Here is an 883,803-nt window from a genome sequence, read left to right as displayed (position 1 = left end):
GGTTTTCTTTAATAATAGGTGACTTGAAATTTTTTGCTCTTACTGCGAATTCACAATGGGATTGTAGCAGCAGAATCTGAATAATCTCCCTTTATATCAATAATTGTTTGAACATTATTGCATTTCTCCATGTTTTTAATACATATTTCCCATAATTTATTGTTATAAATCGTGATACTTGATTTTCCCATTTTTGACTATTCTGCCTATATAGATACGAAATAATAAAATATTTCCTTCATTTTTTCTGCTTTTATATCGACAATTTCTTAAATCCCGTTAATATCTTATATTTTTCCTACTTTCTATCCTACATTATGATGTTTTAAGCTGAAAACAGTAATCTTGACTTTATTTCAATATGGCGTCGATAATTTTTAACGAACCTTTCCCTTACGATTACTATTAAAGTTTCGAAGCAATTCGAAACTTCTACTAACGCTGTGATTGGTTGCTTCATTCGACGTTTTCTGATTTCGCCCAATCAGATTAGTCGCTGTGTGAGTGGGTGTACAGCTTGTAGCGTGGTGCAGCATTCCTCTTCGAAGCTTCGTCCGTTTTGCACGCTTCTACAACAGGTAAGATTAAATTATCTCCAAATATTAATGTTTTAAGCGTCTTTGCGCTTTGTATATATAAGATTTCTTGATCATTATTGCATTTTTTCATGTTTTTAATACATATTTCCCATAATTTATTGTTATAAATCATGATACCGGATTTTCCTGTTTTTGTCTATTCTGCCGATATAGATACGAAATAAAAAAATATTTCCTTCATTTATTCTGCTTTTATATCGGCAATTTCTTAAATCCCGTTAATATCTTATATTTTTTCTACTTTCTGCTATATATTTTGATGTTTTAAGCTGAAAAAAGTAATCTTGACTTTACTTCAATATGGCGACGATAATCTTCTATACTTTTTAACGGAAAATTCAAGTATCTCCTTCATCCTAACCAATGTTTAAGCTTTCGTATTTGTTGATTATTGATGATCTCAATTCAAAATTAACTTTAATATAATGAATAACACGTATAATAATGGAAATTTGATTAATATTAATGTGATTTAAAAAAAAATTATTCAAAAAAATTTTTAAGTATGAGTAGTTTTTTAGAAATATTAGTTGAGTGCACATGAAGTATCACTGAAGCACATGTTTGCAAAAATATGTTCTCCCATTTTACAGAATTATATTTGCATAAGAAATAGAACACTATTAAATGAATCCTTGCTAATGTGATTGCAGTGTTGTTGTTTTAATAATTACAGAATGATCAACCAATGTTAATATATCATCTCTCAATATCAACCAACTGAGATCATCAGCAGAGTGTTTCCATCCAACTAATCTTTAATATCTGCTTATTAGTTTGGTGAGTAAAAAAATAAAATACTCTACTTCCTTTTTATAATTAAATACGTTTTGATTAGAGTTTGAAATACATAACATAATTAGAATGCAAGTAGTTTTTACGTAACAACTACATATGTATATCAGCATTTTTTATTTTTATGATTAATAGTATCAGTATTTATGAATAAATATAAATTATTTTATTACACTTTTCAAAATTAGAGTCTCTCATTTAAAATATCAATTATTTTATTACACTGTTTGAAATTAGAGTTTCTCATTTAAAATAGAATTATTTTTGAATATTTTATTGTCCTCATTGAATGCAATTTTATTAGTATAAAAAAAAAATATGGTCCCAATATAACAGATGTTTACATAATAGTTTGATTGAAGAATGAAGAATACTTATTCTGTTAGTTTTTTTACACTTAATTATTATTTCTCTGTATTTATATTTTATGGTGATTATATTTATGTATTTTGCTTAACATGATCTTTACTTAAATGTAAGGGTAAGTACAGTGTTCATACTTATATCAGTTTATTTACAATTAGCTGTAGCCTTCTAATATTTATGATAAGGCACAGATATTTTATATAAATTACAATAATAGAGGAGACAGGGAGATTTATAAATTAAGAAAAAAAAGCAGCATTTTAGACAAAATAAATAAAATTTCAGTAATCCTGTGTTTCACAGCCACACAAAATCAGACTAATCACTCATTTGTTCATATCGATTGAGAGTATTTTATAAAATAACAAACAGTTTTCTATTGTACATTAAGCAGATAATACAAGAGTATATCAAGCTTTCCTATCCTCCTCTTTATATTTAATACAATAGTATTGATATAATAGTACTAAATATAAGTTTGATGCCAGGGAGAAACATGGTAAGACAATGTTATATTTTGTTGATTAATTGTAAGGAGAAGCTTTTTCCATTTGCTATTTGTGTACGCAGAATGTGGTTAATTTTAATTTGTTCTATATCTTCCTACAAGATTTGTATCATTTTTAATCAAACCATGTTTTATTTCTGTTAATCTGTGCCTTATCTCCTTTTTTTATGCATTATTATCCCTAATCAATAGATCTGTTTGCATGTACTTTCATTTTTGCAATTATATTATTATTGAAAGTTTTTATTGGTACTTCAGTCGCTGTTACTGAGGTTGCTAATATGTTTAGATATTGATTATGCTTTATATTATTTCAAATGAATCTTCCATTCACTGTGTCAACTTCATTTTCTGCATTGTCCTTCACTTTATTGATTTTCCATTTGATTTTTATTGAAAAATGAAATTTCCATTAATATTATTTAAATACCTGCTTTTTCTTGAAATGTGATTGTATCTATCTAGTATTATCAAGTCAATTTATTTCATTGTTTGCCATAGCATATTCCTGTACAATTTAGTGCAATATCTTCTGCTTGTCTGCCGTGTGTTAAATTTGTTCTTTCTGTTACTAATTCTTCTATACTTGATTGTGGTTATCGATTTGCAAGCTAAAATCCCCACAAACTATTATAGGCATCTTCTTTTTTATCTTTGATCAGTATTTCCTACAATATTTTCACTAGTTGGTGAAAATTCTATGCCTTTTTGATTGATTATAATTTTTGTACATATTAACATTTCTCTTATGCATTCATTGTACATAAGTGTCGGAATTTATATTTGAAATAATATATTCTTAAATATTTCTTAGCAAAATCACGCCATAGGAAAGTGTTATTAAAGCAATATTTCCCTTTATTTATTACATAATTACAATAATATGAAAGATAATACAAGACGAGTGTTGCTAAAACAGTACATTATTTAATTTTTTCGCTGGTATTCATTATATATACGTTTCTGATACGATTAGCATTAAAGTTGAGAAACACTTCGAAACTTCTTCCAATGGCTGTGATTGGTCGTTCCATTCGGCGTGCTCTCATTTCGACCAATCAGACACGTCGTCGTGCGAGCGAGTGCGTCGATTTGTGACGCAGTACAGCATTTCTCTTCGAAACTTCGTCCGTTACGCACGTGTCTGCAACAGGTAAGATTAAATTATCTTCAAACATTAAATTAAATTGTCTTTCGGGTGTTGAAAATACAAAAAAGATAAAGGATAGCCGAAAGGAAGTCTAGCTCTTTGTTTTTTGACATTGATTCGATGTTATCTTCAAAAATACGCGAGGTAAAATTTGTTGCTCTTGCCGTGAATTGACAATGAAGTTGGAACAACAGAATCAGAATTATTTTCCCTTTATATCAATAATTTTTCGAATATCATTGCATTATTTCATGTTTTTAGTACATTTTTCTCGTAATTTATTGTTGTATGTCGTGATAATTGATTTACTCGTTTTTTAATATTATAGCGATATAAATACGAATTAAAATAACATTTCCTTCATTTATTCTGCTTTTATATTAATAATTTCTTAAATCCCGTCAGTATCTTATATTCTTTCTACTTTGTTTCCTATATTTTCATGTTTTAAGTTGAAAAAAGTAATCTTGACTTTATTTCAATATGGCGTCGATAGTTTTTAACGAACCTTTCCCTTACGATTAGTATTACAGTTTCGAAGTAATACGAAAGTTCCACAATGGCTGTGATTGGCCGCGCCATGTTGGCGTCCAGTCATTTCGACCAATCAAACACGTAGTGTGAGGGAGTGCGTCGATTTGTGACGCAGTGCAGCATTTCTCTTCGAAACTTCGTCCGTTACGCACGTGTCTGCAACAGGTAAGATTAAATTATCTTCAAACATTAAATTAAATTGTCTTTCGGGTGTTGAAAATACAAAAAAGTGAAAGGATAGCCGAAAAGAAGTCTAGCTCTTTGTTTTTTGACATTAATTCGATCTTATCTTCAAAAATACGCGAGGTAAAATTTGTTGCTCTTGCCGTGAATTGACAATGAAGTTGAAACAACAGAATCAGAATTATTTTCCCTTTATATCAATAATTTTTCGAATATCATTGCATTTTTTCATGTTTTTAGTACATTTTTCTCGTAATTTATTGTTGTATGTCGTGATAATTGATTTACTCGTTTTTTACTATTATAGCGATATAAATACGAATTAAAATAACACTTCCTTCATTTATTCTGCTTTTATATTAATAATTTCTTAAATCCCATCAGTATCTTATATTTTTTCTACTGTGTTTCCTATATTTTCATGTTGTAACCTGAAAAAAGTAATCTTGACTTTATTTCAATATGGCGTCGATAGTTTTTAACGAACCCTTCCCTTACGATTAGTATTACAGTTTCGAAGTAATACGAAAGTTCCACCAATGGCTGTGATTGGCCGCGCCATGTTGGCGTCCAGTCATTTCGACCAATCAGACACGTCGTGCGAGCGAGTGCGTCGATTTCTGACGCAGTGCAGCATTTTTCTTCGAAACTTCGTCAGTTACGCACGTGTCTGCAACAGGTAAGATTAAATTATCTTCAAACATTAAATTAAATTGTCTTTCGGGTGTTGAAAATACAAAAGAGTGAAAGGATAGCCGAAAAGAAGTCTAGCTCTTTGTTTTTTGACATTAATTCGACATTATCTTCAAAAATACGCGAGGTAAAATTTTTTGCTCTTGCCGTGAGTTGACAATGAAGTTGGAACAACAGAATCAGAATTATTTTCCCTTTATATCAATAATTTCTTTAACATTATTGCATTTTTTCATGTTTTCAATATATATTTCTCATAATTTACTGTTATAAATCGTAATACTTGATTTTCTCGTTTTTTACTGTTATAGCGATATAAATACGAATTAAAATAACATTTCCTTCATTTATTCTGCTTTTATATTAATAATTTCTTAAATCCCGTCAGTATCTTATATTTTTCCTACTTTGTTTCCTATATTTTCATGTTTTAAGCTGAAAAAAGTAATCTTGACTTTATTTCAATATGGCGTCGATAATCTTCAATACTTTATAGCGGGAAATTCAAATGTATCACTTATTTCAGCCATTGTTCATGCTTTCGTATTTGTTGATTATCACATTCTCACAATTCAAAATTATATTTTATACGGTGATTGACACTTTTAATAATATAATATAATATAAATAAGAATATAAATAATAATATAATAACATTGAAAGTTGATTAATTTTAAAGAATTAAAAAAAATTTGATCAAAACTTTATGTTTTGCTGGATAAGGATATTTTTTGAAATATTAATTGATTTTATATACATAATGTATCATTGAAGTATAGTATATGTGAAAAAATGTGTTCTATTTGATTACAGAATTACATTCGAATAAAAAATAAAACATCACAAGTGGAACTATTAAATGAATCTTCATCAAAATAAACGTAAGTTTTATTATTAAATAGTTACAATAAATTATTATGGTAAATTTAAAATGTCTCTAATGTAATATTATTGTTGTGTGTTCTCTTTTGTTGCAGAAGTACATTCGAATAAAACATCAAAAGCCGGATATGGAACTATTAAATGAATCTTCGTCAAATTAAAGGTAAGTTTTATTATTAAGTAGTTGCAGTAAATTATTATGGTAAATTTAAAATGGCACAAATGTAATATTATTTTCTTTTAATTACCGAATTATCAACCAGTGCCTGTACGTCAAGACCCTACTTACTACACTACTCTACAACATCAATTTACTTAGGAGACCATCCGCCGGGTGCTTTCTTCCAGCTACTTTTCAACAGCCATTCGCCGGTTCGGTGAGCCCCAAGAGTTACAAATTTTATTCTTGTTTTAAGTGAGCATAGTGACCCATGAGTGCATGTATACTCATGGAAATATGTTACATGTTTTTCATATCTTTTTTCATTTTTATATTGTTGTATTTCTTAGTTCAGGCTAGGGTCTTCTTGTCTCTTTTTAAAAAATAGTTTGTAGGATAGAAGTCGGATGACCCTCCGATTTCACAAACAAAATACAACTTTTAAAATATTTTTTTAATTAAAAGATACTTAAATTTTGATAATGTATACAAAATTTGTATATTTTATATGCAGTAAATATTACGTACATTTGCTACAATGCATTGATTATACTATAATATTTCAATGCAGTATATTATTATATTGTTGATTTAAATATGTTTTATGAGCAAGAAGACATTTCGCGACGGTTAGATTCTAACATCGAAGTAACATTTTCGAATGTACATTTGATATAACTTGGACAATTTACTTCGACATGCAATCAACCGAGGATGTATATTAATTATTAAATTGCATTTCCAACAGATACAGATCCATTTAACAGATACTTAAAGTTTTTGCTTAAAGTAGTGATTTTTTTTTACACATTTTTTTTTCTTTAACTATGATTAAATACAATTTAATTATTTTAATAATTATTTAATTCAATTGCAATTTTTTATTTTAATTTTTAATAATCGGAATCTTGCATTACAAATAGAATCATTTTTTAATGTTTTATTCTTCTAATCAATTTTAATCTCATCAGTTGAAAGAAAACATAGTTCCAACGTAAGAATGTTTTACATAATAATTTATTTTCAAATTTAAAATGTTTAGTAGCCCGTTAGCTTTGCTGTGTATTAATCTATCATTTTAGCTTAGGATTTTCAGCTTCACACGGTAGGTGTATTATTTCTTTGCCCGTATTCATTACTTATTAGCCTGAGCCCATCAACGAACCCAGGTGTGCGTTGTGTGGGTAAGGGCGGTGGGTACGGTTTTAGAATTAAGGAATATTACAGCGATTGACAAACGTATTAGCGTATTGTGCACGATGTACGTTTCACATGTGTGTGTGTGTATTTAAATTAGTGGAATGTACGTCGATTTTATTATTCAACTTAAATAGTTTATATAAATACATACAGAATAAATATGTTACATATCTAATCAATATTTTCCATATTACATACTGTATGTATAATATCATATACAATCATATTACATTGAATGGATACTTGTTTGAGAATATTTCATGTATAAAAATCATAATAATATTTTACAATATATGAAGAAAATTTTCCATTTGAATACCATATTCTTTTTTTAAATCAATGAAATACTAATTATTACTGTACTTAGTTTTATAAAGAACAGAATGACTCAGTAAGTATTACAGCATAAATAATTTTACATTCCAATAATAGTTTTATATGACACAATACATTAATATTATATTAATAATAACGCAATATACGCTACGTTGTCAGTCGATTACAGGAAATGGTACGTACATAAAGTATAAATGTGTGTGTTACAAGCTTGGGTGACGGAGGCGTCCCGGGACGTTCTCTCTAGGGCAGGTTTGCACCCGGGTGTTATGTGTGAGTACCGTGGATTGTGTGTGTTGGAATGAATGAATTTTGCTTTTTTAAATATAGGGATAGGCAGGCAGGTAGCTTACTTCTGGTGTGTGTGATTTAGATGTAAGTAGGAAGGGCCAGGAAAGCAGACCGATCACATTTCTCTTTCGGGGGGGCTTATAGGACCGGTGAAAAGTCTGCACCTGGGGTAGTATAATCGTAATCAATTACTTTTTAGTTAATTGATTTTGATTAAATCTTGGTCTATACCTAGTATGTAAGGTCGTCCGCGGCTCTAGGCCCGGACGAAAAAGGACTACTTCAATGAAATCTGCTCAAAAATTCCTTTTTTTTTTGTTGCATGCTTCGGACAGCTATTCTATTTAATAGTTGGTCGTTGTGTGTGACACTCATTTTCAATATATTTCACATTTCTATGGAATCTTTGAGCTGATTCATTGAGTAGTCGAAGAAAGAATATCGTCGTGGGACGTCGTGGGACATCATCGCACATCATCAAAGGTTGTCTTTCCTTCTTTGTATGGAAAGTCATCCTTCAATTCAGATTTAAGTACATATTAATATCTTTTTCACTACTTTTTACAGTCACTATGCTCACTAGATATCTGTTGTCAATTTAACATGTTCAGTAATAGCACTTAATTAGAAATTTGTCCATCATTATTTTATGGATTTTGTGACAGCCTCTGAATTGTAGGTGTTTTAAAACATATGATACAAAATATTATGATAGATATATGTGACTCTAGTAGCGAACATGTTAAATTGCAAATTATATTATATTTTGTCTACAAATGACGTCATCAATACGTCATTGTGAACTGACACATGTTGTTTCCCAATTAAATTAAATTAAATCATTTAAATTAAATTAATTGCTATATTAACAAGTAAAGTCACGCGCTTTTTTTTAATTTTTTTAAAAAATAATTTTAATCGTTATCCTTTCTATCATTTTTTATTAGTTTCCATTTTACTAAAATTTTGAAATTATTGCATTCAAGTAAATATTAACAATGATAGAACAAGATTTCCCTACATAAATGAATAATTTCATACGATAACCCAACCCTGATCATTAGCTGTGCATCAATGAAAATAAAATGATATTAACTAAAACCATAATTAAAAAATTCAATTTATCGTATTTTGTCTGAATTGTATTGCACATTTGTATTGTATCAATTGTGTCGTATTTTTTATCGTCGCACATCACCCCCTATGGGCGGGGGGATGTAGAATACGCCCATAGTATCCCTGCTTGTCGTAAAAGGCGACTAAAAGGGCGCGTCTGTGCCACCGTTAGTAAATTTCAATTTGATATTCCTAATTTTGATCAAGGCATTCGAGCTGTTTTGACGGTGACTAGGGAGCCAACGCGTCGCAACGGGAAATTAATAAGGCTCACGTAGAATATACGCGAATTCCGGCGTCGAACGAATTGAATTCGCGGGTAGGTTGTGATCGAACATAATGAAATTCCACGCTTACCGAGCGTGATGACGGTGACTAGGGAGCCAACGCGTCGCAACGGGAAATTAATAAGGCTCACGTAGATTATACGCGAATTCCGGCGTAGAACGAATTGAATTCGCGGGTAGGTTGCCATCGAACATAATGAAATTCCACGCTTACCGAGCGTGATGACGGTGACTAGGGAGCCAACGCGTCGCAACGGGAAATTAATAAGGCTCACGTAGAATATACGCGAATTCCGGCGTCGAACGAATTGAATTCGCGGGTAGGTTGTGATCGAACATAATGAAATTCCACGCTTACCGAGCGTGATGACGGTGACTAGGGAGCCAACGCGTCGCAACGGGAAATTAATAAGGCTCACGTAGATTATACGCGAATTCCGGCGTAGAACGAATTGAATTCGCGGGTAGGTTGCCATCGAACATAATGAAATTCCACGCTTACCGAGCGTGATGACGGTGACTAGGGAGCCAACGCGTCGCAACGGGAAATTAATAAGGCTCACGTAGATTATACGCGAATTCCGGCGTTGAACGAATTGAATTCGCGGGTAGGTTCCGATCGAACATAATGAAATTCCACGCTTACCGAGCGTGATGACGGTGACTAGGGAGCCAACGCGTCGCAACGGGAAATTAATAAGGCTCACGTAGAATATACGCGAATTCCGGCGTCGAACGAATTGAATTCGCGGGTAGGTTGTGATCGAACATAATGAAATTCCACGCTTACCGAGCGTGATGACGGTGACTAGGGAGCCAACGCGTCGCAACGGGAAATTAATAAGGCTCACGTAGATTATACGCGAATTCCGGCGTAGAACGAATTGAATTCGCGGGTAGGTTGCCATCGAACATAATGAAATTCCACGCTTACCGAGCGTGATGACGGTGACTAGGGAGCCAACGCGTCGCAACGGGAAATTAATAAGGCTCACGTAGATTATACGCGAATTCCGGCGTTGAACGAATTGAATTCGCGGGTAGGTTCCGATCGAACATAATGAAATTCCACGCTTACCGAGCGTGATGACGGTGACTAGGGAGCCAACGCGTCGCAACGGGAAATTAATAAGGCTCACGTAGAATATACGCGAATTCCGGCGTCGAACGAATTGAATTCGCGGGTAGGTTGTGATCGAACATAATGAAATTCCACGCTTACCGAGCGTGATGACGGTGACTAGGGAGCCAACGCGTCGCAACGGGAAATTAATAAGGCTCACGTAGATTATACGCGAATTCCGGCGTAGAACGAATTGAATTCGCGGGTAGGTTGCCATCGAACATAATGAAATTCCACGCTTACCGAGCGTGATGACGGTGACTAGGGAGCCAACGCGTCGCAACGGGAAATTAATAAGGCTCACGTAGATTATACGCGAACTCCGGCGTAGAACGAATTGAATTCGCGGGTAGGTTGCCATCGAACATAATGAAATTCCACGCTTACCGAGCGTGATGACGGTGACTAGGGAGCCAACGCGTCGCAACGGGAAATTAATAAGGCTCACGTAGATTATACGCGAATTCCGGCGTTGAACGAATTGAATTCGCGGGTAGGTTCCGATCGAACATAATGAAATTCCACGCTTACCGAGCGTGATGACGGTGACTAGGGAGCCAACGCGTCGCAACGGGAAATTAATAAGGCTCACGTAGAATATACGCGAATTCCGGCGTCGAACGAATTGAATTCGCGGGTAGGTTGCGATCGAACATAATGAAATTCCACGCTTACCGAGCGTGATGACGGTGACTAGGGAGCCAACGCGTCGCAACGGGAAATTAATAAGGCTCACGTAGATTATACGCGAATTCCGGCGTAGAACGAATTGAATTCGCGGGTAGGTTGCCATCGAACATAATGAAATTCCACGCTTACCGAGCGTGATGACGGTGACTAGGGAGCCAACGCGTCGCAACGGGAAATTAATAAGGCTCACGTAGAATATACGCGAATTCCGGCGTTGAACGAATTGAATTCGCGGGTAGGTTCCGATCGAACATAATGAAATTCCACGCTTACCGAGCGTGATGACGGTGACTAGGGAGCCAACGCGTCGCAACGGGAAATTAATAAGGCTCACGTAGATTATACGCGAATTCCGGCGTTGAACGAATTGAATTCGCGGGTAGGTTCCGATCGAACATAATGAAATTCCACGCTTACCGAGCGTGATGACGGTGACTAGGGAGCCAACGCGTCGCAACGGGAAATTAATAAGGCTCACGTAGAATATACGCGAATTCCGGCGTCGTACGAATTGAATTCGCGGGTAGGTTGTGATCGAACATAATGAAATTCCACGCTTACCGAGCGTGATGACGGTGACTAGGGAGCCAACGCGTCGCAACGGGAAATTAATAAGGCTCACGTAGATTATACGCGAATTCCGGCGTAGAACGAATTGAATTCGCGGGTAGGTTGCCATCGAACATAATGAAATTCCACGCTTACCGAGCGTGATGACGGTGACTAGGGAGCCAACGCGTCGCAACGGGAAATTAATAAGGCTCACGTAGATTATACGCGAATTCCGGCGTTGAACGAATTGAATTCGCGGGTAGGTTCCGATCGAACATAATGAAATTCCACGCTTACCGAGCGTGATGACGGTGACTAGGGAGCCAACGCGTCGCAACGGGAAATTAATAAGGCTCACGTAGATTATACGCGAACTCCGGCGTTAAACGAATTGAATTCGCGGGTAGGTTCCGATCGAACATAATGAAATTCCACGCTTACCGAGCGTGATGACGGTGACTAGGGAGCCAACGCGTCGCAACGGGAAATTAATAAGGCTCACGTAGAATATACGCGAATTCCGGCGTCGTACGAATTGAATTCGCGGGTAGGTTGTGATCGAACATAATGAAATTCCACGCTTACCGAGCGTGATGACGGTGACTAGGGAGCCAACGCGTCGCAACGGGAAATTAATAAGGCTCACGTAGATTATACGCGAACTCCGGCGTAGAACGAATTGAATTCGCGGGTAGGTTGCCATCGAACATAATGAAATTCCACGCTTACCGAGCGTGATGACGGTGACTAGGGAGCCAACGCGTCGCAACGGGAAATTAATAAGGCTCACGTAGATTATACGCGAATTCCGGCGTTGAACGAATTGAATTCGCGGGTAGGTTCCGATCGAACATAATGAAATTCCACGCTTACCGAGCGTGATGACGGTGACTAGGGAGCCAACGCGTCGCAGCGGGAAATTAATAAGGCTCACGTAGAATATACGCGAATTCCGGCGTCGTACGAATTGAATTCGCGGGTAGGTTGTGATCGAACATAATGAAATTCCACGCTTACCGAGCGTGATGACGGTGACTAGGGAGCCAACGCGTCGCAACGGGAAATTAATAAGGCTCACGTAGATTATACGCGAATTCCGGCGTAGAACGGAGCCGATGCTGAGGCCATTGCCAAGGTGGATGCTGAAGCTAAGGCTAAGGTGGAAGCTAAAGTTAAGGCTAAGGTGAAAACCCAAGCTAAGGCCTAGGTGAAAGCAGAATCCAAAGCCTAGGTGTAAAACTAAAGCTAAGGTGAAAGCGATAGCTAAAGCTAAGGCGAAGGTGATAGCTAAAGCTAAGGCTAAGGTGGAAGCTAAAGCTAAGGCTAAGGCAAAATCTAAGGCGAAAGCTAAAGCTGAGGCTGAGGTGTAGGGCGTGTTATATAAGCGACGGTCAACAATTCAATTCGCGATTAGCAATGCGATCGAACATAATGAAATTCCACGCTTACCGAGCGTGATGGCGGGGATTAGGGAGCCAACGCGTCACGACGGGAAATGGTAAGGCTCACGGGATATATACGCAAAGTTTCGCGACGAATGAATTCAATTCGCGGTTAGGAATGCGAGCGAACAAAATGAAATGCCACGCTTACCGAGCGTGATGACGGTGACTAGGGAGCCAACGCGTCGCAACGGGAAATTAATAAGGCTCACTTAGATTATTCGCGAATTCCTGCGTCGAACGAATTGAATTCACGGGTAGGTTGCGATCGAACATAATGAAATTCCACGCTTACCGAGCGTGATGACGGTGACTAGGGAGCCAACGCGTCGCAACGGGAAATTAATATGGCTCACGCAGATTATACGCGAATTCCGGCGTAGAACGGAGCCGATGCTAAGGCCAATGCCAAGGTGGATGCTGAAGCTAAGGCTAAGGTGGAAGCTAAAGTTAAGGCTAAGGTGAAAACCCAAGCTAAGGCCTAGGTGAAAGCAGAATCCAAAGCCTAGGTGTAAAACTAAAGCTAAGGTGAAAGCGATAGCTAAAGCTAAGGCGAAGGTGATAGCTAAAGCTAAGGCTAAGGTGGAAGCTAAAGCTAAGGCTAAGGCAAAATCTAAGGCGAAAGCTAAAGCTGAGGCTGAGGTGTAGGGCGTGTTATATAAGCGACGGTCAACAATTCAATTCGCGATTAGCATTGCGATCGAACATAATGAAATTCCACGCTTACCGAGCGTGATGGCGGGGTTAGGGAGCCCACGCGTCACGACGGGAAATGGTAAGGCTCACGGGATATATACGCAAAGTTTCGCGACGAACGAATTCATTCGCGGTTACGAATGCGATTGAACATAGTGAAATTCCACGCTTACCGAGCGTGATGGCGGAGATTAGGGAGCCCACGCGTCACGACGGGAAATGATAAGGCTCACGGGATATATACGCAAAGTTTCGCGACGAACGAATTCAATTCGCGGTTACGAATGCGATCGAACATAATGAAATTCCACGCTTACCGAGCGTGATGGCGGAGATTAGGGAGCCCACGCGTCACGACGGGAAATGGTAAGGCTCACGGGATATATACGCAAATTTCGCGACGATCGAATTCAATTCGCGGTTACGAATGCATTCGAACATAATGAAATTCCACGCTTACCGAGCGTGATGGCGGAGATTAGGGAGCCCACGCGTCACGACGGGAAATGGTAAGGCTCACGGGATATATACGCAAATTTCGCGACGATCGAATTCAATTCGCGGTTACGAATGCGTTCGAACATAATGAAATTCCACGCTTACCGAGCGTGATGGCGGAGATTAGGGAGCCCACGCGTCACGACGGGAAATGGTAAGGCTCACGGGATATATAGGCAAAGTTTCGCGACGAACGAGTTCAATTCGCGGTTACGAATGCGATCGAACATAATGAAATTCCACGCTTACCGAGCGTGATGGCGGGGATTAGGGAGCCCACGCGTCACATGGTAAGGCTCACGGGATATATACGCAAAGTTTCGCGACGAACGAATTCAATTCGCGGTTGCGAATGCGATCGAACATAATGAAATTCCACGCTTACCGAGCGTGATGACGGAGATTAGGGAGCCAACGCGTCACGACGGGAAATGGTAAGGCTCACGGGATATATACGCAAAGTTTCGCGACGATCGAATTCAATTCGCGGTTACGAATGCGTTCGAACATAATGAAATTCCACGCTTACCGAGCGTGATGGCGGAGATTAGGGAGCCCACGCGTCACGACGGGAAATGGTAAGGCTCACGGGATATATGCGCAAAGTTTCGCGACGAACGAATTCAATTCGCGGTTGCGAATGCGATCGAACATAATGAAATTCCACGCTTACCGAGCGTGATGGCGGGGATTAGGGAGCCCACGCGTCACGACGGGAAATGGTAAGGCTCACGGGATATATACGCAAAGTTTCGCGACGAACGAATTCAATTCGCGGTTGCGAATGCGATCGTACATAATGAAATTCCACGCTTACCGAGCGTGATGGCGGGGATTAGGGAGCCCACGCGTCACGACGGGAAATGGTAAGGCTCACGGGATATATACGCAAAGTTTCGCGACGATCGAATTCAATTCGCGGTTACGAATGCGTTCGAACATAATGAAATTCCACGCTTACCGAGCGTGATGGCGGAGATTAGGGAGCCCACGCGTCACGACGGGAAATGGTAAGGCTCACGGGATATATACGCAAAGTTTCGCGACGATCGAATTCAATTCGCGGTTACGAATGCGATCGAACATAATGAAATTCCACGCTTACCGAGCGTGATGGCGGGGTTAGGGAGCCCACGCGTCACGACGGGAAATGGTAAGGCTCACGGGATATATACGCAAAGTTTCGCGACGAACGAATTCATTCGCGGTTACGAATGCGATCGAACATAGTGAAATTCCACGCTTACCGAGCGTGATGGCGGAGATTAGGGAGCCCACGCGTCACGACGGGAAATGATAAGGCTCACGGGATATATACGCAAAGTTTCGCGACGAACGGATTCAATTCGCGGTTGCGAATGCGATCGAACATAATGAAATTCCACGCTTACCGAGCGTGATGGCGGGGATTAGGGAGCCCACGCGTCACGACGGGAAATGGTAAGGCTCACGGGATATATACGCAAAGTTTCGCGACGATCGAATTCAATTCGCGGTTACGAATGCGATCGAACATAATGAAATTCCACGCTTACCGAGCGTGATGGCGGGGATTAGGGAGCCCACGCGTCACGACGGGAAATGGTAAGGCTCACGGGATATATACGCAAAGTTTCGCGACGATCGAATTCAATTCGCTGTTACGAATGCGCTCGAACATAATGAAATTCCACGCTTACCGAGCGTGATGGCGGGGTTAGGGAGCCCACGCGTCACGACGGGAAATGGTAAGGCTCACGGGATATATACGCAAATTTCCTCGGCGAACTAATTCAATTCGCGGGTAGAGATTCGTTTGACTATACTGATATTCGCATTTCATCGGTATTTTTTATTGAAGACGGTGGCACATTCGCAACCGTTAGGCTAAGTTGCACGGTGCAGAAGAAAAGAAGAGTTTGCAATGAAGACGAGGACGTTGCGGATGAGAAGAGGATGCTGTAGAACAGCGAAGAAAACGCAGAAGAAAAGAAGAGTTTGCAATAAAAAGGAGGACGATGCGGATGTGGCGAGAATGCTGTAGATCAGCGAAGAAAGCGCAGAAGAAAAGAATCACTCAACAGTATAGTCAGCGTGACGGAAGAAGAAGAGAGACTGTCCCAGAAGAGGAAATAGGAGGATGTCCCAGAGGTGAAGACAATAGAACATGACGGAATGAGGAAAGAAGAGGAGATGCTCCATAGGAGAAGAGAAAGCGGCAAAGCAGGAAACAGTCGTGGCTTCAGAGGAGAATAGGTGAAGAAAGAAGACAAACGGAGAAGAAAGAAGTGGTTCGGACGCTGCAATAGAGAAGAGTACGCCCTGGACGACAGAAGCAGAAGATACAAAAGAAGAAAAGCGCTACAACATGGAAGAGAACATGACGGAATGAGGAAAGAAGAGGAGATGCTCCATAGGAGAAGAGGAAGCGGCAAAGCAGGAAACAGTCGTGGCTTCAGAGGAGATTAGGTGAAGAAAGAAGACAAACGAAGAGGAAAGAAGACAAATGGAGAAGAAAGGAAACAAACGAAGAAGAAAGAAGCGGTTAGGACGCTGCAGTTAGGACGAAGAAGAGTACGCTACAATATGGAAGGGAACACGGCAGAAGAGGAAAGAAGAGAAGATGCTCCGATAGGAGCGAAGATCGTAGATGCCAGGTAGTTGTTTTTGATGGAGATTTATTTCTGAGATCTGTTTTAGGGTCAGCGTGGGAAGCGGGGATATTGGAGAAAAGAAGTGGAAGCTGCGGAACAGAAGAAAGGAGGCATCAGTGGAAGCACCGGAAGCAGTAGTGGAGTCACCGGATATAACAGTGGGCAAGCTGTAAAGAAGGTATAGGACACAGCTGCGAAGATTGCAGATGCCAGGGTGTAGTCTTTGGTGGAGATTTATTTCTGAGATCTGTTTTAGAATCAGCGAGGGAAGCGAGGATATTACAGAAGAGAACTGGAAGCTACAGAATAGAAGAGGAAGCTGCGGAACAGAAGAGGACGCTGCAGAACAGAAGAGGAGGCCGCAGAAGAGAAGAGGGATTTATAGAACAGAAGTGGATGCGGCAGAACAGAAGTCCTAGTGCAGCTGAAGAGAAGGGAACGCAGCAGAATAGAAGAGAACGTAGCAGAACACAAGTGGACGTTGCATAATCATCGATGGCAGCACATGAGACAGTGGCAGTAGCAGAAAAAAGAAGATAAGTATCTATTTCAATTTTATTTGATCTTAGTTATTTATTTATTTCTTATTTCTTATTATTTATTTCAGTTTCTTTTATTTTTCTCCTTTTTTAATACTTATTTTTGTGTGTTTCAGGAGTTGCGATCTACGGTATTTCAGCATATTATCAATATATGTGTGTGCCTGTGTTTGTTTCAGATTAGAAAAATTTTGGACGCGGATGATCATGAGCTCGAAGAGTTTATTGGTTCTCGTTTTGCACTTGTTTTTGTTGTCTCTTATGTCGTCTTTGTAATTTCGTTTAATGATGTTGGATTCCTTATTGGCAGTGCCGAAGAGATATTGCTGAATACCAACGTTGGAAACTCTTTTTAGCTTCTAGTTAGGGAGGATTTAATCTGTAAAAAACAATTTGTAGGAAATTTTCAAATGGGTAAAACGGCATTATTGTTACACTGAGGTTGTATCTTAGCTTTTTTTGTAGGCAGGTTACAGTGTGGAAACGATTGTTGAAAATGGTTTAGCTTCTAGTTAGGGAGGATTCAATGTACATTGAATAAAGGTTTGAAATGATTGATTTGTATCTTTAGCTTTTTAGTTAGGTAGGTTCGGTCACGTGACTGGAGTATATGGCTCATTTTCTGCGAACTTGGAGGTAAAATGTTAATCGATGGATTTGTTCTGATTTTCTCACCGATGGGATTTGTGTGTAGTTTCCATTATGGATACTTTTTATCAGTATCATAATGGTTTTGTGTGTTGTTTCCATTATGGATACTTTTTATCAGTATCATAATGGTTTTGTGTGTTGTTTCCATTATGGATACTTTTTATCAGTATCATAATGGTTTTGTGTGTAGTTTCCATTATGAATACTTTTTATCAGTATCATAATGGTTTTGTGTGTTGTTTCCATTATGGATACTTTTTATCAGTATCATAATGGTTTTGTGTGTTGTTTCCATTATGGATACTTTTTATCAGTATCATAATGGTTTTGTGTGTAGTTTCCATTATGGATACTTTTTATCAGTATCATAATGGTTTTGTGTGTTGTTTCCATTATGGATACTTTTTATCAGTATCATAATGGTTTTGTGTGTAGTTTCCATTATGGATACTTTTTATCAGTATCATAATGGTTTTGTGTGTTGTTTCCATTATGGATACTTTTTATCAGTATCATAATGGTTTTGTGTGTTGTTTCCATTATGGATACTTTTTATCAGTATCATAATGGTCTTGTGTGTTTCAAAATTAGTACCGTTTCCGGGTAGGCTAGCTGATATATCCATTTGTGTAACATTTACAGAACGTACATGGGTCGTACGTTGTGTAACTATACAACAAATGGAGTAATACTGAAAAAATGTATGATATTACATTTGGTTGTATTATAGTACATTTTTTTATTTGCAAAAGGAAGGGTGGATGGGTGCGGATCGGGCGGGTCTCCAGTCGCGGCAACCTCCACGTGGTGAGACCTGGGCAATCATATTGATCATAATGTAATTACTAATCATTTATAGACGTTCAGTTATTCGTGACTTATATATAAACAAGGTATTATCATATCATTTATTAATTATTTTATTATGAGCAATATGAGCAAATGGCTGCGAGTTTTATATATGTATATATTTTACCGGCAAGTTGACTGATTCGGGTTCTGTTTCTTATTGCGGCCGCAATATATTCTAGAGGGCGTAAGAAACTGGTGAATTTTTCCGTTTGGCCGAAAATGGTCACCCATCGGTAATAAAGGCATATCCAGTCTTAGATCTGTAGTGACTGGTCAGTGGCAGTCAGTGGTATTCCATACATTTTGAGGAAGATGCTATAAGGGTTAAGAATGGCTTATGTTACATAAACAATTATTTACCAATTTAATACTTAATGAATGTTTTAGTATTATACAATATAATGTATAACAAAATGTTAAATAAAGATTAAGTATTTTCCTGCTTTTATTTCAATGCAGTAATTACAATAAAAATGATTACAAAATAATTATAATTTGTACAAAAACAATTTGTTTTAGATAAAAAAATACAAGAATAAAAGAAATCAATAGAATGGAGGAACAAAGTATTTTAACATCTAAAGCATATAAGCGTGCTGAGGCAAATTTAAAGGACAAATTGAGACCAACATTTTTAAAACATTACCCTCATTATTTAGTACCTGGTTATAATTTACATAATAATTTGATTTTGGATGAGGCAGATTTAGAAAATATTATAGAACAGTATCAAGATTATCCTTATCACTGTGATTTACCAAAACCTTTATTGCCACCTGCTAGATTACCTAGAAGTGGTAAACATTTCAATTGTACAATACAATACTTTATTGAATATTATGTTGGATAAATAAGTTTAACTGGATGTATAAATCTTATAGTACTAAACGAAGAAGATCCTGTATTGGAATTGGTTACGCTTAAAAATCATATAAATAATGATATAAAAAGGATGAAACAGTATTATTCTAAACATGAAAAAGGTACCTTTATTTCACTGTATGGATACAATCTTATAAAAGAATCCTATAATTATGAATAAAAATGTTTGTATAGAACTAAGATTAATATATAAGAAGGATGTAAAGTGGACTTCTACTAAAGATGCAGTTACTACAAAAATACCCAAGTACATAGCAGATTTAGCAGAAACAATGGACAAGGATCCAGATCCTTATTTTGAAGGGGTAAAATTAAATATAGTACACAATTCATGTACCATAATAAATAACAATTTTTTTTAGATTTATAATTGGTACTATACTGGTGGCACTGTAGATTATGTGCAATTCCACAATATAAATATTTTACTTTTTCCGTTTATGGGAGACTTAGGTATTGTTATTGTAAAATAATTTATATTTGTTCATAGTTTATATTGATGTTGCAATATATTTGCAGTAAGTGTACCTGTTGTAAATGAAGAGGAATATTTGTGGAAACCATTGTTACAGAAGGCAGCTAAATGTGAACTTGAAGGTTCATTATATGAATTAAAACATAATATTAATGCTAATGCATGTAAGCACATGTATTTTCATTTACAGAGTAATACTCTAAAAGAAACAATATTAGTAATCGTTTTAATTGTTACATTAGGTATGATTTTGGGCAGATACAAGCATAATTGTAATTTTTATATGCTATATGAGCGCGATAACAAACTACGCTTTACTGAAATTCATACACAGCCATCAGCAGTTCCTTATGTTAGTGCAGACTTACATTTAATTAATAAAAATCAATATTGCACAGTGAATGTAGAAAGATCTGTAACATTATGGGATATAACTAAAATGTACGTACAGCAATATGGGCATATCTGTTTTGTTTGAATAAAAGGTTCACGTATCTTTTCTATTTTGTAGGCAACATATAAGTAGTTATAATGTATTCCAGACTACTGTAGTAGATGATTTATGGGCAAATATAAAGTTTCAGTTAATGGATCCAGATGTTATTTTATATGTGGATAGGTGTTGTCTTCATTATCTTGATACTAGGGTAAAAGCATTTAAAAAATTTCTTTCAAAAATGTATGATTTATTGACTGAAGTCAATAAAAATACATTTTAATATGTTTACAGGTTCCATTCGAAAGACCCGTATTAACATTATGCCCAAAATCTAATTTGGAAAAGTGTGAAAATCTTTCATTAGATATTGCAAGTAGAAATAGTTTCTGTAGATATATTGGAACTTATCATAGTCTTTTAATGTGTGACAATCGTTCGCCTAAACAATGCGTTCAACAAAAATGGACACATCAATTTAAAGGTCCACCGCTTATAGGTCATGCTTTGAATAGGTAGCAGAAATTTGTTTAGCTGAAATATTTACATTTATTTTGTTTAAATATATTCAAATGTAATTGTTTTTAGAGATGACAAGGAATTTGTTATGCTATCTAGTCAAATATCTGGGGAAAATAGGATAATTTTAAATACATGGACGAGCAGTGAGATTTCGCACTCGTTTAATTTTCCATTTACTCCTCCCCCAGTTATGGAAACGCTGAATGAATCTCAAATGCGGGGAATGTGTTTGAATCCATATTTAAGAGACAGGTTTGAATTAAGCAATAGTGGCTGTTATATGATCAAAAATAGCGCGGAAAATATATTTCTATTCTTTCAAAATTCTATTGGTATGTATATTGTATTGTCATTATTTATTGTAATTTTCGAAAATTCAATATGATCATCTTTTCAGGCGATATATTTTATCAATCTATAACACATGATACTGCATTGAACACTTATTCACTGGTAAACTGTAAGTCATATTACTTATTGAATGATTGGGAAAATGCAGTATCTACACAACCAGATACCATAGTACCCCTTACAATTTCCGATAAATCAAATATGGAACATATTATTGGGTGTAAGTAATCATGAAATAAACTTCTGTTTTCTTAATTCTACCTTTATATTTATTGTTTAGGTTTCACCGATAAGAACTTACAGTTAAAAAATACGAACTATAATTCAGATAATGTTGAAGTGGGTTGGAAGCAATCTCTTGAACAATTAAACTCTTACACAGATCTGTTAGCACCAGAACTTTTAGCCGTATGGGAAATATGTGAAGAAGTTCCAATTTCTTTAACAGCAGCACCTCATGAAAAAGTTTTAAGTTGGTTGCAAACAACAGAAACAAAATCACAAGTATTATCTCAAGAAAAGTTAGATAACGTAGAAACACCAATTAGTAGCCAAGAATTAATAAGCGTGAGTCAGGAAGTGGATATAACTCAGTTGGACGACAGTAACGTGTTACAAGAGATGTTTTTACCGAAAGTTAAAACTTCACGTTCTAGAAAGAAGCAAAACACGCGAAAGAAATAATAACACTATTTCGATATATGAATTACTTGTTTATTTATTTATAGTAAAAATTGTACAATAATTACATGTAATATGCATCGACAAAATGAATGAACATGTTGATAATAATTTACAAGTTTTGTAATCTACAACATTGCATTTTCTGATACAACTTAATTTCGGTTGAAAGTTGATTTCCATCTTGACGTAAGTACTTTATTACTCTCTTGTTGTGCCTTACTCTCTTCTTCTTCCATTTGCATCTGAAAATATCGGAGTTAATTAGATATACTTCGTTTAGTTACTACTCGAAAAAATATAAATATAATAGTTACCAATAACTTTCGTTGATTTTCTCTAAAGACTTGTAATGGATTATCAAATTGCTTATAGTAATCAAGAACTTCTCGAACATCATCAACGTTTGTCGCTAATATAGCTGAAAAATATTTGTTACGAGAGGTCAATTAACATAATAACATAATGATACATGGACATGTATAAAGCATAATTTACATTCATTAGAAGAAACATACTTTTTAGGAATGCAGCTAAATCATACAATGTTGTATCGTCATCATTTCCAGTCCATTGAGGTAATCTCAAAGTGTTTTCAGGATGGAACTTGGTACTTTGTGAATTCCAGTCAATTACTATGACCTGTAAAATATTTAATTAAGTATATAAAAAAGTGTTTAACTTTTATACAAACCATAGATTAAGTACTCACTTTACGAAGATCGCGATTAAGAGCATCTAAATCCTTAACATGATGACCATCAACAAAACGCGTTGTGTCTCTTACTAATCTGTACATGATATATCCATTAGGATCTAAGATATCCAAAATAGGGAAGACAGTCTAAAAATTATATAAATTAATTATAATACATGGAAATAATACAAGTTACTTTTGAATAAATAATCAAGATTTTTTTACCATTCCTTGCTCTGCTGTATATACAACAATTTCAAATTGTGGTGGAGCCACAGCTTCTAAAAATTGGTCCACTCCAGGTCGTTTCTTAAACCTCCAACCAGTTTCATACTATATTATTAATTAATAAGTAAATGTTTATACGAAATAATGTTAAATATATTTTAACAAATATGCAACTTACTGTCCAATCAGGATGCACAAGAACATCTGTTAATTCTAATACCAAAGTGTATGGTGGTTGAATGTAAGGATATTTGAGTGGATCTGGAAGGAGCTTATCTCTACTAGGTTCCTGTACCATCTGAAAATATCATCTTATTGTAAACTATTATACATATTTTCGAATAGGAATTATAGATTTTATACCTTAGTATAATAATTAAATTCTCTCCTGAGTGTTTTATATATTCTTTCATAGAATGGTAAATTTGAGAATTCATCTTCAATAACATTTCCATGTTCATCATATTTGGTTTTTGTTAAATTATATATTATATAAGATAGTCCAATGGTGGTGAACGCTCCCAGAAATGCAAAACTATATTTAAGCAGTCTTTGTGATTGTTCTCGTCTCTCTTTCTCCTCTGCTTCTTCCTTTTGTTCTTCATCTACTTTCTTATTATCTAATCTTTCCTGTGTTAGGGATTGAACAGTTCCTCCAGCTGATTGTATATTCGTTAAACTACCTGTTATTTTTGGTCTATGTGCTATAAAAAAACATCAATTAAACGTTTTTACTAAAGTTGGTTATGAGACATGAATTAAAAGCTTAGAAATTTGTTATTCAATGGCGATAAATAATTAATAATCATTTCTTTTAATAATCCAACAATTTCATTACAAATAACGTCGTGACTACGAATGTTTCCATTAGGAAAGGTTACGTTTTTTAGAGTTACTTACTCTCAGTGCTATAATAATGTCTTTGTGCGGTTTGAACAACTGATATTCGTACGATCGGTACGCGAAGCGCCGAATATACATTTGCTCTATTTCCATTATATATTTTATATAAATGCCGCAAACTTTTTGTTGCAAACGCCATTACTTTAAACAGAACATAGGCTTGCTGGCAGATGTATGCAAAGAACTCGTGTTCGTATTTTCTAGCATGTTTTAGACGACCGATGTTTCAGAAGTCTAGCTTGCCAACATAAATGAAGGTAGCTGAAGACCTTTTGATATTTATGCATCATATTCTTTTAAAAGCGAATTCTTTGATTTTATTTTAACTGATACCAGATGTCTTTATCTTCATTATGAAGCTTTTGTTGGCATCACGGTAATTATAAATTAGTTGCAAAATTGAATCGGCTATAAAAAAAAATCTCAAGAATCTCAAATGGCTTTCTTTGATTCTATTATTTATAAGTCAGTAAAAATCAGCACAAGGTCGCAAAATTATGAAAATAATTGTTTAACAAACTTGTATTTTAAAAGGACCGCCATTATTGATTTCCAGAATTGGATCATAGCACCATCTACACAGAAGCGGCGTAAAGTAATCAATAACTTACCGATCGATTTTTTTTAACACTACTGTCACCTATAAGAAATCCGTAGAGCTACTTACCAACTTATCGACCGACCCGAAACCCGCAATTCGTGTTATAAATGTTAATTTCGCCGAAAATACCTTTAGATTGTGTTAGTATAGGCATGATTTTCCCCTGAGGGCGGGGGTGGTAGAATACGCCCTCAGTAACCCCTGCTTGTCGTAAGAGGCGACTAAAAGGGGAGCCGCGTGTGTTCTAGACGACATAGCAGAAAAATCACTATTTTTCCGCGGGAAGCCTATTATGCTCAATACTGTACATGATATTTACAATTAGAAATGTATATTAATGTCTAGTCTTAGTTAATTAATGAAAATGTTAATTAGGTAAGGCTAATATTAATGACAAAGCTTAAAATATTTTGGCACCTCTGTTTTCAATTTAAAATGAAATCAAAGCTTTCTTTACACTTTAAAATATTGTTTAAATGCATGATTATCCGGCATAGTTGAACATTTCTAGATGGTTTAATACTTTGTAAATATTTTATTGTAGCATTAATTATGTACTTGTCGCGCGATCCTTTCTCGGGTTAAGTAATAATTGTTTAATTATCCGAAATAAAGCCGTCTCGACGCGCCGCGGCAGTAGCCGAAGCCTTTTCCGGTTTAATCAACTTCAGGAAGTTTGCTAGTGGCGGGTAGTTGTCGGGTCAGTATATGCATTCTATACTAGCCAGGGGAATTTTGTGGACATCGCGCGGTCAACCGCTCTAATATTAATAGCCGGGGTATGAAATTTGCTTAATCATGACTAACGGGATGACCCAATGGAATGACAATAATTTGTCGGTGTTCACTGGTCGTGTCAATCTCGAGTAACGATCGCCACGAAATTTCGAGTACTGTAGAATTGTTTCACGTCAGAATAAGAATATTAATATTAATTTCCTTTAATCGCTCAGAATACCAATTTTAATCTTTCTTTCACTGATGCGATCGCTAGCCGTGTAAACACGTTCGCGCCACTTAAAGGGTTACACTCAGCCCTCCTATATTCTTCTTTCTTCTCAACCCTTTTAAAGCGACGCGAATTTATCGTTGAATTTTTCTGGGATTTCCCAGGACGGCGTTTAAATTTTTGTCCCGGCTACAGGTAAATTGTACACACGCGAGATAAACCCGTCCGCTGCTTGTGTCAGCTGCTGTTAGGACCGTAATGAGAGGTGCCATAACGTTAACGGCCGAACGCATACATTCGAGCAATTACGTCGCTCCAACTAATTTCTCTACTCTGGACAAACTTGAGGAATTCCATTCTCCGAGTAGCGGGGTGCGCGCGCGCACGTGTGTAAAGGGTTGCACCAAGGGATCGTCGAGGGGGTGGAGGTTACCGCTGACCATTTCGTCGGATCTCCCCGCATTTTCGTTGCTTGCCCAGCCGGCTCCGGTTCACTGTGCACGCATACGTACGCGAAAAGCGTCGTACACAAGCACACAAAAGCGACGCGACGCCCTTTAGTAAGCCGGGAATACGAATGCAGCCAAGAGGGTTGTTTGTCAAGAGAATTTTCAGCGGTGAACACGCTGGCCAACGAGTATTACGGGTTGGATTAATTCCCAACAAAAATATGTGAAATATTTTCACGGTGCAGATGAGAACCGACGCACACATGCGAAGGGTGGACGTACAAACTCAAAAAGAGCGTGTACACATCGTTTGCAGGACGTTGCTCTTCAAGTTTCGTGTTTTGCTTTCGGATTGAGCGGCTAGGTTTTCGCAACAAATTGCCTTCGGCCTATATTCACGTTTTCCTAATCTTTCATACCGATCGCTCTTTGTCGCGAGGATTTTCTTTAAACTACAGGTATCGATAGGTAAATCTAGAATGCCTTTTATTCTGTAGTCTCTCGTTATATTGCCGCGGTGTGGGTAAAAATTTGAAATCGTCATTCCAGACGATACTTGTGTCTCGCACACTCCGGTGCTATTTGCACCCGTACGTCGCGTCCCGCCGAAAGATTTCCGAACGAAATTCCTTGTCGGCTATCGGAATACAGCCGGAGTCATTCAAGCTGCCGACGACGTTCTATTCAACGGAAGGCAGTGCGAGCTTCCTTTTTCCCCTCTTTCGATTCATTCGTTCGCGAGCAAATCGACGACGATTTACCTTTCGAAAGTGGTCGATCTACTCTGAGAATGAGAAACGTAACTTGAGCAGATTTACAATGTAAATCGAGGCGCGAGTTCCCTTTAATCTTTTTTCCCTTATTACCGCTCGTTAGTTCCTCCCCTTAAGCGTCGATCATAATTGACCGACGTAAGTTCCCAGCCACGTTCGAGTACACGAATTACATGCATTGAACAACGTTCCGGGAAGAGGGATGGTGAAACGAGGCGAAGGGGGAGGTTTGATCGAGCTTGCTGGTAGCCGCGAAAGGGAGCATTTCGCGTAATCGAAGTATCGCGTGCCGTGGTAGCCGCGGAACGATAATTTCATTACGCGAGAGAACAAACGTAGCTACATACGTACCGCGAAGGCAGGACATTTTTATCGGCTACGATCTGATATTTCGTCGATCACCTCCGCTCCGTGAGGTTGGCCGTTGTAGAAGCGCGTGCGTGAGATACGCGAGTAATTCTCCTCGCGTGGGAAAGCAACGTTTCGAGCCGCATAAATATAACGGCAGAGACGTTGCCGGGACGAACACGCTCGCGGTAGCTTCTCTGGTTTGATAGCAGCTAGAAATCGTCGAGCAAAACCAGCCTCGGTACACTATTAATTCGGCTGACATGGAAAAAGTTTTCTACTTAATTTCAAGTATAATCTTGTCTCTGTTTTGCTCGTGCAATACGCGTGAAATTCGTGGATCGTTATATTATACATATAATTCTACCGGCTTCGACGGGAAAGCCACCCCTTAAGGCCGAACTTTCTTAATCCAGAGTAAACCAAAGCACGGATAATACAGCTTCCACGGCCATTCAGAGACTTTAATAATCTAACTTTTCGCGATACTCTGCGGGAACCCACTTTTAACCGAAAAATTGCTTTTCCTTCCTCCCACACGGGGAGTGAACAAGTACTTAAGCGTGTATCATTCTTTCAACGGTGCTTTAAAACAGAGTTGGAATCATCCATCTTTTGAAGGTTGATTCGTTATCGCAAGAATAATCAAAATTATTGTGCATCAATCGTAACAAAGAAAAAAAGCTTTTTGTTCGTCGCGTTAACCCTCGGACGGTGGAATATAGAGAGACCGTTCGATATATGAAACTCTCGTTTAGATTAATATCCTTGTATATTTTTCTACAAGTTTTTATTCTTTGTATAAAAGTGGTCGATAGATTTTATATAGATCGTCTGAATTACAAAGCTCGTCGAAGCGCAGGCTGGTAATAAAAATCGGCTTCGCATATCTGTCCGTGCACGCACCCTATCTCTTCTCCACCCTTCGATCTCTCGTAACTCTTGCTATTCATCGAGCGACGATCGATTACAGTGCTTCGCGGACAATGCCATTCAGGACAGTGCGAATTTCATTCTTTCGTTTCGTGCCCGTTCGCAGAACAGCCGACAAAAGCTCGCCAACAGAGCTCGGTGCTTTCACATCTATTCCTCTTTTGCCCCGGCCGCGTAAGTCTTGCGTGAATTCGCATCGTGAACTATACCAGTGCCTACAAATCCAACAAGATTGGAACTGCATTTGTTTTCAAAGGGTTTTGAATTTGTGCCTTGAAAACGGCACCAGAATCCTTGCATCTCTTGCACTCCTTGCGTGTAAGATCGTAATTCTTATAGTCACACCGGATACATTTTGGGGAAAAAATAAAGGAATAAATTCGTCGAAACAGGTCCCGCGTATGTACGTTCTCGTTGGAGATCGATAAAATTAATTGTCATATATTTCAGACATTTGCATAGATAATGGCGATTGGTGGGTGTGACCGATTACCGTACGTGATCCTGCGCTTCTCTGCCGGTGAATACTTAGCAAATGAAATTTCATGCGTACGCGTACACGCGTCGAAACGTGATCAAAATGTTCAGCGTTTCCTGTCTGCCGTTCGAAAAGCAATCAGACGTACCGCAATTAAAAACGTTACATCGTTTCATTATACCTCGCGAAACTTCTATCATTCATTCGCGGAATTCTCTTTAAATCAATTCCATCGATCTTTCAAATCGCCTCTATCGAACGTTCCCGTTTAAACTTTCAAGCAAACGACGCTTTAAAAAAAGAAAGATAATAAGAACTTATGAAGATTCTAATCTTGCTCCACGCTCGATTTCGGAACACACGAATCGTGAACGAACGAAATTCCCACGAATTCCTCGGGATTTTTCCAGTCGTTCGAGCAAACGGAGTTTTCGTGATTATCTCGAGCGATTTTCCGTGAGCGCGTGAATAAAATTAATCAGTGTCGGTGGAAGAAGACCAGACAGACTTTCAAGGCGTTTTTATTACTTTTACCGTAGAGAAAGGTTTTGACGATAGCAATGTGATTTGATTTTTAGCTAATCTATGCACCTCGATGGAACAGTAACATTTTGCTTACTTACCCGACAATAATTTAACAGCAAAGAATTCGAGGATTAAAGACGCAATGCTACGTCCCGAAATTCGATCTAGAAGTATACGAAAGAACCAACAAGTAAATTCAATCGAAATTTTTGCTCCCCCCATCGCGATACAGGCGAGGGTACGAAATGAAGCATTAACTTATCCGAAGCAACATCGGTCGACTTACCGTGTACAATTTTTTACCGAAAGGTAACCGCTGGAAAGAAATAGGATCATTATTTCTTCTTTATTAGCAATCATTCTCGTTGGATCCGCCACCTGACATCCCTGACAAGGGAACGTATATCAAACACAAAAATATGTTCGTGTCTCACCCGGAGCATCGTTAGACAGGCTTAATACGCTAGTAAAACATCCGGACGGCATCACACGGTGTTGGTCCATATTAAATTCTTAGCGGGTACCTCGTGTCGTTCTTGATGTCCTTCATTAATCAATCCATTGTGCTCGACTCGGTAAGTGGGATCCAAAATGTTTCGACACCGGGCCCCACTTCCTTCGCTATCTCTTCCTTCTATCTCATCTTTTATTTTACTTTTCAATCGGTCCGAACCTCCATTTTTGACCATTGTGTAGAATTGCGGCAACAACCGTGAACCATGGCGGTCGTCTGGTACACACCAGCCTGGTGTATTACCGCCTTGGTACGTTTTAACATATGGGCTCCCATTATATGTAAAGCAGGAGGCGTCGGGTCAACCGTACCGTTTCGTCCTCCTATTTGTTTGACCCTATCGAATATGTAGCGCTCCGCTGAACAGTCCGGGAAATTTATGGGAAACGGGAGCAAGGCGGTCCGATGAATAGAAGCAGGTGTCGGTACGATTATCGATGAATCGAGTGTTGGAATTCTAAGGAGGAAGCTCAGGAGTAGTTCTGATTTCGTTATTTTGCTTTTCTCGTTAGATCTTGAAGATTTCATTTTCTTTGAATCCATTAGCGAGAAAACTACCCTGTAGAATAGGGGCTCTAATCTTCTATCGGGGCCATTGCCAATGGCCATTCGCCTCTGGTCACCGAATTATCAACTCTTATCCTATTCATTTTTAATGTAATTCCAGCTTTCAGTTGAATTATTTAGTCGAATATACTCGGTTTGAAAGCGTTCTGTAAAACAGACTTACCTTCAGGTATCAGAGCCATGCTTCGGCTCGACGCTAACCGATGTCGCTACCTATTCGTATTGTAGCACGAGTCCAAAGGGTTGAATTTCCACCCCCAATTTCAAATGGTAAATCATCTATCACCATTTCCCGCTGTTTTTGCTACGTCCACTTTTTCCGGATTACTTTTTACTCCCCTGCTAATGGGACCAGCCGCAATTTAGTGGTAGGTCGTTCGACTTAGGAGGGCTAGAAACTTTTTTCCCCAGCCGTGTTTCTGAACGCGTAGAAAAGGTAGCCGTTTCAGGGCTAGATGTATAGAGAGCGTGTACGAAACACGCCAACTGACCATTATGTAGATTTCTAATGATTAGATATATCGGTCGTTTGCCAGTGAAATGAATGTAATGTACCTTTGCTGGATGCACTACACCTTGCCCCCTTCGTTCCATCATCGCTTCCTTAATTTGTTACCTCGTCTAACGATCGTTGCTTGTCTCTAAAAAAGGAAACGAGGTGGTTGAAAGAAATAGTTTCTTTTCGATTGTAAGGGTTGCTTCGCCTCGTTCTTTACGCGATTGCGCTTTTCTTCGTGCCAGCGGTGCACGCTCGACGACGTTCAACCGCGATTCATCGTCGGTCGAATCGAGCGGGAATTTCTATGCGGACCTAGACGACAAATAGTTCCTCGCGGGAATGAAAGCGCGATGAAACAATGGGGAGCGTGTAACGATGTATCGTGTTCTGGCGTATCGCGTTTGGACGGCATCCAAAAACCCTTCGTACGAATTCCTTAACGTTCCGTATAGAGAAATCTCTGCGAAACTTTCACAAACAACAGCCTAATATTTAACCCTTTTTCTGATTACTAGAGCGAACATCGAATCTTTAGGATCTCTGTTATAAGACACGTTAAATTCGCACGGTAGAAGCGTTATTCCAGATCTGTCGAGGATTACGCTCGATGTTGTTTGTATTATTAACGTTTCCATTTGCGCGAGCATTGGGATGATTCTCCGTGAACCCTTTCGCCGTTCGTGCGATTAGAAACGTTTTCATCCAGAATAGACGTTTAGCTGCAACGCGAGTGCACCTCGTCGCGATACATAATGGATCAGGTTGGTTCGGCGCGCGATAAATTCGACTCCCCGGTGAAATTGCTTTGTTATTTAGCGGGCCAATGAAAAAAAGCGGCCGCGCCTTAATAGAGGCAATATCCATACAAAGAGATTATTTACGTTGCGTTAAAGGAACGTTGGCCGGCTACGTTGCTCGTGACACATTGAGAAACTGTTTGTCGAATATTAAAGCGTTCACTCTTAAATATTCATGAACGTCTTACTTCTCGCGCGGCACGGTAACGATATTTTACTCTAAACCGGTTGCCCGGATAGCCGAGCATCCTGGAACGATTAAATAATTGTTCCACATTCTTGTTCAACGCGAAACACCGAACGTTACGCTCTTAATAAACGCCGGGACGATCGCGTGTTAATATTAACGTGTCTCGAATCCCCGATACTATTTACGTCGATTAATTAAACCGATCGTAATTAGCACGATACGCGGAAAAACACGGCTACGAGTTAGACTACGATCTTATCGTCGTTGTCCGAGAACCAAACGATTTCCTTGGACTTTCCTTTCAGGATGTCAACTTCTTTTTAGTAGATTATGTTCTTCGATATAGCAATGCCGGTTGAGCTTACTATTAGCATATTTCAGACTGTATAATTTATGCATCCATTACGTCGCGAGGGAGAAAGGGGCAAAGCTAAAGGGGTGGACTTTCGTGCATTATACCAAGGCTTGAAGGGTACACGGAAGAAGGTCTTGGTCGTATCCATTCGTAAAGTCTTATTTATCGATTTCGTCTGTCAATGGGATACGTACGTCCTATCGTTTACCGTTCCGACGTAAATGTACTGTGTACGAGCCTTTAAATTGATTTATTTCATAGAGGAGATCCTGGAATATGTTACGGATCCATGGTGCGGGGCATGGAACTGCAAAATGTTGGGAAAATAGATGTGTAGGAAGAATTGACGATAGACGATTTTGTCGATACTATTTTTAACATAATTCAATGTCAATTTATATAGCTTTCGAATGTATATTCTCACAATTTATCGCAAACATTTGTAAACTTGGATGGAAAGGAAAATTAAATTAAAATTGTACTCCGAGGGTTAAAGATGAGGTGAATGAAAATTTTTAATTTTAATGTCCCATTATGAAAATGACGTAATTGTCTAAGCCCTGGGCACTAGCAAGGAATAGTGAGATGAATATTTTTCCGCTTTATGAAGCGTTGAAATGATACAGGAAGCGTATGGAAGCTAGCATTCGTCGAGAGGGGGTCCATAAATTGAACTTCACCCCTCGTCGCTCGGAATGACTGATCGATAATATAACCTCGCGGAATATCTGCTGCGAACTGTAAATAGTGAACGTTGTAACACATTTTAATAGAGAATTTAAGCGACTGGAGAAGAAGAGGGCTAGGATAGCAAGCCGCTATGGGCGAGCGTGTTAGACCATATGCTGCTTCAGATTAGGAACACATATTATGCGCGAAGTGTTATTACGAAGTACTGGAAACGGCTTAATTGCTATTATTATCAGAATAATAATACGAGTGTAGGGATCCCGACACCTGGAATCTGACGTTATCGGGAAGCCTCGCAGCGGATTCCTTCAAGTACCTATTGCAATAATCTTCGTCAAACGCTTAAATGATATTTCAATTACCTTAGGATATTCAGGTGTCTTGAGAATGTCTACTTTCCCGGGGGGCCTAGTAATAAACCTTCCATTTACTATGTCAAAAAATATTGAAAGAAATTTTGATTACCGTTCCCCTTTTTCTTCACGATTAAATGTTATTTCATTTCATGAAGGTTTGACAATCTCGACCCCCAGAAATCTTGATCTGCTCTTCAATGTACCTAATTCCTTCTAACGTGTGTTCAAAATGCAGAATACAATTCAACCAATTGGTATCGCTTTTGATAAAGTCCTTTTTAATAAGCGAGGTTTAAGCTTTCTTCAGACCGATCGCTACTTCCCCTGTGTTTGTCGTTCGTATCTTCGGGAGCTGATAACGTTCCCGATACTCGCTCGTTAGTCGCTCGCAGAAAGTTGTTCGGTTATTCGTTATTCTAATTATGCACATAATAAATTACATGCAAAACTGTCACACACATACGTACAGCCTATCTCTCTCTATCTTTCGCATTCTGTTCGTCGCGTACAGGTCTGTACGCGCGTGCTCATCGATCGACATAACTCTCTGACACGTACTCGCGTTACACGAAATGTCCACGCGGCTCCGCATACCCGTGTGCGTGCACCTAGCCTCGGTGTTACTAGGCTTGCTGGAATTTCTGGGAAACTCGTCCTCGAACGCGATCATTAGTCCTCCGCTTTCGCAATAAGAACGCGAAACGAAACGAACCCTCGAGGGTTCGTGCTAGTCGCCCTCGGATAATTAGATACGCTATCTTTTGCGCTAATTAAATCACTTTTTTTCGTTTGATTACTCAGCAGTCGAGCTGTGTATTCAACTGTAATCTGTTTGTGAAGATCTATGTATCCATTGGTGTAACTAAAAACTTTTGTTCTAAGGAATGGAACAGTGTCACCGAAATTGTGACATTTTCCAACGACCCGGTATCGTCCTCGATTCATAATCGATCAGGGATACTCCTCGCTGTCTCGAGTCGAACGGAATTATAAGATGCGATACGGCTTAAAGAAAGAGGAAAAATTGTGCCACTCGAAAATGTTAATACGGGATGCTGAATTACCGTCGACCTTAATCTCGGAATCATGTCATCGAACAAGTAGTTCGCATGTGCATCCGCTTAGTAGCCATCAAGACGTTTAAAAATGCAGATCTTAATGTGTGCTGTGATCTAAGAACGTCGATAGTCAGCTGAATTTTAAGGAGCGAACACTTCTCTATAAGATAGCGGCTCATTAACGATGCCTATAAAGACGAGATAAATTTCGTGGCGATTTGAGAATCCTTGGTTGGTTAATAAAATCGAACGAACTCGTGTTGAAAGTCTATTGAAATATTCAACGTTTCAGATCGCAATCTATAGAATAATACGGGCTTCGGTTTCTCGTTCATGACCAACCGATTCAGCGTTGTTTCCGTTAAGTGCAGCATGAAAGATTCACAGGAAACGTGAGGCTACTCTCCATCTGCTACTAACTTCACTGAGATAATGTGATAGTATCCAAGAAAATTGTTTAGAAAATTGGAATTCTTGGATCACGTTTCTTAATTACAGCTACTGATATAGTTATTTGTGTACCCTCGTTGATTTTATCATAGAGATGGTTATCTTTGAAAATATTTTCTTCTCTAGGACAACTTATTTTCCTCGCTTCTCTACCTACATCGTATATTCTATTTCCTGGCAAGTGTTTGTTTTACAAAGTTCTTGCTTTATCTGTTCGTTGCACGCGCACACGTTCGTCAGTTTGTCTTTTATTATAAACTTAAATTATAATTAACTATTCAGCGTAAGCATTCTCTTGGTTTACTAGGGAGAATCTAATCAAAACCCTTCGCGAATGGTAGGACACTATTTTCTTTACAATTTCTCCTTAACTAAGGAAAGTCAAGACGATTTAAAGATTTGAATTTATTCAGATTAACGTTCATGCGACGAAATCGTACACTTAAAGCAAGAGCAACGAGAATCGTTGAACGTTACTCGGCTTTTTGCGGCAGCAGAAATGAGGCGTCAAATGACTAAGGCCTGGGCTCTGTCCGGACCAGACTTCGCCCATTTGTTGCAGAGTTTCTTTCTGACGTCCAATTGAGTTTGTGGTTTAACTCGTTGAGCTTTGCGAACGTATCTGTGTGTTCGTTGCTCGAACTCGCCGCGTTCGCTTCCGCTTAAATCGAGCAGCACGACCCGGGCCTGGGCCAACTTCTCTTTACGCAGAAACGAAATGAAACGAAACGAAATGCAGAGAGAATTTTCCAGCTACGATTTACTTGGCGGAACCGTTCCGTGCGTGTGACGTTGAACAGTTGCATTGAAAGATTAAAAAGTTTCGTTCGTTTCAAGAGAAGGGAAAGCTCGCGTTTTAAACTGTCGCGTTTATCTCGAAAACGGTGCACGTGTGCCACCGCGTACGTGAATTAATATTCACGTGAATGTAAATCTGTTACTGACTTTTCATACCCTGACCGAAATTTTATCTTCCTCCTTCGAGTAGATTCTCCTGAATCTCTTCTACGTTCATTGAAAAGCTTTGCAATCTTTTTCCTCGTCGTTCTTTTAGCTCGTTAAATAGCAATCGTTAACGTAATATCGAGAGAGAGTAGAAGGACAAATCGAGCGCGAGATGCATATTAATAATAAAACAGGAGAACGATGTCGGCAAAGAAGTCTGATACTTTTGTTCTGACTGTTTCCCTTCAGACCTCATTACATTTCCTTAAAACGAACGTTCCGATAAACACTCGACGAATAAATTGCTGGTCGTTAACAAAGTCGGTTGCCGAGGATAAATTATACAAAAAATGGAGAATCGATGGAGATCGTGACGGGAGGAGGAGGATGCGACAAATTTCTCAATTTTAAATACTAAATCCTTATAATAATAGTTGCAAGAACGACGCTCGTAATGTAATTATTTTCAAGAACTCTTGTGTTTCCTTCGTTTCTTTGTTCCTATTTTATATCTATTAATTATTTTCTAATGAATTGATCTCACGTTTACTATTAAGAGAGTCATAATTTTGTATCGAATAGCAATATTTCCTATATAAAGCCATATTTCTTCTGGCGATAAAAGGAAGTCTCTGATGGAGTGAGTACACGTTGAAAACAAGGAGAAAGGTGTAAGTAACAGGATTCTCTTAGACTTACACGGAAGAAATGAAACAGCTCAGTGTTTCCTGTTAACGTTTAACGCTTAAAGGGTTCGCTTTGAGTTTTCTCGTGTTGCCGGTTTCCAAGTACATAATGCAATACGTTCCGGCTAAACGATCATTAGTTGACGATGAATATGCAGCAGTTGCTTGGTATGCTATATAGTAGTTGCATATGTTTGTTATTAAATTAGAGGGCTCGTTGGAGGCAGAGTACACAAGATTAGTAAGCGTTTGTCGGCGGGTCATACGCTCGCATTACCGCTTTGGCTCGCTCTTCTTCGGCCGGAACATTTCTCGACACGCGGGAATCCATTAATAACACTGATTTATGTGAGAATCCCTCGTTACACGACACACCGGCACCTCCCCCCTAAAGAATTGACAGTTACCCCTCGGGGCGACTTGCAATAACTTCCTCCGTGTAAATTAACGAATGAGCTTGCACTTTGTGTACTTCGGAGTAAACTCGTCTATTGGGTTTGACGAGTTCCGACAGATGCTCCGTTTTTTCAAACACGTCTAGATAGGTTGTTGCGTATAAAAGAATTTTTGCTCCAAATAATTGAACAAACTCTGCCAATCGAAGGGTGCAAAAATTAATTTTCAAGAGCTGTCTCATGAGATTATCACATATACATTGTCGTAAAATCGAGGAGACGAGCGAGACTGTAAACAAATTTAAAGTATGCTCCACGAAACAGCACCAGACGAGATTCTCGTTTGTTTACAGTCGCTTGTTTCCGTTGTTTCATCACGCTCCGTTCTGGGCCATGTTGTCGCGAAAATCAGTTATTGCTGAGACCGTCGATGTTGAACGACGTCTGTACATTCGACGGATTTTAGTAGTACAATTCCCTGAGGAACGAATACGTACACAGAGAAAATAGTAAATGGTGGTTAGTATCTCTCGACTCGAGAGCCATCGTCGACAAAAGGAACATCAATGTTTACGTGTAATTTTGTGATATTTAGTGACACGTATTTACGATTAGATTGTTCGTTTTAATTCGACACGTGTTACAACGTGATTTTCATTAGTGAAAACGTCGGATTTATCTTCTCAGTGAACATGAATCGATCTCTGAACTGGAAGCTAGTGTTCAGCGACTCCGATTCGCAAAGCAATTTACTCATCTGGATATTTCGAATCTTGATCACATACGCGACCCTGTACCTGATATGCGTCGTCATATGGATAATCTATTATCACGCCTCGCTCTATATAATATGTGCTTGCACGTAAAAGAGCGTGAAAGACGAACGACAATGGTAAGCAGTCGAAGCATTCACACTCGCTCCAATATTCCTTCCAGAAATCATATAAAAATCTTGTGAATTTCCTTTTGTCCAGTGAAAATGAAAAGATTCACTGACGTCTGGATATCGTCAGTAAGGATTTCCCGGATGTCGCGACGGAGTTCAACGAGGTGGTACCTCGTTCTTCGAGGAGAACAGCAATCTACAAGGCACGAATAAAATCATGTCCCGCATGGAAACAATGTGTTCTGAATGTGTTCCGCCCTAGAAAAAAATTACTCCGTATGATAGAAAAAAAAAAGCGAAACAAAAACGTTTCATTCGTTGCAAAGTTCGGAGCGGTAGGGGGAGAAAAACGCGTATCGTTGGCAGATTCGGAGGTGCTTCACAATTTTCGTCGAATACGTTTCGTTGTTCGTTTCGCGTATTATTTTTCACGCAAAATGGGAACGGAAAAAAATTAATTTCACCAGCACGGGATACGGCTGCATAGATAATTCGCGCGTACCTGATACATCGATCGCGTTTCATTTTCGGCGGGTCCGAACGGTTGAGAATTGATACACCAGCGACGTGCATCATCGCTTAGGTGCACGGCCGATGCACCATTAACGTGGCGTTATCGAAACGATGATGAAACATCGGCATCATTTCGACCTTGCATTATCGCGGACCGCGGCGAGGAAAATCATCGGGCTGCGATACGGGAGGTTCGAATAACCCACTGCGATGTTTCGCTTGATTACCCGGTAAATTATATCACAAGAGAAGCGTGGAATTAAAGCGGACTCCGAGTTGATGGAAGTATTCGCTGCTTGACTTTCTTTCTCACGTACGTTGGGCGCAAGTTAAAGAACAAGTTCACAAGTTCGTCGACGGATCAGGGGGTGAAAAAAGACTACCCCGATACCCTGGCCCGGGCGAAATTAAATTCCTCCCACGTTCGGCTGGATTTTTTTCGAAAGTCAAATATCTAAAATCGAACCGCTTCGAACGGTTAAATATTTGCACCGCGTTCGGTCGCTTTTATCCTCTCGATTCTCTTCTCTCTTCATTTTTTTTTTCATGTATTTCAACCATTGTATCGCTGTTAAAATTATTTTCCATCCTCCTCAAAAAGCGTGATTGTTTTTTATTAATCGAATGAGATTAATCTCTTTGCCTTACAATTGTGTTTACTCATCGAATACGATGGAATTAAATATTCAATTTTGAGATATTGGAGCATACAGCATATTTTTTTTACGTTGATGGATTTTTCGGAGCATTGTTCGTTTTTCATGGGTAGATTAAAACGTAACTGTGAACTGTAAATTAAAAATCGGACTATTCCAGTAGGATAAATGATTCTGTTACATTTTAGCTATAGCCCAGTGATATGATTGATGGTGGATATTACAAGACGGGAGCTGAAATATTCAAAACGATATTTCTATCGGTCATGGTAATTTATTTATTGCAAGTACTATTCCTCCTTCGATTCTCGCACGTACGTAGCTCAAACGTGTATGTGCTGACGAGTATACAGGCTAACCCTGATTCCGCGGCAATTTCCGGTTCAACCGGTGCCGCATCGTTATTGTGCAAAGGCGGCTAGCGACGAGGAATGAATCAGGGGTTTAGAGGGAGGGATGAAGGTGGAGGTGGTAGTTGGAGGTCCACGTAGGAAATAGATAATCATCGGACGTTTAATTACTTCCTAGGCGTGTTAGTTGGAACGAAGATATCAGCAACGGGATGCGCATACATTTGTGTCACCGAATCATGTAGATTTTCCATGTTCAGTAATCGGTCATTTAACATGTAACAACCTGATACATATGTTCGTGTCGCGAACTGAGCTAATTAATTATTTGTTATGAAGACCAGCAAGGATTAGAGGGACACGGAATATTTTCGCTCGTGTTCGTTGTAATATGTCGCGTCCCGGATTACCTCGTTCCTCTTATTAAATCCCCGTGCATTCTCTTTTCTTTGCTTTAATTTTAGTTACAATGCTGTTGCACAAGGAAAAACAAAGAACTTTCTTTTATTTCTAAAGCGTGGTTACAGAGGAATTTTAAATGAGATATTTTTTGTTTAATTGCAAGAATCTTTTGTTGGTTGCAAGAAGGGTTTCAATGACAAAAATTATTTTGATGAAAGATGTTTCTAAACATTTAAGAGATATTTCTTTTTTAGGTAGATAAGTTCTTGGAAAACGATCTACAAAGTTCCACTTAGGCATGATTAATTTAGACAGGTGAATCGGCAGCAAGAACTGTTCCCCTACGCGATTCGCTTTAACACGGCCGTTTTGCTCAAGTGGCCGGGCAATTTGTGGACTTTCCACCGCCCAGTTCTGCTCAGTTTGTTCTTGAAAAAGAGCATTCGCGAGGGCGATGAGCAAAAAGTTAACTTGTGCCCACACGCGAACCAATCGTAGGACAAGGTTGGATAGGGCGTAAGGAGAATTTATGCAGCGATCGGTTTGCCTATTGCCGTATTAAACCGCGTTTCCCGTCGATTTATAGTTCGCCGTGTATGAAATTGGGAATTAGCGACGGTTTGGTCGGTGTCGTAGCTCACCAGCTCGCGTAATGTGCCACGACGTGATCCTTAAATATTGCGCCGGGTTCAAATGTCTTCATAATTTTTCTTCTGATTCACGGGACGCTTAACACTTCCACGGTAGCGAAACGCACGATATGATGATGCATTCTTGTTTTGACTTCACGAAAGAGGATAACTTACAGTCTTTGTAGTGCAAAGTACACTCGCTGTCAAATCAAGCTTCCCTAGGGAAAATAGCGAGGTCATTTTGAATTTTTTAGCTTGGATCGAAAATTTATCGGTTCAAAAAATATCCTAGGGAGAGACAGAGAGAATTTAGCGATCTCTCCCAGGGACAATTTTTCAACTAATCAATTTTGATGCATCAAATGATATTACAAAAAATATAGTCATAGATACACTTGTTTTCTAGAATCCTTTATTCATATCATCGGGGTCCTTAATCAACTGCAATTGAATTAGCAGCGAATGTACTTTCAAAATTGGTACAAACGTGATGCACGCGTGTACGTGTAACACGTCGTACGATTGCCGCACGGTGGTGTGTTAGACAGACATGAGTAAGGCACTGAATACAGGGTGACTGGGATAATTATTTCCGTGGTTGGTCGGCTGGCCTATTTAACCTATAAAATTTGCATGCACGGTTCTGTGGTGCAGCCTGTGGCTCGAATGTGTGCGCGACCTATTCGCTTGGCGTTTCAATAAAAAGGCTTTGCACTTGTGTCGCGAAACGTTCCAGGATATTTTTGCCCCGTTATTGCATGCCCACAGGCTACCGCTTCCGCGCTGTATATATATTCAAAAAATGAACAAACGTTCCTGTGGTTTAATAAACCTGAAGGTACGATCATTTCTAAACGTTTCTCCAATAATAAATGGTCGGGTTAAAAGAGAAATTTTAATTAATGTTTCTACGTTTCACCTGAATCATTGTAAAATGAAACTTCAAGTGAAATGTTACAGAAGAATACTCGATGCGTGTTCAGTGTCGAGTTTAAAATTGCTTTGCTTTACGAATAATCAAAAAATTTCTTTCACCCTTAATTCAGGAATTTTTCATTTCCACGCGGCGTTGCACCCTCTATTGTTTTGCACTTTTACTCCGTGCACGTTGCGCTGTTTTCTGATCGAATTTCGATTATTCGAAAGCGTTGCGGTTGCTGCAGCCAGCAAAATTGTTGTACAAACAAATCCGGCCCGTATTTTGTAGTTCTCCCGGAACAGGAGAATTTCTGTAGTACCAGGAACGAACTTTGACCCGGTTACATACGGTTGAATTTTCATTTTCGTTCTCACACTCTGGTACGCCCCTGCACATTTTCATGATGACAGGTAGAATGCTTAAAGCGAACGAAGGTCTTACATTTAGCGAACGCGAACGAGGCGAGGTGAGCTCGCGACGGCTTTACTCGATTTTAATAATAATGTGATAATGCGTTTCGGGCTTATGGCTCCGTGCAACCTTAATTGAGAATTCTAAGTCCATTTTGGTGGAGCGGTCATCCTACGTGTAAATAATTCAGGGCGCACATGCGACCGAGCTAGGCCCCTGCTGCATGAATGTATGCCAGCCTGTAACTAGTTTACTGATTATTAAATGGCACCCGGCCCTCTTCGTCTACGATGCGCACCCTTTCAACGGCCGACACGTGGTTCGCCTGGACGGCACGTTTCGCCAAGTGGACGAATACATTTACGATACTTTCCATAATCTTCTCGTTTAGATATCACTTCGGAAATTCGATGCACCGTTCGCGCTTTCACGTTTGTGACCCTCGCCTCCTGGCCACCGTAACATACACACGGAACGGTTCCGTGAACTTTGAATGCTTGCATGCTTTTAAAAGTACGTGAATATTTTAAGCTTGCTGGAACTGTTAAACAGTGGAAATGTATGGAAGATTGCGAGGATAAATTGCTATTGTAGATTCCGGGACATTGCTGTTGTGTGATGCAGAGAATGCAAATGCTTTAACATTCTAATGAGTAGATTTGCATAGAACGTACTTCGGGATGTTGATTTCGGTAGATTTATTTAATTTTCGGATTCAGAGAGTCTTTTCAGAGGAAATTCTGATTTATACCTTACCGCTGTATCCTCGAATTTCTTATTAAGATTTATTATATTAGATTTCGATTTATTTTCGGTATGATATTAAAAATACTTAGAATTATTTGTGAAACCTTTTTAAATCATATTTTACCCTTTTAAGTAATCCTTTTCAACATACCTACTCGAGTTTGACAAAAATTGGAGATAGCGATCAAACGGTAGACAATTACCTGTATAGTATAATCTTGAGATATTTCATTATCCATACCAAGCAGACAAAGTCCCTTCAGCTGACAAAGCGTTAACGACGACACAGTTTCGCACTAGCGCTATCTCATCGCGAATTCATCCGACGATCTCCCCCAAGATGTTCATTTAGAGGATCAATTACCTTCCAGCTAATTTTGTATTCGAAATGTGTCTTTCGAGGGAGCGGAACGAAACGTTTGAATTGAATCGATTTTAGGCCGAACCATAAACGAAATTGTCAAGGTAAATACGAGGATGATTCTGGCGGCAGTACCTACGTGTTGTCCCGTCTTTTCACCCTAATCTCGTCTAATCGATACGAAAGTCTCGCGCTTACTCAATGTCACAGCCAGCGTCGACACACGGGGAACTTTCGATAGCAACAGCGTCGCCCTACACCCTCCACCGCTATCTCCTGTTTCCTACAGCGTAAATTTGTTAAAGTTCCGCTCTCGTGACGTTGGCACCGCACCGCACACACCGTTTCCCTACATTCAAATTGCGTCCCGCCGAATCTCCGTTCTTCGAATATTTCGCGGCGTCGCGACGCGCCCCTTTGAACTTCCAGCCAGCCTCTTTCCTAAGTTAATCTAAGTCCGTCACTTCGACACTCTGCCTCGAAAGCTGCGGACCGACGCGAAAGGGTACAGTTTCCTGGCAATCTTTTTTTCGATCGTTTGTTACGCGAATTTGTAATTTCAAAACTTTCCGATACAGTGATCGATTCGGTGATTACGATAAAAAAAGGTTTATCTAGGTTAACGAGGGTCGAAAATTGTGTCTCGATGGATGTCAAACTATCCTTCTATCGGGTGCTTTGTAACTAAAGGTCGAACAGCGAGGTCGTTGCGAAATAGCCTCATTCTAGCTCTGGAAGAGGCATTTTTGGCCGGAAATTGTATGCCAATCCCGGAGAAGACAATTACCCGTGCAGTCAGATCAAAACCGTATCTTTGCGTGTCGCGTCGATCGATAGTCTATCAGAGCGGTTAAGGTACCACTTTTCAATCACTTTTCCATTCGCATCAACCTCGCTTTTACGCAATAGTGCAGATTACCTTTTCAAGTGGTCTATTTGGTGAGGATAAAAGGCTGCGATCGTTTGGAAACGAATATCCCAGTTGAGATGAACGGATCTACTAACAAAATATTTCTCCTAGTGCAATTAACACTCTATAAATTCGTTCAGATACTCTGTTCATATTTATCGATCCTTTAGTTAAACTAACTTTCAAGATTAAAATCCTCGTTTAATCCTTGAACAGACTGAAATTTCTATTTTTTTGATAGGCCCACGTTAGCCATGGTATAACCTAACGATGTTTCTTTTCGCTTAACATCGGCCTATCGAAACGCCGGAGGGTCGTTTCCAATCAGATGTGGCCAATTAAAGACCAATCGTTTCCCATTATGTATCTCTTCCTTCCATTTGTGTACGCTTTCAGCTTAGTAATGTAGTTTCTCCTACCGTGCGGGAGAACGTTTCCATTATATACGTATTGATCTATCGATCGATTCGCGTGTATCCGCAAATAACGAGAATATTGTAATCATTTTAAAACCCGTCGAGTACGTTGCGAAGTAGGTATAGTTATATCATAATTCCTTTTCAAAAAAAAAAAAAAAAAAAAAAGAATTCTTTACGTCCAAGATTGAATACTCAAGTTCCATTTCACCTGCTCGGTGGCACGAGTATAACAACTTGGATATAGGACAGTATGCGGGCTTCTGGTGGGCCAGCAGAGTCGGTCGGGTCGGTCAAGCCATGTCACGTCAGGCGAGGGTGCTCTCACGACGTTAATTATGCGGCGGTGTAATTAAATAGGAGGTAATTGAGGAACGTGGAAGGTATTATTGAAGTTTCTGATGGCGGTGGGGCAGACCGGGTGCCCGGCTTGTTTGTGTGCAGCAACCTTTACACGCGTGTTGGTACCCGTACGTGAACGCGTGTGTATACGTTGAAGGGGGATGGTAACAGAGAACGCTGACGCTGACATGCGCGGTCAGTCGTTGGAGGCTGCGGAAAGGGGTTGGTCGACTCATGCATATGCTAATCATATTCGGAGATGCACTGGCTTCTAGGTAGAGATGAGCACCGGCCAATTCCGCCTCGCCATCGACTAGTCTATCCCTCTTTTACGTGCACCTACGTGAACATTTGCGCGAGTGTGTCTATCTCTTCGTACACGATCAAGCGTATTTGTCTGCATGCACTTTCTTTCCTCTCGCTTGGCTCCAATGTTGGGAAATTGCAATGTGGATTAAATTAAACGAAACGCTGATGATCGCCGTAAAGATCTGGACAATTAACGCGTGAACGTCTACAAGGGAAAGTTGGTCACCTTTTGCTTCGTAAAATCTTGTACTGGATACGTGAAAATTGCTTTGAAAGGCGAAGGGTTTTTAGAGAAAATAGGGTTCAGGGTTCATTTTACTCGTGAAACGTTGCAGGATATTCTCATTAGACTCTCAAGTGAAAATGATTTCCAAGATGCAACGATTTCGCGTTTATCAGGGCTCAATCTCTAAGCTGTCTTCGCCAACTATTTTACCCGTAAAGATTCGACAAGACGAGAGCAATTCATCTTCGTCTATCGCGACACGACGTTTCACTTTTAAGACATTCTCGCCTATCCTGGCTCACGACCTTTTGATCACCTACCTTCTCATCTGTCGCCATTGGCCTGCCAATTACCGACATACTGGTTGCGTACGATGTGTTTTTGAAACGTCGTTTACTCGTTAAGAGAAATACCAAGCGCCCCCGTTGTGTGTTGCGATCGTTCCCCTTTTATTCCTCTCTCGAATCGACGGCGTGGTCCTCGTTAGAAATGGAGTTTCTCAAAGATCAATCTCGGTTGGATGCAACTTCAAAGCGGGTTGTGGCTACGTGTGCCTTTTGATTTCGTGACAGAGCCAGCACGCGTTCGAATCGTTTGAAGTGAAATAGATCGGGCCAATCGCGAGGGAGGAAGCCCGTCTATCAATTGTTAGGAGTACATAGAGTTCAAAAATAGAGAACTCTCTTGAAATTAGATTCTTCTGAGGACATCCCACCTTTTGTTCTAGCGTGCGAAAACTTGAAAATATCAGGGTGGACAATATGCATAATTACTTTTCGAATTGTTCATCTACTCTAAAGCAGAATTTCACTCCGAGTCTCCAACTTTTACGACATATCAACTCGTTAAAAGTTGTGTTAAAATGTTTCAACCATTGCTCGAAACGAAACAGGAGATTATGGAGTCGAATCATTTTCCAGCGAGGTGTTCTGGATTAATACACTGCCGTGATTTACGCGAGATACGGATAATAATTTTTGTCGTTGAACAATCGAGTTATTGTTGCAGAGAAAATATGGAGCAATGTAACAAAAGTATCGCAATTTAACCCCACGGGAAACGGACGAGCTACAATGAGAAAAGCAAAGCGCAGGGATTCTTTGACCGTTTCGACGCAAATAGCACGGGTTGAAATTTATTGTACGAATAGACGACACGCGAACTCGCTTCATCGTCAAACCGGTCTCATTTCTCGCCAGACTACAGAACATTCTACGCCGAGTAGCCAATCTATATTTTTCTAATAGCTCGATAATTTATCAAAGCATAAGGTGATCGTTAGGCGAACACCGGTTGCGATTAAACCGCGTTACTAAAGCGCAATTAATTAACACATAAATCTTGAAAATTTATAGAGTAGTATTGCCCAGTAGCCAACACTTTATTTTTCTTTTAATTTTCACCTGTTCTTCCTTTTATTTTCTCATCTTGATGAGAAACGATTGACGACATACCGAAGAAATTAGAAATTCCAAACAGCTCATTATCGATTTACATGAAGGAACGATTGATCCCTTGAACGAAACAAGCGGAGAGATTGGACAATGCTGTTCTACGTTGAAAAGAAAATACCAAAAGCAGAGTGACGGGTCTTTTTATTTCTGTTTCGTTAAATATTCCCTCGAAGGGAGGAGGAATCGTGGAGCCGGGGCGTATTTCTCATCAGATCGGTTTCTCGTGTCCCGGACCGTGGTAGTCGCGTCGTCGCTCTCGTTCTCGTCGTCATTTTTGCAATGGCCAATAGCTCATTTGAATGCGCCGCGGTTCCGTGCATCGTCGCGGCGGACGTTAACGATTCTTTTGTTTTACGTATACGCCCGTGGACTTGGCTCAAAGTCAGTCAGCAGTTGAGAGGCAGAGGGGCTTGATTTAAAGCCGCCACGATATCTCGGCGAATCGCACTGCGCTTAACGAGCGCTGGCCCGCGTGTGTGTACGCGACAGAGCCTCGGTTGTTCGATCGTTCCTTCGGTTTCAGTTCTTCCAATCTGGGAATTTTCAAAAATTCAATGCTATTAAATTCGTCAGAAAATCGTGTTAATAATTTGTATCGAATAAAACAGATTAAGGCAACGTCTCTGGAGGATTTGATCCCCGCAGGGTGAATTCTCCCTCTCTTCTTTCTCACCCTCGATCATCAACTTCTGTCGAACAAATAAAAAAAAAAGTTTCTACCACATGGGACCCGGTTATAGCAGGGACAAAGATATTTTCGCGGTTCGTTTATTATTCGAATATCACTGGTGTACGTCTCTATATCCTTTCTTCGACTATCGGCTCGTTCACGCGCGAACACGGAGGCGGAAAACAAACGGATACGGCTAGTTACAGACGTTTACGCGTATTTGCGTTCGCGGTAGCGGAGATATCGGCGGCGAAAAGGGACGTGGCTGGTTAGTAAAAGGCGCGAAGGGAAATGTAATACGTTTAGAAGTGTCTGCGAGCGCATAGGGGGCTTTGTCAGCCGTGGCAATGTGTTTATTCGCTGGACAAACAGCACAGGTAGAGTATCGCTTTACGACGGACGTCGAGGGGATAATATATGGAAAGTATAAATCGAGATAGGACCGAGTCGACGGTGATGGCGACATCGTCGCGCCCTTTTCTACCGATTCCCATATCCACTTGAACCGATAGATTCAGCTATCTGCCGGCGATCAGATTTGTACCCAGGGGGTCGAGGGTTATGTATGTATATTCCGATGCTGGTTAGCCGAGTGTGTACCTATTGCCCTGTTCTGAAAGCGAATTTTCTCTTCTGGTCTATACCGTTTCCCTGCCATTTTTTTTATCTTTTCACGCTAAAAGAAATGGGATCGTAGGTAATTTTTTTTTCAATGATATTCTTTTCCAAGATATTGAAGTTTCGGAGATACCGAGGGAAAAGTAAAATATTAGCTGGAATCGAAAAATTAGCTGGTTAACGGGTTAATGGAAGTATTTAGCGCTGAAAAAGGGAAAAGGAAAAGAAAGGAAGGGTTTAATTCCAGAATTCTTGAACAACGAACATTTCGCGTTTCAAAGGAATTTAATGGGTAGATCGGAAAGAGAGGAATTCGATCGGTTCGTTATATGGTCCACCTATGTCCTTCACGTTCGGTGGCGAAATAATTAAATTATCGGTACTTGATATATCTTCCTCTTCCGATAAATTCAACGATACGCCCAGGCTAACGGTTTGCCAGAGTACTCTCGACGTCTGGTTTTCTCGTATGGTGCTTTGAAACGTGTCAATTTTCAAATTGATCACCGGCCGAGTGCCCTTAAACGGCCTAATGAAACTAATTCCTTGATTGCCGTCTGATGCAATATCCGTTCGTTAACGTTGATCCCTGAATTCCTACATTTCTCTAGGATTCTCGAACGGACACGCTCGTGAAAAGTGCTACGTGCTTGCTCAGCGTCCCGTAATTTCATTTCGACCAAAGACTTCGCCGCGATTTTATTAGAACGCTCTATCAATCGCACAAAGGCGCGATCTTTTAATTACCCGAAACATTGTAATTTCTGTTATCTGATTTAGAATATTTCTAGTTAAAGAAGATCAACAAACATGACTTTGAGAATCGATAAAATCAAACGGCAGGATGCCAAAACACTCGAGTAAAAAGACTTGAAACCGGTGTCTACCTCGAAGGAGCACACGAAAACGGGCGATTTACAGCCTGGCGGTATTTTTCACAGAGATCGTAAAAAGAACGGGTAGGAATATTGATACATGATTAAGAAAAGCTCGATCGCGTTCGGTTGTCCGAGCAGTGGCGCGATCCGTATCCCGGGGCCTGTTTGTATGCAGGGCACCCTCGTGTCCTTGAGGACTTCGATGTATGACCGGGCATTGTTAGCCGTGTCTCATCAGTTGCACGTGAAATTCACGCAAAAGTATGATCTTTAAGCGGTGTGCCTGCTCGTAAAATTGCCAGTGTCTCGCACCGAAACGCATACACATCTTTCCCATTCCCCAGTTCCCTCGAGATGGAAATAATCGAATTCGAGATAGAGAAGCAGAAATGCTTAAGAAAATCTTCGTACGAAATCGTAGGTAATAGTCGAACGTCTTTGCTAGCGAGTGGAGGGTATAATCGCGACCGGGGGTCAGAGACGCACCGCTATCGTAATCCATCCCGTATTTCGAATCATTTGCATCGTTAAAATGGCAACTACGTTCCACGTAGTGGCGTTCGATATCACGAAATCTCAGCCGAAAGCACGAAAAGGTGACGAGGTCTACGTGCCGTGGACCTTCGGCTTGTCCGCATTTGGGAGTCGTTAGTAGGAATCTCCGTTGTAGGGTGTCCTCTCTTTCTCTCTTTCTCTTACAAGCGAGTTCCAGGCGAAGGGATCGCTCATTTTGGAAAAGCCTTAATGCAATCTAGACTCGGATCAGCGGATGGGTATAACGTGCCCCTCTGAGCGTTCAATGGCCTGTCGCCGTTGCTGTCGTAGTCGTCCTCGTCTTAACTCCTCCTCTTTCTTTCTCTTCTTCGTCCTCGTTCATCCTTTGACTCTACTCTCTTGGTAGTTCTCGTCCCTCTGCTGATCCTCGTCTTCGTCTTCGTCTTGGTCGTGGTCGTGGTCGTGGTCGTTGTCTTTGCAGCACTCGCCCGTTTGACAGAAGCCGATGCATTCCGCACGACATCGCGACTGTCCTACTGCGTCTCGTCTCCCCTTATTTATTGCCGCGGGATCACGAGCGAGCTGGACAAACGGATCGATGGCCAGAACGGGTAGAACAGAACGGCGCACGGACCGGAGACATTTGGCATGTGCGTATTCAAATCCGTCCCGGACGACTCGGCTCCCCTAACTCACCAGATACGACAGAAAAAGGGAAAAGGATGCTTCCTCCGCGAGCGAAACCCGCTTGACGTTGATTGAATTAAAAATAATCGCCGGACCGATCCGTTCCCTCTTGACGATCCACCGCCATCGTGGAACCACCTTTTTCACCCCCTAAACGCAGGATCATCCCGATAGTCATGATTATGCGCGATTCGCAAGGCTTAATTAGACGAGTTTCGTGAGAACGAGTAGTATCGTGTTCCCAGATGAAAAAATCTCGATCGAAACACGATTACGTGAGTCGAATAAAAGACGTACGGTCACTTTCGTCAGTTATCTCCTTTGCATAACCCTTCCGCCCTCTGCTTCTCCTCGGTTTAATTGCGAAATTAGGGAACGCAGGGGTACATATTTAATTACTCCTGTTCGTTCATCTCACGGAGGTTCGTTAGGGTTTTTCCTTTTTCTCCCTTCACCGTGTCGAGCCCTTTGGTATCTTTGTTTTAAAGAGAACACCGATGGGACATGTGTCGATCGAGACGTCAGTTTCTTTTTGGCACAGGCGTTAAACGTTGTGTTTCGTCGCGGTGTGGTTCGTGCTCGAACTCGTTTCCGGTGGTTATGCTCTCGAGAGGAAAACGCTACAGGGATAACTGGAACACGAGGGAATGCCAAGTCTCGAGGGCGCGTTTCGTGGAACTTGATGCCGGCGAATAGTTGCTGCACCGACTGTCGCTTTCGTTCTGCGAGGCTGCCTTCACGAAATCTACTTCGTCTGCTCGAGAACGTAAAGCCACGCTCTTTTCCTTTTTTTCGGATCCGTAGAATGTGAACTGCCGTAAATTACCGGCACAAACTATTTCTTCCATGCTGAATAATTCAGCTTGCTATTATTCATTTATTTCCAAATGGTATTTCACGTTGAATAACTTCAAATCGTTCAACGTATAAAATTTTCCTGATGACTCTTTTTAACTTTTTATTATTTCTATTCGACGGGAACTGAATAGCATTGATCGTTTTTAGACGAAAGTTATAGAACATTATAAGCGATATACGCTTGTTTGCAGGAACATATTTGCGGTTAAGAGGTTTTAACAGGAAGCTTGGTATCGTTCATTCATTAAAGTTTACCTGTCGCTGCCGCATACAGATTTGATTAATTACCTGGAAGCGTAAGTTGCTTCTGTACCAATCCGACCGTCAGACGGGTGTGTATGTAAGCCGGCATTCGATCGTAAATTGGGGCTGAACTTCGTTTCAGAAGCAGTAGTTACTACAATTACAGTGGCTTTGGCCGCGTATCCTCCCTACAAAAGCTCGCGTCTACGTCTGTTCGATAATTTAATAACGACGCGGCCGCGTACGACTGATTCATACATGCAAACTGTGTGTTATCAAGCGATCGATATCATTGTCTCCAAAGTTTCTGAGTATCTGGGAAAATTGCTTCCAAGAAAAAATTTAACTAACAACATAACTTTTCGATGGATGAATTTCTATAATTAAAACTGATATTTTTTAGTTTTTTTTTAAAGAGATACCACCATCATTTGAGTCTTTTTAATCTATTTGCAATTATCAACCATGTCTCAGCATTTTAACTTCTTTTTTTTTCTTACCTCGTACATAATGTACAGCATATAAATTGAAGATCCCATTCGGCTCACCTGCGAACGATGGTGGCGACTAGGCTAGAAAAGCACGGAATGATGAACGAGGAGAAAGGAGCCGTGGAACGATCAGAGTGACGCGCGATTATTAAAGAGTTAGTTTCACGAGTGACACCGCGGCCTCATTGCTTATTCAGACTGCATACTTTATTAGGCTGGGACGAAGACATACGCGGCAAGATTATGAGCTGGTCTCACCCTTGACGGCGTTAAGGAAGGGACAGAGACTATAACGCGGCGAAGGAACTCGAGGAATGATGGAATAAGGGAACGAGAGAGAGACAAGTAGTAGAAGGCTGAGTTACAGGGGTGTAACTGGGATACCTTGTACAGAGAGCCTAGCGGCGTTTAACTTCTAATTGAATTGTGAATCCCAATGCTAGAACGTCGGTACAGAAAGAGCCGGCAGTTAAATCAACTGTGTGAGTCGTCTAATTGAATTATCAATCCCGGCACGAAGGAAAAACCCTGGAAAGATCGACGATCGAAATAATGAGATTAACGCGAGTAAAATCTGACGGAAGCCGGGAAAGTTGGTTTAATAAGCATCATTACTGTAAACGAGCGAACGACATCGAATTAACTTAGCTGACACGGTTCTTGGATTAACGATGAAATCGATCAAACAATCAGATATTGAAATTTCAAAACGAAAGATTTTAATTAAGAAAGTTTTATTGCCGAGATTAACACCGTTTACCCTTGGATATTTCGACAAATTTAACTCGTAGGAAGTGTTGAACGAGCAATTTTAGAATTGTCTTCTTTTCTACTGTATAATATTGCCTGTATGTACTTTTAAGTTTTTTACATTTGCTGTGCTCTTAACTGATGCTCGCTCTTAAATTTTCTTTAAAAGATTAAGGGCTTGGGGTTACACATACGTAATGACTAACGTGGGTTCAAAAAGTAATTAAAGCGAATGTTAGCGGACCTTCGTCGCGTTTAAATACATGCTGAATTTTCTATGCAGTTTTCTTGCATCGAATAACCGCATAAAAAGACTGAAACGTGCATTTATACTTTCTCGATTTACGAACCGTTTGTTTGTACTTAAAAAAAAAAAGAAATAAGTTTAACGTTGCAGAGAACAATGGGATCAAACGCTTTCAAAAGCAATGCGACAAACTATAATGGTAAAGCTTCAGTTACGCGTGGTTCTTCTGCAAAAAAGAAATTTTAACAATACACCTTTCGTTATTCGTCATTCGATTCATGCTGTGGGCCGCACAATCAGATTTAATTATGAATATTGCGTTCGCTCTTGCACCGGAATTACAATGAAATTTTTACCATAGTAATTACCGCTTTTCTTCTTTCGTATTTCGCGTCAAAAGCACAAAGGTAGTACTTCCACGCGAAAAGGAGCGCACGTCGTGTACGTTAGTGGTAACAAGAATAAAAAAAGGGGAGAAATGAAAAAAAGGAAAGGAGAGCAGAGAACGAGAGAATGGAGAAGTAAAAAGCGCTTTTCAACGCAACCAAATTGTAAGGAACACTTGATACCTTTTCCTCGTTTAATATCGAGAAGAATAAGGTTGCGCAATGATAGAAAGAACCTTTTAGAGTTGAAGCAGCTATAAATCATAGAGCTTCATGTACATGTAATAATTTTTCAAAGGAACAATGTAAAATTTAGAAAATGATAATAATAGGAAACACAAAATAATTTATTTTACACCAAAGTGAAATTCAACCGAATTTTTTTCGGTACACAAATAGTCGTGAAACATTACCAAATACGCGGAGGTTCGTGCTGGTAGTCTAGAGAATAATAGCATACATTTATTGCCCTCGATTCTCGCTCGTGCCAATGGCAGCACGCGCCGATCGCGTTAATCGTGCGTGAAAATACCAGTCTTTACCGATCACTTACAAGGTCCACCTGTCCAATTATTAAAGAGCCGGTACCGGTATAACACACCTGGACATTTTTGCGGCCACGCGCACGTATACGCGTCGTTTGAACTAGAACGGCCGCGGTATGAGATACATACGCGTGTATAGCGGCGGCTTTTGTTGTACCGTGAGAAATGGCCGCTGCAAGTGTCTCGTTTTGTACGTGAGACGAAGGTAAACCGGTAGAATGAAAAGGTAGAGAACTTTGCACCGCGTTCGCCAGCACGTTTGCTCGTTCAGTGATATCGACGTCGATTCCGATTTACGTAATCGAATTTGTTTTGGTACCATTTTTTAAATTGTCCAAAAATCAATACCTATCTTTTTTATTTTGAAAAGTGTACGAGAAAAGTCTGTTAATACTCGATTTTAGTGCTCCAATATTTCGACTTTGACGAATCAATATCGCAGGTATTGTATTAACAAATCCAGTTTACAAAATATAGAGGGGGACTCTGGCGCGGATTAAACGCGACTCGTGACAACGTTACAAGCGAGGCGAAAAAAAAGAAAATAATATACAGGTATATCGGCGACCCAGAAACTCGTCATATCGAGAAAGTAATCCGTTTGGACGCGAGTCGTTCATCAATGACACGTATCGACGCGGTGCACGATACCATGAACAGTAGTTCGGGTTACCATTCGGAAGGAGGAATAAAAGTGAGGTCGCAGAGGCAGCCGTGCGACCGATCAAAGTCCTAGAAAAATGTGTTATCGATCTTTCTGGGTATCGGTATCTCCGGCTATTGTTCACGCCATCCAACGCACACACACGGTCAGTTTTTTCGTCACCGATCTGTGCGAAAATATTGCGCTAACGATGGCTTTTTGGGACCTGGATCGTTGTCCGTAGCGCCTGGACCAGGGAAAAGCGATAGATAGACGATATAGATCCAGGGAAGAGAGGTAAAACCTGATGCGGGGACAAATCGTTAAACGCGGGTTATGATGACAAAGTACAACGAGTGAGAATCGAACGATAGCGTCGGGGATGAACGACGCGTCGACGTCGCGTGAAACGTAACCTCCCACCCTCTGATTTTTTTCGCTCTCTTTTTTTTTTTATTTCTAAACGCATCCTTTCGAAACGTTCCAATGCATTTTTTTCCCCTGCAACGACGCGTCTCGCACAGATCGCACTTGTCGCCGTTGAAAACACCGGAAATAGATACGCGCGTGTACGATCGTTGATAAATCGTCCCGCGCAGCTTATATTTACTTTCCGATTGGCAGCGTTTGTTGCAACGAACTTGGTGCTCCACGGATTGTCGCGTTAAACGAGAGGACAGATGTACGTAGCGTTACAACAGATTTTTTAATTCTTTTTTTTCATTATCCACTGTCCTCGAGAAAACGTGTTTGAGAATGGTGGAAAAATGTAGCTGTCCTAACGCACGCCGCAAATTAACAAGTATTTTGACATCTAGTACCGTGGAAATATTTTTTTCTTGCATCTGAAATTTCCTGTTATAAAATCGCGTCAGGTGGTTGACCATTTGATACACAACGATCTAATAGTTTCAAACGGTCTTTATGGAGATGCATTTTTATGCAAATTTATGGTATTTTAAGTGGCAATAAATCTACATAAATTCATGAGGAACGATATGCGATAACTTCAAATAGCGGTTAGAGGACGTTTATTGCAAAATCGAATAGCTTTCAATAGGTAATAATCGGTGTGCACGTAGCTCTTTAAATTATTAAATTTAAATTAATTAATTTTGCATCAATTACTCTGGAAACCGAATAGATACAGCGGTATGAAAAAAAAAAAAATTAATAAAGCGACTGGATTTTGCTCAAAGGCAACTGGAGCTCGAGCCTTTTACCTCTAATTTAATTTATTAGCCGTAATGCGTAATCGTAAAAGTTTTCAAACGAGACGCTTTACAGGTTAGTAAATTACAGCTTGTGGTCTTAAATTTCGATCTTAGAATTCAGTGCGGTGGCAGTTCACGAGAATCTTCGAAGCCACGTTTTTACCGTCTTTCATTTTCTTCTATTTAAGGTGTTCCAGTCACGGGTTCTGTTAGAACTTCTCGGAGGAGACTTCTCGTAAACCGAAGCGTAAATTTTTCGGCGTTTAGAAGAGGGAAGCGAACAATCGACTATTACTTTGTCCTTACGCGTATACGCTGGCGAGAACGATGAAAAGTATAAATGGCCCTCGTGAAACGGCACCTTTTGAGGAGCCGTAACTCCTTTCATTTGCGGGTGAATGATTCGTTGATGGCAATCCGAGCCGTGAATTGCTGGACAATACGAATTGTAGAATTCCTTTATGGTCAATTTTTCGTAAATTCTTCAACAATTTCAGTGCAAGATTAAAGATGGCTACATCTTCTCGTTGATTATTTTTCAAGAAAAGGATCTTTAACCTTTAATACCTTGATGACCATTAGCTTTTCTTCTTTACCATTTCCTTTTACTTCTCCTCAAATTAAATATTGCAATTTCTTCAAAAGGGGTTGAATTATGTTACATTTCAACCATTCAGGTTCCAAAGATGATTCTTCTAAATGATCAACTACCTTCTTATTTGAATAATCAGTTGTAGCATTTAATAGTACTAAAACATTTAAGATCAATCATCAATTCTAGGATTAATTAGCCCCGATTTTGACCGTTCGTACGCGTTGGATCGCGATCCTCCTAACGATGCTGTTCCCTCCCTAAGGAGGAATTCACGTGGAAACGAAACGGATTCGGTGCTCCGAAAAGTGGCAAAATTGTGGGCCCGCGTCGATACACGGCAAGACGGACGATCGAGAAGAAAAGAAGGACAGGTTAGCGTTGCGGAGGGTAAAGGGGAGTCCGGAGAACAGGTTCGTACATTCTGAAAGGACGGCGTGATTCGACTGCATGGTCAGTGTCGCGTCTCGATCCCCCGAAATCGGGAGCCGGTGTAAGGTAGCCTGGCCTTTATAATGAAGCGATAGAATGCGAAAAATTCGCTAGCTCGACAAGCGGACGCGCGTTCGAGCGTTTTCGAGCGCATTGTAAAAAGGGAATCGCGGCGCTGGTGGATGGACAACGCGAAAAGGTGGGCCGATGGTGAAGGTATCTCTCGGAAGATTGGAGGCACGCTCGAAGACGAAGGTAGGACGAGGATGACGAATTGCGTGGAAGCCAAAGCTGAGCCTCGGGCAGCTCCGTGGAGGCATTCATAGAAGACGATTTGCGGACTGGCCTCTGAATCTTTCGTACCTTTTTACCCCTTTTCCTTGGCCGGCGTCGGCCGAGAGTAGGAGATGACGGGGAATACGACGGTAGGGATGGAAGAATGGGCGCAGTAGGGGAGGGAGAAGGTGAGCGGGGTCGGAAGGGCCGAGGGGGGTGTTATTAGCGAGTCGACCCTGGCGGCTGCCACGACGGACCACACACATCGTTGCATCGCGAAGGGAGAAACGGCAACAGACGAGGAGAAAGGAAAGAAACAGGTCGACAGGAAGAAGCGAAAAGAAGGAGGGAAGAAAACGGGAAAAGAGGGATACAGGAGAAGAAGAGAGACGAAGATAGGAGAAATCTTCTTTGCTCCACCGCCTTCGACGTCTCCACTGTCCGTTGCGTGTGCATCAACCGGGTTCGGTTTTCTTTCCTTCCTTCCTTCCTTCCTTTCTTTTCAATCTTCCCTATTTCCTTCCTTCCTTCTTCCAATCGCTTTTCGACCGTTTCGTCGAAGCGCGAGCTACCATTATGCACTCTCTTCACGGACGCCCGTTACGTTTTATGTCTTTATCCCCGCGCCACTGTGTCGATTGAGATGAAAGCGCCGACGACCAGGGATCTTCTATGACTCTGCCCTGTTCGCTGCACCAGCACTCCGTATTCTGGGAGACGCGTCTGTAATTGCACAGGGAATGGTCATCGATGCTCGATAATGGGACGCTCGCGAAACGCTCGATGCGTTCCAACGCTTCATTGCAATTATGATTGCTCGTATTTACGGGCTGGGTGTACTGGTACATTTTCACGCGATGATAAACCGTGACATTTAATGCCATGACACTAAACGTCATGATTTGCGCAGCATCAAATTTTTGTCATCATGGCGACTTCATGGGTGGGAAAAGGGATAAGAAAGAAACCTTGCCAGGATTCGTATCAGATGCGAATACAGAAGCTTAGCTGGTAGGAGTGTTAAAACTATACACGGATAGGGTATAAAGAAATATTATAAAAGGTTCCAGCCTAATTTGAATCGCATTCTCTTCGAGGCTGACGTTAATCCTCGATAACGGTAGCAACGACACTAGCTTTCGAAGTGTCCTCAAATCGCCTCCGAGTGACATCTTTTCAACTTCGACCGATAAACCGGTTCACCGATGTCCCAAAGTATGAATAAGCGATTTCTTTTTTTTTTCACCACGTCCCGAAACATCGGCGTGCAATTAAAATCGGGCTTAAGTCTGGTCGGCTGACGTTAATCCTCGATAATGGTGGCTAGGAGTATGGTTGGCGAGATCCCTTTTACTGCACTCGGAACAGATAACGACGCTTCGTAACCCGTTGACGTTGTCTTCTCGTTGGGAAGTATAGCTGCGTATCCTTTTCCTCTAAGTCATACACGATCCTCCTTGGAAAGTACGATATAACCGCGGATGAACCTCGAGGACTTTAACGTTGATCCGATTTTATACGGTGAACGAGGACTTTCATTTTCAGAAGCAAATTCCTAAGGACCTTTTTCTGGTTTTTGTTTGAAACCAATGAAAAGGGGATAATTATACGGCATAGGGGAGCCAGCTTCGACGACCTTGACCTTGATACATAAAAGGGTAAACAGGGGAGGGGATATATTCGAAAAATCCTCATATTTTCTTCCGTTCGTCATCGCTACACGCGGTCTGTATTGTACGCGTGCAGAGGGTCGCACGCGATACTTGGCGTATACTTATTGTTAGAACTCGCCCTCGTAGGAGCTCGCGTGTACAAACTCGCGCGTATCGTATTTCTCGCTACCCGGGGGGTGCTTGGGCCCTTTTAATTCCGCGTGTAAGACATTGTCCGCTTTAATTACCTACTCTTCGTCGTCGATGGTGGCCAACGGGCACGAAAGAGGCCGCGGAGCAGGAACGCAGGATCTGCTCTTCTGTTCGTCTTTCTCGCGCTCCCTTTCCGCGCCGGCCTAAGAGAATGGCAGAGATTATGTTGCGGCTTACACCGCGACGGGATCCCTCCTTCTCTGGCGCAGACTTTAGCACGGAGAGGGAACAAATTACTTAGTAATACTGCTCGCCGAAAATTTCGCACCACCTGCGGTTTTGCGGTGGGTACCCAGCTCCGCGTACACGTCTCAGCGGTGTCGTACAAACGAACGCTCTGCGGTCGAGCCGTGTTACCTTTTCGAAGAGCCACGCAACACTGGCTAGCAATCGCTTCTAAAATTAACCCCCATAGGATCGTGAAGGATTCTTTCAATTTATTAAATTTTCCAACGATACGATCTTCATCCAGAGCCACCATGTTAATTCACATCGTAAACCTCTTGTTCATGGTGGTAGCAATTGAAATCTGTTCTTTTCTTGGAGACGTATGGTATCGTTGAAACGACGATCCATTATGGTAATGAAAAGACGTAGCAAGAAAGTTACTAATGTGTTGCATACACCTTGAACAGGGATATCCCCTCCCGTCATTTGGACGTGGTCGTTAATATTCAACGGCGCGGTCGGTCCGCTGCTGTTTCCATTGTAAAAGTCGCATGCAGAGTGGATCACGCGAATCGTGTCTTCTGTTTGGTTGATGACGGAAAAAAGTGGCGCAGGAAAAAGTTGAATACCATACGAAGGATTATGCTCTTACGACCTCATTTTTCTTCCAACTGCAGCTGCCAAGTGCAGCTGCATCGTTTAGGTCGTAATCTTATTTTCTTTTCAAATAGCAATAAGATCTAACTTGGTCTATTTAAATCACATCGATATCTTATTTTAATTAATACAATTAACAAGTAAACGCGCGTGTCCGAAGGAATCACGCTTTTCGAGGAGGAAATCGGTTCTTTATTATCCCCCGGCCAGTTTTAAAAGTGCGACGCGACGCCAGTCAATTACGGCGTTATTTCGTTTGGTAGTCTGAAAGGATAGCGAGAATTCGCAATAAGGAGCGGGACACCGGCTTGCATCGGCAGAGATACGCCGCCGTAGCTTTTATCCGACTTTATCCCCGAAAGTTCGCCGGGGCCATAAAGCGTGCGCGCGGTCCGAGCTAAATCAAATTCGTTCCGCGAAACGGTCCTCTCTGGGAAGCATGCGTTCCACGCACGCAAACGAGATTCCGCGGCGACATTCCCAATCATTCTTCCGCGGCGTGTACCATTCACGGGGGTTATAAGGCCGCTTCTCCGTATCACGAACGGACGAGAAGGGGCGCGAGGTACCGTGAAGCCGTGAGGAGAAGGGACGAAAAAGGAGCAAATTTGAAGGAACATCGAGGAGAAGAGAGAGAGGGTACCAGACGGGGTGGAACATAAATTATTAAACGCGCTTTTAACGATTTTTCAAGCAACAATTCTGATTAACCGTGAAGGGACGGTTCGATAATTTGCGGTCACATTTAAATCACGCACGCGGTACCGAAAGGGGCAGCAGCTAAGTGCATCGAGTTTTATCGTTATTACGAGCGTGAGAAGAAATAAGAGAAAGAAAAAGATCGAGGAGGTACGAGCTTTCGCTATCGCCAGTCCAATAAATATCAGCCGGGCCGAAACGAAGTAGGTGCCTAATCCCTTTATAACTCCGCTGACTTGGTATCTGTACGGAAAGTATTCGGCCAGGAAACTGCTCGAAGAAGAGCCGAATAGTTTCGAAGAAATACCCGGTGCACGGGGTCACCGGTGTTGCGAACACAGGCAGAAATGATCGCGTGAAAAAAGAATGTGCCATCTTTGGATCGGTTCGCGTGCGAATCGCGTACGCTTTAGGATTCACTCGCGAGGGCAGAGAATGAAGCAAGCGGAGGTCAGGCGCGTGACATATACACCGCAGGCCGGCGGTGGTCTGCCAATGGTCCCGCAATATTTCATAATTAGCCGTGATGCCCGTACGTCGTGAATACACACGCCCGTGTTTATCCGTGCGAGTACGCGGCCGTTCGATCTCCGTTCCGCACACGGGGGACCCCTCGTGTCCATTCGCGCCCTCCGTCATGCTACGCCACGATGTTGTGCCTACACATCTCCGATTAAATGCCGTATTAACTTCGGGGCCCTTCATATTTTAGGGCCGCGGGAGAACGTTCACGCGGGGGAGGACGCGAGGGGAAGGTGTTTTCGGAGTATGAGGGAGAAGGGGTGGAGATTCTACGGATACCCTGAATGGAAACATAAATTCTAGTTTGACCCTCCTTTGATCCTTTTTGCGGCAGATTGAATTAAAAAATTTTATAATTGTAATTGTTCCGTTTGTATTAATTTCATCTATGATTAATGGGATCAACCTAGAATGTAAATTTCGAGCGGGGCTATCCGGTTCGCGAAAAGGGGCTAAGACGTGGAGAAAATAAAAAGAATTCAGAGAAATGAAGCGGCATGTAGGAGGGGGAAAAAGGAGTCGAAAGAGTCGGAAGAAGCGAAAGAGAAAAATAGCGAGGAGGGGAAGAAGCATCTCACGTCTGGAGGTATCGTCAAGTGATTTACGCGCACGAATGTGGCGTAGGTACGATAATTAAGCGAGGAGCCGCTCGGGCTCCGATCGAGCCGGGGCAGCTTTTCACTCTTCTCCATTCGGCCGCGTGGGCGGTCTCTCGGGGCCCCGTCCAGATTTGACACGCGTATCATAACCCTTTCGACTTAGTTCTCTCGATTGCTTGCGTGTGCGTGCATCTACCTGTACGTGCCGCTTGCGGACTCGCGGATTTCACCCAACAGCTGCGGGAACACCCTGGTAAACTTTGGGAGAGTCCGCTCAGACCTGGTGAGCGTTATTAAGTTATACGAGGAGCGATTGTATGGGAACTTATTACGCGATCACTTTGAAATTCTGGTTACTCTTTCGTCTGCATTCGGAAACGAGCACGGTTTACGTTCCGTTTCGATCAACGTTGGTCTCGGGCTAAAAGCGATTTGATTAAAAGCACAGTCGGAAAGTAAAATATGAACACCAGTTTCATCGTGAAATTCGTGTTACAGATTAACTGGAGTGGAACTTTGCAAGATAAACGAGTGTGGCTCGGCGGCGAGATCCTGATTGAAATTGGATCAAACGGAACAAACAATCGATCCCGAGCCATGCCATTCTATTTCGCGAACTTTTGTTCCTCGATGCATAGGTTTTTCGTTTTTCTTGTTTCCCATTGTTGAAGTGAAAAAAAGGGGCCGCGTTGTATTTATGGGGAACGATAGTTCGCCAGATCCTGTTCCATTTGCAATTGGATCAAGCAAGACAAACGTTCGATTGGTTCCCGTGCTTTACGAGCACGTCAGCGATCAGCGTCGCGTCACTGTTCATCGTGTAACGCGCGGTATAATTCGAACTCGGCCAACCGATGAATCAATGACGTTATCCGGCGTCCACCTGCATACATACGTCCTCTTGATATTTGCAACGTTAATGCCGAACTAGATCGTGGCTAACGTTTGTTTTAGCAGGCTAACGTGGAAAGGGAGACGGATGAACGAGGAGACGGTCAAGTGGGGTGGTCCGTGCGTCTATGCAGTCGTTTTTGTAGCTATCGACTATGGCGGTTACCTCTCGGCCTGATACACGGCCTAGGAATTCGCGAAATCCGAATGCAACTGGCAAATTGCTGTCCAAGAATCCGACGGTGGAATTCCATTGAACGAAATGCCACCACCGTGTTCTTACCTGGACGCGAAGGAATGGAACCCGGCTCCTGATTTCGGCTCCTTCAGCCTTCCTTTGACATGGGACATACACTGATCGTTCAACGTTACATCAACTTTCATAAAATGATACTTATTTTGATATTTTCCTATAAATTGATCCGATGAATGGTCGTTCTTGAAAGAAAAGATCCACCGCTAAATGACGGTTTGCAACAAGAAGATGAAACTACTTACCAGAGTGCCTGAATAAATACTTCTTAGGATACTCTAATGCCTTTTAGTTGAAGCGATAATACACGGCATTTCGGTCTTTCTACCTCTCTCTTTCCACTGGCTTCCTCCCTTCTGCTTGAAACACTCGGTACCTTGACGGTAAATCCTTGGTCCTCTTCAGGGTTGAGTGCTATGGAGAGTTGTCTACGGATTAGAGCTCTATAAGGACTTGGTCAAAGTGGGCTCAAAGCAGGGGGCACTTGAAGAATACACGCAATGTTAAAGGGCGATGAGAAAAATAAGAAGATAGAAGGGTGCTTCGAATGAAAATTTGTTGAAGGGAAGAATTTTGGGAACAAAGGAGCAGGGGATAAATGAACTTTCTCGTATCTTCTAACAAGATTTCTTTATTAAAATAATTAAGCTCAAGAGCTGAAATACATATGAAACTCTAAATATTTGGAAATATCTTGAATAGGATGTTCGAAAAATGAATCTCTGCTGTTACTATCGAGCCACCCCGTATGTAGCAGAAACACGCTAGCTCGTGATACGGTGTTAGCCATTAAGGAAATTCGTGCACGATGCAGGACGGTGATCAAAGCGTAAAGTGACCGATACTGGCAAGCGGGGAAACGCGGTCGGTTTGCTGTTCAGCCTCTATTTCAGCCATGATATTTCAGTGGCGCGGCTGACAAATGAGCGGCAATTGCTACTTGGTACACCGTCGGTGCACGAGCAAGCCAGCAGCCAACAACTTTCTATCGCGTAGCCAACCGCCGGCGAAGGCAAATGATTTACCCCGTAATACCGATAGCTTGTATGATCGATTCGAGCATTAATGCTAGGCCCGAATGCACGATCGAGCATTGGCGGTGCGCGACGACCGCCGAATGTATTTCGCTCGGCGTTACACGCCTGCATCGATGCCCGATAGAAGAGAACCTCCACCAGAGGCATAAGCAGAAACGGGGATTGATGTTTGTACTCGTACACGCGTACCTCGCTGCAAGAATCATGTATATTTACGCAGCTTCCTACCGGTTGCTGGCCAGTTCGCTTCCATGTCGAATCGCACGCATGAAAGGTCGGCTAATCCGCAACGATCTGTGATTTATCGAGTCTCCCTCTTGCGATTAACCATGCCCGATTCTGTTGCATCCTAGGTTGAAATGCTTCTGAATGTTTGATGGCACTTCGATCTGCGATGCCACGGGTAATGAACCGCTAATGCATTGCGCCCTATACGTTCGGATTTGTATCGAATATGGCTTTAACTTTATTAGCCTGTAAATTCAGTGAAGGCTTTAAATTTCTCTGGGTCGCTTGTGGATTTTCGGTTCGTTTGGTTAAATCAGCTTAGGGCACGTTAGGTGATATTAGGAGAATTTATCTAAATTAAACCTGGAACAATGGAAAAATTCATTAGCATTTGTAATACCGTCTCGTGTTTCGCCTTGGTTGAAACGGAACTACGTTATTGACGTATTGCGGTAGCAAAACCGGTTACCTGGTCGCGGCTGGTCGGTCGGTCAGGTCACAAGTAAAATTATTCCCGTCATTAAACTGACGTCCCGGCGCCCTGGAGATGAGGGCGCAGCGTTTACTGGTTTTATGAGTACTTGCGTTTTACTGGTTTAATCTCTGCGGGTTCGCGAACTTGCTGCTTCCAGCTCGCGCGGATACGTATTCAACCGCCTACTTTTAGATCCTCTAATTCATCCTGCTTGGGTTTCGTTTCTTGAAATCTTCATCGGCCTTCTAATTGACCTGTTCCTTTCGTTCATCATTCCGTATGGGGTTCTTGATTTAACCCTGAATTATTCTGCCATATTTGATCCTCCTGTATCGTAGAAACGATGTGCTATACTCGCGAGAGACTATCAAAGGTTTCGTTTATTTTCACTCCATTTAAACGAATAAGTTAATGCTTAGACCGCTTCGAAAGTTGGCTGGAAATATCGTAAGCGACGTGAACCGTTGCTTTTGTATCCGTCGTTTTCATTTCTCCTCCGATCCACAATCCCGTGATTTCACGACGGAAGCGTCTCCTCTTTCCAAACTTCCAACATCCTGCTTCTTGCCGGTTTCATACGCCCCGTACCGCGCCATCAATCACAGGAAACATTACGGCTTTCTCTGGACGAAGCGAAGTTATTTTCCACGGAGAATTCACCGAAACGCATTGGATAAAGGATGCGTCTCTATCAGAGACGAACGAGCTTTTTCTTCGATTCAGTAGCGACTCGTGGGTAAAGTTGGGGTCACCCATCAATTCCATCGAATCCCGTATGGTTCGTCGTAATATACTCGGACGAGGACAACTTTAAAAGCATCCGCGTCCTGGCAATATCGTTAGACGGTTTTACGACAGGATGCAACGTGGATGCATCAGGAGCATAATTTAAAATTAAAACGTGAGACGATCTCCTGTGATATAAATATCTGACGGACATGTTCAGTAATTACGACTCCGAGGTTAAATTAAGTACGATTTCTTCGTGGTTGATGGGGTGCACTGTTCTCACGGTTGCTCCTTTGATTTCAAGACTTCGACACTTTCCTTCCCCCTAGGGGAGACAGAGACGGAAAAAGGGTGAAAGACGCGACTGAAGGGCGGACGAGGGACTTGCCCGCATTGCCGGCTGCACTTTAACAGGCAAGAGCGGCTTTTAGAACAATAGCACTTCGGGGTCTCGAGTGCGTTACCTATTCTTCTGACCAGCAGGATTATTATACGTCGAGAGAACGGGCCCCATTGCCGGATGCCGTAAAGTAGTTAGGAAAGAAGTACGAGCTGCTTTCGCGGGGAAAAAAGAAGCCGTGCGAAATTGAAATTACCTGCTGCATAAAAGTGCATCGAGTTTTCCATTCGTTTGTGGCATGTAGATTAACGAGCGTATCATTGGGGTCGATTTCATCATTGCCTATTTGTAAACTCGTGAGAAAGCAAACGCGTCGCGGAATGTTCGTTCACTGGAAGAATACTCGAGCACATTGATTGCGGTTACGAGGAAGTGGACAGCTTGTAATACGTTCGCGAGTCCCGGCCGCCTACGTCGAAACCGCAGCCGCGAAGCGGATTGTCTCGCAAACCGCATTCGATACACCAAAGTTGACCGATTCGGACGCGGTTCGCATTTTTCACGCTCGTTCGTGTAGAAGAAATGATTTTTTTTATATCGCGTGAAACAGTATCAAGTATTAGAATATTGAAATCTGAATAATTCAAGCGACAATTTAATAATTATGCAACGTATCTATTTCGTACAGCTAACACGAAGCACCGTGCAATGGTCATTAATAAAAAGCTCATCGTGTAACGATCGCAATCGAGAGACAGCATTCGGAGAACAGGTTCCAGCGGATCAGGATCGGCAGTTAAGTTGTACACCGTCGAGTGTAACATTTTGTACGACATGTCGCTCGTTCTTGTTTCGTTCTTCGATTTCGATAATTTCGATAATTCTTTCCACGGGTCGGCCCGTTCGGTCCCTCTTGTCGGTGGCTGTATAATGCCCACGATAGTGGATGTGCTAACGATCCGTTAAGTTTGACGGCTAATTAGATCAGCCGTCCGGATGTAACTAATACGAACGAGCGAATGCAAATGATAGCTAACGAACGACTTCTCTCGACCGTTCTGGCCAACGACGAAACGGAAATAAAAAGAAAAAAAAAAAGAAAAAAAGAGGGTTGGTTGAAGTTTTTTCGATTACCGATTGGATTCGTGCGATCACGGACCCGCGGTCAAATGAACCTCGCATTTCGATTAGGTGCTTCGCGAGAGGTTTTATGCATGCATTGTGGTCGGTGAGCACAGTCCTTGGTAAAAGTTTCTGCCCCTTCACGCTATGTACGATATAAATTCTATAGAGAATATAATCAATGAACGGTAGGGTAAATTTTCGTACTATGCGGTGCCCTATGCTTCAAGAAATGAATGTAAAAAATTTTTAAAAATTCTTTTCTCTTAATTATTCGGTTATACCGAATTCATAGTGCCACTGATGCAGTGATAGAAATGGAGTAACAGGCAATTAAAATTTGCAAGAGCCGCAACGAAGGTTTTTTGAGGAATAGCGATAAATAACGATGCAACAACCTGTTGCGAGGCAACGACGAAACTAATTCGACAAACGAACCCTTACTTTGTCACGATCTCCGCCGCTCTAAATTACGTTGCTCCTGATGCTTATTGGTCTTAACTGGTTCGTTATCTGGAATCGATCGATTTAAATGCTCCGTGCGAATTGATACGACCGTGCGGACTGGCCGGCTTCGCGTAATGAGTACAATTAAAGCAGTTATAAAGGTGGATTGTATTTTAGGTGTACGCGGCCCAACGAAAGTCATTATGTCCCGCTGTCTGACAGCTACATATGTATAAATGCTCAATTTGCGCGCCAGCGCGCGAAACATTAATCTTATTATTTTAATTACAAAGGATCGGGGTGGAGGGAGCAGGAGGGTTCCGTTCGGCGATGCCTTATAAATATAGATGTCGACCGCAGGTTTTTGACCATGTACAGTCCGCCAAAGTAGTTTCTCCAGTTCTTTCTTTCATCCCTTTTACACTTCCGGTACTTCTTTATCACTCCAACGATGAATTTTCCACGTATCGCTTTCATTTGAATCGGTCTGGTCGTTCAGAAAATCGGAAGATACTTGACAGAGAAATTAAAAATCTTTGTGAGTCATACAGGAAGTCGGTTTCGCTCGAATGACATCGTAAAAACGAAAGCAAAGTATCTCATCGTCGAATTAAGCAACTCGGCACGCAAGGGTTTCGCGAATCGAAAACGATATCGTACGGATAACATCGAACGGCGGAGTTTCGATCGAGGAATTACGCGAAAGATAACCGGCAATTAATTCGGTGGGCCGTTCCGGCTGGCATGCAACTCTTCAACGGTAACCGATAAATCTTACGTTGACACGGTGTTCCGCGGGCTGAAAGCAGCCCGGGTTCGTTAATTTATACCAATCGCGAGGAACGCTCGTACAAAGAGGCCGTAATAGCGTTCCGAGCTTATTCCATACGGAATTTATTTATTACTATCGGCGTTCCACGTGTTTCAAGTGCCGACATTCGGCATCGCTTTGCCCGCTTCCACCAGATACAACGGGCGAACTCTTTCCGAGGTGCCATATTTGCTGCTTACTTTCTAAATTCTTCCAATAACGAGTCTCGACGGGTACACGTGTTTCGCGTAAATATATCTTACGTGCATAGGTAATACCGTCGATTCGATCGAACCGTGGAAATTCCTCCGCGAAATAGGAAATGTGGGTCGTGGATAGCCACCTGTACGAGATGCAACTGTGAGAAAATCAGGACGTTTGAAGAATGTCGTCGAGGGTGGCTCTAAAGTGTTGGAGAAATAATCGCGAAACCTTCTTCGGTCACTGATCACCCTCGGTTTTTAATTATCTCGCGAGAAGAAAGCGCAGGCTTTTAATATATTCTAACGAACTATTTTGGTCCGCGGTCGGTAATTAAGATTGATGGCGAGTTCGAATGCGTAATTGCGCTGGACGGAGGCTTTCCTCTTTCCTTTTTTTTTTTTCTTTCGCCGCAGCGCACTTCATCAATCAAATATCCTTTTTTATTTCTCCTTTCCTTCGAGCTCTCACTCGACCGCTGGTGGCACGCATTCCGAGCAAGCTTCACGCATCTGCCAACGTGAACGGAGCCAGATGGATCGCATTGTGAATGCGCGAGGGCGTAGCAGCCCGCGCGAGTTCTGCCCGCACCGTCTCATTGTGTCCGGGCAAAAAATCGTCGAATGGTATAAAAGCGAAGCTTTCTGCTCGCGGAATCCTCAGTCCATCGGATTAAGGAACAGAGCCACTCGATGCAGCTCATTCTATTGTGCTTACGAGTATACATTGCGAAGGACGACTGGCGGATCGGTGGAAGTTTAAATTTCATTTCCTAAGATTCTGATCCTTTGCCATCGTTTTTCACGATTTCAGGATCTCGCTGATTCGAAGCGGGTAAGAATCGGCCGCGAGTCCCGCGACGAAGCCACTTCGTGCATTGTCCGCGTTCGTCTAGGATTGTTCGCGGCGTCTTTTAAAGCGTCCTAGCGGTCGCTCAATAAATTAGCATTGTTCGAACAAGAGCGAGGAGGAGCAAGAGAGGAGACAATTCTCGTGGCACACCTGTTACCTTTTTTAGAGACACGCGGAGAGTAGAGAAGGATAAGAATGGATGCCTTGATTCGCAAGAACAAGGGAAGAGAGAGGGAAGGAAAGGGATCGTTGCTGGACCAAGCAACGGTCTCGAGCGGAAAGCTTCGCTAAACGCGGACGCGGCGAATATGCAACGGCGGTGACTTAATCCGTAGTCTACCACGGGTTAAGCCAGTCCCGGATACACAATGCTGGCCACCCGGTTTCCGCTCTAGTTAGTGCGTAGAGCCCGTAAACAGAATGACAACATGAGCTCTAGACGCTGCAACCGAGTTCCTACTTGTTAGCCGTACAACGAGCACGAAAAAGATTTCACCGCGGCACGACTCCCCCCTAAAGTGGCTCCGCTGATTTGCTCGCCTTCTTCAACCAACCACTTCGTGAGAATGAAAATAACGTTTATCTCTGCTGGTTCACGGGATGAGCGGATAGGAAAAATTTTCCAACAATTCTGAAATAACCGAACTCGGTTGATTTTGCTTTTGCTTTTATTTTCAGGCGCTCTTTTTTGTCGGAAAACCGATGAGTTTTAGATATTTCATTCAATTCTGTTTTCCTAAAGGAACTCGGTTTTATTTGAGAATGTAAATTATCCTTAGGACAGGGTAACACAGGTATTTTCGGCGTCCGATCATAAGCTGTTAAACTCGGTAGGTGCATGGCCGGCGCGTCTACCGAGGATAAATCACCAGAGGTTTACGCTGCAGTTTATTGACGTCATAGTGCTCGATGGCTTCTGAATTTTACAACGTGTTCCCTAATGCGTTCCCTTGATAGAGGTCTCGTTGTTTGCAGCCGCGCTTGTGTCAGCGGAGAAATTTTCACGCCAAACTCCATTACAAAAAACGAATTATTTTAGAACTCGCAAAATTACATTGAACATTCTTCTCTCCAAATTCGATAAATGAAAGTATTTTTCCTAAATTAATAGAATGCATATTTTCCACGGATTACGACACAGTCCTATATATTTTCTCGTTTCACAGAGTTTGTGAAAAACGAAAAAAAAAAATAAAAAAAAAAAATAAATAGAGAGGAAGATTTGGCGTAACCATGGCATCGGAGTTGCATAAATAACGCTGGTTGTTCTCGGCGCCGAAATTTTCGCTTGGAAATCAATAATCGAATAATACCTGCAACCCGGGGAAATTAGTTCTCCCGAAATTTCATGTAATCTCGAGGGCTTGAGTTCTAATATGTAAATCCTCTGACATAACGGCCAGTTCGTTTTAGCGTGCTCCGATTACCGCCCTTGCAGCCGGATTTCGCGGGAGAACGTTTCCGTATTAACCGTTCACGCGACATTAGTACGAATGATCCTTTTTCCCTTGCTTATCAACTGACCGGGAATAAATCGGCCTGCTGGTCTGTATTAACTCAACTTGCCGCTTAATAAAAGTCACGAGAGATTATAGCTGGCAATCTGTACGTGGGATCGTTAATGGATTGCGCAATTAATTCTTTTCGTTCCTTTCTGTTGGGCAAAGAACACGGGTGATTACAAAAGTAGATATATTTTTGCAGACGATCGTCACGCGATGCGGTTTTCCGCTCTCATTGCACGCATTTCCTTACATGGCTGACCGCAAACCATCCACATCTACTGTGAGTGTACTTACGTATGTTACCTTGACGTGGAATTCTTTTATCGTGTACGGGGAATGTGTTATCACTGCTACTGCATGTTACAATCATAATTGTTAATGATATTGTTGCGGTAGACTCTCGTGACTAAAAATTATAAACAGCTCTATTTCGTAAGGTAACTTTTCTTGTTATACTTATTTAATTACTGTGTCAAATATTGGCGATTTCTTGAAGGCTCTCAGGCAGAAACATTCCGAGTCATCGCGTGTTCGAATATCAGCTCGGAATATCTTCGAAGTCGGCCTATTTGGCAATGTATCTCGCTGGCGTTCTCGAGAAGACCTCTTTTCCGTTTTCCGTTCGCGGCACAAGAGATCGCTAGTCGTCGAGAGAAAATGCGCTTTCCTGTCGAGTTTTTACATTTGAATGAAGCCAAAAGGAGAGAAGAGGAGAAGGAAGGGATCCCGGCCGTGTTTCGAATTCGTTGGCGCGAACTACCGTTCCTTCGAACGCATTCCTTCCTTCTTTCGCCCCCTTTTTCTCCCAATTTTCACCCCCGAGAGACCGCCGCAGTAGTCGTTGATTTATTTATTTCCTCGTGTTTCGCGTTGTCGTCTCGCCTCGTTCTTCTTCTTCATCGCCGTCTCGTTGTTGTTTCCCTTCACCCATTTCGTTCGATTTCCTCCGTTCCGACGTCTTTGTCGTCGTTTGACGACGTTCGAGGCGTCCTGACTTTGACGTCGCCCAGGAGCCGCCGATTTCCGGCAATTCACATCGCCGGAGGACCAAGCTGAAGTGCAGTATTCAAAGGTTTGACTTGTTCCTTCCTCGGGAACAAGTCTTCCTTCTTTTTCAGTTTGCTCGCCGTAGTAGCTTCTCTACTTTTCTTCTGTATCTCCTTATCTTTTTCTCTTCTTTTCGACGGTCGATGGAGCCTCGTCTGAAGTAACTTGTTCCATTATCGCCGCGCTAAGAGACTGTTAACAGATGAAAGACAAACTGCGTTGAAGGGAACAAGACGAGTGTGCTCGTTTGATGGTCGTGGATCTAATTCAGTCGTCTCGAGACGGTCGCGATTTTTCTTCGCGCAAGGAATATTTGCGGATGCTTTTCGCGACGGGGCGTGCGTTACTTTTGTTCTATTTGGAATACTTTTCGAAGTGAATCCATTAATTTTCAAGTTCTTGAGAAACAAGCGCTAATTTGAAACAACACGCGAAATCGCACGCATTGATTTTCAATCCTTCGCGAAATTACACTAATTTCCAATCCTTCGTTAAGCCTCGATAATTTCCAACTCGTTTCATACACGGATATACCGAGGAGAAATGAAACACTATCGATCAGTAGAAATTCTGACGAGACGCAGGAAGAATTCCTCGGCTGGTAAGCGCTCTCTTCCCTCTCGTCTATCTCCCCTCCTCACTTTTGGGATTGAATTTTAACGTCGACAGAGTCGTCGATTTCCGGAAACGATCTTGGCAAAGGATCGTGCCAAGCTGCAGTCTCGGAGGGATCGATCGTTAGCTTTGATCTTATTGCTTTACGTTCTCTGCTCCCTTTTGTACCCACGTTCCGACGTTTCCTCTTCTCGGCAGCCCTGTCAGAATTTTTACAACGATTCATACAAATTGACTCCCTCTTTCTTCCGGTTATCTTACACTTCTTTTCTTTCTGTCGAACAAATTTTAAATTACCATTAAACCTTAGTTGGTATCGTTGCACGATACGTTCTCTCGCCACCGATCGACCACATCGCGCTACAAAGAAAATAATAGCCGTCAGGATCGCGTTCGAAAGCGCATTAATCGCGGCTAAACACGACGCGTTACGTACGATCTTTCTTGCTTCGGCCCGGTGGGGGCGATTGGTGATTTAATAAGGCTATATTTTGTATTGATTCATAAATACATCTTGCGTGAACGCGAGAGTGCCCGGCCACCATTAAGCGATTGATCGCCGTGCAATTTGTAATCAATAAATCTGGAGAACGATCCAGCCATGGCGCTGTACTTGGACGTTCGTGAAGAAAACCGGAATGAAAGATTTTTCTAGGAAAAGAGCATCATCTGCTCGTTATTTGCAATGATCGAAATAGAAGTTTGAACAAGTTGGTGTAATTTGAAGAATTCAAGTTAAATTTCACCTTCTCGTATTGGAATCGTCGGATCGTTTAATGTAAATTATTATCATTATTTTTTCTCATCACGTTCGACGTATTTCATTACATTCCAAATATCGTGCACACGAGAATTTTGCCGATGAAAGGTTCACGAGATCCTGTAGACACGCACGGCAATTTCGCAGGCTTGATTTTACGATGAATACTTTATCAGGGTGAGATGCAACTCTAGCTCGGAGCGGATAATTTATCGACGATAAAGAATGCAGATGAAAAACACACAAAACTTCGTGTTGTTCGCGTATTCTGTATCAGAGTCACTCGACAACGGGATCTATCACCGTGAAACATACTTATTTTCTGTAATACGCTTGTTCACACACGGCTACGCCCGTGTCTCTTGTTTGCTCGGATAAGATTGCGCCTTCTGGTTCGCTGAAAACCTTGTTGAAATGTATTTTCTTGCATCTCTTGTTTTTTTTCCCCTCCCGTGCAACGAGACGTTTGCCGCGACAAAATACATACACGTAATGAAAAATTCTCTCGCTCGCATTTTATTTTTAGCGAGATTCGTTTGTGCAAGAACGACATTGTTAACGATGTTACTTCACTGGATGACGTATTTTAAGTTGAAAACGAACGTATCTTGGAAAACATGCTCAGCTGCAGATGTGGAACACATCAAGCGCTGTAGAATACTAAAAATTCTCAATGTTAAAAACATTTCTAAAACCGTGTACGTTGTATCGATAACATAAATTTGGTACTCGTTATCAGATAATACAAGCGGTCGAAACCAGGAACATTAATCGAGGGCATATAATTAAACGTTCGTGTAATTGTGCTCCGTAATGGCACGGTTTCGTATCAATTCAGATCTTCATCGAGTATCGGCGCATGTGGTTATTAATAAAATGTTTCAATCTAATCGATAATCCGTGGATGGGATGCGAGTAGCGCAAAGAGACCGTTGGAAATGGTCGTTTCACGAGTGAACACGTCGAAGGTATAGGTCGCTTTTCATAGATCGTACGGTAGATTTTAATATCAGCCGAGCGTTGCACGAAGAAATCCCATGGAATCGATGAAAAATCGTCTCGGTTATGGCAGACGGTTCCATACGTAGAGTCACGTGAACAACGGACACGAAGAGAGAAGACAGTGTTTGAGCGTTGTACGCCAGTAACACAGCGTTCGCGTGTAGAAACCTATAAGGACGCGCGTGTACGCCGAGTAAACACACATCACTTCGGGGTCGACGTTCAGGGATCGTGCACGGAACGAGTCGTGAGCAGCCTAGAGCCGACACGACGCTGGAATTTCTCGACAAATAGGCGAATATGCACATAAATACATAACAAAGGCCCGTGACGGGTACCTCGAATCGCATAAGGACGCCGACGGACGAAAAGGAGACGACAACTAGGACGACGACAACGAAAGGGAAGAAGAATAAATGGTGGCGGAGGTGGAGAAGAAAGAGAGGACGGAACGGAAACCGGCCGTGATTCCTCGAGAACGAATGTCACGCGTGCTGTCGGCCGCTTACACCAACTCGATATAACTCACTTTATTACCAGGTACGTTGCCTGGAAAATGAATTATTGAAAACGTGCCTCGAGACGCCGCGTTGGCGAGCAGAGCGTGCGTCTACGTAAGCCACTCGGCCGGCCATTAGTAGCACGTTAAGCAGTTTGATCGCTGGATATAGCCGCCCCGTGTACCGCCTATGGCTTGGAAATTAAGAGCGACAGGGCCTCGATCGAAATTAATCCGTAATCGTTGAAAGCAAGCCGGACATGAAATATGCCAAGCCTTTCGCGGCGCGTTACACGATAATAGCGCCGCGAATAATCTCACCGTCAATTAATTAAGCTGGTCGTCGAAATTCTATTTCGTGATAAAGATCACCTTAAAGTGGTAAATCATTTTTAGTAGCAAGGGAGGTAATTGTTAGTCGGTTACGAAAGAAATTTCCAAACTTGTCCCATTTTTAGACGTCCCAGTGCGGTGTAAGGGTAAGAGAGATAGAGAGGCTCATTATCGATTGTTCCAGGTTACAATCGGGGAACGTTGTTGAAGCCGCAGCCAAGATCGAGGAGAATGTCGTGGATTCAGCGCGGTATGACGATCACGCCTGTAATCAATTGTACGCATAGTCGCGGCCATCGGTTTGCCCTAGCATTTCGCAATATTCGCGTCTATCCCAGTGGATTCGCGTGTATCCGCTCGTACATGTGTCCTTGCTCAACTGTGTATGCGCAGCATGCGAAAAATTAATTCCGTACATGATTTGCATATACACCCTGTTAAGCAATACCCTGCCCCTAACGAACGCGACCGAGCGAGCCTTTACGATGCGCGACTAGATTAAAAAGCAAATATAATTTTTCGCTGTTTATAAGGGACCGCCCTTTATTCGCTAGTTTACTAGCCGTTGCTTATGGGATCAACCTGTCTAAAATAACCCCTGTATTTAAATAATTATTTAGAATATCTTGGAAGAATATTTTACGATACTCGCAATGAGCTTTTAACTAGCAAGAGCAATATTTGTCTCTAGCCGGATGGGAGTATGAAACCGCGATTCACCGGACGTATTACGCACGATTATGATTATTTTCTTGAATGTATAGCTGGCAGTGGCCGGGCCATGTTATTAATACAGAGGAAAGCATGGACACCCTGCTGTGGTCCTCACGATACACCATGGGCAAGGCCCTGACCTCGGGGCCTCACCATCGCCAGGGTCTACCAGGCAATGGTTCATGGGTTCCTACATGCGGCATCACATACGGTGAGAGCCGCACGATTGTTTCTCATTCTTCCTTTTCTATTCGATTTCGTGGACTGGCTTTGCTATCAAAGCAAAACATCAGGGTCTATTTTTTCCCTAACGAAATATGAATTTCATAGAATATTCTTCGGCGGTCAGCACCGTGCGATTCTTCAAATCGAATCTATAGGCAATTAGAAGAAATGGTAAATTACATATTATCTATTATTCGAAGCGTAACATTGAAAACCCCCCGTTGTTATAGTTACGGTTGAAAAATCTTTGTTTGCACGAGGCTCGTACGTTTCGCGATACTAAGTGTTTACAGGAGTAATTCTCGTTTTAAAGAGACGACCGGATGTTTGTTATTTACCGGGCGGTCAGGTGCGAATGTAGATAATCGTAAATCGCGAGGGGAGGAGGGAGACACCGTTGTCTTATCGACGTTGGAAGGCGTCGTTCCAGGTCGAAAGAACGAAGGACACGCATAAGAGGAAGGGTTGCTAGGGGTATGATGAAAATGATATAAGTTTACATAGAGGTAGGTATGTTAATGTACAGCATAAATAAGGAGAGGGCATTTGGTGCCTAATAGGACGCTAATTGTGATTATATACAACACAGCCAGCTCGGATGCAGCCTGAATTTTATATACCTATATAACATTTATTGCCGGCCGTCCGGACCGGTCGAGCACGGACCAGCAAAAATCCGCAACGCTTGGGAATTTATAGTAATGAAAGGATGGAGATTTATCGGGCGTTATTGCTTTACAAATGATCCGATATCCTGGCCCGCTCTGCTGGTACTCATAATGGTTAATTCGTGCAAGCAGGATCTTTCGAAGCTTCGCCATTACACGGATCGAGGATACGCGAGGAGAACGAGCTTTCTTCCATTCTCGAGCGCGCGTTTATTAATCGCGAACCGGTATATATAGTATATATTTCTTTTTATTCCTCTTGGTCGTTCGAATTAATCTCGACGAGCCACCATTCCGTTGACGGGGGGAATCAGTAACATACGGAGAGAATGATTACTGAATACCCTTTTCGAAGTTGTTGAACTTGTAACTTCTGTATACGCGATGATGGTTCGCTGTTTGCTTTCGGAGAACATTCGTACCTGGACGTTGATGAAACTTTCTTCCTCTGTAATTTGTAATCTGACGATGCTCGATCTACTTGCTACTTCGGTTGATGAATTGATTTAGATGTCGGATGGTGACGTATTCGATCCCATTAGCAATCATTAGATCCCGACCTGACCCAACTTCTCGGATACGTGCACACCCTTAGATTCCCGAAGTACGTACAACGCGTATTCTATTTATTTTCCAAAAATGTAAGGTGTGTTTTAAACAAGATCGAAGGTATTTGGCGTTCGCCGAACGAGTGGACACGAATAAATTGAAATACGATTGGCGCGAATGCTGGTGGGATAGGGAGAGAAGAAAGGGAGAAAGGTGTACGACCAAATAACTCTCGGTGGGATAGAAAAAGGAGCGACGGGAACCGGAGTCGGCAGTTTATGCAGCCATTACCACAGGTGAACGCCGCAAGCAATACGTTGGGTTACGCTGATTTAAAAGCACTCTTAGATTCGGTCTACTCTCCTACCTTTCTTCTACTACGGTTACAAAAGATCTCTCTGTATTCTTCGCTTTGCTTCTTTTTCCCTTTGTTCTATGTTGTTGAAATGAATCTTATTCTTAGAACACATATCAGCACTTGTACCTATATAAACTACGTGCCTTTGACTATATTTTTTTGTGATCGCCATGAGCATTTCGTAGCTAAATCCGACAGCAACGTTTCATTAAGAAAAAGGGGAGGAAAATGACAGAGGTACTCAATTATCCGTACAATTTCCATAGCTCCCTGGAGGTTACACGGACGATGCAATTTTTCTGAAATTTTTAAGGTAATCTGGAAATTAGTCGAAATAAATTGTCCAGACTTTTCCTTTGTTTTTCGTCCACGCTCGCGAAGCATTCGTTTTCACCGGGCGATATTTTCCACGAAGTAACGTTGATTTTTCGAACTCTCCGCTCTGATAAATACGCCAAGCTAGCGGCGTACCATTGCGCAGATAAGCTTTATTACGTTTTTAAGGTGAATGCACCGTGCACAGGGAAGAATATCAATTTTTTCTTTCGATGCCGGTTTAAAAGGTCAACCAACCACTCGCATCGGCTCGCGCTATTTGTATTCGTGCCCGTTGCACTTGCATACAACACAAGGGAACATATTGGATCGACGGCCAGGCTGATGTCGTCCAATACTTGTTCTTTATTGGATGTAAGTGCAGCCAGCGTAAATAATCTTTTGTGCTCATTTTATTACTGCATCCGCCGGCGTATTTTTATGCCCTGTTATCTGGACCCATGGTTTCTAGCGATACGAAAGCGAATAGGTTCCGTGCACCACGCTGATATCGTTGATGCACGGTTATGGATTTAGGTTCGTCAACAAAAAAAATAAAAAAAGGCAAATTCGATGGCCGCTGGTTGAAAATGTAGGTACACATAGGAGAGAAAAAACGAATCAAAGGTTTTTATTGTACGATGTTACGCGTGTCGAATAAAATTACACAGTTGTTTAGTTACTCGTATTAAATCATCGATGTTGTTACAATTATTTCATCGAAAATATTGAGCACAGTTCGTTTATAAATTTTCAAAATCAATTTAACTCACCTGTTATCGCTGGTGAACGGAATCACAAATCCAGTACGATTAAATAAAACAGGAAATTTTAAATGACCTTACTATATAACCGCGATGGTCAAACTTTTAAGAATATTTAATACCCTCTGTACCTATATTTTTCTGCCAACTTCGCCAAACAACCGGTACAATTCGCTATATTTCGCGAGGAAAAATGTTGCTCAGGTTGACGCGTATAATTAAACGTTCGCGTTAGTCTCTACGGTAGATTTCCGTCATTATTCGTCCCGTGTAATTATACACTTTCCGCCATCGTTCACGCAAACGGTCGATTCTTTTTCTTCCGGGTATGTCCCGGTCGTATGCTGATTTCCCCAGGATACCATTGTTCGGTTAAACGTGACGCTCCGACTCGCAACCGAATTTATGAACCTCTCGAACTTTTCATCCGCGATGTTCAGAAAAAAGAGAGATGACGGGAGAAAGAGAGGCGCCATTCAAAGGACCGTTGAATTAAATTCCCCTTCCCGTATAGAAATACTCTATTACCGGCGGAAAACGATGGCACGGAATTTCATATGACCCGTTCGCTTGACTGACTACCAATATCGGTACGTCTTCGACGTATGGATAAAACGCGAGGAAAACGAGATAAGGGGGATAAGCGTAAAACCGGATACGACGTCTCCGTCGTAACGCAACGGGATGAAACAAAATAAGTGGAAGGAAGAGCGACGGAAAGAAAAAAAAGAAAAGGGAACGGTGACAAAGTAACCAGTTCAGACGATATTACTGGAATTTTTATATTAAATATTTTCTATTAAAATGAAAGGAGAAAAGGATTATTGTAAATATCATTGGCTAGAAGGAAGGGGAATTTCTTATCGCGGAAACATTTATTTTTCCTGTGAGAAATTACGCTTTTTATAACTTCAGCCCCGTGTGTAATTACCATTAGTTGGGATAAAGAACTACTTTGATGCACTTAATTAAGTCGTGACATTTTGGTCTGACATTTTAGCAAAAGTCGCAGAGAATTTAAATTGATATTGGGACGGTTGTAGGTCGGAAAGAAACTTACGATTAGAAATTTTTCATTTAGTTAACGTTACGATCAACCTTCGCTGTTCTGGTCTAAGTAATTTATAAACTGTTAGCGTTCTCCAGACGTTTTCAGCAGTGGCGCAAATAAGTCGGGGAGCAGGGAAAAATAGAGTCATATTTTTGGGGGCAGCTGTGTCTGCACCATCTCCGCAGAGATTCTAATAAGAGCCGCATAAAACTCAGAAATTAATGTCTTCCACCTATCTCTTTCTCTTTTGCTCCAACACCCTGTTTGTAACGTTTCATCGTGCCACAGGGCACGCAGAAGTTCTTGCCACCTTTTTCACGCCGTACCCTTTTTTCTTTACCCTTTCGCACGAGAAACCACCTGCGCTGACGTAATCGGACCCTCGTTGATCTATAACGAAGGAATATCACGCTTTAACTGCCTTCTCATAGTATTAAATTTGTTCCAGATGAATCGCGATTTTTTCGCTTTCGCGATACTTAAGGTTCTGACAGATTGCTCTATAAGATTATTCCTGCAGAAATATTATCACGAACCCTATTATTATTAATCTGTATATTAATGCGGTAATGTAAATTCCTTGGATAGAGATTTATCGTAGCATTGAGAAACTATCGAGCAACCTTATTTGCATAAATTTTTATAAAGCAAGCAACGATCGATCAATGAAATTAATTTTCATATCCGTGATAAATCTAATTAGAAAAATCTTGTGTTATATCTACATAAGATTAAGTGGACATATGACAATGTAGATAACACGGTAGCTCGCGATATAAGCTTAGGAAAAATAGTTGAAAACAGAGAACCGTAGGTTCCTCTGTAGAAAGAATAATGTCGTTTATAGGAATTCGTCGACACGACAGCTCGTGCTGTACATTCGTACACTTTCCTTCCATTTTTTGTCCGATTTACATTCGCAGTCTTTCATGTTTCATACATATTCAACGGGCACACACGGCTGCGGGTATAAAATCTATTTCAGAAATCGTTACACACCGTTCACATTGCATTTTCGCGTATAATTACATAAGCCAGCTGCCATAATGATAAAGGAGATTGCATTATCGCTGGACTCCAGGCCAACATTTCCATCGATCAAATTCCTTCCGGCCCGTAAGCGAGGTTATTTAACGGGAAAATGTAATAAATTGTAGAAGCTGTCTCCCTTCCTCCTCTTTTGCCTCGTAACGACACTCGGGCATCCAGTAAAGCGTTCGTTCGCGATGCTTTCTCGCGGAAACCAGAAGAATCAAGCGAAGAGCGAAAAAAAAAAGGGAGGGTGGATGACATATTTTTCCGGTCGGATGGGAAATCGGAAAACTAATTTATGCGATCGACGAAGCCCGGCTTCTCGTGCCGCATAATGCTTGCTGCTCGAGTATAAACAGTCTCCTGCTACCGTGAAGTATGATTTAACTATTGCTGTCAACGTGTCATGCATCGTTTGTCACGTTGATTAATTTACCTTTGCTCCGATATCCCTTTCATTGATTTTCTTGCTCGCTTTCTACCCGATATACTTTCGATAATTAATCATTTACTCTCCTACAGGTGACTATTGTCGGCTACCTTCTGATTCGACGGTTAAATCTCTTCGAGGAAAACAGTTTCGTAGGATGTTTCGAGGAAACGGATGAATATTTTCTAGCAACGTAATTTAATTTCGGTCTCGATTACGTTGGCCGACTTCTCGGCATCGAATGGTAGGTGGAACGATTAGCATTAACAGAAAGCCGGGAAAGTTTTCATCGTTGTTAGTCGTTAGTTGGCGACAGTTGGGGAACAACGATGCCATCGTATCGTGGAATCGAAGATAGCGGAGATGGGTCAGCAGCCAGTCTAACTCCGCATACAAAGGGACACCGCGTCCAGGTCGAAGTTACCAAACAACAGAGAATATTCTGTGCTTAGCATCCAGCGAAGTGAAACAAACTTATAATTAGTTATGGGAGCTTGTACCGAGATTGATGCTTGCATTCGCAGCTGCGAGTTGCGCGAACCACGTAATATTCCGTACTTGCCAAGTTTACTGCAGAAATTCTTGCATCCCTCGCCCTTCGTGGAGGATCCTCGATAATTTTGAAGAAATAACAATTTGGTAGTATTTTTCAAAGGGGTTGAAAGATACTCGCGTAGAATCCAGGAGGGTGCGTGTAAGTTAAGTCGATAGGGTGAAGGGAAAGGGATACTCACGGAGGTCCATAAAAAAGCATACGAGCGGGATCGTATGCATTTTTAAGGGCACTAACCCTGTCGATGGTTCTTACCGAGACTTACCGCTCAGACTTGGCTTTTTATAGGCAGTCCCTTGCATCCTGGAAAGGGTGCATGATTCGACAAGAGTTAGGTCAGTGGGTCGTGTTACAAGGGAATCCGTAGAGACCAGGGAACGTTGCTTCGACCTTTGCGAATAACCTGGCGCGATCAATTGATCGCCTCGTTCCATTGTTATATCCTTTTTTTATTGGAATATAAAACAGAAATAATTCAATGTTTTTACGTGCGGCCATCAAGCGGAGTTGTTCGCGTGACGCGAGCTCGAAGCGTTTTTGCGAATCACCTCATCGAATATTCGCTATGAATTTATGATCCCGGCGATTAAATTTGCTTCTTTAATACGTCCTGCCTATTCGTTCGCAATATTCCTCTATAACTGGCAGTACGCAAAAGGTACAGTGAAGCGCAAAAATATTATCGCGAGTGTACATTCGTGTTCAACGGGTGCTTTAATGAACATTAAAATTCGACGAGCAAACATCGTCATATAATTGCATCCTGTTGCTTAGCTAATGAAAGCAGAAATCATGATGTCTTGCTAATTAGATTGATCGGTTCAATAACTTTATCGATTTGGATTTTGCATAACAACGATAGAGGGAGATAGAGAAAATCTTTCTTCATTCTCTGCAAGTTGAACAGAGATTACTTTGATAACCACTTTGGTGATTGCTCGGGTATTCAACGCAGAGCCAGCGAATTATTAATTAAAAGAGCTTCCGGTACAAGTTACCCGGGATCCTTTAAGTAATTTCGTAATTCGACCGTGGCGCGAAACGAGGAGGGAGTTAGATGGTTTTAATATCGTAGCCGAATAGAAATTTCGCTGTTTCCAACTCGGCAACCTGTGACGACGACGCGTTATCTGATCAACGCGACGAGGATTTTCTTTTTAATAATCATCAGATAAAAACTGGCGTGATTCTTTCGATCGCCCTCTTCTTCTAGGAAAATCGATGACTAATTATCAAACTAAGATGATTAACGATTAAATCCAGCGCGATACGACGGAACTTCATTAATTACGTTCACGTGCTCGTTAATTCTGAACGTCGATCTCGTCGAAAACGTAGCCTAGATTCAACGTTTCTAATTCCCTGTCCAATTAACGCGTTGCTTTCATCAGAACCGTATCTTATGAAATGAAAACGAGCCATACAATTTTTTACCTAACGTAAAAATAGAGGAAGAAAAAAACTGTAGACCGACCTTGACAGTTTCTAACACGAGCAACCGTTCCATTTGTCGAGCTTTCCCTGTTTCTTTTTTCCTCATTCGAACCGCGGTAGGCGTATGTACGAGCTGTTAGTAGGTCATGGCCCCTTGACCTAATTAGACATTTTCCCCGAGGGTGTAGCACGGTTCAAGGATATTGCGCGGATGTGTGCCCCGAGCTTTTCTTTACTTCGACGACAAGATTCGTGGTGCTGGCTAAATATAAAGTTTTATTGCCTGGTAACGGTGGTGATCTTGTTGCATGGTGGCAGGTTGTTGCTTTCTGGATGAACGAACGGTTATGCAAACGTACATGGTTGCTGTCTACGTCTACAGTAGATAAATACGAGCAAGTTACGCTTTCCTCAGGTATCCATCTCGACGGTGTTTCATTTCGATAGACAATATAACGGCTGCGGTTTGCTCGGTTTGTCTACGCCATTAATACGCGTAACTTCGCCTCGGTTCACGCTGCTATCCTTCAAGGATCGGTTATTTGCGATGTCGAAACGAAATACAAATGCGTCTCGAGTATAATTTGCTTAAGAAAACCGAAGCGGTTGGCTTGCATCTGATACTCGAGCGATATTTTCCCTAGGAAACCATTACTTTGCTCGATACTGTACATGTACCGTAAGGGATTTTGAACTTGTTAATTTTGACTATGTAATCGGGCTCGTAAATTGTTATTCACACTACTCGGTTCGAATCGATGGCGGAGCGTGTCATAATTACGATTCGGCACGAGCTCCATTAGCTGTGTATTATTTTTGCAGAATGAAACGATGGATGGAGCGAACGCGGTGACGGCGTTAACGGAACGAGCTAGCACGGGCTTTACGTAGTAATTTAACGATTTAAATAACGTTGCCCTGTGCCGAGAGGCCGACGAGTCCGAATTAAAATTTATCGTTCGTTCCCCGAGTCGCGGCGTTATAAATCTGAGCTTGATCTGCTCTTAAGCTGTCGAATCGTTTGATGAATCACACGGCGATCCAGCCGTTCCGTTTAAATAACGTTCGAATCAAGACTGTGTCCCTCGTTCCTCTCATCTTCTCTCTTTTTTCTATTTTCTATTTTCTTTACCATCTGTCTCACTTTTTATAGATCTGTAGCACCGTTGTTCGACATCAATTGATTCGTGATTTACAAACGAGGCGGATAGAAATAAACGTCGGAAATATGAAACCATTTTCATTCATTTCAAGAAAATTGATTTTATATGAAAGTCTAAGTGGCACCTTTTTCATCGCCAATTACCGATAATCTAATTAGGTTTGGCAATCGCTAAATTTGATCGCACAAAGATTACATTTCAGCTTGTAAAACGATAAATTAACGTGGGTTCATTGCAGTAAATCCACGACGATAACTCGACTTAACCTTAACGGCTGTTCCCGCGAAGTGGCATCGTTCTTCCTGTCCTTTCGATGCTCGTTTACGACCTCACCGCCATTTTATTCGTCGGAAAACACTCGGGACCGATAAAAAAGCCGTCGTAAATCGATGATCACTAATTTTCTTAGACGATATATTAAGCCGAATAAAAGAAATTTCTACGAACGTTCGACGTTCCATTACGAACTTCCGTTTCTTACACCTTGATTTCCATCGTTCTTTTTATCGATGTCGTTCGCTCCTCTTTAACTTCCTTTCATTTTGCTTCAGCGTACGACCATTGTCGTTACAGAGCTGGCTCGTTACAGCTCTCATCAAACGGAAGGATCGAGCAGCATAATATCGTATTAATTACACATCGAATCGCTTGAATTAATTACAATCTATCGTTTCTTCAATCGTTGGGAATTATAGTTCCCAGATTTCTTTTCCCTTTTTTATCGTCTTTCAAACAATAATTCGTTTAATTTTGGTCGATGAAAATAAAACGCGCGTATGTTAATTAAATAATACTAAATTACTTCTGTCTCACTTAATAGTAGGTGTCGTGTATTTTTGGCGGGAAAAAAACTAGCCAGATAGATTATATTTAGTTTCATAATCTTCGAAAACAATGTTTATTTTCATGTTTAGAATACAATATACACGAATGTCTTTTAATCGCAAAAAGGAAGCAGTTTAAATCCAACGTATCTGGAGGCGTGGGCGGGTGACAGGGTATCACCGGTGTCAAACAATCAGCTGGTTTCGTGTACCAGGTCGAAGCGTGGGTTATCTCTATCCTTCGGTGTGTCTCTGGCCGAATCTTTATCCTACGGATCATCCTCGATCCCGTGGTTTTAGTACGCTGTAAAAGCTTCGCTTCCATGACATGCTTTATATCAGCGTCGCAATCGTATTTCAAACGCGAGGATAGGACTGCCATTCCCGTTGGCTGCTCGACGATGCAGCTCCTTGCAATTCTTCTCGTTTTTTTCATTCTCTGCTGATCCAGGTAGGAATACAACCATGATCGGTGAATACCCCGCAGCTGGTACTGAAATATATCAAAGCGTTTAGTAGCGCGTGAAATACAAAGTTTATGAGAAACATTCGAGGTTGAGTTAGAAAATTTAATTGTATTTGATAGAAAATTTCAATATTCTAGCTTCGCTAAGGTTACTAAGGGAATAGTATTGCATGAGTAATTTTCGCGTTATCTCTGTTGTAAAACCTGGAATTCCACGCATGACTAATGTGTTACGAAGCTTTCGGAGGAAAGAGCATCGACACGTGCAGCAGCCATGTAATGCAATCATAAATTCTTCAGCAGTTCAGTAACGTGTATCCCACGTTCTATTACTAATGTGCACACTGAGAGAAGATTGGAAGCTGAGATTCCACGAAGGGAAAACTGGCCTTAAAACGATCATCCGAAATTCATGAATATCTCTATTCATTTTGAGAGATACTATGTAACATGATGTATGTTTATTCGGGAAGTATATCTACTACGTTCCTTTGAAATGGGATTAATATCGTTTTAAGTTCTGTACTGTTTCTTCATACACCGGTGAAGTGTGCCAGTTAAGGGTTAATAAGAAATTAAGAATCTTTTCTTTAATAACATAATCTCCTCGATTATAATCAAGCAACAAGGTCTGTGTTTTTGTCTCTGATTCACAGCTACCGAGGTTTCTGTGACTGCTTAAAAAGCAATTTACCACCGTGAAATCCAACACTGACTTAACTCGGACCCTTTTTATGTCCGTTTCGTGGGTTTGTGAACGTTTGATGCTCGAGACGTGTCGTGCAGTTCGCATTCACGAACAGTGAATTTCTTGTCTTCCTTCCTCTCGTTCAGTCGTTTCTCTATACAAGAATCGGTCGTCCACGTCGCGTTTCAGGTTCATAATTCCTGAAAAGTTCATAACTTCCGAGAACTCAACGAAGGAAGGCGGTAAACGCCAGGGTGCAAACTTGGCGCCATTAATATAGGGTCGACGCTCGTTTATACGCGGCAGCGACGTATTAGTTCCTGCATAGAGATAATAACGTGAACCATGTCAGCCACGCGATAAAATGTCCGCCACAGTGTCATATTTTCGGCCGAGTCTCGCGAATTTCAACCATGTGCCACCGTGTGAAACAGATACGACACCACGCGTGTGTTTTATCTGTTTCCTGATGCCTCTGATTACTTTTATCATCGAACCTTGAGATTCTTTTTTAATATATAATTATTGTATGATTAATTATCAGAGGTTGATGAATTAACAAAACCGTAAGAATTGTTTTTACTAATTCTATTCGTAAGTAAATGCACGTCTTGCATCTTTTTTGCCACGTAGACGGCTGTCGTCGTGAAAGTCCTCCAATACCACTGAAATCCTCCCCGGGCGACGTAAAATCGGCGTCGCCGTAAATCCGATCAACCGGACGCAGGTGATCGCTAACTTATTTTACGATTGCCATAATAAAAGCGTCGGGAGACCGTCAGAGGTGCTCGCTGAACGGTAGGCGTTCCGACGTTTCGAATCGCTTGTCTTTGCTTCGATGCTTCTTTTATCGTTTTGCTCGATGCTCGTCGATATTCGCGCGTAGGATTATACAAGTAAACGCGAGAGGATATACGATGACAATCTTGACGGATGGGCGTAGGATTTTTTTTTTTTCTGAAACGACGAGTCAGATAATATTAACAGATAAAATCACAGATAATATTAATATTACAGTAGTCTCTCGTTATATTGCCGCGGTGAGGATAAACATTTTTTAAGCTTCCAAACTCTAATTAACTAATCATTTACAATTTTTACATTTACGTAAATATCGGGTACCCGCAAATCCCTACTGCACGCAATTCTTCATCCTGTTGCTTACGAAAATCGAACGTTAACTCGAGTACCGCAGCTTCTCGATTTTTCCGATTGCTAGGGGCATTGATTTATCGCGGCAATCTTGGTAAAGCGAAACGTGGTTTCCAGTGCTCGCGAAGTAAACCGGCATTTCGCAGTCGCGAGATCAGTAACGAAGAATAATTGAAACGGCAGTAGGTGCGACCGAAGCATTGGAAGCACAGAGAGCGTGTCTCTCTACGAAATCCCTGACGGTATATTTCGCTTCCTAACGATTTTTCGATATCTCTAAGCGTTTTTATTCGTCCGAACGATGCAGCGAGGATAACGCATAGATATCCAGTGAATTTTATTTCTCTCGAACGATACTATCCGCCGAACAGAAATTTATGAAAACATTTATGAAGTCGTTGTCTGAGTCGAGCGAACGGTAAGCGAAGCATGAAAACAAAACAGAACAAGGCGAGATATATTCGTGACAACAACACGGCTTAACGTCCTAATCCTTCGATACGAAAGGACGGCTCTTCAGTTGCCTCGCACAAGGCCAACCGTGAACATATGTTTCGTTGACGAGATTGTTTTCGTCGGCTATTCGTTTCACGACGCGATCCGTTCGTTTTCTGCCTGTGTCTCGTTGTTTGTTTCAACGCGTTTGTTATCGCGGGTGGTTCTCGTCGAGTTTTGTTTCTCGAATCGTTACGACGACGTGCGTCGCGTAAAACTTGATTGTTCGCCGCCGTGGAATACGCTTCTCTCTTTTACGCGAGGATAAAGTGTCCCGGGTTATTCCTGGTGACCGGTCAGCGGCGTCCATCTTGTTTTGTTCGGCGGCGAGAAGATTCGTAAGTGAAGCCTGCTTTTGCCAGATTTTATATGAAACGACCCAATGGTAAGTGATCATTCACCTCTAACTGTTCAAGGGTTACATTTTTTTTTATTTATTGTATAATCATCGGTAATGAACAGTAGCAGTAAATTAGGAATAGAAATAAGAAATAGGATCACTTGTCTGTCTTGTATGATTAACTTTGGTACTCTTCTGATTAACACCGCGTCGCTTGTGAAAGCTTTTTAAAACGATCAATCGACGACGATTAATCGCGACATAATTCCATCAATTTCCCATCCAAGGTGGGACGTGCGTTAATTCGCAGCGAAACGTGTAACACGGTCTCGCGCGTTGATCCCCCTTTGACGCGGGGAAACGACCGTCGCGTTTCGTACGTGACGAGCGGAAAGCGGTGTGTAACGCGGAATACAACGAAAATTCCATAACTGGTACGCGAATAATCGTGCGTAAAGTAACACGAAATAATTTTATATCCGATATATCGTTAGACACGGATATTCGTTGGCAAAGCCATACGCCGGCCAAGATTTTATTTCTTTGAACATCAAAATTTTGGGTTTCTTCATGTCAGCTTCATTACAGTCGAGAAATTGTCGGAATGATTTAACTTCAGAGTCGCCTTAAATCGAGAAGGACCCTGGACAAATCAGATTCTCGTTGTCGCCGGTTCTTCCCTTCCGTTTACGCGTCGACGAAGAGGAGGCTTGACATTAATAGTCTCGCGGCGGATAAGCCGTTTTTGAAATGACGTTCGAAGGGAATAATACATGGAGGGTCACTTCTCGGGCTCGTCTCTACCCCAGCGAACCGACGTCCCTTTTCAAATAACGCATTCGAGGTCCTTTCCTTTTCGGCAAAGTGAAGGACCTTTCAGCGAGACTTCCACCCTTACCGATCGTCTCACACTTTTCTGTACATCTATCTGTTCGGGTGTATGCGCGCATGGACGTGGCTAGCCATCATGTACAGGGTGTTCTGGAATATAAAATCATATAAAAATTAGTGGCAATTATAAAAAGAAGAATAAAATCTAAATGGAAAATGCTCCGTTCCATCATTAAAAAATAAATTATTAAAATAATTTCGATAATTGTAACAGAGCTGCACGATTCTCTTTGCGAACAAATTGTAACTATCCCGAAAATGGCAACGATCGTTTGTGTTTCGTGTTACAAAGGGATGCGATATTAAACATCCCTTTGATGTTTATAAAACGAAACCCTTTGCCGTCGCGTTAAAAACTCGTGTCAATTAAGTTTTTAATTAGAACGAGCTTTCAAAGGGCTTGCTAATTGAATTTTGTCAGTGGAGATACTTTGCATGTAAATAAATTCCGTGACACTTTACGTGTTCCTTGTAGTCGAACACGTCTATTGGTGACTGTATCGCAGGTACCGAGCATCGAACCCTTTTAAAACGGCAAGACAAAGGTTTTATACACTAGTTTTAATTATTAGTACACCCTGTACATAAATATCGAGGAACACGCGTGTCCCCGCGTCGGTTCTTCTCGTTTAGATCGGCACACTCTTGCCAACAACCCTTCTCTTACGCCGCCTTCCTGTCGCTCCCGTTTTCGTCTCCCCACTCTGCACTCTGCCTCCGTTAATTGCCCCAATTAAATCTTTGTTACAAGCAATTTGAGCCCGAGGATTTTTGGAAGAGGGGAACAGGCAGGTTGTTTTTGTAGAATCGCTAGGCGGTAAAAAGTTTCGTCAAACAGGGCAACCTGACTAAAACGTTAATCAGTTTTATGACACAAAGGAAAATTGCAAAATCTAATTTTTACTTTGAAATATGGAACATTCACTTCCGTTCTACGAACGTTAATAAAGTTAACTTTATGTGGCTGACATGATTGATCATTCAGTGTATAAAAAATTTTTCTGCACCCTTTAACTGATAGAAAAAGAAAGGAGATCCCTTTTATATATTTTTTAATGGAACGGAGTATTCATCTTTTTTATTCAAATATTTCATCATTGAATTGAATAGTATTTATTTGAAGCATTTCTTCTTTATACACCCCCAAGGTTTAATATTACAGTCTCTACGGTATTTCATTGAAAATAAAGCTTGATTAACGACGACGTCAACATAAAATCGTAGTATTTGTCATTGCATATATGTATTTATCTGCACTGCGGTTACACGGTAGCAAACAAATTTGCAACTCATAGAGGGAAATTGAAACAAAAGCGGGGCGAGTGTCGTTCATTTTCACGAAACGAAATTTATACCCTGCAGAAAATGACGCTCGTTTCCACGTCGATCTATCTTTTCCCGAGCCACTTTCATCGCGTTTCGATCAATCATACCCGTTTACAAATAATGATGTTTAGCCGGGGCAACAAAGCAGAAACCGCGCGGAGGCATCGAATTACATTGGTGCAGAACCACGAACGCGTAATGATACGAAGCCATCGCACTCTTCCATAGAGTAAATTATTTCACAATACGAGTAACACGTTGTTTTATACGCCGTGGTATTTTCAAATCGAATTTCCCTTTAGCCATTTGCGTCGCGAGCCAGAATAACGCGATTGCAATGGCGCACGTTAACGGTCGACCACGATCCGCCTTGTTTTTCGATGCATCTCGCGTTACGCTCGCACAGGCAAATGATAATTTCCAGCCGCATCCCTTAATTGAATTTATGTAAACGTATCAATCGTATCGGTTGTTTAAAATTAACGCTAGCCTCCCGCGCACTTCCGGCTTTGATCGCGTCGAATTTTCAATTCGCAACGGTCTCTCGAGAGAAACGCGTGTACACTGTATTCGTTTCTTCGGTTCGGCTGGAATTCCTAGTTGGATTTATTATGATTATAATTATCATACGTTAACCCCAATTGTAGCGCAGATTGGCTGCTGTTTAACGCGTTTGTCAAAGCTAGTTTGAAATACACACAGCCTGTTATAGCGCACGAGGGATATGGTTATGGACCAGTTAGTCTAGTTTCAGGAAATAGAATATAGAATAATATAATTTTGAATGCTACGCGATAGTTTGAAATTATTTTTTATTAGTTTCAAGATAGGCGCATAAAATGAAAACTCATGGTGATCTCTGCAATAGCTTTGCAAATGAAAGTACAAGTTCGTCTGCTTTGCAAACAGCTATTTAATTGCACAGCTAGTGTGCAAGTGTAGTAGTGTATAGATGAGCGATGAGTTTACGCAGTGAACCCTGTCACTCGTTATGATAGACAGCGCTTCAGGGACTTGGCGATGAGAAATCGAAAACGACGAGCTCAGTCCTGGCCACCTGACGGACCAACGTTTATCGTAATTGATAATTAATAGTATTATGAAAACATAGAATCGCGTGAAAGGCAACGGCTCAAGTTGCATGACATTGCAACAGCAAGTGTAAACGTTCGTGGCTATACGACGAACAGCGACTAGCGCTGGCAATTAGCTGGTAAAGCTAATTTAATTTTGCTGCAAGACGATTCTCCGTGGATTTTTATGTCTCAGGTTTTAAAGAGCGGTTAACAGTTGCTCTCTCTACCTTGTTGGATGATTATTATGTTGTCGTGAAAATTATATTCTCTAGTCGACTTGATCTTTAATGATTTTCTTGATCATCGGGATTAAATTCAGCGAGGTGCTGCGAGAGCTTTATACTAATTGTCTTCAAGTTACGGCCTGCTGGAAGGCGTTTTGTACTTGAAAGGATTTTATCCTTGAACTTGTACTTTCTTGTAATCAACTTCGTTAAATATAGTCATGTTTCGCGTGATATGTTATGATCGTTCAGTTTTACGTCGAATACTTTCTGCGTTTCATACGAGAATCCCAGTCATGGAGGATGGAAATTGAAGGCTGTTCGGGAACAGGAATTTAACCGAGGAAAGCTTTAGCATGCGAGATGCAAAAGTTTGTTTCATTCCAAGCCATCAAGTCAATCAAGCCGTGTCAATAATAAGCTGTAACCAACGAGTTGTAACTTGCCAAAGGAATTCTCTTCCATCATGATGACCGTCGATTAAATAGGACTAAAATAGAATGAAGCAAACTTTTATCTCGTAATCGAAGAAACATTTTAAGGGAGGAATTGAAAAATTTCCAACAACTAACAAGTAGCGATAAAATGATAAACTTTTATTTTTTAAATAGATACAAGAAAACTTCAGTGCATTTGAAGTCAATCGATTGAGACGCTTTCAGGGCGACGGTCAATTTACAATACCGATTCTTTGCGTCTTTGCAAATTAGCCAGACTGCGGCACGTCGCAGGAAGGCATGCTAATTTTTCTCCTGTCGAACGTTCGAATTCCAGTCACGTATCCTAGGCCACGCCGCTAACGAATTGAAAGCTGGTAATTAAAGTTACCGTGACTTCTGATCACGCGATTCGCTTCAACGCATTTGTTACTGACGCTTTTCATGACCGTCCATTTATCGAACGGAACGAATTAAGTACGATATTTCATCTTGTAAATTTGATTAATTAGAGGGTCGCGGGAACCCGACACGAACGGCCCGATATTTTCGGGTTCTCGCACGGTTCTATTGTTTTCCCTTTGCATACGCATCGCGAAAGAGGTTTCTGCATTGTTGAGACATGCTCGTAATCGAGAGATTCGAGTCGACAACGCGGCTATCGTTTCATTTAACTTGCTAAAAGCCAGAGTTGTTTGGAGGGTGCTAGCGCGGGAAGAAAGTTTCGAGTTTACTTCGAGTCGTTAAGATCTCGAGATCGCACTTTAGTCCGATGCTCGCTGGAAGGACCTTGAATGGCAATACTCCAACTATCGCGCCATAAAGTGGTTGAAAAACTTATAATTACCCGCAGACACACGACGATCGTGTCGGTATCAACGCGGGCACGTGATTCCTTGCTTTCTCATTAGCGCCTGATTATCCATAAGGGGGGGTTCGTTAAAGTGTCCCTTCCGAGACCTTTTTTGGAAAATCCTTTCGATTGTAAATTTGCGAGATAGCCGTCCGGGTTGCAGCGCTTTACTGGAACGATCGTGTTTCGCTCGGAACACCGCTAATTGTACATTGGTCTGTTAAGGTTCGTAAATATTTCTGTTTATCCGTGAACGTTGGAATGCTCGCAAGCCTTCACGTTTATTGCTTAATTGCAAGATGGGGATGGAATTCAATTTGCTTCTCGCGGCTTTCCTTTTTGCTCGTCCACGTTGCTCGTTTTGTTCGGTGCATCCGTGATGCACGATGCTTCGGGAAGAATAATCGTGCTGCTTTATTCTCTGTTGAAATATTCAAAAGCTTCGCCAGGATAGTTGATTATTTAACGTGGATGTTTTGATTAGTAGTGCGTTCGTGAATAGTTATGAGACATGAGTGCTTTTTATGTACGAAGAGATGAATTTTTTATTTCCTTTGGAGAAAAACCCGATGTTTAGAAATTGTTATCGTACGAGGGTTAAATTTAGAAGTTGCGTGACGGACGTCTAACATTGTTACACGAACCATTGCAGTAATGTAAATTGTGATGTAAATTCAAACAATCGGAAATAAGCAGTGAAACATGGTTGTTCAACTCTGTGGCGAGGGTAATTTTGATACCTCCCCGACCACTTTAGAGTTAAACAATATTTCAGTGAATTCGAGAACGTAATTGTTGCGCACGTTTGGGAGCAGAAAGTAACGAAACTGTCAAAGTTCATGTAATATCTCATCAACGTTGAATATTTTGTTTGAATGCTTTGATTGGACGTTTCTTCGCTGGTGAATGCGTTCCACTCCCAACAGACAGAAATTGTCCACGGTAGACCATTTTTCAAAGTGTAATTAAGAAAAAAGAAGCAGCGAAATGCAAACAGAATGTACACAAAGAAGAGAAAAAAGAATAATATTTTGTTCCTCGAAATGGAGACTCACCGTGGGGATAATGGAGAGAGAAAAAAGGTGTAAAAAAAACGCGATACAGCCCCGAATTAATTGCCAGTGACGAGGAGAAATTTTTAATTGATATCCCTAATTATTACTCGACAAAGTTGCGATCGAAGGCGTGGCCGTTCTCTCTGTCTAGCACACATTGCGCTTGGCGTTCGTTAAATTGGCCGTGTACGTATTGAAAGCGGTACTTAAAGTGGCGGACCGCTTGCTCTAGCAAGGAAACGGGACGAAATCGAGCAGGTGAAGCAGGAGGAAAAGAAAGGAACAAGTAATGGTAAAAGACAGGTTGAAGGTAGGCCGCGTCGAGAGAGTGGAAGAAAAGAGAGATCGAGAGAATTTGCCTTTTGTAAAGGCAGCCGTCGCGTTAAAGGGTCACGCATTCGCGCCGGGACTACGACCCCTTCGAGGTCTAATTGTTACTTAGTTTCAATCGCCGTCGGCTCTGTTTTGCATAAGTGGCCTCGTAGGGCCGTTTGTTTTTACGCTTGACGTCGGCCGAGGAAAGACCGGCTGAATCTTCGCGCCTGCCTCGCGTGGACGTGGATTAAATTGAATTAATTTCGGCCTCTCGTTTCGTGGTGCTCGGCACCGGGGGCTAAATAATTAATTACCGCCTTACATGACGGCTGATAAGTAAATCTTTTCGAGCGACGGATTTCGCGTGCGATCGGACGAAGATTAAGACCGGCTTTATCGTTCGCGAATTCGCAATAATACACGTTATTTCTTCTCTTTTCGTAACGGTGCATTGTACAGTAATAAATGTGCGAGATAAAAATTTCCATTCGACTAACACCGCCGAGTGTGTAATTAAGCATCGAAGCACGGAGCGGAGATAAATTGAAACGAAATTCAAGTTATTGACTGTCCGTGGCGATATCTGTAGTTTCGAGCGCGTCTCGCGTGCGCCGCACCGAATGACAGACGGCGTTTCAGGGAATAAATTTTTCATTTGCCCCGATATTGCCCTCTTCCGTTTTCGAAAGCATAAATATTCGCGAGCCTGCCGTCTGCTACTGTGAATTTGTACTTGCTCTCGCGGCGCTATCTGCTAATCGATAGATTTGAAAGTCATGGCGCGCTGGACATTTGAATTTCAGATTCGAGATCGGGAGCAATATGACAACCTTAGTGGTAGTTTAGCCTGGAACGTTCTCTTAAGCTGCGAGCAGCCAGGTAGAAGGGCTGGCAGGTGGGGTAAAAAGGACGGAGGCGGAGAGAACGGCCGAAGAACAACGGTGTCTCAAATTAATACAGCTTGTTTTTTTTTCTCTTTTTTAAACGATAGAAGAAGAAGGAAAGGGGAATGAGAGACCGTATATCATACACCGCTTCTACTAATGACTCTGAAAGTTGGTTGATGCTACCGCGATGAAGAAAGCTCTCCGATGGTTAGGGTCGTTAAAACGGATGCACGAAAGTATCGTTGAAATCAAGAAGCGGGGCGGTTCGATTAAGAGGCGTCGAGAGAGAAAGGGATACGTTGGTTAGCGAATGAACGAGGATAGGAGGAAGATTGAGCGCACAAAAGAAGGATTTTGCATGTCTGATTACTTACAGCAAAGGGTCTTTGTGACTTGGAAGTTCCTTCGATGAAAAACCATTGACGTTCTAGAACGGTTTTCTCAGACGATCGAAGAATTCTATTTCTGCCCTTTCTTAGCCTTACTCTCTTTTCTATTTTTAAATTCCTCCTTGGAAAAGCAAATGAAAAGGAATATTGCAACGAGAACGATCTCTCGTTTCCATTACGATTTCTGGTACACCATCGATCCCCTTTTGACGAGATAAGTTTAATAAACGATGATAATAACAACGAGTTTGCCGTTTGATAAATGTCAAAGGATTCCTACGAAGGAAATGTAGCCGACGGTAATACCGGTACACTCGCAATGAAATAATCCAGCAGGCGTGTTACCTGACGCGCAGAGTAGAACGCTCGCGCCGCTTTTTTGTTCGGCTCCGGGGCAGAAATGAAGGAGAACAACCAGTGGTGGGGTGGACGAGAAAAAGGCGTCAGCCGTGAGAGGGCACATCAGTGGGACCCATGAAATAATAATGGTATATATAAAGTGTAATTTAGCTAAACGTATGCAGCGTTGTATTGAAGCTCGGCTCTGCAGTCAGGGCCGTGCCTAGTCGCCGCGTATTTCTGCTTCGCACGAGCCTCCAAGATAATCTTCTTGGTCCGCGTTCCGTAACACGCTCGACCGGCCTCGGCACAGGCGCCTATCCAGTGCAATAATTCTGGCAAACAATGGACAGTCAGTAGGTGGTGCGAGTTCTAACGAGATTAATCGGTAATTGAGCGATTGCTCGGTCAGGAATAAAAGTTGGTTATCCGGCTGTGGATCGAAGGAGCGTCTTCGAGTTTGGCTCAGCCGTCCTCTGTACACGCTCGCGAAAACAATAGACATGGCCGCATAATGCCGTCATAAATTCTATTATCTTCGACGGGGCTATTTGTCACGCGCGATCGGCCAGGGACGCTGCGAGTTGCCACGGAAATGCCACCGATGGGATAATGTCCTGCGAGTTTTTCCATGGAGAAAGTATCTATCGAAAAACAACCATTCCGTGAAATTTCTTCTTCAGACGATAACACGTATCAAGAATTATCGAATTTTCTAATAAAATGAAATCCTATAGGGGTGCGTTTTTAAACGAGCTGAATCGTGCGTTAGATATGCTTGCGGCACGAAATTTCTTGATGCAAACGCGGTGCCCCGTAATAGGTGACATTTTCGGGGTCCGAAGGGCCCATCCCTGAGTTATGCCACGAGATGGATAGCCTGGGGCCCGCGGTGAGTAAATTACAAGGTAAGACGGAACGCCGACTGCCTTCCTGCCCCTCCGCCGGCGCTCTTCTTCTTTTCGTTCTCTTACTCTCTTCCCTTCGCGTAACCATCTTCGTTGCTCGCGTTCGATCCTCTGGCACCTACTCTCTACCTTCGTCGAGTGGACCGACCGGCAAAGGGCTTCACGGCCCCGAACATCCCACGAGCACCCGACACTTTGGGCCCTGCTATGATACACCTTTGGCGTGGCTACCGTACTGCGAGATACCCGCTGCCTTCTTTCCTCATCCTTTCACCTCCTCACCCCACTACCATCACCACCACCCTATCTGGATGATGCCCTCTTCCTTCTGCATTCTACCTTCCTCATCGTCTCAATTTTTTCTCCCCTTCTTTTTCCCTGTTTTTTTTTTTTCTTACCTTCATATCCCTCTCTTGCTCGTCCCGCTCCTCTTTCACCGATGCGGTTTTGCTCAATTTTTTCGCTACTCGCGTCGTTTAAATCTCCCAATCCTCGTGACGTGTCTTTTTCTTTCGCTACGCTGTTTTCCGTTCGTTCTTCTATCTCGAAGGTTCTGTTGTGTGCTTAGTTTTTCATCGTTTCGTGTTATTTATTTGGTCAACGTTCACTTCAGGATTTTTTAACCCTTTGCGAACGATCGACGTATACGTGCGTCCAAACATAATTTATTTATTTATTCCTTTAGGAAATTATATTTTGACCCTCGGACGGTGGACCACGCGAAGAGCCGGAATATGTTATTTTCATTTTCTAAATTTTCCACTAGTTTCGATTGACCCAAACTTAGCTGTTCAAGGGTTAATGCGATTTCAAGGGGAAGAAATCGTAGGAACACTTCGCCGAGAAACGTTGCCTCCGCTTGCTCGTTTGTTGCAAAGGGGCCGAACTCTGTTGCCGTGAAAATTGTAATTCCAAGATATGACTGGTTGCAGCGGCAGACGCGAAGATATGCGCGAACCTGTACGCGGTGGAAATTGCGACGATGCAAATCTCGTTTCTGGCACGTAGTTGAGTGGCGTAAAGGGCTTAGCGCGCGGTGCCGTGGTTGACTGGTGCGAATGCAATTAACCCTTAACTGGTAATGTGAAATTTTGATGCAGTCGCGTATAATTTGGTTAATTAAGGAACTCGTTTATTTATAGAACACCGTGAGAGTGGGTGTGGGAGAAACAGGAGCGGCAAAACGGTAACGTTGGACATCTATCCGCGAAATCCGGATGTACCGTTAACACGGTGGATCGTTTTAAAGGATCCGTTTTATTTTAGTAAGCCAGTTATTCCGCGCGGAATAGTCTTTCCCCGGGAAAACGAACTTTTTCATTGTGCTCGCCGACGATCGTCGCAAATGGAGAAAAGTTAACGAAGTCGAGGGATGTATGCGGGTACATATATAGAATTTCGATGAAGTTTTAATAACTACGGATAATGAAATTTTAATTGAACCGGGATAAAAACAGTCAAGAACAATTCATGCATACGTATGCAGGTTAATTACTTGCTACCTAGGAATTAATGAGTTTTCACGCGAAATTATAATTAATCGTGTTCTTACAAAGAAAAGTAATTTTGTTACTTTTTAAATAGAATTCTTTTCTCGGTGCTATGCATATTGACAACAAAATTTGAATTGGTTCTCAAGTATCGAAGGATCGTTGTGTTACAAGCATTCCGGAATGGGCAAAAAAAGAATCACCGAATAATTAATGGCCATTGAGGCCTAGTATTGACAACATATGTGACCGCCACTGTGGAGGCAAATCTGTGGCGACACATGCGTGGAAAATCCGCTGCATCGTTGCAGGGGATGCGTGACATCTGTCCTCACTTTGCCCGTTCTGATGCACGCATTACACGATTCGACAACGTTATGGTTGATGTCTTCATGTCGTCCACCCTTCGATCGGACGTTGTACATGTGCTGAGATGTATGAAGTTGTTAGTCGTTGAATTATTTAATCCGTTTACCATTACCTTGGTCATCGGTGACTGGCATTGCGAGTTTAATATTATAAAATTGACAGGTTAACTGGCGCAGTAGAATAAGTCGTTTTCTAGTCAGACATAGGTCATCAGACTCATCGTCAATTTGATGATTTAATCCTTGATATTAATTTAAAGTTAAATGCATGATATAATACAATTTTATTCTACACTTTACACAACTTGAATGGAATTTCATACGCAGAATATCTAGTTTATTCTCGTCTCCATAGATTCGTATGAAAAACCGTGGGCACAGAGGATGTTCCTCGTTTGCACGGTTGGTTTACGCGAACAGGAAGGAACCGTGATAAGAGTGCTCGTCGAAAGGCGTTTCCGTTTCGGGAGGGCAACACAGGAAATCGTTCTAGGACGAACAAAAAGAAGGGCTAACGAACCGTTGGCTCGACAATTCGCCATGTTCTCGCATTTTTGATAAGTACCATCTCAAAATTTCAAAAGAGCCACAGAAAATCTTCAATAAATTTACAAATTTATAATCCAACAAATCTTTGATGAAATTAAATGCAGGATTAAACAGCGTCGGTACGCGGGCTGACCTTTTAATCTCGCCGAGTTTCAACGGATTTAGTTCGCAACAAAGGGAAAAAAGCTGGATGCGACCACGTTAGGTAACGCGGAATCGTACCGCTTAAAATAATTCAAGCTCGCGTTTCGATGGTGTGCGTGGTATCGACGTACGAATGAATTTATTTGCTCAAACTTCACCGACGCGTACAGAGCACGTATTTCGACGCCCACAAGTGGGCGCGAGTACGCGGCATTACAGGCTGCACCTCGCTCCGCCGAAGGTCACAAATTCCAATAGCTCTTGTGCGGTTTGCACCGACGCTGCAGATTGCCGCGGGTTTATGAATCATTCGCGCCGCTTTCGAAACCATCGTCGTGCCTCGGCGCTCCGCGTTTTCTCGCCGCGTTGTTTAGTTGCTGGAATCCGCACGTAGATAATAATTTTCCCTTTTCTCTCGATTTCCAATTTCATTCCAAATCTCCGAAGACGTTTACCCAGCTTTTACAAGCTAAAGAATCTATGAACCCTTCGGAGGTTTATTTACGACGAATGTTTTGAGAACGATCTTAGGGAGCGTATGATTTGCATCGCGCGAAAGCACGCTGTTTGGACTTTAACGGGTATTCTCAGAGGCTGTTCGAAAGGCTTGTATATTTCGATTCAATATCATTGGAATGCTGGTGCAAACGTCCTGAAGTAGGTACTGCAACCAGTGTGCTTCGTAGTAACGTTTATACACGGTTCAAGAAGGGACAGAAGAGATACAAGGTATACGACAGAAGGGCATCCAGCAACGTCAGCATGAGAGTGCAAAGTGACGATGCACGTTGCGTTAGGATTGCTGGTTGTGTATAAGTACATAAGAAAAGTGGGGTCATTTTTCTAATTCAATAATGCCGATGACATCCACAAAATTGGCTGAACCGCTCGCTACAATTCGAATATGCTTCCCTTATTTTCCTTTACATCAACTATCTCCCTTTGAAAGAAAATTTGTCAATATATCTTTCGACCAATCATTTCCCTTTAGATTGTCAGCTCGTTTCAAAGAAATAGTATGTGCTTTTAAAGAAAATTGGTTTCTCTTTTCTCAGTAATTAAATTATCTTATTTTTTACGGGTAATCGAGTTAAATAGTAGAAAGGACAGTGATAGGATAGGATGAAATTTTGATGGCCACAGCTGCGAGATAGTCGTAAAAAATATTTAATAATAATAGCTGGCGAAGGGTGAGCTACCGCCACGATTCGACGGTTTCAATTACGTGACATCACTTTGTACCCTTGCGACCGGTGCTCCGCTCTTTCTGATAGACTGCCTTTTGTTCAGGATGAAAAAGAAACGCAGCGTCGCGTGAAGCGGAAGGACGCAGATTGGTCAGCGTCCGGAATTTCATTCGACAAGTCGCCAGAAAGTTGGCGAAGTGTAACGGACCTTTCGCCCGTCTTCTGGCGCACTGAAAAAATTAATATTTTTCGCGGAAGATCTCGTTGAAACTCGTCTTTTGAAAAAAGAAAAAAAACTCCCTCGACAATTTTTTTTTTAAATGATTTTCTGTCGAAGTAGAGAAGTTAATGAATTACCATTATTTAAACACTTAGTAATCATTTGCTTTCTAACAAAACCCCCCATTTCCTTTTAGGTGTCCGCGTTTTCTCTTCGGATGAAAGTCGTCCTATTGCCTGGCGCTCGGTTCACAGAAACGGAACAAGTATCGCTTAATTACTTTCCCATTCGGTTATTGTACGGGACTGATTTATCCGTCTATTGAAAAAAACCGTGCGACAACTCGAGCAGGGTCCACGGTAAACATAGTTGGCCGCTGATAAACGTGCGCGTCGAGGGGAGGGTTATTGCGGGCTTGCCAATAAAATAGTTGTTCCGCGGGAATGAATGGCCTCGACCGCAAAGTTAACTACTGGCCCGAGTGTCCCCCGAACGGAAACTATCAACGAACAATCCTGCAGGCACCTAGCAATGGTACCCGCGGGAAGGACGAACAGGAGGTCTATAGCGATTCGAGAAGGAGGAAGAGGAACGGTTCGTTGGCTTCGAAGTGGCTAGACGTACGGAAAGAGAAAGGACGAGGAAGCGAAATCGCGCTAGGCTGGGGTACAGGGGGTGGGTAACGGTTAGGAGGGTTGCCCGAGCCCTATTATCGGGAAATTAAAGGCAGTAACTCATCTTGGGACGACTTCTATTAGACTTTCCCTGGCCAGGCCGGTCGATATTACTTTCGATATGAACGAGCCACTAAATTAATATCCACAATGCACTGGCAATTATGAACGACCCTTATACTTCGCCGACCATCAGCCCTACGTTGCTTTGTCCCTGGTTACAGCCTCCACGTTGGCGCCGGCATCGTGTAAATTGCTCGCGAGTAGCCGCGATGTTGGCAACTTCCTTCGAGAAGGGTCGTGATTGGTACGGTCGTAAGTTCGCGTTGAAACGCTGCTGTTTCACGTGGAGGTTTGTTCCTCAGGTTCATTTTAGTAATTTGACGAAGAGATAGAAGATTCAGATTCGAATCAAACTTGTTAGATGAATTATACGGAGAAGGAGGGAAATACTTAATAAGTGATATACGCAAAAATTGTGAAACCATTAAGAGAAACGTATCCCTCAGTACATAGTGCGCCTTCTGTGCACCGAAGTCGTTCGCCACCGGTATTATTGGACCATTAGTACGAGGGCATAAATATGCTAGGGTCGGACCCTGAACATCGTCGCAAAGGCTGCGACAGGACATTAACGACGCCCCTTGTGGTTGCTGATGAAACATACGTTCGTCCCTCTGAAAATAACTGAAGAAAATGCTTCGGACCGAGCTAGATCACCATACTACATTGGCTAGCTTCATATAATTTTAATTAATTTCACTCGGTTTCAATATGTCTATCAGTTTCCTCTTTAACGAGGGTATAAATTAAATTTCATTGAAAGCAACGAAAATTTCAGCAACTTGGAAATGGTAAAGTTGGTCGACACCGCGTTGACCGTGCTAACGCGATTGCGACACTTTTTTCCGGATTCCTGGGGGAACTCGTTCAGGCAAGAGGTCGTCGGGACGCTTTAATTCCCTCTCCACTTTACCCCGTTCAGTCGGGGTCGTGGCCAGGGTTCGAGTAAACAAGGACGTAGCCGGATTAACGAAATGGGATTGGCGACGTTGGTCGGCTACCTGCGTGGCAACGAAAGCGCGAAAGCGTACAACGGCTCGAACAATTAGACAAAGTCGGCCGAGACTAATGGTCGCGAGTGTCTGAAACAGTGGCGGAATCGCATCACCAAAAATACAGGGTGTTGTGTAGTTGATGGTACAACCGAAAAGATCGAAAAATTATTAGTTATTTTATATTTCTTCCAATTTTCAAAGAAAGTTTTCCAATAATTCTTGTAACACGTTACGCGACAAATATAAAATATTTGCAGACAATTTTCTGGAAAATCCGATTTTAAATCGCCAGCTACACGACACCCTGTATATCTTCAAGTTGCACGAGGGGGACAAGGCCAATTACGCGTAATTCGCTTTTATAGAGTTGCCGTGCGTTTCGTCATGCATTTTCCAGCCCCTTTCCAACCTCTCTCATCCTTGTGTCGCGAGCCACCCCTTGCATCTTCCTCCCTCGACTTCCAGCCGCTTCGTTTACCGCTCTCTCCTCTCCATGAGTGACTCGGTCTGCGCGTTTCGCGGAGGACGTAGCGATGTTAGCTCACCTTCCTAATCGTTTTAACTCACTCACACGTGTGCACGGGGGTGGCACATGCACGCCAACCGAAAATCATTACAACGGCACGAAACTGTTCGTTTTCGCCAGGTTTGCGTTTGCACGTTCTCGCGTTTGCACAAGCTTCGTCTCGCGCGATGCCGAACACTGTCTCCGTACGCGTGTAACTCTAGGTAAGTGTACAGTCTGACTGATTTTCCATGTGTGTATGTGTGCGAGAACGTCGTCCTTGGAAAGCGTCGTTCCTGCAGCCCTTTCTCTGTGCACGGTCCTTTTATCACGCCGAAGTTCCGGAAGCTAGCGAGCTCGACGACGCCGACGAGGGCGTAACGAGTTGTCGGCGACGCCGGTGTCGCTTCGTCGTCGAGTATCGCGTGCACGGGGTAGAGATTGAAAGTTATACAGTTTGCACGACACGAACGCGTCGCGTCATCGATATTCGTCCGATGAATGCATTTTTGCATTCTTGCAACGTCTTGCATGGTACAGGTAACATATTCTATAATGCTACCGATTACAATCGCTCGTTACTCTTCGTTGATTATGAAATCGATTGCTCTCGACAAGAACTATCAATTCATAATTTTCAACGAGAACAGGAATCATTCGTTTTCTTCTTCGATGCATGTAACGAGAACGTATTGATGAGAAGCAAACAATGATTAGGTATACAGGGTGTTTCAAAAATAGTGTGTCATTGGAAAAGAATAAAGAGTATGCACATACACGGTCAGTCCTTTTAGTGCTACTAAATGGTAAAGGAACTTTCTATTTGCTTTTGCATGGAGGATTTACAATTTCATAATTGTACACTCTTTTTGAAATATCCTATATTTTCATCAATTTTATTTTTGCTCGTTTCGGGGATAATTTCGTGATCGACGACGATAACATATTGGCCAGCAGCCGCGTCTAATATCGAGGCATACTGCGAGATGTATGTTTCTGTTCACACGGCCGCATATGCCCGATCTCATCGATTCGTCATGATCAGCAGCTACTTCACACAGCCGGTCCCCTCGTTCACCTCCTCTCCATACCTACTAGCTTATTTTCCTGCCACGGAAAATACGTCGTTGATTAAATCTATTTTGGGTAATCGACGGTGTATGAGCGATAGGTCCTTCTAGTTTTCAGAGGGGTTTCAGAATTTTTGTCACGGTTCGTGAAAATCGAGAAAATATTATGAGACTGTCGTAATTTATTGGCTCAAGGTAACATTTATTCCCAAAATATAGGCAGGACTGTACAACTGATGGACAGTATAATTTTTTATTTAAATTGAATGAAGACTTAGGCTCTCTTCATGGTTCATCGTCCGAGGGTTAAATTTCCTTCGTTGTTCCGCGAGATTGGTTGTTATTCGAGTGTATGTAAATCGAGTCACTTTACTATTAATTACAGAAAATGGGGAGAATGTCGGAGGGAGAGAAGAAGGGGAAAAGGAAAAGTTACACTGACAGGTAATGTGGAATCTGGGACGTGATATTTCTCTGCTGGAATCTCTGGCTTGTCAGAGGATTCTAGCAGGTAAACAGATGCACCATTGTCGTGGTACGGATTATTCTTCGTATTTAATGCACGCTATCTTCGGCCAAAGTTTTCATTGTTTCCCGGCGTTGAATCATTCGGAACTGGTGTTCTTCGTAGCTACTTTCTCGAGTAGATACCAAGTTGCCGGTAATAACGGGTATTGCGACGCCGGCGACCAACGAGACGATCGTCTCGCTCCTGGATGCCGGACGGCTTTTAGCAAGTTTCTTTGGCTGACTTTGTCCGGTAGCCTTTTAGTCCTCGCGAGGAACGATTAACGTCTTCCACCGGATGATTAACGACCTCTGTCCTCTTGTATTCGTGTTCCTTGAATTTCATCAAATTCGCGGTCGTCACTTGTTGCGTGTTTCGTTTATTAATGATGGAACCGACTATGTATCGCGGTATGTTATGATTATAATTATCATGTGGATGGAAAATGAAATAAGAATTTCATTTGCTACGGACAATTTCTATTCCGATCACCCATGCTGTGTTTCCCTGCGGATGTTCTACATCGACAAGAATGCGTCCTTGCTCCTGGCACGCATCCATCCTGTTATCCGGGATTGACTAGCTATACTGTTCGTTTGAATCGCCGACAATCCGCTGTATCACTAAAACTCACCATACGGAATAGGAGCCGAGGATCGAAGGGACGTTAGTTACAGGTTCTCAATACCGAAGTACAGAACGATTCAAAAACGAATATCATTGTTTGATCAGTATTAAAATGGAACTTTTCCATTTCATTTATACTGTACTTTGGAAATTTCTTTTTCTAAATTTCATGGATTATTAGTTTAGAAAAATTGAAAATATTCACACGTAAGAACATTCAGGTTTCATATAAAGTCTTTATTAATTTCAGTATTTACAGATTTTATAAAAGAATTTGATTTATTTATAAAGTATGTGGTCATCAGAAATGGTAGAGTTTGAGAACCTGTACCGTAGGTGACGGTGAAGGAGGGTTGCCAGCATTACGATCGTCGTCTGGCATAGGTATCTGAATCCCAGAGTTACGATGATCGGCTTGATAGGAACAATGTGGCATGACCTGGCAGTGATGCAGTTAGATCATCCCGTATTACCCTCCGGGTGCAGTGATTCTCGAGTAGCGTCATAGTGATCGTTCCGCGCGCACACATGTGCAGAATTATCCGTCAATAGTTTACTTCAGTATACCGTATACCTATAAATAGACCCAATCGACGATAAATTATAAAATAAATGAACTAAACGATGGACAAGTAATGATTCTTAACGGTGCTTCTCCAGGTGTCTGATATATTGCCAGGGAAGTAGTCGCTTATTTTAATCATTAACGCGTTGATTACTGCAATAGAAATTGCCGTGCCTTCATTCGCTATTTAGAATTTTTATTGCAAATTTACTGCAATCTCCAAGGTAACCCTTTTACCTGCACAAAGAATAGAAAATCCAAATCCTGGAAACATTGCAATGAATCATACAAGTCAACATCGCTCGAAACTCTAGTACATTGACGTTAATTGCACAGTTCCAACGAATTACCCCTTGCAATTCTTGAAAATCAGTTAGTATCCATATCTCACGCAATATCTTCCATTGGAACACCAACACACCCTGTGTCTCTCTGTTCGTCTCATTTGCACCTTCGATCCTTATCTTCGGCAAAGCGCATTCGTACACGCATTGTCCTCTAGCAACAACAGATTCCATCACATGCATACGTCGGTATATGTAGATAGGTTTCAGCGATTCGAGAGTCTCGAGTTCTACACGGTGACCAAAGTGCAATGGATACACGGTTAGGGAACCGATGTTCCGGTCTCGGTTGACACGTGTCGTAAGCCGATCCTTGCCAGGATGCAGAACCATTATCCCGTACAGGCGCGTATCGGGTATACGGTCGCGGCTTGGACGTCTAGATTCGCGGGTATACGGTACGGGCGCAATTACTGCTGCCAGTTTGACACGTATCGACTTTATGCTTGGCTGAAAACGATCGTGCCAGATCCTGTTTGCAATGCCGTTACCTGGACCGCCATGATACGAATGGTCGTGCGATCGTAAGTGTTACAGACAGCCACTTATAGCCAGGACTGTGTATGGTACTAGGCGTTGATATTTAATCGTGAGAAAATTATTTCGCTAATTGAGATAACGTTTATTGTTGCCACGAAACGTGTCCGACACGAAAATCGATCGACCGATCGATACTTTCGTCGTGCTGCAAATTACCTTAACACGTTGCCCGCGAAATTGTTATGACGGAAATTGCTCGCAAAGCCGAGAACAGAACATAGTTTTCTTCGGCTAATTGAAAGCTTGTACCGTGTTAACGTTGCAACCGTGCAGCTAATGGAACTTATTTGACACGTTGCGTTTAACAACGTATGACGGCGACAAAGTTAGCCGATTAATTAAACCGAAGTTAACCGGACGAGTATTTGTTACAGTGATTTTTGACGTAGAAAATATAGTTTGTATCGATGAAAGATAACAGAGGGCTGTGTAACAAAGCGAAGAAATCTAAATTACAGTGTCGCTCGAATGTCAGCTTCGACCACTCTTCACCCTGCCACCATTTTCGTTGCCACAAACACTAGTTAGGGTAACCGAGGGTTGTTTCCACATTGGGATGTGGGGTGGCAAAATAGCCGCGGGTATACCGCACGGTGCACCCTGTTTTTTTTTCTTTTTTTTTTACAAATTGCCTGCGAATAACCTTCAATTCTCGACGGCGTTAAAAATTTTACCTGCGCGCGGAGAACTATCGTTTCAATTTCGCTGCCATCCCTCTCGGTTTTCGCTCGATTCATGGCAATTCCGAGGTGTATCGTCAACTCGTCCAATCTTCGACGAGTATTTTTTTTTTTCAACACCCCCGTCAATCTTCCATTTCGCGAAATTACATACAGCTTCGATTAATAGTTTCGGGACACGATTGTTTTTTTCTGTTGAAAAAGCATGTGATTAATGGGGTAGTAAATTACAGCGAGGAGAAAAATTAAATTAAAAAATTGATGAATTCGTTTCCTAGGATTTTGTTAGCTATTTTAACGACTAGGTAGGACATTTTCGTCTTCACGGAAGTAACAAACGTGTTTGCTCTCTATTGGCGTCATAGAAATGGTTGAGTTAGGTAGGTAGAGACAAGCAAATGGGCACGCGCACCAGGGGTGAACTCTGACTCACCCCTCGCTAACGCGGCGATGTAGTCTGCAGCCATCCCCCCCGATGGATTTGCTGCCCCGAGCTACGCACGCAATTACCATCCCTGATTGGATTAGGCAGCGTCTTGATTTGAGCCCAGCGTCGACAATCTCACCCATCCGTGTCTCTGCGTTGTCTGCCAAAGCTACTGGAACTCGTTCCGAAAATAACAGACGCTCGAAAATATTTGTCGAGCACGGTCAAAGCTATGATTTCTCATTTATCTTCTTATACAAACGTTGGTAGTTTAGAAAGATGCAATTCTTTATGCAAAAGTAATTCAGAAATGCAGAATAAAATTTCGACAAAAGTTGGCAGACTTTATTAATCATTCTTCTTCTCGCAATTTAAAGTTGGATGTCGAGACAGGAGGGTAATTCCTTTAGGTTTTGTATTTAATCACAGCGAGTGTCGGTGAGTCGAGCGTCTGACAAGCGTCATTCATCTACGCAGCCCCTTTTCATCGACGTAATCAGAAATAAACAGAGCTCTCCCCTTTCTTTGGCCGAAATAGAGAGCAGGGGAGGTCGGGAAATTATTCAAAACGTCTTCGTGAGCACGGTATCAATTCAATTTAAAGGACCTATCCTGTTCAGCTCGGTTGAATCTAATCCGTCGTGTCGAACAGCGAATTGAAAATACTATTTTCTTACGGTATCTTGTAAGTGGATGTTGTTTGTGAAATTTTCGTGTAATTTTCGTTCGGCGGAAAATCGGATAGAGCGGCGTGGGATAAAGCGTACGGGGGAGGAAAACGAAGCGATCGTCGTGCGTCACATACTGATAGAACGGAAAGACGAATGGTCGAGCAGAGTGGCTGGAGCCCAAATCTGTTCGGGATTTGGTAGGACCAGAACTTAAAACGAGGCTCACGTTCCCTATTGGTAAAGGACGATGGGCACACTTCTCTGGCAGCCGCCTAGAGCGGTCAGAAATGTACTCACGTACGAATTCCTTTTCTCTTTCCCACAGGGGATTGCCGGGCTACTTTTGATTCGCCTTATATTCCTGCGTTTATTGATTGATCGGCACGTCAAATTGCTTTCGAGCACTTGCCAGACGTGCTTCTGTCAGACTCTGATCTCTCTTCTCTTTCTATATTCTCACGTTTTCTTCAGAAATCCTATGTTCTCCGAGGATGTACATTTTGTTCTCTAAGAGCTATTTTCACCCTTTAAATACGAACCTTTGCAAAGTCACAATTTAATAAGGCTTTGATTATTAATGTTAAGTGCGCTACGGTACCTATGTTAGATTTTGGTGATAAAATCAGACATAGTAAAGAAATTACGAAAGTATGAATTCGAAATGATGGTCATTTTCTACCTGGAAAGTTCATCATCGATATTAAACGTGGAAGCGTTTTATTACTTCACTCGGCGCGAAGAAAAGAGATTCGATAGTTATTCTTACGCGACCCGGAGATGGAAATAACGTGCAGTGGAAGAGGGGTAAGGTGGTTGAGTGGAGGCGCATTATTACCATAAAATAATGAAAAGGGATCTGGCTGCATTACGAACCGCAGCCCATTACGTAGGGGTGGCCCGTGATCTTTCTCTGTAGTCCGAGGTATGCATGCCTCACTGGACAGATAGATAGTCCTGCAATGACGGAGCAGCAGCGATTCTCGTCCTTTCGCAAAGGGCGATACCACTTCTATACACGCATCCATCTCTTTCAAAGGAATATCGGTTCTGACCGACGCGACGCGACGTGTGCTTTGTTAAGCCCTGTCTTTCCCTCCATGACACGTTCTTTAATCTTCCCTCTGTTTCTAATTGTTCCTTCTGCTCCCTTTTCTCGAACAGATGGGTGATTACGAAGACAATGAAAGTTTTCTGCAAGTTGCAATTAAAAGTATAAATATATTTAACCCTGGAATTAAAATTGTAGTTTTCTTCATGGTCCGCAATTCGAGGGTTAAATCTCAATTATCTGAAATGTCTTCATTAATCTTCCATTCAATCTCATTTGATCTGTTCGTTATTTTGAGTCTAAAATTGTTCCCCAATATGGTACGTAGAAGGTGAATTTCATTTAGGAAAGTAGAAAGCATTCGTCTTGGACGTTGATACAATTACCCCCTGGATGGCGATAGTGGATTCGTTCCCGCCTTTTCAGTGTGCCAGAGTCGTGAAATTATTCGACTTGGCTCATTATCCGGCGGGCTCGATTTACCGGCATGGAATTCGCCGGTGCTTTCGGTCGCCGCTTCATTTTCCACGAAACCGGAGATTACGCGCGGCTACGACGCTCGGTTCCCACACCGACCCGCTGGAATTCGATTTCTGAGTTCCTCCTACGTGTGCACCGTCCCCCTATCCCTCGATCATCTCCCTGTGGTCCGCTAAGAAACACACACGTAGATACGGGCGAGCTCTTCCGTTGGGATGGATGTATACGAAGTTAAGACCGATCGAAGGAAGTAGGCTTTTACCCGGTCGTCCAGTTCTGCCGGAAACGTGATTATTCCAAGTGCAGAACCGGACCGGCTCCGTCCGCTAAATTGACGTTTATGGTTGCCAGTTTGCGATATCGTATTTGCCACTGCGTCGACCAGCCAACTTCTCCATGAATTCACGACGTCTCTGATAGTCACTTAAAGAGTTAAAATGGTAAATTTATTATTTCAACTCTTGAATTGTTCCCTTTTCAAATTATTCAATATCTTCTTCCATAATTCTTCTCCATTCCTTGCAAGAAAGGGGTGTACACCCCTATCACAAGTCCTAAAATCACAGATGTTGGATTCGCTGGTACAGTAGCGATCGCTGGTGAAGTTCCCAAAGGGAAGGAAAGCACTCAATGTCGGTGGCGTGAAAAGAAATATTATTATTCTCAATCCTGCGATGTTAGCCGTGCCGGTGTCGAAGTTTCCCCATTGCGCGATACATCAAGACGTTTATATTCTGTAACCATTGCCTCGACTCCCTAGCATCCGGTCCCTCTTTTCCAACCGAAGAAAAAGTAGCTTTCTCTACGTCAGCCCCGCAACACGACTGGAAATACGTCGGATTCGGTCGGATATCGTTGAAAAAACCATGCGGTTCGTGGGATCGTCGGAGAGGATGAGTGGAACACGGTGGTTGAGATAGAAGATGGCAGAGAGGCCATTGGATGGGACGCACGAGCGGAACTTAACATGTGCACTTTATTGTCTCTTAGGTTGAATAACACGCGTTATTTGGCGCGAGACAAATGCTGAAATCGAAGGATAGCGAGCCAAGGGTCCCGCGAAACTCGTATATTTCTTCTGCCGGCGAAGTGTTTCGCCTCATGAAGGCGAAATCGTCCCTTCTTTTTCTCTCCATCGCTTCCTTCCTTCCTTCCTTCCTTTCTTCTTTCCTGTCGTGAGCACGACGGGCTTCCCTTTGTCATCTATCTCGCGACCTGGCGATACATCTCGAACCATGTAGTTTGCTCCAAGTAGTTTGCTTTTGATCGTGTTCTCGATAAAAAAGTATCCAATTTCGATGTTTCTGGATATGATACTTCTCAGGTCTAGTCTGACCCTCTCTCGAGTCAAATTCCTATGAATTTAATGCCTCTTGAAATGATCAGAAGAAAAGAATTTGACGAATTTTCGTTGAAAAATTAAGACAATTAGATGGATTAGAAAAATGTACGATGTCAGACTTTGACCATTTGGTATGTAACAACTTCCAAGGTAGAACGTTCTCTCTCTTTATCGCGATAGCAAGCAATTTGTGCTTCGAGCAAGGTTTTCAGCTACGCGTTTACGTATTTCTCCCTTATCACTCGTCACCTGGCTGACACGAAGTCGACGTCGCGTTCACGTTAAATCGATTTGCCGTTTCTAACACTTGCTTCTTAATAGCCGGTAATTGAAGGCTGCCGCGGAACGGCCGTGTATCACGCACGCCAAGGCATGCGCTCGACGGAATGCCAAACGTCGTCGAGGAATAGGCCGCGTGTCGAAGCGGATCACCGACGACAAATTTTCATCGATACCGCGCGTTCCTGGTAATCTCGGAAACCGCCAGAATGCGGCTAATGATTTCCTGACGAGTGCAACGAGACCACAAAGATGGTGGAAAAAACATAGAGGGAAGAAAAACATAAGGTGACGGAGGTTTGCATGTGAGGCAAGCGCGGTCAGCTGCGACAAATCTATAAATGTAATGTTCAATAATGTTACCCCTGGCGAAAAGCGGTATATCGCATGACCGCACGGCACCCTCGACACGCGAACCACCGCGCCATCATGAATCCACTCTTTGTCTGTATCAGCGTTTATTGCTTGCTGAACAGACGCCCTTCGAAGGAAGGTCGCTAGGACAGACGTGAATGATAGTAAGATGAGTTACTCTACTTGTGCTTTGTCTATCGACGAAGGGTAGAGATGGGAGCAAGCTAACAATAAGTATAGGTAGAGGATAAATAATTTATTTATTTTTTATTTCAACTCTCCCTGAAAAATATTATGTCGTACTATACGATATATCGATACTCCTATAGCAATCAGTTTTTCAGGAGATAAGATCACGAAAATGTATGTCAGTGAAAAGGCATCGAAAGGTAAAAGCACACTTTATTTGAGAGCTCATCCATTTCCCGTATCCGTTTACAGCAAACCAGACTTCTCCAAACGATTCAATATAGTTTTAATTTCCTTCCATCGCGATGATGTAGCGCAATAACCTTTTCAAACAACGACGAGTTACCACCTGTACACGTTCCACCCTCCAGGTGAACTGTTGCCGAGGAAACGGTGGCGAACGGGGTAACGCAGCGGGGTTAAGATTTCAAGGTATTCGTGTAGGAGAAACGGGGATTTATCGATTATTATCAGTGCATCTTGGATAGCTCTAAATCAAACACACGGCTTGATTGAAGTGCACTCGGCTGAAAAGGGGTAAAGGGTAAGAGGTAAGAGGCCTCGACGGTCTCTCATCATCGGGGATTAAACTGTTATTGCAAACTTTCCGCGGTGCTGGCGTCGACTACGACGACGACGATGGCGGCGACGTCGTCGTCGACGTTATATTGAGCGTCGCGAAATTAAAATACAGGACGAAAGTTTACACATTGGATAACGCTCGCTCGGCAGCCGTCAATATTGAAATCCGGAAATTGTGACAGCCGTCCGCTTGTTCGAAACCTCTCCCTCTTTTCGTCGCCGCTTTTTCGACGCACCGCGCTCGTCGCTTCGCACTGATTTCGACTGATTTTAGGATTTTCGACTCGCCACACACGGAAATCGTGGACGAGCTGTCACGAGATTAAGTCGGCTGACGCGGAACATTTGTTTCGAAGCGCGTTGCCTGGGAATTGTGCGCGGAAACCCGCTCCATGCAAATAAATTCGATATTTTCAATTTCGACTGTCTCGCGGAAAAAAATGAAAAAAACGACGGTAAATAATACGATATAAATAGGATAGTAAATTGATATTGTTCTATTCAATCGATCATTTGGAACAGGAACAATTGATATACTCTAATTATTTCTTAGCAGTTTTATTAAAATTAGAAGAGAAAACAACTTTGACTTTACAACAAGATTAAAATGAAATGAATATTTCTTGTTCTGCTGTTTCGAAATCTTCAATGTTCTTGTTTCTGTGACGTTAATTGGCATCTCTCGGGTGTTGTTCGAAAGATGACGTTTCCCGTTCGAAGGTGTTTTCCTCTTTCAAACGAACAAGAGAAAACAATCCCCGTGCGAGTGGTAAGTAATCATCGTCAACGCGTGTGCACGCTCGAAATTGTCTCGCTGGTTCTTCGTTACATGCGGGGCGCGAGGTACACGCGGAATTCGCGATGAGTTTAATCACGACGTAAGTGCATTAGGGAGATCGATACTCCACACTCTGGGTGAATAACCCTTCGTTGTTCAACCCTCTTCCGACGCCTTCCAATTGTATTTTTATACATTTTTATAAATAAGAGAAAGTATTGCCAATTAATTCCCGTTGTGCAAAACAGTTTTCTGAAAGAAAACTTTCACGCGTGAAACGATCACGGTCATAGGCGTTCTTTCCTCAAAATCAATATCGTTCCTTCAGTTCCCAGCGATTCCGACACTTTTCATCTTTACATACCGTGATTATTCTTTCGAGTCATTTTTTTCCTTTCGTTCGCCACTGTGTTTGTTCGGCTGAGTGGAAAGGAGTGTTCTCGCGACCGCAGTCATTCCTTGAAAATCCGCTCGAGGACAGTAATCGAACGATCAATCGAATCCTCCACGCTTCAACGTCCTCTCTGGTTTCAAACGGCAATAGTCTTTATTCCGTTTCCAGAAGAGTCCACTCGGGGACCGAGTGGAAAAAGGCGACTCGTCGCAAAAGTGGCGGGAACAGGGTGAGGGTGGGATAGGTAAGCTTTGAATTCCGTTTGTAGAAACCCGTGAAATCCCGCAGTTTACTTCTATTCGCCGAACGACTCGGCCGAAGACAGTTCGCAGCGCGATAAAACCTGCTCCTTCACCCTTCGACGCAGCCACCGACTAATGGAAGGTGTCGATAGGGCTCGCAGGGGTCGAAGTTTACATAGATGGGTGGCATGGAACGGGTAGAGACGACGAGTCGAACCAGAGAACGACAGACAGACAGACAGGGAAGGTGAACACGAGGGTGAGATAGAGAGAAAGGGCAACTCCAATCTCGACGCGGCAGGATGACTACCCAGCGCCATGTTGGATTTCATTTTCATTTCTCCCTGAGGTCGATCAGGGCGCTTGCGCTGCTTTCTACGTGTATATCCAGCACTGATGCAGTGGAAAGTGGAAAACGCGTCAGTGCTCGGCCGCACGCCCGTTGGTAAGGGTAGTCGAACGCAGAATCGTTCTCGAATTCAACCAAGATTCTCTGAGCACACCTACACCCTCTGTTTACGTATGCAAATGAGTACGGATCAATGCCGTTAATTAGGATTCTCGATCCTGTTCCCGTTCCTTCCAAGAATGTCTATCCGTCTGTCTGACTGTCTAACCGTTCCTCGTCGGTCTGCTTCTTCATCCTCCCTGATTCGACCTGCCATCTATCGCTCTCGACTTCAGCCTGTTCGCTTCTATCTCAATTTAGTGGCTGTGGTTATCTTATACGCCTACGATAAGCTTATAATGCGGTGTACGCAACGGTCTCGCACGCTCGAACAACCATAATCGTACGTGCTGGTGTATAATCATACGTGCCAAGATTCTCTCCCCTCCTCTTCGAGATCGACCTCTCATCCATTGGCTACCCTTTCCCTTCTTTTTTGTTTTATCTTTTTTATTTTCATTCTTGTTCTTCTGGTTTCTTCTTATCCTTCTTGCTGGAGCCGCTTTGCTTCCACTTCCTGCTGGATTCCTACGGGTCCCCATCGTGCGACCACCTCCTCGCTTCGTTGTTCTCTACAGTTCTCGGAAATTTTTTGAAACACCTTGCAACTTTCTTTGCCTTCTGCTTCGATCGTGGAAACGAGCTAACCGTCTTCTCTCTTGATCGCAGTGTGCGCGTCTCTTTGCCTTTTTCTCGCATCGATTTACTTTCCAGCCTCTTAAAGTTTCTTCGAGATTCCTTGAATTGTTCGTTCAGCTTCTATTCGTTGAAAGAACGATATCCGTCTAGAGTTTCTTTCTAATTTCTTCGCTGTTTGTCTTTCGACTTTCCCCGTCGCTTTTCCAACGTTTTCTTTTCACGACAGCTTTCGCGTTTCCAAGCCCCTGATACTTTATTTATTGATCAATACTTTTGTAGATTTTATGCTTAACAATAATGAGTTGCACCTGTCTTCATTTGATTGTTCAATTCGTCCAAGTTTTTCCTTAGCGCCACGTGCATAGTTTCTCGGTGGTAGGTGCCCGAAGACTTTCGAACAAAGACATTATACCCGGCTGACGTGATTACCGTCATTAGCCGGTGGACATCCTGTCGCGCCTCACCGATATAATTTCCGCGACACCGTCAGCCACGAACGAAGACGTCGCCGTCTTGTCGTGCTTTCATAATGCTCGGTTAGTTCGTCGACAGGCTAACGTTGCTGCAGGTATTATTTCGAGAGATTACAAAATCACGCGGCACACTGTCCCGTATCATTACAACGTTACCGATCGTTTCGAGTGTCTGGTCCGTGAGGTTCATTTAAATCGATACGATTTTCATCCCTCTGCCGTTCGTGATACGTGTCATGCATTTTTTCGAATTCTCCGACACGGACGGAAGATAATGATCTCGTTTCGCTTCCTCTTTATTACATAGTACAGTTAATTGAAGGTTACCGGTTTTCATTATGGGTGTGCCTTCTTGTTTACTTAAAAATCTCAACCAATTTATCGGACGGTGGTAATGCGTGATTGTTACCCTAATTACGCGATCAAGTAATAACCTTCGCTTTTAATGAATCTCAATGAATGGTACATCATTCATTTTCAATCATTTTAACTCGTGAAAGGTGTTGTATCCGAGGAAGCGTGTAATAAAAATTAAAGAGAAAATAATAAAATTTATTGAAATTAAGGAAATAGCGAAGGGGTTAGCCTGTTCGTTTCGACGATGAAGTCATTCGTGCCGCGGATCTAATTCACTTTAAGCAACGGTGTTTTCACCACGAATAAGCGACTCACGAAGTCTCGCAACGATGACTGATAGCGAGCGGCGTATATTTATCAGGAAGTGCCAAGCGTTTCGCGGCAAGCGGAAATTATTCGTACAGTAGACGAACAGTAGGGGCACGTGCTGGTGGTTCGTAAGCAAATATAATTAGGTATTCTCTTTATTGATATTTCGCGTGTACGCGCCGCATTCGAGCGTACTTACAATACCGTTCCTTTGGTTCTTCGTACTGCCACGCTCTCGGAGAATGGAAGAGGAAGAAAGAGAGGAGAGGAATTATCGCCTCACCGCCAGCAGAGTTGGCAACGAAATTAATGGGCGTGTAACATTGTCGAGGAAAAGTCCCTTCCATTGTTAGAGAGGGACGCGGCGGTAGATGAGTTTCAGTGGCAATGAAAATCATCGCGGTTCCCGTGGCTGGTAATTAAAAGGTAATGAGCTCACGGTTATGCAGATTGCGGCGAAGTTGACGCGCGTTGTGCAGCTAGAGGTTATATTGCAACGGCCCCTCCGTGTGTATCGCAGCCACACAGCTATTGATCGACGAGAGAAATAGCACCGCCGAAGGATTGTACGCCGGTTGAATTCTATTTTCCCTTCGCGGCTCCGAAGGTACAAAGCGAGTTGCGCGAGCTCGCAAACTTCGGCACGGGCTTGCAAGGCAGTCGTTGTTGCAACAATTCTCGATCGTTCGAGTATCAAGTTCCCTGCAACGTTGCTTGCAGTGTTTGTTTGTTGTAATAGACGGGAGATGATTTGTAGACGAATGAAATTCTTAAGATATTCTTTGATTTTTAATTAGACAACATAATAAGCAATTTGGAGAAAATAGAATCGAGGGTGACACGAATTGGTTAGGCCATTTGACACTTGAGCTTGATACAGTTAGAATAAGAGATCTTTCTCTGAAAATGTTAGACCTCTTCGATACCGCAATAAATTCTGTGGGCAGTAAAGATCGAAAGAGCTATCGTCTGTGAGGTCAAGGGGGTGTAACTGAAAATCCATGGCGAGAAGGGTGTCGTCCTTTTTAATAAAACAGTCATACATTCGATTTATCGGCGACGGTGTCCATCTCGAAGCTGACTATTTTCCACTTGGGGCGATCACGTATCGCGGACTGCGTGGGCGTCGGATACGGATCGAGGGGGTCGTGATTTGTCGACTAGGAGACCGCATATTTACGGTTCGCTTGACCGGTCTCGGCCACTCGGCTTACACGTCTCTATGTATTTTCTGAATTTCACATTTCCCGAGGCATTTCCAAAGGGATATTGAGCTCCGTTCTCGGAGCTGGCAGCGAAGTCTGCCAGCGGAGGGTTACCGCACTCGAGCCACCGACCGAGTCGATAAGGGCTTTGATATGCTAAGTCCGAATGATCTGGCTCTGGAGATGCGTGAACCGACCACGCATCTCCACAATTGGAATTCGAGGACTAGCCAACTATAGCCACGAAATTGTACGTCCCCTATCTTGCTGCGGGACTCCTCTCGCCACTCGAGATGAAAATCGAGACGCTTCTGCCCGGCTATCTCGCGTCCGTTGATCGAAAATTGCTGCCGGGAAAGCCTCTCACATCGTGCTGGTCCTTGTCGATAGGCACGAGACGTGATTATGAAAATTTTTCGGCTTGGCAAAAAATTATGATGGACAAAAATTTTTTGTGGCTTCTGAAGCATCTGTCATATTTTCTTTTATCCTCGTCGGACAACTGGTACACACTGTTTGACATCGGAACGACGTAGAAAATTTTCCGAAACACCACTGTTTACTTCCCGAATTTCCACTCAATTAAATCACCGTCTCGCAGCGGCGATAAATAACCTAGCTGTCTAACGTCGGGAACGTCGTTTCGCCGATGCATCAATCACGAACGACGGGGAGGAAAGTAGAATGGATGGAAAGAAGGGAACAGTAGCTATCGGAAAAGAGGACTCGAGGATTCGTCGTTTTATTACCACTCGGATCGTTCGAAACTGTCTACGAGACTAGACGATCGTTTAAATAATTTACATGATATAATTGAAGTGGTTGAAATGGCACTTGAGACCATCGGGATCTCGTCCAGTTACACTGTTCGGTGTACCACCGTCGGTCGGCTGTCATCCCTGCTTCCAGGATCCTTTTTATTAGGTACGGGTGTTCCGATCCCACAGAAACGAACGGCCAACACAATTTGTTCGCGAGGATACACTTGTCGGCAGACAGGACCAGGTACACCGGACCGGTACCCGGGTGCTTCTGTCCTGGGATCCGCGTTAAGAGCAGGTCCCGAGCCGTTCGAGCATAAAGAACTCACTGAACCATATTTAGCGCTATCCTGTTGTATTAAGGCTCGTCGAGAGGCGCCGCTCGATAAGACACGACGTGTTAAAAGTTTCGAATGATACGTCTACACGAGGCGCGTTATAATACGCGCGTCGGCGAGTAAAGTTGATGCGCGAACGTCGGAGGTGTCCGACACCCATGTCCGAGGCCACGTTCCATAGCCACGGGACACCGGCTTGTGGGAATTTTTTCGCTGGAACGATCGGCTAGACGTTGATCGGACGAAACTTGGCTACACGGGTTACCTTGTTCTACGAATTCTCAGTGTACACGGCTCGTCAATCCCTGACGAAAATGTCTGATTGGCTGAGAACGTAACACGACGCGATTAAGTCATCTACATCTAGACTACAGATACAGCTTGGTTATTTCAGATTTGAAACGTTTGGAAAATTAAGCATGTAATTTATGCATTAATTTTTTTTTTTTTTACACACTCGTACAAGAGATTCTCAAATTTCATTGTATCTCGTAAACGAGGTATACGCCTGCGGTTAAATCGGGCGAGTGTACTTTAGAAGAAATTACGATCTCTCTGAGATTTTACTGCCATGAGAAAAACGAAGGTATAGAAAGAAAAGAGTTATAAAGGGGAAATTAAACGTGGTTCCGGGATTTGTTTCGCGAGCGTGTTGCTCGTAGAGGAACGTATGTATTTAATATTTCGACAGGAATTCGTAAGATTGAAATTGCAGCCGCAGCATTTTTCATCACTGGAATACCGTGAAGTGTGTTTGGCCTAGATTAAAAGCGAGGCGTGTGGATGTTTGCCATACACGCTGCGGTTTATGTTTGCATCCCGTCTGCTCATATGTACGAGTACTTACTCTTTCATTGCGTTTCAAACGATGCGTATCAAATATTCAAATATTCCCTCGGCTTTCTTCTCTTTTTCTGCTCAAATCTGATATTTATATGAACGAATAGAACGAATTTCAACGATCCTCCCACGTTCCGCGGGAATATTATTAATTTTCCATACTATCAAAAAGATAGATATTGATTTTCAATTAATCAATTAATTTTAGACAAAGTTTCTATTTAAAAAACCCGCTTAACGGATCGCGGGCAAGAATATCGGCATCGATTGACAATTTCCAGCGAATTAATTCGCAAAGCGTCGCCCTCCACGTTTGTTCCTCCGTCGTTTCTTTTTTTTCTTTTTTTCGTCGACCGTTTGTTTGTCCTCGTTGTTTTTCCTACTGGCGTTCTGCACCGACGGAAGTCGGTCAAACGCGTGGAAAATGCAGGAGAAAACGTGAATCCTGTTCGGTGCGAGTTCGACCAGCCGCGTTACAAAGAGGACGGCTCCGTAGGGGGACCGGAGAGGTGCTCGAGCGGACTTGCCGAAGGGGAAAAAAGCGTCAGAAAAAAGAAAGAAGAAAGAAGGAGACGAAGGAAAAGAAAAGCATCGGTCGGGTAACACGATACGACATATTCATCATAATCCATAACGCGGAACACCTCGAGCATTCACGACCCGTCAAAAGTCCTCAAAGAAAATTCTACAGGAAGCCCCCTTTTTAGGGGCCCATTATTATTTCTGGCCTCGTTCGCCGGCTATGAAGTTTCTCTATTATTATTATTACTTTCAATCTAGGAACACGAGGGTCAGGAATAATTACTGCGTTTTAAATCTTGGATTTTTTTTTCTGTTTGAATATAGGCCATATACCGTGGCCGATATCGGATACGGGGGATTGTGAGGAACCAACGTAATCCGAGATGTTATTTCTATGATGTAATTATGCCAGGCTTCTGAGGAAAATCAGGATTAACGTTTGGAGGAATTTCTCTGATGGAAATCGATATCTAAACTGAATCTTTCTAAAAATTGTTTTATCTTTTTTAAAGTTTAGATAAGTGGAATTTGACACCAATAATTGAATAAGTAAAATCGCGAAATCGAGCCCGCAGGATTCTTACGACCGCTTCCTTATGCGAGTCGCGTAGTTGCGCGACGACGGAATATTAATTCCATAGATTTAATTAACCGATTAGCAGACGCCGACTTGACGTCGCGTTAACCGAGTCACGTAGACAAGTTAGACTGCGTCTTCAATGTTGTGTGCTTGAACGATTCGTTAGAACAGCCGACGGATGTTGGGAAACTTCCATCTCTCTTCGTTCCAATAAAATGAGAACGAATAATCATGGAAAGTTCTATTCTTTAATCATTCCATCCGCGCATCAATCAATGGAAATTTGAAGAATAAAGCATGGCTTAATCAACTTTTTCTGAAAGTATCTTAGCAAACGGGTCAGTAGCACCCGGCTAATAATCAGACCTTCGAGTTTTCATTCGTTGCAACGGCAGAGTTTTCCATTTTTCCCGAACAAAAGCGTCGTGCTGCAGCTTTATCAGGCTTTATTTAGCCATCTCGCTTCTTCCAAGGTAGTTACTTCGTCTTCTCGCTTCTGGCATCCTTCTTCATGTTCCTGGTTTTAATCTGGAACATTTTGTCGGTACATTTTACCTCGTATTCTATGCGTACCGCGTTCGGTGCATCTACGCAACTTTACACGTTGATGTTGAAATGAACGAGACGTCAGAACCCTTCTATCGGATGTCTATTATTAAGGTCTCCATCGAAACGCCATTGTGACTCGTTGCGTTTCGTATTTCTAAAGTTTCGAATTTACGCTACAATGACGTTTCGATGGTGCTTTGATGATGGTGTGTTCGATTCGATAAAGTAGCATGAGGTAAGAGCGTTCTATTTGGCGTGTACTCGTTACGTATCGTGCAATTCCGGACGAGGAAGCTGTAACTCTGCCCCTAGGAAATTACTCGATGCCAATGGCATCGGATATCGATCGGTAATCATCGATGCTGAAGGATTTATTGGTGATGATATTTCAGAGAAAGCATTCGTGAGAAAGGTAATCGAAAACGAAAGGTTCGTCTCTTATCTTGGGTTGGAAATTAATTTATATTAAAATAGTGGTTTACGAATTTGAAATCAGAGTTGTGATTTTTCCGGGCTATAGGAAACCTGTTTCTACTTGAAATATTAATTTTCTATAAAAATTTACTCGTTATTGGACGATTTGAGTTTCATTTTCATCATTTGTTAAACGATTTTCTGTTAATTTATTCGTGTTCCAATTAATGTATCGAGCAATGCTTTTTAATGATCAAGATCGCTGATGGAATGAATATTTCAGCGCGCAATCAATTCGTACAATATAACGGAACGAACGTTAAGGGATAATATATTATAATAGAAAAGATCATCGATGGAATTTCGATACAGCCAATTACGATAATAATCGCTATGAACAATATACTCTCCGTCGTTAATTAAAGCACCACGTTTACGTGTCGTGTAAAAAATTTCTGACGCTCTAATTAGAGCAAAATCTTGGTTGTACGATCAACTTCAACGCGAAATCGGAATAAACTGGCATATGCGTCATAACGACGATCGCTGAAATTCGAAAAGAATTTCGAATTAACATAGCCGTAGCTGGCACGTAAATTTGCGCGTGGCTCTAATTAAAAATGAAATTAACATATCTCAACGACGCACGCCGAAAGTGCGCGTGCTCGTTCCTTTAATTAATCGAATTGAATTTCCACGGCGTCGAATTAATTCGTGACCCATTTTTCTTCCCTCGCATTGTTCGCCCTCCATCGTTGTACTAATTAATATTTTACAATAATTCCCAGCTTTGAACGAACGGTCGCTACAAATTATTCAATTAACGAAGATCATTGATATGTTCATTCGCAGGGGGTCATTGGTGATTGACGCTATGAATTGAATTTAATCAGACGATTAAGAAATGGAAATGGAAATCGTCGATGGAAAAATGTAGTGATACGTGGGACGTGTCGTGGGGGGTTTCTTGGGTCCACGATGCACGGCTTAATTAAACGTATCCGCGTAAGACGATACCCGATCCTCGCGATCTCAGGACGCGGTTTCTCACGTGGAAGCGTGCTCGCGGGAACGGTCCAAGTCCATCGTAAAAGTTATCGTACAATTATCGTACGGTACAGCCATCCCAGTGACGTTTATCGTTCGACCTCCCAACATTTTCATAGTCTATTGCTCTCGTCCTGTACCGTCGCGTTCTTTATCCTGCATCCTTGCATATCCTCTGACACGGTGCACCGAAAACATCTCGGCAACGATAGGTTCATTTTCCTCGAGCGTGTTATCGCGCCGCGGAACATACTCGCGAGGGCAATCTTTATAATTTCTGCCTCTTGTTAACCGCGGTAATTTTCTTTCACGAATGGAATTCGTTTTCGCATTTCGTTGCCTCGTGAAATGTGATCAACTGTTAGCCGAGAACGATAGACAGCGAACTTCTGATCATATTTCAAACATCGTGAAAGTTAATTATGATTATTATTATAATAGTCTCAACTTTCACTGTTCAATTTCATGAGATTTCTTCCGAGTATCTCGTTTCCCGATGGGCTCGTAACAATCACAAGTTTGCTTAACTTTCTTCCATCGGGTCGAGGAGTAAATAAGTTTGATATATTTGCGCGGACAATTTTTCAACGACGTCTGCCTTTTATTACTGGCAATAAAAGAGTAACAAACGCGAGGTCAGCTAACCGTATCGATAAAAAGCGATCAACCATATAGAGCAAGAGATAATAAATCGAAGAAAAATCTTATCATCTCGCAGGAAACGATCGGTTTCAGCGAATAAACGATTAATCAAAGACGCGGCGCGGTTTATATTATTATCATGAATCTCGTAATTATATTTTGCCATTTTATGTCGGCTCTTACTGGCACGGAAATGGCCTCTTCAATACTGTAAAGTCATCTTGCTGGAACGAGGTGGTTTTCAATTTTATGTGAATATGTGTCTGTGTGTACGTAAAAGTAAGTAAAGAATCAACCGGACATACTTGTCCGTTAATCGTGCACAGCTATAGAACAAGAACCGCGTTCTCGAGTTACCCCCGCGATAAATTAGCGGCGAGACTAATTTAATGAAGGATAGATCGCCATTATTCAAGTAATCCAATCCCGGACGAGCTCACGATTCCTTTCTTACCCCGTTGAACGGGACGGAATACGCGCCGCAACGAATATTGCTGTTGAGGGCGAAGTTACGGGCGCGGATGACATTTATCTTGTTGGAAAATGCCTGGCAATCTGCGTTACCATATTTGACGAGACCAGGCTAGATGCTATTGCCCGGGTAATTCATGAAGCTCCTCGCAGTTGCTTATTATTACCGAGAGTTAATACGTTAATTGTCAAGGATTCATTGTTCGTCTTAAAAAAGGACCGGTCATTTACCTTACTTTTCTCGCATGAAATTGTGTCAGAGGTTGCAATGAAAAAATCAAAATTTCATATCTATTACAGAAAATAATTTAATTCCGTTTAATTAAAATTATATTATAATACTCAATGAAATTATACCGCCACAGGTGTATTATAGATTTTTGAAACAAACCGAGAGCAAACTGGTAACGAGACCGCGCGCTGAGCGAAGCGAGTTACAGCTGGTCAAAGAGAATTTTAACAGGTCCAATTTGATTGAAACGAATTCGAGCTGGCCAGAAGAGATCCGCAGGAAAATTACAACGAAATGCGAAATGCTTTTACGATAGATCGATACGGATTGGAAAAAGAGTTGAAGCGAAACGCGACGGTGGTGTAGCATTCTATCATTCTTCACGGGTGAGACAGTACTCGCGCTAAACAGTCGCTTCGAACTCGGATCTCGGCGATAGCACACGGACTTCCGACGTCCATTAGGGTGCACGCGAATGGCCATACACCTGTGCCCGTAGAGAATCTTCCCAAGATCCAGGATGTTTCGTCTGGGATACGTGGCGCGATGCCCCGGGCACTTCTGACAGACGATACGATAAATCAACAGTACCTGTTCTCTTCTCTTCTGGTATCTGAACGACGAGCACTTTCCAGAGAGGAACCCGGGGAGAAGCAACGTACCGTGGGGTGACACGGGTGAGATGGACGGGCAGGAAACCGAAATTACGCCCGCTTTACGCCGCCCGACGCTGCTATGGATCTAATTTATCGTCTTTAAATGCAGATCCTTCGAAGCCGTTGGCCATACGGACGTTGCTAGATCCTTGCCACGTAGGTACCTTTCTCTCTCCCTGTGTTTCTCGTACTCCAAACGGGTGTGCGTTGCAATTAGACGCGGCAGTCAGGAAGTGGCAAAGCGATGGTTGCTGCAAGTTTGCCAGTTCGAAGATTCGCCTCGTGGCGACGAACGATTTCGTGGCGCATCGGGATCAGATCTCTTTCTAAATGCATCGTAGATCCGACGTCGATAAAGGAACCATCGCGTTCGATATAAACCACTACCTTTTACGTGTATAATTCGCTCGAGCACATGGGAAGATGCTCGTTTTTCAGCCGGCACGCTGCTACTCGCCTGGATACGTCAATCACTCGAAATATCAACGACCGGTATCGATGTTGATCCAGATCGTTCCTACCGTAATGTATGTTAATGAACGGGTAGGCGTCGTTTCGGATTTATCCTAATTAGCATTTCTGCTTCTCGAATCGAGGGTTAGATTAACGTGCCTGACCTCTGGTTAACTCGTTATTTGCGACAGACGAATAAGAACTCGTCAATGGTTATGATAGCTTCATTGATAGAACAGTTCTAATTAGAAGCATTCTTGATTTTAATAGGTTGAATGCCACAGGAGTCATCAGTGAGTTGGCATTTTTCAGCAAATCTTAATGAAATATCTCAGTAATTTGCATGTCACTTAAACTTGAGTGACGTGATAATCAAAGTTGTGGGTAGAAAGCTCGTATAAATGAAAAAAAAAATCTCTATCACGCCGGAGGAAAATTCATATTTGAAAATTCATTTTGGTTTTTAACGCGACACGATCGATGATCGCGATAAAATTTGCAGTAGGTATAGGCGGGTACGGTCCTAATTGACTTGATCACTCGACATGGCACGCCACCAGTTATCAAATGGAGCTGTCGGCTCGAAGTATAATTTGATTTATATGTAATTACCGAGACCTCCATTATTTCCACGTGACGCGGATCAAACTCGAATTAGCTTAATCATAATCGAATAGCAGCCGCTTTCAGGATGCCCGCCAGCGATTAGTCGACATTCCTTTGACGGATGATTCCGGCTCTTTAATTATCCCTGTTTTGATCGAACACTTTTAACGCGCCTCTCTTACGGAGTCGCCGCTTGTCATCGTTCTTCACACGTGATTTTGTTTCTCCATTTCGTTTTATACTCAAACAGATGCGAAGATTCATTTTCTAACTCGTCAGCTTGATAAATTGGAATTTCATTTTACGAATATTTGTGCGATAGGTACTTGGCTTTTGAGTTTTTCTTGCGCATTAGTTTGCTGGAAAAGCGGTAATATGAAAAGGGTATTTGATACCCGCAGGCAATCGTGTTCAAATTTAAATTTCCCCGGGCAATTGATTCGATGTCCTCGGTGCGGGTGAACAACACAACGGTCGCCGCAATTGTCCATTTCCGGGATCTCGATGTAGCATTTCGTCCAAGAAAATTATGCCGGGGCTGAAAGTCACGGGCCAATCCTGGATCCAAACGACCGTGGTGAACGGTTATGGCCGACATTGAAATACCGTTGCGAATATCGCTGGTCTCCTTAAGCTGTTCGATTCCCATGTTGCTTTTCCCCACATTTTCACTATCCAACTGTCCGGTTCTTCCAGTTACAAATTTTATTCGAACATCTTGTTATCTCCGTGAACTGTGAAACGGAACGACATACACCCAATTAATGGTGTAAAGAGAAAATTATCATCATTCAATCATTTGCAGATGTTCACTTCATGGAATTTATTTATGGATGAGGCGTTAAAGAAAATTTAATATAAATACCGTAATACATTTTGAAGTAACGTCAAAAAGGTATGGCGTGAGCGGAAAATTTAAGGAGAAGGTAAATCTGTCTTTAAATCTCCGACATTTTCACAAGTTCCACGGTGTTGGAACGGTGTTTTCCCAACTTTTCTTTTTCATAGCTCACACTCACCTGCACCTTTCCCAAATGCATACGCTCGCTCGTTTCGCATAAACGCGCGCATATTTTCTCGCGCGACTAAACGGGTGTTGTAACGTGACTGAAAACGTTTCTGCCAAAGAACATTTTATTTTATGGCGTTAAATATCACGGCGAGGCATGTGAATTTTTTATTTATTTCAAATTTAATCCATCATTGTTGACTAATTCCAACAGCAGCTGAATATCTCATCAAGAAAAACGCTTCTTTGTAAAAATTCACGGTGTATTTTATTCCGAATGATATAAAGATCGGACAAAACCGACTCTGCGCATTCGTACGCGTTTTTATTACCGAGTTAGGTGCACGATGCAAAGTTTTCTAGCAGCTGCCTGTTTACGAGCGGCGATTCCCGTTTTACCGCGGTTAATTCATTTAGTCGTGGAACGGCGCACCGAGCGCGAATCGAGTTAATATCGAGTGTATCGTCGAGCCCTGGGCTCCCGGTTATCCCTCTCTTCTTCGTTATCGGACAGCGACGGGACACACACACCAAAAAAAAAAAAAAAAAAAAAAGGAAGAGTACTCTGTTACCATGGTAGTCAAATCGATTACTGATTGGCAGGTAATGCGCGTGTAATCCGTCGACTGGCGTTCGCCACCCTTCCGTTTCGACGTGTGCACTTGTTGAGCGAAAGATACGCGTCCGATGCGTTCGTCTGCACCGTCAGAGGTCCAATTAAATCTACTTAATTGCTATAAAAGAGGGTTGAGTGGACTGAGAGGCCGTGTACTTTCTCCCTGTGTTACATGTTACTTAACTTTCTCTGTATATTCGAGTTGGTCTCGTCTACCACAAATAAACGTCGCGGATTTAGATTTATTCTGGGGATGGTGATGAAAGGGTTGCGATACATTTTGCCTGAAAATTTTTAATTTTGACATATGATTAAAATTCAGAATTGTAGGTTGATTAATGTTGGCTAATACTACTTGGAATTTTCTTTAATAGTTTCTTCTTTCAATTATTATATTAAATTGGCGGCCGTTCACCGAAGATCTCCTCGGTATTCAACGTAATAATCATAGATCTTGGTTCTTCTATCAAAAGCAAGTTAGCCTACTATAGGTATCACGTACTCTGGCGCATAATTTCATTCACGTTGCTATACCGTTTCGAATCAATTCGCCTCTGACCGTATCGAGGTGTAATTGGTGCCGGTTAGCAGGCAACGAGTTGTGCAATGGCAGCTGGAGAATCAGCCGTGTAGCACGCTTCTATATGAGGTGGATATTTTTCCTAATCGAGCACGCGAAACGTACAGGCAGACGATTTCTATCGACAGTACGAGTACGCTCTGTGAAAATCGTACTTTCTCCTCGTGCACACGAACGGCGCATCGTGTACCCGGTCCCAAGGTGTGAGATTTGCATCAGTGATTACCGATGATCGAGCTCTTCCGGGAAAAGTTCGCCACATGTTTCGCCCGCGTGTTCTCCTAACGTTTAGAACCGACTTGATTATAGACATTCGAGAAAGTTTCGTGTAATGCTAAATATTTACCTATTCCGTTACGTACGTGTGGATTTTTTGAAGCTTTTTTGAAACGAAATTTGATTAAGCGAACAAATTTTTAGGTTTTCTTCAGAAAAATTTAAAGACGTACGTTCATAAGTTTGAAGCAATTTGAACTGAAAATTTTTTGCTATTCTGGAAATAGTACGCACCGGTTAACGTGATATGGTCTCGAGGCTATTTCGCGACCCATCAACCGGAACGATTTTCCGTGACCATCGCGAACGCGAGCGAGTTGTAAATTAACGTTTCCATTGTTGGCGCCGTTAAAGCGAATGTCAGCCTCTGCAAACTTTATACGATACGCATGCGAGAGCGTCAAATTGACACTCGTGTCGTTTTCCAATCGGATCGGCTGCGACGAAACAAAAACAACGCTGCCCGATCGTTCGGAAACCTATGAAAACGCCGTCGACAGATGTAAATTCCCGATTGGTAATGCAATTAATATTATTCCGGAAATTCTAGCGACCATTTTTACCTCCCGCTGTCGATGATAATTACAGTAACACGCGCAAAAACCTGAAACGAACGTCGCGTTACGAATTTCGAACTAAAACAAATGGTCAAGTCGCTATCGTTATCGCTAAAAGTTGACGTATGTTTTTTTTAACGATTACTGCAAAAATAGTAAATACTAAGCTTTTTCTCTTTTTGTCATTTAATAGTCTGAATAGTATCACGTGTAAGTTCGGAGTGGTACACGGTGCTCGACTATAAACGTTTGTGAGAGCAATTTTTAGCGCGCCGTTTCTGGCGACGCTGTTTCGTTACATTAACGAGGCACCGTTGCGGTGTGTTTTGTTTTCTGAAATGAAGAAATTTCCCGCGGGAGGCGGATTGAAACGGTTGAATACAGCTTGTCCGACATTGCCTCATGTCTAATTTCGCTTGGCGCACTTTAAAACTGGTGAGAAATTCGTGTAGCCGTCCGAAGTTTAGTCCATGTTATTTTAGTGCCATTTTTTATTACTCTTCCTTTTTACAAGTAAACAACTTGTACCTTAACGCAGAATAATTTTACGTTATTATAATTTAACACATTTTTGGGCTACTGCTGTTATTTTCCTTTCTGTTTTTTTAAAATTTTATTTTAAAACGATTCTTTGAGATGAGAAATCATTAAGAACTCTGTTAAAACGTTCGAAAGCCAGTTAGCCTCTTAATAATTAGTGCGCTTGCCGAGGATCAAGCGAAGTAAACAAGGGCCCTTTTGTTGCTGAAGCATTTATAAGCACATAAGATACTTCAAGAGAAGCTTATTTTAATAACGAGGCTTTTATTATTACGAGACGCGGTAGGATTTCGACGTAGTGGCATTTCCACCACTTGGAAGATTTCACTCATTAGATGTTACTTTGGAAGAATCTCTGCTAATTGTATGTCTACGTATTAGAGATCTTAAAATGTGAACAGATTACGTTCGAAACAGCCTCTAGTAGATAAGTGTCCAAAGAAAGGAACATAACCAAAGGCCATTTGCAAGTAGAACAAAAGACAGTAGCTTAGAGAGGACCGCACTTTGGTCGTTGGTTTATAATTAGCAAAATACCTGTACGCGTGAGTTTGAGACGTCTCTCGAAGCTGGTGAACGTGCGATTAAGGTTGCTTCTTTTTCAATTCCCACCGGCTGTGGTGCCAGTCACGCAGCGCTTGCTCTCGGTCGGGACGGTCCGTTTCGCAGACAGTTGCCCCGAGATAATAATGCTAATTACAAGTGAGGACGTCGCGAGGCAGCCCCGATGCGATATTTAAAAAAAGCTTTAATTCCATTTACATGCCGTCCCTTCCAGGAATCCGAGATTCGGTTGCGCTCTGCCACTCTATGCGTCTCCTGATATCCAACCGTGTCCTTTTAACAGAGATACACCCTTCCTCTTTTCTCTCCGGTCCTTTCTTTTAATCCTTCCATTCAGCCCCCTTTATTTCACCGATTTCGTATCGTCGTGGAAATGAAATTCGACGATTTACATTCCGTGCTACTTTCGTCCAGAATTCTTTTCGCTCGTTTCTTCGAAAAAGGTATTCAAACGAACAGGATCATCTCGATGGCTGTGTACAAAATTGTTGACCGTGTACATGCTTTCGAGGAAACTCGAGAAGAACTTAATCGGCGTCGATTTGCCAGGATTATTACGTTCGATTACATCTGTTATTCTCGCTCGAAGCCGGCTTTCGAGAAGTCTTTCGAAAGAGAACAACGTTGGCGGGAAGCAGGGAGTCTCTTTTTATAAATCTCATCCCGTATTCCGGTGTAAAGACGAAATAAGAAAACGTTGAACGGGCACGGTACTGATTAAGCTGTACTCCGTCGCGCTGTACTTTCCATTTCTAGATGCTGTCCCGTTCCCTTTTTCATTTCTTTCCTTCATTTGCGTAAGACTTTAGAAACGCCTGGTTAACTCGAACTTGTTATTCTTTGCCAGAGGTACAAAGACTAATGAGTAAAAGCTGAGCACTTTCCACTTTTTTCCTCCTCTTTTTCATTTTTTTTTTTCCCAGGCCGGCACCGGATTCCTCTTTTCTCCTCTATCTTTCGTTTTCATTCTCAATTGTCTTTCTCTCGTTTCTATTTACCGTACTCTGGTCGGCCTTCCGTTCGTATTCGCGCGATTGCTTCGGCCGATAACGAAAAGCATAAATTATTTTTCCATTGTAGAAGCTCGGAAACGAACCCGTTGAAATCCTATCCGGCGAACTGCGACCGACTCTCGTTTCTGAAGCATCGATTGAATCTTTTACGAAACGACGAGAGAACGAACCGGATGGTCTACGATATTAACGAATTATTTATGATCAGATTGGTGTCTCTTGATTAACTCTGACATTTGTTGCGATCTTCCTCAAAGTTCATCGCTTTCCATCTGATATTTCCAACGTTGACTGTTAGATTCATTGAAAATTAGAAATTGTTTATTTTGTTTCCAAATCACTTTTATCACCATTTTCTCTAAAGAAGCCTACTTTGCTCGATTTTGTACTTAGGGATTCAATTCTATTACACGATACGCGTAACTTTTTACACAAATTCCTTTACATCTCCGCTTATAATAACAAGTAGCACGCTATTAAATTTAAGTACCTTATTTCAAGGGAACATCATCTTCCATTAAAATTCATAAAAAAAGAACATAAAAGATCATAGTCGGTAGATTCTTCGTTTCTATTCGCTGTAAAGATGTTCCTCCCCATCGATGGTCATAGATTCTCCCATTAAACCATCATCGTGCCACTTGTTTCTCATAAACGAACAATTTACCATGAAGGAAACGAGTCGTGGGAGCCTCCTCGGTTTCACGGGGATTCGGAGGCAGTTAAACGCCCCGAAGCAGTGCTTAGGATATTCCTCGATGTTTATCTAGATTCGAGTAACGCGTTTCGCAACATCATCCGCCATCTTCGGTATTTTTCATCAGCTCAATACCGGTTCAACTCCAGTCGTATCGGCCGCAGTACAATTTACCCGATCCGTAGAGTTCTATGAACACAGCGCATGAAATAGGAATTTGTAGGAGGAAAAATGTTATTAGCGGCATCGACATTCGTGTCGTTACCGTGTTTTGCAATTATATTTCTCGTTGTGGGTGCCCAGGATGGCATGGGAGTGTTCGGATTGTCTGGGGATGCTGAAAAAATTAGCGGTAACGACTTCGCTGCGTTCCGACTTGTTGAACTTTAGGCGTGCTCGTACAAAGAGATTATACGAGATGGAAAGTGAAACTGTCGAGGGTCTGGCGAGCGCAGAAACACGGTAGCCTCCTCTTTAATATCCCTCTCTGTCGACGATTTTCCTTTCTTACGCGACGACATCCCACGAAGTCAGAAAACGTAAGTTTAAGAGTTGCTTCGTTGTACTTTTTAATTATTTATTCATTTGGTTGCGAATCGTTTTATTTTTGAAATAAATGTGGAGCAAGAATCGTTGACCGCGAAACCGCATTTCACCGTTGAAGATGTCACTTGACGAAACCCTAAAACGGCCACGATCCCAGGGGGTCTCGGTAAATCACGATACGAGAGATCATTTAGAGTCGGTCTGCTTGGCTCGCCCTGATAACCGCTGCCCACGTATCACCCCTCGCCAACGTTACATTCTTTCGATAAATTAGCTTGTCCGAATCCTTTAACCGGTCGATGCTCTACGCTAACGATCCTTCGTAAGTACGCACGATTCGAGATTATCAAACGAATTTACTTCGATAGAGATTCTTCAAGGACTTTCGAGGCTATCCAGATAATCCTTTCATCTTTATCGTGCTTGTATATTAATTATTTCCAACGATATGAAAGACAGTTTCGTACGGGGAAAGTTTTAATGAAGATACAGATTAGATGATGGTACAGTGATAAGGTTATCTACTTTTTTATACTGTGATACGATTAAACCCAGTCACAGTGTTCAGAACTATTCTACTTACCCTTGTTTTCAGTTCCTAATTATTTGACCCAATTAAATTCGTGGCATCCTAGCAGCCATCGTGTTAATTTTATACATTTTAATAAAGTAATTAAAAGCTACAGTCATATATATTTCCCTTACACTGATTTCACCGAACGCTTTTCTACACCAGAATTTCTCGTTCAACTATAGAAAAGTTGTTACGCGTTTCTATTCACTTCTGCAGCTGAAGCAAAGTTCCCAGGAACGTCGTATTACTTAGGATAGCAGTGTTGCCTGCTCGAAGGATGTGCAGAGGGAAAAGTGGCGCGAAAAGGAGGGTGGATCCTTTTTATTCATGAAAAAACCTACTGCCAGCAGGGGATCCGTACTCGCGAAAGATAATACAGACACTTCCTAGAGCAATTTCATTTTCGGTACATCCTTGCCGCAGGACAGCCCGGGCTTTAATCGGTTTTCGTCCTCGCGAAGGAAACGGGCTCGACCATACTGGGAATAAAAAAGAAGGCTCCGCTCTCTTTTCTTCTCCGAACAGAGTTCACCCTCTTTCTCGCCCTCTTTTTCTTCACCCTCGCTGTACTTACTGCGGATGCAGCACTTTTAACGGTGAACCATTTCGTCCAAAGAGGAAGACGGGAGGCGAACAATCGAAGGAAAGTTGAGACGTACATTTGTGCCTGGTCGCTGACCATAAAGGCGTCCATTCACCGTAAGGATATTACGCGGGAACGGGCCCCGAACGATTCTCGTCCATTTTGTCACTCGTACGGCCACTTTTTCATCGAACAAGAAATATATTTGCTGGACGAGCAATCCCTCTTTTCAGCGGCTTTTTACGCCCTCCGATCGGCTTCCTAAGAACTATCAGGTTTTTTACCTTACTCTTCTGAGTAAGAGTTCTGGTAAACGTTTCCTTTTCGCTGTTATAAATGACAGCAATCTGATTTCAGATATTTTTCAAATACGAGCGATTAAATATTCGCTAGTAGAAAATGCTACGTTTGAAATTGATTCAGTCATTCTTTGAATCCTTAAATTTTAGAATTTTGCAAATGGGTATGATTGGACGAAACGTCTCCGTTGGATGGTTAAATATCGAAGGAGAAGCTGCACACGCAGCAGCGTTCCATATTTATGAACAGAAGGGATCAGGAGAAGCGAAAGGATCCTTCACGGTGTCCATCACGCTGGTTGAATGGCGCGTGAAATTCGTACGAGGCTGTTTGGCTAATGGACAGATAAAGGGTCTCGTTGACAATCTTTGGCATTTTCAATCCTTTAATGCACGTCATAAGATACTGATAACGCTTCTCCAAAGAGGAGGAGAGGATCCTCGAGCATCAGGCTACGTCCTTCTTGGGTTCCTTTCACGCTCTCGTTCTATATGTACACTCTCACACAACTCGTGTCAGCTTCCACACATACGAGTTTGCGCTATTCCCTCCGAGCAATCTCCGACGGTACTACCAGGGCTGGACAATAACTTAGATAAGGGTCCAAAGGTCCGCTTTAATACCGTGATTTTTCAAAGTGGCCGCATGAGAAAGCTCGCCTCGGCTCGCGGCAACTTCGAGCCTCTGAAACGCGTTCAGCCGAATCGCTGTCGCCCATTTCTGAACATCCTGATACCTTTCACTGAAACGACGTATTCGGTGTAACGCGTTCTTGGAAAAGATCTTAACAGTCTTCTGGTCAATTTCTCGATGCTCGATTTGTTAATTTATTCGATCAGTCAATATTTTTTCGATCTCCGGACGATGGTGGTTGGGTGAATTGAAATTATGATCCAGATCTAGAAGTGTAGCTAATAGAAAATTGTTCAAAAGTGGTGGAAAAAAGGGAAGAGATCTGGAGACGGTAGTGAGAGATGAGATGCAAGGGGAAGAAGAAGAAAGGAGGACCAGGGACGCGAAGAGGTCAGCAGCGGGAGAGAACGATGAGAGGTTGGTAGAAGGGAAGACTTGGGTTCTGGAGAGGGTTTCAGTATGGGCATGCACGATGCACGTAGCGAGATAACTGGTTTCGCGGAGCCTGCTATCATGGCACTCTAATTACCAGCCATTACACCCGGCGAACCCCTCTGAATTGTTGCGTTCTCTACCTACACTCGTACTAACCACTCGACCACCGAGACCGGTGTGCCCTGACCGCAGCTTTAAATGCAGAATTAATATACCGGCCGGCACTCATTTTGCGCCGACGTTGTTGCACGTGGTTTTCTTTTGCCCCTCGTCCCGCCAACCTGTCGTGGTTCCTCCGTAGTATATCTTCCATCCTCTGCCACTTTGTACGCATTTCTCCTCTCCCTTTATTTCTTTTTCGGCGTGTAGGGTAATTGTAACACGTTACCCTATTTAATTCAATCGATTATGGCATACATTGATTTTATATCAGGTAAAGTGGTACGCTTAAGAGATGGCAAAAAATGGCTGTTATCATCCAGTGACCCCGGGGTATGAATGTATTTAATAACATTTGATTTTCCACGAAAGGTTTCACTCAACATTTAACGCTTCAACGAAACTCTCGTCCATACACACATATGGATTTTCTCGTTTCACGTCGCAGTCAAAGTGTTAAATTGGGCTACGCTCGTTCTCTTTGGCACGGTCGGTCAGAGAGTCTAGGAAATCGCACGTTAATTTCCCTTTTTCCCCCCTTCCCTCGTGTTCCTTCTTTCTTCGTTTTTTCTCTCCTATCTCCCGCCATCCGTTCGCCACAGGGGAAATTGGTTTTTTCCATTGCGCGGCGACGAGCTGGCACGAAAACACACGGAATACAGGCAACCAAGTCAGAGCTGTCTTTTTTCCAAACAGCAAAACCTCGATTATACTCGAGGGGAGCGCAAGTGCACCGTTTAATCGCGAAAGAAGCGCAATTTGTCGATCCTCCCATTAAATTGTTTCGACTTTTCGCTGAATCGTTTCCACGTTGCCCTGCAACTTTCCAACTCGAACCTACCATTCTCTCCCGTTCGAATTATCCGATTGAATAGTACGTTTACCATTTTAACACCCCGACAATCAGTGTCACCCGTCTATGATCTTGATACGTGACCTTGTACTCCAATATTTCTCAATTTATTTCCATATCGAAAAAGAAATAAATATTTAATCCTACAAAACCATCTGCAACCAGTGAATATTCAATCCAACGATCCTCCAAAGAAGACGTTCTATTCTCCGAGTTCTATCTTAACGCCATCGAAATCGTGACGTTCCATGACACACAGCCAAGCAAAACTTCATAAATAATATAGAAGTTTCTAACAAGACTGTTGAACGAATCCACGCGAGAACGTAAATCAATACATACGCGCGAGTTCATAGTTCCCAGACGGTTCGGCAAACAATTTACAGACAATTTCAGTGTTTCTACAGAGACATCCCAAGCTCATAGAAAATTTCACGTATCAATCTCGCGGTTAGATTAACGGCGAGCAGCAATCTGATAAATCTTGCCTGGATGCCCATTAGATTCGCGGCTCATCGTCCAAAGGGATTCAAACGTTTTCTGTTCTCCTTAAATCTCGAAGCGTATGCACGACGATCCTGTTGGTGTGTGTATTGGATATACGACCACACTAACTCGATTCTGTGGACGCCGCGTGTATATTCGCCGCATGTTTCATGCTCATTGGTTCCCCTTTCACATGAACTTTGTGCCGAGGCAAAGCGGTCTCGTCCTCGTTTAACGTTTGCGCTAAACCGCTAGACCAGGCAAGCTTGCGACTACGTACGCGTTCGCTAACGTTTCTATTCCATTTACGGACGGATAATTAGTTCGAGCGAGCTGGATGTAGCATCGCGCGTCGATCTTTCGTGAATCGGTCCTGTCCGCGGCTCGATCGGTGCCCCTCGATTTCACCGACGGTTCTCGTAACTTGATCTCTCCCGTCGATGCTCGATTACTAATTTATTAACCGTAGGAAGTTCCTTCTAGACCACCCTCGCAATGGAAATCACCGGTGAATCAATAGAGATCTGATATGGCTAGCTGAATCCGAAGCTCGGTACATGATTTTGATATTGGATTAACACGTAGGATACCTGGAAGCCCTTCTTGGTATGCCAAGGGTTAATTGTGATTCCAAGTATTTTGTTAAACACGGTAAAATATTATTCTTTCGACCCGTCTTCGATACATCCGTTCAAAATAAACACCCTGGTTGGGGTCTCTGAAGATTCGAGTCGTATGAATTTTCAATCGCCTCTCGTGCACCGCGTCGAAGAAAAGGTGGAGGGCAGGAAAAATGCGAGCCACGCTAGCCACGGAATAACAAACTGCATATTTATGAGCTTACTCTGAAAACGGATCCCGTGCCGTCATGCGTTTTCATCGAACGACCCTTAACGCGTTCAAGATTCACGACACATCGTGTGCGTTCCTCACATATGTAGGTATCTGAAACATAATTAGCGATTCCCAAGACTTTTAGCACAAAGTGTAGTCGATAACAATATAGAAAAAAAAATAATGGGGTCTCGAATGAATTGATGCTGCACTGTTGTTAGGACACCTTGTATAATGATAAGTGGTAGATCCGCCGCTACCAGCGTCGTATAGGTACGTATATGACCTAACGAGATTGCCAGGTACATGCATAAGAATGTGCCGTTAATTAACCGCGCCGTATCGGCCATCTGATTGGCTATTTAATTGGATTAGCCATGGCGAGCCGTAGTTTCTATACGAGAGCGAATACACGGGGCCAGTCTGTACGTACATAGTAATTACGTTAGTACCTTTGGTATACCTGTTACACGGACCAAGTGGGTGCTGTGGTACAGAATGCCAATCGCTTCTCGTATTTTTCCTTTCTTTCGTTTCTCCGATCGTCCTTCCTCTTCTATCTATTTTTTCTTTTTCACTCAACCGTTTCTGCATCTCGATTCCGTTCTTCGCTGACACGGTCCGTCCCTGTGTTCCCTTATTTTCTACAATCACCGGAATTACCATAAATCACCATTCCCCGCGGTGCTTGTACTTTTGTTAAACAACCATGGCAAAATCGATCCGGGTACCGCTATCTGATCGACACCGTTCAGCTGCTACCACTTTGCGGCTATCAGTTGAAAGCGGACCGGCACTTTAGCTATCTTAATTCAGAAAATCAACTGATTTATTGTGGCCAATGAGGTACTTTTAACGCACGAGATAATTACTAATCCTACTCTTGAATCGTGTTACACGTTGTTCTCTTCAGATACGTGCTCTGTACTAGGGGTGTTAACTCGATCCTTAAGCCAACGACCAAGTGGTTAAAAAATTTCTATAGGAAATAACATGTGCAGGTAATGCAGTTGATCGGCAGTTGAATCGGTTTACGCGTTCTTTGACAACGAACGAAACGAGGCGAGAAGCGAACGTTTAAAGGTCGTACGCGAGGCGAAATGAAGCGTCTAAAGGCGAACGTGGGTGTTACCACGAGTTTTACACGTAACATGCTGGTCACTTCGACCAAGAAACGTTCGTACATGATGTAACGACGTCGTAACGTTGGTCAACTTTCAGAGGAGCGAGCTCCACATGGCTATTCAAACAGTTCCTTAACGGAAGCTGTCGAATTCTTGTCGATGAAGTGTTAAACGAGAAAGTATATAACTTTGAAGCTAAATTCTGAATTTAATATAATTATACTTAACGCTTCTCATATAGAAACTGGCGTCATTTTTTTATCTTCCTCTTCTCGGATCACCTGCAAATCTAGATTTGCATTTAAAATATTTAATTTGAATAGGAAAAATTTAATAAAGGAGCTCGGTCTTTCTCTTCACTGCCTTTGGAGTTCGGACGCAAGACTTTTAAAGACCCTCTTTATTTAAATATACTCTTACACTTTTATTTAAAATAGATTTTTGAACTTTTCTTAGCATAGATCGATTCTTTGACACGTTCTGTATAAGAAAGGATTAGGGTAAAATGTTGGAGAAAGAATAGTTTAAGAGATATTTTAAATTCAGTGTAGCGATGCACGTTTCCGTATGACGTTCATTAGAATTTTTAGCTCGTTGACAGCACGGTAGCGAACCGGATTTGATTCAAAGGGAAGTTCTCTGCTACGTGTGGCGCGACAATAGATTTCAATTCCATGTGGCTCGTAGACAGCGTGGGTAGAGTACACGCTGCAAATCGTCAGTGGGATTGTTAACGCGTGTCACTCCATACACCGCCGTGGCACACTCATAAATACATACACCTCCTTGTGTTTCACGATACGTATTTTGTCGTACAATGCCGTTTACGAAGTGGACTCGGTTTCTTAATACCTCGGATATACTGTACGTGCCCTTTCATACTTGTTATTAGCTCCGGTTACTTCATTGTCTGCGCGGTTCAATGTTCGCTTTTGCGAAATAGTCGAATTCCATTTGTACGTCAATGTTTTACATTAATGGTACCGTGGGTGGGATTTGACTTAACCTTTTCAATGTTTAATCTCCATGTTGGACGTGTAAGTTAAATTCTATGATTGATTAGTTTGTGTATTTTAATATGAAGGAGATATGGACAGGTAGATATTAAAAGTAGCAATTTTGTTACCGCAGTCTTTTATTTTAGAGAACGATGAAAGGGTAGATGTATTGTAGATGTTTTACCTCGGGCGTACTGGCCATAGGGAGTTTGGAAAAATTGCCGGTGAGTCAGTAGAGATTTAGGGCCTAATCAATTAAAATTAGGGCCTGCATTCTACAAGAGAGCTCGTCATATCACCCAGTAATAATTTTAGTCCCAAATCCCTTTCGTTCTTTGCCCCTTCAGAATAAATAATTGACACGTATAACTTGCGTAGCGTAACGAATTACTTGCAAGAATGTAGCTCTTCTCTTTCTGAAAGATAAATGCATTCATGCATATACGTATTCTCAACATTCACATGCAGAGAGGTGATTGCTCAGCCGGTACTACAAAATTAAATTAACAAAATAATGAAGAAAGCCAAAGGAAATAAAATGCTTGAGAATATCACTGAAATTAAATCAGTGATTCGAAACGGTAAATTGAGAAATTAAATTAAGAGAATCAATTTTTAATAACCTCAATAACTCACGGTATTTCATTAACACGGTTATTTCTCAATCCGCATTAATCTAAGAAAAAATCGACGATTCTCATAAAATAGATTTCATCTCGCAATTCCGACTGGCTGCACCGAGAAGAACCACCTTTCCTCCGATCATACCATTGAATTACGATCTACCTTATATAAATTACAATAAGAAGCCGGTTACGGCGGCAACGGCAAGTGCAACGCCTTATAAACCAGGGGCCCGATGCAACGACGACCGAGGTGTGGGCACACTGTGCAGCCGGGTCGAAGACAATCGGAATCGGCTCGGATCGAAGGCTTATCTACTTAATCTGGCTGCGATACAGCACGCCTATAAATACCGCGATTCGTAGCCGCGGGTCATACGCGTCGCATTCATCTCGCGATCGGTTACAAGCGGCTCGTGTACGCACGCCTACGCCGAAAATCGTTATTCATCGCGGTAATTGCGCTCGCGAACTTGGTCCAGGATCATTGGCGTAACTAGGTAGGGGGCCAGGGAGAACCTGGTCCTGCCACCCCATCAGAAATTATTGAAATAAATAAAAATATGAATATTTGGCTCATCGTTCGATATGAAATGCAACTAAATATACAAGATGGAGTAATATTTTTATTATATAAAATGATGAATTAATTGTTGCAGTAGGATTAGGAATCCTAGTTACGCCAATGAGCAGGATAAGCAGGTTCCAGTGACAAGTAAGGTAAGAAATTCAGGGAGTCTCGTTATCGATCGTAGACGACTAAAAGTTCTCGTTCGATTTGGTCGATTTGTAACTGTAACAGTGGTGAATCGATTTAATCGTGTGACGATCGTTCACGCTCGACGCTCCTCGATATCGATGGAAAATTGCCGCATTAATCCTACTTCTGCGTGTCTTATTGCTCGCCGAGGAGACAAATGCGTTCAGGGTCTCGAGCAGAACCGCAAAACCGATTCGTTGTGTTTGTACAGAGCGAAAAGACTGGATAATTGAAGGCCGATGAAACGCATGGCCTAGACGGAAAATAATAACCCGTTACTACTTTGTAAGCCCATTAGATCTCGTTAACGATCGCCTGTCAAAGGGATAATTATTTATGTCGGTTGAAAAAGAAGCGTGTTTGTTAGCGGTGACCACGGCCAGAGTTGCAGACACGACGGTATTCACGCGCTTGTTGCTGTATCCGCCGGCTTTACTACACACCGTTTGATATTTATGTGTATCGCACCATACATCATATCGTTTCGGTCCCGTATTGTATTTATGGCGGGTGCAGGAAAAATGGCACAATTAACAGTTCCGGAATGGGGCGCGCAGCTGCTACAAAAACTAACCCCCCCGGTCGAAATTCATTTTACGATATCCTGATTAACGTCCATGATAATTCCGTCGATATCTTCCACCATTCGGAGAGAAATCGAACTTTCTTTGTCGAGGGGCGATCATTAAAATTATCTTGTCGTCATGTTTCCCAAAAAAGCTTAAAAAATTCGGGACTTAATTTGTAATATCTTTTCATCATTCATAAATCTCCGACTGTCTTTGAAAACTCAGAAGGGGGTAGTAGGAGTCTTAAGGACGATCTATCCAAGCTAGATACTAGTGTCCCCAGTTGGGTAGCTCGACTTAGATATTAATGTAATACATAATCGCACGGAGATTGGAGAGGCAGGACCCGGCGAGTAAGATGAATGAACCTTACAGAGCTCAAAAGGCATGCGGTTGATCCGATGTGTCGTAATCCTGACCCCGTGAGGCTGTACGGTCTCTCGTTCGAGCATATTCCGTGTCTTACCTGTATATCCGTTTAATCTGTTCGGCATACATCGACAGCCGGCATGCACTCTACTCGCTCGCGCGCGTGCACGTTCGCCTACACGTTATATAGTAAATAATAGCGGCGATCGGAGAGAAAACTTCGATTGTAGTTAGCCGCTATCAGATCTTGGCTAAGTGAACAAGGAGTGTCTGGGAAAACGCATTCGACTTATGTGTCCTAAGCGCGTGTCTCCACGTGAAAGTCGACGACTTTTCCTTTTTCAGCCGCGACGACAGTTTTCCAACGGACTTTATGGATCTCGATGTTGCTCGTTGGCTTGCTCTTTCCCAAAGAGACGCCGACGATCAGCGTCGTTTCGAATTCTTCGGCAGGAATTTTCCAATCACCGCTGTCTCTACGCGGCGTTTAATGTTGCTTCCTGGGACACTCGCGCACCGATACCTGGGCATTTATGGCCGTGATTTACGCTCGAACTTGTTCCCATACAACTCGTCATACGAAGTCGTTGGGTACTTTCGCGAGCCTGCGAACGGAGATACAGATGGTTATCCGGAATATTGTGCAAGGATAAAAATGATGGAATCTTGAAATCGTGCAGGAATCGAGGACATGTCAGGACTAGGGGTCAATAACTGTACGCGTTACACCATGGAATATTACCGTTAATCAATTATTTTATTCAAGTATTCTACAATTTATTCGAATGTAAAATAATTGTACCAGAGCATCGATAGAAAATTCAAATTATCTTCATGCACAAATAGGAAACATGTTTAATAGCTTCAGGCGAGGATACTCGTAACGCGATGATTGAAGCTGAACGCATGTACTCGCATCACCTCTCAATATCTTTATGGACACCTCTTCAGCAACAATTCGTCATAGTGCATACTTCCTTAACACGGTCGGTTTAAAGGCCGGTTCACAAGTCGGCGAGGAAACAGCCTACGTATTAGGCAACCACGTCTGGGTATAAATTACGATTGGCCAACGCAGAGTACCGCCTCGATGGAGCGTGTCTTTTACGGCGGATCCAGCGAGAAAGTAAGTACGTGACGCAAGTCCTCGCATCGCCGTAGATAAAGTAATCTCTATTGTCTAACGTGACAATGAATAATTCGTGGGTTGGCGATAACGATGCTTAAAGCCTTCCACGAATGGTCGGACGTTGCGGTGTCCGCGAGTTTGAGATTTCACGGGGGAAAGCGTGCGTTCCGAAGACGCCCTCGCTATCTTCTCGCGCATCGTTCGCCGACGAATCGAACGTTTTACGCTTGAAAAGGTGTATCCGTTAGGTAACACGCGAAAACGCGATTACGACACCGGTCGACGGTGAACAGTTCGTTCGCCGTATCGTTCCACTGCATCCGGCAAAAATTATGTTTCCTCGCGATGGGGGGATACGTACAGCGGAACGATGCTTCCTCACGGAAGAGAGGATTCAACCGGCGGAGAAATTACGGAAGAAATTACCAGGTTGTTGCGGAAATTGCACGTCTTTTCGGTTACGGCAGCATTCGATTCTTTTCTCCTGTCTGATTGTGAGTACCAAGAAACGATTCTATTTTTTCCTTTTAGGTAATTTATGGTTGCGTTAATAATTGAGTCATTAGCGAGTGGAAATGATACACGGAGCTGCGTTTTAAATTTTAAATCGAATAAAATTATAAAGCAATGAGCTACCCTTAACGATAACAGTGCGATAAAAATCCAAGAGTTAGGAGAAACGCGTTTGTCACCGGTCCGTGATTCGCGAGCGAAATCGCGAATGTATCGCGTTATCCGTCGAGCCATCGTTTGAACGTTCGTGACACAATTTTCTATTTAGAGATCGTTAACCCATTTCAACTATCGTACAGGTCTTAACGAGATCGTATGGTGTGTTTGATCGTCTGAGGTAGATTATCGACGTGTCGGCGAGATAGAATCGTTTATGGGGAAAGGAGCATGAGAGAGTTCCTTTGATTATTTCCAGGTTGCGAAATTGGCAAATGACAGTGTGTGTGTGCGTTTAAAAAGCACAGGAAATTTGTATTTTCATCTAAATTCCCTAGGGAAATTATTCGTTTGTTTATATAATGCAAATTCCAAAAGATTTTGAATAAATTCAAAAATTGTTATCGCCACGTCACGTATAGAGATATTTAGTATATAAAATAAAACATTTCGAGAATTCCAGTAGAAGCATTCTCCGCGTTGTGCACAGTAAAATACAACGGAAAGACGCGTAAGATAGTGTTTCATTGCGTCGTAAATTAAGCATGGAAAGAAATAGTGGAAGTGGATTGGAGAGAACGACGCGAAACTCGCGTCTGATTAATGTCGGTAGATATCACTGTGTTTTTGAATACAATCGGTCTCCGGTGGCATTTCAATTTGCAACTCCGTTGCTGCCCAAGATAAATTGTCACGATTCACGATTTGTTATTTGGAAGATTGATTTTCACGTTGTTTTAAGAAATTGCTGATGTCAAACTTTTGATAGCACGTTTAATACTACTTCTATTTTCTTACATCTCTATCTTCTCTTATTTATTTAGAAGAAATTATGCTTAATCACCGGGTAAATTAATTGTATTATTTGGCTGAACTTTACGTATTCCTTTAACCAATCTTTACCTGATACTGCGGATTGGTTTCACAAATTACTTAACTTGTCTTATCTTTAATTTCACACCCTGTCTCTGTTACGGAAGCGGTATCGGGGAGGATCGATGAACGATACACGGAACACGGTTGATACCGACAAACGACTTTGGGAGTGGTCTCGTGACTACCGCGAAAGCAATGCATGGCAATTGCGATGTTTATTATTACAACGTGGTATCTGACTTGTACCGTGTTAGGCGTGAAACGGTCGGGCAGGTCGGGACCCCATTCCTTATCCCGTGGCAAGCCGGTGAAATGAATTCTTCGTGTAACACGTGCACGTGTGCGCGTGAACGACGCTCAAGTTAGCCTCGATGGTCCTGCAACGGGTCCCCCTCTACATACGACCACTATTTATGGGTTATTAATGTCCAGCAGGAAAATGTAATACACCGTGCTGACCCAGAACTGACAGACAGACGGGATAAAGGGGTAGTTTCTCTGACAGGAATAGTTCGTTAGCGAAATGGTTCTGGCATGCAGCTTTTTATTCGACGTGTGAAAATCGTTGACAGTCTAATATTCCTTTTTTTTTTCATTGCGTTGAATTATGTGTGGTTATTCAGATTTTGACTCAACTTTACTTGAAACTTGTACTTTTGCTTTCGAAATTCGTTCCATCCCAAAGCAATGAGTATAAAAAACAGAAGGTTTTTCCATTTCTATTCAAGCGAAAGAATGAAACCAGCTCATTTGCCCTCTCCCTTCTGGTAGCCGATGCAAACTTCAGCAACCCTGAAACTTTCCATGTTAATCTCTTACTCGCACCCCTCCGAAGGGTCTATCCCCCAGCATGGAATAACATAAAACTTTTCGTTTCTCGCCCTCGTAGCATCGTCTCCTGCACCCTTGCTTCGGTGACGTCGCTCAGGACTTTTACTTTTAAATCATTCAGCCCGATGCCCGTTACATTATTCAACCGCTAACACCTCGCGATGCGGATTTCTCAAGGATCCTCGTCTCTTCTTTCGTATCCGCGTCACTGGTCCCCGTATTCTTCGAGAAAGGCCTAGGAAACTTCCAAAGAAATTCTTTGTCAATAATTCTTGCACCCATGCTTTAGCGTCTGATATTCAAATTTCTACTCTCGATAAATTTAGTCGTTTAAAAAACTTCGTTTTCTAATATACCGCGAGAAGATAACGTTTCCAGTTTCATCTAGTCTGTTCATTCGCTCGCGATGACAATCCCGGTGTACTCAACCCGTTCATAAATTGAAATACCTACTTTTGGATTGCTTCCAGACGGTACCTCGCGCGTCTCGTCGAAGCTCGAAGTCATGTCGAGGCGAACGATCCTGGTAAGAACGTCTCGTACGCTCTATTTCGATGTCACAGCTTGCGTTTATAAGCGCGAGACCGTATTATAGTAACTGACTGCTCTGGTAATGGTCGAGACACTCGCGTTTCTACGATCAACCCCGTCTTTTATGCGTATTTCTCTGCTACTGTTATCTGTGTATTCGAGTGATTTAAATCAAGATAATTTCAATAATGATTTTTCGATGAAAACATTTAAGTGTCGTTCAAATAAATAACAATGGCAATTGGGTAGGTACTACTTCAGAGAATTTATTTTAATGCAGAACATTTTCGAAATATTGATTGTTTTGTACAATTTAATGACTTATTCGAGGAAGTAATATCGATGCAATGTTGAAAGCATCAACTTAACGGAACTAATAATTAATCAGGCTATTCGATTCCCTTGCACACTAAGTATTTCCGTGTTTAATAACGACGCTAAAATCATTCGATACGCGTCGATGATTTAACGTAATTCCATTGAAATTACCGACAACCGGGCGAAGTAACAATTTTAAATTGAAACAGAATATTATTATATGGATCGTATAGAGTTTCCGTGCTTCTGGGTTGCTAACTCGAAACACACTTCTGAATGTTGTATTAATCAATAATTGGATGAAATTGAATTCGTGGAATTTACAAATTTCATAATACGCGATCTCGTGTGTTCGCCATTGCGCACTGATTTGATGGATCGTACACCTATTATGGCATTCTACATGTTAAAAAACAAGCAATTCATAGAATGCAGAGAGGAATGGTCGCTGATTTTTCTCATCAAAGCAAACACACTTTTATCCGTGTAATCATCCGTTTTTTCTCATACGCACAAGGTGTCTCTGAAAGAGTACGCGAGGTAGGGGTCCGTTGAGTAGAATTTTTCGCATGGTCGTGTTCCCCGAGGGTCGCTTAAGTGGCGGATTTTCTCGAGGACGTGACGCGTGCATTGCAAAAAATAATATTTACGGTCGCGTACAATGTTGAGGCGGCGGTCTCTGGGACGTTCCTTTATTTGCCATAACTCAGGTTACAGGCAGAGAGAAGGGAGCAACGCGATGTTGGCGAAAAAGAAAGAGGAAGTGAACGAAACAGCATCCTCTGGCTGGAACGCACCGGACCCCTTTTCCTTTCCCAAAGTGATTTATTTCGTTTGGTGGCCGCGAGCATGCGCGCCCATTCAAACTTGGCAATTTTTGCCCAGGCTAATCTGAAGAAGCATGAGCGTTTAACGCGCGCTAAGATGTTATTAATCACCTCGGTCCGCGTAGGAAGACGAAAAATCACGCTCCGAGCGTTTAGCGTCGACTTTTACACGGGGTACCCCGGGGCGATCGCCAACCATCGCCGAGTATTCCCAGGTTAAAACTGCGATTTCGCTAGAATCGAAATAATTTAAGTCCTCGAGGGAACGGTCAAGGGATGTCGCGTTTACGGAAACATTCCGTGTACCTATCGTACGTGCACACGCGATTTCTGGTAGCCAGCTACGAAGCAGGATTCCATCGCTGCTCGATGCAAAACTAACGAGAAACGAGCTAATGCCGTGAGAAGATTAACGATCTATCCTTGAACGCTCGATCCATCTGTCGTTTGTTCCACGTTGTAAAACGGAAGTTCGAAATACCTGCACCTGTTAAAATGAACGGAATTCACTGACCAGTGTTTTACTCGCTCAGGTATTTAGAGTCAGATTGTTGATTAATTACCTTTTCCTTTTAATACCTTAATTGATGAAATATTAGGGAAGAAAGTGAGTAGTCTTCTTAACTCTTGAACAGAGGAGCCTGGAGCAATCGTAACCCTTTATGGTCCATGGTCCAAGGGTTAAGTACCGACGTCACTTATTGTCCAGATCAATTTTAGCGTTTATCAATGATCGCGAATAAGTACGAAACTATGCAACGTAATGAATGGAAATAATTTTACACAGAAGAGAAAATCAAACTTTCCAACTAGTAAAGGGAATCGATTCTATCCGGGTATTCGTGGTAGAATACCAATCATCGTGATATCTCGGCCAAGTATCATCCGGTAAGTGGGATCAGAAGGGTATCGCGTTATCTTTAATGATTCCAATAATTTTCATTTGATTCTACGCTAAGCCGCGCGATCGCTTTCTATCTTGCTTTCGTTCAGGTATTGTACACGCATCGTGAAACGCGATATTATATGTTGATAAATTATTCACAGTGTTACTGTTAAAGGTATCGAATTAATTTGTACATCTAATACAAAGAAATAATTGCTAAATAAGGTGTAGTACACTAGTCAGGTAGTCAGTTAATATTTAAATTCTTATCATCGATCATCATTCACTCCCACAGTAGTGAACGTGTTAAGACACTAATCAATCTTGTAATAGACAAATCTGTCAGGTTATAAATCTTTAGTTGGTGTATTAATTGTCGGAAGAAAAAGGAACATCTGAAAGGTAAATAATGGGACCAGCTTCCGGCAAGACGGCAATTATCGTTGACCAGTAGGGATCGACGCCCGTTCAGCGACAAGCCGTGATAGTCGGAACGGCAAACACCTTGAGTGTACACACGACAGAGGCGAGAATTATTGCGTCCGTGATAAACGGCGAGGCAGATTACGCGATTATGGAAGTAGGTCTGTTGCTTGGAGCTAGACGACCAGCCACACGAGTTGCAATCTCGACCGAACGTTAAGCACGGACATCGAAAGCGCGGCTAGTGCTTGGTCGTTAAAAAGGAACCTAAGGTCTAAGGGCATTACTAGGCTGCCTCGAGTGGCGAGTGATTTACGATCGAGCTTCCCGGGGGCAGGAAATTCGTTAGGGGAATCTCTGGGATTCGAGATGGGCTTCCGCACGCACCGAGCACCACCGTTCAAGATAATGTTAACGAGTCCGTTGGATAAACGCGCGCTACTCCATGGTTCCTCCTTAATAACCCCATGTCGTGACTTCCTCCACGTTCGAGTGTCTGAATCTTCAACGCTCCTCGAGGAGCATCTCGCGTCGATAAAGTGCTACGAATTCATCATTCCATCCTGGCTTCTTCCTCGGCTGAAACGAGGCCGATCTTGCCTCAGGATTACACTTTCCATCGTTCAAATTGAATAAGCGTTTCTGATTGCTCGAATTCTGAAGTTGATACACATCGCTTATTTCAGATTTTCCTCCAAGTTTGTCGATCTTATATTTAGAATTATGATCTATTCATGGGATGTATTCATCAACCGGGTGCGCCTCTGTTAATTTTTCTACCCCTTCTATGCAGCAGCTCGCGGGTAACTATTTGCGGCGAGCAAGCTTGCAACGGAAAGTGAGAAATGGCGGGTGTAACGAAGGGAAGCGAGAAGTTTAAAGGTTTTTCGCGGTGGCGGATGAAACTGGCGGGAATAAATTTCTCGGTAAATTCATGATCGAGTTGCCTCGAACGATTTTCTTCTTTCGCTCCTGTCCCGCCGAGACGTGTGCCCGTATATCTTCGACGATGGTACCGAGACTTTCTCTCCTTTTTCTCTCGGACTAGTTCGCAAAATCGCACGGATTAAACGAGCGGAAACATTGTTTCACCTGCTGGCACGTCGTCGGTGTATAACTGTTACGTATTAATGGCACGAGGGAATTATGTGCAATGAGCAATTGTGTTTTATTGACCAGCTCCAGGCACACGCGTGAAAATTTCAGTTGTAATTTTCTCCGCCGGCATGCGGTTCACGTCTCGCGCATTATTTAAAACACGCGCCCTACGCAGCGGCTCTGGAATAATGACAAATGCATTTTTCGGACAGTCGGCGACCAATTTCCAGCGAGACCTCCGTACCTCTTTTGTTTTCCCAGCGATTCGAATTTTATACCACTATCAATATTATTGATACCAGAACGCGATCAAAACAGATGTTTGTTAGAAACAAAATGAAATATCGCGGTTATCGAAGTAACATCTCGAGGATTACAACTTGAGTTATAAATCAGATTTATACAGTCCACGGGATACATTAAAACTTGTATTCTCCGGAGGTTAACATACTCGAGAGAGCCACTGTTTTCTCTTGCAATAAACTGGACTCGTGCCGTGAACTTTCTGGACTCGATGACCTGCATAACAGAGTTGTTTGCCTTCGAATATTGTCTACTTTACGAGGCAAGCCATGTATCAGAAACCTCGCGAGTGTTCTTTCGAAAATTATATTGAGAAGATTATTTAATTGCATACATTTGTTTTGAAACAGTCTGTATCTAACAGCAGACACAGTAGGCACATTTGCAGCAGCTGGGATCCGGTGTTCGTTGATCGAAACGTTTTTGGCTCACTTTTCGCCTGGAATAAACCGCTCGGTTGAATCAGCAACGAGCCAGACTGTCAAGCGACGCGACGCAGCGCTGCTTTCTGACAAGAATGTTCTATGCCAAAGCCCAATTATTGAAGTATACCGGCTGCTCGGTGCATCTAGCAATGACTAAAGGGAATGCCGTTGTTATTGCAGGTACACCATCTTCGTTGGCAAGATTTTGTCCGTGTCTGGTGGATGCAACGGGGCAAATAGAGGTGCAATTATTCTACAGGTAGCACGGTGCACCGGTTTCACCCCAACACCGCCGGAACTAGAACGCACATCCGCCCGCCGATAGCCCGACCCCTCGTTAAGATGTTTCTCGCCTGCTCTCGAAATTCGCGGGAGCATCGAGCGCCATAAATTTTCGGAAATTTCACCGGTGCCGAATTCCTGTCGTCCTCTTTTTCCTCTCGACTCCCATTGCAGCCAATTAACGCTCGATGATCAGCGATGGAAAACAGAGCCGACGTCGAAGCTAGATCGTTTCGATTAACGACACCAGCTGACGATTTTCCGCGTGTATATTCAATTAAAATTTTTCTTCGTGCTTAGAGACAGAGAAAAATTCGTCTACTTCTTCAACGCTGCAATTCAGAAAACTCGGGGAAACTCATTAGCCATCAGTGTCGCCTATTTTTCCATAGCAAGATCCGTTGCAATTAAAAAGCTATCTTTATTTGTAGATGGTGGCTGTCTTTTTCTCGTTCTTTGTTAGCCACGACAAGAAGCATCCGACATTAGCTCTCGTTAGTCTTGATCGTGGCCACTTACGTAAATCACCCCGGGAATTCCACGTTTGCTCGTGTCACACCACCCAGCAACCCCCTGAGAAACCCTCTCGCCTATCCTTCGTTTTCGCTCGCAAGAAGGTAAACGTACGCGAGATTACAGTCCCTGTGAAATTTATTCTATTAATTAAGTTTACTCCTGGTACCTTGTTCCCCCGGTGGACCGACTGAGACGGTCACTTCTGGGGGCGTGTAATCCGGAAACAGTTGAAATACTCCTATGGTTGGCGAACACCACGTCGAAATGCTCCTAATTTTCATCACCGTTGTTAGATGTCTATTTAAATAGCCTCGGTATCAGTTACTTGATCCTGAGACACAGGATACATGTCATCGTGTTAATTTCCATATGTAGGTATTTTGTAGGACGTTCTAATTTTGTTTGAAAGGTAAAAGATATGGAACTCTAAATACTTGTGAATATTTTGTAAAATGAAGAAATGATAAATAGGATATTTTAATTAAGGAGTGTTAGCTTTAAATTAAAGGAAGGTTAGAAATCTTAATTCGGTTTTGCGAAAAATAATCATTTATTTTAGCAATTAAAAATACATCAATGCTTTCTGTAATAGAAACGACCCTACTTCAATTCCACGCTAGTTGAAACACACTGTAGGAGGCTCAGTAAAAGAGCCAGGAACGAAGAGAAAACGTAGGTTTGTTTCGTATTCTGCATTCATCCTTGCAAAAATCATCTTGTCTATCCATCATCGTGTCGTTTGGTCTGTTCATGCGAAAATATGATGTAGCGTGCAACCGTAGGAGGAGAACGTTGACGTCGAACGTCGTATCGACTCGGCACGGCCAGTTACGTGATGTTCATTAGCGAGCGCGACTCGTAAAAGCGAAACGACTTGACATTTAACAAGGAATCGATGAAAAGATAAGTCGCTGTGCATCGCACGAAAGCGTTAACCGGCCACCGTCTCGTTCTCCCTCGTTCTTCGTCCCTCGGAACGAGCGGCTTTCGTCATTTCGATATATCGCAAAATGACCGCGGAGAAATCAGTAAAAATTACGTGACCGTTATCTCTTATCGCTTGTACTACAAGAATGTAGACCGATTAGATATAAACTGTAGGTATATCCGAGGGGTTTCTTTCGGCCCATGCGAGCGGACCCTCTTAGGGGAAGGAAACCATCCCCTCGATTTTTTCTGCTACCAAACGGTAATAAATAGCAATTTCCCGTTTTGTTAATTATCATACAATTTTTTTTATATTATTTCTCGCTACACACTTAACGCATTTACCCAGTTTATTAAAAAAAAAATCACAAGTACCGCAAAAGCAATTTACATGAATTTGTTAAAAATGAACTTACTATCTCGATGTATTTTTAACGAATTCAACGGCCCAGTTGGAGTGTTAAAAGAGCAACAAACATTGTGCACGGGTTGAATAACGGTGAACAAACGTAAAACACGAACGAAATTCCGGTGAAAATCGAACGATCTCCGTTGGTCATGCGATCTCGCAGTTGGTTCAACCCCCTACGTTTTATCATCCACCGTATCTGACGACGAATGGTCCGCGAATCTTTATGACCGATACTATCGGGCCAGGTGTCGCGTGTCGTGGACAGATATCCTCAAAGGGGCGAACATTTTTCATTTTTCCGGGACAAGTGACCTCACCGGTGCGGTGGTTTCAACATTTTCCTTTCGTCCTCGTGCAACGCTCTCAGCTTCTTCTTCTGCTGGCTTCACCTTCGCGTCTATAAATAAAGGGAGGCGAAGTAAGTGCGGAGTCGGTAGGTTGTCGTCAGAGTCATTAAGGGTAGTGCTTCGGTTTCCCTTGGAAGCATGCGAACACATTCAACCCGCTTGTATCGACGTACGAGTTTCTCGGTGTGTCGGTGAACGAACGCGTGCGTACATACGCGTGTAGCAGTGGTACGTACGGATAGAAGGAGAGAGGCTAGGTGAATTCGAAGAAAGAGAGAGGTCGTTCATGTCGATGGAAAGGGTCGAAGACTAACTGGCATAGGCGTAGAGGCGAGGACTCAAGAACTCGTCCCTGATGAAACGCCGGCTCTCGTGTCGCACGTTTGGAAAAACGAAAAACTCGTATTGGCGAACGGTGTCGTTTTCCTCGGCTAGATTTACGAGTTATTCGAGAAGCTGACACGACACGGGAGTCAGGTACACGGACGAGTACGCGATCGGTAGCGTGCTTGGTCTCCATCGAAAGCCTTGCTCATCTCGCTGGCTGGTGAATGCGTGGAGAACCGATTGGATAGATCTCAGCGTGAGCATCGCGCGAGAGGATACGAGTATCATTAGACGGATCATAAGATTCGCAGCATTAATATTTTTGAAATATTAGAAATTGCTCTTTGATAATTTACACTCTGAGAGAACTTTGATGCAACATCTCGACGGTCGGATATTCGCTTCCGTGTTTTGGGACGTGTTGTTTAACGGGCATGTTTAAAGCTCAACAAACGGTAGCTCGAGTGCGAGTTGCTAGTTACGATCGTAAAGGTGCCTCTGCTTTTCGTCCGGCTCGTAAAAGCTGCGAGGAACGAGGGTATCAACGCGGAAACCTTCTTCCACGTACGAAATCGATCTCGAAACTGGTATAACTAATTCTACAGGGTGATATTAAGTTTTGCTATTCAGGATTGTTCGAAAGTATTCCTATAAAATATCTATCTTATGACCTCCTTGAAATAATGTAACTTTAATCCAGAATATTGACACGATTCAAGACCCACCCTCTCTAGGAGAGTAAAGCCTTTAAATCCAAGTGGTTACTGTTTGTATACGGCAAAAGAGATGGAAATGAAAACTGCCTACGCTGCTGTGACAAACGTAGACATAGTCTGTCGAGAGAAACATTCGCAAGAAGTTGAAATAAAGGAGACGCGTCTCGCGACACACCCTTTTGTACGCTCGCTTCTTGCTGACATTGTCCTCGGTCCCGCGAACCGGCTGCCCGTCTTTATTACGCGTTGCCCAAATATTAGAAAATTGCAAGCGTGCATAAAGGAGAGGTCGTCTGAAAGCAGGAGAAAAAATTATGCGTGCACCTCGTTTGTTCTCCCGATTGAAGGGGTTGCGAGCCCTCTTTCTTACCGCGACGCGGTTACGCGCGTGACATCGTTCGAGGGTGGTTCCCTGTGTTTTGACTCGTTGGATGTTCTGCGTGCAAAATTACGATGGAACTTTCACCATAAAAAATCCCATTATACAAATGTAACGACCAGCAGGCTCATTTTTTCTTTTCGCGATAATGTACTCGGTACGACCCTCGAAACAGAGCCCGTGCAATTTTATTTGGAACAAGTACGGAACGCAAAGTTATATCACGCTTTATATTGTGTTTAAAAGAAGAAATGAATTTCACGGGGAACGAACAAAGTATTATTAATAAAGATTCCAACGTTGAGCTTTCAAAAGCATGGTGGAAACAGGGCATATTTTACTCTCAATCCTCGATTCCGAAATAATTAAAGCGCGAAATTCGTGGAAGTTCCTGCGCTCGAAAGCGTAAGAGTTTACAGCACGATAAATTTCTTTTTAATCGTTTCATACGAGCTCGGCGTTCGTTGAACAGCTTCGTTCCCGGGAATTAAAATCAAATTATTACAAAAATTTACGGAACGATCAAACGGGTGACTCGAAGGTTTGAAATATTTTTATTTAAAAGACGTCTTCATCTTCTACCCTCGTCGAGGTCGAAAGCAGTAGCAGTTCTAAGTTACATTTTCACAGACAATTTGTTTCCTGTTTGTATTCTTAGCCAGAGTTTCGTCCCTTTGTTGGCTCATTATCCAGCACCCCCCGATGGTCGAATTACGCTCATCACGACGCCTTTTCCATTTGCGCGACAAAATTCATGCGAAATTGCGTGATTTTCCCAGCACGAGCTCCGTCAATTTGCGGACATCAAGGGTGTAGAATGAAAGTAAGAAGAAAACAGCGATGAGACATTCAAAGAGCATCGTCGAAGTTTGAATTATGAAATTGTAACGACCCTCGAACGAGTCGTCGACTAATTTATTCATACGTATTACCCCCGTATTTGAACATCCCCTTCTAGTGGTTTCACTATGGGAAGCAGTGTGTATTGACCGGTAGAATGTTTTTAGATTACGTCATGATCGTTTACATCCGCGTAACACCGAAAACTGCGACTATTTCATACCGTGGTGCACATTCGGCGCACGGAAGGGTTGGTCTAATCACTTTTTAACTACATTAGCACCGGCAACTACCCCTCTCCTTGGCATAGCGAGCTCGGGGCAACTTTCCGGTTGGGGAACCTCGTCGCCATCAAAAATAGATTACATCGCGTTTGTATCTGATGTGAATTCGTTTCCCTTAAACCTTGGAAGGTGAATGATTAGGACGGTAGACGGTGTCTGGGTCCATTCGGTCCCGTAACAACAATGGTCTTTTCGATGCTACGATTTATATAGACAAGTGAGATTTCTTTCATCGTCCACGGATATCCGTTCGAACGGTCAGGCGAGCAAACAAAGTTAAAAATTGTCCCATTGTCGCAGGACGTGTCCCGTGACAGGTGGAGCCAAATGATAAATCAACGAGCGTCCGAGTAAGTGTTTCTTTATCTTCCCTTCAGCTCCACGTCGGGAAGGAAAGAAAATTATCCGTGGCTACGAAGTGAAACGTTCGGACGAAAAGCGTTCCGAGGAAGAGAAATGGTGAAAACCGAAAGTGTGTGCGTTCTAAACGATACCGGAGTCCCCCGGCAAGACAATCTTGCCACATGCTTCTCTGTCCACTAATAGACTGCACGTCAAGTCTTTTTCCTCGAGTTTTTTCCCCCCTCGCAGCCTCCGTTGGATTCGCCGCCACGACGATGGATAACCTCGAACCTTAACAGTCGTTTAATTTGTGTCTGGCTCCACGTTTTTACTCGGGGAAAGTAAGCTTCCACCAGCTAGAATAAAACACTCGTCCTGTGTAGTCTGGTTGCTTCGGTGGACATCCGCAGGGTGTTCTTCTCGCCTGTATTTCGGATTTCTTTGCGGCCAGCATCTTGCGCAAGAAGAGGCTACTAATGTCTAAGAGCTGCTACTCTGACGAATGTGCCTGGTATGACGCTAACAAATTGCTTTAAAGCTTTTTCGACGAACGTTTCGACGTTCCCGAAGAGGTTAGAGACTCGTTTCTACTTTCATTGGTTGCTGACCTGTGTTGGAACTGCGAAGGGTAGTAAAATCATTCGTTAAAAGGAAATTTCTTGCTACAGCTCTGTTCTATTTTAGAAAGTACGATAGTTAACCCTTTTACTATTTTGTATTCAATTAAGCGTTTAGTCGAGGATTTTCATAAAACGTTGCTACAAAGTTTCATCGTAAATTTCTCCAAACTTTACACTTACGAATCACTGAGATTTCGTTAATTAAACACCGTCAAAATGGACAAGTTTCAATGCGACTGACAGTCGGCGAGGCTAGAAATAATGACGTTCGTCCCGTCATCCGTGTTACATTTGCATAAACCGTCTTCGACGGGGCACGAGGGGGCAAGGGCGAAAAGTCGAATAATTCATTTCCAGCATTTCCATGGAACAGCTCTGTTCCCGTCGACAGGGAGCGCTGTCTCCCGCGACATTTCGTAATTTCTAGACAGTGGTTGGAAGATCTAATTTCCTAGTCTGCCATTCATGGCGCGAGACCAACGTGTAGCCCTTGTCGCAGCCGTGGACATGGATGGTTACAGGATAGTTTCGAAGATCCATTTAAATTCTGCTCGTGTTGTTGATATCATAGCGCAAATACCATTCATCAGTCGCTTTCAAATCACCTGGAATTTTTCTTTTGCTTCTTATTCGCGAAATTCGTGTAATCCAGAGTATATCGATCTTCCGAAAATATCGTCAGAGGGAAATTACTTTAAAAAGGATCCTCGATAGGGAGCGTACAACTCGTTTAAACGGATTATCCATAGGTACGTCGCGGGAAGTAATGTTTCCTCGTCGAAATGCCGAGTTATAAGATTACCAGGTATTTCCACGTGACTTATTAAGGGTCTGGTTATCCGGCGTGGAAATAATGTGGCAGGATTATGTCGCGAAGCGAGTATCGATTTCGTATCGTTTCGGATAAACGCGGGGACAAATGAAGTGCAATTTGTTGGATCGCGTTTAGATCGAGTTCAGGCTTGAAATTACCGGAAAGTTTTGGCGTTTCGGGCGGAGATGGACGAAAGAGCGGACAAGAGGCAATCGACGAAACGAATGATCTAATTTAATCTTGACTAAGCTTGCTGAGAAAATTGGTCCACGATACTAAAATGGATGTCTTAAGGGTCTGTACGGATACCAGGGGATCGGTTGAAGTTTCCACGTAAATTTCAGCTTTATTAAATTAATGATGATCTATCGCACGTCGCGTGGCTGATTCGAGACAAATTTGAGGAACGTTCATTTTCTCGTAAAGGTCAATTTATAATAGCCGATAGACTGACGTAATAACGCGTTGCAATGTAGATATGTATATGCATTGGAGTGGCTGGAAATTCGAAATGTAACCGGTTCGAGCGGCGGCGGCGGTTCTCTTAGAAATGCCGGACACGTAAAAGCCAGGACCCGTAGGGTTTACCGGCTGTACCACGAATATGTATGCCGTACAGGCGGCCGTGTACGGCAAATCGCGATCCCTGGATACGTACGTATTATCCGTATAACCTCTAACGTCGATTGTGGCTTATGATATTACGTACTCTCCATTACGACGCACGCATACACAGGAACCGTAACAGTTCACCGACAGTACGGCCACGGGTTCCGTGGCGGTGTAACGAGTAAATTGCTACACCGTTACATTTTCCTTCGTGTTCCGATCGCGCTACCAGCTAGACGCGTCATTTACTTCATTTACTATTTCGCTAATCGCTGTAATAGCCAGCCGCCGCCGCCACGAACGAGGCGTACTGATTTGCGCGCCACGTTCCATTCTCAGGAATATCCTATACCAGCAGAAAATTCCAGTGTATTTAGAGTTTTAGTACTGTTTCATATTTTGCCGGTCCACCGTTGTTGAAAGTGATAAATTAGGTGATAAATCAGACGTATCAGACAACGCGTGGAACGGAATGTTGACAGAAATCAAGTAATGTAAATTGATGTGGTATTTCTAGTAAATCAAACGAATCAAGCAAATAATACGTATTTCACTGTCTATGTTTATTCTGTTTCACATATTTGTGATCAATTATTAATTGATAGAAACTCTGAGTTACCAGCTCCCAACCTTTGACGTCAACATAATATTTCAGTTTTGGATTGCAAATGAGTTGAGCCATTTCGTCGCATGTTTCCCGAATATAATGCAAAAGTATCACAGAAATGGCACCGTTGAGATTTTAGGCAATATAATTCAAACCGCAGATAAACGCATTGATATTCAAAGAAAAATCCGTGTGCATACTTCTCTGTATGAAGACGCGTGTACACACGCGTATAGGGGAGTGTGTTGGAAAAAGGATGACACCAAAAGAGAAATGTGGGGAGAGAATGGAAAAAGAGAAGAATCGGGTGTCGGGTCGGTTGAATGTTTCAAAGAGGAAGCTCGGTCCGGGTCCGTATTTCGTGGCGCACGAGTTTCGCCCCTTTTGAATTTTGAATTATTGGCTCCCGCGCAATCTACGCTCGCTTAGCATGCGCGCAGCCGCGTAATTTCGATTAAACCACCGTGGTAAGATCGTCCCGGTGTAAAACTCACGCCCCGTTCTTTGTCAGTGCGCGCGAAAGGAACAAGGGGAACGAGAAGAAGAAACGACGTGCAAGAAGGTAAAAAGGAAGAGAGTTTGCAAAGAAAGCGAATGTTTAAGCGTCGCGATCGGAGATACGCGAAGGTCGGTGGTTGCTTATTAAATTTTTATTCGGTCCCGACGAATAAATTGCGACCGACGGAGACACTGACTAAGCGATAAACATAAGAGACGTGCACGGAAAGAGAAAGAGAGAAACGAGGTAAGAAGCGAACGCTTATATTACCGTCTGTGTGTCCAACGTTTCGAATGCAGATTCCCGCCGCGGGCATCGATAAATCGATATTTTCTCGGCTGCATAAGTTTCGCTCTGTCGAGGTGAAATGCACGGCAGCCATGGTACGTCGCTTTTAATCGGCCATAGGACTTCCGGCCGATGCATATTCATTCGACGATCATTCGCTAATATCCGCCGCGAATAGATCCCAGATGCCGTTAGAGATCATCGTTATCGTGACTTATCGAATGCTAGATGCCGTTCGATGATAACCTACATAACAGTAAATTAACTGTGCAACTGGAACAGGATTGTGAATGTCTTCGAGGCACTTTGAACGAATTAATAGCTCCCAATATTTTCTAACCGATGGGCTCGACAAGCTCTCTCTTCAGTCTTTCTAGGCTTAATCTTGCTGCTAAACGTACTTTTGTTTCTCGCGCGAAATAAAATTAAATACTCCGATTGGGCACGCTTGCCAGAAAATAAATCGTACGGCAAACGGTTAATTAAATTCAAGTTTCCAGTACGAGCGCGTTGCTTGGAGCAGAAGAACGTTTCTCGAAACGTTCGCGAAACAAATCGATCCGGTGTTAACGCTTTGTTCACAAGCGCAACCTACTCTCGAGATGGAAATTCTTGGGGCAAGACGTTGGCCGTGGCCCTCTACTTGCAACGTGCCGTAATGAATGTCCCGGTGCATGCAGCATCGTGACCTTTCTGGACGGGCGCGAGCCGATAAACTGGATCCCTCGATCATCGGCGAGGATTTATTGCATCGTCGTGGAGGCTCGCAAAGGGCCGCGCTATCCTCGCGTGTGAGCGAACTCTTCCTTCTTCGACGCGATTCCAAGACCTCCTTTTATTTACAGTCGAGCTATCCCTCAGAGATAAACGAATTGTTTCGTCCCAGATAAAGACACCATATCCATGCGTGAAAAAGATTTTATTTTATAAAGAACGTATCTCAAAATGTTGATTATAAACTGAATAGTAAAAGTAGCAACGTTCCAGGAGGACGTAAATCAAGCTGCCTCTCCCGAATAGCAAACCGTATTCCTGTTTGCCGGTCGTCACGAGGTGGGTGAGGTTCGAGAAAATAAATTTCTGCATCGATAAGAGTGGCCTTTATCGATCAAGGCCGTGCAGGGGCAATAGACAGGATCTGTGGGGCAGCAACAAGGAGGAGGATAGAAGGTTCGGATGTTGTTGAATGTAAATGCAAGTGCAATGAGCCGAGGGAAGAAGCGGTAAAAAAGAGAAAGAGGTAAGAGAAGAGGGCGAGACGTGAAAGCGCGCGAAGGAGAGCGCACGGAACGATGATATTTGATTTATGCCCGTCGTGGGCCGCGGGCCGCAAAAGAAATGATTGTAACTAAGATTTATTTCAAGCTCTTTACTGTCACAACACCGACTTACCGGGGGTAATATCCCAGACCAGCCGGGCCCGTTTCGCGCTAAGTACAAGCTCGTTGGATAAAAGTCCATTATTGAATGGGGACCAGTTCCTCCGAAGGCGAGGGCGATTATTTAATGCCATGGAGTCGAGTGTTAAATTGGAATAGATTGCCCAGTGAACTTTCTCTCTTTCTTCTCCCCACTCCTCCTTTCTTCTTCTATCTCCTTTCATTCAGTCATCTTCTGTTTTGTCTATTCACTTTGTTTCACTCTCGTTTTCTTACTTCATCCTTCTTCTTTGTACGCTCGATTCTCGATTCGTAATTAAGGTTCAATAGTTAGTGTCAAAATTTGGATTCAATCCTACCAGCAATTGATATTGTGTCTTTAAGATCGTATCAAAACCAAGGAGTAAAAATTGCTTCATTCAAGGGATGAGATCGAATTCCAGGATTCGGAGAGAGGGAGAGAAAGAGAGCGGAGAGAAATTTGTGCCGGTGTAAGTAGATGTAGTTACCAGGGACGAAGGAATTTGCCGGGAAGTAGCTTGAAATTATCACTAATTTCCGGGTAATCTTTCGCCGGTTAGTTGGAAAGTTTTGTAATAGTTCGAAAGTTAGGCTGTTCGTCGACGTCGAAGGTATCGGCACTTTGTCCAAGAGACACCATGGATGCTGGAAGTTGCTTCGATGTTAAGACACGCTGGATCGAAGAAACATTCTTCTTACGAGGACGATGAAATTTCAAGGTTCCGCTCGTGATATCTTAACGAGATCCTTCTCAATTAACAATGTTATTTATCGGTAATTTCACACTCAACAAAAGAATGTTTTATTAAATTAGTATTCTTAAAAAATGAAGGTAGCTTTAATAAGCTGTAGAAGCGCTTTTATAATGGACATATCTTAAGTTGTTTCCCTTGTTATTTATAGCTACCCCGATACAATCGTCACGAAAATTGTTCAACAACTTGTTCTAATTTGCTTCCGACCCTCGTGAAAGCCGTACACCTTGAAACGACGCTAAAATCCTTCAATCTTTTCCTGAAAAAACGATCTCCAACCACGATGGACCGGGGACAGGAAAATCGTGGTCGAAGTAGGCTGCGCTACCCTCGTTCCTCGATTCGATCATAAAATTGCATTAAAAGGCACTCTGGCTGGGCGACTCGATTTTCTGGCACAAATGACAGAGGCTCGGGCATCGTTCTTCGCCTGTCGCCGCTATTAGCTCTGTTAATTTTCAATTACCTGTCGCGCCAAACGGTATTTGCAAGCCGTGGTCTATCTCGAACGACCGGCTGCAACAATTTGCGGGGCTAATATGTATCATCGGTGGGAAAAAAGAACGAAAAGTAAAATGATTCGTTGACAGTTCATGAAATATTGTTTGATAATTCAAGTAAATTAACCCGCCGTCCATTAAGAAAAATTATAAAATTAAAAACAAAAACATTAAATGTGTAAATCAGGTCCAATGGACCCGTTTGGTAGACTGAGGGTAAGTCTTTAAGTCTTGATTAAAACATAATCTCCCTTATTACGTGGTAATTGGTGCCATTAATTTCCTGATAATTATTGTAATAGGGGTATTATAATAATAGGCTAACAAGTATTGGCCGCACGCGAAACACGCAAACGCAACGGCAGCAAAACCGTCTCTCACGACAAGAAATAATTCTTCTAGCCTCGATCAAGGAGAATTCTCTCACGGTGACTGGCAATCGCGACAGTTTCCCAAAGAGACACGACGTCGGCGTCGTTGCTCGAGAACAAGCCGGAAGCGTCTCGTCAGCGTTTGTTCATTATCGAAGTTTGTTAGCGGAAAAGTGTGCGTCGACGGGAAATCGAGATAAACGTCGTTTCCCTCGCCCTTTCGTCCATTCGTCCCTCGAAATTTCCACACCCCCGTATTATCGCGACGCCGGCGACACGACAGCCGACAAACCAACAAGGGTTAACCCAATTATTTAGCTGCCGAACTCGTTGTCTGGGGGGTGAAGAAACGATTCGCTGCGGAGTGTTTGTACGAAAAAACTAGCCAGAACTATTTTATTGGTTCTATCTAAATTAAATGCATTCACTAGTGATATAACATAATTATTAGAAAAACAAAGAGGTAAGAACGTGGTAAATCAGGAAGGGGTTAAAGATGAATGGCGAGAATAGTCGTGAATCTTTATAAGGGTTAGATAAAAGCTCAGATCCTCGACCCATGCTATCTGTTAGCAAACTATCTCAATCCAACCGCCAAATGGGCAGTAAACTCTTATGAGCTAGGGTAGTAAATTCAGAAAGAATCGCAAGGGGTAGAAAGAGTGTCCTCAGTGATAATGTTTTCGAGATATTCCTTCGATAGAAACGGTCTATCCTCCGTTTCAGTGCAAATAAATTAAGGTTCAAGTGAAATTTTCTCTAGATTGTCAAACTTTCTCGTTGAAAGTTTCAACCCTTCCTTCGTTAATTCCTCTGTTTATTCTCAGCGAACCCCATAAGGTCCCGCGATCTTCCTTGAGTTATGCGCCCTAGGGAGTTGTATTTATTTAAACAATAATTTCGAGGGATCTGGATGGCACTTAAGTGTCCAGTGAAAGACGTGTATCAAGAGATCGAAGCAGCGCTAATACAAGTACCTATGTAATTAACCCAAGGTATCTGTATTCAATGTTTCAAGAAAATATTCAGGAGCGCACATGCGCCAAGATGTACGAGGACCAGGTGTGTTGCCTGGTGAATTCACTTTATATGGACACGTGGGTCCAGGCCCGACAATTATCGATTGACCGTCCCTAAGAAATGTCGAAGCGTCTCTCTCCGTCGTTCCATCGGTGGTAAGGCGTTCCGACGAACGTAATAACTTTAGGGATTTCCCGGAAGAGCCATCCCGACGTTTACGATAATCAGTCGCCGTATATTGGGTAACGAAAGCCCTCTGAGGAAGGTTTCGTTGCATGTAATCATCTGTGGCGGGCCCTGGAATCGCCGATAAACCGACGTCACTTCGATTTCTTTAACGAGACGCCGCGATAAATTAACCGAGTCGTTTCGGTCGTTTTTAAAAGCGGAATCGCAATTCCTTATCCCTGGCCCGGTAGAGCTAGACCTACTTACCGAATCGGGGCTGAACGAGGCCGAAAGCCGGCCGGATTTTAATAGTCCCGACCGTTTGTTATCCTTTTATGCATTCGTTATCGATCCGCATTAACGAGGAAACTCGAGAGGGCCCGGCAAAGGAGAAAAAGAATAATAAGAGGATGCGAAAGGTTGGCATGGGGTTTCGTAGCTTGGAAATTTCAGGCTACCATGGCCAGCCTCGGACCATGCCGGCAGGCCGGTTATGAAGTTGGAAGCTGCAGCTTCGCAGCTGGCGCCACATGGCCCCTCTCTCTCGCTGCTACTGCTGGCTGCTCAACTTTCCTCATTTGCCATAATCTATGACCCCCCATTAAGAGGACGGGGCCTAGAGCCGGGCTTACTAAGGACCAGGTAACACGGATCCGTGCAAGATGTCTCCGGTAACAACGAAGAAATTAGCGGAAACTCGAATTGCGTGGCCTCCGGTTGCAATCGGCACTTCCACGGCAAAGATAACGCCGACCACGAGGGTTGGGAGATGCTCGCCTCCGCTCTGATGTCGTGACGCGAGTGTTCTCGATGGTCTTCGATCGCGTTTCAATTACTCTTCTTACATTTTCTTTTTTCTTTTTTTTTTTTTTTTAGGGAACTTTAACCCGCTGTTCCTCTTGGGTTTATGTAGAGGTATCAGAGTTCAAAATCGAAATGACCTAAGTTTATGGTTAAGGGTAGTTCAGAATGAAACAGAGAGATTTAAAGGTAGTTCTCAGAAATGGAAAAGGGGAATTTCATTTGCCAGATGACTGCACCGTCGATTGAGTTAGCCAGACTATCGGCAGATTCTCTTTTCTTTTGATGTTCGAAAATCTATGTTATCTACATTTCCAGATCTCAGATTCAATTCATTCTCTTCATGTAAGTTTGATTTTCTAGCACACCCATCTGTCATGCATAAGCATTTATAATTCACTTGCAAAGAACGTTTTTTTTTTTACTAGAATGTAATTAAATTTGAAAAATATAAAATAATCGAGGAATAAAATCCGCTATTGGGAGGAATGGTCGTGTTACGGGACGTTTGAAAGATTCCCCCTTTAGAAACGAAGGTTTCGTTCGCTTACCACCGATGCAAGCTATAAATCTCGGTCGACTTGCCGGTGAAATTGCACGCTTTACATCTCCTCGCGGGTAAGTGGAAATTGGTTCTTCCATTCCGACATCCCTGAAACTACCAACTTTAATCTTGCGCCAAAATCGATGTGGTCTTTGCCATCCCGATAGCGAGCAAAAGGAGGCGGAAGGGGGGGCATTTCTACATTGATTTACTTCGCGAGCGACAGGTTTATTACTTCGATGTGTACAAACGCACCTGCATGAATAAAATCCGCTTCGTACGACTCCGGTCGGGATTGATTCGAATTCTCGCGGAGAAATCAAGCGTTCCGACGGGAACGGGGAATGTATAACATTCCGAGATCACGAGATTGGATTCTTCTTCTTCGTACGCTTTCCTTTTATCCCGCGCGGGGAACAAATTCACTCAAAAGTCAGCACCCGTTTACGACCGAGACGCTGATTATTGCAAGTGCTCTTCAAAATTTGATTTGTCCGCATAAATTGCAAGCACAAACATGGCGGATAAAATACATGTTTATCGTTGCACGAGGGAAAATTGCATTACAGGCGAAGTAGAAATTCTTCTATCGAACTTAGAATTTGTTTGAAAAAATCGTAATGCGTGCTACATAGATTTTTATTCGATGGTCGCTTGCACGGGTCTCCTCGAGACTTCGACTCTCCGGAACCTTCTCCTCCCCGTAGAAACCCTTATTAACCATATTAACCCTTGTTTCCCGTCCACCCTTAATTGAAAGAATCTGTTATACAAAATCCCATAGAAATCGGGGGCTAATGGGCGTATCGGAATTCACGGCATATGGCGCGTCTCGTGGTGTCCAGTGATGGGAACGCGAGTGGAAGCAAGTCGGCAAGTCGAAGAAGAGGGACGATCGTGATGGAGAGTAGGTAGAAGCACGGTACATGGCCTTTGTACGGGTGCTTAGAAGCGTGAAGGCTCGCATAGACATTATTACATTATCCGTGTAAATGTGAGGCAGCGAGTGTGCGTCTCTTATGTTGACCGCACTCACCGGGAAATAACTTCCATGAACCACACCTTGGTAATCGACGTGCTTCATAGAAGCATAAACGATACCCGAGGGTACGTGCATCGTGTCGGTGAAATTCAGAAGCTTCTTAATCGAATACTTTTTAAAAAATGTTGCATAATACTTGGACATGCTGGTGCAAGGGTGGAGGAATCGATACACAATTCGTATGGTAGGTACATGGTAATCATTGGGTTAAACGATTATTTTGCAAATTAAGAGCAGCTCAACCAAACAGTTGTAATGTAATCTCTCCAGCGACGATGCCAAATGAAAATGGAGCATATCGACAGGCAAAAGGTACGCTTGGCCGCGAACGAAGCGATAAATGCCCGGAGGAATTGTAAAATATGGTTTACGACGGTGCTGCAATGCAGGTCCCCGAGGTGGAAGAGGATTCACCTTCTTCTTCTTCTTCTTCGACCGATCGATAGGTCGGATCGACTGACGGCAGCCGTCTCGATTCTCTGAGGAAACGGATTTCAGGGGGATGAGAAGGGTGGGACGAAATTCGAAATCTCCTCGGGCAGATTGCCTCGGAGCGCAAAGTTCTCTTTAACTCCTTGCCGCACAAAGAACTGCGTTTGCCCGACGAAAGTGTCGCGATGAAAAGTCGCGAAAATGTCTAGAATCAACGTGTTGCAGGGCAATCGACGCGTGCTTCGAGCGACCGGCTTTCAACCAGCTCCCGATTCCTCGAGGCGTTTCAACAGGCTCGGACTAATTGTAAGAATCGTTTATCGAAACTATGAGCTTCGGTTTAGAACGCATATTAACTTCTTTCATTTTGTGTTTCAGCCGTCACGGTCAATGGCTGCCAGTGTCGTATCGCCGTGGTTCGCGAGACTGTCCCTGACGGTGACATGTGGCCAGGAGAAAAATAGAAAATTTCTCGACTCATCCGTGTGCAAAGAGAGAGAGGAAGAGGACGCCGATCACTCAGAAAGCCGAATGAAATTGGCATTTCAATTGGACAAGACAAAAATTGCAGTACTATCGTCCCGACGGGGCGACGTACGGCAGTTAAATCGCAGTATCGTACCGACGCGTCAGTCGACGACAACATCGATCGTTTTCGACGTGGAGTCACGACAGATTGTCGGCCAATTTCGCGGAGACGCGTATGAATTACTGATAGACCGCTGACAGTCGATCCTCACCGATTCTAATTCGTTCTGCTTGTTTTCAAGAAGTCATAACCGAATGTTTATGGACCAGTTCAGGGTATGGTTAATGAATACAGTTGTTAATTAAAAAGGTAAGAAATATAACTTTATTTATCTTTTGTATAATACATCAACTTGTCTCCGTGCGAATTCGGTTGTGATTTGTTGATCTAAGTTACAAAGAAATCTTAGTGTCTCTTCGTTTCGTCGTCGAGTAACTCTAAAACGAGATCCGTGCACAAAGAGCGTCATGGCACGCCTGTGTGCCCGAGCCTCATTTAAATAACAGATAATTGCCAGTCCTGTTAATTGAAGCGCCGCGGGGATCGTCGGTTGGAAGGGAGAGGCTAGAGAAGAGTTAGCCAAGATTTTGCACCGGTACACCACCCTCTCGTTTCCGTCTTCCGTTCCTTTCTCTCTCTCTCTCTCGTTACCTGTGTCTCCTTTCCTATCCGAGAGTTAACGCGAGACCCGATTTCCCGTCTGCCGAGCTACTGCAACAAATAAATCGCTTTTGTCATTTGCACGCCACCCTCCACCCCCTTGTATTTCACCCCTTTTCAGCCAGCCAACTGTTAGCGACGGTTACAGACTCGTCGATAGAACGGTAAAAAGTTGAGCAGTTTCGCAGCAAATCACGGCGCAGAGTTAATCTGGCTAATGGCGATGTTCGTTGCGCAGAAATTCGAAACGTATCGTTATCTTAGAATTCCTTGCCCTTCGCTCCGGTTCCCTCCCGTTCCCTTGTTTCCTATCCGGTCCTGCGTCGAAGGACAAAACAGGGGAGGATCTCGTTTAAATAACGGATAATTGGAAGTCTCCTTAATTGAAGCTGTGCGCGGCGGAACAGTTAGCCGCGTTCCTCGTGACACGCCTTGCACCCGTTTCCTCCTTTAACCAGACGAATCCCGTTGTTAACGTCAACCACAAATCTGTGCGAGAAAGCCCGGCTAAGAAGATGGAACATTGTTTGGCGAAAGAATTTCGAGAGCACCAGGTTCACTCTTTTGTAAGTTGAAAAGAATTATTGGTAGTTCGATCTTTGTGTCTGATTATACGTCCTGCTTTATCCCTTAATTGTGATTGTATTAGGTCGTCATTTGTTAATCAAAACGTACTATAAAAATCTATGGATTTTATAAATTTAGGAATGAACAGTACCTGAATTTCACTTCGTAAATATTCATCCATGGAAGGGGTAAAATTCTGATAGGTAATAGGACCAACGAAAAAGGAAACAAAAGTGTAAGGAAAGTAGTGCATAGAGCAGGTTATCCTTTCCAGTCTCTGACGGCGCCAGCGTTTCCATCGGTTTCCTCTCGGCGTCGTCGACGTCGATGTCCTTATACCCTTTTTCCTCGGCCAGCATCGTCAACCGAACAAATCAACCCCCTACCGTCGTCTTGGAGCAGAAGAGGGTTGACAGCATAAACCTGGCTCCGGGAAGCACGACTCCGACAGCAGTTCCCGAACGCATGAATTTTTAATAAAATCACCCACGGAAGACGTCACCCCTTACAGGAGATACCTTTTCGCTGCGGCTTCAAACCGCCCCCGCTTCTCTTAACCGAGACTAACCTGTCTTTCCCTTTTTGTCTAGCCGTCTCGTTCCTATAACATATCCGCGAAAACTTCTTCAACCGTGTGCGACTTCCGTTTTCTTTCGATTTAATAGTCGGGATCCTCGACACGCGTAAATAGTACGGATTGAAAACTCGTCCGGCCTGAATCTATCCACCGAGGGGTGGAAATCGTCCGTCGCTTTAGGGGAATGTTCTGGATGATACTTGGAGTGGAATCCACGTTGGAATACCTCGGTAACCTCGTCTAACCTCGCTGATCTCCCCTTGCACACTTAGCGACCCTTGTCTTGGCTGGTCGAGGATGATCGATTCTGTTAGCGTTCGGTGTTACTGCTGACATCGCGTTATCGCGGTTGGACATCTGTCGAAGTCGAACATTTTGTGTTTCCGATTGTTTTGAAAATTTTTCATATCGTAATTTGCTAATCAATCGAGTGATAATTAATTTTAAATATCCTGCGTAACCATCTTACATGCCAATATTTCAAATATACATTAAACAATAATTTTTCTGTATGTCAACAGGCTTCCACCATTTGTCTAGCAGTTTACTGTCGCCATGAATCCTCGGTAACCGGAAACCGTGAAAAACTACCCAGACGAAATGAGAAACGAACGAGTATCGTCGCGTTGCAACATCCAGTCATCGATCCTCCACGCATCCTCGAGGCACAATGGAGAGACTACGCAATAAATTCCGGCTAAAAAAGGATCGGGAGGTAGGGTGGTCGATTGAAACGGAGTAATAGAGGAAAGAGTGGGTATTGTCGAAAACTTAGGCATCCACGTTCGTCCCATATGGCATCGAAATGACGCACCAGGGAGAGAACTGTCGAGGCAGGCGCCGCGTTGCGCGGCGAACTTCGCCGTCTGCGAATTCACGTTTCTCTAAACCCCCTCTTCCCTTCTTCCATCCCTCTTCCCTCTTAACCCTCGACTCGTGACGTGCAGCATTGTGCGACACGCATTGCCCTCTTCTCGCTATTAACGCGCTCGTTCAGTCACGAGTGGGCCGTCGTTCCTTTTGAATGATTGAGAGCTAAGACAACGCGACAGATTTCGCGAGTGAAGGACTCGAAGGATTGGTCCTCGTGCAACTCGCTTCAACTCGCTCTAACGAGACTCTTTCGTTGATAAATCCTCGTGATGGGACTTGAAACTGCAATAGTGTTATTCAATCGTATTTTAACGCACAGGACGTGTGGATATATTGTTCATTCTTTAGTGGCTATTCAACACCTTTACCTATTTTAATTATTTAAAATTCTATTATCTATAATTATTGCCCAAATCCTTAATTTTGGTCTAATCCTTGAACAATAGAGACTGTGTTAATGGAAACCTAAGATGCAAATAGTATGAATTGCGAATTTAAATTAAAATTGAGGTTCTCTCCATGGTCCGTCGTTCGAGGGTTAAAAGAGGTAATAATCGTCAGTGACGAGCACTAAATATAGCTTGAACTTAGATCAACTGGTGACGATTAAAAAGTCCATTTCCTTAAGAATTAACTTGAACCATTAGGCGAGATTGACGGATAGTTTCTTATTATTTCTTTTCCTCTTCTTTCGCTGAACTAAAACGAAGAAGAGAATAAAGGAACAGAAGAGTTGCGCTACGAGTCCGCTCTGCTCACTCGACGATTCATGGACTCAGCGCGATCTCATCTTAAAGATTACATCTGAGCGGACTGTAACGAACTGGGGATCTCTTTTTCCTGCTGCTCGCGACTGTTCCTCCATTCCTGCTACCCTTTACGATATCGTTCAGCCCGCCCCCGTGTTTTCTCCCCAGGAAGAAAGGGAACTTCGAACTGCTCTTTGATGACGATGCGTCGCCGACTCCGTGCCCGTAGCTTTATTTTATAGGCGTCTTCTTGCCGATCCAAATATTGATTGAGATTCGCGAAACTTGCCGAAAGGACCATCCCCCTCGAATCGCTGAAACGAAATCTATTCGAGGCAGGGTGGCCTCCCGCTTGGTATTCCAACAACGTTCCAAGTGGTTCATCCGCGATCGTGGATTTGTTCGAGCCGAATGCTATTCTATCGGGGATAGAGACCAAAAGCTCGTTGTCAGGAAAACAATGATCTTTATCTTATATATAATTTAGTTTCCTTGTTATCGAAAGGGGGATAGGAACGCAGCTATGTGAACGATGCGTTTGTGAATCTCTGAGTCTGCTGCAATCAGAATCAAAGATTTAAAGCCATTTAGTTTTTAAGAAAATAAAAATTATTGGTCCGTGATTTTGTAAGATTCAACTCCTCTGTTTAAAGATTAAGAATCATCAGAATAGTGTTCTAGTGACTTTAAGAAAATGACCCACTTCGAATGCCATTCAAGGCATTGGATTACAAGCGAAATGTTACCAAGTAAGTGACAATGATTTCGGTGAGACATAAGGGAATCGTGTCAATTATATTCGACGTGTACGTACTACTTTCTTGTTCGTTGCAGAGATGATGCTCGCCAATCAGAATCGTTCGAAAGCGAAGGACCTGAAGGTGCTTCCAATTACACGAAACGTCACGGTTGAGTCAAGAGATCGGGGTCACGTCATTCCAAGCAGATTTCTCTCTTCTCGCTGCACCCGCGTTTGGTTCACGCTACTTCTCCATTTTTCTCCTAGTTCGTGTCACTGATCGCCTTATCTAAACTGGTTTTAGCCGAGTGCACGAGCGATACCGTAAAATTGAAGAGTGTGTAATTCGAATTACTGCTAGATTCGATTTGCCATAAACGATACAATGGGTATTAGAACTGTTAAACGAAATGTAATGAAAAATTTAGTTAATAAACGAGCAGAAGAACGCGAGTGATCCTCGAGAAAGCGTTTCATAACGATTTTAAAGCAGGTGAACCAGTTAATTTCTGAACGCTCCGAACCGTCAAACGCGATTACGTTGCAACCCCCTGCTTTTCTCACCCTCCTTCCCCGTTTTTCCTTCTCACAGCCGAATATTCTAGCAAGATAAAAACTGAATGCTCCTCCACGGGGCCTGGATGTCAAAGATACGGGCCATAATTGGGAGGACTATTCAGTTCTAAATCGTGGAACACACACGGCTCTGTGATTGACGCGCGTTGTACTTTTTGCAGCCGATAAAAAGCATTGTTAACGATGCAGCAATTTCATGGATAAATTAACGAGCGCTGTAGCATACGAACACGGCTCAATGGAAGGATATTTTCCATCGCGAAAGAGAAAATTTGAATTTCCTGCGTTCCTCGGAGTTTCGGCTTTATTTCGAGCATAATTACTCCAACGCGTTTGCTAGCAGAATAGGGAAAAGTATTTGTGAAAAGAAATCAAGTAGGAGATAATCGAGGCTATTATAATAGTAATTAGGAATTCGTATATCAAACAATGAGCTTCCCATTTCTGGTTAATATTTTGTACGTGCAACAAATTTTAGATTAAGTAGGCATAATTTAAGCTCCACTTTTAAAAATTGTATTTTAAGAAGGAAAGAAGGAATTGTGGTTTCATTGTCAAATTCAGAGATTCGAAGCTTGCGAATGAAGGGACAATGATATTTTGAAATCGTATTGCGGTCTGTGTTCGGTCGTTTGCGTAATTATAACCGAATAAGCCAATAACACTTGGAATAATAACGATCGGGAATTAAAATTTGAAAACCAATTTATTCGTTGTGGCTTGAAATTATTACCGCGTTAATTGAAGGACTAATGAATTCTGTACGATCACAATTACATTTCGTTGCCCATGATTGCTGACTGGACTCGTTTATTTGTCAAATTGCACCCCGATATTGTCTGGCGAACAGCGAGGAGCCTGGTTAAACAGTAAGTATTTATCAACTGGGCGCGATAAGTTTCTGTTTAAACAAAGTAGTTGCTTTACGATTCATAAGAATCATTTTAATATGAATAATGTGGAAGAAATATAAAATATAGAAACTAGAATAAAATGAAATATTTTTCACACTAGTTACACACTGAAAAACAAATGAATGTTGAAGTTACGTAGTTTTGTAGTGTTGATATATCAATGTAGTTCGATTTAACTTCTGCAAAAGTATGTCTTCGACGTTTTCCGTGTTTGTGATTGGTAAGGAAAGGTGCGTAAAAAGGTGCGGAGAAATTGCATTCGGCGTATCGAGTTTGATTCATAGTTGGCGCGAGCAAATCCGAAAAATTACTTGCCATGGCTCGTATTTCGTGGCCAAGTTCCGTGAAAGTTGTAACCAAGTTGTAAATGGTCTGTCGTAGGAAAAGTTCGAGGTGGTTGGTAATGTAACGAATGCAATTTCGTTTTACACCGACAAAGTAGCCCGTAAGTCAAGAAATTGCTTGCTACTTCCAAGCAGTTTCTCGATCTTATCCCAAGGATATTTAAAATATGAAATTTAGTTACGTTTATCAAGTGCGTAAACCATTTAAAAAATAATAACGCCATTGTCAGACAATAAATCACTACACTGAAGCATACTTTCAGGCACACAAAATTATTGATTTTATTTTAATATTTTCAAACTATTCGAAGGAAAAAGATGTAAAATACCAGTTTTAACTAGAGAAACCTATGTGATGAAAAGTTATGCGTAGTCTTACATCTCTGCACCCTTTACATTTCGATTGTACATCCTTTACACCTCTGCATCACTTACATCCCTGCATTTTTTTCATCCCCACATTCTTTTCATAACTTCATTCCTTTCGTTCTACATTTCTTTCATCCCTACATTCTTTTCATTCCTATATTCTTTTCATCCCTTCATTCTTATGATCCCTCCATTCTTTTCATCCCTACATTCTTTCCATCCCTACATTCTTTCCATCCCTACATTCTTTCCATCCCTACATTCTTTTTATCCCTACATTCTTTCCATCCCTACATTCTTTTCGTCCCTACATTCTTTCCATCCCTACATTCTTTTCGTCCCTACATTCCTTTCATCCCTACATTCTTTTCATCCCTACATCCTTTTCATCCCTACATCCTTTTCATCCCTACATTCCCTACATCTCCACATCTCTTATATCTCTGTATCCCTTACATCCCTGCATTCTTCACGTATTTGCAACATTTTTATGCAAAATCGTGCAAAATTTAGTTCCCTTTTTCGCCACCAGAGGGCGCTGATTCGACCTCGAGATTTTAGTTCACATTTTTGCCGCTAGAGGGCCAAAAATTGAGCATGATTTAGTTCCTTTTTCCAAAACCAGATGGCGCTGATTCAACATCGAGATTTTAGTTCGAATTTTTGCCGCTAGGGGGCGCTATTTTTTCGAAATTTTTGCAAAAATCTCGAAAAAATAGCGCCCCCTAGCGGCAAAAATTCGAACTAAAATCTCGATGTTGAATCAGCGCCATCTGGTTTTGGAAAAAGGAACTAAATCATGCTCAATTTTTGGCCCTCTAGCGGCAAAAATGTGAACTAAAATCTCGAGGTCGAATCAGCGCCCTCTGGTGGCGAAAAAGGGAACTAAATTTTGAACAATTTTGGCGAAAAAGTACTTACCTTTACTTACCTTTACTCGAAGCAGTCTTTGTAATATATTTATTATAAGGTTTGCAGGGATACAGGGATGAAAGGGATGTAGGTATGAAAAGAATGTGGGGATGAAATGAATGTAGGGATGAAAAGAATGTAGGGATGAAATGAATGTAGGGATGAAAAGAATGTAGGGATGAAATGAATGTAGGGATGAAATGAATGTAGGGATGAAATGAATGTAGGGATGAGAAGAATGTGGGGATGAAATGAATATAGGGATGAAAAGAATGTAGGGATGAAATGAATGTTGGGATGAAAAGAATATAGGGATGAAATGAATGTAGGGATGAAAAGAATGTATGGATGAAAAGAATTTAGGGATGAAATGAATGCAGTGATGTAAGGGGTGCAGAGATCTAACTAAACGAGGGATGTAAAAGATGCCGCAGGGGTCCTGGGCTGGGGCCCAGGTCTCCACTGCACGCGGCCCGAGGAGTGCCGGCATCGGGTGTGGCCCCCGATGTCGGCGGAGTTTGGCGCATGATGGAGGGTGAAAGGGCCCTCCCTTAACCTCCAGTGCCGGCCACCGTGGTGGTTTTAGTGGGTAAAAATCCCACACTACCTCCGGCCCCTCCCCAGGGGGGCTGGAGGTGTCTTTCTGAAGATTTCCACCACGTTAAAAAAAAAAAAAAAAAAAAAAAAACGGACGAACGGGATGCAGAGATGCGATGGCTGCAGAGATACAAAGAAGTTAGGGATGTAAAGGATGCAGACATATAGCAAAACCTGGGTAAGTACGAGAAAAGATTGACTGAATAAGTGCAATTTTGCCATCATTTTCTCTAGAGGGACGGCGAGCTTTATCGGGGGTGTACAATGATCCGTAAATGAATATACACGTGTGTGGTTACGCGAATCGACTGAAATCCCAGACGAAAAACGCTTCAGCGTGGGTGAGCGTTCCAGACGACATCGAATGGTGAAGGGTAACACGAAGGATTAAGAGCAGCCGGCAAACACGACGCTTAGCAAATATTGAACTGCAAGGTTGGCCTGGTGTGGTCTTTAAAAATAACAGACTTTCCTGAAAGCTCGACGGACACGTGCACTGACGAGACACTCGAGAACAAGAGAAGAAGACAGGCAGGAACGTTGTCCCAAAGTAACGTTCTTTTCGCCCTTTTCCTGAACACTACCTACGGAACACGTGTTACGATACCACGACACGGTATGTTTGCTTTCTGAAACGAAATAAAGGAAATCGCGTTGGTCCACGTAACAAAAATTGACAACTCATTGGCCTCGAAGATCGTGTTTGACGCTTTTCTGTCGGATAAACACGGTGACTTCGTTGCGTGTTGAGAATCAAGAATATTCTTCGGGTCCACCAGCGAAACGTTATCGAAGCAGCGTGTTTTTTGAGAAAATAACGACGGCGACGCCGGTGGCATCGTGGAATGCAAATTCAGTAACAGCTAATTCCGCTCTGTTGAAACTTTGGACGCGCAAGGTGTGCTCGCGAGTTTGCCTAGGTAGTAAAAACTTGCGCAAACTTGTATGTTAATAGTTTACGTTTCGGCTGCTGGATTTGCACTGGCAGCTGTTTCAACGCGCGATTTGTACGGATTCGGAAAATCTCCTATGTGCTGTCAGAAACAAGAATTTCCTCTCTTCGTCGCTCATTAATCACGTTGTTCAAATATTTTTCTGATAGATCGTTTTGCAAAAAGCCTGGTTAACGGTCAAAGCGGACTGGAAAACGTTTGAACGAGCGACGTCAAAGAAACTCGAGTTTCAAACAATCGAACGTGAACAAAAAATTCCGATAACAGTTCTTCAGCGAGCACAGAGGATGTGCATCGAAAGTGAGGAAGATTTTAGATAATCAATTTCTGGCTCGTCTGATAAAATATATTTCTCAACATTTTCATAAATGCGTCCCATCGAAACCAAAGTATGTTCTGTAGGTAAGAATTTAAGACAGATTATATACTTAATTACATGCATTGCTAATATATATTTATTTTTAATACAAGAAAAGTAAATTAACATACACAGTATCGAGCAAAGTAGGTTTCTTAAGAAAAATGACGATAAAAATAATGGTGGTTCTACATGAAGTAAGAAAAACGAGAGATTTTCTTTGTACTCTGAAGCTTTGTGGATCTACGAAACTTCTGACAGGTTTGTAGAGTTCAGGATTTATCAGATAACATAGGCTAAGGTCTACTTGTGTCAGATCTCCCTCTGGTTCGGTGATTCGTCTCGAATTCCACAAATACGAAGTGATCTGGATCAAATTCCATATAGATGCAGAAGGTCTCTGTATCGAGTAACGTTGGTCAAGCCTTGTCTTCGTTGAATTTCCAACAGGATCACCTGAAAATTGTACATTTCTATAATAAAATATTTGACTAATAAAGCAATGATATCATAAATCTAATTATTCTTGTAATTTCCAATTCAACAACGCATAATCCACTGATCATTCAAGATAAACGTTGTTCGTTTGAGTAAATGCGATTCATCTACCTTGCAAATACGTCCATTTATGCTATCTGTTCAGAGTTATACAAGCGCCAAAGTGTCTATTTTAACCGCCCTGTTACAGCTATATACCCCTGAAGGGAGCGAAAGGAACGTGTAATTTATGCGTGCATTGGAACGCAAAGTCGCAATTAAGGGTGGCGTGCAAACGATAAAGGCATTGTTCACGCGTAGATTGCAATTACCACGGTTGCGAGGAAAAAAAAAAAGGAAAGAAGAAAAGGGAAAAATGAACTCGCAGGGTGGCGCGAACGTGTACAGCTTTATTCGACGTTCAAGTTGCGACCCTTTCGCAGCTAGCTAGCGTATCATCGGAATGAAGACGAATCTGAACCGCTCCATTTAAATGCGCGCGCTAATTGCGTGTACGCGCAAGGCGTAAACGGCCATTCAGGAAGGGTAACGCTCTCAACGAGCGCTTGAAACGTTCATTATGCGTACTTGTTCCGCGACGTTGTTAATTAGATGCTCCAACGTCGAACGAAGCCGCGTTTCTTGCGACGATCGCGATGATATTTCACCAAATGACAGCCTGTTACCGCGTCTAGCGAACTTCTGAATGTATCCGGATACGCTTTGAAATATTGTAACTATCTTTCATCGACGGAAATAACTGTATGTAATTAATTGAGAACCGACGCGTTGAATAAAGCTAGCGATCATTTAGCTTTCATTAAGCGAAGAAACTCTCTGTTTAAATGAACGTGATAAATAAATTGTGGTATTGTTGGGTTCGATAATAGACCTCTTGGGCGCTTCTCAATTGGTCGGCACTCTTGCACGAGAGTGCCTTTCAAAATACTTAAGATTCATTTGAAATAAAAATAAGAAGAAAGGAAAAAATATCAGTATATTTCTGACACGATCGATTCACCCTCCTCGCGTCTGACGGTAGAGTTGGAACTTCTATAACGAGTGTCGAGAATTGCCGACGAGCAATTGTGATCGTGGAATATCGTTTTCCGGGAAACAATTCAGACTAGAATTCGTGGACGCAGAGACGTCGTCGACGACGAGTAGATCGCGGAAACTGAACCTAACGTACCGTGTTCGCTTTTACAGGGCGACAGGTTTTTTTCACCCCCCGGCCACACGCGTATTCGTTTATTTGCTATTTGTGTTTCAACCCCCCGCTACAACTGAGCGGGTTCTGTAATTTTTATCATTCCCGTTACCGTGTCTCGGCTTCGATCCAGTGTTCCTTGCCATCGATGCGTTAAAATAACCGAGAGGGGCTTGAACGGTTCGTTGGATACGATATTTTAAATTTCCTGACAGTTTTGCGGTAGGAAAAAGTTGTTACGAAATCAAGAATGATAGAGGGGTTGGAAATTTCAGATGCAACTAGTTGGGGGTTGGATACAAATAAATTGTAGTTGAAGTTTAGGGGTTATCTATAGTGCATTGCAATCTTTAAAATTTTCTACCAATATCTGCTTGAAATTTTTAAAGTACAATTCTAGACTACTTTTTTGTCACGTAACTGTACGCGTGAAAGGTCTACTCACTTCGCGTGTCTCCAGCAATTTTTCCCTTCCGCAAAGGCCAGCTTTCTCGCAATTCCCTCCTCCTCTCGACGCCTCTTCCCTTTTCACGAAGGGTCGTCGATATTAGCAGCGACGTTGCTGGTGGATCGAGCAGCCCTACCAACGAATCCTCCTCACTCATCAAGATTCCGCATTTAAGCTCGTAAAGTCAACACGCGGAGAGGGTGCTGGAAGCCTGTACACGCAGAATCGTCATCAGAGTCATGGTGCACGCGCACGCGCTCGAATTCACGCTGGAAAAGCGTGATCGAGCAACTGTTCCCGATATTAAAGGATACCATTCACTCGCCGCCTCTTAATACCACGCTTCGGGGTAAAAATTTGCATCGAAAGCGGTCGCCTTCCTCGCCGCGAGAAAGAAAGGGGGATGGAGAATCCGATAGGGGGAGAGAAAATGAAAGCAATTGGAATCGAAGCTACTCCTTCTGTCGTACACGAAGAAACCTCGATTGCGAATCAGCAATAATGCGAATAATGCGAATAATGCGAATAATGCGCGTGTGAACTACTGTAGAATTATTTCTTTCAACATTATTAATAAAGATCTCTTTAACGTTACCAATATTGTTTTTCATTTTAACCCATTGATCCCTTTCCTACTAGTTTGACTGCACTGTTTGATAAGTAGTGCTCCTATCCAGTTCACTAAATTTAAATAAAAAAAATTTTACCGCACGTTCCATTTCTTTTGAAGTTTGGTTCACCAAAGAAGTATTTTTATTCAACTATCAGGTATCAGAATCTGCTTGCACACGTTGCTTGCTCTGACAAGCGTGACCGTCAGCTAAAACTTTTCATGGAATTAGGGTAAGACCGGCTTACAAACTGAGATAGCTTAGAAACTTCTAAGAGGATCCAAAGAATAATTGTGCCTTCTATTTCATTCGTAACGCGCCACGTTAAACGAGCAACATACCTCGTGATCTCGCATACTGCGATGCGGTAGATTTTTGGTAAATAATCTAAGAAATCGCTCGTCAACTCGTTTCACCCAGAAACGGTGGTGCAAGTTAGTTTACTGGCGGATGTTTCGAAGCACCGGAAATGGCGGCCGATCCCGACGGTCGTCGGTCGGCCAGCAGGACGTTTCAACAGCAGGAGGAAGTTACCTCGTGGAAATCCAATTTTCTGTTCGACGGTGCATTTTATAATCTTCAATGGAGAATGGAAGGAGAAGACTGTGATTACGGAAACGCAACGATGGCCGGACGGTAGCAGGCTGGCCAGATTAATTCGGAGGTCGTTCAATTTTCCAGCAAAAAGAGGAGAAAGAAGAAGAGAAGGAAGAAGAAGAAGGTTATCCAGGACGCGGCAAGTGGAAACGCGGCCAAAGAAAATGAGCCTGGATAGGCTCTTAACAATGAATAATGTTTGCGAAAGAAATTGCGGCGAATTTTTGAAATAAGTTTAATTAGCTTCGCCGTCAGAGGCGTCGTACCGTTCACGATTCTTCGGGAAAATAGAGGGCCAGGGGTCAGGATGGTATAATTGAAAAAAATTTTCGGGATTAAGGAACCATTGTCCCCACTGACGAACTTGAATAGCAGCTTTTGCCACCGGCTGGCTAAAGGATATTATATAGCCACTGTACGGGAAGGACTAAACTGGCTTCATCACAAAGGATTATTAATTGACTTCTGTCTCGTATCAGAGGGTCCCAGACGTTCCGAGGATCCTTAATTATCCTTGAAAACGGAAGATCTTTACTGTCTGAGATTACACTGCTGTCCTGTCGACCCGGTTTATCCCCTGAATGGTAACGATATTCATAACAGGTTACATCGTTTCAATGATGCTCTATCTTGCTAGGGGATGTTGAAGAAAATTTTTTTACAAGGGTTCTCCAATTTTTTTTAGACATAAATGATTTTTATAAAAAAGATGATACGAACCAAGTTTAATTACACCGTGCTTCTGCTTCTGTTCGATTGAAAGATTGTCGAAGGAATCGCAATCTTTCCTCCACGATAGAGGCATTTCCGTGATGGGCGATTTTTTTTTTTTACTTCGGGAGTCATTGTTTCCTGGCAATAATCAAGAACGTCCCGGAAAAGAAACGGGGTGGAGGTCCATTCATTTCAATCCCCATCGGAATATTCTTTGAAACGAGGAATGACGGCCAGTATCGTTGGGATAAATTGGCAGGGGACGTCTTGCTTATTCCACGATGACACACAGAGCGGCACAATGAACGTATCCACTCTTTGCCGCGAGGATTTTCTACTAAAAGACATCCCTGGTTTCATCGTCCCTGTCTGTTTGTACAGGGAGCCTCATAAATATCGGTCGAATCAGCGAACGCGCGTGGAAAACAGAGCGTTTCTTCCCTTTACGACACAAAAGCGACGCATTTTTATTGGCTTGGAGAGAAAAGTGCAATGTCGTGTCGTGTATGAAATACAAGGTGGAAAAGAGAGCTAATGAGAATCTAACAGTGGAAGTTCTATCTTTAAAATTTGCAAGAATATCTATATTTTTAGAATAAATTGCTTGACCATTTTTATAACGATTAGCAAGTTCAGTTTTTTTTTGGGGATCAGAAATATTTTATTATAACATTCTTTACGCGCCAGTATAAACACAATTTCCAACAAAAGCGAGCAAGTCTCGCTAACCCTCGCGCATATCCTCGCCCCACTTTATATGCATGCGAGTTCCTTCCTCCGACTCATCCCACGGGAGAGTTGCAAGGCACACAGCAATTTCTATCGGATCTACAAGTTGTATCCTTCCGCGTAACGGCTTTAATTTCAATCGAAACAAAATGTCTCTACTGTAGTGTATTGACGAGCGTCTGCAAGTTCGAGCGTTCAAAATTGTAAAAAAGAATTCTAAAGTTAACGATCACCAGTCTAATTTTCATAATAATTTGACATCCATGTCGGAATGAAGTAGTTTTTCAGCTAAAACACGTGACATTTAACACACTCACGAATATCCTGTCGTGACAACGGCCAATTCTTTAACATTATCGCCAACGATAAAAATAATACGGCACAACCGGCCAGAGGTACGAAACCGAAAGGTGGTACCTTTTTGTCTCGCCTCCGAGTATAAATAAAAGTAATCTGGAGTACGGCCATAAAACATAGGTTTAATGCAATTTGTGGTTGAACAGGATCGAGACAGATTAGAAGAATAATGCCTTCTGTCGGTCGTACAACTTTCTTAAGACGTTCTCCCTTTTTATCGTTTTTTTTTTACCTTCTCCCCGTCATCTCCTTTCCTGCTTTTGCCGTTTCTCGCGCGAGAATGATTGTTATTTATAGCAAAGGTGCGATGAATTTATTAACAACTGGCACGTGAATGCATGCCTCACACGGGCCCTGCCCCCTCTTTCGTTAATGGCGAATGAGTATGAAACTTCTTAATGAGAAAGTACGTCTTTATAGAGCAATATAACGCGCCACATGCGCCAGAAATATTGTTGCACCTGATGCTTTCGACGCTGCTAGAAACGCGACGAGTTACGACGAAGCAGCAATTATCCACGGAGTCGACTAATTCGGCATTCGGGGGGACATCGAAATGGAAGTTCGAATCGTTAAAGGATCTAACGACGTCGCGTCATGGGAATCTATGAAATTTTAATTAAAGAGTTTGGGGTTTAATGAAAAATAGTTGCACCCATACTAATGATAATGATGTGGGCTAACTTACTCTAAGGGTAAAGTTTGTCTATTTTTTTCTTTTAAAATTTCAAGCATCAACTACTGAAATAGAAGGGATTGCGATTTAGCGAACAATAACAGTACACCATCACGGCATATTCCAATTTTTCTGTAAACTGCAATTGACGTGCCTCTGGACAATTACGGGGCGAACAAAGAGTCCTATTTGTATCCTAAGCAATAGAGGAGTACGAAAGATCAGGGAACGCGTTAAAGCCCGGACAAAGGGTATAATAATGATAAAAAATTGTTCAGATTATCGGTAACGAGATTCTGTGAAAACGTAGGCGATCTAGCGTCTCGATTCCGTGACGAATTTACATCCGCTCGAGTTGGCCGGCCACGTAAAACGCGTCAAGTATGATTAACATCCACCTGGCACGCGTTTTCCTTGTAAAACCGACAAAAAAACAGCGCACACGTATACGCGTGTGGAGGAAGAAAAAAAAAATGTGGGACGCTTAAAGAGGCCAACGCGATGGGAAAAACGCGTAGACGGTGGACGATGCTAACGCGCGATACACCTTGGAACAATTTCATTAACGTCGAGTTGAAAGTTTTAATAACGCGCCACGAGCTTCGCGGTCTCTTTTATTGCGATACTTCCGGCGAAGGTGCTCATTCTTCTTCGCGAATGCAACCCCGGACTTTATCTCTTTCGCGTTTGTCCCCGCTATTGGACCTCCGCTCGAGGAAAGCTTAATCCATGACCGCTATGAAATTAATATTGGACTTTTATGAACGTTTTAATCGTCCGAATGAGATGGTTAGTCTTTACAATAGCTACGAAAAATACCAGAGCAACGGTGCTCCTTCCGTTTTGCGTTGAGAAATACCAAGGGGAACTACCCAAGTGTTACACTCACTTATTAATGAAACTTTGCCAGCTTGTAGAGCTCGTCGAGCTGAACACGTCTATACCCCCTTTTGGGGGCAGACGGCTAATTGTTTAAAAGATATTAATAATTAAAGTTAGTTACTACTTACATTGAGAAGTATGACAAACTCACACATACAACTCGCAATTTAGAGATCCACGGTTCAAATCCTTGGTTCCCAATATATATATATTTTATTAATGATAATTTGTCCCTTTGTGAATAACTATTGCATAAAAATTATCATAAAAAAAAAAAATTGATATGGATAATTTTTAAATCAATTTGTCCCATATTCCGGAAACAATTAAAATTCGATAAAGGTTTGATCGGGGTCGTGATCTCTGCTAGAACAGTGCCGATTAGTTTGCATAGCGCAAACGTATATCCCATGCAAATTGAGAATTTAATATCCTCCAGGAATAATATGTCATAAACATTTAATTAAGCCTCGACCGGTTTGCGTAACGTAATAAATATAGTGTTATCATGCTTGTAGGTTTATTAAACGCGGAACGGTGTATGGTCACCGTTTAATAGTTTATCATCGGCATTATTCTACCGTTTCATGAACATACAATTACGATTCAATCAATTATTAGATCCACCAGAAAGTCTGTGTGTGCTTTTCGAGCACGTACATAAACACACGACTATTTTACTGCACATTATTGTGATGAATACTTATCCCTGCAGTACGTTATTAATTTTCACTTAGGATTCAATTTGTTAGCAAGACTAATGAGCGATAAATGAGTATTAGAAGTAATTAAACATTAACGAAGGCTCAGTTGGCTGGTGATGGACTAGGAATGTACTTTGATCACGAATGTACTTTGTAAAAAAAAAAAAAAGAGGGAAAAGCAATTTCACGAAAATGAACACGTCGTCATTTTCTGTTTGTCCGATCACTTTATCGCGAGCCCGCGTTTAACTTCACCGACCTGCGAAATTATCTTACCGCTGAAACTCCGTTTCCGCGCGCATCCCGGTCCCCGCCACCGCGAAGCTGTATACGTTTTACAAAGAAAGTTCCTCTCTCGTTGCACTCCCAGGTGGATGAAGCTTCAATGAAATTCCACCTTGGCCGTGCAACGGTGCACAAAGTAAAATTACACGAAGCGTCGAACACACGCGAGCACTTAATTCTCTGGCTTCGCTTGTAACACGATCTTCGCGCTCTACCCTATAGACCAGTTACATTGTGGCAACGTAGATTTTCACGTTGGAACGGGGAAACCCGAACCGTCCATTACCAGCTCTTACACGCACCAGTCTACTTCGAAAATTTGTAAGGACTTATATATCGAAGAGGTTCCTGCGCCTTGCATATCAATGAGGAGACGACAAATTTTTTCATCACACAATGTTCGATAAAATCAGGACACATGTTTTTGATAATAATTCATTAATAAAATAAATTGCTAAATTGCAAAAATTGGACTTTAAAATTTCAATCACCGATGATTAGAGTTCCAATAAAAAAAACAATTATCCTGAATTTTTAACTCTTCGCAATTCATATAAAAAAGCCAACGACATTTCCATCAAAATTGCCATATCCATAAAAATTTGACAGTTTAATCCCAGTTGGAACCTCCTACTCGACAATAATTGCCCCTAGGAACATAGGTCACGCTGTTCGTACAATTTTCAGATAACTAGGCCAATTAGTCGGTCGAATGGGCGGGAAATAATAAACCATCCAATTGTTCCGATTCGCAGACGTCAATGACGAACGAGAATCGGGGAGTTTCGGTCCGATATTCCAGGTAACCGACTGGTCGTGTTTTCCTCGCGATTGCAAATCGTTCTGGCGAATGTGTCGCTTTGATCTGCCGCGTTTCCAACCTGCAGAGTAATTAAAGCAGCCAACAGAATTAGCCTGAAATTCGGGACGTACCTCGTGGCCCGAGGCCAGCCGGTCTAATTGACCTATTTTCGCGGTAATAGATCATCAGCCAGGGTTGGGATATCCATTACACGCTGCGAGACGGAAAGAACAGCTACCGCGAAATCTCGGCTAACTCCGCGATAAGCTCGTTATGAATGCGCTGCATCGTTGATTTTCTATTAACCACGTTGTTTAATTTCCAGTTAATTGTTTCGTTAACGGTTACCGTCCGATACGCCAGCTTTTGGCCCTTCGTGAATTTTTCATCCACCCAATATCTCATGAATTATTTCCAATATGAACGATCGCTGCTTCAGATACGATAACGTACGCAAATTTGTTCGATCATGATGGAAATTTCTAAAAAAGGGATATAAATTTAGATGGACCTAACGTTAAAATAAATACAAGACGGTGACACGTCATTCATACGGTATTTCCATTTACAGAGTCGACGCTCTATTTTACGGTCAGGGGACAACATTTACGCGGAAACGGTTCGCTGAGTCAAGCGGGTCGACTCGTTAATGACGCTTAATAAACCGAGAATACGCTCGTTTTGTCGTGCTGGTTCGTAGATGGTCGCAAGCCGCAACGGTATATTGCAACGAGCGTAGATTTCGTCGCTGTGGAATCGTTGAAATTTATTAAAACCGTCGTCGAGACGGCGATCCTCTTAGCCGAAACGAGATATTGTCTCGGATTGCGGGGGTATCCTTGCGCTCTCCGCTATCTCCTCTCAGTCACGGAATAAAAACTTCAAACGAATTTTAACCAAGCACGCATAAATATACGAAGCGTTAAGCGTTCTACTCGCGGATAAAAGCGTCTATATTTAATTCGCATAAATCGAGCGTGGTTCGTTTGAAAGCGGGGGTGTACGCTACCACTTAAAGGAAGTCGACATAGGAATGCACGAATGCCGGCCTTCGAGCTTTTCGCTCGACACCACTGGTTGGCCTAAATTTTTTCATGGACCGGCGAACATGGATTTCCTTACAACGAGGTCGCTGCGAAATTAAAGGTAACAATAGTAACGGGGGCAACAATCAGAGCTACTTGTGCGAATTGCTACTTTAAGAGGTTCTCCTAGGCGGAGGTTAACAAGCAAAGTAGAGTCTCTAGCGATGGGTTAGAGAGAATCTTTCGTACCGAATAAACTAATCAAAATCCTTATGAATTGGCCTTAAAGAAATGGTGGAACGAGATAGCCGTCACCCAAGGTGTGCAGCTGGCGTTGACCCCTTTCGCGGGAGATGTCCTTCTCAAAAGTGCGACGCGTAGCATCGTCGTCGGCGCCGGCCACGGGCAACGAAAGAAATCATAGGCTCGAAAATGCGAGCGTGGTCGTGTACCATTTCGCAGGAGGAGACTGAAAATAACCGAGCGGACGGTCGGTGCAGCGCAACGCGGAGGAAAGATGACGAAGAAACCGAGGAGGGACCGTTTGATGATACAATCGGGGAAACCTGATACCCTGAGGTCTTAACTGCAGGGGCAGCTACTTCCACGGAGCTGAAATCCTCGCGGCTGGTAGACGTATGCGTAAACGGGCATACGTATGGCCCTATTCGAGAGAACGGAGAGAGACCGTGAATCGGTACTAGATCCGCGATCCCCACGATCTTTATCTACCATTATGGCGCACCGCGTTTCCTTTCGTCGGACACCGGCTGCCTCTTCCACGGAGACGAGCCTCTTTGTTCGCGGTTCCTCGAGCTCCTCTCGGACGACCGATTCGCGGAAACCTTCTCGAACACGCTTCTCCGTTCGTTTCCCTAAGGACAGATCGTAAATCATGTGGCGGGAGTCCCTTTATGGCTTGGAATCATTATACGCGTTTCGCAACAATGATACAATTTTTAACTTTCAATTCAATTTGAAGAATAATGCAGAAATCATTGAAAGAAGGAGGATCAGTAATACGTGTCAATCATTCAGGCGACAGGCTAAAATATCAGTAGCTTGCAATAACGAAAATTAATTTGCGACGAGTAAATTTATCTACCGTCCATGATATTAATAATAATTCACCAAGAGTGGTGATCGGTCATTTTTGATTGTTCAGCGGAGATAAATTAAAATTAAGCAGAATCTCAGGCAGGTGGTCGTAGCGAAAGAGCATCGAGTTGAATTAATAGAATTCATTGAAATCTGAAAGCTTGAATTCATTCGGTATCTCTGTTCCAAAGGAGATTGGAATCTCGAGAAACCGCAATTAACGAACGAACGAGTAGACCTCCTAGCCGGAGCTTGGAATAATTTTCTTAGAAGCGAGTTAACATCGCTCGAGCGTCCAGACGGTGGAAAGAACGCTCGAAAAACTACGTTCGCGGAAACAACACGATCCGATGGAGCCTCTTCGTTTACCGATTTCGACTTGTTTAGATCTAACGAAGAGGTCGGAGAAGTTCGCCAATAATTCCTGCAGACGGGATTCGAGAGAGACGAGACGGTACACGCGCGAACCTGTACGCCGTTCAGGGCGAGGCCACGGCGAAACGGACGAGTACAGAATCCATTTAGATAAGTAAACGACTTTGTTAATTAGATTTGTCGAAAGCAAGGAGGAGACGGGAGTGGCGCAGCTGGAAGAGGTGAAATAATCCGTCGCGCACTAAACGGAGAGCAGTTGAACAGGGTGCAGCCGACAAAGAAAGTGCACGCTGTGCTTTGACAAAGATTTGTAAGGGAAGCGCAAAGTAGACGAACAGGGAGAGAGATAAAATGAAGGAGGTGTACGAAAGCGAGTAAAAGTTTCTCGCGATAATTGAGAGTCCAAGTTTAAAGCGTTCCATGATGCTAAATAACGTGCTCGAACGTCGTCTAAAGTTCGGGATCATTTCTTTCGCCCGAACCAGCCTGATCATCAACGCGAAGCAAACAAATACGAACCCTCAAAAGTTTCCTACTGCTTTCGTTTAGAAACTCGTTTGTTATTTATTCGAGGAATCGAAAGTTTGATGCTTAAAATTACATTAGAATTGGAAAAATTTCCATTTCACTGATCTAACACGTTTATAAACATTAATAATTCTGTCCGGTATAACCATACTAATGATTCAAAGGAACTTACTTTATTCGGAAGCGAAAACACAGCCATTCTCCCCGAAAAGCGATAGCAATTAAAGTGTTAATTACTTTAGCGAGCACCGAACCGACAGGACGCGATGCGAGGCGAGACGAAGAGTGTTCAGAAGTAGAAGGGAGAGAGGATGCCGTATTAAAGATTTGCGAGAGAAGAAGAATCGGCCGAATGGAAGGAAGAAAAGGGAAGGGAAGGGTGTGAAGGAAGGGGGCAAAAGTTTTACGCGATAATTGTCCCGGTTGAAAATACGTTTGGTCGTTAAGTTCTTGCCACTTGCACGGAACAAGGTTGACCTCTTTCGTTTTCTGACACGGCATAATGCGCCCTTGCATTTTTCCGCTCGGTAATTCGCCTCTTCTATTCTCTAACACGTTTGCCAACGGAACGCATGCAAAAATGAGCGGGAAAATAACGACTCGTGTTAATAAACGTTTCCCCGATGTGATCGTGAACGTTAAATTTGATTATTTTTACAATTCAGGGAGAATTGCTTTAATTGGATCGTTCATTTGAATCGCTACTTTGTCAATGTATTAATTAATTTGAATTTTGAACAAATAAAATAGCAAAAATATTCTGAATATGACTGAAATTACTTTAGTAATTATTCTAGCTAGTAAATTGAAGAGTTGGAAAAAAAATGGATGCTCAACACCCATAACACTCCATATTGTCGCGTGTCATATTAGGCGTGGCTGTTTCTATAGTAGTCAACGTGTTAATAACTTAGCGTTATTCCCTAGGAAAGAAAAGGATAGTGCAAATGGCTTACCTGTTTCACATGTGTAGGTAAATGGACCTGGATGAAAAACTAATTTCCTTGTTTCGTGCTGTTTTATTGGAACGTTACAGCATTATGGCTCTCACAGGGGTAGATATATCTTTGCGAGATTGCGCCACGCTCCTGGTGTACCGCCTTCTCGAAACGTTCTGAAATTAAACAAAAAAGAAGTTAGTATTTGCTCTGTTACAAACTTACGACTCTTTCTTTCTCGTATACAACGATTATCAAATGTTGGTGTTGAATAAAAGAAATAATTAAATTAGATAATTTTAACATATCAAAATTGGAAGTTTAAGTAGAAAAAATGCAAGTTCACAACATTTCTATAGAGTCTCACAGAGTCTATAGAACGCCATAGCGAGATCCCCATGGCGGGTACACAATAGCGATTTCGTTTCTATTTAACCGGTCTGTTTGCTGCGTACATTTTCGGACAGGGTCCGCCGCGTTATTTGCCGAATCGCCTGATGATTTCGTTTAAACTCGATTGAAACGCCGGTCGCCTTCCACGGGGGTGCAAAACGGCCGATATTAATTGATTCTCGACCATGCGTAACCTGCTCGCGCATTGCCGTCCCGACCATAAATAAATTAATAACGCGACCGCGTGTTTACAAATTGTACTAACAATGACCGTATTCGTTATTACTAATACGAGGAACGATCTATGGATCTTTTGTAATCGTTAAACAATTTTCAAGTATCTTTGAAGAATTATAAGAAAATTATGTTACCGCGTTTTTGACATGCAAAGTAGATGCTTCTCAAACAGTAATTGTGCGAATAGTAGTTTGAAGTTGAAGAACTTTGGGAAGAGAATATTCGCTAACGAATACATCGGGCTTAACGGGTGGAGTAGTCGTCTGTCAGCTTCGAACCCCGGTATACCCTAATTAGGATCAAAACGTGTTACGCTGTTACATCCAATCCCAAGTTTACCTAAAAAGTTTCATTCTCTTAATCTCATACCTCGCAAGTTTTAACAAGTGTACTTTTCTTTGACCCTAATCATTCTGCTTCATCCAAATGCCTCCCTCTTTCAAACCATCTATAATAAAACTTTCCAACACTTCCAGTAAATTTCTTCGACTGCAATGACCCGATAACCGATCGAGACTGAGTGAGATATAAACAGCGCAGGAACGACTCACCTTGAGATTCGATACATGATCGTTAATGACAAGGTGCGTACTTGTAACGTCCGTTAAATATCGATTGGTAGGGCAGCATAGAAAAGGGTACAAAACGACGAGTACACGGATCGTGGCCCTTTTATCGAACGATAAAACTCGCATTCGTACACGTGTATGTCCCCACGACTGGTCGAATGAATTATGCCCGTAACGCGTGCTGATGCCACACCTCCCCTTATACCTGCTGTTCTATCAACCAATCATTATGTTACTCTCACCATCTAGCCTGGTGTACTCGCGACGGTGGAACGTACACGCGAGAAAGTTCATTTATTCGAATGGTCAAAACACAAGGTGTTCGTATTGTACGAATAATATCCTGTAAAAGTTTAATCTGAAAATCTTGAAAATTTTTTGATCGTTTCTAAACGGAAAACTTCTTTAAAAGAGTGAACGATTTAAGCGCAAGGTGTACGAGGGCAAGGCGCCACCCCTGTGCCACGAGTAGACAGGGTTGTTTCTATTTTTTCCGCTTCACTCCACCCCCATGGTGGACTGGTAGCCCCGCGGCTCGCTCGCTCTTTTCTTTACCCCGCATAATGTACGTGTTAGGCGCACGGGTTGCGTTTCGTAGCGCCGTTGTACGCGTGCGGCCACTCGTTCCACCAGTCATAAATAATATGGAAACATGAATATCACAGGGCAACGTGGCTCTGTTCGCCACCCCCGCTGGCCTCGTACGTATAATTTCCCTACCTTTTTCTTTTTTTTTTGTTTCGTTTCACGCACGTCCAGAATCGTGGGTGTTCGCGCAAACCGACGCGTACGGAATACACGCGCTCGTACGAACGCGTTTCGGCGATAATTAGAAACTCGCTCTTGCTTTCCTTGCCTTCGTTCTTTCCCCCTCCCTCCTTCCACTCTTCTCCACGTCATTCGTTCTTTTTATTTTTCTCTCGCACTCGGAGCTTCTTTTAATTTCTCGACGGACCTCCCGCGAATTTCTCGCTAATTTACTATCGCGCCCCGGGAAAATTAGCGCACCACGCGATGCAACACCGCGAGACCACTCGGAGCGGCTAATCAATCACGCAAATTGGACGCGGTGAGGAGCGGAATCCTTTCTACTCTCGTGATTCGTCGGCACCTTTGTTATTTTCACTCTTTTTTCCACTTGCCCCGCTGCATAATATATGTTTCCTTGATTTAAAATTCGAGACCGGTTGTATGCAAAAGACACTTGCTCACAGACTTGATCGTCAATATCTTTCAGGGGCGTATTGAATTTGAAAATTAACCCTTCCTCAGGGGTCATAAGCACCCTGCGTCGATTCGTATTTCAAGAAGCACCAGTCTCGATCCATCCTGCTATATCGATGGATCGTAAAACTCGAGGTAACCGACTACATCCATCTAGTCAAATACGGTATTCGTGCGATAAATTTTCAATTTTCCCAATACGAAAGAGACGCGGAAAAAATTGTTCGCGTTGAAAAAATATTCGACGTCAAACTTTCTCTGATAATTGTTTCTTTGCATTTTGTTCAGAACAGCAGATTACTGCTCGTTGCTTTTAATATCGTAGAAAATATTGAAGATCCTCTCTTCGTCGAATATTTCTTTCTTTTATGCATTCAAGAACGAAGAAAATATTCACTAGTCCTCTTATTTAAATCCGTCTGCTTTCTGCCTTTTAATAGAAACATCGAGCAGGCTATTTGTTATTAATGGTCAATGCATATCGACTGGCGCTTAATTGAAATTTCGTCCTGAATGGTAAATACTCTCTCTCTATTTTTCTCTACGTTTAAATAAGTGGAATTAAAACGATAAAAGCCGGTGAAACTGTTTTCACCGTTCCATCACGGGCTCTCTTGAATCGTTGTTTGAAACCATTTACAATTCTTTGGGATCTACCTTCGTACTTTGCGACGACAATGAAGGAGATATAGATAATAAAAATTAATGACAATCAAGGTGTTTAAAGTCAGCAAAAATTCGCGTTTAATATAAAATTTGAGGTGTCAATTACCAACAGCCCTCGCGGTACGTGTTAATAGAATCTTCGCCAAGTCAGATCGATTGGAATAAGCAAAGAGAGAATTTTCTAAGCCGTATCCGTCGGCAAAGGGAAGGAGAGACAGGAAGGGACAGCATGGTGCCTTGATGGCCAGAATTAACTGACGCCGGTCCCAGATGCAAATATCTCGTGAGTTGGAGCAATGAAGCCACCTCCGGGCTCCACCTCGATCGTGTTGCGCCGCTCGAAACTTGGGTGGTCCTCGCTAGAATTCACCGCGAAAATAATTGCAGAAGCTTCTCTGACCGTTCGAGAAACGGAACGCGAATGCTCGGTTGGAAAAGGGAAGAGAAGAAAAGGGGGATAAAGGGGGGCCAATGCCGGTCATTCAGAATATTTCAAGGCGTATTGGCAGAATCTCGCCACCGGAACGTTTTCATCGTGCTAACGGGATTATCTCGAGCTCCTTCGTCTTTTCGAAGCCCCGCGCTATATATACGTTACCGTTCGACTTTTCTATTTGGGCTTGATAAAGATCCCGGCAGGATGTAGCCGGGTTTCGGGTCGAACGAATGGAAAGCTTCGGGTTATTGGCTCGCGTGATTAATTTGTTTCTTCCTGGCTACTCTACGCTTCGACGCTTTTATATCATCCGTGGAATTCGAGACTTACGAACAGTACACTGTTAATACTGGAATGAGAGAAAAAAATAATTTATTAGCAGCGTGCATTCTAATTTCAACGCACGCACGACATTCGACGCTAAACGCTACTATATTCTCTTAATTAAGTCGCGTGAGTGCCGTCGCAGATAATGCAAATTGCGAGAAAAAGTTGACATTACTTTACACCCTTCTTTACTCAGCCTTTCGCGCGCTACACGAAAATGATATTTACGGTGATTCGATACTGCCTGCTTATCTTCGGGTCCTACGGTCTCGGATTTCCTGAATAAATTCGGCTCCTCGTGTTTGAATTTACTCGTTCGAATCGATGAGGGAAATTAAGAATGTACGTGATGGAGCATCGACTGTGGTGATCAAAAGTATTATTCCCCAGTCTCCTTCGCGTTAAACAAAAAAGAATTGTAGTAAAGGGTTAATGAACTTCTTTTGAAAGAAAAAAAAGGTGAACCTGTCGACACGATACGACCGGGAAAAATCGCGATAGTGTTCCTGTTGCAACGTGAAATTATGCTATTGCGGCCGGTCGGACAAATTCGCGTGCTTGTACCTCGCATACATGGAGGCCGGATTTTATCCTGGTGGAGCGGGAGCCAGGTAGCAAGCGTCTCGTGGAAGAAGACTCGTATTAGGCAGCGAAACAAATTGCGCCCCCGACAATCTCCACGGACGATCTATCCTTGGGCCCAGCCGGGATAGTCAAGAATCATGTTTCGCCGAGAACTCGCTGCCCCGTTCTCCCCAGGGAGCGAGAAAGCAAGGTAGATGGCCGCCTCAACTGGCCCCTAATGTATCTTCGTCCTTCTTTAACCGTTAAGGAAACTGGGTCGCCCCTTAATGATCGTTATTAATTGTTCTAACAACACTTGAAATTACCTAGGTTAATCTATAAACATTTGTACTGAAAAATAAAAAATAAATTCTCTATTCGTATCTGTACTTTATATCTTACAAAAGCCTAAAATAAACCCCGCTAAAATTACAAATTTCAGAGATAGTTTTACCTAAGTTTCTTCTTGAAATTTTTGTTTCAATCGCTGGGTCCAGACGGCTTGACCCCCCAAAACTTGATTTCGCCGTAACACACCGGGAGATTCTCCCGTGGTTCTTACCGGAGAAAAAGCATCCCCGTAAACGATGCGAGTTGGCACTTAGGCTTTATTGCCGGAACTTAGGTTCTCATTGCTATTAAACGGGGAAGCCGAAGAATGAGTTGGGGCAGGAGGACTCTGTCTCTGTCTCACGCTCGTGTCCACCTACCATACCAAAACGTGTCGGTTTATGTTCATTTTTATGGTCGCTGATTACCAGGTACGCTAAATAAGTATTGCGTCCGATCGTCCGTTGTGTCGTAACCGGATCGAAACGATCGGGCCACAATGCTCGCTCGATATTCCCGCTCGCACGCCACGTGTACGTCACGTTACAGAGGATAATCTATAGCTGCACATCGCGTACCGTTCGTGTGTGCGTGTGTCGGATTTCATCGCGAGCATCTGTAAAAGATGTTCCCGAAAATCGGTGGAACAAATTTCTCGCCGCTCCGTGAAAACGACGGAACACCGTGTGTTACTTGCCTCGCTCCAAGCTTCGTTTTTACGAAAGTGTGGCCCTGATGCGTCGAAACGTCACGAAAATCAATGTTCTTCATGTCTGTATCACGCGATAAATCGCCAGCAGGTTCGAGTTAAACGCTGGCGTGTACGGTAATCGTTCCAAAGAGCGTTAAGAATCGATGGAGAAATTTTTTCTTACCTCTGTCGTTTTTACACGAATCCGTTCGTATGTATGTTGATCGGTCGGGATAAATTTTATAGTTCCCGATCTTCGATACACCCCGTAGGCATTATTCAACTATAATGTTCGATGTTATCTGTAATTGCGAAAGGTTAACTGGATTCTGAACGTTAGAACAGCGAGAAATGCGATGAGAATTTCTGGTGAGAATATCATAAAAATGACAGCTGTGTATACTGGCACAAGCTGAACCCTTGAAGAATGACAGCTATGATTTAATCGACAAAGTCTTGCAAATTATTGTTTGATAAAATGTGTACAGGATTTTGCAATGGGTACTTTTCTCTGTTACGAAATCATGCAATCAACTATTTCGAATTGCGATCTTTTTCTACTCTTCGATTATTCAAGTAAATTAAATCATACCGGCGATCACCGATGACCCCCGTGGCAGTTAACGTGTTAATCAAAGCACAAGCACGTATCCTCCTCCGAGACTGAGATACGCGACGATCGTGAGGTGGAGGCGCGCGCGATCGGTGGCTGTGTCTCGCGAAGAATTCGATGAGAGGCTTCGAAGCTCGCGAGTCGATCGAGCAACCGGGATGGAGATATCGCGTAGCCGGCAGTGACGCATAAATCTGCCCCGCGTTCCTCTATACGTGCACATTTAATTGCAGTGTACCGGTGCATCTGGGATGCACCGCCTCGCCGACGTCAGTTGCGCTTCGAATCTCCGCAACGAGACCAATCGCTTGTGTTCGCCTCTGCTGCCGTTGTTCGACGTGTCCTCCGGCTCGTAGATCTTTTCGATAAAAAATACGACCCGACGAGACACTCGGGATTGTTTTTCGCTTCGAGCAGCTTTCATTTTTTCAGACTCCTAAAACTTTTGGAATTTCAATCAGACGCGATTGCAAATGATTTTTGCAGAATCGACGCGTCCAGCTGGAAGTACTTTTAACGATATTTTATCGAATCACCGACATCACCGAGGCTATGAAATTTTGATTAGATTCTTACCAAGTTATCACTGCGACAAGAACTTGTTTAAATTGTACTCAAATTGGAAGAGCTTTGATGTTTCATTGAACAGTTAATGGAGTAAGAAGAAACTTCAATGCTAAGAGGAGAAATTTTTTTCGTAATTATTCCTTAATTAGATCGGGTATTTCAATTAAATAGTTTGCTGATCAAAGGGAATAGGAAGAAGTCGTTTTATGTTTAACCAAGGAGTTATCAGTAAATGTATTCTACTTGGCAAAGTTACCTCTCCGTGATTTCTACCTCGGCTCATTCTTATTCCACTCTACCAACCGCGTAACACAAACTTTATTTCGCCGATATAAAATGAATAACATAAGCAGGATATCGACACCAGACTCGGAGATGCACCGGAAACCAAGCGTGCAACGAGTATCCTTCTCTTGGGTATATAAAAGAAGAGAAACGTCGTAACACCGAGAACAATTCAACGGGATCGTAACGACTTCGACTCGTGTCGATTCTTCTTTCATATCGCCCGGCTCCATCAAAACAGGTGAAACTGTGAAAGCAACGAAGAAAGAAGTAGCTACATCGGTGACAATAACGTTGGCCGGAAGTTGAAGGGCTTTCAGAAGTTATCAAATAGCTGTTCTTGCGGTACAAAGTATCCTACGATCGTGCTGTAAACAGCGAGGCAGAAGACAATACCGTTTCGAAGAGTTTCGAAGAAACTGCACGAAACGGATCGTCAAATATTTGTAGGTACCCTGTAATGTTACTGGCACCGTCCCCTTCCTCGACTTTCAGAAAAAGAAAAAAGAGAGGGAAAAACAGCTCGACGAGAGAAACCAGGTTAACGGTGTTCTATCTTTTCATAAAACACCCGACCTTTTAATTAGACGTCGCGTCTAGGATGTTCCACTTTCTCGCTTTAAATGTCACAGTAATTTGACGTGTTTATTCGAATGCTCCTGGCACGATGAATAAATCGCTGAACATACCGAAGAGACGAATATGTGTACAGTGAGGGGCAAGTGTGTTCGTACACCTCTCAATTAACCATAGAAAGGTGTGGAGACCTCGACGCGTCCACCAGTTAGAAAATATTGAAAATTTATCTTACTTATCTGAAAATATTTTTTCCCAGAACTGACCTTTGGAAAATGGACATAGCTGAATCAAAATGATCTGTAAGGTGTAGATTGGTTAGAGATTGAACTGAAAAGGTGAATGCGTTCTCCCAAAGGCCTCGTTTTTAAGAAGCAGAGTCCAGCAATTTCTCCTTTCCCACTTTTTTCATTTCCTTCCTTTTCTTTTTCTCTCGGTTTCTTTCCTTTCATGTACACTCGTCTTTCAAAGGACGGAGAGTGTCCCGAGGTCGCCGTTAAGGACACGTTTGAAATCGTTCATGCGAAATGCTCATGTGGTTCTCTCTGTCTTGCTCAGCATAAATCCTTCCCCTTTGAGATACGAAAGTGGGTTGTACTCGGGTCGCACCTATGTACCTTTGCCCTCGTAATCTAGCCGCTCTTCGAGTGGAGTGCCCCCGAGTGAAGTGCGTTTCACTGTATTGTGCAACGGTCGAGCCGGATTCGCGACTCGCAAAGTCCCCATCGCGTTTCCACACCCTTGCACCCTAACCGCCGGGCTAAATCTGACCTTCGACATTAGACAGTGGAACAGAAGATTTGCGACACAGTTTTCAGGGATTCGTTGCCAAATTAAATAGTGTCCTTTTAATAAATCAAAATAATTTCTGACGATTACTCGTTGAAATTTAAATTAAATTAAATTTATTGGTACGATGATACTATTAAAAAAATCTTCAACATTCAATTCACTGTAATTTATATACAGTACAATAATTATTCATATTATATATCATCGAACCAATAAAATATCTATAATTATTCTACACAAATAAATCCTATTTGCGTACGAACAAACGGCGGAATTTCTGCATAATGTTCACTATATTATCGATTAAACAGAATATACATTTACATAACGATATTATAAACGGCCAGGGAACAATGGAACGAAACTTTGCCAACGAACGTAATAAAACCATTTATCAATACGGTTTCCGATCATCGTTCATCCACGCCCTACAACGAATCGATCAAACTCGCCAAGGGTTCGACGATACGTATTTCAGATTGAACTTTTACCAGCTCTATTCTTCCGCGGGTCTCAAGTGTACAACGTGCGATCGTCGGAGTTGGAAACGAGCGAACACGATTCGTTTTCAACCGGGGAATGTGTCGGGTAGCGATAGCTGTACCGCTTTTCGATGGAAACTTGAAAAGAGTTTTTTCCGGCAATGGGAACGGATGACCAACGGGGAGGTGGCCGAAAGTATTATTGGATAAGTTCGAACGATTTCTTACCGAAATCGTATGAAGTCGAGCGTCGTCGTCGGCTTGTTTTCTGACCAAGGAACGCCACTTCCGGCGCAGTTTCGATGCGTGTATAGAAGTTCGAGCTACCACCCTAGCCCTTGAATTCAGCTGAAAACGTTGTGCGTTAGAGGGAGGAGAAATATAACCTGTTTTTCATGTCATCCCCTGGATTCCGCGAAGGATAGAACCATAGTAACGTCACTTTACGTCTAGAACCACTTAATGCGACCGAGTTGAATGAATCACGGATAAAAGTGCGCGATGCATCGTTGGAATCCGGCCAAAAAGCTTGAAAACCGAGTTACATCGCTAAAGAGAAACATTGTTGCTGTAACGTGGAGGGTAACAAAGTTTAAACGTTGAATTGCTACAGGAGTGCAATTTCCGTAGTTGGACGAACTTTTTCATTGAAAAGTAAACATGTCACCTAACGAGTTAGGAAAATAAGCTAGAAAAAGTGGACACGGATATAAAATTAGGGGGTGGATCAGGATGTCGAATAGGGTAAACACACACCTTTCGGTACTTCTTAAAGGCATTTGATCGGGAGTGTACCCTGAAGAAATTAATGCCAAAAGATCGATACACTTTGTACATATTCTTGGCACGGAAAATCGTCGATGTAAAAGCTTCTCTCCTTAGCTGGCGCATCTTGATGGAACAAGGTTGCAGATGCAAGAACTGGGTTACCCGTTCGTCCAATATCTCGCTTAATCTACGAGCCACGATTCCTCTTCTTCCGTTCTGGCTCTTTCATTTTACACGTCACTCCTCTGTCGACAATCGGGAGCGTACTTTCTCATCGCATTGTTTCCCCTCTGTTCTCAATTAAGAAGGCAAACTGCACGACAGAAAATCAAGAAACTCGGGCTTGCTCTCGAGACAGCGTTACAAATGCCTTTTCCCTCGTTCAAACAGACAGTACTTGCATTTTCGTGCCAGAGAGAGAGAGAGAATTTCGTTTGTCTTCAAAACGACATGCAACTTTCCAATTATGCTCTTGAAACCTCGACAATGTAGAGAATCAAAGAAACATCGGATTATTAATATTCCAGAACATGATGTCCATGATAATATTGCAACGATGTTTCTCTTCGCGCAACCTTTACACAGGAAACTATGGAGGGTTTCTTAAGCATAGATTAAGACGCCTTAATGGATAACGAAGTTGCTGGCGTATCGAGGAAACAGGATGTCGATAGTGTTCGTGGTTGAAGGCTTAGACAGGACTCCGGAAGTGTGTACTCTCTGTTGTTGTCACTGCTTTTTGGAGAGAAGAAGGGATGCGAATGGAATCTTGATCGCTTGTATAACGAGCAGTCAACGATAAATCTTGTACATCGTTTTATAATTTTCAATCTCTCGTAGTTGATGCATCTTTTAAAAAAAGATGTATTAGAATCACGAAGAAAGATCTTCTATTACCAGAAGAAAGCATAGACAGCGTTTCGTTCAAAAAGGGACCGTTCTCATGGATGGTACAAATTCCCGAAAGAATCAACCGCTTCCTTTTTATCGTCCTTCGCCGACGCAACCTCTCTATCTTCCTCGCCGCCTGGCTGCCTTTTTTCAACGAAAAAGAGATAAACGAGAGACGGGGATAGATCTTTTCGAAGCCCTACATGAACATCAACAACGAAGCGCAAATAAAAATAAAGGTAGGATCGAGCTAAACGCGCGGACTCCTTCGATATAGACTTTCTACCTCTCCTCGACGTTTCTCCCCTTCGCCCGCCACCTCGAACAGGACCCTAGTCTCTTTTCTGATCCGTGACTTTTTTCTAAAAGGTTCGTCCGGTGTATGTGGGGGGCCCTTTCGACCGACTGCCCCCGGTGTCATTTTGCGTACATTCAGACACACGAGTTACACCGCCCTTTCCCTTTGTACCACCGTCCTTTCTCAACCCGTTCTCTCTTCGCTCTTTTTTTCTCGTCTCGTCTCTCAGTTTAAAAGTCCTCCCATTTTTTGCTTCCATTCGGAAGAGTGAATTTTTTAATTAACCCCTTCGTTCACCTGCCCTTTGTGTAGTAGTTCAGTCTATCGATCGATCAGATTTGATAAATTATTTATTTGTCGGGGAACGGTCCTCGTTTAAGGATGGTCTGATACTAATTGGATGCCTCAATTAATGGAAAATTTAGATATAAACTCTTTTATCCCCATTTTCCCTACCTTTTTGTCGATGATTACAAGAATTTCCGCATTAAGGAAGAATCAACCGTGAATTCCTTTGTGAAATGTTCCCCTTGTCAGTACATCTCTACTGTTTTTTTAGAAAGTTTCGGATGTAGAGACTATAACGCTAATCGTTGCCTCGCATGCACGGTAATGTAACGAACAATAACGCTTTTCTCCCGCGCTCCTTTGCTTTCTTTCTTTCGTCGAAAGCTTTCTTCCCAGTCCTCAGGGAAGCAGCAGCTGTCTCGATGGCAATATAAAAACGTCTATGCGAACGGGGCAACTGGAAAACCGTCGTTTCCTCTTGTTGCATCGTTAAATCATTCTCCCTCGTCTTACAATTCCATTGTCTGCTCATTAAACTTTGATAATGTGAAGATAACACGTGAGCTTCATAGAAACAATTAAATTATCTTCCAAATATAAATAGAGTGAAGAATAATATTCGCTTTAGCCTCTAATTGATTTTCAAGTAATGGCTCTAGGATTAGCTTGGTCCTTTTAAAAAAATTAGAACCTTCGATATTGTAAAATTGTTAAATTTCGAATTAATGATAAATTGGATAATTGATACCTTTAAACAGACAGAATGGTCGCGTCAGAGTTTCGCAATATCTGTCCTGGCTCGTATCTGTCATTACGATCGGTAGCAATACATTTACCGGCATTAATTAAATTGGTATATCTTGCGGGTGGTGGAGAGAACAACGTAGAGCACCCGCGGCGTTCTCGATTCGTCAAAGTCAGTCGAACGCATTTCGATACTGATTTGCGGTGAACGTAATCATTCCCTTTATTAAATTCCACCATCATTGGTTGGGCGAGGGGTTGCCGCAAACTGCTACGACTTGCCTTTTGATTCGGCCGCGTATCGAAACCAATCAGAGAAACGTCCGAAACGGCGGTTTGCCCGGCAGCATGTTTCGTATCGGTATCATCAGAAATTGAGTCCAATGATAATGCCCTTGTTAATTTCGCTCGCTCGTTGCCAAAGATCTGGCCCGATCCATTCTGTTTCGCGAATCTGCCCTCGTGTTTCTTGCTACCCGGAAGCGTTCAGTTACGTTACAGAGTAATGCTTCCGTTCCATAACCGTACACTATTCCATATACTAGATACGATCGATTTTCGACAATCTACCTGCTCTTTGAGTTGCTGTGTAATTATTTTCCTTGCTGTTGTGCCCTTGGCGATGAACAATTTCGAGATAGAGATATAGAATGTAAAATCTATTTAACCCGTTAAATTCCATAATAAAAATGATTTAAATTTTCCACTTGCCATCTGAAGATTTCATTCGGCATCGATCGTGGATCATGCGTCGGGTAACGAAAGTGTTACAGTCGTAACTTCCACTTTGTGAACGCGAAAAGCACGTGAATAGGTTTCCAGGCGACTGGTTTATAGGATAGGACGTAGTTCATAAGCCAGGTAGGCAATAGGTACCACCAAAGTAGCAGGAGGCTACGTTCGACCTAGAAAGCGACCTATATTTTAAGCATGCGGTTTTATCGCCAGGAATACATTAAGCGACACGACCTGTTCCCTAGCAGCTAGGCACGGCCGGGCAAAAACACACAAACATGCCCGATACACTGATCATTCAATGGAAATTCAGGTAGACCTTCGCAATATACATGGTAAGTTGGCGCGCTTTATGGCATACCTGTGCTACCTGTGTACGCTCGTCGCTTACGGGCGAACATTTTATCCGACAAAGGTATCGAACGACCCTGCAAGCCAACGGCTACAAGAAAACATTTGCATACAAACGAATCACGCTGCTTTTTTACCCATGACCACGTGCTTTTCGCGAACGGATATACTGCAAGAATTTCAGCTGTTCGTCTTCGACCCATCTTCAACTTATCGTGGTCAGGGCATCGCTAGTGTACCAGAATGATTGCAATTTGATAAATAGTACGTTTCCCTGGATCATTTACAGAAAAAATCATGGCACAATTGATAACAAGGACTGTTATCTTCAGCCCATCAAATCAACGAATCAGTGAGAACCTTTGTAATCGAACAACAGGGCTTGGAGGATGATTACAGGCGAGGAGCGAACGGTTGCCTCGATTGCGCCGTTGCCTAAACGACAACGACCCTCTTTGGTCAATGAATGACCATCAGTTGGTGCGGAGTAATCGGCTGTCACCTACAAACCACGAAGAACTCTCTATCGGGGCTGATCGAAACAGAATAGGTCGCGCGATTCAACGCGGGATAAGCTTCGCTCGAAGATCAGCCCACTTGTCTGGCCAATTTTCTTGTACTCCCGAATTACCATACCGCTCGCTCCGGGCGAGCTACTCCCGAAAGAGAAAATAAAATTCGTTTGAAGAGCCGAACGCCGGAACGAATTCGATTGTCCTCTGATTTCTGATTCGATTTCCACGCGAACGTTCAAAGACTCTGCGAATTTTTTTTCCTCTCGGCCATTCAGAATGCTAAGTTCCTTTTACCATAGTAGATCCTATAATGTACGCTTTTTTCAGATTTCATCAATTCCGTGCTGAGTGTCACTGAAAATATTCTCTTCGAACGGAAAGAGGATATTATTTCAGGTTAAAGTGTAGGGGACAAAAAATGATTGCATTTTTGATTTTCCATTAGCGTTACTCACGTTTAAAATATTATAGAAGGCGTTTGCAATTTCTTCGGGCGAGAAATTGCTATCGTTCGGAACATCAAGATGCTAGACGAAGTCGTCGAAAAGATGTAATCCCTGCTAGGTCGTCGACAAAAATACTTGCTACGAAAGGATGGCCACTATCACACTAATGTTCGTCTAAGTATGGTTCTGTGTTCCATGGTTGAAGTAGCCGGATCTCTGTTATTATTTTTCCTCGGACCTCTTTTAACCACCCTCGCCACGCCGGCTCGCTCTCGAGGCTGTCTTCGTGCCAGGGGGTACAATGATATGTTCTACTGAACAACGACCGTCCAACCATAACAGACGAGATAAGACAAGATGGGACAACGGGATACGTGGACCTCTGTATTAACCTCCTCCTTTTTTTTCCCTTGAAAATGGAACTGCTGGAAGAAACGAACGCTCTCGGAAGTCTAATCGTTCTGATCTGTCGCTTTAAGATACGACGCGTGTAAGTAAAGACGAAGGATAACGTTGTGACGCAAACTCTGCTCAGGAGATTTGGAAGATATGACGTCGTTTCAACGACAAATTAACGTTCAGAGAGTTAATTGTGAAATGGTTAAACTTCGACAGTCGTATCTTTCGCCAGATTAAACGTACGGTAAATCAAACTGCACCATAGTGCAATTACTCGACAGATAAAAGCAACTAGAAACTGACCGGGTGACCACTTTGTCAGACGATCGAGGGTCGTGTAAAACGATTACCGTTCGAGGCTCAAGTATTCTTAGCCAAGAGGTATGGATAAGGAGCTTATGACTGATAAACGCGTAAGACACGTGTGCGAGATTAAGTTCGATCGCAATGGCAGTTGTATGTACGCGCATTTATAGCCGTTGCTAATGTAATTGATGGAATACTCGAGCAAGTGTGAGACTTTGAAATGGAATTGAAAGTTTGAGTCACCCCTTCGAAGGTTAGCACTTTGTCATGATTATGTTTTATCCTAACCCCATTTAATTCATTTCAGATTAGAGATTATACTACTAATTAAGCTCGACCGGTAGATATCTTGGTACATTCCCAATAGGATTTCGTTTTTTATTGGAATTCGCTCGAATCCTCAGGCAGTTGTCCCCAAAATGATCTTCATCCCCTGTCTCGTAGACGACAAAGGGAGGTCGCGGACCAAGGGTCGATTAGTTCGGATCGAAACCCTTAAATCATCGACCAAAACGTCGTTAATTACGTGACGAACGGCAGTAATCTGGACGACCTCGAATACTTGAGCTAATTCTCATCCGGACCGAGCGACTAAGATCAGGATCATTACAGGCCGATTAGACCTTAAGGAATTAATTCAGCCATTGTCTGTGGGATTTCTGTCCGCGCCATAAACCCTTTTGACTGGAGGGTAGTACGCGTCGCTTTTCCTATCTCGCCTCCTTTCACCCTTCTCGTATCACAGCCAGTTCATTTATTCTCGCCACCCGAGGCTATTGTGATCTCCGGTTGCGTGACCGATTATCGTGTCGTTGATCGTTCTTGGGGATCTTAAATCTGCGTTTAATTCGCCATCTAATCGATTATTAACCCCCTTGCATATTCGCAATATTGTCAATTTATCACTTAAATGCAAAACCATGTCTAAAATTGCAAATCGTATATTTTTCAATACCTTGCGTGATAAGAAGAATACGTCTGGACTCGTCGAGTAGCTGCTTCATCCCTTTACAGGTGTCACCAAGGGTTGGTCCCAGCACTTGTGTCGGTCCTCGAGCAGGATCGAAAGACAGCCTCTCATGCCGCGATCACGTAATCTCGTACCCTCGTCTCTCGATCTCCTATAAAATACAGAACGTATTAATTAAACGGTGGCTGGTGATAGGGATGATGGCGGCGGTGGTGGCGTTGCAACGTGTCGTAGCTCAAAGCGGTTTACAACCCCTGTAAATTCAGACTGCAGGAACAATGGACGACGCCTTAAATTCTCTCGTAGGCCGCGCAGGGAATTTAAACCCGTCCGATTTCGAGCCACTCGACGTTCCTGGAGAACGTACGCTATCAGATCGACGCGGCAAGCAATGAAACTGACTTTATTCTCTCTATTATCTTATATTACCCTTCACTCATTGTCGACAGAGGGTGAATGTCGACGCTAAAAGTGGGCAGATTGAATGATATTGACAGGAAAATTTCGTCAAGTGCTGTGAAGATTATTAGGGATCTTAACATCTTCGTATAATTGAAAGTGTACCAATTTCAAAGGTTTCTATTTTTGAAAATAGATAAATTTTAATCTATCGCATTTATCACCCTTATTTTTTGCAGGCTTTGATTCGGAAGAGGAATTCCCGAAATCCACTCTCCAACTTTGATAGGTGGAAGGATGCGTATGGCATCGATTCAATGCGACAATAAAACGTGATCTTCACGAGGTAATGTCAATTCGGACTCGCCAGGAGCCGAAGAAAAGATTCGACCCTCGCGAAGACGCGAGAAGAACGCGTAACACGCAGCCAGGGATATTTCCGACAACCCCTCGGAAGGGTGCGAAGTCATGGCCATCCGGTCGGAGGGGTTTAGCCATCTCGAAGAAAGGACCGATCCCCCGAGGCCGATGGATGGAACCGCATTTCGTGTAAGCGGAACTCCTTCACGGCCACTTGAAGTTACGAAACAACGACGCCGCGAACCCTTAAAACGGAGACGGACAAGTTAAGTCGCCCTGAGATGAAATTCGCACCCCTTCAAAGTGCCGACAGGGAGCGACTAATCAACACCATCATTGTCTGAACCACTGCTCCAGGAAATTATTGTTTCCGTGATTTTGGATTATAGATTTACCTTTAACTTTTGTACATTTTCCAAAATTACCTACTAGAATGTTTACACGTTTACAGTACCAGCATAATTATCAAAATATCTACCAATATCTGACGCTTTTACTTCTCCAATTAGAGTAAACCATAATGCGAATTCCTGTTCAGCGAGCCATTCAAATCAACTCTAATCGCGTCAATCCGTGTCGGCTGCATTAATTTACGTTCGAGCAGGTTCAGCGAACTACATCTGCTCGTATTAGCGGATTGTAATTATAATAATCGTACTGGTAGCGTTTCGAAGTTGGAACGTTCCCCGGGGTAACTTGAATTTTCGTCCATGGAAACGATACCGGAGGGAGATCCTCGGAGGAAGCGTCACCGGCGACAGGATTTTCGTTATCAGAGGAACGATGCGGAACAACGCAACAATGGTGGCCAGTAGCGTGAGCCGGTCCCTTCTTTTTTCCGCGCGTCTGCGCGCGTCACGACAAAAGCAACAAATCTCTTCTTTTGGGGAAAACAAAGAGGCTGGATATGAACCGTGCGCCACGTTCACCCGTGGGCTCATTGTTCCATGGTCGCGGCACAACAATTCAGAAATTGTACTTTCTACGAAAATATAAAAAACACGGAAAGAAATAGAAAACAGGAAAAAAAGGGGGGGGAACATTAAAGAGCGAACGATGAAAATAGCTCACCTGAAAAAAAAAAAACAACGATGAAGAATATTACGAGAGGCGGTATACGGCAAGTGTAGGTGTAATTACTCTTTAAAGAGCCTGGCCACCGACTGGAAAAGCGAGACCCCTCAAACCGTGACGTTTGTTATCGGAATGGCAACGGTAGACGGGAAAGGACAACGCGAATCAACGACAATGCCGTCGCAAAACTCACCCCCATCTTTTCCACGCGTCTGTGCAACGCGACAAAAGCGTCGGTCCCCTTCTTCGAGGCCGCAAAGTGTGCAGAGGAGAATCCATTCCCTCTGTCTGGCCGTGTCTATCTTCGACTTGACGCGAATTGCTGTCCGTCGACGTAACAATTTCGCCATGTGATAAATGGCCCTTTGTATCACGCGGTGATAAGCTAGCCTGCTGTCTGGCAATAACTATCGCGATACTATACAGACTAGAAACTAGATTTAGTTTGTAGAGAAGGAATTTCGTACGTCATTTGCAATGGCCATAAGTATTTCATAAGTAAATCTTAATTCATGTAAGAATTGCAATTTTTCATTTGAACATGTCAATAAAATATTAATGATACCTAAAATTTTTTCGAGTTTTTAATTGCCTGCCGGTGTGTATTAATATTTTATGACAGAGACAGAATATAAAATAACATCGTCTGAGCAGCACGTAAAATAGCTGATTATACCAGACTGACAAACAAGTCTCGTTTTCCCTTCGTTAATTCGTTAGCTTCCACGGAATTCGGTATCCGGTAAGCAGGTTTTCCGGATTTCTTTTCCCGACGGACAGAAATTAGCCGACCCGTTGGCCGAAACTGGTTGCACGGTTGAACCAGCCGACACAGGGAATGTTCGTTGAAAAGGATGGCAAACGAAGAGAGGCGCGAGTTTTCGTTTGTCGCGTTCACGAACGTTTGCTCGTCCCGGCCGTAATTGCGGGGCAAAAATTCGCGAAAAGGAAAATGTGTTTGCCCGGACGTACGTTTTCGAGAGCGCTCGTAAAATCGTCGCACCGACCGAATGCAATCACGTTGGATTAAACGTTGATACGTTCCAGCTACGAGCCAAATTTTCTCTACCTCTCTTCCTCTCTCGCACTCTCTGTGTTCCTGTTCCTTCTTGTACGCTGCGGTAAATCTAACGCGGTATCCTGGTGAACTGGGTCAACGTGGATCGCACGATTTTACGGGTCGTCGACGTTTAAGCAGCGATTCGATCGCGAACCAGACTTTTGAATTGGATACCAGAGAAATTAGGGAATCGACTGTGCAGCTACTCCATCGATACGTTTGCGAGCTCGTTAAGCTTGAAATCGAGCCCTCAGGAAAGTCGATCTTCTTCCGAGTATTGTGTACACGCGAATGAATTTATAGAACTTTCGGCGTGAATTAACCCACGCGGTTGATTCACCTTGGGAATAGAGGGAGAAATTGTTCTCTACCTGAAGTTGCCTCGTTACGTAAAATCCTTGGGGTAATGCGGGGGAAATCGAGTTACGATTCGAACAAAGAGTATACTTCAATTCTAAGAGCGCACCTGGTGCTAGCAAACGTAAAACGTGTGTGAAATGTGCAGCGAAAGATCAATCGAATTGCTCTACTATTCTAAGATATTTTAGCAAGATCCTTAGAATCATAGGAAATCGTTTATTAATCGATTCTTTAGAAGATAATTTGAAATCTAGAAAAATGTATATCTAGCAAACGAAAAGGAAAAAGTTGAAAGTATTACATCGAGGATTTCAAACATTGAAATCGTTTCTTTGTTTCTAAGGGTTGGTCGCGCGTCTCCCCTCTAATGCCTTTACGACGTTTCCCATCGAAATCAAATGTTCCCCGCGATCGAGAGTCGAATGATGCAAGATGAAAGACGAAGGGAGAGGCTGGAAGTCTGTCAGAAAAGGCAGCAGAGGGAGGGGAGGGCATGGCTAAAGCAGGTATAGGTAATGTACCAAAATTGCTTTACCGCCGGTCCATTTACGGAGATGAAAAGCACTCTCTGCCAAGTACACCGGTGGCTCCATCCAGGGTTCACGACAGCCCAGAAGCGTCGTATCCCGTCTCTGCCCTTCTGATGTTGGGTACCGGCGACGTCCAACCCCTCTCAATTTCAGTTTCAAGCCAACCCTTTCACCAATTTGCCGACATTGCCCGCTAGAACTTTCAGCCTAGCATTGTCGCCGACGTCGATAGCGTAGCTACTCTTCAATCAAGCTAATCGCAAACTAATACCACCACCTCGCTTCTCTTATGTTTGTATAATTTGCTTCGAGACGTGAATTAAGTGCGTCGATCTGGATCCTTAAACAATGATTCCGTTGGCATTTAAATAATGATCGTCCGCCAAGCGAGCCGAGGGTGATCCGTGGGATCAGGTGCGCTAAAGAAAACTACCGGCAGAAATGGATTGGACCGAATTCCGGAGGGCCTCGAGGTCGATTAGGGTGAAGCCAAACGGGAGATGCGAGAGATTTCTCGAGGAAAAGCGAGCGATGCCATCCACGTCGATTTACCCAAACGTCCATTCTTTTTTTCGTTTATTTTTCTCGATCTTCTTGCTCGACGTCTATTTACTGTTTGAAAACTAACGTTTGACACTCTACGTTCATATTTTTCCATAAATCCTTTTAAAACCCTTAAATATTTCCCAACCAGAATTGTAGTAGCAATTTGCATCACGACTGCTTGTAATTCACGGAGTTCTAAACGAAAAACGTTGACAATTGGGGTCGAACAATTTGTAAGTGTCGAAAAAAAAAAAGAATGGGGGTTGTTAATCGGCACGAAAACGATCCGAAAAGCACATTTTAGAGCTTTGCTGGACGAGATTGTCGGACACGCCGTAAACAGGCACGTTTCACTCAACAGATTTGTACGTGTAACGTTTTTTTCTTCCTTTTTTTTCGTTGGAAAAAATAATGGATACTGGAATTGACAGGTGTCCAATCGTATTTCCATCAGTAACCACTATTTCGGTGTCTTTATCGTTATCATGGGTGTTGTGTTTCAATTTTCCTCTTCCCGTTTTTTTTTTTTTTCACCGAACTTTTTTTCCAAGAGAGAAACGTTTTCAAAAAATCAACAAGAGCATTCGTTCGCGTACATTTTTCACCGACACGGTTGCGATCATTTATTTATGAGCGCTTTTAATTCGACCGAAAGTTTCGTCCACGGGTGGATGTAATCGAGGATCGATACGCAACACTGTGGCTCGTCCATCTATATATTCCCGCGAGTCCTTGATCCTGTCGACGCTCGACAACAGTTTCGGAACACCACTATAACTGATGGACTTTTTATTTAATTACGCGCCGCGTACGCATCTGTGTACTCCTCCTTGATGTCTGAAAAGTATCGGTGCCATGGGAATTCACCCTTACGTGTTGTTGCCGTCTAATCGAACGTGAGACAATCGACAACTTTACCGAGCCTCTTTTTCTCCCCTTCTGACAGTGAGTCGAGTTGTAAGATAGACGAACTTATCGTTTGTTCGTACTACTTGCCGGAGATCAATTTCAAAAATAAGGGACTATTCTTTGTCGTTTCGATCTACAATTACTGTTTGCAATGTTCGATCATGAAGGGCCTCCAAATGAACAAATAATTCCCGCGCCCTACGACCTTTGATTCCAACTGATATAACTGAAACGATCGGTGTTATTCCGTGAAATTCAACGTCGGCTCGAATATATTGATGGCAGTCAACCGACCGCAGACCATCAAATTTAATTTCATAAATGGCTATCGTTGGTAACCAGCGCGGTCGTGTTTGGTAGTAAGCGGTTACATGCAAACAATCCCGTCGAACTATTTGCTCGCATTCTTTCGCTAGCCGAATCGTGATCGATGGATTTTCATTTTTCACGTTCGAACGTGCCCCCATCAAATATTTGCACTGAAATTTAACGTGCGGATAATGGAAGATCGAAAGAAATTTCTAATTTGCAAATTGCCTTTTTCAGAGTTGCAATTGGATGTGTATCGTTTATTTTGCGTTAGAAATCATCCATTTAGTCTAGTTTCTAAAATTGTATAATCAGTGACTAAAAAATTGAACTTCCAATCTCATATATTAAAGACCTAATAAACGCAACCCTTTGCGTCAATTCTTGCTTTTTAGCGGGGGGATTGGCTGAAAAAGTCAAACGGGGCGAGAGGTGGGCACCAACAGCTGATCACCGGCTATGAAATTTAATTTCATAAATGGCAATCGGAGGTACACGGATTGATAGTCTGTTTGCTCGTACACGGTGTGCACAAACAGTGGCGGTATCGTAATACGTATTACCCGCGGCTATCACGGGTCGCTAGTGTCCGTTCGCGAGTCGTTGCTCGATCGAAATCATCACCGGTTGAACAACTCGTCTTCTCCATTGGTCGATAATTACTTACGGCCGGCAATTAGGTAATGGACAGAAGAGAAAAGAGACGGTGGGCAGAGCAAGGGAGAGAACGTTTGACCGCGATCAATCGTCGCGACAAACGAATCCATGCTGTCCCTGGCGATCGTCTACGTGTCTGGCATTTTTATTCCTCGCCTCGTGGAAAAAAGCCGCGACGACCTCTCCGTTTTCCCGGACGACGCACGCAAACCTCGTAAAACGAATAAAACCGGGGCCCGCCCATGCGTGCTATCGAATGAACCGAATTCTTTTACGTTCCAGCGAGCCCGGCATCGTACCGACTAAAGGCAAAACGAAGATTTCCAGTCGGATACGGGACATCCTGAGATAGGCAGGAAGAAGAAGGCTCTTCCTTTATGCTCGGCAACTTTCTGGAAGAGAATTATGTAAAACGTTATCATTTTATTTCGACTGCCTCCTCGGTGATATACGGAATGGACCACTAACTTTGATCATCATAACCCTTATAGGGCTACGTTCTAAAATTTACGTTAAAGACTTTAAGGGTATAAAATTATCCCATTTCTTATGCGTCTTTCTGGCAAATAAACGAAACTGATGCTAGGAAAATATGTTGGGTCTCAGTGCAAAGAGGGTGAAACACAGTCTTGCACAGAAGGGGATTCGTTGAACGCGTGATTATTGGAATCGAACGAGGTTTTTAGGGTCTCGAGGGCAGAGGATCAGAAACGGGAAGGTTCCTTTTTCGATGAGTCACGAGTAAAATTGTAGAGCTTGACGAGCTGCTCGAGAAACGCCTCCGTTTTTGGGTATCCTGCTTGAGCACCCTTCATTATCCGATCGACCAAAGATAAAAGAATTATCTAACGCTTTCATTATCGATCTATCTTCTACGATTTCAACGTTCGAATAATTAGAATTCTTTCTTTCAACTCACGCTATAGTTGTTTCATTCTGTGATTATTCGAATGAACTAGAAATGTCTAGCGCATGGAGTTGAAGAGGTAGCCGTGTGTAAATGGATAAAGCAATTTCTCGATTGACTGGTGAAAAGCACTTCCATATAATGGTACCGATGAAAATTGCCGCTTTTCGTTTGACTTATCAAGCATTAAACTGAGTTTAGAGGCTTTTGCCTGGGCTGGCCGGCACCGAGCACGGCTTTTCTAAAAATAAGCCGGTAAATAGGCTCTGTCCCGAGCTCGTCCCTCGGAAAGAGTTTCCCGGTAGCGTTTTCCTTTAATGAGACTATTCACCAGCCTTTACTTGATTTTTTTTCTCAAAGTGCAAGAGCCTCGTACACGTCAATATTCTACGCCTGCTCATAAAGGACGTATTTCGTGCCAAACGACTAGGTGAAACAAAAACAGTAAATCTCGTATAAAGCTGGGAAAATGAGGTTTTACGGGTCTATTATAGAAAACGAGTTTCAGAGAATATTTATAGCATTAGTTCCAGGGATAATTATCGAATATGGATTCTTAAAAAATTAATTAACCATCAATGAGTATTCACAGTGTATCGTTTGAAAGCGATATACTCCCATTGTAAAGCCTAGTTTTCTCGCTAGAATAATCTTACACTGTCCAACGTGCAAAATTCAGGAACAAAAGTGCATCGAACGCGATACGATAAATAGAAACCAGAATGTAACCGTGAACCCGATTCTCGAACGAGCTCAAATATTTATTTTACCTTGCATTCGAACAAAAACGTTGCACAGTCGGTTGTAAATCGACAATAAACGCGCGTCCAACACGAAGGTTTAATTATGCAGGCAACAGAAGCGAATGGATCCGCTTTGAAATCACAAGCGGATCATCGGCATCGATCAGTTTCCGGTTGTTCTTGCGTTCGACCGTAAACCGAATCCTGCACAAAGCTTCTCGATGGACCTATCATATCTACGATCGTTCTCAGATTTTCTAGCTACAGGGAAATGTGAAATTTATCACGAGTGATAAACTTACGGTCAACTAGTTTGATAAGCAAAAAGCGGAACCAGTAGGAAGCTTGCAATAAAACAATGGGCAAAAACAAGACGCAGGATGGAAAAACGATGGATGTGCCGCGCGTCTGGTAAAGCGTAACGGGGATCAGGATACGAATGGTAATTTCAATCTGTAAGGATTATCCGGATAACCGAGGTAATCGATATTTATATCGAAGTCAGGGCGTGGGAGGTAGTGGAGAAAGGATCCACCGACAGAAGTGGCGTTCGAGAAACGGGCTTAAGCCATGGATATTGTGATTCCTGAACCTTTGCGGAAGTACTTAATACTCTGGGTATATTGTTAGCCCTCTTCTACCTATTTTGCTGGCAGATTTTTCAAGCACGTTCCCTTCGGTCGTATCTAATATTCCAGACGATCCTGGTAAACTTATTGGCTGTAAGAAGACAATCGATGATTAAGGAGAAACTTTTTGCTATTTTTGTTAAATTCATAATTTCTTACGAAAATATAGTGGGTTAGTTATCGGGAAACTTAATATGATGTTTCGATTTACCATCATGCTACCACTCCACCCGATAGACATTCTTATTTTGTTTGTATAGCCTACGCCTCGCAAAACCATTGTTTGCTTGGTTACGCGATATTTACACAGAATCATGAACTCCAATTATATGGGGAAGAGAAAGAACGAAATACGTGGTAGAACGATGGGGTCACGAATGCCCGGAGGCTTGTTATTTCACTGAAAACCGTTATATCTCAAGATCTTTGGTCGTTAGAGGAGCCTGTAAGATTAACCCCGTACCGAAAACTTTGGAACAATATTTGTGAAACCAGCCACGCTTAATAGACGGCTAAATTATCCTAACTGATCATCGGTCGGCCAAACGTATCGTCGAGGAAATCATTCGTTTTCGTTCGTTCATTTATTTTCCTCTTCCGCGGATTGATTATCACTGTGAAAATAACTATGTCTAACCCTGCATGCTATAATTTCAATTATCAACGGATATGAGTATTTAATTTACTATCAAATTATTGAAACAATTTTAGTGATATTCCGAATTTCCTTTTTGATTAAACTAGATTCGTAAACGTTAATTAATTATTATTTACTTTATATGATTTCGCTTATCAACCGGTTGACTCTCCCAGTGAAAATAAACTATATTTAGTGTGATATGCTGCCGAATTCACCGGTGACCGATGCTTTGAATTTCAAATAATTGAATAATTGAAAATGGATGAAGGAAAGTAATGTTTAATGGTATTACTATTATCCTTTGAACAGCAAAACCTGATTAACATTTAAAGGAATAGTGTAAATAATAACCTCTGTAAAATAATAACCTAACTTCATCAGGTTAAAACTTTTATTTTTTAAAACCTGTGACGTCCAGTAGCAGTAGGCCAGCAATTTGCCATTTCTGAAATTAAATTCGTAAAACCACTTACCCTCAATAACAATCAACGTTAATAAAACTGTGTAGAAATCAATATCAACGAAATGAAGATAAAATAAAAATTGTTTTACAGAGCATCAGGATGATCGGCAGCCCGTAACATTGCAACCAGAAAAATTCGGTCGAATCGAAAGAGAACGTCGATCAAGGACGACAGCCCGTTCATCCCTGGTGGATCAAGGATGGTAGGTAACCGGGTAAGACGAACGCCTGCGAGCAACTGGGGAAACAAAAGAGCTCGGTGACTTTACGGTCGCCGTGGTTCGAACGTAAAAATCTATCAACAGACCCTCGTGGAGAACAGGGGATAAAGTGGCGGGTGTAGAGAGAGGGGGCAAAAGGCAGCCGCGGGCGAGACAGCACAGCCACCCCTCCGCAACAAGCGGTATTGACGAAATTGATTGCGGAGGGTGTATAACCGAGCTCCGCTTCGTGCAGGGTGGCGCTACCCGTGGGTGTTCGGGGCAAGAACTGTGAGGGTGGCGTGCTCCGCTCTCACCCCTCCTAACTCCTCTCTCTGCCGCTAAAACGCAAAAGGGTGAGAAAACATTGTTACTAGCAGTTACTCTTGCGCGGCTCCCTACCACCCTTAACCCCACGACTCGCAGCCCCCGCCTGTTCGAATCCCCTTCCCTTTAGACAGCGTTCCCGTGCCATGCACGTGTTACACAGCCCCCGGGGATGTGCGGGAGAATCGAACGGATGTAGGAATCACGAGAAGAGACGAAGGAGGACGAGTGGAAGCCTCAAGGGCACTGACTAGATCACAAGTCAGACGGCTCGTTTCTTTCTCACCCCCTTCCTTGCAACCCTACTGACGACTTCCTTTTCGCACTCTCTCGTCTTACCTCGACCCTGTTGCCTGAGCATTCTGGATGATCGTTAAAAGGAGACGTACTTCGAGATAAGCATCCGTTTATCGACTGTCGATGGTAATCAATTTTAATTGATTATTGTTCTGATTTGGAGACGATGCTTTTCCGATTATCGATGAAGCCCGAAAACGGGGGATAATTTTTAATTCGGAACGCTTCAGCGTCTGCAGGTGTGTTCAATTTTCCATCGCGCGAACATTTACGAGCGTGCCGTTCCGATAAATTCGGCGGCCGAGGCACGTTTGTGTTCCAAACAACGTCATCGCGCTCGCTCGAATTAGCATGCTGCATCATTAATGCGCAATAACCGAAAAATAAGGCGCGCACAATGGATTTGCCGAAGTCCGTGGCCCCGGCTACCCTCAATTACCGTGAAATCACGTTTTTCCGTTGCTTAATCGTCCGGATCGATGCAATTAGGTCGCGGATACCGGTGACCCATTAAATTTCCGATATACAGCCGGAAAACGCTTGGTTTAATTCATTTCGACAGTGACCTATCGCCGAGAAGCGACCTTTCGATAGAACATTTAGAACACGCCAGTGTTTCCCATTTAATCGACAATTTTCTTTCAACGCTTCCCTCTGTCATCTTGAAAATAAAGTACAAAATAGCCAGCTGATGACTATTTTGATCCTCCATCAAAAGGCAGATAACGGATCAGTAGTATTTGTCAACGGGCGGCAATCTCGCTCAGCTACAGAATCATTATCGACGTAAACTTCTCGAAGGGGAAAGAAAAGGGAGACAAATTTCTTTAGCATTCTTTCTCTTCGTCTCTGCTTCCTTATCTCCTGTCTCCTTGCGACGCAAAATTCGAGGGCGAAAGATTCCCTGTGGCGCTAATAAAAATTCTAGGGTGGAAAATTACGTGAGACGATCAAAGCTCCACCATTTCCGTCTGATACTAACCCAAATTATCCCTACAGATTTCGGTCTGGCAATAATTCGTCAAATTGAATCTCTATGTCATATGATGCTGGATGGTTCGATCGTGACCTAGACCTACAGTACAAAGGTTTGGGACTGTAATCTACCCCTAGTTGCTTCAATAATTTTACCCTGAAAATCGAGGGTAAGATGAGAGGAGGCTAACGTTGTTTACAATTGGAATTTGAAATATTTAATCCAGAAGGGGTTCGTAAAATATTGTCGCAACGGTGAACGTATCGTCGAAGCGTGTCTGTTCTCCTACAAATCCGTACTGTCGTCACGGTTTGCCTTCAAAGCACGGGTTAAAACTACCCCCGTCGCGGAATCCCGCTCGCCCTGGAACAGGAAACACAGCCGGTCTACAAGACCAAAGCCTCGGTCACGGATATTGACATTTCATTAAACGAGATTCCTGAGGAGCGTGTGTACGTATACGTACGTTCAATTTCCGGCTGCTTGCGAAGCGAAACTGAAACTTGTCAAAATGTATGTTGTATAGTTTGAAACACTCGGGCCTTTGTCTCGCAGCGTTTGTTGAACACATCCTGTGCATCTTTCACGGTAACATCGATGCAATTTTGACGAGGCAACGCGATCTCCGATTTTCTTGCCAGCTACTTTGAATAGCTGATCAAGCTGACTCTGTTATTCCATTTGAATCGGACGAGATCTATTATTGCTCGCTCGTTCTGAACCGCAATTTGCTATAATTTCGCGACGAGAAATAGAAACATTGACGAAGGTTTGGATGGCTCCAGTAATTGTTAACTTCGTATCAACTTTGATATACTCGAATATGAATATATCAATAACCTTCTGTTAAATGTAAAAAGGAACTCATAGATTCGATGAATTATACGACTGTCAAAGTGCTAATCAGAAATTACAGTAGTTTCAGAGTAACATCTCTACACGGCTTTTAAAATGAAGTCATTAACGCTACTTTGAAGTATATCATTTTTCAGTGGCCGGAATGATTGAAGAGACGCAAGATTGAACGCTACGTTCTCGTCAGTCTCAATGAACCTACTAGACGTCTTTCTTGCAACGTTTCTAACACAAGATCGACCGTTGTAAGTTCGAGATGTGGGCACCGCATTAAATACGGCCTCTGCCTTCTTATATTTATGACTCGCGATCTATACGTCTGTCCGGGAAGCATGGACCGGCTGGATAGCTCCGAGTACGATGTTCATGTTGAAAAATCTAGTGAATAAGTAGATGCTAAGCAGTTTCTTGAACTAAGTTTAAATGGGGAGCGTCACGTGAAATATTTGTGTGCTACAACGAAATTTATGTCGAATGGGAGGGGGTGTACCGAGTATCTTTAAAAACTTTCCATCAAAAGTGTTTTACATTATACCCGAACGTTTCGTAACCTCCTCGATCTCTACGTTTCCCGCTTCGGGAAAGATTTTATACAGCAGCTACTGTATAATTTGTGGCTTAATTTGCTTAATCACCGGTGTAATTGATTTTCAAAACTTCAAAACTAATTGTTATTCTTCGAATTACTCGTTACAAAGCGCTCTGGTAGCTTCATAAAAATTATTTTTCACAGCAGCATCGATATCGAATACTTCCAGTCGGGCGGCTATTGACCGTCCATTCGTAGAAGCTGTTTCCCATCTTTTCCATTATCAATCGTCGACGGAGTTTTCACGTTTAATATTCCGTAAGTAGTTCGCTGGTACTTATCGAGAATCATTCGAATCGCACGACTGCCGGTAGTAATGCGAATATCAAGCTCCGTTTATAAGCCGCTTTGCTTGGCCTCCGTTAACAGAGGGAAAAACTTGTTCGAAAGGCGAGTAACAATAATGCAGCCGGTGTTCGAAGAGAAACGGAAACGCGCGCAAGAGTCTCGAACAGCTAAGTTGTCGACGGGGTGGCAGCGGAAAACCCTTGAGAATTCGATGCACCGCCGAGCCCAGCCCTCGATATCAGATGTATACGTGTATTTGTACAGCATTAAAACTTGAAACTCGCCCTCGGCCCGCTAGTTTTAAGCCCTAAAACTTCTTGTCCTCCTTTCGCTATTTACGTTACGCGTATTTTACCTGCCTTTGTCCGCCAGGTGTGCGAAGCTCATTGGGTTAGTCAAACACATTTATCACTCGGCATACATCTACGATTCCACCTATGTATGTACATTTATTTTACAGATGTACACGTTGCAGAGATGATCCTTCATTGTTCTATAGTTTCCCTATTTCCGGCTAGCGAGACATAATTATTGATGAACCATTATTAATTTGTAAATAAAATATTAATCACCATAGGTGTAACGGGTTGTCTGCCCCCATTACCCCAGAATCCGAAAAGTACTTTGACATTATTCGCATTTTTTAACGTTCTGTGTTTAATACAAACTGGTGACAAAGAAAGAGTGCAGCCTATAAATTATCCACGTTCGATCACTATCCCATTACCAGCATGCCATTCGAAGAAGATCGAGCAAGAGAAGACAGAGAGACGAGAGGACGATCTTTTCACGTGAAACGTCGCTCTCTCAGGGAGGACCGTTCGTCTTGCGAGAAAGTCGAGAAAGAAGAAACGATTCGTTGAAAGAGAACGAGCGTAAACGTCTCTCGAAAAGAGAAAACTTTCTTCGGCGATCTCGAGGAATCTCTCTTTTATCTCTTACCTCTCTCTCCTCCCTTTTCCACCGTGTCCCACGATAGAGTCCATAAATTTTCGCAATTTCTGGAGTGCTGTTGCCCGGCCTCTCTCCTCTCTCCGTGGCACAGGCAGGAATAATAACGTGACGACAGAGCCCAATTGTCCCCTAATGCCGCGAAGTTTCTATTCAGAGCATCTTTTTGTGCGTTACTACCGGCGGACGTGGGAGTGAAAGTCGTATCTTGCCACGCCGGCTGGAAGGGCAAGCTTGCAATTCAGCCGAGCAACGTGGGAGGGTTGCCAACTTCGCTATATGATAATGGACCGACGATGCTATGCCTACTCGATCTATAATACCACCCTATATAGATGCATCCGCAGATTATATATACGATATTTAGAGGTTTTCCGTGCTAAACTTTCCCGATTTTCCATCCTTACATTCCAGTGATATCGATCACTCTGAACTTCGATTGCAAATAAAAGAGTTGGATAAATAAAGTTTAGCAAACGGATTCGAAAAAGGGTATTGCCATCACCTGTCATTCTTTGCCACAGAAGAGGAAGCCACGTGGCGAGATAAACACGTCCCTTGATCGTGAAGGAGAAGCTGCTACTTTTCCGGCATGACGACAATTCGACGTCATCCAGTGTCGTTTCCAGCTTTTCATTGTTATGTATCTCGACAACTGTTCGGTCTGACCGATACCGGGAAACGTGAAACAGAACGCCGCGGGGTGTCTGACGTTCAAAAAGGAAACTGCTGAATGAAATCTCCGTTGAGCAGACAACTGAGAAACCGAGGGAAACCGTACTCATTGTTTTTCAATTTAATTGACCAATCAAATATCGATTATGTAAACTCAGAAAATAATTTAATAAAATACAGTTGGTAAATTGATTCCGTTCAACGATGTTTAATTATATCATACTCTTCGAAAATTGTTGAGTATTTTTTCGCAACCGATATAAAAGAGGATTCTAACCGAATAGTCATTTGGTTCGGCACTCGGACCGATTTTCTAACAAATTTGTCGTATTCCGTTTGTCCGCCGGTCGGGCAAACCGACGTTTGTTTCCCTGAAAAATATTCAAAGCGGTACTTGCCAACTGGGGCAAGAAATTGCGCGGGTACCCCGTTCGTCCACACGAGAACTCTCTACGTTTCCGATAGAATGACGGTTTGATGCATCACTTTGGCACAGCGTTTTCGGATTTTTATTGTTGTGTACCTTTCGGAGCCGATACGCGAAACAGAGAACGGATCGCTGCGGGGTATCCGCATCGGAAAAGAAGCCAGTGAACCAAATCCGAGCGGCGCAAAGAGAGAAAGAAACGGGGAGAAAACGATGGAACGCGGTGGAACGAAGGATACGTGTACAAAAGAGAGAAACTAATCGGAAATCGAAGCGGCGTTCGCGTCCCTAACGAGTCAGTTTTTAATAACTCGCCGTAAAATCAACGAAAATTCACTCGCCGCTCGCGTTTCCCTCTTTATTCCGACGTACCGCCGTACACAAGCCCCCCGCCCGCACGCTCGTTTTCCATCAAAGCCACGAGGGTCGAGACTCGATAGTAAACTGCAAAAGCGTTCCAACGTCCATCATAGCGAATTAAAAATCTGGATGATCAACGATCGTGCTCCGATACCCCGTCACCAATCACAATATCTCTCGTCCATGGTCGACAAACAATCGCCGGAGACAAAGTGCCCCCCTCGTTGCGCCACCGTTTTACGAGTTTCATTGTCGCCCACCTTGATGAACCCCTCAGCACAGAGGAAACGGAGAACAAAGCTCCGCGGGCGGTCTACGTTGAAACGAAAAGCCCTCTGAAGAACGAGGAAACGAAGGATATACAAGGTGAGACATTTAAATGGACCCTTGAGACTCTAGTGGTAGAAACGAGGAATTATCAGACGGTAGGAGGATGTGTATATTCTTCACAGTTTCCAAATATGTTAGTAATAAGTATAAACACAGTACTAATTAAAATTTCACAAAAGAATATCTTCAAAAAAATACATGTCTCACCCTGTATACATTGCCAACCCTCGAACAGCGGACTATGGAGAAAGCCCCAATTTTAATTGAATTTTATATTTTGCATTCTTCCAATACTTATACGAAACTCAGACTCAGAGTCTATCGAATCAGCGTTTATCTTTCCTCCCTCAACGAGTCGTCTCTTAATGGGATGTTCGAAAACAGTGCGAAATAATCTGCAGTTCCTCGCAATCAGAGAAACAGATATAAATGAAGTACGGGAGGATGAAGGACAGAGGGTAATCCACGATCGGTGACTGTTACGGTGGTAGTAATTGTAGGATGCCGGTAGCGACGGTGGTGGTTGTGGGGTTTAGGAAAGGCAACGAGGGGTGGCCAACCCCGAACGACAATACCTTACGGTTCAGCGCACTCTCGGCTCGGGATCATCGAGTTTGAATTCGAACGCGGTGCTCGAGGATGGTGATGGTGAGCCTGGTTCCGGCCATGGAGGAACCCTTCGCGGCTCTGTTTAAAGTAGACACGTGGCCCCGTTTACGTTTCGAGGGTTCACGCACGCATGCGTGCACCCTGCCGCGGTGTTAGTGCACGCGTATACCGACGCTGGTCCTTTGAAAACCAAAATCAAATACATTATTTGAGAGGTACGGGGCTGGCAAGCCACGGGATCGTCCCATTGTTAGCCGCTGTCAGCCTGGAAGAGATTGCGCGACTTTATTGGCCGTTTAACAATCGGGACGAGTTGCGACGGGATTTCGGGAGCTGTCGCCTCTGTGATTAAGTTTCTGAAGCGGCTAGATTACGCCTCGTGGATTCCGACCTGGGAACGAGTCACAGAAGTTTGTTATTGTCTCGTTTTGTGGATGATGCTTGATACGCTAGCTTCTAAGAGGTGATTTTACACATGATAGACTCGATGTCGCAACGGGGTGAGTTCATAAAGATTTTCATGCAACGTTATTGCAAAAAAGACCCGGTGAATTCTTTAAGTAGAAAGAAAAAGGAAAGGAAAAGCTGCACGTGACATATGATAATAGAATTCATTTTCCAGGAAATGCATCGGAATATCTTGATCTCTGGAAAAGGAATCTTTGTCGAGACGGATAGAATCGATGTAAGAGGAGAAGAAGCCGGAGTAAAAGTTCCTATTACGTTAAAAAGGAGATTATGCCGGGATTTAATTCCGCTGGAACGGTGCAGTCGAATTAAACGTCCCGGAAGTCATCGTGAAGTACGCTTAAGGTGAAGACGACGGGGCCAGTAGTAGTAATGTCGGTATCTAACAAATAAAATACCGGGTCCAAGTCGTACCTCTCTTTATCCCGGCCGGCTGTAAATATGCAAATTGTCAGAACCGCCATCCTTCTTTGTCTAAAGGATCCGAACGGTGGCTCGAGCGTTGGAGCTGCACGCCCGATGAGATTCAATTTACTTCCACCAAAATGGTGTACGCGGTAATACACTTTAGATGCGCGGCTACCCTCCCGCCTATATTATTGCCTTCGTAATAACGTGACAGTAATTTGTATGCAAAATCATTTCCCCAGAGCTATCCGGCCACGTAAACGTTCGCCCGTTCCTGGAAAGTTTTCTTTGTTTGCACGCCGAACTATCTTCAAACTTGATAGATCGACGATTCCGTTCAAGATACCTCGGCAACGTTTCTCGCGTGCGCTCCGCTGCTTACCCTCGCGCGGTTATCGATGCAGCATCGGGTAAACGAGACACACGAAATCTGGGCCACCAGTGGAAATTACTTGGCAACCTTCGTGCTCGCTTCCACCCTGGATCTTGATGCACCGTTTACCACGCGGAAACGCGTCATCGTAAGTACACACGGTCTGAATGTCATCTAACGTATGCCTTCTGGTTCCTGGTGAAATAAATTTGGAGAAACTTTGCTTATTACTCAAAATAATCATCTATATTTCCTACGCTGTCGTTTCCTCCTGTCGTTTTCATTTTCCCACGAACATCTGACAAATTTCGATAATTCTTCTTTATCAAAACGACAGCATCGAAACGCTCCGGAATTCTTGTAATATACCGCCTATCATCGGTCGTCTCGGTGCGGGAAAACAAATGCCGCAAGAAGAGGAATCGATTGAACAAGCGGCGGAATACGGTGTGGACGAGAAGGAAGAGGAAAATTTATTTGAACCATCCAATTGTATTTTCCTAAGTGGAGGCTCGTGCTCCATCGATAGCTCATCCAGACGAGCTTTCTCTTATCTCGGTTAACCGAGTGATGGATGTCGATCTCCTTCCAATTCCTATACGCTATATCGAGGCCCCTTTACTTTTCCTCGAGGAGGAGGAACGCGAACGCGGAGCGTAGTTCTCCGAAGGAACGATGCACGAACCGGCTGAAATAAATCTACCGTGGTCGATCTCATGAAGTCCTTCCTCGACAAGATTCCTCCGGTTCCGTCCACGATCCGAGGGAATACATGCAAAAAGGGGAGGGGAAGTGAAACGAATGGAAAAGTATCCGCCTGGACCTCTCCAGGGTACTCGCGATAAAAGGTTTCCCTCTATTGCTACTTTTGTGTAATTCTGCCCTCATGTATCCGCGGCTTCTACTTCAACCAGCTATCCCGCTCGCTATCTCGTTCGAAAGAAGATTTACATCCCGAACGTTCTTATTTAAATTGCGATACCGTGGAAAGAGATCGAGAGGGTTCACTCGGTGCACCGTGTGTTTTGTTTAAAATATGCAACCGAGTTATATTATGTAACCAGCCGGAAAGATCGATAGGGTTGTTCGCGCTTGTTAGACCAAGGCACGACCAACTTCTGGAAGTTAATGAATTATCCTAAGTATCCGGTTACCGCGATCCTTCTCTCGTTTTATCGCAGATTCATCCACCAATTTCCACGTACCTTTCATTTTTTCTCCTCTTTTACAACTCCAAGAAAGAAGGGTGAATGCAAATGTCACTTTATGAATTTTTATTATTTGCTTCAATTAATTCGTGGCAAAGGGCCAAGTGTTTTCAATTAAACAATGGTTTGGTTATCTTTGTAAACTTCGTTAACGAAGGTAACGTGATTTTCTAGCACGGATAGTTTTAATTTCAGAATAATTGTCTGGAATCTTGGCAAGAACGTCTTTTGATAACTCGTTACACAATTTCGAGGCTTTGTTCTTTGATAAATAATTTATTTTTTCTATTGGGTTAATAAATATTAAGGGTGATAGAGAAGACAGCTTCAATTCCCTCGAAACAGCGAGTTGGAAACTTGGGTCACGAACGAATGAACCGACACAATTCTCTGTCAAATACGACAGGTTTTATCGCGAACTTTTTAGGGAAGCGACAGCTAGTATTGATGACAGAAGTTCTTTCGGGAAAGAAAACACTCGTTCCATCCGCTAATGAACATCTAGCCAGGGTATTACGTGTAATAACTTCGCGCCACAGTTATCACGGTACATTTTTGTGTATTTTTCCGAATGGAAAAGAGGGAATCGGTGCTCCCCCAGGCGCGATCTCGGGTTATCGGATGAAATTGAACACGGTAAAGCAGCGGTATCAAAAACGCTGGAAACCAAGCGTTCCATGCTGCGCGACGACAAATAAAACGGGCAATTTCAGTGAGACATTCAGGTATAAGTGAAAATACCGTTTTGTTCAATTTTTTCGTACGCAAAATTAACGTCCCATTTCCTGAAATAATAAAATAAATATGGAATCTAAAATTATGGTATTCATCTATAAAATACAATACGATAGAGGGACTGAGCGCGGTTGTAAAATGATTGAACAGATATCGAGCAATCGATGACCATTTCGAAGGGGAATCTTCACTGGTGACAACACGATTTCGCGAGGAATAGACTCGGTGGTTTTCCAGAACGGCCAATTGAAACTGAGAACGCGCTCTTGTAGATAAAAATCGAGATATGAAAGGAAACAACGAAGAAGGAACACGGACAAAAGGAGCAGATGTGTGGAGATATTCCGTCGATCCTGCCCCTAGAGAACCAGTTGATCAGCTATATCCTAAATGTTATGTAGGGGTGCGCCGTCGACACCCCCATTGCTTTTATACTCCACCCATAAAAAAGCGTGTGCAAAAGATAGAAGAAATAAATGAGGGAAAACTACGACGAGGGAGTCGTGTTTCGCTTTCATCCACTCGAAAACATACTAGATCCAATAGTGAATCAGTTTCTAATTTGGGGAAGAAGAGTGGATTCCATAGAAAATCAATAATATATGAATTGCTTTCAGAACCCATCATCCTAAATCAGCTCTGCAATTGCTGCCATGTATACGTAATTAAATTAAATGCACACCTTCATGGACAGAAATTACAGAAATATCATAAGGATAACGAGATGCAACAATTCACCGAAATTACGTAGCTGTCGTCTCATTAAAGCTCGACGTATCGTTCAAAGAAGTCTTTCCGACCTCGTGAACGTAAGAAACGTAACTCCCTGTCTTGCGGGCACAGATAGTCTTCAGAGACAGAGTTCGAAAAAAAGGAAGAAGAAAAAATAACGCAAAACCGAGGAGTAGCAGCTGCGGGAAGGAAAAAAGTTGTGCTAAGTACCGTGTAAAAGATTGGCAATGAAGAACGACCCTTGTCGTTCCACGTGTTCCGACCTGGCTCGCCCCGCAGGGACGTCAATTTCGAAGGTAAGAAAGAGAAAAAGCGAGAGAAAGATCAAAAGGCGCCAGAATTCTCGGCTCGAGTACGTGATAGAGGAAGAGGAGGAGGGAAAAGCACCGTCATCGAGGATAAGGAGAATGTTGCCACTCGATTCAACGAACGAAGAAACTTGTATCTTGTCTGATTTCAATTAATCAGCGTTTCACTGGTACTTAATGTTGATTCCAGGTCAAGCGTTACATTCACAGACGATCATTAAACGTACACAGGGGAATCTTCAAAGTATCTAATTGGCAATGTTTCAACGGAAAGCGCTTTAAACGATTTCGCTGACACAATGCAACCGTAGAACCAAGGGGATAAACTAGAAAGCAGAAGTTCCCTGGAGTTTGTCGCTTATTAATACAAAAATGGACAAACAATATCGACGATCACCGGTAAGGGGTAATAGGAAGCGTTTCCTCGAAACGAGCAAATAATCGATCGTCCCATGGAATGCCGTGACCATGTTTTCTCCGATAACCGGAGCTTCCAGATTTAGACGTTGACGAGAAAGAGGAGCTAAAGCGGAGCTTGACGAGAAAAATGGAAAGAAAATATCGCGATGAAGGGTGCGCGCCCCCTCGTGCCGATCGATTACCCCCGTCGTTTACCTACACCCTTTTGCCAGTGTCGTGCGCCTATCCCGTCGCATTAATGAAAGGACCTTCGGTTATTGTACCCGTCTCTTTATCCCTGTCTCTTCGTTTCTCTCGTCCAGCCCCATGCAACGCTATAGATACGAACGCGTAAACAGAATCGGAAGGTGCACAGGTGCACGGATCCCTGCACAAACGTTCGCACATGCAACTCACCCCCTGCCACCCTCTTTCGCGAATCAATGAAGCCGTTGCGCGTGCGCCTGCAACCCTATATCGTTTTCCACAACGATATCGCTTTCTATCGGCTTTAATGAACACGCGTTCCTTCCTGAGCTTAGATCTTTCGCACACATCTTTCTGGGATCTCTGTATGGACTTCCGAGGATCATTGAGTTGGATTTCTTTTTTATGTATCACAATTTTTTTGGAATGGAATATTAGTTAGTAAATCATCTTGGTTAGCCAACCTTCTGCCTATGAATAGCTAGATCACCGTTACGCAATGGTCCTTATGACTAGGATGATAAATGATAATGAATATAATTTTTAACACCTCGTGTGTTCGCTCTACTCTGTCATCAAAGTTTCGGAAATCTTGTTAAGAGCCGATAGACTGTAGTAGCTTAACATCGACTCCGTAACCACGTTCTTTCGCAGAGGCAGAAGAGAGATAGGGGGCCACATAACGGTCTAATTCAATAATCCCATGCTCGAGGGCGTACAGCCACGTGTACGCGTTTATCCACGGAAATACTTCATCCGGATTCGCGTGATAGGTAGTGGCCCACGGCGAACAAGAAACGACCCGTGTTCTCTTCTCCCTTGCCACCGCCGCCGCCACGGAATCCGAGGCTAAACGAACCGCTACCTTAGACGAAACAATTTCACGTGCCTATTTCCTCGACGTAAATTGACTCTCTCGTACATCAACCATACTGGCCGTTGATCTCCGGCTACCTTTCGTTCCGATGCGTGCCCTAAGACGTCCGAGGGAATCCGTGCCCACAATCGTGCATCCTCGTTTCATTCCTGCCGGCATATTACCCGATCTTTTATGCCTCAATTACCATACCGAGCGATTATTAAACTCCGCGCCTACTGGTCTTGTTCGTTGCGCTGAAAAACGGTAGCCAAGACACGGTTCAACTCCGCCTTCTAAACGTCCACGCAAGAAAACGCGCCGAGGTGCGGAGCGAAGCGGATATACGAGCAGCTGACAAAAGTGTATAGAAACTAGCGGTACTGCAGGCTAAATTGTTTTTAGCGGTGCAAAAGTTCCTGCTGAATAATCACGGTCTTTTTTATGGTTTTGATATCTGTTACTGGCAAAATTGAACATTTGTTCACCTGAAATTTAGTGCTTTCGAAAGCAAAAGAACCATCTTGGGTCCCACGAAATTCTACACGATCACGACGCCTAACGTGCCAGACGTTACATAATATTGTTTGCGAGCCTTTTAACGCGTCGAACGCGATTCATAATGACAAAACGAAAGGCAGATAAGAGGCATTCGGTGGTGGGTTCGCGTAACGGACAATGACGAGTCCTTTCCATGTCGGCGTTCGCGTTGAGGATCGAGACCGACCAAATGACCAGTCATAAAGGTTATAATGAGCTTGGCCCTGCATGCTCGATCGTTCCATCGTGCACCAGGCTGGGCGACGTCGTCGTCGTCGTTCCCCTTTCCTTCGTTTCCACGTTCCTTTCTCCCTTCGAGAACTTATCCTCTTTCTTACTCTCGCCTCAGTCCGCTCGTTCCTTTTCCGCTCGACACACCGCGGTCCATCCTGCTCGGTTCGCTTCCACCGCTGTTGTGTCTCGTCTCCTTCGATACAAACTCCGGGACCAGGTAGTACAGCTCGAGATAATCAAAAGACGCCCCGTATTCGGCGCTACTCCTGGAATTCGCGTCGATGCATTGTATTCTCGCCATTATCCGCCGCGAAAACTTGGCAGAGATGAAACTGCATTTCTCCGTCCTTCTCTTCTTCTGTCTCATGGTCGTCTTCCTTGCTTCCTGTCGCGGTTTCGTTGCTCTCTGTACGCGTTTCCTTCGTTTTCTTCGATTGTGTTCGAGTTCTGCCTCCAACTTCGATCCTCCAGGCTTATTCGCGATGACGAGAGCTCTCTTCCAGCTGGATTTTGAAGATATTGGAAACGAAGGATCTAGTTTCTGTATCAGATCTTCTAGAAACCCACTTTGTCTAGGAAGATCTCGTTTATGTCAAAGGGTTATTTGTTCCAATAACAAATGGTTTTTCACCATGACCGTCGATATTGTCGCGAGAAATGGTCGCTCACTGCACAGAATGAAGCCATGAAGAGGAGAGAACGAAAGAGAGGATGCGATGCAAGAGAGCAAAAGAAGATAAGCGAAGAAGAGAGGGCAGTGGTCGTCCCATGCCGTGCGATCTACAGAACGGTCCATTTTTTTCTTCGCTTTTCATTCCTCCCCATCCCTTCCACCATTCACCCCTATCTCCTCACCTCTCCTCGCCTCTTTTCTTTCCTTTCTCTTCTCTCCTGGTCCACGGAGCGGCTGCACGCGTGTACGTGCGCACGCTCCATCTTCCTTCTTCCTGCCGTTTCTTCTCGCCTCTTTCGCTTTTTCCTCGCGTTCACCGCCTCCTCCGCCGTTTGTACCCGTACCTGTCCATTCTTTTGTCGAATCTCCGCTCGCTTTTTCGGCCCAAGCGGACGCAGGACTGCGGCCTGTAACGCGGAGGCGACGCGGTGGTGGCGAAACAGGTGGAGGTGGCGAACGACCCCTGCTCTTTCTCTTCTTCTTCTTCTCACTATTTCATCCGTCGGCCTTTCTCTCGAAGAGGAACACCGCGGAATTACGGCGAACGCAAAGTCACGGCTAATGAAGTCGCAATTCAAGCATTTTACCATTTGCCGATTCCGCGGCGAGGCCTGATCGAACGACGAGAGGAGGAGCACGCTTGTCCGGACTGGTCGTGCGGATTTATTTGGCCGAGCCGACCCTTTTGTATCGGCATACTTAACGGCCCTCGAACGACGACAACCGGAGGGAAGCTTAATGCTACCCGCTCGAGTAATTTAGCTTTCGCGTATTTCGCGATAGCGGACCAACGATATCGAGTTGCTACGGAATCGTTTCGTGTTCGATCATCTCTCGAAATTTTAGTATTCTTCTTAACTTTTCTACTATCTATCTTTCATTTTGTAAAATTTGGTTATCCGTCAGTTGATTCGCGATTGAAATATTTCTTTCCAATAAATCGTTCTGTCATTGTTTGTTAATTTCTTTCTCTCTTTTTCCGTCAAATTCGTAAATCATCGATAGAAATTTGAATGGTTCATGGGAAAAGGGATATTTTATATTGATTTGATAACCATTTCCCGCGGAATGCCAGGCTCACCGTTATAAAACCACGTGACATGTGTTTGCCCGCCGTAAATATTGCATGGACAGGTGGGATAAATGCCCAAGCAAAAAAACACCAGGATTCCTGCGGGCTGATTTTTATAATACTCCCGATACTTGGACGTCATATTACTTCCTGCCTTCTTGTTGCTCCTCTCTGGTCGCGGCAAAAAGGATGTTGCTCTCCTTGACGAGACACATTCCGCGACTATTCGAGCCTTGCGAAGAATACTACTTCTTTCTTTTTTTGCGATGCGAAATAAAGATCGCACCGAGAGAATGTTTTTTACGAATTGATCTCTCGATCCAAGGTGATTCGTTCTTGATTTATTTAATATCGATCGATTGTACAAGGTGTCCCACTTGTCGTGATCGTTACGATTATCCTCGTTGAATTTGATGACAGAGCAACATGTCACTGAAGGAAGAATTATTTATTCCGAGTGTCAGGAGAAGAAATTGCATGTTCGGAGTGAACGTGTTTCTCGATCGAATGGAAATTTCTTAAGACTTCCAGGCATAATGAACATCTCAATTATGCGAATTAATTAAACATTTAACGCTTGAAAGCAGCTATGCAAGGCCAAAGAAAAATTAACAATTTTTCATCACATGTGGTACTTTCACATTTATAATAAAATTGTTCCTTTTTCCTCTGTACACTAAAGATATGACAAATAAATATTACCTTTCAGAGAACATAATAAAGAGAACAACTCTACGAGTGTCATTCAATAAATGAGCTTTTAACACTGATTAGAAAATACGCGCAAACATGCAGGAAATAAACGAATATTCACTGTATCTTTCATTATTAGTTTCTTTTTTCGGTTAAATGATACTCTGTTACTCGACATTTCTAATAATTAGAAAATATTACGCGCAGAAAAGCATGAAAATTACGCGTATGTGTGGCACAGATTTTTCAGATAATCGTGAAATACTCCATCAAGGTACTCTTCTTTCGGGTGATACTATATAAAATCCTTGGTGTAAAACCGCGATTTCATACGCGAGATACACACCGTTTAAGTAGCGCTATTCTTAAGTAACGTAGTACTCAGTGGTGTGCGTGGAACACGTGTAAACGTCCACGTTTATTGTTCTGCAGGGCGTTGTTATGAAGTACGCAACAAGGTTTCGGTTTATCGCAACCGAGGGATGTTTTCTCCCCCTCGTCATACTCTTATTCGTGACGGCGTTCCATGGGGAACGAAGAGAGAATAGGGTACCTTTTGCGTCGATCGAGGCGAAGTTTCAGTAATGAGGGTACGCGATGTAAATTATTCAAGAAAAATTCTGATACTGTAAAGAATCATTCTTGGCACTGTGTGGTAGCTTTTTTCTTTCAAAATAAAAATTTCTTGAATAAGTATACAGAAACGAATTCTTCAAACGCAGGCTTTTAAATTTCCCTCATTTTTTTCATTCCTCAGCTAAATTTCTGAATGTTTTTGCAACGATATTAACGCTCGACGAATCCGTAGAACGTAAACGGTAACGTCTTACAAGGATTGAACGCTTAACGCTGAAAGAGCAGCGCGTTGCTCGCAATTTTGCAGCGATTTCATTCGCGAGGAAAAGACGAGGAGGTAGGATTATTCGGTGTTCTCGCGCTTCATTCAAGAACCTAAATCTCTTGCCGGTTTAATAGCTCCCCTTTTCCTCGGTTATCTCGTGATTGATCGCAAAGAAGCAGGTACCAGCTAACGCTCTGTTTCTAGCGGCGCTGAAAGTTGAATTCAAAGTGCTACAAACGCTTGGAATCCCAGAAACGTACCGTGTTAAACCCTTCGTTTATTCTTGGCCAGATTACCGTCCTGCCCTTTTCCGCTTTCCGGTTTATCCGTCGTGTTGCGAGCACGCGTTGGAACGCGATTTAATATTCCTTTGGAAACGCATAATAGAAAACTAACAGCGATAGCAATTTATATTAATAATAGGAAAACGCAAAATATTTCACTTGTATCTATACTTTCCCCCACGTTCGCTTCATCCCTCAATCGTACAATAATTTTATAACCGATACCTCATCAAAGGGGTTGTCGCTTAATAATAGCAACAGCGAACAATTCACCCTCGTCCCCTTTGTTTACGGGAAACAGATCGATTCGCACGAAAAGTTCCTCGACCCGTGGTGTTCGCCTTCTTCCAGCAGGCTGTACGCGCGAACAAGCGGGAAAATGGAGCCGCCACGATTAACCTGGTCGACTCCGGGGGCCATTGTGCTCGTCTCACTTTCGCGCGAACGCTCGTACATCGTCGATACGACGGGATCATCGACGCGTAATCCTGACAAAAGTTTGTTTGCACGCTGGAACCGGTGTAACATGTTAATGCAGACGCGGCATGGACCGCATTTGGCCCGACACCGGGCATCCCGGTAATGACAATCGGGACAATAAATCAAGAGGGTCCGACAGAAATGTCGCGGAGTGGAGGGGTGGCTCTCTACCGTACAGAGGGTGCAATATGCGGGCTGAGATCCGCGTTAACAAATGTCTCTATTCGCCGGCGACGTGTTTCTATACACGCCGGCCCCCGATGAGCCGTAAAAATCACCGATTGGGGTACACGCGTCCTCCCGGCACATGGTGTTAATTCTTTGTTGCACCCGTGTGTATATCCCGAAGGAGACGGGGCGAGAACACCCTCTCGTGATTATCGCGTCAAACCGTGAGAAATGAGAATATTATGCCGCCTTCCCGTTGTTTCGTGATTCCACTACTTTTGATGGTCTCTGTCGAGACTCGTAGAATATGCTATACGAGGTTTCTGTTATCGATCATGCTTTTGATGGAAGAAAAAAGTGGAGAGCTTTTATCATCCATCCGGTCTCGCAGTTCTTAGAAGAACTTATTAACCTGCCCCGAAATTACGCTCGCGTTCAGCTTGTCGTTGATACAGGGGTTGGAGATGGTGTCTGCTTAAAAACGGCTCTCAAGGAATCATTACCGGCTTTGTACCGGTTTCCCGCCCTTTAAGTTGGTACTTTATGCGTATAAAGTAGAAATTATTGTCCAAAACTTATTCAAATACGTCCAGATTAGAGGGGCAACCGGTTCGTCAGGGTCAACGTAAAGGTTAAGCTACGTGCATCGCGTTTGGGAGGAAAGGTAACCCTGACGATAAAGGATTAAGTGAGTGCAGGAATATTTATTCGAACGTTCTGCTATACTTCTGTATTCAAAGAAATAAATAAAAATCGACTTCAACTGGTTCCTATCTTCGATCATTCACGCTGTCCTTGCGCTCGATCCGCAAAAATCTGTCGTTCGCTTTAAGCCACGCTTACCTCGTTCTCAGAACCTTCAATCAGCGGCTCCATTAAATAAGATACGCTTTGCGATCTCTCACTTTTATCGCAGACGAACATGAAGATTAATCTGGTAGGCGCGGCCAAGCATCGGTGTCGTTTCGATCTACCTGTTCGCGAATGTCTCGACACTGCCCTACAGTTCTCCTGAAAATTAGAATAAACTAATCGCGTGATTCCGCGTGGCGTCAAAGAATCCCGGTTAATCGAAGCGATAAAGGTAATCGACGTTGCCGGCTAATGCAAGTAGCCATTTAGTGCGCGAAATCGACGGAAATTAAAATACATCGGTTAAACACCGGCACAGCCGTTCAGGACCAAATTGTCGTTTAAGTATAGACCTTGCGAGCCTCTCGTTTCGTCGTGTGCCATGGTTATCAAGCTGCACGCCAGTAATTTACCTTGGACTAATTCGATTCGCCGCCTGTACGATCTTCGATTGCGATTGAAGGGTCTGCAGTAATAACGGAGCAGTTTCGTCCTTTGCATATTTTTTGTTAGGTATCCTAACAGCATCCTCCCGAAGCCATACTTATTAAACTACAAATGTGTTATCTAAAATTTTAGTAACGGTATAATGGAAGACTTGAAAGGTTTCAAATATTAATTGAGGGTAACTAAACTTCGGCGAACGAAACCTTTCGACACCGAAGTAAAATAACCGGTTAATTTTTTATCAGAACTATCAAAGTTGCAAATATTTACGATGAAATATGCAAAATATACGTCACTCGATCTGTGTCAATTGAGACATCATTCTTCTCGCACCATTTACGCAAACGCGATCCAAAGCTGCACAAATTGCAGCCAAGCGAACACAAACAAGTTGCATATCGGTTAGCGATGCAAGCAAGCTCGTCAAGGCCCGGATACAATCGAAGCTCCATTACAAACTGCTACTCGCGGTGTATTAACGTTCCATCATGCTACCGGCGTTACCAGCGTGACTCTGCGTTTCGGTGTAAATCATCGTCGAACCGGCAGGATCATCAACCGCGAGCCCCATCGCCGTATATGGCATGGGAGCACAATCATCGACATCGATCGGATTTTTTTTTGCGGTTCGTTCGTTCGGAGGCCAACGAATTTTTGCACGAATTTTCCGATTGGATCGCGTTCGTTGAGTTTCGATGACTAATTCGAGCTTTACGATAACGACGCGTTAATTGCTTCGTGAAACGAACACGGCTATTTAAATCCGATGACGAAACAAATATCCTGTTGCTTGGAGAGTTATCGTGATCGTAAAAGAACGTTGGAAGTTTCCATTTGGATAGAGGTATCTTGTATCTACTTGCTTGCACCTTACAGGAGAGGAGGGGAGGTCTACGATAAGGAATGGGAACCCTGAAAGGTGGAAACTCGAGAAACCTCCATGCTCGGTACTTTACACTATAGAAACTTCTCCAAGATAAAATTACACAAGTCATCGATTCGATAAAATATGCGATCATCAAAATTTCATAAAATAAATTAGATTATCATACCAACGAGACGAGACAGTAAAATTCACGTGCTCGAAGCAGGCCCAGCTCACAGTACACAAACCTCGACCGACACGGTTGAAGAACTGGAAACAACTGAGCTGCGGCCCTGCGTCGAGCGCGTGAATTTGTAAACATATCCTGACTCGTCTGGTTGGACGGATTATAGTTTGGTTTTGTAAGTGACAGTAATTAAAATGAACTGGGTTTGTTATTTGGGATTTGTTATAACAAAGTTGCATGCACGTATATCCCCTAAATTACATTGTTTAACCAAGAATTTCATTTTCTCGTTTAACAATTCAAAAACAAAAAGATAATAATATATGATTAACCATGTGAAGCATGTAACAGCGCAGACACGTTCTCTGAAAGCTCGAAATAATGGAAATTATATGTAGCTATTAAATAATTCATCACAATTATGCATTTTAATTCAATCGACGTGAAGCGTGCTCGAAAAAGGTATGATTGATTTACGCGATAGCGTGTATGAAATTGAAAAGTTACGATCGATCCAAATGGAAAATTCGAAATTACACTGAAACGTTTCTACTTGATGCAAGTGCGAACGTGATGAAAGGTGTATTGCTTAAACACACCAAACCGTCGCATAAACGTGACCTGATTAACAAGCAATTCGACGTCGTCGTAGGCCATGCATATCTGGATGAACATACCGAGGTTTGAGGCCTATTCAACTCGATCTCTGTACACGTGCACAAGCGTTCACCAGTTAGGTGCATTGTGCAATTAAATCGTGGCAATTCCCACGGAATATGCACTTCGGTTAAACGATAACAGATTAAGTGTTTTCTTTAGCTATTCCGAATTAGAATCAGCGTTGACCACTGCACGTATCCATAGATGCAAAAGAAATTTCTCTGATTAAAAAGAAAAATAATTTATGGTATAGCTATAAGTACATAAATTTAAAAAAATTTTGTAAAATTGTAATTCATCCCCTGAATTATTTTCATTTACACAAGGAGAGGCTCATTCGTACGTCGATTCGAGGAGGAGTCGATATCGTATCACATTTAAAAGTGTAGAATCGATACGTGTATGCACGCGTGGGCGTCGCGTTGGTTCTCCGATTCCTTTTTACGAGGCGACCGCAGGGATATCATCTGAAGCTATCGATCATCGATACCAGATTCAGTTATCCTATTGTGTTTCCTACGAGCCGCGAGTGTGTCTTACACGCCGTGGAGATTATTCAGCCGCTTTCTCAATGGAACGGATGGAATGCGGCGTGATTAATCAAAGACCAGCCTCGAAACGTATCGGTTTAATTAATGTGCTCACGAGTCCTACGTACCCGGCTGCAAACACCGTGGTTACGAACTTACGATCTTAAAACGGAAAAAACCGATTGATTGTTTAAACAATGCGTGTACCGTTCACTGTTCAACGATCACGGGTTATTTTAGCCCGATACACTTTCGAATCGTGCTTAACATTCCTTTCAGAGGGGAATTGTAATTTGATTGAAGAGTGCAAGTTAATGCACCCGTGCATCCCAGTTGAAAGTTAATTTTCGGATTTCGAGTTCGAAATTTCGCTTCCGGCTCTGCCTTCACAAAAGGCGCGAATGTAAAGCTTGATCTTAATCGTGAGACGTGGTCACTCGTCATCGAAACGACGATGTTGACCTTAATTCGGCCGGTAATCCTTCCACGAGTCCGTTCAAACGCGGCTGGACATAAATCGTTGCTGGAAAACCATGCGGTGGCTGAGCTCTGCTTCTCCGTCTAAGCGCGTAACTTCTAAGATGATAAATACCGTATGATAAATTTTCATCTCGCGTGATTCACACGCACACGAACGTGTGCAGGCCTGGTTAGGTGGCCGGGGCAAGGTGGTTCATCAGCACGGACGTGAATACACCGTGTTTAAGGTACTTTCTCACTCCACCAGTTACATTCTTGCTCGTATTTCGTGGCGAGCCAGCTGCTATTAGGCAGTATTTAATCGAATTAGCGATTATGAATTAACGGCTCCGGCTATTCTAATTTTATAGTAATTCGATTAAATCGCTAGAAGGATTAATCTATCACTGCTCGACTCTTGAGGCAATCAACTTCAATACGATCACGCGTAAAACGCTCAGTTTTCGTCCAATCTCGATCCTAATTCGATTTTAGCTGGCCGATCGTAAAAGTCCTAGCGCCCCGTAAAGTCAGATTGCCAATTTACTTGCGTGGCCGCATTTTCACTTATATCCGATAAGTATATTTCAGCCTCTCCTGGCCTGTGCTGCCGTTCAGCACACGGTTGATCGCGACAATCAAGGAAGCCTTTAACTAAATGAAACGGTTATTGGCTGGTGGAAGGCGGTTTTATTACGAATAACGGGCCGATTTATTAAACGAAACGCCATTACCGTCTGGATGGTTACTCTTCGTGCCATCCTGTCAAACGGGATCAAACTAGCTGTATCCTGCTATCCGAAGCGGAGAAGACTTAAGTAGATTATTCTACCTGTAACACGGTGCTCTTAATTATTTGTCTGAAGAGAGGTACAGGATTAAAAGTATAGGAATTTAATCCTGTTAACGACGTCGAATGATTTACTTCTCGATTCTGTCTCATTTTATTGCCAGTAAACGATCTAATTCCACGTAGCTGGAGTTGCCCGTGCTAAACAAAGAAATGGTAATTAAATTGCCTTTCATTATTCACCATTGCATGTCTGAACGTGTCAAGTTGGCGCAAATAAACGATAAAACATATTTATATTCGTATCGAGAAGAATAATTAAGATTAATTATTACCGACGAAAACTTTACGTGTCTGCTACGAAGGTCGCCGACGCTATGAATTCAATATAAATCGAAGGAGTGGAATAAAAAGAACTGAAATTAAACTGGTTATAAAAGGTTACTAGTGGAAAGTGTCTGTATTCTGTAACTTTAAGCAAACGGATTGAAAAGGTACAGAAATAGATTCGATAGAAATAATTGCTGAAAAAAAAGGACGAAAAAAGAACGTCGATCAACCCGGTTGCAGGGGAACAGAATAGGCGCAACGTGACGAATACGTCGTTAGGATTTCAACGAAACAACGTTTATTTGCCGTGACGTTGAAAAACGATCGACCATCTCTCGTCTTTAATTGCTTATCGGGGCCAAATTGAATGTACAATTCGATCTTCTCTCGCGTTGCGGTGATATAAAAGCGGACTTCCTCCGGACCGCCCATAAATCAAGCGTAATAATCCCCGAAAATCGAAAGCTAGCAGAAAGCGACGCATAAATTCCCGGTTTTACGTTTTATCGCGGGATAGTTTATCAACCTCGACTTAAAACTTCTTCCTGTTACTTTGCATCGTTAATCCACGATTCTTTATCGTCGTTCCGTTAACCGAGATACCAAACTGACACCGATGACGATCCGAACGCGAGCCTTCGAACAAATCGAACTGGATTTCTGAATGATTCTAAATAAAAGATAAGTCATTTTATAAACTTCCCTTTTTCATCTTGAAATTTTGACACGTATCAGGGATCTTCATCGTTCAGACGGTTAGTAATTAGCGAAGAAATATTTCGATTTCAACAGAGCGCCATGACCGATCTGTTCCAAAGGGTTATGCTAATGAGAGCCGATCGTTCGTGAGAGTAACGTCTAAGTGATACCAGCGAATCTTTTCCCTACGTAATTACAAGCTCGGAGTCCACGTAGGAACCCGATCTACGCTCGCTGGACCGAGACCATCGTCTGATCTTAATCCTATCAGTTACGCGGTATTGCAAGACACCGAAGACCTTCTCCGAGAAGCTATACGACTGTTCGATCCAAGCATTAGACAGAGATTTCCTCTTTCTTTTCGAACGGACTTTTAAGTCTTATTTAGAATCCGTTTTTGGTATCTTTTATTTTTAAATAGCATCTGCAGTAGTTGTTCATCTGTTCCTTTTTTTAGTCTGTTAAAGCTAATTACATATTTCGAATTTTTCTGAGATATTCCATTAAGATATGGGTGTTTCAAGAACTCCTGGGGGAGGGTTAAAAGCGTTCACCCACGCCAGGGCTTAAAAACAACATTATAAGCAGATTTGGATACAAACTGATCATTGGCTGCAATTATTCCGCTCTCTAATCGTGTAGGAGCCTTTCGACGGCCGGTAAAAAGCGAGCAAGAAAAGGTAACCGAACGCGACCAGCCATTTCCATAAATTCCCCAAAATAATATCGCGAGGATTTCACGGAACGCGGTGGAATGATACGCACTTAAAGGTTTCTGCGGTTTAATCCCATCGGTTACCCTTCGGTATGCAAAATCTAAGCTCCCACGGAGCTGGTAGATAGGGGAACGAGGCGAAGGCTGGGGTGGAAGTAAAAGCGGGCGCGGGCGCGGGCGCACGCATCGGTTCTCAATCCATTTATACCGGGCAACTCTTATCCCGGATTAATCGGTCGTTCGCGACAGTCCGGCAGGCCAGGTAAGACAAGCTTAATGCATCCGAGATGCATCGAGTCTCTGGCTGCAACAACGTGTCGCCCCGGCTGCGGTCCGGTTGCAGTTTCACTTTTATTCGAGCCGCCATTAGCCGGACCCTCTTACCCGTTCCCGCGGGATGAATTAAAGCGTGAAGGCCAAAAGGGATTATCTCGAAACGATAAAACATTGGCGAAAAATATTGCTACGCGGTCTTGACGCGGCCATTAAGTATCGTCGATTCGAGAGGTCTTCGGCGCGCGAATAAACGAGAAGAAGAAGTGACAAACTCGATATGCTAACCCTTTCGTTACTATAGTCACCCACCGCGAAGCGGAATTCTTTTTTCATTCAATTATCTCGACAACTGCTCGAATAAGTTTAGCGAGGACAATAGAGATATATCATTCTAAAATTAAAATCATAAACGATCCGCGATCCCGAACAAGTTCCTCGGCGAGTTTGTAGCATTCCCGACCAGTCTCTCTCTTTGCATCGAAGATTCTTTTTAATTGGGCTCAATCGGACATGAAAAACCACAGCGGCGAGGCCGGGATCGCGATCCAGCCTCGCGATAAAGAGTTGATCGAAAATCTTGCTGCGCGTGATCAACGCGCCTATTAACCCGTCCTCGGCGATTGTTTGTTTTCAGGGTGGTCGTAAATAGTTTCACTTATCCGCGTCCTCGCGACAGTGCGGCAACCTGCTAGCTGGTAACGAGGCTACCTCGGTGTCCTTTAATTTGCTACAAAGTGCTGTCCAAACGTTTGGCATTCGTCATTTGTAAGGAAACGCGGTTGGTAGACGCCTTATCTTGAATTTCTAGTCCTACCTTCGATCGTTACGAATCACTAATTACGCTTTGCATACTTTCCATATGAAAATAAAATAAAATTCTAAATGATTCAAAGATCATAAATCGTAAATCGTTAATAGGGTATGGAATGTCGACCAATAAACGATACGGATCAGTAGAAATGAAATAGTGTCGATGAAATGATTCCACCGTAATTCCATCGATAATTGCAACAAAAGATAGGGGCCGCGAGCAACAGAAGATAAACCAGTTAACATCTCTCAGAAAATTAACTCGACTAGTTTATTTTACTCGAGCTGTTATCCGCTCGCAGATTGGATTAACAAAGGAACAGCCTTGTTCGAAGATTATACGCCGCTTGTGCGAGACAATTCGCGGCCGGAAGTCGTACGTTAATTCAACCAGGGGAAAAAGACAAGGGCTGGAGGGAAAGAGAGGGAGCGAAGAAGTGGATGAAAAAAAGAAAGAAGGAAGAAGCCAGCAGCAACGAAGAGAGGGACGTTGCCGTGGCGAAACATGGCAAAGAGAAAAGCCGCTTATACGCGAGCTTGGAGGAGTTTTTCAGCTACGTACCAGAATATACGATCAAGAATATAATGTAACGTTGTACGCGCTACAATTCCGTTGAATACTTCACCGTTCTTTCGTCTTTACTCTTACACGATCCCCTTCCTCTGTTTCAGCTTGCAATTTGCGGTGGACCATGCATGGCTAAGAAACTACGCTTTTCTCGCCTCTCGATTTTGCAAGGACAATCCGACGAAGAGTAATGCATATAAATGAATTTTAAATAACTTAGAAACATTGACTGTACTTAAGAATAAAATATTTGATCCTCAATGTGTCAAGATAATCAAGTGTGTACATTACTTTCCAAACCTACCCTTGTTACACATTTACGAGATTTTATCCTCGCGTAAATACCTCGGGCTCAATGTTCACCCTCGACTACCAGGGGGTGGCTTTGTCCCGTTTTAAACCCACTCGGGAATCCGTCCGTTTCCAAGTCAGACACCGGTCCCTTTCGGATTCCCGGGAAAGCGCGGTTTCCCAAGAATTCGTCGAGCAGCCGCGTTAATGCGATGTTTAAAATAAGAACGATTAAGCGTACTCGCGTTGTTCTATCCTGTCACTCTCCGAAAGCCAGGACCCTTTCTCTGCTCGCATAACGTTGCCCCTTAGGTAGCTTACGTTATCCGATACTCGAGAGTCGGGCAACACAATCTCCTCGAGACGCGGTAATCTTATTAAATAGGGCCTTCCTTTGTTTTACGACCTTTTTGCACAGGCTTTAAGGCCTTAAGCCTGACGCCTTCGCCTCGTGTCGAGCGTACGCCACCAGGATACGCGTCGCCGTGTATATACTTGCGTTTTACCCCATGGGATCAGCCTGGGAAAATCCCGTTTTACCGATATTGAACGTGCTACAACCCCGTGCACGAGGAACGGTCAATTATTTACGGCCAGTGATTGAATTTTTTTCTCCTCGAAAAATCTCTCGCCGTCCCTTTCGAGCTGTCGCCCTGCGACGCTCTTACGACCAGAAGGTGTCGTATTTTTTTTTCCCCCGTCGCGTCGAGTTTAATCCTTCGCCAGGATCTCGCGAAATGGCCGATTCTAAAACGGCCAAGAGCATTGTAAAGGGTGAAATTTACACACTCGCTGATAGCGGAATTCACGGTTTTTTTTTATGGGATACTAGATTGCGTCGAATGGCCGAGATATTTATGGGGGCTTATTATGCGCGCCGGATATTTGTTACTTTACTCTTTCTGTTTTTAATACACGCGAGATACAATTGAACGTTATCAAAGACAGTTTTAACGCAGTATAAATCCTCCAAATGAATGTAAGATACGGCGAATGGTATTTTACCAATTAAATTGCACGGATTATTAAAAGTTCAATCTAAGTATCAGCGACGTGACTGGAGCGGGGAGCTCCTCCTACGCCATTAATTTATCGCGAAGAGAAACACGCTTACACGAAGCAGAGATAAGTCCGAGCAAGGAACACCGTGTTCGCGAATCCTTACACTGGACAAGAGTTTTCTGTCGTCGCCTAAGCGAATTAATCGCGAAGCTAATCAAGCTTCCTCGTTGCAACCAGCAATTCCGTTCGCCGTCCCGTGTAACATCGCTCGATACTCCACTTAGCCGATGTACGTGGCAACTGACGATTAAAAATCGCTGGCCGCGATTGATTTTAATTGGCGGTACTGTCATGAATCGCGCTGCTCGCAGCACCTTAATATCGCCACGGTGTAACGAAGATGGAGCTCCTTCTTACACGCTCTCGAATCGTTCTTATTTTCTACTAACACGATCTCCTAACCAGTTGGCGCGCAGCTTTTTAATATTTTCCCCCTTTTTTATCAAACCACCTGGCAGCACCGATTCGAACGTCTCTCTTGTATTTCCACGGTGGCTGGAGCCTGGTATCGGTCGAACGATCCACTCGCGAGCGATTTATCATCGGCGTTACGGAATCCGCGCTTAGAGGCCGACCAGTTTATGGAAAGTGATAAATTAGCGAAGGCGAAAATGATACGTCTCGGGCGTATCTTCAGTCCGGGGCCCGTAATAAGATTAAAAGTCGAGATACGGGTAGGCCTGGCTCGGTCCAATGATGCGTCCTCGTTGCATCGTTGTGTGCACCCTCGTTCGATTCGCGATCGTGTGCGTGGCTGGGCACGAGAGTGCATCGTCCAGCGAGCGAACAGCAGCGTCGTATTCTCGGATTAAAGCGCGTATAGTTTGATGTAAATTTAAGGTAGCTCACGGGAGGGATCCTTGTCTTTTTTCGGCAGAAACATCGCGACACGGTATATGACTTAAATCAGATTTAAGCCTGCCGTTGTAGGTGCGTCCTGGCCACGGTTCCCTCGCTTCTTCTTCTTTCTCTTCATCTTTTTTTCCGCTTTCTTTAAACGACGAACCAGCTCCTCGTCGAACAGGAGCCCGGTTTTTGAGCTTAATTTTTAGCGATTGCTCGGAGAACCATCAACCAGCTGGAGGACATCGTTGTTTCGATTTCTCCGCTTTCGAGCGACGAGCCACGTGCACCAAATAAAACGACAAGAATGACATTTCGCTTTGGTTTAAGCTGGAACGTTTACTAGTTTCACGGAGACGATAAAAAGGGTGTGCAACGGGAGCACGAAAGAATGTACCGTGCCCTAGAAACTCCTCGACGATACGTTTATAATCAGGATACTGCAACGGGGTCGCGTTTTCACGCACCGCGAAACGGCCGCCGCGATTTCCTAATTACCGCCTCTAAAAAGCTCGAATTAATTAAACCAGCCAAAACTCGGGCCGCGGCGAATTTTCCCGGCGCCAGATACAATTTCGCGTGTCCGCAGAGAGAGTGCGAGTTTAATTAAACTAAACGCGAGAAAAAATCAGGGGGAAAGGAGAGGAGAAAAGAAATAAGTCAGAGAAAAAGCGGTACGCGTATGTGTACCGATAACTAATGAATCGTGCGAAAGGTGAAATTCAAAGAATGCGAGATTTTAATGAGCAACGTTTCATGAGAATCTGAACACCATTAATGTCTAATTAGATCAGCAGCACTGGGTCACCGTTAAATTAATACTGGCTCTTAAACGGTACAGGAGCGCGGGAAAATATCGCGAGGAATTTGTCGACGATGCGCGATTTTGTGCGACGTATACCAGGACAATGTTGCCCCAGCGTGATCGTAACACGGCCACGGTAATCCTCCGATCTTCCACGAGACGATGGATAGGTGGACAGGGTAGGGACAAACTGCCCATGAAACCAGCTTACGCGAGGCTACTCTGCTCGGACGTTTTGATAGGCGTGTAAATAACGGCCGGAAGAATATTTCTACAAACAATCGTGCATCAACCGTGTCGTGGCTTAAGCCTCGGCCTCCGGATGAAATCCCGGTTAAACTCTACTAAGTCGTAGGTAAGGGTCGACATTCGGATATGACATCGGCGCGATTACGCGTTGCTAATGCACGGGACAGTCGGTAATCTATGGTAATACATGTCACTTTTACACAATGGCTATAAATTACTAAAGTTACCATCCAAGGTATAGTATCATTCGAATCGCCTCTTGCTAACGTAACGCGTGTTACATTAGTCGGCGAACGTAATCGCGTTTTCACGCGACCGATTTCGAGCGCCGAGCTACGAGCGGAGGCTAATTACGTCCGAAAGCTTATCGCGAACGAGGACTTGCGATTCGACGAAACGGTAAAACAATCATCCGCCGGTGATTACGCGCAATTATTGCCGTAATTGCCGACGGGAACGAGTACGGGACGCAGAATACTGTACGACCGAGGGAATTTTGGGAACTGGTATTACAAACAAAACGTAACCCAGAAATATCTTTCTTCGTTAAATTAAAGATCGTCGATCACCGAGACATTCAGGTTTAATTGATAACCTTCGGGCAAAATAAAAATACCTGAACTACGTAAATGATTAATCAGTAATGTGATGAAACATGTCATTCATTCAAGGAACACATCTATTTTTGTGATATCATTAAGTAGCCTAAAATAGCATTCTACGAATTGTCGTCGTTTCAACATAAAATATTAATTAAGCTCTGCATTAATATTACAATTGAGTAGACAAATGTTCAGAGAATAAACCCAGTGGGAAATGAAAATATTGCATACTTTTCGATATCAGCAGGTTCGTTCGTTCACATGTCCGTTTATTTGTTTCGTGCCGACTGATATATAATGGAGTGTCCAGCGGCGGTCGTTCTGATAAAGCGTGGGCACGCCACGAGAAAATGACCATAACGGAAGACACGAATTACATGATGTAAACGCGCCACCTACGGCGAGACGGGGCCGGATTGAATTTAATACTAATTAAAAGTAATAAATCGGCGGACGAATGATTTCTGCACGGCGAGCAGTCGGTCCTATTCCCGTCGTTGGCCCGGGGCTTCAGGCCCGGCAGTTTCTGCCGAATTAAGTCGGACAGTATCTTTTTCTGACTTCGCCACGAGGAGAAATGCAATTAAAGCGAGATCAGAGAAGAGGGACGCGTCCCTCTCGTCCGCTGTACGCTCTCGCTGCGTTTTGACTTATGGGTCGTCGGGTGAAAGAGAAGAAAAAAAAAAAAGAAAAATTGGCCGCGTCCTGGAACGCGGGCTTTTAATATCGTTCAGCTCGCCGTTGTTGTATATTTACAGGCTCTTATTAAGTCACTGGCACCGGTACCACTCTCCCCTCGTAACTCGCATTCTACGCTTCCTGCGACATCGATGGACCCTGTTCAGCCCCAGGAGATACGCGAAATTCCACGTACCAAGATAAGATTCGAGGATTTAAAGAAACATCCCGGATAACATTATAGAATTTTAAGTTAACAAGGTTGCAGATCCTTGTAAGCTTCTTACATTTTAAAACTTTTCACGTTAAAAAAAAAGCATCGTTAACGCTATTAAGATGTTATAAAATCACGAGTCGAATCGTTTCATCGAGGGCCAACTAATTGCTCGCCACTTCGGAAACGTCATTAAACGTCGTCCCAATGGTAGAATCTCGTAAAATTCTGTCCGTTCAGTGGATCGTTTGTCTGATCGTGAGGCAGTTAACATTCAGACACGATGTTTGTACTTTTTTATTGGTGTTATTATCGATTGAATCGGCGACAATGCGGTAAATTCGATTGGATTTTATTGGGTGCGTAACGCGCACTCGTGAACGAAGGGAGAGATCGTTACGTTTTGACGTTTACGAGAAAGGGTTACAATGGACAGAAAGCGTTAATCCAACGGGCCCGTTGGGCACCGATGGGGCCTCCTCCGAAGAAACGAATGGGGCGCCTATGGCGATATTTATTTAACTGCCGCACTAAGTTGGCGCCCCGTGGCGATGTATTTCGAAGACGCGATTCTGCCATAATTACAGTAAAAAGCGATCTTTAATTTCGCGAACGGCGAAAGTGACTTGTAGGTGGGGACAGCGAGGGCAACAGGATCTTCCTCGAGCCGACTTCTTTCCGGGGGGGATTCATAATTTGAATTCACTCCTTCAAACTCGTCCCTCCACTGTATCGTCCCGTTAAATTTCGTGAAAGCTTGCTTGAATCTTTGCTACAATGTTCCAAACAGTTGAAGGTATTCGAGAAGGAAAAGAATAATCTTCTTTAAATTACAATTTTACTTCAATTTAAAATTTGGAAATAAAATTTTCTCGTTTCACCGTCTGATTACTTGCCTGGATCACTTTCAATACCACTTTAACCAAATCATTCTATGTCAAAGAAAAAATTTTCTTTTCTTCTTTGCTTCCCCTTTAAGTCTTCTCATTTTCTTCTTCCTCTCTCTCTCTCTCTTAGCGGACAATTCTATCTTTGAGAGTTGAACAGAGGAAATTACTTAATACGAGTTAAGCCCGCGGAACGAGCGTAGAAATATTAATTATAAAGCTCGCTTTAATGTTCATTCCGTAAATTTACATAAGCAGGCTCAAGAAAATTCTTTTATTTATCGAGACCATTGTTCCCTGTGGCCTTCCATCGACGTTAACAGAGGAGAACACAATTCACGGTGTTCCCTGTGCCGTCGCGATTTCTGAAGCGGGTTCTTACGCATCCCGTTCTCTTTCTCTCTGTCTCTCCTCTCTCGTTGCCCACGCATTATAATAGCGGCACTTTAAAAGGGTAAAGGATGAATAAGGTGTGTATAGAGGCTCCTAGCACCTGCAGCCCATTATAATGAGAGGGTCTGGACGTCTACTTCTTTAAATAACACGTAATGGGCCCTAATAATTAGTCGGGGGAACATCGGCAGGGTGTGTAAAACTAATGCTGCTCGAAGGAACCGGCCAGCTAAAAATCATTTACATGGCCGGCCATTTATTCCTTTCTCTTCCTTTTAATTGCCCCGTCCCTTTCTCGCCGGTCCGTGTGATTTGATCCCACAGTTATTATTATCGGACAAATCATTCCTACGGACGATCGATGTAATCAGTCCTCGTCCTCGTTTCGCATACAATAAGCTTTGTTAATCGAACCTTGACTCGTAGTATCGCGAAACGAAAAATACCTGGAAAAGCTCGATGATGCCTTTCGCGAAGCGTAGAAATTTCAAAGCGTCCGATAACCGTGAAACGCACACGCGTTATATACACGCGGGCGCAAAAGGTGGGCACAGGTAAGGTTTTTTTCCTCGTGTTACGCCGCTAGTGGCAATACGTATCGTATGCCTGTCTTCCAGATACCTTTTTACTCGTCTTTTGCTGCAAGATCGGAGCAACAACCAGTCCTTGTGTGTCCGACGAAATTTACGACGGAGCCTCATGCACCATGCAGGCTTTATTTTAATACGGCCGGGTAGGAGATGGCTCTCGGGTAGGAGACGCCGTCCCGCTGTGCCAAAAATCTTAAATATTCATAATTAAATATGCTAATGAACGGGTGACTTCAACGGCAAAATGATTATCAAATTGTACAATGGCCGCGTAAAGTTATTGTACGGTCAACGCGGAGGGGCTGGTTCGTGTTCACGGAATGGAATGCATAGACCCACCGGGAGGAACCGGGCCATGGGACGTTCAAGGACCCCGATCGATCAAAAAATGTTTAAAACCGACCCGTTGAATGTTTCGAGACCAAAGAATCGAGCCGGACTGGCTGTCGATAACCGGCGTTCGCGAGACATTTTTCTGAACCGTAGTTTAATATTGGTCAAACCGAACTTTCAAACTTGCTAAACTTTCCTTGGTTTGCCTTCGATTTTGTCGAGGTGCAACTACATTCGCTCATAGTTGTACGAGAGAATATAGCCGATAGGAAGCGATAATTTATTACTTATACACGTACACGTTCGTACATTAAATCTTGCCATTTGACAACGAATACATACATCGCCCGCAACAAAAGGGTTAAACAGCCGTGAAGGCGCGACGAAACGAGACACCGAAGCTCACCCCACCTGTGCTGGGGGAACAAAAATCCCCGGGACACGTTCTCGCGGCACCGGGAATGTTTTCCTCTCATTATTACGAGCGGCCGTGTCGCCTGGAGTGTCGAATCGGAGATAAAGAGATTGTTTAAATGCATTACTAGTCCGGGGCCGATCGAAAGAAAGAAACGAAAGAGGCGGAAAGGTGGGACCGGCCGAGCGAGAGAAGTCCGGACAAAAGAACGAACAGGAACGAAACAGCTGGGAAGAAGAAGAGATGGAAAGAGGGCTCGGAGGAAGGTCGAGGTACCGAAGGAAAGAGAAAAAGAAGCAGAGAAGAACGAGGAGAAGATGCACCGTAGAGAGCCTCTCGCATCGGTCGCGTGAGATAGCCGCATCATTTCTTGGCAGACAATTAATTACTGACATTATGTTTTAGAATGCTTACTTGCACTGGCTACCAACCGATCTATAGATTTGTAGCCAGCCCTGGACACGCTCTATCCTCCTCCATTGCTGCGAACGAGTGCGAGGAAAGAGTCGCGCACAGGGTGTTCGATTAGTCCACCTACAATTAGCAAGAGGGTGGTTAGTTTTTAAGAAACAAACAAACAGTTCATTTGCAATTGTATACAAAATGTTCCAATTTAATCTATCTAATGTTTTTCGAAAAATGTTTCAAAAGGTTTAAGAGCTAATCAGATGGATGGATCAAGATAAGCCTTCTTCTATATCAATGCAACCTATCACGGTGGATATAATTAATGATTATTCATTATGTATATTCTATAATTACATTGATTAAAATACAGCCAGCCGTAATGACTATTACAACAGTACTTCCATATAATCCTGATTATTCTGTATTGTTATTATTCAAAGCAATTCATGGTAATTAGCACATGTTGCATTGTACTGTGATGATCTAACGTGTCAAATATTAATCCATAATCAAATTATACATGTATCTAACGAAATAGCGAAAAATTTGGAATAAATAGAGTCTTCAATCTATCGAATAAAATACCTCCCCCTTTCAATCACGATTCAACCATTCAATTTACCAATTCCTGTACCCCTAAAGACTCTATACGATCACTTTCAAGGTATCCTTCATATATGGCTAAGCAAGATTCCCGGGTGTAGTTTATCCTGACCGCGTTGCTGCGGGAGTCGCGTTGATCCCGTCATTAAGTCGAACACAGTCGTTATTTCACTTTCACCAGGGACAGAGCATAATGCCGGCGAAGAAACAATGCCCCGTAACAAGCGGCAAGACCCACGGCCGCTTAATAATCGTCAGCGTCTTTATTGATGTACCGCGGGCGGAAATTTGAAAACCGTGACGTCGGGTAATTTTTCATTCGAGCTGGCCGGATTCCTCGTCTTTCTACGCCGCCATGTGGCACCTCACCGAATTGGAATTAACTACATTCGGGGCACCGCGTGTGTGTGCGCGCACGTTTGTGTGTGCATCCGTTACGTTCATTAAACGGTTTCACAATACTCGATAGATGAAAGTTGGCAGGCCCTCCTTCCTAACTATTTATCGTTCTTTCATCGTCGATCCGGCAAATAAATCTCATCAGCCCGATTATCCCGGCCGGTCGAATCGAGACCGAAAAAAAAAAAAAACAGCAAGCCGCTTCGTTATTTAACGAATTTCATCGAATAATCGCCGTTTCAGCGTCGCTCGAATTACTCTTTTTTAGAGTGAAAATGGTATCCTTCATGGAGAAACGAGATCGATGAGTTCAATTTTAAAAACGATTAAAAGCACCGAGTTCCGCTCATAAATTACTAATTAAATTAACATCAGAATATTTTAATCTATGATTTTTCAATAAAAGCTGAATTCATTCAGTAGCCGAGGGACGCATTCAGAATTTTTATTAATCGGTGATCTTTGCCACATAAAATATTCCAATTTCGCGAGTCTATCGTCCAGCTACTTCATTTCATAGAATGCAGTTTTACTCATAGGAATCCAAGTCTCTCACGAAAGTCTGCGTGTTAAAGTTTGCAAGAATCCTCGGCGGCTGGCCCGACAATATACCTCGATACTTTTACACGCGAGAACCTGTTGTATCTTAACGTAATTTATCGTCACGCTATTAAGCATGCTCCGTGGGTCCCGGGATTCATTCGTCTTCGAATTACCTCGATTTACCTTCGAATTACCTATTCTCTCTTCCCGCTCCCTCGACAATCTTACGTGAACCGTCCAATGCAGCCAACGAGATTCGTTAACTAAGAAAACTCTCGAAGACATGACTAATTTTTAAAAAATTTTCAATATTTTCCTAACCGATAGCTTTCTGTATTTTTTACAGTGAAGCATTCTTTCTCACGATGCTCGGTGTTTTAATTTCGTGCCCGTTCACCGACACTTATCGTTACGTTCGCGAGTGTGACGAAAGTTTCACGAGGTCTCGAGCAGCATTTATTATTCGTGGATTAGTGGAACGGCACACGAACGGCGTCTGATACTAATTGCGAGGAACAGCAAGAACGGCCGCGTCGCGGCTCCCACCGGGCCGTAAATTAATTTACCTCTGTGTGTTTTCGCTTTTAACGCCAGGGACCTGGGGGGCCAACTCGCCTCTCGTCAACAATTACCGTTTCCCCGCAAAAAACCTCGCGAACCCGTTCCGTTTCCTCCTGGAAGCTACTTCACGGATCGATCCAAGGGGTGGACCAGAGTTTCTATTTTCTTTTTCCTACCCTTTTTTTTTTTAATGGTCCTGACGTTTTTCAATTGGAAAGTTCGCGAAACGAACGGCTTCGTACCGTTGTTCCTGACGGGGACACTAAAAACATCGTAGCTTTGTTTGGAATTAATTTCAAACGAGGAAAAACTGATCGTTGAGTAATTTGTTTGATCTTACTGCTGCGTAGACGTTTTTAGAAATTAACCGAGTAATTTATCAAAAATTTAGAACGGAAAAATAATTAGAAATTGCTGCACCCGTAGGGAAGAAGAATGCAATGGTTTTTTTAGAGAGCGATATACTGTTCGATTTGGAGAGAAGATTTACGCGGCGCGCGACTAAAGCCGTCGTTTATTAATGAAGAAAGCAATCGTAATCCAAGTGGACAGTCGTAAAAGCATTAAACGACTTGTAAATCACAGACGCGACACGGGGTGAAACATGATTTAACCCTCTCTGCCGCGTATTAATATGCCACGCGGACGTCTTCGATGAAATGTGCATTAATCGCCTGTGTTGAAAAACCGCCGCGTATTTCATCGCAGAAATTTTTATCGTCGATTTATAATCCAACGAAACCCACCACCTTTTATTTTATTCTGGTCATTGACTCACCGATCGATGTCCCCGTTGTATTCTGGCAGGTGTTCAGGTATCTGTAAGAAGATAAATTTAATCGTCAATTCTAGTTCACTTTTAAAATTTTCAGTTATTTCAGAACTATGAATGAAATTTCCGGTGTATTTTGTATAGCAGACGGAATGTTAAGAAAAGAATCTCTTTCGGGACTTTACATCATGGAAAATGATGACAATGAAATTACTACTTATTCAACAATCATAATTACTCGTTAAGGATCACCGATTCGCTCGTAATCGAATGAAAGCGGAGAGAAGAAAGCCAGCCGCGTATTGTTAATGAAGAAAGCAATCGTCGGTGGAAGCAAGCGGACAGTCGTAAAACCACTGAAAGCATTGTAAATTGCAGCCGTCGAGCGGCTAGAAAATGATTTAATCCTCTGCGGTCGCATTCATTTCCCTGGCCGGCGTCTTCGACGAAATGTACATTAATTCCATTGGCTGCTGAAAAACCGCCTGTTCGCCGTGCCAGTCTTGTGTTGCTCGCGGCGATTCTACCAGCCGAGAGACCGGCTTGCTTATGAAAAAGATCAATGCTTCTAGTAGTTCCGCGCCACGCTCCATCGCTTTTTATTAACATCCTTGGCGATCGTACGTTCTTTTGCCAGTGATTCTTTCAATCTGACTAGTTGAACGAATCCGTTTCGTTGCTGCTCCAAATCCTCTCTCCATATATTTCAGAAATGTATCGGAGGAGTTAAATCTAGAAGATTTCCGTGGCGCATTTTCAACAAAATTTTAAGAGCGTTTGGTATATTCAAAGGTATCTCTTGTAAAGGGTTTGAACCTATCCAGGTTTCGAATCTACAAAATTCTCGCATTCGCCGGTGGAAACATGGCGAGCACCACTGGCCACTCGCGGTTTCGGCGAGTGTATATAAATTAGCGCGAGTAACGCCGCGGCGTTGAATCGGCTGATAAATTTTCGTGGTGCGGCCGAGCGTCACACCTCCCTTATGCCGTGTATCCAGGAATCCCGCGCGCACGGCCGGCGATAAAAAGAAGAGAAAGATGGAAGAAGGGAAACAAAAATATATATATATATACACTTAATGCTTGCTTGCTGGCGCGTGTTCCTTGGTCGAGTACCTGGGTCCACCTCCCGACAGCCGAAAGCTGGGGTAATCGCGATCGTGGCCCTCGCACGACATTAGCCACCAATGGAACTGGCCCCTCGCGACCGTTGCTAATTACTTTTCTTTTATTCCGACCAGCTGACGTCGATTTGATCTCTCAATGCTTTCCTGTAGCGTCGGCTTAATTGCACTTCCGGTACGTGGAAAGTTCGCCACCTGAAACTGCGTTTCTGTCTGCGTGGGAACAGCGTGCACGCGTGCGAGAGAAAAGAACAGAACGAAATTCTTCGAGACACTGTGCTCTGGCCGATTGTTTCGTTTCGTCGTTTCATTTGCAAGTACAAAGCGAGACCGTTGTCCACCGTGAAGACTACGGATACCCGGGACGAGATGCTGGACGACGAAACGATGACCGACAGCGTTCGTATTAACGGCGCGGTCAATAATTCTCTTTGTTAGTACGTCTCTCCGCGCTTCCTTCTTCTTTTGTTTCGTCTCTCTGTTCGAAGTCGTTCGAAGAGAGCGTTCCTTCTGTGTGCGACCGACACTGGCTCTCTTGTATGCAGGAATTCCGGGACCAAAAATATCCGAGCGATCCCTGTACACTCGCAACGGCGAAACCACGGTTCCGTGGCATCTTTGTGGCACCTTTGTGGCATATTTTCCTCCAGGCTTCGAAACGTTTCGCCATCGTACGGACGCCATCTTAACTCGGTTAACAGAATTATCTGTCTTTGGCTAACCACGTCCCGGCCAACGACGACGGATTCCCTCTTCGTCGTGGCTGATTAAATTCCCCGTTGACGTTAGTTCGGAAAAGGAACGCGTCAAAAATTCTCCTCGTTCGTCGTTTAACCACGTTCGCTTTCCTTGGTACTCGTATTCTCATCGGATTAAAAAGTGGCAGAAATTCGTAAAGGTTTTATCGAATGGACCCAATCATCGCTTTCAGCCCGCTGTTGTCCCGAAAACTCACCTGCCGTTCGCATTATTCCGGGTCGATTCAGGACAACGGCTGCTCGACGAAACGCCAGGATCAGGAAGGACGAGGGGAGGCGAAAGACGCGAAGGAAATACGAGGAACGAGCGAATGAAATAGCCGCGGTCCGACGATGTAAACGTATTACGGTCTAGCGAGCGGGGTGCGCGTGACAGCGCCACTGGCCGGATAGATTTATATTTACAATGGGCCTCTGTATTTTATAAGGCCGCGTGTACACGGGTAATCCTGCGACCAGGACGAAACACTCCGTCCATCTAAGTGGCGCGAGCTTTAACGCACTCGTTCGCATGCCGTAAGCAGATTAATCCAACGCCCTTTCGGCCGGGGCCGAACGATCGACCCTCCTTACATCTGCCACTCTCAATGGACCGCTCGATTCGACTTGATGTCCAACGACCGCCATAAAGGTCGCGGAACACGAGCACGGCCGTGTTTTGCGGCATGCCATCCCGAGGGACACGCGAGACCCGTGTCGAAACAAATCCGAGGACAGGAAACCATCAAACGCAGAAACGCGTTTGTACGGAGATTGCTCGTGACCGAGAAGGAGAAGGCGACGATTGAGGTTTTCTTTGATGGATCATTGCAAGAGCGAACGAATGGCTTGTTTCTCTCAATGGCGAAACGTCCTCGCGTGCAATGAAGGAGGGTCGATACGATTAAGGTACAAGTGTAATTAGGTTGTTGCATGGTAAATGATCAATTTGGAACCACACGATGACACATATTCAATTAAACTTGTAACACGAATAAAGGTCACTGAAATCGATGAAAATAGTTGAATAAGTGGAGTAAGTTCGATCGTTATCCTTTCATTGAATTTAGCCTTGTAATAAATTAATCATTCAATACTCTCCACAGTTTATTTCTATCGAATTAATTTTCCAAAGTTTAAATGTATTGTACACGGTTTTTAATGATCCTAGATTTATTTAATTAGGTATCGTGACTCGCGAGATGCCTTTCATAATCCTATTTGAGAAATCCGAATTTTCACGCTGAATATTTGGCCCGTTTCCGAAGCTAAGCCGTTCGAATAGTTTCGTGTCTATCAAAACTCTATACGTCAACGGGTTAATGGTATTAATTGGACAGTGAAAGCTGTGACTAGGATAGTAACAAATCTAAAATGCAAATGATCATCCATTAAAAGCGTTTTACGTTTGGTTTAGTCAAGGGGCACACCGTGACCCGGCTTCTAATCGATCGTTTCTCGGTTTAATTGACCCACATATCCCATAATATCGTGCTCTTTATTAACGGCGCATAAATTACCCGTCCGGTTTTGAATATTTTAATATTTACGTACCTGTACGCGAGCGACGGGGAAGGATTTAAAAATTTGCCTTCGCATGGACAGCATAAATCGTAAAAACGATGCAATATCATGAAACGCTAATGAGGACACCATTGGGACACTTTGTATTCATCTCGTGGAATTAGCCTTTGGTTACTTGTTTCGAAAAACGGGAATGTGATGAATAACGATAATAAAATCTTCGCGTCGAGCGAGGAACGTAAATTTCGAGCGTACATACATCCACGATCGGCCATTTTGCCGAGGAAAAGCTCGTCCGTTGCTTTTGCAAGCGGCTATTACTCTCGTGGTGCTTTGAAAAATTGATGTCCGCTACTCTTTCGTGAAGTATTCAAATCCTGATCGCGGTATTGTTGAAACACTCGTTGGAAAGTACTTTAAATCCCTTATAAACAATTCTGAAAGCTTTCCACTGTTCAATTTTATAGAAACATAAGGAGGATTACAATGATCCCACGTCTGACACACGTGTCATTCTCGACTAATTTCTATTTGCTCCTCTCGAAGAGGAGTCTCGCGGATTCGGATAGTTATCGGGCAGATTCGAGCGTGTGCACAATGTCTCGTTCGCGCCGGGTATACCACCCTCAATGGTGGCGTGCAAACGATGCATTAGCGTACCGACACAATCCACCGGCAAATGAGAGCCCGAACCATGCTCTCTACGTATAGTACCGAACGTCGACGCGGCTTGATGGACTCTAAACACGCCTCCGAAATTTTGCGATTCCGCGAACTTTTCTTTCGCGCCTGACACGCTTGCTCGCAGGCACGTTGCTTACACGCGTCGACCGATCGTCTCGGTCTGTGGTACGCTATGGTGAGATTTGAATATTAATTATTCGTAAAAAAAGCACGAAGATAGATCATGGAAAGTGAAATGCCGAGTGCGTCATACGGCACAATGAAATCGATTTGAGGCGGGAGGAGACGTGAAAGCGGCCCCCGGAGAAGGCACGCTCGCCGTTTCGTGTGCAATGTCGAACGGTTAATTTCTGCGCTCGAAAAAAAGCGCTCACCTCGATTCTTAATCTATAGCAAAAATTACATGCAATTACCGCCGCCACCCAGCGCGCCGGCATCTGCGAGTCGAAGGTAGCCGGCGATCGCGTGATTTGCACGTCCATCCGCCTTCGGAACGTCGAAGCACACACGATGTTGCACACCGAGCCGGGGTTGGTATTCGTCGACGGCCGTTGAATATTGCGGTGTGTCACGTTTCCCTTTTCACGTCACGGCACAAGGAAATAACAATACCCCTTTGAAGCACTTACAACCGAAATGATACATCGGCCACGTAGCTACAGTTTCATCGATTTCTCTCGCGAAATAACGACGTTATTTCGCACGATTCGATCGCGATCCACCGATTACCAAACCGCTCAGAGGAACGTTTCGATTTCTCTAGCGTTAATTCCCGTCTCGTTCTTGCCACGCCACCGCGAGCGATGAATTACGCGCGCGAGATCGCACACGGCGTATAACCCACGTACACGATAATTCATCTTCTAACGCCGGGTCCGTGGCTTTACGTGAATTAAACGTGTTTTTCAAGCAACGCCGCACTGCCGCGCGAATTAGCATAAACGTTGCACGCTTTTTTGATATACGGACCGGTTAAAAAAAGCAGCACGCTTTCGGCAATTTATAGGCTTGTACCACTCGACCGGCCAAGTGAAACAAGCACGGTCAACCGTAAGTCTACAAATCAATGATCCCGGGATAAGTCATTTGTCAGACATTGTAAAACAAAGTAACGCTAAACGCTTGATATATATGTTTTAATTAAATCTGAAGAAGAGGAGGAAGGTTTAAAAATTCTAGTTACGACGATGCTTTTACAACAGCGCGGGTATCGACAGCCTCGAAACCGCGACAATGGCCGCAAAATTAACGCCCGTCGCGCAAACTAGTACGAGACCTTTACAAAATTAATTCAATTCGCGGGCGTATGAAGGATCTCACACGGGGATTCGAACAATTGCCGTGCAACTGATTATCGGATCGGGTCGTTCGGTACGTAGCCAGACGCGTGTACACGAGAACTCTTTGCGAAATGAGTTCACACGAGGCGAGGGGTCGGGGTGTCGGGCGTCGAGTGGCGGACAAGAAACGAAGAGAAGTCGGAAAGGAAATAGCCAATCAGGCAAATAAGGACACAAAGGCGCGACGGGTCTCCCCCGTTAATTGGCATACGTTAATTAATACACGGCCTCTTTGTTGCTACACATCCGCGCGTCTGTCTGTTCGGCTCATCGAAATTGCGCTCGAAAGCCAATACTCGATCGTATTTCTTCGATATTGTTTCCCGAAATCGATGCACCAGCTTTCGAACCATCCCCGTGCCCTTCGCCCATCCGCCGCCATCAGCATGCGCCCTTTTTAATTAAAGCGTCGTCCATATTCATAAACATAAATTATCGTCTCGCTCGCGGCTCCTTTCGAGCATATCCACTCGTTGCACGGCTGTGAAATTTCTTTCTTTTTTCACGCTCTTCGTTTCGATTCATTACGGGGATGCTGCGCGTGAATCGATTACGTAAACGCGGTAATCTGGCGCAACGATAGCGGCATGGGTATTTTCAGAGGAGAAACTGTTTAATCGGGCTTCATTTGAAAGGATAATCGTGATTTACGGTGAATTTTTTATCCTTTAATCTTCGAGTAACGAAGGTACTCTTATTTTCTGGCTATTCCGTTACGTTTACGTTGCCCTCCTTTTCATTTTCTTTCTTTTCTCTGTTTGATACAGTTTCATTTTGTTAAGCCTTAAAGTGGTTCCAGGAAATTATTTTATAACTGAAGCAAATGTATCCTCTCAACCCTTGAACAGCAGAGTCAAATTTGTGCAACATAAACAAGGATATTATACAAAATTAAATTAAAATTAAAATTAAGATCATGATCCGCCGTCCAAGGGTTAATTGTAGAAGGAGTATAATAAAGCTATCTCACAGATGTCTCGATTAATTTTTGCACCTTTCTCAAAATATTCCTAAATCCATCGACCTGCCTTAATCCATGAAACAGAAAATATTGTTCCAATATCGTTCCTCCACATAAAACGCATGTTTCCCTGGGATCGTTCAGCAAAAATCGAACCGTGCTAAGGGCATCGAGCGCCTCTCGACCAGGGACGATCTTTAAAATTTATCGATCCTGGGAACTGCATCGCGAGACCTTGTACCCTGTTCCATGCCGTCACAATATTCATCCTTGGCCGGTTAAATCATTCGATTTTTATATGATCCCTGGTCCGGAGCTTGCTCGTGAACGACCTCGGGAGAGAGACGGTGCACGCGTGATCACGGAATCGAACATTATCATGCGTGCTATACGTGTTAATACGGTGATTTAGGGCTTAACCCGTGGATCCTTCGGCGCGCACAGGAAGTCGAGGCGCATCGTGCGTGCGTGGGTCCGTTTAACCGAGCGATGCTCACGGTGGTGGTGGTGCACGATGCATGGTAAGACAGTGGGGTGACAAAGCATTAATTAAGTCGTACACGTTTATCGGATATTTCGACGTTGGCTTACGGGCAACCACGTTCAAGGGAGAAAATCACTCGGTATAACGCAACGCTGATGAAATATGTCGTCTGTGGAATGACACTAACTTTTAAAGGGCTGAAATTAAATTTTACGGAAGAATAAAAAATGTTATATGATCTCGAATGTGTCTTATACCGAGGAAGATGGTTTATCGAGTATCCTAACTTCACTCGCGGTTTATCCGAGCTGAACTTTCGATATTAATCGATGCACGCGTCTTTAATCGATGCTGAAAACGTCAACTTTCGTGCCATATTTTGAAAGCTCGTCGTATTTAATTGATAGAGCAGTAACGATAAGTATCCTCTCGTTAATTCTTCGGCTGATAGGCCGTGCAGTAACTTCTTAACGATCCTCGCAGACTCTGCAAGTTAGTTAACGAGGCAACTCGGCTTTCAACTACCCTGATATTACTTTTTGCTATCACGGAATATTGTACAAGGTGTTTTGTTCATTTTCAGCATATACAGTCTATCCATAAATGAAATTACACATTTTCACGTTAATATGGAATTCTGGTTAGAATATAAAGAATCATTTTAAATCTTTCTGGATAATTGTTGAAATTGTTATGATTACTTTGTCAACAGAAAATGTGTGATACAATGGTAGCATAAATAAAGTTATTGATCCATTTGTTAATTGAAATCATCGAACGCTCAATTGCACGGCTATTTTTTAACAAACAAATCCCCAACGTTAATATTGTACATGCACAAAGACAAACCGGTGAATTGTAAAATTTTAACAATTGCACGTTACCGCGATGAATTTTCTCTCTTGAATATATAATATTTCCACTGAAAGAGATGTATAAAGCCACCGACATGATCGTAATTAAATCACCCCATAATTTACAACAATATTTATTTACTGTATCGAATTGATTAATACCGATGGAAGAATACGTCGATGGTTTGGTTGCAACTAATAGACGAAAAATAGGAATATGCATTTGCATATTGTTGCATACATTCGCGTTATAACTGGAAGCTTTTTAACCGTGTACCGGTCGCGACGACCCAAATTCGCCGGATAAAGGGAACGAAGAGCGGGATCGCGCTCGTAAAAGTTTGACAATTCGAGAAATTCAAGAGGCACCGTCCGTGGAATACATTTCTGACGTGCCTCTTCGGGCGCGCAATGAAATCCCGGAAATAAAATAGTTTCCTGATGAGCGAGTCCGTTATGAATATGGAGGAGGAGTGGTTTTCGTTTCGAGACCGTCCGCGAACAAAATAAATTAATTAAAAACCCGTCCCGTATCAAACCCGTGGCTCGAAATACCAGCAGCGGTGTGTCGACTCGAGAATAGTTTGTGCCATAGTCAAATAATTCGCTATTTTCGCTCGTATAATGTGCAACGTTTTCGTATGAAAGTCTGTGACGAAAGTTTGTCGTTTATAATTTTAAAACCTCGCGTTGCTTTGAAAGATATATAACGTCAAGTGACTGATTTCAAAAACTAAAAATATTTCTCTGAATAATTGGTTTAATAGCGTTAATTTGTACATTTGCTCTCCTCGAATTCTCTGAGAGGATCTTGTCGAACGTCATTTCCAAGGGCAACTACGCACCCCATATATCGACCCATGGCGTTTTCGCTTTAAGTACTTGTGCAACGTAACTTCGTTGTCTCTCCGTCGAGCGGGCTGCTCGGCCCACGACTCTTACGCTGATGAAGGGCTCTGTCTAATGAAAGGGTTGTGTGTTTGATACCCTTAAGAATTGAATTACGTTGGGACGGAGGCCGGGACCGGTAGCCATTTCGAAAAGAATAGGATCCAAGCCGGGGCGAATTTATCTTTCCCGGTATCGTGATCTCTCATCGGTTGTGTACGTGCTTTATGGTGTCGTTTATTTAACGACGCTTATTTATACGATACGATACGCTTTTTTCCACTGCACCGCTGAATGGCGAAAGATGAAAGGCACAGGTAATTTCGCAAAATTAAAGAGTGCGATGAAACAATAAGACGCGAGAGGAAAAATCGTCGAAGGAAATTGAATCAATTGAGTTACACGAAAATATTTGTAGACAGGATATTCGAAATTTGTCTTCTATTAAGAAAAGCACACGAGTTTACAGATTTTAGCAATTTCTTAAACAATTCTTGATCCCCGGCTTGATTTTCAGCAGTAAAAATATTATTTTCACTTCTGTTTTGTTGACATAAAAACCGGGACGGAGGTATGAATTTTCTTCTACGATAACGCGGTTTTCTTGCTGTGACAGCAAGATATTTGTATACGTGCAGAAACGAGAACAGGGATCGCTCAACGTCAAATGGGACAATGAAATTCACCCAGCATCGTAGATGTTTAAAAACGTGATTCTGTGTCATCTATCCTGAATGTAAAAGCGCGACGATAAAATTGTACCGACTTTTAAACGTCAGCTGTCCAGTTAGCAAGCAGTTTCATATTTCGTTAGCCTTGCGAGTAGAAATAAACCTGCATAATCTGTATTTTTTTTCTTTTTATACGTTCGTTTACGAATAGGATTACAGCTGATGTTTGCGAATATAATGATAACGGTGGATGCACGCGTTGAGATCAGCGGTAACGATATAAAACGTAATATATATAGGGGGTGGGAAGCGTATAAAACTGACAGAAAATACATACGGGAAAAAGACAATGCGAATATGGAACTATGGATTAAAGGTATGCAGAAATAAAATCGTCGGTATTACTGTAAATTCTAACAATATTGGTTTAAATCTGCAAAGTATCTGATTTATACTTTTTATCGTTACTTTTCATCTTTCACGTGTGTGCATATGTCGCTAGAATTTTTTTCTCTCCCATCGGAATCCATTTCGTGGTTCAATATTTCTGTTTCTCGACGATAATTAGCTATTAAATGGTACACGATCCACGGGACCAGAGGTACTTTCATCGATAGAATTTCAATCGGACCGGTATAAAAAGGAAATCCATTCTCGCACCCAATCACACGGCCGACCGATGTAGCAAATTTAAATACCACGATCACGATGGAATAAAACGAAAGCACGGCGCGTTCGCGTTCGTAACGTTATACAGAAATTGGGTTACACGAAAATCATTTCCGTCGACGAGGAAAAACTCTTTAACCCCCGATGAATCGCTCTTTTTTTTTTCATTCGTATTTGAACGAATCCCTTCGAGGGTCTCGAATTAGTTGGGACCAGTTTGAAATCACATTAAAAAAATATTCGATTTCATCGTTCAAACTTCACTACCTATGAGTTTCCTTTGTCCGATTGGGGTACTATGAAAATTTATCTCCACGAGGGTTTCCACTAATTGAAAATCGATTTTCAATGATCTTCTTTTTTTTTGCGACAAATTGTCCTTTTATGCACGCTTATATGCATTTCAATTATCTCGCTTTACTCGATTCTATCGGTTGCTTGCAATTACGAATAAAATTTTTTTTATCTTTGATCGGATTTTCAGTTTAATAACTGTTTAAAAAGTTTCAATTCCAAGATTTCCTGTGTGCCGCTCGTTAGATATCTTTACAAGAACTTCATCTATGTTTCGAGCCGCGCTAGAGATTACAATAAACAGGTTGTACGCGACTTTTCGAAGCCAATTTCGAAAGTTACGCCCCCGGTTCACCTAACGGATCTATATATTCCGGATTTCCGGATACGCGTGCGCACCTGCGCGCACATATGCTTTTTACGAGAACAATAAAAACTAAATAGTATCTCACCCGGGTTTAACCGAACCCCGTTACCCGAAATCGCAATTTTACAACGTGATAAAAAAGAATGTGCAGAACGGAGAAAGAAGAAGAAGCCGAGAAAACAAAGGACGAGAGGGTGAAGCTGACGGAGACAGAGGCTACGTATGAATAACCGAGTGGATGTTTTCAGACGAACGTTTTCCCGAAATAAACGCGCACGGCATTTTCTATAATGGCTCACCGGCATGGATCGCGGTTTTTGGACGGTCTTTTTACAGGCCGGAGCTTTTCGCCCGTGGTACTCGTGCCTTGGTGAGATGCCAAGTTGCAATGCGGACCCGTATTCTATTTTTTTAAGGAAGAACGTTCCTTTCCCAGAGACTTAACTTTAATATGCGAAATCGAGGAATTTTATTTTATACCAAGATCTGGAAAAATCAAATTGAATATAAAAGTATGAAATATAAACGATTCGATACTTTCGATCTTAGATGTCGATGAAAGAGATCGAGAGACCTTATTCCTCTGCTACTTTTTCTCTTTCCCAACGCTTCGTTGCGGTAAGTGATCCATTTACGAAACAATCTAGGTAGCCGCACACTAGATGATTGCGATATAATGCGAGGTTTGTTGGGTCTAGAACGGCAACGATCCCTATGGTTGATTCACTTTTATAGTGGTTAACGTGTAGGTAATGAGAATTTATAAGCTTCCGATCTGAACGAACCGGGTTCACCTTACAAGGGAAAGTCAGAAATCGATTTCGATCACTTTGATCGATCGATCATTGACAACTTCGAAGGTCGATCGGTGTAGAATATCAGGTGGTTTCGTTGGTCTCGTTATCGATTCGCGGTTTCTAAAATGTACCACCGACGTAACTGCTTTTTAATGACATAACGATGATGAGCATAGAACCGCTAACGCCTCTAATGGTCCCGTGTGAATTAGGCTTGGATTAAAAGCTGTTACGTTTACGGTATAAATCAAACCACGTTTTCCTTGCTACGAAGCGAAACGGAAAAGCTACTAATTAAGGAGAACAATTTCCCTAAGAGAATAGCCCTCTATGAAGACGCCACGTAATATCGTAATCAAATCTTGTGCTTTGTGGCTGATACAAACGTATACGCTCTATCCATAGATTAGTTGACCACCTTTTTCCTGTTACATTTTTTCTTAGGTTTTTTTTTCGTCTCTTAACGCGAATGAACTTTTCTACCATTCCTTGTAATAATTTCATAATTTATTGCGAAGGATTATTATGAAATATAGACAGCCGTTCAACTGTCATTATAATTCAATTTGGCGTAATTGCATCTTCATGCTGGAGGCAAAGTTTTTGATAGCTTTTACGTCGTAAATACGTTATTGGTTTGTACATTTAAACGGATTAACGTTAAATACAAAATAAAATGCAATTTGTCGAGATAGAGGGAAATAATTGATTTACGTTGATGCCTGTTTAATTCGTGGATTAAACCGAAAAAGTAGGTCAACTCATAAGTTCATGCATAATTTCATTTCCATTCTTCGCGTACTCGGCTCGTCAACGAAATTAATCTTCCTCTAATGAGATAAAAAATAATATTACGCATATTCGTGCTTATAATAAAGCTACGGGTTCGAACTATGCGTAACGCTTCGAGCTGCCGTCTTAACGAGAAGTTATACCGTTCACGATACTTCTGCTCCGGCTACCAACGGTGAGGCATTAACAGGATTATAGCTGGTGTAATTGAAAAGTATAGGAGCGGGCTTTCAACTTCCACAAACTTTTAAGCAATACTAAAGCCCGCGTCCAAGAAGTTTACCGGAAGCAATGCGTTATCGCGTTACGTTTAGCGAGTGCCTCGCGAACTTGCCCGATCCATAATTGTGCTTATACGGGATCGTTACTCGCAGCCCAAGCTTCGATCGTCTTCGAAGAAACTCTTAAACTGGGCCAGCTTGCTAATTAACAGAAATCAAACGTCGTCGTTTCAATCGGGTAATTGCTGAACGATCACTTCGAAAAGACGATCGTATCGCAAACGTCTCAATATCGAGTGTCTTAACAACCCAAGATCGAGCAATTACGATTTCCTGTTTCTCGCCATTCCAACAGCCTGTTGATCACGAGTTTCGTCTCCCTTTCGAAGCTAGGATCTTCGTGAGAAATCGGTAGCGTGCTCGATCCGGGATAATTATATCAGCGAATCGAACAACCACCATATCAGCTGCTTTCCGTCCAAGAAATTGTCACGCAACGAACAAAGTAACGTACGCGAGGTAAAATGCATCTATTCCCTTCGATGGGTACGCTTTCGATTAATTTTGCAACGAATCCCGCTCTATCATTTCGCTCAACTATCTGGCAGGTGTTGCAAACGATCGATTCCACGGAAAAGTAGAGCACCGTCTATCGAGATGGTGAATTTCAAAACAGAGTAGATCCGATTCAACTTTACTACGGAACAACCTCGTAAATTGATGGTTTACGCTGGTCGAAGGTTTTTGTTTCAGTGAGCTCGTTTCTGAGGATCTTTGAAAGTAGACGGTTTCGTTTACTATATCATAACTATATTTATATATTTTTCTACAGGGCTTCCCGTCGAGGTTTGCATTCCTGTTTTTACACTCAGGTTATGCGTTGAGATATGAATGAATAAAACTATAAACATTTGTTCCTTGTGTACTTGCATATGTATGAATAGTGAGTGCAGTAGTACAAGTCAACGATCGGTCAGTCGTATGCTTTAAATTGCACATACAGTGTATTTGAAATAAGTGTTAAAAATGCCATTTTCTTCAATTACCCTTTCAATAGCGTTAACCCGAGGACGCAATGTTCGCAAGAAATCGTTCCGAAAGACTTTCACCTCGTTGTACATTTAATTACCAGCAGCAAAGTGTAACAGTTTGAACGGCTCGTGATCCGAGCTAGACAACGACTATGCTAATGGCCGATACAGTGCAGGGGATATCTTAATACCATCCACGGCGAGCTCTAATAACCGGTCGAGTGGCAATTACGATTTCCTGTTTCTTGCCCGCCGAACGATCTAAGGCTTTTGTCTCCCTCGAGGTAAAACCTTGCCAGTCCCTCGCAAAAGACGGAAATCTTCAAAGAAACGAGAGAGAGAGAGAGAAAGAGAAATCAGCTTGGGAATGAGCGAGGTTTGCGTGCAATCGCAAATAGAGATATCGTCGACCTTAGAGCGTAACACGGACCTCGCTTGCCGCTTTGCACGACAGACAGGCTACTTTCGAGAAACTAGACAAAGAGATTCTTAACCAATATTTACACTAACGCCATTTCACTGGAATAAATTGAAAATTTTTGAAATTATTTAAAAGGAAATATCAAGAAACTTGAAATTAATTATCATAATTTGGTAAAACGAGAATTGAAAATATTATCGAGAAATTGTTTGTGGGTGAAACGAAGGGAAATCCACGATGGCGGGCGTGGAAGAAGGAAAGAGGAATACGAACGGGTCCGTTTCGGTGAGCTAATTTCCAATAAAAACAGTGGCGCGTGGCCGAGTCGCGTTCACTGGGAACGGAGGAGAAAACCGCGGCCGAATTAACATAATACGACAAGGTGGAAGCGGTTTTCTTATTGCTGCCAGCACAGGGATACCGATATTGGTCCCCTTTAACATACAGATGGCTTACTTGAAGCCACGACAACGAGCCCGACCAAGCTTGGCCCGCTGTTTTCCTCGCCAATAAGCCACTAAAAAGCCGAGTAACTCTCCTTCTCTACGTTCCTCCTCTTCTTCTCGCGGTTCCCTTCTCGTGAGAATATACCACGAGCTCGGTGAAATCTTATTGCTTTACGACAACCTGCAACCATGCAAATGGACCTACCTACCTTCTCTATTCTCTACGTGCTTCCGTTGAATCGCGAGCTTTGTAATTTCGTTCCTTCCTCGGAAACACGAGTCTTGGTTAATACGATAAAATCACGGAATAAATAAAAAGAATGGCTACGATTCTGTCGGATATTCAATGGGGGGAAAAAAGTCGTTCTTTATGTTTTGTATAGAATCACATTCGTCGTCGGGAATGTTTCACGCGTGCAACGCGTAACAGTCTCTCCTCCTGTTCGACCCGGCAGCTTCTGTGGGAAACTCGGTGAAAACATCAAAGCAAAGACGAGCTAACGATACGAAACGGAACGTCCGACGATGTCAATTAACGAAATGGAAACCGCGGACCCAACGGTCGAGGTTCTAGCGAACGAACGAACCGCTAGGCGGACGGAAAAAACGCTCGCGAGAACGTGTGGTAGAAACGCGTGAAAGGGACGAGACCCGAGCCAGACGACGACGTTGCATCGAGAGGCGATCCCGACCCGTACAGGATAGACACTTTAATAGACGTAATGAGGGTAATTGAGTTTTCAAATCATTCGTTTTGATTACATCTACGCACGGACCGGTGGGCGAAACATAGGGTAGGTAATTACGGACCGCCCAGTCCCAAAAGAGCAGGTGCCTCTCGGCCACGAGATCGAGGTGTGAGGTTCAAATACTTGGACCGCCCTAATAGCCTCGAGGTTACAGGTCCCTTCGAGAAACCGGAGGGACCAGACCGGCCTCGCATCTCGCCGAACATTGCCGTGTATATATGTGTACACCTATAGGCGGAATAATAGTACCAGAGCCGAAAGAAAAATGCATCCTTCGGGCTGACGTGAGAATCGATGCCGGCCAACGAATCCTCGTCCCAGGGATTAATAATGCTTTTATTTTTCTCTTTGCAAAGGAGAACGCATTCCCAGGATCGCGGAAGCTTGGATGAAAAGTGAACTGAGCAATTCATTTGCTTATTCGATTAGATAAATTGATCTTATATGGGATAATTAACCGTTTGCCAGCGTATTTTGAATATTTTATAGATTCTGAATAATTTATATCATATAGTTTTTTATGTACTCCAGTCGGGCTGTAACTTTTGATTATGCAAATTATCCATGCATTCTACTATCTTTTTATGTTCGAACGATGTTCATCTGTTTTAAAGATGTATAAAATGAACGCTCATGCTCGCCACGTATCGCCCATAAGAGTTCAGTGCTTCATGAATATGTACATACGTGATATCAGCAGTGGTGTTAATAAAGCAATTTATGATTTCATATTAATAGCCTCGGAAGCTGTACATTTCATGAGATTTCAATGCATTATCAATTTTTAAATACAGCTTCGCACAATAATAATGAAAGCAATAACAACCAAAGAGGCTGTTTAGTAGCGAAGATATTTCGTTTTAAATAAAGTCTGGATAGTTTGAAATGCTGACGCGGTATTCATTTGTATCTCGTGTAATTTGCAAACCGAGTTCCGTGCTTGCTCGTTATTTACCCATCGTTTTTGATTCACGTTTTCCCTCCTTAACCTTTTATCCCGATTCCGTGATACGACCGCGTCGAGCTCGCGAATATCCGCGGGCCATTTTGGCAATGATCCAAACGTCCGTTATAGAATTTAATAATCCCTTGTAATGGACTAGTAGTACTTTGCACGGACGCGGATAACTGTGCGATACAAAGCGGATGTAATATCTGGTCTCGTTAACGAATTTACGCTCGTTCAAATGCTCTAATCACAAATATAATCATTTAATCGTCGATGAACTAACTTTTCTATTTTACACTCGTTAGAAACAAAAGAAAAAAATATAAAAAATAAAATTTTAAAATAATCCCATAAATTCATTAACCAGAGCAGTATTTCCAACCTGAACACCGTGCAAATATGATGATCCATAGCTTCATCCACAGGAATACTATTTCGTGATCGTAACCAAGTGTTCTAGTTAATCAGCCCAAACAATGCTCTCAGATTCAACCTTAATTACAACATCACATTATTCTCTCAGACTCCATTTCGATCCGACGATCCGTACTAAACTAATAATAACTGAACCAGCTGCCGGTCGGTCCGTTTGCAATATAACCCAATCAAACCCATCAAATATTTTCGAACTGTAACATCGGTTCCCAGTTCGTCGTTCGTTCGTCGACCGATATGGATTAGCGTTACACATTTATCGCACATAGAAACTCCATTATATGTAGAGTGAACACGTATTGCATGCTTTCATACGTACACGCAAACATTCGAACGGTCAGCTGTAATTGTCTAATGTGAAAGCAGTGTGCACGGGTATAGTATATATCGTACTATAGGAACTGAACGATATTCAGCTCGCGGATACCGGCAATACGCTTCAAATTGATAGGCTTCAATTAATACAGCCCAGGCCTGGTCTGCCATGACACTGACTCGATAATGCCGGGTTTATGAGGGTTTTAGCCGGAGCATGTCACTTCCATGGACCAACTAGCTTCGTTCACGCGTGTCCTCGTAGCTGCGTTCACGCACGAGATACGCATCGCTTATATTTCCGTGTGTGTGCGTATGTGTGAAAGCTTGTGCAAGCTGCACCACGTTATACATCTATGTACGTAGATACTAGTGGAAGTACGCGGTGATTAGATACCGTTGGATCAGGGAATAAACTTTTGCGTGAAATAGCAGAGCGCAAACGATGAGCGCTTAGTTACCAAGTTGCTGCAGGAATAATTCATTAACGCGTTGAATAGCTTCATCGATCGAGGGATTAGCAAACAATTCAAAGATTGCAGGGTTTGTACGTTCCGTTCTTTGATGTACAGTTAAGCTAGGAAGCAAGAATATTTTCTGATAACCCTCATAATCGTGTAATGCGTTCGCATGCATATGCAACGTATATAAATATACATAGGCGGTGTGCCGTACATATAGAAGCTCTATGAAATATGCACGTATATGTGTGAATTCCTATACAATGAATATTCATGGGGTTAGCACATGTTTGTCCAAGACCCACAGATGTAAACATTTTAATCAGTGCTGGATGCATGGGTCTTGCTACGTCTGCCGATTTGAATCGTCTAAGTCCTACGTTGAAAATTGATAATTTTAATTATTTTCGAATATTCCGATATTTCGGCACGATTTAACAACGAATTCGTTTTCGAAAAATTTCGTCCACGGTCTCAGTTGGCAGGCTCGATCGAAGTCCACGAATTATCTCGGCTGAGCTACCCCTGAATTTATCGAACATCGAGCGCACGCGTTCTCGAGCTTTGCGAGCAATTGTATCTCGCACGGTGTGTGTATCGTTAAACGCGGTCGGTTAGCGAACGTAGCCGGCCGTTCGTGTAACGTAATGCCTGGCGCAAGGTTCACGGTGTAACACGTTAAATGGCCCTTGCCCCGAATTTCCTTTCGGTAATTAACTTCAGCGCGGAAACGATGTACGCGCGTCTCTCGCCATTGCTAATTAGAACGTCGAATTATCCGGGCTGGTTCTTCGGCCCGTATAACGAATGTTTAAACGTCGACCGTGCCAGCGGCGACGAGCACGCGACGAAGCGAGACGGTGCATTCGAAAAAGTTAGCCGGGCCAGCCTCTCTCTGCCAGTTTTTAATTGGATCCGAAGGAGAAGTTCGTCGATTCGTTAAAAATTTAGTTAGGTCGGTCGAGTCTCTTTCATTTGGAACTGGCTGGAAATTGTTTCCTCGACGTGTCTGCTGGTCATTCAAGACGAACGTTTCCCAGGGAAAACGAATTTCCAGCGAGAAAACTAGAGCCGCGAGTTTTGACGTACCAACTCGTATCGCTGGAATCGAAGTTGAGAAAAGATAGATCGAGAGGACAAAGAAGAAGAACGATCCTAAACGACGAACACAAGGGTAGAAGGCATTTTTTTCACGGTGATCCATTGCGAGCCATACTTCCCAGAGTGACTTATGACGGAAGGGGAACGACTCGCCGTGAAAAATAACAAATTATTGCAATATCCATCGAGCCGACGTGGCCTCGTATGGGGTACTCGCGAGTGCCACGAGCACGTGTATATCCGTATCTTCGAATGTTCCTTTTTTTTCACCTCATTGCTTCTCTTGTTCTTTGTATATTCCTTTTTACCCCTTACGCGGCCTATGGTAGACCGCAATAGATGCCTGTACCAAGAGGTAATCAATAATGACTTAATGTCCTCCAATAACGGACACCATGGGTGGTTCGAGCTCTCTCCCTTTAGGGCTCCTCATGCTCGAGAGATCACTCTGCGCGAACTTCTTCTCGCCTTTTTGCGCTCGCCGTTATTTGCCTGCCTCTCTCACTCTCTTTCTTATTTCTTCTTCCTTTTCTTTTTTTTTTTTTTTTTTTCTCTCCTCTTTCGTCCTTTCGTTCCTTCTGCCGGCTAATATACACCCACGTCCCCTTTGATCGTTAAAACCGAGCATACTTTTGCAGAGGGGTCGCCCTCTTCCTTCTTTAAGTCTCGACTGGTACCAGCTATTAACCGTCCCGATGTTTCTTTGACTCGTGATCCGGCACAGAAAAGAAGGGGGGACGAACGGCATCGGAATAAATTAAAACGCGGCCAGCTAGAGGAAAAAATTCGAATTGTGTCGTTCCAGCTAAAATACGGCTCTTTGATTAAGGGCTCGAGGATGGACTTGTCGCACGGTATTTATGGCTTCGACTGTGCACCGGAGAACGATCGACAGCATCGTTCATGAACGTGTCGCGAAACCGTAACGATCTAGTCTTGGCGTTTATATCTCCTTGAGAATTGTTCACCAGACCGGTAATCAGTCGCTTTTCTACCTTTCCTGTTCACAGTCGTTCCCCGATTGTACGTTGTTCCTTTAAGAAACTGGTTTGACACTGTTAACCATGTGTGGGAGGTACATTTCCATTGAAGACAGTCACCGAGTAGATTTCTTAAAAATAACAACGTTCGATAGCTTGTATCGTGTCAGATATGAATTAAAACTTAACAACGATTAATTTTTCACCTATTAACGTCAAATGAAACTGTGAAAAGTATTTCATTTAAAATCCTTTGTCAGGTATGAAGAGGAACGTAAAATTGCAAGAGTCATATATTCCACGAACTGTACGATTGTCAAAGTTTTAACACGGTAGTCAAAAGTTTCAGCACAGAACGAACAGAATAATCGTAATAATACTGAACATTGAATTCGTCTGAATGGCAACTACACTTAAAACAAGGCACAGTAATTCAAACAACTTTGAAAGCCGTTCGTGTACAAAGGAGATAAATCTGCAATGAAAATGCGTCTCCTAAAACCCTTCAATTTCGTCTAATAACATTCATCAGTGTCGCCAATAATTTTGAAAGACATTCTCTCGATATCGCTTTACACGCCTTGTACTTGCCTACTCCCCTCCTATTAAATCCACAATAAATTAACTATTTTTACTCGAAAACTATAACCTGTGCGTACACACATTGTATTACGTTCACGTGGCACGGTATTAACGTGCAATTAAGGTTCATCCCGTGCGCACACATAAATTTCGCGAAATTTATATTAATTTCATTCAGTTCATTGAAAAACATCATCGAAGGCGGCAATTTCGATAATGAGACAGAGACTCGCGGCGAGTCGAGCATGCTTTTTGCTCGGATCAAAGGGAAACGGACCTGGAGCCCCTCGAGCGTAGATCGTTTTCGATCGACCATCTCGGCCCGACTTTTTCATAGGTGGAACGAAAGAAAGTTTACCAAGCAAAGCGTAATGCGTTGCCACTTAAACAGAATTATGTACAGCGTCGAGAGTAAAGTGGGCTTTCCTAGAGAAAATGGCAAGAATTTTCAAAATCTGAATTTTGACGATATTAATATTAAAATAAATTTAGTCGCATAAAATCTATTTTAAAATTTTGTCCCATGTCTTACGAACGGGAATGTAAGTCGGCGAGGAAAAAGGGTTTGGACATCGTTGTAACTGGGAGACGTTTTCTCTGCCATGAATTAATCATCTCGCTGGTGTATAAATAATTAGCCGGCTGGTGCAAAATCGTCGATAAATATTTATAGGCAGCTGGCTCGATATGCAAGCGTAATAGCGATTGTTACACCGGCACTCGCCAAAATAATCGCGGTTCTCGCTCTTGCTCCGGTGCAGACCGACGATTTACACGGGAAAATAATTCGTACGGCAATTTTACCATCGGAGGCCGAAGTAGCTGATGGGAAAGAGAGAAGCAATCGTTCCGCGTGATCGTGTGTTATCGTTTGAACGACCGCAACCATTTCCACCGGTGCTCTCTTTTGCCCTCTCTCGCATCGTTTCATTCCTCTCTCAGCCTTCTCTTTCTACCGCGATTCGCTCTTTTCTCCGCGGATTTTTTTTTTCATATTTCTGCCGCTCCATTTCGCGGCGACAGGATTTCACGGACAGTTGATTTCATCCCGTCCGTTTGTACGAATCTCTTTTTAATTCCTGTTGTATCTTCGATTCCATGAGAGCTTCTCGCGCCGTGCAGATGGAATTATGGTCGCGGCAAACATTGCAAAGAATTTCGTATCGTAAACAGCGTTTGCCCCGATCCATAAAATCTATAAATTAAACTAAATGGAGTAATATTTTATCAAATCGAGAGAAGCAATTCTTTTTTTCTCTTCCTTTTCATTTTATACCATTTTCCTCTTTCATTTTTATTTCTCAACTCCGTAGAATTCGAGCATCGTTTTTCCACTCGTTTTTTTCTGCAAACTTATTCGACCTCCACGTACTCGCTTTTATGGATATCCATTTAAGTTTCGCGGCTAGACGAGCTTCTGCTGTAGGTGTGGTTACGTGGCGTAAAGGGAAGCTTCCCTTCGTCGCTCCTTTTTTCTGCTTTGCTAAAAAGATACCACCGAGTTGGTCTGCCCGCTGTACACGTAGCACTTTTCCTCGGACCACGGGTGTCGACCATTTGTTTTCTCTCACGGTGTCCTCGAACGTGTCGTTAACGTTTAGACTACACGTGATCGATGCAAATTACAGAGGGAGAAACGAAGAAATTGCATAGCACGCTGGATTTTTACAGAAAGGATACACAGAAACACACTGGGATCGCGTGTTCTTCGTGTTCACGTTTCCTTTTTCATCCCCTTAGGCTATATTTGTCGCGATCGCACGATACTCGGACAAATATTGCTGTCTATAGACATTTCCTTCGTGAGCAAATCTAATGGTTATTTATTTCGCTTCATGAAAATATTACATTCAACTGTTCCATTGAAACACTGTGAAGGAACGAATGTGGATTAATAATTTAGACGTATACAAGGGGATACACAATTAGCCTTTCGTTGCTTGTTATATTTATCGAACGAAGAAGAGCATATTCGAGGAATCGTGCTGCATGAACACCCTCGCTTTGCTATCATCCACCATCGTACGAAGCTCTATGATTCATAGTTCATTGATTACGTATGTAGATAGATGATCGATTTCCCTATCAGCGTATGAATTTCTTAGGGTACGAGCTTCCTGGCTGAGAAAGGAACTTGGAATTGCGTGGAAATTGTGGCGTACAAGAAGAGGGTAGATGTACCGATTATCTTGAATTTTCTTACTTCCAAGTTATGCACAGTTTATAACGATTGTGAGAACTTCGAACTATCAGTCAGCAGTGATCTCTATGACAGTCAACGTGTTAAGTATCTGATGCTTGTAGATTCTATCTTCCAAAGTAATGAACGGAAATTCCGAATTTAACCCTGCATTTTCAGCGTATTTCACCCTCGCGCAAAAGGTGTCGCGGTAGATTTATCTCTAGACTTTTATCGCGACGTTCGACAGCTGCATCCGAGTGTATTTTATAAGCAGCCGTTACACGATATATAAAATATACGCTTTGCATGAAGAAGCTCTTAACAGCTGGGAAATTCATACGTTTAAACGGCCATCCTCGTTTCCCAAAGATGTTCTCAAACTTCCGCAAGAACTTTGCATTGCTCTAACAATAAGCTTCTCAGTATCAAACTCTACTCGATCGATTCGAATTGAAATTTCCCGGAAACGTTCATCGCATTGAAATAATCATTTCGACATCTACTCTAAGATTACATAGAGGCCTTTGAAGAGGGAGAGTGTCGGTATCATTATCACATCGAACGTGTCATTTCTGTTTCTTTAGACGTCTTCAACAGTCTTCCGCGCATCTATAGAATCCCACGTACAGTGCATAGATCGTATAAAGCATCGTACTATTTTCATCGCGGCTCTTGCACCATTTATAGCCAAACGTCGATATTTCATTGAAGTGCATTAACACCGACCTCGTCCCCTTCCTCGTTACGTTGGTATTTCGTCGTTTGTCAAAGAGAAAAAAAAAACCTTATTTAATTAACGATTTAAAGAAATGAACTGGAGACGGATCAATATATTCGAATTGATTAAAAGAACCGTCTAACCGACTGTTAAAGCGAAAAGTTACGATCGTTCTCGCGACAAGATAATCCTCAACGTCCCGTAACACGCATCGGGATTATCGGGACGCACGAACCGAGACGCGATCAAGAGGCTCCTAGTGAACGATAATTATCTCGGATCGGTTGATGGGGTTACCTATGTACACCTTACATAGACGCGCGTGTATACCTGGGATATCGTTGGAGATCGGTGCACAGAAGCGCCAGATACGATTATACATTTTCATCGGTGCGTTACTCAGGAAGGGCAGATTACCGTAATGAACTCTAGCAACCCCTCTGCACGGTCCAACGACTCGAAATATGGATAACCGCCACTCACCTCCGCGATTTGTTCCCGGCATCCTCTATCCGTCCTCTTCCCGTCGCGTTTTTACCCCCCCCGTACATGGCCGTATTTCACCCCTCTGTTCGTCCTCGACCCCTACCGGCATCGGTTTTTCTATCGAGAAAGGTAGTCGCGCGAATCGATCCGACGATCTCGCGAATGAAATTATTTCGCCCGGGGAGAAATTTCGAGCCGACGATGCTCTTCCCGTGAGGAATTCAATTTCGATGCCACTAGCCGATCCTACATTGCTCAATTTTGAGCATCGCGCTCGAGATGAGAGAGTTTCGTCGCGAATTCGACCCAAACATCGCTACGGGCCACGTTTGATAACGCTGCACTCTCGAATTTTCGAATAGATTGCACCTTTTGTGGTCGGCTGCGTATATTTTTTATCCCGGATATATCGAATTCGATAGCGTGTTTACTATGCTGACGAGGACGATCAATTTTGTGTAAATAGTAGTTTGCAAAATCGATCCAGGATAGATACTATTTAATACAGACATCATCAATGTATCGATTAATAAACATGTAGTTAAGAAGCTTTGGAAATACAAAGCCCAGTAAAACTGTATTTATACCGAGCTCAAGAAAGGAAGTATAACGTAAAGTAAAGAGAAACGCACAAAGCTAATGTTTCTTACTAGAGTAAACGTTTTTAATCAAATACGAGAAAAGATAACGATCTGAAAAAGTCGACGCTGTGCGCTAAAACGCGAGAGATTATGCTTCGCCTTCTGAATATCGCAACAACCCTCTCAAAGCGGATTCGCCGACATAACGCGTGAAACTTACTCGCAGAGATACTTTGAACTTTTACTCCTCTCATTTACCCCAGTTTTACGTTAAGAAACTTCAGCTTATCTCTGATTATCTTTCTAGTCAAACGCTATTCTTTTCCTTCCTCAAATTCCACCACTCGACTGTTGGAACTAAACTGTGAATGTTTACGTAAAATATGTAAAATATTTTGAAAAACATGTTTTACAGTAAAAATAAAATGAAGATCATCGTAAGCAGACGATTCAAGTCGCTCGTACGAATTCATTTCACAGAAACTTCGAAGAAATTGCAGGAAGGAAGCTTTGTTCATTGACTTTTCTTATTGTCTGTTTATAGGGCAACATCGGCTCCATTAATAAAGCCCGAGACGGATGGGCGGCGAAACTCTACAAGCTTTTAATTTCGCGTGGAACGTATACGTCAGGGTAAGACGTGGCGGAACCGCAGGAAAGCGATCCTCCTTCGTCCACCGCCAGCGTTCAAGTAGTCACGGGGGTCTTTAATAAAGTGAACTTTAAGACTCCGGCTCGCGGACGGAGATAAACTTTAACGCGGACTACCGTCTCTCACCGGGTTCGCAGCGGGTTTCGCAGTACGTAGAAAATGGCTGAGAGAGGACCTAACCCGGTGAACGAGCGTCGCTGCAGCGGCAAGTTTTCCAGCAAGTTTCTGCCATGGTAAAGACATCCTCCATTGATGTCTCTCTTTCTCTTTCTCTTCCGTTCAAAGGATGGAAAGAAAGTATCCAGAGAGAAGAGAACGACCGGATAGTTTTCTGATAGTTACTTCAGCTGACCTCGACGAGCGTTTGTTATGTGGAGCGAAACAACTTCCAAAAAGTAACTTTCCAGCGAGTTTACGCTTTACACTTTGACCCGGCGCGATTTCACCGAAATTAATACCCACCACCTACGAGGAAACATCGTATTTTCTCCGGTATTACCAGCGAATCGGTACACCAGTTAATTAAATAGAAATTTTCATTCGCAGTTGCTCGTGGTTTTATCGAAATTTCAGTTCACGGATTAGACATATCGTAGGCTCGTTGCACCGTAACATTCGTTTTAACTCTTTTGCGCGAATTAACCTGGTAGCCACCTTTGTGAAACCATCCGTTCGGGCCAATTTTCCTGTTTGATCGAATCGTCATTGAACCAGAAACGCGTGCCGCGACCTCGGTTTAACGTCACCAGACAGAAACGCGTTTTTAAGATTGCCAATCGATAGTACGTAGGTAAATATACACGGGAAATTTTAGATCTACCACGGACAAGAGGACGACGTTTATCCATAAAACATCGGAAATTTTTGCTTTCCAAATTAGGTCATTTCAAAGGTACGTTGACTTCTACGACTAATACAGACGCGTTTCCTCTGATTGAGCAAGGATTTATTCTTGCCTGATTTATAACCACAATGACACGAGACGCGATTTATTTTTATTTTACGATCAATTCCGTTTCTGCGATATACCGCCTTACAATCAGCGAACCGCTATTAATATTACTGTGCAAGTATCGGTGTACTTGCGAGTTAGTAATACAAGGACATCGTCGACTCGATAACCAAAGACAGGGCTATACACGTTCACTCACTTTCCTCTAATGCTCTAATAGCTTCTTTCAATATCTACTTCCCTCGAGTTTCACGATCTAACCGCACAATTTCTCGATCGCAAGTTGATGAAGACTTCAACCGTTAAACCGGAACGTCGATATCATCCTTTACGAACTTCGACAAATGGCGGGCAACTCGAGCGGAATAAGCTCGAGACAATAAATCGGGAAATCCAGGCAATTGCGTTTGAAAAATCCCGTCCATAAATCGACGAGAAATTTACAAAAGCTTGCTAAAATTATGTAGATGAGAACCCTACGGATTTAAGGATATACCCCAATACGGCAGCGTATGGAATTAACCCTAGATAAATTAAGAAGCGAGCTCATCGAACCCGGCAATTAAAAAATTTTCAAAAAATTATTGCGGTGAAAACACTATAATGTATCAACCATTTTTTTAAATTTTCCGTACCCTTTAAACAAAGATTCATATTCTTATTAAAAATGAGCTTAACCGGGGAGCACCCTGTATAATTTCGCAGTACAATAAATAAAACCCAAGGAAGCATAAAAGTTTTCTCTCGCATTTACTCCGAGTCATTAATATATAGTATATCCCGGAACAGAAATAAAACTCACCATCAGACAGCGTGTCTCTTCAATTATTCACTGGCAACTGGTAAACGAGGAACCACTGGCGAAAAATACACCTGTCTCGAACAACACCTTACGTACTCGCGAAAGTAGCTCCCAAATTACACGCATGGCTACCAGCAAATATTCCGATCGAGGTACAGGGTGAAGGTCAGAGAAGGGTTGGAAGTTCGACCCCCTTGTATCTCCTCCGTCTATTCCTGCGTGTTTGCGTTTACGCGTTGCGCCGTTAACACCGACCACCGAAATACTAAGTGGGGAACGTGCAATCGCGACCCTCGAGCTTGATCGAGGCCAACCCCGTAGTTTCTTCTCTTTCCGTTCCCGTGCACCCTTAGCTTCGTCCCTCTCGCACTGTATCCCTCTCTGGTCGTCCCGGGAGCCATCCAGGCTGGCGGAGATGTGCCATTTGAATACGAAATTCGAATACGCTGACGAACTGTGCATACATCAGTCTACGTCTGTTTGAACTGGTCCCCGTATGGTAATGCTAGTAGCGGCACGGTCGCGACGCGCGTATGAGCCGATTGCTTCGAAACGTTTGGGGAGAACGCGTAAGCCGGATGCGAAACGGCTCTGATACTCTGGCTCCGGTGTGCTTGTCTTTCGGCACTGTTTGCATTCTTCCTTTGTTGACGAGTTTGGTAGGCTGTCGTTAACGTTCAACGGGGAACCATTTGCGGAGAGGCTACGAGAAAGGGTTACGCGAAATGAGGAAGGTAATTAGGGGCTGTGTTTTAATTCGTTCGGGAACAGTGCACAACAGTCGAAGGGAGAAAAGAATATTTGAAAAGAAATATGAAATAAAGCGGATGATGTGCGTTAGACATAGAGAAATTCTAGATCCTTGAAGTTTCCTCGATGGAAACACGCGTTTTGTAAGGTGCCAGGTAAACTGGGTCGATTCTTACAGGTAGCTGCACTTTTCTCGAAGCATATTACGGAAAATACGCAAAGTGAAATTCTTCCCGTGCGAGTATTCGATTGGTAGAAGGTTCGACGTGTTCGGTTCGCTGCTTTTCGTTCCTCCGCGTCAGAAACGAACGCGTCGACGTTACGTTAGAAATCCGAGTACAAAGACGTTTAAACCTTCGCTCGAGACTCTTTTCATGCTGGAAACAATTACGGTAAACATTTCAGGAGAATGCTTTCACATAGCCCTTCCGCGTCAGTACATTAAGCGGCTCGTTGGGGTTGAAGGATTTCAACGCACGAAAGAATCGAGAGCGTTGATTCGTATTCGGTATGCGGCGCGACTTCGCGATACGCTGAAACGAAGGTAAAATCGAGCTGAAATGTAAGAACGCGGTCCCTGACAGGGTAGTCGTTGGCCTACCCTCGTATTTCGTAAGCCTCACACCACAGGAAGTCGATCTAGCGCGAGACTCGGCTCGAGTAAAAAGCTAACTCGAATGTGAAATTTCAAGCGTGGCTTGAAAGGCGCGAGGATTTAGCGATCGGTCGCCTCGGCTCGGCTCGTGTACGCTTGATCCTGAACCGTGAAGACGTTGCAGGATAGAAAGAGACGCCTCGAGGACAAACCGAAGGGAAAAAGGGGATGAAGTGGAAGAACCGGGGTGAAAAAGGAGACGCTACGTTCGAGGGTACGGAAAATGAGAGAGGTGACGCGAGCGCGGGGCAAACTTTAAATGACTTTCACTGTTTTCAAAAGTTAAGTTACCAAAGGGAGTCTCCGCACCCCTGCTCCTCCGTCTCTCTTCTTTTCGCAAGGGATTCTATCGTCCTTCTTCGACCGTCTCCTCTGCCCACCCACCGAACAGTCACTCGTCGTTTCCCTCCGTCGAATCACCTCCGACACCTTCCTTCTCCGCGTTCACCCTCCCACGACAGCCTCGATGTGCTGTTTACAAACCTTGCCCGACTCGTAATGGAACTTTTTTCAAGTTATTTCCGGGGAAAATCAACCGCTGCCTTCTGCCCCCGCATTGGCTGGCTTTTCTCTGTTTCGCTATCAACGAAAACGCTCGTCCAGCCTTGGTGCGATATTGCCGTTCGCGTGAAAATGAGACAATGTCGTCGAATCAAAGTATAATAAAAGAAAATTATAGAAAAATAAATCCGCTAAAAAAATTGTATCTCGTCTGTTATAATAAATATCCTTGATTGCAAACTGTGTCACGAAGACTTCACCCTCTAATTAGATTCGAATCTGGTAGAGAATAAAGATCTTTTTCATTGAGATCAATTTTGGATTTTGGATCAATTTAACCCGACAAGTGCACCAGGGTTAACCAAAACCGTCTGGATTAATGCTCGCACTTCGCATGGCTAATAAGTTAATGTCGTCCGAGAGGTCCTCTTAATGAATGTGACAGAGAACAGGGTGAAAGGGAAATGCAAGGATAGGAGCAGGTTTCTGGCGAGAATACGGTCGACGAGGACGCAACGCCACGAGACGTCCAACACGGGGATAATGCGAGCTGGGGATCCCTGGGAACCTCGAAACCCCCGGGAAACTTTCCCTCGATCCTCATTAAAAGCCGACGCAGATACCGCGTCGCGTCTCATAAAACGTCAACCTTCCTCCGTATACCGGATGTGCCTGAATATATCGGATATCACGGTCGTGGGAGGAAAAGAAAAAGTAATCTGTGTTCAAGACGAGTTCTCCGTGGCTCGGCCTGTTCGCGGCTTCGTGCAGTTTTCCACGGTGAAATCGAACACCGTCGACCCGTCGTAATAGCTAGACGAGTTTTCAATAAAAATTTAATACACGAACGATGATATTTTCGCTGTTCTTTCATACGCCGCTATTCTTAATCGAGATTCTCATTACCGGCCAAATACGCCCGTTCGTTGGATAGCTGCTTATTAACCGATATCAAGTTCCCGTTGCATCTGAATTTCAACTAGGAATCAGATTACTGCTCGAGTTAACGGAAATTCTTGTAAAATCGTTCCTCCCTAAAAGGCTGATTTCGTTCGGTATAGAAGTGTACTTATTTATACATAAGGGGAGGGCGAGAACCCTCGTAAAATTAGTGTATTCTTCGGGTAGTGGCCGTTCGTCGACGTTTGCTCATGGCGACGGAAGCAATCGCTATTCCATGAATAGCAAAAATTTACTACTCGCCGAGGGTACGCCTCTCTTCCTTTTCTTCCCTTTCAGCTATAGAAGGGATGAAAAAGCGCATCCTGACTGGCTTTCGAGGCAACACACCGCCAGAAGGGAGCCAAGCTCGATAATAAATGTCTCGAACACGCGTTCCAACTTTCGAAGAAATTAGAGTGGATCGTACACGAAGCAAGACACGAGTTCTCGTCGCGACGGCTATTGAAAAAACCTGAACGAGCGTTTTCTTTTCCACGTCCGGGAAACAATTGAACCGGATATACAGGTGTACGCGCCCGTGCACGCGATGCAATAATTCACGGGACCGTGTTTTTTGCAATCCGTTTATTTCCTGTTCGATTTACGATCGCAGTAAAACATAAGTTACACTCCCCCTCCGTTTAAGCGTGACACTGTCAATTCCGTAATGTGCCATAAAATTGATTCATCGCGTTTCGTCCCGATGCCAGCGAACAAATAGAATACCGTCTTCGTATGTATTAGATCATCCCCTAAGTAATGTGCTTCTTTCCAAGAGCTAAGATTAAAACAATGAAACAGCTCGCGATCGACACTTATGAAGAAAGTTACAAGAAACGATAGATAGAAAAAAGAAGACTATTTCTCTTAATTTAGAAAACAATTGATTGCTAATAGCAACCGACCCATGGTGGTTTGTTTTACGTACAGTGGAGTTACGAGCTGGCGAGGAAAGGAGCTCGTGTAAAAAAGGGAAAAAGGAAAAAGAGGCTGAGTAAGATCGTCGACGAAAACGAGAGCTTCTTAATCCCTCCTAAATAAGTGCGAGCATTGGCGTAGGTGGCGAACGTTTGTCACCGGGTCGACCCGACGAATTACGCGAACCGTTTCACCCTCTTCTTTCCTCTGCCCCATCTCGATTACCCTCCTCATCCTCCTCTTTCTTCTTCACCTTACCGACCTCCGTTTACCCTTCGTTCCTTTCCTCCCGATTGCGTCGACCAATTGAATTAAAACAGATCGCATCGATCTAGACGCGAACTTCCCGACGTGCAAGCTCGTATATCTCCAACGAGCGTTGAGAGTTCTATTAATTCCGGCTGTTCGTTAGTAATGGAAATTATTCTAGCCTCCGCGGCGCCGTAGTTCGTCGTGGCCGATGCGCAAACACCTTCGCCGAAGCTTTATCGTTACTTTAATCAACGGCTACTTCGATTAATTATGCCATGTACATAATTCATAGCTACGGTGGTCCGGATTCGATTCGTACCGGAGAAGCTGATTCCCCTGTCGGTCGCGTTTAATACTGCCAATAATAATCGTAGTTGTATCGGTTAATCGGCCGTATACAAACAAACGGGAGCGATTGAACGGGACGAAAGTAAAGTTATAGCGGTACCCACGACCGGTCGCCATGACCTTCGATGGAATCCTGCGGACAGGTACACGAGCACCAAGCTCTGATTACCTTCAGCATGCCACGAATCGATACTTCACCGTTATAATTGCCGGACGATCGCGCCGACATTGAATGCTAACAGCTGCCAAGCATCCTTCGTTAACCCTTAAAATCCACACCCTTGCCATTTGATAACAAATTCAATATTTTTAAATAAAAATGTGAAATGGATTTTTTACTTACTTATTAAATCCTTCTGTTTCGTAGAAGGCAAAGGTTCAATTAAATCTCATCGTTTTAATAAAATTAAAACCGAATCTTTGTTTTTTGTCGAAAGTCAAATAGCAGAGTACTATCAGAAGGTATAATTAAATTTAAAAAAATTCCATCTCATATTTTCATAAAGGTAAATCCAACGAAATTTCTACGAAATTAGAATTCATTATTGCAGAGTGAATGTAGAAATTAATGGATATGAAAGAACTATAAATGAATTTAACAAAGGAATGAGTGAGGTAATGAAGGAATATCAGGAATGTCAACTGATATACATGCATAGCACGATTTTAATTTATGACGAATTTTTCATTTTAATTGTAGAATAACAGCTGGTATTACCATTTGATTGATCAGAAAAGAATTGCTGTTTCAAGCATTCAACGGCAACGAGACAAGGCGTCTAATTAAAAATGTCAGACGAACACGTGCCATTCAATTCCTGCGATGTTCTCAAGTTTGTTACACGGAGGAAGAAACTTTCGAGACGCGTTTGCTCGTCAAACCAACCCCACGCGTTTCCGAAACAATTACGATCCATGTTCGTGCATCATTCTTTTTCTCCCCTACGCGAAACGGTATCGTATAACGCGTCGGGCTAAGTGCAACGCTGACAACGCTTACAAGCGTAACAGAGCTTTTTGCGGCTTGTCTTTGCTCACGCAAACCGGCAACACGCGATTCACGGTGAAATCTATGAACAGACCGAGGGATTTTGCAATCGCGAACCGAGCAAAAACCGGCCTGCCTTCGTTGCCGCCTACGCGTAAATTGCAAGAAGTTCTACTCGCTTGCACGAACGGAACACCTAACAATGTGATCGATCCTTTCTAGTGATTCAATTGTTTCTTACGATTGTACGGAATGCCGTGAAAGTGATGGAATACGATTCAATGCTGCTTAAGTGACGAATTTAGCACGTGAGCAATCAACGAAGAATGCATGATGTAAATAACACTGCTTATTTACTAGTATATACAATAGTGTACAGTACCGGGCATGGTAGACTTCCTCAGGAACGATGGCGATGTCCCAAGCTCCTCCTTCTCCAGGCTCCCGATGCTCCCACTTAGACGGCCGCGGGGAGACTGACGGAGTAGGAGAAGAGACTAACGGAGTGGGGGAAGAGGTCTATGACCCCCCCACCACTTACGCTTATGCAAAATTAAAATTTTTGAAAATGCTATTTTTCCCAAGGGATCCTACTATGCGCAATACTGTACTTGACATTTTATTATGCGTTGATTGCATAATAGATGCTTACGCGTTTATGATGTATGTATACCTAAAATTTTTATGCATTAGAACAGGATTCCAACGAGAAGCAGCATCGATACGAACACACTCCGCGTATCGACACCGGACTCAATTTGCATACAGAACGAAATCGTCGTTTATCAAAATCCCTCGTTTACAATGTACCGTGAGGCGAAAAACGTGGCGAACACTTGGCGGAAAAGGGGCGGGCTTGTATGGAAATTTAATTATCTATCTGGTTTAACGCGATAATTCAGTTCATCGAGATTAATAGAATACAACGAAATACGAGGGTGTGCCTGGTTTTAATATTGACACGCGCTAAATCCTGCTCAAACCAACCACCGTTCGATTATTTAATTAAAATATTCGATCCACGCTCGCGATGCTCGATGTTCACGGTTCACTGGAACAATGTAAAACACGATGCCTGGCTGATAATCGATTCGAAAGAACGAAAAATATCATGAATAAACGGCTCGCTTGACGGCTACACGATCCATTACACGGATTCTCACCGCGACAAGAAAATTCCAGTACGAAACAGTGAATCGTCGTTTCAGAAAAATCGACAACCCGATGCCTGAAGATAGAACGGGGTACACTGAAAACTCTGGCTCCGATTGCTCAAAAGTGGCACGCCTTATGTCATAACACGCCGCCGCACCGACCGGTTGATCCACTTCGTGATAAATGCGAGTGTCACACGCGCGCCACAATAAATCAACCACCGTTGTCCCTTTCGACGGAGGAGATTTTTGCACGGCCCTGGGTGACAACGCTGAACCGGATAAAATAATAAATCGACCAACGTTGGACCGGGACGAACGTTATTATTTCGCGATACTCGCCAACTGTACGAAACGAAATTGATCCTAAGTTTCTCGATGTCTCACCTTCGCAACTTCTCCAGAGGGCAGAGAATGATTGGTCCCGTGGACGATGCTTTTTTCTTGATTGATCAAAGAGGACTCGTTTGTCTCTGTTACGAAAAAACCTGACACCATTTGGCCGATGATAAAATGAAATTCGTACGTGTTCCCGAAGAAATCTTGGTAATAACATCCGTAAGAAGGTGTTGAATGGTAAATTCTATGAGAACGATCTTCAGCCATCGTTAATAAATGGCGAATTCAAGGAGAGACGAACGTTTGACCTTCCGGGAAATCGACACCCGCCGTTAGATCCTTGGCCACAGGCAGCCTCCGGCTAACAAGGAGTTCCCGGCAGAATTTCTCCTTGCAAAATCCTTCGCCGCCGCCGTCGCATCGTCAGATCGTGCACAGTGACAAGGGGAATCTCATTAGCCCGAGGGACAATCCGTGATCTTTGTCCAAACACAGGAGCGGCCGCGTCTCGCAGGCATCCGCCTTGTCCTTCGTTTTCTATCCCGGGATGATCCGACCGGATGAATCCGATTGACGGTTCCGGTCCTCGACCCGATCTCGTTCGGGACCAAGATTTCGTTTCGCTGGTCGTTAAGGGCCGTCAAACCGTGCGAGAAGCGTTTCAAAGCCACGCCAGCGGCAAAGCTCGTTGACAAATAGAAACGTAAATGTGGCGAACGAGAGAAAGGCAAAGTCTCTTGTTATATCGAAAGACGTCGATCGATCGAGCTCGAAATCGTACGAACGAACCTGTTGAATCTTAATATTAGAAATGCAATCAGGAAATATTATGCTCGATGATTAATGCGAACTCTTCAGCTGGAAACTTTCATTCGTTTTGGGAATTTTCTGATAACAATAAAAGGGATTTGGTCGCAAAGACACCATTCCGTTCGTTGAAAGCCGCTAATTAATTGAATCGAAGCGTGGCGAGGGGAATTCGTAGAAAAAGTGCGACGATGGGGACAACCACGATCGACAAACGTTTCCTTAAAACGCTGAGTCCTACGGAAAGCCTGTGTACACAGCGTCGTAATTGAACACCTACAGTTGCGAGAATCGACAGCTCGAAGGGTCAAACCCTCGGCAACTCGAGAGGTAATTTCAAGAAGGTTTCCCTATCTTGTTGCGCTCGATGATACCTGACATTTTCCTTCTCCTTTAGCTCGTTCCCATGAACGAGAACTTTGAGGAGTAACAAGAAAGAGGAATTCATCCGTCGAGGACAAGTATTGTTCGAAACAGTTTCGGTAGATTTTCAATCAAACGTGATTTGCTGAAGTGTCGATGAAGTTTCCCTGGAACAGGAGATCACGAAGTGTATGGAGAAGCGTTCGTGATGCATAATTATTGAACGGGATCGAGGTAAGAGGATTCGCGAAAGAAGATGTCACGTCACAGTTTCCAAGTTCCGTGGGGATCGCTTCAAATTCGAACTCCCGGACTTTAATCTTCTTTCAGTTCACGGAACGCCGAGGCGACGGGTCACCGCAATTTCGAGAGAACATTGACCCACCGGAAATCAGATTACCTTCCATTCATACGAAAACTTCAGCTTCGACCGATAATACCCGGTGACAAAAGCCACGGCGACTCAGTCGTCGAGCACGTTGTCTCCTTATCTGGTTGAGCAAATAAAATTAAAGAAAAGAATAAACCCAAACGAATTCTGCAACACCTCGATCGAAGACAGTCTGATTTTCTTGCTCAAACGTTAAGACGAGTTCGCGAACGATAACGGACAAATAGCTATCCGGCTAATCAGGAAGCACGATCAGCAACTTAAACGAGAAGAGTTAGCCATCGTGATGGCTTATAGCCGGTGACCGTAATTAACCACTTGTCCCCGGTGCTTATTCTCTCTTCGTTCCTGTCTCCTCAAGATCTCGTTCCAATTCCACTTCCGCCAATCCGGCGCCTTAATCGAAAACCATTCTCGCGGCTTGATGAAAAGTCGAAGAAAGAGCCGCAGTCCGTTCTCGTTTCCTCCTGTCCCACCCCATCTCGATTCGACTTGCGAGAAGGACTTCGGTTAAGTTCTTCGTTTCTTATATAAGAAGGCGTTCTTCCAGTCGGCAGTGAAGGAAAAACGTGTTGGAAGTAGTCAATTCTTTCAGTACGTAGCTTGACAGTCGTTTCGTTTGATCGCGTTGCCGAAAGCCTTTTCGAACATGGATGGCCGAGGTGAATGATGGTCGGTGTTTTATTAAGCAAAACCATCGTGCTCGAAACGAAAGGTTCTAGCTACTCAGGCTAGGGAGGATGCGACGAAATACGGTCGGACAGAAACGGAAGTGGTCCGCGGGAGGCTTAATTACGATGTAACCAACGTCGTTGCTCTTGTTTCCCGCGATATCAAGCTCGGGATCAGCGGCGTATGTACGTCGGACAAACTTTAGCATGTCGTTATTAATGTTAGCCGGCCGTTTTCGCGTATCCGATTCCAGCGCACGAGAACAGGTCGAGGCAGCTCATTAATCAGCCCGCGAGGAAGGACGGCGACGGATGCTCGACGTAGATACTATGTTGATGCGGGAGTCGTCGAGCTCCAAATAAATAACGCGTGACTGGCTGGCTGGGTTGCTTTCGTCGCAACCAGCCCCGAGATACTTTTCACCAGAAGGACCAGACCCGACTCGTTGCATCGCGTTGCTTCTTCGAAATTGCCACTTGCAGGAGGCAACGAATTCATGAAGCTTACTTCCTGGATGAAATTCGATTACGAGAGTAACGTGTTTTTGACTCTGAGAGTTTGTCGATTCATAAAACATTATGCCAGACTCGATTTGCAGAGATTGGACGCCGAATTCCTTGCTTATCTTCGAAATACCGATTCTCTGACAGAGAATTTCTCACAGATCTTCATCGACGAATAAATTGTAAAATCATTGAAACAAAGGTTTCTCTAGGAAGAACCGGGTAATCGACCAACAACGTCCCACCTGGTAGATCGCCTACGTGTTCTCGACAAATTTCGCGATTTCCTTTCACCTACGCGATGCTCGTGGAATGTAGACTCGCATTAATTAAATTAACCCGTCTATCGAGAGGCGGAACGTATCGCGTCGCGAAGAAATCGAAAAGAAGACAAAAGGAAAGAGACGGCCGGATGGTTCAGCCGTCGCGTTGGATCACCAATTAGCAGAGCTGCCACTTTCTGCTCGTTTTTCTCCCTCGAATCTAGATAGGAACGTTCACGATCATAACGAATCGTTCGTCGACGTCCGCCGCGAGCCGTACGGTAGAAGCTTTCGAGCGAACAGAAAGGAACCAGTTTGGGACCGGTCCGAAGAAAGAAGGGAACCACTCTGCTCTCGTGGTAGACTGGAGATGGAAGAACCGAGAGTATCCACCGATCGGATTCAAAATTGATATTCCTTTCGTGGCACGACCGATTCTTTCTCTCTTCTTCTTCTTCTACCTCCGTACAAGCTCTCGAAAAAATCGCGAAAAGGACCAGGTGAGGAGGATGCGTTAACACGAACAGACCCTACTCTCGCGTGCATCCCGTATCAGGACCTCGACGCTTCTTTCTTACGGCCAACGACAGCTGCTACGAAGGCTGCCGAGACACGTCGTTACCACGAGCGATAACACAATGACCATGCCGCTCTTCCTACACGGTTATCACCTGAGGATCGCCCGGATGATCCCCTTGCTCGTTGCTCTGCACGCGTCTGCTACGTGCACGCCCTGCTCCGTTCACTTGGCGCGCAGCCTTGGCGGGAAATTACAACCGATTCATACGTACGATTAAAAATATTTTAATTCAAGAAAATGCTACCGATAAATGTCCAAGAATCTCTTTTTCGGTGATCAAACGTTAAAGGATAAACAATTCCATGTCTTCGTATACTGGAGAAGCGAAAACTTTATAGTTTCAAGTTGGTCCCGCGAAAATGGCCGCTTATTCGCGTATAACGACGTCAGCTCGAGGCACGACCGACTTCTCCTCTTATCGTGGTCGCCTCTTTCCGGCGACCAGACGCGGACGACGTTGGACGACGATCACGCACGCATAAAATAAATGGCTCGTAATGGAATTTCGATCCGGACGAAATAAAGAACGACAAAAGGCCGAAAAAAGTAAATGGAAATAAAAGAAAGGGTGGAGGAGGAAAGAAGGAAGGAAGGAACGAAGGAGAGGAGAAAAAAACGGTACGCCGTGTGCCCCGATAGCGGTTAATTATATTGGGGGGGGAAGACTACGAGTGTATTTTATCTGCGCGGGCGACTGAGCCGAGTAAAAGCCCGAGTGAGCCTTGGACAGATAACGGCTGAAAGCTTGCCCCATTAAAGGTATCTAGATACCTCGGACATTCTTCTCAGGAATATCTGAATAATTATCCGACGTGTTGGCGAGATTACGATTTTGTCGCTCGGCCTTCTTCTCCCGCTTGTTCGCCGGACGTCGTCTCGCGTGACGTCCCGGTGCGTCAGGACTTTACGATCTTTTCTGCCACGATGCATTCTTTCCACGTTGCTCTCTCCTCTCCTTCTATTTCTATTTTTTCTTTCTTTCTGTCCATCGCTTATCCCTACCCTTCACGACCATCTTAACCCTCTCTCGAAGTAATCTACCTTTAATCACCAACGTTTCAGTTTAAACGAGCCTAACGCACTCCGGCCGATGCATCTAATTCTCGACGTATTTTTCCATTAACGGGTTGAGATTTCGTGAATAAAAAGAAATAACGCGTATCGTATCCCTCACTGTCAATATGGCTGGTGGGAGCGTTGTTTCGTGGTAATAGATAGATATTTCATTTAGATTTCACTGTACAACGATGCTGTTGAAAATAAACAAAATCGATTGAAATTAATTTGGAATTAAAAAGAGGAACGAAACTAAGGACCATGTCGAGTGAATCTTTACGTAAAATTGACTGTTCCACAAGGTCCCGGTGGAGGGAAAGATATTTCGCGTCGCCTTCTCGGAATTCTGTCGCAATAATTCCAGCGGTTCGATGTTCCTGTCCGTGTTTCCACGACGTCGTGCGGATTCGCGGCTCGCCTTTTTCCTGCTGCCCTCCGCGCGATGATGTACGGGCCGATTTAGCTCGAATATTAATATCGCGTTATGGCACAGTTAAATATCGCGTGGCGCGGGAACGTTGAACCTCGAACACGTAACGCTGCGACCTTTCGGACCAGCATGCAAAAATAAATATTCGAGGATCGTTGTGTATCTTGATAAAAAGAGGCAAACTAAAAAAGAAATTTAAAGGACGCCTGTATTGGATGATAAACGGTCTAGAGCTTGTTAAAGCTTTAATTCATTATCTAATTATTAAATTTCATGACTGAGGTACACCTGACTTTTATTATTTTAACTGAATTATAAATGAATTTTTAATAATCGAAGGTCTATTAATAAGCTTCCAGTAGATAAAGCGATAATTGTATTTGTAATAATGAATTATAGTTTCAAGTTACCAAGATTTCTGTAGAGGAAACCGATCGTGTCAAACAGAAGATTACACGAACGATCTGTCACAGGCGTCGACGACGACGATTTGATATTTTTGGTCGACCAAGCGTATCCAACGGGACTAGAAATCCGTCTCCTGGAGTTAATCCTGCGCGACTACGGTTAATCCCGACGGATTATGTAACACCGCAGTGTTTAAGCGGCAGGCCCGAAACTCCGGAACACCCTCTCTGTTCTTCGTCTCCAGTAAACTTCCCTTAGCGCCCGATTCTCCTTCTAGATCTACCCTTCGGCGTGAATACATTTTCCGCGGCGAGAAAACATTTCCTAGAGCGAACAAGCGATCGAAAGGGGGAGAAACTATTTGACACCTGTTTCGTCGAACGACTTTGCTTAAACGTGAGCAAATTTGATGAATTTGATTATAACAAAAATGAAAAAAGAAGCTGCAGTTCTGCAGCGATTTTATCGAACAAATTGCTTCCCTTTCCTCGAGGATAAAGTCACAAAGTTAGGTAATGGAAAATCGAACGATTCTCTAATTTTGACTTCGAAATCACTTAAAATTCCTCTCGTTGGTCGCTCCACAAAGACATACCTGGCGGCTGGTGAACTGAATCTCTCGTTCGAGCAGCTCACCAGTCGAGAAATCAGAAAATTTCCGCTCGTAACGCGAACACGCGCTCCAATTAAAGCGCCAATGGATAAAACATTAAAACGTCGATAGAAAGAAACGATTCGTTTCGATCTCTCGGTGGTTCGTTGTTTCGATCGTTAATCACAGATAAGCGGAACGTGACCGAGGAACGCCGCGCGGATTTCTTACTCGCGCTTATAATATTTATCGCGCGAAACTCCTAATGACTTCCGAGGATTCATCGAAGCCGAACGATGCGTTAGACGCGGCAGACCCGCGAAACTCGTCCTCTGTTTCGATTTTTCATTAGCGAACGGCAATTACAAGCGATCTCGAGATCTAAGCGAGGTCTTATCTGACCGCGTAGCTCGCTTTATTTACCCACGATGCGGAGAACGGTCCGCTTGAAAATTTCACCGGAAACGGCGCGTCGATGACAAACGCCCGCGCCACCGTCTCGTTAATTAGTATCGGCGGGCATTAACGAGCTCCAGGAAGCCGATAAGAAGCGCATCGGCCTACCAGGTAGTTTCTAGTAGTTCTACCCAGCCAGATAAGGCGACCCGCGTCCCCGTCCCTTTATTTGCCCTCTTTCTTTGGATGAATACCAAGATTATCCCGTATCGCGTAGATCCACTTAGATTCAACCAGATAAACAGTCATACGAATTCTACCTCCCTTCTCTCCTTCTCTTCCCTTACGTTTCTAATTCCATCGAGTCCCATTCGAAAACGGGTTCACAGAGAACGAGGTCATGCTTTAAGTTCGCAACCCTTTGCATTCGCCGCGATACTTCCGGTAGTTGGCGATTCCCCCGGTCGATAGGGAGTAACAGTTTCAAAAAATCTGAATCCTGCATCGACGAATCTGTTTTGTTTCTCGTTCATCGATTTGCATTTGCAACAAGTATCGGTGTTCAAACTTTGTTGCCGTACTATGTATAAATATAAGCTTTCGAAAGGAAGCTTGTTCGAATAAATTGAATATTCATGTTATTCTAATCAATCATCTGTTCTCGCGAGTGTAAAAAAGTTGTAACAGAGCGAAGTCATGAATTTGGTTTGCGGTGCATTCGGAAATCGATCGGTTCCCAGACAGCAACGAAAGACAAGAGCACGCTCGGTATGCAGGTCTGTCCCATTTCGTCGCTCGTTAGAAATGACACGAGGAACGTGAGGTGGTGGCTACTTGGAAGGGTCTTTCGGCCACGAGAAGAGTCCCGGTTTGATGAAATGGTAGCCGAGTAATTGAAATCTCGTGTTCCTCACCGAGTCGATACCACGTCCACAGGCCCTTCGTCTCTCCTTGTCCCTCCAACCCTTACCATGCGCTCCCGTTGCTTCTGTTATTCTTTCTACCGAGATATCCGGACCCGTTCACGTGTCACGTTCGTGGAACGCGAACAGTCAGGTAGGGCCCAGTCCGAAGTTACCGTCCGAACACTATAAGCCGATTATATCTTCCCAAATATTGAGACATGGCTGCTGCGCATCGAAAGCAAACCTCGAATCACGCCGATCGAACCTCGTCCAACCGAACGCATTGATTCCGTGATTGCCGAAGGAGATTGAAGAAGGATTTCGTCCATTGATAGAACGTTTCGAGACGGTGGACAATTTTCTTAGAAACAACTTTACCGTGGAAAAGTTTTATGTATTATCGGGATCAACAATCGAAGGCAAGATGAAAAGTCTGAACGACGTATATCGAAAGGTGTTACGAGATCGAAATATCCGATTTCCCGCTTCTGGTCACGAACCAGGCGAATGTATTACTTATCGAATGTTCGAAAAAGCATAACGTCGCTGACCAAAGCGCACAAATGGGTCGTTCAAGGAATACGGGAAATTGAAACGTTCCCGAAATAAATAGCTAGCGGGTGTACCGATACGATCGGTCGGAACCGATTTCGCAACGGGATACGCCGTTACCTTTCGCAACCGGCGAGACAAAGTTGCCATCTTAAATCGCGATTCATGAAGGAGGCAAGAGAGAAATTGAAATTCATAGCACAGTTTCGCGCCTGTTTTTCGATCCCGCCGATTCCCAGCATCGCCTCGTTCCTAGGGAACGTAACGCTGCCGGCGATCGTTGCCGTTTTCCACCTAGTACCATTCCACTCGCGAATTTGCATAATTTTACGCGCGAATAAAACTCGTGTTACTTCGTGCTACGTTCGCGAGAGTTTTGCCGCTTTCGCCGGAACAACAGCCAGATTCCTAAATGAAACGGCAGCTATGTTTATCGTAGATTGAAAAGAGATGCGAGAAGGTACAACCCTTAAATTACACTTAATTGAAATTCAATGTGTCAACAAAAATTGATCATATTTTTTAACCGGAAAGTCAGTGGCTGAAGGAGGAACGAGTGTGGAAAGAAAAATTGTTTTTATCTCAGGGATCGAGGAGGCTCGGTATCGCCGGTAACAGGCGCATCGTCGCGATAAAATCGAGATCGGGAGCGGGCGAAGGAACGTGTGTGGACCGATTGTGTGTTTCACGGGCTCCCAGTCAGCCGTGGCAGCAGATGTTTCGAGATTCTTAAAACGTTTCCAGCGTGGCCGTGGCCGTGGCGAGGCAAAGACTGTCCGCCTCATCCCTACGGCTGTTCGAGCGGAATCGTCGAGCGAGAACGGTTGTTCGACGCGCGATTCTTTGGCCAGCCTCGCCGCTTCTTACGTTCGACTCCCGTGAGCCCCGAACAGTATTTAAACCGCACGATAAATTAAGCCGGACCCTCTTTCCGGCTCGTTCGAGCGAAAGTATTTAAACTCAAAACAAGCTGAGCGTCGCGCGAGACCGCGAGAGAGCCGAAACGCTCGCTCGGAATTAATCCCGATGCCGTGTTACCTGCAAGCGGATTGCACGCTCCCGTAGGGCACTCGCGCCAGCGAACATCACCCTTGGAAGAAATCCAGGCACTGGGTGTCGATTCTCCTACCTCCACCTTCACCTTCTCCTCTGATGAATTCACGCGCGTGTTACATATTAATAATGCAAAATCGCAACATGCTTATTAAATGTCAACCACCGATTCGTTGTTTCCATCATGTAGGTAGACGATAAATGATTTGTAATTGCAGCAATCATCGTAATGAAATTAATTCTTAATCAAATTACCTACATTCGGTGTGCTCCAATTTAACGGAATAAGGTCTATCGTTTTTTCAGCTAATACCTATTTTAAGAGCTATTCTATAGACAATTCTATGAATAAATTCAAACTGATTCGGATGTGCCAGAAGTTTATTGCCGACGTAGATTGTCAGCGATGTATTCGTTCAATGAAAATTTCATGCCGTATCCTAAAATTATATCATTCTATGGCAACTGTTGTATATCAACCGTTATAGAAAATAAATCAAATTTTATTGTTCCGCTTTGCAAAGGAAATTGATTCGACCGCTTTCGATTCACCGTGCGATCTTTCGGGCCGAGTGATTCGAGTTTAAATCGATCGTAAGGAGGGGTTATTGGATCGTTCGGATGAAGATCGATAAAAAAGTAATCGCTGTTACTTTTCGTTTTACTTCGCGTAATCGCGCGAGACGCGAGGCATTAATTATGAGAGCTATAGGACACCCGTGTCTCTGTCAAAAGGCTCGGCCCGTCCGCTCTGTTTTTCGCGTATTTAATTATACGGGGCATGTCTGTTGCAAAAATATGACGCGCAACGGCACAATTATGTAAAACGAACCGGCACGATAAAGACGTTTCGACCGACACCGAGGAACTGATTATGCAAACGCGACCGGTTGCGTAAGTCTCAGCCACAAAGTTATGAGCCAGACCGGAGACGAGTAATTACTATGTTGCATTTTTGCTGTCGGATCATTGCTGAACATTCATTATTCAAAATGTTCGCGGAAAGGTACGGTTGTCCTTTGTAAATACGAGATCTGACAGTTGCTGTCCATACATGCTGCGACACTAGTACCGAGCTGTTTCGAAATAGATTTTTTTAATTATTTTGCGGCATAAATAATTCCACGAGGAAAGTTGAACGAACTGACGTTACCCCGAGAAACAAGTTTTTGGAGACGCGAGACGTTTCAATTTCCGAGCAGGATGCCTCAGCTAAGGTTGAAATTTCGAATATTTCTTCTTTAATTTTAATAGCAGATATGGAAAAATATCTAAAAATTGAATAAAATTAAATTATACTTTGGAAAATTGGCTGATGGACGCATCGGATCTCGCGCGGGCGTTAATCTGGACACGGAGGCGGAAAGAAAACATTGAAAACAAGCAGAAGCGAAACGTACGAAAAATCGCGTGTTTTCTCGTGGGATTAAGAGAAGACGGTAAAAGCGGCTGCATTTTGCACGAGGAAGCACGTAGCAGGTAACGATAACGCGAAAGGGCCATGGACAGGAAGCGTGTGCATGTCCCGTGTAAAATTCAGAACGCGAAAACCCGTGCGTCCCTATAAAATTGCAAAATAATTTTCAACGTAAACCCTCTAACCCCCTCCAGGTTTGTGGAGGTTGCTTTAAATCCAGCCACGTTTCCCGAAATAATTGAAGCCCGCCACGCCACGCCCACGCGACGCAATCTCGTTACGATTTTATTGCGGCTTACGCTCCGATTTTATCTGGTTCGAACGATTACGCGTTCGCAGGATCCCTCTGTTTCTACGTTTATCCCGCACTTTTTCGCTCCTTTATTTTTTCCACGGCGACGATTCGATCGCCACTTTACGACGTCGCGAGCCCCGTGTTTTCGACGCGAGCATGATAGCGCGAAAATCGCGCGACGTTCCAGTTACCGCTCGATTCCAGAAACGGTCAGAAGCGGAAGAAGCGAACGAACGAACGAGTGGGAGGGAAGAGTTTCGCTTTGACCCACGCTACGGACGTTGGCCGGATGCGTTAATTAAAAAGTAATAACCTCGTTTGCCCGACCAGCCGTTTACCGACGCCGCGTCCCTCGTTGTACGAACGATCGACTTTGTTTTCTTTTAATTTCACCCAGTTTCGGCCGGGAACGCAATAATAATGTCCCGTTGAACTTTCACCCTGATAGGGGACGCTTTATGGGACGGGTTATCTGCGACAGAAGTTGTGGAACGAAAGAGAATCCGACCAACTTCTCCGGTTCGAGTAGAACAGATAATGGACGATCCACGCGGAAGTGGCTTTGCGAGCACGATAAACTTTCGCGAATATTATTTCACGCGATATCTCAAACCCTATCGCGTCCAGATACGATCCTTTGTTTCTTTCCGCGAAATGTATTAACGCGATATTTTTTGTTGAATTTTCCGACAGCGAGAAGAGGAATTTTTTAATGGGTTAATTATGTAGGTTAATGGAAACAGGAACGAGGAGAATAATGTTCCATAAATTTCCGACGAGAATCGCCGATCGGGAGTTCAATGGCGTGCACGCATTTAAACGTTTTCACTTAATTACGCGATTCGCTCGCGGCGCTGGTCAACAGGCGTTTAACGCCAATTTTATACATGGATGAAGTGAAACTCGTGGTTTCGACTCTTTCGAAGTGCCGGATGCCAGAATCTCCGCACTCGATAGACTTCACCTGCTTCTGATAGTTACCGTTCACGCTGGAATTCGATTAATAATTGATTGACAGCTTCTTCATCCGAAACTGTAAATTGAGCCCGATTTCTGGCTGATCTGACGGAAAGCTGAGTGCCTTGGTTGTTGACGGACCGTTGAAAACTTCATTGCTTCCGAAATTGATTCTAACAGTGAAGTAAAATCTCGATTGTTCATAAACTATTCACTACCGACTATCGATTAATTAATAACATTTTTAACAGCATTACGAGGTAAAGATTTCAATAGGATGCTTCTATATTTATACCGAACCGTCGACGAGCGCCTCGTTAAATGATTTCGCGAATCGCGCGAACGAAAACTAATTATCGTTCAATAACGAAGCCCGGCGCGGAACAACGGGGCCGATTAAATCGGTTCGATCGTTGTCGCGTCGTCAACTCATAAACGCGGAAATCATATCGTGCCGAATATATAGAGAGGGGGCGAGGTGCGAAGCGCGGAACAAATTCGCCGGGTCAAAACGCGACAACGAATTTCCGCGACGCGACGTTTTTCATTTGGCCGGATCGCCGTTAATTAGTTCGTTAACCATGGCGTGTACTCTCTCGCATCAATTCCACTCGGCGTGACGCCGATTTTGGTGTTCTCCAAAAAGCGCCGTGACGTCGTCCCGTTGACGGTAGCCGCAGACGAAAAGTCATTCCGTCGAATGACAGAGATCTCTGCGGACGATCGCGTGCGGCGAAACGGGCAACCCAGGATCCCGCATGGTCCCGTGGCAACGTTTAATGAGGCCGGACCGCCCTGCAGGCGAAACGCTGCCCCTTCTAGCAGGACTCCTCCTGAGGACCACGTTGACCATTCGTATTCTCCCGTATGCAAGAATCCGACTTGATCTCTCCAGCCAGTTGTAAATAGTTATTCGAAATGACAGGCAAATTTCGCCTGTCTCGGGTAAAGAATGCCACGGAACAACGCGAAATACTCGCAACAGCATTGAAATGCGAATTTTTCACTGTCACTGTGAATTGATACTCCCGTCACCCTCCATTTCGCAATTTAAACTTTCCATTTGCTGTCTTACAAAATTCAAAAATGTAGATGGTACTTAAGAAACACGTGTTTCTTCTTTCATTGCAAGTACGTGGGGCACGGAGGCAGCTCCTCGGAATAGGTACTCGTCAACGACACAAGGAAGCAACCGCAGGGAAGGATGGAAAGGAACGAGCGGATGTGCCGGCCGGTTGGTAGGAGGAATATACAAATGTGGATTTAGCGGATCGTATCTTCGAGTCGGTCGAGTTTATCTTTTGTCTCCCGAATACCTCTCGTCTTTCTCTATCCATACACGAGGCCCTTGCCAGACTGCTGGTGCTCTCCTCGTCCCTTTTACCGTTTCGATCGAGAAACCAGCGGTTTCTTATTATTCCCCCGCCGTGCACCATTGTGCGAGCCGGACAAAGCGCCACGGAGCCGACCCCTGCCTTATCCGACCGAAATATTCGGCAATATCCGAATGAACGCTCGACCGGAGAGACAGGCTGGAAAGGGACACGACCACGGCGGAGGATGTATTAAAAGTTGAAAAAAGGAGGATCGCGGTGTAGGACGTTGCTCGCGAGGAAGCAGCCGCGATGTTACGGCTGATAATCTCGCTTGGGAACGCGGGACGATTAACAAACTGGTTGTAATTGTTGCTAATAGCGGGGACCAGGATGCTTTCGGGACTCCTCACGCGGATGTTGGCTGCGTTGCCAGGAGATTTTACGGCGTGACGTGTTTATCTCCGGGTAACACGGAGATTCGAGATCTTAACTTTTGTAAGGTGAGCGTTTACGAACGGGGAATGCTACACGTGGAGTTAGTCAGAGGAACGGGCGAGTGAATTTTAGAAACTCATTTTCATGGTCTGTTTGCTGAAGTTCCCGTCTGACGCGAGCAAATCCGGCGGCAGGTATCGACACGGCAATCATAATATATGTACGAATGTTCAGTGTACTGGAATCTAGCGTTACTGACAAGAGATTCCTACCTTGTGGCTGCGATCCAAGCCTCCTGCTATCTTCGGTATTCCTGGTCGAGATCCTCTCAGTTTGACGTCACCACTTCCCCAACATCCCTGTAAAAGGAACAAGAAACATATGATGTTTGGTGATTCTACGTTTTCCAAGTCACCCGAAAGATTTTTGTATCCAATTAATTCATACTGTTCCTTGAATACCACTGACAAAAATAAAACAGTTGTACACGATGAATTAATAAAGAACACCATCAACTGTTACTCGTTTCCTTACAAATTTCATTGCGTAAGCGTTACACGCTAAAACCGATTGTTCCCATGTGTTATATTAATGTTCCTTCTTTTACCAATAAATCATCGACGCTCGCTGATCAAATCGTTTCTCAGCAACATCATTTATCTGTATCCATCTAGCGGTTCCATAGACGGAAGGGAATATCGATGCTACCTGATCCGACCGATCACGACACGATATAAAGTATCCCGCAGCGACATCGAACGATTAAGGTCATTAATCGTGACTATAATAGAAAAGACAATGTAACAAAGAACCAGCGAGCAATCTAGGAAAAAGATCGATCGTAAAGTAAATATTAGCTTTAAGGTGCGTATTCACTGGCAAACGAATTCGCACTGGTTTGCGAATATTTTATTGCCTTCATCAATTCTTAGTCCAAGTACTTAGGCTTTCGACTGTAGGACTTGAGATTTCCCATTCTTGTTTCGCTAAATTGATTAAATACGGACTTACAAATTTGTTAATCTTTTATCTTCTCGTACAAATCCACGATGGAATAAAAGGCCTACCTACAGGCCTGGCGAACGGATTCAAGAATTTCCTGTTTCCACCTCGAAACTCGACGAAACACACGAGATATTCTGCAGTTACGAGCGCACCAACAACCACGTAACCTCTGTCCGTAATAACTCTCGATCCTCTTGGTTCTCTTTGTTCTTCTTCCTCTCATCCACACGATCCTTCTCTCTTTTGCTGTCTTTCTTTCGCCTCTTGCACTCTGCTCAGAGATTTCTCCAAGGAAACCTGCCCCACTGGTCCACTGCCTTTGCTCCGAGACTGGACTCCTCTGCTCGTCTACCGTTTACACGGCCAACACACTGTTCCGCTCCCTTGCTGGCCTTGTTGTCCCGATACTATCGCGGAACACACGTGGACACGTTTTGTCTTCTAATGATCGAAATAGAAATTATTCCGGCCCGCCACCGAAGCTCGACCCTCGACGTCGCGACCACTGCTCCAATTCGACGTTGTACTACCCTGTTATCTGATTTTGTTATCCCTACAGTGGAATTCCGGCTGAATATTGTATTTCACGTACTTTTCATCTTTCAAGAAAATATTTCAAATTTCAAAATTCCTGTATCTACCATTAGTTTTATGAATCGCAAGAAGAATTTCCATTCGCAGAAGCGACTGGCTCATAAATTACATAAATATTCTTCGCGTGTTCGCCGCAAAGGACACGCGTAACGGTAGCGGAAAAGAATAAGTATAGTAATTAGCTGGCTAGCGTGAGTTAGAATAGCTAGTGGAATCTGTGTATTGTTTCCCTCGGCGGTGACAAAACAGAACTCGTGTCACGGTGTTTAGCTCGGCGAGGAGACACGTATCAGGCCAGTTACCGAAATTTCCACGCAACGAGATGTTTTAATAGCCGGCATCGCCGTACAACAGCCTGCACCGCGGCGAGTTTCGTGAAACAAAACAAACCGCTGCAGCCGCGATGGGGTGGAAGGAGAAATGGCAGAGACACGCGTGGTAGAAAACGGCGGCGATGTCGTAGGGACGCTAAGTGGAGAAACGTTGTACACACGGGGGACACGCGGCCAGAGGAACAGAAGCCGTTTCACGGTGCTCGTTTGTGAAACAAGTGGCATCGAGCCGCGGAAGCGTGGAATGAAAAAGCACAGGGGCGAAAGGCAGAAGAGTCGTCGTAAATTCGAAACAGCCGGGCACGCGCGCGTGTCACTTTAGCCGTCGCGCGTATAGGAAGCGATTTACCACGCGTGTACCCTCCACGTGGCTGGGGGGACGAAAAAAAAGGGGTCAAAAGCGTCGAGTGAAATAAATATTTCTTCGATCGCTTCCGGCCTCGTTATTTCCATCGCGCTGTTTTCCATAAGGGTAAATTTTCTCTCGTGACACTGCGACATTTTTTTGTCAGACATTTCTCATGCAATTTGATGTCATACTCTTACGTGACACTGGAAGTCAGCCCTCTGCGATTTATTGCATCCGGTTCCACGCAAATTGTTTTTCTTTTTACTCTGCTAATACCTTGTTTTCCTTCGAGGAATTCGGGGAAATGTAAATTGTAGGCTTTGCTTCATTGTCGTGGCAGGATGGAAACGATTCAGCGGAAATCTCGGCAGCGCGCGGAAGAAAACGAAGAAGTAGAAGGATGTAAAACGGGAGGGTAAAAAGGTAAAGCGGAGGCGAACTGTCGTAAATCCAGCGCAGACTAGGCGAGCACGCGTTCCACTCGTTCGTCCATATCGGAAGCAATTTACAAACACGTCTGTGCCACGTGGCAGGAAAAAGGTCCGCCCTCGAGATCCCTTCGCGTCTTTCTCTCTCTCTGTCGTCGCTATTTTTCGCTGTACTTTCGCCTGGCCATAAATAATGCCTGTAATTCGCCACCCTAGTCGTACCCGCGTCGCCCGTGTCCTCTGCATTCTACTTTGTCTTTTAATGCCTTCCGTTCTAACCATAGATTATTAGTTTGATATATAACATAGGGCGAAGGGGTGGTTCGAAGAGGTTCGAGCCGGCCCATTTCACGTGGCAAGGGCAAGGACTTTTAATTCTACTGAAAATCGTTCTGGTCGTACATACAAATGAATAATCATGCGTGAATTATCATTGATTGGGTGAACGGGCACGGCACAGCGCAAGGTGACCGATCGTGGTGTGCGTTTTACAGCGGCCACTTTAAGGAAATTGATCGCTCGAAATTACGCGATTCGCTTCGCGAGTCAATCGATTAATTAAATCGCGCCGGAATCTCGGTGTATTGTAGCGATCGCTGGATAAAGCTGGCCGATTAATCTGCCTTGTGGCGCGAGGCATTCGTTATTAAACGCTGTGGAAACGCGATTATTTATCGCGGCTGCGATTCACGGTTCTTGATTGTCATAACATTTGTTTCGAGCGAAGCTTCAATGAGTTTAATGCCGCATACAAACGCGCCGGTGGTGGTCTTTTTTTTTAATAAACGCACGTTGCTCGCAACAGCTCGTTTCATTGTCCGTTCAACGTTTGTCATCTGTTAAAGACCACGCTTGGATATGATCAAACGACTTGGAAGCGCATTAGGGCTGGTTCAATGCAATGTGCCGACGTAACGCGATTCGTCGATTTGCAATGCGCGTTCACCGATCCGCGAATGTTAATTGTACGAGCAAATTAAACGTTCGTTTGACAGGTGCGCGAGGCCGAACCCGGGCTTATCCGATATTTTTGTAAACCAACGATTGTTGTGTACCGAAAACAGTGGGATGTAATGAAGTTTAAACGTTGCACGTAGGTAAATGTTGGAAATGGAAAATATAACAAACTTTTACCCGGGACATTGTTACGTTTTACATTTGCACGTTTATTCTTTACGCTCGATCGCCAGTTAATCAAACCTGCTCCCCTGTAACTTTCATTCGTTATAATTTTTCATTTTATTTTAATCCAAGCGAATTTGATGGATTTTGTGTATCAATTGGATTGTACAATGTAGTGCAAAATAAACAGAGCTAAATGGAATTGCATAGTATACATAAAACTTATTCTTTGCCCAATCTACAATGTTGCGAATAATATACTGACTCCTATTACCCCATTTCTTTTATTCTCCTTGCTACCCTTACCTAAGGTAATTTCGTTTCTAAAGCAAACAACGAGAACGTTTACCAAGCACGAAACTGCAAAGGCAATGTTTTCGATGCTCGAAACGCACCCCGTGTTAAACACCCCTCAAAAACGATCCTTTATTCGTCGATGAACGAGATGCAAGCGAATCGTTTGCAAGCTCTTCGAACTGTATTCGCGATGGCAACTCGTGCGAGCACGCGTGTCGCACGTGCGCGTACATTGAAACGCGACGCAGCGTGCGTAAACTCTGCTTCAAGAGTGCAACACGCGTCGATACGCTTCTATCGTGGCCTGAAGAATAACGTCGAACGAGCTCGGTAACTAGGTGTTCACGGTACTAGCTAGCTGGCATCTCGATTTCACATGGCAAACGTAATTTATCGTAGGATCCTGCCGGTAATTCGCGGCGAATCGATCGTCCTGGAAAATTGGTCGCCGATTTTCTGTATATACTCCTAGTCACACCGAGACACGTAATTCCGCTCGACGTGTTTGCTCATATTATCGTTTCAGCGATAGGAAATCTCTAGGGGAAAATTTTGCTGCGCGTGACTTTCCTCGATTAATCGAGCCGCGTAGGGGGTGAGAGGAGATTTAATTATTCATACCGGTACAAAAATATTCTTGGATTTTAAAGACACCAACACGGTGCATGATGTCGATAAATATTCTCGTTTCGTTTGATATTTATTTCAAGTATATTCTCTTATAATCACCGATAGTCCAGGCAAAAATTAAGCAAATTTACCTTAGGATATCTCTGAAGAGAAACGATCTCCATCTAACGCAGAGTATCGAGTAAGAGATACACAACGATGATGTCGGGGGAAAGGTTAGAAATTTCACCGGAAGTATTCGAACGCGCGTGACTTTCCACGATTAATCGAGTGACGCGTGAAGCAAAGGTGGGCGGGGAAATTAATCATTCGTCCCGGGTACACAGGGATCGCAGTGAAATCGTTAAAATGCGAACGCTCGTAGTACGAGCAAGTCGATCGAACAAGTTGAGTCGGGTGAAATTCGAAGCTGGCACACGGTCGAAGGGTATTTAAAGCTGAATAAATCGTAAAACCGGCAATGGGGGAGTATAAGTCGCTGGTGCTCGTAAACGTCGTCTGGAAATGAGTCGGTTTTATTCCCCGATATAACCTACTTTCGTGAGAACAATACGCGTTATCTGATGCCTGGCAGAGAGAAACGTTTCCGCGGCCGTGGATAACGATCTCGCATAAATACGGATCATAATTCCGTGCCGTTCAACCTACACCAGAAACAATATATCTATGCCATTGGACGGGATCGGTTGATTGGCACGCTTGCTGATTATCTCGATCAGCCCGATTGTCCTTGTGAAATTGTGCCGAACGCCTTGGCTGATCCGCGACCCCCGTTTCCACTTATTCGCCCTGTTCTCTCGCTTTTTCCCGTCCGAGACATTATCGCGCTCTTCTGTAAATTGAAAATACAATCCGGTGAACGGAAATCCTGACCGAAACACCGCAAATATTTCCTCTTTTCGTGGCTCGTTCGAGAAACGACTGTCGCGTACAATGCTTCGAGCCGTAAAGCAACGTATGACGGGGATAATGCTCTTGCTCGACAACTACGAACGTCGTTTTTACTGTTATTATCGGTAATTAAACGACCCCGACGGCTACGTAATCGCGCTAATACGTCGGCGATTTTTGCGCAACGCCGCCTCTTTCTTCTCTTCTTTTAATGCTTGCGATAAAGCTTTTGATGGCTGACTCGAAGTGACTGCGAAGGCCGTTCGAATTCGATAGGACGACAATCTGCTCGTAAACGGTTGGTATGCGAGATCAGAGGACTTGCGTGATGGAAATTTTAATTCGTGTCTAATCCGATTGTATTCGCACATCATTCACAGTTTTAATCGTCTCTTAAATGTAAATCCTTTTAACTGTGAAATGTTAGAAAATGGTATAAAATTTTATTGCGATCGTGGTAAAAGAGTATATATGATTTGTTCCAATTTCGAGCACCATTTAAGAATAATAGAAGCAACGGGGAATGCGATACACGAGCAAATGAAACGTTCGATCCTGTCAAAATCCCTACGAACGATCACGTTTCATTCCTGACGACACGAATCGAATCATTTTATCGCGCATCAGAAATTACGGCGGCATCTTGCCGGCTCTACCTTCCTGCGGAGCCGAAGATCACGTCGAAGATCCTCGCGTGAGAAACGCAAACTGCAATTACGAGCGGGCGTGCGCGCACGACATTTTACGTCCTCTGTCTTACTCTCGAAAACCCTCTTTTCGCTCGTTCACGCGTACAACGCGTATCTCTCCTCCTCTTTCCTCTTTTGCCGTGTATCTCTTACCTGCCTGCATCAGCTCGAGAAAGTTACGACGGCACACACGACGCCGCGTTCATAAAGCCCTTGCTTTTCAACGGTGCGAAGGAAGATTCTCTTTTTTTTTTTTATTTTCAAGTAATACCGCGGACGATTTCGCGAACCCTGAAATTTGTCCGGACTCCAGGCGCCACGAGCTTTCGTGCAACGATATTTTTATATCTTACAAAGTGCAACGTTAAAGAGAAGGCGCGTTATAAAAATTCCTTACATTGCTTGAAGGATAATTATTTGTCTTCGTTTATTTATGAATAAATGAACGTGAAAAATCATTTCGCGAATGAAAAGTGCTGACTGTTTGATTATTGGGTCACGTTGCATTCCGATAAGAGATGATTTCTCGAATTCAGGAATTTATTAAAGGCCCAGGGGTTTCTCGTGTCGTAATTTTTCCATCGCGGCCAGGTAATAAACTTCGCGCAACCTACTAATCGTGTAAGGCCATATTAATCGAAGCCGACGGATCGATTGCGAAACCGCAATGCGGGAACCGTTGGAATTGCAGGTGTTTTCAATTGACCCGCCGTGCAATAAATCAGCGGTACTTTCTTTATGGAATTTCAGATATCTGCGACCGAGATGGGCGTGAACGTTTCGAGCGAATTTTCAAAGTCGCGCCTATGAGACACTTGGTCTCGAAGAAACCGTGTTCTTGGTTAATTTCACCGTTCTCCACCTAGTTTTTCGCGATTTGATGCTGCGAGAGTCATCTCTAACCCAGATTCTCGCGGACATGAAACGCTTGGAACATATGACAAAAATTTTTGATGATTTTCAGGGTTCCTTGAATCTGGGGGTGCTTTGAAACCTCTGTGTTAAGTGGATGATATATTAGTTCAATTTCAGAAGTCACGAGATCCTATGCTCCCAAGGTTCTTGAAATATTGAAGTTTTAAAGCTTTTCAAACATTCCCAAGTTCGAAGAGAGTTGAGAACGATATGACTGCCTCGTCTTTCATTCGAACGCTTAAGCCAGCCGTTCTGCAAATTTATCTGCACAGGTCCGTGACCCATCGAATTAATTTCATAGGTGAAAGCATTTGAAAACGCGTTATATAACGCTTCCTGGTGAAACTGAATGCACGTAATATAATACAATGTTGCTGTAAGTATAGAAGTGAGAAATAAATATTTTCAGCATCTTGAAATTGATCCATACTTGTCGCTTCGTTATTTCTGAAGAAGATACCAAACGATTGCAAATCCCTTATTTCAAGGAGGGAAAGATGGAATTAAAACGTTCTCCAGTAAAGAGAAGCCAGATTCCATTCAGAAATTCTCAACGCAGCAACATGAAGGGAACAGCTGACTGCTGTGCAAAGAGTGACCGTAAAATCCTGCAGATTCTAGTGCGTTTATTCCTATTCCCCGCGGTAACGAAGCGGAGGTCGCTTGTAAACTTCATCGAATACGCCTAGAATTCGTACGAATAAACTCTCCGCTCGTAAAGTTATGCATAATAAAGCTTCAGTATGCAGAACGCGTAACTCCGGCTCGAATCCTTCGATAGTCTCGGTTTCGATCGTTTCGCATAAGTTTCCATAAAACCGTCGCGCGTAAAAGAGCGCGCCAGATTAAACAGTAAACTATGTTATTCCCTATCGGCGAAGCATTAGGCGTGAACAATTGCGAAGTAAGTACCTTTGGTACGATGTAACAATTAAAAAAATTAGATTAGTATGTCGTGATTTACTGTCAGGTGGAAAGATGCCCGTACTGCTACGATTTCAACAGAGATCGCACGCAATGCGAGCGACCCTTTCTCTGCGTTCCGAGCCCGAGTTCGATCGCTTAGTGTAATCCAGTCGGTAAAGTGTAAGTGGTTCACCTTGATAGGGCCCTCTTTACCTCGAGGCCCTTCTCTCTCCCTACCACCTTTCGAGCCGTCTTTCCGTTCCTCCTCGACCCAGACAATCGTCTCCTCTTCTCTCTGTTCCTCTTCGGGTCCTATCATCCCCTCCTACCGTCTGGGCCCGATTCCCTTTCCCAGCTTACTCGTCCGGCCGTTTCACCTTCTCTCACCTGCCGTGCGTTTCCTCTTCGTGACCCGAGGGCACCACGGGCTGGCCCGCCCATTTGTAGCGCCCATGTCTGCGACCAGCCGCCCGCGGAGCGATACACAAGGAGCGTGCGTTGTTGTGGTACCCCGTTTCGGTGGCACCGAACGGATAGGGCCCTCGGCTTTTTCGATTGCTCCACTCTTTTGTCCCTCGCTCGTTCTTTTGCATCCGTCCACTTCTTACGCTCTATCGAACCTCTCTGATGATTCTGTTGACGCGAGAATACGAAGCCGAGACGCCTTCGGATAAAAAACGGTCCATTATTTAACCATGCCTTATACGAATTCACAGTCTGTTTGGCAGTTTCTATTTTTTCGATGTTAACCCGTTCGATTAGGCTCGACGGCGGATTACGTGTTCCTTCGTTGCGTGTTCTTGTAATGTTCATCATTCGGTTCGGAATCGCGATCGGTAGGTGGCAATGTAAAGAGTAGCACGACGCGGTAAAGCTGTCGTTCCTTCGATGCTTTTTATGGCTTCAATTTTAGAGGTCTTGACGATTTTCTGTTGCAACGTGGCTGCACTCGACGTCACGACTCGGCTGCTCGTAAAATATCCCGAGATTCCTCGTGATCCGACCCTGTCGTCGTATAACAACTAAAGACGGGTTGGTACAGATAGGTGATTCGATCGTAATCCATCGATTTCGTCTCCTGATCTTTCGGCAAGACACCTATTTCCGTCGGCTCATCCTTTGCTGTCGTCTTCCTATTTTTTTAACTTCATTTCCTTGATACAGATTATCGAAAAATATGCTCCTCCCAATTTTCGTACCCGAAACGGCAATCACGACGATCAAAGTCTTCGAGACCGGATGTCCTTCGATATCTCTACCGGCCGCACGAATTTTCGTTATTGCAATAAATTAACAGGTAGCGGTAGGAGTGCAATCGCTCAGCAGAGCTCGGTTGGTAGTCGGATAATTGACGTTCTCGTGTGACGCGCGTTGGGACGTTCCTAATAACACGTCGAAGAGAGCTAGTAACCGTTCTCGGCTGGACGGCACGGTGCGCGTTAGCGATTGAATCGATTTATCAATCATAAGTTATCGGGACCGACGATCGTATCCAATCGATCTGCTCGACACTAAGTTACGCGCTCGTCTCCCCTCGTATTACATATTTCTGCGTGTACCAGACGTGCACACAGGCTTGCACCTCTCGCGAGATGCGAGATGGCGATCGCGCGAATCAATGAATCGGGATCGCGTCACGTAACGCGAGGAAATTATCGTGCATCCTGTTCGAACGAATAAAACACATCGCGATGCCGGAGAGTACGAGACTGGTAAATGGGATCTTTATTGATATGCCGATCGATAAACTATTTCTCTCTTCCTAGGTCGCGCGCAGATCGAAGATAAGTCCTGATCCTTGCTTTCCGCGTAAAAACATGTTCTGTCCGGTCTGTCGATTAACGTGAACGCGACAGGGATTATTTTGTTTGATAGCGAATGTTCGATGGGCGAGATATCGAAATTTAATGAATATGTTATTCGCGTTATTCTACGTCTGATATCATACGTATCGTTTATTCAATCATTTTATTCAATTAACCAGTTTTTTCATTAGAGGCGCATCTTTTATATATTCAATATTTAATCAGCCGAGATTTTTCAATTCTGTGAATAGTCTTCAACGATAAAGTATTAAACCTCATCCAATTTGCAGTACGTAGAATAGTTTAATCATAGGGACTGACATCTGTCAGTATTATATATATACTCCGCGATTCAATTTTTAATTTGACAGGTCGAATTAAACCTTACAGATGAATTCTTTAGTACAATGATTAAATAGAAAGAAGTACCATGAATAAATGCAGAGATTCTTAAAATATAGAAAATGAATTTCGTTTTGATCAATTTCTCTGGTCTGACGGAACAAAGTGCCGCCGTTCAAAGACATCTAACTCCTGTGGGGATTTATGTTTGCATTTCGATCTATGAGAAACTCAGAATCGCGAAACGAGGGAGGACAGATCTTGAAGGGGGAAGAGAGAGGATTAAATCGAGCATCACGCGGATCGTTCTCTTCTCGTAGTTGGTACCAATGCCAGGATGGAGGCAACACTTTGGCTAAGTCGGTTGGAAAGCGGACGTTTCGCAGATCAAAACTGAGATTGCTGGCCGAAACTCAATCGTAAGTTGGAAACGCGACGTATAATTAGCGCGACTATTGCAACCGATAGCCCGTCGTGCGGTTTGACTCTGTATCGCAGCAACTAATTGACTGTTGAAAGGCGGTTTCGCGGGATCGATTCACCATGGAGTTTCCACGGATGCCACGGAAGATGGTATTAACATGACACCGATAATTTACCCAGCGATTGTAACTAATTGGGGTTAATTAGACGAGCGTAACATGCGTGCTCGTCGACCACTGAAATTTCATTAACAGCCAAGACATTCGGCAGATTATTTGCGATTCAAAATCTAGTCATCTAAGGAGATTATTAGAAACAAAAGATGGACAAATAAACCTGCGATATCAAAAATGAGGTGGAATTAAATAAAAATTGAATACTGCTGATGGTAGTTGGTGAAGGGATTTGAACAGGAAACAGGATTTTAGGTAGGTTTTGGTAAAGCGAAATCTTGTAAGCAACAGAAGCGAGAAGGGAAGGAAAAAGGTGGGCAGACAGGTTACTAAACTATGCTCCAACTAATTACGGAAGTTCCGGAAGAGTCAGTAAAACCATTACCCGGATGATATTTATAAAGTCTAACTATCCGCTAAGGGTCTGTTCTTTTTCCCCTCGTTGTTCCTCAACGCGAGTTAGCGATCGGTGAAAGTTCCCGTTGATCTAATACGAGCTGTCCAAAGCATCAAAAACTTTCCTACCAGCGTCTCTTTAGAACCCAACCGTCTCCGTGTCTGAGCTTTCTAACTAGAATCTATAACGATTCTGAATGAACACATCGATCTATCTAAATTTTCAAATTATCGAAGCCTTTTAATCATAAACCTACGGTAATTAGGATGAAAAATCATTATTAATTATTCCACACGGTACCAGCAGCGCTAGTTAACCTTGTTAGCAACAACAAATAGAAGTCAGCTTGCTTACACCGCTTACACCGCAACTTTGTGTAACTTCAGCTTTAACCTCGACCACCTGGACGAGCGAGAGAGCTAACAAACAGCACGTGACCACGAAGAACGTTCTTTATCAGAGGCAAGACGATTAAAACTTCAACGTGGCGATTGATGTCGGTCGACCATGTTCCACACAATTTTCTCTGTTGTTCCTCGTTTTTTTCATCCGCCACGTTGTTGCTCGTTGTCGACACGTTCGGCCAGTCCGCGGACGTGTATCGCAGGAGTTAGCAGACTCATTAATCCGGCATTCCTTCGTTCTCGAGGACGATTAAAAGGCAGGCCGGTTACGCGCGAGCTTCTTGTCGCATCTCTCCTCCTATTACGGAATTTTGTTGATCCTCGTACGGTTCGATCGAGCGAACGTGCCGTGTGGAACAGTCCGCTAAATGATTCGACGCGTCCATCCGATTCGCGGAACTTTGCGGATTCCGGTCGATCCATCGTCATCCCCTTTTCCGTCTGCCCGGCGACGCGTGCGTGTTCTTCTCGATCCTGAGGAATCGTCCCGCGGTATTGGGCGCTTGGTATGCGCTCGGAATTCTCGCGCGGATTTTTACCATCTATATATTCCGTCCGTTAATCACGCTTCCATGAAGACGTATAGACGCCGAACGAGGACGGTCCAGGAAGCATTCGTGGGATGGTACTTTCGGGGATCGCGATTGAGCAGGTGGACGAAGGTTACGAGGAGGGATGACGCATTGTACTCGTGAAATTTTTAAACGTAAGAACGTGGACCATCTACCTGGGCAGCCATCCTCGAATTCACGCAACAGTGTTGTTTAGAGGATCTTGCGAGAGGAAGAGACGAGTCGGAAAGCAGCGAACGAGCTAGCAGCCGGACTGTCCGCGGGATCGGTGAAATCAAAGGACTATAAGGTATAAGACAGCTCGCCGGCCAACCTGTGCCAGCAGAGAATAACGATTCTTTCGGCCTTGCCAAACAGGAATACGCGCTACCTCCTTTTCCCCGCAGCCATCCTCGTTCCTTCTCTATCTTCCAGCTCCTTGCGGATCCTTGTGCAGCGTAGGTCGCCGATGCGTGGACGGGCTTCGGATAGCTTGTCACCGCAGTAGCCCCAAAGTAAATGCGCTCCTCTTATTATTCGGACAGAAGATTTAAGCGCAGCTCGCTCGCACATGAGTTATGCTCAAAAATTGAGGTTACCCCAGGCCCAGGACTGCCAAGCCACCGAGAGCTACCTCCCAAGTCCCTCTTCCACTTTTATCCCTTCCCTACTTCTTCTCCTTATTCTTTTCTTTCTCTTTCTTTCCTCTCCGTGAGCCGTCTTGATCCTTCGTCCTTTCCCGCGAACCAGCTCCAACCCTTTTCTCTCTCGTTCGTTCCAGCGTAAAACCGAGGTACCTTGCGAGGTACCTCTCTCCTTGCTTTTGTTTCGACGATATATTTTCTCTTCGCATCGGCAGAGATCGTTCGCTCGCCTCTTCCATCCTCCTTGTCGCTCTTTCATCCATCTCTCTTCGGTGTTCCCTCCGAAACGGTCCAAGAATCGTTCTCCCCGGGAATTCGTAGATTATAATAAATGCGTATGCAGTAGCCGGAGGTATAGTTCTCCCGTTTTCTTATTCTTCTTATTCCTCCGCGTCCTTGTCCGTTGTCTTCTCCTCTACCTTGTCGAGCGTTTCCTTTTCGTCGTACGCTTTTCTCTCCTTCCATTCTCGCTCGACATCCTCGTCCTGCTCGAACGGTGGTGGCTTCCGATATACGCCGCTCCGAAGAACGACGGCACCGATGGCATGAAATAATTCAATCGAATCGCTCGCAGCCTGGCTCGTTCTCCAGATGAAGTACCGCGAACGCAAGCCCATCCTGATAGCCCATCGCCCATTGCATTGTTTAGCTCTTTCGAATTGCCTGTCGGCTGACACTGTACGATCCGATTTTCACCGTGCATCCCTTCGTCACAGATTAACTCGCAAACATTCCGTACGCTTTGGATGTTGCTCTTCGAGTTTAGAAAACAATCCATTAACGTTACTCACAATTAGCGGATAGCTTTAAGAGGATAGCTGTAACTGGACCGATTTCAGAACGCGACTACCTTTCTCGAGCACTCGCATCGGCCATCGTAGTTCTATTAAATATTCAATGATCGCCGGTTATCGGTATCCCGTGCAAGCAAAGAGCGTTTCAACAAGTCCCAACGAGAGGCGATATTTCAGTTGCCGCGAGGTAACAAGCTAATCGATGCCTCTGAGTTATACGCCGTCTATCCTATTTACCAACTATTTATCTCGTTAACCGGTGGCGACCGCTTGAACCGTGCACGCACGATATTTAAAAGCGGCATTTTCCCGGGTAATCCAACGGCGTCCGATACGTGGTTCGACGTTTCAACGGTTCGTTAATACCCGACGATTTCTATGTTTAATATCGAGCATCGTTCGTATATCGTACTAAGCGTCCACGCAACGCAACTTTCGTCCAGCGGTACAGTAACGAGATAATCAACGCTCCCTTCGGTCTCTAAAGAGGACTCTCGTACAGGCAGCGTCGAGTATTTATCTCGTTACCGGTGCACGGGAGTATTTAAAGACGACACACGAGCCGCTCCTACATCGAATCTAATTAAGGTCGTCAGGCCGCGACTATGCAGATGCATAGAAAACGAGCGGTTCCAAGTGCGTACACGTACACCGGTTCGGTACGCGCCCGTTCGTACGACCGATACAGGTAATTATTCACTGGCCATGTTAAATGTCCGCGTACGTAGTCGCAAAACTGTTGCGTAATGTATCATGAGAGCACTGCAAATACCAGCCACTCTAACGCGTTCCGATCGAATCGAAATTAATCGGTGCTTGGAACCGGTTACGAAACCGTTGTGTCTATTACCGCTGAGATACGTGCGAAACGTCAACGAATCCAGATTTACGAGCGGACAGATCTGCCCTCCTAACGCTTCATCCCCACTTTTTTCTGTTCACCGATCGGTGATAGATCGTCGGTAATTTTCGATACGGTACTTTGGCTTTTTAAGACGAGATCGACCCAAAGGATCTATGGGAAAATCAAGACTGACAACAGCCTGGGACTGAGAAACTACTCCCTCTGTCTCAAGGTTCTTCTTCGGGCATAGAATTATTAAATTTAGGATATGCCGTTAATAATCGGTCAACACGAGGGTGCAAGGGAAAAAATAGCGAAGCTTACTTCCAGCAGTGGCCGATGTAAACGGGGAAGTCGAGTCCGGCATTCGCGCGCCAGAGAGTTTTTAATTTCCCGCAAAATAGAATCTTTCTCGCGCTCTGGCTACGGTCCACGCCCATCTCTTGTCCCACGCAGTGATAAAGCAAATAAAGCCGCTCGCGCCGCGCCACAATAAACCCCCGCTCGAAATCGCGTAATTTAAATAAATTTACATCCGTTTGTACGCGAATAAATTTCACTTCGTTCTTGGTCCTCTTCCCCCTCTCACGATCTCTGTCGCCTCCCTTCTCCACCCTCGCCACGGTTCCAACGTGCTCGTCGTCGTTTCTCTTATCGTGTCCCGTGGTTGTCTGCCTACCGTCATTCCCATCCCCATTGGTCGACGAAATCATTTTGGCAAGCCGGCCCCTGTGGTTTCTCCTTTTCCACCGTCGATGAATAATCAAAAAGGGGTGTCTTCCAGTGAAATTCCGCGCCGTTGATAACGATGCCGCAGCTGAACGGCCATGCACCGCCCCGAGACCTCGACGATAAGTGTATTCAAACGAAATTTCCTTGATCGCGAGATCGTCAAGAGGGATACAATGCGAGTGCATCTCGTCTTGTTTCAAATGCCGCTTATTAGCTGGATGTATTTAAACCGATCAACGATATCTATGTATCTACATGTGGCTACGAAAAAATCTCTTTCAAACGATCGACCGGTTGAGATGCGATCTCGCACTGTCATCGTGTCCCTTAGTCAACCCTTCTTTTTTTCAAACTCCTAGGACTCGATAACAGCGAGAGAAAATGAAGTTGGCAGGATCTTGACGAGCATTCAAAATCGAGAAGGTTGAAAAAATTAAAATTACCTCGAGTGCAATGTTGTCGTGCAAGTCATTAGAGTGAAACGAGATGATCGACATTCTTGCGCGATACAGCGCTCAATCGAAGATGAACCACACCGTAATTAATACCTGACTCATCGGTCGAATCGCATAAACGTATCGATTAAAGGGCGCAATTAACCGCTCTTTGTACCGGCTCTTTTCAGCAAGCTGTTTGCGAAACAGTGACGCGCGCGCATCGAATAAAGCGCCTCTTAACGAACGGACTTCTTGAAAAAAAGAGCTGAAGGAAGGCATTCGTCCGGATGGTCCCGTTACGATGAGTCTCGTCCTCGCTGTGCCAATCATTAGCGTATTTTCCTTTTTTCATCCTTCCGTTTATCCTCCCTTCACGATCCTCCGGAGCGTTCGCCCGGTACACGTTTTAATGCTCTTTTGTCGGTATCTTTTGCGGCCCCTCGTCGTTTCTTTAAATCTCTCGCTGCATTTACTGCATTAACGCGTTACTTCACCGTACAGATTCTTCCCGCGGATTTCTCGCCGCCAGGCTAAAGTGCCGCTTCACCGACGGACAAACTTTTAACGATCGTCCAGACGAATACAAAATCGTCTCTCTCTCTGGCGTGCCTACTTCGCTTCACCTTGCAACGGGGATCATTTGTAATGCATTAAAAGCATACCCGCGTATTTGTCGAATCGATGCGCAACAAAGTTTGCATCGTAACGCTTCTCCTCGTCGTTGATTACGAATCATGCTGAAATTTCTCGACTTCCCGTTCGAGGTGTCAATTAACGGACGCTTATTCATGAATATTGAAACGGGGATATCGAATGGATCGTCCATTACCGGCGCAATAAACCCGGCGACACGCGGTTCCACGTTTTAATTCGTGCCGATGTTTCGTCGCTCGGCTAGGCTGGAACAGAGGCAACTAGCAAAGGGGTCGTGCACAAAAGGAACGGAAACGAGGCAGGAATCAGCGTTAGGAGCCTCCCTCGTCGGCGAAGACATAAACTCGAAACGTTTCTGATCGTATCGAGGCAGGCATCGGGCCCCGAACTCTCTACTTCGCGACAGTTCAGATAAGAAACATTATTTACAGCGAAAACTGTCTCTCCGAGGGTGGCACTAAAACAGACAGACAACGCACGCTGCTCTTTGAAGGCCCCCCCTATTCTACCGTAGACTGCATTGTGTCTCTGGCCGAACGTTAGACGGGTACCGTCTTCTGTTTCCCGAAGCGTAGTCGCGAGCGGAAAGAGCCGAGCGAACGCGGAATCAATGAAGCCTGGGGATGATATACGACGCGTAGACGCGGAATAGCGTTCGCTCCTTTCTGTTAACCCTCTCGCGACGTGTTCGACCGTCGACGGGGGATGTAATAAAGCCGATAATAACATCGAGCCAAGGATATTTAGTGCTAGCTGTAAATCTTGGAGCAAATCGACGCCGCTGTTCCATCTCTGGCATACATTACTACCGTGTACACTTGGTAGTCGTCTTGCCCCCTTGCCGCGAGCTCGCGTCTCGCGTTTCTCTCCTCGCCGAGCGTGTAAAATAGACGTAAAACACCGCAGGAGCACGCGCTCATCCCGGCGAATACGGCTCGCTAAAAATCTATCCATCGCTTCGAGCGTCCCGCAGGTTCGATGACTTTCTTCTCTCGAACGAAGAAACAATCGTTGCTTCATTCCCGAACGAGTAATATTTGAATAACCGAATAGCAGAAGGAATTTCGAACGTCCTTCGATCACGACTGTCGAATAATTGACCGGTTTCGAGTAGATAGTTCCCAAGGTGGGCGGACACGAGTGGACGTGTCTCGCCAAAACAGGGAATATTCGAACGTTTCGAAAGCGTGCCGGTCGCAGCGGGGCTAGATTCTTCAAATTTTCGTGAAAGGACGACGTTGGTCGCTGAAACACTCGGGATATTAGCGGGCCCATTAGCGATGACATTCAGATATCCATTAAACGCGCCAGATAAGCATACATTATGCAAATACGATCCCGTCGTACACTCGACTCGTTAATACAATTTATAGTCGGCGCGTCGTTTAACCAAATGGAGAGTCGCTTTTATTTTACCCGCGGCCCACGATTAACCGTGCACGCCGGTGATCCTTCTCGCTGGTCCAGTCGACACGGGGATAAGAGTAGGCTGACGGTGCAGAACCAGCGCGGATATTCAACGACTGACGAGGATAAATAGTAAATCGCCGATGGAATTAGCTATACGATCATCAGACGGTTAGGAATAAATGAAATCGTTCGACGAATGTTTCTTTCTCCACGTGGAAGCGGGTACCCGGTTATCGACACAAGTGTTAAAGCAACGACCACGTTAGACAAGTGTGTCGGTGACGAGGATACTCGACGTTTGGCCTTTGAAGAAACTTTCACGACCTGTACGATCGTTGTTTGCATTCCCACATTTCCTAGGTCGCGAGAGACAAATCGTTCCCGGTCCGACTGCCATCCATCATCGACGTCTCCGTCGCGACCGTGCAACTGTCTCGAGCAAACGCCGCACGAAAGAATACGCTTTCCTTGTGATCGACAAAGTTGCCGGAACGTTTCAAGGCAGCAAGTAGCACGTCGGAACCAGACTGGTAGACGAAGAAAAGTATTTTCCGATAATTACGCAAAATCGCTTTTATTTTTCGCGACGAACGTCGCGGAAACTTTGCTGGGAAATAAGAAGGGTCTGCGCGAAGTTCGTAAACTTCAACTTCGACGGGAAGACATTAAGCTCGGCTTTATTTAATCAACCGGATGCAACAGAGTGCACGTGCGAAAAAATTTCGCAACTTTGCCGTTCAATCTATCGAGGAATCATACGTTCACCGTTCTTTATTATAGTTAGCCGACCTTCGGCGAATGGATCGTGACAGACAAATGAGATTTCCCAATTTTCCTCTCGCGATTAAATCTCTTGCAAAGAGTATAACTGATGGTTTCCACGGTGGTCGAATTGGAACACGTACGTCAATGTGGATGCCACTTAAACGCGTCTGGAGGACTGTCGTTAAGTTCTGGGTCATTCGGATCGCATAACTGCCGCTCGTAATTATATTGTTAGAGCGAGTTGGTCGAAAGGCAGCTTCAAGTTGCTTTCGAGGAATATACACAGTCAGCTACAAGCTTAGGCAATTTGCACAAATTGAAACAATTGAAGATTAACACAAATATTAATGCGTACAGTATATTCGTAAAACTACCTTTCTTTATAATTCGATTGAAAATATGAATCACTTGGTTTGAAAGTGAAAAAATGAAGAAAATATGTTACAAGCTACTTTATGGAAAACACTCGTTTCTTAAGTGTAGCTGGCTAGACGTTAATTAAATGGAAGCCCCGATGCTCGAGCTTCGGTCAAAGTCAAGTGTCTGGTGCTCTCGTGCAAGCTGCGGTCGTATCGTGTGTGTACATTTGCGTTTGTCGTGTTTCACGAGAGAAATTTCCGTGGATGGTACCCAGGAGAAGGGTAACGGTAACGGAAATGCTAATGCGACGGCCGGCTCCAGGAAATACCTAAGCAAAGGAGCGACACCAACGACGACAAAGACGCACAAGCCCGGGGATATCTGGTGGCGCCGAGCTTGTGTCTTCATCCCCTGACGCTTCTTGCATCGTCGTGCAAAGTGGATGCGGTGAATCACGATGAAAGGACGTCCGGTCATCGAGTTTGGACGACCAAGTGTCGTGTATGCACATTACTAGATTCGAAGAACATGAAACTTGAAAGTGCTTTAACGACCGTGAATATAATTTGTCGACTTAATCTTCGTTAGAGACTTAACCGATTCTAATACCAACTAAAATCAGAACATTCATTTTTATGCCACTGGAATCGATCGTGTATAGGTGAAAGACCGTGCGAAATTTCGTTAGCGTCCCCGCGAACATCGAATTTCGATTTACCGCCAGCTAGGAAACCAGCAAACACAGTGGCACTCGGAAAAACGTCCACTTACATAGAGATCGGGTGAACTGAACATCAAAGTTCAATCCCACCGCAGACCGAATGGAATGGAAAAACACGACCGACGAATGGAGGCAAAAATTTCGGCGAAACAAGGAAAGGAACTGGTAAAAGGTTCGACGATGTTTCGTTAACGGTGTAACGCACCCCCGTCCGGAATGCTCGAGCAAGTAAGATTGGCGAATTATTATTAAACGCCGTCAAAACAGCGAATTTATTTCGGCGCGGTATCTTATTGATGTAGCGGTGGACCGCAAGGTCCGTGGGCCGCACCGCGGGAGGCAAACGGGCCCCACCGGTACTACAAGGACCATAAATTTCTTCGGATCCAATATCATGCCTGTAACTCGTTAAGCTTTTAACCTCGTCCCTTAACGGCATGCCTATCGCCGCGATATTATTTTGATGCCGACCGCCAGATATCAATCAGGCCATTGTTGTTTGCTGGCCGATCTCTCGCTCGATCCTGTCGCTTGCTAACCAGTCCGTACACGTTCGTGAGCACGATTTCCAGGCGTGTGCGCACGCCAGTTCAATCGTGGAACGTGTCCTCTGTTCGTTGCTGAATAATCGAAAACGGCGTCTCGAAGCGTCTTCGTGCTAGGTAAACGCGAACACCTCGCGAACCACCAAATAGAGGTCCCATTGGGACCAACTTGCTGGGCCTCCATGGTCGTTTGCTTCGATAAATCTCGAAGAGAGGATCCCCTCGAAAGACGCTATCCGAGGTCTATTCCGAGGACACCCTTCGTGCCGGAAGCCAAAGCTGTTAATCGCGAACGGAAAACGATCTCCAGCGATTTCGATCAGGATTTTAATGACCGGTTGATGAAGTCTTTCGAATTTGGAAAGAACGATACGAATGAGGGACGATTTCTATCGGTTTCCTGGTGAGTCACATCGTCACGACAGGAAGAGGATACGATATGAAAGTAACTTTCAGCTGCATCATACGCTATATTGTCATCCGCATCAGTTGCAGGAGAAAGAGGGACAAAAAGGCGATGACCCCGTGGAATCAATGACAAAGAAGTAAAAAGAAGAAGAGAAACGAACTGGATAGCAACGAGCTGAGTTCGTTCCAGTTCAAGAAACGCGCAAGGGACAGGGAAGAAGTACCTTTCATCGTTGGTTAATCGGTTAATAAGCAGTAAGGAGTGCTGCAAAATGGCAACAATTTTCGTGAACTTCAAAGTGGTTTCTTCGTGGAAAATTTGAATCGATAATCTACCCTCTGTGGGACCATGAAATTCGGCTCGCTCAAGTAACTCCTGCGTTTCCACGAAACTGTAGAAAGTTGTTCATGAATTAAACATACACAGGGCGCATGGAACAGCGTTTGACTCGAAATACTGCATATTTATGCACATTCCATCACCGTGGACGAGTAAAATTTCTTCCGAAAATCTACGTCGCCTAAAAATAAATTAGCATCACCTGGGAGAATTTCATGGAGAAAGGTTCGCCGCGATAATTACGAGCTCGAGGCATCGAAGTCGCCGTACGCTTCAGCTGTTGATTCGCTCGATACCGTTCTCTTTCGCGTGTCTTCGTCGAGACGTCGAGAAGACGGTGTCTCGCCTCGGTATAAACCGTGATTACGGTATCCACGGTATCTTGATTAGTTTCACGGCGTCGTCGCCAAACTTTCGTCGTTAGCTAATTGGCGCCCGCGTGAAACCGCGTTGTTTGCACGAGCAACGGTGTACATATGCGACGTGGCCTGACGTGACTTTGTTTTAACACGGCCAGTCGTGTACCTGCAATCTCCTGTACGCGTTGCATCTCTTTCCCTTGCTCTTTGATAAACGCGCCGAAGTAAAACTGCAATTTGCTCCCCTGACAAAGTCCCCTAAGCGTTTTCACTTTGCAACCTGAGTCCGCTAATTGCGACCCACCACCTGTACGAAGGAATCCGGAAATTCCTCTTCTGAATTTCATTCCTTTTATGGGTTAACTCAAGTCGATCATACGTTTCGAAATGTATCTCATTCTGATAAATCCCGCTGGCTAATGAACGACTCCCTGTTCGCGAGGAATGTGCAAGATTATTCTACGAATTAACGTCACGTACAGCTCGTGTCTGCCAGACGTTATTACATTTCATGGTAACGACACCAGGATGAACGTAACGGGCGGCGTGACTGTGACATTTTGCAACAAAGACAACTGTCATCCCGCCTTCTTAAAAAAGGGGTGGTCCGTGAACGTGACTGTTAAGCATTATTTCAAAAGATCCGCATCTCAAATCGGTTTCAGCCTCCTCGAGCTGGTTAAAGATTCATCGGACTTAACACGCTCGAAACCGTCTACGTAATTCGGTGCAAATTTTTACAAATCTCTCTGTTTCTATATTTTATCAGTCAGCAATGGAAAAACATTTTCTGCAACTCACCATCGATGGTTGGTTATAGAACTTCGAGCGGAACAAGTTGTAAACGTGCAGCGAAGGGAAAAAAGAAAGTTAATAATGCAAAAGCTCGGAACAAGGGAGGGAAAAACAAAGGATAAAGGGAGGTACACGCGACGACGAGCAAAGTTGTAACTTTCACGGAGAAACGTTTCATACACGTTCGATATTAATTAAAGAACGCTGTCGTCGGGATCGTGTTCCTGGAACCTCGGCGCATTAACGTTCGATAAAAAGTTCCGTCAAGCTTTTAATATTGTTCGCGTCGACGAGTAAACGAACGATGATGACGACGACGATGTATACATAGATCGAGGGCGTTTATGAATAATTTAGTACGTCGAAGACGGTACGGATGCAAGCAGGACCTGCAGTTCTACTTTCGAATCTTCGCCACCTTAATCCGGCTTTGCGTCACACGTTCTACCGTCACTCAGAAAATATTTGTAACGTAGACGTCCGGCGGGTTGTTTCGTTGATAATATTCATGACCTGTCACGGTGTCTATCGGCGGGCCGAAAATGCAATTTTGACAATTTAGATCGTCGATCTGGAACCGGTATGAACGAGTGACACACTAATGGAAACGCGACGGCTTGATTTCGGGCCACTCAAACAAAGTAAAGTTGCATTAATCTAGACGTATGCAAAATGAAACGGAATATCTACATGAGAGCCACGAGAAATATCATCAAGACAAATTACTATATGCAAAACGAGCTGCTTTGTTGATAACGTATGCAAATGCAAATTCGTCGTTCCTCTTGGTTCACTGACGCCTGAATCTACATTTTATCAGCTATTTATGTAGAATTAATCACCGATAAGCAACGAATTAAGAATTCGCATCAAACATCGGTTCGAAACAGTAATGATTGCCGAGAACATCGGACAAACCTTTTTATCTAACTTACGTTGGAAGGATAAATTGATTTGTGATTGAACCGTGGTATCGTCGGCGCGGTTTAAAGGCAAGTTGCGAAGCTGCGCGGACGTGCTTCTCGCGACGAGCCGAGCTTTTTTCGTTGAAACGATGCGAATAAGACCTTCCTGGCGTCAAGACATCATTCGTCATGCAGAACACGCGGAAAGGTCCGTCATGAACAGGGAACACACTTGCGGTATTAATAATTTATATATCTTGTCTGTGTCTTTCAATTAAACGTCCATAATTGAGGTAAATACATACATGTCGGATGATGGATGAACTTTATAAATTCATATCGAAAACGAAAATAAATATAAAAATTATCTAACGAATCTATGAAATTAAATCCTCATGTAAAAAAGCAATGCGTGGTTTGTAGAAAGCAAAAATTGTCAAACTTTTAAATACACTCACCGATCGATGTTCCTTGGAAGGTCCCGGTCCGGTGATTATCGACGATTCTTCCCGCATGACTGCCGGTTTTCTCGATTCTCGGATCCGGCCGACCCATTGGACCCAGGGACGTCTTAATCACGTCGGATGGAGAGGCCTCGGGCCACGTTTCAGCCGATACTCTGTAAATCCAGCAGAGAGTCAACTTCTTTTACACGATCGGAAAAACGAGTTCGCCGTACGTGTCGTGTATATCCGGCGACACGCTGCCCGATTCCCTCTCATTCAGCGGCTGTCCGCTCGATCGTTCGCCGGTTTCGCCTGCACACGGGGGCAGATTAACGTCGATGGGGCGCCACGCGTGCCGTTTTTCTCTCCTACGTCCCCGTATCCGCCGGCGTATCGTTCTCGCAGCCGGCTCTATTTGTCCTTATTTATCGGTCTGTCCGCGCGACTTTTTCCCCGATTCCCAATGCATTATCTTGATCGATTACTCGTTACGACGCTGATTTATATTCCCCTGCGTTCCTCGCCGTAGTCGTAGGTACACGTCGTCGTCGGTGCATCGCGTCGCGTCGCGTCTCGTCGCGATCGAACGTCCCGCTTCCGCGCCGCGTTCCAGCCGATTTCTGGATCCCGCCAGCGGGAAACTCGCTCGCGACCAACCGCCACGATCTTTAGCCTTGATACAGAGACTGCGAGGAGAATATACGAGTCGGTCAGGTACGAGCTATTAATACGGCCCCAAGCACGCGGACCCACGCGATTTCTCGACTTCCAACAACGCTCGCCTCTTCGATGTCCATTCTTGGATCTGTTCCGAAGGCTTTCACGGTTCACCGACATCGTAACGTCGTACGATCGCAATCAAAGAAGAAAAACTAGCCCGACCGTGTAATAGATACTTCAATTAATGGATTCGTTGGAAGGTTTTAATGAAACGTTCGTGGTAGCAACGCGAGTTTTCGTGTCAATTTCATCGCGGCTCTTTTTCCATCCGTTAATAATGGTTTTTCAACGGTTCCCTCGAACGGTATCCGGTTTAATATCACAGTCGGCAATGCAAATCACCGGGCGGGGTTTTTAAATAAAAGGGACTGCATTAACGTTCAGCCTGCCGCGAGTAATCCTCATTATTTTTTTATCAAATATCCGCGTTGCCACTTTTTTTGCGCGTTATAAATACGCCGGGAATATCGAAAATCCGAGATTCCATGAAAATGAATTTTTGTTCAATACCCGATTACGGCAGCCGCACAACCACCGGTCGAAAACGCAATGAGCGTTTAGGTGCGTATTTTGTTTCCACAAAAATGAGGTGAAAAATGGAAGGAAAAGAGAAAAATATAATAATACCATATTACACTCGTTAATCCAGAAATGGTATTGTTTTTCCAACTGCACCCACCGAAGTTCATTTCATGAAATTAGATAAATTCTATATATCGAACGGGATATTTGTTTGAATTGCATCAAAATGTGCTGATGGTTCTGGAACTGAGACCGTTTACGAATGGATTCGACGAAGCACACGAAGCATCCGGTTGAATTGTTATTAACAACGTATTTCAACCGGAGCCAGTAGTTAATAGAGGTACAGAAACTAGTTGGCAAGATAGACAGGAACCGGTATATTAAGTTCGCTTCCGACGTGGCTGGGTATTTGTCGTTTGTTAAGTAACGCACACCGGTGATCGATAACAACCAAGCAATTCTACGACGTTGCAGCTCGAGAAGCATCCGTTTGTACGAAAATTAATGAAACTGAATCCGCTTTTCAAACGAAATAATTTCCCTTTTGAACGTTCGGAAAATGGAAGAATCCACGTTTACGTGTCTCTTGAAAGTTTCCTGAAAGGCATCGGCTGTAGCTGAAGAAGCGCAGCTCGAATTTGACGACCGAAATGAATCGTCGAATATTTCAAGAATGCTTGAAATTATGCAAGATGAAACGTGAATAGGAAGGCTGGCCGTTGCACGTAAACGCGGTCGAAGATGAAGCAAGGTATTCCAGCAATTTCCGGTTACCTTCGTGAGTTTCGTTACATCCATTCTCCCCGCCGCTCGGAACACCCTTTTCTAATGCATGACGTTCTCCTACGACCACGGTTTTCTGATTAGGGCATTACGAATTCAAAGGGAACGAGCTCCGCCGTTCATGAACCATCCCGTTTCCAAGCTTCATCTTCCGACTCTAACGTCACTTCTTTCCGACTCGAATTCCTCACCTTATCGGACCCCGTCCCGTCGAACAGTCGAAGATAAACCCCGTAAAAGGCTCGAACGGACCTTAATTAGGCGGCGCCCCGTTAATTAGACATCGGCTGAAAGCGCTTTTATACCGGGCAAGAATCGGTAGCGGAAAACCGACAAGATAGTCCGAGGAATTATAAAATAACTGTCCACTATTGGAGCGCAGTGACATGGGTCATCTCCGCTTTCTTTGCGCGTATCGCGTCAGCCGATAGCGTACCATAAATCTACCGGTATATTGTATAATTAGTAGCAGCGGTCGTTCTGTAATTAGTAGCCGCACCGAGACTGATTCAATTACCTCCAATTCATGAAGAGAAGATATACTATCGTTTAAAAGTATCCGGTACTTAACATACTTCGGATGTCATTAAATTATCTTATGCAATTACACCATAAGAGGCTTCTATTTATCTAAATTTGCTACGTGGCCATATATAACACCATTTTCCCCAGGGAAGTCTACTTTTCTCGATACTGTACATGTTGAGCACACATGTTCGCCTGACCTCGACTACTTCAGTAGCAGGTTGAATATGAAGGAGGTAGTAAATCCATCGAGACGAACAATACGCGCGTCAACGGGGAAAAAATAATTAATTAACCAGGCCGGGGGTAAACGGAGCATAGCTTCCAATCAATATTATCGCTTTCGAGAAATCGGGAGCATCGATTCCCATGAAGCACCAGCGAGCCTCGGCCGGAGAAGCAGGTAGATCCGATCTAGCCAGATCACATCCGCCTGCTCGATCCCATCTCGCTGTTCCGGCTGTTTCGAGCCCGGTGCAACGAACTCGATCCTCGCCGATCAACCGGCCGCATCCCTGACGTCGTAGGTTCGTTTTGCGACCGGCATTCGAACACGTCCACGGGGCCATGGCACGCGCTTGTATGCGTTCGCCAGCGTGTGTGTCCCCGTCCCCGCGTGTGTCCCGATCTTCTCGTACCCCGAGAAAAAGTGCCGGCACTGGCCGTAAATCAATCGTCTGCAGCGACGAGCATCTCGGGAGAACCGCGCGTGGAAATCGTACGGTGGGCCGGGCTTAATGGCGGTTCGGTTCGCGTGTTAAACACCAGTTATCTTGCCGATCGGTAAGTTTTACGTTTGCCCTTAGCCCAACTGGTCGCGTGCTCGCCGTGGGTTCAGATCTTCATTGGTGGACCCCTGGTACCTTTCGAACGGGCGGAGCTTTGCCCCGATATCTTGTAAGTCGTCTTGTAACGTAGACGAGACGAGACTCTGTTATACTTTGGCTTCGTTACGCGTGTCCTCGAACGAGGCTTCTAACTTCACATTTCTTCGCCAATTCCTTCGATTCGATTTTCACAGGTGTCCGAAGCCTATCAAAGGTTCCCCCTGTTTCTCTACGCTTCGTTGCAGCTTGCACTCGCTCGGCACAGGTTCATTATTGGTATGCGAGAGATGCAAATGTGGAGGTGAAGATCGGTAACCGGTTGTTTGATGCGCATTAGCTGCAACCTCGTTTTTAGACTAACTTCGAACGAGTTCGGCTGGCAACAACTTCTTGGACGAGGTCGAGATTGATTCTCGAGGTTATAAATTTCTATCTCAGAAACTTTTTAAGTCGGGTTAGATTAGAGTCCAGGAGTCGGTTAAGTCTGTAGTAGCAGAAGATATCACTGGATACCGATATCGAAGTCGATTTCCAAGCGGACCAACGGACACGAGGACTTGCCGTTGTTGCAGCGGGTCTCTTCCTTCCCGTGCTGGAGTGTACGTCGCCCAAGGCTTTTCCATGGAGCCTTTGTTCGCTCCATAATGAATTCAGTAAGTTTTGTCGAGGGTGGTAGTTTCCTGCTGGCACCCTCAAAATTGAGATCGTTGCACCGTCGGCGGGAAGGGTCAGAGTAGTAGGGACACAGTGAACCGGGCGGGGGGACCGGGTGGGGGGCAATTTATGAACTGACGCTTCCTTTATGAGGGGGCGGTTTCGGGCCGCGACTGAATTTTAACACGTGACTCACGGTGCAATTGCGCCGCGCGGAAAGAACTCCTCGCCAGGATATTGCTCGAACCTATCTCTTATCCGCTTTATCTAATCTCATTCCGAAGATCGGTCTGCTTGTCTGATTAAAATCGTCTGCAGCCGACCGTTCTGCCTGCGAAACGAGGCCCGTCGATCGCGAGAAGTTATTATTACGGAAAACGCTTTGAAATTATTTGAAACGAACTTTCGAACGACTTTATTGTTTATCGGCGCAAAGATCAACTGGAATCGCGCGAAGACGAAGAAAAATCAGCGTGGGACGTTTCGCCTTTTCTTCGAGCGAGCAGTTTGTTGCAACATTAGGAACGTTCGAGGCTTCTTTTCCCTCGCTAATAGCACGGCAATTTCCTCGAGCAATTTTCTCGAAAGGAGCTCGTTGTTTCGCAAGAAAAATTCATTCGTATATACGCGAATCGGCCGTTACCAGCCGCGGATTCGAAGCAAGAAGAAAGGTGAAAAAGCCAGCAGCGGTTGTAACACGTTCTCCAAACGAACGAGCAGGCTGAAACAGGATTCACCTTGATGATCTACACGCATCGTGTACGCAGGCATTCCCGATGCACGCATGGTTACCCCAACCTTATCTTCCGGGAGTAGGGAAACTCATATCCATTATGAAGATTCGCGCTGACCCGAGTATGTAGGCACGTTTTCTCACGTTAATAACGCCTCGAGGTAAAGGCGTCAGCGGATCGGCAAGGGTCGTTGCTTGTAGCAATCATAACTGTATCCTTCGAGCGAATTACGCGTACCGAGTCTTCATCAATAATTCTTGATGAAGAAGGCAGGAACGCAGTCGATTTCCCCTCGAAAGTACCTCGAGGATGATGCTCGACGATTCGTCCCCACGCTACGGAATCCGAAGAAACTTTCTCCCGACATTTGTCCCGATTTAAACCGTACCATTGTAACGTACACGGGACGAAAGGATATCCCTCTAGGAGACAAGTATTCAATTACAATAATAATGCCGATTCACAAAAGAATCGACTTCAAAGGCTCGAACAGGTGAGTGTTGGATGATAGTCGCGGTGCAAAGCGGCGAAGGGGAGGAGAGATCGGTTCGCGAGGGAAGAGAAGAACGGAGCGTGAGTGAATAAGCGGGGGTCGAAAGAGCGGAAAGAAGTAAAGATCACGGTGCGAGGAGAGCACGAAAAGGACTCTCTCGTGGCCGATAAGCCGGCGGAGAAACAAGGAGAGTTACGTGGGAGAAGACGAAAGAGAGTCGAACAGGAGAGACAGGAGAGAGGAAGAGAGAGTGTATCCGTTTTGTTGGTTGCGTCGATGCCTCCGGGATTATATACGACGTCCAACGACAATACGTTTCTGAGATCACTATCGGGCCACTATTGTCGGCCATTAAAAATACCTTCTCAACATTTATTCGGCAAATAAATCTCGATCCGATGGAATGCGACCCTCCTGTCCTCTCCTGCTTCATCCGTGGATCCTCCTTGTCATCGTTGATATTCCGCCTTGTTCTTTTCACGGAACAAATGAATGGACCGTGTTAACGCAAGGAAAATCCTCTTCATTAGGATTCTTTTTAACGATCCGATCTCGTGTCCGACAACGGTGGCAACATCATCTCTCCCCGCATTAATCGTTCAATTAGCGTCTTAATTTGCTTGTCCCGAATGCGGATAACAATCGAAACAAACATCTCGCCTTTTCTTTTTTCCCTCTTCGAACAACAAGTAGTCGTTGTGTCGTTAGTTTCGCAGGATCGAAGCAGGAATGCGTTGTTAAACGCGGTTTCTTCGTTCGATCGTTAGTTCGTCGTGGTGGATATTCACGAGAAAAATTACGTGCAAAAATGTTTTCAACCGAGAGTTTAAAACAGCGTTGAAACTAAGCTTACAAGCGTTTCGTTCCAGCAACTTTGTTACGAGAAACGAGAACGAATCTGTGTTGCAGCAAACAAACAGGGGATTTTCATTTTGTAGACGTTTATGAAACAAACGTTTCAAAAAGAAATATTTACCACCTGTTTATCGCTATGGAATGAAATAATTAATTTAGTATTTGAATAAAATTAAATTTACATTGTCTCTGTCTCAGCAGTTGGTAAGGGTTAATCAATTTTTTGTCCTTAACTTTATCAGGAGCGCATTTGCTCCGCTCCAGGTGTACCAGCGGTTATTTCGCGGGGCAAAATACATTCCTAAGGCATCGATATAATCTGCGTTACCCGGTCGGAGTGCTCTTCGCGTTCTTTTCGCCGACGAGCCTTAACGACGTCCTCGGACATCGAAGAAAGACTTTAAGCGCGGAATTTACTCGTCCAATCTCGGTCCGCTCGGATGGGTATCGCGCGGATCTACGCGTCTCGTCGGTTCGACTCGCTTCGCAGGCATCGGTGTAATAACGGTAACGACGGCTCGATAACAAGAGGGACAACGATAAAGCGAAGGCACGGCTATAAATACGTCTCGAACCGAGCCACCTAGCTTGTCGTCGAGTTTCTTCGTTCTGCTACTCGTTCGCGCTTCTCGTCGACGGTGATGTCGTCTGCAGGGTAGGAGGCGAGAAAGCAACTGCACAGGAGAGAGCATCGTCGTCGGTAATATGCACCGAGGTGTGAAGGAAGGCGACGAAACAACAACAACAACAACAACGCGACAGTTCGACGTGAACTGTAATACGCGCGATATGACTCGCTGCCGGGTTCCGTATCCGTGCAAGCGTAAACAATAATTAGCTTAATTAATTTCGTCGGTCTGGCGAGACGACTGATAATTTGATACAATGTTAAAGTGACATTAGCCGATAAGCCGCCCTTTATCCATCCCACGCGCCCTTATTCTCAACCCCCTCTTTCTTGTCTGCCACCCACCGTACACCACCCTCGACTCTTCCAACGGAACGAACGCGTTGCTCGGCTCCAACTCTCTCCTAATTCCAGCTCGTGCAAGTCGTCCAATTAAACGAAGCTTCTACGTTCTGCAAACCCTCTCTTCTCCTCGGTTTATCCTTCTCTCTTTCAACCCCGAACTTAACCCTCCGATCCTCTCGCACCGCTAAAACGGATATTTCTAACTTTCCAGCGAGACAGGAACCAGTGCACGCTAATGCGACCGACTAAGCTTGCCTAGTTTCTGAAAGCCAAACCGAACGTCGCGGATTATACGCGTGCTAAAGGGGTCCAGCTCTGCGATCTTCTCGCTTTTTGTTATTCCTCTCGTTTGGCAATTAATTTCAATAGAGAAGTTGTTGATTGCGAAAGTAAAGTTACAGTCGCGGGAAGAAAACAGGGTGAGAAAAAGAAAGGAAGAAAGCGTGAAGGAAAGAAGTCCACGGCGAGAAAGCAATTTTTTTCCCCCCGACGATTTACGCTCGTACAGAATTTTCTCATCTTGTATTCCACAACGCGGGGGAGAACATCCCCAGTTTTCAGGCGTGACTGGCGCTTATGCCGGTGTAAACTCGGCTTATTTCTCACTAAGGCGGCGGAGAAGCGAGCAGGAAGAGAAAGAGGATCTATGGATCGTCTGTGAAACCCAAAGCAACGTCGTGGATTACGTGCAGACTGGAAAAGGAAGAGCGGAGGATAACTGCGAGATTAATCGATCCCATCGTTTAATCGTCGGACGAGGTGTATGGATTATATCAGCGTTAGTGGGTCTGATGAAAGACTTGGCGCGTCCCGACCGGCGGGGAATTATTAAACGAACAATCCTGATTAATTATTTTTCACCTTGCCGTTTATGGTTGCGACCCGACATCTGTTTGAGCCTTCGCTAAGCGCAGAAACGATTACGACAATGTCTAAGATTCTAATAAAATTTTCAAACAAAATAATTATAACTCTCTAAGCTTCTTACCAAATTTTCACTGCGGATATTTTCTATTCGATTATTTGATTATCGAAAGTGTTATTAGAGACATAATTCTCTGCTTAACTATGACGAGGTCGTTCAAAGTTCAGCAATATATTCGCGCCCCTGCAGACAGTCGGTCGCGATCAACTATCAATTACAGCCACGAATCTTAATCCCTGTCGTTACGTGCTCATTCTCGTTTCACCCTTGGCCGTTTTGACGTTCCTACGTAGGAAATAAACGAAAGACGTGGAGGGCAGTAGCGTCGGGGGTGGGGTCGAATCTGCGCCGGTGTGATTATCCAAGGGTAAAACTGATCACGTACGGCCGGGTGGCGCGCACAATGGCCAACTTTATCCAACTTAAGGGCTATTAGAAGCAACCCCTTTCGCTCTGGCTGCGTCCCTTCGAGCTTTCGGCCTCGGCTATGTCCCTGTCGGCTGGCGGAGATAACCGCGTACACCGGCCCGACCTCCCTCGTCTCGTCTTCCAATAAAGTTACTACGCGATTCAGCTCTACGTGAGCTAACGTCGGTTCCGCGCGTCGACGCAGATTATATTACGATGCCGATTACTACACCGGGCACGACGCTACCGCGCCGCGCCTCGACGCTGCTTACGTACGAGCGCGAGGGCCAAATTACAATTATGCCGCGATAATGTCTACGCGACCGGGTTATTTACGATTCCGTAATTACTACGGTAAACGGCGTTCGCGCCTGATTATCGTTATTGTTTCAGACCGGTGCACTGAATAAAATTGTGCATGCTTAGCGGTGCAATTACTGCCGGATCTTGGTAATTAATATTTACAGTCCGCTTTGCTACAAAGTGCGATATTTATGAAATGCGATTACTTTAACGAAGGACCTGTAGATGATCTAATCTAGGCGATGGCGATTATATAAAATTTAAAAAAATTTGAACCTGTTCCAATTATCGAACGGTAGGAAAAAGGGTTTGAAGGGAGTACCTCGAAAACTGGGTGGTCAGAGAGGAACGAACACGGGAGTTAACTCAAGCAGCACACGTTAATGATTTCGGTAGGTTTGCACGCGTACATTGTTAAGCTTCCCCCGCAAAAGAGCGTTAAACCTTAACCGACGACGATGACCCCGCTGCCAGTCATCGTCGATAATGACCGTTTCTCCTCGCTGTACACCACAGCCCCTTATTCCGCAAGCTTTGCCGGGCTTTTTCTTTCGCGTACGTGTATACACGTATGTCAAGGATTCGGCCCGCTTCCTAATAACTATCGTCATTAGCGTTCGAACGACAACCACGACGAAGGGGGTGAAATTCGTTCGCGTACTCGTATGAACGAGCCTGGAAAAGATTTCACAATACCGCTCGTAATTTTCGTGAGCAAGAGAGGAAGGAGGGGTGGTGGCGCAGGATTAACGACGAGTTTTAACGGCGCGCCGCGTATGTTTCGTTCGGTCGGATATATTCGTCATAACGGGAGGTAGTCGGCTTTGGACAAAAGGAAATTGTGCTACGGTTTTCCTTCTTCCTTCTCTTTTTTTTACGCTGGTTATTAGTTGCGCAATTTCATTTCGGTTCCGGGATAAATTTTTCGTTCGATTCTCGTTTGCGTCCGTTTTTTACCTCGATGCAGAGGCACCGTGAGAACACTTTTTAATAATTGCCGGAACATGTATTTTATTACTGAAGTGGCAATATGAAAATACAAAGAGGATTCTATTAAAAATCCATTTAGGTATGCTACTATGCCCTTTGCAAGCTTTGCACAACAGTTTCCTGAAATACTTTGAATGAAAATCCATTTTCCTAAAAATAAGAAACTATGCAGGTGTTTACGAACGATAATGTAACCAGACAGGTAAAGACTGGAACGGTCCTATAGTGCTGACGAATCAATAATCCATTATCCGCGCGACTGATTCCGCGGCACGGGCCGATAATTAATTTGCCGAACTAAGCGCAGTTTTGACAGTACGCCTGACCGTTTAATAAACCTTTCACGTGAACGCAACGCGACACCGGTCGTGTAAGATGTAAATGAAATAACGTAACCGATCGATTAGCATAGAGTAATGCCGGTCCTTGTCAGCTCCCTCACCGTTTCACACACGGCTCGGAGTCCCGAAGGCGTTTATCGGAGACGCCATGTCTGTCGACCTTTCGCATTATAAGCGTTATGTTAAGGCCGATGCGATTCACACGGAACGAGACGTCGGTAACAAACGAGGCTGGACAAGTCGAGTTATACTCGTCAGTGGTTCCGTTCCTTCTCGTTCCCGTTTCTCTGGTGACTCACATCGACAGACCAGCCACTGAACGGAGCACGTATAGAAGATTAGATAATTCTCATTACACTAATACCGTGCGTGACACTGCTCAGCATCGTGGCTCAATCAAAAGTGCCTGTCGCTGTATACAGGTAGCAGGGATTCGTACATGCGTGACACGTTTACTCGACTAGCAAGTTATTATGCTTGTTTGGATTAATAAATGTATGGCTGACGTGAGCCTCTTTGGAGTTTGTGACACACTACTGTCGGAACTTTTAAACGGTCTGTGTTGGCAGAAATTGAAAACGAAGCTTACAATTTACACGTTGAATGAATCAATAGATACTATCGAATTCAGGGCAACTGTGAAACTTTCACGTGACATCTTATGACTATGCATAGCTTCTGGAAAAATCAATTTAGAAGTGATTCTAGAAGTCGTAGTTGATGTAAAGCTGATGGCATATTTCTAGTATCGCAGCTGTTGTACGACAGGGAAAAAATGTATCATAATAAGAGATGATTGTAAGCTTCTTTCAGATAATTGTGAGAATCTGGAACAAATCTATACAGCGACAGAGGTTTTGATCGTCTTCGGTGCTCACAGCCACCGCGACGACATCGACGCGGACGCCGATTCGAGCGTAGTCTCCACCCGGGCAATAAATCGTCGATATCACAATGAGCACGTATTGAGCCGTTGGTCGCGCGATGTAATGGCGCAATGAATCATGCAAAAACTTATCGTGCCCGTCTAAGAGATGAGCGAATGCATGTTTTCATTAGTCACCGTTATTTGCTGCGCCCTTGCAGATGCACCGCGATGCAGCCCCGATCTGAACCCGCCTTTCCACGCAGCCTTGGTCGGGTATTACCGAGCGTCTCGCTTCGATCTGTTATCTATCGGTTACCGATCTCATCGAGGTATCGTTCGACTGCTGCTTTACCAAAGGGAAAGTAGATCGTACCCCGTTGCAAAAGTGCAATTGCACATTTCATAAATCGATTTGAACCGCTAGTATGATGTCACGTCCGAGACATTTCATCGACGATCGCAGGTAGGTAGATTGATAAATTAAAAGTTACAAAAGAAAAGAGAAAAAGGTTGAACCTTTTTATTTCACCTTCTTGCGTTAATCGACCGTATAAGAAGCGTACAAGGTTAGACGGTATCGAGCATATACTTGATGTTGTTCCCTTCAGCCAGCTCGATGATTTGCATCGATTGCAATTGATTATTGCGGCCAGGCTGAACGCAAAACTGCGCCACACCATAGAAATGCAGCTTTTCATTAGTCACCGTTATTTGTGACGCGCGGCGCAATGCAGCGTCGATGCACCGTGTAAATGCAAGTTGCCCCGGGGTCTTCAACGAGTCTCTCTGCTTCGACGCTTCTCTCCGCGGCAACTCTACTAATAATAGCAACGCAGCATAACTGTGCTGTTCCATAATAATGCGCTAAATTATTCCAACTTAGTGCCTCCTAACCGCGTAATGTAAACCTAACACGAGGGAAAACAATCGAATTATATAATAATATCGAGTGGCTACTGTAACAGAGGCGAAACATTTTTCCCCTATTCTAGATTTTTCACCAAGTCTTTTTCTTTTCTAAATAAGATTGCGAATTCGAGGATGTTGATAGATTACAAGGGTCGTGTATGAATTTTTATTAGTCATCGTTATTTGCGACGCCTTCGACGGACGCAGATACGAGCGCCGATGCAGAGTCAGCGTCGTGGCGTCTGTGTACGTTACCTCCGAGGTGTTCTTTCGAGAGGGTGCATGCCTCAGCTCGGCTCGGTCGCGAGTGTGTTTTGATATCTCGCGGGTACACGAGGGCTTCGTCATTCCTCTCGTAACATGTGTGCATAAACAAGTGGAACGATCAACAGGGTGGTAAAGGGCGAAAGTGGGAGACTACGAGTGGGTGCAGCGTAAAGAGGCGAAAAGCAAAGAGAATGTGACGAGTATCGAGCGATGCTTACGAACGAAAGAATTTCGCATAGCAAATTGGTGCTTGGATGAACTCGAAGAATATAGAATTTTAGTTTAGAATTATATAAAATTTTAGTTATTCAAAAAGAGATAAATTATCATTAAAAAAAAAAAAAATGTTGGGAACCAAGGATTTGAGCCGTGGATCTCTAGATTGCGAGTTGTATGTGTGAGTTTGTCATACTTCAGAATGTAAGGAGTAACTAACTGTAATTGTTAATATCTTTTAAACAATTAGCCGTCTGCCTCCAAAAGGGGGTATAGGCGTGTTCAGCTCGACAAGCTCTACAAGCTGGCAAAGTTTCATTAATAAGTGAGTGTAACACTTGGGCAGTTCCCCTTGTTAGACCATATCGAGCAACAACTTGTTCGCACTAATTAACCCCGGCAGAGTTGAACATCTTTAGTTGCAAAGCAATTAAAAGCCTTCTAATCGCGTTTCCAGTTAGCGTGGGCTGGTTTCGGGGCAACCTTGAAGGGGCAACTTGGTACCGTTAGCGATGGTACTTCGTTAGGCTAACAGGAAGTGTATCGCTTAGAAGGCGTGTATTACGATTTATAACGATGAATCCGGCCCCGTGTGTGATCGGCGTCGATTAATTGCCGGCTCGATGTGATCTCGATAAAAGCGACAGCCGCGTATAGCGGCTTCGACTCGACTCGCACGATCGAACCTCTCCGCTTGAGGGGAACCGATCGGTTCGTAATTTTCGTGAAGACCGTTACCCACGCACTCGTCCTCGCTTATTTCCACCAGCTTTGCTCGTGTTCACGACTACACGCGCGAGTATCGTTTTATGCGGGCTGCTTTGCAATCCGTGCGAACGCGGAGCGGTGATCTAACGGGTGATGCGATAACGACTACTTAGTGTAGGTCAACGGTGACGGGGTTCTTTGGCGGCGGAACGGCGCCGTTGCTGATGAAACGATCGTAAGATTGCCAGATCTGGCCTGGAAGTTATTGGTCGACACCCACGCATCGTTCGAGGATTTATTGTGTCCGAGAAAAGTAAGCGGAAAACTAAGACTCGTTGATTATTGCCGAGGAGAAAATTGCTTTTGCACTTAACGAAATCAGGACGGATGACGAAGCTGATTGTGTGCTTATTTTTAATACACGTGAAAGATTTTCATTGAAAAATTTGAATGCCATTGCCCTTCGAGGATCAATGATCGAGGCAACTGTAGACAGAGAAAAAAGTACCTTGAATCGAGTTAGCGAATAAAGATGATGGAAGTAAAATGTAGAAAGGGTTATATTTCAAGGAAAATCGATCTCCGTTTGCATAACGCTTTTAAAACAACTATCAAAGTCGATTGATAGGGAAACGGCGGCTGAAAATCGGCCAGACCTCTCGTGGGACATTCATTTTGCAAGAGAAAAAGGAGAGCCGATCTCGAATGGCGCTACCAATACGATCCCGTTCCAATACGTCTACATCGATTATCGTTTGACCGACTGAAGTACTACAACGTCAGTTTAATGAATAACGACGTGCCTAATGACAAACCACGTCATATCTCAACTCGAGCCGCGTATACGTCAGCTAGAATGAATTCCGTCGGAAAAACCTACGTCGATGTTTGACGAGTTCGGGACGTTCGAGCGACTCGAATTCGAGCACCAAAGAGCTTTCTACGTTTTATTCCCGGCCAGTCGAGCGACCGTCAAAGAGAAATGCGGTTAATTGATACCCTTTCTCTGCGGGGTTAAAAATAAATCCAATGTTAGAGTCGCGTCAATTCCCGTTCAACGTCAGACCGATTATTCATTGGACCGTTCATAAAGTTCAATCGTTACCAACTCTCGCGAAGAGACTTTTTATTATTCTCGATATGAATCGATCAGAAATCGATAAACTCTTGGAAATTTCAACGAAATCTCCCTGGGTGATTGTAGTAGTGCCTCAAAATAAAGTACGTCATTTTTGTCTATAAATCCACAAAGTTTCAGCCAAACTAAGGAGCAACGAGGTCGTAGTATTCTCTTGTGAGAAGCATACGAGGGTTAACGAATTTTGGCAGCGAGAAACGATAGATTTCCAAACTAATTACACGTAATAACAAACTGAAACTTGCGAGCCATCGTTGCAGCTAGTTGCAGGTTGCATTATCCCATACACGAGTTCCCCTCTCGCTATTCCTGCGTTCTGCCAGCGAGGATTCTGTCGTAACGCTATTACCGCGTCACCCAGTATCGACTGGAGAGAGCTTGAACGAACGGTACGGGCCTTTCGATCGTAAGTGCCCAACGTGTCCCGCGCTGTCCGCTGCAGCAACACCTACACCGTTCCGCATTACTTATCGAGCCGTGACCGGTGCCTATCGAGAATAGAAGCGGGAACATGCAGGAAGCTGAAATGCCTGATGCACCTGACAGGTGCTCACGTATTCACCGACCGACAGCCCCTCACTCTCAGCGCATCAATCTCTGCTAACCGTACCCGCTCGAAGATTCGAGGCTACGAATGTCGAAGCTGGTAGAGAACGAAGCGGATCGACGCGGCTTTTCGGCCGCGCGATTGGTGGCCACGTCCGGATCACGGGGGGTAGACAATGACCTCACAGTAAAGATTTTGCAGCGTAACTTTGGAACTTTGTTTCAGCCGGTTCGAGACCACACGCGGACAAGAGACGCGCGACGAGCTCGCGTAATCGTCGTTTCGCGATCGTAATCGCGATCAGCCGGACCGTTACACGCGGCTTCTTCGCTCCAACAGAGGGTTCTTGTCGTTGAAAGAACACCCTGTGCTCCTCTTCCGTGAATGCTATTCGCGGACGCGACGCTGACATTGCTTCTTCCTCCCGTGAGACAAGCGACCCTTCCGCCGGTGATTTACGCGTCTCTGTCTGCGGTCATTTCAATAATAATTCTCTCCAGGCCTATTTGTTTAACGCGCTTCGAGCCACGCTGTGTTTCACGTTATTTATGCCTCGAACAATCGAGCGAGTGAAGCAATCGCGTTTCTTGCGAAACGTTCGCGATCGCATGGGCGTTCTGAGAGAATCGTTACGCCGCGTTTCATAATCGGAGGATGATGAATTGTTTATCATTGCGCAATGGTGATAACAATTGCAAATCGGCTAAAATCGTACGGTAAAATATGCTTCCTTGCGAAATGAAGGAAACGTGATGAGAAAAGAAATTTTGATTTGATTTTCACTAGCAGGAAATCATCGAAGGACAAACAGGAACGCGTGCAGTTCAGAATAATAAAAAATGAATATATATTGCATGAAATTGGTTATGCATATTCTAATTGATTTCCAACCATGCTGCAATTTATTATATCATTGCGTCAATTTGTTTTCGCGTAACGACGAGCTTATTAATCTTTATGATGGGTTTAATTAAATATTTCAATAATTAACGAAATGGCCATGCAACAATTCCGCGCCATCAATTATACAATAATTAGAGTCACATTACAATTATTTGCAATCACCGTTAAATGATAGATTGCGCTACGTCAACCTGCCGGTTCCGCTAATGGCAAGTAAAAAGCTAATTTCAATAATTTTCTTACACAATAATTTCGAAATGCATTATAATCATATTCAACGAAAGAAGAGAACCGTTTTCAATATCGTTAGAAATTCTCAACCCAAGATCGTCAACTTAATCTTTCTATTTAAGGGTATTAAAATCTGACACGAATTATAGTATACTTCTTAACACAATCGCGTCTATGAAACCCGCTACAAATTACAGCCTCGAGGAAAACCATAGAAACATCTTACTACTAAGGCTGAGAAAGAAATTCTCCAAAGTATGGCGGCTCGAATACTGATCCCGAAACTTATGAACGATAAGGTGTATCTTTACACCGAACCTTACGGCACCGTCCTAGAAATAATCCATTCTCAGAGGATCTTTAATAACCGGTTCGGTTCTTTTCATCCCTGGACGATAACCATTTAAGGATTCCTACTATCACCGATACACGAAACGTCGAATGCGTTTGTTAATCTTTTAATAACATTTAGCTAAAAGGATTCTCGGATGCAGATAACCCGATTCGAAGGCTTTGATTTTCCATCGACGATTCGAAACTTTCTATTCAAGACAAGTCAGCTAATCGTTAACGCGTGCTGTGATCTGTCGTATCAGCGTCACGCACAGAAACCAATCTTTCTGACAAACGATAGCCTTTGCGATCGCAACGCAACGCAAACGGAGCAACAGCCTCCTGCGGCGCGTAAAGGTCGTAGCTACGATTTCGCAGGGAATACTGTGATATGGCAGCCACCTGCTGCCGACATTTACTTTGTGGAAATCCATCGACGCGGCTCGGCCGATTCCACGGCATCGGTACGAACATCAAAGTGAATAACGTCCATAACCGAGCGTGCTTCGATTCAAAGGAGCTTGTTTGTATGGAAACTCGCAACTTCGTCTACGATCAAAAACTATAATGTTCGCATTGCATTGGGTGTTCAAAAAATAGACAATTTTAGGGTAACTAACCCTTTTCATCATATCTTACAACATTCAATTTTACGTTATTCAAAATTAATTGAGATTATTGATAGGAAGAGTTCTCCTAACCATTTCCTCGATAGATTGAACGATACGATTATATACACGGAATGAATGTATAAATCATTTCGTTATTATGGAAAGGTTATTTCATATCTCAAATCAGCAACATCTGTGAAGAGATACTGTTACATCCTTAAAGTTCATTAGATTCTTTGAGGATGACTTAATCATGCATGAAGCTAAGAAAGAATTACACGGTATGCAAAGTACGTAAGAAAGGCTGACAAGAAGTATGTAAATATTTTATGTGCAATAAACTTGTGTATGTCAAGTTAAGTATACCTGTATGAATCTATAAAAAAAAGTAACTGGTGATCCCCCAGAATTGAATTCTTTCATCATTTATACATAACTCTAACAGTAACATAAGAAGACTTGTCTTGATAACCATTTTACATCTCGTACAATCTTGATGGAACACATTTCGCTTGATACTACGAGCCTATAAATTTTACCTACGAGCAATCGATATTCCCTTCTGGGACACTGTGTATAGCTCGAGTCGAAGGACGAGCTTTTATTTCGGCAAGCACCGAAGCAGGAATTTTAACCAATGAAATTTTTACTATCGACTTTCAGTATCACCACCGATTCGAAACACGATCGGGAGATATATAAATTTTCTTTATTTCGCTGTGAGATATCACGGGATCGGAGATTCCTGAGCGGGTCAATCTCGTGATTTAGAACGCGTTCTTTGTGCTAAAATATTGATAGCATAGATATCAACATCATAAAAAGATTAAATAATAATTTGTGCTGTTTATTCGAAATTGGCACAAATTAATATCATATTCTGAATACCTAATCATATTTAAGATGATTCGAATAATTTTTAATTATTCACTTAACACAGGGACGAGCAGAGAAATTGATGTGGTTGTCGTTAAATTCGGAGCTTCCAGAGGATTTTGGTTATCTCGGCCCCCAATAGACTGCGTTAATTAAATGCTACCGTACTAATGAAATCCAAATAGGTGCGCGTATCAGGCGCTCGCGGAAACGTCGTTGATTCACCAAAATCGTCGATGGACCACCTTATCTGTCTCGGTTATCCCCAGGGAAATGTCAATATCGTATCGTGTCGCTGCAATTGCTGCTGAACAATGTTCGCGAAAACGCGTGTACAAGAGAGAGTACCCTGCAGACGTGTCGAAAGAAAGACAAGGAAAGAGATAAAAAGGTCAGACAGAAGAAACGGTTCCTATTGCCAGAAAATAAAGTGGTCCTCTGACACGTGGAAAATTCTGCCAGACACGAAAATACCGACTTGTCTACGGTGCATAAAAGTGTTTTGCACGGGGGTTGAAAGAAGACTCGCATCAACGAGTGCAAATCAGTTTACTCCGAGGAAAAGTGGAGATTGCAATTCACGTGTCCGTTGGAGTAACCAGGATTTTTGTACGGGATAAAAAGAATAAAATTCAATATTCGTCACGAGTCTCCCCTTACGAATCCCTGTATCACGAAATACTTTACGACCGATGAAATGATTGAGATATCGTGCGATTTATAAAAATGGTAACACGCAACGAAACAAAGTGACCGAATTATTTCGCAACCGATGACATGGCTATAATGAAAACACAAGAGCAGGCGAGTTGCCAATGGTATTTTTACGCGTTCGAAGTAGAGCAGACGCGTCGGGAATCGCAATTGGGAAATTATTAGCGTTGTATCGCGTTCGATTAGAAGGGCCGGTGGCAAGTTAATATGCATGGCAAACAATGCCGAGCGAAAATAGATTTACGACGATTACGAGGCCGAATGTCGAGCCGATAGAAACGCGTATAATTGTTTCACGGCTGAATGCCGTTGCATAATATTGCACATTGTAACGCAGTGATCGCGGCTTCGGCGATGCCCGTTGTTGAATGCGAGCCGCGATTCTGGCACGTTCATGGAAAAATTAGCGAACAGGCAGTTTCGCCGCGTGTTTACGTGTCCCGAATGACGGCTGATAAATGCCGATCGCGATTGGAATTCGGCCATTTTATCGCCAGCCCTGCTGTCACTTGTTACGGAACAAACGAAAACACCCTGTGTTGTGCAGCGCACTTTTTTCCCCTTTCGCCAAACACAGTTTGTAATTTGTACGTACATCGGAACTCCATTTAGAGGTTGAAAAGAACGAAATTTTACCGAATCCCCTATTAACACCTAACGTTTGGAAACATTTGATTTTACGAAGATTACGAATTTTTAAACTATATTATCTGAATAAATTAATAAACTATTCATTCTCGAGGTGGAAATGATTTTGTATCATCGAGTAGCAGCGTCTGCGAGAAGAAGAATCTGGTTCCCGAAGCAAAGGACGAGTAGTTTGTAGCCATTAAAAGTTGGAGCATCGGCCAAGTTGCCAAGAGGCTGTTGTAAAGAAGAACGTGAGAAATGAAACACGATTTCCCGTGCGTATATAAGCCACGTCCCGCTTCAATGAGTCTCGATGAGAACGGCCGGTTCCGATTCCGAAGGATTTACGTGACGGAGTAGCTTGTTAACCTTAAAAACGAGCGTTCATTGGAAATCGATGCTCGCGCTTCGTGCCCGACGTTACCTTACGGGAAAACGTTCTCTCTATGCACGCGCGATGCATTCTATCATCGTCCTTATTGCTTTTTGATCGATATCCATAAAGTGTATCGCGCCGGATTCTATGAAGACTTCTCGAGACTGAAAGGCATCCGACTACGACGCCATCGAATCGGTGCTTCCATATTTTTATGAATATTTAAATCTCCCTTTTGAGCTCCGTTCACTGTCGGAATTTTTGCCAGCAACTTTCGAGATCATTTCGCAATCGCGTAACGTGGCTCATCCCGAACAACATACAAGAATTATTCGATCATCATTCAAAACCGTTGAAGCGTGGAAAAGGGACGATTTTAACGTGGAACGCGTGCGAAATTCACGGAAAACGATATCGAAACGGGTGAGTTCGGCATCTGCGAGCATCTTAAACGCGAGGAATTCCGTTTTCAACGAACCGACACGCCACTTAAAACGGACGGAACCAAACGCTCGCTTTATCACCGGAACTTCGCGACGTTAGAACGAGTTCCTTAATCGCCGGTGGCGCATCTGCGTATCGACTGGGGCTGCAACTTCGCGAACTGCAGCGTGCACCGGTTGCAACGAGCGTACAGCACAGCTTATGCAGAGATTCAGGATCGATCGACAGCGTCGACCGCGCCAACTTCCAGTCAACTGAATTATGCTACGTCTACGTCGATTTGCACGCCATCCCTGCATTAGCTATTGGCAACGGATCATAACTGCCTCCGGACAGTTTTATGCAGCCGCACACTGCAAATCGCTTCCGTTACACTTTCCTCGAAATTTATATTACACCCGGCTGACGAGAACGCCCTGTCGATCGTCCACCCTCACCTTTGTCCCCGTTTCCCGCGTTCGATCACGACGCGGATAATGGTGTTAAACCGGGAGCTCGTCCAATTTTTCTTTTTTTTTTGCTCCGTGTACTATGAAAGTTCTTATCGATTCGATGGATTATGTCGTGACACAGTCACCTTTCCACGAATTAATGCACCAAGATGATCGATAAATTAGATTACAAAATATTGAAACTATACATGGTTGACCTGGTGAACATACGTTCCCACCTATGGTTGTACGTTCAATAAAATAATAAACGTTGACAGAACAAGCAGTTAAAATCTGCATACTATTTAGGGACGTCTACACGCGATACCTTTCTGTATGGTACACCTTCAAGCCTCTCCCTATCTCCATCTCTCTCCCTTTCTTCTTCTGGTGCAGTTGCATTCCGGCTGCAACAACCATTCTTAACAGGGTTTGGTACGGTCGTTCATAATAACGCCGGCAATAAATCGTGCGCCATGGGAACGCGCAATGACGATGTTCTAAATTATCTCCATTGACCACGAAATCTCATAAAGATTGACAGTGGCCATCGGGTCGACCACAGCCGTTTATTGGAAGTGAAATTTGTCGGCTGACTTCGTCTCTTGAACTGTTTCGTCGAACCGCGTCGCTTCGTCTTTATGATTTGTAAGAAGTGAAAAAGCAACGTCCCCGTGACCGAGGAACAAAAAGTAAAACGGAAACGGAGGAATACTTGGGAGCACGTGCGAGCAAAAATCGAGCGGACGAGAGGTATGGAAATGACGCGACGACGAATACGCTTCTCAGAGATTCCGTAACAGACCGCGTGAAAATATCGCGATCGTTTCGTGGAAGGCGAAACTTTTTCGCAACCTTTCAACAGCTCCGAAACGGGCACGTTCGGACGCAACATCGAGACGCGATAATAATTTATTTCTTAAGCTGTTGCTTGTCAAGCGAGAAAAATTATCCGACCAAGAGAAGTCGAAGATCGTGGCTCGTTACGAGAGTCTGAAAATTGTTGTTGAAGGACCTTGACTCCGATAGATTGGAATAATGTCTAAGCCAATTTCGCCGGAGGAGACGCCGCAAATTTGATTTTTATAGTCGCGTTTATAACTCGGTTAGGACATCCATCTACCCTTCCCGACTTTCCGTGCTCCTCATCCTCGGGGATGTTGCGAAGGAAGACGCGCGACGTCGGAGGTCCCTGACCCTGCTCGCGAAGGTAGTAGAGAAAAAGGGAGAAGAGAAAAAAAAAGCAAACGAGGTATAGAAAAACAGGAAGAAGCCCGGCCCTAAATTCGCTGAATCAGGTCGTCCTCATCTTCCATGGGAACCAGCGTCTCTTATTAATTTAATTTTTATAGTCTCCCGTCTCGTCCGTAAAATCTTGAACCGCTTACTCTTACCCGTGGACAAGAGCAACTTACGCGGCAACGGTGAAACTTTTAATCCCGGGTCTTAATAATTATCGTATAAATAATAAACGAACTTTCCGGAAGCGGCATTTTCGAATTTCCGTCTAAACGAGCGTCCGTCGAATGCGAACGAGACGCTGGCCATCGCGAAACTTTGATTAATTTTTACGTCGCGATAACGAGCGGGAGCGATGGCCGAACGATATTCTCTAACGAGTCGAAGCGAAGAACAAGGGATCGAAAACTCCGGCTTGCCTCACCCCCTCGTTGTCGTTAAGTTTTCTCGGATAGCGGAAAAATTTCATTCCCGGCCTTCTAGATCCTTTTAGCCCTGTACTCCTCAGCCAAACGAAGTTCATAAACGAACGAGAATTCGATTTAGACTCCCATACATCATGCGTCTCTCTTTTCCACCCTTCGTCTACCGTTCGTTCCACCGAGGAGATTTTCACGTGGTCGAGCCACGAATCCTCCGTTGGACAGACACAACGGATATCTAATTTTTCTGTTTCAAAAAGTTTCGGCGGTGGTCGACGCCACTCTCGCCGGGAGAGCAGCGATCGCGACGACATTCCGCGAATTCTTCGCAACGGGCTGGAGAGCGGTAGCTAGAGAAAAGTCGATGCACGAAAGAGGCCAGAGGGGTGGTTGGATCGTTCCCGCGTTTCCGTTCGCGACGATGGCTACGAATCGCCAGACTGGATTCCGTCCGTGTGCGCCAGTGGCTTTCAAAGCGGTAATAACCTGCGAAAAGTTTCCCCGCCCCGGTTCGGTCGCTCGAGGAAATCGGAATCGTCGCCAATCTCCGTCAAAAATTATTTCTACGAACTTGCCGAGATGGTCTCTCTTTGAGAACGCGACCTATCGTGATCTTGGATACTTGTAACTTTCTCTCATCGTAGAATTTCTATCTTCTTTTTTGATCTACCATATACTGGCGACACACTGTATTAAATAGTGTTTTGATATCAGGAAAAACTTGCCTCTGCACTATATTGGTTCGAGGAAGACGGTGGAATTAAATGTTAATATTTGATCGGCAATGCGAATTGATCCAAAAAAGTAATTCCAGAAGAACGATTAAAATAAATGTCTGAATATATCGAAAATTGGTCATTCACTTATCGTTGCACAGTTTCGATATAACGGAATACAAAAACGAGCGTAATAATTTCCTCCGGGTTCCGAGGAATCTCGTTCCTCTCGATAATCGGTTGCGCAGAAACCGAGCACGATAATTCCACGGTTAATTGCTTGCATGTTAATTAAGCTTCGGTTCATATTTGGCCTGTGTGGCATTACCGCGAATAACCCCTTCGGTCGGTCGACTCGGTCCGGCATGGCACGCAGTCGGTACAGTTTCCAGTAGCCAGCTGGATGTTGGTACTTTTGTTTAATGCCGCGAAAAGCGAGAATCGAGTGATACAAGGCATTCCCAAGATAGCATAATTGCCGGCGCGTACAGAATCTTGTAAGGTATGCGCCGTCGAGCCGAATGACAGTGCTCGATCACTGTCAGATCGACGTTGGGGCCCGTTGGAATACCGGCGAGGCAAGAAGAGCCTCTTTAGTGGCCGAGAAAAAGAACGCTCTCTCTCCGCGAGACGAGACTAAGGGAGCGAAACTCGAAAGTCGACGCTCGAATCGATCATCGCTTGCACGTTTTCCCATAGCTAATACGCGGCTAGTACTACTAATAATAAGCAACGCGGATGCTGCGCCCCATTAATCCTTGTCACGAGCTATCTCTCATCGGTTCGCGAATACTCGCTCATTTCCATTACGCAACTGCTCTCTCCTTCTTTTGTCTCTCGCTTTTCGTGGCGAAATTACGACATTCGAATTTGAAGGAAACCCCGCTACCGAAGAAGATGAAAAGAGAAAACTAAGAAGAATAACAGAAGAAGAAAGCTCCAGCTTCGAACATATCTGTATAGTTTACGAACGATCGGCAAATCCGAATGCATCGCGTTGCACTTTCAGCCCGCGGTAATGCAGCCCGCTCGGCAAACGCGGGGGAGTGCGATAACGCGCGTCGAAAATTGATAATATTTCACGGCGAGAGATGCGAGGGACTCCCTTTTATAATTGGTTGGCATTTGCATGCGGTCTTTACACTTATTGAGGTTTAGCCGCGAACCGGTCGCTCCTCCTGTCCGTTTTTATCATTTATGCCGGCTACACAACCGGCTCGTAGCACGCGATGCCGACTCCCTTCGCTCTCTTTCCAACCCGTCCCTCTTTCTATCCTCGCACCCTTTCTCCCTTCCCCTAATCCCGACTCCCTTTTCTCTCTTTCCCCGTCTACCGCCCCCAGAACTGCCATTTCGCAGCCGCGTGGGACGTTTCAGTCCACTTACGTCCCTTCGCCACGACGACCGCGACTTCAAACAATTTGCAACCTGTTACCACGTCGATTCGCGACGTTTTTCTATTAGTATTCGCGCCAATTAAGGATAATTAATCGCCGGCCCTTTCCGTCCCCGGACGTGGCCACGAGGAACCGACGGAAATAAATTTTTGCCTCGAAGCGATCCGAGGGTGCGGCCTCCAAGCTAATCGCGATACTTTTACCAACGCTCGGAGCTCGATTTCAATTTGTAAATTTCGGCCAGCTTACCGTACAGCCAGTGAATCGAGAAGAAATTACAAAATACCCGCTGCTTTGATTAACTCCCCGTTAATTATATTCCAAACGAGCTACCGCTTTGTCGTTTTCGTTTATTCCGAAGTTCGATACAGGTTGATAATAAATCTAATCGAGGCAAACACGATATCTCGAGTATACCTATCAAAATACAAAGCGTAATCCAAAGTATACGAGTCACGTTCTGAAGCGTTTGAAGATGAGAATTAAGATGAGGCTCATGAATTTTCATTCCACAGGAAAGATCGCGTCACTTCTGGCTCCTCTGCACCGTATTTGTTATCCGGGACAAGCGGTGTATTAATTATCATGTAACGTGTTATAAGCGTGTAGTAATGACCGCACGGGTGCAGTCGGGATAGCCTTTAACGAGGCGCATGGATGCAAAAGAGTGGAAAGATCGAGGGTAGAGACTGATAAGAAGAAGCTGGTGTACGCGTCAAACTGCGATCGCTAATAGTACACCTCCGGTTCAAGATAATTATCGGACCGGTCGCGAAGCTACTCCAAGTCTCGGTACACGAGTAAGTAGTTTCTGCACAGACGACGAGCGATCAGACATCCTGGCAGGAAAGGAAGTGTCGGAACGATGGTTGAAGAAGGAATTAAAATCGGTCGAAGAGGAGGTGAAAAACGGACTGTTTGATGAGACACGTGTGTGCAACCGGATCCTTCAAGGAAAAGCTGGTATCAAAGGATTTTTCGAATCGACGATGCTCATTAAATCTAAGTCGAGCTATTATGGCGTCGAAGATGGCGCGGAAAGAGAGAGAATCAGGCAAAGAGGCAAAGATGCTTGATAGAAAGCCACTCTACTTGTGGAATCAGGGTCGGTGACTGGTTCTGTTGCGGAAGAGCGAGAAAATTGACGTTTTCGTCGCGCAAAACGTTCGAGCAAAACGCAATCATCCGTATCGGAGGATGCAAAGAGAGGGAAGAACGCGACGGAGAGAAGGAGAGAGGCAGAGAGTTATGTGTTTGTAACTAGCTCTTGGCGGCTTTATAGTTGCCTCTGGCGTTGCAAGATGCAAGTATTCGTGGCGGATTTAGATGTTTTCCTCGATATGAAAATGAAGGAAGCCGAGGAAATCGTGGCGTTGCTTCTAGTCGAAAGGTTGTCTCGGCGTCTTCGAAGGAATTTCTAGTATTTTTCGTTGAACGATCGACTCTGTCTCTCGTAAAGAGCAAATTTTCCTTTAAATATTCAGTAGATTCGCTCGGATAGAAAAAGGGGGCGGGGTGGAATGAAAAATTCAAGCTTATAAATGAAATTGTCTCGTTTATGGAGGCGAAGAGTTTCGGTCGTTGGCGTTATCAATGACAATTTCGCTGCTTCGTGACCGTTGCCACAGGAATTACAGTCCGTAACTTTACGATCTTCCGAGAACGGGTTACATTAAGCGACGAGATAAAGCGACGGAATTAAAAACTGATTTAGAAAAGATAGCCACTCGAGACTTTTGCAATAAAAGCGCGAATCCCTCCAGCAATTACCTCATCCGGGGTTAAGAAACGGACGTTCACGCCTCCTGCGTAGTTGAGGCAAAGCAAAAAGCTCCCTTGAAATTTTTATTGACAATTTTATTTGCCCAGCTAATGACTTCATTTCTGAAAAATACCTCGCGCTGCGAAATTGAAATGGAAATACTGTACAAAGATTGAGAAATGTGTTGCGGAGCAAATTTTAATGAAAAGTTGCTTGTCTTCAAAAGCTCAGAAGAAAATTGAAAATTATCAAATTCATTTGGAAGATTGTAAAATGGTGCTACTGATACAATCAACGAAATACTCTATCGTTCGATAAAATTTTAGGCTGCCACTAAAGTAACTCCGAAATATGGCAGTCAATTCGAATACAACAACGGCATTGTTCGATACGAAATTGACGGCAGTTTGGTTTCCCGGTAGATTTGTATCCCGCGTTCAGTTTCATCGCTTCAATTCTATGGTTCGTCAGATCGCTCATCATTGCAACGATCCTGACAATAACGACGTAAAGTCAGTCCCGCGTTGCACAGCAGGACAATAGAATGCCCCATGGTGATGTCGAATCGAGTCGCAGAATAACGCGTGCAACTGAGTCATCGCCGAAGAATTATCGTCGTCCGAGATTTAATCGGCACCCCGTCGCAACTGTTGTCGCTGTTTGCGTACGGTAGTTAAGACTCGGTTGTTTCCCCGTTTTAAAAGCGTTCTAAGGCTCTGAATGCCGCTCTTAATTTAGTTAGCCGTCGAGTCGGAGCAAGAGGTCCAACCGTAAGACACTTTGTCATTAAGGACCTTTCCGGCATCCGAAGGAAATTTTCAGGACGCGGACAGCGGGATTTTTCATTCTAACCCGACGAAAACGAGGCACTAAGCGAAGGACCGTTTTTAATACTGACATTTACCCTATGAATTTATTTTCCTCCTCTTTGTCTCGTTGTCCTTTAGCCACCTTTTAATTTCATTTCGCTGTAAGCAGATTCCTCATGCTCCCTGCGCAGATTGAGTAGCGAAACTAACTCAACGTCGTCGACACAACACGTGTTCGTCGTTGTTTGTAAATACTATGCCGAGCGGATTTGGTGAGAACACGTACACGTGACACGTGTATCCTACATTTCGGGGACCAACAATCGAGGTGGCAGCTGACGAAGTAGGTTTCCTTGTTAATTTCAAGTCTGCTGCCTTTGCAACATTTATTCCGAGCTTTCCTCTCGCTTCCGCGATGTTAATCGCGTCACAGATATGACTTCTCCCTCGCGATATCGCGGCGCGAATTGAATTTGTTAATGAGCAAGCGTTTCGCGAGTTACACCGCTAACTTCGTTTGCGCTTTCTCATCTCTCGACGAGCGTTTTTTCCGCTTTCCATCGATCGACGACTCTGTTAAACGCGCTTCAACACGCTGCTACGAAGAATCATTTCATCGTTCGCCGTTATTCGGCGATTAAATACCCCATTAAATCATTTCCACTCGATTAGGGAACGCGGGAAATTCATTTCGCGACAAGAATGTGCACTTTATGCGATAACGAACGATGAACGATCAATGCGATCCATTCGGATTCCTTTTCGACGATGTCCCCGTTTACCGTTCGATTATTATCGGCATAACGAGAAGCCTGACATTTTGGATAACGTCCAATCGATCGCGAGATGTGTATCTTGAAATATCCCTTTCAAAATTTCAAGCATTCGCAAGCAAAGCAAATTTTTCCCATAAATTCCCTACGAGAGAAAGAATCGAACGTGTCCTTTGTCAGTGTCGTAACGCGAGGCAAACATTCCAAGAATCCCGGTGGATGCTGAGCAGTCGTAGCGCAAAGTCTCGGTCAGTCTGCCGGTCAAGGCACGACCTTGCTGCTCGGCATCGGGCACAAATTCAGCCCCGGAGCGGATCTGCATAACGTTCGATCGGTGCAAAGAATGCACGAGTGGCACGCGCGGAAGGGCATGCGGTTCGTGCCAGCACTGGCCCCGTGGTTTTGCACGGGCACAGAGGAGCTCGAGGATCGTGTCGCGAACAAAACACACGTAAGTGCTCGAAGGACCGAACTAAGAGAAGGACGAACAGAGAGTATGGTTCTGAACGAGGGAGATGAAGAAAGAGAGAACGTTCGAGGACGCTCGACAAAGGCGCGCTACCCTCGTCAGCTAGTTTAAATCGTACATGAATAAATGCAATCCTATCACGGCCATGCTAATTTCATACAACAACCTTCTAGTACCTGTGGAAAGCTATACGGGTGTAACTCAGGGGCGGTCTGACCATCGGAAGTTCGGGAAAATTAGGAATTTGGAGCCTAATTAATTATCCACCTACTTAGGTTATCTAATTTAGAGCCCGTCGTGTCACTAATCTCCCAAGAAAAATATAAATCCCAATTCGCCCCTGGTATAACTACTGCTAATTCAGAATGTAAACCGAGAAAATAGAATTTTACATTTCGTGGGATTTTTTTATACCTTTTTATACCCAACAAGAAATTATTGACTGAATACATCAATTTCAGTCATTAATGATATTTATTCAACAATTTTTTCCTCTCACCGCAGCTTGATATCGTGTAAACAGGAAAAACATCTACAGAATGTTTGTTACCCGATATTTAATATAACGTTTTCAATGTACCTCATGAATGCCTTTTAATTTTTGTAATCACGTTTGTATTGCGTTATCGCGATGCATGAGTTATTTCAATCGGAGAATATTTATTGTAGCTTCTGCGTATTCAAAAATCGCTGGTAGTTAACTTTATTTTATACTATTTACATGGTTTTACATGGTTGAGAAAACTTTTTGTCGCGTCCCCCTGTTTAATCCGTATGAATAGGATCGACGCCGCGAAATTACCATTTATTTTGTTTTTAACGAAGCCGCTTTGAAAATTATTAACGAACAGACCCAAGTGATTCGTGTGGTATAATACATTCATTGTTCGTCGATGATAGAAGTATTATTTCAGAGTACAATGGGAACATTGCCTACGAAGAGAAAACGCGATTGCCTCGTTTCATTTTTCTTTTTTCCTTTATGCGTATACCGCGGAAAATCGTATATTAATTCACACGTCGATTACAAACTTCTCTATATTGCAATAACAGAATAAAGACCTGTGTGCAACTTGCAAAAATCTTGCAGCTCGTGCAAAGATATTGGCGCACGTTTTGTAAGCGCCACAGTCGATTGGAAGTTTCGACAAAACTGATATGCCAAAAGTTTTCGCGGTTCGCACATTCGAGAGTCGATCGGTAAGGGCGGAACGAGAGGGGTGGATTGGTACCAGAAGAGTTTTATGGCGCGAGTTTCGAAATCCAAAGCCAACAACACGCGGCAGCCAGAAAGCTGCGAAGGGAAGTTTACGCGAAGGTGGTTGCGCGTTCGAGGTAAAGCTTTTCCGGTAACGTGTTATACACAGGACATTATCGAACAAATATAGAAAGTGTCGTGTAATTGGTGGTGCAAGTAAAAGAGGAGTGAAGCTACCGCAAGCCAAGTTAAAAAATGTGCTAATTCTTTTTTTATCAACTGAATCAATTGCCCAAAAAAATGTCTAAAAAGTTATCCAGTATATGCATATTCCGATCAATAACACTTCAGTATTCAAAAAATAATTCACAAAAGTGGAGTTGTTTTTCGAGCATTCAGGATGCTGCAAATATTTTTATGGTTCCCTGACCATAACATGAATTTTGCAATGCAGGTGAGCAACGAGACAAACATTGATCATTCTCGCAATACATACAAATATATTTGTTGAAAACACAGGCAGCCAGTCTCGCAGACAGGCCAAATGGAAAGTGTAAGTAGACGGGGAGAGTGGGCTCTATTGTTCCACCCTCTTTTCCGGGTTTCAGAAGCGTTCGCGGCAAGTGCATTTTGTTGTGTGCTCAGAAATCTGTTATTCAATTTGAAATGGCTTTATCGCGCGTCTGAAACCAACCCCAGATCTTGCATTGATGCCAAACTACATGGACTATGAAATCTCTTCGCAACAGCCCCACACACGCGTGCTTCTGCTCGCGGCACACTAGCTTTTCTCTACATTTACTCTCAACTACAAATACCGAGTCGCGAAATCGAGTGCTACGAACTTTCTGTCGATACTTTCCACGTGTTCGTTCAAGTATGTGCAAGTGGAAACGAAAGCGATCGCAAACTGAAATGGATATACAATGACGCGGCGCGAATTGATTAAATAAGAAATTTCCTTGGTAAATGTTTACAATTAGGGTTCCAATGAGAAATCAATTGAAAAGGGGTAAATTCTATGTATTTTTGCCCCCCAAATCCAAAATTGTTGATAAAATTTGGGAGTCGTTTGTATTTCATAAGATATTGTGGTAAATATTGACATAAAATCATTATTTTCAAAAGTTAATGAATATGATAACAATAATTGGAGTCATAATGAACTTTGAAAACTAATTACTCAATTAAAAAAAAGGAGAAGGCACAGAATTAATTTTTATACCAGATATTGTCCATATTTTTTGAGCAGAAATCTTTAATCGCGAAATAGTAATAACATTTCAATTTCACTTCTGCCAAATGGTTTCTCACCGGTAGGAAATTAATAAGAAGAACAAAAGGCTATTGTTAAATATGAATCTGTCCAAAGACAGATAGTCGCGTAACAAGGTGCTGCAGACGAAGCGAGACCGTGAGGAATAATAGCAGTTTTGTCATTAAACGAACGCTTAAATTCTAGACTTTAGATCACCGTCTGCCAATTAGAGCGAGCACAAGGTCGAGGCAATGCTGTGAATTCCGCGTTTGCTGTCCGTTTGTACTACTCAAGTATGGTAATACCGCAGAGAGGGAAACGAGACTGGTTTTCTAACAGTACATCTACCTGTTCTTCAATTAAATTGAACCACCCCAGAAGGAAAGCTTTAATGTATCAGCTTTGATCTATCTACCAATATTTCCAGTAAAATAAAAATTTACAACGGTTATGTTCAGCCTCTTGTATTCAATAGGAAACGAAAATTCAAGAGGGCGGAGCAAATTCATGATGGCCGTCAAAATTCAAGAGGGCGGTGCAAATTCATGATGGCCGCCAAAATTCATGATAGCCGCCAAAATTCAAGATGGCCGTCAAAATTCATGATGGCGGTGAAAATTCAAGAGGGCGGAGCAAATTCATGATGGCCGTCAAAATTCAAGAGGGCGGTGCAAATTCATGATGGCCGCCAAAATTCATGATAGCCGCCAAAATTCAAGATGGCCGTCAAAATTCATGATGGCGGTGAAAATTCAAGAGGGCGGAGCAAATTCATGATGGCCGTCAAAATTCAAGAGGGCGGTGCAAATTCATGATGGCCGCCAAAATTCATGATGGCCGCCAAAATTCATGATAGCCGCCAAAATTCAAGATGGCCGTCAAAATTCATGATGGCGGTGAAAATTCAAGATGGCGGTGCAAATTCATGAAGGGCCGCCAAAATTCATGATGGCAGTGAAAATTCAAGATAGCGGTAAAATTTCCGAAGCCGTACGCAGTATAATATTAACGTAGGTTATGGCTCGAAAAATAACTTTCACAACAGAGTGAACGCATGTGAGAGGTTTGAAGCACATATTTTAACTGATTTACATAATTGCGATCCTCTATCGTGATCTAACCTAATCTAACCTAACTAAACGAATTACCGAAATTCGAATATCTTATCAAATCGATAAAAATGTTGTACAAACCGTAATGACTATCATTACTAGTCTTATTCAGACAGGAATTAATAAAATGTGTGATTACTATTCATAATGTATCGTGTTTCGATTTGTTCATAATGTGCGTACGACTTTGAAAGTTATGCCAAGATGGCGTATAATTGCAGTCGAGCGAAAAAGCGAAATCGTCTAGTAGAATAGAAACACAAAAGGTACTCACATGGGATCACGTAAAGGTGCACACAGTCGAGATTCAGACAGGAAGGCAGAGGTGGGTTCTCCTCACAGGTTCACAGGTACGTACACGAAGGTATACGCGCACTCGATTGGCGTCGACCGGCGTCCCGGGAGGGGCGCGACGCCAGCCAAGAACGAACGTTGATACTAAACCGCGGGCCGAGCTGCTCCGAACGACAGTTCAACGAGCGTGTGTTCCGAGGCCGGATCACGGTGGTCCATACGACCGACTCGCGCACGAATTTCACCGATCGTTCACGACCGCGTGTTGTATATTCGCAAAACTGTCACCCGGTCACGTTTATCGTCCGTTCCACGCGACGCGTCCTCCTCCGTTTACGATCTCGAACAAATAAAACATGGCGTGACCACTCGCACGCGATATTCGACCGCGTATCGACCCCGCATCGATCCTATCGAAACGTCACTGATACGTCACAACATGGTGGACAAGGACCACGCGCGTTGACAGTGAAGGTAGGCTTGATTCGGTTCAAGTGAATCTCGTTCGTATGACTATTTATCTCGTAGAATACTTTCGAAAGTGTGTTTATCCTCTTCTAAAATCAATCAGAGCTTGATGTTTAGTAGTAACTAATTCTGACAACACCGCGTTCGGATTTGTGACACGACCACAGTGCTCGCTTCGAGATACGTATCTTGTATATACGCGTGTGTAACCGTGTTGGTGTATGTGTGTTTACATGGAATCAGTGCTCGTTGGCAACATCATGATCCGTCGACGCGAGTGCGATCGAGTACTCTGGAGTGCTACCGAGGGTGTTTCTAGTGCGAGCTTGGAGGTTATCGTCTGCGTGTGGGTTTCGAGATGCGTCCTGCGGTGCATCAGCCACGAGTAACTGCAATTGGAGGCCGGTATACCCGTATATATACCGGTAACTTGGCCACGAGTGAGCGTAGTGTGCCGACTAACCGCTGGAGTAATTAATCCGACGTATGTGCGGACAGACATCCTTGTTCCTCCGGGCAGAGTCAATCACCGACGTCGATTCAGTATCTGGTGTTCGTCGTTTGATTACGGCTTCGAAAGATTAGAGTCTTGATTGGAATTCACCTGTCACTCCGTGACAACGACGGTCAATAGTTAAAGAGCCGGAAAAGCAGGCGGGGGGGAACAGGACAAAATTCCGGATCGACCAACTGGCGCGTGACAACGATCGATCATTTAAGCATAGAAAGGTGTGCCGAGTGATGTTTGCGAAGACTGATCATTTCGACTTTTTTACGCGTCACTAACTAGACTCGATCTACTGCTCGTTATCGACCGTGCAACGTCAAAATTATCTACTTACGGTAAACTCGCAGTCGACCAACAGTTTCGGCGAATAAATATTTTTTGTTAATTCAACCTGCACTTTACGGACAGCTCTTATCGATAACTGATATATCGTCTGACGTTAGCTGCTTATCGCTATCGAACCGAAGTATCGTTTGGAAACAGTACACTATTCCCCCGCGTTTTCCCGCCAAATCCGGAGGCCATTAATTGTTTCAACGAATCGATAAAAAAGAACTTTCCGTTGGCTTAATTAATCAGAGTCACTCGCGTCTGGATTTAAAAGTTATCGGACGTGTATCCTGGACGAAGGAAGTAAATGAACGAGGCCGATTACTCGAATAGATAATTAATCAGGAGCAAGCGAGGAGAGGAGACATTCGTTCTGCACGACCAATCATCCAGGCTCCGATGTCCTGATCACCTTCGAGTGTATACATCATTCGGGCCGATTCGAGTGGAAGCTCTTAATTAATAATCACGCGAACGCATTGAAATTCGTGTGTCGTTTCGCATATTAAGGAGGCCAATTAAAGGAGTAAAAGAAAGAAAAGGGGAGGAAGAAAGGAGGAGAAAACGGACCGTGGCAAGTTGAAGAGGACTCGGCCAACTTCATCGTCTACTTTTTAACTCGTTTCTTGAACACCGAAAAAAGAGTTCTCACGCCGCACGCGAGAGGGACCTTAAGCACGCACGCACGCACTCACGCACCCCTTCGAGGGAAGAACTTCAAGGAGAAGAGGAACCCCGTGCCACCAGGAATCTTGATTTCTTCTCTGCCTTTTTTCCATCCTCTTTTCCAGCCCTCGCCCACTTTCGCTTCGCGTCTCATCCAATTGCTACTACGGTGAGTCCAACTTTTAATTTTCAATTATCTCTTCAACGCTTAGCTGATAACACTTTACTGCGAATTGAACAATGCCACGCGAATCAATGTTCGCAGAAGAAAGAACAGGACCGAATAGGTTTTGTGAATTTCATATTCACGGTCTGTATTCTGAATCATAAACATTCTTTCACAGGTATTATGCTCCAGTTTCAATCATCTTTATGTTTTGCTGTTTATTTGCGAAATTACTTTGGTGAAATTTCTACAAACGTATTTTCAATTGTTATACTTAAGGAAAAGAATGTTTTTCCATTATTTTCTTTTCTCTTTTTTAATTGAAACGATGACTGCCATTTAATTGAAAGCTTATTTTATAAATATCAGCATCGCTAGAGTTTGTAAATTTAAAAATCCTTTCTGTGAAAGTAAGAACGTGAAACGTGTCTAGTTGACGGAACGTTGAAATTTTCCTGAATGTACCCTGTATAGGCGTATCGTAGTTGACGAACAGTCGCAATAGCTTTTGTACCTGTATAAGAGCACCGTCTCCGTTCGTGCAACGCTATGCCGTGAAAGACGTGTGTTCGTGTCTGTCGCCAGCAAATCCTTGAAATCGAATTTTCCGAGACGAGGGTCCTCTTGGGACTGGGGTAAGAGGGAAAAGGAGAGACAGAGTGCCGGACCAACGAGCGAGAGGAAATTCGTACGTCAGTTCGGCCAGGACGAAGAAGAAAAGTATACTTGTGCCGGGCGAACGTGCCGATTTCGTGTGTCGGCGTTTCCGTGCAATTTAGTCGCATACGATTTATGAAATAGCGGCTGAAGTAACCTCGCGCAAAGTGCTAGCAGAAATACGGGTTTATTTTGAAAATTTTTCGCTCTCTTATAAACGCGAAATGCCGTTGGTTCGACACACGAAGGTGTTCGTATAAAATAAGAAATACAAACTAGCAGAATTATTTATATAAATAAACTGCATTCGTTGAAGTATTTGATCCATTTTGGTAGTTGTCTAAAGCTCTCTATCGAATTAGGTCATCTCTCTTCTCTACCCTGTACATCTGAAGCTACATGTATATTTCATAGAAAGAAAATTCTTAGAATCCTTTGATGTTAGTAATTCGAGAAGTAGTTCATACTTCTTACCCTCCGTACTTCAGCTTTTCTGCTCTTCAAGCGATATCACAAAGACATTTTTCCTTTAACGTTACAAACTGCAAGGAGATTTCAAACAAAACCATAAGATAAATGAAAAGACAAAATGAATGCATTTTGCTGCATCGATAGAATTTGTATCTTTCGCCGCCTCTCTAATTATCAAACCCGATTGTAACGATTCAATTGTTTCCCACTTTTGAAACATCAAAAGAATCGCGTACAATAAACAGGGTAATTCCGTGCAACAAACGCGGACGTTTGCCGAGTTAAATGAAGCATTGTCTCTACCCGAAGCCGCAAAATATAATACGAAGCCGGGCGCGAGTCGACACGTCCATTAGAGGCGAGGACGTTTAACAGAAATTGTGTGACATTTCGCATTGGCATTGTGTACGTCGGACAAGCGTAGATACGCCCAAATAAATAGACCGTGTTACGTAAAGAGACCTTGTTTAAATTATATCCGCGAAGGTATTGCGTTTGTACCCCGCGTAGCGAGGGAGACAAAATTGCACCATTTTCCGGAACAAATGGTTCCTACATACGGAAGCAATACGCCCGACCATACGAAATTATAACGGATATATCACAACTTTCAGCCGAACTGGAGTGTGCACGTGTAACGCGTACGTGGTACACCTTGGTCTTTTGCCGCGAAACGAATGATTCATGTTGCCAGCTACGAGGGAAATTATCGAGCACCGCTATGTACCGTTTCCATCCAGCTCGGAAAATATCGTGAAATGTCAATTATCGACCTCCATCGGTTAACTGACCCTGTAAAAATCAATTTCACGACGTTTCAACGTAGATTGCTTTCCCTGTAGTTTCATTTTTATCGCCGTATACTTTGAACAATTGTTTCCTCTATACTTCGTATAAATCTACTCTTTGAACCTATTTCGAGGGTAATTTGATATATCTGGATATAAATGGGAAACAATACGAATTCCTTAGTCGATCCAAAGTTGTATGTGTTCCTCGATCAGTTTTGTTACGAAACAAAATTGATGGAGAGATTCATGATTCTGATCGCGATACTTTGAACGATCGTTTCGCGTGTAATTAAGTAAGCTCGATCTTTGAGGCTTTCCGGAGGGTAACTCGATTCATCTGGATACGAATGGAAAACAATAGAAATTCCTTGGTTAATTGAAACCTAATGAATACAGAGTCACTTGTATTACTTCTTTGGCTGAGCTCGCGAAGTTGATAGAAAGATTTGGTGTTTACCTTCCGCGTGAACCGTTTGCACGACTAATAGCTGGTTACCCGACTAATAACACTCGTGAAAAGAGAGTCATCAATTAAGGAACAAACGCGATACAACGATCGCTAAAAGCCGGTCGACCCAACAATGCCAACGCTATGCCTGCCGGTGTTAAACGCGGATCCAGGGCCGGCCCGGATGGCCGTACTTTTAAGATCGGTGCTCCTCTTCGAAACGTATGTTACAAACTGGTTTTAGGATTCTCCTCCCAGGTCCTCGCCTCATTCTCTTTTCTTACACTCCGGCTCCCATGGAGGAGAGTCGATCAAGCTTCTCTCGGCTCCGAAACGCAGCCGAGAGAAAGAGAGAGTCTCGTCTTATTTTCGTGCTTCTATCTCGGCGAAAAATCTATGTCAACCGACATGTTGACACGTGTTCAAACGTAGACCGCTGGCGCGGAGCACACGTGGAAGCAGGCTGGTTTTAGTCGCCTTAGTTGTCGTGGGAGGAGGCGAAGGTGAGAGGAAAGGTGTAGAGAGGCGACGAGGGAGTAAGGCGAAAGGTGGGCGCCGGGTTGGAAGTCGAGTTACTGGTATGCAGTGTCGGATTTCGCCTTGTCCGTCGGAAGAACGCGCTAGACGAAGAAGAGAAGGAAACGAAAGGTGTACCGAGAAGAGCGGAGGAACACACCTCAAGGTGTGCACGCACACACGTGTAACACGCATGCTCGGGTTACACCCTTCTCATGAATCAGAACTATTCGAGACGAAGAAAGAGATACGGAACGGCGCGCGCGAACCGGACCAAAAGGGAAACGCGAAAAGGGATAGGCAGGAAAAGAGGAAGAAAAAGGGACGGGCTTGGGGCTGAGAAAGAAAAAGAACAGGGACACGCACTCTTGCTCATAAGTCGTGGGACACTCGGTTAATTTCAACCTTAGGGTTTGCTCTCTCCATGGTCCGTCATCCGAGGGTTAAATGATTGAATTTGAATCGTCAATAATTTAAAAATAATCCAAATTTATTCTGAAATAGTAAAGTTCTCTGTGACATATGAACGCTGGTGTAGGTCGTGTCGCCTAAATATGAATCTAATTTTATTATGACGCGATTCCTTCGACACCGCTATCTTCGAATCGTTCTTCTGCTCCCTGCAGAGGCGATCGTGCGCGAAACAAACGTCATTGCATAGTTAGAATGGCCTATTTCATCGGTACCTGGTGACCTTTCGAAACGATGCAAAAAGGGAACCGAAGGAGAAGGTGTAATTGTTGAGGTAGAGGCGATCGATCGTCACTGGAAATAATATAAATAGATAATAGGTTCATGCACGAATGCAAACGTTTTGCGATTATCAACGGGGGTATAATCAGAGATAGGACGCGAGGATTATTGTTCTCCTTTGTCTCGTGGGATTATTGGATAAAATCGACGAAATGATCGTGATTGAGGATTGTGACAGATGTCTATGCATGCCAAGGTTTTCTTATAGAAATAAATGTTTCTCGGATGAAAGGACGAGTAAAAGGATGCACGATGAATTAGTAATACTCGCAAGTGGACAGCGAGTTTACAACATAGTTATTCGTATTTTTCTTGGCGCGAGCTACAAGCAATACCGCGTGAACAGCTTACGAATTCCGCGGATCGCTAGAAGATGATCATTCTCACGCGATCGTGTATCTTAATTAAATCTCGCATTACAGGCTAGACAAAAAAAGATAGATTCCATCGTTTCGCGGGCAAGATGGTTATCGACACGCTTTAACGCATTCGCGAAACAACCACCGCGTGATTGCATTTTAATGGTCACTTTCTGTGTTTCGCTATTATCGTTTATCGGCTCGGCCACGTGCTTCGCCAATAAAGCACGTTTGGTGAATTTTATTGCCTTTTGAAAACAAAGACTCATTGGGGTGGTCGGAACCCAAATGAATTTGTAAGAGTGTCAAACGAAATATATACTTTTCGTTATAAACCGATTTCAATTACAAAATTGATTAATTCATTTAACCCTTGAACAGCGGAGGCTGAGTCAATCGCGACTCAAAGTTCTTTGTATAATTTCATATATTGGAAGAATAATTTTTAAAAGTACAGTGTTAAATTTGGAAAATGAGAATAATATGAAATACGAAATTAAATTAAAATTGTGATTCTCTTCATGGTCCGCCGTTCGAGGATTAAAACAGACCTTATACTATAGAAATGTGCAAGCGTACAGACATAAATGATGCTTTCAAATCTCACACAAACAGTGTTCTTACAAAATGAAGATCCCCTCGTTGCGTTTTTGTTCATAGGAACGCGACGCGTAACTAGACACTTCAGGAATGCTCGTTACAATAATTCCCGGAGTGTAACACTCGCGCCTTGTGAAGCGATATTAAAAAAAGGCCATTGTCGTCAGTCGTATCGGTGAATCGTTTCAGCTACGTGTCCGTCGAACAATGCGATGTCGGCGTTATTAGCATTTTGCTCGATTCAAATGCAATTCAGCTGGATTTTATCGATCCGTGAAAATACTTTCCCCACGACAACGTTCGCCCCTGGCTAGACGCCGTAATACCAGTGTAATTAATTCTTTCTCAGGAATTTCATTTGACTTTACCCACGACGTTAAGAACTGCCGGCGGATTTTATCTGCCTGTTTACCACCCACTATTTTTTCCTCGTTAACCTAATGAAAATAGCGCTCTTTAACGCTCGATGCTCAATTAAACGACTCCGCGTCTAATCATCGAACAGCGCCGGCTATCTATCGTGTACATTTAAACATGAGGCAATGAAACGTTAGATCGCTGTTACGAGCAAGCGCGCATTTGAATAGCGAACGACTGTAAACCGGCAAGAAATCGTGGAATGTTTTTATAATTGTGAAAGAAAGAACAAGCAATACGGTAAAGCGTTATCGTAACGAGAAGTTGAATTAACGTTGTGCTTGCTCCGTTTCCCCCCCAAGACCCGCAAAAATAGGATATTAGACGATGATCTTTATTTTACGATTGGAAACGATCGTAAACCCGTACTTTCATGCAAAAAGTCTACTCGATAATGGCTAGGATGATTACCCTCCGTTCTATCGGTTAAAAAGCAGAAAGGGTGTTTTATGTTAACCAACGTCGCGACGTACATACGTAACGTCGCGAAAATGACCGTTCTTAAGTTTTTTATCGGCAACCCGGTACATTAAAAAGGTTAACGGGATAAAAGGCGGGAATAGGAGGATATCGTGAAACATTCCGCGCGCAGCGCAGGACAAATATTCGAAGGATGTTCGATCGTCGATGAAATTGGCCCGGGCCCGTAAAACGTGATCCAATTTCCCGAACGATTCGACGTTTCGCCGTGCAGCAGCCAGTACGCCGAGCGTAATTCGCTTCCACTTATGCCGACGGATCAAAATTAACGCGGCCCTTGATGCTACCGGAATTTCCATCCCTTTCGACGCCCATCAAAAAGCTCCGTGGTCAAGTGATATCTCTGAAAATCCATGGTGGTCGAGCCCCTTGCGCAAGGTGGAACGGCGTGGAATTTGCATTACTAATGCGCAAACTGCGTCAAACGAAACACACCAAAGTGTTTTACGATGCATGAATGAACGTGTCCGTCTGCGTGTGTGCACGTGCGTGTGTGCAGTTAGGTAATGTGAATAGGCACACGGTCGAAAGAGTAATGTTACTGTGTGTACACACGCTCGCCATACATGGGAGTGTTCGAATAGACATAGGGGCGATACGCGTGGTAGGAAAATGTGATGCGACCTGACCCGGCTACACCGGGACCAATCATTCAATTAACCCCGTCGTATACGATCCTCTTGATGCGATTTTATTTAATAAAGCTAATGTCAAACGCTCGGCCTTATAATAGCCAGCAGACGTACGCGTCTGCTTCTACTTCATTAGGAGTCGTGCAAGTGCGTACAAAAGTTACAGTTTTAGGTTCTCATAACGCTTTGTTACTTTTGTTTCAATCCATCGAATAAAAATTTTAAGTAGCATCAGCTTCGTAAAATAGAAAACAAGTAGATCCTTGTACGTGTAAATGACAGAGCGTCCGTTATAGGCGTTTTCGGAGACTATGTGTAGCGTCGGTATTAGTTCCGTTTAATTAGGTAGGAAGGGTAGGAACGGGGATTGGATCCGTGTAAAGCGTAATCCAAGAGAGATCCCGATTGACCAACTTCGTTCGAGCAGCCAGCATCGGTGGACGGTCTGACCGCGTTGCAAGTACATACTCTCTGCTAGCGATAATAGAATCTACACGTTCGATCGTGCCTCCCAAGTATCGATGACCTGGCTGCAAAGAAACGTTGGATTTGTTTCCGGTCGAACGTTCAATTGACCGGGCGAACGGCAAATTTCACGGTATCGGATAAACATCGTTGAAAAACAACGATAGAAATTTCATTCCAGCCCATTGATTCAATATTTTAGCGAACTGGGATGAAAAATATGGCTTTGCAAAATCATTAATCGTTTTTATATTCATCGGATAATGACTGAATTCAATGGAGAGACTTAATCCCTTTGTGGCTGGTGGATAAATTACGCTTCATTTAATTTTCTGTGTTCTTTTTACAGTCTGAAAAAAATGGAATTGATATAGTCACGAAAGAGTTAACGACACGTTTCCGTCTAGACTCGTTCACATTTGTCATCCTTCCCCTCGATAAACAAGCAATAATTTAAACAGAGCTGAGCACCGAAGGCTCGAGTCATCTTGTGAAAAGTAGAAATGAAGTTGAAACGCAGGAATACCATCTCCGGTGTAACAAATTTCCTAGAGTTATTTCGTCGAATGACATTCCGCTTTTAGCCCTACCTTCTCTATCGAGGCTGAAGTAACGTGGCCTCTCCAGAAGCGGTGTTTTATATCCCCTCGTGCACGCGGTTTTACCTCGTAAAATTGTTGTCCCCGCAGAAGTCGTTCCCGTTCTTCGTAATCCTCGAAGCTTCCTCGTTACGTTTCACCCTGCTGCTCGTGCCTTCTTTATTCGCTCGTTTGGACGCGAGCAAAATCCCGCGTTAGGAACGCGGTGTCCGCATATAGAATTTCCCTTATAATATCGAACCGTAGGAACTTGTTGGTCGGACTGTACAACAGAAAATTAATTTCATCGTTGGTCACGATACAACGAGCGACTCCTGATCGTAGTTTCGCAGGCTGATTCGAAGGAAGGGATCGAATTGAATTCCCGATGGAAGGTAGCCGGCACACGACAGAAGGCAGTAGCTTTCGCGTAGCCTGCCGACTTGCTGGCTCTTCTTTTTCTCCGTTCCTCTCCACGGGCTTCTTCGTTCCTTCGCGGCAGGACGCGGCTACCAGCCAGATGAATAGATAGCGGCTAATTTTCAGCGTTCATTAGAGCCGTGGTTCGTTCTCCGTCTCTCTCTGTTAGTACGCGTGTACTCTCGTTGCGCTCGCAGGGACACGTAGCAGCGGGTGTAGTACCGACTGCGAGAACCAATACACAGAGGAAAGTAGAAGAGAGCTTGTACACCGAATAAACGGGCACACGTATATAGCCGCGGAGATCGCAGCGGGGTACACAGAGAGGCACGCCAAGAGAGCAAATAAAGAGATCCGGCATCCAGGAGAAATCTAATTCCTAATTGGTGCTTCGCTCTCTGTACCCTGCTCTCGTGTCGGTTATCTACCGCTATCGAAGCGCACGACCGGACTCTGGCCACCGTCGGCTGTTGCCTCTGTGGAAAAGGTTACAACGGAACAGAGCCAGCAGCCGTAGAAGGGTGGCGCACCGGGTTTGTCGAGAGAAAGAGGGAGAATAATGGCTGCGGTTTAACTGTCAGGCACAAAAGGGGGTCGAAACTGTCGAATCCATGCGCGTACAGAGAAAGAGATCCGGGAACACCAGGAATAGGGCTCTCCCGGGTTCGATTACAAAAATTGAATGTAGCCTCACCTGTCAGACGAACAAACTGAGCGATGCCATCGCGTTAGACAGAGGATCACGAGTTTATACCAGCGTTGAGGTGGAGATTCATTTTTGATCGTTTGCATAATCGTCTTTGGGTATTTTTTCGTCGTTACCAAGTCGCGACAGGAGAACTCGTAACGCCAGCAATAGTTTAAATATGCATAAAGACGTTCGGATGGGAGGGCGAGCAGAAAGGCGACGCAAGAAACGTGTTTGCGGTGTAAAATTAATCATCCATGCTCGGTCGCGTGGTGGCAACATGCCTATTAAAACGGCTGTCGCTTAAACGGTCGTTTAATTTCGAATTACAAATCGGCGACCGGTCTAGCTGTAATTTTAATGGGATCTCCTTTGTCCGACACGCACTTTCCGCGGAATGAAGACACAAGAGTAGCCGGTTCACCAGCCAGCCGGCCACTCTGACAGCGAGACGTTATCCGCGGTTATTATTCAGCCTCTCACCTCCCACGCCTCGTGTTTATTCGAATACAAATGTGCCGTCCCGAGTGTCATAACTGCACTCGATCACGACGTAGTTCACGGGACCGGCGACGCCGTCTATTTTTCTTCTGACCGTTCCTCCGTGTTAGCATCCGGCCCGGACAATGAGCGTACAAACACAGCCCGGACCGACGAAGCGGGTACTCGGCCGTCGCGGAGAGATCCTCGCATTCTTATGCTAAAATCGTTGACGTTCGAGCTGACATGGTTTTTCGAGCCGCGATCATTCAACGCCTCGGCCGGCTCTACCTTATGTTACTGTTCGCATGCTAATCAACGAGTCGATGTTAAATTACGCGTACCGCCCTCTCTCTACACTCGTGTCCCGCTTTTCACGATACACGGTGTAAGTAAATAGCTACTTGTTCTGTCGTACAGTTCCGAGGAAAAATGTATAGCTCTCCGGCTTTTGTATCGAATTAACCGGTGGAAATATTACCCCGTACTCCGGAGGAATTTATTGGCCGGAAAAGTGGCGGCGTTGCTTCTCGAGGCAAATGGGCCGAGCGTTTTGCGGGAACGATCTTATGTTCAGACAGTTTTCCAGCTTGATTCTATGAAACGTAAAATGTGGTAGACTAGATTTGCAGATGGAATCGAGAATGTTTGAAATACTATTTCTCGTAACTTCTTTCGCTTGCGGCATCCGTAACACGAAGATGCAATTTGATCAATTGATCGATCGACTGGAAGGAACGTTCCTCGGACAGAAACGTAGCCACGTAATCGGTTATATTCAGGGTTCAATTGCCGGTCGAGGAAGGCTTTTCTCTCGCAACACGACGCGTGCGTTTATCAAACTAAGGTGCAGCAATGTCATCTGATAGGGGCATGACTCACTGGCGTACGTATGCGTGTGTTTGCGCCGATAGTGGAGTCCGCGAGCGGGAACTCGAAAAATGGTGCTTCTAGTAATTTGCATTCGAAAAGGTAAAAATAAGAGAAAAAGCAGCATCGGTGCGAGAGGTATGCAAAACACGGGGAAGTATCTTTCCAGAGGATAAACGAGGGGCTACCTGTGGTGCTCCCAGTCCTTCTGTAATTGGCCGTGCAAAGTGAAACGCATTCTTATTTTCTCGCTTGTACTCGCCCCCGTTCGTGCGGGACGCGAACTCTTAAATGCCGTGGCTTCTAAGCGCCGGATATACGATAATTGCCAGCAACAGTCGCGAGAGCAGCGTAATTCTAAAGACAGCTCTCTTTCTGCCTTCGAGTTGGAACGAAAAACTCGATTGCATAGCCTACTACCTACGATTTTCAGAATTGCTATTTACCTTTAATTGCCCTGGAAATAATCAGCTTTATATCGGTGGACCTCGCGAGGCTGCACCAATTTTCTTTGATAAAATAAACGAATTTCGGAGTATTGGGAAAAACGTAAATGGAGCAATTGCAGTTTTATGGTGGGTTAAGGAAGTTACACAAACTACGCGGATTGAGTCTTCAACGAATAGTTTTTCGCATATCCGTTGGCGGAACAGTCGCGAGCAGCCTACGGAATCGTATGCATTATGGATTCGTCGAGTGACGAGAGCGTCTCAAATAAATCGGCGTACAAAGTGTAGCGGGAGAAAAAGTTGGTCTATTCCGTAGTCGTACGTATAGAGGAGGTCGGATCGCTGGCGACGCTCGTAATGCGAGCAATTTATTCGTTACAGTCGGGCTGATTCAAGTTCGACACGACGCGACGACCCCGTCCCCACGGCCCTCTTATTCAAATCGTATCTTCCAGGAGCCATTTTCGATCACAACAACGGTATTGACAAAACCGTTCCCTCATGTAAAATGCATGAGGACAGATTTTTTTTTTCTTCCCTTCCTTTTCGCGCCGGCCATGTAAAAGTCGCTTCACGGATTTCGCGATTCCAGCGAGCAAGTGCGCCGCCTCGCCGCCTGCAAAATGCACCCTCCTTCTAGTCTTCGTCATTTTCCCTAGACTTCGTCTTACGTCAACGTCGTCGCGCAACTTCCGCTTCGTTTCTTCTCTTTCTTTATAGAACGAACAGCGATGCGTGATGACGCTTAATATAATAAAATTTCAAATTTCTTTGTCGATGGCCAGTTTTGAAAATTATGAAACGAATCCACCGATTACACGTATTAACCAAACTCGATTTCGTAAATGTCGGGAAGGTGTAATGGGAGAAGAAATGTGTTTAAAAAGCAAACGTGGAGTATTCTCGACCCTCTCCTCTGATCGTGGAAAATTACAGTATCACGGATTAAGAAGTAAAATGGCTTTTATTGGGGGGAGGGAAGGTAGCATCGCATCGCATTCCCGTGGCTCGATAGAAAAAGGTCGGCCGAGAGCGGATGGATAATAATGCTCGTAACTTTCGCAGTTCCTGCTAAATGTAGTGAGCCGGCCGCGTTCGGTTAACTACGGGTATTACGGTCTATCGAGCTTTTAATAGCCGGCTTAACGTTCCTCCCGATGTGCTTCGACCAGGATGTCTGGTGAGCGCGCGAGTAGAACGCGTGTAACGCACGCTCGAAAGCACAGGTATTACCCTGTTGCCGAGAATATCTTTTCGGCGTGAGAGAAAAACGTAGGAACAACCGGCGGACAAGTCGGCCAATGCTTGTCCTCGCTTTTACTGCACGCGTCGCGACGATTATACGATTCAACCCTTTTGCTTCGAGGAAGCAAATTCAGCGAGGTCTGTGGAATCGTTGCACCGGTTGCAAAATGAGGAGATGCAGCCTTCAAAGAGGCTTCACCGCCTTGACGCAGGGAAACCGGTGCATCGCTGCATCTCCTCGTCCATCCTCTCGTTGACTCTCTTTCACCTGGTAAAAGAGGTAGCCGATCGTTCTAACGATACACGCGTTGCCGGGACCGTGGAGTGCGTGTATTGCGCGCGATCGAGCCGCGTTCGGTTTCGTTTGTCCGACCATTTCGTTAATGGAGCCGTTTCTCGGAATAAGCAGAAGTGCGCGGACCTTAGGGTGTTTGTTCCTTTTTGTCTGACTCGTCACTCGGCCCGATCGCCGGCACCCACACGTTCTTCTCATTTTCGCTGCCGCTTCTTCTCCGGTTCTTGGTCGAACCTGAAGGGAGCTGCTTTGTTACGCGGTCATTTCGAGTTATGAACTTCCATTTTCGAAAGGAAGTTTGATCCTCCAAAACCGGCTAACACATTTGAACCGTGCAATTGCAAATGAAATCGATATCAAACGATTGGTAAACGAGACACTCGAGGCACCTTAAAGTAAAGTTGCATGAAGGATCAAGTCTTTATCTTGGCGGAGTTCTTTGAAAGGACCGTTCTTTATGGAGTCGCGACGGCGAAGAATATCGTGGAATTAACGTTTCCAGATAGAACAATTTCCTGCGTGTATAAAATTCGTTTTCCAATTCCGGTTGGTGGTGCGGTTATTTTATCGTTAACCGAGGCACATGTGCGCATACACGATTTCGCCGGATCTTCGTCGAGTATCCAGATTCGCTTCTTATCTGTCCGCGGTATAAATTCCGTTGCATGCGAGTCTGCATTCACGAGCGCTTTTACATAGCCCGTAACATTCGAGTTATCTACTCGTGCTGAATCGTCCAAGACGACGTAGACGCTCGTTTTCGAGGGTCCACTCGTTTCGACGTAAGTGGCTCGCAAGCAGAAGGGAGGAAACTCGATTTCTCCTTATCTCGATACGAGGAAAGCGTTTGTAAAGAGGTTCGCGAACGCGACCGCGCCGGGTCCTCTGCGTATTGACCCTTGTTGGCCCTTCTTCTAATCGGATACTAATAGGTCCTCGGGGATACTACGCCCTGCCACGCAAACCTCGTTCGCGTCCAATTACAGCCTACAAATGTGTACGTACGAGCTTGCAATCTCGTCGACTCAGTTTTCCCTTTTACGCCGGTATTCTTGCAACGGCAGAAAAGGCCCGGTCCTTCGTTCCGCTACGTAGGCAAACTGGCCGTGCTTTTCGATCCGCACCACGTACAAGGGAAATTAGGATTTGGACGTAGATTTTGTCATAAAGAAGAGCCACAGTCCCATGGCGAATGTTTGCATTAACCGGGGTGTAATGAAGCTGTCGCGTGTGGAAGGGAATTCTGTTTGGCCTTTCGCGATACAATCGGAAAATGGCCCGTTTCGGGGACTGGACGAAAAGGGTATGCGTAATCTGTTTCACTGTGTACCGGTAGTTAATTTGGCAAACGGAGGCATTAAAAGTAGAACGTGGAACGGTCTCGTCCGTGACGCGACTTCGTGCTACTGTAAGGGGAATTAGTCGAGTGATCAGACGTCTCGCAGTAGATAGTGCCCGGAGCAGCCACAGTGACAAATCTCCTATCTATTAAGCCGGTCATTAAATTCGGAATTATTTATATTTTTTTCAATTCATTTGCATTCTTGAAGTAAAATTCGAGGAGGTTTATAAATGTAGCTGCCAACCTAAAGTATGATATATTTTAATAAGAATCATTAAGAAGCGGACGGATAAGGAATTAATTAGAAGGATAAGGCTTAAGGATTAAGGATAAGGAAAGAATTATATGCCAGGAGGAAGATTAAGGATAAGGAATCTTTTAGAATATTTAATAAGAATAATTTAACTTAATTTGTTATTCACAATTTTTTAAATCCATCTTTTTCTCCTTACTGTGTACTTGATTAATCACCAGTAATTACCGAAGAAGTTAACACGTTAATCTCGGCGCATTCAGAGATCTTGGATCGTATCGAGATTGCATCGCTTAATGCACGCTTTTCTGAATCCGTTCGATGTAAAGGTGAACGCGCAGGGAAGAAACAGAGGAGTCGCGAGAATAAAAAACGGGAAGAAAAAGAAAGAATGAAGGTGTACGTGAATGGGAGATGAAGAGAACAGGTAGAACAGTGTAGAGGGATGGAAGGGAGAAAGGAGCTCGCCACGGACAGAATCGATTGGAAATAAGCCGATTGCTACCTGCACGGAGGTCCGCGTGCAAATCCTGCTTGTTCCTTCTGATACTTGAGTGCCGTAAAGAAAGCGAGAAACAAGAAAAACCACCACTTTCTTTCGCTGCTCGAAACATTGCCGTCGTCTTCGGTAAAACGTGGCCAGACACCACGCTACCATTATCCTTTGCTGAATCGACTTCAAGGAAATATTATCTCGCTGGAAAAAGGTTCAAAGATATCTACGTTCTCTGGAGAAACTCTTTGCCCTGTCAAATGTATGCTTTTGCATATTGCACCGTTAGAATAATAGATTAAATCGACTAGATACATAACTAGTTAGTTTCCCATCTAATATATTAGACAGACAATTAAGAAGGAAATATCCTCGCTATTGTCCGAACGAATACGGTCATTTAAAGGCGTTTCACTGACCACGATCAGCGGGCTCGTTATGTCGGTCAGCTTATATTTACAAGCGGTAAGTCCCGCGAGGAACCTGTACTACCTGTAATCGTGAAATTCACGGTCGCGGCCTCGACGGGCGGAAAGGAAAAAAGGAAAGTAACGAGAGCAGCGTAACGAGATGGAACCTCGGACGTATCCATTTAATACTAAATTTGTATCGCCGTCGAGGGAGCCGGCATTATACACCTCCTCCGTTCGGCTTGTTTCACCTACCCGAGTCGAAGCGGAGCCGGCACGAAACGAACGCGTCGAAAGTGGCCGCTTGTGTTTCCATTATCCGCGAGCTGCTCACTGGCTACGGAAAGTTCGCCGGACGACAGCCGGACGTATATACCTGCGTAGCTACGTGACAGAAAAAAGGAAGGCGCAGGGAGAGACACCGTTCCCTGAATTACAACGCCAACGAGAATTGACGTTAACGAGGATTTCCGTGCGGCAAGTACGCACTTATTTCAATGCGACCGTAAAACCGATGCTAAGGGACGTTTTCGGTATCCGAGAAGACTTTATAAGAGCTCGTGTTCCCTCGGTTCCATTATCCGCTCGTAATATTCGCCAAGCGTTAACGAGTTTGCAACGTTAATCTGATTCGTAAATAGAGGTATCTCTATTTTTCCTATCCGAATCGACCTTACGATCGCGTTATCCGGAGAGATAGAGATTTTATTTTTCTAGAAAATTTGCAACAGCTGGATTCGTAGAAGCTGTCGTAAAGCCAACTTAACCGAGAGCTAGTCGCTCCTCTGTTTGCGTCGAAGATAAAACCGATTAACGAGCGAACAATGTTAGCTAGTGGTGCGCTCTCCGAGTCGACTAATGCGATAACTGGAAAATGCAGCTGGCGTAAAAAGGGTATGCAAATGGTGTGGAATGTTTTATCCGTTGGTCGGACGCGGTTTCGTTATCCGTGCTTGGTCGAGTAGCGCGCGAACGCCACGCAAAACTATAGGGGCAGAGAATGCGTACGCGAACAGGGACGCGGAGATAGAGGTAAAAGAAGAAGAAGAAGAAGAAGAAGAAGAAGAAGAAGAAGAAGAAGAAGAAGAAGAAGAGGGTAGAGTGCAGTTTGAATTACGACAGCGACGAGAAGTGACGTTAACGAGTATTTCCGTGCGCTTACGCGGCTTACGTTCGACCGATGCTTACGATACATACGTAAGAGGCTCGCGAGCGTTCGCCAGCCTCGGAATAAAAGTAATGCTGCCTCGTCGAAAGGGCTCTCGTTACGTTTCGTGTCGGGCCTTGTTGCACCTGCGGAAATGCACCAATCAGACCGACCGCACTGGACAATGCACGGTCGTTATCCCGTCGCGGCGCCGTCGCCCTCGTCGTCGCCGCCGCTTACAACCGAATAGAAACGACAGATTTTATCGTTTTTCCGCCACTTGCGATTCCACTCGGAGACACTTTCCCTTCTCCTCTCGTTTCGTCACGCGATGGATCGGTGGCCTATTGCGTTGCCCGTGACGATTGTCCTGGATCCTGAGGGAATAGTCCTCTAATCGATACGTTTCAATATTCGCTGAGAGAACTAGTTTGATTAGGAAACTTTTCGCGGGATTCAAGAATGGCGTTGACCGTGAGAAACGATTCGCACAAGTCAACGCTCGAGGCTGTTTCATGATTAACAAATTGTGTTCCGCGACGAGACGGAAGACTGCGGTCGTAACGATTTCTAATAAGAATTAATAGCCTGCTCTACGCCAGGCATTCCGTGATTACATGCCGCACGCTGAATCGGTGTTTATTACAGGCGTTGAATTCGAAATCAATCTTCATTAATGAGACTTATAATTAGGGACAAGGTATAGCTAACGATCTATGATACAGTATAGGCGAGAGAGACTGGGGATATCCATTATTCTCTGGTAAATCATTAACGCGGCGAAAGGGTGTTCATTTTTTTCTTCCCTTTTCATTGTCAGCCGCGCGGCATCGATATCGAAATTTCGAATTTACATACATCGCGATTATCATAGCACAATGCTTGCTCGACTATTATTATCAAGTGACCATTAAACGCGCAACGAACGCGTACACGGTATAGTGATTACGTGGGACGTGCAATCGTGTGAATCCGCGTACGTTTATTTGCATCGCGCACGATATTGTGTACCGGCATAAAATTACAATTACAGAGCGATAGAAAGCAATTACAGTTACGATGATTATCGACGCAATCACGGGACGCGACTACGATTAGGTCGATCGGAACGAGCCTCGAACTTTGGAGACTTAAGTTAATCAGAAGGGATAGGGCGCAAGAAACGTCAGGAGAACGGGGCTACGAGTGGTTCGACGAATTATCAGAGACGACCGAGAAAAACGCGTCTCCCCGTTCAGGCGTAGCAATTTTTTCACCCACTTAACTCGCACTCGATACTATCCCGAGAGACCGTTAAGCTGTTTTACGAGAGTTCACGTAATTCCTTCATCGCCTTCGTCGTACCTCCTCTTCTTCCTCTTCTTGTTCTTCTTCTTGTAGCATCGTTGGCTGGCTCGTAGCGGCCCGCTCTAATTGACCGCGACAAATAAATCATAATGAGGCGGCTTCTTTTTCATTACCAGCGAGCGTCACGCTTTCACGCAATCTTCATCGCCGTTCACCGGCAGCGTTCACCAGGTCGAAAATAAATTCCCCCCACGGCCTCGATGTAATCCGTTTACGAGACACCGGTAATTACGCTCTCTTCGTGTTAATAACGATCGTTCCGTTGTAATTCATAACGCCTCTAATTAGACGCGATCTTCCTCGCGTTCTAGCCAGGCCGCTCCAGATCGTTAATTGCGCACCGTCCTTCGCTCCTCGTCACTTTCGATTATTCCTCTGTCCGCTTGCCTTCTTCTCTTTACCTGAGATTTTTTAACCGGTTCGATCCGAGAACTCGATTAGGCAAATTCTGATTCAAAAGTTCGTCGATTCTTGAAAGCTCCTTCTTAATCCTTCATCGAATAAAATACACTATCTGTTTTGGAGTAGACAAATAGCCAAAATTCCTCTGTCAAACTGGTCGAAAAGGGTTAAGTCTTCGATATCGTTTTGTTTCTGCCAAAACGTTCCCTTTCTTCTTCTTCATCTTAATCCTTATTCCCGTCTCTTTTACTGCTCCGCGCTTTTCTGCCTCCCCTTCGAATTTCTCGTCACCCTTTGGCCCACCACTTGTGCGCACGGCTCCCTAATAAAGATCCATTTCTCAGCGTTAAGACAGGCCGATAAGCAAGGCCACAATTTCAATTACGGCGTTAAGCCCTGCGAGATCGCTGGACCGTAAAAACTGCGAGACTATAACCGAGATACTAAGCAAGTAAAAATCGACGATACGTCCCGCGGGCTTTCATCCCTTCTCTCTCGAGTCTTCGCTACGTCCTGGCTTTCTCGTTCTCTCTTTATTCCTTTGGTTTCATCTCGTATTTGGCCTCTCTCCGTTCACCTGGCATCATCGTTCAGCCCCGTCTTTGTCCCTCGCGAAACGGTGTTCCCTCTTCGTCGCGGGAGAGAGCGCGGAGAACCGAGGTTTGACTCGTTAATATATCAGATTATGCTGGAACAGCGAGTCTAATTTATACCATAGTAAACTGCAGGCTGCACCTCGGGCCTCTACGCTGCCTGCCATTTTTAATACGTCCTTAAAGCGTCGCATCTCTTAAAAGATTTCTCGACCCCCTTTCTCTTTCTCCCTCTCTACGCTCGTTCACCCCGTTCTTGCACTCGTTGGCAATTCGAACCTATCTCTTTCGTTCTCCCTTTCTTGTATCGTCTCGTCATATCCAGCAACGGTACGCGATGGATGTTCTCGTCGGTCTGTGCCAGTTGAAATCTTCCCGCGTTTCTTTGGCCCGTTTGCCAGCGACTAGCAACCCCCTGTCGACGTACCGGAGACATCCAGCGAACGGAACTCTGTGTGCGGTGTTGACGAGGTAGAAGGGGTTGCTACGTGTGCACGAAAAAAGGGGTGACGAGCGGCAGAAAACGAAGAGCGAAGAAACTTTTCCTTTATTGTTAGACGCTGCTGCAGAATACACAAACGATAAGGGATTACGCTTTTTCCTCGATGCTTATTTATGGCTCGCGTCCTCCTCGTTCTTCTCCGTCCGCCTGTTCACGACACTTTTTCTCCTACCACCGAGACCGGCTGACTGCGAACAAACGGCCTCCCGTGATAAGAAGTTTCCACGATAATGCCGTGCGAAGCTGATCGCGAGTAGATCCGCGACCGTGTTTGGTAATAAATTCGCCCAGCAGATGGAAAAAAATTTCGACTGCAACTTATCGCGCGTGTTTCATCGGTCTGGACTCTGACACTTGAAATTCTTAATTTTTCTCTCGCCGAAGTGGAGAAAACAGGGAGTTAAAAATTGTTCTCTACGTCAACTCGCTTCTCGCGCTATGCTTTTCTATAGATATCGTAATGGTCTTAACTCTGATATAAGCTCTATTTCTGGAACTTGAATAACCCAGTATTCGTCGTCCGAGTGGTTAATATCCGTGATATTTCAGCTGGCCGTAGGATTTTTTACTTTCCGGACCAAACGTCGCAGCGGACTGTGAAGTTCGTTTGAAACGGTGGAAATGAAAACGTAGAAATGAAGTTCGTTCCGCATTGCTTTTTATTCAATTTCCGGCTGAATTTTCCGTGCCAAAGGGAAGATTAAACGTTCGCCACGAAAACACTTGACTCCGCTTTGTAAAAGCTGTGTACCGTAACGATGTTAGCCGAGGTAATGATTAGTTGAATGAACAAATTTCTCCTGGTTTCGTGCTTTTTATAAAACGCGACATTGGTTCGCCGGGGAAATACAAAAACGGACCTCGGTCTTGCGCGATGAATCGTGAATACATCACTCGCGTGTCGCGTATCATAGTCGCGTACAACGGCACGTTTGATACGCGCGATTAAAACCGTGTACAGCTTTCGTTGCCACACTAACGAGACCCGTGACGCGATACTGTATACAACTACTTTAATTAACGCGCAAAACGGATCGGATAATTGCAAGGACTGAGAAACGAATCGTTTGTCTTGAGAAACTTAATTCGACCGATTGCGTAAACGAAGAATCGGCTAAATTAGCGTTCGAAACGTTGAATGCGTTGAAATTTCAGCAAACTGTACGTGTGTGATCATTAATTATAACGCGTCGACTGAAAATCGTTAAATATTTGCATGCTGTTCGAATGTAAACACCGTTTTACACAATTTCGCGAGGCAGAAAACGGGTTTCGCGCCAACGCTGGATCGTGCGCTTTACGACACTCTTTTCTCGTCGCGTTTCGACGTGACGTATGGTTATAACCCATGGAATTGAAGACGAATTTATGACGACGTCGTTAATAGACATTCAAGAATAACCGTGAACGAAATATTAATTGAGTGTCGAAGGAGACGGGGCGTGGAATTGTCCACAGGAGAACCTTAGTCCATTCTAGAAAATAGCATTGATTTTTTAAATTGGTTGCAAGTAGAATTTTAAACGAAAAAAATTTAATAACAGCAAGTTGAAAAATTGGTGGTACCAGTCACCAACAACCCCCACGTGTTATTATAAAGAAATTGAGTTTCACGAAGAATATAAACGAAATAGCATAGCCCAGTTTCTTGTTTCGGCACATCTGTGATTTGAAGGAAATCGAACGGCAATTGCCTTCAGGTTTGATTAGCTGTCGGGCTGGTGCTATTCTTTGGAGAAAAATCACCTGGCTGGATAATCCGGCGAAAAACCGGTACGATTGGTCAACCTACGAGAGATATTATATCCTGGTCGAAGGAGATTGCTAGGGGGTTCTAATACGCGAGAGGGAAAAGAAGGAAACAGGGAAAGAGGATCCGGAAAAACCTGGATGTTCTGTAAAACGAGCTTAGTCGTTGATAGGATTGTGGCTCGTTCCACATCGATCAGGACATTGAGAATCTTTTAGTCTCTGGTTACGCGGTACACCGATACCGTCATTAACCCTCGAACATCGGAGCTTGGCTCAATCGTGATTAAAACTTACAAAAGATGTACAGGAATAATATCTTAAAATTAAATTTATAATTTTATAATTTATAAAGTAGAGTATAAAATTTAGAAAATGAAAATAATGAAATACAAATAATTGAATTAAAATTAGGACATTCTCCATGGTCCGCCGCTCGAGGGTTAATTCTGCTTGTCTTTATCAATTATTTCCTACAACTAAGAAACCAGCAATTTCAACGCGAATCCCATAAAATACATAATTAGCACGATGATAAGGAAACGATGCAAGGTTGTACTTATAAACGTGAAATAGGAACAGGTTTATCGAGGTTCGAAAAAATGTCTAAACTTCCCTTACCTTTCTCCGACCGTTAACATACTGATGAACCAGTTCAAGAAAAGAATGCAACGAAGCGAGGAACCTGTAGTAATTTCTTAACGGTTCAAGAAATTATGCGCCTTAATTATGCAAGCTCGTGGAACACCGGAACGCCGGCTCGGTAGAACGAAGAAGAAAGATTTAGGGCGAGGGTAGAAGATAGAAAAGCCTCGGGGATGAAGAAAGATAGAAGGACGAGACGCGTTTTAGAAACATCGAGGAATAGTTAATTGCTCCACTCTACGTGTTTGATTATAATTCTTTCGTAGGCGTCGAAAGGGTTGAGAAACGGTCGGGAGATTGAGAAAGGTGGCGAGGCAGGTAACTCGGCGGGAAGGAAAGTTCTCGCTACCCGCTTGCCACGCCGTTTCTAACGCTTACGAATAATTATTAGCAATAATTTTTCATTACCAAGGCATTGCGAGATAATTATAGGGCGAGGCAGTTTTTGTACTCTCGCTCGATGTATGCGAGCCAACGTACATAGTCGTAATGAATAGTAGCTCGTTACCCGCTGCGCTCGCGGAGTTGCCCTGAAATTACAATCTTGCCGTATGTTTCGCGATGTTTCCCATGGAACATCTTCCACCAGAGGAGCCTCCTGCAGGCTGGTGATCCTTTTATCTCGCAGGCGGGAAATGATTGAGACCCTTGGTACAGTTTTTCGAAATTTGCGTATTAAAGTTCGCTGATTGAAGCTACCTAATTCATCTACCCACACCTCTAGTTCTCTACTCGTTACTATGAAACAAAATGAAAGAAAACTGTAGAGTATAGAGTCAGTATTTTATGTTTTATTTTTTTTTTTTAGTGACCCATTCATTTATAACGTAATAACCCCGCTGGTCTCGTGATTCGATCAAGTCGAGAGAATATACATTTTCCACGTTTTCCTTTGTGCGCCACTGAATTCGTTTGAAGAAAGAAATTAACGCAATTCAAATGGTTGAACACTAATTGGTGCGGAAGGTACGTGGAAAAATTTAATATCAATTTTCTGGCCGTGATTCCCGCTTCAAAGGAGCTATGATTTAATTTTAAAACGTTCCATAAATTAAAAACAGTTATTATTCGAGTGTATGGTCAATGTCACATAGCACTTTTCATTTGCGAATTTTACTGGAGAACGGGCATGAAAGGTACTTAGCGCAAACGCAAATACACTGGTCATTTTCCTAATTACAATAAAGTCCAAATTCTCCATACACATTCTAACTTCTCCCTTTCTAATTTATCCGACACAAAATTGATTTATTTAAAATTATCGTCGGCAACGTAATTTTTAGATATCGTAACATTTCTCTTTCGTATTTAAACGAACCTCCAATCGTCTGTACAGGCTCGTAAAGAGTCACGATTTGCGAGCGCATAAATTTGCCGCGCGTTCATCGTCGAACGCTGTTTCCGCATCAACACTTGGAAGCTGACGGAATGAATTTCCGTTAAAATACGATGGCCTGGTATCGTCTGCTCGTTGAGAATCATAGGAGAAATACGGTAACGCTCGTTCCACTCTCGCGACAGATTCACGCGGCTTCATTACGAGATGGCAGGGATCGCGAGGAATTTTTCCCGGGCCAGCTCGTGCTCGCACCGTGTCGCCAGTCAGGGAACCTGGTGCACACGTAAATAACGCTTTCACAAGCGTGTCACATAACGTCTTCTCGCTACACGGGCTTCGTTTCAGTCGCGTTTTTGCCAGTGTAACCAGGCTCGCCCCCGCGTGCGAATGCCTGGCGCCGCCGTCGCTTTTCTCTCCGTGCCCGGTTAATAAACTAACGCGCGACGAGAGAAAGAGAAAAGCGTCGGTGTGGCCGGGCCGTGAATGGAAAACTTGCATTAAAGTGCACACTCGGGTTCGGAGCACGACCAACTTCCAAGCTCGGCCTGAACTTGGCTTCTCACTTTATGAAATACAACCCAATGTCCGCGGTGGCTCTTTGCTAGACGCGGAACTCGACTGCCTTGAGAGAGGAAAGGGACAGAGACCAAGAGAAGGCCACGGGGTTGGAACGTTCGTCGTGATACAGGAAGAACAGGGAAGATGAAAGGAGAGAGCGAGAGGAAAAGACGGGTCGAAATAGATAGAAGAGGCAAGTGCTTGCCTCACCCGTAGCTCTGAAATCATTTCGTGCTCAGACTTCGAGTAAACTATCTATCTTCGAGTAGTAAATCGACAAACCCTCCAGAATTCACCTCTCTTTCGACGTACATCTTCCAATGCCCTCTCTTTTCACTTCTTCTTCTTCTTCTTCACGTCCTTTCACCCTCCGTTCTTCGGTCGTTCCTGTCCAACCCCTCTTCGTCGAAACGCTCGCTTACTGAAGCACAAACGTCGCGAGAAGTAAACTACACGGACACACTCTCGAGCCAGGTCGGAATTTTTCGAGAGAATTTGCCGGTACACAGAAGCGAAGAACTCGAGGAATCGACGAGACGGTAAAAGCAAATAAAACTCGAGAGATTTTTCGGCGATCGCATAATAATTCCTCCGGATGTTTCCTGTCGCTCTTTTCCTCCACTTTCGCTGTGCTTCCCGATTGTTTTCCTCTTCGGTCGATCGATGTCATTTTATCATGAAAATTGACCATTCAATTTCTTGTTTCCGCGAGTCATTTTTCACGGACGTTAACCTCCGAAACAATGCATTCCTTTCCATCGATAGAAACTTTCGTGAAATCAAAGCGGGCTCGTCGATCTGCGAAATCTCGACGTGGTTTTTGCCGGTGGGCCGGTCCGTCGCGAAGGTTATTACCTTTTCGGATGTTAGATGGACGACGATAAGTTATCGTCACGGTATAACCACCTATCGGGCACTGTCACTGGCCCGTGGCAGTAGAATATTGTTTTTAGGCTGTGGTTTTGCCCGGTGTACCCTCCTGGGAAATTGGAGCTGAAGCGGCAGGGCTGGCAACGCGCTCGCCGCTCATTTATTACCGTTGCTTTACCTCTGGGTGGCCAAATTTACCAAACACTGCGGTTCCAGTTCCGAATGCCTGCCGTGCAACGCGCCGCTTCAACGACGTCGTTCGACGTTACACGCTTCGGAACCGAGCGACGAATTGGCACGTCGCCCGCGATTCTCGTCTATTAGTCAAAAAACCTTTCGAAACTTTGTGTATTCAAAAAAGGAGTAGAGATTAGAAACGGACGCAGAGACGGGTGTCGTATTCGCACTTTCGCTCTCGAAATCCCATCCATTTCATCGTCGAATCGACTACAGATCCGGTCAAACTCTCGTCGAAACGTTTTCGATTGCCGGCTAGGAGCATAGCCTCGTGTATATATGCGGTTGCACACGAAACGATTTCAGCACGCGGTTCCAGCGTCGCGTCGCGTCGCGTCGTTCTCGTGTGCACCGTTGGCACGCTTGTTTTTGCAAATTCCGCATTCCACCGATAGCCGAATCCGATCAAACGCGCGTGACAAAACGCCGGGGATATCGAGGAAAAAGCGCTCGGCTGGATCTTGTCGACGATCGGGCTCGGTGACAAATAATCGGTCGACAGAGCGACGATAATCGCCTGTCCCGCTAGCGCGCCTACACGTGTGTACACATACGCGTGTACACGTTGTAATAGCAACGCACTCGACCGAGAAGAGGGCCTCTGTAATTTGCGCTGTAATTAGCTACAGGATTCTGGGAAATTAATCGAACCGAATGTTGTCACAGGAAGTATTTATATTAATAGCGAGTGTCGGCCGCGACAACGGCGAACCGCGACGAAAAGTATTTATAACAGAGTGACGATTACACCGCCAGTTTATTTATCGAGCGTGCAAATAATTGAAACGGTTCAGCGCGTAAAAGCGGCCTGCACGAGTGTATAAAAAAAGCTCGATCGTGCTGGCGCGAGTGTAGACTCGATCGGTTCGATAATTCAATTTGGTAATAAATAACCGGTAGGCGAGCGATGATAATCAATGGCCGATATAGAGCAACACCGGTGCAACGGAGCGCGGAGAGACTCTCTGTAATTTGTGTAGTAATTAGTCCATTCTGGATATTAATTGGACCGAGTATTGTCACAGGAAGAATTTATAGTGACCACCGGGTCGTATCGTAATAACGCGGTAATAACGATAAACATCGTTTTAAAGTAGTGCGATCGCGTTGAAACGATTGAAAATTTGCGAGAACAAATCATTTCGATAATCGATCGATTCGATCGCAATCGTTCAACGGGTATTTCTATTGTTTCACGATTGGTAGACCAACTGTGTAACCGCGTATCTACTCGGTTTTCCACTATCCCTGTCCTTCGATAGATTTATTCGATGAGATTTCCTCGTTGCATAATTTACATCGTTGAATAATTAATTGTGCAAATCTTCTATTTCCTAAAATTAACATATAACATATTATTTAGGAAAGAATACTTCCAAGGTGTGAAATAATTAAACTCGTTAATTTGTCTATCTTCGTCACCTCTTGAATTAACATCAGCCATTCAATAGGATTTATATTCTACCGAAAATACCGGTAGAATGCATTCTATCACGATTCTAGTGCTGTTTTAAAGATTCGACGGCAGGGTAGAAGAAGGTTGAGAAGAGGCGGGACGTCTGGAAGAATTCGCTTTTACGAGATTCCTTAGGAAAGTGCTGAAATCGCGCGAAATGAACGCCGAGTGCACGTCGGCTGCAGTCGGAATCTTGTAGATGCATATCAATGCAGGCTGGAATTTTCATTACGGATCGGGTGATCGTCGCGGATCCTGGAGGAACAGGAAACGAGCTGTATTTCCGTGCCTCTTTCTACACACCCCCGTTTTCTGTTCCCGTGTTGGGATTACCTGCGGATAATAATAATCGATCGGAAATCACGGTTAAAGCGCGTACACGTGCATAATGAGCGGCGCTAATAACCGGACAGGCGTGATAATTGCAACGAAATTATAATAATTCCCCGTGAAAATCAGCACCGGCCATCGCGTTTAACTTTGCTACACGTTTATCTGGAAAGATAGGGAAACGTCGCGTGGTAATGCTGCGAATTATTGGCGCAATCGCGTCTGTAAATTTTCGCTTGGTCCCCCCTATTTGCCCGGATTACAAATGTACCGTACCGCGATTATGTCAGCTCGTCTCCGTTTGCGAAATTCGAAAACCATTATCCCTCGTTTCTTTACTTGATCCAAAGGTTTATCGGCATCCTTTTAGGACTTAATCTGATTATGCAGTTTAATTCTACATTAAACAGCGTCCATATAGGTGAAAATTTTTTATCAGCTGAACGATTGCAAATATCAGAAAATCTTTATCGATGTTAATTTTCAAGCATACAAATTACTCCCAGATAATATTTCTTCTGTGAAAATATTGCTACTCCAATTGGTATTTGCTTTGCATTAAACGAGGAAAAACAGCGATACCGTGGATTACACTTAGGCAAAGTAAATTTAAGATTGAACGAATCGAAAATCACCCACGATAACCCATCGAAAACTTTAAAAATGATTTTCCTGTGTATCTGTTAATGCATTAGTAAATACTACTTAAATGTGAAACATGGAAAGAAAATATTTGTCCCGTAACCGCTATCTGCGGTCTGACGGATCCACACATTTTCGGTATAAGCAGAGAAGTTTATCGAACGATAGCAAGTTCGATAATCGTTTCTGTCGTATTTGTGTTCGCCCAATGGCGTCATCGAATCGTCAGCTCCCCTTATCCTCTGGTCTACTATTATCGGGTGTGTCTCTAATAGTTAAATACCGTTCGAGGGTTAAGCTCCTTTCATTGTCGTCGAGCGTTTCACAAGATTCCCTTGCCGGATGCGATTCTGATTGTCAGTTTCCTCCAAAGCGATCTAAACACGATGTTAAAGGAATTTATATGGCGGTGGCTTTCTTCGAACGGTAGATTCGGGTAGAAAGAATCCATCGACCGGGTAGATAGCTCAATCTACCCAGTTAGAGCGGTGGTCCAACTTGCGGTCTAGCTCGATCATTTCTCCTCCCTACAATTTTCAGAAGCGTGATTGCTTCTTCTGCCTCTTCGTTTCGGCGTTCTGTGCGTGGTCAATATCGACTGCGGTTGCTCGAAGATCTTCGAATCTTGTCTATCCGTGAGAAAAGAACTCCTCGGATCTAGTTTCTTGTATGTATCGCCCGTTCAGGTGTGTACCAGGTAATTGGATCCACGATCGAAGCAGCAGTTTTCACGAAATTCGACGCGAAAGCAGAATTGAGAAACGATTGACGAACTGGTGCAGCAGGTCTCTTTGACGAGTTACGATATCGCTGACGATAGAAGGACGTATTGGATGCGGAATCGCGTCGAGGTCTCATAAACGTGAATGCACGCGTGTGTCCATCGCGCAACGATATCTCTTCTCGTCTGGTTGCATAGCTTCGGCGCTTACTCCGAGCTTTAGCGTACTCGAAGAGGTATCGTCTATACAGGGGATCGTATCGTGTCCCTGCACGCTCGTTGCTGCACCAGATCGGTCCGGGTACTTTCGCAGATGACGCGATAAAACCCCTCGAAGTCATCAATACTTTTCACTGCGACGATTTGAATGAAATATCGTCGTGGAGCCGGGTAGAACTCTCGATGATTCGTATTCGCGTCGCGATGCATCGAAACGTTCGGCCCGGACGAACGGCGGAATGCAAGGGAAGAAAAACGAAGGAAGGGCCGCGAGTTAATGACATTGTAATGAAAAAGATCGATTAGAGAAGGGAGCCGAAGCGGCGGGCCTCGCTGGTATTCCGCTGCGGGCTCATTTTCAATTCATTCCGGACCAAGACGGTGGTCGTTAACGATTCAGCTATTGGGAAATAAACTAAACGCAGTCCCGTTGATCGGTTTATACGCAGCTATGAACTGTCGATTAGCAGGATTATTTAATCTCTATGAATGTATCGGACGCGTTATGATTATTCGCGTGTGTTAATGCATCGACGAGGTCGAGAGTTGGAAGGGGTTAAATGGCGATTTTGACCCACCGAATGCTACTTTGCATCTTTGAAAATCGATTACAGGAGCGGGGAAAATGGTGGCGGGTACGGGTACGGCACGAGTGATTAACTTTAGGGTTTAATGAGTCGCCGGTTATTTTCCGAATTCGATAGTCGCGGCCGCGGTAATGAACCGATCGTACCTAATGTACCGGTGATTAAATTTAAACGTAATACCGGTTGCCGGCCCTGTAAATCCCGCAACTCGATCGAAGATATTAAATTAACGGATTTCAAATTGTCCCGTGTATCGTGGAAACACTCCCAGCAAACATCTAAATCCCTAATTCATTATCGCTGAATTTCACGTTGCTCAAACATTATTAACTAACTATTCAAATTTTTACGTTTCCTTGAAATCGATGGAGGTTGCATAATAATTCCTCAAACGTATGCAAACGTTCTCTTTATTTTTAATCGGCGACTTACGAAACACCGATACCGTCAGCTGTAGCCGTTTAATGAAGAAATTACTTTGGTATAAATTAACGCGGGTTGCTGTTCGAGCCGATCGCTCGAAGATTCCGTAAAAAGGCAAACTATCGGCGCGGCTACGCGCGATAGCTTCATATCGACGCAATATTACCGTGGTTACAACGATACGATAGGGGCCACGATGATCGTACTCGGCCCTCGAAGTGGCTATGCAAATTAACATGAGTTCTATCGAACGAGATTGCCTGGCGAGAGGAAGAGAGAAGGTGTGGTAGCCTGGAAGGAAATAGAGAGAAAGGGAACGCGTTTCGAATGGTAAGAAAAGAGAAGCAGTCGGAACGACAGTGTTAAACCGAGCAAAAGGAACGCTCGGTGAACTTCGTTCTCGCTCGATTAACAAATGCGTTTTTTCTTCCATCGGGGCACGCGATATTTATGCTCAGGCAAAATAAGATATTAATAACGAGCCGTAGATCGAGCGTGGCGATACACGGGACCGGTGCACGCACCGTACACGCAGAATCTCTGGCCTCCTTCGTGTTTCCATCTTGCATTTTCTTCCACTCGATTTTTCAAATGCTTCAAGAGATAGGAGTCTAATTGCAGAAAACTTTGCTCATACAATTCTTGGTCTCCAATTGCGTTCAAAAGGATTAATCAAATTTTGAGTTTTGGCAGCTGTTACAGCATTCTTTGAAACATTGTTCACAGCCAATTACAAAGTAAGTTAGCTCGCGTAGAAGTGGAACTGTTTCTTTTTCCCCGGCCGCTTGAAAGCGGATCTAACGCGAGAGATTTAATGGCAAAGAACGTCTCATTCTCCCCTCGCGTTTGCATTTCGCCCGTTTCGTTTGCACGGTTTTTATCGTTCTCAATATCTTCCGCCGCGGCTTTTTCTTCCTCTCGTTATGAATTTTTATACCGACCCGGGCCAGGGGAATCTGAATTATAATTGGCCTCCCCGTTTTCAGTCGCAGCAAGTACAAGCGCACGCGTATCGCGGGAATACTATCCGCGTCGAAGAAGCGGCCGGCCAAAAAGCGGAATTTTATGGTCACCCTCGAGGGATCCTCTCGCAAATTACTTTTTCGCGTATCCGCAGACTCGATCTCCCTTTCCAAGAAGACTTCTTCCGACCCCGTCGTCGCTTTCCCCGTTATTTCTGTCGAAGCAACTTCGCCGATAATTCACCCTTCCGTGTACAACGCGTCCACGTCATCTGGAATGGTATCTGCCGAGGCAATCGTTTGCGAGAGCAAATGTTGTGTACGCGTTTCCGCGACTGAAACGGGGCTGCTCATTTTTCAGTCTTTCTTATTCACGGACACGGAAAACGAAGCTCGTTCCGAAGGGCGAAAGAATCGACTGCGCGAAACGGGCTAGAATTCGTGGAAACGATCCTTCCGCCCGATGTAACGGCCTCGTTTGTCGGGGGATGAAAACGGGTGCAAAGATATCGGGGAACGAAACTATCGATTATGGCACAGAGAAATATTTGCCAAAAATTATTTTTACTATTTAACGCGATCCTTGTGGGCGTTGAGAAAGATTGCGAAGAAACCAATAAAGCAAGTTCCATCTCGTAAAAAAAAAGCGGATTAAACGAACGATCCGCTAAGCGCGAAAAGCTGTCTCGAAAGTTTATGAGGGGGACATTATCTTCCGCGGCAAGTCGCCGGCAATTGGATTGCTTGATTATGACCGGAAAGAAAATGTACGTCTCATTGTTCGGGGCGACCGGCGTCTCCGGGAAACACGATCCGATCGTTAGACCGTCGGTTTTATTATTACATCGTTATAAGCTGACAATGGCTTCGGTTTCGACGAGACTGCCGTCGAAGAAGTTCTTAACTAGCTGCTGCGACGACTTCACGCTGTACCGACTTCCTGTTCGTCTCCCCTTGCCTTTTTTCTTCCACATTTCTTTCCTCTTTCTTACTGACTTTCGACTTTCAGCCTTGTCTACCGACAGTCTCGGCTATCACGGGAAGATCGAAGAGGAAAACGAGATGCTTGCCCTTCTGTTGCTTATCAATTGCCTTCTCCTTTCCAGAAAATGGTTTTTCAGTTCGAGGACGTTGAAAACATAGATAGAGCCATTATTTTATTTAAGTACCATTTTTGAGCAATTAAAATCAGAAACATCAATAACCACTCGAGAGTTTCTCGTTCCTCGAAGTTTCGAACAAAACCCAGAGAATTCGATTATAATCGACGTGAAAACTACTTTGTTTCGATTCCCGTTCGAACGAATTACAGACGAGACAAAATCAGCTTTTACGAACAACTCGCGACGAGGGTGGAAAGGTCATCTCGAAAGGAACAGAGAGTGAAAAGCGAAAAAGAGGAGGAACGGGAGGATGGGTTCTGAAAAGTCGAAGAATCGAAAACCTACGAGGTGGACTGGTACAACAGGACAAACGATCCCTTTCTCTCGTGTTTCCCTTCGCCCTGGACAGACGAACGGGGAAAAAAGTCGAGGGATGATCGAACAGAACTGAGAAAGTTTTGATGAAAAGTTTCGTCGCGGAGAGAGGGCGATTCGGAAGCTCGAAATTGCTTATCTAACCGAAGTGACACGAAATCCAAGCATTAAGGGAAACGTTTATTTTCAACGGCATGAACAAGCTGCCGCGATCCGATGATTATCCGATTGCGAGCGTGTTTCCCGACTGAAACACCGCTTCGCGAGTTCCCCGCAGGACACTCGTCCTGTTGCCGCAGGATCTTATCGAATCCGGTTCGTTACGTTTGATCCTCGACAAGTTTAAACGATGTCGAAAATGTACGATCGATACGCGTAGAAAGGAAAGAGGAAAGTTGGGTATTTCGTCTGTGAGAAAGTTTCTCTTCACGATAGCCTCTTCTGTTCCCGTGCCAGTTGTTCGGATTATACAGTGGCATTAATAGTTTATTTTTGATTGCCTCATAAAAATATACCATGATACAGATGAAAATCTGTATCCGATAGCAGGCAGCGTTGTTCTCCTTTTCTTCTGGGTATGTTGAAGCGCAATATGAAAGAGGCGAAGGGCGAGACTACGCCGAGAGGGTAGGATATAAGAGAGCGTAGGAAAGTAAAGAAGAAAGAGAAAGATACAGGGAGCAGAAGAGATATACGAGCTCATAATTCGCTTCTAAACATCGCTAATTGCAGCGCTGACCCTCTAAATCTTTCGGGATGCTATCTGCTGGCTCGAAAATACTTCTTCCCTCCTACTCCCTCCTTTTCTTCTTGGCTGCCTTCTGCGTTCGCGTTACCTTCCAACCAACCACCTTTGTTCCGGCGAGTCTTGGTGGCGCGAGGTACCTCGCTTACACGCTCTCTATTAACCCCGCCACGGCTCGTCCATTTCTCAGATCGATGCGAGATACCGGCTCTCACCTCGTCTTACCTTCTCTCTCCGTGCCGCTTTTCGGCCGCAGCCTCGAGCCGAGAAAATAAAAAGGGACAAGGGAATCGGCCGGCGAAGTGCGGTTACCTTAACCGGGATGATCCGCGATGAACGCGGCAACGTGTATCACGGTGCCGAATAAAGTGCTCTCCCGCACGATCGAGCGTTCCTCCCGCTGGAACGGGAAAATTGGATGAAAATTGAAAACCTTAGTCACGGAACGATCCTGTATCGCGTAATTATTTTGCACCGTGCAGGTAATTCGTTCCTCGACGGTGTTAGCTAGGATCGAAGGATCCTTTTCATTAACAGCGTTAAAATGTTTTAAGAAAACAAATTGTTAGGTTGAATTTTGAAGAAAATCGAGAAATGTAAATGCAATAGTTCATCAGCCACGTGGCTAAACTGGCAAGAAGAAAGGCAGCGTTCCGTCGTCCGTGTAGCTAGAACACCTCCCTGAAACTTTCGGAAGGGGTCAGGGGTTGATTGAAACAGGGTGAGAGGTATCTCGTTTAGTAATCTCGTCTTTTGTCGCTGGTGGTTGGCGAACGGCCTTATCTTTCTCCCTCGCACCCGTTCGCTTAACTTGCAAAGGCAAACGCTCCAGGAAGCAAGCCAGTCGCATTGTCGATGAATCTCCGCAGTTACTTTCCGGTCGGTTTCTTTGATTTCACCCCGGGAAAACTGTTTTCCTCGTTACGAGTTCGCCGCTTGAGAAATCAAGTGTCCAACGGTCGCTGCCTTCCCGTGTATGCTGGATCAAAGTGCACCGGAGAATTGCAATTGGTGCTTCCTGTAATCTTTAAGTAGAAGCCGAATGAATAATTCCCGTGTCACGTGTTTCCTGCGGGTAATCAAACGATCCTTGAATATTCCATCGTTCGCAACGTGAAAGAAAGAAACATGAAAATATTTATTAATAATTTTACGGTATAGAACGCAGAAACTCTTGCATATAAAAACTGACACAGTTTCGATGACATTTCATAAAAATATTTAATTTGTAAACCCGCCGTTGCTCGAACACTTTTGCGCGTTTGTATACTTGAAATCCGTCCGGTTATAAATCTTGATTAATACTGGCGAGGTAACGCAGCCTTTTGCCGATTATACAAACTGCCTCGAAATTCCTCGGTTTACCAGCAGCCTGCGAAGACGCCGTTGAAAAGCTCGCGGAAAGGCGAGAGCAGAGTACAAGGCAGAGGGGTTGCTACGTCAGGGTAACGCTTTTCAATTTACTTTACGGGACGAAGGGTCCTCGTTCCGCGAAACGAAAGGGATTTCTTTGTTTTATCGAGTCGTAATGAAATGCGAGCCAGCAAATTTCTCTAATACAAAGCTTCCATTCGAGTTTCTTGCTGTCCCCCTACCTCTTTCATCCCCTTTAACCGGCTAATAGTGTACGTTCCCGGATCGACGTGTCCTCTCATCATCGTACCACTCGACGTCGGTGTAAATAATCGTGTTTCCCGTTTCCAGACTACGTTGCAAACAGAAGGTAGACACTGCTACCCCTTTCGTCGAATATTTTAATTAAGTCACGTTCTGGAAAACAAACGTTTTGCTCCGTTGCATACTGCGGCCGTGGTTCGTGTTCAAAGTACCGACAATTTATTTTACCAATTTAGTTTGTTGCCTTTGGTTAAGTTTGTTTAATCTTGTATCTGAAAAGGAAGGAATTCATATCGACAGGAAATTATTTTATACAATTGAAAGTTGAAAAACACCTGCAGAGTCGAAAATATTATTTTTAACAGGTTTATCGATCACCTCGCGGTATGATCGATAAATTGCAAACACTTCTCACGGTCGAACGTTCCGTTTGTCTTGTACCTTCTATTTGCTCGCGGCTCGTATCGCCAGGAGTACCCGTAAGGAGCGTTTAAACGTCGGGAGTAGTCCTGCAGGAGCCGAACAGAAGGACGAGCCGCGTTGGGTCGTGTTTGCCGAACTTATTTTAGTTAAGTCACGTCTTCAAAACAAACCCCACGACACAGTGTGTATAGGATCGGGGCGGGCGATAAGTCCAGTTTCGTGACGAATACCATTCCTCGAGGAAAAGTAGCCCTCTCTGCTCTTCGAGGCCCTCGCGCACCCCGAGACCATATTTTTCTTTTTGACGGCGCGCCGTCAACGTTCTGGAATGCGAACGCGGACCTCCCGGAAGGCGGACCAGGACAGACGTGGAACGATCGTTTCCGTGGAAATATTGCGAGCGGTTTAACCCCGACACTGGTAGGGTGTTCAAAGATTTCTCGATGCGTACGACACACCCAGAGGCGGATCTGATCTAAATTAGTCGCTGTTCGCGACATGGATAAATATTTTCCGAGACATCCAAACGGACTGAATTTCAAATTGTTACTTATTCAGACTGGACTTATTTTCCTCATCGGCGAACAATAGATTCAAACCCTTCGGTACTGTGAAAAGGCAGGGGGAATGATTCGTATTCTCTGCTACTTGGAGCAAAAAGCTTAACATTCATCAACGCACTGTGTCAAGAAGGAAACTGTCCTTTGAAAGAATCACTGTGGGCCGACGAGCCTCGACCTGTCGCTAAGGAGACGCGGTGTCCCGACTTAATTTAAATAACGTCCATTAATCAAATTATTTCTGCGCTGACGTGCTGCGAGGGATACGGTATTTCCGACCGGAGTTCCCCTAGTCGCATCCACTTCCTGCCCTTCGCGAGGACCGTGATCGCGGATTGCTCTCCGATTTAAATAACAATTACTATTTCTCGTTAATAATCAGGGTTAATCTTCTGTAAATCTATCCTTGAAAGCTCCGAAGCAAAGCGATTAATAAACATGCTAGGTTTCACCTACCTTCGTTAAAACGGTATTGATTACGCTAATTAAACGCGTACACAGTTTTACCAGAAGCTCGATTCATACGCAAACGCGTTTTACACGAGAATATCCGAAGAATTATGTCAAGACTTATCGCGAATCAGCGCGTCTTAATCGTTAGACCTAGATATTTTTGAAAGCCTTGCTCGCGATGAAACAAGTTATCGTCACGTATGTTGGAAGATTGCGAATGCGAGCGACGTTTCTTCGGGTGGAGGCTTTTTACGCGAGGAAACATGCACGCACACGTGTAGCGAGGGTCGCGAAAGGGTGGCCTGCGGCGTGGCGGTCGTACAGCCAGCTGGAAATATCAACGGGCGATTAGGGGCGCGTCGCGTTCCACGGCAAGCAAGCAAGCAAGCAGGACGACGTCGCTTTAACTCGGCGTCACGGCACACGGTATACGGCAATGGGAAACGTTATTCCTCATGTTTTCGCGATACGTTAACAGAAAACACGAGAGTTTCTAGTACGTACATATTATCGTAGCGAGGTTGCCCCGGAGGCGGTGGCGGGAACGGGGTTGGCCTGGAATCTAATTGTTCGGATACACGCATTTCACCGAGCGCTACAGATTCACATACACACAAACACCCACGCGTTTAACCTGACGTGGTGTTTCGCTTTTCGCGTCGAGCGACGGAGATAGATACGTATACACAGCGTGCTCGTGAGCGCCGAATTTTAAGCCCTCTGCATACCCGGCTCCCGGCCGATTTAATGAATTATTAATTGACCATTAAGCGAGCAAACTCGGTCGGTGGCACGGTTGTTCGTGGCACGTAAAGGCACCGCATCGCGTCCAATGGAAAAAACGAGCGGCTTAGAAGCATTATCTCGCCTCGACCAAAATGCTTGTTTAATTGCTGCAAATCGTCGGTTGTTAAATAAAGAAAAAAAAGAAAGATCAGATTTGCTCGAAAGTATTTGACGATGTGTCGTATCGTAAGTGGAACGTGTACGAGCGTGTACGTAACAGGAGAACTCGTGTTTCGCATAATTGTTTATTAATAGCCCGTTTCGTTACGACCACCGCGACGATTCCGTCACGAAAGCAGAACGATACGCTGTTACGGTTCAGCTAATTACCTACTCACGCAATATTCGACGAATTACGATAACGAACAGGGAGTATAAGGTTTCGTTGGTGTGTACCACCGGGTGAAAGTTAATCCGTCGTTGATCCGTCCGGTGTGGAGAGACCTTTAGGTGAGCAGGTAGCGGTATGTGGGTGCACGGGCACAATCACCGGGGACACACGCTCATTATTCTGTACACGGGCTTTCGATCAAGCGCCACGAGCCACCGGGATTGTTTTAATGAAACCATTTCCTCCTCCCTCGTCCCGCACCCCCGCGTCTACCCGCCATCTTCCACGCTTTTCCTCGTCGTTGCTTGCCTCTTTTTTCCCTTCTTTACCGCTTCGCTTCCTTTCTTCCTTCCTTCCTTCCGCTAGCCTCCACAAGCTCGTACATCGATGATGCAAAGGGAAGAAGAATGGTCGATTGATGGGGCAGATAATGGAGCTGCCAAGACGCAAAGACCGTCACGTTCGCGAGAAACGGTGCTCGACGACGGGCCGCACCGTACTCGATTGAAACTTGCTCGACAAAAACGCTGGAACGCTTTATTACGCTTCCAACTAATTCCAGCAATGAATGGACACAGCCTCGTGACGCAACGGCATCGCCGTTCGATCGTATTCTTTGATCGGGACACTCTAAATTGCCTTTCTTTCGCAAACGTGACCTCCTGGAGACCCGCGGCTTTTGTGTCCTCAGGTGATCGACCGATTGCGAAAGTTGGTAAATTACGAATCTTCTTGCTCGAACGATGGTGTCTGCCTTCTATGCTTATAGTTTACATTTAACAGTGAAACGTCAGCGACCCCGTAAAGTAACATGCGCGCATAGGTATATATCTCGTCTACAAACGTGCTCGAGCTTTTGTGTAATGCAAATAAGCAAGAAAACGCGGAAAAGCCCGCAGCTCTAAAACAAATTTACGCGACGGGTATACGTTCCTATAAACTCTTTGTTGCCGTCATAGCCCGCCTTGTGTATCTCGTATATTAAAGAAAAGCCGTCGTATATTCTTGACGATTGTTGCCGCATTCGTCATCGACGATGGTCAAAATATAAAAATATTTCGCGTGTATACATTTGGATGCAATGTAAGAGGGAGGAGTCTCGTTTCATTTATTTTCGGTTTTGGAAGGACCCAACCTAGGCCCTTCTATTCCGAGGATTATCCTCCTATCTTTACATTTTCCTAGTAAAAAGAGAAACACGAGTAGATAGGATGATTTCTCGACCAAAGTTGTCGCTTAATTTTTACGAGGGAATGATAAAAATGACGGACAGTGGGGAGGGCGTGTTTGAAAAACAAGTTGCACGTAGGTGCACATTAAAAAGATGTATCATCGGTGTCGTATGAAAAGAGTCGCCGGTAATCTTGACCGTTTTATTCCATAGAAAACTGGCGCCAGTGCACCGCTGCAGGCATCATTCCGTGAAAAATATTCCGCGGCTTCAAACAGCAACGGTGGCACCGTAAAAGCTGACATAGAGCGTGGCCCGTCGCACGGGACGCGTCGTTATTTCATAACGCGAGGAACGCGAGCGAGCGTGCCAGGTAAAAGGGAACGACACTTTCATATCTTCCCGCGCATTAATATCGCGTTACGACAAGGAGAACCGAAATCTAGGACACGATGTCGCGGCCAGCCACGAAGAGTAATGCGCTTACAAGCGAAATATTAATGCGAGCTTGCAGACGCGACTTTCTGGATATCTCGACATTGTACCTTCTGTCGTCGCGACGCCCTTTGGTCGATCCTTTGAAATCTCTTAACAATTCGTATACTGAAAATTCATACGTAAAGTGATCACGATAGTAGATAATTATGCATCACTCGTCTAACTGGACATTAAAAATTATTTTGACCGCGCAGAGTTAAGAATATAACAGAGCTTCAAGATCTTCAGTCAGTTCTCTGTCACATTTACGACCTTGTAAAATGTAATATCATCGCGATTATGCTGGAAACAGTCCGTTCCATTTTCATAGACAGGGTGCTCCTGTCTGGCGACTAACATGACTGAGAAGAATCAGAATAGGAAACAGAGGGGGCAGCTAGTCGAGTCTTATTTGCACAGCATGTATATTTAATTTACCTTGCATATACAGACTGGAGACGGTTTTTCCTCGCTGGTTGGTCGCGAACCATAGAACGTCGCGCGGAGAAGCAGCCACGCGGTGCAGTGCTAGCAAAAGTTGCACGCACGCGTGTGCGCGAGTATGCGACACTCGTCGGAATATATTTGCATGCTCCAGTTTTTCCGCGTTTTTATTTACCCTGCCTTTGGAAAATTTGCGGTTTCCCGAGTGGCCTAACCCTCGGCTTACCGTCTGCCGGGTTCATCGGCCAACTTTCTTAGCGAATGAGCCTCCACCAAGCATTTTTTGTACTATTTCTCTGATCGCAAATGGTAATTGTCGGGTATAAAGATAGACGGTTGATTGCCACTTTGACTGTCATTCTCGAAATTTTTAACGCATCCCACGCGCGTTCGCGCTCGTTGATTCTGATAAGTTCGATACGGTAGCTGCATTCAGATCGGAAAACATGAAAGCGAAAAGGGGTGGCCGTGATAAGCGCGATATTTACGAGCCGCGGGAGCGGCGCTGCTGAATTAACGGCCGTCGATACTTCATCAACGTTAATGTACTAATTGCGCGTTTAATTGGCACGCGCTTTGATCGCGCTCTATCCTGCTGCCGTATGGAGTAAATCGAGCAGAAATCACGTTCGTTTATGGCCAGGAAGGAACACCGTTCACGGTGAGGTATTTGTGTCGCGACTTTTTTGGCCGGACACAACGCGGTGTGATGCAATGCGTTCCGCCTTTGTCCAACCGCTCGTGGGACTTGTCCTCGGATTAAGTTCCTTCTATATACGGAATGATTTTCGAAATTGGAACAGACTGTGATGGTGATTGACGATGGGGAATTGTTCAACGATTCAATGAAAGTTTCTTTTTTTTTCATGTCAGCTTAATGTGATCCATACGTGATCGTATCCCGTATAGAAGGATATCTTATCTTTCATGTCAACCGACTACTTTGTTACAACAAATGATCGTGCTCTATGAGTTCCAAGAACAGCTGATATCGCGACTCCAAGTATATCGATGTACATCGTGTGTACACTTTAACTGATAGTGAAAAATCAACAAACGTCACTTGATGCAATCATCCTTATCCACTTTCCAACATGTCTATTGCACTTTTATTCAAATACAAACTCGCTATATCAAGCTGTTGCGTGTCAAATGGATGGTCCATTAGCGAATATCTAATTAGCCCAACCCTAGGATAGCGGGCAAGTTATTAAGAATCTTGATGAAACGTTTACATAGCCATTTTCCTTAAACTTCCAACTTTCCATGTTTCGAAATCGATCGTTTGCCATACAAAAACCTAACAGAAACTTTCGAGCAGTTTAGTTCATTGTTTCGCGCCGCTATTGGCGCGAGTCACGCTCAGCAGGCGTGAATTTTCGTCGCGAAAGTGCGGCGGGAAAAAGCTTCCGCGTTCCTTGGTAGACAACAGGCGCGAACCACCGGCTGCCGTGTATTCAGTTAATGAAAACATTGTTCTACCCGCAGCAGGGTTGACAGGGTGCGTGGTCGACTTGTCGCACACGATCTCGAACGCGTTACACATCGATGCCCAGCCCGCGTCCAGGACGCGTTGCGTCCTCGTCCTTTTCCCTATCGTCCGTCGATCGGTCGCGAGCCCGCACGAAAACGGGCTAGTCGAAAATTCGAACACGGGCGGATGTGCGAGTAGAACGTTGTTCGAAAAGCGAGCTTCGAGGCTGGCGAGCGTGTTAAACGCCAGGGAACGGTTTCCAGCGAAAATAGTGGCCGCGGTGCGGAATAATGCAGCGATCTCGACCGCCGGTAAATCATCCGCACAATAGGGTTGAAAAGATTCAAGCCGTAACGAGCAGGACGGAATCGTGGATCGTGTATAATCCTGCGGCTCGATGAGCCTCGATTCCTCCGTTAATAAATAAATGGACGCTGACGTGGCAGACACGGCGGAACCCGTTGATTAGTTCTCGCGGTCGTTCGCACCTGTCCCACGAAGCAACGTCACGTTCGTGACGTTGTTTTACCGGAACATCCCGGCAACTTGGCTGGATTCTGCAGGTTAAATTTTCAATGGACCCGACCGGCTTCGATCGACAAGCTTTGGGTGGAGAACGGATCGGGATTCATTCAAGCGACGGATTCATTGGAAGTCAATGCTGTCGAGACGCGTGTGCATTATTGATCCTCCACTTTCCTGGCATGATATGATACCTTGCAGTGGTGCGCAATTAACCGATCAATAAATTGCTTTCTGACGTGATCAATTCTCCGGCTGGACATTGTTATGTGAATGGAACGTGCATAGATTGAGGTATGCGGAGCTACTTTATTGGTCTGTCGGAAATGGAACTCCGAGTTCCTTGAAAAGAATATATAAATAGGAAAAGACATCGTTATGATATCTCCCACACACCCGTGTTATTTTATAACAGCTATAAACCTTGTAACTATTGCGCAATCGGAGCTTCAAGAGTTTCAAATCGATTCTCGGAAGAATAAGAGAAAGGTTCTTTTTTCCTTAGAAATCGCCTAGCGGAAAAAACCGAAGATATCGCTAAGAAAACAGGCAAATGTCATCGGGAAGATATTCAGTCGTCAAAGTACACGGTTATCATCGAGAACACACTTGCTTATCATTGAGTACACATTAAAAATGCGTTAAGTAATAGTCCTGCGTGTTCGCACTCTATTACAACGTTGTAACATCGAAGACGAAACTCGAAGGATTAAACGATTTCATGAATTAACAAGAGGCGAACGCCTTAACCAATTTGCACGGAGGATCCTCCGTGTTCTACCTTCAAGTGGATAACGTATCGTTCGCTGATAATTCCAATCGAAGTTATCGTCTGTTATTAACCCCTGGCTGGAACGAGTTCTCTTTCTCTATTTCTCTTCGTGCACCTCCGCTAATCCTGGTTAATTACTCGTCGCAAAAGGAAAGTAAAGGAAAGCTGAAACGAGCCTATAAGCGTCTTTCGAGTAGAGTGGTATTTAGAAGATCGACAAGGCGGAATTAACGGTCACGATGGTTGGCCAATCGGCCACGTCGCGATATATTTCCCGAGGCGAATTATTGCCGGAGCCGTGTTAAAGCCAGCCGTATCGTAACAGGTAACATCGTTGACCCGCGATTAGTAACGCCGAGCAAGAACTTACGGCCGATTCTAATCAGTCGTCACGCCTGTGCGTACGTAACGGCGTCGTTATCGGCGTCTCCGCACGATTTCGCGTCGTATCGCGTTCGTGTTTCGTCTATCCTCTCCCTAAATTCTCAACCAAGTGACCCATCCAATTGTTTCTTTTATTGATCGACGCCGGCCCTCGTGGAGAGAAGAATCATTAGGCAGCCCGGACGCAGCTGTTGACTTTTGGAAATTTTTCGGCCACCCGGTGACCTGTCCAAGAGACAACAGACGAGTCTGGTACGTCGGTTCGTTCGGAGAGATCGGGCGCATAGCTAGGTGCAACCGCACCGCTGGCACGTGACCCGGCGACATAAAATTCCTTCCTGAATTCGACGTAAATTTCCGAGGTGTTTCGCGTGTTTTCACGGCTACGCCATCGCCACCAACACCTCGCCGATCGTTCTGCTCGGCTACGGTAACTATCGTAGGTGTGTATACCGTAGGTACGCGAGGAGTAAGCCGGTACCAGCAGCGATGGTAAGAGCAAAGAGACATGAATATGTATATTGCGCTCGCTAGCCAGCTACTAAGATACGAGCGCTATCGCGTTTATTCATGCGACTTTTAATATTTAACCCCGAAGTTTATCTACCCCGACGGCAGAAGCCGTACTTTTTCTGATACGTAGCCTACGGTATCGCCCCGATGGCGCTTCGGGCATTGCGAAATCAAGCAAGCTTCCACGATTCGCGATACGCGAGGAAATGGTGCGAGCCGGAAATCGATGACTTAATAATAGCGAGCCGTGTAATCGCGTGGGCGATAAGAGCAGTGCGTTAGAAACTAGGGCGGTGATAGTTTGTATAGAAGTTCATACGTTTGCATTGTAAGAACGAGAAGCGAGAAAATAGATCTTTCATTAAAAGGGATCGACACGATAGGCTTTCTTGCTCGAAACGGTCCGTGGAAATGTCAGAAAACCTCTCGTCTGCTCGATGACGCGGAAACTGGATGATCATCGATAGGATCGCAGGTAAACGCGAAGCTTTAATAACGAGTTACCGCTAGGGGAACGTTGAAACAAAAATCGAGCAGCGGACACGTTTCGATTATACAACGAGATACCCTTTGCTAACTGTCGCACGCGGGATCGGATCGATAAGATCCTCGGGACGATTAATTAATTAGACGAACATCGAGCGGGAGAGGTCGAGCCTAACTGTTCCAGCTCCAGCTTCAGGCTTCCTCGTATTAATTACATCGTGTCCGCGGTTTCTTCTAATGATTTTTCTTGTATCTTCAGCGCATGCCGACAAACGGGACGACGGTATGGTTCCGTGGAATCTTCTTTGAACTGGTCGTGGTTAACTGTTAATAAAATCGCAGCTAGCTTCCGCAATTTTATCATTTTAAACGGTGGTACCACTCAACTTCATTTCTCTCTTCATCCCCGGAATTTTTCATTTATAGAACGTCAAATAATACTCGAGCAATATTATCTGGAAATGCGCACGGTTGTTTGCGAACGTCCGGTTATCTTCGGCATCGGATACGTGTTTGTCCGTTCTCCACCCTTTATTCTCCAATTTTTCGCGCATAAAATCCGGCACAAGTAAACAAGCATCCGTCCAATATCACGGTCCTGAAATATAATAAAAATTCGTTGGTCGAGCGTCGGGACGATAGGTTTCGCGGACGGTAATCTCGATCAATCGTATTAATTACCGGTCGCTCGCTCCCGTAACTACCCCTCTTTTCTTTCCGCCAATCTAGATCAGCGTTGCGGGCGAACACGAGGCATGTAAACAAGCTTAGCCTGTTGGTAACAGAGAGAAGAAAATCGAGGGGAAAAGTGAGAAAGGAAGAGAGGAAACGCGTTATCAGTTAACGAGCCATTCCGGTGTTACGTTGCTGGATACGCCGGGTGAATTTTTAAAAGGGACGCTATTTTATTTTTGCCACTAACCCTGGGACTTTTCTAAAGGATCCTCAACGGTATCCTCGCCGCACCCTCGTAATAACTTGCAACGGGCTCTCCGGCGTGGCGACGAGAAAAACACGGCTCGTACGTGTTCTCTCTCGCGTCGCCATCGGCCCCGATTCGCGGCGAGGGTTGCGGGAAAAAGTTGCTGGAATTCATCGGTGTAAAACATCTAGCACGTATCATTTCTCTTTCAATCTCTTAATGAGCGCGGGATGCTTCCTCCGAGCGTGTATCCGTCGCCTCCTCTCTCACCTTCAACCCCTTCTGTCAGGTGTTTCTCGCTTTTAGCGTCGAAAGGGTCCAATTAGAAAACGACGCGCACTCGTCGAATCAGTTGCGCCAGTTATTTTTAATTGAAGCTTCAATTCAGCCCCGTTCTATCCAGCCGGCTTTCGCGGCACGCCGATTGAAAGGAACTCTTGTAAATGCCACCCTCTTTTCGCGGATACTAACTTGGAATTATTTCGTCGATCGACCGATAAAGGTTTCAAATGGAAACGCTTTGAAATCGAAGGGTCCGCTTTCTTTAACTCGCTTGCGTGTTTAACCATGAACGGGAACGAAGATAATAGCTTTGACAGTTCGCGAAGAAATAATAACGCGCATCGAGTGCAAGGTAAAGATGAAAGTCGTATATTTGCATGCGAAAGCTAGCCTTCTTTCCATCATAATTTAAAAAATCATGGTATATAACGAGATTATCAACTATTCGATACAAATATCCCTCTGTACATCACGTTGCTATAATCCAAGAGGAAAGGGGTGGTTCTAAACGCCCCACTCGTGTTTCCCGCACAACGTTATCGCTGGGGAGCTTTTCAACGAGCTTCACGCTCGTTCCGTGACACTTTTCAAGGTACACGAAACCTCGTGTTCCCTCTGCATCGCGCACAGAACGCGACCACCCTGTCCCGGTTCGCGTTTTAACCACCGATATTAATTGCAGCATGTCGAAAAGCGTGTACCGGATTACCGGGGCTCTTTCTCCGCCGCGAACCGAGCCGACCGGGTTAATCGAAACGCGCGTTTAAACCTGGTTTTCTTCGACTCCTCGTTCCGCGAGTTTTATAAATTTCATCGCCGAGGCAGCTAGTCGGAGTTTCGAAAAATTCATTTTCCAACTGCACGTCGAGCTTCTCGAGCTTCGCCGGGTGAACCGCTTCACGGCCCGGAATTTTTCTTTTCAGCAGTTTCATCGCTTCTTCCTTTTTCGACGCCGGTGCAATTGATACTTCCGGCGATGAGGAACTCGCTTCTGAAACGCTTCCCAGCGCAGAATCTTATCAGATAGAAAACACTTCGCACGATATTGACCGGATTTCCCCGAGCTTTTCGCCGGTATCTGCTTTTTCTTAACCACCCTTTGTAATTCCGTTCGACGGTGTGAAGAATCGGTTCCATGTTGCGATTCGACGAAATTTTCTATTTATACTGCAACCTTATGCACGGCAGGCAATTTGAAATTGAATCACGCACAAGTGCTTGGAATAATGGTTTATTCTTGTTTGAAGTTTGCTCAGAGACGGTTGTAGCGTGACTGATTAGGTTTCGATGGGGGTGGCTACAGTGTTACGGTAAGAAATAGCGAATAACTGCAAAAGGTTGCAGATTTCTTAGAAAATTGCGTTCCGTTTTTTAAGGAATGCAGCAACGTTGGCGGCTTATGATAATATCGGGGTGATGGAGTACATTTACAAGTTACCATTTTGAATTCTACGTTTAGCTGACTCAACACTTTCGTTCACCTAGTTTATAGCGTATTAAAAAGAAATGATTGACAAATATTAATGAAAGGGGATAACATAACGATGAGGCATAATGTTCTTGCATAACTAGAAGAGGAGAGAATGAATTTCTTTGAAACGTTCATTTTATAATTGAATTGGTATTGTTGCGTGATCTCAAGTTATAAAGATACCGTTCGTCGATTATTCCATGGTTTAAGTGGAAACGAGCGAAACATCGCACTCGTTGACGAGCGAACTCGTTGCTTTCGTTCTAAAGATTGCGAGCTTAATCTGAGCTTGTCCGCTGTCACTCCTAAAAGTGCCTTTCCTTGTTTCACCATTCATGATTTGACGTTGTTATCCAACGCTCGTCGTTCCACCTTACGATGCCGTATTTAACTTAACTACCACCTTTTTGCATAGCTACGAGGTAGTTTCAGTTTAAGAAGAGACGTGAAATGGATTTATTAACGCTTTAGGAGATACTGCTTTAGATGACAAAACTTGCTTCACACACTTTAACTTCGTAGATAGATTAAAGCAAAAGGGTGGTTCGGATCGAACCAAATTGTCCATCGAAATTCTATAGTAAACATAGGGGTAGTTGGTATAAGGAACTTTATTAAGGATCGTTGGTTAATGCTGGTACAAATCCGGGACAATATTTCGGCGTATTAACCCCTTCTCTGCTACTTTTTCCCTTTGTCTTAGCGTCGGTGCAACCGTAGTTCCGGTGGCAACCGCATCGTTTACCCCGACTACGGTTAGGGGCGTCGGTGCCACCCTTACCCCCGGAAGTTCAAAGAAAACCCCGTAAATAGTGGATTGCGGGAACCATAACAAACTCGGAATGGTACATTTCGCATTTATCAAAGAGTCCTCGTTCCCTGCCTCGCATTACCGAGCTTAGAGGTACCCGAGACGCTTCTTGTAATCCATCCTATCCTCTCCCGCCCCTCTTCGCCAGTCTCGTTCCCGCTCTCATCGTTCTCTTATCTATCTGTACTACCAGCCACCCCCCGGTAACCGCTCTTCGAGGATAATGCCAGCGGAGGAGAACTTCAAACGGAATACCGTATCTTCTTGCCGGTATAAATAACAATCTGCGGGGGCTATATTGATTTTGGAAACACGGCAACCATCGCTGATAGGAAAGTACGTAGGTACGCGTGTACTAGTGTACGCGTGTATCGCTTTTCTAAAAATCTGCCTCCTCTTTGGCCACGCGAATCAGCGAGGGTGGGTTCCATTTGTGTACGCGGCGGATCGGTAGCGCGTATTCGACTACGATCGACGACAGAATTTCGTCGGTGCCTCGAGATCGTGATTGAAATCGTTGGACCGTTTCGGAGGATCCGTGAATTACGAATCCCTCTCTCTGTCTGGCTGGCTATCTTCGTCTCTCCCTGTTTCGTGTGCGCGACTTAGACGCCGTCGTAGGGTATTGTACGCTGGGGAACGAAGAGACACAGAAGAGACTACCGAACTGGATTAATATTTGAGCCATCAGACTTTGGGGAATAATTCGCGAGAAGCGAACGACGATTTATAAGCGATCTTCTAAAGCTGTTTAAATTATAAACTTATAGGAACGACACTAATTCAACTTTCCTTTTTATTATTCAAAACGAAAGGTTTGATAGATATTTAAACGTTTTTTGGATTTTCAAATTCAGGGACCATTTTACAAAGCATACTTAGTTTAAAGGGATAGGATGGTTAAAGTAAATTTTACAGACAATCAGGACAGTCTTCCGTCGTTTCATCTTTTCAATCTTAATAGCCGAGTTTCGCTCGTTTAATTATTGCACAAAAGGCGGGGTCTGTTCCCCGGTAATATTTCACTTCTTTCTCGAACCAGTCGACTGGTTATCGAGCCCGGTGCTCGCAGTCGTAGACCGGAAGAGAGGTCTTTGGAAAGGTCGAGTCTGCGTCGCGCAAAGGGGTCCCTCGACGGAGTCTCGATGTGAACTTGGCCACCTGTTTCGCTGAATATTTCCTCCGAAGCGTGCGTTTGTCGACACGATATCGCCTAGTCCGCGCAAAACTCTGAATCATCGCGCGAACCGGCCATTTTTCAAAGTTGCTCGACCAGACCGAACGAGCTGCATTAATAACCAGCGGGTGAGACGGCTAGTGGCCGGCTTCGTGGCGCGCACAGAACGACGATAACAATGAGAACAAAGAGGCCGAAGGGTGGATTTCAATCTGTAAGTTGAGGGCCGAGCTACCGGCATCCCTCTTCTTCCACCTTCGTAATATTTTCTGGTCATTAGGGAGCACGATACGACCGGGCCCTTGAAATTCGCGCTTCATTTACTCCTCTTGCTATCTTCGCTCTTCTTCTCAATGAATTTATAGTCAGGCTCTTTGGTGTATTTCAACGACTATTCGTCGGTGATTTCTGAAATGATTTTTGACTGGCTGTTGGTAGGAACGTTTACTAGGGATCTCGCGCGCGACTCGCTCGTGACTTGCTCCTGAGAAGCGATTAGGCTACGTGGAAAGAAAAAAGAAGTGTGATCAGGTACGGGGATAATGAGTAGTCGGCGAGGAGAATAGCAAAGGCGGCGGCAGCATGCCGGGGCATATGACCGTGCCATAATTTTCGGGATGAATTAAAATTCTTCGCCGGCACCTGGTAATGGAAGCTCCCACACTATCGTCCCTCATGGACGGCCTCGAAAAGGGGGCCAGAAACTTTCGATAAAAGATAGGGTGCATCGAGAGGCGTGATATATTTCGCTGGTGGCTCTGTCCAACGAAATGTAATCCAGTATATCTTTACACGAGACTTTTCGTCGTAACAATCATTGATTTTAGGAAAAACTTCATTAGAATTTGCTTCGTTTGTCGTGGTGGATAATGAGATATTCGATTAAGGAAAATCACGTTTTACTGGGACATTTCGTGGAACGCGTGCTACTAATAAGATTGCTTTCTAATCTTCTAATTTGTCTAGTTTTAAAAATAAATTTAAATACGTAATCTTTAGCGCGGAACTGCCCATAAAAAAGAAACGGGTTAATTTTATACCTCGCGCCGTTTGCTAATGTAAGTTTTGGAGCACGATTCTATGGGGGTTCATTAGTTTTAACTTGTGGAAGCAGTTAATACCCAGCAGCCTGGCATAAATAACATTTAGAAGGAATAAAAATTTTAAGATTCACGATAACGCTGCTGGCTGCCACTACCTCTCGCATAGTTTACGCTTTAATCCGGCTATTAAAGCAGGTTAAAAATGCTCGTTTATTCGTTTTTCTGTTCTTATTCCGCTCGAATCCGAGTATCGTATCAGGATGAAGTTTTTATTCAACTTAAGGTATCAACGAGATAATTGAGTCGGGGCTGTGCCGTTATCGATTCATCGAGACAGCAAAAAACGTTGGAAATCGAGTACACGATAACAATTAGTTTTACAGCCTCGTAGAGAAAGGGATAGAGCGAGTGGTTCGCGAGGCAGAATCGAGAAACGTGCCGCGGAATTTTATCGATGCACTCAGCCATCTTGATAATTTACATTCAGACGCTGGCATTCGGTAATAAGCGTCGAGCATATTTATAGAAGGGACTCTCGAATCTAATGATCGTGTCGTAGCGTTCGTTTCGACGCGACATCGGCCTCCTCTTCCTTCCGGCCCGTTCGTCCGGAAACGAGAGGCGGCGAAAGGAGAAAGGGAGACGACGGCTTGCAGGAAACGTGTCTTAATTCGTTCTAATTAGAAATAACAACGATTAATTATCCCTGAGAGAGGTGGCATCCGTTTAATCCGCAGCTGGCCAACGGTACGAAAGAATAATTGAATTCGAACTTTCGTCGCGAGGACAGAGTTTCCATTTTAAGACGTTCCACGGAGTAATCGGCGCTTCAATTACCGGTAACGTTAACCGGGACATGCGAACAGCCCCTGAAAAAAATGCAAGCTCGACGATTCCACTTAAGCCGATCCACGTGATTCACGATGAATCGGTAGTTACAGGCGAGCCTGTAAGCTATTATTATTCATTACATGGTCCGTACGTGCCGTATGATTTAACATATAGTCGATTCTTGATTGCGATTCCGACACCTCCCGAGATTACGGTATACATACGCGCGCGGTGCCGCTCATTAATTTGCGAGCGTTTGCGAAAAAATGATGCACACGCGTAGAATTTAGATTGTAGGTAGTTCGATTGAAGAGTTTGTAAATCGTGTTACGGAGTAATCTTGTTACAGCTAATATCCACCTCTTACGAATTCTTCAATAATATTTATAAACACCCCCTTTTCTTTTATGCATCAATTTTAAAAAAGCTCAAGCTTTTCTATGGAAAAATTCGATCGACTTACATTGACATGATTTTTATGATTGACAGAATATAAATTCACGTGATTGTCGTGTATTTGAAAAATAAACCTAGATCCATCAATCTCTCTTCAGTCTGCAGGCAGCGCACGGTATAAAAAGGCAACTTTAAGTCCCGCGTGTCTTTTACCTCCATGAAATCCGATTTATTCGAGGGCACCAGAAAAAGACTCTTCGGTCGACCATGACCCACACTGTTCCAGCGGGCGTCGAGACAGAGGAACACGAATATTCCTCGTTATTCTCGACCCGACACGCGAACAGAAGACAACGCATCGAGAAACAGATTGCACGTCCAAAATCAATAGGCATCTGATTTATTCCCTAGTGTTCAACTAGGTATTCCCTTCCACGTGGAGGCGGTGGTATCGGATTTATGCCCGCGTGTACAGGCGCGAGAGTGTACGAAACGTCTTCTAACATCCTTCTATCGGTTTTACGCGCTCGATCGACGTCCAACCTCTTCCTCCTCTTCTGGTTCGTCGACGGTTCGAAGCCGTTCCGGCGGCGACGGAAAAATAGAGGAATAAGAAGGCAGACGGGAGCCGTTTTGACGGATCGACTTTATGAATATTAATGGCGGCAGACTCGTGCAGGCACATTGTAATAATTATGCGTGCCGTGCGCGAGGATAGCGCGGTTGGCCTCCAGGGATGTAAAAGAGAATAGAGGGCTCCTTTCCGGCAGACGGTAACGAAAGTATGTTGTAAGGAGATAAGGATGAGAAGGATCGATAATAAATCCTTCGGCACGACGCGTCTATGCCCGTTCGATAACTTCCTCCGCTTCCTTTTTACCTAGGCCAACTCTTTGTTCCAACCCCCTGCCCCCGTTTTACTCGGCTCGGTGAATCCGAGTGGAATAGAGGAAGGGAACGGCCCCTAAATCGACGAGCTGCCGCGCTTTGAGAATTTTCTAGTATTTTATCTCGATACCTGTTCCGTTTTCCGTGAGAGAGTGCCGACCTCGTTCCGGTGAACTTCGCCTCCTCTTTCCCGTCGAGTTTTACCTTTACAGATCGACGGGGCTTTCGGGGGTAAACTCGACTCGCGAAGGAAAGGGATGACGCGTGTCTGTACGTGTATCTATTTGAAAAAAGAGGTAATGCTGCAAACTTTAAGTCTTGCAACTATCCGTGCATCGCCGACTTTCCGGACAGACCTCAAACGAAAAGCATGCAACACGATCGTTTGCGCAATTCAAGAAAACCTCTATAAAATTGCAAATTTTCTATGCTTATCGTGTAATTATTATCTGTTCCGGGGTGTTCCTTCCTCGGACCAGTTGGTTCCGCTTTCTACGCTCGCGTTCTCTCATTCCTGGCTATTATTCGAGCATCGAATGGCGTTATTACGGGCCCGTTTTTGTATATCGTGTTACGTGGTAAAATATTTGTTAACAAATGTCGCGGATGTACCCCCTGCGGAGTTTGAGCTCGGGGCCCGGATGTGTCGGGTAGCCAGATAAGGCAGAACATTGTGCAGATTTGTATAGGTGGCTGCGAGTAGAAAATGCGTAACCGCAGTTCGCCGGGGGAAAGACGCGACCCAGCCCTTTATGCCTACGCTAGCCGCGGACTTTCTTTCTCCCCCTCTCACCCTCGGTCGTTCTAATAATTTCACGTTGGAATTATTATAATTTAATACGATACTACCCCTCCCGTTGTTCGCTCGTCTCGGGCGCTCTATTGCAAAGCCACGGCCATTATTCGGCGTGTTTGTAGCCTACGGCGTCGCGTAATAAGCCAGCTTATACCCCGCGTATCTTTCTTTGTCGTGCACACGCACACGTAACGCACCTAACGTAGCTGCGACACGCCTACCTTATTCTTCCCTTGCACGGGCTCTCAACAGCACCCAACTGGTAGGTATCCGCATCTGCCGATGGGGCTGTCTTTCGAACGCGTGAACCTTGTCTTTGCTGCCACCACCTCGATGCCGCGATTAGATTTTTATCCGATTCCAGCACCGTTTCTCCGCGAAATTCCTCGTAAATGGAACATTGTTGAATACAAAGGAACGCTGTTTAAGTAACGATGACTTTCAGAGTCTCTTCAATTGTCATATCCTCTTTACACGCCATGATTCCGTTCGTATTAAGGAACGCGTGTTACCTTTTCTACCGAGACCACCGACACGCCTACCTCGTTCTTCTCTCCTGTCCTAGCGGGTCGTGAAGACCGGAAACGCGTCGTTTACGTGTCTGTCATCCTCGGTGAACTCATAAAACCGGGCACAACGGTGTGTAACAGCAATCCCTCTGTAACCGCTCGACAACGGTCGACATTCTGCTTACGACAATGAGTAGCCTGCCTACCTCGTGGGTAACCCGAGTCTTCTCTTTTTCCAACAATAACGACGGAATCGTAATTGGTTTCTTGGGATCGTTCGTGGGGTTATTTTCACGGTTACGACACTCTGGCCAGGGGAAAAGTTGGATCGTTGAACGCCGAGAACAAGGTCAGTTGCGAAGGGGATGTTGTTCAACTTCACGCTGTTAGATCCGCGGTAAAGTCTGACAATTGCTCGTCCAACTTAGTTACCAGATTTATTTTGGATTTTCATGATAATTTCAGCAGCGACGCGAGAAATTAGCGCAACATTCAGAAACTGTGCAATTTTTAAGCCGAAGTTAAGACAGGAATTATGAGAACGACGTGCAAACACAGCAGTCGGAATGGAAAGCAAGGTATATAATATTGTATTAGCGAGATCATAGCCGCGGTCCACGTATTTCGCTTAATAATTCCTGTGATATTTTGTTACGGGCACGCCTTCATTTACCACGTGCGCATTGTTAATCGTAAAACACCGTGGTACGAGACGCGGAAGAGTACAGCCGTACACGCGTGTACATATATTTACAGTCTAGTTGAATCAAATTAGAGCTCTCCCGTACATCATCCTGCTCGCGAATACGTCGGCAACATTAGTAATTCAATTTTTTACTTTTCTGAACGTAATATTAATGCCGCCTCTTAAAACTTCAGCTGCAAAATTCACGTTAAATTAACCGACGCTGGCTCTGTACATTTAACAAAATAAATTAGCAATACTTGTATGTTACTTTGGTTGAAGTATCAATGGAAATGGAACAAATGGTCTTACCTGTGCAATGAAAGAAAAAAAGAAAATTGAAACGGGTTAGTTTCAAATAACCGTGTGAGAAGAAACGTCTAGAGGTCTAGACAGATAATACAATCGACTTGCAGACGATCAGTCGGTTATATGTGTAGGAATAGCAGCGTACATTTTGAAACTGACAAGACTGATAAAACTTTATCGCCCATTTGTGAGGGACAGCGCTGTCACGAGTGCGAGCCGATCGCGGTACAGTGGAAACGTCGGTCGAACGAGTGGATAAGAATACCTCGGAGAGATAGGAAAATATCTTTGTACTCTTAAGAGATATCGAAAACGAGCGTCACTTAGCTTTCCACCAAACTTCGCTCACCGAAGCTCGTTTATTTTGTCCGGCTCCAAATCGTCCACGTAGAATTCGTGTTTGTAAAACGGGTGACGTTGATACGTTTGCGATCATCTCGGTAAGCTTCCCAGCATTCTGCAATCTGCCTTACTTAAACGTGTAATCCAAGAAGAAAGAAGGTAGCAATAGAGGAAAAAAATCGTGTCAGGATTTTCGAAATTCAAACGCGATAATGTTCGAAAGTACAGCGATAAGATCGTTTTACAGCTGCGGGAGATTATCTGGTGTAATCTCGCGTACCCCTCGCAACAGCCACGTTCAAATAATACCCTTGCCGTTTCCGAACGTTTGAAAAGTCCCTTGGTTACCGAGACATCGATATCGAACGATTACATCGGGAAAAGAAGGAAGGATAGGGTGCCGTTTCGTGGCTGGAGCATCGTATTTTTCCCAAGTGAATCGTCTCTATCGACAGCTGTCGTCGTGTGCCCACGAAACATTGTATCTGTGCAAATATTATTGTTCGAGTGATAAAAGCCGAACAAGTAATCGAATTCGATATAACAAGCGAATGACGAAATATTTGATTTTATCTAATCTTCGAGTACCCTCTTTGCACGAATTTCTTGGTAGACACCTGCATAAGGCAACGGACTGATTTGCATACGAACGAAAGTACGTTTTCTAGAATATAAATAACATTGTGACGATGTTTCCTATTTTGGTCATCGAGAAATTCTCTAATGAATGTTAATTTTGTAAATTGCTATTTCGCTTCCAATTTTAACATCTATTTTTATTTATGAATTCTCTCGTGTTTGTATTATCAGATTCAGAATAAATTCAACTTCCATGAATTTGTTCTTTCTACTTCGATGCTTAAATGGTATCGTCAAAATATATTGTCTATCGATCGATTAAGGGTATGTACCCTCTCCATCCAGTCAACTTATTATCCCCGGCAAATGGGCGTTTTCGTTAGAGCGAAACGATCTCGATTATCGCTGGAAACGCGTGGCTCGTGCGTAGGGTGGCGTGTTTCGGAATGGAAAAAATGTTCGGAAGGGGTTGGGTCGATTCGAAATCAAGATAGCGCCGGAAGCGAACGATGCAGGCGGGAGTTCGCGATGGAAATAAATCAGCCCCGACTCTGACCCGCCGGAGGTGTTTCCGGGCGAACCCGTATCGTTAACAAAACCGGAACTAGGCTTCGACACGTGTCTATGGTTAAGAATGGCAATACGATTAAAAATGGCCATCCTTTGTTCTTCTCTAATACGTTCATTATTTTCACTCATTGACAAACGTTTTTGAAAGAACCTTAATGCCTAAAGAAAGCTGATTCCTGTGTCTGAAGAGACTCGCCGGCTACCGTGGGAGTGTCAAACGAGGAATAATTCAGAAATTCATCTACCATGATACTTTGCTTTCACTCGGACGAGTCTATGGTGAAATCTTGATAACGCGAGGTCAGCTTTCATCAGGCCGAATCGAGATAGTCCGTAGTCGCGTCTGCGCCGTCCCATGGCACCGAAATTCCGCGGTGCCGTGAGCGTTTCCGCGTCGCGATTCAAAACGTCGCCGCTCGAAAGTTTCGACGGCTCGCGGTCGATAGCGGCGTCGGTTTCTCATGAATATATTCACAAGCAGCGGTGGCGGCATGGCGGTCCGCGCGAGTACGAGACAAAGATGTTAACTGGTGATTGGGGAAACGCTTTCCTCCTTTAAAGATCGTCTTGTTAGCGCAGGACCGCAGGACCCCACGGCATCCACCCGTCCAAATCTCCTGCTCCCTCGTGGACTTTAATGTCTTCAGTAACTGGCCGTAAAAGAAATTCGTGTTGGAGTTGGATCGTGTGCGTGTGCGTGTTAGGGTACGCAGGCGTGCGTCCGAGCCAAACCGGGAGCCGAGGGCCGCGCGCTGTGTCGTCTCGATTTTATGCAAAACGAGAATCAGCTGTACGTACTTACAATGTGTACGCGATAAGGAGCGAACGCGGTCGTCGGGCTTTAAACGGGTCCTGTCCTCTCGGTTTTGCCAACTTCTCGCGCGCTTCTTCATCGTCCTTCTTTTCTTTTTACACGGCAGAAACGTCGCCGCTCCTCGAACGAGCTTATTCTGGCTGACAGGTGTCGTTCGTTAACTCTTTCGACATTAAATACGAATTGATTGATTGCCACTTGAATCAGTTAATTAATTACTTAATTGGATCTATCGATGATCACGGACAAGATCAGGCACAATGGGAAGATTCAGACACGGAGATTACGAGAGATTGTCCTGACAGAATATCGAAACAGAGGGGGATGCACGGTGTCATCGAAGTGGTGGCGGTAGGTGCAACGACGACGGGCTGGATTTTAATTAATATATACTTAATTAAGTTTCCGCGTCGGCGGTATTGTACCTCGGTTACGGGGGTCGTTATCTATGCCACGCAGTGCGCGGGTGATTTACTAATAGAAACTACGCGGAATAGTTCGTCTAGTTAAGCCCCTTCGAATACACATTGGTTTATTGTTCGCTGCACCGATGCAACGCGCGGCTCCCTGTTACGAAAGCATCGTATGCACCGCGGGTCTGCACACTGGCTGGATCTATTAAAGCCCCCCTCTCGTTTCGATGCGCACCTCGGTGAACAGCTCGGCAACGCGTTTGCACCAACCATCTCGATTCCCTAGATGCATCGATGATACGTACACATTCGCGGTTCGCGATGAAAGTGATTCCCCGCCGATTATTCCGTAAGAGTTCGGGAAACTAGCGAGCAGCAACGCCGCGAGTGCTTTCGAGCGAGTTGTATCTAAACGGTCGGGATACTCGATGAAAACGGTCATCGATGATTACCACGTTCCAACGACTACACGCACCGATCCAACTTGATGTCTGTCGTCCATTCGCTCTTCCTCCTCGCGATATCGCTCGATAAATACCGTTCGCTGATTGGACAAGCATTCGATGTTGTGTCTCGATAATTAAGGTGGATTTATTCGCGAACAACCAGGCAAACGGGTACATTGATGCAGGAGTGGAGTACATCGCACCTGACTGCATCAAATATGGCTTATCGATGATGATATTGCTGGATAATTTATTTCATTTTTAATGCCGGCAAATGTTTCATTTTGAAGGGTTAGTATCCACGGATTAAAGAATCCTTTTTGTACAAAAATTTTACAATACCATCGTATGACAGAACATGTGATCTTTCATCACCTGTTGAGTAGAATTTGCGAGCACTTAGGAAGATTACCCGCGCGAAATATATTGTTACATCCGAAGAATAACCATAACTATTTCTTAAACAAATACCACATTTTCCAAGAATAACATAGTCATCGGTGTTATATCCTCGAGCTCGACGTTCACAGGTATCGTTGAAAAGATTCGGACAGAAGATGAATAGAAAAGGGGTAGGAATTAAAATTCTACGGAGCATTCGTGTCGGGCGACGATTCTTTTTAAACCGATTGAAAATTATCGGAAGTCGGCATATGGTCTGGAACAGGTCACCGGACGTCAAAGGCATGGGAATCGGGCGACAGACGCGTGCAGCAGCGGCTACGACGAAAATGCCTTTGGCGATCTCGAATTTCGCGTCGATTATTCGAGCCGGGGCTTAATAAAAATGCACGATACGCCGGGCGCACAAAGAGGGCTGATTCGACCCGTACGGATTCTGACGTCCTAGGAAACGGACCCAGCCGTTTGCTGGCACCCTCGTTAACATTTCCTTCGTCAAACCGCCTTTTGTCAGGCTCACCCCTTTCTCTCTTCCCTCGATAATCAGCGACCGACTGGCTAGTTGTTATTCAATGTTCATTCTCGCGACGGGACGTTCCTCGCGGCGGGAAAGATCGACTTTTCGACTTTCACCATCGCTTCGACAATGGGAAAAGCTTCTCGTAATATTTCCAATAGTTTTACGATAACAAACTCCGTGTCTAGCCTCGCGAAACGCTTCAGGCATTGATCAGTCGACTAGGGGAGCGATGAAGAAAAGATGGAATAAGAGAGAGACGTAGGTACTGCAGCAAGATGTTTCCAAGTAAGTGACATTTCGTGTTTCGTCTCGCGGAAGATTTCACCGATGCATAGGACACGAGTAAATAAAAATATGCTCGTTTGAAGGAGTGGCCGAATAAGTTTCGAGCAACGAGGTGATCGTCGACGATGCTTCTTTCTCTCGCGAACGTGTATTGATCGTGACCAAGTGGCGAACCGATCGGATCGATGGAATCGAAACGATGCAACGCCGAGTCAAAGGTGTAATCGACGACCTGTTCTTACGGTAAATAGAAACCGTGTGATTTTTTTCCAACGGGGCACCATTAGGTAATTCCAAAAGTTCGTGCCGTCGCAAGACATTCTTTTAAACAATGAATAATAAGATCCATAGGCATTGTAATGTATTAGTTGTAGTAAAATAATAGTTCTTGTTGTATATCGGCCCTATATGGAGGCGCGCCTTAAGGCGCATGGGGGGGTGCGCCACCTGGCATGATTTTTTAGTAAACAGTTCGATTACTAAGTGTCATGGCGTCGAGTGATTTCAATAAACGTCATACGCAGTTATTACTTATATTATTTTTTTGTCTAATAAGTGTATTTAAGACATAACAGTTCTATAAGATAGTGTATTCTTGAAGAAGTGTTTAAAAATGAAGTGGACGAACAGCGGTAGCAATTACTCAGATTCCATGAGATAAGATTGGTACATCCGTATCTCGAGGCGGCTAATGGAAAGCCAAAAGCAGAAAAGCAGCTGGCAACTGTAATTACGGTAATAAAAGAAGTTTGTTATTTCGTAAAGTTGTTTGACTAGGTGAGCACCGGTAGCTTTACGACGGTAGCGCTTGATTTGTCGAATAAAAGTGTTATCAAGCCCGGTGGATAATAATTCCGGTCGAATCGAGATTCGAATTATAATACACACGCATGAATCGTGCCGGTGAAATCTGCTTGAGCCGTTCGTAGAATGATATGTCGACTCATTAGCGTGAGGCTTCATACACCCGTGGCGATTAACACGAACCTGCTAATGGGAACAAATCGTCCTTGGGGCCAGCCGCTGGATGAAAGTGCCATGACCGAGGCGACGTTTACTCGTTTCTCGTGTATTCGTCTCTTTCAATTTCTAGATGGTGCACAGTGGGTCAAAAAACACGATTTAGTAAGCTAAAGTCTATTTAGAAATTCGCCTAGTGAAACTATTTATACAGAATCGAACAAAGTAGATTCTCTAAGGGAAAATAGGGATATAGGAGAAGCGAAAATTGTCAACATTTTAATTTTCACAATTTTATTGTTAAAAGTGATTTAAAAACAAAATAATACAATTTTCTTTATCATTTCATGATAGAGTTTCTTTACAACTCGCAATCTAGGGATCCACGGTTCAAATCCGTGGTTTCCAATATTTTTTTCTTTTTTTTAATGATAATTTGTCTGTTTTTGAATAACTATTACATAAAAATTATCATAAAAAAATAAAATGTTTTTTGGGAACCAAGGATTTGAACCGAGGACCTTCAGATTGCGAGTCATGTGTTTAACCAGAGAGCGGATCCGTGATTCGCAATCTGAAGGTCCTCGGTTCAAATCCTTCGTTCCCAATAATTTTTTTTTTTTTTTATGTAACACTTGGGTAGTTCCCCTTGTCAGGCAGGTGAAAATGAATTTAAAAAAAAAAAAAAATCAAGAATCTCGATTTATCAATTTCCGTGGAGTGTCCAGGGCAAACAGCGAGTCCGAAAACGGACATTTTCCACGCTGAATCCCCGAAACATTTTTCACCGTGCGTCACTCGCACAAAATTCCGAATGATACTTGTGATGGTGTAGAATAGTCGAACAGCAAGTAACACGGTCGACGTGGCTTCTGTCGAGTTTCCTCGCGAAAGCTGTCAACAACACGTAGATTGAAACGAGCGTATTTTTTTACAATCCTTCGTGTTACTTGTATTCGTTGACGTTTAGGAAAATTCTTTTGTTTATCGCTTATATTTGACTGGTTACCTTGCATAGTGTCATTCATGAGCTTTGAGTACCGGACACGTTGATTGATCTGAAAAGTTACAAATTTGATTCAGTCAAATATTAAATTGACAATTTAATTGTAGAGTTCTCGTAGCTTTTTTCTGTAGAATTTTTGTGTTAATCTTCAGTTTGAAACTACTGGTTAGTTAAATAATCGCGAAAGTGGAATCGCGTGAAAAAGAATGTAATATAGTGGTATTGCCGATGAAAAATCAGAGACAACGTGGATGCATGTTCGATTTTAGCGTGAAACACGACAACATAATCGATACGTCGCCTGATGGAATGTATCGCTTCGCGCACCGAATGCAGCCACTTCAGAAGGAAGCGGCGTGCACTTCCACTTACGCTAATAAATACCTTGGTTCCAAGATATTCCGCCGTAATAATTGCACGTAATTGCACGTTATATCGAAATCTAAGTGGATAGTTCTCAGGATTCATTATCTTTAAAACGGTTGCTCGCTCGCAGCTTTGCCAGTAACCATAAAATGGTAATAAAGAGGAGCGTAACATATCTTCGATTAGTAAATGTAACAAAAACAGAAACCAGCAGAATGAAAAATTTTTGCAAAAACGTAACGATGATCCTTGGAGGATTTTCTTTTAGAATTCTTCAGGTGCAATTTGTATCCGATCCTTTCTCATTACTCTTATGCATAGTCGTCAAATTAAGTCAATAATTTTGCGTCATATTTGTGATAATTTGAATTGGATTTGTTTTGGTCATTACCAGTTGGCCATTATCGATCGCCGGGTTATGATAAAGAATGAAAGCGGCAAGGAAAAGATCGCGTAAAAACACGTTTAGAATATGATGAAGCGTCGAGAGAATTCCTCCCTAATTTCCCTTCAGAGTGGTCCGAAGAAAAGAGCGGTGAAAGTGAGCACGAGGGGAGCAAGTTCTCCGGGTGCTACAACGTCGTGTCCGTAAGAAAAAAAGAAGACACGACATTAGGAGCTGGTAATTCCATGGCTGCCCGTGTCCTGGGCTACCATCGAAGCCCGTTATAAATGCGTTACATCGCGTTAGCCCGGGATCCATTTATGAAAAAAGGTCGGCCGTCGCACGACCCACGATAATTACAGCGTGTCTTCGGGATTAAATATCTCGGGCGCGCGTGTAATTTGCGCATCGTTAATACGCGGCCGGATTAATTTATGGCCGCGAATTACGGAAAACGGTGTGTTCCGACGAATTAATGCGTGCCCGGTGTCCGCATTGTGCAACTGGCACGCTAGCTCGTGCCATTTACAGTTTGTAACGCACCAGCGTGGACGTGATACCTACAAAAGTTGTTATCTAATGAAGGGTAGATTATAATAATTTAAACGCGTACCGTTGCGTGCAACTTAGACTCGCGTTAATTAAAAGGAAGTTGTGGGGAAGGAGTGTCTCACAATGAAGGATAAGAGGTTTTATGTCAGGTTCTTCCAAGACTAAAGACAAATGGCGGGTGATTCCCCCTACACTTACTCTTAACCAGGGGAACCCTGAATGGATCCTATGCTCTTTTTATATTTTCGATATCATTTACCGTCAATATGTTGACGGGAATAAATAAGAAGAGCGACCGGTACGAATCACTGATACCAGATAACGCCTGTCGAATCGATCGATGAATCGTTCGTATGGGAGGGAACAAGCGAAAGAGAAACAGTGTAGAAAATGTACGGAGGTAAAGAAACAAGAAGGAGGAGAATTGAAAGGGGGGCGAATCTTTATCGAACTATTGGCGTTCCTCGAGTCGATTCGACCGCGTGTAATTTCACGCCCAAATCGCGGAAGTTATGGCAATAGGGCTCGCGATACAAGGCCATAAACGAGATCGGCCGTTCGACCGATCGCAGCAGCGTATTTTCTTCGGGGCCCTGATCTCTCGAAAAACAAACAGTTAGAGCTAGGTGGTCCCTCATTAAGTTGGCACCACTCCCGACCACTCGGCTCGTTCCCTTTCGATTCGAGTCGATCTTGGGTGCCCCGTAGGGAAGGTCTCCGAAAGGGCCGTTCGCTCCCTCGGCTCCATTATACCGGTATACCGTGTACGGATCACCGTCCCCGCCTATGTATGGGTGCTTCTGTATACACGCGTGTGCAGATGCATACCGGTGTTTCCCCTCGGCTTCCGCAGTGTCGCGCGCGTATGACGTCGAGTGAGACGTTACCTACGCGAAATGAATGCATTCGATACGTGTCACAATTGCTATGCCGTGTAACGCCTGTTGGAGTGACGGCAATATTGCCACGTGGACGTTAGACTATTACGCACGTGTTCGTATGGTGTGTACATCGTCGAGCATGGTAGCATTCTTTAAGAGAAAAAGCAGCGTAGGAGAACAAGATCCACTTCTGTCATATCTTTGTAGGAAAATTTTAATACCACAGACAATGGTGAACTAGTTTCTTTGAGAGATTGGGTCCGCGTTAGGGTAAGGAAAACGGCCTATAATTGGATTACTTATAGAGAATGGATTACAGAAATCCCTCGAATGCAAAAGCTCGCGATAATCTAGTAGGTACGTTTCCGTATCATGGACAGCAATGACCGTATGGGCTGCGAGTTTCTTGGCAAATATGCGTTATCCAGGCCTCGTCCTCTTCTCGGGCGCGAAAATGTGCTGGGAAATAAGTAGCGACGGGTATTTTTCTTTCTTCCACCTGTTGTGCGATGCTCGTCACCGGGGTAGAGAGAAACATTGTACGTGTCTGCGAGCATCGTCAAGGAATTATCTCGCCACGGTGTACGCAGGTAATGCGAGGCGGTTAACGCAAATGGGACGGTATACCACCGTTCGAGGCTGGCATTATAATGAAATAAATAGTACGATTAAGAGGGACGCGTTTAAATTAACCGTCTCTATTACTGGTGTAGCGAACGAGTCTCGAGATTTGATCTCGCGTATGAAGGTACACGTGGCTCTCTACCCGTGCCGTATAAATAGTCGCGTTCTCGCGGTCGATGCACACCGTTAATGACCTGCTCGTTTTCTGTTGCAGATACCTGTCAACGAGTTGGGACTGGACAGACGCAGCTTGGAAAAATTGCGTGAGTACACTTGCGTGTATATACTATCGCGTGATATCGATATCGAGCGCCGTTAGATCGGGTATCGTGCATTCTTCCAACGTTTCTCGCCGTGTCACCGTACGGCCCGTTCGGTAGATGAGTTGTTTTATAAACTCGCTTGTGAAACGCGTAACGACCAATTTGATGGTGCGCTCACCGGCACGAAGAAAATTCTTTCCCACGAACAGGTGCAGCTACGGTTGTTCGGAACGATGACGAAAACGCGCTACAAATGAAGTTATTCTGTTACTGGTTTTAATCGTGTTCGGTCCTAGCAACGAATGGTAACTTTTCGTAGAAACAATTTTAGCGATTTGATTAAAGCGTTGCGTAAGGTAGAGCCAATTGAATCGTTCAGTGAAGACTACTTTCGTGTATTAGGTCATCTCATCGTAAATAATATCGTGAGTCATCCTGACCAAAGTATCACCCATTGCGAATTCTCAAACATAATAGTCATTAGTAGTATTTTCGGAAATATAATTCTTTATCAAAATCACGCGTTAATGCCCGCTCGTTTACATTACATAAATAGATTATCCGGATAAGGGTTAAGTCTTGAGCAAAGTCTTAGTACCCTCTTTACACTTAAGACGTCCCTGGATTATAGCCCCAATGCCCCATAAGGTTAAGACGACCCTGAACACGCAACCCTTATTTTACATTGCTAAACGTTCAAATAGTGCCATATCGTGAAAAAATAGAAATTGGAAAACATCTCGAACGCTAAAAACTACTATCTACATATTTGATAAAAATATTCTCGTGAAACATTCAACGTTTACTCAGTAGCGAGTGTAACTACGGTTTCAAAGTTATCTTCCAAGTTTGAAGAATGAACACGTATGTGAGTTTGAACCTTTCAAGCCAGATGTTCGATTCAGCCCGTCAATGGCGAGCCTACCGTCACGGGACACGTAAAAGACGCTGTCTAAGGAAGTCATTAAAAGACCCACGGTTCCGTGTTCCACGTGTGTCTACGTGTCTGCCCGCGAATCTCGGAAACCGTGCAACTTCGCGTGCCATTCCACTCGTCCCTACCGAGTCGTAGAACGTCAAATAAGGCGGTTTCGAAGTTGAACAGGGTTGGTGGACAACATTCGTCGTCATAATTCGCGGAATCAGCCGCGGGTACCGTGCAAGTTTCGCTTGTCGCGAGTAGTACACGCGCGATAAACGTGTTCGCGGGACTGGCTTCAATAAAATGGTACACGCAGCGGGTCGTGCAGCGACAACCTCGTAAAATCCTGGTGGACACGCGTGTAATGAACTCACCTGGTGCTTCGGTCGCGCGACACGCTCGCCGAGAGGACGGGCCGATCTGGATTACTTCCTCTAGACTTGATCCTTTCGAGCGTCTCGCTTTTCGTCCCTCCGAATGAACCGTGAAATAGCCAGACGAGGGTTCACGAAGGTTAAGGAGAATACGAACACTCGCCCTCCTCCTCGTGTCGCATCCCCTTTAGGCAGCTGCGTTGATATTAGGGCACCGACTCTGACGCGGTGACGATTGTCACAGAATCACCGAGTGAAAAGTATATGTCAGTGTTGGCATTCTGACAGATGACATCGTGTTTCATTTATAGTCATTTGTCGTGGATACTTAGCGAAGCGTAGATCAACGGAAAAAACTTTTATTTTGATCACGCGAGGGTGGAATATTACGATCCGATCGCAACGAGGATCAATTTGTCCTCGGATCAGGCGCAAAAACGTGCCAAGGAGTAGGGCATTATTGGTATTCTCGGCTGAGCTGTTCGCAATCGTTCGCGTGGATCATGTTTTACGTACGATTTACGTAAGCCCGAACATGATGGCATTTGCGTTACACAATTGTCTGTAAGGCATCCTGGAAAGGATTTTAGCTTTCTAACGCCCCTGTTCGACGCGGAGTAACTCTCTTTGTTATTCGATGATCAATATTCAGAGGAAAATAATGGGGTTGGAAAATTCATCGCGTATCGGATAATAGGATTTGTTTTTTTTTCCCGCGTACAGGATTTTCTAATTACTACAAACAGTGCATCTGTTCCATCGATCCTATTCGCACAATGCAAAGAGGCTCTTTACGCGAATTTTGGCTTTCGACATCGCGTTTTGGTGTAACAACACTTTCGACGACGCAATTGAAGCGTTATCGGCGTACCGAAACGGTGTCGCAAATTCTGCAACATTCCTGGTCGCGCATAACGGGGTTGGATTAAAGCGTCATCACCGGCCCGGCGTCAGGGCTACAATTGTGATCCTGTAAACGACCCTTCGGAGAATAAACTCCCTTCCAGTATTTATGGACTTTTGGGATTAGCGGGGAAAGGGTGGAGAAGGGAGCCGTGAGTCTGTTTGGCGAGTCGAAAGTATACCTCGAGAGACGCGACACTGGTTGAGGAACAGGGTTGTTTGGAAGGTGGAGGTGGAGGTATGGAGGGGTCGTACATCCTGAAGGAAGATCGCGATCTCAGGTTGTTTATGCGATACCTCGAGATAGGGGTGCTCTTTTGTCCAGGGGCGGTTTTCACCGTTCGCAAGAGATACGGATGAATAAATTTCGGGGACGCGACATATTTCACGAACCGGGCGTGTATACACGCTCGGTTACGTGGCCCGGCGTGGTTTCGCGAGCACTTTACAAGCACCGCCTTCCTTTCGGACGGTTTAACAGACTTAGCCCCGGATCAGTGCGCGGTGATAAGTGACAAAGAGAACCGGAGGATTTTTGGTAATCGCGAAACGTTGTATCGTTTAACAGCACTGTCCTCCCGTTGTCCCGGGGAAAATCGATCGAATTCGCGTGTCCAGCTGAGCTTCAAGCAGAAAAGTATAATCCTTTGTTTGCATCAAGGGATTTGTAGTAAACTACAACGATAATTTCGTTCGTCATTTACATCGCCAATAACAATCCACCCGATGAACTAACAAACAGACAAATAAATCCCTCGTTGATGTCTCTTTAACCAAATTGAATTTATTTCGAGAAAACGCGTTCGAATCGATCGTAACGCAAACTACCCCTATCGTATCGTTTTCATCGGATATTCGACAAAGCTTTCCTCTGGTTAAAGCGGAGCAACCCGATCGCGGGCAAAAAGCTCAGCTGAAACACGCAACGCGTCAAACGCGTGGTCCTCCGTCTTTTTCAAGTCATTAGAACGAACACCCTTGGATCTTACCACCTAACGGTTCACCTTTCTCGCGGTCGCGCGCACGTGCACCTACACCTATAGGCAGCGGAGCACACACACGGAGAAATGCCATCGAGTGAGAGGCAGAACGAACGAGAGAAGATACCAAGAGAGCGCATCTCCTCCGGTCGCCGAGTGCCTCCACCTTGAGAGTTCAGCGGCGAGGCCGAGGAGAGAGAGAGAGAGAGCGAGAGAGAGTCTGAGAAACGGCAAAGGGATGGGCGAGGGTAGAGGAGCTGAACGGGTGAAGCAGTGGCAGGATGGTGAGGAGGGTGAAGAGGGTTGAGAGGGAGGGAAATACGTTCTGTCGGGTTTGCGAGAAGGAACCAGAGGGGTGAGCGGTGGCTAGAAGCGAGGTGACGGGGTAGATGACTAGGCGCGAGAGGGGAATCACTCGGCCGATCGGGGTGGTGGGGATGCGCGCGTTGCTCGATGGTGGGGGTCGACGCTCTCTCGTCCCCTTAGCTCGGTTAGTTTCTCCGTCGACGCCGCTGTAAGCGGATCGGAGCGTGTTGTTCTTCCTCGTGGACGATCTCGCGACGACCTGTGTGGATCTCTGTTCTTTACGGGATCCGGTGTGACTCTTCTTCTATCGTACGATCGCGATTTATCGTTATCGATTGATCGTCATGGAGGCTCGTGGCATACGTGATACGCGATTTCGATAGTGCGACGATCGGAGAAGAATTTTCGGAGCGGACCGGAACCATATTATAATATACGACTTGGTGAAACGTATATCTACGTAGTGTACGGATAAAAAAGTTCTCTCGTGAGAAATTTTTACGTTATTATCGTGTGTACTGGGTGAAGAAAAGAAATTAGTGTTAGATCCTTGTTACTTGTTTCGCGTAAGTTTTGGAGTGAGAACTAGCACTGGGTGTGAACGACCAGTGAGGGATACAATTTGTCGACGACTCGAAGGACCGCGAGTCGATCGTTCTTTTTTTTCCAAATTTTGAAAAATCGCTCCTTTAGAATCGGAGCCTGTGAAAGACGAACGCGGTGCCGTCGGACGCCGCGTCGAGCAGCGATCCTGCGGAAGTACGGATCGATTTGCCGCAACGAAGGATCCTTTCCTCCTGCTCTCTATCGTCCTGGTCGTGACGATTTAACCTGCTCCAATTGGGATAGCTAGGGAACCGGAGTGTTTCACATGTGTCAGTGACAGTTCTGTGCTGAGATTTCGTGCGATGTATCCAGACCACGCCGTCTTCGTCTTCCATCTTGTAAGTACAGTTTGGCATCCTATTCGTGCGATTTTTTTCTCACCACCGAGAAACCTGGTCATTATCAAAGAAACGTGTACGAAAAGATAGAAACGGGTTAATGATAGCGTGCACCATAGTGCTGTCGTCAAAGCAAAGGTCATGGGAAGCGACGGCAGCAGTGACTTTGACACATCCCGCGGGAAGAGGTCGCGCATTAGGTCTCGTTTTACGATCCGATGCTCAAAGCTCTGCACTCGTCGAGCTTTAGCCCTGTGTAGCAGCTTCAAACACCTTGTGTGTACACGTGACCCGGGAATCTATCCGCGCATAGTTGGCCCTGGTGCGCGTACTTCCGACCAACTTCCGCTTGGCTAAGCTTGACCTCCGCAAGGATGCTCTGTACGAGTGCTTAGGGTTTCAAAGATTCACAGAGAAAGGTATACGCTCGTTACCTGCCGGTTTAAATTCTACCTAGAAAGCAACCATCATCTGGGAATAGAAATTAAAGGGAAAGGGAAATTACGGTCCGGTCAAATCCCGACGACCATTTTCGATGCTGCCGTTTTTCGTTTAACGCGTTTACCAGCGGCACCATCGTCCGTGTACATCGCAACTGCTTGATTTTACCGAGGAAACTCGTGAAATTTCGTGGCGTGTGTGCTGAAGGCTACGTGCCGTTGTCTGTTCCTCGGGGAGAATAAGTTACGAGCGACCGTAAGAAACTTGGGATAGAAGTTCCTTGGAATTTAGGTGACGCCTGTGATCGAAGGCCTCTCGAGAGGAGCGCCGTGTGATTCATTTATATCAATATTGGTGCCCGTTGCGATTAGACAGCTCGCCTTTTGCTCTCTCTCTCTTATTGTGTGCCTCTCGTCTGCTAGTGATATCGAACGGCTTTGTTTAAACGATAGAAAACGTTACCTTGAAATTCTGTCGCGAACAGATAACGCGTGCTCTTGGTGGATTTGCGGTAACGGAAGCGAGTCGCGACGTCTGTTGTTTCGATGCGGCCTTTCCGTGACATTTGCCGTCGGAATTCATCCTTTCTTGTTATGTTTGCTTTCTGCAACTCGGAGCTGTTTCATTCGATCACCGGAAAAAGTGTGCTCCGTTTCGTATTTGACAGCCTTGGAAATTTCTCTCTTGAAAGATCATCGTTCTTATCTCTCGAATTGCTCGGACGTGAGTTATGTGTTGTTTTGTGAACATCAGAAAGTTGCGTAACGTCAACTTGGAGATAATTAATAAGTCATTACAGTCGTCGCAAAGTTTCATCATTTTCTATTTGAATTCATGATCCGGATATCGTGAGTGAAATGTTGAAACGACGAACGCACAGCGGGATACCAGTGTTTTTCGAAGATTTTCGTGTTTGTCCGGTCAATTAAGCCAGCCTCGTTTGCGCTCGTTTACACGAACGTTCGTCGTTACGACGAGCTAATTAAACTTACAAGTGCTTGTTTCTGTCCAACGATTCACTCGCGCCATTCGGATCTCTCCGATGTGTTCCTTTTCTCTTTCGCTTTCCTGGCGTTTTCACGCGTGTTCCCTTTTACAGACGCGTTGCGTAAGAAAAAGTGAAAATTATTCACCGTATCCCGGGAACTCTCGATTTTCATCCATGCCCCACGCTCCGAAACGCCTCGGTCTCCTGTCGACTGGTCAAACGCGTCAGCAACGCCGGCTTACCGCTTAATTTATTTTCGATCCGGCTTTTTTACACCTCCGCGCAGAATCCTTATGAAACATGCAGAAGACATCCCCCGATGAAAAAGTTGAGAAACGGGTGCAGGTGGCGAAGATATACGAGGAAACAGAAAATACCTGGACCGTTTCGGTTGATCGTATTTCTCGTGGAACGAGCGAGTTGGCCGCCTTCGTAGCTCCTTTCCTCTCGGTTACCACCTTTCGATTCACCTCGCCGTGTTTACCTGCCTGCTCGTTTTAATATCGTTCTCGTCCGTTGACCAGGGTCTCGTTTCGCAAATCCCAGCGTATCTTCAACCCCTCCGTTCTCAATTTTTTATTTAGTTTAATTTAATTATAAAATTGATCCTACAAAAGCTTGCAGTTAACAGTGCCAGTTGCATCGACCGATATTATCTCTATTACTCAATCTCTTCTAGCTGGAGAACGTAGAATAGTTTGGTCCAGTAAATAACACGTTGCGCCAGTTTCCTTCGATCCTCTGAAACTGAACGCATCGACCGGTATTCTTTGCACTCTCGGCTTCTTTCGTGTAGATCGCAAGCTAAAATCGCGAGCGTGTTGGTAACCCGGCTCGTACGGTGCCGATAAACTTTATAATGGTAGAAAAATTGCCGCGATTAAGGTTCAGAATACATCCAGCAACCGCGATTTTCTCACAACACCTGCGAATTACGCGTAATTGCCGTTCCTTCGCCGTTCGCCGCCGACGATCCGTTCCTGGGAACCCAAAGGCGGTTCATTGTCTAACACCGTGTGCACGCCGTGTCACGAGACATCGTCCGCGGGTAATCGTCATGTCGAATCGGAAATTAACGTTAAATCGTAAGGCTCACGGTTCGTTCGTTCGCTCGTGAACACGGCGAAAGGGTTGCGAAGAAAAAGTCGCGCTCCGAAACGTTCGTTCACCGATTGGATCATCCGTATCGAATCGCAGGATTGTTGAAATTCAGTGTAGATTACAGGTGACCATAGGTACCGTTCGGATATTACGATTTCATTCTAGGTCCAAGCAACGTCGATTGAAAATCGTTGCGAAACAGTTATTACCTTCTGGTTGCGTATCAAAATTGCAATCGAACGTTCGGTTTTCATTCGCTGACCGTGTACACGAAACGGTCAGATGGAATCGCGGGAATGCTTGAAATCGTTGCGAAACTGCAAGGTGTACGAAGAACGGTTTCTAACGATCGAAGGAAGGAAATCGGTTCGTTCCGTCACGTTAACGAGGCTTAAGCGCGATAAACGCGTTTAAAGCGCGGACCGTTGGAAGGTGGTGCAGTTTGGCATTGTTTTCTCGGCGTTATCGAAATTTCCTAGGAACGCCGGGCACCAAGGATTATTAACGACCCCACGTTATCGGCGTTTCTAACGCGAGAAAGGCGCCGTTTCGATAGGCGATGAGCGAACGGAGAATGTAGTTTGTAGGTAACGGTGTTCGAGCCGTTGGCGGTTTCGCGATATCGATTGTTTTCACGGTCCCGTGCCGTGCTTCGGAATAGTTGGCGAGCATGAGCGCGGAAAATGCGTAACATTATCCTACTCGAGCATGCACGCTTTCAAGTGGTAGGTTCGTGTTGCACTTCTCCTTCCCTTTATTCGCTCTCACGGAGATTCGGAGTACAGTGCGGGCCAACGTCGATTGACCTACAATTTCCTCCGGGGAAAAGTCAGCTGGGAAAACTGTTGTATTATAAAATTTCTGATAGCCTCGAACGTTACTGCAAATTTTGCTAACAAATTTTCTCTCATTCCAAGCATTTAGGGAACTTTCAAAAAATTTACAACTCCTACACATTTCTTCAATTTGCGTGGAATTTCGTGTAGAAAAGTGGCTGGTTCGTTTCCACTCGTGGCGGTTCGAAGCGTATCGTGCACAATGCTTTACGCACGTGTACGCACACGACCACGCGGTGCGTACACGAATGGCCTCTTATCGGGTGGAAGAACGCGCGTAGCCGCGTATGTAGGAGGCGTGTTTGCGAAGTTATGGTGTCCACGAGCTTTTATGGGATGAACTGAAGCCCCCTGTACCTCCGTACGCACACCGCTGAACGTTTTCGCGATGTGCGTGCGTGTACGCCGCTACTTTGTGCAGATGGTAAGCGAAACACGGTTGATCGGACGAGTGTGCGGCAAATAACTACACGTGTTCAATTAGAAACGCGAAACTGTTCGCTGATAACGCGGCTGTTCGAGACCGAGAGGCCAAGATTTCGTGCTGATTCCCGTAATTAGGTGCTTGGCGAGCAATTTTCGTGTTTCGTAAGAAATGAGCAGAGTATCTTTTTCCGACTTCCGTGAGAACTGGCAAATCGCACATTTTCCATTCGCTTCATATTTCGATAACGTAGACAATTGAAGCTGTTTGTATTGATCGTTTATCGTCTCGGTGGATACATTAAGTCGTTTTAACCCTCGAACAGTAGGGTGCAATACTCGTCCTGCAACGGGTAGGGTGAGTTCAGTTTGATCTTTTCAAAAGAACTGGTCGTGTATAATAATTGTAATAACGTATATTTATTGCGCGATTATTATGGGAAATTTGCATTTGAAATGTTAACACTTTGAGCGAAGTAAAACTTGTTCCTTTTTATCCCTTTGGTATATTTATCAAACGATTCGTTAGAAATCTTATTTAAATGAAAATAGAATATTAAATATCGCGACCAGTCTATGTTTTGACGTGAGCATGTCTCTCCTCGCGGCGCTGGATCGCGAGCCGGCTTTTCGTAAGCGTAATTTACTCGTAATTATCGCGGATAGCGATACAGCTAGCCGCGATGAACCACATTTATGTGATTAATAGAGGCCGGTAGTTCGCGAGCCTACGGCTCTGTTCTTCTCCTTCGTCCGACGCTGATCGTACGTATACCTACACGCGTGCACGTACACGTATATACATCTACACGTGTATGCATGTACGAGAGGTTCTCGCTCGAGGTATGCTATTATCATAATTGCCGCCAATAACGGCCCGTGATTGGCGCACTTCACGCTTACCTAGTGCTCTTTTTAAGAAGTTTTGCATCCTTTGGCCGCGTTGCCCTTCTCTCGGCTCTATCCTCTTCCCTCTTTCCACCGTCTCTCTCTTCGCGACTCTCCTTGTTTCCTCTCGTGTCTACCTGTACGTTCTCTCGTTGATCTTCCTCCAATCCTCTCAGGTACCGCTTCTCGCGCTGATCCAGCGTGCCTCGGTGTTTTCGCGTTTGCACGCCTCCCTCCGCTGCAATCTGCGATTTCGAATTCTCCAGAGGGGAGGCGAAAGACGGCGACGGAACGGGTGGAAACATCGCGAAAATGAATCGTGAGAAATTCAGGAGAAACACTCGACTTGCGCGACATCGACGTGCCCTGTATCTTGTACCATCTTTGCTCTTCCTTCTATTCCTCCAGTCGGCTTGCAACGACGAAAAATATTACTTTCGATGGAAGCGTGTCCTCGAGCGTGAATCCCCTCTTGCACCCGTCGATTTTACTACCTCCGCTTCTATTTTCCTCTTTGTCTCGCCTTTTCTCCTCGTCGCAAGGAAAAGGAGACAAGTCGAGACACGGGTCGTAGCGAATTCTCGAAAATGGTACACACCAAAGTTCCGTATTTTTCTTGCCAGCGGGAGGTTTATTTGAATTTCACGAGGGATCGCCGCGTCGCGAGCGTAATCGGTGGTTTCGTTTAAACGATCCGTAAGAAGAATCAGCTTGGATGAAAAATGCTGGACATTTTTTTTCGAGTCGACACGATGGTCTCATTTTCTCCGCGCGTTATAATAGCGAGTGACGCGTCGTCGCCGAAAACACAGGGACGCCATCGTGTCCAATGTGTCAACGAGGCGTGCGTCAAAGGTTTTAATCCGGTTGTATCAGATGGTTGGCTTTTTGTGCGCGCACCGACGCGTCGCGTCGCTCCGACCCGATCCGACCCGAGTCTACCTGCCGCGTGCAAGTGACATTTTGTAAAATCAGCCTCCTCTCCCGTTTGCGAGATCGCGACTAGAGGGAAAATGTCAACTATTTCCAAATTTAAAAAATCGAAAGTTAAAGAGAAAATCTTTTCTCGAATTTTCTCATAGCGCATCGGGCTTCGAACAATGGCCCGAATATTTCAAGCGTGTCCTTCCACGTCGCAGCCGCGATATTTTATCCGTGCACATTTACTTGCTAGCATGCAACGCCACTCTTTCCAGCGATATTTCAACTGGAGTCAGTTCGCGAGAGTTTCAGCGCGAATTCAGACGGTTCCCCGGCGAAGAAATTCACCGGTTCGCCGGCCTGTAGAACACCTTAGAAGTGCGAGTCACGCATTGACAGTTTGGTAATGGAGCCCGGCTTGCTACCGGATTCAACGGGAACGGCTGGTATAGACGTATCGCGTTGGTCGATATTACCTTTTGGCGACTTGAAAACGAACCACACTACACTGCTCTCGCGTCGCGTCAAAAGAGTACGCGAATACGTAGCCGCACCTGTACGCCATGCACCCTTTCATGGTGTACGCGTACGGAAAAGTGTAGGTGCGCGCCAGTATGACACAGTGGCTGTGGAAAATGCGAAGTGCTGCTCGTTGCAGCCACCTACATTCACGGTGAAACCCACTTTGCCACGCGGCGACAGACACACGATAAAGTGGAAACAGCTAAATGCCGTGTCAGCAATGGTGTGAGGCGACGTCAATGGCGTCCGACGGGGTTGCGACAATCAATAGTCCTGCTATCGCGTTAAACTACCTGAGAATTTTTCACAACCGCAAACGTCTGACGCGGCTGCATCAAAAGAGATAATTCCCGGAAAGGATGATTCGCGAAAATCGCGTTCATCCCGTGGCATCCAGGTTTTTCGCTCCTTCCTGATTTAATCTCTTTTTGTTTCTCCTTCTTATGTCGTTCATCGACAAGGCAATTAATTTCCTCGATATTTCCGATATCAATAAAGCTAGAAGAAGCGTCTCGAACGGCTTCTTTCCCTGGGACACGTCTGTCGTGCAATTAGGCTCGTTTTTTCCCTCTATCGGAGAAGATGACACCGGCGTCGGCTTATCTTCACAGAAGGCAGAGATTGAACGGTGGAGAAAGGTTTTTTTTCCGAGTTTCCTCTTCGCTCGAGACATTTTCGAGTGCCGGAAGAGAGATGAAAATAACCGTGAAAGAGTTAGAAAGCTTCGATGTAACGTTTCTTGAACGGCATTTAAATTAGCCCTGCGCGGACCCTTTTCCCTCCGGGCTACCGCTTGATTTATCGTGACGTTGGTGCTTTTTACTTCGAATTTCTGGCGGATCGCGACCAGCTCTAGATTCACTGAATTTGGAACGGCTGCAAACGTGGAAAAGTGGCTCGTTCGCCGAGATAGGACGAAAAAGGAAATCGTTGGCATTAGAGAGCGACGCTCTAGCGAACCGGGTATATTGCAAAATCGAATTCGTTTGTGTCTGAATGCGATGACCCAATTGCGGTCCACCGCGATGGAATTAATTGAACAGCACCTGCAAAACCTTTTTATTTCTCGTTATTATTTTCCTTCTGCAATTACGAGAGAGTATTGAAAAAAAATTCTCGCGTCGTCGATGAATTACGTGCGATTTAGAGAGGCGAGGGTGTCGAAAGGGATGATTGCTGATAATTCGCTTCACAGCCGCGAATTCATTGGAAAAAATAGCACGAGGGATGACGAAGAATTGGTAATACAAGGGGGAGAAAAGCTGCAACCGGGCTGGGTGAACGAGAGGTACAGCAGCCCCGCGTTATTTATGGGGGTTGCGCGCGTTTAATGTAAAGCCGGTCTTATCTTTTACGCGATTTAAGGGGGTTGTAACTGCACGTAATCACGCAGCACGCGTGCCTACCGGCTGCTTGTCCCTTTCACTTTGGAATCCATTGAAATACCCGTATTTTTCTGCCCTAGATTCAACTCTTCCTCCTCGCTTTTTGCCGTACGCGTTTCACTGTAATTCATTTGGTACCATTTGTGTGTTAATTTGGTTGATTAACTTGTCGCTTTCTTCATTGATTTACTTTTGAACTTTGCCCTATTTTCACAATGGAGAGAATACTATCCTAACTTTCGACGTGGCTCTCAACGATGCTCCGGAACCGCAGACAATTGAAGCGCGAAATTACAAACACCGTGGAAAGATTTTCCTAACGGCAATCTAACGGTAACGAGGGAGTGAAAATAATCGGATAAAATAGACGGCAGGCATACAATTGTCTGGTATAGCCTCGAAATACTCTAAATGGTCGCGAGCGTTTCCCATGTGCTACTAGCACGGTGAAACGTGGTCGACGATACTCCGGACCGACGCCGGCGTCGTCGTCGTCGTCGTTGGCGCTGGTAGAAAAGGGCGGCGAACGCTCGGAGGTAATTTTATTTAGAAACGCCGCGTGCGCCACTGTACTCGTTACAGGAGGTAATAAAACGGGTCGCCAGGAGCCCGTAGGCATACGGGCTGCGCTGTGTTTTCGACTAATTAACGTTGCCTGCCGCCACGGTGCTTCGTGCCCGGTTTTAATATCGGTCTCGTACGTGGACGATTCGAGTATTCCTCTTCCTGTTTGGTATTCTAACAACGAGCCCGGCTCGCTTGCGTTACGCCGCCGACGTTAACGGTGTTGTTACGTGAACAATTTCTTTTTCGCGCTCTCGAAGAACCGCCGTTGGTAATTATGCAAAATAGCCCGCGCTTCATCGATTTTAATGATCTTTATATATGTTATACAGGTCAATGTCCTAAGTAATTTTGCGTATACATAATTAACAATTTTCCCCTTCTGCCTGTTTTTTTTCTGTGACATTGACAAACTCGACTGGACAAGTCCATTACACGGTGTACAGCAACAGGCAGACAATAAACGGGGATTTATCGCCATAAACAGATGCACTATGACGCGTTGCTTCTTTCATTAACCATCTGCGAGGCAGACGATTTTAAATCAGAATAAATCATGTTTTATCGTTGGTCAGTGGATGCGATTATTTCGTTAGGGTTTAATGCGCGAATGGAAGCCAAAACGCATCAGCATAAATATGTCTGTCAGGATCGATAGAATTTTTTCAACCGGTGATTCTCTCCTGTGTTCATGAGTCTTATCGACCATCATTATCCATGAAATAACAGTATTTGCTGTTGTAGCACAGCAAGAAAAACAAAGGAAAGAGCGTTTTAAAGCACGGAAAAGCTGACTGTCTCGACACTTTTCCTTTCCCACGCGATAGATGTTACACGAGGGTAATCGAAGTCACGGAAAGCGTTTTCAAGTGGCGACACTTCTTTTTTTTCCTGGTTCGATCGAAAGGCTGGTAAATCCGAGTTCTCCGTACGACGGAAGCGAAGACATCGGGAACTTTGTTCGTTCCTGCCGAGAAATATCGCGGAAGGAACATCTGTGTACTCATTTCTTTGCCTCCCTAAGGATCTTCTAGGAGAGCCCCGTAGACGGGCAATATACCATAAGTTGTTGACGGCTCGAAGGAGACTCGAAAAGGTTTTCTTTCCTCTCAGACTTCTCCTTTCACGAAACCTTTAGCATCTGAATTCCCAGCTCCGTTTTTCTCCGCATTTTTTACCACCTCCTTTTTTTCAACTACTCTTCGGTGGGTCCGGACTCGCGGCTTCTCCCCTTGCGAACCCGGCCAACTCGCTTTTAATCGTTATTGTCCTGATGTAAGTGTTATGAGGCCGCCCCTGTTGTTGCGCTCTGGAGAGCGTTACGGTCGGTGGTACTACGACAGTGGCGTCTTGGTGAACACCTCCCCTCGGGGTCGTAGGATAAGCCCGAATTTCGCATTATACCCGTAATTCGCACGTTTCGCCGCGTTTCGCTTTCACGGACCCTCGTTTTATTCCTTTGTCCTCCCTCGTTCCCTTTTCTTTCGCACGTTAGCCGTCTCTCTCTCGCTCCTCCCTCGGCGACCCTTTAATACCTTTATAACGTCATGTATATACACGGTCGGTACAAAAAGCCGCGGACCCTTGTTCGCTGATTCTCACTGGAAGCTTCTGATTTTATGAATAAGCTTCGAATCCGACGTTATCGCGACGTTCAACCCTTCGTTTGTCGGGGGTTAAGGGGTTCCCGAATGATATACGTAGGCTTCGGTTAACTCTTTGATTACGGAGCAAAACGTGTAGCTGAACATATTGTACATTGGATGAACACTGCGGTATCAAACGAAACAATGGTAGATACATCCAACGAATGCAGGAAATACGCACCAAGGATTGTAATTCTAGTTAATCCGTTGATTCACGGATTACGGCAATGTTTGGAAGCTTGATACATTCGCTTCTGATTTTGAGAAATCCAAGAAAAACTAACGCGCAGACTCTCCCTTTGTAAGAAATAAAGACGAATAAGGCCATTCCTACACGCTTTTCCTTAATCTAGGAATCTTTGCGCGTAACTGTACACGTTTCATCGGTAGACCATATAGGACGTATCACTCGGAGTGCATTGTAAGGGATAATAATCGTTGTTTACGGCTAATCGACAGCGTACCGTTCCACGAAACAGAAGAGAGAGTAGCTTCATTCTTGCTGCGAACAGCAGGCTGGGAACAAGTCTCAGATTAGGAAACCCGTTCCCTCGGTTTTTCCCCGTCGTTTATGCAAATGAAGCACGCGTTCTGAAAGCAATCCTGTGTTTAGCGTCCATCGGATCCGGGGTTCTAGTGGAATCGAGAGTTTTTCAGACGAGCCACACCGGTGATTAGATAAAGCGACCGGTCGATCATCGTTTCGCCAGAGAAATATGGAATTCCTCCGCGATCGTTTTCGATTGTTCGTCGAAGACGGCACAACGTACCGTATAGATGGCTGAACGTTGACGCGCGTTCGATCGCTTTATAATTGGATTACCGTGGTCGTAATTCGCGGCGAACGCTAGTCACAGCTATTACCGAACCTCCATGAATAATGCATTAACGCTTATGGAATGCCCGTCCGAACAATGATTGTCATTGACTCGATGATGAACCAAAGTATCAGATTCGTATCGGTAATGAATGCCGGCGCGCGCTCGCTCAGCTTCTCTTCCCCCTTGTTGCAATTACAATCGGATCTCGTGACGTTCGTGCGGTTTGACGATTGTAATATGGTATTCTAACATTGTACGCGCCTCGACAGATGTCACGTGGCTGTGAAAGAAAGAAAGAACCCTCGTCCGGAGGAGTCTCGTGGATATATATCCTTATCTTCGATCGGAGAGACGACCACATACGATACGAGATCTCGTACGGCGATGCGGTGTGTATCCTCGGTCACCCCTTTACCTCGGCACGCCAACCACCAGTCGAGAGGATACCGGGCGAAACGTAGGAATCTTATACGCGATCCGCATCGATGCTTGATTTTTACGTTTCATAATTTACCCTGTGATATATAATGCAGTAAAAGCTTGGCGGGGTGAACCACGCTTCCTATGAATATGGAATCCGGTGAATAGAGGAACCATTTTATGAATGCCCGCTTGAATACGGTAGAAGGGACGTCCTCGCGCGCGATACCACTGAATTTGCAATGCTAATAATTTCTCCTGATTTTATAATGCTCCTTCCCCCGGAAAACATCGCGACTTTACCGGTATATCGGTTCTTCGGACTTCGTGTCCTCGGATTGAAGTTAAATAGTTGACGAACTTGGTGTACGGTGACGATCGTGGTACCAGTGGATTTCTTTATACCTAAATAGAACGTTTCGTTAAGAAATTATTAGGGTCGTAAAGGTGGCGATCATTGAGCGCGATCTTCTATTTGTATCTGTCGTCATCAGGAGGTAGAAAAAGGATTCGAGCGGGCTCCCGTTGTGTCGTGCCCTCCTCGAGTAAGAGAAAACGACCTCGGCGACTAGGAGATACTTACAATCCCGATTCGTTACAATAACTCTTGTTTCTTGTTACAACTCGCCCCTCTCGTGTATGCTACGTTGGCATTCGAATTCGATCGACGGGAATCTAACCAGTCTGGTCTTATTAGGCACGCGTGTACACACACGCAACAAAGTGGATGGTATGCGTGGCCGTGATGGCAATAAAGCATGACTCGGCGGTATCCTTTTTTCGGTGATTGGGGTTTAATTGTGAGCTGAATTTGAATCTGATCCACGACGTGGCTGGGGATGTATCCCATTGATTCGTTGTCCTTCTTCCCACCAGGTACGCTTTCAACTCTTTTTTATCGCGAGATCGACCATTGAAACTACCCATGTACGGTTCATGAACGCGATTTCGCGTTTACGCATAACGAGACGCTCCGCTCGGATTATAGACCCGTCGAGGGAATGAAATTCGCGACGCGTCGTTGTTTCTTTCCTCGATTCTACTACTTGATTGCAAGACTCGTTTGCAACGAGCTCGCCTCCTCTGTCTTCGATATGGATGATCGGTATTCGTATCGCGGATTAATCGCAAAACGGAAATGTTTGTTATGCATGCCGTGGAAACTGGATCGCTTATGAGATACAGATTTCCTCTTTTTGCTTTCCATATATCGAGAAGGCATCGAGTTTTTAGGTCGTACGACGATCCACTTAAGAATTTCTTTTTTATACGATCAGGCATTATTCTCGTTTGTGATATTTAAATTGGTCCTTGGAATTTAATGCTTTCTAATTAACATTCTCAAGCATCGTAATTGCCAATGACACAGTTACATTTTATTCATGTACAGGGAGTCGAAGCCGTTTATTGTATTATTATTAACTCTAGGTAAAACAAGTATGTTATATCGAGCCTCTTTTTTTCATCCCTATGCGAGCTCTCACCACCGGGTTATTATGAAATTTTTCAAAGGGCACTGCTGCGCCCAGGTACATATTTGCCCGTATATACAATCCTGGAAGCTATACGGTAACCCTACGGGGGTGAACATAAAACCTGTTTCAAGTAGAAGGCCAAAATTACACGTCCCGTAGCTCAAGTTTAGTTCGTGATCGCGCAGCCTCTCGGGCATAAAATAGTATACTACCGTCTTCTCTCCGAGGAGCTACTAAGATGAGTAGCGATCCACGGTTCGAGCCATTTTCACCCGGTCTATTCCGACTGTTCTCTGCGAAATACGTGTTACCGTGCTTTACGTGCTCGGCCGAGAGCAAATTAGAACAATCGAAGCGCAAATTAGACTAGCCCGGCCACGATTTTCCCTGGCTAGAAATGGAGATAGGAGAAAGGAGATAGCGTCTGACTGGATCAATTTAATGAAACAGGTCATAGCGACAAAATGTTCTTCTAATTTTAGCTTGGTTCAATCTAATCAATAATATTGAAAACGAAGGTTATTCTTCAGACCAAATCGTACTCGCTACTTCAGAGGTTAACGAGCCCCTGAAATTTTAATCATCAGCTTGCTAATAATGACGGTAATAACGGGAAAAGTAACAATAGTAATAGCCAGGTTTTTTATTACCACCCGTGAACAAAGCGGAAGGTCCCAGGGTATCCGGTCACTTTATGACCTAACCGAGGAGGTACAAGGGTGATGAGGAATGAAGGTTCAAAAATGCATGTAAGGCATAATTACAAAAATGTGTATTCGTAACAAGCATACACAGTATATAATAATGCATCATCCCCCTAAAATGATGTAGCAGTCCTACAGACTTTAGTTCGACAATAGGCATAAAAATAACGAGATCGAATAATTCTAATTCCAGCTGTAAGTTTTCCATTCTTGACTCCAGTTTGTATACTTTTCCACGCTTGCTACTTCTATCCTCCCCAAGCTTCCAAGCTTGTTTTCCTCGTCCATAGGAACTTTACGAGCGGCGAGTCGATAAATTCTGGCCGCAGTTCCTGAGACGGCGATAAATTACTAATTTCCTCGCCGTCCTCTTAACGTCGATAAACTTCCAAACAGTATTCACGCTTCGAGCGGTTATTAATGATTCTCAGGCCTCCGCGGATTCCTCGTTTCCGTGCGCGCCAGCCTCGAGAACGCTTCTCGTTCTCGCGGTAAAACTCAGCTTCCTTTCCTTCCCCTTCTTTCCTTTTTTTCTTTTCTCCAACGATCCGTTTCCGTTTTCTTGCACGAGAAAAGCTCTCGAACGAACCGCCTTGACTCCCTCGAACCCTTGCCGAGACGAGTACTAATGATAGACGCCACGCAATCCTCTCGCCGAGTATCGAGGAACGTAGTTGCCTGCATGCAGGTGAAACAGGTAAAGACAGAACGATGTTCGATACACGCGTGACGTGCGATGAATCGAGAACACGTCGTGCGTATTCATCGGGACTGTTCGAACATCCCGAATTCGATCCCCGTTGTAAGCGTTGGATTTCTTTTTTCTTTTCCAACGTTCCCCTCTTCGACGAGAAACGTTCCTCTTCTTGTTCGGGACCGTCCGCTTTCTTTCCACGCTATTATCTCGTTAGTATGGCGCTGTGTCACGGGCCAACAAACTTTGATGCGTTCATAGAGAATCTTGGGACCCACGATCGACCCCTGCCGTTGCGAGTATAAGCATCCTTTCCCACTCCACTTATCTCTGCTTCTCTCTATTAGCTTGTTGAAAACCTGTCATAAAATTTTGCATTCCGATGTCATGATTTTTTCTATGTATCTCGAAATCGTTCATTTACCATGCAACTAAGCCAATACGTAGCAGCTGGTTGTCTCTGTCTCTGGGAAGGGTGCAGCGAACGAAAGCGACCGGGTTGTATGGCGGAGCTAGGAGGAGGGAATTTTCAGTGCGTTTCCCTCGGTTATTCAGGTGCTTCGCTCTCGGCCCAGATTTTCCCTGGAAAGGTACACAAGTGTGCACGGTGTTCCACATATTTCGCCGCGTTGCACAGCGAGAGCGAGCGCGCTTCTAATTGCCGGTCCGGTTACGCCGTACGTACTCTACGTATTCGTCAAACTTTTTTACTCGTCGCGTTTTGCGCTCACTTGTTAGCTGCAGGTTCGCGATGAAGAGAGAACGCGGAACGTGGGACGCGTGGTGCACCCGCTACGGAATAAAAATGTTATTCTTCCACGGCCAGCCAGAGGCCCGTAATTATGTTGTAACGCGTTGCGCGAACTCTCGGACACGCTGTACGAGGCCGTTAATAACGAGCAACGTATTTGCACGCGGCTACGAGAACAACGAAGAAAGATTCAGAGCTTAATCTCATGGAACACGATTTTCCATCGATCGGGCGTGCCGAGAAAAATACGCGAACACGTCCTATTGGAAATAGATATTTCACGCTTAATCAAACGCGCGTCGATCGATCGGAACGGGATTCGTTCGATTCGAAAAAATCGACGGAGAGGTGTGTATGGTAAAATCGTATATTCTTCGACACGGACGAATCTCGGCTTCAGCAACGGCGCAAAGATCGTACCGATCGATAGGTATAACGGACAATTAGCCGTTTCTCGATATCGGGCGGGGGCGTAAGAGGAAATCTATGGAGCGTGGCCGATCGGTGCGTTCGATCTCGAGCAATTCGCGGTATGGGAGAAAGGGAGATCGCGAGGCCTGTTGAAGCGGAGTGGCGGAGGTCGGAAAGAGAGACGGGGTCGGAGAGAAAGCGAGGAATGACGTGTTCGGTAATTAGCGTATTATGCATTCGGCCGCGTTTGATTTATCGGGAGCCTTGAAGGGGAACAGGATGTGCCCCCGGGGCGCACCCAGCTCCATCTCACGCAACTCTCTTCCCTTCTCCATAGCCTCTGCTCGTCCCTTTCTCCTCGACTTCGTCGACTCTGTCGGTGATTCTGGCCTCTTCTTCTTCTTCTCAACTGGTCGCTTCTCTTGCTTGCTCCTTCTTACACGCTCGGTCTCTTCAGCTTCGCCTCGTCCGCCCATCCTTCTCACCAACGCGCACGGTATTCTTCGTTTCTCCTTCCCTCGGATCGCCTCTTCTTTTCTCTGCCGGCCCTCACGGCACTCTCCCCTTTCTCCTCTATTCACTCAGCCCTTCCACTATCCCTTCCTCCCAGCCCTTTTTTCCTTCTCTTGTTCTTACGCGTACCTACTCGCCATTATCTCCTTTCATTGGCCTTCGTTGCCTCGCTGCAGCAATAGTCGGCAAGAATAGAAAGAGAGAGAGACACAAGAGGGAGAAGAAAGGAAGAAGCTATATTCCTTGGCCCTTTCCCTTCGGTACCCAAGATAAGTACGGGTTTTTCTCTTTCTGTCTTCCTCTATTTCCTTCTACTCAATGGATATCCTCGGACTCGAACGACGCAGAATTTTCTCTATCGATCCAGATCGTTTCTATCGGGCCAACTTAGATTCATCTCGGCACCGCCTCGCTTTAACGCTTTTCGTTATGGTCGATCATTGTCCACGTGGAACATCGGTTCAGACGACAAACAACGGTTTCACGGAGGTAACGGTGCGTGAATGCGAGTCAATCTGACCCGGGCGAATCCTTTGAAAGAGAGGACGAGTCGTATACCTGAAATCGAGACGGTCCTCGGTCACTCGGCAAGGTCCGCTGTGTTAAACATCGGCACCCCCTGATTCCGAGAAGTACAACACACGAGCGATTCGAAAATATTTTCTTTGGCAACAGCTTTCCTTTCGTTCTGGAAAACGTTATGACTGGCTGAAAGCCAATGATTGCGAGCTTTTCAGCTAACGCGTGGAACACAAGGCAGTTTCTGTTCGAAACGTTGGACCCGTTGTTCGAGAGGAGAAACGGAGGGAATGTAGCTCGCGGATAAGTTTGAAGGACTGGAAACTCGAGCGGAGTTGAAGACGAAAGGCTGAAAACAGCCAATGTCGATTGGTTTCACTAGATTGCCGTACGAGAGATCGTATTCTGTTCAACTTCTTCGGGAACTCAGCCTCGACAAAGTAGATCGCGAAAAGGAAGCGGAACATTCTTCCGGGAACCTGCTTCAACAATGGCTATCTCGAAAACAAGGTCTCGGGGGAGCCGTCCGTACGCGTTAAAGGTGTCCGATCCTGCTCGAATTCGCGAATTCTATGAAACCGCGACGATACTGCTCCGCGTGCCCTTTCCGAATGGATTTATCCATTCTTCCAAGAATTTCTTTATCGAATTCGATCGGAAGGAACTTCTGCCGAACCTTCAGCATCGAGTCGAAACGAACTTGAAAGATCTGAAGAAGCTCGACGCGAAGAGGAGAAGAGATCCTCTCGAGATCTCATGGTGCAGGTACGTCGCGATGAATAAGCGATAAAAATAGCCGGGGTAGAAATCACGGGGGATCTTACCACCTCTTCCTAGTACACGTAGGGGGAATTTTCACGTAAACGACCAGCGAGAATAATCGCGTCAGCGCGTTCCGAAGCGCACGGCTAAGGTGCGCGTTGCACTTTTTCCTCGAGAGGAACTCTTGGAGAGGTGGACGAGAGAAGCTGAAGGCGAAGGTGAAGGAGAACGGAAGAGGCAACGCGTGCCAACTTTTCAAACCGTAACACGTTCACGGTGAAAGGGTATCGCGCGCTATTCTACTCTCGTTGAAGCTTTATCGATGCGTGAAGCAGATGCTCGACACGCGTGTCTAGACCCAAACTTGCGAAACAGATACGAGGAAACGAATAATTTAGAAGATAATTGCATTGTTGAATTAAAATCTGATGTAAAATCATCTCGACTCTTGGACAGTGCTAGCGTTCCCAGTCGTGCGATAAACGTCGGATCGCTTTACGAGACGAGATCCATAAAGTTTGCCGCATGGATTGCATCCCCTCGTCTGCGAGGAATCTTTTGTTTCAATTTTCCAAGGGGGATTCGAGACGCGCGATAGCGTAACGATCGTCCTATGGTAAAAAGCGATTGCACAGACGCGGGGCTACGCTCAGATGATTTCTGTACGGATCGCCCGACGCAGGAGGATAATGGAGGAGGATTAAGGTGGATGACTGCCGCGGTAGCAAGGGTGACACGCACGGCCAGAGTGATTATATCAATAATAGCTCCCCGGAGGATCGATCTACGCGACGTATGCACCGTCTCCCTTCACCGTTGCCACCTCGCGTTAAGATACCGCGGCCCGATTTCGTGAGCTCTATAGTTTACACCCCTGTAGTGCTTCCTGTATCTGATCGCCGGATGAGTTAATACCCTCTCCTTTTTATCGGCGAGTTAATAAATTTAATCGCTATCTAGCCGTGCCGATCTGCCATTATTACGCCTTTGTAAGCAGCTAGATTAGTTTGTTTCGTAGCGGAATGAATCGCGCGAGATCGTGGCCGTTTCGAGCTTGTTCGACGAAAGAATGCTCCTTTAGCTTCTCTCTCCTTCGTCGTTGTCATCCCTGTCGAATTTATCGTTATTGCAACCGCCTTACACCAGACTGACGCCAGCGTATCAGCGTTATACGTACGTTTATGATGTCTCGAAAGGAGACGAGACGCGTCCTAAATCAAGCCACGAGTTAATAAAGCCTTCGCGAATCTCCGAGCTCACCGGTAATAAAACGCATTTACGACGACCTCCCTGGATGCAGCGCCGGTTTTCTATTCTCGACTCACGATTTTCCGCGACCTTTTCCCGCCGCAACCGATCCCCTGTAGCTCGCTTCTTCGAATCCCAAACGTCACGCTTCTGACTCGCCAGATATTTCCGGAGAAAGTCTCTTTATACTACTTTCTGCCACGAACATCTCTGATGAGACATTTCGTCCTTTACGCCCGACAATTACCCGCGTAACTGTACCGTCTAAAGCCGCAAGATTTAGAAGGTACTTCCGATCCGACATTGACGAGCGGTCAGCTCCAGCTGGAAGGAAGGAAGCGCGCCGTTTACCCAAGCTTACGACGCGTAAAATAGCGGCGTCGTTGTCGGACACGGAGCTCGGAAAGGGCGCGACGTTCCCGGAATTAAATTTTCGTCGACAAGCTTTTCAACCCCAAACGACAAATATTTGAGTTAGAGGTCTGCAGAAATTTTCCACGCGTTTCGAATTTACGCCCGCCTCGTCGTAAAGCTCGGATCCCGGTGAAAAAGGCTGCTCGCTGTTCCGTCAGGCTTCGTCCTTTTACAAGGTACGCCGTTCAAGCTGGAAACGGTTCCACGGCGCGCTATAAAATTATTCAACCGGTGCACGCGTGGCGGATTTCGAACGAAAACGACTCTCGTAAAAGAAACGCCCGTGGAAAATGGCACGATGTACTCACAGAGGGATGTTTCGCCGTTATTGCGGCGCGTATAACGCGAATGCGACGAGCAAAGATTTCGATCATCGAAGAATGAAGAAAAATAGAGGTTCGAATTCGATCCAGTTCTTTTCTTTTGAAACACCCTGTACTTGAACGTCAATTTATGGAGTTGAAAGGAGGGCAAGTTTAAAACGATTCTCGTTGTTTTCTAACAAACTCGGCTCGATGCAGGAAATTGTTACACCGGCTTCTTATCTCGTGCATAAAAGCAAGCTAAACAACCGGTGGCTTTTACAAACGCGTAAAACTCGCGTTTTCTCGCGGACAGATTCGCGTAAACAAGGCTCGGCCAACATTCGTGTTGCCTTTTAGGAGCAACGTCGTAAAGGAAAGGATTACCATCCCTCTGTTTACACCGCAGTGTCTGTCGCCATCCTCCCCGCTGGCAAAATCCTCTTTTCCCGTTATGTTTTTCATACTTAAAGCCCCTTCGCTCGCAAAAGGACACCGGTGCAGGTCAGAAAGCGAGGAAGAATAAAATCATAATTGGTCCTCGAGGATGCAACGCAGGTACCATTTTATTTGGCGATGTTTTCTCAGTTTTAACATTATTACAATTGGCCACCCTCGACGTTAGAAAGACACGACAAGAGAAAGCATACAGGGTGGGGCCAATACGTCGTATGTTCCGGTCAGTACCATCTTCTCCGTCCCGTGGCCTCGGCGTGCCCCTTCGTAATTTATGTTTGCTTTATGGCCAAGAGAATAAGGAAGCGTCTTATTAAAGACAGCCGAGTTGATGCTTCACGGGAGGAGAGAACCGTCTTTGCTCGAGAAGAACAAAGATGCAGCGACGCGTCTTTGCGTTGTCTCCGAGAGGTTCCGTCTCTCGTTGTTGCAAACACGTGGTTGCAATTTTACGTGCCGTTTCTCTCCTGCTTCTTCGTTCTTCAGCGTAACCGGGGTTTTGTGGTTTGTCTGCGTAAACGCGACTTTAAAGCGTCGTAAAGTACCTTCTTTCGCTTTGTCACAGCTGTGTTTCTTTGCCGAATTTATTTTTCATCCGCGATCCGATGCTTCAACCCTTCCGATCCGACAGGGAAAATTTTATTCTTTAACGATCTTTGGTTCTTTTGAATTGTCCCATGGTTGCAGAATTTGAGTGTCAGAAAGTAGAGGAAAAAAAAATGAAACGAGTAGCATGGCGGTGTTTTATCTAGGCAACGACGCATTAATAGAGGACTAGCGATGCGAGCGTGTCCATTTTAATCGGCTATACCGGACGATCCCCTTTTAGGAGAAACGAAAATATCGAACCGTCCGCGAGCTGGAACGATCGGCCTTCGTAAAATTGATGGCTTTCGGTGAAACCCGCGATAACAACGGGTCTCGCGCGACCATTATTGTTCGTCCGTGAACAAAGACAACGGGAACGTCATTATTGGCACGGCAATAACGATTAACCGATGGACGTTTCGTGCTTCTCGTTGCTCCTTTCGCGGTACGAGCCGCGTTTTCCACGATATCGCGGAACGTGTCTCGATACAGTTGCGGGAATATTTCATGAAAGTGGAAAATTCCGGGTAACGTACTCGCGAATTCCTATTTCATCCCCGTCGAGATTGCTTTTCGTTCGTGCTCCGACGTGTTTTGCCCCGGAAAATAAAACTGTTCCCCGGTAAAAACAAAAAGTGTTCTCGCCCGAAAGTTGTTCCGTATTGCAAATTACCTTTCGCCAGTAAGAGAATCCATAACGTACCGTATGATTACTTTGAAAATAACATTTTAACACTTTTAATACCGCTGATGATTGATCAAGTTCTTAACTAATACTAATTTTCTAAGACTAAACCTGAAAAAAGTATCCGTAAGATACTTGCTGGATTCTCTTTGAATTTTCGGCATACCTTAAGGCTCCTGGTCTCCATTAGCCTGGAAGGAAACGCGTCTTACGCGCGCTATCTTCTAGAAAAAAGGCCCGTACGGGTGCGAAGGTAGAGCAGGATTACCTGAAATCTACCTGAGAATTCTCTCGTCGGCACGTCAGTATGTAAAGTCCCACGGGAAATCCGTAGCTTTGTTTGCTGGACGTTGGCACGGGGGATAAGCGGATTTATGTTAGCTCGTTCCTGACCGTACTACCTAACTTCCCACTTTTGTGCGGCTATCACCTGCGCTTAATAAGCTGGAAATGCGTTTTCTCGTAATCGGCGTGTAACCGTGGTTTCCTACGCTCGATCATCGGATTATTCCGCTGAACGATTATTTTTCCTCCCCTTATTTCACAAATGCTACACATCTACCCTATAGTTTGTACGAGATAAAAACAATTCTTTTTTTCTCTGGTCGATTATATCAACGCGAATCATCAAACGATATTTCTATATACACAGAGGGGGGACATAGAAAAAAAGATTCACAGGATACAGAATCAAAAGCCAATAAAGCGAGCCAATGGCGGAGATTGAAAAATGGCGGCCGTCGAGCTGCACGTCGAAGTTATAAAACCCACGTTCCCGTTCTATTCATCGGACAGCTTTAGAATAGCGACCGGTACACGTACGAATCAGTTTTCCATAATAGATCGGGAATCGAGCGGGGAATCATTTTTCCATTAATCAGTTTTCGATGTTCCGCCCGTACTCGCACGATCGGTCGCGCGAAATTGAGAATCGGCTAACTTAATTACACGCGTAATCAAATCTGTAGTGTAGTTTTTATTTATAGTTGACCGAAAGACACGATTCGCTGCGAGCAAACAGAGTTATCGAACTGTGCGCACGAAACCAGCTCTTTCTATTTCCCTCGTCGATTCGAGTTTTAACCCTTTCTCGTTCAACAATTCAACTCGCTTTCATTTCCCTGGAATTAATCCTCCAAAAATACTGAAATCTGCTTGTCGGTTCTCTTAATTCTCTGAATTTTCGACCATCAAAGGGTTAATTCGACGAGAAACAAGATAAGAGATTCTCGCGAATCCGTTTGATTTCTGCGCGAAACGCGTCGTCGAACGAGCGGCGCATTCCTGGTGCCACGGTCGATCGTATATTTCGCTAGTGTCTACATTTTCGAGGCCGGCTTATCCGCGTACTGGTAATGGAAAGCATTAAAAAAGTCCGGCACGATCGAAAAGGAAGCATAAAGATGAGTCCTTCGGTGGATTCTCGCGGCTGGGCCGAACGTTCGCAGTATATACGAGCCGTTTAGCCGTGGAAACGCCATTTAGATACTTGCTAAAAGCGATTCGCCATAAAACTGAGACGACCCGGCCAGTCTGCACTCTTCTCGCTCGGCCTAATGGGATGCCTCGTCCCTCTTCGTTGCACTATGGAAAATCACTTTGCCGCGTTTATGTAAAATGCTCGTGTCGCTCATAATCCTCGACCGATGACTCTGTCCGATCTCGCTTAAATCACCTCCTCGCAAATCTTTCGAAAGTGACCATTCCTGATACCTGAGAGGAACTTCGACCGCTAAATCAATTTGCAAAGATAAATTTGTCGAATTCCTACGCGTTCGTAATTCTTGCTGAAATAAATATCCGCGTCGTGGTGGCGGCTGCGAGCGCGTGAAAGCAAGAGGATTATCCCATCCCCGGGATCGCAATTATGATCTTGCGAACGTTGCTCGCGAGTCGAAGCTATTACGTTGGACCAGGTATCGAAACGGTTCTCGCGGCGGCGCGAATTACAGGAAGGGGCGAAATCGCGTTCGCTATCGGCCTCTCAGCCGGTCTATCGTCGGCGAAGCTATTAAAGGGACGTTAATCGTCGCATCCGACGAACAATGGCGACATCGAAATTACAGGTATACGCTTGACGCAGCGCCCTCGTCCTCTCGATGCTCGCTCTTCTCCTGTACTCTGTACGTAGGTACACGCGCGTGTTCCTCGTGTCTACACGCGTGTACGATCGTAAAGCAGGATGGAGTACAGAGCGGAGAGAGGATTTTACGCGTTGTTACGCTCGTACGTGCGTGCACGCGTTCCTTCTCCTGTTCGATCTTTCGGAATGTTGGAGTTCTCTCGGCGCGAAACGTGTCCTGTCGGATTCGGTCTCGTCTTTGCTACTGGCGAGTGCGGAATTTGGTGCTCGAAGCTTTCGATGTTTGAAAATGGCCCTTGGAATTTGTCGAATTTAGAACAAATCACTCAGCAAGTAGCTAGCGAGGAAATTAATTGATAATTCGTGAAATTCTATTTTCTTTCCATGCTGTTATTTCTTAACTCAATTAAGAGAGATCCTTCCAATATTTGCGTTATCCGAGAGAAAATCGATAGGGTGAATTTCGCACGGTACTCGGGGCATCTATTATTCGAGCCGTGCTCGAGTCACGTCGCACAAGAAATTGAATGAAACATATTGAACCGTACCGCGGCCATTCATTCTTTTCGCGCACGCTTGGCTTCGGATTCGAGGCGAAACAAGATTAACATGTCGTCCAATTCGCCAATGATTTACGATCGTTTCGTCTGCTCGAAAGTCGGCGAGGGGTGCCCCCCGGTTATTACGCAGCTTTTAATAATAGAGACGCTCGTGTACGTACGCCTTCCGCGCATAAATCTTTGCCCGCGTGATTTCGCGCCGGCGATTAGCGTCGAAGCGTACCTTTCTCCATGGAAATTACGTTTCCTTCGTTCTTTTCTTTTCCCTCGGCCCTTGCTACGCTCTACACGTTCTCGCGCCCTCTTCGTTGAATCGATACCGCCGAAGTATCAATATTTTTCCTTTTTGCCAAAAATCAAATCGAGTACCATTTTATTTTTGCGATGAAATGTTAGAAAATATCGATTCAACTTTACTTGCTTGTACTTTTGCAAGCGCATCCCGTCGAGGAAGGTGTATACCGGTAATTAGGTTAAGACAATGAACGTTCGCCGCGAAGAATCGTGTTACGTGCAACAAACGATGCAGCTTAGAAACGTATATAAGTGGTGCACGTCTCACCCTTTAGCTCGGAATCATATTGTTCCGAAAATTCCAGTCAGGAAGTGTCTCGGTGGATTATTGTTCCGGAGTTAATTACCGGGATAATACGGTTGAATAATTAAGCGGATCGAGTAATGGCGGCAGTCGGCGAATGGGGTCGTTCCTCGGCAGGGCACTTTTCAGTTCGTGCACGCCAACCAGCCCCACGTTTTACGACGCTTCTTTAACTATGTTGTTTCAGGATAATGCACTGTATCGCTACGAAATCCGGCAATTTTTCTGCCCAATGTTTACGGGAATTTCTGTTTGCTCGAGTTCCTGGATCTTCTTTCTTGAAAAAAGGGGTAATCCAAGATTGTTTCCCTAACAATATCGTTAATATTTCTGAACAAACGAGAGAACCCCTCTATTCAATAGAGCCTATTGACTCATCCCTCCTTGTAAGCGGCGATTCTAAACGTATCTGACAATCATCAAAACGTATCGATCATTCGATGCATCTTCGGTAGAGCGATGGTCGCATAAGCGTCGTGATTGCCTGCCTACCGGAATTTCGTGCAGGGACGTTAAGTGACATCGCCGAGCATATATTTACCGCGTTTCAATAAGTAACTGCTCGCACACACGGATATCGTGTTTGTACCGTCAACATTTGCTCCGATCCCCGTCGTATTAATGACATTCGGAACGTTGCTCGACTCGGGAAAATCAGGGTTGTCTCTTTCTCCCCGTTCTGTAACCCTTTCGCAGGGGCGCAGAGTGACAGGAGGGTACGCGTATCCTGAACTGACTGGCATCATAAAATTTCGAGAGTCTGCCACCCTGTTTACCGAAATGCTTCGAAGGGAATCGTTGGCATTTCGAGACTAACAGAGGCAACATTTTTATGAGAACTCACGATGTAACCACCTACGAACCTCACCGGGTATTAATCCACGACTTTGTCGCGAACGAGATGGTACAAAGCGTTCGTGAACCGCAGAGAACGGGAGGCGTAGAGGACGATACAAAGGGAGGAAATTGAATTAAGGAATTAAAATTAAATTAGAATTAATCAAGTGCTGGCAGTCGTCGAACGCGGAATTAATTCGTCGGCTCAGCCACGTGAATCATTCGGTTGTCAGGGGGTTGCGAGTTTGATGCCCGGTGTTTTTCGCTGCTACCCGAACCACCGCCTCGAGAAAACGTAGAAACCGAACGCAGGAGAAAATTACAAGAGCGCGAGGGAGAAAGAAGAGCCGAAGGGAGAACAACGTTCCTCCCAGCGGCGGGTGTAATTCGAATGGCCGGCCGCGCGCATACATATATATGTCCGATCTGATTGCATGCCGCAACGATATTAATCATAGTAGGCTGACGTACCCTCGCCCCTTCGCTTCGCGTTATTTACCTCCTTTCAGCCCCCTACCAACCCCTCCGGGGCCGTTCCGAGAGACGGTGCCTACCTAGCCAAGAGAGGCCCCCGTCGCAACCCTCGTGTGGAGGGTCCTTCCTTGCATGTACACGCGTGCATTGCACAGAATGCTTTCAATTTTATTTTTTTTGTAGTAATTGATACATTTTCCTCGCAACAGTGGCCATTACGATAGATGATCGATTTCTGTAATTTGTCCAGAAGAATTGAAACCATCCTATGTACACCTCGTCAAATTCTTTCCGCTCTGGTTCTCGTGCGAATACCGACACCACCATTATACAGGGTTCCCTGACACGATCGTGGCGCGGAATTCTCATAAAAAATACTCGGGGATTAATTAAAAAATGCCACGTCCTAGTAGTCCCGGCAAAAAGGGGCGGACAGAGGTGTGTGCGTGAACACGCGAGGAGGAATCGTTCTCGTCGGTGAAAGAAGGAAGGAAAGGGTCGGATTATGTAGGGAGTCGGAAGATTATATTTAAGTTCTCCTTCCTGCGACCGCTAATTGATCTTCCTTTCCTCGTCTTCGGCTAGCAGGGCTCGTCCGGTTCGGTTGGCTTCCTTCTCGTCAATTTCCGAGATCCAACTATTTACTATCTATCTCCCCTTTCGTTTCGTCGTCATCACCCTATTCCACCCTCTCGCAACGATTGTCGATTGCTCGCGGCCGCCTCGAGTTCTGCTCGGTTCATTTGCGGCTTAGCCTCTCTCGATTAAATCGCTTTCCCTTTATCGTTGCTGCTCGGGACGCCCGGATCGAACGGCTTCATTACGATTCGTTGTTTTCGAGGGGACAGGTCACGGAAAGCGTTGGAACCTCGCTAGAGACTCGAAAGAGAAGGAAAGAGAGAGAGAGACGTTCGACAATAAGAGGAATTGATTCGTTACGGGCCCTTTGGTAGCCGGCAAAGTTACCCAGCCTCGGATAAGAACCACCACGAAGAGGTAATTCGTGCAGTCGGGATCGGTAAATCACGTATCGGGCTGCTTCACGGAGAATGGCCCTTAACAAAGTAGAAACGATATCTTGGATTAGTCTCGGTCGGGTAAGTTCCCGCGGCGAAGGGAAATGTCTCCCGGCGGCGCGGAGGGTCGGAGGATCCTACGGCGCCGCTTGAAAAATACCCATTCGATGGTCGCATTCTACGCGTTTCAACGGATAAATAAAACGGACAAACCTCGCTTTCTCGGACGATAGTCAAATGTTTTATCGTAGCTCGTGGCGATGAAATACAGTGGGAACGAATGGGTTTCTTCTTTTTTATATTTGGGTGCGATGTTTATCTTACCCTTTTCCTTCGCTGCGTTTCATATTCATTTTACAAAATTGATATGGTATTAATGCTACTTGGAAATCGTTTATTTCAAACATGATTTCCGTGATCCCCTCGTTGCAACAATTAAATCTTTGATCAATTGGTATCATAAAGAAACTCCCTTCACGGTTTATTATAAAATATTCTAGTACAAATAAATCGTTGTTGGTTATTAATGGATAGCAGGAAACATATTCGAACGGTTTGGATAATCGATCGGTGAAGTCCGTACGCGTACACGTTACCGAGGTCGCCGTGTGTGCAATCGGATCGAATAAATAACTCGTAGAGAATCGGCCGGAGGAACTGCGGGAGCGAGTCGAATGAAGTGGATCGAGTCGATAAATCACGGATAGCTGCTCGGTCCGCTGGAAATGGCCCTTAATGAAGTACGAACGATATCATGGATTAGCCTCGGTCCGGTTCCCTTCAGAACCAGAGGAAATGTCTTTCGATGGCCGAGAGGGGTCGAAAGACCGTCGACGCGTCGTTCCTTGAGAATCGTCCATTAAACGTCGAGAGTCGATTCTTCTATACGTGGGTGAACAATCTTTCGGAGACGGTTTCTTACGCGTCTCCCCGAATGAAATATCATCGATGAAAAATTGAGAAGGGACGTAGAAAGGGAAAAGGGAAAAGAAAAAAAAAATGGAAACAGTGACGAAGGGTGGGTAAGAACAAAGGGTCGAGCGTGAATGAATAGAAACGTTTTCGAGGCTTTGAAAGTACGTGCACGAGGTCGTATATTAAAAACTTTATTCGAAAGCCCCCAGAGATCGCGTAGCCAGAATTATTTCGACGTTTATTTTTGTTCCTTTGAGCTTCACACGTCGAAAACTTCGCCAACCCCCGTTGCTAGCTCTGTTAGGGAGAGAGAGCAAGGGAGAAAGAGAAGGGGCTTTCAAACAAGTTCGAAGATTTACGGACGAAAGCAGAATATGGAATGGAGCGAGCACGGGCAGCCGGGCTAAGTCGACCGTATCGGATCGAGTGATTACGATCAAATGGAGTAACGACAGCGTCGAAAAGGGGATCGAAACTTCGTTCCGATCGAAAGAAGTTTGCGTTTTAGCCGGTCGACCGGTAACGGCAAAGTTGAACGGAAAAATTTGTTTTTCCCGTTCACCAGGGAAATCGATCGATCCATTGATCCTTCGAAAAGAAGCCGGCTGACGGAAAAACTCGGCCTCTGGACGAGAGATGGCATCCATGCCAAGTTTTCGGTTATTATTCAACCGGGGACAATCTGAAATTCGGGTGTCAGGAATTAACCAGTTTGCGAACGGTTCGAAGTTTAATGACTTGGAGGCTCCATCTGTTACCGAAATTCTCGCCCAACTTAATTACCCCTGACGTTGAAGAATTCTCCTTTCCAAGCACGAGGCTTTTTCAGCTCGTAAATCTCGGTCGACGATCGAAGGAGCGACGAGGAGAAAAAGCGGATCGCGACACGAATTTTCAGTCGAGGGGGAGAGAAGAAAAAACACGGTTTACCACTCGTTTTCGTTTCTATTCCCGCGCGGAACGATGATCGCCGACCTTTCGGCGACTGCTTCCTACGGATTCGTTTTCCGAGTCGGTTTCGAACAGGCAGCCTGCCCTTCCGCAGCTACACGAACGGTTTTAATGGCCTTTAAATAACGGAGCCTGCTCGTGCCATCGGCGCTTCGCTTTTCGTATTTTACTTGGCCATTTTGGTCCCTTTCTTTCGTCATGTACTCTCTCTCTCACTCTTCGTCCCGTCCTACAAGCAACGAGCATCTTTCGTTCCGAGCGAAATGTCAGCCGGTGGATCCTGCTGGCTCGATGACGAGGAAGAAACGAGCCGGTCATTATTTACGCCAGTTCCAGGCTGTACGTTGACCGTTCTTTTTACTCGAAAGTGGGTGGTGCTGACCCACATTCGACCGCCATCCACCACGTTCTTCCCTCGAATTCATTTTCCGCCTAATTATGCGGAAACGCAGCCCGCCATCGACGCGGAACCGACCTCGGAGAAACAATAACGTTCGTCCGGGTATCGTTATCGTACCTCTATAATTGATAATTAAACACAATGCACTGCATACCGACTACACCGAGCTAATGTTATTTCTACCCCAATTAATGTTGCTTCGTTGTTGCAAAATTAATTGGCAGTGTCATTGAAATAGTTTCGAAACTGTACTTGCATTGACGATGTCTTGACGTTTCGGAAATATTGCATGTGAATTTCATAATTAGCACGGATTTTTTAACTTTCCGTATTGTGTTGAATTTGTTACGCGTGGATCGTTAGTTCGACCGTGCGATGTCGGGAGCGACGTCGATGCATCCGTAATTCTCTTTGAACGAAAATGAAAACTAGGAACGAGGCTAACTCGTCCCGTGTTCTCGTCATTCATCCGAGTTTCCGTCGTCTCGCGAGTTCGCGCGAGACGCATCGCGTCGCTCGAACGATCAAGCACTCCCACGGGAGTTCCCCTTCATTTTTCAGCTGTCGTCGAATCTGCAGCGAACGACTGCACCGACGAGCCAAGCTCTAAAATAACTTGCAGTTTTTCGCGAGGCTATAGGATGTTTCATGAAACTGGGTCAAATGATAGAGGGTGGAAAAAATTGAATTAAAAACCTTCTTTTCTATCTTCTATCATTTCGAAGGCTTACCTTAGTTGCACGCGACGATCAAAAGCTGAGCATGCTTTAGTCCGTTTGATACGTAGAGAAAGGGTAACGGATCAGCCTCCGTCGATGGGTCCCTCAGGCACAATAACTTAATTACAAGGGTAGAGATCACCGATCAATCCGCGGCAACTCGATACGTTATCCGCGATCGCTTTCCCTAACGAAGCAATATAAGCGAGTGTAACTCGGGGCGAATTGTACAGTGCATCGATTAGTATCGCTAAGGGTAGTTAAGCTGCATGAAAGTCACCGGTTCGTTTCGATTTTTGCCCGTTCAAAGGGTCAAGGGAAGAAGGGTGCCGTGTAATATTCGAAGAGAGAAGGTAATAGGAGTGGAGGTCGTGGCAGTAGTCACCGCGGTTGGACTCTAGATGAAATGATTAAGAGTGATTCACAGCCCGCTCAGGACAGATGGCGGTTGCTCTCCTAATGAGTCGTAATTAATGGTTTCGGTATGCGTGTGTAAGCGACGCGAGGTCGCGCGCGTTGCTCGGAAGCCTGACGAACTGGCTCGGAAATCTCTCGTGCCACGCAGACCTTGCCAGGATAAGGAGAACCAGCATCGATATACGGTCAACTATTAATAATTGGAAGGATCGCGACGGCTCGGTATCGTGAACGTTGCCTAGCTTACCCGGTGAATTAATGAGTAAGCACGCTGCCGCGTGATCACGGAAGTTGCTGCGTGTACGTAAATCTTTTTTGCAGTTGTTCGTCGAACGTCGTTAAGGACGCTCGGTTTTTTCTTTTTCTTTTATTCTTCTGTCCATGTCAGACCGTGTACGGGTTGAACCTACACGTACGATGAATCTTGCGGTAAATGGGAAATGCCGGGATAATGAAGTCGGTGATTTAAAAGTGGTGTGCAAAACGTACGCGTGATTATAGATCACGGATACTCGTTTGACTTATTGGAATGTATGTACATCTTCGCACTTTATCACTAGGGACGGCAGAATGATCTCTGGGAAACGCTGCAATAATGAGGAGGGATTTGAAAATGGTATACATGCACGTATGATTATAGATCGAAGATACATACTTCCTTCATTTATCAGAATTTCTCTGCAGTTACGTCACGAAACAACATCAAATAATTTTGAAATTCCATAAGTTTTTTATTTTTATTTTGACAAATATTCATTTGATTTTCATAAAACAGCGGGAAATTGAATATGGCCTCGCTAAAACTGCTCAGCATGGTTTATTGTTAGTTGCTTTTGAAAGATGGCGGAAACGCCAGAAAAGGAAAATGTGAAGGTGCATTATCTATCGCGTAGCACGGCGAGGAAAAATCGAATGTATAATTAATTCACAACGCGAGGCGCGGCGGTGCTTAATGAAGCCAGAGGTCAATGCGGTGCACTCGGTCGAAAATCAATTTTGACGCATCGCTGGTCCGTTCAGCAGGGCCGCCACGTGCGTATCGATGCTCCGTGGTTTTTCATTTTTCCACGGAATCCGCCCTCTCGCCGAAATATTTCGATGATGGATGCTTGTAGCCCGCGAAAACGTTGGCTTTGATCTTTCCATCGCAAATTACTCGCTACAGAGCGCGGACCGCTTCCATTTTGCGGCAGGTTGTCTTTCACCCTCCTAGTTAAAGGATCGCATTTTCGTCTGCGACCAAAGGTGTGATTACCTGGCGCTGTTTCATGACGTCGCTGTACGTCTTTGAGCCGAGATTCGCGGTTCACTTTTGTGGGATTAAAGGCATTTAACACCCTATAATTTACAATTCGTGTAGAGATATAAAGGTGATCCACTTTGTTCTCTTTAACTTAATAATGACATTCTTAGTCAAATAAAATTTGACACTTCAAACATCACCTCAATTGACTGATGTTTACCCTTCCATTTAACGCGCACACATGGCAGGCAAAGTTACTCCGAGCAAGATGGAAACATCCACATAGATCCCAGCCCTCTTCTTCGATAGAACTTAGCCTATTTGTGGAGTAAGCAAAATTAAAGTTCAGGTGTGTCCTTAACCGGTGCACCCGGTGTTGACACACGCTACACGTTCCGTTCCTCTCGAATGTTTCATCGAGTTCGAGACACCCTGTCCAAACATCGATTCTCGCTCGAATTCACGAGATCTCGTTGTATCCTTTTTATCGAACATTCGATTCGCGGACACTCGAAGATCCTTTAGGTTCTCAGTCAGCGTGAACGACGTAGCAAATCGCCTCTATCGTCCCGAGGCTCGGCGAAGATCGACGCGTACTCGTTGGCGCGTTCGAAAGCGTATAAAAGAGGAACGAGTCAGAAACGGTAGGCGGAGTGGCCCAACCTCTAGCCATAATCTAGCATTATGTCGAGCGGTGTGTAGGGTTGGAAGAAGCGGCTGGAAACGAGTTTGTTCGTTTCGGCGGATTATCCTGCCTCCGCGTCTCGGCCCGTGTACAAAGAGCACGAGCATATTTTCACGGTTGAAATTCACGGTTCGAATCCACGAACGACGTGGCTTACCGACGTGTATTCGTTTAATCTATTCAACGAACGGCACCGTGAACGAACGAGACGCGAGACGCGGAGGGACGAGAAACGAATGGACGCTGGCGTACCAGCCGAGAGAAAAGAAAATGGAAGAAAGGAGAGCTCCGGACGAGTCGGATTCTACGATCGAGGACAGGTTGCTGCTCCTTTTTCTTTCTACGTCTAGGAAAGGATGCTCCGAGATTTAATGAATTCCCAAATGGACATCGGTTCGTAAGGTTTCCCGCGCGAGTACGTGTACCCACAGCTGTCAGTCGCAAATAACCGCCGGCTCCCCTCGGTGTGGCTTCGTCGTGAACGCTCCGTCACGGCCATCTACCCACTTCATTTCACGAATATCGAATTCCTTGGAGCAATTTTTGAATGATACCCGATAGCGGGGAATTCGTACGAGTGCTGCTGTGCCGGGAGGGTATTCCAGTGAACGTTATGAGCCTCTTTCTCTCCCTACCGTCCTGCCCGCTCCCCGAATATGTTCATCGTTTCCATGGAACATCACGCAGAGCCGAGCGCGTAATAAACCATCCCCAACGAAGACGTTAAAAAATGTGATTGAGTTTCGTACGGTAGCCAACGTCGGATTGTATTACGCCATGTACCTGCCTCCTTCCTTCTGCTCAACGTGATGTTCGCGTTTCAGCCCCGATACGCTTCGAGTGTACGCGTTTTCGCGCAGTTTCATTCGTACTACCCCTGCACCGATCGATCGCGCAGCGTTTCGATATAAACCGTGAAAAACGCGACACCGGGGTGGAACGAGGCCGTTGGTGAATGCGAAAAGTTTGATTAGCAATCTGATCGTAATGGTAATCATGGTTTTTCCTTATTTCTCTAATTCATGTAATATAACTTTTTATCGCTGCTGGTATGAAAGAAATATCGTGGCGTTGTTGTATATCACCGATATTTAAGTAACTGCTGCTGAAAGAAGGGTATACCTACAAAGTGCCTGGCTATTGTGGGAAGGTTCCCTACCCGAATGATCCCGTGTCCCTATTAGCCCGGATAATGGAGAGTCCGTCCGTACATTCATTTGAGCCAGACTCTTAACCGAACTGCTTAACGCACTCCTAAAAGCACGCCCCGAAGAAGGGAAAGAATTCTGAAGGGTATATACGTGGCTCGGTAAAGGATGGTCGATTCGTCATGCCCCTTATCGCGAACACGCGCCAGATAAAGCTGTCTTCGAAGAAGCACCCTCGACGTCTCTGGAATACCCAGAATATTTACGTCCCGTGCTTTGTTCTCGAAATTTGTGAGAAAATTCGACGAGAAACTGGGGAAAAACAGCAAAGAAAAAAAAAATATTCCCTGCAATTCAATCCGAGTTTTGTTTTTCAACAAGCTGATATATTACGTTACCGTCGATGGCGGAAAAATGGCCAGCGTTTTCCCTCCCGGTTCGTCGCGACGCATGCGACACGCTCCATTTGAAAATCACAAAACAGTGGGAGGGTGGATAGGAGAAAAAAAAAGGTGAAATGTGAATGAGGGAGAGACAGAATGGTAACGGAACGACGAGTGGTCCTTCACCCCTTTTTTTCGCGCCTGAATTTTAAACTAAGGCCGAACGCGTAAACGCGAAAGCCGCCTTTGAAACGAGGGTGGCGGGCGAGCGTTTTTCGCCGAGAAAAACGAGCGCGGAAAACGTTTCTCTGGCGAGATCCGTGTCCGGTCGTGCAACCGTTGCATAAATATGAGGGAACTGTGCGAGCCAGGAGCGGAGCACGCGGCGACATGAAAATGCGATGAAGGCTTCGCCGATGACAGAGAAGCGGTGCCAGAGGTGGATCCTACGAACGACGGCCGGAGAAAAAGAGAATGCCGGAACGTGAACTCGAATTTCTCGTGCCGAGTGCACGAGTGCTGTTCGGTACTCGGCGAATTTTCGACGCTCGTTGGAAATCGTCCCGCTGAAATTTCGATTCGCCGGTAGAAAATTAAAGCTCTCTCGTTCATGCTTTAACCACGACATGGAAATTTCTGCTTATCGTTCGCAGAGCCGACGGTAAAAGAAGCCTGACGTAACTTCATCCTTGGTACAACGTTGTAAACGAAGGAGAACGGCAAAGCTTGCTATCAGTATTTTTAACTCGCCTTCTGTGCTCGAGCAATTACAACGTATATAATCTGAGATTGTGAAGGAACGGTGAGAACCTTTGCATAAACACGAGGATTCAACTGGAGAAACGGAACGCTCGAAGGCATGAAAATGCAATGAACACCGTGCAAAAGAGTATAAACGAGCGAACCGAGAAGTAACCTCGAATTCGTCATCTGTAAGTTGAGGAATCTCGCAATGCAACGATTAATACCAATTTCATTTTTATTACTGAAAAGAATCCTTTCCGTTTTTTTCATCTCGTACGAAACTAATAACTTGAAACGGGATTAACGTCGAAGCGTTGTGAATAAATTACTTTGACCTGACCGATTTTTCCAGCGTTCACGAAAAAGGAATAGCGAATAGGGTGAAACAATAGACAATAGAAGGAACAAAGGTGACGATCCAGACCACGCGAATGTCTCTGCAAGTTAAATTATTTCAATTTTCAGTCTCCTCGGTGGCCAGGTCGAACGATCATTTCTCAGCGAACCATTCTTCTCGTAATTGCAGTTTTAATCTGTCCAACAGACATTCGTTCTCCTTCCAACGTGCGGCCCTTTCTTTTCCGACTAATTTTTCTCCGCGAAGAAACGCCACCGGACTTTGTGGACGTTTTTCGGCCCCCGTAATCGCTGATCATTCCCCGTCCAATAGGGAAATTGCTTCCGTTCCTGGGACCAATTACGAGCGTTGTCACCGACTGGCAGATCTTGAAAGTGGTCGGAACTTGGGACATTTCTTTCGTTCGCTCGGTCCCCTTGGCAAATTGCCGCACCTATTCTACGGTGACTTTCGATTTACCGGAAACGTTGCGACGAGAATCGTAGGTGGACCAACGATTCTTTTCGTTCGTTTCTTCAACGGGATGAAAAGTGGACGAGTAATGGAAAAAATGTTTCCGGACCGTTGAAAAATCCTCTTCTTGCCGTACGAGACGGGGTAACATCGAACCACGCGGATCGCTAAATGGGGAAATATCATTTTCTCGCTCAAATATTTGAGTATCCCCCGAACGAAGACCCGCCCTTTCGGTACGCCGCGCCGCTTCCCTTCCGACCTTGCTGCAGATTTGTTCCTTTTTTATTTTTCGGGGTTGCACGCGTGCTGCATCAACGAAGATTGTGCGAGTCGAAGAGAAAGGTGGAAATTCGTGGTTATAGAGCAACGGAGAGGCTCGCGATAAAGTCGAAAGGTGAGACAAAGAGACGAAGAGAGTGGGCCTGCACTTTAGCCCGATTAAATAGTACGGTCCTGGTCGGGTAGCTGGTAATTACGCAAAGTGGTCGGCGGTCCCTGGTTACTTCGCGTTTTCCGGCCTCTGCTTCCACTTTCCACCTCTTTCCCTCCTTCTCATCCTCCGACTTTTCGACGTGTACAGTTTCTCTTCTTGCTCCCTCGTCTACTTCGACCCCGTGATTTCTCGACGGGAGGAAAAACGAAATTCCCAAGTTTCATCGTCGCCAGCCAACCCCAAACGCACCCTGTCGCCGCAACGATACGCGTATCACCCCTTTCATCCTACCCGCTTCCACGTTCTTCCAAATTACCTTGATGAACGTAAATTCGTACATTTTATGATTTTCGGTGTATTGCGTGGCCATTATTAAAGGCATTAGCCTTGCACATATCGAATTTAATTTATTTACTTGATAGTTGAAAATGAGTAGATTAAATGTTGTAATCTTTCTCACCTAGTGACGTTACATCGTAAGGAGGAACAAAGCTTTTCTTTGTTCGTTCGATCTCGATAACAGGCTCGCCATTGGCACATTCTGTCGAAGGGGAAACGTGATGGTTAAAAATGAAAGAAAAAGGGGTACGGTGCTATCGATCGGCGAGTGGCAAGAAAGCAGCTAGCAGTACGGGCGCGAAATTGATTTGATTACGCGGCTTCCTGTTTCTTTTGGACGATTCGCGGGGACAGGATGCAACGAAAGCCGATTCACGGCCGATGCAAAAGACGAATCGTCCGAGTTTCCTCGATCCTGGCCTCGATTACTGCCAGGACGACCGGCCCGAAGATGCGTGATTCCATTTGCCGGTTGCAAATCAAAACCGCAACCGGCCGCGGACCGCAGAGATGGGCACAAATTACCATCGATCGAATCGTTGGAATACGAATGGTATCCGCCGCGAGACGTTATAATCGTCTCGATCCCTTCGAACCCGGCCGCACACGTCCCGCGAACTTCTTCGGCAACGAGATTCCGCACGCATACGAGTCACGAAACTCGCTTGAAACAAAATCAAGCTTCTGCTCTGTTACTTTGTAATCTCGCGAAATTGTAGATATAATTTTCGATCGGTCGATCGGCAACGGTGCAAATTGTTTCTCACTGGCGAACGCGTTGCCAGATGCACGGCTAATGTATACCATTAACGTTATAGCTTCTCAACGAACACGAATTACTCTCAGTTTAGAGCGAGAGGAGCGTTGATCAAGATTACGAACGCTGAATATTTTCTACGTTTAAGAGAACAATCTTGACGAGCCTCCCTTCTCTCAGCTTCTTTTTTTCGTAGCGAGCTTGTAATCGGCTCGAGTGAAAGCCCATTACGCCAGATGGCTTTGTCACGCCGGTGCCACCGTACCCGAATTAATAACCCTCTCGACGTGTACCATACTCTCCGCTTCTCTCCTTCTTTTTCTCTTCTTTTCCCCTTTCATCCTCTGCCCGTCCGGCCCTCCTTCATCTCGGCTCGCGCTCTTTGTAGTCGGATCGAAACAACTTTGCCAAATTATTTGTTCGACACGATTTGATACGCGTGTTTCTCTCGTATCTTATCTACGATCTAACGTCCCCTCGACGAGGGCGTGCACGCCCCCTGAACAAGGGATAAGGGTGCTTTCATCAGGGCCATGGCAACCCCGTGCACCTTGCGTGCCGCTGCACCTACTCTGAAATTCGATTTTCGTATTATAATTGCAAGGGACGGGATGAAATTCAGCGGCGCGATCGAAATTCTCGTGTACGTTAAACGATCTGAAATTGTTCGAAGACCGCCGCGTCCATTAAATCAATCAACTACAAATCGTTTTGAAGGAAAAAGCAAATTAGAGCCGTTGGAAAGAACGAAAATCACGAGGACGAGACGTCGGAGGAACAATTTGTCGATTTAACAGCGCGAAACGGGAAGCGGGTCGGTCGAGCGGAGGAATTGGACGGGAATTAGCGGATCGAGGGTGAGAAAAAGCTTTATAAAATCGGTTGACGAGTGTTTGCGCGCGATCCTGCACGTGTGAGCGGAGTTAATGCACACTGCACCGGCGCCGTTCCAGGCCCGTAATGCACTTCTGCTTTTCGGAGCTTTCATACGCCCCCGCGACTCGTGTGTGCTCATGGAACCGTGGCGTGTACACATTACTGGTTTTCCCTCGGTTACCGCGTATCCACTGTATCGCGCTCTCTTCCACTTAACCACAATACTGCGGATCATTGTTTTCGGAAATACGTGCTTCGAAAACGGGACTTGCAGGGAATTTAGATTCCGTCGATCTTCAGAAGTCGCGAGAAATCGAATCAAGAACACGGGAATCATTTGCCATGACAAATTTTTGTAATAATATCCTTGATATTCTCGGATCAAATCTGCTCCACCTCCCGTACATCTTATTTCCTTCTTAATCCCTTCTGAATCGGTACACCCGATAATAGCGAGGACCGTTCATTTAACGCATGACAAAAGCAATAAAGCTCGCCGAAATAATCCGATGTTCCTGGCGTTGATCGAGGCAGGCGAACCGCTTATCGTGCAGGAAAGAAATCTCGTGTCCCTGGTACATCGAAAATCCGCTTTTAATAAGGAGAAGACGGAGAAAAATATTTGAGTAAGAAGCGGGGATGGTTTTTACGAGCGGATACGCGGCTCTTTCGGTAGGCGGAGGGGGCAGTAATAAATTTCCTGCTCTCCGCCCGGGATTAATCGTATCGCATCGAAGAGTCGGCAAGCTGGATTAAAAGCTTTTCGTATTCCCTATAATACCCGTGGTCGGTTCTTCTTCGGAGTCAGCTCGGTCTTGGACTAGCCGCAACCTTTCCGTTCTGTCGAAATTTTAAGCCTCGACCGATCCGGCGCCAATGCGAATTTAAATTGATCGCTTCACGGTCCCTTGCATTTCGCGCTGCTTGTACTCTATATCTCGCCCTATCGTCTCTTCGATGCCGCTCCTCCCACCAACCGCTCCGCGGCTCTCGAGCTTTATCCTATTAATCAATGCGCATAAATTGTTTTAAGGGAATCGTTACTGCCATTCAGACACGCCATATAATGTCGGCAGGGTTAATGTCGCGCGTGGAACACAAGAGGGAGCCGAGAGGCCGGAATCATTAGACGGTAACACGGAATAGACGTTGTTCCCGTGGATTTATCGCGCGGAAACTGGGAATTCGGTGCTCCCTTTCCCTGCCCCTATTCACGCGGACCCGCGCCGACTAGTATCGACTTTATGCCGCCACCTGATCGAACCTGGACCAACCTCGTATCTCGAGGCAAGAGTGACGCCGATAGGGAACATGCTGCAACGACATCACCCCTGCCTTTATCTGAAGCCAATTTACGGCGATCGTTGATTCTGAAAGCTCTTAGAACTCTAACATCAATACCAAGAATAACTTTGTAAGAAAATGATCGAGTTGCATTAGGGATGATCGTTAACCTCGCTGTTGACTTATAAAATACATATTCCGAGTTAGACGTCGTTCTCCAAACGGTATCCATTCTGATAAACGAGCGGAGGAATGAAGCGCAAAGTCGGGCATAGAAGGGTGAAACAAGCGACATTTTTCAAAGAGCCTGAGAAGCGGTGGATTTGGCGAGAGGAAGCTAGACGTAGAAGGCGAGAAATAGAAGGTCGAAGGTGGTGGCTTAACTCGAGTTATTCTAGTCGTTGCTCAGATCAAACGCGTCATCGACGTAGCTTCTTTTCCTCTGCAGAGTTTCTTTTAGCCATCTCCAAGTGGCAGCTCTTTAGGCCTTCGTGTTCCTCCAATGACCGCCAGTATCCCGACGGAAATCTCATAGACGGAGGGTGGTCACGAGACGAAGCAAACGTAGGAACTGAAAAAGATGAGAAATCCTCGAGAAAAAGAGAGAAGAGATAGCCGTTCTCGCGCTCGTATATATCCAGCCGAGGCTTTATCTGGTCGGTCTTCTCGGGACGGCGAGATTTATCGGTGATACCGTTTTGCCCTGCTCGTATCACGCACACGGTAATAGCGAATAATGCCGAGCAGTTAGAGAGACCCCAGCGTTGCCGTTCTTAAGTGAAAAGTGAGCCCTCGTTTCATGGAGGAGCCCTAAGCCAGGATCGCGTACGCCGAACACGAAGATCGGGGGAGAATTTTCTAAAAGGGGCCGGAATAATACAATCGTTACCTCGTGCTTTTTTCCTCCCATTTCTTTGCCTTTCCGGCAATATTTCCACTAACGCGGTACGACGCCACGATTCACCCTAGCCGTTTGTATCAATTCAGACGCGTTTGCCTCGATGCCTCGGCTCTTCTTCTTCTTTCTCCTATGTTTCTCTCGACTCTCTGTTCGCGCTTTTTAATAATTTCCCTCGCAGTATTTTCTCCGTCGTCGAATCGGGTATCTACGTGAAAACGGGGCCGAATAAAAGCTCCAACGAACGACGTAGACCCGTTACCAGCAGCGGTTTTAATTATTTTATCTCGCCAGTCGGAAGCATCGTGTGTTCTTTTAATTGTTTCTTTGTCCCTGGTTCGTTCTCTTTTCCAAGCGGACTGCTCGATTCTATTTATTTTCCTCGACGTCGAGCCACGCTCGACCACTCCGGAACTTCAAGTATTCGCCATTGACGAGGAGAACGATCTTTTCGCTCTTCTCTTCTTCTCACCCCTTTTTCGCCTTTCCTTCTTTTTACCCTCGCATCCGTGCGCGTTGCTTGGCTCTCTTTGAAATTATCAGCATTTCACGGCGTTTGCTCGCGAGCACTTTATGTCCTCTCGTTCTGTCTTCTCCACTCGTTTGTTTGTACCTCGGCGAACAACGATGTTTTTCGTATTTTTCGACGGTTTTATCGGTGTATTATCGTCGAAACGCGTGCACCGTTTGCTCGCTGGCTTTCTCGGATATCTACGACCGGTGTCATTCTTCTGCTTCAGAATAGAAGTAATCTGCCAGCTTTTCCAAAGATTATCCCGACTCATCCAACGGGGAAAGCATCCGCTTCGATGAACAGCCCCGCTTCTATTCACGGAATCGCGCGATCCGATATAATATAATACATTTCGGAATCGTACGACGTCTAGCGCGGTAAAAGAGGACGATAAAAAAACTCCCCGGAACGGGTCCTGTCCCGGCCAGAAAACGCTCGAACCGTTTCGATAATCGAGAGCAGCACTTTGCAGTTTTCATCCGTGCAACCTGCAATAACATCCGATTTCTGATACGTACGAGCCAGGAACCGTTCGTGGCCGTGTCGTCCACTAAATTCTTTCCTTTCTCTCCGATTCCGGCAATCGTATTTTCGAACTGTCGATTTCCGCTCCGGTTTCTCGACGAAAAGGCAAACGTAGCTGCACTCGGGCCAAGCAATCTGGCTAAAGTGAACAATGTTGAAAGGCAGGAGTAAGCAATATTTGAAGAAGTTATTAAATTGGAAAGTTATTCTCTAAAGTAATTCAGTAAAATTCGAAAATCCTTGAGCACGAGATATTTCACGCGACTGGGACAAGTAACTTTTTCGAAAATACTACTTGTATACTGAATGCGCCAGCTTTTCTCCCCATCCCATCATAGCACCAAGTTTCAAAGAGATTTTATCAGAGAAATACTCGAAACAAGTGTTTCGCGCGCAAACTAGGAAAGTACGTGATCCAAAATTTCACACTTTGCTGAAGGGTTTCGAGGAAAAGCGATCGTCAACGGTTCGTTTCGATATCGATATATTTCAGCGTGTTTCGATCGCAGACGCCTCGGCGAGTGGAAATAGACGGCTGCAACGAAAGTGTGCAAGGGTAGGTGAGGGTAGTGACGAGGGTGAGACGTAGCCGGGTGCAGGTGTATATACCGATGCACGCGAAAATGTCAAGCGCAATTTCTGAAATTCCATCGTGTCGCTTCCTCGTGCCACTCAAATGCCGTGCTACACCCTCCGTTCTCCACCTCTTGCGCCCCTTGTCCGCCAATCTGTAAGAGAATTCTCCCCGTCCCTTCTCCACTCGCTGCTTCATTCAAACCTTCTCGCATTCTCCCCGATTCGTTCCATCCTTCTTCGTCTCGTCGCTGTTCCTTTCATCGCGATATCCAATGAAATCATTAAAATTCCTCGAATACATATCGTAAGGCGCCTAATTTTCCAGCCGGATATTTGAAATTGGCAACATCGAGCGACTTCTAAGCTGACGTGTGCCAGATTTTCCTAGGGGTGGTTATCACGATTTTACGTAACCCGCTCTTTCCGCGATTTTCACGTTGCCAGAGAGCAAAGGAACGTTTGAATGGTTCGCCGCTGACGCTGTGATCTCGGTGGCATGGCGGGTTTCCATGCGAAAATAAAATTTAGTCGCAATACATCTCGCCGCGGAGGAGGCTTCTTTTTATTCCGCTGCATCTTGTTCCCCTGACGTGACCCCGTTCCCAATTGTCCTCACGCGGCTTTCTGCCGCGGCGCACGTGCGCGCGGCTGCCTGCCTGGCAGCTTGCACTTCGTGACGTGCATACATGTCGCGATGCAGCAGAAGGAAGACGTTATGACGATGAAAAAGGGAGAAGAAAACATCGTCGACGGGGTGGCACGCGTTACATTTACGCCAACGAAAAACCTCCCTCTGGATTGCACCGTGATTCGCGACGCTGCAGCGTCGACCTCGTCGACGACGACGATTTTAGGGACAGTTTATCCTCGAAAATAGGAACACCTTCGACCTACTGCTTTCTGAATGAAAGCTAAAATCAATCATCCAAGACAATCTTTTTAACTACCGGTGACGTTATTCCTGACCTTTTCTATTATTTCGATATTTTATGACTTTTTCGATGCAAAGGTTGAAACGTTAATAGTTCAGTGCTGTCGAAACTGAGCAGAGGTTCATCAAACTTTTACCCTATTTCCAACTTAATTTTATTAAAGTAGTCGTGAATTCGTGGTGACCACAGCGAACGGGTTAAAAATAAAATGTAGAGATTTCCAAAGAGTAAAACTGGTATTATAAGGTACTTACGTACATAGAATTTTGGGAAAGCTTCAAGTTGGAAATTGTAATTGTAATTCCTGGTTTCGCCTCCCACGGACAAAGCTTGCAGCGTTTTTGTGTCGGCGCACGCACCGCATCCACGTGCATATTGCAATGCGTTCTTTACGGTCATCGAGAGAGTCGGGTACAACGGTTCATTTGCAACCAGAGTGAAAAGAACATGAAAAGCAACGGGACGCGTGCTATTTTATGTCGGTGCATGCCACGTCCGGTAATTCTTACGTTTGTCGGGCCATTATGGCTTCCATAAACGCGTGACCGTTTTCTCGGCGAACAAATAGACGAAAACCGAGTCGTTAAACGAGGAACTGGCCGTAAATCTAATTACTTCGCCGAATCAAAATTTATAAAATTAGCTTTCTGTGCCAGAGAAACGAGCAGTTGTGGTTACAGAATGGCTTGCAGTTTATATAGAAATATTTAGACTATAATTACTTAATACTATTTCCATAGGAACCTCGAAAAATATTTTACATGCGCCAAAAAAAAAAGGATTGCATCCATCGATTATTTCAATCCGAAGCGACGGTGGAATAACAGAGGGAATTAAATAGCTAGGTAATCGAGTCGCGTGGTGCCGCATCCATCGACGAAACAGGACTCATCATCGAGCAGCTGGCGGGACAGGCTGGCAAAACGACGAACGGTTCCCGTAGCACGCGAATACGCAATTATTTTTAATTGCACGGGGGATCGGCGATCGCGTTCGGGGTTTCCGCGGCCGCGTTAAAATGCGTCTGGGTGTAAAATTGAAAGCTGCAAATCCGACGATCGGACCGGGTTCCCGTCGATGCGATAATGTGATTTTCAACAAATAATTTCGCGTTGCGGTTTCGCGTCTGGAACAGACACGGCGCGGATGACTCGCGAGGGTCCGCCAGGAGATTAGCGCGTTTCGTGCTTGAAAACGTCGCGAAATCGCGACAGGCCGAACAAAAGCGGGCTATTTGCCGCGGCTCGTTCGGCATTCAGCGGGAGAACAGGCGTCGAAAGGATTTTAAGTGGCTTCGCGAATTATACCGAATCGCGTTCGATCGGCCGTGTTATCGCGATTGCTTCGTTCTACCGCGTTTTAACTGCGTGTGTATGGATTTCGATGTTCCGGTTTGCTGGCTGGCTTTCTTCCTCCACCGTTTTGCGAGGATCTCGATGACCAATTACGATTTCTATTGTAGTCCCCTGGCCAGCAAAGGTTTTATTTCATTCGAGATATAAGCACAGCGGATGCCAAAAGTATTTGACAAAAAATTGCTTTCAAGAGATTGTTCCTAGTATTAACAAAATAAATATCTCAGTGACTGCGCACTTATTTCAAAACATGCAATCGTCAGAATGATTTAGGATGAAAGAATGATAAGCAGAGTATTTGTCTAACAGCTGGACTCTAGCAGGTGCTGAATTTTTGTTTAATCATCAACTCGAGTGTAACTTGGCCCACCTGCTCAAGTTCTCTTTCATTCTTCACGTTATCTCGATACAAATATTTGTATTTCATTTTTCTTTCCCACTATAATACTTCTGCTTGAAACAAAAAGATCCGTAAAAAAGGCTGACTCAAAATGAAAAATATACGGATGGTGATCAGTTCGCAAATCGAAAGGGGGCAAAACGATGCGACGAGTCGATAAGCGGTGGTGGATTCTCAGAATTCTCCGCGGAGGAAACCGCATTGCCGGGAATGCGTTCTGCGAGTGGTCGGCCAAGCTCGATTACCGATCTTCAAAAAATCCGAAAGCCAGTCGGTTCGCCGGCTTCGTTTTCAAGGAATCGTATTCAACGGCGGGAAAAATCGGCCGGTTAAGATTACGCTGGCTCCGGTAGCCATCCAATTGTATGGAATACGCGCGAGCTTAGCTTCTATCCTGCGCCGAGGGTTTCTCTCAGCTCGGTGAACTTCCGAGATTGGAATCGCATTGTCACCGGGTTTATCGCAATTATCCTGGCCGCGTACGCGTTTCGTGGGAATGTAATTAGCTCGAACGGCCGTGGCAAACAATAACGTTTACCGAACGAAAGCGCGAGTGCACGCGAATTCAGGGTTTTTTAAGATTTCATTGATACCACGTCGTTTACTCGCTTCTATTCCCGTGTTTCTGCCTTCATTGAATATGGATCCACGCGTTCTGTGTCGTCTATTTAAAATTTGCCCATTTAAACATCTCAGGAGCCATTTCAAAAATTGCCAATTTAGCGAAATAAGTGTTGAGAGTCTATAGAAAAGTATAATGCGAGTAGCAAGTCAAGTCCCGATTCATCTCGGCGATACGTGAGGAATGAAATCTCGACTAGAAGAATTATGCATCGCTTCATAAATCAAAACAGTCAAATTGGACTTCATCGGTTCGAACTGGAGTCTCGTAAATCAAACCTCAGAGAAGAATGACGCGATTGAACGATCAACGAGCAAGTTTAACGATGATCGAACAACGGCACGGTTTCTTTGATTTTTACGAAGAATTTCCAACAAGAAATCGAGGAACCCCCGGCGGAGTATAACAGCGATGAGAACGAGAGAAGCAAGTAGAATGAAAACGAGCAAGCAGAACCGCAGCGTCGATGAAAGGAGGATCCGATTCTATTCACGCGCGCGCTCTGATACAAGGTTAGAAGAGATAAGCATCGCCGGATTAATTATGCGTAATGCGTCGGGACGTGTGCACCGCGTGCGTGCGATTCTCTGTTCAGGCCGGGGCAACCAAGACCCGTTCGTTCTCTGTCTCCGCTGTTCGCCGGACCTAACGCATTCAATTATCATTGTTACTCCGGGAGTTTACAGATGTTTCCGTGATAATCACGCTGCTACGCGATTGCACGTTTATCCTGCCGGCTCGTATTAACCCGCCATTGAATGGCGACGCTGACCAGACAGAGAGAGGAAGCTCATCGGCGTACTCCCCTTTGGATATCCTCGAAGAGGAATAAAGCGGAGAATAGTAGCACTGCGTGGCGTCCACGCGACTTAATTAGGCTCGTTGGAAAAATTCACGCGGTCTTGGCGGTCACTCGGCGGCCCTGACTGAAAGAAACTGGCGTTTACACAGGATTGGGGACTAGTTAATGAATAGTGAAGGTTATTAAGAAGATAATTTGCAAAGAAAAATTGAAACACAAGTAACTTTATTTAATATCTTTCGTGTTACATTTTTGAAATCCCCCGTGGGAACATTTTCAAAACGCAGAATCAATACGTTTAATCGAAACGTCCAATTGAAAAGCATCGGTGTGTAACAAAGATGATCGCGTGTACCATGGCAGCACGAGTTCGTTTTTGGAACGTTCCCCGGGGGTGTTTTGCGTAACCACCGCTTCAGATTTCGTCGGGAAGGGTGGGGAAAAAAAAGAAATTAAAACATAAACGGCGCGCCGTCGAATGGAAATAAATAGTTTGCGAGTTTCTGCTAGAATTCCGGTTGCACGGTTGGCGAACACGCGCGGTAAGGGAAACACGGTATTGGCGTTGCCTCGCTCTATTTCCGTCCCTCTGTTTTTCGAAACCCTTTTTCTCTTTGCTGGCGCTTCGTTTCGCTTTCTGTATTCTTTCTCCGTCCCTCTGCCGGCGTCGGCTCGAATGTTTTCATTCGACGGGGTACCATTGTGTGGCGCCCGCTAAATACCGAAACGCTGATGCGAAAACTGTTTTCCTTTTTGCCTTCGTTAACCCACATTCACCGTGCGAACGTTCGACTCGCGTGCGCTTCGTTCGTTGGCTCGTCTAACCCTTGATGCTTCGCCAACAACACGTCTACGCCCTCTCCAAGTAAATTAAACTGATTTATAGCGTTCGAGTACATCTGTCTCTAGCTTCTGACAGAAGTTGAGGATTTTTTAACAAAACTCGACAACAGCTGGTAGGAATTTGAAATTTTACTGTTCGAGGGATGAACATGCAACGCTATGTAGCTGCCGGATGGTTTCTAAACCATGTTTGAATAGTACATCGGGAAAAATCCACGACGACGAGTCGTTATCGTTGCGAATTTCAACAGCGATAGGCGAGACCAGGTGTGCCAGTTGGATTAGGCGCGAAATCGTACGGATAACATGTTTTCCTTCGGTAATGCCACGCGACAAAGGGATTTCACGAGGGTGGCTGACATGGAGTTTAAATTTTAGGGAAAAAAGTGATACGCGATGTCGGACACGCGTAAACACGCTACGTATGAGGATCAAGGGGTGCGAGATGATCCCATGGATCCAGGGATTTTAGAAAGGATCTTGTACACTTATTCCCTTTTTTTTTTTTGGTATTAATGTCTTGCCATCTGTGAGTTAAAGCGAATTCATCGAGCACCCACTGGAGTTAAATTATCATTCGCGTCTAATGAAGTTGATAAAAATGAGATAAATAATAAATGGCGTAAAAAATTAAGCGTCAGTCTATTAATAGCAATCTACAATAACGAAGTAACCAACCAAACAAGATACCTTAGAAGGTAACAGTCAATGATCGAAAGCCACGTACGATCAGCTTGACGAAGACAAATCAAATCTCATAATAATCCAACTTGTCTCTCAGTCAGTAATTTAGTTCCTTTAACTTGGTTCAACCGTACACGATTTGCAATAACTTTCATCTCGGATCGAGTCGTTATTCTAACGAGTCAAAGAAAGTACCTGGACTCGATTAAAAAAAAAAAAAAAAAAGACGCCGATGTACGTAGTCGCGGTAGCAATTACTCTCACCTCTAACGATGTCCGTTGGTTTGTTTGCAGGCGTAGTCGGAGCTCGGAACTTCACGATGGAGTGCCGCAAGGGTCGACGGAAAGGTCTACTCAGTGGCCTGGTGTTTGCGTGGCTCCTAACCAGCGGTTGCACCGTCGCAGCGCGAAATATAGGTGAGTGAGAAAGTATTTACGATTTCAGCGTGCGTCGATTCCTGGCGAAAGACCTGTCCTCCGGCCTCCGTTCTGTCCTTGTGCCAATTAAGCCTCTCCGTGCGAGTAGCGAGCGCGAATATTTACGCGCTGCACGATCCTGCTTGTGTTTTCGAGGCTGCTGAAAAATTTCCCTTTCGAATCGAACGCGAAACGTTTTGCAGCCAGAAGGTATTCGGACGGAATGGCAGGAGTACGCGGCGCGTTTGCTTCGCAGGAGGATAATTAGCGGGACGGATATGTTTGACAAGGCCTGGCTCCTTTGAAAAATCAACAGGTACGGCAAGAATTAATTTTCACGCTTTAAACAGCGGAAGGCGACACGTAGAGTCATGTAACAGCAACTAGGGGTGGGTTTTAAAACGGTGATGGATAATGCGCTGCATATCCGGTTGAGGGAAACCGCGGTTCGACGTCCTTTATGCATTGACCATTGAAATACATATTCATCGAAAAGCAAACACACTATGTTTAATAACGAGGATGAAAGTAGCCAGAGTCTTGTGTACACTGGCATGGCCTGGTAGATCGTACTATCGTGGAAGATTGTCCCTTCGACCCTTCGAAAGACCCTCACGAAAGGAACGAAGAGCGTCGACAGGGTCGACAGTTTAGGAGGACGGCTGTGTACGCAACGCAGGACCGAGAATTAACTCGTTCTCTGTGTTAATCGATTTAGGAGAAGCCACGCGTGAAGTGATATTGTTGCGGGAAGAATCGACGATGCGTTTGTCGGGGTTACGATGTAATTAGAGGCCAAACAGCCATTAGCAGGGGTCGCGGTGCGGTTAAATATTTGGAAAATATATTGCGACAGATGTGGGCTGACTGAAAATTTATACCTGGAAAGGAAATTTATTTGTTTTTTATATAAAATAACATTTGCTCGACAATGTTGACGAGGAAAATGGAAGCAAGGGATTCGAGTCAATAATAAATCCTACTTGTTAAATTTCGTCCATTCGAGGCTCAGTGCTTCATTATAAATTCTTCCAAGTACTCCATTAGTACGAATCCGAAGTGTTTCCAAAAGGATACCAAATAATGTTCTCACGTTCCGAAAAATACGATACATGTATCATGAAACCGTAGTTGCCCGGTGAGTTCGAAGTTTTTAAACAAAACCAAGGGGTTGTATGGGAGGTAGAAGCACGTGAAACGGTGCCGCAAAAGGGCGTAGATCCGGTTGGTTGCGTCAACCAGCCAAGCCGAAGTTTCGGAACCGCGTGTTGCACACACGTCGAAGCGGAACCGAGCATTAACGAGCGCCAGTCTCGAGAGCGATTTCCAGTTCTGAAGGGTCGTGGAAGAACACCAAAGGGGAGAGAAGAGTTTCTCTCTATTCCTTCGCGATTATCACACACTTGGGTGCGCCTAATCCACGCAACCCATCCCCGTTCACCCGCCTTTCCACCCCTTGACGCCCCTGTTTCCTTCGTTTCGAGTTCAAATCGCGCAGCTACCCTCAAAGCACTTGGATGAAACTCGTGTTTGTGCGACTGGTTTGCCGTGCAAAAACCGCGGCTACTTGAGCGATAGATAAATGAAAATCTCTCGGCATTGTGTGGTCTCCGATCGACGGATCAGACGGCTTTGGCCGTGTCTTTGATTCCGCCGCGGGAACGGAAACGGCTGGAGAAAAATGGTAGCAGGTAGATAAAGAGCCGGGGAATGATCGTGACGCGAGAGTTTTCTAGCAGAAGGCAGCTTTATCTTTTATTTATTCGCCGCGATTGGCCGTGATTCTGGAGAACCTACCCCTATTGCTAGGAGAAAAGCTGTTGCCATAACTACACGCTCGATATTTCTTAGAAGCTGAAGAGTACTCTTCTTATTATGATATAGACGTGTATTAACCCTTCCCAAAATAATTACCATATTTCATAGTATAAAGATTATAATTCAGGGGTTGATATTCCATCCTGCCACTTGAGGGTTAAAAATGAACAAAAAATTCATAAGAATGGAAATATTTGCAATTTCATAACAACTCCCTGACCCCGTTACACCGTTTACCCTTTTGTATTTTCAACGGGGTTGCAATTCATCTCTATCGCCCGGAATATCTTTCGCGTGAGCTTCGTATATATTTTACCCCGCGTCGAGGAAGACGTTTATTCTCGACAGGTCTGGTAGTACGCCTCGCTCGACCGGAACACTGCAACCCTGTGGACCACCTGGGACACCGCCGGGGAGCCTCTTCAAGTACCAACCCTCTCTTTTTTCCGTTCCTTCCTTTTTTCGCCGTTGTTCCATCGACGAAGATTTATAAGCACGAGAAAGGGGAGGCGGCGGTCAGCAATTTACAGCCGCCACTTACGACGCCGCGGCGCATTCTGCGCAATTAATATTTATGCAGGATAGATCGGTAATCCTATTATACACTCGACACAATATCGGGATAATAAGCATCGTGGACAGTGCGTAATTATAGGGTGCGCGGGGTGCCCGAGGCGAGTGAAGGAATCGCATTTCAGGCGGTGTCCTTCAAAGATGGTCGGTTAAAAATTTCTCACGCTTCTTCAGGATCGAAGAATTTCCTCGTTTATCGAAAAATCCTATGGTATCGAGCGAGGTTTAATTATTTTACATTCAACGATATAAATAGAGTGTTCCTTGGGTAGATATTAAATTACTGACAAACTTTCTCGAAAGAAGAGCCAGTTACAAGAACTCGAAGTAAGCAGAATGGTAATTCAATCTTTTTCATACAACTTCCTGATACGAGAGAGATTTCTCCGTAGAAGAGGGTAGGGTAGAAGGGGTTTAACAAGGAACTCGTTTCGCCGCGGAAACTCCGCGAAACGATCGAACAGCAACGCGTGGAAGCGGATCAGGCGAGTAGAAAAAGGTGGTAGGAAAAGCCCGGAGAAAGGAAATTTCTATGAAAGAGAAACAACTGGGAAATGCGGCGTAATGCGCGGTAAATTGGGGCCACCGTGTGTTGTCGATGTACCACAAATCTTAGACACTAAGATTTCGTGGCGAGTTACGGTTTCTCTGGGTTAGCTGGAAAAGCCGTCGAGAGAAAAAGAGAAGTTGTTTCTCAGCAAGGACGAACGCTGGAATTATATTCCTTATCGTCGCGACGCTCGAAGTTGAAAAGAATTCCGTGCCGTGGCATTTGGCACGAATTTAAACGCGACTTATCTACCTCGTCTCGCGTATTTTTCATTCGGTATCGACTGCAAGGCTTTATGAAACGGGGGTGTGTTTGCAAAATAATCAACAACAGTGATATTTTTATAAATTTTCAGAGTTTAATGATACACAATTTTAGATTCACCGTGTATAATGGTTCGTATTTAAATAGAATGACTGGTAACAATAAGGTGGACGACCAGGCTGCTTGTCGCAACGTGACTAATCTAATTTCTAATCACGCACCAGTGATTACCGCGAACGCGAGTCGCTAGACGTCTCTTCTTCCTCTTTTTGTCGGCTTGCTTTCGCCGAGTTCAATGGGCTCGGTGTAATCAGTCATTCACATGGTTCGAGCTGTCCGAACAGTTCGAGTTCAACTGGTCAGCGACACGATCGAGACGAATTAGCGTTCAGAATCGTAATTAGAAAGGTTGAACCCGTGATTCCCTGCCAACGTCTAGCCGATTAAATCGAAACTGATAGGGAGTCGAATTGATATCTGTTTTTTAATTGCGTACAGCTATTCGATTACGCTAAACTATGCTGCTCGAAGTAATTGGAGGATCAGTTATCTGCCCCAATCGTTTTATTTTTTTTATTGAAACACTCTTGTTTTTACCGCTGCAGGCATATTTACAAATTGTAGTCTGCTTTTATTAAATGCCGCTATTTCTGGTTAAAATAATTTCATTTAATTTATTCGAGAATCAAAATATAGTTCAAAACGTTCTGAAGAATAATTGCCATTTAAAATAGCAATAGTAATTCAGCAAGTATTTACCGAGAAATCTGTTTTCCCGATGGAAAACGATCGAACGAAATCCCGTGGCGAACTACCCTCTCCAATTTCCGAGATCAACCCCCTACCACAGTTTCTTTTCGCTCCGGTTCGCGTGGAACTTCGTTTTCTTGCCGCTCGCGTTTTCCAATTCGCGGCGAATGGATCGGTCGCGCGGAAAATAAGAGATTGCCGCGATCTTCTCCGCGTCTCGTGGTTGCACCACCACCTCTCCCTCTGTTGCGGGTGGAGAGAAAACAAGCAAGAGGGAGCTACCGACGGGAAGAAAGAACGAGAGGGTTGAAGAAGAAAAAGCGAGCGTTTGAACCGGAATTCCGCGGTGCGGGGCTGTTCGACGCCGAGCAGAATGAGAGGCTTTTAATTCTAGCGACGTTTACTTCCGGCGTACGTGACCCACTTCGTTCGGTAGCTTCTCAAAAATTGCTTCCAACACTCTTTCAACCTGTTTTCTATTCGCGCAGGATCTTCTCGCCGGTTTTTTGAGCGTAATTGAAAATCCTCCGGTCTTCTGCTTCGTTCGTTCCTTCTTTCTTCGACGGGATCCTTGTTGCGCGTGTAAGGGCCGTCCGGTGCTGGCATTTCCATAGACCGGTCGTTGAGCGGAGCGCTCGACGCTGGATTATCGTTTCCTTTTTATCGGGGTCGTGGCATAGTTCGCGCCGCGTTAGACCCGCTCTGTTAGAGAAATAGTTTCCTCTCGCTGAAACACCGACTCGTGAGGCCGTTATGCGAGACCGAACATTTGCTACTTGCATCGCTTGCGGGAAGTTACTTGGCAATTAACGATATCGCGATGAACATACCACCACCGGAATTCTTTTTTTTCTTGCACTGGCTACTTCTTTTAATTCCTACGCGTGTTTCCACGCGGTGCAGTGGCGCGTTTCTTTCTACGACGAGTAAAGGATTAATCTGTAGAGACCTTTACTTTACAAGTTAGCTTTTGTTTAAGAACTTTTCAATAATTTCAATTTGGTAGACTGTATTAAGGTAGCATCGTTAATGAGCGTAAATTATTCAAGTAACTTTTCCTTAACTTCTTCGTCCCCGTGTGGCTTGCTTTTATTCCGTACTTTCTATCAAGGAAACGCTTCGTGGAAAGTGTTTTAATTTTATAAAATCTACGCAACGCCTGTCGTCGACCTCGCTCGACGTACACACGACTAGGAAGATCGATCTTCCGTTCTGCGAGAGCGAGACTTCCAGTGTTTCTCGGACGGAGTAACCATCAGTTTCTCTTCTTACGATGCCGTCGTCCCATCCCGGATTCCTCGACGTAATCGATTTCCGATTTCTTAGTAGCGGCAATTTTTCAACGCCCCGTGAAAAATAACTCAGGAATAAGCCATGCTTTCCAACGCCACGATACCTCCCTCTGCCATCCGCCACCCCTGGTCGCTGTCTTGTAAGAAGCTTACATGCCATAAAGATACATTCTACTTTTTTTATTTATTCAAATTTCGAAAATTCTTTTGTTCTTATTTGAGTATACAAAATCGAAGCGTCGAATTTAGATCGCGCAAAATGCTACGGACAGCGAATCAGTGGGTTTGGGATAAAAGGAAGATAATAGGTGACTTAGAAGGACGGAAGAAAGGGCAAAAGGAGAGGGAGGTAAGCAAGCTGCTTTTCAGCAAAAAGCCGCGGCTAATGAGTAGAAGGAGGAAGGAACGAAGGGAGGAGAGGAAGAAACGGAGCTTTATTAAGACGCACGAAATGCGGGGGTGGAGCTGTTCACGATAATAAAACGATCTCTTTGGTGGAACTCGCGCGATCGCTCCATTGTTCCTAGCTAATGCACACCCCCGTACGTTCGTCTCCCTCTTCTTCTCTTCGCCTCTCTTCCGCCCGCACTTGACCCCCTTCCTGGCGCTCGTGGCCGATGGAAAACAGTTGGTACACTCGAAATCGTTTCCCATTTCATTCTGCAGCCAGAGGCGATGCAACCCCCGCATGTTTCACTCCCTTCTCGACCGCTCTTCCGCATTCTCCCTCGGCTTCTTCCGATACTTCTACTTCTTCTTTTCCTTCTTCTTGCTCCTTTTTTCCGATCACGCTCTCGTTAACATTCATACGAGCCGGCCGGTACCTTTTTGCTAAGTCGACTCGCCCCTCAAAGAGAGAAAAGAGGCTCTTCGGTCTCTGGGGTAACCACCACCCCCTCCCGCTCTTTTTCCTTCCTTCGGTAAGGGAAAAGACCTGTACGCGCACAATCGCGCCCTATACACCGGTAGCAGGCTTTTTTTCGGGGGTTAAAGTCGTGTGAAAGCCGTTCGAGGGTTCGGATTCTTTTTGAACACGCGGTTACTAATAAGCATGCCAAAGACGCGTATCGATTGACGATTTGCTCTGATTTCCACGTTTCTTAGTCGGCTATCGAGCAACGATTATTACAGAATTTTAATATGAAAAACGATCGAAACCTTTGCGCACCATCTGCGATTTCAAAAGAGGATGCCGGTATTGGGGGAAGATTGCCAGCATGACGAGTCCGTTTTTCCCTCGCGTCTATTGATTTTTTAATAAGCGACCCATTTCACCGGTGGGATAGAAAAAAAAGGGAGCAACGGAAGTGAGACGAGAGGGGTAGCTGCGAGGAACTTCCTGTCGAAGTTCCTCGGGGCGCATTAACGCGCGCCAAATTAAACCGAAGTTTCTTTCCCGACCGAAAAAGTTCGTTAAACCGCTTTGTAAATTCCTGTCTGGCCGGTTATCGCTCGCCCTCGCGGAAGTGTAAAACGAGCCAGCGAGATATTGCAGCTTGGTATCGATACATCGAGGCTACAACACGATATGTACTGAGAATCGCGACGCCGTTCACCGCTTCGGCTCGATCGTGAAAACCGTGGCCGACGCTTTGAAAAGCGACGTAGCTTAAAAAGACTGCTTATCCCTGGCCGGTTAAGCGTGGCTTCTTTGTTCGCGCGAAATTAACGTCAGCCCTGTGGCGCTTTGTTTAATTTCATGGGGAAAGAAAAAAACGCCGACATTATTGCCGCGTTTCCTACTCGGAATTTCGTTTCATTATCTTGCCCGTGTGCTCAGTTTAATAGCCGCTTTGGTCGTCTTTATTTTTCTTCTTTTTACCGGAGCTTCCTTTACTGTTGCTTACCTGCTACTTCGACAGGTCGTTGCATCTGCCTGATGAAAGGGACAATAGATCTTTGCTGCTGTTATCGAATAGAGCGACATTAAAGAGATACCTATATAGGGGTTTCATTTGAAATTTTATTGAAAAATTCATTTTAAAAAATGAAATTATTTGGGCAGTTGTTAGGCACTCCGTTTTTACTTATCTAAAACTTGACTAGTATTATTGTTTTTCTGAGAACAACGGTGGTAATTAAACGAGAAAGCGACGTTTTATTATGCAAAATACGAGGATCGTACGTGCGACGAGATTTTAAACTTTAAAACGCGATGTAACAAATAATCCTTATCGGTCGCGTTCAGGGTACACGTAAAAAAGGTACGCGATGCAACCGAGCATCAGATTGTAAGCCCGTCGCGCGTTACTTTAATTTAGTTGCTCTGCCTGGATTACCTTCAGCCCGTGCACGCTTCCTGTGCGCGTCTCTGGTATTATCTGTATTAAAAAACAAAAATATGGGGTATTTGTTAACACGATGACACTGTCACAGTGAAAATAACCGCGTATAACAGGACATATTAATAGATCTTTTAAGATCCGGTATACTAAAAAATACGCTTCTTTATTTTGATAAAATATAGCCCTGTAAATTATCAAATGAATTTATTATGATTTTATGAGAATTTTATCGGTATTCTAATTAGCAATAAATATAGGGGTTTGTGTTTCAAACGCGGAAGCTCTAAATTGCCTTGTAGGCTTTAAATAATTCTAATCGGTCAACGAATTCGGTATATCGCCGCAATAAAAAGCGAATGTTTCATATCGAGGACACGCGATAAAGCGTACAGGACTATTTCGGTGAGTGTACGAGTGTTTCAAAGTGGGCGAATGTAGGACGAGGAGCGTAACGCATGTTCGCGTCTTCTGTCGAAGATCAGTGAAATTTTGGAATTTTCATCAATTGACGTCTTTGAAGAATCCTTCGCCGAAGAAGTAGATTTTCTTGGAAATCATTGTAGAAAAATAAGGGCAATTATTTTTGATTTTGCAAGGAAATATCTCACGCGATCTTATCTTACGCAAGGTATCGAAGTTTAAATTATAAAAGGGAACAATAGTATTCTGAATAATTGCAATCATAATTACCTGTGCCACATACGTTCGTTTTCACTGCGTCATTCGACGCGTTACTCAACTTCGCCATCACAGGACTCCAAATTAACCTACATAGAGATTTATGAATGAAACCACCCCCTTCAAGATTTTAACAGTTCAAAGCTGGCGAAGTTTCGAATCGTATTCGGAAATCAAACTGGGCGATCTCGAGATCAGAATCAGTTTCAAAATACCCGGGAACCTTAATCCCGTTTAATCGGTCGAACCGGAAGTCGCGGAAGTGCAACGTCATTCGACACTAGTCGCGAGGAAATTAATGAAAGTTGTGCTATCGGCTAAGTAATTTCTCGTGGAATGCGTGCCACGTTACGCGATGATGGTCGAGGCAACAAAGTTCTTAACGCGTTTCGATAACTGGGTCGTTCGAGGAAAAATCATCTTATCGCGTTAACGACGGATGCATTGCGATCACGAACGCGAGGAAAGTTGGGACGGGTGAAAAGTGCAATCGAAAGCTCGATTTAATCAGGAGTTACGAATGTTGCGAGCGTATTCGCACGGCCAAAGCGGAGTTTCGCGAATAGGACAATTTAAAAGATAATTTCACCCCTCTATCCAGGTTACCTGCGTTCATCTCGAGGAAAGAAGTTTCGTAGTTTTACGATTTCGATTTTATCGTGTCGTTACTCGCTCGAGCGCGTATCGTTACCTTCCCTGGAAGACTTTCTCAAGATAAAGAGGACCATATTTTCGAAGACCTTTTGTAATGGTTCTTTTATGAAAAAAAAACGAGAGGGGAATGAAACGATAGGTTCGTTTGTATCGATTTTGGCGGAACGTTTTGCAAGTTTCGTTGTCTGTATTTTCTTCAAAAGCATCTCTTTTACCTTCGGTATTTTTTCGTTCACTAGCGGAAACCGGATGGTATAGAATACAGCCGGGATAAATAACGAGTGGCTCAACAAACGCAAAGAAAAATAATTAAAGTTGATCGAAATATCGATTGGAACGGTAACGTTGTACCGTAACAGATGTATTTCATCTGATCAGTGGTGCACGAAAAAGCTGGAAAATTCTTCTAACAAACGTTCAGAAATTCTCGACTAACTTTTCCTATAACATTTCTCTCCATTCATCTCGATTCGTTAATATGTTTTATGATACAATTCAAATGATTAATGCAGTGAACAGATGATTCGCTATTCAGAACGAATCAAGATCTCAGATACTCTGTCGAGATGAACGAACCCCGCAAATTACACCAGAGAATCAACTTGGACTAATATCATCACGTTTACAAACGCTCGTAAACGTGACCAACGATAAAACACACTCTCGGATAGAAGCAATAAGCAGTATCCCATCGATAGTTAGCCGCAATTAACGCGGTAATTGAATTACAGTTAGGCAGTTATCGTTTGCCGAGGTAATTCCATCGTGAGATAGAGGCGGACGGGAGCGAGTTGGTCGCGATCGTGCAGGTTCACGGAAGAGGATCGCGCGAATTCCTCGGAGTCGGAGCTGGCTAAAGGCGGCCGATGCTGGCGCAATTAAAGCTGGTTACATTGTTCGGCGAGAAGAATAAGGGCCGCGTGGCGAACGAAGCGTACGCGTTCCTCGCGTTTCTTCTCGCGACGACTGGATGCAAGCTGGACCAGCCAAATTGGCCCCGTCTTCGATCGCCACTGGAAATCGAGAAGCTGATACTTCTCGTTCTCGTTCTCGTTCTCGTTCCCGGCCCAGGCACGTAATAAATTGCAATTAAACGTTGACCAAACGGTCGGGCGGTTCGGTCGACTTTCTCGCAGGATTACGCGGACACGCGTCCCGACCGCCCCCGTGGCGATCGGACCACACATTGCGCGCGATGAAACTGCAAGCTGCTCGCGAGAGACCTCTTCATTAGAACGATTCAAATTAGCTGGATCGGATGGTGGAGCAATAACGGCGCGCGACTGTTCGCGATTTTAATTGGTCGGGATTTTTAGGCTCGATGCGGTCGCTTCTCTTCTTCGACGATCCTCCTTATCCTCGCGATGTCTGTTATGTTAATTAAAACCGGTTACGAGGTCTTTGAGCCGGACGACACGCAACAATGCTCAGTTAAAGCGAACAAATTTAGCGTATCGTTTATGCTGTACACCCTCGCCTTATGTCAGCCGGCAAATTATAATTTGTTACTTTTTATGAGAACGTTGTTGATATTTATCTAAGGATCATATTCAGGATTAAATAAATGATATAAACTGGGTGTGAGATAAGTGCAAGATCCATTTCATCTCGACCGGATAAGGTAATGCACGATGCAGCACCGCGGGTACAGAATACCAGGAGCGGATGTGAGAAGCAGTCCTTAAAGAACCATAAAAGTTGTAGCTTAGATTTATGTGCGGTCCATCGATCAGCACCGGTAGCCCCGGGGGCTCGAGACAATTTCCTGGGAACAGATGTCTCTGTTTCCTCTCGGTCACGCGTTCGCTCTGCGAAAGAAAGTCGAGCAACAAGCTTGGAGCGGGCATATTTCACGCGAAGCTTCGAGTTTCGACGCTTCGGCATCGGGCCCCATGGTCGCGGGACAACATGGTGCACCTTCGATACCTTTTCGGGAGACCTCTTCATTATGCGATCCCGATGTTTCCATGCAATTAAGTCGGCGCGCAGGCAGGTAGGCCCGTTAGTCGGCGCATGTTACGACCGCGTAATAAACGTCCCGCGGAAAAGTTATCGCGTCGCTTCGTTTGAATTTGTGATCTTTTTCAGAACGGATGCCCTCTCTCGATCTCTGTTTCTCTTACTCCTCGTTCGTTCGCCCTCCCAGAGGCACGATTCCTCTCCGTTCGCCAGCATGGCCGATATAATAAAAAGGAACGAAATCGCGCGCCGCTTAACGACTCGGACCCGCAAGAAGCTCTCGCCGTAAAAGCCCCTAAAATCTTGGCTCATTTCGTGTAATTAATGTACAAGCGCGTTCTCGACCTAAGAAAAGGGGTATGCGTTCCGCAGGGAACGACATCCGAGGTGTTTTCATATAGTTGCTGAAATTATAACGCGACGATATCGCTGACAGTATCCGCGTACCTTGTTGCGTTTCAGATTTATGAAAAATTAATTTTATTTATTTATGAAAAATGAACGAAGTTGACAAGCGATAGAACGTCGCGTCGGTCCAGCTGTTGTTCTTTTGGGCCGAATAATACCATCATCGAGTGACTGGCCGTTTGGACGTGCAAATATTTCTTCCCATCGTCGGCTTTCAAGCGGAGGTGGCGGTGACGTGCACGCGGCCAGGGGGCCTGTGTGCGTGTGCAAGGAACCGAGACAATCGTTGGAACGAGGGGAAGAGAAAAGACGAGCGACGACGAGTGCATTCCGAGACCCGCGAGAATGAGGCGCGAGCATCGAGCAGGTGGTAAAGGGGGAGGCAAAGGACGAGAGCGTAAGACGGAGGACAGAAGCTGGAGGGAAGGTCGGCAACCTGGCGTTACCGCTTCACAAAGACAAGAGAGGAGGCGCAGGAAGACGCAGTGAAAAGAGGGAACAGAGGAACGGCAGCAACGAGTACCAAAGGAGAGGATGGAAGAGGAATGCCGGGAGAAGCAACGGGCACCTCCGCGCCTAGTGTTTTGCGCTTTTCAAGCCAGCCTCGCTCGCGTCAACCTGTTTCTCCTCCACTTCTCGTCCGCCCTCTTTCCTTCGCCTCGTCACGTTTCTTTCCACGCTTAGGATACGTTTTCACCTGACACTAAGTCGCCTTATTAATTTCATTTTTTCCATTTTTACACTATCGCATTCGTTTAAAGATTATATAAACGAGGGTAATCCGTCGAAATTTCGCCTGACGAGTCAAAGGGGTGTTTGCTCTTCGTGCGGTTAAAAGTTGTCGGTTTTTCTTTTATTATTCATTCGACTGCAGCACGCGAAATTTCGTTTTAATCGAGCTCGAACTGGCACCAACTGCGGCGAGGATCTTCGTCGAGGCAACAGAATTTCTAATAAGCTGCCACGGTAAATCGTCGATCGACTCGTGAAAACTTGACGTCGTTCGAGGGACATTCGACGATGTGGAATTTTCAGCGGAAAATTCTGCTTGAAAAGTGGAAGCTTTCTGTATCGCGTACTCGCACGTAAAACGAACAATTAATTAGCGAGCGCAGTTTGCGCGAACTTCGACCCGCGAAATTATTAACCCGCCTATTATGTCGATACCGAGTAGGAACGAGGAGGGTATTATGGGGCACGATTTATATTATCAACGGCACGTTATAATTCAACCGGAACTTAAATATTCACCAGCCAATAAATTCGCGTGATCTATGATGCGTTTCCCAGCGAAACGCTGTTTCATCGTTGAATCGAAAAGCATCTGAAGGTTGAAAAATTGGTCGTCACCGTGAAGATTACGATCAAAAATAATTAATCAATCAATGTTATCTATCGCGAAAGTCTTAAAAAGAGAAGCATTGGTCCCACATTTTCAATTTACCTCCTCATCATTTTCTCCCACGGTACACTAGACGATCACAAAAGGGAATGCGAGGCACATAAAGTGTGGCAAACGAAAAACAGCATCGTCCCAAAGCACAAAGTACAATATTTTCAGATAGCGTCGAGGCGTGTAGAAGCCGGAAATCCGCGGAACCAACGGATCGGCGAGCGGGTCACGATAATACGCCGCGAGTTCTCGCCAATCAGCTTTGTGCGCTCGACGAACGGAGCGCTGCAAACGAGGCGCGAACGGAACCCACGTTGTGTACCCCTTTTCGTGTTTTTTTTTCTCCTCTCTCTCTCTCCTCTCCTCTCCTATTCCCGGCCTTTTATTTGTCCTCCTTCTTTTTGTACTTCAAACGCAATTAGCGCAGTCAACGTTGGCTGTGCGCCGACGGGGGATTATAATGGCAGCGCGTGCACTCGTGCGGCTAATGAGATCCGGAAAAATCAGGCCTTCGGTTTGCACGCGCCCGAGCGACGCTTGTTAAATGACGCTCGTTTGAAGCCTGCTTCCGTGTTTTCGGTCGCGACCGCTTCCCTCTTTTCCGATTACAAGCGCGCCGGCCAACGCTTCAACCCTCTCTCCGCTTCAGCTGTGATTTCTTGTCGCGTATTTTTTATTTTTATTTTTCGTCCCAAACGCGCACGCGCTGCTCCGGATGCAAGGGTCGTTGATGGACCGGGAGGAACCGCGACGATAATTCACCCGCTGACGAAGTAAATTTTAAGTTAAACAGCTCCAATACTTTCGGGTGATCCGTGATTTTATTTCTGAAAGTCTTCGGGGGTGTTTAATTAACGCTCTACCGCCATCAACTCGAGAATTCGTAATTGGACTTTGAAATAGTCGTGGATTTTTTCTTTTAGCGGGTAAGCCAGGAAAGTGGTAATTGGTTTTCTTGCTTCTCCATTTGCAGTCAGTAATGGTAACCTGGTTTCATGTTCACGCGATGTATCGTGCTGTAAATAAAACTGTTGCAATTAGGGTATTCCCAATAGTTTTATTGCACACGTTGCATATACACGCGTTTATCAACAATCGGTTGTAATTGAAACTCATTGGCAAGATCTTATCCGAACGTTTATGTTAAAAAATGAGGTGGGAGTCGTTCGGATGAGAATAACATTTACTTTGAAATTTAATTAACCACGTCGATACAATTCATACTGTTGATTGATTGTATAATGTATCGCTGTAAATTGTGGTCTTTAAATTACCATTGTATTCTATTTTCACCGTACAATTGCATTTGTTTAAACAACACCTGCTCTGTTGTTATCAATTAAATAGAGGAGAACTTGGTGTAATTAAAACCGTCCGTGCTCCAGTGTAACGAAACACCAAACCTCTGATCAAATGCAGTTAATTACGGTTGGTATTTCGTTCATCTGTTTTATTTTGTTACCCGCGAATATCATATGGCAAAAACATAGAAATGAGCTCGGATAGAATTCAAAAACCATTTTCATCATTTTAAAGCATCACTTAATTGCGCGGACGTATTTGCATACAACACGAAGCGATGTGTATTCATCTGTAAACCGAACGAATAGAAAAAAGGATGATCCGCAACGGCGGAAAGTGTCGCGGCGAAAAGTTGTTTGCCGAAGCCGAACGCGTAATCCGTTTTACGGAACGAGATTGCAGAGACTGGTCAAAGGACGAGCGCGGGCGTCAGACAAAAGGACCTTTTGTCCTGCGTTTCTTTCCTCTTTGTCGCGTTCTACTGACTCGTGAATTTCCGCGTGCACCGGCTCGCGCAACATATTAATTGTACTTTCCTGTTACGAGTTCCGTGCGCGAGGCTAATTCGTTTAAAACTCCGCGGCTCGACGCGTCAGTTCGCTTTGTCGTGCGACGGAAACGCGACGAGTATTCGTTTGCTAGCGCGAAAATTCGTAGACCCGAGGGGAGAATAGAAGCGTAGAAAATATTATTCCAAAGATTTATAGTTCCATGGCGCGTTGAAAATTATTTTCGAGTTTCCGACGGAATGGTTGCAATCAAATTTCTTGTCTGAGAATTTCTGAAACGATGGAGGGAAAGAATACACGTGGGTCGAACGATCGAGGGCCGAACGCTGGTGGATAATTGAACGCAGGGTGCAGCAGGAGGTGAGAGGGCGAGGATTCAGGGAGGTTCAGGAACGAGGTTTTACTAACGAACGCCATTTGGTCCTCGGCATGGCCCTCGAGTGTGCACTCGTCGCGCATTCGATTATTTGTTCGGACGTTTTGAGGGAGAAAAAAAACGAGGTGCACGATCGACGTCGCCCGACGGAATCGAGCGTATCCTCCTGCGCTTCCTAGGCGGGAAAAGCCGCGAGGTGTTTTACTGTTGGACGTAGCATAAATTCGTAATACCGATGAGGAAAGATGACCGCGAGGGGGTGGACGATTCATTAGACGGTTCTGGAGGAAAGGTGAGAAGAAGGAGAAGGACGAAAGAATCAGAGGGAATAGAACAAAGGTGTTTCTGAGGAAGGTAGAAAAGAATAGGATAAAAAGGAAGGAAAAGGTCGGTCTCGCGTCGGAGGATGTAAGCGCGTGAACTGCGACGGGGCCAGCGTTAATGGAATAAAAAGGTAAACTGACGAATAAAAATAAATTCGCGGATTCAGAGGTGGGACCGACACGGGGTATAGGTTGGAGTTTGAATGGGGACGCGCGTATGAAAGGGTGGAGGAAGGAAAAAGAAGAACGTAAAATAGAGCGACGGTGCCGAATTGAAGCAGGTGCGCGAACGGCGACAGGAAGATCCGTCGTCGCGTCGAGTTGCTGTTCGCGGCTCTCTCGGCTTTCGTGATTTTTAACGCTGAAGAAAAAAGGAGAGAGAAATAGGGCAGCTGGTGTGCTCGCGGGGTAACAATACTAATAATAACGACGAATTCAATTTTTTTTAATTAGAACGCGAGCGTGGTCGCTATTGCAGGTTTGCGAGAACGCTGTGGCAACGCGCGGCAACCCGACGAATGAACGCTTGTTTGCTAGGCGTCTTCCGTTCTACGAGGCCAGAGAGCTTTTTAATTAAAAGGCACACACACCGTCGCCACGGTAGCAAATTAATTGTGCGCGCGTATTGTTTACTATTTGTTCGTGCTCCCGGTTGAGCAAGAGATTAATAATTTGCCGTAGGCGTGCACGCGTGGACCGACGTATTACGTGGTCGTTTGCTTCGGGTTATCGTTCGTTGCAAAGGAAACCAGAAGAATAACCAACCACCGAGATTCGAACGATTTTATTCGCCGTGCTTTTCGATTGTTGCCAAAGAGCGTACATACGTGGAGTTAGGTCGATGGAAAATATTTATAATCCACCTTCAGCGAACCGTCAATAATTCGCAATTAGAGGCGAAGGCAAGGAAGGTAGAAGAAGGTAGTGGTAGGGTAAAAAGGAGGGAAAAAAAAGCGTGGTGTAGCTCGGGCCCCAGCTACTTTTCGAACAATTGACCTCGTTTAAGGGCGCTCGTCGCGCGACAAAGGGCGGTCGATGCTTAAGAAAGGGCGCGCAAAGCTCTCGCGAAGGGCTGTACAGGTCAGATTGAAGTGGCGGCTGTGCCGTCGCAAAAAAAGGCGTCGCGTAGAGCGACGTTTTATTTTGCCCCTGTCGTTTCTCACCGTGCACTCCTCCCTCTACCCTTCGACGAGACGAAAAGACGCCGGTACGGTGCTGCTTACTCGCCGTTGTCCGTCTCCTTTTCTTCCCGTTGCCAGGTTAAAATCAGTCGGGGTTTTTAATCGCGTTGTACCTGAAAATGGCGACGGGCTGGACGCTAGGGAATAAAGTGGCGACGATCGACTGGATTGCAATTAACTCGACAAACGGGTAGCTTAATCCGCGAAACTCCTCGAGAGTCACGCGCTTCGATTGGTCGAAGAAGATCGCATCGGTGGGTGTGCAAAGCCAAGCCAACCGTATTCCCATCGACGGCTCGAATTAGGACACAGCCTTTCCGCTCGACGAGCGATGATTTATGAAAGATCCAGCTCGATTATCCCGTTGATTAATTTACCACCGGGGACTGATCGATTTCCAATTCATCATAAATGTCCGGCGACGATGGCGGAGGTCTTACCCGAGAGATCTCTCTCGGGACATCACGAGGACGTTGTTGAAAGGCGCCGCCTCTCGAGCGCAAATTGACTTTAATAGTTAATCAGACCGAGGTGTCAGCCTGCCAAATTTTTCGACGATAACGAAGAAGCAGCCGGCAACCGTATTCTGGCCGCGTCGATACCAACCTCGATCGACCTACGACCGGCGATGTATATATCAGCTGGAAAGGCATTCATCATTCCGGGGTCGAGCGCGCGAACCGGAGGGTTGAAATATAACCGGGCGACCGGGACGCGTATTTTTTATTCCTATCGACGTTTAATTAAAAGTTGGCCACAGCGTGAGCGAGAGAGAAATCACGGGGCAACGGGTGAGGAAAATGCTTGATAGGGACGGAAAAAGGTGAGCATCGGTTGCACCTCGCCCATGATTTTCATCCCCGGCCCCCTTTGTCGTTCCTTTTTCCTATTTCCCTTTCGCTTTGTTCTTTATTCTTCCGTTGTGGAGCTACGGACATTGTTCCGAGTAGGAATATTTTTCTGACCGACAACGGACGAGAGGATTCCGCTCGTGCGTGCCACTGATAATGAGACAGGCACCCTCTCTTATCAGTCCCTTCCGCCCAATTAAAAGCGAGCTCTTTCAGAAGCCGCTCGAACGACGGTGCAATGGGCTGGAAAGCGATTTCGGACCATCCTGACGAGGATGTTTCGAACGTCGTTTAATTCGAGGATCTCCTCTTTGGATCCCCTTCTTTTTGTCCCTCTACTCGACGAAGAAAATCGTTATCCGGAATAATCTTGAAGCGAGAATAGACGGGGAAAACGTGTCCCATGGAGAAAGACGAGGTGAAGACAGGGTGAAGAAAAAAATTTGCCGATGAGTTTCTCGCGCGATGCGTTTACGCCGCTGACACACAGCCAGCGAGGTGTGTTATTTCATCCCTTCCAAGCAGACCTTTGAGCAATTTTCGTTACAGTATAGGTTTCCCTCCACAATATTCGATGGCTTCTCTTCCCGCGTTCCCTTACCTCGATTATATCCATCGACCAGGTAGAACGTACTTCTTGTCCGAACAATGCGCTCTATACATCCTTTTCTTTGTTTTCCTTTCTCGACACTTTGCCAGGATGCCCTGAGGAAAATCAAAAAGGAGCTTCCTTTCGTTCTTTCTTACCGGTGGGTGAAATTGGGACGAGTCTTTAAGAAAGATGCACCCGAAGAGACCTATAACCGAGGAACATTCAGTAACTCAATCCTCTCGAAGGCTAAGCCGCATCGAGGGCAAGAAATCTTCTTTGTTACGGGGGTTTCATGGGCCTCCGTAGATTTGGGGGTTCGGAATGATTAACTCCTGGCCACGGGTAAACCGTGATAAAGCGCCGCTACCGCTGATTATAATTCCGAGCAGACGTCGACGAAATTCATGAAAACGAAAGAGCGACAGGGTTTGCGGCGCAGGAAGTCGAGCAATTTCGGCTCTCCAGCTTGGAAACGGTCTCGCGAGGCCTCTCCACCTTCCTCCCTCTCCTCCGCTCACCGTGTTCTTATTCTCCGCGCACTTGATGGAGGGTGACAAAGGAATCGGCCGCCTCCGACAGCCTTTTATGGCGACGGTGTCGTCGGAAGGAGGAAGCGAGCCCACCGATGGGGGACGATGGACCCGAACCCGATGGAAGTTTATTACGTGGATACAAGGGGGTTGCGTTCGGATCTGCTGACTCTGAAGCCAGAGTAGAAAGATGAATAAGGGAGAGGATAGGATTGGGAGTGGGAAGGGCTGACGTTTGATCAAGCAATGGGTGGTGAAGAGACTAAGGGTACGTTTTCACGTGATAGAAAATCGGCGACATTAATAGCATCACCAGTTTTAATAAATTGAACAAAGGTATCCGATCTCTTCTCTTTAAATAATATTTTCTCATTTCACGGACGTTTTAAAATTGTGCAAGAGTCAGGTAAAAACGAACTCTGGGAGATAAAAGAGAAACTCTGAACCTGAACTTCCGGTGTTTTCGATAGACCTCGAACAGCAAGCCACTTAGCAAGCGCGTCTCGTATACGCCAAAAAAGAGAGCAACACGGCTATGGGTCTTTTTTCCCCCCATTCTTCTTCAACCTCTCAGGATTGCTCTTCAACGGCTCTTCCGTTTCCTCTTCACTTTCTTCTTGTGTTCTACTCTGTTTCTTCTTTCACCGCTTCCTCTTCCCTCGTACTCGTTCTACGTTTCTTCTTGCTGACTACACGTTACCTGTTCCCCGCAGTCAAACCACCCTATATCTATATCTCTATGTATAAAGGCACATACATATATACGCATCAGCTTGGCTGGCAGTGCCTTATAGAAAAGGGTAATCCCGCCATCCACTTTTCGTCCCTCCGGGGATTTCGAGAACGCTTTTCCGCCCGGTCGACCACCACCGCCGACGCCACCGGCGCCCCACGCCAACCTGGGTATGAATAAATATTAGAATTTTGCGGATAAGCCCCGTTTTACGAGGCGATACTTGTTTCCTCGACGACGGAGCCGGTAGATCGATCGAACGATCGCTCTTCTTCATCCCCGCGTTACCCCTATCGACGCGTTATTATATTTCAGTTCACTGGTTGGAACCGTAGTCGATAGTTCCATAAACGTCCCTTTCCCTTTAAATGAACGAAATAGTATCAATCTCTGTTGGAATTCTCCGCACGATGTTTTCCCTTCAACTTCCAAAACAGGGGACGCGTGTTTAACCGAGGATTCCCATCCAGAAGCGTGTTTCCGTCGCGTTATCGAAGCAAATTGAGCACGTACGACCAAATTCGTCCACTTTGGAATATTTTACAACCTATCCATCCACCGTCGGGCATCAGTGTCCGCTTCGAAGCACGTCGCATACAGAGTCCCGGTTAAAGAGACAGAATTCGAATGCAAAAGAAGGAAAAAATCGGGGGCGAACGAGAGCAGCAGGTGGAAAAGGGGATGAGGAAGAAGAAGAGAAAAAGTCAGTGGATAACCAACGGTTGGACAGGTACACCGGGTCAGCGGGCAAAAAGCGAATAGGAAAAATGGAGAGAAAGCCAGCACCGACAGGGCTGCACTTGACGTACGGTGCACGAGATAAGCGTGCAGCAGTGACTACAGATACAAAAAGACTGCGCGCGCCTTTGTTCTCGAGGGGTCATGATTTTCGGGGTTCCAGACATCTCCAGCTTATTTTAGAAATCAGTCAAAATCAGCACGAGACTGGTAGCTGTCCGAAGGAATATTCAACCATCGGTAACGATTAGCGAGAAAGAGGACACGGGGAATCGGATTAAATTACATCAGCTAGAAAAACGAGGGAGTCTGAGCCACTTAATCAGCCGAATCTTCTAGTCATCGGGGTCTTTCGCTAAGGGGAGAGACAGAGAGTTCTGAAAGATGAGACCAGTAGGGACAGGTCCTTGGAGACACGGAGAAAGGCGAAAGGAAAAGTTGGTGGCTGAAAGGAGACAACGAAAGGAAAGGTGTTACCGAGGGCGAGAAAAAGGGACTGGGGCTTGCCGGTCGTTCGGGGGGGTGGAGATGCTTGGCATCGCAAAAGGGGATGTCGGAAAGACTAACACGTTCCTCTACACGGAAACCGGCAGCAGAAGTACCCGGTGTACACGCCCAGGGACGTAGGTTGGCCGCCAAGGGTCCCAGATGCGAGCAACGAGAATACATAATTACAATGTCCTCTCGCCTGCTTGGGGAACTTCTCCGGGAGGTTAGCTAACTCCACTCGGTAATCTAGACAATGTTACCCCTGGGAACGGTACCGTGAGCGCAAACGTATCCGTGGAAAAGCCTGAAAGGAGATTGCAAGGTATAATAGCAGAGGTTCCGTTACTCGGTCTGTTTCAAGCTGCTGCTGCGGCTAGCTCGGATTTTACGCTCGCTCCGATTCGATTACAGCCGCGGAGAGGATCGATCGGTTTGCGCCACTAGCTCATAAACTTTATACTCGCCGTTAAGTACGCGCCAATGGGTTCGACGATCGTTACCGAGGCTCATTTTTCGACGTTTCACCCGCACGCAGCCCCTGTTACTAGTGAAACGGAATCCGTGGCAGGACGAATGGACGGAATTAGCTGCAAAACTCGACGGGACGTGTGCGAACCATCGTCGAGAATTATTTACCCGCGCTTTGCGGCTACTTTCGAAAGGATTCTCCATAAAGATAAGGGGCGAAACGTTGCGGTTGATCGCGTTAAAATATGGACGGAAACGGTGTTTTCAGCTGATTCAGGGAAATCGAGGAAAGAGTTACGTCCCAACCATTCGAAGAACGATCGTTCACGGGTTACAAAAGCAAGGGTGCTTGCCAGCTGGAGTCGAAATTGAAGATACTCCACTGTGTCGCACACGTTCCGCTATTTTCGAACCGTTTCGGACGTGAACTCCTTGTCTCTTCTCCTCGGGGATGAGGATTCTACTTGGAGACAAAATTCACTGTGCGACCATTAGCTTCAAATTGCTCGGATGAACGCTAAGGGAGAAACTGGTCTGACCGCAATTGCACCGCCACAGTTTGAGCGAAAGGGTGTGGTTTTATCCGTGGTGCACGGATCGTCTCTTCTCTTTGTGTACACGTGCACCACCGAAATCGTTCCTATTCTTCGCGAGGAAGCCAACGGCCGACAGAGAATAGTTCTTCTCCCCCTCGCATCGAGTATAAACGACTTAGCGAACTCTAACGTACGACTCGTACGACCACCCTCGTGAATAGGGCGCCCCCCCGTGGACCGTGGCATCGAAAGTACCCCCCTCTGAAAAATTGCTGCCTCCTGCGAGTTTCACGAGCATCCCCCCACGGAGGGGAACGAACGACCCTTGCGATTTATTTTATCGGTCCAGTTGCAGTGTATCGTTTCCTGATAACGACCCCGTGCCGCTGGTATCATTCGAGCGTCAGGATTTCGTTGCACGAAACTTTCGGCTATCCTGAATTCCGCTGGAAATCTTATCCGCTCCTTTTTCTCTTCGAAAAGTATCCTCCTTGTTCTGGTTCGTTTCTCGACCACCGAGCAAGGCGGAGAATCTCCGATATACACGAGATACACACCGGTTCGAGATGTAGCGCAGAGAAACGAACTCCGAGAGTTTCCGCAGCGGTAATCACCGGCAAGCGGAGTGCTAGCTTCTGACCGAGGGAATTCGAATTCCCGCCGGGACAATTAACAAGCTCGGTTACGCCCATGGTAATCGTATATTTGCTGTAAGCTCCGTGTAACTGTGCTAACGCCGCAACGCAGTCGCGACCGCGTTGCCCGTTACCAGGACCTTAGAGGAATCCTCTTCCACCTACTCCCGCAACTTCTGCTCGATTCGTGTTTAGCTTGTTCCTCGTACGCGCTGATCGTGTACGTGTATGCGTATAGGCACCTTCTTCCTCGATGCTCGTTCACGCTCTTACCGTCTTATAAACGCTTACGCATAGCTTTCTGACACGAATAATGCGTCATCCAGGTGGTCACGACTTTCCTACGCACACACTAAGCCCCTGCACAGCACGCGCGTTTGTCCTTGTGTCTACATCCTTAAGTCATGTTACGCGTCACTCAAGACCACGCTCCACCCTCCTGCTGACCACCGACCCTCGTACACGCTTCCTGTTCTCGCGTATGTGCACCGGTTACACACGTGAACCTGTGTACGTGTGTGTATGGATACCAGCAGAGAAAGAGCGAATCAGGGCGAGGGAGAAAAAGAGACACACGAGGGACGTGTGGGCATTAAAGCTCGCCATCTGGCTTTCCCATGACCTGGTTCTCGACTTACCGAGTTTTCGTTGTTAAGCCCGGACTAAGCACGCGACAATCGATACCGCAGCGGTCGAGTCCGCTCGGAAAAATCACTGTGCGCGAGACGGGGCTGTTTTTCTGGGACGATCCTACCCAAGCCAGGCAATCAACGACCTGGCTAATACCTTCGTATCGATGGTAATTAACTTTTCCCAGCCAAACACCAGTTAACCGGGAAATTAATTCGGCCAATCCACATTGTGGTGGATCGTGAGTTTTATCGACGCGTTTAAAAAGTTCTTAGGAAATTTTATACGGGTCAGGTTCATTTTCCTGTTTTAAGTATATAATTATTCTTGCAATTGTCTCTATTACTCGATCAAGCTTCTTCTAAGGGTGTACGATTGAGATTCTAGGAAATGATTTTGCTCGAGGTACAAGTATCTCCCTTGTCGTACGAAGAAATCATGGCTGGCATGTGGAAGGTATATCGCTCGGTGACACGAGCTCTCGAGTTTCATACGAGAGGCAAAATTGCACGCGTTTCGTCTGAAAGCTCTGTTCGTGATTCGCATGAGAGGGAAACCGTTTCGCCCACTTATCGCGGTCGGCAAAGAAAGTCACTTTGTAAAATATTCATGCGACCTTGCAAGGGAAAAAAAATTATGCGATCCTATCGGGAGTACGGGCGTGATATGTAAAAAAGATGAAGTCGGACGTGTCGCGTTCGGAGTCGTAAAAAGCACACGTGTGTCCAGATGTTGCCAGCCGATAGCGATCCTTTCCCTAGGAACGTGTCTAAGTTCTTTCGCGAAGAACAGGCATCGTTTCATTGGCTACGGCAGATGATCTGCGGTTTTCTCTTAATCTTTGTCAGCGAGATGCGCAAAAGGGAAAGGATCGATTGAATAACGCGACGTTTGAAACGGTGACTCTGTACATTCCTTTCGATCGTGTCAAATGAGGCTGTAAAGCATTTGTCAGGAGAACTTGTCTGCAAAACGATGCTTCTCGAGGTACAATGTTATTCAGCACGATATTGTACAGAGTTGAAAGTGACCAACAAATACTACATTTTAATAGATTCATTAGCCAGTAACAAGAGATTGCATCTGTACGTGGAATTACACCAGAAAATCGCAACACTTATTTAAAACGAATAGACCAATGTCGCGTAGTGCACTATACGATGCACCTCTCGAATTCAATATCCAAGTCGCGTTATCGGCGAACGAGACAAAGTCCAATTACACATTATCATCCGTATCTAACGGGGAAAGAAAGATCAATGGAGACACAGCAACGATTGCCGTAGCTGGTTCGCTTGTTTGCGCGGCGTGTACGCGGGCAAAGTGAGTTATGGAGTAACGAGCAGGGCTGACGAGCGGTACGATGCACATGCACATGCAGTCGCGCTAGCGCAACCGGCGAGGAATCGTGCTTTCGCCGTGGCGCACACGCTGGTACACGTACGAGAGGGTGGTCCCCCCTGCACGCCGCCGTTGGCGCGCAAGAACTTATCCGTGGAAGCGGGAAACGCAATAGAAGTAATAACATCCCTTATTACGACGTTACACGCGATACGGGATCGCGAGTTCGTGTTTCACGAGCGTACCGCGTCGAGCGTGCACCCGTTCCCTGTACTTAGCTCACCTACCACGGCTACGGCATCGCGTACACGCATGCCTGTAATGCACACAGACTCGCGTTTGCATGTTCGAATAATATACGTGACCGTGTGGTTAGTTATCTATCCAATGAATAAAAGCGAGTGCGTGCGACAACGTCGGTCCTGTATGTATGCGTTCACGTATTTAATCCAGGTACCAGACTCCTTGGAGCCTAGCACATCTTCCTAATGCGTGCTGTTACCTAGACGAACCACGGGCTAATTTGCCCGGACCGTGTCTGCGTGTGCGTGTACGCGATTCCATAACGGGATGAGGCTAATAGTTGACTCGCGGCATACCTTCGCCGACGTCGACGACGCGCACACCATTCTCTATTAGCGGCGTAACGCGTCGTCATCCGGTTCTCACTTAGCTCGTTCCGGCCGTGACAGGTATAGAGGGTGCGATGTACCTCACGCCGCGATCGAGTCGGCAGTTTCTTTTCTCTGGAAGAATAGGCGGAATTAATTGGTACTTCGACTGGGAATAGCTTGGTCATCGTTTTCGTAATTAGATGCGCGTACGGGACGTCCCTCGCGGAATGACTACACGAAAATGCGGAAGGCTATCTCGGGTACTTTGACTGTGATTGCACGGGAATGCATGTCATTCTCTGCTGGTACATGCTGTAGAGAAAATCTAGCGATTAATCGAGACCCACCAAGACGTTTGTTATTTCGTCTTGTAGTTAAGGCTCGGGAGGAAATTTATCCGTATGCTGGAAAATTTTCTTCAAATGGGTGTTATTCGTTTACGCAAACGTAAAAATTACTATCGTTCTTCCCACACGCTTGCAAACAGTAGAAGCATGGGATGTGTGTTTGACGTAGGTTGAAACGTTCCAGGGAACAGGAAGGGAAAGAGTTACGGTCGAGGTGGATGAAACAATTGCCACGTTAGACAAAAGTCACGAAACACCCTGTATGCATATATATTTATAACAGATGAAACGTATATATTTGGGCACGTAGCGAGGCGGCGAGCATACCGTCCGAATTAATACAGTATAAAAGCAAAGCTGCAAATATGTATAAGTACTCAAGAGGAATACGTTTACGCGAAATATTTGCTCGACGCCGGTCCGTGCATACCGACCGCGACGCTGGCAATCGCCGTTGAAGAGGGTTGATGAATTTCTCGTGAATGAAGAGCGAGAAATCGGTAGAGCGAAGGAGAAAGAGAGAAAAGGGGTCGTTCGGTGGTGCGCTCTTCCACACCGGGAGGTCGAGATTTCGCTACCGGGGAAAACGAAGGACCCGCTGATGTGTATATACGTACACAAGCGTGTACCACGAGTAAAGGGTGAGTTTCGAACCCCTTCAAAGGGTTCTCTCGCTCTATCCGATGTTTCTGATAAAATCCACCCCAGCCGCGAGGGCTGGCTCCCAGCGTGGCTTACGCCCTGGAAAATTCTTGCTTGCTTGCACCGGCTTGCTTGGTGCGGCTGAACAACTGTATCGACGCGTGTAATATCACCGGAGGGTACTAATTAGTTGCGCGCCGTGTGCCCGCGCCACCGGAGTTCCAGCAACAAGAGCATCGAGTCAGCGTTCGGGAGTGATGACTTTTCGTTTGTTTTTCCTCCCCGGTTGCCTTTCTTTCCTCCGCTCCAGTTAAGTGGTCTAGACATCTCGTTACTTCTTCGCGAACTCGTTATAATTTTGCTCTCTTTTTCTTTACTCTCCTGTGTTTCTTTTTTCCTCTCCTAGCTAAAAGCAATCGTTTGTAATTATTCTTTTGTTCTAACGCGTCGTACAGCAGACTCTTGATATTTTTCCGGAATACAATTCTCGAGAATCTCGGCATCCACGGATTTTCTTAGGAGAATTTCTCGTTCCATGTACCCACCGCATCCTTGTCCTTCGATCCCTGGAAATTACATAAGGGCCTAGCTGGTGGGATAATAAATCAGTCGTCGGACGGTTATCCCCTTGGCCGTAATATCGCGATATTTAGGAAGCCTGAGCATGACAGTTTTATTGTCCTCCAGGAGAGATCGCAGAAGAATATTCATTCGGCTCGTAAATCAACGGTGAACGTTCCCTTTTAAACGACCACGATGCAGCTCGACGTGAAATACCCTTTAACGTCTTCGCGACAAGTGCAATCAGTCTGGATCAACATACCAAAAAAAGAAGATATTTAAATATCCTTCATTCTTAACCCTTCCTCTGATGTCTAAATGTAAATCATAATGCGAGGGATAGGAGGGTATATCGCGAGCTTTGATTTCGAGGATTTCGGGGATGAGAAGGCGCAAGCCCTGAAATAAGAAGAAAGTAAGCAGAAATCGAAGTAGGAGGAGGAGAAGGGGAGCAGCTAGTGGATAAATCAGTCGGAAAACGCTTCGTTTAGCCGTGATATCGTGGTATCCTCGAGGATCCTGTTGGCGGAAGGGATTCTATTGCGTTCCAACGGCATCGAGCCGAGTAGCGTCAGCAAAGGCGCGCTTCGAATCTCGATCTACTTATTCCGTCGAGGGGTGGAGGACACCCCCGTCTCCTAGGCATACTTCCTCGCGTCGCGTTGAAATTTAAAGGAAAATTTCTTTCCCGTCTCTCTCTCTCTCTGCCTGTTCGAACATCGATAGCGTCGCTCTCCTTCTATCTTATCAGAATTTCCCGTTGCTTTTTATTGCATCGATATCCGACGCAAACAGCTGTAAACTTCCATCAGGTCCGCTCACCTCGTCGATGCATCCTCCTCGTCGTTTCTGGTGCGTTTGAATCCGCGTCGCGTCGCATCGAGCCTCGCCGTTCACAATCCTTCCGATGCGACGCGACGGTATTACTCGCGGAATTATTTCGAGCGCGCTAGATTAGAGATTTATTCGTCGGGGGATGCGATTGGGTGTCGAGTCGAAGCGGTGATCGATGGAAATGGAACGCCTGATCGCTTCCGAATATTCTTCATGGCGAGGGAGAAGCGACTAGGAAATGGGAATTTGGACCCCTCGATGTAAGCCGACGCTGGCATCAGATCGTGGAAAATAATGTTCGTTTTGATATAGAATCGACGGGATTTTTTCCAACCTCGCTGTTGAGATTTCAAACAGATGATGAATGATATAAAAATAACAGGATGCGACTTGAATATAATTACACCTTCATTCTTGCTACCTGAAGGACTATATAATTACTTCTTTTACTCTTGATTTATTCTGTTTGTCTTCCGGGTAAGCTGGATAATCGAGGTCCTCTTGTATAATCAAATGCTTCCTCAACAATTAGATTTTTTAAGAAAGTAATTAGAAGAATGAATGCGAACATGGTAACATGAAATGACGAGGAAATGCGAGAAAACTCAAGGATGAACCGTGTGAAATTTTCTGTATTGAATTCTTTTTATCAAATTCTGATTTTAATGCTAAGAACCGATGGAAAGAATCTCTTAACGTAAACTATTCCCCGGAAGTTTCCAAGAATCTTTTTAAATCAAAATGAAACGACAATGATCGTCGAAGGTGGTAGGTAATTTCGCTAATGAAAGATCGGCTCGCAACACGTCAGCCATTTAAACGCCCCGAGGAAAACCATCAATTACATAAAGCGGCAATAGAGGAACTTCGATATTTTACAAGATTAGCTACTTAAAGCGAGGCTGCATTATTATTTGAATAATTTACGGCTATCCCTGATCCGCTGTAATGACGGGTTTCTTTCTCTGTGACTGGATTCTAAAGTCGGTACAACCTTCCGGAGAAAAAGACGAAAAATGAATTATTTATCCGAGACATCAAGTTCTTTATTCACCAACGGATTACACTGTTGGTAGAAAAGAAGAATAACCGCGTCGCGGTTAAAAACCGGCCGGTTTTTCAGTCCCGTCACAATACGCCAGACGGAATTGTCGTTTTCTTGGAGCCCTGCGATATCAAGAGTCTCCCGCTGACAACGATATATATTAATAAGGTCGCTTCCTCGCCTCGTCAGCGCAACAGGCTCGAGTAAGTCCGCTCGGAAGATTGTTTTCTGGCAAACGCCTAAGGAACAGGCGTCTAATTAATTGGACTAGTCGCGAGAGGGAAGCAACGAAGCGAAACGTCATCGCGTTGATGCGGTCGACGACACCCGCGCTTCGTTATTAGTGTCGATGAACTTTCCAGACGCGGAATTCTTTGATCCTGGCTGTAGTTAAAAATTGAAAGAATCTACCATTTTATGCAATACTGTTACTGGTTCAAGCTCAGTATCAAATATGAAAGTGTCGATATCTATTTGATACCTTTTGAAATTATATATATCTAATCATTTTCGATGATGACATAATTTCATTAGATATAGAAGAAGTATTGATATCTTCCAAAAATATCAAATAGATTTTGATTTAGGGGTAATTTGAAGATTGCAAGTAATATTTTAAATAATCTTTAAAGATTTTATTGTTAGAAAATGTGAAGAAAAGTTCTTTAAATATCCGGGATAATCGCTGTTCATAGACTTTTACTTCGTGACTTCTCAACACTATGAATCTAATAAAAAGAAAGTTATACAAAGAAACCGGTAATGGAAAAGTAGAAGCTGAGTGCAGAAGTAAAAGGGGTGGTTAACTATAGTGGATGGTTCAAGTAGACTAGCCAAAAGTAGCAAATAGAAAAGTTTAAAGCTCTTTAGAGTCAGGATTTTACCATCTTCGGTTCCTTAATTCCGTTTCCCTAATTTCTTATAAAATTTCAATTTTTAATTTAATTTCTTATAAAATTTCAATTTTCAATTAAATTTCTTATAATATTTAAATTTTTAATTTAATTTTCAATTAAAATTTCAATTTTCAAAAATTGGTACGTTTAAATGTCCGCGCTGTCGCGTCGCGGAGATTGTCGATTCCGAGATTGCCCGATCTTAGCCGATCGTGGCCGAGCAATGCGCGGGAAAAAGCGTGGACGGCGCACAAGAAGACAAGATGGCGTCGTGGTTGACAGGTACGCGGAGATTGTTTAAGAAAGTTCGTTACCGTAAAGAAAATGAAGACTTCAAATTTTAAAGTCAGTGATTTAAGAAGTTAATCTAAGTCAGCCTCATGGAAGGTAGACATAAAATTAATCTTTCGCGCCGGTTAATTGTGATTACCAGTGAATCTTCTTGTACGTCGTTCGACCACGTGTAAAATACAGAAGTACAGACTACCGGACTATTGACAGACAACAGGCAGTGGATAGTATCCAAAACTGTACACTTAAGGACGTAATAAGACCATCAGCACGTAAGTTAAGAAAATATATATCTGTATAGCATGGAGAACATTTTAAGGTTAAGTTTAATTGCGACGTCAGATAAAGACTGCGTTAACACTTTGACTATGACTCTAAAGCCATTGAAAATTCCATTAAATATTACTTTCGTCTTCACAAATCTTATGTATATTATCTTTAAAATACTTTATTATATTTTTGGTATATTCCTAGCAAACCAATTTTGACATGTTACATACCGTTGGATTCATCTTGTTGAATATATTACTAATTTCTATTATCCATAATTTAAAGTATCTAATTCGAGTATTTCTAATTAAGTAAGTCAAAGAATTCCTAATAATATGAGTGATAGATTCCTATTGAAATTCAAATGTCACACAAGAGTGACATGGCGGTCAGAGTGTTAACACGATTCCGAGGTTTTCTTACAACATTACGAGTGAGGAAATGGTGGAAGTTACCCATGTGCCTCTCTTGTAAAGGTGTATTTAAGATAACCAAGATCGAGTGATCTCAAAATCGAAAATCCTTGCTACAGCGTGGACATTAAATTCAGTCGAAACACCGTTCGATATTTCTCGCAGTAGCTGAGTCACGATTGACCCAGTTCCAGTGGTTCGATGGTTAAGACATCGAAGGGTTAAAATAAAAGCAATCTAAGAGACGGTGTTCAGAATTCGTGAAAGCGGCGAAAAGTAGTTACAAAAGGGTTAACCACGCCGGATAGTCGACGAGTTCTCGAAATTCACAGCGTGCCGTTCGAGGGTGTATAAGCCGGGGCAATATATTAGAATTTCCAGCAGCGATAGAAAGCGGCTGGTCCGAAAGCTTGGCAGGCTCTCCGGAGAGCAAAGCCACGATGGAACGAAAGGTGTGAGATCCCTTAACGACCTTTCTGCGGCGAGAGCGCTTCCCTGGATCTGGAAATCTTTAAATAAAACACTTTTAGCGAGCCGCGGGTTTGGCATCGATGGTCCTTCGGTGTACTTTAAGGGCTGTTCCTTGGGCTTCGAAGAGAAACGAGCTCTATAAAGAACTCTCTTGCCCACTTTCGCGTGAAACAGTTCTCCTCTCTTAAATCCTTGCTTCTTCGATGTAGTTTCTCTCCATGGTCCGTTGAGATCGATCCGAATCTCGAAAGACTTCGTTCTTCGGCTCGGTTGTTTCTTCTTAATTAATTCGGGGACGACCGTGGCACGAATTAGTCGTACCTCGCAGCGATTTGCACCCTCTCGACAAAGTTTTTCCCTTCGAAGATTCGAGCGAGGATTAATGGAAAAGTATGCCGCTCGTTCGAACGTCTGAACGTTAAGGGAGGAATTAAACGTTAGCTCTTGAGTGGCGAGACCGATGGACGTTCCTTGTTATTTCGTGTAATGAAAATACTCGTTTGAAACCGAGTGCTGGGAGAAAATACTTGCTGTATAAATAAAAGCATGGATAGAAAAAACAATTCAATTTTAGCGAAACGAATTTATTTTCAAAACGAAAGAAATTACAAATTAATTAGAAATCTCGTCAAAAATTTGTGATTTTTATTTGCTCGTCGAATCAATCCGCGAAACGTTGACACCTCGTTTCCTCGTTCGTAATCGCAATCACTCTGAAGGGTATCTTGCAGCCGAGGGGTTATCTCTGGCTCCCGGATTCGACGCTCATCGAGCCGGCGTCTAATCCATAAGCAGCGACGCGTAACGAAGTTGGGGCGCGATAATAACCGGCGACGTAGCAATTAAATTCCGTGGAATCGTTTAGTGGCCCATAAATCTAGCTTCCTTCTGGGATAGATAGGAAAGAAGACAAGGAAAACGAAAGCGACGCGTTTCAGAAGCACCGCCTTAAATCCGTTAATGGGTTTACAAACGTGTGAAGTCCACCGAACGACTGGTAAACCGTTGAAACATATTTTCTCCGGCGTCGAATGATTTGTGGCGGCGAAAATAAACGGGAATTGAAAAGCTGCTCCACCAAACTCTTCTTCTTCGCGCTCGTTCGAAGCCTTTGGCGATCATTTGTCTGACGAACAAATCCTAGGTAATCTGAAAACAATTCGAGAATGCCAAAGTATTGATAAATTAATCGAAAGGGTTAAATGTTTTCGAAGGATGCAAACTGAATGATGGAAGGATTTCTTCTTTCATTTTCAAGACGATAAATGTCAGCTGAAAGTTTCTTGCGTTTTAATAGAGAGCTCGGTTGACAGTTGTTACGAGTCAATACGTGTAAGTATATCTATTTTTATGAAGCACCGTAAATCGTGAGAGGTATAAGACGGCGCACGTCGCTATAAATAAGAGTCGTTACCAGAGGGTTCGTCACTCCTGGGCTAGCTTTCTGGGATACCATCATTAGAGTTGGTAGCTGTTGTTCGCCCGTCTTTCGAACAAGAACAAATCGATCACTGACAGGTTATACACACGTCAATTACTAAGGTAGACTTCGTCGACCGGGATAAGAAAGAAAGCGCTACCCTGCGATTGTCTGAAAATAAAAAGAAATAACAGTTGTCGCGTGAAACGAGACTTTATCCCCGTTTTACATCGGTGTTGACTCTATACGATCCGGTCAATTGGCATGGAAAAAGGTAAAGCCTACAATTTCGCAATTCCTCTGTTTTCTTTCGATTCTAAAGTCCATTAAAGAGCCCGGGAATAGGTTGTATCAGTGACCAATATCACGATCATTCTGTAACTAGGAGCAATAACAGTATAGAATCGATATATACGATAGGCAATTGCGTTTTCCACTCCGCCTTGTCGTTTCAAACTTTATTACACCGCCTACCATTAACCCAGTACGCACTCGCGAATTGCCTAGGATCACGATTAAAGCGTCGAACGATTGGAATAAAATTCTGAGTTAGCGATCCGTGATGATCGATAGAGCGAATGAAATAGCATTGGCAACCAGGTGGCGCGAACGAAACACAAGGTAGAAAGATCGTACCTTGGTTGCAATTCTCGCGAATCGTACAAAGTTACTGTGAATTCCTCGAAGAATTCTTGCCAGCTGGAATAGCAACAACGGGACTGATTCTTTCCTTTGCCTAACGCGTATACAATAGGAAATCCATCGGCGTTCCAGGGGAATCGCGGATCGCGCTAGTTATTTTATCGAGGCAAGGAGACGCGGGCGTCGTTGGATGGTTCGTGGTCGCGCGATCCTAAGGGACGAAAGTAGAGGAGGGAAGGCAGGAATGTTGCTGCCGGTGATTTCGATCCGGTCGCGCATTATCATCGGGTCCATGTACGGTATTGCCACCGGCGGGAATAATAGTTAAGGACAATGGAATCTCGTAGCGCGATAGCGCCGGCGACGATCGTTGACAGCTAGCTGATATAACGTATACGTTACTGCCGGTGACGGACAATGGCTGGTAATTAATTACCTACAAAGTACAGAGGGGGTTGCATTGTAGTCTGTATCTGGTATTTATCTTGAAACATCAACAATGCGCGGGACACTGGTGGCATCGGTAGAAGCGGGAAAGGGAAAGAGAGAGCAGACCCCAAAGAGAATCTGTCCGCGTGGCTTCAGAAGAAATTGCATCCTGATATCGCATTCTTTCTCCTCTCTTTATCGCCTCGTCCCACCCTACCTGCTCCATTTTATCGACCGTTCTTGATAAGTGTCGCGTTCGACCACTATTTTAACCGTAACCGCGGCCACGTTTCGCGGACGCGTATCGTTTACGGGAAAATAGGATAGAACCGTGTGGGCGGATGCAACTGGGTGCTTCTTGTTTTACTTTCTTCTTCTATTAGTTCATATTGATTAGTGTTATTTGAAAGGGATTGCAGTACTTGCTACGTCTACCGCAAATAACGTTCACTTGCATCCTCGCATGAATTTTCCTTCTCTCCACACCGTCTGAATCGTCGATGAAATTGCAAGCACCCAATTGCGGGACGGGCAATCGTTGTCCCATCGATAAGAAAAGAGCGGAAACATTATCGTGAAGGTATTCTAGAACGTCCCGGAAGCGTTCGGTAAGAGAAATATCTGTAACCATGGCTGAAGGTCGGAAATTCCTGGCGCATTACCGGCCAATCGTGTATGCTACATGGAAACTCGTCGTCTGTTCGGCTAATGTACGGCAGCTAACGTAATGCAGTCGTGTTTCGTGCAAGGCAAGTGCGGCTAGCACCCTTCGCGCACCCGCTACCTTTTCCGCCTCCTTCGTCCCTTACTGTCTCCTCTCGGCGGTCTTTGTCGCGACCGTTCTACCGTTACCGCAAGCTCGAAACACGAATGGTCAGATTGAAATCAGAGCGTGTACGAGCGACGAAACGCGGCGGATGGCGAGAATGCGCACTTCTCTTGCTGCACCATCGTCGGGAGAACACGTTTATTTGGCTGTTTGGTGGCCGCGCTAACGTGCAGCAATAAGTTTCTGCGGATTTCGGGGACGCGTAACGCTATCTCGAAACGTTTATTGCGCCAGGCTTCTGTTTGCCGCAGCTGCTAACAGAGTCGCAGATGCCCGAAGACTTCCTCGCGAGCGGTTGTTGTTTAATTTTGTAGCAATGAAACGAGCTCGAAGATTACCTGACACCGTGTCGTTTCTCGAAACTAACGATCGGACTGCGAACGTTTATGGAAACGCAAATTTCATTCAGAATTCATGATCACGAATGAAGCAAGATAGAGCATTTTCTAACGAAAGCAGGAGTCGCGTCGAATCGGCAAAGAGGTACGATGCTTATCGACAAGTTTTCAATTCGCTAATCGGTAGGCACGGCGATAAACCACGCGGATGGTGAAATAAATTTCGCAAGCAACGGGTAAAATATAAATAAACCACGCAACGGTGTTCAGAACTGTGTTCCTCCCGTTGGCGCGTTCGTGACTACGCGAGTCAGCTCCTACGGGAACGCTACGAACGCCGAGCAAAGAGGAGAGGAGCGTACGTTACCGGCAGGCCTGTTTTACATGGCCGATTGCATCTCCTTTCCATGCACCACGGCGACACGCGTTCCTTTCCGTTCCCCTGCTCGGCCGCCTCGTACGTGCACGTTCGTGAACACGAGAAGATTTTCTAGCGGCTTCGCTAGCGGTCTTGAAGGGTCGCCGATCGTAGTCCCGATCTCACGCGGCACAATTAGGATGCCCTTAAACGGAGATCCGCGGAAGAGTTGAGCCGCGTTATACCGGTTTCCGGCAGCGTGCAAGGATTGCCAATAGAACCCGCCTCGAACGCGAATCTGTTCGGCGACAGGCCACCGCGATCTGCTTCGATCCTCTTACCGAAAGATACGGGATGCATAATTGTATCTTGACGAGCCATTTCTTATTCTTCGAGGGAGACCAGTTAAATCACCTTAAATGGAATCCTCGTGGATTTCTATTTTCCTAACAGTTCGCCTCTTAAACACAGGTGTCCAACGTTAATTGGTGATAGCGTGATAGAGAGAAGAAATTACTTTCGGCCGAGGAAGCCAAGTATAGCCTAGAGTGACCCTAACGCGTAGGGCTGCTTTTAACGAGTTTAATCGAGTGTCGGAGAGTTCGGCAAAGTATAATTGAATCCATAGAACGGCCGCGGTTTAATTATACCCAGATTAATTAATAAATTACCAACTTTTCCTCGAAGATGCTAAACTTTTAAATGCTCCCGTCGCTACTTACCAGATAACTTGCCAGCCCGCCACAAGTTTCCACGTCGCGTTCGTCAAACGATCAGGAACACAATTACCGGGTCGTTTAATGCGATCATTTCGTACAGCACGAGGACGCGACAATTTCCAAATTGATTCGTCCCTTTCGAGTATTCCCGTCGAAGGCTGTGCTACGTTAAAGGGTATCGACCTCTCTCGTCGCGCGAACGAGTCCCGACGGAGATTCATTAACGCTTCGTCCGTGTGCCGCTTAAGTACTCCAATCGCGAAGCCACTCAGGAACGATTTCACGTACGAGGGGATGAGAGAGAGAGGAAGGACCACTCTTGGCGGGATCGAGTAGTCCAAGTCTGGCTGGAAACTCCACCTCTCGGGACCAGACTATCCCCGAACTATCTCGACGTGGACGAGAGCAGGCAAACTGTGCGGACGAAGAAGCGACATTTGACGGGGACGCGGGTCGAGAGTCCTGGTAATTGTGACACTTGCCTCCCGATGCGAACCGTCTGCGTCTTATTAAGTAGTCTTGCTCGACTGAACGCGAGCCGGCATTGATTTTGGGAGGTTCCAGTTGAAATATTTCATTTTGGACCTCCAGACTCCAATCGATAAATCCAAACTAGAATTTAAATTTCGACTCGGACCATCTTACCTTTCAAGAGGAAACCCATTGGGAATAGAAACGAGCTGCTTGTTAACTCGGACTACAAATCATTTCCTCGCGACATCCTCTCGCTCCCGCCCTCGACGTCTACATCGACGAGAATTCTGTACAAAGAAGCCAGCGACGCCTTATTCCCCATTCGTGTGCCACCATCAACCACCGGCAAGCGTTGACAGGGACGAAGAAAAAAGTAGCTTCCAGTGAAATGTTTTGCTCGTGAATCATAATTCCGCGGTACGTCCTGGCTTGCACCCCGACGCGATACAGGGGGAGTCCGCGTGACAGCTGGGGTGAGATCGGTTTCGAAGCTGCTCGCGTGGAAGCTCCGTCGACTCGATTACCAGCAATCGTTTCTCCGTCGAATAAACGTTTAACTTGGTTAAAGCACGGTGGATCGGGACAAGGAAGAATTGCTTCTTCGACAGTTTTCCGGGGTCGTCGAGCAATTCGAACGTCACCAAATATTTAGATTGGCTCGTTCTTCTTTGAATTAAACGGAGATTCCTGGGATTTTAACGAATTTTTCTTAAGGAAATGAATGCCAATTTGCGTGGCTGAATTATTCTCTCTATCTTGGTTTCGATGTTAGGTTGTGCGCTGATCCGACAGCATCCTTCCTCCGGCTACATGGGCGCACTACCTCCGGGGCGATGCGCGTTCCAAAGGGATCGCCTTGTTCTGGAAATAAGACCCGTTACTTCGCTTTATTCACGGAAAAGGGACTCGTTGACGTGCACGAACAGCTTTCATTCTTCGCCGTGAACCATAAATATATACGTATATACGTGTATGTATATTGCCGACGTCATGAAAACGGTGTAGTATCTCGTAAATTGAGCGTGCATCGTAGAGAGGAACAGGAACTATTATAGATCACGAAGCAGGGAGAGAAAGAGAGAAGGAAAGTAGGATAGAACCATGCTACGTTTCTATATTACATTTGCTTGGTTCTTCATCCCTGCTGCACCCTCCCCCATCACCCTCTTCCTTCTTCCAGCCAGTTCTCCGGCTCTCATTTTACAATCGGTACTCGCTGCAGGCCGATACTGCATTTTATTCCGGGAGGGTAGCCCAAGCCCGAGGGGTGAACAGGCAATTTTATTGGATGTGACACTAACGCCTCTTCCCTCCGTGTGAGCCCTCGATTCTTCGTTTGGTCACCTCTATCCCTCTCCGTTTCTCTCTTTCCGCCCGTCTCTCCTGATTTCCAGTCTGTCCCCCTTTCTCGTTTGCTCTCATTCGGACAGAAAAGGGGCTCCAAATGGCTGCAATATCCTCGTGTATTGACTCCTGGAATTGGGAAGACCTTCTCGTGTCCGGACCTGTCCCGTCTATCGGTAACCAAACGCTACCCTCTTTATTTCGTCGCTCCTCGAGCTCGTGCTTCGTTTTTTTTCTTCTTTCCCCTCCACTTTCTCTCATTCTTCCTTCGCTCTTTTCCACCCTCCTGGCAGCTTTCTTTCGCTCGGCTGCTCACCGATAGCTCGCGCGCCATTAGCTTGCGTTTAGCGCGAGGGATCCAAGGAACTTCCTCGTTCTTCCTGCTCGAGATTTCGCGCGAGCCAACTGTCAATCCGTCGAGGAGAAACGATATTCCTGTTCTCGCAATGGCTTTCCAAGCGGACACGATCGGAACGCGAAAAGAAATTACGATTCTCCCCTTGTTTGCCTTGCTCGAACGGCTTCCTCGTCGAAATAACGTCGTTCCCCTCTTGGATCATGTACCAGCTCGCTGGATGGATGTCGAAATACGCTTCTGGTGTTGCGGTCCGATCGCAAGACTCGAGTGGGAAGTAAGATTCTTAGGGTTTTGTTGATCAAACTGAAAGTACAACACGGTAGATCATTGTCTTTTACGTTTACGAACGTTTCTTCTGACAGTTTTACGATCGACACCTTCGAGAAAAGAGCGGTTTTCCGCGGGAATTTTGCGTGTTTGGACCGACGCCAGCTACCTAGCATCGCGCCTCGACGAGCGGAGGATAAATCAAATTGAAAATGCGTCGACGTCGGTACAGAAATAATTGGATGGATCCCTTCTCGACACGTTGGCCATCATAAATCACAAACTTTTCGCCCGTTCGACGATTTTCACGCGGGCGGAAAAAAATTTCCCTCCACGTGTAAAGTGTACGCGTTGAAGTGATCTGCTCGACGATCGTTGACATTTTCGTCGCTTTCGAACGCGTTGTTCTACTTCGTCATATTTCGCGATCCGGAGGAGATTCAAATTTAGAACGTTAGAATGTTATCCATTATGGATAGACGTTAACGTTAAAAGGCTTTTGATTCACGATGATCCACTTCCTTGTGTATTTCTGTCCAGGCATTGTCCATTATAAATTAGTATATTTAGGAAACCAGGAAATAGTTCTCTTCAAATATCTTATGTCACGTTTCATAATCCTCTATAATGAAACACTTCGTTCGAAACGTTTATTATCAGCTTCACAGTTTTAGCCCGTCTGACGCGATAGTTTTGTTTTTATAGAATTGATCCTGATAAAAATATCCCTCGATAGTTGATAAATTGCTAATAGAAATAAATATTTGACCCAGTGGTCGCAACGAGATTCGATTTCCTTTCCACGAGAATCTATAATAGACATCAGCGAGAAGCTTGAAAGCTCAGGTTGACTGGATCCCCGTGGATAGAGGCTGAATCGGTTAGCCGTGGTCCAATAAGCCGAGGCTCGCAAACTGGCAGGCAGATAAAAACGAGCCGTTCTTCCCACGAATTGGTCGTCGAACGAAATCAGATCGCGACTGCTCAGCCTTGTCACCGTAATGCTTCTCATGCATTGAAACGGGTCTGTTCGAAAGTACTCCCCCGGTCGGAGGTATAATGCGTGCCGGATTCGGTGGATGGCGAGCGACGTTAAGTCGAAGATCGAGACGAGACGAGACGAGATTGTCACGCAGCGTACGGAAGCGTAGGTCCGTGTCCCTTGATCGGTTATCAGGGCAGCGTGATTTACAGGCTTCGTTCTCGCGACCGGTCCCGACCAGCGAGAAAGTCAAAGGAGCACTTAACCGTCATTGGCAAACGATAAATCAAAGGAGGAGCGACGTTCGTTGCCTCCGACGACGCGCGTGCACACGCTCGCGAGACGGAATGGAATTACCGTTCCATGTATCCCGGCCAGGACACACACCGGATGGAACGTACACGGGGACGACACTCGTGGAAGGGGTCCCGGGGAATGTCTTCTTGACTGACTGCGCGGTGCTGTTGGCAAAAATACGAACAAGAACGAGACCTCGGCAGTCATCGTTTAAAGTATTGCCAGCGATTTATCATTGGCCGCATTAATGGCCCCGGAATTCCGTGTATTCCATTTGTATCTGTCCCCCGCCCATTTCGCCCTTTTGCCCGGCAAGGAGGAACTCTAACCTCGGTGCCAAAAGAAACGGACCTCTTCGATCACCGTGCTCGTGGCAAAAGCCTCGAGACGAGACACCGTCGGATAGTCAGCTATACAGGGAGGTTATTAATTCCAGGGAAGCGACAAGGCCGCTCGATGTCGCCTTTACTCCACTCCCTTATTCTCCCGAGATTCTCCTTCGTCGAATTTTGTTTTATATTCATCCGAACGACGGGGAAAGGAATCGTCGTGACGGGTGAATAAATGGTGTTACATCGATTAGTTTCATTTTTGACGTTGATGCACCATCGGACGGGGGTGTATAAAAATAGTATCTTCGATGAAAGTATTTCTTGAATAATTTTCCTTCCAAACAACGGAACGACTTCACGCTGGTTGGAACGCGAGGAAATTTCTTCGGGGTCCTGGCGATGCAACTTTTTCCCCGTGGAAATTGCATCTGGCACCGAACAGGAGCCACTGTCGGATCGAAGCGAACGTAAAGCAGCCTTCGGCCGAATTTTCCCTCGGCCTGGTTCGACGCCGTACACGGACACGAAGGAGAAACGAATGTGCGGGGAATATACAGAACGGGATTCTGATTCTGCTCGAGGTGGAATCGAGCAGCTTCCAGACCATCTGTCCATTTCCTTGGAGAGTGCTCCCGTTCGCCTCGGGGAGTCGGTCCAGTGTGCTGGTTGCTGCTCGGAATCGAAGCCAGGTCAAAGCTGTGCTAGCTCTCTCCGTTCCTTTTTTCATTTCTCTTTTTCTGGCTTCCCATCGCACCGAATCGTCCCGCCACCGTGGAGAAGAAGGATCGAGAGAAAAATTCGACGATCATTTCACCCTCGGACCACTTTGCTCCTCCCTATCCACTTTCCTATTTCTCCTGTTTTCCCACCAAAACCGGGTATACCCTTTTGTTTCCTTTCTTTCTCTTTTTACTTCGACTGGTTTGTATCTTCGGGTAGCGTTGTTTCTGCACCGTGATTTCGGTCGAGCCATTGTGTCATCCCGCGCAATCTCATCAGCGCTGTTGTTCCCAGCGAGTTGGAGCGTTAGCAGCGGAACGAATCGCATCGCGAAACGCTCAGGAACGCTCGGTTGGGCCGGGCCGTGAAACGAGAACCGAGCGTAATCGGCGTGTTCGAGACGAGATTATCGTAAGCTTTCGCCTCGATTCTGATCGGCCAGGGCCCCCTGTCTCTCATCTATGCTCATTTCACGCGATGAAAGCACCATTCACCTGAAGGCAATCCATCCGGGCTTGATCGGGCTTCAAAGAGAACCGTGCCCGCTCGAAATCGAACAAATTTAAGCGGTCAGACCGGCGCGATTCGAATAGGGAATCGAAATTGAGTCCTCTGAAAGAAAATTAACGATTCAGAGTCGCGCTCGTTAAACGGGACACGGATGTTCTGTACGTTTAAAAGTTCTTTTCCGAACACGATCCGTTCGATTCTTTAACTAATTCATCATAGTCAAGCGAATAGAGGAAAGTAGAGGAAATCTCTGTCTACTAAATAATGAACATTTTTACGACGTTAAAACTCAGGTGTTTCTGATGATCAAAGAAGGAATGAGGAAGCTACAAGGGAACACCGGATAGTCGCTATCGGCGAGAGAACCGAATAATTGCAAGGCACCGCAACGCATTTACGCAACGGTGTATCCCGATCTTTTAACGGTTAATCCGAATGGCCAATACACGAAACGACTTTTCGACCAATCGGATGCTTGGTCATTCTCGTTCCTGACCATCCCTCGTCTCCCTCGGTGCACGCTTAATCCCGCGACGTTCCAGCCGTCGCTGCTTTACGGCCAAATAAAGTAGAAAGCCGCAAAAGAATGGCGTTGGTCGGCTCTTTTACGGTATACCCAAGTTTCTGATTCAATCCTCGGTTATGCGATGCACTTACCCCTTTTCTCTCTCGACGTCTTATTCAAGTCGGAAGACATCGGATAGACAGCAATCTCTTTTTGCTACTAAATTTTCGATGCTACCGCGGGGTGGTATCTTGTTCATGAAATCCAAAGAGTTAATTATGAAATGCGTCGACAACTGAGGTTAAGACGTAGCAGGTACTCGCCAGCCACCGTTTCATCTTTGTTCCTAAATTGAAACACGTTTCGCCTTATCACGATCCCATTCGTTTCCCGCGTACGCTCGCGACCCGTAAAATTCTCTTCCGTACCAAGTGGCACGCGTTTAAGCTGGCCGTTCGAGAGAAGAAACGAGCGGTAAAAATGGAGCAGCAGGTTTGAAAACGAATAACCAGACGTCGTAGTAGCGAGGAATAAAGGCAGGCGCGAGTGGACGTTCGCTCGACTGAAAAGTCTTTTAAAAAATGACCCTTCTGGCCCGGGACCACCTAGGTGGCACGAGGAACGTACAAGAGATCGAGACTGGACGTTTCGCCCTCGTAATCGTAGCGACTCGATCGAAGGGAACGACCTGTTCGTCGGCAAGAAGTCGACAGGAGGCTGGGATTAATTAAAGAAATTCCCCTGCTTTGTCGACCCGTGCTTTCACCGATCGAAACTGTTTTCCACAACTCTACTCGTTGGTCGAGTAGAACAATCGCGATTTTCAAAGACAAATCGATGGTATTTGCATTTTTTAGATGACATAATTTGAAAGAAAAATCAAAGTATATATTTTATATATTTTTATTTCAAAAGTTGTAAGGGAATAATAAACTTTGACATCGTGTCGAACGGAAATTCTGTTTCGCTATTTCCCGGTCGCACGCGGTTAGTTGCCGGAAAGCGGAGGAGGAAGCGCCGCGCGACGCGGCCAATTATGTAAATTCACGATTACATAATTAAACAGTTACCGTCGCGACGGAGGGCTCAGAATTCTGTTTCTACCAATATCTTCCCCGCAGCCGAACCCCTTGTTCTCTCCCGCTCGATATTGTTCCTTCGGTATTCACCCCAAATGCTCTTTCTCTGCATTACATAAAATAGTAATAAGATCACGTCGCATTTTTACAATCAATTATTTATATGAACTTGAAACACCTTAACGATATGTGAATTTCGTGTCGCGAAAACGAGCTGCAAGTGTTGGCTCGTTCCATGGAAATTGACAAAATGACTATGCGAATTAGCATGCGTGAAACAATCCCGCCCGGCTCTGGTCCGTTCGTTATTTTTCTCTCGTCGAGACGGCGAGCGAGTACGCCGCAAAGTAAACGAAATTACGGACAATTTATAATTGCTGTTGCTGGTGGAAATGGCGAGGGAAAGTAGCGGGGGAAAAAGGGGTAGGGAGTCAGCCAGTGGCCGCCAGTTGTTTCCCAACGAGAACGAAATTACAAGTGTTACCCTCGCGGCGTGAACTCGACGGCCATCGAAATTATTCCTCGCTCGCACCCCTCGTCTCGTCCTTTTCATTAATTCTCATTGTTCCCTGATCCCCTCTATCGCCTCCCGCGCGATTCCACTAATTATTAAAAAAAAAGGAGAGGAAAAGAAGCGGCGAGAGTTGTTAAAATCGCGCCATAGAAAGGGTAACGGAATCGTTGCGTATTTCGAATACTTATTAGCCGTTGGATGGGAGTCAGTTTAGCGATAATAGCTGGACGATAAGAAGGATGAAGCGATAATCGTGGAAGTACTTCTGCTTGGAATCCGTTAACTCGAATCACCATTCGCGAGGCAAAGATTTGCAAGTTTCGCGAAGCAATAACTGCAGGCTAGAACACGAGGATCACCGGCCGTTTCTCGTGATCGGCCTGGAAATGGCCGACGGTCGGGCCGAAGGGGAGTTTAGAGAGAGCTCGGATCCCGTCAGATATTCGAGCAATAACGCGCCACCGCTATCGTATTCCAGCAGGATTCCAAAGAAATCGAGCTGGAATCTTTATCGATGGCCCGGAGTCGTGCTCTTCGGCTCCGTGTGTACCGCTTGGGTCCGGTCCTCTTCTGCCGTTCGTTTGAAAAGCAATACAAACGCCTCGGGCTGGCCAGGAGGACGCTGCACTCCTCCTTCTTTCGTTTGTTCGAACGGACCGTGGCGAAGGGGGGCCACGCGAAAAGGGAAAATCAAAAGGAACAGATGGAAGAAGAAGCAAGTGGATTGTGCTGCGACTGGCTCATAAAGTGGTGCAATTTCCGCCGGCTATTGCGACCCAGAGGATACGGACTCTCGTCGAGTCAACTCGGTCGACGCGTGTATTTTAAATCGTGACTCCTTGTCTCCTGGAACCGTTTCGACGCGTCGAACCGGAGGTCAATTTCGACACGGTTCTCTGTCGCGTACTCTGCAAGGCTAGACAGTCCTTCCTGTAAAGCAATTTTCTTCCGAAACCGTCCAGAAGACGGACTGAAAATGTTTGGAGACGTGGCGGCAAGAGCGGCGTGATGAATGAACAGGCTTCCTTTTGGTCACGTACTCTCGAGAGGCTACTCATCTTTGGATGTTTTTTGCCTTCCAAGACACTGCAGCCTTGGAATATAAAGCGAAGCTTTCAAGCCTGCTTTTCGTTAGAAGTTGCCTGGAATTTTGATCCTGGATGGTCAACGACAACCATCCTATTAACCTAATTGCATTTACATTTCTGCCTCGTGCAGCTGTTCGAACTTTTGCCTTCTTCTGAAAAAACAATAACTCCCTTCGAATCTTCGCCCTACGAGTTCCTCTGGACTGAGTGGACATAATGGACGGTAGCACCCCTTGTCCAGTCGCCATTTTCCTGCCCACCAATATCCCGGAGAGTAGGCAGAGGGTCTCCCTTTCACGGCCAGCCTTCTCCTTGTGCCGTTCGAAACGAGCCCAGGACTTAATGTCGTAATTAAAATGCACATGGTAAGCTGCCGCCACGCCGTTGTCCCGCGGCAACGACTAAACGAGACGCATCGAGCAAGCGAACAGGAGAGAAGAGAGGACGTGCGTGTTGGGTTCGAGGCAGAGCCAGAGGCGAGTAGACCCTCTTCGACCACCTAATGCTCCCTCCGTCGTGGCCACCCCTCGAGAAATATTATAATGCCCGGGATATTTGTCGTCCTCGACGAACCACGAGGCTCGCGAATGAAAGGGGGGATCAAACGGTCGCGCGAGACCGTTTTCGTACGAAACTTTCGAGGGGATCGCGAATTGAAACAGGGTAGATGGAAGGAACGTTCCTCTTACTGCGATAATTGCACGCATGGAGTGTAATTTTCGTCAAGGAATTTCAATTTGTTTAGCAGAAGATAGTTGTATTCATAGTGTATATGAATAGGTTTCATAAATTAGATTTTCATTTCTTCTGGAACAGGCCAAGTATATTCCAGCTCACAAACATCCTTTTACATTTTCCAAGGTAGAATAAAATGAGGACTTTAAGCAATTTATTTTTACCCATGAGATTTCCTAGTTGACTGGGAAACGTCGCGCGACAGTTTCCAGGTTAAACAATGCAGATTTCACGCGACCTATTTTCTCCAAACACAATAACACCTACGTAAGTCAAGATGGCAGTTTCAACTCCGTCTGTGCAAGGCTTAACAGTTTCGTGTTGTCGCAGAGAAGCACAAGTCCGAGGACTTGTGTCGCGTCACGTCGAAACGCAAGCTTACGTTTCTTGGCCGGGAACTATTAACGTGACGAGTCGGGCGCGTTTTTAATTTCGCGAAAATTCGTCGCTCGTCCGGCCACGATTCTCTGAAACGCCTCGGCTTTTCTGCACCGGCGAATTTCTTACAAAAAAAAAATGCTGCACCAACCTGAATTTTCCTGACGTCGAATTTCTTGCCCGAGGTTCGTTCGCGTGACACACTTTTCCTCCTCGCTTTGACGCGACTCGCGCTTCTGTAGATCGCCGTGCGGATACCAACACTCTCTTCCTCTCTTCAGCTTCGAACTTATTACGCGCACGAAACGCGAGGGTACAAAGGAAAATCGCGTTCCGAACGCGACTTTTGTCCTTGCTCGGTAATCTGTACATCACCGGATTAACGACGTTTTATACCGCGAGACCGTCAAACGAAACCACCAAGTGTTCCTCTGAATAGAGGAGGAAAATTGAATTTCCATTCTACCTTTAGCTCGCGATTTTCCGACTGCGTTACGAAATAGGATTTGCTATCGCTTTTCGAACGATTTTTTGATTCTGTGCTATAACAGCGTTGATCTATGCTTTAACGTTTAGGTAATTAATCATTGAGACTCGAATGACCATCGCCTACAAAATGTCATATCGTCAAAAAAGCTTATATTTTGTCATCATTTCGATGGTTCGAACGAAATCGCGTTAGCTCAGCCTGATGGAACATTCAACAACCCCCGGTGTTTCCCGTGCGTTGCAACGCGTACCGGCTGGCTAGCTGGTGAAAATTGATACTCAATTTAAACTCCTTATATAACAGGATGCACGTACTCGTAGCCAGACTACCCGGTAGGTACAAGTCACGTACGGATAGGAAGGTGAAAGGAGACCATGATAGACGAACAGGAAGAGGCCGAACAAAGACTGAGAGGGTACCGGACAGGTCAGATAGAGAAGAGGGACTACGTGTGGATGTTGACTCGGGAGGGAGAATGAAAACGCAATCGATCTCTCATCTATTGTATTACCCGATCACGTTTTACGCGCGCTCATCTCCATCGATCTTTTGTCTCTGTCCACCCTTTCTTTCTGTTCTACGTGGATAAGGATAGGTAGAGGGAGAGGAATAGGGATGACAAGAAGGGACGCACTTCGTGAGACAGCGTGGCGGTTCTAATGGTCTTTCGCTACGTGACTGGAAATCTTGTCCAATTTACGATTACATATTACGTGACAACAACGGCTACAAATCCGACCGCGCTGACTTCGACGAGTGATCGAGGGAATAAGGATGATTATAACGTCGCCGTTCATGACTGTAACACGATCAAGATCATCGAGCACAGTGAGCCTAAGTCTAAAATTTCGAAAGACCTTGGAAGATTGTTAAAGAAAATATTTTCTCCTTCGTCACGGGGAGGCGACGAGTGAGCATGTTTTCCAACCACCCTGCAATCGTCACCTCGTAGCTTTCGAATGCTCGTCGAAATCTCGCTCGATGCAAGAAGCAGAACAGATTCTAGCAGTCGTGCTGGATGCTTAGAATGGACTTCTGTTACGTGACTGGAAATCCTGGCCGGTTTACGATTACCCGTTACGCGGCCAGGACCACGGCGTGAAATGCACGTCCGCGGCTCGATTCGTGGCCGACCAAGACGAGCATCGCGACAGGAAACTCGTTGTGTCGCGAGACGAAAGGCTCCGGGACGAAGACGAACGCAGATGGAACTCCGAACAACGATTTCGATGCCGGAAGTTGCTTCGCGTAGCCTTTCGCGTGCACGAGCGAGCGCATCGCGTTGACTTTGAATGGCTGAATTTCAACTGAATTGTGGGAACACCGTGAGAAGCATTAAGCGACTGCCAGCATGTATTTATCCTGCCCACGACGACAGTTCCACGGAATTTGATAGTTGGACGGTTTTTGCTACGTTCCTCTGGGAATTCGCTTCATCTCCCACATCGACCGCGTTTAGTCCCTTTATCGTGCCGTTCCGCGCTTGCATCTTGCGAACCCGACGAGATGGCGAATCCGCGACTCGTTGCCCGTGAAATTGAATAAGCTACTCGGAAACGATGGTTCCTTCCCTGATACTTTTTGTTCCTTCTCGTTCGACACGAATATCTGTGGTTACTCGGACAATTTCAAACGAATACATTCGGCGATGCGGGTTGATCTTTGAAGAAATTATTATCGATACGCGTGTAAAGTGGCCAGCGCTATTTCTTTATTTTTCTTTTATCAACGATGTTTCGTGAATTATTTTTCTGATTCAACGCGGTTGATCAAATCCGGAAGCGAGGGATATCGTCCAGGCATGTAATTGACGATGTTACGCGTGAAGTGCAATAAAATTCGATAGGCTATGAAAAGGGGAGCAAATAAAAAGTCACACACTTTGACGAGGACGTCGAGTTACAGCAATTGTTCGGATATTTCGCAATTGTGCGCTTGATTTCGATACTGGCCTATAAATTTGCCGGTACAATCCAGTTCCATCTCTCTTCCGCTCTGCTTTTCTATCCTTTTTTCGTCGAAATTTCACAATCTGCCGGCGGCTGATGCCGTGCGCGCAATAATTTTTGAGCGAATCAGTCAAAAGGATCGACGCGCGAATCGCTTCTTCTGCAACCTGCGAATTGCAGGTCGATTTTTCTGCCACCCTCTCTGTCTCGCTTTTACCCGTGTACCAGCGAGGATACACTGCCGATCTGTACGGAAATTTCATCTATTTTAATGCGATCAGACTTGTATCGCGCTAGCGAATTGCGTGGATATTCTTCACGCGTCTAATACGAAGTTTATTGAGTTTCTGCTCGAGACACGAAGCTCGAGTACGAATCTATTTTTCTATTTCCTCCTGTCGCTGCTAAATCCTGGGGAAATTTCATTCGAGCTTCGTTGAAAAAACTCGTGGTTTCCTCGACTTGCTGAGTGAGTTAATCTCGGCTACATTTTTTATTCGTTAGCTGTATTCTCTATCTCTGATTAACCCAATTTATGGGGGATGAAGTTTTACGATCTTTTTTTTTATATATTTTTACATATTATAGTAAATTAACATCTTAAGAAATGGTTTATAGGCCCGAAGATCTTGCACCCTTCTGGTTAGTCAATCGAAGATGCAAATATTGCAGCATCCCCCACGATCACTATTGAAACCTAACGCGTCAACACGATTCCGGTTCATGACACTTTCGCACAAAGGGGAGAAAATATTTTCCTCTTCAGTCGAACAATCCGTGCCTTTCACAGGGGTTAGCGCGAATTACCCCAGGTGTCCGACCTTTCACCCGTACGCTGGCGGCTGTAACACGCGATCGCACGCAGCTATTAGACTCGTAGCAGTTTGTCGTCACGAGGAAACGTCCCCGGAAGGGGCTAATGCCTGAAAACGCGTTGGCAGATCTCGCAGCGGGAAGTTAAGCTGTCCCGAAGAGTAGCATGCGGTGGTTGTTGCGCGAGGCTGACTCGAAAAGTTAGGGTCTGTGCCGATACAAAAGGCTAGCGTTCGGATTAAAAGGAGGGTAGAAGAACGCTACCAGTCCCATAGGATCGAGGGAATCTACCTGCGCGTGTAGGCCCGGTGCATAGTGGAAAAATGCATTTTCTAACGGTTGGGAAATTTATGGATGTCGGACAATGCGACGACCGATGCGCTCGTTTCACGACAAAGCTTCGTGTTCCGCTCTTCTTCGCTTTCAATCCACCGCCGCGCCCCCTTACCGGCCTGTTTTCCCTCGTTTATTTTTCCACGCCACCCGTCGTTTCAATAATTTCTGCTCTCATACGGAGAACTACCCAAGTGTTACACTCACTTATTAATGAAACGTTGCCAGCCTGTAGAGCTCGTCACTATTACATAATAATAACTATTACATAAAAATTATCATAAAAAAAAAAATTTTGGGAACCCAGGATTTGAACCGTGGATTAATAAGTGAGTGTAACACTTAGGTAGTTCCACTTGTCAGTGTTTGCGTAAACGTGCCGCACAATGCACCGACCCGGACGTCTCAATTTTCGATCGACCTTTCGTTCAACGGGTCTCTGACCTAGTGACGCAATTATCGATAAATATTGATAGCATCGATACGATATTTTACGTATCTTTTCCTCGCGTACTGTTTCAGCTACCGTCCATCGACCAATAATCAAAATGATTCTCCTTTTTCCATCGTCCAGAGAGTATTTTCTCGCTTATTTGTGTCCGGTTAATAATCGATCGCCAGCAGAGAGGAGAAGTTAATCTGTTTTTAATTGTACCTTGTGGCAGCTGCGAGTTCCTATCGCTGATAAACGGTGGCTGATAACGAGAGCACTTCGTGCACGACTCCAATTCATCCGAAACGATTACTGTCACCAGGATCACTGGAATTTTGTTCGATAAGCGGCTACTTCCGAGTTCACGTGCTTCGGGTCTTGATTGCCCGATACATCCTGACTTTTTAATGCCAACTGTCCGTACAATGGCTCCGAATATCGGCCGGCTATTAATTGTTAAACGAGAACGAGAATAACTCTTGGAAATTGGATAGAAAAGTGAGTACGCCGAGCAGATTTTAAACACCGATACGGGAAACAGTTACGAAATCGCTGAACCGTTTCGCGATTCAATTAATTACTCCGTGATTAATAGCCACTCGCTTTACGATGAAGGTCTGATCGATTTCCAAGACCGTGGTATTTTGAAACCCCTAGAAAATAATTGATACCATGCATATTTAAATTGAATACAAATTCCCTGGTCAAAATCTTGCATCTCTCCATCGATGCTGACCGTCTATAGTTGAAACGTCCAAGTTCGCGAAAGCTTGTGGGTTCGTCCGATTTCGGTTGCCAAGTAACAATTAGAGTTTCGCAGTTGGCGGGCGCAGTTATTGTACTTAACGAGACGCCGTTACAACAGGGGGCCGCGAAACGATATCGTCGGCCCTTTCTTGCAGAAACACAGAACACCGAGATCTGGCGCGAACCGCGACGAAAGGGGCGGAGGGTCGGTCGTAAAGTTTCTCGTCGAAGAGCACCCTCGAGTAAATGGAACAAACACACCGCGCACTCGTCCGCGGTTGGTTAGGGATTATGACTCGGATCCAGCTGAGTAAATAGCGGTCATTATATTATCCGAGACCGAACACGGCTCTCCTGTATACGTGTGTACGTGTTGCGGCCGCGTGCACAGAGATACACCGATGGAATTAACACCGTCCAAGATACTCGACGAGAGTAATAAGAGTGGCATTTACTCGCGAAGTCGAATGCACATACGCGGGTGACACACTGCACTCGACGTTTTATCGATGAGATTATTTGGAACGAGGATCCAACTGGGAATAATTTGCATCCGATCGTGTATATCTGCTCGAATCTGACCTTTCTTTTTGGTACCGGAGAACGTACGGATTCTCGGTTGATCGGTTCACGAAATTGGAAGCTGGATCCTTCGTTTATAGAACGATCGATCGAGTTATTCGAATTAGCTTTCGGTTTGCTCGCTATTTATCAACTCTCAGAATGGAATTGAATTTCGATGCACCGTTTGCCGGCTGATTGATCCGACTTGATTGAGCTACCTGAATTCTTGAGGTATACCTACTTCTCGGTACAGGTATAGGATATGGGGCATGCAAATAGGAGTAGGTTGTCAGGGAGTGTTCAGACACATCTGCAGTTTTAATCAAAGTTGTACCAGTGACTACAGATACAAAAAGACTGGTCATGCCTTTGTTTTCGACAATAAAGTTGTCAATTATTGTGCATCCCTTTGTAGGGAATACAAGAATGCAAGGGATGCACTGTAACATTGTCGAAAACTCTGCAAACCGCTATTTGTCCTTTAAACAAAAAATCGCGACTTTATTGCTGGTAACAATGTTGCAAAACGAAACATTTCGTGGCCGTGGCATACGTGACATTGTTGCAAAACGAGAAGTCGATATTCCGCCGCCCCCGCGCGCGTCATCACCCAAATATCTCGTTTTCAACAATGTTGCGAACCACGAGTCTCGTTTTCTCGATTTTCTACGTTGTTAGGCGCTCGGCGCTCTCGGATTTTCTCGTTTGCAACAAAGTTACCAACCGCGAATCGCGTAAGGTAATTGACTTGTGAGAGAAAGAGGGTGAACAACGGAGAGGAAGAGTTAGAGAGATCGGGAGGATGGAAATGGACGAAAGAGTTACTCGCGAAGGCAATTTGTACCAAGCGAAACTCCCTTGACGTATTAACACGTTCACTGTCACGGGAATCACCGGTGTTATGAATGTAATTTAGTCAAATGATTGGAAAAAGAAGATGGAAGAAATTTCGTACACTGCTGAAATTGCAGTAGTAATTTGAAACGGTAAATCAAGGCGTTAGATTAATTCTAGTCAAAGACGAAAATCTTTCAATAACCCCCCTGTCATTAGTTTCCTCGTGTCTTCCACTCGAGCGACGAGTTAACTCGTCTCCTCCGGTTAACAAGTTAACGAGCAGCGGAGATCGGGCTATGCTGAAACGGAAGATGGTACCGAGATTGTATCGCGATCGAATGCCTGCCAATTAGAAGATCGCGAGAATCGTAACGGGATTAAAAAGCGGAGAGCGGCTGGCGAAAGACCGATTGAATTGCAACCGACGTAGGAAGAGGCTGATAACGCTTAATGAATAAGTTATTCATATTCCAGGCGCGACGAGAGGGGGAGGTCAGGGAACGAGGTTGATGCGCATGGAGGGACGGAGAGGCGGCATAAAATTATAATAAATTTCCCACTTTGTGCAAAATTTAATCTCGTCCGATCGCTGGTTGCATTATCGTTTTATGAATAGAGCCGGCCGGGCGTTGTATTTAGAAGGGCGCGGCGAGCGTTTGGGATACGCGGGTAACTATGAATAATCAGCGGTTTTAATCAACGGGATTACCGGCCTGCTTTTTTCCCCGGCTTTAATAAAAAGTTTCTCAATTTCGCATCGTTAAAACATTTCTAATGGAACGTGAGATCCTGAACAGAGAGAGCGAGAGAATTCGAGGTATGCGAGTAGGCAATGATTGTACTATTTACGTGTGCACGATTTATAAACGATACGAGAGAACAGGAAACGAAACGTAGGCTGATTGTGCGAAAAGTAAATCGTTAGTGTCATTGATTGTCAATCGCGAGGACAGATAGAGAATCGACTAAATTGCTGAATTCCAAGTGAGCAATAATCACCGTGAAGCAACGCGAGGATTGCTTCGTTACCGACGTCGTTAAGCGACGATCGAGATGGAAAAACGTAGTTAGAAATTGGAGCGACGATTAATTTCGACAACCTTTCGAGAACCTGCCGCTCATTTTCGTCAACGTCACCTGTGTCGTTTCTTGCGGCCACCATTAGTTCACGAGCCGCAAGATCCTCCTCGACGCGGAGGACACTTGTAATGGGTCACGGTGGACCATCGAAATCGCGTTAGTTCATCGACAAGTCCGGGACAAATGAAATTAATCAACGAGGCTGTCTGTTACGGTTAACCGTGTTCGACGTTTCATAGGGAGGTTTCTTGCTTCGTTTCACGATGCAAAGATCTTCGATCCTTATTTCTGTTTCCGGAATTCCGATGATTCGTCGTTAATTATTACTGGCAAGGAATTTAATTGAAACACGGACTGCCTAATCATTTCAAGTATCCGCAAATTAGCGAGAATTGCACAGCTGAAAGCGACGAGAAGATTTAAGAAATCCTCGCTGAGAGGTGACACAATCAGCGAGGAAATCGTAACGGAATCGCATGGAATGCCGCGAGGAACGCGACGTTACGCCACGGCGCGCCGTTTCTTGACCTTACCCACGGGTCGTTGCAGCGACAGACGGCCGTGATTACGGAAATGAACTTTTTATCGCGACGCATCTCCACGCGGACACGGCGACGTGCGTATTTTCCAAGGAGAGAGGAGATCGCATTGGACGCGTCACCTTTCTTGTCGAGACCGTTCCGTTCTCGTCTGCGTGGCTAACAAAGCGAGTATCCATATGCAACGACGAGCAACAGTGCAGCCAGTGTTGGAACGAGCCTGTGAAAGGAACTAAAGGACACCGATGAACGTTGAATTTATAACAGGAGGTGGAGTACACCTTCGAGCGGTTTGACAGCGGGGCGGGTAAAAGGATAACGTGACGTGCAAGCGCTTTAATCGAGCTAGCGGTTAAGAATTCGCGTTTCGAAGAAACTGCTGATCCCCAGGGTACAAAGGGTGTGCCATGCAACTGGACTGACTTGTATCTTTGAAATAGTGGAAGATGCATGGCCTGCTACGAAACTTGTTAATCAGAAAATAGATTCATTTCTGAAGGTGAAATTTAGCATAACAATGATGCAAATTTGGAACATCTTCTTTGGGTATCGATTGAATAGGATTCAGCTTCTTGAAGTACACAAGTTCTCTCTGAAAAATCAGGAATTAGTATTGAAACCACGTCGCGTTAAAATCGTCGACTCGACGAAAGCGAAGAGTAGGGGGATGCAGGCAAATAGGTAATGCAAACGAAAGGGTATACAAGACATATTAGCAGATTCTCTTCGGCCGTCAAATCTCAGCGTGTGTACAATGGCTCGTGACTGTGCGGTCGCTGCTTCGTGGCTGAGAACACAGCCTCCTCTGTCTTCGTTCAGCCCTGTTCCTTTTTTTTTCCTCCCTCTTTCTGAAGGCAGCAAGAGAGCGGCCCTTTGGCTCCGCTGGCTCGAGACTTGGTCGTCGAGAAACAAGAGCAGCCGCTCTCGAGAACAGCGATAGAAAGGGGTGAAAGATAAAAGAGGATCCTTTCGTGGTGCCGCGTTCCGCAAAACGCGCTCGCGCGACCTAACACCCCCGCGTCTACGTTCTTCTTCTTTTCCGAAGGGGTTGACGAGGCTTTGACGATCGGCCAGCGACAACGCCCCCTTTGACAATGCAGACCGCCCCTCTTCTCTTCTCTCTCGCTTTCTCTGTGTATGTTGTGTTTAGCTGGCACCGCTGCCTTTTGTCGGTTTTTAGACGCGATGCTTACATAATTTTCTGCCACATGGCGTGGCCAGAAGAGGGATCGGACGTGTGCGGTACTGATCAGGGGATAAATGAAGCGTTACAGCCGCGCCACATTGGAGAGGGTTATAAAAGAGTTATAAACGGACGTGGGGTAGGTCGACGAACCTCTTTCTCTTCTTGTATATTTATATTTTCCAGTACACTTTGGAAATCGCGTTTGAAAAGATAAACCAGCCTGTTGAACCGATAGTGTGTTCAGGAAGGAAGTTTGATTCTATTATCACCGAGATAAAAATATTACTTGGAAGAATTTATCTAAGGAGCGGAATTTCTCGTGAAAGATGTTGTCGACCTGGACGTAAACGAAACGTCGGCTAAGATCGCTAAAGATTCCATGGAGAAGGATAGGTCGTCGAACCCGGGGAAATTATCCTGCTTTGCATGGACTCTGTTAATCTCGAAGCAAATTCAGCGTGCGTGATGCAATTACAGGCTCGACTGACACCTGCTACCAAACCGATCATCGACCAATACACCTCTGAACTGATTCAACATCATGCTCCTTTGATACCATCATTTTGCTGAGAAATAAAAAAAACGCTGCACTGGATTCGATCAGGAGGAATCGACACGATTTGACTTGCCAACGAAAACAAGGTTCAGGTTGCGTGGAAAAGGGGAACAAGCCGAGGTGGATACAGGGTAGAATTTCCACGGAAAACGGAAGGAAATCCAATGGTCGACGTTGGCGGCGGTAGCGGCGCGAAATGTATGGGCGTAGCCCTCCGTAATATCGTGCGCGAACCGCACCGAGCGGACTCTCTCCCTGGCTATTTGTCATCGGCGTGTATATCATGGACGGCCCTTTCTATCTGCACCGACTAACTCCCTCAAACCCACCACCTCCACCCCCGTTCGACCTCCGCGAAGATTTGCATTACAAATATGCGCCGACCGGAATGCATGTACGTCAATATGACGGCTCTCTCTCTCTTTCTCTCCGTCTCGATCGTTCTTCGTTACCAGGAATAGCACCGATATACCGGAAACCCGGCAGACAATCGTCTGCAACCGCGAGAGGGTGTTGGGGTGCGCACCCTTTCGTGAAGAGCGCGGAGTCACAAGCAGAGAGATGTTAATAATTTTCCTTTCATATTTGTGCTTTTGTAGATGAAAGGTTTTCGAGGAACGTCTGTTTTATTCCAGGCATACGATGGGGTTGAATCTTCTTTTTCTTATCCTTTTCAAGATGAGTAAATCTTTCTAGAAGCAAAAATTTAAAAATTTAAAACCTTTAACTGATTTATTCTTTGTCGACGTTCGTTTACTTTTTAATGTAATCTTCTTGTATAAAGAACGGAATCAATACGACGGAATATTCATACGTGGGGTAAAAGTGTGCCTTCACCCTTTCCACGCCGGCTGATGTAATTTCAGTCGCATTTTCAATTACAGAATCCATTTCCGATATTACTTAAACAAGAGAATTTCTGCTGCGTTTATTGTCGAACGCATCAAAGAGTCATCCTCATCTACGAATAATTAAATTTCGCGACAGTTAATTGGATTCCTGTTTCACGCAATTACCTCTGCTCGAGGTATGCTCGAAAATATCGATTTCGTTTTTCCGTTAACGGCGACAACCCCGGCAGATTCGTTCGTTCCTGTACCTTTTTTTTTAACTACCAAGAGCTTAGCCGTTTATCGGTGCTCGCTGTTTTACGCCAGAACTACTACCGTTAATCTGTTACGCGATCGTTGCATTCGGACAGCCCTTCCGTTCTCGTTTTTACTGTTAATCGAGCGGAATCTGTTATCGGTTACGAGAAGGGCGACGAAGAATCTAGGATGGCAATAAATTCCTCTATCTCCTCGTTCATCTCGCTTTTCTTTTCGCTAAGAAGATTCGGGCGGGGGCGTTCTTCTTTCTCTCGTCTCCTGGATTCTTATCGAATTTGGAAACGTGCCACACGATCGCTGCGGATCGTTTCCGTAGCCGTGAAGAGTACACACCTTTGCAAATCGTTTCGTCGAGTACTTCGTCGACATCTGACTATCTGCTGGGTAAAATACGCCGATTCCTGAAGATTCTCTGGAAAACGTTTCCAAGATTCACACTTGGATCCTTAACCCCTTTAGACTTGAACAACGATATTCATCGAACGTGTCGAATTTACTCTAATTTGCCAACTATTCATCTTCGTAGTTTAATTATAAAAACTGAAAATCGACAATTTTAATATCTGTAGGAATAGAAATTTCAATCTCTCCCACCGAGCAACGCGATTAAAAAGCAATCAACCGTTAAACGTCGAATTGATTGCAGGCGTAGTCGACGTTTTCTCGCATCGAATGAAATGATCAGTTATTTATTTCGTGCCAAGGAGAATCGTTTATCGATCGATCTAAGCAAGCGGTATTCTCCTCTAACGGATTATCGCTGGTCCGTGAGGCGAGGGAAACGTAAAGGTAAAATAGGTACACGATCTGGTCCGTAGATCGGTATCCAGGGACATACAAACGTTACTGGTAACTTTCTCATCTGCCTGTCGATAAAGTCCGCCGCTCACGAGGAGGAGAAGACCGCAGGTCCCGCGCGGTAGTCGCAAGCGTACACGCGCGAGCAGAGGACAGAATGCATTCCATTACCGTTATCGAAGCATTCGAAGTTTGCTTCGTGATATTACCGAACCGCGTGTTCGCGAGCTTTTGAACCTTCTCGAACGTCGGCGCATCCTAACCGCACGAAAATATATTGCCTCTGCTTGTACGACACCGCGCGATAAGTTACTTTATTCGTGACTCGCGAACGACTCGTACAAACTGCTTTCTATTGGCACTGCTTCCACGTCGACGGATCAAAAACGACCCGCGATACTCGCGTCCCGATACGGCCGGATGAATTCGAAAGGTAGCGCCGCGACTCGCTGGACCGTCCGATTGTAATTGCGATTCTTCTCCGGACGTAACTTCCCGGTCTGATACGAGGAGGAGCTAGCAGGTCGTGTCCAAGGAAGTGAAGAAATTCCATTACGGATCAATGAACAGTGAATGGAAAAATTGTAGGGGGTAAAAATGAGTACAGTCGGTTGGATAAATAAATTATCAAATAATTTATTGCGAGTACAAGGTTTAATTGATCGTATCGCTTATCGCTGCTTAAATATTTATCATCTTCGATTCGTATAAAGCAAGTACTATCTTGAAGTCGCGTGTGGTCTGCTCTCGAGTGCATCTCTGTATACTGCACTCGGTCGTGTCTCGAGTGGCTCGTACGGCTTCCAAAACCTCTTAAACGCTTGTTTCTTTTCCCTTCTCGAAGATTTTCAGCGAAAACACGCGATGTTGAATCGATGGAGGCTGAAAACGAAACTGGAGTACTAACCGTCGAAACCATTCGCGTATCTAAGCCTTGGCCAGATAACCGTCCGAACGACAATTGCTCGCAGCGCGGCATTAATTGCTGTCCACGTAACAAGCTCTCGTACCCGTGGCAGCATCAATTCTTGTCACGAGTGCGCCGATAGTCGCCGCGGCGAACCGTTCTCGCAGGTATCCTCTTTCGTCCGACACGAAACACCCTCGACGAGCCCTGAAGAATCGAGGTACGCGAGGCAACGATTACGCAGGGGACGGGCGAGGGTCTTGTGACTATCGATCGAGTCTGGGAAATTAACGCGAGCGACGTTAATACGAAATTGAAACGAAAGCATCGTTGGGTTGCTTTGATCAGCAACGTAGGTAGGAAGTAGCTGCGCGTTCCCTTTATCAGGCCCGCAGTCGGGCATCGATCAAAGACAGAAACGGAACGTTTCCAGCGGACAGATCGAACGAACGAACGTGCATAGATAGGTCCACACAGACGACGATTCCGACGGTGTTCGCAACAACAAGGCGTAGTCGCAATATCCGGGAACGTAGGAAGGATCCCCGTGCTTACCCTTACCCGTTGAGGGTTGGTTATTATCGTGCACGCCGTGGAGACGTGCCAGCAACAACGCTATCCATGACAAGCCTCGAGACAAAAGGAACCTTTCATCGTCAAAAGAGAGGAGGCTTATACCTTCTTGGACCCTTCTGCTCACGACGAACCTCCACCTCTCGTGTAATCTGCCACCGATCTTGAAGGATGATCGTGTGTCCCCTCTGTTTCGATGCTGGGATCAAACGATTAGCGTGCTTGTCCTTGTACACTGCTTCTTCTAATAACTAGTCTGTTACGTTCTTCCTCCGGATATTAACCGCGAGAGGTATATAACAATGGAATGTGAACAAGCACGGAGAGGAAATAGAAATTCGTTCACAGCAGGCACCTGAGAATTTCCATTCTTCGTACGGTCAATTAAAATGCGCCGAATATTCGCGACGAACGTCTGTTCTGTTCTTGCCTGCGCGTTAAAGCGTCGCAAGCGGAATGAGCGGAGGCTCGTAACTCATCGCGATCCAAAGAAATGCAAGCGCGATCCGCGACAATGTCTCGGCGACGGACGGGAAGAAAAGGAGCAAGGAAGCGATTTCTCTCGGTGCATCGCGACGAAGCGGGGCGAGACGCGGTGGCCGCAAATTCGAGAAAAGAACAACCCTCGCCATACGCTCGGAATTCCGTGACGTTCGACGCGCGAGCCATTGCACTCTCCCTCTGTGGCTGGTCCCGGGTGTGTCCCTTAAATAGCGTCTATTCATAGGTGGGTCCGGCTGGCAGAATGAATGAACGCGCTAAAAACACGCCGTTTGCCACCTCGCCCCGCGAATTCCCTAGACGATGGCCGTGCGATCACGCGAAAGCTGCAGACACACGGCGTTTCACGCGACCGCGTATAAATACGTTCGAGCCACCTGTCTCTTTGGTCCTGCTCTTCCTGAATCGAGCGTTTCGAGCTGGCGCGTGCCGAGACGGGCCGAGACTAATGGGTGAAAAGTGCAACGGGACCACCACGAGTTCGGTTTCGCCCATAGAATAAGGTTGCTAGCTTTCGTTCCATGCCGGGACATGCCACTTCGCAAGAGTAATTACCCAGTCTGCCGCGTGATTCGAGACGGTCGAGGTATAATTTTATCTTAGTCAGACTGCTGAATGAAGGTACAAGAGCATTTCGTTGAACTTAGGTGTTTTGCAAAGTGCTATGAAATATATTTTTAGAACTTCCACTAAAACGACTTTGATTCTGAATAGGTTTATTTCAAGTAGTAAATTCGGAATAGTTGGTCTGACTATGCGTGGCTTTCTCTACTGTGGCAGTCAACGTATTAAAATAAAAACTTTGCAAATTCTAAATGGGTTATTTTGAAATCTTATTAAAAGATGAGCTGTTACTCTGGGTAAACTTATTTTCCATTACCTGCAGTAAAATCTTTTTTAAACGAATAACATATTAAATAAATTGAAAGCGTGGTTCCATTAAACAATTTATTTCGAAATCAAGCAAAAAGATTGAAGAAACATCTCTGTAATCAAATGACGCGCTATTCAAAGTTACTTCGAGTAATCATCTTAAGTGGTCTGCTCGGTACATTTGGGATGCACTCGCGCGGAGTTCGCTTCGCGGAACTGTAGAATCCACGCGACAAAAATTACTACCATAAATTGTTCCGTGCCACTTTACGATCTTAACAGTTAAGAATAATGGCTGAGCCGGTTGAAGCTCGAATTGCGTTTCACAATGTCTTTCACATGAGGAGGGAGACAAGGGGTAGCTTATCCCGCAAGAAGCATCCCTTTGAGCGTTTGGCCATGTCTCGCGCATCAATGCGGTCGGACGAAAATATATTTCTACCTTCAGGCATCCTGCTTTCTGGCTCGCTTCTATTCTCGATTCAGCCACGCGTTCCTCGCGCGTGTACACCGGCTTCGAGCTACCGGCGCGAAAAGTAGGCGGTCGTTCGGCTTGATTCCGCGTTTCAAAACTTTCCCGAACAAAGCCTATTGTACTGCGAAACGAGATAATACATCGCGTCGTTACGCCCTCCCTCGTTCCCCTTTTCAGATGCTAAATTATACCTTTCGCGGATCGGCCTGAACTCGCTCGGCGCGGACGCCACGAGCGTTCTCGCGAGTTCGGACGCGTGTCTCGCGCCGGGCCGCGGTAATTGGGACGCCTCTCGAAGGTGAAGTCGGCGCGGGTCCAAAAGAATGTTTAGCGCCTCCGCCACTCGACGCTCTTCCGTTCATTCACGAGGGGCAAAGTTAATTAAAGAGCTCGGGCTTGGCTATGCTCGGCGACGTGTAATTACTCCGATCGTCTCGAACTTCTTCACGTTCGCCTGCAGAAACCGAACGTACGAGCCGGCCAGAGATCGGCCTAATTGCACCGTGCTGCTCTCGAATCAGGGAATTAAGAGTAGCCACACGGTATGCAAGAAAAGTTGCATCTGCGCAGGTAATCGTACTTCCTGCCGAGTTAAGATAAAATCGAGAAGATTTCCGGGCGGGAAGGAAGAAGTTGCATTAATTAAAAATTTTTCAACTTTCTGGTTAATGTCGGGAATTTGTTTAGTCGACTGTCGAGATCCTCGTCCCGCTACATTAACTCTCGTTATCGATGCGTTACGTGCGACCGGGTCGAATCCGCGCATTGCCAGTAGAGTCCTCGCGCTGGTACACGCGTGCGTTTGTGTGCACGACGAGGCTGGCCTCCGTGGGATCGTCGTCGGTGTGCATCGATAAATCGAACGCCCGTAAATCTTTCGGTTTCCGTCGTCGTCGTGGTCCCGGCCGCGTACGATCGATCGCGACGAGTCACTCGACTGTACCCTCTATCGACAGACCTATCGTGGATTAAAGGCATGACGACAGCTACAACCGACGCTAGTTACCTTCTATTTAACGTGATTTAAGGCACTCCCGGTTTACGTGAGGCTACGTGTCCCGTGGATACACTGTGGACGCGGAACCGGCAACGCAAACCTTCACTCCTCCCCCATCGCGTTTCTAGCCTCCAGCGAAATTGTATCGTTCCGCGTTTATCGGACTTGTATCGACGTCGATCGAGCAGATTCCGTTGACATTAGACCCCGATTTTTCAATGGCTAATTGGTCTGAACGAACGTAAATCACGAGCTAGTTTCCCTAGAAGATGTCTTACCATCTAACCAGGAGTGTTAATCAAGAATTAAAGGATATTTCTAGAATTAAAGACTTTTCTCGTTAATTTCAATCGCAGCGAAGATTCCATAATTCATGCAATCGCGATGCAATCACACCTGGAAGAGATTATATCGTGATTACGGTTAAACGTCCCCAGGTGTACCGTTAAGCATCATACTTGACGCTGTATCCTCCTGATCCCTCCTTTAATTACTGTCTAATTAACGGATGACCATTTACGGGCTCCATTGGGTTCGCGAAGGGAAATCGGAAAGGCGAAACGAAGATGGGAGACGGATGGTTGATAAATACACGATCGACTGAATGATGATGGGAGAACCGGCCGCGGGGCACAGGGTGGAGGTCCGCAATCATCGTTTTAAAAGACGAGCCATTGACTCGGCACGGCATTGTTCGTTCGAACGTACACGCTTACGAGGATGCGTATCGTCCGGATGACGCACGCACGCGGTCACCTATGCACGCACACGCGTACACCCGGTACCCACACGTCTTACCGACACGCTGAAGATCGCTAATTAACGATGACTCTGCCCTGTTGCAGTATTGTCTCGATGCGTTCCCGCGACCCACCTGCCTGCGCTTGCAGACGCGTGCTGCAGCTGCTTGCCTATGCTCATTGCCCCTGCATTCGTGTACACAGGGTGTTTGTAAAATTTTCTTAATGATTTTGATGCAATTAACCTGTTCAATGTGTAAATTACAGTAGAGATACAGTTTCTATTAAAAATAATACTTTATGAATGGAAAATGGAAATCGTGTAATGTAGATTGTATCGTGCTTCGACAGTGGAATTTATGTTCGTAATTTAACGACACACTGTAGATTAGCATCGATCGTGCGTAGGTAATTATTCCATTGACTTCGAGGCTGATGCAAGTAATAATGCTAATGCCTAGAATGGGCATACAAATGATCCCAGAGGGACGAGATCATTTTCGAGTGATGACTTCTACGTCGTTTCACTCACTCTGTTAACCCAATAAAGCGTTGTCATTTCTTTATTGCACTCGTTAAAATTAATTGCATCAAAATCAGGGCGGTTTAATAATATAGTTAAACTACTTAAATATTCACTTCTACCGTTCTAACTGAAAATATCCTTTTTCTATTCCAGGTATGTACTCTGATTGGTATTCGCTGGATTCGAGAATGGATTCTTGGAAAATCGAAGCACTTGGTATTCCATTTTACCTCTGTTTCTTCGTTAACCAAATTACTCGCATTCGAAGTAACGGTGAGTTGAAGATATTATTAGATGAAATTAACCTATGACCTCGCTATTAATTTCGGAACCGTAGATGAATAAACTTCGCCGTGGAAAATCAAACAACGAATGTATTGGACGCACTCAAACACGTGTGCAGCTCGTATTCGAAGCGCGCCGTTAAAAGCGGACTGTTGCGAACGAGTTCTGATTAAAATTGGTTCGCTTCGGGTGGAAAACGTGGCCATCGTACGTTACGGTACGGACGATGGTAGAATATGACGGAAACGCTTCGTTCCGCGTACCTCGAAACGTGTTTCAGCTTTTCGCGTCCGAGCGTTTATTTACTCGCTTGCCGGACTTAATCCCGCGATTCTTCGCTCGTAAATCGCTGACACTCGGCGACATGCAGCAAATTTAGATCGTTCCAATTTCGTGTTTCCAAAGAGTAACAGGGCGTATTCAGTGCGGCGAATCCCACGGAAATTCGACGGTCATTCGACGCGGTTTCGTTGCGGGCTGGCGGGATGAATCGGCTCGATTTTAATGAGCCAGGTAATCGGTTCGGAAGAGAGAGATAATACGGTCGGAAATAACAGTGGAATGCCACACGTACGATCGCCGGGGCACCGCGATTCCCAGAATAATAAAGCATCTAGCCAGGCGCGGAGAATCCGACGCCACTCCCTCGAGAGCTCCCTGCTCATCTGCGGATTCAGGTATGCTAGCCGGACGAACCTTTCACCTGGCCGGAGAGATAGAGACGTGTCGGCGCGATCTTCGGAATTAAAGGTCTCCGCGCCGCCAACGATCGTTAAATCCTAGCGCGATTAAGCTCTGAACTGCACGGTTCTCGCGATAATGCTTAAGCTCTCTCCAACCCTTCCATCTATACGACGGTCTACTTCGTCTTTGTCGTCAATCCTCTTGGTATATTAACCACAGATTTAGACATTTTTCTACAACATCTGTAACGTTTACACTCGTATACACTACAGGCCAGAATTCGCGAGTTTTCCGTATAGTACTCGACGAGGGTTCACGGGTCAGAATGGAAGAGAATGTAGTTTGAAAACGTTTCATGGCTAGCGTGAAACGCAGGTGTCAGCTGAAATTGGAGCGTCTTGTACGTGTCTTATTTGGAAGCTAGCGGAACAACGAAACGTTCGGTCGGGGTTATACAAACGGTGCCTAGTATATCGCTGTCGAGAAAGCAGAACGATGTGGGCGTAGAACGAACGGGGGTGGGTATACGCGGCTAGGTAAGAAACAGTTGCAACAACAACGACGAACACAAGGCTGTTGTGCCGTTGCTTCATCCTATCCATAGTGTGTAGCCAATCAACGAATCCGGCTGAGCTCGCCTCTCGATGGCTGTCCGCCTGTCCGCCTGAAACGGAAGCCATCCGTTTCTACCCGCTTCATTCTGTTCCCGTGTGTTCCTCCTTATCCGAGCCACGGATGGTTAATGCCGTGATTTTGTCTTCGTAGCGGACGTTCAGTCCAAAGATTCATGGTTATTCCGACGTTCAGCCGGTGAGTGGGTTGTTTTGGTCCGGGCTCTCGTCAGCCCCCGAGGGGAAAATGGAACGATCACCCCTGTACGGGATAGATCGTTGTTTCTTTTTCGCGCGAACAACGGGATAGAACGGGTGCAATTCTCTAAGATGAATGCTCGACGAGATGACTGTTACGTAAGGGCGCTTTGCATCTCTCCACGATCCTGACCGCGACGAAACTGTTCCACGGTAAGCTGGATCATCCTTCAAGATTTGCGTTTGCTTGCTTTTTCCTGTGGAAAAAGATCTCGCCCCGAGAAAATACCGTTCCCTACATTTTTCTACCTTCTTATTAAGAACTATGAATTTTAAAATGATTCAGAATATCAGACGCTTGCAAAAGGGTATTCTTTAACACGTTGAATCCCGCTGGGAGAGCAGACATATGTAGTCCAGCATGTTATCATAATTATTCAGTATTCCAGAACTTTCATTTGCTAACTTACAAAATTAATATAATATCGAGGCTATTTGCAATTTTGTATAATTTATTTTCTTTCACTTATTTAAGTTCAAATATTGAGTTAGGTAATTTAATAGATACGCAAACTATTTCCGTTACCAGCGACGAAGTTAAATATATATCATTTTCCACACGGAAATATTTCCGCGTCTGACCATCGACGGACCAATCTACTCGGTTCCCTGTCCGCAGCCGCGTCGATCGATTTCCGAAGCAGCGACTGAAAACACAGGCTGGTGGATGCTCTTCTCGCGTTCCCAGCGTCGCTAATTATACCCCGGCACGAATACACGAGGAATGTTTCTAGTCGTGGAACGAACGGTGTCCAGGTATTCGATCGGCGGAAAAATCGTGATTCATTCGTTCGAAAACGCAGTGCCCGTTAGATAGGCGAGCGTAGGCCATTCGTTTTCGCGGCGCGCAGGTCGAATTCTTGGAGGAAGCTGCGGCAGGTTCAGTTGAATCCGAAAGAGAGTAAAAGAGATAGATAGAGAGAGAGAGAGAGAGAAAGGGAGGCATGCGGCGACAGCAGAAATGCCGAGGGAGGCAGGCAGGCGGCAAAAAGCTGCTTCTTCGAACGCTTCCGCGTTCGAACGATCCCAGTCGGAACATAACCTGGTAAGATCTTGCCGGCAGCATGGAAACGGCCGATTACACCTGCTACTTCTCCACTTAATCCCGAAGGATCGCGGCTCGTATTCCGAGGAATCGTCCAAGACTCTTTCCCGGAAATGTACGGGGCTGTCTGCTCCGTGCACGGATGCCGGTCACGCGCGACCCGCTCGAATTAGCACGATTCGATTCGTACAACACCGTGGCCGCCACTCGTCTCGCTGCTTTGCTGAATCTGCGCGATTCCACCGACTATTTGGCGAGTGTTTCTTCTAAATCTTCAGTTTACTTTTTGGAACGTTTCGATGCTGCTGACAATCGCTCTTCAAGGTACGCTCATTTGCGTTAAAGATTCGGTAGCAAAAATATTCACCTTACAGAATAAATTGAACAACCATCTTTCGATCTGCGCGAACAACGTCGGGAACGTGTAGCCAGAACTGCCTGAAGGTAAAACGAAATTCAAGCGTGCCGGTAGAAACATAGGTATCGTGCGATACAGGATGGAAAAATCGCTGTACGAAAAAGCCCGGACTGTTAACAGAATTCCCGGGAACGTAGGACGAGGGAATGGCGTTAGGTGGAAATACTATGGTGAATCGAACGGGACACCGGTGCGGTGGAAGCCGGCGGGCAGGCTGTTGGGGTACAAGAGTGCGGAGGTCGCAGACGTTGCAGGGGTTTCTCCCGGTGTCGCCGGGAAACGTCGTCTTTAATCGAATCCCATTAAGATTTAAGGGCAAGCCGTGCTATAAATTACGTTACCTCCCAGCGTGGAAGGCTATCGCCTCGATAGGCAAAGGACCATTCGAATGGCTTACGACGACGAGCGGGCAGGGCAGAATTATTCGAGCACCGCTCGATTACGGGATTGTCGTAGGTCGTTGTTACATCTCACGCGACTCGTGAGTCCTCGGAAAATGGAAATACCGGTAATCCTCGTGGAAAATCGATGCGAACGTGTGGCGATTGAACCGCATACTTTCGACGTCGCGTACGAACAACGATATTCCTGAGACCCCTGGATTCCATCGGGGTAATAATTTCAATTTAAACACGGATTTTCGAACAACCATTTAGTTTAACTCTCGCCGTACGATGCCCGACTTTATTCGAGTTTACTTTGCCTTTCTACTATTTTTCCATTGTTCGTATCAAGAGTTTTCAGTAGGCGTCTCCTTTCAAATGGAATCCCGTTGCGTTCAATTACGAACGGGAAAATATTCGCGCGATACCGTTTCTCCGTGTCCCATCGAGACACGTACCGACCAAGTGGAAGCTGAATCGTCGATCGAACGAAAGAGACAGAAGGATTTTTCGACGATCTCGTCACCGGTGAATCGTCGAACGCCTTATCCATCGAGGAGCTCTTCGAGTAAGGGCAGCCAAGGCCTCGGAATTGGTTATCGATGCAAGACGCGACGTCTCCGACGCCAAAGAGAAAAACCCGATTGATCGTGGCCGACGGTGTCGCGCGTGCACCGGAAATCCCGCACGATCCAGGTGACACGACGCCGTCATTCGCCAAAGGATCAGACAGCATATAAAAGACTTTGCTGGGACGCGCAATCGATCGAGCTACCTGCTCTTTATGGCTCTTTTCGCGTGTATCATTTAAGGAATCGATGTGATTTTTTATTTCAACGAATGCTCAATTTCAAGAGCTTGTATCGATAACGTTTTATAATCAGAGGCTTCTTTCAAATCCATTTACTCTGTGGATTCAGAAACTTGGATCGTCGAAGAAATAATCGTTAATCAAGGATAAAACCGATCGAGTGTTCACGAATCACAGAAGCTGTTCGTTAAACGCATCTCCAGTTCGATTACCGGTAGCTGAACGTTGTGGAACAAGCCTTGAGAAAAGAAGAGGAGTAAATCGAATTACGATCGCCATTATCGCGAGGCGAGCAGCGTCGAACTATCGGAAACTGAAATTTCGCAGTCGCCTCGCACCTGCCGTGTGCCCGCCACGCGAAATTATGCGCGTTGCAAATCGCAGCCTCGCGTGTGCATCGTCGAAGAGGCGAACCGCCTCGCCTCGATCGATAGTCGATCTCTCGCGATGTCCCGCGTTGCATACTAACGAGCCAGAAGAAAATGAGCCCCCTTCCATGTCTCTTTATTCCCCTTTGTGCGCCCCTCGTTCCTGCATCGTTCGCCGCCACCGAGACAAAGTTCTAACGACGCGTCGTTACACGGACCGGAAATCACCTTCCACTTAAACTCGCGTTCCCGGTTGACCGGCTAGTGTGGATCGGCGTAATTGATAGTTGATCGCCGGGACGCATCGGCGAACAGGGGAAATGGAAGGAACGACTGGGAATTATTGGAAAAACTGGCGATCGTAAAGCCGAATGGGAAGGGAATTTGCATGCAAAAGTTTGCGTCTCCTATGTCACTGGAACGGTACCAATATCGTAAATTCTTCTTAGCGATACTCTAAACTATGCTCTAATATATTGATTTTTTAATTATTCGACGAGCAAACGCGTTAACGCTGAACGATGGCGTCGTCGATACCGCCTGAAATCCTCTTAGAAAAGCATCCTTTACGCGAACAATGACGGACTTTAATACACTACCAATATTGAAAGAGCATCGATTATGGATTGCCATTCGTCCGTCGCATCGATCACACGGTCTTATAGAAGAAAGCATCGGCGGGGAACGATCGGCCATAACTTTTAACAAATTCAATAATGTCCTCGACGAAACTTCGACGCCGATAAAATAACCTTCCCGGCTATCATCGTAAAATACTCAGCACACATACCGCCGTCGTTCGACCTCCGCCTCGTAACCGCGTCGAAGATGAAAATTTACGCGTTCGCGAAGTTTCGCGTTTATCGAGCTGCATTTAATTCTCTATCGAAAATTCACGCAGCGATATTCGCTTTCGTCCGGTAATCCTCGCAGCCAGGATCTCTAAGGGCTGCTCGAACAGGAGCTTGATAAGCCGGGACAAATGTCGGGCGGTCGAAAGACGAGATTCCTGGGGTGCGATTTGCGGTCGACAGGAATCGTCCTGGCCTCTCGAAGGTGCATTCCGAGCAGGTCGTGCAACGACGGCCGGTGCAGCGACCCAGGTAATTGATAGTTGATCGGTGCAACGTGTCGGCAAACGGGGAAAAGGAAACAAGAACACAAGGTGGATGGAAAGGAAGAAAAGAAAGGGCAGGGGAGAAAAGAGGAAAGGAAGCGAAAGAAAAGAAGCGGTTCCACGGTCGTAGTTAGCAATAAGGCTGATCACGGTAGCGATATAAGCTACGTGGTTACTTGGTTGCTGTATCCAGCTAGTTTTCCCTCCTCGTCGTTCCTGCAGCCCTTTTTCTCGTGCAAGGGTACGCGAGATTGCCGCACGTGAATGATAGCGAACGAAGAGTGGCGCTTCGCGTTAAATATGCATCGTTCGGGAGATAAATTGCGCCTTAACCAAGAGCCAGTCGGCCGGGTATTATAATAACCTAATAAAAGTGATTAATACCGGACTGCCGCGATATATTACCCTGTGGCTTGGTGGCAAGGGAGAACCACATGGCGGAAAGCTCAGACGGTGGTGTCTTTGAGAGCCGTTCGCCAGGTTGTCGCTTCGACGAGGGGAGAACCGAGCGGTCTGCTGTCTGTAAAATTTAGGACGGCCATTTTGCAACTCTTTCCTCGATTCTTCGATTAGTCTTCTTTGTTCCTGTCCCGTTTACGACAAAACCGCGGGAGAAGAGTTGGGGCTTTATTTTTTATCTTCCATTCCCGTACAAAGTGAATCGACTTAAATTATTCAGTTGTTAATGGAGCGATTGAAATTTCTCGAAATTAGAAGGAAAGAGAATCGTTGGTGCACGATCCTGCGCTTCTCACGATTCGGGCATTCTGGCGAGACGGTCGCGCGTGCACAAGGCCAAATGGAATGAAGAAACAACTCGAATAGGAGTTTAAATATTCAACGATAGATTCGAGCTCGGTTCTCCGTGCTCGCGCAATAATCTCCCGCGCGATTCCTGCCTCTAAAATATGTATGCCTTCCGGCGGCCGCATTAAAATTCCCTTTAAACTTTGACATTGTTCCGCGACGCTCCCCCGCGGCCCGGCTCGTTCCGCGACTTAATGTTATTCATAGCTGTTCGAGGCGTCCGGTAACGCGTGTGCTCGGTCGGTCGCGCGCACGCGTGCACCTCGTTCCCGGAAGATGATGCAGCCCACGACCGGCAAGACCGGTGACCTCGTTTCCGGATTGCAGTCCGCAACGGGCCACGGCGAATCGACCCGACCGAGCGGCTCGAACCTTCGCTGCTGGACGGACGTAATTGAGCCGTTGATTGCAAAAGTGGCTTAGAGTGCGAAGGGGTGGCGTTTTACGACCGTCGTTTCGGCGCCTTTCGCGCCCGAGTAAACGCCTCTCGTCCTCCACCCCTCGGCCACTTCTCTTCGTCTCTTCGCGCTGCTGACCTCCCTCGTTCACCTTCTTTAGCAGCCTTTATTCTGAACGAACCAGGAGGAGGCCGTTTGCCAAACGAACGGTACACGAGGAAAAGTAATTCGCCGAAAAGGCGAATTCTTATTGCGCCTCGCCAGCGGATCGCCGTAATTTCGGTTAAACGGCCGGCTTTACGGCCTTCTTTCTTTCCTTTATCGCCGCGTAAATCCGTAATTTTTATAGTTACTTATGGATGGGATACAATTTTGATTGAACTATTCTAGGAAATTGAGTTAGCTATTGCCAGGGAGGTGGGGAAAAAAACATCATATAATTTCTAGGCATTTCAATGTCTACGTTTATTTTGTCTATCCCGTACAATAGGTATGGTAGCTATCGTGAAAAACCGCGAATTCGTAGCAGATGCATCGACCTTTCCCTCGTTATTTCAGTCTATTTCAAATATCGCTGGAACGCACGGTAGAACGAATCCATGAGTGCAACTCGCAAAGCTGCAGCCTCCGACGGAGGTGGTAGGCGGTTGTGTCGGCAGCGGGTAAAAGAAGGCACGAGGAGGCCCGCAATATCGCCGCTCGAGCGTAGACCTTCTGTGTTTCTTCGAGAAAAGTTCGGCGGAACACTTGTACACGTTGTAACGAAGCGGGCTGCCTCGTCTGCGAAAGCAATAACAATACCAGCTACTTGGCCCGCACGATGTGCTCCGGCAGCCGCGTATGTAAACTATGGCGGAACGTGAAGTAAAAGAACGATAAGAAGAGCTCGTGCAACCCTCTCCTCTTCCTCTGTACCCGGAGAGACGTTGGCTGCCGGAGAGCGAGAAAGAGTGCCGAGAGGGGAAGAGAGCGTGGAAAGGGGTGGAAGTTTCAGAGCAAGCACTCGAGAATATTTCTAGGTCGGCGTCGTCTACGTACGCGGATATTCGTATTCCACTTGTCTCCCATCCCCTTGTTCACCCCTCTTTTTATTCGCGCCGTGCTCGTCGTCGCTTTTTTCCCCTTTCCACCCTCCTCGCTCGTTTATCCGTCTCTCTGCCTTTGACCTTACTCCGGCCCGTTGCCACGCCGCGTAACCTCTGCGCCTGATTTATAGTTTTTAATTTGAGTCTCATTTCGACGCTAGCCCGGACCAACCCGTGACCCGTGCGCACGGAGGTCCGCGGAAAAATTCTGGCCAATCTTTTCGACCTTAAGTGGCGTCACCGTTTCCCTACCCCCTTCCGGCGAACGGGAAGAGGGATGAAATTCACTTTGGAAGAATCGAGCCATTTCCACGCTCGATTAAGCCCACCCGTCCCGTCTCTTTCGTCGGACCCTTCCTCGCGCGTTTTAATTCCTTCCGCCTGTGAATGGGATCTCCTTAAAGAGCCTTCGTGTCCTGCGGAGGCTCGGATGTAGATAGATTCGGTGAACGTAGCAGGGGTGCTTAGGGAATTAATGCGACTAGAGACAGCAGTGATTGATAACGGCGGTGCTGGCTTTTGGTAGCTGGGATGGGAAAGATGGTTGCTTCAGTACCCTTAGAAAACGTAACAGCCGGGAAGCGTTAAGAAAATATTATTCCGAAATTAAAGCTACGAGTATTTCGTTAGCTTCTGTGCGCTGTCATCGCGATAAATAAAAATTGCAAAAAAGAAATCCATGGGAAGTCGCATGGCAACCACGACAGCCGGATAAATTTTCACATTTCCGGCGGCGTCTGTCACGTTCACGTGACACACCAGTTTCCTAGAAAACGACGAGGAATCGAGCGTGTCCGCAATCGTCGTTCCTCGATGATTGCCACCATCATCCGTTCGAGGTTGGCACAGGTGTCGCAAGATTCGCACGTTCCAACCGGATATGGGTTGCCATTATCTCCGTAGGAGAGGAACGGCATCGGTATTGTTGCAACTGCGGTCTATGGCTGGTTTTTCCAGTCGTGCCAGCGAAGCTGACCGCGCAAAGATGCTGGGAAACCGTCCACGATAATTCGTGGCTGTTCCACGCCCGGCAAAAACGCTGTATTAGCGTCAGCTTCGCTCTCGTTTCGCGCGCGATTTTCAAGCGAAACAACGGAACGTTTTAATTAACTCCTGGCTAGGTGTGACTTACGCGGAAACAACGGGATTTTTGCGTTTGTTAATCCGGTTCCACCGAGTTCTTGCCAACGGAACAGGATTTTTAATGGCTGCGGTTTTTTTAGAGTGCTTTGTGTTTAGGTAGAACTCTTATAATTTTTAGTGGGTGTTGATTATTAGTCTGTTGGAATTTCTTTATTTCTTGCCAGTTCTTCTTGGTATTCATTGAAAGCAGATACTTTAGAATTTTTCATTTCTGCAATAATTAAATAGTCCCACGATAATGAACGTCTTTTTCTTATTTAAATGAAAGCAAATGAAATAGCGAAATCCGGAGGGAATGCACGATTGCAACAGTATTTCAATGTCGACGATTTGCCGCAAAGAGCAAAACGAATTCCAGGAAAAGAGAAATACTCGTTCCTCTGGCGACGGCAAGCAGAAGGGCGCTTTTAAACGTTATTCCCGAGTAAATTGGCCGATATCACGGGAAACGTTCGCCTCACCGATATTCCCTTATTCCCGAACAACGTCACCGACCCGGGGCATCGGGAAATCGTCTCGGGGATAATACTTTAAACGCTTCTCTCCGGTTCGAACGAACGTTCGGGATGTCAGAAACTTCCGACAGAGAATTAATCCTCCGTTTCCGCGGGATATTCCAGCAGTGATACTGGACAAAGTTTCGCTCTGGAGACTGATGTTCGTCGTATATATCTCTCGTTCTATCTTCACCAGCCACTCAGCCATTCTTCCTCCTTTCTTTCGTTTCGTTCGGGGACAACCGACGAACGTTTTTATCGATGGAAAAACCGCGTCGCGACCGACGCGTCTCTTCGAGCTCTTTTCGAACCACCAGCCGAAACTGCGCTTCCTATATCGCCGCCGAGGACGAAGAAGATTGATGCGGATTTTCTCCTCTTTGGAGATTCTTTTCAATTGCGGTTCAATTGCGCTTTTTACTTCAAAGTGTCTAATTTTAAAGAGGAAGACTTTTTATTTCCTCCTAATCGAACCCGAAATCGATGAATCGACGAGTCTGAGCTAAAGCACCTCTTTAAAATTCCTCGCTGATGTGGCGTCGATTTAAGAATTAGTCGCGGTGAACTTCGCCAGAGCGCATTTGTGATTCCATTCTCGCGCTCTTCCGGCAAAAAGAACATCCAGAAAAGAAATCGACCTTAGGTGCGATAGGGATAGACAAAGAGGATGACGCGAGTCAATGAAGAAAGTAGATCGAAGTGGATTCGGTCCTTACGAATTCCATCGACGAGTGTCTCTTTCACGGCTACTTAGAAGGGTGCTGTTGGTCCGGTCGAAGGGTGAGAGAAACGTCGACCTGCTGGCGATTGAGTCAGAGAATGAACGAAGGAGCTGTCAGAAGAAGAAAAAAAGAAGAAAAGGTGGAAAGGGCAGAGAAAGAGTGGAGGCAATCTTGGGTCTGAGCACGCGCGTAAAATATCGGCGTACGGGGAAATTACTCCCCGACGTGAGATTTTACCCCCTCGCCACCCTCTCGAGCGTGGAAATACGTTGCGGCGTGATTAGTGTATTAAAAGTAACGGGGTACGCGTTATAGCTCGGTCCATTCGGCTGGTAGATTTATCTCGTACGCGTAATATCGCGTGACACCGGCCAATGACCGTCTTTACGCGTTCAATTAAACGTTAATTGGTTCGTCGTTTGTAAACGCGAAGCAGCACGAACCTGAATGGTGGCGTGGTTGCAATCGAGGCGAGAAAAACGAGTAAATATCGCGAAAATATTTTCCCTCGACGACGTGAAGCGTGTAACGCGCCAGCACCGGTCTGCGTTCGCTCGACGAAACTGCTGCGAAGCACGAAGACAATTTCGCGAGATATCACGGGCCTTCCAGCGAGGCCGCACGCCGAGGCTCTTCGTCATCTCGAACCCCTGGCGCACGTGGAAACCGTCTTTTTCTTGAGGGAATACGGGAGTGTGCGGGTCCAGATAGTCGGCGAGAACCGAGTCGATTCGAACCGACGCACGTCCTACGTGAGATAATGCCGAGGAAAAATTTCGTTCGCGACGTACGCGGGGGAAAAAAATGAATGCAAAAACTGGCAATTTGTCGTGTAGCAGTTTCGCGATCGGGGTACCAAATTCCATGGAACCACCGTCATTTTTCCTGCGAGAGAATCAGTCCTCGACGCGAGTCGCTTTTGAACTTTCTGTATTCTAATCTTTGTGGTTTTATTCGAAAGAGGTAAATTTTGGAAGTTTACTCAATTTCGTCGTCTTTCTTGAAAACACCCTAGGAGACGGGATACAAAGTACCACATCTTGATACCAAACGAGAAAATGTTAATTGTCGATGATTTTCTCGGTCTTTTTTCCTTAATGGAGAATGTCCGTGTGGAGGAGCAAGGCCAGGTCCCGTTCGCGAGTGGCGAGGGCGCACGAGTATGAAGGCATAGAACGTAAATATCAGCTCGTTTGATCTCGGGGGCCCCATGAAAATGACTTGTAATGGCGGGGTCCCGCGCACTTTACAAGCCGCATTCGAAATAAATATTTCGACTTTACGGTCCCGCGAGCGGACGCCACGACGCTGGTGTTTCACGAGTGTACCGCTAGCAAACAGCAACGATGGACGTTGAACATTAAAACTGAGAAGCACGTGAAAGGAAACGATGTAATAAGCGTCCATCGTCATCCTCTCCTTCGGCCACGTACAATTAGACTAATTTTTTTAACGAAACGATTATTACTCGCCGCTTTGGGCATTCGCGAAACGTTCATTTCTGGCATACGATACTTAAAACTGCTCCCCCGCGAGCATACGGCTGAAGCTCAAGTATCCTCGATGGTTTTTTATTCTGATAATGTTGCCTGTTATTAAAGAAGATGGTTTATTGCTGGGCTCTTCGTATAAAATTCTGATATTCAACCAGAATTTGTCGAAACTTCAAGGAAATATAAAAGTCCAGTTTTTGCATTAAAGGGTTGAATCTCTTCCTTTAATTAATCTCTAAACCTATTATCCGAGTCTATCATTTGACAATCCACCACGTGGCTTCTTCCATTAGGTACCCTACGTCCCTGTTTCCCAATTCCGCCACCCCATATCAGTCAAAATCCAGCGGAAAAATCGCGACTGGGGGTGGCTTTGGAAAGCAGTCTCTCCCCGTTTGATCCCCGCGGACAGTCATCATAGCTGTCAGCGGCATGGTGCGAGGCTTATCGAGAAGTCGATTATATACGCGCCTCTCTGTCTCTTGTCGCCCTTTTCACGGGGTCCCAACCCCTTGTGTGGTGGATCGCCGAGAAAGGGGGTTCTCTCTGCCTCGTAAGACCCTTATCGGCTCGGTCCATGCCGTCGACTGGCGGTGTTAATAATAATCTTTTTCGACAGTCGCTTACCCCCGCGCGTGCCTCGCAGCTTAAGATGCATATAAATATTTCTGAGAGCGAGCAGCGACCTGAAACGCTTGGGATTACCAGCGAACGCAAAGGGGGATAAAAGAACGGGCATCGGTCTTGCCCGCTTATAAGGCACCTTTGTCGAGTCGTTTATTCCACGGGCCCTTGAGTGCAGGACACCGTGGCTTATAACGTGAAAGTAATAAGGTGAGAACTGGTGGCCCCATGGTTCATGAGAACTCGCAGGATTTTATTGCGCGTCGCGAAATTTTTCATCATTTTTACTCAATGTAAAAAATACTTATGATTTGTGGCAGAAATTTTTCATAAATTACCACCCCAATTACAATCGTTGCCTTCGTACTTTATACGGTGTGGTACGAGCTCTTAAACAGCGCTATTACCATAGGGATCATCGGTTTAAAAAGGCAAACGAGGCCGTATTCAAGTATGTTGGCTCTCAGCCACATCCTTGATCCGATATTACCAATAAATAATTGGATTCCGTCGGGACGATGTAACGATTAGCATTCAAAGCTGTTAGCTTTCGAGATGGCAGCGTTAAGAGAGAGTTGAAAAAGCACGAGCAACGAGATGCTTTCGCGATTCGACGAACAACAACGACCGGACAAGAGAAAGAAAATGCTCGGTGCACGGTCGCGTTCGCCCTTTGTCAACTCGTTTATTCCGCAATGCGCCGCTGCATCGTGTTACTTATGCGCATGCACCTTATTGTGTGTAAGTAACAAGGTGAGAACGAGCACAACGGAGGCTGAGATCGCTCGAGTGGCATCACGCGAACATTTATTATCGACTAAGTATCGTAACCGTGCGGCAGCCCGTGTTCGCGCGGATAAATCTCAACTTTATTCCATTTGTACGTAACTTTCCCGTTTGCAAATCGCGTTGCACGTATCGTTAGCTCGTGCTTCGTCATTTGTAACGCGTCTCCCGTCCCGCCTGATCCTGGAAAATTTATGAAACTTTCCCATAGAGAATTATAATAAACAGCTGTAGTTATTTTTTCTTATGTTGCTTCTCTTTACGTTTCAAAATCAGCTGTTTAACAATGTTTAAATTCGACGCGGTTTCGTATATTTATATTTTTCTCCTCGTCCATTTTATCCATGCCGCATTCCACATTAATTATTCCCCTCCGCGACACGTCGCGCCGGTGGCGTTGTTTTCGGTACGTATAAGTGCACATTTTTACGAGGACATTAAATATGATTATGTCAGTTTTTCTTCCTGCCCACAAACACATTCCGGTATCTACTTTTTTTTTTTCCCTCCGTCCCCTTTTAATCCAACGGTTATTGCCGTAAGATATTTTCTAGCTGGGAGATGCCTCGTGATACACCGGTAGGAGATACAAAAATTAAATGAACCGATGGTAGGACGCATTTATACGGCTTGGAGTTTCACTTTCGAGCGTCAAATAAATCTTGCGTATCATAGTTCTAGCCATCGGTGAACCGCGTCAGAAGCAACGATCGTTTCACCTGTCCAGTTTCTCTTTGAGGTCCGTCGATCGGGGACGCACTTTTACGAGCGACGAGTGTATTCCTATCGAACATCGTCCACCTCCCCGTTCGTCTCTTTTCCCTTCGTTGTTCCCCTGGTTCGTCCGGATTCCTCGGCGGAGAGCTTCTGGGGCCGAAGGGACGGTTTACTTAAGGCCCTCCCTATCGAGACGAGTGTTTCTCGGATTAACGTGGACTTTTGTCGTCTTAATTAGCTTACGGGACACGCGGCGGATACTGGTGGCGCTCATACTGGTCGCTGCTCTAAAAGAGCACCACGACACCGCCGTCTCGAGGTCATCTTCTCGGTAATCTGCGTGCACTCCTAATGAGCCCGGCTATAGGAAAACAGCGCTTATGTTAAACTCGGCTCTGGCACGCCGCATACTCTCCCTTTTCGTCGTCTTCTTCTTCTTCTTCTTGGCCGTCTCGTTCCTCTTTTTCTTCTGGGCCTGCTGTTGCTGGCACAGCAAGCATCTGCTTCTCTTCTACGACTCCGATCGCTGTCTCTCTTTCACCGTTTCTTCGCTGTGTTGCACCGATGCTGCTCGTTTCTTTTTCTCGGCCGCGTCCGCGCGGCACAGGTAATCGATTTAAATCGAAGAAACGCGGTTATATATAAAGATCGCCAGTTAATTCATGCGGTGGCATTTTACGGTACGCGATAAATCGACCGGTGCACCGTGGGACATACGGATAGCCTTGGCTCCGAGGCGGGAGAAAGCGTTATCCATCGGCACGAAACTTAAATGGGAAAGATAATCGTGGCTCGTTTAATTAATATCACCGCGTTCTGGAATCCGACGTGGATGGAAAAGAGAGTATCGGCACCTTTTGATGTGCGTTACCTTTGAATATTTTGAATAACAGTATTCATTTCTGTTAAATGTCTTAACAAACGACGATATTTATGGAATGGTCTAATATATCCAACTGCGGTAAACCCAAACAGTGGTAGCAACCTTTTATTCCAAGTTGTCGTTGCTAGCAATAATAGTATAACATCGGCACGGCCGGATCTCATTTCGCGCGTCGCCTTTTCACCCTGTCTGTGTGTTCCGGTGAAACCGAAGTTAGACTCTGAACAGGCGAAAGTAAGAGGGTGGCGAAGGAAGCCAGAGGAGGGCCGGTTGCTGGAGAGAAAGCGCGTCTTTAGGACGGCGTGTGCAACCGACGGAGGCGACGAGGAGAGGCTATATCGTCGGTCGTAAATAACGAAAGTAGCAACGGCAGCCCTCTGCGTTCCTCCCTCTCTCGTTGCCTCTCCACGCCAACTGCTTTCCACCCCCGACTCGCCATCTCCGCCAGCAGCGGTGCCGTGGAAACGGGTGAAAAACGGCCATAGGCCGGCGGGGTTGGTGGCCGTTTGCCGGAAATGCGCGCGAACGAAACATCGTATCCTCGCCAGCCTCTCCACCGGTGCCAGCACCGGCGTTACTTCCGGTTCCACCGTTCGCGTGACCGATTTCCTTCGTTTCTTTCACCCCTCGGTGACTGGATCACCGTGACCCGGAAACTTTAGGCCGGTTACACGAAGTACGCAGGGTTGTAATAATTGATCGCCCGATTTGACCCCCGAATCGCCCGGAATCCGATCTTATCTCGTACGACTCGTAAGAATGTTCGCGGTAAACGAACGCAGTCGGGTGTCTCGACTTCCTCCGGAATATCCACCCTTAGCTCATTCCAGCCTTCTTTCTCCAGGCTTTCCAACTTAAGCGTAATTAATTATAAGCACCCGAAACGAAGGGCTGGAAATATAAATTACGCAATTTAAAGCGGCGCAGTTGGCTGATTTACCGAGCACTGCTCTTTCCGCCCTTTCGTTAGATCTTTGGAATTTTCGCCGGAAATCTACAACCCTTTGTCCGCTTATTCTCGCGCTCCTTCACGTTCTACATAGGTAGTCGAACAGTTTCTCGAGATAAAATTCTACGTTTAAAATGGTATTCAAATAAGATCCTCACGCTTTACCGCTCTCCGTCCCGTCCCAATCGAGCGTCCATTCATCGCGAATATTTCTTCGGTCCGCTAAATCGCGGCATTAATTTCCTCGTTACGGACGATCGAACGAAATCGAATTTCACAATTAGCCCCTTTGCGAGCCGAAGCGGGCAATCTGCTCGGCGTAGCCCGAGGAACGGTAGAATTTCTAGAGCGCGACTAACGTTGGGATGAAAGTTAATTAGCTACGGAAGGGAGAAGCGGGACTATCGTTGGACAGCAGGGGACGCATACCGATCGCACCTTCTTACGAGCGAATTTATTCGTCGTGTCTGCTTGTTTCCGCGTACAACGGACCGTCCTCTTCCTTCCTTTCTTTCTTTCTTTCTTTCACTCTTTTTTTCTGCCCGCTTCCCTTCGTCGAAGGTTCTCCGTGTAAAAAGCTCCGACCGATCGTATAGCAGGTTAATTTCACGTGGACCCTTCCTGCGTGACGTTTCACGCTAATGGATTTTCACCTCTTCACCCCTGCCGCTAAGCGCGGTCCGACTCGTCCGGCGTTAATTACACGGAGAATGGCTACGAAACGCTCGGAATGCTCGGATACGCGCTAGAATTTATGACGCCTATAGCGGAGCCGATACGACTCCGAGCCTCTTCGAGAGGACCTGATCTTTCCTGCCACACGCTTGACGTCCGGCTGATTTCTGAAAAGTCGACGCAATTAAACGCCGGTTCTCCAACGATCAGCGACCACCGATCCACCTTGAATTACTTTTATTCTGCATACTCGTTGGGTAAATTCGCGCTTCTTACGAGCCTTCTGATCAGTCGGTTTCGTACTTTAATAACGTTGTCGCTGTCGCGTATAATACTTGAAACGCGTACCCATTGAAAAGCAGGGGAACACAGAGTTGTCAGGAACTGAAGATCTTCGCGAATAAGAAAACGAGTTATTTCATGGTATTCGACTCATCGGTACCACAATTAGGTTGATAATTAAATCCGAAGGAAGTTGCACATATGCAGAGAAGCAATTAACGTATACGTGTAAGCAATTAACACCTTCGCGAAGAAAAGCGTTGATCACTTTTACCGCGCAAATACTGATTCATCGTCGATACGAAACTAGTTGCACGCTAGAGTCACGCTTTGAAGAAGGTATAACAGCGAAAATGTGCGCGGAACCGCGACGAGAGAGAAAGCGAAAGGGAAAAAGGGAAAGTGGGATAGAAAGGGGTAGACGCGAATATACGGGTTGCCCTTCGCTCCGCTGCGTTATAAATCGCGGATTTCTACGTAGGTGACTGCTGGCCACACGTATACCCTACTCGGACGTCGGATGATCCATTTAATGCCGCTCGCCGCCATGTGGCATAAATCACGCGCACGTTATACCGACATGTAATATAACCGACATGGTGTGCTTTCTGCGGACGATGCGACGATATCGCGTACACACTCGTTTCAACGAACGTGGCCAGTTATTTCTGAAATGTGAAAATACTTTGAGTTTAATCATTGAATTAATGTTGAAACGGTGAACGCCAGTCGAGAACCACTAAACGTGTGCAACAACATTTTAATTAAAATTAAATGAGAAATAATGGGAAATATAATTTCAAGATTTTTAATATGTCTGACTATATGTGTCCATTATCTACTGGGGAAAGTCGCAGTGATATTAGTCAATAATAATTCTCACAGACAATGTCCATTGTTACTTCCATACAATAACCCTTTGAAATTCTTTTCATTTTTTTCTTTTATTGTGAAGATATTAATATACATGTAACCAGTAAGTCGTCTCGATTACATGATTCACAAGCGTTTTCTGGAAACCTAATATCGACAGGCCGTTAGGTTCGTCGCTGAGTGAAATTCTAACCCTCCTACAGACGACTGAATATAATCGTCTATGAAACTTCTAACCGTGGCTTTGCTCGGTACCGTGACACTGCACCAGGTCTGTCGCTCTTACAGGAAACCTGTTCCACGCGTTTCAAGTTTTCTCTGAGCTGTAACAGTACGCGTGTTTGAGGGTTAAGGTCGTCCTCGGTGCAACCGGTCCGCTATCCGCAATATCGTGCAGCTTTCACGCGAATCTACCATCCCTTCGTGACGCTCAATCACGCTCGATCGCGTTCAACTGAGCCAAGTGCGCGTACTTCAAAGCTAATGTTCATTTTGAATCGAGTTCTATTTCGCTATCCGCGGAGAAATTGACACTTTGAGGAACTGCAATCGGTCGAGGTGTACCATAGAAATACAACAGTTTCTGAAATTTCTACTCCAAAGTGGTACGAATAATACTATAATTATTCTTAATACTTTGATCAAAGTCATGATACCCGTATTACCAAGATCCAGACAGCCTATCTTCGAAAAACACGCATTGCCGGCTAATTAAACGGCCGCGTGGAGGCTCTTAGGCCGAGCAAATTCAATTAAACCCCAGTCAATTTTAACTATACATTCCTGCGATGCGGCTACGGTCGATACAGATTACTTAGAGCGTTCCAGCCAGCTCGGCGAGGCATCGAGAAGGACGCGTGCACGCCAAGCACGAGCGGGTATCGCAGGGCAGCCAGTTGACGCGGAGCGATTTAAAGCCAAGTGCAAGGTCCGATCGCTAAAAGTCCCGCGGATCTCGGCGAGCAGAGTCCCTGGATGACTCTAAGTGCCATGTCTCGGAGGTAGAGTAAGAGAGGTTCCAGTGGAAGCTGGGTTACAGAGAGAGGAGAGAACCGGTTCCTTGGGTAAGAAGGCTCAGTTTCTCCTCTTGCTCTGCCTCTTCCTGCCGCTTCGTCCTTCCAGCATCTCCTTTTCTCCCGTCTCGAACCGCAGTCGATCCGACTATCCTCGACCAGTGAGGTTACTACAGGCCATCGCCTAAACCAAAGCGAACACTCTCCTCGTCTCTCCACCGATCCTCCTCCTCCCTTTCTTCATCCTCTCTTACCCGCTTTCGAACGCACCCTGAGCTATGTGTAACTGCAGCCACGATCTCTCTTCTTCCTCTCGTCTCTCACGGATCATCATCCTTCCTTCCGTTCTGCGGATTATTCCCTTGTTATTAATCTCGCGCGTACTTCCTATCCTCTTTGTCTATCGCTACAGACGCGAATTACGCGCGCATTCCTATCGTTCTTTTTAGCGGACGCAATTTCCTGCGTGGTCGAGCGGCGCGTAAAATTGCGGGACGATCGATCGATCGATCAATCGCCCGTCAACCTATCTCTTCCATCGAGCGTCCAGGAACGATCAGAAGTGGATGACTGGTTACGTTTCAACGTACAGACGGGCAGGGATTTTCATAGCTCGAGGAGCTTCTGAATTCGCGCGCTGATCATCGATCCTCTTGCGGTCGCGTGACTATTTCCGATTCTTCTGACGATAGTTCTTCGAATTATTCAAGCTATCGTACGGAAGTTTGGGCATTGAAATAGGAAGATTAGAGGACGATAGGAGAAAAAGAATTCATACTAAAAATATCATAAATTTTTTCTTTATTTAACCATGTATATTCGATCATTTTGGTGGTTGCCCGACCGTCGTGTCGGCGACCGCAAATTTCGTCCGAAAATCGAGGGCCACGAGCACGCCATACTTTTCTGCGAAGTGGGGCTCTATCGTTGCCGAAGATATAGCGAACGAGGCCGCGTTCCAATACGTCTAAGGAAGCGGTAAATCGTCGTCGGCGGTCCTTGTTCAGGTGGTCGTAGACCCTTTACTCCGTCACCCTTCTCCTCCAGTTTTTCTTCTTCGCCGCTCACGGTCTTTCTTCTCCTCCTAAAAAGGCCGAAGCTACGAAACGAGCCAGCCTCTTTCCTTCTCTTCTCTCTCCTTTCAACCACGTCGTTTCTTCTCTCCCAGTGGGGTGTTTCTCACCCCCTTTCGTTGGCGGAACAAGCCAGCGCCCAGCCCTTGGAAAGCTGGAAGAAAAACGGATCGGGGCGAAAGTACTCGAGAATCTCGACGGAATCTTAAGCGGCCCGTAAAATTCATCTTGAATCGCTTAATTCTCTTTCGACGGTCCCGCCGTCGAACTTTTCCCCATCTTCACGGCGGGGCTTTCGTCGGGTCACAATTAACGCCGTATCGTTCCGTTCTCAGGCTCGAGGTGCTCCCGTTCCGGCGGGGAATTTTTCTCCTTTTCTCCTGCTGGAATCGCAGAACCCCTGTTAAGAGGTGGCGGGTTACAAAAGCTCTCGACCAAGTCGTATTGTTTCCCGGTACGTACGTCGCGTCGCCTTCTCTCTTCCACCCTCACCGTTCCCTCTTCGTCTCTCGCGATCGAGTAAGATGCCAGTACACGCTCTAAGCGCCCCTTTACGCGAGGATATAAATCGTCGGATCCTTAACCGGTTCGAGGAGGGACCGAGCCGTAAGAAACGTCGAAATCCTTCGCTTTCTTCTATTCGTTCTTTCGCCCCCCGGGTTATGCGCCCGAGAAGAAGCACCGGAAGAAGAACGGCCGTTTGTCCGGTGTGTCGCGTGACTTTGGCTCGAGCGGACTGCAAATCGTTCGAATGTTTCTCCGTATCGACCGCCGATACTCTTTCAATTATTAATTGCTTTCTGTGGTTCTTTCGTGGACGACTGTTGACCCGTTCCGTGTCCAATTACTTGCACAGTTTCGAATATGCATCGTGCATAAACTGGTGGTTAGCTTTCGATTGTACGATCGGTTTTTCTTTCTTTTATCGTCGAAAAGAAACGTATATGACCTGTTGCAAGCACGATTTACTTTATCGCCCGTAGTCCGCTACAAATACTTATTAATAGCATTCGCGATTACAGGAGCGACGTTGCTAGCAGAATATAAATGATCGAACGGTCAAAGCATAAAACACTTCAACCAATTTATCCGACATTTACCTGCTCCCTACACCTACGTAGCCTGTAACGATTTCGGGCCGAAAAATAATTAACAGGATCAGTCGATGCTTCAGAAAGTAATTAATTACCTAAAGGAGGGACGGGGGCGTGCGGTAGCTACTCCGCGTCAAGCTCGCAGTCCACTAACAGCATGTTCCCTTGGACGAACGATAAATTACCGAAGATTCGTCTATCCCCGCGTGATTTCCCTGTCGCTAAACCACTCATTTCTCTCGTAAACAGCCTACCCTTCCATCGTGCCGCCTGTTCGCGCAAAGAATTTCCACCCTGGATTCGATCCGCTCGTAAATTGGCGACGATAACGTCGTCCTCGAATTTTTACCGTTCGAGAATTTCTCGGATAGACTGCAAATTACCATGAGAATCTTTTCCAGCCGGTGAAAAGCGATAGGGCACAGCGGGGAACCGGTGCAGCTACGTGTCAGTACGTAATATCGATCATCGAAGACGATTCCTTTATCCTCGGCTATTCTACCAGCCTGGTCGCACGTGTGCTCGCAAAATCGAGCTTCTTTTTCACGAAAATCCTGACGATCGGTTAACAGCCTTCGAAAACGGGCCTCTCCCTGGTCGCATGGTAAGGGTAACAGCTTCGCGAAGGACAACGACGCCTTGGTAACTCATCCACTCTGGAACGGTCGACCATTCAATATTTTCAAAAACCAATTTCGCGTTAGACTGTTTGCCCTGGCGTGTCGTTGCCGGAACGAGGGAAGGGTGAACGAGAGAACAGGGAGGACCCAGGATATCGCGAGCACGTGTGCTTAACCACGTAGAACATATACGAGCGTGTACGCGGGGTGAGTCTGAGTAAACGTGGCGACGCTGTGACCCGCGATATCGATGCCAGACGCGATGATTTTTTTGGGGATATCGATAAGGTTATGGGAGAAACGCACCTTTCGACGAGGGTGCCTCGTCGAGGGACCGATAGCCGGCTTTGTTGCGAGTTTTCTGAAACGTTGAATCTTTGATGAGGGAGGATTTATGGGATTTATGGAAGGGCTTGATGCTTTGTTTGCCGGGGAAAAATGTGAAATGCTTTTGCATTATTTTCTATACTCGATGTACGGTCCATTTTTCTGAAATACATCTGAATCTCTTGGCAATCTGTTATCTGACATTTATAGAAGGCTTATCAATATTACTCCGACTGATTATTAAAACACATTACTCAAAGTACCATAATAGAATTCATCGTCTAATTTTAGAAGCAACCCTTTCGCAACAGAGTGGCCGAAAGTGAAATCGTTAATATTTCACTGGAAAGTAGAGACTCGGTCCGCTAATAACTCTAACATAACATTAATCCAGCCGTAATCCGGTAATTAAGCTTGGTACCCTCTACAAGTCTGCGCGTAAACCGTTCGAAACCACCCTACCGTTCTCTTCGACCCTCTCTCAAAGGAGGGAAATAACAGAGAGGTACACGGACGGGCGAAGTGCGGCAATAAACGATAATCTAGCGGCGTGATGACTCGTTATTTTTCCCTAGCTCGTACGGGAACGATCGGTAGCAACCGGCGGCCATTTAAAGCAGAACCCGGTGCAAATACGGACACGCGTACACCGGTTCGTTGTTCATCGTAAGGGTCTTCGGTGGCGTTTGCGTGCCTAGGGACCGTTGTGGGTGCTCCTCTTCCCTTGCTCCACCCCCGTCGAATATTCAATCGGATGCATTACCCAGACTACGGGGGTGGGTCCCGATGTAATCCTCCGGCGCCAGCGGGTTTCGCCTCTGTGCGTGCCGGAGATGCAGCAGCACCAACAGCATCGTGGGTGTGCTCGATTGCTCGATTGTATAGGTCTCTCTCTCTCTCTCTCTCTCTGGGCTCTGCTGCAAACTGAATAGACAGCGGTATCGGTGCATTCATCGAACGGCTGCTTTTAGAGCGACACCGACCTCTTTACACCGACAGTCAGCTCCTCGAACACTTACGTAATTATTGTCGACGGTTATATTGCGCGAAGAAGCTCGCGAGGACGAGGCAGATGTAATTTCCCGGAAGCAGGCATGTTGCTTGATCGATCCTCTGCACCGCGTGTGATTTTAATGGGCGTCGATGAGCGGAAAATGGGGAACATTCTCGACCTGCTTTCTTTCATTTCTGATGCATCTGCTGCCCTAAAAACGTTTTCTTTGAGTTTTTTTTTTTTAAACTTTTCTTCGTCTTATATTAACGATCTTGATAATCTTTCTTTTGCATCTTTAGAAATCATGGTTCAAAACAGTCATTAATATTATATCGCTTCAAAGAATTCCAAGGGATTCAACGATAGCAATTTTTCCACGGAACAGGTGATTTTGTCAAATAATCGAGTTCTACGGTTATAATTTCAGGGCGCACACTATGTAGTCGCCCAGCCGCTTTATTGAACAATTAGAATACCTATAATATGGCAACGCTGACATAATTCCGCGTAGCAGGTTCCTGCATGGTACTTAGGGGTGCTTCCGAAGTGCATTTTGTAGACTATATACGAGAACGAGAGTGCATCCTGCATCCATCGAACAGCTGCTTTTAGTACGGCGTGCAACTAAACCGCCCGCCTGTGAATAGTTACGATATTATTGCTGGTAATTACGATAAGAAGCGCGTACGCCATCTTTCCATAATAATTTTCCAGACATTGACAAGGATACGATAAAGTTTCTCGCGTTCGAACAATCGCCCCTCGCTGCACCGGAGCTTCCGCTAAAATGAATCCGAGAATATTTTAAACAAAGATTGTCGTCGAGATAGACAACAGAAGTTTGTCTTTCGAGCTCGCCCCGAAAATTTCTCGGGCTTTGTACGAAACTTTCACCTCTCCCTGGAGGATACAGGGACTTAAGGACGTCAGTCCGATGCCGGTAAACTCGAAATAAGTGCAACCACGGTGCACAGTGCATTTCCAACGGAGAAAGATCTCGTAGCCGTCATAATTCTTGCTGGCAACAGGGAATCCAGTCGCGCCAGTAAAAGGAAAGAAAAGGAAAAAAGAATCCTAAACCGTATCACTTACCGCCTGGACGGAGGACGCAGTTGCGGGGATTAGGAAACGTTTTTCTTTCGGTGGCCGTCGAGCACTCAGAGCTTTTCGTTCGTTTTCCACGCTGGTGTTTTATGCTTCGGCTAGGTGCACGAGGAGGCGGAACGAAACATCCAGGGCTCTTGTATACGTGCACCTTAACATCTCGGAAAGAAAGAAAGAATGAAAGGGGAACCATGGGTCGGGAAAATGAACATGAGCCTTTGAGATACGTGTGCTTCGGGTATTTGAAAGCATTAGCCGCTTCCTAAATAGCCGTTCGCACGCGTGGCTTTTGCACTTGCTTTAAAATTGCAGCAAACACCCCTACACGGATGTATTAAAGAATTCAGATAGTGATAATCAGACACTGGTTACTCGAAACGAACGTGTTCGCAAAATGCACATAGATAAACAGATGTGTAGCATTCCATTCATTTATGCAAATGCAATTTAATGCATTTCGTTGTAATTACCATTATCATCATAAATTATTTATTATATTGTGATATTTATATCTGTTTCAGCTGTAAATGCTGTTTGAATAATTTACTGTATCTGTGTATCTATTTTATGCATTCGCATACGTGAGTTGATTCTGATTAAAACGAAATTATTATGCAGCTATTTACTTAAGGACAACCGTAAATAGATCTCGGTTATGAGAAGTGCATTTTCTGCTTAGAGGAGATTAGAGAACATGTTCGATTTCCTTGGCAGGTTGTCGAGCGCATGCTTGTCTGACTTCTATCAGAGCAAATAACACACCGTTTCTGTAAGTGCAATCTCCTGACGTGGTAAGACCAGTTTGACGGAGTGTCTGGTTTCTCATTACGATACCTCAAACGTCCACGAGATTAGTATCAATAACACGTAGGAGGCTTGGGTCATTTCTAAATAAAAAGGAACACGTAATATCGTAAAAATTAATTTATTCAAACGTGAAACAAGTTTTACATTATAAAAGGATTGACAATGTCAAGAGCACCTAAATCAAATCCGATATCATATACGCTTTTTCACATAACAACTGTACCGTTAGTCTATCCTAAAACTAAATTTGCATGGAAAGACAGAAACTTCACGAATGGGAAGACAGTTTGAGGTAGAATGAAGAGAAGAGGTAGAGAGAGGAAAGTGGTGGCGGTTCAGCTCGGTGGTGGAGGAATGCGAGGAGGCCATCTTGGTAAAGGGGGCATCCTCCTTGCAAAAGGGCCCCGAGGAGTTTCTCGGATCCACGGGGCCTCCTTCTTTCTCTCTCCTTCAGGCCCCTACCTTCTGCTCGCTTCCCGTGGCTTCCTGTCCGTCGATCTGTCGGCCTCGTCCGTCCATCCGTCCGCGTGCAAACCTCGTACACACCTGTGTTGATTGGTCTTACGCACGCGAGCGCCACTGTCACAATAATTATTAAAATATAAATCTTCGGCAGACACCAAACACTATGGTAAATTGTAATTCTTCGTGTTTTATTTTCCAACGATTTTCCTCTTACAAGGGAAACTACCCAAGTGTTACACTCACTTATTAAACCACGGTTCAAATCCTTGGTTCCCAACATTTTTTTTTTTGAATGATAATTTGTCTCTTTTTGAATAACTATTACATAAAAATTATCATTAAAAAAAAAAATGTTGGGAACCAAGGATTTGAACCGCGGATTAATAAGTGAGTGTAACACTTGGATAGTTCTCCGTATTAGAGGGATGTGAATCATTCTTTGAGAATTTCTTGTATCGTAAAGGGATTAAAATAATATTCAGAATTTTTTTAATCCCACGGTTCAACGTTGAATACCAATCATCTCGCGTTCATTATATGCTTTCTAATCTTCTCATTTCCGTGGTTGTTTAGAACAGAAGTTTTACCTATTCCTATACCGGATGAGTTACATCACCTTTATTACGCTGTCTAGACGTTCATAAAGTAATGAACCGAGTAAAGAATAAATTATAAAGTAGCTCGGTAAAAGCAAGGCGTAAGACTGTCGTTACTCGTGTTTTTCTGCGATCAGGTTAACGGATTTTAATTACCACTCGTAAATGAGATTCTATAGGGGTAGTGATCGCTGTAATAATCGAATCACTTGCTTTATCCGACTAATACCGTCTGAGAGTTCGAGGAGGCTGTTTCCGATTGCTCGGATAATCGTCGCTGTGGAGGCCCAAGGCAGCGACAGTTAACCGTGCGGAATACCGTATCGTACGATCCTGTCTCAAGTCGATCGAAAGAGAATGCAAGCATGATCGGATGCTTCTAACGAGATCTCTGTCCGTAACCTTTCACGTGCCTCCCATTCGATGGGTACAATAATTGAATCTCGCTAGAGGATCCAGTTTCGAAAAAAATCACATCGTTCTCGTCTATATCCGCGGTACGCGCGGATCCGAGGTGCGCTTCGCCGATTCGAACGTCGGCTTCCCCAGCCGGCCTGAAATTATCGGTTATCCGTGCACGGCATCGCCGATTACATCTCGCGTCGATCATCGAACTTTCCACGCGGAAGTGAAGCGAACGAAGCCGCGTAGCTAGAAGAGATTCTCTAATAAAAATGTACGTTAACGTCGGGAACGCGAGTCTGCTTCTCGGTTACCTGCGGCTAGCCACAGGCGATTTAATACCCGGACACTCAACACTGGCGTAGCTGTGAAACGATCTTCGTTTCTATTGTAACTCATGCGCGGTATCCGAGTGGCGTGGCTGGCCTCTTAATTAGCGAGCAGCGTATACCCGCGCCGTGGGCCGATTCATCCCCACGACTTACTTACGTGAAAGCTTGGAAAAACAACGCTGCCGTGAGAAGAAGGTTTATCGTTCTGTCAGAGATCCGTGTGGCGAACGGTGGTGCGTGGTGGCAACGCGTACACCTATAACTCCTCTATTATCTGCCTTTACATCGCGGACGTCGTCTTGGGGTAAATTGAGATGCCTGCCGCGTCGAACGATCCGTTCGTGAGCGCCACGCTTCGTCCTGCCCGATTTTAATGCGTCCGCTATCTAAATGATATAAGAAATAATAACGTTAGCATAAATATTAATATAATATCGCCGAGATCATAGCCGACAGGGAAACGGTCGTCCTTTCTCTCCCGTTTTGGAGAAACAATAACGTAGAAGATCTTTACCAAGCGGGTAGATTTATTAAAGGCAACCTTTTGGAATGCCGTCACGTGGCTCCTGTAAACATTGGCACCTGTACGAACCGTCAGCTTATGAATTCATTTAACGGATCGTGCCGTTATTCAGATGAATTCGAACGATAAGGGAGATGCAAGCGGCGAGATAAGAGGATGGGGTTTCGAACGGTCCGGGAGGACAGTATTTCTTTGAGCGTGGAATTCGAAATTTGAGAGTGCATTAAAGCAATTAGTAATTAAACAACTTCATTTGAATGCACGTGGTCGATAACCTTTTTTAATGGAATCGCGGTAATCGGCGAGGCGAAATTAACCCTCGAAATTTATCGGACGTTTCCCTCCGACGGTGAAGTTCAATTACGGTGGCAGCGCGTGGAATTTAGGTCATCGTTGGATTTTTCTAGAACGTGGAATAGAGAGAGAAAGGAGAAACTTTTATCCCGTGTGATTGGTCTTAACCGATCGTCGACGTGAAAGAAGGAGGCGAAGCCGGCTTTCGTGTCAGCTGCACCAAATCCGTGGCTTCTGAAAACTTCGCCTCCTCGCTGGCCCGATAAAAACTTCGCTCCATAAAGTGGCGTCGATGGAACGCAGTAAAATTTTCTATAAAATTTGATTCCTCCCGGCCTGTCTCGGCTATTACCGCAAATTCACCGAACGAAAGGAGCAGGTATCTCTTCCACGTGTACCTATTACTTTTAACGACTCCGTTGCCTTCTCGCAACACCGCCACGTATGCCATACACATCCGGGGTCATAAATGGCTAATATTACAGCTTTTATTACTGTCAAAGTAAATTACATTGAGCCGTTGCATGGACGGAACGTGAATCCGCGGGAATTCGGATCGCATCGAATACGCGTACTTCAGTCCTTCCACCATTTTCCACGATTCTTTCTCCTCTTTTTTCCATCAATTTGTTTCAGGATAATTGAACATTACTGTGTAATGCGAGATGATAGACCTAGCTGTTCTATTATATGTAATTTCAGCTCCTCGTTTTCTCGATCATCGGTCTCGTTTACAATTTTTTCATTTTGTTCTTCTTGACTTCCCAAGTTGCTAATTTTCAAATTGTGATGAAAATAGAGTAGAAGATATCAAAGTCGCGAATAGGACTTGAAATTGCAGTTTTTATTGCAAACATATTCCTAGTTGATGCCTAGATAAATGAAGATACTTTTCTCCTCCATTAACATTCAGAATCATCAGGCAGCAATGGTATCTCCCGGAGATCACGATGCGTTTCACGCGTTCTCGCGTGCAACCATCCTCAGGATGGCTGCCGTTTCACGTTCGCGCGTTTCGCCTCCTTTGTACACCGTGGACGGAGGCGCTAATGGCGATCGTCTCGCGTTCTTGCCGGTTGGCCGGTTTCTGCCGAGCGACATCCTCTTCTCTTTCCTTCCTTTTCTCCTCTTCCCTCTTACGCTCGTTCGCTCCCTTTCCCTCGAGAGTATTCTTTCTCGCTGCCATTCCGCTCGCCGTCGAACCGAAAGCGAGAAGGGTGTTCCTCTCGAAGTACTCTCCGGTCGTTATCTCGAGGAAAACTCCCTTTTTCTCGCCGAGACCGGAGAAATTCTAGCTTGTAGCTCGATTGCCGGGGCAAAAGGAAGCGGGAGCGTGAGGAGGACGGGAGAAACGCGGACAAGAGAGTTCCAGCAACGTGGCTGGAAGAGAAATTGCTTCGTTTCCGAATCCGCTGTGTGTGTTCTGGCTTGATTGGCCTCCACCGCTACCCCTCCCTCGAGCTACATCAGCCACCCCTTTACTGTGAACGCCGCCCCGCGTTAACCCGTCGTGCTCACCTTCGAACCCGGCTGTTTTTTTCGGCGAACGAAGGGAAAAAAGTAATACGAGCTCATTTTCAGAAACGTGTCGTCTCCTTTCCGATTAGTCGACCTCGTGCGTGGGGTCGTACCACCGACACCGGAAGTAGCAGCAAGGGGAACGGGTAAGGGGATTGAATCAAGAGGGTGAAAACGAAGGCAACGATAGTTCCGGTGTATTTCGATCCGTTCCCTTACTGTGCGACTGTACAGCGACACGGTTCGGTAACGAGACTTCGGAACGAGAATTCTTACAACGTTCTTCCTTATGGAATTGCAAATTTTCATTCGCGAAAATTGAAAGAGGCGTGGAACAGTTGGTTTCCGTTTCCTCGCGAGATTCGTTCGTTGTTCTCCACGGATTATAGATTCTCTCGGGTGCTTTCTTTCCTTCGTCGTTATCACGGCCAGGTGTAATTACACGGGCAATCTCGGACGACGATAAACGCAGCAACATCAATTACGAAACTTTATCTACGCAATTACCATTCGGACGATGAAGCGTTTCCGCGCACGCTCGCTTTCTCTCTCTCTCTCTCTACGGTGTTAATTGCATCGGTTAAACGGCGACGATTCTTTGAATTCTCGCGACTACGTTCCGCGGAGTTACACTTTCCATCGGCGTGGACAAACGAAACGTGCGGCGATTGTTTGGACAGAGGCAATTAGATCGATCGATTCTATCTATTTTTAGATACGTTCGTTCCCTATCTAATAACAACGCCATGGCTTTCGATCCTGTCCCGACGAATCCTTTGATCACCGATATACTCGCGGAATAATTAGAGATAAACCGAATTTATTCGTTGGCACCTAATTACCCGCGGCTCGTTTAATTAATGGCCAGCCGCGAGTCATGATCGCTATTGTTACGCGTCACCTAACAACCTGGATCCGTAAATATCCGTTACGCTGTTATTGATACCCTTCTGATTCGTTGGGCCGGACTCTTAACCGTGACTGGGTGCATCGTTCCCGTCAAATCTCATTTGCGATTGTGCCCGTCGTGTGATTCAACGTTCGACGAGAATCGAATGTGGAAATTGTATGGAAAAATTGATGGAAATTGTAAAATAAATAAGGAATCGAAATTGAAGGGAGAAACTGGGGCAAATGCATCAAAGTGAAAAATTCCATGAATCCTAACGCGCATTGTTAGATGTCGTATAACAAATCATATCTAGGAACGGCTGACACTAGCGACTGCAATTACTGATATCGTGTCACGACTAGATGGAGCCGCTTTGAACCGTCACGTCGCCTGTTCCGGAAGCAATCAATTTGTCACTATAAGGCTTGATCGTTGATCCGCCATCGACAACTGAATAATGCATGATCCGGTTGAAAAACGTCCCGCGTATTCTCATAGGGTACCACCGAGAATACACGTTTCCACATTGCTGTTCCCCTAGCTTGAGGAATGTTTCCTGATCCGACGTGATTTTCACAAAAGTGTCAGGCTATGAACGCCTTTTCCGATTCAGAAAAGAAAAGGAGGAGGCTATTTAATAATAACTGACGATATGTTATAAATGAGAGGTTTCATGGAAACGATTGGCTACCTCCTTAATTGCCTGAATTTCACGAAAGGTGGTTCAATAAAATAAAGGGTCTTCGATCGAGGAAGCTCGACAGACGGTCAACGATCGTGAATGTTTCAGCTGCCGAAGAAAAAACAAATTCCCACTCCACCATCTCCTTCGTCATTCTCTCCCTCGACTCGTGTTCCACCTGTGATACCGCAGGGACTATTATCGTTTACGCAGCCGACCTTTTCTCCCTTTAGGTGATTAGTCCGGCCGCGTGCCAGTTTTCTGACGAATCGAGGGCAAAAGGGAGCCTTTGATCGGCCTACAGCTTCCGAGAGGCGTCGAAGGGAGACGTTAATGTCGTTGCGTTTCATCCAACCCTCGATCTCGTCCGGAACCCGTGATTTGCTAGGACATGCGTACTTCCGGAGAAGAATTATCGCTTCGTCGAAGGAAAGCTATTTTATCCCAAAATTTTCGCAAGTGTTAGGAACGAGTTGATGTTCAAATTGTAGACGTAGAAACGCTGTTAAAGCGACCGACGCGACGTAAAGGAATAGGGGGTTGAGGATGAATGTACAGCAGGAAACGAAGAGAAGACACTCGATGCTCTTCGACTACACGCGAACCCCTGGTCCAACAACCAGGGGCCTGTTGTAATGCTTTATGGGGGCGAGGCCTCGTGTCCGTGCGGGAACATCGATATATCAATCCGATGGCCCATGGATTGTGAATCTCCGGTCTCGCCGCTCCTCCCTTTCGTTTGGGAAATCGAGTACCATCATAAACTACCTTCGGACCGGTTCGAGGTCAACGTAGCTCGTATTTCGGCGACTCCGTGCGAAAATCGTCTTTGCCGAGAAAAACATTTCCTCACATCAAATTAATTAAAACATGAGACGAGGTACTGAAGGAACTGTTATTATTGACTAATATCACTGCCACAGTAGATAATGAACATGTCTAGTCAGACATACCAAAGCTACAGTTTAATTATTAAATTAAAGCAGTAATAATAGTATCTAGATTCTTAGAGCATGAATAATTTATGACTTTTTTTTTTATCAATCGCCATCACGGTGTTTTTCACCCACGATTGCACGTAATAAAACTCTGTTTCCGTACTATTATACATCGTCGCGAGGCTCCGCGTAATTTATAGCGACGCGAGCCGATGTATTCTAGGCATTTTACACGAGTGCACTCGGCCAAGCCCGTTCGATAGCTCGATCGAAACAGCCCGCCGCTGTTTATTTACCGTCGACACCGACCAGCGAGAGGTTATTAATTATCGTTCGACGCGAGTCAGCGGGAGAGAAAAGGCCGCGCGAGCGCGCCAGCAATTAGTCGATCGCGCGATGCGTGCTGCTGAACGAGTTCACAAAAGGTATCGGCTCTCGTGGAACGCGGTTTTCGTTGTTGACCCTGGATCAACTAGTTCGTCGAATTACACCGTAACGTGTACCGGTTTCGTGTCTCCGTGCGTGACAGAAAATAGAGCTGGTAATTAAGCTTTAAACTTGACAAAAAATGTTCACCGTGTTAATGAAAAAAGGGATGAAAAGCCCTGTTATGTTGAAAATTCGCGATCTCAACAAGGAAATTTCGTGAAAAATTCTAAAAGCTGGGAAATTTATAGGAAAGATCACGTGGGAAGGTACTTTCCGCGATTAAGCGTGACGGAAATTCGATTTCTCCTTTGACTGGCATCTCGCTGCTCGATCGTAACTTCGCGTTTCTCGATGAGATCAATACTTTCTTCTCTTTCTTTTTTTAACCATCTCTACACATTTTGAAAGTTATTTTTCACGATGATCAATCTTTGGAATCTTGAATAGTTCAAAAGGGTTAATAATTTTTTCTGCAACCGTGATACAACGTAGCTTCTTCAAAGCAGAGGGTACTTATGGGTCAAGAAAGAAACTAGCAGCCCCTGTTTCTAAGCAATTAAGCTTACCCTGATGTTGGACTGCTTTTCGTCACTCGTTCGACGAACACTCGAGTAGCTCCTTTCGCTCGAGTCCTTCCACTCGAGAAGGCGGCTGGTCCTCCGGCAGGAAGGGCCCGACCACCGTGTCCCTCTTACAGCGAAAGATGATTTTAACCAGAGATCCTTTGTGCGCGACACGATTCGTGCTCGATCGCTTAATAGACAAAAGGAACTCGATTTTCCAACAGGTAAAGACGCCTTCGAATCGCGTCGAAGAGTACAGAGAGAGAAATAAAAAGGAGAAAAAGGTGAGCAGAGAATGGCGAGGGAGAAGGAGAAGGGAGGAGAAAGGCGGAAGGTTTAAATCAATAAATTTCAAAAGCCAAAGTCGCCGCCTTACCGTTATAACTCTCGAAGCGGGTACTTTTGCCTCGCGTATATGCCATCAGAGGAGACAAAGAGACTTGCACTCGAGCAGTCAATGCTACAGGGAGCAGGGCGCAAAAGCGAGGAGGAAAGGGTCCCGAGGTGCACGGGACGCCACAAAAGAGATTGATGTTATTCGATTTTCGGATTCGAGATAAGTTAAGAAAGACTCATGGTGTCTTGTCTCGTGTACACCGTGAAACCGTTTACATCCTCCCGACGTTGTCCTCTTTTTCATTCTCAGTTTTTCACTTTTCTTCCTGGAAATTCTTCAGCAGAATAATTCATTTTTCTTTACATCCGTTACTCAGTCTTAGCCGCTCAGTTAGCACATCCGTGGAATTTCAACACGATTTTGTTGCAGGAACGAAGTGATCCGTACATCCTCTGTAAATTTCATTAAACACCAGTGTACCTCGCAGCTACATAATACTTTCGGTATGTTCGAGATAGCCACTCTTCTTCGAGGTCGTGCACGCAACACGAACCGTATGATTCGAAGTGCAACATCGTACGTTCACGATATAAATTCGAAATTATTAGTTTGCCGAAGGGTAGACGAAGGGAATCTCGGTGTTCTTTTTCCCTCTTGTCCTCGACGGAGAGAGGAGGCCGTTGGTGGCCGCGTATTTCACTGGTACCGAGCTATTCGTAATTAGAAACCCATTCAGAACTACGCGCATCCACTCTACGCTGATGGATACCGACCATATCTCACCGAGCCGATGCTGCTGCTGCCTTTCATCTCTCCAAGTGCGTTCGGAGAGCGTTAAAAGTGAAGCCCCTGGCCTTGTTGATTTTTCATTGTGACCACGGCAGCCGAGCCTAGAAAAGATCCGTCCGGTTTGATTAACCTATCGGCGACCGGGAAATATACAGGGAGCAATTTTCGAGCCGACGGAAGCACTCGTGATTCGAATTTCGACGAGGTATCTCCTCGGCGAACAATTTTTCTTGCACCCCCCTGTACGCGGAAGAGGGTCAGATCGGATCGATCGCATGGCGCGACAACGGGAAACGATTCGATCGTGTACGCCGCTCACGGAAATTCATAATTACGGTTAGACAATAAAAGGGGGAGCGAGAGGGGAATGGTGGAATGCGTTTAATAAACGTTGATCGCAGAAAATTGGCGCGAGGGGGGCCCAATGTCGAAACGGCCCCACGACCGGCAACAGCAGCACGCTACGTGAGTCACTTTCACGCCTCGAGGGAATTGCCGCTCCCAATTAATTCGCTATTCGAAGGAATGTTTCATTAAGGCGTTTATTAATCCTGTCTTATTTCTATTAACACCGTTGACCTTCGCCACCGAGGAACTGTCTTGGATCCCCTGAGAAAACGACTGATGAAGCGAGCGTTCCGTGAACCGCTGAAAAATTACGAAACCCGGCGGGGCCGGTTTAATCGCCTTAAATTGCTATAATATGGCGCGCCAAATTACACCCGTATTGCTACAAATAATCGGCGATATTGAAAACCCTGATACTTCCGTTGCCCGCTTAAGCTCTGCCTTTCTTTTCTTACCAGAATCATTATTCTGCAGTTCCTCTTTCATTTTTTAATTATTTTGAAAGATGTCAAATTTAGCATTTATTTTTATTCCAACCAAATTCGATTGCCAAAGAAAGAATGCCTTCGGAGAAGGCGTGAAAGAAATAGAAATGCGAGAGTAAGGTGACGTCGTGACTTTCTCGTGTACACCCCAACTTCGTTATTCATGCTCGTACCCACCCCCCATTCTTCCATTCGCGGATCATATATTTTTCATCTGGCGTTTGCCTCGCTTTTGCAACGCCCTCAGATATCGTCGTTAAATAATCAAGGGAACGATCTACGCGCTCCTCGTTTGCCGTCGTCTTCTTATCCATTGCTCGCCTCTCCTCCTTTAACCTCTTCTTGCTCTTCTTCTACGTCTGCTTATACGATTTATCTTTCCTCCACTCTTCTACCTTCTTACATCTGTCTTCTTCGTATTCCGAACTTCAACTTCCCTTTGCTTCCTCCATTTTTCATCCCCATCGATCTACGATCTTTTTCTCGCTCCCCGTCAATCATTCTATCCTCCGTTTCCTTTCTTGACCCGTATCATCTTTCTTTCTATCGAATTCGCTATCTCATTGCGAACTTCGTCTTTTTATTCTTCTTCCTGATATCCCGTGCGAATCGACAACGAACACCGAAGAACTAACTTCTCTACAAAGTACCTTTTACAAATTGGATCCAAAATTTTCGCCCCTTTAACTCACGGTAGAAGCAGCGGGAAGGGTTAATCTTCCACCAACGATGGAACGTCGATTTTCATCGAATTCGGTAGCCACGGGTGTTCACGGTGTACGGTAGAACGGCGAGCAGTTAAATTTCGTTAATGATGAACGATGATGCTGGCCGTGATAGAATGCGGCGAAAATTTTCCGCGGATTCTCGTCGAAGCGCGGTAAATATCCGCGAGCGGGTTGGTTAAAAGGCAACCGTGTCTTGCGTAATTAATATCAACCGATGCAAATAAACGCCGTTCCGTTAATTGATCCCGCTGTACACTTTCAAAAGGGAACAATATTTATCGTGCAATCAATTAACGTTGTTCCGCAAGAGGATCCGTTCGGACGGGCAGAAACTCGGCCGATCGTACGAGAGGATTGTTCGAACGGTTTTTCCCCGGGTTTGCCTAATTTCGAATCGCGATACCTACCATGGTCGATCGTTTACGTTTACGTTCGTTACACATCATTATCCGCGGGAGTATTTCTACCTAATGCATTAATCATTATCGGAATGGACAGTGCTGGCCGACAGCTATCGGTCGCGCTTCTCTTTGATAGCGGCAGGAATATTTGGGGCGTGCAAATGTTGGTTATGCACGCAACATTGCTCACAATTTGATCACATCGGTCGATCAACAGGCACGACGTCTTCCGTCTACCAATCCAATACGTGTTAGTTGTACAGAAACCGTGCTCAGAGATGCGAGAATGATCTCAGGACATCCAGATTCTTTTTGCATAAAACGCCCAATTATATTCTCCACAATTTTCTATTACATATATACCCTCTGAATTTGATTGTCGTATCTTCAAAATTGACAGGAGCTTAACAATCATCCCCCTGAATATCGCGCGAATCATCGAACGATGTCCTTTGATCGAGCTCGTACAAAGGGTAGGTCCCTTTTCAATAACGCGACAATTCCATTGTTCATTATTGTTTACCGCCGATCTAACCATAATTCCCCGATTGCATTATCACCGGTGCATCGCGATAATCTCACGGCTGATCGGTTCTAGTATTTCGCGATTTCCATCTCTGCAGGTTGGAACGTTTATCCGCGACGAAAGCGTATGTCGCAGGGAAAACAACAAGCCCGATTACGCTGTTCCAGAGCGAATTACGCGACGACCGATTAGATGCTTCCGTCAATTCCGTGCGTCGACAATCCGAACGCTGTTTATCGGTCACCCTGTATACACAGACCTAGCGGCCAATAGTTGCACCGGTATGCACTTAGGCTACAATGCGCCTGGGTACATTGTGGCATCGGAGGGTGGCTAGAGAGGCAGGGTACGTTGAACAGCGCCACAAAGAGGAGAGATCTAGGGTGAGACGGAGAAGACGGGACGAGGAGAGCGGAGGATCGGAGAGACAGAAGGACCAAGGAGCATGCCGGATCCAAAGAGAAGGCGATAGAGGGATGGAAGCGTAATCTGAGCTAGATGCATCTCCCCTTGCAACGGATCGCGACATTGCGGACGTTTGTGTTGGCCTCGTTAGACATGTCGTGGGAATTAGTGTCACGATAGCGAGAATAGAAAATTCGAATGAAATTCTAACGCCCAGGGGGATGGAAAAACGAAGCAGAGAACAACGCGAAGATACCGTGAAGGTGTAAGTCGTCCTTGAAAAGTAGATATGCATCGAAACATCAGAGAGCGGCAACTTTGTCTGAATTTACTCCGAGCAAGTAACAAGATGGGCGTAACAAGTACACGCGGGCGTGTTGGCGTTCGACGAGGGGGTGGATCCGTTTGATTTCGAACATCTCGCGAGTCGGTCCGCTTACAAGCTTCACGCTGGCATCCACTCGCTTCGCTACCGGTGTCTCGAGTATCAGGCTCGTCCGCTCGCTTCTGCGAAGCGACAAGCAAGCAAGCAAACAAGCAGTCTGCATTAGCCGTGGCTCGGCGTGCCCTGGCGTTTTCGAAGCGGCTGTTGGCGGGCGGACACATTTGCGTCAGCTTTCGTCAGCTTCTCTTCTGAAGTATCCGAAGCTTGGCACGAGATACAGAAAGTCGGGGAATAAAAATCGACGTGTCTGGTGCGCGCGAGCGACGGGCAAGAGGATGGTGTTGGATACGTTGAAGAGGGTTGAAGGGGCGCCGCTGTAGAGAAACGAGAAGGGGAATGGGTGCTTCGGATTTGCGGCAGAGAGCTTCGACGAGGCTCTTTCTATCCATTACGATCAGGTGCGGGGGAGGGAAAGGCCGTCGGTGAAAAGTGTTTTAAAGGGAAACGTCGATGCGCCGCTGGATCGCGCCCGCTTCACGTATGCTTTTTATGTCCATAAGATTTTTATGGTTTTAATGACGCTCTCTCGCACCCGGCAGGATTTAAACTGCTTTTAAATTCCGTCCGCCAGCGGCTTAAACGGGAAATCTTCCTCATCCTCCTTCGCCTCGTTCTTCTTTTCCCTTTTTTTCTCTTTTTTCTTTCGTTAACAAAGGTAACGGTAACCATGCGGCTGGAAACCCTATGAAATTGTTTATGACTTTTAATAGAATTTTCTTCTTTATAAACATATCGGAGGTGCGACTGTGAGGATTTCAATTTCACACTACTGAAGGGGATTACTTTGTTCAAAAAGGATTCGGAAGGGTGTTAGAAGGTTCAGAATAGAGCATGAAACTTTGATATACATAGGAAACAACGTTGATATTTATTCATACTATCTGTACATTGGTTTTATTACATGTCGGCTGATCTCGCGAAATAAGGGTGTGTGTTGTTAAGAAAACATCGATTAGGGGTGAAGGGTCGATCGGATGGGATGTAGCTGCCGTCAGTGCGAGGTTCGAAGGACCAGGTATTCAATTATGCAGCGAACATCATCCTCGTTCTGTGGTTCGCCGCGCTCCATTTCACTTTCGAAGGGGCTGAGACACTCCCTCGCTGGATACAAGGGTGGAATCACGCACAGATGCCACCCGCCTCTGTTACCCTGAATCTTGTAGCTCAGGTTACACGCGTCTACTGTCTTACCGAAGTTTATGCGATTTCCTTTGCGTTCCTATGAATATTCATAAGGAATAAAGCGCGGAACGAACAGCGCTGATTGTAATTCTAAAAATAGTAAACCACTTACCTGCTGTGAATTTTGCACGCATCTGCGAACATTTTATCGATGATAAAAAGAAAAATGAACGACGATCGTTACACTACCCTACATATCATAGCTTTTCGGTTGTATACAATATTTAGATTTCCCTTTCGCTCTATTTTCGTTCCAAAAAACACAAGGACCCAAGCGTTACGAGTCTCCACCGAATGTTTACCTTCGCCTCTATCCATAATGCATTCAGTGTATAAGAATGTTTCACGTGTTCCTCTCGACTAACAGGATTTAGAGCGGTGGCAAAGAGATGAGGACACACGGATAGCGAAAAGAGGACGAGACAAGCGATATATATCGAACGGCAAATTATTCATGCCGGCACACGAATCACCGTGGGCCTATTTCTTTCGAGCAAAAAGAGGATCAAAGATATCCCGGCTTCATGCGAATTCGATTAACCCTATTTCGCGAGCGACTCGTCGAAACCATCAGCCACGATCCTATCACGTCGAACGTCTGTCCGTTCAGCCTACCCAAAATCGGTGCTGTCGGTTTTCCTGCTCATTTGTTCGCGTTTTCAAGCTGTTCGACAGCGATCAAAGCCATCGTTCTTCAACGAGACGACCCACCCTCGTTTCGTTATCGGAAAATGTCGCATTTCGTTGAAGAATTTGCGACACGCTTGACGTCGCATCGATATCGCCGGGAAATAAACTGTTGTGCCGATATTCATTTTTGTAGGCTCCAATGTTGTTTCCTGTTGTTTTTCTACTCTTCCTGTGAACGATCAATCTTCTTTCAACCTTAATACATTGTTTCTGGGTGAACAACAAGCACCCTATCGCTCTACATCTGAACTGTTTATTTTTTATCGAAATACGTTTATACTGACATGCTTGCATGTTTTATCAATTAATTGTATTGAATATTGTATTGAATACGATCGATATGTTCGAATCTTCAGGAAAGGGCTGGCTTTCAGGCTTGATTAAACAAGCTTGAATAGAAATTCGAGATTCCTTTCGAAGGGATCGCGTCGAGATTTAAGGGTTTCGCTGTAGGGCTGGTGGTAGCAGGAGCGTCGAGAAGTGGCCAGAGACCGGGTGCCACGGGTGGTCTTTAACCCAAAAACGTCCGGCGCATTAGAGGACGATAATCGAAAATCAATAAGGACGATAAAAAGCGCGAGGAAAGCGGAGCTAGCGCACGAGACTTCTTGCATAATAAATCTTTTTCCCATCCTCTGCTCTCTGACCTCGATAGATCGCGTAAGTAGACATCGACCCCGATACGTACGAAAGTCGCGCGTGGAAACGAATTCGTTCGATCGCGAGGCTATCGATTGTTCGGGAGCAGAATCTAAAGCACGTCTCCGAGCGATAACGAGACTCCTGTCACGACAGAACTGCAAAGCTATCTTAACAAACGGAAATCCCGTTGATCTGCTTCTGTTATACTAACCATTGTTCAACATGAATCTCTATAATCTTGAACGGTATTATCAGTGCTTCGAAATAATAATTAATATCAAAAATATGAACGCAATTGAAGGGATTTTCAAAAATAGCAAAAAGGGCCAACTGAAATTATTTACAACTTAAACATTAATCATCCTATCCAAGAAAGGTACATCTCGAAGATGAACAAACACCCAGTTCCGAAACATCTGACGATCTGTTTGTCCGTCAGTGATGCGCTAGCGGATGATAGAATTGTTGTATCCTATCATCCGGTTGCTCAAGGCATCCTCAGTCCCCGCGGTTATTCCAAGCGAAATGTAGCGTAATAATCTAAGATGGACCAAGTTCCAGACGTGCTTCCCGTCTGTGTCTGAATATGAGCGGAATCGAATCAGCCCGAGATATCCCGTCCGTAACGCATCCATCCAAATGAAGCCATAGTTAATTAACGCTAAGATCCAAAGGAGACAAGATCTAGCTACCTGTTAAGTCCCTTCGAAGCAACTATCGTAAGGAGCTAGCTAATTGTTAATCCTCTAGCTGATTAGCTGTGTCGACTGATCGAACGTCTTGTACGCGATCGAAGGTTATCGAAATCGATTCGGGAACGGTTGTTAGCCTTCTCATCCGCGAATCACGCGATACGCCTTTGAGGATCGGATCCTCGGAGAGTCAGGTCCTCGAGGGTAACTCCTCTAAACGCACGTGCGCGGTATGTCGCTAAACACCCATACACAGGTACATAGGCGCAGTGTGTCGGTTGCATATGCATGTCTCGGCGGCGTGTCGAAGGCCTTCGGCATGAATATGTCGCTATCCCGGCGCCGGTGGACAGGCATACCCGACCATGGTACACGAACGTGGTCGAGCAATAATCCGTTTCATCTTGCGGTCAAACGATCGGTCGCCGCGGTATAATACGAAAGCTGCACGATCCTCCTATGGCGGTGCACGTAGCCATAACCTTCTCTCTTTCCTCGTGCACGTAGATTTCGTTTGGCATACCTTCCGCGAGCACGATGCTCCATCGATGTATTCAGACCAGGATCGATCTCACCGTTTTTCCAACTGGCGGGAACGTTCCACCGCGAACTTTGCGATCGTGATTCGATGGATTTCGGTCCCGTTTCCTTGCAAGAAGCGGGATGCTTTTGCAAAATAGACATTGGCGACACTAGTTTCTCCAATAGAAACGCGATTGGAACGAGAAAAGGAACGATATTATCTCGGTATTGATAATTAAAGCAAGAAAGCTGCTATTGTGGCTGGATTATAGTTATATAAAAGATACTAGGTTATCGTTAATAACGCCGACGGAATATATCCATTTATGGCAGACAACGATAAGTGCTCATTCAATGAATCACTCGGTTCAATCACGAGTCGACTCGATGTTCGTTCATTATCTAAAAGTCACCGCGCTATTTATAATGAAGTATAAAAGAGCGCGTCCTTATTAGAGACAGAGACTCTGGCACACTATTTATAACGCAACGCGCGAACCCAGTGTTCCTCGATATTCTATAAGGCAATCAATTTTTCTTCCCCGGCGTCGATGCAAAGGGGGAAACGCTTCGTGCGGGAGAGAAAGAGAGATAGGGAGAAATAAAAAGAACACGGTCGCCGGTATCGAGCCACGAGATAATGAAAAGAATACAGAGTTCGGCGGCCGTGACTTAATGTAGCCGAGGAAATAAACGGGGCGGTGGTATATATCAAAAGCGCGGACAGCCGGGTTGGGTGTAAATGATATAAATAAAATCAACCTGGGAATACCGTGGCTATTTATCATCCAAGCTAAAATACTTTAGCCTTCTTGCCCTCACTTGGCCCCATTAATAACACTGGGAAAACTCATTTTCGTTCGGTTGTGAACGCTGCGTGCTCGGCTTACACCTTCCGCCGCAAACCTCTATCGTTTTCGTGGGAACATCCAAATAGAGAGGAATCTTACAATTCCGTACGATTTCACCAGCTGTCTATATTGATTTATAGCCGATACCTCGAGAGAGGGTAATCATTCCGACTGTATCGAATGGAAAGTGGATAATTGATGAGATTGGCAAGTAATAAAACGGAGTTTTACCGACGTTTTCACTTATTTCTGCATACTATTTCTGTCACTTCTGAGCGACTAGACGATTGATTTTCTCCTAAGAGCAACCGAAAGCCGTCACTTCGAGCTTGGTATCAAACGAACACATTGTAATCCCAGCGTTTAATATTCGGTACCAGTTAAAGGGTACAAATCTAGTTTTGAAGTGACTACTGAATAACTCATGAAACGATCAATCCTATCTTCTGTTCACGGGTCGAGCCGCAAACCGCATCAATAATGGACAACGGATAAACAGACCCCGCCAACTGGTGGATAAACGAAAGAAAAATCCCGCGGTCTTCCTTTTACACGTTGCGTAAACATACACGGTCGAAAATTCGTGGCATCGGTCGCGGGCTGCCCGGGGGACGAAGCGTTTAAACAAATATTTTCCCTGGGAAACGTTCCGACCGCCCCAAGACCTTACGATCTTCTTTAAATATTTCTGTCGGATAAATATATCCATTGGTGGAACGCAGAGGGACGACCGTGAATCATTCTTTTTCGCCTATCGATCTTTGTCGATCTACGCTGATGAGGCTTGAGAACCACTGGGCGCATCTCGTACGCTTCGCGCTATCGAGACGAAAGATCCAAGCGTGATTGAAGACCGATGGCTCGGTCATAGGTGCTGGTTCAAGAGGCAGAAGGATCTGGACGAGGCGAATGCATAGTTCTCGAGGATCTTGGCTGACACTCTGGGAACCATTCGGATCTGATTTAACATATTTGAATATTGTATCAGGCATTTCGCGTGAGGGAATAAATTTCGAAACGCGGAGGCGACGCGGTTAACGCTCCACCGTGTGTATTTCGATGATTTCCCGGGAAACGTAGAGTAAGGGTGTATTTTTATGAATGTCGAGCCAATTTTGTTGCCAATTAATAAGTCAAACGGATCATAATAATTCCCCCTGTTCATGGATATTTATTTATATCCAAAGAGTGATCTTTCGCAAACATTGCTTCATGAATGAATGCAATTTGTTTCGGCCGGCTAACGCGCATTTTCCGTGCGAAAACATCTTGTTAATCATCATTTACCAGGCTGTTATTATTGCCTGGCAAATACGTCGACAGATTTTTATCGCGAAACGCGCGAAATTCGATTCACCAACGGGGGCGTTGGTTCGACGTTCCCATGGAACATCCTCCCGTGCGATCTTTATTAAAATTCATACCAGCGCCGTGTACCGCGCGTGTAATTAATTACTTTGCCGCGTTTAAATCAGCCTTCCCATTGCCCCCGTTAATAAATAACCGGGCAACAACAGCGAGCGCATCGCGCTGCAAGAAGTCGGTTCTCACCGTTGGACGGTAGGGTCTATTTATCACCGGAACATCCGAAATACCGGAAACAAGCCCGTAGCTGCGTTTCTCACCTATCCCTCTGTACAATTACCCGTAATCCCCGTGGATTACGACAGGTAATACCTGGACGGTGATTGACCGAGAGTCGCGAGAGAAACGTTTAAACAGCCGTACGGTTTATTATTAGCCAGGATCGTGATCGGTCGAGAAAGAGAAAGAAAAAGGAAAGAGTTACATGTGGGTCTCGTACGCTTATGCTCGCGCTATCGAGACGAAAGATCCGAGCGTGATTGAAGACCGATGGCCCGGCCATAGGTGTTCGAGAGAAGAGTGGAAAGTGGATGCAAGAGGACGAAGAGGAAGAAAAGGTGGAGGGCAGAAGGAAGGAGAATGCGACCGATAAATCCTATCGTGATACAGCGAATCCTTGCCACGGAACGTGGGCGACTCCGCTTCATTTGCCTGGCTCCGTGTGCGTTTAGGATTCGAACACGCGTGACACCCGACTTTCGGAGTCGCGTGAAAGAAAATCTCGTCTTCCTTTCGTTTCGCCCCGGCAATTCGAACGTTTTAGCAAATGAGGCTTTCGCGTTTTGCAAGAGCGCCGGAGATGGTCGAACGATGATAGGGAGCATGGACGAAAGGAGAGGATTAGCGAAAGTCGCGGAGATTCTTGAAGGCCTGAAACCTCTTATTAGCGATATCGTAAAGGATGATAATACGAACGACGAGAAGGGACTTACACCGTTCGGTACAAGTACCCGGGACCCTTCAATTATTGATAGTTTCGAGCAGCTAATTTCTGCAAAGTTTCAGCTGCCTGGCTCTGAGGACCATTTAGGATATTACTCGGGGCATAGTCGTCGAGCCGAGGAAAATGTATCTAAGATACTTAACGGAGAATCTGATGAGATAAGTCGTAGATGCAAGGAAAGATAGAATTCTGGGATTAATGAAAACAGAGGAAGCGCGGACCAGGTGTAGTTGTAATTTAATGAATCGCAAGGCGGGAGACTAGGAAAGCATCCTCGTGTTATCTGGCTAAATATTTTGATGGCCAAGTAAAATACGTTTGCCCCGTGTAAACTCGACCCGATTTTTCCGTTACAACCCCTTTTTCTCCGACCGGTTGGCTTGCGTACACGACACCCGAAACACGACGCAACACGCGGTGGAAATTTGTTTTCTTTGATATGAACGTTCGATACGAGGTTGGTTTATTTGGACGTCGTGCACGGTTTGTCGGCTCGGTTGTATGTTTGAAGAGGACTCGGGAACCGAGAGCGATGAAAAGTGGAAGTTAGTTTTCCCTGTTATTTATATTCCGTCGTTTATATATTTTATTTCTGACCGGAGTTTCTGCTACTAGCTACATATATCTTCGGTTGTTTAAACTTTTACTCGACTGCCGTGTAATTGAACGAGTTACCGAGATTTGTTACGTTCATTGTCAGCAATATTTCTTGCATTTCTTAGAAAATCTCAGCAGCTCTGTAATCCTTTCCTAAAGCAATTATTCACGCTAAGACTTTGATAAAGTACCCCTTGATTACCGAATCTGTTTAAAAAATTCTATTAACCGATACTATTTTTCTGTTTACAGGTAAGTTACCTCGACCTATTGCGAGAAACACGCAGATCAGAGGAACACCTGGTAGGGTAATGTAATCATTTCTGCACGAACACCGGAAACGATTTAGATACTCCAATTTGCGTACACGTAAAGGGATTGTTAAAATAAGATCTAATGGTGGTTGAAAATTTAATTTTTCCACGTCGGTGTCGAATGGCTTTTCACGACATTAACGGGTAAGTTTTGTTTGACAAAGATATACACTACGATATACTAAGATATTCATGATTGAATTCGATTTTTCCCTATAACACGAAGCCGTGGTTCGAAGAGAACCGAGACGATTCTTATTTTTTGTCGCACAACGTAAAACACGAAACTACGCGGTCGCGGCGTGCCGTGGAAATTTCGTTCGCCCGTTGTTTCATATCGGTCGACTCGGGTGATTTATACTTTTAGTTTCTGTTTTACGGTCGTCCAAGTTTGTTGCTCGTGAAAAATAAAATCCGTGATATATTGCTTAATATGGCCACCAGAGCTGGAGCAACGCCATCGACGACGACTGTTGCTAGATTTCTTTTTAAATGATTCGATATTGCTCGTAGATCTGATTCAGTAATTATTGATTTTATTTATTTCTTAAAATAATAGCGTTTAAACCTTCACTGCACAGTAAGGGTGTATGACACACCGATGAAAATTTAGGTTCAATAGTTTAGTTTTGTTTTAAATTCAAGTATAACTTATAATTTTACGAAAAATGCTTTTAATGCTTATTTCAGTACGTCTAAAGAATATTCAGTAATTTTTGAAACTCTAAATAATATGATTTTTATTTATTAAAGATTATACAATATAATACATAACTGGAAAGTACGAAAAAATGCAAATTATAAATGCATATTAATTCAAAATATCCCGCGTACGCGTTTCTAAGCAAGTGGCGCGGTGGGGGGAACAGAGACGGAGCCTGTTCCCCTACTCCGTCAGTCTTCACGGGACCGCCATCGGGAGTGCGCGACGACGCCATTTTGATCGCGAGTGTACTTACAAGTAAAGGTTAAGTTTCTAAAACAACCTCAAAGTGTTTTGTCGTCAAGTATTCCAAGAAAATCAACGTGATATCGAGAGTGTTGCTGTTGCAAGCTCATCTAGATTTATTCGTCTCTCCTTCTCCATCCCTATTTCTCACGTACAGGAGAAGCACGAAATTACGTGTTATCGAGCAGCTATACCGTCTAATGTACGTATCAGGTTCTTCATTCGCCGTGCATCAACCTTGTACCGGACGAAGGAACGGTCACGTAGATCGTTTCGCGTTTCTCGTCGCGATTTACCTTGTTATGCTTCGTACCGGTTGCGTTCTCGGAGAGGGCTTATCGTTGTTACGAAATTGTTGCTCGGGATGACAAACATTAATACACAGCGTTGATAAGCCGACCAAACGACACCATTAATCAGAAAGTTTTTTTTTGCTGCTCGAATCATGGATCATTCATCGCGATACGTTTGTTTCTGCGAGCCTGCTATAAATCAGATCTATGGTAACCAACCAGCGAATGAAATACACGAATGAACTAGACTGGGACATCATAGCTGTTACATGCTGGCACAGTGAGTAAAATTCCTTGATATAAAAACGAAATACAGTCGAAAATAGATAGTCGTTATAAGTTAGAGAAAGCTACAAATAGAAATCTAAGTTGTAAGGCGTGGAATCCACCGATTCAGAAGATATGCGTGTGTAAAATTGAGCGTTTTTTGGGTATCTGACAGGTTATTTCCACGCCATATTGTCGCTCAAAATGGCGTCGAAGTGGCTTGTCAAATACGCCAAAAACGCGGTGTTTTACACTGAAGAAAGGTTCAGCTAATCTTATGTATATCATCTTTAAAATATTTCGTTATATTTTTATCCACAATTTCAAGTACCTAATATAAGTATTTCCAATTAAGTAAGTCAAAGAATTCCTAATAATATGTATATGGGTGACGTGGCGCTCATAGTGTTAAAAAGACAAAGTCTAGAATCTCCTTATAAAATTTAAAGTAAAAATTGCTACGTTTTCAATTAAACGGTCTTAATTGCCGTTGTTCCACACGAGGATTGCATTGTCAGCATATCGAGCGAGAAGAAATTGAAAATTACTCGCAAACGGGCTCATTAGTCTGGCAACGGAATAAATCTCATCTCCGCTTTGATCGAGCACGATTAGCTCGTAACATCGGTAATTACGGATCGACCGTGAACTGGCCGCTTATTGTCCGGCATTATCGCGACGGTTACGGTTCATTACAGCCCCGTTTCTCCGTGTTACAGTCTCGACAAATTTAGCAGAGCGTTTCGTATAAACCCCCGCGAGCCCTCGCTACCGTTCAGGGGTGAGAGCATAGTTACCACTATAATGCCCGACGATAGCCTGGGAAATAGTAGCGGCATAATAGTGGACGCGGTGCCAGATTGCCGGGAAAATTAATTACGCGGCGCGCGTTTAGTCGCTGCAACGAGAGCAACATCGTGGCCGTAATTGCATATTGCAGCGACCCGTACACGTGCCTAAGAAGTTATTTAATTCATTAGTTCGATGAAATGTGTCGGACGAATTAGAAAATTGCTGACCTTCTCTACCATTTTATAAATGATTGATGTTTCACGCGAACGCTAAGTAATTACATATCAGTGGCACATTTCGAGAGATCAAATGTTATTTCAAAAACTTTAAACTTTTCTCATTTTAGGTTAATGTGCTTGTATATAGTTTGTAAGTTTTTGTCATCATCGATCCAGACTCTGCTCTTCGAGGATTAACAGCTACACTTGTTTCGGCTGTAATTATTAATTAACTTTAACAAAGCGTATTAGAATATATTATGAAATAATTCTACTTCTCCAAATGGAATCGTAAACTAACGAAATGATTCATAAAACAACGGGGCCAATTACTACGTTTGCATCAAATATTAGCAGGACGAAACGAAAGCGGAGCAAGTTGAATAATGCGGCGGTAAATCATTAACGCGGGACGTGCATTAAACGAGTCGATCGAATAATTCTCGAGTAATTTATCCGGTCACGATTATTTCGCGGCACGTACAGACTAATTTCGTCGTGTCGCGAGTGCCGCAGTAATATCCTTCGAGGTTTTTTCTTTCACCTCCGTCGTGGAAAACTAATATTTCCGCTGCGTCGCGACAATCGTGCGGCTCCTCGGCCCCGTTTCTCGCGCGCGAACGCGACGCTGCTTAAAGCTTCGCGCCTTAAGTGGCCGATAAAGCACGAAAACCTACAGTCCCGAGTGGCTCGGTGTGTACACAACTCTGTCGCGACACCCACATACAGTCTCGCGAGGAAGCCGGGCGTACGCGATTCTGAAAACCCACCCTTTCTCGAGGGGTTGCTAGCAGCCGGCTGCTTCTTCTGCTTTAACACAATTCCGGGGCTCTTTTTACTCGCTCTTGAATCGCCGGCTGGACGCTGTATACAAACAACGCTCGAACAAATAGCGCGGAGAGACACGTAAATAAGAGAAAACGGTGAAATGAGGGAGGAGCGATAAAAAAAGAAGGGGGTGTGGGTGGAAAGTAAGTAAGTAAAGAAAAGATGCGAGAATGAATGGACAGCTTCCAAAGGGGAAACGTAATTATTCGTGTGCTCGATGGAAAGGGGATAGAAAGAAAGGGGGGGAAAAATGGTGGAAGAAAGTAAGAAAGAAGGGAAACGGAGGTAACATTAGGGGAATAAAACAGGATGGCGCGAGTCGAGGGTTTTGCGGATGAATGAATGGACCCGGGGCGTAGAGTTTAGCGAACGCGCGAGGATATGGAGAGAAAACGTCGAGCTGGGAGAGATCAGCGCGGATGAAGAGAAGAAAATGATGGCCCTGGTAAAAAGAAAAAGAGGAGGATAGGACCACGCGGGACTCGTATCCGCGGAAGAGACACGACCACTCGGAGAACGGTCTCTCGGTCTTTTCGTGAGAAATTTACGGAGTTAAACGACCATCCAGCCGTCGCGGCGACACCGGCGTCGCGACGTCCCGTATTTCGTTCCATGATTTTCAAATGCGTTCTCCGAGGAACCGTGATGGCACCAATTTTAACCGGCACCGTCTCAGACGGTTACCATTTTCAACGATGCCCCAATGAACATAACAATTTCAGTAATGATTAAATGATCGTTGCAGGGGTCACATCGAACCCGTATTATTGCTAATGCCTTTATTAAACAGCGTCCAAGATTCATGGTATTATTATCGTTAATTGTAGTCATTGTACACGCGACTTCGTTTATCCGGTATTAATTAGCGACGTCATTATCATTCGGCTACCATATTCGTCTGACATTCAGCAGGATTTTTATTGGCTCGTTTCTCACGCAGGGCATAAACACGAAGAACGAAAGCGGCCGCTTGGCGAACGGAGCCAAGCGAGAACTTAACGGGCAAGCTCTTAAACCTCCCATTTACGGTGACGCCAAGCTGTAAATTGCCGATCGATAGGATTATACGAACGTGTAATTAAGGGCCACGTTTACGGGCGTGTGTGGCGGCTGTGCGTCGCGAATTAGTTTGGCAAGTACCAGCGGGGACCCTGGCTCTTTCTCTCGCCTCGAAAAGCAAATAGAATCGCGATAAAACGAACGAGATATGGAACTAGTTTTTCACCGAGATGCCGCGCGAACACCTCGCCGCGTTTACCTTTTTCTTCCTCGTCGCGTTTCAACGGCCGCGTAATTTGTTCGGGGGAAAAGGTGTTACCAAAAAGAAGTTAAACTCGTTAACCGTCTGCGGGAAAGGGGCGACGATAATAAAAGGATGCGTCGCGCCTTTGTTAAGGACCCTGTATACGCTTGCGATAAAGTATCCAGTCAATTTTGTTGCCCCGACGTTCAGCTGTAGCAAATAAGCTACACGCCTCGATTATCAATTCAGAATATTTTTCGATGATTTTACTTCTTGACGCTTTTCACCCTTTCATTAATACAGAAAAAGTAGAAGCAAAAGAGACAGAAAAGCTTGCTTGAAACAAAAAGATACATCGCTTTTATCCGCGGGGATATTTATAGATCTAAATGTATTATTTTTCGCTTCAACTTTTCACCCTCCAACATTCAACAAACGTCCCGAAAACTTTTCCAACCGACGAACAGTGCGGGCTTCCTGCTTTTTCCGAAAACAAACATAACGAAAACAAAAACGGGGGAGGGAAGAAAAAAATGGAATAAAATAATTCTCTCGAGCCCCAGGAAACAAACAATGCGAACAATTCCACGGGAAACTACGGGGGCTAAGATCAAATCCAGCGGGGCGGCGTAACGCGGCATGCCGTCCGTAAATTAGCGGCGAACACGAAAATTGCATTATTTCTGCAAACTGCACGGCGCGAAAGGTCGCGACGTCGAGCAACGCCGGTGGTTTGTCGAGGGGGTTGAGGATCGTGGCTGCGATCGGGGGTGTAGGAAATAAATCGTGCGCTGTTTCGACGCGTGCCGTGTCGTTTCGCACGCGTGTAAGTAAATATTTGAAATTCGTCCCGCGTACCACGGTTGGAACGCGTGCGTCGATCGCTGATCGTTTCTCTGCGTGTCCTGTTTGCATCTACGATTTTCGTTGATCGACGTTTTCGAACCTGAACGAGATAAATTATTTTCTTTACAAACAAATGAATTTTTATTCCAGTAGTTATAGTCCATTGGTTGCTCTCTAAAACCATTTAGCGAATGTTGGAATACAATTGCACTAAAAGGATAGCATGAAACATTGAGTAAGCAGTCGTCCCAAGAAATAAATATAAAACCAACCGATGAAATATTAACGCTTATTAAAGTTGCAAATCCGCTAGAGAACTACGGCGGATTCGAACGAAATGAACGGAAAGTCGGAGGCATTATAACGCCCTTTCGAATCCGCCACGCTCGTTGTTAATAAACCAACGAAACCGCTAAAGTCCCTCTCGCAAACGGGCTAAAATCGGGAGAAATTGTAGAGAAAAGGACGACAACAAGCAGCCAGTAATTTGCACGCATTGCGACGTTTCGACCAAGAGGCAGGTCTTCTCTTCTTTCCTTTTTCCTTCTTTTCCCGCCATACTTTCGCTGCGATCCCGGATGTACCTTCTGCTTCTGGCCGCCGGAATTCCGTGGAAACTGCGTCGCTCGAGATAAATTTTATTTAACTCTGTTAGCTAAATGATGGTCTCGTTGAAAAAAAAGAAATCGTGCATCGACCATAGATATTTACCTCTATTCCTTCGTCTTATCATTGAAGATGATATAAATTGCAGGAAAAAGAAAGTACTATCCTCGAAGGGCACCGTTCTTTCTCTGTTCATTTGCTGAATTAAAGTCTCGGTGTCCTGATTCTCTTTCAAAGTTTCTTTTCACATCGGGTGCCGGGTATCAGGTTCGAGGGTGGCAATTCGCGATATGCTTTTCACGGATCTCGAGAGGCTAGAAAATTCCCAGAAGCGGTATACAGGACATTTTCTCGCAACGAATGAAATTTCTTCAGCGCGTATATAACGTTGTACGGTTCGTTTGTTCATTCTCTTAGGTAATTTGCCGAAGGGTACAATCGGTGTCTTCCTAAGCGGCAGATGTTATTAACGAAGCCTGCTCGATTCCATTATGCCCCGAGGTGAAAATTTATGATTTTCATAGTACACCTGCGGCAACCGGAACCTCCTCGTTCGCCAACTCTACTGGAATATTAATTGCGCGACACGGAACAGGGAGAATGAGCTTCGCCTTGTCGATCGTTTTGACCTATTTGAAATAAATTCACGACCTTGCTTCGAAGCTGCTCGAATTCTATAGCAAGAGATCATGAAATTATCAGAAATTATTTTTTAAATATTAACCCTTGAACAACAATCGTGAACAGCGCGAAATTGAATTAAAATTGAGACTTTCTCCATGGTTCGCAATTCGAGAATTAAATTCAGTAAGTGGAAAATGTTTTAAAAATTTAATATTTTCTTGCTCATTCATATACTGAAATACGAATTTCGTTACGTTGAATAGTAAAAATTAACGAGCAGATTCTGAACTAAAATGCGATAATCCCGTTTCTACCAACCCACCGAGCAATTACGAGCGGTATTTCGCGTTAAGATCATCTGAAAAAGGCAGTACATGTACCGATATACCGGAGGCACTAGGTTTTCTTCTCAAAAGCTGTATTACTATGTTAACGGCTCTCAACTTTCATGCTTTCAGCGAGTTTACTTTTACTCGCATAAAACTGTAACTTTATATCCATAAACCAGATTTGAAAAGAACAGGATTAGAAAAACTGCCTTAAAAATGTGACAAAGGTTCGTGCTATAAACGTTCCATACGTGTGACTTTCTTACACGTTGCCAAAGGTGCTCGCAAGAACGCGTCGCGATATTTGTAATAGTCACCGGCGGTGACTACGCGGCCGATTTGGAATATAATTCGCCCGTAAATAGTCCCATGGTGTTCCAACCCTCCGATGGTCGACTCCATAAACAAAGCGTCGTTTCGTTTCTTTTATCATCGGGCTCGCACGCGCATCGGGGGCAGGCGATATTTGCAAGCTAAAGCAGTACTCGCTCCAAAACGGGCCAGTAAGTGAATGGACGCCCCTTAATATCTACGCGCTCCTCTATCTCTTCGTGTACGCCTGGCTGGTTGAGCGGAAGGTGCAACGATGCCTCCTAAGCGCGATCCCGAGGACGATAATCGGCTCCAGAGATATGCATAAACGTTTTCCGCTCTGTTTCTCTCGCGTTCCTTCGCCCTTCTCCTCTTCTCTTGTCTCGAGAATTTGTTTCCTCTTCAAATATTTTCTTTATATTTTTTGGTAAAAGCGTACGAAGTCAAAAGCTTACCTCGTGATATTCATTGAACATGTAATAAGTGATTAGTATCAATTATTCAGCCAATGAAAAAACGTGAAAATCAAACGTAATGTAATTTATTCCTCGTTTGACTAGCTTCTCTTTGGAAGCTATTTCGTAAATATTGGATATCAAACCGTACATTCATGTAATTCTATTTATTGATTTACCAACTAAACACGGAGGCTGCTCTCACCCTCCGCAAAATGTACTCTGACGTATATAATTTCGCATGAACTACGTTCAAAGACACTCAGCAAATCAGTTTAACTTTTTAATTTCCATTCACTCTGTAGGGAAATCCTGTTATTGAAATGTGTTTCATTGTTACAGCATGAATATACAAAGATCAAATTAATCTCGAAAAATCAGAGCGGAAATATTAAATACTTTATCGTTTATCGATCCCGGCGAACGAAGTTGCGAATAGATTTTTGCACAGCCAAGCTTCATTTTTATTATCTCACGAAATTCCCGAGTCGACCGATTCGCTCTCTCATTCTTTTTTTTCTTTATTTGTTCGATTCGAACCTAATTCCCGAAATAATTCCATATTTCACGATCGATGCGCCGGTACAGGGGTCACGCGTTTCCCGCTCAATGTTTGGAAATTAAATTAACCGTGGTTATTAAATTATTAGGGACGTATCGATCGCCTCCGCCAGCGGCGCTCGTTAATCATCCGTCCGTCCAATTAGCGGCACCGTTCGTCACGAAATCTTTGCTTGTTGAACGGGCCAGGGAACGCGTTCGATTCACGAGCAATCGAATAAAAAGGATATCTATCCTATTCGATCTCGAATACTCGAGTACGATAAATGATCGGGGTCACGAACGCCCTCCAGATCACCGGTCCGCCCTACAAAACTGTTACCAGCGAACGTAACCTAAATTTAATCCCTTTTCGCGTCGATGCTTCGGCGAAAACAAGAAGATTCAACGTCGAGTCTGTCGACCGCGAAAACAGATAGCAGAAATTCAAGCTCGCTAGCAAGCTTTGCTCGTGTAATACTCGAGGTTACAAGCTTGAAGTCCAGGAGGATCCATAGCCTCGTAAGCGAGAGGAAGAGAATACCGTTTCCTCTGGAGGATGAGGTTATTCGCTGTGTTAAATGCTCGACTAAAATTGAGTGGCTCTTACTGGTATACCAACGAAGATAGAGAAAGCTGAAGAAAGAGGTGAACTCCAGAGGAGGTATAGGTAGCGAAACGAAGGATCATCTTAGAGGGTGGAAGAGGGTGGATCATAAGAGGGAGCTTTAAAACGTGGTCATTTCTTAAACTGTACTCATCGCGAGGAAACTTTTGGTCGGGCTATCTTCCATCATAGTTTTCTTCTTCGTTTTCTTTGTTCTCCTTTCTTCTTTGTCTTTTCGCTGTGACGTCCGGTGGTACGAAGGGAGAAGAACGGAGACGAGACAACGATGTACCTGAGGGGGCGAACAGTTAACTCGGGACTATAAAACTTGGTAGACGTTGTTAATGTTTCATTTACATAAATGACAGGGCTGAATCGCGACTTAACGTGATTTTCGCGCGTTCACGCAAACACATAGCTCGAGGAAAGAAAGTTTGCGCCTCGAGTGCCGTGCAAGCTGAAGGGAGTGTCCTCGTTTTATCGCGACGTCGCTAATCTCGTCTGCATCGATTCGATGAACCGCCTCGCGAACGTAGCGCCTTCGTACAATTAATTATCGGGAATCGTTCGCTGTAATACCGCCCTTAACGATCGCGATCGCGTAAATTATAATCGAATTGCCGCGCAGCTTCGCCGATCGGTGAAAATAAAAGGGGGAGGAGGACGACGACGAGGAGGAGGACTAACGTATTTTCGTGTTCGTTCGTTTTTGCCCGCTTCTTCGAATCGTTCGACTTAAATTTAATCCGGCGGCCTTTAATCGGTCGATCTTAATTTATGAATATCCCCGATAAGAAGCACCGAGTGAATGTGATAAAAAGAGAGAGAAAGAGATTCGCGCGTGATTTACGATCGAATTCGTACGATGATTTGCAAGAAATCGATAATATATGGAAGACACAGAAGGAGAAGTCATCGATTCTTATGGTGGGAGCGGAGCGAGACCGAGCATATTCCGCTTGATTCGCCACGCCGCGTCCTTACCAAAGGATCAGAGACCCGAACCTGTCTCGAACACCGGCGGCCACCTGCCACCTGCATGTCCTTGCCTCGCCGTTTTCGGCCCTTGCCGCTTGTGAAAATACTTTCAAACTTTCTCAGGGTAACCCTTCCTCGAGTTCTCATTAATTCCTCCGTACAAGGACCTTTCGAACAACGAAACCTTTTAGACTAGAAAATTCGGCTGATAGACCTTCAGGTTCAGGAAATTCCAACGTAATTGCAGTCGAGCTTTCTCCATTTACCTTACGGAATATCCAGAATCGGAATATTTCAAGTATAAAATATAAGAGATTGTAGAACACCGCTCAGCATGTGCTTGAAATTCCAAGAATGCATGCATGATTAAAACGATCCGAGTTCCAAGGATGGCTTAATTAATTAGCCAACGAAAAAATTCGTGTGTACACGTTCATTCATCAGCGACTGTCTCTACTTATTACCGATTCCTTTCGAAGTTATTCGAAAGCCACGATCCACCTGCGCAATTTATTATCCTCTAAACTCTGACCCATCTACTCGGTTTCCTGTTCGAACAGCTTCGCGATTCACGATCCGATCCTGGCCCCGATAAGTATGAAAAATGCCCGTCCCTTAACATATTCGTCCAACCGATTAGGTGTGCCCCACACCGCTGTCACGGGCATTCTTTGGATACCGGATATTCGCTGGGAACGATTATTCATCGTCGCCGCGATTTCCAGTTGCCGGGCACAGGTATTACGCGTTCCCCGCTTGCGTTTACCGTCGGGACGCAGGTTAAATATCGTCGGGAAGCACCGGAAAGCCTGGCCGGTATTTCGGTTCGAGATAATAACTCGTCCGGCGAGATGACTAGGCGCCAGCCGGTATCCAAGAATGCCGTTGCACGTCTTAGCCAGGTTGCTTCTTGTCGATGCTGGTAAGCGAGAGATAAACGAGATCATTGCTACGGAAAAGAGGTGAACGATCCTGATTCGAAAGCTACAGTGGCTCGTTATCCTAGTGGACGATTGCCAATCTGCCAATCTGGCTATCGAAGTGCCATTTTCGAAGATGTTCTCCAGAGTGTGTTTCTCAGGAGAAAATCTGGGTTCGTCCATTCTTTTTTAACCCCTTTGCTACCGTATTATGTCGTTCGTGGTAAAAGACTTCCGAACACCCTGTAGAAGTCGGTGAAAATAAAACAATCAAGAGATCACGAAACGATCTCAGTTTGCCCGACAATTATAAGGCGATCGTCCTCGACTACGACTCGAAAGCTGTTGGGAACCCTTCTCTTCTCCTCTCTCCTTTCTCAGTCTGTCTCTCTTACTCTCTCTCTATGTCCTCTCGAGGCCATGGAGTCAGAGCCGCGAGGTCTATATTGCAGTTAATCTATGTTCCGATTGTATCTGTTCATTGGGTTACGAAGTACCCAGGCACGGGCCCTCGGACATTAACTGCCGTTGTTACTGGCTGCAACGATCGCAGATACCAGCAGTTTCACCGCATTCGCCCCCGTGTCGTGTGTGTTTGCATGGGAGCTGGCTGCGGAGTAGCCTGATCGATAGAACGGAATAGAATACCGGGAGAAGATCACGACGACAGTGTAAGAAGACGAAAGAATAAGGGGTTGCTTCGATAACGATGAATTTAACGCGACGCGCTATCCCCCGCGCCCTTTTATCAGCCAACTTGTACCGACTGCTTTACCCTTTTTTTCCCTTGTTCCACGTTTTTTTTTATTTTATTTATTTTTTTGCATCGTGAGCGTAGATTAGCGGTATTCCTTCGTTAATTAAAACTGCATCGATATGCAAACCGGCAATCCGTGTACCGTATTCGATGAGAGCGAAGTTGGAAAATTAAATCCTTTTCATGGAATAATCGCGATGGAAAAAAAAATAAAACTCGACGAAATTTTTGCTCGTTTACCCGTAATTTTTCAGTTATTTCCCCAAAGAATATATTAATAATTTGACGAACCGGAGAACAATTTAAATTTGTAATATAATGTTTCTGTTTGCTGTTTTCAAATTTTATTAATGCGATCTCATTGGTATTCGAAATTGGTCCCACTGTTTTCGTTTCTAAAATATTTGCCTAGATGAAATTCATTGGACGGCGAATGCATGAAATATTTCTACCATGTCGGTAGGATTAATCGTCGGTCGGATATTAAGTAATCGAGTTAGAATCAAAGACGGGGGCCACCGGAGAGGCGGACGCCTTTCGAAATCCGGGATCGCGTCCTCGAATCGTAATTCCTCGGACGTCTGGGATTCCCCTTGAACTCGAGCATGTCAGCTACGAGCAAGACGTACGATTAATTAGTGCGAAGCTTGTCCAGATGCGGTGGCGGTAACGTTAATAGAAGCGGGGATCGGGTCAGCTACGACTCGCGTATACTAGTTCCAAAACTTTCAACTACTCGCCAGTTCCTCTGAAACGTTGTTCCACGTAGTAGACGCAACCTAGTGGGTATCATCGAGCGTACGTGTACCGACTCGAGATCAGATACGCGTTATCAGTTTTACGGAATTAACCGTTCCCACCGGTCGAACGAGCACGCTGCTGCAAATTTCTTCGCTGTTTCGCGGACAACCTCGCGTATTAGCCTGGGAACCGAAAGTGTTTCCCTCGACTTGGCTACCGATGCTAACTCACGAGTTCTAGCCGGAAAATTGAAAAACTATTGAAACTAGGTCTTATACATGTGCCAAGTTTTTCCTTCGGTTATTGAAAAACAGGATTTATGCAATATCGGAGTATTGACTAATATTTGGGGTCAAAGAGTTGAACGATCTCACCGAAATTTTAATGAAAGAGACAAAGGTGATAGGGACCAACAGTTTTTAAGATGTTTATTTATTGGTACGCAAAGTGGTGCTTTCATAGGGGAGCCCATGTACGGCCGAGTAAGGAGCCGAATGGTTAATTAGAAATTCTCGGTGGTAATCGGCGGTTCTCGGGGTGGACCATCGATCGATGCTGGTCACTGGGCTCATTGTCGCCTCTGCACCCTCCTCTTCTCTATTCCGTTGCGATGGTACGTGTTGCCCGCACACAATCGGGTACGCCATCGTCCTGGACTTTCTTTCGACTCCCGTGTTCACTTTATCAGAAACTGACCTATTTCCTGACTCTCTGTTGTTCGTACCCCTTCCCCGTTCGCCGGCGTCTTTTTTCGTTTCCTCGATTAATGAGAACGCCCGATAAAGCGACAGACAGCGCAGCTATTACGGCCATTTCCGTGGAGATTGGAGGACACGCGAGAAGCTCGCGAGAAGAACATCGAGACTGAAAACGGTGTCAGCGCAGCCAAGTAGAAAAGGGACGGGGGTAAAAAAGAAAAAGAAGTATAACTGGGTTGGAGGTCCTTTTGTGCCCGGAGGAAAACGACATCGAGTATCAGAGGGCCACTGTCTCTGAATCGTGTTCCATTCGCCGTTGCTGACACATTTTTCCACGGATAAAGTGGTAACTCTGTGAACTTTGTCCGGAGTAGGGTCACTGACAGTTGTCCTTTGTAATTGCAAGGTAACGTGAGGGAAGGATTTAAAAAAAAGAAAAGGAAAGAAATTAGTCGATGAAGTTCGAAGCAACGATGCAAGTAATTGCAATATCGTTAATTAAGTATAGAAAGAGCAACGAAGGTAGACTTCAACATCTTTTTATCAAACCTCTCATGGATAGCCAATCCGGTAGGAGTCGTACGCGAGCAGCAGGACCCTCTACCGTTTTCCTTTCTTCTTTTCTCTTTTTTCCTACTCTCCTCTTTCCCCTCTGCGAACAGCCGGATGACCACCTTATCTCTACCAAAGATTTCTCCGCTTTAATTGCGCTAGTCAGAGAGTCCTTTAGTTCCATCGATGGTGGAGGAGTCGACGGTGTGTCGTCGCTGGCCTTTCACCTATCTCCTATCGTCCCTCTTGTCCCCTTTTTCATCCGACCAAACTCCTGGTCTTCGTTTTAATGGTGTATTTAGATGTTTGACCGGGTCCGTGTTGTCGTCGGTGTTTCACAAACGGGAATTTCAATGGTCGCTCGGGCGACGCTGACCCCCCTCCGACTTATCGGAGAAATGAAAAACGAGTTAATGAAAGATAAATGAGAACTTTCAATGCGAATCGAGCAATTTTATCGCGATTCACCGAGTGGTCTGGAACGTTCAAATGAAGGCAGAAAAACTCGATAACCTCTCTGTATAATTTCGACCTATTGAACAATACTACTCGCTGCCAGTTGAGACCCCGCGTTTATGCTAATTGAGGAACAAAAGGGAAGCACATTTTATGCGAGTCGCGTGTTATGACTCGCACGGCCAGCTTTCCCTCAATTTCCTCTTTTTTTTCCGACCCTCCCTCTCAGAGTCGCATTCTCTCTTGTTTCTCCCACGCTTTTGTGTTAGCCTGTTTATACACCGGACACGCTTTTCCACGAAATGGAAGTGCTTATGAATTACACGCATGCTGGGAATACGAATGGAACGAAATTTCTGATGGAAGTTGAAAAACAGCGGCAACGGGACGCGTGTCGCGTGAATCGCGCGTATATCCTGAATTTATATGAATTTTATAAAACTTGCTCGCCACCCGTCACTCACTCTATAGACAGACGGTGTTTTTGTCTCGTTCCAGTCGACCGGCAATTTCATGTCCCTTCCGAGGGCGACGACGAAAAATCCTTCTAAAACTCGCGAACCGGTGCCCTGTGTCCGTCGTCGACGTCGAGGTGTAAATTGACCTATACTCGGGTAAATTAATCGCGTCCAAGACGGACGGGGATTTATCAAGCGGAGCGGTTCATTAGGTTCTTGAATCATTGAATTTCAGAACGGACGGTAATAGATATTGTCCACACGAGAGATAGGTCTCGCGACAAATGAACGAAAAAGTATCGTGCATAATTCAGCGGGCGAGTCCTTCTTCGTGGCGCGTTCAATCGTCCCTCTCACGAAGGATTCGCAGACGCTTCGCTTTTTTCTGTCCCCGTGTGTGCCGAACGAAAGGGAAAGGGACCAGCTACGAGAAGATGTTAGCAGCGTACATGGGAGAGACGAGGAACCAGGATCGGCAACCGTCCGAGCTTAATCCACGCTAATTAAATCGCGGACGTAAACGAGAGACGGTTCGCCTTGGCGCGTTCGTGACTCGCGAAAATAAAAACAGCTACGTCGAAGCAGAGAAAAGGGAGAGTCGCGGCGAGACCGTCCGAAAGAGGACGGTGCGCATGCATAAATTATTCCCGAAACTGCACGACGATCGAGCGAGGAACGTGCCTCGATATGAATCGCGTTAATCGTGCTAATGGAAATTGATTTGTCGTCCTGGATGCGCGAATCTTCTGGATGAATGCATCCATCTTCGGTCCGTTCCACCAGCGTCGCTTCAACCGAACGAATGATTAGATCAGGTTAAGAAACGACTTAGATTTCTAACTTAACTTGCAGTCATAGATTAAACGGAATTGTCGTTGCCGACCGCAGTAATTAGCCGACTTTGTTTCCACGCAATTCCACGATAATTAATCGCGACCCTATGCAAATCAACCGTGTTCTCGTTGCGAAACTGTTCCGCTCCGGACGCGTTAATCAGTCCGTAGAAGAAGTCGAAAGATTAACCGTACTTTTAGGTGGCTGCGAGCTTAATTTCATTCCCCGCAAGCGAACGTGCGTTTTGAAATATCCACGGACCGTAGAACGCGATTAAAACTGGCGCGAATGAAAAATTCTGTTTTAGAAAGGAGCGTCGTGATTCAATTACCGATGACTCGAATCATTTCCCTGCATGGTGTAAGAAAATTAGAATTTCCTCGTTGGTTCTTGTTTTATGCATCGCAAGCACGATCTTCCCAGTTCGATTGTTCGATCTAATCGATCAAGAGGTAGATATTTTTGCCGGAATCGATTTGCAGTATCGACACGACGCGCAGAGACGCGACAGGGTCCTTGGTCCGTGCACCGAGACATAGGGTCGACGACGACCCTACCGTGATTTTCCGAATCATCAAAAGGGTGTGAAGCATACATAATGCATCAGAAGGCATTATGCGAAGGCGTGTACGAGTCTCGCAGGCGGGTCTGCCATTACAGATGTAGCTACGTATGCAAATGAAAAAGGGCGTCCTCCTCGCGAGACTCTCGAGAGTGACCCAAATATGGAATTTTCACCGTTTCGGCTCGTAACGATTTCTTCGACCTTTTGATTTTATCCCCTTTTTGTTATCGCTCTCGATATCGGATCGCTTTCACCTTCTCGTGATGCAACATGCTGGTAAACGTGACGAATTTTGCATGCTCATGGCGCGAAGAAACTACTCGTCAAAAGTTGAGAAATAATTTTCGTATTATGAAGCAGTAGGCTTCTTAACTTTTTTTTTCCTCTCACCTTCTTTCTGCTGTTTCTCGAAACAAATTGAAGTTGCGCAACAGCTAAAGTGGCGTAACGAAACGTGTAGTAAATTTGATATCTGAAAGAGCAAAAACGATAATTTCATAATTCCGTCATTTATTAACCTTCTCTTTAGGCTTTTATACTTCAATGAAATAAATAAATTTATCTCCGTTAAATATCAACTCTCCATGGTTCTCTGCAACTCTGTCGCCGATCGACCGGCCTCGGAATATTTATTTTCATTTATTTAACAATCTTGTCGGCAAATAACTGGCCAGGGATTGCCGCAATATTGGCGATAGCTGCTCTTACCGGCTCCAAATGTCCAAATAACTGTCGAACACATTTGGATGTGGCGCGTCTGGCGTGGGGTATCGTTGAATTTTTAACGGGACAGTCATTTCCATCGATCCGCTTGCTGTTTCCGCGGCTAGCGTTTTCGAGGACGTCGAGCCTCGCGTCGATCCGATCGGTCGATCAGCGGAACGGAAATACGATTGCGCCCGAATTCCGAAATAATCTATGACGATGATGGAATTGCAGCCGTCTCGGGGCTGAATGGAAAATCGGACCGGCGAAATTCCGCGCAAACACGAAAAACTGCCTGGTTCCGGTAGAAACGTCCCGTCGCATCGCGGTCAATACCATATAAAATGAATTGTGCGTGTTATTTCGAAACTAACGCGGTCACGATATTCTTCGATCAAATTCCACGTCCGCTATGAATACCAGGCAATTTTATTATTATTTTCAGCACGAATCTATTGATTATTTTAAAATTCTCTCTGGGAATAAATCGTTTCCTGTCCTCAGGAATTTCTCCATTTACCCTCAGTATCAGGCGCAGGATTGTTCGGACCGAAATAGAATGAATTGAAATTAAATCCTATCAAAATATAATTCAATTTGTTGCCCCTCGAACATTACTGGGTCACCGACGTTCTCCCCTTTCTTTCCCCGAAACCATTGTCTCCCACGCTGGGACTCTCGAGCGGGACACTTCCGGTATTGTTGGCGAGGAAACCTAACCGTGGAGGTGTTTCGATTTCGCAAGGATAATGTCGCCTTACGTAAGTCAGACGGAATGCGCGTGTAGGTGCTCGTCGCGCGTTGTACAAGGCGAAAGAAAGTCCGAGGGAGCGTGCACACGATTCCACGGGAGCTGCATTCGTTGCAACAGCCTCTCGATCGGCAGACGACGAAATGCAACGAAGGCGGAGCTGCTCGCTTGCGGTTTATATACGCGAGGTACAAGCGACCAGGCAACCGACACGGAAGGCCTTGTCCGCCGGGACTACCTAACTGCATCGTGCCCACGCGTTCACCAGGACAGGGAAAAAAGGAGCAGGGAAAAAGTCGTGCCAAGGTCTCTGCTGCAGGAATACACGGTGAAACGTGTCTCGTGGTGACCAATTCTTTCCAATGTCCTCGGGCGACGACCGGAAATATTCCAAATTCCTTCTTGATTCACAAATTGAATCATCTCATAGCTGATGATACATGCATCACGCTAAAATCCTTACGAGCTTCGCGATGATTATATTTAATTATCCACCTGTGACGTTAAGCCGATACGTAAATTACTGATGAAATTATCGGTAATTTGAGAAGCGGTCGATTATTAACCCATCTGGAGGTTTCAATGGACTCGAGCAATTCTTATTACCCGCAATGACTGCTCAGAATAACGGTGTGTTTCATCAGCAGGCAATGGCTATTGGTACACACCGTGTACCGTATTTTGACGCAACATAAATCGTGGAACGGTGAAAGATCAAAGCAAAGAATCGACGGTTTCCTTTGATCGAGAATACCTGACCAGTCTGTCGGAGGTTTCTCACGACGTGCACGACTGTGCTAAGTGTATCCTGCCAACGCAACCTGAAAACGAAGTAGCCGTGTCAAGGTCCCGGCGACGAGACTCGCAAAGTGCATCGCAAACAAACAAGCCGTGTCCTCTTGAACGGTGTATACCTCCGTCGGGCTTACCTCGGCCTTCTTTCACTGAGAATTTTTCACCGGACGAAAATCTCGACCCGACACCGTAGGCATCTTCGTTGCCTCGCGCTCTATTGCGAAGAGAATTAAATCGTTGCGACGATGGTACGTGCCTTTTTCAAACCCTCCTTTTTCACGTTCTCCGCCGTTTTCCTCGTCGACAACTTAAACATTGCCGCTCCTTCAACTTCACACGCTTCCGACTTTCTGTCTTGAAATTACAGCCGAAAGTGGGTTCGCTGTAAGATCAAGCATTTTCTGGAGCGACGGTTTTACTTTGCCAGATTCGCGAGCTACGGTAACTTGTTTGAATACAAGGATAGGGGTAAGATAATTTAAGGCAAACGAAAAAAATTATGACTCGTTTTATCATCATACTACGTTAATGATATAAAATATGCTCGGCGTTAAATTCATTCTGTCATTGTAAGAGGCAGCTACCGTGGAGGGGTTGTCGCCCGGTTAGCGGCGAGGGGTGGAATTGCATAAACGTGTCTAATTATTAGTTCGTGCGAAGGCGCGGCGCCAGATCGAATCAGCGTGCATGCACAACAGCCATAATGTCTTCGATGTGCTTTCTCTACCCCGACCCACACACAATACGCACACCTATGCTTATTCTCATTTTTCCAGTCTAATCATAGACCACCTCGTCTACTAATTTCTCTCGGCGTAACGTACGGTCGTTGAAAAAAAGAGTAAAGTAGCATTAAGAGAATTTCTCCTCCCCTTTCTTCGATTACCCTCGTGTCTTGATCAAAGAAATATAGTCCCTTTCTTTTTTCCTCCAATCTTTTACCCTTTCGTATATTTCCTCGGGAAGGGAAACGCTTTAATGGCAAGGATTTTTACGGCCTTTTCTCGCGTGTCGTTTACTACGAAAGCATCGACCGAAGCCGTATACGTGTTCGTTGGCTTCTATCGGAAATTCGAGATTGTCGTCAAACACGTTGGAGGGCACTTGATAGTTTCCGACCTGAAGTTTTACGATTCTTTTCAAGGCTACACGCGACTTTAGACCCGCTCGACAATTTTTCGTAAGCGCACGGTACTCGATTATGAAAGCGTACGAAACTTTCAAGTGTAAACTACTTACCCGCGTCCACAGATTTCCGTGTTTACTTTGGAAAATACTTGCGGTTCAAAGGGGGTCGAGTACCTCGAACCGGCACCCACGTATTTAACCTAAGAAAATTTTCAACAGATCCGCAACATTTGCAGACTGATTCTTGAAATTAATGACCTACGATGGGATCACGTTAGTCGCGATTCAAGAGTAATCATTCTCAAATTATGTTTACCATCCGCAAACACCGCGAACGTCTGAAGAAGCCTATTATTCTTTAGCCTCCTCCTTTCTCGTTCGAATCGTGTCCCTCTTCTCGTACCGTCTAACGAGGTATTCAAATTCCATCATTAAATTCGCATCCAACGATAATCGCGTGTGACGCAACCGCAGATACTTGCGAGCTTATCGATTCTCGGGGCTCACGGAGTATCCAGTCGAAAAGGTTAATTACGTCCCGCGGTAATCGTCGTTCTATTATCGCAACCGTGCATCCTCGGTTGACGACCACGTCATCGAGTAGTTTTGAGCATCGGTGTCATCGCGATCCACGTTGACCCGTGAAAGAGCACGAACGAGATGCATCGTCGTTGCGCAAGAAATCATTGACAGACACGCGTAGTTCATCGTCATCGCGAATTAGTATTGCTTCCACGTGGCGACACGTTGTTCTCCTTTTCAGGAGGACGCTATTGTTCGATGTATATTTGAATCTCATTTAAATTACACTCGGGTGCAACATAGAGTTTTTTAACCGAGGATAAAAGTGGAGGGAGGAGCCTTTCGCTCTTTGAAAGAACCGAGGAGAAACTCAACCTCTAGAGAAGAAATAAGAAAATTTATATTCTGAAATTTTTATCTACCTCTTCGATACCTCCTCGATTATCTAATATGCTCGTTAGTTCAAGGCGATATGCTAAAAAGCGTCTCCTCTTATTCCAACGCGGCCCTCCCACGTTGCGGAGCCAATAAACCGTGAGAGGAGCGCGGTCCGCAAAAGTGTTCCATTAACCGACACACTGGCTAATTTATCACAGGGCCACGCAATTTCATTGCAACCAGGCAATAATTAGACACCTTTATGCACTTCCACCCCCTTTTTCGTGTAAACCGAGCGGGCCCCCAGGGCGAAGATTAATGTCGATCCGCTTCTTTTTGCACAAGCCGTTCCATTATCTAGCACGGCAGCTGCCCGAACGTCTGAGCAGCGCAATTTTGCACCGACACATCTCGACGTTTTTTATGCAACCCGTAAACCTGTCCCTTACCTGGTACCACATCGCCGGTTGCATCGGCGTACCCCTGTTCTATGACCGATTAAGCGGTCCCCTGTATCGAGCCGATCAAATTATACAGCTATAACCTAACGTAATGGCGTTTCATTACAAGCACTAATTTCAGCCGTGCCGTGCAATTCTGTCGAACGAATTCGTTGCTTTCGGGATAACTTGCCTCGCTGCCCTTGTAATTCGCAACATTGACTTGATTGAAGTAACTAAAGTGTTGCCGGCGTTTATTATCGAAGAAAAAACGGCAATTTGCGATCGAGGTACATACTGGCAAGTTACGTCGGATATATTATCAAAAATTCCAGGAAAATGATTGCGTTGTACCAGAGTATCTCGAAGAAAGGGGGAGATATGACACAATAGGACAATGATTCGATTACAGACTCATTCTTCTTTCGTCGATTTCTATTCACCGATCTACCTGCAACAATCTTGCTAATTCGAAATCAATATCCGGCAATACCGTTGGCGGGCTACGATTGTCGCGTTAATAAAAGCCCTGCTGATGGAGTTCGCCAGGTAAATTGGCCCAGAACCATTGTCGGGAATAGGAGGGAAGGAAGCCGAGCAAACAGAGAGGAAAAATAGTTTTCCTCTATGATTGACTGGGCCAGGACGCGATTTCTACGAACGAAATTTGAAGCAGAGCAAAGAGAAGAGTAACGATGTCCGCGATCGAATAGTTATCGAATGAAAAATTCATTCGACGAGAGATTCCCGCGAATCGTTCAATTCGCAGACACAATTGAAAAGCGAAAATTGCTACCGTTCTTTTATTTTCTCCTTTTTTTAATGCTATCAATATTCATACCCATCAATAGGCATTTCGATATCGTGTAATATCTTGATAGATCGATGTTCCGATTTCCTTTTATTCCCAAAATTCTCGTTTGTGTCAAAGATATTTTCGCGTTTCCCGTTGCGGAAACTCGTCGCTTTTCATGGATGACGTGTACGGGCGTCGTACAAGAGGCTTGATCCTGCTTCTGAGGAGAAGAGAGACTGTGTACAGTTCTCATCGGGAATCTGTTTGATAGTTGAAACGAGGTTAAACGATCCATTGCTAACCAACAGACGGGTGTTTGACGGCAATGGTGGCCAGTTACTTGCTTGATTATCGCGGCACGTTCGTTAATCAGCAGACGCGGTTGTTTAATCGCAACCGCAGAGCTTTCCTCGTTTTAGCAAGGAATCAGTTCGCCGGGCGTAACGCGTCGGCGGCATCGAATTCGAGCCGGAAACACGTTATTTGCGATCTTCCGTTTGTAGCACAACTTTTCCGACAGTTTCCCCTTTTTAACAACCGTTGATAAAACGCGAAACGAGAACGGAACGAACTGGAGGGAAAAAAGAAAGTGGAAAGCCAACAACAACTGGTGCATTTATTACCAGAGTACCGGGTAAAATTGCATCGCCCTTATTTCCCGCGAGTAACTGTGTTACAATATCCTCGATTCTTGCTTCTATCGAGCACTTTATCGCTGCGTTAAGAACTCCCTACCAAGAAACTTTATCTCGTTAAGTAGCAGCGTTGCGTTCAAATCACATTACCGTGGCTATTTCTTGCGATCGTTCCCCTAGCAACGGTTTGTTCTTCCAGTTCCCTTGGGAACGAATAAAAATTAACCGAGAAGCATTCGTAACGATGGAAAATAATCCAGTTTTGAAATATAAAAATTTCCTCCCGCGAAATACGAAACGACGTAGCAGATATTAGAAACGGTTCTCGCGAATCGCCAAGTTTCGAGCGTGGCTGTTGGGTGCGCGACACGGGAAACGAGCGGCCATGCTTCACGGCGCATTGTTCCGAGCGGTGAAGGATCACGCAAGGGCCCCCCTTTGTATTCCGACGAGGCACCCCGAGCATAACTTTTCTCGGCAAGACTTCGCGCTTGTAATGTCGGCTCCGCGACGAAACACCGTGTCCCGAGCAACTTTCCGCCGGTTGCGAGTCCTCCCAAAGCGGTACGCGACCGAAACAATGCAGCTCGCAAGGTTTTGTCTCCCAGACGTAACATCTGTTAGAAGAGATTCCGGTCCCGCGGACGCGTTTCCGTGATTAATCGTCGCGGGTAGGATCGATCGAGCGTGTAACAGGATCGAGTCGCGCAAGCTATCCAACCGGCAGTAGTATTACGCTAATTAGTATGCATTTATTAAATCAATCGGATGCTCGTTATTTATTAACGATCCCCCTTTACGCCGGAGATTCGTGGTGTTGCACGCTCGCAGCGGATTTATCGATAAGCCGTAACGAGGACGCAACCAGGAAGCGTGCGCCGTGAAAAAAGAAGAAGAAGTCCGTTCGGTATACAAATTACGGGAATATCGATAGCATCGTTCGTTAGCACGGACCAATTGTAGCGTAACTAGCTACGAGGACGCGATTCCTTATGCGTTTATCAAATTTCCTCGCGAATATCGAATTCCCGCCTGGTCTTTCAATCGTTCCATTTGAAAACCTATAAATCAACTTTGCTCCGAATAATTATTCCACCGCGACACCTTTATCCACTGGCGTGTTCTATTTGAAATTCTAATCGAGTCGCGCGAAGAACGTATGAAACATCGAATGTTCTTCGATGACACAGCCAGTGTATCCGTTGTTAAAAGTCGCCCTATGGAAAACACGTCGTTCGAAGCAGTTAAGAAGGTGGTTCGACGCGGAAGGATGAAGAAGAGAACGGGAAAGGAGACGGAGAAAGGTGCGGAGGCGTGTCCGCGTGTAAAGTCCAGCGGGAGAAGACTTCTGGCGTGGGCTAGGCGAACGAGCAGCCTTTGCCGCATAATGGATGACTTCCTAACGACACTTTAAGATAGTTCTCACTCCTCGACGACCAGTGTTTTTCCTTCCCTAGTAAAATGCCTGCCCTCTCGTTATGTTGCACCAGCGTGGATTCAACTGCGCGATGTTGAAAGACCAAGACACCGAAGAATAATAGATTTTTTGCCAATTCCTTCGTTTGCTTTACCAACACCGGTAATTACTTAAACGCGAGACGCTGTTAAGGGCTAGGACCTTTCGTTATCTTTTTCTTTGGGACACTGATTACTGCCGCTTATTGATTAACGCGTCTAGAAAATGGTAATCTTCAGATCCGTATCTTTGGCAATAGCAATTACGAGAAACTTATCGTTTCAATTTCGCCAAGTTTTCGAGCGCTTCAGTTCCGGTGGAATGGAAGAATCCATCGGGATGATGAATCGCTTCGTCGTTCACGGATTAACGGTGCAAAGAGCACTCTGGAGGATAGCGAAATTTATAGGAGCGACCGCGATGAAGCGCAAAAGCACAACAGTTTTCTCTGAAATTTCTTGCCGAGGTATTTTATGTACTTTCCGCCTCGCGTTCCCTACGGCTAGTTGACAAGTAGGGGAAGAATTGAAGGAATCGCGCGAAAGGGCAACAAGCTTGGTTAACGCGAGCACGAGACTCCTTCGGGACATTAAAAACTTTCTTTCCAATTTCATGATTCTTTTTTTTAAGACCAACCGAGGCGTCGAGCAACATCGTTTAATACCGATGCTCGTTACTCGCTTTCCCATTGTTTAACGCAACCGTGGGTTACAAATATTTAAATTTCAAAAGAAATTTTTATTCCTTCGTATTCGCAACGATGATGTCGTTAAAAGAGCGACGACGCTCAAAGACGGCGCGACCGGAAGCTTTGTGTCCTTTTCGGGTATTCAGATCCGCGACATCTTCAGAGCACTTTGTTGCAATTTTGCTGGGAATTTGATACGATCCATTGGATTGCAAAGTGCAGTGGATGCGAGCGTGTCTTTGTGGGGGATGTAATTGAAAGGACGTTATATATAATCGTCTTGCAATAAGAGCATTTAAACTACCCCCTTTTGTCATGAGCTCTTGTAACGTCTACGCGTTTTCGATGTAACGCGACTACACTCATCTACAGCGTTCGAAGACATTTTATAAAGTGTTAACCCAAGTCTAAATTACAAGGTGTTACAAGCAAACAGTATGTCACTTCTGGATCATAAACGGTGATTAAGCCGCGATATTCTATTACACCATCGTGTACAGTGGAAAATGTGGCATAGGAGGCTATGAATTTAACACAGTAATTACTACGTTACCTCAAAATTGCACGGGTGTGTAATTCTAATTAAAATTACATGGGAATGAATAATTCAGTACTCGTGCCACTTACTATTCCCGGGGGTGATGAAACGAGCAGATCTGACGTTACGATCATCTCTGTGTCACGTCCTGAAAAACATTCATGAAAATTGAAAATACCGAATGTAGGATGTAGCGATTAACGGCAGATGGAAACAGAGAGGAATGAAAGAGGGGTGCAATCCGGTGGGTCCACCCCGTGTCCGGTACGCGATCAATTTTCCACTACCCCGAAATTTCTCGATACCTTTTTCCGCGGGCCGCCAAAAAGAAGGGGGGAAAAAAAATAGCGGGGCACGTCGTGACGCATATCCCGCGAAGGCATACCGTCGAAGCTTTAAATTCTCTGGTAATCCATCCAGGACACGAAACGCCAGGACATTGATACCGATAGCGCAAGCGCACCGCACTACGTCAACGAGATACACGCCCTGCACGAGGGCACAGGTACACGCACACGGCCACGGCACTCTCTGTACAGACGTGGCTGAAAGTGGCTCGTTGGCGCGATCCTCGCCGCGAGAAGCATTGTCCTGACGGTAGAAATAACGTGCGGCGTGCGGCTATCGCGATTTGATTCCGATTCGGGGGGGAACATGGCCGGCGATATCGAGGGATATCGATGAAAAATAATCGCTGTGATTTGTGACACGGCGTAGAAAGCTCGCGATAAAGATACGCGACGATGAGGAGACGATAAAAAAAAAAAGGAAGGGGCGTTGGGAAGGAAAAATTTATCGCGTTCTCGCCCTCGACCGCTCGCGAGTCCGTTTTTCCTCCGGACACCAAGTCGGAAACAAAGCATCGTCGATGGCTCGTATTTCGTGATTCTTGACAACGAGCCCGACGGGGGAAGAGGAAATATCTCGTTGCGTGAATAAATTTCATACGCAAAGAAACACCGCGCGGTTGCATAACTTGGTGCACCTTGAAAAGTTTCGCGTCCTCTCGTTCTTCTCCTGTCTCGCATACCATCGCCACGGTAGCGATACCTTTCACGCGTTTTCCAACCATCCTAGCTCGCGTTTAAATCATTCGATGAACGATTGCCACCGGACAAGCTGCTTGTCAGAGGCTCTTGCAAGGTTCTCACGACGGCTCACATCGCGAGGATTCTTTGGGACATAGTCATGCGAGAAAATAGAATGACCGATCGTTTGATGATGATCCTGACTGAGAATCATGACATAGAACCGACATGGAACTTGAGACGTTTGTCTAATTTTATATCACAAAGAGAAAGCATATGGGAAAATCACTGGGTTAATTAGTAATTAAGAAAGTAACATAAAATCTAGCGGTGGAGTGCAAGAAACATGACCGATCGATTCCAGCATTTACACGTTTACCTCTACATTCCTCTCACCGCGTTCACAGTCTCGCAGTTATTACAAAGCACACGCTATTCGTGTTTATACGAAATTCTAAGTCTCTTTGAAGAGCCTATTACTTGGTTTCTCGACTCCGTCAGTGAAATGATTAGAAAGCAATCGAGAAAATTACGTGGTAATTTCCCTTGGAATCCATTTCATCCCTCGCATCCTTTAATTAATTAAAATTATCGGCAAGTAAATGGCCGCATCGTATCAATGAACAAGGAACGAACGAGCAAAAGGAGAATAAGAAGGAAAAAGAAGATAAGAACAACGATGGAACGTCGATTATACGAGGGTTCAAGGTGCTTTCCACCTATTTCTACCTTCCCCTCGCTTCTCCGCCCTTTTTGTTCGGTTCGCCTTCTCTGTGCCGGCCGATTCGTGGATTACAGCCGGGACTATTGGCAAGCTTAGCTCGTGGTCGATTGCCTTTACGAGTTACCGAGCATTTGCGTATTTCACGTCGGACCGTTATGACTGCGACCACAGGAAGAGTACGGACGCTTATCCGGCAAAGGATCGACCGATTCGGGATTCGCGACTCCTCTTTGCCCAAGCCTGACAGGATTAACGCGATACGCGTATTCTCGCCCGGCCACATACGCCTCTGTTATAATCCTTTCGATTATCTTTCTCTCCTGGTGAACTCGAGGCAGTCGGATTTACGACGGAAACGATTTTTGATGATCAGCGCCACGTTCATTCTATTTCTGCGAATTGAACAATGGTACCTATAACCAGTTATTTATATATTTTATTTATTTCATTCAATATTTGAAATCGAATTGAGTGGTCGAGTAATTAGCGAGTACATCTACTTTAGTATTCTGTTTGACGCGTTAAATGCTGCGTTGGATATTAATAATTATTACGAATTTAGTATAATTAAATGATTAAAAGAAAATACAATTAGAGAAAATTTTAAATGGTATTAATAAATGTAAAGTTCAATTGAAAAATGGAATTAGGGTATTCTGAATAATTGTAATTACAGTGTGACTGAAAGGATTAATTAACAAGTGCTGTAATTTATTTTGATCATATACTAATACACATCATTCTTTTTATGTTTCAGGTGAGTTTTCCATGACTACATCTGAAGGACTACAAAATCTTCAAAATTATGGTATGTAGGTACAAATACAGAATTTCATTAAAATATGATGTCTGTAGGATTCTTAATACTTTGAAGATTAGGGTCACGTGCGTTAAAGTGACTCCCTCGAGGGTTTCTTTTAGTATGCTCCGTTGTTTTTCGCATTTTCACCCGCGCCAACAAAAATCCATTGGTCCTGACGTTATCGGTGACAACTGTATCCACGGAAACAGCTTACCCACCGATTCGAGAAAACACGGGATCCCAGGCATTCCGGTTTTTTTCGAATGCCCGGCGCACTTTCGTTCAGGCAGCGTCCCTTGTCCAGCGGGTGCAGGACGAGTGGCATCGGTGCATGACCAGAATCGATTATGTTTTTCTCGACGGACGTGAATTAATGAGAGTCAACGGCTCACGTGAATTCCAACTCTGTGGACGCAGACGTAGCTGTCGATCGAACGGAAGGGACTGAGGGAACATCGAGTCGCGTGTTATCGGAACGACGCGTCTAAATGCTTCAAGTATAAGCCTAATGCCAGGCCCCGAGGCCTAATCGTCGTATGCAAATCACAGGGCGGCTCTTGCCACATTCGTATAATCAATGGTTTAACGCTGGCGATCGATACCGACACGGCGGACGCTCACGTATTTTCCAAACGTACTCTAATTCGACGTTCCCTAATTTCCCCGACAATTTTCGTACGTGCTTTTTCGTACCAGACGACGCCGGTACGGAGGGTGCTGACGAACGAGCCTCTTTTTTTCGAGAGGGTGGTCCCTTCGCATCGTCACGCTTACCACGAACGTTTCTTCCTCTCCAAGGGGAGGAAAATTGGTGACCAACGTCGATTTTCTTGAAATTTTCTAAGTGGATTGAGGATCGAAAAATACCAATCGACCTACCCTCCCTTGTCGGTCGATTCTAGGTGTAAATAATTCGTGCCACTTTCATTTGCACTTTCAATGAATCTTGATGTTCGAGAGATTTTAATTCCACTTTCAATGAAGATCGTTGAAAGAAGAACTCGTTTCACCGTCATAATACTTTAAGAAGATTAAATTGATCAGTGGAATTACTGTTAAAGGTATCAGGCTAATGTACATTCTTCGCTTGATAAACAGACATTTGTATTTCCATCTTTGTAAAGGAGACTCATTAATTTGCATACGTTTAAAATCGGCGATTCTCAAGCCGCTTGACATTCGCGTCACTCGTCGTTCTTCAAGGTCTCATTTATACCCGGATCAAAGTCTGAACGCCTCCACGGATGTCCAGCCAATATTCGTGAACGTGGTACAATGAAAAAGTGACAAAACGTCTGGTAGAACAGACCGAGATACCATCGGGAAACAAGAATTTCTACGTCGTCAACACGCTGCTCGACAACTTTTTAACTATGCCACTTCACATTTCGCAGACACCGTATCGATCTTCCATGTTATTCTTTTTTTATTTTTCTGTTCCTTCCTTCCCTCCCTCCGGCTCTGGCCAACGTATCACGGCCGGACAGTACGGCCGTCTGTTATTTCAAGCAACGACCGATTAGCATAATCACACGGTTCTCTCGTCGCGAAACTGTTCTCCAACGTAATCTAACGCTGTAAGCTCTCGGAACGACGGGGCCAAGGCGACACGTGCTGCATATATCGAGCCTTCTGTACCTACAAGCATACCTTTTGATCTTAAAATTCCACCTGAAGAGGAGCCAGCAGATGGAACGAAACCCTGTCGAGAATCCGTTCGATCCAAAGTATACATCGCTCACAATTGTTAAAACATAGTAGCTGAAGTGGACGGGTAGAAATTCTAGGTGGGTCGTTTTTCGACCAGAAATGAGAAGGAATTCGAGGAGAGGGTATCTCGGGAAAACCGAGTTACAGGGAGGAGGAAATTTCTGACGAGCCCAGAGGGTTAAGATAAATCGGCGAGAGGGTATCGATCAGCCGGAGGAAAGGAAAAGAAGCTGCGAGCATTCGGGCTACGAGAGGCATCCAGATTCGGGAGACTTTACGGTCCATCGCTCCTCTTACAAAGCGTAGATTCCAGCTTCTTTCAACGGGCTAACGAGCCGAAAGGCGGAGGGTAAAAAAAAAAAGGAGCAATTACGGGCTCGCCTCCCAGGGAAATGGCACGCTTAAGCGCCGCGGGACAATGGGACCCCAGCGCGAAGATGATTTTATTTTCGTGTGTACGATAATTGTGCCTCCAGCGGTCGCTTACTTCCAGTAATTTCGCATTTTCTGCTACGTTTGTTTGCCTCTTATTTTATCAACCTTACTGCGCTAAACTATCCGACTGCCTTCGACTGGTACAACAATCATAAGGTTCTTTATGCAACGTTGCACTTAGCGATTCACGGATAGAAACACAATGCTTCGCTTAATTATTACGTTTCGATTAAGCGTGGAATCTTGAATGTTCGCGGCGCTCGTGCGTGTACACGTGAGATCACGATGGGAACAAAGGACAAAAGAAATAACCCGGAGTCGAAGGGCCGAGGGCAGCGTTCTCCAGCGTGGAATTTCGACTTCGCGATTGCATTGTACGCGTAGATCGTTCGATTCGATTAACGCGAGAATCGTGCGTGAGCAACACGCGGAAGACATTTCTACAAATTTTTGCCGCGCATCGTAATCCTTGGATCGTCCCAGGCAAAAGTATGCGGCTCTTTCTTTTCCTCCGTGGATTCTAAACGCATCGCATTGTATTCTCAAGGATAAGATTTATTTTTTTAAAGAAGGTAAAGGAGAGTAATAGCATAGAAAAGTGACACCTATCAATTTGTGATCTTGAGCGAAGAATTTTAATTAAAACCCACGGTTATCAGGTTTGTGTTACCAAACAGATGCTGGAACCGTTGAAAGAACATCGAAAGATACCACGGAATGACGAACGAACGACGCTCCAACGAATCCCATCCTTTTTCACCCTTCTCCTTTGCTTTAGGGAGATCGTCACGCGTATTATTTATTCACGTCATGGTCGATGGGGATTGAAGAATGCCCGAACGTCCTCGTTGGTAGCTGAAAGGTGCACGGAAGGGAGCGGCAACTGTGAAGGGGGTGGCAAGAGGGGGAGGGGAACAGGACAACGAGGATGCGAGGAGTAATAAGTCGAGATAACGAGCTTTTCGATGCCCCTCCTTCCTCTTCCAGCATCGAAACGGAAAATTAATTAAGTGACTCCCAAGGTTCGCCGGGTATTCTTAACCTTCGAAGACACAATGAACGAGAAATTGTGCGAGGGAGAAACGGAGAAAGAAATAGCCCGATTTCATCGGTTCAGAGGGAGACGGGCAGAGGAGGAAGATAGCTGGCTATCAGGGTCATTAGTTACGGATGTCCCGTCCGAACCGGGACCACTCTCGTCTCGATAAACAGGAGGCCCTTCGGCTGAGACAGTCAGAGAGAAAAGAAGGCGGCCCAGCGGGGGGAGGTTTCGAAGATAGGGGGGTAAAAAGCGAAGAAAGAGGCCAAAAGGGAAAGGTAGAGAGGGGAAGGGGAGCCTGACCGAGGGCTGGAATAATAATTATAGGGCCGGTAATATAACGGTCAGCGTGCCCGTTATCTGGCACTCTTAAAGTGCACTACGTTGTTTGGAAGATAGGAACCATCCGCGTCGCTTTCCGTTTCTCGTCACCGTCGCTCATCTTCTCGCCTTTATCAGGTTCGTCGCGTCTTTTCTCATTCCATTCGTCTCGTCTCCTCGAAATTCGTCGGACCAGATCTTGTCCAGGAAGTTCGATACCATGTATCGACGTCCCCGGAAGTTCCTCCTCGTCCGAGCAGAGATTATGCACCCTGCTTAAGAAGCTTATTACATTTTTTCGGGTGGTAAAGTGTAACAATAACAATTTATTATTAACAAATGATTTGAATGAAATTACAAAGTAACACGAGCAGAGAATTTTGAGCAGATTCTTAAAAAAAAAAGAAATGTTGAAATTTCCTCGTCACGTATCTTCAGGTGAATATATACCGATTCTCGATGCATTCAGCGTGACGAATCACGATCGTCGGACAGAAACGCAGGACACGCGTGAAAAGAGCGGCGAGTCAATGTCTCTGGCCAGCTTTCAAGGAAGATACCGAGAGATTTTCAACGACTTATGGGAGCTGCCCGTGAAGCCGTGGAACAGTGGCAGGGGGGAGAAGGTAAGACGGTCCGGGTGGACCTTGCAGAGGTTGGTAAGACCCGTTGAAGTAGATTGCACGGGTGTCACGGTTAATCGGATAACTTAGAATCGAAAGCCGGACTTTGACTCTTTCGTGCGCCGAATCTCGCTCCTTCTCGGCGTGTTATATATAATCGACCGGGTCTCGAGAAATACCGGTGTACCGTGGCGGAAAATTAATCGAGACGATAATCTTGGGGGGGCGATCATTCAGAGAAATATTTCTTTCTTTACGCTGATAAATGGCTGGACGATAAAACTGTAACGTCGATAGATGTTGTACAAGGACAGACTTTCGGCTGTGGCTTGATTAAGATATTGAAACAAGCTCCTCCAAGTATAATTAACAAAGGTACATAATACGATCACGATGAACCAGCATGTTGAATACATTAGGTTTAGCTTGATTAACAATGATATCTGCATCAAGTGTTTGCTAACGGGCCTGTTTCCTCTTCGCTTAATTAGTCTTTTATAAATGACAGTAGAGCAAACATGTTAGTCGACAAGTATCATTTATGCTTTCTGTATTCTTTAACAGTTTGAAGGATGGAATAATGGAGGCAATGCAAAACAAAATTAACATAGTATGTTATAATAATAATAAGAAAGGGTTGTATAAAAAGAATGCAGCCTCTCTACTTGTCAGCTCTTTTATGTACTTCATGTACAGAAACGCGTGCGTGTCCGCGCGATCCACTCGAGCAGATGGCCACTTTGTGCGTGCGAGAGCGTGAAAATCGCTGCGGCGAGAAAGGGTCGGCCGGTAATCCGAGGCAATGACGGACTTCAGCGTCGAGTATTCGCGATGAAAATGATCGAGATCGGGCCAAAAATGCGGTTAACAAAACGGAACGCTTGTTTCCGGGCGAACGTGCTTCCCGTCCGCTCGAATCTAGGCCGTATGAATAAAACAATGTAGTCGTCTACTATCATTGTTACATGCTCATAAATATTTCTATCTCCGTGCTTTCATTGCATTCCACGTATTTCACTGGATAATAAATTAAATCGTTTTTTTCATTATTGCCAGTCTAAGGTTAATTGAAGATCACGGTGAAATTTCTTTTGCTCAATTTCAACATTCCACCCGAGTAGCTCAACCCTAACGCGACGCTAATTTCATTAACCTTCCCCCTGGGGGGAAGGGACAAAGATTTGCGTGATTTTCCGGCTGGACGAACCCCGCAGAAGAAAACCTCGGTTTATTTTCTCTCGAGTACATTTCTACTGGTTCCACCCCCGCAGCCCTTGCGTTTCGGTCGCACAGGCTTTCTCAGTGCTCGAATCTCACCCTCGTTTCCCCTTGCTAGGACACAGAAGTGCTTCCTTGTCGCAGCTAGTCACAAAAGCGGCCACGATTTCGTTCCCCTTCTCGTCAGATCGAATGGACATGCAAGCGAGCAGAATAAAGCTGACCGCTTCAGCAACAAGTGCACAGACTTCCCTGTTTGTCCCTCGACGAACCGAACAAACTCCAATGATATTTCCCTGAGATCTTATCTAAAAGAATGCTCGTATCTCGCGCGTTTAATGCTGTTATTTCGAGACGAAACCGCGCCATGATACGCCGGGAAATTGCATTGCCTCGAAGTTGAATCAGAAGAAGAGAAGCCTGCCAAAATGGAATCAGGAAACTGCCAGTCAGCTCGTTTTGGCGAGTCATCCGTGGAACTGTGGCCAAGACGATCGTTTGCTGCCAGCTCCTCGACCGGCAACTTTTTCCAATAAAAGGACAATCCAAATGGCTTGTGACGTTGGTTTTCTCGAGGGTCATTCTCGATGATTAGAAAGTTTCGAGCAGGAGATTCGGTTTTAACGCGATGCTGTTTAAATCAATTAACCGTTCGCGTCCCATCGCTGGCTCGGTCAAAGCTCCGATGGAAATATCGAGTTTCCGGCGAAGTCATTTGACGCGTTGCGCAAACGAAACAAAATTTCACCACGCGAAAGCCGAATAATATCGGGCTTGTTTCCGTAAAGTTTGCGGCTTGTCGGAGTACGCTCGCAGCGTGTTTGACAAAGTTGAACTTGTCTTTCCATGGACTTTGAACGATCTGTTGCGAAAGCTTTCGGAATGGAAAGCTTATATATTAATTCACACAGAATGGATCGGCACCGTTAACAAAAGCAAAGATAGGAGACTAATTAGTTGGCTAATTTTCCCATTTAAACTAGAACTTTGAGAATGGAGGATAATGGAAAATCTATCCAGTAGAAAAGAAAAGTGGCTGGACAAAAATAATACCGAGCGGGTAATTCGGAGCAGGGTGGTGTCGGTGGATTTTCAAGGGTTGCTCGCGGCTTGTATGGTACTCTTCGTCTCTGTCCAAAGTCGCCTGCAACCCCTTGGCCACTTCACGGCGGATGGCTCGGAATGGGTGTAACACGGTCTGCCACGAAGCTAGCTAAAGGGTGGCGGGCAATATTTTAAAACGGTCGCGGGTCTGTTGCGAGCAGAGGCACTCGGCGAGTGCACACGATGCTTGAAGGGCTAGCAGACTCGTAGAAAGAGGTGGAACGCGCGAAGACGAGAAACGGAGGAACGAGGAGAGTAAAGGGAGGGCGTGCCTGCTGTTATCTTGCTTGTTCTCTCGATGAAATATCGACTAGCAGTTTCAGGCCTTCTTCTCCGACGCTCTCGGTTCACCTTCTTACTCCGCTCCTTCTTCCTGTTCTTCCTCGTGCTTCAACTACAATCACGCGGATGTTCTTGAAGTCTCCGGTACCAACTTTGTAAGTTGGAACGTTCGTTCGTGTCCGTCAGGGTTCCGGGACCAGATCGGTCTACTTTCTACTTCTTCGAATGGATAACACATCCCATTCGGGTGACGTATCATTACCATACATTGCCAACCGGCTCATCGATCACCGTTCAACCATTATTGGATGAAAGACTTCTTGAAACCACCGTCTTGGAAAAGGTGGAAGCGTAGGAGGAAAAAGAAACACAAAGGGGGTAGAATGAAAAGAGCCAGGAAAATGGAGAACAAATTTTCAATTACTTCTAATAAGATATTTGCTATTATATTTTTAGTATTCTGCAAGCTCATTCTATTCCGTAATGCGTTTCATGCGAACATTAAAACAACGCTGTCCAAAAAGAGATTCGGAAAAGCTTATTATCTCGCGGCGGCAGGGAATTAAAGCAGGAGGGGAGGAGAGAGATTAGAGCGGCGCTTGGTAATTTTTAATTAGAAAAAACCGTGGGTTTCTTCGGCATCGTTTACGTGCAGCGAATTAATCGTGGCCAGGATTTTAATTAGGCCACGCAACCACGCGCCCACGCCTGATCCCGGTAATTTGCGATATTTATTTTATAGACTGACAACGATTAATCAGCCCGACGTTGTCCCGCTGCTCTATTTATTTACACGTTGCGCAATATTGGCTCCCCGATAACGTAAACGTTACAATGAGATCGCGGACAACGACTCTGTCGCGCGATATAAATTTAAACGATCCCGTGAAATTTCGATTCGGCCGGAAGCCACGGATTTGTCGGACAAATTGAAACGTGCAAGCGTGACGCGAAATATCAACGTTGGAGCAGACGGAAGCTGATGCTCAGTATAATACGCAAGTCGAAGCGTCTGCCGGATTAAATCGTAATCGCTGGGTGAACTGTCTCGCGAGAATGCAATTTCTCAGCCGGATCGATCGGATCCGGTGACCTTGTCGGGAAATGTCGGGAAACAACAAAGGGGCAGGGTGTGAAACGGTGAGAAACGTGAAACGTATTCAATTAAAATCGAATGAACGAGTCTGGTGACGAGAAACTTGCGCTAATGCGAGGAAAAGGAGCGATTTATTGCTTTGTTGCTAGCAGACATTAGATTCGTCGCCCTTAGGCGGATGCCTTAATCGATTGGCATTTCAAATTGATTTTTCAACCCTTGTGTACTCAGGCGATTTCTTTCCAAATTTAACCGCAATTTCGTATTAAATAGAATCCTAATTATAGAATAATCATAAGCTTCAGTTGCTTATCAAAGAATAAATTTGATAGACATAAACGATAGAACAGATTAGAATGATTGTTCAACAAAAGATCGTACGTCCCGCGTTAATTCTGAATCCAATCTCAACTGATTTCATTCATCGTTGGTTCCTTTCTTCTCGGTAAAACAAACATCGGTACATTCTCCCCTAGTTTCCTAATACGAACCCGCTGATCCTGTCAACTGTACAGCCATAGGAGAACGAGCCGAGATCTCGAGCGTACAGAACCGCGATGCCGTTTATCCGCGCCAGGAGGCCTGGCAGAAATAAAAGGCATCGATCCGCGAAATATCCTATACCGTAACGCGTACCATTGTGCTAGGTTGGATTTAATGTCGGCGCCGCGCGCGAATGTCACCGGGGTTCGAGGAAATACGAGGGTTGCAACGGCCCGGCGACAGGGGCGGGGGGAAGCGGAGACAGCCGAGAAGAAGAAGAAGCAAAGGAAGAGAAGGGAAAAGAAAGGAAGGTGGTGACAATGCGATCTCGGCTCCGATACGGAATTGTCGGCGGCTCTGGGTACCCTTTCTCTCTGACTCGTGAAATGAGCATAAGATTCTTCGGTTATTTCACCGGCGAGCAAACCGAACGAACAGAAAAGGCTAAGATATCTTCACGGCTTCCTATGCCTCGAATTGTACGCCAGAAACGTTCCAAATATCTCTGTCGGTCCTTCCTCTCCGCCTCGGTCACCGATGCACCTTTTGACCCTCGTCCAGCTCTCTCCTCGTATTTCTCACATTACTTTTCAGGCCCAGTCTTTCGCGGCGCGCCTCCCTTTTTCCTCGGGCCCCGTTCCTCGCGCTCCTCGACCTTGCAGTCGCGTAAGTTATTTGGATTTTGCTTGTTCCTCGTACGGCGCGGACCATTCGACGATTTATCGAGCGAGATATTCGGCGATCCCGTCTTAGCACCGCGGATGTTTCTTCATTTGGAAAAGAATTAACTGTGTTGGACTGAGGAACATTTCTTTAAAAAAATATCGGGTTATTTGATCTGACAATTTCATTACTAAAAATATTATTCTTAATAAAAAAAAAACCATGACATCGAACGGCAATAACTCGACAAAGGATAGGCAATACCATGGTTTGTATTCGCGAATCAATAGCAATACCAATTACGTGGAACAATATGAAGAGGGACAGGGGATGAATCGAGCTCGGTATTAACGGGGCTACGAGATTTTTCCTGGGATGGAAAAAATACTAGGCTTTTCTGGTAGGATCACGCGTAGCTCATCTCGGTTGGATATTTTCATGTCCACCGCGACCAGCGAGATCGTTTTATCCGGCTGAAAACTGTCGCGTTGCATTGTTTTCGGGATATCGGCCGAGAGATCGTGATAATCGAACCGAGAATGGCAATCGGGCTGTGCGTGAAGCGAACGAAATCACACGGTAATGCGGCTCGCGGGTTGAAGGGAACTTTTAGAGAACGTGGGAAACGCAACCTCTGCCCTCGAATCGCCATTGTTCACACTTTCAGACCGTAGCTTTGATCATTTTCCTTGTCGAGGAAATTTAGGAAAACGCGTACTTGGGAATCGATTTATTCGCGTTTAATTAATATTAATGAGAAATGCTGAAAAATCATCTCATTTTGTGGTTTCTCATCGTAAATGCAAATTGACCTAGATAATACAAGGTTTTAACTAGAATACTGTTTCAATAGCCCTATTTAGCATCCCCTTTTCTTTCATTGACTCTTTTTATCCGCTCTTATTCATCACAAATGCTTTCAATTGAAAAGCCCTGAAAACACCAATGCCTATCGTCTTCGAAAACCATCATCCACCTAGGGATCGTCGAATAACGAGAGCATCCTCGTAAATCGTTCTTACCTCCGGCTCATCGACGAGAAACAGCCCCCTAAAAAGGTCCATTCAATAATTACCAATATCTCTTCCTCCATCGTCGTTTATTCATCCTCGAATGGTTTTACAAGCTAACGCCATTATACCGGTCGTTCTATTTATCGTTAACGAAAGGAGCCATTCCGAAGCATATCGAACCCATTTCGGAAACTATTTCAACCGGTTAGCGCATAGACACGTTGGAATCGGACGGAAGAGAAATTCCTGATTCAAGTGGAACGCTCGATTTCCGTGAATACGACCGAGTATCCTAATTTCATGGCTGTGAAGGATTGTTTGCGTTGCGTTGCGAAGCTGGCGAACCATTTCGTTGCTATAGTTAATTCCAATTCCTTTGGTTAGCGCCTTCCATGCTCTGGTTGGATCGTTGTTGCATGCTCCGACAAGGGTGAAGCATTGAATGTTTAAGGGAACTCGTCCCTGGTGCATCTCGATCCCAGTGCATCCCCCGAGTGGTTGTAACTGACACTTAGGAAAAGGATTCAATCCTGTTCCACGGACGAAGTGCAACACTTGGAATATTCCCTTCTTCGTTTCTCCTCATCATGAATAGTGGGATCGTTTTGGTCTTTCTTCAAAATAATTGCACCCACTAATGAAGCACTGATAACCGCGCCATCCTCCCTTCTTCAGATTCTGTGCGTTTAAACTCGGCTGTCGTAATTGAAAACAAAGTGGAGAAAAATAAAAAGTAAGACACAGAAGGACGGGGCGTAGACGACGAAGGACGTAGCTCGGCTAATCCGATTATAAATAAAATTGAATTTTTAATCGCGTCGTCCCCGAGCGTAGGAGCGAGTTAGGGGAATCGCGAAGGGGTAAGAATTAAAATCGAACGAGTACTTTCGTGCGAAAGGCAGAACTGTTAGCCGTATTAAATTAGCCAGCGCCGACGAGTGAAAACATCGCGGTAACCTCGTTAACAGCCGTTCAATAATGAATCAAAGAAGACGGCGAGTTGTCTGGCAGGCGGGGTGGAAAACGCGTTTCCACGCTGCTCGACGATTTACAATGCCGCGATCAACTGAGAAGAAAAACCTTTAAACCGAACGTGTAATTAAATCTCTCACGCGACTCTCCCTCATTGCCCTGTCCACGGTCTTCCTTTTCTTCGCCGCGTTTCTTCCGGCTGGTTTTCCTTTTATTTCGTGGCCGCTCGCCATTCAGCCGCCTTCTTCTCTCGCCTCGCCCGGCACAGCGTGGAACCGGCTTCTTGAAATAATGTAAAGCACCTCTTTCAAGCCTGCCACCCTCGTCTACACCGTTCACAGCCCTTGTCCCTTTTCCAGAGCCTCCCCTTGGGCCGCGTTCGCACACCTCTGAAGATTCGAATCTCTTTTCTTGCCCCTATCGCGGTGGTTGCGGCTGCTGCTCCTAGCGCCAGCCGGGAAATTTCTTCCGGCCTGTTTGTTGCTCCCTAACGATCGCACCACCGACACTTTGGTGCTCGCCGGAACGCGATATCTCTTGCGAGATTAGGCCACGTCCTTCGAAGGCCCGGCACAGGCTTCTTCGCTCCTCGGAGAATCTCAGATAAGACTGCATGGAAATTAAATTGTAAGATCCGTGATAACGTGGACAACGAGCCCGAAGTTTAAGATTCTTTTCGAAACAGCTGAGTGGTTTTCGAGGGGACGAAGCTTGATGTTCTTCGTGAACAGAAAAAATATAGCGAAACTCTTGTAGACACTGTTGATTTAGCTATGTGGACACTTCGTGGTAGAGTTTTTAGAATCAAAATTTCAGACACGTTTATCCTTGAGCGGTAGGAACGCGTTTAACACGTTTCTCCTTAAGGTGATCTGCTACCGTCTCGCTGACCATGCAGACGGATTCGGCGTCCCTAGCCTAATTACAGGGCCGAACGACCCTGAGCACCTGCGACTTCTCCCGTTTCGTTTTCGTGCCTTCGCAGAACACCCATGATTCTCTGCCCTGGATACGAAGCTGCATAACGCGCTCTCATCATTTTTGCATTGTACAAACGACTTTAATTTTTTTCCACCTTGCTCTTGAATCGTCTCGGTTAAAAAATCATGTCCTTCACTTTCTTCACTCCCTTCTTTATTTTAAATTAGATTTCTATAAAGACTGCTTAATATTCCTGGCGGATAGTTCAATATTCCAATCCAATTCACTTAACGTTGGGTAATAAAATCAAACAACTTGTCTTTCTTTTTCAAGTTAAACTCTTAGCCACTTTCTGAAATCCTCTCTGAAAGGGTAGTTAAAAATCATTGCACTCCTCGCCCCGAACTATACTCTAATTTAAAAGTTTTCGGCCCAAATGAAACGCCTTCGTTTCCAACAAACTTTTCACTCGGCCTCGTCAGTTTGACGCTCGCTGTTGATCTTCCGCGAGCATTTCGCTGCTCGCTAACGCTCCTCCTCTTCGTGTACCTCGCTAACCTGAAGTACACGTTTGCGTTTACATTCGACCCACCCCAGAACAGTTTATCATTTATGCAACTATGTTAAACGCGGTCACTGGTCGTCATCGATTGGCCAGTTTGATTTTGGTCAACTTTGCACGGTTGACTGTGCAGTTTCATTAAAGTCTTGTTATGAAGCATACTTTTTGTTTTCATTAAATAATCGTAACTGTTTGACCTGTCGGTGAAGTAGATTTTAATTATCTATGAAACGTAAACGATGTGGCGAAGTTTGAAAGGTCAGTGTGACTTTTCAACCCTTTGGTTAATTTATTCTCTTCATCAGCGACTGGGATGATGCATTTTTCCGAAATTTGTTGAATCGCACCTCGCGTCTGAAAGCGAAATGACCATTTTATTCGAGCCGCGAAATGACCCTCCTTTCGGCCGAGAGCCAACAAGTTCATTAGTCTTCTTTCAGCGATTCCTAACGCAGCTTTCTCGCTCGTCGAGCAGAATCGTGCGACTTATTAAGTCGCTCTTGAAATCTTGTAAAGTGCCACCGTCCACTCTATTCTAACCCTTTCGTTATATGGGATTAAAAAAAAATTTTCCCCTTTGAAATAAATAATAATTAATTGCAATTATGGTTGCAGCTATCGTATTGAGGTTCACTGAAATCAGAACCGTTTATTGAATTTAAAGGCTCTTCTTGAAATCTGAAGGCTTCGTTAAAATCAGTGATATAAAAACCAAGGAACGAACACATAGTTTCTTTAATCATCTCACGTAGCAAGTATCAATACCTAGCTGCGTTTACGAGTTCCCTCGTCGGGGACACGTGTTACGTTTATTAGCCCCCGTCGATGGTCTTTGACCCGCGGAGGCGGTATTCTCCAACATCCCCCACACGAAATACGCCACGTACACACCAAGAACGCCGTTCTATCGTCGTTTCTTGTCGTACGCTGACGTGGAGAACGATATACGTCGATCCTCCTGGAAACTCGATACGAGTAGTATCTCAGGAAGACGTACGACCGATCGGAACTGGCCTTGGAGACCGGTCCCTCAGGCTCCGTCCTCTGCCTACAATTATCTGCCCTTCCTTCATCTCACCCTTCATCGTCGTCCGCTTTGCGCGGTCTTTCCTGCCGTAAGAAGTGCCGAATCGGTGATTATGTCGAGGAACAAGTAATTTTTCTTCCGTAACGTTTATGAATTGAAATATCGTACTTGGAAACGTTGTATTAGGACATTTATTAATTCATTTTTCTAAGAGATTGTTTATCGGTGGTACTTGTCTGTGCATATACCCGTGGACAATCAATACGCTTCCCTCGTTTACGTATCAAAGCGGAGGGAAAAAAGAATATCCATGTCAAGAGACTCTTCCGACAGACGCGACCGACAAGAAGACGGTGGACTAATTAAACAAGAATTCTTCCTCCTCACCGGAACCATTCGAGGGTAATGAAAGTAACGAAGAATTTTGTAATTAACCAACTAGACCGTGCGTTCCTCGAACAAAAGTTTGAAGGATTCTCGTGCAACGAATATCAGAAATGTTAACATGCGGATTCGCGCAAGGTGCATCTTCTTTCTCCCATGGCCTCTTGAAAACGTCGAGGTAACCCCCCGAGTGCAACAGCCACGGGACAAATTTTCGTAACGTTCTCCGTGTAAGGGTCCGCGAAACTTCTCTGCAGCTCGGTAATATCATCAACCCTCCTCTCGTCGCGGTTGAAATTCTCCGTCTGTGCCGGGTTGCCTCTGCACGAAGAAGAATATCCGATAAATCCGTTCTCCGGTGTACTTGCCGACGTCTCCGATGTCAAAGCTTTCGAGTGGAGTGTGCTCCTCGTCGCAGAGAGGGTTAAGCTCGGGCGTGTGTGCGACCGAGGTGTACGTGAGCCCCGGCGGTGTGCGGATAAAAAGCGCGGGGGATGGGCAGATAAAGCGAGATAAAAAGGTAGAAAGAAGGGGTGGCATGGGAGAGACAGAACGATGGAGAAAAAGGATACCGAGAAGAGGTGGTGTTTCTGGATGTACCCATGGAAATGTATACGTGTACGAACACCATGACGTAGCGAGAGACGAGGATCAACGTAACGAGACGCGCCACATACGCCCACCGACTCAGACGATCTCATTTAATGAAGTATACCTCGCAATTATGTCGTTCGTGATAGCCGTAGATGTGCATTAGACGTCTCTTTCTTCCTGCCTACACCACGTCGCTCATCGTCCGACCAGCAACGGGAACCGCGTTTTCGCGACCCTCTTCGACTGTCTGCAACTTCCTGCGATCCCCTCGCGAGTGTAGCCAGCGCCCGTGTAGTATCTGAATTAATCAAGACTATACATATACTGGGTGTCCTATTTTAATTTATCCAAGCAATTATCTATCAAATTAATTATTTTCCAAGAAATTTTTCAAGCAGACCTTCGTCATATCTTATTTTTGATACATATTTTTCAATGGATTTTTTGAAAAATAAAAATTGCAGGAGATAATTGAGCGGATAAGATCGAAACGAGACATCCTGTATGTATTATACGCACGGTGGGATAATTTTTTCCTGCCGCGTTTGGCGTACAATCGTCCTTTTGTTCCACCCTAGCCTGGGAAATTTATAAGAGCCATCCTCCTTTTTCCACCCCATTCCCGCGCACCCTCTTTTTTGTCTCTGGAAATTAATCCGTAATGCCACTAGCCAGCGTGAAAACGCTGACTGCTCTGATACGCGAACGTCGAAGAATTTTAATAACCTTTAACGGAAAAGATGCTGCCTCAGTAGCTTTGAATACTCGGATCTTTTTTATACTAAGGAATTGAACTTGTTCAAAATTGATACGATTTTAACGGAGTTCAATTAAAGATCACACTTCTTTCGATTGAAAATATTAACATTCGCTATCATGTCAAATCTGACAGGATAGGCTGCATCAAGGTTTCGATAAAAATAGGATCATTTCTCTGAAACCAGGAAACTCGTAGACCGAATACAAACGCTTTGCATGCGAAGCGTATTTCGCGTTGGACAGCATCGATAACCGTCCATTACAGGATTCCTGTCACAGGCGACCAATTACACTTTTAAAACAATGACGAAAACCGTCAGCGTTTTGTGTTTCGAAACTGTTAGCGACTCTGTTTCCTTGATTAAATTAAAAATAAAATGTTCGAAAACCAAAAAAAACTAACGCGTTAAAATATAGATCAGTCAAAGGGATGCCTGATAAAAATTGCAGTAATTTCAAAGGAAGTGGCAAAAACAATCAGAGAAGAGGAAACAAGTGAAACAGAGAAGGGGTGTAGAGAAATGGGGAAAAAAGGTCGGTGTACAGAGAGGGAAAGGGTAAAAAGAGAAAGGGATAGAGAGTGTAGAAGGGAGAAAGGTGGTGACGACAACGGCATTCCGCGAAATGTCATTTCCATCGCGTCGGTCATCGATCAAGTGACGTGCAGCGAGTACGGTAACTGATATCGACAGGGTTGGACGACGCTGCCGACGTCCGCGATGAGTGACGTCTCGCGACCGGTGTCCATCCTCTGTGCCGAAAAATTTTTTTTCTCTCCTTTCGCCGGGCAACGACAGTAACGATTTTTCGTTTCTCTTCGGCACCTCGTTCCTCGTCCACCTTCCGACCGTTCTCTTCGCCACCCGACCCGTTTACACGCGACCGCTCGTGTTACCTGTCATGTAACACGAATCGAGTTCGATGCCGTGAAATACGGGCCACGCTGATTATTAGCGAAGTGGGAGTCGTGTAAGGGATGTATCCTTTAGTACGTCGCTGCTCCTTTCTTCCCTCTTCCCTGTAACGACGGCTTCCTTTGGTAATTCGAGTTCCGTACTAAGTCTGATTGAAAATATTATTAAAATACTATAAGAAAGTGTGATGTTCAGGGTGTCTGGAGATCATCGTTTATCTCGAAGTAAACTTCGCGATAAAGAAACGCGAGGAGAGAGAAGTTCTTTTGAATCTTCATCAATGGAGTCCCTAAGATATCTAATTTCCTGTATGTGTGATAACCTCGAGTGGTGAATGAGCAACGTATTAGAAACTCTTCATCTTCGTCATTCATGTTTCGTCGCCGTTCATTTGCATATCGGCCGATAATTTCTGTTCGTGTAACTGGATCAGCGTTCTCATACACGGACAACACAATGAAAATATTATGAATGGGAGATGTATGAAACGTGATCGCTAAATAAGCCAGATAAGAATTGTCTCGGATTACCCTACTCGTTATCTTAGGTGACGTCATCGTGAACCGTGAAAACTATGCGATGGGATGTTTAATATGGTTTCTTATTTCCGTCTGATGCATCTGCATTCGAGTTGGGAGGAAAAACAATACTCGCTGGAAGACAGTAGGATTTAACATGATAGTCTGGACACTTGCTAGCTCGATCGGCCGATTCAACGAACGTTCGGCTCTTACCCGCCGTCTCGCGAGTTGTAAATTATGCCCACGTGCTTTCGAAAGCGCGAAATTACGTCTGGATTGCGTTATCCATTAAGCCAAATGGAGAGGAGGGGTGATGCGTAGCGAATTAACGAAGTCTTCATAAATACCGTTCCATTACTCACGGAATGTAATTACGAGTCGTATTTAATCGTGTATCTTCGTAGCTGGCGCACCGGCCACGTGGTCGATCGAATTTTTGAAATATTCCCCGTCAGTTCCGGCTAATTAAGGCTGACCATCGGCGTGTCGATACCACTGACGGAAACGGATATCCATTTTAAGCGACGAAACGCACCGCGTTCCGATCAAAATCACGAACAATGAATTTGATACCGGCTATATTCTCTGTCTTTCATTAAACGCATTCTATGAAAAATGGAACAACCTTTGATTGCATTAATAATGTATCTCCGGTTCGATGAAATTCAAAACTGAATTCGACGGGAAATTTGGCCGGTTCGACGGGTGATAATCGATTGGAGGGGCAGAGAAGCGGCAGATAATTGCTGACACCGGCCTTCAAAGCCGGTCGACGCTCTTTTCTATCTGCTCCTTATAATTTATTCGACCGCCATAAATCAGTCGACCGCGACGAGACTGCGACATGCAACAGGACCGTCCATGTAAATGCCGATGCACCCAGCGTATCCGCGTATGTGCACACGCACACATGGGTACAGGTCGCGTCGACCAGCAGGTCCTTCCACCGTGAATTGATAATGTAATTAGAACGGCGAAAAAGGATTAGCTTGAATTAGAAATCTCGACGACACGCTCTCGACTCTGTCCGAACGACGGAGGAGGTTGACTCGTGGGAGAGACATGGGTGAGATGAGGACGAGAGAAGGAGATAGATGAAGGAGCGAGAGGGACAGGAAGCGAACGAAGAACGTAACCGAGGCAAGTCTCCACGGAGGACTTTGATTTATGCGTCCCGGGAGCGCTTCACGGAGAGTGTAGCAACCGTGTGCAGCTCGCCAAGCCTAAAGATGCATGGCCAACCGGACGAACGGTGCACCGAAGCCGAACTCGCGTCTCTATAACGATCGATAGCTGCGAAACCGAACCTTGGCTACCTTCTTTTTAATCTGTACGCATTGCGTGTCTCGGTAGATACGCGTCAGAGACACGCAAGGGATGTTATCCAATTGACACAGCCTGATTTCGGTAGAATTTTGATAGTTATATCCAAACAGGATGGGGACGAAAGACGTTTCTTACCAGAAAAAGCACTTTTCTTGCTTGTATCGTAAATTCCAACCCTTATTTACTCCTCATCTTTCACTTACCCGGCTCATCTGTGAACATTTAAAGCAACAGACGACGCTGCATGTATGTTTACCCCTACGTTATTTCTGTGCATCTGGGCTAACGTGTGAAGAATCCGTTTCTTTGTACACCATTACCTCCCCTTCGAACAGTTCTTCTTCGGCGCAGCATGTGTGCACGAAACGTTCACTAAATTCGTGTCTTCTGAGTCAGTGGGTTCTTCCTAAGTACCCGTGAGTTATTTGAAATTATCCAATTAGATTGGAATTCTACTTGTAATATGCTTAGCTCCCATCGCTAATTACAGCAGTATTCACTTGGCCCGTCTTTCGGTTCCAGTGAAATCGTTTGTGTTCGGGGTGGAGAGGGTGCCGCGACCAGCGTATCCGTGCGGGGAATTGTGTGCATGGGTAACAATGGCCGTACAGTGTTTCAACGAGGCATCACCCACAGCGAGCTTATATACCGTAGTAAAGGTTTCGAGGCCTAAGACCGCATCGGGCTGACGACATCCCGCTGTTAGGTCGGCCCTTTCAAGTTGGCCGCCGCGGCAGCGGGAGGCACGGCTTGCCGGACCTCCGATATATTATTACCCGAAGTCATTAATGGTAAACTGCAATTCTCCTCTTTTCCTTCCACGCGCCGTCCACGGAATGCCCGGCGAGAGAAGGAGTAAGCTTCTCTCTCTTCCGTGGACGACGACGTCTCGTGTCTCGCAGCCAGCTGGACGGATCTGGAATTAATCGAGAAATATCGAATGGTTTATTGGCGATACGTTCGGCCAGTGATGGAGTAGAGCGGATAATTAATTATCCTCCTGCAAAGGACGCTAATACAGGGGTATCTTGGAATTTCTCCTTCATCGTCCGCGTGTCCTCCTCCCCTTCTCTGTTCCTTACGGCGTACGGGGTTCAAAAGTTCGTTTTACCTCGAGAGAACGATGCGATCTTTAATTGTGCAGATTCGTTCCCGCGCCAGGTGTGCCCAGGCCGGTTCTCGCTTTAGCCGATTGGCCACGTTTGACCTATTCTTCATTCCTGTTCATTATTTATCGTTGACGCTCGTTTCATGCTCGCCCGGCCGCGAATCGCCGCGTATAGATTCGAGATAAATCTCGAATTGATGAAAACACACCGCAAACTCCGACAAGTGAACTGCATAATACGATGCCTTTCATTCCGACTCGGGGCCAGGGATCTCGGGATTCCTTCGTCTGCACCTAATCTCGTCTCGAAAAGTCTAACTTTAGCTAGGGGTTTTGCTCACGGTCGAAGATTCGAGCTCTGATTTCGAGAGGTTCACTTGGTCCCAGGACGGAATCAAAGTCGAGAAGTTGCGTCTCGAGAGCCAAGCCCGAGTAGCGGCGTTAGATTTCTACGGACGTCCGGTTCGTCCTTACTTTCGCAGCTTCTCTTCGCTCGAATTCACCGCGGTACGTAAATCCTGAGGGCGATCGAACGACTCGAAACACAGATACTCGAAGGAGCTCCCTTGAAACTTTGCCCCAGGAGGAAGGTTCTATCGGCATTCAAGCGCTTCCACCCCCATGGTTCGCAGGTACGCGAGCACACCGGGTTGAACCGATACACGTGGCCACCTCTTTACAGGGACGTATACACAGACGGCTTTCCAACCAACCGTGGCAAGTTTCGAGCTCATTGTGTCTCAGAATCCGTACTCGGAATCCCTGGACATAGTTCGGGCTGTACATTGACCGCACGAAATCCTGCGGCATTCTCACCTTCCCTCGCGAAGGGAATGGTGTCGCGAAACAGCGACGACAATGAACGGGGTAACTTCAAAGAACTTCAATGGGATCGTGATGGAAATTCACGTCTCCGCTGCAATCTCGAGATTCTCACCTGATTAGATCCTCTTCTCGAACGTTAAGACGATAGAGACAGCGTTAATTGGCGCAAAAGAGGACAGTTCCAAGGTTTCTCTAATTAATTTCTATTCTTTTAACAATTTAAGAAAGGAAATTGACAGCTGATTTTCATCAGATATTTACGCGATTTTGCACTCGGATAAATATAGAATCCTTCCTTCTAACAACGTACTCTAAAAGTAGGAAGGTACTTAAGGTAACACGGATAGTCAATTTGTCGCTGCTTCAGCTTGCGCGTAGAACGAAGCTATTTTTGCAGGAGAAGATAAATACGAAGTATTTTCTGAGAATATTCGTAGGTAAAGAGTAGTAACTTTAACTCTTAACCATCGTAGCTTAGAATAGGCAGGACAAGGTAGAATCAAAATTAACTTCACGCTTTTTCAATTTAAAAAAAATTTATTCTTTCATTCAATATAAGTACATATTTATCTTTGCTTAACCCAGTTCTCTGACTCAGGAAACACCAACAATATCGAAGAAGTCTTGAAAAGAATCGCATTCGATGCATCCTTAGTATCGTCCTTTGCTCGCGATTATTTCAATCCGTATCCAAGCGGAAGAAAAACGGTAACAGGATTCAGCAATTTCCCTGGAATATTTTTCTCCGAACGATCGTGTCGTTACACCTCCAGGTCTCGTCGTCGTCGTCGTCGTCGTCGGCGGCGTCATTTTCGCCAGACGCAGCCGAGCATTGCAGAGCCGGAGAGTGCGCTCGTTAAAAACTTTTCGCGGCATTCATTCGAATGCACTCCGTCAAAATGCAATGCTAGGGTCAGACGAGAGAAATGCTCTAAAAAGATGGCAGATTTCCCTGTCGTACCGCGTCGTGACGACAACGACGACCCAAGTTATCGTGCGTTCTATACGTGTCCGTCATTATCCTTGCTGTTCCCGCGTTTCCACGAGGAAATATCTTTCTATCCTCTGTTTCATTTTTATTTTATCTTCCCTCTCGCTTTTTTTTGCAAGACAGTCAGCGTAACGAAATCGAAAAATGCAGAGAAACGCCTGGTCACATAGGCTTTGCCGACGTGTAGCACTTCAATTTTGCTTTTTGGTTCGAATCACGATAGTCTTCTACCCTCTTTCGTCTGCTCTGCCCTTTCACTTTGCATCGCCGGGGAGGAGAGCGACCGTGATTAACAGTCGCGTTTACAATGGCCACAGAAATCGTGTGTACCTGGTGTGGAATGAAAAGTCGCAATTAATTAGCGCAATTGCCTTGATCTTCCGAGCAATGCTATTCAAAATCGTGGCCCATTGTTCTGGTCGCATGGTTCTCTACAATATTATATACACGACAGAATGACTTACCTCGGGCACAGATGTTTTCTCGTGTCATGACTTTAACCAAAATTGTTAGCGAAACCGTGGCTAAGCGTTATAATTCAAAAGTCGTCGAATTCGTCCTCTTGCATCGCGACGGGGTGGAAGTTTACACCTATCCTTCATACGTGGTTTCTTCGTCCTCGCGTATTCGTGTCTCATTTTCCACGCTTTCTTATCGCGTCTCGCGTCTTCCACCCAGGATACCACATTATTACGTTTTTTGCCCAGCCCGGGGATGTTCGACAAGACAAAGGAGCCCTGACAGACCCTCGTAATATCTCGTCCGCATTAAAATCGGAAGGCCAGAACCTCGAACCTGTCCGTGCGGCGCGAACCGAGCGAAAAAACTTAGGGCTAACACGAAGAAAAGGTCGAAAGTGACCGGTCTGCGGCGATAAAAGAAAGTGGAATGCCAGGACGGGGGGGAGGACCGAACGAGGAAGCTGCTGCGAAGCGTGTTCCCTTACGTCAGCTTGAACGCGGCCTTTTTTTCATCGCACTCGCGTTAGAGGTGCACCGAGAGAATGCACCGGTTGCAGGGGAGCAGCTGCGAGTGACGCGTGAACGAGTAAGCGAGTAACCGAGCAAGCAAGCGACACGATGCACGCGGTTAGGACACGCTCGTTTCACGGAAGCAATGCACATTCGAGCTCTGTTTGCAGTAACAGTTAACAGTAGACTTTTTATACTACTATTTACTCGCACACAGACGCTGATCGAGCCTCGTACGTATATCGATTAACTGCCGTTTACGGTGTTATCAAGACACGGTTAATTAACGTTGAACAAACGGCAGCGAATAGTATCCGAGGGCTGGCTCGTTCGTAGCCTGTTAATCGGTACCGCGGACTTCGAGAAATTACCTGGATCCTATAAAATCTACTCTGTTTCTTCGCTTACCTTCCTCGACTCGAGGAATCCATTCTGGCGTGACCGGCGATTTTGCTCTCGTTTAAGAGGAATACTTTTCGATCCTTTACGGCAATGGAAAGCTTCGGAGCCCCGTAAAATCGGCATTTCTTCCTGCCATTCGAAGCACCTCACGTTTTTACGGGGGGATACTTCCTCGACGAATCGATAGAGGCTTTCCTTGACGACGAATTCACCTCATTATCGCGTGCACTCGTATAATCTTTTATTTGTTCGTTGGTTCGTGACCTCGTCAAATTAGTGCGCCGAGTGTCCTAGATTTTTTTGGGCGCGGTGGAACTGCCTTGCGGCTGGTACGTCGTAACAAAATTTTTGTCTTTCCTCACAAGGATATTTCCACGCGTTTCCAATTCCCATTACATTCGGATTGATCGTAATGCCTTTTCTTATGCCTCATCGAGAATGCACGCGTTTGAATGGTTGAAATCTCCCGGCGTGATATTTCACGGCAACAAGAAGTCGTCGAAGGCGGTTGTTCGTGGAAAGTCCTAACAGCGCTCTAAAATGGCATTGTGGCGCGTCGGTATGGAACTAATGAACTCACGACGGGGCTTTCACGGACAGAGTTATTACTACCCCTCTCTCCTGTAACAGAGTTCCTCCTCACCTCCTTGCCTCTGTGCTAGTCCTAGTTCGTTCCCCGAGGTACTTCTCACCTTCCTTCTTCGAGGCATCGAAACCTCCTTCTTCGTCACCGACCTGGACACTATGGTCGACCGGTATTATGGCACATCTATCGTTCTTTCGTCTTCAATAAGCCTGGGGACCTAGTTTTACGATCCTTTCTTCTGGCTGTTATTCTTCTTTTCAACCCTTCTTATCTTGCTAGCTAACCTTCCGCGTCTCTGTGTGATTCTTTGTTGCCGATAAATGAGGATCGCGACCGGTGTCTTCCAAAGTATCAACCCTGGTATAGCTTCAACATCTAAGATAAACTGAAAATAAAATTATTTTTCGCAATTACACGATTTCTCCTACCGTTGCTCGCGTTTTGAACTGCAACGAAAGCATTCAGCGGTCTGAATGTCGCAAGAGGGATACAATATCACCGGGACACTCATCTTCGCGGCCATTAAACCGAGCCACGGGCTGTGTCCGTGAAGAAAAGCTCGTCTCTGGAAGAACGCGTCGCTCTGGCAGCGGTGGCGTGTCGCGAGGAGGAAGGAGGAGCTGGAGAAGTCTTGCCGCGACTTTTCTTCGAGGAAAGTCGCGCCCGTAAATTCGCTAATTTGCTTTGAAAAGAAACCTCCCGCCGGCAGATTTTCCGCGGGATAAATCCCTCGAGCAGATGAGGGAGGATCGACAAAGAGCCGAGTCGTAGCCGGGCTATCTCGGCCTCCTTTCAGTCGATCCCACGAACCGTACGCCAACAGTCGAGCCTCTCCCGACGGTTTCTCATTGTTTGCATCCCCTGTATATACGCGTCTATACAGCGGTGTTCTTTATCTTAATTCCATTGCACTTCGCAACGCGACACAGCCTATCAACTGTGTCCCTGTAACCTACCCCCTTGTACCTTGGCCTGGCAACAGCCACCTTCACCCTCCAGCTAGTCACGGTAATTTTGTTGCGAGCTACTTTGACGTGTCCTTGACTCGCGCCGCTTGCAAAGCTAGACCCCTTCTTTTCCTGGGACCCCTCGTTCATTCGGGGTAATTCAAGCCTATCGCGAATGGTAACGGGGGGATGTGGTACCGTGTTGTTTTCTTACAACGAAATCGTGACTCTGCTATTTTATTCGTTTTTCCATTGTCCCATAATTGCGACAACTAATTAAACTCTCGTTAAGTATGATGGCTATTGAGAGCGAAATGAGATATGGTTGAATAATACCGGTTACATGGTTATTTTTTTTTATAACTATGTAGCTTTGGCAGTATATTTCTCGCTACAGTAGATAAGGATTATGACAGTAGATTAACAAGATCCATTTTTTCTGTTACAGAGAGGTACGACACCGCGTACGCCTGCGAGGGCAAAACACTGAGGCTCGAGTGCGGCGAGGGAAAGCTGATCCACCTGATCAGAGCGAACTACGGCAGGTTCTCGATAACGATATGCAACGAGCACGGGAATACCGAATGGAGCGTCAACTGTATGTCGCCAAAGTCTTTCCGGGTGTTGAACAGCGAGTAAGTATACCGATCATCGACCTCCTTGCATCCCGCGTACACAATTGATCCTAAAACAATCAACCTCTACCTTGATCCTAACAAAATCGCATCGAGGAAACCATGATGGTACAGCATCGAATCAGATTTCTTGTTAAAAGTAGAACTCTCGTAGGTATAGAATGAAATAAAAAAATGAAAACGTTTCGTTCTGCCGTTTTCTATCCTTAATGAGTCTACCAGCACCAATTAAAGGAGACGTTCCGATCCGATCGAAGTTAGATCGCGCTTGTCACTTGGTCCCCGGGTTATCGAGCGATCCGACTTTCCGCGTGGATCGGTATCTACACGGCGAAGCTTTTACGAGCGTTCCGTGCGAGATATCCAGCATGACACCTGGGAAGCCTAGGGTACTTTACCTCGCGGTAACGAGAAACGCTTCCTGTATATCGCCAACATTCTCGCGCGCGTATTTCTCTCTGTATATCGATCATAGTCTCCCGATGACCTTGCTACGATCTATACGATCTATCCGCGGCGAATCTCGATCCGATCGCGAGGATCTGCCTCGACAGGCAGAGTTACGCGCGCGATTGCACGGCTCGATCGACGCGATCGGGAATGAAAAATTATTAACCGTCGGGTATGCGGAAATTCGATGAGTTTTGCGTGGAATAAAGTTGTGCCTCGGAAAGCTGAACTTTCTCCACCTTTCAATTCAAATTTTTCTTTCGTATATAAATTCTATGATCTCTATACGTTCGCTATCGTTCATTAAAAATGATTCAGACCATCAGTTTCCTCGAGGTTGTATTTTCCTTTTTCCTCTGTCCAAGAAAATGGAGCAAAGAGCATGGAGTCGAGATCGCAAGGAAATAAACGTAGGGGTTAAAATGGGGGAGAAAATAATATATCCAGGGAAGAAAGAAAATGAGGAAGGAGTGGACGACTTCATATGGTCCGGCGAACTGGCCAATTGCTTGACCATTGAAGAGCGTATTTCGCGGTGGATCAGTGCGATAGGAAGAATCGCAAACTCAGCGGTCGCTTCTCTATCCCGGTCCTCGTGAACATCCACTCTGTTCCCTTCGATCTTTGTGTCTTCGTCCCTCGAGAACTTACACAGACGCACGCACACGTACACATGCACGCGAGAGGGCACACGAAACGTACGCGTAACACGCGCGTATTTCCGCGAGTCTCACGATCCACATTCCACGAGATCCCTTCTTCCAGCTCACTCGATCTAACGAAATATCCTGCGGATTCCTATCTCTCTTCTTTTATCTTATATATTTTTTTTAATACTCCTTTTTTTTCTTCTTTAACTTTTATCGTTGAATCGCGACGATACCGAGATCATATCGCGTCGATCGGTCCAGATACTCGATTCCAGAGGAGCACCATGATCGCCAACGGGCGATGAGAAGAAAAAGAGAATAAGGGGAGACGAAATATTGCTGATCAGCCAGGATACGCGTTTCGTCATTGTGATTAATAGTTGCCGGGCGGAAATTAGTTTCGCGGCGCGAGGAAAACGACGTGCTACCACGACGACGTTGATAAGACGATCATAGTGGCGGCGATGTGAATAATTGGGAAAGATAATCGCGATGACAAATCGAAATCTTGTTCGTTTAACCCACGATGGAACGAAGTCTCGATCGTCCGGGCGTTCAGACAAAGATGACCACGCGAGAAGAACGGGAGGGGGCGTAAAAGTGCAGAGTAATCGTGTAAGAACCGCGAACAAGGTTAAAATTGAGTTGCGCCCCCTCCGGTGGCTGAAGTACGTTTTCAGAAAAACGCATTTAAAGTTCGAGCCACCGTCTCGACGAGAGAACTCGCTCTAAGGACCTCTGGCTGAGGAGTAATGACTTTCGGATTAACTTTAAGTGGAGAAGTTCCACGGTGTCGTTCGCACAGCCAAGTCATACACGTACACGTCCTGTCGTCGGTTTTACACGCGTGTGCATCGACCTCTCTTTATGCGTTTCGCAAGACCATCCAAGAGAGTTCGACGTCAATTTAACTCGTTCCGTGGAATCGATCGAGAGATCGCCAGCCTGCTGATCGTAATCATCGTCTCTCCCTTGATGTACAGTGCCGAGCATGAAAGGCTTCTCTTAAGAAAATGGTAAACGTAAGGAAAGATTCTACCACTCGCTTGGGAAAGTTTTATACAATATTCAATAATTTAAAATCATATTATTTTTTATTTTCAATCAATCTGGACCGCGACGAATATTTTCTCCTCTCCTTTGCCGTGTCTCAAAAGTATGCTTCGCGAAATTCAGTAATTTCGTGCAACATAGTTAATTATATTCGTAAATATACGATGGTGTATCATAAAGAACACGGTACCAGTCTAGACGATTCCTTTTAGAAAGAAAGATTTTATTTATATTTTGAACGAGATTTAATTTTAATTGCCTTTGTTGATATATTATTAATTTTCAGAATAATTTATTGTTGCGAATGCACGTTTAATCCTCGGGAACTTTGTCAGAATCGTCCGACCTGGTACACGTGGTTCACGAGTTTGTTTTTTCCTCTCATCAAATCGAGAATCAACGGTGCAAGTTTCACCCACGCGCGAGTATCAACAATAGCTTCAAGTTTTCTGTTCGCGTATTTCCGCATACTTCGAGCCCCGGTTTGTTCTTTCGTTGAATTTTTTTCTTCTTCTCTTTCCTCCTCCATCTCCACTGCAATAATCGATCCGTTGTTACGTTTAACGTGTTCTTTCCTTTAACAGAGGGTGTGGTTCGTGCAAGGTGCATCGACTCCCATAAGAATTCACACGCATGTACTCGTAATCTCGCTTGAAATACTTACCGCTGGGTGTCCTGGGACTTCCTTTTTTACTGTGTTTCGCCCCATAAGATCCTTTGTTCAATCTGGTGTCTCTGGTTAACGCGTCGACCGTCGATCACGAATCAGAGCATTATCTTTTATTAATGCCACGTATGTATTTTATTCTCACGACAAGCATTCAAATTCGAAGTTTATAAATTGATCGAGTTCAAAGAGATTCTCGAAGGACGGTCGACGGGTTGCTCTAAACTCTCCTTCTTAACATCGCACCCCAGGGAAATCCCTTTTCAGAGGTAAGCAAAATGGAGCAAGGGTATTCTGAATCAAGGGACAAGTAGTTGAGGATAATTCCGACCGAGGGTGTGACATTCTCCCTGTTCATCTTTTCTAGCAAGCTACGTCTCCTCTTAACTCATCCACTGTGATCTCAAACATTGTAGATACCATCTAAGCTCACCCTGTCTCTCTTTCTCTCTTGCTGCATTGGGTGGCTTATTTTCCGGGTTTATCTTCCCCCGATTGTGCCAAGATCTGTTAAACTTTCTCGCCTAAACGCCTCGAGCCATCGCCATTCAACGGGAGACCTCGAAAGACCGACGAACATCCGCTTTGCCCGTGCCGGCCAAAGGAAAGCTTTCCGCGCCGGGAAACCGAGCGTTTCGTTCGGGAATTCCGTTTAATCGACGCGTACCACGCGCTAGTTGTGGATTAATCGTTGGACCAGCGGAGAAAGCCAACGGTGGTACCGACGTCGAAACGACGGATTGACGCTTGTACAAGCGTGTTTGAGGCAGATTTATCGGGCTGGGCCGAGCACGTACGAGATTACGATTTAAGTGAAACCAGGACGGGGTCGAGAGACGGCTTTGCCGGGGAACGATTAATGAAATTGAACGGGCCGGGTCCGTTGCGAAACCTCCGTTTCACCGAATTAATGACAACCCCTCTCTAGCCCGGCCGCGCGCCCGTAACCGTGGAAATGTTCATTACGCCCGTTGAGAAATGACGCGGATGGTTACTGGATTTTCCACTCTTAATCTGCCACGCTGGTAGCCGGCGAGCAATTAGATCGAAAAAGAATGACCAATCCGCGAGACCTGTGTTTCAACGTGGAAATTAGTTCTACTTTATGTGTCGCGTTAACCCCCCACTCGGTAGGGTGCGGTTCAAATCACCGTGTGCTATTCCTTCCGAGTGTTGCGTTCGCGTTACCGTGCCTGTTGAATTAATCATTCCTCCCTGTGATTTGTGGAACCAGCTAATTTGCTGTATTTTTATCAAATCAATGCAATTTGCTCGGATTTCTTGTTGCATTTATAATAACGAGTATTTCAATACGTTCATTTAAAGAAATCGACAGTTTATATAACTTTGATTGACGTTATGTCTGATTTTATCTTTTATATTGTTTAATCAAGGCACACGGTTATAGTAATGATTGTGAATTATTTAGACAACTTGACTTAGCAGTGATGATTCTTTAAATATCGATAAAAAAATATGTCAATCTTTTAAATAAATGTTTCAAAATTCTTTGCGTGACATAATTAACTATTCAAGATAAATGAATATTCAGCTAGGCACACGGTAACAGAGATGGGAGGCTATATCATCCCGTACCTTCTGGGAACGAATTCTTTCCATGATGTTGCGTAATCGCGGTGTAATTACATTGCGCTAATAGCCACTCGATGATTCGACTCTCGTCGTTAACTCGAACCGACCAAGAAACCAGCCCGAAAACTTCGGACCTTCTTTCCTATCGACTCGCGTACATATTTTTTTTTTTCAATTCAACAAATCATTGACTCGAGAAACACGGTTCGCCTTTCTCAACCGATCTTTCGACGTTATAAAAATCAACATCTTCAAAGTTTCTTTACCATGAATATTCACGATTACGAGGAATAACAAACGATAATGTTTGCTGAATAAATATTTGAGCTCGATCGCCTCGGTTCGATGGAGCAACAATAAAAAACTTCCCATCCAGTCGTTTTGCATATTTGCGTTCATAATATTTATATTTTCGCGACATTTTTATTTGACCACGCGGGCGTCGATTTTCTCGTTACGTTCTAAAAATTAAATTCAACGTTTTCTGATCCCCCGACTGCTTGTTAGTGCGCCAATTAATAACGAACGATCAACGCGGGGGGAAAAAAAAGGGCGGACCACGGAGAGAAACAACAAGACGAAGGCAGAAAACAGAGAAAAGAGATTGCTTCACGGTACACGGGGATGTGTTACGGCGTAATCGATCCGACGTAGATATATTAAACAATTTTACGATTCGTCATCGTGCTCGATGAGGATAATTAACCGTGGTGAGGAAACGCAAGAACGTAATTTCGTATCTGTAATCAAGCAGACCTAACCCCGGCTAGGATCGTAAACAATTACAGAGACGTCTGCCTCGAAACGTTATCCTGTCGGATATTTATCAAAACACGCCCATCCTTGCTGATCGAGTAGAAAGGAAAAGAAAAAAGAAAGAAAGAAACTTTCGTCCCTCCTATCTCGATCGATAAACAACTTTCTTTGTCTCTCTGTTATCGGGACGAGAATGGCCACTAACGAAATGATCGTGGCACACGTCGTTTTCGCATCGCCGGGAAGGGCCGTTCGTGTTTATCCTTCATTTTTCTAAGGGAGTCTTTCGTCGCGACGGGTTCCTCGCGTGTCTCGTTACCGGAGAACACGGGTTTAGACGAAAATGGAAAATGTACCGGTAATTTTCCGTTGAAACTCGACCGCGCAGCTTGATTCCCGGGGAGCAAATTTAATGTCCTGCGTGCGATAACAACATTTGTTTAGAAAGGTAATTATATAGATTCGCGGTACGAAATATTAAAGCATTCGTGCGAATTTTTCTTTTTTATTTAAAATGTACCTGAAGGTGTGTTCGTTCAATCCTAAGTTTTTTCTCGAGGCCGATCGAGAGGCTCGCTTTCTCCTCCGGGATTTTCATTAGTACCTTTAAATTGACGGTCGAGGTGGACTGTAATTGACGATAAATTATTAAATCATTGCGGTTCTCAACGCGAGACCATCGTGAGAACGCGTTTCGGCTTCGCTGTCGATCGAGCCAATGAGCGTAATTTTTTACACCGTACGAAATAACCGCTGGATTATCTGCTCAAATTACTCTATCTCTTTATAAAAGGGTACACTACCGTTACTTCCTTCAATATTTAATAACTCATTCTTCAGGATTACGTCGTACGAGAGCGCAATTTGATAATAATTTGGGATAATTCGTGAACCATAATAGCGGTGCTTAATCCTTTACAAATTCGTGAAATAATTCTTTGCGTGTAGGGAACGTATAAAATATTTGCCAGTCTGCTACGACCCCCTAATCCGTAGAAGGGTTAACACGAAGTGCTCGGGTAACCGTGTTACGAGTTCATTTCAACCCGGAGAATAAATTCCGACTAAATAAGTATATAATATCCGCACGTATTCGGGACGCGGTTCTATCTCCACACGTGTTCCACCTATCCTCAAGTTCTCTCGACAGAACTCGTTTAATCCTCCGGCAGATTAAGAGCAAGAGACTTCTCAGCGAAATGAGAGACAGAGAAAGAGAGAGAGAGAGCGGGAGAGTTAGAGAGCTCCCAGTTTGGTACTTAAAAGTATTCCAATCACGAGAATGCGGAGAAAGTCCGACGAATATTTCTCGTTACCTTCGTGGAACAGGGTTGCTGGCTGCCAGACAGGCGGATGCAGGGTGGAAACGGCTAGAACCAGTACAGTTACAGCGGTAAACAGAGTGAAAACGTGATACGGGCGAGAAGCAACGAGAGATAGGTAGAAAATCATAGGCCGAGAATGAATTTTGTAGATACGCAATGTACATATCGCACATTCCGTGATATCCTTGCTCCATCTTGACACACAAAGAGACCAATTGCATGCTTCTGTTTATTGTGTAACGCACTTGCTGAAAGCAAACCAGCTGGATGTTTGTGCAACTCGTTACAGTTACGATCGTGTTTGTTCTATCGATCATTGCAACGCTTCGCGTTGGCCAGTTAGCGGATTCGTTGCAATGATCAATTAAATGATATCGTTGATCGACAATTTGTAATCGATTCGATTAATTTTTTCTCAAATAATGTTCCTGAAATTCACGATCGTGACAGTAATCAGAGTATTTGTGGAAGGAGATCTTAAACTGTAATGTTTAATTAAAAAGACTAATTGGTTTTGAATTTTTTATTTTTATTTGAATTGATTTTTTTACATTTTGAAATCATGTTTCAAGTTAAGATCTTTTTCTGCAGACGCTACCTGTTCCAGGTTTAATGTTTAATTAAAAACAATATATATATATATATATATACATATATATAAAGCAAAGCCACGTGTGCTACCATGGATCTTTCCCTTTACTCTTGTCACCGTCCGGAATGCCACGAAGAGATGCTCCTGTGTTGTGTTCTCTTGTTTCTCCATTCTGACATCACCATCGTGCATACACGCGTCCTTATGGTGTCTGCGTGGGAAATTATTCTTGGGGAAAATTCTATCTTGGAAAAGAGGCTTTTTCGTTGACATATTCGTTACACCCTTTCGTTTCACGATCATCACAGTTTCGATCAATTTCCTTGAAAAGTTCTGCACAAAATCTTTGCTATTCATTAACTGTTTCGCTGCACAATTACTCTATGAATCTTTGTCTCGAAAGAAAATTCAATTTCGGAAAAGAATAACGCGTTGACACACTTGCTGTAAATTAAGGGCTGTGAGAATTTTCTAGGTGAATGGAATAAATAAAAGTAGTTATTAATTTTAATTAAACGTATCTTGGTCGTGGATGCGAAACGTCCGTCGCGAGCGTGTTAAAGCGTCAACGTTCGAATCGATTACTCTCACGGGGAATTAACGAAGAAACAGCGGAGAAAACGATTTCGTTCAACGCGAACGCGTAAAATGGTTATTTAGGAATCTCGCGTATGCTAAAAACGAGCATCGAAGTATGAAATTACAGGGCGACTCGTTCAGCCATGGATAAACGAATCCGCGGTGTTCCGTTTTGCAAAACAAGCGGATCGAACTGGCCTCTCGTGACGAGCTACATACATCCGCGGACAATGTAGAATCGATTAATTGCTTGTTCTAGCCGAAGGAAATCGTCGATCGTTTTTGCATCGAACTCATTTCCGTTTTCTTCCTTACACGTAGTAGATTACATTCCGTTCGTTCATTTTATTTGCTTACTCGTTCACAGATGAAACAAGATCGAGTCAATCGTTACACGATCTTAGATATTCACAGTTAATTGAGTTGTAATTAGAAATGATTTATGATGTTGCGCCGAGTACGTTGGATAAAAGGAATCCAAGACAAGGAGGGTAATTTGTTAGATTACGCACGCTGGAAATATTCTGAAGTCATTCGAACTTTAATAAATTGAATGCCTTGAAAGTCATCGACGTTTTCCAATTAAATAAATGCGTAAAGTATGATAATAGAGTTTGGCTTAATCATTTTATGTAAAACCACGGATAGTAAAAACGTGATAATCGCAGAGAAAACTCCATTCCGACAGTAATGATCTTACACCGATTCAACGAGCGTTCGTGTTTCTCAAAGCGATGAATTTTTTTCACCCGTTCTCGTTCGTTTAATTCGCGCATGAGCGCACATTGTACTTTTCGCGAGTGTCAAAGCTCGCGATTTTCGGTGACCCGTGCCTCGAGTCTTTTCAACGCTCCGCAAACTATCCGACGTGTTCGTTTGCACAAAGAAATTCCTTCGTCGATTAAAAAGTCACGCGACCCTTGATACGCCGCGATTTCTACCGCCTTCTCGTTCTCTTTCTCTTCTTCGATTCGAGGTTGTTTACAACGATGAAACCGTAGGCGTGACTGAACCTCGCGATTACGTGCAGATACCTCCACGTGAACCGGCTACGAAACGATTTTTCATAATCTTCAAGGTTCGATTAATTGATTTTTCGTTGATATATACGTATATACAAGCAAGAGGACTTCCTTGTTGCACGATTAATTTCGCGTTCGATCGGTCGAGTCGCACATCGTGTTATGTTTTCGTCGCGATCCGCCGACGTTTCCGGCTAAAACTAAATCCGTGTAGTTGCATCAACCTCGCGGATCCTCATTTCGCGTTCCCATTTCCCGTGCGAATGGGGCTTTCGTGTCGTCTGATCGACACATCAGTCGATCGATGGAAAGATAGTTCGATAAATGATTTTGGCTATCGATGTCACTTGAAATTATAAAGCAATTTTGATAAAAATTAAAATTAAACATTGTAGACGTACTAATTTTTATATTTAATAGTTTGTGCAGTAAGTGAAAAGAGGAGAATAAAATTTTGAGTTGTGTAAGATGGATCTCCCACTTGCTACTTCGGTTAAGATGGATTGCTTTTATGAAAGCTGTCTCGAAATAATAATGTATAGTATAAAGTAACATGGTTTTCATAAAACACACGACTATCAATGTATAAAGAAAGGTTATTTAACAGATAAAAGAAACTTATTGCAAAAAGAAGAGCGTTAGAAATTTCAAAGTAAAATTCGTAAAGTTTCGGGCTGCCTTAAAAGAAATTCAAGTAGTACAACTTTCACGCGTCTCCCAAGAATGTAATAAGTTTGCAAGCTCCAATATACAGCAATATGAACTGGGAAACTGACCGTCAAACGTTAATGAAAGTGTTCATGAATAAATTTCCGACTTTTCTAACGTGCTGAATTTGCGAAAAACGGTTCGTGCAAAAGTTTCTTTTTCCCCGGTGAAACGTGCTGCGCAGCCCGCAGGTGTCGCGTGACAGTCAAGCCTCATGGTAGTTCCCTTTGGCGTTATTAAACGCTAGGTGCATAAATAAGGATATCGTAAATCATCGAGCAGAATTTCAGATAGGAGAAAAACGCCGGGTTTCGAGCTATCATTTGAATAAACTTTTGCGGAAGACTTTAGGTTCCGAGCTTTATTTAGAAGTTAGATCAGAATCGGTGATTTTTAATGGTCCTCCTGTACAACGCCGAGGAAGTTAATTTTCAAATCGTTTCCTTTTCTTTCCGATTAAAGAAAAAAAAAAAAGAAGGAATTCTGTTCGATATCGTTCGCAGTTTCGCTTATAAAATACAGTTTCCATCCGTGCGAACAACGCATTATTTCTCGGAGGAGGTTTCATTAATTTTTCTTCACTAAAATCTGATATTTGATCTAGGGGTCGCGGGCGCGCGTTAACCATTTTGGTGGACGTTTGAAATATTAGAGGCGGCTTGAATATATGTACAATGATAACGATAAATTTTGCATATCGTGGTATGTAAATACGACCGTGTTTGAAGGTGTTAAATCGCGAAGATGAACGACGATTCGCGAAATTCGTGCCTAAGCATTCGCAGTAGAACAAGTCAGTGAATAGTCAGACCGATTTCAGATTCATTCAAATACCCCTGTACCTTTCAGAAATGAAGTATCTTTACGGATCAGAAAATCTAGAATAACATTTGCAAAATAGAAAAGAGAAATAGAGGTTCAAAATTGAAATTTTAATGCAATTACAGCAACGAGTTACAAGTTCTTTGTGAAGCGTATCAAAAGTTTCATGCATAGATTACACACGTTTCTTTTTTACACGAATCGTTTCACTGTAACGATCAAATATGCGTTTCCAAGATTTTTCAGTCGCATGAAGTTCTTCGTTCGTGTAGCGGAAAGGTCGACTCGCCGGAAAAATAACAGTGATCGCGCGGATAAATGACGAGGCGAGCCGTGAACCGGTCGAAACATATTAAATCCGGGCCAGCCCACGCGAGACATCGCGCAAACGCAAGCATCGGATGGAAAAGGAACGGACGAGGGTGAGTGAGGGCGAAGGAAAAGGAAACCGAAGGCCTTAATAACGAGCGGCCCAACATCCGCGAAATGGCGATTTTTCGTGTTCACTCGTAGTTTATCCGTCTGAAATTACATTTACCCTCGGTTCTGTTCACTGGCGAGCGTGCAGGGAGGACGATCCCCGACGAAGGGTGGCCGACGTCATCGCGACACGAATCAGAACCATGATCAAAATTTAAATTATAGATTCAATCCGTCAATTCTAGACAAGATACTAAAATTCATATTTCTCGTTTTTTTATTAATTCTCATGAAATTGCCCAAGCGTATTCGATGAACATTAAAGGGCACGATCGCCCCCTCGGTTAAAGGGGTGGCGCGCGATTCGGGGTTGGGAATAGAGAATCAGAGCCGGATTGTCGATAACAGGTACGCGTTCGATGCTGCTTTCTTCCTCTGTAACATAGTAATCTAGGGAGCAGGGCCAATTACGCGTAGTAACCAGAAGTTCCCGTTGGCCTGTCGATACACGCCACTCGAATCACGACAAATTGACGCGGCGGCCCTTGCAAAGTCAACGGGAATTCCGCCCTTTTGCCTGGCCGATCGATTGTCCTGCCGTCCCCGGCGCGAATTAATCCTTCCCGCTCGAAGGAACGTTTCTATTTTTCGCTTTTGTTCTTGCCGTGGCTCGATTGGTTGTCCGTGTCGTGTCGGAACATGTTCACGCGGCCGGAAAAATCCTGTACGATAGGGAAAGGAAAAGAGAAATGATTGGAAGAAGGTGGTTGGTCGTTCGGTCCGTAACATTTTCACGCGTAAAATCAGCGAGCCACGAGACCGCTTAATCCCACGAAATAGTGGCTACCATTCGGACAGATAACGGGTCGTGTGTGGGCTTTACACCTGCAACACTCGCCTCGCTGTCTGGCCAACAATGGGCCCCTGCACTCGTTTTAATGGCTCGCCCCTGATCGAGATTAAACCTCACGCGCACACCTTACCGAAACGGCCTTCACCTGCGTTATGTTATTCAGAGCGGAAACGAAGCGCCAGCCTCGAAGCAACGAGTTTCGAAACGCGTTAAATTGATAAATGACGATCGGTCTCGGTTTCCGTGTCGACGTGTCAACGAGATTTTTCTAATAGCATTAAAAGAAACGCTCGACGTTCTTGTAGCTCGTCCGAGAGGGTCGTATTTAATTCATTTGATTTATCTTTAATAGAACGATTTTGTCTTCAGGGACGGAAAGCTTCTTTCGCCGATAAGGCGATTATAGTTCGCTTTAAATCAAACGACCGACGATACGCGCGGACAACGACGCAACTTCGTCGGATTAGAAGCGAGCGAAAACATCTTTTGAAGTGATTGGAGCTTCGAAAACAAGTAGAAAAGCCTGAGCCGCGAGAAGCGGAGAATCTCACGCACCCCCGATCGAATACGAAACGCGGTGCCATTGTACTTTGTAAGAGGCGAAGCTCTAAGAGTTCTCTTCCGCGAATCCAACGATAGGGTGCTTTTTAACGAACAAGGGTCTCCTGAAGCGTTGTTCAGTAAAAGGGTGACCGTAACGTAGAATTCCTCTCGAAAATCGACTATTTCCTCGCGTCGATATCCTCGTCGAGTACGCTCGAAATAAAAAGGCTACGAATTCTGCAGCGCGCGTGCAATATATTTTTCGACGCCGGTGTATATTAATTTTCCAGCCAGGGTTTGAGAAACGTGTAAAACGTGCGGGCTAGAAGAATGTCGTTCAGGGAGCTCTAACGTGCTTGAACCGAGGGTACACAAAGTTTTCTGCATGATACTCGTTTCTGTACATACACACCGCGGTACCATTAACACGAAATAATGGACGTCGCGCGAGTACCAGTTTATCCGTCCTACCTCGAACGCATACTGCGCTTCTAGAACTGTTGCAAAACCCTGTTTCTACTAACGCCATTGTCCTCTTGTCACCTGCTAACACTCGTATCTCGCGAACATTCAGCGTGTACCCAGTTACTAACATTTTCCTCGTCGCAAGTTGATCAATTCAAAGCTGTGCTGAAAATGATGAGATTCGCTTGGAAACGGCGAACGTCTATGGACTCTGTTAGTCATCGGCACGTCCTAATGAAATTTCCATCGTCGTACTTTGACTTTCATTCTTCATCGATACACCGTTGATTCTCACGCCATCGAATCTTCACGAATCATCGATTGTCCCTGATCGAGGTGACAGACTGTTGCTCAAGTGACGATTCCAGGTGCAATTATCGTAATTCCTGTTCGGTGGACGTGCGAAGCGAGATTTTCGAGGAGGACCCGTGTCCCGGAACCGGAAAATACATCGAGGCGCAGTACTTTTGCCTAGGTTGGTGCAAACTTTTCTTTCCGATCGACGAATACAATATCTTCGTCGGGCATACACTCGTCATCTCGGATTCACGTTCTTTCCAAGATTAATGATATATTATATTCAGGATAAAAAATGAAATTTTGGGTAAACTGCTTGGAAAGAGCGCGAATGTTTGAGATGCGAGCAACGAAAAGGTACGAATATTCAACGAAAAAGTCTCTCGAATCGCGCACCCCCTTCCCCTGAATTATACACGACGGTAAGAGAAAAGGGACAGGATCCATGGTTCGGTACACTTTGGTAAGGGTGTACGCGTATATCATTTTAACTGTCCGTTCGGAACCCAGGTGCAACGACCAGCAGAACTGCAGCATCGTTGCGTCCACGTTGCAATTCGGCGATCCTTGTCCCAACACGCACAAATACCTCGAGGCGCACTATCGTTGCGTGTCCGGTAAGTAAGACTCTTCCATTTTTGTACGCGATCTTCCCTTTGTAATATTTCTGTACCCTGTATCGTTTATTCTACCAGAGATCGTAGATACCGGCAGACGATCCCATAGGCGTCGGCTTTATTGTCATTTTCATATTTTTACATTTTAACTCATCTCACTTTTTATTATAGAAATTCCATCGGATATTACTTTGTAGTAAATTACAGCAGAATCAATTTTTTAATAAAACCTAGTAGCCTTCCTGGATATTCTATCGGTCGAATCATGCTCTGTATCTTTTTGTCAAAATTGATGTTCGTTTTTACTCGCTGCCCTGCGATTCAACTACACATTAGCTTTTTATCGACGCATTCCAACGAGGGGTTTCTCTACGCTTTAAGATTCTGGTTTTCCCATCGCGAAATCATCGGATACTCGGTTTTTCATCGCGGTGGCAGCGGGTAAAAAGCTCGTCAAGTCGATCGCGAGAATCGATTAGAATTTTCCGAAGCCGGCGCTTATGACTCGCGTTGGCCAAGTAACTGCGAGCCTGTGTCCCGATAAAGATCTTTCAGCGGCTTGCATCGGCTATGCGCTCTCCGGACAGATGGTGCGGGGAGAGAAGAGAGAGAGAGGAGTTCGCGAAGACATGATCTCTGCAATCGTGAAATCGATCGCAGGGATCGGTAACGCGATGAACCAACGTCGAACTTTTCTGACGTGTTTCGTATCGTAATGAAATCCTTTCGTGATCTAATGAGGGCAAATAAGAGAGACTGTGGGATCAATTAATTGTCCGAATTCTTAATTGAAATTCTTTTAGAATTGTAATACCATTTCTCTCCAAGGAAAATAGTAATTCCAAGTATTTTACCTTGTTCGCCTAAGCACTTAACTCCCTTCAAACAGACTTAACCAACACTCAAGGAATTCCAGTTCCCTGAAGCTACTCGACGTTAACACTTACCTTTACAACCTCCCGAAACCGTCAGGCGACACAATCACTTATTGGACCATAAACCGTCAAACCCTTAGTCTCTCTGTTTGCCTTTTACGGCTTCCAACGCTCAGCCAGCTCGTGATCGATATCTAGGGGGCTCGATAGATCGGTCTCGGGGCACCGACGTATATTCAAGGGGAGTTGGATCTGTTGGTAGCCCCGATACCATGGGCGAGAGAGTATCTCTCTTTCTCTTTCTCTCTTCCCTCGATACAACAGTGCATACAACCGTCTTCCTCCTGCATAGCCGACTATCGTAACGGACATCGGCGACGTCCGGTATTTTACCTTATCGCCAACCCCTTCGGCCAATAAAGATGACCCCTATAGAGATAGTACCGCGAAATACGCGGACCATCTCGCTCAGGGATTAACTGCCGTCGCCATCTTGGGTTAAAGATCGTTTTCTCCTCTCTTAGGCCAGATATAGTCGCGATATCGAACGCGAAAGGTAGGCTAATCTCGTTCTTTCACGTTCGTTTTTGGAAGTATGTATTTCCGTTGCAATTGATGGCGCCGTCACGATCGTCCGCCATTGAAACATTAAGAGTAAAAGACTTCTGTCTACTGATACGGGACTGGACGGAAGTGGTGAACTTTAAGGATACGTTTGCGAAAGAATCGATCGCGATATCGTTTCTTGATATTTGTGACGACGGCTGATATCGATGGCTCAATTTATGAAGGAGGAGGCATAATAGAGCGAATTATTCTTTGTTCAAAATCAATTGGTTGCTCGAGAATATACCTTCCGATTGTGGATGACGTCAGAAGTGACCCGTTTTCGGATATATCTGGGACAGAGAGCATGCGTGTCCACGAACATGCACCGTTATTAAGACACAAGAGAACAATGGAATGATTAAAACAGTGTGATAAAATTTTAGAAAGATCAGAAATTGCAGAGGACCGAAATAGTGAAAGGACGATGAACCATCGATATTTATATTAGAATTCTGTTGAATGAACTCTGGTAGATTATAAATAATTTAGAGAAGACAAAGGTTTGCTATTTTTCAGCCATAAGAGAGAGAGAAAACGTTTCGACGAGAATTGTTGAGAGATTGATCCCTCTCCTTCTTTAAGGAGGTTTAAAATATCTTCGTCGCTCGAGTCGGATGAGGAGCTCCGTTGGGATAGAGCTCCTCAAATCACTTTCCTTCTTAATTATACTCGTCGTTCGAATCCGATAAGCTCGTAGACGAGCTCTTAGGATCCTCGAGCGACCCTCCGAAATCTGGCGTCTCTCCTTTTCGCGCGTTCGCGTTCGCCAGCTTCGTTTCAACCGTCGTCTAGAGCGTTCTCGACGAGTTAAAACGAGCCCGACGATACACTTGCAGCAGCAACAACCACGACAACATCCCGTCCGAGTCCGCCGTGGTTCATGACTTCTCAGCCGAGCGTTTGGAGCACAGCTAAGCCGACTGTCAGGCCTCCCTCTAGGATTACGACACCCCCGGCTCAGCAGCCACCCCAGCCGCCGGCACCGTCCACCCCGGCGCTTCCAATAACCACCACAGCAAGGTCAGTACATCTTTTCTTTCCATTTCAATGAAATTTCACGGAACTTGTATTATTTAATTAGCGTCCGTATGTTTAAAACATATCGATCAGGTACATCTCAGTTTTATCGACATTTTCCAATAGTGGTCACGTACCATTTTCAAGATCAGAAGGATATTCTCTGACTTGGTAGAAAAACAAGGTTATCGAAACATTCCATTAAAGGGAATTGTATTACGCTTCGCGAAGGAGAAATATTTTCGTTACGACGTTACTTCACGATCCATCGTGAAGTTCGACGCGGGGGACCGTCATTGAAACTGACAAGCCTCTCTTCCATTTTGCAGCTCCACATCGACGAGGTCCCCGGTCGATATGGAGGTCCTCGAGGTGGACCAAGACTTAATACCTCCTGCGAACGTTCCGTCTGCGAACGGACCTGCGGTACCTCCGGTCGTTCCTGAGACCACTCAGGCCACAACCACGTCGACCTTTGCTCCTTGGAGAACAAGTCGAAGGACCACTGGTAAGTTACTCGAGTGTTTGAACAAACTTCCTCGAGTTGGCTGCGGTTTTCGTGTTGTTTTGATAAAGAGTATGGTTTATTTTGTTATCGTGGTCAAGATCTAGATGAAGCTAACGAAGAATTTTCAATTTATTGTTGATTGATTAATGAAAATTTCGTGGAATAATTGAATTAACGATCAATTCAATTGGAAGAAAATTTATCGAATAAATGCGCATGCCTGATTTGAAGCATCGCCCGTCGATTATAGCCGACGCGTTGGTCCGAGCGAGGGCTTGTCGCCTGTCAGTTACACTCGACGATCATGCCGAAAGGGTTAATGTTTAAAGGGCAGCTGTCAGAACTTCCGAACTCCAACGGACCCGATAGCCAAAGGAGTTTCGGAAGGATATCGAAACCGAATCCATCCGATCCCCAATTATTAACACTTTCGTTGCGTATAGTATCGATCCACGTTGGCTATTATTAAAGTTATCATTATTTCTCTTTGTTCCATTCATCCGTCTATAGAGTGGTTCGATACGATTGCAAATGCGCATTAACGCGTTAACAAGGGATGTATACCAGTTGGTTGCATATAAATCGTACGGGAAAGGCAGTCTTCGACTTGGGTGGGTGGCTCGCGAACTCGTAACAATCACTGCAAAAGATTAAGGCACCCTTGGGTATCCAAAATTCCATTTCGCAGACCCGATACGATGTTGCGCGTTAAGCTTCATCCCCGCTGGGGACCGAACACTAGAATCACATTAAACCCCGCGCCATTAACTAAAGCCAACTAACAGGCCAACTAACGTTCGTAACTAACTGAAATATTCCAGTGCCGAGCACGCTGTACCCGGAGTCCAGCTCGAATGGCCAATGGTACGACTACGGTAGACAAGTGTGTCCCCCGGTGATAGCCAGGAACCTGTCGTGGAACACGACCAGAGCCGGCGACGTGGCGGTTCAGAGTTGTCCGGGTGGCGCGAACGGTTTGGCACGATGGAGATGCCTGGCTAGAGGGGATTCAGCCTTCTGGCACCGAGACAGTCCAGATTTAAGCGAGTGTCGCTCGGTCTGGCTGACCACCCTCGAGAACAGGGTGACCGAGGGCGACGTCATCCTTGGTATCAGCCGGGAACTGTCGCAGGTGACGAACAACAGCCGAGGATTGTACGGAGGCGACATGATGATCACCACGAAGATTATCAAGAACATGGCGGAGAAAATGGCACAAGACATACGAACGTACCAGGACGCGAATCAGAGGGAGGTCAGCGTGACTGAATTGCTTCAAGGTGTTGTGAGAACCGGCAGTAACTTGTTGGACAAGGCGCAAATGGCGTCCTGGAAGGATCTTAGCCATCAGGAGCAGATGAGAGTCGCGACCTCTTTATTGATCGGGCTCGAGGAGAACGCGTTTTTGCTAGCCGACACGCTGATGCACGAGAAGACGATCACTCATGAAGGAAGGAACATACGTGAGTATCGCTATTTGCGTTTATTGGACAATGCAGCTATTGTTGTAGGTCGTAGAACGTAACTGAGAAATATACAGGGCGACATTTTTCTAGAGCATTCTTCCTCTCTATATTTTCTCATCCTTAGAAGTAGCACGATAGTATGTTACTACGATTTAACCACCTGTCACCCTGTATATGGCTACGGTTGAGAACGTTTAACATTCCTCGAATGAACTAGAATCGAACGACGCGATACTGTTGAAGGTAAAAAATTAGTTTCCAAGCAATTTAGATGACCCGATAGACGTGAGAAGGTAGTAGAAGGGAACCGTGATGAGTAGAAAGGAGTGGCAGGCTAACAAATTAACGGCGAGCGTCTAGTACAATGGACATGCGAATATCGCGGGGCCGACTTTAAGCATCGGGTCGCATAAATCTAGATCCCTTATCTGGAGAATGCGACGCTAGTAATATCCGGCGTAGATAAAACAAAGATCCAAACCCATCGTAATTCTCTGCTGCCGTCGCTGGATAATGTTGTAACCCGAGCTTTACCTATCCCTTCCCGGCATTATCACAACAAAACCCCCGGGAAAATTACGAGCAATTTGATTTACTTCCTGGAAGTAGCGTTGCCGCGCCATGATTGAGCCTGGAAGCGAGTTATACGAACGCAGTCGAATGAAGTAGCAGCAACATTAGATCCGCACGTGATAAATAGCATAACAGTAAAAGGCAAAAAGAAGAGGAGTTTGATGAGCGACAGCCGGCCGGATGCCATGTAACGTAATATTCCCTGGCTCCTTCTTCCGCGCGAACAGAAAACTCGCTTCCATCGACAGGCATGGGTCGAATTTTTCTCCTCGACCCGAGGTCATCACGTTTACGATTGATCGAATGAAATATATGATGAAAGGAATGACAGGGAAAAAAAAGAACGATACACGTGTGCGCGTTTAACTTTATTGTTCATTCGAGAAGATGAATCGACATAGCGGCTCGCAAAACTTTACGATCGCTAGATTCGATTAACGTTATCCTCTGAAGAATGTCATTTTTCTCCAGATAAGATGAAAATATTGCATAAAGAAGATTTATGTTTCAGTTATAAAGCATAGTAATGGCCTTCTTGCGAGATGGAGGGTAAGTTAAAAAAAGAAAACGTTACTATTTCATTTCTTCTATAACAGTGATGGAGGTACGCGTGTTGGACGCCCGGAATATCGGCGACGATCTCGAAGTGTTCCCGACCGAAGCTGCTCAACAGAGATGGACAGCCTCAAACGATCGCGTCGAGCTGACCAGGGGTGCTTTGCTGGAGAACAGCGAGGGTGGCATTGTCCGTCTGGTTTTCATGGCCTTTGACAGACTGGAGGAGATCCTGCAGCCGCAAGCCGAGGTATCGTCGTTGGTGATGAACGACGAGCCACAACCGCTGCCGAAGAGGAATACGACCAGGCTGCTGAACAGCAAAGTGATCTCCGCGTCTTTGGGCAAAGGAAGGCACATACAGCTCAGCGAACCTGTCCGAGTCTACTTCAAGCATCTGTCCATTGAGAATGTCACCAATCCGACCTGCGTCTTCTGGGACTACATTCTGAGGTAACTTTGACGATACCAATCTCCTTTACAGGGTATCGGAATCAATCGAGGATTGGTTATAATTCTATTAACCTTGAATTTCATTTTTCAGCGCATGGTCGGAAGAGGGTTGCGAGATACGAAAAACCAACGAGACCCACACGGTATGCGAGTGCAACCATCTAACGAATTTCGCCGTTCTAATGGACGTTCACGCTGTCAGACTGGACATCGCTCATCAAGTGGCGTTGCAAATCATCACCTATATCGGTTGCATCATTTCCGTGGTCTGCCTCGTTCTAGCGATTCTGACGTTTCAATTATTTCGCGGACTAAAGGTAATCCCTCGATTTCCGCGCGGTTCGTAACACGGCTGATATGAAATCGATCGAATGCCAACTGATGAACGGTTCATCGTTTCATTTCCAGTCGGATCGTACAACCATCCACAAGAATCTCTGCGTGTGCCTGCTGATCGCGGAAATTTTATTCGTTTGCGGGATCGGACAAACGAACCAGAGAATTGTCTGCGGTATAGTCGCCGGATTGCTGCACTTCTTCTTCCTCTGCGCGTTCGCCTGGATGTTCCTCGAAGGTATTTCTCCCGAAGGTTTTAACTGTAATCATTCGACCAACTGTACACAGCTCGGATACCATGATTTATCGAATGATTTCGCGATAGAAAGAAGGAAAAGGGTGTAATTCCTTTCCAATTTTCTCCATACAGGATTCCAATTATACGTGATGCTAATCGAGGTGTTCGAAGCGGAAAAATCAAGGCTCCGCTGGTATTATTTAGTCGCTTACGGTGCTCCGTTGCTGGTCGTAGCTATCTCCTGCATAATCGATCCCCTTAGTTACGGTACCGATCGATATTGCTGGCTTAGAGCGGACAACTACTTCATCTTCAGCTTCGTTGGACCTGTGATACTCGTTATACTGGTAAGATCGCTCGATAATCACAAAGGTCAATCAATCTTGCTTTTATAACACGACATAGGTCTAAGTAACCCATCTTCTTTTTTTGTCAGGCAAATTTAGTATTCTTGTCGATGGCGATTTACATGATGTGCCGGCACGCAAACACCACCATAGCGATGAAGAGTAAGGAGCACTCGCGATTGGCCAGTGCAAGGTAAGCTTAGAAAATCCGCGTTTCTCCTGAACATACATGGAGCGTAATAATGAATCTGTATATACATATACATTATGTATATTTCTATATTGAAGTAATTCGATCGAGTCCATCCGTTAAATGAACACAGTTCGAGATACGATCCTATCGTCGAGTAGAATCGAAATGTTTGTTTTGGTGCTTTCGATTCACGTTCGCAAGCTTTTACTTGCTTAAAGAGATCTCCCGAAAGAGAGTCTTTTATTGTTCACGCATCTTTTTGCCGGCCATGCTGAGTACCTTTCGTTTCATTATTTCCGTTTTATTCAGTTATTGTGTTATGGAATGATCGCAGATTTCCGTTTGTTCGACACACCACTTGTACTGCTAATATACATATATATATTTCTATATATCAATATTTATATATATATATACATGTATTTATGATTTGGTAACGCTCGTTAACGCGCATACACGTGATTACGGAACCCCGGTCACGCTCGAGTCACACTTGAACGAGAGATTTCGGACGTAGCGACAATCGAACGGGCACAGTAATAATTAACATGTGCTTTTTCTCATTTTAACGAAACGAGTTCGAAATACAGACACGTCGAACGAAGAGAATAACGACACGGCATTAACTTGATAAATCTCGGTGCGAAAATATTGGTGATGGTAGTTAAATTCTTTTGCAAACTCGACTCGAATTATTATCGAGACTGCTTTATCGTGATAATCGTCGTCCTGTATCTCTGTTTTTATTTTTATCTCCTTTTTTTGGGTATTGCATTTTTTATTCACCTTTTTTTTGGCCCATGTTTAATAGTACGAGAGTAATTAAATGTTGTTGAACGTTGTTTGTGTACTAATGCAATGATATGATCGGATAGTAATACGAATCGAGTGTTGCAACAGCGAAAACTATGAAGTATTGTTTATTTTTTATTATTTTTTTAATAATCAATTAATTTTTAAATGGTGCCGGAACAATCACCTAACTTTGCTGTCTTGTTTCATTTTTTGTATTAAATCTTCTACCCACTTCTGTCTACACTGTTCTACATTCTTCTGCATGGCGTGGTTGGTTGGTAGTGGAAAGGAAGAGAATGCTCTTCCCAACAAATTGCAAGCGCACTTGTAAGATATTTACCAATTTTTATTATTATTATTATTATTATCATTCATCTCTCAATCATTCGTCATTAACAATCATGTTACTAATATCCGTTCCCGTGTCTTTTTCTTTTAACCATCTCACATTTCTGTTTCTTCTGTTTCCATTCAAAGCTATCGATCATTTATATCTGTTCGTTTCTGCGAATGTAGAATGTAGAATGTAGTGGTGATTCTGTCTCGCGAAACACGCTGATCGTTAATAATTTTCTTACGGTACTGGATAAATGAATTTAGATGAATTATTAAAATAAAATTTTGTGAAAGGAAGTTTACTTTGCTCGATTACTGTACTTATATTCAAGGAAAATTCATTTATCCGGTACTGTGTATCACTGGATCGTGCGACTCATTGGAACCGCAATCATCATTATTATTTTTTGTTCAAAAAGAGAAAATAAGCCTGAATAATTTGCAATTGTCAAGCTGCTTACGTAGCGTGGTGTCATTAAGGGGTGAAACGCTTGACAAGAAAGCACACGTGGCCCGTGGATCGATGCTCTCTGAACTCCTTTAGTTACATACGTCACGCTGTTTGCATTTCCTCTGAGTACACACGACAATTCAAACCGCATGCCGTATTTATCCTTTAGTTTCGGGTGTTACGCCTGATTTGAGAGTAGCTTAGACAGTACGCGAGATAGTAATAAACACCTGCCTCCACCTTGTGTAATTCGTGTCCCTGTGTATCCTAGAATCTCCTGTAGCCTGTAGTCGAGATACTTTTGAATAGAATTAAAGAAAAAAAAAAAAAAAAATTAGAGGAAAAAATGGTGAAGAAGAGGAATAAGAAAACGAGAAACGTATAGCGTGTGTGCGATGCTTATAGGACCTGTAACCGCTTTCGAGTCTCGCGAGAACATTAACGTTGCTAATGCTTTGTTCGAGCGTGTTCGCATCACGTGCACACATTTAGAAACGAGCAGCATTAGTACACGTTAGCGTCGCGTAGCTCGAAATGTTGCGTGCACTTCGGTGCATAACACCGTCCCCTTGATAATCTTACGTGTTCTCGCCGCTCCATTTCGATAAGAACGTGACAAATGTAGCATTGGAATTATTAGAATTAAAGTCACACCATCATCGATCATTTAGCACGTTACCCCTTAATTCTTTCGATGGCACGAGACTAAGAGATCATTTCCTTTTTGACCCTCTGTTTTTATTTTATTCGATCCTTTGTCTCTCTATTTTACTATCACTTTATCCACCCTCGTACGAGCTGCTCGGAAAACAAACTGAATAATAATTTATGTATTTCGAAAAATATTTCCCATAATTTTTCATAATTTATTATTTTAAAGTAGGTTTGTCTTCTGAATGAGTTCGTGTAACGTTACATCACTCGTTCACGTTCCTTTAAGCATCGCCACGATTATCTCGTTGAATACTTTGCTTTCGGTATAATTTATTAACCATTGTGTTTTTTTTTTTCTTAAATCAGGGCATGGCTGAGAGGTGCAATCGTCCTGGTATTTCTGCTGGGGCTCACCTGGACATTCGGGCTCCTCTACTTGAACCAAGAATCCGTCGTGATGGCGTACATCTTCACCATATTGAATAGTCTCCAGGGGCTGTTTATCTTTGTGTTCCATTGCGTTCAGAACGAGAAGGTAAGGGAATACGTCGGGGTCCAAACGTCTACCTTACTTTAGATTCTCTGCGACCTGTTGTTACCCGGGTTTTTAGATAACTCCGAGAAAATCATAGTCATCCGTTCATTCTGTCATCCTTCTCGATACCATTTTTCATCGAAAATCGTATTCATGAGAAACAAACAATGCGAAGAACTTGAGACAACGTAATGGTGAACGATGTTAAGCTCTCCATTGTATGTAAATTACAGTTTTGATTTTGTAGCGGTGGCTGAAAAGTAAGCGAAAGAAACGATTCGAGGAGTTATATCAAAAAGTGACGTGTTTCGAATCGAAAATAATGCAATTTTATATACATTATATAAATATATATATAAAAATTGTAAAACTGTTTCTATCGAGTAAGTTTATAGCAACATTTATTAATCACGAGTCAAGCATCTTGTAACATAAGAATTCGATGCACTCTGTACGGAAAAGCGGATTCTTCGTATTTATAAATAAGTAGCAAATAACTACCTAGGCAAGATGATTTGAGAGTAATCATGTTATATAACGCGACAAGCTGGTACACAAACGTACACGATGACAACCAATGATGTCTCAAATAAAGTGCTGTGGCAATCGAAATCACCCACGTTTATTTGCTGTATCACCGGGGATCCTGTAATATGTTTTGCAGCTCGTTATATTTCGTTTCTATGATTTATTATAAACATAATTTATACTTTGGTTGCCACTGCAGGATGCACCGCTGTTTTCTTGATTTCTCTGTAAATTCAGCACCAAAACGCTTCGTATAATCGCAAACATGTTCACCTAGTTTCTCGACATACATACATAATGAATCGTGATCAATATTTTCTGTTCCATCATTTTTTGTTATATTTTTCATAGAAAAAAAAAAACGAAACGCGCGCTCGCACTTGCCTTGGTTCTTTGTGCACCGTTAAAAACCTTTCGTTCGGGGGGTGGGTTTGCTTTGCCATTGCAGGTGAGGAAGGAATACAGAAAGTTCGTGCGCCGTCATTCCTGGCTACCGAAGTGCCTGAGGTGCTCGAAGACGATGACCGGAAGCTCCGGCGGTTCATCCGGTACCAGCGGCGGCGCTGGCGGTGCAAACGGCGGCAAGGACTTCGCCTCGCACAACACCTCGTCGAATCCATCGGCGCCGACGACGGACAGTTCCGGATTGTCGCCTCATGCCGCCTCCAATGTGGGTACAACACCGACCACCTCACCGCCGAACAATCACAACAACCTGACAGCCGCCTGTAACAATACGAATCTTTCGATAAACGTGAACCTGAACAATTTGTCGCTGAGGTCGCCGGTCGGGGCACACCAGATGCACATGATGGCACCTAGCAACCACAATAGGCATCCCGCTCAGCAAGGTATCCGATAGCCGCTTTTACACCAAACCGAGAAACGAATTTCTTTTGACAGTTATCAACGACCGATCTGACAGCTGTGTCTGTCGCGAGGGATATAAAATATACGTACGATTTAAAGAGGGAATATATTTTCTTTTTGTTTTTTGAAAATCACGAAGATGAACAAAAATAGGTCTCTCTCTCCATCTCTCTCTCTCTCACTCTATTATTCCTGCCTCTGTATGGCTCTAGCTGTGTATTGTACTCTGCTCGCTCTCTATTACTCCACTATTTTTTTTTCTCCCCCTCTATCGCTTGTTTCTGCCAGTAACGCAAGTATGATTAATGGTACTGGAATTAATAACGCACACTCCCTTCACCGCCGTTCTGTCACTCGTTCCACGAACGTCACCCTAGTTGATACCGCGGAGGTACTTGTACTTTTATCGTAGACGAATTCCTTCGTCCGCAGATCGACTGCGATTCCAACGTGAACTCGTGTTTCCTAGCTCGTTGCACGATCATCCAGCTGATTAGGAACAGTGGTTTCCGTTGCAGTTGCCACGTGAACCTTTTCGATTTAACCCCACACTGTCAGGGTTGTTCAAGACTTCTTATAATATCATTCCCTGCACTCTGTTCTTCAGTTTTTTTCTTGCGACGGTTTCTTCCAAGATCTCATAGAATTTCGCAGGCAACAAATTTTCCCCAGTTTAGCATCTAAAAGGAATATCAGAGAAAATCGAGGGATTCAAATGCCCTATCTGCCTAGTTAAGCGTCTTAACCACTGTCACCGCCACCCTTGGCTCTCTGTTCGCTCGTGTATGCTAATTCGACCGAGTCTCCCTGTCATCTTCGAAGCTACGCCCTTCTTTCTCCTTTCTTCTCTCTTTCTTCTTCTTTTTTTAATGTGTTACCCCAAGTCTGTTGCAGGATAAATTGTGAAGTGGGTGTCCTCGACCCTCCTAGTCGCGCGGTTCCGCTCGAAAGCGACGCGTGCCAGAAACACTTTTTTTAACGTCGCCGAGAATCGCTTCGCCGCCTCGAAAAGCTAGCTCTGGAACGAGACGGGCTAAAAAAGGCATTTAACGAACCGTTCTACTCTTTCGACCCTATCGCGTTCGTTGTGAAGAGAATTTAGAGAGAACAGAGAGAGAGAGAGAGAGAGAGAGAGAAAATTAGGGGATTAAGATTAGGGGTTGAATAAGAGTGAGAGAATACGACGTACAAGGGTGGTTGGTTTGAATGAACAGAAATAAAAAAAAAGGCGAAAGAGAGAGGGGAAAAGAGAGAAATTATTGAACGTGGTCGTGCCGCAAATTCGTATGATAAAACAACGATACTCGCTGGTAGATAAAACGATAACTCCACCCCCTAGCTAATCGCGTGCCATTGTGTTTTCTGCAAAAAATTTATTGCCAATTGTTCAGCGAATTTATCGGATTTAGTAGAGATTACTTGCGGCTCGAGCTGTGTTCTCCAGCTGGAAATGACGAATGACGTTACAGGACGATTACGTAATTGCATTGCACCCCTTTTTGAAAAAATTCAAAGTACCACATAACTGTAGAAAAATTCATGTTTCAAGCACAAGAATCAATTATTTCCCTCTCTCTTTCAAAGGGGAGATCTCTGTTTACCGTCAAAGAAAAGAGCAACGAAATGATAAAGTGTTTGTCACTACGAAAGCAAAGGGGGAAAAAATACAAGCACGCTCTCTCGCTCGATTTTGCACACCTGTAAACACGCGAAAGTACTATTTGCAAGACCTCCTACTAACAATGGTGATTTTCGTGCTTCTTATCTGGCTCTGGGTTTGGTGTAACGCGGTTGCTGGCTACTTTGTACCCTCTTCCCTTCCCACATTCCCCTCTCGACGAATGAACCGCGATATTCGTCGCAGCGAGCCTCGCTTGTGCTCGCCATTTATTTCAGATGTTCCGGATCGTTAATGAAACGCTAATGGCACGCGCACGAGACACGTAACGAATCTGTAACATCGATGATTTACAATCGGCTTCGCAGTTGCGCCTCCGATGGCTGACCTCCGCTCGAGAAACACTTTCCAACCTGTGTCCTCATTTTCTCTCCACTAGCTGGCTGTTTGATATCTGTAATTAATTTATCATATTCAATTTAATAATATCGTTAATTGTAAATAATCGTGTCCAATTGTTTAACACATTAATCGCTAGAGAGACGATAGGAATAATCAACGCTAAGAATTAATATTCTTAATTATGAAATATTAATATTATTTTGATTCTATTAAGCATGGCTATTTTTATTATGGACGGTCAATGTGTTAAGCATTAAAATCGGGCACTCAGTACATAACTTACTAAAATGTCAGCAATTTCTATCGCAAAGCTTTAGAAAGGCCAGCTCCTACATTCCAACCGGTAGCATCTGTTCTAGCAAGTTATCTGTGGCTTGTTCGCAAACCTGTTTGTCGCTTATCGACTCGTTTTTATTGTCGAGGCACTGATGCGCGAGCCGACCGGTAACTCGCAATCACTAGTTGAAGAAGTTCCAAGAAAATTTGTCTGGATCACGAAGAAAGTATTCCGAAAGATTCGTAATGTACGAGCGAATGTTGAACGCGTGGGCAGAATACGTACGATATAGATCCTTAAAATAAATGAAACAATTCTTCGCATATCACTAAGAGACAAGCTTCGAATTCTGCCCACGTAACTTTAAAATATCTTTAAGTCGCTTGTTGTCGAGCAATCGTTCAATCGGAGAGCGTACAAGTTTTCTACTTTCAATAATTTCATTTTTTCCAACTGAGTTTCAAATTTTTCTACGCTCTCCGATTGATTTACTTGATTCGGTTCACAGCCTGACAAACGCACGTCTTCAACACGCGTTCGGGGTGTTTTTTAACACGACGACCGGTCACTCGACCACGAAGACAGGGGAAAAAATCACAGAGACGAGAGAGATCCGCGATCAAGCGATCCCTCTTGTCTCTCTCACACCTCCTCCGCAGCATACACACGCTCGTTCACCACCTTCGCTTTCCACACACCTACACCTTCACATGGACGTATTTTTTTTTCCTATTTTTTTTTTCTCTCTCCTCATTCCGTGCGTCTCGCTAATTAACACCGGGTGCACACTCGACAAGAGGTGAGATAGGGTAATACGGATCATCGGAGTTTCTAACGAGTCCAGCTCGCGTTTGAACTTCGAAACGCATCTCGTTGTTCAATCACGAGCGTAAAAATTATAATTAGATATGGAACTAACAGGAAAGATTATCCTGTTGCGATCGGTATTACGCTGTTTTTTTTTTCTGAAACAAATGACCCAGTCTCGGCACGGTTGCGTGTCAGCTACACAAAACCTTATTGAAGACAGTACGAATACGAGGAAGATTCGTTCCTCTCGTGTCACGATCTCTGATGCATCTTACCTTGCTCCACTGCAGCCTGATTATTTTGAATAGAAAGTAAAGATTTAATGTTCTTGAAGTGGACAAACTGTGGGAGATTTGCGAAATCAGGGTAAAGGGTAGAAAAACTAGTAGTACAAGTCAATCATTTTTCGTACCAATTTTATTAGAGTCCAATATTAATTTCATATCAAGTTTACAATTAAATTTTTCAACAATCTGTATTTGCATGAAAAAAGAATCTTAACTAGATGGCTCTTGGACAGATCATAAAGCAGTCAAAAATAATTATCGCGCTAGAAAATTCCCTGCGGAAGTACGTAACTTTCTTCACCGTTCCAAGCGTAGGAAAACGGTTGGAAAAATCTTGGCTACGTATCGACCGGAAGTGGGGTTCGCGTGACCCGTCCACGTACGCCCGGAAAAGCGGTGCAATCGCGTATCGTTCGTCCAGGACAAACACACACGGCCGAGGTGTGCGTGCTGACACCGCGTATCTCAGCCCGTTACATCGTAGATTCGCTCGTGTACGAGTTAAATCCGCCACGCTTCCGGCGAGCATCACAGCTACGCGCGATATCATCGGATTTCCCTTCCTCCCTATCTTTCGTGTTCGTGTCATTTCCCAAAAGGTTACGGGGCCGGAGGTCCTCTTTTAAACTGTCTAACGCCGCATCAAAGTAATCTTCCATTCGCGACGAGAACCAGGGCTCTTTGTGTCGGTGGAATAATCAACGACGAAGACGATTATGTTAAAAGAACAGGCTTCGGTGATGAGATAACTGCGAAACGTTTGATAATGTACACTGGAATGAGATTGAGTAGAGATGGAGATGTGGAGCAAGGTGATTTGTCCAGGGCTTCGTGAGACTCGGGTAACCCTTTGTTTACTGGTAACTCGATAAGCCTATGAGCTTGGTATTGTATCTAATAGAACTTTCCCCTGAACAGAAGATAATGATAATTTAGAACTCGTTAGTTTCAAAGGGCGGGTGTTCGGAATTATTCATCCTCTCAGAGACGAGAAATTAGTGAGACGACATTGTCGCGAATTTTCATCTCTGCACACAACATCTAACGACTAAATCATTTCTTATTTCGCTACGAAATCAGTAAACGGAGGGTTGAGAGGAAACGACGAATGGTTCGATTTTTACAGTACCTGGCGTCCGGTCGAAGCTGGGCGATAGTCGACAGGCAGCCGGCAGTAGCAGTGCCAAGTGAATCCTCTCCAACAGAGGCTCACATCGTGGCCACGCTGCCGTACGCCCGTCACGCCTTCTTACCCTCAGCTCCTAATATCCCCAAATCTGCCACCGCCACTTGGGGCCACCTTAACAAAAACCTCATGTGGAAGGTAACTAACTCACCTGCAGCTAAGACTCTCACTCGGTAGCTCGCTCGTGTCGTGTCCTGTCGTGTATTGTCTCGAACGAACTGTCTAATTTTTTTTTCTCTTTACTGCGATTGTTTCTCTATTCACTGCATGGTGTGCCATGATTATTCTTCTTATTTTTTGTTTTTCATTTTACTAAACAAGCACCTAGAGACACATTATGCACACTTAGAAAACACCTCGTGATTTTTTGACAGGACCAACGTTTCGATTCAGCATGGAGGTGTGGGGAAAATGTTCCCGATTACTAATATCCGTCCTATCGAGAGCTTGGGTCTTCCCTTATTCCTTCTTTTCAATTCCTACGTGATCGTTTGTTTTATTTCGAAGCCACGATTTTTTTTTGAAGTCCTCTGGTCAAAAATTTTGAAATTGCTCCGATTTTCATGATAAATTGTAGAGTATATACACTGAAGAAACACGAGATCGAGTTCAGTTCGTTAATGGTAGACGTCTTTCGTTTCGTATGAAACGCGTAGCTCGCTCTGTGTGTTTTAAGTTTTCGATTAGTAGTTAAAGAATGAAACCATGAATGTGTCGATGATCATAGTCCTTGTACATATCATACACAGCACGTACGGAATCTTCTCACTCGTCTCATCGACCATGCATGCGAGCTCGTGGATTTTGTGAAACATTTTCGAGCTCACCATAACGATCCTCGTTGAGACTCGATATATCCCATCTTTTGATTCGTAGGAGCCGCGCGAACGAAGACGTAGCATTTCCAAAATTCAGATATCATTTCGCATTAACTATAATTTATCCTATTTGAAGCAAAGCATCGCAAAAATCTTCGTTCGCGTAATCACAGATCATCCAACCCCCCCACGTATCAAACCGTACACACATTTTATGTTCCCCCCGAAACGAATCCATCGAAAAATCGCTGAACGAATCTGTCTTTCCGCAGAACATTTCTTTTAAATCGTACTCCCGCGACTCCGGACACGGCGGCTCCGAGCAAGAGGAGTCGCCCAGGACGCACAACACTCTGACCCTGGGCCATTCCGGGCGGAACCGTGGGGCAAGGGTGATGAACGAGAGCAACGAGATCATCGGTAACAGAACCATCGGCAGCAGTAGCGGTAGGAGGATCCCGAAGCACAAGTACACGGAGATCCTCGACGGTCGTGCGAACGGACCTGGACATCATCAGATGCACGCTCATCACGGTCAACACGTGCATATTCCGCGGGAGCTGACGAACGAGGACGAGCCAGTTTACGAGGAGATAGAACGAGGTGGCGTCGGTGGTGGTGGGGAGATCCAGGTGTCGGACATGTCCGACGAAGACGGCAGAAGGCAAAGCGACATGAGCAGACAGTCGTCCAGGAGTTACGGCGATCACAGGCCATTGATACCGTATTCGCCAGCCACCGACAGGAACCTGGTGCATTACGGGCAGACGCTGACGGAGCGTGGCGGTGGCGGTAACATTCATTGTGACGCGAACGAGTACAGTCCCGCGGTGGAAAGGACCCTGAACACTTGCTGGGAGAAGCTGCGGAAGCAGCAGCAAGCCTGGTACGAGCGCGGTGAGTTGCCCCGTCTGCCCGCCACCTACGGGATACCCCCTCAACAGGATCACACGAGGACGGTCGCGGTTCTCGACGGGCACACGGTCGTCTGTCACCTGCAGCCTCAGACGGACATGTACACCGGCCGTGGTATGCCACCACCTTCCTACAGCGAGTGTTAGGACGTCTCGTTTCATCTTGTCGTCCTCTTCGTCTTCCTGCACGAGGACGACCGATGCGCTCTTGCTCGCTGTCGAATCGTCGCGTTGTGCTGGTCGACGCGTCGAAGAAACGCGTCGTTCGCGGATCAAGGAGTCGTGTCACGGATCGAGAGGATCGATCGCGGTCCCTTGTACCGACCACGGTGGTTCGTTCCTGAAGAGAGCCACGATTCCGGAGCACCGATGCGTCTCAGACTCGCTCTGTTCATCCGGACGGTCCGGGTGAACAGGACCGACGCGTTCTTAGCTCAAACGAAACAGCGGCTACTCGACGACCCGTTCGAGGAACCCGCGTTTCTCTTAGCCATAACGATAAACCGGGCCCGGCCATGGAAGGGCCTTCTTCTTTCTTTCTTTCCGTTTCTTCGGTGATCGCGTGCACGAGGCTGCGAGTGCGGCGAATGTCCACCGCCAAAGGACGTGTCTGTCGTCTCGAGTTGGATCCGTGCGACTGTCTGTGTGCGTCGGTGCGTGTATGTATGATTAAACGCGGAGGATCGAGTTCTGTACGATATAGAATCAATTAAGCGGACCTCCTGTTAAAGTAATCAGTCGTCGTTGTACCGTCGAAAGCCATGCGCGCGCCTCTGGGATTGGCTCATCGAATGGCGGATATGATGTTGTGCGAGGAACGATAAAACGTGACGAGTCCTCTTAGGTTACTAAGATCCGCTAGGAGAACATCGGATGCGATAGGTTTCAAGGAGTATTTCATGTACATCGGGAAACAGGCAAACGTAAGGATCGTAATTTTTCAGACAAACTATTTCCTTGCGTTCTCGAATACGATCTTCTCGTTTGTCCTCGACTTTCCTCGAAACTTGTCCTCGCGAGCGTCGAAGTCGAGGAAGGATATTCCTCGACGATCTCGTCGATCCAATCTTTTCTCGTTAACGAGCCACGATACTGAGCGAAGTGGACGAAGTGAAATTAGAAAACATATCGAGATCGACGTTGGGGATTTTGTTGAGGAAATCGTTCGCTCGTTAACGATCGACGAGAATTCGATTTTGATTCCCGAACGGAATCTGTGACGACTCGATAAAGGAATCTGGAGCTGGTGTTTACCTGTCAAAGGTCTTGCATTTCATCGAACGGTGGACAGCGTTCAGTGACATATCGCGTATCGCTGATCGATATTAAATCTCGCTCCAAAGCGTAGGGAAGAAAGTAAAGTTACTTAATCGCTTACTTCGATTAACGAGTATCGTGTTTATATTAGCGATCGCATCATAGAAATAATCGCTTCTAAAATCTACGTTTCTCGAATGGCAACAATTTCGTGGGGTAAATTCTAAAAAATGAATAGAGGAACGTGTGTCCATTTCGTGCGTTTCGATGATTAAAAAATTCCTTCCGAAGGAAGGCAACAAAATTCACGGCTGAAAGTATCTTTATCGGTCGTCCTAGCCAGCTCCTCATTGTACATTGCTTTGGAACGTTACGTTTTAGTCCCAGAATGTTATTTTTATAAATAAAAAAAATTATATATATATAAATGTATATGTATGTATACAGTAACGATATTATATATATATATATACATAAAGAAAACCCGAGAAGAACGAATGGGCGAAAGAGTTGTACGAAACAAGTATATATATAAATATATAGTGATACAAAGCGATTTTCCGAGCGACGTGGAAAAAGCAAAAAAAACTTAGTCACTGTTTTTTACTATTTTTTAAAGAACAAAAAAGGTATATGTCGTAACCGCGTAATCTAATGTGTAACTAAGGAAACCCGCGCGCTATTTATTTTTTATCATCCGTGAGTGTTATCTAATGTGTAATTAGCGGACGTATCGAGGTCGACGATCGATGATGCGCGATCGTACGAGCGACAGGTTCGATCAAACGGATCCATTAGATCGCCACCATCGGATCGTCGCGAGTCTGGTGACGAAATTTTATGCTTGCAAGATGATCCTTGACAGACGGGTATCGACTACACCAGACGCCATTGTAGCTCGATATTCTTCTCGAATCGATGTAACTGGAGAAAGTTATGTTGGATCAATTAACTACGGTAAGACTAAATCATTTTCTTTTTAATCATGTTACTCCTATGGAAACTGTGGTTCCATACGAGACAAAATGCCTGCCAAATTTTTCTTCTTTCGACAAGATCGTTGTGTGTTCACGTTCCCAGAGATCATGCGAACGCAGTGAATTCATTCAACATAATCTTTTTCACGATGTGACAACAACTTTCTACATCGTTTCTCCGTTTAATTTATTTCTCTGCTCAGCCGGGCCGGCCGTGATCCTTCTCTCCGGCAAACCGTTGTACGTTAAGGCGACTAAATCTATAGGCGAATTATAAATAGCGATAATCAGCGTTAAGGGTACCAGCTATTGATAAGCGTGCGAACGTTTCCTCGGACTTGTAAAAGAAACGTTATTGCTCAGTCTGGCATCGCGCTAACCCGTTCGCGGTTATCCTGGTTTCTTTAGACCCTTCGCACAAGCGTTAGATATGGAGAACAAACACATCTGGAAACCGATTCTGTCCAGGATGCTAAAGGTAGAAGGAAAACGTGTATGTACAGTCTCGTGCAATTTAGGCTTAGTTTAATTAACAGGAAATAATCATAATTTTTATTTAGAAAGACAGCAATGGTTAGTTTTTTCAAATTTAAAATTTTCAAAATTATCTTTCAATTAATTATTTTTACATTATTCAAATTTTCAATAATGATTCTCAAGGATTATATCAATCAATGGGATCTCCTTTCGCTATTTTCCTTAGAGAAGCCTGTTATGCTCGCTACTGTACATACGATTTTTCAAGCCATGAAAGTCTACCGTCTCGTTTTTTTATCCGTAGATCGAATCTACCAGGTAACTCTTGCACGATCGTTGCGTAACGTCACCAATAAAAAATCGTCAAATCGTATAACTTCCTATTACTTTTATACACACCGTTATGGTAATTTTCGTTTATTTACATTCCTTCGTCGCGATAACACGCGATGTATCTTTCGGGTCAATTAGAGGAACGCATACAAGAGACGTCAGTTGGTATCGAGCCTGCAAAGAGTATACATCAAATAGTCTTTAAGTAGTTCTACCTTATTCTACTTTAAATAGTAGATTGAAAAATTTTAACACTTTTTCAAATCGCACTGCTCGATACCCGCGACTCTCGTTGCGGATCGCTCAATACACGTAAGTAACCATGAACAAACACGTTACGATACGCGACGACGTGATTTTTAACTGGTTAAGGTTTCCATTGTTCGACGCGCGTTCCCGTGAACTCGTATTTCAATTTTTCGAACGGTTTTGTTTCAGAAACGTGCCGCCGCGTTTCGAACGTCCGCGAGGCGACGGGGATAGTTGAATATAATTTGTGAACCAGCGCAACATCTTGCCCACCAATTGCCAGAATATTAATCGTAAACGCAGCCACATTCCATCCCTTAAATAAGGTGCACGAGCCAAGTAGATCAGGGACGACTTCCTAAGCACACCTCTGTGAGTAGGCAATCGATTTACGATTTCGCGTATTCTTTCTTCTTTATTTTTTTTTTTTCCACCCCCTTCCTTCACCTTCCTTATTGCTCCTTCAGTTTAGTTTCTTTGCATCGATAACGGCGTAACCGGCGGGCCATCGAAGATAAGAGGACACTGTCGTCATTGTCACGTCACTTTGAAAGGGTTGATGCGTGTGAAAGAGGAGGAGAGAGCGTTATCGTCGGGAAACTCTCGAAGCGAGGTGTACATAATGTAAATAGGGCTTTGTACATGTTGAACACGTTGTAATGTAAATGGAAAATGAAAAAGACGTGTGAACAGAGAGAAAGAGAGCATCGTGTGTGCATGATGAGAGAGAGAGGGAGGCGACCGAGAGGATCGATGTGAGAAAACAGAAAAGAATACACTAGGTAAGACAAGTTACTAGTAAGTAGTGGATATTACAGTGACTATTATCGTGATGGCGAATGCGTGAGGCGGTTTAACTTAAGTCCCAAGCGTAATTAGTTAATGTGTAAATAAATTAAGCGAGGAAGTAAAAGAAACAAAAAAAAAACCTATTAAATGAGAGAGCCCAAGTAATCATTGGATATTTATAAATGAACTCCACTAATGATGGACATGAACGATATAGATTCGGACGAGAGTAACGAGGGAATGTAAATACATGGAATCGAGTACTTGTGAATTTAGGCTATCATTATGAGAGGAATGTTAGGAGAGAGGAGAGGAATATCGAAAGGTAACGACAGAAATTCGAGAACCGAATAGAGAAAAGCGTATGATGGTAATGTGCGACGTTAATTGAACGAACAAATATTCACAGTGCATGTTTTATCCTTAGCCGTTTTATAAAATATGAATATCCTTCTTCCTCTCCTACCTCCTTACACCTTATCTTCTCCTCTTTCACGCGACGAAACAGCCGCAAAAGTTGATCTTCTCTCTGATCGAGTACACCTGTCTCTTTACTTTTTTCCACCCTTTTCTCTGTTTCATTCAGCTAAATGCATCTTCGAACCAATCACAATCGTCCTTCGAGATACTTAGCGAATAAATTCGTTCATTTTGCTTGCAATGAAAAAAAAAAAAAAGATCGGTACAGATTAACGAGCCAGATAAGGAATAACGTTGAATCGATCGCAGAGAATCAATAATTTCATGTAAACAGCAACAGCATCATCTCAAGTCTCCTACCATCTCTCCTATCCATCCATTTCACCCGTTGAAAGTATCGGAATATTTTTCGAATCGGCTTTTTTTCTAAACCGTAATCACCCAAAGAGACACGAAGAAGCAGGGAAAATTATCGCAAAGGTACCGTCGCGTCGCGCGATTCACACATATAGAATTCGTGAATATTTCTGTGATCTTACCGTTTATGTTCTCTGTTTGTAAGTGATATATACGAAAGGTAATCACCGCGGACAACACGTTTTAGCACGTAAAAAGCGCATAAGTCTCCCGTGAATCATCGCCTGCCTACCTGCCTTGCCTGCCTGCGCACGCTTAACAAGTTGAAACTGAAGTGGAAGACCGAAGAACGAACAAAACAGAAGACAAGACGTGAAGATGAAGAGGAAGAACACAAACGAACAAGAAGAATTGTAATATCTAGGTATCTCCGATCTACTAAGAGCCTCCGTTTCTTCATTTTTGTATGCTTCTTTAAGACTGTCTGATACAGGAACAAAGGATAAATAAATGTGTACCAATCTCTGAATAAAAAACATGGCTCGTCTTTATTATTCTGAATATTTCCAATACAATTAATTATAAGATCATTTAAGTTACAGCTCCATGTTGCATTAAACATTCGATAGCGTCTAATTGATTGCTCCTTCGAGCCGCAATTAAAGGTGTTACATTAAACAATGCCTCCGCGTATTTATCGATTAAATCATTTTCTAAAATATATCTAACAATTTCCGTATTTCCAGTCAATGCAGCCACGTGTAAAATAGTTTGGCCAACGTTATCCGTAGCTTTTACATCGGCTCCTAATTTTATAAGTTTCTTTACTACAGTTGGATGACTTCCTTTGGTCGCTTCATGAAGAGGAGTAGATCCTGACGAATCTCGCGCGCTTAATAAATTTGCATTTAGCTTCACCAGTCGGTCAATTAAACGCTCGTGACCATGGAACGCTAGAAAATCAATAGAACTTAAGTATTAGAACCATAGAGCTTAATTAATAATTTAAAACATAAAAATATATTACCAGCAATGTGCAGAGCGCTGCGTCCATTATTGCTTCGATCATTGATACACTTAATAGATTCATTCACCAATAAATCGAATGCAGTTTCATCTCCAGAACGACAAACCATGTGCAACGACGTCCAGCCGTCTTTATTTTTCAAAAATTGATTAGCTTTTGCGTTTAAAAGCGCAGCGATGCATTCGTGCGCCTCCCTTCCAGTTTTCGTGCAGGCCAACATGAGAGGAGTCCAATCGGCCCGCTTTAAGGAATCTACAGTTGCACCCTTATTAATTAAATATTTTAAAACTTCGCCGTTGGAAAATTGAGCCGCTTCGTGCAGTGGTCTTTTCATATCTTTGTTGGCAACATCGATTCTGAAATTAGGTTTCTCGAAAGCTTCGCATAGGTATCGAACAATGTTCAAATGACCCTCCCGCGCAGCGACGTGCAATGCAGTATCACCGGAAGCCGAATGCCGGAAGATGGTCCAATCTTGCAGTTGGTGCTTTGACACAAGTGCCTGCACTTTCGGTAAGTCTCCATTTTGACATATGTACAAGAAGTTGCGAGATAGGTTAGGATCTGTCATAGTTAGATTTTATTGAATAAAATAGTTGAATATACATCGAAATGATAGCAACAGGGTGAATTATTTTACAAAGATATAAATGAATTAATAGAAATGATTTAAAAATAAAATATTTTGGCACATTTCACGAAAATATACTACATCCCTTGTATCTTTGTATCCCTGCACCCATTACATTACATTATACTGCTGCGTCGCCGGTATAGCGGGGTCCCAGATACCCCAGCATGAAATAAAGTCGGTCCGCAGCAGCGCAACGGGGTTCCAGATACCCCACGCACAGAGTACCATTAGTATTTCGGGGTCCCTGACATCCCAGGATCGATATGCAGAGAGAACTAACAGAGCAAAGGGGTCCCTAACACCCCGTATACAAACTCATGTAAGTATCATAATATATTTTCTATTTTTTCAAGTATATCCAGATCACAGGGAAGTAGAAATGAGTTGGGATATGTTCTTATATTTCCTATTTTCAACGTTTTATACTCTTTCTAGGTCTAATCTCTCACTTGCTATTGCTATTTCGCGATTTGTTTGCTTTCTACGTTTAAAATTTCCCTATTTCCGGTCAAATCCATCACTATCTTGCATTCACTAATTCGAAATTCGTTTGTTTATGTAGATCTTATATTTCGCTAGATTCGGTTGTACCCATCACTATCCCGAACAAGTGAGTTTCACGATTTGTTCGTTTGCCGTTCTTATATTTCGCTAGTTGCTTCGGGGTCCTTGAAACCCCAGGTAACATCATATCGGTGTCACCGGTATCTCGGGGTCTCAGACACCCCAAATGCAGTATATTCGGTAAGCAAAGAGTGTCATCGGTGCTTCGGGGTCCCTGGCACCCCGGATGGTATAATATTGGTATGCAGAGATGCTCACCGGTGTTTCGGGGTCCTTAATACCCCAATATGATATCGGGTCGGTACGTAGAGATAGTGACTGGTGCTTCGGGGTCCTTGGCACCCCGGATGGTATAATATTGGTATGCAGAGATGCTCACCGGTGTTTCGGGGTCCTTAATACCCCAATATGATATCAGGTCGGTACATAGAGATAGTGACTGGTGCTTCGGGGTTCTTGTCACCCCGGATGGTCTAATATTGGTATGCCCAGATATTCATCGGTATTTCGGGGTCCCTAATACCCCTATATGATATCAGGTCGGTACGCAGAGATAGTCACAGGTGCTTCGGGGTCCCTGACACCCCAGGATGATATGTCGATATGCAGACAGAATCTACCGCGCAATTTACATCCCTGAATTCTTTGTATCCCTGTATCTCTTACATACCTATCTTCTTTTTATCCATACATTTCTTACATCTCTTCATCCCTTACATCTCTGCATCCCTTACATCTCTGCATTCCTTACATCTATGCTTCCCTTACATCTCTACATCACTTACATCTCTGTAGCCCTTACATCACTTCATCCCTTACATCCCTGCAACGTTTTTATCTCTCCATTCTTTTCATCCCTACATTCTTTTCATCCCTACATCCCTTACATCCCTGCAACGTTTTTATCCCTAGATTCTTTTCATCCCTACATTCATTTCATACCTATATTCATTTCATCCCTACATTCTTTTCATCCCTACATTCTTTCCATCCCTACATTCATTTCATCCCTACATTCTTTCCATCCCTACATCCCTTTCATCCCAGCATCCCTTGTATCCATGCAAACCTTATAATAAATATATTACAAAGACTGCTTCGAGTAAAGGTAAGTGAAGGTAAGTAGTTTTTCGCCAGAAATTTTGCAAAATTTAGTTCCTTTTTTCGCCACCAGGGGGCGCTGATTCGACCTCGAAATTTTAGTTCAAATTTTTGCCGCTAGAGGGCCAAAAATTGAGCATGATTTAGTTCCTTTTTCCAAAACCAGATGGCGCTATTTCGAGGTCGAATCAGCGCCATCTGGTTTTGGAAAAAGGAACTAAATCATGCTCAATTTTTGGCCCTCTAGCGGCAAAAATTTGAACTAAAATTTCGAGGTCGAATCAGCGCCATCTGGTTTTGGAAAAAGGAACTAAATCATGCTCAATTTTTGGCCCTCTAGCGGCAAAAATTTGAACTAAAATTTCGAGGTCGAACCAGCGCCCTCTGGTGGCGAAAAAGAGAACTAAATTTTGCACGATTTTGCATAAAAATGTTGCAAATGTGTCAAGAATGCAGGAATGTAAGGGATACAGAGATATAAGGAATGGAGAAATGTAGGGAATGTAGTGATGAAACGAATGTAGGGATGAAAAGAATGGGATGAAAGGAATGTAGGGATGAAACGAATGTAGGGATGAAAAGAATGGGATGAAAGGAATGTAGGGATGAAACGAATGTAGGGATGAAAAGAATGTAGGGATGAAACGAATGTAGGGATGAAACGAATGTAGGGATGAAATGAATGTAGGGATGAAACGAATGTAGGGATGAAATGAATGTAATGATGGAAGGAATGTAGGGATGAAAAGAATGTAGGGATGAAAAGAATGGGATGAAAGGAATGTAGGGATGAAAAGAATGGGATGAAAGGAATGTAGGGATGAAACGAATGTAGGGATGAAAAGAATGTAGGGATGAAACGAATTTAGGGATGAAACGAATGTAGGGATGAAATGAATGTAATGATGGAAGGAATGTAGGGATGAAAAGAATGTAGGGATGAAAAGAATATAGGGATGAAACGAATGTAGTGATGTAAGGGATGAACAGATGAAAAGAATGTGGGGATGAAATGAATGTAAGGATGAAAAGAATGTAGGGATGAAATGAATGTAGTGATGAAAAGAATGTAGGAATGAAAGGAATGTAGGGAGGAAAAGAATGTAGGGATGAAAAGAATGCAGGGATGTAAGGGGTGCAGAGATGTAAAGGATGGAGAGTTATAAAGAAAGCGGGGATGTAAGCAAATTAAATAAACCCAGAAAATAAAATCAGGGTATATATAAGTTTAGCAGGTTGATCTGCACCCCTCAGCGGTTGCTGTAAGACTGATGGTGTTTCACTTCGCTCTATGTCGAATGATGGTGGTGCTGCAGCTAGCTACCTGTAGTTGAATTAGTGGCTGTAAATATTTTTTTTTTTTTTTTTTTAACACGGGGAAATCTTGCATAAGACCCCCCACCGTCCTCTGGGGAAGGACAGCGGGGGAGTGTCAGATTCTTACTGACTAAAACCCCGCGGCGACCTGTAATGGCGCTAAAGGAGAGCTCTGAGACATAATGTGTATTGCTCCAGAGCTCTCCACGCCTGGCAGACAAGTGTCCACCTAGGGAAAGGTCCAAACTGAGACCTCTCCTTACTGTCTACCCTGCTGCCGACACTGGGGGTCGCACCCAGTGTTGGCCTCTCCTTGGGCCGCATGCAAGAGCGCCTGGAGCCCCAACTCCAGACGCCTGCGGCCCTAATGACCCCACCGATTTTGGCGGTGGAGCCTTTGTATCTAATGTTGAAGGAAGAGTAGGATCACCATCCCCGATAACATATTCACGGACCACAGTGACTATAAATCCAACCAGAGTGAACATGCCTTTGTTACTGATAATGAAATATAACAATGCTGAGCTCGTCACACTAACAATAAGTGATAGAGTACAGTGGATGGTATCGAAGCACTCTGCTTACCGTGAACGTGCGTTAGACTGTTGCAGTGCAAAGTGTTTTGCATTTTTTGTACGTGAATAGAGCAGATGGCGCTCGTTCTCAAGGCACAAATTCAAAATCCCTCGAAAACAAAGGCATGTCCACTCTTATTCGATAAGTGGTCACTGCTATAATTACGATTTTTCTAGGGAGTACTCGATTCATACCTACTTACATCAATAGTCAAAAGTACAGGATAAAAATATGAAATTTATATTATAAAATATTTTTAATAAAATATAAGTGAAAAGGTATGAAAGGTAGGTATGAAAATTTTTATATTATAGAATATAAATAAACAAATATAATAAGTAGCTGTGATAATTTTGTAGTAACCCTTTATCTAAAATTAGTACTTGTACAATTTTACGGATTATGGCACAACAGGTGTATACGCAAAGAATAAATTATTTATCGACAGGTATTGCGTACGCTGTTGGATTTGATTGTTTTCAGCGATTATAATGATTTATAGTGGCAATCGTGAATACACGGCGTAGTTTTGGCTAAATATTTTTACTTGGAAAAGTAATTTCATTTTTACCGTGAAATTTCCATAACCGTTATGCCGAAGCGAGATAACAATGCCAACAATTAACCACCAATAAAGCGTTTCCGGGCTGGTTGTGCAATCGAGTATGTGAACGCGAGGAGCGTTGAGAAAATCGCTTCATAAGAACGTTCAAGGTTCGATTAAAAGCATCCACCTTTCGCTTCGATATAATTGCTGGACTGAAGACGCCTTCGCTGATTTTTCTTATTTATCTTGTCCATCGTGGTTGCATCTGCTTTTGCGTGATGCAAGTGTCTACGATCTTTTGATATTACGAATTGTCTTAATCGATTTTCATTAGATACTGTAATTATATCCTGGAATGATTTCAAAAGAAACCTCGGTGGTTTGTGAAATAAATTTTATCGGATGCAGAAATAAAAGTATTAATTATAATTCTGCATATTGTGCTCATCTCAAAGAAACCTTCTGAATTTACCCCTGTAATAAATAATATTGTTTATATCTTAATCTGAATATAAATTTAATTTTAAAGGAATGTATTTCTATTATTACCCTGTCAAAGATTGATGGCAATACGAGGTTATATATTTGAATATAAATTGAATAGAACAATCAACACGCGTCAGAAATAGTTGTAAGCTACGACATTCTGGATCATTTCATTATTCTGCTGACTCGTAAAGTAGTTGTATGCCGGCAATATCAGGCGAGCCTTTGTCAGCCATAACATCGACCAACATGAGCATAATTCACCCCGCGGTCCCGACAATCGATCGTCAATTTGCATACGATGAATCTCCTTTCAACCTGCATCGCATTCGATCGCGATGTAAAGCTAATTTATGCGATGCGCGAAGACCGATGTTCCGATGCCATTCTATCGATGCTTTTCCCTTTTAACAACATGTTTCAAGCCTGTTTGTTCATCTATTTCTGCATCGCAGTGGTCAATAATGATGTCACTTCATTCCTGACAGAATTAACAGTGGACGTTCAACAAAGATGTAATTGTTATTTCAAGTTGAATCTTTCGAAAGGAAGAGTTGCGATGTGTTTAAAATAATCGTAGCTATTATTTAAAATTAACCCTAGGACCATTATTCTGTTCAAGTGCCATTTTTTGGAACTGCTAAATGTGAACCAAGTTGTATTTGTTCATAACACGTATTACAAGTGGAAAAGAAATTTGAAACAATGATACTTTGTAACAAACCCTCGTCCCTCGAAAGAAGTTATCAGGGACCGAAACGTACACCGGCAGACCTGTAATAACACGTCATTTTCCCCAGACTCGATAACTATAATTTGATGCGAAATTGAATCTTTAATTGCACGGATTCTATACGACGACGATCAGCTGGCGCCAGTCGGGAAATAGGAATAAAGCAACCATGCTCGCGGATTTCATCGAAGCCGTTCATTTCCTGCGTTTTCCATTACACGGGGAAACGCTCGCTTCCTATTTGAAAATAACACTTCTCCCGAGGTTGCTGTTGATTGTTGAGAAGAAATCTTGTATATAAAATACGCACGAAAGGATAAAAATAAATCCTTGAATCCTTGAGAATTTTTCTGAGAAAACCTTGCGCCTTTCCACGCCTCTTTTCTCTTAGCGATTGCAAATATTATCTGTGCCTTCTAATGAGTTTTAATTAAATCGTCTAAAACGATCAATGTAACCTTGTCGAAATCCTTGGATTTTTTCTTTTTTAAATTTACCTGCAATCGAACAGTGCATTCACGAAATAAAAACACGTGTTCTCGAACGGTTCTTTAAGGAGTTGCCTCGAACAATACTTTGTAATTATATTCTTAACGTTACATCATTGCCGATTTATTATCGAACATGCAAACGTGGGAATGAAGATTTCAGGATGTTACACGAGCCTACGGGCAAAACTGTCGCTTGTAACAGGACGTCTAAACTTGCAAGTTTATAGCAGTGGTTGACTTGTTAATCGAGTTTCCTGTTGGTCATAAATTTTAGTTCGCGAACGGGCCCGATCGATGCTTACTTGGCTGATTGTTTGATCGATCTGTTTTGACATTGACCTTAACACGTTGAATACCTGGCGAATTTTACACGTGCTCTAAATTGCGCACAGTAATATTTAATAATCGAATGTGAAACTACACGTTAACGCATTGATTGTCACAGTGAAAATGACCATATGCGATGAAACACCCGACTGCTGTAATGGAAATGCCTTCATCAAAGCTTATCAGTTATTAACAATAATGCCAATTTTTTAATTTAAACTTTCAATTGGTTATCTTATACCAGTCATTGACAATGACCCTCGCGATATGCAATGTATTGACGCAATGCCAAGAATTTCGAGCCATGAGAAAAAGAATCAAAGGAACGGCTCGCTGCGCATCGTTTCGTGGCCACAATTGCGTAACGCGAGTCCATACGAATTAAGCAACGATAAGCGTGATCACTGTGTTCGTCTTGGCAATTGTTGTTTCGTAGAAACGCCATTACAGATAATCGCCTTCGAACTAACGCTCGCAAAATAGCCGAGAAATCCTGACGGTGTCGGACCACCAGCGTTGCGACTACCACATTAAAAATGATCCTTAATTTCTAATGTCTTTTTAAATGTCTAATAATTTTCAAATTCAATCTTTTAGTTTGCTACCTTACGCTAATACTATTCCAGGATTGTCTAATCATTTTTAAAAATTAATTAATCAATTGTGTAAAATTTTAAGGTCCTGCCTATCGAATTATGCAATTCTAATTGGAACGAAAATGACAAAATCTGGATTAGTTTCTTTTGAACGAAGTACCCAATACATCCACTCAATCCTTTCGTACGAGATTCTTCGTCGTGCAAGTTCAAGGCTCCATGGAGTGGTACAGATACCCGCAAGGTCATCAAGTGTGCAAATACCGTGATCATAGCCGTGTACAGGTGCAGTCGCTTTCTCATTGCGGAGATGAGACAGGACTGACGTAAACGGCATGTATCAAAACTGTCGAGTATCTGTTGTAATCCTTCGAACAGCAACCACACGTCACGATAAGCGCCACCATGTGTTTTCCTCGATTTTCTCTCTCGGTAATTCCTTCGCTTTGCGGTGAGGTTGCTCAATGGAAATAACAGAATTAATCATCGATCGGGTATTACTCATTCGACCCCGAAATATCTTGCATCAGAGAGAAAGAGATAAATGTTGACCAAGTCCTTTCATTCATAAGCGGTGAATCTAGCAAGTTAGATCGACAGAACATGCTGTACCGGTACCAGATCAACCACTTTCTTTTTAGTTTTCTTGGTAATTCGATTTTTGCATGAATTTATTCGCTGACGTGTCCCTGCGGATTGCAAGAGGCATTAATCTTCGAGGATCGAGGTTACATAATTTGTAGAGCAAAATCGATTCGACAGTGATAAATGGTATCGCGAATAATTGATTGTTGGAGCTTTCGAAAAATAATAATTCTACAAAATCAATCGAATTAGAAGTGAAATTAAAATACAAATGTGAAAGATTAAGTAGGACGAATGTTACATTGTAACAAGCGTGTTAACTGGTTCATTTAGAGGGTGAACGATATATTGAAAATGGGACGAGGAAATTGTTGCACGAACGACTGCAACCGATCGATACCCTGTGACATTTTCTATCGTTCTACCTAGCGATCTCGACGATTAGCCAGGCATTAGTTGGCTCTCGGTTAGTCACCTTCCTGGCGTTGTTTTGAAACGGCCGAGCACGCGGCGATAGATCGTATCGAAAGAATGGAACAATTGTTTCGAGGTCATGGTCGAATTGCACAGCGAGGTAAAATGTATGCCGTATCGATTGTCTTCGACGCGTTGTAATGTACACGCGTCCTGGGCGTCGACGACGTAGCGTCGTGTCCGATGACGCCGATAAGCTAGATAGAAATATCGATCAGAGGATAGGTACCGCGTGTAATTATGCGGACTATTCGTTTCGCGGGTTCCGGTACCATCGCGTATCACTTGCCAAGTATTCGAGCCCGCTACGCTATTGTTTCGATCCGCTATCGCGCCCATTTGTAAATGTCTCTGCTCGCTAACTGAATTTCATGCTGATTTCTCAGCACGCGGAAGAATAATTCTTGGAAACTTTAACTAGTTAACTCGACTTTAATTTCAATACGATAGGCCGAAGTTCAGTAATCGGTTCAACAACGAAAGAATCAGAATTGCAGCAATTATCGGTTTAAAGTTTTCTTTCGTGCAAACTGTTGTTCAATAGATTAAACTAATAGAGACTTCAGTTCTAAGTTTGCATAATAGAAAATGAATAAACCCGACGAATGCTTGTTCGAGCAAGGCAAATTAAATGTTTATTTTATATAAGAAGTGTATTATATACTGCCCGCCTGTTCTATATTTATTACATGAATCAGAGAAAGTTATTTCCTCATTTTTTCTTTCTTATTACACGAATCAGAAGGACCTAATTTTATTCCTTATTTATTTCCAAGAAAATCGATTAAAAGTGAAGAATAACTACCCCTAGCCTTCCGATTGTTCAATTAAATTCCTAATGATTAAAAGTAAAAAATGTTTTAAACAATCTTAAACAAGTCCCAATTCCCAATATCCTTTTCCTACCACTTCTCCGGTATCCCTTCACCGCGAACCTCTCGAAGCAAACCGCGTACTCTCTCCTCTACCATAGTGGAACCACTGAAGCCTGCTCCACGCCAGACGCTGCAACATTCCAGTGCCGCGACGACGCAGCCTCGTCCCTTGCCAAAGATCTTTGGCCAGTTCGGGCAAAGGGTGCCTATTGAAAACAATTCAACGGATACACCTGAATCGTTGCAGGGAGGGCAGAAAAAGGTTTACCCGTGGAATCGGTGTTCGGTCGAGCCAGGTGGGAGGCGTGGAAGGTGGAGTTACGGGTGACGACGAGCCTCGGCAGTGGCCTCTGGGTAGGGGCCCCTGGCGTCGTTGCGTACCCTGGTAACATTGGACCCCCACTTGTGCCTTCGGTAGTCGGAGGCGCATACGACGCGACCGCTCGACACCGATATACCGACGACAACGACGCCGACCGGCGATCATCATCCGTCCTACCGTCTGCAGTTGCAGTCGGCCACCGCGCTCACCATCGAGCACGCGACATTCCGTTCGTGGGGATTCCCGACGCGTTCAACGTGCCCGTTCGCTCTGCCACTCGAACAGGATACGTGGATAGTGAGTCACACAGGTGGTATAACGCAGCAAGCTGGATAAGAAATCCTACTTCTAAGACTCGATTTCGATCGATCGCAAGCGATACCGATCGGCACCGGTTTCTCTACTCGCCGTCGAACCGCGCGTCTGATGACTCCTCGCGTCCAGTGATTCGGGGACAGTGAGGGTACTCACGCGAAGAAGGGGTATCCACGGTGACAGTGAGTAGATACCGTGAATATTGTGTGCACTCGGACGGTAGGATACGCGTCCGGTGAAGCTCACGGTGACGAGTAACGAAGAAAGGTTTTGGAACCACTGACGCGACGATACCAAGGTTTTCGAGTTTCCGTCATTACCCGTGGGAACGTCGAATAATTTCGTAGGGGAAAGCGACGTATTCGCGACGCACAACGGACGACGGACTTTCGAAATATTCGTCGACTTTTTGCCTTTCTATTTGCGTAGGATGTCCCTCGCGGGATCGGCAAATCGCGTACGATTAAAGTCGTTACTTACTTTCGAAGGTGTTTCGAGATTTTCCTAAAGCGGTGAATCACCCGACCGATTCCGTTACTCGCGTTCGCGGAAAGTTCAAGGAAATAGGAGGGTGTGCGCGAGAACTAGCCAACTCGGTACCGATCGCTTTCTGAAGTCGTTGCATTTTAGCCCGATTATTCCCGATCCCCTAAACCCCATTATATGGTAATTGCTTTGGCACGTACCCCAAGATATGCTGTTATTTCATGCACGAGTAGCTTTGACATATTGGGAGCATAATTGTCCTGGACAGTGCACCGTGAAACGCGCGATTCCATTCGGTCTTCGAACTTTTACAAGATAATTGATGTGTAACGAATTCGAATTGTTATCTGTGAAACGATTGAGTAAGAATTAGGAAATTTTTCTGCTGGATTTTTTCCTGCTAACGAGAAATCGTGCTCCAGAACGTTCTGTTCGTTCACCTCGTCGCTGATCTGGCTCGCAGATCGTCGATCGTAGACGTTCATTGATCGATGTTCAGACACTGTTTTTTATTCCTACCTCGTCCAAGGCATGAGTCAACGTTGCTCGATATTTGAAACGATCGCTGCGAGGTACGTTCGAGCCGTTCCACTCTTAGAGCAAGCTCGAATTTTTACGTAATTCGTCGGCCACTTGTGCGTCACTTTGCAGCAGTAAATAAATAAAGTCTCAAGAAAATAACAAGAAAATTTCACCTTTAATCCCTCTTGCACTTTCACGTTACAGTGTCCTCGTTTGCGATCAATAAATAATCCGGATAAAGAAAGAAAGGAACTAAAAGTAGGTAGGCTCGTTGAACAATCGTCGGGTACGGAGCAGCTTAACGAACAAGCAAGAGATCTAGAATCGCGCTAATTACTCGCTTACTTTACGATCCTCGATTTCCTGGCGGTCGGGAAAAATCACGGCCGGCGTTCATTTCCGTTCACGAATCGGTAGGAACGATAAATCACGGGTTATCTTGGGGCCGGTTGAAAGTTACCTGTACGGATCAACGTCACGTTGCAATAACGGAACTACGTCATAAATTAGCGAGCCAACCTCAGAGACCAGGTTAGCTTCGATAAAAATTCCCTGGCCACCTCGAATCGCACCGGTTTCTCCCGTGTTCTCGGCGCCGTTCCCTTCCTCGCGATCCTCAAAGGTCAAATACTATTCGCCAACTGAACGAAAACCCTTACAATTATCGACTCGTCACCGGGATCTTCGTCGATCCTTACCTTAACCCTCGAACAAGACGATGTTTCATCGCGTTGCTATCGAGGTCAAGCTTCTCTCACGTTAATATAGAATCCTTCGTTGTTCGATCTAGAGAAAGGAAGCAACCGGAAGGAAGTCCGTTTGGAAGCGCTTCGCACGGAAATTGATCGAAGAATCTTCAGGGCAGTCGAAGGAGAAGGAGAATTAAATTGCAAAGTGTTAGAAGAGAAATTGAAAGGAAGAAGTGCAGGGTGGAAGTTGAAGCAGTTGGTGCGTCGGAAGAACATTTACACAGGTCGTGAAACACGGTAACACGGAGGGGGTTTTACATGCGTCATCGTCGTGCGGGTACAAATCGCACGCGACGAAACGTTTCGACGGCAGTACACGTGCGTAACGACGCGCTCGATCGCTACAACGTACCGCGCCGTTCTGATCCTCTCAAAAGGATACGTGGTGATAAATGCGGTGCCGGAGATGACGCCGTCCGCGTTCTCCAAAATGCTCACCCGGCTCCTCCTGGTGGGCCTCCTCCTCGTCGCTTGCAACGGTGAGTAAATTTCAACGATCCTTCCTTCTCGCAATCAAAGTTTAATGGTGACCCACGGTGTTCCCTAAAAATACGTCTTTAATTAAAATCATAAACGTAGCAGCTTTCATTCTGAATTGTTCGAAAGCTCGATTATCAAATGAAGAGAACACCATTTTTCATTACGTCAATTTTGTAATGAATTACTTGATGAGAATATTTTCATGAATATTCATCGAGTTACTACCAAGAAAAATCTCCGGAAGAAGCGTCAGTTGAAAATTTTTATTTTTCTTCTATTTTCTACGAAGAGTAATTTCGTAGTGTCTCGAACTTACGAGCAGCGTGTCACAGTGTCAATCGGTTGATATGGCACGAATTAATATGCTATGAGACATCATTTTACGACTTCGAAGGCCTTAACCTCGACAAGGGCCACGTAGCCTTTAAGTAACTTTACAGAGGTTGCATTCGAAATGATCAGCACGAGGGCATTGCTTCTTGTTGTTACTGCCACGTAATATTTCGGTGCGAGTTCAAGTGTCAACACCTTTCAGAATTTTCTAAAAATCTTCGATAGTTTAATTGTTTCACTTATTCTATCGTTAGAGATTAATTGCAATTTCACATCACGTGCCATATTAAAAAGGAATGTGAAAAATTTTGAAGTCTTATCTGAGACCATTTATCTCAAATTGCCTTAAGATACATACTTAAAGCTGGGAACACGAACAAAAGGCATGTGGATAATTACAAATAATTATTATTAACTTTCATGAAGAAGTAACGAAGATTCTGTGAATTTCTTTTAATCCATATATGGAATTTTTCGACTCATCAATCACAATTACGACTATTTTCACCATTTTTATACATTCTACAAAATCTAAATCACCTCGATTTCCTCTGTAATTATAAGTGATCTTTAATTCAATTTTTATAAATTCATTCCATCTCAGAAGTCGCAAGAAAACGCTTTCATTCCCTGGGCCTTGGCAGTGAAATCAGCTCTCAAATCGATTCAGGTTTCAAGACCTCTTTTCCACCATCTACAATCTCGTTTCATTAAGAAGTTTAGCCTCGTGAATGTGACACGTGTAAGTGGTCGAGTCTCGCGATCGTCTGGCGACGCGAAAATCTATGTTAACGAGTTCACTTTCGTCGGGAACGCGTGTCGTTCGAATAACAAGCACGAGACGGCGACGATTTTCGCCGGACGCGAGCGAAATCTCCGCGTCGATCTCGGGCGGATCGGAATCAGAGCGAGACGCGAGCCATCGGTTAGAATCAGGCTGACGAGTTCTGCGGCCGACGCCTCGCTTGTCTGGGCGATTATAATGAAACTAGAAACGTGATTTACTGAATTTACATTCTAATGAAACTACTGCATCTATTCACATAAATAATGCTTGCTGTGGAATTTAAAAAATCATTAAAAAATTAAAATGATTGCAAGATGATGAAATAATAATCAACCGTTCCATTTGTATAAACTACTTTCAATTTGGATAGGTGATCTTTTAATTATTCCGAACGGTGTGTAATGTACGTCATACTTGACCCTGTTCTAGGATATGGGTCCTACGTTTATATGTAAATCAGAGTTAATTCGGAGCACAGAATAGTTGTCCATATCAATGATATTATGTATACTTATCCAAGCGATTATGGATACAAAATGAAAAGTGCAAGAAGAAATAAGTGGAATCTGCCTTTTCACCAACACAATTCCCACGAGGAACGTGCAAATCCCGTGGAGGGTTCGCGAGAGGAACGATGCAAATCGAGGCGATGGAGCGTAAAGAATTCAAGACGATCTTGGGCCACGCAAGAAACAGAAGGGCACACGTTTTTCTCGTCGTACTTCAACGTGCAATAATGTCGCGTTCAAATGTTAAGACGTTGATGCATCGACGATGTGAAACCGGTTCAACGTCGAACAGCAGCCTCTGTTGAATAAAGGTAGCGAAGAAAAACCGAGAGGAAACGGCAATCAACGAGGCAGTGTTCGAACTATCCGTTGAATATCGATAACGTTTTGCGTGTAAGGAACGTCAATTATATCGGTTTCAACGTCAATTGCGTGACGTCGATGAAGCCTTTTGTATCCTCGAGTTTCGGCTACCTGGACCTTCTGTTTAATCCTTTTTCAATGCCTTCTCGTAAAGCATTCGCCGAGGAGCGACGTGTTCCCGGCCCGAAAGAACTGGTTCTTCTACGGAGGGTGGTTAAACTCGATGCAATGCGTGCATTTAGTGAAACATCGGTCTGGAATGCAAACACGTGGGGAAGGGTAGGAACCTGCATGGGAACCTATCGCGCGATCCTGCATTACGATCCACGCCGCTGAGTTTTATGCGTTCTATGGATAAGCTCGTTTCACTTCACGGTGAACTGGATTCTTTCTTACGATTTTACGTAATGATCATCCATTTGGGATTATTCGTATTCACCCCTGCAATGGAAGAGAATGAATTATTATTAGTTCTAATTTAAAGTATATTGTTAGTTTATAAAAGGAATTATGTAAACAAAAAGAAAAATAAATCTTTTGTAAGTAAAAATTATTTTTGTTGAATACCTGAAACCTTGCCCTTTACCTTCGAGCTCTAATTTCAGCATTTTATTTCATCATACACAAACTTTGCTTCGAAATATCTCAAGAATGCGCTTCTTACGAGCACGAAACAGAATCCCTACGACTGATGATGGTCAAAAAAGGAGGCGGAACATCCCGACGGCGGGAAACAACGGCTGTAATGAGTCCTGCGAGCGAAGGATGCGCGTTCTTGCGTATCCTTGACACCGTCGCAAGAATTCTCGCGTCAGGCGTATGCCTCGTCGTTTACAGAATTCCCTTCTCCTTCTCTCGAATACGAACGTATTCCAAAACGCATAGTTTGAAAACAGTGGCGTTATTTTTATCCACCCAGTGTATCAACAATGGCCAAACTTCCGCCTCGATGAACGTTTACGCAGCTTCTGAAAACAGTTAAAATAAAGAACTCTTCTCGAGATCAATATTTTTCTTCCAACGTGTCCGCGACGTTCTGACAGCGAGTGGCGCTGAGAAACGGAAACCCGGCTCTTTGGATGGACTTCCGGGGTCGGTTCTAACCAAGGACGACTATCCATTTGATCTTTGTTTATCGAAGAACGGACATGATCCTTGTGCATCGATCGCTCCCGTCACGATGTTAACTAATGAGCCGAACACGTAGGCTCTTGTGTTCGCGTTGTTGGTTTTGTAATATTCCTTGAGAAACTTCGTCTTGAGAATCGAACAATGGAAGGAGAGACTCAGACACGCGAGGAAATATGAATGCATCTTTGAAGCTCGCTTCTTTATTATGCACTTCGAAACGATTGCAGGTTCTCTTGAGATCTGATTAATTGGCTATCTTGATCATTCTATCGCATGGTGTATTAGAAATGAACAAAGAGAAGTAAATGTAACGTTTGATGATTTTAAAACTTCCACGTATCAAATTCATAAATAGAAAATTCTTATGAAAGAATTATTATTGCACCAAGAATTACCTAACCCTTTTTCAGATAAGGGTGCTGCAGTGCCTTCTATCCTCAAATCTTTAAACAAAGCCTACTTTAATAAATACTTAACAAATTTTGTTTGCACTTTCCAATTTGGTAAAATGATACTTAAACAAAATAATGGCTCTAAGATGCTTCCTGGTTTCTCAAGAAACTAGATTAATATAATAAGTAACATAGGTGTATATTGTAAAGAGACATGTATAAAGTTGATTAAAGTAACTTAATCCCTTGGGTCTCGATTTAACCGGTCTACCTCGATGCTGATTAAGCCGGTTAATCAAGATCCCATCAATCTATAATCTATAGCTCTAAAACACAATGAAGAAGAATAGAAGGATATGAGCGAACTAATTCTCATCCTTTCTCGATAAATCAATTAATCCTTCTTGAATAGAGTAAATTTTCTTGGAATTTTTTTTATCTGATTTAAGACACTTTCTCCCGGAATTTAGAAACGGAACCTTTGCCTAAAATCTTTCCAAGAAACGTGACTACACAAGATGGTTCCTGGAATGATATTTCTTCCTGGTTGTTGGAAGACAGATACGTCTCTAAGAAGTGAAAATTTTTCTTGAAAATGAAATTGATGTCAAGACCAAGAAAGGATGAAACTCAGAGGCAATCTGTTAGAGGCATTTTCGCATTTCCCAAGCATTGATAAGATGTTGCTTGCATAGCAACGTTGTTTCGTTTTGCGCGCTCAATCTCACGAACAGATAAGACACGTAGACATTGCGTTTAAAAATGAACGTTGACACAGTTCCATCAACAATGCGAATTTGCGTCAATTGGGTCCCATTAATCGTAAAACGAACGCGTTCATTCCTTTCGATTCGACTGATTTATTAGCGATGAAAAGTTGTGTCTAAGGATGACTTTCCAAGTTCGTCGACAGACGAAGATGAATGGATTGCATCCTTTTAATATTTATAAGTCATAATGGTGACAAAAATTTACACAGTATCTAAATACGTGAAATTTATCACAAGCTTTGTTATGAGAAAAGTTCCAAAATGAAATGGGACAGGTGGTACCATATCACCCCTTTGAAATGTATTTTTCGAACTGTTTAATTAAGCATCCTTTTCGAGGAAGTCGATTAATGCTTCCTCTTATTCATTAATGAACAAGTATTCCTAGGAACTGAATCTTCCGGAATTGTAGTTCAAATACACGTTTCCTGATTTACGAGGCAAGACCGTTGCTAATTAAACAGACGAATTTTCACGTTCTTGACAAATATTCATTTCTTCGTATTTCAAGTTTGGCCCACGTATACTGAAGTTACTATTTCTCCCTAAATCTATTTTTAACTTTACACGGTATTTAAAATTTAATCATAATTTGCAAAATTGTCTGGAAGCGTTAATATTTGAAGTGTAAAATTTTTCGAAATATCCATCAAAAATTTCTATCAGTCACGTGAAGCCTCGAGTTGGAGAAATTAATAAGAAATTCTCTTTCATAATACCACAAAAATATTCAAATATTCCAAGAACTATGCCTAAAATTCAATTTCACCCATTAATTAATTTACCTCCTTTGAAATGAGATATTTCTTCGGTTATTACGACGAGAAATTTCTGTGAAGACAACGCCCAGTCGAGCATTTTGAGTTTCACAACGCGTCTACATGAGAAAAGAAATCGATGAGCCTCTCTAATTGTCCTGTCGAAGACATTGGTTGCAGGTTAATGACCGTCGTTACGCGCCTATCGGCTCGTTCTTAATTACGGAACGAAATCGTCTTTCAGGTAGCCGAATCCATCTTTTTTTTCTGCCCGAGTCTTTTCTCGTTGAGCTGTTTCTTGCTACAAGAAACGACTGGCCTTGTCTTACGGTCGATAATCTTGGGATGAGATTCTATTGTTGTGGAATTAGTCACAGAGAGGCCTGTGAAGGTACATCCGGGATGTGGTTGGGCCAGGTCGAATACCTGAAATTCCACAGGTTTAATTAGACAGGGACCACCTGTGGTTAATCGACCGTTAGATGTTTAATTGATGCAGAAAAAAATAACGGAGATATCATTGAATTAATTCAAGATTTTTTGTTTAATTTGCTATGGGTGCATCTCTGACAAGGACTGTTGATCAAGTGTTCCTCAGAAATTCATATCTAAAGGGTGAAAATAGTCCTTAAAATAAAGAATGATAAATTTATGTGACTATACGAAGTAGCATATTAATTCCATGGATTTACATAATTGGATGATTCATTCGTTAACCATCTATTTATTCGCAGCATTAAAGTTGTACGAAAGTTTTTCAAGAAACGATGACACAGCACGTCTTCAAATAAGACTGAAAGAAATCGTTCATGAAAATTGATCAATGACAAGTATCAAGTATAAGCTGAAGAAAGTAAGAAAGTAAGAAAGTAAACTATGACTGGTTTGTTTGAATAATGTACATGATTGTGTCAAATGACGAAGGATAGCCAATTTAAAATGTAAATCGTGTATGAAACGTTGGCAAAAACGATATTAGGTGCTAGTAGAAGAAACAGGGAACAAGGAAGCAACGTTTCCAGTGTTCAGTTACGAGGACGAATATTCGTTTAACAATCTCTTGTATGGAAATGATAGTTATTCGAGGAGAAAGTTTTACGATAAAAACCTTAACCACTTGCAAAATCCTCTCTTTAAAATCTTAATGTCTCTTTAACATTTTGAACACTGTATCAAACTTTTACACAGATTTGTCACCTAATTTAAGAGGACAATTTTATTTCATATACTAGTACTGTAGCAAAATGTGTTAAAAAATTGGGCCATCGAAATAAGAAAAAGTAACTTTTCCATGATAATTAAATGAAACAGTGAAATCCTCACAAATGTGCATGAAACTATTTCGCCACAGCCAGTGCAAAGTTTGACGTAACATCAATTTCATTTGGTCCAACGTTTACCGTGCGAAACAGCCCGATTTCTCCGCTATTCTGGAATAATTTAGAACGTTGTTAAGTTTCTATTAGCACCGAGATGCAACGGAATTATATTCCATGCTACCGGTACGACACGTATCGTCGTAAAACCGCGGTACCGATGAGTATGTCAATGCAAAGTGGAAACGACCTTCCAGTGTCAGCGACCACTTTGCTCGTCTTGAGGACAAGCTCGAACGTTGGCGAACGTTACGAGACAATACCAAGGACCGAGTTTGGTGGACACGTATTACATACATACCGTGGCCACGTAGAAAGTGTGGAACGGTGCACACGAACGTTCTTTCATTCAGAGAAATTCGAGCATCCTGCTCGTTCGACAAAAACGGCCGACTTTCGGTACAATTAACGATACGTGAGGCGTAGGCGTGTCTTCGTTAACACATTAGCTACCATGGGGGTCGAAATTGTCCTATAATTTATGAATTATTTAGCTGAATGAAATTCATAGACGAACGTGTTAAATAGGGGACCGATGAAATTCGAAGGATCCTTTTGTATGAACTGTTCAGCAAGGTTCAAATCGGAGGACACGAGTTTGTTACTCTGCCCACGTTAGGATAAGGCGAGTTTTACGAGGCTCGTTAATCTCTCTTTTCACAAATATTTCATTATCGATCCGTCCCTGGTTCTATTTGCACATGGTGACAGACGCGCAACGCAAGGCGATTGTCTACGTGACTGTCGTTGCTTCCTGCCCGATGTGTCCTACATATATGTTCACCTGAGTTCTTTATGGATAACATGGAACTTGTCCAATATCCGTCCCTGCTGTTCTAATCCCGAAAAGCTCGCGAGCAATTAAAATCGAATTACGAAAATGATGAGTCGAATAGGATAGAGGATAGTACATAGGAGTAGCAGGGTATCGTAATGAACACAAGAACCCTTCGATGCAACACCTCTAAGGAAACATTCAAAGTGACCTCGTTGCTATGAATACTTCCGTTCGTGGATATCTCGAAAAACTTCTTCATGGAAGACCAGTTGGCAATTTAGAGGAACGTGATCGCGTTTTAGATATCTCTCGTGAAATTCAAAATACTGCTGGAATTCTGGAACGTGTCTGACAACCTGTGAAGCAACGTCGCTTCCCTCTTTTCATGGTTCACGACTTCCCCTTTCTAAAATTCTACTAAATATTCAACGCGTTCCAACAGCTTCCTCACAATAGCCTTTCACGCTAAATTTAGATTGATTAACATATTAAACACGGTGGAGGTCATTGATGAGCATTGTTATAAATTTGATAAAATTGAATTCGATAGAAAACATGTGTTCACAGGTGTACCTGTAACGGAGGAGCCTGATGTCACAACCACGATCAAACCTATCAGTACTGCGATAGATAATACGGTGTCCGATGATCCTGAAATTCAAGGCCATCTGATGGACGATGTCCTGCCGGGAACAAAAGTACCACCGAACCCAGTGGTATTTGTAGACGTCCCGGAACACACGGAAACGGAACTTGGGTCGTCGGTGCTTCTGGCATGCAGAACCGCAAATCCTGTGGCCGAGTGCCAGTGGTCCTGGCAGCCTTTACCACCGGTTCATTTGCCCCTTCCGGATATCAGTGAAAGCCCAGCGACTTCGACAAGTTAGTTCTATCTACATTTATACATTATTAAGCCCGACATTCGTTAGAGATTAAATTGTACATTAGAAAATGTCGCATTAAGTCCTCGAAGACTTAAGCTAACTTTGGAAGTAATTAAATATCAAATTAATTACATGAGATCTCTATACTTCAATTATGGATGAAGAGTAGCATTTTTCCCTACAGCTGTGTGCAAAGTGAAATACGATCAGGTTTACAAGGCAGGTCTGATGTTTTCAGTGGCATTCGTGTGTCGCGTATTTATTGGAGTTTGCTTGTAATTTATAGCCACCACAGTCTCGGTGATTCAGACGACAGCTACGCCGACTACCAATCCGTTGCCGGTACAACAATTTCCTGCCTTCGGGAACAATAGCAACGACTGTTCTGTCAGATTCTCGAGCACGAAGCACGAGCAGACCGGATATTGGACCTGCGGCGCGAGATCCTCCAAGAATGATTCTTTCACCAGCACGGAACCTGCTAAGCTGGGCATCATTAACGAGAAACAAGGTACCGATTGGACATTATAAAACTTATCAGTGGGAAAATAAATAAAGATGAACATGAAATTAATGACTTATTGACTTTGACGTTCCCTATAATTTTAAATCATTAACGATTTATAAAAGAAGACACTTATCTGTTTTCAGGTTCGATGGTGGTATTTTCCAAGCTTGATAACGTTGTCGAAATACCAGCAGGATCATCAGCGCAATTAATTTGTCAGACGAAGTCTCCAGTTCGTGAATGCCAATGGTCCTGGAGACAATTGAATCAATCTCAGCCATGGAATTTGGAGATGAAGCGATTCCCAGCCTTTGGCAATGATAGCACAGATTGCAGTATTAAATTTAAGAATGTCCTGGCGGAGCAAGAAGGACATTGGACGTGTGGTGCCAGAATCAGTCCAAATTCCTCTTTCACTCAGTCGAATCCTATAAGATTTGTGATTTCAGAAGGTAATTAAAACTCGACTGTTCCTATGAAAATTCTGTGGTAAGGATTTCAAGTAAGAAGTGAACTAAACGTAGCCATACTTCTGTTTTATAGTCGAGTTCGTACAATTGTCCAGAGGAATTCAGATAGCACCTGGTGAATCGGTGCTCCTCAGATGTCTGGTAAACAAACCTGTGGTCCAATGCGAGTGGTCCTGGAGGTCTACGAATTCCAGTCAGGAGCCTCTGTTAGTTAAAAAATTCAACCCAAATAAAGACACTGATCACGATTGTTCTGTACGATTTAAAAACATCCTGTACGAGAAGGAAGGACTCTGGACCTGCGGTGTTCGATTGTCTCCGGATGGAATCCTACATGAAGCACCTCCTGCGACTGTCAGTCTCCTACCTACAGGTATAAATATTTCATTATTGAGAACCTCTTTAAATTTCCATCGATTTCTGTCCAGGTAGACCAGGACGTTTCTAAAATTCACTGAAACCTAAGATTAGCAAGCAGGACACGTGACTCCGTGTGACAGAACGTGCTTCTAATCGATCGATTTACCCATGTTCCAGCCAAAGTGAACTTCGTTGAAATGCCAGCTGATACTTCCGTGCCGATCGGTACCGAGGCCACGTTGAAATGCGTAACGAGCAGCCGCGTCGAAAAATGTACGTGGACCTGGAAGCCGCTCCACGGAAGTGACTCCGAGATCGTTGTTCAAGAATTCCCAAGCAACGGCGACCTTGGAAGAGACTGCTCGCTCACTCTTGCCCAGGTGTACGCTGAGAAACAGGGTCAGTGGTCTTGCCAGGTGTCCATAAGCTCCTTGAACACTGTTCTGACGTCTCCTTACGTGAAGCTCATCGTCTTCGAGCAAGGTACCTGAAATAATACAAATGAATTAGTGTTGGAAATTTAAACTCTAAATGGTTTCATCGTTCTGCAGACGAGGTAAAATTCTCGGAGCTGTCGCAGGACATCCAAATAGCCAAAGGCAGCAGTGTCCTCCTTCGTTGCATGACCTCTTCAGCAGTGGAGCAGTGTCGATGGTCTCTTACCCCAGTGAATTCGAACACCACAGTGGTGGTGAAACAGTTTCCTCCTATTGGAAACGAAGACAGAGACTGTAGTGTCAGACTGTCTTACGCTCTGGAGGAACAGGAAGGATTATGGACCTGTGGCGCGAGGATACGTGGCAGTCAGAACTACACTGATGCCCCCCCAGCCAAGCTGAGTCTGCTGGAACCAGGTGAGGGTATTGAGCATCATTCGATCGATCATCGATCCTCGGATCCCTGGTCCATGTAGTTCTACGAAATTCGTGAAAGCTTCAAACTGTGACTGCAGGTCGACCTATATAAATTCTGAAGGATGTGTGTTGTGTATATATTTCAAACGTGCAGGATGAGTCCAACTGGCTCAGTAATTTAAAGAATGATCTATTCTTGTTTTTACAATGAAGTGCAAATTGCAAAGCTTTGTGAAAGATAAATTCTTATCATAACAATCGTATCATTTTCTTAACCTTCGTATTTTATGAAACATGCAGATACAATCATCGAGTGACTCATCCTGTACGGCGTGTATACATGATGTATCGTGTAGCAAACATTCACGTTTGTGATCGATATCCTATGGAAGAACGTCACTGGACACCGTCGAAGAATCAGTGATTGGCTTTCAAAGTGTCCAATAAAATCGATCGCTATCACGCGATACTAGGTCAGAGGAATTCGTAGCAAGGGTGAAAACATTGATGATCGATCACGGATCTTGATAGATACGGAATTAATTACGCGTGGATTCCCCGAAGACTGTTGCGGGTGGAGGCGTCACGATGGTGATGGCATCTGCATGACGTTTCGAGCATCGAAACAATGTGTACTTACATCTGTGTGTCACTTTGTATGCAGAAACACTGTCTCTAAAGACGCAGTCATCATTTACGATCATCATTTACACAGGTAGACAGAAGGAAAAAATAAAAGAAAAGATCGTTTCATTTTTATCGATAGATAGACTCTTTCTTTCAAGTATTATTATAATATTATCTCTTAAATGTTAACGATCAATTCATTTTTATTTAATCGTAAGGAATCTTTTCTACGTTTGAAAATAAAGTAAAAAGAATTCTTTGCTATTTACCATGCAAAGTGTTACCATCTACGTCTATCATCACAATTTGCATCAATTAGTATTAGATTTTCTTAATTTATCACTTTATAATTACTTCGAACATTCCACGATTGAATCGCGTAGATTTAATGAATCGCCGTGTCTCGGTGCTGTCACGAAGCCTGGTAATTAACGAGTCGATTGCTCGTTCATTGCAATCACACGTGTCATTAGAAGAAACGTTGAATAACATATCTAACAAAATTGTGTCCCATCAGGTGGCAATTATTTTACCTGTATGATTAACTTCTACGTCTCGTTTGTGTCGGGCATACGTGTTTCCGTGGCTACATGTGCTCACTAAACTATTTTAATAAATATGCATTCTTTATGACGTCGATGACACGTTTCAGAAGATGAAAAAACGAAAATGTAACGCACCTATCGTTATATAACATCTATCACTCAATGTCGTTCACCCTCTCTTATTTATATGATCAACGGTAGGTCTATGTTCAAATGATTTCGCATTTAGCATAGTTAGTAGCGTTAATAGATACGTGAAACTGAGTTCGCAAGGTTTCTCTGGAAAAAATGACGGTACCTTCTTTTTCTACGTCGTCATTTTCTCTAGGGAACTGTACACTTGGGTGCAACGTAGGCTTTTCTTAGTTAAGAAAAAATGAAGGAAAAGGAGTTTCTAGATGAGGTTCTAAGATTCCCCAGAGACTGAGGAAGCCCCCGTTGCTCCCAAGTGTACGTGCAAACCCTTTCGCAAGCACTCTGCCGTTGCATTTATTCTCATTCCTCGTGTTATTTATTGTCGCAAGTCATTATTGACAGGGAAATCGTTTGGAGCTTTGAAAAGATTCTCGTGATCGAATATCACCGACTCTTAGGAGAAGAGTTTGAGAATATCAGTGAATCGAACCTGAGAATTTTTTTTCAAAGTAACTATGTTCGATTCGCAGGACTCGTTTTGACGAACGGCAGAACAATTTTCCTAAATGTCCTGCCGCAGAAACGGGCAGAAAGAAAACGTTCGCGCTAATCTCGAAGCGCATTAGCTAGTAATTATTTAAAAGACTATGCATGGAATTTAAACGTTAAGGCTAAGAATATTTATTTGTTAAGTGAAGTAGATCGTTCAGAAGACGTTCTAATTATGATTAAATATGTCATGAAGAACGAATCGCAAGTTCGTAGTCACGTGTATTACTAAACGAAATGAAAAGTCAAACCTTTACCACACTACGAAAGAGTCCACGATAAAGCAGGTTTCTTTTATTTAGAATAATACGATACGCACTTACTATATATTCATTATACTCAGCTGTACGCTAAAATTAACGCTAAGTAGACAATTCTTACAGTTAAGCGTCCCGTTTGAGGTGTTGCTGTTAATCAGTCGACGACAAAGCGATAATAATAATTCTAATTATCGTGTTCATTAAAGACACGACTGATATTCGTCACGTCGATTGAAAATTTCCGGTTGCGACGATCGTCTCGGGCCCGATCCACGCTATTGATCACTATTGATCCTAAGCAAAGGGGAGAAATTAGCTAGTAATTATTGATTAATTATTGATTAGCTGGTGGACAGGGCCTTATTCGACATACGCGTGCAATAATCAAACGTAGAACGCTTTCGTTTGAAGTTAATTAGTTAAATACCTTCGTGTGCCATTGAGTTACTTGTTAAGTTTCCAAAGCGAGCGATTCGAGAATTTCTTGCGCGTTTCAGCGTCACTCTTTCCGGCATTGTAAACGATTTCTTTGAATAAATGGTAATACGAAAACATCATTCTGGCTTTCCTCATTCCCATTGCCTTCGATACTAACAAACACATACAGACAGCTATGTCACTTGAAATAGTCCACTGTAAATATTATCTATTTCTAAAAAGAAAAATAAAGATGTCTGAATGATTTTCAATGGACTATTTTAAGCAAAACACTCCACGCTATACACGCACATATACACTGAACATTTTCAACACATCCACATACACATACCTTTCTCACAATTTTATAGCAGATAATGTCACTGGATAATTGTTTGCACACCGTTCGAGCACTCAATGCACACACGTCGATCAAGGTTCATTTTCATCGAGGGAGAATCAATCGGCAACGTTTTCTGTGATGGAAAAAATTCTTAAAAAGAAATATTCATTACAAGAAGAATTAATGATTTTTAGAGCCAGTTACCATGGCATTATGGGCATCGCCCCATCAGATGGTCATTCTTACATGCAAGGTAGAAAAGGTGATGCCAAACGTAGAGTGTCACTGGATCCATGCACCTGAAACACACATTTCTCAAAATATTAGTGGAAGCCGGAGGTGAGTATTTATTTGTCCAAGATAATAGATATTGATTCTTTTACCATGTCTCCTTTATATTTTTAGATACAATTTGCAAATGGATCGTAGAACAGGAGTATGCACATTGGAATTCAAACCAGATCATTCGGATTTGGGACAATGGACATGTAGTTTTATTATTTCTGGAGAAAATTCGGAGGAAGAAATAGGAAGTGATTCTATTGTTCTATTAAATGGTTTAGGAGGTATATATAAAATTTTCATCTCCTTATACACTGTAAATTTTAGTTGATAATTTAATTGATAATTTATGAAATATAATTGATTGAATTGTTGCAGATGAGAAACTAGGGTGGATAGTAGGTGCTCTGACGGCTCTTACTTTGTTCCTGATGATTACTATAGTTGTCTTAGTAGTCTGTAAGACACGATTGTTCGTTAGGAAGTCGCCGCCAATTTTGGAGACCGTACCAGCATCTGGAAAACAACGAGATTCACAGCTAAACAATGAACGGTATCCCGAAAATTTAGTAAGAGTAGATCTTCAAGTTCCTGAAAGAAATAATCAAAATACAAGCAACATTGATTGCGTCCTTCCAAATAGAAGTCCACATTTTTGTGAACGAGTTGGGAAATATAAAAACTCCTTGAAAGTGTACGAAAATATGAAAATGTGAGAAACTTGAGTGTTTGATTCAAAATTAATTGTATTGTACAGTCAAATGTATCTTATGATATAAATAAATGTTTATTAGAAAACGTATATTTCGTATATTCAAATTATTTCAAATTATTTCCCAAATCGAATATAAATTAATTCCTCAGGAAAAAATTTTTATTTTGAGCCCCAAACATTAAGTTTGAATTTTAAATATAATATCTGGAATTATTTAATATAGAAGGGCAGATACTATGGTTTTTTAAAATAAATTAAAACTAAGCTGAAAATATTATTTTATTAGCAACATTTTAAAATATTTGTTTTAAATTAAATATATGATTGTATTTTGAAAACAGTACTGCAAGCGCCATCTAACATTGAATGACGAGATGTTCAAAATAAAAAATTCTCTTTTCCTCGAGAAATTAATAATTTTAGCAGTGCACTAATGGGAATATAAAGTGTCGTTTACTTTTTCTACAAAACCACATTGTTTCTATTTTAATTAATGGTTATCGATAGGAGATAAATCAATATTTTACTGGCAGTTGGTTTGAATCTACTGAAGGTAAGAATATAAAGGATCTTCTTAACTTACTGTAGGTACGATATTTTAAAAATTTCCTAAATTATGAACATTGCAAATGAGAACAAATACGCTATCGATACATACTTTCAATTTGAGGAGGAAATACAAAAAAAATCTTTAATTTCCTAACATTGAGGAACTTGATTGCATTGAGATATGTAAAGTATTTTGAAATATTCAATTGCAATAAATACTTCAAATATTAAATGAACTTTATAATCCTTATTAATTTTAGTATTAAAAATTTGCTAGTCAAATTAAAAAATAATTGCATATCCATTAACGTTTCGTATAATTATTTAATACCTCCCTCTGTTTGCTCGTGAAATATTTTTTTGAACGCACCCTGAAATCCTTCGCACTCTTTTCTCCTCGATCCGAGACGTCTTTGAAGTTCTAAATCCTGCGAGGTCGAGGAGCTTAAAAAGAGAAGTTTCCTCCCTTTGACGTTGGATTTCACGCAAGGCTAAGTTATGCGAAGATGCTCCTTGTTTAAACGCAAATTGGGTTTGCTCGACACGAGCTAAGAACCCTCCCCAAGCACAAAGGTCCTCGTCCTTGAAATTAATTCGAAAAAGAGACAAAGGACTGACTATTCTTCGTACAACGTCGTTCAAGCTTCACGGTTGACGAACTGTCGGCACGCGACGAGCAAATATTAGTCGACTGGAAATGACAGTAATTGGACAAATAGTTAGCTGTCAAAGTATACTCTATACCCTTTAAAATAAAAAAAAATCTATCGTTCCATCCAACCAACTCTTGAATTATTATTTATTATTTTTTATAATGTCATTATAAATTTTGAGAAAGTTCTGTATTACCATTCCGATACGCCTTAAAATTCCTATAAACATTCATCAAATCTTTTAGCTCGATTTGAAATTATTTTTTTTTTTAATGGTCGTGGTGATTTATTTCATTGCATTCGAGGCGCGTCGCGTTTGATCGATTTTAGTTAATCGCTTGAGGTTATATAGCAGAATTCCTAGCGTGCTGGACGCCGACGCACCTATTGATTTTACGGGAAAGGGAGGTTAGAGAGAGGAATAAGGGAGGACAAGGGGATGAAGATGGTCGGACAGTTTCCTCTGACCGATGTAGCTTCATTCCCCAGAAGCATTCGCTTAGAAATATCTCTTTGCGCTTATATCATTGCCGTCGTTCATCGTATCAATCGGTTATCGAATAACTGACACACACACATACGACGGTCGTTCAAGAAGTATTGTATTATGCAACTCGGATGACTATGCTATTTCAGAGAATTTCGAACTATTTTCTTTCTTTACTTATGAAATTATTTCTTAATATAATATTAAGAATTTAACAGTAAAAAAAAAGAAATAACTTCATATTTCATTCACATGACGAACGAAAAGGACAAGGTTTGACGAAGGGAAAAACAAAAGGATAAATAGGGGATGAATCGTCTGTTGTTTGTGGATATCCAGAATGAAGTGGTCACCCTGGTCGAAGGCGAATACTCTGGTAATCCTCCGATCTACGTGAGAAGAAAATCAGATTTCTTAAACGTCAGCCAGTTCGAGATGGACCGATGAAAAATTCCCAGGGATTCTTTTCGGCGCTCCCCTGAAAATTGTAATGGACTATCCCTACGATGAGACATGAACCCTAAGAATATTATTTCTTATAGGCAGTTATAAATTTTCGTGAAAAAATGAAATTTGTGAAATTTAATTGTGACAACACATTCAGGAGATAATAATTTTATAAAATTAAAATGTTGCAAAAGTGTGTACTGTTAATTTCATCGCGATCGTTAATTAGAAATTCGATAATTTATGAAGAGATAGTAATTAGGACTCGGCAGCGTGCTCCCCACGGCAAATTATAATTATTTTGTTCGGTGTTCGTCAAATGAAATGGTGTAAACATCTGCGGATTGAATGCTTGTTTTCAATTAAATTGTTCGCGTGCTCACAGTGACAAAACTTTGGAACGCGGCCGCGTAATTATGCACGGGCTAAATTTAAATTCGTCGCGATAATCGATGGTCATTAAATGACAATGGTTCGGGACGAGAAATACGTACGTCGCTGCCTTTGCTTTTAATCCAACTTAACGGCTGAATAATTCGCTTCGATTTGTTCCCGAACGGCGAACAAACGCGTTAGATCTTTTTTCCTCTCTTCGAATTTCAGTGCGAGTCAGATACGTTTATTATTGTCATAATTGTTCATTTTTTCATTATTTCTCATAATTTCAAAAATAAATATTCTAATTATTTCTATTAAAATTATCTTACTGCATATTTGAAATCTGATAATTAAACTTGATAATAAATTTACTCATTTAATGTGGGAAACGGCAAGGCATAGGACGGTCTGAAAAAGATTATCTTAAAAGATCTCATTGGAATCAAGCAAAGCAATCGATTTTTCCCAACGGAAACCCATTAACTTCCGACCCGTTTTCTTTTTCCGTGCAACGAGTAGTCGGCTTACAAGATCGCCAGCCTCGCCGTGGCGGAGTGCAAAAGTTTCACGCGAAACGATTTGAGAACCGTCGCTTTAAAGCCCCACTTATCGAGCGCGTAGTTGGTATGATAATGTAATAAAATAAATGGAGGTTGCTGTTTCCGAGCGATATAGACTCTCCTTTCCTCTCTCTACCTCTGTCTTCCCGCTCGAACTACCCTCTTCGTTCGTCCTCGTCTGACCCGGACACTTTCGATTCCTCTGTCCCGTTCGTGCCAGCTCGTCGAGGTTCCTCACTCCAAGTCACTCAGTTTCATTTCAGCCAACCCTCTCAGCCTGTTCCAGCCAAGGGGTGGAGGGGGGTTGGAACGAGAATCGAGAAGGTAGAAGGGAATGGAGCTCACCTCGAAAGCGAAATACAACAAGTCCCGCCGCCATTGCTGGGTCACCCTTCAACGGGAGTTTTGTCGTTGCGGGGGTGGGGGTTTGACAGCCCTGTGCGACGAGTCATCCCCTTTCGACCCCGAGCGTCCGGGTTCCGTCGTTGGTGGGGGGTTGAAGGAGGAATCTAGACAGAGATACATGTATTTATCATTAGAAAGAGGAAAAAGGATAACAGGTGAGAGAAAGAGGGTCGAAGCTCGCGGAGACGAAAAAAAAAAGGAACGCGATTTGATCGGGAGGGGTAGAAAAAGAAAGCGGAGGGATGGTGTTTGTCGGAGGATGCAGATCGAAGCTGGGATGAGGCAGAGTATATTTATAGGGAGAAAGCAAGTCGAAGAAGGAAAAAGAAAGCGAGATGAAGAGTGATACGACGAGAGGGAGGAAGAGGCAGAGGAAAGGGAAGAGGTCGAAAACTCCGCCCCTACATCCGCAAAAGCGAGTCAATACCATGACCAGCCTCCCTCTGAATACCCTCACGGTAACCCGCGTCACCTTTCCACCCCTTTCTCTCTTTGTGCTCGAACACCATGGGATATCGAAATTCGTTACGTGTCGCAGCGCGAGAACGCTCGACTCGAAAGCTCCAGGCGTCACGAAGCAAACGCGTGTTTCAGAATCGAATCGAACATGAACCGAACGGAATTGAATTTTGAAATGGTTTCGACGACTGTGAGTATTTTCTTGGATTTCTCACTTTGACACATTCCCCACGGATCTTTGCTTTTTGATTATTATTGCAGAACGATTGAATTTTTTAATTTTAATTTTATAATTTCCTTTCGTAATTATTTTCCACGTAAAAAATTAGTACTTCAAGTATTCTTTATATCCTCGTATTAAGTAAATTAAACCCCATCATTCACCTAATCCCCTAACCACGAAGTTCAAAGCACCCTGTGTAATTGCAAAAATACACTATCGTTCACGCGCGATGGAAATGGACAAAAGACCCATATAACGGAATAAATGCGAGAGAGCGATTTTCAGGGAGGCCCGAACTCGAAGGAGCATTCCGATCGAAAAAGTATTAAGGGTGTCTCGCCCCCGTGGCAGGGCGTTTAACTCTCCGATTGCTTTGACAACTTAAGCAGGCCCTTAAACCTTGCTCGAACCTCGGTGTAATTTATAAGCGACCGAGGGGTAATTCCGTTGGGGATCGTCAAACTGCCATGTGGCAAAACCCCCGAGGGGAAGTCAGGGATTATACGGTGATAAATAAATATGTACGTTTATGCAACAACCACCGTGACTCGACGTCGCCGACGTGGGCGTCGGATGCTAACAGGCGTGTACCAAGTCAAATTTCGATTCACTGGGATTCACTTCGTACCCCTTCACGCTAAATAAACAGAAATTAAAGTCCTTCGGGGTGAATGATCTTTGATTTTCATGGTAAAATAGACACCATAAAGATGGGATCACTTTTAGGTGGTACAAAATATTTTATTATCCAAATTACTTATTTTAATATGATTATTAATTCAGGAAATTGGGACCTTTACGTTTGTTACCATTTACGTGAAATTTTTTAACTTTTTATAATCACTGGGGAGGAAATTGAAATTGTTGTTGCACGATTTTTACGCATGTGTACTTTTATTACAAGTGGTTACGTACTCGTTACAATACACTTCACGTGACTCATTATCTAGACTTTTACAGCAAATAGTATCACAACACGAAATATACAAGAAAAGCACAGACGAGAATCATTTTTACAGCTGTTCGATAATTCATATCGATTACTCGTACACTGAAAACCTTACCTTACGAAAAATCGAAGATATAAATAATATGAGAAAAAACAATGAAACCAAAAAAGTAAAAATAAATCAGTGAAAATTGTTACGTCTTTCCTTCGTGGAATTGAAAATTCATGAAATGTTTAGAACTGAGAAACTAAATGATTTGGTCAACGCGACGAACCTAATGTTCGATAAACGCCTCTATAATAAATAAATGTATGTGTGTATATATATATATCTTTTCTTTTTTACGTCGAAACTAAGAGTCCCTCGTTTGACTTAGATACCGTTCAATGATTAACTAAATATCGTAGATGTCAATTCGTTACCTTTCTCAAAGGATCCTTCGTTAGTCGACCTCGACTCAGTGGAAAAAATAAATCACCAGACGAGATCGTGAATTCATTAAAGGGTCATGCTTGGGGCTTCGTCCTTAGGCCAAAGCTATCGCACATATAGAAACGATCCTATTCGATTATTTGGTCAGCACGATTGCTTATTTATTCCCTAATTTCTCTGTTCAATCACTGAAAGCATCTTATACTGCACCTAACATCGTCCAGGTCCTTCTTGCAATAGATTCTTTCGCAGAAAGAAGTCTTTCTTATTTCTCTCTTCTTTATACATACTAAATAAGAAGTCAGTATTATAAAAAGAATCTCGATTAATCCTAAATTATGTTACGTTTAACTTTTCAACAATTCGATCATTGCTGAATAATCATGAATTCTTCAAAGTTCTTAAACTGTCCACATAAATGAGAAGTTGGTAAACGATGTAAGTATCAGAAGTGAAAATTACCATTTGAACTTCTCTGTTCATCGAACACCTTGTCTAAACTATCTTCAACACCACTTTGAATGCAGCACTGTACAAGAATCGAAATCCTTCGATGAGCATATTGCGTTCAACAATATCAAAGGTCCCTTTAATTTTTGTACATGTCGCACAAGACTTTCTCCATTGGAGTGTTGCCGATCGTTCTGTGAAAATATATCAACTCCACCCTGGATGCTGGCACTGTCCTCAACAACGGCAACAACAGCAACAACCTGCCAAATCGTGCTGGACTACCCGGTTGCTGTGCTCTGGCGTGTTGTCCTAGCATCACTTGGGCCTGGTCCTGCAGGTTCTCTATTTGACTGGAATCCTTCAGACCACGAGTTTCTGCGGAACGAATCAAAATTGCATTTCAATCTTTAGAAGCAGAATCCATTACCAACATTTGATCATCCGTTCTTCTAATTCTCTGTGAAGAATTTGGAATACTAACCTGGCCGAAATAAGACAATGGCTTTCATGCAGGCGAATTCCGCAGGATCGACCATGACGGCCTTGTATCTCTGCAAGGTATCGTGCAGATGCCTAACATCTGCTGCCACCTGACTCGGCTTCCCGGTGGTAGTTTGCATGTGGATTCCAGGATGGGGGTGCGGATGCGGTGACAAAGTCAGAGCAGTCAGCTCCGCGGAGTTGAAAAGGGGCGACGATTCGAGTGGAAGGCACCACTGAACTGCGTTCAAGAGGAACAACTCCGACCAGGCTTCTTCGAGTAATATTACCTATCACAGATAATCATTTTTGTAAAGAATCTGGAATAGAATTATTTGAACTGGGATCAAGGAGACCATTTATTAAATTCATTTTCACACTCTTTGGCTTTTGAAATTTATTAATGATACCTGATCTCTGAAAGGCAAACTCGCGAAAGAGGGAAGATTCTTGGCCCACTTCACCGCCATGAAGAGTAACCTCGCGCTGGTTTCGTAGACTGTTTCAGCATTAGCAGGCGAGTACAACGACGGGATCACAGGCGGAATTTGCGTGCAACCACTTCTTTGAGGCGTTAGTGGTTCCTCGTTCGTCACGTCTATGCTATCCTCTGAAGCATTCCCTGTTGAACAGAATTAGGAAACATCGTTGAAGATCATTTTCACCAAAATTACCTTCTGAAAATAAGGGAAATTTTATATACTTCGTTTATATTTCAACTGGAAATGTCTTCTGAAAATTAATTGATGACTAGGAAAATATATACATATGTAAAATTGATAAGTACCGTCATCGTTATCTTGTCGAGGTGGTGTTGGAGGATTTGCCGAATTTGTGGTGGGCGCAACCGTGGGTAAAGGTAATGGTGTCGTGTATCTCGCCATGGCCAGAGACACAGGGGGTCTGAAAAACCATATTTTTAGGAATGTTAGTAAAAAATTTTTAGCATTCTTCTCTGACTTCAATTTCAAATTATCAGAATACTTGATATATGAAGTTCCATGATTTTCATGGAACGCCAATCAATTATCGAGTCACAGTATCGATAACAGACGATTTGATGCAACTTTAATTTATTCAATCGCGAGTTTTGTTTGCATATATTCAGCGTATGTCGCGTAGGAATTTCGTTTTCCCGTTTTCGGCTAGGTAGGTGGGCGAAAACCGTCGTGAACGAGGAAAGAGGAACGCGATTTTCGTCTTCTGGGGATTAATTCTTTGTATCGAGCGTCGAAAACGATTTCCGTCGGGATCGTTGGAAAAGTCGAAAGCGCAGATGACGGTGCGTGGAAAAATCGTGGTTAAGGTACCAACGAGGCAGCAAACACGAAGGTATAAATTTCACTCTCTTTGTCAAAAATAAAATTTGCAGAAAATTTAATTATTTTCTCCCTTATTCTTGCAGGAACCAACATCTTTGAACGGTAACGATAGCCGTCGCGTTGCCACCGAACACGAAGACCGCAACGAGACGTGGGGGCATGGTGGACGCGCCACTGGCCGTTCCATCGTCAAGAATGGCGCTTCCGAACAGCCGAAACTTCGCCAACTGTTACATGGAACTGTGTAAGCAGCAACGGCTACGTCCACTGCCTGTCATCTGCGTGACTCTGCCCCACAGTTTAGATTTCACAACCGATCGCGTGAAAATGGACGATTGGGGTCCGATTTTAAATTCTTTGTCCCTCGATCGTAGTCTGCGATCGATCAGTGTTCGTAGTAGATATCAATGTCGCAAACCATTGGAGGAAATAAATTCGGAGGACAAAGCAAGAACGATGGGCAAGGCACCCGTGGTACTATCTCGTTATCTTCTCGAGTGGTTATCTCATAGCGTCGGACAGTGCATTAGAAATTCGCCAACGTTATTTAGCCTGGAACTGGAGGGCATACCATTTCCCCCGGATTGTTTAGCAGTGTTGTGTGTTGGTCTATCACACACCAACACTCTTCGTTCCTTGTCTCTTCAGCGTTGTTACATCGGAGACAACTCCTGTGAGCTGCTGTGCCGAACAGTGGCAGATGTACCAAGTGTTAGATCACTGAACCTCAGCTACTGTGATCTGACGAGCAAATGCGGACCAGCCTTAGCGGCTGCTCTGTCCAGACAGAAGCTGCTGCTGTACCACGACACTTGGAAGCAATCTCTGAGGTACCAGGAGCCGAATCTCGAGGCAATGCCAGGGTTGCGTCGACTGACTTTGAACGACAACCCTCAGTTAGGAGACACAGCAGCCACGGAGCTGATCGAGGCTATCAGAGACAGTCTGTGGTTGAAAGCGATAGATCTTCAGCGTTGTGGACTGTCCGATAAGATCGGCAAGGATCTCCTGGAGCTGCTAGATCACAACACCACCCTGAATATTCTCGATGTGAGACAGAATGTGAATTTGAACGAGAGACTGGTGAAGGAGATAATCAAACGTTTGGAAGAGAATAGTTCTGATACAAAGTGCGAGTACAGGTGGCTAAGTTTACCTCAGCAAGATCGGAAAGTGATATCAGCAGGCAACAGGAAGAGAAACGAGATAGAAAATAATAGGAAACCTCTGATGAGACCACGTAGCGCCGTGGTGGAGTACATGAAGAGGCCCTATCAAGCTCCATTAAGGAAAGCGGTTAATTCTGTGAACGATGCGAAGAAGACGAAGACGAGACTCAATGGCCCAGGGTTTAAAAACTTAGCAGCACAACAACGACAGCAACAGCAGCAGCAGATAGTTCAAAATGGACAAACCAAGTCGAAAATCACTCTCCACTTAGATCTTCAATCCCGTATCAAACCCGTGATAAACGAAACGATGAAGAACGAAGAAGATGACCAGACTTACGAGGACAGTGTTCAGCCGGACAGCGAGAGGACGTCGTCGAAGATCCTGAATCCATCAAAAGTGGATGCTGCTACGCAGATGGCCCGTAGTTTGGAGATGGAGATGGATTCCGCCAGGATCGAGAATATCCAGGTTCAACTGATGGAAGCGAAATCGGAACACTACCGTCTCTTGGAAGAGCTTAAAAACAGCAGCGTGCTGTTAACGGAAGAACGAAAACGTCGCGAGGCCGCTGAAGAGGAACTGCAAGCTATGAAGAGCAATCTGATAGAACTGGAGAACACTTTGAAGGACAAGGAGAACGAAACCAACGGATTCGTGCTGCTTAGTCAGCAGTCTTTGGATGATATTTGCACCTCCTTCGATCGTCTACTGGAGATGCTGGACAGCGTGACGAAGAATCCGAATGCTAGCCGAAGAGAGACAACCGAGGCGGCCATTGTTAAGGCTGATATCAAGAGACGAGTCGCCTCCGTCATTCGACAAACGAAATCAGAGAACCTGAGGAGAGGATTCGTCGTGGACACCGACGAGGATGAAATCATCGGGTACACTGAACCTGTCAGGAAGTTCGCCAAGTCTGAAAGCGACATGAGGAATTCTGTTGCTCCAATTTCGACCATGCACATGGAAAGGAACATAGGTGACACCGTGGACGTTCGTTCACCGATCTTGGAGAGCGTTTTGTATCACGATAAAGAGATGTCTCCTCGGGCTAGAGCCAGGGCATTATTCGCCCAGATCGTTCAAGGAGAGCCTGTGTTCGAATTCTGCACTCACGTGGATTAGAAATTACGCGTTACGGAAGATGCAGGGACGAGGCTGCGGTATTTATGAATTTTATACAAATAATACATATAGAAACCACAAGTACTCGCGTTGAATATTGAAACCGCGTTGAAACAGTTTTAAGGGATGGACAGACGTTAGAAGGGTAATATAAAAATGTGAAAGAAAGATATTAAAAAAAAAAAAATGATAATAGTAAGAAAATTGATCGATTCGAGTGTCCAGCTTCGTTTCGCGAAGCGGATAATTTAATAGAATGCGCTGAAGAAAGGTCGACGAAGACCTTTTGTTTATGAAAAGATATAGATAGGTAACGTCGAACGACCAGTCGCGTTGAAACCGATTTGTATCGTCACGTTTTTCTTAGCTCTATTATTAAAGTTGAAATAAACGTCTTTTATTATGTATATTTAAGACACAATGATTCTGATTCTGTTCCGCTTTGTTCCGGGTTTTCCATTCAATTAGTACATGTCGAATTCTATTCCGCTTTGATCGAGGTTTCCGGTAGAATCAGCATAGATTAAGATACAAATAACACTCGATTAAATTTATATAACATGAATGTTCGATTTGCCGTTATTGAATGGACAAGAAAAGTTCAAGAGGGTGAAATGTCTGATTAAACTGCACGGGACATATTTGCTACAGACAATAGTCCTCTGTTCATCAATGCCCGGTATTTACATAAACGCGAAACTAAATTAATCATCTCTAAGGAGTCTTTTATTCTCCGATCAATATACCTTTAGCTCTATTGAAAATCATTCAGAGTCGTAGCTTCTTTGAACAATGTATTTGTCTTCATTCATACCGACATCATTATCTATCAGAATTGATGTTCCTAAAATGGTTTGACGGAAGTACATTTCTTGAAGTACATGATTCTTAAATATTAACAAATTTCATTATCCATGAACAACGTTCAAAGCAGATCGTTCTATAAATATTATCTTCATATCATCATTTATATCAGAGGATGATCACTTCCTCTAAAAAGAGGCAAAAATTTCACGCACCAAAGACTTTCGTCCTTTTTCAAACTTTCATTCTAAAAACAGTATCCATCGATGATGATAAATCAATACGTGGAACAATTATAATCTCCATGAAAATTTCCAAAATCAAAGAAAGAAAGTTCGCAGCGATTCTATCGACCTATCGATGAATTCTCATCTTGAAAAGGAAATGAAAGATTGATGAATATCAATGTATGTCGCATGTCAAAAGAAAGTCGCGTTGGTAATTTCTAGAAGGCGTTTATCGACGCCGAGCATCGGCACGCTCGGTGTCGCTTTTAACGCTTCACCCCATGGCGCTCTATGGATTTTCCATTAGTTCCAACCTGAGTACCCGGTTACCTGAAAAACGGTCAACCACGGGCTACTAGTCAAAGGTAATTTTTCATGATAGATCACGCTCGGCGTGGCGTGTCGCGAGCGCGCTTGCTCACGACGGCGAAAAGTATGCTGCTGTCCAGCAGAAGATCAAACGTGCCAACAACATCGCCGGCTCTCTTGCTTCCCGGTGAATCGACGATTATCGATCCCGAGTACACTCGCTGTTACCTTTAATCCCCCCTTCCTTGACCCCGTGGATCGTTGGAAAATTCATCACGTCTATGCGTCATGCGAGGATGTTCCGCGTGAAAAATGTACTTCACGCCTTGCGGATGTGGAGCAAGGATATCTCGTCAACTTTGATCGAAGCTGTTTTGATCATAAATTGTAACGATAATAATGATGGTGTTAAAGCGAAAGATGTTTCTTTTGATCGAGAATTCGAGTCTGAATTATGGTTGATATTCATCCCTCCTGATAAGGATTGATTGTATTAGGGCACAATAGGACATGGATCTTTTGTGACAGAAGATAGTTGTTTCAATAAATCGTAATTTGGATCGTGATTGACATTCTGAATGTGTCAAGATATAATGGGACACGGATTTTCTGTGAAAGTATTGAAGTATTGAGTAATCGATATATTGTTTATTGAAACCAAGTTAATGAAATTTGTCGAGAAACAATAGCAATTCTTATTAAAATTAGCAACTTCTGATAGAAAGCATAGCAACGTGAATGCTTTCATTAGAGGAATGAGATACACATGACTCACCCAAAAACACCGACGGCCACCGCAGCTTCCCGTAACGCTCGTTCCTGGTCCATTTCGACGAGAGCCTCCGGTCTGATGGTGGCAGTGTTCCTTGGTTGCCGTTCATTCTGTACGGCTGCAACAGAAGCGCACACCTTCGATGTAACGTCGATAACAGGCGCTAATTGCAGCCATGAATTAATTACACGCTCCCGTGTATAACGTCGAACGCGCTATCCATTGCTATTGAGCTTAATGTCGGTTGGAATTCGTGCACAAGCCAGCACGTTGAACGACACATGATTAATTGCTTGTCAATCTGCAAGAAAGTGAACGGTGAATTCGGAACGGTTCGATAAATCGACGTTTATCGAAGCTTCGATGAATTCCATTTCGATGACCAAATTGGACCTTTGAAAATTTTACATCTTGTAATTATTTTAAAAATAAAAAAATGACACTGTAACAAAGAAACTTTATGTATTTCAATTCTCCTTCCAAATTTATTCCCACAGCTAGTTCCCTGGAGTTATTGATTTTGATTGTATACTTGATGATACAATAAAATATTATACAAATTTCCAAATGATTAGTATGGCGTGTTTAATTTAAATTTGGGGTGTTGTTACGATCTTCACTGTCCGAGAAAGAGTTAAAATGACAATGCAGAAAAGTGTAGCCCTTTATAATGTGGAACATTTACCCTCTGGTTTACGTAATCCGTGCTTTGAATATAAACTACTCAACTACAACTATTAAAAGCTCTGACAGCAGTAATATTAAGTAATCCTGCGTTTAATATTATGCAATGGCTCGATTCCGGCAACGTTTGAAGATGCTGGAAGCTGAAGGAACAAAACGTTTCTGAGGAATGAGACAATTGTCTACGAGTTGGAGGAATTTCTATCGATAATGCGTTCGTTCCACGGCGAATCTTTCTCATGGGAGAGTTTCTTGGTTAGTGAAATATTAGTGGAACGAGCTCGGTTCGACGAATCTTGCCAGATTAATCGGGGAACAAACGATTGGCTACCACCCTCTCGTCAAACTCACGTAACGCGGCGTTATATCACGCCAGAGGCCTGTCGTTGACAAGCGTGAATTTAACAGACGTACAGAAATCAGCCTGAGTTTATTGTTTGTATACATCGCCGTTCGGTAACTCCTATTCGGCTGACAGCCAACAGAGCAGGGCTAACCTTATTAATAATTTCCTTTGGAATAACCTTATGGGACACATATGTACCATGGATCATGATAGTATGGAACTTATATCTGTAATCTGATTTTGGGCAATCATTGCATTTGAATCAACATTGAATTAATCATAGAATTAAATTTTTGATCTCTGTTTCGAACTTTAAGAACTTGAAATTTCAAACAAAGAAATAAAAATCTTGTGGAAAATTAGGGTACAATTAGGGTGGAGATAGCATTAAAAAAAATAATGGTTAATAAAAGCTAAAAGCCCCTTTTGAAATAAGGAAGTGACGTGTTTTGTTAAAAAACAAAATATTTGGTTACCAAGAAAAATGAATTTTGCCAGAAATGAAATAATGTCCCAAATATAAAATCAACATTTCCAAATACAAATATTGTTATTTCAAAAATCATACAAACATTAATAAATGGTTTACTTCTGACTGCGTTTATTTGTCCCGTACCCATTATTCTTAGCGATGAAGTAAGAATATAAAGTTGAATTTTGATGCGCAAGTGATATAGTAAACTGCCTTCGTATCGCTTTCATCTTTGCAAAAAGAAACACGACATATTTATACAAGTGCAAGGAATGAAACGGGGTTTCCTCAAATTCGGCATTAAATAAATCGATACCGCAGTCTGTGACGAGTTATTTTACGAATATTTCGGATCGTATGTGTTTTCATACCAAACACTGTTAAATGCAAAATGTGCTGCGCGTATTTTTTCTCCTTGCTCGTTTATCTCTGCTATAATATCAAGAAAAACTTTCCGCGTGGTTAACTGTATCTCTCGATCTTTATAATTCTTCAATTGCAATAATCACAGTTGCATAACGGCTATTATTAATCCAGTGTTAACCATGGCTATTCTTCAAATTGTTAAGGCGTCAAAAATCCTAATTTTTGTCTACGAATACATTATCCAAATCACACGGCACAGTGACAAACATCTTCTTGACATTCCCTGGAGGTTTCGTACCGAAAAACGCGGCAACTCGTTCATTTTAGCGCGGAAAAGGGAGACTCGTGACGGTAGCCACATGCTAATGGCATCGCGATTAGGGCACTCAGTGGTGTGTAACAGCAAGCAGAATTTTTTCCAGCTTCCCTTTTAGCGCGGCACGGGTGCACAGTAATTTTGTAATAATAAAAAGCGTGCCGCGGCTAGCTTTACCTTCGTCGTGCTGCCTGCTGAGCGGCTTAATAGGATCCTCCTACTTCGTCAAGCCTTTGGCATCGGTATCCTCTGTCTTTCTCGGCATCGTTTACCCGTTCCATTCTTCTCCTTCTCGCTCTCTCACTTTTTCTCCCGTTCACCCTGCCGGCGGAGAAGATAAACGCCCTTCCTGCCAGTCGCGACCCCGGGAAATTTTTCTTCCCCGTGTAACGCGCGCTTTCCCTTTTGTCTTTTTAACTCTTCAGTCCGCTTATTTTCACACACTCATCCCTCTTCTCTTCCACGATGCACGCTTTTTTATATCGCCTGTCGTCGCTTTGTGCTTTGCTTTTTTTAAATGCAACGCGACGACGAAGTATCGTCGATGAGTAAGATTCCTATCGTACAAAAGAAACGATGTTGCTTCGTAATGAAGTTTTTCAGTGTAATTTGTGCTGATGAACTTGGATTAAGTTTGGTATAATGATTTTACTTCCAACTTAACTTTAACCCCCAAAATATCCAAACAACCAAGAGAAATGCTATTTTTTCAAAATGAACTCATTCGAATCACAGTCATCGATTCTCGTTCAATAAATGAAGACTTCGAAGCGAATGTCCGAACCCCTTTCATCTTTTTTTCGTGTCTTCGCCATCCGGTTTCACGCCAGGAGAGATAAACGCCCTTTTACAGATCGTTTCACTCTCATTTGCGTGAAGCTCACCGTGGGAGGTCTGCCTCCCTTTTTCACTTTGCTTCTTCTCGTTCCTTCTCTCTTTCTCCCTTTGACTTACCATTATGACACAATTTACGTACGCGTTATCCCTCTTCGTCTACAACGATGGATTCCTTGCCGGTCGTTCGCACAGCATCCCTTAGGCGGCTTGACAGACAAGCAGATTTTTGCGTACGCAGATCGGAGACACGTTGCATACGTTTATTTCCCCCAATTAACCCTTCGGGGCTCGACGAGGGCCACGCGACCGTCGCTAACGACCGCGGTGTTTACGACGCCGAGCGTCGTTTCGCCTAACGTGGCGAACCGCACTGTTCTGCACGCGACAAAACCGAATGGTTGCTCACTGTCGTTTCGATTTTCATTCGACGACCACCGATGATGATAATTCTGATGGTTCAATGCGATAAACACATCTATGTTAATTTTCCTGAGTACCATTTTTTAATTTAATAAATGAAATTATATTGCATTGCGTTAAATTGAAAACTCGAACCATCGTCATCAAAGAAGTTGACATAATTCTATCCTTGTCGAGAGTAACTCCCGACGCTCGAGAATCTAATTTTCCAGGAAGGAGCGACGTTCCGTAGGAACATCGTCGTTTCCGTCGCCAAGGGAACCAGGATCCAATTGGAAATATTTCTTCTTACGACGTCAAGTTCGGCAATAAGAAAGTTGCTGTACCCCGTGAGAGAGGAGTTTCCGTCCGGGGACCAAAGAAAGAGGAGGCGGAGGGAAGAAGAAAAGGGGAAATGCTCTTTTGCCGTGGCAGGTGCGCCCGTGGCTGCTCGAGAGGCATTAAGAGTTGAATCGAACGCTGCCACCAAGCAGACTTCCACCCGTACCAATCACTCCGCCCTTATCCAGTTATTTATGTCGCGAACATAAAGGACCCTCCCTCGAATTCCGTTCTTCCCGGACATATAGGGTGACGGAGGTGAAGGGACGGGAGCGTTGATTGATTCGCGTAATACAGGTTTACCTGCAGAAACCGGTAATCTGATGTATCGATAACCGGTGCCCAAAAACCATCCAGATTGATATTTATCTTCATCGAGGACGATGAAGAATTTTTTTTTCACGAAATTCAGAAATTTCTAATATGGTTCGATTTAGAGTAATTGTAAAGGTTTAATTTCATTTGATTTATTAATTTTCCTGTTTCGGTAATTAATCAGCGAAGTCGATTAAGAAGATAGAAATTGTTTTATGCTCACCGTATAGCGTCCGCGAAGTGGAAAAGACATGTTCTTCGAAACGTAACAAAAAAAAGAAAGATTGTTTCTATTTAGAACAGGTTTCTTCCGAGCTGTCTTGACAGAATTGCTTTTTACTTTAAAAATCAATTCTGATACATCATTGTTCGCGGTTACGCAGCGTTTGAACATTTCGAACAACTTCATCGGTCTGACAATTGGCGCTTGAACGTGAAAGAAATTCACAGAGACGTAATATTATAATTGAAGTTATCCCAAATGTATTACTAAAGAATAAGAAATAAATTGAATAAAAGGAGCTGGATAAAATGAAGAAACTTCCGCGAAAATGTGGACGCTTATCAAGTATCTCCTGATTAATTATTCAAATCAATTTCAAGTACTCACCGTCTTTATTCATTCCCATCTGCATACACTTCTTTAGACGGCACGCTTGACACTGATTTCGGTGAGCCTTGTCCACGACACATCTTCCGGTACCAGCTTGACATCTGAAAAAAAAATTTGCAAAATATGTAAGAGAGTTCCAAAAAGAGATTCTTCGCAGGGTGAACGTCATTGTCATCTAATGTCTTCCTATTTTCGTCACTAGAATAAATGTAATACTTATATTATTAGTGACAATGGAAATCAAAGAAGAGAATCCTTAAAGGTGTCAGAACCGATCGATCCTTGACGATGATGTTTCATCGACCGCCACCGTAACGTGGTGGATGTTGTCACTCTCGAAGAGACGATAAATTTCGAGCGCACTTGCCGGAAATCCTGGCTGCGAACTCAGGAGATGGCGTTAAATTCGATTACATTCATTGTTCGGCTAACCAGGTTATCCCTCCGAGCTGACTAACGTAAAGAGGCGACCACTCGGGGTCACGTACCTTCTTCTTATCCCTCTTAATTTCATCTAATCCCGCGGTAGAGTCGTGGTGCTTCCTTTCTTTGGTCTTAAAGCCCTTTCTCTTTTCTTCTTCACAGCATATACAAATTACTACAATAATTTATCGTGCTAGATTAGAAAAAAATTTATAGAAAATTTGCTGTGAAAAATTACTTGATTAAAAATTTAATCATCAAGGCAGTCCCATGTTCTCCAAGAAGAATTGTCACTATGTTGGTTCCCATCGAACGAGAAAGAAAAAATCAACAATGTTGCGTTAGCCTGGGGCTCGATCGGTCGGCAGGGAGGTAGATCGATTCCTGGGGTTCCGTTAGCGCGATTTTAACTAACGTCACTCACAAGGAGGCGGCTCGATCCAAGCGTGCGACGAAAGGACGCCACAGCATCCTGGAACTATCTTGTCCCGAGGCGGTGGAACACGAAGGGTACCGAAGGGTGGCTGCGTGCTGCCGTGCCAGCAGGGTTCCTCTCGCAAATTGATTTGCGTTCACACCCCAGCGAACCTCCACGAAACTGGCTCTGCCCGTGCAACACGGGGGATACATCACCCTCGGCCTCCTCGGCATTCACCCTTCAGAACCACATCATACATTTATTTACGCATCTCTCTAGTCTTCTGCTGGCCGGCATTGTTTGCCTCATCGAGTTACCGGAAACATGTGCTGCCTGTTATCACGCCCGCCGATCGCGACTGCTGATGATTCAATGACTTAACCCCTGCACCACGAAGAAGATGGAGGAGCAAGGTTTATTTAGGCAACTCGGTTTGTGAAAGAAACAAATGGAAAACAATTGAATCGAAAGGTCTTGGATAGTTTCTAAATAGTTTGTCTCTTGATAAAATAAATTTTAAATGATTCAAATTGAAAAATCTTCCCCTATAATCAGAATGTATTCAAGCTGTATATCTCATCTGGATGATAAGACCTCAAACGCAATTTCAATGGAAATCTGGCACGCTATTGAATAGATAATCGTTGGTTTATCAATTAGGACGAGGAGCGATTGATTCTATGCTCGCAAAACTCAAGTGTGGCCCAATGGGAGTTCGTGTGAACTTTCGACGCGATCTGGCGTACTTAATTGCATCTAACCGATCCGTGAAGTTGGACTTTAATCCGGCGATTATAGTCGATGCGCCGCCGCGGCGCATCACGTCGGGACGCATCTGTCGCGGTCTGTTCCCCTCTACGAGTAATTGGTTATCTGTGCGAAGGCTCTTCACTCTTTACCGCGTTACGCTCGTTCGACGGAGATTGATAGTGAAGAATGAAAAGGATCTAGACAAAAAAAATGACAGGCTGTTGTACAGAGAATACGAGCGGTCGATCTTTGATCGGTGTCTATTTTGACTATTTTGACAAAGAATAATATTAGATTCGATTTGACGAAAGCAAAGGAAGATCCCTTATCTTGTTACCCTTTTAAGAAACTCAAGTCTCAAGGATACCTAAGGAAAGTTGAACATCTGAAATTTGATGCAATTTGAATTTCGATCACGCACGACTAAAGGTAGCTTCCATTTTTTTCGAAGATAGCACAGAGGGTTAATAGTTTGTATATCGAGTAGGCTAGCATCCTGTATCTCCTCGATGGGCTTAACGTGCACACCTACGCGGATGCGTGTTATCGACGGTCTCATACGTGGTCAAAGGGGATACACGCACAAGCGAACCACGTATGTGGCCCCGTGTAAAACGGATCGAGCGTATCAGACAGCGATTCCGAGCTGAGAGGGATCCGATGGAGATGGATGGTCGTTCCCAGGGGATGGTAATAGTATGCCGTATACACAGAACGTCGGGTTAGGTGGATAGGTCCTCCAGGATTCAACATTATGCCGTTCCGCATTGTTGCCTGGTATTAGGATGAGCCCACTCGACTTGGACCACATGGCGCCACTGGCTGGCCAGTTTGACATTAAACGCCATCCGAGGATTCGCTGACTAATTTCTCTCCGAAATCAGTCGAGAAATTATGTAATATCTTTTGAGTAAGAGATTTTGATGAATTTTGCATTAGGTTGCAATATCATTTTGTTTCTTCTTTGAGCTTTAAATACATTTTGAAATGATTGTATTGGATGACCGGCAAGTATCTCGATATAGGAAAATATTTAAAAACCATGAATTCACCTGTATATCAATTTCCGTCTGACGCTTCTTTTGAAGAATCCACTGCACCCATTGCAAGCAAGAATTCCATAATGTTTGCCGGAGCTGGTATCACCGCAAACCACGCATATCAACCCAAGACTACGCGGTGGTTTGCTACCATGCTGTGGTTGCATTTGTTGTTGTTGCTGCTGCTGTTGCTGTTGTTGCTGTTGCTGCACCTGCCCCAGTAAATGGGGATGACCATTACCGAGGGCCGTTAGGTAGGGCGATCTTGCAAGAGGAAAATCGGTCGGTATTCCTCTGCAAAGAGGAACAGGACACTCTTGAACGGACCTCGAGGCGTAAGGATCGTGAGTCGAGGTCGATCCTGTCGCTCCCAAAGGACTGTACCGTTCTGGTAATCCTGGCGAGATTACACTGCTCTCTCCAGAGTCTGAAAATAAATGCTTTTTCTGTTAGGTACCTCTGGATCAAACAGTAATACAAAGAGATATTTTCTTTCATTACAGATGTTATACATATGTATATTTTATTTTAATTTTGAACAATTGTAAGAATATTTGTGGAATTCTTTAGAATATTAACAAGAACCATGCCTGTTTCAGCAAAACCTAATTTTGAGTTATTGATAATATTGGTACAGTGAGCAACATTTTTATTTAATCATTGCAATATGATTAATACTTCATTGGTTATTTCTAATAATACCGAATATTCACGAATTATTTGATTCTCTACCTGACCAGACTTTACACAATTGTGGAAACCTTATCAATCGAACGAATTATCATTTTCGTTTTCATAAATTATGTTTCCACAAAAAACAGTCGACGAAAAAGTTTTTTACAGAAGTACAAGTGGCGTTGCGAAAATTTGAAGATTATTAATATCAATTTTTCACCGGCAATCATTTTTAGTCAGAAACGTATCGCTACATTTCTTTCCGAAGGAGCTATAAAAATGGATAAAGAATGGACATTTTATTTTTTTCCTGTCAATATTCTCCTTTTTTTATTCTGAGATTTATACGGTTTAGATAGAACGACTTCAGATTTACGATCGACGCAGTTTTTCCACGATCAAATTTGATTCATCCTATTCGATCAGTTGGCAGATACGTCCAACTAATCCTAGAAATCTCTTCTCTTGTGACCAACCCTAGTACCATCTTCCACCCTTGATTGATTCTCATGAGGCGGGACCGGTGAACACGTCGATCGCATATAAAATAATTGCTCACAGCTAACGCGCAAATGTTATGGATCGCCACGAAGGATTTACGATCCGGATAGCAGGCGTTCGCAAGATTTATAGCCGATTAAATGTCCTGTGATAAAGTGGTTATCAATGTACGATTATTGATTACTTTTGGCGAAACACACGAACAATTTGGAATAGTTGGAAAAAATTGAAAAAATTGTGTAATGAATTCGTTTGTAAAATCGGTGCCAGATTGTCTATGGTTTCCACCCCAAAGAGAGCGCGCTTCTTTTCTCGCATCCCTTAAGGCTTACTGACTGAATCGCGAAGGCAAACAGTATTTACATCGAGAAATGAGTTCGTAAAAACCATGGAAGGTAAAAGCGATCCAGCATAAATATTAATATGTCGAGGAAGAAGCAAGAAGGAATAAGAATGTTATTTCATTTGCTCTTTTAATTGAAGATTATTTCTCAATATTTAACATTTATATTGAGTGACAGAAATATTGGTGAAAGTAGGTAGGATGGGCCTGGCCCTCCTAACAATGTCCTTCACTATTCTAAAATTCCAGAATTTTAAAATTGTTAAGAAATTAACCCTAGATCACCCCTGAAATTTTGATGGATCATCTACGGTGCTACTCACTGTACAATTAATTGCAACAAGAAACAAAGCAAACGAGTGACAAATTGGTAAGAAAATAAATTCCGTCGGTTCGGTGAACGATATTAATTGAAAGAAGGTAACGCAAAGAGATCGGAGACCGACGAACATCTGCGTGATTAACGAAATGTGATTTCGCTACTCCACTCGGGTTTATTAGTCACGCTGCCAACCCCGACGAGGCGCGAGATCTCCCTGGAATCGTATTTGTCGACTGCATCGTATCCGATCGAAAACTCGTTCCGGTCTCGTTAATGCCACGGGGTCAGACAGGATCCGTTCGAATTACCATGCGAACAGTTCGATATCAGGTTAGGGTCCTGTACCCCGAACCCGCTGCAAAATAATTTAACTGTACCCTATACGGAGTTATTTAAAAGGTCTCGAAACTCCCCATGAGAGATTGCACTTAAAATCAATCGTATCGAAGAAATGAAATTGCTAGTCGTTTCCCTCTTTCATTAGCGCAGAGTTTTTAAAAAGAAAGAAATTTTAAAAATAGAATACAAATTTCTCTATATTCATTTACCGATTTCATTTATTACCCGATTTGAAACAATGAATATTTAGTAGTATGACATTAAAATAAGCTAGCTAAATGAACGAAGGGTGCGAATTGAATATCATAGATTTGATCATCTTAAATTTAACAGATATGCATCTGTAATCATAATCAGTGATCGAAACTATAAAGCACGTTCGAATCGTTCATTGATACGCGTAATCCTGCTACACCAGAAAGATTTCAATCTTATCGTTCCGTCGTTACAGTCAGGAGGGATGAACTGAAAACGATCTTATTAATGCAACTCACGTAACGTCCTAAGCGCGTCGGCTTTTCGATCTCGTTAACACCCTAATCCCATCGTACTCGAACAGAGAGACACAAATTGCGATATGTGAAATGTATTCTTAAAATAGCAACGAACTGTGGTTAAATCCTTATGGAAAAAACTTGACAATTTCTTGCAAACTAAACCGTTATTCCAAGCCAACATAGTTGCTGATAGAAACATAGCCGACGAATTTTCACAGTCGCCATCATGACAAGGTTACGCCATTAGAGTAATTAAATATGGACAAAGGTTTTTCGCGAGGCACCATCACTGCCAGGGGTTAAACGAGAACAGGAAAATTATGCGGCCTTATGGTGACCAGCCGACGGATTCCTCGCGCGAACGCGAAATGCAAAGCGTACGCGTGTATATAACGCGAGCAAAAGCAGGGGCGTCAAATTTCATTAGCATATCAATGCTGGTGGATGGCGAGGCGCCACCTGCGCCCCTGTATTATGGGATCATCGAGAAGCCATGGTAGGGATTGCGTGGAATGACGACCAGCAAAGGGGACGCTGGTTGGGACGTTCGAAAAAAAAAGGGGTTTCGTAACTACCAGCGACCACTTTGGTCACCCTCCACCCTCGCACCCTCTGCTATCGACTAATTGTTACCGCATTAGGGAGATATCGTGATACCAAACTTGTCTGAGATTGAGACTCGAGTTGAATTGATTCGCGTTTTCGTACATCTGCTGGATTTGGTTTTCGTCTTTTGACGGTGTTCTTTGATTATATTTGATAGATTGATTTTTTAATGGGGTTGATAATTTTGTATAACCCTGAAGTTTGAAATATACCTTTTAGTATTGAAATAATTATGCTATAAAGGCATAAACATTCGTAGTCTATTAATAACTGAAGGATAAATTATTTTTAGTAGAGATAAATTTCAAAATTCTCAATGGGTATTCTAAAGAAATATCTTTCCTCTATCTAATTGGGATGTGTCATTTATGGAATAGGATTTTCGTTTCTTCGTTTAACAACTACGAAAATCGTATAACAGTAAATTCTTTGGGTAGCTCGAAATCTGATTACTCAAATGGCATAATTTCGTTGGCCGTGTTGCACCCTCTTTTTCCACTTACCACCCTCGAACTACGGTTCGAATAAAAGCGCGTCGGGGGTAGATTTATGTAGTCTGTCTCTTGGACGTGCATTAATACGGTCAATCGTTTATAAATGCAGCGAACGTCTAGTGGTCGTTGAATGATGATTTAAAACGACAAGTATCGATGATTTTGTTATTACTGTAAACTTTCGAGAAACAATATTTGTTATACCGAAAGCAAACTTTACATTTAAAGACGGAAATGAATTCAAGCCAAACTTTTTAACATCTGAAATAACAACGTTGCATTTCTTGAAATTTTACTATTGTACTTCTGACTTTTAATTGAATTAAATTTATAATTGATGCTATAATAAGATATGAAATACGAACACTTTAAAAATTCAGAAACAAAGTTAGAAATTAATACTTCCTAATGATCATTCGTTAAATGAACACTGTCTATAACAAAGAATGTTTATGCAGTTATATTTTCTTTGCGTGTGCATCGAATTGTCTGCACTCGCATGCAATTCGTCTTTTAATCATCAGTAAATTCTGCAACGAATTATCATTCTATATTTTTGTTCGTTTTACCTGTGTCGCGCGCGCATCTGTCACTAAAAATAATATTTTGTTTCGAAGCAAATGCTTTCTTTACTTTCTTCCGGCCAATCCGTCGATTAATAAATGATTTGATGACTTACCATGTCGTATGCTCAAAGGACTGGTGGGACTTCTTGGATGTTCTGCAGATGCATCATTTTGCGGTTGCTGATGTTGATGCTGATGTTCCTCTGAAGTTGTGACCGACGTTGCTCCGTTCATGGTGTACCCATAAACATTCCAGGTCGAATGAGAGACAGTATACTGCAACAAATTTTAACATAAATGTTAGTAAAATACAAGGAATAACTTATCTATATATTATCACATTTCCAGAATCATCACCCAACTTTGATTATTGACAATTTTCTTGCGAAGCACCAATAAAGAACATCCTCGAACACCATTTCCCATACACAAATCTTCCCAAATTTGTTCAATAATATATCAAAGATCCTCTCACCTGCCAACGTTGCTCCAATTTAGCTCGGCACTCGCGCACACAGTTCAAACTGTCCAAAATCACTACAGTCCTCCGAACGAACTGATAATATTTCGCACAAACGTCGAATAAAAAAGCACCCTATCTTGCAGATCCTTTGAAAATTTCACAGAACCACGATCCACCCGACGACACAGTGGTTCGAGCACCAATCTCGAAAGAGCCGAGAGCACCAACGACGGATGATGCCTCGAAGTCGACGTCTCGGTGAGAGATCGAGGTTGGCTCGACGCGATCGTCCCGTATCACGAAGATCGACGTCGTTGGTGGTTGCAGAGGTGTCTCGACGCCGGGCGTCCCGCGAGCACGGGCCACCGATTGGTCCGCTGGCACTTTTGAAGGCGGGATCAGGAGGCAACGCCGGAAAAACAACAAAAACGAGGAGCGGGAGGATTTAACCTATAGCCGGCACGTTTGATGCGGCGCTTCGTCGACGACGCTCGTCGCGGCGCGTGCGCGCAACCCTTCGCATCGGTTGACGCCTGGCCGACGCTCTAACCCCCACCCTCTTCGCCACCGTCACCAGACGACGCCTACCTTCACCCACTGAACATCGTGCAATTGTTGATCGTTGGCTACGTGGTAGTGAAATTCGTTCTCTTTCCCTCTTACTACCCCGATCTCCTCTTTCTTTCTCCATTGTCACCCCCTTCGCCCCTTCATTGAATCGGCCGGAATACCTAGTATCTCGATGTTGCTTACTGGAATCAGATACAACGACGGTACAAGTGGAGGATCCAACCGTTGATGGGCTTTGAAAAAATGCTCTTTGAAACGTGGCTCAAATCTCGATGAACCTGTCTTTATAATTTTCAATAAATTACTTTTTTGCGAATAATTCTTTGATGAATTACAACAGTCAGACCAGGTGTAACGACAATTGAACATTATCTAATGAAAAATGATAATAATATTAATAATTTTGATTTAAGTTTGAATGAAAAATCGTCACTATTAATAGGTTCTATTTAACACATTAACTGCCACAAGGGTCATCAATGATTGGCGCTTTCTAGCCTTAATAATAATTACAGTTTCAGTATGTCTGACTACATACATCTACTTCTACTGCGGCAGTGAACGCGTTAAAATATAAGCAATTACCAAAACATCAATTGCTTAAAGCGATACATCTAAATCAGTAATACGAAATATAAATTTCTCGTACGTCTAACGATCAAAGGATCCACCCGGAGCGTCTTGTATTCCCGCTGCGTCGTCAAAGAGTCAGGATTTGAAAAGACTAGTTAACGGAGCAATTAATCGTCCGATCGAACTTCCGATTCCTGAAGTGTTCCCCCGGACAAATCGAGCGAAATCCACTACCCGGACGGTTTGGTGGTGAACAGTCGCAGTGGCCTCGATAATAGCGGCTGGGGTTGATGGTGGTGGTGGTGGTGGTGGTGGTGGTGAATCGAGCCGGAGGGGTTGCCAGGTCCGCCATGCTGGATTCCTAGCGTCGAACGACCCTGTGGTTTTCCGGTAATCGTTGCCAGGGATGCAACCAGGCATCCTTTACCCCACCAACTCTCGAGGAACTCCAGACCACGCCCCGTGGATTCAAGGCGGACCAATGACGTCTGGACGTCGCGACACGACCGTCCACCAATAGGATTACCCTCTGATACGGTCTTTCGCTTGTCAATGACTGCTGCACGACCACCCTCGCCTACCTCTCGCTGGGGTGCTTTTCAATTTCGGGCCCGCACCCTCATAAACGCAGCCAACCACCCGTCCACCCACACCAACACCGGAGAAAACCTTTCGATAGCCAGTCACGTACACGATGAAACGCGAGAAGTGTGCGATGGACGCTGGCAGGGGCGGATATACTGAGGGTGATTAAAAAAGATACTTGGGGAGATATTTCTGTTGACGAGTTGGAAATGAAGAAGTATCAAGAAAAATTGTTGGAGGTGTAAAATTTGCTACAACTGTAGCTTTGATGAGATTAGAGATAAAGGGTTAGTTCAGTTCTTATTTGTTGCAAAGAAATTTTGTCGATTTGAAATAAAAATTTCACATGTTGCAGACAGATGTAATATCCACTGAAGTGCATCTAACAATTGCATGAATACTTTTTCTTTTCTCTGTCTTTGGATTGAACCCCCACGATTCTAAAATTTGTAGCTCACCCATTGCACGAGCACAGGCAAACGTTCTATCAGTTATCCACCGAGATGCGAACTGGAATTCACGTGCAGATAGGTGGCACAGAAAGTGCACGTGTGTTTATGTGTGCATTTGCCAAACGTGTACAGGGTGTATGCACCCTCATATATACGAGGGTGAGTTAGGTTCAGAAACGTTGACGCGATTGTAGTTTCGAGTGTGTGAGGACGTTCATAAATAGAAGCAACCATCCATCCACTGATTAAAACGAGCGTAAACACATACAGGGGATGAGAATAAATACAGACGTACGTGAGAATATAAATGGACGTACACGTACGCGGGTGAACAACGAATACCTATCAAAAACACATTTCCAGTGTACATTGGAAAAAAATGTGCAGTCGACAGTTAGTTTGGCAATTATGACCCTTCATTAATGGAGTTATATTGAACCACCCTATTGAAATTCATTTGAATATCAATAATTTTTTACACCGTACCTTTTGAGAATTGAATCAATGATTTTATTTAAAGTAGGGAAATAAATTATGCTACAAATAGTTCACAAAATTGAACTATTTGGTTCCACATCCATTCTACGAAGTATGAAGCTATCAAAAGTGCTAATTACTGAGATTCACAACACACATAATAAATCTGTTATCAAATTCACAGAGAATCCCTCGATTATACTACTTTATACTTAAGCTAAATAATTGCCCTATGATAATAAAATGAATCTAAATACACTCTGATGAAAATCTTTTCCACGATTGAGCTAAAAATTCTTCCTAGAAGTATTAAAACCTTAATACTTTTATTCTTCGTTATTTTTTGGTACGATGTCGTCTGATATCACGTTTATTTCTTCAACATTAGACGATCTGGTTGGGAAATTAAGTAACAGGTTGTCGATAACTTCGCATACATTTTCATATACTGTAATCGCCTCAGGTTCTCCATCGATCATCACCAGCAAGTTTTTGTAATTGTAATATGTAACTACCGGTTTATTTCTTTTATGGAATTGCTTAATTTGTTTCCTAATAGAGTCGAAGCTGATCGAAACTCTTTCCATAGTAGTGATTGCTCTAGCCATTATTCGATCACTTAGAACAGAGTTTCTTGCTTCCATAAATAATACAAGATCAGGCGGTCTTATTAGTTTGTCAAACACTTTACACTGATCTTTATGTCGTGGAAATCCACTCACGATGAATCCGTTTTTTTCATCCAAGAAGTCAATCATCCTCACTGCGATCAATTCTATCAAAACGTCCGTGGGTACCAGCTGACCCTGTGACATCATTCGTGCCAATAAGAAGGCTCTTTCGGTACGCGTGGATACTTCGGTTCGAATTAAATCAGTGCTAATTATGCCCAGGAAACCATACTTTTCCGCTACTTTGCTGCATAACGTCCCTGAAACGATCGAGTCATCGAATTAAAATAAAAAGGTTCCTCACTTTACCAAAGAATTATTTCTTAAATTTCCATCAGGAAAAATATATTGGTCCATAATTAAATAAAATTTGCTCCCAGATAAGCAAAATTAAAATTTTTGCTTCTGTATGTTTGAAGGTACTTACTATAGTCTATCTTTTTTAACAAAATTGCCCATGAAATTAGACGTCAGTCATAGAACTGCTAGGTTATACGACGTATAACCAAGCAGATTGCGCGAACAATATAAGATAATAATAAATTGATTTACTTTTTCCAACTCCTGGTCCTCCAATTAAGAAAATGATTGGCAGCCCCGATTCTCTAATCCGTGAAGTGTCGACGTTGATACCCCTCGGAAGAGAAGCCATCGAAGGATCGGCAGCCTTTATACAATTGCCCATCGAAACGATCGTTTTGGATATCCTTTTAATTTTAGAATCCCTCGTTTCGCCTGCAGCCACCGAGGAAACACATTTAACCGCCCTACCTGTTCTCGTTATATAACGTGGAAATTTCTGTTTCAATTTACAATTCTTGGAATCAAGTTTCATTCAATGCGAAGTTTCACTTGAATCGATGTAAATGTACATGACACACGTCAAAATATAATTAATGTATTTTAATAAAAAGAAACCTCTTTATCAAATTTATAAAACTGATTTGTTACGATCCTTCAGTTACTTATATTCTTTACAATGAATTGAATGAATAAAATATGTGAATAAACAAGCGCTGTGAAACGTGTTTATAATAATTCATGAATGTTGATTACAAATTAAAAATGGAAGGTTTTTATGTAAGTTGCAGTTTGTGTAGCGGGATTCCTTCCTCACCGATCATCGATAGCTTCTCAAGTATTTAATTCTTTTATTCATTAATAATTTTTGTGCAATTTATAGATATATAAATTACAATTTAGAACTGTTGATTACTGATTAATTAGAATCAATTACTGTACAAATTGAGGGTATTAAGACACCTCGTTTCGAATTGTACTTAGATTCCTATATTTTTGGTCGTGGATAAAATTGTTCATTTAACCATTTGTTGATAAAATATACTTAAGTAAAAAAGTTGTCGCACTTCTTAGCTCTTTTGGGTAACATTTTTTGAAAATAATTTTAACACGTTAAGATTGTAATTATTCAGGAAGCAATCCTTGCACTTTCTAATTTAAATTTTCCACTTGCTTGTAAAATTAATATGTTACTGATATTGTTCTTACACTTTTTAAATATTCAATATTGAGGTCACCAAATCTATGGATTTTTAAATTATCAGTAATGAATGGTGGTGTAGAAGTACTAAGAAACAGTAGTCGACCCAAAAGCTCCTATAACATCTGTCAACTCGATCAAACGAGAGTTCAACGTTACCATTCTGAGGCAATCGTTGTTGACCCAATGAAAACCTATATTCACATCGTGGGTGGCCATTCAAAAAACACTGCTGTATATATTTTCATTTTCGAGCATTCCCCTATCATGTTAACGAAGTGTTAGAAAAAGAATCATCGATAAAGATAGAGGTTTCATTCAGATAATACGTCTATTTCAACGTTACTTAATCCTCTTTGACGTGAACATATAGCAAGAAATAAATCTTCAACGGAAAATTAACATTCATGGTAAATTTCAATTCTAACTGATTTCTCAGATTGAATACTAATAAGACATTGTTTTATTAATGGATTTAACATGTAACTGTTTTAAGACCAACGCGTAAACCAGAAATAATCCTCATCGGCTTTATTATGTAGGACAATGTAAACGATACTGTTCTCGATACTCGATACCATTTCACGGCTGTGAATTCTAAAAGGATTAGAAATCAAGCTTGAAGGTGTACAACGGTGACGAATTATCTTTAATCAATTGCATTCCAATCGTTAATAAGATACTCGGAGAGCACCATGATAAACACAATCTCATTGATTGAAATTGATTTCTTGGTAGTAATATTTAACACGCTGACTAACGATTAATTTAAAAAAAGGAAGAAGGAGAATTTTGAATAACATTGCTATTGTAATACCTTACTACAGATCGTCGTTCTCACTGTGGCAGTCAAAGTGTTAAGCAATGTTTCTTAGAACTTACATTCGCAATCATGGCCTTACCTCGACGTATGTCATTTATTATGTCTTTGTAATATAGTCGTCACTAGAAACATGCGTAACAAAATGATATATTAATACCAGGTAAGGTGGGAAACAATTGTCTCAATCCAGATTTATAATGCCTAATGCAGACCGATATACAAATGTTTAAAAAAGTGAACACTTGTGAAATAGAGCTAAGAGCTTAACTCTAGTATCCTTGGTATCTGTATAGCAAATTAGGAAAAATTTCTAAGTCCCTGTTCTGCCAGTTTGGTGAACCAGCACCACTTGTTTCACTGTTTATAGGCACAAGTATGCACCTAGATCCGGGCTAGACTTAACATGCATAAAATTCCTATAAATTCCGATTATCTACACGTTGCATTTGACGAACTATCGCGACGATAAAGTATCAAGTAGTATAGCCAAGCGTATAAACACGCGGTTCGTTCAAAGCAAAATGATCGAACGTCCAAGGTTGCATTCAACGTGTTGCTGTATCTGGAATGAAGGAATTACTGCGCGAACCTGGCGATAAAAAACATATGAACGGTAATTTGGTCGCAAGTTTATAGTTTCACGGTTGGCCGAAAATATCGTCAGGTAATTAACCCTTACATGGAGGTAAAACAAAATACGATGTCCCAGCTCGAGTACAATATTTCACGAACCTGTTGATGAATAATTATTATGAATTACATGGTATTTTGTTGTTACATTCATGAGATCACGACTTTCTCATAAAGTCACGAGCACTTTCAAATTTGTCCAGGATATTTTTATGCTTTTTCAGAAGACCATTCTTAAAAATCCGAAGTCTCCAAATCACCTCTTAATGAAACATTTAATTAAAATTTTTCATGAATGCATAAAAATGGAATGTATTTTTGTATCATTCCACAACGATCCTGTTTACTACAAGAAGATAGTAGATATCTTCAACAAATCTATACAGCAGTCTCCCTATACATAGTTACACTCGTACTTCCTAGTAGATATCCATAAATTATCGATAAGTTTAATCTCCGTGGAACACAATACGGGGTTTCGAGCACAATCGTAGCGCAACGCGGCCCTTATCATCCTTGTAATTTGCAAATTCGCGTTTCGCATCGGAGAACCGAGGTATCGGCATGCTCCATCTGTTACCGGTGCCATAAACTCCTGCACTATATACGAGTGTATCGCTTTTCGAGATACAATGCACGCTCGAGATTACGAATTCTTGCAAAACTCCGAGTCCAAAGGGGGGAGGCACAGCATCGCGTTCCTATCGATAAGACCGTGCTCGTGTTCGTTCTCCAACGTTTTGCTATGGCTTAGGCGAAGAGGAAATCTCATATACGATCGATGGTTAACGGAGCAGGGAACGATCGAGTGAACGCGAATTGATTTTCCTTCGAACAGGACGGATTAAGTCCATTAACGTCATGGTGCTCGATCCATAAGTCGCGGCTCGATAAGATCGAATCGAACGGTAAATTAGGACAATCATGGAAAACGGACACGGTCGATCGATGATGCCTGAGAAGAGAAGGAAAAATTCATGCGTCTCGTTAAAATGCAAGTTCGTATAAACGCGGATCGCAGAACAAGATAAAGAGGCGTGAAACAGTTTCAGATGGATTATAAGGAGACTTGGATAGGATAGATTAGCGGTGAAATAGGTTTCGTGTATCTGATAAAGGCGCTTGAAAATAATTTTATAAGTGTTTAGAGTAAATAGAAAGTTAAGTAATTGATTGATGAAGGAGATAGAAGAGAAGGGTCTTTAAAATTTATTTTAACGAGGTAATGATGGAGAAAATTATAACTTTTAGCAGTCAGTAATGACTGGCGCCTCGAAATTCAACCCTTCAACTATAAGTGATTACTTCCTAATCATTTTCTAATACTTGAAAAATTAGAAATTTCTAATATCTCATACCTGGAATATCAGAACATAAACTGAATGCAGAATCTTTCATCTGCAACACGTATCGACTATCAATACCTCCTGTTTCGTTGGAAAAATCAGAGTAGGTACGTCCAGATTGAATCCATCGATTCCAGAACAGGTTAAACAACCGTGTTCAAAGGATCGAAGCGAGGAAGACAGGGTATCGCATTAATTTTACCTGCTTATTCCTGTAAAATGATCATTTGCACTTGAAAACGAAATCCAATTCAATAAATGTTGTACCACTATGAAACTTTTGTTCATTTTAATAGAAGAAACTTATCTTTCTTTTCATTTTCTGTTGTTGTTGTTGTGTAAAGGTTTCCCGGGATCCACAATCTCTAATGGGATTAATCAATGCACCATTTACTGCGCCTTTCATACGACAGAGTTGGTGGAATTTATACTAAGGAGACCTTATTCTGCCACGATCAATGAGCAGCATGGTACGAATGAAGACAAATAGTTGCTACGGGTGGAGGTTGAAAGTGGAAAACATAATGCTGAAGTTGGCTTCGGTAATCTAGACTCAAGGATTGATCCTTTATCAGTCAAGCATCTAAATCTGAATTTTTAGAACAGACAATTGCGAGTTTAGAAATGGAAAAAGGGGCAAGTCGTAATCGAGTCAACTACCCCGGATTTCTTCGTGTCTCAACAATTTCTCATTAATTTTGATAAGCATGTCAATAATTTTTCTAAAAAATGTCAATTCAATAAATAAAAGTCTAACATAAAGAAAAATGTGTTTTTTAAAACCTTCTTACCCTGACGTAATAATTATTGTTAATTACTTTCCTTCACACTCAATTTTGCTTCTTTTCTTCATTTTCCTATTTTCTATTATTATCAGCAATCATATGGTTGCATATAGTAGCCATCTAACGAGCCCCATCGATCTACGATGAAGTCGCCTACCGGGATGAAGAAACAATCGTCTCATTTTCTCTTAAGTGCCGTGTCCAGGTGTATTATTAAACCAACACAAAGAAGCTAGTCTGTAACTAATAAACAAACAATCGTGTTGGTCGTTGTTCGTCGAATTACAGGAGAAAATTACTCGACACTCACGCGACCCCTGTTTTTATCTCGTGCGATATCTAATTTTTCTCCTATTAACGTTTTACAAGTCAGCTCTGCAATTATCACTCGTGTACTTTACATGGTCCTAGGAGTTTGCTTTCACCGCATACTTTCATTTTTACTTAATGCACCATTCCACGTTCCCTTTTTTCCTTTTTTTCCTTCTTCGTGGGACTGTCCCCCTCGGTCCAGACTCTGATAAACGATTTATGCGTCCGTCGTTCTTTGATTTTCTATCTCTAATGCGTTCCTTCCGCGATGCCTTCTGCCGGATGTATCGCTTACAGATTGATTCATGTGGCAAATACTGAACAGTATTTTTATCATTCTGTTTGAATGATTCATTTGGAGCTCGGAAAGTTGTTGAAAAGTTGTTATGATTTGTAGGAAATTACGAAAGATTGGAATTTTAAAGAATAGCGTTTCGATTGGAAAATTATAAAATTTTTAAAATAAAAATGCTTTGATAAAGAATTATATGAACTGGGTGCACGGTTAGTGAAACCATAAAAATCCTAGAAAAATACTTTGATTTATATGGAATTCTTGAACGCTCGATTTCGACATTGAAGAATTTCTAGAAAAGCAGTCTGATTTATCTGAAATCCCAGCCACACGGACAGCACTATTAATTTATCAAGCGTAAAATTTATGTGCAATTTAAAACGTAATATGTATTATTTCCATTCGCGTTTACCAGTCTTACAAAATTTCATTCACTGTTCTATGGTACATACGATAAAAGTAATGAAGCAATTTCATGTATTCCAATCGATACAATGTCTGACCCAAATAAATGATCTTTCAGATAGCAGAAATATAGATTCTAAACTATTTTTGCAAAACTGAAGTCCTCAAATTTTGAAAAGCATGTGTCTTTTATAAGTTTGAATGAAGGTCCCAAATATTCCTTTCGCCTAAGATCTTTCAAAGACAAACTCCTGCACTATAAATTAAAAAATTTTGAAAAATATTGTCATGGAACACCCTGTAGACAAAGTATGATTGTACATACAGAAACGTCGAAGCTAGGATGGGTGTGTTCCTTTCTCTCTCCCTTGCGTATATGCGTACGTATATATCTTCAGCCCCGATCTATTTGCCGAACCACTCCTATCGATGTATCACCATGCACTCGACGCTGATGCAACTCTATTAATGACGCTAAATGGCGCTCTCGACGTGTACGTCACAAAAGTGGCACATGTCCGAGGTTCACCGAGGTGGCTGTATTTGCTAAAATTAAAAAATTTCCAATAAAAAGGGTTCTTTCAAGTCTCGGTTGAACTTCCTTTCCATCGAATCAGTGACAAGTTTGAAAAATATATCCTGTTTCAGACAACGACCAAAAATAATGATTGTGTATTCAAGATCATGATGCAACGAGAGAACTAATTAATAGTTCAACGCAGTATGCTTACACAGTGAAACTGTTCCCACGTTAATAAATCAATGATCCTAATGTTTACATTGAACTCCCAGTATTCTAACGCCACGAGTTCGTTTTTTTAGAGTTGGGTTAAAATGCTGTAAGGAATCTCGATCATCGTTTTCTCTAAGCACCAAAATTCGCCGTACAAAGCGGCAAGCAACGTTAACGCGTGTCGCATTGAAAATACCTCATGGTTGTTTAGGTCATCGCCTAATATTAAACCGCGTGCCAACGATCGAGCCTCATCTTAGAGCAGATTTTAGCGATGAATTATACGGCCGGGATGTTATTAACGCGTATGAATTGCTCGTTTATTTGCACCCGTTAATAAATAACAGTCAGGGAATCATGGAAAAATTGGAGCAACCGCGACGCTGCAACGCGTCAAGATATTTCTAAACGCGTTCAGATAAAAGTTGCACATTCAGTGTCTTACAAAGAAACTATTTATCCGATTCCTTAGGTAAATTGAAGCAATTTACTGCAATCTTTGCTTCTGCTTGATACGTGCGCGATTACATTTAACGTCTTCTTCGTCGCCACTAAAATTTCTCTGTCATGATGTTATAATCTCTGAGAATTATTTACGTTTATGATACATGAAAGAGCAACGACGATTAAGAAGACCTTAATGTTGCTCAGATCTGCTGGATTATCTTGGACATGAATGATCTGTCTTCAAGAGAAATGCGATGTAAACATAGTCATTAAACACTACATGGTTTTCTAGAGCCATTAGTTTGTACAAGTACCATTACTTTGTTAAGTACTGTATCGGTAAGTGCAAATGAATTTTCTTAAATTTTGAAAGAATTTATCTTTGACAAATTTGAAATACCAAAGAAGTTGATGCGGAATGTGAGTACATCAAAAACTTTCAACTAGATATCTGAGTTTTCTCTTTTCACATTCTGTTTAATAGACGATGCCAACCAGCTTATTCTATTAATGGAACCGGTGTCGTTGGACTAATTTACAACTTAATAAATTATAACCGTGCGATAAGAGATAATTGGTGAACAGCCGATGGATCGAGAAGAATTTCTGTGCGCAAGAAACGCGTTGTTGATTCCTTAGTAAGGACTTTGATTATTAAACATCTCACTTTATTACAAAATACTGGTACTGAAAGTAGGAATGAATACGACTGTTAGCTACCATAATCCGACGTTCGTACATCGACGATCATTGATTAAAAATTTATTAGCGAAAGGGGCTCTGTCTGTTAATATTTGCATGTTTGGCGCCACGTAGTTCAACGTAATCTGACATTCATCCAGACGTAAGTTCGCGTAGCAGATCTGTCGAGTTTCCATTAGTCGAACGCTTTTGAATCGACATGTGGCAAAATCGAGAAACGATATTTCATCGTTTCGTTGTTCGACCTGAAAATCGATCGATCGTTCTCGTTTTTTTGTGCAATGCTTATGACGCAACTCTAATGATACCCAATGGACGATGTCGTCGAGTCAACGAAATGGCGAAAAAACAGGTATTTCACTTGCTGTAACGTGGTTAGGTAATTATTTTCTTTGAACGTATGATTCTGATTAAAATTTCAATAACATAAGCCTTCAAATATCTACTTATTTCTTCCCAATAATGATACAATGTTTCTATGTCCATTTTATTGCAAAAGAAAGTAACTTTCATTAAGGAAGTAATTAACGTTCATTTACATAAAATGCATGCATAAAATTTTACTACTTTACTTTTAAGAGCTTTTTTATGGTAAGAAAGATTAAGAAATTGAAAGGCCTATGATGAGGACTGAAAACCCCGGAACCCTGGAATCTGGGAACCCGAGGAATCCTAAGGGAGAGGTCAGAACAAGTGCGAAAGTAACTTACTTCATTGATATTGAACGTAAAATCCATTGAAAGTAAATGTTTGTCATTTGCATAAATCACCTTCGCACATTTCATTTATTAGTTTGTGCAATATTGAGCAAACATTTACCGATAAAGCAATATTATTACGAAGCAACGTTCAATGTTTCATCTTCACGATTCGATGCATAAACTCCTTTCTAAAAGAACGTCTTTGTATTCACACGATTTACCCCACGAATCATGCTAATCGCGGATGTCATCAAGGCCAATTTATCACATGCATTTTATCTAATTTTCTCATTACATTTAAGTGTATTGTAATTATGTTCGTTTATGATCATTTTGCACAATATTTTCATAGTGCTCTGTTTGAAATTTGCAGCCAAGTGTATTGTTTCTTTAATCCAATAAAATTACTGTCTGCCTATTTTCATTTCAGGTTATGCACCTCTACCCTTTCTATTTATTATACTAGGTAAATATTCCAACGTTATTCCTAACTTCCACGGTTTTCAAAATTAGATCCATACAGCTGCAGCTCATTACGATGGAGCGACAACTACACGATTAACACGAATCGTTAACAAAACCCCAAAACATTATACATCTGGATATACATACCAATATAACCAGAATTTACTATCATTTCTTCCAAATTGAATTACAGTGGAGAACGTGTTCAATAAGATGGCATCATTATTCATCGATTTACCTAAAATTCGTTTGTCCACCCACGTGTACACGTACGCGAAGCACGCGGGCGCCCGTGCGATCAAGAGGATGATCCAAACGCGATATATTTATACGACGCGCCGCGTAGACCAGAGGCTGATGAACGATGATGATATAACGAGGGAGATGCACTCCGGACGTCTTGTAGGAATGCAGCAATTTAGCGATATCAGCCAGGCCGACGTGGCTAATTCTATCTATGGGCTACTCGATAATTTACTCGGCAGAAAATTGGATCGGCACCACTGAGAAATCGCTAATTAACAACTATTCGTCTCGTTCAACGATTCGAGCGAGCCGCGAACAGGAGAAAAAGCTCTGGTCACGCGGATTTCGCGGGGTAAATTTTATCGAATTAGATCAACAGAGTGCGAGGATATCTGATTACCACCTGTTTCGCTTCGTACCTGACCAGCTATGTAATAAAGAAGCTTGCTGATCCATAGCACGTAATTTCCTCTCAAATTGGGGAGCAATTAGGACGTCGCTGAATTTATTATTCGTGATTGGTGGTCATTTCCCGGAGACACATTACCTGGTCCAATGAAATTTAAAGAGTATACTATAATTTTTTAGTAAAACTATGTTTCTATCTTGGGAACTTTGAGTGCCATTTCCAGCGAACTGAAAATGGCACATTGCGAAAATACAAATCACTCAGCAGCAACATTGTACGTAGATTATAAATCCATTGTGGCCACTCGAAATTGCGTACAAACACTCGTGATGAAATATTTCGACATATTGACTAAGTAACCCAAGAGAAACAGAACTCTGGAGGTCTGGACCACACGTCGAGTAAACATTGTTACGTTGTCCTGCAAAAATATATTTTCAACAAACTGTGATAAATAAAATTTTTCATATAAATGAGAAAATATATCATTATTATCCTATCGATGATAGGCAGCTACCTTATTTCACGCATTAGATGAAAGTATCACAATGTGCGGTGGTGCGATCCTAATGTGCGTACGTGAGTTTAAGTAGTGTGAAATATTAATATCGCGTTTCAGATTAATATCGTATTACGTACATGACACTATGTCCATGAAAAGTATCATTCTCTTAACAAACATTGTTGTCTTCTGTGTCAATTTATTAACTTCAATGATGAATATTGGATCATTTAAGATACCTATCCAATAACATTCTTGTCCCAGGATGAACATAATAAAATATTTTTCTTCTTATCATCAAAGACCAGAAACATTCCTCGTTGCATATCATAAAATTCATAAAACCGCTGCAATAATTCCATCATTTGCATTTTACCTTCGAATATTTCTAGAAGATAGAAAAATGAATATTCATGAGGTATAGACAAGAAGAAATGGCTGTACGTCCACAGGCAAAATTTCCAGTTCGAGGGATGATATCGATGCGATCGATGATTTAACGTAAATATTTAACGTTGTTCAGGATACTTCTATAACTACGATTACGCGTTATATTCACGTTTCGTATCGTCGCGATCTTTTCTTACGACCGGTTGCTCGGTATGTTCTCTTTTTCCTCTGCATACTAGCGGGGACTAACCACGTTGCATCTTCGAATCCTCTCTTCTCCGTTTCGCTCGATTTTATCCGGTATTAGATGCGGTGACGGTCATTTTTTGACGTTGTTTAGCCAGATTTACGGTATCAATTTTCAAAGGAATGTATAATTATTAATTTTACAAAAATAGCACAGGAAAATGTGTTGTTCTTCTTTAAATTCTATACCAATAAATTTTTTGTTATATTAATAATAAAAGCTATGGAAATAGAAGGCAATAATTAGAGTTGCAATAATTAATAATTAATACAAAAAAATCAGATTAATAATTCTACTTTAATGAATACCTACATTTGACAGAGCACGTAAGCCGATAAAGTGAAGTAGTACCAGAATTCCCGTTGACGAGGTGGCAGGACTTTTTGGTATTTGGTTTCAGTGATGCACGCGTTTTAGCAGCTTCTGGATTATGGGACTAAAATTAGTTAACCCTCTGGTTGCCACCTATCCACGAGTTTACAAAAAAGTGATCACGACAAGCGTATAAACAAGCCTGTTAGACCGACCATACGTCCATGTAAGCTCCTTTCGCGATAAACAACCATTATAAGAACCGCTTAATTCTCTGCTACTTTTACCCCACTGCATCGAATCGTTGCCACCGTTGAAAATCGATTAACCAGAGGAAAAAAGGAGGACCTTCACATTTTGCTACCTAGCATGACGAATTACTTCAGATTAATATGTCAACTTTGCTGTCATAGCTGTAAGTTTCATGTCACTCAGATTACTGTAATCTATGTACAAGCTGTTCTGGATAAAATAAATAAATTTTTATAAATGAAGTTTTACATGGTATTATCATTTTATCTGATTCTAATACCATCTATAATGAAATGAAAAAAGGGTATTAAAGAATGTATTTATAAAGTTACCTTGTTTTTTGCAAATGTATACCTAGTGAAAGATTGCAATAAAAAACCAGATAAATCCAATTTATATGGGTAACAAACACATCGTGAAAATGTTCAGGCTAAAAGGCTTCATTCTCAATTGTCTTAACAACTTTACAGAGCAGGCTTTTAAAAAACACTATGACTCAAGCTCTCAAATTCCATTCCTCTTAATAATTCGCTGTTGCCTCTGCGTTTCAAATCCTTTCACAGAATCCTCTGAAAAAAAATGCAATTAGAAAAATATTTCCAAAAGAAATGAATATTAAACTTATAGAGGAAATGTATGAAATGCTGTAAAGAAAAAATTTAATTTTCAACCCTAATAATTAAATTGCAATCTTGCAAAAAATCTGCAAAGTTTGTCTTTTCTTATTAATTATTTCCATCATACAAAATTTGAAGTGTCAGTCACTGATGGACCCCCATGGCAAAGGTGTTAATTGATCATTTGCATGGTATTTGAATTGCAATTGGGTGGTCCTACCGCCAGGTGACAAAATAAGGTGGAGGAGCGTAAAGGCACGTTCATAGTGCAGCGCGAGACACACGACTGTATAAAGTCGATCCTCCACCGACGGGAGCCGTCAGTTCGGCACGACACCTCTGTAAAGCACGACAGAGGAACTCGTCTCTCGGTATTCTGTAACATGCAACACGCCATCGTAGCTACGGCTTCTCATTTTCTCGATATTTAATTAACTGACAAGTGCTCATGGTGAATCATCGAATGGAAACGACATAAACTTTGGTGACATTGTCCAGAAAAAATATTGACAAACTAAAAAGTGTCTCACAAATTAAAACGACAGTAATTATCTAGTGATCGACAAGTTTGAAATTCTCAGTCCATTATTCGAATTTTTTTTTTTAAATAAATCAATTCGAATGACAGGAACATAATTTATGGCAGGTGATATTATGTGCTCCAGTGATGATATTTATACAAATTTATTTTTTATTTTGCAATGCAAAGTAGCATGAGTTTCTTGAATGAATTATTCAGAAATTTGAAGATTTTTTAATTCGTAGTCATTTAGTTTCTGTTTCAAGGTTTATTTTATATTGATCTAATTGATCGATTCTCGATTGAGGTCGTGGATTTGATACATCAATTACTTGTACCAGATTCTATGTTGGGACAAGTTGACACGATTGTTTAAAGTTCAGCCGACTTGTGATCCAACGTTAGACGGTCACGATCGAAATGTCTACGACAAATCGAGTGTTGTACAATTTCTTTACTTTCACGAGGGAGAAAATAAGTTGACAAATTGAACGGAAAGATTAAGATAGTCGAGGAACGTGTCATCTGGTAAGGGCCATTAAGGAGAGGAACGCTTCTGAAAATCGTGCCAGACGTGGAACGTGGCTGAGATTTCTGCGTCTGCCAAAGTATGACGTGAACCCCTTTGCTCTGCCCGACAGCTATAAATTTTTTCGTTCTTTCTTTCTTGCCACAGACTCTTTTTCCATGCCACAAGCTTAAAACACTTTGTAACGTACGAATCTAAATTTACGATCCCTTCGAATGGCTACTATCTCTATTTTCGTGTATGCACGCGGCCTTGACTTTGCACCCCTCTTTGCGTGCAATTTTCGTTCCACCCTTCCTGAAAGTGTTACGTCAGGGTAGTAAAAAGACACTCGAAATTCTTCGGTACTTCTAAAGAAATTGGACAGGACAATAAAATTTCTTTAATTTCTCCAAGACTAAATAGTGTGAAAAAGAAGCTAGAATCAAAATATTTCAAAATTTTCAATTAATTTTTATAGCTTTTCCAAAAGGTCATTTGGTCCCATTTTAAAAAAGTTATTCTGATTTAAATAATGACTTAATACTTTTAATCACTTTCAATGCTATGAGGCCGTATCACTGAACAGATCCCGCAGCTGTTTAAACATCGTTTTATTTATTCGGTTCATCAGAAAATTATTTTTTCACTCTCTTTCCAAGATCATATTAATAGTTAGGTATCGCAGCGGGGTCGATAATTGCAAAAATAAACGGTGTACATGCGTAAGTAAATGTCGCGGAATGATTTCATTCTTCCCGCTCCGTTTTCATATAAAGCAGGTTCGCAAATGTCGGTCGAGAAAAAATAGAAGTTGTTACGAGGAACAAAAGTGTTTCTAGATCGATAACAATGTGGTAAACTTGTAGCAATTGATTATTATCAATCGAAATTTGCAATTCGTATATCGCGAGTACAATGTAAGGAAAGAACGAAACGGGTTTAAAATGTCAATTAATTTTTTTTTTGCAACTTTTGAAGGATTTCTCGATTAACACGACACCTTATCTTTGCATTACTCGGGCACTGATTAATTGACACAGGATACGATTTCTGAAATATCACGCTTCTAATGTATGCTGTATTCGAACAACGTACCGATAGCTACCGAATGCATGTCGCATAATTCATATTCCTGATTACTTGCCGTGCACTTAACGTCGCAATATTTAATCCGACTTAACCCGCGTTTAATATGCACTCGAACTGGCACTTAGACTAATAAATAATCGGCTAATAATTTAATTACGCACGGATCACCGGGCGACTGGTTGCAAATCCGACACACCGTGTTTCCCGAGTCGATGAATATTCCGTCGGGTTATTATACAAAGTGGTTCAGAAGTAAATGTAAAGACGAGTTTAATTAGTCGGAGGATTTATGCAAGTAAACGAAACGTCTTAATAAATATTTATTCGAAAAAGGATCTGAATCGATTTGAGCTTTTTTTAACTTGCTAATAAAAGAAGATAATTACAGTATACTTCGATTATAGTTAATTTTATTTACATTCTACTACCAAGGAAACTAATATGCAGGATTAGAAGAAGGTTGAATTTCTCATATCTACACATTGATTAAGACCTGTTGAGCTCAATTAAGTAGTTAAACTACTGTTTGTAATTTTCAAATACCCCAATTATCAGTTCACTCGATTCTCCTTTAATCCCCAATGAAAATAAAGCAATTTCAAACTAGTTGTCGATCGTACATAATTACACCTGGAATAATTTCATTTTCTTGTGCGACTATTGCTACATAAATTCCACGTTTCTCGCTGCAATCGCGTTCCATGGGATTTCACATGGACGTTAAAATAGCGTTTCATAGGAAACAGAACCTATAAATTCATCTAGCAGAAACGAACTCGTGACATTAGATAGAAAATACACGGATAAAACAATAGATTCAAGCAGAGATAATGCGACGTTCGTAATTGAGATCGATCTAGTGGAACCATCGACGTGGCGCCAGCCAAGGAAAATCGAGACCAGGATTTCCATTCGAACTTTGGAGAGTTTAAAGAGGCTGAGGAATGCTGAGAAATCACTGTCCGACTACTTTCAGCTAATAATTCTACGTAGAAGCGATCATGTACGACAGGTCGACTGGTATCAATTCCCCTTAAACGTTCGCTAACAACTGGAGCATGAAAGCATTATGTGCTTGCATGTATGAAAGCTTGATAGCTTCTTCGATATTCAATTTCCTTCGTGTACCATCCTAAGCCCTTTTCTCACGCTTCAAAATATCTTGATCGTAGCTGAACTACTTAGAATCATTGTATCAGAGATCTTAGGGGCGTTTGCGCTAGACACCGAACCGATATTTTTATTTTATTATTAGATTAAATGTGTGAAGCATTGGATAAAAAATCCAATCCCTGGTTTCAACTATCGAGCTACTCGAACTTCGATTTAAAATAAAACCTTTATCGAACGGAACCGACTTCTCGACTATTCATGGAATACTTGACTGTAACCATCACAGAAGAATTCCTCGGAGTTTAATTTTGTCCTCTCAGTTTTATACAAAATCAAGAAATAAATAACGAGTAATTGAATTAATTGCAACGAACGAATTTACAGCTACAAGCTTTAGTAATTAATGTGACAGATCGTGCGGTGTACAAGATATATAGTGACAAGGAGCAGGAGTGCAGAGTGTTCAAAAGTTTGAATCGAAACGTGTTTGTTTGAGCGTGCAGGCTGGAAAAAGAATCGTGGACAGCTCGAAAGAAACGGGAAACGGTGATTCGCTGATAGGACAGGCTGCAGCGTCGTCCAGAAATCGGGACAGGGCTTAAAAATAGTAGGCGATCCGACGCCCACTTTCGCCGGCATTAAAATATTATCCAAACGTCGAATATATTTTTTCGTTGAGATGCATTCGTTCTATAACCGCGCCTTCTTAAAACGATCCTAAAAATACTCGTCGATTTCCCAAGAAACGTTTTGTCATTCCTTGTTCGCGATGTACAAAAGCTCGAGTCTTTTAGCTCGTGTCATGTGCATCTGACTGATCCTCTACTACGGGGAATTTTCGATGAACCCAAGTTTTTATTAGTATTGGTACTTGAAATAAGAGGCATGAATTATTTTTTTATAACTTGTTATATTTGATACTCATTTCAAGACCTATGAGGGTAAAAAAAATAAAAGTTTCTTTTTAAAATATTAAATTCTTTTCTCGGCCAAATCAAAGACGATCCTTTAGGATCTTTCATTTTCGATAGGGATGGATTTTAATAAACCTTCATTATATTTTTCAGAACACCCTATATATTTAGTACACCGAAAGGGGACTATAATTTTCGCTAAAACGTATCGATCATTCTTGTCGGCACTTTGCTTCAAACCGATCCCGGAGAGAAACAAACCTGCTTCGGTCGTTCAACGAGGAAAGTGTGCGCCGTGGACCGCGAACGAAAACAGGAGCGACGAAAAATCGGGAAAGGTCGCCGATTTATCGGGTAGCCTGATGTAATTACACAAACTATGCCCCGTGTTCCCGCCACCTTTTTATCAAACCGCATGACGTCGGTTAGTGTTCGTGTAAATAATTTTCTTATCTCTGCTATCCTTCTATCCGTGTCTGCCACGATCGCGTTGATCACAATTTAGATATCAGCAGGGAAATTCCTGCGGAGTCTCTCGAATCCCGCGCAAGGTAACCCGAGTAACACGATAAATAATATCGCGGAACGAGTGGCGCGAAAAAATTGGCGGGAAAATCGTGTTGGAACGAAGAAAATGTTGGGGGTCACCAATGAACCCCTTAGTGCCATAGTAGAAATAGCTCTAATCCAGTGTTTTAATTTCCCATTTTCATAAGTACTATAATTCTATTTTTATAGTAGCCGTCAGCAACCCTTCTAACAACGAATCTCTAATTTTCTATAATATCAAAGAGATCAAAGTTAAAGAATAGCAATACTAATGTTTTAAACTGAACAAACGACTCGATGGTAAGAGAATCAAATTCCAAGAAAGTGTCAGTGAAATGTTGAACACCGATTCAAATGACAGTGGAAGGGACTAACATCGAACCAAAGAATGGTGTTTGGAAAATGACGAACTATTTTCCGCAAAGAGGACTTCAACGTGACGAACATTAATGGGAAAAAGGATGACAGTCCAAGTGTGAAGCTGAGCACGAATCTTCTTCAAAATGGATCGAGCTATCCTGTTCGCTCTATTGATATCTCTGACGGTAAGAAACGTTTACTCACGATTTAGTGTGCTGTCGAGAATGTTTCTGGGTTAGTTCTAATTCGACTCGTAGATCAAACTAATGTGCAGTCGTTCGAATGTGCGTGCAAGAACTCGAAAAAAAGCGTAGTAAGTGTAGGCCGGTCTCTTTGAAGCCGAATTCAAAGGACCTGTTTCTTTCAAACGATCACGTACGTCATCGATTTTCTGGGAGGTTACACGGGCTCGTGTTTCGAAATCAAAGAACGAATTATCGAAGTACGAATAACATATTTGCACACTTGATAAATGGTCCAAAGTGTTTTGGTGATTATTTTATCTACTGATAAGTTTCTTTTAATCCTTTATGAGCACAGCACTTTTAAGCTCGATGCTACATTCCTCAGTTAAGTCATACACGCTGAATAGTATTTCTTTATTTCAGAGCATGTGCTCATTATACAGTACCGAGCATGGTGGCCTTGCTTAGAAAAAATGGCGATATGTCGGTCTCTCCCTTCCCTAGGATCCCGCCCTCCCTCTTAGGTGATCACGAGGAGAATGACGGTGTAATGTAACACTATTTTCCCTAGGGAAGCTTACGTTGCTCGATACTGTACTTAAAGGATTAAGAAATCAGAAATTGCATTTTTAATCAATCTGAACAGCAATAAAATTCTAAAAGGAAATAAAATGATAAAAGTCGCGAGTTACAGTGGCTGAGGTTTCAATATAATATTATAATTCATACGATCCATGAAATTTTGTCGACTCACGTGGTCACCCAAAGTGATTCGTTGAAAGACAAATTACAGGATATCTGGCGCCTCGTGCTTCAAACCCGTCCGCATTCAGGCCTCCGTTTCTCAGCACATGCTGAAAAGCATGTATACGAAGAGCCTTCTGTCTTTTTTTTTACATTTCTTCCCCTTTCTCCACTTCCTTTTTTGTTTTTCGATCCCATTCTTTTTTCTCCTTGCTCGACCGAAGAAAACCGAGTGTCTCGAGGCTTACTACCGTGGGGCAATAAAAAGTATCACACGACCGTGTCCCGTTCGTGTCACCGTGATAAGAGAGACTCTTTTTGGAGACATCTCTTTATCTGTGCGTGTCACTAAAATTCGTCGAAAGCGTGTCGGTGTATTTCTTGCTGACACTGTCGAGAATCGTTCTCGAGTAGGAGTTCTTCTCGAGACGCTTTCGAGCTTTGATTTCACAACGCTTAAATTGGATTCTTGAGACACATCTTGCAACGAAAATTAATTTTCCTGGAAGTTTTATTTCTTTTGAACAACAGGATACGAGCTTAAAGTACTTCTGTAAAATATTAATTCACTCCTTCGATAAGTGTTAAATAAATATTGGCAATGCAACTAATTCGAATTCGAATCAATAATCTATAGTTCCAATAATTTAACTTGTCTTTTGAAATCATTTACTATTTCTTTCCTGAAGGTCGGTGCCCCGAAAAATTCTTGTGATAAATACCTAAAGACCCGAAATGAGCAGGGAATTAATTGTAAGCGATCTCAGGTATCTCCAAATGCCGTAGAACTCGTTCAATAAACCCAGGCGCCTGTTCGGTAAATCCAACGATGCTTTAGCGTCGAACAGCTAATGAATCGTCGCCGGTATATTGGTCGTTAGTTTATTCAGCGTTATTATTATCATTCGCACGGCCTAACGAGGCCTCTTTGCCACGAAAAGGTAAATACCATTCGAGCACACCTTAACGAACGCCTGTATTTTAGAATCGCGACTGATTTGCGAACGACCCGTTCAGACCAGTTTTTTTCTCGTGTCCATTAAAAACTATGACTGATAAAATTGGTGGTCGTAAAATGCATATTACCTGGAGGAATCTTTGTTTCGGGTGAAAGGCAGATAAATCCTAAATGGCAAAGTAGTATGAATCAGAAATAGTCTGACATTGGAAAGACACATTGGAAAAGAATTTCTGTAACAAGACAAAAAAGGTGATCTTTGTAGAACTGAAAGTAAGAACGTTAAGATTGTCATACGTATGGTAACCAAAATCAATGAACTAATTATTAACGCCGTTTATTACTGCCAGGTACACCACTCCTTCGTTAATTATCATAAAAGATATGGAAATCTTGTACTATGTCAATCAAAGTTGAAGTTATTACTCTGATATATAGTTTTCGATAAGCATGGAAACGGGTCAAGTGAATGCGTGCATCGAGAATTACTTGTCCAAGGGTAGAAAAAGATATTCTAGAAAAATGAGATACATATCAAATAATTAAAAAATTTACATGAATTAAAAAGATCTATCTAATGTTTTATGAATTTTTCGTTTTTGCTCTCTAATCCAATTTTTCTAAGTACATATTAATTTGAAATAATATTTTCCAGATCATTTCTTTTCTTCAGTAGATATCATGCAATAAATTAAATTCATACCTTCATTTTATAAACGACCCTCACTTACAGTTACCTAACAATACGAATCACATTAATTACCATTAAAAATGAATTGAAGACGATCGATCATAGAGAGACCAACACGTTGTCCATTGTTAAGCAAAGAACGCATTGTTTTATTTGTCAGCGTTTACCAGTCGTTGCTTGCAAATTACTTACTTCGTATAATTGTGGTCAATGAGCAACATTGATTTTTATTTTTTCCACCGATGAGCAGAAACCCGTCTATGACGTCCAAGGTCTATCTAGGAAGTTCCATATTGCTTGGAACACATTCCTGCGGTTAAATGTTGCGAGTAACGCGTATTCTTAGACCAGCCAGATAGCATATTAGAACAGATTCGAGTCGCTTTTAAGTGTTGCAGGGAATCGACCGAAACGGCTCTTTATCCTTGATCCAAATTCATCGGCCAAATCTTATTCTAATGTCTCCTGAAAGCAGAAGGATGGCTCATTAATCAAACGAATCGATGTTCATTGTACCAGCGCCCACGATACTGCCCGACATTGTCTTTGTTCAATGGACGGTCTTCCTTCTCTGGTCAGTTTCAGGATCGTTCAACTACCTTCCGGTTGGATGCTTTCAAATTGAATCTCTGAGTTATTAAGGAGATTTATTTCCGACGTTTTATCGCGTAGGTGTCCTTTCAGGCAACCTGAAAGTCATAAAGGAAACTTTGTTAGAAATAGACAAATTGTTAGACTTCCTCCCCTTTGACTTCGATTCTCTACAGATCTTAAAATCAGTCACATTCGACATTAACAAGTTGAAGGAATTCGCTAAGGCGCGAGTTGCAGGTGTTACGAGATGATAGTTTGATAGATCGAATTAAAAACGCGGAATATTCTTCATGGTACATAAATGTAATCCATCCAGGAAGTTTCTTGTCTTGCAACGTTTCCTCGTTTTCGTGTCGCGAGCTTCGTATCCATTGTCAAGTCAAGGTATTGTAATAAATTACAGGCGTTCTCAGGTTTCCTGTTAATATTGCACAAATCTTCTTTGTTGTAATCTATAAATATATCTTTGTAATGCTGCGATGACGTGGACATATGTATTGTGAATTACAATCATTAAATGATACCCGATCCTTTGATACGCATATGTGACTAATTTTCAACAAAATAGCAAGAATTATTATTATAAATAATAGGTACAGTGTTACGATGTTAGCAGCAATTGAATGAAATATTTCCAGTCACACTTGCAACGTGCCTAATTTCTAAATTAAATCTTATTTCTACCGAGTCGCAATCAATTTGCTTTTACGCGTATGTCAGCTAGACTGACAGTAGGAAAGATATTTATTCATGGACCATCAGTTTCGTGTCTCGTTTCTTTTCCAACGTTATGACACTCGCTTAGTGCAGGGTCATGATCGTGCAACTTGCAGTCACTCGACTTTCATATGCTGTTCGAATCTTCATTGACGTCTTTCGAGTATACACTTCGTCTCCTTCGCACCTCTCCATGTCCATTTCGTTGTTCGCTTCTTTATGAAGCTTTTAATGTTTCCTCTTCCAAAGTGCCTACATGGTGCACCTACACTGCTAGTCAAAAGTACGAGACCATTTTATCCAAACTACATTTTATGACACAAAATATTAAAAAATTGCAAGATTTAAAAAATGATGGCTAAAATTTGAAAAATTCTTCCATGACTGATGCATAAACTTTGGTATATTATATCCCTATTACAAGACATTATTCAAGCATGTATGTAGGTACAACTACACCAGGGAATTACAGTTAAGTTTCCTAAGAAAAAAAGTCTCCGCTCAATTTACAGTCGCCTCATCAGCAGTGTCGTTCGTTAACTCGTACCATCATCAACGCTATCCGCGCAATATTAATTTGCCCCTTAACGACGTAGATTATTACAACTCACGCAAGCTATTCGATCTATTACAGCAACGAGGCAGTTTCCTTTTTACCTATCCTAAATTTAAATTCTCCCATGGAGCTTCGAGTTGAGGATGACGATGCACGTGACCGTGCTTATTCGCGGGCTATCGGTTCTGCTTTCGCGTCTCATCCCTTTCTCATCTCGCGCATTACGACGCGTACGCGTAACCGGCGCGGCGCCAACGGATCGGCCGAGCAGGTTGCAGAACGCCTCGAGGTCTCGTTGCTCGAGGCGAAGCGGACAGATCTTCGAGCAAGGCGTTAGACGCGGCTCTCGACAAGCTTCGTCCCGTCGGACCACCGTGAAAAAGCATTTCGAATTCGCCACGGAATCCGGTCTTATCGAGCAAAGTCAATTATATCCGGCCCCGAGGAACTGGTTGAGAGGCGTCAAAAGAAGGATGGAATTCCGTGAAACCGTGAAACGATTCTACGAGTGATCAACGCAAATGCTAAGTCAGACTGAATTATCAGGAAGATTTTTCGAATGTATGGGTATAGGGTCGAGACCACCATATTTGTGAAAAGGAATATTGAAGAGCAAAGTATTGCTGACATAATGGATAATGTAATCAGCTACTGAAATAAAATATGTGGGTTCAATTTTCAATAATCTTGGTCATTATTTTTTATAGATTTTTACTTCCTCAGTAATCAGTAAAAATAGTCTTTTAGTCTATCTAAAGGTATATGCACTTTTATGCATCGGTGCATAAATAACTGCAATTGCACTAAACGTTTTATTCTTCGTGCTTCACTTTAACCCAGATCCTCTCGATAATACATAACATGAAAATTCAGCCTGACGTTAATTCTGCTGCGTTATTTTCGTGGTCACTAGACCCGTTTAATCCCCTTTGTCAAGAATCCAGAGCATAATGCCGAATTTGCATCGTTCCTCGTCGAACCACCATGAATCATTAGGTCCTTCCAAAGCCGATTATTAATTAGCTGCTTAAAGTTTCACGCAACCTTTGCCTCATTTTTCTAATTTAACTACGAATATTTATACCTCTGTAACATATGAAAACTATACAAATCCTGTGTCTTTAAAATATAGAAAACGAAACCCGTATAGCCGACACGAATGTTCACGCGTTTCGCGGTTTTTTCCCAAATGTATATACATATGTACATTTTAAGCGTGCAGCATAAATCTGTAAAGGCGTTAAAATACATTAAGTTACGTCGCGCGCGTTAACTTGTAATAACCGAGTCGTAATTCTCTCGGCAACATTTACAAGCGGGCTCGTGCGAAGTCAGGCCAGGTGTTTACACTGCGATAAAACAAGTTGTGTTCTTGCGTTCCTTACGGAAAACCACGTGTACACGGTTTGATTCCCGGCTCTTCCGGATGATCTGGATGATGCAGCGAAGCTTTTTGATGTCGCGCCTCGGGGAGGAGCTCTCGCCCGATCTTGTCGCGTGTCAACTTAATCCACATTACACGGGCCCCGTAAAAAATGAACCTCGTGGGGACTCGACAACGTACGAACAAGCAATGATAAAATATATTGTAAGTTGCCGAGAATATTAAATCAGAAAATGAGGTTACTATAAGGGGATGCGTTTGAATAAATAAAAAGTATACTGTAACCGAGTTAGATCGAGCCCTTTAAATGAATTATTGTTCGGACCGTTCAGCATCGGTTCGTTGCGTAATTAAGGGATTCCATAAATTTTTTTTTTCTTGATCATAATCCCGACGGAGATGCTCATAAATCACGTTCTATGTCATAAATATAAATCCTAGATAACGATCGATGCGAGATAACATTAACGTCCGGTATCCCGGTGTATAACACTCGATCTCGTCGTTAATATCAAGTAATCGGGGACCTGTTTCACGTCGTTTGACATTATCGAACGGTAATCGAGAACCGTGTGGCGCGGCTCGCATTGTTCACCTCGTGGTCGATTTATAAATTCGCTCATGCGATATTCATACAATTAACATCCAACCGATCCCGTGCATACAACGTAACTTGACATTCATCCCGGGTTAATCCAATCAGAGTGAGGAGTGTCGCTTTGGGCGCGGCTTTATATGCACGTTACTGATTAGCTTTTACTGAAAAAAAGAAGCTTCACCGCGACGGAACAACGTCCCGTTCGGCTCTAACGATTATCAAGGACAAAGGTGGACATTGTCGGAAAATCAATCAAAGATCCTTTCGTCCCTTCGAGTGATGGCGGATTAATGATAATTATGAAAATTGTGCTGACAGAAATTGAACAAGCATGTGCGTTATCTAAATCAGAAATTGAAGGATACGATTAGATGATTAAGCTGTTCTCTATTGTAGCGAAAGCTATTTATGAGAATAGATCGAACACCTTCTGTTTGAAATTACTGCAGAGTAATGTGTTGCTAAATTTAGACGGTATCCGAGTTCAACCCGACAAAACTAGGCTCGATCGTTCGAACAAAGTTTACAATTATCCGTTACGCAATTCAGTGGAAACAAACCGACGTCAGCTGAAGAAATTGTTGAGTTTAAGATTGTATAACGTTCGAAAGGGGTCAGGTAAAATTTCAATTCTGATACATATCGAGCATTAGTAATGGAGTTTGAACCGTATTTCAATATTTAAAAAATGTACAATTATTCATGAAATTGGCAAACAATACTTTTGGCACTGCATCGACACAAAATCATCCATGGAACTAGAATAGAATTTTCAAGAAATCAGTAGCCTATTAATCGTCCAATCAAACGGTAGTAATAGATATGAGGTTCCAGATATGACCTGAATCAGCATCGAAGCACTTGCTAGTACGCAGCCATGTGGTCTTCACTGTAATTTATACCCGTCTTTCGCGTCCCATATACCGATTCCACGCCCATGTAACACTAACCCACGTATGAGGGACTATAAGCAATTTAACATACAATTTCTTATCTTCGTAATCTTCTCCCAACTTCATCAACCGCAACAATAAGTAACGTCGACCTCGCGTTAAGTTACAATATCCTTCGAGATTACTTTCGCAATGTTATTTCGTTTATTAACCCTTTCCCATCTACTGTCAGATCAAAAACTGCATTCTCATTTGCATATTAAACGTTGACAGGAACGATCAGCCTGTTTCCAAGAAATCATTGCAATTCTTTTCATTCATCCTCGATTGAAATCACAAATAATAATACCCATTGCGACTGAATTTATAAATAAATAAATGGTATGATTCCTTCAAGAAAAATTTACCTTAACGATGAAGTCAAAGGCATTCGGTAATTATTTTATGCTGTAAAATAAAAAAGCTTTCAGTAATGAACGTGGTAGCAGAGTGGCTCTCGATCGTGTGACGTGTCCGGATCTCCCACGAAGTGGTCCTCGATTTCCGGTGCACTCGAGCTGTCTCGATTCAGAGATGGGACGACGAAGTGCAGCTGAGCTCGTAGAGGCTCGACGGGACTAAATTTATGCTGTGACAGCCATAATTTCACGGTGGTTTTACGCGTCCAAACACGTGTCTCATCCACGCGTGTTGTAGCTTACTAATTCGCGTCCCATTCGAAATCCACTCGGTTCAATCGTGCCATAGCCTGTTTGCACAAACGTCGCTAAGTAGCCACGTGTACAAACACCGTCTATGTTTTGACTAATTATTCTCTATAAATAGTCAGAAGAATCATAAGGCGAATGGAATTTTGGTTGTGATTCGCGGGACTGCGTTCCTGAAGTCGTATGAGTAAACAGAAGAAAATGGTCTTCGTTTGCCTCTTTGGTTAACATTGTTCGATTGCTGCTATTTAATGCTTCTCAGAGTTTGAATACCTTTAAAAGGAGGTTCTCTGTGTATTTCTGTCGTAGAAAGTGAAGGATAGGACAAAGAAGCTTTGAACATTCTCCATTGTGCAAGGATTGACATTTTCTCTGGATTTTTATTCCTCGATTGTGCATAGTTGAATAATCCCTCGGTTCATTGCTCAGATTAATATGTCAGCAGCGGATAAAAATTGTTTTATGTTAAGAAAGAAACATTAAGTTTCAAAAAAGAGTGTTCATGAAATTTATAGGCAATAAAACTGCACGATACTTTACATTTTCCTCGCGTAAAAACATGATACACTCGGAATCATGGTCCGTGCCCAGATCGACGATAAAAATCGAAGATATTTATCGTGGATACAAATGCAATACCATGCAAGCAATGTGCCTGACAAAACGAGCGTAACGCTTTCCATTATTTCTGTTAGCTCGTTCTGATTACTTCCTCATTGAGGACGCGTAAACGCATCATTGCTTCCGTGTCATTTCTATTTCCTTTACAATGTCGTGTTTTATTACTCTATTTTATCGATTAACTTTGCTTCAATATATCACTCTGTACTATTCATTCGATGTTACACTTATTGGTACCATCTATTTCAAAAGTAATTAAAATATGTCTTCCTTAAGTATCAGATACAATTATTTAACTAATAAATCATTTAAGCTAAGACACTTTGAAGTATGCATATTCTATCTAATCTGTGATTCATTTAATTTTACAGACTACTAATTTTGCATTAATCATAGATGACCCCTGTACTACTGAACGTGTTAATATAATTACTTTCAATTCAATTGATTGCTGTATGTGATACTTAAGGTATCTAATACCCTATGGAGCGATGAGATTATTAATTACTCGATCATTACAGCATGAATTCATCATGAATCAAACAGTTAGAGTGTCAAAATAAATTGCAGCTCATTTGGTTCCCTCTGGCAACAGAAGAAAAAGTGCAATAAATCAGTATTAAATTAATTATACCTCGTTTTTATTTGCAGTGCTTTTCGAGTAGCTGCGGTGGACACCTTATCGATGGCATTTTCACGGAACCAACCTTGGAACGGGGTTACAATCTGGTTGCGACAGTTCCAAGAGGTGCTCTGGCTCTGAACGTGACACAATTACGTCACACGGAGAATTATTTGGGTAGGACAGTCGCAATTTATATTCGGCATCGCGAGACCAAAATACCATTCCGTTGGTGCAAGTTCAACGAACATCGAATGGAATGAGAGATGATCGTGAAACTGTAATAGAATAATAATAGCGTTAGTGAAATAAGCCTCGAGTCTCGGCTTCGAAAGCTTAAGTTTCATTAGAGTGTCAAGCTTTATACATCACTACATAATAAAGCAGAGAACAAATGAGCGCGTAACGAGGGTTGCTTGAAATATTGAATCAAACTGATACGCGGAATCCCGTTTTCGCAGCGACAAAATGATTCTAACGAACTGTGCCAGTAAGCAAATTGTTCGCGATTGCTCGCAATCAGCTGCACCCGTCCACGATCCCTATTTATTATCAACTCAAGATCTGCTATCGTTGGAATTCATCCACTACTATCTGCCATCTCGTAATCTAATCTCTAGTTAAGTTTTAAGTGGGACGTGATGAGTCTTGCAAATTAAATGAAGCAACCATTTATTAGAAGTACATTGTCTTGCCGTTGATCTGATTCCAGAGACTTTATGATATTTCCGACAATCAGTGGTAACATATCGTTCCAGAGATCACCATTTTTCATTTTTATCGTCAATTCAGTCTTTGATATTGTATCCAAAGGGAATTATATAAATCGTAAAATTGACAGCAACCCTTTGAGCATTTAACTCCCGGCTGAACGATCGTTCTTAAGATTTCCACAATGGATCGAATCAACTGACGTGCAGTTAGATCTCTAAGAAGATTAAATATCGCATAATAATGATTTTTTTTTTATTTCCACTGGCCGGCCATTCTTTGGTGTTCAAAGGAACGGATAGGTGCAAAGTAACGCGAAATGACCTGAAGATATAACGACGTGATCAATTGCAGATTTAAAATGAATTCTCGACGTTGATTTCACAATTTACATATTCGATTCGCAGCTAACTGAAACGTTTTATTGAGCTACCATAAAAGTTATTAGAGTTGTAAATACCCAATTAGTTGTAAAGATCAAGAAAGTCCTGGATTTTATTTATATTAATGAAACTACTTAAAAGTTTTCTTAAAAAAACTAGTGGAATTACCTAACAGGTTATTAAATGAATATCTGCAAAATTTTATGCTATTTAACACGTTTCACGATCCACGAAATATATTCAACGTTCGAGGGTGTTAAGAAAAATTAATTGCTTTCATGTATTCACAATCGTAATTCTGTTTGCACAAAGTGCTACTTACCGCAATGGAATAAAGGAAAATAGATAGCACTACTTTTGAAGTTAAATCAAGCTTAAAGAGAGTTGAAAGGAGCTCAGCATGGAGTCTCTGTGCATGTCGATCACTAAATGACTCGTCTATATATCTAATGCATCATATCTCGCGTACTGTATCGGGAATAAGTGTTTCTCCTATGTAAACGCAGTGATTGACTCTTCGTTTCATTACGCGAATGATTATGCGATTTACTTCTCGACTCATGACGAACGCGCGAAACAATTAGCAATACGATCAGCTGAGTCATTTTATCTCATTGGTTATCAGTAGTTTGATCTTCTAAACGTATCATTTCTATTTCAAAGGAAAGATATGGAAAATTTAATTTTCTTACAAGTCATAAAATCAATCTTTGAGCGAAACTGTATCACTGATTGGAAATAGCAATTAAATTATAATTAGAGATGTAAAATAGATTAAATATTAAATTATGTATTTCTTTTTCAGCAATAAAATTGCAAAATGGTACCTACTTGTTGAATGGAAATTATAGTATTAACTTATCCGGCAAGTATCCAGCAGCTGGGACAACTTTCACCTATCTTCGTCAAAGTCCTCAAAATTTGGAAAGCTTCTCTGCTATTGGTCCATTGCACGAACCCATCGATGTTATGGTAAATGAATCGCCACTTGAAAAAAAATATACCAAGTTAGATAAAAAAATTAGACAAATGAGTTGCAATTAAGAGGAAAAAATATATAATGTTTTCAAAATAGGTTTTGTATCAAGAACCAAATCCTGGTATCGTGTACCGATATATCATCCCTGGAAGTGTGAGTGTCCCTCCGAATCCTCATCTTGGACCTAAAACAGGTGCCTGTTAATAAAATTGTACTAATGGAAACAAAACCTTTTAATTTCAATTAATTATTATACAAAAAAAAAAAACATTTTATTTCCAGTTTCTGCCAAAGCTAGTGAACCTATCGTACCATCTGTTCCACACAAAAAGTAAGAATTAATTTTATAATGCTCCATTATCACGAAGTATTTTATTAAATTGAATCCTTTATGTTTTAGAATAGAAACTGGAACTAACATCAACGATGCAACTCAAACCTATCTTCCAAGACGTTACAAGAAAAGAAAATTTATATGGAAAGCAAGTGGTTTCACTGAATGCAGCAGGACTTGTGGAGGAGGTAACATTCAATATTTTAAAATACTCAAATTTATACAGTATCTAGTGATTTATTCTCTTGTATAATAAGGTATTCAGATGATAAGATACGTGTGTATAAGGGAACACACGCAAAGTCAAGTGCCAGAAAAGAGGTGTCATGCTTTAGAAAAGCCACGAGAAACTCAAACGAGATGTAACACTATGCCTTGCCCTCCCAAGTAAGAAGAATCATTATTTACGATTAGTATAATTCTTATTAGCTCCCTATCTTAAATTTTTAACATTCTTAAGATGGAGACCTGGTCCTTGGAGCGACTGTTCCGTTACTTGTGGTACCGGAAATCGCATCAGAGAGTTGGAATGCGTGCAAGAAATAAAATCATCATTAATAATGAGAATAGCCGATGGCGCCTGTATGGAACCAAAAATTCTTTCTACGAACGAGGTTTGTGAAATGCCAGCGTGTGAATATGAGACGAAAACAACGACGACCACATTATCGCCTTCACAGTGGAGCGTGGGCACATGGTCTTCGGTGGGTCTAATGTTCTTCATTCAAATGGTATTCAAATTTAATCCACGTGTGAGGAGATATATTCGAACTTTTTGTATTATAGTGCTCAACAACTTGTGGACCAGGTAAGAAAACAAGAACTGCAAATTGCATCACACAAGGACCTCCTTGTGATCTTGAAGAAAAGCCTATTACTCAAGAAGCTTGCGATCTGGGACCCTGTACCACTAAACCACCTCAAACGAATATTATTTCAACGAGACTTCAAAGTCCACAGTGGTTGTACACCGAATGGTCCGAAGGGGTAAAAACAATATTTATTAATTTAATTAATTCCATAAAGTTTAATCAGGAACTTCTGAAACTTAGGAAAAGGGGTGATCTCTTGAAAATTTTTCTAGTGTTCAGCAGAATGTGGGATTGGAGTGCAAACGAGGAAGGTTTTCTGTGAAAAGGGACCAGAAGATGAATTTTGCGAGGAATCAACTCGACCTGAGACTGCAAGGACATGTTCCAGTAACAGGACATGCAGTGGACAATGGTTTTCAGGACCTTGGTCTGAGGTAAGTTCGACATATTTTCTAAATAATACATAAAACTAATTTTTCATTTTCTTTTTTTTAGTGTTCTTCAGAATGTGATGGAGGAGAACAAGTGAGAGAAGCAGTCTGTGTAACAACCCTTCGTGGATCTCTTCGAGTTGTCCTCGATATGAATTGTCCTGCGAACAAACCGGAAACGAGAAGAGCTTGCAATGGTCCACCATGCACATCCATGTGGTTCATATCAGACTGGACAGAAGTAATTGAATAAATTTCTGTATATGTAATATTAAATCGAAGCTTACAAATTACTGAGTTATTATTTAATACTTTAACTAACGCGGATTAATCTTTCAATATCCTAATTAGAAAAGATAATATCCTTAAATAACTTTAGTGCTCTCGATCGTGTGGAAAGGGTATTCAGAAGAGAGAAGTCAAATGTTTGAACAAAGACGGTCAAACACCAGACCACTACGAACTCCATTGCACGGAAAATGATCGTCCTATTTCCCGAAGGACTTGCAATGATTATCCTTGCAGAGACGATATGCACGGGGCTGAGAATCATCACAGGGTTCTGCAAGTTCAAAACGATCCAGAAATCTCAAATGGTATAACAAACTATCACTTTTACAAATAATATGGAAATTTAAAAATATTTTAATTTTCAGGACTCGAGGAAAATCCACTTTGCAAGGACACCATATCAAACTGCAATTTAGTCCTGCAAGCTCGTCTCTGCACTTACCAATTTTACCAACAGCTGTGTTGTCTCTCGTGTTCCAGAGCTAAGCAAGAGTTAGAATGAAGATTTAAATATGACCAGACAAACGTATTTTTAATGTAAATGTAACTCTTCGATGAACAATTGAAAGAATATTCCAATCTGAAATATTAGTTAATTATTAATTCAAAAAAAATCTAAAGAATCATTAAAAGGTAATATTCTCTTAAATTCGAATCGTCGAAGATAATACTAAATATTATACGTGTCGCTGTAGATTTACTTACCCCTGCACTGCCTGATTTAGATTTTAACGTCGACTTTTTTGTACATGAAAATGATAAGCTAAAGGTACTCCCTGAAAAATGATACCTAAAAAATTGTACTTACACAAAAATCATAAGTAATAATAAATTTTTGTATCCTGTAAAGTAAGGTAATTTTCGAAAGCAATTTTTCTGTAAACACGATAAAAATTTTTGTACGATAAAATTTAAAACGACGATGTGGAGAAATTAGACTGATCGTGTAAATTGTAATAAGGCAACATTGGCATTTAATTTGTATTATTTTTCGTTACACGTACTTGCCGTAATAAACTTAATGCTTTCTACATTTTATTCTATTTAATCAATACCATGTCAATTAATTTTGGAATGAAAATGATATCCACGTCTACGGGAAAATAGAATTATTATTGAACAAAGAGACCAACGTAAAACTATTTACAAGATTTATGGTAAAAAATTATTCTCTACGTCTATCGCGTTCTAAACAATAAATTATATGTACACACTTATCGTTTGGGATGATACAACATCAGTTGTGATTGTGTAAAAATAATCGTCACTAAACGATACATTTGTAAAATATATCCCTCGTCTTACGTGTTCTCAAAAAGTTCTTCTTATCCATTAAAATCGTTTCTTGAGGAAAGGGACACTTAATGGATTAGAGGAACTTTGATTGGCAATCGTAGAACCGATTAAAAATTAAGGATGCCCAACTAGTAAACTAAGGATGAGGATTCGGTTTTCTCGTGAAATCTTCACGAACTATCTGTTTCCGAATTTTCTTGAGCGGTACTTGTACTATTATCATGGTTTTTGTACGCTGAAAAGAATGCTAAAGCTTTCATTAGTTGATAGCTTTTGCTAATTGGAATATTGCTATCGTATAAGCTCTTCGAGGCTTTGCAGTCCACGTAGAACCACCAGTTGCATTTCAGAATTGTTTGATCGAATAAGGTCGATTCAGGACAGAGGAAGCTCTTCATGATCAGACCATCGTCTGTTAAAGCACAGACGTGAAACACCTAAAATATTAAAAGAGACATTTACAAAAATACAACAGATAAAGCAAAGTTTATGCCGGATGTCTTTCTTCGGGTCATGGTAGCGAACATATAGCAAATTGAAATTTTACCATGCAGCCAAGATCTTCATCAGCATAAAGTCCTGGAAAGTGTTTCTGATCCCCACAGTAAAAGCTCGTATCTGGAAGATCTACTCGACTAGCAAAATTGTCATCAAAGTTTTTGTCATAACCCATTGGATAATATTCACGAGGTGCATTCATCACCTTAGTGGCTCCAGAATTATATTTACTGAAAGATTTAAAATGAACCATGAAATATAATTCTAAATTATTTGGAAGAAATAGTTAACGTATAAAAATATAATCAATTTTCTACTGAAACTATAATATTACTTTTTATTGGGAGACACAGTGGTCGTCGTAGTACTAGTAGTGGATGGTCCCTGCTGCTTTTGCATAAGTTGCTGTTGCCTTAATAAAATTGCTGCTTCCAAAGCTTCCAGAGTAATATTACTGGCTTCTGCCAGAGCTTTCAAGGATGTTTCCATCCCTTGAATAGGTTCTAATGATGGCAAGGATGATGGCAACGATTGTCGTTTCTCATTTTGCTGTTGTGGCAAGGACTGACTTGATTCAGATGACACTGGTTGAAGAGACAGTAGAGTCATCTCGTTTACTGATGATGCAGCATCTTCTCCAGGCAAAGGCAGCTGAAAATTGATTAAAATTTTGGTTAGTATTAATAAAAATAGTCAGCTTTTTTGTAAGTCCTCGTAACGGAGAAATTTTTACCTGACCGAAATCATCCTTCGACACCTCATTGACAGAGTCCTCCAGAATAGCAGGACTATTGCTTATTCGATCGGTCAACTGTGCTGATGATGGTGGCATCGTGATGAAGGGAGGCAAACTATCTGAAGACGATGATTTCGATGGAGTTTCAGGTTCCATAATGCTTCCAGCTGGAGGAATTGCAGCAACGATATTAGGCAACTTTGCTGGCATTCCAGTTGCAACTGCAACCACCTGTGGCATCTGATCTCTCTTCACTTGCATAGAAACTACATGCTGATGCCTCTTCTGTTGTTGTGCCATTAATTGCTGCTGTTTCTGTTGTTGCTGAAGTTTCTGTAACTGTTGCTGTCTCATGGCTTCCTGTTGCTGTAGCCTCTGTTGTTTCAACACTTGCATCGCGAATGCTTCCTGCTGCAACTTTTGTTGTTGCTTCTGTTTCATCTCTTGCTGCATCGATTGTTGCTGTTGCCTTAAAAGATCTTGTTGAGTCGTTGATAAAGATGGTGCCGGCACTGTTCTAAGAGCTGTAGAATTTTGTTGAACAACCAACTTCTGGCGTTCCGGTTGTTGAGCAATTGGTCTTGCTGCTCCTGGTGGTAGAGGCTTGAAAGGAGGCACCACTTGTCGAGTACTTTGTGCATGTTGCCTGACTTCGTCACGATTGGAAGCCTTGGAACGATCATTAATTAACGATGAAATTGGGTTAGTTAGGACAAACATATCCAGAGATCCATAATTGATGAAATTATAAATTATTCCGCAAAAAAGCATAAAAGGTAAAAAATTAAAAATCAAGGTAATAGGGATATTCATGAAATGATTCAGTGACTCTGTTTTCATAGGACATAAAACCTAATAAATTGCTTCTAGGAATTGCATCCAATTAAACTATGCATTTATACTCTGACCGCGACAAATAGCAATTGAGATCTCGGATGAAACCTTGCCCTAAATTGTTCATCTATCTCGTATTTGCATACTCTTAAGCTAGTACAAATGTGGACCTTGCACTAGGTCCTGTTATTGTTACGAAGAATAGATTCATCGACATTCACGCGCTAATTACGGCAAGGCCGATCTAGATACAATCAAAATTAATCCACGATAATGAAGGTCATATCCGTTTTATCCACTGATAATTAAATTCTTGATCAACAAAGAATAAAAAAAAAAGAAGTTCCAATTGTTTAAGTACCTAATAATGTTTATGATAATTGTTAAACACCTCTGAGAATCACGATGGAATCTTTTCTTCTATCCATCCTAGAATTTCCTTGAACCAGATTATAAGAGGACAGATGCTTACATACTAATGAGCGTTAAAGATTAAATAAAATTATGAATAGATGTTGATTTTAGTTTCAGTGCTTGAAGATTCTTACCACATTAGTGTAAGATGGTACACCGCCTCTGTTAGTTTGCACGCTTCTTCTTTTGGCAGCCTCCACGTTTGACAAAGACTGAGCAAAACCTAACTCGTCGCCGACGGAGAACCCTGAAAACAAAAATAGCAGTCTTTGTTAAATTAGGTGCAAATTATCTATTAACAGTACCACGAATAAAATATTGTACCAATTAATTACTGGTATTTATGGAAACATATTTTTTACCTAAAAAGTCACTTGAAAAGGTCTCTATCTTCTGAATATGTTAATTTATTTTGTTACATACAATTCACATTTTGCATACATATTTCGTTATTTGAAGCACGTATTTCTATGTGACAGGTGTCATTATTACTTTAAAGGGGTAAAAATCGGACCTGTCAGATTTCAAAGCACCAGACACGAGGAAAGTTAAGCAATAACGCGTTACATAACAATCAACGCCACCTTTTTACTCCATTCTGTAAACCGTGTATTTTTACAAAAAGATTCCTTTGATTTCTCCAATGATTTACACGCGACTAATGCAAATCAAGTTTCCATCGAAGGTGTCATCTTTTATGAGTTTCTAGAAAACATCTCGACATCTGGAACGAGTCAAGGTAGCAAATAACGAACCGTGCTTTTTCTTGGCAAGATAGTGGTAGAAGTAGGTTAAGAAGGGACATTTTCTTCGGTCGCAATATCAACATACGTACACGTTAAAGTGTGTAATTAATTACTTCTTATATAATAATATATTGCATGGAATCACACATAAATTCATTCTTTTATTTAACGAAATAGTCCCATTTTACTATTTATGTCACAAAGGTGGCATAAACAGAAATAGAAAGTATGTTATTACCAAGTGCTTAAAGAGAGAATATAATTAACTGGCATATACCTACAATTAACTAAAAGATAATTATTAGATCATTTCAAATGTTAGTGTTCCTTTTAATATATGAAAGCAATAGAAAAATAAGCAACAAAGCAATACTTTCCCTTCTCTTCTAATGTTAAGAAACCATTAATCTAATAATATACAACATATTTACAGTTTGTATATAATTTACAAATGTCATTATGTATCAATTATATTCGTGTTTAATTAGTTTCCTTTTCTTATTATGAAAAATTGTATTTCACCAACATCGCTGGTTTGACAATAGTCGTTTCATGGAAAATGTTTCGACCAGTGACATCGATGACTTGTTTCGACTCACCCAGGCCGACGTAACCTTTGACCCCTCCAAGATTTCGTACTCGAAATAGGCCGGATTTTTTGAAGGCGCAGTTAAGCACAAAACCAAAGTCCGATTGAAACACACACGTCCCTAGTGTCTCCCGCCACGTGCATCCTGCAACCAAACCGGAAGAGAAGAACACCATGGATCCCTGTTACCGATCCAACCAATCTCAACGCGATTGGATTAGTTTCCTAAATTTTCCTCCAAATTTTGTTTCCATCTTAACCTGCGGTATCAACACTGTTTCGACTTTCACGAAGATTTTATTTTAGATAAAAATTTGGAATCATTGTATAAATCATAGCTGACGTAAATTAAACTGATACGTTCATTATGAGAACGAAATAAATTCCAAAGATAAAGCAATAACGGAGAAAGTCTATCCGTTTTAAACCGGACTTTTAGCATAAAAATGTGAAGTGATCCTGACGTGTTTCCATTACGATGGAAAGTCACATCTGTTTATTATTCTAGGTTGGATCAGTTGACAGGGATTTGATCGAGGATCATCTGAAAATCTAAACTATTAAAAACGGGACTTTTACAACATCCCATTAATCTAAATACCTGATGGTGCTACTCTGTGCTATTGATCCTCGACAAAAAAATTCATTTGCATTTGCAGTTGTATATCGTGAATACCGTCTATTCTATTCATCTTACGTAGACATTAAGTTCCTAATATTCCTCAAAGAGTGAAATGTAATGAGATTTTCTCATAGATGAAGGCAATTCTGTCTTTATTTGTGGTTCTTTGGTACGTGATAAAGCAAACCGCACGAAAGCGTCGAAGAGAGTTCAAACAAAGATTGTGTACACACGAATGTGCAAATTGATGTTCATACTCTGTGTAACCAACTCAAAATTCACATCACGCCTTTTTCTTATACAACGAGGACCATATTTTTTCTTCTATGTTTAAGATCTTTGATAAAAAAAAATTATCAACTAATAAAATACCTCTCTATGATTAATTAACACGTCGCAGAGTTAATCAATTTTCCAAGTAACCATGCATCAAGCCGAAACATTCCAAGGAACGTCCTAAAGTTTGTGAAAGGTACTTCCGGAATTCGTGTTCGGAGAAGATTTGCCGGATCTTAGGCGTGCCATTGGGCCACAGCCTACTGACCCACTTGAAATGTCCAACTCAACCATTCGACCACGCTGACCGACCAACAAGAACTGCTCACCGTCCACCGAAATCTGTTCCGCGTCTCGAAAAGTCTCAAAGACGTTTCTCTTTCGACAATAAAGAAGGATCAGTTACGACATCCTACCAATCCCATTGAGCAATTTTACGAGGTGAATGGTTAACTGCTAATAACCAGCTTCCATATTTCTTTTATATAGTTTCCGTCAATTCTTTCATCAGTTTCTTTTTTCATGGTCCAAATAATGAAAAAATTTCGCATAATCTGATGTATGAAATTACACAACTGCATTACGATTTTTACATCACGAAGGTCATAATAAAATCAATTGTATGGAAATTTGTATTTTCGAATTCTTAACTTTGTTTTTTATATTTTATTCTTGACCTATATCTGAGGCTATCAATGCAATAGTGATCTAATTCACAATCTTAAATCGTGACTACAATTTCAAAACTAAATTTTTGGAACTAGATCACCAGGTATTCGTTCGATGTCTCATGTCAGTAACAGCAGGAAGAAATGTCAGATTCAATATTCCACGTTTCATTGGATATTTCATAATAAGATGAAAGAGTGGGCGATAAGGTTCAACATACCTAATCTAAAGAAATGATGAAACTCAAAATACATATTCATTTGGGTTAAAAAATAGAAAGATCTTTGCCCGTTTGCAGACGTTTCAATGGTTTAGAGAATAGAAACACCCGCGACACTGTTCAAGCGACAAAAGAGACAGCTCGTAGAAATTATGTTATGCTCGTTGGAGCATAGTGAAATTTTCAAACGAGAAAGCTTAACACATCTAGGCCCGCTCTTTGACCGAGTTGTTGAAGAGTAGACATGCGAGGTTGTTCATAAAAGAGTTCAATAGATCGCATAATTTTTTTGATATTCTTGTAAAATTTTTACACTTTGAAATGTCAAAACTTTCGATACTAGAAAGCAATAGGTTTACATAATCTACATTTAAAATTTTAATATCTGCATAAGAAATGTCGGCTCATCATCTTACTCTATGTTTCGTCACCTTTCAATTGATTTATACCATTTATTATAAAAGCTTTCATATTTTTTATTGAAAAATCACAGAATTTGCAACTCATAAGCATCACTAAATTTTTTAATAATGCTGTATTTTATGTTTCACGAATTGGTCTTGATGGAGATATCGAATGCAATGAAGTTATTTCATCGGTGACAGTAAAATTCACGATACTGAATTTCCGGTTCTTATGACATTCTTCGTAACTCATGCGAAAGCAATCGTGGAAGCAATCACACAAGAAGTACACATTTTGTAAGAAAAACGAAGAAGAAAAAGATAAACGTCGAGTAGGAATTTCGTTGTTCTGTCATTCGCGTCTTATTTCTGTCTGTTAAATTTACCGTATCCTGATTTCTTCGCAACCCTATCCGTAATAGTGCATCGCGTGCACGTCGATCAATCCTTATTAAAATGCAAAATAAATGATAAAAATCGCTTGAAAAAAGAGTATCATTAATTTGCAAAATAAGAAGGCATTAAATTATCTAAATTATCACAACAGCAGAACTTGCTGATTTTCAGAAGTTTGAATTTATTTCGAATGACATAACTGGACCAAAGACCTAGAGTTATTTCGTGACTTGCATACTACAGATCGAAATTCGTCGACGAATTATTACACCATTCTAAAACGTTAAAAAGAGCAGGGTTAGCGCCGGATTCTAATCGCTGGTAGGATCGAGGACGATGACTTTTAAGATACACGAATCTCAAACACACTTTCACTGTTCATCTCGTATGTTAACCCGAGATAATTGGACAATAACAGACTAAACACGAACAAAGATAAAATTCACTTTTCTTCATTTATCAGACTTCCTGATTAATGTGAAACAACGTAATGATGCTTGTTGCTCGCGCAATACTTTCTCACGAACGGCCTTTACCTTTACCTTGAGAACGGCACTCCTCTCAAAGTCGCCTTTCGTGTCGTTCACCAACCATTTGTTACAGACAACCTGTTGTTAATTTTTTTTCCTTTCAATCGAACATCTGAATTGAAATGCTCACAATATTCTACGCTTTTTCTGTCAGTATAAAAACAAAACGGTAAAATGGTACGAAGAAATCATACGATTTATGTCAATTTCGATTTGATTATTCGTGTCAACTGTATCTGAATTGTAAATGCGATTGAACTAACGGAAAACAAGTCAATCAATTACTAAAAATCATCAGAAACGAAGCAATGAAAAGAGGTACCGTAGCTGGTCAGAGTCGCGTAGAAAGTGACCAGTCAGAAATGAAACATTCACATAGATCCGTTGCTGACCCGATTCCCCAAATAACATCACCGTCCAAAACCCACTGAAAAAATTATCACAATCGAGCGACTATCATTCCATAGAATTCATATTCATTTCGAAAGCTGTGCCTTCTTTTGACGATGTGGTCATCAACTTTGCGAATGCAATCACCTGTTGCTAATGTTGTAATGCAATTATCATCGGCCAATTTAGTTCATCAAATATTTGATGTATCAAATTATCTAATTTAATAAGTATAGGTATGAAAGTTAATACGAATCTCTTCTAAATTGCCAAAGACACGATACTCCATCACTCACGAATGGCATGCAAATATAATAATATTGCGTTTTCTTTTCAAACCGAGTAATTATCACCGATCTCGTGAAAGTTATTCTTTCGATACATACAGAGAAAGTTTCGCGATTCTGCTACCACGTTACGTATCGCGTTCCAATTGACAGGATAATAACGAATAACGATGACAGGTAAAAAAGCATTGCCAACAGTTTTCACGACACATTGAACTCTCGCGACCTAGATTTTCCTATTATACATCTTCGTCCATTATACTCGGATTGTTAGACTGATTGAAAATATGCAATTACGAGGTTCGATTTCAATCCCCTTTCTCCGATCGCGCCCGTAATTGACGACAGAAGTTTGCAACCGCTTATACGTTCTATTTATCCTTCGAATCAGTTCGATTTGTATTTTTAGCAATGAAAACCCGATGCTTTTGCACTTTCTAGTTCGCGCCGATGCGTACGATCGACTTTACTGTTACTTTTCCTCCGCGGTGATTCCGTTCTCGTTGAAACGCTACCATTCAATGCCTTATTGCACATCGTTTTACGCACCGTACTGCCAACATTTTACGAGCAATTCTAGTTACGAGGGAATATGGACATCGTGGACGAACAGAGATTTGTGAGATGTATGACTAATGAAGAATCTTGGTCAGGTGAAACGATCATAAACAGGCACTATTCGCTAAAATGTAAGTGACATCTTGTTAAAAATGAATAAGAATAGTAATAAATAATGTTTCTTGGTTGTATGTCTGCTATTGAAAGAGGAATAATTAATTTACTATATAATTAGTTAAGAGATAGTATAAATAAAGAGTTAAGAGAAGAATTAATCAAGTTAACAATCAAGTTAACATTGATTTATGTACACATCTATATACAAGCTTCCAAATTCAATAAAAAAAATTCTCAAAATTTTTGTAGCAAACATAAAACATAGATGATCGAAATTTGCATATCTTTTGCAAGATCTTTTCTATTTGTAACACGATTCGGATACGCTTAAGTTACCGCGAAAAAAGCCGTGAAATTATTGAAAATTACTTTTACTGACACGCGAAGAATCATGTAAACTCTAAAACACGTAACGTTGTCCTACAGTTTCCAACATTCGCAATCGTATTTACAAAGATTTCCATTGAAGAACACCTGGGATCACCTTAAAGAAAGACGATTAGTACCGTAAGAAAGACAGACGACAATTATTGAAAGATCCAGCAGTGAAGTCGAGTAAAAAGTAGTGATAGATAAGTTTGAGTAGTAAGATCTATTAAACAGTGCAGTCAGTCAAAGATAAATCGAGGTTCAATAGCACAGGATGTAATATGCTTTGATACAAAGCGTAAATAATTGAAAAAGGCCCAGATACCTGCAAGTTAACCCAGAAAGAAAATCGTAAGGCTCTTTGAAAAACCAGTCTCCAATAATTTTATTTAATTCAATGAATCTAAATTGCAATTTCTTTGTCGCAGAATATTGTGAAATAAATATTGGAAACTGGTGACTAAATAACACTGTAACACTGTAACATTCGTACAAGTCTCGTGTCGACATGTTTGATGGACAAAAAGTAATCATTAACATCTTGATAAATATGAATCTTTCAATCGAGACTTGTCACCAATACTTAAATATCCATGTGTCTATCACGGAACACAAATTCGTGAGAAATAAAGACATGAATATCCAAGATATGCACTTGGCAATGCAGCAACTAGCTTAAATACGTGTTCGAGTAATTCAAAAAGAAATCGGTGAGCCAGAAACCTTATTTAATTACCGGGGTCACGATCTCGTACGACAATTACTTGAAAACACGTTGTCCACACTTTACCCTTATTTTGCGAGCCACATTTCGTGCTTCGCGTAATGTCTTACGAAACTCTGCACCAACGGTATTATAAAGAAACAGTATGGCCTGTCTGGTTGCAGGATATACGAAGAATGCTAAGAAAAACTCACGATTCAAATACTGACTCGGTTTTTTGACACATTTCATAACGAAAGGGTTAAACAGAAAATATCAAAATACAAATTTATCAAACCTTAATGATTCCTTGGCAATTATTACACAACAAACATTATAGACATAAATCTAATCAACCGCATCCTTATAATGATTTTTGAAAACGAGTTTCCCACGGAAAATGAGGCACATATTTAAGCTAGAAGCTGTGTTTTTCGAGAAGAAACCAATTGTACATACCGACGACTACGAAGAGGAACAAGGTCGTGGCGATCTTCATACTTGTCGATCCAGTTTTGATTATCAGTCAGAAGCTTAGAAAGTCAATCGTCCTTTTGAAACGTTCCCTCGAGAAAACGTTTCCTTTTCTTTGACGATTTTATCAGAAATGAAAAGGGACACCCGTCGATCAGATGTTGGAAAACCGCTCGAGAAGACCACCACGTAGGCGAAAACGTCCTTTACTGGGCGAACGTGATAGAGTGATAAAAAGGTACGACAGGTTACTCGTTCCCGCGAACACTAATACTGCATGGATATGTTCCTCGAAGGCGAACACGCGGGGCACTTTCAGACCCCATCTGGTTTCCAGGGACGGCTAAAGCTTGGCTCCACTTTCAAGACCTCCCCTCTCTTTCGTTCTTCGCACGACACACCACTTTTTTCATCAATTTGCATGAATATTATAAATGAATGTTGCAATGCCTTCTCGTGATGGATATTTTCATTTTTTATCATTGCAGAAACTTGTTCTACAAGGTTTGTTAGAAATTTGTCTAGAAATACAAAATGAAACACTTTGTTTTGAATAGGAGAACTGAAAGGATTAAAAATAATAATATATAGAATTAATATACTGACAGCAATTTTTAGATATTTAATATTGACCTGTGATTTTAATGTAAATTAATTGATCAAGTTCAAATGATCATGGAATTGTTAATTTCTTTTTAAGATAAAAATTTATAAAAATGCTAAGAAACGAACGAACAGGTGTAATGAACGTGAGACAGTCCTGTCAAACCCCACCAAGCTATCGGCAACAACGGCCTGTTCGTGGCACAACTTCGATACCTGCACGTCGAAGTGGCTACAGGTAAAATCCTGTCGAGGTGTCGGTGACCCACTCGGACGAAACGATAACGGGATCGTCGTGCGTTCATTCAGAGTCCAGCGAATCGATCGACTGGGTTTTTCAAGTAGGTCTCGTTAAAAGATTCGATAAACGACACTGTCCATTAGTTACGAGATTCTTCTATGATTTGTTTCCTTGAAAGTGATCGTAACAATACCAAGAATCAGAATGTTAACGCGTTGTTATTACGAGCAAAGGGACTTTAATCGAAACGGTAAGAAGATTATTTTTATTAATAATTTGAATTGTTTAGAATTCGGATTTTATTGAAATTTTTATTTTGATTGTTTCATAAATAAACCTGTTCATCATCATCAGTTCATTAACACTTGTATGCATTTTTAATTGCAACCGCTATCCGAGTTGCATAGTGCAATTCGAGTGATGTAACAGTGCATTCCGCTGCACCGATTTTGTAGAGAAATCGCGCCTTTTACCTGGCTAAGTTGCGTTAAGAAGCTCGATCATACTGTTCTTGGTCCCGTCAAATTGAAGACGTTGTTTAAATAATATTTTGTATAAATAAAAATGTTTAAATAAACAGAGGAAAGTTTATAGTTAAATCTAGCCACTTTCGTTTAAACGGATGGCTAGTTTAATGCTAGTGTGCACTTACATCCTATGATGCACTTGACCATGCCAATACCGGAAGTAGGTCAAGGTTTGATAGCTGCGTTCCTGTGCAAGGTGGATCAAATTCTGCAACAGGTACACAAAAAATTAGCAAATAAAAATTATTTTTTCAACTGGTGTTGTTTTAATGTTGTTCTTGGTGCTGCTTCTTTTGATAAAAATATAGATGGACTTTAAAGGGTATCTTATTTTATGTTACTGGAAAGTAATTAGTTTATTAAATTTAAAATATTGTGCAGGTCTTATTTTTATGCTATATTAATTTCATATTTCTGCGTGATTTGAAAATGATATCGCTAGCTCCACCTGATAGTGAGTAATAAAATTAAATAAAGTGAATGAAAGTCTGGGCGAAATATTATGTATGTTAGTACAGGCATCGAGAACGAGATCCGTGCTCGACCGTGGCTGTAAACAAACTGTTCGGCACGGCGGCTTCGGTAACTTGAAATGTAAACGACTTTGATCACGCGCGGTTCGTAGCCAACACTCCCGCACCTCAGCCTGCGCGCTTGCGCGCTCTAATAAGTCGGTGTTTTTCATTAATAATTCTAAAACCAAACCATAACGAGCATTTTGGTAAAGGAAAAAATTGTTCACAATTATCCCAGCTACTATCCTGTATATGATAAACGTTTTTAAGTTTAATTCCCGCCATTAAAACTGCTATAATAGAATACCAATCGCAGCTGATACAGCAGGATGTGACACGAAAATGGTAAAGGTTTTTCAGAGTTCAAGCAATTTTAATGAAATTATTTTAATGATATTAGAAATAAATAAGTTTCTATCCGTGTCAATGAAATACTAAAAGTTTTTAGTTTACGTAAAAACTGTTATTTGAATATTGTATTTCATTATTTCCTGCATGTACTGTTAGATGACGCTAGCAATACCATTTTCAAAACGGGAGCAGTTATATGGAAGAAGTAGTTTAATTATAAAAAAAAGCTGTGATTTATAGTAACATAATACACAAATAAATTAAATCCTCAAGAACTAATATGACAGACGTATGAATTTTTTTTTACCATAACAGTTCTACCCCCTGCATCGTCGTGACATAAAGATGCACCGCGTGAGTGCATCTGTGCTGCACCTGAAAGAAATAAAATATGATTATTACTTTTTCATAGTTGCACCCTTTTCCATGTACTGTAATTTTATTATATTCATAGGAAAACGAATAAAACTTATTGTACCATATTTACAAATAAATATTATCATAATTAAAATTAATTTAAGTTCTTTTTCCTTGACACTTTATCTCAACAATTTGTACACTATATCCTTCCGGCAAAGAAAACTAATCACATATCATGTGATAATTTTTTCACAACAAACGGATATAACTTTATCGTATTAGATAATCGTTTATCCGAAACCCTTACGTGTCAGAAAATATTTTTAAAGTTTTATCATAGTATAAGAATCTATTATCTATGTTTGCAAGTTTAAAGTTCACTGTCTTTGTATCATTTTAACGCTAGAATCATTCACGTATCTATAAAAAACATTGATTATTTTCAATACCAGTAAGATTTCGTACATAATTATTTAATTCCGATAATGTCTCGCATTAGTAAATTTTAACACCGTATATCTTAGTAATGAGACATGATTAAGTATTTATAATTATCATATTTCCATCAGTTTAACATCGATTGTATCTGAGAGAAGAATTTCGAGAGTCATCGGAACGTATTCGCGACACGTGCCAGAAAAGCAGCATGATCGTTATGCAAGAAAGGCAGCAATCTTTATTTAAATTAATTTCCACGTTAGTTTCGATATTACCCATTGTATGTTTATGGATCTCCATCTAAAGATAAGCCTTCATTATATGCTCCTGCATTCTCTCGTCGCTTGAATGCGGATGATGAACGTTTTGCATTCGCAAAGATGATCTTCCGTGATCGATGCGCTTTAAAAATAGCCCCGTACCATTCCAACATTTCAATTTCACCTTTTCATCGATGCCTATTTCAATACCGCCGAACACTTTTGTCCAAGTCACAAAAAGTGCTCGTCGCGTCGCAGCGGGAAAGCAGACAAACGCAATTATCTCATCAATTGACTTTATCAATTCCAGTGAACCGCATCTGAAAAAAAAAGGGATGGAAATGTTAGTCGTTATGGAGGGTAAGTTACAATTGCTCCCTTAAATTGTTTCCTTTGTAACTCCTTTCGTTCTTTTTCAACCCCAGAGCGTCAGAACTTGCGTAATTTCGATTAGACACACGGTAACTTCATTCTGAATTTCATTTCTCTCACGAACATCTGTTTTCTTGGATGGTTATTTGCACTACCAGCTGCCAAATTGTGTCCTCAAGATAAATAAAGTTGAAACACGAACATGGATGCTACAATCAGTCTACAACGCGATTTGTATTCTGAGTAAATTAGATGAATATTGCAGGTCCAACAAAAATAGAAGTACTTGCATCAACGGATCAAGATAAGCAAAATCATCATAATTGACGTAATAGACCTGACCTTTTGTTGTGACGTACATAAGTATTAATTTTAGCCCCATAATCCAAAAGAGGGTTAATTTGCACCGTGCCATGAAATTGATAACTTTCTCAACCTTTATAAGTGTCCTAATGCAAATGAACAGTAGTGTAAATAATTTACAATCTGACCCAAAATCGATTCACAACTCCCCGGAGGCGCCTGTTTAATGATTTTGCATGGTCAATTTAATCATTGTAATTGCCTTGCATAACATTCGCGTCAGTTTCGCGTGCTCGCGAATCGTTGGCGGTCTCCGATAACGCGAGAAACAAGCTTCCTTCATTAATGATTGCAACACTACCTCCTCTGTCCAACATTTAATTAACCCTAGCTACACGGAGAAATGGAACTGTGCTCCGTCTAAAATGATACCAGAATGAAAAATTGAAAAATGCTTTCCACAGAAAAGAAAGGAAAACTCGCACGAATGTGGCTGAATATTCTGAAATGGAAACTGAATCTGATACAAAAAATTCGACGTCTTTCATAGATATGTAGTGTGATATTGTTTACCCTAGTTTAAGACAGCAGTAGTAAATTGGATAAAAAAGACATCAATTATTGGTCGTCTCGCAGCCACATAATAGTTCGTTCACCTCGAGATAATTCAATGAACTCGTGGTGACCTCCATGCAGCGACACAAATGCATACGACCTGCTTTCTATTGATATTTTTCTTCTCTTTAGCATTTTCTTCCGGCGTAAGCTGACGAAGCGACACGTCGACGGTACAGGTGGAAAATCAGGTACGGACACTGCAAGAAGCGCTAATTAGTGGAAAACTCGAGCGTCTGTAGCGTGTTTCATGTAGTACGTGTGAAAAATAAATTTTTATTTTCATATACCTTGAATTGGATGAGCTGTACAATCAAGAAGAGCAAAGGTAGACGTAAAGAATTTACACACAAAGAGTTTGGAAGATGGATTATTTATCGTATCGACGCTTTTCTTGGATTTCTTTCAAATCTTGACTAATCCGTGCGAAGTTCATCGCCATTCTAACGTAGAATCTCTGTCTTCTGTGTCCTGCATCCTTGAGAAGATTGTGTACTTAACACACGCGGCCAGCGTTTACCGTGTCGTGCTTGAAATTATTTATCAATGCGAATGGCAAACGCCGCCTGTATACGAAAACTATATGTACGATGCATTATTTATCGGCTACATATTTGCATGCCGACGAAATTTCAACGCGTCTAACGCGTCGACATTCGAGTTCACACGTTTGCCAATTATTCGAGATCTTGTAACAAGAATGTCCCAATAATCCTCTTTCGAATTTCTATGTTAATAAATAACTGGAAAAAAGAAAAGAGAAAATAAAGCCAAACTTTGTACAATTTAATTTTAAATAATAAACAAAATTTTGTAATGAAATTTCTTGATTTGTTTTCTTACCTTACATTGAATCTGGTCGTCTTGAAGTCCCTCGAAAAGGAACTTATGATACTTAAAATCCCCGTATCAGTTGACAAAGGTGTTCCTAAAGCATGGCGCCAAAGAGACGCCGCCTTCAAACTCCGACGCCTGCGCAAAACCCTAGGATCCATGGTTTGTAAACAAAAGTGGAGGCGCCGCGTGGTTTGGATCAGTGTGGCGGCGACTCTCGCGGTCGAAGGAGTCAGTGAAGGTTTTTTCTCTTCGCTCTCGTATCTTCAAACCTTCTTCACGATCATAGATTCACATCGTTATTTCTCCGACGATATTTTCCAACGAGAAGAACGTGTTGAGCTATCGAGAAGAACGACGATCTCCTTCGGACCAAGTTGGTCGAGGTTCGAAAGAAATTGAGAAACACTCAATCAATTTCGTCGACAGTCGATCAAATCGATAAAATAATTTATTAAAGACGCGTTTTTTTTTCTTACCATTAAAAATATCTTAATTCCTGACTTCGAAGAAGGTCTATGAAGTGCAGTTTCTTCGTTTCGTTCAAATATCCCCAATTGTACATCCAGTTGAAAGGATCCGGCGAGCAGTAAACTCGTCTCCGTGAAGCAACAAGTTTCCCAGGAAAAGTTCGACTTCAGCAAAAATCGATTTGAACTAGACGAGTGCATTCGTTGCACCAACTGTAACCTACTGCACGCGCAAGCTGGATTGAATAAGGGCCGTAGGGACTGCAGGTAGTCATACAAAAGGGTCCAGCTACAACGTTGTCAAGTCTCACGAGAAACTCTACGAGTGTAGGCCCTAAAAGCAACAGCGCTCGTTAACACGTAAAAGGGCGACGCGATAATAGGGCATCGAAAGTGTATATACGATAGCCTGCACCGTCACATAAGCTGGAAATGCTTCCAGACAATTATGATGCACTAACAGGAAACTTCTGACTTGTTCTCAATAGCCGTTATTCGCATAGAAGAAAAGCAAGATAAAGGGTTTAAGAGAAACTACGATTGCTCAAGAACAATGATACCGAGATTGTGAATACGACTGAATAATCCGTAATAAATAATGAGGTCTCTGAATCGTTGCATGATTGATCGAGTTACGGAGACTTCCGTTTGAAATAAATCGCGAAACGCGTTCGTATCTTTGCGGAACATTCGATTCTGATTGAACAGCGTATCGTTTTAGAGATTTTTCTTCTTGGACGTTGTTACGAAACCCGTAGAAAATGTCGCTCACCTCGACAGAAGATTGGAATGAAACCTTGTCGATGATGGTACTGAACTCGACCATGATGGTATCTAGTGTTACCGCAAATTCAACGAAGAGACACGTGACTTTCGCTACTCAGGTGGTGCTCACCCTTGTATACATGACCGGTGTGATCGGCAATATATCCGCTCTAGTCATTTTGTTTCACCGTGATAAGGTAATTGCACTTGTATTGGATGATATAGCAATTGGATAATTATTGATATTACTGTGATCGATTAAGTTGATTTATTCTTGCCACGAGACGCGTCGAATATCGAGAATCTGACAAATTTTTTATATGCAAATATATGTAAATATATTTTTTAACTGGAAAGTTACGAAATAACTGTTATTGAAAAATCTTTGTTATCAAGAGCGTTTCGAAATACTATTTCACGAGTTTATAGTAATCATATCAGATACTAGAATTTATCCTTCGAGATAAATATTTGATCACGACAGCAAAATAGTGAAAAAACGACAGATAAAGCATTAAATTTGATACGACACATCAAGTATCCATAGCAAAAATAAAGAAGTTCTCTGAAAGATCAGAAAATAATTGATGTATTTCGTTGTTTCAGAGGAGAAATCGAAAACACTTGCTGATGCTTCGTTGCCTGGCGATCAACGATCTGGTTGCTTTGTTAGGGATGTTGGTTCAGATGTATATCACGATTTATGTTGGCAGCGTGATGTCTACGAGAGGATTTTGCTCCCTTCGCGTGGTGTGGAGGCTATTTGGCTTATTCAGTGGTTGTGTCGCTATTGTGATGGCTGCGGAAAGGTGGCTAGCCTTGACCAGACCCTTCGTTTATCAGAAAGTAAGTCAAGATCCTTGATAAACCTTCTTAAAGGTCCAAACAACGGTGTCTTTCGTATTGATTAGAGCTTTATCGCAGAACCCTTAAAGAAACTCAAGTCCAACTTTCTTATCCTTAGAAGCATAGAACCTGAGATTAAGTTTCTATCACGCAAACCTGCTGGAAGCATGACTAATTAATAACTAATTAAAGTTTTGTTAAGTCATTTAATAGAGCATAATTATGCAAAATGGTTTAGGTAGACAGAGTTTCTGTTGATGTTATATGTAAATAGAGTGCATTTTAATGAGTTGCAGGGGAGATAAGATGTTCGATTATTAACATCCGTATACAAATTTGTAGGATGATAAATTTTCGAGAACATCAATTAGATTCAATGTTCTATAAGCGTTATAAAAGCTACCAGGGCCCTTTGTTCGTAAGGTTGGTCCGAAGCTTTGTGGGCCGAAGAGATAAATAGTAGGAAAAGAAGATATTAACTCAATGGAATGATCTCCATAGGTTTTTATCTGTACGTGATAAGGGTCACGTTACATGGGCTGTACACTGCGTGCAGACCTGACCCATTTTTTTAACTAGAAGCAGTGTGGAACACCGCTTGAAAATGACTATTTAACGTTCTATTGATACTAGAGTACGTTGCTCTTTCAACATCTTAGGGAAGTGTTTACGTTTGTTTGTTTTAGACCTTGGGTCATCGAACCCATCGCTACCACGAAAACATGGGAGCTTAAAAAAAAAATAGATTCTGGTATAATTAATCCATCTTATTATTAAGTGTTAAATAACAAAATGCAATCCAGATAATGTGCAACATTATTGCAGCTCTTTGATAAAAGAAGTAAAACTGCAAAATCATTTAAAGTATCGCCTTTCTTGGATATAATGACATGATTAGCTCTTTTTATCGGAAATTATCGAGCATTCGGATGGCGCGTGTTTCGCCAACGGAATCATTGATAGAAAGGACCTTCGCATTGACATTCTTGCGAATCTCGTGATTGCAGTATCGGACGAACGGCACGCGAATATTAACTTCATCGTTCAGACAAAAACAATGATTCGTTTATACCAATTTGCCGCCTTTTAAGACGCGGCGGAAACAATTATTTAAACCGGCATCAAAACATGCATCGCCTCAATATGATTCAACAACCCGCTTCCGTTTCGCTATCTTTTCCGTAAAGCTGCGTTTGGTAAATCTTTCAAAGCATTGTCATGAATTTGGCAATCTTCAATAGATAGAGATCCACGTTTTCTGCGTGATTCAGAGGATCATGATTACGAAGGGTCATGGGTCATGGAAACAAGCGCGTGTACCTCGAAATTCTCGCGATAGTGATAACACGCGATAGCTCCAAAAAATCTCACACTATTTCCAAGAAAAAGAAGCTACGTGATCAACGGCATCGCGCCTAATTATCCAACACGATTATAGAACTGCTTTCGATTATATAAAAAACGATTTATTTGATCATCCCATGAGTTCGTGCCACGTTTCGTTTACATCCTTCATCATACATTTCCCAAACAGCGATTAGGCTTGCACAAGATTTATTTTATTATATTTATGGGACGACCTAGTAGGAGTAGCATACGCGTGTTTAATAGGTGTTGAATACAATTGTACCCATTGTGTCGCGAGGAAAAGTGCGTGACCCATATTGTGACCCAAATATGGCTACGCATCGAACCTACACTCCTTTAAATCATCGGTCATTCGAATAGCTTGATTGAATAATAATTTGCATAACAGTTATATGTAAAATTTAAAAATAGATTCTATATATAAATTTAGATTCTCAAAGTAGTAACCCTTGAACGTAAACACTGTTGGATTAAAGAAACACTGAAAAATGTAGAAAATGAAAATAACATGAAATACAAAATTAAATTAAAATTGGGGCTTTCTACATAGTCTGTCGTCCTATTAAGAATACTTTGGTATAATATTATGTAGTTTTACCAACTTCTGAAATAAAAGAAGATAAATAGCAGTAAGCATCTATGATTCTCAATGCCAAATTTCAAAGCACTAAATGAATGTTCCGAGTTTTAAGAGGTAGCGATACAAGGCCAGTGAAATTAATGTAAATCACACTGGGCCAGATGCTTCTCACCAGTTTCTGCACCGGTGCTCTTACAATGAAGGTCCAACTTTTACTTATGATACGTGTATCTACTCACGTACAATGTTTCCGTCAAATTCTTAATTATAGGGCTTGATATGATAAGGGACGACATGGTTAAATTACATGTCATTAAAATACAATTTTTTTTCTTCGTATTGCATAATATCAGCAGATGAAAAATGACCACACGCGATTCAATGACAGAGTTCAATTTAATTCGCGTATTTCCTGGTAACGATCGAAGCAAGCGCAAAAATAGAGCGCAATCAGTCAATCGATTCAAAGCAAATTGGAGAGCAGTAGGGCAGCGAAAATCCAAAGCTTCTCGTTAGCAACTCCCTAGGGAATCTACGTACACCATAAATTTCTGACACGACGGGATTTACGTGCATTCGACCAAGGCTGACCAGCTCAAAGACGAAACGTAGAGCTGGAGAAAAGATTACAAAGCCGACAAACGCGGATTAGTAGGCGTGTAGACGCGAGTACTTGCACTTCTAACGATCCAATCGCGACGACACTTTCACGATGCCTTCGATCGAAAAACGGGTGAATCGCGGCCAAAGTAAATTGGATCAACGACTCAGGGAACGTGTAAAATTATCTCTGCAAGGTTTTACGCAAAGCGTATCCTCGTGGAGGAAGTGAGGATGAGTAGCTACCACCTTATTCGCGACGGAAGCGCGAAAACGACGCGCTTGAGTGATTCATGAACTGAGAATGTACTTTCGCGAATAAACGGACTCGATGCTTCCTTTTTGGCCTCCTAATATCGAAATAGTATCATAGAGAAACCACTTCTAACGTTGCGTAAGAGGAACCTCTTAAAATTCTTAGACCGCCTCGCGAATTGATTTTCCCAAACGAAATTAAGGGTTCCTTGAAAGCTTAAAGAGAATCTATGGATAGATCTGAAGCGTTCCATGCACTGAAATTGAAGTTTGAAACTTAACTATGAAAGGTCTTCATAGGTAGATCACATTACCGTCATCTTTAAAGTGAAAACGATTGATATTGAACTAATTGCATTGCTGAATTGTATCTGGCACAAGATCCATTGACGTCATTGTCGTAATTTTACATCACATTGTCTTCGATAATCGCAATCGATCGCGAATATTATTTCCTAATAACAGCTTCTTCGTAAAGAGAGTTTAATTAGCTACTTTAATGGCTGATATTACTCGATCGATGAAACTAACACAAAAGCGTCCCTGAAATAATAAAGTGTGACATTAATAAAAAGTTAATAGACAATAAAAGAGAAAAGTCGCAGGAAATAATTTGTCATAATTTTATCATTCATCAGGTCCTTTATTCCTGGAGTATTTTATTGCAAAAAAATTTATTATACTATCTTTGGGACTTCATGGTTGATGCATTTGAAGTCAAGCTGTTCTGACTTCGTTTCCGTTAAAACAACGTTTTCTTTGATAAAAAGAGCAACAGCGGACAGCGACTCGCCGTCTCTCAGATTCAAGGTTCTTAAATTTCTTTAGAGCATTCAGCAGCAGTGCTTTCGAATGGTCTGACGTGATGTGTCAGCTTGAATTGACAGTTCAAGTTCACGGGTTACGAGCTCCTCCTACTCTTTGATCCATTTAACAAATATTAAAGATGCATCGTCTCTAACACGTTAAATGACGTAGGGAAATAGTAGAGTAATTTGCACTCAAATTATGAATTATTTTCTCCAATTATTGGATTATATTAAATTCAGAGTGTCAATCACTGATGAGCCCCTAAGGCATTCAACATGATTGTTCAGAAAATCACGAAATACTTCAGGGAACAGATCTCCTTTAAAGGTAGAGTACAATGTTCGAGAAATTAGGGTTCTTTTTTATTACACCCTCTTTAATTTTCTCCACTTTCTCTAAGTACGTGAGTCTTCCACTGTTTCTTATAAAGGAACCTTCGCTCATTTTCCCCTTGAAAGCACTTAGCCGCCTCCGCAACGGATCACGAAGCCCCAATGGCAATGGTTTCATTTCTTTTTTTTCGTTTTATAAGGATCACGATTTCGTGACACTTGAGCGATACAAGTTTTGTACAGAATATCCCTGCCTACCTTTATTCGTCTTCAATAGAAAAAAGTATCAAATTTTTTTGACTTCTAAAAGATCGTCGAAGGGGTGTTTTATTATTTATTAAATTTGAAATTTGTAGTTACGGATATCCAAGTAATTCAAAGTAATGGGAAAACCTTGATATCCCAATAAAATTCGACTGGATTGTAAATAAAAACTCCCTCGAGTACAGGAATTAAATATTTCAAGTTGCCACGTGCCAGAACGTTTTATTGATTAATACAGCACTTGAAAACTTCACTAATAAATCATTCTCTGCTACTATGTTCAATTAAATATTTTTCTGAAACCTTCAAATTTAAATAAAATATTTTTATTCCACTTGAGACTTGGACGATAAATTCTACGAATGATTCATCCCTTATTTAATAAACAGAATAATAATTAATGTAGGATCAGATACAAAATACAATGTTTACAGAAATTTAGAATTCCATTCAGTGAATGACTAATGGTATTGTTTCGATTTCAAAAGTCTAGACGAAAATTGCCTATCCGATGACGAAACGAAGCGAATCCCTTTTCCGCATTTTTTTCACCGTGTCCCTAAGATATCTAAAAAAAGATCGAAGGTATCGTAGATAATATTTCAGGGTCGAGCAACCCTAAAGTCGATCTGACGTAGATCCGAGTTCACCTATTTTAGCTTGCATACGCCAGAGTCGCGAGGGAAAACATGCTAAGCTTTCGTTGGAAAAGTGCGCGAGACGAAGTTTACGAAATAACCAACGAGTCTTTTGCTTCAACATCCGACTCCTCCTCGGCAATCATTGGCCGTGTAAAAGTCATTGGAGGTCCATTAGAACCGAATCAATATTCGTCGACTGTTTTTCGTCACGCGTTGCCACCAAAGTTCGTTGACTTCGTGTCGTGGAACATAGATTGATACGATTTCGTATAACGAGGTATGGCACGTGGCAAAAGTAATGTATTATTTAAGTTTCATTGCATAGAAGATAATGCAACGATAGGAATTTCATTTTAAATAGATATTGAAGATATTTTATGTTACTTTCTGAAAGAAATGGGAGCTTTTTGTTCATTAATTTTTTTCCAATTTCTGATTCGTGTACCACCTAATCTGTGACACCCATGTGTTCTCCAGCAGGTGACGTATCCGGTAATAGTACGTTGCATGCTGGTGCTTTGGCTGGTAGCTTTAGCACTGACAAGCTTTCCAGTTTTGGGTTTTGGTGTATATTACAAAGGTGAAAAATGCGTACGATACAGAGAAGCCACCGAACCAGCCGACATAGCTTACGCCTACGTTTGGTTCGTTTTCGGTGAGTATATACATATGTATATATATAATAACATTATTGCGATCGATACATTTCTCTGATAATATTTTGCCATCGTTCCGTTATCCAAACCTCATTTGATCGAACGCTTGATTATCTTAAGAGCATTAGCTGGTATAAAAAAAAAAGCTAACAAAACGAATAGAACAGTGGAATTGTTAACCCATTCAGAATTTGTAGATGACTCATTTTTTTTTTTCCTTATATTTTGTTTCGTTGTAAAAATGTAATTTTTCTGAAATAATCAACTATCTTCTTGGATCGCAGGTACCATTCTCTGTCTGTCGATAGTCTGGTGCAATTTGGCCGTTTCCAGAGCACTTAGCAGACTGAGTCGCAAGGCTGGTGCTTTACGACGCGTAACGAGATCCTCCTCAAGAGCGAAACCACTTCTGACGGTGGCAGGACCACCGACGGAAGTCGTCACCACCGCTGAAGAAAGAGCGTTCGCGAGATTGATGGCCGTCCTATCAATATCGTTCGTCATTTGTTGGATGCCACAAATGGTACGTAATCGTCGATACAAGTCATTGATTGAGTTAATATCATCGTACGCTGTTGCCAATTAAACGATGCCTATGAATTTTGGCAAGCTGATTAAAATTCACCGAACGTGGCCACTTCCGCTATTAAACCCTTTAGAAACTCCGTTACGTACTATCTAATGGACATTAGAAAAGTAACCTCGGAAGCAATCATTATTTTTTACTTTTGTTGGAACTTTTATATCTTATTCTTGAGGATTAAATTTAATAAAATGTCTCGATTTTTAATATGTAGATATTTCGTCTGTTATTTTGCTTGTTGTTGACGATAAATTTTGGCAACGGATCGCAGAAACGAAAGGGAAGTGCCGAGGTAAAGGAGCTTCCGGTTACTCTCTTTTATGGGACCCAATGGTATTTACGTGACGCGTTTACCGAAGGCCCATTCAACGATAATATTTGATTCAACGATGCTGAAACATCGATAAAATTTGCGCTCGTGATGAACATTTCAATTTTGTTATCGACGTTTTTCATTCTGAACCACGCGTCTTCCTTAAGGTATCGATTTAACGAATTTGCGATCATATCTCGAACAATGTTCTTTCTTGAAAAACAAAAATTATAATTGCATTGCTATGTGTCATTGATAATACGTCAATCTGCTCTTTCATACATTCATTAATATCGTATCAGAAAGATCCTTAACAGAAAATTTCACGTCAAATCGAGGGAATCATCGTCATCGTTCGAAGCTTTCGCATTCCTGAATTTTTAATGCACCTTTAGCAGCATCCTGTCACCGAGAATAGAATTGCATCGAACAATGCACTCGGTGGTGTACGGTGGTGCATACTCGAGCATTCCGCATTTCCATCTTCCTTATCGGTTCGGTATCTTATTCCTCGCGAGTTTCTCTCGAGTCGATGCAAAGCGTTTGCAAATCGCGAACTGCCCTCCAAGCGACACGAAAATGTTTCCTATCGTTTCCTGTTTGCACTTTCGAACGCGTGTACGATCGAACTAATCGACTAGTTGCAAAGTTGCAAACGTGACGCACATCCGGCGAAGGTTAAAACCAAACGATTTAGTTTAGAATATCTTCACGTACGATCAAGTAGCGATCGATACTCGTAACACCGATGTTATCCGCTAACGATTCGTAGGTGGAAGAGTTTAAAGAAACCATGAGCAAATTTTCCACTGTGTATTTCTGTCGTTGTCCCTTTGGTAAACAGGCGGGTTCCTATTGATTCTGACGATACAATTATTTTTAGCAAACACACCCTCAAATATAATGGACTGTTTTGTAACCAAGCTATGGAATCGGGCGATATCGATTGCCAAGTTTAATGTTTTATAAAATATTCATGCCGTTTTCACGTAACCATTTTGCGTTCACCCTTCTCGTGAACAGTTATTAATGAGATCAATCTTGTATTCAATTGTTCCTTTTGTGTAGTAGTACTTTTACGTCATCTGCTCACCCTTTTCTTTAATCAATTCCTTTATCCTCTGTGTTCTGGTTCAAGGAACTGAAAGGGTTGATCTATTATTTCAACAGATTTCCATTCCACTGGCTCAGTTCTCGATGCAGTTACCTCAGAAGGCGATGTTAGCGCGAAAATTAATTCGTATGTTCCACGTGGCAGCCGACATCCTTCTTTGCATTCATTTCACCCTGGATCCGTACATCTACGTATTACTGAGGATGTCACGACCAAGATTTCGCATTCTGAAACCTTTCTGCAAGATCTGCTGGCCAGCCAGAAGCCGATCGAATTCGTTCAACGGTGAGTTTAAAATATATTATATTTGTTAGTTGTTCGGTCACGCAAATGAAATCAATAGTATCAGAAATCTCAAAATTGAATTCACAGGAATGTTTCAAATTATCGAGCATCATAATTTATACAAATCTTGTTTTAATTTCAAGTTAAACTGGTTGCAATTGCGTGACTCTATCACATACTGCAATTAATTACCTAATCAATAGCTTTGATCGTATTTCTGATGCACCACCTCTTTTCCCATTTTCCATAAAAAATATACGTAAACATTACTAACAACTCTATAAAAAAGGTGTGTGTTAATTTCTTTAACATGGAAAACGTATAAAATACCAGCGTACTCGTCTATAAACAGCATTGGTATAACTTGTTGCTTCTCACCGCTGATAATCTACTGCATTCTAATCTATGTATCACTTAAATGGATGGCCATCTACAGTGCAGCTTAATTCATCAGCTTACTATAGCTTCCTTCAATCGCTTATCAGTGTACGTATGTCGATATCGTTGTCATCTGTACGATTCAAGTGGACTCTGTTTAAATACCTGACAGGTACTACAGACCATCAGGGCAGCAGTGGTGATCCGTCGACTCCGATCACCGAGGCACCCTCCACACCTGTTAGCGAGGAGCGTGATCCTCAATTAGTGGCGGTGTCTGTTTGAGACAGGCTTCAGCGAACGATCTTCCTAAAACGGCTCAACAGCCAAGACACTGGCCAAAATTGAGCCGTCCACATTTTAAGAACCATGGAAGATCTTCGCTGTTACACGATGCGCTGCGAAATAATTTGATCGAACGACGACACTCGAATGTGTTAATTAGCACGATCATCGTGTGAAATTTCGAAGAATCGAACGATCGTTACCGTGTTTCAGGCTCGAAGCTTGAACCCGATGAGCAGAGATTGATACCTCGCTGATTTTCGTGTACAATTTGTACGAGGATGTTCAAATCTTTTCTTTCTAATATCTTATTCTCCTTTCGTATATCTTAACTAATCAGATATTATTATTCTAACAAGGTCTTTCAAAGATTAATTGAAACTCTAATCAGACTACACGAAAATGTTACAGAGATTGAGGTTTTTATAGAAATGTAGTTGAATGGTCTTGAAGAGAGGAGCAATCAGCATTCCAAATGATTATTCTCGCACCTGGTGCGTGTATATTGTTTTTGTTAACTTGTATAACTTCCAAAAAATGTTAAAAATTAATGTGTTTGTTAAAATACGGAGAACTCTACTCGTTTGCGATCCGCAAGTGAGGGTGAGTATTGATCCTTCGCTGGATACTCAAATTGAAAAAATGAAAAAAAAAGGATATTCGTATTGTTGTAATCAAAAATGGCCTAATGTTTATCGATAATTGCGTGTGTACACTGTATTGCAAATTTCGACACACACTTCTGTTACCGTTGCGTAAATGTATGTCTAGTCAATAAATTAATGCAAGCGTGCAACAGTTACAAACGATCAATGCACAATTACCAAAGTATTCGATGCTTAAAGCGTGTTTCGAACGTACAATTGTACTTTCTCGAATAGAATTTAAGAAAGAGACGCGTGCATCTATTTTTTGTTGTTCTCTCTTGAAAATATACAATCATGGTAACATCTATATATATGTACAGATAGAGTTATCAAACAATTGCATACTTAACAACGATTGTTCTAAGTTACTTTACGACCGGTGTAATTCATAGTCATACATTATTTACCGTATATTGTATCGATGTAATGATACTAATAAATTGTAATCAGTTTTCTTAAGCAAACACCGAGCGTAGAAATTAAATTTTTCACTTCTTACCTTTTTTAAATTTTTTCCGAGAGATTAGTGACACGACGAGCCTGAATTAATTAGGCTCAAAATTCTTACCGACCGACCGGGAATTTTTTCCAACCCCCTATGGCTACTCCACCCTTGGATCAAACTAGTAGGAAACGACGAAATAAAGACACCACCGGAAAGGAAGGAGTACATATAATACAAATATATTTTTACGCAATTACGTATCTCTTTGCCTCTAGACACTTATAACATTAATAATAACTTACGGACGCGATCGTTGCTGAATACACGACACCTTTTATTGCACACTAGAAATATACCACAGATGCATTCGTACCTTAAGTAACTACAATAAATAATATTCTGTTTCTGTTCATCATTCTAGCGCTCTTTTATGCAAAAAAGAAATTGAGAGTCTTGCATCGAAAGGATACATTTTGAACAGCTCATTGAATTTCTTTTCCTGTTAAGCTGTTGATTGTTCATTTTACGGAATTTCATCCTCATAAATCTTTACACATTCACTCATTGATGTAGCAACGATATAATTACACGTTGCGTTACAAATAAACCAACAATTATCCGTGAAAGACGTACGTCGAAGGCAGAACTCATCACACGTATCTAATTAATCTCTCTCTCTCATTGTTTCTTGTGAATTCGTCTATCTTTTCTCTTTCATACGCAATCAAACGATCGCACACGTTAAAGGTACACACGTCTCGCTACAATAATAGAAATTCACACCGATAAACAAAATATAAGCCCCGTACGTGGACCACGATTTCATTAGCGACAGATTCTATCTTGATCTCGAGCTTTAGGCTTGTGAACAGCGATTTATCACACGTATAGGTATGTCGATATCGTGTACACATAGATAGTGTTTCCCTAGATCAGTATTTCCATAGAAATAAATAAATGATTTGATATCGTAATCACTCTTGAATCGGCGCATCTTGATTTAAGTTCATACCACAGAAATTTAAAAGAATTCTGTGGCCAAGTTAAATTGGGAAATGATGTTGATGATCATTTTTCAATCTGAGCCGGTTAAATGAAAGGAAAATCGAAAAGACTACTGTTTTATAATTACCGGCTCTATCAATAAAATATTACCACCATTATTGATATAATATTTTAAATTATATCTTCTCTCTTGTGTATTTCATTTTCTTCTAGATCTACATAATTCCACCCAACAATATCAAATACCTCAAGGTACATTTTCAACGTCTAATCTGCTTCGTTCAGTAAAAAGAAAAGAAAAGAACTAATGTTTTAAATAACAAATTAGACATCTAGGAAGAGGTGTCCGAAGCTGTAAAGAGTCCTCGGTCCTAGTTGAAAGGAATCGTAATAAAACTTCGACGATCACATCGTCGTGAGACATTGAAATGGATGCAAAGACTTTTTGTGCGAAGAAAATCATTTTCAGGATCAGAGGAACGAGGTGTATCGGTCTCGATCGATCAAGAGATCGATACGAATCCATGATACTTGGTCTCGTGTATAGGACTATTGGAAGAATCGATATCGATTAATTATTGTCAAATACGCTGTATGTTGATTACGCGATGGTCGATACAACCACGACGCGATAGAAGTTGTAAAAAAGTCAGACCCAGTCGCTCGTGTTTGAAGCGAATAGAACACCCGAGAGATATAAACAGCTTAAGATCTATACAGAAATACCCTGAAACGGGGAAGCTAGAACGAATTGGCCTCTCGAATTTTGTACCATGAATACAGATGCATACAAGATAAACATTGCAACAAAATTTCAACCCTTTCACTATAACTAGTATCTATAATCACTTGCTATCAAATGATTTTCACTGCCTATTCGAAAGGGTTAAAAATTCTCTGACTTCTTTTCGTTCCCTTGCAACAATACTTTTTAGCAAAAGAAAAGAACAAAAGGAGGAGAAGAGACGAGAAACTTTATCGAAAACTTCGTCATTTTGGTCTTCTATACAACAAGAGTAAATCTGATTTAATCATTGCCCCTTTCTTTCCTTCACACGAAGGGAGAATGAACAAGTCTATGGATCAGAAACTGTAATGATATACAATTAGAGAAATCTCAATTCCAAAAAGGTGCTGTGATATTCGTATCCGATACGTATGATATTGACGCGTGCAGCGTTCAAGAAACTCGATGGAATTTCATCTACGATTAAACACGAACACATTCAGTTTTGCGTTTAGTAATGAAACGACTAACAAACGTACACGGCTCTCGCGAGCGCGCAAACGTCGATCGGTGGACAATGATAAATTCGTTTTGGCACATTAACTCGATTAGTTCCCTTTTCTTTAGCGTGTAAATTATTTTAGGCCAGTGTCACCTCGTGTGTCTGTGTATGTGTAAGCTCGATTCAACGCTCTTCCAGGTATCCTGTTTCGTAACATTTCATTGTTTTATGTATCATCCCAACAAGTACGTAAACCGAATTCTCGAAACAACGCGGGTATACGTTGTCTCTTCAACATTTCCCTTCCTCGTGCGAGAAATTAACAGGACACGCGCGATCAAAATCCATAAAAAAAATCATTCGTTTCCCTTCTATTTCATTCGATATATGGAAAAGTACAAACAAACTCCCCTGAAAGCGATTACCTGAAATCAATCAGCAGCAGCAGTCATTAAATTTGTAGTTTATTAAAGTTGCAACAAACGAAGGGGTTGTTTGATTTCAGTGAACCGTTTCACACAGTCAGATCCAACCAACGTCGAACAAATCACTTCAAGCTATTCTCCTGAGCTTTGATCATGATCACTGTTAATGATCTATGAGAGTTATATTTAATTCGGTTTCATGATCATTTGGAAACCGTGTTTCTTTACGTCTCGTTGCTAACGGACCTCCCTTATCCTGGTCTTGATCAACTCGGCCAATACGAGCCAGAGAACCTTTCCACGTTCCCTGAAAAATCGTCGGGCGAATACGTCCTGAACAGCCACGATCGGACGATGACGGACCCGACCACGTGTGAATTGCACACGCGACAACGATCCCCACGGCGTCTCATGCCGACGTGCGTGAAATGCGGCCCTTACCTGGGCAACACGAGAATTCATGATTTTGTATTATTAACGAGGCGTGAATTACTTACGACGACCTCGAATATACTTACCGAGGGCCGTACTAGATCACATCACACTTTCCAAAGCAGCAGATGGTTGGTCGAATCCTCGCGACCAGCCTGCAGCTCGGCGGATGCCTGGGGTCCTCTGAAATCCTCGTAACCGTCTCCTCCCGATATCACCAGCAGCTTTCCACGATTGATATTGTTCTGCTGGGTTTTACTGGATTTCAGAGAGTATCTGTTCACCTTTGGACGTGGATCTGGCTTCGATGGTGCCATCGTTTCCACGCATGTGAGGAAACGAACGTGTCCAGTGTGTCCATGAGGAATACCTGATAAATATTATTTTCCAACCTTTGAAATTAATCATTTTAGACTGAGGTCTTGAATCACTAGCAAATTTATTAAACTTTCAATGAACGACGACTTCTTTGAATGAAAACACATCTGTTATTAATTAATATCAACTTCATGAATCTCCCTTCATGAATTAAAATTCAACGCCCCAGTGTCTCGGTTCGACGAGCGGAAGGAATCGGGATACGAGGTCCAAGATTCCCTTAAAAATACCAGTTTCATCTAGAAACGACGAGCTAGTATCGTAATTAAATTGTACCAGCCACCAAAAGCATGTTCGTTCGAGAGTCGACGTCAAAGGCTTCGTTTCCCAAGATTTATCGATGGTCGAGTTGCAAGCACCTTATAAATATCGCGGCGTAGGCACGTTATCACGTGTAGGATACACGGATGGGTCCAAAAATTTCGCAAATGATTGATCGATGCCTGTATCTCGATGGCGTCGAAGCGGGACACTTTGCGAGGAGCACGATGTTCGTTTGCTAGCCAGCTTCTAATTATATCGAAAGCAATAACGATGATTATAGCCGATCGAATGTGACGTCAATACCTACCAGTTACGATCGGCGGCTGAGACATCCTCTGTGTGGATGGCTTTATATGGGGAATTGGCACGGTTAATAGTACCCCAGCGCTCGTGCCGATCCAAAGCAACTCGTTGCAAGCCAAAAGTGCGGTAACCCTGAGACAGGCAGCCTTGTGTTGTCTTATTATGTCATCGCAACCTGCAGCAAGTTTAAAGCTTCCGTTAAAATAAATACCATGGACAGGAGGGAAGATCTTGCTCCAACTTCTATGATGCTGAATAAATTAAATTAAACACCTATGGTGCATCATCATTGTACATCAGTTTGGAAAGGAAATACAAGAGGCTCAAAACATTCTTTATTTTATTACAAATGAAGGGTGTAACGTGTTTCACTTTAGGGGATGTTGAATGCTCGGTGTTGAATAGACTGATTTATCATGTCATGCAGATGTGTGTCCAAAAACTGTTAAAGGTCTGTTTAGGGTCGGGTTGCAAGAGCTAACTGCAGGTGGTCCTCCAATTTCCAGTTGCGAAGGCAGGGTCGTAGCAATATGAATACTGAAGAACTACGTGTACCACAGAGAGTCCTACTTCATAAAATAAACATGATGATTTTTTGTTCTAGATGAGATACCTCAATGTCTCGAAGAATCTCCAGATTTAGGTCAAAATAGGAGCTTAAATGAACCCAGGATTTGCAGATCTGATGGAGATCATGAATTAGACGACAACGGGGGTTAAATGCTGGAAAATGTCCTTACAATTGAGTACCATATGTATTTACATGTATATAGAGACTTACTGGTAAGCATTTTGGTAACAGCCGGTGCTATATTGATGTCCGTCAAGCATTCGTAGCTACCAGAATGAAAGAGCCGCAACACGGCGCTGTTGTGCAAAGAAATCCAGACTCCCAGACCGCCGGAACTCGCCATACAGGAAACCGATAAGGACGTGTCATTGCTGACAGCGAACGTGTGCTCGATGTCCAACGAATGAGTGTTCAGAATTTTCACGGAATTGTGACAGCTGCACCAAAGTTTCCCTGACACCGGAAGCATCTTCGTTACTGGAGATGCCGCTGTACCGATTGATACAGTTGTTGGATCGGGTGTGTTCCAACCACCCACTACGATTAGAGAAGATCGTTAAAGTATTCTGCCAAATATTGTTCATGTGTTATTAATTATAGTTTTTATATGTTAAAAAATCTGTAAGATTGTGTGTTGTATATTTGTTGAAATGAAATAAAAATATTTTTATGGAAATATGGAGCTTACAATGGTCTCGAGTGTAGACGGTGATGTCTCCATTGGCAAGTGACACGAATACTTTATTGTCCAAGTATCTGAAATTTCGAATCAATGAAAAATGTTAATTAACTCGGCTACTATCGCTCTTTGAATTGGAACCTGAGGGAACTCTTACATTATACAATGCACACTACTATTGTGCTGTATCTTCACTTTATTTTTCTTTATCCTGATATTATCATTGCAATTGTAAACGTGTACGCATCCGTCTTCGGTACCTAACCACATGGTTGGCTGATTGACATCCTCTTCTGTAGTGACACTATCAATACTCGGAACATCGCCGGTCAAAGTTAGGCTACCCGTATCTGCACATGGAATGTCGTCCGAGTCCGAGTCGTCGGAGCTCGAGCTACTACAAAATATCTTTCTTAGACTAAGGATAAAAGATAGTAAATTTTATTTGAAATTATATACATGGATCGACTGAAATAACGTGCTCAAAATCGATGTAAAAAAAGTAACAGTTTAACAAAAAGTAACACTGAAAGATTTGTACTTTATAACAAGAAATCAACAGATAATTTCGATTAGAATTTCTTATGCATAAAAATTTCAGAAAATTTTAAGAACAAATGCTGTAAAAATTGTTTGTTATTACAAGTTGACTCCTCGTTACATGATATTTTTTTCGATTCAAACTTTCAGTGAAGAGCATTACCTATCTAACTGTATGTTCCCGCCACTGGCATCGACATCCTGGACCGAGATGCTTATGCCGCTCTTACTGTTCGCGAATGAAATGTTGTTAGTCACGCACGAATTTGATCTAAAATATAATACAATTAAAGTAAGGTCCTCATCTACTGATCTACGAAACATTAGAAGAAAAAAAAGTAGTGATTTTTTAAAAATACACCAGCTTGAACCCTTCAAGGACCTCGATGAGATAAAATGCAATTTTGAAGTTCATACTGCTTAAAACTACAGAATTAGCAAATTATTTGTCTGGTAATTCAATATTGAGTTAAATAAAAAAATAAAAAATTCAAAGAACAAGATAAACTTCAAAACCTGGAAACACGAGACAAAAAATAAACCCTACGACAGACAAGTGCATCTACCTCTGCGTGCATGCCGGAATTCCAGCGACGCACAGAATTCTCGCGTTGCAGACCCCATTACAAGATGTAACCTGCGGTGGTTCCGGGGTCAGGCTCAACACGCACACCTGACCCACGTAGCCATCGCTGTTGCACACCCACACGTCCCTGGAGCCTTGCCCGTTGGCCAAGGTGGGTGCAGCGCAGGTGAACTGCAAGCCAGCCCGGGTCTTTCGTATCGGCAGAGGTCCCACAAATTCGGGGCAGGGCCTCCTATCAGCGGACAACGCTGTAAGTTGAGACATCGAGAGAGATCAGAATCTAGCGTATCTCCGCTACGGGTTCTAATTTACGACCGCACTGTATTTCTGAACCTAACTATACCCGGTTCAAAACATCAAGTTAGAATTCGAAAGGGATGACCGCAGGGGAGTTTGTACGTCACTCACCTAACTTTTGCTTGGCTTCGTTGAAACTCTCCTCCCAGCTGGCCCTTTTATCCGGCTTCGTGAACATGACGGAGATATTCTCGATCCCTGCCCTGAAAATAAACGGCAGAATTTTTCTCACAATCCCGTGGAAGTCACGTTGTGTCGACAAACATTTGCGATACACGTGGACCAAGAACGTGAGTGGGACAAAGTAGAAAAACATGGTATTGTTGCTTTGTGGCTGGTTAACGGGATAGACGGGGTGTCGACGTTCAAATTGTTGGAAACTCCCTTGTTCTCCTTCAGATGGAATTCATTCGACGTTCGAGCAATGGACGCTTGACGAGGATTGCGCGGAGGACGAAACAATAGAAGGGAGAAACTGAAGCTTCGGGTGCGATGAAAGAGCTTTTCAGGCATTCGAAATGGATGACGTTCGAAGGAAGACAGACGGAAAATGTCGTTTGAAAGGGGCTGTTACTTACTGAGTATTAAGCGTTAATTCCAGACAGGCCAACTGCGAATGAGCCGCGTTCCTCTCGGCTAGTTGACGCTGTGCCTGGCCAAGCATATCTTTGATAAGATCCTCTAATTGCTGCTTCGCGCCGTGCAACGTTGACACCAGCTCCTGAAGCTGAGTCAACGTCGCGCAGTCCTCGCGAAGATGGTCTACCTCGCGCGCCATTCGCCTCAAGTTCTCATCTTTGGCTGGGAACGGAAGAGATGCTTACTCTTAATAATTGCTGAGACAGTGTGGGAAAAGATGACGTTGCTGATATTCGCGAAAAGCAAGCTTGCTATATTTTGTAGCTTGAAAGGATGATGAAATATTGAACAGATAGCAGTTTGCTCATTTTGGAATACCTTTCATTACTTCTAAGTCGTCCAGCGGTATTCTCATTAACATTTTGTACTTGTTCGCTTCCAATAGGCCGACCAGACTATTCGGGCAGGAACTTCTGGAAGAAAAACGATCTTATATATAGAAAATTAATAAAACAATGGGAATATCAAGTCTATCCATTTCGGAATAAAAGTATGCAAATACAAATGAACATATCATCGTTTTAGTTAAATGCGTGATTGACATTTTATTCATACTTCCCACGTGCAGAATACGAATGAATCGATATATAATTCGTCAAATCATCAGACGACTTTAATTAAAATTAACAATGTGAGCAAGCATCGAGATGAAATTTTTAAAACCCTCGGGAAACTCACGTCGATGGTTTTCTAATGGTTCCGCTTCTTCTTTTGATACTGGTGATGACCAACAAATCGGAGAACAAAAACAGCGCTCGTTCCTTTCTCGTTCCTTGATTCGAGGCGATGGTGACCAGATCGTGGCGGACAAACGTTCTGCGACAAAGACAGACGAGCGGATTCAGACGGATCTTTTTGTTTTCATAGCAATTTCTATCGCGACACGCATCGGTATCGGGAATCGATACGGAGTGCACGTTTAAAGCCTGAATAGTTCATGAAGTGAAAAAGCGAACGCTACGTTTCACGGAAGGTTTCTAAAGGGGAAGCCTCTGCTCCACGTTTAATTTCTTCCAAACAATTTTGCATAATTTTGCTCGTGAACTCTACTTTTCTTTATTTAAAAAAAAGGGCATATGTCACAATATTATAAATCTGCATAAAAATGAGTTAAATTAGTCAAGCTTGTTGATAATGTAAAAAACCTAAAAATCGATGCAAATATGACAGGTGTCCTTTTTCCAGCGAACCCCTTATTGATAATAAAAATTAACAAAATTGTCAACTTCTATATTTTCTAATTATTAATGTGTTACCTGTCGTTTGTCACGATACCAGCAAGTCCTTCGACAAGTGCCTGGACCTCCTTCAAAGTAGTCTGCTGTTGTTCCCATTCGAGGGACTCCCTTTCCGTGCAATTGATCTTCACTACCAGCTCGTGAACTTCCTTTTGAGCGGCTTGAAGTAATTCGAAATCCGGATGCGTGGTATCGGTATGCTTCAGCAGCCTCTGGATCAGCAGCTCGTAACGAGGTATCTTCTGTACCGGTTTGATCAATAACTGATCCAGCCCGAGTTTTCCTTTGTGCTCCCGCTCCATTGTCTGTCGCGCAAAGGGACAATCGAGGCATACAAATTTGCCGATCACCGTTCAGACAAGTAAAATCGCGAGTTATGGGCAACAGAAACTGGTTAACGTTTAACAGAATTGAAAGTTACTAATTGTGGGAATAGCTACTGTTATAAAGTTTGATAATTGCTAGAAAAAGGATACAGCAATTTATTAGCAAGCATTAAAGTTGATCGATTCGATTGAAAAGGAAAGTTATACAAGAAAATCGGATTCCCTTGTCTGAATTGGAATAATTTACGCGAGTAGAGAGGTGCAAACTGTAATGAAGTTGATCGAGTGTCGCTATTCGAGAACTGAAGAGACAAAAACGTTAATTGAGACAAGGAAAATTAAAGAGAATACACTGTGTACCTCGAGGAATCGTGCGAAAGCCGGTTTCGCTTGGCAGGTCGTTTTTATCGCTTTCTTTGCGGATTTCCAATTATCAAGGAAAAGGGTGTACGTCTCCAGGACGACTGGCTTCGTGAACTGAAAGAAACAGTCTTAAAGTATTCAATCTTCTACCTTCATTATATTAATTGAATAACTTCTTGCTGAACAGCGATTAATCATTGTGATAATAAAGAACATGAGTGACAAATATGAATGAATTGAAATAATTGATAACGATATTAATATTAAAATTAATTACTAATTTCAAATTTTGTATAAGAATATTTGTAATTAAAAATAATTGTAAGGATCCCGTAAAAAGTTTTGTAATTTCCTTGGAAGCAGCAATCTAAAGATTAGAACACCAAAAATAATATTTAAATAGAACAAAGTATTAATTATTTGCCATAGACACGTACTACATCGAGGAATACGTCGCCAATCGTCTGCTTAAGTTCCCAAGTATCGAGTCTTTTGCGTAGTTCTTCCAGAAACACTTCGTGATGATTAAGAATAGAAGGAATCTGAAAGGCAGAAACATTTTCAATTAACAATAAAACGATTGTAGCAAATAAATGTTTGTTAGCAAATATTACCACCAGGAATCATGTTAATAATCTACATTCATTTTATCAATGATCACGCGTTAAGGAATGACTTTGTCTTTTATTTTTGCATCACAAACTAGTGGTAAAATTTATCCATTTAATTGAAAGATTATGGTGACCGAATACATCGATCCGGTAAATGGCATTAGAAGAATTTACGTGAACAGATTTAGCTTTCATTTAGCCTCTTTTTTATCGCCTTGGTGCATGTACCAGCGCGAATTCCGACGTGACAGGATTGCGCGGAATTTACGGTAAGTAGAGAATCGCGAATATAGTCAGACACTAGAACGGTACGCTCAATAATTCCCGCATCAATATTATCATACGAAGTTTGATCTCTCAAACATCGCTAATAATCATGAATTGCATTAAATTATTATAGGATTATATAAGCAGCTTATGATTAAGTCTTTTCAATATTTTACGATATTGACAAAATTACAAGATTAAATTTAATACAATAGCGAATAATTATAATTATTTTGCTTTTAATGAAAGAAGATGAACATTTTTACCTGATAGAAGATTTCATCCACTGTCGCTGAGTCCACCAAACCAGCATTTTCGGGACTCTTTAATGGTTGAAGGTATTTCTGGAACCATAAAAACAATTCCATTGAGATACACCATTTGAATACTTTCATATTCAAATTCGTATTAATACACCCATCAAATTAAATTTCTGCGTATACTGAAGTTTCAACAAACAACTAATTCAATCGTCACGAAGAATATTAATTACCCCCGAATAATATCAACACGCTTAATTATAAGTGGAAAACGTTCCGTTCGCATTTCTTCCCGTCCACGTCTACGTGTCAGCTGCCAGTGAAATATTCAGGTTAAACGTCGGCCCTCACTTTTCTTTTTCCCCATGATTCATAAATAAATGCATAGGCCTGCTAATGTGACCGCCATGCAATTCTCTGGATTCCATTACTCCCGACTGAAGAGGTACGATCAAAAGAATGTGAGGATTGATCGACTATAAATGAGAGTGTTTACTGCAGTCTTCCCTCGATCTAAACCGTGTTTTTACGTCCATCCTTATTTTCAAGGAAAAAGAAGCTGATCAATCAGCGATAAATAACGTGGTATCTACATTTAGAAGAGAGAGAGAAAGAGGTTCAAAGTCCTACGTCAAAATTTTAGCACAAATCAGAATAATTTTCATTTAAAAGCAGGCCGAGCAAACAGCGGTCTAGACAAAAGAAAATACTCAAGCAACAGCTTGCTCGATAAACAAAAAATATTTTTCACAATGGTTCTGCTTTACGAGATGTTTGCGCAAACCACTTGGAACGAATCGTTTTAATAACAGGATATCTCCGTCGTTAATTTCCGAGGGATGAATTAACACCGCGGCCATGATGGAGTTCGCGAGGAAACTCGCGCGCCCAGTTTATTTGTGCTTTCCTGATGGAAACCTTTCTATTATTTTTCTAGGTCGAAGCGACGACATGAAAAATCGCAGCGTTCTCGACACCGTCGGCTTCAAGGCTGTCGCTAAATAATCGGCCAGCTCGAACAACAATCATCGTGGCATGGGTGGCGCGATGTTTATAAAATATGACAATCAAAGCGGGGTGGGTTCGTCGAGTTCTGGAATCTGAATTCCCGGTGAATCGTTCGAAAAAATCTCTCGCGTGGATGTTGCTACTTTTAACCCTCTTACGATTCTCAGAAATACTTTACACAAAAGATCCTCCTCGTTCTCTAGTAATTATTCTATCGAATTTAATTGATACCACTAATAATTCGTAACAACCAAAATATTGAACGTGTACAGAAGAAGGTGTTCAATATTCAAACCACCCTTTGCTCTCACCCTTGTGTTTATCGAACGTTGCAGCCACCTTGACAAATGCAGATCGCTGAAATCGTACGTGACGTATCGGAACTGGCAAATAAATCTGGGAATCGAGTTTGCCAGAGTGCGATTCTATTAAATTCTAAACACGTACGTCTCGACGGTACGGGAGTTGCGTTGCGAAGGTTGCGTCCCATTTAAGCGTCGATTTGCAACCGTGTTTATGAAGAATCGTCCTTCCGTGATCGTGTCGAGTCGCAGAGAGGCGGCACGGTAATTACGACGGACTAATTGCAGGCATTATTTATCGATCCAGGAGCCTTCGATACGAATACCGGGATGAAACTCGAGCGAACACGGGACCGAGCTTCTTGAAATGTCAAACGACGAGGAAGAAAGCAGCGTTTCCCATCGCGAACGATTTTCTACGGTTCTCGGGTTTTGTGTAACGTATCTCATGCGTAGCTTTAGAACCGGAGAAATTTAATCGTTTTGCAATGAAAATTGAAACCTCATCTTTGTGGAGATTATAATACTGATGGAATACGGATGAATAAATATAAAATGCTCATTTGTTTCCGCTAGAATTACAGATATTACAGTTATTGTTTCTGTTTTATATTCTTCTCTATTGTACATCCTACCTTTAACCTTTCAGCTCAAAGGGTCCCGTGGAGAAAGAGTATAAAAAATTGCAACCCTCTGTCAGGTAACCGGCAAAGAGCTTGACTGATAAGCTCCTTTTCTCATAAATCTCCTTCTAAATTATTTTCAGAAACACTGCGTTTACTTTCCACGCGGAAATCAGACCTCGGATTGTCTGACGTACTCGCTTAATAATCTACTGTCGATGTCATTCTCAGCTGGTTTTAATTTATGACTTCAAAAGCGTTTCGCTCGGCTCTTTGATCGCTGTAGAAATTCACTGGGTCAGTTTAATCTACCTCTTCTGTTAAAAGTACAAATACGAATAATGCTTCTACTGAAGGATTAATAATTATATCATACGCCTACACATTTTTAATGATTTTTCATTACATATGAAAGAGCTATTTTCGAAAGAGGAGAATTTACTCAATTCATAAAATAAATAATTTTACTGGAGTTTAATAGGAATATGAAGAACACGTGTCGGAGTTTAGGTGGATGCAACGATTCTTCCAGCAATTTCAGGAACCTACCAGGAAACGTTCGTCTAATCCGGACGGCACGTTTAATGAAAACAACAAGTCGGAGGATGCGAGGCTGCATAACTTAACGAGGAGCTGTTCACGAAGTAGATCATTCGAGTGGAATCCTTGCACGAACGAAGTAAATAAACGGGCAACGAGCTTGTTTACGAGAAACAAGGTCGCGGCTTCGATGTTAGAAGAACTTTCGAAAAGTGCATCCCAACAGACGTGCTCGCTGATATCCCGCCGGAAGCGAAAACAACGAAAGCGACCCGCAATAGCGTCGCAACATTGTTATGCATTTATGTTCCTCTATTCCATCGCGATTCCGATATATAAAAAGTTTGAAAGGAAACTTCTACCCTGAAGTGACAAACGTAACAAATTTTTAAAACAATGTTGATGTCTCTTAAAATAATATTGCACTCACATTGACTAGTATTTGCAGCGCTTCCACGTACGATCGCTCGGTGTCATAAAGTTCCACAACAACGTGAGTCCTTGTGTCCTGAAACGCAAAAAAGACAATTAGAGAGGATGAAATAAGTTTTCATACATTTCTCACATTCCTGGAAAAAAAAAGGAAAAGGAAAACATCAATTACTATGTTGAGTTTCATAAGGGTTATAAGTGAAACAGAAAAATATAAAAAGAGTTGTTGATAACATTGATATCATAATAGCAATGCAAAGTAGGGAACGAAAAGCTTAAATAAAAAAATGAAACAATTGTATCCTTAATGACTCGGATTAAAGCGTGTCTGACCATATACTGGCTGTTTCTACTGCGGCCGTCAGGGTATTTAATTCTGTTCTCCTTCGCCGCACAATGGAATATTTGCATAGAAAAGCTGATCAAAATTTCATTTTGAAAATTTACTTATACTTAATTAGGAATTAAGTACATAATAAATTAAATACAGAACGTGTACTACTGCAAATATGAAGCTTGAAGGAATGAAATTTAATTCTTTTCCCTACTGTAAAAGGAATAAAAATGCTTATGACCTATATTTTTTTATAATTTCAGTAAAATGATAGATTATTTTTTTAAATCAAGTTCTTAATACAAATATCCCATTGTGCTTCATCTCAAATATAAGCGAATCTCATAATTACCCATCTAATAGAAACAAAACGATTACGAAATGGCTTCGATTATCCGAACAACATAAAAGGTGGCCAGGTCTGAACGGAACATTGTCCGGAATGCCGCAAATCTGTTCGCCAGCAGGGTTACCCGTTAATTGTATCGTTCCGAGTATTCGCTCATCAATTGTTCGAAAAACAACGGAATCTGTTGCACGGTTCGATTCCGTTGTCTCGTGATAAAGATCGCACGTGTCTCCACGTGTCGCGTGCAAGCACGTGCGGTTCATCACGTGTTTCCCGATGCCAACATGACACTGATTACAAGAAAAACTGTTCCCGTTATGTAAGCCGTAAGACGCAATAGATAATCTTACGGTCTGGCACCCGACAATTGTACCGTAATCGACGATTATGACATAAGCGACTATAATGTCGAGGTTGCATCCTACCGAGCTACGAAGCACTCTTTTATACTCCATTTTTCTTCTGCTATCGTTTAACCCTTTCAGTTCCCTTCGGTGCTTATTAAAATATTAAAGTGTGGTAACAAAAATATTATAACACTCAGATTTGTTCAAAATTACCTAATGGAATCACGGGTCGATTTGCAATACTTAATACAATAGATAATTCTCCTCAACATTTCGTCAGCATTGCAGCTAGTTTCAGTTTCACAACCCTGAAGGAAACATCTACAATGCCATCAGCTTGCCATTCTATTATTCCAATACTTTCATGCACTTATGTATTTAACACAGGATAGTCTACTAAATATAACATCTCAACACTGCGGACTCTATAATCTGAAACCACGTGTGAATAGCGGCAGAGTGGAAAATATTTCCACCGACGAATTCTGCAGATTCGCGTAAAACAACTAACAAAACTAGCGTGTGTGTAACAAGCAATGGGTACAGTGTTCCCAGTGTTACATGTGTATTAATACGGTCAGTGTGCACGGTGGCTTCGTGTAAGCATGAAAAGGAAAACTACCCACGCGGTCTGTGCTGACACGTTCGTTATTTTCGCTGTCCACCGACGGCTGGCTGATGAGTTTCCGATCAGCGTTCATCGTCATCCTCTTCCACCACCTTTGCCGATCCTTCGAAACGGTTCAGCAGCCTCTCAAATTGCATATCAATCCGGCTCTCCACACAGAAGTCCCATGTCGATCGTTTTCACGATTGTCAACGACACTCGCGTTCAACAACGATATCGAATCTAATTAACGAGGATTTTCTCAAGCTCAGTCACATTCCCGTTTTGCAAAATTAATAATTCAACCCTATTCAATCACACCTACGTGTAATCATATTAATTATTATAATTAGCTTGAATATGTATTATATTGTGTCAAAGGGTATTCTACCCCTTTATAAAATAAACACTTTTTCTTGTTCTTTGATATTCTCCTTATTTCTCGAAACACTTAGACGATATCCTTCTCGGGTATACCTGATCGCTAAAAATACCCGGGAAACGTGTAAAAGTTATATCCAGTTACAGACACGAAAGAGTTACAGTATCGGAAAAGCTAACGACGTGAGAAAAGGAGCTTTCCTTCGATCATCGCTTCCCCTCTCGCTTATCAGCCGCAAGCACTGTTCTACCTTTTTTCCAACCTCGCTTCGACCTCGATTAACATTTTCTTAACACCCCGACACGCGAACTGGAATTATTAATAAAGCGATTAATCACGGGAAAGTTACATCGCGCTCGTTGTAACCTCGAAAGCGAATTGACCGACTTTAAAATGGAAACCGTGCAAATTGAATGAATCAATTAAGAAAATCAAGGACAAACATATGCCGCATCACGATATTGTTTGATTTCAGAAATTTGTATAATAGAATCGGGGAAAATTGTAAATGAAGTCTCCCCCGTGTATGCACACGCTTTTCGATGCAAAGTGATTCAGCAGTGCCACTTTAAAAGCCGAGGCCGTACGTCCGGTAAGTTTTGGCGTTTCCACGCAGAGCTTTCACACTTCGAGCTGGATGATCATACGTCGAACACGTCGTGCATGTACGTTGCGTTATATTTAGCGATGTGACTCAGGAACCCCTCGTGAGCTTACAAAGCTCCCTTTTCCTATCTTTTTCGCTCTCGAGCTTTTCCCTCTTCCGTCGAGAAGCTCGCCGTTCCGTCCGATTACCGAACCGATTACATTCGAGCGGATCTTAAGGCATGATTTTCACTCGTTTCCGGATTTCCAGAATTTTAATATTACAAGAGTCTTTAATATTTAATTTTTAGAAGAAGAATATTAAATCTGAATCTTTAGTTTCATTGAAAACCGATCGTTTATCATTTTCAAAGTACCCCTTGGAAAGTGAAATTCCAAAGATTCCTGAGACCAATAATCCAGCAATATTTCCAGGAAACAAAGCAAGATAAGCGAAAGGGGAAAAGTGGAGCGCCGATATTGGCCCGACGAAGAGTCCTTGGAAATCTTACAACTGAACCGCGTTTCCAACGTGAAATTAAATCTTAATAGAGAAACGCAATGTACTCGAGAGCAGATTGGCTGATGACGATGCAAGGCTGCATCTATGCTACCCCCGCAAGTTGAACATTAACTTATACGAGGAAACATGTGTTTCCTGTTCGATGGAATTCGAGGGTTGCGATAATCGTGTATTCGCAACAGCTAACACTATCTCGTTACTCATGTCACTGTTTCGAGAAACAAGGCTGCATTTATTAACCCGTTGCGAATTATGCAATCCTACGCCTTATGCAACAATTTATTTCATAATAACCAAATCTTCGTTTCGTCTACTGGTTTTTAATAATGTTACCACCCTAGCAATGAAATTTTTAATAATTTTTCAATTAATATTCTGCAAGAAATTAAGAAATGGATTCATTCATTAGCTTCAGCTCGCGAAATGATAGTCTACGCAATTTTCCTTTATTGCACTGATCTCCCATGTGACATTAAACAACGACAGGCCAGAACTAAGGAGCTTTCCTAAGAGGCAGGGAGAGACTAAGACTCTTTGACCTTTTTATTGTTGCCTTGCACGATATCGTTCGCGTGATCGTACTGGTGTTTGTTCGACATTATAGAAAAACACAATCGCTTACTTTCTGTGCAATTTAAGGAGAAGAAAAACAATATCCTGCCATGCAACGAGGAGAAATTAGAAAGAAAAAGGAAGAAATTCGAAGATAAACCTAGGTACTTCGTGATCCTGATCACACACGATGCATCTGTAAGCAGCATTACGTATATGATACTTCAGGAAAACGTACAATACGTCTTGAAGGAGCTGCATGGTAATCCTATCTAAATAGCGCGTAACCGAAGGTTAACCCTTGACCTTTGTTAAGTATCAGCAGCACCGTGTCTGGTACTTATATTATTTCTGTTGGTTCCCAATTAGAGGGATTAAACGCGATTTTCTTCGGTGGGTATCGCAATGTTCGGTGCACTTCTCGCGTGATGAACTTTACCGTACAATGGTGGAAGCAATGTACATTATTTACCAGGCATCAAAGGATTTAATGACAGCAATTAACCATGCGTCGTAATGAACTGTGATTAAGTTATTCGTCGGCAATTATAACGGGAAATTTTCCCTAAAATTCAATTATACCCTCTAATGTGATATTAAGTTTGAAAATGCATTTAATGCAGGCTGATTGTTGATCGTTTTATCTTTGTTATTCGCGATCGTTAGTCCAACTGTTTCGTTAGAGATTATAAGATGCAACCGGCACACGAGGATCCGAATAGAATCGAGAATAAATAGAAGGTGGCCGAGCTTACGTGATGCACTAGTAAATATGCAGTTACACTGGTCGCGTAATATTAGTTCTAGCCACCACCGACAATATTATCAAGACCCTGGAATTTTCTAAACATCCAGCAGCTGCTGTTAACCAATACAAACATACCCGAATACTTGAAACGTTACTTCGAGTTTCTTTTCGTACACCTCGAACATCGAGTCACGCGTGAAACATAAATTACGATCTCTGAAATAGAAACTGTATGCGTTTAACATGCAATTACTCGCTAGATCACCGTTCATCAATGCCACTCGCAAGGCAACAGGTTGACTACAACCACCAACGTTCTAACTATCCAAGGAGTTCAAATAAATCTAACAATCACTAATCAATATTTTTTTCCATTATCTCTTATCGGACACTATCAAGGAACAAAACTATGCCTAATTAATCAGACACAACTCCACTAATCTATAAAGCGAAATTTCGCCGATTACCGTCACCATCCTCGACACGTTTCTTAAAGGACTCACACGTGACACGATCCAAGGTGGATCGAGCAGATTAGTCCTCCGAAGGATCAAAGAAATATCACTATGAAAGTCAATGGAAGTGTCTATTTTATCCCGGTGATTAACTCGCGGATTTTGATCGATAGCGTCATTATACGATTTGATCTACGATCGAGACACGGTACGAGAATCAAGTGCAAGCTCGATGATGTCCGGAGCTTTCGCGGAACGGCAGCGAGACACGGCGTTACGCCTGAAACTGGCGACCCGTCGCACAACCACGGCCAAGCTCTGATCGATGCCCAAGAGAATAGCGACCGCTTGCGGAGGAAGAGAGGCAGATGTTTCGCTTCCAGAACGCCGGCGCGCACTCTCACGTGGATTACACGCGCGCACCGTGTATCCTGTCCATCCTGTACGAGGAGCTTTGCCGCGCGACCTTGTCCCAGGAAGGGAAGCTCCGACGACCTTGCACCGGCGGCACCGCTAAAGAACCCCTTCTGATTGCTATAGCAATCGCGATCCCGCGAACCGACAAGCTTTATCAAACATTTCAATTATTTTCTATGCATTATACATGCCCTATAATCCGAGGATATATCTTTGCAAAAATTAACCCTTTCGATGGAATACATAAAAGTGCACGAGTATTGTTTCTAATTGAAGAGTTAATCCCTAATGGTAAAAACGTACAGTTTTAAATAAAACGTGTAATTTGGCTATGTTGTTCGCAGAAATTACGTGAATGCTTGAAACAACTCTAGTCGCTGACACAGGAAGTTCACCTCCATCAAACCGAATTAGCCTGATATTGTCTGTTTTCACAGAGTGTCTCTCAGCAAGGATTTAATATGTCTTTGTACAGTGCCCACTTTAAGAGAGTACTTAACGTTGAAATGCTAAATAATTCCCTGTGCAAAAATCATTTAATCCTTCTGAAAATATATAAAAATAAAAATCAGAGGGCATGAATCATCGTGTGTATTAAATTTTTACTGGATGCAATAAATTATTTGTCAGAACATGAAATAATATTTCTATCGAAGGTAACAAATTTTTAACACGGCAAAAAGATAAATTATAAAATTGTCATTCGTATATTATTCATTTCACTTTGTTCTGTGACAAGTTGAGAATGATAGGAATGAAAATTTTATTTCGACGATACGGAATATATAAAAATTGATGGGCTCTTCGCTTGATCATATAGCTATGAATTATTATATATTTTTTTTTTACGTCCCGTATGCTACATTTATTTCGAGGATGCTTGTTTAGTCTGCGCCGTTGCAGCAACGTTTCAGCCTCGCAATTTTCGGGCATTTTATTCGCGTTTGTCGAACGCTCCCGGTGCAGTCTGCTTTTCATTCGACTGTGGATTGGCAACTGGTTATGAATAGCTGCGTTATATTAACTTCTGCACATTAAAATTTGTGGACCTCCAGTGCATAGCGTTTAAACGTCCAGCATCAAAAACTTTCATATGGAAACTGTTATGCCTGTGTCAAAATTTTATGAGCTGCAAATTTTTATTTAAAATTCGTCGAAAACATCTCTGCACTGGATATTGATATATTAAAACGAACCAATTTTATATTCAAAACTTGTCATAGGCATACATCGTATACTCCTGAATACTTTTTATGTATTGACATTTTTAAATCATTATGTATCATTTGCATGAGTTCAAAGTTTGCCTGAATATCTTGAAACAACGATGGCGTAAGAAATCAAAGTCCAAAAAAGTTGCTCCTCATTGTGAAAAGGAAAGAAAAATTTGTGAAAACAGAATCATGCAATAAAATTTAAAAATGGAGAAAAAAATTAAAATGTTAAAATTATAATTTGGATAAATTTTGATCAACTCATCGATCATTTAAGTACTCGAGTAAAGTGTTGTTCAATGTCGAACAAAGGAACATAAGTTCGAAATGAAAATGCAAAATGGAGGAAACAACTTTCCAGCGAGTGCGTATGTCGTTAAACGACGAAGCGAGAAAGAAACTGGTGTAAATTATTCAAGAATATACGTGGGTTTCTACGTCACGTTTGCCGTCGACGTCACGACGCCCCGGCGCTTTCAGTTTCGCGATTCCATTCATGAAATCCTAGAAATCTACGTAATACCGACCAAAAGCGATGACATCAGATGATAGATAAAGAAGTAACTGAAAATATCTCCTGTTTATCTTTCGGTCTGCTATTTTCATCCAGTTAGTTTATATGTTTTCTTAGCGATCTTTCCGTTAGAGATTCTATGCGTCCGCACGTAATAATGTCTCTCGTCGTGTTTCATGTACTCGAACAAACGTTATTTCCACGTTGGAATGTCAACCTCCCCCTATTTCCCCTTTCCTCTTTTTTCCTTTTCTTTCATTTTTCTCTTCTCGCAACGTGACAATCTAAAAATTCTCATTCGCGTTGCGGAGTGTTTGCTTTAAAATACCTTGTCCGCGTAAACACTCGGAAACATTCGATACACAATACACATTTCATAAGCGACCAAAGTTAGTGTGTCAGTTGCAAAAATTGTTAAGTATAGGAATATCAATCGCCTACGTATTCGTGTATTTATGCTTTTCTAAAAAAACTCGAATAAAAAAGATTGCAGCTAAGAAACTTTGAAGATTTCTTCAACAAGTTTCTCGAAACCTTTCTCGAGCAAACTTCAAGCTGTTTTCTGTTCAGCATCACAAAAGATTCTGCTTTCTTTTAAGCTGTGCAAAGAACGTTTTCCTTTTTGCATGGCCCAGTGTCCGTCTTTCAGCGATTGATCTTAACGAAAGTAAATATCTAATCAAATAATAATTTATCTAATTTGAGTGATCGCTGACTCGGATACAAATTAATCTATTTCCTACTCATTGTCTACGCGGACTCGTGAAAGTGCCACGATTACGAGCAAAAGTAACGAAACCTTAGAAAGCAACGTAGGCTGACTTTCACTGTATTCGTCGAGGATTTAAAACGAAATGCACATCGGCTAAAGATAGCCGGGACGCGATACAAAGTTAGATGCAATTGGAGTGGTTTCAATTATGTACACAATCTTAGACACAAAGCTCGATTTCGATGCGTCTTTCATGATCTCCTAGGAAAAAGAATATCAAACATTTTCAGATAAATTCAAAGGAGTCTCAGAATATACCTGCTAACCGAGGGTTAATAATACAATGTTCAAATTCATTTTCAAGCATTTTCCTGTGAATCTCGAATTTCGCGTCGCGTTAACCAGCCGTGTGTCGATGTATCATCGAGCAAGGTCGGCTTGCGTAAAAATGCTGTCGGCGACGGTAGCCGGCAGATTCCGTTCGCATCGGTAGAGGCCGATCGGTCCCCAGGTACACCTAAGGCCAGGAATATCCTCGTCGACGCCCCCGCCGTGCCAGAATCAAGGGGACACTATGCTAACCTCGAGTGCACTGGCCAAACCGCGAACTCATCCCAGAAATATGAGCGAACAACATTATTATTAGATTACGTTTTCGCCGCTAGCCTGGAGTCGTGCATCTCGAATGACGACTCCGGGGACAGCTCGCTTCTTTATTTCGGTGATTCCCGTGCCCGAGAATCACACCGCCGATAAAAATAAGCACAGAAAGACGCGTAGGAATCTGATGTTGCAGAGGGCAGAGTATAACATCTTGGTTGCTAGAGAAATCAACTTTTGAAAAATCAACTTTTGTCACCAAACTTATCCTGTATACCAGATCCAATTTGACAGAAGTGGTGTTAATTCATTTTAAAATAAATAAATGGCTGTAATGACTCGTGTCTTCCTTGCACTTCGATTCGATTTTGTATCTCTTTTGTGAAAAATAAAAAGGTAAGATTGAAAGAGTAGCAACATGGAAGGTTCATCGCGTGAACTTATTCAGAAGGGGTAACGTATCCTGTTCCTCTGCTTGAAATTCGTCGCCAGATGTTACAAGCCTCGTGGAAGATCGTCGAAGAGGCCGCCAGAGATACGATGCCACGATAAGATCAATCGGGATGTTCTTGACTCGGCTCGAGAGCATTGGCTTCTTCCTTTTTGTTTTTGCTGCTGTTCGCTCGTTAATCGATCCGGCGATTAGCTCGTCATTACATCGCCATCTCGGTCGTGACTACGCCTTACGCGAAACATGATTACCATTTGTAAAACCGTGTTAAAATTTTTTCAAATTTTAATTGCAACCACTTTGAAATAAGACACAACTTCGGTCAATTTAGTTAAATTTTTCGTTAACGTTGAACTGCTAGAAAATAGGATGTTCCCTTGAAACTCTCATAGATTAATGTTCTTTTTCTATGCTACGTGCTCAGCGTCTGCTCTTCGCAGCATCATTAAAAATTTACAGCTCATAAAAACATCTCGCCAACGTGTTTGCTGCAATCTTTAATAGTATGCTTTCGTTTCTACTGTCTGTAATACCAGCACTTGACTGTTCCATCGATAGAATCATGCTTTTCTTCAGCAACCACATATCTACGTTTATTCGTTCACTTTAACTTTGACTTGTATTAAATTACCTTCAACTTGGTCGACCTGCTCTCCTTTTCCTTTTACGTCAAAGTAATACACATGAAATTTAGTAGTAGTACTCACGTTTCGATGCGCCGGTGCACGAGCCACCCTCTCTGAAGATCCTCGAAGTAGTTCAGCAAGGAGTTCCGGACTTGGTCCCGGAAGACCTTCGAGTTTGCTCGGGCTGGAAGTGGTTCTATGATGGCAGGGCGTGGGCGGTTCCGAATTGCTATTATTCGAACTTGTGTTGTACGAGAGGTTCGCGGAAACTTTTCTACGCGGACGAAGACCTTCCTCGAGAGCGATGTCAGTGGTTCGCGGTTTCGCCATTTCAGCCTCGAGCATTTGTCCGTAAGGACCGCGTAATGGTCTTTTGCTGTATCTAAACAAACAAAGATAAAGTTCGTCATTAATTTTAATATCCTTAATGAAAAAGAAGAAATTTTATCAGCCCTTGAACGACACTCAAACTTACAAAATATATATTTAACCTGAAGTTAAATATAATTTTTCTATCAAAGAATTTCATATATTGGAAGAAACATTGAATTAAGTTTGAAGCTATCTGCATGGTCCATCGTGGGAGGGTTAAGAGCAGGAAATGTAAATTGAATGAAATCTATCATACAAAGAGGATACTCCAGAACCACGCGAATGGTCTCTCACGTCCTCTCCTCTTAAATCGTATCCGTAGGCAGACGCTTTGGGTCTATTTGCATTCTATTCCGATATATCAACGCTGGTTCTCGCATTACCTTCTAGGCGTGTGGCCCTCGCAGTCAGAGAGGTCGCTGGGCGTTGCAGGTGGCTCGTCTCTTTCCTCGCTGCTCTGAGCTGACAGCTTGTTCCGGTCGCTGTCCAATGGCTCCGGCCATTGAGTTATGTACACACCCTTTCTTCTTTTGCTGGTATCGCCACGATACCTTCGCGTTTTACCCGACGGAGAGGATGACTCCGAGGGTGCTTCGCTCGCTGTCTCGCTACCCTCCATCGTTTGGCTAAGTCGTGGCTCCTCAGGTGGTGGTGTTATTATCACTTCGTGTGGCTCCATTCTGTTTTCTACGAGATACGATAGCCTTGTCTAAACATTTTGATCATTGCACCACTTCGGAGAAATATTTTTAAGGATATTAGATAGCAAATTTAATTGCCAACATTTTATTTCACCTCACCCATTTAATTTATAGCGCTCCTCTCAGTGTGTTGTTTTTTCACCGAAGATCGAAAAGCAGTTACCGTCACAGATTAACAGATCGAGGATTTATTGTGATTAGCGAACCTCCAGACGCGAATGAACGAGCGTGAAGTCATCAATGAAGATGGTTAACGCTCGATGACGCTGAAATTTCTATTTCAACCCTGGCACAGAACGTTCCAAAAATAGTGACACGCGAAATAAAGTGGAAACACGGGTGCACCTTTGTACCCGGTACTCCTTGTCAATGCACCAAAAATAGTTCTTCCTTTCCCTACCCTTCTTCGCACCGGTCTAGGGTGGACAGGCGAAATTATTTGGCCGCTCGTCCGCTTCGATTCCACGCTAATACATCACCGAGGCTAACTGACGTTCAACGAGCGATTCCTAATCCTCGCCAGTCGATGCTTCGATAAACGTGTCAACGGAATATCCGATAATTAAGAGGTCGTTGAATCTTTTGACCGCGCAGCAATACGCGTACGTTAAGATGCAAAAACCGATAAGCGGACACGCGTCGAACGTGGGTCGAGACGAGAAAGGAGGACGCGGAAGGCGCGATTCTGGCACCGGCTATGTCATTAAATTGAGATTACAAGCTGACGAGGATGTCGGAGTTTGTGACATTATGTTGCCAATTTCTAACGACGACGAAATCAGCCAAATAACAGACGGTCAATACAGAGAAAGAACTAGTCAGCTGTTTCCGGATCGTGTTCGAGAGATTATTTCTACTTGAAACTTTCTGTTCGTTTCATTTTATGAAGACGTATCGTAATGTCGAAAGCTTCCTCTGTTAAGCCATTTCTAAAATCTACTTCTGTGCTTAATGAGGAGGAATATTACCCATAGAAAACCTTTTTCTTTTACAAATTTCTTCCCTTCTTCTTTGCGAAACGCGTAGTTATTTCTAACCAGACGTATTCAAGAATACTTGTTTGTCAGTTTCCGAACACTTTAAGATTAGGAATGATGTCTAACGTTTAACGTAATAGCTTTTTTTCGGACGTTTGCAACTAGACAGCGGGAAGAAAGAAGGTTTATTTTTATACACAGCTTTAGGTATACATTTCTCGGAAGGCATTTGGCCTAGAAATTTGAAATGTGCGTTGTAAATTCGCAACTACTATAAAATTCTTGTCCTCCTGCACCAATAAAATGTTACTCGAACGAGTTTGGCTGTAACGTGGAAAAAGATGTAACAGTACTTCTTTGGAGAATGAAATACCGTGCAAACAATAACTCACCTTTTTGCGCGGTTTCCTCGATGGACGAGTTTTCCACGAGCGGGAAAACAGGCTCGGACATAACCATCTCGTTCGGAGACACGTCAGCTTGCACCAGATCAACTCTCGGCTCGTTGATCTCAGGAACCGGTGGTTCTGGGCTCGTGAGAGCACTGGAAGTCGCCAGACTGTCGGAACCATCGCTTCGCGGTCGGATCTCCTCGACGTTTCCGGTTTGAGGTACGCCCAGTCCTTCCGCCGAGCCGACAGCACTGTCGACGCTGGGCGTCGACGTTCGCGGACTTTGACGATTGGGACTATTTTGCGGCGTCGAGACGACTGGACTGACGTCTCCTCGTCTCCTGGGCAACGTGCTCGCCCTGACATCCTTGCTCTCGTTGCGATTCGACGTGGCTATTGGTTGTGCCTTCTGTCGATTGACTGAAAAGAAAATTATATAATAATTGAGATTCTGACAATTATTCAAAATTGTCAGGTTTAATTATTTTAAATTCTGCACTCCTGCACTCCTTAATATTTGCATTACGATTGTTCGTACCATACATCGGTAGAAGATTAAACAACAGACACCGTATTCAAGAAGGTGTATATTTATTTTCCTAAGAGTTTCCAGCTACTAGAAACAGTATAAAAGTCGATCCTATTTTTTATTATATACAAACCCCGACGTATAAAATAGAGAAAGATCTAGTGTCGTGGAAATAAGTACCATCTCTTACCAAAATTGCAATCAAAATTATCTTCGCTATGAAGATATTTTATTTATCATAATTTATCAATTATCATATTTTTTGACCAAGACCTGTACACGTTTCTCAACGCAAAGAAAAAGGAGATCGAAAATAAACTTCCGTGAAATCTATCGTTTCCAAACATTTCCCATCACGTTGAATTTTTAATCGAACTGCCTATCAAGCAGTGAATACCACGAAACGTAGAAAGAAAATACACATTCGCGGGTTCGTGTGTTCCCGGAGAAATGGACGTCAACGATTTTTAATAGCAGCTCGAGCGTTCTTGCGACGAGGCCATTGCTAGAACGAGACACGTAGAGAAAGAGAGAACAAGTTCTAATTACCTCCTCGAGTGTCAGGTAAGTTTGGCAACCCTCTCAGCACGAGGAGGTGGACCATTCCAATAATAACAAACAGAGTGTGCGAGTGGGAACGGGAACGAAAATCTCGGTGACGACTCGAGCCGACAGCCCGTCGACTTGGCCGAATTCCGGCAAAGAGAGTGAACGATTAAGAGTGAACTTTGTCCCTTTATGTTCTTTTCCAATTTTTTTTTCAACCTTCCACAAGATTTTATAGAAAAATTCAGACTTCGATAAAGAGTAGGTGTGGTTTACTTTTGAGGGTGAATTTTTAAAAATATTTACTGTAAAGCCCAGTTGATAAAGGATAAATAGAATTTTTACCCTTCATATGACCGAAAATTTTGCAAGAAATTAGAGTTCCTCGCAAGAACAGAATTCTCGTTTTAGTTTACGATAAGTGAAGAGAGCCAGAAATTCCTTGAAACAATCAACGGTCTGTTGATAATTACGACAGAGGCGTAGTAAATCATCAAGTACGATTATAATGAATTCCGCGTAACTCCGTCGTCTCTGTAATTATCCTCGCAATAATTAAACGCGTCAAATTAACCGCTATGTAAATTCACCCTTCGCGGTAAAACACACATTCGTTAATTTCGTTCACGGCTTAGAAATAGGAAGACTTTGCAGCCGTATAAATATGAATGAAAGAAAAATTCTCTGAGAGCTACGAATGCATAATTATGCAATTAAGGGTGCACCATAAAGTAGGTGTCATTAACGTTACCGTGTGCAGTATCGAGCACAGTAGGCTTCCCTGGGGAAAATCATTAATGGATGCCCAAATTGTAAAGGGTGAACATTTCAAAATAACTAAAAGATCATTTGGCCATCTTAAAATAATTATTAAATTTAAATTATCATAATTTTCGAAATGCATTCCAAATCTCCTTATAACAAAATTTCTAATCATATCATAAGACATTTGTACCTCAATTTCCTGTGTATCATTTCTATCAGGCAGATCATTGCTAGAGGTAACATGGTCATCAACCTCGTGATCACAATCACTATCATTGCAAATGATTCTTTCGATCATATTCAGATAAAGGAAATCCATTATCTTCTATGCTTTCTCCCGATCTCCTTTTTCCTTCTAAACGCCAATGACATTCTCTGATGGTTAATGGTCGAGGATCCGTAGATAGCAGCTGTATTTCAGAAGATACCTAGTTACACGTCCTCGTAAACCGTCTTCCGAGCGTAAAAGGTGTCTCGCGAGAGATTTGTTGGCGCGTTAGCCGCGAAGCGTTTCCGGCTTGCGCCACGCACGCGATTCGTCGCGTTTCACGCCTTCGGCCTTGTTACACATTGAGAAATCAGCGTCCCCTTTCTTAGTTTTTTCTCTCTCTCTATGTATCTCCCTCTCTTCTCGTTTCACGGACACAATTTTGGCTCCTAAGCAACCGACTCGGTGAAAAAATACTCGAGTCTGGTGGAAATTACCGACGATATTTCTGTTAATCTTCGGGAGAGACTATGATCTGCCCGGCACTTTAATTGTCACATTGGAGGTAAAAGACGAAGCATAAATGCGACCTCTTTGAAGAAAAATCAAAAAACAATTTCCAAATAAGGATTTATTAATTCAGCCTTCGTCAAATAAAGATAGAATTACTGTCAGCTGAAAGAGCTATATTTGCAAATGTACTTTATTTATCTTGTTGAATGCAACTCTGATTACACAACGAGAGGCGTAAAAATTTCGAGGTTGATATTAAAATTTGCAACAATCCTGTGAAACGTTCAAATCTAACATTACATTTTTCCTCTTCAAATCAAACAACCGCTTCGTGTTGGCGATGGTTTCAAAAATAATTGCTTGTATACATTTAAACCGGACGTACTGCATGTACAATGTTTATAACATCGATGTTGAAAAAGTAGCATACCTCTGTAATGTATCAATCCTTTTTCGCTAAATATTTTTAGATTTTTTAAAGCAAATGTTTCTATTCAACTTAACACCGCTTTATCGAGCCTGATTCACGCATAAAAATACTTTGCTCTGCGTTATTATCCTTGCTTCTACTCCAAAAGCCCTTCGTAGCTCAAATAATGTTTATAGAACTGGTCTATTTCCATCTATGCACCATCCACCCACCCTCTAATTCTTTCTATTCTCTTCTACCCATCTCCGATAAATAATTTTATTTCTTCTAACGAAAATTCCCAAGTTGACATCAAAGTAGCTAAATGGGTGATCGTGTATCTTCCGCCTCAGGTGGGGCTGGACAAATTAAATAATTACCCAAGGAACACAATAAGATTATTCAGGCCAGGGCCATAAAATGCATTATCTTTAAGGTCGTTTCTCGATACGAACTCCACGGAAAGAGGTTCTCTAATATCTCTCTTATTTCTACTCCTTTATTATGAAATCGAAGCTGCTCGCTCGGTATGTAGTTCAGGGTTGTAACTATACACCTAGTCGGAAAGTCAATGTTACGTGGTCGTTTAAACGCGGAATTGAAGAATCTGTAATCCTTAGAAACGATCGTTATTTTCCATGTCGCATAAACTACGAAGGGCTATACGGTTTCCTCTCCGATAGAACATACTCTACCCAACTTGCGTCCTCGATTCTACATATCTTACGACAGAAGAAAAAGTAGTTTCGCGAGGAGAGATAAATCGCGAAAACGGGCTTACGGATTGATCGACATGTTCAAACTTTCGAGTTGGAGAAGCATTTGATACCCTCGAAAATTATTGGACTGGAATTCGCCAACGAAACACCGTCTGCTTCTGTCTATGTATCGAATTCAGGACGCGTATGAAACTTAGAAAGCAGACTCTTGAAGACGAGAGGACCGAGACAGTGGAGGAATTGAAAAGAAAAACAGCTTCGCAATCGTTTCTAAATAACGCCGAAAAATCTCATGAGATGTTGCTTTCACGGTTTAGATTGTCCCTATCCATAGTTATACAAACCGACACCTACATGAATGTAATAATAGACATAATGGGTAGTGTTTATTTGGCGAACCGCCATACCGCCAGAGTCTGCATTCTGGTGGACGAGACTCTACTACTGGCCAATATTTACAAGTACACGACGACCGTATACAAATCATGTAATTAATTGACAATGTTTTTCCTTCCAAATTTCCGCGTTTGAGAGACACGCGGATTATTTATCGCGGTCTCGTTATGTAACAACCCTTGGAAATTTATACAATTTTCTTTAACCCTCGAACACTGGTAGATGTGTAAATCATGACGTGCATAGATTAAAATTAAACACCTAAATTTCCAAATAAAATTCTATCATGTGTTGGAAAAATAATATTTAAAAATAAGAAATTAAAAATACTTTCCAAGTTATTCGATTACATTTAATTTGTGGTATTAAGGGAAAATGTTTTCCTTCGAATCTAACGAATTGCATTAAGGATCGAGGAGGAAGCAAAGCACTACCTTTTACGGGGAGTGACTAGTAGAACCAGTTCCGAGCAGGTGAAGACCCGAAAAGATAAACACGGAAACAAAGTACATACAATGAATGCTTCGGAGTAACTGTTCTTACGGTCGCTTCTGCTCCCAATGCTACGCCCATTCAAATGCTCCCTAGATTCTACCGTTTCCTTTCGATTATAATCATACGCGACGATGGATACGATAATTGCATACCAAATTAGCAAATGCATCGTAACTGTAAATCAATGGTTGCCTGAATGCGGCTTCCTCGTTGCAAATGGGACTAGAGACGAATCATGCGAAGTCAAAGGTGTCCTAATGCCTATACATTATTGCACGCTTGTTAAATATGTAATACGATGTCTATTAATTATAATTATTGAAGATTATTTAATACAAGTATTGGTCTTTTGATGGTATTAAATGCTTGTACTATGTAGATCGAATTTAATAGAAGATACTTGGACTTCAGTGAATGCAGCTTGGTCATTAACCAAATTTGTGCAACAAATTCGTGGAATAAACGTAATCTTCGACAATACGAGGGAACAGAATGCTGGGAAACCAAATTTACATAGAATGATGTATTTCTGATGAAACGTGGATTTGTTTCATCAGTTAGAGTGGTTAAAAGCTGGTCAAATTTACACAGAAAGTTCTGTTTCACATTGCAAGCTCAAAATCCATATCACTGTGAACAAACAATACATGCAAGAGCTGCTTTTCATCACCAACTGAGTGCATACAGAAAACTGCACTTCAAACTAAATGCATGTAATAACATAATCTCCTGTGTGCTTTCCGAGAAAATTATTTGAAGAACATGTACATCTTCTAATCCTCTGATGATTATTTTTCCAAATCCTTAAATGGAGCTTTATGGAAAAAAAGGAATAAATGATAATAATAATAATATTTGAAAAATGTTCAAGGTCCGATTACCTTGATTGAAATCCACCTGGCCGAAGGAAGCGCTTCTGAATGGAGCCCCACCTCTGTGAAAAGTAAGAAGAGGTCCTCTTGGTTCCAATTTGGTGACCGCGTCTCTGGCTTCAGCCTCGCTTCCGGCTCCGGAAGTAGCGTTCAAATTGTCACACAAGTCGTCCACACACGTACCACTATCCACCACGGAATCACTGTACTGTCTGAGGTGTTTCGTCGCGTCCGCACTTACGTTCAGCTCGTGTTTGATGTCACTTACGTCACCACTGTTCCTATCTTGTTGCTTAGCCGACCGCGAGGATTTCCTCGAGTCGGCACACGGCTTCCTGCACGCATCGTTGTTACCCGGCTCACTCAAACACTCGTCACCCACACTGTCACTTCGGCCAATCGTCTTCAGGTGGTGCTGTTGCTGAGGGTGCTGATTGCTGGGACTGTGACCACTGCCCTCGCTGTACGTGTAGCTTCGGGAGGAAGGTCGACCATCGCAACGACCGCACCCTTGATTCGTTGTCTGAGAAAATATTATAAATTTTTTATTTTTATCTAGGTTCATATGGGACCTCAGAAACCATCAGTGTCATAAGGTCGTCGACCTCAGTTAGGTTGATTCAAAGTAACCAAACATTGAAAAATAAATTGTTTACCTGTGGGTGATTCTGCGAAGGTGGTTGATACCCACTCGGTGGTGGAGAGGATGCTTGAATTCTGGAAGGTCTTCTGGGTGGTGGTACCGGTGCTGGTCCCTTGAGTTTTTCAGTGAGCTCTCGAAGGCGCTCGGCCTTATCGCTCCGGGGGCCGGAAGAGGACTTCTTGCCACTTCCTCCTCCGCCCCCGCTCCACCGGAACCTGTGCAAACGGTCCACCGCTATCACTGCTGGTTCCTAAACAACAAAAACCCCATCCCCATCAGAGTCTCATCGTCGATGTTCATTTTCTTAGAACACATAAAATCGTCTGGAAGTAGCATCTACTTTTAACTTCAGCCTTCTCGTTTCTTTTTTCATATACTCTTTAGAATCGTGCACTTGTGACCAGACCAATTTTTGGATCGACCGTGGTGCGCAGCGTGCGCTGCCTCGTGCCTGCCGCGAGGGAAAAGACAGATGACGACCAAAATAGAATATCGTTCTTCGACTAGACACCTACGTATCGTATGTACGAGTTTTCGATTCTCTAGACCCGCCACTTTTCTATAGTAAGCTATTCCGACTTCCGTTAGAAATTCGATCGACAGAAATTAACAGGTGACAGAAACAATTGGACCAAGACAGAATCGTTCTTACCGCTTGGGAATTGATGCAATGCCTCGTCCAAGGGAACTTGAGAATTGTCAAATTCAGTTTTCTTGATTTATCGTCGCCATCTCCAGTAATGTTTTCGAGATAGCATAAAGATTCAACGAATCGACGTAGACAGCATAGAGATTGATGTAAGTAAATAGTCAGATGGAAATTGTTGAGCTCCCCTCGACAGAACGATCGTTTAAATCAGTGTCCACGAAACCTTTCACCTTGAAGTTCCATATCTCCAGCCATTAAAAATACGACGTCCCTACCACCACCTTGTGAGCCACCTCTCGAGCTTTGACACAAAGCGTCCCAGGTCGAAGACACTTCGTCCCAAATTCCTACGAACCAGCTCACTCTTACGAAATCACAAGTTTTTCTACGGCCTGCGAGGCATTCCTCCATCCACGTATCACCAAAAATATCTTCCAGAAAGAACTCGATTGCTCAGATGAATTCCATCGGAACCGACTCGTATCAAAGTCTACGGTGAACTCTGTTTCCATAGATCGATCATTACCGATTCACGATCGATCTACGCGAGAAAACGATCGAACCGATCGGACCAACCGCATCGAACGACAACCGACGTGAAAAGTGGACGATCCCGCGGAACGTTCGAAAATACCTGCAGCTTCAGCGTCTGATGCTTGGTCCACTGTGCTAGCTGCCGCGGCACCGAGACGGACTGCAGCGTCGGCACGGCGGTGGATACGTTGAACGACGTCGAAGAGGATGGCGACGAAGACGACGGTACCGCCGCCGTTAGAGCTGCGGACGATTGTGCTTGATGGTGCTGGCCAGTGCTGTTCCCCACCGACGATGTTTGCAGCATCCCTCGGTTATTATTAGAGTTCACCAACGGTTGCGCCGACGTCGTTGGCGTCGTCAGCGTCACCGGCTGTTCCACGCCGACAACGCGGCTGTTCGAAGACGTGGGAGGCCCAGGAAAAGGAGCCTGTCCACCTACTCCTCCACCGCCACCTCCAACTCCACCTACACCTCCTCCTCCGCCGGCACCGTACGTCGACGACGACGACGTCGTCGTCGTCGTGCTCGACCCTGTCGACCCTGGCGGGATCCTCGGCAATGGCAAACGCGAACGTGGACCTATGCAGCAGCAGTCGGCGATGCTCGAGCTCAGTTCTAGTGCTGCATTTTCCGGATACCTCTCCGTCAGTCTCTCCCGAGAGTCGCTCTCTCGTGAACTCCTCTTTCGTCGTCTCTCCTGGGACTCTTCCCGTGAGTTCGATGGTGGCAGGCTCTCCTGAAAGGGAACCATTCGTGGATGTGTTTTTAAAGGCATTGGAGAATTTCGTAGTGTTTTGTACAGTCGTGTGAAACTTAGACTTTTCTTTGATAAGGGAAAGTGTGAGAGAAGAAATGTCCCGCCATCTTTAGGAGTGTGGTTAGGTTCTTCCCAAGTTCTCCCGCGATTTTCCCAAGACCGAAGGCAAATGGCAGGAAGACTATGTTGCACCGGAGTGTACATTTGATGATTTGGTATTAATGGTTTAATTTTATTGGAAACGCGTGACAAGCTTATCGAAAAATTGCTGAATCTTTAAAATGACACGTTAAATTTTCTCCGATCAGCAAGAAATTTTAAACTTTACACTTGTATACATGATGTTATAATGAAATAGAAGTCTTAATTTGATTGCAAATATACGCTTTTATAAGACACATATCTTTTGCATAAATTTCCAATTCCTAATGATAATAATTAGTTATTTACAATCGAGTACTCCCGTTACAATCATTTTATAACTGGAATAGAAACTGTAATTTCTAGTGGTGATCTAATACGATCATTCTAAATATTTGATTTCCAATTTATAGCCGGCAATACAGAAAGGAATGACCTCTTACTTATGTAGATCAGGGTACACGGTTACGCTCTCTTGTTTAATACGGAGTACGAAAGCAGCGGAACAAATGAGACCGTAAAGTCTATGAAGTGGCTTCGCATATAAAGAGACTCAAAGGCTACTTCTTGCGATACCGCATAAAACGAAACGTAGGAAGTAGAACCTGCCTCTGCAAGGTAATTTCACCTTGTCCCCGTCACGTTCAAAGTACACCTAATTTAGATTTTTTCCCTTGCAAATCACACCTTTACGTACCTTCAACCGTACGAAAATTATATGAAAAGAAATTATTTTATGAATCATATTTCAAATTAATCGTCTGAAAACGAGGACACGTTATTAATAGCCATTAATGCGGTCTCTTTGATACCAAAAGCCAGTGAGCTTGTTCCATCAAAACTGTCTAGAATTCTAGAATGTCGACGCCACTCCATAATCGTTATTCCCATCGTTTTATGCGAATCAAATGGTACGTGTGCAAGAACGATTGTCGCAAAGAGGATCCTAGAGGAGACAATAGCGTTGAGGTAAGGTGATGCTGTTTCTTCCCACGAGCGAACTGAAGATAAACTCCTCTGAAATAGATCTCCGACTCTTGTGTATGCAACACTGGCTACGAAGGATATGCTGGAAAGTAGAACCATCTAATCTCCTTTCTCGAAATCCTACCGAGATAGCCAGATGTATACATATATACATACGCTCTGAAACGTCTGTGTCGATCTTCATTCTGACATTTTACGTTCCGAGTCTTGAGAACACGATACCAGGCAGAAATGTAAAAAAAGAAAGAAAGAGAACGTGAAAGATAACGAAATACCTGTGCCCGGTATGGTAATAATTTCACGAGAGAACAGTATTTACAATGGCTTGAATATTCGAGCCGAGTCAAACAGCTGAACATACCATGTAGCTAGAAAGGATCTCAATTTATTCTAGCTCTTTGTTTAAACTCGGATTTTCTACTCCAGATATTGGAGTAGCTGGAATTTGAAAAATTTCTGCACTCGAGTAACATTTTTCTTATCGTTAAAATAAATAAAGGAGATGACTTTTGATTGGAGTGGTGCAATAAATTTTTGGATGAACATTACCTAGATTTGACCATATCAAATTATTTGATCTGAGAATTCTGATTCCGAACAGGTAAAGAATAAATTTCTCTAGAAAACAGCATAAGCGGGCAAAGAATGCGAAGGATCGAAGCTGAAAGACGTTCTCGGCATGGCTAAAATCAGCTTACGAGTCGCCGGATCATCGGCTTCCGATCAACCGAGGCGTGTGCAGTGATTTGTCGCGATCGAAGGACTTGGCAGAGATTCACGCGGGATCTTCACGTCGCGGCTGCGTGTGTGCTCGTGTGATGTCAACGTGAATATTATTCCGACCGAACGAGGACGGATGGCGGGAAAAATAGGAAGAGGAAGGAAGAAGGATAAAAGGGAGATGCCTCAAAATCGGTTCGAGTCACTGACTGGTGGTATTCTATTTACGCGATCGCCTCTATATTTAGGATTTTCGACGTCTTCATTTCGTCCGTGCAAAACCTCTTTTCTCTGTCGCGAATCCGTCGAAGGTCGTCAAGACAGCCAACTAATGAACGATGGATGTATCTTTAACGACTGTTCCGTTCAATGATAAAGTTGCCCCTGGCAATAGCACCCGTAAAATCTCAAGCATTTCGTTAATCGTGTCGAAGAGGCTTGCGAAACTCTCGCGAGTTATATGCCCGAGTGAAAGTGCAGTTTCAGAGATGCAGTTCTTGAAACAAGACTCGTGTAAATGTTTAGATATCCTTTCTTTTGTACGTCGTTGTTGAAGAACTCATTGTGACATGTGTAAATGTTACGTTCAATCATTCTGCAATGTTGAAGTAATAGGAATATGTTCAGGAAAAGAAACAGGTAAATATCTGGTGTCTCTGCAGCTTGTCTCTGTGTTATTTCGTGATGGCCATTCTATAAGTGGTTTAAATGTTAAAATAAATTACCTGGGAAAGTCTGAGACCGTATCTGGTGCCACCAAGAACCACGTATCCACCGCCGACATTTCCTCCAGTCATGGCTCTTGCTGCACCCCCGAGCCATCCTCCAAATCCGCTTCCCCCTGCCTTCTCCGGTCCTCCACCCCCGTCTCCACCGACGCGGGGCATTCTTCATCCTCCCTTCACCCTTGAAAAAATCACAAAAAAATATCAGGTGCTTGTTTGCCACTTCCTTTCCCTCAATCGACAGCAGCAAGCGCCTCGTTATTTCAATATCGAGTTTGTCCTGGCATGAATTTTATTATGGTGGTTTTCCGCCGGTGCTTTATGAAGTTACCGGCCGCTGTATGACGTAAAGTAAACGGTAAGTGTATTTTGAGTAAATACGCCGGCAGAATTTCACGTTCGATGTGACGGAATATAAATTTTGAATATAAATTCGAACGATATACAAAACTTTTGTTTCGTCGTGATTTATTGGAATTGAATTAGGGTTTTTGGAAGATTCGTAGCGAAATTTAATTACGATCAAATTATCTTGTAATACACACAGGATTTCAAGAATTTTTGAAACGTCTCTGCAAATTATGATAAAGGACCTCGATATCAAAAATTACCACGAACACAACAAATTTTCCAAACCCACTAATTTCAATTTTCTCAGTTAATAACATTGCGGAATTACTCTTTCATGTTTACAAAATATTGTACAATATTTTTGAAACACAAAATGACATCATAAACATATGACAAAATGTCATTTCTTCTTTTTGTTTATATGATAAGATATCATTAAATACTGTGTAATCAATTTTCACTTTTTTCTTCCAGTACACTTAACAATACACAAACAAATTTAAGTATTTAATGTCCACAATGGTACGTTTAAGGATTCATTGAATCAAAGCCGGTTTTCTCACAGATTCTGCTGAATCACAGTGCAATCTTGAAGCTTTCAACGGCGCCACAACGTACGCACGTTCGTAATACGTTTTCGAGTGATTTTAATGAAACTTTCCCGCGATTCCTCGGAAATTTCATTCAGCGACGACGATGCACTGTAAATAAATAAAATCGTTCGTAACAGTTGTCAGGGAATGCGCATACGTTTGCAGGAATTTGAGAAGCACGATCGTGCGTGCGTGAATGCGTGCGTGACTCTGCGTAAGCAAAACAGTTTAATCAAATTCATTCTTATTACGAAAAATCGATGAAAAAGGACTCCTCCCAACAAAAGTCGACAATAATATTATCTACATACACTGCATGTTATAAGATTGCTTTGTTTTTTTCTTTTTTATTAACCAATCAACAAGAATGAAGACTCGTGAGAATTTTCCTAATTTTGACACTTCGTCTATTCGTCATTTGTACACTCAGAGAGCAAGAATTTTTTCATATAAGGGCAACCATTATGAAGTTCAAATGCGACTGGAATAATATACGGTAAATGTCAATCGGAAATTGACGTCATCATACCGTTACATCCGATTTAGGTGCTACTCACTGAATCTGTACGAAAAAGGAACTCAATTGCCTTCACCAAAAGCAAAAGTTCATTTAACTCAAGCGAAACCAATGAACGACCATTATGCACCGATAAAATATTGAAATAAATCTATAAAAAAGTAGGCTGGTTTTGTATACGTAAAATATATTATATTTCCGGTTGGAATAACAAAAATTTTGTGGAAATTCGCGCATCAATAAGCTACACAAATATTATGGCCTTGCATAAAATATTCGCTATGAATTTATTATTACCAGGAAAGCAAACACAACGATTCGATCGAGAACGTATTAATCATGGATCACCGGAAATTGCTGACGATAATTATGATTTGGTCATCGCTGAACACATAGCCCTTAAATAAATTGCAAACTAGATGATCCTATAATACGAGCCTGTAATACAATTTTAAATTACTTCCCACACTAATTGCAAGTCTTTTAAAACCCGACTTCCATCAACCCAATATTGAAATTCAGGCTATGGTTGCAAATATCACGGGGTTATAAATACTCGTACGTGTATGTCTTTTCTATTTCCAAGTGATGAAGGCTAACATATATCGGACGTTAAAATGGTTCGTGCGTGTTCTCGGTAAAGAGAGGCATTAAGAGTCCATCATTTATCACAAAATAATAATAGGGATTACAAATCGTTCGTCTTCGATACGGTACTTGTTTGGCAAGAATATCAGCTGGCTCGTATATAAAACGTCACGTTGCAAAGCATTGTTTTCGGACGTTGAATTACGACATTTTATTACTACCAAAACAACGATAACCATATCGTTCAATCATGTTAATTCCGACCAGAGAAAAAAGATCGGCCGATGCGAGCCCTTAGATTTATAGGACGATCAAAATTATTCGCTTTCATTATTTGTGTATGCGCGCGCGCGAAAAGAAAAGGAAAAAAAAAGGAAACGAGAAAAATAACGTTCTTTTTTCGCGTATGCAAATTACACTTCGAGCTGGACGCGCACGGTGTAGAATTTATGAACGGCCGCGGAACAGGTTGGGATTAACGAGAAATATTATTTCGATGCACCGTAAATCCTAGCGTGGCTATTCGATTTTCATCTAATGTGTTTTCTGTCAGATAGCAGTGATCGAGTGACATTCAATTCCCGGAGTGAGTTATTTCGTCGAACCACGAGCATCGGTGTTCACGATAACGGATGTTGAACTCGATTCCGACCGAGCCACGATAAGATTTGCGATGAATGAAATTACGGCTTCGTTATTACACCAGCGCCGATTTATGAAGCTCGAGAGATTCTGAAAATGTTCTTTGATTAGGAACACTGGCAGATAATGCAAACGATTCGGTGCTGATCATACTAGGATCTTCATCAGCCAAATTAATTAGTAAAAATATTTGACTAATAAAATATTAAAATTTTTTAAAATTCCCTATTGATTTTACGTTAAATTTGCAAGCTTTTTAACGTGTTTCTTCGACGATGCAAATATCGTGAACGGGTGTTCATTGTGAAGCGATTCGCATCGATATACAGTGCTCAGAAGAAAATGGTCGATCGAACCACGGAAAGCGGCTTCTCTTTCACACTGCCGAGTCCAATTGGCCAGAACGAATTGAACTTGTGCCAGGGTCGTGGCAAGGTGAATAAAAAGAAGGAGAAGATGCGAAAGAGACGGCTGGTGTGCGACAGGATACTCTCCCGAGGGCGTTTTCTTACGCTTTCTTTTCGTTCTTCGAACCGACAACCGCGATATTCTCAAATTCCACGACGCCTTGTTCCGAGAAATTTTCATCCTGCTTTATGTCGGCACGTGCCATCGGGATCGCAAGACAGGCCGCGAATTAATTCGATTCAGAATGCGACGCCACGGCGCGGAATTTCGAATGCGTCGTGAACCGAGTAAGAGGAACGGAAAGGGGGTTGACTTTCCTCCTCGTTCGCAACGTAAACCCGTTCCTCCCACGCGGCTGGGAATGGAAATTATGGGGTCAAGATTATTGATGTCGAATTGAAACATCGAACCAAGGAATCCCGTGAATTGATTCGGAACGCCCAGTAGGTTCAAATCCCTCGGTTCGCTAACCAGTCAGCTTAGCAGAATCACGTGAAAAAATAAAAATTCTACAATGGTGATTAATTTTATAAATTTAATTTAAAATTGACAGAAGCTTCCAATATGAAACCTTGGTGCAAATGGTAAGTATTCCCTGTAACGAGGATTCCGAAGATTTAATTTTTCTCTTATTTTTTTTCATGAAGAAAATTTCATAAAATTGTTAGAATCGTCGCTAAAATATTCGCTAGATTGATTCAATTCAGAATAGAGGTTCTCGCACGCAGGTGGCACTTTGGGTACACTCATTTATTGGCACCCTGCCTGCTGTGATATTCGTTGAGGAATCTGTACGTCGGATTCTGATGATTCAACGATCAAAAGGAGAAGTTCTACATACAATGAAACGACCTAGCATACGGAAAATATACGAAGAATTTTTAGGGACAACGAACGTGACGTAAATCTCGAAGAAGGAGAAGAATCTTTGGTTTTATTGCGTCCATGATCTCAAAGGATCACGGAGAAATGCATCGACGTCAGAATTTCGGATATAACAAGAGAGAAATTTATACAAGACGAAATCTAAAGGAAAACAATATTTGTTTGTGGAATATATTTGACGAACTCTATGGGGGATCAAATACTAACCAGACCGTTTCTATTCTCGATCAATCCGATTTTATAAAAAAAAGAAAAAATTACCGTCTCGGGACGGAGAGACAGTTTCGCGTCTAATTTTAATCCCCGATCTGTTGGAGAACCGTCATTCTTGGCACATGAAGGCACGATACGAATAAGGAAAGCGGCGACGAAAAAGAGGCAACCGCATTCCGTTCCTGCGACGTTATTTGCACGAGGGACGCAACGCGTTCTCGGTGCAAACAACCGATAAACATGCACGATGCTTTGTCATCGCAGTGTGGCAGAAAGCGTCGTTGGGTTTATTTGCGAAACGATAAGCTGCTGCGACGCCACTCTCAACGCGCGCCCGCCACTCTTTCACCGATTCCTCGCTTTTTTTCGGTCATGGACTTGAAAAGAATTTCACCTCTGGACGCTATATAACGATGAATATGGCGTGAATTTCAATTGCCTTTAAATGAGGCTTGTGTACCGGGTATGCTGGTGAAGAAACATTTAACCCTTTCGGAGCGATGAACCCATATACAGAGTACAAGATGAATTCACTGTCAAAACCACCCCTATCAAATGTACTCCTTCTTTTCAAAATAAATCATTTTTTGGCAATTTTTTAAATGAGGTCTCCTTGATCTTTCTAGGGTAAAACAGTATTAATTGCACTTTTACCTTTCCCAAGTACCGTTTTATCCATCGACTAAACAAATTACACTGGGTAGAAAGTGTAATTTCCTTTCCGTCATCTGCAGTTAACCAACGGACCTGAAAATGCGGGAAATTCCGCAATCCACGGATTAGAGTGTTAAATCCCGTTTTATAGAATCTCGTTTCCAGTGTGTAGCTTCAATGGGAGCGTATATAATAGCTTCGTCGTTGAGGATAATAATTTATGAAGGAAAGTAGCGAGGGAGAGGAAAAATGTTTCGAGACAATCCAAGTTTATGGATGATAAGCGGCATCGAACGGGTTCCTTTTCTGCCCGATAACGATCGATGAACGAGGGAAAGGCACGCGAGTAAGACGCTTTATCTCGTTCTCGTGTTCATTGTTTATCATTGAACACAATTGTTCGGCTACGTGTGGAGTCGCGCGCAATGTTCGCGCAGATGTTTCGGGACAATTAAAAGTGATTGACACGAAACTGCCTGATTCACGAATTGTCGTCGCGACAAATTAGGGCCGTATAAAAGGCGAGGCAAGGGCAAGAGTGTCGCTCCTGAGAGGTCGAACAGTGTCCTCTATCTTTAGAAACGTTTCCCCGAAAAGAGAGTACAAAAGGGTTCGCGTTCCTCGATACATCCAAGGTGGTATCGGTTCGTTGAACATGCCATTCCCAAATTGCTTGTTATTTATGGTGAAATAACTCTGGGAATTGAATGAAAATTTTTTATGTCATTCTCCTTGATCCTCGGTAAATATGATAAACCCTTTGTGTGGGGTTGGAGTTAAATTGACCCAAAACGACAATCTAATATTTAATCAAAGAGTCCATGAGAACAATAACCTGATACATGAAATAAAATCTAGAAAATTTCTTCTGCAACGGACTCTCACCGTATAAAGAAGAGAAGAAACCCGTCTACGTTCCCCTACACACAAAAATTCCCGCTCAAGGAGAAACTAAACAAAGGAGCACAAGTCTATCCCGCGAGTTTCGCCGGCGAATCACAGAATCCATCATCGAGCTACCATCAGATCGATCACCCACGCACCAACGTGTCTGGAATGGTCGAAGACAGGCTGGTTCGCTTACCGATTAATCAAGAGAGCCGCATGTCGTGGCGACGAATCGAGCGAGGCGTACGAGCGTCCCGCGACCCTGTCGCTGAGGATTCCTGCTCCCACAGCTCGTCGTAGATCTTGATGTCGCAGCAGCACCGGTACCCCGGTGATGTCCTCGAGGCCTCTGGCTCAAGGTCGCTTGGTCGAACGCGTTTTCTAGTCACGAGACACACGGAGCTCGAACGCGGGCGTGGCGTTCGCCAAAAACTTCGATCGAGCACTGGCACCAGCCACGAAACCAAACAACGGACCAGACTAGATCGGACGCGAGACGAGACGAGACCAGACGAGAGGAAAAGAGAACGAGCATCGAAGAAACGCGGCCGGTTCGCGGATCAGGAATATGATGCCACCTTGGTGAAAGCCTCCACGAAGAAGAGGCTCCCTTGCCGCAACGAGTGCCGCTCCCGCTAAGCGGAAGATTATCTAAATAGACTCCGTGCTACCACGAAGAAGAGAGAGGGAGAACGGGACAGCGGGGAGAGAGGACCCGAAACGAGGTGGTATTTATACGTCGTGTCTTTTGGAGAGCCAGTGGAACCACGACCAGGAACATCCCTCTCCGTGGATGCCACACCAGGAGGGGAGACCGGATATTCTGCTGCTTTGATGTTTAGTTATGATGAACGATCTTTTTCTTTTTTTGGAGTGCACACTGGTCAGTTCGATGGAATTTTCGAGGCAAAATTCAGAGCAACACGTTTGAGATATCTATGATGGTTAAATTTTAACAGAATTTTAATTGTTAATTAGACGTTAGATTGTTTTATCACTTGATATATTATGGTAAGTATAAAAAATGTTCCCTTTAACCGCGGTCGAAGTGGATTGAAGTAAGCTTTCGCAGGTGCACCGCAAGTAATTAATAGTGGTTCATTATTGGTTTAGAGGATCCACTTCTCGATCGTTGAAGAGAATATCTAAATTTGGAGGAATTTCAACCGAGACTGTGGGGGCTTTTGAGAAATATTGAGTGGGTAATTGATGCATTAAATGGCAGAGTACCATCTCTTTTTCAGATTCATATAGCAGAGGAATTTGAAATAATTTTTAACGAGTGCTGAATAAAATATTGATAAAATATTAATCCAGACATTTTCATCAAATCAAACTGTTATACGCGAAGAAATACTTGTATGTCATGAAATTATGTCAGAAATTTAAATGTGAAAAAATGTATAAATTAAGAGATCAATATTTTATTAAATCATATATTCTCATAAGCATATGTGTACTCTAGTGATATGTATATTATATTCACACATTCAACCACATTTCTGATTCCCTTTCACACTCCTGATAATCGTCGCAGAATACCGATGCAGTTTACTCGAGCAATAACCAGTAACCGAGGAGAATCACAATTATCCGTCCAATGAATAAATTCAACACCATGATACGAACCACGTATTCGTAATTGGTAGATCATTGAACGTTCGCGTTCGAAGAAAGAGACGGTAACCTAAGTGACATAGCACTTCGATAAATTGATTCTCCATGCACGATTAAACAACACACTGTACTAATCATCAGCACGAAATAATTTTCTACAGAAGCAGACTTCCTTTTCCAATTTCCATTAAGTTAATACAATTCTCAATAGCTATAAATATCGAATATTCTTGATCACGAAAAGTGCACCATTCAGCCATGCGATATTTTTACGAGTTACAACCGTGGCTAGATGAAAAATACGAGCTACGTGGACTGTTTCAAGAATTTGCTCGAGCTTGAGAAAATTTACTATCGATAATTGAGCATAGGTTGCTTTACGAAAGAATCGATGAAATCTTGCTCGAACGTTTCCGCACCTGTCTTAATACAGCTGCCAAAACTGATTGCTCGATCCGCCATGTGGAATTCCTTGCTTGATGGCGTAACAGCGAACACAATTATCGAAAAACACGACTTGTGGTATTCGTTAAGCTAACACCGGTAAATAATGTACACACGAGAACGAAGGAATCCGATTTTATTTACGTCGTTTTGCATAGAAAGCACTTTTGGTGGATGACTTCCGACGCGGTACACTTGCTTTTTTAAAGAAAATGACGATATAGAGGAAGCAGGAATTCTCAAAATCATGGGACTCCCTTCGCTACCATCTTCCCTGGCGAAGTCTATTTTGATCACGAGTGTACATTGCGAGAAGAAAAGAAATGTTTCACACCTACAAATTAAATATCCTTGTATGCATTCAACTTTGAGAAAAAGAATAGAAGTTTGCAAAGGATACTTGAAAAAACGATTCGTGAGCCAGCCACTTTCTCGTCTCTCCGTACGCGTTCTTTTATCACTCGGAGGATCAAGATTCGTCCTCGATTTTCACGCGATTTATCTTCTGTGAAACGAGGATGAAAAAATCACGGCGCCCGTTACGGTTTGTCGTTTCGAGAGGACGTAATCGGTCAGATTGACGAGACGCGACGAAATCGTACGCACTCTTAACACAATAGCCGATTTCTTTCTACACCGGATGACGATCGACGCGTTACAGAGAGTAAAGGCTTCCGGCATTGCCGAGATTACCAGCGAACTTCGACTTTCACCGATCGATAAAAAATCGCGATCTTTTCCGCTCGAACAACGGCTCGCCGCTGCGCCAAGACGATCGAACATTATATTCATAAATAGCGGACCAACGTGCTCCATTGTACTTTCTCATGTGGTTAGCGAAGCTGAGATCGTTCCCCGGAAGGACACGGTCCGTGGTTCTGTTATACTTAACTGGAGATTTTAACAGGTGGAGCATTTTCATGAAATGTCTTCATATCATGATGGTTGTTACTTGAACCATCAAACATCAATATTCAACTTTAGAATAATGATTAACAGGGAATCAGTTAACTTTATTAAATTTCAGCTTTCTTCATTCTGTTCTCTAAACGATATCCATATCACAAATAAGTGTCATCAATAATTCACAGAGATATAAATATGCATAAACCATAATATTTACATTTAATAACTTGAGATAAAAAGCTTGCGAAACATTTTACTTACTCCTGCAAGAGTTTGAAAATGCTTGCTCGGATGCCATCCACGTAATTCCACTCGAGAAAGTATTTCCGTTCGACAGCTGTGCAGATATCCATAACAAGCACTTCCTCAAATCGGTGATCTTTCACTAACAAAGAACGATCATCGATGATTTTCCACCAGCCACTAAGCACCACTGACGTAGCACGTTATTAACAGCAACACTTTGCATTCGCGTCGAGGTAGAAATGCTCCACTTTTGCCGGACCATTCGTTTCTAGTTTCGACTATAGCCGATTTTTTTCCTAGAACGGTATCAACGATCGGAAAGACACGTTGCTCTACGACCACCGTGCTCGGAGCGTAATTGAACGTTTATCGGAAATCGTTGCCAGTCGATTCGAGTCTGAGAGTCAACCTCGAGATTTCGCTCACTGCGAATCTTATCGGAGTCAGATAATATTATCATAATATTGTGTTTACGTCGAGGTTTGTTCGTCAGATCGCGAGCGATAAACGAGATCCTCGGCTCGCGAACGAAAAGGCTGTCCCCGTTTCGGGCCACTAGTTTCGCGAGAGGTAATCTTAAAGTCAATGTGACTAGATTAGTAGATCACGAATCGGTTTTTGCACCGGAACTCTGCACGTATTCGATCGCCGACATTCTTCACGATTCTTCCAGCCGGCCAAGATCGTTTCGTTGGTCTTAATTAATCACGAATACGGTCGGGTAATTAAAACGCACGAAATGCAACGGCACCCAACGATCATCCAAGAGTACTTTCACTCGAAAGTTCTGTTTTTCTTTTTTTATTTTATTTCTTTTTGGTTCACTGGGCCAGATCGATTTTCGACTCTCTTTAATTGATCACGAATCGATTGGATTCATTGCCGACAGCCTCGCAAACGTGAGCTCCAAACGCAAGAATATAAACGTCGTTTGTTCTCTTCTTTACTTTTTTTTTCTCTCAAGAGTCACGAGTTACTTCTTTTATCTTAATCGGTCGTAAGTGCACGTATCGCTTTATCAGTTCACGGGCGAACGACACCTTGAACGTTTTCATTTGCACGACGAATTTCAATCTTGCGTCGCGCGATGAGAACATTAATCTCCTCTCGACTCGTTATAAGCGGAATTGTATTCGGTAACAGTAGCGAGTCGGAGATGCTAATGCGAACCACTTAAACCAGTTCCGTCAAGGAAATCATTTCGACTCTGTTTCGTCCCACGGGAACGATTAATTGATTAATTACTCACGCACGAACGAGCCGAATGGAATCTCCCGCTAATCAGCACGAAACGTCTGCTTTCTCTCTTGCAGTCGTTCGAGCTTTCCTTCCTTTTCCACGGGAAAGCTTTCAATTTCTAGTACCCGGTTAACCGTCCTCCTTCGCATCACTTAACTTCTCGATTCCGTCCTCTGTCTGAAGATCTACGAATCCAGTCGCTCCAAAACTTCCAACACCCAACGTCCATTAGAAGTTTCGTTCACAGAGTATCGTGACACAGCACCAGAAAGACACTTCACGGTGGCTACGATCCAAAATCCATCAATTGACCCGGACGAGACGATAGATCCTTCCTGCCCTCCGATAAAACTCCAATAAGAAAATTCACGAGATATCCAGGGTGTACAGCAGCAGATTTGATCGGCGGAGCAGGCGCGACAACGTAGACACAGCCTCGACGAGGAGGACGACGAAGAGCAAGTGCGCTGCAGACGTTGGGACCGCTCGCTCGGCGACGCTCAACCGTTCTGGTGTAATCGAGGCGAGATATACACACGGCCGATGCGGTTTCACGACAGAGAGAAAGAGAGGAAGAGAGACAGAGAGAAAGAATGAGAAGGGGGTTACATCAGATCACCGAGACACGCTGCACGTTTCAGAGCCGAGACGACAGACCGATGGAGAACGGATCACTGGTGTTGGTCGGTTAGACCTCGTGGACGACGAAGACGACGACGACGAGGACGAGGAGTTGCAGGCCGACAAATGGGCGTCCGGATCCAGCTGGGCACCATGAAGCTGGCCCGATTCGACACGACAGACCATGGCGTATGTGCACGAGCCGAGCCGGAGCCGACGGCACGAACCGGTGCTAAGGAAACCTTCGACGTCGCGAGAGAGTGTGCGAGAGAGACCTGAACGGGGCCCAATCTCACTAGAGGGGACCCCTATATCACCTTTCTCTTAACTCCGGGCCCGTTGCGCTGCTAGCGTACCTGCAACTAGCCAGAATTCTCTCTACCTCTTGGTGTCTTCAGCCTCTCCTCGTGTTGCTTTCATCCAGAGTCACTGAATCTTCGAAGTGCTTCAAAACTTACGGTGATCCATAGGTTCATGTCGCAAAAATTCATTCCAAAGGACTCGTTACTTAGATATTTCTGAATGTTGTGAGGTACAATTCATTGGACGACACTTTTGTTGGGCCTGAAGAGGATTGTGTATAGTGGTCGCTCAGATTTCGAGCGTAATTCGAATAATTCGTGTATAACTTGTGAGTTGATTCGCTCGATGCACGATATCAAAGTGAGTTTTCATGGTGTCCAGAACGAGAGAGGATGAAATAGCAGCGCGAAGTCGTTGGCACAAAAGGAGTCGACTATATCGCGTTTCCGATAACTCTGATAGCTGCGTGCACGAATAAGCTACACGAAACGGAGTAAACCTTCTTTCGTTTCAAAAACAACGTTCCTGATGAATGTTCCTCAGTTATGTTTCGGGAGGAAAGAAATCTGATGCTTCTTTGACCGAGGCTCGTTTCGGAGCCATTAATTCTCTGGTCCTGGCCGAAATCAATGCGATCGAATACGTTTCATTTGAAATCAGCTGCGTGTTATATTATAGCTTTTTCCCCGACGTGCATTCGATGCGAAACACGAAGTTGTTCCGACAACTTTTTGCGATTTGACTCCTTTCCCGCAACGTGTGCTGCGTTAAACCGCTTGAAAAGCGAACTGCCAATGCATAAATTTAATTACCGTTCAGTGATTTATTCAGCCCATTCTCTCGTTTATAACCGGCGACGTGAGCAACATTTTATGTTAAATGTATTCTCTTTTTCCCAGCAAAAACTTTACGATTAATATTAAATAAACGTTCGTGAGCGAACTTAGAGCATGATTCGTGAAAATAATTAGTCACGCGATTGATTCCTTTTCATTGATTAAACTTTCAAACAAAAACGTGGAATCCCATGAATGATATTTATCTTACTTTGATAGTACTCGGCAATATTTCAGGTAAATATTGCGAAGTAATTTATAATAGTTCGTGCGAAAGCTCATTTTCCATTTGCAGATAGTCCACGGTTAGGTAATTTGGAGTAGCACTAAAATTTGCCTTCTTCTTGAGTTTAACTTTGAGATATTTTTCAATTGTTCATTTATCTTCCTGTTCATGATTTTTCCACTTGTTTAAATCATTCTAAGTCTTCAGATTTCAAATTGTAAATCATGGTTCGTTTAAAGTACAGCTTGTCTTGAGACTCCTTCCGGTTATAACGGAACAATGCATTAACTTATTAGCCTAAATGATTCGTTCGTTAAGCATAAACATTAGGCAAAGTCACGTGCCGACTGTTCATTGAAAATCTATTGGTGTTGCCTTTACTGACCACGTAACAGCGACGCCACGAGATTTACCATTCACGAGGTCTAGATATGCCTTTAAGAATGGAAACAGTGACGACGGTGTGTGCGGTACTTTCGACCAACACCTAAATCGAGCGCCAGTTTAAGGGTAATTCACACCTACGCAAATTCTAATAACATAATTTATGGGAGAAACACGATTCTATTCTGCTAGAGTTTCATTAGTAACCAGAGAATGATTAGAAGACTTCACGCTCCATTTTGCACCCTTTAGTTAAAAAATTTACTCAGATAGATGAAAAATCAATAATTGAAGAAATGAATAGCTGCAGTCCAATAAAAAGAAAATTAGTACAGGATCTATTCTGTTTTGTTAAAAGGAACTATCTAGGTGTGGATAGATCTTTATGATTGCCCTCTAAAACTGCGAAGAAACCAACATGGTGGCGGAGCTATGTTAGAAAACGATAGAGAAAGAGTAAGACGGAGAATTTTGATGGTTCGAGGTATTAAGAGAGGCTCCACGCATTCATGCTCGCATATTTATAGCTTTTGGACTAGCCAGCGTCGCTAGACTACGAAACGCAGCTGGTTGGGGCTTTGAACAACGTTCTGCTACTATAGACCTTCTAATAGTAACCTGTACTGCAACGTAGCACTCCTTCCTTCAAGAGGATGCAATATCTACGATACCCTTGATATTAGATATGCCTATAATAACGAGCAGTTCCACGTACTTGTAGATCAAATGCCAACTATGGTATAAATTCTTCTGGTCACGTTGCCTCTGATTCGAGATACTAAGCCAATATTGTTCTTTGGAATTGAAAATAATTTCTTTCAAATTTATTTAGAAAATATTAAAACTGCATCGAATAATCAATTTGACATGGAATATTAGGTAATAAGCATTAATTTTAAAAAAAGATTCTTTCTGACTTCTACAATACAAAGTTAATTGTCATACGAGTTTCTTCGAAGAACCTGTGTTTGTATGAATTGAGGGTGTTATAGTGATGATTCAGTATCATCTCGTCATCTATAGAAGAATATCCTGTCCATTACATAGTACAGTATTGTGTTCAATGACTATAGGAATTCGAAATCATCGCGTGAATCCTACAGTGTCCCATTCAATTCCAATCCTTTCAACCTTTCATTATGAATGTCGAACCGAAGTGTCTATTAAACACGTATAAATATTGTTGTTTTTCATTGCGTAAGATTAGAAAGTGAATTCATCATGATTAGCTTACAAGTTCATCAAGTTTATTGTCAATGTATAATTATACGTGTTCAATTAAAGATGGAATTGCTATCCTTATATTTATCCAACATTACACGGCTCGACCAGTTCTCTTTCGCAACTGCATTATCAGTCACTGATTTTACCTGGCTCCAGGCGGTTTATTTTCATTTGCGGTACCAAAATGGCTGCCCGCCGCGGAAACCGCAAGCGGGTAATTTAAAACCGTTGAACTACATTTTCTACGGATTAATCAGTGACAATGATCAGATCTCCGTAATACGGCTATGCTAACTTTTATCCTTGCTTTGCCAAGATACGCTTCATTAAACGATCGTATTCTTCTCTAATCTTCTATGGATGATTGCGAAACATGCAAGGTGTTGCTAATAATAATTTCGTACCGATGCAACGTACAAATAACGGGCTGTCAGTTTCTTGAACCTATAATTTCCCTATTCAGTCATGGGTCTTTAAACAGAAATCTAGGGTTACAGAATTACGTGAGATTAAAGAAGAATAATAAGTAACCTTGAGGATCCCTATTTTTATCACATACTAAGCTTGATAATATATATTACTATAAATTACAGTACTGAACATATGATTTGCTATTAATAGTTCGATCCAGGGCCTATAAATAAATCATGACCTTCATTTTCATTCAAAGTTGATGATGTACATTAACATCAATTTATGAGCATTTAGTTTAGTTATTGAGAGAGATCAATGCTGGATTTACAAGTAACATTTGAAACAATATTCCATCTACTACAAAATATCGATTGCTATAATGTGAGCAACTAAATACTCTGATATTCATTGAAGCCTTAGTATCTGAAACTTTTTAAATAAATTTTTGTTTCGAAAACTTAAGGTGTCCACAAAAATAGAATCCCGGAAGGGAGAATATAAACAGTAGACAAGGATCAAGATGACCGTGCTTGATAATTAAAATGACTGACAAAATGGCTCGTTGTAATGTGGAGGGGATTTGAATGCCGACACGGCGCCATTAATGGTCCTCCAACCGCAACGTCCATAGCAAATGAGATTTCTGGACAAGTTTCTTCATCCTCCAAAATCATGATACATATTTTACACTAATCATTTTATCACTTCTGATATAGTGGATCTTAAAACACGTTAATTAAAGCATTAAATTGTAGAAATACGAAGAAAATAATGTGTTTCTGCTGGATTTCTCCGGTTGGTACGCCGACTTATGCGGCTCGAAAGTTGGTAGGCTTGGTGCGTGTCGACGCCCAAGCGTTTACTATACTTACAACAAGTGGGTGGAATTTAATAGTAGAATCATCTGCGTTCTCTTGTGGCTAATGAGGGCGGCAAAAGTTGTTGCACGTGAATTTTTGGTTTAGCATAAAAATGGCTATCTTTGAATCCTGCTGGTCCCCATTTATTTGGACCAATAGTGTGAGAACAGGATGCAAAGCTATTGCTTTCTACACAATTGTATGTAGCTCCAATTCAATACAGTTGTTCTCTTCTTATTGCACCCCAGTGCACTAATTAATAAACAATAGTTCTTCTCATTTCTCATACACCCATTCATTATTTCAGGCGATCAGTATAATATTTATTACACTAATCAGTTACCAGTTACATGGAGGTGATTCTTCGCAGCTGTACAATCCTATGTTTGAAGCTGATCTCAGAGGATGTAAGTTGTCAAGTTATATGATAGTAACAGTACATATTAACATACATATGATGTTTCAGCTATGCAAGTTGTTGGAGGCTTCTTTATATTATACTTTGTTCTCCTAATTGCATCAGGACTTTTGATGGTATATGGAATTAGAGAGGGAATAAGAGGATGGTTACTTCCTTGGCTTATATTATGGTTTATTGCCTGTCTGTTCCAATTAGTTTTTGGACTTTGGCTTGTTGGAGGCTATTATATCTATGTATGTTTTTACATGTTAGTAAAATACTGTTTGTAGAAAGTACATCAACTAATATCTTCATTTATATCTTCAGCTTGATGCAACATTTGCAGCCATGTGTATTTGGCTTTGGATGTCATATAATGTAAGTATGCTATATTTGCTTATGAATCATGTGTCTGTATCCTTGTTTTATTTTATATAATTTCAGGTATACTGCTGGCTAGTTGTTCTATCAATGTACAAAATATTTGAGGAACTACAATCTCCAAACATAGAGCTTCTATGGCCTTAAATACCTTAGATGTTAATAAGATACAGAGTACATTCACTGACACCAAAGTAAGATACAGTGTCTTTAAAGAGGAATATATATATATTTTTTTTATAATTGATCGAAAGTTAGTCATATAAACAGCATTATTTAAAATAATTTAAGTCAACAAAAATTACATTTTTTTAAATGTATTTAAGTTACTTATTATTTACTCTAACATGCTCAATGTTATGAGTATTGTATAAGTACCATACTTAAGTGTCATTAATGTACAAGTAGCCTGTTGCCTTGAAAGCTTAAGACTTTCACATAACAAAAAAAGACTGATAATGGTCTAAGAAAATGTCCGTCCAGATTTCAATTATCTCGAAACTTTTACTGACAAGCTTATGCAATAGAATTTTATAATTGGTTGCTTTACACAACCGAAAGAAGAAAGTAAATAGTGTTTGTAATAAATGTTTGTAAAAAATATGAATGTCATTATCTTTATTTAATTACACATTCTTTCCTCTTGAAATTTACGATCACAACTAACATGCAACACCTATCTGATTTGCATTCTCTTTGAAAACAGTACTACTTGCGCCACCTAATAGCACGTTGGAAAATGACCGAAAGAGAAACTTACTTTCTCGAAAAATAAGCGATTTATAGTTTTAAAAGTACATACAAAACATCCTACAATCATAGTGCAAGTCAAATAATTGTATTACGGCTGATTAGAAGCATTAAAAATCGAGGAAAAATTACCATTTTGCACACTGAAATGTCGAAATACTGCTAACACCTGGCGGTAGATCACTGAAACTAATGGCGGTAAATCTCGTTAATTTTTTTTGCAGTACATATCTGGCATTTGTGACTTGTTATAACAAATTAAACGCTTTGTACTAATATAATTTAAATATAAGTATCGAAATATGCTTACTGTTGCTGACTTTGAGAGATTGTGTTTTAAAAGTGGTTCCTGATTACAATCACATACGCCTTTCTTAAATCCGACAGCAGCGACATGGTACACCAGCGAGATCTAGAATACTCATCGCTGGTAACAATTATATTGTTTGGTTTATATTATATTTAGGGCAAAAAACGAACTTTATTATTATGATGTCAAGTACAATATGAGAATATTTGACAAGTTTAACAAATTTAAAAAATCAAATATTGTAAGGACGATGTAGCCATCAGAGAAGAAGAGAAGTATTGACGGCTGGGATTTTACTCGTCGCGATGTACTGGTGCTGCACTACGTAGCCAACTTTTAAGATAGCAAGACAGCAAACACCTGTAAATATCCAAAATAGATAAAGAAAAAACAAATCTCGCAGCCAATTCGCTCGTATTATTTGCTGTATAATTAATAAATGTACCATAGAAATAATGGTACAGTTATTAATTACCCATCAAATAATAACGATTGCCCAGGTCTCACCACGAGGAGGTTGCTGCGGATGGAGACCCGCCCTACCTCATCCCATCCACCCTCCATTTATGCAAATTTGAATTTTTATTCGATAACATCATCCTCTTGATGCACATTTGCAAAACGTTTTTGACGATTGTGCAAACGAACAACAAAAGGAGCATTATTTCTATTCATTACCTACCTATCTACTTATCTATACATATATTTACGTAGATTTTTGCTTTTTATTCCTATCTCAATATTTTTTAATTTTGATTTTGATTACAGATCTGTAATTAATAAATATGCAATTGCATATTTGTCCTATATACTTATATTACTAAGAATACCTCTCTATACAATCGCTCGTAATTACATTAAAAATTCGCTTAAATCTAACGCTTCCTAATTAAACACTGCAGTGTTTGACGATTATACTTAATGACTATATACATAAATAAGTCCAATGAATTTGTTGAATTTGTTGAGCTTGTTGTCCTCACCAGAATACTTCCTAAAATAAAACTGAAAAGGATTAGATACAATTTTCAAAAATAATAAGACTCCTATTACCTTAATACTAGAATACTTTTTGAAACAGATTAAAAAGGATTACATACAATTTTCAAAAATAATAAGACTCGTATTACCTTAATACCAGAATAATTCTTGAAACAAACTAAAAAGGATTAATTACCAAAATACGTCCTGAGATATTTCTCTGCAACAGAAACTTATTAATTGAATCCATATCAAGACAAAAAGTTTAATAGCTAAAAAGAAGATGCATTAGTACACACAAAATTTCACAAAAATCAGAGTCATTGTTAATGACTCATTTCCAATGAAAAGAAGGAACATCAATTCAATTTCAGTACCAAAATAAAGAAAAAAAAAAAGATTTAGAAAAATATATCGTCACTGAATAACTGATTTGATTTAAAAGGATTAATTATTTTTCATTTTATAGTATCTAATATTTGTTCATTTGTTAACAAATAATACACGATATTTTAATTGAAACAACTATCTTTTACTGCAATAGACGTACATACAACCATGACTCTACTTGACTTTATTGCATTATATTATTCAATACACCTTTCAATGCAAATTTATTGTAAATGGAAAAAGTGAAAAGAAAATCGCGAGTGGACTTTGCTTTTCAGGAAAAGAATTTGAAAATTTATAAAAGTAATTTAATTAGCTTCTCCGTAAGCTTGAAACGAAACATCGCGATCAAAAATGAAAACTGAACAACTCGAACAACAATTATCCACTACTTTTGTTTAAATAAAGTAAAATAAAAATTTAATAAGCTATCTCGAATGAACAAATATTCCTTGAAATAAATTATCACCAATCGTCAAAAAATAAAATGAATTTCCATTTTAAATAAAACTTTGAATAAAATTCTCTTTAAAACATTATCGTATCTAATAATATTCTGAAAACATTAAATTCATATATTATTTAACAGTATTTCCAATAACCGAATGCTCAAAATTTTCAAAATTAAAAAATGGGAAAAAAAAGAATGGGGGCATGGCAGTGGGAGGGAGGGTACAGGGGAACCTGAAAAGAAAAGTTTGACTGCCCATAAGAGCAATCCCTAAGCAAACCCTATAAAACAAACCGAAATCACACGCAACACTAATTTCAAAATTGCAAACATTCTGAACTATGACAAAACATCGGCTGGCAACGAAGGGTCTCACGCCCCCTAGTTCATACGCCAGACGCTACATACCACCCACCCCGCCTGGACGTCGTAACGCCAGGACAGGATGCACCCCTTCGCTAAGAGCGCTACCCGCCCGTCCAACACGTTGCATCCAACGGTGTCAGATTGACGGACGCCCATAGTATAGACAAAAGGACTGCAGTTTAGAATATGGTAACATATTTTCATATGTTCCGTATTCTAAAACTGCGCCTGCAAAGGCCTAGTAATGCATGGGTTTGTCTCCCATGAGATGGTGTTCACGGTCTCAGGCCGCGGAATCCTTAAAAGGACTCCCACCGAATGTGAGTCATAGTTACTTCCACTAATTAACAATCGCGAATTCATTCGCAACACTAATTTCATTATTTATATAATATGTACAAATTCACGCGTACGCGTAAAGGCTGCTTCAGTATGCGCAACGCTAAGCTGAAAAAAAGAAAATAAGAGAAAACACGAACTGTAACGCAACACTACTCAAATCTACCGAATTTAGTAAGACGCAACACTAATCTAAAAAAGGGGTACAGCCAATTCAAGGCTGTACCACGGCAGCTGGTCCATAGCTGCCTTATGGAGCATGGCAACTCCACTGGATAGTTTGGGGCATTTCATCCTATATTGCAACTCTAATGCAAAACGCGAATATTCATTACCGCAACACTAATTAGGAGGGAACTCTATAAACTAATGCAAAGCAATCGCGTATTTATAAGTCGCAACACTGGGAAACAATCGCGCTAATGTCATTCGCAACACTATCTTTAACAGACATGCAATTAAAATGCAGAAAAGGGGGATTCTAAAACCGTGAACTTTTTACTCGCAACACTAATTTCATTAATTATATAAATATGTACAAAAGCGTACGCGTAAAGGCTGCTCCATTATACGCAACACTAAGCTGAAAAAAAGAAAAAAAGAGAAAACGCGAACTGTAACGCAACTCTACTCAAATCTACCGAATTTTGTAAGACGCAACACTAATCTAAAAAAGGGGTTACAGCCAATCCAAGGCTGTATCACGGCAGCTGGTCCATAGCTGCCTTATGGAGCATGGCAACTCCACTGGATCGTTTTTGGGCATTTCATCATATATCGCAACTCTAATGCAAGACGCGAATATTCATTACCGCAACACTAATTAGCAGGGAACTTTATAAACTAATGCAAAGCAATCGCGTATTTATAAGTCGCAACACTGGGAAACAATCGCGCTAATATCATTCGCAACGCTATCTTTAATAGACATGCAATTAAAATGCAAAAAAGGGGGATTCTCAAACCGTGAATTTTTTACTCGCAACACTAAAGCAATCAACATTAAAAAGCAAAACTCTCAAAAATCTTAAAGCAATCAACATTGAAAAGTTAAATTCTATTTTAAAGCAATGCAAGAAAGAAACGCGATATTTAAAGTTCGCAACACTAAATGAAAATCGCGATAATCATGCATACGCAACATTAAATTGAACCGTGATCGATATTCATTCGGAACACTAAATTGAACCGTGGTCAATATTCGCAACACTAAATTGAAAACGCGATTTGCCCAAAATCATGGGGGTCACGGGCCCCCTCTTCTCCTGAAATTACAAAACTACAACTACAAGCAAGCACAGTGACAAAGTAGTAACAATAATGATTTCCCATCCTTTTTTGCAAAAGGATGCAAAATCATTAACAGTTCCCCTCTTGAAAGACAGTTTGTCGGGGCGCTTCGGCATATAGCCTTTTCTTTCTTCGGGCGGTCCACCCACCTGAAACTTATATCTAAAGCTCGAGACTTGCAAATTCGCAAAACAAAAAAGAAACAATCAACAAAAAAGAAAAATCGCGAAACACTAATTGACACGTGGACGAAAAAGGACTTTATATAAGTCGTTGTTCGTGCACACGTGCCGTGCTCGAGCAGAACTTGTGCGTTTCGTGCCATCGCGATCGCGTATGACGACTTGTCAAGTCGCCAAAAATTTGAAAAATTGTACAGATAGATGGAAGGCGAACGGCATACTCCGTTCGTATCGATCGTATCGTCAATTCTTCAAATATATTCCAGGTACAGGTTGATCACGCGAAATCGCGCCTACCCGACCAAGAGACTGTGACAACCTGTCCCGGCCTTACCTACTTACAATCTATCACACACACCAGAAGGTATACTACCTACCTACCTAACGCTATATTTAAAAAAGGCAAAATCACATCCTCACAAAAATTCATTCCACGACCCCCATACACTCCACCCGGGCGCAAGACCTACACTAGAGAGAACGTCCCGGGACGCCTCCGACACCCGAGTTTCATCTCACATCACACTCTACGGTACGTACCATTTTTCACTGAAATCGTCTGGCAAGGCTAGCAATCATTGCGTATAATGATAATTACAAAATTTAATTAACTTCTTTGATATAAAATATTTCATAATAATGGTAATAATCATGGTAATAATAATGGCAATATAGTAATAGTAATGGTAATAATACTATTTGGTTTGTACGTTCATTGTACATCTTGTTGAATCAAATATTATTTCAAATTAAAAGTAAATGAAAAAGTTATTAAGCCGACGCAATTCCACAGCCTAAAAACACACACACCATATGTGGAGATTACGTCGTGCACGATATACTAACACAATGCCAGCCGCTTATTAATTATTATTCTTATGAACTAGGTCATCGTGCCCATTGCCTCTACCCAACCAAGTAGCACCTGGGCACGTGAATGGGCTTTGGCAATAAACACGGAAGGGGTTAAATCTGAAAATCCTGATCTACAAACATGATTAGTACATAAACATCTAACGGGCTAATATTTCACAATTTTAATTTAATAAAAGTGACTCGACTTTGTAAATATAAAGCTTTAAGAACAAATACTGAAAAAAAAAAAATAGAGCAACTATGACGCAAACATGGTGCACTGCTAATACCAGCTGGCAACGAAGGGTCTCACGCCCCCTAGTTCATACGCCAGACGCTACATACCACCCACCCCGCCTGGACGTCGTAACGCCAGGACAGGATGCACCCCTTCGCTAAGAGCGCTACCCGCCCGTCCAACACGTTGCATCCAACGGTGTCAGATTGACGGACGCCCATAGTATAGACAAAAGGACTGCAGTTTAGAATATGGTAACATATTTTCATATGTTCCGTATTCTAAAACTGTGCCTGCAAAGGCCTAGTAATGCATGGGTTTGTCTCCCATGAGATGGTGTTCACGGTCTCAGGCCGCGGAATCCTTGTAACTAATTTGATTAATTAAATAATAAAAAAGATTGAGTTTAAAAACCAAAAGGATTCCCACCGAATACTAGTCAGTGCATCGTCACATTTACTCTCGCGCTGGAAATTTTTCGCAACACTAATTTAAGAAATGCAAAATTTTAATAAAAAAGAATTTAATGTCTCTAATTATGAATTCTTTGCAATAAAACAATAATTAATTGTGAAATTTAATAAAACATCCTCGGGCGACTCCCTCCTCAGAGTAAATTTTCAAGAATACGCAAAATTTGTTGAAATAGATCACTCTGATTTGGAAATCTACCCGGCACGAATTGTCTTCTTGCACATAAATTGTTCATTTTTTTATGAACGTGTAAATAAATTAAACTTCGCTATAGAAGGAATTGAACTTTACTACTCGGAAAAAATTCTCAAATTATATTTGAATTTACAATATATAAAATGTAATTAAATTAATGTAAAAGCATAATTAATATGAATATCTAGTATACATATTATAAAACCAATATTATATCGATTTGAATCTTTATGATAACTAAATCAGATGGTATCCGACTTCTCGTTTAAAGAAAAACTAAATAAAACTGTTTCTGTATTTACTTAATTTGAAAATATTTCATATTCCACGTTTTATTATAAAATTCTATCATGAATATTTAAAAGCATTCAAATATTTCATAAATATCTATTGGAATATGTGGAATAGAAATAATATTTAAACGCGAAGTGCAAGAAGACCTAGCCTGAACTCAATCAAATAAAAGACAATAAAAATGTTACTACACATGAGTATAAGCATACCCATGGTCACTGTGCTCGCTAACCACGTATACAACCGGTAACCCGTGTCGATTCGGACCATTCGTCCTACGACAGGATTGGGCACCGGAGGAATCATAAAACATGCGACTCACCGTTCGCAGATATACTCTTCTTCCGACAGTCAAGTAAGTAGGAGGATGGATAACACCAGGTAGGAGGCTGCCTTGTAGAAGAAGATTCATCTGTAACAAGAAAAGAAGAATTGCGGTTAATTTTAAAAATTATCAATTTTTATTCTAATAAAATTATATATGAAATTGAATTTTATAAAATATTAGCAATTAAAAAGAATTGTAAATTATCAAGTGTTGAAATTGTAAATTATTATATTTTAATAAAAAGCAATTAAGTGATGTACCAAGACGGAAGTCGTGAAGAAAGCCATCATCAGGATGTCCAGGAACTCGGCAAATATAAAAATTCGTCTGTAACAAAAAAAGGAGAATTACGATTAATTTTGCAAATTATCAATTATTATTCTAATAAAATTATATATGAATTTGGATTTTATAGCAATTAAAAAGAACTCTCAATTATTAAACGTTGAAATTGTAAATTATTCTATTTGAATTAAAATTAATTAAAGTAATAAGATACTTACACTCTTTCCTTATGGAGCAACGCCCAAGACTCCTCTTCAGTGGTGCCGTGACTCTAATACCGAATATATCGAGCAATAAAAATAAAAAAAATTAAAAATAAAAATAAAGATATAAAGTACTAGTAACGCGACCGTGAATAATTTCCGGCGAACAATTGTAGAATCTACTTTCGCGATGGAAAAAGAAAAATCAGAGCCGCGATGCTCTAGAAAATATTTTATAATACGCAGCAAACACTGACTCTACTTTCGCGTGATTCCTAATCATACAAACGCAACTCTATTCAGGGCCAGTTCGCCCTTGCAAAAATCAAAACATTGGAAGTATGTTCGTACAAACACTGACTCTACCGACCGCATTGCTCGCGGCCACAACAATTCCTGAAAGAAAAACTTAGTAAGCAGGGATGGGCTGGGTGGAAATATACACAACAACATTCTTCTCATTGAGCTTTCGTAGCGGAAATACTGTTATTAATGGCTTGTAAATGAAAATATCTATGTTCGTGAAATATATTCGACGAGCATAAGTATTGTTAAAGCTGAATATTGATCCTAGATTGAAATGAAATGTTTTAAATAATTGTTGATAATTATTTCAATGAATATTACATCGATAGAAAATCATTTTGTAATAAAGATAATAGACTATTGTATAAAAGCAGAGGATTTTTGTTGTTAAGATTATAAGCATACTACAAATTGTTGGAAATTCTATTACGGCATGATTTATAAATTATCTAATTCTTTTCAATAAGCAAAGTCCAATAATTAATCATGCTTACACAGCATGTGATTTAAAAACATGATTCTATTTTTATTTAAATTTGCATCGAAAACTGGATATTATAATATAATTACTACGATTTAACAAAAATAGATTGTTTAAAATAATTAATAATTGCAGAAGAGAAGCAATCATTTGCAGTAGAATACGAATTATTTCAATTTTGTTCTAGTTTAAAACAAATGTATTAAAATACCGGAGGAAATTATTTAATAAAATGAAAAATTAATTATTCTTTTTCTATGAATTGGTTAAAGAAAAAAATGTCTCTAATCTTTTCTTTCTTGACTTTGGTAGCAAGTAATTATCAAATATGCTTATAATTAACAACGACTCAATAAAAAACAAGTAATAATAAATGTTAACAATTGATTAGAATAAATTAAAACAATAAATTGTTACGAAATTCTATTTCAATCCCATATTAGGTGTCATGGCGTCCTTTCAATATCCATCAAATATCTGTAACAAATAAGAAATACGAATTTATGTAAATAAAATTTAATCAACAATAATAAAATTATTACTAATAACCGATCGAACTATAATATATGCAAAATATTTTAATAGGTAGAATGCGCACCTACTACTTATACGGAAGGATGCTCTGACACGTCTTGCCTGTTCGACGCTCGAGAGAGCAATGGCGAGACCTTCCTTCCCCTCGGAGACCGGTCGGCACTTCGGCAACGCTCGGCGATGTTCGGTATATTCTCCTATCGGCCGATCCCTAAGCAAGTACACGAACACGTCTAAACAGAAATAATATTACGATGCTCAAAGAAAAGACGTTATTAAATTAAAAACAGCAAATTGTGTGAAACAATATGAAAAATATTCGATAATGTTTAGGAACTTAACAATATAAAAGAGAAATAATTCAGATTCTGCAATTCCACTCTTATTGCACATTCCCGGCGAGAGCAAAAATTTTCAACCCATATATTTGTGAAGAGAACGCCGAATTAATGTCAAAGATCAAGAATTCAGACTTCTCTTCGATGTTTCTTTCTGTTTTTTGTACTTTTAATACCCAATCGGCAATTTAATTTAGTATTTAAAGATAATTTAATCTTACCTGTTGCAAACACGTGCCAAACGGACGAAGCTTCGAAGACGACTGTTGCACGCCACCACACTCCGCGCCATGCACCCTACAACGATAAACCTGATTGGTCAAAATGGTAAGACGCAATAATAGACGACCAATCACAGCCATTGATAGAAGTTTCGTATTGCTTCGAAACTTTAATACTAATCGTAAGGGAAAGGTTCGTTATAAACTATAGACGCCATATTGAAATAAAGTCAAGATTACTTTTCTCAGCTTAAAACATGAAAATATAGGACAGAAAGTAGAAAAAACATAAGATACTAACGAAATTTAAGAAATTGTCGATATAAAAGCAGAATAAATGAAGGAAATGTTATTTTAATTCGGATTTATATCGCTATAATAGTAAAAATCGAGAAAATCACTTATCACAATATATAACAATAAATTACGGCAAAAATGTACTGTTCTTCCAACTTCATTGTCAATTCACGGCAAGAGCAAAAAATTTTACCTCACGTATTTTTAAAGATGTTGACAGCACGTGAACGCACATTTCAAATGAATTCACGTAAAATTAAAACTGACAGTTGAATGCAAAAAGCGACATCTAGGAACCACTAGCGGAACTACATATTTCTGCGTATATTCTTAAATGAAATTTTCTAATTTTCTGATGGATTTAAAAGAAATGTTGCTATATATGGTAGTACTGGCCAAGTAAGGGTTACGCAATTATCGATATATAAGGGAAATAATTAAGATAATGCTGTTCCAATCTTAATGTGAATTCACTACAAGAGTATGAAGTATCATCTTACGCATTTCTGAAGAAAATGTAGAATTCATGTCAACAATCAGGAATCCGACCTCCTCTTCAACTTTTCCTTCCGTTTTTCCTACTACAGATACCACGAACACAATTTAATACAGTATTTTAATACGATTTAGTTTCGCTTCCTACAAGCACGTGTTTTCAGAACGAAGTTTCGAAGAACATTGACACGCGGTATGAGACCCCACGCACTATACTAGCCTACAATGGCGATTCTGATTGATCGAAATTGGATGGCAAGTTACTGTGATTGGTGGGTTGATGTATATGCTACGACACAAAATAAACTCTATTTATATTATTTAAAGCAAAATATTAGAGTATTTAATAGGTTTAACGAATTTAAAAAGTCAAATAGTTCCAAAACTTTAAATCCGGTGCCTTACCACCAGCTGACTATACCTATTTCAATTTTCATCAAATATGTTTTGTTTTATTTTTCAATTTTAACACTTGTTAGGATTTGTAATGCAAATATTTAGAACACATTGCGATTGTAAAATAATATACACTTACTAAGAAGTTACAAAAGTCGTTTATCATCCGAGTACAATGTTTGGTCTGCTCATTTTCCCACCCATGGCTAGATGGCACTAGCAGTACTATTTAAAAAAGGCGCGTGAATATAAATAAAAAACACTTTAAAATGTTATTAACGTAATGTTTCTAGCTTGTTAACTGAGTTTGAAAGAATGCAATTTTTTCTCTCATTCCATGTGTAACACATTATATCCTTTTAAATATTAAACTAAGCCTCGGGTAGTCAAGGAACAGTTTAAAATTCTGTAGTAATAACAAATACTGTCTAATCTAATGTGCCTAAAATACAATATAAAATACAAGATTGTGGATGTCTCCTTAAAAACAATATCCATCATAAAGCTTAAGTATTATAACATGCCAAACACGTAGATCCACTCTTCTTAGAATGGCGATTCTTGTAGATGAAGCTTTATTAGAAGAAGTCAAACGCTTTCTAAGTCTCTCTTAAGTCGTCCAGTTCTTGATACGGTGATTAATGACGACTCGAGAAATCCTCCCTAGTGGACCACCGTGTTCGCGTCTGTCGAAGTCGATATTAATGAACCGGTATCAGTGAAATGTTTCGTATCGTATATGTAATTAGCGATTCAGCTTGTCTTCGAAGGAGAGAGCGGGCGTTTGACAAATTTTCACGAGGCCGTGCCTCGCCACCCAAGAAAAGAGTAAGATAATGATCAGTCTCGATGACGTAAAACGTTTTGAGAAAGTTTTATTTATTATCACAATTAATAACAACACCGTACCGAGTGTGATAATCTCGGTGAAATTAAATTAAACTCATCTTTCGTCGATTTTATTGCTCTTAATTTTATCGCTGTTAAAATGTTTCGCAAACTTTGAAACAAATAATTCAATTTCTCTTAAAAAGGTTCGCATATTGAAACCACAATGTAAACGGGTTGCTTTAAATGCATTTGTCAGGAAGCTTTTTTCCCCTTGAATTTTTATGATCCCTTACTTTTGCGAATGATTAACGTAACGTAAATGTTTCTGACTGAATATGAAACGAAGAACGTCAATAAGCTATCGAATGAATGAACAAACAAAATTTACTGGACAGGTATATTCTTTTCGATGGAACTTTCGACTGTCCATAATGGTTTCGTGAAAGATGGTAGGCATAATAATACACAATCTTTATTGTCACGACGATACTTTCACTTCTGAACCGACCACACCCGAGGCGATAGATCACGATCATCATAGCCACCTAGAAGCATTCGTTTGGCATACATTCAAGAGTTAAATACCTGTTCGAACTACAGAGGTGTTAATTATAATATCAAACTCCATACAGAATTTTTCATCTTTCCAAGAAAAGTAGTATACTCTCTAGATTATTAAATACTGCAAATTGTATTGATCTATAAAGATCACATAAATTGCAGTACCTTTGAAACCAATTTTCACACAAAGACATCCCACTATTAAAATGTTAAGCTGTTCCCTGCGGTTCGAACAATCGCAAGAGTAATACTCGCTAGCGTTACAATATCATCGTAAATACTGGGAGAAAACAGAAGACAAAGAACTGGAACGATATTCGGATGCCCGAGATCGGCACTGAATACTCGTCGACAAGAAGTTTCGCGGTTGTTTGCCACGCAGGTAGCATTTCTTGCAACGCCGTCTTTCCTTTCCCGATAGCTCTACATGCGCATACAGCCGCATTAAATTGTAGGCGGCGTAGAAGTGCTGATAAGACTGATATCGTGCACGGGGCGTCCATAAATGGCGTGTAAAAGTATGAATGGAACATTCTTCTTCCACCGATAAAGCGACTAGAAAATGCTTCGTATTTTCTTTATAGCTTCCATCGAATCACGTAGCCATCATTTCTGTGTATTAGAAGCGTGAGCATAATATGTGCTCCGAAGCATTTAATTGCAATAGTCGAAACTGGTAGATTAATTAGAAAATAAAATAAAGTCGAAACATAAATGTTAAATTGTAACCGTGAATATTTGTTTTCTAACAGCGTTCAGGTATATAATCGAGACGAAATAAAGAAGCTGGGATAGGCATGTGTATAATCGTAAAAATCGTTATAAGATCGTTCGAGCATGAAACTTCGAACCAGTTCCCGCCACTGCAAATGGAATGACACGAATTCTAACGATGACACTCGCTCGTTTCGTAAGTCCACTATTCGCTGATCCGAGATGTCAGATAAGCTTTCGAGGCTTAAACTTTCGCTGTCCACTCGTTATTGCCAGCCTAACGAGACGGGACAGAATTAATTATTGTTTCAGTTATTGCTGGAACGCTTGACACTCAAGCTGCGTCTAATCATGCTCTAAAAATCTCAGGTGAAGTTTGCGGTAATGCACTTGACGCGACGCAGCTCTTGTAAGAGATAGCACAAGACAAACTATGAAACTAAAATTCATTTCTATGCTCGTACGTTTACTAATTGACATCATTTCCATTTCCGTAACATGCAAGTGACTTGAATCTGCAATATGACTTGTTACCTTTTTTATGTAACGTTAATACTTTAGAGATTGCAAGAACATATGCAGTTTAATCTCAAGTTAGCTTTCTTTAATAAATAAATGATAATTATAGAAGATCCATAAACAACGTTAATTGTGCTTATTTGAAGAAAAAAAAGATTAGTAATGAATGATTAAGCCTCCGTCTTGCCGGTGTTTATGTAAAAGAATGAATTAATATTCATCTGTAATAAGATAGTGATCTCTCTTGATAGCGTCAAAACAAGTAACGAACAAATTGTTTACAAGTTTCAGCGATCAAGCCGCGATTATTGCGCAGCGGACGTCCCAGCGAAAGGATTAAATTCCGCGTCGCGAGTTAACGCGACACTGATTGCAACGCGCGAGCTGCATTCAACGATGCGTTTCTCGCATCATGCACGCGCGACATAAACTCGACGCGACCTGCTGCTTCCATCTGGCCGCAACTGATCGGGATCTTTTATGAAAGCATAATGCTCGCCGTGGATCCACCTCGAGATACACTTGGCAGTCATTACGAGCGATTCCGCTCCTTTTACCACCGCGCTCTATGTCCCGCCGCGAACCTTTCCCTCGCCCTTTTTCTTGATTATTCCGAGCTTTCGCACGGCAGAATCGTAAATCGCGAAACCGGCTTAACGAGCGACGTGGACAACGAGTCGTGAAACGGCCAAGCCAACGAACCTCTTCAGCCATGGCCAAACGCGCCGATCAACGATCGGTCGCGGCGATTATAATTGCATCAGACGAGGGTGAAATCCTTCGAGCACCTACTTCCATTCACGATAGAAGCCTCTCTAAATGACTTCGGCTTTTATGACGCTTCTAATGGACGCGAAAATCTTGATCACGCTTCAACACTATTTTTATCGTCTCACAATAGAATTTAAGGAGGTACCATTTCATCTTGGAGCATTAATTGTTTCGTAAAATCCCCTATATACCACCAACAGTGAAAATAAATCATTTAATTGAACAAATACATTCGTTCCGTGTATATCTCTAACCCGAACCTACCTCAAGACCTACAATCGCTCTTTCGCCACGATTACAGCCCACGACCTCGAGTGTACACACTCCTCCCACCAGAAAATCCACGTGATTTCAACAAACGCGTTGTCACACGAGGAAACACTAAAGAACTCCATCGACCCTAGAATCGTTTCGTGCATCTTCCGCTTTTCAAAGTGACACGAACGGCGTCAGATGATGCACGGGCAAGAGTCGTCCGGTTCGATGCAGCCCATGATTTACGACGTGTCACAGCAGAGGTCGTCAGTCAAATTGTTTCACATTGATTTTGAGGTCAAGAGGCTCGTACCGTTCAGCATGGTACTGCCCACACGCGACGTCTCCGCAAAACCATTGTGGTTTCCAGCCGCTTATTTATGCGCGACTCGCCGTTTCCGCCCCTTCCGCTCTTTCGGGCCGTTGACTCGGTTCACTTGGTCGCACGACAGTTCTGTCGTCGGCACGATGTTCCGTCTTCTGTCGCGCGTATTGTCAGCCTCCTTTTGTCTTTTCTCCTTTTTCGCCTCCATATGAACCTTCCATATATACGCAGCTTCGTGCGTCCCGTTTACTTCGCTTCGTCCGCGAATTCCTATTTTTAGGACGTTCTTTCCGCGCTGCTAGCCGGACCTACCTCTTTGAAGCTCTCCTCGGTCGAGCAACGGGGTTAAATTTGGTTTTCAACGCGCCACGTTGCCGGGCGCGTGGCTTTTCTTTTCTCTTGTAGAGGGTGAGTTTTAACGTGGACAATGATATTTCTGTTCATCCCCAGACGACACGCTTTGAAAAGGCTTCACGGTGGATTTAACAATGAGATAGAAATTCGAATAATTTCTTTACGGTCAACGAAAGCCAATCGCCACTCACTAGATCCTATGAATGTTCGCGGCGTTTTAGATATTTTTTGTAGATTGAATTTTAAATCGTGACTCGCCGGCCCGTGGTCCAACGCTTGAAGTTCAATATTTATCGTTCGATCTCCATCGGAAAAAAATAACACTTCACGAAATGTCGGACCGATTTCATCTTTACAACGGCATAGCTTCGGGAAAAGGTCAGGTACTTTTTAAGAAAGCACTCGAACCGTAATCTACCGTGCATCCGTTTTTCCGTCCATCAAGGGGCATCGACAATGGCCGCTCGAAAAGGTAACGTTAAATAAACACGTCCCGAAGACAAGTCTTCTTTTGACATCGAAACTTATGCATTCATGCGTGCTCCACTGCGCCAGGATGCAACAATCTATATCCTTTGATCATGTTATCATCGTGGAACTCGTAAATCCTTTCAGCTTTTAAAAATTTTGATAAATTTTCATCAGTTTCCGACAGAGGCTTCGACTCGTTCATTCGTAAACATTAATCAAAGTCAAAGAAAACGATGGAGGTGAAACAAATTCGTGTCATCGAAAAAACAGGTAGTTATTTACAGAGGCGTTAAAGCCGATTTCGAGCAAGCTGATTAATGTAGTCGGCAACGTGGTCGATTGATCGGGTCTCGTTTATGCAAATTTTTATTTGTCGTTCGGTTGCAAGAAAGTTACGGTAAAATTGTGCGAAACAAGAGCGAGAAAGGAGGCCTGCCACGACGAAGGCGGACCGACGAAACTCGGCGAGCGGTTTCTCGAGGAATCGGCGGAGATTTTTGCTCACGAACCGCACACGAGGCGCGTATGCAAAGAGGCCGGGACGAGGGCTCATAACGTATGTATCTCGCTTTCTATCGGAGCCCCTGGAACCATATTAGTGCATCCTGTATTGCGCAAACTGCAACGACCGCCAGTGGGTCCGGCTCCATATTAGTATGTGTGCTGCGTACGCGTCTACTCATTAATTGGAACGTTTCAGCCTAATGTTGTATTATTACGAACCACTGTTCGTAATCTCTAACTACCTATGTAATAAAGAGATTATAGGAAACCATAGAATGCTGCTCTGTAGATTTATTATTTTAATCATTTTTTGAGATTTTTTATATTTTAAAAAAATTCTTCTTCATTTGGCCCTGAACTTTGTCATTTAAGAATAATTGTGTTAACACGACCTTAAACATCGTTATGTTACAATTGTGACATCCGTATGCATGTAAAATTGAATTGACCTTTGCAAACTCGATTAGCGTAATACGAAGCAGGGACATTTTTTAAATGCAGTATTTTACTGTAAAGGATTCTCAGAAATAAATTCAATGGTTCACGGTTCGACCATCTCAGATTCCATGAAGGTATGATGCACGACTGTCCTAGTATTCCAGATTACAATATTGTTCGACAGCTGAAATAGTTGTGGAAGGAATCGCTAATAGACTGCAGTTGTGTGCAGCTGCAGTCTGTCAGTAGAGTTCGATTGCGTTGTTGCATATCAAATGGTCGATTTCGAAACGTATCAAGTCTGATGCAATTTGATGACACAAAAGTATTGCAAAACAGCACTTATGGCATACCAATTTGATGCCTAAGGAAAATGTCTACACGATGTACACGGAGCTATAGTAATCCTAACACTAAATAAAAGATGAGCGTTTGCGAATGAAAGAGCGCGGGAAACTAGAAGGGATAGCGTGAAAACAATTCATCCCAATTGAAGCCGCAAGTCGGACACAATTATCACGGATGGTGCGCGACACCCTCGCGTTACTTGATAGCGTAATTAGCGTCGTCTAGCCGGTCGGCGTGTGAAACACGCGCCGGTAAATGCGAGCGATCGTATTAATCGTTAACTATCTTGTACGAGCAGCGAGCGGAGGCTTGGGCCGCATTAAGCCTCTCCGAGGCCGTATAATAGTGACAGTCGTAAAGTTAAAACCGCGTCCAATTAATTCCCGGCTCACGGTCGACGCCGGGAAACGATCGCGTTTGCTGGCTCGGATATCAGCCAGTCCCATGGAAATCCATGGAAATTAATTTGAAGGTGTGCCGGCTGTCGCCACGGCCACTGGAAAGTTTGACGCACGACGTGCCGCCAGAAAGATCGCCGTTCGCTTGGCAAAGCTTCTGAAATACAACCATGCAAATTTTCACGCTCGATTATTGACTGGAGAGATAAAATATAAACGTAATCAGCTTCGTCGAACAAGATCGACCAGAAGTCTTATTAATTCTATCCTATATCCACTCTTTATTTTTTCATTTTAATTCGTCTTGAAGGTATAAATAAGAATAAATAATTTTTAGAAATTTTCTAGATGAGAAAAATAAAATTTTCAATATCTTTTAATTAGTAATTTCGATGAGCCCCCTCATTCATAAATTTTCTAAGATTAATCCTTTAGTGTTATGCAGAATACCTTTCGCAGGTATTTTTTCAGATTCCCACGATCCTTTTCTCTTAATCCTATTTAAAAGAGAAAAAAGTATATCGAACGAATGAACGAAACACCCTGAGGATATTTCTGGGTCTGGAACATTTTAAGGTATCAAAGGACGGGTTCGCGGTTCGCTATTAATCCCCGTGGCCCAAAATCCCTATTATTATTAAAATTACAGCTCGTCCGAGGTTGTCACGGTGCATTAGAGCTACTATGTTCGCGTACGGTGTGTCATTACACGGAGGGTGCACGCGTGTCGAGAATTGTTTCGCTGGTACCGTGTGTGGTCCGTGCATCTAAGGAACATCAATACGACCCGTCCAAATGCATATTTCTCTGAAACGATTTCTCTCGCTTCAGGTAGATGCTTTCCATTTAACCTTAACGCGAACGTTTCTGCTGGTACACGTTTAGAATCGAAGGTAAAGAATTGCCACGGTGCTCGATCTTTACGGTTGAAAGCGACCGCCTCACTCTTTAGCTACTCCTTCAAAGAAAGAAAGAAAAAAAAAGAAAAGGGAAACGGAAACGTTCAGTTACGCTGTTGCTGGCGTTAATGGATTGTTCCAGCCGCGGTTTAATCTAATATCGAAGCGGAGACAGTTTGATATTTATAGTTGAAAGCGAATGCTCCGAGCTCGAGCTACTTTTAACCTGGAAAAAGAAGGAAAGAGACGATGCTGCAGAGGGTCGTGGATGTTATTCGCGATTTGTAGCGTTAACAGGTATGAAATGAAGTTTACTCTGAATTTATAGTTCATTATCTAGAAACGGTATGAATAGAAACACTTTTGTATAAATAGTTCCTTACACCAATTAGGAGACAAACTTTGCTACTCTGAACGTCTTCGAATCTAGATCCTGGTCTAGTTACTACGTTTTCCTTTGTACCATAATTCTATACTTTCTTCAATGCAAAAAACTTGCATGCTTCTATTCGAAGCAACGATCGTCTTTAGAGAGTTAAGCCAAATGATTTGCTATCACGCGAATCGATCGCTATCCAAACGATTCAATTCGAGTGTCTCGGCTCTCAAGTGCGTCCGCTAACGATCTCGTAAAACTGCTGGATCCCCAACACGGTTAGATCCTCGAAGCACGCCAGACTGCACGAATGCCCGGGATAGACTGCATTGGTAGACCGGATTATAGAGTTCACGTGCGGTATTATCATAGACAGTGCAATGTCACGAGCTCCTCGTCTCTGTTTGCACGTTAAAAGCGGTTGTAACGGCTCGCCATAATACGGTGATCCATACGTATCGCACACTATAGCACACGTATTCCCCATGCACGATCGACAAAAGAAACCAGAATGCAACTGCATGAACATCCGTGTTCCCTGCTAATCCTGATCGTGCTATTCCGATCCGCCATTGATCCTCTCCTAACAATCTTGATCATGATTTTCTATTATACCCCTTGGCATTGATCCCTTCCTAATTTGATTTTCTTTGCAATTGAAATTTGTCGTTTCACGAATGAAGAATATATCTGAAGTTTAAGAAAATGGTACCCTTGGTCCGAAACAATTCGCGCAACTGATGCTGAAGGTCTCTGGCATTGCTCATCCCGTTCGTGTTGTTTGCGTAATCACGTCCCTGCGAGTCGTTTAGCATCCATTACGACGTCGAGTTTCGTGTGTCCAGCTCTTCCTCTTTCATTTTTCAAAGGAACGTCCTGGCTGGAAACCGTCGGACTTTGACAAATGTCTCGTGGCTGAGCTCATCACGACGGTTCCCTTATCCTTCGAAACGTATCGACCCGCAAGATTAACCCAATTCCATCTTCCCACGAGTGGCGAGCTGTGCCGGCTCGGTTCTTCGTGTGTTACGGACGCTCGAAAAGCCTGCAGGCGGTTTGCAAGCCGGGATCAGAAGCAACGAGCATGTTGCACGTGATACTCGCGTTACCTCTCCTCCTTGTTTTGTCTTTCACCGAGAATAACAATCAGGTATCTTTCGTTGGTACGCGGAATCGTTTCTGCCGTTCATTAGGCCCGTTTTCCCAACACTGTAGATATTTATACGCGAGATAAAGCAATTTAGGTGGCCATTTCTCTGCACCGTTCCAACAGTTCGGTTATGAAATCGTGCCTCGATCCGACCCGACACGAACCAAGCCAACTTTAATCGTCTCCTCGCGTTTAACAGCGGAGATAATGATGAATCTGAATAATTGAAATTTTATGTATCTCTTAGTGGGATCTTGTGCAATATCGAAAGTAACGGTAAAGTTCTTCTTCGATGGAAGAAAAATTCAGGTGAAACTCTTTGCCATTCGATCTCCTTTGCACAGCGATTTATAATTATTTCTATAATCTAAAATTATAATTATCTAAATTTCCAATGATTCTCGACCCATATCGACTGTTTCAAAATCATGTCATTTAATTGCAATTAATTACCAGTAAATTTAAATCAGATATCCCGAAGGTATTTAACACATGCAATTTCGTGTAATACAGGTTCACTTCAGATTTATTCGAGCATCGCGCGTCAAGGTGGAATCACCACCAGTGGCCGGGCGAAAGTAGAAGCATAAATTGGAATCACGTTGGTCGAATGGAAATATAACGACCCGAAGAAAGTCGTCTTCCTGTGAGAATTTAAATCCCCAAGGCAGCACGCGTGCACCAGCAAATCGCTGCCTACTGGATCCAGTATATTAAACAGTTTCGATATATGCGCACCTGGAAGTAAATAGAATATTTTCTATCCCGTTTTTCCCACGATGCTAGATCGAGTCTTGGAGTCAGAAAAAGTGGAACTTGATTATTCCACTTTCATGAGTGAAGGAAACGCGTACTAGCGATGGTATATTTCCAAGGATCTTTCGATGTAACAATTGAATTATTAATTTCTCAAATAATACAGCGTTAATATTATAATCATAGATCGATATTCGCCGCTGGCGTTGCCTCGAATCTCGAATGCATCGAATTTCAAATTCTCACGGGGGGCTGTCAGTAGAAGGGGGGACAGGGTAGATCGATACGTGGCGAATGGGATCGAATATGTTAACTAGAGCTGATCTACATGTATGCTAAACGAAACGTATGCGGCTCGAACGATTGCCAGGGATCTTGATCTTGCTCATTCCCGACACCTCGGCCGACCGTGCCGTGCAACCACTCGACGAAACACGGCCCGGATCCATCGACATCTTTCTCTCTTTCCCCGAGGTGAGATGCTCTCAGGTGTGGTAAGCCCTCGGGAATCTATTTGCAAGTGAGAACGAATAGCGTGTTCGCGTGAACAAAGAACCGTCGTTATTCCGTTCGACAAGTCCGACATGCAGCCTGCTCGAAGGAAAACGTTCTCGTGTTAAGCTTCTAATCTGCGAACAGACGCCATCGAGAAGCTAAATTTCACGTGAAACTTTCGATATAAGAAAAGTATGATTCTATACTTTCAAGACGGTAGAACGTAATTCGTTACACGTGTCGTAATTATCCTCGATGACGTCAGGTTTATCTGTACATCGCGATCGACCGTGATCATGAACGACCAAGTAGATTCTAATTTTCCAATCAGATTACTCCGAGCGAGATATTTTCCTTCGTGACGAGCACAGCTTCATTGACACGACGTCGATATTACTTAACTTGCGGTGCACCACGCTTCTGATCGCCGTTGCGACTATAATTACGCGCGTAATTGAGCCCGTGTACAGTCACGTGTTTCCTCCGGGCGATCTTGTTCGGGAACATGTCATTCGATGATTCAATTGCTCTTTCGAACAAGTTGTTCCAAATTGGTCCAATTGAAAGTATTTACTAACTACCGTTTCAAGTGACATTTCTTTCATAAAGAATATGAATAAAAATCATCTACATATTTATTTATTGTGACTTCCAATATCCATCGATAAAATATTTCACATACATTGCACCCATCCCCGTTCTTAAACGTTACGTCAGGACCAATGTAAGTGCACCGTGCAAAGTTCCAGGACAATAAGTTAACTGGACAAACACGGTAGTCCAATTACGTAAGGGAGCAATCGGTGAGTTCCAAAAGCACTCGTGAACCAATGGGAATAATGTTCTCCCATGAACAGGATCCCCGTGTACGAGGTTTGTACGCAAAACGGACAGTGGTTCGTTCTGAGGATAGCGAGCGGGCGGGCACGGTTTCGAGGATCACGCACACCAGGATGAAGGGGTACAGCCGGGGCTACTTCGGTGCTGACGTCTCAATGCAGCCACCGGGAGGACCACCCAGTCGCAATACTTCCTACGACCGCCCAAACCAGAATTCCCGAGAAAAAGACGAAAGTACAGAGCGGGAGAAAGAGGGAAACGTCGGTTGGAGAGAGACGAGAGAACGAAGGGAATCGCAGAGAGGAACAGGACGCGGCAAGGAAGAAAGTAACAACGGAGGCGCAGGCCGCAAGGGAGAAAAAGAGGAAGAAGGTGAAAGAAGCGAACGCTAAGCGGAGAGTGAGATACGATCGAGCTCGAAATTTACTCATCCGACCGTAATTACTTTCGGGATGCGCACGTACGACAGGTAGAGGGGCCCTGCTGGTACCACCTGCGCTCACGCGATCCACTTTCGAAAACACAACGCACTGCCGCGATTGTCAACGAGGGGAACGAAATGAAAGTTGGGTGCCCCTTAATGAATCCGATCGAGTGCGTTAGAGCTTCCATTTGCGACTCCAGACTCAATTATATCCCCGAGTTGAAGTATAAATTGAAGTTTGACCCTCTGTTATAGGAAAGTAACTTTCGCGCTGTTCGATGCTTGTTCTTGATGCAAATTCAATTAACTTTTTCATTCTGCCTCGTAATGTATAATTTAAATTTTGACTCGGATCATTATTGTTTCACGGTCGAGAAATGAACATTAGGGACGTTTCAATTATTCCTTAAAGAAATTAATAACGTCGACCTAAATGTCGTACGAGTCTTCTCTCTCTAAAAATTGGTATTCCAAAAAATACTAACCACGTGGTGCGTTTAACTTTTATTGATTATGCAGGGCCCGCGTTGAACAGCGACGAGCCGCCATGTAATTATCGACTTCTCGGCTAAAAGATTCGCCTTTAATTACAATGCTTGTAAAGATCAGCGGGATCACGGCTCGGTTTCGGCGATCTGCATTCCCTGGACACCGTCAACGATCGTCAGACCGTCTGACGCGGCCGGATTATAAATCACTCGGTCGTTTCGAGGCTCGAATTAAACAGGCTGGAATGCTATAATTCGATTCTATGGACTTAAAACGAAGCCCTGTGGCCAGCGAGTATCCTTTCTCTCTCGTATACGCGTATTAATCCGATGAAATATCCCGGTCGTTGGCCGGGTCTCCCGGTGATTAACATAAGCTTTTATTCATTGACAAATTCGAGGCGGCACCGAGAATTCTGCCGTGAATAATCCGCTCGCGAGTGTACGCGAATTCGCGGAATTGTTCGTCTGCTACTTCTGATATTCGATGGAGAACAGAGATATAATTTTGCGTTAAAATAAAATTCAAGTCATTTGCGTTTCACAGAACCCAGATTCTATCTCTAGACAACATCGCACTGAAATAATGTTTCCATGCAACGTCGTCTGTCCGTTCGAGACGTCCGCCAATTTTGATCACTCTCAGACGTCCGCTAGACAACCAATTCGCTTAATTACAAAGGTATGCCGTCCCCCGTTGGCTTCGTTGAACCTCCACAGTTGACCCGTCCACTTAAAACAACAAACTACTTCAGCCACGCGAACTTTCGGAATATTCCAACAGGCAATCAACCGATGCGATGACCATACAGTGAATAGTATCAAAATAATGATAGAACCTAAATGGACACTGATCGTCATGGATGATAGGAGGTGTTCTGCATCGGTACAAGCAGCTAATGATTCAATTTCAAATCCATTTCGTTTCTGTTTGCACTGTTGAACCAGAGTGATTCACTGGCCGGTCACGCTGAATGATATTATTATGCAGCGTTCGCATCGGTCGAAAGACATCAGGCCGCATAGTGGGACCCGTACAAAGGCACGAAAGCTGTCGAGGCCATTGTGCGTGGACATACACGCAACCCAATGCATTATCTCACGCAATGGGACACTGACACCCCGTTTGTGGTCTCTCTGCGGCGTAAAGAGCCACACAAAGCGACGGGCGGACGCGCGGCACTGCCTACGGAAAGCTGATAAGCTGCTGGAACCTCCAACTGGGGAACGAGTTTTGTCGCTCCACCATCGAAATCGTCCTTCCATCGCGATCTTCCATCGAAATTTAAGGAATTTCAATTAACTAATATTTAAACGACCTTTCATGAGTAGATCATTTAGGAAAGGCACAGGGCATAGGTGACTAAAGCTCCCAAGGAATTCACTTTCCAATACCCAGAAATTTATTGACTGGGACTTTCTCTTCTATTCTTTATCACACATTGCCATTGCATAGCATAAAATAATTTTTATACCGTACAGAATAACGCGACACGTACTACGTGTGACGCCAAAAAGGCGGGAATAAGTGTAAGCAAAGGAAGCGAAGACCACTTTGAAACGTACCCCTTTGTAGCTATGTCCACGGACCGTGGCCTGTCACCGTGACGAGCAACGTTAAAAGGTACTACAACAAGCTGCACGCTTCCCTCGAGTGCACCGTGTAACGTCAGCAACAGGCTGCACAGTTCCGGGAGAGAGAGAGTAGTTACTATTAGAAGACATTCGCGAAACTCGTCTGCATTACAAAGAACTGGAATTGCACGTACAAGTTACTGTCCCCGGTGACGTTTTCAGGGTTCATGCTTGATTTTCAACGGTTAATTAGCGCGTGCAATTGTGGTTGATTTTGGACAAGCAATTAGTACGCGTGGCAGGTGTCAGAGTTGCTTCTTGTGATTAATTTTCACAAAAACACGAATTCAATAAAAAAAGACAAACCACCCCTTATTTTTCATATTCCTTTTACATATCTAGAAAAATGTTTGAACCTTAAAAATTCAAGTTATTTAAATAAAAAATATGAATCTGTTTCAATTGAAGGGGCATCAAGAATTTAAAGAAGATACGTCTATTCAAAGACAGATCGAAGGAATAACATCTCGCGTCTGGCATGTAACATTCGAACGAGGAGATTCTAGCGATTCATTGTCATCGTGTTATCTCGATCATGCATATTTCATAACGAGACACGTTCCACGGCCACGACGTTCGAGTTTCCCTACCGCAGCCTGTCGTAACGCGGCAGAAAAACGATGCAAGCAACGCGTAAGCGGAAATTAAAGCAAATAACAAATATCGGCTACCTGCGTCGAGGTAATCGTAACATTTATATCTTATCATTGGAGTGGTTAATGCATCCCATGTTGCAATTTAATCCTTCCCACTCGTCACGTTCCAGGATTAATAAAAATTTCATTAGATACACTTTTCTTCCTTCTCAAGAGAAAAACGTTCCGAAGGAATTAACTTTTCAACTCCAACGAAATGATTAATTCCACGGTGATTAGAAAGAAGCAGACGGATAGAAGGCAAATAAGTAAAAGAAGGGAACGAAAGAATACTGCGGCAAAAAAGGCGACTGCTTGCAAAAGAGAAATGCAGAACAGACTGGTGGGGAAGATGCAGTGAGAACGTCGGATGCATCAAACGTACCGCTGCACGGTAGGAAACGCATTTCGGGCTTGAATGGTAATGCGTGGGGAACAAGTTTTCGTTTTATGTCGACATAATCGCGTTTCCTTCCACTGTCGTGGACGATTCAACCGGGTCGCGGCAGACGTAAACCTTCGTCAGAGGTGAACCAAGTCTGCAGTCGTTCGAGAAGTAACATATTCATGAGTTAGGTGTATGTTAATACCTTGAATGTTGCAGTGAAAACGACCGTGTTTGGTACGGCAAGTAAAGAGGACACGATCACCCAAGCGTTGAGTTCACTACTTTATATTATTAGTAGGTAAAATATTGACGGAATTTAGTATCTTCCTTAACGCATTGAGTGCTACAGTGGAAATAAGAAAATTTAGCTAGAAATACTAAAAGATTTTAACAATTTTTTTGTAAGCTTCTGAATTGTTAATTCTGAATCATCCTTAAAATTCCCACACTCCATACACCGCGAAGAAGAAGGAAATAAGCGAAACAGAAGAGAACGAGGCGGGGTTAGTTTAAGGGCTTGATGGCACGAGTCAAGTGGAAGCTTGTTGCCGCAATTATCGCGAAAACGAAACGACTCAGAAACAATGCGATGCAAAATGCCAGAAGAAGAAGAAACGACAACAATAGTACAGAGAAGGAATGCGTGTCCGTTTTATGGAAATCAGAGGAAGGAATGCGTTTCGTTTGAAGAAAATTGCCATCTCGCTCTTCCATGGAACTCAATTGAATTCACCAACGAATAGCTCATTTTTACATTATCTTGCAGACTGGTATATAAATAAAATTTTATACCAAAAATTTAATTTTTAATAAAGTTATTCAAATTTCTGTGATCTTTTTTAAAATACATTGCAACCCACTGTAATGAACACAGCCTGCAGGGTACCTATGGTACAACATTGTCCCATGCAAAGTAAAAACGGAACGTCTGGTGGAAAAAAACAGAGACGAAGTCTAACCACAGTTGGTTCCAGAACGAAATCAGACGTCGTCCTTTGGCTGACGTCTGTCAACGATGAACCGACTTTATAGACGCTTTCAAAGACCTCTGTTCAACGTTACCGAGCCTCCTTTTTTCCTCTTTGATCCAGGCCGTGTGTATTTTAATCCGTGTGTTCATTGCAGTTTTTACGCGATGATGCTACGTGACATTAATTCCCGTGCATCGCATTCCGAGAAAACCGTTCAACACGTATTACTTTCTTTGCGACATTGAAACATTACGCGCGATCGATCTTGGAAACATATGGAATCTTTTAATAACCCTCGCTAATTAAAACGAACTGCATTTATATTGAAATTGTTTTAACCGGGACATGTGGACGAAATTGATTTCACAGAGTGAAATATATCTGCCGCTTTAATAATTAGAATCTACTGAAATTTATGGTGTGATTATTTAGGCATGAGATATTACAAAGATTTATTAATGTTTTTCGTAAGTATCTAATTTTATATGAAAATATATTTTAGAATATTTTGGGTTCAATCTTAATTCGGATTCCTACGCTAATTATCTGTGAAATACTTTATAACAGTCAGATGTATGATATTACAGAGGACGTTGTACTAAAAACACAGGGGGTCTGTAGTCACCCTTTGCTTCACGATGACCGAAGAACCTTCTTTATATGTGAGTCGCGTCTGGCCCCTTCATTAGAATAATTGCGTACCGCAGGATGATTAACTACTCCCCACACATGCCTAGACGATGCGTGCACATCGTCCTTTCTTCGACCGATCATCGACATCTTTTTGATTACCGAATTATTTAATAATATTATTAAATCCAAAGATCCGTGCCTTAATTAAAAAAGATAAGGACAAATTACATAATTTCTGCGCGTATGTTTCTTCTGAGGAATATAAAAAAGCAAATTTATAAGCGAGATGTAGAATAGTTACGAGCTATTTTGCCTGCAACGTTTGATCTGAACTACTGATATCATTTCTATTATTACTCCTAGATGACATCAGCTCATCCGAGAAGCTTTTGCACCGAGTATCTCGCACAATGTGGTTTTAACTAAACCAGGAAGCGAAACTTTCTAGGAGGCCAAGGTTCAAATACGTTGAAGGGACGGCGAAAGAAAGGGAGAGATACGTGTCCCGACAAATAAAGCCGACATCTCTTCCCACGAATTCTACGCGTGTGTCATACTTTACATCCACCCGCATGTAAATGTTCCTTCAAGATCCATTTCCAGACAACGAATGAGCGAACTTACTCTCCCACGGAAGTCAGCTATTATTGAACGGAACTTTTATTATTGTTTGAGTAAAATCATGAGAGAAATTTATATCTTTATTAATGCTTTGACAGCTACACATTTCATTGAATCTATGTCTCCTCTATTCCTCTTATGCAATTGCACATGCACTCGAGATGCATTCTTCATGCAAGAATCAAAATTTCAATTTTCAAGCTCAGTCTCGATACTTTTACGGCACACTCGAACAGCTCGAGTGTGACAACAAAAGAAAAATAAAATAAGAGGAAATGGTGCCATTAATTTCCTCCTTAAACCGTCGCAAAGACGCTTCAGCCGCGATACAATGCGAAACCATAAAGATAAGTCCGAGCAGGGTACCGGCTACTCCGTATCATAAATTCCAACAAATACTTATTATCCTGTCCGCCGTGACACGTCCACGCACCTTCTCCACTGAATTCCAGCCGATCGTGGTGCAGCTGCATGTGCATCGGCCCGGTTCCCGTTCGCGGCGCGCAAGAAATCCAGAAAAGCTCTCCCTGCTCTCGTTAAACGCGGTCACTCGTTGTTTGTTGCTTCCGTTTCTTTGCTCCTCTCAGTCTCTTTCGTCTCGCTTTCTCATCCCAATCCCGTCTCCTCCAGCGTGTGTCATTCTTTCCCCCGTTGTCGTACACGCATGCACGAACCTGCAGTGCCTTTGTTTGTTAATGTAACCGCAGTTCTTCTTCGTCCTCCCCCTTGCTTGCGCCCCTTTTTGTTCCTCGATGACGCGTTTGGCCCACTGCACGGCGATTTTTCTTCGCGTGAATCCTCCGTTGCTCGATATAGGAGGCTTTTTACGGAGCTGGCCGCCTCTGTACGCGCCGAAACGCCGCGAGATTTATGGACGATCGTAGGCAGAGATGATGGATGCTGTATATTTTATAATCCTTGATGTTAAACGGGCATAAAAATTACAACATTTCTGTTGCAATAAAAACAGTCTTCTCTAGAACTAGCGAGCTTTACTGCCTCGGTGGTATCGAAAGTCACCGTCTTTACGACATTTTACGGTTTCTGGACAACGACTGATAGTAAAAGTAAACGTTCACGTTCGCGACGCGGTGGTCTCTATTAGATCTAGGGTGCAATCGCATCCATCGATCTTCAGACAGTGAATAAATTAAAATGGAATTATAGAATAATGAGAATGAAATTTAAATAATTTTAGGGTATCAAATCTGCTATTTCCAATCAGGCACAAACCTAGTAGAATTGAACGAACCGATTTCCAATTATGATCTCACCAACACCGTTCGCCAAGTGACACTGGGAAAGCATTGTTTCCTGTTACGTCTAACAACAATGTCTACACGAAAGTGCATAGGTCGGGACGGTGTACCGTTGGACCACCTAGTCGCGAACGGACCATCTGAAACTGTGGCAACGAAAGACAGCTCGGTTCTCCTCTTGCGGTAAGTTTAACGTTTCATACACGAAGCACTGAAATCACGATCTTTAAGGTCCCTTACGTGCAACGTACATACGCCCGTGTTAAAGTCCATGCTGGCGACTAGGTGGTCTCGCCGTCTTGTACAAACAGAATCGAGCACAGGCCACAAAAGCTTCCCCCGCGTCGCTAGTACAGCCCATCACGATCGCACCGGTATCATTCTTTATTATGAAATCGACCTAAGTTTCTCCTGTGTTTTACGATTTCACGGAAAATCTTCTTCGGTTGTTCATTCGAATAGGCCGAACAGTATTTTACTATCCCGTCGTTCGGTCTCGAACGAGAACGTCGTTCGCTCGAGGGTTACTTTTATGGGAACAGTTTGCACGGAGGTGTTAAGAATACGTATGGGATGCGGAAATGGAAAGTCGATGCATAGTAATCGATGAGTCGATGAACGATGCCAGTCATAAGAGGGGAACGAGCTTATTTGACTTTCTAACATGGCGCATATGGTTAGCGTAGTTTTATTCATTGATTGTTGAAACAAAAGAAAATACGATGTTTCGAAATGGACAGACAGATGTAAAGGCTTTGTTTCATTCTATTTGTTTTGCCGTGATTTATCGTCTACGTATGCTGACAAAATTTATGAGAAGATCGTTTGAGTTGATTTATTAATTGGATTAAGGATTTATTAACACGTTTGCTATCAACACTCAATTGATAAGTTATTATTTTTTAACTTGCAAAAACAATACCTTATTTTGAACGAATATAGATATTGGAAAGTGAAGATTTTTCGTATCGTTAATTAAACACAGATGATTGAAAATTCTTTCAGTGGAACTGGTGCTGGTGCACCAGCAGCAGGAAACTGGAGAACGCTCGATTCGAGGAGGTAGTTAATCTTAATAAGAGACTCTCCAAAAGCAGAGGGATCATAAATTTTCCGGAAAAGATAGATGAGTATCTCAGAAAGTCGTAGGCGGCCCGCTTATCGCGGCTGCTTCATGAAGATGCAATGACGCATTAATGCTACGACACGTTCTGCATCGGCGATCGTTTCCTTGCAATTCTCCCGAAGAAGGCGTTGGGCGGTTCTGATCGCGGTGGCTGACACCAACCTGACACTTACGAAGTTGCTATTCACCAAACCATCTATGATTATCTACTATTCAAACCATAAGAAATTTGGCTAATATCTGTAAGGATGATACGTATGATTGGAGACATTAAAGTATTTGTCATTGCACCGGCGAATGAGTCACTATCATAAATTGCAAAGAAAGTAATAATTCCCAATGCATTCACGCACGGAAGTCTGTATAAACAATGCTCTTTGTCGGGGAATTATGCCGATCTGTCATTGCTCTTCGTGAACTTTGAATTTAACCATCGTCGGGTAAGTATGATTTATCATCAGAAGAGCAACCTCTGTTCTGTAGCGAATGTACATCATGTATCCATTTGTTTAACTTGATTCAATGACTGTATTCAATTTAATAATTATTGCCATTTTTAGAACTTTCTATTACAGTTATGATCATTCACAGTGCCTCCTTCATTGCACTTGCATCCCGTTATCGCGACTAAATTAGAGCTACTTCCTAGAAAAGATAGCCATTAAGGAAAGTTTTGCAGCTAATCGTGGGAAGGTTAACTGCGTGACGAATCGCGTAAAGTGTTGGCGGTGAAATTGGTTTCGGGACTCTTAGTTCCTCAGCTTCTCGTCTTTTCTTTACCTCTTTGTCTTCTTTCTTTCACGCGGCTCCCTTGACCTTCTTTTGCTTCCATCTTTGCATCACGCTAATTATGAACGCTTTGACAACGCGAAACACCACGGACTCTTGGTCTTCGAGACGTCTTTGTTTTATCACACCCCATTTCCTCTCGCTTCGTCATTGCTCACTCTTGGAAGGAGTCACAGGCAAAGCAAAAGAAAACGCTTTCAACCGGATATAAATCAGAATTGAAACGTTAACTGGTTTCTCAGCGCTTTGCACGGCTGCCGACTTTTCGCGAGGAAACGCAGCCATAAGTCTCTGGTAGATGAATGCTCTGCTCGAACGTATCCGCTGTTCGCGGACGTGAATTATTTGCCGAACGAAAAAGGAGCTCGTTTCCTCGAACCGTCGATCGTGCAATTTTTCACGCACTCCCCGATGTACGTTTATTATGTTATTCTATACACGCCACTTTCACTGATTTCTTTTCTGGCTCGATCATGTCACTTTCACTGCTTCCAAAACCGTTCTTTTCTTCGTTACAATTGATGCACCTCTTCTTGTATGCACATGCATGCAGAAGGGAGAGGCACAGTGTGGTTCTCAGTATTTTTAATGAATCAAACAGGATCGTTGCGATTCTGGTTATTCTAGGTGCATATTTTTATAAACATTCCCTTTCAATTTTTCATATTTATAAGCTAAACTGCTCATAAATCACGAAGTCGTAAAGGTGAAAGCAGACGCAAAGAATGCATCGGGAATTTCGATTCTTCTGTCGGAAGATTCAAACGCGGCGCGGTTCGTCGTTAAAAAGGTAAGCCTTTGCTCGTAAATTTCTAATTCTCAGGATTAGCTGCCGAATCCGAGACATCGATGGCAGTCGTTTTCGAGTAATCTTCGAAACGTTCGAGATTCGGAGGGGTTTCGGCGGTCGGGTAGGAGTAAGGTGTCGACAAGAGAGGTTCGTTCGTTATATCTTCACGAGGTTAATGCACCGTCCACAATCACGAGATGCACGCACCTACGTGACCGGCTTCCACAAGCGTTGACACATCCTGTCGCGAGCCACACCTGCGACACCATGGAAACTATACGTTCACGCGCGAGTTGCGATAAAATTGCGGGAAACTGTCAGTGGTAGGAAGAAAATATTTGTTGTGTTACGTTTAGAGGAAGGTGATTTCAACTTCTTTGTGATACCATGTTGAGGAGGTTCCTTTGATGTCGTCAATTAAAACAGAATAGCAGGCAATTTTAATATTTAATTGCTCGCATTTTGTTGGGTATGAAAATTCTTTTTTAAAATTATCTGCTGCTAATTGCATCCATCAATGCTTGTCGAAAATTTTGTATCGCGTTCATTACGAAGAGCTGTCAACAATGTGGAACGTAATGAGACACGCTAAGCGTCGAGGGTGGCAAGAAACGTATTAAACACGAAATCGGTATTATATAATACACGCATGGAGGAAGATCGAGCGTGGATCTGATTCGAAGGGATCGATAAACGAGTACTGACGAATGGAATTTAACGAGATCCACTCGTGACAAAAACCAGTCGGCGTTCTTCGACTGGTGAAGGAAAACCTGATGAAACGAGAGCTGAATGGTGTAGCAGCCACGACAATGGCGCTTGTTGAATGAGCTCATGAATGATCGAAAGAATGAAGAAGCGGCAGCCGTTAACAGGTAATAAACAGCCTGACACCGCGAATCATTCGAAACGAACCTGTGCATTCTACTCGTTTAGAAGGTTCGCAGAAGAACACGCGACAACTCGTAACTAGCATACTGATGTTCTTGAGGACGTTTAATGAGGCAAAAAATGTCGATGCGAATAGCAATCAGGAACTTTCTTTTCTTAACTTTGAACTGGTAGAATTTGTGCAAAAATATATACAGTAATTAGAGAAAATATCAGGAGAGGATTGGCCATCGGGAAATCAGGAAAATTCCCGGTGGGCCGGTAATGATTTAAGACCGAATTAATTAAAATTCGCTACACTAATCTCCCTACTTATTCATTACTCATCAATTACAAAATCTGTCATTTTCCACTTCAAATATAGTAAATTTCTTTGGAAATTATATATTCAAAAAATTTTAATTTTAATCCCAATGTAATTAACTGAATTTCCACGTGGAGAAAACATTCATTAGAGACAAACGAGTTTTGTCAGCTTTCGAGCATTGCGCAACCAGGTCGGATGAGATTGACGATACCTCGTCAGCAGTTACCATTGAGACAATAGAACGTCTGGTGCTCGCCTCCCTTCGATTTCTAAACACCTTCGGAGAACAACAGCTCCGTCTTTCACGCCTACGCGTGCCATTGTCATACACTGGCCCGATGATGACTCGTATACCGCGGAAACTGCGTTTCGATCGAGCCCCGCTACTCATCCACGATGTGTCAATACTCGATTGTGGACAAACCGATGCCGTTCGATACGCGGGATATATCTCGATGCGAGGAAACTACCGTTCAGATGATTCAGAACGGACCGCGTGTCGTCGTGGGTGGTTTTCATTGCGAAATCGATCGAAATAGAAACACGAGACCGAAATAAATTTTCCAATATTTTCCATTGATATTTTTACAGTCGAACGGAATGGATTATCACCGGATACCAATATTTAAACGAAATATAAAAAAATTGATCGTGTTTACACGAGTGTAGCCTTTCACGCTCCTCCTAGTTAGGAACTTTAAAACCCCGTTCGATTGCTGCGATACGAATCGAACAGTCAAAAGGTGAACAAACGTATGGGTAATGCGAGGAAATTTGAGATATTCGTAGACGTTAATGCTGAACGAAAACGGAATAGAGTTGGAATTTACGAAGAACGATGAGTTTTAAATCATGCTGAATCGTGCAATTACGAATACGCAATCACTGGAGTATTTCACTTACCGGTTGTTAGTTAGCAGACTTGTTTCGCAAAGTTCACCGCAATCTTCGTGAGAATCTCCAAGGAGAAATCTCATTTCAGAGTTTTCATTATCATCTGAAACTTTCCAACGTTAGAGAGAAAAGTAGCCAATTTTTGTAGCGTGGAAGAATATATTTCACCATATCATTTTTATTCGCATTAAATTCAATGACGAAAACGTGCCCAAAAATCATTCAATATCTTTCATTAATACTCGCCTTCCACAAGAGACAGAAAATCAAGCAAAAGAGAACGGTTTAAAAATCCGATAAAACGGTTCGAGCTCCATTCGCCGGTGGTTAATTCGCGACAGTAACGATCCGGAGTTTACGAGCCCTCTCGAAATCGCTTTAATCGCGAGTAAGCATCCTCGAAGCGATTCGCGTAGAACGCGGCTTGCTGGTAAACCGCGAAAACCGCGTTTCGAGCGTCTGGCAAGTCTGAACGGATTGATATTCGATGCAGGATGTCGAGGGGTGACAGGTCGCGTCGACGATCTGGGAAGTCGCGACGCGTCCATCGAGCGCATTTAGCGTGTCCGCGCCGCGTTGCCTCGCGCGAAACCGCCGCGTATTTGCATAATAAAACAGCCTTCGCCCAGGTGATTCATCCTGATGCACCGCCCGGACGACGCTCGGCTTCAGGGGCCAGCGAACTCTTTACGACTCGTACGGAACCTGTCCGGTTACGACGCGTTGCTCGACACGCGGAGAGCAGGCTGAGCATCGAGATAAGACCACCAAATCGAACCAGTCCGATTTCTTCCAGGTGGTATCGACGTCGCGGCTCGATCACGCGCGAGCTTTTGAACGAGAGGGTCTGAGATGATCGTCGAACACGGGAGTTTGCAAGCTTCGTCGATGCGCTGATAAAGAATTTGAATTTACCTATCTTCCTGTAGGATGTTTAAAAAATCGTAAATTGCGAGTGTAACACTTTATTAATAAGATCTACTTAATATGGGACATGCGTACCAAATTTTTATGGACATGATAAATTAAATAATAGGAGAAAAAAGAGATCATCTTATCGGATAGATGACCACGTGCAGAACAAGAAAAGAAAAATGTTTTCCCATACGTAAGTAGATGTGTCGCGATAGTGGATTAACTGGATCGATTGGATAAAAAGTTGAGTAAAAGGAACGAATTCTAACCAGTTTCACAGTTGCTCACCTTTTGAATCGATCTCTCAATATCTATACTCCCCGCTAACATTGATAACTATATTCTTTAATGATAATAATTCAATTAGAGCAAGGAAGGAATAAAAAAATGAACCACCAATCAATCGTATCATTCTTCCTCGTTAGCAGTATCCTTTTTCCTTTCAAATCACGAGTAAAATTGAAAGTACCTAATGAAAGTTGTATTAAACCGTTACAATCTTCGCTCTAGCACTAATTGCTAAGAAAATTAAAAAGAATCAACGCTCGTTCGTTCTCGAGTTTTCCTAACGTTTCATCCCCAGGGAAGAGAGTTCTCGAGTTCATCCACTCGCGAAGTAACGACCACCCCGTGCACTCAGCAGATCGTCGCATAATTCCGATATTTTATACAACGGTTTTATCGTCGCGTCGGTTTATATCGGATACCAACGCGCGCCGATGAATGCGACGAAGGGGAAGAAGTCAGTCTTATGCCGGTCCCGACGTCCCTGGCGACGGAAGTCGAAGAACGACCGGCAAGTTTTTGTCCGATCGTTCGAGGCGTATAACGAGTGCAAAGCGTTCCTCGAACCTCGGACGCGAATAACATTCTCTTAACCGATGGAAAAACCAACGACTCGTCCCTTATCCCCTTTGATTATTCCCTTTTGTTCGATCAACATCGAGCGACGATAAATTTTCATCCCGTTCGAATATGTGTACCGTAGGACGTGCACGGAAACTCGAGAAAGATTCACGTGGGCAACGGGTTGCGCGTTGCGTACACGGGGCCTATCAGAAGTCCATTAAGTCCTTTCGCTATGTGGGCACACGCACGTGGGACACGCGAACACGCGGATGCACCCACGCGTCGCGTTTCGCGGATTCTCCAATCGAATACGCGATACGCCTCTATGGGAGGTACACTCGGCTGCAACATAAGCTTCTCCTGGTTAAGAGGAAAGATAGAGAGAAACCTCCCACAATTTGCTTCCAATTTTAGAAAGATCTATGGAAAAACCTAACACGAACCCTTCTATTCTCATACATAAAAAGCAAGGATGATTAAGGATAATGATTAGGCCCTTCCTTTGTAATTTACCCTAATCGAGGGAAGCCTAGATTGCACGCGACTGTACACGGGGGTCTTATTCCCTCCCTTGATCCTCTCTACTGCGACTTGCCACTCGATTGCTCCTCTTGCAACGAGCAGTGACAAATTGCCGTGTCTACTGATTTTTCCACTGATACGGCTGGACGTGTAGCTCCTTGAAACAGGAAAGTGTGATAGCAAAGGTGTTACCACTGGCAGTAGAATGGAACCGGTAATTGTGAATAAATTGCGAAACAATTGGCGTTTGTGATTTATTATGGATTATGGACAATGGATGAGGTATTAAAATGAAAAGAGCGTATCTTGTAGGAGGACGTTTCAAAAATTTCTTCAAAAAAAAAATGAAAAGAAACTCAACATTCTGATTACGAATGAAAGAATAGAAAAGAAATGACACAAGGTTGAGGTATTTCATCCCCTTATTTCTCGAGTAAACAGTCGCTGCTACTTTCCAATCGAACGTAATCCCCGCGTAGGTGGAGGACGATAAAGAAATTTGCTGCTAGCCGGCCAGCAGTCTCGACGATCATATCGGTAAAAGTAACAACGGCAGCGAGCGCCGAGCAACGAGGAAGCTATTGACGATCGACAGGCCCGACGTGATCGAGGCGCAGCTTCCGGTATTACATCGCGACTATCGGTCCCGAGATATCGGAGGAGGCACGTATCGATATTATGCACTGGAAGAAATACGAGACTGCAGAAGTGCTAGGTCTCGGGCGCAAAGTGTACCAGCCTCGACGAGGTTCGAACAGGTATCAATAGACAAATACATCTCCCAGCTTTTCGATCTGATCCAAGCTTAGAATTCTTCCTTATTATTTATTTATAGTAGTTTGGAATAACATTGCAAAATTCGTGAGGGATGAAATTTCACCCTTTAAGGGTTAATATTGAATACAGGACAACTGAACTTCAAAATGTTTTAAAATTATATAATGGATGTTCCTTGACCCGACCAGATGCAACATCAGTTCTTTACTCTTTAGACAATGGGGAAATGCGGTTCAACAGTTTGAAACGTTTTAATGATATACAGAAAGAAGAGGAACGCGGGGGCGTACAGATCCCTGGTAAATTGATCTTTCTAACGACTAATCCAACGAACAGTATCGTCGCTTTCCATAGAAGGAATGATGACCATCTAAGGAAGCTTGCGCTCCACTCTGGCATTTAAGGTATCCACGAATGGAACACGACTCGCGTTCCCATTAGTCCAGTTGCCTTGAACTTGATTCGATCATTCTTTCCTGCTGAATCTACCGATTCATCAACTGCATCGAACCAATTATTCGTAACACTTAAGTCAAAATTCTGTTTTTTTCTTTCGAAAGTAACGAGTGTTTTTAAGTTTCAAGGATCATCTTTCGGCACGCATGATTTAAATACGAGCAGGCTCACGGGGATATTAAAACTGTAACGAATTAGTTGTTGGCATGCGATACGACGTCGTTTCGCTGCGTTCTTCCCTGTCATTATTCCTCTTAATCGCAGCCTCAATTTCGAGGGTCGTTCGAGGCTGCGATTTTCCTTCAATTCCGTACTGCGAATCGATGCGTTAAAATACATTTAAGCGCCCTTCGTAAACGCTCGCATACGCTATTAACGCGAACAGAAAAATAACTACGTTGAAGGAATATTAAGTATCGTTCATTAAAGAACAAACCGGGTATCTGTAAAAGAGAATCGTCGAAAAATTGAACGTTATCCTCGTAACTTCCAGCTGAGGCTACGCATAAGAATATTATAAATCCAGTAAAATAGAAAAATAAAACAAGTCGAAATTAAGTATATTATTTGATACACTATGTAAATGAATGAACCATGAAGGCTTCCCGAATGGAATTACATTATGTTACGTGAAGTTGCGTAGAAGAGAGCTCGGATGTCAAGAATAAAGTTACATTGCTTTGGTAATTAAAAACGTGACCAAGCTCGTTAAAAGAATTTTGCAATTTTTTTATAGAAAATTACAAATGTTATTTTAGCAAAGCGAATTCGTATGATTTGCTGGGTAATTACAGTAGGTATCGTGATAAATTTCGCGCGTACCGGTTGCAATTTTCCCAGCGCAAAAAGCGTCGGTACGTGCGAAAATTGACGGCGTGGTGTAAACGGGAGAAATAAACGGCACACAAAGTGAACGTCTCAATTTCGTTGAAAGGATGCCCGCGGCCGAACAATTTTTCCATCTGCTTCGCGATCACGAAACACGTTTACCGTAAGTGTCCGTTAGTCAGACACCGGTCCGGTCAATTTCCACGGAACGGCGAGGAAATTAACGCCGTGGCCGGGGAGAAGGACTTAGAAACCGTGAAAATCGAACATCGTTCCATCTACCAGCCCGTAAAGACGACGCTTCGATGAACTCGAGCGTGAAACACAGTTCGAACTGTTTCGCGAAGCTAGCCAATCGTTTACGAAGAAAATCGCCTGTTCAAATGAAAGTCTAACTGAAGTCGTAAAAATTCAATAAACAAAGACGAATTACATTATTCAACTCTTCAATTTCGTCTTGTAAGTAGATGGTTGATTTTATTATAGTAGGAAGATCGTAGAGATATTTATTAACATTTGACTGTGCAAAAATTGTACTGAAGTAGGCAAAGCATATCTAGAAATCACATTATATTAAGGCAATTTTGTCCTGTTCGTTCCAACCAGCCAGTCGATGGGATCGCGTGGGACTGATCTGCCCCACGAACCGTTAACGGCCCAGTCTGATAATGATGGCTGATGAAATGATTGAGGAAATCTCGAAACAGTAGTCAGCCAATTTAGTCGTTTCAATTCCGACGACGTGCAGTGTGCTTTGCGAGCCACTTTTGTCCTCGCCGAACACTTTGATCGTGTCTTTGATTCACCCTCGAGCGACGCGATCCAAACAAATGTCAAATGGTGCGGTAACTGTATTAGACGAGATGTATCTAAGAAGATTCTGCGATCGTAATTTTAACCCTTTCCTAAATCGGAGTAAAAGGAGGCGCGGTTCGTTTGGTCGTTATCGAAGGAAAATCAATTTTAAGTTCGAATGCAAATGAGGGTGAGAACGTTTAACAAACGGCAGTCCCTTATTTATTCCGTGAAACCTTCGTAAATTCCACGGGAGCGATTTCGCGAGCGTCGTCGACGACTTGCCTCTCTCGCACGACGAAATGATTTCGCGTCCGAGTAACCGGCTCACGCTCTCGCCCATTAATCTAATCGATAAAATCGCCGGTAATCGATAGCCGACCGCGGTCACGCTGCAATCGTGAGCTCCCACGTGTAAGTACGTACGTTTGTTAAAGCCGCGAAATTGTATCGAACGTAGCGCGAATCGAACCATTTCAGAACTTTCTATCCGGACTTGGTACAATTTTCTTGAAAATTATAGATCGATTCATTTAAAATTCATTTTTGAACTTCATCCTTGACTTTTTAACTAAAGTTATTAATTATACTTTGAAGGATCTGATTTGTATCGTTATTGCATTGAATTATAAAGTCTCCAGTATATGCTTTTGTAATGGCTAGCATTAGATCTGACTGAAGTCATTAGGACTTTGTTCTCCACAGATAATATCTCAGTTCATGATCTATTTTTCATCGTCAGTGACAACTTCGACAGGCATCAAGGAACGTTCTTTTGTCATGAAAGAAGACATGTTGCAATCGAGAGTAGATTTACTTGATTGCTTTCAGTAAGAACTTTAACTCTCTGACTTTCCCTAGTCTTTCCAAGTGATTGAACACCATAGACTATGATATAACAATCCCCTGGTTTTTCATTAAATCTGTCAGAACAAAACCTAATTTACAATTTATTACAAGGCAATTGCAAGACTCCAAAATTTGTCATTTCTTTATGAGACCAAGAATGACGGTAAAGCAAAGAAAAGACACACAAAAGATTAAAATCGCTCGTCACGAACGTTCACGAACGGTTCGAGGCGTGATTGAAGTAATGGAAATCGCAGATACCGTCGCAGTTGCTGCAATCACGAGCAAGATCGATTGATCGATCTGTATCTGAAAACGTGTAACGACATAATCACCGGGAATGCTTCGCGCCAATAAAATTGGTCAAGGTGTTAATAGTCGATTCCGCGTTTCGATTGGACATCAATCGATCTCTCTCAACCGATGAATTTTTGACCAAAGTACCTTAATACATTTTTTTTAAATAACAAAATTACCTAATGGAAAATGATTTTCAGGCAATACCTGAGGAATAGTAATTTAGAAGATTAAATAACGTCGCTTTTTCTTTGCTGAATGTTTACCCAATGGATCGGCCGAGGTTAAAACGACAGAATCATTAGGAGCGTAATTGAAAGGCAAATTACGCAAAGTGCGCGGGTCGTTCGTTTTTGCGCTAGGATTATTTTTCATCGCGGACTGAAATGTTAATAGACGGACATTATATGGCGTAACGGTATTCGAACGTGGCAAGTATGTAAAAAAAAAGGAGAAGAAAGACGTCAATGAATTTATAGGCACAAGAATCGAACGGGAAACATGGAACGGCTGGTATGACGAAATAATCGATGCACCGACTTTATTAAATCTACGCCGGCAGCAAGTTTAATAATAACGTGCACCACCTAATTCCTTCGACTTCTGCTTAACGATCTCCCGATAATTACGTTGTAATAATGATTAACGACCGCCTTTCGGTCCCCGTGTACCTCATTAATTCTCGATCACGCGCGGAAGTTCAGAACTTACTAGTCATTACTAGTGGACATAGTAACGAACGCGGCTAACGCAGAATCCTCCCAGTGATTAATACGCGTACCGCGTAGCTACGAGCCAGATATATTTTTCCTCGATATCAAGTGACTACCTTACGCTGGAATCTTGTAGTAGAACTTTTGCACCATCTCGTGGAAACGATTTTCTTAGTTTTGTTTGCTGAATCATCTTCCAAGTCCTCGGTCTTGATAGAATTACAGAGGTATGGTAGGATGAACGTAATTGATTCTAGAATTTTGCTCGTTATAATTATCCAATACTCAGAATGATTAATCGAATATTGGAAATTAAAAGAAATAATTTAACCTTCTAGCCGGGGATGAAGAGTTAACCCTCGTAGGGTGAACCATGAAGAGAGCCACAATTTTCATTTAGTTTTCTTTAAATTTCATGAATTATGAAGCCAGATGTATATGTAAATCTGTAGAAGTGTTTGCTCGAAAACAAGCGACGCGTTTAACAGAGTCAAACGATAACCATCACTGACAGTGAATTATTAACTTAGAATCGCGTAACCGAGGCCCGATGAAAGGCCCGCTTGTTGACGTTCATTGAAATCGCTCGTCCCCGCCATTCTTCCGCACGACGGATGAAATTCGATTGGAATGCGGGCGAACTAATGGTGGTAAGTAACACGTCGACAGCCACGCTGTTGTCCTATTTTCGAGGCTAACCAAAGGCTTGCGCAACTACACTTTAGAAATAATTTATTCATCGAATCATTGTGGACGTACGTTTAACGCTTCGAGTTTCGAGAATTCACACTGAGAACATTCACGAATTCTAGCAAGAATTAACGTCATCGTTATTATTTCATTTCTTAATTTCAGCTTTTACCTTGAATCCTTACACTATTAGCACGATATGTACTAACGATAATAAAAACCATTCCCTCTTTGAAATATCCTGTACATACTCAAGAAGTAGAGAAAGAATTAATGAGACTGTCCGCGCCGCTTATTCTGCGATTCTGGAATGCGAATCGAGGCTAGAAAGAAGTCAAAGGGTTCACTTTTATTGAACGATCAGTCGGTGACGCCACCATGACCGTAATCGTAACCCGTCCGTTTATGACATAATAACCATCGTGGACATTTTAATGATGTTGGAGGATCACTTGCCCCAACTAAGGAATCTAGGTGAAGTTATTAACCCTGTATTTCTGCATTTGCTATTGACATTAATACATAAATCAACATTAAATCGCCTAAAGAACTGACCGATGCATCAGTGGTGCAATTGTCTAGCCCATGGAAGTGAATCCTCCCATTTCCGGCCAGCCACTTGCTTTGTACCTACACCATTTTCACGTGCAAAGAATGAAACAATCCGTCAGTGACCCGATTCTCGCGGATTCACGGCTGCCAATCAGATAAAAGGTACTTAATGGGTAGAGTACGTGTAAGGACAACCTCGGTCACGGTTTAACGTACGATTTCCTGATTTTCGTGGCAATTTACCGCAATTTCCCGCCCACGCTCGAGCAAAGTGCACGTAGGACGTACAATGCAATCGTTGGTACCCGGCTTTCTGCGCATTGGTCAGCTGGAACTTTGTTTAACCTACAAATCAGCGAGATTCGTCGGCGTGGGCGAGTAACAGAGCCTGATATCGTCGGCGAATAGTTGGTAATCCGTTAATTAACGACGCGAGGAAGTGGAAATCGAGGTAGGAAATGGTAGAACGAGATGCGAACATTTCAAGTCCATTAAGGAAGACGGTGGATCGAGTAAAGTCGAGGCGTTGAAAGTTTCACAGTGTTTATCGTTATCTCCTGAAGATTTTAACAAGTGTTTGAGTAACTCATCACTTCTCACAGGAAAATGTTATTTCTTTTTCCCTTTTTTTTTCCTTTTTACAAAACACTAATTACAAGTGAGTCAGTTGCATCGCGCCAGCCTTTACTGCTTGTTTGTTAGGATTGTTTTATATCTTAATTAATTGGAGCACGCTCGAGTAAGCACCGTGCCGATCAAGAAAATCGTATGGACGCTGACACGGATGCTGGTGTCGGGCTTGAACAAGCATCGATGGAACGAGCATGTAAAATGTTAATAAAACTAAGACGAAAAGCTTAGCGCACGGGGTATGTTCGAGATAAATAAAGTTATATCCCATAACATGAAATGCTCCATCTTGTAAGCCTCAAAGGCTACCCTGAAGCTTTATTGCGAATAAAATGCAATAAATAATTGCGATATGATCGCCAAAATATTTTGAGAATTAATTATGAAAAGGTTCTAAATTAGCATTTCTTAATTCCTGAGAGATTCTTGTCAGGTCGAACGATACTTCCGGCAGAATTGATGCAACCGCGTCTCGTTAGTCGCGATCCAAGGTATCGCCGGTTATCTTTACCGCTGCTCCGTTCCGTTAAAGACTACTTTATATCCTAATTAATTAACGCGAAGCCTATCTCCCATAATTGCAGAGCCATCGTTGTAACATCCAGGGCAAGGCGTAATAAACACGAGCTAATGGAGACTCGAGCGTAAAGCACGCAACCTAAAGATCTCGAAATGAGTCCGTAACAGTTAAGATCGGTTTTTGCAAGATTTCACGTATCAGGTTTCGATCGAATTCGCCCTGAAACGAAGCTGGTTAAGATACCAGGAAATTTATTCTGTTCTTCCTCTTGGAAAACCTACGATTCCTGTAATAAGTGATTAGCAAATTATCTATTTAGCGTTCGAACGATGGTAATGAATGTTTTCGCAAAAGGTATGTAAAGAATACCGAGCGATGCTGTGTTTGATATTCGGAAGGATTAGAGGGTGACGATCAGATTTAATGGGGACTCGGATTGCGCGCATTCAAAGATCAACGATAAGCGAAAGTATAATAATGCAAATGGGAGGATACTAACGGTAGTATCGATGTTATAATGTTTGCGTTAAATTGCAATTGAGATAAGATTTTTATTGCTACAAGCTGCGCGTGAGAAATTGTCTCGTTGAGATAAGGATGTATAAAATAATTGAACTTTATGCAGATGGCTCTTGAAAAAAGGACATTGATTTAAGATGATAACTCTTGAGATAATTTTGAAATAATAATTGTGTTCAATCATTCATCTAATATTTCGAAGCCAAATATTGGTAGCTATACATTACCAATAATTAATCAATATTGTATCGTTAGAAGAATATTTCTACCCGTTAAGTGTACGTGTTGCAGCCGTTACATGGTAACAGCGTATTCGTATTCCAGCCACCGTTAAGGTCGGTTACCTTTATTGCTTCCTATTTACGCGGAGAATTATTTTATACGGTAATTATATTTAGTTAACGTTCGAGCTTGCGACGTGTGCTCATGGCAGCGGCATACGTTTACCCGCATACCGATTTCCTGGCTGCGCTTATTATTAATACAACGAACGAACATCGTCGAGACTGCGTTGATTTCTTCATAAATTTCAGCATGCAAATCGAGCGAAAGGATCGCACGTTTACGCGCCGGTATGGGCCTCGATTCGAGCGTTATTTATGCTCGTTGCACGGTTTATGCGTTTCGTTACAATGTTACCGAAGACCCGTCTCGTCATTCAACGACAGCTTGAATTCATCCGATGGTGCCTAAACTGTTCGTAATACGATCGTTACCCAGCCAGTTTGCTTTTATCGCTTCCTGCTTTTATCACGATTTACGAATACCTCGGACGTGATTCGCCGCTCGGCTCGCATTAGCGCAATTCAGAATCATGATACTCCGCTTCTAACGTTGGGAATCTCACTTTCAACGAGCTGAAGAGATAGTAAGGAGTTTGTTACAGAACTTCGTGTAAGTTTCTATGGGAATGGCAAGTGAGAAATTTGCTTCAGAATTGACTTTAATCGAAATACTTCACGGAGGAGTTATGATAATATGATAACGAATCGGTCAAGAGTGATACAGTCAAGATAGTATTAGTTCGACAACACGTTCGCGCATAAATGCAACGGCGTGTGTAACGAGACATTAAAATGTCACGGTGCATCATGTTCGAGCGTAAAACTTATTCCGCTTACGCCTTCGTTATATCATCGCGACACGATCAGTGCAAGACCTGAATGAACTTGTCTCTACCAGTTCTATCCGTGATCTCACCTGCAAATTGAAGCCGGTCGATTAATTATTATCGAACACCTTATAAATCCTCGATATTCCGATGTAATTTCGATCTAGAGAACGTAAAATGTTACGCGGACGTTCGACAATAAAACCGACAAACGCGGTTAACTGTTATGTTAAACGATCCCGAAGCTTTTAAAGGTTCAAGTAACTGTTTTGCGTCGAGTTTATGCGGCTTATTTAATCAACGCACGACATATTGGAGGAAAGATCTTTCCAGCGAAACGAGCATTTAATTAATAACGCAATTTCCAGACCACGCTCTTCCTGGTCCGTCGAACGATTTCTTTTTCAATCGATTAGCGGTGATATTCGCGTCTATACTTAATCACTGGTTAGCGTTCCACTTAAACGGCGCATCGATCACTTTCTCGATTAACCACGAAAACCGAAGGAAACTACGCGATGGCGTATGTCCAGCAACGAGCAGGAAGGAGTACCTAGTTCACGTACGCCTATCTCCTCTCCTATCCTATGTCAACGCTATTTTCAGTTCCAGATACGATGTACTTTTCCGTCACCCATTGTCATCGTGCTTTCACCAGTGACAAATTTCGCCCGCGCAGTCAGGAAGTCGACTGATAATTCATTTATCAGGGTGATATTTATTTTTGCAGGTGCTGCCTGTTATAATGCATCCGCCATGTATGCTCGAAACATAGAAACGCGGTTATGATACCACCAGTCACATCTGGGCAAACCTTGTTATCAATGGGATATCAAAGTGTACAGTCCACGTCATGATATTCCCTTGACATCCTCTTTTTTGATCTTCGTTGTGACTTTTGTTGTTTTCACGACTCACTTGGTTACAGTTAGGCTTTTACACCTGTACGGTGCAATAAGAATTATGGCAAACGTTAAAAAATATCTTCTGTCGATATTCCAGAATAACATTTCTATCGCAATGTATTTCATACAATGCTCGTTAAAATTGCGAGGAAGCGGAGGTCGGCCGAGTACAAACGCAAGAAGTCTGTCGTTCTTTATGCGTGGGATTAGCGATGCAAATTTGCACTACCGCGGGAACATAATTGGCCGACATTGTGCGTTCGTTAGCCGAGCATTCTGCCACTTATCGGTGCCGCCGCGAAAGGGACAAACGTGAATAGCTGCCTTCTAATTGAAGGAATGCCGTTTCCCGCCGCGTCGCCGTTTTCACGCACCGACGGAAGTAACGAGGGAAGAAAGAAGAATGAAAGCTCGAGCGTGCCGGAAACGGTCGAGTTCCACCGTGGATCTGCTACGGTCTGAGAAAGGAAGCGAGGAAGCAACCGCTAACTAAGGGAAAACCTTTGTGTACGGTCTTTGTGAAAAAGATGCAACGTGAAAATTTATGTGAGAATACGGGTAAGTAGATTTATGATTATACATGGAAGGTGGATGAAAAGGTCAAGATACTGCGTTCATCTACCGATTTCAACTTAACTCTAACAATGCTGGTTCTCATTTAACAAAGGGATAATTTATTTCAAGTGTACCTTCTGTAATGCCATGTTCAACAAATGTAATGTTGTAATAAAAATGTTGTAAGTAATGTTGCAAGGAGAATACACGATCATCAAGATTAATTTCATGTATGGATAATACATTCATCAGAAAAATTAAATTTTTATAACTTTATTGCTTGAAACAAAATTGACTTTACTTTTTATTTTGTACGATAATTTTATAACATAACAGGAATAAAATTTTAACTGAAATTGTCATACGGAACACCATACGTTCCCCTCGTAAAATCACTTTAAGCCGGAGGAAGGTCAAAGAACCCTTCAAAACGATCCCCTGCATTCAAGTTTCTTAAACTTTTACGATCACTCGCGTCTCTCGAGCGTGTTTTATACCGCACAAATCCAACTGTGTTCAGAGAGAAACGCAACTGGACCAGCCATGACACCGAGACGTCCGAAACGATAAAACGCCGGTTTCTCGTACGTTCTTTCAGCTATTTATCCGCTCTCACGGGCATAATTAATATCATTATTGTGATGTCAACCGAAGGAAACTGTACGAGCACGTCGAGTGTGTGTTACACGAGTAGTATATATGGGGACTAGACAAGCTACCGCGCGGGATATGCTAAATACGATCAAACAACGTTGTTTTATGCTAAGTGACCCCTGTCACGTCGAGAAAGACAATGCCGGCTGTCTGTTCACCGCGAAATGCATCGGGATGTGTACTCTCGAGCGGGTAGAAGAAACCATTTCTGGAATCAACCTTTCTCTTTCCCTCTTATTTCCTCGCAACACCTTTGCACACATTTTCGATACTTACATCGACTAGATTTTTGAAATAAAAAGAAAATTTCTAGATAGAAGTCGTACACACCGCTGAAATTGCAGCGATAGTTCAAGAAGCTAATAAAATTTACCTGACATCCCGCAGAGCAATCAGTATATGTCAAAGTTAAGTTCAGTACAAACAGGAAGTGTTTCCAAATGCTACAAAGAACATGCATCCCCGTGTACATCGAGACACGAAACCGTGTCTGCAGAATCGATCTCCGTAATCCTTGTCTCGTGAAAAGGAAGTGCAACGTTGGAAAGTTGCATCTGCTCGGACGGGCACCGCGTGACAAAACAATAGAGCTGACATTTCTTTCCGAGACTCGAGCGAATGCAGTAAGAAAAAATGCATGACAGGGCAAGGGTATAATGATACGAAGATCCCTGTCCCGTGATATAATATATCGATAGGTGTTCGTGGGCTAACGAGGTACCTGGATCATGGGTCGAGCGTGCCAATCGATTTGACACGCACTCGAGATCTCGGGGCGCCGAATAATCGCCTCTCATCTTCACCGACGACGTCTTAACGAGACGACAAAGAGGTTCGTGTTGCGGAAGCGTCTTCGGGAACCCATTTTCCCGAGGACTCCTAATTCCTTTTCAGTCGGCGCGACCACCGCATCGCGACTCTCCTTCGATTCTCTCGCGATTTATCATATTTTAACGAGATAAAGTTCTTTCCTATTCCTATCATCTTCCCTTCTTAGGCGATTCGGGTCATAGATGGCACAGGCAATTTATTCTATATCGATCTAATGCTTAAAATTTGATAAAAATAACTACAGAAGCTTTTCATTGATTCTTCGACTAAAATGTTCAGGGCGATTTATAGGAGGTGCATAAGTAATTAAGTAATAAATGCAATTGCTGGGTACTATGTAACGAGACAAGCGTCTTGCAGATTAATAAGTGAAAAGTTATTTACAAGACACCTTGGAGGATTTCGTGATTAACGTCCTCTGTAGGATTTATCTCCGGGGACCTTAAATCGGATACATTAAGGGACACGGTGGACAGGATTAACAGCAACGCGATAAATTACTATAGCTACACTTGACAATGCTATGGCCAGCCAGTGATTCATTGCTCGTTCGTGACAATGGTGGTTACTTTAACGATGCAACAAATTCTCGATGCACAATTAATGCTTTCCTCTTCTCTTTTCCTTGTTTCCAAGTTCAACTCGATCCCTACCATCTTTTTTCACCTGTGCGAATTCTATTATGAACTTTAATGGTATTCTTAGAGATCTCTTCTTAGTTCTGATGTAGAAAACGCGGTGTTTTCTCCGTGAGAGTTTTCCACGCTACAGTGAAGTTCAATTTACGGAGATTAGAAACTCCTTCACGGAACAACGCTAATAGAAAACTAGCCACCCAAGGCTGCTCGCGAATCTTTTTTCATTAAAAGATTACACAGGAAATTGTGGTTTGCGCTGAACATTTCATACACCTGTGCAAATTGAAATCTGTTTCTTTTGAATTTGCGTTATTGATTACATAAAAGATAATAAAGCAAGTCAAGTCGCATCGACAAGAAAAGCGATTCTGCTATTATTTCTTTTTTTAATTTTTTGCCTTTCCTTCGATCGGAGTTCGATTTCGTTTTAAAGAGTCACAGCACGTCGAACTCCTTGTATTTTAAAGCGGTGGCCGTCTGAATATCTGACTCGTTCGCTCATAAATTCTCGACAGACAACAGGCGCGAGTTTCTTCGCAGGGTGAATTATGAATTCCACTCCCTGGCAGGACCCCTTTATTCTTCGATCTCCTTTGAGGAATCGTCGAATGTCCTTTCGTTCGTATTGTAGCCACGCTGCCAGTGGAAGGCTGTTACATTCTTTCCTTGTTTCTTGCTTTTATTTCACCGACCTTGTGACCGGTGGATTCTATTTAGATTCGTGGTCCTTGGAGATTCGCAAAAACACCGGTTCCGTGAAACAGGTGGACACAAAACCGCTGCAGATTCGTTGCTTTGTTTCTCAAATATAAAGGATTCTACGTTTACAAAAATTTTGTAAAATTATTGAATTAATTTTTATTTTAAGAATGTTGTTGAAAGAATGACGCATGCTGTTTCAGATTGGTAAATAAAAAATCAAGCTGAAAGTTACGAATCTTTGCTCTTATCTCGAGTACATATTACTTCTTACATCAGAGATAAAAAAATAATGCAATGGAATTCCGTTATTCTTTCCTAATGCAACGATCTTCCTGCTGACAGTTTGTAAGCAGAGTATCGATAAACGAAAGGAATAGAAATAACAGCTAGATCTGGGTCCAGATTCTTTTGGATTATTATTAGACTAATGTTTATCGCATTCCATCCCACGTTCTCCATTTTTAGCCTCCCAAAAACGCATGTGTTGCATTTTGATGAAACATTGACCTTCCAGAGTAAATATTCTTTTTCTAATGGTACGGTGTTTGATACGATTTTGCAGAAAATAAAAATTGTATCAGAAATAAGTATTCTACGTGAACGAAATCACGAGGGTTTACTTTCTCTTATTTGGATATCCAGTGTCTACTCGGAGGGGTTCCGGTTGAAAGCAAATATTTGAAGAGGCGCGTTCCAAGGGTAAGGCATCTATTTCTACACGTATAATCCACGGAACCGCATAACGTTGGCATCTCTTCCTGAAGTCCCTTCGATTTGAGAAATGTTACGGTATTTATCTCATTGCTATTTTAGAACTGTCTATTGAAAGAAATTACACAGCCTTGAGATGCAAATCTGCATACTGCACTCCTTTGAAATATAGAAATAGACTCCAATACATTTTCCTTTGCTCATTTTAATAATATACTTTTCTGACAGCCCCATTTATCATAGTTATTACTTGTTTTTATATAATAGAAAATTATGGGTTTATATTTTATTCAAAGTAGAACGCTAGAAAAATTCAATAGAATATTTTCCGTCAAATGCAATTCAGTCCTTTCTATTTCTATTCACTTCGTTTGAAGAAAATTGCTTGTATTTGAAAAAGAATTCCTTATTCTTACGAAATTGAAACTACTGCTCGATAGTCGACGTGATTTCCAGGACAAACACTGCTTTATGCACTCAACAGCGTGCAATGCGAAGAATACGAGACGAGTTTCTCGCGCCAGGAAAAGGACCCTATATATTTAATCCATTGGACGTTTTACAGCTTCTCGGTACTGTGTTTACGACCGAGCAATACCTAACTCCTTCGTTTTATCATATGTATAATGATCCCTCTCGATGTGTAAGGATCCGCTTTCCAACCAACCCCATCTCGAGTGCGTGACCCCGAGAAGCAACCCTTGAAAAGACCACCTTAACCAACCCCACGTGTGCCTTTCACAATGGTTCCTTTGTGAAAGTTTTACTTTACAACTGAAGGACTAATTTCAAACCCCTTTCAACATCTCGAAACAATTGCCTGCAGTATTTGAAACATGTGATTTATTTAGCACAGAAATTTTATTCAGCAGACTAACTCATTAAAATAATTGACACCTTGAGTGTTGAGTGCTTTTCTAAGGAAAATGAGAACATATTATAGACCTGTTAATATTCGAATTTTGGGGTGGCTATATGGATTAAGTAACCGACTGTTTTTTGTGTAAAACGTAACAATATATTCTTGAAACGTGATCTCCCCTTCGTTTCTATCCCGGCCCTTTTGGAATCGGTTTTCTTAAATATTGTACCAGCTGTTTGACCAGGACATAAAGATAGGGAGGCGGGTAAATATCCGTGAAAGTCCAAATGAAACAGAGATCCTTAATGGAAACGTTATCAAAAAATGGATTTTCCTCGGTCTTCCAACCGAGACTAACACATTACTACTATTGTGTACAGTAATAAATCATTCCTCGAAACTTTTCTCAATACCCTCCGTCATCCTCTTAAATTTATTTCAACCGATCCAAAGTGGAATTCTATTTCCTAAATCTTCCCTAAATCAACACAATCACCATCGAATCTACTTGGTATCGCTACAAATCAAAAGTATATTCCATAATCCCCGCAGGAGTGACTGGAAAGACCAGTCAGTTCGATTCACAACGAAGCTGCAGAGTCAGCGAACACAGTCCCTAACCGAGCAGCGATTTATCGCGATTGCCAGTCCACTTTTCAGCGAGCTTTATTAATTCCAGTCCACGAAACAATAGGGCGAAATCACGTGGAGCCACGGAGACAGACGGACGGGCGAACAATGCTAGGATCGGCGAACGTGGCAGCACGACACTTTGTCACGCTGAAATTGTGCACACGCGTTCACCGCGAGCTATACACGATGGCGCCGTTTCGAAGAGGGATGCCCGGCATCGCCGGTGTTTCTCGATGCGCGTCGTGCCGGAAATAATTTATCGACCTCCCCGTCAATAAATAATTCGTACGCCAGGATGGTCGGTCGTCTTAAGAAGCGTTAGGGTGTGACCCGCTGACGCACCGCCGCGAACAGCCGGCAACAAAACGATATTAAAATGCACGCCGATGCTTCGTCCCGAGCCAGGGACGTGCCCTTTCCTCCTAACAGCTCGCTGTTTTCCTTTCTTCGCCGCCCTGGGAACGATTTCTGGGAGAACGGGACGGGCACGGTCAAGGGGTTGCTTTTGTTATCTGAAGAAACGGTCGTGGGAGAATGGAAGAGGTTGTGATCGGAGAAATGGTAGAAAGTATTGGTAGCAAGCGAGGAATAGAAACGTTGTTGAAGCTGTTGATAATTTCTTCTTATCACAGTTTTGATTTTTCACCGTGTTGATTGCAGAAAACATTGAAGAGAATTCCAAAGCTTTAAACTCGAATCGGTCTTCAACTACTGAGAGAATTATCTGGGCACGGTCATTTGTCGAGAGAGAAAATTATCCGTAACAGCTCATGCTTTCCGCCGTTTAAATTCCTCAGAAAGTTAGGAGACCAGTCCGTGATCACTATCTCTTCAGAGTCAGTGAAGACAGCCCTGTTGGCGATTGAAGACGCTCGCATGAAAAACTGTGTGACACGTACCGACCAGACAACGACGCGCCTCTAAACACGGCCCAGAAGATAAAGAAAGGACAAAAAGCATAAAGGTGAGTATCCCTGTGTGGAGAACCGAAACAGGCGTCTTCTACGACCCGACGAAACTAGAATCACATGTGGGTGGCAACCGAGCGACTTGCATCTTGCGATTACTGAAATGCTGTTTTATAATCGGAATAAATCTACCCCGGTCCCTTTTACAGTTACCCTTCGATTCCGTGAAATCGATCGTATAAATTTCATTCTTTTTTCGAAGTGTACAGAACACTAGATAACTTATTTTACGAACATTTTATTCCCCTTTCTAATCAATAAATGATAAAGCAACGCGGTTAGGGTTACGCCATCGATACCGTTTTTCACTGCATGTAACCAGAATTGTACCGTTCCTTTGATCATAAAATTCTTCAAGGTTTACGCGTTAAATTATTTATAATCAAGCGTTCGAGCCAATTACGCGTAAAAATTTTATCACCCACGAAATCTTTGACAACGTGTAAATTTTCAACCGTCAACGACGCCTTAAGATCTCCCGAAAACTAATCATACGGATTAAATACGTCGTATTTCATTTCAGACATAGAAATTTCGTTGTAACGAAGAAAAAGGAGCCGATCAAATTTATTCCCTGTTTATTTATCGCGAAGTAGGGCAAGATCGAGGAAAAAGGGATGAAAGAAGCGAAGGAAATATACGCGATTTCGTCGTTCGCGCTTTTATCTGTGGCGCATACCGTCACCGAAATATGTCGAGCTGGTGCATAAAAGGGAGCCATTATGGGCCACGCACACAACGAAGGGTAACCAAGGCAGCTCGTTAACCCATTTTGAAGTGGGTGGAGAAAAGTCTGGACGACGATCGAGGGAGAGACGTAAATGCTTTATCGCCTCGTTTCGTGGAACTCCTTAGCCCAGGCTCGCCAGCTCGACGAAAGAAAATGTACTCCAGCTTTCCCGCATCCCTTTCCCTCGATACCGTGCCACTTCTATTTTCAGAAGTTCTGTAAAGCCTCCTCGATTTTTGGTTCAAACTATTTCGTACGTTGTTGCACCATTCTGACGAGTACCTTCAAAGAGACACTGTTTACAGTATATTTTGTGTATCGTTAAATTATATTATCATACAATAACTAAAATTATTATATGATTTTATCATCTCGAATGGTCCAGCAAGTTCCAAGATTTAACCACGTTATCCACCTCCTTACAGGACATTAACCACCAGGTTGGGTGGATCATTTACCACGTTAGAGAACCGTATCCTCCTCAGTTTAGAATTACAAACCCTGTTGACGATCCTCAGCATCGCGTCTCAAAAATGCCCGAGTCGCTTCGGATTCCGCATAAAAAGGTGCCATTCTTCCGTAATCCAGTGACTGTCAGTTTATCGACACTGGTGTTCGAACCCTGTCAAACGTCTTGTCTTCTCCCGTTGCACATCCTCTTCCGTGACTTCGGTAACGCCATCGTCCTCACTGTTTACGTACGTTCCTCGTCGCCGTTTCTTTCCCATCGTCGCGAGTCGTCGTTTTTCTTGTGCATAACGCGCGCCAACCGAACGAACGGTGATTTCCATCCGAGAAAATGTTCCCGCGACGGCATCGAACCGGTTTAACGATGTTTTCCATGCGGTAGTTAACGTCTCCCCCTTCATAGACAGCCTCCTTCAGCTTATGCACACGTCCGCATACCTGTGCAACGTTTATGCTCGTCCCGTGTGTCCGGCTGTTGTGTGTCGTTCAGCCACGCACTCGGACATTCAGAGAAGCGGTTTGCATTCGCTGGCAAAACTAGGTAGCCTTGAGGGTCTCTCTGTTTTCTGCCAGCGAATTCTATCCGGGCATCTGCATGCCAAGCTACGCTACCCAACCCTGCGCCCGGCCCGTCGCGCTTTTATTTAACGGACAGAGAACCCAACGACGTGTGTCATTGATTTGCATAGTCACCGGCACCTATACACGCACACACCTGGGTGCCCGGTTCGTGTAACCTTGTTTCCAGTCCCGTGGCAGGCCTCCAAACGCCATCTCAACCGCAATCAGGTGCAACGCGATGCCCCGTCGACGTTTTGGCGACGTCTGACCCCGTGTCTGGGTACCATTTGTCCCGCTGACGTTTAGAGGACGTTTAGAAGCGATTCTTGTACCATTTTTCTTCTTCATGTCGGAGGAATTTGTCGGAGAAGCATAAGATGGTTTATCTTGTTGCTGATATCCTTGATGGGTATCATGGATGTAGTTGACTGATTGAGTCAACTAGTTTGTTAAGTAATTTTACGACCATGATTTATTTTTAGAGTAATTGATGTTTGCATCGAGGTGAATAACTTAACACGTATGGGAAACACGAATAACGTTATCGAGGAATGATAATTGTTCGCCTTAATTTGAAATGTGTAAATTACACCGTGGCTAATTGGACGTTTTATCGACATTTTACGCAAATATGAATCTCCATTAACATACCCGTAAACACATGATTGCAAAATGTTATACTTTCGATATTTTACGAGCCATTAAACCTGAATTCTTCACGAATATTTTCTCGTGTACATAGCACTTTTTGCCACGATGATTTTTACAATCTCTGTAAGTCGGTTGTACCCGTTTCACGTAACGATGGAGCAAACCGTTCGAAAGGAAAATATTTTTCAGAAATTACACAATTGCAACAACTTTCGTTTCAAGGTTCGACCGGTCGTCCAGCGTTTCGCTGGCGGCGTCAGCCCACGTTATTATCAATTATCGTCTGAAAATAAGCTGAACCGCCGTACGTTGGTATTGTAATACATACATCTTTTGTTTATGCTGATAAAGTACCAGTGATAACCGTAATGTGTTGCGGAGTTCGCAGTCTGCATAATAGGTCGTAATACTCGGTGTCCCGGTACAGCTGAGCAACTAAATAACTTCTAAATTAAGAACCGCGTTCAAAGAACGCTTCTGACCACAGAAATATCCTAATGACTCTCGTTTTCTGAACAAAACATTTCTATTTCCATTTAGAATCTAACACTCGAAACTTTGAATCACATTTTTTCTTGAATAAGGTGCAAATTAAAATGCAAATTTTTGTTACCCCTACAATTCTTCTATTTCCTACCTTTCTAACCATTAATTCGCTAATTTGTTAGAATACATTTCTTTGCACCCTGCTTTGAACCGATATAATAGGGTGATGTGAAAGGGTGTCAGGAAGAATTGATCAAAGGATCGTAAAAAGAATTTCACGGATGAACCAGTCGGACACCCGATCCTCTGGTTTCAAATCAAAGAAGGAGGAAGGTGCATCGAGTAACAGACATCGTAATGACAATGAAAAATTTTTGAAGAATTTAATATTCCGTTATTTATTCGCGTTACAGAAATCTGATGCTTCGTTCTGGAGAGGTGAATGAACCCTGCGAGCAACCCTTTGGTAATACGAGCCTTACATCGATTATCTTTTCTTGGAAAATAGGATCATTGCTATGTATGGACGCAGAACTCCTAAAAATGACTAACTATATATTTTTAAAATTAAATCGACGAAAAAATCTTTTAAGGCGTTGTTTTCATTATAAACTTATTAAATGTTTCTGTTTCAAAAGAATCGTCGAGCTAATTTAACGAACACGTGTATCTCTGATTAAACGAGTGTGTTTACACCAGCGGATATCAGTTGTCAGTCTGACAATTATTAATTATAATGCAGAACATATGTACCATCCCGTTAATAAAAGCTTTCCAATCATCTTTCATCTCACCTATTAACAACAAACGATTAAAGATCATCCAGTAATATTAAACTGCCTTAGAAATCATTGCAAAAGAACTATAATAGTCTCGATTACATTGAACACTTTACACGTGAAATACGATGTGACACGGTTGCGAATGTCATTAAAAAAACTAGATCACGTCACGTCAAGTTTTGGTTCATTGATTCCATGCAAGTAAGGATTTGATTTTTATTATTGAGTCACATACCAGTATGCGGGAGTTTACGAGGTTGCCAACAAACAAAAGAGAAACTATCTTTAGCGCTATGCAAACGATCAATTTCTTTCGTTTTTCATCTGAACTCATTTTATCGCGAAGGTAAAATAACAATGCGGTTGTTAACCCCTAACTAGTATGGTGAAATTCAAGCATTGTTGGAATAACTGAACATTAAAAAGGAAAATTATTAACTTATGCAATTGAAAAATTGTAAGACTCGACCTAATTGAAGACACTACTGAAGATTTCTTTATAAAGAATTATAGGACCCCATCACAACAATTTGAGATTAAACGCCTCAGTTTCGATAACAACAGAGGAAATATTGAAATAAGTCGACGAGCGTAACAATGAAACCGTTGTCAAACACGGTGCATAAAGTGCAAGCTGCAGATGCACCGAAGTTATCAGAAACTTTTCAAGAGAAATCGAGCAACTGGTTCATCGATTGATCGAGAACAATTCGACAGCTGGACACGAGTAAACGCGTTATAAACAAGGAAGTACACTTTGTACTTTTCTCATTGATTTTTTATCTCGAATTAAAATAAATACACAATGAGGGGAATTAATGCGAAAGGGAGGTAAAGAAACCAGGCGACGAGGGATACAAGTGACCGGTGAAAATAGTTCCTTCCAGCTGTCAAAAGATTCAAAAGCAATAGGAAGACGTCCCGTTTTGCAGTACGAGTACCAAAGGCCTTGTGAACGAGAAAATTTAATGGGCACCGATTCACAAAAGCGAGGTCTACGTGTCAGCTTGTACGAGCGTTCGGCAATGATGCGTTTTCGTGGTCGTGGTGATGGTGCAAACCAGATAGCAAGCTGAAGGAGCTACGAAGATACGATCTTCCGGTAAAAGGAGAAAGAACCCCCTGGAGTGACTTTGAATCTATGGATCCTTTTAAGGTGTCCTTTTGCGGGGCTTATTCGGTTTGGCTTAGCGTCGGAAACCCAACAAACGATTCCCGGTACTAGAAACGGTTCTTCCTCTTGTCCTATTAGAATCCACTTGCAAGAAACGATAAACATTCTGATGAATTGATAAGTGATCTTAAAATCCTTTGTTTTTTAATTTCAGGTAATAGTTTTAGACCCATCAAATTTACTTGAAGAGGAATCAAAATATTTTATAAATTTTATGTTCACTGAAGATAATTTTCTTTGACTATATATTATTTTGAAATTACTTTTGCATGGAATTAATTAACTATTTGAACGAGAGAATTTTACCACAGCCTAAGACATTGGACGCAACGATAAAGCAGTGATTAACTGCAGCTACCAAGATCCGTATGCAACTTCGTTCCCCCGTATTATCTTCACACTTGGATTCCCCGGACGCGGTTTCTATTGTTTGCTGAATCTCGAGTCCGTAGAAAGAGTGCCAAGGCGATAGGGAGGAATGAGTTAAACTCATGTGTCAGTCCCTGATTTAACGCCCGCATTTCCACCCGACACTTTCCATAATCGCGAAACGAGCAATGCTTCCCCAGCGTTCGCGATATTTGTCATTAGTATTAGTCAGAGACTGGATATTATTGTCATTTCATGCGACTGAACAATTCAATTATTTATTGCTGCTTAAAAGACATTGGACCTTGTCTCCTCTTTGAATCATCCGACGATGAAACCAAGGAAATCCATAAAAATCTTTGGCGCAATAATTTTTAAAACCTTCCCACGATCTCTAATATTAAATGTTAACACTAACCAAGCAGCACAATAAAATAATTAAGATGTAATAAATTGTAGGACGACGCGGTGCGTGTGATCGGTCGTTTTCGAAGAGAAATAGCACCCGTTACCAAAGGTGGGCACATCCACCGGTTCACGACCCCACTTTCGTTAACTGCTTTTAATTGTCCCGTAATTAAGATTAATGGAAAGGCATGCGGGCGCTCGTGATATCGCCCTCGGCGAATTAAAATTAAACCGTACGACTTGGACCGCTAAAGAAACCGCCAGGCTCGTTTGCTTTCAGTTCGTCACGCGATCCGCGGGTCCACGATGAAAGAAATCGCTATGAAACATCGTCGTTTTGTCGTTCGTTTCGCAATTTCATGGCGTACATTAAATGAAAGGGTTCACTCGTCCGAGGAAGATGGTCACTCGATATCTTCGCACGGGTTTTTGCATCGGATCGTTCAATTATCGCAACGTCTTAGTTGCGTGCCGACCAAATTGCTCCGTTATTACTTCATCTAGTTCAGAATGGTGCCAATCAACGGCTTTTCGCGTGATAACTGTTACGTCGTTTATGGAGGATTCTATATCGAGCGATATGAATGCACGTTTCTTAACAAAGTGAAATAAATTGTCAGCGAAGAGGAGGTCGAAAAGAATTGTATAAATATTACGCTTAATCTCCGAATTGTGACATTTCGAGGAAAGCTTGTCAGATCCATTACCCGAAAAAGAATATGTTCGCAAAAGATATGTACTTCAGATAAACATTGCTCATACTCGGAACAGAACGAGACTCCACAAGGTGGATTAACGTCGTCGAAATCGCCTCGCGAATATTACGCATCTCAACTTTCCCATGAGTAGTACTCACTCGGTGCAGCGTTATCTTTTTATTATATCCATATCTGTCCACTAACATGTACGTTGCGTGGGTGTGCCCATCGCTCCTTTGACTCGGACCAACCACACTGTCGTCCCTCTGGTACGTACAGTTCGGGTGTCGCTTATTTCCTCTTTCTCCCGTGTGTTCCTCTTCCAAGTAGACCGCCTCGAGGGTCCTTGAAGTGGGCCGAAATCTGACATGCTTTTCATGATCGTCAAGTGGCGCTAGGACCACACGCAAATAACGCGTGCCATTAATTCTTGTACGATTAATCGGAGCACCTTTCATTGAACCACCGAAACGTTCCAGGAGAATCGCTTGAGGTATCAGACATTGATCTCTATGAAACCTCGAGGGATAAAACATATGTTCCATGTTGAACCACTTGAATAGACAGGCAATGATTCATGGAATATTCAATGGCTATGATAAAATCCAATTAGCCAAACACGAAACAAATGGTTTTCGAGAGACTTCGAACAATTACTTTTCTATCCCTATTGATAATAAATAAGAAGACAGAGGACTTTGTTCCAAGGTAGCAATCAAGTTTTGCACACAAAGATCGTTCGCGTGGTTAATTCGAACCAGTCGATGTTGGATCATTATCATAGACAATAGGGAGCTATTTAGAAAATGTATTCAAAGTTCGGTTCATTGGCCAGTTAAATCGAAATCAGCCAAGCAAACGCGAGCCACGAGCTATTAGCACCAACACAGGTTGAACTAAAGCTACCCGAGCCCCGTGACCTCGTGTTTCGCCTACGAAACATCGTGGATTGCAAGGCGGTAACCCGTTGGTGTGGTAGACCGTGAGGCGACACGGTGCCGGAGCCTATTCACTCGAGATAGGAAAAGACGTGTATCCGTGTGCGGACGGTATACAACGTCCGTAGGAAACAGCTGAGACCGTGGAAGACGTGTGTTCCTTCGTATGATACATCTACGACGAAATTAATGCCCCAGGATTCCCGGTTCCAAGGACAGAGGCTTGTAGGATTGGAGGACGAAACACTGTATCGCAACGGTGCCACCAACATCCTTGCATTCCGCCGATCGGCCGCGATACGATAAATTTTCCGAGACTATGCGGACTCTCCATGTCGGGAAATACTGTTCCCTTTTAAGCTATTTCGCCTTATCTCTGGGATGCGAAGGATACGGTTTTAATTGCGGTTCGCCGATTTACTGGACTGCGTTGCTCAAATATTTTCACCGGTCACGCTTTGCGTATTGCATAGTACACTTTAGAATCTAAACAATGAATCGCACGATAGATGCAATTATGCAATTAAAGTTGACTTTTAATACAGAACTCGCCATTAATTGCAAAGAACAACCCATGTAATGAAACGTTCCCGACAACCATCCTGTGGTAAACACTTAAGATCATCAATACCAAACAGATGACAGCTCAATCGATTGTCTTATTTGTTCAAACACAGGGTGAAAATGTCAGGTAAATATCGGATTGTTCGGTTCGTCAACCTTCAGGCATTCCACGGTTGGAACGCCAAATACTTGAAAGGGTAAGTATCAGGTTCGACTGGAAGCATAAACAACCAAAGCTTCGGAGCTAGCTCTACGAAAACGTATTCTCGTGAAAATATTTCGGTGCCGAAAAGCGGCGCCTCCTCTGTTGGGTGCTCACCCACGCTCGCGTTGCATCGTACACTAATACGTCGGTAGCGTCGATGCGGGTGTTTATGCGTGCACAACGAAACAACCACGAGGCGAGTGGAACGAGGGACGCATATGCACGTATCGCATTGACGAGTACCCGCCCGAGTCGGCGGTTGGTCGTTGCTTTGGCAGCTCCTCGTCTCTCCCAGGTAG

The 883,803-nt window shown here is 43.4% G+C and overlaps 16 protein-coding genes and 3 long non-coding RNA genes across 57 annotated transcripts; 8 read left to right on the top strand and 11 right to left on the bottom strand.

Moving 5' to 3' along the window:
• Positions 1-18,970: 18,970 nt before the first annotated feature.
• Positions 18,971-22,238, top strand: LOC114874863. Of its 2 annotated transcripts, none has more exons than XM_029184553.2 (12): positions 18,971-19,099; positions 19,296-19,573; positions 19,658-19,759; positions 19,833-19,963; positions 20,021-20,111; positions 20,178-20,297; positions 20,376-20,574; positions 20,645-20,780; positions 20,864-21,084; positions 21,158-21,423; positions 21,489-21,662; positions 21,723-22,238. In XM_029184553.2, exons 2-12 carry the CDS (start codon positions 19,330-19,332, stop codon positions 22,124-22,126), a joined length of 2,088 nt encoding a protein of 695 aa, XP_029040386.1. In that variant the 5' UTR covers positions 18,971-19,099; positions 19,296-19,329; the 3' UTR covers positions 22,127-22,238. The 2 variants fall into 2 exon arrangements, with proteins under 2 accessions (XP_029040386.1, XP_029040385.1); XM_029184552.2 differs by having other exon boundaries at positions 18,971-19,207.
• On the bottom strand, positions 22,143-24,201 carry LOC114874865 (mitochondrial import inner membrane translocase subunit TIM50-C-like). The gene is made up of 8 exons (XM_029184554.2): positions 23,949-24,201; positions 23,412-23,752; positions 23,227-23,346; positions 23,046-23,153; positions 22,836-22,967; positions 22,642-22,765; positions 22,441-22,544; positions 22,143-22,368 (listed from the first exon to the last, which is right to left on the bottom strand). The coding sequence occupies exons 1-8, from the start codon at positions 24,088-24,090 to the stop codon at positions 22,279-22,281; spliced, it is 1,161 nt and encodes a 386-aa protein (XP_029040387.1). The 5' UTR covers positions 24,091-24,201; the 3' UTR covers positions 22,143-22,278.
• A 62,358-nt stretch (positions 24,202-86,559) lies between these two features.
• LOC123988399 lies at positions 86,560-169,517 on the top strand. Of its 9 annotated transcripts, none has more exons than XR_006829997.1 (7): positions 101,823-102,065; positions 163,670-164,111; positions 164,198-164,665; positions 164,738-166,114; positions 167,214-167,407; positions 168,968-169,063; positions 169,149-169,517. XR_006829997.1 is itself a non-coding variant. In XM_046288389.1 (4 exons), the coding sequence occupies exons 1-4, from the start codon at positions 164,070-164,072 to the stop codon at positions 165,083-165,085; spliced, it is 513 nt and encodes a 170-aa protein (XP_046144345.1). In that variant the 5' UTR covers positions 160,117-164,069; the 3' UTR covers positions 165,086-167,207. The 9 variants fall into 9 exon arrangements, 1 of the variants encoding a protein (XP_046144345.1); XR_006830000.1 differs by lacking the exon at positions 101,823-102,065 and having other exon boundaries at positions 160,108-164,111; positions 164,198-164,239; positions 164,317-164,665; XR_006829999.1 differs by lacking the exon at positions 101,823-102,065 and having other exon boundaries at positions 160,108-164,111; positions 164,198-164,438; positions 164,585-164,665.
• Positions 169,518-174,241: 4,724 nt separating this feature from the next.
• LOC114874872 lies at positions 174,242-349,644 on the bottom strand. The gene is made up of 7 exons (XM_029184573.2): positions 349,570-349,644; positions 317,895-318,055; positions 294,743-294,829; positions 247,987-248,027; positions 201,981-202,146; positions 186,551-186,708; positions 174,242-174,532 (listed from the first exon to the last, which is right to left on the bottom strand). The coding sequence occupies exons 2-5, from the start codon at positions 317,949-317,951 to the stop codon at positions 202,026-202,028; spliced, it is 306 nt and encodes a 101-aa protein (XP_029040406.2). The 5' UTR covers positions 317,952-318,055; positions 349,570-349,644; the 3' UTR covers positions 174,242-174,532; positions 186,551-186,708; positions 201,981-202,025.
• Positions 349,645-349,768: 124 nt separating this feature from the next.
• On the top strand, positions 349,769-657,842 carry LOC114874868 (latrophilin Cirl-like). 10 transcript variants are annotated; one of them, XM_029184560.2, is made up of 18 exons: positions 349,769-351,730; positions 412,684-412,732; positions 463,761-463,883; positions 621,811-621,997; positions 635,303-635,409; positions 637,730-637,913; positions 638,240-638,418; positions 639,240-639,881; positions 641,054-641,465; positions 641,557-641,782; positions 641,874-642,039; positions 642,172-642,386; positions 642,476-642,579; positions 643,657-643,701; positions 645,182-645,350; positions 646,327-646,548; positions 651,269-651,466; positions 652,419-657,842. In XM_029184560.2, the coding sequence occupies exons 3-18, from the start codon at positions 463,787-463,789 to the stop codon at positions 653,205-653,207; spliced, it is 3,942 nt and encodes a 1,313-aa protein (XP_029040393.1). In that variant the 5' UTR covers positions 349,769-351,730; positions 412,684-412,732; positions 463,761-463,786; the 3' UTR covers positions 653,208-657,842. The 10 variants fall into 10 exon arrangements, 8 of the variants coding, with proteins under 8 accessions (XP_029040393.1, XP_029040394.1, XP_029040396.2 ...); XR_006829983.1 differs by lacking the exons at positions 349,769-351,730; positions 412,684-412,732; positions 463,761-463,883 and adding exons at positions 571,526-571,833; positions 597,521-597,571 and having other exon boundaries at positions 652,419-656,416; positions 656,543-657,842; XR_006829984.1 differs by lacking the exons at positions 349,769-351,730; positions 412,684-412,732; positions 463,761-463,883 and adding exons at positions 571,526-571,833; positions 597,521-597,571 and having other exon boundaries at positions 652,419-656,725; positions 656,821-657,842.
• On the bottom strand, positions 409,321-414,116 carry LOC114874874. The gene is made up of 3 exons (XR_003789146.2): positions 414,029-414,116; positions 409,665-409,713; positions 409,321-409,549 (listed from the first exon to the last, which is right to left on the bottom strand). It is a non-coding gene; the product is annotated as an uncharacterized LOC114874874 (long non-coding RNA).
• A 600-nt stretch (positions 657,843-658,442) lies between the features above and the next one.
• LOC114874871 (ankyrin repeat domain-containing protein 16-like) lies at positions 658,443-659,703 on the bottom strand. The gene is made up of 2 exons (XM_029184572.2): positions 658,947-659,703; positions 658,443-658,872 (listed from the first exon to the last, which is right to left on the bottom strand). The coding sequence occupies exons 1-2, from the start codon at positions 659,515-659,517 to the stop codon at positions 658,511-658,513; spliced, it is 933 nt and encodes a 310-aa protein (XP_029040405.1). The 5' UTR covers positions 659,518-659,703; the 3' UTR covers positions 658,443-658,510.
• An 8,349-nt stretch (positions 659,704-668,052) lies between these two features.
• LOC114874873 lies at positions 668,053-668,644 on the bottom strand. Its single transcript, XM_029184575.2, has 2 exons — positions 668,521-668,644; positions 668,053-668,458 (listed from the first exon to the last, which is right to left on the bottom strand). The coding sequence occupies exons 1-2, from the start codon at positions 668,642-668,644 to the stop codon at positions 668,280-668,282; spliced, it is 303 nt and encodes a 100-aa protein (XP_029040408.1). The 3' UTR covers positions 668,053-668,279.
• A 74-nt stretch (positions 668,645-668,718) lies between these two features.
• Positions 668,719-685,359, top strand: LOC114874870. Of its 2 annotated transcripts, none has more exons than XM_029184569.2 (11): positions 668,719-669,071; positions 670,688-671,125; positions 678,891-679,205; positions 679,494-679,718; positions 679,859-680,167; positions 680,259-680,558; positions 680,723-681,028; positions 681,097-681,399; positions 684,470-684,614; positions 684,681-684,841; positions 684,936-685,359. In XM_029184569.2, the coding sequence occupies exons 2-11, from the start codon at positions 671,053-671,055 to the stop codon at positions 685,271-685,273; spliced, it is 2,475 nt and encodes an 824-aa protein (XP_029040402.1). In that variant the 5' UTR covers positions 668,719-669,071; positions 670,688-671,052; the 3' UTR covers positions 685,274-685,359. The 2 variants fall into 2 exon arrangements, with proteins under 2 accessions (XP_029040402.1, XP_029040403.1); XM_029184570.2 differs by lacking the exon at positions 668,719-669,071 and adding an exon at positions 669,105-669,187.
• Positions 685,360-690,350: 4,991 nt separating this feature from the next.
• Positions 690,351-709,949, bottom strand: LOC114874859 (photoreceptor-specific nuclear receptor-like). 2 transcript variants are annotated; one of them, XM_029184536.2, is made up of 10 exons: positions 709,620-709,949; positions 709,258-709,420; positions 704,814-705,228; positions 702,168-702,271; positions 701,781-701,813; positions 697,484-697,598; positions 692,536-692,651; positions 692,159-692,370; positions 691,750-692,038; positions 690,351-691,643 (listed from the first exon to the last, which is right to left on the bottom strand). In XM_029184536.2, exons 2-10 carry the CDS (start codon positions 709,376-709,378, stop codon positions 691,405-691,407), a joined length of 1,644 nt encoding a protein of 547 aa, XP_029040369.1. In that variant the 5' UTR covers positions 709,379-709,420; positions 709,620-709,949; the 3' UTR covers positions 690,351-691,404. The 2 variants fall into 2 exon arrangements, with proteins under 2 accessions (XP_029040369.1, XP_046144291.1); XM_046288335.1 differs by lacking the exon at positions 701,781-701,813.
• Positions 693,266-695,368, top strand: LOC114874858 (centrosomal protein of 78 kDa-like). Its single transcript, XM_029184535.2, has one exon. It carries the CDS (start codon positions 693,266-693,268, stop codon positions 695,366-695,368), a length of 2,103 nt encoding a protein of 700 aa, XP_029040368.2.
• A 2,641-nt stretch (positions 709,950-712,590) lies between the features above and the next one.
• LOC114874867 (adenylate kinase isoenzyme 1-like) lies at positions 712,591-713,860 on the bottom strand. The gene is made up of 2 exons (XM_029184558.2): positions 713,488-713,860; positions 712,591-713,195 (listed from the first exon to the last, which is right to left on the bottom strand). The coding sequence occupies exons 1-2, from the start codon at positions 713,768-713,770 to the stop codon at positions 712,591-712,593; spliced, it is 888 nt and encodes a 295-aa protein (XP_029040391.1). The 5' UTR covers positions 713,771-713,860.
• Positions 713,861-725,366: 11,506 nt separating this feature from the next.
• Positions 725,367-744,353, top strand: LOC114874861 (thrombospondin type-1 domain-containing protein 4-like). Of its 9 annotated transcripts, none has more exons than XM_029184542.2 (15): positions 725,367-725,701; positions 729,356-729,556; positions 729,941-730,296; positions 739,411-739,558; positions 741,281-741,447; positions 741,551-741,647; positions 741,737-741,785; positions 741,855-741,976; positions 742,046-742,175; positions 742,249-742,492; positions 742,575-742,775; positions 742,873-743,034; positions 743,096-743,272; positions 743,411-743,627; positions 743,688-744,353. In XM_029184542.2, exons 3-15 carry the CDS (start codon positions 730,255-730,257, stop codon positions 743,822-743,824), a joined length of 1,893 nt encoding a protein of 630 aa, XP_029040375.2. In that variant the 5' UTR covers positions 725,367-725,701; positions 729,356-729,556; positions 729,941-730,254; the 3' UTR covers positions 743,825-744,353. The 9 variants fall into 9 exon arrangements, with proteins under 9 accessions (XP_029040375.2, XP_029040374.2, XP_029040383.2 ...); XM_029184541.2 differs by having other exon boundaries at positions 729,356-729,566; XM_029184543.2 differs by lacking the exon at positions 725,367-725,701 and adding an exon at positions 725,713-726,103 and having other exon boundaries at positions 729,356-729,566.
• An 83-nt stretch (positions 744,354-744,436) lies between these two features.
• Positions 744,437-754,707, bottom strand: LOC114874862 (transcription factor SPT20 homolog). Its single transcript, XM_029184551.2, has 7 exons — positions 754,436-754,707; positions 748,446-748,580; positions 747,235-747,347; positions 745,850-746,521; positions 745,451-745,767; positions 745,166-745,346; positions 744,437-745,055 (listed from the first exon to the last, which is right to left on the bottom strand). The coding sequence occupies exons 1-7, from the start codon at positions 754,473-754,475 to the stop codon at positions 744,789-744,791; spliced, it is 1,725 nt and encodes a 574-aa protein (XP_029040384.1). The 5' UTR covers positions 754,476-754,707; the 3' UTR covers positions 744,437-744,788.
• Positions 754,708-760,083: 5,376 nt separating this feature from the next.
• Positions 760,084-771,525, top strand: LOC114874866 (prostaglandin E2 receptor EP3 subtype). 2 transcript variants are annotated; one of them, XM_029184557.2, is made up of 6 exons: positions 760,084-761,301; positions 761,711-761,950; positions 767,281-767,455; positions 767,741-767,979; positions 769,523-769,751; positions 770,302-771,525. In XM_029184557.2, exons 1-6 carry the CDS (start codon positions 761,101-761,103, stop codon positions 770,412-770,414), a joined length of 1,197 nt encoding a protein of 398 aa, XP_029040390.2. In that variant the 5' UTR covers positions 760,084-761,100; the 3' UTR covers positions 770,415-771,525. The 2 variants fall into 2 exon arrangements, with proteins under 2 accessions (XP_029040390.2, XP_029040388.2); XM_029184555.2 differs by having other exon boundaries at positions 767,278-767,455.
• Positions 771,526-771,729: 204 nt separating this feature from the next.
• LOC114874875 (rho guanine nucleotide exchange factor 17) lies at positions 771,730-818,375 on the bottom strand. Of its 10 annotated transcripts, none has more exons than XM_029184583.2 (25): positions 816,261-818,375; positions 807,294-807,474; positions 804,061-804,699; positions 802,791-803,027; positions 802,144-802,657; positions 796,683-797,102; positions 794,996-795,299; positions 794,322-794,622; positions 784,823-784,900; positions 781,926-782,003; positions 781,219-781,323; positions 780,779-780,895; positions 780,111-780,397; positions 779,533-779,670; positions 779,173-779,267; positions 778,794-779,016; positions 778,327-778,418; positions 777,899-778,166; positions 777,496-777,561; positions 776,950-777,189; positions 776,802-776,869; positions 776,324-776,650; positions 775,547-775,720; positions 774,684-774,967; positions 771,730-774,606 (listed from the first exon to the last, which is right to left on the bottom strand). In XM_029184583.2, the coding sequence occupies exons 2-24, from the start codon at positions 807,453-807,455 to the stop codon at positions 774,705-774,707; spliced, it is 5,196 nt and encodes a 1,731-aa protein (XP_029040416.2). In that variant the 5' UTR covers positions 807,456-807,474; positions 816,261-818,375; the 3' UTR covers positions 771,730-774,606; positions 774,684-774,704. The 10 variants fall into 10 exon arrangements, with proteins under 10 accessions (XP_029040416.2, XP_029040417.2, XP_029040409.2 ...); XM_029184584.2 differs by having other exon boundaries at positions 776,950-777,186; XM_029184576.2 differs by having other exon boundaries at positions 777,496-777,603; positions 816,261-818,374.
• A 3,912-nt stretch (positions 818,376-822,287) lies between these two features.
• LOC114874860 lies at positions 822,288-823,734 on the top strand. The gene is made up of 5 exons (XM_029184539.2): positions 822,288-822,551; positions 822,660-822,759; positions 822,819-823,006; positions 823,080-823,130; positions 823,197-823,734. Exons 1-5 carry the CDS (start codon positions 822,465-822,467, stop codon positions 823,278-823,280), a joined length of 510 nt encoding a protein of 169 aa, XP_029040372.1. The 5' UTR covers positions 822,288-822,464; the 3' UTR covers positions 823,281-823,734.
• Positions 823,735-830,437: 6,703 nt separating this feature from the next.
• LOC123988398 lies at positions 830,438-831,857 on the bottom strand. Its single transcript, XR_006829992.1, has 3 exons — positions 831,080-831,857; positions 830,837-830,903; positions 830,438-830,660 (listed from the first exon to the last, which is right to left on the bottom strand). It is a non-coding gene; the product is annotated as an uncharacterized LOC123988398 (long non-coding RNA).
• A 356-nt stretch (positions 831,858-832,213) lies between these two features.
• Positions 832,214-833,843, bottom strand: LOC123988406. Its single transcript, XR_006830019.1, has 4 exons — positions 833,742-833,843; positions 832,945-833,020; positions 832,450-832,618; positions 832,214-832,328 (listed from the first exon to the last, which is right to left on the bottom strand). It is a non-coding gene; the product is annotated as an uncharacterized LOC123988406 (long non-coding RNA).
• Positions 833,844-883,803: the final 49,960 nt, after the last annotated feature.

The sequence above is a fragment of the Osmia bicornis genome, chromosome 13, assembly GCF_907164935.1.
Source record: "Osmia bicornis bicornis chromosome 13, iOsmBic2.1, whole genome shotgun sequence".
In the NCBI taxonomy this organism is placed as follows: domain Eukaryota; kingdom Metazoa; phylum Arthropoda; class Insecta; order Hymenoptera; family Megachilidae; genus Osmia; species Osmia bicornis.
Note: the sequence above shows the minus strand (reverse complement) of the source record. Positions and strands in the feature narration are given on the sequence as shown.

What these genes read in the sequence shown, in the direction of transcription:
- LOC114874863 (XM_029184553.2), top strand. Translation starts at nt 19,330, where the DNA reads ATGGAGGAACAAAGTATTTTAACATCTAAAGCATATAAGCGTGCTGAG. An exon ending in ATTCTTTCAAAATTCTATTG is followed by an intron (nt 21,424 to 21,488) that starts GTATGTATATTG and finishes TCATCTTTTCAG; the next exon opens with GCGATATATTTTATCAATCT. An exon ending in TATGGAACATATTATTGGGT is followed by an intron (nt 21,663 to 21,722) that starts GTAAGTAATCAT and finishes TTTATTGTTTAG; the next exon opens with GTTTCACCGATAAGAACTTA.
- LOC114874865 (XM_029184554.2), bottom strand. Translation starts at nt 24,090, where the DNA reads ATGGCGTTTGCAACAAAAAGTTTGCGGCATTTATATAAAATATATAAT. An exon ending in AATTTAATTATTATACTAAG is followed by an intron (nt 23,347 to 23,411) that starts GTATAAAATCTA and finishes TGATATTTTCAG; the next exon opens with ATGGTACAGGAACCTAGTAG. An exon ending in TTAATCGCGATCTTCGTAAA is followed by an intron (nt 22,766 to 22,835) that starts GTGAGTACTTAA and finishes AATATTTTACAG; the next exon opens with GTCATAGTAATTGACTGGAA.
- LOC123988399 (XM_046288389.1), top strand. Translation starts at nt 164,070, where the DNA reads ATGCTGGTGCAAGGGTGGAGGAATCGATACACAATTCGTATG. An exon ending in ATCGATACACAATTCGTATG is followed by an intron (nt 164,112 to 164,197) that starts GTAGGTACATGG and finishes TAATCTCTCCAG; the next exon opens with CGACGATGCCAAATGAAAAT. An exon ending in TCAACAGGCTCGGACTAATT is followed by an intron (nt 164,666 to 164,737) that starts GTAAGAATCGTT and finishes TTTGTGTTTCAG; the next exon opens with CCGTCACGGTCAATGGCTGC.
- LOC114874872 (XM_029184573.2), bottom strand. Translation starts at nt 317,951, where the DNA reads ATGCGGGAAGAATCGTCGATAATCACCGGACCGGGACCTTCCAAGGAA. An exon ending in CTTCCAAGGAACATCGATCG is followed by an intron (nt 294,830 to 317,894) that starts GTGAGTGTATTT and finishes TTCCTTTTACAG; the next exon opens with GGATGTTGGGGAAGTGGTGA. An exon ending in GCTTGGATCGCAGCCACAAG is followed by an intron (nt 248,028 to 294,742) that starts GTAGGAATCTCT and finishes ATCTTCTTACAG; the next exon opens with ATACCTGAACACCTGCCAGA.
- LOC114874868 (XM_029184559.2), top strand. Translation starts at nt 571,761, where the DNA reads ATGGTAACCAACCAGCGAATGAAATACACGAATGAACTAGACTGGGAC. An exon ending in ACAAAATCTTCAAAATTATG is followed by an intron (nt 597,572 to 621,810) that starts GTATGTAGGTAC and finishes TTTCTGTTACAG; the next exon opens with AGAGGTACGACACCGCGTAC. An exon ending in TCGCGATTGGCCAGTGCAAG is followed by an intron (nt 642,580 to 643,656) that starts GTAAGCTTAGAA and finishes GTTGGTTGGTAG; the next exon opens with TGGAAAGGAAGAGAATGCTC.
- LOC114874871 (XM_029184572.2), bottom strand. Translation starts at nt 659,517, where the DNA reads ATGACAGATCCTAACCTATCTCGCAACTTCTTGTACATATGTCAAAAT. An exon ending in CAGCGCTCTGCACATTGCTG is followed by an intron (nt 658,873 to 658,946) that starts GTAATATATTTT and finishes TTGATTTTCTAG; the next exon opens with CGTTCCATGGTCACGAGCGT.
- LOC114874873 (XM_029184575.2), bottom strand. Translation starts at nt 668,644, where the DNA reads ATGTTACCAGGGTACGCAACGACGCCAGGGGCCCCTACCCAGAGGCCA. An exon ending in ACCGAACACCGATTCCACGG is followed by an intron (nt 668,459 to 668,520) that starts GTAAACCTTTTT and finishes TGTTTTCAATAG; the next exon opens with GCACCCTTTGCCCGAACTGG.
- LOC114874870 (XM_029184569.2), top strand. Translation starts at nt 671,053, where the DNA reads ATGACGCCGTCCGCGTTCTCCAAAATGCTCACCCGGCTCCTCCTGGTG. An exon ending in CATCATTAACGAGAAACAAG is followed by an intron (nt 679,719 to 679,858) that starts GTACCGATTGGA and finishes ATCTGTTTTCAG; the next exon opens with GTTCGATGGTGGTATTTTCC. An exon ending in GCTGAGTCTGCTGGAACCAG is followed by an intron (nt 681,400 to 684,469) that starts GTGAGGGTATTG and finishes AATGATTTTTAG; the next exon opens with AGCCAGTTACCATGGCATTA.
- LOC114874858 (XM_029184535.2), top strand. Translation starts at nt 693,266, where the DNA reads ATGGCGCTTCCGAACAGCCGAAACTTCGCCAACTGTTACATGGAACTG.
- LOC114874859 (XM_029184536.2), bottom strand. Translation starts at nt 709,378, where the DNA reads ATGAACGGAGCAACGTCGGTCACAACTTCAGAGGAACATCAGCATCAA. An exon ending in GTGGCCGTCGGTGTTTTTGG is followed by an intron (nt 692,652 to 697,483) that starts GTGAGTCATGTG and finishes ATGGTTTTTCAG; the next exon opens with ACCCCCTGTGTCTCTGGCCA. An exon ending in GTTTGCCTTTCAGAGATCAG is followed by an intron (nt 692,039 to 692,158) that starts GTATCATTAATA and finishes TATCTGTGATAG; the next exon opens with GTAATATTACTCGAAGAAGC.
- LOC114874867 (XM_029184558.2), bottom strand. Translation starts at nt 713,770, where the DNA reads ATGAAACTTGATTCCAAGAATTGTAAATTGAAACAGAAATTTCCACGT. An exon ending in AGGACCAGGAGTTGGAAAAA is followed by an intron (nt 713,196 to 713,487) that starts GTAAATCAATTT and finishes CGATCGTTTCAG; the next exon opens with GGACGTTATGCAGCAAAGTA.
- LOC114874861 (XM_029184550.2), top strand. Translation starts at nt 730,255, where the DNA reads ATGGATCGAGCTATCCTGTTCGCTCTATTGATATCTCTGACG. An exon ending in CAGCAGGACTTGTGGAGGAG is followed by an intron (nt 741,977 to 742,045) that starts GTAACATTCAAT and finishes TTGTATAATAAG; the next exon opens with GTATTCAGATGATAAGATAC. An exon ending in TCATATCAGACTGGACAGAA is followed by an intron (nt 743,273 to 743,410) that starts GTAATTGAATAA and finishes AAATAACTTTAG; the next exon opens with TGCTCTCGATCGTGTGGAAA.
- LOC114874862 (XM_029184551.2), bottom strand. Translation starts at nt 754,475, where the DNA reads ATGAAGATCGCCACGACCTTGTTCCTCTTCGTAGTCGTCG. An exon ending in TACCATCTTACACTAATGTG is followed by an intron (nt 746,522 to 747,234) that starts GTAAGAATCTTC and finishes GATCGTTCCAAG; the next exon opens with GCTTCCAATCGTGACGAAGT. An exon ending in CGAAGGATGATTTCGGTCAG is followed by an intron (nt 745,768 to 745,849) that starts GTAAAAATTTCT and finishes ATCAATTTTCAG; the next exon opens with CTGCCTTTGCCTGGAGAAGA.
- LOC114874866 (XM_029184555.2), top strand. Translation starts at nt 761,101, where the DNA reads ATGTCGCTCACCTCGACAGAAGATTGGAATGAAACCTTGTCGATGATG. An exon ending in CTACGTTTGGTTCGTTTTCG is followed by an intron (nt 767,456 to 767,740) that starts GTGAGTATATAC and finishes CTTGGATCGCAG; the next exon opens with GTACCATTCTCTGTCTGTCG. An exon ending in CCGATCGAATTCGTTCAACG is followed by an intron (nt 769,752 to 770,301) that starts GTGAGTTTAAAA and finishes AATACCTGACAG; the next exon opens with GTACTACAGACCATCAGGGC.
- LOC114874875 (XM_029184576.2), bottom strand. Translation starts at nt 807,455, where the DNA reads ATGCCCCGCGTCGGTGGAGACGGGGGTGGAGGACCGGAGAAGGCAGGG. An exon ending in CGCTGCAAATACTAGTCAAT is followed by an intron (nt 782,004 to 784,822) that starts GTGAGTGCAATA and finishes TTATGGTTCCAG; the next exon opens with AAATACCTTCAACCATTAAA. An exon ending in AGTAGTGTGCATTGTATAAT is followed by an intron (nt 776,870 to 776,949) that starts GTAAGAGTTCCC and finishes TCGAAATTTCAG; the next exon opens with ATACTTGGACAATAAAGTAT.
- LOC114874860 (XM_029184539.2), top strand. Translation starts at nt 822,465, where the DNA reads ATGGCTATCTTTGAATCCTGCTGGTCCCCATTTATTTGGACCAATAGT. An exon ending in CTATTGCTTTCTACACAATT is followed by an intron (nt 822,552 to 822,659) that starts GTATGTAGCTCC and finishes TCATTATTTCAG; the next exon opens with GCGATCAGTATAATATTTAT. An exon ending in TGAAGCTGATCTCAGAGGAT is followed by an intron (nt 822,760 to 822,818) that starts GTAAGTTGTCAA and finishes ATGATGTTTCAG; the next exon opens with CTATGCAAGTTGTTGGAGGC.